The 1153433-nt window shown below is 45.7% G+C and overlaps 4 protein-coding genes and 1 long non-coding RNA gene across 10 annotated transcripts in view; 4 read left to right on the top strand and 1 right to left on the bottom strand.

Moving 5' to 3' along the window:
• The window catches only part of LOC115465202, an 11117-nt gene extending 8340 nt beyond the window's left edge, over nt 1-2777 (top strand). The window contains exons 2-3 of the long non-coding RNA XR_003941358.1: nt 2327-2330; nt 2766-2777. This is a non-coding gene — a long non-coding RNA (uncharacterized LOC115465202). The remainder of the gene's footprint in view (nt 1-2326; nt 2331-2765) is intronic.
• A 311812-nt stretch (nt 2778-314589) lies between these two features.
• Nucleotides 314590-351674, bottom strand: LOC115466724 (nuclear receptor subfamily 1 group D member 2-like). Of its 3 annotated transcripts, none has more exons than XM_030198175.1 (8): nt 351376-351674; nt 332594-332881; nt 332028-332116; nt 325895-326039; nt 318249-318748; nt 317031-317216; nt 315832-316039; nt 314590-315163 (listed from the first exon to the last, which is right to left on the bottom strand). In XM_030198175.1, exons 1-8 carry the CDS (start codon nt 351386-351388, stop codon nt 314967-314969), a joined length of 1626 nt encoding a protein of 541 aa, XP_030054035.1. In that variant the 5' UTR covers nt 351389-351674; the 3' UTR covers nt 314590-314966. The 3 variants fall into 3 exon arrangements, with proteins under 3 accessions (XP_030054035.1, XP_030054034.1, XP_030054036.1); XM_030198174.1 differs by lacking the exon at nt 351376-351674 and adding an exon at nt 336491-336587; XM_030198176.1 differs by lacking the exon at nt 332594-332881.
• A 92571-nt stretch (nt 351675-444245) lies between these two features.
• Nucleotides 444246-446526, top strand: MFSD5 (major facilitator superfamily domain containing 5). Of its 3 annotated transcripts, none has more exons than XM_030195453.1 (2): nt 444246-444437; nt 444670-446526. In XM_030195453.1, the coding sequence occupies exon 2, from the start codon at nt 444724-444726 to the stop codon at nt 446080-446082; it is 1359 nt and encodes a 452-aa protein (XP_030051313.1). In that variant the 5' UTR covers nt 444246-444437; nt 444670-444723; the 3' UTR covers nt 446083-446526. The 3 variants fall into 3 exon arrangements, with proteins under 3 accessions (XP_030051313.1, XP_030051312.1, XP_030051314.1); XM_030195452.1 differs by lacking the exon at nt 444246-444437 and adding an exon at nt 444446-444539; XM_030195454.1 differs by lacking the exon at nt 444246-444437 and adding an exon at nt 444468-444525.
• A 57452-nt stretch (nt 446527-503978) lies between these two features.
• On the top strand, nt 503979-1052913 carry ESPL1 (extra spindle pole bodies like 1, separase). Of its 2 annotated transcripts, none has more exons than XM_030198173.1 (31): nt 503979-504013; nt 506557-506651; nt 507595-508692; nt 514284-514388; nt 592987-593110; nt 593213-593349; nt 646503-646696; nt 647076-647318; nt 657988-658132; nt 662723-662876; nt 663272-663411; nt 686844-686978; nt 689247-689366; nt 699796-699967; nt 700201-700326; nt 701450-701606; nt 702548-702657; nt 744582-745726; nt 787913-788357; nt 792794-792946; nt 805285-805498; nt 829740-829918; nt 838024-838151; nt 838225-838347; nt 868273-868428; nt 887138-887308; nt 909686-909790; nt 955583-955698; nt 1033181-1033264; nt 1051603-1051767; nt 1052132-1052913. In XM_030198173.1, exons 2-31 carry the CDS (start codon nt 506571-506573, stop codon nt 1052331-1052333), a joined length of 6627 nt encoding a protein of 2208 aa, XP_030054033.1. In that variant the 5' UTR covers nt 503979-504013; nt 506557-506570; the 3' UTR covers nt 1052334-1052913. The 2 variants fall into 2 exon arrangements, with proteins under 2 accessions (XP_030054033.1, XP_030054032.1); XM_030198172.1 differs by lacking the exon at nt 503979-504013 and adding an exon at nt 504066-504135.
• A 70148-nt stretch (nt 1052914-1123061) lies between these two features.
• PFDN5 (prefoldin subunit 5) lies at nt 1123062-1142919 on the top strand. The gene is made up of 6 exons (XM_030198170.1): nt 1123062-1123174; nt 1125956-1126058; nt 1135478-1135509; nt 1137503-1137577; nt 1138946-1139051; nt 1142513-1142919. The coding sequence occupies exons 1-6, from the start codon at nt 1123103-1123105 to the stop codon at nt 1142581-1142583; spliced, it is 459 nt and encodes a 152-aa protein (XP_030054030.1). The 5' UTR covers nt 1123062-1123102; the 3' UTR covers nt 1142584-1142919.
• Nucleotides 1142920-1153433: the final 10514 nt, after the last annotated feature.

The following is a 1153433-nucleotide window of genomic DNA, read 5'->3' as shown; positions in this document are numbered from 1 at the left end:
CTTGAGTATGAACGATTGTATGAGGATGAGAGGAATGCGTATTTTTGGCAGAGTTTAAATTGAAGGAGCACTAAATAGACCAAGAAAATTTTGTTGCATGGATACAAGACAATGGACAGCGATACTGGACTGGATACAGAGTTGTATGCTAAATGTTTAGTTGGGAAGATGAATAAATTGAAGGAAGTAGTGGATATACAGTCTACCTATGGACAAGTGGATTTGTTAGATGATGTTGGGGTGTATTGAACAGAGTTTGTGCTCATGGGGGACAACGAGGTTGAAACAATAGTGCGTTCGGTAACACCTACACGCTCAATGCGAGATCCTTGTTCATCAGGAGTGTTGCTACTCTGTTGTGTGAGGTTACACTGTCAGTGTGATAGATAGTGAATGCCTCTCTGACTAGTGAAGTATTTCCACAGTTGTGTAAACAAGCAACTGTAAAGCAACTGTTGGAAGAATGTTAGTCTTGATCTTGTTGAGTTAGGTAATTACTGACCAATTTTTACAATTCCTTTTTTGGGGAACATTATTGAGAAGATGGCTTTGAAACAGCTTGATCAGTTTCTTGACAATATAGGAGGGTTGGATTTATTTCAGTTTGGGTTCAGATGTGCGCACAATGGTGCAACTTTGTTAATTTGAACAGTGGATTTAATTAAGAGAAGTACGGATGATAATACCTGCTTTTGTTTGGTATCATTGGATGTATCTGGTGCTTTCAACTCAGTAAATCTTAGTCTATTGTTGGCTAAATTGAAAGAATTGAGCATGGGAGGGCATGTGTTGAAGTGGTTTAATTCTTATTTGTTGGAGAGATCGATGGTTGTGCGGAGCAGTTTTTAAGTGTCTATCCCGGTTGAGGTTGATTGGGGTGTGACACAGGGGTCGGCATTATTGGCTTTGTTGTTTAATATTTATATGGCCCCGTTAGGTAAGATGTTTCAGTCATTAGGAGTTTTTTATCGATTTTACGCCGATGGTGTACAATTTTTCTTTCCAATAGTGTCATGGGGGGATGGGTTGGATTTCCAGTTGAGTGGTTATATGGCAGCAGTAAAGCAATGGATGGCTGCAAAGGGTCTTGTTTTGAATGTGTCTAAAACAGAATGTTATGCTGTGAGTCCTTGTGCCCAGCGAAGCACAGATGAGACAAGCTCGGACCTGAGCTCCACAGGGCGGCCGAACAATCCCGAGACTTCACCTGGAGCGACCCCTTCCTCCGGGGGTTGAGCCTCCAGGACCAGGAGCTGAAAGGATTTCCGAACACCAACTGGGAGTGGTCAGACGACAGGCAAGAGTCGAGGCAGGCAGCAAACAAAGAGGTGGTCCAGAGTCAGGCAATGGTCAAGGCAGGCAGCAAACAAAGAAGTGGTCAGGATTCAGGCAATGATCAAATCTGCAAAACAACAGGAAACACCATGAACTCCACCAAAGTAGAAGCCGAAGCAAACTGATGACAGTGTTCTATTCTTAAATAGGCCTCTCATCAGGAGATCCCTGCCACAGCTGACAGGCGAGGAACCTCATTGGGCACACCCATAGGAATAAGCCTCTCAAGATGGCTGCCCCTCAGGAACCGATGCAGATGCTGTTCTCAAGATGGCTGACCTTCAAGAACTGATATCGATGAGCCTCTCAAGATGGCCACCCCTCAGATGAACCTCTCAATATGGCCACCGCCATGAGCAGCAAGGTAGGAGTGTAACACAGAAGTGATGATTGTGGGAAGGGAAGAATCAGAAGAATGGCCAGAGAGAGTTTGCTTGGGAGATATATGTGTTCCTGTTAGGAGTGATATGAAATTGGGAGTAATTTTGGTACAATATAGCCTCAGATCAGTAAGGTAGTTCAATGGCTTCTAAGTATTTGCATGTGTTGAATAAACTGAAACTAATGATATCTCTGTATGATTTTAGAAGTGTGGTTCAAAGTATGATTTTGGCCTGCCTAGACTACTGCAATGCCCTATATCTTGCGATGTTGTTTTGAGTATCAGGGCTTGCAAGTAGTCCAGAATGCGGCCACTTGTGTAATAGTGGGTATGTCAAAATTTTCTCATGTAATACCAGTTTTCAAACAACTGCACTGATTACCCATTACACAAAGAATTTTGTTTAAGGTACTGATGATTGTACATTAGATTCTCTTCTCTGATGCTCCTTTTTATTTAAAGCAAGTTTTGAATGTTTACCATCCGAGATGGACGTTGAGGTTTGGGAATGCTATGTGGCTCTCCCTGGATGCAGTGGTGCAGATACTTTATGCTATTAGACCTTCAGCTTTTGTTGCGGCAGGAATTCCTTTATGAATTCCTGGCCAGTTTTGTCACTTTGTCAACATCTCAAAGTTCAAAAAACTTTTGAAGACACAGCTTCTTGTGAATGCATTCTTTTGATCAACTGTGGACTTGATCGTGATTTATTGCTGAGTAGCATATTGATATTGATAGCAGAGTTGTTTGTGTTGGATTTTGTTGTCTGTGTGTATGCTGTTTTTAAATTTGTTTTTTATTATGTATGTTTTATATGAAAAGCAACTAGGTTATAGGTGGTATATAAAAAATTTTTAGTTTAAATTTCTGATATGTACAAAATAAACATATTCAGAAATATGCAAAGGAAAAAGAACATACAATTACCATCAAGAAAAAGGAAACAATCTTGTATACAAGACCACATCATAATCAAAATGAAAAAAAAACCTAAAAAATAAATAAAACTCCCCCCTTCCCAACTGGATAGAGACACTTATTTATACAGTATATACATTTTAAAATAAATACAAGTTCAAATGATACACAAGTAGATGACATGCCACTAACATGCTTAACATCATAAAAGCCAACTTTTCCAAATGATTGGAAGAGCTAAACCCATCAAAAATACCCCTCCTTGGGATAACGTGAGATATAAATGTCACAGATAAATAAATAAATGACTTGACAAGGAAATTCTTCTATAAACTCAGACAGCTTAGGGGAATTCGCTCTTTCTTTGTCACTGAAACATTTAGAATTGTGGTTCAGTCAACACTTACATCACAGTTAGATTACTGTAATTCGCCGTATTCTGGCATTTCCACTAGGTTGCAGAACAGGCTTCACAGCAGTCAGGTTGATTCTTGGGAAAAGTAAATTTGATAGAGCTTCACCACTCTCACGTGGCTGCCAATTACAAAATGAGTGAAATTTAAATTTGCGTGCCTAGAATTTAAATTTTGACAAGGTGAGAATTCTGAGGGAGTGACACAATTACTTTGTATTCCCAAATACAGAAATAATACATGATTTTCACAAACTATGCAATTGAGTTTTCCATCTGTTAGAAATATTTGTTTCAAGTCTCTCCTAGAGGGTACATTCTCATACCAAGGATCCAAGATCTGGAATACTTTACCCAAAGAATTAAGGGGTCCTTTTACTAAGCTGCGTAAGGCTCTACGCGCATGCCTAACGTGCACCAAAATAGAGTTTCCGCCTGGCTACCGTGTGGCTCTTGCGGTAATTTCACTTTTGGCACTCAGCCGATATGCGCGGCTGAAAAATAATTTTTATTTTCAGATGCGTGTAGGTCATTACCGCCCGGTTATCATGTGAGACTTTACCGCTAGGTTAATGGCTGGCGGTAAGGTCACAGACCCAAAATGAACGCACAACAATTTTGATTTTGCTGCATGTCCATTTTCGGCAAAACTTTTAAAAAGGCCTTTTTTACAGGCACGCTGAAAAATGGATTGGCGCGCGCCCAAAACCTGCACCTACACTACTGCAAGCCATTTTTCAGAACACCTTAGTAAAAGGACCCCTAAGACAGATAACTTCTTTAATTAATTTTGGGAGAGCACTGAAAACCTATTTGTTTTCTGATTAACCTAATGATCTTACTATAAGTTGGACGTAAGTTTGATACTGTAGCTCCTTCTTTGTAGAAGTTTCTTCTATGTGATCTGCTTTGAATCCTTTCATGAGAATATGTGAAATAAAAGACATCAAATAGAATAGAATCAAATCTGCTCAATATGGGGTGGGGGGGGGGCCTCAAGCACCTACGGAGCTGGCACCTTTGTCTAACTCGTAAACCAGAATTTGGTAAACAATGGTCCATGGGCCAAAATCAGTCTCGGAGGTCATTTTTTTCTGGCCTATGTGACTATAGGAAACTTTTCATTACTGGAGTTATCTTTCCAGCCCACCAATGCCCTAACTCTATGGCAGTGCCAGTGACTGTGATCATCAAAGACTCAAAGTTGCACCAGTCTCAGAACATTATAGAAGGACTGTGAGCGAGTTTGAGCCATGGAGCCTAGTACGACAAGCCACACACACTCCACAAGATATCGTGAAAACAAATAATATTTTATTAAAGGTAACCGAGAAGGGCTCCTGTTTATTTCACAGGAGGGGAGAAAACAATATCCAAAGCTAATTCTATAAGCTCAACAGTATCTTTGGGTGGCTTACTCTTGCAGGGCCACAACACGTGAATGTCTTTTCCTTTTCCTTTCTTACTAGTCTCTGGCCTGGTCCCTGGATCCAGAGTTACCAGCACAGTTTCCAGCAGGCACACAAGGCTGGCCTGAAGCTGGCCAGGTCAAAACACAAACTCTTCAAGGTCCCACCTGAGCTTGGCCTACCTGAATGTAGTGGTTGCGGCTTCTTAGCTTTAGGGTGAAGGCATCTGTAGTGGTCGTCGCTGCTTTCCTCTGGGCTCCTTTAACCTAGCTCTGGCCTGGCATTTTATACTTCCTAGGTCATGCCCAGTGTTGCCAGGTGGAAAATTTTTTTCCCACCCAATCCAGCGTAAAAACAGCCCAAAACCCGCCCAAACTCAAACCCCGCCCCTGACACCCCCACCCCCGCGTCATCACCCCCGCCCCCGCCGTCATCAACCCCGCCCCCGCCGTCACCGGCCCCGCCTCCCCCGTCATCGGCCCCGCCTCCCACGTCATCGGCCCCGCCCAAAACGTCACTAACTCCGCCCAAAACGTCACTAACCCCGCCCCCCGCGGCCGAAAAAACCGCCCGAAAAACTGCGGAAAAGAAAAAAAAGAAGCCCAAAAAACCGCGACCCGCCGCAGGCAAAAATTTCCCGCGGCGGGTCACGGAAAACCGCCCAATTGGGCAGGAAAACCGCCCACCTGGCAACACTGGTCATGCCCTCCTGGCTCCACCCCTCCCGTGTAACTTCCCTCTTGGATGGGGCTAGGGGTTTTAAGGTGGCCCTGACACTGTGGATAAATGGCAGCATTCTATAGGCGCTCTCACAAGGACCTTAAATGATTATGTCGTTTGCGCTGCAGTGAGTTGCAGCTTTGATGGGTAGGATTGGAAAGCTTATTCAACCAGGGAGCTATGGGAGGGGTCATATTTATGTGTATTGTACACATTTTCATTGTTGTAGTTCCAGGCACCTTGAGACTCCCAATGCTGCTGTCTTGGGCCCAGCAGGTGCCCAGAAAAAAACATATTTAGAACCTAAATGAAGACCAGTCTTTGGCTAGGTTATGTATTTACTTTAATAATACTTGATAGACAGCCATTCCTGAAAAAAGATCATGGCAGTTTACAATTTAAAAATAGAAACACACCAAAATAGCCTAATTAAGTAGACAAACAAAAAAAAAAATTACCTAGGAAGGGGCTAAATCTAAAAAAAAAAAAAAAAAAAGAACCCTCTCTCCACTCCATACCCCACAATCCAAAAAATAACCCATCAGACTCCTGGCTCCAGAGATCTAGCTCAGCATGTGAACAAGGACAAGATTCACTCTGGTGAGGGAGTGGCATGCAAGTGCAGGAGAGGGTGCCTGAGTGCCTGGAGGCAAGTATAGGAGCACAGATCCAGCTGTGGGACAGTGCTACCTTGTGCCTCCCTAAACTGGTTGCTAGTGTTTCTTGAAAGGACTTAGGCCCTGATAATACACTAATTACACTGTTAGCAGGAGAATGTGCAATTCTAAAGAAGCCTTCAAGATCTCAGAGTATAAGACAAAGGTAGTAGGTGCAGGCTCTACATCTCTCAGACCCACTCTGTCCCTGAATAACCCTCTCCCCACCACTCCTCATCTTCCTAAGGTTATCTCAGAATTATGTGTTAATTCTCTGGAAGCAGAGTATTCACTGGAAGCGGAGTCTTCACTCTCCTTCCACCTGCAGAGCAGAGGCGTAGTCAGACCTCAAATTTTGGATGGGCCACTGGGCAAACTGGGTGGGCACATGTACTGTAGTCTCCACACACACCTCCCCTTGCCAAGTCAAAACATTATGGTACTTGTACTGGTGGGGATCCCCAAGACCCACTAGCTGCAGGGGTCCACCGGCAGCAAGAACAGCTGCCTCCATAGGCGTAGACTGGGGGGGGTGAGGGGGGGCAATGCCCCCCCAAACGACGAGGACGTGGACTGGCGCTAGAATGAAAAAAAACAAACAAACAAGCAGGCACGCGCTCCTCTCCGTCCGCTTCGCTGCTTCCCTGCCCTCTCTGTCTGCATCCCGCCCGAAAGGAAATGACATCAGAGGAAGGCGGGACGCAGACAGAGAGGGCAGGGAAGCAGCGAAGCGGACGGAGACGAGCGTGTCTATCTATCCCCTCTCTTCCTACCCTCCGGCGCAGGCAGCACCAATCTTCTCTAAGCCTTCTTGTTCCTGGCAGCGGTAGCGACGTACACGCTGCCTTCAGCTCTGCCCCGAAGCCTTCTCTTCAAGTTCCTGTTCCCGCATAGGTGGGAACAGGAACTTGAAGAGAAGGCTTCCGGGGCAGACCGAAGGCAGCGTGTATACGTCGCTACCGCTGCCAGGAGCACAGAAAGGTTGAAGAAGACTGCTGCCTGCACCGGAGGGAGGGAGGAAGAGAGGGGGTAAACGGAGTCACGATCCTGGACCTCGCGGGGGGGGGGGCAGCAGAGGGAAGATGAATGGGACTGGGAGGGTGGAGAGCAGAGGGAAGGAGTAAGAGATGGATGGGACTGGGAGGGTGGGAAGCAGAGTGAAGGAGCAGGAGATGGATGGGACTTGGAGGGTGGGAAGCAGAGGGAAGGAGCAAGAGATGGATGGGACTGGGAGGGGTGGGAAGCAGAGGGAAGGAGCAAGAGATGGATGGGACTGGGAGGGGTGGGTGGGGAGCAGAGGGAAGGACCAGGAATTGGATGGGACTGGGAGGGTGGGAAGCAGAGTGAAGGAGCAGGAGATGGATGGGACTGGGAGGGTGGGAAGCAGTGGGAAGGAGCAGGAGATGGATGGGACTGGGAGGGGTGGGAAGCAGAGGGAAGGAGCAAGAGATGGATGGGACTGGGAGGGGTGGGTGGGGAGCAGAGGGAAGGACCAGGAATTGGATTGGACTGGGAAAGGAGGTGAGCAGAGGGAAGGAGCAGGAGATGGATGGGACTGGGAGGGGTGGGTGGGGAGCAGAGGGAAGGAGCAGGAGATGGATGGGACTGGGAGCGGTGGGGAGCAGAGGGAAGGAACAGAAGATGGATGGGACTGCGAGGGGTGGGGAGCAGAGGGATGGACCAGGAGATGGATGGGATTTGGAGAGGTCAGGCACAGCAGAGGGAAGGAGCAAGAGATGGATGGGACGGAGGGATGGTGAGCAGAGGGAAGGAACAGAAGATGGATGGGACTGGGAGGGGTGGGGAGCAGAGGGAAGGAGCAAGAGATGGATGGGACTGGGAGGGGTGGGTGGGGAGCAGAGGGAAGGACCAGGAATTGGATTGGACTGGGAAAGGAGGTGAGCAGAGGGAAGGAGCAGGAGATGGATGGGACTGGGAGGGGTGGGGAGCAGCGGGAAGGAGCAAGAGATGGTTGGGACTGGGAGGGGTGGGGAGCAGAGGGAAGGAGCAAGAGATGGATGGGACTGCGAGGGGTGGGGAGCAGAGGGATGGACCAGGAGATGGATGGGATTGGGAGAGGTCAGGCACAGCAGAGGGAAGGAGCAGAAGATGGATGGGACGGAGGGATGGTGAGCAGAGGGAAGGAACAGAAGATGGATGGGACTGGGAGGGGTGGGGAGCAGAGGGAAGGAGCAAGAGATGGATGGGACTGGGAGGGTGGGGAGCAGAGGGAAGCCTACTGGAAAGAAGACACTGCATAAAACAGAAGACACTGGGATCAAAGCGAATAGAAAAACTACATGATCAGACAACAAAGGTAAATAAAAGTTTATTTTATTCATAATTTATTAATTGAAATGTGTCAGCTTTTTGAAATGTGCATCTGTGATATTTTGCCTGTAAATTTCATTTCCTTCCTCCATATTAGCATATTCATTTGCATATGTATATATGCAAATGATATGCTAATATGCTCCGCCCATTTTTTTTTTGCCCCCCCAAATGAAACAGTCAAACTACGCCTATGGCTGCCTCTCCTTCTTGCTCCAACTGGCAGCACTGTCCATAAGCTGCTGCTGCCCTGCCCTTGTGCATGTGTGAAAACTGAGTGTGTGCGCCAGGGAGAGGCAAGCATGACAGCAGCATGTAGACAGTGCTGTCAGCTGGAGCAAGTAGGAGCTGTTCTTGCCACCAGAGGACCCCTGCAGCTGGTAGGGCTTGGGGATCTCCACCAGCCAATAACAAGCGCACAAGAATTTGGATGGACCTGAGCCCAAAGTGGGTGAGTGTTTACCCGCTTGGAGGTGGAAAGATGATTCTAAGGGCTGTCTGTCCTATGGAGACACCTGATCCTATAGTGGTCAACCCTTTTAGTTTCCTGGTAACCGTTTTGCTTTAATGTGTCATAGGTCCCACTCTTTTTAACACCCTCCTATTGTATGTATATTTGGAAACTTTGTACCAGAAATATGATTCCTCAATTTCTCAAATTACCACTTGTTAAACTGCTGCTTGGGGATGCTGGTGCTAGAGTTCTGGGGTCTGGGATGTGCAAAGACAAAAGTCTTATTATTCATGCCCTTTTTCTAATTGAATTGTATTTCTCTCCCTTTCATTCATCTTTCTCAATATATACCGTATATATCTTTATATTCGTTGTAAACCACCTAGAGGGCTTACCAATAAGCGGTATATCAAATAAATATGAAACTTGATCTTTATGGTCATTTTTCTGTATTTTAATGTGTGTACTAACTTGGGGGCCCTTTTACTAGGCCACAGCAAAATCTGGGTTTAGCGCATCTAGGGCCTCTTTTACAAAGTGGCTGTAAGCTCAACGCGGTACTTCCCACCCCCCCCATGTGCCGTCATATTCAGCGCTAGAAAAATATATTTATTTTTGTAGCGCCAGTGTGTACCCCACACCTCAATGGGTGGCGGTAAGGGCTCCCCCTGAAATGGCTGCACGGCAAGTGCTTTACTTGCCACATGGCCATTTCCTGCAGAAAAAAAAGACCTACCCTTTTACCCGCTACTTTGGGGGTGTTCCAAGGGCAGTTGTAGCGCTATAGAAGTGATAAATAGTAGTAGTAGTAGTAGAGTCGGCACTTGACCGATTAAGTGTCGATATTTGGCACTTAACCAGCCAGGTTAACTGTATAACTAGGACCACATATAAGTCAGTCCTATCTTTATATGGTAACCCATAACCGGTTAAGTGCTAAATATCGCATCTAACTGGACATTCAGTGCTGGTCCCCGGACATGGCCCTGCATTGAATTTTCAGGTATAACACCAGTGGCGGTCAGCAAAAAGCTGATCACTATCAGCTGAATATCGGGCCCTTGATTTTTTTTTTTAATTTTTTTATTTATAACCATTAAAATTTTTACAAGCGATAAAACAACTTGCTGGAAATACAGAGAAAGTAATATGTAGGAATTATTTCAGTCAGGTAATTCTATTCTCTTCCTTAGACCACTAAATAAGGAGAGTGAAACAAGATAAGGAGATCAATTAAACAGTAAACAGAAAAAAAAAACCCCGTGGTATTTACCTGATTATCCCCAGATATTACTCATCTAATTCATTATTCCACATTGATCATCTGGTTGGCTTCTTCAAGGCCAATACGGTGTATAGTCAAATCATTTCATTGAAAAACATACTTATTGTCCAATATTAGTTAGAAATAATACATCTGATTACATTCTTTCTCTTTTAAAAACCGGAAGTTATTTAACAATACATATACTTAAGTCTCTAATTCAAATCCCACTGATTAAAGTAATCCCAGTTTTCACAGGCTTCACTCCTTTTAAAGTAATAATTTGATGAAATATTTCTGAGGAAACTTTAGGAGTCATACCCGAAACTCTGGGAAAACAATAATCTCTATATTAATCATCTATAATAATATTCACTTTATTATTCAAAATTTCTGGTCTATTATCATAACCACTTCTTGCTCATGTAGAATCATTTGTTATATCAATTTTTTACTCTCAAAGGGTTCAGTGAATTGTCCATGTAACTCTCTAATAAAATTACATCCGAAACAAAATTATTTACTGCCACCGTTAGGTCCCGAAGCGCCTTCCAGATGGTATTCAATGTAACCTCCATGGGAGCCAAAAACTCCAAGTTGATTTCTCATAGGTGTTTAGGAGTGGTTCCGCTGATTTGGGTTCTGCTGTAAACGTCCTCCGTTTCAGCATATACCTCTAACTCACTCCTCCACTCCTTTGGACATGGTGGTTGAATAATTCGGGAGCGATGGAGTTGTTTTTTCCAGGTCCAAGAGCGTCGACGCTCCTTCGCCAGCGCTAATCAAAGGACTCGCCAACCCTTTCATCTGTGGGCAGTTCGTCGTGCAGCGGTCCCACACTTGCTGCTCAGGGGATAAAACACTGGCCATCAGCGGCTGACCGCCGGTTGTCCCCTTCCTCTCAGTTAAGGTAACTGCAATTGCAGAGAGGAAATATACGTAAAGAAGACGAAACTTCAGAGGGCAGCTGGGCCATTGGGCATATGAACTTCAGGTCACCATCTTACCACTCTCCCAGTTTGGGACACTCTTTCTCTGGTTTCTCCTCAGAGGCCTGTCTGATATGGGTAACCCTTCAGCATAGCCCTCTAAGTCATTGAAACACACAAGCCCCTCCACCTCTACAAGGTGGTGTCCCTTCGGAGGGGTCGGGCCCTTGATTTTTAACTTCAACTTAGGTGGGGGCACCTAGTGTTCAAAATGTAGCTTTCTGGGGTGGCCTAAATGTAGGGCTGAACTTTGCATTTAGGATCCTGATTGAAAATGCCGCCCTTAGTTCATCAGAACAATGCAAAACTGTGTTGGAGTCAACTTCAGAAACAGAATTCAGAGGAAAGGATAGACAAAATGCACATGAGACAAGGAATCCAGAGTAAGGTAGCAGGACCACATAGCACACTGGAACAGAAACAAGAGGAGAGTAGAGGACATGCCTGGGACAAAAACTATGAGAGGAACAGGGATATTTTCATTTTTATTTATTTATTTTAAATACTTATAGCCCGCTTAAACCTAAGCGGCTATCAAAAAAACCCCATACATAATAATAATTAAAATCACAAACATACAAACAAGAAAATGCGTTGTTACCCCCATCAGATTTCTAAATTGTAATACAGTCATAGCTGCTACTACCTACCGACATCAAAGAGGGAGGAAGGCCTGGACAAAAAAAGTGGGTTTTCAATAACTTCCTAAATTGTCCTACATTAGCACAAAGGCATAAATGGCCAGGCAAGGCATTCCACGTTACTGGACTCGTAGTAGAAAGTGCTGCAGCCTTCGCCAAATCATAATGTATGGTCACTAACAAATCAACTGCGAATTTCTTAGGGGTACTGGGTATAAGAGAGGACAGGTAACACAGAAACCAGTGTATCTGTTGATTTGTAGTAGTAGTAGTAGTAGTAGTATCAAATACAGTAACTAAACAATGCCCAGGGTTATCAAACATAGTAAGAAAGGCCCTGTGCAGTTCACACAGGGACAGGTATAGTCTGTAAGCTAGTTTTAAACAGTATCCAGAGTATCCGTTGTGAGAGAGGGGCTTTGCAGGCATCAGAGTGGGAGAAGGGCTGACAGCTGCATCTGTATCTCTCTCCTCTGCACTAGGATCCTCTTGTAGACAGAACTATCTTTCAGAAACCTAGTTTGGAAAAGAGGAGATATTTCCTACTCTTAGAATAAAACAAAAAATCTAGGTGAAAACTGGTCTTCAAATCACTAGAGCACTCCTACTTAGAGCTAACTGGATTACAGCAAGTGCAGCCTTCCCAGCATCCTCAGCAGAGCTGTCAGGTCTCCCATAAAGAGCTCATTGCAGACTTCTTCATCCTCACAAATTCAATTTATTTCAGGCACATTTGAAGTCATTCAGAGGGTCCTTATCGCATTAGCCGGCCCTGGGAATGGCCAATAAAGGCACCAGGGCCCTGCAGGCAGTTTTCCCTTTGTCTCCTCGATTGAGATCTATGGAGCAATATCAGCCACAGCAGCGATAAACCACTTCCCAGCAGAGATATTACACAGGGAACAATTGTATTTACTTCCTGTATGTGACGAATTAGCGCATAAATCCTGCGTCGGATCGAAAAGGTGTCGCAATAACATCTCAAAACTATCTCCCTCTAATATTCTGGTGCCGAGACACACAAACACACACACACACACACACACACACATACAGCCCTGCCAATTTCAGTCCTGCCCTGATATTCCAGTCCTGAGACCCACAGAAATAGTTCTGTCAGTGTAGTACCTCAGTCCTGCCCTACAGCACCCTCTGCTATTCATTTATTGAGCCTCTACCTCCTACAGTCCTGCCAATACATTTCAGACCTGCCCTGCAGCATTTCCTGCTATTTCACTCCTCTGAAATACAGACTCAGTACAGCAATTTTACTCTTGGGCAGCTCTGCCAATACACCCCAGTCCTGTGCTGCAGCACCCCCTGCTGTTCTATTTCTAAGATCTGTTATTTTGTGTCCAATATCTAAGTAGTCAAAAATAAACATCTTAAAGTAATCTTGCCTTTGGTATTTGGCTTTGAACCCCACCCGTGACCCCTATTTATTTATTTTATTTATTTATTGCATTTGTATCCCACATTTTCCCACCTCTTTGCGGGCTCAGTGTGGCTTACAATAAGATATGAATAATGGAAATACATTGTTTTCTGACTCTGAATCTCAGGGGATATTTTCACTCTGCCATTATGATCTACTCATAGAACTTGTGACTGTCTCACTTCCTTCATATCTGGCTTTTCCCAGACATGGGATATGTGTAAAAAGGTCAAAATTAAATGTTGGAGGGTATATGGGATGATACATCAGAATATGTGAGGAGAGGGCCATGATTTTATTTCCTACAGGTTATGCAAGTGTTAACATGCTCTTCATGTGATGTCGTTTGTACTGGACGGAATAGGGAATTCCCAGAGTGTGGAAGCATAGAGAGTGCCAAATACATTAATCTACCGGGTGGGGCTAGGTACCCAAAGAAACTTGTTGGACAAAGTGATAGGTATCCAGCATAACTAGAGAAGGAGGTGGGAAAATGAAGTAGTAACCAAGATTGGGTGGCAGAGCCGGTGGTTGGGAGGCGGGGCTAGTGCTGGGCAGACTTCTACGGTCTGTGCCCTGAAAATGGCAGATACAAATCAAGGTTAGGTATAGACAAAAAGTAGCACATACAGTGGTGGAAATAAGTATTTGATCCCTTGCTGATTTTGTAAGTTTGCCCACTGACAAAGACATGAGCAGCCCATAATTGAAGGGTAGGTTATTAGTAACAGTGAGAGATAGCACATCACAAATTAAATCCGGAAAATCACATTGTGGAAAGTATATGAATTTATTTGCATTCTGCAGAGGGAAATAAGTATTTAATCCCTCTGGCAAACAAGACCTAATACTTGGTGGCAAAACCCTTGTTGGCAAGCACAGCGGTCAGACGTCTTCTGTAGTTGATGATGAGGTTTGCACACATGTCAGGAGGAATTTTGGTCCACTCCTCTTTGCAGATCATCTCTAAATCATTAAGAGTTCTGGGCTGTCGCTTGGCAACTCGCAGCTTCAGCTCCCTCCATAAGTTTTCAATGGGATTAAGGTCTGGTGACTGGCTAGGCCACTCCATGACCCTAATGTGCTTCTTCCTGAGCCACTCCTTTGTTGCCTTGGCTGTATGTTTTGGGTCATTGTCGTGCTGGAAGACCCAGCCACGACCCATTTTTAAGGCCCTGGCGGAGGGAAGGAGGTTGTCACTCAGAATTGTACGGTACATGGCCCCATCCATTCTCCCATTGATGCGGTGAAGTAGTCCTGTGCCCTTAGCAGAGAAACACCCCCAAAACATAACATTTCCACCTCCATGCTTGACAGTGGGGACGGTGTTCTTTGGGTCATAGGCAGCATTTCTCTTCCTCCAAACACGGCGAGTTGAGTTCATGCCAAAGAGCTCAATTTTTGTCTCATCTGACCACAGCACCTTCTCCCAATCACTCTCGGCATCATCCAGGTGTTCACTGGCAAACTTCAGACGGGCCGTCACATGTGCCTTCCGGAGCAGGGGGACCTTGCGGGCACTGCAGGATTGCAATCCGTTATGTCGTAATGTGTTACCAATGGTTTTCGTGGTGACAGTGGTCCCAGCTGCCTTGAGATCATTGACAAGTTCCCCCCTTGTAGTTGTAGGCTGATTTCTAACCTTCCTCATGATCAAGGATACCCCACGAGGTGAGATTTTGCGTGGAGCCCCAGATCTTTGTCGATTGACAGTCATTTTGTACTTCTTCCATTTTCTTACTATGGCACCAACAGTTGTCTCCTTCTCGCCCAGCGTCTTACTGATGGTTTTGTAGCCCATTCCAGCCTTGTGCAGGTGTATGATCTTGTCCCTGACATCCTTAGACAGCTCCTTGCTCTTGGCCATTTTGTAGAGGTTAGAGTCTGACTGATTCACTGAGTCTGTGGACAGGTGTCTTTCATACAGGTGACCATTGCCGACAGCTGTCTGTCATGCAGGTAACGAGTTGATTTGGAGCATCTACCTGGTCTGTAGGGGCCAGATCTCTTACTGGTTGGTGGGGGATCAAATACTTATTTCCCTCTGCAGAATGCAAATAAATTCATATACTTTCCACAATGTGATTTTCCGGATTTAATTTGTGATGTGCTATCTCTCACTGTTACCAATAACCTACCCTTCAATTATGGGCTGCTCATGTCTTTGTCAGTGGGCAAACTTACAAAATCAGCAAGGGATCAAATACTTATTTCCACCACTGTAAGAGTTTATCTTGTTGGGCAGACTGGATGGACCATGCAGGTCTTTTTCTACTGTTATCTACTATTACTATAAACTACTATAAATCACTTCTATAGCGCTACCAGTCGTACGCAGCGCTTTACAATTGAACATGAAGAAAGACAGTCTACTATGTTACCATGTTACTATTAGCAGTATCCATGGGACAGAAGGGGTGCACCAGCTGGGTAGCAATTTGAGCATGCCTCCCTTTCATGGTTATGCACGGGAGGGATGGACACTCGGTGCTCAGGCACAGGCTGAATGCTCTGCAATTGAAGCAGTGTACATTCAGGTACAGTAAGTATTTTTCTGTCCCTGGAGGGCTCACAATATAAGAGAACCAGGGCGGGAGAACTGGGTTTGATTCCCACTGCAGCTCCTTGTGATTTTGGGCAAGTCACTTAATCCTCCATTGCTCAGAGTACAAAAAAAAAAATTTAGAGTGTGAGCCCAGTAGGGACAGAGAAAGTACCTGCAATATAATAAATGTAAACTGCTTTGGTTGTACCATAGAGAAGCAATATATCAAATCCATGATCCTAAATCCATTGTACCTGAAGTAATGGAGGTTTAAGTAGCTTGCCCAAGATCACAAAGAGATGCAGTAGGATTTGAACCAGGCTCCCCTAGTTCTCAGCCCACTGCTACTCTTCCAGTGATGTGGAGGAAAGGAGGTTCTATAATTTCTCTCTGGACTGCAAGGAGATTCTTAAGCATCACGTCCTTCCCACCCATCAGTACACCTCTCTTCCTACAGATGCTATTACACAGAACTTGGAGATTCTGAATAAAGGCAATGTAAACCTCTCTCCTTGGAATTTCAGTTATTTCCTTTGGCCCAGCCTGTGAACTGTAGGCCTGCCTCTTTCCACCTCACCAGCTACCTGCAGACAACAACTGCCTTTTCCATGCTACTTACTATGTCAGTAGCATGGTGCTTGGTATTCTGCGCCTTCCATTCCTGTCCCCTGGCTTCATGGGCTGACTAGGATCATAAATAATGCAGGACCCTGGAGAAGGAGAAGTGAAGATGCCTTTTACAGTGACAACTAGTGGATGCTCAAAGTGCAGAGGCATTGCTAGGTACTTGGCTAGCTGAATTTTTATTTGAAGCCTTCTGGATTAGAGCAAGTGCAGCCTTCTCAACATCCTCAGCGGAACTGTCAGGTCTCCCATAAAGAGCTCATTGCAGACTTCTTCAGCCTCACAAATTCAATTTATTTCAGGCACATTCAAAGTCATTTGGAGGGTCCTTATCGCATTAGCCAGCCCTGGGAATGGCCTTATGGTTTCTTAGAAAAGAAACATATAGAATCTGGTATATGCTCAAACCTAGACTCCTGAAAAGCTGCAATGCAAGTATCTCACCGAATCCTAGAACCAGTCAATGGTGTCCTTGATAGATGGATATCTGAAAGAATTAAGATCACGAAAGATAATGAGAAAGATCCAAAATATCAAACTGAAACATGCTGCGTTAAGAGAGGAAGACCTTAAATTCATATGATCAAACGATAAACTGAAAAGTACAGCTGGAGCACAAAATCTGTAGAGATATGAATAAAACCAAACACAACGAGGTAGCACATCTCAGTCACTAGAAACTCTGTAAGCATTACAACATCAGTATACCGGGACAGCATTGGGATCATGGTCCTAAGAGAACTGTGGAAAACAAAGAGGTTATAATCTACTCCTACCCTAGCTAAGATAATATTCAAGCACTTTTCTGACCTCATGTGCAACTTTCTTTAAATTAGTCTCCTTATTTTCTAACTCCTTTTACTCTGCCTTATCTATCTATATGTTCATCTTTGTTTACACCCTATGCTGTCTATTAAAATATTTTATTGTCCCCTCCGAAGGGACACCACCTTGTAAGTGGTGGAGGGGCTTCCGTGTTTCAATGACTCAGAGGGCTATGCTGTAGGGTTACCCATATCAGACAGGCCTCTGAGGAGAAACCAGACAAAGAGTGTCCCAACCTGGAGGATCCAAGATGGCGTTGAGGGAGGACATACGCTAGTTGAGTTCCCGTTTTACACCAGAATGCCTGAAGAAGAGGGCGCGCTTCCCAGAGAATGGGGAAGAGAAAAGGCAAAGCCGTGGTGCTGTCCTCCACGAACACGGCTGAGGTTCCCACCACTTCTCAGTCTATTTTGGAGAGATTCGGGGTCATAACGTCGGGGATATCGGCTCTTGCTTCAGGGAACAGCAAGGCTTTATTGCCGAATCTCAGTGGAGGGAGTGACTTTGAGTCCCCCTGTTGGCATGACCCCTCCAAGACCCGGAAATAGTAATGCTTCGCTATGGAGGTCAATAATGGAAACGCCTGAAGTGGGTTAGGATTTTCACATGACCCGAGGAGATCCTGGCGCAGCATCGACTCGGATAATAAACCAACTGGGGGATTGGAGAGTGAGCTCTTCCCCCCGAAGATATCTGGAGCGGTTTCTGTGGAGAAATTGGACTTGGTGTAGCCAACAATGTCATAATGGACGTACTATAGGAACTGCAGCAGAATGTGAATAACTCTCTTCTTCAGATGTTTTAAATTTTTCACTATGTGAGTTAAAGAATTTATATTAATACTTATCTAACAAAGTGGAAGTCCAAGATATAAAAATAGAGACTTTGATTACTGAAATGGCTTCTCTATGAAAATCAGATAATTTGGTAATGAAGACTAGTTATCTTTCTTGTAAAAATTGGAATTTCTGGAGAACCAATTAAGGGAAAATAACTTGAGAATGATAAATTTACCTATAATATCCTATATATCAGCTACTGAATTCTTGAAGAAATAATTTCTCTGATACTTTGCTAATACCTTCTGATAGCCACCGTTTGGTGACTAAAATTATATTTCCTTTAAAATCTTCTTTATCAGAAAAAAAGAGATGTAAGTTTAACTGACATTTTGGAAAATTCAGAAGTTATAGATAGAGTTATATTATTAGTGACTTTCGTCTTTGATTTAGATAGGAACAATGTTTTGAAATTGTATTTCCAATACATGGTTGATAGTTTTTTGGGTTCAGAGATGCATATATTTCCTGACACTTCAAGGGAATCGCAGACTGGGAGGTGTGAAGTCTTGGCTTTTAAGCCAGGAATCATTGCCCTAGGTGGGACCTTCCTAGCACGATTCCCTTGTAAGTGTTCTATTTCCTTATTACTTATTTGTTTGAACCTAAGAAATTATAAGAGTTTGTGGAAACAGATGAAGAATCCTCTGCAACAACTTCCTTCAGTTACCACTGTACCGGCTGCAATAACCGATTAACCTTCCTCCCTCAGAAACTGTGAAGTGTAAGATTAACCATTTTGAGTTTTTCTTATTTTCTTTAAGATTGTTTTCCTGATCTTGGATCTTCCAATTGTGGACAATTATGTAAATATATATTGTTGAGAGAAAATGTTTTATTTATCTACTAGTAAATTCGGTATGAAAGGAAATGGGCGCTAGCAAGGTTTTCCTCCCCCCTCTCTCCCTCTGTCCCCCCCCCCCCAAGTCCCACGGCCCCCTTTCCTCCCCTCCGTTTTCCATGGCTTCCTCCCTCCGTCACTCTCCTTCACTCTGTTCTCCCTCCGAGTTGCAGGCCTCCCTCCCTCCCTCTGTCATTCTCCTTTGCTCTGTCTTCCCCCCGAGTGCCAGTCCCCCCCCCTTTAAAATCGCCAACCCCCTCTCCCCCTCTCTTACCGGGGTCCCGTCGGCAGCATTGAAGAGCGAACAGACTCAGCGAGTCTACTGCCTTTCCTTCTCTTCACTCTGAGCTCTGACTCTGGTCTCGCCCTCATTTCCTGTTTGCGCAAGGGCGGGACCAGAGTCAGAGCGAAGAGAAGGGAAAGCAGCATACTCGAAGGGATGTATGATGTCAGTGTTATCTACCGCACGTAGCAGACCACATCCGAGGGAGCCACGGTCCCAGGCAGCGTCAAAACATTGGAGGTGAGAATTATTATATAGGATACGTTCCATCTTTGCTTACACCCTAAGCTGTCCATTAAAATGTTTTATTGTGTATTGTGGTGGCACTGTAATGTAGTATACTATGCCATACTTTGTATTGTTGTTTTGAATATTTTTACTGCTGTAATTGTCTATTGCTTTTGCTTGACTTATTCTTGCTGTACACTGCCTTGAGTGAATTTCTTCAAAAAGGCGGTAAATAAATCCTAATAAATAGAGAAAATCCAAAACAGTTCCCCTGGGAACTGGGGAAGAGCATCAGTACAGTGAAAACACCACCAATTAAAGCTGAAAACAGAAACATTCTGGAGAAACTTGTATGAGGACCCTGCAGAGCACACCTGAAAAGCAGGATGGCTACCCTGCATATAGGAGAATTTAGAAAAGGCAAACATCAAAGTTATGGAATGATCTGACATAACAAAAAAAGAGCTGGAAAACAGGTTAAAAAGACCCCCAAACTGGAAGAGCTGTAGCCCTAATGTAGTCACTACTTTTTTGGCTCAATCACTCTACCAAGACCTGGCAGACTGAAAAATCAATTAGGCAGCCAAACTTAAAACCACAATGGTTAATAACAGGAAAATCAGTTTTTCTTCCAAAGGAGATCTAAGTCATGTTCCCAAAAATTTCAGACCTATAACTTGTCTACATTATAATCTATAAGCTGTTCACAGTGATGGGTGTCAGGATTGCTGGACATACTTAGATTAATATGAAACCAGCTTGACATACTTAGATTAATATTAAACCAGCTTCTGACTTCTGATAACTCCCCCCCCCCCCCCCAAGAATCATTGAGGATAGCAAATAGGACCAAATGTTGCCCAGCTGCCTGTCTCAATTAACATACCTTTTATCCTATCTGGGAGCAGGGCTTGAGAACAAAGGAAGCTAGACAGATAGGCTCCAGAACTAGGAACTTCAAAGGTACAACCTGTGAAAATGGTCACCTTCCTGACTTCAGGGAAGTAAACTGGAGTTTGGCTAGGAAGGAAGATATGTTTTTTGATCTCTTTCTGTTCTTGAGGTATAAAGCAGAAGCACACAGCTCTGCTCAGGTCACTTCTCTCTCTGTCTTTCTGCCTGCACACACCCATCTCCAGGCACCAGAGCCCCGGCTCTGGCCCCCCCTTTCTTCCCCAGCTCTACCCCAAAGTTTTCTCTCCCAGAGCACATGGCTGCTTTCTTAGGCACTTCTCTCTCTTTCTCTTCCTCTGCACCCCCCCCCCCATTCTTACCTTTCTCTCATTGATTCTCATCTAAACACACACACAGATACAACATTGTACTATTTCCCTGTACTAAGTGTTGTGAGCCTATATATGTACATACAATATACTTTCTATATATATCCAAACCCTTGTAGATTGTGTATTCTTTGGGAACCCACTGCCTCTGTGACCTGGACTCGGGACCATACCTAGACAACGATTGCTGACATATGGGGGCTCTGTCTCAGGTTTTGCAAGAGGATCTCCAGCTGGGTAAGAACATTTTTTTCCCTGCATGTTTTTCATATGTACTTCTAGGCGTGTTAGGGGGGACTGAAAATTGAATTAATTTAATACTGTGTTTGGGGCTCCTCAGAAAAGACTGATAGATCTTCCAACTTTGTATTGGAAGGGGTACCAAGTGGAACAGCCCCACATTTTTAAACACTACATATCTGTGGTAATCACTTAATTTTCTGTCACTTTAAACTATTTCTCTATATCCTGCCAGTCTCTGTCCTGGTGAAAGTCAGCTCAGCTTGAGAGGAACTGACAGTTTGCATATCTAACCTGCCTTGCATAATCTATATTCATTCTGAACTGTCTCTCCAGTCCCTCTTCTCTATAAAAGAGGGCATTTCCAACTCCAAGAGCCACACAGAGCTAGACTTTGATAGACTTATGCACGTGGCTTTAGGACCCCACTATTTTAAAGTAGGATCTCTCACCCACCCATACCAGTTGGTAAAAAAGGGTCTTGTGCAATTATTTTGCTGTACTCAAATGCAAGCATTTCGAACACTTGCACCCCTGCCCCATGACACACTAGAACAATTTGCGTACAGATTGTGGGTGCTGGAAGCAGCCTTTCGAGACCAGGAGGGTTGGCCCAAAACAGAAAATTATGGTCAGGAACAGCATAAAGCATTTTTATTGGAAATCCTATCCCCTGAGATTACTAAACATCTCTGATTGTTTGCTGAGGATCCCACAGAAACTCCTTTTACTACTACTACTACTATTAGTAATCACTTTTATAGCGCTACCAGTTGTACGCAGCGCTTTACAATTGAACATGAAGAAGAAAGACAGTCCCTGCTCAAAAGAGCTTACAATCTAAATCAGGACAAACAGACAGGACCAAAAAGGATAAGGGAAGGACAGACAGAAGGACACATAAAAATAAGATAAAAGTTACAAGTCAAGAGTCGAAAGCAGCATCAAACAGGTAGGCCTTTAGCCCAGATTTGAAGGCTGCGAGGGATGGAGCTAGACGTAATGGCTCAGGAAGCCTATTTCAGGCATAAGGTGCGGCGAGATAGAAGGAGCGGAGTCTGGAGTTAGCGATGGAGGAGAAGGGTGCAATTAGGAAAGATCTGCCCAGTGAACGGAGTTTTAGGGAAGAAGTGTAGGGAGAGATGAGGGTGGAGAGGTAGTGAGGGGCTGCAGAGTGAATGCACTTATAGGTCAACAAGAGGAGCTTGAATTGTATACGGAAATGGATAGGGAGGCAGTGAAGTGATTTCAGGAGAGGGGTGATATCGGCATAACGACTTTGGTGAAATATTAGTCGTGCGGCAGAGTTTTGAACAGAAACTCCTTTTGACACGTTAATGCTCAGGATTGGATCTGTGTGGAAAACTCAGCCATCCCAGGTAATTACTGTGTCAGAAGCGAAGAAATGGCAAGCAGAAGGGCCCTCCCACAGCAATAGGTCAGGAAATGCAGGACAGGCCCCCTGGAGAGGGCAGGGCAGAGGTAATTTTAGAAATTCCTCAGGCTACATCCTGTTTCATGAACTCAAAGCACAGAGAGATCAGTTAGCACAGCAGCAAATTAAGTGGGAGCAAGATAAATATACCATGCAGCTAGAATTAGACAGAATAAAAAATGAATTGATAGCTGCCCAGGATAATCAAGAAAAAAAGGATTAGGGATGTCCTGATCTCCTGTGTCCAAATATCAAACAATCCCAAGTTTTTTGTGCCCAGCCTGACTCCTTTCACTTACGCACTTACGCACCTCAGGAGAGGGGAAAGGAGACAGACTCTGACTATAAATTAAAGTTTGTGGCACCCTTGATATTGGACACTTGCAGCCGCCCCAATGTGAACAGCAGTATAGGGGGTCAGGATAAATTAGCGTTGATTGACATAGGGGCTGGAATCAGTTTTACAAGTAGGGTGTCTACTGCAGACCAGGAAAATGTGCAAACATATAAAATCCAAGGGGTCAATGACACAATTACCAACTGTGTAGCTATCCCAGTTAAATGGGGTATCCCAGTGCAGATGCAGAGGGAACATGATAATGAAATTTTGGAAACCAATGCCGCCACTATAGTAAGCACAGAAAAGGAGATAATTGGAATTGATGTCCTCAACCAGTTAAATTTGGTAGTGGATATGGCTAATCTTACATTGTGGCAATTCCCAAAAATGTCTACAATTTTGGTACATGAAGCAATTCCCATGCATTTGGCCACACAATGCACAAAAGCTGACCAACATCCTGGCCGCTGTCGTGGACAGGATGCTGGGCTCAATGGACCCTTGGTCTTTTCCCAGTGTGGCATTACTTATGTACTTATGTAGTATGATCTGAGTGTAATTCCCACAGAGGTTACAGACATCCCTGTCTGGGTTCAAGACAAACTAGAATGTGGCAGAATGTGCACAGAAATCCTGTTAGAAGGTGAGGATCCTCCGCCACAAAAGCAATATCCAGTACCTCATCAGGCAATAGAACCCATAGCTAAGATTATAAAGGTACTGGAAGAGAGGGGCATAATTAGACCGATCTCTTCTACATGCAACTCACCAGCATGGCCAATAGTTAAACCAGGAGGCTCCTTTAGACTGACCATAGATTTCCATACCCTAAATCAAGTATCAAAATCTGTGGTATCTGTAGTAGCCTCATACCCGGAAATGATCTCTAAATTAAATCCCAACTGTAAATTTTTTTCCGTCCTAGACATTTCAAATGGATTTTGGAGCCTGCCCCCGGCCCCGGAATGCCAGTACAAAACAGCATTTCAGTGGCTAAATAAACAGTACGCATGGACTGTGCTACCTCAGGGTTATAAGAATTCTACATCCATTTTCCACAAATACATGCAGGAAGCCCTAACTCAGGTGTCTTGCAGAGACAATATAATCCAATATGTTGATGACATTTTAATTCAAGCTGAAACTGAATCTGACCAATGGGCCCATGTTAGAGAGATTTAAAAAGCTCTTTTGGAAGCTGGACTTAAAGTAAATCCGGCCAAAGCTCAGCTGTGTAAACTACAGGCTTCCTTTCTAGGAGTCACTATTGGCCAGGAAGGTAAATCCATAGATTCTCAGAGAATAGCTCTCATACAAAAATTACCTCTTCCTACAGATCAGAAATCCCTCCAATCATTTCTAGGGCTTACAGGGTTCTGCCGTGCTTTTATGCACAACTATGCTGAAGTGGCTACTCCACTATACTCCCTGCTTAAACGTAAAGAATATGTTTGGGAGGCAGAGCACACAGAGGCAGTGACTAAACTCAAGCAGACTTTGACTTTGGCTCCTGTCCTTGCTCCCCCAGATCACAAGCAGAATTTTTTCCTATACCCAGTGGTTGGTGAGGGCAGTATAGGAGCTGCCCTAACACAGCGCTTAGGAGGGACAGACCGGCCAATTGTTTTCTTTTCCAGAGTTCTCACTTCTCCAGAACTTAAAATGGGAACCTGTGAAAAACATGTTCTGGCTGCATATGCTGCTATGCAAAAGTTTACGTACATCATTGCGGCTCAAACCACTTACATATGTAGCCACCACACACCCCTTAAATTCATTGTGGAGGGCAAGTTGGCTTGTAGTAGAATTAGGACGGAGAGAATAGTCCATTGGACCCTGATGTTCCAGGCACAGAATGTGAAGTTTGAATTATTAAAAGAGCCTAAAGTGCAGGTTGCAGGGATCTTACTGGAGGGACAACCTCATGACTGTCAGTCTTCACCCAGTACCCCCAATCATTTAATATTTAAAGAACTGATACTGGATAGAATATCCCCTTTTCTTCCTATAGTATATATTGATGGCAGTAGCCAATGTGAGGGAGGAAGGAGACTAGCAGGTTTTGCAATTGTACAACTGGGCCCAGATAACTAAGTAATTCTGCAGCGGCAGTACTCCTGTGGGTGAACTGGCTGCCTTTGTGGCCTGTTTGCAGCATTATCAAGACTCCCACCCTGAAATACAGATCACTGGTCTACAAAAAAAAAAACCCTTTTTTTCTGTAACAAGAACAAGACATACATTTTCTGGAAGATAATTCTTCCCTGAATCCAGATCTCATTTCAGAATTTCTGTATCAGCCTCAGTTTTTATGTGATAATGGTTTTTGTAAATGCTTGTGTCGGCCTATGTAGCTATTATATGTATCTGGCAAAATGACACGCTTCTGCTACAAGAGTTCCAAAAAAACTGTGTCAGTTCACAAAGAAATCAAAGATATAAGCGACATAAGAGTAAAAGACCAGTAAAAAATCATTACAAAAGACCATGTCACCTTCCTTGGAGAAATATTCAGAAAAAATAGCATGTCGGTCATGAAAAACACTCACTTTCGTATCGCAAGAAAGAAGATTCCATCCTTTTAATCTGAAACCTAAAAGCTCAGCCTGTTGCTTCGACAAATTTAAATCACGAACAAGATCGTTGAGATCCCCTTGTGTCAAAAAGTGGGGCACATTTGATTCACAGAGGTCCTGAAATGATGGGTCGGTATGCATATCCCCTTCTCTGTCTTCTGCATGTTCGTCACTGTATTCATCTTCACTCACTATCAAATTCTCAGGAGGCACTGGTACTGGCAATTCTTCACTGTGACATACAGGTCTTATAGCAGATGGTAAGTTAGGATATTGCACAGTTTTCCTTGTTTTCGAGGTGATTCCTGCTATTTTTGTCAGACAGAAATAACAGTCTGTTGTGTGATCCGTTGGTTCCCTCCAAATCATGGGAACAGCAAAGGGCATGCGACGTCTTCCTTTTAACCAGCCTGTCAGGAGTGTAACACACATCAAACAGCAAATGTGGGGAGCCCATTTGCGGTCCTGTTCACCAACCTTACACCCGAAATATAGTTCGTAGCACTTTTTTACAAGAGGATTAAGTTTTCGTTTTTTGCGATTTCAGAGTAAACTCTCCACAGATATAACAAAAAGAATTTGGGCTATTTGCACAGGTACGAGGCATTTCTTCTGAAATGACACAAAACACAAACCTTCACAGACGTAGAACAAGCAGTCACTTCCAACAGCAATTGTTGACTGAACTCTCAATGCTGAGATACAGGTGGCAACTGACGCAACAGAACGTGTTTGAACATGTTTGAGCATGACTCATGGGCAATGTTGCCAAACCTCCCTTATTTCCTGGTGGTGGCTTTCTAAACTAAGGGTTTTGTATTGTAATTCCTAGTATATTTCAATTGTTTTTCCAACAATTACAACTGCTGAATTAAATTAATCCACAGCAGCAGGGCCGCCGAGAAACTTGGCCGGGCCCGGGACAAGGCCGCCTTGCCCCCGCCTTGCCCCGCCACTGAGGTCGCCGCTCCCCTCCCCCCTCCGAGGTCGACGCTGCTGCTCCCCCGAGGGTGGGATACAGGGAGGGAAGGAGACCCGAAGGGAGGAGTTCCGCCTCACAGGGAGGTGAGAGGGAGAGTCGCACCGCGCGGTGATTTAAATACAGGGGGCCGGCCCGGTGGCAGACGGTCAGGGGGCGGGTGAGACTGGCACCGGGGCCCCCTTGAAGGCCCGGGCCTTGGGGATTTTGTCCCCTCGCCTCCCCCTATCGGCGGCCCTGCACACCAAAATGCAGCGTTTTCAAGGATTTTTATAAAAAGGGTAGCGTGTCACAAGAAAACTGAGCCCGATAGGCAAAAACTGATTTCATTTTCGAATTCAGCACCCATGACATAGCTAAGAACACCATTCACATTCTTTGTAACAAAAATGCCATTTACCAGTGTAATCTTACATTCAGATTACGTATTCAGAAGTGCCATTGCTGCCATGGTGGTTAAGCCACAACTTCTAAATCCACAGATGGGTCCATTGTAAAAAATTCAACACTATGGGCTATGGCACAAGAACTCAGTGAAAAATTTCAGAAAGTTAATTTAGTGAAGGTGAAAGCACACAGAAAGAAAGGCCCTTTAGTGAAAGGAAACACTTTAGCAGATTCACTAGCCAAGGAAGCATGTCATGTAGGCCTTATATGGCCCTGGTATGAGCAGGCCACACAGTCCACTGATTACGATAAAGTGGTACCACCAGATTATTTCAGTACACTGCAGGAAAATGACTCAGAGCTCTTCAATCTGAAGCAACTAGTGCAACACACCCCAGATAACAGTTACCAGCATACACCCTTTCTCACACTCACCATACAGAAAGACATGCTGTATGTGAAGAAGGAGGAAGGAATGGTTATAGCTATCCCCAGCGCTCAAGGTAAAGATTGGATGCATTGGGTTCATGGAGCAGGTCCCATGGGGCATCCTAAAACTGAAGAGATGTTGGCAACTCTGAATATGTTGGTCTGGTGGCCAGAAATGAAACATGATATACAGGATCATGTGGCCTCCTGTGTGATTTGTGCTTCATTTGGGAGACAACCTAAAAAGAAAAGGGGGCAGCTGATGAGAGCGCCACCATGGGGCCCATTTGAGAAACTACAGGTAGATCATGTGGACCCGCTCCCTTTAACAGCTAGGAAAAACAGATTTTTACTCACGGTAGTTGATTCCTTTTCCCACTGGGTACAAGCTTTTTCTGTATCAGATCAAACTGCCAGAACCACAGCTGAGGTCTTAACTATGCAATTTTTTACACGTTGGGGAATTCCTATTGAATCTGATAATGGTCCTGCTTTTGTTTCTCAGCTAGTCAAGGAATTGTTTGATTTTCTAGGCATAGAACAGCAATCGCACATTTCATACCATTCCCAAGCAGCGGGGCAGGTAGAACGTATGAATCAAACAATCAAATAAAATCACATCTCAGCCCTATGCTGAATCTGACAGGGAAAAACTGGGATCAGGCCCTCCCTTTGGTCCTTATGCGTATCAGAGCCAATGTCTGTAAGTCCACAGGTTTTGCCCCATAAGAAGCCTTAATGGGAAGGCCAATGCCTCGATGGGAAAACCTGCTACACCCTTTTCTCCCGGAGGATCAGACTGTAGTTCTTGCAAATGAGTGGATGAAATCCCTTTCAAGAACACCTAAAAGAAATCCAGACCTCTGTGCTGGCAAACACAGAAATGTCTAGGGATTATCTGCAGGAGATGCAGGCCAAAGATTCTGATTTACGACCACTCAAAGTGGGGAGTAAGGTCATGCTCCTAAACCCTAGACCAAACCTCCCCTTTGGCATAGCAAAGTGGGATGGACCATACTTGGTTACAGATACCTTAGGCCTGAGCCTATATCAGATCCTAAGGCCAGACAATCAGCTATGTTGAAACCATATGGATAATGAGTGGTTACCAGTTTCTGTTCTCAGATTCCACCTGAATACAGCACAGACGACTGATTCCGGAATACAGCACAGAAGGCTGCCCTCCGAACAAACAGATGTTTGAAGAGTGACAGAGAGAGTGTGTGTTTGACAGAGATACCTCCCCCCTCCCTCTGTGGTCTCAGGACCCCCTCCCCCTGTGGTCTCAGGACTCCCTGCCTCTCCCCCCCCCCCCCGCGTGGTTGGCAGCACCGTGTGAGTGTGTGTGTGTGTGTGTGTGTGTGAGAGAGAGAGAGTGTGTGATTGTCCTCTCTCCCCTGCCCCCCTCCAGCCACCCAGCTATTCCCCTGGCCCGCCCTCCAGCCACCCAGCGATTCTGCTCTCTCCCCTGCCCCCCTCCAGCCACCCAGCGATTCTCCTGTATCCCCTGCCCCCCCTCGAGCCATGCAATTCTCCTCTCTCCCCTGCCCCCTCCATCCTTTCAGCGATTCTGCTCTCTCCCCTGCCCCCCCTGCAGCCACCCAGCAAATCTGCTCTCTTCCCTGTCCTCCCTGCAGCCACCCAGTGATTCTGCTCTCTCCCCTGCCCCCCCCCCCCTGCAGCCACCCAGCGGTGTTCCTCATACCTTTGCCAAACTTTAAGCACCTCCAACATTCTGAAGCTGACTCCGTGGCTTCCTTGAAGGTTTCGTTGGTTCGTTACGGTGTTTTACCCACCCTCAACGTCATGATGTTTTGACACCGTTACGAACCCACGAACCATTGAGTGAAGCCACGGAGTCAGCTTCAGAACGTTGGAGGTGCCTTTTATTGTAGTAGAAGTTTATAAGTAAGTAGGTTAGTTATTATACTTTAAATCAGTGTGCTTCTAGTATGGCACATTTTCTGTTTAGTGTGGTATGTGTTCTCCTTTATCCAAGTCTCATTACAGGAACTATCGTCTGAATATGCACAATTGGTTGGGCCAATTCCACAGATGGGGTATATTGCTATCAAGAAATACCCCCATCATTCCCTGAAGGAAAAGACCTGGTTATCCTGAGTTTCTGTTCGGCGCAAGACAAACCAGTCTACTATTCCCTAAACATCACGCATGTGAAGTGGACTCCACCAATTTCCACTTCCCTAGAAAGAACACAAGAATTGATTGATTGGGTTTTTTTTAACAGTCCCATCATCTACTTTGGAGCCACTCTAGTCTGGCAGGTTAATTTGAGCTTTTTATACCGGGCATCCTAGTACCTGTAGGCCTTAACCTCCAAAATGCCTGCATCCCGTATGCACTGTCCATTCTCCAAGACAGGTAAGAGGTGGCATATTGGGTTATCCCCGCCCACTAGTGACTGCCCAACCTAAGGCATGAGGTTTGGACTCATAAGGCATAAGGGGTCTTAAACATCTCACTATTGTGGAGATATGAATAAGCAGGACAGGGGACCTGCTAGAACTAGCAGGAGCTATATAACTGGAGGTATGGGCAAAGGAACAGTTGTCACTACAGTGACAGACCAGGTATCCAGGTTTGCTTCCATCTTGCCTCCATGAAAAAAAAAAAAGAAAAAACCATAAAAAGTGGTGGAGATGTCAGGATTGCTGGACATACTTAGATTAATATGAAACCAGCTTCTGACTTCTGATAACTCCCTCCCTCAGGAATCATTGAGGATAGCAAATAGGACCAAATGTTGCCCAGCTGCCTGTCTCAATTAACATACCTTTTGTCCTATCTGGGAGCAGGACTTGAGAACAAAGGAAGCCAGACAGATAGGCTCCAGAACTAGGAACTTCAAAGGTACAACATGTGAAAATGGTCACCTTCCTGACTTTAGGGAAGTAAACTGGAGTTTGGCTAGGGAGGAAGATATGTTTTTTGATCTCTTTCTGTTCTTGAGGTAAAGGAGTGTGGTAGCCGTGTTAGTCCACTCTTAAGGTTATCAATAGAAATCAAACAAAATAAAACATGGAAAAGAAAATAAGATGATACCTTTTTTATTGGACATAACTTAATACATTTCTTGATTAGCTTTCGAAGGTTGCCCTTCTTCCTCAGATCGGAAATAAGCAAATGTGCTAGCTGACAGTGTATGTAAGTGAAAACATTCAAGCATTACTATGACAGTTTGACAGGGTGGGAGGATGGGGGTGGGTAGGAGGTATGCATGGGGACATCAAAGCATATCATTGATATTCTAACAGGATGGGTGTAGATAGGTGAGGGGAGGGGTGATCAACAGAGAATTACAGCTTTATGGTTTATAATGTTCTTGAGGTATAAAGCAGAAGCACACAGCTCTGCTCAGGTCACTTCTCTGTCTGTCTGTCTTTCTGGCTGCAAATACCCATCTCCAGGCACCAGAGCTCTGGCCCCCCCTTTCTTCCCCAGCTCTACCCCAAAGCTTTCTCTCCCAGAGAACATGGCTCTGCTTTCTTAGGCACTTCTCTATCTTTCTCTTCCTCTGCACCCCCCCCCCCCCCCCCATTCTTACCTTTCTCTCATTGATTCCCATCTAAACACAGATACAACATTGTACTATTTCCCTGCATTGTACTATTTCCCTGTACTAAATGTTGTGAGCCTATATATGTACATACAATATACTTTCTATATATATCCAAACCCATGTGGATTGTGTATTCTTTGGGAACCTACTGCCTCTGTGAACTGGACTCGGGACTATACCTAGACAACGATTGCTGACAATGTGTTCTAATAAAATATATCCTATCATATTGATTCTAATAAAGTCATTGGCAATAGAGCAGAAGGACAACAAGAGGGGAGAATATGGAACCTAAGACTAGTTAATACTAAATATATTCAAAAGATTAATTTGAACGCAGAAGATGGACAGTTTGTGATTCCTAACATCAAAATCCAGTGAGGAATATTTCAGGGAGACTTCCCTGTCACAACTCTTGTTGTATATGACACTTACTCCACTGAGTATTCTTATTAACTCCTTGGACTACAGATTTAGGGTTCCTTTTACAAAGTGGCACTACAGATTAGCATCACGCTGAATGCAAAGAACTCTATTAAATTCCCATGGGCTTCTTCACATTCAGCACATGCTTATTGGTAGCACTGCCTTGTAAAAAGAGCCCTTAGTTTTAATCCTAACAATGGTAACAACTCAGAAGTAGTGAACCAGTGGTTCCAACAAAGGATATTTATTAAAAGATACACTAAAAGAACAAAGACTCAACACAGTCTGCGTTTCAGCGCCAAAATATGCTTTCTTCAGGAGTCAAAACAATTTCAATGAATTTTATAAGTCCAAAAATAATGAGCACAATGTCCAGTAAACAAACAATACTGCATCAAAAAATACCAAAGTGAGGTGCAAGCAAAGCATAAACCAAGCCTCGCCTATGACAAAACAAACGTGTGTTCAGGGCCATGCCAACCCAGTAAGCGAGGTAAGCATGGCAGGGGGTGCCACCCTCTGGAGGGCACCGCCGCGCCATGCTTACCACCACCACTTACCTCAGCTCCCGGACCCCAACAGCAGACCTGGAGCCCGCCCACCCAACATCCCCTCACATATCCTCCCCGCAGTGGCGTAGCTAAAATGGATTTTTCAAAAAAAATGCAGGCAGGCACATTTTTTAAAAATTTGTGCTTTCTCCCCTCCCTTTCCTCCCACCCACCATTCCACAACACGCCTCCCGAGTCCCAGCCCCTTCCCAAGCCTACCACCAACCACGTTCTGTTCTCCCTCTCATCCTCCCACCCCCGGGCCCCGTCTGTCAAGATTTCTCTTACTTTGTTGCAGCAATAACAAGCTGATTTGAGCCCGCCCAACGTCGGATCCTTCCCTCTGCTTACGTCACTCACGAGTCCCACCCTCGCGCAAACAGGAAGTGTCTGAGCGAGAGGAGGACTCGGAGGAGCGAGACGCGGTAGAGCGAGGGAAGGATGTGGGCAGTGTGCTATCGTCGTTGCTAAGGTTTGACGGTCAGTGGAGGGAGGAGTGACAAAAGGGGCGCTGGACACAGGGGGAGAGAGAGGCGGGGGGAACAAAATGGCGCTGGACTTGGGGGAGAGAAAGAGGGGAAAACAAAGCATTGGAGGGAGAGAGGGGGGAAACAGCGGTGCTGGGGGGTTGGAGAGAGGGGAAACAGTGGTGCTGGACTGGGGGGGGCTATCTAGACTTAACCCACAACGATAGTAAATGCTATTGAAAACAATAGCAAAAAGATTATTAGAAATAAGGGACTGCCTATGTGTGGGTCCATCTGTAAGAAGTCTAAAGCTGTTCTAGTTGGATAGGCAGTGCCTTAACAGGTGGGCAATATATATATTTTTTATATTGGGCTTCTGGGTGGGGGTGGGTGATTGGGAAGGGAAGAGGAGATGTTAGACTATGGGGGATGGGGGAGGGAAGGGCAGGACTGTTCCCAGACTATGAGTAGGTAGGAGAGCTGATGCTGAGCTATGGGGGAAGGGAAGCACAGGACTGACGTTGAGCTACAAGGAAAGATGGGCAGGGCCGAGGTAAGCAACGCAGGGGAGCGCCCGACCTCTAGAGGGCGCCACTCACTTGCAAAATCTTTTACCTGAAATTGTGATTCTCCTCTCTCCCCTGCATCAGGAAGTGAAGGTAGCCCAGCAGTGCTGAGACAGACACGCTGCTCTGCTAAAGCTGCTTCAAAGAGTAGAACCAGCAGCTATTTATGGCTTTGGTGTGTGAACAACTTTCATTCAGGGTGAGCTGGAACAACATTCAAATTAAAGAGAACAGGTTTGGAGGCAGGTGTGCAAGTGAGACTGGGGAGAAATAAAAAATAAATAGTGTAATTGTTATCTGTAAGTGGTTCAAAGTTTTTGTTTTTTGAGCATGTACACTGAGAGGAGGGCATGACTGCAATGATGTGTACATAATTATCATATCTACAGCTAAAATCCATTTAATTGGCTGAGGTTCAAAGAGGAAGTTTAGCTGACGTATAGTGTAGAATAGCTGGTAAGTAAAAATCTGATTGCTTTTTTGTGTGTTTGTTTTTATATAAAACATTCTGCTTGGATAGGGAGAGTTTGTGATATTTGAAAATACATTTTGCTTTAATGAAATTGCTAAACTTTAGAGTCAGAGACTTATCAATGAGGGATACATACAGTGGAAAGGAAGCCCTGGAAACAGAGTTAAGAGGACAGATACCAGCAACAGAATCAGATACTGGGCCAGCATGATCAGAAAAAGAAAGTCACCAGCCAACAAAGGTAGAAAAAAATCGTTTTATTTTCATTTTAGTGTTTGGAATATGTCCACTTTGAGAATTTATATCTGCTATCTTATTTTGCAATGTATAGCAGTCTCCAAGAGACTGGGCTCCCAGTGAGCCAGGGAGGTCAGACTGTGTAAATGAGATGAAGAGACCCCCCCCCCCCCCCCCACTGTAACAAAGACAGGAACATGCATAATCAAAGCTTAGGTCTCTGCAGTTACAAGGGCTGGCCATTCCTAATTATGCTAATAGTTTTTAATAGGCTAAGTCCCACTGAAAAGCCTCTTTATAAAGGCAGTGCTTTCTCTGGAGAGCAGTGTTAAGAAACAGCAGGAATTGTGTTTATTTTTTTAAACTGCTTTCCTGTGTAAGCTAATTTACAGTTTTCTAGTATATGCTTGACATTGAAGGGTGTGGTAGACCCTTTTGTCAGGTCTGGCTGGGCCTGTAGTTTTCAGTCTAAAGGAAAGACAGGTAGCAATGGAGAAACATCTAATGAAGAAGCGAGACGGGGGGGGGGGGCATCAACTGATAGTCTGCAGGGGGGCACCAGAGACCCTTGGCATGGCCCTGAGGATGGGGAAAGGGGTTGCAAGGGCAGGGCTGATGTTGGGGTATGAAGGGTAGGGAAGGGCAGGGCTGCAGCGATGCCAAGCTATCCAGTTCCAGGCTGGAGATTTTGGGGCAATCCTGGTTTTGAACTTATATCCAAAACAGTGTGGGATCTGTAGTGCCCATTGAGTGCTTCGAGTCCCATAATGCAACAGCATAGAATGGCCAGAAATCCAGGACTGTTCCAAAATTTCTAGCCTGGAACTGGGTAACTGGAACTGTAAAGAGGCCCGGAGGGAGAGAAGAGAACGTGGCTGGGAATGGTAGGAGGAGAGAGAGAGGGAGAGCCAGAGAGAGATAGAGAGAGAAAGAGGGGACATGGAAAAGAGCAGGGGAGAGCCAGAAAGAGATGGGGAGAGAAAGAGGGGCCATGGAAAAGAACAGGGGAGAGCCAGGGACATAGAAAAGAGCAGGGGAGAGCCAGAAAGCGATGAGGAGAGAAAGAGGGGCCATGGAAAAGAACAGGGGAGAGCCAGGGATATGGAAAAGAGCAGGGGAGAGCTAGAGAGAGATGGTGAGAGAAAGAGGGGCCATGGAAAAGAACAGGGGAGAGCCAGGGACATGGAAAAGTGCAGGTGAGAGCCAGAGAGAAGATGCTGGATGGAAGGGAGTACAGAGAGAGAGAGAGAGAGAGAGAGAGAGAGAGATATGAGTGGAAAGATGGGGAGAGAAAGAGGGGACATGGGCAGGAGAGAGAGAGAAGCTGCTGGGGAGAAACTGGGGGAGACCCTAGCTGTCAGACTGAGAAATGCTGGATGAAAGGAGGGAGAAAGGAAAAATGCTGGAAGGAGGGGTCATAATGAGGGAAGACACTGGTAGGGTGGGAAAGAGGAAAGACACGAAGGATGGGGTGAGAGAGGACATGCTGAATGGAAAAGGATCGAGAAAGAGAACTGCCTAGAAGGAAGGGGAGATAGAGGGAGACAATGGTTGGAAGGAGAGGGAGACAATGGACGGAAGGATTGGGAGAGGGTAATGGGTGGAAGAATGGAGAGAGAAAGAGGGATGACACTAGATGGAAGGGTAGGAGAGAAAGAGGGAAGGTGCTGGACATGGGTGGATGGAGGGGAGGGCAGGTGGGAGAGGAGGGTTGCTGGACATGGATGGAGGAGAGGGAAGGGAAGACAGGAAGGAGATGCACATGGATGAAGGGGAGAAATTCTGGACATGGATGGAGGGGAAGGAAGACAGAGGAAGGCGATGCAGATGGATGGAGGGGAAGGGAGAGAGAAGAAATGATCGATATGGATGGAGGGGAAGGAAGAGAGAGGAAGGAGATGAAATGAGGGAAAAGGGAGAAAACCTGCACATGGATGGAGAAAATAGGCAGAAGCTGGATCCACTGGACAGTCAAGTCTGCAGAGGACCCAGCTTTTACTTACGGATGTAAGGCAAGAAAGGAGGAAAGTAAAGAAATAAATGGAAAGGAAGGCCTGGAAATGGAGTTAAGAGGACAGATAGCAGCAGAATCAGGTACTGGGCCAGCATGATCAGAAAAACAAAGTCACCAGACAACAAAGGTAGAAAAAAAATCATTTTATTTTCATTATAGTGTTTGGAATATGTCCACTTTGATAATCAGGTGCTCAACATTAAAAGTTTATATTTATTTACTTATTTATGGCATTTTATGCTAGACAGGGGTGGGGGGGGCACCAACTGATAGTCTGCAGGGGGCACCAGAGACCCTAGGCATGGCCCTGCGTGTGTTGCTTGCACCTTACTTTGGTGGGTTTTGATAATGCATTATTTGTTTACTGGACATTGTGATCAGCAATTTTGGACTCACAACATTCCTGATTCAGGCGTATTGTGGTGCTGAAACACAAACTGCATTGAGCCTTTGTCATTTTACTGTATGTTTTAATAAATATCCTTCCTTGGAACCAGGAGCGTATCTGAAATGCAGCGGTAGGGGGGGCCAGGGCTAGAGTGAGGGGGCACATTATAGCCCCCCCCCCGCCGCCACCGCCGCCACTGCCGCCACCATTGTTGTCATCCCTCCCGGCCACCACTGCCAGTGCCGACCCCCCCCGCCGCTGTCACCTACCTTTGCTGGTGGGGGTCCGCTTCCTCCTGCCGCTGCCTTTAAAAATATTCTTTCGGCTGGCGGGGGACCCCAACCCCCGCCAGCCGAGGTCTTTTAAAGTTATTTTTCGTCCTCTGGAGTCTGTGCTGTTCAAAGCTGCTCCTTTCGAAGTCCGACGTCACTCAGACTTCAAAAGGAGCAGCTTTGAACAGCACGGACTCCGGAGGACGAAAAATAACTTTAAAAGACCTCGGTTCGGCTGGCGGGGGTTGGGGTCCCCCGCCAGCCGAAGGAATATTTTTAAAGGCAGCTTTTCGCAACACTGAGTTGTTCCACAAACAGTGTGGTGCAGGGGCGTAGCCACGGGTGGGCCTGGATGGGCCTGGGCCCACCCACTTTGGGCTCAGGCCCGCCCAGCAACGGTGCACCTCAAGCCCAAACCGTGACTTTTCCCTTGCTGCTGCTCACCGTCACTTCCGCTTTCCCTCCTCCCAGCCACCCGCCGGCACACCGCAGGTTTTGTTCCCTCCCTGCTCCCTCCCGTCATCCACGTCGTCGGGCAGCTGTGTGTTAGCTGCTTCAGCAGAGCCGCGCGGCGCCAGGGCCTTCCACACGCACGCTGCTACAAAATATGCTTCTTCAGAGAGTTGAGTTCTGACGGGAGAATGTGAAGCCAGCCGGAAGGAAGGAGGCACGTAGCTCGACTCCGCTGCACTGCTGCAGAGTTGGTTCGCGGCGCCGCCCGATGGATGGAGGTGGAAGGGGAGTGAGGGGAAAGAAGGCCTACAGCGCGCTGGCGGGTCACGGGTGGCTGGGAGGTGGGAGAGAGCAAAAACTGCAGCAGTTGGCTGGAAGGGGTGAGAGGGGAAAATGTGCAGCATGTCAGTGGGTGGGAGGGGGGAGAGGGGAAAATGTGCAGCATGTCAGTGGGTGGGAGGAGGGAGGGAGAGAAATAAACCTACAGCATGCTGGCAGGTTTTCTTGAGGGATCAAGGAGAGAGGGAGAGACAGGAGCACTTGGGATGAGGGTAGGGAGTGAGACAGGGTAGTGCTAGATGGGGTGGAAGAATAATTGTTCGATATGGGGGGAGGGATGGAGAGATGCTGCAAGGGGAAAGAGAGGGAGAATTGTTGGATAGGGGTGGGATGGGATGGGATGAGGAGAGGGAGGGAAAGGCTGCATAGGAGTGGTAAAGGACCAGAGAGAAAAAAAAGTGTTGGACATGGAAGTGGAAGAAAAGGAGGGAGAGAAGAGAGGGGAAATGTTGAACATGGCATTGAGGTGAGGGGAAGGAAATATGGAGAGATGCTGCGTGGCGGGGGGGGGGGGGGGGGGGGTGAGATGTTAGACCAGGGGCTCAAGGCAGGGAGAGGGAGAAAAGTTGGACATGAAGGTGGAGGAGAGGAAAGGAGAGATGCACAACCAGGGGAGGGGAGAAAGAGGGAAGATGGATCCAGGGAGAGAAGATGGACAATGGATGGTAGGGAACAGAAAGGGCAAAATGCTGAACAATGGAGGAGGAGAGGGGAGAGAGATGGGACAGGAAGATGCTGGTGGTAAAAGGGATAGGGAGATATCAGGCTATGAGGGTGAGGATGGGAGAAAGAGGGAACAGATGCTGGGCTGGAAGGGTGGAGGGAGGGAGACACTGGGAATGGTGGAAAGCATGGGGGAGAGGCCCAGGGAGTGGAGATGGCAAGGAAATAAATGAGAGAACAGTGATTACAGAGGTAGAAATATGGTAATGGTGCGTAGATTGAAGATGGAAAGGAATGATAGGCTGGGAAGGAGAGAGATGGGGAATGGGAGAGCTAATGGGTGAAAGGAAATGGAAATGTGATAGATATCTGAAGGAAAAGATTTAGAAAGAGGATGAAATTTGAGTGTACAGAAGCAGAAAAGAAAGAAAGAAAGGAAAGATCAATATTTCAGAGGCAGGTGCAGTGAGGAAATGAAATGACAGGAGAAAAAAAGACAAATGGACAGCCGCTTGAAGAATTAGCAGAAGACAGACAGGAAAGCGGGAAAGAGAAATTGGAACCAACATGATGGAAAAATAAAATGTCCAGACAATAAAGGTAGAAAAATCACTTTATTTTGAATGTTTTAAATGGAATATGTTAGCTTTGGGAAATGTGCATAGTGGATGTCTTTTTATTGTAAGTAGAAAAGGAAATGCACTTTTGTTTTGTTTTTTTTTTCTCCAATGTTGCAGTGCATGCTGAGGTTCCCAGTTCACTTTTGTGTACATATTTTTATTTCTAATTTGTGATCCCTTGTTCTGTAATTTGTGAGGGTCTGTCAGTGTGACTGTAACGGCAGATGAAGAGATTGGAGAGGAGAGGGAATTGGGGAGGGGCTTCTTTATTTTCTGCCCTGGTCACCAGCATGGTTAACAGCAGCCATGACCCTTGCTGTAGCTAGTGGGGATCCCCAAGCCCTACCAGCTGGGGATCTCTTCAGAAGCTGGCCAGAGCTGCCTTCCACCGAGCTTGGCAGATGAGGGCAGCATCCTGGAGCCACTGACAGCTAAGCATGTATGGGGTGCTGGCATCAGTGACTCGAGGAATTGCTGCTGCCTGCTGGGCTTGGCGGACAGGAGTTCTGGCCATCTCTAGTGGAGGACCCCAGCTGACAGACATTGGGGATCCTCATCAGCTAAAGTATTTATATTTTGAGTTGGGGAAGTGCTGGGGGAGAGGGAGGAGAGAGAAAATTTTGTGCCCACCCACTTTGTGCTCAGGCCCACCCAAAATTGGTTGTCTGGCTACGCCACTGGTGTGGTGTTACCTCTGGGTTGTTGAATCCAAAGGAAAGAGACAGCAACCCTCTAGTCAAAAAGGCAAAATCAAAACACAGCCAAAAAGAAGGGGGCAGACCAGTGGTTCCAAGCAGGGGCGTATCTGCGTGGAAGGAGTCACAATCCAGCATAAATTACTAAGAAAAGATCAGCAAATAATATTACTAGAGATTAAAATCAATATTGAAAAGGGCATTAACATCATAGAATAAGATATAAGCCATTAATAATTTCGCAATTCCCATACTCTTGTAGAGCTTTAGATTTGTAGACTGGCCTTTAAAGACCTTAAAAACTGGATGTATGAATAAGAAAACTCTTCCATGCCCACAATGTCATTTTTAAGAATCAGTGTATGCTGAGATTGTATATTTCTCAAGCCAAAAGAGGAATGGGCCTCACAGAAACAGATTAAACATATGGAGGGCAATTCTACAACAGTGCACCTATATTTAAGTTCTTACAATTCATTCTAATTATAGGATAGAACTGAGAAATAAAAGTTACAATTTCAAAAATTCACAAGTACTTGAATATTCAGTCTCTTACCTAGTGCCCAACCTCCAATTACACCTCTTCCACATCTCAGTTTCCACTTTTTATCCCCTCCTTTTATTTTACTTATTTGGATTTAGTTCACATCTTTTTCAGTAGTAGTTCAAGGTAGAACTGAGGGAGCCTGAGTGCTGATTGGCTCTGTGTCGGTGGCTGACGTCGCGTCATGACATCAGACGCGCACATCCGACGCAGGGCCCAGGAGGTCTTTAGTTTTAAAGGGAACCGGCTCTATTAAGCGGGAGAGCCGGTTCTGAAGAAAAAAAATGGAGTGGGACCGGAGGAGTTTAGGGAGAGTGCTCCAGTGCACTCTCCCAACGTTTTTATTTTATTATTTAAGCGGTTCGCGGTGGGGTAAGTGCTGCACGCGCTGGATGAAAGAAGGGAGCGCGTGAGGAGAAGGTTCAACTAATGGCACGAGCCAGAGGCTGTCTCGTGGATGGAGCAGCTGGGAGGCTCGTGCTGAGAGTAAAAAGAAGGTTTTTCAAGCTCCAGGAATTAAAAAAAGGTACAAAATTTATGTTATTTGAACATGCTGTGTATAGTTATATGTGTAAAGTGAACACTGTGATTTTAAAATGTTCTGTTTATGTGTTAGGGGAGCGTGGAATGTGGAATATTAAGCTCGTGCTGGAAGCTCGAGCTAGTGAGGGGGTTCTAAGCTTGACGGTTGGGCAGTTGGGAGGTGAGTTGGACACTGTTCAGACGTGTATTAAAGGTCTGAGAACAGTGGTGGTTTGAAATCTGTGTTAAAACGGATTTTAAGTGTGTTAAGGATGAAAGTGTGTGTGGGAAATGTAATTTGTGTCTATTAATTGGTCTTAAAAGCCTTCCGCGTGTTGTGGCTTTGTTAGGAGAGAGTGTCAGCTGCTGATCAGCTGTGACTGAATTATCCTAAAAGCTTGATTAATTTAAAAAAAAACTGTAGAATTTATAAGCAAGGGGTTACCTGATTAATAGAAGGACACTTTATAGTAGTTTAAAAGAAACTGCTGGCCGTGGTGTTCTTCAGTGTTTAATATTTGATATAACAAGCAGGAACTCTGAGCTGGCTAGAAAGGAAACCTTGGAACCTTATTAATAATAGGGTTAATGTAAATAACCTACACAGGTTATTGTGAATTTAGTTCTCAGTGTAATTAGGAAACTGAGAGTTACACACATTTCTTTAAGTTTAATTGATAAAGAATTGGGAGGGTTTAGAATAGGGTTCAATAATTATATGTTTATTTTAAAGGGTAAGCTAGATAGGGAAGTGATTTAGACATTCTAAGAAGAGTTACATAATATTCTGTACTAGTTAGGGTTTAGGGTTTCTTTTATTGATTTTTAAAGATTAGGATAGTAGGTGCGGATTCCTGTTCCATCTGAGGTCAGCACACCTACTAGAAGATGGAGCCCCTGCACAGCGGCTGAAGGAAGAAGAGAGCGGCGTTGAAGTGCATCTATCGCTGCGGAGACACTGGGCCCCCACGCAAGAAAGGGAATTTTTGTCCGAAGGCAAAAAGACTGAGCTAAGTGGGTGTTCCAAATAAATAAATAAACAAAAATAACAATACCTACCTGAGATCCAGCGAGGAAGGGACGTCTGTAGCTCCACATACTGGAACCTGAAAAATAAAAATTGGGCACAAAGAATCAAATTCTTTGGAAAAGAAAAGCACTCTGTTTTATCTTTTTTTTTAATTTATTTATTTATTATTTTAGTGATAATACAAAGAATACATCTTTGAAAAGATACACCAGATATAAACACAAATACACTAAAGAATATAATATACATAGAAAACATCTCTACAATCTGGTTACAACAGTCCACCAAAAAGAGAAGGAGTGGGATTCAAGATTGATTAAACCAAAGGAAGTTTGGTGCTATTAACTTGCACTCTGTTTTATCTTAATAAGAAAGAGGTTTTATTACTAAGTTTTAAACCAAGAAAGTACGTATCTGATACTGGAGTAAAGTTTCTGTTGCAGGTGGGTTATCCGTCTAGTAAAAAGAAATCTGGAAAAAAAAAGAAACATGATTATTAAGTTTGTATCACATCGTAATGTTCTATAATTTAATATTCTATAACAGGATGTATGGGGTATGCATAGGGGTTTAATTGTAGGGATTGTTGATTGTCTTAAATAAAAATTTATGTATTAAATTTTTATTGAGTTTTTTTTGTATCCTTCCCTTTCTCCTGAGTCAGGCATTTATGGTACTCGGCCCTGACTGTTTAAGAAAAGAATTTTAGAAAGTTATTTAGATTTTGGGAGTTCACTCAGGAGAGGGGCGGGGTTACAAAATGGCGTCACGGACAGGATCCGACCTCACCTTGTTCATCATAATAGGGTGAATGCGGATCCCTTTTATATAATTTTGTGAAAATATCTGTTCTGGAAACCTTGTGGTGTATATTTACTTTTACTATTGTAAAGATAATTGTTCAGTTGGCATTAATACAGTTTGGAGCAGGGAATTGACCTTAAAAAGGGGAGGGGAGGTTTTGCTTTCTGATTGGTCCCCTCACATCAGGCAACAGTGGAAGATGGAGGAGTTGCAGAGGCAAATCACCGAGTTGAGGAATTCCATGGAAGGCTAGGGACAGAGTGGGCCAAGTCAGCAACCCACTACTGTAGTGATCCAAAAGGAGAAGAATATCCCTGACTTCTACGGGTTTCCTACCTGTCCCGGTGACGACAGTGGAGGAGTGGGTGGAGACGGCCAGGTCCGCCCTGAAGATTCTCCGTGTTCCTTTAGAAGATCAGTTAGAGATCCTGAAGGATCATATCAAGGGACAAGTGAAGGACAAGGTGAAGTATATGGCTCGGGAACGAGGATGCACAGTAGATGCAGTGTTCGAGTTACTGCTGCAAGTTTATGGGGACAAAGTCCCATTGGGGCTGAGGATAGGGGAATTTTACGAAAGGAGGCAACAGGACAGGGAGACCATCTGAGCTTTTGCATACCAGCTCCAGGAGAAGTTAGATGCCATTTGTGCACGAGATGTCACCCGAGTAGGGTGTCCATAAAGTGCCTTGAGGGAGCAATTTTTGCTAGGCCTGAGGGATGATACCCTGCGAAGGGAGATGACCAGACGCTGGGAGGAGAACCCTGAAATTAGATTCACAGACTTAATGCAGGCTGCCATCAGGTGGTCAGAAGAGGAGAGAATGCCGGAAATGGGATCTACAGGAGTGAGAATTTTACAGAGAGGACGTGGTGAAACACAGTCTACCCCATCAGAGACGGGGGTATTGGTTTCAGCACTGACGGAAATAACCAGATTATTGGGTCAGATGGGGAAGAAGCAAGATGAGCTACTGGAAAACCAACGAAAACAGACCCTAAACCGGTTGGAGGATGGGAGAAAAGAAAGTGCAGAGGCATACAGGAACACAAGACAGAGAGTCCCTGTGCGTAATGATAGAGGGCTGCTAATTTGTTATAGGTGCCAGGAACCGGGGCACATAGCCAGGTTCTGTCAAAGCAAGCGAAGGGTGACTTCAGGGGTATCACAAGCTAGAAGCATAGGGGAAGATGACCAGCCGTCTACGAGTGCAAGCGCTACCAATCTTAAGAGAAAAGGAAAGGCTCTGGTGAAATCTGCTACTCCAGAAGAAATACAGAAAATGGCTGTAAGAACACAGAACGCACAGGGGAACCCTGAATCACACTGGGAGAGTTTCAAGGAGAAAGCAATTGGGACCAGCCCAGTGGTGACAGTGTCTCTTGGAGGGATTGATACCCAATGCATAATAGATACGGGGTCAGATGTAACCACTATAGTGGCAAGTCACTTTTACAAATATTTTAATGATGCCAGCAAATTGCAAGATGCCAGCTGGGTGACTTTAACAGCAGCGAATGGTACTGACTTGCCGGTTTTGGGATGCATTGAAGCAGATGTAGAGTGTTTAGGTCAGAGAGTTCCATCCTGCTGCATCTTCATTGTGAGAGACAATTTAAAGGTTAACAAGTCAGAAGAGAATGGTATCCCTGGAATCTTGGGAATGAATGTGCTGCAGTCGCTGGAGGGGCTGTTCAAAGATTTGTCGCTGCTGTCTCCAGATTCGAAAAATGCTGGAGTTACACGGATCTGGCATGATATAATACAGAGAAGGAAGTTTGAAGAGCATGATCCAACAAAACGATTGGGTTTTATTAAGATGACGGGGAATCAAAAACATACCATACCACCATTATCTGAGAAGATCTTCAACGTTAAATGCCACAGTGTGAGAGGGATGTCCGCATGCACTATGATGGTGATGGCAACAGCTTCAGTAAACCTGCCGGGAAAGTTAATGGTAGCAAACACTCTTGTGAGACTGGAAAAAGGGAATATACCGGTGAGAATTCTGAATTTTGGGGACCAGGAGGTGTTATTGTCACCCAGGGTGCGAGTGGCAGAAGTTTTTAAGGCGGAGCCGGTAATAATGCCCTCAAATCTACATTTAGAAATTAAAGAGAAGAGATGTGAAGTAAGGAGAGTGTACACTGTAAGAGAGTTAACATCAGAATCAGTCTGGCCTGAACACCTGTCAAAAATTAAGGTAGACTGGAATTCATTGAGTGAAAAACAAATCGGTCAGTTGAAGCAATTGTTGTTGCAGTATCAAGATGTGTTCTCTTATAATGATCAGGATATTGGGTACTCTTCGGTCATCACCCACGAAGTTAAAACAGGTGATGCTCTGCCTATTAAACAACCCTATTGCAGAGTGTTCCCACATATTTTCGAAGAGTTCAAGAAACACGTCTATGAGCTTGTGAACCAGGGAATTTTAAAGAAGAGTAAAAGTCCTTGGGCTTCCCCAGCCGTGGTTCTGAGGAATAAAGATGGCTCACTGCGTTTCTGCTGTGACTATAGACGCTTGAACTCAGTGACAATAAAAGATGCTTACCCTCTTCCCCGAATCGATGAATCACTTGATGCTCTGGGTGGTGCTCGGTGGTTCTCATCCTTAGATTTAACCGCTGGATATTTCCAACTAGGAATGGCACCTCAAGACATGGAGAAAACCGCTGTGACCACTCCATTTGGTTTATTTGAGTGGGCACGTATGCCTTTTGGTCTCTGCAACGCGCCAGCCAGCTTCCAGAGATTAATGGAGTGCATGTTGGGAGAATACATCTTTAACCTCTTATTGTTATACTTGGACGACATATTGGTGTATGCTACAACTTTCGAGCAACATCTGGAAAGGCTAGGCCAAGTGTTCAATCGGTTGCAGGAATGTGAACTGAAATTAAAACCTTCCAAGTGTAAATTGCTCAGTTCTAAGGTGCGATTCCTGGGATATATTGTGTCTTCGGATGGTGTGTCAGCAGATCCTGACAAAACAAATGCTTTAAGAGTTTGGAAGACACCAACGAACGCCAAAGAGGTGCGAAGCTTTGTGGGTTTCGCAAATTTTTATAGACGTTTCATCCCAAATTTTGCTGCAATAGCGCTGCCTCTTCATAAATAAATGGGAAGACCTAAAAAGAACGTGAGGGAAGTTCCATTTAAGTGGACAGACGAGTGTCAAGGAGCGTTTGAAACGCTAAATCAAAATTAATGTCAGCTCCAATCTTAAGTTTTCCAAGGTTTGAGCTGCCTTTTATCTTAACCACAGATGCTAGCAACAAGGGTTTGGGAGCAATCTTGAGTCAGGTACAGGATGGTGAAGAGAAAATTATCGCGTATGCCAGCCGAGGTTTACGGCACGCAGAGAGAAATGACAATAGATATAGCGCTTTCAAATTAGAGCTGTCAGCTTTGAAATGGGCCGCCACGGAGAAGTTCCGCGAATATTTGTTATACAAGAAATTCATAGTGAGGACTGACCACAATCCCTTGAAGTATCTAGAGACAGCGAACATTCCGGCGACAGAGCAACGTTGGTTGGCGCAGCTGGCAGAATTAAACTTTGATGTAGTTTACAAAACAGGAAGGTTTAATCATGTGGCGGATGCACTGTCCCGTTTGTCTAATGAGGAGAGTGAAAGTGAAGAGAGTTTGGCTGAGGAAAAAGATTTCTTCACTTTATCCAGTGTAAAGTTACTTACCTGTCTGAGGCCTGGAGTGAGTAGACAAAAAGCAACTGTGAGAGTTCAGAATACGGATGAATATTTGAATGATACAGATGGAGAGGAAAGTGAAATAGCGCATTTGCAGCGGAGCGATCAAAATTTAAGACCAATTATGGTGGCGATGGAAACAACTGAGCCTGTGAATTGTGTAGAGTGGTCCGCGGAGGCAAAACACCTATGGAAGCAAAGACAAAGACTGATTCTTAAAAATGGGGTACTCTGTCAGGTTGCGGAAGACCCTAGAGACGGTAGTGAGATAATCCAGATGGTGGTACCCAATTCTAAAAAAATTGAAATTTTGGAGCTGTATCATGATAAAAGGGGTCACTTTGCGGCTGAAATCACCTGTAAACATTTAAGGAGGAAATACTTTTGGATACGTCTAGAGAACGATGTTAAGGACTGGCTCCTGAGATGCAAAAATTGTGTTTGGGCAAAAGAATCCGTACCCAGAGAGAGAGCACCAATGAAACCATTCACTGTCAGCAGGCCTCAAGAAGTAGTAGCACTAGATTACACAGTGCTAGAGAAAGATGCACGAGGGTACGAGAACGTGTTAGTAATTACGGACATGTTCACACGTTTTACCATTGCTGTGGTCACCAGAAATCAGACAGCTAAAACTACGGCAAAAGTGTTATTAGAAAAGTGGATGATGGTATATGGTTGTCCAGAGCGAATCCATTCAGACCAAGGGAAGACATTTGAGTCGGCCGTTGTCAAAGAACTTTGCCAGAGGTACCAAATTAAGAAATCAAGAACAACACCGTATCACCCGCAAGGAAACAGCCGATGTGAACGGTTCAATCGCACATTACATCATCTTTTGAGAACGCTGAATGAGGAAAAGAAAAGAAGATGGTCTGAGTTTCTTCCGGAAGTATGTCAAATTTACAATAGCACCATACATGGATCAACTGGATTCACTCCTGCCTATTTGTTTCTGGGACAGCAGACGTTGCTGCCCTATAAAGATTGAACATTAGAACATGAAAGGGATGTGCTGTCTACAGATGAGTGGCTCCGAGAACATGAGGGGAAATTACAAGTTGCTCGTGACCTGGCTAAAGAGTTTTCAGAGCAAAGCGGTTTGAAAGTAAAAAGAGCATACGATCAGCATGCCTGCGGACAGATACTGGAACCTGGTGCGTGGGTTCTAATCAGAAAGCAAAATTTCAGGGGACGCCATAAGCTACAAAATATTTGGGAGAAGGAACCATATAAAGTGGTGGAAAGATTGAGAGTGGGCAGTAACGTATATAGAGTTCAGACATGTTGTGGGAAGGAGAAGATATTACATAGAAATCAATTAAAACGAATTGATTGGGTTGTTGATGAAAGTATCCCTTGTTCAACTATTGATATGACAATGCCAGAGGATGTTGAATCCTTAGAGAGTGAACAATTGTCTAAGGAGCTGGATAAGACCAAGATGGAACAGCCTGAGACATCTTGGCTTATCATTACTAATCGGGCTCCTTATGAGTTGGAACAAAACAAAGTCTGTGATTCTGTTACCGGGGTGGAGCTGGGTAAACGAATATCTGAGAGAACCACAAAGGGAAAAGTTTCTAAATTCTTGCAAGAGCATTTTATCATGTAGTACAGTAGAGTTCAAATAACATAAAAGTTGGGTGTAAAAGGGGGAATGTTATGATACTAACTTAGGATGTTATGAAATAGGTAAATTAAAAAAAAATGTTTATTGCATACATTTTTTTTAACTGGGCTAGGGCGAATGTAACCCAGAGGGTTAAAGAATTTGTTTTTTTTACCTGGAGATGTTTTTGTGGGCTGTGTCTGCTTCAGCCACGGAAGTTGCGGCGTGATTTGGAGCCGTTTCTGTGTGCTGGAGCGGGGCGGGACAGCCGGTGATTCTCCGGATGCATCTGCAGCGCTGGTACCAGCCGTTCCGGCGCTGCAGAGATTGTAGCTGGGAAGAATACCAGCATCGCTGATTTTTGCATGTCGTTGGGATGGGCTGCAGCGCTGGGAGGCGCGGAAGAGACGCTAGGTGCCGTTTAGGGGCGAAGCGAAGGCGAAGAAAGGGAGGCCTGAGGGAGCCTGAGTGCTGATTGGCTCTGTGTCGGTGGCTGACGTCGCGTCATGACGTCAGACGCGCACATCCGACGCAGGACCCAGGAGGTCTTTAGTTTTAAAGGGAACCGGCTCTATTAAGCGGGAGAGCCAGTTCTGAAGAAAAAAAATGGAGCGGGACCGGAGGAGTTTAGGGAGAGTGCTCCGGTGCACTCTCCCAAAGTTTTTATTTTATTATTTAAGTGGTTCGCGGTGGGGTAAGTGCTGCATGCGCTGGATAAAAGAAGGGAGCGCGTGAGGAGAAGGTTCAACTAATGGCACGAGCCAGAGGCTGTCTCGTGGATGGAGCAGCTGGGAGGCTCGTGCTGGGAGTAAAAAGAAGGTTTTTCAAGCTCCAGGAATTAAAAAAAGGTACAAAATTTATGTTATTTGAACATGCTGTGTATAGTTATATGTGTAAAGTGAACACTGTGATTTTAAAATGTTCTGTTTATGTGTTAGGGGAGCGTGGAATGTTAAGCTCGTGCTGGAAGCTCGAGCTAGTGAGGGGGTTCTAAGCTTGACGGTTGGGCAGTTGGGAGGTGAGTTGGACACTGTTCAGACGTGTATTAAAGGTCTGAGAACAGTGGTGGTTTGAAATCTGTGTTAAAACGGATTTTAAGTGTGTTAAGGATGAAAGTGTGTGTGGGAAATGTAATTTGTGTCTATTAATTGGTCTTAAAAGCCTTCCGCGTGTTGTGGCTTTGTTAGGAGAGAGTGTCAGCTGCTGATCAGCTGTGACTGAATTATCCTAAAAGCTTGATTAATTAAAAAAAAACTGTAGAATTTATAAGCAAGGGGTTACCTGATTAATAGAAGGACACTTTATAGTAGTTTAAAAGAAACTGCTGGCCGTGGTGTTCTTCAGTGTTTAATATTTGATATAACAAGCAGGAACTCTGAGCTGGCTAGAAAGGAAACCTTGGAACCTTATTAATAATAGGGTTAATGTAAATAACCTACACAGGTTATTGTGAATTTAGTTCTCAGTGTATTTAGGAAACTGAGAGTTACACACATTTCTTTAAGTTTAATTGATAAAGATTTGGGAGGGTTTAGAATAGGGTTCAATAATTATATGTTTATTTTAAAGGGTAAGCTAGATAGGGAAGTGATTTAGACATTCTAAGAAGAGTTACATAATATTCTGTACTAGTTAGGGTTTAGGGTTTCTTTTATTGATGTTTAAAGATTAGGATAGTAGGTGCGGATTCCTGTTCCATCTGAGGTCAGCACATCTACTAGAAGATGGAGCCCCTGCACAGTGGCTGAAGGAAGACGAGAGCGGCGTTGAAGTGCATCTATCGCTGCGGAGACACTGGCCCCCACGCAAGAAAGGGAATTTTTGTCCGAAGGCAAAAAGACTGAGCTAAGTGGGTGTTCCAAATAAATAAATAAACAAAAATAACAATACCTACCAGAGATCCAGCGAGGAAGGGACGTCTGTAGCTCCGCATACTGGAACCTGAAAAATAAAAATTGGGCACAAAGAATCAAATTCTTTGGAAAAGAAAAGCACTCTGTTTTATCTTTTTTTTTAATTTATTTATTTATTATTTTAGTGATAATACAAAGAATACATCTTTGAAAAGATACACCAGATATAAACACAAATACACTAAAGAATATAATATACATAGAAAACATCTCTACAATCTGGTTACAACAGTCCACCAAAAAGAGAAGGAGTGGGATTCAAGATTGATTAAACCAAAGGAAGTTTGGTGCTAGTAACTTGCACTCTGTTTTATCTTAATAAGAAAGAGGTTTTATTACTAAGTTTTAAACCAAGAAAGTACGTATCTGATACTGGAGTAAAGTTTCTGTTGCAGGTGGGTTATCCGTCTAGTAAAAAGAAATCTGGAAAAAAAAAGAAACATGATTATTAAGTTTGTATCACATCGTAATGTTCTATAATTTAATATTCTATAACAGGATGTATGGGGTATGCATAGGGGTTTAATTGTAGGGATTGTTGATTGTCTTAAATAAAAATTTCTGTATTAAATTTTTATTGAGTTTTTTTTGTATCCTTCCCTTTCTCCTGAGTCAGGCATTTATGGTACTCGGCCCTGACTGTTTAAGAAAAGAATTTTAGAAAGTTATTTAGATGTTGGGAGTTCACTCAGGAGAGGGGCGGGGTTACATATATAACTATGTCATCTCTGATACTTTGTTCCATACTTTGTATTAACTCTGTGTTACTTTGTACCATACCTTGTAAGCCACACTGAACCTGCTATCGAGCGGGAAAGAGAGGGGTAGAAATGCTACAAATAAATAAATAAATAGGTCAGAGGTTCCCAAACGTTTTTGGTTCACAGCACCCATAGTGTCCAAACAGTTTTTTGTGGCAGCCCCCTCCCCCAGCCACATAAATCTCCACCCCCCACACATTCTACTGCCTCTCCCCCCCCCCCCCCCCCCACACACACATTTTTTCCACTGCTCACCTTCACCTGGAGCAGCCCTGGGAGCCTCCTCTGCCCCCCTGTGTCTCCATCTTCCCCTTTTCATGTCCCAGTGTTCCTCCCTACCCAGCATCTTTTCTTTGTCCTTGTCTTTCCCCATATTCAGCTTCTCCCTTCTTTTTTCCCTTCTTCCCGTACTATCCTACCCTGCCCATCCTACCCCACTTGAATGCCACGTCTCTTCCAGGCCTGCCTATCCCCTAAACAGTCTGACTTCTCTCCCCTTCAACCTTCTTCCCAGGAGCGTAGCTTTGGGTGGGCCTGGATGGGCCCAGGCCCACCCAGAGTAGACTCAGGCCCACCCACCCAGAAGCAGAGTCCGTGTCTACCCTCTCCCACCCCTGCCGCAGCCCGCAGAGCTTCATTTAATGCTGTTGGTGCTGCTGTTGCACCTCACAGTCTCCCACCCCCGCGGCGGCGCTTACACTTTGCTATGGCGCTGCCTGACAGCAAATCAACAGATGCGGCACCGACGGACATCCTGCTCCGGGGCCTTCTGCATCCCGCCTCTGTAAACAGGAAGTTACATCAGCGCGGCAGAGGGAAGGCCCCGGAGCAGGACGTCTGTTGGTGCTGCATCTGTAGAGTTGATGTCAGGCAGTGCTATAGCGAAGTGTAAGCGCCGCCGCGGGGGTGGGAGACTGTGAGGTGCAACAGCAGCGCGGACAGCATGATTAAACCTCACAGGGGTTTCCTCTCGCTTGCAAAACATGACAAAACCGGCAGTTGAATTTGAAAGAGTGACAAGAAATCCTCTCAACAAAACCTTCTATGCCACCCTGGACTCTAGCAGAAAAGTCTCATGTCGTGCCCGTGGCAAACGTGAGCGGCATACTCTCCGCATTGAATGGAATACCTAACTCAGCTCATCAGCATATGTTTTAGTACAACCTGTGGCTGTGTTTTCCACGGGACTTAACACCCCTGCACAACTCCTCTCTGCCTTGTCCAGAATATGTAATGTACGTTTAACCTATGGTAATCTACAGCTAAGCCAGGGGCGGACTGACCATTCAGACAACTGGGCAGTGATCGAGGGCCAAGAGACTCTAGGGGGCCCAGAGGCTCTGCCCGGATGACTTCGGGGGCAGGAAACATTCTCTGCAGTGCCCAGGTAAAATTATATATATTATAAAATGGTAGTGGGCTTCTGGGTGGGGGTGGGATCTGCAGTGCTCAGGCAAAAAAAAAAAAACCCTTTTGTTGGGCACCTGGGTGGGGATGGGGATTGTGAAGGGCAAGGCTGATGCCATGCTAAAAGGAGGGATGTGGGGGTTAGGATTGGGCAGAGCTGATCCCGGGCTAGAGGGAAGGATGTGGAGGTAAGGAAGGGCTGATGCCGGACTAGAGGGAGAGATGGAGAGTGGAGGGACGGGCAGGGCTGATGCTGGGCTAGAGGGAGGTTATTATTTAGTATTATCCCAAGAAATACTACTCATTCCTATATACATAGTGCCCACCCATATTAGCTCTGGGCCCACCCAAAATGTCAGGTCTGACTATGGCACTGCTTCCTCCTCCAATCAAGTCTCTTTTTCCCACTCCTAGTGAGCCCTGCATCTCTCCCTCTCGCCAACTCTCCTCCGTAGCCCCAGCCCCCTGTACCTCTCCAGCAGTGGCAATAATTAAGAAAGTTTTCCGTCAGCATCGGGAACTCTTCTCAGGCGCGTCCCTCCTCCGTGGATAACAGGAAGTTGCATCAAAGTAGGCAGGACGCGCCAGAGAAGAGGGCAGCTCCGACGTTGGTGGAAAACTGTCTCAACCGCTGCTACCAGAGAGGTACAGGGGCTTGGGGCTACAGAGAAGAGGCGGCAGACGGGAGGAGAGATGCAGAACTCATGGGGCACAGGGAAGGGAAGAGAAAAAGAGACATAATGAGGGAGCCACAGTGGTTCGAGTGGCGGTGGGAGTTCGGGATTTGCCTCGGTACCCCTGTGAGTTTGCTGCGGCACACCAGGACCCAAGATGTTTCAAACTTGGAAGCACAACATGAGCAGAGGGAAAAGGGAGGCAGTGGCCGTCAGCAGTGCGCATGTTCTGAGTCTTGGTGGCCTGCACTGTAAGCTCTGCTGGTACAGAAAGTCAGAGAATAGCCAGTGTGTAGCATTATTACTTCTGCCTCCAAGGCCCTATTAGAGCTCACTCAGGTTTAGACAGCAGCAGGCAGCAGACTTCAGGCACTGCTCAGGAGATTCTGGGCACCAGCCTAGGTACCCATTGCTATGGGAATATATGGCTGAAAAATACATTTTGTGCTCTCAGGGATATAAGAGATAGCAAAGAGTTTGTGTCTGATGTCTCCTTGGTAACAATCAGACAAGATGAGAAGGAAGTCCTGTGATGACTTCCTGATCAGAGCTGAATAGATAGGACTTAAGAAGGAGGTCCTACAAGATGACTTCCTGCCAAGAACCAGATGAGAAGCAGTAAGAAGAAAATCTAAGTATGATTCCCTGATGACAGCCATATAGAAAGCAATATAGGAGGCTCTGAAAGAGGAGAGTAAACAGAAGTTTAAACAAAACAAAACATCTGAGCATTGCCAGGGTAAATGTAGGCTTTCCTAGCTCCTACCCATCAACATGAGATTTAAAAAAGCAGCCTGTTACATTGAACAGGCAGTTTTATCATTCTTGTTTTGGCAATGGTCATGACATCATCCTGTCTCCAGTGGGGTCAGATGACAGGGCACTAACCTCCCTACACTGCACAGATTTTCAGTCTCAAACAAAACGAGACCAGCTCATAGCTCAGACCCTGCACTGGGATCTTAGCCAAAAGGAGGCCGAACAATAGGCTGGAAGTGGTTGGAGCTTGGTCAGCCAGAGTTAGGAAAGCAGCTCCGGAAGAGAAGGAACTTTAGGTGGCCTCAAGTCACTGGCAACACTGTACTTTACCCTTGGAGCTCTGCCACTGGCAATCATATCCTCGTTATGCTTTCCAACAGAGAGAAAGTTGGAAAGAATTTTATAAAAGGGATTAATGTGTCTGTGTATCATTACATTACATTATATTGCATTAAGAATTGAATGTACCATAGTTCGAGATGAGCAAAACAGTTTACAATTCAAATTAAAATAGAAAAAACAGAGAGAAATACACAGCTAGGGGTCATTTCAATAAAGGGCGCTAAAACGTAGAAGCCAAAACTTTGGGTGTTAGTATTCTACAACAGCACATTTGCGTCCCAAATCTGTTCCAGAATACTAGCGTAAGTCCACTGTAACATGCCAAACTTTAGGCATGACCACTTATGCCATGTCTATGGCTGGTATAAATGGTCAGGCCTAAATGTGTAAGTTGAATATATAAATGTGGATATTCTACAAAGCTCTTGCAAGGATAGTGGGAATGCCCATGGCCCATCCTCACCCCTTCCATGTGAACACCCCCTTTGCATTTATGTGTGAGAACACTTAGAGGTTAATTTTCAAAAGAGAAAAGCATCCAAAAAGTGGCATAAATCTGCATTTTGACATTTTTCTCAAAAAAATGACCAAATTGGTATTTTCAAATCCAATTTTTAAACGTTTTTCTATGAAGTCTGTCAGAAGTGCATTCAAATCACAAGGGGGCGTGTCAGGGGCATGTTAAGTGCAGGATCTGGGCGTTCCAAATACTTGGACGCTTTTCTGCCATAATGGAACAAAACAAAAACATCCAGGGCTAAAAGTTGGACGTTTTGATCTAGACATGTTTTATTAACAAACTAGTAAAAAAGCCCCGTTTCTGATGCAAATGAAACGGGGGCTAGCAAGGTTTTCTTCTGTGTGCATGTGTGCATGTGGGAGTGTGTGTGTCCCTGCCCTCTGCCCTCTCTCCCTTCCCCTCTCGGAGTCCAGTCCTTCAGTGTTAAGTTTCCTGCTGTGCTGTGCTTGTGTTACAGAGATAGTGAGGGCTTCTGCCCTCTCTCCCCTCCCCCCTCTGATATTCACTGAGTCCTTCACTGTTACAGAGAGAGCGATTTGATTTCGTGCTTTGCTGTGTTTTCCTTCACTGTTTGTGTTACAGAGAGAGCGAGGGCGGGGCAGACACTCATGGGGAAACTGGATATCTCTCCCCCTTCACACTTCCGGCTGGAGGCTTCATTTAGAACGTTAGTGGTGCCTTTTATATATAGAGATAAGCCACAAAAAAGTGCCCGAAATGTCCAGATGACCACTGCAGGAATAAAGGATTGGCACTCCCTTACTTCTTCAGTGGTCACTGACCCCCTCCCACCCCACAAAGAAGTAAATGAAACAGTATATACCAGCCTCTATGACAGCTTCAGATGTTATGGCCAGTCCTATTAGAGAAGTAAGAAGGGTCCTGGAGTCGCCTAGTGGTTGGTGCAGTGCACTGTAGAGAAGGTGAGTGATCCAGGCCCATAATCCACTCTAACTATTACACTTGTGGTGGAAAGTGTCAGCTCCTAAAACCTACTGTACCCACATATAGGTGACACCTGCAGCCAAAAGGGCTATTGTAGTGGTGTACAGATGGGTACAGTGGGTTTTTGGAGGGCTACCATACAATATAATGGGGTTATGATGTGATGTGTACCTGGGACCTTTTATGTGACGTCCACTGCAGTGCTCCCTAGGGAACCCCACTGCCTTGCTGGGATTCCTGTGTGGACAGCCTACTAGGAAAGCTGGCTACTTCTATGTCCCAATGGCTTGATTTTGGGTGTTTTTCACTTGGACTCTATTTTTTTTTTTTTTTAAATGGTCCAAAAAGATAGATGTACTAAGCACAAAAACATCTAGAAAATGGTCATTTTCAAAGAAAAAAGATAGACTTTTTCTGGTTTGAAAATGCTCATTTTCACTACTTGATTTTTGGATGTCATATCAAAAATGCCCCTCTTTAGCACTCAGTTATAGAAGAGAATCTCAGTGCACTTTCATGCCTACCTGCCATTCACTCCTGTTTTTGGCACGTAACTGCTGGTTTTGTGCCTAAAGTTAGGCACCTGACTTATGACACACTATATAAAATTACCCCACTAAGGGAAAATTCTCTAAAGATCACCAAATAATAGGAGCCAGAATGCTGCATTCTAAGTGCAAATTCTATATTGGCAATTATGCCCCTCCCTCATCCACACCCCCTTGCAGTTACACCTTATCCGGCTGATATTCAGTGCTATTTAACCAGCCAGTAACGGCTCCTGGCCAGTTAAATAGTGCTTAACCGGCTAACTGCAAATATTCAGTATAAGATAGCCGGTTATCTCTGCTGAATATTACCGCTTAGTGTCTAACCAGGTATATCATGTGATATAATTAGCTAGCCACAAATATTCAGCACTTCGCCGGCTAAGTTTGGCAGCCAACGCTGAATATTGACTTGGCCAGTTAAGTTTAAACCAGCCAGAAAACCCCATATATTCAATGCTGGTCACGGGAAATCGCCCAGCATTGAATATCTGGGCTCAGCACCGATCAAGGGATTTAGTCGACCAGCCTCCCGCGGGCTGAATATCAGCTAGCATAAAATTTGCACATGAAGGAGCTGATATTCAAGCCAATTTAAGTGGGAAGGAGAGTTTCCTGCCTCCTTAAATCCCGATATTCAGCGGCACTAAAATCGCCTCTGACCGCTTACAAAAAAGCGGGCAGGTCAGGGGTGTGTTGTGGAGGAGTCCGGTGCTATGCAGGGACCAGCAATATTCAGTGCCTGCACCCGCTCACTATGCAGCCTAGTTTAGGACAGCTCAAAAGCTATCCTACATTAGGCCACTAGCAGGCTTATTTTCGAAAGAGAAGTGCGCCCATCTTTCGACACAAATCGAAAGATGGGCATCCTTCTCACAGGGTCGCCCAAATCAGCATAATCAAAAGCCGATTTTGTGCGTCCTAAACTGCTTTCCATCGCGGAGACGACCAAAGTTCCCGGGGGCATGTCAGAAGCATAGCGAAGGTGGGACTGGGGCGTGCTTAACACATGGGCGCGTCCTCAGCCAATAATGTAAAAAAGAAGGGTGTCCCTGACGAACACTTGGGTGACTTTACTTGGTCCTTTTCTTTTTTACGACCAAGCCACAAAAATTTGCCCTAAATGACATCCGGAGGGAATTGGGGATGACTTCCCCTTACTCTCCCAGTAGTCACTAACCCCCTCCCACAAAAACAAAAAAAAATTAAATATTTTTTCCAGCCTCTATGCCAGCCTCAAATATCATACCCGGCTCCATCACAGCAGTATGCAGGTCCCTGGAGCAGTTTTAGTGGGTACTGCAGTGCAGGCAGGCGGACCCAGGCCCATCCCCCCCCCCCCCCCACCTGTTACACTTGTGATGGTAAATGTGAGCCCTCCAAAACCCAACACAAACCAACTGTACCCTCATCTAGGTGCCCCCCTTCACCCATAAGGGCTATGGTAGTGGTGTGCAGTTGTGGGGAGTGGGTTTTGGTTGACTCAGCACACAAGGTAAGGGAGCTATGCAACTGGGAGCTTTTTCTGAAGTCCACTGCAGTGCCCCCTAGGGTGCCCGGTTGGTGTACTGGCATGTGAGATGGACCAGTGCACTACAAATGCTGGCTCCTCCCATGACCAAATGGCTTGGATTTGGTCGTTTCTGAGATGGGCGTCCTCGGTTTCCATTATTGCCGAAAATCGGGGACGACCATCTCTAAGGACAACCATCTCTAAGGTCGACCTAAATGTTGAGATTTGGGCGTTCCCGACCATATTATCGAAACGAAAGATGGCCGCCCATCTTGCTTCGATAATATGGGTTTCCCCGCCCCTTCGCCGGGACGTCCTTAGAGATGGGCGCCCTTAGAGATGGTCATCCCCGTTCAATTATGCCCCTCTTTGTCTTTATGTTCTGAGCACATGTCCTTAAACCTTACAGTGCAGGAAAACTTGGGCGCCCCGTTCGATTATGCCCCTCTTAGCGTTGCATAACTTGAAGTTTCTTTTTTTAAACTGCAGGATCCCCCCCCCCAGCCCCCTCCTTCCTTCCTTCCTACCTGTCCTTCCCTCAGCCCACACCAAGGTAAGTCCCCTGCAACTTTGCTCCCCAACCCCAGTGCTGGTAGGTAAGTAGGGGGGGGGGGGGCCTACCGTACCTACCAGTGCTTGGGTAGGGAGTTAGAGGTTGGGGGGGGATGTTGCAGGGGGAAGGATTAAACAGTGCTGGCTGGGGGGGAGGGTGGGAAGGAAGGTGAAGGGGCTGGGCGAGGGATCCTGCAGTTTAAAAAAGAATCTTCAAGTTATATGGGTGCTGGCCTGATATTCAGCCGGGATTCGCATAAGTGTCTTATGCAGCCCCAACTGAATATCAGCCAGGCCTGCATAAGCTCAGTCAGCCTGCCCACCCACATTTAACCCCAAATATTCAGTGCTGGTGCTCTGACATGGCCCAGCACTGAATATTGAGGGCTAATTCAGCCGGTGGCGGTAAGCATTTAAAAAAACGCAGACTGCTGTTGACTGACTATTGGGGGTAAGGTTATAGAATACAAAGTACAATTTATTCATTAATTGGAATTTATTAACTGCCTTTATGAAGAGATTCACCCAAAGCGGTGCACAGCAGGTCCAGTTTAACATAAAACTTACAGTTTTGTTAACAGCATAACAATCATAAAATGACCAAATACGTGTATAAGTGCAGATTACCACCAATTAACACCAGTTATGATCAATAATGGGTTTTTAGTGCCAGTTAGCTGTTAATTTGACAGTTATGCACATAAATTGTAGGTATTCAACATAACTAGTGCACATAATTTTATGGGCAAAATGAGCAAAACGTAAAACTGTGTGCAAGATTATAGAATGAGGGGGTGGTCTTCCCACCTGTGCCACAACCAAAACAGAAATAATTCATCAAACTTGGAATGAAGAGAGAAAATGTGAATATCTTGGATGAGTCTGAAAACCAGAAACACTGGTTTAGTATTTTCAGAGAACCAAGCCTCCAAAAATATTCCATTGCTTTCTATGGGAAACTGTTTACAAAATGTTGGTCACTGCTCCATTCCAAAAGCCTCCCTTAACCTTTTCAGTAGATTAACACAGAGGAAAGCAGACAGAAAAATAACTGAATAAACTATTGATGGAAGGCACCAAAAAGTACTTTTAAAGACGCTTTCATTCACACTTCCAAAGTCACACACAGTTCATCCCCACACTGCCTGCATTGATCTATATACCCCCCCCCCCCCCCACCACCACACACACACAGGGTCACCCAAATATTCCTACATCTCCACACATGCCCACAAATATGCTGCCACACCCACCTCAAACAAACTCCCCATAAACCCCACTGCCCAATATGCATGACACACATATCCATATACACCTGTATCCATCTATCCCATACTACCTTCCACACACACTATTACGCATTTGCAACCCATACGTACCTTCCCAAATCTGAATGCCACACTCTCCAATCCCCCCACATACTTAGACTATTGCAACTTGCTTCTCACAGGTCTCCCTCTTAGCCATCTCTCTCCTCTTCAATCTGTTCAAAATTCTGCTGCATGACTAATATTCTGCCAGTGTCGTTATGCTCATATTAGCCCTCTCCTCAAGTCACTTCACTGGCTTCCAATCCATTCCCGCATACAGTTCAAACTCCTCTTATTGACTTATAAGTGCATTCACTCTGCAGCTCCTCAGTACCTCTCCACTCTCATCTCTCCCTACATTCCTCCTCGGGAACTCCGTTCACTGGGTAAATCTCTCTTATCTGCACCCTTCTCCTCCGTCGCTAACTCCAGACTCCGTTCCTTTTATCTTGCTGCACCATATGCCTGGTATAGACTTCCTGAGCCGGTACGTCAAGCTCCATCTCTGGCCGTCTTCAAATCTAAGCTAAAAGCCCACCTTTTTGATACTGCCTTTAACTCCTAACCCTTATTCACTTGTTCAGAACCCTTATTTTATCATCCTCACTTTAATGTTCCCTTATATCTTGTTTGCCTGTCTCTTCATGTTCCAAGTGTACAGCGCTGCGTATGTCTAGTAGCGCTATAGAAATGATAAGTAGAAGTAGTAGTAGTAGTACTTCTTTACCTGAAACCCTCCATACTTATCCCTATATCTATGCAGTCCTATAATCAGACATCCACACCCTTCCACACAAACCCACAACCACTGTTCCTTCTAAGCTGAGAGGGAGTCCGCCACCTACAGTCCTGCCAGTGGGGGGGGGGGGGGGGTGCTGTTTCACTATCATATTTCCAACAGTGAGGGACAGGCATGCTCTGCAGGACTCAAGGGAACCTGCATGTCCTTAGCAATTGAAAACACAATTTGAAGCATCACCCCCCAGTGATAGCAATGCAGTTGGAGGACTCCCACTCAGGTTAAAGGGAACAATGCTACAACCCCCACACTCATACAATGAGTTCACACAGTCTATCCATATTGCTCACAAACACCTACAACTCCATTTCTCCCTAACCTGTGTGCTAGAAATCAATATTTGCAAGAGATAAACTTTGTAGGAAACAAGTCCTGGGTAACCCTTGGGCTCCTTGGAATTTCAGGATATCCACAATGAATATGCATTGAAATAAATTTGCATACGCTGGGTCTCTCTCTCACGAGTGAATTCCTTTAAAAAGATGGTAAACCAGACGTCTCCAGTGGTACAGCTGTACTGTGAACCTTCATTCACAACCTCACTATAGTGCTTGCTATGCAAATGACTATTGTATGTAAGAGAAACAGCAACTGAGGTGGATGGGAGTTGCAGCTTATCTAGACACAACAAAAGAAACCACACAAAAAGAACAGAAAAAATGTGTATATTTTGGGGAACAGGTACAAAAAAAAAAGAAAAAAAAAGGAGAAACTCCAAACCTCACAGATGCGTGTAAAACCAACAGTCAAGAGTGAAGAAACAAAAAAGAGGAAACAAAAGCTAATCCAGATAATCAGGTCTTTATTGTTTCAAAAATAAGCGAAATGTCGAAAGGCTCCACACGACCATATTTTGGCAGATGTGCCTTCGTCAAGAACCTTATCTAACAAAAACATAAATTCATATATATTAATACTAGTAAAAAAAGCCCATTTCTCATTGAAATGAAACGGGCGCTAGCAAGGTAATCGCCTTCTGCCATTAATGTTTTTAAGGGAAGTTCCAGGGAGGGGGCCTGGAACTGGAAGGGAGGGAGGGAGAGACAACGACCCTGGAATTGGGAGGGAGGGGGGACACTGGAACTGGGAGGGAGGGGGAAGGATGACGATCCTGGAACTCAGAAGGAGGGAACTTCCGGTGGGTGAATATTATATGCAGCCTTCCCTTCCCTCCAAAGGCGAGGCACTGAGAGCGAGTGCAAGGCCTGTGGTTAGTCCCTTCTCCTTCTGATGTTGCGTTTCTTTCCCTGCCAGCTATAAAGAGTTCCCTTGAGGGAGGGCGATTACAAACCCTACGAACACTACACGGCTTCACTGCCACAGAGTCAGCTTCAGAACGTTGGAGGTGCGAATTATTATATTAGATACTGATCTATAAAATAGAGTACACCAATGAAATACAAAATGAAACTATGAATAAATAAATAACAAAACATAGATAAATATAACTACTAAAGATTCAAAATATATAAAACAACCAAAGCTTTACATATAAAAAATTACAATTAAAAATTAAGAACAGTGCGCAAGTATAAAATTGAGCAGATGGTGTAGATATAAAACAGCTAAACCTTGCCCTGCAAAACTAGACATACATACCTTGATCGCCACAGAAATAAAAGTGTAGAAATGAAGACTGGCACAGATATAGTACACATCTGAGAATAAAGAAAAATGATAAATTGGACCTGATGACATAGTAGATCAAATTACAATTGATTAATACCTCTTGTACAGCTCTCCATAAGGGAGCAGTTGGGGGGAAGAGGGGGTGGTGGTTGGGAGGCGAGGATAGGGGAGGGCAGACTTATACGGTCTGTACCAGAGCCGGTGATGGGAGGCGGGACTGGTGGTTGGGAGGCGGGAAATACTGCTGGGCAGACTTATATGGTCTGTGCCCTGAAAAGGACAGGTACAAATTCAAGGTAAGGTATACACTTATAGGTTTTTCATTGGGCAGACTGGATGGACCATGCAGGTCTTTTTCTGCCGTCATCTACTATGTTACTATGTTACTATCCTGCTTATAATCGAACGAGAAAAACGCCCAAGTTCCGACCTAAATCGGGAGATGGACGTTTATCTCACAAAAACGAATAACGCGGTATAATCGAAAGCCGACCTTGGACGATTTCAACTGCACTCCGTCGCGGATGCGGACAAAGTTGATGGGGGCGTGTCGAAGGCGTGGTGAAGGCGGAACTGGGGCGTGGTTATCGGGCGATCAGAGATGGGCGCCTTTCGCCGATAATGGAAAAAAAATAGCGAGAATTTAGGGCACTTTTCCTGGACCCTGTTTTTCCACGAATAAGGCCCCAAAAAGTGCCCTAAATGACCAGATGACCACTGGAGGGAATCGGGGATGACCTCCCCTGACTCCCCCAGTGGTCACAAACCCCCTCCCACCACAAAAAATGATGATTCACAACTTTTTATTTTCACCCTCAAATGTCATACCCACCTCCCTGGCAGCAGTATGCAGGTCACTGGAGCAGTTATTAGGGGGTGCAGTGGACTTCAGACAGGTGGACCCAGGCCCATCCCCCCCTACCTGTTACAATTGTGCTGCTTAATGCTTAGTCGTCCAACCCCCCCCCCAAACCCACTGTACCCACATGTAGGTGCCCCCCTTCACCCCTTAGGGCTATAGTAATGATGTAGACTTGTGGGCAGTGGGTTTTGAGGGGGATTTGGGGGGCTCAACACAAAAGGGAAGGGTGCTATGCACCTGGGAGCTCTTTTACCTTTTGTTCTGTTTTTGTAAAAGTGCCCCCTAGGGTGCCCGGTTGGTGTCCTGGCATGTTAGGGGGACCAGTGCACTACGACTCCTGGCCCCTCCCACGAACAAATGCCTTGGATTTATTCGCTTTTGAGCTGGGCGATTTCATTTTCCATTATCGCTGAAAAGCAAAAACGCCCAGCTCACAACTTGGCGAATAAAACATGGACGTCTATTTTTTTCGAAAATACAGTTCGGCCCGCCCCTTCACGGACCCGTTCTTGGAGATAAACGCCCATGGAGATAGACGTTTCCGTTCAATTATGCCCCTCCATGTAGACTACAATGACAGTAAAGAGTAACAGTACGTGAATGTTAAAAAAAAGGAGAACATCATGATGTGCAATCTTATAAATAAATGACAACTGTCAGAAAAAAAAGATATAGATAGACCAGGAACAAAAAATCTTAAATACAATTTACAAATGTATGTGAATGGTAGAAACTGCCACTGATAGTAACATAGTAAATAATGGCACATAAAGACCTGTACAATCCATCCAGTCTGCCCAACAAGATAAACTCATTTTACATGGTATGTGATACTTTATACCTGAGTTTGATTTGTCCTTGCCATTTTCAGGGCACAGACCATAGAAGTCTGCCTGGCACTGTTCTTGTACTAAGTTCTGAAGCTAACGTCGAAACCCCTTAAAATTTACACTCCAGCCCATCCATATCTATTCAGTCACGATCAGGGCATAGACCGTAGAAGTCTGCCCAGCACCGGTTTTGCTTCCCAATTACTGGCATCGCCACCTAATCTCCACTAAGATTCCATGGATCCATTCCTTCTAAACAGGATTCCGTTGTGTTTATCTCATGCATGTTTGAATTCCATTACCATTTTTATCTCCACCACCTCCCGTGAGGGCATTCCACATATCCACCACCCTCTCTGTGAAAAAATATTTCCTGACATTAGTCCTGAGTCTGCCCCCCTTCAACTTCAATTCATGTCCTCTAGTTCTACCACCTTCCCGTCTCCGAAAAAAGTTCGTTTGCAGATTAACACCTTTCAAATATTTGAACATCTGTATTATGTCACCCCTGTTTCTCCTTTCCTCCAAGGTATACATGTTCAGGTCAGCAAGTCTCTCTTCGTACGGTTTGCAATGCAAATCCCATACCATTTTTGTAGCTTTTCTTTGCACCATTTCCAGTCTTTTTACATCTTTAGCAAGATACGGCCTCCAAAACTGAACACAATACTCCAAGTGGGGCCTCACCAACGACTTGTAGAGGGGCATCAACACCTCCTTTCTTCTGCTGGTTATACCCCTCGCTATGCAGCCTAGCATCCTTCTGGCCACGACCGTCGCCATGTCCCATTGTTTCTTCACCTTTAGATCCTCAGACACCAACGCCCCAAGGTCTCTCTCCTGAGTCGGTATCCGGTATCTGTCTTATAACATGCACAAAAAGATAACATGCAAAAAAAGACACAAGATCTTTCAAAAAAGGTGGTAAAAATCAACAGAGTGATAATGAACCATACTAGTAATGGCAAAAAAAATTCTGGGACAATGCAGTCATAAGTTTACATGGAGGGGCATAATCGAACGCGAACGCCCATCTCCATGGGCGTTTATCTCCGAGGACGGGTCCGCAAAGGGGTGGGCCAGACCGTATTTTCGAAAAAGATGGGCATCCATCTTTTGTTTTGATAATACAGTTTGTGCCCGGCAAATGCATCACATTTGGGCGGATTTGAGCTGGACGGTATCGGTTTTCAGCGATAATGGAAACCGAAGGCGCCCAGCTCAAAAACGAACAAATCCAAGGCATTTGGTCGTGGGAGGGGCCAGGATTCATAGTGCACTGGTCCCCCTCACATGCCTGGACACCTACCGGGCACCCTAGGGGGCACTTGTAACAATTAAAAAAAAATTAAAATACTTCCCAAGTCCATAGTTCCCTTACCTTGGGTGCTGAGCCCCCCCAAATCCCCCCCAAAACCCACTGCCCACAACTCTACACCATTACCATAGCACTTATGGCTAAAGGGGGGCACCTAGATGTGGGTACAGTGGGTTTTGGGGGCGGTTTGGAGCGCTCCCATTTACCAGCACAAGTGTAACAGGTAGAGGGGGGTGGGCCTGGGTCCACCTGCCTGAAGTCCACTGCACCCACTAACAACTGCTCCAGGGACCTGCATACTGCTGTGATGGAGCTGGGTATGATATTTGAGGCTGGCATACAGGCTGGCAAAAAAAAGTTTTTAAAGTTCTTTTTTTTTTGGTGGGAGGGGGTTAGTGACCACTGGGGGAGTCAGGGGAGGTCATCCCCGATTCCCTCCGGTGGTCATCTGGGCAGTTGGGGCACTTTTTGGGAACTTGTTCATGAAAAAAAAGGGTCCAAAAAAAGTGACCCAAATTCTCGCTTCTGGTGCCCTTCTTTTTTCCATTATCGGCCGAGCGCGCCCATCTCTCCTCGGCCGATAAACACACCCCAGTCCCGCCTTCACCATGCCTCCGACACGCCCCCATCAGCTTTGTCCGTTCCCGCGACAGACTGCAGTTGAGGCGCCCAAAATCGGCTTTCAATTATACCGATTTGGGCGCCCATGAGAGAAAGGCGCCCATCTCCCGATTTGGGTCGAAATATGGGCGTCTTTCTCTTTTGAAAATAAGCCTGATGATGTCCCCCCTGTTTACTAAGGGCCACGTTTACAAACGCATGCTAGCGTTTTTAGCGTGCACTAAAAATTAGTGATCGTTAACCGTGTAGATGCTCATAATGTTCCTATGGGCATCTACATAGTTAGCATATGCTAATTTTTAACTCACGCTAAAAACACTAATGCGCCTTTATAAACAGGGCCCTAAGCAGCATGGCAATGCCAACACAACCCATTCAAAGTAAATGGGCTGTGTCAGCATTAGCACACAGCAGCCGCTAACGGAACTTAGTAATCAGGGGGGTATATTTACATAGTGAGAACAAGAGTGCTATAACACCACACTTTACAATTAATTGCAAAAAATGCAGCGACAAAGCAACATAAAACAATGAAACAAAATGAGTATAAAAATCGCTTATGCAAGTCAAACAAATATTATATGCAAATTTAAATAAGATCAGAACATAAGAACATAAGAGTAGCCATATTGGGTCAGACCAATGGCCCATCTAGTCCAGTTTCCTGTTTTCCAAACATGAGAACTGAAGTCAGAGAAACAGTCTTTGGCTTCTGGGGCTCCCAGGATCCATCAAAGAAGGGGACCTTCAGAAATGGTTAGAGCAATGGCTTCCAATTACATTGGAGCTGCAGGATGGGCTGACCAGGTTTCAGATAGAGAGAGCACACCGCGTGGGAAGGCGTTCGAAGGAGAACTCCCGCCCGAGGCTGGTCATCTTTCGCATGCTGAATTATGCGGACAAAGACAGTATCAAACAAAAATATTGGGTCACTCAACCGATCCATTATGAAAATTCAAAGCTCTTGCTATTCCAAGACTTCTTGGCAATGGTGGCAGCAAAGTAATGGCACCTTATTGCTTGGAACTTTATAAAAGAGGATTTAAGGTCTCCATGCAATATCCGGCAAAAGTGAGATTCCAACATCATGGCAAAACGGTATTTTTGGATGACTCAAAAGAGGCGTCCTTCATACAGAAGCTGCCTAGTGGGGCCCACAAGGAGTGATTGAAGGCCAGAATTGCTTCCCTGTACTCTAATATTAAGAACAGGAGATGATATTCCCAGCCACAGAGCCACATGAAAGCTGGGCCACACCATGACTGGTAACGGTAACAATGCTGGACTAAACCCTCATATATTAGCTGCTAAATTACACATTTGAGTGTTTTACACTTTTATTTCTGGAGATGATAGCAGCCAAGTGTACTGATTCACTTTTATGATAGGGGGTTGGACTTGTGTTCATTTAACCATTACGTCTCTATTCCGCTATGTGGCCTTTCATTTGACTTTACTTTGCCACTAAGGAATGGGGAATATTCACCATGTAGATTGCTTCTGTTCACAGATGGAGAGGAGTACATTTGATGTTTTAAATTATTTTCTTTCTGTACCCTTATGGTTTTTGAGGAGGGAGGAAAGCTCTCACATATTCATGATTCTTGGGAGAATGTTAATTAGCCAAGGACAGTGGGGAGGGGGGAGGGGAAAGGGCAAAGCTTCTGTGCTATTGGAATGAGGGGGGGGGGGGGAAGGGGATGGGAATTATAAACTGCGGATGAAACCAAAGTCCAGTGGTATGTATGGATTGTGTGGTTTGTATGGAGTGTATGGTTTGGTGGGGGTATGAGTGGATGTGTCACAGGGATTTTTCATCAGAGGTCTTTGAGGGGGAGGCAGCACTTGATACAGGGGACGTGCTGGTTACAGTTTTTCCTGGGGGAACCTAGCTGCGGAGCCTCTCTAGGAGTATTCATTTTCATACTCTACTGGTTTATTGCATCCTTACTCTGGTTAGGGGACCATGGTTAATCTTAGCAAAGTTACTTTGAATGTAGATGACTTTAACTTCCTGGTAAAAAGAACTAAAGTTCTAACTATGCTTCACAAAGTGGGGACAGACATAGCAATCTTGCAGGAAGCACATCTGACGGTTCAAGAGCATGGAAAATGATCCTGGAGAAGTGTATTACTAAGCCTTCAATGGCCGACAAAGGGGAATTTGCCATCCTGATCCATAAACAACTACCTTTTACAATCATAGTTTTTTTCCAACTCTTGTATCCCAGGTGGCCAATTACCCTGATTATCAATTGTTGAATGGAGGGGATTTTCATTACTGTGAACCCCTTGCTGGACTGCAAACCTCAGAAAGCAGGGTGTAGGGACCAGGTGTGAATTTCATCATGCAGCAGCTAGCCATGGTGGACATGTGGCGCACCTTTCATCCTGATGAAATTGACTTTTCTTACTACTCTCATGTGCACAATGTCTATGCCCGGCTGGACTATTTAGTATTTTCAGAAGGTATGCTCCCCCATGTTGAAAAAATGCATATAGATGTACCCACTGTGTCAGATCGTGCACCAGTGATTGCCGCATTAAATTTTATGAACAAAGATATGGTTTGGAAGCTCTCCCCATGTCTTTATCAGGATCCGGAGCTCCACACTTACCTTTGGAAACAATGGCAGGAGTATTAAAGTACTAACAGCCCAGATGACGCTTCCAAGGCTGTCTTAAGGGGTCACATCATGGCCTATCAAGCCCGCGTTAAGCGGCTTAGAGAAGGGAAACTGATTTCTCTTACCAGGGAGTTACACGAGCTTCAGTGAAACCATGTTGCCAAATTAGATCAGAATACTAAACAGCAGCTCTCAAGGGTTAGAAATAGACAGACCTTGTCCCAACGAGCTGAAAGACAATGATACTTTCAGAGATACAAGTTGTACAATTGGGGAGGGAAAACAGGTTAATTACTTGCTAATTCGGTGAGACCTTCCAGGAAAAAAACAGCTGATTACTAGCCTGAGGGATGACACAGGGGCTCGCCTGTTTGATATTGATAAATTTTACCAGCAATTTGTGAAGTTTTATGAGAAACTTTACAGTGAGGGCTGCTTTTTTCTCCAACCTGCAACTGCCCCAGTTTATTGCTGAACAAGTCTGTGACCTTAATCGCCAAATAGAGGCAATGGAACTTCAGTCTACCATTAAGTGTCTTACATTGACTAAGGCACTGGGTCCAGATGGCTTGGGCCTGGAATATTACAACATTTTGAGCGAGTTGGTAATTCCTTCACTGAGCTCCATGTGTAATGGACTTTTACAGCCTCATCATTTTCCTAGATCAAATCTTGCACACATGATCCTCCTTCTGAAACCAGGGAAGGATTTGGAACAACCAGGCTCTTACTGCCCTATATCGTTAATTAAGATGTCAAGATTTTGGCGGTGGTGCTTGTGGGTAGACTGAATAAATACCTCCCTCTAGTTATTCATGAAGACCAGGTGGGTTTTGTACCAGGGCGCTATGCATCTATGAACTTATGCAAAGTTATGATGGCCTTACATGACAATAAAGGAAAAAAGAACCGTCCTAGTTTAGATATTGAAAAGGCCTCTGAGAATGTTCTATGGCCTCATTTGTTCTGGGCATTGGACAGGTATGGCCTTAATAGGAACTTTGTACAGTAGGTACAGGCACTATACACTACACCTTAGACAAAATTGATAGTTAATGGAAAGTTAACCAAACCATTTCATTTACAGAGGGGAACAAGGCAGGGATATCTGCTCTCCCTGTTGATTTTCCTTCTAGCTCTAGAACCTCTAGCTGCCAGAATCAGGCAAGATTTAGATATACAGGGTCTAGATATAGGAGGTATGGAGACTTGTCTAAGTATGTTCACAGATGATATGCTCTTCTATGTGAATAGGGCTCCCGAGAATTTACCTAGATTATGCCATTACAGGTGGGGGGGGGGGGGGGGGGAGGAAGAGTGACATAAAAAGCTACTGATCACATCCATTACAGATAACATAGTAACATAGTCGATGACGGCAGAAAAAGACCTGCATGGTCCATCCAGTCTGCCCAACAAGATAAACTCATATGTGCTAGTTTTTTGTGTATACCTTACCTTGATTTGTACCTGTCTTTTTCAGGGCACAGACCGTATAAGTCCGCCCAGTACTATCCCCGCCTCCCAACCACCAGCCCCGCCTCCCACCACCGGCTCTGGCACAGACCGTATAAGTCTACTCATGAAGTATTTGAATATGTATCTACATCCCTCAGAGTTGGTAATGTATCAGCGAAATATAGTGGATGGAATAGCTAAAATTAAATCTTTATGTCAGAAATGGGAAGATCGTCTCTTCTCTCATGGGCAGGGTAGCATTGGTTAAAATGATAATGATCCCTAAACTACTATACCCATTACAAGTTCTACCTGTGTGGGTATGGCGTAAGGAGGAACTGGCCTTGACGACTTTCCACAAGTTTATTTGGTGGGGAAAAGCAGCTCAAACTGGATATTCTAAATTAATTTTAGATAAGGCATAGGGAGGTTTAAACTTCCAGATATTCAAATCTACAATGTGGCAGCATTGCTGAGATGGATTTATGAGATGGTCACAGGAGTCCAGAAGATTTTTTCCCCTAGAGCTGTTACAATCCTGGTATAGGGCCTATTCTCTGATAAATCTTTTATATGAAGACCCTCCTCCTGGGAGGGACTTTCAGGGGAGGACCACTTTCATGACACCTTTTCGGCAGGCTTGGAGGTGGTGAAGCAAGAGGTTACGAAGTACTCCGAGGGCATCCTGTTTTATTATTATTTGTTACATTTGTATCCCACATTTTCCCACCTTTTTCAGGCTCAATGTGGTTTACATATAACCGTTAACGGCGTTAGCTGATTACGGTCTGAACAAATACATGGTATGAATGAATACAAAGTGATATTGTAGTAGAATGAGGTTCATGTAAGGTAGTTACATGTATGGTAGGTGCAGTTGGGGGGAAGTTAGAGAGGGAAAGGGGGAAGAAGAGTCAGATAATGTCCGTTACGGTCTTTGGTTACATTGTGTCGCAAGTTACCAGGTATTTTTATGTTGGGTCGGTGGGGTGTGCTCTTCTGAACAGGACTGTCTTTAGTGCTTTCCGAAAATTTAGGTGGTCGAGCGTAGTTTTTACTGCTTTTGGCAATGAGTTCCATAGTTGTGCGCTTAGGTAGGAAAAGCTGGTTGCATCAGTGTATTTGTATTTGAGTCTTTTGCTGCTTGGGTAGTGGAGGTTTAAGTATGATCGTGCAGATTTTGTGGTGTTTCTGGTTGGCAGGTCGATGAGGTCTGTCATGTATCCCGGTGCCTCGCCGTAAATAATTTTATGAACAGTCGTGTAGATTTTGAAAGAGATACGTTCTTTGATTGGTAGCCAGTGCAATTTTTCTCTGAGTGGTTTGGCGCTGTCAAAACGTGTTTTTCCAAATATAAGCCTGGCTGCTGTGTTTTGGGAGGTCTGAAGTTTCTTTATGATTTGATCCTTGCATCCCGCATAGATTCCATTACAGTAATCTGCGTGGCTTAGTACCATGGACTGTACCAGGTTACACAATATTTCCCTCGGGAAGAATGATTTTATGCGTTTGAGTTTCCACATTAAGAAAAACATTTTCTTTATGGTGGATTTCGCTTGGGTTTCTAGTGATAGATTACGGTCGATTGTTACTCCGAGAATTTTCAGGCTGTCTGAGACAGGGAGGGTGTATCCTGGGGTGATTATGTTTGTGGGTATGTATGTATTGTATTGGGATGAGATGATGAGAGTGTGTTTTTTCTGTATTGAGTTTTAGTTGGAATGCATTTGCCCATCAGTTCATGATGTTTAAGCTTAGCTTGATTTCGTTGGTCATTTCCGCCAGATCATGTTTGTATGGGATGTATAATGTAACGTCATCAGCGTAGATAAATGGGTTGAGGCCTTGGGTGGATAGGGTCTTGGCTAGTGGAGTCATCATGAGGTTGAAAAGGATTGGTGATAGTGGTGATCCTTGCAGTACTCCGCAGCCTGGTTTCCACAGTGATGATATGTTTGTTTTTTATTTCACTTGATATGTTCTTGTGGTTAGAAAACCCTTAATCCAATTGAGAGTGTCACCACTGATTCCGAAGTAGTCTAGGAGTCTTAGCAATATGTTATGGTTAACCATGTCGAATGCACTTGACATGTCAAATTGGAGGAGTATACTCTTGCCTATTGCTATTTCTTGCTTGAATTTGGTTAGGAGAGTGAGTAGTACTGTTTCGGTGCTGTGTAGGGGTCGAAATCCTGATTGTGATTCATATAGTATAGTGAATTTGTTTATGTATTCATTGAGTTGTTTGGTCACTAGTCCTTCCATTAGTTTAACTACTAATGGGATAGATGCTACTGGGCGGTAGTTGGTACTGTATTTTTGTTGGTGTCTTTTGGTATTGGGGTGAGCAGGATGTTGCCTTTTTCTTGAGGGTAGATGCCTTGTTGAAGCATGAAGTTTAGGTAGGATGTGAGATCTTTTATGAAACGGTGGGGGGCAGATTGCATTAGGTAGCTGGGGCAAGTGTCCAGTTGACAATGGCTGTTTGAGTATTGTTTAATCGCCTGGGTGTGTCGGTGCTGAGTAGAGCAAACGTTGACCATATTCGGTCAGCAGGGTATTCACCAGGGGTTGGGTCTAGACCATTAATGAAGTTTTCTACGTCCATGTTGTTCTGAGGTAGGGTTTTGCGTAGGTTTACGATTTTTTTCATTGAAATATTTAGCAAGGTTGTCTGCAGATGGGATGTCAGTGTTCGTTATGGTGACCGGTGTTGTGTCTAGTAGTTTGTTCACGAGATGGTATAGTTTCTTCGTGTTTTTGTAGTCCGGCCCAATTTTAGTTTTGTAGTACAACCTTTTGGTCTGTCTTATTGCGTATTTGTATTTCCTTTGTAGTTGTTTCCATTCGTTGAGTGTGTGTTCGTCTTTTTTTTCCATGCGCGTTCTAGTTTCCTAGATTGTGTTTTTAATTTTTTCAGTTCTTCATTGAACCATGGTATCGAGTTGTGTCTACGTGAACTTCTTATTTGTAAGGGTGCTATTTCGTCTAGTATGTGTCTGCTTCTTTTGTCCCATTCTGAGAGGTAATATATGGATTCCGTTTGTGCTGTCCAATCGTTGTTGTATATCTGTTGCCAGAAAGTATCCGGGTCTATTTGGCCTCTCATGGTATAGGTTGTGTGTTGTCGTGTGTGAAGAGAACCTCTTTTTCGCCATTTTAGGGATAGGTTTAGTACAGACCATGGTGTTTCTGTCCATCTAGTTTGTGTTATGGTTAAGTTCTGATCAGTGGACAGTTTGTATGAGATGAGGTTGAGTGTGTGACCCTTCACGTGGGTTGTTTGCATGTGTGGCCATGTAAGGTCACATAGATGAAGAAAGTCCTTGCAATCTCGTGCGTTGGTAGAGTTAGGGTCTTCAAGGTGAAGGTTAATGTCTCCTAATACTAGTGTATTGGAGTTGGATACACATATGTTTGAAACAAAGTCCATGAAATCCGCCTGGCTTTTGTTCCAGTTACATGGTGGTCTGTAGAATAGGACGCAGTTTAGGTGGTCGAGCAGGGTTTTATGGTGGATTTTGATTGAGGCTATTTCGAGGTGGGTTGTTATAGATTCCGCAATGGTTTCAATTGTGAGGTGAGATCGGTATATGAGTGCTATTTCCTCCCCTCACCCTCCCCACTGACAGTTTGAACTTCGTGGGTGTGGCTTGGATCTCTTTCAGGGGGAGAAAACTAACAACTTATAGCAGCAGCTTCAGAGAGCATTTTCCATCTCACAGATAGGCTGCAGAGAATACCTTCTCCTGCTTTAGACTTAGCCTGGCCTCAGAATGACATCCTATAGTATATCTCCTATCAAACTGAGCTCTCTTTTTCATCAAGCACTGCCATTTCCTCCCCTCACCGTCCCCACTGACAGTTTGAACTTCGTGGGTGTGGCTTGGATCTCTTTCAGGGAGAGAAAACTAACAACTTATAGCAGCAGCTTCAGAGAGCATTTTCCATCTCACAGATAGGCTGCAGAGAATACCTTCTCCTGCTTTAGACTTAGCCTGGCCTCAGAATGACATCCTATAGTATATCTCCTATCAAACTGAGCTCTCTTTTTCATCAAGCACTGCCATTTCCTCCCCTCACCCTCCCCACTGACAGTTTGAACTTCGTGGGTGTGGCTTGGATCTCTTTCAGGGAGAGAAAACTAACAACTTATAGCAGCAGCTTCAGAGAGCATTTTCCATCTCACAGATAGGCTGCAGAGAATACCTTCTCCTGCTTTAGACTTAGCCTGGCCTCAGAATGACATCCTATAGTATATCTCCTATCAAACTGAGCTCTCTTTTTCATCAAGCACTGCCATTTCCTCCCCTCACCGTCCCCACTGACAGTTTGAACTTCGTGGGTGTGGCTTGGATCTCTTTCAGGGGGAGAAAACTAACAACTTATAGCAGCAGCTTCAGAGAGCATTTTCCATCTCACAGATAGGCTGCAGAGAATACCTTCTCCTGCTTTAGACTTAGCCTGGCCTCAGAATGACATCCTATAGTATATCTCCTATCAAACTGAGCTCTCTTTTTCATCAAGCACTGCCATTTCCTCCCCTCACCCTCCCCACTGACAGTTTGAACTTCGTGGGTGTGGCTTGGATCTCTTTCAGGGAGAGAAAACTAACAACTTATAGCAGCAGCTTCAGAGAGCATTTTCCATCTCACAGATAGGCTGCAGAGAATACCTTCTCCTGCTTTAGACTTAATCCTACCCACCCTACCCCTCTACCCACCCACCCCTAGAGTGACATGTCTTATATAACCTCCCTATCAACCCACTCATTACTTTACCTCACCCATTTCTATTCTTCTATCACCTTCTCCCACTACTCCAACCAGAGTTACACCTAATCACACTGACCACCCTTCAACATCTTCTGTCCTTCTGTGACTGTTCTCTTGTGCTTGACTGCTTAAATATTTTAAATTTAAATGCTTTACTTTTTGTCTATTAGATTGTAAGCTCTTTGAGCAGGGACTGTCTTTCTTTTGTGTTTGTACAGCGCTGCGTACACTTTGTAGCGCTCTAGAAATGTTAAATAGTAGTAGTAGTATTCAACGTTGGAGATTATTCTCCTGGACCCTCGTATTTATGTTTCAATCTTGTCCTCATTAAAAGTTGCAAGGCCTCTGTCGTGCGATGGTGACGTTGTGTCACAGGGGCGTGACTTAGCAGGATCTAGTGTTCTCGGGATAATTAAAGTTTAATTACAGAACGTGCGCTTCTTTGTTTTGATGGCTGGCGCCACTCACAGTATGCAGCGATCACCAGTCCCAACCCAGCTCTGAGGTTCTTTATTCTCCTCTTACCTGAAAAGTCTTGAAGGGGGTTTAATAGACTGGAGTGGAAGTGAACCTGTCTAGTCCGTTGTAAGCAAGGAAGCCATTTGGTTAATCTCTGTTTCCAGTGCCACGTGCAGCCGTCATTGGCGTTCACTCAAAGCACAGAAGTAAACCTGTGAGTTTCTAGATCTTGAAGGAGGTATAATAGATTGGAGTGGAAGTGAGCCTAACTAGTCTACTGTAAGCAGGAAGCTATTTGATTAGTCTCTGTTTCCACTGTCCCGTGCTGCCGTCATTGGCGTTCACTCAAAGCTCAGCAAGCAAACCTGTGAATTCTACTTTCACGTTGTCGTTCTTTGTTGCTTGTCCATCTGTAGCAAGTCTAGTACTGTTCTTGTTGGATAGGCATTATCTGGCATAAAATATGCGCGTGGTGTGGCTGATAGGCGCTCTGGCTGGGCGGGCGAGCTGGGGCTGAGGCGGAGGAGCAGACCGTCTCTGTCCCGGTTGCCGGCCGCCACTCGTGCCGTGGTTCTGGGTGGGCGGACGAGTCAGGAGGACAGGCCACCTCTGCTCCGTTGTCTCCCACCGCTCTAGGTCGTGGCTCTGGTGTATGGAGCGGTCAGGTCGGGAGGGCAGGCCGCCTTCACTCCGCTGCCTCCCACTGCTCGTCAGCTGCTCTCGTCTGCGTTTCGGAGGATGGAGCGGCTGATTCGGGAGGGCAGACTGCCTCTGCTCTTCTGCTACCCAGTGTCTGACAGCAACTTACCGCCGCGGTTCCGGTGTTTGGAGTAGGGGTGGGATGGTGGCCAAGGCAGGCACGGGGCAGGCCGTGGGCGCCGGCGCCGCACAACTCGGCTCTCTCGCTAGCACCCCGTAGGGAGAGGTTCGTTTACCTCTGCCCGCTTGTGGGGTGGTAGCATATCTCGTCTAAACAGCCGGCTTGAGCCCTCCGTGCTGTACCCACCGTGCACAGCCTCCACCCAGGCTAGGAGCTCAGTGAGGTCCATCTTGTTCTGTCGCCATCTTAGTTCATTATGCTGGTGGGAAACCCAAATTTCCTTCGGGGTGGGTGCCTCTAGTTTTAGGCTCTGGGAGGACCAGGGATGCTCCTCATTTTATCAGCTCCTGCAGGGAGGGGAGGAGAGTTTTCCTTCATTTGCCTTACTTCAGAAATGCTGGGATTTACCCTGAACCCATCAATGGGCTTTTTTCCAGGCTTGCCGTGGAGGAGTGGCCTAGTGGGTGGAGGAGTGGCCTAATGGTTAGGGTGGTGGACTTTGGTCCTGGGGAACTGAGGAACTGAGTTCGATTCCCACTTCAGGCACAGGCAGCTCCTTGTGACTCTGGGCAAGTCACTTAACCCTCCATTGCCCCATGTAAGCCGCATTGAGCCTGCCATGAGTGGGGAAGCGCAGGGTACAAATCTAACAAAAATAAAATAAAATAAAAATTATGAATCTTTATCCCATCAATATGGTAATGATTGGGCACCAACAAAACTGGATGTTCAATTCACCTCTATTGCCCCCCTCCCTCGCTCAATAGTTTATCAACTTAGACTAGGATGGTTCGGGATACTGCAGATAGACAGGGTATTTCTAACCTTTGTGAGCAGTGGCGGAAGGATGTGGAACACGTTTTTACAGATTCTATTTTACCTGTCTTATTTGTTTCTAACTTTTCCTTTCTGAAAATGGTGGAACTCCGAGAGACACAATTTAAAATATTGCAGAGGGCATGCATCACTAGAGCGCAGGGAAGTCGTTTGAAGCTGTGGGATGTTGATTATTGTGTTAAATTCAAGTCACAACCTGGCATCCTACTGCACCCCTTCCTGGAATGTCTAAAACTAATGGTGTTGAACTGAGGTCTTGTAATCTTCGGGGACCACCATTCAACAGGAGATGGATTGGGACTACAGTGTGTTGCTTTTGGGATACTATCAACCTTTGACGGATCAGGGCATCTCCCCTATTACTTGTAGATTTCTTTGCATTGCTCTGGCCCTACTGAAAAAGCTCATTTTACAGTTGTGGACCTCAGAAGACATCCCAACAGTTGAACTAAGGGACCAGAAAATGAAAGATTTGCCAGTTTTGAGATGAGGAGAAAGAAAAGCGTCTGATGCCTTAACAGCACATTTACTTGAATTTATGGTCTCAGTATGCTAATAAGATGCTTACACAATATGCAGGTCCCTAACTGCTGATATTTGTTGCTTATTCATGGTTTTTTACTTTGTGGCCATCCTTGTATAGGATGGGGGGGGGGGGTATTATTATTATTTATTTGGATTTTGCTCACACCTTTTTTCAGTAGTAGCTCAGGGTGAGTTACATTTAGGTACACTGGATATTTCTCTGTCCCAGGAGGGCTCACAATCTAAGTTTGTACCTGAGGCAATGGAGGGTTAAGTGATTTGCCCAAGATCACAAGGAGCAGCAGTGGGATTTGAACCGGCCACCTCTGGATTGTAAGACCAGTGCTCTAACCACTAGGCCACTCCTCTGAAAGAGGAGGGAGAGTGAGGAGAGTAAGAGATGTGTTTGGTTAGACATACAGATGTTAGATGTATGTGAAATCAGTGGCGTAGCTATGGGGGGCCATGGAGGACAGGTCCCCCCCCAAATTGGATCCAGGGCCCCTGGTTTGGCTGGCAGGGGTCCCCAACCCCGGCTACCTGAAGCCTTTCTCTAGCACTGTTCTCTGCACATTGCTTGCCCTGCTTCCCCTCACGTCGCGTGCATGCTTGGTTTTAGGAAACCTATGGAACTTTGTAAGTCTAAGTGCTTTGAAAATAAGCCCCTTGGCCACTCTCATCCAAACTAAAGGTATATCAGCTTATTTTTATGCTGACGACATCCTCTTACTTTACCCTGCAGACCCCTTTTCACCTCAACCAGACCCACTTCAGGACTGCTTAAATTGTGTAGCAGACTGGCTATTCAATCACAGATCAGTGTTAAATAAAGACAAAACTGTTGCATGTTGGATCACAGGCCACTTGTCTTCCCCAACTAACACTATTTCACTATTTTGGCAAGCCTGTAGTGCCAGTTGATTTGTTTAAATATCTTGGAATTATATGAGACTCTAGGTTATCTTTTGCTTCACAAGTTTCTCAGTTATATAAAGCTAGTTTTTTCATTTTCTGTCAATTGCATTCAATTAGACATCTTTTTGATAATAATACATTTCATGGCCTTATTCTTTCTCGCATCACCAAATTGGATTATTGTAATATTGTCTACGCTGGTCTTACACATTTCTTAATGAAAAAGTTGCAAACTGTACAAAATATAGCAGTTAAATTGTTAACTCATGTGAAGAAATCAGATCACGTTATTCCATTATTTAAAAATCATCATTGGCTGCCTGTTATGCAAAGAATTACTTATAAAATTGCATTTTTGACCTTCAAAGCATTTAAAATGGGTTGTCCAGATTGCTTAGCTGTCTTCACGATTCCCTATACTCTGACACGGGTTCTTTGATTAATCAATGACTACCGATTGCTCCTTCTGGGCTCAAAACAAGCTAGATTAGAATATGAGGTACTCAGCTTTTTATTTCTTGGCCCCTTAGTCATGGAATAATTTGCCCTTGACTCTCCGAGGTATTTAGTCATTGAAACATTTTAAAACTGCGCTAAAAACATGGCTTTCTGGCCAGGCTTTTGGCATTGATCAGTGATATGGGCAAAGGTTTTCCCCTCCATGTTGCAGCTTTCCCTGTAAAACTTCAGTTACTTAAGATTTTTTCTAACTGTATGTCTTCTGTCCAATCAGATATTGTAGTTCTTTTCTTAATTCAAGTTTTTAATATTGTACACAGCTCAGCTCTACTTGTTAGAATGGGCAGTACAGAAAGTTTAAATAAACCATAAACCATTAAGGATACTCTGAAAACTCAACCAATTCAGGCTCCCTCAAGGGCCAGAGTGCCCCAACTTTGCCCTGCTCCAAAATGTATCTATATACTCTATAGCAGAGTGCCAAACCAGAGTGATCAGCTGCCTCCAGATTCACTCAGCAGAGCTGATCCACTTTTCTTAGGAAATGCAAATCTGAGCTGCAAATCTTTGTATGTAGTGTCCAACTTGAAAACTTTGTTAATCCATCCCAGGATACTGGGGTTATTAAATAACAAAATCAGTGTTCCTCTGCATGAACACATCTCTAAAGAGACTCTCATGCTCATTGAAGGTCTACACCTGAAAATACACTTTGAGCAATCAGTACGCTTCCTTAGAAGGCCTCTGTTTGGCTCTATAGAAGTTGTGAGTGCAACTTCAGCAGCACTGATTATACCTAATCCTGAGAGAGAGGTGCAGCGTATTAATCTGAAGTTGAACGTGCTGCACCTTCTGCCTCACATCAAGCAGTAAGTCATTGGGGTGGACAAGAGTTTGGGAATGTTTTACTTGCTCCTTGGTGCCTGCCCTCATCCTGCAGGGGTCACTGGGGGCCTCCATCAGGCCATTTCAGGGGCCACTGCACCACAGCTGAAAGGACTGTCCCAAGCCGAAAACGCGCTCCATGCGACATGCCCCCTAAAGCTCCTATCCTGCTCCAATGTAGCGGCCAAGCAGGGAAGGCAAGGCAGTGGATAGGACACAATTTTGGAGCCCCCACCTCCCTTGGGCCTGTGTGGCTGCACTGCTTGCACATAGCTGGCTACGGTCCTGTAATCAGACTTTCCTTTCCACAGCCAGGAGTGCCAGTGCTGGCACAGAGCCCCCAGGCAAGGATAAGCAAAGCTACACTGTGAAAAGAGACTTCTGTTACAGGATTGAGCCTGGAGCTCCGGCGCCAACTTCTCCTTTAAAGCCCTCTTGTCTCTGCTCTGGCTCTGGTGGTAACATCAGATTGCTTCCCATTTCCTGCTAAGCACAGCACAGGGGAGGCCTCTACGCATGGGCTCTCTGCCCTTGCCTCACCCCCCCCCCCCCCCCCCCCCAAATCTCAGTTCTGAACATTTCCCAGCCCTCACTGTGGCACATCTGTAACTAGTTTCCCCAGAAAAAAAGACTCTTTATTGTGAAGTGCAGAGGACCTGGGCTGGCCTCTCTGCCCTCCTCCCCCTCCTCTCGTTCCTAACTCATTTCCTTTCTACACTTTCTCTCCCCTCTCCCATGTTCTCTTTCATGGTTTCCCTTTTTCAGATTTTAATTCAGGAAACTGTACATTTGTGGTAGGAACAAGACAAGTCTGATTATACTAAAGGAGGTTTCCTGTCTATGTGGGAGGGGGAAAGAAGAGCAAAATATACTAGTAACAATGAAACTAGATACAAAGCACCTCTCACTCTCACTTCTCACCGTCACCACCCTTCACTTTCTGCCCTTCCTTCTCTCCCTTTGCTCTTGTCTCACTTCTTCCCTCTGTATCCTTCTCTTTGTCCCTATTTCCTAACCTTCCTTCCCTTCCATTTGCCCTTTCTTGATATCCTCCCCCCCTTTCCCCTTTCCATAGCTGTCAGCTTATCCAGTAGGGACCTCTCAGGCTGGTGCTGGTTTTCAATTTATAAACTCCAGTACAGGGTGGTATTTGTAGTCACTGATTCTACCCACTGAAATCAGTACTGCAGGTCTCCTAATGCATCTGGACAGAGTAGTCAGAAATCAAGAATTGGGCTTAAATGCCCAGGTCTACATTACCATTTCATGTCAGAATTTGCTTAATATGAAATATGGTAGCCAAATGCTCTGGCACATAGTTTGCCCTATACATTTTTGGGGTTGATATTCCAAGCGATTTAAATCACCTGTCATACTAACACAGCAGATGATAGCAGATAAAGACCTGTACGGTCCATCCAGGCTGCCCAACAAGATAAACTCATAGCATAAGGTATGATGTGATACTATCAGAGCTGCAAAGTGACCCATTCCAGGGAGGGAGACTTTCTGGCCGGTCCTGGATGTCTGCAAACCTCATCCTGGTGCATTATGGGACCTACAGCACTGATTTCAATGGATAAAATTACACTGCTTTGGGATGTAAGTTTAAAATCAGGACTGGCCAGAAAGTCTCCCTTTTGGAATGGGTAACTTGGTAGATCTGTACTACATATATCCTTGCCATTTTCAGGGCACAGACTGTAGCAGGGCTGCTGAGGGGGGGGGGGGGGGCAAAATTCCCTGGGCCCGGGACTCCAAGGAGGGCCCGGCTCCGGGGTCTCTCGCTCTCTCCTGCTCCCAGGCCACAGTCCCCAGTCTCCACCTGCCTACCCTCAGCTCCTTTCTATCTGCCACCCAGTCCCCTTAATTTAGAAAAAATCTCGAAATCGGCAGCGCTGCGCCTTCTGTGTGAAAGCGGCAGATTGCCTCGGGTGGGCCTTCCCTCACTGTGTCCCGCCCTCGTGGAAATAGGAAGTTAAATCAGAGGAGGGTGAGACACAGTGAGGGAAGGCCCAACCGAAGCGATCTGCCGCTTTCACACAGAGGCACTGTGCTGCCGATTTCGTGATTTTTTTTTTTTTTTAAATGAAGGGGTAGAATGGCAGACAGAAGGGAGCTGAGGGAAGGTAGGTGGAGAGTGGGGACTGCGGCGCTGGTGGCCTGGGAGCAGGAGAGGGATTGGGGGGAGGGGAGGCAGGTGGGGGCAGGGTGGTGGCTGCGATCCTTGGGGGGTGGGGGCAGCCTTGGCCCGGGCCCAGCTGAGTCTCTCGGCAGACCTGGACTGTAGAAGTCTGCCCGGCCCTAGCCTTGTTCTCCAACTAGTGAAGCCATCATCAAAACCCCACTTCAGCCCATCCAAATCTGGCCAGCTACGATCAGGGCACAGACCGTAGAAGTCTGCCCAGCACTGGCTTTGCTTCTCAATTACTGGTGTTCTGGGCTAACTGGGTATATTCAGCAGCCCTTAACTGGATAATAATATGTCTAGTTAGCGCCTATGCTGAAACCAGCTATTTTGTGGGCGGTCTGGGGTGGAGTTGGTACTTATGCGGTTAACAGGGGTGTAGCCAGACCTTGAGGTGGGAGGGGGCCAGAACCCAAGGTAGAGGGAACATTTTGGTCACCGTCCTGTCGTCGCCCCCTCCGCTGCCACCCCCCTCCACTGCCCACTGCCGCTGCTGTACATCTTGGCTGGCAGGGGTCCCCGACCCCCGTCAGTTGAAGCACCACCACCACAAATACCTTGGCTTGCATGGGTCCCCAACCCCTGCCAGCTAAAGACTTCGTCCAGCACTGGTCTCCAGTGCCGCCGCATTGCCTGCCCTGCTTTCTCTTCTCATGTCCAGCATGCTCCTTTTTGCGAAACTGAGCATTCCCGACGTTTGGGGAAGAGAGAGCAGGGCAGGCAATTTGGTGGCACCACCGCAGACCAGTGCTGGACAAAGTCTTCAGCTGGCAGGGGTTGGGGACCCCCGCCAGCCAATCAGAGGCCCAGAGCAAATTTGGGGGAGCCCAGGCCCCCATCTAGCTACGCCACTGGCGGTTAAGTGCCGATATTCAGCACACAGATAGGGCTGCATAAATCATGGTTCCATCTTTATGCAGTTAAACACTGACTATTGTACCTAACCACATATGTGTCAGCTGGCCACATATGCCCAGATATTCAGTGCTGGTGCCTGGACATGACCTGGCATGGAATATCTGGGTGTAAAGCTGCTGCCGGCTGAATATCAACTCTTTTTTTTTCATATTTTGCACATCATGTTTTCAGACCTGAGGAAAGCCATGTCAGCTCCCAAAAGCTAGTTGAAATGTGTATTAAGTTAGTCCACTAAAAAAAAAAAGTATCATCTTAAATATTTTTGGTTCAACTTTTCTTCTCTGTTTTCCAGGCACACACACACACTGTTCTGAGCATAGGGGGACAGCCTAGAAGCAAGCATGTCCTCACCTCTCACCTTCCCTGGGCTGGGAGAGGCCTGCTGAGAGAGAAAGGGCCACCATAAACAGAGCAATCGCACATGCTGTGCTGTGGCGCCATGTTCGAGCCAGAGAACACACTGCTGAGGTCAGAGGGGAATAGGATGCACGTGCTGGTGCCAGGATCCACATAGGATCGCAGCAGGGTAAACACGCAGGAGCAGTGTTACTGGCTCAATCTATCCTCCTTTATCTGGAGCCATATGGTAAACCTATGCAGGGCAGGAGCAGTGCATAGTACCAGCCTCTGAATATGTGCAAATGTGCCAGCTCCTCAGTGCAGGGTAGTCATTCTGCCATTATGCGTAAGCGGTCATGACCTTTGGAGGGCAGTCACAGGGCATCATCTTTTGTAGGCCATGCTGCCACCATACACAATAAAATACCCAAGAGGAAACCATGTGCTCTAATTCCACACTGATAATCGCAGGCCCGTTCACCTCACAGCACACACACATCACTTCTTGTTCAGCCCGCCCCTCTTCATCTCTCAGTCAGAAAAAGGAACAAGCACTCCCTATCCCCACACAGTGATACACAACACAGAGCATAGAAATGATAAGTAGTAGTAGTAGCCCTCTCTCCCTCAGGAATCATACACAAGGTTGGCTTTTGGCAGTGCTTCCTACTGCCATATTGGGGGAATCTTGTTTTGATCTGTAGCTCAAGTCTTCTACTTCTGGATTGGTTGGGTCTAAGGGTGCTGGAAAAGGAGAACAAAGTGAGGCAGTCCTGGTTTTACTTCCATTGCTTTCAATGGGAGTAAAATTCAGACTGGCTCAATCTGCCCTCTTTTTTTTCTGGAGCTATATGGTAACCCTAAAGAAGAGGTTCTCACACACCTTGGATTTGGGGGGGGGGGGGGTCTGTGGCTGGATTTAGGGCCCAAACTTGCACTGTGCTGGCTTTAGGCTAATGGTGCCCTGTGTGAAACCTGAAACTGACACCCCCACTCCACTCATGGCAGCAGCTCCAGAACAGCACTCCCTCCCTTCATAGTAGCAGTAGCCCTTTCGCAGTATGCCCATCTCTCTATCTCCCTCAGCACCCCCTTTCTCACCCCATTCTGCTCAGTACCACCATCCTCCCACCTGTCTTTCTCCAGCCTTTGTCCAGTACCTCGCCTGTCCACAGTGCCCAGCTCACTCTTCTTCCTTGCTCCCCATTCCTAGCCTGCAGCATCTCGCTCTGCTTCTCCTCCCTGAACAGAAGCATGCTCCATTTCTTGACCTATTCACCCCAGACTGAAAGCTCACCTTTTTGAGGCTGCCTTTAACTCTTCACTCCTTATTCGCTTGTTCAGTGTTCATGTTGTTTTAATCAATCCCACAATAAATAACTCCCTAATCTCTTATGTGTCTTGTTCATCTGTCTTAAATAGATTGTAAGCTCTGTCGAGCAGAGACTGTCTCTTACATGTTTGTGTACAGTGCTGTGTATGTCTAGTAGCTCTATAGAAATGTTAAGTAGTTGCAGTAGTAACCCCAGATTGATACCAGTCCTTCTAGCTGGTCAGATGCTCAGCACATCTGTTGCATTTTGCACAGACAGTCCTGGTTTTTCAGAAGCAAAGTACTGCAATTCCCAGTGTGCTTTGTACCAGATGACCTCTCAAATCAGTGGGGCTCAATGATGCCCCAGAGGCTAGTGCACAGACAATTTGAGCAGGGTCTGTGACTAAAACACATCTAGTCTCCCAAAACCCTTTTCTCTCAATGCATACAATCTATCAATGGGTCCACTAATAGCAGGCTTAATTATTATTATTGCTTAATATTATATAGGCACAGAAAAGTTAATGTGAGAGACTGCTCTTAATTATAATAAAATTGCCACTTATTGACTCATCAAAAATGTACAAATATATATAAAAGAAGGGATAAGCATACAATGAGGAAAATAGTCTGCAAGAACAACACAGTTATAAAAGGTATCAAAAGGTTTCAATGGATTTCTAACCCTTGATCTCCTCAGAGCATTGTTTTCTCCAGCAGGCTGACACATCTCATGTCTCTCTGCAGACTGGACAGTTGTTAAACTCCTTACTCCTCTGTATTAAGCCTTATTCTTATTTTAAGGTGGGTGACAGTCTCTCTCCTCTTTTTCAATTCTTTGCAGTTATATTGCTGCTTTTGCGCATAGGATAAACCCTGTAATTCACTCCTCTCACTCTTTTTTGTAGGCAATAGCTTGTCTTTTCTCTCTCTCTCTCTCTCTCTCTCTCTCTCTCTCTCAAGGTTTCAAGTCCAGGGTTGTCAACTTTTATGACAGAGAAAATCCTGACACTTACTCTATTCCATGCCTCACCCATGCCCTTCACTTGTCCCACCTCCATGCTTTGTCCCAAGGCCTTTGCCACACCTTCTGTTGCACCCTTCCATTACCCTACTCCTCTACAACCAAATGTCCACACTAGGGTTGCCATCTCAGGAGAAAAAAAGGACAAGTGTACAATGCCGATCTTAGCAATTGTGGGGCCTTGTGCAAACCAGTTCAGTGGGGCCCCCTGTCCCGCCACCATAAGCCATGGACCACTAGATGACAGAGGAGTAAAAGGGGCGATTAGGGAAGACAAAGTCATAGCGGAGAGATTTATATTTATAAATGACCTTTGCTTTGCTTCGGTCTTCACTGAGGAAGATTTGGGTGGGATACTGGTGCCGGAAATGGTATTCGAAGCTGACGAGTTGGAGAAACTTAATGAATTCTCTGTAAACCTGGAAGATGTAATGGGGCAGTTCTACAAACTGAAGAGTAGCAAATCTCCTGGACCCGATGGTATTCATCCCAGAGTACTGATAGAACTGAAAAATGGGGGGGGGGGGATCACGTGATGCCTGCTGCCTGAGAGGACGCGAAGAAGAGTGGCTCCTCGGGAGACCTGCTAATTTCAGCTTTAAAAGCCAGATTTGCTGGATGAACCTGATTCCTGAGGGTGTCGGAAGCTTTCTTAAGGGGCAGAGACCAGAGTTGGACAAGGCACAGAGAGAGTCCCTGCGGTATGCCCACAAAATCCCACAGAGGAGCAAAGAACTCGAAGAACGCAGCCCCCAAAAAGATGGTCTGCAGCAAGCGCGGAACGAGAGTGAGCCGCAGGCAGGAGAATGGATCGGGGAAACCACGCGATCAGTGTCGTAGGCACTGGAAAACAGGCTTGGAAAGCTGCAAACAGCGGTTGATGAAATTAACGGCAAATTCAATGCACACGCCAGCCGCATAGCCGAAGTGGAGAAGAGGGTAGCGTCGGGAGAGGACGACGCAAGGCAAATGGCGGCCCAGATTTCAGCTCTCCAAAAAGAAACAGGAGATTTAAGGGACCACCTGGAGGAGCAAGAGAATCGTGCGAGGAGGAATAATTTGAGAGTTGTTGGTCTCCCCGAGGCGGTGCTGGAGAACAACTTATATAATTTTTTTGACTCTTGGTTACTCGACCAGCTGGGTATTGAAAATGGCAGGAACAAAATATGTTGTGACAGGGCACATCGAATTGGGGCACAAAGCGGAGTGCCAAGTCCAGAACGGTAATTGCCCACTTTACCAATTGGCAGGCAAAAGAGAAGATATTAAGGGCTTACCGCTCGAAGGCATCACTGAATTATGAGTGCCATCGACTGCTTATTTTCAATGACTATTCAGCGAGAGTGGCAATATTACGGAAAGCCATGGCGCCCACATGCACCGAGTTGCATAAAAAGGGAATTAAGTTTGCCCTTCTCTACCCAGCGAAGCTATGGGTGTGGTATGAAAATTGGGTGACATACATCAGCGAGCCGGGAGAGGCGAAGGCGATGATGGAGAAAATCAATGCAGCCGTTATCAGTGAGCCGAGGAAGAGCCCGTGATTAAAGCAAGACGTTTCAGAGGTGGAGGTCAGGAACTTTATTTGCAAGCAATAATAAGCGTGCATTAAGAGATCGGAACAACTTTGAGCTCAGACCAGCTGGACACGTTATTTGGTTGAACTGGGCTCCACTTGTCAGTTAGAGCATGTAGTAGGAGGGAGGCATAAGCAGTGGGGACAGAATGTTTGGAGTTTAAGTTGTTATTGTTGGTACTGAACCTTTATTATTGGGTTAAAATTTAAAGTTGAAGCGGGAGTGGGTTTTAGTTATGTAAATAACAGACATATCAGGTTCATTGTGTAAATCACTGATTCAATACCTTCAGTAAGCAGGTGGGTCCTGGGGGGGGGTATCTCTTTTCCTGCGGGTTTCGGGTAGGAGAAGGATGGGAGGCATAGTCAGGAAGGGGATGGGGGGGGGGAGAGGGAGGATGGAAGGGGTGGGAGAGGAGGATGAAAGTACAGCGAGGAGGGGTGTGTGGATGTGGATGGTGACTGATGGAGGGGGGAGGGGGAGGGAGGGATGAGGGAACTAGTGATGGGAGGGATAGGGAATATAGGCTGCATATGGAAGAGGGGTTTTTGGAACTAACGAAGGGGGGACAAGGCATGAAAGTAAGCATAACTGTGACAGTCTGTTTGCTAGCTGGAAAGAATGAAGACACTCGCTGGTTGGGCTGGGAGACCGGCGAGATGAGCAGCCTAGCTTCTTAGATCCCGCTCCCTGCAACAACAAAAAGCTATAATTAGCAGCCATTAGCCACGCTGATAGCTTCAACAGCGTTCCCCAGCTTAACTTACCGTGAACCAGCATGAGCAAAGCACCTTCGGCGCGGAACAAAGACTCGGAGAAGGCGGCGGGCAGCGGGATGAGTAAGACCGCAAAGTGCCATGAGGCAGCGGCGCGGGCCTCACCCTCTGACTCAGACTGTGCACTATCGCTGGTAGAATCACGGAGGCCACCCGCAAAAAAAGGCATCTCAAGTGAACTTCGCCAACTCCTATCCGGAATCCAGGACGATATCATAAAATCAAAGGAGGAGATACTGGGCCGGATGGAGGTGCTGAGCACTGACCTCCGGGAGCTGGGGGGCAGAGTAGTGGAATCTAAGTTGGAAGAGCACTCTGAATCCCTGCTCCAGCACGAGGCACAACTTCAAGCGCTGGAACAAAAAAACATGGACCTGACCCATAAGCTTGACGACCTCGAAAATAGGGGTCAGAGGAACAACTTTAGGTTTCGTGGAGTCCCTGAGGGCGGCGGGACCGAGGATGTCCCGCAAATAGTGCAAACTCTGTGTGCAACTCTGTTGGGGGCTGATGCGGAAGCGACGGTGATAGAGCTAGACAGAGCGCACAGAGCCCTTGGCCAGCGGCAGGAGAACAGAGTGCGAGACATAATCACCCGGTTTCACAAGTATGAAGTCAAGGAACAAATACTTAACCGTGCCAGGAAGAAGCAAGACCTGGAATATGGTGGGGGGGGGGGGGGGGCAAAATAACTGTGTATCCAGACATCTCGCAGTACACTTTGCAACAGAGACGCCTAATGAAACCAGCTTTGGACATCTTGACCAAGGAACGGATCTCATACAGATGGGGCTTCCCTTTTTCATTGAACTATGTGTTAAAGGGAGTCAAATACAGAGTCTATTCACTATCTGAAGCTTGGGCGTCCCTGCACGTGGCGGGTATGGTGAATTCGAGTACGCCCCCGGGTGCGTTGGCGCCCACCACAAAAGCAAAATTACAAGGATGGCAGCGGATCCCTAAAACAACTAAGCGGAGCAACCCGAAAAGAAGAGCTGCTGCAGAGGAGACTTGAAAATAGGAGAGGTAGACCAGATGGTATCCTCAATTCGGGGTCTCTCGCCTGTATGGCTGTTGGAGGGACGAAGGACAATTCTGTGGTAACTGTGTAGGGAATAGGGAGTTATAAATGTCTTGATATGTTTAAAGTTTACCTTGTTACCTCTTGCCCAAGGATTCCTATGAATATTATCAATTGGATGATAAAGGGGGAAAACGAGGATGGGAATGTTGAATACTGTGTTGCTATGTTGTAAGTGATAGGGGGGGTACTATAAGGGGATTGATGTAATGTAGTGGTATAGTGTGTGGATGGATGAACATGGTGTCACATCCGTCACTTCCTCCGGCTGCTCCTCTGCGGGAGGCGGGAGCCGGTGTCCATTGCGGCGAGGGCCGGCCTTCTTGAGGCCGCGGCGATGGCCGCCCAGTCCGGGGCCGAGGCTGTAGGCCGGTGATCGCGGCTTCCGGGGCCTCGATCGCCAGCTATGAGGTCCGTGCTTGCGCCAGCTGGGAGAATGGCGCCGAGACGCGATGGCCGGCGTCTCCTCCACTTTCGGGCACGGGAACCCGAAGCTCCGCCTCAGAGGAGATAGATTGGGAGGCCGATGCTGTAGTCCCGCCTGGGAGGTCGGACGGAACCAATCAGAAGGATTCCGTCAGTAACCGGGTTCCAATTGGCCGGCCATGTCGGCTGGGGCTGGGCGGTTGAATGCTGACAGTATTTAAGGAGCGGGCCTGAGACAGGACAGTGCTTCAGGTTCTGTTTCCCGAGGCCAGTCTCCGTGTGTTCCAGTTTTCAGTTTGTTTTCCTTGCTCTCCTGGTTTTGACCTTTGCATTGTTCCTGGACTACTCTGCTAGCCGCCTGCCTTGACCTATTGCCTGTTTCGACTATGCTGTGAGCTGCCTGCCCTGACCTGTTGCCTGTTTTGGACTCCTCTGTTTTCCACCTGCCCTCTTGGCTCCTGGTTCCAGTATTGGGTCAGTTCATCAACCCCGCGGTTCCGGAAGTCCCGTTGGCCGCCCGCAGCTGGGGGCTCAACCCTCGGTGAACGGTGGTCGCCGCGGGTGAAGACTTGGGGTTGCACGGCTATCCTTTGAGGTCCTTTGGGGCCTTGCGGGACCTAAGGGCTCACCTTCCTTTCAGACAAGACACATGGATAGGAGAAGAGGGATAAAGGAACTGATGGTAGTAAAGGGGGACCTGGGGGGGTTGCGGGGCTGGGTTGTCTGGGCAGAGCCGTAGCGAGGGGAGCACGGCACACCCTCCTCCCGCTGGAGTGCACCCCCCCCCCCCCCGGAGTGCATACCTGCGGCGAGGGATGGGCGGGAGGGCCGATCCGCCCCGACTGCACATTGCTGGGGTGTGTCGGCTCCGCGCTGGTTCACTGCTCTCTCTGTCCCGGAACAGGAAGTAACCTGTTCCGGGGCAGAGAGGGCAGTGCACCAGCGCGGAGCCGACACCCCCCAGCAGCGTGCACCTGGGGCGGACCGCCCCCCCCTTCCTACGCCACTGTGTCTGGGTTACAGTGGGTTACTTTCTCTTTTCCCACTTAGGGGGCTTGTGTCCTCTGGTTGATGTTAGTATTGGGTGGAAGGGGGGACAAGGGGGGAAGGGGGGCATTGGACTAGGGTAGGGTAGGAGGACCGGGACTGGCGCACTACTGGTATCGGGGGGGCAGAAGTACATGAAAGGGGTTGTCCTTCAATGCATGAAATATCTAGTATAATTTTCCAGAAATTAGTGCAGATTTAAAGATCATATCCTATAATGCAAAGGGGCTGAACATGCCTCAGAAAAGGCAGAAATTATTCAAGGAGTTACAGCAGTTAAAGCCACACATAATCATGTTGCAGGAGACACACCTTCGCCGGGGGCACGAAAGATTTCTCTCCCATCCAAATTATCCCAGGGCCTTTTTTGCCTCCTCTGCTGAAGGGTCCAAAAAGCGTGGAGTGGCGGTGTTGTTCCATAAGTCAGTAGCAGCCCAAACAGTGAAGATTAAGCGAGACCCGGGAGGGCGTTATTTGTTTCTGCATATAGTTATAGATCACGTGGACTTAACTTTGGCATCCATATACGCACCAAACGAACATCAGGGGGCCTTTTACACTAAGGTGAAGAATATCCTTGCAACCTTTACTCAGGGCTCTCTGATACTGGGGGGCGACTTCAATGAAGTCATGGATCCGGCGTTAGACAGGTCCGGGGTTACCCAGCCATTGGTAAATAAGGATTCACTGGCCCTGGGTTCCCTGGCCTATTCTTTGGGGACTCTGGATGTGTGGAGGCTGAGTCATGAGAGCGTGAGAGACTACACGTATTTCTCCCCTGTGCATGCTTCGTACTCATGTATCGATTACATCTTCCTTGATGTAGCGCTATCTGAGAGGGGCCCGAGAACAGGAATCGGTAGCATGACTATATCTGACCATGCCCCAGTCTGGGTTACTCTGCCATCTATCAGGGCGGAGGTCAAGGACATGAGATGGATGCTCAATACGAGCGTGTTACAGGAGGGTGAGGTAGTGGAGGGCTATAGGAGGGTCCTGAAAGAGTACTTGGAGTTTAATATGGAGTCGGGGCCACCCCTTAGCATAGTTTGGGACGCCATGAAGGCAGTGTCGAGAGGCTATTTTCTGCAAATAGCTAGTAAACGTGCGAGGGTCTGTAGGGCCCAGCTGGCACAATGCTTAGAAAGGATTCGGACCTTGGAGGTGCAACATAAGGTGGGAGGCTCTCCGGTAGTTTTGGAGGAGTTGCGAGGGCAGAGACTCCAGCTGGACTCTATTTATTCGGAACATTTAAGCCTGGTACAATCAAGAACCAAGGCCAGCTCCTACGAATTTACTAATAAGGCAGGCCGTCTACTGGCTATAAGGCTACGTAGGCAAAAAGTAGATCGAGCGGTAACTCATATTCGGGGTGGGAGGGGGGATATGTTGAATACATCAGAGGCAATACGGAGGTGCTTCTGTGAATTCTATCAGGAGTCATTTGCATGGGAGATTAATCCCCCTGCAGAATCCATTGTAGATTACTTACCTGAGAGTGACCTTGCTTCCTTGACAACTCAGCAGCAGGCAACTCTTGATGAACCGGTCACCCCAGTTGAGATACAAAAGGCTGTTCAGCATTTGCCATCCTGTAAGTCCCCAGGGTTGGATGGATTCCCCAATGAATTTTACAAGACATTTGCTCCTGAACTGGCCCCGCTTCTAGCTGACTTGTTCAACCAGAAAGGGGAATCCTTACTCACCTCCACGCTAGAAGCATGGATAGCGGTACTGCCCAAACCGGATAAAGATCATAAGGAATGTGGTTCCTATCACCCAATATCTGTCTTGAACGTCGATGTTAAAATACTAGCTAAAGTACTGGCTAACCAGTTGGCGCCTTTGCTCCCAGCAATTATCCATCTTGACCAGGTGGGCTTTGTTGCATATAGAAAAGCCATGGATAACACGAGGCGAGTTGTTGACTTAATGTACCTAGCTAAGAGAATGAGGAGGCCTTTGTGTCTCCTTAGTCTAGATGCATAAAAAGCCTTCGATAGGGTACACTGGCCATTTATGTACAAAGTGATGGAGGCCTTTGGGATAGGTCCACAGTTTCGTGGGTGGATCCAAGCCTTCTACAGCTTACCTAAGGCATGTATTAGAGTTAATGGGGGTAACTCTGAAATTATTACTCTACACAGAGGTACCAGACAAGGTTGCCCTCTGTCCCCATTACTGTTTGCTATGGTTATGGAACCTTTCGCATCCAGGGTGAGATCTAGTCCGGACATTTCTGGAATCACCATTGCAGGGAGAGAACATAAGCTGTCACTCTTTGCAGATGATGTGCTGCTGTTTGTCACCCGTCCCTTGACAACCTTTCCTGGTCTTTTGCGGGCTATTGAAGAGTACACGGTATTGTCGGAGTTTAAAGTGAACATGTCGAAATCTGAAGCCTTGAATGTGACCCTCCCTGAGGAGTTGGTGAAGTCACTAAAGTCTTCTTACGCCTTCCGGTGGGCTAATAAGGGCATTCGCTACTTGGGTGTGAACTTGACAGCTAAGCTCTCAGAGCTCTTCACAGCAAATTATAAGGGGCTAGCCAGAGTACTCACCGAAGACATGGATAGGTGGGGGGACCTTGAGCTCTCTTGGTTTGGCAGAATAACTGCAGTAAAGATTAATGTCTTGCGTCTTGCCGCGCTTGCTATACCTATTTCAGGCCCTCCCGATCAAGATGCCCCGTAAATTCCTTGCTGCATTACAAGATCGTTTTATGCGCTTTATCTGGGCGGGCAAGCGCCCGCAGTTAGCATGCTCTTTTCTGTACCAGGACAGAAGGAGGGGAGGGTTGGGGGTGCCCAATCTGGCTTGGTACTATAGAGCAGCGCAAGCGCGTGCGGCTGTGGAATGGTTTCAGGACTATCCTGACAGACAGGGGGTGCACTTGGAACAATACACCGTAGGAGTGAGACCTCTATGGGTGCTTATGTGGCTTCCGAGTTCGCTTAGGTCACTGGGGGTGGGACTATGTCCTTCCATATATGTTACCCTTTCCAACTGGGACAGTCTTTTTCCAAATCAACGATGTATGTTGTCTTGTCTGTCTCCCATAGCCTTTAATCCACTGTTCTACCTGGGTACGGAAAGGGGCACATTCACTAGATGGCATGGGGGATGTTTACGAATGTGGGGCCAACTGTTCGAGGGGGATTCCCTTTTGTCATACCCTGAGGCTTTGGGGAAATTCCCGATGGTGGGGACTGATGAATATGCTTATCTTCAATTGACCCATTTCCTCACGACACGGGCTGTCCGGGAGGAGGTGGCCAGGGAAAAATCAGCCCTTGAGGCAATCTGTGAGGGGCCAGCTGTGACAAGTGGGTTGATATCACGCCTTTACCATATTGTTAATATGCAAACTCCATGTTACACCCTTCACAGGAAGAGTTGGCAGAGGGAATTGGGCTTGGAGCTGGGGAAGGCGGAATGGGAGAGGATAGAGAGGGCTGCGGCGGGGGTGTCGTCTCAAGTACCTTTCAAGGAAAATGCAGTAAAGGTGCTGTTCCTGTGGTACCTGACGCCTGAGCGCCTTCAGCGCATTTGTCCCACGTTATCGGGGCTGTGCTGGAGGGGTTGCGGTGTTAAAGGCACAATGGGGCATGTATGGTGGGCATGTAAGAAAACTAGGGCTTTTTGGAAATCGATCCGCAGTAGATTACAGATGTGGTTGGAAGGCCCGATTCCATGGAACCCTATCTTTTTTCTATTCTCTGTGAAAGTTCTGGGCTTTTCTTCTAACCAGCAAACTCTGTTGTGACATGCTACATGTGCAGCCAGAATTGTAATAGCGGCCTGCTGGAAACAGCCATCAACTCCACCAGTAACTAGGTGGCTTCAAAAATTGAGGCATGTCTGTGAGATGGAAAGGTTATTAGCGGAGAGGCGCAATCAAATGAACAGGTGGCGCTCGATCTGGGAACCTTTTACCCTTCTTGGATAACTCAGATGAGGCCACAGGTCATAGTAGTGCCGGTCACGGTGGGGGAGGGGGGTTAGGGAGAGAGGGTATGGGTAGAGGGAGGGACGGGGGGGGGGGGGGGGGGGGGGAGGGATGTGGGGAACAATAAAAATTTTATAAAGATTGAAGTTTCGGAATGTTTGCTCTGAATAGTTAACAGGCATAACTGTGAATTAAGTTGTGTCGAATTGGACCGTAATGTGAGATTCACTGTGTTTTGTGTTTTTTTGCAAACTATAGTACCAGTGACTTGTGTTGTGCTAAATTGGACTGTAATGTGCAGTTCACTGTGTCTTATGTTTCCTGACAATTGTATTACCTGTCAATAAAGACTTCATGCAAATAAAAAAATAAAATTGCCCTTCAACACCCATAAAGTGGTTCAGGACAAGGAAGGTAGATATGTATTGGTCATGGGTGAATTATGGGGACAACATATGCTCCTGTGTAATGTATATGGACCTAATGTCTACTCTCCGAAATTTTTTTTAGAACTTATGGCCAAAGTGGTGTCCTTTCCTGATTGCAAAAATAGTGATGGGGGTGATTTTAACATTGTGGCTGACCCCTCAACTGACTGCAAGCCCCTGATGGCCAAGGGAGGGAATTAGGAGAACAGGGGGGTAAATTTTGTAGCCTCTCAACTGGGACTCATGGATATATGGAGGCTGTTACATCCGCACGATAGTGAGTCTATCTTTTACTCCCACCCTCTTCTAGGATAGATTACATGCTGGTTACCACCTCCTGGCTGACTAGACTTTCTAATGTGAACATAATTGACACTGTGCTGAGCGATCATTCAGCAGTCACCTTGAATATATCATTTGCTGTAGAACCAGGAGACCGGGTGTGGAGATTCTCGCCAACACTGTATAATAATAGAGAATTCCATGAGTTTTTGAGAAATAAGCGGCTTGAGTACCAAAGGCATAATCAGACGCCGGGAGTGGACATAGGTACGTACTGGGAGGCCTCGAAGGTAGTGATGAGAGGCTATATCACAGCATACACAGCAGGGCAGAGGAAGTAAAGGGAGGCAGATCTTTTACGATTTTCCAGAGAATACCACCAGTTGAGAAGAACACACATGAGTTCCATGACCAAAGTTTGTAAAGCCCAGATGATGCAGGTTAGGAAACAAATAGATGATATCTTGACCCAGAGGGTGGAGAGAGATATATACTTTCAGTGATTTAAACTGTTTAAATGGGGGAATAAAGTGGGGAAAATATTAGCTAATTTGGTTCGGCCGCCGCACAAAAGGCAAGTCATTACTAATATTAAGGACCAGGCGGGGAAGGTGTACACAGAGGAGGCCCACATAATGCAGCAATTTGTAAATTTTTACAGCTCTTTGTACAAGGCCAGGGAGTTTGATTCAGATACTTGCGCGAGGGTTTTTCAAACGATACAACTTCCAAAACCTACAGAGGATCAGTTACATACTTTGAATGCGTCTGGGTGATGGTCAGGCCCAAGGCACTGGATACACAACGCGTGAGGGTCGGTGCCTGAGACTGCCCGGTTGCACCGAGTGCACTTCTTGAAGCCGCTGGCGAGCCTCGATGTCATCAACGGAAAAATAGCGGCAGCGAAATCAAAATTCACAATGGTGCCAAAGGAAGGGCACAAAAAAGGGTGAAAACCCGTACGGGTGGCCAAAATGGCCGCACACGATGACGAAAGGAAACCTGAGGACAAACTAAAGAAACGAAGGGAAGAAAAAAACTATTTTTAAAAAAGAAAACTAAATAGCTGGTGCACGAGCACGACGGAGATGAAAAAAACGGCGAAAAGCCGACTAAAACCGAAGGCTCTTCTTTTCTGGGGCACAGAACCGCCGTAAACAGCCGCTCTTGACCGTGGAAAAAAGAAGAATGAAGCAGGACTCTCGCGTGACGGACGGAAAGATGGCCACGCACCCGCACGCTTGAAGGCTTTAGCAACCTTTGTTGCTAGGAAGATTTTCCGGACCTGGGGCTGCCGTGGACGTCACCCATATGTGAGAGCAAGCAGCCTGCTTGTCCTCGGAGAATGCGGAGTTCCAGGCAGGTATGGGATATTCGGTATTCACCAAGTGGAAACAGAATGGGTATAGGATCTTGGGCCATCTCTTAGTAGAAGGAAGGGATTCTATGGAATCCTTTGATCAAATAAAAGAAAGATGGGATGTTCCTAATAACAACTTATTGCAGTATATCCAGATGAGGCATTACTACTCCTCTCTGTGGTGGGTTTATGGGGATCAGTGGATGTGGGGCTGTTTAGATAAGATTCTGCTCCGGATACCATATAAAATAAACAGCCTTTCCACGTGGTATAAGATTCTACAAATGCACATGCCAGAGGGGGGCATGGAACGGCTGGTGGGTCAATAGAACAGAGAGCTGGGCACGAATTATACAACCCAACTGTTTAGTAAGTTCTTCTCCACAATATATGAAATGGTTAAGGCAGCGGATTTACAGGAAACACAATATAAGATACTACATCGAGCTTATATTACTAAGGCTAAAGGGGCAATTATGGGACTCTGGGGGGATGGACAGTGCGCTAGATATCAACAGGGAGGGGGAACATTTCTCCATTCCTTTCTGGAATGTCTGAGCCTCTCATTTTGGAACGAGGCCTTTTAATTAGTCAACCAGGTCACTCAAAAAAAAAAGATAGAGTGGGACTATGCAACTCTGTTCCTAGGGGATCAAACTCTCTTGATAGCCCAGGGATTAACGCAGTTATATAGGAGATTTATATATATTTCCCTACTGTTAGTCAAGAAAACTGTTTTGCAATTTTGGACCTCCTCTGAGAGCATACCGAGTGAAGCATGGAGGGTAAGGATGAGAGAGGTTGGCAAGCACGAGAGCTGGATCTATTCCAAGTCCTTGAAATTAGCAAATAAAAAAATACTCGAAAGTGTGGACAGACTGTTTACAGTGGCTAAGCTAAGGGAAGGAAGGGGGGCATGGGGACGGTTGGGCAGAAAGAAGAGGGGGGGAAGGGGTTTGTCTGTGCTATGGATGGTGTGAGATGGTATGGAGATGAAAGGGATGGGTGAGACGAATGGATGAGGGGGGAAAAAAAAGCCGATGCAAGGTGGGCTACACATATTGTGTTGTTGGACTCTATGGTTTAAATTCGATACTTTATTTCCAAATATTTTATTAATTTCCAAGAATAGAAATAACAGGAAAACAATGATGGAAAAACATAGGAAGCAATAAACACAACAGGTGGGAAAGGAAAAAGAGAAAGGAAAGAAGAGAAAAAAGGAAGGGAAAGCATCCAGGTGTTTAACAAATAAGTCCTCTGTACTGGTTTAAGGTGTGGCCTGAATAGTTTGGAGGTAGTTATCCAAAATAGACCAAATTTTTTTCTTAGATATTATCATCCGACTTTTCGCAGCCATGGCGAGCTCAAACTTCTGATGCTGCAGGACTGTATTCCACCAGAAATGAATATTCAGCAACTGTGCGTTTTTCCAGTTTTGCAAAATATGCCGTTGAGCAATAGTGAGGAGACTATCCAATAGTTTTGATTGCGGGGAGGTCAAATCAAAAGTTGCATGAACGGACTTAAAAATTACAATTGAATAAGTCAGGTCATCAGTTATGGGCAAGATTTTTTGTATAATATTCCAAACAGCCTTCCAGAATTGAAAGATTGGAGGACACTCATATAACATATGAGAGAAAGTGCCCACTTGCAGCGAACAGTGCTAACATTTGTCTGGTGTTCATATTGTATGCATTCTGACAGTGTTATTGGAATTGTGGACTGTGGCCACAGATTGTATTGGCGACAATAAAAATTAATTAAAAAAAAAAAGAACTGAAAAATGAGCTTGCGGAGCATTTGTTTTATCCTTAAAATTGAGTGTGGTACCGGAAGATTGGAAGGTGGCCAATGTAACGCCGATTTTTTAAAAACGTTCCAGAGGAGATCCAGGAAATTATAGACCGGTGAGTCTGACGTTGGTGCCGGGCAAAATGGTAGAGACTATTATCAAGAACAAAATTACAGAGCATATTCAAAAACACGGATTAATGAGACAAAGTCAACTTGGATTTAGTGAAGGGAAATCTTGCCTCACCAATCTACTACATTTCTTTGAAGGGGTGAACAAACATGTGGATAAAGGGGAGCCAGTTGATATTGTGTATCTGGATTTTCAGAAGGCGTTTGACAAAGTACCTCATGAAAGACTCCAGAGGAAATTGGAACTGGAGGCATGGGAAAGGAGGTAGTGTTCTATTGTGGAATAAAAACTGGTTAAAAGATAGAAACAGAGAGTAGGGTTAAATGGTCAGTATTCTCAATGGAGAAGGGTAGTTAGTGGGGTTCCCCAGGGGTCTGTGCTGGGACCGCTGCTTTTTAACATATTTATAAATGACCTAGAGATGGGAGTAAGTAACTAGTGAGGTAATTAAATTTGCTGATGACACAAAGTTATTCAAAGTAGTTAAATTGTGGGAGGATTGTGAAAAATTACAAGAGGACCTTACGAGACTGGGCATCTAAATGGCAGATGATGTTTAATGTGAGCAAGTGCAAAGTGATGCATGTGGGAAAGAGGAACCCGAATTATAGGTACGTCATGCAAGGTTCCACGTTAGGAGTCACAGACCAAGAAAGGGATCTAGGTGTCATCGTTGATGATACATTGAAACCTTCTGTTCAGTGTGCTGCTGCGGCTAAGAAAGCAAATAGAATGTTAGGTATTATTAGGAAAGGAATGGAAAACAAAAATGAGGATGTTATAATGTCTTTGTATCGCTCCATGGTGCGACCACACCTCGAATATTGTGTTCAATTCTGGTCACAACATCTCAAAAAAGATATAGTGGAATTAGAAAAGGTGCAGAGAAGGGCGACGAAAATGATAAAGGGGTTGGGACGACTTCCCTATGAGGAAAGGCTAAAGCGGCTAGGGCTCTTCAGTTTGGAGAAAAGGCGGCTGAGGGGAGATATGATAAGTCTATAAAATAATGAGTGGAGTTGAATGGGTAGATGTGAAGCGTCTGTTTAAGCTTTCCAAAAATACTAGGACTGGGAGGCATGCGATGAAGCTACAATGCAGTAAATTTAAAATGAATCGGAGAAAATGTTTCTTCACTCAATGTGTAAACTCTGGAATTCGTTGTCAGAGAATGTGGTAAAGGCGGCTAGCTTAGCGGAGTTTAAAAAAGGTTTGCACGGCTTCCTAAAAGTCCATAGACCATTATTAAATGGACTTGGGGAAAATCCACTATTTTCTTATCCACTGGGATAAGAAGTATAAAATGTTTTGTACTTTTTTGGGATCTTGCCAGGTATTTGTGACCTGGATTGGCCACTGTTGGAAACAGGATGCTGGGCTTGATGGACCTTTGGTCTTTTCCAGTATGGCAATATTTATATACTTAAAATGAGGTTTAGAACTTTCAGAAACCCCACCTCACCCCATACCTTGATGTGCATCCAAGTATGTTTCAGTAGAGAGCGGCAGAGATTTTCAGGTTTAGAGCTTTCAGAACCCCCACCTCATCCCATACCTTGATGTGCATCCAGTATGTTTCAGTAGAAAGCGGCAGAGATTTTCATATCCTGTCAGCTGCTGAGCCCAGAGCCTTCTTGCTGCTGCATCCCGCCCCTGTGGAAGCAGGAAATGACATCAAAAGGGATGCAGCAGCAAGGAGGCTCTGGATTCAGCAGCTGAAGGATATGAAAATCGCTGCCGCTGCCTGATACTCTCTACTGAAACATGGATGCACATTAAGGTATGGAGAGAGGTGTTCTGAGACAGGAGGACAGACATGCCAGAGATGCGGGGACCCTAGGAGCGCGTGGCCCTTTGTGACCGCCCCTGTCTAAGACCAGCCCAGCACGTGTATGTCCATTCTATTATTTCAGAAACCCTGTCTGATGTTATGACAAACACAAATTAAAGTTTTGATTTCACCTCAGTAAGGCCAACACACAGTCTGTCCACTGAAAATACCAATTACAAACTCATGCAAAAACATGGCAACGATTAAGGCAGACTGCCCTGGCCGGTGTTGGGGCCTTCAATCTGCACTCACAGAAGGCAAGACCCCGCAGAGGAAAAGTCCGCTGGCCAGAGCAGTTTACCTTAATCACTGCCAGCAATCAAGGAAAGTTTAGTCTGGACCAGGGGGGAGGGGCAGTGGGGGGGGGGGGGAAGGCAGAGAGAGTCATTGGATTTGGAAGTATGGAAGTGGGGATAGGGAAAATGATGCAAGAACAGCTTTTTCATGGCTGGTTTTAGGGGTCTGCCAGCAGCCAGCCCAGCCTTTAAAAAAACAGCCAGGCCTGCTCAAAACCAGCCAGTTGGCAACCCTACAACAGTCACTGTAGGAGAGGGAATCTGTAGCACACAAGAAAGAGCAAGAAACCAAAAAAATATAAGGAGCCACCAGACCCGACATGGTCCGTGGTCCTGCATCAGGGGTCTAAATATTAAAAACATAATATACATAAACTTGTGTGCACAAAATTCTAAATGAATAGTTAAAAACACAAAAGTACAAGTAAACTGATATAATAAAAAGGTATAAAAATTATAATATATGACATTTATTTACATAATAAATAATATATATGAGAATAAATAAAAGACAAACGTGAAAGAACAGCTAAGCATGAAGTTACATTTAGTGAACTAAAACAAATGGAATCTGTGTGTAATCTCATACCTTGCAATGGTCACAAAATCCAAAAGTCTCGAACAGTAAGTGGAGATTAGTAGTAGTAGTAGTAGATTGCCAAATCTGATGTTGAAAAAGGAAGAATACCAATTCTAATTGTAAAGGACAATTAAAATTGGGCTCCTTGTACTTTTTTAGTTTGTAACCCTACAACAGTCACCAGCTCCACTACTTTCCTGCATCCAACCCTTTCCCAGATAAGGACTGTAAACTTTCACTCTGTGGCAGATGATCAAAACTCCAGCACCATTCTGAATAGCGCCTTAAAAATAGCACCGGATCAGCGCAGAAGAACAACGCCCTAATGCTCAAAGCTGATGAGCTGTAAATATAGGCATGCTCATTGTTCTGTCCTCTGACAGTTTCGCACTAGTTTATAATGTGATCCTAAAATGTTTAATGCCTTTACTGTTATTCTAAGTTCTAAGGACTTTCACTGCTGCAGTTCCCACTGCAAAGATACGTGAGCAATGCATTGTGTGTAATGTAGTTCACAGGAAATGCAGCCACATTTGTCTGTCTGTATAAGAACTGTTACCACTGGTTGTGCGGCTGCCCAGACCTCCTCTCTATCTCCTTTGTCTACCTGCTATCATTTCCTGGTCATTCTTACTATCTCTGTCCTGAGAGGTCAGCCAGGTACGACCTTCCCCTCCAATCGAGGGCTGTCCTCTAGGACCACCCCTTGCTACCCGATGGCAGGCTCTGTCCCCATTGGTCTTTACCTGCTCCTCCCTGGGCTTATGTGAGCCTTCTTGACCTCCCCCTGTCCCTTTCGCCATGAGGCATTCTCCATCTTGCTTCAGGCAGCACTGCCCTGCTTCAAACTCCCTGGAACGAACTTGGTTTTTTACCTTGAAAATATCTCCTCCCTAATGAGTTATCGCACACTCCAGTCACCCAGCTTTGAGATACTTCTATCTGTTCAGCTATTTCTCACCGCTGCAATAAAGCTGCTTCTCTTCAGACTTCTACCTCCAACCACTGCTATAGCTCTCAGAATTACGGAGTCTCTGTGCCCTGGAGCAATACTTCTGAACATCTGACTGTCAGTAAATTATCTGTGATTTATTCAATAAAGAAACTTCAGAAAAATTAGAGACATCAGGTGTGTGCTGGTGTGCCAAGGTTATACTCCAAGATATCAAGACTTTACAGTAACAAGTCTTGAGAGTCTTGACACTCATAGCTTTGAGAATTACGGAGTTCGGTGGAAGGATTGTGCTTGGTGTATCCACAGAAGAATTCAGCAGTAAGTTCAGCTCCTGTGCGCATGCACATGGCAAAAGCCATACGTGAAGCACACATTGGCAACTGTTTTCTGCAGCCTAAATATAAGCGATTTTAATTTTTTTTTCTGGATGCTTACATTTAAATGCAAGTAACAGACACCAATGTGCGCTTTGTTTTTTTTAAAAGCATGGCTGCTTTAAATTTAGACACAGGACAAGAATGCCAATGTGTGACTCATGTTCGGGTCTGCTGTTTCTCAGTACCAGTGCTCAGGAGCTTGCATGGGCTTCCTTCTGCTTCCAAAAACAATGAAAACTGGTAGATTTTGTAGAAAAAAGCATGAGAGAAGCATGGGAAATCCTCTCTTCCAACACTCTAATGCCTGCTCCAAACTAACATTATTTTTTGCAGTGGTAAGGCACATTTGTTTCAGGCACTCTTTTGGGATTATTGGGGAGGAATACAAAATGACCTCATTTAAATGAGCTTTAAACATTTGCATGCTATCTGCGCTAAGGCCTGGTGCACTCATTGTTTTCTGCACTAGACCCCTCTGATCATTCTGTGCTGGTAAATGTGGGTGCTAGTATGGCGCTAACCCACATTTACCTTTGATCATCGGCACCTCTGTTACTCTCTCCTTCTGATGATCATATCCCCCTATTGATCTATACTTCCTCTTCTCACTGGCACACTGGGGCCTTTTACTAAGCCGTGTAGGCACCTACACGTGTCCAACGTGCATCAATTTTGAATTACCGCCCGGCTACCATGTAGCCCTTGCGGTAATTTCATTTTTGATGTGTGTCCGCTAAGCACTCCGAAAAATATTTTTATTTTCTGGCACGCGGGCGGTAATCTGCATTTTATGCACGTAGACCATTACCACCCGGTTACCACATGAGACCTTACCGCTAGGTCAAAATGGACGCACGGCAATTTTCATTTTGCTGCACGACCATTTTCGGCAAAAAAAGGCATTTTTTACAGTTACACTGAAAAATGATTCTGCGCGTGCCCAAAACAAGCGTCTACACTACCGCAGGCAATTTTTCAGCGTGCCTTTGCAAAAGGGTCCTTCTGTGCCTTAGGGGACAGCTATGGATCAGACTGGCAACCCCTGTGCTTTCTCTGTAGGCCCTAGAGCATGGAGCCAAGGCTCAGATGGGCACCGGGGCACAGTAACCCCCCTACTGTAGTTCTACATGCTTCTAGTTGAGGACCCTTCTGGGAGAGGAAGGCAAGACTCTTAAAAAAAAAAGATTTCAATTATGTAGGGCTACTTTCCTGGAATAGACACCCCCTGTTCAGATTTGATTTGCACCTTTCTGGAACATTTTTGGAAACACAGGCTGGGTTAGTGATTCAATGGCAAGTACTCTGTTTGGTTACACAAAGGTCCTGGGTTTGATTCCCAGATTATGAACAAGAGATCCAGCATTCAGATCCCCTGAGGGATGAGGGCGAGAGTCTTTGTCAGTGTGCACTAGTGATTCCTAGTGGCTAGGCTTCGGATCCCCCATCATTTGGGTTATGGAAAAAGCTGCAGTCTATAATCCTGGGCCTAGGATTCTTGCTGAGATAGGAGGAGGTATAAAAGAGGGCAGCTGTGATACTAAACAAAGGCTGATAGTGCCATAACTTAAAAGCAGTTTCAATTCAGCAGAAGAAAAATGCTAGGCCAAAAGGAAAAAAAATCCCTTATGGAAATAATCATAGCAGGGAAGCACCACATTCAAAAACAAAATACCAGCGCCAGCTCACCCCCACCCCCCTTCTCAGTCATTCTCCACCACATTTCTGGCTCTCTAGCAGCGGGCCTGACTCTAATTAGCTGAAAATTCCATCTCCAGTCCTATTTTTTTCCAATAGAAATGTAATGATTCCAGGACATCAGCCGGTGGCATACTCAGTGCAGTATGAACAGGAAATTATTCTGGCACACGGGTTATGTACAAGAAGCAGAGATGGACAAGGGCGCTAGGGTATCCTGCATATCCTCTCTCTTACCCTAACATGCTCCTCTGTCCTCTCTGACATTTCTCAGCTCCAAAGCAGCCAGTATACCACAAGGTATCAAGCTTCCCAGTTCCTGGCAGGATGCTCTCTTCTGCTCCATGCTCCAGAATAAGCATCTGTCTGCTGCCTGCACCAGTTCTGTGGTGGGACATTGTCCCCCTCATTCTATAATAGGGTGCCTAAAAGTTAGGCACCATTTGTGCACATATGTTAAAGAACACTAGCACATATGTGCATAAAATGTGCTCATACATATGGAAGTGCACAGCACTATGCTATATGTACACAACTGCCTTAACATATAAATGCAAGAATACTATAAGTTACGTGAGTGCCACACTGAGGCACAACCATATGTACCTGCCAGAGACCCGGCATAAGTGGGTGTGCCTAAATGCACATGTATTTCTGCTAATGGATGCTAGTACTCTGTAACATACTCCCCATGCCGCCCAAATAGAGATTCACAGTTATAGAATAGACCCCTATATGGGAGGGGAGGGGGTGTATGTGAGGGAAGCTGTATTTGCTTCCTGTGCTGTACCTGTTCTGCGCTGCAGCAGTGTGTATGTGTATATCACTGCTGCCTGAACTGTGCTTCTTCTGTGGTGGGACAGTATGTGTGTGTGTGTGTGTGTGTGTGTGTGTGTGTGTGTGTGTGTGTGTGTGTGTGTGTGTGTGTGTGTGTGTGTGTGTGTATGTATATGTGAGAGAGAGGGAAGTCGTACTGCTGCCTGTGCTGTACCTGTTCTGTGCTGCAGCAGTGCATGTTGTGTGTGTACCACTGCTGCCTAAACCAGGAGCGTATCTGCGTGGGGCCACAGGGGCCTGGGCCCCCGCAGATTTCGCCCTGGACCCCCCTACTGCCGCCGTGGGTACCTTTGCTGGCGGGGGACCCCAACCCCCACCAGCCAAGGTCCGCTTCCTCCTGCCGCTGCGAGGTTTTTTATGTTCATCGGGATTCGTCCTCCGTCACTCTGTGCTGCTGTTCAAAGAAGCTGCTAGCTGAATGCAGTTTCGGACTGAGTCTGACGTCGCTGCTGCACGTTGTACATGAGTCTGACGTCCTGCACATACAACGTGCAGCAGCGACGTCAGACTCAGTCCGAAACTGCATTCAGCTAGCAGCTTCTTTGAACAGTAGCACAGAGTGACGGAGGACGAATCCCGATGAAGAACTTAAAAAACCTCGCAGCGGCAGGAGGAAGCGGACCTCGGCTGGTGGGGGTTGGGGTCCCCCACCAGCAAAGGTACCCACGGCGGCAGGGGGGGGGGGGTCGGAAATGGCGACGGCGGCAGGGGGGGGTCGGAAATGGCGGCGGCGGCGGCGGGAGGGGCTATAATGTGCCCCCTCACTCTGGCTTCGGCCCCCGCTACCGCCGACTTTCAGATACGCCCCTGGCCTAAACTGTATTAGTTCTGTGGTAGAACAGTGTGTATGTGTGCGGGAAATTGTGCTGCCACCTGTGCTGTACCTGTTCTGTGCTGCAGCAGTGTATGTTTGGGGGGGGGGGGGGAGGAGCTTGCACTGCTGCTATCTGTGTAGTACTTTTTCTTTTGATAAGGAAGAGTTTACAATTCTTGTACTTTAAATCTTTTCACATTTTGCAAACATTAAAATTCCTAAGGAAAGAAACTGAGCAGAGTTCTGGGTGGCAAAACAATGCCATCAAAAGTTTCCACAGCAAGAATGGAATTGTATGGTTTTCAGAAATCAGTGAGATCAAAATTCAGTCTTGTGGTGAGAGTATACATTGAAAAGTCTGAGACAGTTTGAAACCATGTGTATATTCAGCTGTGCTACCCACTTAAGTAGTGCTGCTGAATATTCCTGTATCACTTGAAATAGTTGGATCTTTTAAGTTATACACTTAAGTTGAGGTTGTGCAGCATTTACACCTGTCTAGCGGCATTTACACTTGTAAATAACATACATGTGTAAATGTTGATTTTTTTTTAAAAAAGTGCTGACTGCTACTGGCTGAATATTGACCAGTTTCGATTTAGGTCATGTCTTTTTTCAGTTGTAGCTTAAGGTGAATCACATCAGGTGCAGTAGATATGTTCTTGTCCCAAGGGGGGGGGGGGGGGGTCCAATTTAAAATATAGTGGAATTAGAAAAGATACAGACAGAGAAGGGCAATGAAAATGATAAAAGGGATGGCACGACTTCCCTATGAGGAAAGGCTAAAGCAGCTAGGGCTCTTCAGCTTGGAGAAGAGATGGCTGAGGAGAGATAGAAAGAGGTCTATAAAATACTGAGTGGAGTGCAAAGGGTAGAAGTGAATTGCTAGGACTAGGGGGCATGCAATGAAGCCACTAAGTAGTACATTTAAAATAAACCGAAAAAAAAATTTCTTCACTCAACGTGTAATTAAACTCTGGAATTCGTTGCCAGAGAATGTGGTAAAAGCACTTTGCTTAGCAGGATTTAAAAAGGGGTTGGATAATTTCCTAAAAGAAAAGTCCATAAGCCATTATTAAGATGCTTATTTCTAGGATAAGCAACATAAAATCTGTTTTACTATTTTGGGATCTTGCCAGGTACTTGTTACCTGGATTGGCCACTGTTGGAAAACAGGATACTGGGCTTGATGGACCACCTTCTGTGTGTCCCAGACCCAGATACACAAAACTTAATGAGCCAGCAACATGCTTTTTATCAGGGCCGGTCTTAGCAATTGTGCAGACCAATTCAGTGGGGCCTTCCCCCCTCCCCCCTGCCATTCCACCCAGCCCCGTCCCCACCTAACCCGGCCTCTTGTTGACAAGATGTGTTTTAAATATTTTTTTTATTTCAAATAAAGACAAATCAAGCAAAACTTGTACAGAAAAACTAATTCAAATATGTAAAATGCTATCATAGGAAACCTTAGGGTTTAAAAAGCAAAACCATATGCATGCAAGGACTGGATAAATGAATTAAAACAAATCCCCTTAATATGTAATACTTGGAAGCAATAATGAAACAGTGATTGAATATTCATATAGCAAGCATCCTGAGCCAACAGATTTATTTTCCACTGAACATAATTAGCTTTGTATGAACTTGGCTGCTAATAGTGTGAACTGGACAATGTTGGCACATTTAGACAGACTCTGGACAGTTCTGCATGAAGGAAACCCTTCCCTCATTAATCAATACCTTCTCTGTGAAATAGTAATAATAATAAAAAAAAAAGGAAAGTGCATTTTTATAATATACCACTGCATTCCACAAAGCAAAATGAGCAAGTTCCCACATGCAATCTTATTTTCTTTTGATTGATGTAGGCACAGGAAGAAAAAAAGATATTAAATGCTCCCAGGTTTCAATCTAATTCATGTTTAATGTGGGATAAAATGCCATAAATAAGTACATAAATAGATAGAAACTGAACGTTGAGCACCTAATTCTCATGACATGATGTCTGTTTAGTGGCCCTTTACCAGGAGAAAAAAAAATCTCTGCACGAATATAATTGTACTAGGGTGTCCCTTTAACTAGCCCCTCGAAATGACAGATATGATAATTTTTTTTATGGTATCCTCCCCGTCCCTTTAACCAGCCCCTCCAAATGACACAGATCATTACTTTGATTTTTTTTTTTTACAGTATCCTCCCCTCCCCGTCCCTTTAACCAGCCCCTCCAAACAGATATTACCTTGATTTTTCTTTTTTTTACAGTATGCTCCCTTCTCCACCCACCTACCTATTCCAGACCTCCTCCCCACTCTCCAGAGCCACAGGGTGCTCTCCCAGCACTTACCTGAAGCCACCCTGGTGGTCTAGTGAAGTCTTCGGGGCAGGAAAGATCCATAGTCTTTCCTGCCCACTGCCGGCGCTGATCCCTATGTTGCCGCATCTTCTTTAAAATGGCTGCTGAGACTTCCACTGGCGGCCTTGCAAGACTTCAGTGGAAGTCTCACGATGCCGCTGCTGGAAGTCTTGGCAGCCATTTTCGAAACCAATTTTTAGACATTTTTCTATGAAGTCCATCAGAAGTGCATTCAAATCACAAGGAGGCGTGTCAGAGGTGTGTAAAGGGCAGGATCTGGGCGTTCTTAACATGTGAACATTTTTCTGCCACAATGGAACAAAACAAAAGGATCCAGGGTTACAAGTTGGCCATTTTGGTCTAGACCTGTTTTTATTAACAAATAAACCACAAAAAGTGCCCTAAATGACCAGATGACCACTGGAGGACATTAGGAATGACCTCCCCTTACTCTGCCAGTGATCACTGACCCCCCTCCCACCTCAAAAAACGTGATTAAAAACATTACTTGCCAGCCTGAGATGTTATACTCAGGCAGTGGCGTTCCTAGGGGGGCTGACACCTGGGATGGATCGTCGATGCGCCCCTCCCCCGGGTGCAGCGCCCCCCTAGATGCAGCGCAACCCCCCCCCCCCCCCCGGTGAAAGGACACCCCCACGCAAAAGAACCCCCCCCCCCGGGTGCACACTGCTGGGGGGGGGGGTTGCCACGCACACCTGTCCTTCGTTTGTTCCATGCTCCCTCTGCCCCGGAACAGGAAGTAACCTGTTCCAGGACAGAGGGAGCATGGAATGAATGAAGGACAGGCGCGCGCGGCACCCCCCACCCCAAGCGGCGTGCACCCGGGCTGGACTGCACCCACCGACCGCCCTAGGAATGCCACTGTACTCAGGTTCATTAGAGCAACATGCAGGTCTCTGAAGTAGTTTAGTGGCGAGTGCAGTGTACTGGAGACAGATGGACCCAGGCCCATACCTCCCCCTACCTGTTACACTTGTGGAGGAAATTGTGAGCCCTCCAAAACTCACCAGAAACCCACTGTACTCATATATAGGTGGCCCCTTCACCTGTAAGGGCTATGGTAGTGGTGTACTGTCAGGGGTAGTGGGTTTGGGGGGGGGGGGTTCAGCAGACAAGATAAGGGAGCAATGATGAGATGTGTACCTGGGAGCATTTATTTGAAATCTACTGTAGTGCCTCCTAGGGTGCCCGACTGCTCTGCTGGGATGTCTGTGTGGCCAGTCTACTAAGAAAGTGAAGATACTTACCTGTAGCAGGTATTCTCCGAGGACAGCAGGCTAATTGTTCTCACATGTGGGTTGACGTCCTTGTCGGCCCAGGAAACGGCAAATTTTTCCCAGCAAAAATAAAAAGTTTTGCCAGAGTCTTCTGGTGCGCAAATAGCATGCACCGTGCATGCGCGGATGACTTTCCGCCCGTCCCGTGAGCTTGCTTCTTCAGTTAAATCAGAAAGCATACAAACAAACTAACAACAACTCCAAAGGGGAGGTGGGTGGGTTTGTGAGAACAATCAGCCTGCTGTCCTCGGAGAATAACTGCTACAGGTAAGTATCTTCGCTTTCTCCGAGGACAAGCAGGCTGCTTATTCTCACATGTGAGGTATCTCTAGCATCCAGGCTCACTCAAAACAATGAACATTAGTCAATTGGGCCTCGCAACGGGAAGGACATAACATAGGTTGACCTGAAACTATATACAGCTAGCTGAGCGTGCAGCCTGGAACAGAATAAAATGGGTCTAGTGGGGTGGAGTTGGATTCTAAACCCCGAACAGATTCTGTAGCACTGACTGCCCAAACCGACTGTCATGTCAGGTATCTTGCTGAAGGCAATAGTGAGATGTGAAAGTGTGGACTGATGATCACGTTGCAGCCTTGCAAATCTCTTCAATGGAGGCTGACTTTAAGTGAGCCACTGATGCAGCCATGGCTCTAACATTGTGAGCCGTGACATGGCCCTCTAGAGTCAGACCAGCTTGGGCATAAGTGAAGGAAATGCAATCTGCTAGCCAATTGGAGATTGTGCATTTTCCGATGGCGAATCCCCTCCTGTTGGGATCAAAAGAAACAAACAACTGGGCGGGACTGTCTGAAGGGTTTCATCCGCTCCACGTAAAAGGCCTATGCTCTCTTGCAGTCCAAGGTATGTAAACTGCCTTTGCCAGGGCAGGTATGAGGACGGGAAAAGAATGTTGGCAAGACAATTGACTGATTGAGATGGAACTCCAACACCACCTTCGGCAGGAACTTAGGGTGCGTGCGGAGTACTACTCTGTTGTGATGAAACTTGCACTACTAAGGCCTGAAACTAACTGACCCTACGAGCTGAAGTAACAGCTATCAAGAAAATGACCTTCAGATGGCAAGAATTCAGTGGCTCAAAAGGAGCTTTCATCAGCTGAGTGAGGACGACGTTGAGATCCCATGACACTGGTGGAGGTTTGACAGGGGGCTTTGACAAAAGCAAATCTCTCATGAAGCGAACAACTAAAGGCTGTCCAGAGATAGGCTTACCCTCTACACGATGATGATAAGCACTAATTGCACTAAGATGAACCCTTACAGAGTTTTTCTTGAGACCAGACTCTGACAAGTGAAGAAGCTATTTAAGCAGGGTCTGTGTAGGACAAGAAAGAGGATCTAGGGCCTTGCTGTCACACCAGATGGCAAACTTCCTCCATTTAAAAGAGTAACACCTCTTCGTGGAATCTTTTCTGGAAGCAAGCAAGACTCGGAAGACACCCTCTGAAAGACCCAAGGAGGCTAATTCTAAGCTCTCAACATTCAGGCCGTGAGAGCCAGAGACTGCAGGTTGGGATGTAGAAGCGACCCTTCATTCTGGATGATGAGGGTTGGAAAACACTCCAATCTCCACGGTTCCTTGGAGGACAACTCCAGAAGAAGAGGGAACCAAATCTGACGCGGCCAGAAGGGAGCAACCAGAATCATGGTTCCGCAGTCTTGTTTCAGTTTCAGCAAAGTCTTCCCTACTAGAGGTATGGGAGGATACGCATACAGGAGGCCTGTTCCTCAATGAAGGAGAAAGGCATTTGACGCTAGTCTGTGGTGGGCCTGAAGCCTGGAATAGAACTGAGGGACCTTGTGATTGGATTGAGTGGCAAAAAGATCCACCGAGGGGGTGCCCCATGCTCGGAAGATCTTGCGGGCTACGCCCATGTTCAGCAACCACTCATGAGGTTGCATTATCCTGCTCAACCTGTCAGCCAGACTGTTGTTTACGCCTGCCAGATATGTGGCTTAGAGAAACATGCCATGACGGCGTGCCCCAAGGCATATCTGGACGGCTTCCTGACACAAAGGGCGAGATCCGGTGCCCCCCTGTCTGTTGGTGTAATACATGGCAACCTGATTGTCTGTCTGAATCAAAATGATTTGGTTGGACAGCCGATCTCTGAAAGCTTTTAGAGCGTTTCAGATTGCTCGTAATTCCGAAAGATTGATCTGAAGACCTTTTTCTTGAAAGGACCAAGCTCCTTGAGTGTGAAGTCCATCTACATGAGCTCCCCACCCCAGGAGGGATGCATCCGTCGTCAGCAATTTTTGTGGCTGAAGAATTTGGAATGGACGTCCCAAGGTCAAATTGGATCGAATCATCCACTACTGAAGGGAATTTCGAAAGTCGGCGAACAGTTGGATCACATCCTCTAGATCCCCCGCAGCTTGACACCACTGAGAAGCTAGGGCCCATTGAGCTGATCTCATGTGTAGACATGCCATGGGAGTCACATGTACTGTGGAGGCCATGTGCCCCAGAAGTCTCAACATCTGCCGAGCCGTGATCTGTTGAGACGCTCGAACTATGGACACCAGGAAGAGGAGATTGTCTGCCCTTGCCTCGGGAAGATAAGCTTGAGCTGTCTTTGTGTTCAACAGAGCTTCAATAAATTCCAACTTTTGAACTGGGGTGAGATGGGACTTGGAGTAATTGATCACGAACCCCAGTAGCTCTAGCACCTGAATAGTCAATCGCATGGACTGTAGAGCGCCTGCCTCCGAGGTGCTCTTCACCAGCCAATCGTCGAGATAAGGGTAGCGACACTGCGACTACCGCTAGGCATGGTTCCGCAGTCTTGTTTCAGTTTCAGCAAAGTCTTCCCTACTAGAGGTATGGGAGGATACGCATACAGGAGGCCTGTTCCTCAATGAAGGAGAAAGGCATTTGACGCTAGTCTGTCGTGGGCCTGCAGCCTGGAATAGAACTGAGGGACCTTGTGATTGGATTGAGTGGCAAAAAGATCCACCGAGGGGGTGCCCCATGCTCGGAAGATCTTGCGGGCTACGCCCATGTTCAGCAACCACTCATGAGGTTGCATTATCCTGCTCAACCTGTCAGCCAGACTGTTGTTTACGCCTGCCAGATATGTGGCTTAGAGAAACATGCCATGACGGCGTGCCCCAAGGCATATCTGGACGGCTTCCTGACACAAAGGGCGTACAACGTGCTGCGACGTCAGACTCCGAACTGGATTCAACGAATCAGCAGCGTTACTTACAGCATGGCCACGGAGGAGTCGGAGGAAGACGAAATATGAAGACTGCGGGTCGGACCTCGGCTGGCGGGGGTTGGGGCCCCCCGCCAGCAAAGGTAAGCAGCGGGGGAGGGTTGACGGTGGGGGGGGTGGAGAGAGGCGGCAGCAGCGGCGGCGGGAGGGGGGAGGGAGGCAAAAATGTGCCCCCTCTCTCTGGCTCTGGCCCCCCTACCGCTGGATTCCAGATACGTCCCTGCCTCTGGGCCCACCCAAAATGTCAGGTCTGGCTACGCCACTGTATTAGGAAGTGAGAAAGGTACAGGGATTCCTCCTGAAGGGATAACTGAATAATTGGAAAGTGGTTTGGAGTTCAAGTAGTTACCAATTGTCTGACTTTCTGAAGGATTTTATTGTTGATTGCCCATTTAAGGAGTTACAGTAAAAGTTGAGTTGCTTTTGAAATCATGTGAGTACTGTGTGGTTCTTGGAGGTGAGAGTGGGGATGCTTGCTCTCCAGACTGAACAAGGTAATACCATAGAAGAGGACAAAAGCTCCCAACACCTCAAATCTCTATTCTGGACCACTGACCCACTCCCTAGCTCCATAGCAGGTGAACTGGGACTATGAGTGTGGTTTGTGTGTGTCGTCCCCTGACACATCTGGTAGAATTGAGTTTGTGGTCCGGGTCAGACCTGAGTTGGTGGGCCGTGAGACCCGGGTTACATATATTTTGTTTCCTTGCATTGATATTAGGGAACTGGCCAGGGACTTTGCCAAATCCTGGTCCCCTTGCATAGATGGTGCTCTGGCTAGGGAGCTGAACAAAAGACAATGACCCTCCCCCTGGGCTGGATATTTATACTAGCTATGTTTTCCCTCCACTGGATGGATCCTCTTACCCTGTCAGGTAGGAAAAGACTGCCCTTATTCTGGAAGTTGCAAGGGACAGAGAGAAAGGTCAGAACTGTTTCTCTTTCCAGTAAAGTGCTGAAGGTTCTGGTATTGCTGCACAGGCAGAACCTTAGCTCTCTCTACCAGTGGCATAGCCAGGGGCTGGCCTGGGTGGAATAGCAGCACACTGCTGCAGTACCTGGCAGGGATCCAGAGCCCTGCCAGCTGAAGTTCTCCCCAAAGATGCCTAGACTCCTGTGCACAGCTTGGCAGATGGCACTGCAGCTGCTTCCTGACTGAGCCTCCGATGCAAGTACTCTGCATATGCTCAGTTTTTGCACATGCACAGAAACTAAGTATGCACAAGAGTGCTGGCATCAGCAGTTTAGAAAGCAGTCACAAACTACCGAGACGAGCACAGGAGTTTCTGGGTGCCATTGGGGAGATCTTCAGCTGTGGGGTTGCGGATCCTTGCCAGCACAAGTACTTGTAGTCTATTTTAACAGTTGAGTGGGGGGGCAGGGCAGGTGGAGAGGACAGTCAGTGTCCACCCATTTCCCCCTTAGGCACACCAAAAATTTGCTAACTACGCAGTGGCATTCCTAGGGCGGCTGACACCCGGGGCGGATCGGCAATGCACCCCCCTCCGGGTGCAGCGCCCCCCCAGCGAAACGATACCTTCTCTCCCCCCCCCCCCCCCGGCGAAACGACTCCTCCCCCCAGCGAAGCGACACCCCCCCCGGGTGCATTTTTACCTGCTGGGGGGGGGGGGGTGCCGCGCGCCTGTTGGTGTCGCTCGTTCCATGCTCCCTCTGCCCCGGAACAGGAAGTAACCTGTTTCGGGGCAGAAGGAGCACGGAACAAGCGGCACCGACAGGCGCGTGGCACCCCCCAGCGGCATGCACCCGGGGCAGACCGCACCCACCGCCCCCCCCCCCTAGGAACGCCACTGTGACTATGTTACTGATTTCTACATAAGAAAACTGGACATTGTGGTAAAGGAGAAAACACAAGAACAGCATTTACAGCGATTATTCTGTAAAGCGGGTGGAGAGGGAGAAGAGTCACAGACCAAGAGAATGTGGGAGAAGAATACAGAAGTAAAATTTTCAGGCTCTCTTCAATAGGTTGTCTATACAAGTAACAGCTTCTGAACTCTACAGGAAAGCTCTGTTTGGCATGATGCAAGTTCTCCAGCAAGTGTTAGCAGTAAACTTGAGTCTGAGATCATGCTCCACAGACCCTGGCTTATGAGAGGTTCATTCCTGTCATGGTATGCGCAAAACTAACCCATTTGGAGACATTGCCCCTGAGAGAAATTAATATCCAGTCTGGTGCTGCTGCATAAATACGTCCAATAAACTACATTCATTTTGTGTCTGGTTTCAGCTTTAGAGGCCCACTGAGGTGGGGGAGGCTTGGGAGGGACAGAAATATGGTGAGGAGGGGGAATAGCACCTTTTTTTCTCCCCCAAACTAGAAACCAATCTTTGTTCACTGTCAACCTTCTCTTTTCTGACATGGTTTATGTCATTTAAAAATATGTCTAGCAGCAATTTTTTTTTTTTTTTTTAGGGAGGAGGGGAAAGCAGTGGAGCTGGATCAGGACAAAGAGCCGCTTTGCTCTTTTCTGCCACTTGTGGACCTCTGAGAGTTGCTATGAGGACTGTGAGAAGGAAAGAAGAGGTATATGTTGGAGGAAGGAAGCACTGGGAAGGGGGAGGTTAAAGTATTAATGAATACCTGAAACTTCTTCCACAGTCCCAAGGTTAAAGTATTAATGAATACCTGAAACTTCTTCCACAGTCCCAGCACACCATCACCAGGGCAGACATGGAGTCAGAGAGAGGCCAGAGCTTGCAGACTGTATGACAGCCTCCACCTGCTGAGTTAGAGGTGTGATGGGGACTTTCCATTTCAATTACAAACTACTGGGAAAAGCTCTTAATTAATAGCTGGAATTATATGGTGTTTCCCTTCTCTCTCCTAACTTTTTGGTTTTGCCTTGTGCACTTGCTTTAATTTAGAGCTAGTGTTTTTTTTCTTCAGGTGGGGAATAATGTAAAAAAACTAGGCTGAGATAATATTTAACCACCTCTCTGACCTCATGTGCAACTTTCTTCAAATCAGTCACCTTACTTTCAAATTCTTCCTACTTTCATACTCATCTATATGTTACAACTTTGCCTTACCCTTCACTACCAATTATAATGTTCTATTGCGTATTGTGCTGTCATTGCAAGTAGTATACCACTGAATCTTTTTCCAGATGGTAAAAAAGGAGTTTGTCTCTCAGCTAGGTAAATAAGAATGTATCTCTTTATTTTTTTATTTTTTTATTTCTTTCTTTTTTCGCCAGACCTCAATGATGCCCAACGTGGCTTTTCCGCAAGGAATACATGCTCATTGTTTTTTCTCAAACATTCAGAGCGCCTTCGCTGCTATTTAGCTCGTCTATCACTAGTCCAGCTAATTTTTTCTTTTTTTCTATTTTCAATTGTTTCCCCTCCGATGTAAAAAAACTTATATCAAGAAAAATCGTCGGGTTAAAGTCTGAAATTCAATTATTCCCTTTGCTTTGAGACTAACACTCCTTTCTTATTTAAGTATTACTATCCAACTTCTTACTTATCTAATAGGATCTGCAGGTTTTACAATTCCACAAACTGTTTTATCCAACTTTACTTATCTTGTGCGGCTGGGCTTTTTTCGATATCGCCCTTCTATTCCGGTTCTCCGGTACGGACTTAGTGCTCACACTGCCATTGTCTTGTTCCTTCCATATGATTCCTATTGCTTCTGGGACATAACCTCGCTTCACTTCAATTGTTTCTCTGCAGAGTACAGTGTCAGATGTATTATTTGTCAAACGGTCTTTTTCAAGACCCTTTTTAGTCCTTCTCTGCAGATTTCTCATTTGTGATTTGAGACTTCTTGATTATATCAATTGATGATCTCATTTTACTATTGACATCAGTTACAAGACTCTGGCTGAAACACAACATTGTGTCGAGTTACTTTCAATGTTGAATTGTTTTATTATTTTTAGTTTGAAAATTATTAAACGCTGTTTATTTTAAACTTCATTTTGTTTCCAGTGGATTTTCCCAAGTCCATTTTAATAATGGCTTATGGACTTTTCTTTCAGGAAGCCATCCAAATCTTTTTTAAACCCCACTAAGCTAACTGCTTTTACCATTCTCTAGCAACGAATTCCAGAGTTTAATATCACGTTGAGTGATTTTCTCTGATTTGTTTTAAATTTACTATTTTGTAGCTTCATTGTGTGCCCCCTAGTCCTAGTATTTTTGGAAAGAGAAAACAAGTGATTCACATCTACCTGTTCCACTCCACTCAGTATTTTATATACCTCTATCATATTTTATTTTTGTTACATTTGTACCCCATGCTTTCCCACTCATGGCAGGCTCAATGCGGCTTACATATACAGGTACTTATTTGTACCTGGGGCAATGGAGGGTTAAGTGACTTGCCCAGAGTCACAAGGAGCTGCCTGTGCCTGAAGTGGGAATCAAACTCAGTTTCCCAGGACCAGAGTCCACCACCCTAACCACTAGGCCACTACTCCCCTCACCCATCTTTTCTCCAAGCTGAAGAGCCCAAGCCATTTCAGCCTTTCCTCATAAGAAAGTCGTCCCATCCTCTTTATCCCAGTAGCAAAGCCAGACCTCAATTTTTGGGTGTGCCTGGGGGTGGACTGGGTGGGCATGACCCACATATTTCCTCTCTGCCCATCCCCCTCCCGTAAAGATAAATACCTGGGCTGGTGGGGATCTCCGGGCCCTGCCAGCTGAAGAATCTTCTGGAGGCCCCCAAGGCTTGAGAAGTCTCATCCCTGCACCAGTCACCAGCGTGGCAGGAAGCAGCGTTCAGCAGCGTTGCCTGCGTGCCTGCCTTTTAAAATAATTTGTCTCCACAGGCTCCGCTGCATTTACTTCTTCACCCGTCGCAAAGCGCTGCTGTTTGCACAGGCAGCTCCGCTCCCCTTTGCCGCGTCCATCCGGCCCTCTCTGATCCACTACCTGTAGTGGATACGTAGGGCCAGATGGACGCGGCAAAGGGGAGCGGAGCTGCCTGTGCGAATGGCAGCGCTTTGCGACGGGCGAAGAAGTAAATGCAGCGGAGCCTGGGGAGATGAATTATTTTAAAAGGCAGGCAACGCTGCTGAACGCTGTTTCCCAGACCCGGCGGAGCAGTGGGAGAAAAGGCAGCGACAGCAGCAGGATGTTGGATGGGCGGGCCTGGAGGGAAAGTAGCTGGGCCTGGGCCCGTCCAGGCCCGCCCATGGTCTATACCCTGCTTTATCATTTTCATCACCCTTCTCTGTACCTTTTCTAATTCCACTATATCTTTTTTGAGATGTAGTGACCAGAATTGCACACAGTATTCAAGGTGTGGTCACACCATGGAGCAATACAAATGCATTATAACATCCTCATTTTTATTTTCCATTCCTTTTCTAATAATACCTAACATTATATGTGCTTTCTTTGCCCCTACAGCACACTGAGCAGAGGGTTTCAAAATATCAACGATGACTCCTAGATCCTTTTCCTGATTGGTGACTCATAACCTGGAACCCTGCATCACATAGCTAAAGTTCAGGTTCCTCTTTCCCATATGCATCACTTTGCATGTGCTCACATTAAATCATCTGCATTTAGATGCTCAGTCTCCCAGTCTCGTAAGGTCGTCTTGCAATTGTTCACAATTCTCTTGCGATTTAACAACTTTGAATAACTTTGTGTCACTGGCAAATTTAATTACCTCACTAGTTATTCCCATATCGAGATCATTTATAAATATGTTAAAAAGTAGCGGTCCCAACACAGACCCCTGCGGAACCCCACTATCTACTCTTCTCCATTGAGAATACTGACCATTTAACCCTACTCTCTGTTTTCTATCCTTTAACCAGTTTTTAATCCACAGTAGAACACTACCTTCTATCCCATGACTTTCCAATTTGCTCTGGAGGTACTGTGTCAATGCCTTTTGAAAATTCAGATACATAATATTGACCGGCTCACCTTTATTCACACGTTTGTTCACCCCTTCAGAAGAAATGTAGTAGATTGATGAGGCAAGATTTCCCTTCACTAAATCCATGTTGGCTTTGTCTCATTAAACCATGCTTTTGAATATGCTCTGTAATTTTGTTTTTTTATAATAGTCTCTACCATTTTGCCCGGCACCAACATCAGGCTCACCGCTCTATAATTTACCGGATCACCTCTGGAACCCTTTTTATGTGTAAATCATTTTTATTGGTTATTAAGTAACAATATAGAAATAGAGAATATTCAAAGTACACCTCCACACCACAAGATAACAAGGCACTACTATCAATCTTACCTCCCTTCCCCATCCTCCCGCCACCCTTCTACCCCCTATCCCATCCCTCTACTCCCCTCCTACCCCCCCCCCCCCCCATACACACAAAGTCTGTATAGATAAAACAAAGTTTTTGAACAGATCTCCAGATATGTCTATCACTAACTCTGCTGCCCACGCTCGCGCCTTTTTCTGGTAGTCTGTCTTCTGTAGAATCCAGCAAATATCTATGATGAAATCTTAAAGGGATGACACTAATGTATGTTACAATCCAATCTATTACTCAGGAACCTTCGTGCATTACCATAATATATTCTTCCTTACCATGTATACATGCACATGATAAATATCTATACCATGATCTGTTCCATGTATGTTATGTTCCATGCATGTTACCATGTATGTATGCACCTTAACGCAATACCATTTGTAATTCTGTTACCCGGAAATGGCAACCGACATTACGGCAAATGTAAGCCACATTGAGCCTGCAAATTGGTGGGAAAATGTGGGATACAAATGCTACAAATAAATAAATCCCAGCATAAGGGCTGTATTCAGTGTGTCCTGTACAGCTTCACAAAGATTGACCCACCCCAATGAGGAGGCATAATGCTGTACTTGTATATATGCAAAAAAGTCTGAAGATGGTAATGTAAATTCTCTCTGCAGGTCCAGAAAAGGCCTAAGCTTTCCCTCCTCGTTGATAAGTTGATACAAGTAGTTAATTACCAGTTTCCTCCAGCGAGTAAAAACCAGCGATGATGTACCAGCTGGGAAATCTGAGTTGTGGTAAAGTGACAGATAGGGGGTGGCCACTGCCGAGAAACCATGACTCCTGCACAGCCATCTCCAAGTCGCTCTGGCCGAGAGTAAAAGTGGGTTGCGCTGGAGCGTTGAATCTGATTTCCCTGTCATCGTGTGCATCAATCAGCTGATATGTGCTGTGGGAGAAAGTGAGGATTCTATGGACGTCGCTGAAAAACTCTGCATCCCTGTCAACCAATCCCGCATATGTCTCATGGAACAGGACACTGTTAAATATCTGATACTCAAAAGGCCCAGACCCCTGTGTGCTTTAGGTTTCTGCAAGATGCTTAAGGGAAGTCTGGGGCGCCTGCCCTTCCAAAAAAAACCCTTGGATCAATCTGTGCAGCACACGCTCCTCCCTCTGTCTCAAAAACAACGGCAACATCTGAAACAAATATAGCCACCGGGGGGGGGGGGGGGCATCATCATATTAAACAACGCAATGCGTCCCATGAAGGAAAGCGGGCAGGCGCTCCAGAGTTGTAGCATACGTTTAGTCTCAACCAACAAAGGGTATATATTTTTCTCATACATCAATGCCAAATCCACCGGGACAATAACTCCCAAGTATTTTAATTGTCCATTAGCCCACTATAAAGGAAACTGTCCCTGTCAGCTATGTTGTATGTGTAGTGTTAGAGGTAGTGCCAGCGATTTGGAGAGATTTAAATAAAAGCCTGAAAGCGCTCCATAACTGTTAATGGTGCGAAGGAGGCATTTTAGAGAGGGTTGTGATGTATCTAAGATTAGTACTCAGTCATCTGCGTATGCCAGCACTTTTATTAAGTGATCTCGGAGAAGCACACCCCGTATATCATCATTTGCCCGGATCCTGCACAACAAGGGCTCTAGGGACAGCAAAAACAGTAGCGGGGACAACGGGCACCCATCGGGTCCCACGTTCAATAGGAAATTCTGCTGTTCTGACCCCATTCACCAGCACAATGGCTTGCGGTGATGAGTATAAAGTCAAAATTGCCTGTAAAAACCAGCCTTGGAGCCCAATACATCGCAGGGTAGTAAACAAAAAAGGCCAAAGCACCCGGTCAAAAGCCCGCTCTGCATGGAGACCCTTCTGCAGAATCCTGAAGCACTGCCAAAATGAATTTGCGTATGTTCACTACCGACTGATGCCCCCAAACAAAACCCGCCTGATCTTCCATTATCAATTGTGGTAGCAGGAGTGCCAACCTATCTGCCAAAATACGGGACAATAATTTTATGTCCACATTTATCAAGGAGGACGACCAGGTGTAGCAGCCGCCACAGGTCTATCAGGCCCAATGCTTTACAAAAAGAATCTAATACTGAGGGACTGTACGGGTCCGGATCTGTCTATATCGGGATCAAATACCAAATTCATGTCTCCCGCCAGTACCACTGGTAAGGTTGCATGTTGCTGGCAGTGAGATAGTAAGCGGGAGTAAAAGCCTTTATCCCGTGTGGTCGGTGCATACACCGCCACCAGCAACACCTTTTTGCCTTGCAGGTTAAGCCTTATCTCCACATATCTGCCCTCCCCGTCCTTGAATAAAAGTTTGGATTGGCAGGCTAATGATTTATGAAGCAAAATTGCCATGCCTCCTCTGTGGCCCCGTCACCGGTGAGCAGAACACCTCCCCCACCACTGGCGCTTTAGCTTTTCATGTTCTTCTACAGAAAGCCTTGTCTCTTGGAGACAGGCTATGTCAGACCCGTGACGTTTCAGGGCCAATAGAATTTTAGTTCTTTTGACTGGAGAAGTTATCCCACACACATTCCATGAGACTACCTGCACTCTGTGTTTCAGGGGCTTAGCCAGGATCCCAGTGAATGTACAAAAGCAGCATCATACCCTCCACCATCCCCGGGGTGCCCAGCCTCCCCCCGGGGAAATTTTCTCCCACAGCACAGCACAGTCTCCTTTCCATTTGGAACAACACACATATACACAACAGAATTCCACAATGCATTACAGTAGACTTCTACCCCGTAATATTCCATCCCATGCCCAAATCCAAACTCCCCCATCTGCTGCCTCACCTCTCTACCTTGGACATCCCTCCCATATACCCCATTTCCAAATAAATCCATCCCATAACTACGATGGGTATCGGATGCTTGAGGCCCCTAGTCCCGCTGTGCAATAAGTGATCAATATGTAAACCCTGATTATGCAAAATGTACAGAAGAGACATTAACTTTACCGCCCTCTACCAGAAACAATCCAGAGATTTATGCAGAAGTGTTTCTTAAACTCCTTAACTGCCTGTAGTGTTTCCTCGCTGATTGTTATCAAGTCCCGAGACAAAATCACTCGCAGCTGATATGGTGTCAAAGGACTTCCAGTGGCCATCATGCTTATTTAAGCACTGCAGGGTAAAGCAGCATGACTTTGCATTGAGCTCTTGCAAACGATGGCAGAGTGGAGTAAACTGCTTTCTGCACTCTTGCAAAAACGCCGAGTAATCTGAAAGACTGCCCATCATATTGTATCTCGTCTCTCTTGAATCTATAACCACGCATGATTTCCACTTTATGGATATAGTTATGTACTTTCACTATCATCTTGTATGTGTCCCACGCGGAGAAGCCCCGCATGGTCCGACAACACAAATTCAAATGTTAACCAGCGTTCCAGCACAGATGAGAGAACATGATCACCCACCGATTCTGGCAAACCAATAATCCTCAGTTAGCCCATCGGGACCTGTTCTCCAGGTCGTCCACTTGGCCAACAGTGCGTCTATTGTGGTGGTCAATTGCTTTAAAGTCTGAGCAACTGGGGTAGCAGTGTCTTCTAAAACCGACACCTGCTGTTCAAGTTCGCCGGTTCCACTGCCAGCCTCAGCTAGAAGAGTCTCAAAGTTAGTTATTTGGGAGGATAACTAACTTTCCACCGCCGACGTTATCTGGGATAGTTGCTCCATTGTAAAAATCGACCCCCCTTGCAGCAGTCTTTTCTCGTTGCTTTCGTCGGCCGCCCAAGTTTCTCCTTCTCCCGTTGTTCCTCTGCCTGTCATCTTTCCAGATGGTGTCTCTAAAAATTTGTCCATTTAGCAGGCACTGTGAGGAGATCGATGAGAGATGTAGAAAGCGATGTTCTTGGGTTTTATTAGGTGAGGAATGAAGCCAGGGCCTCAGAGAGCATGAAACACATCTCACCCTCTCAACGCATCATGTGGTCTCCTGGAACCCTTTTTAAAAATCGGCGTTACGTTGGCCACCCTCCAATCTTCTGGTAACATGCTTGATTTTAAAGATTTATTTATTTATTGCATTGTATCCCACATTTCCCCACCTCTTTGCAGGCTCAATGTGGCTTACAATACATCATGTATAGTGGGAATATGCTAAAAAATAGACATTTAGTGTTACAGAAGGATATTGGGCAACATGATAATGATAAAACATAAAATAATATAACAATCAGATATTTGTAAGACAGTTTTAATATGTGTAGGAGTTGTGTATATTCACATTGGTTGGTCTTTGTGGTATGCCTTGTTAAAGAGATGGGTCTTCAGTAGTTTGCGGAAGTTCGTTAGTTCGTGGATCGCTTTTAAGTTGCGTGGCAGTGCGTTCCATAGCTGTGTGCTCAGGTAGTTAAAGTTTGGACACGTGCATTAGTTTGTATTTTAGACCTTTGCAGTTAGGGAAGTGTAGATCAAGGAATGTGCGGGATGATCTTCTGGCATTCCTGGGTAGTAAGTCTATCAGGTCTGACATGTAGGCTGGTGCATCTCCGTGAATGAGTTTGTGAACTAGGGAGCATATTTTGAACGTGATGCGTTCTTGAGTGGGAGCCAGTGTAGTTTTTCTCGTAGGGGCTTAGCACTTTCATATTTTGTTTGCCGAATATGAGTCTAGCTGCAGTATTCTGGGCTGACTGAAGTTTCTTGATTATTTGCTCTTTGCAGCCATGTAGAGTGCGTTGCAGTAATCTAGATGACTGAGCACCATTGTACCAGGCCACGGAAAACGTTTCTTGGGAAGAAAGGTCTTACTCTTTTTAATTTCCACAATGAGTGTGTTTTTTTGCGTGGCTCTTGAGTGTTAGGTGTCGATCATGGTAACTCCAAGATTTTAGGGTGTCCGAAATTGGAAGGTTCAGGTTTGGTGTATTAATGGCGGTGAATTTCTTGCTGTGCATCCATTTTGGGTCTGAGACCCTACCACCAGCCATTGACCTACCGGTAAAGTATTCAGGCAGTAATGACCTGCGCACTTCCATTACGCAGGCCAGGAAAACAAATTTCAGATGCGCGTAGCGGATGCATGTCAAAAATTGAAATGACCGCAAGGGCCACTCCAATTTGGGCTGGTAACTCCAATTTGGCACAGATTCGGCGTGTGTAGGCACCAACGTGGCTTAGTTAAAAGGGGCCCTAAGTTTTCTTTTATTCACTGTTCTTCTAATTTTATTATAGTCTCCTTTTTGAAAGTTAAATGCTAAAGTATTGGATTTCCTGTGTGTACTTACTCCAGAGCTTATATCAAATCTGATCATGTTATGATCATTGGGTATCAAGCGGCCCCAGCACCATTACCTCCTGCACCAGATCATTTGCTCCACTAAGGACCAGATCTAGAATTGTTCCTCCTCTTGTTGACAGTCCTGAACCAGCTGCTCTATAAAGCTGTATAATTTATTGTGACCTGCTTAGACTGTTTGGATAACACGGGATATAAATTTGATAAATAAATAAATCTTGTATATGTTATATTTCTATAAGGGATGCTGGTTTATGTCCCAAAGGAAGCATAATAACGGGTACAAAGTATGTAAATGATTCAAATCTTCAGAGCTAACCACATAAATCATTGGATTTAAAAATCTGGAGCTCTTGACTATGCAACTTGATTAAAGGCAGGCTGGGATGCCTTCTGGTGGCAAAACTAAACTTTAAATGGATAATATTAATATTCAGAGCTATTCAGTGTACTTTATCCATCTAAGTAGGAACATAATTAATTGCTCTAATTTAGGAGATTCTTTGACTACAGTTGGTGACCTGAGTGCACTTGCTTTACCAGTTCAACATATACAGACTTCACTCTTTCCTAATTTTTGACTGAGAAACTGACTGAAGTACCCTGACAATCCATGGGCTCTAATTGTAAATGTGGGTAAGGCTTTATGCCCCCAGATTCAGATTTCTAAGTAAACAGTCCTGTCCTGCATCAACATAAACCACATACACACACATACGGAACATTGGAAGTTCACTGACATTTTAAAATAAAGTCACATTATCCCATAACTTAAACTTTACAATTATAGTAGACCACAATTATAGTAGACTTGAGTCTGGTCAACATCTCAACATACATCACAGTATCCTGCAAAATTACCACAATGGCACATATCGTTCAACTTTGCTTTATAACAAATATAAATGACTTATTCCCCAGGAACTCAAAATACAAAAAAAGTTCTGATTTATGTAATCTCTGTAAACATATAAGCCCTCTCCTATCCCAAGCAGATTGTGAAGTACCTGTAATACAAAACCTACAAAAATCACTCAGGAGAGCTGATCTAGTTCACTATAACACCATTAGCTCACAGGAGTAACACATGTTACCTACAGCCGCTAGCGCAGCTTTGTAAACGCGGGGGGGGGGGGGGTTAATCCTAAATTTAAAATAAGTTATTTTCTACCTTTGTTGTTTGGTTTCTGCTTTCTTCTGTCTTTTCGTAACGTTTTCCAAAGATCTGCTGTCCATCTGTCATTTTCTTTACTCTCCTCCTGTCTTCCTTACCTTCTGCACTATATCCAGCTCCAACATTGATTTGCTCCTTTCAGCTTTCTTCCATTTCTTTCTGCTGTTCTGATTCTATTAATTTTTATTATTCAGTCTTCACTCTCCCTCTTTTTACTTTGTCCACCTACAGTTTTCCATCTTTTCTCTTCACCCCAACTCCCCATTCTCATTCCTCTTATTCCCCAGTTTTTCACTAACTCTTTCCTCTCCCCCCCCCCAGCTAGGCTCTCCTTACCTCCCACCCCCTGATATCCATGCTCTTTCTATCTCCCCGCCCCTACCATCTAGCATTTTCTCTCTCTCTACCCCTGCTATCCAGCATTGCCCATTTGTCTGCCATCCAGTATTGCCCATGCCTCTCCCGCCACACCAACATTACTGTTTTCTCTCTCTCCTTCCTATGCATGATTGCTCTCCTTTCTCTCTCCATCCCACCCAGCATTGCCTTTCTTTCTCTCTCCTACCATCACTTTTTCTCTTCCACCATCTAACATTGCTCCATCTCTCTCTCTCCCCCTTCTCTCTTATGCAATATGCACCTCTCCTCCCCCATCCAGCATTTCATTCTCTCTCCCATCCCTCATTCAGTATTCCCTCTGTCTCTTTCTCTTCCATCTCATCTCTTGCACCAGTCCATCTCTGTCTCTTTCTTTCTCTCACCCCAATCAAGTATTGCCCCTCTCTCGAGTCTCTCTCTCCAATCCTACCCTGTCCTTGTTGGGCAGACTGGATGGACCGTTCAGGTCTTAATCTGCCATCATTTACTATGCTACTATGTTCCCTCATTTATTTGCCTTTTACTTCTCTCACCCCTCTATCTCTCACCTACCCACCCACCACCATGCAGCATCTTTCCTTTCTCTTGGTGCCTCCTATATGCAGTAGGACCGCAGCTCTACATACTGCTACTTTCTCTGGCAGATCCACCCCCTTCAAATATTAACCTCCTTGGTCCCTTCTCTCTCTCAAAGGGGGTGGAGCTGCCAGAGGAAGTAGCACATGCAGAGCCATGGTTCCGCGTGTCTTTACTCTAGCTTTCCTGTCAGGAACTTTGAAAAGAAAGCAAAAGTTTCTGCAGAGCTCCTCCCAGCCCAGCTTCTCCACTTGATTTATGTGACCAGACCACCACCAGGGCTCAAGGCTCAGCAAGGGAGAGAGAGGGTTAAAGCCAGCACGAGTGAAAATACCAGCAGCCACCATTAGTGGGGGCATGCAAAGGCTTCTATTACATTAAAGCTGGGAGGCAACACATGAGTGGTCACATAGCAGAAGTAGCCTCATGGCTCCATTGCGTCGCAGTGCTTCTCAATATTTTAGAAAGCTAGAGCGTGCGTGGAACATTACTGCACCTCCTGTCTCTGAATGTGCACTGGGTGGGACGGTAACCACTGTCCAATGGAAGAGGCACCGAGAAAGGAAAGATGCTGCATGATGGAGGGTGGGCAGGAGAGAGGGAGTGAAGAAGCTTGTGGTTGTAGCCTCTTATACAATGTGCCTATGCAGCCTGGTATCTCTTTTCCTTCCCTACCCTGTGGTCCCGCATCTCTTCCCATCCCCTCTCTGCAATCCTCTGCCTTTTAGCAGCAACAACGTTGACGATCAAAGCGGCCTTCCCTCCAGCCAGCCCAGAAGGTTTTCCTCAGTGGAGCCCTGCCTGTCTAACGCCAGCTCTGGCAAGATGTATATTCCAAATTTGACATATTCTATTCACAAAACAGAAAATAAAATTATTTTTCTACCTTTTTTGTAGTATGGTCGTTTTATTTTTCAAATCATATTGATCCCAGTCTCTGGTTCTGCTTCCCACTGTCTTCTCTTAACTCATTCACCAGGGTCTTCTGTCCATTTGATATTTCTTCTCTCTCCATGTCCACCATCCATCTTCCATCTGTGTCCCTATATTTCCTTGTCCAGCATCTCCTGTATTCATATCCCCACATCCATCATCACCCCTCTGTGTCCCCATGCCACCCTGAACCCAGCATCTCCCTTCTGTTCCTATTTTCTTCCCATATCTAGTATCTCCTCCCTTTGTCCATATACCCCCCTAATGTCCAGGCATTGTCTCTCTTTTCCCATATTCTGCCCCCATTTCAGGTATTGTGGTATAGGGATGGCATATGGACACAGAGGGGCATCTCACCTTTTTGTCTCAGTCCCTATGTTCCCACCCAACCCTATAATCTCCCTTCTGTTTCTATATACCACCCTGTGTCCAGCGTCTCCCATCTCTCCCTCTCGTACACCAATGTGTCCCTCTCCTCTCAGACCCCAACCCATCCAGCATCTCTCCCTGTCTCTTCCCTCCTCTTTCCAGCATCTGGTTCTTTCCCTCACTGTGGGTTCAGCATCTGACCCCTTCTTCCTTCATCCCCTTAGACCAGCACCTCTCTCCCTTTCCTCCAGCCCCCCCTGCAGGTCCAGCACCTTTCTCCTTTCCCTCCAGCCCTCCTCTACAAGTCCAGTACATCTTTCCCTGCCTTCCAGTCCACCTATGCAGGTCCAGCATCTCTCTCCCTTCCCACCAGCCCCACTGAAGGTCTAGTGTATATATATATATATATATATATATATATATATTACATATATACATACTAAATTGATATATACTATACTATATTAATATATATACTATATATTGATACTTCTATACCGCCGTTAATGATGTCTTCAAAGCGGTTTACATTAAAGAGATGCCATAATTTGACATGAATAACATTTTATAGCGATAAAATAAAAAGAAAAAATTTTAGTACACAGTTAATTAAAATAGATGAAATTTTAAGGCCTGGCAAAATAAGCTGTAATTGGCGATAGTCTGTAGGGCAACTGGAATAGATTTCCAAACCTTAGGACCTGGAAGGAGAAAGAGTGTTCTCAGACTGGTTTTAGCTTCAGGTTCTTTATGATAGGTATATCTAAGGTTAAGTTTTTTGAGCTCCTCAATTGTCTTCTAATCCCTAAAGGCGGTAACAATTGCTCTATCATAATCGAATTCTGCCCATATACACTTTTATGAACTAAACATAAAATTTTAAATTTAATTCACACATCTGTTCTTAGCCAATGTGATTGCTTCAATAATGGGCTGGCTTCATTATATTTGCCCAAGCCATATATCATACGGGCAGCCATATTCTGCAAAAGTAAAAAATGACTCTGCTGCTGCTTGCTAATATTATTACACAATGAATTACAGTAGTCTAGTAAAGGAATTAAAATTGCCTGAGCAAGTGTTAACTAGAAGGGCTCAATGATGATCTTATAATTCATAATTTATGTAGGTGAAAGAAGAGAAGAACTTCCTTACCACCCAATTAACCTGAGATAGGTAAATTTGAATCTAGTGTTATACCGAGATCTCTAGAGCTTTAAGGAAATTCCTGAAGAAAAAGCAATATTTTCCGAGTTTACTTTCTGATGTTCACCAAACCATACTAGCTTGGTTTTTTGAGTGCTAATTTTTGAAAATTTGAAAGTGCCCACTCTTTAATCAGTGTTATACAGTGTTTTATCAGCAATAAAGCCTTGTCTAATACAAAGATGTCGTCAGCATAGGATAAGGAGAAAATGTCTAATGATTGCAAATATCCTCCCAAGTGGCTCATAAAGATATTGAAAGGAAGAACCCTGGGGAACCCTGCAGCTTGAACTCCAGCTAGTAGATGTTCTATTATTCTTCTTAACAGAATACTGTCTTGATTATAGAAATGAAGAAAACCAACACCCATCTCACTCAATCTAAAAAGTAATAGCTCATGATTTACGACATCAAAAGCTGCTGCTATTTATTTATGCATTCTTGTATCCCACTGTTATCCAAAAACAGGTTTTGGTTCAAAGTGGCTTACAATAAATATTCTGGTTGAGAGTTACAGTGATGGTGTATAGTTTACATTCTGATTGAAAATTACTCTGATGGTTTACCAAGTAGGAAGCAGAAAGGGCCTCGATAACTTGTTTAGTTAGTTGTACAATGTTTTGTATACGTAGGTTTTCAGTTCTTTTCTGAACTGAAGATAGTTGGATATGCTTCTTGTGATCTATGGTACCGATTTCCACCATTTGGAACCCAGGTAGCTAAATCCGGCCATGTATATATTTTATTTATTAGGATTTATTTACCACCTTTTTGAAGGAATTCACTCAAGGTGGTGTACAGTAAGAATAAATCAAACATAAGCAACGAGAGAAGGAAAAATTCTAGGCCTAGTCCTTAGTGGAGCGCATGATCTGGTGCGGGAGGTAATGGTGCTGGGGCCGCTTGATAACAGTGATCATAATATGATCGGATTTGATATTAGCTCTGAAGTAAGTATACATAGGAAATCAAATACGTTAGTGTTTAACTTTAAAAAAGGAGACTATGATAAAATGAGAAGAACGGTGAAAATAAAACTTAGAGGAGCGACTGCGAGGGCCAAAAATTTACATCAGGCGTGAATGCTGTTCAAAAACACCATCCTGGAAGCCCAGGCCAAATATAGTCCTCGTATTAAAAAAGGAGGACGGAAGACCAAACGACAGCCGGCATGGTTAAAAAGTGAGGTGAAGGAAGCTATTAGAGCTAAAAGAAAATCCTTCAGAAAATGGAAGTAGGAACCGACTGAAAATAATAAGAAACGGCATAAGGAATGTCAAGTCAAATGCAAAGCGCTGATAAGGAAGGCTAAGAGGGACTTCGAAAAAAAGACTGCGTTAAAGGCAAAAACACATAGTAAAAATCGGTTAGACTGCTAGATGACCGCGGATTAGAAGGGGCGATCAGGGAAGACAAAGCCGTAGCGGTGAGATTAAATGAATTTTTTGCTTCGGTCTTCTCCGAGGAAGATTTGGGAGTGATACCGGTGCCGGAAATGGTATTCAAAGCTGATGAGTCGGAGAAACTTAATGAATTCTCTGTAAACCTGGAGGATGTAATGGGGCAGTTCTACAAACTGAAGAGTAGCAAATCTCCTGGACCGGATGGTATTCAACCCAGAGTACTGATAGAACTGAAAAATGAGCTTGCGGAGCTATTGTTAGAAATATGTAATTTATCCTTAAAATCGAGTGTGGTACCGGAAGACTGGAGGGTGGCCAATGTAACGCCGATTTTTTAAAAGGTTCCAGAGGAGATCCGGGAAATTATAGACTGGTGAGTCTGACATCGGTGCCAGGCAAAATGGTCGAGACTATTATTAAGAACAAAATTACAGAGTATATTCAAAAGCATGGACTAATGAGACAAAGTCAACATGGATTTAGTGAAGGGAAATCTTGCCTCACCAATCTACTACATTTCTTTGAAGGGGTGAACAAACATGTGGATAAAGGGGAGCCGGCTGATATTGTGTACCTGGATTTTCAGAAGGCGTTTGACAAAGTATCTCATGAAAGACTCCAGAGGAAATTGGAGAGTCATGGGATAGGATGTAGTGTTCTATTGTGGATTAAAAACTGGTTAAAAGATAGAAAACAGAGAGTAGGGTTAAATGGTCAGTATTCTCAATGGAGAAGGGTAGTTAGTAGGGTTCCCCAGGGATCTGTGCTGGGACCGCTGCTTTTTAACATATTTATAAATTACCTAGATGGGAGTAACTAGTGAGGTAATTAAATTTGCTGATGACACAAAAAGTTATTCAAAGTGGTTAAATCGCGGGAGGATTCTGCAAAATTACAAGAGGACCTTACGAGACTGGGAGACTGGACGGCTAAATGGCAGATGACGTTTAATGTAAGCAAGTGCAAAGTGATGCATGTGGGAAAGAGGAAACCGAATTATAGCTACGTCATGCAAGGTTCCATGTTAGGAGTCACGGACCAAGAAAGGGATCTAGGTGTCGTCGTTGATGATACATTGAAACCTTCTGCTCAGTGTGCTGCAGCGGCTAAGAAAGCAAATGTTAGGTATTATTAGGAAAGAAATGGAAAACAAAAATGAGGATGTTATAATGCCTTTGTATCGCTCCATGGTGTGACCGCACCTCGAATATTGTGTTCAATTCTGGTCGCCATATCTCAAAAAAGATATAGTGGAATTAGAAAAGGTGCAGAGAAGGGCAACGAAAATGATAAAGGGGATGGGATAACTTCCCTATGAAGAAAGGCTAAAGTGGCTAGGGCTCTTCAGCTTGGAGAAAAGGCAGCTGAGGGGAGATATGATAGAGGTCTATAAAATAATGAGTGGTTTTGAACGGGTAGATGTGAAGCGTCTGTTCACGCTTTCCAAATATACTAGGACTAGGGGGCATGCGATGAAGCTACAATGTAGTAATTTAAAACAAATCGGAGAAACGTTTCTTCACTCAATGTGTAATTAAACTCTGGAATTCGTTGCCAGAGAATGTGGCAAAGGCGGTTAGCTTAGCGGAGTTTAAAAAAGGTTTGGACAGCTTCCTAAAGGAAAAGTCCATAGACCGTTATTAAATGGACGGGGAAAATCCACTATTTCTGGGATAAGCAGTATAAAATGTTTTGTACTTTTTTGGGATCTTGCCAGGTATTTGCGATCTGGATTGGCCACTGTTGGAAACAGGATGCTGGGCTCGATGGACCTTTGGTCTTTCCCAGTATGGCAGTACTTATGTAAGCAACAGATAACTACAGCAGTAAAAATATTCAAATAATACAAAGTATGGCATAGTATGTTACAGCAGCCCATCTTAATTTGTTTCCCCAAATCCCCTTCAATCCTAGTTATATCACTGCCCCTGCCATTACAACAAGAAAGAAAATTGAACCCACTGGATGAGCTCCGCCTTTTGTGATAATCTGTTTCTGTGCTAACATGACACGACTTGCCTGATGTTATTTATTTATTGGGATTTATTAACTGCCTTTCCGAAGAGATTCACCTAAGCTAAAGTTTAACATCAAACTTGCAATTTTGTTAACAGTATAAGCAGGGCTGGTCTTAGGCAGGGGCGACAGGGGTGGTTGCACAGGCCCCGCACTCCTAGGGGCCCCGCATCTCTGGCACATCTGTCCTCCTGTCTCGGAACACCTCCCCGCTCTGCACCCTAATGTGCATCCACACTTCAGTAGAGAACATCAAGCAGCGACCTCCACATCCCGCCAGCCTCTGAGCCCAGAACCTCCTCACTGCTGCATCCCGCCCACTTTTGATGTCTTGTCCTGCTTCTACAAGGGTGGGATGCAGCAGTAGCAAAGAGGCTCCAGACCCAGCAGCCGACAGGACACGAAAATCGCTGCTGCTGTCTGCCGCTCCCTACCGAAACATGGTGGATGCATATCATGGCACGGGGCAAGATTCCAAGAGTTCTAAACCTCCTTTTAAACTCTGATAAATTATGGGTTATGGTGGCGGGCGTGGGGGGGGATGCAGGTGGGGGGCGAGGGGCACCACTGAACTGGTCTGCACAGGGCACCGCAATTGCCAAGACCGGCCCTGAGCATAACAATAGTAAAAAATTGACCAAATATAACCAAAACTACAATAAGGGGCTCATTTTCAAAGCACTTAGAACAGAATTTTTCAGTATAGATTTGTAAGTTATGCTCGAGGCTAGTGCTAGGGTCTCTGGTGCCCCCCTGAAAGCTATTAGTTGGTGCCCCTCCCCCCAGTCCAGCATCTTCTTTCTTTTCTCCCTCCCCCCTTCTGCCACCCTGCCCCCCTTTTCAGCCCAGTGCCTTAAAAGATAAAGAACAAAAGTTGTTTTATTCTTTTTACTCAACAGCTTTTTAATTTATTTGAAAGCTTCCCATATGTAAATATAATTATCATGAAATAAAATTGAATATCACTAAGACTCCTTAAAACATTATTGTAGCTAGTGGAAACAGAACTAATAAAGGTTATATTTTGTGCTCATTTTTCTACACTGTTCTATACAATCGAGTAATACATGGCCAAATTTCAGTGAAGATATCTTGTTTACTGATGGGTTCATCTTAACTGTTGTCATAATCTGCCTTGGGAAGCCTGATGTTAAAAAGATTGAAAGTAAAATTAAACTCTCCTTTCATAGGGGTACATAGAATCACATCTTCACCTCATCTCTTTGGTACAAATAGATTATTCTGCTTTGAGCATGTTTCTGGGATAAGTGGTTTTCATAAGTCAAAATTATTTTTTTTGTTACATTTGTATCCTGTGCTTTCCCACTCATGGCAGGCTCAATGTGGCAATGGAGGATTAAGTGACTTGCCCAGAGTCACAAGGAGCTGCCTGTGCCTGAAGTGGGAATTGAACTCAGTTCCTCAGGACCAAAGTCCACCACCCTAACCACTAGGCCACTCCTCCATTCATGCAAAGCTCTCATTTGCTTAAACATAACTAAATGGGCTAAAAACCCCTAATGCAGTCTATTGGTTTATCTTATACTGTGCCAAAACCTGCGCCTCCACACCGCTGTAGTTGCCACTGTCGCTGCCATCTGCCTCCTACATACCACAAGCCCTACACCCACCAGTCCTACTTTGAAGGGCCTGCCTGCAGGGTCTGGCCTCTGCAGCTGCAGGGGCAGGAAAGAATCCCACTCTTTCCTGCCCGCTGCCGCTGCTCTGTCTCTGCTTTGCTCTTCTGTGCTGTGGGCGGCGCTGCCATGCTTAAAAAATGGCTGCTAAGACTTGCCTCGCAGCCATTTATAAAACACAGTGGCGCTGCCCGCAGCTCAGAAGAGCAAAGCAGAGACAGAATAGTGGCAGTGTAATGTAATAATATTCTCCACCAATTAAATATAATGTAAAAAGAAATAATAAGAATAATATTAAGATGGAAGAAAAGGGGAATGAACTAATATATTTGTTGAATTACATTAACCTGCACTGTAAGGTTAAAGGACATGTGCTCAGAACATAAAGACAAAGAAGGGCATAATCGAACGGGGATGACAATCTCTAAGGGCGCCCATCTCTAAGGACGTCCCGGCGAAAGGGCGGGGAAACCCGGATTATCAAAACAAGATGGGCGTCCATCTTTCATTTCGATAATACGGTCAGGGACGCCCAAATCTCAACATTTAGGTCGATCTTAGAGATGGTCGACCTAAATGTTGAGATGGTCGAACTTAGAGATGGTCGTCCCCGATTTTCGGCGATAATGGAAACTGAGGACGCCCATCTCAAAAACAACCAAATCCAAGCCATTTGGTCATGGGAGGAGCCAGCATTCATAGCGCACTGGTCCCCCTGGCATGCCAGGACACCAACTAGGCACCCTAGGAGGCACTGCAGTGGACTTCACAAATTGCTCCCAGGTGCATAGCTCCCTTACCTTGGGTGCTGAGCCCCTCAATCCCCCCCCCAAACCCACTCCCCACAATTGTACACCACTACCATAGCCCTAAGGGGTGAAGGGGGACACCTACATGTGGGTACAATGGGTTTTGGATGGGTTTTGAAGGGCTCACATTTACCACCACAAGTGTAACAGGTGGTGGGGATGGGCCTGGGTCCGCTTGCCTGAAGTGCATTGCACTGCACCCACTAATACTGTTCCAGGGACCTGCATACTGTTGTCATGGAGCTGGGTATGACATTTGAGGCTCGCATAGAGACTGACAAAAAAATTTTTAAAAAGTTTTTTTAGGGTGGAAGGGGATTGGTGACCACTGAGGGAGTAAGGGGAGGTCATCCTCATTTCCCTCTGGTGGTCATCTGGTCAGTTTGGGCACCTTTTGGGGGCTTGGTCGTGAAAAAAAAATGGACCAAGTAAAGTCGACCAAATGCTCGTCAGGGACACCCTTCTTTTTTCCATTATTGGCCGAGGACGCCCATCTCTTAAGCACGCCCCACTCCTGCCTTCACTACGCCTCCGACACGTCGCCATGAATTTTGGTCATCCCCACAACGGACTGCAGCTGAGGATGCCCAAAATTGGCTTTCGATTATGCCAATTTGGGTGACCCTGAGAGAAGGACACCCAATATATCGGAAGATGGGCGCCCTTCTCTTTCGAAAATGCCCCTGATAGTAACATAGTAAATGATGGCAGATAAAGACCTGAACGGTCCATCCAGTCTGCCCAACAAGTTAAACTCATTTTACATGGTATGTAATACTTTACATGTGTCACGGTCTCAGGCTCAAAACAAACAATCACGGATTCTGGAACAACGTCGTCGAGCGGCAGCAGGAGGCAACACCCCCAACCAGGACCGGACTAACAAGCAAGGATGGAGCTGGATTCTGGAACGGCCTTGGCTTGGCTGGAGGCAAGAACTTACTTGGCTTGGCAGGAACTGGATGCTGGAACGGACTTGGCTTGGCAGGCAGTGCTAGAACAGACAGGACTGGAGCTGAAGCTGTAGGCAGACAATGCTGGAACAGACAGGACTGGAGCTGAAGCTATAGGCAGATGATGTTGGTACAACAGGATTCAGGATACTCAAGCAAGATTCAGGATTTCTCAAACAAACAGGATTCTCACACAAGCTTGGCTAGAACAGGATTCAGGATTCTCACACAAGCTTGGCTGGAACAGGATTCAGGATTCTCAAACAAACAGGATTCAGGATTCTCACACACGCTTGGCTGGAACAGGATTCAGGATTCTCAAACTGGGCAGACACAAGCAGGGTCAGAACTAAAGCTGAAGGCTTGCAGGGCAGACACAAGCAGGATGGGAACTGAAGCTAAAGACAAACAGGACAGACACAAAGCTGACCCACACAGACAAACAACAGAAAGGCTGAAGCTGAAGGTAGAGGGGACTAGAACAAGCAAGGCAGACTAGGCAGGACACAAAACTGACCCACACAGACAAACAGAGAAGAACAGAAGCAGACGTGCACACAGGCACCCTAACAAAAAATCAAGACAGAAGTGCCCACATGCACACAGACTATGAACAAGGGAACAAGAAATCAAGACAGAAGTGCCCACGGGCACATAGACTAGAGCAAGGCAGAAGTGCTACATTGCACACGGACTAACCTGGAGACCTTTGGCATTGCACAGGCCATGAATGAAAGTCCACCACTTCCTTATAAACAGGACAGAGGCAGGAAATTCATTGAACACCAAAGTGAGGCTTGAAACATGCAGGAAGTGGAAACCCTACAGGACAGAGGCAGGAAACACACAGGAAAGAAACAACAATGCAGACAGAAGCCAGCTCAAAAGCTGAGCATCGGAAATAAGGTGAGTCAAAGAGGGGTCATGGCCACAGTCGTGAAAACATGTATATCCGAGTTTGATTTGTCCCTGCCTTTCTCAGGGCACAGACTGTAGAAGTCCACCCTGCACCGGTTTTATTCTCCAAATACTGGCGTTGCCACCCAATGTCCGCTAAGATTCCATAGATCCATTCCTTCTAAACAGGATTTCTTTGTGTTTATCCCATGCATGTTTGAATTCCATTACCGTTTTCATCTCCACCACCCCCCGCGGGAGGGCATTCCACGTATCCACCACCCTCTCCGTGAAAAAATACTTCCTGACATTAGTCCTGAATCTGCCCCCCTGCAACCTCAATTCATGTCCTCTAATTCTACCACCTTCCCGTCTCTGGAAAAGATTCGTATGCGGATTAATACCTTTCAAATGTTTGAACGTCTGTATCATGTCACCCCTGTCTCTCCTTTCCTTCAAGGTATACATGTTCAGGTTGGCAAGTCTCTCCTCGTTCGGTTTGCAACGCAAGTCCCATACCATTTTCGTCACTTTTCTTTGCACTGCTTCCAGTCTTTTTACATCTTTAGCCAGATACAGCCTCCAAAACTGAACACAATACTCCAAGTGGGGCCTCACCAATGACTTGTAGAGGGGCATCAACACCTCCTTTCTTCTGCTGGTTATACCCCTCTCTATGCAGCCTAGCATCCTTCTAGCCACGGCTGTCGCCTTGTCACATTGTTTCTTCAGCTTCGTATTCTCCGACACCAACACCCCAAGGTCTCTCTCCTGAGTCAAATTTGCTAATCTCTCCCCTCCTATTCAGTATCTCTCTTTTGGGTTTCTACACCACAAATGCATCACTCTGCACTTATTGGCATTACATTTTAACTTCCAGACCCTTGACCATTCTTCTAACGTTTGGAGATCCCTTCTCATCATTACTACTCCCTCCAGGGTATCCACTCTATTGGCTATCTTCGTGTCATCCGCAAAAAGGCAAGCGTTTCCTTCCAACCCGTCAGCAATATCTCTCACAAATATATTAAACAAAATGGGCCCCAACCACCGACCACTGATACCATGCTGCTCACCATCCTTTCCTCCGAGCAGATTCCATTTACCACCACCCTCTGCCACCTGTCGGTCAACCAGTTTTCTATCCAGTTCACCACTTTCAGTCCTAAGTTCAGCCCTTTCAGCTTATTCACAAGTCTTCTGTGGGGGACCGTATCAAAGGCTTTGCTGAAATCCAAGTAGACTACATCTAGCGCACGGCCTTCATCCATTTCTTTTGTCACCCAGTCAAAGAAGTCAATGAGATTTGTTTGGCAGGATTTTCCTTTGGTAAAGCCATGTTGCCTCGGGTCCTGTAACCCATTGGCTTCTAGAAAGTTAACTATCCTTTCTTTCAGCAGCGACTCCATTATTTTTCCTACCACCGACGTGAGACTTACCGGTCTGTAGTTTCCCACTTCTTCCCAGTCTCCACTTTTGTGAAGAGGGACCACATCCGCTCGTCTCCAATCTCGCGGAACCTCTCCCGTCTCTAAAAAATTAAAATATTTATTTACAATACAGGTAATGTAATAATGTTACAAGAGGCAGTTTTAGGAATCTTTACACAAGGGAAATGTGCTTCACAAGATTAGAAAGTCTGAATTATAAATTAGGCTGGATTAATGGTAACTCACTTTGATGGAGGCTGCTGGTTGGAGTGATGAAGGAGGTCCTTGCTGGAAAACAAGTCTTTTGTTGCAGAGTTGTTGCTGGAGCCTGGAGAGAGTCTTATCTTGGATGTGTGTGAAATCCACCAAGGTCCATGGAGGTGCAGATCAGGAACAGCACAGAGGCAAGAGACAGAGCTAAGTGCCAAGACAGCAAACTGAAAATGTTCCAGGCTTTTTAAAATTTCTTGTTGGACCATAGGCTGAAGTCAGGTGGGATGCACTTGATCCAATGAAAACTCAGAGATAGCTGAAAACTAGTTTCATCTAGTTTTGAGATGGAGCATGATAAGAGTGTCCTCCTCCAGCAATCCTCTCTTGCCACGACTAATTTTTGTTAAGCAGTGCCGGTATCGTCAACAAGAGCAGATGCTTCAGCCAGTTCCGGGGCTCTTCCTTCAGCCTGTCAGTGAGAGAACAAAGAACTGCTGCATTGGGGTGGGGGGGAGAAGAAAATGCCCAAGCTGAGCTGAGCCACAGGGAAGGAGGATGCCAGGAGAAAGCCCAGGCCCAAATATTGTGAGCTGGTTGTTAAAGTAACCACAGGGGGAAGCTCTAGAATACCACTGGTTCTAGCATCTCTCTCCAACATCCTCTACTGTAAAAAACCAAAACAAAGAATTCATTTAGGAGTTGATATACAGCCAGCAGTACTCAGGGTTTTGCCGACTGCCACCGGCATTGTGCTTAGAAATTCAATGTCGGGCTAAAGCACAGTTGGCTAAATGTGATGTTCAGCACTTAACCAACTATGGGGCACTGTACAAAGATAGGACTTGACATTTATGTGGTCCATTTATGCAGTGACCTTGGTCGGTTAAAACCTGAATATCGGCACTTAACTGGCCAAGTGTTGACTCTGCCCCGGAACACCCTCAGAATAAACATTTATGAGTTCAGTGCTAACCAGTTAAGTGCTGCTGAAAATGAAAGGTTAGCCCCAAACAAGTGATTTAACTGGCCAGGAGTCGTTTCTGGCCAGTTAAATCACTTGAATATTGACCCCTTAGGTCTTTTTTAGCTATGGCCTTTTCCTCTTTGTATGATATTTTTATTCCCAACTATATAATGCTTCAGCTGACAAGCTTGTGGGTTCTTTAAAAATTGCTATTTCTTCAATGCTGTTTTTCACTGGTTTCTTCTTTGTTATTTTCTGAAAGAAAAAAAAAAGAAAAGAAAATATATGTATTAGGTTTCAATTTACTGTTTTCAAGTTTACCTCTTTTATTGTATTTATGTTTACTCCTGGTTATTTTATTATTGTTATGCTGTTAACACAATTGTAAGTTTTATGTTAAACTATACCTACTATACACTGCCTTGGGTGAATCTCTTCATAAAGGCGGTTAATAAATACCAATAAAATAAATAAATATGTATGTCTCCAAAGTCGGGATTTAGATGTTGCCTGAAATTCAATAGAAAGATCTGGCTTTTTGACACTCACTCCAAGCGCCTCTTGGCTCCTGACCATGATGAAAAGGAGTGCAAACATTGTTCCTGAATATCACCATGAGCACAGAGAGATTGAATCATCTTCAGCAGCATTTTGAAGCTGAGGAAAAGCTGCTTCTTGGGAAACTGTATAAGAAGTACTCTTCTGTGGAGAAAACTCTTACCTCTGCAGATAACAGTTGAGAATCTTCCACAGAAAGGCCATCAGCTTCGTGACACAATGACCTGAAGAGTCCAGATGCCCAAGGGCACCACCAGAAAACAATCAAGTCAGACTCAGTATCGCCTGAGGGTTCCTGGATAACAGCGCAGCCACTGTTGGAGAACCTGCAAAAGTCTGAGGAGAAACTGCTTTTGTCAGCTCCAGCCAAAGAGCTGACGAAGCATATACATACCAGTACAGACACTGCTACTGCTAAGTGAAGAAACGTAGACTTGCTTTCTACACAGCACAGTGTTAGAATGTCATCTGTGGAGCCTCCTGCCACTATCTGACTTAACTTTTGCACAGTCCCTTGTGCTATAACCTACTCCTATGCCACTGTTGGTTACAGTGGGTGATAAGTCTTTATCCTCAACATTTCTGCAATTTTCAGAGAACTCCCATTCTTTTTTTCAGAAAATTGATGCTTATTTTGTAAAAGGTTATTTTAAAAACCTATCTCAAGTTCCTTCACCATCACAGTGTAAGGAAACAGCACTGAGAGACACTTGTCAAGATCTCACTGTCTTGCTTTTATCCACTTCAGACTCTGAACATGAGCCTGTGCATTTCGGTTCCTCCCTCAACTCAGGACTCACTCCCACGTCCCTTCAATATCCAACCACCCTTTCCAGACAGTAAGGAACAGGGTTCTACAAAAATTCCATCTGACCCTTCTCCTGAGGAATGAGACTCCATTTAAGGACACTTCATATCCAAAATTTGTCAGTAAGTTATCTAAAGACATTCCCCCCGATATTCAAAAGCATTTAACCGGCCAGGATTGGCACCTTGCAGGTTAAATGCCACATAACCGGCTATCTACAAATTTTCAGCAGGACATGGCCGGCTATGACCCTCTGAAAATTTGAAGTAAGCGGCTAGCAGCCAGCAGATAGCCAGTTACATCATGTGATATAACTGGCTATCCACTGATTTTCAGTGTGTTTGGTGACCATATTTGGCCATGTCAATATCTGACTATCAGCTTGGCCGGTTAAGTTTGAACCAGCCACAAATAAACCAGATATTCAATGCCAGTCACCAGAAACAGCCCAGCATTGAATATCTGGGCTCAGAGCTAACTCCCACAGTCTGAATATCAGGCCCTTTACTGTCTGCCACTGGCACTAAACCAAGATATTCAATGTCGGGTTGTATCTGGTGGATGGCATTGAATATCCAGGTTTATTTTGGCTGCTAAAAGTTAACTGGCTGTGCCGATATTCAGCGTTAACGAAGTTAACTTTTTAGTGGTCAATGATAAGCCTGCTATTTAAGCGGCCTCTTTTGAACACTCAATATAGCTTGTTAGGCACTGAGTATCCACGCCTAACTGGCTATGTTGTGCAATATAGCTGGTTAGTGACTAGCTGCTAATCAGAATATCCAGCAGGAGAGAACAGGTTCTCTCCTGCTGAATATCCTTAGTTAGGTGCCTAAACAGTACAGGAAAAAGAACCAAGATCTGACGCTTTTGCCTCATTCCATGTCAAGTGGTCTGGTGGTCCCTGTGCGACCATCATGGATTTCGATGAAATTTTCTGTGAACATTCATACATGTCCACAATGAACATTGGTAAAGTTTTACGTTCGCCGATGTAATACTTGCTGAGATATAGTAATCTGTTTGACCCCATACTGCACCCTTCTATGGTATGACTCCGAGATTTCGGCACTTTTGAGACACTGTATCTCCAGCAATATTTTGTTGAATCAAAACTTGGCCATCTTGTATAGGATTTTAGGCAGTTTAATGATAATGGGGAAGTGTCTGAGGGTACTCTCTGGGATGCTTTGAAGGTGGTGGTGAGGGGGGTTTTGATAAAATGGGGGGAGCCAGGAGAAAGCGGGAGAGGGGAAAGTGTGCCTTGGAATTGCGGAAGAGGTTGCGCCATCTGGAACAGCTGCATAAGAGGAATCCTGGGGCAGAGGTCTGGAAAGAATTAAGGGAGGTGAGGGGAGAATTGATGAAAATGCAGATGGAGGAGGTGGAATTTATGCGCTATAAATTAAAGCAGCAATTTTTTGAGTTTGCAAATAAATCTAGCAAAATGTTAGCCAGATATTTGAGGGCAAGGAAGGGGCGATATAATATCTAAAAGAATCAAGGGGGGGAGTTGTGGAGTAGTGGAGGAGTGGCCTAGTGGTTAGGGTGGTGGACTTTGGTCCTGAGGAACTGAGTTTAATTCCCACTTCAGGCACAGGCAGCTCCTTGTGACTCTGGGCAAGTCACTTAACCCTCCATTGCCCCAGGTACAAATAAGTACATGTATACAATATGTAAGCCACATTGAGCCTGCCATGAGTGGGAAAGCATGGGGTACAAATGTAAAAAAATATATATATATGTATGGAGATAGGGGAATGTTTTTTGAACTATTACAGAAAACTGTACAGAGTAGAAGGGGGGGGGGTAAGGGAGGAAGATTGGGCCCAATATCTGGACAGGATTTCCGTGCCGCAGTTAGATGAGGAGGAGAAGGCAAGAATTGGGGAGCCTATTCGATTGGGTGAGGTACAGGGTGTGATTAAGAGGTTGCCGAACGGGAAAGCTCCAGGACTAGACGGTTATATAGGTACATTTTACAAGTGTTATGTAGATGAAGTGAGTGACTTATTAGTGAGGGTGGGGAATGGAATTTTAGAGGGGGAGGGTTTCCCAGATCTATATCTGAGGCGGGGGTGATGGTTATCCCTAAGCCAGGGAAGGACCCAGGGAGTTGCAGATCGTATAGGCCCATTTCGTTATTGAATGTGGATGTGAAGATAGTGGCAATGGTGTTGGCTAATAGGCTGGCTAGAGTGTTGCCCAGGTTAGTGAATGAAGATCAGGCGGGATTTATTCCCAGAAGGCAGTTAGGGGATAATATTAGGCGCACGTTGAATTTGATATGGGAAGAACGGAGGGGGGGGTAGGGGGACGATTTTGTTGGCTATTGATGCGGAAAAGGCCTTTGATAGGGTTAGTTGGGGATTTTTGTGGGCATTCGGAACCTAACCTTTCAAACATATAGGTTGCCCCAATCTGTCTGACCTATCAGATTAACTGTACATTTGTCTATTAGATTGTAAGCTCTTCGAGCAGGGACTGTCCTTCCATGTTAAATTGTACAGCGCTGCGTAACCCTAGTAGCGCTTTATAAATGTTAAGTAGTAGTAGTATTGAAGCGGATGGGCTTGGGGGGCAATTTTTGTAAGTGGCTTCGAATAAATGGGGGTTATACAAATTTCTTCCCCATGGAGAGAGGGACCAGACAGGGATGCCCACTTTCTCCTCTTTTGTTTGTGATGTATATGGAGCCTTTGGCGGAAGTTATACGCCTGCATCCAAACTTGAGAGGAGTTAGGGTTGGGGGGAGAGAGCATAGAATAGCACTATTTGCTGATGATGTGTTGATGTATGTGGTTGATCCAGAACAAACGCTGCCCAAGATACTGGAGATATTAGACGAGTTTGAGGCCTGTGCGGAATTCAAGGTCAATATGGATAAAAGTGAGATATTGGATGTATAGTTACCCCCAGGGGAGGCAATTCGATTGAGTAGGAGGTTTCCCTTTAAGTGGGCCATAGGTAAATTCCGGTATTTGGGGATTCAGATTCCGGGTGATCTAGATAGGTGAGCTGTATTAATTATGGTAAGATAGTGGGTCAAATCAGATCTGAGTTGTGTAGTTGGAAGGGGTTGTGGTTGTCTTGGTGGGGGCTTATGGCAGTGATTAAGATGAATGTTTTGCCACAGTTGCTTTTTCTGTTCCAGGCTTTGCCGGTGGAACCTCCTCGAGGAACTATTAAGCAGATACAGGGATTACTAACACAGTTTATTTGGAATGGGAAGCACCCTCGATTAGGAAACCGGGTTCTGTGGGGAGCACCTGAGAGGGGAGGCAGGGCGGTCCCTAATATTAAATGGTATTATACGGCGCAAGTGTGGATGATTATGGATTGGGGGGGGCGGTTATGAAGCCTGGAAGTCAAGTGGAAAGGTCTTACAGCCCTTGTAGGGAGCTTAACTCTTACTTGTGGAGTACGGAAGGAGAGGGAGGGTTACCTCAAGGTTTGTGTAATCCATATGTGAAACATTTGATAGGAGTGTGGAGGGGAGGTTAGGAGGAGATGGGGTCAGGAGGGCAGGGTTTCCACCCTGGCACCCCTGCGGTGGGAACTGAAATTTGGGGCGGGCAGAGCGAATGCTAGATTTGGGCATTGGGAGAGGAAGGGGTTGATAAATTTTCATAATGTGCTGCAGGGTGGAACAGTGTTGAGTTTTGAGGCACTGTGCTCTAGATATGAATTGACAGAAGGTGATAGGTTTGCTTATGTTCAGGTTCAGCATTTTATGGGGACTATGGGATGGAAGGGGACAAATCCTCAAGCGAGGGAATGTCTAGAAAATTTGTGGATAATTTTGAGAAGGGTTCCCAGACCTATTTCTGTGCTTTATAGATTTTTCCAGGGCAGTGATCCTAGGCAGTTTGGGTTTCAACGAGCATGGGAAGTAGATTTGGGAAGTAAATTTACTGATCAGGAATGGGAAGCTATTTGCTGTGAAGAATATAAAGCATCAGTGTGTGTCCTGGTACAGGAGAATGCTTATAAAGTTAAGTACATAAGTACATAAGTAGTGCCATACTGGGAAAGACCAAAGGTCCATCTAGCCCAGCATCCTGTCACCGACAGTGGCCAATCCAGGTCAAGGGCACCTGGCACGCTCCCCAAACGTAAAAACATTCCAGACAAGTTATACCTAAAAATGAGGAATTTTTCCAGTCCATTTAATAGCGGTCTATGGACTTGTCCTTTAGGAATCTATCTAACCCCTTTTTAAACTCCGTCAAGCTAACCGCCCGTACCACGTTCTCCGGCAATGAATTCCAGAGTCTAATTACACGTTGGGTGAAGAAAAATTTTCTCCGATTCGTTTTAAATTTACCACACTGTAGCTTCAACTCATGCCCTCTAGTCCTAGTATTTTTGGATAGCGTGAACAGTCGCTTCACATCCACCCGATCCATTCCACTCATTATTTTATACACTTCTATCATATCTCCCCTCAGCCGTCTCTTCTCCAAGCTGAAAAGCCCTAGCCTTCTCAGCCTCTCTTCGTAGGAAAGTCGTCCCATCCCCACTATCATTTTCGTCGCCCTTCGCTGTACCTTTTCCAATTCTACTATATCTTTTTTGAGATACGGAGACCAGTACTGAACACAATACTCCAGGTGCGGTCGCACCATGGAGCGATACAACGGCATTATAACATCCGCACACCTGGACTCCATACCCTTCTTAATAACACCCAACATTCTATTCGCTTTCCTAGCCGCAGCAGCACACTGAGCAGAAGGTTTCAGCGTATCATCGACGATGACACCCAGATCCCTTTCTTGATCCGTAACTCCTAACGCGGAACCTTGCAAGACGTAGCTATAATTCGGGTTCCTCTTACCCACATGCATCACTTTGCACTTGTCAACATTGAACTTCATCTGCCACTTGCACGCCCATTCTCCCAGTCTCGCAAGGTCCTCCTGTAATCGTTCACATTCCTCCTGTGACTTGACGACCCTGGTCTCAATGGTATTATACACCTGATAGATTGCACAAAATGTACCCAGAATCATCTGATAGGTGTTGGAGGTGTGGGGTGCATACGGGATCCTTTTTTCACATCTGATGGACATGTACTAGGGTGGTGGATTTTTGGCAAGGGGTGGTGAAAGGGTTGGTTAAGTTGACAAGGGTTGGTGTGTGGGCCCCGGGAATGCCTTTTGGGCTTGTACAATGAGAGGGCATCTTGGGAAGTTAGTAAATGGCTTTGATGGGGTTTTGCGGCAGCCAAATGTCTTATAGCTTTAAGGTGGAAATCTCAGAGTCCTCCGACATTAGATGAGTGGAAGGATAAATTGGGACAATTAATACATATGGAATATCTGACAGCGTATAGAAGGGTGGGGTCTTCAAGATGTAGAGGGGGGTGGGATCATTTAAAGGCAGGGGGTAAAGAAATTATAGGAAACTATGCTTGGGGGCGAGGGGTGATTCGGGATGTTGGATGCTAAGGGACATGAATGTTAGAACTACAATGGAAGGGTTGATGGGGGGAGTTTTTTAGGCTATGTGGGGGTCTGTGTATATTGTTATTGTTAGTATTCTTGGGCTATGAGGGCTTGGAAGGACTCCGTTGTGGGCCGCTGATGACAACTTGTGTCAATGGGCTAATAGCTGTTTTGTTCCATAGCATAAATCTTTTTCAATAAAAATTTAAAGTTAAAAAAAATGCAGATGGGGAGGGAATCTAAGATGGCGGCCGTGTAGGAGGCATTGAAAGAAGCTCTGCTGATATCCGCTCTTGACTCCTGATTTTCTCTATAATTACTTATTCAACTATACCTAAACGGAGAGGAAAACTGCGAGTAGGGCCCGCTACTCCTCTTTTACCTCGAGCGGGAACAATAGATCGCTTTCTTTCGCCAGGTATGCAGACGGGACTGGGATCGCTGCCAGAGGGATTGGGGAGAGGTCTCCCGTTCCCCCAGCTTGACCAAGAGACATCGTTCAGTCCCGAGATGAGGCATCCCCCTCCTATGCCGGCTGTGGTGCTGAACTCAGCTCGGGGAACCCCAGAGGCACAGGACGCAACAGGGTTTCCTGGCACGGGCGCTGAGTCGATGCCTGAGACGCCGGCAAGCCCCGCTGTGGAAGCAGCAGGAGCGAGTCGTGGAGATGGCGTCCCTATGGAAGAACGAGGAGTAGTGGGAGGTCAATCGGACTTAACTTCAATTACTACCTTGGAACTTCCAAGTAAGTCTTTTTTGCCTGAAAAACCTCAACAAATTACGTTGGACAATATTTGGGAAGCACTTGTTGGTTTGGAAGTTTCATTTACACAAAAGTTTACTCAGTTTGATAAGAAATTCAGTTCTGATTCAAAAAAGATATCTGAAATGGATAAGAGATTGATATCTCTGGGCAAAGAAACGGAAGTAAACTCCTCTGCAATAAAAAATTCTCAACAAATTCAAGTTAATTTAATTAAAGAAAATCTGTATCTTCAAAACAGAATTGAAATATTAGAAAATTACCAACGTTCCAATGCCCTCAGATTGATAAACTTTCCTAAGCAGATTGCCATTTCACCATTGATAACCTTCAAACAATATTTAACTGAAGCTTTAAAGATTCCAGGAAAATCACATCCACCAATTTCAAAGATTTTCTATGTAGAACCATTTCGTAAGAAAGATTTATCACAAAGAGATGAAATGAATGTTCAAACTTTGGATTTGACTCAAATTATTGAAGGAGACAATGAGGGCCTGACAACTGCGACACTCAAAGTGATTTTCATACTTCAACCAGATAGAGACTGGATACTCAAACAATTTTTCTTGAACAAAAGACCAGATTTCCTAAATTGTAAAATTAGAATGTATCCCGACGTCTCAAGATCCACCCAAAAGAAAAGACAAGAATTCCTCAAACTGAGACCAAAGGTTTTGCAACTTGGGGCATTATTTTGGCTGAACTTCCCGTGCAAGTGTGTGATAAAATTGAATTCAATCAAATATGTATTTTTGGAGGTGAAACAACTGAATTCCTTTTTGGAAGCTAAGCTGAGAGACCCACAGTCTCCATTATTAGGGACTTTAACAACTTCAACCACATAAATAATATATATATTACCTGGCCTGCCTATACTAACTGCCAAGTTAAATTTGGAAGTTGATTTCTAAATTTGATTTATATGTTTTTCCTTGAAATTGTGATAACCCCCCCGATATTGTGGACTATAGACAAGTATTGATTTCCTATCCTATATTTTTGATATTTCTATCTCTTTTTCCTTTATTGATATTGTTATGAAAAAATTTGGAAACTAAATTATCTTTTACTGTATTTCAAGATGTAATGCTTGATATTTAATAAGAAAATTTATAAATAAAAAATTTTAAAAAAATGCAGATGAAAAAATATATATACCAAGTGATGTAACCTTTGGAACACGTCTACCATTTATAGTGTACTCCTGTGTCCATATTGTACATTCTATTATGCTGAGCATTTCTTGAAATTACACCCTGGTTTTTCAGTGCATTTCACAGTGGTTTCACTTTTCACCCTTGCGCTTGTATATTTTTCTTTTAGGGCTAGAATGCTTTAGATATTGTATCATGTCTTTCCATTAACAAGGGTTCTCAAGCACTACACTTTTTTGGCTATGGATGAGTCTCCTGTTTGGTGTGGTACTTCCAAGTTTCATCATTGTGGTGCTTTTTTTCAATCCTCAGTTGTACTCTTTAGAATTCCCATAGCACAACTATATATACACACGTGTATATGGGGGAGAGTATTTAATATTGATTTTTTAGGCTTATGTTACTCTGTGTCCTTTTTACAGACAGCATTACAACTGACCACCATAGATCACGTTTGTTTGTGACTTTTCAGACAGGTGTGTTAGCTGCCTTTTTGCCTGTTTTGCTTATTTGATCATTTTATTATTTTATGGGTTCCATTTCTACTTTTATTTACTTTATTTTATTTTTCTCCTGTTCTTTTAAATATTCATAGTTCAGGTACAATAAATGTATAAGCTCTTTTAATTATTCTCATTTATTGTTTATTTCTCCTGTGGAGTCTTGTAATTACTAATTTATTGTTCTATTTTTTAATATTTTGTACACTGTACATGTTTGTTGTTTTTTATTATATATTTTCATTGTTACTCTGTTTTTTTATTGTTTTTAGACCCCCGAGGCAGGCATTTTGCTGCAACATGGTGCCGTGTCGGGTCTCTTCAAGAATAACGTTTTTTCTTCTCATTTAGTCGTCCTTTTGTTATTCTTCTGGAAGAGCGTTGCTGGCTACACTACTCTTTTTCTCTGTGCTTCTGTACATAGTGTGTCACGGCCCTCCGCTTCGCTGGTATTACTCTACTACCATATGAATAACTCACAAAATCAAAAGAGCAAGAGGATATTGAAACACTGATACAGCAAACAGGGTATTAGGTTTCAAGGAATATTATAAAATCCTATCAACAATGTGTCATACTACTAAGAGTGTGCTGTGATGTCAGTTAAAAAACCTGTAACTGTCTACGTCTGGTGACACATGTCAAACCAATAAATTCTCACATAAAACCACATCTCAGGTAAACATTCAATACGTGTATCAAAAGTGAAAAAAATATAGCTTAAAAGTACTTAAGAGTGAACTAGCTGCTATTACAAAAATATACAATTGTCACCTTCTCCTCTCTCCCTCTCCCTCCTGTTGTTCCTCTTTCCCTCCTACGACCCTAATTACTGTATTTTGTATTATTGCTGCTTAGTAGACTATTGTACGCCACATTGAGCCTGCCCGTGGGTGGGAATAATGTGGGATTTAAATGCCATAAATAAATAAATAAAATAGAAAATAGCAGGCACACTTGTATCACAAATACCAAATAAAAAATGCTGGTCCATAGTGAGTATCAACAAGAAATCAAAAATGGAAATAAACAATCACCTTACTACAACAACTGCAAAATCAGTCTAACGGCGCTAAAGCAAACAACCAAAAATGCCATGCATGGTGCTGCCCAAATTTTAAGAAAATGATACAAATTCAAACAGAGTCAACTATATAATAGACTCAAATAACAAAAGCATTTGAAATAAATGGATGAACTGATAAGTACATAAGCATCGCCATGCTGGGACAGAACAAGGGTCCATCGAGCCCAGCACCCTGTCACCGACAGCGGCCAAAAGAACAAGCAATTTGTCCAGCCCATCCTAGAAATACTGCATTATTCCCTAGTCCATTCAATAACATTTTATGGCTTTTTCCTCCAGGAAGCCATCAAACCCTTTTTTGAAGTCCGCTATGTTAATCACCTTAACCACCTTTTCTTTTTTTTCTTTTTTTTTTTTTTTTCCAATATTTTATTGGCAATTTAGCAAATTACAATCATAACCAAATAACATCCAATATCAGTAACCAATTTTTGTTCATGGTCCCCCTCCCCCCCTCCCTTTCTCCGTCAGTGGTGTTGCTTCTGATTCTTGAGATTGTTCATATATTGACCAAATGTTCGTGAATACTTTCATAGTGCCTTTCCTCTTAGCAGTCAATTTCGACATCTGATACAGAAAGTCCACTCTGCGAGCTATCAGTTGTAGTGTTGGTGTTTCAGTTTGTTTCCAGGCTCGGGCTAAGGCTATCTTGGCCGCTACAAAGTACTGAGTAGCCAATCTATGTTGTCCACTGGGTATTGAGCTAGGCCGGAAATGGAGGAGGCAATGTTCTGCTTTCTTTGGGTATGGTTGAGGCAATACTGTATTTACCAACTTCACTACTGCCTCCCAAAACAATTCCACCTTCGGACATGTCCACCAAATATGGTAAAACGTGCCCTGAAGGCCACATCCCCGCCAACATTTTCCCGAGGTCCCCGGATATATCTTTTGCAATCTATCTGGGGTATAATACCACCAGTACAATAACTTATGGCCATTTTCATTGATAGATTGTGCTGGGGATGCCTTGAGCAGATATTTGTAATTGCTCATCCAAATTGTTCTAGGGTGTGTACATTGCAAAACGTTTTCCCATTTCTTATGATAAAAAATTTGAGGGTCTGTCCTGCCCAATAGTGCAAGATATATCCGGGAGATACTACCTCTGCCCCCTCCCTTACGCATTGCTAATTCAAGAGTTGTCTCTTCTAGATCTAATTCATCTTGTGCTCGTCTTTTAATAAAATTACGCAGACAACAGTAATAAACAAGATCTTTTTCCGATAGACCATACTCTTCTTGAAGTTCCTGGAAACTAATCATATTGCCCTCCGCCCATACCTGTCCCAGTGTGTATAAGCCTGCTTTTGCCCAGTTATCAAACACCTTTTCTGATCTCCCAAGTGGGAAACCCTCCGCCCATCGTATTGCTGTTTTTCGGTAATATTTCCTTTCCGGGAACATATGCTTTCTAATTTGTAACCACGTTTGGAGCGGGTGTTTTAGACTCATAGGTAATTCCTGCAATATAGATGTCAGATCTCTCCCTGATATCCACAATATGTCCTCTATCGTGTACCTACCTATCCATGCTCTCTCCCAATGCATCCATTTCTTTATTGTCCCTGGAGCCCAGTCAGCTAGTATTCTTAATTGTGCTGCTTGGTGATATAGATAAAAATTGGGTGTTCCCATACCACCTCGGTCTAGTGTTTGATACATCGTGGCTCTATTAACCCGTGGTGGCCTTTTCCTCCATATATATCGAAACATTTTCTTATTTAATTGCGTGAAGAAGGAGGCAGGTATCGGTATGGGCAGTGCCAGAAATAAGTATAATAATTTGGGGAGCAACATCATCTTGATAGCATGTATACGCCCTTTCCAAGATATATTGAGGCCCTCCCATCTATCTAATTCCTGAAAAAGTTCAGCTATCTTTACTGGAAAATTAGCCTGAAATAGATCTTCTATCTTGGGTGTGATCTGTATTCCTAAGTATTTAATGGATTTTTGCGCCCAGGCAAATGGAAATGCTTCTCGCAGAGCCGGTATCTCTTCATTCGGTACTGTTATGTTTAATAAGGTAGATTTAGTTAAATTGGGTTTAAATCCCGACACTGCTCCATAATATGACACGTGATCTATTGCTTTTTGTACTGATATTGCAGGCTGCGCAAGAGTGAGTAGTATATCATCTGCAAAAAGTAGAAGCTTTTGCTCTTTTCGCCCTCGTACTATGCCCTTTACTTCCTCATCATTTCTCAATATACAAGCGAGCGGCTCTACCGTTAAAGCAAACAGAAGCGGGGAGAGGGCACACCCCTGCCTAGTTCCCCGCCGAAGCGGGAAGGCCGCAGTATATGATCCATTAATTTTTAATATTGCTTTCGGGTCTTTATATAAAAGTTGCAGCCATGTTAGATACCGCCCCTTTAATCCCACCTGTCGAAGCACCGCAAAGAGGTATGCCCAATCAACACGATCGAACGCTTTTTCTGCGTCAATGGATAGTAATACTGCTGGTACTTTTTCATCTTGGGTGTATTGGATAGTATGGATGAGGCTTCGAATGTTGTCAAACGTTTGTCGCCCTATAATAAATCCCGCCTGATCTTCGTGAATCAAGTTTGGGAGCTGTTTCTGTAGCCTATGTGCTAATATTTTCGTAAAGAGTTTATAATCCACGTTGAGCAAGGATATCGGGCGGTAGGAGCTACATTGTTGGGGGTCTTTGCCTGGTTTTAAGAGCAGTGTTATTGCTGCTAGTCTCCATGTTTGTGGTATCTCTTGAACCTCTTCCAGCTCATTAAATACCCTCTCTAATATTGGGATCAGGTGTTTTGCAAATGTTTTATAAAATTTTATAGTATACCCATCTGGGCCTGGTGCTTTCCCATGTGCACTATCTTTAATTGCCCATTTAATTTCCTCCGATGTTATGGGGGCCGATAGTGTTTCGCTCTCCACTCCCTGTAATTGGGGAATACCACTCTCTTTCAAGTATCGTTCCACGATTGCTGGCTCCAATGTGGACTCTTTCTCATATAGTGAGGTATAGTATTCTAGAAAGGTTCTCTGTATTTGATCTAATTGTGTGATGTGTTCCCCGTTCGTATCTCGTATCCCCCCTATATGATTCCGCTGAACTTGTTTTTTAAGCTTATTGGCCAAAAGCCTACCCGCTTTCTCCCCAAACTCAAAATGTTCTTGCTGGGTCTGTTGTAGTTGCGCCGCTAGGCTTTCCATTTGGAGTTCGTTAAGTGCTAATCTCAACTGGTGTAACTTTTCTGCCTCATTAGTATCGTCTGGTTGTGCTTTGTGTTTCTGTTCTGCTTGCCTGAGTTCGTTCCTAACATTGTTTTCCTGGTCCATGCGAGTTTTCGATATATGGGCTCGTAGTGCTATTAGACGCCCTCTGATCACTGCCTTGAGACCTTCCCACAAGGTACTCACTCTGACCTCGCCTGTATCATTAAATTTAAGATATTCCATAATATATTGTTCTATCTCTAGTATATTTCTCTCATCATATAGTAAGGTATCGTCTAGTCGCCAATATCGTATGCCTACAAGGTGAGTTCCTAGGATAAGTGTCAGTATTACCGGGGCATGATCAGACCATGTGCGAGGTTCTATGCTAGCATCTTGTGTCTTTCTTGCTATATTTACATCTCCCAGCCAACCATCTATTCTAGAATATGTTTTATAGTTGGGGGAGTAATATGTGTAGTCCCTCTCATTACCATTTTTCTCTCACCAAATGTCTATCAGTCCCCACCGGGCCATTAACTGTTTCAATAATTTCCTATCTGTTTTGGCATACACTGCAGACCCTGTAGAGTTATCTATATGGGGGTGCATGGTGACATTGAAGTCTCCACCCACTAATAAGTGGCCCTGCTGGTGTTGCTTCAGAACCCCTTCTATCTGCTCCCAGAAAGGGCCCTGCCCCTGATTAGGGGCGTACACATTAAGTATAGTATACGTGGTATTATATACAGAAACCACCATCAATAGATATCTCCCTTCTTTATCACTTACAGTTTTCAAAATCTGCCATGGACGAGACGTTGCCAGCGCTATCAGAACCCCTCGCTTTTTAGGCATAGCAGCACAAGAGGAGAACTTAATAACAGAGTATCGTCCATGTTTCACCAGTTTCTCATGCACTTTTTTCAAGTGAGTTTCTTGCAAAAGGACTATATCAGCCAGCAAGCGTACCATATCTTTAAACATTAACTTTCGCTTTGTAGGTGAATTAAGCCCTCTTACATTTAAAGTAACAATTTTCAATTCTTTATCAACCATACATATAACAACTTTTAGTTATAAAATTACCACTGACTTCCCTTTCCCAATCCCCTACCTGCCTCCCCCCTCCCCTCCTCCCCAAAGCCCATGTATGACATATCCTTCCCCTTGGGTATGACATGCCTAGGAGGTAAGTGAGTTCGATCCCAAAACATTACCAGCCTGGTATTGCTGTGCATTGTTCAATCACACGCCATTATAGCCCTCTTCATTGATGTCTATTTTGACTCATTGTTAATTCCTCTATTTGTAATCCATCAGCGTTGGTTGGGCCCTGTTTGACCTGATTGCTGCCTTCTCAGCCTTCCTCGTCCTTGCGAGACACGCTGCCATCGCGCTTTAGCGCTATTCTGTGGGATAGCCTTTGGGCAGTTTGAGTGCGTAGGTTCCGCCATTGCTCCTTGGCCCAGATGTTCTTGGGCTTCCTCCAGCGATGTTATTCTGCACTGTTTACCCGCTTTATAAAATAGCAGGGCAAATGGATGTTGCCATTTGTATTTTATCCCTTCTGTTCGCAGTTGCGCTGTAAGTGGCTGTAGTTCTCGTCTGCGCTTGAGTGTAGTTGCCGAAATGTCTTGAAATATTTCCAGCGGATAGGTATTCCATGTGATCGGGCTATTTGCCCGTGCTTTATGCATAAGTTGATCTTTAACTTTATATTCAGCGAAGCAGGCAACTATGTCTTTAGGTACATTAGCCCGTTGTGGGCCTAGCGCCCGATGCGCCCTTTCAATTTTTATTTCCTCAGCGGTGACCACATGCTCCGATGTAGACAGGAGTTGGGCTGCTATGTCCTTTACAACTTGTTCGCAATCATTATGCTCTGGTAGTTCAGGGAGCCCTCGTATCCTAATATTGGACCTTCGGCTCCGATTTTCTAAATCTTCCACTTTATCTGTTAAAAAGCGTAAGTTCGTGCGCTGTTCCTGCACAGTGGTCTCGATGGTATTTAGGGAGTCTGCATGCTCTTCCAGGCCAATTTCTACTTCATTAACTCTGTTCCCTAATTCCGTAATTTCTCCTCGGAGTTCTGCTCCAAGCTGGGCAAAATCCTTGCGTATCTCTTTCATTTCCGTTTTAATATCTTGGAACCAGGTTTTAAGCTGCTCCCATTTATCGGGCAGCAATTCATTATCTCCATCGTCCCCGCTTTCTTGCTGAGGCGATGATGCTCGAGACCGCATGGCGCTTTCGTTAGCGTTTGTGCTCGCGGCCTGTGCTGTTTCTTTGGCCTCCCGCTGATGGTAAGCAAAAGCGGCTAAATCAGCTGGTTTAGTTTTAGTGTTCGACATCTTTGGTATCACTCGCCTTTCGCCGCTCTAATCCGCCTCCAGGGCTATTTCAAAATCGCTAAATATAGCGTTTTTCCAGGCTGGGTGTCGGGAGCTCCGCTATTAGACCTCCATAACGGAGCGTGACGTCACTTCCTCCCTTAACCACCTTTTCTGGCAGCGAATTCCAGAGTTTAACTACGCGTTGAGTGAAGAAACATTTCCTCTGATTCGTTTTAAACTTACCACACTGCAGCTTTATTGTATGCCCCCTTGTCCTAGTATTTTTGGAAAGCGTAAACAGACGCTCCACATCTACCCGTTCCATTCCACTCATTTAGACCTCAACATATCTCCCCCTCAGCCATCTTTTCTCCAAGCTGAAGAGCCCCAGCCTCTTCAGCCTATCCTGATAGGGAAGTCGTCCCATCCCCTGTATCATCTTTGTTGCCCTTCTCCGCACCTTTTCCAATTCCACTATATCTTTCTTGAGATGCGGCGACCAGAATTGAACACAATACTCGAGGTGCGGTCACACCATGGAGCGATACAACGGCAGAATAATATCCTTATTTTTGTTTTCAATCCCTTTCCTAATGATACCCAACATTCTATTTGCTTTCCTAGCTGCAGCAGCACATTGAGCAGAAGTTTTCAACGTATCATCAATGATGACACCTAGATCCCTTTCTCGGTACGTGACTCCCAATGCTGAACCTTGCATGACATAGTTATAGTTTGGGTTCCTCTTTCCCACATGCATCACTTTGCACTTGTTCACATTAAACGTCATCTGCCATTTAGACGCCCAGTCTCCCAGTCTCGTAAGGTCCTCTTGTAGTTTTTCACAATCTTTCAGCGATTTGACTACTTTGAATAACTTTGTGTCATTGGCAAATTTGATTACCTCACTAGTTACCCCCATCCCTAGGTCATTTATGAATATGTTAAAAAGCAGAGGTCCCAGCACAGATCCCTGAGGGACCCGCTAACTACCCTTCTCCACTGCGAATATTGACCTTTTAATCCTACTCTCTGTTTCCTATCTTTCAACCAGTTTTTAATCCACAGTAAGACACTACCTCCGATCCCATGTCCCTCTAATTTCCTCTGTTGTCTTTCATATTTATATTAAATTTATATTTATTGCACTTGTATCCCACATTTTCCCACCTTTTTGCGGGTTCAGTGTGGCTTACAATATGAGTTGAATGTTGGAAATACAATTTGTTACAGATAGTTATGGATTACATTGTGCAGAGTTATGCGAAACAATTGAGGTGTCGTTAAGGAATGTAATAATGGAACATAGACATTGCAACTTTGGAAGGAAACAATGGGAGCTTAGAGGGCGATAAAAAGGCATGAAGGTATCAAACGCCTTCTGAAAATCTAGACACACAATATCAATCGGCTTACCTTTGTCCACATGTTTGTTTACCCCTTCAAAAAAATGCAGCAGATTGGTGAGGCAAGACTTCCCTTCACTAAATGCATGTTGACTTTGTCCCATTAGTCCATGCTTTTGAATGTGCTCTGTAATTTTGTTCTTGATAATAGTCTCTACCATTTTGTCCGGCACCGACATCAGACTCACTGGTCTATAATTTCCCGGGTCTCCTCTGGAACCTTTTTAAAATATCGGCGTTACATTGGTCACCCTCCAATCTTCCGGTACCACGCTCAATTTTAAGGATAAATTACAAATCAATAACAGTAGCTCTGCCAGCTCATTTTTTAGTTCTATCAGTACCCTAGGGTGAATACCATCCGGTCCAGGAGATTTGCTACTCTTCAGTTTGCAGAACTGCACCATTACGTCTTCCATATTTACAGATATTTCAATAAGTTTTTTGTATTTTATATATGTTGTTATTCAGTTTTACAATTTATATATTTTTATCCTTTGGCATTCTTTTAGATAATTGATGGACTCCTGATGCAGACCTTTGGGCAGAAACACAATTCAATCATTGATGTTTAATAAAGGACCTTTTAAGCACACCTTTTCGTCCTTGGTCCCTTGCTATCTTCACTGTTTGGTTTCATTTGTACATGTGTAAATGCACCATCTTTGCAAACAGTGCTCACTCTTTGTGAAAAGTGCACACCTTCACAAACAAGGGCTTCTACCATTCCCATATCTGGACAACAGACTTCTAGTGGCTTATTCAGAATCATAGGCCTTGACTCTCTTGAGGAAAACAATTGTTCTTCTTCAGTCTTTGGGATTTCTCATGAACTTTCAGAAGTCCACCCTATATCCAACCAACATCATTTTTTTACAGGTGTGGTTTTCAACTGTATCCAATCCAAAGCCTTCTTCCCAAGGACACGATCCAGGCACTAATAGCCTCACTGATAGTGAGGTTGCAAAAGAGACCATAGTAGATCAGATGTCCTTAAATAAAAATCAGACAAAAGATTGCAAATTAATACTGTCAAGTACTAAGCATGATGTAAATAGGAACAACAAACATACTTTGAAATGTCTACATGCGAATGCCAGGAGCCTAAGAAATAAGATGGGAGAGTTAGAATATATTGCACTAAATGAAAAATTAGATATAATAGGCATCTCTGAGACCTGGTGGAGGGAGGATAACCAGTGGGACACTGTCATACCGGGGTACAAATTATATCGTAGTGCAGTGACGTAGCCAGACAGCCAATTTTGGGTGGGCCTGAGCACAAAGTGGGTGGGCACAAAATTTTCTCTCCCCCCCCTCCCAGCACTTCCCAATTCAAAATATAAATACTTTAGCAGATGAGGATCCCCAATCTCTGTCAGCTGAAGGCCTCCAGTAAAGATGGCCAGAACTCCTCTCCACCAAGCCCAGTAGGCAGCAGCAACTCCTCGAGCCACTGATGCCAGCACCCCCATACATGCTTAGTTGTCAGTGGCTCCAGGATGCTGCCCCCATCTTCCAAGCTCAGTAGAAGGCATCTCTGGCCAGCTTCAGAAGAGACCCCAGCTAGTAGGGCTTGGAAATCCCCACTAGCTACAGCAAGGGTCAGGGCTGCCGTTAGCCATGCTGGTGACCAGGGCAGAAAATAAAGCCCCTCCCCCAATTCCCTCTCCTCATCTGCCCTTAAAGTCACACTGACAGACCGTCACAAATTACAGAACAAGGGATCACAAATTAGAAATAAAAATATATAGACAAAATTGAACTGGGAACCTCAGCATGTACTGCAACACTGGAGAAAAAAAGAACTGAAACAAAACAAAAGCGCATTTCCTTTTCTACGTAACACAATAAAAAAACATCTGCTTTGCACATTTCCCAAAGTTAACATATTCCATTTAAAATATTCAAAGTAAAATGATTTTCCTACCTTTATTGTCTGGACATTTTATTTTTCAATCATGTTGGTTCCAATTTCTCTTTCACGCTTTCCTGTCTGTCTTCTGCTAATTCTTAAGCGGTTGTCCATTTGTCTTTTTTCTCCTGTCATTTCATTTCCTCACTACACCTACCTCTGAAATATTGATCCTTCCATTTTAGCTCTTTCCTTTCTTTTTTTTCTTTTCTGCCTCTGTACACTCAAATTTCATCCTCTTTCTAAATCTTTTCCTTCTTTTTACTTTTCAGATACCTATCACATTTCCATCTCCTTTCACCCACTAGCTCTCCCATTCCGCATCTCTCTCCTTTTCAGCCTTCCATTCCCTTCCATCTTCAATCTACATGCCATTACCATATTTCTACCCCCTGTGATCACTATTCTCTCATTTTTTCCTTGCCATCTCCACTCCCTGGGCCTTTCCCCCATGCTTCCCCCATTCCCAGTCCCTCCCTCCCTCCACCCTTCCAGCCCAGCATCTGTTCCCTCTTTCTACCCTGTAGCCTGATATTTCCCTATCCCTTTTACCTCCCATCACCAGCATCTTCCTGTCCCATCTCTCTCTCCCCTCCCCCATTGTCCAACATTTTCCCTTTCTCTTCCCTACCATCCACTGTCTATCTTCTCTCCCTGGATCCATCTTCCCTCTTTCTCCCCTCCCTGGATCCATCTTCCCTCTTTCTCCCCTCCCCCACTTGTGCATCTCTCCTTTCCTCTCCTCTTCTCCACTTTCATGTCCAACTTTTCTCCCTCTCCCTGCCTTGAGCCCCTAGTTTGACATCTCTCTCTACCCCCTCCCCCCCCACCTACCACCATCTCTCCATCCTTCCTTTCCCTCGCCTCAATGCCATGTTCAACATTTCCCTTCTCATCTCTCCCTTCCACTTCCATGTCCAACACGTTTTTTCTCTCATGCCCTTTCCCTCCCTCTCCCCATCCCACCCATATCCAACAATTCTCCCTCTCTGTCCCCTTGCAGCATCTCTCTGTCTCTCCCCCCACCTAGCTCTACCCTGTCTCACTCCCTCATCCCAACAGTGCTCCTGTCTCCCCCCCCCCAAACAAACCAACCACCCTCCAGCATGTGCTGCACGTTTTCCCTCCCTTTCCCCAGCCACCACTGGCACGCTGGCTGCAGGCCTTCTTTCCCCTCCCTCCCCCCCCCCTTCGGGCAGCGCAGTCTAACACTACAGCAAAGCTGCACCGGGTCCGTCCTTCCTACCGCTACGCTGCTGCCCTCCGGCTCCATCTTTGTCTGTTCTTCTGCTGCTTATCTGCAGCGGATCCGCGCGCTACCAGGCTGTCTGTATGCTGCCTGCGACTGCTTCCTCTACACTGGCCCCGCCCCTTAGGCGGGGCCAGCGTAGAGGAAGCAGTCGCAGGCAGCATACAGACAGCCTGGTAGCGCGCGGATCTGCTGCAGATAAGCAGCAGAAGAACAGACAAAGATGGAGCCGGAGGGCAGCAGCGTAGCGGTAGGAAGGACGGACCCAGTGCAGCTTTGCTGTAGTGTTACACACTGCGCTGCCCGAGGGGGGGGGGAGGGAGGTGGAGGAAAGAAGGCCTGCAGGGTGCCGGCAGCAGATGAATTATTTTGGCCGCGGCGTCTCTCTCTGCACCGTTGCAGGGTGGGCCCGAGCCCAAAGTGGGTGGGCCCAGGCCCACCCAGGCCCACCCGTGGCTACGCCCCTGTCGTAGTGATAGGGTGGATTGAATTGGTGGAGGGGTAGCATTGTATATTAACGAGAGCCTTGAATCAAATAGATTGAAAATTCTGCAGGAAACAAAACACTTCTTGGAATCACTGTGGATTGAAATTCCATGTGTAAAGGGGAAAAGGATAGTGATAGGAATGTACTACCGTCCGCCTGGCCAGGATGAACAGACGAATGCAGAAATGTTAAAGGAAATTAGGGGCACAAACAAACTGGGCAACACAATAATAATGGATGATTTCAATTACCACGATATTGACTGGGTAAATGTAACATTGGAGCATGCTAGGGAGGTAAAATTCCTTGATGAAATCAAGGACAGCTTTATGGAGCAGCTGATACAGGAGCCGACGAGAGAAGGAAAAATTCTAGACCTAGTCCTTAGTGGAGCACATGATCTGGTGCGGGAGGTAATGGTGCTGGGGCCGCTTGATAACAGTTATCATAATATGATTGGATTTGATATTAGCTTTGAAGTAAGCATACATAGGAAATCAAATACGTTGGCGTTTAACTTTAAAAAAGGAGACTACACAATTAGAGAAATTAGATAAAGACCTGATCGCGGATATTCAAAAGTTGGGAAAGAAGAGAGAGGTGCTGTTGCTGGGAGATTTCAATCTGCCGGATGTAGATTGGAAGGTTCCGTCTGCGAATTCGGAAAGAAGTAGAGAGTTCGTGGATGCTTTCCAAAGTGCTCTGCTCAGACAAATGATGACGGAACCCAAGAGGGAGGGAGCGATGCTGGCTCTGGTGCTCACAAATGGGGATAGTGTGTCAAATGTCCGAGTGGGTACATACCTGGGAAGCAGTGACCATCAAACGGTTTGGTTTGATATGACAGCTGAAGTGGAGGGCGGCCACTCTAAACTCAAAGTCCTGGATTTCAAGCGTGCTGACTTTAGTAAAATGAGGGAATACCTGAGGAAGGAGCTGATGGGCTGGGAGGACATACAAGAAGTGGAAGGACAGTGGTCCAGGCTGAAAGAAGTAATAAATAGGGCCACAGACCTTTATGTAAGGAGAGTAAATAAAAGCAAGAGAAAAAGGAAAACGGTATGGTTCTCCAAGCAAGTGGCTGAGAAAATAAAGGCTAAAAAATTGGCGTTCCTGAAATATAGAAAAACTCAAAAAGAGGAACACAGGGAGGAATACCGGATGAAACTGAAAGAAGCCAAGAGAGAGGTATGTCTGGCAAAAGCGCAAGCGGAAGAACAAATGGCTAGAAATGTAAGGAGGGGCGACAAAAATTTCTTCAGGTATATTAGTGAAAGGAGAATGACTAAAAAGGGAATTGTGAGACTAAAAGATACTGCGAACCGCTATGTAGATAGTGATGAAGAAAAAGCAAATTTGCTAAATAGATACTTTTGTTTTGTTTTCACTGAAGAAAATCCTGGAGAAGGACCACAAGGGTCTAGCAAAAGTACATTTGAGAATGGAGTGGATATAGCACCGTTCACGGAAGAGAGTGTGTATCAACAACTTGGAAAGCTAAAGGTGGACAAAGCCATCGGACCGGACGGGATCCACCCCAGAATATTGAGGGAGCTCAGAGAGGTTCTGGTGGGTCCTCTTAAAGATTTGTTTAATAAATCCTTGGAGACAGGAGAGGTTCCGAGGGATTGGAGAACGGCGGATGTGGTCCCTCTTCACAAAAGTGGCGATAGGGAAGAAGCTGGAAACTACAGGCCGGTAAGCCTCACCTCGGTTATTGGGAAAGTAATGGAAGCGATGCTGAAGGAAAGGATAGTGAATTTCCTGGAAACCAATAAGTTGCAAGATCCGAGACAACATGGTTTTACCAGAGGGAAATCGTGCCAAACGAATCTCATTGAATTCTTTGATTGGGTAACTGCAGAATTGAATCATCGACATGCTATAGACGTAATCTACTTAGATTTTAGCAAAGGTTTTGACACGGTTCCCCACAGGAGGCTCTTAAATAAACTTGATGGGCTGAAGATAGGTCCCGAAGTGGTGAACTGGATTAGGAACTGGTTGACGGACAGACGACAGAGGGTGGTGGTAAATGGAGTTCGCTCGGAGGAGGGAAAGGTGAGTAGTGGAGTGCCTCAGGGATCGGTGCTGGGGCCGATTCTGTTCAATATATTTGTGAGTGACATTGCCGAAGGGTTAGAAGGTAAAGTTTGCCTATTTGCGGATGATACTAAGATTTGTAACAGAGTGGACACCCGGGAGGGAGTGGAAAACATGAAAAAAGATCTGCGGAAGCTAGAAGAATGGTCTAAGGTTTGGCAATTAAAATTCAATGCGAAGAAATGCAAAGTGATGCACCTAGGGAGTAGAAACCCACGAGAGACGTATGTGTTAGGTGGTGAGAGTCTGATATGTACTGAGGGGGAGAGGGATCTTGGGGTGATAGTATCCGAGGATCTGAAGGCGACGAAACAGTGTGACAAAGGTGGTGGCCATAGCGAGAAGGTTGCTAGGCTGTATAGAGAGAGGTGTGATCAGCAGAAGAAAGGAAGTGTTGATGCCCCTGTACAAGTCGTTGGTGAGGCCCCAACTGGAGTATTGTGTTCAATTTTGGAGGCCGTACCTTGCTAAAGATGTAAAAAACATGGAAGCAGTGCAAAGAAAAGCTACGAGAATGGTATGAGATTTGCATTCCAAGACGTATGAGGAGAGACTTGCTGACCTGAACATGTATGCCGTGGAGGAAAGGAGGAACAGGGGTGATATGATACAGACGTTCACATTTTTGAAAGGTATTAATCCGCAAACAAATCTTTTCCGGAGATGGGAAGGTGGTAGAACGAGAGGACATGAAATGAGATTGAAGGGGGGCAGGCTCAAGAAAAATGTCAGGAAGTATTTTTTCACAGAGAGAGTGGTGGATGCTTGGAATGCCCTCCCATGGGAGGTGGTGGAGAAGAAAACAGTAACGGAATTCAAACATGCGTGGGATATACATAAAGGAATCCTGTGCAGAAGGAATGGATCCTCAGAAGCTTAGCCGAAATTGGGTGGTGGAGCCGGTGGGGGGAAGAGGGGTTGGTGGTGGGGAGGCGAAGATAGTGGTGGGCAGACTTATACGGTCTGTGCCAGATCCGATGGTGGAAGGTGGGACTGGTGGTTGGGAGGCGGGGAATAGTGCTGGGCAGACTTATACGGTCTGTGCCAGAGCCGGTGGTGGGAGGCGGGGCTGGTGGTTGGAAGGAGGGGATAGTGCTGGCCAGACTTATACGGTCTGTGCCCTGAAAAAGACAGGTACAAATCAAGGTTTATCTTGAGTTTATCTTGTTGGGCAGACTGGATGGACCGTGCGGGTCTTTTTCTGCCGTCATCTACTATGTTACTATGATAAGCAGTATAAAATGTTTTGTACTTTTTTGGGATCTTACCAGGTATTTGTGACCTGGATTGGAAACTGTTGGAAGCAGGGTGCTGGGCTTGATGGACCTTTGGTCTTTCCCAGTGTGGCAATACTTATGTACTTACTAGTAAAAAAGGCCCGTTTCTGACACATATGAAACGGGCGCTAGCAAGGTTTTCCTCGGAGTGTGTATGTTTTGGAGAGTGTATGTGAGAGTGAGTGTGTGTGAGAGAGAGAGAGAGAGAGTGAAAGTGCAAGTGTGTGTGTGTGAGAGAGAGAGTCTGGGTGTGAGTGTGTCTGTGAGAGAGTGTATGTGTGAGAATGAGAGTGTGTGCAAGTGCGTATGTGAGACACAGTGTGATTGAGAGTGTGTTAGATTTGACATACACTACACGTTACTATGAGCCAGAGGTAAGAGGAGTAGGATTGGAAGAAATGACCTTTAAAGCCAAGTTGGTAAACCAAAGGGAGTACCATTAAGATAAAATTAGTTAAGTTACCCAGCAAAACAGTTGAGTAAAGTTGATCCCTTTGTTAGGCTAGTGAGTGTTTTGTTTCAAGTGGACATATGAAAAGAAAGCAAGAAGCATTGACTATTTATTTACCTTGATGGATTTTGTTTGTGTATAGGGGCCAGTATTTCCATTTTCTTCTATTTATGGCTGCATATCTTTTCTAGGAGTTTGTTGTGTGCCGTCAACGCCTCCTCCGCGCGATGCACCCGCCGCCGCGCAATGCACCCCCCCTCCCGCCGCCATCCCACCCTACCACCTTGTAGTTTTGCTGGCGGGGGACCCAAATTCCCACCAGCAGAAGTCCTCTGTTGTGTGCTGTGCTGACTCCGATGTGCTCTTCAGTATTGCTAGCCTGTGCAGGGCGGGGTTCTGTGCGTCTGACGTCCTGCACATGCAGGATATCAGACGCACAGAAGCCCTGCCTGCAGAGGCTAGTAATGCTGAAGATCATGCCGGAGTCAGAAGACAGGACTTGTTCTTGCGGGGTTCGGGTTCCCCGGCGGCAAAGCTACGCGTCGGTGGGTGGGTAGGGGTAGGGGTGGGGGTTGCTTCATCTGCATTTTGTTGCGGGGCTTATTTTGTTTCCTGGATTTTCGTGGGTGGCTTGGTGGCGGGGCGGCACGGGGGTGGGTGTTGCACCTCCAGCATTTGGAAGCGGGGCTTCTTTTTTTTGTGGTTTTTCGTGGGTGGCTTTGGGGGGGGGGCAGCGCGGGTGGTGGGTGTTGGACATCCAGGGGGAGGAGTAGGGAAACACGCTCCACGTGTTTCCCTACTCCTCCCCCTGCTTGGTTTTGATTCGTTCGTTGACACCCTTAACGTTCTGTGGGCAAAGGTTCTGAACTCACAGCACAACGTTAAAGGGTTCGTTCGACATCATGACGTTTGACGCGAGGGCGGGGCACAGAGTCATAGTGGGATGGCTTCACCACCATGAACTTATGAACCCTTTATCGTTGTGCTGTGAGTTCAGAACCTTTGTCCTCAGAACGTTGAGGGTGCGTTTTATTATAGTAGATGTTCATGCCATACAGTCAGCACCCAGCCAGAGCACACTTACAGATGCAGGGGCACATGGCTGCAGCAGTTCATGTTGTCCCTTAAGATTTCAAAAATGCAGTGCCAACAGTGGAATCTGAAATTCCAAGGGATAGTGCTCCCTCCAATCTCTTTATTCAATATGTTACCCATCCTCTACTACTACTACTACTACTTAGCATTTCTATAGCGCTGCCAGGGTTACGCAGCGCTGTACAAGTTTAACATGGGGAAGGACAGTCCCTGCTCGAAAGAGCTTACAATCTAAAGGTTACAAACTATGTAGTCAGTGTAGGTATCATGACTGGGGAAGGTGGCATCCTCTCAGTTCTGCCTCATATTACAATGGTGGACTGACAAACCAATCTATCATTTGATTTTGCACCACTGCAGCATGTTAGTCCTGACAACTAATTTCTCAAACTGAGGTGGGGAGCTTATCTTGACATAAGTACATAAATAATGCCATACTGGGAAAAGACCAAGGGTCCATCGAGCCCAGCATCTTGTCCACGACAGCGGCCAATCCACCTGCAGGAAAAGTGATCAAGAAACAAGACAACAACATCAACCACTTAGAACTCATGGAAACCTTTTATGCCCTGTGAGTTTTTCATCACCACTTTCTATTCCTCTGTGCATTAACACCATTGACACACGCTATAAATTAGTAGGTTCCATTACATCGTTGTTCTTTACGCCAGAAAGAACAATGATGGATTTATAATTTGAATAATGTGGAACCAAATGGATTAAACAGTTGAGTGGAATGGAACACATATATTTAAACTGAATAATATGAGTTCCCTTTAAATGTAACATTGTTTGTGATTGGTTAGCATTCTAGATGGCGTTTGTTTGAAATACCATAGCCATCTTGGCTCATTTAACACTGAATGCCCCATGTCTTTGTAGGCTTCCTGACACAGCAAGACAGCGAAACAAGGCACCGTTGCTGAGGCTGAAAAAATTAAAAAGTAAAAAGTCCTTGCAATAAATTGGAACGTGGTCCTCACAATAATTGAGAAGGCAGTGTTGCCCTGCAAATAGCGAGTGCCCCTTGGGAGATACGGTCTTATCCGCAGTTGGGACAGTAAATTTGAAAGAGCTTTGGAGGGAGACGAAAAAAGCACCCAGGAAGTTAATAAGACTTCTTGTCTTATGAGGAATTTTCTTCCAGAGAACAGTTTGGTGGAAGCAACCAGGACAATTTTTTTTCAAGCTAAGCGGCCTCTTCTGTATTGCTTTATTGTATTTTTGCTACTGCTTGGACTGTTGTTTATATTAAATTTGTGTATAATATAAAAAGGAAGGGGTAGGTTTAATTTGGGAGTTGGGAAAATATACTTGGTTATTATTAAGGATTGAGGGTTTTTTTAAGAAACAGTCTTTTTACAGTCTTTTTCTCCCTAATAGGGAGGGTTTTTTTACGGTTTCTTTTTTTCCCTTTTAATATGGGAAACCAATGATGAGAATGGGTTTCCAGTTAAGATAGTGTGTTATGCAGATACTGCAGATGCTATCTGGAGCGTTGAGGTTCCATTTATTCAAAACTGTTTACTATATAATATTGAGTAGTTTTCCCAACACTATATTAGTTTCAGTGGGTTATCAGCAAATAACTGTTTGGTATTTAAAGAATTTGCTGCTGGGGGTCACGTGATGCCACGCTGAATAGCAGACGTGGACGAGGAGAGCTCCCGGGCCCCAAACGAAAGAACAGCTAACACCAGCTAAAAATTTAATACCGGTGGAATACAAATAGTGGAGGTGAAAGCGGAAGCACCGGAACACAGAAGGTGTAAGATTCGGATGTTAATGGCCTCAAAAGCGCTGCGAAAGCAGGGTGAGAAGCCGAAAGCGGCTGAAACCCACAAAATGGCAGCAGCTGAAGAAGTAGGTCTGAGCTCCATATGCTCTGCATGGGTGTCCGAAATCGTAACGGAAGTCACACAGGCCATAAATCAGTCCTTAGAGCAGAAATTCCAACGAATGGCGGACAAACTCAACAAGATGGATGGAAAAATAGAATCACTCACAGGCGAGTTTGCGGCGTCGTGTCAAAGAATATCGGATCTAGAGGACCGAATGGAACAAGCACAGACAGGCCAAGAAAAACTGCAATCGAGAGTTACCGCGCTGGAAATTAAATTGGACGACCTAGAAAACCGCTCTAGAAGGACCAATCTTCGTCTGGTGGGCTTGCCCAAAACCATCACGGATTTGGAACTGAGATCGTTCTTAGAAGAATGGCTCACTAGCACTCTAAAATTGCAATCAAAGGCAGGCCCACTTCAAATCGAGCAGGCGCACCGACTGGGGCCAAAAAGACAGGGAGACACGCTAAACCGAGGATTGTTATATTAAAGTTGTTGAACTATGTCCATAAACTGGAAATCCTCAGAGAAATTAGGGCGAAAGGCCCTTTAAAATATGACAATAAGTCGATATTATGTTTTCAGGATTTCTCGACAAGAGTTTCACAGCTGAGAAAAGCATACTCACCAATATGCTCCACACTGCATCAGCGCCACCTGCAATTTGCACTGCTATACCCGGCACGCCTGAAAGTTTTCTCAGATGGAAAAGCAACCTTCTTTGACACCCCTGAAGCAGCGCGTGCGTTTTTTGACATGCCAGATGCAGCTCAACGGGCGGCTGATGAATGAACTAAGGGATGAGGAATCCAGACGGCACGGAGGGGAGGTGCCGACCCGACAGGTTAATTAACGGGATTGTGTATGACTAAGAATGGATGTGACTTATAGATGCGGGTGCTGAAAAGCAGTGAGAATCAGCAAGAGGTTTCTAAAAACGGAGCTGCAAGGATTTGTGATCAGCAGCAACAGGACATGAAAGGAGGATCAAAAAGCTCGAGGAGACTGGAAATTCAGAGGAAGGTGGAAACGGAGGTGACAGCCTTGGGACTTGGGACTAAAGATTCAGATCTCCTCACGCTGAGATAAGTAAACAGATTTATAAACCTCTGCCATGGTATTATAAATTACGTCTCGCGACTACAAAGGTGACTTTATATGGCCACGGGAGGATGAATACGATGAATACAAGCATTAAAGATCCTTTATAAATTATAAGTGGGGTTTTTTCCCTTCTTTTTCTTCTCTCCTCTCTATCTTTTTTACATGTTATTCAAATGTAAAGCTGTTGGAAGAGATAGAATGTTGGAGTTAAGAAGGCGTTGGAGAAAGGGGAGGACACTGATACGGGCTGGGGGGATAATACGAAGTTCCAAGTTCAATGTTGTTGCAAGTTGCTAGATCGATTATGTTAAACGGACTTGTGAATAAGTATCACTGATCAAGGGAGATAGGCAGTAATCTATCGGTTTGAAATGCTGTGGGAGGGATATATATACCAACAGTAAAAAGCATGATTTCTGTACATCCTCTTGTTTTCCTCTGTAAGCTTTAAAAAATGTGATTTATTAAAGGGGACAGATATACAACCTGTATATAGAGGTTTGGCTGGAAATGACAATGAGGGGATTATAGATGGATAAACTATTCTGGAAGGAGGGAGGGAGCATCTCTTGAAGTGACCTAATAGGCTCCGCCTGACACAGATATGTTGTGGGCGGGAAAACCTCGGAGGAGGTTGTTTAGTAATGTAGGGGAATGTAGGGGGGGAATAACAATAGGACAGGAATGGGGGGCAGGAGGGGCAGGGTAAGGGGGAGGGAAGACCGGCTCTGTGGGACCAGGGGGGCGAGAAATATAGGAAGCTTCAAGGGAGGGAGGGAGAAATGACTAGTATGCTGGATCCTCCTAAATCTACGGGGAACGCGGAGAGTTAGAGGCTGGGCTGACTCTCCTTTTGATAGAAAGGATTGATTCCATGATTAAAGGGCCTTCAAAGGGAGAAGGATGAAACGCTGAAGTTTGTGTCATGGAATGTGGGAGGGATTACGTCTCCGATTAAGCGTCAAAAGTTTTACAACTTTTGAATAGACAGAAAGCAGATGTAGTATTCTTACAGGAGACCCACTTGTCCTCAATGGAACATGGTAAATTCAAAAAATGGTGGGTGGGTTCTCTGTTAGAAGCCTCAGCGCAAGATTGCAAAGCTGGGGTGATGATACTGTTCAAAAAAACGCTTGATGTTCAGACACAGGGTTGCTGGCGGGCCAAGGATGGTAGGTATGTGATTGCGAAAGTAAAGATCAATCAGCAAACATTTTTGCTGGTGAATATCTATGCCCCCAATGTTGCTAACCAAAAATTTTTTAGATCGCTGGTCCATACTATTGCCAAGCATGAGGGTGTTCCGATAATTATGGGCGGGGATATGAACACAGTACATGACCCTAGTTTGTACTCCTCAAGAGGTCAAAGGGTGGAAAGAGGGTCACCAAAGGAGGGGATTCCATTACTTTGTGCGGCCTTGGACCTGGTAGATGTGTGGAGACTGTTGAACCCAAGTGATAGAGACTATACGCACGTTTCTAGAGCCCACTCCTCGCAGTCTAGAATTGCTTACTGGCTTCTGTCTAGGAATATTTTTTCTAATGTCCAGGACGCGGGTATAGGTCCGTATGGGGTCTCGGATCATGCTTGGTGGACCATGAGGGGCCCTCCCGGGCAGAGTCAGCAGCACCAATGGCAATTTCCTTGTTATTTGATTCAGGATAATGAATTCCAGGAACATTTAACAAAACAGTGGCTAGATTATCAGACACAAAATGCCGCTCACCGAGAGGATCCGATATTATATTGGGAAACTGCTAAGGCGGTGTTACGGGGGGTTATACTGGCTTATACGAGCTATAAAAAGAAGATGCGGGATAAAGCTATTATTCATCTCAGTGATCAGGTGGGAGAGGCCCGGAGACAGTGGGCGTTTAGGCCTATGCCACAGAACAAGTCGAATCTTTTAGCCGTATAGGCTTCCCTTAATACTCTTCTCCACACTCGAGCAATTAAATCAATGCAATATTATAAATTCCAGTTATACCTCCATGGTAACAAACAAGGGGCTGGTACGGCAGAAAACCGGAAAACAGAAGATTTTACAAATTTTACGGCCAGGAGGAGGGTTCGCGAGAACAGATACAGAAATAGCTGCGACCTTTCAGCAATATTACCAAGAGCTCTATACCTGTCCGAGTGAAGATGAGTTGGAAAGCAGGGCTTATTTGGAAGGGAAAGACCTACCGACTTTGCGGGATTCGCAGTGGGCTAGACTAAACCAACAGATCACAGAAGATGAAGTACTGCTAGCGATACGGCAGGGAGCTTTATTTAAAGCTCCTGGCCCCGACGGCTTTCGATATGAATTTTACAAAGTTTTAAGCCATCAGATTGTAACACCCCGACACATCTGTTTAATAAGTTTATAGAGACTGGCGATTTGTCAGACTCTTTGAAGGAGGTCCGGATGGTGGTATTGCTGAAACCAGGCCGGGATCCCAAGCGAACATCCTCATATAGACCCATCTCGCTGCGCAACATGGAGGCCAAAATGTTTGCCAAGATTTTGACTAACAGACTTGCGGGGATACTGCCCTCATTGATAGAAGAGAGGTCAGGTTGGATTTGTGAGGGGAAGAACAATAGCAAAAAATATGAGGAAAATACTAGCCTCCATGGAATGGGTAGAAAGCCATGGGACACCTTCTCTGCTGATCAGTTTTGACGCGGAGAAGGCATTCGATAGAGCGCGATGGGACTTTTTATTTGCGACTCTAGAAGTATACGGCTTTGAGGGTAATTGGGTCCGGGCAGTACGAGCATGATACCAAACGCCAAGGGCAGCGATATGGGTCAATGGGATCATTTCAGAATCTATAGATATACAACGGGGGACCCGACAAGGATGCCCGCTATCACCACTACTGTTTGTCTTGAGTATAGACCCACTGATCAGAGAGATCGTGTCACACCCATAGATTGAAGGAGTAATAATGGGACGGCAGGAATTTAAAGTATCGACTTTTGCCGACGATTTGCTAGTACATTTGACTAATCCTAGAAAATCTCTGCCTGCACTGATGGAGAGCTTCGCTGAATTTGGAGATTTCTCCGGATTTAAGCTAAATTTAGATAAGTCTTTGGCCTTGCCAACAAGTAGTATGGTGAAGAGACAATGGGAGGGACCCTTTCCTTTGAAATGGGCCACACGTTATTTTAAATATTTGGGCATAAAACTCCTACATAAGTCTTTTCTCATACACGATTTGAACATCTTGCATTCAATGGAGCAGACAGATCAGTTATTATCGCATTGGTTAATGCTGCCTATTTCGGTTCATGGATGCCTCCAGTTATTCCACATGATCTTATTTCCTAAGTGGTTATATATGCTACAGGTCTTACCACTTAACCTTAGTAAAAGGAAATTGGTGCTTTGCACAAACTGGTATCTAAATTTTGTTGGCAGGGGAAGAAACCTAGAACATCCTTTAAACATTTGATCGGGTCATGGCGACAAGGGGACTTGGAATGCCGGACTTGCAAAGCTTCAACTGGGCAAGTTTGTTGCGTCACTTGGGGGACTGGGTGCTGGATAATCACTTGTATACACCTAGGATAATGGAACAGGCCACATATGGTAAATGGAATTTTTTTCACTTGGTCCAGTGTCCTACAGCCAGGCTTCCTGAGGAGATGTGCTCCAGCTTACTTTTGAAATCGATGAGGTTGACGTGGAAATATTGGTACCCCTGTTGGGCAGGAAGATACATCAATCCGATATGTTACCCTTGGTGGGCAATGCAGAGTTTACCCCGGGGAGCGACAATATTAGTTTCCGACGATGGGCATCTAAAGGAATTCAATATGTGCGTGATCTTTTAGATGAGGAAGGGTCAATAATGACATGGGAAGCGCTGGTATTATCTGGGAAGGTGGAAAAAAGTGATATATTGCTTATAGACAGATCCACCACTACGTTGGCGGCTTGGAACTGGTGGATGAGCGATTCCCCTTGAGGCAGAGACTAATAGGTTTTTTTGAACCTATTCACGATAGAGGAGTTTTCGGTATCCACTCTCAAAAAGGCGCTAGAGGCCATTCAGCGGCCACAAGAGAAGGGGGACCTGCAGCGAAAATGGAGTCAGGATTTGGGTATACCGGTCACAGCAATAGATGTGAGCCAGTTGGTGGAGAGGATCCCCTCAGGGTCGGTGAGTGCGGAACTTAGAGAATGCAATTTTCGTATGTTGCACCGAGCCTATCTCACTCAGGAACGTCTTTTAAAGCGGGAGGTATAGACTCGCCAATCTGCAAGAAATGTAAGACAGAAGTTAATTCCTTTATACACACGTTTTGGAAATGCGATCGGATTCAAGTCTTTTGGAAGGACATAGTTCTCTGTCTACATGGAAAGCCTGGGGGTTGGGCCAGTTAAGTTATCACCTAGAGGATGGTTGTTAGACCAGTATGAAGATTTTGGGGTGCATAATAAAATTATAACTGTTAGTTCGGAAGGCAGCGATGCTGGGCAAGAGAGTGATATTGGGGGTATGGATCAGTGATCAGGAACCTTCATATTGGCATTGGAGAAACAGGTTGCATAATCTGATGATGTTAGAATTACAATATGCCCGAGTGACATTCAAGCGGAAACAACAATTTCTGTCCGTTTGGAACAATTATATCCAATCCTTGTCCCACAGAGTCTGCAGCTTGGTATTTGGGGCTGGAGGAAACTTTGTTTTTACTTTGCATTGTCTTTGTTTTTTTATAGGCATACTCCAGCTGATATCACATTGTTGTTAATGGCTGAGTGTTTCTGTTTTTCTCCATGCTTGAACTGTTAATAAAGACTTCTTACAAATAAAAAAAAAAACCATTTACAGTGTACAGGATGATGGGGATAAGAAGTGGTGTGTGTGTGTGTCTGTTTATAATTTTCTTTTTTCTATAAACGTATTTCCTTAAGTGCCTATCTTTCTGTGAGGGAGAAGGTGAGGGGTGATAAGATGGAGGAATAATAGAGGGGAGGTAATGTGATGTGAATTGTGAGATGTTATTGAAGTCTTGTTTTTCTTTGTTCTTATTTATTGATATGTAATAGTTTGGGTCTTTGCTATAGCTACAGATGATACTGGATTAACTCTTTATCTGGAATATGTATCTTCTTTCTCACAAAAAGATCTGATTTATTAAAAAAAAAAAGAAGTGATATGTGCAGGACCTGATGAAACACAAGATGCAATCTTTCTCTAATGTCTGTTTTCATCACTTTGTTAGATGAAATGGAGGTATGGATAAATTCTTCTTTGCCCGTATGTGTATTAGATTATCAAGGGTACTTTTCTCCACTCACAATTGAGGCTGTCACTTGTTACATCAAGAGAGTATTTTACTGAAGTGTGGTACATAAGTATTGCCATACTGGGAAAGACCAAAGGTCCATCAAGTCCAGCATCCTGTTTCCAACAGTGGCTAATCCACATAGGCGGTCGATGGCCCAACTGTTTGGGGAGGCTAAGGGGGGTGGGGTTGGGGGTGGGGCCAGGGGTGGGGCTTGCATTCATAATTGTCTGACAATACACAGAAAAAAAAATAAGTAAAAATAAAATAATCACTCTGTACAAGTATTAACTCTCATATTATAAATCACTATATTATACACCCAATATTTTAAAAACACAAAACTTTATTTTGCAACCTTAATATAAAAATATCTTGTCATCCCACCCTTTGATACCAAACCCTGAAATGACCTGGAAAACAAATTGTTGTTGCCTTTTCCAAAATGCAATATTGTTAATGCAGAATAAATCTCTAATTGAAAAAGCTTAAGTGCTTAATTTGAGGGTTTGGTGCTTGTTAAAAACTTTTGCGGGCTGCCAAGATATTTTTCTTTGTTTTTGAAGTATTGGCTGTATGTACTACTACTACTTATCGTACGCAGCGCCAGTTCTGATTGCCGATCTTTTGGCCATACCTGGTTCCCAAAGACGCCCAGGGAGCAGGCCGTGGACACCTCGTGAGAGCCGAACCAGACCGAGGCGATCTGCGAGGGCATGCCTAGGATGAAGACCTGGGCCACCGAGCAGATCACCTGGCCCAGCACTGTCACCCCGAACAGGTCGGGCCGCACGCTGCCCGTCTTCACCCAGGCCCTCGTGCAGTTCAGGGCCGAGCCGGCCAGCGCGATCACCCGCAGCCCCCGCCGCTCCAGCAGCCAAGCCACGGGGAAGAGAGCTCATGGACATCCAGTCGATGGCCAGCGCGCTCGACCTGTAGAAGCGCATGAAGATGTTGCTGATGATCCCGTACTGAATCCACTGGAAATTGTTGCACAACGAGTAGCAACTGAAGAGCAGCAGCACAGCCCCGCGCCGGCGCCGCCTGTTCAAAAGTGCTGCGTTTGTGAGGGCAGCCAACGGAAGTTCACGATTGGGCTGGGGAGGCTTAGCCTCCCCAAGCCTCTTATATGGGGCGCCTATGCTAATCCAGGTCACAAATACCTGGCAAGATCCTGAAAATGTTCAATACATTTTATGCTGCTTATCGCAGAATAAGCAGTGGATTTTCCACATCAATTAATAATGATCTATGGACTTGTCCTTTAGGAAGCTGTCCAAACCTTTTTTAAACTCCGCTAAGCCTTCACCACTTTCTCCGGCAACAAATTCCAGAGCTTAATTATACGTTGGGTGAAGAAAAACTTTCTCCAATTTGTTTTAAATTTACTACACTGTAGTTTCATCGCATGCCCCCTAGTCCTAGTATTTTTGGAAAGCGTGAACAGACGCTTCACATCCACCTGTTCCACTCCACTCATTATTTTATATACCTCTATCATGTCTCCCCTCAGCCGTCTCTTCTCCAAGCTGAAAAGCCCTAGCCTCCTTAATCTTTCTTCATAGGGGAGTCGTCCCATCCTCGCTATCATTTTAGTCGCCCCTTCGCTGCACCTTTTCCAATTCTACTATATCTTTCTTGAGATGCGGCGACCAGAATTGAACACAATACTCAAGGTGCGGTCGCACCATGGAGCGATACAACGGCATTATAACATCCTCACACCTGTTTTCCATACCTTTCCTAATAATACCCAACATTCTATTCGCTTTCCTAGCCGCAGCAGCACACTGAGCAGTGTTCAGTGTATTATTGACGACGACACCCAGATCCCTTTCTTGGTCAGTAACTCCTAACGTGGAACCTTGCATGACGTAGCTATAATTCGGGTTCTTTTTCCCACCTTGCACTTGCTCACATTTCTAAGCGCTACTAGACGTACGCAGCACTGTACACTTGAACATGAAGAGACAGTCCCTGTTCGACAGAGCTTACAATCTAATTAGGACAGACAAACAGGGCAAACAAGAGATAAGGGAATATTAAAGTGAGGATGATAAAATACGGGTTCTGAACAAGTGAATAAGGGTTAGGAGTTAAAAGCAGCATCAAAAAGGTGGGTTTTTAGCCTAGATTTGAAGACAGCCAGAGATGGAGCTTGACGTACCGGCTCAGGAAGTCTATTCCAGGCATATGGTGCAGCAAGATAAAAGGAACGGAGTCTGGAGTTAGCAGTTGAGGAGAAGGGTGCAGATAAGAAAGATTTACCCAGTGAATGGAGTTCCCGTGGAGGAATATAGGGAGAGATGAGAGTGGAGAGGTACTGAGGAGCTGCAGAGTGAATGCACTTATAGGTCAATAAGAGGAGTTTGAACTGTATGCAGAAACGGATAGGAAGCCAGTGAAGTGACTTGAGGAGAGGGCTAATATGAGCATAACGACACTGGTGGAATATTAGTCGTGCAGCAGAATTTTGAACAGATTGAAGAGGAGAGAGATGGCTAAGAGGGAGACCTGTGAGAAGCAAGTTGCAATAGTCTAAGCAACAGGTGATAAGGGTGTGAATGAGGGTTCTGGTAGTGTGCTCAGAAAGGAAAGGGCGAATTTTGCTGATATTATAGAAATGAAATGACATGTTTTAGCAGTCTGCTGAATATGTGCAGAGGAGAGGGAGGAGTCAAAGATGACCCCAAGGTTACGAGCTGATGAGACAGGAAGGATGAGAGTGTTATCCACAGAAATAGAGAATGGGGGAGGAGGAGAGGTTGGTTTAGTAGGAAAGATGAGAAGTTCAGTCTTGGTCATGTTTAGTTTCAGATGGCGCTGAGACATCCAGGCAGCAATGTCAGACAGGCAGGCTGATACTTTGGCCTGGATTTCGGCTGAGATTTCTGGTGTGGAGAGGTAGATCTGGGAGTCATCAGCATAAAGATGATACTGAAAACCATGGGATGAGATCAGAGTACCAAGGGAAGAAGTATAGATGGAGAAAAGAAGAGGTCCCAGGACAGATCCCTGAGGTACAACCAACTGACAGTGGGATAGAAGTAGAGGAGGATCCACTAGAATATACACTAAAGGTACCCTGGGAGAGATAAGACGAAAACCAGGAAAGAACATAGCCCTGAAATCCAAGTGAGGACAGTGTATCAAGGAGTAGGCTGTGATCAACAGTGTCAAAAGCAGCAGATAGATCGAGAAGGATGAGGATAGAATAGAGACCTTTGGATCTGGCCAGGAACAGATCATTGGAGACTTTAGCAAGCTTTGTTTCAGTTGAATGAAGGGAGCGAAAGCCAGATTGAAGTGGATCAAGAATAGCTTGAGATGAAAGAAAGTCAAGGCAACGGCGGTGAACAGCACGGTTCAAGTATCTTGGATAGGAAAGGGAGGAGGACATGGGGTAATAGTTGGAAGGACAGGTAGGGTCCAATGAAGGTTTTTAAAGGAGTGGTGTGACTCAGTGGCATAGCTAGGGTAGTTGACACTGGGGCCGGTCATTTTTTAACACCACCCCCCTCCACAAATCCAGTACTAGGCATACCGAGAATACAAACACTCAGGACCTATAGAGCAATTCTACAATACCATAAGCAGTAATTTGTAACAAGTCACACAAGGAAAGGGAAAGCATCTTAAACACTACAGTGAGCACTAGAACATCAATTCACCTATTTTAAAACGAAAACAGACAGATTAGTACAGATCGTCGATCCTGTACAGTCAATGCCAACCGAAAGCCATGTCTTTTTCACAAACACAGATACACCCTAATCCACTATAGAATAAGTAATCATAAACTTTCTATTTAGACAAAAATTAAACTGAACCCCCAATGGCCAGACTCTGCATACAATTGCAACACCACAGAAACAGAAAAGTTCCCCTAGTACTGTGCAAAATATAAGACAGCAGATGTAAATTTGAAAAAACTAACAAATACCAACCACTTTACAATTAACAAATAGAATAAAAGAAATACAGAAAATAAAATAATACCACTTTTATTGGACTAATACATTTAGCTTCCAGAGGCCAAAATCTCCTTCCTCAGGTCAATACAGTATAGTGCTGTTAAAGTATCCTATCCTGACCTGAGTAAGGGGGTTTGTTCTCGGAAAGTTAAGTCAAAATGTATTAAAATTAGTCCAATAAAAGATTACCTTATTACATGTTCTATTATAAACATTTATTAACACAGCTACAATACTATATCCTAAAGCAAAAAAATAAAAATATATATTTTATTTACAGTTTGTTGTCACTGGTTTCTGCTTTCCTCATCTTCTTTTCACTGTCTTCCTTCTATCCAGCATCTGTCTTCGCTCTCTCTCTCTCTGCCATCAAGTGTCTGCCCTCTCTAATGTCCCTTCCATCCACTGTCTGCCCTCTCTCTCTGCCCCTTCCATCCACTATCTGCCCTCTCTCTTCCTTCCATCCACATCTGCCCTCTATCTCTGCCCCTTCCATCCACCATCTGCCCGAGTCTGTCATCTCTCTCTCCCCCCTTCCATCTACATCTGCCCTCTCTCTCCCTTCCATCCACATCTGCCCTCTATCTCTGCCCCTTCCATCCACCATCTGCCCTTTCTCTCTGCCCCTTCCATCCATCATCTGCCCTTTCTCTCTGCCCCTTCAATCCTCTGCCCTCCCTCTCCCATCCATCCAGGGTCTTCCCTCCCCTCTCCCATCCATCCAGGGTCTGCCCCCTCTCTCTCTGCCCCCTCTTTTCAGCCCCCAATTCCAGCCCCCTTATTCTACCTGTCCCTAGTTCCAGCCCCAGCACACAATCCTCACCTGCCCCCTTTTCAGCCCCACTATCCCACCAGTCACCAGCCCTTTTCTCCCATCAGACCCGAGCTTCAGCCCCCCAGCCACTTCTCCCTGTCCCCTTTTCCGCCCCTAGTTTCACCCCCAGCCCTTTGCTCTCACCAGTCCTGAGCTTCAGCCCCAGCCAGTTCTCCCTGTCCTCCTTTAAAGCCCCCAGTCCCCACAGTTTTCAGCCCTGCCCCTTTTCAGGCCCCCAGTTCCAGTATTAGGCAACTTATCCAACTACCCTCCTTTTCAGCCCCCAGTTCCAGCCCCCTTCATCTACCACATGCCTTGCATCCCCCCTTTTCAGCCCCCAGACTTATTCTCCCACCTGCCCCAGGCATGGACCCATTTTCCCTCCTGCCACCCTTGTCAGATCCCAGTTCCAGCTTCAGACCCTTCTCCCCTCTGAGCACCCCCACCCCTCCCCTCTGAGCTCCCCTTCTCCCCTCTGAGCCCCCTCTCCCATCTGAGCCCCCTCTGAGCACCCCCACCCCTCCCCAATCCCCTTCTCCCCTCTGAGCTCCCCTTCTCCCCCTCTGGCTCCCCCTCTCCCACCTATGCCCCCTCTGAGCACCCCCACCCCTCCCCAATCCCCTTCTCCCCTCTGAGCTCCCCTTCTCCCCTCTGGGCTCCCCCTCTCCCATCTGAGCCCCCTATGAGCACCCCCACCCTCCCCAATCCCCTTCTCCCCTCTGAGCTCCCCCTCTCCCATCTGAGCCCCCTCTGAGCACCCCCACCCCTCCCCAATCCCCTTCTCCCCTCTGAGCTCCCCCCTCTCCCATCTGAGCCCCCCCCCCGATCCGGTCCCGTCGTCTACCCTCCGTCAAAAGCTGACAGAGCCCTCTTCTCCTGCCACCATCCTGCCTGTTTAAAAAAAATGCATCTGGGACCGCAGGCAGCACTTCGCGTCTGCCCTGTGCATGCTGTAAAAGCTGAAAATCGCCTCGCTGGCGTCCTCGCTATGTCCCGCCCCTCTTCTGAGGTAACTTCCTATTTCCTCGAGGGCGGGACATAGCAAGGATGCCAGTGAGGTGATTTTCAGCTTTTACAGCATGCACAGGGCAGACGCGAAGCGCTGCCTGGGTCCCAGATGGATTTTTTTTTAAACAGGCAGGATGGTGGCAGGAGACTCGATGGACTAGCACCCCCCACCCGCTGACACCTGGGGTGGACTGCCCCCACTGCCCCACCCTTGCTACGCCACTGGTGTGACTCGGCATGTTTGAAGGCATCAGGAACAGTCGCAGTGGACAGTGAAACATTGAGGATATGACAGATAAAAGAGATGACAGTAGGAGAGATAGTGTTAAGTAGATGGGTGGGAATAGGATCAGAGGAACAGGTAGTTAGTTTTGAGGAGGAAAGAAGATATGTAGTTTCCTCTTCAGTGATTTCAGAAAAGGAAGAAAAGGACGGCAGGGGTTGGAGGGTTGAGAGAATGGACTAAGGGAAGGAGAGTGGAGGTGACCTGGTTGAGAATTCAAGTTTAATCTTGTGAACCTTATCATGAAAGAACTCAGCCAGAGTCTGGGGGGAAAGTGAAGGGGGGAGGGTTGGAGGTGGAGGCACTTTGAGGAGAGAGTTCAGTGTGGCAAAGAGAAGTCAAGGGTTTGAGCCAAGGAGAATTTGTCAACTGGATGTAATAGTCCTGTTTGGCAAGTAAAAGAGCAGACTGGAAGGAGGTCAGCAAGAATTAGAATGTATAAAGTCAGCATGGGCACAGGATTTCAGCCAAGGCGTTCAGCAGAGAGGGCACAGGAACATAGGTAGCGGATCTAGAGGTCAGCCAAGGCTGGGGTTTGGTACGTTTTACAGAACAGGAATGGAAGGAGCGAGAGTATCCAGAGTAGAGGAGAGAATAGTATTATAGGGAGAGACAGCCTCATTGACAGACTTGGATAACATAGTGGTAGAGAAGAGATTTTGAAACACTGGAAGACAAAGTAGAAGGGTCAATAGCCTGAAGATTCCTAAATGTATTGGTTAAGATTGGACGGGACTGGGGAGGAGGGTGATTAAGTGTGAAAGTTATCAGATGATGGTCAGAGAGGGGAAGAGCTGAGGCACAGAAACTGGAGAGTGAGTGTAACATGATGTCAGTTCAATTGTCAGAATTAAATATGCAGCAGAATTATTGAAATATGTAGAATTGTGCTGAATCAGGTACCAATATAAAAATACAGTTTTAAAGGACTGCAGCAGAGAAACTGGTCTGGCTTTATGGTCTGGCTTTCATCTCCCCCCCTTCCCCCCACCTAACAAAAGACTACTGATCAAAACCATTGTGGGTGTAAATATCAACACAGCAAAGGATCAAAGATGGATAGCAGAAAACCAGACCTAGGAGTTACTACAATAAACTATCTGCTAGGATGCTTTGTGATCAAAGAGGGATAGCAGAAAACCAGACCTAGGAGCTACTACAATAAACTCTCTGCTACGATGCTTGCAATAAACCAACAGGAAGCCATAAAACCTTTTGCCTGCTTACTGGCAACAGACAAAGGACCCAGCACACATGTGCAGAAGATAAGGACTTATCATGTTACAACTACACACCAACCAATGAAACCAGGACCATAATGCTTTGCCAATACCCAGAGTCCAGTACAAACCAGGAAGCAAATGATCCAGGGCATGCACTCATTTTTCCCTGCAGCTAAGAATATAAAAGGAAGAAGTGTTCCACACAACGCAGATCTTCTCTTCAACTGCGGACTCAGATCCATCTCCGCAGAAGCTGTGAGGATGTCCAGCCTCTGCTATACCTCTGCCACCTGGCTCATCACTCAGCTGAATAATAGAACTTTTCCAAAGACCTTTTTCTCTCTCAGCTGCCATAACATGGACTTGTAAGTAACTTATGATTTAAGTCTGTTGTGTTGTTTCCTAAGCACAATTTTTTCTGTTCTAAGATCCCTAATGGTAGCTCTTGCTTGTAGCATAACTAATTTTGTATTATAAATAAAACTTTTGAAGTTAAATGTATGGTTGTTTGTTATGTCCTGAGCACATGTGTTTTTAAAACTTGTTATGCAGATTAAAGCCTTAAAACTCAGTGCTGTACTTGGAGCAATTTTCCCCCTGTTCTTAACATCATATTAGAACTGTGACATTTTTGTAACATTTTAATGAATATTAAGAACTGCTCATAATATTTCATGTAACATGAGCAGTTTGAGAAGAGGATAAGATCAAGACAGTGGCCATTCTGGTGAATGGGGGCAGTGGAGCACAGTTGAAGATTGAAAGAGGATGTTAAGCAAGAAACTGCGAAGCATAAGAGTCAGAGGGATCATTAGCATGAATGTTAAAATCCCCAAGAATAAGCAAAGGAGATGAAGGTTCAAGAAAAGAAGGAAAGCCAAGCATCAAAGTCAGTGAGAAGGAAGAAATGGACTTATCAGGGGGTCGATAAATGACTGCTACTTGGAGAGGAAGAGGAGCAAATAGACAGATGGCGTGGACTTCAAAGGAAGAAAAATAGTGAGACTGAGATGGAAGAAGAGGTTGAAATCTACAAGAGGGTGAGAGTAGTAGCTCGACACCACTTCCGCGGCCAACTGGGCGAGGAGTATGGGAGAAAAGATAACCTCCATGGCATAGGGCCGCGACTGAAGCAGAGTCTTCAGGGTAAAGACAAGTTTCAGTTAGGGCAAGCAGATGGAGAGTACAAAAGATAAAGAGGTCATGGATGTAGGAAAGTTTGTTACAGACAGAGCGGGCATTCCACAGAGCGCAAGAGAAAGGCAGGGAAGGAGGGGAAGGAGAGGAACAGAAATTGGAGATATCACGGTGTGACCTGTACAAATAGAATGAGAGCTGATGTGGAGGACCAGGATTGGGATTAATGTCCCCAGTGGAGAGCAGGAGAAGGAGCAAGGGAGTACGGAGAAGACTAGGAGAGGTACGACAGCGATGAAGGCAAGATGCATTCAGATAGAAAGGAGATGGATGAATGGAAGGAAGGAAATGTTGAAGGTTGAGAGCTGAGAAAAAGGAAGAAGAAAAAGAGATGGTGAGATGATGAATACAGAGGGTGGACAATGGTGTTCCTGCAGTGTACAGTGGTTTAAGATGGAGAAACACAATTATTAAGGGACAGTACCAAGAAGAAAAAGTGTACTGGAGCCATAAGTAGGTAACTGGGAGAAAAATGAATGTAAAGAGAAATGCCCCAGCGAGCGGCACCTAGACGCGAGGCCCTGAGTGGATCGAGTGGACCTGGAGTCACCCCGGAGAAGGCTGTAAAGGATATGCAGATGAGCTGCAAGTCCTCCACAGCACCTGAAAGGCAGCCGGGTAGAGCTGGGCACCTCTCAGCTGAGGAAAGGGCTTACCAGGGGTTAGGCCGAAGCCAGCATTCCTCCCTCTGAGGGTCGCGTGATCCTAGCCAAAAAGCACCTTGGAAACCCTGGGCACTTGGAGTGAGGGCCCTGAGAAGATCAGTGTCCCCACCCTCCTTGATGTAATTTCCTGTTTCCATGATGGCAGGACACTGAGAGGGAAGGGAAGGCTGGAGGCGAGCCTGCTGCTTTCACTGCCACTGCCACAACTTGAGGTAAAATAAAAGTTTAAAACGCAGGGCAGCAGGAAGGAAGTTGCGCCAGACCCTGACCGGTGCTGTCGCCATGTAGGTCATGTGACCCAAACTGGGAAACCCGGACAAATAATGAAAAGTGGGAAACCCTGTCCAGATTCCCGATGGTGCCATCGAAAAGAGGACATGTCCGGGGGACCCGGCCATATGGTAACCCTAACCAAAGTGGCCTGAGGAGGTGTTAGACCTGGGACCTTCTTGGGAAACGGAAAAACACTGGTGACGAATGAATGGGGCATCTGAACACCTCTGCAGTCTGTGTTGAATTGCTTTCCAAATAGCACAAATTTTAACACACGACCACCAAATGTGGCTCATTGTACCAAGTTCCCCACAGCCCCCCCCCCCCCCCCGAAGGGGCCGGGTAAATTCGTCAAAGACGTGCAGGCGTTAGGTACCAACCAAACAAAACTTTTATAGCATTCTCTTTGAAAAAATACAATAGACACCTTCACCAGTGCCCTTTCCAATAACCCCCACTCATCGTCTCCCAGCTCGCGCTGCCAATTCCTTCTATGCAGGGGTGTATATTGGGAATTGTGAACCAGGTATTTATATAAGCAGGCAATCAAACCTCTCATGGTCTTGTAGTCCTCGCATAGGTCCTCCAGAAAAAGAATCTTCCTGTAAATTGCAGAGCAGATAAATGACAAGGAAAGGAAAGGGAAAATTAGGTTCTTAACATTGATAAATTCTTTCCTTTAGTCAAAGCAGATAATCCTTAACCGATGGGTTGTATGCGATCTACCAGCAGGTGGAGATAGAGACACACTGAAAGCACATGGTGTTCTAGGACGCCCACCCCCTCTGCCTTCAATATATGAAGTTCCAAGCAGAGTGAATAAAAAAGGCAATATAACTTAAACTTTCCCACAGAGAACAAACGCCCCAGAAACAGGGGCAATAACCAAACAAGGAGGGACGTTATCAATTCCCCGCAATAAAAACAGCATGTAGAAACTCTGATAGCTTGTCTTCAAGTACTCCTGATGAGGCATAATGTCTGTATGCAACATCTGTACAAAAACTAAAGTCAGTCAGGGAGGGATCATGGATTCATCTGCTGTGACTAAAGGAAAGAAAATATCAAGTTAAGAACCTAATTTTCCCCCCAAACTTACCCTCACAGAGCGCTGTCAGCGGGAACCTCCCGGAGGAGCAGGGCACCACTCTCACCTCAGGAGACGGAGTCAAATGAGCTGCGGTCAAGCTGCACTGAACCAGGAGCTCAGGAGAAAGCCTCTCTCTGTTTGTTTGTTTGTTTGTTTGTTTGTTTGTTTGTTTGGTTGGTTTTTTTTTTTACTGTGAGGAAAGTTAGAGGCAGGCAGCCACAGAGGAACTCCGGGAGGAGGGGGAATGGGGTAAGCCAGGGACAGAGAAAACAAGTATGCCTTTAAGGTAGACACCACTAGACACAACACCCCCTGCTCTACTGGCAAAGCACAGGAGCCACCCAGGCAGAAATCCAGGAGCTGAGAAGCGACATCCACACCTGCTGGGAGATAGAGTTATACTGAAGGCAGAGAGAGTTGGGCGTCCTAGAACACCATGTGCTTTCAGTGTTCTCTATCTCCACCTGCTGGTAGGCAGATACAACCCATCAGTTAATGGATTCATCTGCTGTTGATGACAAGGAAATGAGATATCTGGAGGTAAGCATATCTATCTTTAGACGCAAAAGGAAATTCCTCTGCTAAGGAGAGAAAAGTTACAATGGAGTCTTCATCAAAAAGTTGACCCAGGTCCTGAGGCCCTCAGAGTACCAGCGGGTGAAGACCCCTTGAGCATTGCCAAGGGAAAACAGAGGATTGAAGGCTATAGGCGAAAAATGTTACAGGATGCGATTCTGGTTGAGGAAGACACTGGCACAATAATAAAAGGTAGTGTAGATCGAGGGACACAACCCCACCCCAAGGTGTCTATGTTTGCTTGGGAGTCAAACAGAGCCTCCAATGGCCTTGAACCTAATGAAATTGTTCAAGTGCACCCAGAGTATGAGGATGTGCTTGATACCATTCAAAGCTGCTACCCTGGTAAATGTTTTTACAAAGTAACTGGTGAACAAAGAGTTCCTGAAATCTTTGTTATACTGAAAATTCACTTTCCACTGTTGGAAAAATAAACAGCCAATTAGGAGAGAGGTGAACAAAGTATTTATTTATTTAATTATTTATGTACTAGGATTTATTTACCACCTTTTTGAAGGAATTCACTCAAGGTGGTGTACAGCAAGAATAAATCAAACATAAGCAATAGACAATTACAGCAGTAAAATATTCAAACAACACTACAAAATATGGCACAGTATCTACATTACAATGAGGGGCATAATCGAACGGGGACAACCATCTCTAAGGGCACCCATCTCTAAGGACGTCCCGGCGAAGGGGCGGGGAAACCCGGATTATCGAAACAAGATGGGCGTCCATCTTTCGTTCGATAATACGGTTGGGGACGCCCAATTTCAACATTTAGGTCGACCTTAGAGATAGTCGACCTAAATGTTCAGATGGTTGACCTTAGAGATGGTCGTCCCCAGTTTTCTGCCATAATGAAAACCGAGGACGCCCGTCTCAAAAACAACCAAATCCAAGGCATTTGGTTGTGGGAGGAGCCAGGAATTCGTAGTGCAGTGGTCCCCCTGACATGCCAGGGACACCAACCAGGCACCCTAGGGGGCACTGCAGTGGACTTCACAAATTGCTCCCAGGTGCATAGCACCCTTACCTTTGGTGCTGAGCCCCCCAAACCCACTCCCCACAACTGTACACCACTACCATAGCCCTGAGTGAAGGGGGCACCTACATGTGGGTACAGTGGGTTTCGGGTGGGTTTTGGAGGGCTCACATTTACCACCACAAGTGTAACAGGTGGGGGATGGGCCTGGGTCCGCCTGGCTGAAGTACACTGCACCCACTAAAACTGCTCCAGGGACCTGCATACAGCTGTCATGGAGCCGGGTATGACATTTCAGGCTGGCATAGAGCCTAGCAAAAAAAAAATTTTTTAAGTTTTTTTTTTTAGGGTGGGAGGGGGTTGGTGACCACTGGGGGAGTAAGGGGTCATCCCGAATTCCCTCCGGTGGTCATCTGGTCAGTTTGGCACCTTTTCATGGCTTGGTCGCAAGAAAAAATGGACCAAGTCGGCCAAGTTCTCGTCAGGGACGCCCTTCTTATTTCCATTATCGGCCGAGGACGCCTATCTCCTTATCATGCCCCAGTCCCGCCTTCTCTACGGTGCTGACATCCCCCGTGAACTTTGGTCGTCCCCGTGATGGGAAGCAGTTGAGGACACCAAAAATCGGCTTTTGATTATGCGATTTGGGCGACCCTGAGAGAAGGACGCCCATCTCCCGATTTGTGTCCAGAAGATGGGCGTCCTTCTCTTTTGAAAATAAGCCTGAATGTCAACAAAATACACAATAAACATTTTAATAGACAGCATAATGTGGAAGCAAAGGTGGAACATATAGGGACCCTTTTACTAAACCGCGGTAGGCCTCTACGCACATGCAGCGCATGCCCAAACGAGACTACCACCAAGCCAGTGCACCCTCCTGGTGGTAATTTCAGATTGGCGTGCACACCATAATGCGTGGGCTGGAATTATTTATTTCCTCCTATGTGCACAATTTCCGCGGTAATCGCCACGGCGACGCCGACCGGTCAACACACGTGTAGCACGTGAGCCTTTACCACTAGATCCATGGGTGGCATTAAGGGCTCAGGCTGGTTTCAGGTGCACACTGGTTTCATTTTATTGTAGACCCTTTTCCTGTCCCCTTAAAAAAAAGCCCTTTTTTGTAGATGCGGTAAAAAGTGGCCCGGTGCATGCCGAATACACGCGCCTACACTACCACAGGCCACTTTTTTACCGCTGCTTAGTAAAAGGGCCCCTTAGATAGACCAAGATAGAGTAACAGGAGTACGAAAATAAGGGATTAATTTAAGAAAGTTGCAAATGAGGTCAGAAATTATGTGATAAGATATTGTAATAAGGAAAGATGAGGTACGATTAAATCTCTTTCAACACGTAGCCATAGAGGGATGTCATGATCTTTAAGAAGAAGTTAATAACCCATATATACCAAATTTAGCTAATGACGCAATGTGGTAGTTGTAAAATCTGGGAAACTACACCCCATTCATTCTAGAGGCTTCAGAATTTGCAAACAGATTCTTGGGGCTCTATTATTGTCATATAAATTTGGTTAATTTAAACTCAATGCTTTATCGAAATTACTGAACATTATCCAGGTAACATCATTAATATGTAGCTAATTTGAGGAAAAAAGCATTACCTTTATGGGCTTCCTCACCATGAAAGACATAGTGGAGACCATGTCTGAGTTGCATCCTTGGAAATTAAGGTTAGTGAATTTTAGGTGTGTTAAAGTTCAATGAGTTTACTTTTTGCAAAACAAAAGCAAAATTAACAAGACCAACAACAACCTCAAGGCAAGCTAGAGAGGTTGTTCCTGATCTATAGAATTACTAGGGCTCTGCACTCTCTAAAAGCTGCATAGCCATGTCTGCATATATTAGATTTCAGAAACGGAGATCTGTGGAGGGCATACTGAGAACCACAAAAGGCAAGATTAAGAATTTGTGATCCTGTTCACATTTGGAGGTAATCAAAAAGTTTATTCAAAAGATCAACACGGTTATTTTGGTAGAATTAATTCCGGGAGAGGCTGGGACTGCAGGAACTGAAGGCTGGTGTACATCCATCATTTGTTAGGAACTGGGCAACATTCTGGGGGAGGAGGAGCCTATTCTGAAAGGATGGGCTCCTCCTTAACCAGGGTGGGACCAGGCTGCTGGCATCAGCATTTAAAAGGAGATAAAGGCGCTTTTAACTAGAGACTGGGGGAAGGCCGACAGTCCGCTCAAAAGCGCATGATTTGGAATAAGGTATCTTTTAAAGATATCACCAAACAGGGAAGATAAGGTATCCCGATAGTGAGGTGCAAAAAAGACCATAGCAGATCAGGTGTCCTAAAAAAAAAAAATTCAGACAAAAGATTGGAAATTAATACTGTCAAGTACTGAGCATGATGTAAATAGAAACAACAAACATAGCTTGAAATGTGAATGCCAGAAGCCTAAGAATAAGATGGGAGAGTTAGAATATATTGCACTAAATGAAAAATTAAATATAATAGGCATCTCTGAGACTTGGTGGAAGGGAGGATAACTAGTGGGGCACTGTCATACCGGGGTACAAATTATATCGTAGTGATAGGGTGGATCGAATTAGTGGAGGGTAGCATTGTATGTTAAGGAAAGGCTTGAATCAAATACATAGAAAATTCTACAGGAAACAAACACATCTTGGAATCCCTGTAGATTGAAATTCCATGTATAAAAGGGGAAAAGGATAGTGATAGGACTGTACTACCGTCCACCTGGTCAGGATGAACAGACGGATATAGAAATGTTAAAGGAAATTAGGGAGGCTAACGAACTGGGCAACACGATAATAATGGATGATTTCAATTACCCCGACATTGACCGAGCATGCTAGGGAGGTAAAATTCCTTGATGAAATCAAGGATTGCTTTATAGAGCAGCTGGTACAGGAGACAAGAGAAGGAAAAATTGTAAACCTAGTCCTTAGTGGAGCGCATGATCTGGTGCGGGAGGCAATGGTGCTGGGGACACTTGATAATACTGATCATAATATGACATATATTAGCTTTGGAGTAAGTATAATCAGGGAATCCAATACGTTAGCATTTAACTTTAAAAAAGGAGACCTTGATAAAATGAGAACGGTGAAAAAAAAAACACTTAGAGGTGCGACTGCGAGGGTCAAAAATGTACATTAGGCATGGATGCCGTTCAAAGGTACCATCCTGGAAGCCCTGGCCAAATATATTCCGTGTATTAAAAAAGGATGGAGGAAGACCAAACGACAGCCGGCATGGTTAAAAAGTGAGATGAAGGAAGCTATTAGAGCTAAAAGAAAATCCTTCATAAAATGGAAGAAGGAACTGACTGAAAATAATAACAGCATAAGGAATGTCAAGTCAAATGCAAAGCGCTGATAAGGAAGGCAAAGAAGGACTTTGAAAAAAAGATTGCATTGGAGGCAAAAACACATAGTGAAATTTTTTTTAGGTATATTAAAAGCAAGAAGCCAGCAAAAGAATCAGTTAGACCGCTAGATGACTGAGGGGTAAAAGGGACGATCAGGGAAGACAAAGCCATAGCGGAGTGATTAAATGAATTCTTTGCTTCGGTCTTCACCAAGGAAGATTTGGGAGAGATACCAGTGCCAGAAATGGTATTCAAAGCTGATGAGTCGGAGAAACTGAATGAAATCTCTATAAATCTAGAGGATGTAATGGGGCAATTTGACAAATTGTAGAGTAGCAAATCTCCTGGACCAGATGGTATTCATCCCAGAGTATTGATAGAATTGAAAAATGAATTGGCGGAACTATTGTTAGTAAAAGTGCTTTTTTTTGTAGAAAAAAAGGTACTGGTACTCATTATGGGTGGGGTCACCACATATGGCTCCACCCCTATTATTGCCATACCCACACTAGCCACACCCTTTATACCAGCCATGGTGCATATAAACAGACATCATTGAAAATATATACTAGTATAGGAGAAAAAAATAACATGATTTTTTTTCATTATAAATAATTTCTGTAAGCTGTTACAGCTCCAGTATACCCAGTGCAAAATAAGACAGCAGATGTAAATTCTCAAATTGGACATATTCCAAACACTAAAATAAAATTATTTTTTCTACCTTTGTTGTCTGGTGACTTTGTTTTTCTATCCATATTGGTCCCAGTCTCTGATTCTGCTGCTCTCTATCTGTTCTCTTAACTCCATTTCCAGGGCTTCTTTTCCATTTATTTCTTTACTTTCCTCCTTTCTTCTTCATTTCTTGCCCTACATCCATAAGTAAAAGCTGGGTCCTCCTCCGTGGAATTGACTGGAAGAGGTATAACGTGGATCCAGCTTTTGCCTATTTTCTCCATCCATGTGCAGTTTTTCTCCTCTCTTTCCTTTCCCTCATCTCCATCCATGTGCATCTTCTTCGTTTTTTTTCCTCCCCTCCATCCATGTCCAGCACTTCTCCTCTCTCCTCCCCTCATCCAGTCCAGCATTTCTCCTCTCTCTTCCTTCCCCTGTATTCATATAAAGCAATAATTCTCTCTCCCCTCTCCTCCATCCAAGTCCAGCGTTTCTCCTCTCTCCCCGCCAACTCCTCCATCCATCCATATCCAGCAATTCTCCTCTATCTCCTGCTCTCCTCTCCATCCATTTCCAGCATTTCTCCTCTCTCCCCTGCCCTCCCCTCCCATCCATGTGCATCTCCTTCCTGTCTTCCCTCCCCTCCATCCATGTCCAGCATGTCTCTTCTCTCCCCTGCCCTCCCCTCCCATGTCCAGCGATTATCCCCTGTTCTCCCATGCCATCCATGTCCAGCGATTCTCCTCTCTCCCCTTCACGCCCCTCTCATCCATGTCCAATGATTCTCCTCTCTCCCCTGCCCTCCCTTTCCATCCATGTCCAGTGAATCTCTCTTCCCTGCCCTCCCCTCCCATCCATGTCCAGCATGTCTCCTCTCCCCTGCCCTCCCCTCTCATCCATATCCAGCGATTCTCCTCTGCCCCCCCGTCCTCCCCTGCCATCCATGTCCAGTGATTCTCCTCTGCCCCGTCCTCCCCTGCCATCCATGTCCAGTGATTCTCCTCTCCCCTGCCCTCCCCTCCCATCCATGTCCAGCAATTCTCCTCTCTCCCCTGCCCTCCCCTCCCATCCAGCAATTCTCTCTCCCCTGCCCTCCCCTCCATGTCCAGCATGTCTCCTCTCTCCCATGCCCTCCTCTCTCATCCATGTCCAGCGATTCTCCTCTGCCCCCTGTCCTCTCCTGCCATCCATATCCAGTGAATCTCTCTCCCCTGCCCTCTCCTTCCATCCATGTCCAGCGATTCTCCCCTCTTTCCTGCTCTCCCCGCCCATCCATGTCCAGCGATTTGTTCAAACCCCAGCCCCCCGCCCTCATAAGCACTGCCATGCTGGGAAAAGACCAAAGGTCCATCAAGCCCAGCACTCTGTCTCCAACAGCAGTCAATCCAGGCCCCAAGAACCTGGCAAAAAACCCAAAATTTAATAACTATCAATGGACTTTTCCTTCAGAAATCTGTGCAGACCCCCTTTAAACTCAGCAAGGCCAGCTGCCGTCACTACCTTCTCCGGCAATGAGTTCCAGAGTCTAACTACGCGCTGAGTAAAGAAAACCTTTCTCCGATTTGTTTTAAACCTACCACATTCTAATTTCATCTTGTGTCCCCTGGTTCTATTATTGTTAGAAAGCGTAAACAAACGCTTCACATCTGTCCGCTCTATCCCGCTCATTATTTTGAAAACCTCTATCATATCACCTCTCAGCCGCCTTCTCTCCAGGCTAAAGAGTCCTAGCCGTCTTAACCTCTCCTCATAGGGTAGTCGTCCCATCCCTTTTATCATTTTTGTCGCCCTTCTCTGCACCTTCTCCAATTCCTTTATATCTTTTTTGAGATGAGGCGACCAGAACTGAACACAATACTCCAGGTGCGGTCACACCATGGAGCGATATAACGGTATTATAACATCCTCATGCTTGGTTTCCATCCCTTTTCTAATAATACTCAACATTCTGTTCACCTTCTTAGCAGCCACAGCACATTGAGCTGAAGATTTCAACGTCTAATCCACGATGACTCCCAGATCCCTTTCTCGGTCCGTAACTCCTAAAGTGGAACCTTGCATAACATAGCTGTAATTCGGGTTCCTCCTTCCCACACGCATCACTTTGCACTTGTCAACGTTGAACTTCATCTGCCATTTGGACGCCCAATCCCCCAGTATCACGAGGTCTTCTTGTAATTTTTCACACTCCTCCCACGACGAGACGACCTGGATAATTTTGTGTCATCTGCGAATTTAATTACCTCACTAGTTACTCCCATCTCGAGGTCATTTATAAATATGTTAAAAAGCAGCGGACTCAGCACAGACCCCTGAGGGACCCCACTAACCACCCTTCTCCATCGAGAATAATGGCCATTTAACCCTACTCTCTGCTTCCTATCCTTTAACCAGCTCTTAATCCATAATAATACACTGCCTCCGATCCCATGACTCTCCAGTTTCCTTTGGAGTCTTTCATGCAGCACTTTGTCAAACGCCTTCTGAAAATCTAAATATACAATATCCACCGGCTCCCCTTTGTCCACATGTTTGTTCACCCCCTCGAAAAAATGCAGTACATTTGTGAGGCAAGACTTCCCTTCACTAAAACTGTGCTGACTTTGTCTCAGTAGCCCATGCTTTTGTATGTGCTCCGTAATTTTATTCTTAATAATAGACTCCACCATTTTTCCCGGCACCGATGTCAGACTCACCAGTCTATAATTTCCCGGATCGCCTCTGGAACCCTTTTTAAAAATCGGCGTTACATTGGCCACCCTCCAATCTTCCGGTACCACACCTGTTTTTAGGGATAAATTGCATATTACTAACAGTAGCTCCACAAGTTCATTTTTCAGCTCTATTAATACTCTGGGATGAATACCATCTGGTCCCAGTGATATACTACTTTTCAGTTTGCAGAACTGCCCCATTACATCCTCCAAGTTTACAGTGAAATCATTTAGTCTTTCTGACTCGTCCGCTTTAAATACATTTTCCGGCACCGGTATCCCTCCCAAATCCTTCTCGGTGAAGACCGAAGCAAAGAATTCATTCAATTTCTCCACTACGGCTTTGTATTCCCTGATTGCCCCTTTAACACCACAGTCATCCAGCGGCTCTACCAATTCTTTAGCCGGCTTCCTGCTTTTAATATACCTAAAAAAAAATTTGATATGTGTTTTTGCTTCTAACGCTAACTTTTTTTCAAAATCCTTCTTAGCCCTCTTAGTCCCCTTGTTGAGGTCCCTTAGAGAAACTTGGCGGTGGATGTGTAGGCGTCATCATTTCTCATCTCGTGTGTCTCCTTGGCTGTCTATTAGTGACAATCCAGCTTTTCCGCCAGGACAGGGAGGAAATATATTCAGCAAGTGGGCCACAGAGGGGATTGTGTATTTAGCTCATGTAGTGACGGAAGAGGGACAAATTCTCCCATATCCCGAACTCCAGTTAAGGTATAAGATCCCCATAGGAAACCAATTCGCCTACTACCAGTTGAGGCATTATGTGGCTTCTCTAGAGTGGACGGATTTAACAGAGGATGTGGTAGAGGTTCTGTCAGAAAATTTTACTCTGGGAGCGCAACTCTCGGTCCCATTGAGATTCCACCATCAGCAGCTTAAAGACACAACTGCAGAGGTGGATCTTAGACACCTGGCTCAGGAGTGGTCGAGGGATCTAGATTGTGTGCTTTCAGAGGAAGACTGTAGATCATATATGAAATCTTTATATACGCAGAGACTATCCATTCCACAGAGAGAGAGACTATACAGGTGGATCTTAAGAACACACATATCTCCACATCGAGCACATCGGGCGAGGTTTGCCACAGTGGGCCTGTCCAAAGTGTACTCATGAATCGGCTTCTCTGGGACATATCTTCTGGAGTTGCCCTTATGTGAAACGGTTCTGGATCAGGGTGGTGAAGGGGGTAGATAAATTATGGAACTGCACTATTGTTTGGGATCCTCTACTTTTATTTACTATCTTTAAATATACCATGGATCCACCGGAGGGATTCAAGGCATTTGTGAGGATGGGAGTGTATTTTGGAATAACTACTATTTTACAATTTTGGAGATCGAAAAAAGAACCCCCGTTGCAGGTCTGGCGATCACAATTAGTAAAACAAATGGGAATAGATAGATGTGGAGTGACTTTTATGGACAGTCCCCCAGGCCTGAAGTTCACAGCACAGTGGGAGGCCCTGTGGGTCACTCTTCCATCTAGAGGGAGAAGTCTCCTGTTGAATTTTTGAGCCTCATTGTTAATAAACTATTTACATTGTGGGTGGGGGAGAATGCTAGCAAATGGTGGCCTAGGGTAATTCTTCCTGAGAGGCGCATAGTCCAGGCCCCACTGTCATGTGTTTGCATGGTGGGATTGAGGGGTTCTCCTGAAGGACATCACTCATCCACAGGACTAACTATAGACACACAGGTCTTGTGTTACTATTCTAACATTTGTGGTAGATGGGTAGGGAGGAGGGACGGGAAGGGAAGGGGGGGAGGGGGGAACATTCAAAATTTATCCATGTTTTCGTTATAACTTATTGTTCAAGTGATGACATATTGTCGGATTATATGATGTGATCCATATCTATGTCATTTGTTGTTATCCTTCCAATAAAATAAATTTGAACATATCATTGGTTCCAAAAAGGAGAAAAAGAGAAAAAAGAATCATCCGCAAAAACTCGTACTTACACGAGAAAGTCGGATGATTTAAAAAACTCTTTTACTCCTAAAACCCAAAACAAGTGAGAGACACTGTTCAACAAACCGACTTTCACGAGATACCCCGATATATACATACACACACACAAGCCTAACAAAACCATCTAATATAAGCTACCCACAAATTTTCTATAGGTTAACATTATTTTTTTTTAAACTTTCTTTATTAATTTCACATTTCATCAAAGATAACACCCTTTGAAGGATACATCAATGTTTAAGTAACATCTTTAAAGGAAATTATGCTAAATTTCTAATTCCAAAATATAAACAAACATTGATTACAGCAGTCCACAAAATGAGGAGAATCCAATTTTCACCAAGGGAAGTTGATTAAGTGGAAATAATTAACCATTTAAGTTTAGAGCAGGTGGTATCATTTTACATTTGAACCGTAATTCCAATATTTATTTGGCCGGTGTTTTTTCCCCTTGCGCAACCAGAAATCTAGACAATTGTTCAGGTTCATAAAATATATATTTAGTATTCTTGAACATTATTAAACATTTGCATGGGAATCTCAACTGAAAAAATAGCTTCTATTTCCAAGGATTTTTGCCTCAGTTCCAGAAATTCTTTCTTCTTTGCTGAGTCCATTTTGAAATATCTGGGAAGATCAAAATCTTATCTCCCATAAACTGAGGTTGTAAGTTCTTGAAATATTGTCTCAGTAATGCTTCTTTGTCTTGTATAAAGACAAAGGAAATTATCAAAGTTGCACGAGTCTTGATTTCTTCTTGAGATCGTTCCAAGAATTCAGATATATCCAATGATTCAGGAGGTGCTTGTAACTGAGTAGAATCCAACTGAGAACTTTTCCCAGATTTAAGGTAATATAACTTCTGCAAAGGAGGAAGCGAATCATCTGGATACTTAAAAATCTCCTTCAAAAATTTATTGAACAGTTCTCTAGCAGTCATAAATTGTGTTTGAGGAAAATTTAACAAGCATAAGTTTAAGTTTCTTGAAGAATTTTCCAAGTTTTCAAGTTGCCTATGAATAATCATACGGTCTCCTGCTAATTGAGATTGCTGTTCTTGAATCTTCACTAGATCCGATTCGATTGCAATTTGTTTAACTGAAATCGCTTCAACTTTCACTTTAAGATCTTGTCTAGAATTATTTAAAGTCACAGTAATAAACAAAGTACAAACCTTGTGAAGGGCTTCTAACGCCGACCAAATAGATTCCAGGGATATTACCTGGGGCTTCACCAGGGGCTGGATCACATTAGCGCACAACGCGGCTTCCTCCCCAAGAATTACATTCTGGGTCACCCCCGTTGACGCCTCCTCTAACGCCGTCTCCGACGAAGCCTGGAGATCCCCCAACGAAAAAAGTTCTTTTGCCATCTTCTCAGGTGAGGTCTGCCGCCCCTTCGAGTTTTTATCTTCACTCGGTACTCTGGCCTCACTCGGTTGTGGCGGTGGGGGAGTTATTGGTCCGATAGGGCTGAGCGAAGTTTCGCTCTCCAAACCGGGGTTCTTCCCTGCCTCGGTTGCGGATATGCCCGACGGTGTTGATACCAAATAAGCGGAGATGGAAGTTTGCCCCCGAGAAGGGGCTTCCAGTCTGGGGAGGGGAGGTCCCTTCGACTTGCCCTTTCTCTTTGGCATGCTCGTTGAGTCCAGGAGAAGGTAAATAGGAAAATTTAAGCAGAGCGTTCCACTCCTGCTTCCTGCTCGGTCGCCATCTTGGATTCCCCCCACAGGTTAACATTATTATTCAGTTATTCAGTTACCGAACCTGTACATCCCTGTGTCATAGCCAGGAATACTTCGCATGCAGCATGAGTAGAGCCCGAGAATATCACTGTCCACCCTTGATTTATTGAAAAAGTTTCAGGATTTAACTAAATCAGCTATCCAACAGGAATTCCTAACTAAAAGAGAAAGTCAATTTTTGTGTCCAGCCCATCCAGTTATACCCATCCTTTATACAGTTCCTAAGATGCACAAAAGATTGAATGCTCCCCCCGGTAGACCAATAGTGTCCTCCAGAAATTCGTTACTTGAAAGAGCTTGCAAATTCACTGATTTTTTTTCTTCACCTTCTTGTTCAAGACATACCTGCATATATTAAAGATACTTCCCATTTTTTTACAGATCTTGGGTAGATTACACGTAAATGAAAACACTGTTAGTCACCCTTGATGTACATTCTCTATACACGTCTATCCCTCAGCTTTGGAAGCTGTTGAAAAAGCTTTAGAAATGCGATCCCGTCCTCATGTGGTCCCCACCAGTTTCTTAATAGAATTGGTTAAGATGGCACTATACAACAACCATTTTACCTTTGATGATGAACTTTATCTTCAGATCTCGGGAATTGCCATGGGGACGTCTTTTGCTCCCTCTGTTGCGAACATTTTTATGGGCCGGTTTGAGGATCAGTATGGAGTGGAGAAGTGGCCTAGTGGTTAGGGTGATGGACTTTCCTCCTTTCCTGAAGTTACTATTGAGGAAACTACACTTCTCCTTTCTTCCTCAAAATTTACCACCTGTTCCTCTGATCCCATTCCCACCCATCTTCTTAATGCCATCTCTCCTGCTCTTATTCCTTTTATCTGTCACATTCTCAACCTCTCACTTTCCACTGCGACTGTCCCTGCTGCCTTTAAACATGCTGTGGTCACACCTCTCCTTAAGAAGCCTTCACTCGACCCTACTTGTCCCTCTAATTACCGACCCATCTCCCTCCTTCCCTTTCTCTCCAAATTACTTGAGCGTGCTGTTCACCACCGCCTCCTTGATTTTTTTCTCCTCACATGCTATTCTTGACCCACTACAATCTGGTTTTCACCCTCTCCACTCAACCGAAACTGCGCTTACTAAAGTCTCCAATGACCTATTACTGGCTAAATCCAGAGGTCAATATTCCAACCTCATTCTTCTTGATCTTTCCGCTGCTTTTGACACTGTCGATCACAGAATACTTCTCGATACCCTGTCCTCACTTGGATTCCAGGGCTCTGTCCTTTCCTGGTTCTCTTCCTACCTCTCTCTCCGCACCTTTAGTCTTCACTCTGGTGGATCCTCTTCTACTTCTATCCCTCTGCCTGTTGGCGTACCTCAGGGTTCTGTTCTTGGTCCCCTCCTCTTTTCTATCTACACTTCTTCCCTTGGTTCATTAATCTCATCCCATGGCTTTTCCTACCATCTCTATGCTGATGACTCCCAAATCTATCTTTCTACCTCTGATATCTCACCTTGCATCCAAACCAAAGTTTCAGCGTGCTTTTCTGACATTGCTGAATGGTTGTCTCAATGCCACCTGAAATTAAATATGACTAAAACCGAGCTTCTTATTTCCCCCACTTCCCCACTACCCCGTTTTCTATTTCTGTTGATGGCTCTCTCATTCTCCCTGTCTCCTCAGCTCGAAACCTTGGGGTTATCTTTGACTCTTCTCTCTCCTTCTCTGCTCATATCCAGCAGATTGCCAAGACCTGTCGTTTCTTTCTTTACAACATCCATAAAATCCGCCCCTTTCTTTCTGAGCATTCTACCAAAACCCTCATCCACACCCTTGTCACCTCTCGTTTGGACTACTGCAATCTGCTTCTTGCTGGCCTCCCACTTACCAGCTTATTTTCGAAAGAGAAAAACGCCTATAGTGCAACCTAAATCGGAAGATAGACGTTTGTCTCGCAAAGGCGCCCAAATCGGTATAATCGAAAGCCGATTTTGGGCGTTTCCAACTGCACTCCGTCGCGGAAATGAATAAAGTTGACGGGGGCGTGTCGGAGGCGTGGTGGAGGCGGAACTGGGGCGTGGTTATCAGCCGAGGAGAGATGGGCGTCTTTAGCTGATAATCGAAAAAAAAAGGCATTTTTACCGCGATTTTGGGTCACTTTTTGTGGACCCTTTTTTTCATGAACAAGTCCCAAAAAAGTGCTCCAACTGCCCAGATGACCACTGGAGGGAATTGGGGATGACCTCCCCGGACTCCCCCAGTGGTCACTAACCCCCTCCCACCAAAAACCCCCACTTTAAAAACTTTTTTTCCAGCCTGTATGCCAGCCTCAAATGCCGTACCCACCTCCATGACAGCAGAATGTGTTCGATCCTCTCACAGCCTTTCCCTGGGTCAGATGTGGCTCTCGGGTGCAGTACAGGGTCACATCAGCATTGCATTGTGGTGGGTGTAGGGTATTGGGCTCTGTGATTTCATTAGCTTGTGTTACAGTCTCACGATGTTGGTAGTTGGTAGGCTCTTCTCCCATGGTGCTTTTCCCCCTGCCTACTGGGTCAGAGTGTGCCCTGTTGTGTTTCCTGTTGTAGTCCATTCAGTAGTGGCCATTTTTGTAAGCCAGTTTTAGTTCCCTTTCCTGTGTTAGCCACGTTAGACAACTTAGTTCTTCCCTTGAATGTGGCTGAAAGAGGGCATTGTACAGCATTCTGCCAGTTCTGACCTATTGCTCAGCTCAGTACCAGGGAGACTCGTTGCCAGTGGGGCACAACCTCTGATCTGCAGTTAACTGTGAGTAAACGCGGTTATTCCAATAAAGGACGTTTTCGAAGAGATTAGTCTTCAGGTGTTAACTGCTGTGCCAATGTTATACAGCAGCAACAAGTCCTAGAGGCCTGCGTGTATGCAGGTCCCTGGAGCACTTTTAGTGGGTACCGCAGTGCACTTCAGCCAAGTGGACCCAGGCCCATCCCCCCCCCCCACCTGTAACATTTGTGCTGGTAAATGGGAGGCCTCCAAAACCCACTGTACCCACATGTAGGTGCCCCCTTCACCCCTAAGAGCTATGGTAGTGTTGTACATTTGTGGGTAGTGGGTTTTGAGGGAGGGGGGTTGGGAGCTCAGCACCCGTGGTAAGGGAGCTATGCATGTGGGAGCTTTTTCTGAAGTCCACCGCACTGACCTAGGGTGCCCAGTTGGTGTCCTGGCATATCAGGGGGGCCAGTGTACTACCAATCCTGGCCCCTCCCATGACCAAATGGCTCGGATTAGGACGTTTTTGAGCTGGGCGTTCCATTATCGCTAAAAAAAAACAAACGCCCAGCTCAAAAACGTCCATTTTTTCAAAAATACGGTTCGGCCCGCCCCTTCACGGACCCGTTCTCGGAGATAAACGCCCATGGAGATAGGCGTTTCCATTCGATTATGCCCCTCCACGTCACCTCTCCCCTCTCCAGTCGGTTCAAAACTCTGCTGCCCATCTCGTCTTCCGCCAGGGTCGCTTTATTCATTCTACCCCTCTCCTCAAGTCGCTTCACTGGCTCCCTATCCATTTTCGCATCCTGTTCAAACTTCTTCTACTAACCTATAAATGTACTCACTCTGCTGCTCCCCAGTATCTCTCCACACTTGTCCTTCCCTACACCCCTTCCCATGTACTCTGTTCCCTGGATAAATCCTTCTTATCTGTTCCCTTCTCCGCTACTGCCAACTCCAGACTTCGCTCCTTCTGTCTTGCTGCGCCCTTTGCCTGGAATAGACTTCCTGAGCCCCTCCGTCTTGCCCCATCCTTGACCATCTTTAAATCTAGATTGAAAGCCCACCTCTTTAACATTGCTTTTGACTCGTAACCACTTGTATCCACTCGCCTCCACCTACCCTCCTCTCCTCTTTCCTCTACTCGTTAATTGATTTGTTTGCTTTATTTTTTGTCTACTAGATTTTAAGCTCTTTGAGCAGGGACTGTCTTTCTTCTATGTTTGTGCAGTGCTGCGTACACTTTGTAGCGCTATAGAAATGCTAAATAGTAGTAGTAGTTGGACTTTGGTCCTGGGGAACTAAGGAACTGAGTTCGATTCCCACTTCAGGCACAGGCAGCTCCTTGTGACTCTGGGCAAGTCACTTAACCCTCCATTGCCCCAGGTACAAATAAGTACCTGTATACAATGTGTAAGCCGCATTGAGCCTGCCATGAGTGGGAAAGCTCGGGTACAAATGTAACAAAAAAAAAAATATATATATACTTCTTTGGGGTTTTCCAAGGCTCTCTTTTGGGGTCGATATATTGATGATGTCTTTTTGCTTTGGCAAGGCAAGGAAGATTAACTTCTGGGATTTGTTCAATCTTTGAATAGGTGTCATGCCTCTATAAAGTTTGATGTAATTTCCATTCCATGCACATCAATTTTCTGGATGTATTGGTTAAGAAAGAATGTGGAACTTTAACAACGGATGTTTTTTGTTAAAACCATGGATAGAAACTCATTGCTGAGGTTTGATAGCATGCATCCTCACCATCTGAAGCGCAGTTTGCCTTTTTCCCAGTTCCTTTGGTATCGTAGGATCTGTGACACCTCGGACCAATATCAAGAATCAGCAACTAAACTAAAAAACAAATTTAAGGAAAGAGAATATCCAGATAAGCCCATTAAACAATCCGTATAAACGAGCCCTCCATAACTGTCAGAAGTTTCTATTACAACAGAATGACCACAAGAAAGTTGAGGGAGATTCCAAGGTAATCCCTTGTGTTTTAAAATATTCTAATTAATCACCACAGATTGCTGCCGTCTTAAGAAAACATTGGAACATCATGCTCATTCATCAAACTTTTCGTGATCATCACCTTATGTTGTCTTATGCTTGCAACCATAATTTACAAGATCAATTAAGCTATGCAGATGTATGGTCTTGTTTATCAGCATACAGAGGGACATCATCAGAAATGTGGTCATTGTTCTGTCTGCTCGATTACTGTGGAAGGATCCTCTTTCTTGTCTTCATTTGGTAGGAAATTCAGCCTGAGGTGCAACACCTCGTGTGAGTCTAAAAATGTGGTTTATATATTTTGTTGTCCCTGTGATCTACTGTATGTGGGACATACCACACGTCAATTCAGAACCAGAGTGATTGAACATGGCACTGTGTAACACAATTGAAATTGAAAGCTCCTATGACACGTCATTGTGTACGTCCAACATCATTTTGATCAACTACAATGTATGGTTATTGATCAGGTCAAATTGGGTAAGAGAGGGGGGATATTAAAAATATCTTGTGGCGTAAGGAACAGCATTGGATCTATTTGTTAAACACAGTAGAACCTAATGGTTTAAATAGAAGTATTGAATGGAATGCTTACTACTAAGTCTATGCTGGCCACTCCCTTATGTGGGCGTGGCTAGCTTTATGACTGGTGGGGTCAACTTCTTCAGTGATTGGGCAGTTGACAACGCCGATAACGCCGAAAAGTTTAAATATTGTGGCGTCTTTGAATCTCTCTGCGCCATCTTTTGAAGCCAGTACTTAGGACTAAAAAGTTTGTTGTTCTGAAGTTGTACCCTTCCTGAGACAGCCAGAAATTTGACGAAACAAGGCGCACTTGTTGAAGGGTGACATTTGGATCACTGGAACACCTTCTTCTTCTTCAAGCCGTGGACAGTGATATTCTCGGGCTCTACTCATGCTGCATGCGAAGTATTCCTGGCTATGACACAGGGATATACAGGTTCAGTAACTGAATAATAATGTTAACCTATAGAAAATTTGTGGGTAGCTTATATTAGATGGTTTTGTCCGGGGTTTGAGTTTGTTAGGCTTGTGTGTGTGTATGTTGGGGGGGACCCTGCTTATAGAATTGAAAGTGTATAGTATAGTTCAGGGTTTCCCGTGAAAGTCGGTTTGTTGTACGGTGTCTCTCACTTGTTTTAGGTTTTAGGAGTAAAAGAGTTTTTTAAATCATCCGATTTTCTCGTGTAAGTACAAGTTTTTGCGGATGATTCTTTTTTCTTTTTCTCCTTTTTGGAACCAATGATAATAAGTATTGCCATACTGGGAAAGACCAAAGGTCCATCGAGCTCAGCATCCTGTTTCCAACAGTGATTAATCCAGGTCACAAATACCTGGCAAGATCCCAAAAATGTACAAAACATTTTATACTGCTTATCCCAGAAATAATGGATTTTCCCCAGTCCATTTAATAACAGACTATGGACTTTTCCTTTTGGAAGCCGTCCAAACCTTTTTTAAACTCCACTAAGGTAACCGCCTTTACCACATTCTGTGGCAATGAATTCCAGAGTTTAATTACACGTTGAATGAAGAAAACTTTTCTCCGATTTGTTTTAAATTTACTACATTGTAGCTTCATCGCATGCCCCCTAGTCCTAGTATTTTTGGAAAGCGTGAACAAACACTTCACATCTACCCGTTCCACTCACTCCTAAATTTGATAGTGGTAAGTCTTCTACTGTTTGTATTTTCCCTATCTGGAGTTCTGAGGTTCCGGTTGTGTAAATTCTGATTACGGATTTCCTGATTGAAATCTTCCCAGTACAAGGGGGAGACACACACAAACTAATCTTTTCAAACTTCTTAGAGTATTTGGTTCATATCTAGTATGCAATTCATCTGAATCTAATGCTTCTGGCGTCTGCTTTCAGTGAAACTCTTCCCTGAGGAAGATTCAAAACTTGGCCATGTCGGTGGAGGTTCTCACTCTGTGGAGTACAGTTGCAAGTTAAGTGACATTTGTTAAATCTGCTGATGTCTTTGGACTGTTTTGAAAATTTTGATAAATTGAAAGATTTACAAATTTTTTAAAAATATGGATCGATGAAGATGTGCATAGTGTTGCTTTGAAGATTTTGGATTGCATTGTGTATGCTGTGAATTCTGATGATCCTCAAAAATTTATGAAAATGTATTTTGATATTTTGAGATATATCTGTAAGTCTGCCTGAATTATTGCTTACTCTGCTGGCATTTGAATTTTGAAATTATAGTTGCTTGGGAATTAGACTAGTGTTAAATATTTGTTGGGAAGGCTCCAGACGAAAGTTTCTATATAGGGCGCTAAGAGTACTTGTGTCTGAACAACCATACACAATAATGAAGGAGATAGGTACAGACTCAACTGGCATTTGATCTGACCACACATTAAATTTATAGAATAAAGAGGTGATGCCTCAAGAAGCCCCCGGCTAAATAACTAAAGAGCTCAAGGGGGCTGGGCTGCTTCATCATCGGCAAACACCCTTTAAAATATACAAATTACTTAGCTTTCATTCAATCTAAGCTCTTGAGACGCTGGGTACGACCATGACCAACGGTGGCCAACGTTTCGTCACCTGCCTCAGGGTCATATGGTCTGCGTCAATCTTAGCCTAGAGAATACTCAGCTCCTAGAGAATACTCAGCTCCAACAGAGCTGAGTATTCTCTAGGCTAAGATTGACGCAGACCATATGACCCTGAGGCAGGTGACGAAACGTTGGCCACCGTTGGTCATGGTCGTACCCAGCGTCTCAAGAGCTTAGATTGAATGAAAGCTAAGTAATTTGTATATTTTAAAAAATTCTAAAGTAAGGAAAAAGTAAGCAATAAGTAAAAAATGATTTGCAGAGGATCATTTAATTTTCCAGGGGTGTTTGCCAATGATGTGTATGGTTGTTCAGACAGAAGTACTAGAAGGAGATTGCCTTCATAATTTGTTTTAATCGCTATGAGTACTTGAACACGTCACTAAGTCTTGCTTTCTATTCTGCTCATTTTAAGAAAGTTTTACTAAATGTGCCCAATTCAGTCTTGGTCTTAATGAAATAAATACAATGAAATGATATTTGTTAAACTCAGCAGGGCACTCTAGCTGAAACTGCAGGAGCTGTGAACTCCCCTTGCTCCTGTACCATTTCCTACAGCACCTCCTCCTGGGACAGGCTGGAACTGCAGAAGTTATAAGCTCCCCCATAACTGTATTCCTATCCTGCAACTGTTATAAGGAGGATTATGGACGATCCCTCTTACATACAGTTCTCTTCAGCCTTATGGCTATTTCAGCATGCCCCATGTACAATACTTCCCCTTCTGTGGTACAAAATAGTTTCCATTGCTATTCCCAAGGTCTCTGGCTCTCTCAGTATTTCCTTGTAGTTTTCAGAGCCTGAGTGGCAGGGTGTGTAATCATGTTCACTTCCCTCATAGCCTATTTCATGTCTTTTTAATAAGTGCCATGTTGCCACAGTAACAGCATGCATTCTGGCTCAGTCGCTAATGATGATGTAATGAACAAGAAACAAGGCAGTTCCTGGACAGACCCAGCAAGCTTCCTCAGTACTAAGAAAAAAAATCCCCCAAATTAAAATCTGTTTTCCTACCCGAACCACATAACTCTAACCCTAGCTTGATGAAGATCTACAGAGCTGATTTCATAGAATCAGGGACTCCAAATAGAGCACTGCTTTGGAATATAACTTCAAAACCAGTGAATCTCCCTATCCCAGGAGTTTGACGTTTCCAAGTTTCAAGTTTTATTAATATTTGATATACCGTTCTTCAAGAGAACTGTCAGAGCAGTTAACAAAAATTCAATAGAAGAGCAGTAGAAAAGAACTACGGAATATTACAGGAAGGGGGGGGGGGGTGTAATCTAGTAGAGCTCATAGGATCCCCACCCTGGACCAGCTTCCAAATGGGCAGATGAAGGACTATTTTGCAGGAATAAACTGGGGATATAAAGGATAGGCCTATTATTAAAAGCTGGAATAAACTATCAGCACTCAAGAGCAGAAGTTTACAAGATATAAAATGATACATCAGTAGTTAACAAGGCAACTGTAGTACCCAAACTAGAGGGAACTGCAGGGGCAGGACATGCAAATTACTGACTTTTGCTGATAGGAGAAAATCAAATGTTACTATTATTTCTATATGTATATAATAATATCATTCAAAGCTGAAGAGTAAGAATATATATAATGGAATATGTATTGGAATGTATTGGAAGGGGGTGGCAGGAAAGTACTCACAGGAGAAGGCAGACTCTCTACCACAACTAGAAAGGGTAGGATTTTACTTCAGTACCTAGCTTCATAGTTAATTAGGGAACAAAAAGGAAAACAAATTAGGTAATTATGATATTAGACATTTTTGCTTCATTTTTGGCTTTTTAGTTGAGAAGGTTGGGGTTGTTCTAGGCTGAGTATACTAAACTGTGGGGCATTTGCTCTGTTAATTTAATTCACAAAGAGTGAAGGGCTACTGAGTCTTGAACCTAGTAGGGATGCAACCCATTGCAACTGAAACCCCTTCCAAGGAAGAAGGTATGAGGAATAGCTGACAGGCACCAAGAGAGGGGCTGAGGCAGAAGACTGAAGGCTCAGGAAGAGCTTACAGGGTCCTATAGCAGAGAGGCACCAGGAAAGGACAGCCCAAGGAGGAAGGGCTGAGAGGTAGAAGTCCCCCTGCAGTTCAAACAAAGTTTGCAGGGTAAGACTGAAGGTTCAGGCAGAACTTGCAGGGTCCTGTGGCTGAGAGGTGCCCTCTCCAGCCAGGAAGAACAGAGCAGTAACTGCTCTCAATGGGAGAGAGGTCTAGCAGCTGAGAGGCATCAAACCCAGGAGGGGAGAAGCTAGCCACAGAGCTACAGCTCTGGGACCAGACAGCAGAGACGGGCCAGACCAGACACCAGAGATCCTCCTGGGACTCCCAGCAGCCACTAGACCATTTGCATTTCTGCCTATGGGTAAGATTTGGGGTATAGAGGGAAGAAGAATGGGAAGGACAACTGGAAACGAGGTAGATATAAGGATTCCTTATCTAGTTGGTAATATTTTAATGGGGTTGATGTCTTAAATTATCTAAAATGGTTATCTGATGCTTTATAGGAATGTACTGTATAAGAGCTGCTTGCTGTTCTTTACGTGGTTATGCTTCAAGACATTAAGAACACTGTTGGTACTTGCCATAATCCTATAGTTCTATAAACTGAACAAACTTTAAATACTGTTAGTCAGTCTTGTTTACAGTCACACTTAGTTTTGGGGTTTTTTCCCCTGGGGGAAGGGAGAGAAATCCTACCTGCTAAAAGCCTTCCTCCTGTAGTAACACAAAGGTGGGGTGTAATTACTTCTACACTTCACAGGTAGAGATTCCAGGTGCCAAGCAGTTGGGGACCAATGGAGCCTTCCCTAGGTGGCTTCTGCCAGGTCAGCCCCAGAACCAGGGACTCCCACAGGGGAAGAGGGCCCTATACCAGCCCTGGCCAGGAATATCCATACTGGAACTGGACAAGTTGACAGGTATGCTTTTACAGACATGAACCCCCTTCCCTGCCACCCACTACACACACTCAGCTAGTGCACTGCAGTGATTTACTGCACCTCTGAAACTGTCAGTATTATCCTATATAATAATTCTCACCACCAACGTTCTAATGTGTCTGCCTGTGTCCGTGGCTCCTGCAGAGTTGCTGAGCTAGGCTCCGTAGCCAGGCTGACGTCACTCACAGCTGATTGCCAGGCAGGGGGAGGAGTAGGGAAACACGCGGAACAAGTGGCAGGGAGCGGCGCATCAAACAACGACCCTCCGCTCCCCCTGCCCCCCCTACAGCCACCCATGTCCTGCGACCCTCCGCTCCCCCTGCCCCCCCCTGCAGCCACTCATGTCCAGCGACCCTACTCTCCCCCTGCCCCCCCTCCAGCCACCCATGTCCAGCGACCCTACTCTCCCCCTGCCCCCCCCTCCAGCCACCCATGTCCAATGACCCTGCTCTCTCACCTGCCCCTCCTTCATCCACACAGGTTGTGTAACCAATTCTTCGGGGCAGGCAGGAAAGATCCCCGGTCCTGCTTGCCCGCTACTGGCGCTGGTGCTGACGCTCCCTTGCTGCTGGATCGCTGTTCAAAATGGCCGACGACACTTAAGGGCAGCCTCCAAGACTTCAGCATAAGTCTCGCGAGTCCGCCATTAGAAGTCTCTGCGGCCATTTTGAACAGCGATCTGGCAGCGGGGGAGCGTCAGCGCCAGCAGCGGCCAGGCAGGACCAAGGATCTTTCCTGCCTGCCCTGAAGAATTGGTTACACAACCTGGGTGGATGAAGGAGGGGCAGGTGAGAGAGCAGGGTCGTTGGACATGGGTGGCTGGAGGGGGGGCAAGGGGAGAGTAGGGTCGCTGCACATGGGTGGCTGCAGGGGGGGCAGGGGGAGAGGAGGGTCACAGGACATGGGTGGCTGGAGGGGGGACTAGGGGGAGAGGAGGGTTGCAGGACATGGGTGGCTGGAGGGGGGGCAGGGGAGAGGAGGGTCGTTGTTTGATGCGCCGCTCCCTGCCACTTGCTCCACGTGTTTCCCTACTCCTCTCGCTGCCTGGGAATCAGCTGTGACGTCAGCCTGGGTGGCTGGAGGGGGGGCAGGGGAGAGGAGGGTCGCTGGACATGGTTGGCTGGAGGGAGAGGGAGGAAGGGGGGGTCTTAAACCATAAAGGGAGGGGGGAGGGGCACACACTCACTCACTTACTGTCTCTCACATACACTCTCTCTGACACACTCTCTGTCTATCACACTCTCCATCTCTCACACACACTCTCAAACATACACTCCGAGGAAAACCTTGCTAGCACCCGTTTCATTTCTGACAGAAACGGGCCTTTGTTTACTAGTAATCCATAAAGTTAGTAAAAAAAATGTTTTTAAAAAAGCACCACAGCTCTTATCCTTGTTCAAAATGGGTTTTTAAAAATGTTTTAGTTCCTGTACATCCTGCCTTTCAGCATTTCAATGGTAGGTTTATTTTTAGGACAGTATGGCCTTTCTCAAACAAAAGAATATTTTTAAATCTCCAGAGGGTTGATTGGATGCAAGTTATTCCTCTGATGCAGAAAGTGCAAGGACTTCATGCTACATTTTAAGATTTATAATTCAGAAAAGACCATACTGAAGAGCAGGGGTGATTGCTGGCTCCAGGGCACAAAGAACAAGTGAGTCAGTTCTGGTTTTGTATCTGTCTGACCCCTATTTCAAAACCACAATGAAAATAATAGTTAAAATCAGGCCAAAAGTACATAAGCAAGACAGAACCTCAAGAGGTAAATGCCGCAAAATGTAATAGTGAAAAATGGGAGAAACCATCATGCATCACTTTATGCTGCTTACAGCCTGCTTTTTTTGGAGCCATATGTCAAGGAGGAGTGTTCAAATAATTATAGGTACTCCTTCAATGTGGAACCATATATGTGATAGTTATTAGTGCTTGTGAAAAAATTGTGAAGTATTGCATAGCAAGCATAATTTTTAGTGTCTTTATCAAACATATAAATGACAAGTGACTGACTCACCCACAAATGCGCAATAGAGACTTCCCTCTCTGTCCCGCCCTCGCGTCAAGACGTGACAACGTCAAAGGGCAGAACAGAGAGGGAAACGACACTGCCGCTTGGAGACGAAGGAACATCGCCGGCACACCAACCTCCACCCCGCCCCCCCCATCCCCAACGTCGCCGCTGCTCCCGCCCCCCTCCGTATCGGGCACCCTGCACTGACATGAGAGCGCCTCTCACCTCCGTGTGGAAGCGCTGCAGACAGCAGCAGAGCGATCTGCTGCTGCCTGCAGCGCTTTTACACAGAGGTGAGAAGCGCTCTTATGTCAGTGCAGGGGGCCCAGCACGGAGGGGGGAGGGAGCGGCGGCAAGGAGGGTAGATGGACATGGGGGGAGGGCAGGGAGGAGAGAGGAGGGTTGCTGGGCATGGGGAGAGAACAGGGCAGAGAGGAGGGTTGCTGGACATGGAGGGGGGGAGGCCAAGGGAAAGAGGAGGGTTGCTGGATATGGGGGGAGGGCAGGGGAGAGAGAATGGTTGGTGGATGGGGTGAGGCCAGGGGAGACAGGAGGGCTGCTGGACATGGATCGATGGAGGGGAGGGGAGGGCAGGGGAGAGAGGAGGGTTGGTGGACGGGGGAGGCCAAGGGAAAGAGGAGGGTTGCTGGATATGGGGGGAGCGCAGGGGAGAGAGGATGGTTGGTGGACGGGGGGGAGGCCAGGGGATACAAGAGGGCTGCTGGACATGTGGGAGAGGGCAGGGGAGAGAGGAGGTTTGCTGGACATGGATGGATGGAAGTGAGAATTATTACATTTTGCAAAACACAAATCTCGCCCGTTTTAATGGGCTTAACGGCTAGTTAGTCTATATATAAAGCATGGTTTGAAGCACAAAAGCTCCCAAATAGTTCCAACAACCGCTCTCAATGGTTATGCCTTGATGTTTAGCATTAACGAGCAGCCTAATGGCTGCTTCAGCAGCCTAAGAACCAGAGGAACTGGGTTCAATTCCCACTGCAGCTCCTTGTGATTCTGGGTAAGTCACTTAACATTGCTTCAGGCACAAAATAAGTACCTATGAATAATATGTAAACCACTCATAGAAAGGCAGTATATCAAATCCCATTTTATCTTTAAAAAAGCTGAATTTGTCTGTTGCTGCTGATAACTTGACAATCCCCAGAGCCCTACTCCACACTGAGTTTCATTTTCACTGCAATGGAGGATGAGGAAAAACTGTTACAGAATTACCAAATAAGAAGGCTTGTAGTTGTTTGAGAATCCAAACTTCTGACTTCATGTGCTTCTTAAACTTGCACCAAATGGATAAAATAAAATCTTAATATCCAAAAACTATTCAAACTTTCACTAACTCCTCTAAAAAATAAATGAAAGGCAGTGAGTGCAAAAAAAAACGGGTAAAACTCAACCACAGGTAAAATTTGTCAAAATCTATAAATGGGTACCTGAAAAATACATGGAATGATCCAGGCCTGTCACACAGTCAAGCCATTTCTGAGAACAAATGTGATTAATCTGTCCCATAGAATTCGGACTGCAGCACAGGAAAGTCTCTTGAACAAGGGTCTTTCTTTTGCACCTACTACATTTCATGATTTGTCTCAATGCCGTGTAGATATTGCAAGAATCATTAGGAACCTTTGAGTCAAATTGTATTTTTCAGATCCTTAACAGCAGTTGGCAGACATTTTCTTCATGGATCCTAAATCTCAGTAAATTCCACCATATGCTATGGACTCTCGCTTTGCTACTTTCCAGGCCCTGATGTTATGTGACCTGAGATGGTTGAAGAAGAGTTCAGACAAAAATATCATCATTATTTAACTTATCAAGAATGCTTATCTTTGATAGTTTTATCCAGAAATCCTATATAAGTTACACAGCCTGCCAACAAGAAGAGTTGGTCCATGGTACAGCAGGACCACACACCAAAGAGGCCCTGAGACAGTTCCAATCTGTCTTCTTTGAAGGCAGAAATAACGATATTGATACTGATTGCCTTACATCATGGTTTTTTAATAAACATAGGCCAGTTTTTTTAATACAGACCATCCAAAGATACCAGTTTTCTATTTAGTCCTCAAAGTACACAAAACCTTATCATCGCTGCTCAGCTGTCCAAAAATGCTTTTGTGCAGATCAGTGTTAAGATTTCTTTTCACAGTTTTGTTAATTTGTTCTTGAGACATACATATCTTTAGTGAAATCGTACCTCAAGGATACCACTCATTTTTGAGAGTTTTATCAACACTGATAGGTAGCATCTGACATGCTATTGCTCAGACTGGATTTAGAGGCATTATGTACCAATATACCCCAAAAAGTCAGCCTTGGATATCATCAAGCAGACACTGAATTATTCTGCATCCTCAATCAGTACCCATGGAGTTTCTTGTTGCATTGTCAGAATTGATGTTGACACCTAATTATTTTCTTTTTGAGGGCCACTTTTACGTGCAAATCCAGGTACAGCCATAGCATTCAGTGCAGCTAACCTATGTGCCTCAAATTATGAAGAAAGATTTCTACATCCTTTGGACTGGTTTCAGCATATTGCCATTTGAAAGCATTGATAACATTTTTTTGATTTGGAAATTATCTTTAGCTGATTTTAACCAGTTTCTTAGTTGGTTAAATAGTTTGGACTCTAATTTGAAGTTTTCAGCCTCTAGAATATCATTGCTTCAAAAAGGACTCTGTATTAAACACCACAATATACAGGAAGACAGAAGACTGCAAAGTAATTCTCAGCTTTAATAGTCACCATCCTAGATCTCTCTGGATGGCTTTACCTATTGTACAGTTTCATTTGTTTCACTAATTATGGGTTCAAATGATAGGCCTGACTAACCATTTGAAGGTTCTCCTCTAAAAAACAAAAGGCAGACATATTTAAAAAGGCTTTGTGCCCATTGTCAACTATTATTGAAAGATAAACCTCAGCAGAGCCTGGACTGTTTTGTGTGCACTTTAAGCTTTTCTACTTTAGGTCCTTTTGTGGCATGTCCTATAAACAAACTTAGGCTAAATGAGCACGTCAAGGATTAGGAATGGCGTGTTGGCAGCAACTTTGGTCTCTCATTGGTTGGATAGAAAAACATGGGTTAGTTGACTTTAAATGGCAAATTTTGGATAAAATTACAATAGGGTTGGAGGGTGGAAATATTAAAGTGCTGTTGAACTATAAAAAAAACAATGGTGGATATTTAAATTGGATACTGTTTTTCTAAAGAGTTTGAACCTTCAGTTTGATTGGGGTTCGTTGTTGTAAGTTGGTGATTGGTCAACTGTCTCAGCCGAGCCATTTAAATGAGGGCATTCTCACACCAGTGCCATTTTGAAAGATTGTATTGTCAAATGAACTGAGAAATATTATGGCCTGACGCTAGTACCTTTGTTATGCTAAATGCTGAATGTTACTTATATCATATTTTATGCATTTGAGTAAGAATGTGTGTTATATTCTACGACCGTCCATGATGCAGTTGCGGAATATGGCCCATGTCAGTCTGTCTGTTAATTTTAAGAATTGATTTGCAATTTGCTTCATCGCTGGCATGTAAGTGAGTCAGCAGGGGGCCCGATTGCATCGACAGTGCAGTTGTAGGTGCCGGAGAGCGGGGTCCAGTTTAGTGCAATGCAGGGAGCCTGTTTGACTGTTGATCCACACTTCCCAGGCGCCTATATGCCTTGATTCTTCACCAGCCTTTCCAACAGGCCACTGGCGTCTCCCGCGCTGTGGGTCCTCTTTTGGGTGTGCTCCGCCAGCGTCGATTTCTGCTCTGCTTTGCCTCCAGGCCGTGGTTGTCACTACGAGTCAAAACCTTCTTGGCTTTGCTGCTGGACTGGGGTGGTCGTCCCTGGCGATGTTGGCTGCTGGTCATCTATTCTGCGGCTGCTTTGTGCTTGAAGAGTGCTCACGTTGAAGGGGCCCTGTTTCCTCCTGGATCGCCAATTCCAGCCGTTGGCCACCGCCCGCATTCCTGTACTGTTCGCAGGATCTGTTTACCTGCCTTAATGTGTCTCAGCAAGTCAAGACCTGATTTTGGACTCCTTACTTTCTCTTCTTTTTGTTTTCTTTTCCTTGCCTACTTATTTGTTTAAATATTGCATTTATATTCCCTTCCCTTCTTCCTCCGTTCCCTCTACCCTCTCTACTGTCATTGTAATTGTTTCTTTAGTTCATTGTAAGCCGCTTAGAGGCTGCTTTATGTGGTAAAAAGCGGGGTATAAATGATCTAAATAAATAAACAAGAAAGAAAAGGTTTCTGAACAATATTGGGATTTCTTTGAGAACTATATACAAACACTGGCATGTGTTGACTGTCCATCCAATTTCTCAATCTAATCTATGTGTGGCTTTCACCAAGGTTCTTATCTACGTAATAAGTTGGTTCATTCCATATTCCCTTATATCGTTCCTGAGGCATCGATGAACAATCACCATCGAGCTTGTGGTCATTATATTATTTGTGCTGTAACACCTTAGCTGCCAGATTGTATTTACCGTGGACAGTCTCAAGAGTTGACACTATCAGATCATAAGTATGTTGCCCCCTTTATACATTGACATGTAAGAGCAGTAGACTGGCACTATAGAGAAATTTTGTCTAACCAGAGAACAGTCACACCGAAGAAACTGATTATGACTAGTCCAAAAATATCGGCACTTGTGCAAACATATTGTGTTTTGCTCAAATGAGCGGTCAATGTTTCCTTCATTTTGCCAAATTTATCCTCAAGATATCCAATCAGAGTTTTCTGACTCATAACCGAACTCACTGGCTGTAACCCAGTGACGAGCTTAACAAAAACTGGCTGCTCGACAATGCTGAATGTTTGTTTATGTTTATTTCCAATGCTTGATTTATCACCAAAATTGGACTAGCCAAAACTAGGTGATATACAATTAAACCCAAAATACATAAGAGTGAAAGGAACTCCATTTTCAGACAGAAATGCTTCACAAACATACCAGAAACAGAGTCAGGGAAAGAGAGGAAAAGGGTGCAGTCATTGCCACTCTCTCTTTTTTTCCACATTTTTATTATATATTGTAAAGACAGTTAAACAACGTTGAACAGTACAAAAGAAAAAGACACAATTGTAAATATACATATGGGTCATATAAACCAAATGTTATACCATCACTCTTTGGTACAAAACTACATTAAGAAACCTGACCCAGTCGAAAGGTGCTCAACTCCCTCCCTATAAACCCTCCCAACCTCCCCTATCATAAGTCCTTAAGGCCTTCAGTCCAACATAGCTTAAGATGAGTCCTAGTCTATGTGCGCTTCTCTCCTTGTGGAATACGGTTCCCAGATTGCATGACGTTCCGCAGCTTATTGCGCTGAATAGCCGTCAGCTTAGACATCTGGTAAACAAAGTCAAATTTAGACAACAAACACTTACGTGTGGTGTGAAGAGGAGGACGAGAGGGTGGATAAAATGGAGGTGGAAGAAGAAGTGAAGAGGGGCCAGAGGAAAGGGAGACAGAACAGAGCCTTGCCTTTGCTACTCCCGCAGAGGGAGAAAAGAAAAGGGTTTCTTCCCACTGAAAAATGGAGGCTGGAAAAGAACTACAATACCCATCAGCCCCGGAGAAAACCCTGGTATAGAAACTATCCTCCCCAGCAGCCTCCAAGGGAGAACCATGACAAGGCAAGGCAGGTGCCCCCTGGGGTTAATCAGGAGGAGGAGGAACAGCTGAGAAAAGGGTGGGACAAGGAACCCATGGAGTGGCAAGAGGCTGGAGAGAGAGAGAAGGAGGGGAGCCTGGAGGGAACCCATGGACATAGCAGAATGGGCTCAATCATTGGGGAAAAAGCTGAGGAAGCAGGTGACTTCTTGGTATGACAGCTGGACTGAAAGGGGGAAGAAAAGGGTCATGCGGGAGGATGGTCAGTGATAGTGAAAGTGTGGCCCAGAAAGGGTGGGACCCTTGTATCTCCCCACAGAGTTCAGGCTGTTTTTGAACTGTGTGCTGCTGAACTACTTAGAGTGAAAAGTGTGTTATTTTGGGAGGGATTATTGTTTTGCCTGTGTGCACTACTCAAAGAGAAAGGAAGATGTTTTTTTGAACTGTTTGCCACTGCACCTGGGGAAGACATGTAACAGTGGTTTTGTTTTTTGAGCTGTAGCCTGCGGACGCTCCCTCCAGGGGGGAGGGGGAAGCGCTAGGCTGTAGGACTGTTTAAGGGGAACGAACTGAGTTCTTGAAGCAGTGGGGTTTATGTTTCTTTTTACCCTGCTGTGCTGTTTCCAGTGAAGAGGAAAAACAGTGGGGGCTGTGTTTATGTTCCTGTTTTATTTTGAACTGCTGGATTGTGAGACCCAAGGAAATAAAAACTTGCTGGTTTTCTTTTGGAACTGTTGGTTACCCGAGTTGGACCCTGTGGATTACAGTGGGCTATGGGGCTGGGCATGAAGCTTGGCCCATAGCTAGAGTCTCAAAGGAAGAGACGGGATCCTGAGAACCCCTTGCGGAGGGACGGATCTTTCACAGTGGGTAATGTACTCTGCTTCCAAGCGGCAGCCAATGCTATCCTACCAGCAGTCAACAATTGAAAGGACAGTTTGCAGTATTTAGCAGGGACCCCTGGAGGTTTGAGGTGAAGCAAAGCAAAGCACAGCCCATATTAAGTGGGAGAGATATTCTCAAAATCTCAACTATTAAAGCAAATACTCAAGCCTTGACTTGTGGGTAAGACCACCAGATATGAATAAATGTCCCCCGCTCACCACACCCTCTCCAGCTAAGATCAGAGACAGTTGGGTAGATACGATGGACATGGTCTGGGGTAAGATACCACATATATAACATTTTGTATCCATTTTCCACCATGTTACTTGCAACTGAGACTCAAAGTAGCCTGGAAAATGTACACTCCCGATGGGTATAACTACTCCCTAAAATTTGTTCCCAAGACTAGATATATCGGAGTGGAGGTGCATCCTACTGAATCAGGGCCTTGTAGAAATGGGAAGTACAACCCCGACCACTGCCCCCATTCATAGCCTATTCCATCAGGGTCTCTGTTTTGAAGATCCACAAAAGCACGTCTCTGTATGAAAATAGAGACCTGTCTCATATGGAAATCATCTGCTTGAGTTAACCCATACTCCTCCCTCAGATCAGACATTGAAACCATGCTATCATCATCCATCAATTGACCCAACTGTGTCAACCCCTTGGCAGCCCATCCCCTAAACCTGGGGTCACTATGCCCTGGGAGGAACCCTGAAGCTAGTGCAATAGGGGTTGCTTGAAAATAAGCCCTTCCTGGGGAAAAAAATGCTGCCTAGTGCAAACTCAGGTGCGTAGAGTCAGAGCCATATATGGAGTAATCCCCTTTGTGACGGATCGAATGGCTGGGAGAGACAACCAGGGAATGTGAGAAAGAGGCGTATCAGATATAACGTGTTCCATATGAACCCAGGATTTGTGGGAGTCACAGCGCCATGCCACTAGTATACGTAATTGGGCTGCAAGATAGTATTGATTAAAGTTGATTAATGCAATACCCCACTGTTTCCTAACCAAAAACATTTGTTGAGTGACCAACTCTAGGGGGCTTACGCTTCCAAATATAATGAAAAACTCTGCGATTAGGAGTGCCATAAACAAATATAACAATTTAGGCAACATTATCATTTTGATAGCATGGACTCTACCTAGCCAAGAAATATTTAAATGAGCCCACTTATCTAGGTCAACAAATATCGCTTGCAACAAGGAGGGATAATTAGCCTCATAGAGGGATCATCGGGTGGCTGTAAGATGAATACCTAAGTACCTAAGGGACTTAGTGGCCCAGCGAAAGGAATAATGTTCTCTCACCCATGAGGCCTCCTTTGGAGTCAGTGATAAGTTAAAAATTTCAGATTTTGTTAAATTTATGTTTAAATCATTTTTATTGGAACTACAACCACAGTAATAACATCATCATCACATAGGTTTCTGTATGCATTACACAGCCTGTTGTATTACAGTCAATGTTTACATTGCATAAACAAGTATAGATACATATCCCATGTTTCTCCGAGGACAAGCAGGCTGCTTGTTCTCACTGATGGGGTGACGTCCACGGCAGCCCCTCCAATCGGAAACTTCACTAGCAAAGTCCTTTGCTAGCCCTCGCGCGCCCGCGCGCACCGCGCATGCGCGGCCGTCTTCCCGCCCGAAACCGGCTCGAGCCGGCCAGTCTTCTTTTGTCCGCACTCGGTACGGTCGTGTTTTCGCCGTGTCGAGCCCCGGAAAGTCGACCTCGCGCGTCCAATTTGTTTGAACGTGTTTTTTTCCTTCGGGAAAGCTTTGTCCTAGTCGGGAAGTGCTCCGGAAACCCCCCGCCGGGTTTCGTGTAAATCCTCCCCGTACTTCCAGCTTTTTTGCCCCGGTAAGTTTTCTTTCGTCGTCGGGGTAGGCCTCTTTTCGGCCTCGGTCGAGATTTTTTCTCCCTCTAAATTTGGTGCTTCAAATTTCGCCATTTCGGCTTTTGATTTCGCCGGCGTGATTTTTCCGCCCATGACATCGAAGCCTTCCAGCGGCTTCAAGAAGTGCACCCAGTGCGCCCGGGTTATCTCGCTCACTGATCGACACTCGTCGTGTCTTCAGTGTCTGGGGGCCGAGCACCGCCCTCAGAACTGCAGTCTGTGTTCCCTGCTTCAAAGGCGGACTCAGGTAGCGAGACTAGCCCAGTGGAACGTGTTGTTCTCGGGCTCTTCGTCGGCATCGGCACCGGGATCTTCGAGTGCATCGACGTCGTCAGCGTCCAGACCATCTTCCTCGGCCGCCCCTGCATCGAGTGCATCGAGGCATCGGGCCTCTGCATCGGCGCCGAGACATCGGATAGCTGCATCGACGTCGGTGGTACCAGGACCTCGTCTGCTGATGTCGTCGGACGGTGGTGCATCGGGTGGAGTGCAGGTGAGGGCTGTCCATTCCCCTGCTGGTGGCGGTGAGCCCTCGGGTGGGTCTCCGCCTACCCTGAGGGCTCCTGCGGTACAGCCCCCCCGAGATCGACCTTCTTCAGTCTCGGCCCCGAGGAAGCGACGGGTGGATTCGACGTCCTCCTCGTCGGTGCCGGGGAGCTCCGGTGACATGCTTCGGAAGAAATCGAAGAAGCATCGACACCGGTCTCCTCCCCGTGTCGGCACCGAGAGCTCTGGGTCGCCGAGGGATTCGGCACCCAGCAGGCATCGGCACCGAGAGGACCGCTCACCCTCTGTTCAGGAGGTGTCGATGCGCTCCGCTCTGGACAGCCCGGAACAGCCTCCACGCCCGGAACAGGTACTGACGTCGACGCCTGCATCGACCTCTCAGCCTTTCTCTGCAGCCGCTCTAAACGAGAGCCTCCGGGCCGTTCTCCCAGAGATTCTGGGAGAGCTGTTGCGCCCTACCCCTCCGGTACCGGCGGTGCTTGCGCCACCGGTACCGTCGAGCGTGGCGCCGGCTGGCCCATCGCCCAGGTTGAGGTCCCCGACGTCGGTACCGCGTGCGGTACCGACCGCGGCCACCTCCCAGGAAGGCTCCCCGACTACGTCGGCGGAGGGAGCTTCGCCGATGCGGGCGAGGGAGTCTACCTCTCGACGCCCCCATCGTGGACGGGGTTCCACGGAGTCGAGCAGGGCGAGGTTGCAGACACAGGTCCGTGAACTTGTGTCTGACACCGAGGGTGAGGCCTCGTGGGAGGAAGAGGAAGATCCCAGATATTTCTCTGACGAGGAGTCTGGGGGTCTTCCGTCTGATCCCACTCCCTCTCCTGAGAGACAGCTTTCTCCTCCCGAGAGTCTGTCTTTTGCCTCCTTTGTCCGGGAGATGTCTACGGCCATCCCCTTCCCGGTGGTTGTGGAGGACGAGCCCAGGGCTGAAATGTTTGAGCTCCTGGACTATCCTTCTCCACCTAAGGAAGCGTCCACTGTTCCCTTGCACCATGTCCTGAAGAAGACATTGCTTGCGAACTGGACCAAACCATTAACTAATCCCCACATTCCCAAGAAGATCGAGTCCCAGTACCGGATCCATGGGGACCCAGAGCTGATGCGCACTCAGTTGCCTCATGACTCTGGAGTTGTGGATTTGGCCCTAAAGAAGGCTAAGAGTTCTAGGGAACATGCTTCGGCGCCCCCGGGCAAGGACGCTAGAACCTTAGACTCCTTTGGGAGGAAGGCCTACCATTCCTCTATGCTCGTGTCCAAGATCCAGTCTTACCAGCTCTACACGAGCATACACATGCGGAATAATGTGCGGCAGTTGGCGGGCTTGGTTGATGCTCTTCCCCCTGAGCAAGCCAAGCCTTTTCAGGAGGTGGTCAGGCAGCTGAAGGCATGCAGAAAATTCCTGGCCAGAGGAGTTTATGACACTTTTGATGTTGCGTCCAGGGCCGCTGCTCAAGGTGTGGTGATGCGCAGGCTCTCATGGCTGCGTGCCGCCGACCTGGAGAATAGAATCCAGCAGCGGATTACGGACTTGCCTTGCCGTGCGGATAACATTTTTGGCGAAAAAGTCGAGCAGGTGGTAGAGTCTCTCCACCAGCGGGACACCGCATTCGACAAGTTCGCCCGCCGGCAGCCTTCAGCTTCTACCTCTACAGGTAGACGATTTTTCGGGGGAAGGAAGACTGTTCCCTATACTTCTGGCAAGCGTAGGTACAATCCTCCTTCCCGACAGCCTGCGGCCCAGGCTAAGCCCCAGCGCGCTCGCTCTCGTCAGCAGCGTGCGAATCAGCAAGGCCCCGCGGCTCCCCAGCAAAAGCAAGGGGCGAGCTTTTGACTGGCTCCAGCAGAGCATAGCCGACATCCAAGTGTCAGTGCCGGGCGACCTGCCTGTCGGAGGGAGGTTGAAAGCTTTTCACCAAAGGTGGCCTCTTATAACCTCCGATCAGTGGGTTCTCCAAATAGTCCGGCAAGGATACACCCTCAATTTGGCCTCTCAACCTCCAAATTGTCCACCGGGAGCTCAGTCCTACAGCTTCCAGCACAAGCAGGTACTTGCAGAGGAACTCTCCGCCCTTCTCAGCGCCAATGCGGTCGAGCCCGTGCCATCCGGGCAAGAAGGGCTGGGGTTCTATTCCAGGTACTTCCTTGTGGAAAAGAAAACAGGGGGGATGCGTCCCATCCTAGACCTAAGGGCCCTGAACAAATATCTCGTAAAAGAAAAGTTCAGGATGCTTTCCCTGGGCACCCTTCTCCCCATGATTCAGCAAAACGATTGGCTATGCTCTCTGGACTTGAAGGATGCCTACTCACACATCCCGATACTGCCAGCTCACAGACAGTATCTGCGATTTCAGCTGGGCGCACGCCACTTCCAGTACTGTGTGCTACCCTTTGGGCTCGCCTCTGCGCCCAGGGTGTTCACAAAGTGCCTAGCTGTGGTAGCAGCGGCGCTTCGCAGGCTGGGGGTGCACGTGTTCCCATATCTCGACGATTGGCTGGTGAAGAACACATCCGAGGCAGGAGCCCTGCAGTCCATGCAGATGACTATTCGCCTCCTGGAGCTACTGGGGTTTGTGATAAATTACCCAAAGTCCCATCTTCTCCCAGTGCAGAAACTCGAATTCATCGGAGCCCTGCTGGATTCTCGGACGGCTCGCGCCTATCTCCCAGAGGCGAGGGCCAACAACTTGTTGTCCCTCGTCTCGCGGGTGCGAGCGTCCCAGCAGATCACAGCTCGGCAGATGTTGAGATTGCTGGGCCACATGGCTTCCACAGTTCATGTGACTCCCATGGCCCGCCTTCACATGAGATCTGCTCAATGGACCCTAGCCTCCCAGTGGTATCAGGCCGCCGGGGGTCTAGAGGACGTGATCCACCTGTCCACGAGTTTTCTCGAATCCCTGTATTGGTGGACGATTTGCTCCAATTTGACTCTGGGACGTCCCTTCCAAATTCCTCAGCCTCAAAAAGTGCTGACCACGGATGCGTCTCTCCTGGGATGGGGAGCTCATGTCGATGGGCTTCACACCCAAGGAGGGTGGTCCCTCCAAGAAAGCGATCTACAGATCAATCTTCTGGAGTTGCGAGCGATCTGGAACGCTCTGAAGGCTTTCAGAGATCGGCTGTCCCACCAAATTATCCAAATTCAGACAGACAATCAGGTTGCCATGTACTATGTCAACAAGCAGGGGGGCACCGGATCTCGCCCCCTGTGTCAGGAAGCCGTCAGCATGTGGCTCTGGGCTCGCCGTCAAGGCATGGTGCTCCAAGCCACATATCTGGCAGGCGTAAACAACAGTCTGGCCGACAGGTTGAGCAGGATTATGCAACCTCACGAGTGGTCGCTCAATTCCCGTGTGGTGCGACAGATCTTCCGGGCGTGGGGCACCCCCCTGGTGGATCTCTTCGCATCTCAAGTGAACCACAAGGTCCCTCAGTTCTGTTCCAGGCTTCAGGCCCACGGCAGACTGGCGTCGGATGCCTTCCTCCTGGATTGGGGGGAAGGTCTGCTGTATGCTTATCCTCCCATTCCTCTGGTGGGGAAGACTTTGTTGAAACTCAAGCAAGACCGAGGCACCATGATTCTGATTGCTCCCTTTTGGCCGCGTCAGATCTGGTTCCCTCTTCTTCTGGAGTTATCCTCCGAAGAACCGTGGAGATTGGAGTGTTTTCCGACCCTCATCACGCAGGACGAAGGGGCTCTGCTGCATCCCAACCTCCAGTCCCTGGCTCTCACGGCCTGGATGTTGAGGGCGTAGACTTTGCCTCTTTGGGTCTGCCAGAGGGTGTCTCCCGCATCTTGCTTGCTTCCAGGAAAGACTCCACTAAGAGAAGTTACTTCTTTCATTGGAGGAGGTTTGCCGTCTGGTGTGACAGCAAGGCCCTAGATCCTCGCTCTTGTCCTACACAGACCCTGCTTGAATACCTTCTCCACTTGTCTGAGTCTGGTCTGAAGACCAACTCCGTAAGGGTTCACCTTAGTGCAATCAGTGCATACCATTACCAAGTGGAAGGTAAGCCGATCTCAGGACAGCCTTTAGTTGTTCGCTTCATGAGAGGTTTGCTTTTGTCAAAGCCCCCTGTCAAGCCTCCTACAGTGTCATGGGATCTCAATGTCGTTCTCACCCAGCTGATGAAACCTCCTTTCGAGCCACTGAATTCCTGCCATCCGAAGTACTTGACCTGGAAGGTCATTTTCTTGGTGGCAGTTACCTCGGCTCGTAGAGTCAGTGAGCTTCAGGCCCTGGTAGCCCAGGCCCCTTACACCAAATTTCATCACAACAGAGTAGTCCTCCGCACTCACCCTAAGTTTCTGCCAAAGGTTGTGTCGGAGTTCCATCTGAACCAGTCAATTGTCTTGCCAACATTCTTTCCCCGTCCTCATTCCTGCCCTGCTGAACGTCAGCTGCACACATTGGACTGCAAGAGAGCATTGGCCTTCTATCTGGAGCGGACACAGCCCCACAGACAGTCCGCCCAATTGTTTGTTTCTTTTGATCCCAACAAGAGGGGAGTGGCTGTAGGGAAACGCACCATATCCAATTGGCTAGCAGATTGCATTTCCTTCACTTACGCCCAGGCTGGGCTGGCTCTTGAGGGTCATGTCACGGCTCATAATGTTAGAGCCATGGCAGCGTCGGTAGCCCACTTGAAGTCAGCCACCATGGAGGAAATTTGCAAAGCTGCGACGTGGTCATCTGTCCACACATTCACATCTCATTACTGCCTGCAGCAGGATACCCGACGTGACAGTCGGTTCGGGCAGTCAGTTCTTCAGAACCTGTTTGGGCTTTAGGATCCAACTCCACCCCCCGAGGGCCCTGTTTGTTCTGTTCCAGGCTACACTCTCAGTTAGTTGGTAAATTTTTTAGGTCAATCTCAGTTATGTCCTCGCCGTTGCGAGGCCCAATTGACCAATGTTGTTGTTTTGAGTGAGCCTGGGGGCTAGGGATACCCCATCAGTGAGAACAAGCAGCCTGCTTGTCCTCGGAGAAAGCGAATGCTACATACCTGTAGAAGGTATTCTCCGAGGACAGCAGGCTGATTGTTCTCACAAACCCGCCCGCCTCCCCTTTGGAGTTGTGTCTTCCCTTGAAGTGTATTGTCTTGCTACATACTGGACTGGCCGGCTCGAGCCGGTTTCGGGCGGGAAGACGGCCGCGCATGCGCGGTGCGCGCGGGCGCGCGAGGGCTAGCAAAGGACTTTGCTAGTGAAGTTTCCGATTGGAGGGGCTGCCGTGGACGTCACCCCATCAGTGAGAACAATCAGCCTGCTGTCCTCGGAGAATACCTTCTACAGGTATGTAGCATTCGCTTTTTTGCTTTTTGCTATTTAACTCCCTTGCCCCACCCTCCCTCATCCCTCTTCCCCCCCAAGACAAGATATCCCTTAACCCCATGCTCATCCCTGTGTGTTCCTCACCCCCCTTCGACCTTCCCCCTCCCCCCTTCCTGTATGTATATCTTATACGTGAGCTCATCCATTCTCCTCCGGACCCCAGGGCAGCCCATTAAGCACTTGACTACGCCCCCGGGGCGATATCTTGTTTATGTATTTCCCCCAGACACTTAAGAACCGCATCCGTCACTTTGGTGTCAGACGTGCCCCCCTTGCTTCCCAAAGCATTAGTTAATGCAGTCTGTTCCTCCAATACCAATGAGAGGGAGGCACGTCCGCCACCCAGTGGTTGAAAATGCATTTTTCCCCACTATGCATGCTTTGCTCATAAACACCCGCTCCACTTGTTGTTAAATTTATTTTAAACCCAGAGACTCTGCCATAGGAGTCCAAGACCTCCATCACACCCGGAAGAGTGTTGGGGTTCGCAATGTGAGGAGCACATCAGCAGCAAAAATACCCTGAATATCAACCCTGTGTCTGACCACAGAAGCAAAAGGCTCCATAGCCGGGGCAAACAACAGGGGCAACAAAGTACAACCCTGACGAGTACCCCTGGCTAGTTTGAAACTGTCCCCATAGGCTCCATTTATTTGCAGACTAGATAAGGGCTTTGTATAGATAGTGTGAACCCAGGATAAATATCTCCCTGCAATGCCTATTCTAGCAAGGGTAAAGAGCAGAAAGGGCCAGGGCACCCGGTCAAATGCCTTTTCTGCATCTATGCCCAAGATCAGAGCCAGCCCTCCCTGCTCCTGTGCTGCCTGTATCACATGTAGTACCCTACAAATGTTATCAAATGTTTGATGCCCTACAATAAAGCCTGCTTGGTCATCTCAAATTAGTTGGAGCAGATAAACCTGTAGTCTGGTAGCTAATATTTTTGTAAATAGCTTATAATCAGTACCGAGCAAGGCAATAGGCCTATAAGTGCTTTGAAAATATGCCTCTATGTAATGTCATTTCTTAAACAAGGTATGGCATGATCCCGACACTTGGCATTGCATAAAAGCCATGCTGCTGTATTTTGAAGTGACTGTAGTTGTTTTACAGCTGACTGGGGAAGTCCTGATTAAGTTATGTTACAGTAATCCATGCGCGAAGTAATAAGTGCATGGTAAAGAGTGTGACGTGTTTCTGAGGTAAGAAAAGGTCTGACAGAGCTGATGCAACACCAGAAAGCAAAAACAAAAAGCAGAAAATACACCTTTTGAAAAAACAAACACAAAACAAATTACAAAAAAAGGGGGAGTGACCACTGAAGTTCCAACTCTGGGACATTTATTAACAAATCAAATCCTACGATAAATACCCTAAATATGACTCAACGCAGTCCTGTGTTTTGGTGCAGAAGGCGCCTGCTTCAGGAGTCTTATGGATGTATCAATATACCAATTTGTATAGGTATCAGGATACAGCAAAAAAAACAAAAAAAACCCCACACTATCAGCTGATAAAAAATATCAAGAACAGGAGACAACCAATATGACGAGAGTCAAGAGCGCAATCTGCTGAACGCAATTCACAATGGTGTTCAGCAGATCATGTCCATGACTCATCTTTGTCCCAACTCCAAGATATAATGAATGCCTTTAAGACAAGGGTCAAGTTTTTCAAATGTATTAGGAAATTGAAGATTATGGAATTTTTCTCAAAAAATACTATATTAGACTCATCTATAGGAGAGATAGTAAGTGGCTTCCACCTAGTAACACACATCATCTAATTCAGGCATTTGAAACTATAGTCTTAAATGATACAACAGAGCTTGAAAAACAAGATAAGAAAAGGATATTTTACGGCATGACTAGAGAAGAGAGTGATGATCAAAATATTATTATTAAACCAGCTGACAAAGGAGGTGTAGTTGTAGTCATGAACAGAGATTGCAGAGATAAATAGGCAATTGGAAGATAAAACATTTTACCAAGTGCTCAAAGAGGATCCTACAATGTTATTAAAAGAGGAAATTAAGGGGCCCTTTTACCAAGCTGCGGGAAAAAGGGCCCTGCGTTGGCGGTGAGGGCTGTTTTTCCCACACGCCAGGGCTCTTTTTACTGCAGTGGGTAAAAAAGCCCCCAGCACACATGGCCATGCAGTAAGTGAACTCTTTGCATGTCCATGCGAAGGGGAGCCCTTACCACCACCCACTGAGGTGGTGATAAGGGCTCCTGCGCTAACCCTGTGGTAACTGGGCAGCACATGACAATGCCCGATATGCCAGGTCAACGCCACGCAAGCCGTTTCCGGGGGTTTTCTTTTTCTCCTGGAAATGGCGTGCACTCGGGGTGAGAATACTGCCGGTGGCCACGTTGGGCCAACGGCAGTCCCGAAAAAGCGAGTGTTAAGTCTGAATTGGGCTTACCACCACTCTGTAAAAGGGCCCCTAAGTCTTTATTATTACTAGGTCAAGAAGCCCAGTATATTACCTACAAAGAAGCTGACTTTCTGATAGTGGAAGAACCTGTTCTTCCTACATTATATATTCTCCCTAAGACATACAAATCCCTGTCCTCCCCTCTAGGCATGCCAATAGAGTCTGCATGTGGTTCTCTTTTGGAACCTTTATCCATTTTCACAGATAAGTTTCTATGTCCTTTCACAAATAAAATTCCATCACATATTTGGGACTCAGCGGACATAATTAATATCCTGAATACTATGACATAGCGAAGATATGCTTTAACTACTGTAGATGCAGAAGGGAAAATTAGGTTCTTACCTTGGTAATTTTCTTTCCTTTAGTCATAGCAGATGAATCCATTATGAGTGGGTTGTGTCCATCAACCAGCAGGGGGAGATAGAGAGCACTGAAAAACCATAGTGCCTCATGGCCAGCTAGCGCCATTTGCCTCTTCAGTATTTGAAGCTTCCAAAGCAGTGTTACACCGCAAAGCATAATAACATGAACTTTCCTCACAGCAATGAATGCCCCAAAACTGGAGCTATAATTCAAAGGAGGGAATGAACTCATCCTCCTGGAGGGAATGAACTCATCCTCCTGTTAACTGAACAGAAATCCTGAAGACTGTTTTCCAACTTCTCCCAATGAGGGAACATATCTACAGGAAAAACTGAACATAAAAGTAACATAAATCACATAATGAACCACTGAGGGAGGGCTCATGGATTCATCTGCTATGACTAAAGGAAAGAAAATTACCAAGGTAAGAACCTAATTTTCCCTTCCTTGTCATCAAGCAGATGAATCCATTCCGAGTGGGATGTATCAAAGCAATCCCTAGATAGGGTGGGAACAAGCCACACCACGTGCCAGCACTTGTGCTCCAAAATGCGCGTCTCTCCTGGCAGCCACATCCAGCCTGTAATGTCGGGCAAACGAGAGCTTAGAAACCCAAGTAGCTGCATTACATATCTCTTGAAGAGAGAGTGCTCCAGTTTCAGCCCAAGAAGAGGAAATCGCTCTTGTGGAATGTGCCTTAAAGGCTTCAGGCGGAGGCCGGACAGATAGCAGATATGCTGAAAAGATAGCTTCTTTGAATCAACGGTCTATAGTGGCCTTAGACGCTGGAGACCCTCTGCGCGGACCTGACAAAAGAACAAAAATATGGTCAGAAGTCCTGAAGGCATTTGGCATGCGCAGATATTGCAACAAAGCCCTTCGCATAGTGGTGTGCTGGAGCCGGCTCGCACCAGCTTACAAGAGCCGGTTGTTAAATTTTGACAGATCTTGGAGCCGCTTGTTCTTCGGGGCGAGCTGGCTCCATTACATGAGGTAAGCATGGCAGGAGGGTGCCATCACAGGCCATGCTTACCTCCCCTCCTGCTCCCAAACATGTCCAGTGATTGTCCTTCGCCCCCACCCTCCCCTCCCGCTCCCATCCATCTTTTTCTATTACCTCCGTCGAAGCACTACGTTATTTAAAGCCCTGCTGCCCATCTCCAGCCTCCCCTGCTTGCTTCGTGATGAGTTTGTTCCCTCAGAGCCCGCCTTCTGACGTAATTTCCTTATTCCGCGAAGGCGGGCTCTGAGGGAACAAACTCATCACGAAGCAAACAGGGAAGGCTAGAGACGGGCAGCAGGGCTTTAAATAACGCGGTTCTTTGACGGAGGTAATAGAAAAAGATGGATGGGAGCGGGAGGGGAGGGTGGGGGCGAAGGACAATTGCTGGACATGGATGGGAGTGGGAGGGCAGGGGAGAGAGGAGAATTGCTGGGGATGGTGGACATGGATGGGAGCGGGAGGGCAGGGGAGAGAGGAGAATCGTTGGGATGGATGGAGCCGGGTTCAGGGGAGAGAAGAGAATTGCTGCTGGGTATGGATGGATGCAGGGGGGCAGGGGAAAGAAGAGAACTGCTGGGTATGGATGGATAGAGGGGGTAGGGGAGAGAAGAGAATTGCTGCTGGGTATGGATGGATAGAGGGGGCAGGGGAGAGAAGAGAATTGCTGGGTATGGATGGATAAAAGGGGTAGGGGAGAGAAGAGAATTGCTGCTGGGTATGGATGGATGGAGGGGGTCAGGGGAGAGAAGAGAATTGCTGGATATGGGTGGAGGATGGATGGAGGGCAGGAGAAATGCTGGACTTGGAGGGAAGAGAAAGGAAGGAGCTGAGATGAGGGAAAAGGAAGAGAGGACAAAAACTGCACATGGATGGAGAAAATAGGCAGAAGCTGGATCCACTGGACAGTCAAGTCTGCAGAGGACCAGAAATGAAGAAGAAAGGAGGCGGAAAGAAAAGAAATAAATGGAAAGGAAACCCTGGAAACGGAGCCAAGGGAACAGATAGAGAGCAGCAGAATCAGATACTGAGCCAGCATCATCAGAAAAACAGTAACCAGACAACAAAGGTAGAAAAAAATTATTTTATTTTCATTTTAATGTTTGGAATATGTCCACTTTGAGAATTTACATCTGCTATCATATTTTGCAATGTATAGCAACGTGTTTCTTTCTGTTTTTCTGGTATTGTGCTGCATGCAGAGTCTAACTTCTTAGGATTTCAGGTTAATTTTTGAAGAATTTGAATAGGAGCTATCTCTGTTCTGCATTTATGACTGCAAGGCTAAGTGTATTAATAGGGAGGGATCTGTTTGTTAGGTTCTGAGATTTTGGTAGCACATTTTTTCAGAGTTGGCAAGACTGTCTGTTCTCCTAATTCCTGGTCTGTGCACTAATTTGGTTTGTGTCATTTTGGGTATACTGCAGAGATTTTTTTTTTCCTGGTAAAGGGCTTCTAAAACAGACATCATGTTATGAGAATCAGGTTCTCAATGTTAAAAGTTTATATTTATTTACTTATTTATGGCATTTTATCCCGCATTAAACATGAATTAGATTGGAACCTGGGAGCATTAAAATTTTTTTTTCCTGGAGAGAGTAATTCATTGCCGCCGCCGCCGCCCCCCTCCCCAGACTCTCTCCCCAGCTATAGCCAGCTCTGCAATTTGGGGGGGGAGTGCAGAGTTGGGCGGGGGGGCGCAGAGTTGGACTAGGGAGAGAGCCTTTTGTTAAACATTTACCAGTACACCACTGCCTTCGCATATTCAGAAGGTGCAACTGCCCATAGGCTTCTGGAAACTCCTCTTTAGAAAAGGAGGGCAGGAAAATAGGCTGGTTTAGGTCAAACGCTGAAACCACCTTAGGCATGAAGGAAGGCACCGTACGTGCCATTACTCCAGACTCTGAGAATTGCAGAAATGGGTCTCGATAGGTCAGCGCCTGGAGCTCAGATACCCGTCTCGCCGATGTCACGGCCACCAAAAAGACCGTCTTTAAGGTCACATCCTTCTCCGAAGCTCGCCTAAGCGGCTCGAAGGGTGAACACTGAAGGGCCTTTAAAACTAACCCCAGGTTCCAGGCCGGACACAGGACCCGCAAGGGAGGACGGAGCCGAAGCACCCCTCTAAGAAACCATGTCACATCCGGGCAAGCAGCCAGAGAGAGGCCAGCGACCTTCCCTCGAAAACATGCTAAGGCTGCCACTTGAACACGCAGGGAATTATAGGCCAAGCCTTTTTGTAAACCATCCTGCAAAAAGTCAAGTATCGGCGAGACAGAAGCCCGCGTGGGTGTAATCGCTTTAGAAACACACCAAGCCTCAAATCGGCGCCAAATCCTGGCATAAGTCACGGAAGTGGAATGCTTGCGGGCCTGTAGGAGAGTGGAAATTACTTTACTGGAATATCCCTTGTCTCTCAATTGCACCCTCTCAAAAGCCATGCCGTAAGACCAAATTGGCAGGCGTCCTCCATGGTCACCGGGCCCTGTGACAACAGGTTTGGTACCAGAGGTAACGGCAGGGGATCCTCTACCAGCATCCACCAGAGGTCCGAATACCACGGCCTCCTGGGCCAATCCGGGGCAATGAGAACCACCTCTTCTTGGTGGAGCCGAATCCGCAGGAATACTCGCCCTATCAAGGGCCACGGAGGGAACACATACAGGAGGCCCTGAGGCCAGGGTTGAGCCAAGGCATCCAACCTTGCCGAGTGAGGATCTCTCCGTCTGCTGTAGAAGCACGGGACTTTGGCATTTGTGCTTGACGCCATAAGATCCATTACGGGCTTTCCCCATTTGGCACATATCTGCAGGAATACTTCGTCTGCAAGTTCCCACTCCGCTGGGTCGATCTGATTCCTGCTCAGATAATCGGCTTGCACGTTGCTCTGACCTGCAATATGAGCTGCTGACAGAAACTGCAGATGAAGCTCGGCCCAGTGGCAAATCTGCACGGCCTGCGAGGCTAGTGCTATGCACTGAGTGCCTCCTTGGCAATTTATGTAGGCCACTGCTGTCGTGTTGTCCGACAGAACTCTGACAGCCAATCCTTCCAGGGTCAATTGAAAGGCCAGAAGCGCCTGGAAAATCGCTTTCAACTCCAAGCGATTGATGGACCACTCTGACTCCTCGGGTGTCCAAAGACCCTGGGCATACCTTCCCCGGCAATGTGCACCCCAGCCCTTCAGGCTGGCAACTGTTACCACCAGGCAGCAATCGGGGAGCGCGAGCAGCATTCCACGCCACAGCATGCTGTCTGAGAGCCACCACTCCATACTGAGCCAGGCCGCAGGGAGCCCCGTGAGTCTGCATTGATAATCCTGAGATATTGGAGACCACCGTTGAAGCAGGGAACACTGCAGAGGTCTCAGGTGCGCTCTCGCCCAAGGCACCACTTCCAAAGTGGCCGTCATTGACCCCAACAGCTGGACTATGTCCCAAGCTCGCGGGCGAGGCATCCTCAGGAGCAGACGGACCTGGTTCTGAAGCTTGCACCGCCTTTGGTCGGGTAGGAAGACCATCCCTGAGGCTGTGTCGAACCGGACCCCCAAATATTCTAGAGATTGAGAGGGGGTCAGGTGACTTTTGGCTATATTGACGACCCAGCCCAGAGATTGAAGTACTGAGACCACTCTGGCTGTAATCTGATGACTCTCTTCTACAGAGTCTGCTCTGATGAGCCAGTTGTCTAGGTACGGGTGAACCCAGATACCCTCTCGCCTGAGAAAAGCAGCTACTACCACCATTACCTTCAAAAAGGTTCGGGGAGCTGTGGCGAGGCCAAAAGGCAAGGCCCGAAACTGGAAATGTTTTCCCATCACTGCAAAATGCAGAAACCTCTGGTGCAGGGGCCAAATTGATATGTGCAAGCAAGCTTCTTTCAGGTCCAGAGACGTGAGAAACTCTCCTGGCTGTACCGCCACTATGACGGAGCACAGGGTTTCCATGTGAAAATGCAGCACGTTCAGAGACTTGTTGACTTCTTTTAAGTCTAGGATAGGCTGAAAAGACCCTCCTTTTCACGGCACCACAAAGTAAATGGAGTAACGGCCAGAACCGCATTCGGCGGGAGGCACGGGGGAAACCACCCCTATATGAATCAAGCCTTGTAAGGTCTCCTCTACCGCCGCCCGTTTGGCGGCAGAACCGCATCGGGACTCCACAAACACGTCTCTTATCGGAGCATAGAATTCTATTCTGTAGCCTTCTCTGATCAGGTCCAAGACCCACTGATCGGAGGTAATCTTGGCCCACTCCTCGAGAAAAGAGGGAAAGTCGTCCTCCTATCACAGGAATTGAGGAGGGGGTCGGCGCACCATCATTGAGAGGGTCGCCCTTGAACTCCAGGTCTTGAGCCTGCTGCTGCGGAACATTTGTCCGAGCGAAAGGAGTTCCTCTGCTGAAAAAGGATACGCGAAGTGAACCCAGCAGAACGCCCCGGGCGGTACCTTCTAGCTTCACGGAAGCAAGGTCTGTAAGAGGAGGGAACCGCCTGACACTTGGAAAAAGGCCGCGGCCTATCCTCAGGTAAGCGCTGGGGTTTGGCATCCCCCAGGCCTTATACAATTTTCTCCAACTCCTCACCAAACAGGAGAAGGCCTTGAAAGGGCAACTTGACCAACCTTTGCTTAGAGGCCACGTCAGCTGCCCAATGCCGTAGTCACAGAAGACAGCGAGCTGCCACCGCTACAGCCATCTGTTTAGCCGAAGCTCTGACCAGATCATAAAGGGCGTCAGCCAAAATGACAAGGCCGACTCCATTCGTGGTGCCACCTCCGAAAGGGGCTCCGCTCCATCTCTGGGCTGTTCCACTGCCTGTTGTAACGAAGCGAGGCAGGCTCGGGCAGAGTAGCAGCTGCATGCAGACGCCCTTAAGGATAGGCCTGAAATTTCAAAGGACCATTTCATAGCTGCCTCCAGGTGACGTCCTGCATGTCCTTCAGGGCAACTCCTCTTTCCACTGGGAGGGTAGTTTTCTTTGTCACAGCCATGACCAGGGCATCCACTTTAGGCACAGCTAGGCGCACCAAATGCTCCTCACTTAGAAGGTATAATTGCCCCATAGCCCTGGCGACTTTCAAAGGCCCCTCGGGGTCAGCCCATTGAGCCGTGATAAGCTCTTGGATGGAGTCATGCAAAGGAAAGGCTCGAGCAGGCTTCTTAGTACTTGCCATCCTCGGGTTACCAGAGGAGGTCTCAGTACTCCCAGGATCTTCTATAGAGAGGACCTGCAAGGCATCAGTAATAAGCGCTGGCAGCTCATTGCGGTGGAAAATCCTCACCACGGAAGGATCATCTGGATCCGGTGGCAATCCTGCACCTTCTTCTGGCCCTCCAGACCACGAAGGCCTGCCAGACCCCTCAGAGTCCTCACATCCCGACCACGGGGGGGGGGAAGGGGGTGCGCCACTCTCTGAAGGGGAATTCACCCTTCTGCGCTTGTCTTGCGGCCATCTGTCAGGGGAAAACGCGCCTGACTGTAATCCAAGGCCAGACTCCACTGGAGGGGATACAGAAAGCAGGGCCGCAGGGGACCCCTGCGGAAGAGCTCTTTTTAACAGGTATGCATTATGCAGCAATAAAACAAATTCAGGGGAAAATGGCTCACCCTGGCCTCCCCGTTCCAGTCCGGGGGAAACAGCTCTTTTATCAGCCTCCACACGAGGCGCCCCTCCAGGCTCAAACCCCTCCGCCTCAGCGGGGGTCGCGCCATGCTGTTCCAAAATGGCACCCGCTGCTAGCTCCACAGAGCGGGAAGAAGCATCGCTCACCATGCTCGGGCCAGCTCTACCGTCTGAAAAGCACGCCTTACAGAGCCCCGCTGCAGATTTGCGCTTGCCACAAACGGAACAGTGCTTAACTTTCTCAGCAGCCATCGCCGAAAGTGGTGGAAATTCAAAATGGCGGATTCATGCCAAAATCGTCCCAAATGCGGGCCCTCCCCAGAGGAGCTACAAAATGCTCTTACCTCACCAGACCGAGTCTCTGAGCTCCGGTCACACTGCACAATCAGAAGAAAATCTCTTTTCTGGGATCGCAGCGCCAAAGAGCGACTCAACTTTTTTTTTTTTAACGCTGTGAGGAAAGTTTGAGGCGACAGCGAAAGAGGTAAATTTCCAACTCCGGAGGATCAGTAGTGTGGGAAAGGCAGGGAAAGGGCAAACCTATGTGCCTGCATCCACAGCGTGGGCAAAGATAGGGACAGGGCTAACCTATTTGCCTTTAAAGTGGGCACCATCAGCCACAACACCCCTGTTACAACTTGCAAAAGCACAGGAGCCACCCCAGGCAGATTTTCTGAAGGAGCTTGAACAAGCTGCAACCACCCTGCTGGGGAAATAGAGAATACTGAAGAGGCAGATAGAGCTAGCTGGCCATGAGGCACTATGGTTTTTCAGTGCTCTCTATCTCCCCCTGCTGGTTGATGGACACAACCCACTCGTAATGGATTCGTCTGCTTGATGACAAGGAAAGTCTTTACACCAATATACCTCAACAAGAAGCAATTGAAATAATTAGGAAGACCATTGCTAATAGAGATTTTCATCTTAGAGTTCCCACCGAATTTATTATTATTATTTGTTACATTTGTATCCAACATCCACAGAAGGTGATCTCTCCACAGGAGAAACGGAAAGTCAAATGTACAACAGTGGATCCACTGTTGTACATTTTACATTTGTATCCCACATTTTCCCACATATTTGCAGGCTCAATGTGGCCGTGACATCGGCGAGACGGGACAAATAGTGGTGCAGAGGAAAGAAGGATGGTACACTTGGAGACATAAGAAATGTCAGATGGGCAAGAGACCCTGTAAAGGCAGAATAAACAGAGAAAGACAGAAAAGAGACAGTGGGACCAAAGCAAATGAGAAAATACAGTAGAAAAGGGTATTTTATTTTGAATATAATTTTAGGAATATGACAGTATTTAAAAATGCACATCTCCCACGTCTTCAAATTAGCAACCCTGCAGGGGTCTGAGTGCATTTTCTTAAGTAATTTTGAATGTACTGCAGCACAGATTTTGATGGGTAGAATCAGGGACTGCAAATCCCACATGAATTTGGGATGTCAGTTCACACTAGGACTGGTTGAAAAATCTTCCTTCTGGAGCTCAATCACTTGGCAGCTCTATGCACAGCTATTTGATAGTGGGGACATAAAACGAAAGATCAGTGCCAAACAGATGTAGAGAAAGAAAGGAAGAAGACAAGAGGAAAGAGAAGAAATGGAAAGGCCAACCTGGAAAAGAATTTGTATGGCTGACTCGTGGAACATGGAAAAAAAGACTGGGACTAGCCAAACTCCCAGACAACAAAGGTAGAAGAAATGTATTTTTATTTATTACTTTGTAAGGACTGAGATGTACCTGCTTTGTACATTTTTTTCTATGTTTATTTTGCAAAGTACAGGAGAAAGTGCATTTCTGTTTCTTTTTTACCAGTATTGCACTGTTTATAGAGTCTGGCTTCCTTGGGCAGAGAGGAGGGGGGTCTCTATTTCAGTTTTTGGTTTTTTTTTTGTTTTTGTTGTTGTTGTTGCTCTCTATTCTGTATTAGATTGGTAGCATGAAATGTTGTCACAATTTGCTTGTGACCTGGGTTGGCCACTGTTGGAAACAGGATACTGGGCTAGATGGACCATTGGTCTGACCCAGTATGGCTACTCTTATATTATATAGATGAGGGTCTGTCCATGTTCTGCATGTGTGACTGAGGTGAAGGATTCTGCTAGCATGTAGAGTCTGTGTAACAGTGCAGCTTGTTCCAGTTTCCCTATAGTAGGTATATTGGTGCTCCAGAGCCCAGTGTAATATATTTAGCACTGTCTTCTGATAGGTGGTTTAGGGCTGTTATGGTGTGGTACGTTTTGTGTTCTAGGGTAGTTCTGGAGTACCCCCTTGCCAGTCAGGTTTTCAGGATATCCACAATAAATATGCATGAAATTGATTTGCATATACTACCTCCATTACATGCAAATCTTTTTCATGCAGATTCATTGTGGATAGCCTAAAAACCTGAATGGCAAGAGGGTACTCCAGGACCACCTAGCGAAACACTTCTCTTGGTTATGGTGTGGTAAGTTTTCAGTATAGGTTTTGGGTGTCTTTTTGCAGGGTTTTGTGTTATTTCACAAAGTGTCTAGCCCTATTTGAATGTAGGCTGTGGGGCAGGGGCCACCTTTGGTGGCCTTTGTCACCCAAAATAAAAATGCTCAAGACTAGTGCTCTTCACATCCTGTAGAGTCACCTCACAAACAAAAGCCCATTTGATTTTAAACAAGGTGTCTAGCAGTGGAAGGAATGTGTGTGCTATTCCTGAGGTGATGGTCACAATTTGAATATTTTTACTTTGTAGTTAAGAAGACAGGTTGCCTGCTCTGGCCAGTCCAGGGACCTCTTCTGTGTCCTGACTCCTGATGTAACTTACTGTTTCCTTGTAGGCAGGACACAACAGAGACAGCCAGTATTAATCAGTGCCTGCTACAGCCCCTGAGCAACAACACAGACACTGTTGTCTAGCTGATACCAACTGGTGCCTATTTTATAAAAGTCTGCTCCTCCTGAGATCAAAATCTGGCTACGCCTCTGATTCATCTGCTGTTGATGACAAGGAAGAGGAGGTTGGGAAACCAAGACTGGATCATAAGAATAGCCTTACTGAGTCAGAACAATGGTCCATCTAGCCCAGCATCCTGCTTCTAGCAGTGACCAGTCCAGGTCACAAGTACCTGGCAGAAACCCAACTAGTAGCAATATTCCATGCAACCAATCCAGTGGCTTCCCCCATGCCTATCTCAATAACAGCGACTATGGACTTGTCCTCCAGGAACTTGTCCAAACCTTTTTTTTAAACCTAGATATGCTGCCATTACCACATCTTCTGGCATCTTGTCTCATAACATTACACTGTCCTGTCACCTTAGTTTACAAAAGACAAACAATAATTCTAACTAGCTATGTTCCCAGGAGCTAGGGAGGACACTTGAATACTATAATTGTGTATTGGTTCTTCCTCAACAAAGGTCCAGCAGTTTTATGAGTGAAGAGTGCCCTCTAGTGTCACTTTGTGGTGACACACATGCATCAGAAAGGCTGGAAACAAGTCTGAAGAACCAATGGAAGAATTATGTTGTGCTCTGAATGGCAGTGCAGAGCTTGAATGGTCATAACAGCCTGGGGGAAACTGCATACATGATAGTCTGTGATGTCTATCCAGCAAACCAAGGTAAGAGTTATCCAAAGGTCTTTGAATATATGGCAGGGTGCTAACAATATTATCAGCAAGGGTTTAAAAATGGGGTTCCAGACAGGGCTGACTTTAGGGGCCATGGAGTACACAGGATGAAGAAGCTACAATGGAGCCCTGCCACAAACTGACAGGAACTTACAGTCCTGGGGGTGGGTCTACCTTATAGAACATCCAGGACAGAAGTATAGCGAGGTTATGATGTCCGGGGGAGCAGACCTTTGGTAAAACAGGCATCAGTGTGAAGCTGAATGGCTGATCTGCATAGGCGCCATTTTGTTCAAAATCTGTATGGGGGAGCTAATGCTCCCTTTGCAGCTCACCTAACTACATCTCCGACTTAGGAGGAAATTCTAAAATTGGGTGCCACGTGTTAGGTACTGCCATATTACAGGCCTAGTATAGGAAGCAATATAAAGTACCCTGACGGTACGCACTGAGCACCAGTTTCATAACAAGAGACGGGCGTAAACTCATATTTGTACATACAAAGTTAGGCTTGCTCACTTACACCAAGTCAATAACAGGTGTAATTGGGCATGCCTAACAAACATTAATGGGACACATGCCTATATCCCACCCATGCTAAGCCCCCTTGTATTCCCCCTCTCCCCCATGCTCTTACGTGCTACTTTATAGAATTGCCCTTCACGTTTTCTAGACCAATGGGATTCCCAAATCTAGTCCTAGTGGGCCACAAAGATATCAGGGTTTGAGCCTCCAACATGAATATTCATCACACGTTATTTGTATCTGATATTGGAAGGTCCACTTGAATTTATAGCCAGGCTCTGGGTGATCAGAATTCCATGTCTGGGAGAGAAGTTGAGCCACTTCCATGCAAGGTTTTACCCCGTTGCAGGGAGATGTAGTCCTGTTTTTCTTTGCAACATCAACAAGAAAGTTAGAACTACATTTCCTTGCATGGGATGGGGCAAAACCAGGACTCACTCAGCCTGTCCCTCTTTGCAAGGAGCTGTGATATCTCTTACTTTTAATACGTGAAATAGCCGTGAACCCTGCTATATCAGTGTTATTTAAGAAGAAAATGTATACATTGTATTGTGATATGGTTGAATTTGATCCCATTTAATGACATTCTTATTGTTTACGCTAAGATGTAGTCCTGTTTTTCTTAGGAAAATCAAAAAGAAGGATCCATGTGTAGACATAATGCTAAGTGCTGCTATATAACCATGAACCAGGGCTATCCTTGGAACGGTGGTAGTAAGGGCAATAATCTTGATGCCTGTGCTTTAAGGAGCCCCACACTGCTGTGATAGACCTGTCATTCCCTCCCCCCCCCTCAGCAATATAATTTCCTGTCAATGTGTATACATATCAGCATAGCAGGGCTCCATTGTGGCTTCTTCATCCTGGGCCTTCTCCAACCCTAAAATCAGCCCCAGAACCAATGTAAGGGATGAGCCAATGAGGCACTGGCTCAGGGCACCCAAGCTTAAGGGTACTGAAAGCCTGCCTCACCAGATTGCCCTTCTAGCAATGGGCGCTGTTCCTTTGTTCTCCTTCGTCCGCCTCGCCAGGATGAGCAGGTAGACGTAGAAATGATAAAAGAAATCAAAGACGCAAACAAAATGGGCAATGTGATAATAATGGGTGACTTCAATTATCCAAATATAGACTGGGTAAATGTAACATCGGGACACGCTAGAGAGGTACAATTCCTTGATGAAATCAAGGACAGCTTTATGGAGCAGCTGGTGCAGGAGAAGGAAAAATTCTAGACTTGGTCTTTAGTGGAGCGCATGATCTGGTGAGGAACATTATGGTATTGGGGCTGCTTGATAACAGTGATCATAATATGATCAGTTTTGATATCAACCTTGAAGTAACTATACACAGGAAGTCAAATATGTTAGCGTTTAACTTTAAAAAAGGAGGCTATGATAAAATTAGAAGAACGGTTAAAAAAAAAACTTAGGGGGGCATGAAATGAGATTGAAGGGGGGCAGGCTCAAGAAGAATGTCAGGAAGTATTTTTTCACGGAGAGGGTGGTGGATACTTGGAATGCCCTCCCGCGGGAGGTGGTGGAGATGAAAACGGTAACGGAATTCAAACATGCTTGGGATAAACATAAAGGAATCCTGTGCAGAAGGAAGGGATCCTCAGGAGCTTAGCCTAGAAAGGGTGGCAGAGCTGGTGGTTGGGAGGCGGGGCTAGTGCTGGGCAGAATTATACGGTCTGTGCCGGGGCTGGTGGTTGGGAGGCGGGACTAGTGCTTGGCAGACTTATACGGTCTGTGCCGGGGCTGGTGGTTGGGCGGTAGGGATAGTTCTGGGCAGACTTATACGGTCTGTGCCAGAGCCGGTGGTGGGAGGCAGGGATAGTGCTGGGCAGACTTATACGGTCTGTGCCAGAGCTGGTGGTGGGAGGCGGGACTGGTAGTTGGGAGGCGGGGATAGTGCTGGGCAGACTTATACCAGGGGCGTATCTGCGTGGGGCCACAGGGGCCTGGGCCCCCGCAGATTTCGCCCTGGCCCCCCTCCCCGCCGTCAACCCTCCCCCGCTGCTTACTTTTGCTGGCGCCGAGGTCCGACCCGCAATCTCCGTTTTTCGTCTTCCTCCGTGGCCATGCTTCCAGGAAGTAACGCTGCAGTGCTGATTCGTTGAATCCAGTTCGGCGTCTGACGTCAGACGTCAAACTGGGGTCAACGAATCAGCACTGCAGCGTTACTTCCTGGAAGCATGGCCACGGAGGAAGACGAAAAACGGAGACTGCGGGTCGGGACCTCGGCGCCAGCAAAAGTAAGCAGCGGGGGAGGGTTGACGGCGGGGAGGGGGTGGAGAGAGGCAGAGGCGGCGGCGGCGGCGGGGGGGGGGGGGAGGGAGGCAAAAATGTGCCCCCCCTCTCTGGCTCTGGCCCCCCCTACCGCCGGATTCCAGATACGCCCCTGACTTATACAGTCTGTGCTAGAGCTGGTGGTGGGAGGCGGGGTTGGTGGTTGGGAGGCGGGGATAGGGCTGGCCAGACTTATACGGTCTGTGCCCTGAAGAGGACAGTACAAATAAAAAAGTAGCACAAACGAATTTATCTTCTTGGGCAGACTGGATGGACCGTGCAGGTCTTTTTCTGCCGTCATCTACTATGTTTACTATGTTTTAACTGAGAGGGTAAAAACTGTACAACAGGCATGGACGCTGTTCAAAAATACCATGCTGGAGGCCCAGGCCAAACATATTCTCCAAATTAGAAAAGAAAGACAGAAGTCCAAAAGACAGCCGGCGTGGTTGAAAAGTGAGGTGAAGGAAGCTATTAGGGCTAAAAGAAACGCCTTCAGAAAATGGAAGAAGGAACCGTCTGAAAATAACAAGAAGCAGCATAAGGAGTGTCAAAGCAAATGCAAGGCGCAGATAAAGAAGGCCAAGAGGGATTACGAAAAAAAAAGATAGCATTAGAGGCAAAAAAAACATAGTAAAAATTTCTTTCGGTATATTAAAAGCAGTAAGCCAGCAAAAGAATCGATTGGGCCGCTGGATGACCAAGGGGTAAAAGGGGTGATCAAGGAAGACAAAGACGTAGTGGAGAGATTGAATGAATTCTTTGCTTCGGTCTTCACCGAGAAAGATTTGGGTTGGATACCGGTGTTGGAAATGGTATTTCAAGCAGACGAGTCGGAGAAACTTACTGACTTCACGGTAAACCTGGAGGACGTAATAGGCCAGTTCAGCAAACTGAAGAGTAGCAAATCTCCTGGACCGGATGGTATTCATCCTAGAGTACTGATAGAACTGAAAAATGAGCTTGCGGAGTTACTGTTAGTGATATGCAATTTATCCTTAAAATTAAGCGTGGTACTGGAAGATTGGAGGGTGGCCAATGTAACGCCGATTTTTAAAAAGGTTCCAGGGGAGATCTGGGAAATTATAGGCAGGTGAGTCTGACATCGGTGCCGGGGAAAATGGTAGAGGCTATTATTAAAAACAAAATTACAGAGCACTTCCAAGGACATGGATTACTGAGACCAAGTCAGCACAGCTTTAGTGTGGGGAAATCTTGCCTGAGCAATTTACTTCAATTCTTTGAAAGAGTAAACATGTGGACAAAGGGAAGCCGGTTGATATTGTGTATCTGGATTTTCAAAAGGCATTTGACAAGGTACCTCATTTAAGGCTACAGAGGAAATTGGAGGGTCATGGGATAGGAGGAAATGTCCTATTGTGGATTAAAAACTGGTTGAAGGATAGGAAACAGAGAGTGGGGTTAAATTGGCAGTATTCACAATGGAGATGGGTTGTTAGTGGGGTTCCTCAGGGGTCTGTGCTAGGACCGCTGCTTTTTAATATATTTATAAATGATTTAGAGATGGGAGTAACTAGCGAGGTAATTAAATTTGCTGATGACACAAAGTTATTCAAAGTCATTAATTTGCAAGAGGATTGCGAAAAATTACAGAAAGACCTTACGAGGCTGGGCGGCTAAATGGCAGATGACATTTAATGTGAGCAAGTGCAAGGTGATGCATGTGGGAAAAAAGAACCTGAATTATAGCTACGTCATGCAAGGTTCAACGTTAGGAGTTACGGACCAAGAAAGGGATCTGGGTGTCGTCGTTGATAATACACTGAAACCTTCTGTTTAGTGTGCTGCTGCGGCTAGGAAAGTGAGTAGAATGTTGGGTATTATTAGGAAAGGTATGGAAAACAGGTGTGAGGATTGTCAGGTTCTCAGGTTCAGAGCCCGCGGGGATGGGCTCTGGTGCAAACGTGAGCACTTGGGCTGCTGACGAGGAGTGGCAGCAGCAGGCAAAACCCACCAATCAACACTGGGCTAGCACACCGGCACAGGCAAGGACTGCAGGCACTGCCCAGCGAGCCAGAACACATGGACTGGAACCCCCTGGACTGGAGGACACCGGACTGGTCCGCACTGGACTGGAACACACTGGACCGGAACACACCGGACTGGAACACACTGGACCGGAGTACACCGGGCCGGTCCGCCCTGGACTGGAACAACTGGAACACACCGCACTGGAGCACACAGGACCGGAACACTCTGGATTGGAGTACACCGGACTGGTCCGCACAGCTTCACATACACTTAGCCACTGACCCCCCAGGAGTTGAGCTCCTGAGTTCGAGTGGCCAGCAGGACTTACCGGATACAGGATAACACAGGGACCAGGATACCAGAACAAGCTTGAAACAGGAGTGCTCCTAGGTACTGCACGAACATAAGTGCCCCTACGCACTAAACTAACAAAAGTGCTCCTAAGCACTAAACTAACAGAAGAGCTCCTAACAGTAAACCAACATAAGTGCTCCTAACAGAAACCAACAAAAGTGCTCCTAAGCACTGAACTAACAAAAGTGCTACTACAATAGTGAAATTAAATTCACTTTACTATTCCACCTCAATAAGAGATTTGGGTCCCCTTTGTTATGTAGCCCTGCTTCAGAAGGAGAACTATCAATCTACATACCATTTGATAAAGACACAACAAAAATCACCACCACAATAACATAAGAGGTGTACATACTAAAATCCTGGGCAGCCACATTCAAATTAAAACTAAACAAAGAGAAAAGACAATTCTTAATTTGTACATCCACCTACTGCAAGGACATTTTCCCAAACATCATTCTAGATGGGTTCAACCACCGATAGACAACCTGGAAATCCTAGGGATCATACTAGACCAAAACTTGTTCTTCGAGATAGACAACGAACGTTGCAACGAAAATGTTCCGCACAATGTGGAAACTAAGGCATATCAGAGGCTACTTCCCAAGAAACATCTTCAGCATGCTAGTACAAACACTGACCTTAGCACACCTAGACTACTGCAACAGAATCTATGCCGGATGCACAGACCATGTCTGAGAAAATTACAGATGGTGCAAAACACAGCCGCATGATTAATTCATAGAAAATCTTGTTACGAAATAGCTACCCCACTACTCAAAACCTTACACTGGCTCCCTATAAAGGCAAGAATAGCCTTTAAGCTCTGTACCTTAGCCTACAGAATCATATTTGGTCTTGCTCCTGGCTATATGGCAACCTACCACTATGCAACATCAACATAGAATTGAGAAACTATCTACACTTCACTTCCCGAACTGCAAGGGATTGAGATACTCTTCAGTATACTCATCATGTTTCACATACTTAAGCACAAAAAATTGGAACGGGCTCCCTAAAGCCTTAAGAAGTATGAGCAACTACTTGATCTTTCGCAAATATCTCAAAGCCTTTTTCTTCAAAAAGTTCTTCTACGAAGACCCAAAGGAAGATTAGGATTATTGAAATGCTTCAGAAAGTCTCCTTGTTAAACCTCTTTCCATCACTAATCAACAATAAATCCTTCTCAGCAGAGACAATCAACTAATCACCAACGGAAATACACCACCTTGTTGCAAAACTCACAGAATAAACTCAACCATTGTCCTCAAGACCACTCTAAGAACTCACTCAAACCCTTTATTCTTACAACAACTACTCTATCATACTCAAGAAAATAATCTATTATCATTGTAAGCCACATTGAAACAATATCTATTGGAAAATGTGGGATATAAATGCAGAAATAATAATAATAATATTCCAAAAGAAACTCTTTGGAACACTGTGCGGTCAGGTTGCCCATCGGGTTCTGGGTTGGTGCTGGGTTTCCCTTTCTATCACCACAAGCAGACCGTTTGAGCCTTTATTTGGATACAAAGTAGATTATATCATAAGATAAGCTTCTCATTTATAAATATGTAGTTTTGTGAAGTTTGGACTTTGAGTGGATCACATATGAAATATTCTTAGGCGTATTTTGTGTCAAGCGATACTACCTATTGTTGCCTGTCTGTTTATCCATCAATCTATAGGCATAAATTTATTTCCACATGAGCATGTATAGACAAATCTACACTAGGGTTATGGAGAAAAAGAGGCTGTCAAATGTAAACTGTGAGCTGTGACAGGTAGAGAGCCCCAGACCTGTCCAACAAAAAGACAGACTGTAAGATGTCAACGGGGTGACAGAGGATAACCGACTGCCTGCCAAAAAAAAAGACCGCAGGAGGGTAACCCAGAACCATTCGTCCTCTCTTCTGAACTCCATACCTGTAAATCACAGAAAAAAAATGTTCCCTAGGCCATTCTCTTTCTGTAAGTCTCTGCAGTTAAAAAAAACCAAAACAATCTGAAAGAAAACCCTACCAGGAAATCCCCTGCCATTCCCTGCTGCTCATAAAACATCAGTGCTGGCTGGAGATACCCCCTCCTTCCTTACTATCCAAAAAAAGGGAATTTCCTTTTTTATATTAGAGGAGTGTGGTAGCCGTGTTAGTCCACTCTTAAGGTTATCAATAGAAATCAAACAAAATAAAACATGGAAAAGAAAATAAGATGATACCTTTTTTATTGGACATAACTTAATACATTTCTTGATTAGCTTTCAAAGGTTGCCCTTCTTCCTTAGATTGGAAATAAGCAAATGTGCTAGCTGACAGTGTATATAAGTGAAAATGTATATATATATATATATCTATATATCTATATATATATATATATATATCTATATAAAACGCACCTCCAACATTCTAATGAAGCCTCACTTTCCCAACGTTCTAAAGTGAGGCGGCAGAGACCACTTTTTGAACATCAGTGTTTGCCCCGCCCACGCGCTGCTGATTGGCTGTGCCTCAGGTGATGCACACAAAGTACGGTTCCACCTCCCAAACACTCACATGGACTTAGAAACCACCAAGCCTTTGAATGGGACCGGTGCTGCAGAGGAGCAGGAGTGGGACAGTGAAGAAAATGCAGCGGCATTCAGGAAAAAAAAAACACACACGAGTCCCGCCCCTTCCTGAGGAGGGGGTAGCTACCAGCACAGGGACCAACCGCGAGGAAAGCGCGGACGAAGAACGCCACTAAACAACCACTACATCGCGGACCTTACTCTGCAAGCTGTTCATGCGGTGAGTCTCCAAGCCGGCGTTCAGTGCCTACAACAGACACTTCCAAACACATGCTCCCTCAGCCCCGCCCCCCCTACAGAACGCCACCCACATTCCACACTAAAACCAAACCAACCCCCCCCCCCAAAAAAAACACCCAAACGGAAACCTCCGGCGCCCAACCCCCCCTAAAAAAAACGGATCACAGCCCACCTGAGTGCCCAGCTGAAATCAGTGCCTACAAGGAGACCTCCAGACACATGCGCCCTCAGCCCCGTTCCCCCCCTACAGAACACCACCCACATTCCACACTCGAAAAAAACCCATATCTACTCCTACTGCCTGCCTGCAACGGATCCCTCTGGTTTCAACAAAAATACAAGTGCCTACAAATACCACATCAGAGTGCTCTGCAGAATTAAGATTACTGTATCACACTCACACGCAGAGAATCACCCCCTACCAGCCACAAAAAAAACCCACATCTAATATGGACAATCAGCATCACTCACTAACACACATACATACAACCAAACTGCCCACCACCCAAAATGCCACACACTGCCATGGACAGACAACATCTTGCTTTCACACTCATACACACACACTCCCTCCCCCAACCCCCTTAATACAAAAACTGAAACAGTAAAAACCTACATCTCTCTCTTACAAACACCCACAGACTCCCATAATCCCCCCCCAAAACACAAACACTCATACAGAACAACCCTACCCCACAAACACCCCCCTACAAACACCCCCCCCCCACACACACACAAAATGGCACACACACCCACAGACACCCACAACCCCCCTCAAAACCACAAACACTCATACAGAACAACGCTACCCTACCCCACAAACACCCCTCCCCCCCCAAAAAAAAATAGCATACACCCATAGACCCCCACAACCCCCCTCAAAACCACAAACACTCATACAGACTGTACAACTTAAAAAATAAACTCTTTTCCTTTTAAAAAAAAAATATATCCCTTAATATCAAACAGAAAAAGAAAACAAACAAAAAAAAAACCACATGCTAGCGCCCGTTTCATTTGTTTTGGAAACGGGCCTTTTTTACTAGTATATATATAAATGTATATATACCAATGTGGTATATATCATTCAGTGTAAAAAATGTAACGAAGGATGCTATATTGGAGAAACAGGCCAGATGCTTAAGACAAGATTCAATTTACATAGACATCACATGAACAATACAGCCAGTAGGGCCCCCACCCCGGTGGGACAGCACTTCACAGAACCAGGACACTGTACCAGTGATTTCACAGTGAGAATACTGAAAGGTAACTTTAAAACCATACAAGAACATAAGACCTTTGAAGTCAGAATGATTGAATATTTTAACACCCAACAGAAAGGACTTAACAAGGATCTGGGGTTCCTAGCCCATTATAAACCATAAAGCTGTATGTCTCTGTTGATCACCCCACCCCTCACCTATCCACACCCATCCTGTTAGAATATCAATGATATGCTTTGATGTCCCCATGCATACCTCCTACCCACCCCCATCCTCCCACCCTGTCATAGTAATGCTTGAATGTTTTCACTTATATACACTGTCAGCTAGCACATTTGCTTATTTCCGATCTGACGAAGAAGGGCAACCTTCGAAAGCTAATCAAAAATGTATTAAGTTATGTCCAATAAAAAAGGTATCATCTTATTTTCTTTTCCATGTTTTATTTTGTTTGATTTCTATTGATAACCTTTTTTATATTGCAAGGGGATATCCCCAGATGGCTAATGATCTCATGCTCTCCACAGGACCAGGCCAATGGCATCTGATGCTCTAGGTCAGGGGTTCTTAACCTTTTTTGCTTCCCACACCCCTTTAACTGATCAATGAAAGCCTCATATTCCCTTCTTAAACCACATGTCCACTAATGACTACTGACATCTACGTATGTCGCTGTTAGCCACTAAAAGTGCTAACTGCTAACATCACTAAAATTGCAGTAGGACAATTATACTACCAAAGAAGTCACACTTAAAGCTACAGTGCTACAGAAATTATACATAATATTGAATAAAATGACCATTTACAAATGATATGTACTAGGAAACATTTTGTTCATAAGCATTGCAACAATTATTCAGTCATTAGGTTACAGCCTTTGTCAAAAAGATATGATTGTGGAAGCCAAAGAAGTGTGCAAATGAAGTAAAAAAAAAAAAACCTTACAGAGGGGAGTGGCAAGATGGCATCTGGGAAGGAAGCACCACTAGTTGCTCCTCTCCCACCTTAATTTCATTTGTGTTTCTTTTGAACTTCCGATTAAACTAATGCCTAAACGAAGGGAAAACAGTGTGTTTACCCTGCAGCTCCTGTTCTTTCCTGGGACTTATGGACCAATTTGCGGTTCCAAGCATAGTACCGAGGCTGGCGGCTTCTCTGCGAGAAAGAGCAGCAGGAGGTGAACCCCCCCCCCCCCCCCCCCACTTGCTTGAAGCAGACATCTCTTTTTTTTAAATATATTTATTAAACCAAGGAGCAGTTAACAATAAATGCACAAAGGGTAGTCCCCCAATAAGGAACACACCTCGTACAAATCTCAGGCAAGAAAAGAAGCAAGAAAAAAAAAGAAACTAGCACAATTAACTAAGACATGACCAATATGTCCTTGGCCCATTTTTTTGAACATTAAAAGAATGAAAAATCCCCCCCCCTCTTCTTCCCCCCCCCCCCACCCCTACCCCTAAGCACATCCATAACCAAAGTTAATCATGCAATTCCTCTACCAGATGTTCCACAGGGTATAAAGATGTGTATCTGGCCCACAAATCAAGATAGCAACGGTGTCCTAGCAACATAGAAAATTTAAGAGATTTGTACTGTCACCCACTGCGCCATCTCATGCATAAAATTGTGCCAAGCAGCTGCGGAGGGGGGTGAGGGATTCACCCAAGACTGTAGAATACACTTTTTAGCAAGGAGAGTGACCAACAAAACAAATTTACACTGCACCTCTCCCAACCCCCAAGCTCTCAACGGAGCTCTACTCCCCATCAACACCACAGTATAAGACCAATCAAAAGAACAGTTGACAACAGATTCAACTACTCCCAGGATCTTAGACCAAAAAGTAGATAACGTGGGACACTCTGTGAAGGAGTGGAGAAAAGTACCAGGCCCTGCCCCACACTTCACGCATGCATCATCCTCTCACAAGCCCATGATCCTTCCTTTGTGCCTAGTGATGTGGACTCTATGTAAGATTTTATATTGGATATCTTGTAGAGCTGCATTAGGAGTTATTTTATACAAATCCGTACACACAGCTTCTAATTGAGGTTCTGACACTTCCTCCGCCAAATCCAAACTCCAATCCCCGGCTAGCTTTTTTTTTTTTTTTTTAAATGGGGCTTTCCTAGTATCCCTAATCACTTGATACCATTGGGAAAGTTTATTGGAAGTAGAAGGTAGATGTTAAAAAAAACCTGGTCAGCTTGGGAAAAGGTTACCTGCGCCTTCTGGCGCCTCTCGGTGACCAAGACATAGTCCCTGACTTGAAAGTAGGCAAAGAACTGAGAATTGGGGATAGTCCTGCACACCTAACCTGATCAAAAGAGGGAAAACAAGTACCCCCCAGACACCTTAAATGACCCAAAAATCTGCAACCCCCCACCACCCACCTCCTGAAAACTCCAGAATCTATACCTGCAGGGAAATCAGGATTACCCACCAACGTGAGGAAAGGCTCACTCCCAACTCCCCTCCACGGCCTCTCCACCATATCCAAGCCTTGCGCAACGTTCCCAAAAAATGTATTCCCCTCAGTCCACCCAAAGTCCGAGAGCTCCAAGACTAAAACCACAAATGGATCATAGGGCACACACCAACTGCTCCAAAAATCAACAGGAGCAAACAAAGTGGCCCCCGAGTAGATTTCATGCACCCACCAAAGCAGCACCGCCACATTGTAGGCCCGCAAGTCAGGCAACCCTTCGCGCTCTATCAAGCGTTAGCTTAAAAAATGAAATGCTAGGTCTCTTTGCATGCCATATGAAGGAGCTAACGATGCTGCGAAACAAGCAATCTTCTCGTTTATGCACCCAGAGTGGGAGCATCTGCAAGGAGTAAAGCAACTTTGGCAAAATGACCAGCGCAACTCAGCCCAAAAAATTCACCGGGAGGTCCCTCCACCCCGAACATAGCCCCTTTATTGCATCTAACTTGTCACTCACTTATACACCCACACTGGATTAGCACTGAGAAACACCACCAAATACTTTATACCCACATCTGCCCAAATCAGAGGGAAGTTCGGTAAAGAAGTACAACTACAAGGGTGCAACAGCGGCAATGCCTCCGATTTCCCAAAGTTTATACTAAGACCTGAAAGCGCCCCAAAATCTCGAATGATACTCATCACTTGTGGCAAGCTAGCTGAAGCACTGTCAAGCATCAAAACTATATCATCAGCAATCAAATTGATACGATACTCCCTCCCCCCTATGAAAATCCCCTTCAGAACAGGGTCCTGCCGAATCCTAGCAGTCAGGGGCTCCAAAGTGAGGGCAAACAATAGGGGAGATAGTGGGCACCCCTGCCTGGTTCCCCCTGCAGCGATACCGTCTCAGTAAGAGAGTCGCTAATAATGATCTGAGCTGTAGGGTTACTATACAGTGCTTGAATCCAATCTAAAAATGGGCCCCTAATGCCAAAGCGCCACAGCACCCAAAACAAATAGTCCCAAACCACTTTGTCAAAGGCTTTCTCTGCGTCCAGACTAGCCAAAATCGCCCCCCCCCCCCCCCTTACCACTCTCCTCCAGCAAAGCTCAACTGACTTTTAATATGTTAGCCGATGCGAATCTACCTGGGACGAGGCCTACCTGATCCAGGTGAACCAACTGAGGAAGAAACCTATTCAGCCTGGATGCCAAAACAGCTGCTAATATCTTGACATCTTGATTAAGCAACGAGATTGGTCGATAGGAGCCCACCAACTCCCCATCCTTCCCAGGCTTGGGAAGAACAGTGATAAAAACATGGTTTAAAGAGAAACCCATATCCTGCTGTTCTCTCAGTGCGTCGCACATTGCCACAAAGGAAGGGGTCAGCAGATCCCGCAAAATCTTGTAAAATTCAGTGCCCAGACCATCCGGCCCCGGTGCTTTGGCCAGCTCCAGCTGCCTAACAACTCTCTGCACTTCTGTCCCTGCAAAGGCGCATTTAGGGAAGCCAACTGATCCGGTGACAAGGATGGTAAGCTTATCTGAGCAAAGAACTTCTCGCACTCTGAAACAGAAAAGGACCCCTTACTATAAAGAGAGGAATAAAAACATACAAATTCGTGTTGAACAGCTTCCATATGAGTGTGGGCGACCCCAGATGTATCTCGGATTCTCCCAATGTAGCTCCTTGCCAACATCTGCCTCACCAAAGAAGCAAGCAACCTTCCTGTTTTATTACCCCACTGGTGCAAACAAAGTTTATATAGTTTAACACTATAGAGGGCCCGAGCATCTAGTATTGCCTGCATCTGTTTTTTTCACCGCAAAAAAGTCCTGCCGCTATTTTTCAGATGGGGACAGAACTAAAAGTTTTCTCGTGTCCCGTAATTGGGACGCCAACTCACGGAGCTTACACTTCCTACATTTACGCATAGAAGCAGCATAAGTGATAATCTTACCACGGAGCACTGCCTTGTCTGCCTCCCAGTATATTCGAGGCCCCACTGATTGAACATCATTCTCAGCCACAAAATTCATCCAGCACTGTCTCAAGTAAGCAGAAAAATCATGATCATGATATAGAGCAGAATTCATGCGCCATCGAATAGTGCCCACCCCTTCCCCCCACCGCAAATCAACCCATACTGGGGCATGGTCCGAAACATCAGGTATCCCCACCTCAGCCTGCTCCACGCCACGAACCACAGAGTGGGACAAAAGAATATAATCTAGGCACGCATGGACCTTGTGTGGATGTGAAAAAAAGGTATAATCGTGCTCATCCATATGGAGAAGACGCCATATATCTACCACTTCTAGCTCCTGGCTAAGAAAATTAACTCCCCGTTCCTCATGATCCCGGGTTGGTTTCTTGGGAGGGTTACAATCTACCAATGGATCACTCGTAATATTAAAATCTCCTCCCAAGATTAAGGGATAATCATCAAAAGTTGCTAAACGGGCTGCCAGAAGGGTAAAAAATCTATGAGAGTAAATATTTGTCACATAAATACTACAAATGGCTAATTTAACACCCTGCAAAAGACCTGCTACTATTACATAGCGGCCATCAGGGTCCTGATACAATTTATGCATGGTGAAAGCCAAGGTTTTCTTAAATAAAATGGCCACTCCCCTCTGCCTGCCATTATTTATTTAGTTATATTTGTACCCCGCGCTTTCCCACTCATGGCAGGCTCAATGCGGCTTACATATACAGGTACTTATTTATACCTGGGGCAATGGAGGGTTAAGTGACTTGCCCAGAGTCACAAGGAGCTGTGCCTGAAGTGGGAATTGAACTCAGTTTCTGAGTTCCACAGGACCAGAGTCCACCACCCTAACCACTAGGCCACTCCTCCACTCCACATAATACAAATCTCCCACCCAGTCTCTTTTGAATTTGAGGTGTTCAAGTTTCCCAAGATGCTGTTCGACTTATATGCTACAGTGAAGTTACTTCACCAGAGCAAACTTCGGCTTTACTAAATATTTCAGATTCTCTCTTCAGGAACCAGCTGAACATCAATACACAGGGACTCCTGAGGCAAGCCAGAGCGGCCGAAACACGATTCATGTCGAGTCCAGTCTTTATCAATAATCTCTTGCTGTGAACTTTTTTCGAGTCCAGTAGTAGTTTTATCGACATCATCCACCTTGTCACCTTCGCTGTGCCTTTCTCTTGGTTTTACCATTGCGGAGGTTTGTTTTCTTCAGTGATTGTTGATTTCTTGCAATAATGCCACATCAGTATGCTGCCTTTTGAGCATTTGTAAGATTTTAGTATGTTTTACAGGCAAATGGATACCATCTACATTTAATGATAGTACTTTGAGATCAGCCATGACCCTTGATCAATGAACGCAATACGATAAAATAATATGAAAGCAAGAACACTCCCAAGGGACCTCCCAGCCCGATCCCCCAGGTATACTCGATATCACTGAGATAGTGCGGAACCCTACCAGAGCCACATCTGAAGCAAAAGGGAAATGCACAAACACCCCATACCTGTAATGGAAGACAAACCTGGACAGAGCTACCCCTTCCTACTACCCCCCTCCCCCCCATACCCGAGCCCCCCACCCGTCCATTCCCCCACCCTACTGAACTAAGTTCCCCAACAAAACCACCAAAAAAACACACACAAATCCTACACAACTTCTCAACACACATCTCTCCTGCGTTCCACCACTAACTCTTCCTGCCCCCTCTCGCCACTACCCAACTATAATGAAAAAAAACGCAGATAAAGAAAAGAACAGAATAGAAAACAAATCCCATCCCCTGGCCTGATCCCCCACCCCAGACCGTCACAAGAGCAACATAATTATGAACACTTTCATGCTCTTCAACAAAGTTAAAAGATAACAGAAGCACTTCACAGACTGAAGTCCCAACGGAGCCAGAGGCCCTATGCGGGCAACTCCCAAGAACCTCACACCTGCAATGTGTATCCAGCTTGGTACATGGTAGCTTGTCCACAAATGCGTCCAGTTCTTTTGGATCAGTAAAATAGAGGGTCTTATTTCCATGCAGGTTACGCACTTTAGCAGGGTAGAGTAACACAAACCGCACCCCTTTATCGAAAAGCCTCTTACATTGCCGACCCATCTGTTTTCTTTGATCCAAAACGAGAGCAGAGTAATCCTGGAACAGCAAAAAGTTTATGGCTCTGAAATTCCACTGACTTCTTTCTTCTATACGCTTGGAGTACCCTGTCTTTCTCTGCATAATTGAGGATTCGAGCCAGCACAGGCCGTGGACGCTTCTCCCCCTCACGTATGACTCCCACTCTGTGCACCCTCTCTACACGCATCATGTTCTTGGGTAGTTGTAGCCCCAATTGGCCTGGCAGCCCCCTCTCCACAAAGTCCCAAAGCTCTTTATCTTTGACAGATTCAGGCAAACCAATAATCCTAAGATTGTTACGTCTGCTGCAGTTCTCCTGATTGTCCACCTGTTTTGCAAGCTGCTTGTAGTGCACCTCAAGCGCTGCTAACCTCGTGTCCGCTGCTTCAACTCTATCTTCCTGCCGCAAAATGCGATCTTCAGCCTGCTTCAGCCTCACGCCATATCCTTCCAATGCTTCTTTAATGTGATCCATAGAAGCCTGAAGCTTAGAGAGTTTTTCATCAAGCACCACAGTTATCTGCTATGTAATCTCCTTAATCACTTCAGCCGGAATAGTTACTAAGGGAGGGCTCAAACTTGCTGCTGCCATTTTAGATCTCTCACTCTTTGTGCTGTTCTTCCTGACCCGTGGGGGCTTCGAGGGCATGCCCACCGTCCAACCTCACCGCTGGCTCTTACAACTCCCTCAAACGGAGCACCAGGCCTTACGACAGCCAACTAATACAACGAGGAAGTTGTTCCAGGGAATGTAAGTGGAAAAAAAACAACAATTTTAAAGCAGCGGGAGCAGAGCAGGGTTTGGAGACATCTGTTCAGCGAGCCCGCATAACATGACCCCCCCGAAGCAGACATCTCATTCAGTCCTGAAGTGCAGAGTCCCCCAACAATGCCAGCAACCCTGCTCATGGATCTTCCCAGATCTGCATACACCAAAGAGGGTCTGCTAGTTCCGGCAGCAGGGGCAACCAGAGCAATCGACCGCTGAGATTGGCAGCACAAGAGGGTGCTAGTTGAGTTGCTGTTGGTGTTTCAAGTAACGGTGTGGAGGTGTTGGAGCGAGGCAACGAGTGTGTCTAGGATGGTTCTTTGGCTCAGCTGAGTAAGTCCCTGTTGCCAGCAAAGCCTGTGGTGATTACCTTGGAATAATTATGGGACGTCTTGGTGGGTTTGGAGGAATCTTTTTCCAAAAATAAATTTCAACCCTAGGGACTCAGATTCAATCTTTTCCTGGGAAAATTGCCGATATTGAATGTAAAGTACAAACTTTGGAATCATTTGAACTTTCATACAAGTCTGAGATTATGAAGCTTAAGGAAGGGCAGTCTGCCATTATTAAAGAAAATTTGATGTTACAAAGGACAGTTGAGAATTGAGAAAATCAACAGAGATTGAAAACTTTATGTTTTATTAACTTTTCTAAATTAAAAAGATATCTTGCTGAGATTTTGAAAATACCAGAGCAATCTGACCCCCCTGTTTGTAGAATATATTATTTGTTACCGCATGAAAAGAAGTCTTCTGAACAACCGATAGCGGAGGGGGTTGAGGTACCTGTTGATAATTTGAATTTAACTCAGATGATAGAAAATGATAAAGTGGGTAGGCAGACAGCCATGTTGATTGTGGATTTTGTTTTACAACCAGATCAGGATTGGATTTTGAGTCTTTTTTTTTTTCATCATCGACAAGAAACTTTCTTGAATCATAGGGTTAAAGTGTTTCCTGATATTTCTAAACAAACCCGAAGGAGGCACCAATCCTTTTTGAAATTGTGTCCATGTGTTTTGCAGCTAGGGGGTATATATTTGGCTTAATTTTTCTTGTAAATGTGTGGTAAAGCTACAGTCAGTAAAATATATTTTCTTTGAACCTTAACATTTAATGACATTCTTGGACTCTAAGGTAGTTTCTACTTCCCCTCCTCCTCCGCCTGTGTTAACAACATGTACTCCGTAAAGAATGTATATTCAGCTTGGTATTGACTTGCTTTCTTTTTCCTCTTTGGCTCTATTTCTTTGAATTGTGCCTTGTCTCTCCCTGCTTTGTGGAGTTGAGATAGGATTATCACTTTTTGATTGTATGATTTTGGTGTTAAATGTGGAGAGAATTATGATGTTTTCTTTTTGCGATGTAATACAGAACTCTCCTGTTTGTGATATTGCTTCTTTCTGATCACGAGCTTTCTTGAAAAATTGTTAAATTTCTTTAAAATTATTTTAGTTTTTTTTTAACAAAAACCTTACATTTCATCACCATTAGCATTGCTGCTGTTTACCCTTGACCAATGCTTGAAACTGTGGTCCAGTTTTCGACAGCCCAACACATTTAATCACATGCAATCAGTCTGTTGCTGTTCTGAGCAAATTCCTTTGAAAACTGTCTGAATAACTGCCTTCACTCTGTCTAGAAAGTTTCCATCTATTGCCTTAGATTTCTTTTTTTAATTTATGCAATAATGGTTACAAACATAGGGGTCCTTTTACTAAGCGACAGTAAAAGCACTAACATGTACTTACCATGTGGGAAAATGTACTACCACAGGGAACACTCAGGCGTCTCACGATAGTATCGGCATCTGTGGACGCTTCTCATACACTAAAAAATACTTTTATCTTTTAGCACTGGGAGTGTGTTTGGGTAGGCAGAGAGTAGGTGTACCCATCACTAATCAGCACAGCTACATTGCCACGTTCCTACCAATTAGCGCATGGTTAGCATGTGAGCCCTTCTGCCTACTAAATAGGTGTGAAATTAGCATGTGGCCATTAATTGAGGAAATGAAAAATCGGCCATGTTACAACTGTGCTAAAAGTGGCCTCAGCATGCAGGGAAACCCACACACTAGTCATAGCACAGACCACCTTTTAGCACATCTTAGTAAAAGGGCCCCATAATAATGAAGCATATACCGCTTGTCGTGAAACAGGAATAATTCAATAAAGTTCAAAGAACTAATAAACATGAAGAAAATGTAGAATGTAGCCCATAAATCCACCATAGTACAGGGTGGGGTCAACCACTTAAAGTATGTACAACAATCCAGGGAAAAAGAAAAGCAGCTTGAGTGCACACAATCCTCCACGCTGTTTATGTTTAGCCAAACTAAATTAATTTCATTGGGGCTAGGATCTAAGAAGGTCTAATATATCCTGCTCCAACTTTCTTATTAGCAGTTACAAAGGATAACAACTGAGTAGGGTGAAGAACACATTTGACCGAATTGTATTTAATTTTAATTATACATTCACAAGGATTTTTTTTTAAACGGCTCCTAAATGGAGTACCCCCCGTCTCAATAACAGAAATTCTCTTCTTCGTTTTTGGGTGTCCCTTATCAGGATATATTGTAATTTTACTATTCATAAACAGCACATCCCTATATTTAAAGAAAAGCCACAAGTCCAGGTCTCTCTTTTTAAAGCAAAAGTCCCTATCAATGTAGACAGTTCCTGTATAATTATAGTACAGCAAGAGGCCCTCACTGGATGCCCACCGGAAGGGTGGAAGGCCAGATTTTAGGACTCAGGCTGTAAAAATACCAGCTAGGTTTAAAAATCAATGACTGGCTGAGCAAGGACTTGCTTTTCCTGCAAGTTAATATGTGTTCTAGCTAAAGACCTATCCACTGGAATAGTGGTGGGCCAAGCTACATAGCTTTAAACAGCTGAAAAGCACTGAGTAGGCCTGATAACAAGATGATGGCCTTATAGCAGAGAGCCTGCAAGAGCAAGGACTGCTTGGTGAGTTCTAATGAAACCTGGTGCAACTTCCAAATTGAGTGTAACACACATGATGTAGAAATTAAAGACAGAAATGATAAGAAGTTTGGTTCATAACACGGAGTCTGTCTTTAATAAGTTGGCACCCAGATCACAAGATGTTATGAAATTGATATATCTATATTGAGATATCTTCATAAGAACAAAGTGTTTACGAAAAAGGAAATTACACAATAGCCATGTTTGGATGTTTGGATGTCCGTATCTAGGGAGATGTTGACAAAAAGGGAAATTGCACAATAGCTAGCAATAGCTAAAACGGAAAGATGGGCACCTGACCGGGTATGATTCAGAGAGATTGAGCAAGATTAGAAAAAAGTCCCTCTCAATAGACTTGTATGGGGACCAGATGGTATATAAGGACTGGTCACCCAAGCATATTTCGGAGGTTCTCCCCAGCGTATCTAGGACGCAGAGCTCCAGTCAGCTGAATCCAGAATTTGTCTGATGAATGTATCTGATTAAAGTCTGATTTGCAAATAAACTCTTCATTCCAAATGATGATTTGTGGGCTTCACTTAATGATGAAAGGCTGTAAGTATAAATGCTTTTGCTACATCAGGCTATCATTCGCTGCATTGTATAACCTGTAGTCTAAATCCAGTTTGTCATAAGGCTGGTATCTTTTCCTTAGACCTAACGTCTCCCTTAGAGGCAATAACTCCTTGATTACCCCAGTACTAGTGTTATTTAGAGATGGAGTCAGATTAAGGTCACTCTAGCCTTCTTGAGGGGGCTCGGGACCCCTAAATTCACAACATTGGTGACTCCCGTACGCTGCTCGGTATTCCCTGTTCCACCCTTTCCTGTCCTTCTCCTTCTTATTTATGGACGCAGTGGGGATATATTCTGTGCGTCCAAACCCTCGTTTTTGTCTTTCAATATTTAAAGATCAAGAATTTCCTCCCCGATGTCTCATGTCCCTTATTATAGCAGTCTGCTGTTCTCTCTCTAAGCTTTCACTCTTTCCTGTGGTTAAGCCACTTCCGTTATTCTTCCCTATTGCAGTCAGTGATAATATGTAAGCCTTGTGCTTTCTTTCCCCCTCTTAGTTGCGTCCAAGACTGCGCTTTATTTCTTCTCTCTGATTCCTATCTCCCCTTCTTGGCACTGCTATTTTCCCGGTCTCTTTCCCCTTGCTGACATGTTAATTCTCCCCGTAGTTGGTTTTTTCAAAAACACACTTATGTGAAATAATTTCTTCCCTTCCCTCTTCATTCTTGGTAGTCTGTCGCCACACCTTCCTGTGGGGTTTTTTTTTCCTTAAGCCGCAGCTTTTACATGGTCCCTGCCACCTCTGTCCCTTTTCAGCCGGTTGTTATTAACTTATGTTTTTGTTTTCCCTTTGAATGCAGCTGTCCCAGCGTGTCACTGATTTCTAGTGCTTTGGTACGGTATGGTCCACTGCTGGTGATGTTATATCTGTCTCTATTCTTATCTGTTACTTTTTATATCATGTTCTCCTAAGGTACCTTGGTGCCGGTCTTTCTTACCTCCTAAAACTTCCAAACCTTTTCGGGGATTGGTACGCTCAGAGTTCATCCACATGGCACCAGCAAGGTCTTAATGCGGGCTATACGCCTAACTTCTGGAGCATGTGTGGTCTTTCATAAATCATTGTCTTCTCTCACCCGTCACCAGGATTGTGGATACATGCACAATCAGGTAACAGAGTACTGTATCATTACTCTTATGTATGTCTACTAACGCTATTCTTCTGCCTTTATTTCACTGGACTGGCATATACCCTGGTGAAAAGTGCCCACTTGAGGGGTACTGGGAACTGGTATTCAGTCCGCTCCTTTTCTAACCCCTTCCTCTGGTACTATTCTGTTTTTCTGCTTTCTTCCTCTGTTCCCTTATCGCTTTCTCCGTCTGCGCTTGGCTGGCGCATTTGTTTTTCTGTTCCTGTCCTTTTGTGAGTCTGTCTAACGATTATTATGTGATAAGTGCCCTTATATCTTTTCTTTTATTCATCACCTATACCATGTCCCTTTCGAGCGCTTGGTGTGTGCAAGGGTACGAGTGGCATCTAGGTTCTAGGCTGGGAGACCACGCCTAGCAGATGCTGGCTGTTTTTTTCTCGTTTCGCCACGATTGTCATTAGCGGTCTCATGCTGGCTATTCTTAGCCTAACGCCTTGACATTTCGTGTCTTAAGTCTCCGTCCTCCCTTGAGCGAAGCTTCTCCTGTCTTTTTAGGCTATTCAGTGTATGTTGAAGTTGATCCCCGTTATGTTTCCCACCATCCCTACCTGTAGATCATGTGTTCTTACTTTTGTCTGAGCTCCTATTCACTGCAGTTCCCTGAAATCTTATATCTCTCCTTTAAAATCATTTTGGTTAAACTGACAGCCCACAGAGCCCCAACCTCCTTTCCTGCCTATACACTTCTGCTTCTAGATCTCGGATGGAGGGAGTGTCCCTTCCCTGCCCTCCAAGGGATCTGGGCTCATTTCCTCTGTGCTGTACTTAAACCTCCGAGAGGTACTTAACCTCTACCCTACATGCTCTCTGATTCTGTTTCTGGCCAATATTGATTTCTCCCCATCCCTGTTAGAAACTGTCCTGATGTGTCTTTGTGAAAGCTTTATAGTTTAAATCTTACAATTCTTAGCCAACTTTCTAGTTGCACGTTGCCATTTCCTGCTTCACATTTAAAACTGCGTAGTAAGTCTTGCTTCCTTATTCCTTCCTGTCATACAGCTTTATACTTGATAAACCACATTTATTTCTATGCCTGCCTGCTTTGGAAACCCCCCGTCTGAAACTTTCATGATATTATAACTCTCCACTTTTGAAGTCCCGGTCTGTATTCCGTCTCTGTTCCCCGTAGCCACTTTTAGCTGCATTTCCGGGTTTAAGTTTCGCTGTATAGACCCCGTCTCTGCCACTTTCGGCACCTTTCTGTCATACTCACTATATATGAAACTGTTATTACGCTCCAAGTCTTCTACCTTTGTATTTTGTCTTTGCTAAAAGTCCCAAAAGTCCTGCACTAATCCTGACAGTTGTCTGCCTTAAGCTCCCGTTGTTACTGCTTCTCTGAGTGAATTTGCCACTTTTTTTTCCTGTACCCCCTCTCTCCTGTCACAGCCTTGGCTGTAAGACTGTTAAATTTATCTCACTCCCACCTATACTTTCTCCGTGCAAAAGGTCTCTTGTCCTTTATACAGCATTCTCCTGTCCCCTGGCTCTGTGACTTGTTTTTCTAAGCTATCTGGACTTCAGAAGCATGCTCTTCTCCTTCATGTATTGTCAGTGCTTTATACTGTAACTTATGGCTGGCTGTCAAACTATACGGCCATCTTCCGGTCTGATTAATGCTTTTTCTTCTCCTTTTACAGTTGTAATTTTAAATTAGTACTTGACCTAGTAGCAGTTATCACACCCTTTTAATTTACAATTTGTTTTGGGACAATGTTATATTTTTAATTAATAATGCTTAAGATTTGTCATTTATTTTCCTTATTTATGTCTTGGATATGCTTTGGGCTCTCACTTTGGCGCACACCTCACGGCCCTCCTCTCTGATGCTCTACCGACTCTTGCACCTTTTTATTTTTTTCCCCTCCCTCCAAAAATTGTCCCTCTTTGCTGTTATTCTTGTATATTAAGTTTAAGGGGTAATTAATGGTATGTATCAAAAGTAGTAGCATTTATATGTATGACCCTCTATAGATTATTGTCATTATATTTAGAATTGATACTTTGCTATGTGATATTGGGAACTGTAATTGTGTGAGTCCGTTTTTAAATTTGGACACACATATGCAGCATTTGTTTTGCCTTGAAGGGGTAATGGAAGTGACGGTCCGCAATGTAGTTTCATGATAATATGACTTAGCCCTTATTAGTGAGGTATTTTTCGCTTCGGGACATAGTTTATGCCATTGTTTCTGCACGGCATGATTAATATGCACTTATTTCCTGTAGAACTGCTTGCCCGTAACTTTTCAGGATGCAAGTTAGACTTTAAACTACTGATTACCTCTGCGGTGAAAAGCTTGGGTTTTCATTTTTAGTTAAGATTGCAAGACTATGTTTGAGTTCTATACATTAATGGTGTGCGGCAATGTTTTCAGTTCAATCATATATTCAGTTTTCTGCAAGTTTAACCTTGTTTTATGGCACATTTTCTCAGCATGCATAATGATATTTCTATGTAATGGTACATATTTCTTTTAAATCACTTATCTTTTGATAATTCAGTTGCCGGTTCTCTAGCTTCTTTGTATGTGCCCTCTCCCACGAATAGCAGTGTTTTGAATGCTTTCGGTTTCATTTTTGCGGTGGCAGCGCTGGATTGTTGCTTGTCTAGAATGGCCTTTGTTTCTGCAGTGTAATATTGCAAGTTCCATAATAATGATTTACAGTCTGTTTGTCCAGGTTTTTTTTTTGTTCATTTATTTGATATTCCAATTTTGTTGTACAGCTTTTTCTTCCTCTGATATGGGGAACATACGAAGTCGTTTGTTTATTGGTTTGCTCTGCTTGTCCATCAAAATCATTTTTTCTTCCTCTCCAAGTCCCACCTACTCCCCTATTTTGCGTGTGTCACTCTTGTTTCAGACTTTAATGCATGTTTATGCAGTACAACAGTGTGAATGATTTTATTTTGTATTGTATTGTCCTGGTTTTGCGGGCTTCCTTACTGTCGGCTGTTTTATTTTAATGCTTTTGAGTTCCCTTCTTATGAATTTTTTTAATAGAAAATCTATTGTCTAGTGATTCTTTTATGGTACCCTCCCCCAAGAGCTTACATGTGTTCAGTGTTACAAATCTTTCTTTCAAATTTTTTTTTATTTATATCTATTTTATTTTTACCATCTTTGCAGTTTGTTTCAGGGACTCTTCCCTGGGATATGCTATATTATTATTTTATTTTTTATTTTTATTTTCTTATATACCAGTGTCACGCTATAACCATTGGGTTTGATATCGATGCCTGGGGTTTACACCCATTGGAGGTGATCCTTCAATGGATGACGGTATCTCAATTAGTAGGAGCAGACTTCCATTCCATTTTCGGAGTGGCCTGCGGATTCGGCATTATTGCCCACATATAAGTTACCTAGTACAGATGAGCGCGGGGGCAATAAAGAGACGTCTAACGCCTTTCGTTGTGATTGTGTACAGGTTGACTCGGGCGATTCTAAATTCTTACGTGTATTTTGGTTTGTTGAATTGAGTGGAATCTTCAGTTGAATTGAGCAGAATCTTCGTTCAAAATTTTTAGGTGTATATTAAAATATCCTATGGAGGTTAGTTGAATTGAGTGGAATCTTCATTTGAATAGAGCAGAATCTTCTTAACCAGCGAAAAACCATAGGGTATCTGTTCTCCGAGTTCAGGGAACTAGTTTCGCAGCTTCCTGGACCCTTTCAGGGGTAGTAGCCTCCCCTCTTTTGAGGGTTCTACCATTGGAGTGAATCATGGCCAATGGAGCTGAATCTTGGCGGCTAGTAGAGCAGAATCCTAGTTGTAGAAGCCTACCCTGGGGAAACAGTTTTCTTTATTTTAGAGTAGGATACATACGTAAGCTGACACTAGGTATTTATTCACTTATACACCCACTCTTTAGTTGCATTTCTGTTTGCAGTTTTTGTCTTGCTTTCTCCTAATGTCACTTGTGGTTAAAGCGTTGAGCTTTCCGCCAATTGGTAATTTTTATTTTGGGTCTCTATGTTGGAGTACATTAGCAGATGCGTGAGTATGATTGTGTTATGTCTCTGCATGTTCTACTATCAGGATAATCATTGCATGTTTTTGTAAACTGTTAGCACATTATCATTTCTAGGTCTCCCTGCAATCTGTGAAGCTGCCTTTTCAACCACTGACCTTGGACTGGTCAATATATATTATTATTAATCTAGTTCATTTTTTCTATAGCAAATTATAGGTCTGGAACTTATTTGTAGACCACTTGCTCACTAGGTCCCGTTATTATACATATTGGGTGATGTTGTTCACTACCCATTATATCATATCTTCCTTTCCGCACCCAACACCAGATACTGGTGATCTGACATCTATTCAGATCTCTGGTAAGGACTTTCCGTCCGAAACAAAACCTTTCTATTTTGCGGTTGATCTCCCTATGCCACCGAGAGTTCGGAAGGGCGTAGTGACCCCGCCAACTGTCCTCTTTCTCAATTGATTTTCCGCGCTGGAGATTACATTGCATGAATCGTGAGTATATTTTCATTTATTGTATGTGTTACTATTAAGCTTGCCGTTGTATACTTTCAGGGCATGTTGGATTAGCTCTAATTTAAATGTTTTATTTTACCAAATTTAGGATTAAGATTTTGTCCTCAATACGCAGGGACACCTCTGTATGTGGGACAATAACTTTGTATGTGTATGAGTGTGGTTTTCCTTTTCTATACTGTCTGTGTGCTATGACTTGTAATTGGCTACTGGAATATTTATTTTTATATTTTTTGTTTTAAAACCCTAAACAATTCCTTAACCGTGCACAATTCCAATGCTTGGTTTTGAACTACATTTAGAAATATCTTGCTTCCTCTTCTGAACTTTAAGTTTCCTACTTATCAGGGTTAGGTTACTGTTTTAATTTTATGTCTACATGTTCCTGTGTGTCCTGTGGTGAATAGCATAAATTAAACCAGCTAGTTATTAGGGAATCATTTTTTTTATTTTTAAATTAGTGCTTTAAGGTTACTCTGCGAGATTGCCTATCAACTGCAGTGGTAGTAAATCTCAAAGGAGTGTTTTTGTTTTTTTTCAGGATTGTATATTATCTCATTTAAGCAAAGTTTGTTTGATTTGTGACGAGATGTTAAATACCTGATTGTTTTTGACTTCTGGTAAATTGCTTTCACTAGAAATGCAAGCACCTTTTTAGTTTTAATTTTATAGGTGTGCGTCCGTGTATGTGTTCATTGAAAATTGCATAATTATTTCAGATATTTCCTATGAAAGGTTCTATATTATATGCCATCTAAAACACTGTTTATTTGTGACGTAGTTCACTTCCTGGCTCTCTATTGGGGATGTGTTCCGTAATAATGAAGTAACTGTTTTAATTTTCCCTTTCACGTCTTATCTACAACTTTCAAACTTCCTTCCCTGCTTCTTAAAGATTTATAGTTTTAAGATATATTATTGTATAGAGTTCCAGCATTTATGGTTCTCAAACCCCAAATGGCTCAGTTAAAATTCATTTCCGGATTCCATAATACTACAGTGCTTGCCTTATTATCTATGCAATAGGGTTTAGAGATTAACCCTTGCATAACATAGCTGACTGGTAAATCAGAACTAAAGACTTTCAGGTTGCTATTATTTTAAAGTTATGTTCAGATAAGACTAGCTACAATTGCCAACTTCCTTTTTATTGAGACCCGTACCTATGGAAGGCAGATACAGTAATAACCTTCTTTTTCTCCTTTTCCCCTCCTGAAGTATTAATTCTATGAAGACTAATTACACCAGCATGAAGTTTTAATATAAAAACTTCAACTTACAGTTTTTGTCTGATGTATAGTCCTATTTTCAGTCACCATAATGTCCAATGCTTGCAGTGAGCAGTAAACTCAAATTTGACACAGGAAACACCGTTATTTCGTGATTTCCTTAGGACCGAATAACAGAGATTAACCCTTGTAGTTCTTATTTTCTCTTAAGTTCATTTTTACAAAAGCTTTGGACTCAGTATATGATACAGGAATTCATTACGTGTTTCAGATTTTTAATAACTAGATGGGTTTTTCTGTGGTCCTGTGTTATCCTTGCTACTCTTTGTTTAGAATTCAATTTATAATGTAGGCCTACAAGCTGTTCCATTTATCATACTGGTCTATATGAACATATCATACTGGTCAATTTATGCATTTATTGCATTAATAAAAATTGTTATTATATCCTTGATTTTTGAATTCTACTAAAATGTTTTAAGAAATGCTCCTACTTGTCTCCTGCTTATAAATTGGCTCCTCCTCTGTATTTATAATATACTCTAAATTGTAAATTGATTCCTGGGAATATATAAGCTTGTTTTTAGCTATCCCTCTGAATGTGAATCTTGATATGCTGTCATGATTTAGGGCCCAAATTGTGAAAGCATAGAAAGGATCAGTTTCGAATTTAATATAATTTTCATTTTCCAAATTGGCTCTGAGCTATTACAGAGGACTATAGGTTGTTGTCCTTCTCATTTGGCCTATTTAAACCTTGTAAAGGTCACGTGAGGAGGCCTCATAGAAATATATAGTTTTTACATTTCTGATATTGGCTTTTCTCTATCTCTCAAAATATCATATTAAAAGCTGTATTTTCCTGGAGTAGACTCTGACCGCAGTGTTTCCTCAGACTCTGCTGACTTCCTGTGCCAGCAAAATCTAATCTACGGAGAAAAAAAAAAAAATTGTTTTCTACTTGTAACTTATGATTTTATATATTGAAACTATGCTCCACCTATTGGTGCCCCAAGGAACTAACAATGCATTCTTTGATTTTTTCTTTCTAATGGTCCTGTGCTGAGATTTGACCACTTGATATTACTTCTTATATTAGCTCTATTTATTAAGTCCTGTAGGTTGAGTGAAGACTGCTAATCCAATTCCTGACCTACCGCCTCTATTCCAGTTTGGTACTTCTGCTACAACTGACCTCTGACAAGAAAAAGAAGCGCTACCTTCTCCAATGAGAAATTTCTTTTGTCCAGATGATGTCATTAACTTAGACCTTCTTGGTTATGCTCTTAAATATTCTGCTGTATTAAATATTTTTACAGGCTCATCTTTTCCAGAACATACATGTCACTTTACGTATGAGCTCTCTGTTACAACAGACAGCGACCGTGATTCCAGAAGATACTTCCATCACCTGGACTAGTTATGAGTTTTAAATTCCTGCACATTAGACTTCTGCTCTGATTATGACTATTTCCTAAGCTACCCTTCTTTCTGAATCATCTAACTCGTAAGTCCTGCTGGCCTCCTGCAGCTGAGGGCTCAACCCTTGGTGAATGTTAGTCATCGCAGGTGAAGATTCCATACCTACTGGCCATAGATTGCAACGCATTATCCGTGCCTTTTGCCTATTTTTGTTCACCATATTTTTGACCCTCCATACATCAATAACTCGAACAATCAATTTTTATTGTTAGTTTATTTGTACTCTTTTCTTTTGTTCCATAAACTTTACCATTGTTATTTGATCATCTCTTCGTAATGATTACTAATCTGTCTTGCACATTATGCAAGCCAGAAGTGGGGATATATTATGCAAATCCCAATTCTTAGTATTAAGAGAGTTGAAGTTGAAGCTCTGACCCCTACCAATCAGGAGATATAATTTCATATATACTATTGCTATTTATGTAAATTGGCTTTTCATTATTGAACCCTTATGGTTTCGCTTTTGCTTTTGCACTTTATTAGCACTGTTTTCTCCATGTTTACATTGTCTTTCATGTCTCTTGACATCTATATATTATTTTTGCTTATTCAGTTCACGCTGATTATGCCCACCAAGATATAGCAATGTATCATTCAGGCATACAGTCATTTTGCTTATTCCTTTGCCAACCTCTGACTCTTGATGGACTAATTATGATTGTGCATGCCTAGAATAAAGACATGGAAAGATCCAAGTTTGTACACCACAAGTACGTCTTCAAGATCTATCCAGGCCCAAATGATGTTAGATCCCCCAAGGTTGTGGCAATAATCTTTACACCTTGCAAACTACTGGATCACAAGTTTTGGGTCCATGTGAAAGATATAAGTACATAAGTACATAAGTAGTGCCATACTGGGAAAGACCAAAGGTCCATCTAGCCCAGCATCCTGTCACCGACAGTGGCCAATCCAGGTCAAGGGCACCTGGCACGCTCCCCAAACGTAAAAACATTCCAGACAAGTTATACCTAAAAATGCGGAATTTTTCCAAGTCCATTTAATAGCGGGTTTACTCAGCCACAGAACCCGAGGTTACCAGCCTAACCATCTCAAGACCAGCCACTTCCTTCAGCAGGCCAGCCTGAAAACCCAGATCTCCGTCCAGATTCTTCAGCGCTTCCACCGCCTCAACCATGATCGATGAAAGAGAATTCAGAACTGATACTTCATTTGAGATTTACAGTTGCTGTTTATGGACATTATAGACTCATATTTTGTTTTATTTTCAGTTTAGTAGTAATCTTGTCTATATATTGAAAAGGTTTTATTTTTATTTTCCTATTATTTCCTTTATTGTTCTAATTGTTTTTCCAAGAGTTTCCCCGTTATTTCTGTTTATGTAATTTAAATTGAAGTTGATATTGCTCAAGATACAAGGGTAACATCAAACCCTAATACTGGCTATGATATCATAATGTAGGTGTAAACCCTGTTAGTATCAACCAGTTATGCAATTGTTTAACTTTGGTGTAGGCTTACTTAAGCTGCATGTCTTTCTGTAGGTTTGACTGAGCTCCAAGTGGGGTAGCGGATATATAAAATGCTTCCCATACTTCCAGGTCATTATGCATATGTCAAGATCCATGATCCATGCATGACCTTTGTAGACCATTTTTTTTTTTGCTGTATAAGGCAACCACATACTTGCTATCCACTTTTTAGTGCTCATGATTGGATTCTAATGATGAGTAATAGTAAGGATTCTGAATACCTACAACCTAAAACAGCCTGCAATCTGAGTACTAACCATATATTTGTTGAGCCACCATAACAATGTTTAATCAAAACCACTATTCCTTCCGAGGACCACTGAGATAGATACATTAGATTATCTCTCCATGCGCTATGCAACAGATATAATAGACGCCATAGAAAGACCTGAAAGTGTTTATTAGTATGATCCACCTGAAATTGCTAGTACCCGCATACCTATACTTCATGGGATTTTGTAGATGAACTCATGGATTTGTCCCATTCATAAAACCTCAAGAGAGATGACATCAGGATTAAGCCCAAGGGGTGGGGTAATATAAAGGGAATTCCATATGCCCAAAAATATAGCATCTAAGAATGAAGTTTCCTATCTTGCACCATACCTTCCAGCAATTTTTAAGACCAAAACTCCCCCTCTAGTTTGATAGCTTGCCACCTTCTGGAATGGATGATGACAAGCTTGACGAGCTTTGTGTCACCCCTCCTCAGAGGGGGTGACAAGTGGGGAATGTATAATTATAGTACAGCAAGAGGCCCTCACTGGATGCCCACCGGAAGGGTGGAAGGCCAGATTTTAGGACTCAGGCTGTAAAAATACCAGCTAGGTTTAAAAATCAATGACTGGCTGAGCAAGGACTTGCTTTTCCTGCAAGTTAATATGTGTTCTAGCTAAAGACCTATCCACTGGAATAGTGGTGGGCCAAGCTACATAGCTTTAAACAGCTGAAAAGCACTGAGTAGGCCTGATAACAAGATGATGGCCTTATAGCAGAGAGCCTGCAAGAGCAAGGACTGCTTGGTGAGTTCTAATGAAACCTGGTGCAACTTCCAAATTGAGTGTAACACACATGATGTAGAAATTAAAGACAGAAATGATAAGAAGTTTGGTTCATAACACGGAGTCTGTCTTTAATAAGTTGGCACCCAGATCACAAGATGTTATGAAATTGATATATCTATATTGAGATATCTTCATAAGAACAAAGTGTTTACGAAAAAGGAAATTACACAATAGCCATGTTTGGATGTTTGGATGTCCGTATCTAGGGAGATGTTGACAAAAAGGGAAATTGCACAATAGCTAGCAATAGCTAAAACGGAAAGATGGGCACCTGACCGGGTATGATTCAGAGAGATTGAGCAAGATTATAAAAAAGTCCCTCTCAATAGACTTGTATGGGGACCAGATGGTATATAAGGACTGGTCACCCAAGCATATTTCGGAGGTTCTCCCCAGCGTATCTAGGACGCAGAGCTCCAGTCAGCTGAATCCAGAATTTGTCTGATGAATGTATCTGATTAAAGTCTGATTTGCAAATAAACTCTTCATTCCAAATGATGATTTGTGGGCTTCACTTAATGATGAAAGGCTGTAAGTATAAATGCTTTTGCTACATCAGGCTATCATTCGCTGCATTGTATAACCTGTAGTCTAAATCCAGTTTGTCATAAGGCTGGTATCTTTTCCTTAGACCTAACGTCTCCCTTAGAGGCAATAACTCCTTGATTACCCCAGTACTAGTGTTATTTAGAGATGGAGTCAGATTAAGGTCACTCTAGCCTTCTTGGGGGGGCTCGGGACCCCTAAATTCACAACATTCCTTCAGATCTACATAAGTACATAAGTAATGCCATACTGGGAAAAGACCAAGGGTCCATCGAGCCCAGCATCCTGTCCACGACAGCGGCCAATCCAGGCCAAGGGCACCTGGCAAGCTTCCCAAACGTACAAACATTCTATACATGTTATTGTAACCCATAAGGGGTTAAAATAAACGTACCTGGGGCGATATCGGGGCCGTTGCGGGGGAAAGGAGTGCTGAGGGAGCGGCGATCAGCTGTGCAGCTGATCGGCGGTTTTGGTGGGCGGCGGCGTTTGGGTCATTTCCGGGTTCTGGGGTTGAGGCAGAAGCGGTGGCGGCGTTTGGAGCGGCGATTTCTGTTTTAGAGGCCTGGCGTCACTGGCGGTTTTCGGGCCCGGCAGGGAAGAAGAGGAAGGGAGAGTCTGAGCACTGATTGGGCCTGCGTCGGCGTATGACGTCGCGCAATGACGTCAGACGTACACAGCCGACGCAGGGCCCAGGAAATCATTAATTTTAAAGGGGAACCGGCTCTATTTAGCGGGAGAGCCGGTTCTGAAGATAAATAAAGCCGGGGGTGAGACCGGAGATGGTGGGGAGAGTGCTCCGGTGCACTCTCCCAATGTTTTAGTTTATTTATGTGGCGGTTTGCGATGGAGAGAGTGCGGCACGCGCTGGGGGAGCGTGTGGGAAGTAAGAACAGCTGATGACACGAGTCAGCTGTTGCCTCGAGAGTGGAGCGGCGAGAGGCTCGTGCACGGACGGAAAAGGGACGTTTTCAAGCTTCAGGGAAGAAAAAGGTACAAAATTTACATTGTTTGAACATACTGTTTATGTATACATGTTGTAAAAATGATTATTTTGATTTTAAAATGCTGTGTTTATGTACTGTGGGGTTTGGAATGCAGAGCTCGTGCTAGCAGCGTGAGCTAGGGTAAGGGTTCCAAGTTTGACGGTTTGTCAGTTGGGAGGTGAGTGCTGAGCAGGGCAGAGCTGTGTTTAATAGCTGTGCTCAGCTGAGGGGGAATTTTGTGTAAAAATAGAGTAAAAAGTATTTAAAAAGGGACCTGATGAGTGTGTTTTGAAAGGTGATCAGTAGGTAATTTAAATTGAAAGCCTGCCGCGTATTTAATGGCTTTAGTGAGGAATGAATGGCAGTAAACTGGTACTGGAAATAAAAGGATCTAATAAATCTTGATATCATATCCAAGTGTGTTATGGTAAAAAGGTCCTGCTCCTGTGATAGCTGTAAAACACTTTAGACTTTGAAACTTGGATGGTTTTGAAAAGAGCTGAAAAGTGAAAAGCTATCCTGAAAGATGAAATTCCTAAATGATTTTAAAGAAAAAAGGGGATTTCTGAAATTGAGAATTTTGCCAGTAATTCTTTAAAAGAAAAGAAAATATTATTTAGCACACTCTTTGAATTAATTAAACTCTGGGGAAGGAAAATAGAATAGGGATTATTAATTATAAGTTTTTTTTGGAAGCTAGATAGGAGGTGTGAGCAGTAGGCACCTGAAAATTGTGTGGCTTAGTTAGGTTTTAGGGTTATTGCTTTATTTATAGATTAGAGTAGTAGGTGTCTTCAGTTCCTGATTCCTGTACCCTGGCCAGGGTTCAACTCTGCAGCAAGCTTATGGTACCCAACGATTGACAGAAGAGAGAAGATACAAAGCCAGCTGAGGGGACGTAAATCAAAGTATCCTTTTGAACTTTAATAGAATAAAGAGAAAAATAGTATACTTACCTTGAAGTCTCCGGAGGAAAAACCAAAACCTGAAAAAGAAGAAAACAAATAAAGAATCAATTCTATATAAGGGACTCATATTAGTATATGATCATTTGCATGCATGTTTAACTTTTAGTTTAGGAAATTGAACTGATACTTATCTGATGTGCAGTCATTCTAAAGTTGAGCCTTATAGAGAATAAAGGAACCTATAGGAAATAAAGAAATGTAATGTTAAGGTTACTGAGGGGTGAAAGCTATGGTGTTCATTGAAGTTCTTATTAGAATAAAGTGAATTTTTATTAATCAATTGTGATTTATAAGTTTTTTTGTGCCCTTCTTCTGCTCTGGGTGAAACACTCGGCTCAGACTATAATTTATTTGAACCCAGGAGTGGGGGAGGGGTCACATTATTCCTGGAATTTTGGAGTTTTCCAAGTCCGTTTAGTAGCGGTTTATGGACTTGTCCTTTAGGAAACCGTCCAACCCCTTTTTAAACTCTGCTAAGCTAACCGCCTTCACCACTTTCTCCGGCAACGAATTCCAGAGTTTAATTACACGTTGGGTGAAGAAAAATTTTCTCCGATTTGTTTTAAATTTACTACACTGTAGTTTCATCGCATGCCCCCTAGTCCTAGTATTTTTGGAAAGCGTGAACAGACGCTTCACATCCACCTGTTCCACTCCACTCATTATTTTATATACCTCTATCATGTCTCCCCTTAGACGTCTCTTCTCCAAGCTGTATAGCCCTAGCCTCCTTAGTCTTTCTTCATAGGGAAGTCGTCCCATCCCCGCTATCATTTTAGTCGCCCTTCGCTGCACCTTTTCCAATTCTACTATATCTTGAGATGCGGCGACCAGAATTGAACACAATACTCAAGGTGCGGTCGCACCATGGAGCGATACAACAGCATTATAACATCCTCACACCTGTTTTCCATACCTTTCCTGATAATACCCAACATTCTATTCGCTTTCTTAGCCGCAGCAGCACACTGAGCAGAAGGTTTCAGTGTGTTATCGACGACGACACCCAGATCCCTTTCTTGGTCCGTAACTCCTAACGTGGAACCTTGCATGACGTAGCTATAATTCGGGTTCTTTTTTCCCACATGCATCACCTTGCACTTGCTCACATTAAACATCATCTGCCATTTAGCCGCCCAGTCTCCCAGTCTCGTAAGGTCCTCTTGTAATTTTTCACAATCCTGTCGCGATTTAACGACTTTGAATAACTTTGTGTCATCAGCAAATTTAATTACCTCGCTAGTTACTCCCATCTCTAAATCATTTATAAATATATTAAAAAGCAGCGGTCCTAGCACAGACCCCTGAGGAACCCCACTAACTACCCTTCTCCATTGTGAATACTGCCCATTTAACCCCACTCTCTGTTTCCTATCCTTCAACCAGTTTTTAATCCACAATAGGACATTTCCTCCTATCCCATGACCCTCCAATTTCCTCTGTAGCCTTTCATGAGGTACCTTGTCAAACGCCTTTTGAAAATCCAGATACACAATATCAACCGACTCCCCTTTGTCCACATGTTTGTTCACTCCTTCAAAGAATTGAAGTAAATTGGTCAGGCAAGATTTCCCCACACAAAAGCCATGCTGACTTGGTCTCAGTAATCCATGTCCTCGGATGTGCTCTGTAATTTTGTTTTTGATAATAGCCTCTACCATTTTCCCCGGCACCGACGTCAGACTCACCGGTCTATAATTTCCCGGATCTCCCCTGGAGCCTTTTTTAAAAATGGGCGTTACATTGGCCACCCTCCAATCTTCCGGTACCACGCTCGATTTTAAGGATAAGTTGCATATCACTAGCAGTAGCTCCGCAAGCTCGTTTTTCAGTTCTATCAGTACTCTAGGATGAATACCATCCGGTCCAGGAGATGTGCTACTCTTCAGTTTGTCGAACTGCCCCATTACGTCCTCCAGGTTTACCGTGAAGTCAGTAAGTTTCTCCGACTCGTCCGCTTGAAATACCATTTCCGACACCGGTATCCCACCCAAATCTTCCTCGGTGAAGACCGAAGCAAAGAATTCATTCAGTCTCTCCGCTACATCTTTGTCTTCCTTGATCGCCCCTTTTACCCCTCGGTCATCCAGCGGCCCAACCGATTCTTTTGCCGGCTTCCTGCTTTTAATATACCGAAAAAATTTTTTACTATGTTTTTTTGCCTCTAATGCTATCTTTTTTTCATACTCCCTCTTGGCCTTCTTAATCTGCGCCTTGCATTTGCTTTGACACTCCTTATGCTGTTTCTTGTTATTTTCAGACAGTTCCTTCTTCCATTTTCTGAAGGCGTTTCTTTTAGCCCTAATAGCTTCCTTCACCTCACTTTTCAACCAGGCCGGGTGTCTTTTGGACTTCCGTCTTTCTTTTCTAATTCGCGGAATATGTATGGCCTGGGCATCCAGGATGGTATTTTTGAACAGCGTCCACGCCTGTTGTACAGTTTTTACTCTCTCAGTTGCCCCCCTAAGTTTTTTTTTTACCGTTCTTCTCATTTTATCATAGTCTCCTTTTTTAAAGTTAAACGCTAACGTATTTGACTTTCTGTGTACAGTTACTTCAAGGTTGATGTCAAAACTGATCATATTATGGTCACTGTTATCAAGCGGCCCCAGTACCATAACGTCCCTCACCAGATCATGCGCTCCACTAAGGACCAAGTCTAGAATTTTTCCTTCTCTCGTCGGCTCCTGCACCAGTTGCTCCATAAAGCTGTCCTTGATTTCATCAAGGAATTGTATCTCTGTAGCGTGTCCCGATGTTACATTTACCCAGTCTATATTTAGATAATTGAAGTCACCCATTATTATCACATTGCCCATTTTGTTCGCGTCTCAGATTTCTTTTATCATTTCTGTGTCTACCTGCTCATCCTGGCGAGGTGGACGGTAGTACACTCCTATCACCATTTTTTTCCCTTTTATACATGGAATTTCAACCCACAGTGATTCAAAGGTGTGATTTGTGTCCTGCTGAATTTGTAATCTATCTGAGTCAAGGCTCTCTTTAATATACAATGCTACCCCTCCACCACTCCGGTATACCCTATCATTACGATATACTTTGTACCCCGGTATGACAGTGTCCCACTGGTTATCCTCCTTCCACCAGGTCTCAGTAATGCCTATTATATCCAATTTTTCATTTAGTGCAATATATTCCAACTCTCCCATCTTATTTCTTAGACTCCTAGCATTTGCATATAGACATTTCAGAGTATGTTTGTTGTTCTTATTTGCATGATGCTTAGTACCTGACACTATTGATTTGACATCTTTTGTCTGATCTTTAGTTGTATTTAAGGGCACCTGGCCTACCACGGTCTGTTGTGCAACCTCACTATCCAGAAACCCTATCTTCCCTGTTTGTGAGGTATCTTTGCAAGATACCTTTTCCCGAACCATGCGCTTTTGAGCAACTGTCGGCCTTCCCCCCATTTCTAGTTTAAAAGCTGCTCTATCTCCTTTTTAAATGCCGACGCCAGCAGCCTGGTCCCACCCTGGTTAAGGTGGAGCCTATCCTTTCGGAATAGGCTCCCCCTTCCCCAGAATGTTGCCCAGTTCCTAACAAATCTAAAACCCTCCTCCCTGCACCATCGTCTCATCCACGCATTGAGACTCTGGAGCTCTGCCTGTCTCTTGGGCCCTGCACGTGGAACAGGTAGCATTTCAGAAAATGCTACCCTAGAGGATCTGGATTTGAGCTTTTTACCTAAGAGCCTAAATTTGGCTTCCAGAACCTCTCTCCCACATTTTCCTATGTCATTGGTACCCACATGTACCAAGACAGCGGACTCCTCCCCAGCACTATCTATCCAATGTCTCAAGAATCTCTGATACATTTGATGCTACAGCTCCTTTTTCCTCTTGTAGGTCCTCAGCTCCTCTCTTTGTAAGTGCTGGCAAATAATATAATTGTACCTTTGGAGAAAGTGACTCTTTAGGCATTTTCAAAATGCCTAAAGAGTCACTTGTACAGTCAATGGACAGTGATCATCTAGCCATACAGCTGAAGTTACTTCCTGGGACATGACTGACCTGGCCCTTCCAAAGAAAGAAAATTCAAAAAGAGCATGTGTCCCTGCCTTTCATCCACTGTTATAATGCCTTTGTATCGCTCCATGGTCGACCGCACCTTGAGTATTGTGTTCAATTCTGGTCGCCGCATCTCAAAAAAGATATAGTGGAATTAGAAAACGTGCAGAGAAGGACGACGAAAATGATAAAGGGGGTGGGACGACTTCCCTATGAGGAAAGGCTAAAGCGGCTAGGGCTCTTCAGCTTGGAGAAAAGGCGGCTGAGGGGAGATATGATAGAGGTCTATAAAATAATGAGTGGAGTGGAACAGGTAGATGTGAAGCATCTGTTCACGCTTTCCAAAAATACTAGGACTAGGGGGCATGCGATGAAGCTACAATGTAGTAAATTTAAAATGAATCGGAGACAATTTTTCTTCACTCAACGTGTAATTAAACTCTGGAATTCGTTGCCAGAGAATGTGGTAAAGGCGGTTAGCTTAGCGGAGTTTTAAAAAGGTTTGGATGGCATCCTAAAGGAAAAATCCATAGACCGTTATTAAGTGGACTTGGGGAAAATCCACTATTTCTGGGATAAGCAGTATAAAATGTTTTGTACATTTTGGGGATCTTGCCGGGTATCTGTGACCTGGATTGGCCACTATTGGAAACAGGATGCTGGGTTCGATGGACCTTTGGTCTTTCCCAGTATGGCAATACTTATGTACTTATATGTACTTATACTGCACACTCAGCCCTCCCGCCTTAGTTTTATTTTTTCCACAGTTGTGACACACTTTCAGTCCCTTCAAAATTTAGAATTTTATTTTAATCTTAACTTTATTTTTATTATTTAACATAATAAAAAAATAAATAAATAATCTCAGTCAGCATCATTACATCACTGCAAGTGCTTCTAATGACATATATCTAACCTGCGACTATGAAGAGGTGTTATCACATTACTAATCTCTCTGCAGCTCAGCAGCCTGACATGGCGGCTGTTTTTCGGAATTGTTGCAATAACATCTGTACCTGCTCTCTCCCATGCTGTGCACTAGGAGATCATAATCAGATGGTCTGTGTTTGCTCTCTTCCATGCTGAGTGCTAGGATCCAGACAATTTGTGCACAAGGCAACACTGAGGCCACTGCTAAGAGGAGAATCAGACGGTCTGTGCCTGCTCTCTCACATACTGAGTGCTAGGAGATCAGGATCTAGACAATTTGTTCACAAGGCAACATCGATGCCATTACTAATGCCAACACAGATATACATCAATGGAGAGTTCTAGCCTAATGGCTAGAGCAGCTCTCTCTAAAAAGCTTGAGTCCTGCTATTGGCTCTTGACTCTGAGAATTACTCCAAGAACAAATTCTCAGTATATCTGAGAAGACTTCAGTACAGATGTTAAATTTTGAGTCCTGAGCACATTCAGTACCATCTCTCTACAACGCCAATACGTAAGACTCCACCTCAGATGTGCATAGATGTCAGGGGCCAGTCATCAGAGTCAACAAGGAAATGCCAATGCCCAAGCATGGTACTGAAGCCCACGATTCGAAGTCGACAGGGAGCTCTCAATGCTGAAGCCCAAGATTCCGACACTCAAGTTCAGGTAAATTTCCACCTTCATGCTGCAGCCTATGATGCTGAGACTCAAGCTCAGGCTTCAATTTACAGTGGCAATTAAAGTATGTTTTACCTCACTCTCCCATTCGGTACCATTGGGAGGTTCTAAATTGGCTTTTAATGAAGGTACCACTTTATTGAGGCATTACTGTCTTCATAGCTGCCAGCCCTGTGGGTGATTTAGTACACCCAGTATTGCGCAAATGCCCTTTGTCCAAAGTAGGGTGGTCTGTTATGGGTTAAGTACCCCCAATTCTTCTTCTAAAACATTGACAACACAAGTCTCCTTCTTTTTCCTTCTAAGCAGGATCCTTATTTCCTGCGACTTCCTTTGGAAAGTTTTTCCTATTTTATTTCTCTTTTGGTCTCTTAAGAGTATGACATTTGTTTGAGTGCTATTGTGACCCCTGAACATTTGACTTTACCGACGGATTTCCTTCCTATATCTCAGACTCCTTGATCCTTAGACTGTCACAGACCTCCCATAGTGGATTTCCCTACTTGAAAGGAACAAATGGAACATCAAGCAGTTCCCTTTTATTCTAACATTTTTACCATACAGGATCTGGTTGTTTATTTTATTTTATTTGTTACATTTGTTTCCCACATTTGCACCTATTTGCAGGCTCAATGTGGGTTACATAGTACTGTAGACGCGATCGCCAATACTGGTTTGAACAAATACAGAGTGAGGTAGTGATAGAGCAAAGGTCAATGTGTGATAGGCACATTGGGAATCGTAAGGAGGAAGAGTTAAATTATGTCCAGTTCTAGCTTTGGTTTCGTTATGCCGCTGGGTTAAGGCATCTAGGTTAGATCGCTAGGGTATGCCTTTTTTAACAAGTTAGTTTTTAGTAGTTTCCAGAAGTTTAGGTGGTCATATGTTGTTTTCAAGGCGTTTGGTAGTGCATTCCATAGTTATGTACTTATGTAGGAGAAGCTGGACGCATAGGTGGATTTGTATTTGAGTCCTTTGCAGCTTGAGTGATGGAGATTTAGGTATGTTCTTGTCGATCTAAGTGTGTTTCTGGTTGGTTTCCATTTCCTAAGCCTCTCAATCAAATATAAAGGATACTCAACCTGCAGTACTGAAGTATCTAAATCTTAATAGTTAATCTCTAGCACTGCCAACGGATGGTATACTATAAGATTTTTTAAAAATTCAACATGGTTAAAACCTGCCATAATTACTCTGACTAACTGTAGCCTAAAGGACAGGAGTGGCCTAGTGGCCTTGACATCAACAGGTGCCTGGTTCAAATCCCTCTGCTGCACCTTTTAATCTTGGCTGAGTCACTTACCCCTTCATTCCCTTAGGTACAAGTTTAGATTGTGAGCCTAACAGGTAAATACCCATAGTATCTCATCTTGAGCTACTCCTGAAAAAAAAGTGGCATTTGTCTGTTGGATATGGTATGGTATACATACAACATTCAAGTGCTATGGCTCCAGTGAAGAGATCAATGATAAGGATGCATAAATTGACTAAAGATGGTTCAGATTACTCACATAGAGGGGCATAATCGAACGGAAACGCCTATCTCCATGGGCGTTTATCTCCGAGAATGGGTCCGTGAAGGGGCGGGCCGAACCGTATTTTTGAAAAAATGGATGTTTTTGAGCTGGGCGTTTGTTTTTTTTAGCGATAATGGAAACTAAAAACGCCCAGTTCACAAACGTCCTAATCCGAGCCATTTGGTTGTGGGAGGGGCCAGGATTGGTAGTACACTGGCCCCCCTGATATGCCAGGACACCAACTGGGCACCCTAGGTCAGTGCGGTGGACTTCAGAAAAAGCTCCCACATGCATAGCTCCCTTACCACTGGTGCTGAGCTCCCAACCCCCTCCCCCAAAACCCACTACCCACAAATGTACAACACTACCATAGCTCTTAGGGGTGAAGGGGGCACCTACATGTGGGTACAGTGGGTTTTGGAGGCCTCTCATTTACCAGCACAAGTGTTACAGGTGGGGGGAGGGATGGGCCTGGGGCCACCTGGCTGAAGTGCACTGCGGTACCCATTAAAAGTGCTCCAGGGACCTGCATACATGAAGGCCTCTAGGACTGGTTGCTGCTATATAACATTGGCACCCCAGTTGACACCTGAAGACGAATCTCTCCAAAAACATCCTTTATTGGAATAACCGCCTTTACTCACAGTTTGCAGATCAGAGTTTGTGCCCCACTGGCACCGAGTCTCCCTGGTACTGAGATGAGCAGTAGGTCAGAGCTGGCAGAATGATGTACAATGCCCTCTTTCAGCCACATTCAAGGTAAGAACTAAGTTGTCTAACGTGGCTAACACAGGAAAGGGAACTAAAACTGGCTTACAAAAATGGCCACTACTGCATGGACTACAACAGGAAACACAACAGGGCACACTCTGACCCAGTAGGCAGGGGGAAAAGCACCCTGGGAGAAGAGCCTACCAACTACCAACATCGTGAGACTGTAACACAAGCTAATGAAATCACGGAGCCCAATACCCTACACCATAGGAGCCAACTTTTCAGAATTATTGGGGGTGCTAAGCCTAATGGAAGCAATCCTTCCCTGGACACATTCAAGCAATTTTCTCAGTATTGGGGGTGCTCAAGCACCCACAGCACCCACAGAGTCGGCTCCTATGCCCTACACCCACCACAATGCAATGCTGATGTGACCCTGTACTGCACCCGAGAGCCACATCTGACCTAGGGAAAGGCTGTGACAGGATCGAACATATTCTGCTGTCATGGAGATGGGTACGGCATTTGAGGCTGACATACAGGCTGGAAAAAAAGTTTGTAAAGTGGGGTTTTTTTGGTGGGAGGGGGTTAGTGACCACTGGGGGAGTCCGGGGAGGTCATCCCCGATTCCCTCCAGTGGTCATCTGGGCAGTTGAAGCACTTTTTTGGGACTTGTTCGTGAAAAAAAAGGGTCCAAAAAAAGTGACCCAAAATCATGGTAAAAACGCCTTTTTTTCCCGATTATCAGCTAAAGACACCCATCTCTCCTCAGCTGATAACCACGCCCCAGTTCCGCCTCCACCACGCCTCCAACACGCCCCCATCAACTTTATTTGTTTCCGCGATGGAGTGCAGTTGGAAACGCCCAAATCGGCTTTCAATTATACTGATTTGGGCGCCTCTGCGAGACAAATGTCTATCTCCCGATTTAGGTCGCACTATAGGCGTTTTTCTCTTTCGAAAATAAGCTGGATAATGAACTAAGATACACCCATTAAATCCAGTAGACGAGTAAACACATCGATTGAAGAATTACCAGAAGCATCTAAACCTTCTTCCTTTTGGTTGTTCAAACCATTTGATTAACTATTGTAGTATGGTTCGAGCAGTCTCTCTGGTGGTATTAATCAACCATCTTTCCTACCTTGAACCATTTGCACTGTATCCATCTACAACAGTTTGAAAACTGCTTTCTATAAGAGGGGATTTTTCTCTCCAGTTAAATCACAAATGCCATCAGTTTTTTTCATGATTTCTATAAAGATAAGTACATCTTATAGATATGCAAGTGTTAAAAACCATACCTTTCATATACGCTGATGACGTCACAATATATATCCCCTTTAAATCCAATCTATCTGAAATCCATGACAAAATCAATTCTGCCATTACCACTCTAACATCTTGGGCTAATGCTTTTAAAATGAAATTAAATAAAGAAAAAACGCAGTGCCTGGTTCTCTCCTCCCAATACTCCCCTTACCTCCTGACTACTCTCAACACCCATGATGTCAAACTCTCCATATCCGACAACTTAAAGATACTTGGAGTAACGATAGACAGCCATTTATCTTTTGATAACCACGACAAATTCACCACGAAGAAAATGTTTAATATGATGTGGTTATTGAAACAAGTAAAGCCGTACCTCCCATTCAACACTTTCCGGAACCTGATACAGTCCACTGTTATTACCCACACTGACTACTGCAACAGTGTGTTCTTAGGATGCAAAACCCAAATACTGAAGAGACTCCAAACTGCCCAAAACATGGCAGCCAGACTTGTTTTTGGCAAATCGAAATTCGAAAGTGCATCACCTCTTCGAGCGAAGCTCCACTGGCTCACCATCAAAGAAAGAATAAATTTCAAGATCAACACAATGACCCATACACGGAGAATCCCCCGGCTACATGAGTGATTTGATTGACCTCCCTTCCAGAAATAGATCTATTTCTTCACGAACTTATCTCAACCTACACCTTCCCAATTGTAGAGGAATTAAATACAAGACCTACTACGCATCCAGTTTCTCCTTTTTGGGCAGCCAGTTATGGAATGCTTTACCCAGACCAATCCGATTAATTAACGACTACTTGCCCTTTAGAAAAATGCTGAAAGCTCATCTCTTTAAGCAAACCTATCCTAATGTCCCAACATAATCTCACCAACCTCCACTCCCAATTCTGTTCTGATTTAGATAACAACTCCATCATTGGTTCTATTTACCTCTCCTCCCCCATTCCCCCTCTACTCATCCCATCCTTCTCTTCTCCATCTCCCCTTTTTATCCCTCCTTACCCCATTTCTCCCAAATTTATACTATCCTATCCGTCTACCTTCTCTTATTCTAAGCATACATTATCAAGATCAACTTATCATACACTGTCAAGCTCAACTTATAATGTTTTGAAATTTCTATTATATGACTTTGAGGCATATTTTCAAAGCACTTAGCCTCCCAAAGTTCCATAGAAACATATGGAACTTAGCCTCCCAAAGTGCTTTGAAAATAAGCCTGTTTGTATTTCAAATTACTATGTAAGCCGCATTGAGCCTGCATTGTGTGGGAAAACGCGGGGTAAATGAAGAAAACCGTCTCGTCGTTGGCCCTTCACTCACTGAGTCCCGCCCTTGAGGAAATAGGAAGTTATATCAGAGGGCGGGACTCAGTAGTGAAGGGCCAATGACGAGACAGTTTTCTTCATTTAAAGTCAGCAGCGCTGCAGATTGGAGGTGCCGGCCGGAGCTCAGCTGGTAGGCAGGTGGGGACTGTCGGGGGGAGTGAGAGGCGCTGCGCCGGGGAGGGAGGTTAGGGTCCACACCAGGGGGGGTGCCGATGCCAGGGGGGTGCCGTTCCACGCCGGGGGGGGGGTGCCGTGTTGCACAGCACCTAGGGGGTGCGCGCAGCGGCGATCCGCCCCGGGTGTCAGCCAAGCACGGAACGCCACTGGATAGTAGGTAAGCAAGATACATCAAAAACAAAGCAGTCTCAGTGATGTGCTGTTAATTACTCTGAACCCATGTATAAGTAATGTCTCAGCTACCTTTATCCAGACAGGAAATATTATACAGAATCAAAGCAGGAAGACCTAGAAAGTACTGCTTCTGGGGGTGCTTTCAATTCTTGTGTCCTTTCTAGAGAAGTGGAAATCGGTGGTGCCCACTGGAGTGATGTTTAATGAACAGCACACCAGCATTTTCTGTTCAGGTCTTTTCAATCAGGAAAAAGTGAGGGATTTCTCGATAGCGATATACCCCATCTGTGGAGTTGGCCCAACCAATTGTGCATATTCGGACAATGGTTCCTGTAATGAGACTTGGGTAAAGGAGAGCAGATACAAGACCAAAAGGAAACTATGACATAATAAAAGCTTAACTGGCTATTACCATGAAACAAATAAACTAATGCTCACTACTTATATAATACAACAGAATTAATATTCACTAATTAACATAACTATAAAACATATAAATAGGACACCAACTATACAGCAGGAATAAATAATATAGTTATCATTCCCCCAAATGACTGTTCTTCAGAAACCAGTCATCCATGCTGTATTCATATGGTTTCAATAAACCCATATTACCCATATGGTTTAAACTGAGTGATGTGTTTCCAATACTGCTGGTTATCGACATTAGGATTTGGTAGAGCCTAGGGCATCAGTAACTAAATACGATCCATCCCACTTTGCTGTTCCAAAGGTAACGTTTGGTCTGAGGTTCAGTTGCTGCCTGGATCCCACTGCAATCTGTACAGTGGACACTGCTGTGGAGTGTTGTCCGGGAGGCAGTATAATGACTGGAGTGATTTCTGATCTCTAGGAAGTGGTAGCTATGGTCCCCAGAGGTCAGAAATAGGCTTTTGCTTTCATCAGGTTCTAGGTTTCTTTCTTTGGTCCCAGGTCCATTTCTCAGGGGCAGTGGGTTTTGTAGCACAATAATACAACACACGGGTGTGGTTTGTCTATTGTAGTGACCTTCATGTTGTGCAATGCAATGGCTTCCAGGTAGCGATTTACAGAGTCTAAGATGACCAGGATATATTTGTTGCCTTAGGTGGTTCACTTCAGGAGTTCCACAAAGTCCATGGCTATTCTTTTAAATAGGGTTTTGACGATGGGCTTGGGCACGAGAGGGGCAGGTGAAACCCTCACAGGGCTGCTCAGTTGGAAGATGGGGCAGGACTGACAATATAGCTGGATTTGTTTATACAAGTCTGGCCAGCTCGAGTCTTCTCCTCCACCAAGTCACCCCCTAACAGGTGGCTACGGGCCTGTGATAGGGTTGAGGAACTAACAGTTGCGCCTTCTTCCCCTTCTAAGGATCCCTTGGCCACCCAGTATAACAAGTTTTTAACATAAAATATGGGAGAACTACTTTAGAGGGGTCCTGATTACTCACTGGTTTCCCATCTTAGTACCGCCCGTGTTCATGCCTCTCTGAGGGACTTATCTTCTAACTGAGCCCTCTTATAATTTCCCAGATTGTCCTTCCCACTCCATTCAGCCTTATTCTCTAACAGGCATTTTCGGACTTAGTCTGATTGTTAACTGAGACTACCTGGGTCCTGCTCTTAATATCTTCCTGATAAACTATTGACTCCTTTTTCTATTTCACCTCCTTTTTATTCTATCCTATTAACAAAAAAAAACTAACAAAAAAAACCCTGTCCTTTCACTTGCAGAGGGTCTGACCTGTAAAAGTTCCTCATCTTTCTTCATCCTATTGCCTATAACCTAAAATTGTTCTTGCACTGTGATTTTATACTTTTTTGCTGGTATTGTCTTAAAGGGCTTTTATTGTTTTGAACATCTGTGCTAGTGAGTTCATCTTTGTATGCTGGAATTGTCTTAAATGTGTTTTCATTGGAACTGTCTTTTAACCTGTGCCAAGTGTTTTAAACCTGTGACTTAATCCAAGCAATCTGGTGACTCTGGTGAATCTGGTTTCTGTTTTTACATAGTAACATAGTAGATGACGGCAGAAAAAGACCTGCACGGTCCATCCAGTCTGCCCAACAAGATAACTCATATGTGCCACATTTTGTGTATACCTTACCTTGATTTGTACCTGTCTTTTTCAGGGCACAGACCGTATAAGTCTGCCCAGCACTATCCCTGCCCCCCAACCACCAGCCCTGTCTCCCACCACCGGCTCTGGCACAAACCGTATAAGTCTGCCCAGCACTATCCCCGCCTCCCAACCACCAGTCCCGCCTCCCACCACCGGCTCTGGCACAGACCGTATAAGTCTGCCCAGCACTATCCCCGCCTCCCACTACCGGCTCTTGCCACCCAATCTCGGCTAATCTCCTGAGGATCCATTCCTTCTGAACAGGATTCCTTTATGTTTATCCCACGCATGTTTGAATTCCGTTACTGTTTTCATCTCCACCACCTCCTGCGGGAGGGCGTTCCAAGCATCCACTACTCTCTCTGTGAAAAAATACTTCCTGACATTTTTCTTGAGTCTGCCCCACTACAATCTCATTTCATGTCCTCTCGTTCTACCGCCTTCGCATCTGCGGAAAAGGTTCATTTGCGGATTAATACCTTTCAAATATTTGAACGTCTGTATCATATCACCCCTGTTTCTCCTTTCCTCCAGAGTATACATGTTCAGGTCAGCAAGTCTCTCCTCATACGTCTTGTAACACAAATCCCATACCATTCTCGTAGCTTTTCTTTGCACCGCTTCAATTCTTTTTACATCCTTAACAAGATACGGCCTCCAAAACTGAACACAATACTCCAGGTGGGGCCTCACCAATGACTTATACAGGGGCATCAACACCCCCTTTCTTCTGCTGATCACACCTCTCTCTATACAGCCTAACCACCTTCTAGCTATGGCCACTGCCTTGCCACACTGTTTCATCGCCTTCAAAACCTCAGATACTATCACTCCAAGATACCTCTCCCCGTCCGTACCTATCAGACTCTCCCCGCCTAACACATACGTCTCCCGTGGATTTCTATTCCCTAACTGCATCACTTTGCATTTCTTCGCATTGAATTTTAATTGCCAAACCTTAGACCATTCTTCTAGCTTCCTCAGATCCTTTTTCATGTTTTCCACTCCTTCCGGGGTGTCCACTCTGTTACAGATCTTAGTATCATCCGCAAATAGGCAAACTTTACCTTCTAACCCTTCGGCAATGTCACTCACATATATATTGAACAGAATCGGCCCCACCACTGATCCCTGAGGCACTCCACTACTCACCATTCCCTCCTCCGAGCGAATTCCATTCACCACCACCTTCTGGCATCTGTCCATCAACCAGTTCCTAATCCAGTTCACCACTTCGGGTCCTATCTTCAGCCCGTCCAGTTTATTTAAAAGCCTCCTGTGGGGAACCGTGTCAAAAGCTTTGCTGAAATCTAAGTAGATTACGTCTATAGCTCGTCCCTGATTCAATTCTCCTGTCACCCAATCAAAGAATTCAATGAGATTCATTTGGTACGATTTCCCTTTGGTAAAACCATGTTGTCTCGGATCTTGCAACTTATTGACTTCCAGGAAATTCACTATCCTTTCCTTCAGCATCGCTTCCATTACTTCTCCAATAACCGAAGTGAGGCTTACCGGCCTGTAGTTTCCAGCTTCTTCCCTATCACCACTTTTGTGAAGAGGGACCACATCCGCCGTTCCCCAATCCCTTGGAACCTCTCCCGTCTCCAAGGATTTATTAAACAAATCTTTAAGAGGACCCACCAGAACCTCTCTGAGCTCCCTCAATATCCTGGGGTGGATCCCGTCCGGTCCCATGGCTTTGTCCACCTTTAGCTTTTCAAGTTGTTTATACACACTCTCTTCCGTGAACAGTGCTCTATCCACTCCATTCTCATTTGTACTTTTTCCAGTCCATCGCGGTCCTGCTCCAGGATTTTCTTCTGTGAAAAAAGAACAAAAGTATCTATTTAGCAAATTTGCTTTTTCTTCATCACTATCTACATAGCGGTTCGCAGTATCTTTTAGTCTCACACCTTTTTAGTCATTCTCCTTTCACTAATATACCTGAAGAAATTTTTGTCACCCATCCTTACATTTCTAGCCTTTTGTTCTTCCGCTTGCGCTTTCGCCAGAGTATCTCTCTCTTGGCTTCTTTCAGTTTCATCCGGTATTCCTCCCTGTGTTCCTCTTCTTGAGTTTTTCTGTATTTCTGGAACGCCAACTCTTTAGCCTTTATTTTCTCAGCCACTTGCTTGGAGAATCATATTGGTTTCCTTTTTCTCTTGCTTTTATTTACTTTCCTTACATAAAGGTTTGTGGCCCTATTTATAGCTTCTTTCAGCCTGGACCACTGTCCTTCCACTTCTCATACTTCCTCCCAGCCCATCAGCTCCTTCCTCAGGTATTCCCTCATTTTACTAAAGTCAGCACGCTTGAAATCCAGGACTTTGAGTTTAGAGTGGCCGCCCTCCACTTCAGCTGTCATATCAAACCAAACCATTTGATGGTCACTGCTGCCCAGGTGGGCATCCACTCAGACATTTGACACGCTATCCCCATTTGTGAGCACCAGATCCAGTGTCGCTCCCTCCCTTGTGGGTTCTGTCACCATTTGTCTGAGCAAAACACTTTGGAAAGCATCCACGATCTCTCTACTTCTTTCTGATTCTGCCGATGGAACCTTCCAATCTATATCCGGCAGATTGAAATCTCCCAGCAACAGCACCTCTCTCTTCTTTCCTAACTTTTGAATATCCGCGATCAGATCCTTATCTAGTTCCTCCAGTTGTGTCGGGAGTCTGTAGATAACACCCACGTGGACAGAGGTTCTATCATCTCTTTTTAAGGTGATCCATATCGCTTCTTCTTTTCCCCAGGTCCCTGTCATTTCAGTCGCTGTGATATCATTTCTCACATACAGAGCTACTCCTCCACCTTTACAACCCTCTCTATCCTTTCTTAAAATTTAAAACCTGTGGAATGTGTTTGCTGTAAAACCTATCTCTAGAACTGTATTAAGCCACTTATCTACACAGCTGGTTGGGATAAGGGAAAGACAAGGTTACTAAATGCACCAGAAATGTCCAAAAGCACAGTTTTAGGGTAGGAATATCCAGGAATAAAGCCAGCACAAGTCTTATCTGAGTGAGTTTCCTTGAGGCAGGAGACAAGTAAAGACTTGAAACTGCCCAGCTCTCAACAGAAACTAGCCACTCCTAATAGTTTTAGATTGTCTGCAGAAAAGGTGGGATGGGGGAGGGGGAGAGTTCAGCACAATTTTAGTTCAGCACAATTCTCTCCTCAATCACTGGCCGATTACTTCCGCGATAAGGTGCAAAAGATCAACCTTGAGTTCACTACCAAACCATCTCCTCCTTTTCACCCTTCAACCCTCGACCACCAACCCAGGCCTCTTTCTCCTCCTTTACTGACATCACCGAGGAGGAAATCGCTCGCCTTCTTTCCTCCTCGAAAAGTACCACCTGTTCCTCTGATCCCATCCCCACCAACTTACTTAACACCATCTCTCATACTGTCACTCCCTCCATCTGTCATATCCTCAACCTCTCTCTCTCCACTGCAACTGTCCCTGACACCTTCAAGCACGCCGTAGTCACACCTCTCCTCAAAAAACCATCACTGGACCCTACCTGTCCCTCCAACTACCGCCCCATCTCCCTCCTACCCTTCCTCTCCAAAATACTTGAGCGTGCCGTTCACAGCCGCTGCCTTGATTTTCTCTCCTCTCATGCCATCCTTGATCCACTTCAATCCGGTTTTCGCCCTCTACACTCGACAAAAACAGCACTCTCTAAAGTCTGTAATGACCTGTTCCTTGCCAAATCCAGAGGCCACTACTCCATCCTCATCCTCCTCGATCTATCTACCGCTTTTGACACTGTCAATCATGATCTACTCCTTGCCACACTGTCCTCATTCGGGTTCCAGGGCTCTGTCCTCTCCTGGTTCTCCTCCTATCTCTCCCACCGCACCTTCAGAGTTCACTCTCATGGATCTTCCTCCACCCCCATCCCGCTATCTGTTGGTGTTCCCCAGGGATCTGTCCTTGGACCGCTTCTCAATCTACACCTCTTCCCTGGGCTCCCTCATCTCATCTCATGGCTTCCAGTATCATCTCTATGCGGATGACACCCAGCTGTATCTCTCCACACCAGACATCACCGCAGAGACCCAGGCAAAGGTATCGGCCTGCTTAACCGACATTGCTACATGGATGTCCAACCGCCACCTGAAACTGAACATGTCCAAGACTGAGCTCATCGTCTTTCCACCAAAACCCACTTCTCCTCTTCCTCCACTTTCTATCTCAGTTGATAACACCCTCATCCTCCCCGTCTCATCTGCCCGCAACCTCTGAGTAATCTTCGATTCCTCCCTCTCCTTCTCGGCACACATCCAGCAGATAGCCAAGACCTGTCGCTTCTTCAACATCAGCAAAATTTGCCCTTTCCTCTCTGAACACACCACCCGAACTCTCGTCCACGCTCTCATTACCTCTTGCCTTGACTACTGCAACTTACTCCTCACCGGACTCCCACTTAGCCATCTATCCCCCCTTCAATCTGTTCAGAACTCTGCTGCATGTCTTATATTCCGCCAGAACCGATATACTCATATCACCCCTCTTCTCAGGTCACTTCACTGGCTTCCAATCCGATACCGCATTCAGTTCAAGCTTCTCCTTCTTACCTACAAATGTACTCAATCTGCTGCCCCTCACTACCTCTCTACCCTCATCTCCCCTTATGTTCCCACCTGAAACCTCCGTTCACAGGACAAATCCCTCCTCTCAGTACCCTTCTCCACCACTGCCAACTCCAGGCTCCGCCCATTCTGCCTCGCCTCACCCTATGCCTGGAACAACCTTCCTGAGCCCTTACGTCAAGCCCCCTCCCTGCCCATCTTCAAGTCTCTGCTTAAAGCCCACCTCTTCAATGCTGCCTTCGGCATCTAACTCTTACCTTCAGGATATCCAGACTGCCCCAATTTGACTGCCCCTATCGAATTGACTACTCACTTGTCCTTTAGATTGTAAGCTCTTTGAGCAGGGCCTGTCCTTTTATGTTAAATTGTACAGCGCTGCGTAACCCTAGTAGCGCTTTAGAAATGTTAAGTAGTAGTAGTAGTAGTAAAAGAGAAAGAGTTCTAATTAGGGTTACCATTTTTTGTCCTCATAAAAAGAGGACACTTGCCCCGCCCCTTTCACGCCCCCTGCCCCGCCACTTTCACTTCCTTGCCCCGCCCCTGATGCATATTCCCCTCCCCCGGTCACCCCCTCCTCCCCACATCACCTTTCCTCCCCCCTGTCATCTCCACTCTCCCCCCCCCATCACCTCCCCTCCCCTTACTCTACTATCCCTGGTGGTCTAGAGGTACCTCTTTGGGGCAGGAAAGAGCCCCCTCTTTCCTGCCCGGAGTGCTGCAGCTGCCAGCTGCCCTGCATCCTGTGAGTCCAGCTTTTGCGTTTCAAAATGGCCACCGAGAGTTGAAGTCTCACGAGGCTGCTTCAGCTCTCGGTGGCCATTTTGAAACGCCAAGAGCCGGACTCACAGTATGCAGGGCAGCTAGCAGCAGCGCTCCGGGAGCAGCGCTATGTGGAGTGTGATGAAAGAGGGGGCTCTTTCCTGCCCCGAAGAGGTACCTCTAGACCACCAGGGATAGTAGAGTAGGGGAGTCCCGCCCCCGCCCCCGCCAGCCAGCCCGTTTGTCCATAAATCCGGACAAACGGGCAGGCTGGCCAAATCCGTCCGGACGCCCGGCCATGTCCTCAAAAGAGGACATGTCCGGGTAAATCCGGACGTATGGTAACCCTAGTTCTAATACTATCTGGCAGTTTTGAAATCTGAAATCTAGTTTTTAGATTTTCAGATATCAATAAACCAGTTTGAAAACAACAATCAGGTCACAACAGTCAGATCACAATATTTGCAGAGCAGTTTAAAACAGTTTTTTTTCCTTCTCTTTTTAGGAAAGATATAAGTACAATGACAAGGACAGACAACGATAGAAGGAAGAGATGTCCAAAAGCACAGTTTTAGGGTAGGAATATCCAGGAATAAAGCCAGCACAAGTCTTATCTGAGTGAGTTTCCTTGAGGCAGGAGACAAGTAAAGACTTGAAGCTGCCCAGCTCTCAACAGAAACTAGCCACTCCTAATCGTTTTAGATTGTCTTCAGAAAAGGTGGGATGGGGGAGGGAGAGAGTTCATCACAATTTTAGTAAAAGAAAGAGAGTTCTAATACTATCTGGCAGTTTTGAAATCTGAAATCTAGTTTTTAGATTTTCAGATATCAATAAACCAGTTTGAAAACAACAATCAGGTCACAACAGTCAGATCACAATATTTGCAGAGCAGTTTAAAACAGAATTGTGGTATGAATTTATACTGCCAGAGACTTAATTCAATCAATTTGGTTACATAGCATCTGGTTACTCATAGACTGGAGGAAGGGGAACTGTATACTGCTGTGTGGTTAAAAGACAAACACAGAACTTGGGTTTACCTCGAGAAGTGTCTGAGCTAAGTTGGGCATTTTCAGACTTGGTCTGATTGTTAACTGAGGCTACCTGGATCCTATTCCCATCCACCCACTGACCCCTAGGCGAACTCCCTTTATATAGGGCAATCAAGGGATGAGTATTTTCATTACACTTAATTGGTCAATTCTACTTCTTGTTATTCCCTATCATAGTTCACCTTTTCACACTTGTGAATCACATCAATATGACCTTCATTCAGTGCAATTCATGTTATGCTTTAATCCTAAGGCAAACTATCTGGAACCTTAGAGCTTGTCCTATCTGTCTCCAAATATCAGCTTTGAAAGATGAGATCAACAAACTGAAGAAGGAATTGGCTACAATTAAAGAAGCATCCAGGATTACTCATTTCCCAGCCAATTTACCACCACCACTGCCTCAGAGAATAAAACAACAGAGGAATAGATGGGTCACAGTAGGCTCTGATAGACTAAGATCTGTGACACAGAAACACTCACACTCCCAAGCTTTAGCCCTGTCAAATTCATTAGGATGCTGAAAGAAGACGTACTGTGGTGGAACCAGAGGCAATGAAAGTAGCACAACCCAAGAAACATCCCCTAAATAATGACAGATTGGTGAAAGGCAGAATATTCTTACTGATCGGAGACTCCATTATCAGAGGCATTAACTTAGGAACAAAGTTCAGGGGCTATAACCTAGTGAAATGTCTTCCAGGATCTTCAGATACAAGATATACAGACCAAATACTGAAAATGATCCAAGAAGAGAGTCAGGCTTCAAACACTGGTGTTGTAATTCACCTGGGGACAAATGACCTGGCCAACAATAGCAAGTTTACGGCACAGAGAGTGTTCCAGAAGCTTGGGGAGGGACTGAAAACTTTGATTTGGACTGTGGCTTTTTCTGAAGTAATTCCTACATGGGGGAAGGGAGAGGAAAGACTACGCAAAACAGTGGATTTCAATAAGTGGCTTGAGTCTTGGTGTAAAGAAGAAGGTTTTGGATACATAGGAACAGGCTGTACTGTAATGATGGGCTACATCTTTCAATGATGGGAAAAAGGATCTTTGGGGAGAAATTCAGACAGTATGTTTCTAGACACTTAAACTAGAGGGTGGGGGTGACAAAAGGAAACAAGGGATTTCAGAAAGTCACCCCCAGAATAAACATGATGGCAGAGGGAAAGGTCATGTAAATATAGAAAACCACCTAAACTCAAGAAGCACATGGAAAGCAATGAGCACAAATGCTTGTAATCTAAGTAAAAAGGTTCAAGACTTACAAGCCATGATGTTTGAAGAAAACTTGGATATTGTAGCTATTACAGAGATGTGGTTCAATGATTCCCATGAATGGGATGCGACCGTACCGGGCTATCTTTTTAGATGGATAGAGAGTGCCGAAGAGGTGGAGGAGTGGCGCTGTATGTGAGAGACAATATCAGAGCGGCTGAAATGCGGGGCACCTGGGGAAAGGAATAAGCTTTATGGATCATCCTGGAAAGAGAAGACAGAACCTGTATCCACACGGGAGTTATCTACAGACCTGCACAAACGGAGAAGTTAGACAAGGATCTGATTGAAGATATTCAAAAGATTGGTATGGAAAGGGGAGGTGCTACTGTTGGGAGATTTCAATTTGTCTGACGTGGACTGAAATGTCCCATCTGCAGAATCTGAAAGAAGTAGGGAGATTGTGGATGCCTGTCAAAGTGCTTTGCTCAGACAAATGGTGACGGAACCCACGAGGGAAGGGTCAATGCTGGATCTGGTGCTCACGAATGGAGGAAGTGTTTCCAATATCCGTGTGGGTGCCCACCTATGTAATAGTGATCATCACACCGTTTGGTTTGATATAAGGGCAAAGGCGGAGTGCGGACGCACAAAACTCAAAGTATTGGATTTCAGACATTGATTTTGATAAAATGGGGAATACCTGAAGAAGAAGCTGTTGGCGGGCGAAGGCATAGGAGATGTGGAAAAACAGTGGTCCAAGCTAAAGGCTGCTATAAATATGGCGATTGATCTTTATACGAGGAAAGTAAACAAAAACAAGAGATGCAGGAACCCTGTATGAATAGCTGAAAAAATAAAAGCAAAAAAGGCTTTGTTCAAGAAATACAAAAGAACGCAACGAGAGGATAACGGAAAATATTATCGAATTAAGCTCAAAGAAGCAAAAAGGGAAATATGGCTAGCGAAAGCGAGAGCGAAAGACAAAATGGCTAAAGATGTAAAGAGAGGTGACAACCTGTTTCAGATATATTGGAGGTAGAAGAAAAGATAGGAATGGAATTGCGAGACTAAAAAATAATGAGAATAGCCATTCTCATTATGTGGAGAGTGATGAAGATAAAGTGAACATGCTAAACAATTATTTCTCTTCGGTGTTCACAGAGGAAAATCCTGGAGAAGGACTGCGGTTGGCTGCCAAGGGAACATCTGGGAATGGAGTGAATACTGTGCCGTTTATGGAAGAAAGTTTTAAACAGCTTGAGAATCTGAAGGTGGACAAAGCTATGGGGCCAGATGGGATACATCCCAGGATTCTGACTGAGCTCAGAGAGGTCCTGGTGGGACCTCTTAAAGATTTATTTAATAGATCTTTAGAGATGGGAGCGGTTCCGCGAGATTGGAGACGAGCGGATGTGGTCCCTCTCCACAAAAGTGGAGACAGGGAAGAAGTGGGAAACTACAGACCGGTAAGTCTCAGCAGGGGCGTAGCTACGGGTGGGCCTGGGTGGGCCCAGGCCCACGCAATCACAGCTCAGGCCCACCCAGTTTCCCTTACTCCTCCAACCAATCAGTGCACAGCCTTTCAGTTCTGCCATGGCAGTGTATCCGACAGGAAAAAGAGCAGAATGCATGGGCATAGTTTGGGAGGCAATTGCCCCCCCCCCCTAAACGAACTGCAGCAGCATCCATCTTTCTCTTCTTCCAGCATCGCAGCGCCCCATATTGCTCCCCCCCCCCCCCGAGTCCCCCAATCCCTGAGCCGCCGGCAGCCTCAACGAGAAAGCAGTACACATGCTGCTTAGACCTGCCCCCAGAAGCTGCTTCAACTTCCTGTTCCCGCGTAGGAGGGAAACTGTAGGAGAGAGAAGGGCTTCCGGGGTAGGTCTAAAGCAGTGTGTGTACTGCTTTCTCACTGAAGCTGCTGGCGATTCGAGGGATTGGAAGACTGGGGGGGGGGGGGTGCGATACCGGGCGCCATGGGGCTAGAAGGAGAGAAAGAATTGGAAGACTCCAGTGCTGCGGTGGCGGTGGTGGCGGCGGCTGCGGGGGGGGGGGGGGTGCTGGAAGGAAAGCAAGAGAGAGACAGGGGCGAGACCGGCTGGCGAAGGGTAAAAAAAAAATGAGACCACCGGGGGTGGGAAGACAGTAAGAGAGAGAGATGGAGAAGGAGCACAAGATGGATAGGACTAGAGGGGGTGGGAGAGAGTAGGAACAGAAGATGGATGCAACTAGGGGTGTGGGAGAAGGGGAACAGAGAAGAAGATGAGTGGGACTTGGTGGGGGAGGGAGAGGGAGCAGAAGATGAATGGGACTAGGGGGTGTGGGGGAGAGAGAGGGAGCAGCAGATGGATGAGACTAGAGGGTGTGGGTGGAGGGAGGGAGAAGGAGCAGAAGATGGGTGTGACTAGGGGGTGTGGGGGGAAGGGGAACAGAGCAGAAGATGAGTGGGACTTGGTGATTGAATGAGAAAGGATGACGACAAGAGGAGAGACAAGAAATGGAAAAGCCAACCTGGAAAATAATTTAGAAGACTGACACATGGAAACCCAATCAGAAAAATAAAGTGCTCAGACAACAAAGGTAGAAAAGAAAAAATTATTTTTATTTAATATTTTTTAAAGATTGAGATGTGCCTGCTTTGTGAAATGTACCTTTTTAAAAATTTAAGAATTTTTTTTTTTTTAGTTTTGTATTTTGCAGAGTACAGGAGAAAAAAAATATGTATGTTTCTCTGTTACCCGTATTGCCCTGCTTGTAGAGACTGGCTTTCTTGGGTGGAGGAAAGGGGGGTCTCCATTTCAGTTTTTGTCTGAATGTTTTTTTTGTGAGTGTAATGTTGGTGGTGGGCTTCTGGGTGGGGATGGGCTCTTCACTGCCTAGGGGAAAAAAGGTATATTTAATCTTTTTTCCCTAGCCAGTGAAGAGCCCACCCCCACCCCAGTAACCCACCAATAATGCTGGGGTAGGCTCATTGCACAGGTTAAAAAAACAAACAAACCTTTTTTTTTTTATTTTATGTTGGTGGGTTTTGAGGTAGGGATGGTCTCTGCAGTGCCCAGGTTTAAAATTAAAAAAAACCCTTTATATTTAATGTAGGCAGGCTCCTGGATGGGGGTGATATTAAAAAACAACAATTTTTTTTATTTAATGCTGGTGTGCTTCAGGGTCGGGGGGGATGCCAGACTATGGGGGATGGGTAGGGGATAGGACAGGACTGACGCTAGACTATAGGGAGGGGTGGGGGTTAGGGTGAGGCTGATGCATAGCAATGGGATGGATGATGACGAAGGGAAGGGCTGATGCTGGGCTATGGGTGGGGGGGTAGGGTAGAGAAGAGAATGGCTGATGCAGGGCTACGGTGCTGGATGGAGGGGTAGAGAAGCAAAGTTTGAAGGATAATATTATTGCTGTAATTATACTGTAGCATCATGTCATGTGTGTTGAGATGTTTGCCGTTAGAGTAGACTTACGCCTGGTCAAGTTTAAGATGTGGGATAATGTAGCCATATTTAAAAATATTGGTTTTTCCATATGTTGATGCAGGGCAGATGTTGGGCATACTACTTATTAATCCATCATCAAGTGCATTCTAATGCATTATTTTGTAGCAAGGAACATTACTCATACCTATATACACAGTGCCCACCCATATTAGCTCTGGGCCTACCCTAAACGTTAGGTCTGGCTACGCCACTGGCTCATGTCGGTGATAGGAAAAATAATGGAGTCGCTGCTGAAAGAAAGGATAGTTAACTTTCTAGAAGCGAATGGGTTACAGGACCCGAGGCGACATGGCTTTACCAAAAAAAAATCCTGCAAAATGAATCTTAATGACTTCTTTGACTGTGTGACCAAAGAACTGGATGAAGGATGTGTGCTAGATGTAATCTACTTGAATTTCAGCAAAGCCTTTGTTATTGTCCCCCACAGAAGACTTTTGAATACGCTGAAAGGGTTGAACTTAGGACCGACAGTGGTGAACTGGATAGGAAACTGGTTGACCGACAGGTGGCAGAGAGTGATGGTAAATGGAATCCGCTCAGAGGAAAGGAAGGTGAGCAGTGAAGTTCCTCAGGGGTCGGTGCTGGGGCCTATTCTGTTTAATATATTTGTAGGAGATATTGCTGAAGGGTTGGAAGGAAAGTTTTGCCTTTTTGCAAATGACACGAAAATAGCGAATAGAGTGGATACCCTGGAGGGAGTAGAAACGATGAGAAAGGATCTCCAAACATTAGAAGAATGGTTGAGGGTCTGGCAGTTAAAATTAAATTGAATTCATTCAAATTACTCCAAAATACCATCCATATATAGATATCATTTATTAAACATCATGTGTCCATAAAATAACTTAAATACTTCGAAACTCACAGCCACTCGCCCGACATCATTCATACCTGATATACCCTCTATGTGAATATATATTGACACTACATTATTCTCAATCTAGACAAAAAGCAAACTGCCTGTTCTCGTATAGTCCATATTAGGAACAATTTGTCTCAAAACCTCATGAAGCAAGACTTCTTCACTAATGCTTCATATAGCAGTGCTGCTATTGTCCATAATCTAATATTCCAGCACTCATGAATATGTCAATCAAAAAACCTTTTCACAAATTGTGCGGGTCTGACTCCAAGTAGAAGGCTATCGAAGAGATGCATTCACAGTAGATCAGTTCAGCTGATTGTCTTTAATCCTTGTGGTCCTCAATGCGAGACCGCATTTCGTACTTCCTTCATCAGGAGGAACCGTATACCAAACTCTATCACACCATATACAACAATGAAAGCAAACATAGACACATTACATATTTATTACTTTATCCATAATCGATTGAACATTAATAAAAACATACATAGGCTGCTTACCATTGAGACTCAATTCCAAGCATGGGTTGCGGAGCGTCGCCCCTATGCGTTATAACTTGACCTATACAGCAGGGACTTTATATACCTTATAGGCTCCACCCACCAACCATGACATGCCTTACGTCACAGCCATTCAACCCGTTTGAGAAAGACCTCACTGAAATTACCAATCGGATACGTCAAGGCTTTAACACCATGCTAGACAGGGCCAACTCCTTCAGATTCAAACTCAATGCTGAGAAAATGCACTGCTTGATCCTCTCCTCTCCCTATAACAAACTCTGGCCCCCTACATTGATTACTCCTGAGCTTGTCCTGCCTATCTCCTTCTCCCTAAAAATCTTGGGAGATCTGCTTCACAGATCTTTGACATTAGAGCAGCATGTAAACTCTACAGTCAAGCAAATGTTCTATTCTCTCTGGAGGCTTAAGCGTATCAAGCCATACTTCCCTCGAGATGTATTCCGCAGTCTTGTCTAGTCCCTGGTGATTAGCCGTCTTGATTACTGCAATAGCATCTATGGGGGATGTACAAGTATGCTCCTAAAAAAATTGCAAACAGCTCAGAATACAGCAGCTCGACTTATCTTCGGTAAATCTAGATTTGACAGTTCGAGGTCGTTGCGCGAGCGGCTACATTGGCTTCCTGTGAAGGACCGCATCGCATTCAAAACCTGCGCATTGGTGCACAAAATCATCTATGGCGATGCCCCTTCCTATATGGACACTCTCATTAACCTACCGCCCAGGAATTCCCGAAGGTCGGCCCGCTCGTACCTCAACCTCCACTACCCTGCCCCTCATGGCCTCAAATATAAGACCGTCTATGGTTCCTCTTTTCCTTACCTCAGCACTCAATTGTGGAATGGGTTGCCTCAAGAGATTAAATTCACTTTCGATCACCCGATCTTCAAGAAGCGGCTCAAGACCTTCCTCTTTGGCAGTGCTTACGCTAAGAACCCTACAGGTGCCATACACTTTTAGGCCACGACTCCTTCCGTGCTGATTTATCACCTCCCCTCCCTTCCTCTTCCTCCTTCGTTGTTTTCTCTCTCTCCTGTGACCTTGTCTACTGTACTTTGTACTATTGTTTGTTTATTAATTGTTGTACACCAAATTGAGCCTGCCTATGGGTGGGAATACTGTGGGATATAAATGTCATAAATAAATAAATTGATAAATATACCGTTGTTCAATGTTAAATAACTGGGTACTGCTATCACCACCTCTGGTAGAACAATCTATCTGTACCAAAACAACACATTTTAAGTCATCAATATTATGTCCTCTACTCAGCCAATGACTGACTAATGGTGTTTCTTGTAGTTGCTAATGTGTTCTGCTAATCTACTTTTAAATTTTCTTTTAGTGTGTCCAATATAGTAAAGCAAACATGGACATATGATACAATATACCACTCTTTCGCTATTACACGTGGTATCAGTTTTTAAATAGAAAGGCCTTCCAGATCCGGGGATGGGCACCCATGTGGTATCCATAGAATGCTTGCAATAAACACATCTGCCACAAGGGGAATGACGGCCATCAAAACTATTTAAAGAAGTTCGCTTCAACAACACCCAAATTAGATTTGCGATGATATGCTATCTTGGGGCGCTCACTGAACACTGGATGTACAGATAACACGTGCCAATATTTATGTATCAATTGTCCAATTTGCGGAGCATGCTGGGAGAAGGGAAGCACACATGCTAAAGGTCTGACCATAGATGCCTGACTCGGAGAGAACAACCAGGGTCTATGCGCATAACACGCTCTTTTATAAGCTTTTTTAAGGATCCGCATAAGATATCCCCGCTGTCTGAATCTTTCCATCATATCAAGAGCCTGAATCTTAAAATTATGGAGAGATGTACATAACCTTCTCAGCCTCAAAAATTGCCCAACAGGAACACCCCGTCTTAATACTTTATGATGATAACTCGTATAATGTAACAGGGTGTTCCTGTTGGTAGGCTTCCGATAAATAGAAGAAGAAAAATCACCAGACTCTGTTCTGACGATCTTTATGTCCAGAAATTCAATTTCATGCTGTGCTATACGAGAAGTAAACTTGATATGTGGATCAACAGAGTTCAGGGTATCTATGAATTTACATAATTCACTTTCTGAACCCTGCCAAAACATTATAACATCATCTATATACCTCTTCCACAATACCACATTACTGTACTGGGAAAAGGTATATACATGATTCATTTCAAAAAGACTCATGTAAAGACAAGCTAATGAGGGTGCGACAGTCGCCCCCATTGCGACCCCCCGCTTCTGAACATAAAACTTTCCCAGTATGGCACTACTTATGTACTTATATACTTATGTACAAATAACCCATGTGAGCAATTGAAGGAGAACCGACCTTTTCGCTTTAGAAATATAAGTTTGATCCAAATAGTAACCAGCCACCTGAATGATTTTATCTTGGGGTAAATTAGTGTATAGAGCCACAACGTCTAGGCCCACCATAAAAAATTCTTCGCTATTACCACAATTTACACTAACACAATCTAACATTCCTATGATGAATCTCGAACATAGGATTCAGCCTGACTAACAAAGGGTCTAAGAACCTTATCCACCATTTTTTATTTTTGAAAGAGGCTCTAAAACTCGGTTCTTTTTTTCCATTGTTTGAAGGATGCTCTTTTGGCTCTAATAGCCTCTTTCACTTCACCTTTTAACCAGGCTGGCTGTCGTTTGCTCTACTTTCTACCTTTGTAAATACATGGAATACATCTGGTCTGGGCTTCCAAGATGGTATTTTTAAATAACGCCCATGCCTGATTTAAAGTCTTAACCTTTGCAGCCGATCCTTTTATCATCTTTTTATCCATTTTCCTCATTTTATCATAGCTGCCCTTTTGAAAATTAAATGCTGCTACAATAGATTTCCTTTGTGACTTCAGATATTAGCTCAAATTTGATCATGATCAATATTTCCCAGCGGACTCAACACCATTACCTCTTGTACTATGTCCTGCATTCCACTAAGAATTAGATCTAAAATAGTTCACCCGCTTGTCGGTTCCTGTATCAGTTGTTCCAAGAAGCAGTCATTTATTATTATTTTTTTTTATAAAGTATTTTTATTAAGTAAGAAAAATCTCAAATTACATACAAGAATTGCCAACTTTGTTCATTTGCTTCATATAACGTTACAGATTCTTGATTGCTGCTGAATGCTCAACTAACTGGATTATCTATTCTAGTACATTTTACCACTACCGCTGCCCCCCCTCCCTTCCCTCCCCCTCCTTGGCTAGGCTGACCTTCACTTATATATTGTTCATATGGCTGCCACATTTTCAAAAAGAAGTCCATTTTACCCCTTCTCAGTGCAGTTAGTTTTGACATCTGGTACAAGTATCCCACTTTGTGGAATACCATGCTCATGTCTGGCAGATTCGGCTGTTTCCAGGCTCTTGCTATTGCTATCTTTGCTGTCACCATATATTGTGTCACCAATTTATGATGAATCATTTTAATCCCTGTGGGAGGAAAATGCAGTAGGCAGTGCTCTATCTTACATGGATATACCCATTGCAGTACCGTATTGACCTGGGCCATCACTTCTTTCCAAAATGTCTGCACCTTAGGGCATTCCCAGAATATGTGTATGAATGTGCCCTTTGCCCCACAGTCCCTCCAACAGATATCAGAGACTCCCCCATAGATACGTTGCAATCTATCCGGTGTATAGTACCACCAATAGTATATCTTAAACCCATTCTCCCTCGTGGATTGCGCTAAAGATGGTTTAAATAGTAGTCTATAACATTTCTCCCAGTGTTGTTGTGTGTATGTTGATTGCAAAGTGTCCTCCCATCTGCTGGTATAGATTCTCTGTGGGTTCCCCCTCTGAATTAGGGCCTGGTAAATCCGTGTTACACTGCCTCTTCCCCCTCCTTTTCTTAATGCGCCTTCTAGCTTAGTTTCTTCTAGTTCAAGCTCCTCCCTAGCGCATGTCCGTATATAATGCCTGACGCTACAGTAAAAGACTTGATCTCTAGGGGGAAGCCCATATTCTTCCTGTAGCCTATCAAAGCTAACCATTTCTCCCTTCTCCCATAGTTGGCCCAGGGTATGTAACCCTGCCCTCGACCATTCCCAATATATTTTCTCCGTACCTCCCAGTTTAAACCCCGGCGCCTTTGATATAGATGTCTGGAGGTAATATTTTCTCTCTGGGAACCACTGTTTCCTGATTTGGTACCACGTGGTCAGTATATGTCTAATCCCCATTGGCAGTCTTCGTGTCACTTCCAATAGCTCTCTACCAGGAAGCCACAGTGTATCTCCTAATGCTTGTGTCCCCATCCACGCCCTCTCCCAATGTATCCATTTCTTGCTCGCATACGGGTTCCAATCCGCTAAAATCCTTAATTGTGCTGCCTTATAATATAGTAGAAAATTTGGGACTCCCATCCCCCCCCCGGCTATGCGGCTGGAACATGGTTGCCCTTCGCACCCTCGGGGGGCGTTTCCTCCAAATATATAGGAACAATTTACGGTGAAGTCGCTCAAAGAAACTACGTGGGATTGGGATGGGCAGTGCCATAAATAAATATAGCATTTTGGGGAGCAGCATCATTTTTATTGCTTGGATTCTTCCCATCCAAGAGACATTTAGTCCTTCCCATCTATCTAGCTCTGCTAGCAATTCCGTCACCTTCTTTGGGAAATTTGCCTGGTACAATTCTTCCAACCTCGGCGTCACCTGCACCCCTAAGTATCTAATGGATTTCGTTGCCCATACAAAAGGGAGGTCTGCCTTCATCCTAGCTGCTTCCTGTGGTGAGACCATTAGATTCAATATTTCAGATTTAGTAGTATTGATCTTAAAACCTGATAGTGTTCCAAAGTGCTCCATTACCTCTGTTACCCTCCTTATTGAGATTGCGGGTCTCGTCAGGGTGAGAAGCACATCATCAGCGAACAACATTAGTTTATGTTCTCTCAGCCCTTTCGTCACTCCCCGAATGTTGGAATCTCCCCTCACTGCACATGCCAAGGGCTCCATAAAAAGGGCAAACAGCAAAGGTGAGACCGCACATCCCTGTCTGGTTCCTCTATGTAGTTCTATAGGCTTAGTGTATGACCCATTAATTTTTAGTGTGGCTAATGGAGCTTGATAGAGTAGTCTAATCCATTTCAGGTAATTTCCCCCTATTCCCACCTCTCGCAATACTGCAAATAAGAAGTCCCATTCCACGCGATCAAACGCTTTCTCTGCGTCTACCGAGAGAAGTAGGGCCAGCTGCTCCTCCTCCCTCATCTGTTGAATTACATGGAACAAACATCTTATATTATCAAAGGCCTGTCGCCCTGCAATAAATCCCGTTTGATCGCTATGGATGAGCTTGGGCAACACTCTTTGCAGCCGTGTTGCTAATATTTTAGTGAATATTTTATAATCAACATTGAGTAGCGATATCGGCCTATAAGAGCCGCACTCCAGCGGATCTTTTGCAGGTTTCAAAATCAGGGTTATCGCTGCTAGTCTCCACAATTGTGGAAGTTTCTGCTCTTGCTCTAATGCTTTAAAAAATCTCCATAGTAGTGGTGCCAAGTATGCTCTATATTGCTTATAAAATCGAGCCGGGAACCCATCCGGGCCCGGCGCTTTTCCAAGGGGGAGTTCCTTAATAGCCCGCTCGACCTCCTCTAATGTGATAGGTTCTGATAGCATCTCCTGCTCTGGCTGTGTCAAGTGTGGCATATCTATTCCCTTGATATATTCCTCTATCTCAGACCCCGTGGCCTTCTGTTCTGAGTCATAGAGCTTGGAATAGTAATTATAGAATAGCTCCTGAATTTGTTCATTCTGACTAACATTTTGGCCTGCCTGGTTTTTGAGGCTTCCTATATAGGTGCGACTCCTCTGCTGCTTGAGTTTATTAGCTAAATGTCTACTCGCTTTATCTCCAAACTCGTAATGTTCTTGTTTCGTTTGCTCTAACTGACTTGCTATTTCAGCCAACTGTAAGTCGTTGAGTCTCAGGTTGCATCTATGAGAAGCAGTCATTTATTATGTCTAGGAATTTTACCTCCCCAGCCCTCCCCAATGTAACATTTATCCAGTCAATTTTGGGGTAATTAAAATCACCCATTATTATACTGTTGGCCAATTTGCCAACTCTCCTAATTTCTGTAAATGTTTCTTTCTCTGTCCTTTCTGCTCCTGGATGTCATGTCCCCTACCTCAACGCAAATGGCATACTCGGGCTGCACAGGGTCCCATTGACACGCACACTTGACTGGCACAGCCCTAAGCCATGTGTATGTAGTTCTTCTCTGGCTGCAGGCTCCTTGATTGCTTTGCTTCCATGCACCTGGCTCTGCTCTCTCTCTCTGCCTGGCTTCCAGGCTCCTTGATTGCTTTGCTTCCACCCACCTGGGTCTGCTCTTCCTCTGCCTGGCTTCCCTTGCTTCTCTCCTATTGGTCTTCTGGATCCTCCTTCCCCTGCTCTTGTCCTATGGCTGTGTCCCTTCTCCCAGCTGATGTCAGACGCCAGCATTTTATCAGCTGAGCTCTCCCTAGACTCCTTGCTTCGGCTTCTACTTTGGTAGATGTTACTTGCTCAGTATTTACATAAGTACATAAGTAATGCCACACTGGGAAAAGACCAAGGGTCCATCGAGCCCAGCATCCTGTCCACGACAGCGGCCAATCCAGGCCAAGGGCATCTGGTAAGCTTCCCAAACGTACAAACATTCTATACATGTTATTCCGGAATTGTAGATTTTTCCCAAGTCCATTTAGTAGCGGTTTATGGACTTGTCCTTTAGGAAACTGTCTAACCCCTTTTTAAACTCTGCCAAGCTAACCGCCTTCACCAAGTTCTCCGGCAACAAATTCCAGAGTTTAATTACGCATTGGGTGAAGAAACATTTTCTCCGATTTGTTTTAAATTTACTACACTGTAGTTTCATCGCATGTCCCCCTAGTCCTAGTATTTTTGGAAAGCGTGAACAGACGTTTCACATCCACCTGTTCCACTCCACTCATTATTTTATATACCTCTATCATGTCTCCCCTCAGCCGTCTCTTCTCCAAGCTGAAAAGCCCTAGCCTCCTTAGTCTTTCTTCATAGGGAAGTCGTCCCATCCCCGTTATCATTTTAGTCGCCCTTCGCTGCACCTTTTCCAATTCCAATATATCTTTCTTGAGATGCGGCGACCAGAATTGAACACAATACTCAAGGTGCGGTCACACCATGGAGCGATATAACGGCATTATAACATCCTCACAACTGTTTTCCATACCTTTCCTAATAATACCCAACATTCTATTCGCTTTCCGAGCCGCAGCAGCACACTGAGCAGAAGGTTTCAGTGTATTATCGACGACGACACCCAGATCCCTTTCTTGGTCCGTAACTCCTAACATGGAACCTTGCATGACGTAGCTATAATTTGGGTTCTTTTTTCCCACGTGCATCACCTTGCACTTGCTCACATTAAACGTTATCTACCATTTAGCCGTCCAGTCTCCCAGTCTCGTAAGGTCCTTCTATAATTTTTCACAATCCTGTCGCAAGTTAACGACTTTGAATAACTTTGTGTCATCAGCAAATTTAATTACCTCGCTAGTTACTCCCATCTCTAAATCATTTATAAATATATTAAAAAGCAGCGGTCCTAGCACAGACCCCTGAGGAACCCCACTAACTACCCTTCTCCATTGTGAATACTGCCCTTTTAACCCCACTCTCTGTTTCCTATCCTTCAACCAGTTTTTAATCCACAATAGGACTTTTCCTCCTATCCCATGACCCTCCAATTTCCTCTGTAGCTTTTCATGAGGTACCTTGTCAAATGCCTTTTGAAAATCCAGATACACAATATCAACCGGCTCCCCTTTGTCCACATGTTTGTTTACTCCTTCAAAGAATTGAAGTAAATTGGTCAGGCAAGATTTCCCCAAACAAAAGCCGTGCTGACTCGGTCTCAGTAATCCATGTCCTCGGATGTGCTCTGTAATTTTGTTTTTAATAATAGCCTCTACCATTTTCCCCGGCACCGACGTCAGACTCACCAGTCTATAATTTCCCGGATCTCCCCTGGAACCTTTTTTAAAAATGGGTGTTACATTGGCTAACCTCCAATCTTCTGGTACCACGCTCGATTTTAAGGATAAGTTGCATATCACTAGCAGTAGCTCCACAAGCTCATTTTTCAGTTCTATCAGTACTCTAGGATGAATACCATCTGGTCCAGGAGATTTTCTACTCTTCAATTTGCTGAACTGCCCCATTACGTCCTCCAGGTTTACCGTGAAGTCAGTAAGTTTCTCCGACTCGTCCGCTTGAAATATCATTTCCGACACCGGTATCCCACCCAAATCTGCCTCGGTGAAGACCGAAGCAAAGAATTCATCAATCTCTCCGCTACGTCTTTATCTTCCTTGATCACCCCTTTTACCCCTCGGTCATCCAGCGGCCCAACTGATTCTTTTGCCGGCTTCCTGCTTTTATGCCACGTCTGTGGCCGTGCCCCCTCTCAGACTCACCTTATTTCCTGTGGTCAGCTTCTGAGCTGGCTTCTGTCTGTTCTTTGTGAGTTAGTTCTGTCTCTGTGTGCTGGCTGCATTAGATTGTCTGTGTGCTGTCACCCATTCCAGATTTCAGCGCAGTCCAGTCCGGATCTTCCAGACTGCAGACCTGCTTGTTTTGTTTGAACCTGCACAGCACCCTTAGTTGCCTGGTGATTGTTACAGTGAGTTTCAGCTGCTGCTGGGCTTATTAGCCATTTTGAAACTTTTCTGCTTTGCCTTTGCATTGCTTCTAAGGCCCTAGTATGTTGGTGTTTTTACACTTCTGCCTGAGTTTTTTTTTGTTGTTACATTTGTACCCCGCGCTTTCCCACTCATGGCAGGCTCTATGCGGCGGGCAATGGAGGGTTAAGTGACTTGCCCAGAGTCACAAGGAGCTGCCTGTGCCGGGAATCGAACTCAGTTCCTCAGTTCCCCAGGACCAAAGTCCACCACCCTAACCACTAGGCCACTCCTTCTTTTGTTTCCTTGCTCTAGTTCTTGCCTGTAGTCTTGCTTGTTTACTGTATTCTTGTTTCCCAGTCTGGTGTCTTGTTTGTATGTCTTTGCCTAGTTCTGGGTTTATCTGTGTTTGTTCCCTGCTTTAGTGGCTGCCTGCAGCCTTCAGTTCAGTCTCCTGTCTAGCTGTGTTTGTTCCCTGTTTCAGTAGCTGCTCGCAGCTTTCAGTCCTGCCCTTTAGCTTTCCCTTCCTTGCCCTGCTGCCCCTGTTTGTTCCTTTCCCCTCTGACCCTCAGTCCTGGTTCAGCCTAGTGGGTATCCAGCCCTGCTTTGCCCAGTAAGTCCTGCCGGCCACCTGAAGCCAGGAGCTCAACTCTTGGTGAAAAGTGGCCAGGTGCAGGTGAAGTTTAAGGGTACCTGCTCTGCTTTAGTCCTGCTTGTTTGCCTCTGCTGCAACTCCAGTCTGGGGTCCAGTCCTGTTCTGCCTAGTCTCCGGTGTGGGGTGGTTTTGCTTGCCACTGCCGCTCCTCGGCAGTGGTCCAAAGGCTCACAAACCCAGTTTCCAGCTTTGAGAACGTGACATTTTAATATACCGAAAAAAAAATTTTACTATGCTTTTTTGCCTCTACCACTATCTATTTTTCATAATCCCTCTTTGCCTTCTTTATCTCCACCTTGCATTTGCTTTGACACTCCTTATGCTGCTTCTTGTTATTTTCAGACTGTTCCTTCTTCCATTTTCTGAAGGCATTTCTTTTAGCCCTAATAGCTTCCTTCACCTCACTTTTCAACCAGGCCGGCTGTCTTTTGGAGTTCCGTCTTTCTTTTCTAATTAGTGGAATATGTTTGGCCTGGGCCTCCAGGGTGGTATTTTTCAACAGCGTCCATGCCTGTTGTACGGTTTTTACCCTCTCAGTCCCCCTAAGTCTTTTTCCCACCGTTCTTCTCATTTTATCATAGTCTCCTTTTTTTAAGTTAAACGCTAATGTATTTGACTTCCTATGTATAGTTACTTCAAGGTTGATGTCAAAACTGATCATATTATGATCACTGTTATCAGTAGTAGCTCTAGGTGAGTTAATTCAGGTACTCTGGATATTTCTCTGTCCCAGGGGGGCTCACAATCTAGGTTTGTACCTGAGGCAATGGAGGGTTAAGTGACTTGCCCAAGATCACAAGGAGCGGTGCTTCTCCTCTACTTTGTTCTTCGTTGCTGACTTAGCCTGTACCTGGATTACTCTTGTATCTGCTGCCTGCCTCCTGACCGTGCCTGTACCTGGATTACTCTCTTGACCTGCTGCCTGCCTACTGACTCTGCCTGTACCTGGATCACTGTCTTGCCTGCTGCCTGTCTGGCCATCACGTTCATCACCCCGCTTCCTGCTCCATCTCGTAAGCCCTGAAGGCTGCCCGCACCTAGGGGCTCAACCTCTGGGGAACGGCGGTCAATGCAGGTGAAACCCGGGGTTGTCTGGCCGCCAAGCAGAACCTGGTCCGAGTACTGGGCTCGGCAGTGCTCTACTTGGTACAAGAACTCACAGGTCTGACAGTAAGCCGAAGCCATGAGTTCACCGGACAAACCCAACTTGGCGAATTTGGCCCAGGTTCTTCAGCAACAACAGGCCCAGCTGAATCGTCTGTCTGGAATCCTGCAGGACATTTGTTCCCAGTTGTCTACTCTTCAATCCCAATGGCAAGTTCCTGCTGCACCGTCCGGACCAGTTTTACCCACTCCTGGGTTAAGGCTCCCTGAGCCTCCCCGGTTTGAAGGTACCCCTTCTGCTTGTCAAGGGTTCCTCAACCAATGTCTTATGTTTTTTGAAATGCAACCCGGAGTCTTTTCCTCCGATAAACTCAAGATCACTTATATAGTCTCCCTGCTCTCTGGACCAGCACTGGCTTGGGCCTCTCCTCTCTGGGAGCATCGGGATCCTCTACTCACTGATCTTGGGGAATTTCTTCGCCACTTTAGGTTAGTTTTTGACGTGCCTGCACATCCCTCCTCGGCATTCAACAAGGCAATTGCTCTGTAGGGGCATATGCCGTACGCTTTTGAACCCTAGCCTCCGAGGTGAGATGGAACCAGGAGGCCCTCATGGCCATCTTCTGGCAGGAGTTAACGGGCCGAATCAAAGATGAGTTGGCAGCTCGGGAACCTCCAACCACATTGGATGCCCTGATTACTCTCTGCGTCCGTATCGACGTTCGGTTTCAAGACAGGACACAGGAACGTTCTGCTCAGTGTCAATCACAGAGACCATCTCCTCGGGTGTTGCGTCCTTCTTCTCCTAAAGGAGCTACTGGGAAAATCAACTCTGCCTTTATTGTTGGCAGGCTGGCCATTTCCTGAGATATTGCCCGAATAAAGTAGGAAATGCGTTGACCCAGGTCCTCTGAAGGGGGTGGGTGGCCCTGGGTTGATTCTCACCTCTTCCGGATAATCTTGTCTCCGTCCCTATTTTCCTGCACTGGAAGGAACTTTGTATTAGCACCATGGCTTTGATCGATTCAGGGGCCGGAGGGAATTTTATTGACGCCAGTCTCCAGTTTGGAACTCCCTCAATGGCCTGTAAACCTATGTTACAAGTGGCCTCCATTCAGGGACTGACTCTACTCCATTACCCATGTCACTCGGCCGTTGCAGATGCAATTAGGAATTTTACATAAGGAAGAGATTCAGCTTCTGGTTCTTCCCCGGGCCATCCATCCTGTTATTTTAGGCCTGCCTTGGTTATAACAACACACACCAAGTATCAACTGGACCACTAGTGATATCGACAGTTGGGATTCCCAATGTTTCCAATATCATCTTTAAGCTGATGACACCCAGCTTTATCTTTCCACACCAGACATCACTGCAGAAACCCAGGCCAAACTATCGGCCTGCTTATCCGACATTGCTGCCTGGATGTCCAACTGCCACTTGAAACTGAACATGGCCAAGACCGAGCTTATTGTCTTCCCTCCCAAACCCACTTCTCCTCTCCCTCCACTCTCTATCTCAGTTGATAACACCCTCATCGTCCCTGTCTCATCTGCCCGCAACCTCAGAGTCATGTTCGACTCCTCCCTCTCCTTCTCTGCGCATATCCAGCAGATAGCCAAGACCTGTTAGCAAAATTCGCACTTTCCTCTTGCCTTGACTACTGCAACCTACTCCTCACTGGCCTCCCACTTTGCCATCTATCCCCCCTTCAGTCCGTTCAGAACTCTGCTGCACGTCTTACCTTCCGCCAGGACCGATACACTCATATCACCCCTCTCCTCAAGTCACTTCACTGGCTTCTGATCAGGTACCGCATACAGTTCAAGCTTCTCCTATTAACCAACAAATGCACTCGATCTGCAGCCCCTCCTTACCTCTCTACCCTCATCTCCCCTTACGTTCCTACCCGTAACCTCCGCTCTCAAGACAAATCCCTCCTTTCAGTACTTTTCTCCACCACCGCCAACTCCGGGCTCCGCCCTTTCTGCCTCGCCTCACCCCGTGCCTAGAATCCCTGAGCCCTTACGCCAGGCCCCCTCCCTGCCCATCTTTAAAGCCTTGCTCAAAGCCCACCTCTTCAATGTCGCCTTCGGCACCTAACCACCATACCTCTTTTCAGGAAATCTGGACTGCCCCAACTTGACATTTCGCCCATTAGATTGTAAGCTCCTTTGAGCAGGGACTGTCCTTTTTTGTTAAACTGTACAGCGCTGCGTAACCCTAGTAGCACTCTAGAAATGTAAAGTAGTAGTAGTAGTAGTTTTGCTTCCTGTCTCACGCTGGTGGTTCCTCCTTCGAGGACTATTTCTGCCTCTCCCGGGGGCCTGATTTCCCACGATGCTTCCCTTCCTGTGGAATATTGAGATTTCCAAGATGTTTTCAATGCCCAGGAGGCTGATTCCCTTCCTCTGCATCGTCCTTTTGACTGCCCTATCGAATTACTTCCGGGCAAGACACCACCTTGGGGTCTGCTGTATACCCTCTCCAGGAAGGAATCTAAAGTCATGCGGGAATACATTCAAGAAAACCTCCAAAAGGGCTTCATCAGACCCTCCTCCTCTCCGGTGGGGGCAGGTTTCTTCTTTGTAACCAAGAAGGATGGCTCTCTGCGACCTTGTATAGACTACCGGGGTCTTAATGAAATAGCCATTAAGAACCGGTATCCGCTCCCTCTGATTCCAGAACTTTACGACTGTCTGCAGGGAGCATCTATCTTTACCAAGCTGGATCTCTGAGGCGCCTACAGTCTGGTCTGAATCCGACATGGGGACGAATGGAAGACTGCCTTTAATACCCATGAAGGACATTTCGAATATCTAGTCATGCCATTTGGCCTTTGTAATGCACCTGCGGTCTTTCAGGAATTCATTAACTTCATTTTTCAAGATCTCTTGTACTCCTCAGTCATAGTTTACCTGGATGATATTTTGTTTTTTTCTGCTTCAAGGCCACCCTCGTCATGTCCGCACCATTCTCCAATGCCTCCAGGACTACCGTCTCTTCGCCAAACTAGAGAAGTGTTCGTTTCATCAACGATCTATTCCATTCTTGGGATATATCGTCTCTTCAGCGGGGCTCCAAATGGACCCCACCAAACTCCGAGCCATCCGGGATTGGCCCATGCCCCAGGGTCTCCGGGCCTTGCAACGTTTTGGGGGGTTTGCTAACTACTACTGGCAGTTCATCCATCAATACTCTCTTCTCACTGCCCCTCTTACCGCACTGACCAGGAAGGGTGCTGATGTGAGGAACTGGACACCGGAGGCCCAGGAGGCTTTCGCCACCTTAAAGCAAGCCTTTCTCTCTGCTCCTGTGCTTCAAAGCCCAGATATTAAAAAAAACATTCATTTTAGAGGTGGATGGCAGGGGCCGTTCTGTCTCAAACCTCAGACTCTGGCAAGCATCATCCCTGTTTCTTTTTTTCCAAAAAAATTTCTCCGGCAGAGCATAACTACACCATTGGGGACCGGGAATTATTGGCCCTTAAATTGGCTCTCCAGGAATGGCGATATCTCCTGGAGGGGGCCTTGCACCCCATCACAGTAATCACCAACCACAAGAATCTCCTATACCTTCAGGATGCTAAGAGACTAAACCCGCGACAGGCACGCTGGTCTCTTTTCTTTGCCCATTTTAACTTCCGCCTGATATTTCGACCTGCTGGAAAGAATATTCAGGCTGATGCACTATCCAGGGCCTTCAACCCTCCCAAAGAACCCGAGGAATCCTACCCCAAGCTTAATCCTGCCTGTGTTGCCTCCACGACTGCAGTTTCTTCCGTCAGCATGAAGACCTCTGTTCCACCCCAGTCCAGGAAGAAGGTTCTCAAATGGGGACACTCCCCTACGTTTGCTGGTCACTCCAGATTCCGCAAAACTTTTCATTTAATCTCTCAGCACTATTGGTGGCCACGCATGGCTCAGGATGTCTTACATTTTGTTTCCACCTGTCCCATCAGTGCCCGAAACAAATCCTCTCCTGGCAAGCCGTGGGGATTCTTACAGCCACTGCCAGTTCCACAGCTCCCTTGGCAGGAAGTATCCATGGACTTTGTTACTAATTTACCACTGTCCTAAGGTCACACGGTCATTTGGGTAGTGGTGGATCGATTCTCCCGTATGGCCCATTTCATTCCCATGAAATTTCTCCCCTCGGCTGCTACTCTTGCCAAGAATTTCATCCAGCATATTTTTCATTTACATGGTGTACCTGTCCGGATCATAAGTGATCGGGCATCTCAATTCACTTCTAGGTTCTGGAGAGCACTGTGTTCTGCTTTTGGCATCACCACCCATTTTTCATCCGCATACCACCCACAGACCAATGGAATGGTGGAACGGGTCAATCAAACTCTCAAGACCTTCCTGCGAATGTATACTAATAACCGATGGGATGATTGGTCCACATTACTCCCCTGGGCTGAATTCGCCTATAACAACGGTCTTCACACTGCCTCTCATACGTCACCATTTTTTACAGTATACGGGCGCCACCCACGACTACCACTTCCGATCCCTCAAACCCAAGCTTCGCCTCAGCTCCAACAGACCATCACTGATATCCGGAACATTTGGAGCAGGGTCCAACAACATCTTCAGCGAGCCGCTGCTAGATACAAGCTTTTCGCACATCTAAAGAGGCAGTCTGCTCCGACCTTTCAACCTGGATAAATAGTTTGGCTTAGTACCAAATACTTAAGACTCCGATTACCCTCCTTCAAGTTTGCTCCCCAATACATTGGACCCTTTTCAGTACGATCTCGGGTGGGAGCCGTCACTTATCGTCTCCAGTTACCAGGTAATCTCAAGGTCCACAACGCTTTCCATGTGTCCCTGCTAAAGCCATTCTTGACCTCAAAATGGCACCCAGAGCCAAAGAAGATCATTGTTCCTAATTCCGAGCCGGATCCTGAATTCGAGGTAGATGAGGTTCTGGACTCCAAACGTCAAAGGGGATGGCTGTTCTATTTGCTATCCTGGAAGCACTTTGGTCCCGAGGATAATTCCTGAGAGCCCGCTGCCAACATCCATGCACCTGAATTGATCCTGGAGTTCCATACCTGCTACCCATCCAAACCCGGACCTAGGCAGAGGGGGGTCCTTAAGGAGGGGGTACTGTCATGTCCCCTACCTCAATGCAAGTGGTGTCCTCAGGCTGCACAGGGTCCCGTCAACATGCACACTTGACTGGCACAGCCCTGAGCCATGTGTATGTAGTTCTTCTCTGGCTGCAGGCTCCTTGATTGCTTTGCTTCCATGCACCTGGCTCTGCTCTCTCTCTGCCTGGCTTCCAGGCTCCTTGATTGCTTTGCTTCCAACCAGCTGGGTCTGCTCTTCCACTGCCTGGCTTCCCTTGCTTCTCTCCTATTGGTCTTCTGGTTCCTCCTACCCCTGCTCTTGTCCTATGGCTGTGCCCCTTCTCCCTGCTGATGTCAGACGCCAGCACTTTATCAGCTGAGCTCTCCCTAGACTCCTTGCTTCTGCTTCTACTTTGGTAGGTGTTACTTGCTCAGTAGTGTGCTTCTCATAAGTACATAAGTAATGCAACACTGGGAAAAGACCATAGGTCCATCAAGCCCAGCACTCCGTCTCCGACAGCGGCCAATCCAGGCCCCAAGAACCTGGCAAAATCCCAAAATTTAATAACGATCAATGGACTTTTCCTTCAGGAATCTGTCCAGACCCCCTTTAAACTCAGCAAGGCCAGCTGCCATCACTACCTTCTCCGGCAATGAGTTCCAGAGTCTAACCACGCGCTGAGTAAAGAAAAACTTTCTCCAATTTGTTTTAAACCTACCACATTCTAATTTCATCTTGTGTCCCCTAGTTCTATTATTGTTAGAAAGCGTAAACAAACACTTCACATCTGTCCGCTCTACCCCACTCAAAATTTTGTAGACCTCTATCATATCACCCCTCAGCCACCTTTTCTCCAAGCTAAAGAGTCCTAGCCTTCTTAACCTCTCCTCATAAGGTAGTCGTCCCATCCCTTTTATCATTTTCGTCGCCCTTCTCTGCACTTTCTCCAATTCCTTTATATCTTTTTTGAGATGAGGCGACCAGAACTGAACACAATACTCCAGGTGCGGTCGCACCATGGAGCGATATAACTGCATTATAACATCCTCATGCTTGTTTTCCATCCCTTTTCTAATAATATTCAACATTCTGTTCGCCTTCTTGGCCGCCGCAGCACATTGAGCGGAAGATTTCAACGTCCTATCCACGATGACTCCCAGATCCCTTTCTTGGTCCGTAACTCCTAACGCGGAACCTTGCATGACATAGCCGTAATTTGGGTTCCTCCTTCCCACGTACATCACTTTGCACTTGTCAACATTGAACTTCATCTGCCATTTGGACACCCAATCCCCCAATCTCACGAGGTCCTCTTGAAATCTTTCACACTCCTCCCGCAACGAGACGACCCTGGATAAATTTGTGTCATCTGCGAATTTAATTACCTCCCTAGTTACTCCTATCTCAAGGTCATTTATAAATATGTTAAAAAGCAGCGGTCCCAGCACAGACCCCTGAGGGACCCCACTAACTACCCTTCTCCATCGAGAATACTGACCATTCAACCCTACTCTCTGCTTCTTATCTTTTAACCAGCTCTTAATCCATAATAATACACTGCCTCCGATCCCATGACTCTCTTCTACTTTGTTCTTTGTTGCTGACTTAGCCTGTACCTGGATTACTCTTGTGTCTGCTGTCTGCCTCCTGACCTTGCCTGTACCTGGATTACTCTCTTGACCTGCTGCCTGCCTACTGACTCTGCCTGTACCTGGATCACTCTCTTGCCTGCTGCCTGTCTGGCTGTCACGTTCATCACCCCGCTTCCTGCTCCATCTCGCAAGCCGTGCAGGCCGCCCGCACCTAGGGTCTCAACCTCTAGGGAATGGCAGTCAGCGCAGGTGAAACCCGGGGTTGTCCAGCTGCCAAGCAGAACCTGGTACAAGTACCGGGCTCGGCAGCGCTCTACTTGTTACAAGAACTCACAGGTCTGACACTGGTGGACAGTAGTACAGCCCTAACAGTATACGCCTTCTCTTCTCATATGGAATTTCTATCCATAAGGATTCTATGCTGCTGTTTCATGTAGAATGTTTATGTTGACTCAGTGCCCTCTTTAACATATAGTGCAACATCCCCCCCTCCAATGTGATGCACTCTATTATTGCAGTATAATTTGTACCCTGTTAATGCAGTGTCCCATTGATTGTCCTCCTTCTACCAGGTCTCTGGGATGCTTATTACATCTACTTCATTTAGTGCTATATACTCTAACCTTCCCATCTTATTTTTTAGGCTTCTAGCATTTGTATAGAAACACTTCAAATTGTGTTTTTTCCCTGCATCTACAAGCTACTAAGAAGTTAACAGGGATAATTTGTATCTTTTACTCTGCTCTCCCCTTAAAAACTCCTGGCTTTTTTTCACCATTTTTGGAATCTTTCTATTGGGATTTCCTAAATGTCTTGTTTCAGTAGTATCCTTCAAGGATACTGCACGCTGAACCATGCGCTCCAGGGCGACTGTAGGCTTCCCCCTCCCCCCCCCCCCAATTTTACTTTAAAAGCTGCTCTATTTCCTTTTTAAATGTTACTACCAGCAGCCTGGTTCCATCTCAATGTTAAGGTGGAGTCCATCCTTTCGGAATAGGCTCCTCCTTTCACAGAATGTTGCTCAGTTCCTAACAAATCTAAATTCCTCATCCCTGCACCATCGTCTCAACCATGCATTACGTCTTCAGAGCACTGCCTGCCTCTTGGGTCCTGAATGCTACCCTAGAAGAGCTGGATTTCAGCTTTGTACCTAAGAGCCTAAATTTAGCTTCCAGAACCTCCCTCCCATAATTTCCTATGTCATTGGTACCCACATGTACCAAGACAGCTGGTTCCTCCCCAGCACTATCTAAAATCCTACCTAGGTGACGCGTGAGGTCCGCCACCTTTACACCAAGCAGGCATCTACTGGCCACCCAGCCATCTACATGCCTAATGATCGAATCAACAACTACACCAGCTCTCCTACCCCTTCCCTCCTGGGCAGAAGCTCCTGGAGACACTCCTCAGTGTGTGAGGATATTGCATCTCCTGGTGGGCAGGTCCTGGCTACAGGATTACTTCCTACTTCACCAGGGTGATGCTCTCCTTTTAGGAGACCTCCCTCTTACAAGGCAGCACAGGGGCTGCCAGACTGGAGGTGGGACTTCTCTAAAACGTCCCTTTAGTTCTCATGAATCTCTCTGTCTCCCTCAGCTCCTCTAAGTCTGCTACTCTATCCTCATGAGAACGGACTTGTTCTCTGATAGCTAGGAGCTCTTTGCATTGAGCACACACATATAACCTCTTGCCAACTACGAGATAATCATACATGTAACTCTCACTGCAAAAGACTGGATAGCACTCCTCTCACTGCTGGACAGTTGTCTGCATCTGTAGTGGAAGTGAATTTTAAAGATTGTTTTTCAACTCTGCCTTGACCGACAAGTGCACTCGGGGTCTGTATTTTTGAATAGAAGTAATTCTGTTTAAAAATGATTGTTTAACTTTGATTGTGTGAAAATAAGTTGGAATGTAGAAGATAAGACACTGCTCTAATTTGGTATATGAAGGGAGAGGTGGAGCCTGTTTCAAGTTCAGACTGGCCACCTGGACTGAGAAACATTGTGACCATATTCCCACAGTATGGCTTGTTTACCAAAACAGAGAAATTCTCAAGCATTCTGTAATTTGCCTTAGCTCTGAACATTAGTAAACCTAATAAAAAGGGGGACCTTTTACAGTGAAGCTGGAAGCTCATCTAAGGGTGGACGCACTGCATAGAACCAGGCTCCTGATCAAACTCCAGCTTCGCTGAAAAAGGGGCTACTCTCAGCTTAAAGGGGAGCAGAGGGGTGAGCAGAGGGGTGGGAATGGGAAAGTTCTTGTGTAGGTTTCTTTGTTAGATTGTCTTGAGGTAATTGTTGGCACACCAGGAATCAACTGAGGCCAGTTATTACTCACAGTCAGGTGTTAGAAGCGTTGCTTCTGGTTCTGAAACTCAACATCTCCGAGAGCTGTATCCGTGGTTAGGGTTCGATGCGGTTGGACTTCGGGTGTCCCGTTCGGGTTGGTGAGGTTCCGTAACTCTGTAGTTGTCTCTGTGTCTCTATGTCATTGACTTTGTGTCCGGAGACAGGAGTTGGAGTGGGAGGCCGCAATCCTAGGTTGATGGCTCCCGGAGTTAAGCTGCCGTGTTCCCTTTATTGTCACACTGCTGCCGCTGCTCTACTTGTAAAACCGCGTGATGCTGTCGGCCAGGCTCACGGCGGCTCCGACTGCCTTTCTCGGAACTCCCCTGTGTCTGCGTCTCACCTTCCTCTGTCCCATGAAGCGGCCAAGTTGGATCTGGCCCCTGGTTTTCACTGCCCTCCTGATTCGACAAAGGGACAGGGAGGCGACGGTGCTGGGTGCGTGGTCGGGGTTGCCCGTCCGTCCGGGCCGGGGTATGGAGTGTCTCAGATGCCTCTCGGTGCTCCGGGTGGGAGTTGTGGAGGGCTCGGACACCTCTCGTTGCGCCGTGTAGGAGTTATGGAGAGGCCCAAACGCCTCTTGTTGCGCCGAGCTGGAGGTAGGCTGGGCTCGCGATCCTCGTTTGGTCCCCCTTGAGGAGAGTTGCAGCCGCTCCTTCCTGCCTCGGGGGCCGTGATGGGCTCTCTTGCCGCCTCCGCTAGCTCCGATCGCCGCTACCGCTTTCCTCCCGGTTCTCCCCGCGACAAAGGGACAGGGAGGCGACGGTGCTGGGTGCGTGGTCGGGGTTGCACATCCGGCCAGGCCGGGGTATGGTTATCTTAGCTGGTTATGTGCTCAATATCAGCAATATTAACTAGTTAAGTGCTGACTCCACTGCCAGAACACCCACAGAATAGCTAGTTTTAGCTTGGGCACTAACCAGGCCTTTTCAGTGGCACCATCCACTCAAGGGCTGCTGAATATACTCACTTAGCCTTGGACAAGCGATTTAATCAGCCTTGAACCATTTAAATCACTTTGAATATTGACTCCTTAGTGTTTACATTATACAGTGTGACATGGCAGACAGGGAATCAGGCTCAAGTTATATCCCAGCTTTTCAGCAGAAACTAGTGCTACCCTACAGAACCTTTATTTAAAAAAAAAAAAAAAACAGCGGGGGCTCTGGAATGAGGTGTTACAGAATGAGGGTGAAATAGAGGATTCAGGAGTAATCTAAGGAAGTATTTCATTAGAACAAGAATGCAGGATGCATGGAATAACTTCCCAGTGGAGGTGATGGAAGGAGAGCGAGAGGGTGGCTGGGCAGATTGGACAGGTTGTGTATAGTCTTCATTGTTTCTGTAAGACAGTAGTAGCTGATCTCAAGGCTAATTTACTTCTATGCACTTAACTCAGCTATTAAAGCATAGACTGAAAGAACTTAGTAAACCTGTACAGATAATAATACTTATCTCCCTCTATGTACCCTAACTTCACTGTACCAAATACAAGGCCAGTCTGGTTAGAGCAGCAGGCTTAGAACCAGGAGGGCGGTGAACAAAAGCAGTGCTATGACGTTTGCAGGAAAGCATTGAGAGGCTGACATCTTATGCATTGTTCTGTTCTATCAAGGTGGTGCGGTGTCAGGGGTATCTAGCCCCTGACATAGCCCTTGCGTGGGTGAAACATGGCCAGTGTTGGGCTTGTTTGTGTTTTATTCCAGAATAAAAGTTTTTTTGAGTTCAGATGGCTGAGTCCAATCTGCTTTTGTTCACCACCATCTTGGAGGTTGCGGATCGCTTATCCTGTTGCTTTCTTGAGAACCAGGAGGGCCAGGTTTGAGCCTTGCTTAACCCTTCACTGCCTCAGATACAAACCCTCAGAGTACAGGAAAAATTTTTCTGTACCTGAATGTACCTCACCTTGTGCTTCTGAGAAAGGTGTGAGCCAAATCCAGTCCAGTGCCATATTTTTAAGACCGGCACAACAAATGCATGTCAGTTTGCATTCTACAATTTTGAAGCTGTAGTCCTTTGTACCAGGGGTTTAAAATTTCCAGGAACTCCAGGAAAAAAATATGTATTACATACATGGAAACAGATACACAAAGGGGTTAGGATTAGCATGTGCTTGAAACATGAGCAATAGCCAGGCTTGAAGGTTTGATTGGAGCTACTGCTCAAACATTTCAAATATGTGTTAATTCCAACTCATTTCTGTATCAATAACCACAGAAAGGAAAAATACATTTTCACAGAAACAATTGGTACAAAGGTGAAAAAACATGTATAAAGAATACTGCCAGTGCTGAACTTGAATGTGCTAAAGGCAAGAATCATTTTTGTTTCCACAGTTTCTTTCTGTATGTTTCTGCAATTTTTTTTCACCTTTCTAGAATTTTCAGGAAATTTATACCCTTGGGCAAGAGATGGACTGTTTGAAAATTATGTCAGCAAACGGACTCAGACGTTTCCTACACCTTTTGTGCCTGTAATATAATCCTGGCTCAATAATGTTCCTCCAGATATCTGCATCACACCGATCTTACTGGAGCCCCCATTCAAAAGAAGTGAGTAACCAATTACAGAGAAGGACACCACAAGACAATGAACTCCAAGAATGAGCAACACAATTTTATGTACAAATCTCTTAGGATTGATGATATCTATATACAGAATTAAGGTGGTTCACATGTAATGTACAGCATCTGTGTGTCCTTAAACAGGTATGTATACAGTTCCAAAGTTCTTGTGCCACCAAGGAGTGGCGACCCAACATGTCCCAAGTCCAGTGTGCACAACAGTCCAGCATCCTGTGATCCATGCAGCCATTATCTCTCCAATTTGCAACCCATCAAGTGAGATCTGCAATGTCTGAAGAAAAGGTTTCGCTAGGGTTCCCTGTTCAACTTGTCCCATCTGCTGCTTTTCCCTGAATTCTCTAGGAAGCTGGAGTGGGAAGTAAGAGCGCTCTCCAAAAGGAGCCCGTCTTAGGACTCAATACGGAAGGCCAGCAGTTTTTCTGAGTGCTGATTATTAAGGGTTCGCAGGTCAGGAAGCCGGAGTAATAGTTTGGGGAAAAGTGTTGAATCATCCGGGTGTTTTTGGGTTATCAGTGTCCTCAGTGCCCGGAGAAGTGTCTCCTGAAGGTGCTCCACCGCATCAACATCAGAGACCCCTGAACGATCTGTCCAGAAGAGAAAGAGAACGTGATTGCCATGAGGTGTAATTAAGCATACCAATATGAATTATAACAATGGATAAAGATCAAAGAATCAGATACTGTAATTTGAGCACCATTGTCAATCACCAATCAGCATGGCTTTTATTGATTTAAATAAGGCAATGGATGGAGAATATCTCTTGAAGATGTAAATACTTGACACTGATAGTAGAGACCAACATGATCCAGTACAGGGGTCCTTAACCAGTGGTGCCCACACCCAAAGGGTCTGACAGAGTGCAGATAAGTGTTTTGAAATCTGAGTAATTTATTGAAACTTTCTAAACGAAGTAAAGGCAATTATGAGGACAGTTATTGGTAGTATAATGGTGTATTACTATAATTTTAGCAACATGTAAGAAGTTAGCACTGTTAGCAAATGTAGCTGCCAGCAGTCACTAGTGGACAAGTGGTTTAGGAAAAGGTTTGAGGGTTTCGTTGTTCAGTTAAAGAGGTGCAGGAGCCAAAAACAGTTAAGAACCCCTGTTCTAGTACATTATTTTCAGATAATTCTTAACCGGACTATAAGAGGTATTGTAGCCTGGAAAGGGTCATTGGCGCCATTCCATGGGTACTTGTCTTTAGTCCTTGCAAACAGTATAACTAGAAATGACCTAGTTCAAAGGACTCACCTGCAGACACCAAGATAACTGCCATGAAAAGTGCCATCTCCTGGGGGTCCAGTTGCAGTGAACGCAGCTTCTCACTGAACTCCAACATGGCGTCCAGAAGGGTTCCCATGCCCAGGCCACGTAGGCTGCTCAATGGGTAGCAGCCACCGCCCAGGAAAGTCAGAGCCTTCTCTGGGTGAAAGAGCATAGAAAAGCGCACCATCAGGACCTGAACAGGGAGAGAGAAAGGACAGTCTGTATCAGAGAAATCCTTATCACCTGTTAGTTGAGATCAGGATGCTCCTCTCACAATCCTCCTCTTAACCAGATTCAGGGATTTAAGGGAGGGAGCCATTTTTTTTCACTAAGTGTTATCAGATAAACATAGGACGTTGGTTAAATACAAGGCTCCACCATCTGATGGAAACACACACACTTCTTCACAGGGTGACTGATTGTACACACATGCTTAGCAGCACAAATATGGTCACAGATAACACTTGCTCATCCATACATTCATGATTGCATACAGGTATGACTATAGCAGGGGTAGCTAGACTGTGGCACCTGAAAACGTTTACCTCTCTTGCCTCCAACTTCCACCCCGGTGACAAGGAAATACCTACTGTACCTGAATGTAACTCGCCTTGACCTACTACTGAAAAGGTGTGAACTAATTCCAAAATCCCTGGTCCTGGATCTGCCATGTGTCAGCAGCATAAGCCGCAAGGCTGCGCCTGCTTCCAGTACCTGGGCTGCAACAGGATGACAGGTATGCTTTGGTCTAGCCCGGGCATTTCTAGGATATGTCCACCAGTCTGTCTTTAAAAATCAGCCTTTACTCCCACACACAGCAGGAAGGAAAGTGAACATAACAGAGGGTCTGCTAAGAGATACCCCTTCCCCTCCCTGTGACCTAAGAAGACTGCGAGAGGCACAGGCTGGGAAAGGGTCAGGAATCCCTCACCTTGTACCCCCTCCCAGCTAGTCTGGCACTCAAACTTCAATAAGTACAGTAGATTTATATTTTTTTATCTCTTGCACAAAAATGTTGCTGACCCCTGGACTATAAATATGCTGTGGCTGCACAGACTTACATGCTTGCTTACGCATTTGTGACTGTGCACACATGCCCGCTCATGCACACAAATGCCCTATTGTCCATGCAGTCAAGCGCTTGCTACCATGCTGCTGTTTGTCGGCAGATTGTATATTCTGACCTGGAAAGTTCCTGCCTTGAGTAGCATGATCTGGTCCTGCTGACAGAGTGACTGGAAGCCTGGGATGTTCTTAGCAAACTCGACTACCTCCTTCACAGCTGGGGTGAAGCACTGGGAGAACTCATCCCACACTTGCTGGCTGCTCTTCCCGCTGCTGCAGTAAGGACTAAAGTTTAGTGGGCATGCCTGGCAAGAGAGAGGGAAAACCAAACATGGCTTTAATACATTGATCTGTCATGTTCTGACCTACAGCACCCTCTGTTGTTTCAGGACCAGAATTCACATCAAGCTCCATCATCTCTTTCCTGCCCCTGCTATCCCAGTCCTTAAACAAACACTCAAAATAAAATCCTGCCCAAGCACCTGTCCTCTGGAACCCGCTGTTATTCAAATGCTGAGGACTCTCCTGTAACCTCAGTCTCTCAATACACCTCAATCATGCCCTGTAGAACCCTCTGCTATCCAAGAGCCACATTCTCTTGAACAAACATCTATCTATCATTGATTGAGCAGAAGGCTAATCCTCCCAGTTAGCTCAGGGTACAGTTTCATATTTCCAGTGGGGATGAATGAATGATAGGTTGTTAAGACCCCACCCTCCACCCCTATGGCTTCTCCATTTCAGCCAGAGGGCCAAGAAGTGACCATCCTTAGGTTATGACAAATACATCACATCTGGTCTAAACCAGGGGCGTAGCCAGACATCCAACTTTGGGTGGGCCTGGACTCAAGATGGATGGCAGAAGAACCCCTCCCTGTCCCACAGGTGATTTGGTTTCTCTTTGTCTCACCTGCATGCCGTCTGCTGTTTACAAGGTCTGCAGGAAGGACAGTAATTGGGAGTTTTCAGCTGGTGGGGCTAGGGAATCAGAATAGGTGTGCTGCTACTGGGTGGGCCTGAGCCCAAAGTGGGTGGGCCTGGCCCACCCAGGCCCACCCTTGGCTACGCCACTGGTCTAAACCAGGCTACTAAGATCCCATCAACCTAAGAACAGCTTGGAATCAGTTTTCTAAGAATGACGACTTGTGACATAACATGCTAGGTAAAGAGTGCAGTGACCATTTAATGTTCTTTCACAGGTCATCTATGGCATAAGGAAAACATCTTCCAGCACCTCACCCCAATCTCCTTGCCAAAGTGGGGCCTAAATATACCAGCTACTTCCTCAATTGCACCCAGATCAATCTTTCCAGCTACAGACGTTCCCTGCTACTCACTATGCCTTTGCTGGTGGCTGATCTCCATGGACATGACCTCTGACCCACACTTTCAAAGTCTGGATAGTGACTGGCCTTCTGGACGTAGACTGCCTGCTGTGCCTGGTAGGTATCATTCCCAAATTTGCACTGGACATTGTCCATATTTCCTGGGTCTTCCTGGGGGTAGCTGTGGTCACATAAGTGCATGGTGGTCTGGTCATATTGGCTGTAGCTGTAGGCATTGTTCAGCTGTTGATCGGTGTAGCTGGGAGTGTAACTGTTGGCCAGGCAGTGCTGGGGTCTGTGCTTGCTCAAGTTATCCTGCCCGGTCACAAAAATTTTGTGATAGGCATGGGAGATGGCACTGATTGCCTCCTCCACCTGGGAATCTGGGCTGGGGGGCGTCTCAGGCCCCACATCAACGTCCATTGGGGCCTCATTCAGGCTGTGCATGTAGCTCTGCATTTCATCCATCAGCCTCTGCTTCTCACGTTTAGGGATGCGTCCAAAACGCACAGCTGAAAATAGGAAAAAGACAGTTCAACAATGAGCCAAGAGCAGTTACCTAGCTGCAATCCCACAGCATCACACAATACCATAATATAGAATAGTGTGACCAAAAATAAATAGCCGAGATTAACAAATCCACAAAGTGCAATACGTATAACAGAAAGCAATAATCTCATGGAGCCACACATCAGAAACATTCAATATGGAGTGACCTAAAAAGGTTGTGTTTGACCTAGGGACCCGGCCAACGTTGCTGTCCTGGCTGCTGCAGGAAGAAAATTTCTCTCTGTGAACCACCATGAGATCAGGTGGCTATAAATAAAATAAATAAATAAATAAATATGTTTATATGAAGAGGCTCCAGGACCTGGTGCATACCGTGGGCAACTGTATAATCGGGCGCTTCCAATTAGGAACCTGTAAAGCACACAGCAGAAGTTCATTCTATAAAAGTAGGCGCCTAATTTTCATTACAGGATACTAGTGTAACTACCTGATGACGTGCCTAACATTTAGGTGCTCACGCTTTTGCCAGTCACAGAACTGGTGTTAATTGCAAGCACTTAAGTGTGGCCAGGATGTGTGTAATTTACAGTATGTGTAAGTGGGAAATGCTCCTATGTCCCGCCCATGCTTCAGCCCTGTGTAAGCCCCCTTGCAAATATGTATTATGTAAGTTAAGATCCAACAGAAATCCACCTAGGTGCAGAACTCAAGATCCCATGGTGAGGAACAAAAGATAAGTGAAGTGGGAAAAGTACATCGTTGGTATATCAAACGAGGTAATAAAAGGACGTACTTTTCTTTTCAGCCAGCGACGCTATCACCAAGGTCTTTTTAAAGACCAATCTGTAGTGTCACAAGGTCAAAAGACAACACATTAAGGATTTTGCTCATTTGTTTATTCATAAGACTCCTGATGCAGGCCTCCTGGCCGAAACACAGGTCCTGTGTTGAGTCCTTGTTCAATAAATCTTCTTGAAGTACCCTTGTTTCTGGAATCCGTGGTCATTTTCCCACTTCACTGATCTTATGTAAGTTAAGCAAATAATTGAAGAATAGCACGTAGGCACTACACTAGCACATACACGCATACATAGTACTATTCGAAACACTTATGCGCAAGAATGGAGTGGGCTTCAACGGCAACTCCAGTAGCTGGAACATAAGGACAAATTTGGGTGGACTTGTACAGTCTATGTCCCAGAAATGACCAAGAAAGACCAGGATCAAGTATTTTATATGACATTCATTGTTGATTTAATCATGACTTGATAATGAGTGTGACTGTTCGGCAGACTGGATGGACCATTCAGATCATTATCTGCCATCATCTACTACGTTACTATGCTAATGTAAGTGCCTAGGTCAGAGATTTTCAACCTAGTCCTCAGGGCACACCCAGTGAGTTGGGGTATTCAGGATATCCCCATTGGCTGGGTGTGCTCTCAGGACTGGATTAAAAATCCCTGGCCTAGGTTACAGAATTGCCCTGTCAATGCACTATATAATCTTCTGAAATCTGTGAAAAAATATATGTATTTATATATCTCTAGCCAGTGGTCGGGTAGTGCCAGGAATGACCTATACTGCAACTATGCTGGTCTTCCTCTATTCTCCATTAAGTGCCTTCAACTGATTCAATCCACATCTGTTAAACTTATTCATCGTGCACACCGCTTTGATTATGTCACCCTCCTCCTTAAACTCGAACACTGGCTTCCTGTCTTAATTAGATCCGCTTTAAAATACTCATGCTTGTCTTTAATAATCAATCTTCCACAGCTCCAGTTTATCTATCCAAACTATTGGTTCCCTATTGCCCAGCTCAATGTCTTCACTCCTCATCTGATAATCGCCTCCATATCCCATTCCCTTTGGCTCTTCAACTCTTTCTTTCTTGAGTCACTGCTTTCAGTTATCTGGGTCCCTAAACTGTGGAATTCGTTGCCTTCTTCCCCGAGGACACCTTAAGCCCCTTCTGAAAACTCACAGCTGGAAGATGGCCACAAGGCTCCCCACCGAGGCCAGAAACTGTAGATCCTAAATCTAGTCATGATGTGTGCTGGGATGTGTGTATGTGCTGCCTCCACTAAACGGGTAAATCCCAGCATCACCCTGACTCTGCGTCTGAACCGCCCCCAGTCTCTGTTTGACAGAGCTTAAAATCCATTCAAGATAGACAAACAGGACAATAATGGATTAGGGAATCATCTGTCTCTTTGCAGATGATACCAAACTCTGCAACAGGGTGACCACACTGCAGGGTATGAATGACATGAGGAAGGATCTAGCAAAGCTGGAGGAATGGACCAATATTTGGCAACTAAGATTTAATCCCAAAAAATGCAAGGTCATGCATTTGGGTTGCAAGAATCTGAGGGAACGGTACAGTATAGGGGGTGAAGTGCTTCAGTGTATGAATGAAGAGCGGGACTTGGGGGTGATTGTGTCTGATGACCTTAAAGCTTCCAAACAGGTAGAAAAAGTGACAGTCAAAGCCAGAAGGATGCTTGGGTGCATAAAAAGAGGGATGACCAGCAGGAAAAAGGAGGTGATTGTGCCATTGTATAAGTCTCTGGTGAGGCCCCATTTAGAGTACTGTGTGCAGTTCTGGACACCGCACCTATGGAAAGATATAAACAGGATGGAGTTGGTCCAGAGGGCGGCTACAAAATTAGTAAGCGATCTTGAATACACAAAATATAGGGACAGGCTTATGAATCTCAACATGTATATGCTGGAAGAGAGGAGGGAGACAGCAGACATGATAAGAGACGTTTAAATATCTCAAGGGCATTTATGTACAGGAAGTGAGCCTTTTTCAACTGAAGGAGAGCTCTGGAACGAGGGGGCATAAGATGAAGTTAAGAGGGAATAGGCTTAGGAGTAATCTAAGAAAGTATTATTTCATGGAAAGGGTGGTGGAGGCATGGAATGGCCTCCCGGTGGAGGTTGTGGAGTCAAGGATTGTGTCAGAGTTTAAAAAGGCATGGGATAAGCACATGGGATGTGGAGGTTGTGGAGTCAAGGACTGTGTCAGAGTTTAAAAAGGCATGGGATAAGCACATGGGATCGCTTAGGAAAAGGAAGAGTTAGGGGTTACAGAAGATGGGCAGACTGGATGGGTCATATGGCCTTTATCTGCCATCATGTTTCTATGTTTCTATTTATTGTGGGAATGATTAAAACAAAGGGGTAAGTAGGAGGTTGAGTTACATGCAGCCTCAAAAGGTGGGCTTTTAGTCTGGATTTCAATAGGGCCAGAGACAGAACATGACATACTGACTCAGGAAATCTATTCCAGACATACGGTGCAGCAAGATAAAAGGAACGGAGTCAGGAGTTGGCAGTGGAGAAGGGTACAGATAAGAGTGATTTACCAGATGAACAGAGTTTCTGAGGAGGGATGAGAGGAGAAATACTGAGGAGCTGCAGAGTGAATGCACTTGTAAGTAAGAGGAGTTTGAACTGTATATGGAAATGGATAGGGAGCCAATGAAGTGACTTGAAGAGAGGGGTTATGTGAGTGTAGCACAGAATTTTGAACAGATTGAAGAGAAGAAAGATGGTTTAAGTGGGAGACCTGTAAGGAGCAAGTTGTAACAATCTAAGCAGGAGCTGATTAGAGTGAGGATAAGGGTTTTGGTAGTGTGCTCAGAAAAGAAAAGACAAATTTTGGTGAAGTTATTTCTCTAAGTGATAGAGAAAGAAATGACAGGTTTTAGCAGTCTGTTGCCTATGTTCAGAGAAAAAGAAAAAGAGAGAGAGAGAGAGAGAGAGAGAGAGAGAGAGGAGTCAAAAATAACCCCGAGGTTACAAGCTGAGAAGACAGGGACAATGAGAGTGTTAGCACCATGATTAATATTAGCCTTGCTCTTTTATTATGATTATATAAACGAGGTGGCTAGGATGGCTGTTTTGACAGTTGTTGTGGTTAGCAACTCAGAAAAACCCAAACCTAGTTACAAACCACAAAGCTGTATATGTCAGCGCCACAATGACCCAGAAACCTCCTTGTAATCACGGCAGAGAATGGAAGCAGCTCAGTAGCACTTCTCATCCCTCCACAGCGCTAGAGCATCAGAGGAGAATTTGAAATCTGGTGCGATGAGATAGCCTTACACCTCATTACCCCTCATCTGGCCCTGCCACAATGTCTGCATCCCTACCAGGCAGCCAGTTTTGTCCTAGCACAGGTGGATACATGACCAGTGCTTAGCTCCTGATTCTGTGCTGCAATTTGGTGACAGTTTCTAAATAGAAATAAACAAGTGCCCACATGGCATGGTTCCTCTTCCCTCCATTTGCAAATTCATACATGTCTTTGGAGAAACTGGGTGTAAAGACATAGGGTACAGTGTGTCTTGTTAGGGTAGCAGGGGCAGAGGAGCTCCTCTGTGAGTGGTTCTGTGTGTATATTTGTTTCTATTTTCAGTATGTGTGAGGGGGCCAGTGATACGGATGTTTGGAGTAGATGGATAGGTGTGAATAGATGAATAGTTGTGTATGTGGGGGGACAATGTCAGCAGATGAGTGTGTGGCTGTGTGTGTGTGTGTAGCAGATGGTGTGGGGGGGATTGGAGGACTGTGTGAGGAGGATGGTGTGTGGCTGTATGTCAGGATAGGGGTAGGGAAGTTTGGAGTGGGGAAGGTGTGCTGTGTGTGTGGCAGAGTGGTGTTTCGGGGGGGGGGGGGGGGGGGGGGGGGAGTTCTGTGTAGGTTGTGGCTCTGTGTGGGGGTGGGGAGTACAGGTGATTCACATGATTTTCTGGATTCCCTTAACACCAGCCCCCTCCCCCCGGCTTTGATCAACACAAGGAGAGTGGCTTTCGGTTGCATGGTGTCCCAAGCACTTCAAGTGACTAGTCAAAGCCAGGGTGACAGAGGAGCAGAATGTGGCCCAATGTGTACATGTTCTTCTACTCTTTTTGTACCAATCAGCACTGTGGCAGGAGAAGTCTTGAAGAATGTGCCATAGGAATGGTGGGTGGGCCATATGGACCTCAGAAAGGGGCAAGGCTATGGGGGTGTCCACAAGAGGGGTGTGTGTGTGTGCGCGTGTGCGGGTAGCAGCTATGGGTGTGTGTTTGCTGGGGGGTAAGGGGTTTTCATAAAGAGAGAACTAAGGATATGTGTGTAGGGAGCAGTGGAGAGAGAGCTACGGGAGAGTGTGTACTCGGGGGGCCAGTTTCAGAAAGAGAGGGTCCCAGCTAATTGAACGGGGGAGAGAGGAAAAGAAAGTTGGAGGATGAAGAAAGAAAGCTGGGAGGGGACAGAGAGAAAGAAAGGTGGAACTGTCCACCCTAGGGGGTGGGCAGAGAAAGCCAAGAATGTGTCCGGGGTGGGGGGAGGAGGAGGGTTCAAGTGAAGCTGGGTTAGGACATCCCTGGACCAGGGAGGAGAGGATGAAGCCTCAGCAAGGAGAAAGCTGAAGGTGTTAAACCTGAAATAGGAAAGGGCCAGGCCTTTATGATGGCGTTAATTCTACACAAAACTATTACAAATAAAGGATACAGAAAAGAATTATATTTTTTGTACAGAATTCCTCCAGGAGTAAAAGAGGGGAAAATACAAGCCAGTGGACAGAAAGCAGTGGTGTGGTTGCATCAGACTTCCACTAAGGCAGGAGAAACCTTTACTGCATAGCCACGATTATAGTCTTAACATCAATGAGTACAAGGTGGCCGGATGTTTCAAGAACAACTAGTTTTCGTAACTGTTTGGATTATCCTGATATTGGATTAGGTATGGTACTTGTAAGAATCAAATTGGAAGACAAGAAGGCCTGGAAGAGCCTCCCAGCTGAGGTGCAGGAAGCTGACACTGCCACAAAATTTAGACACATTTGAGAGAGAAAAAGAAAGCACTGGTAGCAACAGATCTGAGAGGTTCAGTACATGAGATAGAAGTAGGGTTGCTAGTGTGGGAATTTATACACTTACATATCTAAACTGGTATAGAACCAGACAGAAAGACAATTGGACAGTCTAGATAGAATAATATGTCATTATCTGCCATCATCTACTATGTTAATAAGTTAGCAAAACCAAGCCTAGCTCAGCCCAACCTCATGAGGTGTTGCAACCGATGATCTCATGTGGCACATTGATGGTTAGTGATCCCAGTACATACAAACATAAGCACCGCTATACTGGGAAAAGAGCAAGGGTCCATCAAGCCCAGCATCCTGTCTCCAACAGTGGCCAATCCAGGCTTCAAGAACCCGGCAACCCCCACCCCCCCCCCCCCCCAAAAAAAAAAAAAAAAATAATAATAATTTTTAATAATGTTCAATGGACTTTTCCCTCAGGAATCTGTCCAAACCCCCTTTAAACTCCGTAAGGCCAGCTGCTGTCACTACATTTTCCGACAACGAGTTCCAGAGTCCAATTACACACTGAGTAAAGAAAAACTTTCTCCTGTTTGTTTTAAATCTACCATATTCTAGCTTCATCTTGTGTCCCCTGGTTTTGTTGTTGTTTGAAAGTGTAAACAAACGCTTCACATCTGTCCGCTCTATTCTGCTCATTATCTTGTAGACTTCTATCATATCATCCCTCAGCCGCCTTTTCTCCAAGCTGAAGAGCCCTAACCTTCTCAGTCTTTTCTCATAAGGAAGTCGTTCCATCCCTCTTATCATTTTCGTCGCCCTTCTCTGCACCTTCTCCAATTCCTTTATATCTTTTTTGAGATGCGGCGACCAGAATTGGACACAATATTCGAGGTGCGGTCACACCATGGAGTGATACAACGGCATTATAACATCCTCGTGTTTGTTTTCTATCCCTTTCCTAATAATACCCAACATTCTGTGCGCTTTCCTAGCCGCCGCAGCACACTGAGCAGAAGTTTTTAACGTCTTATCCACGATGACTCCCAGATCCCTTTCTAGGTCTGTGACTCCTAATGCGGAACCTTGCATGACACAGCTGTAATTCGGGTTCCTCTTACCCACATGCATCACTTTGCACTTGTCAACATTGAACTTCATCTGCCACTTGGACGCCCAATCCCCCAGTCTCGCGAGGTCCTCCTGTAATCTTTCACACTCCTCCAGTGGTAATACGATGCCATTCTGGCACAGTACGTTAACAAAGACAGCCTAGAATTAGCCCTGTAAAGCTGCTGGTACCGGTGCAGTTGGTACTCACCATCTCTGGACATGCCAACGGACAGGCACTTCTTGAAGCGGCAGTGCTGGCATCGGTTCCGGTTCATCCGCATGATCAGGCAGTTCTCATTCTTCATGCACATCTTGTAGTGAATGTTCTGCTGAATGCTCCTTCGGAAAAAACCCTGCAGTGGCAGAACACAAGGGGCTCAGAATGTCAAACAATCACATAATCAGCCCATACTCTGAAAAACACTGGAAACTGGGTGGTGGACTGGAAGACTACAGTCAATGCCAAGTGACCCAGTTCCTGGAGAAAGATATTAGGCTTACCTGGCTATTTGACATCTAATCCTACATCTTAGAGCTGGCTGTACCACTAGGCAGACAAATGTGTCCACCTAGGTCAAAGATAGCAACAGGGAAGCCCTATAAAAGCCATTGCTACTTGTGAGCATGTCAGCACCTCTGCACGTGCATATAGTCTAGCAGGTCCTGCCCCATCCGACCACATGTAGGAAGGGTGGGATGCGGCAGGTGGTTAGCAGTAAGTGTGCTACGATGCTAAAAGGCCTGCTACTCACAGTAACTCTTAAAGGGCCTCTCTGTTTCTATCTTTTCCACTCCCACCACAAACTCTTATACTTTCTTTGAGATCCCATGGTGGTAGGGTAGCAAGGGGCAGCCACAACGGTGGCAGACGGAAGTTGGCGAGATATGCTGGAGATCTTGTGGAGGGGGAAGGGAAGGAAAGAGATGCTAGACACCCAGGGGAGGGAAAACCTGAGGAAGAGAGATGCTAGACACCTTGAGGGTGTGGAGGGAAGGAGAGAGTTGCTGGAGACTTGAGGAGGGCGTAGGGAAGAGGAGGTGCTAACTACAGGGAAAAGGGAATGGGACATGCTGGGGACTTGAGGGGGTAAAGAAAGGAATGTATTTTGTGTCTGGGGGCTGCTGGTTTAGGAGAGTTGTGAAATTGAGATCAGAGAGTTGCATGGGAATGGGGATAGCGGGAATCCCACAGGGATCCTGTGGGGGTGGACCAAGGTCCACGGGGATCCCGGGGGGATGGACCCGGGTCCTGCAGGGTTCCTACGGAACCATCGAACTGAGCTTTGCTTTCCCTTCCCGCACATACCTCAACTCACCCTGGTGGTCTAATGGCTTGCTTCAGGACAGGAAAGATCTCCACTTTTTCCTGCCTGCTGCCATTTTAAACAAGTGGCGGCAGTGATCAGGAAAAGCATGGGGATCTTTCCTACCCCGAAGCAAGCCACTAGACCACCAGGGTGATTTGAGGTATATATGGGGAGGACACCCAGGGCTTGAGGGGAGGTGGATGCAGTTGTGTGCATGGGTGGGAGAGAGGGGCTGTAAAAAGGGTGGGAGTGTAGGTGCAGGGCAGACGGTAAGGGGCAAGGAGGTTAGATTAAGAACAGGAGACAGTACAAGGCTATCTAGCCCAATGGGTTGAAGCCAGTAGGCGGAAATTGCTGCCACATTGTTTCACCCAAAACAATAGCAAACGTTATTGAAAACAATTGCAAAAGATTACTAGAAATAATGGACTGCCTATGCATGGTCCATCTGTAAAAAGTCTAAAGTTGTTCCAGTTGTATAGGCCGTGCCTTAAAAGGTCGAGGACAAAAGATTTTTTTTTTTTTTTACTTATTTGACAGCTTTTTAATTTATTTGAAAGCTTCCCATATGTAGATATAAATATCATGAAATAAAAACTGAATATCACTAAAACGGCTTAAAAAATTATTGTCGCTGGTAGAAACAGCATTAATAAAGTCTGTATTTTGTGCTCATTTTTCTACACTGTTCTATACAATACAGTGATACATAACAAAATTTCAGTAAGGATATCCTGTTTACTGATGGGTTTGTCTTAACTGTTGTTGTAATCTGCCTTGGGAAGCCTGGTGTTATAAAGATTGGAAATAAAATTTAAAACTTTCCTTTAATTGGGGCACATGGAATAACATCTTTATCTCATCTCTTTTGCACAAATGGATTATTCTGTTTTCAGCATGTTTCACGGACAAGTGGTTTTCATATGTCAAAATAATAAAAATAAATATTTCATGCAGATCTCTATCTTGGGGGGGGGAGCAAGATGACTGCGGTGTGTTGCAGTGCAGCAGGGGTGGATGGGCAAGAGGCTAGGATGGAGGAGATTACATGCAGCGGGGACAGACAGGGACGGCTCAGATTTCTGTCCCCGTGTAACATAGTAGATGAAGGCAGAGAAAGACCTGCACGGTCCATCCAGTCTGCCCAACAAGATAAACCCATATGTGCTACTTTCTGTGTATACCTAACCTTGATTTGTATCTGCCATTTTCAAGTCATAGACCGTAGAAGTCTGCCCAGCACTAGCCCCGCCTCCCACCACCGGCTCTGCCACCCAATCTCCGCTACGCTTCTGAGGATCCATTCCTTCTGAACAGAATTCCTTTATGTTTATCCCACACATTTTTGAATTCCGTTACCGTTTTCATCTCCACCACCTCCCGCGGGAGGGCATTCCAAGTATCCACCACTCTCTCTGTGAAAAAATACTTCCTGACATTTTTCTTGAGTCTGCCCCCCTTCAATCTCATTTCATGTCCTCTAGTTCTACTGCCTTCCCATCTACGGAAAAGGTTTGTTTGCGGATTAATACCTTTCAAATATTTGAACATCTGTATCATATCACCCCTGTTTCTCCTTTCCTCCAGGATATACATGTTCAGGTCAGCAAGTCTCTCCTCATACATCTTGTAACGCAAATTCCATACCATTCTTGTAGCTTTTCTTTGCACCGCTTCAATTCTTTTTACATCCTCAGCAAGATACGGCCTCCAAAACTGAACACAATACTCCAGGTGGGGCCTCACCAACGACTTATACAGGGGCATTAAAACCTCTTTTCTTCTGCTGGTCACACCTCTCTCTATACAGCCTAGCAACCTTCTAGCTACGGCCACCGCCTTGTCACACTGTTTCATTGCCTTCAGATCCTCAGATACTATCACCCCAAGATCCCTCTCCCCGTCCGTACATATCAGACTCTCACCGCCTAACACATACGTCTCTTGTGGATTTCTACTCCCTAAGTGATCACTTTGCATTTCTTCGCATTGAATTTTAATTGCCAAACCTTAGACTTTAATCAAGATCTATTTGCAAGTGGAGCAGGGCGTAGCCACGGGTGGGCCTGGAGGCCCACCCAGGAATGGTGCACTACGATGTCCCCAACCAATACTGCATCCCTAGCTGGCTCGCTCCCGCTCGGCGAGTCCTTCAATTCAGGTTTTTTTTTTTGTCCTTCTGCCGTGGTACTTCCAACTTAAGAGTTAGTGTGCGCTACCTGTCAGCGATTCACACACACAGGCCAGCTTCAGGGTTCGCTCTTCCGCATCCCGCCGACTCGATGCAACTTCCTGTTAGGGCAGGACGCTGACGCACGCGGCAGAGGGAACCCCGGAGCTGGGCCTGTGTTTGTGAATTGCTGCGCACGCCAGTACTAAGTTAGAAGCACCACAGCAGAAGCAGGGAGGAAAAAAACTGAAGTGCCGAACTCGCGGGACGAGGTTGGAGCACAGGGAAAGGAGCAACAGAAGCAGGGAGGAAAAAGACAGAGATGACCTTCCGGGCGGGGGGGGGGGGGGATCTGGAGGGAAGGGAGAGAAGTGCTGCCCTATGGGAGGGGCAGGCTGGGTGGCTGGCTGGGTCCTGGACATATTGGGGGGGGGGTGCTGTAGGGAGAGAGGGGCTGGAGCTGTGGGGGGAGGGACTGAAGGGAAGGGAGAGAAGTGCTGGACCCATGGGGGTAGGCTGGAGGGAAGGGAAAAAGATGTTGGACCCTTTGGGGGGCTGGGGGGAAGGGAGAGAGGTGTTGTACTCCTGGAAGGCGGCGGCTGACTGGTTGGAAGGAAGAGAGGTGCTGAACCTGGGGAAGGGGAGAGGGAGAAGGGAAGGGAAAGGAAAGAGGTACTGAAGCCAAGGGATGAAAGAACAGGGAGTCAAATACTAAACACACAGAACAAGTGAGAAAAGGAGGGAGGGCAGGCAAGCCAAATGCGGGCGGGCGGGCGGAAAGAGGGAGGGGAGAGAAGCTGGATGGGGAAAGATAGGGGCACAAAGATGGATGGTGAGCATGAAGAGAGAAGACATGTCAAATGGACAGAAGACCCTAGCGAGAGAGTTAAGAGAAGGCAGTGGGAAGCAGAAACCAGAGCCTGGGATGAACATTATTTGGAAAAAAAAATGACCAAACAACAAAAGGTAGAAAAAATAATTTTATTTTCTAGTTTGTGATTACGTCAGATTTGAAATGTACATCCTACCAGATGTGGTGTTAGATATGGCTGGGGCCCAGGGCAGAAATCTAGGAGGGACCCCAAAGCACATTATCAGGCTGCACCTTCTTCAAGTTCTGGCAGGCTTGGGGCTCTCTCTGGACAGGAGGCCAAGGGCTGTTGCCCTAGCTGAACTCCTCTAACACCATCCCTGGCATGTGTCATCTTTCTTTTTTGCACAGTATAGGAGGAAATGCATCTCTTTCTATTTCTCTGGTATTGTACTACATGAAAAGGCTGGCTTCTTGGGATTTCGGTTTAATTCATGTTTATATTTGTGGTCACCTATTCTGTATTTGGCATTTGTGTTCTGTGTGTGTGACCAAGGTATTCTTTTAGTATACATTTTCTATGTAGTATTCTGTAGTAATTTGGTTTGTTCCGTTTTCCTAATAGATGTATTGATATTTTAAGGCATCACTGTAATATTTAGGGCCCTAAAATATCATAGGTAGAATCCTTGTTTTGGGAGCTAGTGCTGGAATGATATATTTGATCTAGGTTCTGAGTAGCTTGAATTACTTTACACGTCTGTTATTGAGATTACACAAGAGACAAATATGTATTTGGTGAGTTTTATGGGGAAGTGTCCTAGCCCTGCTCTGCATCCACTGTTGGGGAAGGGCCAGGGGGTAGGGGGTTCTGTGGATGCAGAATATATTTGGCTTCAATACCATAGAAGACAGAGCTTCCCAAACTGTGGGTTGGGATACCAAATGGGGTCACAAAACCCACATTTGGGGTCACAACTTGAGTGGGCTCTCTATAGGTACATAATTGTTCTGCACCTCTAGGAGGGTCACATAATTTTATTTGGCCACTATTATGGGGTTGTGGCCACAAAAGAATTAACAAACCCTGATACAGGAGAAGCATATATGTGTTGGGGGACCATGGCTCAACGGGGACTGAAGAGTGCAGTCTTTTGGACTTCCCTCAAGCTTCAGTGTGGCCTGCACTGCTACCTTCATTGAAGTTATTGGGAGCGGAGTAGGGGTGGAGCATGGGGTGAGGCAGGGCACGGGTGCATCAGGTGGTAGGTTTTTCTCTTTCAGAAAGTTGGCAACCCTAGTGCCCACCCATCCAACCTGTTGGCCCACCCAAAACTTGCCTTCTGGCTACACCACTGAAGTGGAGGACAGGATTTTGGGGTTTTGAAACTGGACAGGATAAATAATGTTGGAGCTGCTGTACATAGTTTTTTTTTTTTTTTTTAAGTTTGTTGCACTTTTAATTTGTACTTATGGAAGGAGGGGGGTTGAGGTTTCTAATCACAATCACAAAACAAACCTTTTTTTAAAATAATCTGAGTTGAGAAAAGGGCTATTGTCCTTCTGTAGGAGCAGAGTGAAAGTTTAAGGGAGTCATTGCTCATACAGAGAACTAAATAATCCTTTTTATTTTGTCAAAACATACAGCTTACAGTACAGTAGTCAGATATTGTAGCATTTCAAACAAACACTGATATTTTTACCCTTTCCTCCCCCCCAACTGGAAGCTATATGCCAAAGAATCAGTGAAAAGCTAGATTACAGGCAGGGTGTTGTGAGTTGGGGCAAGGCAAGGGTGCAGCCGGTTGTTGGTTTGCCCAGGGCATCCAGTACCCTTGGGTAAGACCTGCCTCCTCCCTCTTCCCATTGCCTTCTGGTACTTGTGGTGCCAGATACAAATAAAAACTTTAGGGACTACAAATACCATACTGCAATGAGGCTGAAATTCAAAATCAAGACTACAAAAATCTCCTTCCAGGACCTGAGTCACTTGCAGCTCTGTAAATGGAGATTAAACCTCGTCCATACAAAAGGAGTACAGCTTCCTGCTTACCTTGCAGCCCTCGCAGGCATGGACACCATAATGGAAGCCAGATGCGATGTCTCCGCATACTTTGCACAGCAGCACCATGCCACCTGTTTCTGCAACAAAAGAGACCGGTGCCCTGTTAGCACAAATGGCCCTAGGATCTCACATCTATGGCCTCCTTACTAGCCCTGGTTTACCCCGTTTTTCCCCTTCTTCCTGGTCTTTACTACCCACCGGGGTCAAATTTTCAGGAGATCCTCTATGAAAATGCCTGACATGAATTTATGAGGTGTCTTTAGCCTATGCAATTGCATCTGATACTCATAAAAATTACGATGTAAATCTGAATGGCCATGGGGTCACTGGGGCAGAGATGGAAAGCGCAGACACAATATGAATAAATAAATATTGCTAAAGGTGCCATCTGATTTTATGTCGCCTAGGACAGCCAATTCTAAGCCACGATTTTTCCCTACTGTGTGCAAGTTCTGATTTCTTTAGGGGAAAAGCATCTAAACAGCACTGGCAAACAGAGCCCTCTGGTTGGGCAATAGTAATTTAAGGCATGCAGCAGAATGTCAGTCACTCACTTGTGAAGGTGCCCGTCACGCTGTTCTGCTTAGCTCCTGTCGACCTGCCCTGGGAATGGGGTGACTGTCCTTTGCTAGGGTACCTCACTGCTCTCTCAGGAAACTGGAAAGCGGCCTTGGGTGACACTGGGGAGTTGGCCCCCCGTGGGTTCAGCACTCTAAATTCGGTAGGTGCCATCTCCTCAGGTGAAGATGGGAGAGAAGGAGAAGGTGCCAGGTCTCCGCTGGAGGGACTATCTGGGGAGGGTGCAGAGGAAGCTGTGGAACCCACATAGAGGATCACACCACCTGCAAGAAGGACAAGCAGAGAGAACTATTCAGCTTCTCCTATCTGAGATGCTCCATAGTATTGTAACACAATGCTATAATCCACAGGGTTATAGTGTCCTCACCCCAGAGAACTGATAATTTAACTCTGAACATAAGGAGGTTAAGTGTTGCCCTACCCACTAGAATAAATGTGGGCTCTGAACCAGACAATGTGCTGAAAAGGCAGTAACCTTGCCCTGCAAACACAGTGTAGTACTTGTTATTCTTATGAGCATTAGTTTAATCCCTATCCAGATACATTCTCAGAAATGTTATCAGTCTCCAGAAACATGAGAATTGCCAGAACTTTTTCTAAGTGTTTCTGGGTCTCTCTGCTCTGGATCTGTTTTGACCTACTTCACACCTGTGATTTTGCTAATATCCATGTATATTCAGGATATCAACAATGAACATACATGAAATAAATTTGCATGCACTGACACCCAAATTTATCTCATGCGCATTCAGTCTCCTCTGCTTTAAGAAAATGCCACAGTTTCTGAGTGCCTTCTCAGTCCAGAAGCTGAACAAACATCTTATGTAGTGAAAGATGGTGGGGGTGATCTGACATTGATCAGCGGTATAATAAAGAAATACAGATAAATGGAAACAAAGAGAGGGAATGAACAGGAGCACAGGAGAGGGATAAAGAAACTGTAACATGGAGCAAGAGAAAGCAAGACAGGAGAGCAAGATGGAGATTGAGAATAAAATGTCGAGCACTGCAGGATGCTGACACATTGTGAGGCATATTTAGTATACCTGAAAGGGATGGAAACACCAAGAACAGCATGAAGTCAGGTGCATAACAGAGACACAGGGCATGACAAGCAAAGATGCCAAGTTACCCAGTTCCAGGCAGGCTGCAGATTTTGGAGACAGTCTTAGTTTTCAACTTACACCCCAAAGCAGCATGGGATTTGTATACTACCTGTTGAAATAAGTGCTGCAGCTCCCATAAAGCAGTGTTTCCCAAGTCCAGACCTGTCAGTCAGGTTTTCAGCATATCCACAATGAATATGCATGAACTTGATTTGCATAAACTGTCTCCATTATATATAAATCTCTTTCATACATATTCATTGTGGATATCCTAAAAACCTGACTGGCAATTGGTACTCCAGGACTAGACTTCGGAAACACTGCCATAAAGCACCATGGAAGGGGAGGTCAGAAATCCAGGACTGTCTCAAAATCTTTGGCCTGGAACTGGATAACTTGACATCTCTGAAGGGCTGTGCCTCAAAATGAGAGGAGAAGGGCAGGAGAACCTTTTTCCTGGCTTTAAAACAGCACTTCTCAATCTGTCCTGGGCACCCTACTGTCAGTCAGGCTTTCAGGATCTCCACAATGAATATAAATGAGATACCAATTTGCATGCAAATTTCTCATGCATATCCACATTCCACAACAGGTATCTGGTTCCCTGGGAAAGGTTTGTGAAGCTCTGACTTGAGTGCTCCTCAGACCAGCTGCAGAGACACCCACTGGCCAGTTCTGAAGCACGCTTCTTCCAGATCCCAGAGAGAACTCAAGGCTTGTCTCACTAAAGAAAGCAAGGCACAGAATCAAAACAATGGGAAAAGACCCTAAGCAGCTGCAGATGAAGGGTCATAATGCTAATGGTGCAGGATCCAGCAAAGTTGGAAGTCTAAAGGAGAATGTGGAAACTTGTGGGTCATCTCCTCCTCCAGCAAAGTACAGCATAAATGGAGAACAGGGAACTATGAGCAATCAATATTTCCACTTATTATTTATTCAAAGTGAATAAAATTTGAGTGCTAATAAAATAAAAAAGCCTGCCAGACACATGTGCACAAAGGTTCTGCGTTGAGGGCGGATTCACTGCATGCAGATCTGAAGAAAATGAAAGTGCCAGCACACACATCTGCGCATAAATATCAACCTCACAAAAACTTCTTGCACATAAAATTTTCAATAAGCTACTATGTGCAGATGTGTGCTAGTGCATAAGTATTGCCATACTGGCCAGACCGAAGGTCCATCAAGCCCAGCATCCTGTTTCCAACAGTGGCCAATCCAGGTCACGTACCTGGCAAGATCGCAAAAAAACTACAATACATTTTATGCTGCTTATTCTAGAAATAAGCAGTGGAAAGAGTAAACAATCAATTCACATCTATCCGTTCCACTTCACTCATTATTTTATAGACCTCTATCATATCTCCCCTCAGCTGTCTTTTCTCCAAGCTGAAGAGCCCTAGCCGCTTTAGCCTTTCCTCATAGGGAAATCGTCCCATCTCCTTTATCATTTTTTGTTGCCCTTCTCTGTACCTTTTTTTAATTCCACTATAGTTTTTTTAAGATACGGTGACCAAAATTGAACACAATATTTGAGATGCGGTTCCACCTTGGAGTGATACAAAGGCATTATAACGTCCTCATTTTTGTTTTCCATTCCTTTCCTAATAATACCTAACATTCTATTTGCTTTCTTAGCCGTCACTGCACACTGAGCAGAGGGTTTCAACGTATTATCAACAATGAAGCCTAAATCCCTTTCCTGGTCGGTGCCTCCTAATGTGGAACCTTGCATTATGTAGCTATAATTTGGGTTGCTCTTTCCCACCTTTTGGTTTCTGCGGACACATGCACAGTGAAGCTGTAATTACTTCCATTCTGTCTTCTCAAGTTGCAGAAAAAAAAAAACAACTAAATTCCCAAAACTGGGTTAACATCCTCTCAATTAAACTTGCTACGTTGCTCAGACCTGGCGGTGAACTCCTCATGTTGTGTGCACATTGGGGAGGAATACTGGCTTCGTTATCATGAATTTTAATATAGTGTGCCCTGAACCTCTTTCTGCATTCTGCACCCATATACCTCGCAGTAACCGTGCACTTCTGCTCTTGGTAGCTCTCAGCCCCTCAGAGCAGTAATAAAATGGGTTTTAGTAATCTATGTGGGGGTAGAGGAGGTGCCACTTCTTCAAGATGAGGAGTCAAAAATGCATTGAGGTGGGTGTTACACACACACATGACAAACAGGGTCCTAATACTTCCCTTGGCCTAAGCTGTCTCAAAACAGTGTACAGTTATCAGAATTCAGCACCCCCACCCCTGAACCTTCTTGTGCAAAGCTCTGATGTTTGTCTTTGCACTGGTATAAAAGCTTCATTTATGCTGCAGATGGGTTGGAAAAGGAGAGGAAAGAAGCTGCTTCCCACCTCTGCCACCCTGCTAATTAAGCTGAAAAGACCCTCTTCCCATCCTCAGTTAGCATAAACTTTGGCTCAAGGGAGAGAGAAACCCATTGATAACAGCTTAGGCAAAGGTGCCCTTCCCCCACACCTAGCAGCTCCAGCTCTAGAGCATCCATTGAGATGCCGAGTGTTAAAACGCCCTTCTTTCCAATCCTTCCTCCACTGCAACATATAAGTACAATTCCCTGATCCTCCTCCAGCCTTATCCTTTCATCAATCAGTAGCAGATGGCAAAGGCTGATACAAAAAAAAAAACACAACGGCATTATTGACACAGAACCGATGTCATTCCGTTACAGCACTGACCGATCCTCCATCCTCGCTGCACACACTTCTCTAAATCCATTCTGTTTTGGATTACCTACCAAGTACGGCTGCTGGCCAGGCATTGGCCTCAGTTGCCCTTCCATGTGGTCCCTTATCCTCTTCCACCTCCTGCTGCTGCATCTCCTTACAGCCGGAAGCAGACACTTTCTCTCTGTGCAAAGGTACAGACCGACCCCCCCCCCCTTTTTTCCACAATCCCCCTCTTTATTCTCTCCCTGAGACCCGGGAGGAGGCAGGAAACACCCACCTCCTTCCATGGAAGCTAACAAGCTCAAAGGCTCATCTCCAAAACGTCCATAGCTTCAAGCCATGGTGGAGAGACAGTTTGAATGGTTAGCAACTTGCTTACAGTAAAGGTAAGAGATTAACATTTAACTTTCAAGTCATGCAGATGAGTAATGAATGATAAGTGTTGGGCAAGAGGGCTCTTCAGAGTGGTTCAGGGACGGGGTTTCCAGTCCTAACCTATTCCAATGGGCAGATAATCTCTAAGGAATGGTGTAGACAGAAGAGTTGTGGGAGAAACTCACAGATCCTAAAATTCCAACCTCATCCAGAAGGAGGCACTGTAAGAACTACTAGTTTTAGGAGGTACTCAAGATGGTGCTGTATTCTGGCTTGGACACTGTAGGTTGAGCAGAGAGGTGCAGACTGCAAAATCTGACAATCCCCAGCAGCCCAAGCTTAAGTTTTCGGTTTCACTGGCAGTCTGTCAGCCTCTCTACAAAATATATTATTTGTGTCTTGAGTTATTTATTCAAGGACATTTATGCTGAAATTCTGATCATCCTAAAGCAGTGCTCACTAATCTTTCAACACCCATGATGACCCAATTCGTATGGCTGCTGAGGGTGTGTAACCCCCGGACAGGGGGTCAATGATGTTCTATAATACAGTTCTCCCTAGGTTGTGACCCCACCCCACCGTGAGTTTCGCAACCTCGTCTGGGATCGTAAGCTACAATTTGGAAAGCTCTGGCCTAGGAGGTTCGTAGAGTTTCTCAGCATTGTTTGCGGTACATGTTATGCTATCTCCTGTAATGATCGCAATGTATTTATAATTGAACTGCCCTTTCTGTTAATGCAGATGAAGAGGAGATAAATGTGCCCCCCCCCCCCCCAAAAAAAAAGGGATGAACAAGTGAATATTAGCCCACTACCAGCTAAACGCAGAAAACTGGAGCTGAAAAAAAGTCAAAAGAAACACCAACAAAATGAAACAGAATAGAATAAAAACATGTAGAACTGTGGTGAGTGCGTGCTTTTCTCTCCACACAATAAAGAAATTAAAGATCCGGAGTTGCTGCTGCCACAACACTAAAGCAGCAGGATTCAACCCTATTTGCGCCGCTTCAAAACTGTTTCTTTTTTTGTGAAACTACATGGACGCCTCTCCCCCTTTCCTTTCAGCGCAGATGGATCTATGCTCAGGAATGTCCCAGCTGCCAGAGCCGCGATCTCCGCCCCTCCCCTCCCGCCGCCACTCTTCTTCAATCAGGTCACACGGGCTCACGTGTCGTCTCTCGCCGCTCCGCCACCTGATCGGCTACTCACATGGCCGCCGCGGCCCAGATCCTGCAGGGAGGAGGAGGGAGCCGCAGGCGCATTCCAGCCGCTCGGCAAGGCGGAGCCCCGGCTTCCCACGGTCACACGTGTACCGTCCACATGCCCGATGAGCAGATGCCCTACACGAGCACAGCAGTAAAAGGTACACCTGAGAAAAGACAGCGCACAGGGGCCCGCGCGGTGATCTGATCGATGCTGGTCGGGTCACGCGGCTGCAAGCCCCATCGTGCGCCAGCTCCTGTTCTGCCGCTCCAACCCAGAGCAGGGAGCAGTCATCTACTTCCCTAGGCCGAAAATCCTTGTTAATATATGCTGCAATCCAGAAATGTGCCGCCGGGTCATCCACCCAAGAAGTGGCTGCATTTTTTTGTTTTATAGAGTGCTATACAGTTATTAAAGGGCATTTGGGTGTTTATTGAAAGGAAAGGTGTTTACCTTAAAATTGTTAACTGACAGTGACAACTAACACACCGAATCGTGCTTGGTTCTTGGAGCCCAGCTAGGAAGCCGAGTATGGATCGCAGCGGACTGCCGCACTTCTGCACAAAAAGAGCAACATTTAAGGGAAATGAGGTTAGGAGGGCAGGCAGCAGGGATTTACTCGTGCAGATTAATCTTTCTCCACGTCCCTCCATCAGTAGAGCAGAATGAGTTGTTTTTCTCTCTCGCTCTCTCGGAAAGTAGGTTAAACAGAAGAATAGCAAGGTGACTGTGTCACTCACTGACACAGACAATGGAGAAGCTTCTTTGGTGCAGCAAAGATTCATAAATTTGGAGACGACAACGAAGAAACCCAGTTTGGTGATCATGTAGCTTTTCCCCACGGCTTCTTTTTGGGGTTGCAGCAGCTGCTCTATGCAGGTTACCCCTCCCTCATGCATTTATTTAAGGTTTTCACAAGGCAAGAGTATTGCACTAGTTTTCAACCCAGTCCTCAGGAACCACCTGGCCAGTTGGATTTTTAGGATACCCACAATGGATGTGCATAAAAGATATTTGCATGCAGTGGAGGAGGTGCACACTAATAATATCTCATGCGTATTTGCTGTGGGTATCCTGAAAACCCAACTGGCCAGGTGGTCCCTGAGGACTGAGTTGAAATCCACTAGGCCACCCTTCAGCTTTCACCTACATGAATTAACTTTCAAGCACCCTAATCTTCCTCTGAAATTTTAATAATCGGACTCAATGGTTATGATCACTTCAACATTACCCCTCCGAGAATGATACAATTAAAGGCCTCAGAAAATTGGCCCCTCCCTGCTATTTTTTTTTAGTTCGTGTGACATCAGGACCTTTTGCTTTGCTTTGACTGCAGGTGATCTTTACCTCTTCCCCCCCCCCCCCCCCCCCCAGCTATGTGACTGCTTAAGCTGACCCTGGGCTACTCCATGCTGTTTTGAGCCAACTCATCCCATGCTCTGTTTCCATTTGTTTGCCAATTAGGGATCTTCTGTATTTGTCCCACACTTTTTGGGAGTGAAACTAACAGATAACAGAAGGAGAGAAGCAAGATCTGATAAGGCAGTGGCCTTCACTAATTTTTAAGTCAGGCCACTTTGGATCCAGTGAGTGAGCTGAAGGAGAGCCACCACTGTCTTCTCATGAGAGGTCACAACACAGCTGACCAGTGTGTCAATAACATCCACCCCACCAGCCTGCCTTCACACTCTTTATTGAGCATATCCTCAAGGAGGTGGGCATTTTCAAATGCATTCTCTTCACCTATTGAGAAATGCCTTGTTTTTCATGTGACTCTTCTCTCATCCACTTCCCTCTCTCTGTCATGAACTTGGTTAGAGAGACAGAGAGTAGCAGAAAAAAAAGCCAGAATGATATTGAGGGCCACCCCAGAGGTCTCTAAGGGCCGCCATTGCCCCCCACCCCCGGCCTTGCACTGTGTTCTTTTTTTTCAGTCTAACAGGCTTTGTTGTAGTATTGACTTCATCATGTTCTTGTATATTGAGTCCATATAGGCTGGGTCAATGACAGAGATGGCACAAATATCCCACCTGATGACTTAGCCCTTGTAGCTCTATGCATCATTGCTACCTACAAATCAGAAAAATATTAAAGGACTTGCAGGCCAATCTTTACTCCACATGACAAAGAATGGTCAACTACAGCAAAAGTGCACCCTCACATGGAGGCCTTGATTACTTTGCAGTCACTTCTGGCTTCCAGTGCTCATGTGCTGCTGTTTTGGGCATGGCAAGGCTTTACGTGCAAACTTTTATCGCGCAGGGAAATAGCTTTCTGACTCATTCTGAATAAGTGACAAAACTTATCCTTCCTCATTTCCTGCAGAGAAAGGCTCAAAAAGGCCTGGAAACAGACTAGGGGGCATGCAACTTTTTAAAACAAATTTACTGTGGAAATAAATAGAAAACAGCCTTTTTATAGATGAGCCTTGCTTTAAGAAATGCCCTGCTCTACACACATGCGTACCTATGTCCAAAAATCCCAAGGCTGGAACTAAACCAGTAACTGAGGAAAAACAAGTTCCCGTGACTACAAATATTCATTGCCTTGAAGTAATTCTTGATTCCACTTTGATTTTAGACAATCAGATTATAATAGTGATTAGGAAAACCCTAATACACCAGATTAAATCATTTTTATTGGAAAGTGACTTGCGCCAAGTGATACAGGCAGCAGTGACTACTCACTTGGATTACTGGAATCTGGCATACCTAGGTATTTGGAAAAAATTCAGTGCTAGGCTATAGTTGATCCAAAATACAGCCAAAGATAATAAGGAGCCCATTTAACAATTACGTAGAATGTAGGGATAGGAATTGAGATGTCCAGGTGTTCAATTCTGCCAACACAGAGTCTTCTCTAAAATACCTTCAGGAGTGCTGCACATGAAGCTGGACCAATCATTTTACAAAGATAAACACTGCAAAAATGAATGGCATGAAGGTGTCGGCATATGGAAGTGGTAGGTTTCATGTTTGTTTATATTTGACTAGCCGTTAAGCCTGTAAAAACGGGCGAGTATTGCAGCCCTCCTCTCTCCCCTGGCCTCACCCCGTCCACCGATCCTTCCCCCCATATCCAGCAACCCTCCTCTCTGCCCTGCTCTCACCCCATGTCCAGCAACCATGCCCTCCCCCCATGTCCAGATCGCTCTGCTGCTGCCTGCAACGCTTCCACACGGAGGTGAGAGGCGCTGTCAGGTCAGTGCAGGGGGCCCGATACTGAGGGGGGCGGGAGCGGCGGTGGGGATTGGGGGGGAGGGTGGAGGTTGGTTTGTGCGATGTTCGTTTCCAGGCGGCAGCGGCGGCGTCCGACTCCGTTTCCCTCTCTGTTCCACCCTCTGACATCATGACGTCTTGGACAGAGAGGGAAGTCTGTACTGCGCATTTGCAGGTGAGTTGGTCACTTGCCGTTTATATGTTTGATGCTCTAGAGAAGCTTTTCAGAGTGGTTCACATGTTCAATATTAAGTATTATAAGAAAGGAAATGAAGTTACACTGTTTGATAGGACAGAGAGGGGTTCAGACTCATAGGCTTAATCCAAAGATTCTAGCTCTGGGCCACCCACGACAGGCCACAATAGAATGGGTTTAATGATACTGACCATCTTAAGTAGCGGAGTGTGGTAGCCGTGTTAGTCCACTCTTAAGGTTATCAATAGAAATCAAACAAAATAAAACATGGAAAATAAAATAAGATGATACCTTTTTTACTGGACATAACTTAATACATTTCTTGATTAGCTTTCGAAGGTTGACGAAGAAGGGCAACCTTCGAAAGCTAATCAAGAAATATATTAAGTTATGTCCAATAAAAAAGGTATCATCTTATTTTCTTTTCCATGTTTTATTTTGTTTGATTTCTAATGATACTGACCAAAAGTGTCTTTGAATACAAAAGTCTTAGGCCTATCTTGAACATATAAATAGAGCTCTCAAGACATAAATGATGTAATGCATTCCAGAAGGAAGGCCTAATCAATCGCACTGAAGATTCTGGTTCTGACATAGTCAAAACAGACATGTCTGAAAAGGTGCCACGTCCACATGCAGCTGTCCCATTTTACAAACCTACACATGGAAGTGCCACCAATTACGACATAAGGCTCTAATTTTAACTTGGTTTCATTTCAGAGGTGGACATAAACTACTTGGGATTAAGGAGAATGACTCCCTTAATCACTTGTGTAAAACTGTGGCTGAAATTAAAAACCCATAGTGCCTTTAAATCCTGATGTGGCAGTTTTTCCCCATACACGTTTTTCCCTTTGTAAAATGGAGAATACACATGTAGATTTGAGTTCAGCCTAAGCCATGCTCTCGTTAAATCTCTACATGGGGTGGGTGGTGTAGAGGCTTCCTGAAATCAGTATTGTACACGTATGCAATGTACACATGTAAATGCCTTTAATTCTATGTGGATATGAGGCAAATTTTCAGAGCTGCCATGTTACCTAGTTCCAGGAGGGAGACTTTTTGGCTAGTCCTGATTTAAAACTTCTCACAGAAGTGTGGTATTTGTTGTCCTTGATTGTACCCATTGAAATCAGTGCTGCAGGTGCCATAAAGCATCAGAATGAAGTTGTCAGAGATCCAGGACTGGCCTGAAATGTCCCTCCCAGAACTGGGTAACTTGGAAGCTCTGAATTCTAGAGGTATGAGTGATCTTCGGATCCACCTCCTTGAGCTAGACTCTGCTTCCAAGAAACACCCTGCTAGAATCTGCTTCTATGTTCTTGTAAGTAATGTTCATAGAAAACTGAGATTTTGCAGTCTTGTGGTCTTTATCTGCTAGTGTCAACACTGGCACTACAGTAGGGAAATGTGCAACTTTATTAAGCAGATGTCTGCTTCTGTTAGGCAGTGCAGTCCAGAAGGACTGAAGATGAATATTCGCCCCCCAAGAATGACTATGAAGTTCACTTTATGCTGCCTGTTTTCTAGGTAGGTTGGTTTACCTAGGTCAGCAGTGCAACCCTATCACAACTAGTCATCAAGACTGCTTTCCTATGGTGTCAGGTTATATTTATTTGATAAACCGCTTAGGGAAAACCATAAAAGTGGAGTACAATTAATAATACAAAACCAAGACCATTGTCTGAAATGAACTCCAGCCATTAAAAAGAAAGAGTACTGCTGAGTTACCATGCCTCCAGGTCCCAGTATATAATTCCAGTCACACTGCCAAAGCTACAGTATACCAAAAAGGCACTCTTGAAAAAGATATACCTTTAATAATTTTTTAAAGGATATCAAGGAAGCTTCCATCCACAAAGAGACTGGCAACTGGTTCCAGAGCATAGGACCTACCACATTAAACACAAAGTTTTGCAATGAAACTAGAGAAACATGGCAAGGGGATGGCACCACCAGTTAGTACTGCTGAGCTGATCGAAGAGCCCGAGCGGGAATATAAGGTATCAAAACCCGCATCAAGAAAAGAGGAGAGCCAGTCTGAAGAATTTTATTTATCAGAACCAATATCTTAAAAGTTGTATACAGGACGCAACTGGTAGCCAGTGCTTGGCCTGCAAAAATGAGGTGACATGCACATATTTCCCTGCCCCGAACAACAGCTGTACAGCAGTATCTGGCCCTCTGAACAAGGAGTTACAATAGTCCAGATGGGTAAGAACAAGGGCATAATTCACAGTACCCCCCTGTCCGGTAGTCACTGAACTGAGTGGAGAGGCTACAGTAGCATCAGAGTCTTCTCTGCAACTAAGGCTTGAAACTGGATTAAATCACTTCTCAGTAAAATATAAGACTAACACCCTAAGTAGATCTTCAAAACATTACATTACAGTCAGTTTCACAGTAGATATTGCCTAAATAATGGAATGAATAAATAAATAACGTTTACTAGGGCAGGCCTGGCAGCTCAGTGACAGTGTTCAGCCTGTGTTTGCTTCTTGAATCAGGGCTCCGCAACTTGGCTACGGCCAGTCACTGCATAACAGCAACACCTACTGGTTAAGATTTAGAACCCAGGACTGCATGGCACCTGTCCAATAATTGTCACTGCAATGACTGGGCCAAAATTGAGAGTGGACATCAAAAAGGTAACTGAAGGCTCATGACTCTGGATCCCAGCTCTGGTTCTGACTGAGCTGTATGTCCAAAAGAGCTGGAGGAAAAGGCCAAACTTTAAACAAAGTCAAATACAGTTGCATATTTCAAGAGACATGGATCATCATTACAAATCTCAACTTGCACTTGAAGAGTCCAGGAGGGTTAAAATAAACTTACTATAAAGTATAGGCAGATATGTATGCTGGAGTTGAGAGAGGAAAATTTGATGTAAACTTCTGTTTATGTTTTTGATGAAACTAATGGTATTGGGGTTAAAAGTAAAGGGGAGGGGGGGATGGGTAAACATATGGAAGTCTTAGAGTTATGTGCTATGTTATGACAGAACTAAGGTTACATTTGATGGATTCTTTTGATACTCTTGTTATCAGATTGGAGGTGTCTGTGTACTGATCTGTGCAATGAAAACTGAATAAAAATTTTAAATTTAAAACGTGCTTGCTATTGTGGGCATCTGGGAATCTGCCCAGTTTAGCACTCACCTCATAAATTACACTGTCTGTTAGCAGAGGATAAAGCCATTAGTATGCCACCACTTAGCAGCAGCCAGCTGATCACTATTCCTGTCCCAGATGTTTACTAAAGCTAATAGCACAGCTTGGTCCCGCACCCACATTCTCCACCCCAGCATCCTCTGACTCACCACAGATCTTTCCTAAATTTAACGTGTTTGAAAAAGTGGTACACGTGCTGTCTCAAAGACAAACAGAATGAAGCAGGAGATGCCAGCATCACTGCCATACTGAGGGGATGAAACAGTCTTCCTCTACAATCAGCTTGCACAGTAACATGGACCACCTTGTGTTGTGCCTCATGGTGGTACAAGATAACTGGGTCACCAGTCTGCAAGGCAGAGAAGCCTCTTCCTCTGGTCTACTTTTTTGTTTTTAAGAAATCAAGTAGAAACCCACTTAAGAATGGGAAATTTGTAAGTGTTCCATGATGAAATAGAAGTGGGTGCTGATTATCTTTTGGATGCTGAGACAGACGGAGCTGAACAGATTCATTTTGAGATCCTTTTGCTCGGTTAGCATCTATAGAGGCTCATTTTCAAAGCAGCACATAGAGGGGCATAATCGAACAGAAACGCCTATCTCCATGGGCGTTTATCTCCGAGAACGGGTCCGTGAAGGGGCGGACCGAATCGTATTTTTGAAAAAACATGGACGTTTATCTTTTTTTGAGCTGGGCGTTTTTGTTTTTCAGCGATAATGGAAACCGAAAACGCCCAGCTCAAAAACGAATAACTCCAAGACATTTATTCGTGGGAGGGGCCAGGATTCGTACTGCACCGGTCCACCTCACATGCCAGGACACCAACCGGGCACAAAAAAAAAAAAAAAGGTAAAACAGCTCCCAGGTGCATAGCACCCTTCCCTTGGGTGTTGAGCCCCCCAAATCCCCCTCAAAACCCACTGCCCACAAGTCTACACCATTACTATAGCCCTAAGGGGTGAAGGGGGGCACCTACATGTGGGTACAGTGGGTTTGGGGGGCGGTTTGGAGGGCTCCCATTTACCAGCACAAGTGTAACAGGTGGGGGGGGGGGGATGAGCCTGGGTCCACCTGCCTGAAGTCCACTGCTCCAGTGACCTGCATACTGCTGCCAGGGAGGTGGGTATGACATTTGAGGGTGAAAATAAAAAGTTGTGAAACGGCATATTTTGTGGTGGGAGGGGGTTCGTGACCACTGGGGGAGTCAGGGGAGGTCATCCCCGATTCCCTCCAGTGGTCATCTGGTCATTTAGGGCACTTTTTGGGGCCTTATTCGTGGAAAAACAGGGTCCAGGAAAAGTGCCCTAAATTCTCGCTAAAAACGCATATTTTTTTTCCATTATCGGCGAAAGGTGCCCATCTCTGATCGGCAGATAACCACGCCCCAGTTCCGCCTTCACCACGCCTTCGACACGCCCCCATCAACGTTGTCCGCATCCGCGACGGAGTGCAGTTGAAAACGTCCAAATTCGGCTTTTGATTATACCGCTTTATTCGTTTTTGGGAGATAAACGTCTATCTCCCGATTTGGGTCACAATATAGGCGTTTTTCTCTTTCGATTATAAGCAGGATAGTCTTACAAAGTTGCATAGGAGTTTGCCAGTCTAAATGCTTTGGAAATATACCTCCATGTAACTTTGTAAATCTATGTGCTTTGAAAAGGAGCACCTTAGACTCCTAGAAAACTTTATTATAAATTCCCCCCAAAAGGAATCGAGCAAAGCTGGCTTCACATTACTGAACAACTTGGTCCAATAATGAACATGCCTTTATGCAAAGGTATTCAGACTTTTTAAATCCAACTCCATCTGTTAACATCCCATGAATAAAGCCAGCTACCAATATTGAGCAAACTCTTTGACTGTGTCCGAGGAGGGGTGAATTTCATTGGGTTTAATACCCCCAATCATTTTGAAAAGTTTTCTCCAATGATTCCATGTGAGGCAAAAAAGATGTCACCTCCCCAATCCATTGGAACAATCACCATGTTCCCCTCATGAGTGACAGGCATGAACCTCACTTCTAAACCTCAGTATGATGGAGATGATCTCTTTCTCTCAGACTCACTGTTATATTCGTCTTAACACTTGCCTTATCCAAAGAACAGCCTCCTTCTGGAAGTCATGATGCGTAACACACACATAATGTATCAAGGTGCACATGGAAATGCTTGTTAATCGGGCTGGTGGAACTCTAGCTCCCGTCCCAACTGTGGATTACAGGAATCTGAACTGAAGACCCTGAACAGGCATAAATATGTACCAGAAATAGAGTTGGAATGGCAAATATGACCACCATGTTTTGCCCAAATATGCCCTTAAGAATTAGGGCTGCCAGCTGCCTCCTTTTTTTTCTCTTTTTTTCCATGATACCCTTGCCATTGATGACTGGGTTCTAGTTTTACCCTACCACATGCTTGAACTTGTTCACAACCATTTCTTAGGAAATCAAAATTCTAAGTCAACACGTAGTGGGATAAAAACTATGACATGCAACTCTGGTTCTTCAGTCCAGGGTAGCAAGTAGGCCTGCTTTTCAGAATGTCTATGGTGAACAATCATCATATATATATGAAGCATCATACCCATCTGCAATCTACCCATCCTCAATTAATGCATCTTACTTGCTTCCCATGCAAACCACCTTCCCATACTATCTATCCTGATGTAGTGACAGGAAGTATAACAATCCTGCTGGAGTGGGTGGGGTCAAGGTAGTAGTACTACTACTACTTAGCATTTCTATAGCGCTGCCAGGGTTACGCAGCGCTGTACAAGTTTAACATGGGGAAGGACAGTCCCTACTCGAAAGAGCTTACAATCTAGTAGGTACCTCATCCATGGTTATAGCTAGGACCAATCTTTATGGTGAGGCCTCCAGTTCACTTCTCATTGCCCTGTGATGCTGCTGTTGACTGGGTGTACCTAATGCCAAACTTGGGTGGGGGGGAAGGAGAGGGGAACATAGCCCCACTCAGGCCCACCAATGGTCAGGGTAAAGGACACCCTAAGTGAACCTTCAGCCTAAAGCCCCCTTCCCCCCATGTTTGATAAACACAATAGTCATCATTCCAACACCATCCCTCCCACAACAATCCTATACAAATGTATAATTGGACATTATCCCCCCTCATTCTATATAGTGCTGCTGATGTTATGCACCAATTATTCACATAACTTCCACACTAAAATAGTGGTTAAGTGACGTACTTTCTTAAGCCTCCATTATCCCAACTGCAGAGGACTTAAATACAGGTCTATACACGCATCTAGCTTCTCATATATCTGCACACAACTATCGAATGAACTACCGATTGCCTTAAAAACAACACACGACTTGACAACCTTCCGAAATTTACTAAAGACTTGTTTGTTCAAAAAGGTGTACAAAAATGATCCCCCATAACGATCTGACTCCTAAATTACGCCAGATACAACTATTATGGAACTCTTCTAACTTGTTTATTTTAATCACATCCTCATCACTGTATATTATATCTTGTCCTGATATCATTATGTTATGTTTTCCCTATCATACACTCCTAATCCTACATGATATTCTTATGTATCTTTTCGTAACAATTCTGAAATTCTCATTCCGTTAATATGATTGCCATGATATTCTTATGCACCTTATCTGTATCTATATTCTGAAATTCTTATTCCATTAATATGAATGTTGTTGTAACACATTGTAAGCCACATTGAGCCTGCAAATAGGTGGGAAAATGTGGGATACAAATGCAGCAAATAAATAAACAGTGGGAAAATTGCAGTTGTGAATATAAGCGCTTTTCTATAAGTTTGTGCCTAAATGCTCTAGCATGTAATTGCAAGGGGGCGTGGACATGTCCAACAATCACACACTAACCTTTTAGAATACTGTTAGTTACATGCATAACTGCCAGCATTTAGGTGCAGGCATTTACACTATTTATTTATTTAGATTTTGCTCACACCTTTTTCAGTAGTAGCTCAAGGTGAGTTACATTCAGGTACACTGGATATTTCTCTGTCCCAGGAGGAGTCACAATCTAAGTTTGTACCTGAGGCAATGGAGGATTAAGTGACTTGCCCAAGATCACAAGGCACAGCAGTGGGATTTGAACTGGCCACCTCTGGATTGCAAGACCGGTGCTCTAACCACTAGGCCACTCCTCCACTCCCTACATTAGCCATTGACATGGCATAAGCAGTCAGGCCTAAAGTTAAGTGTGTAACTGCAGACTTTCGCTAGTATCCTATAACAACAATTACACGCATAATTGCCATAGAATTTGTGCTGAGTGCCCAAACTCTAGGTGCCTAACTGTAGGCGACCTTTGATTCTGGTGAACTGAGATTGATTCCCATTGTAGCTCCTTGTGATGCTGGGCAAGTCACTTAACCCTCCATTACCCCAGGTGCAAAATAAGTATTTGCATATAATATGTAAACCATTAACTATAGCCACAGAAAGGCAGTATATCAAGACCCATCCTCTTTTATATTACCTCCTATACTTTACCGCAGAAAACACATGTGCAACACAGCAAAGCCAAAGCTCGTAATGGACAGTATAACCTCTCCTCTCTGTGATCCCCATTGTGCCTGAACCTTAACATAGTAAACTTACCCCACCTCCCCATTCCCCCTCTCATCCCAACCTTCTCTTCTCCGTCTCTCCTTTACTATATCCCTCCTTGCCCTATTTCCCCCAACCTATATTATCCTATCCTGTTTACCCTCCCTTATCCTAATTATACATTATCAAACTTCAATTTTATCATGTTTCATTACAGTTTGAAATTTCTCTCCTTATAAGACTTTGTATTTCGAATTACTATGTAAGCCGCAATTACCTGCATTGTGTGGGAAAGCACGGGGTACAAATGTAATAAATAAATAAAGACCTGAACGATCCATCCAGTCTGCCCAACAAGACAACCCATTTTACATGGTATATGATACTTTATATGTATACCCAAGTTTGATTTGGCCCTGCCTTTCTCAGGGCAATGGTCGGGCGCAAGACACTGCAGACACCAAGAATGAGTGTCCTTCCCTGAGACTGTCCGATTGCACAAGATACAGTGCTTGACGCCACTGGGAATCTTTGTGAACATGAATGGAAGAACTTCACCGGCTAAATTAAATGACGTGATGGTGCCTGAAAAAGGGGCAAGACACGGCAAAAAGGAAAGGGAAAATCCTGGCCGAAGTCAAGGCCTAAAAGCGGCCTGATGACAAAAACAATAAAACTTAAAACTGAGCAAAACAACTCTAAGGAAAATAAGTTCTAAGAAGAGGAGCTCAATTATTAAGGTGAAAAAAATCATTTTGAAATATTGGCGCCTATGCTGCCTACTACCAGGAAGAGGCCTCTCAATTTGTTCAGCAGGGCTACCTGTGCAGACCTCTGAGGAAACAACAAATTGCGCACAAACACAACTGCCTAATAGATATAACAGGCTTGAAGCATGTTTTGATCACACTTTAAAAAGCAGACCCCACCCTCCCCCCCATTGGGGAGAGTGACCTCTAAGTAAGGTAACTGATGATGACTCAAGAGACTAAGTCAACCTGTGCCAGACAGTGTCAGGCAGTCCACGTTTCCCCTCCCCCCTCTCTTCCCGCCCGGCCGCACACAACAAGGCAGCGCCCCTGCTCCGCCCTCACGTGCAAGCGACATGCGGCACGCAGCAGATAGCACGTGACCCGCGCGGTTCCGGCAGGCGCACGTGCAGGCCTGGGGCAGAGGCGGTAAGATACGCGCGCCGCCGGCAAGTGGAACTACCGCAGAAAACGCGTGCGCGCGCTGAGGCAGAACCTGTCGGTGAACACCGTCACCATCCAACCCCCACCCCCCCGACAAATGTAATGAGGAGCTCGCGTGCTGGGAAGGAAGAGCTTGTCGCGTGTTACCGGACTGTCTGTGAGCTCTCTACGCTAGAAAGAGAAAGAAGTGCTGCCACGGCCACTGCATAAACATCAGGAATAGCTGTTGGCGCAGCGCGCATTTCCTTTTGGCGACAAAAATATGGTCCTCCTTTTCCCGCCGCCCAAAACAAATTACGATTCGGAGGTAGGATGGAACCAATGACAGGTGAAATGCAATCTTGCGCGAATGCCGCAGAGTCCTAAGGAAGACTGTCCCCCTCTGCAGCACCCCCCCCCCCCCACCTCCACAAGTGTAAAGAAACCGCATCAGTGTAGTCCCTGTCAAGAAGAACTTCTTAGATCGCCTTCTGAATCTATTCATTCGTATTCAATAAATAATACACATGCAAATAAAAACGACACCAACCAAATATCATGCCTGCACCAATAAATATCTGTGCAAATAAAAGGAGCACACACACAGTAAGTAGCCAGTCATGAAACACCCCGACAGAAGTGGGATCCAATATTTACTTCACAAAATTCATTAAAAAAAAAAAAAAAAACAGTCCTTTTAAGACTAAACAGCCCCATGACAACAGTGAAAATAGAAACTTTGCGCATAATTTTCCAAGAGTCTAGACAACAACCCTCTGAATTCAGCAAAGTACGTGTGGTTATGCACAGCCCAAATAAATTGCAGCATTAACGTGTTGTAAATAGTGGAGGTCACAGGAAAGTTGCGCCAGTCCTGGGGGGAATACTGACACTGAGCAAAGTACCTCTGCATCAAACTTCTATGAAAAGAATATCCTTTAATTTCTGCAAATGTGTCTTAAGGGTATTTTTTTTTAATTTTTTTTATATACAGTATCTCCATTACAGATATTGCATACATTATTTTAAAAAAAGACCCTGAAGTTTGATCTTACCTGAATTATCCATTTTTCTTCTGTTTATGTAGCTTTTCTGAGAGTAGTGTTCATAAATGTGCTACTCCAGCTTGAACCTGTCTATCTGTATAAAAGATGAAGTGCCTGCAGTCCGTTGCAGGGTTTTTGCACCAAAGTCCTTGTTTGCTGGTTTGTGTCTATCCTAATAGCTTCAGATTGCAGTAGACTGTGGACTGTGCTCTGTCATTGTCTCCATTTGTGACTGGCTGGATTCAGGGCAGCGGTGTATATATGTGGGTGAGGGTGCTTGATCATGCCCTTGCAGAGGTTTGTGTGCTGCCTCTTAGCCAGGAGGGAAATAAGAGGAGGTTCCTAATTTAGCAGTATATTTGGCATAGCCATGTATTAGTAGCTGGCTCATGTGGAGCCTGCATGTGATTGAATCAGAGGTATGCCCCACTGACACACATTTCAGACAACAGAGAGCTGTAGAGGGATGAGCTAAGCTTCCAGCAGCACATGTGCAGGGGGAGGGAACCATGGTGAGTAAATGTGCCCATTTATACAAGGCTGAGCTCATCTTGCAGTGACTCAGAGCTATCTGTCTGCATTGAAAGGGTCTTATCCCAGCCACAGGGAACTGCTGAATTTACAGTAAATCAGTGATAGTAACATAGTAGATAACGGCAGAAAAAGACCTGCACGGTCCACCCAGTCTGCCCAATAAGATAAACTCACGTGTGTCATTTTTTGTGTATACCTTACCTTGATTTGTACCTGTCTTTTTCAGGGCACAGACCGTATAAGTCTGCCCAGCACTATCCCCACCTCCCAACCACCCGCCCCGCCACCCACCACCGGCTCTGGCACAGACCGTATAAGTCTGCCCAGCACTATCCCCACCTCCCAACCACCAGCCCTGCCTCCCACCGCCGGCTAAGCTTCTGGGGATCCCTTCCTTCTGAGGAGGATTCCTTTATGTTTATCCCACGCATGTTTGAATTCTGTTACCGTTTTCCTCTCCACCACCTCCCGCGGGAGGGCATTCCAAGCATCCACCACTCTCTCCGTGAAAAAATACTTCCTGACATTTTTCTTGAGTCTGCCCCCCTTCAATCTCATTTCATATCCTCTCGTTCTACTGCCTCCCCCTCTCCGGAAAAGGTTCATTTGCAGATTAATACCTTTCAAATATTTGATAATCAACCCTTGCCATATATTGAGCCACTTTAGCAGCACAATGAGCCTTCAAGAACTAAAAATCGGGCAATCTCTTCTTAAATCTTAACACTTAAGTATATGCATTCCACCTGTAATTTTTTTTCTGAATCTTTGTAATAAGAGTCACACCTCAGTTGTCTTGTGTATAGCTGCCATAAAGATCACAGAAAAAATACCATTCATTTACTTTTGACCTTCAGAAAATACTGCTGTAAAGAGTGATATAGAGACTGACTGAAACTGCTTTTAAAAGTTTTGACCAAAAATCGAAACTGTTACTAAAACTGTCTAAAGACTTTTGGCTGAAACTTATTGCCTGGTTTTAGCCAAAACCGAAAACTAAAGATTGGTTGTGTGAATGTGAACCAATGAGGCCCATTGGGGATTGGTAGGGGTTGCAGTAATTAGCCCTCTGGTAAACCCACAGGAGATTATTTCCCTCCAGTCCTGGGAACAGCAAGTACAGGTCGACAACTGGGAGAGCCATTTTAACAAGAACTTCTCAACAAGTAAGTCTGACATGTAGGTCCCCAAGTCAAATCAGATGTAGTTAAATATCCTCTGATGGCCCGATGCACAAAGCTTACTGAGCTGTTAATGTTTGCTTTAGACTGCTTGTGGCCAGTCTAAAGCAAATGTTATTTAGCCAGTAATGCAAAAAGGGGCTTTCGTGGTTCTAACATGTGCCATTAGCAGCTACTAAAAACCCTGTGCAAATGCATTACAAGGAGCTCATTGGTATTAAAATGAGCATTCCCAATAATGCAGAGACAGTTCTGTGCACGGAGCACCTCTCTTTAGTGTGCAAAATTTTACTGGAGGTCTGCATCTGTCATTATGGGTAGCAGTCTGCTTGCACTGTATAGTAGTACAAGCAGACTGCCTTCCCATAAGGTAGGCGCTCAAGTGCATAGACCCCCCCAACCCCCCCCCCCCCCAGAACCTTTTGACATCCCTGGTGGTCCAGCGGACCGCCTCTTGACCCCCCCTTGCCTACCAATCCCCATTGCAAAGAGCCCCTAGTGATCAGTGGACCCAATCCCCCCCCCGTACTTCCTGACCCCCCCACCCCCTCCTGGCTCCTCCCTTTCTATGGTTCTTAGCCCCATCCAGTGCACCCCAGGATGGACCAGGCAGGGCTGGGCGCCGCCATTTTGTGCAGGGCAGGCCCAAGACAGGAGTGTGTGAGGTGTTGCTCCTGCCTTCCTGCCTCCATCTTTTTCCAGATACAGGGTTGGTCAGGAAGAGGGGAGGGGATCCCTAGACCACAAGGGCCATTGTTGCTTTTGGGGGGGCTCGGGTCACTAGACCACCAGGGCCACTTGCTTTGGGGGGACTGGGAGGAGGTCAGAGTTTGTGATTCTTGCTTGAGGGGTTGGGAGGGGGTGCAGAGGCTTGACAGGGAGGTTAGCATCCGCTGAGACCACAAGGGATTTTTTGCAGGGGGTCGGGAGGCACGGGGGTGCAGGAGAGGGGGTTGGTGGGGGGTGTCAGGGTCTGGTCGGGTCTGCATCAGAAGCTGTCAACTGTATTTGACAACTCGGAATCACAAACAGCGACCAATGTACAAAGGGGGATCCATGCAGCTCATTTGCATGCAATCCCCGTTGTGCATTGGTCTCTGTTTGCGAATTGCTAAATTTTACTACAGCAAAGCTGCACAGTACTGGGACTGTCTGTACCCTGTGACTGCTTCCTTCAGGCCTGCCCCACTTTCTCAGATATAATCTCTTTTGGAGGAGGTGGGGCCGGTGTGGAGGAAGCAGTCACAACATGCAGACAGTCCTAATCCCGTACAGCTTTGCTGTAGAATTAATGTCGCTGCCCGACAGAGATGTTAAGGGAGGGAACAAAACCTGTAGCATGCCGGCGGGTGGCTGGGGGGAGGGGGAGTTGCAGTACTAGTGATCAGCAGGCAGGGGGAAAAGTCATGGTTTGGGCTGGGGAAACGTGGAGGGGCATAATTGAAAGGGGCGGCCATGTTTTCCTGAGGACATCCTCGCAGGACATCCCGGCGAAGGGGTGGGCAAACCCGTATTATCGAAACAAGATGGGCGACCATCTTTCGTTTTGATAATACGGGGACGCCCAAATCTTGAAATTTAGGTTGTCCCTAGAGATAGTTGTCCTTAGACTTGGTCGTTTCTGATTTTCGGAGATAATGGAAACTAAGGACGCCCATCTCAGAAACGACCAAATGCAAGCCCTTTGGTTGTGGGAGGAGCCAGCATTCGTAGTGCACTGGTCCCCCTGACATGCCAGGACACCAACCGGGCACCCTAGGGGGCACTTTAGTGGACTTCAGAAAAAGCTCCCAGGTACATAGCTCCCTTACCTTGTGTGCTGAGCCCCCAACCCCCCCCCCCCCCATAACCCACTCCCCACAACTGTACACCACTACCATAGCCCTTATGGGTGAAGGAGGGCACCTAGATCTGGGTACAGTGGGTTTCTGGTGGGTTTTGAAGGGCTCACATTTACCACCACAAGTATAACAGGTGGGGAGGGGGTGGGCTTGGGTCTGCCTGCCTGAAGTGCACTGCACCCACTAAAACTGCTCCAGGGATCTGCATACTGCTGTCATGGAGCTGGGTATGATGTTTGAGACTGGTATAGAGGGTGGCAAAAAATATTAAAAAAAAAATTTTAAGGGTGGGAGGGGGTTAGTGACCACTGGGGGAATAAGGGGAGGTGATCCCCGATTCCCTCTGGTGGTTATCTGGTCAGTTCGGGCACCTTTTTGTGGCTTGGTTGTAAGAAAAAAAAGGACCAGGTAAAGTCGTCCAAGTGTTCATCAGGGACGCATTTTTTTTTCCATTATGGGTCGAGGACACCCATGTGTTAGGCACGCACAAGCCCCGCCTTTGCCACGCCTCCGACATGCCCCTGGGAACTTTGGTCTTCCCCGCGACAGAAAGCAGTTGGGGTCGCCCAAAATTGGCTTTCCATTATACCAATTTGGGCGACCTTGTGAGAAGGATGCCCATCTTGCAATTTGTGTCGAAAGATGGGCGTCCTTCTCTTTCAAAAATAAGCCTGATAGTCTCCCCAAGTCATTTACACTGGGCAGGTATGGGGCACACCACTGTTGGATGGGCGTGAGCCCAAAGTGGGTGGGTCCTGGCCTACCAGGGCTCACTCGTGGCTATACATTATGTCTCATGCATATCTTGAAAATCTGACTTGTTTTCAGCCTTTTTGCAGTTTGACACCTCTGCAAGGCTGACTCCTTGAAATTAATATGACAAAGCAGAAGCACACTATTCTACTACTTTTCCCTTTCTCTCTTCAAAGAAAAATTAAAATATACACCGTTTATTAATTCTACACCAAATGATAATAAAACAATTGTACATTGAAAATGACTCGACACAACGTTGTGTTTCGGCCAGATGGCCTACATCAGGAGTCTATAAACAAAAAACATAAATATAGTAAACATGAATATAATGTTCAAACCAAGAGGAACGTGTACCAAATGTAGAACATCAGAAAGGAAGTAATTATTCCCATGCTAATAAGAATAATAAATATATATAATACATATAATAGCCAATATCAGAAAACAAGCGGTTATAAAAGCATACCTTGAAAAAGACCGTTCTCTGAGTGATCCTTCTGCCACTGCGCGCTACACAAGCAAAAAAATTTTTTAAAACGTAATGGGCTACATAAAAGGCACTAAATAGATGGAAAATGCGCAAACCCAAACGGAAATGATGCCATGATGGACGTAAACGTGAAACAACTGACCTATGGACCAAATAACAAAAGAAAAAATGATAATGCGCTATATAAACATCTAATCTACGGATGAGAGTAATGTATCAAAACCGGATAAAATAAAAAATGATAAATATAAAGTGTGACTGGTGGACGTGAAATGGGCGGGGTTACACTATGGCGTGTCATAGGACAAAGACACAAGAACGTAAATGTGCCATTGCACGGACTATGCGATCCTGTATTTTAAAGAAAAAAATGATAAATGCAACAAAAAATAAAAATAAAACAATATAAACAATGGAATAAAAAGAGAAAATGAATCTAAAGTAAAATAACATGCAGTGGGGTGGACCTCCATACCGACATGCCCACAGAACAACAATACTAAAGTGGAATGCGCGAAGTAGGCGGGGCTCCGTTTTTAACGTCCCTCAATGAAAAAGACATATAACTTAATTGAAATATTGTGCTATTGAATACAAGAATGAGTTGGAAGTATAAAATGAAATCTGCTAAACTGCACAAGGGGGCACTGGATAAACAAAGAACCAAAACAAACAATAGAAATAAATAATGATAATTGTAAAAAAAAGTGAATGTAACCACTAATATGAAAAATATGTAAAAAAAAATATAAAGAAATATGTATGTATATACAAAATATACTCACATAAATGAAATTGTGATAATGAATTTGGAATAAGGACAAAAATTAAACACAAATAGGAAGAAGGTAAAATCTCTATATATAAAAGGCAACCCCAACGTTCTAATGAAGCCTCCAGCCGGAAGTTTGAGGCGGCTGAGATATCCGGTATGCCCATGAGTGTCTGCCCGCCCTCGCGTCACAATGTGATGACGTCCAGGGCGGAGCACTGACACTCGAGGGCCGAAATGGACAAGGCACTTGCAGCGCTGAAACACCCCAAGCCCGCCCGCACCGCAGCAAACCGACCACTGGCACTCTGAGGCACCCGAGCTCTCCCGCTGCCACTCACAAAGACCGCAAACCCCCAAGCCCGCCCGCACCACGACCACTGGCACTCTGAGGCACCCAAGCCTTCCTGCTGCCACTCACAAACACCGCAAAACCGCCCCAGCCAACAAAACGAAACCGCCGTGGGCCATAAGAACAGCTGATCGCTCAAACTTGCAGCGCGGAAAAATCCAAAGCCCGCACCAAAGCAAAGCGACCACTGGCACTCTGGGACACACGAGACGTCCCGCTGCCACTCACAAAAGCGAACCCGCCTGTAGCCAAGGAAACAGAAAACCCACTATCTTGCTGTGCACACAGGAGGAAAAAAAAAACAACAGGTAACAGGAAAGTCTTCCCCCTCACTCCTATGGACTGACCCTTCCCCCGCACAACCTCCAAGTTAAAAAAAAGCCCCACTTCCACTTTCTGACACACAGACACGAGCAGACAGAAACACATACAAGGGCAGCTACACTACCACTCAGACTTGCAAAAACCAAACCCACCCCCCACCCCGTCACTGTCACACACAGACACAATTTCTGTATAACAGAGACACACTCACACACCTGCACCCACCTCACCCCCACATCACCCACTTCCCCCCCTTTCCCCACCAACAAACAAACAAAAAAAAACAATCACACACACATTTATTGACATTAACACTTCCACATTCCCAGCCTGAACGATGGTGTGAGGGAGCCTGCCTGACCGTGGGAGTGGGAGGGAGGGAGGGAACCAACCTGTACAAGGGACGGAGGAAGGAAGGAAGGGGGCCCACGACCATGACAGGCGGAGGTAGGGGAGGCCACGACCCTGAAGCTGGGAGGGGGGAGCGGAGGAAAAACTGGAGGGGGATGGGAAAGGTGGAAGGAAGACAGGGGGGAGGGAGAAGGAGGCCGGGAGATGGAGGGGGGCCCCTGCCACACACACTCACTCTTTCTCACACACACACACTATCACACAGACAGTCACACACAAACACACTCGCACATTCACTCTGTCTCTCTCACACAGTCACTCTCACACACACTCTCTCAAACATACACACTCAGAGGCACACCTTGCTAGCGCCCGTTTCATTTCTGTCCGAAACGGGCCTTTTTTTTTACTAGTTGATAATAAAACCTACTGATCAAAAAAAATAAAAATAATATATAGAAAAATGACGGAAAACCATACTAATAAAAAATAAATAAATAAATATATATATATATATATATATATATATATATATATATATATATATATATATATCTACTATAATAAAATGCTCCCTCAACGTTCTGAGGACACTGGCGTCACTGAAGTCAGACTCCCAGAACGGTTCGTGGATTTATGGTGGTGAAGCCACCCCACTGACCCGTGCTCCGCCCTTGCATCAAACATCATGATGTCGAGGGCGGAAAAAATACACTAAACTAAAGAAAGGGATCGCGCGTGTTTCCCTACTCCTCCTCCTGCCTAGGAAACGCAGGCTACCAACCTCCCAACCCACCCGCCAAAAAAATCTGGAGGGAAACCACCTCCAAAGCTCCGGAGTCCAAATGACTCCGGAGGCCACCGTTCCACGTCCAACACCCCCCTTGCGTACGCCCCGCCCACAGAATGCTGGACCCACGCCCCCGCGCCGCCCCCCCCCCCCCCCCAAAGCTGAAGTTCAAAAGAAGCCCCGGCAACAAAATGCAGGACGTCCAACACCCCCCCTCCTTAACCACCCACCGTCGCGTTCCTTTGCCGGCGGGGGACCCAAAACCCCGCCAGCACAAGTCCTCCTGTCTGCTGACTACGGCGTGATCTTCGGCGTTGCTAGCCTGTGCAGCCAGGGCTTCTGTGCGTCTGACGTCCTGCACGTGCAGGACATCAGACGCACAGAGCCCCGCCCTGCACAGGCTACCAACGCCGAAGATCGCTGGAGTCAGAATCAGCAGACAACACAGGACTTCTGCTAGCGGCATTTTGGGTCCCCCGCCAGCAAAAGTACGCGACGGTGGGTGGATGGGATGGCGGCGGACGGGTGCATCGCGGTGGGTGGGATGGCGAGGCGTCCATGCGGGACGAAGAAGGAAAGCTGCTGGGGCTGTCTCGGGTGACTGATCTCAAATCTCAAACACGTTACAAGTAGACAACTGCACGTGAACGCGGTTTCTGGGAATCCCACAGCGATGGAAGTACCGTATGAGTGTATCAGTAACAACATACCTACCCAGGTTCTCTAACACGTCTCTTCAATAATTTATGCACAGCCAACTACACTTACTCTCTGCCCGACGAGCAAGGAGGTTTAGGTACACACACACATCCCCACACACCCCTCCAACACACACACTCTCTCTCACTCTCATCTGGCAGCGCTTCCTGAACCCCCCCCCCCCCCCCCACACACACACACACACACACTCTCTCTCTCTCTCTCATCTGCCAGCGCTTCCTGAAATCCCCATACACACACACACACACTCACTCACTCTCATCTGGCAGCACTTCCTGAACCCCCCCCCCCGTACACACAAACACACTCACTCTCTCTCATCTGGCAGCGCTTCCTGAAACCCCATACACACACACACACTCACTCTCTCATCTGGCAGCGCTTCCTGAACCCTCTGCCCTCCCCCCCACACACACACACTCACTCACTCTGTCATCTGGCATCGCTTCCTGAACCCCCCCCTACACACACACACTCACTCTCTCACTCGCATCTGGTAGCGCTTCCTGAAACCCCCACACCCCTCTTCTTCCAAGCTGAACCCCCCCCAACACATCCCCCCCCCCCCACACACACTCTCTCTCTCTCTCTCCCCCTCCTCCAGCACACCAAATGCTTGGGTGCAGTGCCGGGAATCTCAGACACCAGAGACGGGGGGGGGGCCTGACACCAGAGAGAGAGAGAGGAAGGGAGGTATCTCTGTTACACACACTCTCTCTGTCTCACATACAATGTCTTTCTGACTCTCACTCTCACACACTCTCTCTCACACTGTATCACATTCACTCTCTATGTGTCACACAGTCACACACACTCGCTTGGTCTCTTACACTCACTCTCACAGAGAATCTGTCTCACACACACTCTCACACTGTGTCTCACATACACACTTCCACACACTCTCATTCTCATATACACACTCTCTCACAGACACACTCACACCCAGACTCACTCTCTTTCTCTCTCACACACACACACTTTCACTCTCTCTCTCACACAGTCACTCTCACATACACTCTCCCAAACATACACACTCCGAGGAAAGCCTTGCTAGCGCCCGTTTCATTTCTGTCAGAAACGGGCCTTTTTTACTAGTATATATATAAATGAATAAATAAAGAACATTGAAAAAATGAATAAACGAATGGTGAAGAATGAAAAGAAATAAAAATTAAAAAAATGAAAAAGGATAGAAAATAAAACAAAAAAAAAAGGGGGTTGCATGAATACCAATTTTGAAAAAAAGGGGTGAAAAAATGAATGGAAATTACCCGGAGGAAAATAAAACAATGGAAACTTCAAAATGAAGCAGTAAATACTGTGTATGTACATATAATCGAACACATGTATATTAAAATATATTCAAAACACAATGCAAACAAAGATAATAAGAATGATATACATAAGAGTATTAAGATCATCCAAAGATATGCATAAAGCGTGATAAAATGTACAATATATTATGTGGAATATAAAAAAGAAAACAAGACCTCCACACATGTGTATACTATATGGCATGAAAAGTACATGATAAATTAGCATGAAAAACCAAATAAGAGAAGATCAAAATAAATAGAGTTTAAAATAACCCTGAAATTGATAATAAAAATATGTCTGCTGTATAGGTGTACATGAAAGTAACAAGACTGAAGATACTGTTACAACTATAGGAATGGGCGAAAGTCTATCTATCTCATTGTTTAGGCCATTGGGACTGAGGGTATTTAAGCCATAAATCAACCGTTGTTCTTCCTGCATTATGAGTCTGTCAATGTCGCCTCCTCTCCATTTTCTAGTAAATGTTCTGAATACAAAGTATTTGATATCTGCTGTAGTGTGGTTAGCTGCCTGCCAATGTTGAACCAAAGGTGCTGACTGAACATTCCTGGATATACAGCTTCTGTGTTCAATGATGCGTGTTTTGATGGATCTGATGGTTTTACCCACATATAACAAAGAACAAGGGCATTGAATGATGTAGATTACATGAGTAGTATTGCAGTTAGATGAATGCTTCAATGGGAAGATTTTGTTTGTAGTGGTCTCTATGCAGAGGTCACACACACTGCATCGTCTGCATCTCCTATTTCCTAAATGAAGACTGTCCAAGGGATCATTAATGTCTGACAGAGTAGAGGGGACTAAGAATTCCTTCAAATTTGTATTCCTTGAATATGCAATCACTAGTTCTTTCTTGCTGAAGCACTCAAGGCCCTCCAATATCTGCCAACATTTACGTATGGACTTGGCAATGTGCTTAGACAAAAATGAATATTTAAGTGTACACACAATGTCTGGGTTCTTCTTCTGCCGATTAGGTTGAAGGAGATCTTCGCGGTTCTGAGCTAGTGCTTTAGTGTAACCCGCTTCAATATGCTTTTGAGGATAGCCTCTAGCAGTGAACCTATTGCCCATGGATGCGGCTTGTGAATTGAACTCATCAAAGTCCATACAAATGCGCCGAAGTCGAAGAAATTGACATAGAGGGAGGTTGCTCTTCAATTTAGGGTTGTGATAGCTGGAGTAATGCAAAAAAGTGTTCCGATCGGTAGGCTTCTTGTAGATGGTTGTGTTGAACAAATAATAGTCCTTCTGAATAGTGAGATCCAAAAAATTGATCTGATGACTATTGTAATCAAATTTGAATTTAAGGTTAGGATCTTGAGCATTAATCCATTCAAAAAAAGAAAATAAGGTATGTTCGTCACCTTGCCACAAGATGAAGATGTCGTCTATATACCGACGATAGATCTTGATGTGTTGTTTGAATGGATGTGATGTCAAGTGTTGACCTTCAAAATCTCTGACATAAAGATTGGCTTTGTCAGGAGCCATGCTTGTGCCCATAGCCTTGCCCTTTACCTGCTGGTAAAAAGTTCCATCAAAACCATATGATTGGGAATGCGTCTATATGTCAATCTGCCTTGTAATGTTTTTTCAATAATTCTGAGAGTCTCCATCTGCGGAATATTAGTGTATAATGATTCTATATCCATGGTAACAAGTATGGTGTCTATAAGTGATCCCTCATATCCTTGTAGAATGTTGATCATATGAGTAGTATCCTGTATGAATGATGGGATTAATGGTACAAATGGTCTCAGAAAGAAATCAACAAATATTGATAAGGGTTCTAGAACAGAGCCATTACCTGAGATGATAGGTCTGCCTGGAGGGTTAATAAGTGATTTATGTATTTTCGGCAGAATGTAGATGGTTGGAATGGTAGGGTGTGTGACTTGTAAAAAATCCTTCTCTTTCTGTGTGATGAATCCCATTCTGGAGGCTATATCCACCAGTTCCTTGATATCCTTCTCTATATCTTCCGTAGGATCCTTATCTAGAGGTACATAGAACTCATGATCATCAAGTTGCCTCTTAATCTCATTGATGTAGTCAACCCTGTTCATGACCACAATTCCTCCACCCTTATCTGCAGGCTTAATGACAATATCATTGTTGTTAGCCAGATCTCTGATGACCTGACGCTCAGCTGTGCTGACATTATAGTGGCGTGGTCTTTTGTTCTTTTCAAATTTCTTAATGTCTCTCTCTACGCATGAATGGAATGCTGCTATCAGAGGATGTATCTGACCTGGAGGTATCCATGTTGATGGTTTCTTCACCACTGAAACCTCTTGATAAGGAGTTGTTGATTGAGAAAATGTATGTATAATTAGCAATTTACGCTGGAATTTAAAAAGATCAACGCGAGTATTGAATACATTGTAACCAGCAGTGGGGACAAATGACAGCCCCCTCTTTAATATACCTTCTTCAACCGATGTCAAACTGTGATTGGACAGATTGAAAATGGGGGTAGATTCTTCTAGTATCGGTTGTGGGATTGATTGTTGGAATGGTCTCTGTATTGGGAGCAATTGTTGGATTGATCTCTATATTGGAATCGTTGAGGTAAAAACGGCCTTCCTCTGCCTCTGCTTCTGCTTCTTCCTCTGCCCCTTTGGAATGATCTGTTGTAAGGTGGCCGTTGTGGTACATATTTGTTGTCCTTCTTCCAAAGTTTTTCTAAAAAAAGATCAGTCTGAGATGCTGATTCAAGTACTGGTCGTCGTGTTGGGGAGACTTCTCGTCTTTAATTCGCTACAACCCTCAGACGAGTCAGGTTTTAATCACTGTTTAGCGTTGATAAATGGCCAACCACATATTTACTTGTGGCACGTTGTCATCCTCATTTCAAATATTTCTCTTTTACTTTATTGAGGTTTGAATAAATGTGGGTCTATATGCATCATTGATTATGTTGTATTTTGGTTTTGTAGACCATTTTAAGATTCTGTCTGCAGATTTTTCATTGGACATATTTTTCTCGCACCCTCAGGTTAGTCTGTCATATTCATTATGACTCTTTATACTTTTATCTAGTTATGTTTTATTTTTTATTTTTTAAATTTTATTTTTTGGTTCCCCCCTTTTTCTTTTTCTTCCTTTTTCAGATTCTTTTATCATAATCATCAATTACCTCAGTAATCAGGTCAGTTCCTTTTACATTTCACTTACACCTATGAATGTACATGCAATCTGACATTTTTTGTATTTTATGTTTCTTGTTTTCTGATATTGGCTATTATATGTATTATATATATTTATTATTTTTATTCAAATTAGCATGGGAATAATTACTTCCTTTCTGATGTTCTACATTTGGTACATGTTCCTCTTGGTTTGAACATTATATTCATGTTTATTATATTTATGTTTTTTGTTTATAGACTCCTGATGTAGGCCATCTGGCTGAAACACAACGTTGTGTCAAGTCATTTTCAATGTACAATTGTTTTATTATCATTTGGTGTAAAATTAATAAACGGTGTATATTTTAATTTTTCTTTGGTTCCAGTCTTTGGGCTGCCTGGCTCACACTCCCACCTTTTTTATTTTAATTTGACGCCCCGTGGGATCTACTGAGGTCTCCACGTATGCCCTTTCTCTCTTCCACACATAAATTTATTTGGTTCTATAATTTACTGTAAAACCATTCTCAATTCCATTACCACAATTGGTGAGGACACCATTCTTGCCAGAGCTTTGCATGCTTTATGTTCTGATTGTACAAGCAAGCTTCTGAATTTTAGCCTACAATCAACTCATTAAAATATTTTGTATGGATAGTTCCAGGGGGTCAATAGTCAGTGTGGTTTAAGTGGGCAGGAGAGACTCCTGTTGCTTAAATCACGGTCAGCAGGCCAGCTGCGATATTCAGTGGCACTTAACCTAAGGTTACCATACATCTGGATTTCCCCGGACAGTCCTCCTTTTCAAGGGACTATTGGGGGTCTGGACGGTTTTTTCCAGCCTGCCTGTTTGGGGTTCTTTCCTTCTCTGAAGATGCCACTAGACCATCTGGGACTTTACAGTAGGTTCAGAGAAGATGGATGGGGTCTGTGTGTGGGTGGGTGGAGGGAGGGAGGGAGGGAGGGTGCTTTAAAAAATTTAGATTTTGCTCATACATTTTTCACTAGTAGCTCAAGGTGAGTTACATTCAGGTACACTGAGCATTTATTTATTTGTTACATTTGTATCCCACATTTTCCCACCCATTTGTAGGCTCAATGAGGTGGTTACGGATTCTGGAGTGAACAGATTCAGAGTGTAAATACAGTAAAATAGATCAGATGTGGACTGTCCCAAGCAGCATGTCAGGGGTAGGATCTTGCAGCGAGGGGTAATATATTATTCGTTTCCTATTTTCGGTCCTGTCTTTCATTTTTTGATGACTATCAGGCTTATTTTCGAAAGAGAAGGACGCCCATCTTTCGACACAAATCGGAAGATGGACGTCCTCACAGGGTTGCCCAAATCGGCATAATTGAAAGTCGATTTTGGGCGTCCCCAACTGCTTTCCATCGCAGGGATGACCAAAGTTCACGGGGGCGTGTCGGAGGCGAAGCGAAGGCGGACTTGGGCATGCCTAACACATGGGCATCCTCGACCCATAATGGGAAAAAAAAGGGCGTACCTGACGAGCACTTGGACGACTTTACCTGGTCCTTTTATTCTTACAACCAAGCCACAAAAGGTGCCCGAAATGACCAGATGGTCACCGGAGAGAATCGAGGATCACCTCCCCTTACTCCCCCAGTGGTCACTAACCCCCTCCCACCCTCCAAAAATTCTTTAAAATATTTTGTGCCAGCCTATATGCCAGCCTCAGATGTCATAATCAGGTCCATCACAGCAGTATGCAGGTCCCTGGAGCAGTTTTAGTGGGTGCAGTGCACTTCAGACAGGCAGACCCAGGCCCATCCCCCCCTACCTGTTACACTTGTGGTGGTAAATGTGAGCACTCCAAAACCCACCACAAACCCACTGTACCCACATCTAGGTGCCCCCCTTCACCCATAAGGGCTATGGTAGTGATGTACTGTGATGGGTAGTGGGTTTGGGGGGGCTCAGCACACAAGGTTAGGGAGCTATGTTCCTGGGAGCAATTTCTGAAGTCCACTGCGGTTCCCCCTAGGGTGCCCGGTTGGTGTACTGGCATGTCAGGGGGACCAGTGCACTACGAATGCTGGCTCCTCCCACGACCAAAGGGCTTGCATTTGGTCGTTTCTGAGATGGGCGTCCTTAGTTTCCATTATCGACGAAAATCAGAAACGACCAAGTCTAGGGACAACCATCTCTAAGGACGACCTAAATGTAAAGATTTGGGTGTCCCCGACCGTATTAGCGAAACGAAAGATGGACGCCCATCTTGTTTCGATAATATGGGTTTGCCCACCCCTCCAACGGGTCGTTTTGCGAGGATGTCCTCAGCAAAACCTGGGCGTCCCCTTCTATTATGACCCTCCATGTCTGTTCTGTGGGGTATGCCTTTCTGAATAGGTGTGTCTTTATGTTTTTTCTGAAGTTAAGGAGATTGTTTGTGGTTTTCAAGTCTATTGGTAGTGCGTTCCAGAGCTGTGTGCATATATAAGTGAAACTGGACGCGTATGTTGATTTATATTTCAGACTTTTGCATCTTGGAAAATGAAGGTTTAGGTATTGTTTATCTTTCTGCCCTCTCCCAGATATAAAGGTACTAGTTACCTGTAACCTGGAATGTCCACCACACCAGGGATTACGGTCCTAACGCCACCAGGTGAAGAGACAGAAAGACACAGAAGGCTATAGTAATATGCGAATAATCAGTAATTGTTTATTATACTTACCAATCAGGACTACAATTAGAATACGTAATATAATTAATTAATTAATTCTCATATGAGACAGCAACCGGGACACAAATGTGACCTCTGACATTAGCTCTCTGATTGGCTCTGTCCGTGAGTCTCCTTTTATACCCTTTTCTCCCATAGACTAGTATTGGAAGTACAAAGTCAGCATTTTCTAACATATTCCAGCATATTCTAGTAAATTCTATCTTACAGAAGCAAAGTTCTTCATAACATATTTGCTTATCATAAGTAAGGTCAGTAAGGTTATCCTACTTTGCAAAAACCATCTTCCCAGCAACCAAAGTTATGTCTTGTTCATTATCTGCTTTCATGGTCAGCAGCAAATTTCCCTTACATTACTTCATTCTCCTGCCACACATATCTCTGTTATGACTCCATATCTGCCTGTCTCTCCAACAAAAGGGCAAGCTGACATGAGATTCACATTTTTGTGTAATTCTTATTATTTAGTGACTCTTAACCTGGTCATAGCCTGTTCACAGAGGCCTAGCTTTGCTCATAATTCTCAGTTACTGTTGTAAAGTTATTTTATGGTTCATGACCTGCATGTCCCATATAAACAGTATGTCCTTGCTGATTCAGTCGTGTTTCTGGTAGGTAGATCGATTATGTAACCCGGAGCTAGGCTGTAAATTATTTTATGCACCATAGTACAAATCTTGAAGAATATGCGTTCTTTTATAGGTAGCCAGTGTAGTTTTTCGCAAAGGGGTCTTGTGCTTTCAAATTGTGTTTTATCATAGATGAGCCTGGCTGCCGTGTTCTGAGCAGTGTGGAGTTTTCTTAGTATTTGTTCTTTGCGTCCTGCATTTATTCTGTTGCAGTAATCGACGTGGGATAGTACCATTCTTTGAGTCGTGGTCCGAAATGTTTCCCTCAGGAAGAATTGTTTTATGTGTTTGAGTTTCCACATTGTGTGGAACATTTTCTTTGTCCCTGAAGGGCTCAATAATCTAATTTTGTACCTGAGTGACTTGCCCAAGATCACAAGAAGCAGCAGTGGGATTTGAACCAGCCACCTCTGGATATCAAGACTGGTACCCCTAAGCCTCCTCTCTCTGCTACAACATACACACTACAAAGATCAATTAAGATTTTTGGGGTCATGATGGAACAAATAAATTATTTGACAAAGAGTTGTGAAAATATATTAATCATAAACAGTTTCAACTTTACTAGTAGTTCAGTCTTTAATCTTGAGTAAAGTAGATTACTGCAATATAGTTTATTTGGGGGTGGGTAAGAATATTTTAAAAGAGTTGCAAACTATACAAAATACTGCCATTCGTTTGGTCTTCTCACTAAAAGTATCTTCACATATTACTCCGCTAGTAAAAAAAGGCCCGTTTCTGACAGAAGTGAAATGGGCACTAGCAAGGTGTTCCTCGCAGTTGCAGCTTGGCCTCCAGCCTTCCTCCCTGTCAAGTGAATTACAGGGCCCCCTCCCGGTTGTCGGAGTTACATTCTCCCCTGGTCTCAGAGTTGTTGCTGACCCTCCCTCATTCTCTGTTGTCTGAGTTGCAGGACGCCGTCTGTGTCCTCCAGGTTCCAGGCCCCCCTGCTTCCCTGTCCTCCGAGTTCAAGGGCCAGCCCCTGGTCATTGGCTGCCTCGCTGCCCTCCTTTACACGCGAGGGCAGAGCAATGGGAATAGTGTTAGAAGCCAAGCCATGCAGACATATAATGTTGGAGGTGGAAAATATTATATAGGATTGTTGAAAAGAGAAAGGGGACGACGAAATAGTAAAATGTTTAATAGAAATATAATGTTTGTTTACATTTGCAAGATTTCTTTAAAAACAATATTTTTTGTGAAAACTTTATTACAAAGAGGGAAAAGCTTTCCTTGTTCAGGACCATCTATGACTTTTACAATTGCATCAGAAGATGTTCGAACTCGTGAAAAAGCTACAGTGACAGATAGAGTGTGAGAGAGAGAAAGAGTGAGAAAGTGTATCTTTGAGTGTGAGTGTGTATGTGAGACAGTGTGTGTTTGTGAGACAGAGTGGCAGGGGCGTAGCTACGGGTGGGCCTGGGTGGGCCCAGGCCCACCCAATCTTGGCTCAGGCCCGCCCAAGCGACGACGACTGGAACGGCGACTTTTACCCGAAGTCGCAACGACGAACGGGCAGGCAGCGCTGCGGTAGTAAAAGCAACAAGGAGACTGGTTCGACTCTCCGTCCTTCACTTCCCTCCCTCTGCGTCCCGCCCGAAAGGAAATGACGTCAGAGGAAGGCGGGACGCAGAGGGAGGGAAGTGAAGGACGGAGAGTCGAACCAGTCTCCTTGCTGCTTTTACTACCGCAGCGCTGCCTGCCCGTTCGTCGCTGCGACTTCGGGAGTAGACTGGAACGGAAGTTGGCTTGCCTTGGAGATGCTGTGAAGGGGGAGGGGGGACACGCTGGATAGAAGGGGGAAGGGGATGGACAGAAACAGGATAGGCAGGGGAGAGAGGAGAATTGCTGGACAACAGGGATGGATGGAGGGAAAAGGGGAGAGGAAATTTGCTGGAGATGGATGGCTGGAGGAGAGGGCAGGGGAGAATGGAGAGTTGCTGGACATGGAGCGGAGGGCAGGGGAAAGAAGAAAATTGCTGGACATGAATGGATGGAGCGGAAAGGGGAGAGTGGAAATTTGCTGGAGATGCATGGCTGGAGGAGAGGGCAGGGAGAATGGAGAGTTGCTGGACATGGAGCGGAGGGCAGGGGAAAGAAGAAAATTGCTGGACATGAATGGATGGAGCGGAAAGGGGAGAGTGGAAATTTGCTGGCGATGGATGGCTGGAGGAGAGGGCAGGGGAGAATGGAGAGTTGCTGGACATGGAGCGGAGGGCAGGGGAAAGAAGAAAATTGCTGGACATGAATGGATGGAGCGGAAAGGGGAGAGAGAAAATTTGCTGGAGATGCATGGCTGGAGGAGAGGGCAGGGGAGAATGGAGAGTTGCTGGACATGGAGCAGAGGGCAGGGGAAAGAAGAAAATTGCTGGACATGAATGGATGGAGCGGAAAGGGGAGAGAGGAAATTTGCTGGAGATGGATGGCTGGAGGAGAGGGCAGGGGAGAATGGAGAGTTGCTGGACATGGAGCGGAGGGCAGGGGAAAGAAGTAAATTGCTGGACATGAATGGATGGAGCGGAAAGGGGAGAGTGGAAATTTGCTGGAGATGCATGGCTGGAGGAGAGGGCAGGGGAGAATGGAGAGTTGCTGGACATGGAGCGGAGGGCAGGGGAAAGAGGAAAATTGCTGGACATGAATGGATGGAGCGGAAAGGGGAGAGAGGAAATTTGCTGGAGATGGATGGCTGGAGGAGAGGGCAGGGGAGAATGGAGAGTTGCTGGACGAATGGATGGAGGGAGGGGAGAGAAGTCAGGAAGGAGGTGCACATGGATAGAGGGGATGGAAGAGAGGAGAAATGCTGGACATGGATGGAGTGGAGGGCAGGGAAGAGAGGAGAAATGTTGGACAAGGATGGAGGTAAGGAAAGACAAAGGAAGGAGATGCACATGGAAGGGAAGGGAGAGAGGAGAAATGCTGGACATGGATGGAGGGAAGGGAAGACAGTGGAAGTAGATGCACATGGATGGAGGGGAGTGAGGAGAAATGCTGGATATGGATGGAGGGAAAACTGCTGAGTTTAAGGGCTGGTTTGGAACACGTTGAGGGCAGATACTGAAACTCGAGGAAGGATAGGGACAGGGCTACAGATGGTAGACAGGACGCATAAGGACACAGGAGGATGGTGGACATGGTGAGTGAAAAAATATCAAATAGAAAGAAGACACTGCGTAAAACAGAAGACACTGGGACCAAAGCGAATAGATCAGACAACAAAGGTAGAAAAAAGTATTGTATTCAGAATTTATTAATTTGAATATGTCATCTTTTGGAAATGTGCATCTGTGATATTTTGCATGTAAGTTTAAATTTTTCTGGTATTGCTGCATGCTGAGCCTGACTTCTTGAGTTAACTTTCCAGTTCAGTATTTTGCCTTCATATTTTTTGATTTCTAGTTCCTTGTGTCATGTCTGTTGTGTCGTGTGTTTTTCAAGTGTGATCAAGGTGCAGTATTCTGCTAGCATGTAGTATTCGCAGCCCTTTTTGTTTTTCTTTTTTTCACGAGGTAGTGTATTGGTGTTTTAGAGCCTAGTGTAATTACAGTTCTGCCTTTTCAAGCATAAGGTTGTAGCTCATCCTGTCCTTGGAATTAGTGCTGTTATGGTTTTAAAGATATGAGTGTGTTTTTGCACAAGTTTGTGTATAGCATTTTGCAGTGGAGAGATTGTGGGATAATGTAATTATATTTAAAAATATCAATTTTTCCATTAAGTATGTATGTGGTTATACTGATGCCGGGCAGCTGTTGGGCAGACTACTTAGAAATCCATCATCAAGTGAATTCTTAGGCATTATTTTGTAGGATCCCAAGAGACACTACTCATACTTGTATAGACAGTGCGTGCCCACCCATATTAGCTCTGGGCCCACCCAAAATCTCAGGTCTGGCTACGCCACTGCAGAGTGGGTGTGTGAGAATTACACTGTGTGCAAATGTTTATGTGAGACAGAGAGATAGTGTGTTAGAGACAGATACAGTGTGTGTGAGAGAGACAGATAGAGAGAATGTGAGAGAGTGTGTGTGATACAGTATGTGCGAGTGTGTGAGACAGAGAGACTGAGTGTGTTACAGAGTGACTGTGTGAAAGATAGAGAGTGAATGTGAGAGAGTGTAAGAAAAGAAAGAGTGAGTGTGTGAGACGGAGACTGAATGTGTGAGAGACAGTGTGTGACAGTGATTGAAAGAGTGAGAGTGTGGGAGACAGAGAGAGAGTGTCTGAGAGTGTGTGAGAGACAGAGTGTGTGAGAGTGAGTGACATAAGTGTGTGTGTGTGAAAGACAGAGAAAGAGTGTGAGAGGCAGCAGGGCCCCCCTTCTGACCGAGGTGCAGGCACCCCTCCCTCCATGTCAGCCCTCCCCCCACCTCTCATCTCTGGACCCCATCCCCCCAAGATCTCGTGTCAGGACCCCCTCCCCCCTCTATGTGGTCTCTGGACTCCCTCCCCCCCCCTGTATCTGGTCTCAGGACCCCTTCCCCCCTCCCCTGTTGTCTGAGGACCCCCATCCGGTCTCTAGACCCCCCTCCCCCAGGTCTCTGGACCCCCTCCCCTTTGGTCTCAGGATACCCCCCTCCCCCCTGCTGTCTGTTCTCAGGACACCCCTCCTCTCTGTGGTTTCAGGACCCCCCCACCCCCCTCCTCTCTGGTCTCAGGACCTCCTCCTCTGTTGTCTCAGTACCCCCCTCCTTCCCCTCCCCTCTGATCTCAGGACCCCCCTCCTCTCTGGTCTCAGGACCCCCCTCCTCTGTGGTCTCTGAACCCCCCCTGTGCTCTCAGGACCCCTCCCCGTTCCTCTCTGGTGTCAGGATCCCCCCTCCTCTCAGGTTTCAGGACCCCTCCTCTCCTCCTCTCAGGTTTCAGGACCCCCCTCCCCCCCGGTCTCAGGACCCCCCCTCCTCTGGTCTCAGGACCCCCTCCCCCTCTGGTTTCAGGACCCCCCTCCTCTTAGGTCTCAGGACCCCTCCCCTCTGGTCTCAGGATCCCTCCTCCTCTCTGGTCTCAGGACCCCCCCTTCTGCTTTCTGGTCTCAGGACCCTCCTCCTCTCTAGTCTCAGAACCCCCCTCCCTAGTGTCAGAACCCCCCTCCTCTCTGCTCTCAGGACCCCCCGCTCCTCTCAGGTCTCAGGACCCCCCTCCTCTCAGGTTTCAGGACCCCCCTCCCCCCTCCTCTGGTCTCAGGACCCCCCCTTGCTCTCTAGTCTCAGGACCCCTCTCCCCCCTGCCCTCCGGTCTCTAGACCCCCCTCCTCTCTACTCAGAACCACCCTCCCCCCTCCTCTCAGAACCCCCCCTCTCTAGTCTCAGAACCCCTCCCCCTGCTCTCTGCTCTCAGGACCCCCCTCCTCTCAGGTTTCAGGACCCCCTCCTCTCGTTTCAGGACCCCCCTCACCTCTCGTTTCAGGACCCCCCTCCCCCCTCCTCTCTTGTTTCAGGACCCCCTCCTCTGTAGTCTCAGGACCCCCTCCCCTCCCTCCCTCTCTGTCTGTGGCCTCCAACTGCAAGCAGGACATGTGCTGCTGCCCCTCGCCTTCGTTAGTGCTGGCTGTTGTAAAAAACTTTCTACCTCCTGCAGCGCCGGCAAGAGTGAAGGGGAGCATGCACAGATGCCGCTTCACAGTGCCTTCACTTTCGCTTCTGTTTCTGCTCTTCCTCTGGTCCCGGCCTTCCGCAAACAGGAAATGAGGGCGGGACCAGAGGAACTGCTGAAACAGAAAGAAAGAAAAAGCAGTGAGAAGTGGCGTCCGTGCGTGCTGGACTTCAGCGTTGCCAGCAGAGCGCGGAGCAGGAGGTAAAACATTTTCATCAGAGGAGGGGGGGCATGGAACGGAAGAGGAGCGCGGAGCAGGAGGTAAAACGTTTTCATCGGAGGAGGGGGGCACGGAATGGAAGCGAGGGGGCGTGGTACTCGTACGGGAGTGGGGCTGCTGGACTGCAGTGGGCCCGGAACTCGGACGCGGAGCAGGAGGTAAAACGTTTTAATCGGAGGAGAGGGGGGGGTGTGGTACTCATACGGGAGTGGGGCCTTCGGACTGCAGTGGGCCCGGAACTTGGACGATGAAAGTGGAAGGAGGGAGGGAGGTTGGGGATCATGGAACTCGGGGTGGCGTTTGGTTTCTCACCTCTGGTGGCTGCTGCTGGATTCCCTTCCCTCTCACTTCCCATTGGTCCGCCCTGTGACGTCTTCCCCAGGGCGGACTAATAGGAACTCGGTTACGAACCCAGGCAGCCAGACGGAGGTGCAAATTATTATATAGGATTTTATATAATGGCTCATTGGCTCCTAGTTCAGGGCCGGATTACGTTTAAATTAGGTAGCTTGGTTTTCAAAATATTGTATGGAGCTATACTGGGTTATATGATGACATTAATATGCAGACTGGTATATGTGTCACAAACCTGGAGTGTTACGTGCAGAGCATGCGGCCACGTTCTCCGAGGACAAGCAGGCTGCTTGTTCTCACGATTGGGTCGACGTCTGCGGCGGTCCTGGAAACCGGCAAAATTTTGCAAGCAAAATAAAAATCTCTCTAGAATGCTCTGGCGTGCGGGCAGAGCGCACAACACATGCGTGAACGGCTTCCCGCCCGCAGCACGAGCGTGACATCGTCAGTTACTTTTTTTCCGCGACTGAGGTGACATGGAGTTTTCTCACCGAGTATAAGTTTTATTTGTTTTCGTTGCGGCCCTCTTTTAGGCTGCGCAGTTGGGTTTTCTTTTTCCCTTTTTTTTGTGTCTTTTTAATTGGCACAATCGCATCTTTTAATTTCACAGCCGCCGTTTTTCCGTCCATGTCATCGAAGACACCCAGCAGTTTCAAGCATTGTACTTGGTGCAACCGGACCATCTCGGGTACCGACCCCCACTCGTGGTGTCTCCAGTGCCTTGGGCCCGATCATCTTCCAGTTGCTTGTAAACTGTGTCCTTTAATGACAAAACAGACCCAAGTGTCTCGGGAGGCTCTACGGGAAAAACCTTTTGCTGATCAGTCCGGTCCTTCGACGTCGGCATCGGTACTGAGGTCGGCAGCATCGACGTCGAGGGCAGCATCCACTTTGAGAGCACAGGTAATGGCTGCCAAATGACATCGCACTGGGAGCAGCGAGGCATCGAGTGGGTCTCCACCTGTTACGAGACCTACTGCTATGCAGGTCCCCCGGGACTGACCTTCGTCGGACCCGGCCCCAAGGAGGCGTAAGGATTCCACGTCCTCCTGTTCGGTACCGAGGAGTCTTGATGATGGGCGTCGAGCAAAGGCTAAGAAGCACCGTCATCGTTCTCCTTCCATGCACGGTACCGAGAGCTCCGGGGAGCCGAGGGATTCAGCACCCGAGAAGTGTCGGCGCCGGGAGGACCGCTCACCATCTATACAGGAGGTGCCAATGCTTCGGTCATCTGGCAGCCTGGAACCGGCTCTCGAGCCCCCTCAGATTCTGCCACCAGCTCCTGCACCGGCCCCGCAGCCTTTTCCGATGGAGGCTCTCGACGAGCACATCAGGGCCCTTCTTCCAGAGCTTCTGGAAGGATTGCTGCGCCAGTCTACTTCGGTGTCACGGGTGCTTGCACCTTCTGCACCATCTGTTGAGGCAGCATCTGGTCCTTTGCCAGTGGTGAGGTCTCCGACCTCGGTGCCGCTTGCGGCATCGGAGTCGGCTGCCAAACGTGTCGACTCTCCGACGTCGGCGGAGGAAGCTTCGCCACAGTCCAGGCAGGGGTCGACTTCTTGACATCCCCCTCAAGGTCGTCATTCCTCGACGTCGAGACAGGCTCGGATTCGGGCTGCTCTTAGGGAGCTTTTGTCCGATACCGATCATGAGTGCTCGTGGGAGGAAGAGGAAGATCCCAGATACTTTTCTGAAGAAGAGACCTATGGGGTCCCCTCTGATCCTACTGCGCCCATTGAAAGAAGGATGTCTCCGCCTGAGAGTCTTTCTTTTTCCTCCTTTGTTTGGGAAATGTCTAAACATATTCCCTTCCCTATGGAGATTGTGGATGAGCCCAGGGCCGAGATGCTCGAGGTCTTGAATTATCCTTCTCCACCTACAGAGGCTGCAACGGCTCCCTTGCATAACACACTCAGGGAAGTTCTTATGCGAAACTGGTCGTTCCCACTCTCTAATCCATTGGTCCCCAAAAAAGCTGAGTCCCAGTATAGAGTCAACGGAGAGCCGGTGATGTTGAAGTCTCAGCTACCTAACGATTCTATGGTGGTGGATTCTGCTCTCAAGAGAGCCAAGAGTACTAGAGACTATGCCTCGGCACCCCCAGGCAGAGAGTCTAGGACCTTGGATTCTTTTGGGAGGAAGACATACCAGGCCGCTATGCTCGCAGCCAAGATACAGACATACCAGCTCTACACGAGCATCCACTTGCGGAACTTGGTGAGGCAACTGTCCAGTTTGGTCGAAGCACTTCCACTGGAGCTCGCAGAACCTTTTCGTCAGGTGGTCAGGCAGCACAAAGTGTGTTGGAAATTTCTGGCCAGGGGTACTTACGACACTTTTGATGTCCAGAATAGCTGCTCAAGGTATAGTGATGCACAGACTCTCATGGCTGTGTGTCTCTGACCTGGATCATAAGATCCAGCAGCGAATGACGGATGTTCCTTGCCGGGGGGGATAACCTTTATGGTGAAAAAGTAGAGAATGTGGTTGATCAGATCAACAAGCACTATGACGCTGTGGATTCTTTCTCCCGCCGAGCGTCTTTTGCTACCACCTCCTCATCTAGGAGGTTTTTTGGAGAGAGGAGGAGTGCTCCCTATTCCTACAATAGGTGTAGGTACACTCCTGCTTCTCGGCAGCCTACCCAGGCTCAGTCCCAGCATGCTCGTTCTTGTCAACAGCGTGCGCCTAAGGCCCATGTGGCTCCCCAGCAAAAGCAAGGGACAGGCTTTTGACTGGCTCCAGTGCAGCATAGCCACAGTGCAAGTGTCCGTTCCGGACGACTTACAGGTTGGAGGGAGGTTAATATTTTTTCCACCAAAGTGGCCTCTCATAACCTCTGACCATTGGGTTCTTCAAATAGTCCGGTTAGGATACAACCTCAATCTGGAATCCAAACCTCCAAATTGCCCACCAGGAGCTCATTCTTACACCTCCCAGCACAGGCAGGTACTTGCAGAGGAACTCTCCGCCCTTCTAAAGGCCAATGCGGACGAACCCGTTCCACCAGGGGAAGAAGGGCTGGGATTCTATTCCAGGTACTTCCTTGTACAAAAGAAAACAGGGGGGCCCTGAACAAATTCCTAGTCCGAGAAAAGTTCAGGATGGTTTCCCTGGGCACCCTTCTTCCCATGATTCAGGAAAATGATTGGCTATGCTCTCTGGACTTAAAGGATGCCTATACCCACATCTCGATACTCCCAGCTCACAGGAAGTATCTTCGATTTCGGTTGGGAAATCGGCATTTTCAGTACTGTGTGCTGCCCTTTGGCCTCGCATCTGCGCCCAGGGTTTTTACAAAGTGCCTGGCTGTTGTCACGCAGACTGGGAGTGCATTTGTTCCCTTATCTCGACGATTGGCTGGTGAAGAGCACCTCGGAGGCAGGTGCTCTACAGTCCATGCGGATGACTATTTGAGTGCTAGAGCTACTGGGGTTCATGATCAATTATCCCAAGTCCCATCTTGTTCCAGTTCAACAATTAGAGTTCATTGGAGCTCTGTTGGACACACGGACATCTCAAGCTCATCTTCCCCGGACAAGGGCAGACAATCTCCTGGCCCTCGTGTCCTTGGCTCGAGCGTCTCAACAAATTACAGCTCGGCAGATGTTGAGACTTTTAGGACACATGGCCTCCACAGTTCATGTTACTCCCATGGCACGTCTACATATGAGATCAGCTCAATGGATACCTTATGATGAAAAAAACAGTATGGACTGTTGATCCAAATCAAGTAATCTAATACTGCAAAGAACTGAAAAACAGCCAAACACAATCCAAATGGTTGTGTAGAATGAACGTGAAAAAAATGAAAAAAATGGGAAATACCCTCAGAAACCAAGGCTCCCGCCAAGGTCTGATCAACAGAACACTATTATCTATAAAAGATTTTGTGCCTGTGATCTAGTTTCTTTCATGGGGTAAACTTTCCCTCCTTTTTTCATTCAAAACTGCCCATATTGGAGCACAAATTTTAAGAATAACTGAGTAACAAAACTTTTCAAGCCAGTAAAGAAAAAGGGAGTTCAGGAGGGGGCCTGAGCCAAATTTTGGGAGCCAGTTAGTAGCCACGAGGGGCCTACTTTAATAACCGGCTCCCATAATTCCTAAACATTTATGTTTAAATCATATTTATTAAAGAAATCACCAAAGAACAATATTAACACAACCTTAAACATGTCAAACACAATATGCCAGCCAGTCTACATCAACCCTTCCAACTATCCTACCCCACTGTATAAAACAACCAAGAAATATTGAGGTCGGACTGGCAAGAGCCAACTACGTGCCATCAGGGAGAGTGTCTCCCAGAACCGCTCCCAAAGTCGTTGGAAAAGGACTCCAGGTGGGAAGGTTATGGACTGTATGGCAAGCTATTCTATTTGTAAAAGAACAATCATATGAGATCTCCACATTTGTCAAGTTGGTGCTTTGGTAGACATCCAGATATAAAGAATAGTCTTAGCTATCAACACTGCACATTTGAGAAAACCTTTCAGCCCCCTAGGTGCAGGTGCCGCTAGTATAAAATGATCAAACAATAATGATGGTGTCAGTTTGACTGCACAGCTCCAAACAACAGAGATCCATCCAAGCAGGTGATGCCAAAAAGAGGGTACCACCGGACAAAGCCAAAACATTTGACTAAGCGCGACCAGTTCAAATCCCACTTCTGTTCCTTGTGATCTTGGGCAAGTCACCTAACTCTCCATTGCCTCAGGTACAAAATTAGATTGTGAGCCCTCTAGGGATAGAGAAATACCCAGTGTACCTGAATGTAACTCACCTTGAGCTACTACTGAAATAGGTGTGAGCAAAATCCAAATAAATAAATAAAGGAGACCCACATTTTAGGCATTGTCCAGTTTCTGTAATATGAACTTTAAAACGCTCTCTGTGGGGACACATAGAGGTGCAAAACAAATTTATATTGTAATTCCCAATATTGCACATTCAGCATGAAAGCTTGCATCCCCAATACACAATCTTTGATATGATCACCAGATAAATGCAAAGTAGGCATTCCACTTTGAATCCGGGAAAGCATTGTCCAGTTCCGCAGTGGTATCTTCAAGATATTTTTAATGAAAAGTCAGGGACACCTTCAACTGAGAACCAATGGTGATTGGCGTCATGAGCATCTGTTGGACATCTTCACAAAGGTCTTCCCAAGGTAGGCTAGCGACATAGTGATGAAGTTGATAATAAGCAAACACATCTGTATCTGGCAAAGAAAATTTATGCTGCAAATCTGAGAAGGACTTGAGGTGGCTCTCCTCTGTCACCACATGAAACAAATAGCAAACCCTTTAGTCTCCCATTTTTGAAAGGTTGATTCTTAAAAATTTAACAAATGGCTCTCGCAAGACGGTGTGAGCCAGCTCCAGCACACCACTGGGTGAGAGAGATGCTGGGCATGGTGAAACTATGTGAGAGTGGCCAAGGTGGGGTGGCAAGGAGATGACTGAGAAGAGGATGGATGTAAAGCTGGGGAGTTGGTAAAATGGGATAATTAGAGACTGTGTGGAAATAGAAGAGAGGGACTGGAGAGAATGACTGATGGGAAGGTGTGAGGCTAGTATGAGGAAGGAAGGCAGAGAAAAGTAGATAAGGGCTGAAAAGGGAGTGATTACAGAGGATGGAAGTGAGAGAAGAAAAGGCAGTGGGTGAAACATAACAGAATAAGAGATTGGGGAAGGAGTAAGATGGCGAATGGGAGAGCTAATGAGAAGGTAAAAGTAGAAAAATGGACTGGGATAGAAATGAGAGAAGAAGATGGAAAGTTCAAAGGTGAAAGATAAAAGGAGGAAACTTGACTGAAAGGTGAGAAGGAGGATGCAACTAAGTTGATAAGCAGAAAAGAAAGAAATGGAGAAAAATATGAAAGGGAAAGATCAATGTTAGAGATATGTAAGGGAGGAATAAGAGAAGACAGGTGGCAAAAGCAGAAATGGTAAATGGACAGCAGACTCTAGAAAGAGAAAAAAACAGAAAGAGGAAAGCAGAAAAGAGAAACTGTGTCCATCACAATTGGAAAAATAAAATGTTCAAACAACAAATAGAAAAAGTATTTTATTTTGAATGTATTAATTAGAATATGCCAGCTTTGGGAAATGCGCATCTCCGGTGTGTTTGTATTTTTTGCTCAGTATAAGAGGAAATGCATTTAGGTTTCTTTTTCCTCAGTGTTGCACTGCATCCAGAATCTGGCTTTTTGGGGTTTTCAGTAAATCTGATTTCTAATTTACGGTCCCTTGTTCTGTATTTTGTGAGGTGCTGTCTATGTTTTGCATGTATGACAGGTATTCTGATAAAGTGTAATATCAGTGAAGAGATCTATAGCTGTTTTGTCTGTTTTCCCATTAATATGTATATTGTTGTTCTAGGGTATGGTATAATATTTGTATTGCTGCCTTTCCATAGGTAGGGTTGACATGTCAGTGTCCTGGCAGTGCTGTTATGGTGTGGCAGGTTTGCTAGAAGTCTGAGTGGTATTTTTATGGGGTTCTGTGTTATTTTATAATGTACCATGCAATTGACACTCAACAGATACCAATAATATTTATTTAAAGTGTAATATTTAAAAGTATAATGCCAAATTATGTGTTTTTACAGGATCATTATTGGCAGCGGTGCTGAGGTCATTATTATTGCTTTAGTAATCAAAATCTTGGGAGGGGACTCAAAGGGAGACTCATTCCTTTATGTGCTTATTAATACCTCTGTCCATTGCTTATAGGTATCATGCATTACCAGGGCACTAGGTATATCTAACAGCTGATCTGAGCTGTGAACCACATGAGCAGAAGAGGCATCAGTAGCAGGATGAGCAGATATAGAGAAACATTGGACCTGTTGCATCATCACCCTTGCTTTCCTACTGCCAGCTGACATTTGCCTCCAGCCACTGGAGATTCACAGTATCAGGGCCGACCTTAAGCAGGGGTGACAGGGGCAGCTACACTGGGCCCTTTGCTCCAAGGGACCCTGTGTACCACCACTCACCAGCAGAAGCAGACCTGCACCCATGACCTGGCAGTCAGCGACACCTTTCATGGGCTGCCACTGTACCTTGCTCTTCCTCTCCCCGTGCATGTTCTATTCCATAAAAACTGAGTATGAGTGTGTGTGTGGGGGGGAGTGGGGGGAGCACAGTGAGGCAGACTGTCAGTCCCAGGCACAGTGGAACCCCAGTAAATTGGTCTGCACAAGACCCTGCAACTACTAAGGCTAGCTGGCCCTGCACAGTATGTTACTGACTTTGCACATTCCATCTTTTCCTTGATCTTCAAAAGCCTTCCTGACCCTTTGCAGTTTCCACCACCATGCTCTACTGTACAGATGGTATTAGCAGGGTGATGTGCTTTATTTGTTTTATATAGGATTGGTTCTGTCATTAGGCAAAATGAGGCAGTTGTAGGTGGAAATTTGATCATTAGGCCTGTAGATAGCTGGGTGACTGGTGGATGTGAGGATTGCTTGGTCCCTTGCCTGCCTGGTGCGAAGGTGGACCTCACATGTACCTAGATAAGAATTTAGACAGTGCTGGGGAGCCTGCTGTCTTGGTACATATGGGTACCAATGACATAGGAGAACGTGGGAGGGAGGTTCTGGAAGCCAAATTTAGACTCTTAGCTAGAAAGCTGAAATCCAGACCCTCCAGGGTAGCATATTCAGAAGTGCTTCCTATGCCACGCACAGGACCCAAGAGACAGGCAGAGCTATAGAGTTTCAATGCGTGGATGAGGTGATGATGCAGGGAAGAGGGTTTTAGATTTGTTAGGAACTGGGCAACATTCTGGGGAAGGGGAAGCCTATTCCAGAAAGGTGGGCTCCATCTTAACCAGGGTGGATCCAGGCTGCTGGCATCAACATTTAAAAAGGAGATAAAGCAGCTTTTAAACTAGAAACTGGAAGAAGGCCAACAGTTGTTCAAAAGCGCATGGTTCGGAACAAGGTCTTTCAAAGATATCACCAAAACAGGGAAGATAGGGCATCTCGATAACAAGGTTACAATAGAGAACGTCAGGGCTGGCAGGGGGAGCAAAATTCCCCTGAGCCCGGCCTCCGGGGGACACAGCGCCGGGGTTTATCTCTGTCTCCTGCTCCTGACAGGACCCGGGAGATCGTGTCCCGACAGAAGCAGGAGAGAGAAAACTCTGGCACCAGGCCTCCCTTGGAAGCTGGGGAGGAGCTGACACAGGGCTTCGGGCTGGGGCTTCTGGTTTGGCTGGCAGGAGTCTCCAGGCCCTGCCAGCAGAAGAAGTCTTCCTCCAGCACTGTTCTTCACACTGCCGCATTGCCTGCCCTGCCCCTGCGGCTGCTTTTTCTCTCACATTGCGCATGCTCGATTTCAAAACAAAGCATGCTTGACCTGAGGGGAAAAGTAACTGCTTGGCAGGCAGACTTCTGCTGGCGGGCCTGGGGATCCTGCCAGCCAAACCAGAAGCCCCAGCCCGAAGCCCTGCCCTGGACCCAGCTCAGTCTCTCGGAGGCCCTGAAAACCATAGTAGATTAGGTGTCTTTAAATAAAGGGCAGACAGATTTTAAAGGTTGCGAATTATCACTGTTAACTGCTGAGCAAGTTGTAAATAGTAACAACAAACATTGTTTGAGATGTCTGTACGCCAAAGGCCAGAAGCCTAAGAAATAAGGTGGGGGAGTTAGAATATATTGCACAAAATGAAAAGATAGATATAATAGGCATCTCTGAGACCTGGTGGAAGGAAGATAACCAATGGTACAATGTCATTCCAGGGTACAAATTATATCGCAGTGATCGGGTGAATCAAATTGGTAGAGGGGCAGCTTTATACATTAAGGAGGGCCTTGAATCAAACAGACTAAAAATTCTGGAGGGTTCAAATGATGCCGTGCTAACGAGCGGGTGTGAGTGAGACAGGTTCCCGAGCCCCAGTGGCGTACCAAGGGCGGGGCGGTTCCGCTGGCGCCGCAGTCCCCACCTGCCTACCACCAGCTCCATCGACAGATGACCCTCTTCTCCTGCCACCCGGCCGGCAGCCAGCCTTTAAAAAAAATCTGTGAAGCGCCTTGAATCTGCTCTGCTGTAAATGAAGCAAATTGCCTCGTTGCGTCAGCCCTTCCCTCACTGTGTCCCGCCCTCTGATGTAACTTCCTATTTCTGCGAGGGCGGGACACAGTGAGGGAAGGGCCAACGCGATGAGGAGATTTGCTTCATTTACAGCAGAGCAGACGCAAGGCGCTTCACAGATTTTTTTTAAAGGCTGGGTGCCGGCCGGGTGGCAGGAGAAGAGGGTCGTCTGTCGATGGAGCTGGTAGGCAGGTGGGGACTGGGTCGGGGAGGGGGGAGGCTCAGATGGGAGAAGGGGACTGGGTCTGGGTGGAGGGCTCAGATAGGAAAAGGGGTCGGGGGGGCTCAGATGGGCGAAAGGGACTGGGTGGAGGGCTCAGATAGGAGAAGGGGTCTGGGGGGGCTCAGATGGGAGAAGGGGACTGGGTTGGGGGGCTCAGATGGGAGAAAGGGACTGGGACTAGGTGGGGGGCTCAGATGGGGTCTGGGGGGGCTTAGATGGAAGACTGGGACTGGGTGGAAGGCTCAGATGGGAGAACGGGACTTTGGGGGGGGCTCGGGAGAAGGAGACTGGGTCTGGGGGGGCTCAGATGAGAGAAAGGGACTGGGACTGGGTGGGGGGCTCAGATGGGAGAAGGGGACTGGGTGGGGAGGGGAGGGGCTCAGATGGGAGAAGGGGCCTGGAGCTGGAACTGGGGAGAAGGGGGCAGGAGGATGGGGCCATGCCTGGGGCAGGTGGGAGAATGGGTCTGGGGCTGAAAAGGGGGCCCTAATGCAAGGCATATGGATGAAGGGGACTGGAACTGGGGGCTGAAAAGGAGGGTAGGTGGGATAAGGGGGGTAATACTGGAACTGGGGGCTGAAAAGGGGCAGGGGCTGAAACTGTAGGGACTGCAGGCTGAAAAGAGGACAAGGAGAAGTGGCTGGGGCTGAAGCTCAGGACTGGTGGGAGAAAAGGGCTGGGGTTGGAACTGGGAGCTGAAAAGGGGACAGGGAGAAGTGGCTGGGGGCTGAAGCTCGGGACTGGTGGGAGAAAAGGGCTGGGGCTGAAACTGGGGACGTGGGATAGTGGGGCTGAAAAGGGGGGGGCAGGTGGGAGATGTGGGCTGGGGCTGGAACTGGGGGCCGAAAAGAGGGGGCAGAGAGAGAGAGGGGACAGATCCTGGATGGAAGGGGGAGCTAGAGGGAGGGCAGACCCTGGATGGAAGGGGGAGCGAGAGGGAGGGCAGACCATGGATGGATGGGAGAGGGAGGGCAAATGGTGGATTGAAGGAGCAGAGAGAAAGGGTAGATAGTGGATGGAAGGGATAGAAAGGGCAGACAGTGGATGGAAGGGGGAGAGAGGGCAGACAGTGGATGGAAGGGGCAGGGAGAGAGGTGACGGAAGAGAGGGCAAACACTGGATGGCAGACAGAGCGGACAGATGCTGGATGGAAGGAAGACAGTGAAAAGAAGATGAGGAAAGCAGAAACCTGAGACAGCAAACTGTAAATAAAATATATATTTTTATTTTTTTGCTTTAAGATAAAGTAGTATTGTAGATGTGTTAATAAATATTTATAAATAGAACATATAAATAAGGTAATCTTTTTATTGGACTAATTTTAGTACATTTTGACTAACTTTCGGAGAACAAAACCCCCTTCCTCAGGTCAGGATAGGATACTGTAACAGCACTATACTGTATTGACCTGAGGAAGGAGGGTTTGGCGTCTGAAAGCTAAATGTATTAGTCCTATTAAATGGTATTATTTTATTTTCTATATTTGTTTTATTTCTGTTTGTTAATTTGTAAAGTGGTGATTGGTATTTGTTAGTTTTTTCAAATTTACATCTGCTGTCTTTATATTTTACACAGTACTAGGGGACATTTTCTGTTTCTGTGGTGTTGCATTGTATGCAGAATCTGGCATCTTGGGGGTCAGTTTAATTTTTGTCTAAATAGAAAGTTTATGATTACTTATTCTATAGTGGATTAGGGTGTATCTGTGTTTGTGAAAAAGACATGGCTTTCAGTTGGCATTGACTTTGCAGGATCGGCGATCTATACTATTCTGTCTGGTTTTGTTTTAAAATAGGTGAATTGATGTTCTAGTGCTCACTGTAGTGTTTAAGATGCTTTCCTTTGCCTTGTGTGACTTGTAGAAATTACTGCTTATGGTATGCTAGAATTGCTCTATAGGTCCTGAATGTTTTGTATTCTCGGTATGCCTAGAACTGGATTTTGGGGGGGGGGGGTGTTAAAAAATTACCAGCCCCGGGTGTCAGCTACCCTAGGTACGCCACTGCCAGGCCCCAACTTCTGAATTCTCCCCTGATCTTGTTTCATCAGCACTAACACCTTACACATTCTGTAGTTGTTTTCACATGTTACACTCGGATGGTAGAAGAATTTATTTTCTACTGCGAATGGCTGCTAGATCCCAATGATGAGACAAAGATCCATCGCGCCAAAGTAATTCTAAGATGACAGACGAGGAGCGTGAGGGGCTTCCCGCAGTGAGTTCTGCTTGGGTGCAAGAAATTGTGACGGAGATCTGCAGGGCTATTGATGCTTCCCTAGATAAAAAGGCTAGAAGCTGTGACTGACAAATTGGATGTCATGAATGGTCACTTGGAGGCTCTTCAAGGGGACTTTACCTCCCAGCGTCAGCGTGTTTCTGACTTGGAGGATCGCCTGCAACAGCTGACTACTACTAATGCCAGTCTGTTCACTGTATTGCAGAAATTGAAAGATAAAGTTGATGATATTTCACTCCCATTGGAGTAATTTACGCCTGGTAGGGTTACCTGAAAAGATTACTAATGCGGCGCTTCACACCTTTTTGGAATTTTGGCTGGTTGATACACTATACCTTCAGTCAGTGGCGGGGTCTCTATACATTGAGCAGGCTTACTGTATAGGTGTTCGGCGATCGCTGGTTGATCGGCCTAGAGTGGTTATTTTTAAACTTCTCAATTATGGCACAAAGTGGATATTCTGAGAGCTATTCATTCCCGCAGCCCCTTGAAGTATGAGAATAAAACGATGCTATGCTTTCAGGATTTTTACACTCGTATTTCTAACCTTCTCAGGGCCTATGCAACAGTTTGTGCTGCTGTTCACAAACGCCATATCCAATTTGCATTACTCTACCCTGCCAGACTGAGGGTTTTTACTGAAGGCAGACCTTTGTTTTTTGATACCACGGATGCCACCAAGGCTTTTCTTCAGCAGCTCCTGGACCTGGAGAGTTCATCTGGATAGACTCTGTAGTGAGATTTTTCTGCTGTATACTTTCAGTTGTGGAGTGATCTATGCGTAACTGTTTGTCTCCTGATCGCTTCCTACTTATAATGTCCTGGATTTCTGGCCTGCGTCTGGTGTGGGCTGTTTGTTGGTGAAACAGTGTTACCCGACGAGTGGATTCTCAACCGGTTATTTTATTGACCTTTATTCATATCAGGACTAATTCTTTTTTTTTAATTAGGTTTAGTGAAAAGTATGGTGTATGAATGTGAGTGTGAGTGGACTTGGATGTTGGATTTTCGAGTACAGGGTTTTTGGGCCCTTTGGACACTGTCTCTGACTCTGCCTTTCATATCACTTGCCTGCTAAGCTGCTCCATAATGCTGTGGTGCTGATCCTCTGTGGAGTTTATCTTGGAGCATGCTTGATGACTCCAGCTTCTGACTACTTGCTGTGAAATTTCTTACTGGGTACCTGTTTGTCATCCTTGGCAGCGCTTGTACTACCGCTTGGATATTTACTCGCCTTCTGGAAGTGTCTTCAAAGCTTTGTTTATATTTGTTCTCTTCTTGTTCCCTTATTTTGCTGGAGCGCTTGGTACATAGATATACTTATAAACATGGAGATGACTCTTTCCTCTCTGTGTGGTGTATCCTGGTGTCTGGAGTTGCTGCACGGTTAGCTTGTTTTACATGATACAATTGATATGTGTGGGTGGTTTTTTTTTTAATTTTTTAGGTTTGTCGGAGCATGTGATGTATGAGTGCGAGTGTGAGTGGCCTTGGGTGTTGAATTTTTCAGTGTAGGGTTTTTGGGACATTTGGGCTCCCCTTCTGACTTTATATTCTATCTCACATGTCTGCTAAGCTGCTTCATAATGCTGTGCTATTGACCCTTTGTGGAGTTCCTCTTGGAATATGCTCAGTGACTCTGAGTGGGAAAGCGCGGGTACAAATGTAACTCTGGCTTCTGATTGCCTGCTGCGAAATTTCCTGCTGGGTACGTGCTGGTTATCCTTTGGCGGCAGCAATAGTACTACAGCTCAGATGTTTATTCGCCATCTGGACATTGTTTTCAGCAGTGCTTTTATTGAAATTAAAGAAGTATTTATTAAATAATGAGAAATGGGGGGGTCACGTGATGCCGCTGGGCTGAGGGGACGCTCAGCAACTCGGCTCCCTCTCACTTGGGACAATAAACCACGTAATATTCAACTGTTGGACCCCCCAGAGGCGAAAATGGGGCAGTAGGGCGTACGAACGCATTTGGAGAGTTATAGAGCTGGTGCGGGTGGAGTGCCGGCAAAAACCCCCAGGCCCAGTTAAAATCACGTGATAGAAGAGAGCCCCAAAATGGCGGCGAAACAGAGTAATACCTCAGTAATTACCTTACAGGATGAGACAATCCGAGAGCTTACAAAGCAGTTAACTGCTGTGTTGGATGACCGGCTCTCAAAGCTACAAGCATCCATGGATGACATCAAAGAGAACATCGAGAGGCAGGCATCGCGGCTTCAAGTAGCGGAGGAACGTCTCAGCAGACAGGAAGACTGGGCGGAAACAGTGGAGGTCGACTAACGGCAGTGGAGGCACAGGCTAAGCAGCTCCTACAAATTACAGACGATCTGGAGAATCGGAGTCGACGGAACAGCGTCCAGATAATTGGCCTGCCAGAGGATGTGCAGGACAAGGAGCTGCACGAGTTTATGGAGTCCTGACTTCCGTCCCAGCTGGATGTCGCCATGCCACACGGACCACTGCAGGTAGAGAGAATCCTCCGAGTGGGGACTATCCGAGCGGGAGAGAAGCGTCCCAGACCGGTGCTAGCATGAGTCTTGAACTATGCGGACAAGGAAAGGCTGATGCAGGCATTCAGAGCTAAAAGTCCTGTGGAATACAAAGGAGCCAGAGTCCTGCTGTTTCAGGATTATTCTGCCCTTGTGTCTGAGCAGAGGAGGCGGATGGGACAGCTCTGCAGGACATTGTTTGATAAAGGTATTCGTTTTGCCATGCTCTATCCGGCGAAGGTTAGAGTGACCTATAATAACACTACCGTTCACTTTTTGCAGCCAGCGGACCTCAAGGCGTTCATGGAGAAACATAGTAACATAGTAACATAGTAGATGACGGCAGAAAAAGACCTGCACGGTCCATCCAGTCTGCCCAACAAGATAACTCATATTTGCTGCTTTTTGTGTATACCCTACTTTGATTTGTACCTGTGCTCTTCAGGGCACAGACCGTATAAGTCTGCCCCGCACTATCCCCGCCTCCCAACCACCAGCCCCACCTCCCAACCACCGGCTCTGGCACAGGCACAGACCGTATAAGTCTGCCCAGCACTATCCCCGCCTCCCAACCACCAGTCCCGCTTCCCACCACCGGCTCTGGCACAGACCGTATAAGTCTGCCCAGCCCTATCCCCGCCTCCCAACCACCAGCCCCGCCTCCCGATCTTGACTAAGCTCCTGAGGATCCATTCCTTCGGCACAGGATTCCTTTATGCTTATCCCACGCATGTTTGAATTCCGTTACCGTTTTCATTTCCACCACCTCCCGCAGGAGGGCATTCCAAACATCCACTACTCTCTCCGTGAAAAAATACATCCTGACATTTTTCTTGAGTCTGCCCCCCTTCAATCTCATTTCATGTCCTCTCGTTCTACCACCTTCCCATCTCCGGAAAAGATTCGTTTGCGGATTAATACCTTTCAAATATTTGAACGTCTGTATCATATCACCCCTGTTTCTCCTTTCCTCCAGAGTATACATGTTTAGTTCAGCAAGTCTCTCCTCATACGTCTTGTAACGCAAATCCCATACCATTCTTGTAGCTTTTCTTTGCACCGCTTCAATTCTTTTTACATCCTTAACAAGATACGGCCTCCAAAACTGAACACAATACTCCAGGTGGGGCCTCACCAACGACTTATACATGGGCATCAACACCCCCTTTCTTCTGCTGGTCACACCTCTCTTTATACAGCCTAACAACCTTCTAGCTACTGCCACCGCCTTGTCACACTGTTTCGTCGCCTTCAAATCCTCAGATACTATCACCCCAAGATCCCTCTCTCTGCCCGTACCTATCAGACTCTCCCCGCCTAACACATACGTCTCCCGTGGATTTCTACTTCTTAAGTGCATCACTTTGCATTTCTTCGCATTGAATTTTAATTGCCAAACCTTAGACCATTCTTCTAGCTTCCGTATGTCCTTTTTCATGTTTTCCACTCCCTCCGGGGTGTCCACTCTGTTACAGATCTTAGTATCATCCGCAAATAGGCAAACTTTACCTTCTAACCCTTCGGCAATGTCACTCACAAATATATTGAACAGAATCGGCCCCAGCACCGATCCTTGAGGCACTCCACTACTTACCTTTCGCTCCTCCGAGCGAATTCCATTCACCACCACCCTCTGGCGTCTGTCCGTCAACCAGTTCCTAATCCAGTTCACCACTTCGGGTCCTATCTTCAGCCTATCCAGTTTATTTAAGAGCCTCCTGTGGGGAACCGTGTCAAAAGCTTTGTTGAAATCTAAGTAGATTACGTCCATAGCTCGTCCCCGATTCAATTCTCCTGTCACCCAATCAAAGAACTCAATGAGGTTCGTTTGACACGATTTCCCTTTGGTAAATCCATGTTGTCTCGGATCTTGCAACTTATTGGCTTCCAGGAAATTCACTATCCTTTCCTTCAGCATCGCTTCCATTACTTTTCCAATAACCGAAGTGAGGCTTACCGGCCTGTAGTTTCCAGCTTCTTCCCTATCACCACTTTTGTGAAGAGGGACCACATCCGCCGATCTCCAATCCCTCGGAACCTCTCCCGTCTCCAAGGATTTATTAAACAAATCTTTAAGAGGACCCGCCAGAACCTCTCTGAGCTCCCTCAATATCCTAGGGTGGATCCCATCCGGCCCCATGGCTTTGTCCACCTTTAGCTTTTCAAGTCGCGGCTGATATAACTGATGTTTGATGAAAGAGACAGGCTGTTAGCTGCACATCTAAGGTGAACTGGCTTGTATGGCTTGAGAGAGAATGGGGGTGCCAGACAGCTTTGGTAGCTCTTGGACTTGATGGGCAGAGGATATGGTCACAACGGCTACAGTTATGGTTGATACTCCTGTTAAATGTTATGCCTTTATATTATTGTTTATGGAAGGCTTTGAGATAAGTTGAAAAGTTCAGTTGTGTAGAAGGAGGGGGGGGTAGAGAGGATGTATACTATGCAAGTGGGAGGGAGGGAGGAAGGGTTGTCTGAATGTGGTGGTGGTGAAGTTGGGGAGTACATTTGTGGGGATGTGTGGTTTGGCTGTGGGACTGGTGGTTAGAAAGTCTCCAGCATGTGGGGGAAGGAAGGGGCAGGCGGGGGGATGGGGGGGAGGGACAGGCAGGGGAGGGGGGAGAGAGGAGGTTGCTCCTCGTATAGGTCTCTACTTTAAAATGGAATTGACAGGGGGGTGTCTGAAGACCCAGGGATGTCTGGGGGGAGACGGCTGGGACTCCTACCAGGGATCTTGTACTTTTAATGCTCTGGCTGCTAATTTAGACCACTATGCTTATGATAATGGGGAAAATAAGAATAGTCTCCTTGAATGTGGATGGGGTACACTCACCGATAAAGAGAACAAGAATTTTACAATATTTGAAAAGGAAGAAAGCGGATGTTGCCCTTCTGCAGGAAACACACCTCAGCAACATAGAGCATGCTAAACTGAGGAGAGACTGGGTGGGAGAAATTTACTATGCATCCTTTAATGGTCGCCAAAGGGGGGTGGCTGTGCTGATTAAAAAGTCATTAACATTTACATTGCATAGCCTATATCAGGATCCGGATGGCAGATATGTGGTGGTAGTAGGAGTGCTGCAGGGGTCCAGGGTGGCTTTCTATAGCATGTATGCACCCAATATTCTTCACCCAGGTCAGGGCGCGCTTGGCTGGGGTAGATGATTACCCACTCATTATAGGGGGAGACTTCAACATAACAAGTGACCCCTCTATAGATTGCAATCCACCTAGACAGCCGCTTGGGGATCACAATAATAAGGGGGTCAATTATATTATGAGCGAGTTGGCGGTAGTGGATGCTTGGTGGGTGTTACATGTAGAGGAGAGGGACTTCACATTTTTTTCACGTCCTCATGGAGTCCACGCCAGTTTGGATTATATTTTGATTTCTCAGGCCCTGATGCGAATAGTAGTGCAAGCTCATATCGAAGAAGCGGAGGTGTCGGACCATGGCCCAGTATGGATGGAAATTGCGTGGGGGGAGAGCTACCAGTCTCAGAGATGGAGAATGAATCCAGCTTTATACCAAAATGGGGCATTGAAGGAGTATTTAATGAAGGTGTGGTCGGAATACCTAGAGGAAAATAGAGTAGAGGATGTGGGACCCCGAGTGTACTGGGAAGCGGCAAAATTGTAGCCTTCACATCTGTGTTGCATAAAGAGCAGGAGAAAAAGATCATAGAGAAGGCTATTAAATTGAGGGAAGCATGTCTTCTTTTGCTATTGAAAAGTATGGAGCAGAATAGATTAGGGTACCTAGAATGTAAAAGGGGGTTGCAAAATGTGCTAGATGAAAGGGCATTATATAATGTACAGTTATATACTGTAAGTATAGATTACACAGATGGGGAAACAAAGCGGGTAAGCTTTTGGCTTCATTAGTGAAGACAAGGTCGACTAAAAGTTATATCACAAGGCTGAAGGACTCTGGGGGGGAGATACTGTGATACACAGTCTGATATCCAGAAGGAATTCTGCCGTTTTTATGAGTCCCTATATGATCAGGGTCAGTCGCTGGATCAGGTACGAGACACTTTCTTTCGTACATTACACTTACCTTGTCTTACGAATGAACAATCTGAGGCGCTCAGTGCACCATTAACAGGAGAGGAGGTCAGGGGGGCTATAAAGAGACTCAAGTTGGCAAAGGCACCCGGACTGGATGGGTTGGGCACGGAATTCTACAAAATATTGCAGGATCAGATTATTCTGCCCTTTATTGTTATGTGTGAAGAGATCAAAGAGTCCCAGGTGATGGGGCCGACCCTTAATCATGTGTATATTACTGTATTGCCCAAGCCAGGGAAGGACCCCGAGTCGGTGGGTTCATATCGCCCTATTTCTCTTATTAACCAAGACTTAAAGCTACTGGCTGGGATACTGGCAAAGAGATTGGGGGAATTTCTGCCGCAGCTTATACATCCGGATCAAGTGGGATTTGTGCCAGACCGGTATGCCTCAGCTAATATACTTAAAATCTGTAGAGCGCTGGGGGAAGGGGCAAGGAAAGTGGGGGATAAGAGCTTGGCCAGCCTGGACGCAGAGAAGACGTGTGATAAAATCTTATGGAGATACCTTTTTTGGATCCTAGAAAGGTTTGGAATATCGGGCGCTTTTCTAAAGTGGGTGCGGGTATTGTATAGTAACCCGACAGCTCAGCTGATTATCAATAGTGGCATAGACTCATTTGCGTTGGGCTGGGGCACCCGTGAGGAATGCCATCGCCATTGCTTTTTGTGCTTTCCCTGGAGCCATTAGCAGCTAAGATCCGGCAGGATGAAGGATTGGAGGGGGTGCAGGTGGGTGGATGCGAACACCGAAACACCGAGTGAACCTATTTGCAGACGATATGTTACTGCTCCTCAATAACGCCTCAGTAACATTGCCTCGGGTAATGGATATTATAAGGGAGTTTGGGGAATTTGCTGGGTTGCGTATTAATTTTGGAAGTCTGAGGCCCTGCCTATAAATAACCCCTGTAGTAGCACGGTCAGTGATAATTTTCCGTTATTATGGGCACAAACAGGAATTAAATATTTGGGAGTATACTTGGGTGCTGATTATGAATGGACCTATCAGAAGAATGTAATTGAGAAGATCGAGCAAGTTCGTCATATATTAGTAAAATGGAAAGATCTTCCCATGAACGTTTTGGGAAGGGTGGCATTGATAAAACTGGTAATTCTCCCGAAGTTGTTATATCCCCTGCAGATGGTACCGCTGTGGGTGAAACAAAGGGAGATTCAAGTGTATCGGAGTATTGTTAGTTCATTCATCTGGAGCTCAAAACGGCCACGTATTGCCTTTGCTAAATTGACTCAGGAGAGAACCAAGGGGGGAGTGCGGTTACCAGACCTTAGGAGCTATAATGTGACATCGCTGATGAGGTGGGTACATGAACTGCACACGATGGCGACTCGTTATGCACTTTCGGGATTTTGGCAAAGTTGGTGTGCTCCTTTTGACACATTTTATATTCTGCAAGGTAGCGGAAGGAGACAAGGAGCCAGGGTGGGGAGAAATAAATATGTTGTGGCATTAAGTAAAGCATGGAAATGGTGGAGGACCACGGTAGGGGGTGCTGGAACAAGTTATCCGTTCTTACCTTTGATAAACAACCCAGACTTCCTGGCTGGTATGGGTCAAAGTCATTTTCGCAGCTGGGTGAAGGGAGAATGCTGTTATCTTGGGCATATGACAGAGGTGGGGGAGGGGGTAAGTATGCCCTCTTTTGATCAAGCCAGGCGGGCGTGGAATCTTGTTAACTCGCAATTTTTTCAATTTTTGCAAATTCGAGACTACTATAACTCAGTGATGCGCTCGGTGGGAACCCAAGTGGCGTTTACGAAACTTGATTCCCTGTTTTTAAAGCTTCCTGCCTCAGCCAACAGCCTATCACAGTGGGGACGACTCATAGGGGATTTTAAGAAGGCGGATCACTTGGGGAGGTTGGTAGAATGCTGGAGCTAAGATATGGGTGAAGTTATATCTCCGGATGAGTTAAAACGGGCGTTTGAGTTGATATGCAGGGTTACAGTGAACACAGCACTCCAGACTATACAATACAAAATACTACACAGAGTATACATTACTCAACAGAGAGGGAAAGCGATAAGTTTATGGGACGATGAAATGTGCATTAAGTGTCATAAAGCGGTGGGAAGTGTTATTTATTCGTTCCTAGAGTGTCTGATGTTAACACAAATTTGGAGGGGGGCTTTGGTGGCCATTGAGAGCACACTGGGGCGGTCGTTTGAATGGTCATATAAAGTCATACTACTAGATGATGATAGGCAGCTGTAAGATGAGGGGCTTACAGAAATACAATACAAATTTATTTTCTCCGAGGACAAGCAGGCTGCTTGTTCTCACTGATGGGTGACGTCCACGGCAGCCCCTCCAATCGGAAACTTCACTAGCAAAGGCCTTTGCTAGTCCTCGCGCGCCCATGCGCACCGCGCATGCGCGGCCGTCTTCCCGCCTGAACCGGCTTGTGTTCGTCAGTCTTCTTTTGTCCGCGCTCGGTACGGTCGTGTTTGCGCCGTTCGCGCCCCTTAAGTTGACCCTCGCGCGTTTTTGACTTTTTCGCCTTTAAAAAAAAAAAAAAAAAGGGATTTCGGAGAAGGGCCTTTTGGTCTTTTTCCCTTCCCCGTATTTCTAGTTTTTGGCCCCGATAAGTTTTCTTTCATTTTCGGGGTAGGCCCCTTTGAGGCCTCGGGTCGAGTTTTTTTTTCTCCCCATCTTTTTGGTGCCTTACTGCAATTACGAGTTTTGATTTCGCCGGCGTGATTTTTCCGCCCATGTCATCGAAGTCTCCCAGCGGCTTCAAGAAGTGCACCCAGTGCGCCCGGGTAATCTCGCTCACTGATAGGCACGCGTCGTGTCTTCAGTGTCTGGGGGCTGGGCACCGCCCGCAGGCCTGTAGTCTTTGCGCCCTTTTACAGAAAAGGACTCAGGTAGCGAGATTGGCCCAGTGGAACGTTTTGTTCTCGGGCTCTTCGTCGGCATCGGCACCGGGAGTATTGAGTGCGTCAACGTCGACAGCGTCAAGACCTCCGCCCTCGGCCGCGACGGTATCGATTGCACAGCTGAAGGCGTGCAGAAAATTCATGGCCAGAGAGGTGTATGACACCTTTGATGTTGCGTCCAGGGCCGCTGCTCAAGGTGTGGTGATGCGCAGACTCTCATGGCTGCGTGCCTCCGACCTGGAGAATAGGATCCAGCAGCGGATTGCGGACTCGCCTTGCCGTGCGGATAATATTTTTGGAGAGAAGGTCGAACAGGTGGTAGAGCAGCTCCCCCAGCGGGATACCGCTTTCGACAAGTTCTCCCGCCGGCAGCCTTCAGCTTCTACCTCCACAGGTAGACGTTTTTATGGGGGAAGTTGAAACTCAAGCAAGATCGAGGCACCATGATTCTGATCGCTCCTTTTTGGCCGCGTCAGATCTGGTTCCCTCTTCTTCTGGAGTTATCCTCCGAAGAACCGTGGAGATTGGAGTGTTTGCCGACCCTCATCACACAGGACAAAGGGGCGCTTCTGCATCCCAACCTCCAGTCTCTGGCTCTCACGGCCTGGATGTTGAGAGCGTAGACTTTGCCTCTTTGGGTCCGTCAGAGGGTGTCTCCCGTATCTTGCTTGCTTCCAGGAAAGATTCCACTAAGAGGAGTTACTTCTTTCTATGGAGGAGGTTTGTCGTCTGGTGTGACAGCAAGGCCCTAGATCCTCGCTCTTGTCCTACACAGACCCTGCTTGAATACCTTCTGCTCTTGTCTGAGTCTGGTCTCAAGACCAACTCTGTAAGGGTTCACCTTAGTGCAATCAGTGCATACCATTACCGTGTGGAAGGTAAGCCGATCTCAGGACAGCCTTTAGTTGTTCGCTTCATGAGAGGTTTGCTTTTGTCAAAGCCCCCTGTCAAACCTCCTACAGTGTCATGGGATCTCAATGTCGTTCTCACCCAGCTGATGAAACCTCCTTTTGAGCCACTGAACTCCTGCCATCTGAAGTACTTGACCTGGAAGGTCATTTTCTTGGTGGCAGTTACTTCAGCTCGTAGAGTCAGTGAGCTTCAGGCCCTGGTAGCCCAGGCCCCTTACACCAAATTTCATCATAACAGAGTAGTCCTCCGCACTCACCCTAAGTTCTTGCCAAAGGTTGTGTCGGAGTTCCATCTGAACCAGTCAATTGTCTTGCCAACATTCTTTCCCCGTCCTATTTCCTGCCCTGCTGAACGTCAGCTGCACACATTGGACTGCAAAAGAGCATTGGCCTTCTATCTGGAGCGGACACAGCCCAACAGACAGTCCGCCCAATTGTTTGTTTCTTTTGATCCCAACAGGAGGGGAGTGGCTGTGGGGAAACGCACCATATCCAATTGGCTAGCAGATTGCATTTCCTTCACTTACGCCCAGGCTGGGCTGGCTCTTGAGGGTCACGTCATGGCTCATAATGTTAGAGCCATGGCAGCGTCAGTAGCCCACTTGAAATCAGCCACTATTGAAGAGATTTGCAAAGCTGCAACGTGGTCATCTGTCCACACATTCACATCTCATTACTGCCTGCAGCAGGATACCCGACACGACAGTCGGTTCGGGCAGTCAGTGCTTCAGAATCTGTTCGGGGTTTAGAATCCAACTCCACCCCCCTAGGCCCATGTTTATTCTGTTCCAGGCTACACTCTCAGTTAGTTGGATAATTGTTAGGTCAATCTCAGTTATGTCCTCGCCGTTGCGAGGCCCAATTGACCTTGTTTGTTGTTTTGAGTGAGCCTGGGGGCTAGGGATACCCCATCAGTGAGAACAAGCAGCCTGCTTGTCCTCGGAGAAAGCGAATGCTACATACCTGTAGAAGGTATTCTCCGAGGACAGCAGGCTGATTGTTCTCACAAACCCGCCCGCCTCCCCTTTGGAGTTGTGTCTTCCCTTGTGTTTGTCGTGCTACATATGGGACTGACGAACACGAGCCGGTTCGGGCGGGAAGACGGCCGCGCATGCGCGGTGCGCATGGGCGCGCGAGGACTAGCAAAGGCCTTTGCTAGTGAAGTTTCCGATTGGAGGGGCTGCCGTGGACGTCACCCATCAGTGAGAACAATCAGCCTGCTGTCCTCGGAGAATACCTTCTACAGGTATGTAGCATTCGCTTTAATAGCCACTTTGATAGTCAAAAAATGTATATTACAACAGTGGGCGGACCCCGCTCCTCCTTCCCTGAATAGTTGGCATGCTTTAATGAAAGAAATGGGGCAATGGATCATTTGGCAATATTCGCTTTCAACAAGTGACAAACATAAGAGGTATCGAGAGTTATGGAGAAGTTACATCAATTTGAGCATACAGGAGGATGATATAGAATAATTAGAGGGTGGAGACCTAGGGGAAGAGTAGGGGGAAGGGAGGGCAAGGGTAAGGGATGGAAGGAAGGGGGGAGGGAGGGAGGGGGCAATAAGATGAAAATTGTCATGAGTGGATGGAATATGGGCTATCTGTTTGGAGCTTTGATAAGGTTGTCTGATTAGTTTCTTTGTTTGGCTATATAAAAGAGCAAGGGATTGGGTGCATATCTGGGCTTACTGAACAATTTTGTGTTGTTATTGACTGCTCGACCGAGAAATGGCTCGGCTCTGTACTGACTTGTTACATTCATGACACAATAAAGATATTTCTAAAAACAAATGTAAATAAATAAATAATTTAAATAAATAAATAAATAATGAGAGCTAATACAACGAGTCAATTACAACAGCATATGCAAACAATAATAAACAGCAGAAAAGTATCATAAACCCCCATATAATATTAAATAGAACACAATATAACAACTTCTATATTTTATAGTAATTTTTGTAATATAACCCCCAAATGCAATTACAGTTAGAAGGAAGGTGTAAAAGAATAAAAAGGGGGGGGGGAAATAAAAACACCCCCACCTCCATAAAATACTGTGCTTAAAAGGAACAATGTGAAATAAAAGACTCCCAAATCACCTCCCATTTACATATAGTTTTACAACGAATAGCCCTCAATCTTTCCATTTCACAAATATACTACAACTTATTCCACCACTTAATCAAAGAAGGGACTTGTGGGGTCTTCCAATAGGTAGCTAGTGTTACTGTAGCTGCTGACATAGCATGGCAAACAAGCAGAGACTGAGATGTAGCTGGACCTAGAGGTTTACCCGGAAATAGAAAATATTCAGGTGACCACCATTGATAAAAATGGTAATTCTTCCGAAGTTGTTATATCCCCTGCAGATGGTACCGCTGTGGGTGAAACAAAGGGAGATTCAACAGGTCTGGAAAGCCAACACTAGAGTCTAGACTGAATCGCTTTCCAGAAAGCTCGTACCTTTACACAAGACCACCAGATATGCCCGATAGTACCCCTCTGACCACACCCCCTCCAACATAAAGGTGAGATCACAGGAAAGATATGATGCAAACGAGCAGGGGTCAAATACCACCTGTACATAACTTTTACAGCATTTTCTTGGAAACGAACAGAAACAGAAAGTTTAGGTAATGCTTTTTCTATAGTTGTCCAAACAGTATCACCCAATCTCAACCCCAGCTCCCGCTGCCAAAGCAAATGATGGTCAACAGGAGGCTGCTTCTTTCCACGCTGATAAGCATACAAACAAGAGATAAGACCCCGCATATCCCTTGCGTCTTCACACAAATCTACTAAAAAAGAAGCCCCCCTAGACACCCGGTCCTTAATAGCAGTGCTTTTTTTGTAGGAGAAAAGGTACTCATTATCACCACCTATGGCTCCACCCCTATGTTAGCCACACCCCTAAGGGGTTTATATGCACCATGGTTGGTATAATACCAACCATGGTGCATATAAACAGGCATCATTGAAAATATTGTACCAGTATAGGAGAAAAAAAACTTGGAATTTTTTCGTTATAAATAATTTCTGTAAGATGTTACAGCTCCAGTATACCAAGTGCAAAATAAGATAGCAGATGTAAATTCTCAAATTGGACATATTCCAAACACTAAAATGAAAATAAAATGATTTTTTTCTACCTTTATTGTCTGGTGACTTTGTTTTTCTGATCATGTCGGTCTCTATCTGTTCCCTTAACTCCATTTCCAGGGATTCCTTTCCATTTATTTCTTTACTTTCCTCCTTTCTTCTTCATTTCTTGCTCTACATCCATAGGTAAAAGCTGGATCCTCCGCAGACTTGACTGGAGGGGGTATATAGTGGATCCAGTTTTTGCCTATTTTCTCCATCCTGTGCAGTTTTTCTCCTCTTTTCCCTTTCCCTCATCTCCATCAGTATGCATCTCCTTCCTATTCTTCCCTCCCCTCCAGCCATATGCATCTCCTTCCTCTCTCTTCCCTCTCATCCATCCATGTCCAGCATTTCTCCTCTCTCCTTCCCTCCATCCATGTTCATCTTACTTCCTCTCTCTTCCCTCCCCTCCACCAATGTCCAGCATTTCAACACTCTCCCCTCCATCTGTGTCCAGAATTTCTCATCTCCCCTTAATCCATGTGCATCTCCTCCTCTATCTTCCCTCCCCTCCATCCATGTACAGCATTTCTTCTCTCCCCTCCCCTCCCCTCCATCCATGTTCATCCCACTTCCTCTCTCTTTCCTCCTCTCCATCCATGTCCAGCATTTCAACTCTCTCCGCTCCCCTCGATCCATGTGCATCTCCTTCCTCTCTGCCCTCTCCTCTATCCGTGTCCAGCATTTCTCTAATCCCTTCCTCTCCATCCGTGTACATCTCCTCCTCTGTCTTTCCTTCCCTGCAACATTTTTCTTCCCTGCCCTCCATCCATGTCCAGCATTTCTCCTCTCTCCCCTCCCTTCCATCTATGTGCATCTCCTTCCAGTCTTCCCTCTCCTCCATCCATGTCCAGCATTTCTCCTGCCCTCCCCTCCGTCCATCCATGTCCAGCAAATCTCCTCTCTCCCCTGCCCTCCCCTCCCATCCATGTCCAGCGATTCTGCTTTGCCCTTATCCTTCCCTCCCATCCATGTCTAGCGATTCTCCTCTCTCCCCTTCCCTCTCCTCCCATCCATGTCCAGCGATTCTCCTCTCTCTCCTTCCGTCCCCTCCCGTCCATGTCCAGTTAGTCTCCTCTGGCCTCCCCTCCCATCCATGTACAGCGATTCTCCTTTGCCCCTATCCTTCCCTCCCATCCATGTCCAGCGATTCTCCTCTGCCCTCTCCTCCCATCCATGTCCAGCGATTCTCCTTTGCCCCTATTCTTCCCTCCCATCCATGTCCAGCGATTCTCCTCTCTCCCCTGGCCTCCCCTCCACGTCCTGCGATTCTCCTTTGCCCCTATTCTTCCCTCCCATCCATGTTCACTGATTCTCCTCTGCCCTCCCCTCCATGTCCTGCAATTCTCCTTTGCCCCCTATCCTCCCCCTCCTTTCCATGTCCAGTGACTCACCCCAGCCTCCACCTGCCCCTGAGATCATTCCAACCCCAGCCCCACCTACCCGCCCTCAGCTCCCCGACTTTCCGTTCTGCCCCCTGCATTGAAATCTTCTATTTACCCAAAGTCGCAGCGGTGAACCGGCAGTGAAAGCAGCAAGCAGGCAGGCTGCCTTCTCGCCGCTTCCCTTCCCTCTCAGCATCCCGCCCTTGCGGAAAGGAAATTACACCAGAGGAAGGCGTTTGTTTGTTGCTCTGTTTGTTGTATTCCAAAGAGAGAATTAGTGGCTGGGACAATTCTTTCTTATCTTATTTAAACCTTGGACACATTCATTTCTTATTTTTCAGATTACCCTTGATGCCAGTTAAATTTATTTCTTGGAATGTTAATGGGGTTACTTCTGTTAAGAGACAAAACATTTTGCTAAACTTGAATCGTCATAAAGCAGATTTAGTATTTTTGCAGGAAATCCATTTGTCTACTGTGGAACATGAAATATTTAAACAGTGGTGGATGGGATCCCTGATGGAATCTCCGGCTGTCCACCGTAAGGCAGGAGTTTTAATTCTTTTTTTGTAAGACTTTAGATGTTGTGCTACATGGACGTTTTATAACTGCCCGGGTTACTTTGAACAAGCAACAGCTACTTCTTTGTAATGTTTATGCTCCTAATGTTTATGCCCATCATTTTTTGTTTCTTCACTGATTCATGCTTATATCCCGATTATCATGGGTAGTGATTTTAACTTGGTTCATGACCCCGTTTTGGATAGATCTCCGGGCTCGGCCTGGGACCGTGTGAATTCTTCTCGGGGTATTCCTTATTTTTGTTTCACATTAGAGCTTTTAGACGTCTGGCATATATTGCATTCTGGGGATAGGGATTATACCCATTTGATCTGATGCTCATGGTTCCCAGTCCAGGCTTGATTATTGGTTCTTATCCCAGATACTTTTTTCTCTGGTACATGATGCTGGAATAGGCCCTTACAGTGTATTCTGGGCAAGTCACTTAACCCTCCATTGCCCCAGGTACAAATAAGTACCTGTTTATAATATGTAAGCCGCATTGAACCTGCTATGAGTGGGAAAACGCGGGGTAGAAATGTAACAAATAAATAAAACATCCAGTCACACCTTGATTTGGTGTTCTGTGGAGCTTGGAATGACTGGGGACAAGCCCCATTGGTGGAGATTTTCTCTTCAATTATATTGGGACATGGAGTTTCAGAAATACCTTTTGTGTCAGTGGGTTGATTATCAACTTCATAACGCTATTCATCAAGATGACCCAGTGTTTTACTGGGAGGCAGCAAAAGGTACGCTATTATACTGTATATAGTTTTAAAAAGGACCATGATAAGGAGGTTATACGGTTGGAGCGTCAGGTCACTGCGGCACATATCCAATATGGTAATCAGCCGACCCCTCAACAGTGGAGTTCCTTGTTAGTGGCTCAGGCTGATCTTAATGAACTTCTTCATGCTTGCCTAGTAAAGAGGTGATCTGAGAGAGGCAAGAGGAGTGGCAGTTGCCAGATTTTCCTCTGCCAAAAAGTTGGCAACCCTATTGCTGACCTTTTATTTGTATTCATTTCAAGTGGGCTAACACAACACACTAGACATAAAGGGCTACATTCAGTAAATTGTGCAGAAAAAAATTATGCATTGAACGGTATTCTATAAAGGGCATCGCATAGCGCCTAATCTATGCCTAACTTAAGTCGCCTGCATTTATGTCAAATGCCGGCATCCAAATTAAGCACGGATCAGTCATATTCTATAAGAATGTATGTAATTAATAGGAACACCTCCTCCAAAATATGCATCCTAGTTTTTACACGCAGTTCATTATAGAATACAGTCTGCACATAAATCCCAATTAAGGCCAATTAGCACCAATAATTGGTTGTTAGCAGCCAATTACTGGCGCTGATTGGCTTATTAGTCAATTACCTTGCACACACAAATCAGCAATGCACGCTGATTTGCGTGTGCAACTTTAGTTGCAATATACAGAATCCAGGGGGAAAATGGGAGAAAACCTTTGGTACATAGATCTGGATGCAGTCTAAATAACAAACACAAATCCAGTGTAGGAAAACTCTTGCCTAGTGCTGCCATCTAGTGGCATTTTAGTACTCATACATGAGACAGTTCTTGTTATGTCCCTCACCTGGTGCCAGGTTAGCTTCAGGACGGAAGGAGGGTCTGTTTCTGTTTCCTATTTCTGGCAACCGTCATCTGGGTTGGATCAATGGCCGCAGCTATCTTGGATAGATCAGGTCCTGGGAAGCCATCTTGGAGTAACGAGGTCAGGAAGGAAGCCCATATTTGAACGTAGGCACCTCTGCTGATGGGGGCAGCCATCTTGAATCAGCTGCACATGCTTGAGCCTAATTCCTCCACTATTTAAGGCCCTGCCTTCAGTCCTTCGTTACTTCGGCCTCAATTGTCTCAGAGGTCCATGCCGGAGTTCTGTTCACCGGCTTTCCTCAGTTCCTGTATTCCTGTGTACCAGACCTCGGCTTGTTTTCCTGACCACGATTGTTTGCTGCCTTCCTAGACCTTGGACTGGTTTGACTATTCTTTGCCCTACGGATTACTTGGCTATTGGACTGTGTCTGCTTGCCCGTCAGCCTGGTCAACGGCTGTGCAACCCCGCCGGTTCCAGAAGTCCTTGTGGCCACCTGCAGCTGGGAGCTCAACTCTTGGTGAACGGTGGTCGCTTCCCAGGTGAAGCTAGGGGTTGTCTGGCTGCCTGACCGAATGCGGCGTCACTCCATCTCTGCCATGCTCAGTCGGGGCACAGGGGCTCACTTCTACCGGGTCATAAAAGTTCTTTAGCTTCAGAGCTTAAAGTCTATTCAAGACAAGCAGAACAAATAAAAGAATTAAGATTTAATTTATTATGGGAAATGGTAAAAAAAAAAAACACCGAGTATGAACATGAGAGTAGAGGGTTAAGATTTAAAAGCAGCTTCCAATAGCAGCTGAAAAATCATTCCCTGCACCTTTTCTGACTCCACATGCAATTTTTCCTTAAGTTAGTCACCTTATATTCTATCTATATTTTCTACTTCCACTTACACCCTGTGCTAGTAAGATGTTTTAATAAGTACTGCATTTTAACATTGTAAGTAGCATATTATGCAATGAGGCGTATTTTCAAAACACTTAGCCTTCCAAAGTTCCATAGGTTTGTATGGAACTTTGGAAGGCTAAGTGCTTTGAAAATATGCCTCAATGTGTATTGTTTGAATACGTTTACTACTGTGATTGTCTATTACCTATGTTTAGTTTATTCTTGCTGTACATTGCCTTGCATATTTATCATATATATTCTAAAAACCAAACCAGTCAAGTACATCTCAAGGACAGAGTCAAGAGCCACTCCTGTAAAACCCAATACAGACTCAACAGACGCAATCCAGAATGGTGCATCCTTGTGGAGAAAGACATAAGCAACTTTGAGGGCAATAATTAATGCGTAGGCCATGGAGTCACTTCATGTCCATTCAACCCATGAGACTGCAAATATATTTTCAAAGTGCAACGCCTCATGGACTATCCATTTGAAAAGGCAAGCTGGCAGGGAACAGGACCCTACCCTAACATCACTTTTCCCCACATGCATAAGTACCCAAATGGTGATCCGACCAGTGCAGGTACTTTAATCCATACTAAGTTCAAAATCTTCACTTCTGCAAATAAAATGCTTTTATATTCTTTTCAACCTAACATATGATGGGCAAAAAATTATACATAAGGGATCAGAAATGTCTGTAGGCAAAACAATTTTGAAAATTGAACATGGCATGGGGAAAAATCAGTGAAAAGACTTGTGTTCAAAAATGGTCTATATTGGACCAGGTTGTCATGAGAAATAAGCTCCCCAAATAGCCCAATACATTTCTATAGCAGAAGGAATTTTAGTTTCTGCAGCAAAGAAACTCTGATATGGTGAAACACAACAGTAGTGTAAATGCTCCTTTCAAACTACATCTCCCATCTTCTCTATTCTCCTGGTCATAAATAGAGCCAACACACACACAAATACTCTCATGGGGCTTGGGAAATAATTCCATAAGGATGCTCTGCATTCATTTCTCCATAAACACACCTCCTTAGTTCTGCCTACCCCCCCCCCCCCCCCCCACCTCAAAATCACTGATGGGCTATCATTAGCAATTCAGATGTGTATTTAATTTTTCTTTCCTGTAAATTCTGCTGTGAAACCAACTGACCAAACCCTACAGCTTTTTTTTTTAATGGTTGCTATGTGTACTGCTAACTAATACCTGTTGCTGTGGGCAGGACTGGAGGATTAAGCCACAGGCAAACTAGGCACATGCCTAGGATCCCAAATATTTAGGAGGGGCCTATCAGCTGTGCTCAGGACTTGGGAGCCTAGAATTGCCAACTCTCTGGCTTTTTTCAGAATTCTACTGATTTTATCATTCATGTCAATAAAGGAAAGCTGGTTGATATAGTGAATCTAGAGTTTCATAAAGCTTTTGACAAAGTTCCTCATGAGAGACTCCTGAGAAAATTGAAGAGTCATGGGATAGGAGACAATGTTCTGTTGTGGATTAGGAATTGGTTATTGGACAGAAAACAGAGGGTATGGTTAAATTGCCATTTTTCTCAATGGAGGAGGGTGAATAGTGGAGGGATCTGTACTGGGACCGGTGCTATTTAACATATTTATAAATGATCTGGAAATTGGAATGACAAGTGAGGTGATTAAATTTGCAGATGACGTAAAACTATTCAAGGTTGTTAAAATGCATGTGGACTGGAAGAGACAAAAAGAAACTTCCAAGAGATTGGAATACAATTTTAAACAAAAGAACGTGTATTTGACCCCCCCAAGGACAAAAAAATAAACTACATAAAGTTTCAGACATAGAGTGAAATCGCAACTTTCCAGGAAACAAAATAAAATTCTATACAACCTCTCTCCACCAGAAAGAGCGGCCATAAAAACCCTACAGAATAACCAAAACATTGTCATCAAACCTGCAAACAAAGAAGGCTCTGTAGTGATTATGAACACACAAAAATACATCGAACAAGTACATAGACAGCTCTCAGACAACACATACTATAGGAAACTGACTAAGGAACCATACAGGATTATGCAAAACAGTTGAAAAAGCTTATCAAAACATTTCCAAAACAAGTACAGCCATATCTTAAAAAAACCTCATACCAAACCATCCTTCTGTGGGCACATTCTTCACGCTACCCAAAATCCACAAACCTGGAAACCCTAGCAGACCAATCATATCTGGTACCGGCATACTTAGGGGGTCTTTTACTAAAGCTTAGCTAGAGTTATCTGCAGCAGGGCCCATAGGAATAAAATGGGCCCTGCTGCAGATAACTCAAGCTAAGCTTTAGTAAAAGACCCCCTTACAGAGGAAACATCTGGACTTATAGAGAGGATTCTTAAAACCTTCATGCACAAGACAAACAGCTTCACACAAGACACCACAGACTTTCTGAACAAATTCAAAAACATCAAGCAGTTACCATCGGGTGCTCTTCTGGTCAGTATGGATGTAGAATCACTATACAGCAACATTCCCCAAGCAGATGGCACAGCTGCATGTGATAAATTCCTAAAAATATCTACCCTGGATCAGCAATACTCATCGGAAACTATTACAAAATTAATCAAATTTATTCAAACATAACTATTTCCGCTTTAACCATGATATCTGTCTGTAAATCATGGGCACCGGGATGGCACCACAGTATGCTAAATTCTTCATGGCAGAACTGGAAGAGACATTTTTGAATACATATCGGACTAAACCCCTAAAATGCTACTGGTATATTGATGACATTTTATGATTTGGTCTGAGAGAGAAGAGACTCTCAAACAATTTCACAGTCTTTCACTACATACCATCCTACAATCAAATTCAAAATTGACTACTCCCCAGAAAAAGTCAATATTTTAGATATCACAGTTTCCATCAGTAATGTACAGGAAACCTGCAGACAGATGCAGTTACCTCCACAACTTCAGCTTCCACCCTTCACATCCAAAAAATCCATTATACACAACAAGATACCATCGTATCTGCTCTGACCCAAGAGACAGAGATAAACACCTCAAAATCCTGACTGAATCCTTCAAACGAAGGGAAATGGGACTTGATATACTGCCTTTCTGAGGTTTTTGCAACTACATTCAAAGTGGTTTACATATATTCATGTACTCATTTGTACAGCGCTGCGTAAGTCTAGTAGTGCTATAGAAATGTTTAATAGTAGTAGTACTTATTTTGTACCAGGGGCAATGGAGGGTTAAGTGACTTGCCCAGAGTCACAAGTTGCTGCAGTGGGAATTGAACTCAGTTCCCCAGGATCAAAGTCTACTGCACTAACCACTAGGCTACTGCTCCACTCCTCCACAAAAAGGCTACAACCCCCAAATACTACTACTAGTACTTAACATTTATAAAGCGCTACCAGGGTTACGCAGCACTGTACAATTTAACACAGAGGACAGTCCCTGCTTGAAGTAGCTTACAATCTAAAGGACAAAAAAGTGCAAGAATATTGCCTCTTCTCTCAAAATACCCAGGAAAAACCTATTGCAGTACAAGGAAAAGAAAGCGACAGAGAGAATCCCCCTTGTAGTGACATACAATCCAGAGCTAGAAAATTTTAGAATAACCATAAAAGATCTACAGCCACTATTTCAGGAGGATGAACTACTGAATGAGATATTCCCAGCCTCACCAACAGCCACCCAATTTAAAACACAAATTAGTAAAAAGAACTGGGAATTGTGCTAAGATTAGGTCAGGAAGATAGGGATACATAATTAATTCTTAATTTTTTGTTATAGATGTCCCTTCATGGTTAATAATGTCACAGGGAGGGAATGTGCTAATAAAAAGAATAGGAAGTTAAGGTTTTCCTTTATTGAGTTTGTAAAAGCATAAGTTAATAGCTACAGACCTGTGGTGAACAACACTGGACACTGGAGAAGGGCCCCACCATTCAAAAAAGACCAAAGTCTTTCAATACAGGTCAAAGCTAAGTGAAACCTCATCACATGAACACATTGGGCCTTAATTTTTATAGAATAAGTTTCCCTGAGGGGATGGCAGTATTGATTTGGGGACAGTAACAAAACTACACTTACCAGGAAAAGTGGGTCCTGGAATCCATAGTGGCTCTTGTACCTGTTAAAAGAAAAGTAAATACAAAATGATTTTCTTGGAAAAAAAGAGCCGTCTGAAAGAAGTAAGGGTTAAACAAGGAGTACTTACCTGATAGGTTCTTTTCCTGAAGATTCTGGTCCAAACTAAGCCGGAGCACCCCATTCTTAAACATAATAGCTTGGGAAATGTTAAGAAGCTGTACACTGAAAAAAAAAAAGACATGTAAAACCAGTTGGAAAATTGTTGGAAACATTATTCTATGTGAAAATCCTTGTTATCGGATTTTGAATTGAAAGTTTTGATTAAAATAATTCACACTTTGAAATTGAATTATTGTCTGACAGAACAAAACAAATCATGTAATCTTGTTTAATTTCCTGCACTCAATACAGATTGAGTGTACGAGGTTACTGAAACTGAATACGTCCCCAAGACTGTGGCAACCTCAAGGTAAAAGGACACAACTACAGCATCTGGTAATGTAGAGCTTGTCTACTGTAGGGTGGGGTATTACACTTCCTTTTGCCATTGGAGGGCAGTAAGCTTGTCATGTATTTCCTTCACCTGGGCTCTCCTATCTCACTTCCTCTTATTCCCCAGTCTCTCACTAACTCTATCCTCTTTCTTCTCCCACTGCCTATCTAGCATCTGCTCCGTCGTCCTAACATCTGTTCCCTCTCCAATTTAATATTTCTAACCCGCGATTAGCCCGCTTGGCAAGGGACTTGAATCCCTTCCCTCAGTGTTCCCACCGCAAGTACTTCATGAGGAGCTGGCATGCCACTGTTCATGTCAAGCAACGTTGATTCCATAGCTGGCACGAGCCCAACGCCAAAAGGTCTTGCTGTTGTGAAGAAGATGCCGGTTCTATGGGTCTCAGCAAAACCTTGTTTCCAAGGCCAGAAGTTTCCTTCACTGTGTAACCCTGAAGGGTTAAAAGATTGTTTACCTGTAGGCTGCTGGAGGGTGTTCCAGGGTTGAGCAGCGAGGTCCAGGCATGGGGGGGGGGGGGGGGGGAGGAGAGAGCGTTGGCAGCCTCGGAGGCTGTACCAGTGTTGGAAAGCTGTTGTATGGGAGGCGGGCCCAGAGTGATGCTGCGGGTCTGGTGATTTAGGGGCAGAGCAGTTTCTCGCTGCGTCGACGGGCTATGGGGAAGCCAGCAGTAGTGGGGAGTTGAGGGCGGCGGTCATGGCATCGATGCGCATCGGCACGATAGTGGCTATAACGAGGCCGCATTGAGCAGCTGAGAGGCGGCAGCAGTAGCATTGGGAAAGTCAGTGGAAGCCCTGTCCTGTGTGCGTGAGCGTCTGACATCAGGGACAGCCGCGCAGGAGTAGGGAATTCCGTGGTCTGGAGGAACCGGCTCATTTTAATAAGAGCCAGTTCTGAAGCAAGAGGAGACGGCGAAAAGTGTAAGGAAGAGAGGAGTAGTGCTCCGGTGCACTCTCATGCTGTTTTTTTGTTTTAATTAGTACTGGATGGGTTTATAAAATGTGGGTGCTGTGCACGCGCCCAAAGCAGGAGCGGCCAGTGGGGCACAACCTCTGATCTGCAGTTAACTGTAAGTAAGCGTGCTTATTCCAATAAAGGATGTTTTCGGAGAGATTAGTCTTGAGGTGTCAACTGGTGTGCCAATGTTGTATAGCAGGAACAAGTCCTAGAGGCCTGCGTGTATGCAGGTCCCTGGAGCACTTTTAGTGGGGACCGCAGTGCACTTCAGCCAGGTGGACCCAGGCCCATCCCCCCCTACCTGTAACACTTGTGCTGGTAAATGGGAGGTCTCCAAAACCCACTGTACCCACATGTAGGTGCCCCCTTCACCCCTAAGAGCTATGGTAGTGTACATTTGTGGGTAATGGGTTTTGGAGGAGGGGGTTGGTGCTCAGCACCCAGGGTAAGGGAGCTATGCATGTGGGAGCTGTTTCTGAAGTCCACCGCACTGACCTCTAGGGTGCCCAGTTGGTGTCCTGGCATATCAGGGGGGCCAGTGTACTACGAATCCTGGCCCCTCCCATGACCAAATGGCTCGGATTAGGACGTTTTTGAGCTGGGCGTTTTTAGTTTCCATTATCGCTAAAAAAAACAAACACCCAGCTCAAAAACGTCCATTTTTTCGATAATACGGTCTGTCCCGCCTCTTCACGTACCCGTTTTCGGACATAGACGCCCATGGAGATAGGCGTTCGCGTTCGATTATTTCCCTCTAAGTGTTCTAAACAGTTGGTTTTTGTCAGTTGGGTGGGTATTTAGCTACTGGAAGGACGTATGTGACAGTGTCCATCCAGAAAAGTTAAAAATTGTTTTAAAATTTCAGAAAAATGTTAATTTATGATATGTAATGGTGTCTGAATGAAAACTAGTGCTAGTTAATCTGAAAGAGCCCTGCAGTTAATTTTGGCTATAGGGTGAGTGAATGGGAGAGAGTGTCTGAGAAAGTTTACGGAGTTTAAGTATTTCTAAATTAGTAAAACTCAGTTACAAGAGACTCAGATATAAAAATATTAATTATTATTAAGGATTAATGAGATTATTAATCTCATAACAGCTTCTAAATACTATGTTTATTGAGAAGTTTTACTGTGACAGCTGACTGTTTAATATTGCTGAAGTCTGCTGATATTATCTGAAGAGAAATAAAAATTAAAAATGAATTGAAGATTAAATAAATAATAGCACGTCAAAGTAAGACTGCTATTAAAATTTCAGAGAGAATTTAAAAAGTCCTCTGAATTCTAAGAAAAGTTGGTATCAGGCATACAAATATTAAATAAATAAATAATTAAGCACCAGATTAAAAACTGGCTTAATATATTTATTTAAGGTGATGCGGTGCGAGTAGCAGCTGTGTCTAAGCGCTGCTCCGGGGTCCTTACTCCTAACTTCACTATATATCGGCATTCTACCCCTTCGCTAAGAAGAAAAACTTGCATCAACACCGAGTTCTAAAGTGTATGGATCAGTTCCTCCTGCCGATGCCTGCTGGAGTGACTCGCCGCAGAACAAAGGCAGAAAAAGAAAGGTCCCCACCATCGAAAATCAATACCAAGATGGCAGAGGTAAAAACTGATAGCGGCGAAGAGTTTAATGAAAAACAATTAGCGCAGATCACTGCAGCGGTGGGAGCGGCGATGACCCCCAGATTCGACCTGTCTGGTCAACTAGAAAAACTTGAAACCACGCTGGCTGACACGGTAAAAAGGACAGGCAAAGCTGAAAAGTGGATCTCCGAGCTGGAGGACACGTGGATAAAATATGACCCTGAGATCTCACATCTCAAAGAACTGGTAAAGATTCAACATAACAAACTTGAGGATATTGAAAACAGAGCGAGAAGATGCAATGTGCGCATTGTTGGACTACCAGAGGCACTAATGGAGAAAGCCCTTGGGCATATCTTGGAGCAATGGCTGAGTAAAGAATTTGCCTTATCGGACAGTCACAGTGCTCTGTGTATTGAACGTGCGCACAGAGTTGGGAAGCTGCAGCAAGACAAGCAGAGGCCTCGGGTGGTTGTTATCAAGGTGCATAATTATCTCCACAAGGACGAAATCCTGAGGGGATATAGAGTAAAACGCGAATCCCTAATGTATGACGGAGCCCAGATCAGGATTTTTCAAGACTATTCAGCGGAGGTCCAAGAAAAGTGACGCAGATTTCACCCTATTTGTTCTTCAATGGTGGAAAGGAAAATGCGTTTTATGCTTTTGTACCCGGCCATTCTAAAGATTCAACACGAAGGAAAGTGGCGCGCTTTCGACACGGTGACCGAGGCGCAGAATTTCCTGAATGTGGAAATAAAAAACAATGAGACCTGATGGAACAGAAACAAAGGTCCCTGTTGCTTAAAGAATCTAAGGCACGAGAGGTGAAAGGACCTATTATGTTGCCTTGCATCTTGGTGGGCACTGAGGAGAACAGAGCAAAGATTGAGAAAGAACTTGGTAACATCACTATCTGAGTAGACCTGCTGGAGGAGAGTGCAAGTTCGTGGACACTTGCCTGTTCGGCACTGACTTGACTGAGACGAAGTGGTTTGTGGGGTTTAATGTTGATGTTTAAGAGTAACTGATTGTAATGAATATGTGTGGAGTGAGGGCCTCAGCATTTTCGAGGTCTGTCTGATGAGAGAGTTCTCAGCAGATATTAATGGGGATTATGGAAGGGAGGGTAGGGGAGGTTTAAGGGGGGGATGCAGGATCGGAGAGGGCACAGGGAACAGGGTGGGGGGGGTAGCAAACGGGGGGGGGGGGGGGGGATGGGGGGGACCTGTTGCAAGTTTAAGAAAATATTTCTAACAAGGGAAGCGGATTACAAGAGAAGGATGCGCATAGGGGTATCATCGATATTAAAGGCACATCTGGTAGCGTTGAGCCTCTGGGGCAGGGCTGGGGTCCAGGGTTTAGGAAACTGGAGAAATTTCTTATTGTGAGAATGCATAGTCCCAACACACTGTAAAATAACTACCTGGAATGTGGGGGGGGGGGGGGATTTCCTTCCCGATTAAACGGAAAAAAATTATAGCACATTTAAAGCGTCTCAAGACAGACATAGCCTGTCTCCAAGAAACTAGGCTAACAGACTTGGAGCATGAGAAACTTATGCAAAGTTGGGTAGGCCAGATACTCTATGCCTCACCTGATAGTCGAAAGGGAGGAGTAGCCATCCTCCTACACAAGCAGTTGGTACATACCGCTGAGACAGTGTTACAGGACCCACAGGGAACATATATCTTGATTAAGTTATGGCTACAGGGTAGAGAACTATATTTACTTAATGTCTACGCTCCTACACGATTTGACTGCAAATTTTTCCCAGGGTTGTTGAGAAAGCTTCTCCCTTTTCAAGGAAAGCAGCTAGTAATTGTTGGAGATATGAACACATTAATGGATCCAAGAGAGGATTGTACAGGAGCCCGGACGGGAAGACTAACGGGTGGAAGGGGTAGAGGAATGTTGCAGGAGTTCACGGCCTCTCTTGCTGCGGTCGATGCGTGGAGACTCTTACACCCGGACACTAGGGATTTTTTACATAGATCCAGAGCGCACGGAACGTGGGCGAGGCTTGATTATATACTAGTGACCACGGGAATAGTGGAGATAGTGATTTCAGATCATGCCCCAGTGTGGTTAGAACTAGATACCCAAGGGAGATTCAGCACATCTAGAATCTGGAGATTTCCTAGCTACCTATCAAAAGTTCCTGATTTTAAAAAATTCTTAAACGGGAAATGGGAAGAATATATAGCACACAACAAAGAACATAAATCTAATCCTCAACTGTTTTGATGTGCGGCTAAGGCTGTCTTAAGGGGGGAATTGATCGCATATGTAGGAGCATGGCATAAGAAATTGGCAATAAATCTCATTCATTTAACCCAGCAATTATGGAGAGCCCGGCGTAGGTATATAGTCTCACCCACAGAAGCCAACAAAGACACCTATAAATTGACTCAGGCAACTATTAACTCGCTGTTGCAGGAGCAAATGCAGCGTAATCTGGTTTTTCACAAATATCGTCTGGCAAGGTTTGGTAATAGGGCCGGAGGTATGCTGGCAAGGCTGGTTAAGAAGCAGGGAGGGAATCGAACGATATCGGCATTGAAAGATAAAACAGGCAGGGCTGTGAACCAATTGGATGCGATACAAGAGCTGCTGGGTGATCACTTTAAGCAGCTATATGCACAACGGGCACCTGTGAGCTGCAAAAAGGTGAGAGACCTTTTGAATAAAGTGAAGATGCCACAACTAAGTGCAGAGGCGATAGCAAAAATAGGCTCCCCTATCCATCCTAAAGAGCTACAGAGTGCTATTAAAACATTGAAATCGTTCTCAGCGCCTGGGGTAGATGGGTTCTCAGGCGAATTCTATAAGTTGTTGCAGCACTCCCTATTAGGCCCGTTACTTAGTTATCTTCAGGCGGTCGTCCAAGGAGGGAACTTCCCCAGGTTTGAAAATACTGCGCGGATCTCCCTTTTGTTGAAACCAGGGAAGGCCCAGGATGACCCTGAATCATATCGCCCCATCTCATTAATTAATGTCGATATTAAATTGCTAGCAAAGATATTAGCTACAAGATTGATAGATCATTTGCCAGATTTAGTTGGCCCAGCTCAGGTAAGATTCATACCCAAACGTCACTCAGTTCTGCACATTTGTAAAACTTTATTATTAATGGCCCAATGTATCCATCAGAGGGATCCGATGATAGTGGTGAGCTTGGATGCAGCCAAAGCCTTTGACCAGGTGGAGTGGGGATTCTTGTTTCAGATTCTTGAGTGGGTGGGCCTTCCAGAGGGATTCCTGGAAGCAGTGAGCGCCTTATATGACGGGATGGAGGCACATGTAGCGGTTAATGGGGGGTTCTCACCGAACTTCCAGGTGCACAGAGGAACTAGGCAGGGATGCCCCCTCTCGCCGATGTTGTTTGACTTGATGTTAGAGCCATTGCTCAGGCTCTTAAATTGCAGTGTGAAAGTGAGGGGAGTTCACCTAAGGGACCAAGAGGTTAAAGCTCTCGCCTACGCAGATGATATTTTGCTAATTTTAACTGAGCCTCAGCCCTCTCTTGAGGCAGCCTTGGAGCTAATACAGGAGTTTGGGTCTTTGTCCGGATTTACTTTAAACCTCAATAAATCCTGTGCAATGGCATTAGATGGGAACACAGTAGGTTCATGGGTGGGAGAGTTTCCTTTACAGTGGGTGGAGGAGAAAATGAAATATTTAGGGGTATTCCTTACTAAAGATATGACCTCGCTGTACAAGGCTAATGTCCACTCCTTAATAGAAATGACCAGGAATAAATTGTCAATGTGGAGGGATCTTCCGTTATTGGTGTGGGGCGGGTAGCTCTTTTTAATATGATACTGGCCCCTAAATGGTTATATGTTTTTCAACAACTCCCTCTCTTTCTCAAACATCGAGAGGAAACTATCTTGCAGAGATTGATACAGGATTTTCTGTGGCAAGGGAAGCGGCCAAGATTGCCACTTGATAGAATTGCCACCCCAAGGGATGCGGGAGGAATGGGCCTCTTAAATATTAAAGCTTTAACAATTGTGTGTGCCATGCGTCATATCAATGACTGGTACCGGGGATCTTCTGATTTTTCTTTAACTCAGGTTGAGACGTCGGTGTTCCCAGAGATACACTTTAGCCACCTCCTGCACACCGGCGGGTGCCTGCCCACTCAGGCCTTTCAAAGACATCCCTTGTTGCAGTCGATGAGGGCGACATGGCGCTGGATGTGCAGGAGGCATAACCTTTTGGCATCCTGCTCCCCATGGCTTTCTATATGCAACAATACGGCTTTCCCTTCAGGACAGGGGAGCAGTATATTTAGCAGGTGGGGGAAAAAGGTATAGTATATTTAGCACAGGTAAGGAGGTCTGCACACTTACCTAGATTTGCAGACTCAGTATGGGATTCCCCCAGGACACACATTTGAATACTTCCAATTGAAACATTACATTGCCACTTTGAATTGGACTGACCTGACAGAGGATGTGGTGGAAGTCTTGTCAGAGGCTTTCTCACTGGGGGCTCAACTGTCTGTTCCACTGAAATTCCACCATCAGCAGCTGAAGGATACTACTGTGGAAGTGGATTATGTGCGTTTAACGCGGGTCTGGTCGGTCAATCTTGAGTGCGAGATATCGGCAGAGATATGCAAATCTTACCTAAAAGCTATATACACATGAAGGCAACGTTCTTAATTGGTTTAAAGGATTCCTAACCACACGCTCATATCAAGTGACATCAAATTCGATTACATCAACCACATGGACACCCGAATGTGGAGTTCCACAGGGATCTCCCCTCTCACCGACCATATTCAACCTAATGATGACACCCTTGGCCAAACTACTATCAAATCAAAACCTCAACCCATACATTTACGCTGATGATGTAACGATCTACATCCCATTCAAACAAGACCTAAGAGAAATTTCCAATGACATCAACCAAAGTCTACATATCATGCACTCGTGGGCAGATGCCTTTCAGTTAAAACTCAACGCAGAAAAAACCCAATGCCTAATACTCACCTCTCAACATAACACGAGCAAATTTACAATCATCAACACACCAAAACTAAATCTACCAATTTCGGAAACCCTGAAAATTCTTGGAGTTACCATTGATCGGCACCTAACACTTGAGAATCACGCGAAAAACACAACCAAAAAGATGTTCCACTCAATGTGGAAATTAAAAAGAGTAAGATCATTCTTCCCAAGGACCGTCTTCCGTAATCTGGAACAGACATTAGTGCTCAGTCATCTAGACTACTGCAACTCACTCTACGCTGGCTGCAAAGAGCAAATACTCAAAAAACTCCAAACAGCCCAGAACACGGCAGCCAGACTCATTCAGAAAATCAAAATATGAAAGTGCAACACCCCTACGAGAGAAGCTTCACTGGCTCCCACTCAACGCATCACGTTCAAAGTGTGTACCCTAGTACATCATCCATGGCGACGCCCCAGCCTACATGTCAGACCTGATAGACTTACCACCCAGGAATGCTAAAGAATCATCTCGCACATTCCTTAATCTTCATTTTCCCAACTGTAAAGGTCTAAAATACAAATTAATGCACGCATCAACCTTTTCCTATTTGAGCATGCAATGACCAACTTCCGTAAACTACTAAAGACCCATCTCTTCGACAAGATATACCACAAAGATCTAAACATGTGAATATCCCACATATATCCAGAAATGTTAATAATGCCTTCTGTTATATTACTATCATGTATTCCATTACCATGCAACCCAATATCCTTCTGTAACACCAATTGTCTATTCTCTTCTCTTTTCCATTATCCATGATGTACTGTAAGCCACATTGAGCCTGCAAAGAGGTAGGAAAATGTGGGATACAAATGCAATAAATAATAATAATAATATCAATATCGCAGAGAGAGAGGCTTTATAAATGGCTTTTGAGACTTTACATATCCCCACACAGGGCACATATAGCGAAATTTACAAATTATGGGAGTTGCCTAAGTGCGGGGGGCAGTTAGCCACATTGGGGCACATGTTTTGGCGATGCAGGTATGCAAAAAATTTCTGGAAAAATGTCCTTAAAAGTATGGAAAAAATGTGGGATTGTACTTTATTATATACCCCCTCTGATGTTGTTTAATACTTATAAATTTTCATCTGACCCCCCGGAGGGATTTCGGGATTTTATACAAATGGCCCTATTTTCTGGGATCACTTCTATCCTATTCTCATTGCGCTCTTCTGATGGGCCCTCAGTGCAGTCCTGGAGGTCACAGTTAATACAGCAGATGTGCTTAGACAGATGTGGAGTTAGAGACCTTGATAGCATGCCAGGCCTTAAATTTCGAGCGATGTGGGAGCCTCTATGGGTGACTCTTCCTCCTAATGGAAGAAGTCTATTGTTGAACTTCTAAGCAGGGTAATAAAGGCGACAGGTCAAGGGGGGGTTGGATAACATATAGCGTTGCTGTACTAGGGAACTTGTGAATGGGGGGACTGGGTTAAAAAAGTTTGATGATAATTTGTTTGGACGAATAATCTTCTGTTCTCTTATGTGTTACTAGGAGTATAGACTTTGTACCTTGACAAATGCAGAATTCCTGTTGTTTTGAATACATCAATAAAAATAATTTCACATATTTATTTAATTATTAAAGATACCAACTTTGAGTTTCTTTAAGAATTCATTTTGAAAAGATTAATTAAGGGTGGGTTAAGGCGTAGGGATCCTTAATTATCTATTTATTTTTCTGGGGTAGCTAGTAAAAGAATAAGTTTCATTTGTTCATAAATAGGGAATAGGTTCTCTCCATTTGAGTTATTTGAATTAGCGTAGTAGGTGTTTGGACCCGATCTACTATCAATGTTATCTGGATGATAAGGGATGGTATCCAACTAAAAGAAAGGCCAAGAAAGAAGATCTATACAAGAAAGCTAGAAGACCAGCTAAGTTGCCTTCATAATTTGAGAGTGGTGGAAGGATGGAGAAACCAAAGATTTTAAAACATTTTACAGAAGTAAAGGAAAAGTAAAGGAGAGGCAAATACAATAAAAGGTTTATATACTTACCTGCTTCAGCTGAAGTAACTGGACTGCCTATAAAAACAAAAATATATACACAAAGTATCATTCTTATGATTTAATTTTAATTCATACTACCTAAATTGAAAAAGTTTTATGTAGTACATATTCATACTTATCTGATAAAAGTTTTCTGTGTGGAAAATCCGTTATAATTATCTTGTTACGCTGCTACTTGAAATCTACAAAGAACAACAAATGTTAAATTTTACTGTATAACTCATTTTCATCTCTGAGTTTAAATTTTTTTAGAACATTTCCTATCCTATTTAATAGAAATAGAGGTACAGGGTTAGTTTAATACTTGTGTATCTTATTTCCCGTTTTAGTTTAAACTCATCTGAGGTAATCTTATTGGGTACAATAGGGTGAGTTTAAACTATTGAGAGTGAAGTCACAACTGTCAGCCAGCTGGAACGCCCCATGTTGAAGGCATCATGAAGCTGGCGATCGCCACTTGCTGAGACGAGGGAGGAGGGTCTTGCTGCGACCGGGCAGAAGTCACCTGCTTTCCTTTCCATTTTGGCATTAAACAATCAGAATCCCAGTAATAAGGTACAAAGAAACAGGTATAAAGCAAGAGTGAATCAAATCAGCGTGGCCATCTTGGATTCCCTCTTTATGTTCTTATGTAAAGCAAAAAAGGGGCATTTCCCCAGGAACTCACCATACAAAAAAAATTTTTGATTTTCGTGACATCTCAGTAAAAACATAAACTCTTTCCAGTTCCAATCTTATTGTGAAGAGGGAGAGAGAGAGAGAGAGAGATGCTGTATCTCTCCCCATCTTTCCTACCTCCAAGCACTACCCCATCTCCCATCTATTCTGGCCACCCAAACATATTCCTCACAACTACCCCCTTGTTCCATGGGTCCAATGTCTTTCCCCCTCTCTTCATCACCACCTCCCTCATTTGAACTCTCTCTTCCTTCTCCCTCCACCCAATGTGATCTGGCATCTCTCACCTGAACCCCTGCGCAATCTAGCATTTATTTTTCCCTCCTCTACCTCCCATAGCCTGGTTTCTCTTTCCCTTGCCTACAAGCGGTCCAGTGTCTCTTTCACTTTCCTCCCTGCCCCTCCACCGCCCCACCGGCACTGCCGCTGCTGTTCTCGACCTTCTGGCAGTGTCAGCTTTCAAGGTATCCCTGTCCCTTGCCAACCCTGGAATCTTTCTCTCTGCACAACTTCCTTTTCCTGCATAAGCCAGCAAGAGGTGAGGCTACCTTGAGAGCTGACGTTCCTGGAAAGTCAGAGAAGGAATAGTTACTTTATTTTTCTTTGTTACATTTGTATCCCACATTTTCCCACCTATTTGCAGGCTCAATGTGGCTTACATAGTACCGTAGAGGTGTTTGCCTTCTCCGGTAGAGAAACAAATACAAAGAGTTAATGTGGTCGAATAAGGTTCCTATGTTGTAGACACATGGGGGAATCGGATAGAGGAAGAGTTGTACAAGGTCTATTACAAGCTTTGGTTTTGTTGTGTTGCAGGGTTTAGGCACTTAAGTTGGGTCGATAGGGTATGCCTTTTTGAACAGGTTGGTTTTTAGTGATATCCAGAAGTTTAGGTGGTTGTACATTGTTTTCACGGCTTTTGGTAGTGCGTTCCACAGTTGTGTGCTTATGTAGGAGAAGCTGGATACGTAAGTTGATTTGTATTTGAGTCCTTTGCAACTTGGGAAGTGAAGATTTAGGTATGTTCAAGTTGATCTGATTGTGTTTCTTAATGGTAGGTCTATGAGATCTGTCATGTATCCCGGGGCTTCTCCATAGATAATTTTGTGGACCAGGGTGCAGATTTTGAAAGCTAAATGTTGGTAACCAGTGTAGTTTTTCCAGGAGGGGTTTGGCGCTTTCGAAACGTGTTTTTCCAAATATGAGCCTTGCTGCTGTGTTTTGAGTGGTCTGAAGTTTCTTTATGAGTTGTTCTTTGCATCCCACATAGATTTCATTGCAGTAGTCTATATGGCTTAGTACCATTGATTGTATCAGGTTGTGAAATGTTTTCCTCGGGAAGAATGGTTTCACACGTTTGAGTTTCCAGATTGAGTGGAACATTTTCTTCGTTGTAGAGTTAATTTGGCTCTCAAGTGTAAGGTTTCGGTCGATAATGACGCCGAGGATTTTCAGGCTGTCTGAGATGGGGAGGGTGTGGTCAGGGGTGTTTATATTTGTGGTTTTGTACATATTGTGTTGGGATGAGAGGATGAGACAGTGTGTTTTATCTGTATTGAGTTTTAATTGAAATGCGTTTGCCCATGAGTCCATGATGTTTAGGCTGAGTTTGATTTCGTTGGTGATTTCTGTCAGGTCTTGTTTGTAGGTATATATGTGACATCGCCTGCATAGATGAATGGGTTGAGGCCTTGGTTGCATAGTGATTTGGATAGTGGTGTGATCATTAGATTGAAGAGAATCGGTGATAGTGATGATCCTTGAGGTACTCCGCATTCGGCTTTCCATAGTGGTGATATTTTTGAATTTGATTTCACTTGGTATGTTCTAGTGGTTAGTGGTATGTTTCCGCTAATACTGAAGTAATCAAGGAGTCTTAGTAGTATGTCATGGTTTACCATGTCGAATGCACTTGACATGTCGAATTGAGGGAGAAGTATGCTTTTACCTATTGCTATTTCCTGCTTGAATTTGGCCAGGAGAGTGATGAGTACTGTTTCAGTGCTATGGAGGGTGTGAAATCCTGATTGTGCTTCATTTAAGATTGAGAATTTATTTATGTAATCACCGAGTTGTTTGGTTACCATGCTTTCCATCAGTTTGACTGCTAGTGGGATAGATGCTACTGGGCGGTAGTTGGTGAGTTCACTTAACTTTTTCTTGGTGTCTTTTGGAATTGGGGTGAGTAGGAATTTGCCATTTTCCTTTGGGAAGAGACCTTGCTGGAGCAGGTAGTTTAGGTGGGATGTGAGGTCTGCTATGAAGCAGACGGGGGCGGATTTTATTAGGTAGCTGGGGCACGTATCCAGTTTGCAGTGAGTATTGGATAACTTATAAATCGCATGGGTAACTGTTTCAGTGGTGAGGGGGGTGAAGTTTGACCAGGTTCGGTCCCCTGGGTATTCTTCAGGGGTTGGGTCCAGGCCACTGATGAAGTTTTCGATGTCATTATTGTAAAGAGGAAGTGTGTTGCATAGATTTACATTTTTTTCATTGAAATATTTGGCAAGTTTGTCTGCAGGTGCGTATTTGTATTTTCTTTGTATATCTTTCCAAGCGTTGAGCTTGGGTTCATCTTTTATTTTTTTCCATGCTCTTTCGAGTTTCCTGGATTGTGTTTTCAGTTTTTTCAGTTCGTCGTTGAACCATGGTATCGAGGTATGTCTTCGTGATGTTCTAGTTTGTAAGGGTGCTATTTCGTCTAGTATGTTTCTGCATCTTTTGTCCCAGTTGGAGAGGTAATGTATTGAGTCCATTTGTGTTGTCCATTCGTTATTGTATATTTGTTGCCAGAATGTTTTCGGGTCTATTAGGTCTCTTGTGCTATAGGTTGTGTGTTCTTGAATGTGGTGTGTGCCCTTCTTCCGCCAATTTAGGGATAGGTTTAGTTTGTAGTGATCAGACCATGGTGTTTCTGTCCATTTAGTATCAGTTATTATTAGGTTTTGGTCTACGGATAATTTATGTGAGATGAGGTTGAGTGTGTGCCCTTTGACGTGGGTTGCTTGCATGTGTGGCCATTTGAGATCCCATAAGTGGAGGAATTCCTTGCATTCTCATGCGTTGGCCGAGTTTGGGTCTTCAAAGTGAAAGTTGATGTCTCCTAATAGCAGTATGTTTGAGTTAGTTACACAGGTGTTTGAGATGAACTCCATGAAGTTTGACTGGCTTTCATTCCAATTACCTGGTGGTCTGTAAAACAAGATATAATTCAGATGATCAAGCAGGGATTTGTTATGGATTCTGATTGAGGCAATTTTGTGTTGGGGTGTTATTGACACGGCAGTGGTTTCGGTTGTGAAGTTAGATCGATATATTAGTGCTATGCCACCGCCTCTCTTTTCCTTTCTGGTCCAGTGGGTGATTTTGTATCCTGGAGGGCATAGGTCTTGGATTATGGAGTCCTTTTGATCATGGATCCAGGTTTCACTGATGAGGATTAGATCAAGGTTTTATGACGTGATCCAGTCTGTTACTGTTGTTGTTTTGTTTATGACGGATCTGGCGTTGATGTACCCCACTTGAATTTTTTGATATGGGGCTACTATGTTTGGTGTTGTGTGGCTCTTTGTTAGTTGTCGTTTCCTTGTTTGTGTGTGTTTAGTATGACCTCTCTTGCCGTTCTGTTGGTGTTGTCCGCATGTTGGTATTCTTCCTTTGTTATGGATGTTGTCAGTCTGTTGGGGTGTAGAGTATCTGGTCAGTCTTTGGTGATTATGTAGTATGGGTTTGATGTTATGTTCTGCGAGTGGGGTGGTTAGTGATAGTTGGATCAGTGATAAGGAGTAGATAGCTATGAGTATTTTGACGGTATTCATTTTTGAGTCGATTCAGTTTGACTGCTATTGGGCCTGTAACAGTGGTTCTCTGTGGACAGTAGATCATCTAGCTACACAGCTGAAGTGACGCCACAGTGATGTCACTGACACGACTTTTCTAAAACACAGAAAACTCAAACAGAGCTCTCTGCACATATCCTTGCCTTCCTGTCACTAATAGCCACTACATATACCATACGCTCAGTCATCCTGCCTCAATTAATGAAAAAGCTGGTGTCAACTCTGGGTGGGAGGGTGGGCCTGTGTGGTTAGATGATCTACTGTCCACGGAGAACCACTATTACAGGTAAGTAACTGTTCTTTCAACATGGACAGTGATCATCTAGCCACACAACTGAAGACACTAAAAGAGGAAACAGTCCATAGAAGAATACCAAACATATACAAATGTACTGATAGTAGAACTGTTTCCTTGAAGTGGAGGAGGTGATGAGTTCATGCCTCCAATTAATAAAAATAAACATTTGTTTCAGAGTCTGCTAAATAGGCATCCACAATAGAGCAGTGCTTTGTAAAATTAGCAAAAATTCCGAAATGTTTGCTTTACAATTATCTAGTGAAGCAGTGCTGTGGAAGAATTCTTGATCTCCATATGTCATGACATGCAGTGTTTGAATAGCGTGATAACAGCCACCGCAGTCCTAGCAGAAAAGATGCAAGGCTCAGTCTCCTGAGAGAAAGGACACTCTGTGAGACAGGGGGGGTCAAAGGATTTAGTACAAGCCAATTATAGGCCAAAAGAATAAGTATAAAGTGAGGTAGGAAACTGTCTGGTACCTGAACTAGTATGTGGTAAATGGACAGTGTACTAGTAATATACAATACTGGGTGAGATGGAATGATGCAACAGCTGGAGGTAGAAACTGCAGGTGCATGCGAAATAGTGTGGCTAGAAAAGGAAGAGGTGTCCCAAAAAACATTGAGTAAACTGTTGACAAATTATAGGAGTATCAGCCCTGGAAGTGTGGAATAGTGTAAACTGTAACTAAATATCCACTCAGAGAGGAAATAGAAAGCTACTATTGGAGAGACAAGTAAAGTACTCAATAGCTGAAAAAAAAATACATGTGGTCAGATTCAGGATGACATAGCACATACAAGAAAGAATCATTGGCATTTGAAGTAGGTATTCAAGCGGTAAAGTATTGATGTGCTACCAAAAGAGTAAGTTGATGCTGTGGAGAAAAAACAATATCAGTCAAGGTGAATGGGTGATGATCAGCTTTGCTAGGGTGAGGTTGGAAAAACCTGAGTAGAGAAGGATGTGTTGGATCTGTGATATGAAAGTCAGTACCATTGCAAAGAAAAGGGCTGATATTGAGCTATGAAAATCAATACCTGTTAACAGTCTGATGTCTAGATTTCCTTACATTTATTTATATAGTGAGAAGAAATTGTATGGTAGGTATAAAGTTCCGAATGTAGGTGATCAGAAATTCAACAGGGGTGTTTGTTTTTTAATTGAGCCTCTTTGAAATAAATCTGACATTGCACGTTAAGGAAAAAAATGATCTATGGAGGGTTAACTGTACTTTCTGAAAATGGGTAGAAGAATTAAATCAGAATGATTATTCATGAGACCTTGAGGGGCATAATCGAACGCGAATGCCCATGTCCATGGGTGTCTATCTCCGAGAACGGGTACGTGAAGGGGCGGGACAAACCGTATTTTCAAAAAAAAATGGGCGTCCATCTTTTTTCTGATAATACGGTTTGTGCCAGCCAAATGCATCAGATTTGTGCGGATTTGAGCTGAGCGGTATCGTTTTTCAGCGATAATGGAAACCAAAGGCTCCCAGCTCAAAAACGAACAAATCAAAGGCACTGGGTCGTGAAAGGGGCCAGGATTCGTAGTGCACTGGTTCCCCTCACATGCCAGGACACCAACTGGGCACCCTAGGCGGCACTTGTAACAATTTAAAAAAAGTTAACTACCTCTGAAGTCCATAGCTCCCTTCCCTTGCTGAGCCCCCCAAATCCCCCCCAAAACTCACTCCCCACAACTCTACACCATTACCATAGCACTTATGGCTGAAGGGGGGCACCTAGATGTGGGTACAGTGAGTTTTGGGGGCGGTTTGGAGGGCTCCCATTTACCACCACAAGTGTAACAGGTAGGGGGGGATGGGCCTGGGTCCACCTGACTGAAGTCCACTACACCCACTAACAACTGCTCCAGGGACATGCATACTGCTGTGATGGAGCTGGGTATGACATTTGAGGCTGGCATACAGGCTGGAAAAAAAAAGTTTTAAAAGTTATTTTTTTTTTTGTGGGAGGGGGTTAGTGACCACTGGGGGAGTCAGGGGTGGTCATCCCCGATTCCCTCCGGTGGTCATCTGGTCATTTAGGGCACTTTTTTGGAACTTGTTCGTGAAAAAAAAGGGTAAAAAAAAGTGACCCAAATTTGCGCTAAAAACGCCTTTCTTTTTTCGATTATTGGCTGAGGACACCCATCTCTCCTCAGCCTATAAACACGCCCCAGTACCACCTTCGCCACGCCTCCGACACGCCCCTGTCAACTTTGTCCGTTTCCGCAACATTGCAGTTGAAGACGCCCCAAATTGGCTTTCGATTAAACCGATTTGGGCGCCCACGGGAGAAAGACGCCCATCTCCCGATTTGGGTCGAAATATGGGCGTCTTTCTCTTTCGAAGATAAGGTGGCTTGAGTTTCTGCCCAAAGAATCTAGCAGAATGTTAAGTGTTGAGAAGTTGAATAGCTTGTTTTCAGAGTAAACAAGGGTGTGTGTCATCCTCATCTGATTGACATATACTTGGCAAGCAAGTTGTATAATGTGAAAATCACATAAAATAAAAAGCTCTCAGTTTCAAGAGACTGATGCTTTGCATGTACTTCATCTCGTGCAATTAACCTGGGTACATGTAATGTACAAAGTGGTCTCCAATCTTGTTTAGCGGTATCTGCCATTAGTAAGATGTAGAGATACAAAAGGTGAGAAATAAATAATTCTATCAAGAGATGCTGAAATGTGTCAATGATAAATGAGATGCTATTGTAACTGTGATTTGAAGCCACGCTAAGGGAGAACAAGAAGCAATGTGCCAAGTAGGCGAACCATGGCAGAAGGGCTGTGGTCTTCAGAACAGAAACGGTTTGAATATATATGCTATCAACATTAAAAATTGTACAAATGATGTTGTGGCTAGCAATACATATATGTTGATGTCAATGATTGGTGTTGCATCTCTGACTTAATAAAGATATTTTCAAAAAAAATTGTAATTGTACCTTAAGTAATATAGTGATGATACTTGTATACTGGCCATAAGTGGGATCTTTCTATGTTTACAAGAAAACATAGGGTGCAAGACAGGCACAATCATGTGGAAGGCATGTAAAGACATCCATCAAGGTTTGGTCTAAAATCCAGCCACAGTTGAAATCTGGATATACGAGTAGTCCACTCTGAAGAAGATGGTTCTCTGATGTCACTTCAGCCAGTGTGCACAATAATGGTTGTGCAATGTAAGTAGACTGAAGAACTCAATCACAATATTTGTGTGAAACTAGAAAAAAGTGATATTGTGTTCTACTATTTGATGTTCAAAATCTACACTGGAGTTGTGTAAACAGATAGGATTCTTGTAGTTTCCAGGTGGCAGTATTCATTGTTGTCTTAAATTTAAAGACATATTGAAAGGGAATGGGACTTGATATACCCTGTTTCTGCAACTACATTCAAAGTGGTTTATATATTATATACTTGGGGCAATGGAGGGTTAAGTGACTTGCTCAGCATCATAAGGAATCAAACTCAGGTCCCCAGGATCAAAGTCCACTGCACTAACCACTAGGCTACTCCTCAACTGGAAGGTATCCAAAGGACCAGCTCTCTAGTAAGCCATACAGTTCAAACTCCTCTTTTTGACCTATAAGTGCATTCACTCTTCAGCTCCTCAAAACCTCTCCACTCTCATCTCTCCCTACATTCCTCCCCGGGAACTCCGTTCACTGGGTAAATCTCTCTTATCTGCACCCTTCTCCTCCACTGCTAACTCCAGAATCTGTTCCTTTTATCTTGCTGCACCATATGCCTGGAATAAACTTCCTGAGCCGGTCCATCAAGCTCCATCTCTGGCCGTCTTCAAATCTAAGCTAAAAGCCCACCTTTTTGATGCTGCTTTTAACTCCTAACCCTTACTCACTTCTTCAGTACCCTTATTTTATCATCCCCACCATAGTAATTCCATTATCTCTTATTTATTTATTTATTTATTGCATTTGTATCCCACTTTTTCCCACCTATTTGTGGGCTCAGTGTGGCTTACAATACATTGTGAATGATGGAAATACAATGTGTTACAGTACGATTATGGGTTACATTGTGAGGAGTTATGGGAAGACAAAGTCAAGTCATAACATCGTTTAGGCGTAGAAGCAATGGAATGTTACAACGGGGAAAAGATAGGGCGATAGAACAATAGCAAGAGAGCATAGGGTATAAACATTTTATCTGTGGGTGGAGTTTTAAGTGTGAAAATACGGGGTAAGAGAATTCAGAAGAGAGTGTATTGATGCATTTTTATTAGTGTGTATGGACTTCATGTGTTTTGATCCTTGCAATACATTTTCTCAAAGAGATAAGTCTTCAATTGTTTACGGAAGTGGGTTAATTCGTAGATCATTTTCAGGTTGCGTGGTAGTGTATTCCAGAATTGCGTGCTCATATAGGAGAAGGTTGATGCATGCAGTACTTTGTATTTTATGCCTTTGCACTTAGGGAAGTGGAGATTGAGGAAAGTTCGGGATGATCTTTTTGTCCTGTTTGTCTGTCCTAATTAGATTGTAAGCTCTGTTGAGCATGGACTGTCTTTTTATATTCAAGTGTACAGCGCTGTGTACATCTAGTAGCGCTATAGAAATGATAAGTAGTAGTAGTAGTAGATGGGCGCCAGACTAGATTTTGGCTAATAACATCACTATAGGTCTTCAAATCATGCTGTAATGCTATCAGTAGCTCACTGAATTAGATGGTTAAGCAATCATGAAAGCCATCTAGAACCAACTCAAAGGAGGTGGGAACAGCTGAGGTAATTTTTTTTTATTTACGTTATACAGGTTATCAATAATGATAGAGGAATGATACTGAATCGCAACTGTGAAAACGTAATACAAGCAGTAAAATATGAAAAAGTGGTACATACACAGTTTTCGCCCTGTATTCTTCCTCAGTGCTGAATTCAGAACAGAGGAATATTTATTTTTGGTGCATTTTTACCCCACATTTTCCCACATGAGCAGGCACAATGTGGCTTACATAAATTCAAGAGGATACAATACAGAGAAGGCACAGATTCAGAGTGTGACAGGAGGGGAAGGAACACGGGATGGCACAGGTTAAGCACTGGATTAGCCAGTGGAATAAGCTTTGTCGAATAAGAATGTTTTTAAGGACTTCTTGAACAGTTGATGGTCGACTAGCTCTTTGAGCTGTTTTGGCAGGACATTCCAGGATTTTGGACTGATGTAGGGGAAGGACGAAGCATAAAGGGATATGGGAAGATTGTTGGTTAACATGGGAAAGATAGCTAGAACACCACATAAAGTAGTTATTTGTAGTATACCATCAGCTGGCAGTAACATTGAAGACTTATAGAAGTTGAGCATACTCTGTGATTGATCAAGAGGCTGTAGAAAGAAAATAGAGCCATAGCCAGATGTTGCCAGAAATCATAAGAGGAGAAACCCATTGATGTGCTGAATGCTTCTGTTAGTATGGAAAAACTACTAGAGAAGTTTTAATTGTAGCAAGAGAGAGCCTCAGACTGTGTAAAGAAAAAGAGGATGTGGTTGAAGGAGTGTTTTGAAACGGAAAACATGCCCATTTATGAGACTAGGAAGTTGGGAAATGATAGTAGGAACTAATCTGCCAATTTTCAGAGTGCTGTGGCTTTCATCGGGTATTGAAATACCAGGTTGTACAATTAGATTGCTACTGCTGCTGCTGCTGCTGTTGATGAATGAATTGACAAAGTAGCTGAAGTATAAATTCTTGACAGATGTCTTTCTAAAAATTAGATACAGGTACAGCAAAAAAAGAATGAAAGCTGCAAAGCAAACTTTTGGAACAGTATTAAAAGAAAACTGCTTTTAGCAATTAGGTATGAGCTATCTAGCCCATTATATGGGCTGAAGCCAGTAGGCGGATCTTTCCACCATTTTCGCTCACCCATAATAATTACAAACGCTATTGAAAACAATAGCAAAAGATTATTAGAAATAATGGACTGCCTATGTGTGGTCCATCTGTAAAAAGTCAAAAGCTGTTCTAGTTGCATAGGCAGTGCCTTAAAAGGTGGAGGACAAAAGATTTTTTTAAACTTATTTGACAGCTTTTTATTTATTTGAAAGCTTCCCATATGTAGATAAAAATATAATGAAATAAAAATTGAATCACTAAAACAGATAAAAAAATTATTGTAGCTGGAGAAACAGCAGTTATAAACTCTCTATTTTGTGCTCATTTTTCTACACTGTTCTATACAATACAGATGGCCAAATTTCAGTGAAGATAGCCTGTCTCCTGATGGGTTCATCTTAACTGTTGTTGTAATCTGCCTTGGGAAGCCTGGAGGCATATTTTCAAAGCACTTTGGGAGGCTAAGTTCCATAGGTTTCTATGGAACTTTGGGAGGCTAAGTGCTTTGAAAATGAGCCTCATAGTGTTATAAAGATGGAATATATTGAAATTAAATGGAAGTAAAATTAAATTCTCCTTTCATTGGGACACATGAAATCACATTGTCACTTTGGGCCCAGTTTACTAAGGTGCGCTAGTATCTTTAATGTGTGCTAACGCTACAGACACCTGCAGGAATTAACGTGTGCTAATTTTTAGCGTGTGCTAAAAATGCTAGCATGCTAACAGTGCAGCTTAGTAAACAGGGCCCTTCATCTGTTCTGTAGAAGTTTACACTTCAGATAAACAAATGGATTATTCTGTTTTGAGCATAAGACAAGTGGTTTTATAAGTCAAAATAAAAATAAATATTTTGCTTCAGGCAGATCTCTTTTGTTTAAGCATAACTAAATGGGCTATAAGCGCCTAATGCAGTCCATTGGTTTTCTTATATTTTGTTCTTGTGGTGACTTATACTGTGCTAAAACTGAAAACTATTATCTCTTCTATCTGGTGAAAGCTGCAAAATTCAAACCGCTGGCAAACCAGTCAACTAAGTTTCACCAGCATTGTTTCTTATAACCGATCGGATGCTGGTTTTTGTTCGGTGGGCACACCGGTAGTTCATAGCTCATGTTCTTATCAGCATTATTCTCGTGACACTATTACTATTTCTTTTTTTTTTTTTTTCTTTCTTTCTTCTTTTTATTGAAAGAGTTTTAATTATACAAATAGAATAAACAAATAAAAAGTAAAATGAATTAACAGTGGCTTCACTAGAAATATTGGTACATAAGATCATTACTCTTTAAACATTTTCAGAAAGCACTATGGATATACACATTTAGGTATTGCTTTAAGAATCTAGACAAAATTAATCTAAACAAGCCCATATTTTTAAAATTAACATTGAAATATTTATGGGCTAGGAGAGTTTCATATTTCCTTATTACACATATATAACTCCACCATTCATTGAAGCATAAATTTGAATTAGTTTTCCAATTAGTGACAATAAGTTGCAAATCAACAGCTATCAATATATTAAACAATTATGAGATGCTCATAAAATTACAATTTCATAAGAAATTGCTATATTCACAGGGAGATGAAAAACAAGACACAATCGAGACCAAATTAGATGCCAATATGCTCTAACATTTTTACATTAGAAAATCATATGAGATAAAGTACCATTGTTTTCATGGCAAGACCAACAGTTTGAAGTGACATTCTTAGTAATTTTTGCCAGGAGTAGGGGTCCAGTAGGCTCGATGTATTGTGAAGTAAGAAGATTGAGATATTGCTGCTGATTTTGTAGGACAAATGGATTTAGTCCAGAAAGTATACCAATCAAAGTCAGATGAGACAAAGCCAGATCTTGCTCCCACAACAATTTTATTGGAACTACAGTATCAATATACAATTCTTGAATCAAAAATTTCCAAGACCCATGGACACTATTACTATTTCAATTGAGCTGAACAAGGTTAGAAGACTCAGTAGTGTTCTCCTGATGAAGGCTTTTATGATAAAACACAGTCTGTGTTGAGGACATCTTGTTTTACCTTGGAAGAATAAACTGTTTTTGTTTTATCCATCCTGGTATTTAGTCTTCTTCCACTTTTACATTTTTCTGTTTGTTCCTAGTCATGCATCCAAAGGTTATATAATCCTTTCAAGAAAACCAGTTAATTGTTTAACTTATTAGTGCAACATAACTACAGAAGCATGGTATGGTCACTTTTTCAATATGGTAATACTAGAGCCCAGCTAAGGAACAGGTTATTTTGAGTTAGTCTTCATTGGACCACACTTGCTTTCCTTGTGCCATCACTATCCAGCTGGATAGGCAGTGTCTTAAAAGGAGGCGTATAAAGGATTTATTTTAATATCCTACATTATCCCAAGCAAACTCAGGTTCAATGTGGCAGATGTATAGATCAGTAGGACCCAAAGTAGTCCAAAACAAGTAAAGTCAGAAACAACACAGTTTATACCTAATTGTTCAACCACACTTAGGATTCACCTTTGAGTTTAAAAAGCAAAACCATGTGCATGTAAGGACAGGATAAATGAATTAAACAAAGTTTAAAGCAAACGTCCTTAACATGTAATACTTGGTAGCAATAATGAAACAGATGTGGAATATTCACATAGCAAGCAGTCTGAGCCAACAGATTTATTTTCCATTGAACAGAATTAACATTGTACAAACTTGGCAGCTAATAGTGCTTACCTGGGCAATGTTGATACATATAGACTGACTCTGGACTTCTGCATGAAGGTAGCTCTGCCCTCCTTATTCAATATGTTTTTTAAATAGTAGTAATAAAAATATCAAGTGCATTTTTATAATACACCACTGCAATCCACAAAACAAAAGAAGCAAGTTCCCATATGCCATCATTTTCTTTAGATTTACAGTGGTGGAAATAAGTATTTGATCCCTTGCTGATTTTGTAAGTTTGCCCACTGACAAAGACATGAGCAGCCCATAATTGAAGGGTAGGTTATTGGTAACAGTGAGAGATAGCACATCACAAATTAAATCCGGAAAATCACATTGTGGAAAGTATATGAATTTATTTGCATTCTGCAGAGGGAAATAAGTATTTGATCCCCCACCAACCAGTAAGAGATCTGGCCCCTACAGACCAGGTAGATGCTCCAAATCAACTCGTTACCTGCATGACAGACAGCTGTCAGCAATGGTCACCTGTATGAAAGACACCTGTCCACAGACTCAGTGAATCAGTCAGACTCTAACCTCTACAAAATGGCCAAGAGCAAGGAGCTGTCTAAGGATGTCAGGGACAAGATCATACACCTGCACAAGGCTGGAATGGGCTACAAAACCATCAGTAAGACGCTGGGCGAGAAGGAGACAACTGTTGGTGCCATAGTAAGAAAATGGAAGAAGTACAAAATGACTGTCAATCGACAAAGATCTGGGGCTCCACGCAAAATCTCACCTCGTGGGGTATCCTTGATCATGAGGAAGGTTAGAAATCAGCCTACAACTACAAGGGGGGAACTTGTCAATGATCTCAAGGCAGCTGGGACCACTGTCACCACGAAAACCATTGGTAACACATTACGACATAACGGATTGCAATCCTGCAGTGCCCGCAAGGTCCCCCTGCTCCGGAAGGCACATGTGACGGCCCGTCTGAAGTTTGCCAGTGAACACCTGGATGATGCCGAGAGTGATTGGGAGAAGGTGCTGTGGTCAGATGAGACAAAAATTGAGCTCTTTGGCATGAACTCAACTCGCCGTGTTTGGAGGAAGAGAAATGCTGCCTATGACCCAAAGAACACCGTCCCCACTGTCAAGCATGGAGGTGGAAATGTTATGTTTTGGGGGTGTTTCTCTGCTAAGGGCACAGGACTACTTCACCGCATCAATGGGAGAATGGATGGGGCCATGTACCGTACAATTCTGAGTGACAACCTCCTTCCCTCCGCCAGGGCCTTAAAAATGGGTCGTGGCTGGGTCTTCCAGCACGACAATGACCCAAAACATACAGCCAAGGCAACAAAGGAGTGGCTCAGGAAGAAGCACATTAGGGTCATGGAGTGGCCTAGCCAGTCACCAGACCTTAATCCCATTGAAAACTTATGGAGGGAGCTGAAGCTGCGAGTTGCCATGATCTGCAAAGAGGAGTGGACCAAAATTCCTCCTGACATGTGTGCAAACCTCATCATCAACTACAGAAGACGTCTGACCGCTGTGCTTGCCAACAAGGGTTTTGCCACCAAGTATTAGGTCTTGTTTGCCAGAGGGATTAAATACTTATTTCCCTCTGCAGAATGCAAATAAATTCATATACTTTCCACAATGTGATTTTCCGGATTTAATTTGTGATGTGCTATCTCTCACTGTTACTAATAACCTACCCTTCAATTATGGGCTGCTCATGTCTTTGTCAGTGGGCAAACTTACAAAATCAGCAAGGGATCAAATACTTATTTCCACCACTGTAGGCACAGGAAAAAAAAAGATTTTAAATGTTTCCAGGTTTCAACCTAATTCATGTTTGATGTGGAATATAAATGTCATAAATAAGTAAATAAATAGATATAAACTCTAATGTTGAGCACCTGATTCTCATAGCATGATGTCTGTTTTAGTGGCCCCTTACCAGTTGAGAAAAAAAATCTCTGTACGAATATAACACGTGCTAGGGTATCCCTTTAACCAGCCCCTACTACTACTACTATTTAATATTTCTATAGCGCTACAAGGCATATGCAGCACTGTACACCATACACAAAAAAGACAATTCCTGCTCAAAGAGCTTACAATCTAGATAAGACAGATACGAAACAGAACAATTAAGGGTAAGGGAATAAAGAGGTGAAGATAAAGGACAGGGCAAGTGATTAGAGGTTAGGAGTCAAAAGCAGTGGTAAAGAGGTGGGCTTTAAGTTTGGACTTGAAGAGGGCCAAAGACGGGGCTAGGCGCACAGGCTCTGGAAGTCTATTCCAGGCGTGAGGTGCAGCAAGACAAAAGGAACGGAGTCTAGAATTAGCAGTAGAGGAGAAGGGGACAGATAAGAGAGATTTATCTACAGAACGGAGTACCTGAGGGGGGCGTAGGGAGAGACGAGAGTCGAGAGGTACTGGGGAGCAGCAGAGTGAATACACTTATAAGTCAATAAGAGAAGCTTACACTGAATACGGAAATGGATAGGGAGCCATTGAAGTGACAAGGAGGGGACTAATGTGTGCATAGTGACTTTGGAGGAAAATGAGTCGCGCAGCGGAGTTTTGGACTGATTGAAGAGGAGAGAGATGGCTGAGAGGGAGGCCGGTGAGAAGCAGGTTACAATAATCAAGACGAGAGGTGATAAGAGTGTGGATAAGGGTTCTGGCAGAATGCTCAGATGAAGGGACGGATTTTGCTAATGTTATAGAGAAAGAAACGACAGGTTTTGGCAATCTGTTGAATATGAGCAGAGAAGGAGAGAGAGGAGTCAAAGATGACCCCAAGGTTTCGAGCTGATGAGACAGGGAGAATGAGAGTACCATCCACAGGAACAGAGAAAGGGGGGAGAGGAGAGGTAGATTTAGGGGGAAAGATGAGAAGCTCGGTTTTGGCCATGTTAAGTTTTAGATGACGTTGGGACATCCAGGCAGCGATATCAGATAGGCAGGCTGAGACCTTGGCCTGGATGCTGGTTGAAATTTCAGGGGTAGAGAGGTAAATTTGGGAGTCGTCAGCATAGAGATGGTATTGAAAGCCATGGGATGATATCAGAGAGCCAAGGGAAGAAGTGTAGATGGAGAACAGGAGAGGACCGAGAACAGAACCCTGCGGTACACCGATCGGTAGAGGGATAAAAGTAGAAGAGGATCCACCAGAGTGTACACTAAAGGTGCGAAGCGTGAGGTAGGAGGAGAACCAGGAAAGAACAGAGCCCTGGAATCCAAATGAAGACAGGGTATCAAGAAGTAGGCTGTGATCAACAGTGTCAAAAGCGGCGGATAGATCGAGAAGGATGAGGGTAGAATAGAGACCTTTGGATTTGGCCAGGAACAGGTCGTTGGAAACTTTAGCAAGTGCAGTTTCAGTTGAATGAAGAGGGCGAAAGCCAGACTGGAGTGGGTCAAGAACAGCATGAGACGAGAGAAAGTCAAGACAGCGGCGGTGAACAGCGCGTTCAAGTAACTTGGAGAGGAAGGGGAGGAGGGAGATGGGTCGATAGATGGAAGGACAGGTAGGGTCAAACGAAGGCTTCTTCAGGAGCGGTGTGACCACAGCATGTTTGAAGGCATCAGGAACGGTCGCAGTGGAAAGAGAGAGATTGAGGATATGACAGATAAAAGGGGTGAGAGTAGGAGAGATGGTGTTGAGAAGGTGGTTAGGAATGGGATCAGAGGAACAGGTAGTTCGTTTAGAGGAGGAGAGAAGATGTGATGTTTCTTCATCAGTGACCTCAGGAAAGGAGGAAAAGGACGGAGGGGTTGAAGAAATAGGGGAATGGACAAGGGGAGGGACAAGGAGAAGGAGAGGCGGGGGTGGTTTGGTAGAGAATTCAAGATTTATCTTCTGAACCTTGTCGTAGAAGAACTCAGCTAGGGTCTGGGGAGATAGTGAGGGGGAGTTGGAGGTGGAGGCACCTTGAGGAGAGAGTTTAGTGTGGCGAAGAGAAGTCAAGGGTTTGAGCCGAGAGAATTAATCAGATTGGAAGGAGGTCAGCATGAATTTGAAGTGTGAGAAGTCAGCAAGGGCACGAGATTTAAGCCAGAGGCGTTCGGCGGAACGGGTACAGGAACGTAGGTAGCGAATTTTAGGGGTTAGCCAGGGCTGGGGTTTGTTACATCTTATATATATATAAGTAATGCCACACTGGGAAAGGACCAAGGGTCCATCGAGCCCAGCATCCTATCCACGACAGCGGCCAATCCAGGCCAAGGGCACCTGGCAAGCTTCCCAAACGTACAAACATTCTCTACATGTTATTCCTGGAATTGTGGATTTTTCCCAAGTCCATTTAGTAGCAATTTATGGACTTGTCCTTTAGGAAACCGTCTAACCCCTTTTTAAACTCTGCCAAGCTAACTGCCTTCACCACGTTCTCTGGCAACGAATTCCAGAGTTTAATTAAGCGTTGGGTGAAGAAAACTTTTCTCCGATTTGTTTTAAATTTACTACACTATAGTTTCATCGCATGCCCCCTAGTCATAGTATTTTTGGAAAGCGTGAACAGACTCTTCACATCCACCTGTTCCACTCCACTCATTATTTTATATACCTCTATCATGTCTCCCCTCAGCCGTCTCTTCTCCAAGCTGAAAAGCCCTAGCCTCCTTAGTCTTTCTTCATAGGGAAGTCGTCCCATCCCCGCTATCATTTTAGTCGCTCTTCGCTGCACCTTTTCGAGTTCCACTATATCTTTCTTGAGATGCGGCAACCAGAATTGAACACAGTACTCAAGGTGCGGTCGCACCATGGAGCGATATAACGGCATTATAACATCCTCACACCTGTTTTCCATACCCTTCCTAATAATACTCAACATTCTATTCGCTTTCCTAGCCGCAGCAGCACACTGAGCAGAAGGTTTCAGAGTATTATCGACGACGACACCCAGATCCCTTTCTTGGTCCGTAACTCCTAACGTGGAACCTTGCATGACATAGCTATAATTCGGGTTCTTTTTTTCCACATGCATCACCTTGCACTTGCTCACATTAAACGTCATCTGCCATCTAGTCGCCCAGTCTCCTAGTCTCGTAAGGTCCTTCTGTAATTTTTCACAATCCTGTCGCGAGTTAACGACTTTGAATAACTTTGTGTCATCAGCAAATTTAATTACCTCGCTAGTTACTCCCATCTCTAAATCATTTATAAATATATTAAAAAGCAGCGGTCCTAGCACAGACCCCTGAGGAACCCCACTAACTACCCTTCTCCATTGTGAATACTGCCCATTTAACCCCACTCTCTGTTTCCTATCCTTCAACCAGTTTTTAATTCACAATAGGACTTTTCCTCCTATCCCATGACCCTCCAATTTCCTCTGTAGCCTTTCATAAGGTACCTTGTCAAACGCCTTTGAAAATCCAGATACACAATATCAACCGGCTCCCCTTTGTCCACATGTTTGTTTACTCCTTCAAAGAATTGAAGTAAATTGGTCAGGCAAGATTTCCCCACACAAAAGGCATGCTGACTCGGTTTCAGTAATTCATGTCCTTGGATGTGCTCTGTAATTTTGTTTTTAATAATAGCCTCTACCATTTTCCCCGGCACCGACATCAGACTCACCGGTCTATAATTTCCCGGATCTCCCCTGGAGCCTTTTTTAAAAATGGGTGTTACATTGGCCACCCTCCAATCTTCCGGTACCACGCTCGATTTTATGTTTAAGTCTGTTTATTGACGTATTATATTAAACATGTATACATAATGTTCAGAGAACAGCCTTTCAAATACAACTGATACCTATCAATCAATCCACATACGTCAAAACATTTTCTTCTTTTAGCCCCGAACAACCCCCCTCCCTCCCTCCACCCTCCCCTCCTTTAGGCAGATTTATTTACCTCTGTTTCTTAATTCTACCAAGTAAACTGTGAAGTGAACATGGAGATAGACATTTTACAGTACATAAAGAATCCGCGGCAAACTCTTCCATCTGAATTAAAGCAATACTGTATAACGGCAAAGGGCCTTGTCTCTGATGGCCCCGTGCCTACATCTCCACCTTCTGTGGACCTGCTATGAGCATTCCATGATATTGATCGCTAGTATTACACTCCAGTAACCAGGACAACAGCTGAGCACAAGTCTTTAAGACAAACCGTCATACAAGGTTAAATGCCCGGTCTCCGCCATAATGCCCCGGAGTATATTGTTAAGATTTACAACAGGTCAAGTTTACAGCACTTTCTCAAGACAATGAAATTATTATCTACCAACTACCATATGCCATGGTTCTGCGCTTCATAGGTTACAAATTTTGAACTTGGTGCTTCCCAATCTCCCTTCCCTCTCCCCCCCACCTCCCACCCTCTCCACCCATTCCCAGGCGGGCTTAACTGAAACGGGAGCGACCGCAGTATTTTAGACTCTATATATGCTAACTGGAATTAACGAGCAGACTTCTCCCATGTGGGCTCAACAATTGTAAATAAGGGGACCAAATTTGAAGAAAAAGTCGTCTACGTTTGACTGATGTTTTGGATTCTCGCGCTTCCCACGAGGCTAGGAGGTGGACCTGATTTCTCCAGTGCCAGTAGGCAGGTGCCTCCAGAGAAGTCCAATACTGCATAATACATTTGCGAGCCACCAAACACAGCTTCCTACCTAAAAGAGTCGCTGGCGCTCTATTGGGGGCGAAAGCTCTAGGTAGGTCTATCAAAAATTGCTTCTCTGTACCCTGGACTTTAACACCTAGTCTTATCAAAAATCCACGAACGCGGTGCCAAAATGTCCGTACCCTAGGGCATTGCCAAAGGGCATGATAAAACGTGCCTGGTCCCTCCATGCACTTAGAACAGGTGGGACTCATCGACCTCTGCATATGGGTTAACTGTACTTTAGTCATGTATCCCCGTAGTATAACTCTGTATCCACATTCTCTCAATCTTTCATCTGTAACTAACTGTTTAATCCCTTTCAGCGAGGCCACTACATCCCAGGACGCCAGTGAAGTCCCAAGGTCTTGCTCCCATTTAATTTTAATTTTGTCATATTGTTGCACCGACCGCTTCCGGGCCAGAGCCCCATATAAGTCAGATATTGCATGTCTTTCGGTCGCCAGATCCATAAAAAATTCCTGTATCTTATCCCCTAAGCGACCTCTTAATGCTTCCTGTGGCATTGTCTGCATATAGTGTCGGATTTGCATGTACGCAAAGTGGGTTCCCCAATCAGATCCTATCCTCTCTTTTAACATATCAAATGGCAAGAAGTCTCCTTTCTCCTGTAGGAGATGCTCTAGGATTTTGATGCCTCTCTGCTTCCAGCCCATAAATATCGAATTGCTCATTCCTACTGCAAATGCTGCATTCCCTACAATTGGAATCTGATCTGAGATGTTTGGATGTCCCCCTAATTGTCCTACCCACCACTGCCACGCTAGGCGAAGGGGTTGAAGCAACACACTTTTCCTGAGCTGCGGGGGTATTTTATTTCGGGGTAAGTGAAATAATGCAATCGTATCATGCGGTGCGAAACAAGCCTGTTCCAGCTCTGTAGGCGTGCAATAATGTGTTGAGTAAAGCCAGTCTCTCACATGTCGTAACAAACAGGCTTGATTATATAAGAACATGTCTGGAAATCCCATACCTCCCTGCTTCCAACCCCCCACCAGCAGTCCCTGTTGTAACTTTGCTTTCTTACCAGCCCAACAGAATTGGCTCCATAGGCGATTTATACATTTCAGATCCATTTTTGTTAGACGGATAGGCAGTGTTTGTAAGGTGTATAGCCAACGTGGGAAAATCACCATCTGAATCAAGTGGACCCGACCCAGTAGAGACAATGGCAAACCCCTCCAAGAATCCAGCTTTTTCCTAGTATAATCGAGAAGGGCCCGAATATTTAACCGATGTAATTCGGTTGTATGCATTGTAAGTCGGATCCCAAGATATTTAAAAAAGCGGTTAGCCCAGCGTAAAGGAAATTCATCGCCCCAATCTACCTTGCCCATTGCCGAGGATGCCAGCGCCTCAGACTTATCCAAGTTGATCCTAAAGCCCGAATAATCCCCGTATTCCTGAAATGTCTCCAAGAGCGTCTCTAATGACTCTTTTGGTGATGTCAAGTGAACCAGAAGGTCGTCCGCAAAGGCCGCAATTTTAAATGTCTGTGTGCCCATTCTCATTCCCTTTATCAAGGGGTTTTCCATAATGTCTCGAATGAGAGGGTCTAACACCAATACAAAAAGGAGGGGAGATAGGGGGCAACCCTGCCTGGTTCCTCTCTGAATGGGAAAGCTTGATGATGTTACCCCATTCACCCATATCACAGCACTTGGGTTGGCGTATAAGGTTTGAATTGCCTCTATAAATCTACCTGAAAAGCCATAACTTTCCAGAGTATCAAAGAGAAATGTCCAATGTACTTTGTCAAAGGCCTTTTCGGCATCAAAGCTAATCAGTAGAGACTCCAAGCTCTTGCGTTCCCCGTGTTCTAGCGATGCTAAGATTGCCCTCAGATTTTTACTCACGGCTCGACCTCCCACAAAGCCCACCTGACTCTCATGTATCAATCGGGGCAGTAGTCTGGCCAATCTATTTGCCAAAATCTTTGCCATCAACTTGGTGTCGTAGTTCAGCAAAGATATAGGGCGATATGCCGCCGGATCTAATAGATCTCTCCCTGGCTTAGGTAAGACTATTATCTGCGCCCTATTCAGATCAGGCGGCATTATTTTCAAGTCAACCATTTGGTTTAAAAAATTGGACAAATCTGAGACAATATCAGCTCCCATCATTTTATAAAATTCGGCCCTTAGGCCATCCGGCCCTGGGGCCTTTAACAAAGGGCTCTGAGCTATGACCATGGTCACCTCATCTACTGTAAATGGTTGATTAAGTTGTTCTCGCTCTCGTTGGGTAAGCCTAGGCAGATTGAGGTTATTTAAATACATCTGGTTTGCTAGGCCTCCCTCCTCCGGGGGGGCATAAAGATTTTTATAAAAGGTCTGAAAAATATTGCATATCTCCCGGTCTGTGGTTTTAAGATCTCCCCCCTTCTCTCTAAGGGCCAAAATGTGCTTAGATCCCCCTTTTTGTTTGAGGAGTTTGGCCAGCAATTTGCCTGCTTTATTCCCATGTTTGTGAAGCATGTACCGATAGTACATGTGCGATTTACGCGCCCGCCTATGTAATAGTTCATTCAGGGCTGATTGTAACTCCAGTACCTGTTGTTTGTCAGCAGCAACATGCGTTTCCCCAAACCGCATCCTCGCACGGCAAAGTTGCTTGCTTAACCGCAATATCTGTCTGTCTCTGGTGATCCTAACATAATGCACATGGCTAATGATTTCCCCCCGAAGCACGGCCTTAGCAGCTTCCCAGAACAAGACTGGGTCTTTCTGATGTTCCTGATTTTGAACCACGTAATCCGCCCAGCTAGCCTGTAAACGCCCCTTTAAGATGGGATCTGCATAAAACTCTAAGGGGAATTGCCACCTACTGTCTTTTCGGATCTGTCCTCGTGGTTTCCACTCCACATGAACCCACGCATGGTCAGATATCATGTAGGGCCCTATCTCTGCTTTTATAATTTCCCCAAACATCTGACTGGAAACAAGGACATAGTCAATACGAGATTGTGTCGAGTGAGCCCGTGACAAATGTGTGTAATCTCTCGTTCCCGGGTGTAACACCCTCCAGACATCCGTCAGGCCTAACAAGTGGCTTAACTTCAACAAACCTCTATTATTATAGTAGGCCATAGTGTTTCCTGGTATTGATTTATCTAGAGAGGGGTCCCAAACTGCGTTAAAATCTCCCCCTACTATGAGTTCTGCGTGTGGTTGCCGAAGGAGAAAGTTGATTATCGTTTGGAAGAATTTTTTGTCATAATTATTAGGAGCATAAATATTGCTAATAAGCACTCTTTGTTTACCTACCAAGGCCTCCAATATAACATATCTTCCCATGGTGTCTACTAAGAGTGGGCGTATCTCCGTAGCTACACCTTTACGGACCAGAATAGCCACTCCCCCTTTTTTCCCCTGTGCATGTGCCGCTACACACTTATCTACCCACCATGTGCTGAGTTTGGCATGTTCTATCTGGGATAAATGTGTCTCCTGTAGTAATGCAATATCTATATGTTGTCTATTTAGTTGTTGTAAAATCTTGGAACGCTTCATAGGTGAATTTATTCCACCTACATTCCAGGTTACAATGTTTACCATACCTCCACTATATATAAAATGCTATGTAGTACAAAAAACTGCGATAATTGTGAGAGGGGGCATCCCAGCCACTGTCCCCTCCCACTTCGGACTCTTCCAGCCACTAATTTTCTAACCCTCTGAGTCTGCATCCACAACCAATCTCCCATCATCCACAATTCCAGCCAGCATATCCGTCTCCCAGTCTGGCAGACATATAGTAAGACTTGTCTCTCCACGGCCGCTCCCCTTCTCCAAAGGCCAATTCCCAAATCTACTCCCCCCCTCCCCCTTCCGCCCAATCCCTTCCTCCCTATCCCAGAATCTCCTACCCCCCTTCCCCTGAAACCCTGGTATCCGGACCCACTAACTGGGACCATTACTTCCTACGTCCCTCCCTCTTCCCCCCAGAACCCCTTTACGTACTCCAACCTTTCCTTAAAATAGAACCCAAAGAAAAAACTTAAAGAACATCCCCTATGTATTACCACTTCTATTTAGCCTTTCTTTGTTAACCAAAGCCTTTAGATCTTTTAAATCCTGCTAATTTAACCTTTAAACATGGCCCGCAACCAGGCTCCCCATAGTTATATCATATAGTGCATCCTCTGTGACTCACTACGTGTGCCCCTGGGAGCACATATATATACCAACTCTCATTTTCAAAGTCCCTCCAGGATCCGGTCTGTCATCTTGACTGATACCACCGCTTCATTTTCAACGATCCTCAGGTGCATCCGCTTCCAGCTGTTTTAAGATTTCTTGGGCAGCAGTTACTGTTTCGTATGTCTTAGTGATTCCTTTATAGGTGACACGTAGTTTTGCTGGGTACTGCAGCGCAAACCGCACTTTCTTCTGAAACAGCTTTGAACAGATCTCCGAAAACTGGCGCCTTTTTGCTGCTACACCAGCGGAATAGTCCTGAAAGCACCTTATCGTCTCTCCTTCAAATACTAAAGAGCTCCCCGCTCTAAGCCGTTGCAAGATTTCTTGTTTTTGAGCATAGTCTAAAAATCTTAAAATGATTACACGTGGTCTACCAGTTCCTGTGCCTTTCGGTCCTAATCGATGGGCTCTCTCGATGCGGAGTGGCCCCAACGCTTCTGGGAGTTGTAGTTCTTTCTTTATCCAGTCAGCCAAAAAGGTCTCCAGGCCCCGTTCCGGGATATTCTCCGGGAGTCCCACCAGGCGAATATTGTTTCTTCTAGATCTGTTTTCCAGATCTTCTACTTTATACTCCAGTGCCCTCAGCTGGTCCCGCATCTGTTTTTGTGTTATTTCCACCTCCTCGACGCGATCCTCGACTTCAGAGACTCGCGTTTGAAATGCTGCACAGTCTTTCGACAGCTCTGCGAGCTGAGTCTGTACTCGTTCGAGCTTGGCATCTATCGGGGTGAGCCGGCGATCTAGAAGATCTTCCATCACTGTTCTCATTTCAGCCGTGATTTCGGCTATCCATGTCGATGTGCTCGACGGCCCAGGCGGACTTGCGGGCGGCGCCATTTTTTCTTCTCCCATCCTGCTGCGGAGTCTGTCTTTTGGGGCGGTTTTCGCTGCCATATCAATGTCCGTAACCGCAAAAAGTTATTGACCAGATCCTGGGTTTGTTAATTTGTGATCTTTAGCGAGCTGTAATCCACGTTGTATGCTTTTTTAAGGCTCTAGGGGGAAGACAGGAGCCGGAGAGATTTCTCCTTCAACCTCTCTCGGTCATGACGTCACCGGAAGTCCCCACCACGCTCGATTTTAAGGATAAATTGCATATCACTAGCAGTAGCTTCACAAGCTCATTTTTCAGTTCTATCAGTACTCTAGGATGAATACCATCCGGTCCCAGAGATTTGCTACTCTTCAGTTTGCTGAACTGCCCCATTACATCCTCCAGGTTTACCGTGAAGTCAGTAAGTTTCTCCGACTTGTCGGCTTGAAATATCTTTTCCAACACCGGTATCCCACCCAAATCTTCCTTGGTGAAGACCAAAGCAAAGAATTAATTCAATCTCTCCGCTACGTCTTTGTCTTCCTTGATCGCCCCTTTTACCCCTCGGTCATCCAGCGGCCCAACCGATTCTTTTGCCAGCTTCCTGCTTTTAATATACCGAAAAAGTTTTTACTATGTTTTTTTGCCTCTAATGCTATTTTTTTTTTTGTAATCCCTCTTGGCCTTCTTTATCTGCGCCTTGCATTTGCTTTGACACTTCTTATGCTGTTTCTTGTTATTTTCAGACGGTTCCTTCTTCCATTTTCTGAAGGCATTTCTTTTAGCCCTAATTGCTTCCTTCACCTCACTTTTCAACCAGGCTGGCTGTCTTTTGGAGTTCCGTCTTTCTTTTCTAATTAGTGGAATATGTTTGGCTTGGGCCTCCAGGATGATATTTTTGAACAGCGTCCATGCCTGTTGTACAGTTTTTACCTTCTCAGTTGTCCCCCTAAGTTTTTTTACACCATTCTTCTCATTTTATCATAGTCTCCTTTTTTAAAGTTAAACGCTAACATATTTGCCTTCCTGTGTATAGTTACTTCAAGGTCGATATTAAAACTGATCATATTATGATCACTGTTATCAAGTGGCCCCAGTACCATAACGTCCCTCATCAGATCATGTGCTCCACTAAGGACCAAGTCTAGAATTTTTCCTTCTCTCGTCGGCTCCTGCACCAGCTTCTCCATAAAGCTGTCCTTGATTTCATCAAGGAATTGTACCTCTCTAGCGTGTCCCGATGTTACATTACCCAGTCTATATTTGGATAATTGAAGTCACCCATTATTATCACATTGCCCATTTTGTTTGCGTCTCTGATTTCTTTTATTATTTCTGCGTCTACCTGCTCATCCTGGCGAGGCGGACGGTAGTACACTCCTATCACCGTCCTTTTCCCTTATAGGACGGGGCATGAGAGGTGCAAGAGTGTTTAAGGCAGAGGATAGAATAGAATTGTAGGAAGAGACGGCATCTTTGACAGATTTGGATGGTGTAGTGGTAGAGAAGAGGTTTGAGACATTGGAGGATAGGGTAGTAGGGTCATTGGCCTGGAGATTCCTAGATAGATTGGTTAAGATTGGACGCGATTGAGCGGGAGGAAGTTTAAGCGTGAAGGTTATTAGATGATGGTCAGAGAGGGGAAGATTTGATGTAAGGGAATTGGAGGGAGAGCAGTTATAGGAGAAGATAAGATCAAGACAGTGACCATTTTGGTGGGTAGTAGGGGAAGAGGAGCATAGTTTAAGATTGAAGGAGGATTGTTAAGCCCTTTCAAATGACACACTGAATACGAATTATAACAAATTACTGCTCTACTGCCTATGAAAAGTTATTCCGTTATTATACTTCCTCTGTGTACATCCGTATGCTGCACAAGCTGCTGGCATGTTTGAAAATATAAGTGAGATTAAATAAAAATGCTACCAACACTTTGAGTGTATGGGGATGACGGCTTCCCGGGGAAGGGGAAACTGAGACTTTGGCTTCAAAGTTGTGACGTCATCCCGTTTCTTCCGACCTCCAGTTGGCATGCATTGTTGTGTCAGTCCGGGACGGGTAGAGAGCAATTCCAGCTGTGCTGAATTGTTGACGTGAGAAGCAAGGAGGGTTGGGGAGGACTGAAGAGGAGACCAAGGGAGTTTACTAAGACCTCGTTGGAGGAGACGGTACCCTAACCACGTTAGTGAAGTGACGTCCTGTTCGCCTCTGGCGCAACTTCCTGTTTCCAGTAGTTGGGACACCTGAGAGAGAGGGAATGGTGGTGGTGTGTGATACTAGTTTACGGGGCATTGGAAAAAGAAGCTGCTGGTTTGTTGGTGGGCGACCTCAGGTATGAGTTTTTCCCGGAGGAGAGATCGGTCTCCGAATACATGTGACCTCTTGGTATTTTTGATGTTTCTTGTCCACATAGGTCCCGTCTTCAATTCAGATTTTCTCATATTCCCTATCTCTTATTTCAGTGTTCTTGAGGGATTCCGTTTATCTGGAACTACAGGATGCGGTTCTGAAGCAACATGATTGCAGCATACATCGCCTTCCTCATATTGCTGGCGCTGTGCTTGGGATTGGAGCTGTCCGCTTGCCGGTCCAAACTGAGTGGCAGTTCCTGCAGTAACCCAGCCTTCTTGAAGTTCCAACTGAACTACTATCAGGTCTACTTTCTGGCCTTGGCTGCAGACTGGCTACAGGGCCCTTACCTGTACAAACTCTACCTGCACTACCATTTCCTTGAGGGTCAAATTGCTATTATCTATGTGTGTGGATTTGCATCCAGCGTGCTTTTTGGTTTGGTTTCCACTTCCTTGGCTGACAGGCTCGGGCGCAAAAAGACGTGCATTCTATTTTCCCTGACTTACTCCGTCTGCTGCTTGACAAAACTGTCCCAGGACTATTTTGTGTTGATAGTTGGACGGATATTAGGTGGCCTGTCCACTGCTTTGCTCTTTTTTGCCTTTGAGGCCTGGTACATCCATGAACATGTGGAACGACATGATTTCCCCCCAGAATGGATTGGTGAAACCTTTTCGAGGGCAGCCTTCTGGAATGGTGCCATTGCCATTGGGGCTGGGGTTGTGGCTAACATTTTTGCTGAGTGGCTGATGTTAGGCCCAGTGGCTCCTTTCATGGTCTCCATCCCTTTTCTGGTGTTGACTGGTGTTTTCATCATGAAGAACTGGGATGAAAACTATGGCAAAAAAAGTAACTTTTCCAGAACTTGTGTAGAGGGCCTGAGGTGCCTGTTATCTGATCAGCGGGTCCTGCTCTTGGGAACCATCCAGGCTTTGTTTGAAAGTGTCATTTACATCTTTATTTTCCTGTGGACACCTGTCTTGGACCCTCACCACCCCCCATTAGGCATTGTCTTTTCCAGTTTCATGGCTGCCAGCATGGTGGGTTCTTCACTGTATCGCATTGCTACGTCTAAGAAGTACCATCTGCAGCCCATTCATATCCTCTCCCTCTCTGTCCTCATGCTTTTCTTCTCCCTCTTTATGCTCACTTTCTCCACTTATCCAAGTCAAGAGAACCCATCTGAGTCCTTCCTGGCTTTTCTGCTTATTGAGCTGGCTTGTGGACTCTACTTCCCAGCCATGGGCTTTTTGCGTCAGAAGGTGATTCCAGAGAAGGACCAAGTGGGTGTGTTAAACTGGTTCAGAGTGCCTCTGAACCTACTGGCTTGCTTGGGCATGCTTATTCTTCATGACAGTGACTACAGGACTGGTACCTGGCACATGTTTAGCATCTGTGCTGTGATGATGGTCATGGCACTGCTGGCTGTAGTTAGTCTCTTCTCTGTGGTCCGCAATGATGCGGAGCTGAAGATGCATCCTCCAGGACAATCTCAACAGTTGCCAAGTACTCCAGAGTTATAATTTGCTGTAGTGGTGAGGCACTGGATTTGTTTTAGGAATTCAGTGCATTTGTCATTAGGTGTTACAGTTGCAGGTTCCTCCTCAGGTTCTGATGTTGTGATACCTTTTGAGCATTTTGGTCCCTTGCTGAGAAAGATGCAGTTTGTAACAGGGAGCTTATTTACACTCTGAGACAATTCCTGTATCGGTTTGATTTAATTGTTTATAAATTGTTATTGAGCATGTAGCCAACCCAGGGCTTTGTTCATGTGGTATCTGAGGTTGTTTGGAGTTGAATGTTGCAAGTACAGTCATTGCTGATGCCAAAAAATATAGCTTTTTGGATAATTTACACAAGTTCCAGTATAGAAACAGCATTTTCTCTGCGTGCAGTGTTTTAAAAAGTTCACATGATCGTATCAATATTCATGCTTAAGCAATTAAAACATTGTTTTATTAAATTAAGACCTAATTGTCATTCCTGGAAATTCCATTGAATCCTTATTGGTAAGACTTGCATATTGACTCATATAAGTTGAATTGGTTCAAACTGGCTGTGATGTCACAAATTACCAAGAGCCTGATATAATCACACTTTTTTTTCACTTTGTTCCTTACCTTGATGTGTTCCCCTCTTCCCTTATCCTTCCAAGACCTCAGTCTACAGCCACTGCTGCCATTTTCTTCTGTTCTCTGTCACCCCTTTTGTCTCCCTGGGCCTCAGTTTGTCAGTGCTTGTATGCCTCATTTTCTCCTCCTTCCCTACTATACCCAATTTGCTTTGGCTGCCCCCCCCCACCCCAACCTCTGACCCTAATGTACTGATACACCATTTGCTCTTTACTCCTCAGTTACAGTCTTCAGTGGTAAACAGCAATTTCACATATGCTAGATTTATTGAAGTGCCTTACTATTGTTAGTGTGTAATTACTAAATAGGTCTAGTGTGTAATTACTAAATAGGTCTAATGTAACAGTAAATGATGACAGGGCAGATAAAGACCAAACCACAAGAAAATACTAAATCAGGATCAAACTGTATAACCAACACCAAACAATCTTGAAACTTATTAAAACTATTAAAGCCAAAGAGAATCTAAATGAATCATTAAAAATATTATGGGGTCCTTTTACAAAGGCGCGCTAGCATTTTTAGTGTGTGCTAAAAATAAGCACACGCTAAACATTAGAGATGCCCATATATTTCTATGGGTGTCCCTAGCGTTTAGCGCACACTAAAACTGCTAGCGTGTCTTAGTAAAAGGACCCCTATGTGAATAAAGGAGGGGCTCTCATGCCATGTGGCCCCCAAATTACCATCAGTAATTTGTGTTCTATCCACAAGTACATAAGCATTGCCATGCTGGGACAGACCAAGGGTCCATCAAGCCCAGCACCTTGTCACCGACAGCGGCCAAAAGAACAAGCAATTTGTCCCGCCCATCCCAGAGACAGTGGATTATTCCCACATCCATTCAATAACATTCTATAGCCTTTTCCTCCAGGAAGCCGTCCAACCCTTTTTTGAAGTCCACTAAGTTAACTGCCTTAACCACTTTTTCCGGCAACGAATTCCAGAGTCCAACTACGCGTTGAGTGAAGAAAAATTTCCTCCGATTCGTTTTAAATGTACTACACTGCATCTTCATCGCATGCCCCCTTGTCCTAGTATTTTTGGAAAGCGTAAACAGACGCTCCACATTGACCCGTTCCATTCCACTCATTATCTTATAGACCTCTATCATATCTTCCCTCATCCGCCTCTTCTCCAAGCTGAAGAGCCCCAGCCTCTTCAGCCTTTCCTCATAGGGAAGTCGTCCCATCCCCTGTATCATCTTTGTCGCCCTTCTCTGCACCTTTTCCAATTCCACTATATCTTTTTTGAGGTGCGGCGACCAGAATTGAACACAATTCTCGAGGTGCGGTCACATGATGGAGCGATACAGTGGCAGAATAATATCCTTAATTCCTTGTCATTAGCAGCAGATGAATCCATTACGAATGGGATGTGTCCACCTACAAGCAGGGGGAGATAGAGAACACTGAAAACCATAGTGCCTCTAGGACGGCTAGCTCCATCTGCCTCTCAGTATTTATCTATCTCCCAGCAGGGTTGGACGCAGCTTGTTCAGCTCCTTGTAGATTCTGCCTGGGGTGGCTCCTGTACTTTTGCCAGTTGTAGCAGGGGTGTTGTGGCTAAGTGGAGCCCACTTTAAAGGCACATAGGTTCGCCCTTTCCCTGCCTTTCCCATATCTGCCCTCATGAATCCACAGACAGACGAGTTTTCAGGATAATTCTCATATATATACATGACCTAAATTTACATATACAAGGTCTCCAATGTATGTAGTGTTACCTCATACATAGTCATTGTGGATATGTGAATATTTGATTAGTGTTTGCTTTAATTCTGTTTGTATATGAAGCAGGAAAATGTTCTCTGTTGTATATATGACTGATTTGAGTTTCTGAAATTTTAATGTACGTACTAATTGTATAAGTCTAGATATAGGCACATTTAAAAAAGTGTACTGAGCCAATGCTGAGGCTGTAGTGCTTTATGCTGAGGCCAAGGAGGTTTGGTATTGGATTCTGAATCTCTGAGGGCTATGCAAGCTTGGATATGTTGTAGTGATTGTGCATTGGGATCGGTGGAGAGTGAATAGCCAGCTGCTGCTTCTGTACAAACAGGGCAATAAAATTGCTGGAGGAACATTATATTAACATAAAGAGAAAAAAACACAGCAAACACACTTCAGTTTATATTTTATCACATATATTACATCATATATATAGCACTCCTTCAAGTTAGTGATTTGAGGAGTGCTTTTACTAAGCAGTGGTAAAAAGTGGCCTGCGGTAGTGTGTGTTTTTGGCATGCACACTGGATCATTTTTTTTCCTGCAGCTGGAGAAAAGGGCATTCTTCAATGGGCCGGGAAATGGGCATGCGCTAAAACGAAAAGTAGCGCACACCTATTTATGGCCTGAGCCCTTACTGCCACCCATTGACCTAGCAGTAAAGGCTCACATGCTACCCGCTTGGGGGGCAGACTCAAGGAAAATGGCAGGAAGTATTTTTTCACGGAGAGAGTAGTGGATGCTTGGAATGCCCTCCCGCGGGAGGTGGTGGAAACGGTAACGGAATTCAAACATGCGTGGGATAAACATAAAGGAATCCTGCTCAGAAGGAATGGATCCTAAAGAGCTTAGACAAGATTGGGTGGCACAGCCGGTGGCGGGAGACGGAGATGGTGCTGGGCAGACTTATTCGGTCTGTGCCAGAGCCGGTGGTGGGAGGCGGGACTGGTGGTTTGGAGGCGGGGATAGTGCTGGGCAGACTTATACGGTCTGTGCCAGAACCGGTGGTGGGAGGCGGGGCTGGTGGTTGGGAGGCGGGGATAGTGCTGGGCAGACTTATATGGTCTGTGCCCTGAAAAGGACAGGTACAAATCAAGGTAAGGTATACACAAAAAGTAGCACATGTGAGTTTATCTTGTTGGGCAGACTGGATGGACCGTGCAGGTCTTTTTCTACCGTCATCTACTATGTTACTATGTTAATGTGGCTGCACTGCTGATTACCGCCGGGAACGTCCCCCCACCCCGGGTTGAAAATAGAAAATTCCTTGTCATCAACAGCAAGATGAATCCATTAACTGATGGGTTGTATCTGCCTACCAGCAGGTGGAGATAGAGAACACTGAAAGCACACGGTGTTCCAGGACGCCCAACCCCCTCTGACTTCAGTGTAACTCTATCTCCCAGCAGGTGTGGACGTCGCTTCTCAGATCCTGGATTTCTGCCTGGGGTGGCTCCTGTGCTTTGCCAGTAGAGCAGGGGGTGTTGTGGCTGGTGGTGCCCACTTTAAAGGCATACTTGGTTTTCCCTGTTCCTGCCTTACCCCATTCCCCCTCCTCCCAGAGTTCCTCTGTGGCTGCCTGCCTCTCAGGGCCGTGCCGATGCGGTAAGCGAGGTAAGCGCCGCAGGTGGGCGCCCACCTCTGGAGGGCGCCGCCGCGGTGCTTACCCTCGCCCCGTGCCGCAAAGGCCTTTAAATCTTTTACCTGGGTCGCAGCAGCGTCAGTGAAAGCGCTGCCGACCAGCAAGGGCGGGGCGGTGGGGGCGGTCCGCCCCGAGTGTCATCAGAAAGGGGGGTGCCGCCGCTCCCGCTGCTCTTCTTCCTGGCAGCCCCTCCCCCGCACCAGCCCTTTAAAAATAAATTGCCGACGCGAATAGCGAGCGCAGCACCTCGTGTGCAAGTAAAAGAAGCGGATCCGATCATCTCATTGGGCCTTCCCTCACTGTCCCGCCCTCCTCTGACGCAACTTCCTATTTCCTCTAGGGCGGGACAGTGAAGGAAGGCCCAATGAGATGATCGGATCCGCTTCTTTTACTTGCACACGAGGTGCTGCGCTCCCTATCGCGTCGGCAATTTATTTTTAAAGACCGGGTGGCAGGGAGAAGACGAGGCAGGGTGAGGGTGGGGGACAGATGGGGTGAAGGTGGGGGGGACTCGGATAGCAGAAGGGACTGGGTGGGAGACAGATGGAGTGAGGGGGACTCGGATGGGCAGAAGGGACTGGGTGGGGGACAGATGGGGGTGAGGGTGGGGGGCACTTGGATAGCAGAAGGGACTGGGTGGGAGCCAGATGGGGTGAGGGGGACTCGGATGGGCAGAAGGGACTGGGTGGGAGCTAGATGGGGTGAGGGGGACTCGGATGGGCAGAAGGGACTGGGTGGGAGACAGATGGGGTGAGGGTGCGGGGCACTTGGATAGCAGAAGGGACTGGGTGGGAGACAGATGGGGTGAGGGTGGGGGGCACTTGGATAGCAGAAGGGACTGGGTGGGAGAAAGATGGGGTGAGGGGGACTCGGATGGGCAGAAGGTGTAATGGTATCAGTTTATTACTGAAATATGTAGCATGTTTGCTGGACTATATATACACTAATATATTTGTGTATCTTTTGAAGATATATGTTTGTGCAGCTTTTGGAGAATAGTTTCATTTCAAGCCTCTCTCTCTCCATTCCTTTTTCTGGGAGCTTCTGAGAGCAGGAATAAGTTAACTACAAACACTTAACAAACACAAAAGAGCTTCCTCTGCCCTCCCACCTAACAAAAGATGGACTAAGGTGGGCACCTGAATACTCAGGAGAAGCATAAACAGGACATTTGCTTGTCAAAGGTATACCTGCCCCTCCCATCAGCTTCCAGACATGTGCAGAAAGGAAGGACTTGTAATGTGTATCTGCCCCAGAGACTGAACAGGACATCAAAAGACATTTGCCAGCAAAGTCCAGACTGTAAGTCTCGTGATGTCATAAGACATGGGACCAACTCAGGGGTCGTGTGCAGACCAAGATACCACAATGCTTTGCAAGTGCTCAGGGGTCGTGTGGAAACCAGGAAATCAGGACAAAGATCCACATGGCATATGCTCCTGCAGATTGCAAGATATAAAAGGACAAGCTGTTTCCCAAGACTCAGATTCTCTTCAACTGCAAGCAAGATTCTCTTCACTGCAAACAACTCAGATTCTCATCAACTGCCAGCAAGTCAGATCCTCTTCATCCGCTGATGCCTTGCTCCTAAAACATGTGCTTACCTAATGCTGTTCATACTGTGTAACAAGGACTTGTAAGTAACATAACTTTTGATCTACCTGCTACTTTGTTCTATTTTATGCACAGATTACCTGTAAAAGATTCCCTCTTAATACCTACCTCTCGTGTGCAATTGTATATTAAATCAATCTTTTTGAAGCTAAAAATATGGTCTCTTTGTGTTCTGAATATATATATACTTAATATATTTAATTTATTGCAATTATCACCTTTGGTGATTGGTGGAGAAATTAATATCCTAAAACTTATAAATACAGCGCTTGCTCTTAAATTATAAACAGTAGCGAGTTGCTCTCGAGCTATTTTCCCCAAAATAAATCATTTCTTCCAACATATTAATTCGTGGAGAATGTAAGCAGCAAGTCTAACATATTAATTTGTGGAGAATGTGGGTAGAATTTCTTGTAACATATTAATTGGTGGAGAATTGCGCGCAGAAATATTGTGCCAAAATAGCAGTGTTCTTAAATTATATTTTTGTATTTTGCTGCTTTATAGAGAACTGAGTATCAGGTTTCATTAATTAAATTTCCGATTGATAAACTGATAAGGTTTTCAGGTATTCAGAATGCTGTGCTGGATGGATGTTGGGTCTTATTTAGGTACTTATGCACTCATGTACTTTATGTATTTTATAATCAAATCTCTAGGCATGCTCTGGCATAAAATAACCAGTTTTGCAGTTTCTTTTGAGGAGGACATAGATAACCACACTTTGCCTAAGCAATGTGTAGAATCCTCTGGCCCTAATCCTTGGACCCATAATGTAACTGATGATATTTCCACCCCCTCTGATATTGATTTATATTCAATTAAGGAAGGGAGCAAGAGAGTTTCTGCATGCACTTGGTTAATGTTGACCATGTGTGAGAAAGCCTTAAAAGAGCATGCAGAATTGAATGAGAAGTTACTAGCGAAAGAGAGAGAATGTATGCAGATAGAGAATGAAAAGGAGTTCTTAATCACAATGACTAGTTGCTTAAGTTATCAAGTAGATTCTCTTAAACAGCAAGTCCAACAGCAGGTAGTCCAAGAAAACCAGATGCAGACCCAAATTTCAACCTTAGAAATACAAGCCAGCCAGGTTCCTGGTTTGAAGCATTTAGTCAGAGAGTTATCACTGCAGACTCCCACTCTAGGTGAAGAGCATGCACATTGTCACAGGGAGATACAAACCTTAAAACAAAAGCTACAGGATCCTCGCTTGCAGGTATCAGCTATTACAGGTCTCCCATGTGCTCCTCCAGACCCAAATACAGCTACAGCCATGCCTGTTTCAGCTATGGTAACAGTATCACAGTCCACACTTGTAGCAGGATGTTCAACTAGAACCATTAGTTCTCAGACCCCCTCACAGCATCCAAAACCTCAGCACATATATGCACAACCTGTTCTGCAGTCTGATTTAAATGCTCATGATTCAGCTCCTCAGCACACAGATGCACCACCTGGGCTGCATTCTGATCTAAGCTCCCATAGAAGGGAACCTCTAATAAAGAAATCAGCTCCTCAGTATGTAGCTACTGAAAACCGCCAGCAAGCATGTGACATTTTAAACTCTCATGTAGCCTTGCAGATATTGCAGATAGCTAACAATAAAAAGAGAAATTTGCCGCCAGATAAACAGAAACGTATAACTGCAGGTCCTGCTGGACCAGAAACTGACATTCTGTCAGCTCTTCCTGCAATTTAATTCCTAATAAACATGAGGAGATGCATCCAGCCTGGACTGGACTTCTCCACAGCATGACCCACCCTGCAGATGGCAGTGGGATCCAGGTGGTTGATTTTTAAAATAGGTTGGACAGGAATATAGAAAACGTTTTTTGCAATGGCCCTTTGTAACACTGATAAGAATTTAAAATATAGCTTCTATTGTTCATTATTTAAAGATGTAGCTTCTGTTGTAATTTGTTTTTGATATAATATTGTTTAAGGATTTAGAAATGTCTTTTTTTCTGATGAGTGACTCCCACTGGAGTTGAAACTAAAATACTGGGTAAGAAGTTTTAAAAATGCCTCCTTATAATAGGTAACTCCCGCTGGAGCTGAAACTTAATATTGTGCTTTAATGTGAATTAACAAGATATGCTTATTTTTATAGAAAAGAAACTAAAGCTTAAGAAAGTAAAGCCTGTCTGCACTGCACGCTGCTCACATAAAATGGTCTAAGATTATGGGAAGGAACTGTGAACAAGAGAGGGAACCCCTACCAGAACTGGAGAGCCATGTGACCTGCTAAATTAATGTATAATGTGTTTTTCTGTCTTTTTCAGAGTTCGAGTTCTACGTACGAGATTAATATTTTTATGGTGCTAGTAATTAATATATATATGGCTATCTCAGATACCTGTTCTACATTTTAAAATAGATCTATGCCTCTTCTACATTTTTAAATGAATAGATCTATGCTGTTCTACTTATGAGATAGTAAATGAAACTGCTGTGGTAATCCAAGATGGATGCCACAGATGATGCTTTTGGTGCTTTAATAATTTTGCTAATTGTTGCTTAGTTCTAAATAAATGAAACTGCGGTGGTAATCCAAATGGATGCCGCAGGTGCTGCTTTTTGGTGCTTTATTAATTTTAAATAGATCTGATTCTGTTCTACTTACAAGATTAATATTTTTATGGTGCTAGGATATTTTAAAAATAAACAGATCTATGTTGTTCTACTTATGAGATAGTAAATGAAACTGCTGTGGTAATCCAAGATGGATGCCACAGATGATGCTTTGTGCTTTATTAATTTTGCTAATTGTTGCTTAGTTCTAAATGAATGAAAATGCTTTGGCAAATCCAAGATGGATGCCGCGTACGTTGCTTTTGTGTTCTTGTGCTTTATTTGCAGGTTAAGCTCAATCCTGGATCTGGAATGGACGATCGGAGACCTAAGGGCCTAATAGAGTTCTTTGTTTGTTTGTCATGTGGTCTCCATGTTTATATGTTTGTTTTATGTTATGGGGTAAACAGAGAACTATAAACAGACATTCATAGACCCTCCCTACTAACAGTCCCTCCATTAGTTCACATTGTCTAAGAAAGAAAAAAAAAAGAGACCATTTTCACTGGCAGGCGAGCTATAGGAAAGAAAACCATGTTTACTATTATTGAAGCTATGGCTACAGACATATATTAAGTTCTACCAATTGCTATCTAAGGTTATATATTCACATGTGTATATTTGAATTATGAGCAAAGGTTTCTCTTTACATGATCTATCAGGTACAATCAGTACAGGGAATGTTTCTAACCTTTTTAGTTTATTCTACATTACAGCCAGAACGCACACAATGTCTCTCCCTGGAATGAAATATTGGCTGTGTGCAAAGCAAAATTAACATATCTTTTCTAAATTCTTTACAACATTAAACACATGAGTATTGTCTATTAAAGTGCTACATTAAACACTGCTAAAGCAGATAAATATGGCAACCTTTTACCACACTCATTACCCATAAAAGGTTTCTCTCTGAAAAATAAAAAGTTTCTCTCTGAAAGGTAGTTCATGGCACTATACCATGACTCTGTTTTTTTTAATTTGGTCAATGATTAAGTAAATATTATTGCATAGGATTGATAGGAATAATTGTTTTGTGTGTAATAGTAGCCTAGGAAATTATTATAATTGCATACATATGTCTTTCTTGTTTCTAATGAAACAGTAGTATAATAGCTCCACATTTACACTCTTGCTTATCACTGCTGTGAATACCTCAGTTAGCCTCTGAAATAGAGAATATAGGGAAACATTCACAGTGTTAGGAAACATTCATAGAATATTTTTCCTTGGAATGTCAAACGCTGAAACTATGACTGAATAGATTGTTCCACCCCATTGCGGTGGTAAATTGGTCAATTGTGCACTCTCATGCTATTGATTTGGCTAGCATACTGGGTAAGATATCCTGTGGCATAAACTTGGGAGCAGCCTATGCCCCTGAGCAGGTGACACAAAAAAGAGGTGGTCTCTGGAAATAGAGCAAAATGACGCTTGTGTGGCTGAAGTCATATAAGGTGTACTTGCAATCCTATTTTAAACCAGAGCAAAGCCATACTCTGCCACCTGACTGAACGGAAGCCTAATGAAACTGACCACAGAAAACTTAACCCTAGCTACCTAAATGTAAGTCATGAGTAAACAAAAGTAATAATGATGAGTCTTTTGCTTATAACAGTCATATTCCAGCTAAGGACATATTCCAAGATTCATAGTGATGTGACATAGTAGATGACGGCAGGAAAATACCTGCACGGCCCAGTCTGTTCAATGTCCATTATTAAAAGATTCACCTCTTCCAGTACACATGCCCATGTAAACAGTTCAGTACCTTTGCTATTGTTCTTTTGAAATTATGCTACTGTACTAGATTAGAGTTGTTTTTTTTTAATTTTAGCTTTTATAGTTCATTTTATGGCTCCTCATTCCAATATATTAAAAATTTATTTTCACTCGGAGCCAAGAGAGGGAATGTAATGGTATCAGTTTATTACTGAAATATGTAGCATGTTTGCTGGACTATATATACACCAATATATTTGTGTATCTTTTGAAGATATACAGTGGGGGAAATAAGTATTTGATCCCTTGCTGATTTTGTAAGTTTGCCCACTGACAAAGACATGAGCAGCCCATAATTGAAGGGTAGGTTATTGGTAACAGTGAAAGATAGCACATCACAAATTAAATCCGGAAAATCACATTGTGGAAAGTATATGAATTTATTTGCATTCTGCAGAGGGAAATAAGTATTTGATCCCCCACCAACCAGTAAGAGATCTGGCCTCTACAGACCAGGTAGATGCTCCAAATCAACTCGTTACCTGCATGACAGACAGCTGTCGGCAATGGTCACCTGTATGAAAGACACCTGTCCACAGACTCAGTGAATCAGTCAGACTCTAACCTCTACAAAATGGCCAAGAGCAAGGAGCTGTCTAAGGATGTCAGGGACAAGATCATACACCTGCACAAGGCTGGAATGGGCTACAAAACCATCAGTAAGACGCTGGGCGAGAAGGAGACAACTGTTGGTGCCATAGTAAGAAAATGGAAGAAGTACAAAATGACTGTCAATCGACAAAGATCTGGGGCTCCACGCAAAATCTCACCTCGTGGGGTATCCTTGATCATGAGGAAGGTTAGAAATCAGCCTACAACTACAAGGGGGGAACTTGTCAATGATCTCAAGGCAGCTGGGACCACTGTCACCACGAAAACCATTGGTAACACGTTACGACATAACGGATTGCAATCCTGCAGTGCCCGCAAGGTCCCCCTGCTCCGGAAGGCACATGTGACGGCCCGTCTGAAGTTTGCCAGTGAACACCTGGATGATGCCGAGAGTGATTGGGAGAAGGTGCTGTGGTCAGATGAGACAAAAATTGAGCTCTTTGGCATGAACTCAACTCGCCGTGTTTGGAGGAAGAGAAATGCTGCCTATGACCCAAAGAACACCGTCCCCACTGTCAAGCATGGAGGTGGAAATGTTATGTTTTGGGGGTGTTTCTCTGCTAAGGGCACAGGACTACTTCACCGCATCAATGGGAGAATGGATGGGGCCATGTACCGTACAATTCTGAGTGACAACCTCCTTCCCCTCCGCCAGGGCCTTAAAAATGGGTCGTGGCTGGGTCTTCCAGCACGACAATGACCCAAAACATACAGCCAAGGCAACAAAGGAGTGGCTCAGGAAGAAGCACATTAGGGTCATGGAGTGGCCTAGCCAGTCACCAGACCTTAATCCCATTGAAAACTTATGGAGGGAGCTGAAGATGCGAGTTGCCAAGCGACAGCCCAGAACTCTTAATGATTTAGAGATGATCTGCAAAGAGGAGTGGACCAAAATTCCTCCTGACATGTGTGCAAACCTCATCATCAACTACAGAAGACGTCTGACCGCTGTGCTTGCCAACAAGGGTTTTGCCACCAAGTATTAGGTCTTGTTTGCCAGAGGGATTAAATACTTATTTCCCTCTGCAGAATGCAAATAAATTCATATACTTTCCACAATGTGATTTTCCGGATTTAATTTGTGATGTGCTATCTCTCACTGTTACCAATAACCTACCCTTCAATTATGGGCTGCTCATGTCTTTGTCAGTGGGCAAACTTACAAAATCAGCAAGGGATCAAATACTTATTTCCCCCACTGTATGTTTGTGCAGCTTTTGGAGAATAGTTTCATTTCAAGCCTCTCTCTCTCCATTCCTTTTTCTGGGAGCTTCTGAGAGCAGGAATAAGTTAACTACAAACACTTAACAAACACAAAAGAGCTTCCTCTGCCCTCCCACCTAACAAAAGATGGACTAAGGTGGGCACCTGAATACTCAGGAGAAGCATAAACAGGACATTTGCTTGTCAAAGGTATACCTGCCCCTCCCATCAGCTTCCAGACATGTGCAGAAAGGAAGGACTTGTAATGTGTATCTGCCCCAGAGACTGAACAGGACATCAAAAGACATTTGCCAGCAAAGTCCAGACTGTAAGTCTCGTGATGTCATAAGACATGGGACCAACTCAGGGGTCGTGTGCAGACCAAGATACCACAATGCTTTGCAAATGCTCAGGGGTCGTGTGGAAACCAGGAAATCAGGACAAAGATCCACATGGCATATGCTCCTGCAGATTGCAAGATATAAAAGGACAAGCTGTTTCCCAAGACTCAGATTCTCTTCAACTGCAAGCAAGATTCTCTTCACTGCAAACAACTCAGATTCTCATCAACTGCCAGCAAGTCAGATCCTCTTCATCCGCTGATGCCTTGCTCCTAAAACATGTGCTTACCTAATGCTGTTCATACTGTGTAACAAGGACTTGTAAGTAACATAACTTTTGATCTACCTGCTACTTTGTTCTATTTTATGCACAGATTACCTGTAAAAGATTCCCTCTTAATACCTACCTCTCGTGTGCAATTGTATATTAAATCAATCTTTTTGAAGCTAAAAATATGGTCTCTTTGTGTTCTGAATATATATATACTTAATATATTTAATTTATTGCAATTATCACCTTTGGTGATTGGTGGAGAAATTAATATCCTAAAACTTATAAATACAGCGCTTGCTCTTAAATTATAAACAGTAGCGAGTTGCTCTCGAGCTATTTTCCCCAAAATAAATCATTTCTTCCAACATATTAATTCGTGGAGAATGTAAGCAGCAAGTCTAACAAAGGGACTGGGTGGGAGCCAGATGGGGTGAGGGGGACTCGGATGGGCAGAAGGGACTGGGTGGGAGACAGATGGGGTGAGGGTGGGGGGCATTTGGATAGCAGAAGGGACTGGGTGGGAGACAGATGAGGTGAGGGGGACTCGGATGGGCAGAAGGGACTGGGTGGGAGACAGGGTGAGGGTGGGGGGCACTTGGATAGCAGAAGGGACTGGGTGGGAGCCAGATGGGGTGAGGGGGACTCGGATGGGCAGAAGGGACTGGGTGGGAGACAGATGGGGTGAGGGTGGGGGGCACTTGGATAGCAGAAGGGACTGGGTGGGAGACAGATGGGGTGAGGGTGGGGGGCACTTGGATAGCAGAAGGGACTGGGTGGGAGAAAGATGGGGTGAGGGGGACTCGGATGGGCAGAAGGGACTGGGTGGGAGCCAGATGGGGTGAGGGGGACTCGGATGGGCAGAAGGGACTGGGTGGGAGACAGGGTGGGGGGCACTTGGATAGCAGAAGGGACTGGGTGGGAGCCAGATGGGGTGAGGGGGACTCGGATGGGCAGAAGGGACTGGGTGGGAGACAGATGGGGTGAGGGTGGGGGTGAGGGTGGGGGGGCACATGGATAGCAGAAGGGACTGGGTGGGAGACAAATGGGGTGAGGGTGGGGGCACTTGGATAGCAGAAGGGACTGGGTGGGGGACAGATGGGGTGAGGGGGACTCAGATGGGCAGAAGGGACTGGGTGGGAGACAAATGGGAGAAGGGGCATGGATCTGGAACTGGGGTCTGAAAAGTGAGCAGGAGGGAGAATGGGGTCATGCCTGGGGCAGAGGTGGATGGGAGAATCAATGGATCTGGAACTAGGGGCAGCCGCAGGTGGGAACTGGGAGCCGAAAAGAGGGGGCATTGAGAGAGGGGGGATAGATCCTGGATGGAATGGGGAGTGAGAGGGAGGGCAGACCCTGAATGGATGGGAGGGGGAAAGAGAGAGGGCAAATGGTGAATCGAAGGAGCAGAGAGAAAGGGCAGACAGTGGATAGAAGGGAGTGAAAGAGCAGACAGTGGATGGAAGGGGCAGAGATAGAGGGCAAATGCTGGAGGGAAAGGAGAGAGAGAGGGCAGATGGTGGATGGAAGGGGGAGAGAGAGATGGCAGACTGGGGCAGATGGTGGATGGAAGGCACATTAGAGAGGGCAGACACTGGATGGCAGAGAGAGAGCGAAGACAGATGCTGGATGGAAGGAAGACGGTGAAAAGAAGATGAGGAAAGCAGAAACCAAAGACAACAAACTGTAAATATATATTTTTATTATTTTGCTTTAGGATATAGTATTTTAGCTGTGTTAATAAATGTTTATAAATAGAACATGTAAATAAGGTAATCTTTTTATTGGACTAATTTTAATACATTTTGACTTAACTTTCAGAGAACAAAACCCCCTTCCTCAGATCAGGATAGGATACTGTAACAGCACTATACTGTATTGACCTGAGGAAGGAGATTTTGGCCTCTGGAAGTTAAATGTATTAGTCCAATAAAATGGTATTATTTTATTTTCTGTATTTGTTTTATTTCTATTTGTTAATTTGTAAAGTGGTGATTGGTATTTGTTAGTTTTTTCAAATTTACATCTGCTGTCTTTATATTTTGCACAGTACTAGGAGACATTTTCTGTTTCTGTGGCGTTGCATTGTATGCAGAGTCTGGCATTGGGGGTTCAGTTTAATTTTTGTCTAAATAGAAAGTTTATGATTACTTATTCTATAGTGGATTAGGGTGTATCTGTTTGTGAAAAAGACATGGCTTTCAGTTGGCATTGACTGTGCAGGATCGACGATCTGTACTATTCTGTCTGGTTTCGTTTTACAATAGGTGAATTGATGTTCTAGTGCTCACTGTAGTGCTTAAGATGCTTTCCTTTTCCTTGTGTGACTCATAGAAACGACTGCTTATGGTATGGTAAAATTGCTCTATAGGTCGTGTTTTGTATTCTCGGTATGCCTAGTACTGGATTTGGGGGGGGGGGGGGGTGTTAAAAAAATGACCGGCCCCGGGTGTCAACTACCCTAGCTACGCCACTGCTGCCGACGTCTCCCTTCCCTTGCACTCGTTGGTTCCCTCAGTGTCCCGCCTTCTTCTGACGTCAGAAGAAGGCGGACACTGAGGGAACCAAGAGCGCAAAAGGAAGGGAGATGTCGGCAGCGCTCCGCTTTCACTGACGCTGCTGCGACCAGAAGTAAAAGATTTAAAGGCCCCAGGGCGCGGAGGGAAGGGCAGAGAGGCATGGATGGGAGGGCAGAGAGGCATGGATGGGAGGGCAGGGCCCAGGGAGAGGACAAATTGCTGGAAGGGGAGGGGAGAGAGGATTGCTGGCTATGGATGGAGGAGGGAAGGGCAGAGAGGGACAAGGATGGACATGGGGGCCCAGGGAGAGGACAAATTGCTGGAAATGGAGGGGAGGGGAGAGAGGAGGATTGCTGGCTATGGATGGAGGAGGGAAGGGCAGAGAGGGACAAGAATGGACATGGATGGGAGGGCAGGACCCAGGGAGAGAGGAGAAATTGCTGGAAATGGATATAGAGCAAGAAATGAAGAAGAAAGGAGAAAAGTAAAGAAATAAATGGAAAGGAAGCCCTGGAAATGGAGTTAAGAGGACAGATAGCAGCAGAATCAGATACTGGACCAGCATGATTGAAAAAGAAAGTCACCAGACAACAAAGGTAGAAAAAAAATCATTTTATTTTCATTTTAGCATTTGGAATATGTCCACTTTGAGAATTTACATCTGCTATCTTATTTTGCAATGTATACCAATTTGTTTCTAAGAATATTGCTGACAATTCCTTTCAGTGTGGCAAGTGGTGAGCGATCATTTTCATGGGGGGGGGGGGGGGGTGATCCTTTTCACGGGGGGGGGGGGGGGGGGGCGCCAATTGATAGTCTGCAGGGGGGCGCCAGAGACCCTAGGCACGGCCCTGCTGCCTCTAACTTTCCTCACAGTAAAAAAAAAAAAACAGAGAGAGGCTTTCTTCTGAGCTCCTGGTTCGATGCAGCTTGACCGTAGCTCTTTTGACTCGGTCTCCTGAGGTGAGAGTGGTGCCCAGCTCCTCCGGGGAGGTTCCCGCTGACAGCGCTCTGTGCGGGGTAAGTTTTGGCGCGAAGGTGCCATTTTGTTTTCTGTATTTGATGGCTGCTGAAGGGGTTAAGCGTTGCTCCCATTGTGGGAAACGCAGATCAGCAGCGGGGCTTTGCAGCATATGCTGCCTAGATGCTAATGCTGGCACGAGCATGGTGGGTGGTGATTCTTCCCGCCCGCCGGAGTTGGCAGTGGCCACTATCTTGGAGGCGCCATGTGACTCGACTCTCGCAGTTGTGGAGGGGTCTGAGTGCAGGGGGACGCCTCGTTTCGAGGTGTTTAGGGGAGCTTTTGCCTCCGCTTCCCCCAATGTGGGTGTGGATGTACAGGGTGAGTTTTTCTCCCCTGAATATGTGCTGCTGATGCATAAGGCTTTTATGTTAAAAAGAGCACTGCCTGAGGCTCCTGACAATTCCTGTCGGTCTGGGTTGCCTCCGGTTCTTTATAACCCAGCGTCTGCTGGAGACTTTATTTCTTCCCCGAGCTTTTGGCTGACGCTAAGCATAGACGAGTGAATACCCCATCTGAGGGGGGACTCTTCACTCTGTTCTCCCCCGTGGTCTAGTTTCGGGGAGTCTTGAGGGGTCTGGCAGGCCCTCACGGATTGATGATCCAGATGAGGGTGGCTGCTTGCCACAGGAGTTGGATGACCCTAAAGCGGTTCGGATTTTCCACCGTGATGAGTTGCCAGCTCTCATTTCTGATGCCTTACAGGCCCTTTGTATTGAAGATCCTGACGAGGGCGCTGCCTCTTCTATTAATCCTAGGATGGCTAGCACTAAGAAGCCTTCTCGGGCTTTTCCCATGCATGCTTCTATCCAAGAGCTTATTTCAGCTCAATGGTCTGACCCTGAGGGTCCCTTGAAGGTGGTCAGGGCTATGTGTCACCTTTATCCCCTGAGGGAAAGTTAGTTGACCTTCTTTGGGATGCCTAAAGTGGATGCTTTAGTCACGGCTGTGACTAAAAAGACTACTCTCCCGGTGGAGGGAGTGGTCACTTTGAAAGATATGCAGGACCGGCGGCTGGAATCCACGCTGAAGAGGTCCTTTGATATCTCGGGCCTTTCCTTACGGGCAGCTATTTGCAGTTCCTATGCAGCCTGGGCCTGCCTTTCCTGGTTGCAGCAGGCGGTTGAGCAGCCCACCGATGGAGCGGGTTCCCTCACCGAGGTCGGCCCGCATATGGACTCTGCCCTGTCTTTTTTGGCTGAAACCCTTTATGATCTGGTCAGAGCTTCGGCTAAGCAGATGACTCTGGCAGTTGCTGCCCGCCGCCTTCTTTGGCTCCGGCATTGGGCGGCTGACATGGCCTCTAAACAAAGGCTGGTGAGGTTACCCTTTCGGGGCTTTCTTTTATTTGGGGAGGATTTGGAGAAGATTGTTAAGGACCTAGGGGGCCAACAGTTGCCTGAGGATAGGCCGAGGCCTTCCAAAAGTCCTTCTTTTTCGTCCTCTTCCAGGCCACGTTTTCGCGAAGCTCGCAGTTATAGCCTGGGGCGCTCTGTGGGGTTTGGTCAACGTATCCATTTCCAGCAGAGGAACTCCTTTCGTTCAGACAAATATGCGGCGGCGTCCGGGCAACATCCAGGAGTTCGGGGGCGTCCTCCACAATGATGGGGCACCGGTCCACTTGTCGGTTCCCGCAGTAGGGGGTTGTCTCTCCCTCTTTTTTGAGGAATGGACCAAGATTACTTAGGATCAGTGGGTCCTAGACCTGATCAGAGAAAGTTACCAGCTAGAATTTACTTTCCCTGTAGGAGACGCGTTTTTTGGAGTCCCGATGCGGCACTGCCATCAAGCGGGCGGCAGTATACAAGACCTTGCAGGTGTTGCTGAAGCTCGGAGTGGTGGTTCTGGTTCCTCCCGCCGAACCCGGCTGCGGTTGCTACTCCATCTTTTTTGTGGTGCCTCGAAAAGGCAGGTCATTCAGATCTATTCTCGACTTACGCAGTCAACGAGGTCTTAGGAGTGCGACACTTCCGCATGGAAACCCTGCGCTCCATCATTGCGGTGGTACAGCCAGGAGAGTTTCTCACGTCTCTGGACCTCAAGGAAGTGTACTTGCATATTCCCATCTGGCCGCCGCATCGGCGGTTTCTCCGGTTTGCGGTATTGAGCCAACATTTCCAGTTTCGCGCCTTGCCTTTCGGCCTGGCAACTGCCCCTCAGACTTTTTCCAAGGTCATGGTGGTAGTGGCTGCCTGTCTCAGGTGAGAGGGTACCAGAGTTCACCCTTATCTCGACGACTGGCTCATCAGAGCGGATTTGGCAGACGAGAGTCGACTTGCCACAGCCAGTGTTGTTACAGTTCTTTAGACTCTGGGCTGGGTAGTCAATATGCCCAAAAGTCACCTGACCCCCTCTCAGTCTCTCGAGTATTTGGGGATCCAGTTTGACACGGCTTTGGGGTTCGTTTTTCTTCCCGAGAGCAGGCGGCTCAAGCTGTCCTCTTTGTGGGCTGAAATGGGTGTTTTTTTTTCTCTTCAGGAGAACTGTCGTGCGGCTACCTGGGCTTCTCAGCTCTCTTTCGTGCGGCATTACAGGCTGGATATGGCAGCGCGGCAGGATGCACATTTTGGAGCACAAGTGTTTGCTCGCGGAGTTGCCGGTTCCCACCCTACTTAGGGAGTGCTTTGGTACATCCCATCAGTTAATGGATTCATCTGCTGTTGATGACAAGGAAGGGAAAATTAGGTTCTTAACTTGATGATTTTCTTTCCTTTAGTCACAGGAGATGAATCCATGATCCCTCCCTGACTTTAGTTTTTGTACAGATGTTGCATACAGACATTGTGCCTCATCAGGAATACTTGAAGACAAGCTATCAGAGTTCCTACATGCTGTTTTTATTGCGGGAGGTTGATAACGCCCCTCCTTTGTTTGATTATTGCCCCGGTTCTGGGGCGTTTGTTCTCTGTGAGGAAAGTTTATGTTATATTGCCTTTTTTATTTACTCTGCTTTGGAAATTTCATATACTGAAGGTAGAGGGGGTTGGGCGTCCTGGAACACCATGTGCTTTCAGTGTTCTGTATCTCCACCTGCTGGTAGGCGGATTCCAACCCATCAGTTAATGGATTCATCTGCTGTGACTAAAGGAAAGAAAATGATCAAGGTAAGAACCTAATTTTCCCTTATTTTCTACCATGGGAATCAGCGTGCACCAACTTTGGAATTAAAACCGGGCTTCGCTACCCCGGCGGTAGTGCCGATTGGCTGCGCAGTACTTGTTTATTAACCCTACCACTGCTTAGTAAAAGGACAGTTAAGTGTGCTCAGACAACCAGGGAGACCAATATAGATCAAAAGATCCTAAATAAGCCTCAAAACTTACTAATCTTTGCACACAAGTGTCAGCAAAGTTTCATAAGCTGGCCTGAGTACATGACTGATTTTAAAGATACAAAATAGTCCTTTCACTAATAATTCATAAATATACCTTTTAGAAGGAATTCATAATGAATTTTGGCACTTACCTTCAAACTGAGTTCCAAGTCAACTTTGCTGATACTTGTGTACAATGACTGATAAGTTTTGAAGCTTATGTAGGGTCTTGTGATCCATATTGGTATCCCTAACTAATCACTAACTTGAAGGTGTGTGATATATACAATGTAATATATGTGATAAAATATGAACTGCTGCAGTTTTTTTTCTTTATTTTGCTTCTGCTTCTGTGGCAGCATGTGCCAGCTCCTGGGGAGACTGAGGGGGACACCTTGAAGACAGTGCCCCTCCAGTCTTTAGGCCAGTGTGGACAACTGGAGTGTGCTGTCTGTGAAGGGTGGAACAGCAGCTATTCCTAATGACAAAAGGATTTTTGTTAATTGTGTTTGGGAAGCAGTAACATAGTAGGTGGCAGCAGATAAAGACCTATACGGTCCATCTAGTCTGCCCAGCAAAATAAACTCATAGCATAAGGTATGATGTGATAATTCATATGTATACCTGATCTTGATTTGTCCATGCCAGTTTCAGGGCACAGACCTTAGTAGTTTGCCCGGCCCTGTCCTTGTTCTCCAACTTCTGAAGTTGTCATCGAAGCCCCACTCCATCCCATCTAAATCTGTCCAGCCATGATCAGGGCACAGACTGTAGAAGTCTGCCCAGAACTGGTTTTGCTTCCCAATTACTGGTGTTGCCATCTAATCACCACTAAGCTTCTTTGGATCCATTCCTTTTCAACAGGATTCCTTTGTGTTTATCCCACACATTTTTGAATTCCATTACCGCTTTCATTTTTCCACCTCCCGTGGGAGGGCATTCCAGGCATCTACCACCACCTCCATGAAAAAGTACTTACATTTATTCCTGAGTCGGCCCCCTTGCAGCCTGTTTTGGAAAATTCTGGCCTCTTCCTTTGGTTTTACATTTGGTTTACTTTTTCTGTGTTTCTGCTAGCCTCTACTATCAGTTACATGCAGGAATGTTTATCTAACCACACACTCTGATACCCCCATTGCTATTTATTTATTGCACTTGTATCCTACATTTTCCCACCTATTTGCAGGCTCAATGTGGCTTACAAAGACCTGTTATGGCATCGCCATAACAGGGAGAGAATACAATTGGTGTTACAAAGAAGTCAAGGAAAACAAGAGGATTTGATCAAACAGTTATAGAAAGATACATTCTGAATAAGGTGGATAGATGTGTTAAAGTTAATTATGGGTTTTCATGGTAGGCCCTGTTAAAGAGAGAGGTTTTCAGAGATTTGCGGAAGTTACTTAGTTCGTTGATCGTTCTCAAGTGAGTTGGAAGTGCATTCCATAGCTGCGTACTCATGTAAGAAAAGCTGGTCACATGTGTTAATTTGTATTTTAATCCTTTACAGCTGGGGAAGTGTAGGTTGAGAAAGGTGCGGGAAGATCTTTTAGCATTTTTGGGTGGTAGGTCCACGAGGTCTAGCATGTAGGTTGGGGCATCTCTGTAAATGATTTTGTGAACAATCGTGCATATCTTGAACATGATACGTTCTTTAAGAGGGAGCCAGTGTATTGGCAACCCAGTAACTTTTTTCAGTTAAGAGATGGCAAGGACCCTATTTGCAAGTCTCCAGAATACTGCAGGACCTATGATTGGTTCAGGGTAAGGGAGAGGTGATTGGGCACCATCATCATAGTACTATAAAAGTATGCTGTAGACAAAGAGCCCCTTGGAATGAGCATCTGGCATGAGAGGGTTTTTTTTTTTTGTCCTGACTCAGGGCGTTGTCCTTGCTTAGGGGCGAATTCTCCAGGAAATACACTTTTTCCTTATTTACTCTTGGTAATAACTATTTCTTGACAACAGACAACTATTCACCGTCTCTTTATATTTTATTTCCCGTGTTTGTCATCACTTAGAACCAGTGATATTTCCTGTCATTGGCCCCTTTCTCTCTTCCTCTTTTCAGCTGTTCTTTATATAATTAGCCTGACTTTTTATAATTACCAAAGCTACTTGGATTTTGTAAGTTTGCTATTATTTTCCACAACTTGCTCCTGATACCTGATCTGGTGAGTAATAAAAGACATTTTCTCTTTCTGATTCCTGTCTAATCTTCTTTTGTGGTCAGAGAATAGCATAGCCAAACAACAGCACAACAAGCCTCAATTAATGTCCTCTACTTCTTTTTTTTTTTACTTTAAATTTTTTATTGAGTGTTTTGAAATAATTTACAACACTTGAAACCTTTTAACAACATTCGACTAGACAGACCATTAATTAAACACCATTATATATTTCCATGTCTTTATATCTTCTCAATATATTGGCTGTCCCTCTATCTTTTATTATTAACATTAACACCTCTTACTATTTCCACTCCATTCTCCCAATGCATTTCCCACCATCCATGCTCCACTCTATATTAGTCCCAACTTTATTTTTCTCCTACCCTAACACAGGTGGTGGAAACAACTTTGCCCCCCCCCCCCCCCATCTGCACCCCTCCCCTCCCTCTCCCCTCCCTCTCCTTCAATCCGTGAACCCTAATTATTTCCTCCTCCCCCTTCCCTGGAATGCATCCTCATTCCCCTAAAGTCCCTCAATCATTTGTTGAAGTCTTGCCCATCCCCTTTTACGTCGAAGCTCACCCTCCCTTCTATATACTGTTAAATGTTCCATATGCCACAAAAGTCTCACCTTGACCTTCCAATCCTCTATTTTCGGGTGGGTCTACTGATTTCCAGCAGCGCACAAGGAGGCATTTAGCCGCTGCCAGTCCCCACCGCATCAGTTTACTTTCCTCCCACACTTCTCGCTCATTATACATTCCTAATAAACATTGTCCGGGCCAGCGCTCTCATCACTGCCTCCCAATATGTAACCACCCTCCCGCATGTCCACCACACATGAAGAAATGTGCCTTTCTGTTTTTGACATCTCCAACACTCATCTGTAGTTCCTGGATACATCTTTTTTAGCCTCTCTAGTGTATAGTACCATCTTGTAAGTACCTTGTAGGCATTTTCCTGGATTAACACGCATACCGAGGCTTTTTGTACTTCTCCACATATAGTTTCCCATTCCCTCTCTGTAAATTGGTATTTCAAGTCCCTTTCCCAAGCTTCCTGAAATAGGTATTTTTTATCCTCAGCCCCCTGAAGAAATCTATATATAACAGATATGGGTTTTGGGACTCTCCCCAATAATATCCACAGACTCTCTAGACTTCCCCCTTCCCTGGGATGTCCCCTCTTCCACCCCTCTTTATCCATAAAATGTTTTAATTGCATATACGCGAATCCCTCTCCCTCTGGGATCCCATATCTGGCACCCACCTCTTCAAAGCTCATTGTTGCACTCCCATGCAGCACATCCCTAAATTTCTCACCCCCTTCTGTTCCCATCGTGCAAAAGCGACATTTTCCTTGCCCGTAATGTCCTCTACTTCTACCACCTTCCCACCTCTGAAAAAGGTTTGTTTGTAGACATACATAAACATGCAAATGGAGGCCAGGAAAGTCCAACCTCAAACCACTTGTGGCAAGTCCAGAATATTGAGAAGCGATGGAAACAACTACTGGGGTCAATGTAATTAGCTGTGTGAGAAGGTGCCAAGATTTGGTAGATGGTTTCCTAATGTACACAGAAAAGTTGCATTCAATGCAGTCACCACATTGAATGCAAATAATTTGGGGGTAAAAAATTAGCATAAACATGGGAGAACATTCTGGCCACTATGGAAACATTTGCACATGGGGTGTGTTAACAGATTCAATATTTTGCGCACAATTGTTTCAGGTGCATGTGCATGCATTATTTGGATGTGTGTGTCTGGATTGTCATTCCATACATTGTAAGGAGGTTGGAGGGTCTAAGCAGGTCAGGAGGAGGTATGGGGCCAGACTACATTCCCCACAAGGCCCTGAGAGAAGGGATCGAGGGGGTAGGTCCCAAAACCCGGTAGGAACACCACGTGGAAGGGAGGGGGGAAAGGACTGGAAAGAGCAGCTGCTATGGCAGACGAGGGCCAGAAGGGGGAGCCGTGATGACAAAGCTCAATTCCCTTGGGTTAGAAATCAGTACAAGATTCCTTCCACCTGGGAGGGGGAGGAGGTCTCCAACCAACAGCCTAGCAGAGAAGCAGAGTTAATGGAGTGCTTGGAGGAAGGAGAGTCTGGAGGGCCCAGCACACCAGGTTTGGATGAACCAGTTGACATGGACTGTAATTGTACTTTTGGGCAGAGTTGCAGGGACTGAAGGCAGTGGGTGGTCACAGGAGTCAATTAGCTGTGTTGTGGGTGGTGTACTGCCATTCTGCAACCACCCAAGCGGAAAGACTTTTAAAACTGAAACCTAGGCTGTTGAACTGGGGAGAACTTGGATTTAAAGGGAGGTTTTTTTCTTGTTGCTTTGTTTTGAAACCGCATGGGACTTTAACCCCCTTGAACTGAGATTTGTGGAGGAGGGGAAATAAACTGCTTGGAACTAAAAGCTGTGTTGTCTGGAAGGATTTTGTTTGTGGACTGCTGAAGGGAGCCTACCACCCCCTGAAGGTTTGCTACCGGGATTACAGTTGTTACAACATAAATATTGGTATGGTATCTAAGGGTCTCATCAATCTGTGCTAGTAGCAGTAGTAATGCTGACAAAGCTCTGAATGGGCTCCGTTGGCACTGCCGCATAGGAACCGCTAGCGTGGCTTGATAAAAGAAGCCCTAAATTTCTGCAAACACTTTACCCATCATTTCACAGCTGTGGTACCTTCTCTTCAACACTGCATTTGGTAGTGCAATCACCTTTGCTCCTCATATCCCTGCTGCTGGGTTTTTTTTTTTTCCATTGACTCACCTAAAATTTGTAGGTACTTCCTGCTTGCACAAAAGAAAAGAAACAGACACAAAACTCTCACACTGGTTGCAGAAATCAGGCTACATTTTAACTTCTCCTCAGACCATGTGCTAAAGCCCAAGCAATAGAAAACTGCATGCTTGGCGCCTCAGCCGTCTTGTAGGCACTTGTTTGCATCAGGGCTTAATAGCTAATGCCTTATTACCACTGGATTTAAACAAGCAGTGTGCCAATGCTTACAAAAACCTTTGCTCAGTTGTCTTATGTGCTAAACTCCTTTCTGTATATTGCAGTCATAATTGTGCAGAAAATTGTGTGCAGAACCTTCACTAAACCTCCCATACTTTATTACAATGGCCCCACTGTATGTATATTTTTTTCTGGTGAGTGCAACGGGCACAGAGCTAATTCCAGACTATTTCTACTTGCAATTCACCTGTAGAAGCCAAAGCATGGACTACTTTATTTGCACCATAGCTGACCTTGATTGGTTAATGCCTTGGATTCCTCGAGCCTTTTGTCAGAGTCTTTTTCATCCTAGTTATAGTTTGTACATCAGATACATGCCTCCAAACCTGGCCTTATAACTAGGATATTTGTGACATGGACACAAATCGATAGGTTTCTTCAGAAAAGTATATGAGTTATCTCAGAAGCTGGCATGTTTCTGACAGTAGCTTTAGATGAAAACTGGATTCTTGGCAAGCTGTGATACCTTTAATTGGACCAACATAGGAATTATCCAGAATTGGTGACCTGCATAAACTTAAAACAATAAGTGTTTTTTTTTTTTAGATGTGACCCAGCTACAGTTTCACAACTGTTTTTTTTAAATTTGTATTTATTAGGATTTATTTACTGCTTTTTTGAAGGAATTAACTCAAGGCGGTGTACAGTAAGAATAGATCAAACATCAGCAGTAAAAATATTCGAACAACAATACAAAGTATGGCATGGTATACTGCTTGCAATGACAACACAATATGTACTAGAACATTATCATTGGTAGTGAGGGGTAAGGCAAAGTTGTAACATATAGATGAGTAAGAAAGTAGGAAGAATTAGAAAGTAAGGTGATTGATTTAAGTTGCACGTGAGGTCAGAGAGATGGTTAAATATTATCTCAGCTAGGGTAGGAGTGGATAGACATGTCCCGCTGTAGTATGTGCAGCCCGAGTCAATCCTTGTGTGTGTGTGAGTGAGACTAACAAGTTGGCTCTTCAACCAAGCCTTTAATGGAAGAAGCAACTAAGCTTTCACCTGCTTCCTGAAGTACAGGTAGTCTTGTGTTAAGCGGAGCCTTTCAGGCAATGCATTCTAGAGTGTGGGGGCTACACCAGAGAAGGCTCGCTTGCGGGTATCACATCGTGTAATGTCTTTAGGAGAGGGGGTGTAGTTAGTGAAAGTCCTGTTGCCTTCCTTTGATTTGTTTAAATAGACACATGTTCTTTTCTTCATCAGATGTTTTTTCTAGCATGGTTAAATGAATAGTGAAGATACATACCTGTAGCAGGTATTCTCTGAGGACAGTAGGCTGATTGTTCTCATGATTGGGTCGATGTCCGCAGCGGCCCAGGAAATCGGCAAAATTTTGCAAGCAAAATAAAAATCTTTAGAGAACGCTCCGGCGCGCGGGCAGAGTGCACCATGCATGCGCGAACGGCTTCCCACCCGCGGTACGAGCGTGTCGTCCCCAGTTTAATAAAAAGCAACTACAGAACTAGAACAACTCCAAAGGGGTGGTGGGTGGGTTTGTGAGAACAATCAGCCTGCTGTCCTCAGAGAATACCTGCTACAGGTATGTAGCTTCACTTTTCTCCGAGGACAAGCAGGCTGCTTGTCCTCACGATTAGGGTATCCCTAGCACCCATGCTCACTCAAAACAATGAACATTGGTCAATTGGGCCTCACAACAGCGAGGACATAACAGAGATTGACCTGAAAAGAAACAAAACTGAGAGTGCAGCCTAGAACAGAACAGAAATGGGCCTAGGAGGGTGGAGTTGGATTCTAAACCCCGAACAGATTCTGCAGCACAGACTGCCGACTGTCACATCGGGTATCCTGCTGATGGCAATAATGAGATGTGAATGTGTGGACTGATGACCATGTTGCAGCCTTGCAAATCTCTTCAATAGAAGCTGACTTCATGTGAGCCACTGACGCAGTCATGGCTCTGACATTATGAGCCGTGACATGGCCCTCTAGAGTCAGCTCAGCTTGGGCATAAGTAAAGGATATGCAATCCGCTAGCCAATTAGAGATTGTGCATTTTCCGATGGCGACTTCCCTCCTGTTGGGATAAAAAGAAACAAACAACTGGGCGGACTATCTGTAGGGCTTTGTCCGCTCCACGTAAAAGGCCAATGCTCTCTTACAGTTGCAACTTGTCTTCACCACGGCGAGTATGAGGACGGGGAAAGAACTGACTGGTTCAGATGGAACTCCAACACCACCTTCGGCAATAACTTACGGTGAGTGCGGAGGACTACTCTGTTATGATGATCTAAGGTGCATGTACTACCAGGGCTTTGGCGCTCACTGACTCTATGAGCTGAAGTAACAGCCACCAAGAAAATGACCTTCCAGGTCAAGTACTTCAGATGGCAGGAATTCAGTGGCTCAAAAGGAGCTTTCATCAGCTGGGTGAGAACGACATTGAGATCCCATGACACTGGTGGAGGTTTGACGGGGCTTTGACAAAAGCAAACCTCTCATGAAGCGAACTAAAGGCTGTCCAGAGATAGGCTTACCCTCTACACGTTGATGATAAGCACTAATTGCACTAAGGTGAACTCTTACGGAGTTGGTCTTGAGACCAGACTCTGATAAGCGTAGAAGGTATTCAAGCAGGGTTCGTGTAGGACAAGAAAAAGGATCTAGGGCCTTGCTGTCACACCAGACGGCAAACCTCCTCCATTTGAAAGAATAACATTTTTTCATGGAATCTTTCCTGGAAGCAAGCAAGACCCGGGAGACACCCTCTGAAAGACCCAAGGAGGCAACTTCTAAGCTCTCAACATCCAGGCCATGAGAGCCAGAGACTGGAGGTTGGGATGTAGATGCGACCCCTCATTCTGGGTGATGAGGGTCGAAAAACACTCCAATCTCCACGGTTCTTCAGAGGACAACTCCAGAAGAAGAGGAAACCAGATCCCAGATCTGACGAGGCCAGAAGGGAGCAACCAGGATCATTGTTCTGCGATCTTGCTTGCGTTTCAGCAAAGTCTTCCCTACTAGAGGTATGGGAGGATACGCATACAGAAGGCCTGTCACCCAATGCAGGAGAAAGGCATCTGACGCTAGTCTGTCGTGAGCCTGAAGTCTGGAACAGAATTGAGGGACTTTGTGATTGATCTGAGGGGCAAAAAGATCCACTGAGGGGTGCCCCATGTTCGGAAGATCTTATGGATAACATCCATGTTGAGCGACCACTCGTGAGGTTGCATGATTCTGCTCAACCTGTTTGCCAGACTGTTGTTTACGCCTGCCAGGTACGTGGCTTGGAGAAACATGCCGTGACGGCGCGCCCAAAGCCACATCCAGACGGCTTCCTGACACAGAGGGCGAGATCAGGTGCCCCCCTGTTTGTTGGTGTAATACATAGCAACCTGATTGTCTGTCTGAATCAGAATGATTTGGTTGGACAGCCGATCTCTGAAAGCCTTGAGCGTTCCAGATCGCTCATAATTGCAGGAGGTTGATCTGAAGACCCTTTTCCTGAACGGACCAAGCTCTTTGAGTGTGAAGTCCATCTACATGAGCTCCCCACCCCAGGAGGGATGCATCCGTCGTCAGCACTTTTTGTGGCTGAGGAATTTGGAATGGTCAAATTGGATTGAATGGTCCACCACTAAAGGGAACTGCAAAAGTCGGTGGAGAGATGGATCACATCCACTAGATCCCCTGTGGCCTGGCACCACTGGGAAGCTAGGGTCCATTGAGCTGATCTCATATGTAGGCGTGCCATGGGAGTGATGTGGAAGCCATGTGTCCTAAGTCTCTCAACATCTGCCGAGCTGTGATCTGTTGAGATGCTTGAGCCATGGACACTAGGGCCAGGAGATTGTCTGCCCTTGCCTGGGGAAGATAAGCTTGAGACGTGTGTGTGTCCAACAGAGCTCCAATGAACTCCAATTTTTGAACCGGAACAAGATGAGACTTGGGATAATTGATCACGAACCCCAGAAGCTCTAGCACTCAAATAGTCATCCGCATAGACTGTAGAGCGCTTGCCTCCGAGGTGCTCTTCACTAGCCAATTGTCAAGATAAGGGAACACATGCACTCCCAGTCTGCGTAGCGATGCTGCAACAACAGCCAGGCACTTTGTAAACACCCTGGGCGCAGACGCAAGGCCAAAGGGCAGTACACAGTACTTAAAGTGCCGAGTTCCCAACCAAAATTGAAGATACTTCCTGTGAGTTGGGAGTATCGGGATGTGGGTATAGGCATCCTTTAAGTCCAGAGAGCATAGCCAATTGTTTTCTTGAATCATGGGAAGAAGGGTGCCGAGGGAAACCATCCTGAACTTTTCTCGGACTAGGAATTTGTTCAGGGCCCTTAGGTCTAGGATGGGACGCATCCCCCCTGTTTTCTTTTGCACAAGGAAGTTCCTGGAATAGAATCCCAGCCCTTCTTCCCTTGGTGGAATGGGTTTGACTGCACTGACCTTTAGAAGGGTGGAGAGTTTGCAGAGGAACTGTGCTGGGAGCTAAAGGACTGAGCTCCCGGTGGACAATTTGGAGGCATGGATTCCAGATTGAGAGTGTATCCTAACCGGACTACTTGAAGAACCCATCGGTCGGAGGTTATATAAGAGGCCACCTTTGGTGAAAAAATATTAACCTCCCTCCAACCGGTAAGTCATCCGGAACGGACACTTGCACTGTGGCCATGCTGCACTGGAGCCAGTCAAAAGCCCATCCCTTGCTTTTGCTGGGGAGCCGCATGGGCCTTAGGTGCATGCTGTTGATGAGAACGAGCGCGCTGGGACTGAGCCTGGGTAGGCTGCTGAGAAGCAGGAGTGTACCTACGCCTATTATAGGAATAGGGAGCACTCCTCCTTCCTCCAAAAAACCTAGATGAGGAGGTGGTAGCAGAAGACGCCTGGCGGGAGAGAGAATCCATAGCATCATGGTGCTTTTTGATCTGATCGACCACATCCTCTACTTTTTCTCCACAAAGATTATCCCCCCGGCAAGGAACATCCACCATTCGCTGCTGGATCTTATGATCCAGGTCAGAGACATGTAGCCATAAGAGTCTGCACATCACTATACCTTGAGCAACTATTCTGGATGTCACATCAAAAGTGTCGAAGTCCACCTGGCCAGGAATTTTCGACACCCCTTCTGCTGCCTGACCACCTGGTGAAAAGGTTCGGCGAGCTCCGGAGGAAGCGCTTCGACCAAACTGGACAGTTGCCTCACCGAGTTCCGCAAGTGGATGCTCGTGTACAGCTGGTATGTCTGTATCTTGGCTGCGAGCATAGCGGCCTGATACGTCTTCCTCCCAAAAGAATCCAAGGTCTTAGACTCTCTGCCTGGGGGCGCCGAGGCATAGTCCCTAGTACTCTTGGCTCTCTTGAGAGCAGAATCCACCACCATAGAATCCTGAGGTAGCTGAGACTTCACCATCATCGGTTCTCCGTGGACTCTGTACTGGGACTCAGCTTTTTTGGGGACCACTGGGTTAGAGAGTGGGAATGACTAGTTTCGCATAAGAACTTCTCTGAGTATGTTATGCAAGGGAGCCGTTGCAACCTCTGTAGGTGGAGAAGGATAATCCAAAACCTCGAGCATCTCGGCCCTGGGCTCATCCACAACCTCCATAGGGAAGGGAATATCCTTAGACATTTCCTGAACAAAGGAGGAAAAAGAAAGACTCTCAGGCGGAGACATCCTTCTCTCAATGGGCAGAATACATAAGTAATGCCACACTGGGAAAAGACCAAGGGTCCATCGAGCCCAGCATCCTATCCATGACAGCGGCCAATCCAGGCCAAGGGCACCTGGCAAGCTTCCCAAACGTACAAACATTCTATACATATTATTCCTGGAATTGTGGATTTTTCCCAAGTCCATTTAGTAGCAGTTTATGGACTTGTCCTTTAGGAAATCTTTAGGATCAGAGGGGACCCCATAAGAATCTTCTTCAGAAAAGTATCTGGGATCTTCCTCTTCCTCCCACGAACGCTCATCCTTGGTATCAGACAAAAGCTCTCTAAGAGCAGCTTGAACCCGAGCCTGTCTCGACATCGAGGAACGATGACCTCGAGGGGAATGTCGAGAAGTCGACCCCTGCCTGGACTGCGGCGGAGCTTCCTCTGCCGACGTCGAAGGAGAGTTGACCCGGGTGGCAGCTGATGCCGCAAGTAGCACCAAGGTCGGGGACCTCACCACACGCGAAGGACTAGATGCCGCTTCAAGAGTCGGTGCAGAAGGCACAAGCACCCCTGGCACCAAAGTAGACTGGCGCAGCAATCCTTCCAGATGCTCTGGAAGAAGGGCCCTGATGTGCTCGTCGAGAGCCGCCATCGGAAAATGCTGCGGGGCCGGTGCAGGGGTCGGTGGCAGAATCTGTGGGGGCTCGAGAGCTGGTACCAGGTGACGCATCGGCACCTCCTGTATAGAGGGTGAGCGGTCCTCTCAGCGCTGACGCTTCTTGGGTGCAGAATCCCTTGGCTCCCCGGAGCTCTCGGTACCGTGCATGGAAGATCGATGACGGTGATTCTTATCCTTCGCTTGACCCCCGTCATCGAGACTCCTCGGTACCGAACAGAAGGACGTGGAATCCTCACGCCTCCTCGGGGTTAGGTCCGACGAAGGATGGTCCCAGGGGGCCTGCATAGTAGTAGGCCTCGAGACAGGTGGAGATCCACTCGATGTCTCTCTGCTTCCAGCACGAAGTGGTCATTCGGCAGCCATTACTTGTGCTCTCGAAGTCGATGCTTTCCTCGACGTCGATGCCGCCGACCTCGGTACCGATGCCGACGTCGAAGGACCGGACCGATCAGCAAAACGTTTTTCCCGTTGAGCCTCCCGAGACACTTGGGTTTGTTTTTTCATTAAAGGACACAGCTTACAAGCAGCTGGAAGATGATCGGGCCCAAGGCACTTGGAGACACCACGAGTGGGGATTGATACCCGAGATGGTCCGGTTGCACCGAGTACAAGTCTTGAAGCTGCTGGGTGTCCTCGATGGACGGAAAAACGGCGGCTGCGAAATTAAGACGTGATTGTGCCAATTAAAAAGGCACAAAAAAAGAGAAAAACAACTTTTTTTTTTTAATTTTGTGAAACTAAATAAATAAAAAAAGAAAGAAGATAAAGAAGCGGTAACGCTAAGGTCTCCTGGGCCTTGAAGGTAACACAGCGAAAAAACTCCGTGTTACCTCAGTCGCGGAAAAACAGAAACTGGGGATGACATGCTCATGCCGTGGGCGGGAAGCCATGTGCGGTGCACTCTGCCTGTGCGCAGGAGCGTTCTTTAAAGATTTTTATTTTGCTTGCAAAATTTTGCCAGTTTCCTGGGCCGCCGCGGACGTCGACCCTTCTGTTCATAGGCTAAAAGAAAATAAATATTCCCTCCTACCTTAACTTGGTCTTGGAAGTCTCCACAACACTAACTGAAAGAAATGCAAGCTTTTCAGTATATTTGCAGAAGCTTAGACTTATACAAACAGGAAGCTTGAGAACAATATGACAAAATGTGTTAGGATTTCACAGTTCACATTCCTTTCATTTGGCAAGCCGTTCTTGCTTCAAGCCATAGGCCAGCTTTTTATCAGATTCAGCTGTAACTGCAGTGACTTTTTCACCTTAAGGATTGGATGGATATTGTTTAACTTATGTTTTTCCTAGTATGTAGTGTTTTCTTTGTATTTGGTCAGTTTCCATAATATTTTTCTTTCTTAAAACTTTCCTCATGTTTTCAGATGGACTGATGGTGCTGATCATGGCACAGTGCTGTGAATTTGGATCCCCCAAAGTTGGTTTCCTCACTGCATGACCTTGAGCAAGCCATTTAACCTCCCTGCAATCAAATTTAGATTGTGTACATTTTTAAAAATGCTTTGTCCATTGGAAAAAACACAGCAAAGTCTCTGCCATTCATTATTGCTGTTTTACTGAGCACATGGTTCAATTCCATATTTTTTTCTCTTATTACTCTGTGCAAGCTAAACATACAATATACAGAATGTAAAGCACCTCTTCAGAAACTGGATTAGAATGGGATACAAAGTAAATAATATGATGTACAAAATATATCAAACCAAGACATAAAATTACAGATGTGGAGGTGTGTGCATATATTTAAAGTTTCTGCTGGGAACTTAATTTAATGACTCTGGATTGATCATCTCACAAGCAATTCCTTTCTAAAATAAGGATCTTTGTCTCATCATCAATTGAAATTTCTACTATATTGCCACCCTCAATTCCCCATGCACCTCCTGTTAGCTATCACCAGCAAATCCCCACTTCTCAGGAGCCCCCAGCCAACCAGCAGACTTGACATACTTCCCCTTCTCCTTGTTATCTGCTATTGATGCAGCCAAAGAAACAAGAGCTTTTACTTCAGAAGGTACAGTTGTCATCTTAAACAAGCAGCAGCGATGAGAGGATCAGCGGCAGCAGGCAGGACAGTGTAGGGTTACCATTTTTTGTCCTAAAAAAAAAAAAAGAGGACACTTACCCGCCCATGCCCCACCCACTTTCACGCCCTCACCCGCCCCTTTCATGCCTTCATCCCGTCCCTTGTCACACCTCGCCCCGCCCCCCCTGTCACATTTCCCCTCCCCCTGGTCACCCCCTCACCTCCCCTTACTATCTTCCTTTTTTTCACCTGTATGGTCCTTTTGTGAAAAGAATTAGCAAAACTGTGCTCCATTTGTGTTAATAGTGCTTGCAGTAAGGAGCTACTGGCACTTAAAAGCAAGCAATGCTGCTCATTAATGATTTTTTTTAAATGTACATAGACTTCAGTCCAATATTTGCAATCAAAAAACTAAAGCTCAAGAGGTACAGTTATTGCTAATTTTCACAATCTTTCTAAACAGTTCATTTGCATGCACAGAAAAACTGCACAGGCAATTAAGCCACAGGACATCCAGCCAGGATAGTTCATCAGGCTACTGGTAGTTTAAGAAAACTGTTTAACAAAACTATGATCCATTCATTCGTACTAATTGTCACCTTCTGATCACTCTCTAGCACATCAAACCCTCAATCCCCTTCAGAGTAGTAATGGAATACATTTTATGTGATTCAATTCTATTTCCTGGCAATTTTCTGCTTATTCCCCTCTGGCCTTTTGAATGGAAGGTTAGCTCCAGAAAAATTAAGCCACCAAAGACAGCGATTTATCTTTTTTTTTTTTTTTTTGCATCCATTTCCTTGCATGAACTGTTGTGAAACCCAAAGAAAACAATTATTGCCTAGGCTCGAGAACAGCTTAGAAAATGCGAGACTGAAGTCTCTCGCCAATTGAAACACGAGGCTGCTCTCTAGGTTGCTGAGACTCGTCTTGTTATTGGCTCACCGCATATAAGCGAAAGTTCTCTTGCCCACACGCTCGTCTTTAATTTGCGATTGGTGGCTACTCAACTCTTGCGCTGTGTTTGTTACAAGATCTTGAATCCTTCTATTGAAGATAAGACAGCTACGCAAGACCAACAGAATGCCCCTTTTCACTTACGTGGATCGACTCTCCCCCCCCCCCCCCTAAAACAAAACAACAACTCTATAACAGAACATCCAGCAGCACCATTTTTGAAATGTCCTTGACCCTCTAACTCCTCCTACTATCGCATCATTGGCTGGAGGGATTCACGCGCATAGAAATTGACGAGGAGGACAGATGATGACGTGGTGATGATCCCGTCCCGAGTCCCGACGAAACCCGGACAAATCAGGGAAATGCGGAAATCCGCCTGGACTCCCCAAGGCGCCCTCAAAAAGAGGACATGTCTGGGGAACTCCGGACGAATGGTAACCCTAGGAAAGTGTGGTAAAAGTTATGTCTTACCTGATAATTTTCTTTCCATTAGTCCCTCAGATCAATCCAGAGACTTGTGGGTTATGTCTCTCCACTAGCAGGTTAGATAGAGAGAACACCGAAGTTCGCCCACAAGAGGGCATGTGCAGCCAGCTTAACTTCAGTATATGATACCAAAGCAGTAATAAATCATTTGAACAATAGTTCACTCTCCTGCCTCTCGAAAAGAGCAAATAATCTGAAGGAAACCCCTCCAGCTGCTTCACAGTAACAACTGTTTTCCAATAACTTGTTTAATCCAAACTTCCAGACCAACAGAAGAACGCGAACCTAAACAACATTAACTATATCAAAACTCTGCCATATATACATCATACAGAATCAGCTAATGCGAACCCCAGGGAGGGCCTCTGGATTGATCTGAGGGACTAACGGAAAGAAAATTATCAGGTAAGGCATAATTGTACCTTCCACAGCATCCCCAGATCAATCCAGAGACTTGTGGGATGTACCAAAGCAGTCCTCAAGAAGGGTGGGACCGCATGCTCCCTGAAGACAGCACCGAAGCGCCGAAAAACGCATCCCGACGTGCCGCGACATCGTCGGTAATGTCTAGCAAAAGTGTGTACCGACACCCAAGTAGCCACTCTACAAATCTCATCCAACGGCACCAGCCGGTACCCCGCAACGGACGTGGCCTGAGCTCTAGTCGAATGCGTGCGAATCTGAAGAGGAATCGGTTTCCCCATGGAACGATACGCAGAGCCGATCGCTTCCCATAGCCATGGCGCGATCGTAGCCTTAGAAGCTATCTGTCCCTTTTTGTGTCCCGCAAACAGGACAAAGAGATGATCTGACTTCCGGAAGGAATTAGTAGCCTCTAAATATGCGAGAAGAGCCCTTTTGACATCCAAACAACGCAACTGACGAAAATCCTCCAAGTAATCTTCCCGCTTGAAGGTTGGTAAATGCACTTCCTGATTAAGGTGAAAACGCGAAATCACCTTCGGCAGAAACGATGGAACCGTACGGACTGAGACCCCAGCTTCCAAAAAACGCAGAAAGGGATCCCTGCACGACAGAGCCTGCAGCTCCGATACCCTTCTGGCCGAAGCCATGGCCACCAAAAACACTGTCTTCAACGTGAGATCCTTCAAAGACATCTTACTCAGAGGCTCAAATGGAGCACGCTGTAATGCCCTCAGTACTAGGTTCAAATTCCATTCCGGTACCACCGGCATCCAAGGGGGTCTAACATGACTAACGCCCTGGAGAAAACAAACTACATCTGGATGAGCGGCCAACGATCGACCACCTAATTGGCCTTGGAAACTGGCCAGTGCTGCCACCTGTACCTTAAGAGAGCTCAAAGAGAGGGCCTTCTCAAGCCCCTCTTGCAAGAAGGCTAAGATAGACACGAGAGGAGCTGACTCCGGCGAAATGCCTGAGGACGAGCACCAAGCAACAAAAGTTCGCCAGACTCTAGCATACGCCGAAGAAGTAGATCGCTTGCGCGCCTGAAGCATCGTCCCAATCGCTGACTCAGAAAACCCTCTGTGTCTGAGCTGCGACTGCTCAATAGCCAAGCCGTAAGACCAAACGGAATGGGATCCTGCATGATCACTGGCCCCTGAATCAGAAGATCGGGAGCGTCCGACAGCTGCAACGGTTCGTCTATCAACAGACGCAACAAATTCGCATACCAAGGATGCCTGGGCCAATCCGGAGTCACCAGAATGACCACTCCTGAATGCTGCGCGATCCTGCCGATCACCCGACCGACCATGGGCCATGGAGGAAAGACATACAGGAGATCCTGCGGCCACCTTTGCAACAGCGCGTCTCTTCCTTCGGACCCGAATTCCATGCTCCTGCTGAAAAAGCGAGGCACTTTGGCATTGGAAGAACGGGCCATTAGATCCACAACTGGCATCCCCCAACGAGACGTGGTCCGGTCGAACGCTACTGGAGAGAGCTCCCACCCCCGCATCCAACCGGTCCTGGCTGAGGAAATCTGCCTGCACATTCAGGACTCCCGCGATGTGAGCCGCTGACAAAAGAAAGAGACGCATTTCCGCCTAGCGGCAAAGGGCAAGCGCCTCAGTTGACAACTGAGCGCTCCGAGTGCCCCCTTGGCGATTGACATAAGCTACCGCTGTCGCATTGTCGCAAAGAACTCATACCGACTGGTTCAGCACCAAAGTCTCGAAGACTTGCAGCGCCAGCTGAATCGCCCGCAATTCCAGAAGACTGATTGACAACCGAGCCTCCAACGGACTCCACACCCCCTGCGTCAAATGACCCAGGCAATGAGCTCCCCAGCTGGACAGACTGGCATCTGTCGTGACCACCCGCCATTCCAGAGTGGCTAGGGGCATGCCGTGAAGCAAATTGACTGGCTGGAGCCACCAACGGATCGCAAACCGGGCCCGAGCCTCCCATGGGATCTGAACCACATAATCCTCCAATAATAGGGACCACCAACTGAGAAGGGACCACTGCAACCGACGCATATGACTCCTGGCCCAAGGGACTACGTCCAGTGTCGCTGCCATTGACCCTAGAACCTGAACATAGTCCTACGCCTTCGGAGCAGGTGCTTGAAGGAGTGAGGAAATCTGCTGCACAAGCTTCAACCGGTGCGGCTCCGGGAGAAACACTCTGCCCTGAGTGGTATCGAAGAGCACACCCAGATACTCCAAAGTCTGGGTCGGGACGAGATGACATTTCTGAATGTTGATCACCCAGCCCAGCAAACGCAGAAGATCCATGACCGACTGTGTAGCCCGGGCGTACTCCTCCCGAGACAGCGCACGAATGAGCCAGTCGTCGAGATACGGATGAACTTGCACCCCTTTTGCGCGCAAGAAGGCTGCCACTACCACCATTACCTTGGAGAAGGTACGAGGCGCCGTGGCCAGACCAAAAGGCATGGCTCGGAACTGAAAATGTTGACCCAGCACCGCAAAGCGTAGGAAACGCTGATGGGCCAAATGGGGATGTGCAAGTATGCCTCCTTTAGATCGAGAGCTGACAAAAATTCTCCCTGGTTGCACGGCCACCATGATGGATCGCAAAGTTTCCATCCTGAAATGCCTCACTTTGAGGGCTCTATTGACCACCTTGAGATCGAGAACTAGATGACACTTCCCTTCCTTCTTTGGCACGACAAAGTACCCTGGCCGATTTCGGCCGAAGGCACCGGAACAACTGCCCCTAAGCGCAGTAATTCTGCCAGTCTCCTGTACCGCTGCTCTCTTTAGCGGAGACTTGCAAGGAGACTCTAGGAAGCTGTCTGACAGTGGATGGGCAAACTCCAACTTGTAGCCGTCCCGAATGATGTCCAGCACCCATTCGTCCGCAGTTACCCCGGCCCACTCCTTCCTGAACTGAGACAGCCGTCCCCCTATTACCGGAAAGGAATGGACCAGGGCCCCATCATTGGGTTCCTCTGCTACCCTGTGGATTGCGAGGTGTTGAGATGGGCTGACGGCGGTCCGGCCGAAAGGGCTGCTGTCTCTGTTGAAACTGGGACTTGGAAACCCCCCCGGATTTGCCAGGCCTATAACGCTTGGCCTCCTTGAAGCGAGGTTTGAAGATCTTCGCCTGGGACTTACCTCTGTCCTCCGGCAAACGACCCTTGGTATCACCTAACTCCTTAACAATCTGAGCCAATTCCTCCCCAAAGAGGAGCTGCCCCTTAAAAGGCAACCGCGCCAAATGGGATTTAGAGGCCACATCTGCAGCCCAGTGCTTTAGCCAAATCCATCTACGGGCCAGCACCGCCAATGAAACTTCCTTAGCTGAAGCCCGGAGATGTCATAAAGGACATCTGCCAGGTATGCCAAACCCGACTCCAACGCCTGAAGGCATTCAATTAGATCCTCAGTCGACGATGCCTTCTGTACCCAGGAAAGACACGCTCTTGCCGCATAAGAACCGCAAATCGAGGCCTGTAATGACAAAGCCGCCACCTCGACGGACGCCTTTACCGAGGCCTCCAGTCTCCGGTCCTGCAGATCTCGGAGGGCGGTGCCGCTCTCCACCGGTAGAGTTGTCTTCTTTGTTACTGCAGTAATTAAAGAATCTACTGCCGGCAAGCGACTCTAAATCCTCCTGCCGTAAGGGACAGAGTTTGGCCATGGCCCGTGCCATCCTAAGGCTGGCCTCCGGCGAATCCCACTGGGCCTTAATGAGCACCTGCATGGCCTCATGAATATGAAAAGCTCTAGACGGAGCCCTAGTGCCCGACATGATAGAGGGCGCCCCCCCCCCCCTGACTGCGAAGGGGGTTCGGGAGCAGAGATGTTTAATATCTCCATAGCTTTAACAATAAACGATGGGAGTTCCTCCCTACGAAAAAGCCTTGCCACGGTAGGGTCATCACCTTCCCCCGCTGGCATCTCTCCGTTCTCCAGGGTCTCCTGAAGAGAATCCCCTGACAACTGAGCTTCATCAGAGTCCGAGTGAGCTGACCCCTCCGCTCCTGGGCTAAAGCCGTCAAAACGGGCCCATTTGGGAACTTCATGAGAGAACTCAGCCCCAGAGCCACGCTGGGTCTCCAAAATGGCAGCACAAATTCTGGAGAAAACGCTGTCGCATGCGGCGCTCCGGTAAGAGGATAGTCCGAGACTCCACGTTCCGGGGCCGCAACAGCTGAGAGCTGTAAACCCGCCGCCGCGTTCATCTGCGGCTGAGGAACAGATGGAGAAAAAATGGTGGCGGCCGAGCCATGCGCTGCCGCCAACAATGGCTTTCCCGCCAAGCGGGAATCGGCTGACTCCACCACCTCCCCCCCTGCAGAGAGGTCTGCCTGTTCTGTCCGGGGCTTGCCCAAGGCTCCGGTACAGCTCTCACATGCCCCAGACGCCGTCCTACGTGCCCTGCAGCGCGAACACCTTTTGACGGACTCTGACGCTGATATTGGCCCCAAGACCGGCTCCCAGCCTAGCGCTCACATACCTCTGAAGCCTGGAACTCTGAGGACTGAGAAAACACTGCTTAACCTGCAGGGATCTGCGTTTGTGTCTCTGTCAAAAAATCATTTTTTTTCAAGAGGCAGGAGAGAAACACCGACAGACCCTAAGCAGCAGTAGGCTGGTGGGGGGAGACGGGTAGGGACCTGCTACTACCAGGTGTACCCCCAACGTGCGCAAAGCACCTCAACCCCAAATTAAGCTCAACAACCCCCGAGGGAACGGGATAGGAGCCAAATCACTGCAGAGCTGCACAGCATGTCTCTTCACCTGCTAGATAGAATACTGAAGTTAAGCTGGCTGCACATGCCCTCTTGTGGGCGAACTTCGGTGTTCTCTATCTAACCTGCTAGTGGAGGGACATAACCTACAAGTCTGGATTGATCTGGGGACGCTATGGAAGGGGACCTTTCCTGCCCCAAAGCAAGCCACTAGACCACCAGGGTAATCTGAGGTATGTGAAGGGAAGACATCCAGGGCTGGAGGAGAGGTGGATGGATGGTGTTGTGTGGGAGGGAGGGAGGGAGTTGAAGCCAGTTAGGGTAGTCTCTGTTTCCCCTTCTTCATGCAGCTGTCATCGCCATACACTCAAAACAAAGCAAACAAACCTATGAGCTGCTGCACCCATGTTGTTCTTTATTGTTTGTAGCATTTTAATTTAATCTCACTTATATTTTCAAATATACTGACTTGTGCAGCATACAGATGTACACAGAGGAAGTATAATAACAGAATAACTTTTCATATGTAGAGTAGTAATTTGTTTATAAATTGTAATCAGTGTGTCATTTGGAGGAGCTGGTTAAAGGGACACCCTAGCACAGTTATATTCATGCAGAGATTTTTATTCTCCTGATAATGGGCCACTAAACAGACATCATGTTATGAGAATCAGGTGCTCAACATTCAGAGTTTCTATCTATTATTTATTACATTTATATCCCACATTAAACATGAATTAGGTTGAAACCTGGGAGGATTTAAAATTTTTTCCCCTGTGCCTATATATTAAAAGAAAAAGATAGCATGTGGGAATTTGCTCATTTTGTTTTGTGGATTGCAGTGGCATAAGAATGCACTTGCCTTTTTGTTATTACTACTATTTCACAGAGAGGTATTGAATAATGAGGGAAGGGTTTCCTTCATGGAGATGTTCTGTCCAGCGTCAGTTTAAATGTGCCAACATTGTCCAGTTCAGCACACAGCCACCAAGTTTATACAAAGTTAATTATGTTCAGTGGAAAATAAATCTGTTGGCTCAGGCTGTTTCCTATGTGAATGTTCTATCACTGTTTCATTATTGCTACCAAGTATTACATATTAAGGGCAGTTGCTTTAAACTTTGTTTTAATTCGTTTATCCAGTCCTTACATGCACATGGGTTTGATTTTTGAAACCAAAGGTGAATCCTAAGGGTAGTTGAACAATTAAGTATAAACTGTGTTGTTTCTGACTTGACTTGTTTTGGACTGCTTTGGATCCTGCTAATCTGTACATCTACTATCTTAGCAAAGTAGAGAAGAAAATAATTTCTGTTACTTTTACTAGAATTTTTACTGCTTGCAGAATCTGGCTTTCATGGGGGGGGGGGGGGGGGGGTGTCAAGGTGACTGCGGCACGGCAAGGGCTGGGCGGGAGCTGGGATGGGTTAGATTCCCCACAGAGACGGGTTAGATTTATGTCACCGTGCAACTCTCTACAGTGTACCTCGCAACAAAGCAAAGGACAGAATCCAACATACCCCCTTCCTTGCAGACATGCCTCTCATGCTTAAGCGTCGAATGGAACATAAAAGAAAAGAAGACACCCAACTCCCCTGAACCTTGCAGCAAAACTCTTTGCAGTAAAGAAACCTCCTACCATGTGACAGTGGAAGCAGAAAGATAAGAGCGGGACTCTGGATTCATCTGCTGCGACTAAAGGAAAGAAATGATCAGGTAAGACATCATTTTTTCACTCCATAGTGGTGTCAGCCATAGGAGGCAACTTTTCAAAATGAGTGGGGGTGCTGAATGAACGCAACCCAATATTCACCTGCCACCACCAAAAAAGAAATAGCCTTACACTATGTTCACCTTTCTTTTGCTTTGGTTTTTTAAAATATATTTAATTGCAACAGTCTGAAAAAGCAATAACAGAGCAATACCAAATCAAAAATGGTGTGCAAAATGAGTCTACTGTCTAAGTAGTTGCAGGGTACAAGTGTAAAAACTTGCACCACAGCATTTCTTAGCAGCAGCTGTGGGAGACAGCGGGACTGCTATGCTGATAGATCCTAAATTCAAAACAGGCCATTTCTCTCATATTGACAGACCATAGCTGCAGATAGTGGTGGTGAATCTTCTGCCACCCAATAGTCCAGAATCAAGTTTTGTTGATGAACAAAAGAGCCAAGATGCCCTGCTCCACCAAGTGTTCCTGAATACCCAAAAGTAAAGAGCCATAGTCCCACTCGGGGAAGCACTGGACAACTCATGCCAACACCGACAGTCTTGCCAAACCTGAAATAATATGTTATCAGAAACTCAGAACCCAACAAACAGATCCCTACTGAGACACTTGGCCTTGCAGTCACACATGCAGAACAGAGATAGCCCCTCTTCAAATTCTTCAAAAATTAACCTGACATCCTAAGAAGCTAGACTCTGCATGCAGCACAAGACCTATATGTCAGACCTTATAGACCTACCTACCAGGAACGCAAAAAGATCAGCACGCACATTCCTCAATCTCCACTACCCCAACTATAAAGGACTAAAATACAAGTCCACATACGCAACTAGTTTCTCCTACATCTGCACACAACTATGGAACGCACTACCGAAAGCCATAAAAACAACGCAAGACCTGTCTTCCGAAGGCTACTGAAAACTGACCTGTTCAAGAAGGCATACCATAAACAACCATCCAAATTTCTGACTGATCACGAACTAGACAGAACAAAACTCTTATCACTTGACTGACTAACCTCACTGCTATTAATGAACAAGCACTACCACTTTAATCCTAATGTCTAAAATGTTTTCTCTATAATTGATGACTCAACATATGTTACAATCCAATCTATTACTCAGGAACTTATATGCAATACCATAACGTATTCTACTTTACCATGTATGTATGCACCTTATGCAATACCACTTTAATCCTTATGTCGAAAACGATCTTGCTATAATTGATGACCTAACATATGTTACAATCCAATCTAACACTCAGGAACCTATATGCAATACCATAATGTATTATTCTTTACCATGTATGTACGCATCTTAATGCAATACCATTTGTAATTCTGTTAATCGGAAATGGCAATCGCCATCACGGCAAATGTAAGCCACATTGAGCCTGCAAATTGGTGGGAAAAGGTGGGATACAAATGCTATAAATAAATAAAAACAGATAGAAACACATTGCTGTACACTGCAAAATAAGATAGGTGTAAATTCTCAAATTGGACATATTCCAAATACAAAAATGAAAATAAAATGATTTTTTTCTACCTTTGTTGTCTGGTGCCTTTGTTTTTCTGATCATGTTGGTCCCAGTCTCTGATTCTCCTGCTGTCTATCTGTTCTGTTATCTCCATTTCCAGGGCTTCCTTTCCACTGATATCTTTACTTTCCTCCTTTCTTCTTCATTTCTTGCCCTACATCCATAGGTAAAAGCTGGGTCCTCCGCAGACTTGATTGGAGAAGGTATAGAGTGGATCCAGCTTTTGCCTATTTTCTCCATCTATGTGTAGTTTTTCTCCTCTTTTCCCTTTCCCTCATCCTCGTCAGTATGCATCTCCTTCCTCTTTCTTCCCTTCCTTCCATCCATCCATATCCCTCTCTCCATCCATGTCCAGCATTTCTCCTCTCTCTCCGCCTCTCCATCCATGTTCATCTCCTGTCTTCTCTCCCCTCCATCCATGTGCATATACTTCCTCTGTCTTTCCTCCACTCCATATCCAGCATTTCTCCTCTCTCCCCTCCATCCATGTGCATCTCCTTCCTCTGTCTTCCCTTCCCTCCAACCATGTCCAGAATTTATCCTCTCTCCCCTACATCCATGTGCATCTCCTTCCTCTGTCTTCCCTCCCCTCCATACATGTCCAGAATTTCTCCTCTCTCCTCCATCCATGTGCATCTCCTTCCTGTCTTCCCTCTCCTCCATCCCTGTCTAGTATTTCTCCTGCCCTCCCCTCCATCCATCCATTCATCCATGTCCAGCAACTCTCCTCTCTCCCCTGCCCTCTCCTCCATCCATCCATGTCCAGCAACTCTCCTCTCTCCCCTGCCCTCTCCTCCATCCAAATCCAGCAATTCTCCTCTCTCTCCTGCCCTCCCCTCCATATCCAGCAATTTCTCCACTCTCCCCTCCATCCATGTCCAGTGATTCTCCTCTGCCCTCCCCTCCATGTCCAGCAATTTCTCCTCTCTCCCCTGCCTTCCCCTCCCATCCATGTCCAGCGATGCTCCTCTGCCCTCCCATCCATGTCCAGCAATGCTCCTCTGCTCTCCCATCCATGTCCTGTGACTCGCCCCAAACCACACCTGCCCCCCCTTTTCAGCCCACGAGTTCCAGTTCCAACCCCAGACGGATCTGCCTGCCCTCCCATAACAGCCCTCCTTTCTTTCCTGCCACCCACCGTTTAAAATGTATTTTACCTCAAGTCGCGGCGGAAAGCAGCAGGCTCGCCTCCAGCCTTCCCTTCCCTCTCAGTGTCCTGGCCTCATGAGAGACACAGAGGGAAGAGAGACAAATCTGTCCTTGAAGCTTGAGTCATCTCTGCTGTGACACAAACACCTGGTTGTGTGTAATATCGAAGTGTACGCCTAAATATTTAAGCTTTTGAGAAGGAACCAGGTGACTAGTTGACTACATTGATGATCCAGCCCAAGGACTGCAGAAGGGCTACAACCCGAGCCGTGGCTCACAAACTTTCCTGGACCGAAGATGCCCGAATAAGCCAATCATCCAGATAAGGATGTAGATGTATCCCTTCCTGCCGCAACATAGCTGCCACCATCACCTTGGAAAAGGTGTGTGGAGCTGTGACAAAGCCAAAGGGGAGAGCATGAAACTGGAACTGCCGACCTAAGATGGCAAAGCGTAGAAACCTCTGATGAGGCCAGATGGGAATGTGCAAATAGGCCTCCTTGAGATCCAGAACCATCAGAAATTCCCCTGACTGAACCGCTGTGATGATTGAGTGCACAGTCTCCATGCAAAAGTGTTGCACCCAGGAGAGCCTGGTTCATCTGTCGGAGGTCCAGGTTAGGTCGAAATGATCTGCCCTTCATGGGAAACACAAAATAAATGGAGTATCACTCCTGACCGTGTTCCAGTGCAGGAATAGGAACCACCACCTCCAGGTGCTGAAGTTGCAATAGAATGGAACGAACCACATTCCTTTTTTTGAGGAGCGAGGAGCAGCACACAGGGACGCCAAGAAAAAATCTCTAAGGGGAGAGGAGAACTCTAGCTTGTAACAGTCATGAATAAGGTCTAGGACCCACTGATCCATGGTAAGCTTGGCTCATTCCTCATAATAGCGGGACAACTGCCCCTCCACCAAAGCCGAGATGTTCTCCAGCACCCCATCATTGTGATGAGCGGGATGCAGAAGCGGGTTTGCCAACACTTCCAGAAGAGCACTTATCCTGCTGAAAGGACTGCCTCTGTTGGAACTGAGACTTTGGCTGGAAAGGATGGCCTGGACAATACTGTTTACTATCACGAAAATGAGCCTGTTGCTGACTCGGTCTAGGGGTTGCATGAGGCGTGTCCTCCGGCAGACGCTGAGACTTCAAATCATCCAGACCTTTGACCAAATTCTCCAAGTCCTCCCTGAAGAGATGCTTACCCTTAAAGGGCAGCTTAACCAAAAACTGCTTGGAATCTGTGTCAGCAGCCCAGTGGCGCAACCACAACAACCTACGGCCTGGCACAGCCAAAGCCCTGACCAGATCATACAAGGCGTCTGCCAAATAGATTAATCCAGTCTCCACATCAGGAAACTCAGAAGATGGCTGAGCCCCTGAGTCCAATAAGGCATCAGCTGCCTGTTGCAACCAAGAAAGAGGGGCACAGGCAGCATAGGAACCGCAGATAGCTGCCTGCAAAGACAAAGCAGATACTTCAAAAGACACCTTCAGTGCGGATTCCAGTTTACGGTCCTGTATGTCCTTGAGGGCCACCTCCCTCAACCGGCAGTGCAGTCTTTTTTTTTGTGACTGCTGCCACTAAGGCATCCACCTTAGGTAAGCGTAAGCATTCCCAACTCCTCTTGAGGACAGGGTAAAGGCGAGCCATTGCCTTTGTCACCCATAGGCCTGCATCAGGCACAGACCACTGTGCAGAAATAAGTTCATGTATGGCCTCATGAACAGGAACTGCCTTAGGGGGTTCTTAGTGCTAGCTATCTTGGGATAAGCTGAAGCCACCATCTGCGCTTCAGGAGAAGAAATATTCAAAGCCTGCAAGGCCTTGGAAATAAAGGAGGGCAATTCTTTCCTATGAAACACCCGTACAGCCGTGAAGTCATCTGCCTCATGTTTGAACTCTGGGTCCTCCAGATCATCCAGGTAGGCTGCTGCAAGAGAAGCCGGAGCCCCTCTCAAGTCAGAAGGACCAGGAGAAACAACGATGAATAGATCCCCATCTGACTCCAACCTCCAACACCCCTACTTCAATGCAGGGGGCACAAACTCTGAAGGAGCAGGTCCTACAGGGCCCACCCATGCAGCACAGCTGTCAGCCCCATAAGCAGACTGCTTTAGAAAAAAAGCATGATAGAGAAGCAAAAGAAATTCTGGGGTGAAGGGCATCTCAATTCCAAAGCAAGGGAACTCCTTGGAGCCTCCTCACTACCTGCGCTAACCACGGTAGCGGGAACTGCATCTGACAAAAGGAAATGCGGGTTCATGGAAACCGCAGTAATCACTCCAGGCGCAGACAAAATGGACGCCACATCATCAGCAAGGGGGGGAAGAATGTGCCTGTTGTGCACAGGAAGTCCCAGTCTCCATGTTGCCATTGGAGCAATCCAGGGCTTCAGGTCCAGAACACCCTGCAGGGCAAAGACCCAACACTGCTTTCTGCTTCCCACAGAGACAGTAGCGCTTCACCAATTCTGCCACCATAGAAAACAAACGGCTGCCCTTTTTTTCCCCCTCCCAGAGAAATGCTGCAAGGGAAAGTAACTACTACTGCTACTTATCATTTCTATAGCGCTACTAGATGTATGCAGCGCTGTACACTTGAACATGAAGAGACAGCCCCTGCTCGACAGAGCTTACAATCTAATTAGGACAGACAAACAAGAGATAAGGGAATATTAAAGTGAGGATGATAAAATAAGGGTTCTCAACAAGTAAAAAGAAACTCACCCCAGCAGATAGAGAGGCAGGAGGAATCCTTCACCTGGGCAAGGAGGAAGGCTGGAGAAGACTCACTCTCCCCCAAAACTGGCCACAAGCACCAGAAATAGTGCAATAACACCAAGCAGGCGCCCCGTTTTTTTTTGTTTGTTTTTAAAGAGGCAAACTGTGAGGAAGGAGGGGCTGGCAGAAAAAAACTGGGTGAGGAAAACGGGGTGAGGGAGGGACCTGGGGTGACCAGAAGAACCCCCTAAAGCTGGTGCCGTTCAGCCAGAACACCCCCAGCTCTACTGAACCAGCAAAGCCGGGACAGGAGCTACCACAGAAGCCATGAGCCTGTGGAACACGTCCACCTGCCTGGTGGAGATAGAGAATACCGACTGGCCAGGCAGCATCACGTCCTAGTAGGCATAGTGCAATTCAGTGCTCTCATTCTCCACATGCTGGTAGTTGGACAAAACCCACAGGTCTCTGGATTCATCTGCTGCTGATGCTAAGGAAACTGATAGTATGGCATCCTATCCAAAATCTCCTTCCATTGGTTACATCTCTGAAAGTTAGTAAAAAAGTTTTTTAAATTATTCCAATAAAAAGGTATCACCTTATTTCCATTTTCTACTTATATTAACTTTTATCAACACAGCTACCACACTACTTTATCCTAAACCAAAAATAAAATTGGTCATTTACTTTTTTTCTAATTGTGTTGGTCCCAGACTGATTTCTGCTTCCATCATCTTAACTCTCTTGCCAGGAATTCTTGTCCATTTGTCATTTTTCTTCTTTTCCTTTAAAAACTTTCTTCAATTTATTGTTCTGCCTGTGACCTGATTAAATTTTTTCTTACTATCCAGTCTTCAATTTACCTCTTTTTATTGTGTCTAACTACACTATCTTCCAAAGGCAAAAGGAAGCAAGTGACATTTTTATTGAAATTGAGTTAATGGCATATCTGAGTTTGGGGAAGCAAGTGCTATACATGCGTGTAATCCTGCTTGAACTAAATGCTGTAGAGTCCTTTTTGTGAAAGTTTACCTGGCAGTATAAACTAATTAGTGTAGTTCAAAATATTTTCCCTGGTTTTCTCAAAATATGAGTTTTGCCACTTGCTTCCTTTTGCCATTGGAGGGCAGTATAGCTTGCCACATCTTTCCCTTGCCCTGGCTCTCCTATTTCACTTCCTCATATTCCCCAGTCTCTCACTAATTCTCTCCTCTTTCTTCCCCCACCCCCTATCCCGCGTCTGTCCCTTCCTTCTAACGCCTGTCTCCTCTTTCCTCCCCTTCCTTGAAGCATCTGAGCTCACCACTGCCATTGCTACTGTTCCAGAGCCAGTCACCGTGGAATTGCACTCTGCAGATTTGTGGCTACCGGCTCTGCCCCAGAAAGTGATGCTGAATGGGCAGAGAACTGCAGCTGTGGGTCTGCACAGTGTGGCCCTGCGTTGACTGTCCTTTGTTTTACCGCTGGCCTGTGGCAGCAGCAGCAGTGAGGGCGGCCGGGGGGGGGGGGGGGGGGGGCAGTTTCCGGTGCAACTGCTATGCAGCAGGCCAGGATTGGTAAGCAGCTTCTACAGAGAAGGTGTGTGGCCATGCAACTTAGAGAAAACATTGACGTGTACTTACACATGCATATGCATCTACATATTTCTCATAAAGGCGATTTCTACATGTAGAATATGACTAACACACAAAATGCTTTAAGAAATTACATTCAAAGTGGTTAAAAAGGAAAATCCTTTTCAAAATTGCAACAACAGTAAAATAAAGCTACAGGGCACAAAGGTCATGTATTTACATATTCCAAGGCAGTTAAGTGTGAGAAGGTAAAATTATGTATCATACCTGATAATTTTCTTTCCATTAATCATAGCTGATCAATCCATAGACTGGTGGGTTGTGTCCATCTACCAGCAGGTGGAGATAGAGAGCAAAGCTTTTGCCTCCCTATATGTGGTCATGTGCTGCCGGAAACTCCTCAGTATGTCGATATCAAAGCTCCATCCGCAGGACTCAGCACTTAGAGAATTACACCCACCAAGGGACACTCTGCCCAGCTCACCACCGCCGAAACGGGGGAGGGGAATTAACCCAGCTCATCCCCACACAAGTGGGGGAGGGGAATCCGTCCAGCTCATCCCCGCGGAGCGGGGGAGGGACACCACCCCGCCGATGCGGGGGGATCTGGCTTATCCTGCAACCGCGGGAGGAGCTGACTGACCCTAACACCGCCGAAGCGGGAGGGGTACAAAGCTGCCCTACAGCCGCACGAAGCGGGAGGGAGTGCCGGCAGAATTTATGTCTCAATCCAGCCCCGTAAAACGGAGGGGAGAGGAATGCAGCAGCTCACTGTAACACAAACTCGTCTCAACTCTTGAAGAATCCAATTGAAAAAAAAAAACTTGAACATGAAGTCCTCCTGAACAGGAACTGAAGACTAAACTTGAACCTGAAATGCAACCAGAATATAAACAGTACAGATATCTGGGAGGGGCTATGGATTGATCAGCTATGATTAATGGAAAGAAAATTATCAGGTATGATACATAATTTTACCTTCCATATCATCATGCTGATCAATCCATAGACTGGTGGGATGTACCGAAGCAGTACTCACCCAGGGCGGGACATAGAAATCCCTGACCGCAACACTGAAGCTCCAAACCGGGCCTCCGCCCGAGCAGCCACAGTCAAGCGGTAATGCCTGGAGAAGGTATGGGCCGATGCCCAAGTTGCCGCCTTGCAAATCTCTTCCAAGGAGACGGACCCGGCCTCTGCCATCGAGGCCGCCTGAGCTCTAGTGGAGTGAGCCTTCAGCTGGATAGGCGGCACCTTCCCGGCGGCCACATAAGCCGCTGCAATGGCTTCCTTGACCCATCTTGCCACTGTAGGCTTAGCAGCCTGCAGACCCTTACGAGGACCTGCAAACAGGACAAACAGATGATCCGATTTCCGGAAATCATTGGTCACTTCCAAGTATCTGATGATGACTCGTCTCACATCCAGATATTTGAGAGCAGAGTATTCCTCTGGGTAGTCCTCCCTACGAAAGGAAGGCACTGTGCGAATAGTCACTCCTGCCTCAGTGAACTGCAGAAAAGGCTCTCGACATGAGAGTGCCTGGAGCTCGGAAACTCTTCTGGCTGAAGTGATAGCCACCAAAAAGACTGCTTTCAATGTCAGGTCTTTCAGAGATGCCCTCGACACGGGTTCAAAAGGCGGCTTCTGCAAGGCTCTTAGCACCAGGTTGAGATTCCACGCAGGCACCACTGAGCGCAGAGGAGGGCGCAGGTGATTAACTCCCTTGAGAAAACGTACCACATCTGGCTGCGAAGCCAGGGAAGCACCCTTCAGGCGGCCCCTGAAGCAAGCCAGAGCCGCTACCTGGACTTTAAGGGAACTGAGCGACAGGCCTTTCTCCAGACCTTCTTGCAGGAACGCCAGCACTGAAGAAATTGTAGCAGTGAAGGGAGAAAGTGAGCCTGCTTCACACCACGCTGCAAAGGTACGCCAAACCCTGGCGTAAGCAGTAGAAGTAGAGCGCTTCCTCGCTCTCAGCATAGTGGCGATGACCTTGTCTGAGAAGCCCTTCTTCCTCAGACGCTGCCGCTCAATAGCCAGGCCGTAAGACCAAAGGGGGAGGGATCCTCCATCACCACGGGACCCTGATGCAACAGGCCCTGCTCCACTGGCAGCCGCAGAGGGTCGTCCACTGAGAGCCTGATCAAGTCCGCATACCAGGGACGTCTGGGCCAGTCCGGACCCACCAGGATTATCCGGCCCGGATGCTTTGCCACCCGGTCTAGTACCCTGCCCAACTTGGGCCAGGGCGGGAACACATAGAGAAGCTCTTGTGTCGGCCACTGTTGGAGAAGAGCATCTACTCCCAGAGATCGAGGGTCCCGTCCTCTGCTGAAAAAGCGCGGCACTTGGCAATTGGCCGATGACGCCATCAGATCTAGGCTCGGCTGGCCCCAGCGCTTCGTGATGTCCAAGAACGCCTGAGCCGATAACTGCCACTCTCCGGGATCCAAGGTATGGCGACTGAGAAAGTCCGCCTTGACATTCATGACTCCGGCAATGTGGGCCGCTGACAGCTGTTCCAGGTTCGCTTCCGCCCACTGGCATAGATTCATGGCTTCCTTGGCTAGAGGGGCGCTCTTGGTACCTCCCTGGCGGTTGACATAGGCCACAGCCGTGGCATTGTCTGACAGGACCCGTACTGGCTTCAACGCCAGTACCGGGAGGAACTCCAAAAGCGCCAACCGAATGGCTCTGAGTTCCAGGAGGTTGATAGACCACTTTGCCTCTGCAGGAGACCAGAGCCCCTGCGCTGTCCTTCCCATGCAGTGGGCTCCCCAGCCCGTCAAAGAGGCATCCATCGTGACGACAATCCACTCCGGGGTCACAAGAGGCATCCCTGCAGACAACTTGTCTGTCTTCAGCCACCAGCTCAGCGCCTTGCGCACTGCTGGGTCCAAGGGAAGGCGCACAGCATAATCCTCCGACACCGGAGTCCAGCGCTGCAGCAGAGAGTGTTGTAGTGGTCTCATATGAGCCCTGGCCCAGGGCACTACTTCCATCGTGGCCGTCATAGAGCCCAACAGCTGCACATAGTCCCAAGCCCGAAGCGGAGAGGCTACTAGGAACTGGTCCACCTGAGCCTGAAGTTTGACAATCCGATTGTCCAGCAGGAACACTCTGCCCACTTGGGTGTCGAATCGAACTCCCAGATACTCCAGGGACTGAGTTGGGTGCAGCTGGCTTTTCTCCCAGTTGATGATCCACCCCAGGGAGCTCAAAAGAGCAATCACCCAGTCCACAGCTTTGCCGCACTCTGCATAAGAGGGGGCTCGGATCAACCAGTCGTCCAGATAAGGATGGACTTGTACTCCTTCCTTTCGCAGGAAGGCCACGATGACCACCATTACTTTGGAGAAGGTCCGCGGAGCAGTAGCCAACCCGAACGGGAGGGCTCTGAACTGGAAGTGTCGGCCCAGGACTGCAAAACGCAGAAAGCGTTGATGAGGAGGCCAGATGGGAATATGCAAGTACGCTTCTTTGATGTCCAAGGATGCCATGAACTCCCCTGCCTTCACTGCCGCTATAACAGAGTGGAGAGTCTCCATGCGAAAGTGCCGAACTTTCAAGGCCCGATTGACCCCTTTGAGGTCGAGGATAGGCCGTACAGAACCTCCTTTCTTTGGTACCACAAAGTAAATGGAGTAACGTCCCTTGTCAAGCTGATTTTCTGGCACCGGAACGACCGCACCCAGGCGGATCAGATTGTCCAAGGTCTGCTGCACTGCCACAGCTTTGACCGGAGACTTGCAGGGAGAGAGTACAAACCCGTCTCTTAAGGGTCGGCAGAACTCTAGCTTGTAGCCGTCTCTGATGACTTCCAGCACCCAAGCGTCTGAAGTTACCCTGGTCCACTCGCCCAGAAACGAGGACAGGCGTCCTCCAATCTGCACTGGGCCATGGACCAGGACCCCGTCATTGGGTACGAGACCCTGGGGGAGGACCGGAGGGCGCACCTCCGGGACGGCGGTCTCTGCGAAAGGAATGCTGCTTGGGGGAGAAGTTCCTCTTGAAGGAAGAGGGGGCAGAGGAGCCCGACTTGCCCGGGCGGTACCGACGGGCTTCCTGAAACCGTCCTCTGGAGTTACCGGGGCGAGCACTGGCCCAAGCCCTGACCTCTGGTAACCTCTTGCCCTTAGATGTGCCGAGATCGGTCACAATTTTGTCCAGCTCGACCCCAAAGAGCAGCTTGCCTTTAAAAGGCAACTTAGCCAGGCGGGACTTAGAGGCGTGGTCAGCCGACCAATGTTTCAGCCAAAGCCAGCGCCGCGCAGAGATTGTCTGAGCCATACCTTTAGCCGAGGCTCTCAAGACATCATACAGTAAGTCTGCCAAATAAGCCAAGCCCGATTCGAGGGCCGGCCAATCAGCCCTCAAGGAAGGATCCGAGGGGGAAGCCTGCTGCACAATCGTCAGGCACGCCCTGGCCACATAGGATCCGCAAACTGAGGCCTGCAAACTTAAGGCAGCCGCCTCGAAGGACGACCTTAAGGCCGCCTCCAATCTTCTGTCTTGGGCGTCCTTTAGGGCCGTGCCACCTTCCACTGGCAACGCCGTTTTCTTAGTCACCGCAGTGATTAAAGAATCCATGGTAGGCCAAAGAAAGGCCTCACGTTCACTTTCAGGCAAAGGATAGAGGCGGGACATAGCCCTAGCCACTTTGAGGCTCGCTTCCGGGACATCCCATTGAGCCGAAATTAAGGTGTGCATGGCATCATGCACGTGGAAGGTTCTAGGCGGGCGCTTCGTCCCCAGCATAATGGCGGAGCCAACAGGGGCTGAGGGAGAGACGTCCTCTGGAGAGGAAATCTTCAAAATGCTCATGGCCTGCACTAACAGGTTGGGCAAATCCTCTGAGCGAAAGATCCGCGCTGCAGAGGGGTCATCCGCTCCATCCGAGCGGGAATCTGTCTCCTTCAAGGAATCCCCAAAGGACCGTTGGGAGAACTCAGATACGCTGTCCTCATCTACATCAGAGGAGACAGAGTCCTCTAAGCCCTGGGAATCCACCCGAGGGCGTTTACTTCCGGGGGCCTCAACCCCTTTGTCGGACAAGGGAGAAGGGGCAGCGTTTTGCATAAGGAAGGCCTGATGCAGCAGCAAAATAAACTCGGGGGAGAAACCCCCCAGACTGTGTATTTCAGCAGCCTGGGCCACAGCCCTAGACGCACCCTCAACCGGCGCTCGCAAGAGCGGGGGAGAAACATGCTGCACATCCAAGATGGCGTCCGGCGCGACACTCCGCGGAGCCGCGCGGGAAGAACGGCGCTTAACTTTAGCCGCTTTTTTGCCGTCGCCCAAATCAAGGGCGGCCATGGCATGAACGTCTCCCAGCTCAAGGGCGGCCTAAGAAGAAGCCGTCCGAGCAGAGTGGCCGGCCAAGATGGCGGAGGCGAACAGCGGGGGATGGGCGTTTATGGCGGGAAAAACCGCCGCACCGGAGGAAGACCCGGGACACTAACCGGCCTCCAAACTGACACCCAACAAGGGCGAATCAGACTTTAAAACCCCCGCATCCCCGCTAGAAGCGCACATGCGGTCTGGGGAGCGATTCTTCGCGCCCTCGCCCTCCGACGCCATAGGCCACGTGGAGATCGATCGGGGAACCCCCTGCCCGCTATAAAAAGGTAAAAATTACCTGCTTCTCGCTCCAAGCTGTAACGACCTGGTGTCCCAGTGAGTAGCTGCAATAAACGTTTAAATAAACGTCGAAATAAACGCCCTTAAGGACGTCCAAATTTTTTTTTTTTTTTTTTAACGGAGCCAGCGGGAGGGGGGAGAAAAGGAGGGACCTGGCACCACCAGGTTTGCACTTGCTCAAGAAGAGCCCTCAACCCCAGGTACTCAACAAAACCTAAAAATTAGGCTTGGAGACCTAGCCAGAGCTGCTGCTGTATGTGACCACCACCTGCTGAGATAGAGAACATACTGAGGAGTTTCCGGCAGCACATGACCACATATAGGGAGGCAAAAGCTTTGCTCTCTATCTCCACCTGCTGGTAGATGGACACAACCCACCAGTCTATGGATTGATCAGCATGATGATATGGAACGTAGAGTGTATGTGCAAGTCCATGCATGCGTACATACACAAGTGCAATAAAGGGGTCTAGGAGACACCTTTACTGGACACACACAAGGCCTGCAGCTTGGAAGGAGATGGGAGCTCTCTAGAAATTTTCAAGGACGGGTTCTGTGTCCTTCCTCCAGGCAGCTCCAGACATGCTCAACAAAGGGATTAAAGGAGGTTAAAGCCATTCTGTGGTATTGTTTCCTAGGGGCTGATACTCAAAACTAATGACAGTGTTAAAAAGCAGACAGTGCCTGATTTGCACGCACGTTATTGTGAGCACAATGCACAAAGGGCTTGAGTGTGGGTGTTAACATGCATGCTAAGCATTGCCACGAATGCATGTAAATGGATGCAAATGAGGTCAGTTAGTATTCCTTCCCAACGCACAGAAGGAAATAATGGCTAATAATGCAGAAAATTTACTGCCAGGTCAGGGGCAGCGTAGAAAGTTTTCAGGAGATTTATTGTCAAATTTTCATCTTCTTTTGCAAGCAGAATGAAGCCCATGCAAGTTAAGAGCACAACTCTGACCAAAACCCAAAGTGTAAGCACGTATTGGTGCCTGTTTTTCTGCACTTAAATATGAGCCTTTTAAAAATGTAAAGTGCAATTTTTGAAAGACCCAGCCAATGTGTGGCTGCACTTCCAGGTTTGTCTAGGCATGCGCACAAGAGCCATGCTTACTGCAAATGCTTTGTGTGCATGTGCCAGGCATGATTCTCCCCTTGCTTTTGGTTTGTTAGCACCAATTAACTGCACATATTATTTGCAAAAGGTTTCTCTTGAGCATCGCTATGCTATTTTTTTGCTCTGTTGCGCTATGGGCTTTTGCATTGCAGGCTTTAGTGCCCGGTATTGAGCATCAGCCTCAACCTCCTACAGAGATACCGAAGGTGGCCCCTCCCATGCTGGAAATTTATCACTGCAATGCTAGAGATTGAAGGCCAATGAGTGAGGATGTTCTCGTGGGTCCCAGTCATGTCCAAAAAACTGACATTCCAATCAATAAATAGAAAATAACATTCTTTTTTCTACCTTTGCCGTCTAGCCATTTTATTTTTCTTATTGTGTTGGTCCCAGTCTCTGTTTTCTGTTTTCTTCTTTTAACTATCTTGCCAGTCTCCTTATCCATTTGGCACTTCTTTTCTCTCCATGTCCACCAACCATCTTCTCTCTGCATCATCTATCTGACCCAGCATCACTCCTGTCTTCCTTCCATCTCTCGATCCCTATTCCCCCTTCCCCCCACGTGCTGGCATCTCTCTCTTCCTTTGGGCAGACTGGATGGGCCATTTGGCCTTTATCTGCTGTCATGTTTCTATGTTTCCCTCCAGTTTCTCTCTCCGGGACAGCTTCTCCCTTTCTCTTCCCTCCCTCTGCCCCCCCTCCCCCCCAATACAGGAGTTCAGCAAGTGTTCTTCTCTTCCCTTGCTCCTGTTCTGCCTACCTTTGCAGGACCAGCACCTTTCCTTTTTACGTCTTTCCCTACTGGTACTGGTACCTCTCTCTTTCCTTGTCCTTACCTCCCCCCAAAGTCCAGTACCTCTTTCCCTCTCAGCACCCTCTTTCTCACACCCCTCATTGGATCTCTCTTCTGTACCTGTCCAGCACATCTTTCCCTCCTTGCCCCCCACAATGCAGCACTTCTCATTCTTTGCTACCCCCCCTCCCACATTGCCCTGGTGCTCTAGGGTACTAGGTTGGGCAGCAGCGACCCCACTCACTGCTACCTGCACCAGCTCCAAGGCTTAAAATGATGGCTGCGACCTGACAGTTCGCGGCCACCATTTAGAACCGCAGAGCCAACATGGGAAGCAGCAACTGGGGGATCACTGCTGCCCGACCACACACCAAAGCCCCCTTTTCACAAACTGGGTAAAGCCCCGAGTCCCTGTACCTACCTGAACTGTTTGGATAGGTCTGGGGCCAGGGCCTCCTACAGAGCCAGGCCTGGGGCAGGGCTGCTGCAGCCCCTGCCTCTTACTTTCCTGCATCTGCTCATTCCTTGGTCTGTCACTCTCCTGCTTCCTGTGTGCTGGGACCTGGGTTATTGCGTAAATACAATCACCTGGGTCCTGACACACAGGAGGAGACAGACCCTGGCACCGGGGCCATCTTGGAGACTGGGCTTGGGGAAGCTTGCTTCCCCACTCGATGGCCCTGTCTGGGGCTTTCCCCAATGCGTGAGAGAAGGGGCTTTAGTGTGCGAGATGGAGAATGGGGCCAAATGCGTATGACTTGGTATGTCTGCTCCTAGTGCGGTGAACAGCAAACTGGAAAGGGAAATGGGACTTGATATACCGCCTTTCTGAGGTTTTTGCAACTACATTCAAAGTGGTTTACATATATTCAAGTACTTATTTTGTACCAGGGAAAAGCAGACACTCAACAACTCACACACATCCTCCTCCCCCCCTCCCAGCATCACCCCTGTCTTCCTGTCTCTCTGTCCCTATTCCCCCTTCCCCCCACGTGCCATCTCTCTCTCTCTTTTCCTTCCCTCCAGTTTCTCTCTCCTGGATAGCTTCTCTCCCTTTCTTTTCCCTCCCTCTGCCCCCCCCCCCCAGGGGTCCAGCAAGTGTTTCTCTCTCTTCCCTAGCTCCTGTTCTGTCTACCCTTTGCAGAACCAGCACCTTTCTCTCATTCTTGTTTCCCTGCTGGTCCTAGTACCTCTCTTTCCTTGTCCTTACCCCCCCCCCCATCCCAAAGTCCAGCACCTCATTCCCTCTCAGATCCCCATTTGGTATCTCTCCCTCTCTATATTTAAATGAAATCCACAGCCCCAATTCAGCCTCATTCTCAAACTCCTACACCCTTGCACCCCACCTTCCAACTAGAGAGCTGCACAGAAACTTCACCCATCCCCACAAGTAATCTCCATCCCCATCTGTATCCATAACCTTCAGATGTATTTATTTCATTTAGTCATGTTACTGAAATCCATTAGAGGCTCTGGTAGAGACCCATTTATGAAGTATGTATTATTTCCAATTAATATTTTCAAATAAGCAAAGGCCCCTTTATAAGATACTGTATTTCAATAAGTTATTTCTTTCTGTACCATTAGCGCTTATCTTTCTGCTCATATTCAGTGGTTCCATTCATTTAAATTGCTACACTCATTATACATGGAAAAATGGTGCGATTGCCATTTACTCTATATTAAAGCATAGAAAAATACGTTAAAAAATAAAAACAAAAATAATATAGTAATACTTTGAACTAACAATCCACATAAACAGTAACTTCTTCACCACTCATGCACACAAGGTAGACCTTTTATTTAGGTGGGTTTTACTTGTATTCAAAGCAGCTTAATTTCATGCTCTACCTACAACCTATGCTTTTCCCCAGTCTACCTTTAACTAAGCCTTTAAGTTTATGCATTATTTAACACCTTTTTGGTAACAACACACAGTATTGTAGAACAAGTCCTATGAATCCTCGCTTCAATAATTTAGCACAGACAGCAGCATTTGTTCTATGACTGGGCCGATGCTGCGAGGCTCACGCTGACACGTGCACGAGCAAACGATATCAGAAGTCGTCATCACCTGATCCTCCTACTGCTGCGTGGATGTGCTGACCTCTACCAAGGAGGTTTTTTTGTTTTTTTTTTGTCCAAGAAATAAGCCATTAAACCTCCTTCTCCTCCACGGCTGCGCTGAATAATTATTGAAGGAAAGAAACCTGGAGGACTGGAGGCGGTACCTACTTCCATCCTGTCATCCAACCGCCTGGCGGCACTCCCTCAAGGTTTGCTGGGAAAAGGAAGTTGCGTCAGAGGAGAGCGGGACATTTCAAAAGAGAGAGAAGTTATATCGTAGGGGACGGGTGTGAAGCAAAGCTGTGGTATTGTCGGTGGTGGGTGACCGCAGGTATGAGTTTGATGGGTTAGGGGGAGAGATTGCGGGTAAGGAGACAGAGGGGAGAGGTGGTCGGTCGCCGAATATGTGTGAGAAGGGGTTGCTTGGCGTCATGGCGTGTGAAGCAGCCGAATGCGCGTGGCTCGGTATCTTTGAGTACGTAGTCAGTGATTTTATTAATGTTGTGCTGTATCATGGAGCTGTGCAGTTGCTACAGTCTCTGGGACTAGCTGAGTGGCTTTGAAAAGCAGCTGTCTCTTCGGGGAGGGTCCTAGCTCGCAGAACACATCCACTTCTGAGCTTTCCTTAAAATAGTTTTGCTGAAGTGTTGTACGGTGCCTTCACTTAGCTATTTTATGCTTGAAGTCTTGTCCTCTTGGGTAGTGTGTGCATAATAAAAGAAAAGATTAGGCCAGAGCATCCCAAGCGGTGGTTCAGGACCCTAAATGGGGGTCACAAAACCCAAATTTTGGGGTCATGACCTGGGTGGATTCTCCGTAGGGTACATCGTTATTTTGCACCAATTTGCACAGCCACATAAAGATTGACAAGCATTGGATCAGATGCCATTTATTGAGAGAATGACTTAATTTGGGTTATGCTGACTGTATTTTTCAGTCCTTATTTTAAGCTTTCACATTTTATTGTTTTCCACAACCTTTATTTGGCTTACCTTTCCAAGTACCTGCTCAAATCTACAGTCTAGGTACTGTAAATAGATTGTAAAACTTTCAGTTGGTACCTACTACTACTTAAAATTTCTAGAGCGCTACTAGGGTTACGCAGCGCTGTACAGTTTAACAATTAAGGACAGTCCCTGCTCAAAGGAGCTTACAATCTAGAGGACAAAATGTCAAGTTAGGGCAGTCTAGATTTCTTGAATGGAGGTATGGTGGTTAGGTGTTGAAGGTGACATTGAAGAGATGGGCTTTGAGTAAGGATTTGAAGATGGGCAGGGAGGGGGCCTGGCGAATGGTCTCAGGGAGTTTATTCCAAGCATGGGGTGAGGCGAGGCAGAAAGGGCGGAGCCTGGAGTTGGCGGTGGTGGAGAAGGGTACTGAAAGGAGGGATTTGTCTTGAGAGCGGAGGTTACGGGTAGGGACGTAGGGGGAGATGAGGGTAAAGAGGTAGGGAGGGGCTGCAGATTGAGTGCATTTGTAGGTTAGTAGGAGAAGCTTGAACTGTATGCGGTACCTAATCAGAAGCCAGTGAAGTGACTTGAGGAGAGGGGTGATGTGAGTATATCGGTCCAGGCGGAAGATAAGACGTGCAGCAGAGTTCTGAACGGACTGAAGGGGGGATAGGTGGCTAAGTGGGAGGCTAGTGAGGAGTAGGTTGCAGTAGTCAAGGCGAGAGGTAATGAGAGAGTGGATGAGAGTTTGTGTGGTGTGCTCAGAGAGGAAAGGGCGAATTTTGCTGATGTTAAAGAGAAAGAAGCGACAGGTCCTGGCTAAATGCTGGATATGCGCAGAGAAGGAGAGGGAGGAGTCAAAGATGACTCTGAGGTTGCGGGCAGATGAGACAGGGAGGATGAGGGTGTTATCAACTGAGAGAGTGGAGGGAGAGGAGAAGTGGGTTTGGGTGGGAAGACGATAGGCTCGGTCTTGGCCATGTTCAGTTTCAGGTGGCGGTTGGACATCCAGGCTGCAATGTCGGATAAGCAGGCCGATGCCTGGGTCTCTGCAGTGATGTCTGGTGTGGAGAGATAAAGCTGGGTGTCGTCGGCATAGAGATGGTATTGGAAACCATGAGATGAGATTAGGGAGCCTAGGGAAGAGGTGTAAATTGAAAAAAGAAGGGGTCCAAGGACAGATCCCTGAGGAACTCCAACAGAGAACGGGATGGGGATAGCCATGAGAATGTACTCTGAAGGTGCGGTGGGAGAGATAAGAGGAGAACCAGGGGAGGACGGAGCCCTGGAACTCAAATGACGACAGTGTGGCAAGAAGTAAGTTGTGATTGACAGTGTCAAAAGCAGCGGATAGGTCAAGGAGGATGAGGATGGGGTAGTAGCCTTTGGATTTGGCAAGGAACAGGTCATTGCAGACTTTTGTGCCGTTTGTCGAGTGTAGGGGGCGAAAGCCGGATTGAAGCGGATAGAGGATGGCATGAGAGGAGAGAAAATCTAGGCAACGGCTAAGAACGGCGCGTTCAAGTATCTGTGTAGTGAAGGGAGAGAAAGTGGGGTTCCCAAGGTTATAAGCAGTGTTAACAATAAAAGTGGTATTTCAGTCTTGGCTTGCCTGCTATACTAAACTTGTTAGACCATGCCTGTATTCCAGAGTCAGAGGAAAAGGTGATGAGTTCATGAACCTATTTACTGTTTGGCTCCCTGACTTGCAAGTTGCACAGTGTTTAAGATGGAAGACCATGGTGCATCATGTATAAAACTATTGCTTCCATGCCAAGCTTAACATATTTCTTCTTGTTTAGAGTCTGAAAACAAAATGAAGATCCTTAAGGGAGCAGATTTTGTGAAACAAACAAGCACACAAGAAGCTGCAGAGAAGTTGCTGGCAAATGTAAAGGTATGAATAAATACTTTCATCTGGCTCATTGATTACTATAATGCAAAAAAAAAAAGTGCTTAAAAATGGAACCTGGCACGTTGGCATTTTTTTTTTGCCCAGTGTTTACTTTTATTTTTAACAATTTTTTCAGCTACATTGGTACCAGTGCTATGATTCTGGTGCCATGAGCCTTTGACAACTGGTTGGATTTTCTCTCTTATATTAACACATTATCCAGTGTCTACCTACTTATGTTCTCAGGAAGTGTTAGGTATTTCCATATTATATAATCTGGTAAATGGTATTTTAATACCACAGTGTAAAAACTAAACAGTTACAGAACCCTGTCTCATGGACACTAAATTCAGTCACCAGATATCATCCTCAATGAGAACATGACTTTCCCCTTCCCTTTAGGCAGGGTTATAGTCAGTTTTTGTAGTATCTTTTGCTGATCTATGTAGAAACTTTAACTTGGTGACTGAACAAGGGACCTTTACTGAGCCATTGGACATGATCAGCCCATATTTGAAGTAAGCTGCATTACTAAAGAAACCTTGGTGGTGGGATGTTTGAAACTTGGTTCTGAGTTAAGGGAAGAGTGCCCCATTCCCCGTGCCCCATATTAAAATTGGGTATACAGCAACCAAAAAAAAGACCAAAAAAACCCCAAACTGTTGTGATGGTGGTTTTGCTATTTGATTTTCTACTTTTCATACTAGATAGTGTAGGCAGTAATGAGGGTGCTGTCAAAAGAACTTTGAGCTATGTTTTTCATTTGGAAACCGAAGCAAAGTGGTAGTTTGTGATTGGCCTATGAAAAACTATGTATATAACTACTTTGGGTTTCTTATAATCAAATTGCTACAATTGTGTTGTATCAGGCACTGTTACTATTACACTATACTAATTATAAAGTTACATTTACAATGACACTAACTTAAAAAAAATTCCCTTTCAGGACCTTTTCATTGCCAGTAACCCAGAGATGTCATTGACCACAGACCAGATTACTGAGCATAGAGTGGTGTTTGATAAAATACTCCGTGCTTGCAACCAGCACGTTGGGGAAGGAAAACTGTATCCACAACATCTTGAAAGTCTGTTGCTTCTGGCAGAGTTGGCATGGCAGTGTTATATGGGAACTGGACCTCAGCGGACTCCATTTTATCTGGAGAAAATACTGTACCACTTCATAAGGAACCTCAGTGGTCAGGGATGGTACAATGCATGTGCAAAATTTGCCAATCACTTGTACAACTCCTTGGTGCAGTACAGCTCCTTGAGGATGGGTGAAGAGCTGTTGAAGGAGTTTGATATTATCACCAAAAGTGCTTTTAGCATCTTGTGGAAAGCAGCAGAAGGGGTCTCCAGGCCTGGGCAATTAACCAAAGCAGGGTGTCAGGAGGCACTCGGCATCAGATTGCAGGCTGTACGTTTTTTGATGCTCTTGGAGGGCATGAGTCCATCTTTGCTATCTGAGCAGTCCTGCTTTGTATCTCTCTCAGCTCGTCATGCATCTGCTGCCTTGGCATTGTTTGAAGCCCAAAACATCTCTGTGACACAAGAGGAGGCTCGCTTCCAGAGCGATCAAATTTTCTGCCTGTTAATTCATCCTTTTATGGAAAGGAAACTGCAAGCTGAGCCCCTGAGTCTAGGCCAGGCAATTTGTATTATTGAGCTTACCTTGGAAAGGTGTAAGCGCCTCTGTAGAAGCAGCTGTTTGAAAGAAGGAAAAAAAGCTGTTGAGCAAGGTGTCTATTATCTAAAATCAGATGAGCTGATTCCTAGCTCTGCTGCTGCCCTGGAACTCTGCCGTATTGGTGTAGAACTGCAGCAGGCAGCATTGAGAAGTCCTCTTCTATCCCAGGCTGCTGCTGCTTTGCATCCTTTCCTCATTGGAGGGGAGGAGCAGTACAGGTTGCTGAATGAGTGTTGCCAATTTGTGATCTCTTGCATGAAGAGGAATAATGGCAGGGCTTTCTCTCAGGAGGATCTTGGGAGCCTCTTGTCCTTCTGGGAGCTGTATGACCAGTTTATCAGCCAGCAGATTGCACAGGTGAGGGTTTAGCCTTATTACACACTCTTACCAACAGCCCTCAGGGCAATGATAGATTACTCTTATTATGCAATCATGTATAAATATTTATAAAACAAGCCTGACTTTCTTTAACCACATTTATAGTTGGTGTATCTTACTGTAACATGTAATAAAGGTTAGTGTTTTTTTTTTTATTTTTTTTTTTAATGCCAAAGAGATCTCTTTCCAGATCTAGATACAACTTGCTAAAACTGGAGAGGACTACAGACCTTAAGGGATGTAGAATGTATTTTGATTTTCAGAATGTACTTCAAGTAGTCAGTAAAGCTGGTCTTTTATTCTAGAGTTGCACAAGGTTATGTTAACAAGGGGATAGGGATTAGCACTGGAGCCACAGAAACGTCTCTGCCTTCCAAAGCTCTGAATATGGCAGTACAAATGCTTACATTTATAGCTCTCAAACCAGATGGAAGAATTTCCTTGGATAGAATTGATTTTAGTAGATGGCAAACTACAATAGTGGTGTTTGATAAATAACACATCTGTATTTTACATGTCAAGCTAAGGAAAAAGAGGAACATGGGTGGTACATAATTTCTCAAACCTAACAAATTGCCTATGTAAACTTAACTGTTTTCATAGCTGTGGTTTGGGAGCAGGAGATGACATGTTTGACAATTGCACTTCTTTAAAATAAGCATTTAGTAGTTGGACCCTCAGTTTTTCTGGGCTTTTGTCAGTATAAATTTAGAATCATTGCAGTTAGAAGAATTTTCACTATTTACGTATAGTCTAGTGCTGGCCTCTTACAATGTCATAAGTACATTAAGTATTGCCATATTGGGGAAAGACCAAAGGTGCATCAAGCCCAGCATCCTGTTTCCAACAGTGGCCAATCCAGGTCACAATATACCTGTCAAGATCCCAAAAAAATTCAAAACATTTTATACTGCTTATCACAGAAATAGTGGATTTTCCCCAAGTCCATTCAATAACGGTCTATGGACTTTTCCTTTAGGAAGCAGTCCAAACCTTTTTTAAACTCTGCTAAGCTAACCGCTTTTACCACATTCTCTGGCAACGAATTCCAGAGTTTAATTACACGTTGAGTGAAGAAACATTTTCTCCAATTCATTTTATATTTACTACATTGTAGCTTCATCACATGCCCCCTAGTCCTAGTATTTTGGGAAAGCGTAAACAGACGCTTCACATCTACCCGTTCACCGCCACTCATTATTTTATAGACCTCTATTATATCTGCCCTCAGCCGCTTTAGCCTTTCCTCCTAGGGAAGTCGTCCCATCCCCTTTATCAATTTCGTCCTCCTTCTCTGCACCTTTTCTAATTCTACTATATCTTTTTTGAGATGCGGCAACCAGAATTGAACACACTATTCCAGGTGCGGTCGCACCATGGAGCGAGGCATTGTAACAACCTCATTTTTGTTTTCCATTCCTTTCCTAATAATACCTAACATTCTATTTGTTTTCTTAGCTGCAGAAGGTTTCAACATATCAACGACGACACCTAACGTGGAACCTTGCATGACATAGCTATAATTCGGGTTCCTCTTTCCCACATGCATCACTTTCCACTTGCTCACATTAAACGTCATCTGCCGCCATTTAGACGCCCAGTCTCCCAGTCTCCTAAGGTCCTCATGTAATTTTTCACAATCCTCCCGCAATTTCATGACTTTGAATAACATTGTGTCATCAGCAAATTTAATTACATCACTAGTTTCTCCCATCTCTAGGTCATTTATAAATATGTTAAAAAGCAGTGGTCCCAGCACAGAGCCCTGGGGAACCCCACTAACTACCCTTCTCCATTGAGAATACTGACCATTTAACCCTACTCTGTTTTCTATCTTTTAACCAGTTTTTTAATCCATAATAGAACACTACCTCCTATCCCATAACTCTCCAATTTCCTCTGGAGTCTTTCATGAGATACTTTGTCAAACGCCTTCTGAAAATCCAGATACACAATACCAACCGGCTTCCCTTTATCCACATGTTGGTTCACCCCTTCAAAGAAATGTAGTAGATTGGTGAGGCAAGATTTCCCTTCACTAAATCCATGTTGACTTTCTCATTAATATGTTCTGTAATTTTGTTCTTAATAATAGTCTCTACCATTTTGCCCAGCACCGACATCAGACTTACTGGTCTATAATTTCCCGGATCTCCTCTGGAACCTTTTTTTAAAAATAGGCGTAACATTGGCCACCCTTCAATTTTCTGGTACCACGCTCGAATGTAAGGATAAATTACATATTTCTAACAATAGCTCCGCAAGCTCATTTTTCAGTTCTATCAGTACTCCTGGGATGAATACCATCCGGTCCAGGAGATTTGCTACTCTAAAGTTTGTAGAACTGCCCCATTACATCTTCCAAGTTTACAGAGAACTCATTAACTCGTCAGCTTTGAATGCCATTTCCGACACCGGTATCCCACCCAAATCTTCCTCAGTGAAGACTGAAGCAAAGAATTCATATAATATCTCCGCTATGGCTTTGTCTTCCCTGATCGCCCCTTTTACTCCTTGGTCATCTAGCGGTCCAACTGATTCTTTTGCCGGCTTCCTGCTTTTAATATACCTAGAAAATTTTTTACTATGTGTTTGCCTCCAATGCAATCTTTTTTTCGAAGTTCCTCTTAAGTACATAAGTAACGCCACACTGGGAAAAGACCAAGGGTCCATCGAGCCCAGCATCCTGTCCACGACAGTGGCCAATCCAGGCCAAGGGCACCTGGCCTTCCTTATCAGCGCTTTGCATTTGACATGACATTTTCTTTATGTCGTTTTTTAAATTATTTTTAGTCGGTTCCTTCTTCCATTTTCTGAAGGATTTTCTTTTAGCTCTAATAGCTTCCTTCACCTCACTTTTTAACCATGCCGGCTGTTGTTTGGTCTTCCGTCCTCCTCTTCTAATACGCGGAATATTTGGCCTGGGCTTCCAGGATGGTGCTTTTGAACAGCATCCACGCCTGATGTAAATTTTTGACCCTTGCAGTCGCTCCTCCTTTTTTTTTCCCCCCCCCCTCCCCGTTCTTTCATTTTATCATAGTCTCCTTTTTTTAAACGCTAACGTATTTGATTTCCTTACCTCCCGCACCAGATCTTGTGCTCCACTAAGGACTAGATCTAGAATTTTTCCTTCTCTGATCGGCTCCTGTACCAGCTGCTCCATAAAGCTGTCCTTGATTTCATCAAGGAATTTTACCTCCTTAGCGTGCCCTGATGGTACATTTACCTAGTCAATATCGGGGTTATTGAAATCACCCATTATTATTGTGTTGCCCAATTTGTTTGCATCCCTAATTTCCTTTACCATTTCTGCATCTGTCTGTTCATCCTGGCCAGGCGGACGGTAGTACACTCCTATCACTATTCTTTTCCTCTTTACACATGTAATTTCAATCCAGTGATTCCAAGAAGTATTTTGTTTCCTGCAGAATTTTCAGTCTATTTGATTCAAGGCTCTCATTAATATACAATGCTACCCCTCCACCAATTCGATCCACCCTATCACTATGATATAATTTGTACGCCAGTATGACAGTGTCCCACTGGTTATCCTCCTTCCACCAGGTCTCAGAGATGCCTATTATATTTAATTTTTCATTTAGTGCAATATATTCTAACTCTTCCATCTTATTTCTTAGGCTCCTGGCATTTGCATATAGACATTTCAAACTGTTTGTTCCTATTTACATCATGCTTAGTACTTGACAGTATTAATTTGCAATCTTTTGTATGATTTTTATTTAAGGACACCTGATCTAGTACGGTCTCTTTTGCAACCTCACTATCAGGGTACCCTATCTTCCCTGTTTTGGTGATACCTTTGGAAGATACCTTATCCCGAGCCATGCGCTTTTGAGCGACTGTCGCCGCCCCCTCCCCCCCCCCCCATTTCTAGTTAAAGCTACTTGCTTCTCTCTCTCCCCCCCTTAATACTAAACTAGATCCTTCTCTCTCTCCCCCCCCTTAATACTAAACTAGATCCTTCTCTCTCCCCCCCCTTAATACTAAACTAGATCCTTCTCTCTCCCCCCCTTAATACTAAACTAGATCCTTCTCTCTCTCCCCCCCTTAATACTAAACTAGATCCTTCTCTCTACCCCCTTAATACTAAACTAGATCCTTCTCTCTCTCTCTCTCCCCCCTCAATACTAAACTAGATCCTTCTCTCTCTCTCTCCATCCCCCCTCAATACTAAATTAGATCCTTCTCTCTCTCTCTCTATCCCCCCTCAATACTAAACTAGATCCTGCAGTGCCTGCTAGTCTATCTGTTTAATCCTGTGTTACAAAATTTCGAAAACTAAGTGGAAAAGGCTAAGGAGATTAGTTGATAAAATTTGCTTTTTATATTTTTATTTTGCCTAACACTAACCTACAATTCCTCCTTTAAACCCCAATCTTTAAGTTCCCAAAGCAAAATAGCGTTCACTTACCAGAGAAATGTTCTCTTCTCTCGGAACTTTTCAGAAAGTCCTGTGAAATTTGCTGGGTCTTGCGTTCTGTCAATAACTCACTCAAGACAATTGTAACATTTTTCAAACAAAATATTTAATGCTAACTTTTTTTTCCAGATCCATAGGGAGCTCAGAGCATAGACCACTACTGTTCACTCCTACCATTCAACCATATCTGTAGGGCAGGAGCCTCTAACCCAGTCCTCGAGGGCCAAAACTCAGCTTGGTTTTAAGGATTTCTGCAATGAATATATATGAGATTTGTTGCAAACCAATCTTGTATATATTCATTATGGAAATCCTGAAAACCTAGCTGGGTTGTGGCCTTCAGACTAGGTTTGTGGACCCCTTCTGTAGGGCATTCTGACTTAATTGAAAGGCAATGTGTAGTAACACCATTAATACAGAGAGCAGAATGTTGGAATGTGTGGAATGATGAAGCAATGGGTATAAGAGGGGTGTGGACTTCTCCAATTAGAATGCAGATCCTGACTTGGGAAGGTGAGACTCTTTTTAGAGGTATGTTTACTAAGGCGCGTTAGCGTTTTTAAAACACCAATACATTCCTGTAGGCACATTAGCATTTGACTCGTGTTCGCTTTCTGGGGTCACAACAGAATAGATGTAGAATTTTCTTTGTTCATGGGTGCTGCTGCAGTTAGAGCACTTATAAGCTAAGACCTCTAGCAAGTGCATTTAGGGTGTCTTAAATTCATAAATTCCTGTTATAGGGATACAATCAAAAGTTTTAATGTGAGAAAAGATCTCTACTATGTCAACATTGTCATGTCACGTCCTTTGGGAATACCAGAGAGGTACCAGCAATCTGGATTGCTCATGACCTATTCAGAACCACCAAATCTGGGGCTTAATACAAGGTATGACCTGGTGAAGGGCCTCGGCAAAGTCTGTGCCATGTAAAGTGACTGGAACATACTAGTTCCATGGTGATATTAGATAGCATTACAACTCATTCTGTAACAGTTAACCAAAGTAACTTCTGTTACAAGACCCTTCTATTTTTACTTAAAGCATGCATTAGATGCATCTCTTCAGATGAGCTTCAATATTTGTTGTTTAATCTGCCTTAACTCTGGGTTTGGTCTCTCCTTTACAGCTTTCTGCAGATAGCACAAAACAGCAGAGGAGTCTTAAGCAGCAACAATACAACAGTCTCCAGTTCTGTACCAATACTGTTTATAGCTTCCTTCAGGATTTTCAGGTATTTCACAGGAGAAGGGGAACAATGACTGAAGGCAATGGGCATGTTTTTACTAGTGCTATGTGTTCTTAACAGTCTTAAACCCTTAGCATTCTATGTATCATTACAGATGACTCCTCAGTTGCAGCAAAATGTTACCTAGTCTCCCAGCATTCTGTTTTGTCGTTCCTCCCCCCACCCCGCCACAGATGCCTAAAGTGTGGTAGATAGGATTGTGTTGACATCTTTCTAGTCTTGCTGATTTTAGATTCTGGAGGTCTGAACTAGTCAGCCCTTGGGATCCACCTTGAGGATCCACAAGCTCCTGCTGTGGAGTGCAGGGCAGCACTGGTGCCTGTTTTGTCCATTTGCAGACTTATTGGTGTGGGAATGCTGCTTTGATAGCATCAGCTTTCTGGCTCAGTGGTACTGCTGATCTGGTTTTAGCAGTGTTTTCCATTAAATTTACTCAGAGGTCAGACTAACCAGCTCATAGATCCCAACATCCTTATTTCTGCTTTGTAGAGGAATTGCATCCACCCTTACTCAATCCTCCAGGATCACTTTCAACTTTAAAGCATTGAAAAGCTCAGGCAGTAGAGTGCTGATAAGGAAGACAAAGAGAATTTGTAAAGAAGATTGAGTTGGAGGCATAGGGCTCCGTTTACCAAGCAGCGCTAGAGGCGCATTAGAATGCGCTAGAAGCACTAACTGTGTAGGCGCCCACAGTATTCCTATGGGCGCCTACACAGCTCGCACTAATTTTGTGCATGCACTAAAAATACTAGCACACCTTAGTAAACAGAGCCCATAGTAAAAACTTTTTTTTTAGGTAAAAGGATCAGTTGGATGACTGAGGGGTAAAGGAGGCACTCGGAAGAATAGACCATAGTGGAGAGATGAAATTAATTCTTTGCTTGGGTTTTCACTGAGGAAGATGTGGGAGAGATACCAATGCCAGAAATGGTATTCAATGCCTATGAGTTGGAGAAACAAACACATCTCTGTAAACCTGGAAGATGTAATGGGACAATTTGACAAAACTTGAAGAGTAGCAAATCATCTGGGCTGGATGGTATATGCATCCCAGAGTACAGAGTTCATTTTTTTCAATTATAGCAGAGCTATTAGTAATATGAAACTTCTTTAAAATCAAGCGTGGTACTGGAAGATTGGAGGGTGGGCAGTGTATGCCAGTTTTCAAAAAGGGTTCAAAAGGCGATTGGGAAATTATAGACCTGTGAGACTGATGCTGGTGCCTGGCGATATGGTAGAGACTACTATAATGAACAAAATTACAGAGCATATACATAAGCATATGAGGCAAAGCCAACATGGATGTAGTCAAAGGAAATCACTCACTAATCTACATTTCCTTGGAGGGGTGAACAAACGTGGATAAAGGTGAGGTAGTTGATAATTGTGTATCCAGATGGCTTTTCACAAAGTACCTCATGAAAGACTCCTGAGGGGTTAGAAGGTAATGTCCTATTATGGGTTAAGAACTGGTTAAAAGATATAAAAAAAAACACTGAGAGTAGGGTTAAATGGTCGTTATTTTCAATGGAGAAGGGTAGATAGTGGGGTTATGCAGGGGTCTGTGCTGGGACCACTGCTTTTTAACATTTATAAATGATTTAGAGATGAGTAACTAGTGAGGTAATTAAAGTGGCTGGTGACAGTTATTCAAAGTGATACTGATTAGATGTTGAGGGGAGGGTTTTTTTTTTTAGGCTGAAGAGTATGAATGCCCTTCTAGTAGGAAAATTGGGTACAGAAGTTGGTGCACCCCACCAGAGTCATCTAGGGGAAAAATGGTAACTTTTTTGTGATGTTTCTTTGCAGGAGATGTTGTATATTTTGCAAACAATGAAGCCAACTAAATCAGTTGTAGACTCTTGTTCATCAGGAATTGTTAAGCAAATGTCAGCTTTTGCTGCACCTTCCCTGGTGGCAATTGTTAATAAGTCATTTGATGAAGGAGTTTTTCCAAGTTTGTAAAAGTTCGCAATAGTGAATCTCTTATTGAAGAATTCTGGGTTAGATGTTTCAGTTGTCAGTAATTATTGACCAATGTCAGTTCTTCCTATGGTTGGTAAAATAATTGAGACAGTAGCTTTCAGACTGATTGTGTGGAGAAGGTGGGTGGGTTGAATTCTTGTCAACATGGTTTTTAGAAAAAAGAATCATAGTGTTGAAACTTTGCTGTTGTGAACTAGATGAATTAAGACGGGCACTGGATGGGTAAGTAGCTTATTGTCTTGTTTCCCTAGATGTTTCATCAGCTTTTGTTACAGAAATTGAAGAGTGTTGGCTTGGATGGGGTGGTTTATGAGTAGTGCTGTTCATATTTAAAGGGTAGAAATGTGCAAGTTAGGACAGCAAAAATCACTTTCTTAAAAGCTGTCTATGGGTATTCCGCAGGGATCATCTTTATCAGCCCTTTTTTTTTTTTTTTAAATATCTATATGGCATCGACAGGGGAAGTGTTTGAGCTTAAAGTGAGTTGCAAATTGTAATTTAAAAAAAAAAACTTCATTGATTTTAAAGCAACATATTTATAAAAACATATAACAGCATATAATATGGAACAATGAATTAAAAAAAAAAAAACCTATACAGATCAGTGAGCTGATAAAAATAAAACAGGACAGTATGCACAACATACTTTAGTAGAGAGCTAATTGTCTAGCAGCGACCATGCTCTATGGAAAGAGGAGATGCAACCAAATCTGATGTACAATTTTACAATGGGTGATGATGTCTCTGTAGAAGTCAATCGTATGAGGTGTGTTGATGAAAACTAATACTCTTGCTTAACTTGCTGAAAACAGAGGTGTTATTGATTTGGGATTCCTGTTAAAACTATGATGAGGAATTTCGGTATGTTTTTAGATTGTAATCTTTCCAGTCAGAATCAAGTGATGAGTCATTCAGATTTGTTTTTATTACTTGTGCTTGGTTGCAAAAGTTGAAACCAGTGCTTGCAGCATATGATTTTAGGATTCTTGAACAGAGTTTAGTGTTGCCTAGACTTGATTTTTGTAATAGTCTCTACTTACCCAGAATAAAATTTACAGAATAAAATTGATGCATTACAAATGATACAGAATGGGGCTTTGGGGAAGTTTGATCATGTCACCAATGTTGCAAATACTACATTGGTTGCCCGTAAGATATTGAGTATAATACAAAGGGCCCTGTTTACTAAGACACACTGTAGGTGCGCTTTTTAGCACGCGCTAATGCTAGTGTAAAGGGTTTTAAAAAATTGTTAGATGTGGTCCCTTCTGGGGCTTACCTGGGCTCCAGGGTGGTCCTGGTGGACATTCTGGGCCTGCTCAGGGGTCCATTGGATCTCTGGGGCTCTTCTTGCTCTGCCCTATCTTTTTTTTGGGACACCTTTCAAGTCCGATGGTCTTCGGGCAGTTTTTGGCCCATCCGGGAGCTTTTTCCATTGGTGGCCAGTGTTTCTAGCTGGCCCGGGCTTGTTCCGATGTTTTTTGGGACCGGAGCAAGCCCGGAGGTTGAAGAGGACTGCGGCAGGTGCGAGGTGGCGCGCCGCTGTGAAACTGGAGAAGGGCAGGAAGGAAAGCGGCCAGTTCTGGGCCTGGTCCATGCACGTGCTGGATCCAGGCCCAGGAGCTCCGGTAGGCCGCAAAGTGAAGCTGGGGCCTCGATTTTTGAGGTTCCCCGGCAGGCTTCCATGGCCTGCTGCAACGGAGGAGTTGGTGGTGCCGGGGGTCTACCGAAGAAGTTCATGGACCCCAGGGTGAACGTCCAGGGAGTAAAGTAAGAGGCCCTAGGGCCTTACCTTAATTTAATTTAGTTTAATTTTGGAGTTTTTTGTAACGTTATTTTTTGGGCCTTCCCTGAATATTTTAAAATTTAAATTTTTGGGGTCACATGTGACGTGATGCTGTGAGCAGCAGAGGACGTGCACGAAGTGTGCTGCTCTGGAAACTTCCTCCCTTCGCTAATTTCTTGTACTCTAAAAACGGAGGTTTAACAAAATATCGATTTATCTAGTGGACCAGAGTATATGGACAAATTTTTGACTAAGAGCAGCCAATGTCAACTAAACCGCTAAGAGGAGGTCCGGACCGTTTGTGCCCTGGCGACGACAAAATGGTGCCCTCCCTGCCTCCCTTGCATTCTACTTTGGATTTCATCCCCAAACTTACAGAAGCGGTGGTGAAGGCGCTAGACGCCAGATTCGTACAGCTTTCCGAGCAAATAGGGATGGTCCAGACTGTCGGAGTTGACCCGGAGTGCTGAGTGTCTGACGCGGAAGATACGTTGCAGGCCCATGCTGAAAGCATAGAACGCCTGGAGGCATTGACTCACAACAACTGAAGATCGAAGACTTGGAAAACAGGGCGAGGCAGGAGAACCTGCAGTTTGTGGGATTCCCGGAGACAATCAAGGAGTCGACATGTTGTTTATTACATTTGTATCCCGCGCTTCTCCAGGTTCAATGCGGCTTACATAGTAATAGGGAATACAGAATATTGTTGGAGAAAGTAAAAGTTAAATATACCAGAATAATAGAAGAGATGAATAGGTAGAGATAGGCAATGGAGAAGGGAGTAAGGTGGGAGATATATTCTAGGTCAATGTCGTTGTCACATGGATACGAGTTAGGTAAATGGGTTCATAAGATTAGTCTGGGTCATTAGGATAGGCTTGCTTGAATAAATGGGTCTTCAGTGCTTTCCGGAAGGGCAAATAGTCACAAATTGATCGGATAGGTCTGGGGAGGCATTCCAGAGTTGGCTGCCAAGGAAGGTGAAGTTGGATCCATAATAGGTTTTGTCCTTGAGCCCTTTGCAGTTGATGTAGTTTCGTGAAGATTCAGACATGTTTCTGGTTGGAAGGACAATCAGATTGAGCATATAGCCCGGAGATTCGCTGTGTAAAATCTTGTGGATTAATGTGTGGACCTTGAAGTAGATTCATTTTTTTGATAGGGAGCCAGTGAAGTTTTGCACGAAGAGGAGTTGCGCACTCAAAACATGATTTGCCGAAAGTGAATCTCACTGCTGTATTTTGGGCAGTCTGAAGTTTTTTAAGGATATGGGCCTTGCAGCCTGAGAACATACTATTACAGTAGTAGACATGGGTAAGTACCATGAATTGCACCAAATTCCGGAAAGTTTTCTGGGGGAGATAGGGTTTTACGCGTTTCACTATCCACATCATATTGAACACTTTCTTTGTAGTGGATTTAGCGTGATTTTCAAGCGAAAGGTGGTTGTCTCGTGTCACTCCAAGGATTTTCAGGTTGTCGGAAATGGGGATTGTGATGTCGAAGGTTTTAAGATTAGATGGGAGTGGCGTGGAGTGTTGAGATGAGAGGATTAGGCATTGTGTTTTTACTTTGTTCCATTTCATCATAAGGGCGTTGGCCCAAGAGGTTAAAATATTCATGCCTGTGGATATTTTGTTGGAGATTTCTGTTAGATTGGATTTGAAGGGAATGAATATGGTGACGTCGTCGGCATAAATGAAAGGGTTGAGACCATATCTGAATAGAGCTTTGGCTAGTGGGATCATCATAAGATTGAAGAGTATCGGCGGTAAAGGGGATCCCTTGAGGTACACCGCAGTTTGGTAATCTCTTGGGCCAATGCCGATGACACCCAGCTCTACCTCTCCACTCCCGACATCACAGTCAAAACCCAGGCCAAAGTTTCGGCCTGCCTCTCAGATATTGCCGCCTGGATGTCCAACCGGCATCTGAAACTGAACATGGCAAAGACTGAGCTCCTTGTCTTTCCACCCAAACCCTCCTCTCCTCTTCCCCCACTCTCCGTCTCTGTTGACAACGTCCTCATCCTCCCCGTCTCGTCAGCCCGCAATCTCTGAGTCATTTTCGACTTCTCCCTCTCCTTCTCTGCCCATATCCAGCAGACAGCTGTCGCTTCTTCCTCTATAATATTAGCAAAATCCGCCCATTCCTCTCTGTACAGACCACCCGAACCCTCGTCCACTCACTCGTTACCTCTCGTCTTGACTATTGCAACCTTCTCCTCTCTGGTCTCCCGCTTAGCCACCTATCCCCCCTTCAATCTGTCCAAAATTCCACCGCATGTCTTATCTACCGCGTGAACCGATACTCTCATATCACCCCTCTCCTCAAGTCGCTTCACTGGCTCCCGATCCACTACCGTATACAGTTCAAGCTTCTCCTAATGATCTTCAAATGCACTCAATCTGCAGCCCCCCATTACCTCTCTTCCCTCCTCTCCCCCTATGTCCCCACCCGTAACCTCCGCTCTCAGGACAAATCACTCCTATCTGTACCCTTCTCCACCACCGCTAACTCCAGACTCCGCCCCTTCTGCCTCGCATCACCTTATGCCTGGAACAGACTCCCCGAGCCCATACGCCATGCGCCCTCCCTGCCCATCTTAAAGTCCTTACTCAAAGCCCATCTCTTCTCACTTGCTTTTGGTGCCTAACCACCTTCCCCATTCATGATACCTACACTGACTACATAGCTTGTTACCTTTAGATTGTAAGCTGTCTTGAGCAGGGACTGTCCTTCCCCATGTTTTAACTTGTACAGCGCTGCGTAACCCTTGTAGCGCTATAGAAATGCTAAGTAGTAGTTTGGTAACCAGGGAGATGAGATAGTTGAGGTTGACTTAACTTGGTAGGATCTTGAGGTGATGAAGCCTTTTATCCAGTTAATGATATTTCCGCCAATTCCAAGTTTGTCCAGTAGTTTGGTTAAAATATTATGATTTACCATGTCAAATGCGCTGGATAAATCGAATTGTAGGAGGAGGATGTTGTTTCCAAATGAGATTTCTTGTTTGAATTTGGATATTAGAGTGAGTAGGACTGTTTCTGTACTGTGGGCTGGACGGAAACCTGATTGCGACTCATGTAGAATGGAGAATTTTTGTATATAATCGTTGATTTGAGAGGTCACCCTGTTTTCCATCAATTTAATTAGCAGAGGGATGGAGGCGACAGGGCGGTAGGGGTGACATCACTCGCTGGTTTCTTGGGGTTTTTAGGAATTGGTGTAAGTAGTATGTTGCCATGTTCAGTAGGGAATGAACCTTGCTGTAGCAGGAAATTTAGGTGGGAGGTGAGATCTATGATGATGCGTTCAGGAGCATATTTCATTAGGTAGTTGGGACATGGGTCAAGATGGCAGTGAGATTTGGAGAGTTTGGTGATCGTAAATAGAAACTTCTTTGGTGGTGAGGAGGGAGAAATTTGTCCAGTAACGGTCAGCTGGAATTTCGTCTTTGCAGGGGTCCAGTTTGTCAAGGAAGGAGTCGATATTTGCACAGTCCTGGGGAATCGTACTGCAGAGATTGGTAATTTTGTCACTGAAGTGTTTGGCCAGCTGGTTAGCAGATGGGCAGTTTGAGGATGATGTGACTGGGTTGGTGTTAAGATTTTTAAGGAATTGATAGTTTTTTTTATGTCTGTGCCAGTGGTTATAATTGTCTGTGTGTAGTAGGATCTTTTGGCTCTTTTTAATGGCATTTTTGTAGTTCCTATGTGACTGCTTCCGTTCATTGTAGGTGATGTCTTTTGATTTACTCCATTCTTTTTCTAGTTTCCTGGTTTGTGATTTTAGGGTTTTTAGTTCGTTAAACCATTGTGACGGGTTGCGTCTGCGTAGAGTTTTAGTACGTAATGGGGCTATTTCGTTGAGTATAATTTTGCATCTGTTGTCCCATTCAGTAAGGAAGTGATTTGAGTTAGGTTGTGTAGACCAGTTGTTGTACATTTGTTGCCAAAACCTTTCCTTGTCAATCCATTCTCTAGTGATGATTGTTACAGGGTCTTGCTTTTTAGGCTGGCCCTTTTTTTGCCAGTGTAGGGATAGTGTCGCTTTATGATGATCCGACCAGGGGGTGCAGACCAGTTGATATCAGAAATGTCGATGTTAAGGCTCGTAGAGAATTTGTAAGAGATGATGTCGAGCGAGTGACCTTTGTTGTGGGTGGGTTGTATAGGAGGGAGGTCAAGGTTACAAAGATGAAGGAAATCCTTGCGTTCGAGAGTATGGGTAGAGTTGGGATCCTTTAAATGTAGATTCAAGTTCCCAATTAGTAATACATTGGAATTATTGATGCAGGCATTTGATATAAAGTCCATGAAGGTGGATTGGTTATTGTTCCAATTAGAGGGAGGTCTGTAACATAGGACAGGTTAGGTGGTCACATAACACGGGACTTTGAAGTTTGACACAATTTCAAGTTGTGGCGTAATGGTTTCAGACATGGGTTCAGCGGAGAAGCTTGATTTGTAGATGAGCGTTATGCTTCCACCTCTCCTCTCCTTCCTGGTCCAATGTAAGATTTTATAGCCAGGGGGGCATATGATGGGATCTTTTGGGTCACAGATCCAGGTTTTTGTGATGAGTAAGAGGTCCAGATTGTCTGATTTAATCCAGTCTGTGAGAATTTCTGTTTTGTTAACTACTACTTAACATTTCTGCATAACTGCTGATCTTGCATTGATGTATCCTACATGGATGGTTAGGTATGGTTCATCAGCTGTGGTAGATGGGTGGATATTGATGAGTTGTCTTGTTGTAGATGTTTTGGGTTTAGGTGAGATTGTTTTTGTTTTAAGCGAAGTCTGTCTGCTTGGTGATTGGTTTGTTTGGTTGTTACGTGGGGATGAGGTTGGTTTGGTCTTTTGTGGTGGTGGAGAACTGGAATAACATTGAATTCCGAGGGGGTAGCGGTGAATGTTGCGTGGATGAACGTGAATGCGTGAATGAGGATGAGTATTTTTAGGAGGAACATATTGGTGAAATGTTATGATTGTTTGGGGGATGTGTGAGTTAGAAGAAAATAAGAGGGCAGTAGAGGCAATAGATTGAGTGATGGAACTATCAAGAATCACAAATGTATATATTCTGTATAATTGGGACATGGGACTAGAGACCGTGACAAGATATAGTACAATATATAGAATCAAATTATACACAATCGTCAAAGTTGAAAACCGTGTCAAGATATAAACATTCTTCAGCGGGTCGAGTGAGTCGACCTGCTGATCACAGCAAAATCGTGGGTCACCGCGAGGGCCGTGTTAGCGGCAGTGGAGACGGTGGGAGCAGGAGAGTGGGTAGGATCGGGCATGATCACGGGTCCCACATCATCAACAAACGAGTCGTCCCGCTGATTGCAGCAAATCGTGGGAACCAAGCCATTAGAGAGCAAGGTGACCGTGCACAATCGGATCTGCTTCCCCATAACAAGGTGAACCGCGGATAGCGACAGTCTGTGAAAACCAAGCCATCAGGGACTTAGGACCGTGGAACAGCTTATAGCAAATACCCAAACAATCTCAAAGACTGAGGTCTTTTAAATTTGATAGTTATCCCATTGCTTCAGGTCTCGCTGCCGAGGAGTTAATAGCCGGTGTTGAGGATTGTTGGGTTCTGGCGAGAAGGAAGCGGAGCGACGGATGAGATTGGAGCGGTCTCATGAACAGCTGATCTTCCCCTGAGTCCGCCTCGGACTTCACTGCCGAGTGAATCACAAAATCGATCTTCAGCTGATCTTCCCCCGAGTCTGCCTCGGACTTCACTGCCGAGTGAATCACAAAATCGATTTGTGAAAAGGTTGAACAGGGAAGTATTGTTCCTGATTAGCAGTTGTCGGATGGCTCATAATTGGATTTAAGGTTACACATCGCTGAATCCAGCTAACTATTTCAGTTGCATGGCAGTGCAGCCACGTGGAGATACGACCGTTGGAGCCATAGCTTGATCATAACAGGCCAGAATCATCCCTAACCCAGTTGATGGTCTCAGCTGAACAATCGATTTAACCTCGTGAAAACCTAATCTGCTGATACTGCGGATTGATCACAACACTCCAGAAGCACTAATTCAACTGATGTTTAAATGTTTAATTTTTATTAACAGTCTGACATCCACTACTGATCACAACTACACTGAAGGAATTTATTATAAAGACCAACAGAATTAATCCACTGACTTTTCATCAGTAATGATGACACTGACCTTCACTTGCCTTTATTAGATTGACTGCATTATCCTGAAACATTCTTGAGATGTTCCCTCATGGGGCTCCTGCCGTGATTCATCCTACTTTACATTCATCTATTGAGTTGTTGCACCCTCCTGCCTCCAAGTCCTGAGCTGTCTCCTCCAGAGTGCACGCTTCATCTGTACCTGCCTGCTCCAGCCTGCTCTACCTGCTCCAACTTGCATCATCTGCTCCAGCCTGCATCTGTTCTGCCTGTCTGCTCCAGCCCGCATCCCCTGTCCCAGCCCGCATCGTCTGTTCCTGCCTGCATCCTCTGCCCCAAACTGCAGCTTAACTGAGAGGGTTCGGATTTTAATGGATATACCTTCATAATTGCTCACAGCTAACGTTTCTGGACGGCTGCTGCCTTCTATCCATTATCTTCATCTCACTGTTCAAGATCGATCTGACTCTTTTGCTAGTTACTCTCTACTACTGCTTCTACTACTGCATTACCCTATTTTGTAATTCTTATATTTATCTTGTATTATTGAATTGTATTTATCTTATTGGCTACTACCTCTTAATGCCTATACTATCCCCCTCCTAGTTTGCTCTGAACCTACCTGAACCTCCACCCCCCCTTCAGCTTATTTTGAGCATTTCTGTACCAAAATCTGTTGTTGTTATGGCTCCAGTACACCTGCTCTTCTTGGCACTATCCCTTCCCAATCTGTTTCTCCTTACGAAACCACTTCCCACCGTTGGAGCACATTGTCTTCCCTCTGTATTCACCATCTCTTTTTTCCACCCCCTTTTTCACAGCTCTCAACCTTCAACACTTCCTTCCTTCCATTCACCCCTCGCCTTTTTACCTGAATATATCTCGCCTTCGTCGCTGTCGTCATACCACTCCTACTCCTTCTCCTGCTCTCCGCTGGTGACATTAATCCCAATCCTGGTCCCCCTCATCCTATTTGTGTAGGCCTTACCGTGATACCTCCAATCTTATTTCTATTCCTCTCCACCCCCCTTCTTCTTCTCCTCTTGTGATCTATGGAATGCCCACGCTGTCTGCAACAAACTCTCCCCCCGCTAAATCCCCCTCTTCCTTTCTCACTGACTTTGATGCCTGGCTCTCCTTCTTTCTTGAATCATCTCCTTCCCTCATTCTTGGGGATTTTAACTTTCATGCTAATGACCCCTCTGACTCTTATGCTTCTAAATTCCTTGCCTTAACTTCCTCCTTCAATCTTCAACTGTGCTCCACCACCCCTACTCACCAGAATGGCCACTGTCTTGATCTTGTACTCTTCTCCAACTGCTCACCCTCCAATTTCCTTGCCTCAACTCTCCCCCTATCTGACCATCATCTTATAACTTTCACAGTTCAACTCCCTCCCCCCCCCCCCCCAGTCCAGTCCTATTCTAACCAGCACATTTAGGAATCTACAGGCTATTAACCCTTCTACTGTCCTTCAGTATCTCAAATCTTTTCTCTACTGCTATGTCAACCAAGTCTGTCAATAAGGCTGTCTTTTACTATAATACTATTCTATCATATGCTCTGGACACTCCTCCTGTGTCTCGTCTCGTTAAACGTACCAAACCCCACCCTTGGCTGACCCCTATTATCCGCTACTATCTTGTGCCATTGCTGACTTTATTCACTTCAAATTCTTGCTGACCTCCTTCCAATCTGCTCTCCAACTTGCCAAACAGGACTATTACATCCAATTGACTAACTCTATTGGTTCAAATCCTAGACATCTCTTTGCCACGCTAAACTCTTTCCTCAAAGTGCCTTCTCCTCCTACTACCCCTTCACTTTCTCCCCAGACTCTGGCTGATTACTTTCATAATAAGATTCACAACCAGCTCTCCTCCACCCCTTCTTCCCTTAGTCCACTCTCTCAACCCTCTTACCCCTGCCTCCTTTTCTTCCTTTTCCAAAATCACTGAAGAAGAAACTTTACTTCTTCTGTCACATGCTCCACTGACCCTATTCCCACTCATCTACTCAACACTATCTTTCCTGCTGTCACCCCTTTCATCTGTCATATCCTCAATCTGTCACTTTCCACTGCGACTGTCCCTGATGCCTTCAAACATGCTGTAGTCACCCCACTCCTCAAAAAACCTTCTCTGGATTCTACCTCTCCTTCCAACTATCGCCCCATCTCCCTCCTCCCTTTCTTATCCAAGATACTAGAACGTGCTGTCCACCGTCGCTGCCTCGACTTTCTTCTCAACCTACTCTTGATCCACTCCAATCTGTTTCGTCCCCTTCATTCAACTGAAACAGTACTTGCTCCAATGATCTATTCTATCCTCCTCCTTCTCGATCTTTCTGCTGCTTTTGACACTTGATCACAGCCTACTCCTTGACACGCTGCCCTCACTTGGATTTCAGAATTCTGCTCTCATGGTTTTCTTCTTCTCTCACAGCCTTTTTTTAGTGTATACTCTGGTGGATCCTCCTCTTCCTCTATCCCGCTGTCAGTGGGTGTACCTCAAGGATCCGTCCTAGGACCTCTCCTTTTCTCCATCTATACTTCCTCCCTTGGTGCTCTGATCTCTTCCCACGGTTTTCAGTATCACCTTTATGCTGATGACTCCCAGATCTACCTCTCTACACCAGAAATCTCGGCAGAAATCCAGTCCAAGGTATCTGCCTGCCTCTCTGACATTGCTACCTGGATGTCTCACCGCCACCTGAAGCTCAGTATGTCCAAAACTGAGCTCCTTATCTTCCCACCTAAACCAAGACTTGATTGATCTGCCATCCAGAAATGCTTCCTTGACTGCTTGATCTTACCTCAACTTATGCTTTCCAAGCTATAAATCTGTTCGATATAAATTGCTCCTTTCCTCATCCTTCACCTATGTCAGTAAGTTTTGGAATAATCTACCAAAGTCCTTAAAGGAGATCTACAATCATCAAATTTTCAAAAATTCCTTAAAAACATTCTTGTTGGAGAAGGCATATTCCCACTATATCACTCAGCCCACACCTTCTTACTCTTGACTGAATCTGTTTATTTCCCTTCTTGATATGTAACTTTTGTAATTTTGTAAGCCGCATTGTGCCCGCTTTTGTGGGAAAATAAGGGGTCTAAATGTACTTAAATAAACCTCTCCCCTTCCCCCCACTCTCTCTTTCTGTCGACAACGCTCATTCTTCCTGTCTCATCTGCGCGTAACCTTGGGGTCATCTTCGACTCCTCCCTCTCCTTCTCTGCACACATTCAACAGATTGCTAAAACCTGTCGTTTCTTCCTTTTCTAATATTGCCAAAATTCGCCCTTCCCTTTCTGAACACGCTATCACAACACTCATCCGCACTCTCATCACCTCTCGCTTAGATTACTGCAACTTGCTTCTCACAGGTCTTCCACTCAGCCACCTCTCTCTTCTTCAATCTGTTCAAAATTCTGCTGCACGACTAATATTTCGCCAAAGTCGTTATGCCCATATCAGCCCTCTCCAGAAGTCACTTCACTGGCCTATCCGTTTCCATATAAAATTCAGTCTCCTCTTAGACTTATAAGTGCATTCACTCTTCAGCCCCTCACTACCTCTGCACCCTCATCTCTCCCTACACTCCTTCCCAGGAACTCCGTTCACTAGGCAAATCTCTCCTAATTGCACCCTTTTCCTCCATCGCTAACTCCAGACTCCGTTCCTTTTGTCTCACCACAACTTATGCCTGGAATGGGCTTCCTGAGCCGTTACGTCTAGCTCCATCTGTGGCTGCCTTCAAATCCGGGCTAAAGGCCTACCTGTTTGATGCTGCTTTTGACTCCTAACTTGTCACTTGCTCGTAACCTTTATCTTGTCTTCCTCTCTTCAATAGTCCCTTTCCCTATGTGTCCTTCTGTCTGTCCTACCCTTTTCCTTATTGGTCCTGTCTGTCCTGTTTTAGATTGTAAGCTCTTTTGAGCAGGGACTGTCTTTTCTTTCTTCATGTTCAATTGTGAAGCGCTGCATACAACTGGTAGTGCTATAGAAATGATTTATAGTAGTAATATATGGCAAATATGAGTGTTCAACAGTGCACTGTAGCAGCGGAGCATATACATTATAGCATATATAGTATCTAGAAACATTAGGCAATATAATAAAACATCAGAGTATACATATACAGGTATACTGCGAGATATTGTGAAATATACAATCAGGATATTTAGATTTGTCTTGAGAGAAACAAGGAAGAACAAAATGAACTAAACAGGAGCACAGGGAAGAACAGAGGAAAAAAAAAAGGGGCAGAGGCAGGATTGATCGCAACAATATCGAATAGCTCAGGAGAGAAAAACCTGTGTAGCTCTCCTTTCCCTCGTGCTCCTCTTCGACAGACCGTTAGTAGCAGGATGGTGGACGTATAATTAAACGATCAGGGTTCGGTCATATAGAGACGGCAATGCCGCCGTCTCTTTTTCCTTTCTGGTCCAGTTTTTAGGGTTTGGAGTTGGGGTAGGATGCAGCAGCCTCAGGATTTCTTTGCCTTGTCCCGGATCGCCGGCCGATGGTTCCTGGTATTAACTGCCATGTTCCTGCTGTTCCTTCTATCGCTGCCGCTGGTCCGCTCATCTGGCCACGTGGCGCCGTCGGCCAGGCTCATGGCGGCTGGCTGTCCTCCTCTGATCTCCTTTGTGTCTCCTGGCCTCCGCCTCCTGGAATGACCACACGGATCCGGTTCCCCAGTTTCTACTGCCCTCCCGGGTCGACGAGTGGGTCGAGAAACTGGTGGTGAAGTGGCAGTGCCAGGTGCGTGGTCGGGATAGTTTCAGTGCGATCCGGAGTCTGGAGAGGTTCAGTGCCTCTCGTGCACTGGGTGGGAGATAAGCGGGCAGGTTGAGACAGGCTGGGCATACGGACCTTGCTCAGTCCCCCTTGGGGAGAGGTGCAGTTGCCTCTCTCTGCTTCGGGGCTGCGGCAGGTATGCTTGTCGCCTTTGCTCAACTTTATCATCTGGCTTGCTCCGACCGCCGATTACCGCTGCCGCTTGCCTCCATTTGTCGCTCTTCTCCTGGTTCTGCTTCTTTTGGCGCGCTGAGCTTTCATGGTTAGAGGCCTGGTTGCTGGAGAAATTTCCATCCATGGGGGAACGAGGAGCAATTCCGCTGGACAGAGCGCCCCATGTGGGACCAGCTCATGCGACTGAAGACAGGCCAAGAGTAGTGATAGCAAAATTCCATCGTTATTCTCAGAGGGCCCAAATTTTGTGTCTATAAAAGCAAGTCAGAGGAGATACAATTTGAGGGCTCCCCGGTCCAAATATTTCAGGTTTACTCTACTAATCTTTCACTGAAAAGAAGAGCTTTTTCTACGGTTTGTTCACTACTGATTATGTAAGCATATGCGGTTCGCCCTGCAGTACCCAGCCACATTAAGGGGTCTGGCACAGCAATCGTTGGTATTACTTTAACAGTCCGGAAGAGGCCAGGTCTTGGGTGCAATCCCTGGATGGGCCAGTAGAGCCAACATGACCGTTATAGATCAGCGAAGTGCCTGGTAACACTGTTAGATCATCAGGAAGACAGCTAAGCATGTGTATCTGGTTATCATATGATAAGAGAGAAATGTTCTTTAAAATGAAGGGAGGGTTTTCCCCCTGTTAGATTGTGAATGACCTGTGATCCGTTCCCTGGTTGGGATTGCGACACTTTTTTTGATAATTGGGGTGGAATGGGGGGGGGGGGGGAGAGGGAGGGGTGGGTGTTGGGAAGATTTGGCTGGAATGGAGTGCAGGAGAGTATGTTTGTGCAAGTTTGTAGTAGTCTGGAGAGCATGGCTTGGTGGCTCCTCGCTTTGGCAGATATGGGCACAACTCTGGGGGAGGCTGGGCTTCCGGGGATTACTTTGAGAAGGTTGGGACAGTTTTGTAGTTTCTTTGCCCAGAGAGAGGATGGGTAAATCCATACTTTGTATAGTGTCTTGGAATGTATTGGGAATTACCTCTCCGGTAAAACGTTACAAGATATTATCGCAACACAAACATCACGGAGCCGCTATTGCCTGTTTGGAGGAGACTAAACTGTCAGATATTGAGCATGTGAAATTGCGCCAACGGTGGGTTGCAGAATGCTATTATTCTTCGGGAATCATCGGAGCGGAGTAGCTATCTTATTGAAGAAAGGCCTGCCATGTAAATCAAAGCTAGTGTATAAAGACTCAGAAGGACAGGTAGTGTTGATTCAACTTAATTATCAAGGGCAAACGTTTTATCTATGTGCGGTTTATGGCCCTAACACCTATTTCCCCAGGTTTTTTTCAGTGCTCGCAGCACTGAGATTTCAATATGCTGATGCACCTTGGGTGTGGGCGGGAGATTTCAACCAGGTGATAGACCCTACCTTGGATAGGTTGTCTCCCCGGGCTTTCCTGGCGGTGGGAGGGGGGAAGGGGCTCCCGACATTGTGTAAAACCCTGCAATTAGTAGATCCTTGGCGCCTGCTTCACCCGACCACGCGAGACTACACCCACCAATCAAAAGCCCATAAAGGGGTAACATCAAACCCTAATACTGGCTATGATATCATAATGTAGGTGTAAACCCTGTTGGTATCAACCAGTTATGCAATTGTTTAACTTTGGTGTAGGCTTACTTAAGCTTACTTAAGCTGCATGTCTTTCTGTAGGTTTGACTAAGCTCCAAGTGGGGTAACGGATATATGAAATGCTTCCCATACTTCCAGGTCATTATGCATATGTCAAAATCCATGCATGACCTTTGTTAAATATAAATTTTCCTAGGATTGACCCTTTTTGCTGTATAAGACAACCTCATACCTGTTTAAGGATTCTGAATACCTACAACCTAAACCAGTCTGCAATCTGAGTACTAACCATATATTTGTTGAGCCACCATAACAATGCTTATCAAAACCACTATTCCTTCCCAAGACCACTGAGATACATACATTAGATTATCTCCCCATGTACTATGCTACAGATATAATAGAAGCCATAGAAAGACCTGAAAGTGTTTATTAGTATGATCCACCTGAAATTGCTATTACCCGCATACCTATACTTCATGGGATTTTGTGGATGAACTCATGGATTTGTCCCATTCATAAAATCTCTCACTACAGGTTTGAGTAAGTCTCAAGAGAAATGACATCAGGATAAAGCCCAAGGGGTTGGGTAATATAAAGGGGATTCCATATGCCCAAATAATATGTCACCTGAGGATGAAGTTTCCTATCTTGCACCATACCTTCTAGCAATTTCTAAGACCAAAACTCGCCCTCTCGTTTGATAGCTTGCCACCTTCTGGAATGGATGATGACAAGTTTGACGAGCTTTGTGTCACCCCTCCTCAGAGGGGGTGACAAGTGGGGAATGTATAATTATAGTACAGCAAGAGGTCCTCACTGGATGCCCACCGGAAGGGTGGAAGGCCAGATTTTAGGACTCAGGCTGTAAAAATACCAGCTTGGTTTAAAAATCCATGACTGGCTGAGCAAGGACGTGCTTTTCCTGTAAAGTAATATGCGTCCCTGTTTGGGATCCATCCACTGGAATAGTGGTGGGTCAATTTACATACCTTAAACAGCTTAAACTACTAAAAGGCACTGACTAGGCCTCATTAGAATTTAGTGTGACATTCAAAAGCAGTGCAAAAGCCAAGATCAAGGAATTGATGGCTAAAATCCTAAGTCAGATCACAAGATGATATAAGACAGAGATGTCCATGTTTTGATGTTTGGATGTCCGTATCTAGGGAAATGTTGACAAAAAAGGAAGTTGCACAATAACTTAAAATAGCTAGAACAGGAAAGAAGATGGTACAGATGAACATCTGCCAGAAATGACTCATAGATTGGGCAATATTAAGAAAAAAAGGGTCTTGCTTAAGAAGCGAGCTAAAGATAAAACCATGTTAGCAAGATAGAAGCTACTCATTAGCATGAGCCAATCAGTAACAACCATGACATTAGCATAGATCCAATCAGGTATATCTACTGTCATATTACCCATATCCTAAGGGCACCTATAAAACTCAGGGTATTTCCTGGTTTAAGTTAGAGAGACAAGGGTTGCCACTCTCTCTCCAAGGGAAACCAATGTGTCCAGCAGAATTAACAAATTACCTAATTGCTTTCCATTGTAAAACCCCTAATTGGTAAAAGAAATTATAAAAGATTAGCAAATAATTAACACCTGTTTGCAGCTTATCATATTCCTATAATGAATTAATTGTACATGCCTGTTGTCAATTATTGATTTGACTTATACCTTGGCAAATAAACTCCTCATTCCAAATGATGATTTGTGGGCTTCACTTAATGATGAAAGGCTGTAAGTATAAATGCATTGTATAACTTGTAATCTAAATCTCCCTTAGAGGCAATAACTCCTTGATTACCCCAGTACTAGTGTTATTTAGAGATGGAGTCAGATTAAGGTCACTCTAGCCTTCTTGGGGGGGCTCGGGACCCCTAAATTCTCAACAATATTGACTATATTCTCTCACAGGTGTGGGGGTTTTTTTTAGAATTAGTAGAGCTTGCATAGGACCAATGGAGATTTCTGATCACTCCCTGATTTGGGTGGATTTGGAGCTGGACCCTGGGGGCCCAGCTTCTAGATTCTGGCGTCTTATCTAGAATTCTCTTGGATCATATCAGAGAACGGTGGAAATTTTATGAGGATACAAATGCGGAGTCTTGCGAGTCACCGATAATTTTTTGGGAAGCTTCTAAAGCAGTCCTACGGGGGGAAATAATAGCCTTTGTGTGCCCGGGCTAACGCTTGGCTGCGGGGGTACTACGATTGGAAGGGGTTTATAGAGCAGCCAACAAAGCATGCATAGCTAACCCTACACAGGACAATAGGGAGAAAATGACGTCAGCATTAGTGGCTTTAAATTCACTCCATACACGAGCAAACCAAGAAGAACTTGCTTGGCGGTTACATTTCCAGTGGTTTGGAAATAAATCTGGGAAGTTATTGACTCAGGTGGCTAGGGCGTGGACACCTCATCAATTGTTGCTTCTCTTAAAACATCTACTGGGGCGCATCTAACTAAATCAGATGAGATAGTAAAAGCTTTTCATAAGTATTTTATATTTCAACGTTTTTATTGATAAGTTAAATAGTACAAATCCACATTGACATCTGTGCAAATTCACAACCGTTAAGTAACCACAAGAAAAATACAACACTGCCAACAGTCATCAAACTTTTAACATTTTAACCCCCCCCCCCCCCACCCCCTTGTACCTATGCTTTTATCTAATCCATCCTTTAGGTACTAACAAAGCAAAGCACAAACCAACTACAGACCTCGTCCCCCTAATACCAAGAACAATACTAACTCCCCCAGCCATCCCCCTAACCTCCCAACAAGATAATCCTCCCCAACTCCCCTGTAACCTAACACTCAAGCCACATTCACCCCCACCCCCCCACCTACTTAACACTATCCAAGTCCAACCCCCGACTATAATCCATTAACCACCAAACTCCTCCCCTTGGGGGACAAAACCGACAGGCATGGGCCCCAGAGCTTCAGAAACCGCACCCTCCGTTTGGCTGACCCTCTAGCCTCCCAAGCCTCCCACACCATCAACTGATGTAACATGTTCCTGCAATGTGAATAGGCTGGGGGACAATCCGACACCCAGCATTGCAGGATACACTTTTTCGCAAGTAAAAACGCCTTACAAGCCAACATCCCAATCTGCATCTCTCTCCCCCCTCCTGGCACAGCACTATCTAACAGCAGCACCCGCAGATTAAAAGTTATTTGGCAATGCAGGATCTGCGACACATGCTGTACTACCTGCTCCTAAAATAATTGTACTTTGTCACAACTCCAAAATGCGTGATCGAATGTGTTGTTGAACAAATGACATTTAGAACAAATAGCAGACGTCGCACCTCCATCCCGGGCAAGCTGTACCTGAGAGAGAGAAGCTCTATGTAGAACTCTAAAATAGCATTCACGATAGCCCGCGTTACCCGTAATCCTCGGAATACTTTGGATGGAGGCCACCACATTCCAAGTACTAAGTGTCTGACCCATGTCCTGTTCCCAACGATCCCGAACTACTTCCAAATGCCTGACTTTAGCTAATTCCCACAACGCCTTTTGTAGCCCAGAAACAGACGTCTAATGCCGCGCAATATGATAAAAAAAACTCCCGAACTCTCAACCCCGTACGTTGACATAATGAGGCCAACCCGAGGGAACCCACATAATGCTTAAGTTGACAATATGCAAAAGTATCCCCCCATCTAACCCCCTCCTGACCCTTCAACTCTACCAGCAGCTTCAACTGCCCCTCCAGTACCAACACTTTATCCAAACCAGTAAGCCCCAATTTCTCCCAACCAACAAAAGTTTTTATTATCCAACCCAGGCAAAAAGGAGGGGTTCCCCTGCACGGATAAAAGTTCAGTGCAACCAGGATCACCTCCGTTGGATCACCTCTTCACCAAAAAACCCCAAGCTTCCCTCAGTGGTTTCAACAGCAATGACATGCGCATCCTGTCCGGTATCAGATTGTCGCACCTGCAACAAAGTGATCAGATTATACGGTGCAAGTAACTCCTGTTCCAACTTCAGGGGGGTAAATTTATTCTTGGAAAACATCCAATCCCAAAATGACGTAACAGGCCCAATTGTAAATCTTGAGGTCAGGTAAGCTCATACCCCCCTGTGCCCAAGAAGCCAGTAAAAATTGGTATCGCAACTTGGGTTTCTTTCTTGCCCAACAAAACTTACTAACTAATCGATTAAATCTGCTGAGCTCCTCAAGCATAATGGTAAAGTCTGCAGAAGATACAACCACCTCGGTAATATAACCATACGCACTAAACTAATGCGGCCTATAAGAGGGAGAGGGAAGGATTGCCACCACCCTTAACTGCGACTCCATATTCTGTAGCATCCTTTGCAAATTAAGAACATAAAAGTCTGAGGGCTGTGGCGTAAGCAAAACTCCCAGATATACAAATGACCCCTGCGCCCACATCAGAGGAAAGACACCATCCCAAAGCGTCTCTAGTTCACTAGTACTTGCTAAAGCCTCAGACTTCTCCAGATTTAATCTGTCCAGCAAATTCCCCGTATTCCTTCAAATTCTCCAAGAGGGCCTCCAACGAAGCACGAGGTTCTGCCAAAACCACTAGCAGATCGTCCGCAAATGCAGCCAACTTGAACCTTTCCGCACCTATCGAAACCCCCTGGATGTCCACATTGGCATAAACATCACGGATGAGCGGATCGAGATATAAAATAAATAAAAGCGGAGACAAGGGACATCCCTGACGAGTGCCCCTAGCAAAGACAAACGTCTTCAAAAACTGATCATTCACCATTACTCTCGTTCTTGGATTTGCATATAGGGTCTTAGTCGCCTCCAAGAACCATCCCCCCCATGCCATAAGCCTCCATTGTACTAAACAGGAAATCCCAAGCCACCCTATCAAATGCCTTCTTGGCATTGAAACTAATCAACAAGGCCTTCCTCTTATCCTCAGCCACCACCTCCAGCGCTGCTAAAAGTTTCCTGATGTTCTTCATCACCAAGCGCCCCTTCACGAAACTCGCTTGTGCCTCATGAATCACCGAGGGCAATACCCTACCCAAACGATTTGCCAAAATTTTTGCAAACATCTTTACCTCATGGTTAATGAGTTAGGTCGATAAGTTGCTGGCGATGTAGGATCCCAACCCGGTTTGGCCAGTACTATAATTTGGGCCAGATTTAAATACTCGGGTAACTTGCCATCCACCACCCACCTATTAAACAGAGCGGCCAGGGACGAGACTGTCTCCACCTAGGATCTTATAAAACTGTGCCCGAAGGCCATCTGGTCCCGGAGGTTTACCCAAAACACTCCCCTGAATCGCCCAATATACCTCAGGTATGTATAGGCGCGTTCAAACGCTCTCGCTTTTCTGTCAATATGCTAGGCAAGTCTCTCCTCTCTATGTAAAGGTGCCACGGCAGCCCCTCCCCCATTGAAGGTATATACAGGTCCCTATAAAAATCCCCAAACACCTTGCAAATATCCTTACCAGATGCCATCAGTCTACCCGCCTTATTCTTGATGTTGGTAATAGTTTTAGACGATTGTTTCCTAGCAATCAGCCTTGCTAACAGCTTTCCAGTCTTGTTACCAAATCTATGAAGCTGAAACTTGTAGTATGCCTGAGATTTCACCGTCCTCTCATGTAATGGTGTTTAATGCCACCTGCAAAGCAATCAACTCTTGCCGTCTGGCAGCAGTAGGCCTCCTACTATACTGGCGCCTCCCCTCCCGAATCTCTCGCTCCAGCCTCAAGATCTCCCTATCCTTTGACTTTTTAAGATAGCTCGTGAAGCTGATGATTTCCCCCCGCATGACCGCCTTTGCCGCTTCCCAATACAAAACCACATCTCCCGCGCTTTCCTGATTAAACTCTTTGTACCCCCTCCAACACTCCTGTAGTTTGTCCCTGAACCTGCTGTTGGTATACAAATGGGCCGGAAATCTCCAAGTTATTTCTCTCTGACCCACACCCTGAGGAGCCCAATTGACCCAGACAGCCGCATGATTGGATATGACACAAGGCCCTATCTGAGCATCCACCACTGAAGAAAACAAAGAATCAAGATTAACACATAATCAATTCTGGATTGGGTACCATGTGCCACAAGTGGGTATAATCCCTTTCCTGTGGGTGCAACACCTGCCACTTATCCAGGAGGTCTAACATGTCACAAAGCTTAGGCAGGCCGGCCCTTAGTAAACCAGTATCTCGGCGCCCCCACCGAAGTGGACCTATCAAGCTCAGGGTCCTATGCCGTGTTGAAGTTCCCCCCCCCCCCCCCCCCCCTCCAGGATCACTGGACATGGTGACACCCCCATAAGTTGATTCAGCAGCTTTTTGTAGAAAAGACTACTCCACTGATTGGGAGCATACATGCTGCCCACACACACTAGCTGCCCTGCCACCTGGGCATGGCAAAAAACATATTGCCCCCCCACCCTTTTTTCCCTCTGCCGGAGAGCCCACACAATCTGCCACCCACCACTTCGCCAACTTCTCATGTTCCCTTTCCGACAGATGGGTCTCTTGTAACAATGTTATGTCAGCTTTAATCCTCTGAAGGTATTGTAAAATTTTTGAACGTTTTACAGGAGAGGATATCCCCCCCACGTTCCATGTTACTATTTTTACCATGACATTGCAAAAATTGAGTTAACTGTACCATCTAATATGTATAGAGGAGTTGGCCCAGCCTCCGACCCCCCCCCTTCCCCCCACTGCCAAACTGCCATGCCAGTCCATCCGTCCTAGACATCTTCACCCCGAAGAAGCTACTACCCCCCCTTCCCCCATACACACTAATCCCCATGGATCGAGTCACTTCACAACGCCTCCCTCTACACTCACCCCTTTTACCAGAACGGTGCCAATCCCCCCCCCCCCCCCCACACCTCCAACCCCCACTCCCCACCTCCCTAACATACCATTCGCACCTAAGAAACAAGCCCAAGAAAAATATATAAAGCAACATCACCCCATCTTAATAAACTAACAAGCCCCTCCCAACCAGACCCCGAACATCCAGGGCTCCATAACAGTCCCCTCCGATATTAACTCTGCAAATGTCCAAGCACCACTTGGTGTCCCTTCACATGGGTCCAATGACTCACAAATCCTGGCAGATGCTTCCTTGCCAGCCCCAACTTTCTGTGGATGCCAGTCGCTCCCAGCCGGTAACATACAGAACAGAACGCATCAATAATTGTGAGTGTAATTGTAATCCACGTGGGTTTGCCGCCAAGCGTGCTAATTCCACAGTCCTGATCTTCACTCCCTTCACCGATTTTCTGAAAGTCCTGGACTTCATGATGACAAATGCACTCACTATCTCTGCTGACGACCAAGCTCAGTATATGCTCTCCCTCTGCATGTCAATGTTCCCATTCATGAGCTCTGTCCCTCCTGCTCCGAAGCTGACACTTGCTGCAAAAAATGTCTGAGTCTCTGCCACTGAAGCAAAAAAGGAAACCCGACCCTGATGTTGCACCTGCAACTTAGCCGGGTACAACAGGGCAAACTTGATCTTCAGGTTATATAGGTGAGAGCACACTGGGGAGAAAGCCCTCTGCTGAGCTGCCACAGCAGCTGGGTAATCTTGAAAACAAAGCACTTTTGTTCCCCTCATGTTGCAACACGCTCCCTCCTCTGATCGCTTGAAGGATAGTCATTTTATGCACGAAATTAAGAAGCTTGCAAATTACCAGTCTCGGTCTGCCGCTCTCTCTCTGCCTCTGACCCAACCTGTGTGCCCTCTCCACCATGAAAAGGCCCCACAACCTGGCGTGACAGCCAATTCTCCAGGAACTTTCTCAGGTCCTTATCATCCACTGATTTGGAGATCCCCACAAAGCGCAGATTATTTCTACGCGATCGGTTTTCTAAGTCCTCCAGCTTTTCCGCGTACTCTATTGATTTTTTGCAGTGAGGCCTGCAGCTCCTCCGTCTTGTTCATTCTATCCTCCAGATCGCTAGTGCGTCCCCATGTCTGTCCCAATCGGTCCAGATTGCCCTGCAGCTGCTCCAATTTTGAATCAATAGGGCTCAAACGGGTGTCCAGGATATGCTCCAAAGCTCCGATCATCTCCGTAGTAATTTCCGCAGCCCACGCAGAGCTAACAAGAACCCCTGGGGCTCGCCGGCGCCACCATTTTGTCCGTGACCGACTTTCTCTTTCTCTTTGCGGAGGTTTTTTGCTGCCATTCGGACACCGCTCCCACTCCAAAAAGGCCCACTGATGTCAGGTCACCTCCGGAATGCACTCGTTAGACCCAAATTCGAGCTGGGAATGCAAATTTGGCAGGGTTTAGTGTAGAGGTGGCAGGAGCAGAGAAACTTAGCTGCTGCTCCTGTGCATAGCATCACGTGACCTTCATAACTATTTTAAAGCAATGTACTCTACGCAGCAGGGAGAACAGGGATCTTTAATTTGGGATTACCTAGTAGATGCAGGAATGCCACGCTTAGAGCAAGTAGTCCAAAAGCAGTTGTCCTTACCCATACGAGTGCAAGAATTACAATGAGTAGTTAAATCTCTCCCTCTGAGGTCGGCTCCCGGCCCAGACGGATTCTCCAATGAGTACTATAAAATGCTGTCACACCAACTATGTGACCCCCTAATCGCGTATTATGACTCGGTGGTTGCAAGAGGGGTTTTTTTCCCCGAGTGAGAACATAGTATACATAGAGGCATATTTTCAAAGCACTTTGGGAGGCTAAGTTCCATAGGTTTCTATGGAACTTTGGGAGGCTAAGTGCTTTGAAAATGAGCTTGATAGTAACATAGTGTATATAGTAACATAGTAGATGACGGCAGAAAAAGACCTGCACGGTCCATCCAGTCTGCCCAACAAGACAAGCTCATATGTGCTACTTTTTGTGTATACCTTACCTTGATTTGTACCTGTCCTTTTCAGGGCACAGACTGTATAAGTCTGCCCAACACTATCTCCGCCTTCCGCCACCGGCTCTGCCACCCAATCTCGGCTAAGCTCCTTAGGATCCATTCCTTCTGAACAGGATTCCTTTATGTTCATCCCATGCATGTTTGAATTCAGTTACTGTTTTCGCTTCCACCACCTCCCGCGGGAGGGCATTCCAAGCATCCACTACTCTCTCCGTGAAAAAATACTTCCTGACATTTTTCTTGAGTCTGCCCCCCTTCAATCTCATTTCATGTCCTCTCGTTCTACCGCCTTCGCATCTCCGGAAAAGGTTCATTTGCAGATTAATACCTTTCAAATATTTGAACGTCTGTATCATATCACCCCTGTTTCTCCTTTCTTCCAGAGTATACATGTTCAGGTCCGCAAGTCTCTCCTTTATACATCTTGTAACGCAAATCCCATACCATTCTCGTAGCTTTTCTTTGCACTGCTTCAATTCTTTTTACATCCTTAACAAGATACAACCTCCAAAACTGAACACAATACTCCAGGTGGGGCCTCACCAATGACTTGTACAGGGGCATCAACACCCCCTTTCTTCTGCTGGTCACACCTCTCTATACAGCCTAACAACCTTCTAGCTATGGCCACCGCCTTGTCACACTGTTTCGTCGCCTTCAAATCCTCAGATACTATCACCCCAAGATCCCTCTCCCCGTCTGTACCTATCAGACTCTCCCCGCCTAACACATACGTCTCCCGTGGATTTCTACTCCCTAAGTGCATCACTTTGCATTTCTTTGCATTGAACGAGGCTCTAACTCTCATCCCTAATCTGGGCAAGCCGTGTGACCAGGTAGAATCTTACAGTACAATTTCATAAATGTTGGCATAAAAATTATAGCGGCGGTGTTGGCGGATAGATTGGCCCAGCATATCCCATCCCTGGTGGGAGAACATCAAGTGAGATTTGTCCGAGGCCGACATGCCACTCTAAACGTTCGGAAGGTTCTTCTTTCCATTGCCCTTAGTCAATCTTTTAAAGACCCGCTATTGTTAGTAAGCCTAGACGCAGAAAAAGCGTTTCATAAGGTTCAATGGGAATCTCTCTCTCTCTCTCTCGTTTCATTTGTGTCAGAAACAGGCCTTTTTTTTTACTAGTTTGTTTGGTAAACCCAGGTATTGTTGGGGTATCGTTACCAGCACAGCCGGTAAACGTTTTGGCGTTCGCTGATGTGCTCCTCACTCTCACCCAGCCGAAGGCATCTATCACTTAATTATTAGAGGTGCTAAATGAATTTGGTTTAATCACTGGATTCTCCTTGAATTTCAAAAATCGGTGCCTTTACCAATTCAACCTGAGATTGGAGAAGTATGGGAGGGCCCCTTTCCCTTTCAATGGGCGCAGGATGCAATTAAGTATCTGGGAGTCTATATTCCTGCAGACCTGTCTCGGCTTTACGCTGATAATATGGGGCCTTTTAAAGCGGCGGAAATCTTACAGGGGTGGCAAGCGTTGCCAATAACTTTGCAAGGAAGGATAGCGTTATATAATATGATTCTTTTTCCAAAATGGATCTATATATTTCAATTGCTCTCCTGCTTCGCTATAGGGATGAAAAGTGGCTTCGGAAGAAACTAAATTTTTTCCTATGGCAGGGAAAGCGGGCACGTATGATGTTACCCAGGGTGAAGCTCCCGCGTGCCAAGGGGGGATTGGGTCTTTTGGATCTTTGCTTGTTCTCAATAACCAGCTGCATGCGACACCTTTCTGATTGGTTTCGTTGTACCCAATTTTTTTCCTGTACACCTACAGAAACCTCTGTTAGGTCCCTTCAACTTTGCATATTGGCTACATTCTTCTGCAGACAAATTAACCCCGTTAGGACCCTATAATTTTATTTTCCGATCATTACGCTTGACGTGGCGGTGGTTATGTAAATTCTACAAATTGAACAGAGAGGTTTCCCCATTGCTTCCCATACAGGGCAATTTGGCATTCCCGGCAGGCAGTTCCTCCCTTTCTTTTCACAGGTTGGCCTCTTGTGGGATACGTTATTTATATCATGTGGTGACGGAGCGAGGAGCTATCAAGCCTTCTGTTGTGTGATGAATTTGGCTTGGATAATAGAGATGTATTTGGCTATCTTCAAATTCGTCACTATGTTAACTCTTTGCCCTCGGCTTCATTGACTGTAGAATTCTGGGAAAAAGCCTCAATGGTACCTCTAAGATATTTCCATAGATATTTATGAGACTCAGTTAACTCGTATGATTACTCTATTGTAACCCAAAGCTGGAATCAGGAATTGAAGATGAAGCTACAACCGTAGCAAGTGGAGGCTTGTCTAAAGTCCATATATGACATGACAGAGAATGCTGCCTGGTGGGAACTAAAATATAAATTTATATTTTGTCTACACATTTCCCCGCACAGAGCTTTTTGGGCCACACTGAGAGAAGCGGACAATTGTCCAAAGTGTATGGGCAGAGATGCGACTTTGGGTCATATGTACTGGAATTGCCCTTTGGTGCACCATTCTGGGTTGAGTTGAGTCATGTCTCATATATTTGGAACATTGCTTGGCAGCCATCTCCTGGACAGTTGTTTGACCATTTTAGGGTACAGGGAACAGTGCCCATGGGTTGTAAAGCCTTCTTAAAAAGAACAGTCTTGATGGCAAAGCGGGTGACTCTACAGCTATGGCTAACCCCAGAGCCTCCAAGTGTGTCTCAGTCGGCTATGAAAATGTTGCTCCTTCGAGAAAAGGGGAATAGTAGACTTAGCCTCCAAGAAAGGTGATATGTTTTGTAAGACATGGTATCCCTTCTGGGACTCTCTCACTCCAGTCACACAAAGTAGGATCTTGAATTGTTAAGGGATGGGAGGGGGGTGGGGAGGTTGTGGGGGCTGAGGGAGTAGGGATAATAGTATACTAAGTATGAAAATGTAGACACTTGAAAAATTTTCTATTGCATTTATGTATTGCGATTACAATTTGTAATGTTTTTATGGTGGGGGGGGGGGGGGTCCAGAGGGTCCCTTAAGGTGGGCTAGACTCTTAAAAAAATTTAATATGTATTATTAGTAGTTTCTTTGGGGAATTTTGGGTGCGGAATGCCTTGCACTGCTCTGGTTGCATATTTTTGAATTCCGTCGATGGTGTATGTGAGCACGTATTTTGTTTAACAGGTGTGGAAATTTTGGTTAGAGTTCGTTGAATTTTAATGGTGTTTTTGAGTCAAAATGGTGTCTTTACAGAGTTTTAAAAATTTAAAACATGGACTGGAATCTGTAAAATGTATCTGGACAATACTATATTTATTTTAATATTGTGTAATTTACACTGTTTGCTTTGAAATCCATTTTTCTCATTATGGGAAAGGTGGGTTTCAAAATGGAGCCTTGTCACCATGTTAAAAATCCATAGATATCCCAGTATGTTTGATACTGTTTTGTAAAACTGGATTCTTAAAACAAATTACTTTCTTATGCATTATTCTTTATGTATCCTATACTGTTTATTGTAAGCCACATTGAACTCAAACTTGTTTGGGATAATGTGGGATATAAATGTCACAAATAAATGTTCTTATCTGATAGTTTAGCAACATTCCGAGGGAAGCTGCCTGATTGGTGGTTGCAGGGCATTTGACAAGCCGGGACTTCGTTGCCCTGGTTAATGAGCTTTTTTCAGTAGGCAGAGGAGCCCAGGACAGTGCTGTGGTAGCTGTGATACTTGAGAGGGAGAGTGGCTAAGTTAATCTGAACTTTGGGTGAATAAGGACCAATAGTGAGTTGATAGTAAAAAGTAAAAACCTGTGACAGCATGTGTTTAATGTAGAATAAATTTGCTTTAATTGTCATGAAAGGATACTGAGTGGATTATGAGTGTGAAGACTGATGTGGGATTGTGAATAAAGGAAAAAAAATTAGTTCACTCCCAGCCTAGAGCGAGCCTGTACTGGCATGCTGGGGAAAGTTAAGCTAGTGAGCAAGAACTGAGTCCGGGTGTATGTGTAAAGACTGAGGCCTGGTTCCTTTAGAACAGGGATACAGTTAAAGAATAGAGGACTGCCAGGGAATAATTTTTTATTTGTCTATAGCTAATTGGCCACAGTGAAATCCCTGACCCATAGTAAGGAATATTTGGTAAAATAGTCAAAGGAGATAGGGTATTTTTCCTATTCATTTTTATTAAAGACAGGAAACAAGCCGGAAAGACACACTTTGAACCGAGTCCAGAATATAAACTTCGGGCCCCCACGCAAGCAAGCTTTGAAGAAATGGACGCAGATAAGTGACTATAACATCTGCACACCTAAAAAACAACAACAAAAAAACTATACCTATGATCAGAACTCTGACAGTATTGAAAGAATAAGTATGTACTTACCTGAACTGGTTAAAGATCTTGGAAGTTAATTACCTGAAAGATATAAGAGTAACTACAAAGAATCAATTCTTTTGAAAAAGGAGAAAAAGAATAATTAAACCTTTAACTTAAAAAAGGTTAAATGTTTAGAAAATAGACACTTATCTGATTTACATCTGTGTTTCTGAGTAAGTGGTGTTGAAGTCAGATGTCTTGAAGAGAGAATTGTTTGGTTCTGTTTTAAAAAAAAACTACTTATTAGAAAGCATTCTATTTCTAGTTCATGCACTTCAACTATAGCACTTTTCACTGCATTTTGTATAGTTATCAAATTGGTGCAATAAAGCTATTTACTGAAACTTTGTGCTTTGCATATTAATTGAAGCTGTAAAGGGTCCAGGGAAAATTATTCACCACATTAAACACACTTTTTTTTTTATCTGTGTCACTCCTCAGTGGTTGGAGTGGAGGAGTAGCCATAGTGGTTAGAGCCACCAGTCTTGACATCCAGATGTGACCAGTTAAAATCCCACTGCTACTCTTTGTGATCTTGGGCAAGTCACTTAACCCTCCATTGCCTCAGGTACAAAATTAGATTGTGAGCCCTCCAAGGGACAGAGAAATACCCCCAGTGTACCTGATTGTAACTCATCTTGAGCTATTACTGAAAAAGGTGTGAGCAAAAATCCAAAAAAACAAACAAAAAAAAAAAACAGGGAACCAACTGTGACTTGAAAAATCATTTTCATAGTAATTACGTCTTCTCCGAGGACAAGCAGGCTGTATTATACTCGCAACTGGGTCGTTGTCCGTGACGGCCCAGGAGACTGGAACTTTTAGAACAGATGAGAAGTCTCTAGAAAGACTTCCTGCCTGTGACGCGAGCATGCCCTCCTTCAGTTTCTTTGATCCGCGCTTCAGAGTGACAGGTTTTTTTCTTTGCTCGTTGATATGGCTCAGGAGACCCTTCGGTGTTTTTCGCCCCTCTTTCACTTTTTTTTTTTTTTTTTTTTTACTTTCGCTTTGTAGTTTTGTTAAAATAAAAAAACAAAAAAAAGTAGTAGTTCTTTTTTTTTTTTTTTTTTTTTTACCCCTTATTTTCTTAGTTTTTCTCAACTTGTTTGTTTCTTTTCCTTTTCGTTGCGGCAGTCATTAGGCTGCTTGGCCGGGTCCTTTTTTCCCCTTTTTTTGTGCCTTTTTCTTTGGCACCATCGAGCCTTTTAATTTCGCAGCCGCTGTTTTTCCGTCCATGTCATCGAGGACTTCCAGCGGCTTCAAGCGTTGTACTTGCTGCAACTGGACCATCTCAGGTACCGACCCCCACGTGTGGTGTCTTCAGTGCCTTGTGCCCGACTATCTGCCAGCTTGCCTGTAAGCTGTGTCTTTTGATGAAGAAACGGACCCAAGTGGCTCCAGAGGCTCAGCGTGAGAAACCTTTATCTGACCGGTCTGGTCCTTCGACGTCGGCACCGACGTCAAAGGAAGTAGCGACACAGAGAGCTCAGGTAATGGCTGCCGAAAGACCGCATTGTGCTGGGAGCAGCGAGGCATCGAGTGGGTCTCCACCTATCTCGAGGCCTCCTGCTATGCAGGCCCCAGCGGACCCGACCCCGAGGAGTGAGGATTCTGCTTCTTCCTCTTCGGTACCGAGGAGTCTCGATGACAGGCATTGAGCGAAGGCTAAGAAGCAGTCATCGATCTCCTACCATGCACGGTACCGAGAGCTCCGGGGAGCCGAGGGAGTGAACGACCGAGAAGCGTCTGCGCCGGGGACCGCATCAGGGCCCTTCTTCTGGAGCTTCTGGAAGGGTTGCTTTGCCAGTCTGCCTCAGCGTGGGGGGTGCTTGCGCCTTCTGTACCAACTACGGAGGCAGTATCTGGGCCATCGCCTGTAGTGAGGTTCCCGTCCTTGGTACCGCTTGTGGAACCGGTGTCGGATGATAGCCGGGTCGACTCCCCCCTCGACGTCGGTGGAGGAAGCTTCACCGGAGTCCAGGCAGGGGTCAACTTCTTCACACCCCCACGAGGTCGTCGATCCTCGACGTCGAGACAGGCTTGGGTTTGGGCTGCTCTTAGAGAGCTTTTGTCCAATACAGATGATCGTTCGTGGGAAGAGGAGGAAGACCCCAGATACTTTTCGGAGGAGGAGTCATGTAGGGTTCCCTCTGATGCTACTCCGCCAATTGAAAGGAGGATGTCTCCACCTTTTTCTCAGCTTTAGTACATAAGTAATGCCACACTGGGAAAAGACCAAGGGTCCATCGAGCCCAGCATCCTGTCCACGACAGCGGCCAATCCAGGCCAAGGGCACCTGGCAAGCTTCCCAAATGTACAAACATTCTATACATGTTTAGTAGTAGTAGTATACATGTTATTCCTGGAATTGTGGATTTTTCCCAAGTCCATTTAGAAGTGGTTTATGGACTTGGCCTTTAGGAAACCGTCTAACCCCTTTTTAAACTCTGCAAAGCTAACCACCTTCACCACGTTCTCCGGCAACGAATTCCAGAGTTCGTGTTGGGTGAAGAAAACATTTCTCTGATTTGTTTTAAATGTACTACACTGTAGTTTAATTGCATGCCCCCTAGTCCTAGTATTTTTGGAAAGTGTGAACAGACACTTCACATCCACCTGTTTCACTCCACTCATTTTATATACCTTTATCATGTCTCCCCTCAGCCGTCTCTTCTCCAAGCTGAAAAGCCCTAGCCTCCTTATTCTTTCTTCATAGGGAAGTCATCCCATCCCCGCTATCATTTTTAGTCGCCCTTCGCTGCACCTTTTCCAATTCTACTATATCTTTCTTGAGATGCGGCGACCAGAATTGAACACAATACTGAAGGTGCGGTCGCACCATGGAGCGATACAACGGCATTATAACATCCTCACACCTGTTTTATTTATTTATTTAATTGCTTTTGTATCCCACATTTTCCCACCTATTTGCGGGCTCAGTGTGGCTTACAATACATTGTAACAATGGAAGTACATACAATAAGTTATTACATGATTATGGTTACATTATGAGGAGTTGAGTTGAAACAATGTCCAGGTATCGATAAAGGGGAAAGAATAATAGTGAAGAGAGAGAGGCTTCCTAGCCGCAGCAGCACACTAAGCAGAAGGTTTGTGCATTATCGACGACACCCAGATTCCTTTCTTGATCTGTAACTCCTAACGTGGAACCTTGCATGACGTAGCTATAATTCGGGTTCTTTTTTCCCACATGCATCACCTTGCATTTGCTCACATTAAACGTCATCTGCCATTTAGCCGCCCAGTCTCCCAGTCTTGTAAGGTCCTTCTGTAATTTTTCACAATCCTGTTGCGAGTTAACGACTTTGAATAACTTTGTGTCATCAGCAAATTTAATTACCTCGCTAGTTACTCCCATCTCTAAATCATTTATAAATATATTAAAAAGCAGCGGTCCTAGCACAGACCCCTGAGGAACCCCACTAACTACCCTTCTCCATTGTGAATACTGCCCATTTAACCCCACTCTTTCCTATTCTTCAACCAGTTTTTAACCCACAATAGGACATTTCCTCCTATCCCATGACCCTCCAATTTCCTCTGTAGCCTTTCATGAGGTACCTGTCAAACGCCTTTTGAAAATCCAGATACACAATATCAACTGGCTCCCCTTTGTTCACATGTTTGTTTACTCCTTCAAAGAATTGAAGTAAATTGGTCAGGCAAGATTTCCCCACACAAAAGCCGTGCTGACTTGGTCTCAGTAATCCATGTCCTCGGATGTGCTCTGTAATTTTGTTTTTGATAATAGCCACTACCATTTTCTCCGGCACCGACGTCAGACTCCCCTGGAACCTTTTTTTAAAAATCGGCGTTACATTGGCCACCCTCCAATCTTCCGGTACCACGCTCTATTTTAAGGATAAATTGCATATCACTAACAGTAGCTCCGCAAGCTCATTTTTCAGTTCTATCAGTACTCTAGGATGAATACCATCCGGTCCAGGATATTTGCTACTCTTCAGTTTGCTGAACTGCCGCATTACGTCCTCCAGGTTTACAGTGAAGTCAGTAAGTTTCTCCGACTCGTCCGCTTGAAATACCATTTCTGACACTGTATGCCACCCAAATCTTCCTTGGTGAAGACCGAAGGAAAGAATTCATTCAATCTCTCCGCTATGTCTTTATCTTCCTTGATCGCCCCTTTTACTCCTCGGTCATCCAGCGGCCCAACCAATTCTTTTGCCGGCTTCCTGCTTTTAATATACCGGAAAAAAATTTTGCTATGTTTTTTTTGCCTCTATCTTTTTTTCGTAATCCCTCTTGGCCTTCTTTATCTGCGTCTTGCATTTGCTTTGACACTCCTTATGCTGCTTCTTGTTGTTTTCAGACTGTTCCTCCTTCCATTTTCTGAAGGCGTTTCTTTTAGTCATAGCTTCCTTCACCTCACTTTTCAACCATGCTGGCTGTCTTTTGGACTTCGTCTTTCTTTTCTAATTCGCGAAATATGTTTGGCCTGGGCCTCCAGGATGGTATTTTTGAACAGAGTCCATGACTGTTGTACAGTTTTTACCCTCTGTTGCCCCCCTAAGTTTTTTTTTTTTTTTTTTTAAACCGTTCTCATTTTATCATAGTCTCCTTTTTTAAAGTTAAACGCTAACGTATTTGACTTCCTGTGTATAGTTACTTCAAGGTTGATATCAAAACTGATCATATTATCATCACTGTTATCAAGCTGCCCCAGTACCATAACGTCTCTCACCAGATCATGCGATCCACTAAGGACCAAGTCTAGAATTTTTCCTTCTCTCGTCGGCTCCTGCACCAGCTACTCCATAAAGCTGTCTTTGATTTCATCAAGGAATTGTACCTCTCTAGCATGTCCCGATGTTATATTTACCCAGTCTATATTTGGATAATTGAAGTCACCCGTTATTATCACATTGCCCATTTTGTTTGCATCTCTGGTTTTTTTTTAATCATTTCTGCGTCTACCTGCTCATTCTGGTGAGGTGGACGGTAGTACACTCCTATCACCGTCCTTTTCCCTTTTATACATGGAATTTCAACCCACAATGATTCAAAGGTGTGATTTGTGTCCTGCTGAATTTGTAATCTGAGTCAAGGCTCTCGTTAATATACAATGCTACCCCTCCACCAGTCCGGTCCACCCTATCACTACGATGTACTTTGTACCCCAGTATGACAGTGTCCCACTGGTTATCCTCCTTCCACCAGGTCTCAGTAATGCCTATTATATCCAATTTTTCATTTAGTGCAATATATTCCAACTCTCCCATCTTATTTCTTAGACTCCTAGCATTCGCATATCGACATTACAGACTATGTTTGTTCCTATTTGCATGATGCTTAGTACTTGACACTATTGATTTGCCATCTTTTGTCTGATCTTTAGTTGTATTTAAGGGCACCTGGCCTACCACGGTCTGTTGTGCAACCTCACTATCCAGAAACCCTATCTTCCCTGTTTGTGAGGTATCCTTGCAAGATCTTATCCCCAACCATGCGCTTTTGAGCGACTGTCGTCCTTCCCCCCCCCCCATTTCTAGTTTAAAAGCTGCTCTATCTCCTTTTTAAATGCCGATGCCAGCAGCCTGGTCCCACCCTGGTTAAGGTGGAGCCCATCCTTTCAGAATAGGCTCCCCCTTCCCCAGAATGTTGCCCAGTTCCTAACAAATCTAAAACCCTCCTCCCTGCACCATCGTCTCATCCACGCATTGAGACTCCAGAGCTCTGCCTGTCTCTTTGGCCCTGCACGTGGAACAGGTAGCATTTCAGAAAATGCTACCCTAGAGGATCTGGATTTGAGCTTTCTATCTAAAAGCCTAAATTAGGCTTCCAGAACCTCTCTCTCACATTTTCCTATGTCATTGGTACCCACATGTACCAAGACAGCCGACTCCTCCCCAGCACTATCTAAAATTCTATCTATGTGATGCGTGAGGTCCACCACCTTTGCACCAGGCAGGCAAGTCACCAGGCGATCCTCACGTCCATCAGCCACCCAGCTATCTATATGCCTAATGATCAAACCAACTACAATGGCTGTCCTAACCTTTCCCTCCCGGGCAGCACTTGGAGACATATCCTCAGTGCGAGAGGATAGTACATCCCCTGGTGGGCAGGTCCTGGCAACAGGAGTACTTCCTACTTCACCAGGGTGATGCTCTCCTTCTAGGAGACCTCCCTCCTCCAAGGTAGCACAAGGGCTACCAGACTGGAGGTGGGACTTCTCTACAACATCCCTGTAGGTCTCCTCTATGTACCTCTCTGTCTCCCTCAGCTCCACCAAGTCTGCTACTCTAGCCTTAAGAGAACGGACACGTTCTCTAAGAGCTAGGAGCTCTTTGCATCGGGCACACACATATGACATCTCACCAACTGGGAGATAATCATACATGTGACACTCAATGCAAAAGACTGGATAGCACCCCTCTCGCTGCTGGACTGCTGACTCCATCTTAGTGTTTTTGAGTTTTTCAATAATTTAAAACTTGCTACAGTATTAAGAATATTAGCCTAATATAAAAGTGTCTTATTAGATTATATAGTATATTGTATGATTTATTTAGTTTTTCCTTCTTAGATGGTAATGCAATGTATTTAAAACTCTGTAAGAGCACTCCTTGCTTGTTACCCTAATCACAATAACTGACTATAATTGAAGAGTTGTCCTAGGGGTGGGTGGATGGGAAGACTAAACTAGATCCTGCAGTGCCTGCTATCTGTTAATACTGTGGTACAAAGCTTTTAAAACTAAGTGGAAAAGACTATGGAGATTAGTTGTTAAAATTTGCTTTTTATATTTTTATTTTGCCTAACACTAACCTACAATTCCTTCTTTAAACCCCAACCTTTAAGTTCCCAAAGCACAGTGCAAAGTAGCGTTCACTTACAAGAGAAATGTCCTCTTGTCTAAAGACATTCCTTTCCCTATGGAGGTTGTGGATGAGCCCAGGGCTGAGATGCTCGATGTCTTGGATTATCCTTCTCTGCCTGCTGAGGTTGCAACGGCCCCCTTGCATAATGCTCTCAGGGAAGTACTTATGCGAAATTGATCATGCCCTCTTTTTAACCCAGTGGTCCCCCAAAAATCCGAGTCCCAGTACAGAGTCCATGGAGAGCCTGTAATGGTGAAGGCCCAACTTCCTCATGATTCCATGGTGGTAGACTCTGCTCTCAAGAGAGCCAAGAGTACTAGGGACTATGCCTCAGCGCTCCCAGGCAGAGAGTCTAGGACCTTTGGATTCTTTTGGGAGGAGAACGTATCAGGCCGCTATGCTCACCGCCAATATCCAAACTTACCAGCTCTTCACGAGCATCCACTTGGCGGAACTCAGTGAGGCAACTGTCTAGTTTGATGGAAGCACTTCCTCTGGAGCTTGCCAAACTTTTCACCAGGTGGTCAGGCAGCAGAAGGCATGTCGCAAATTCCTGGGCAGGGGGACTTACGACACTTTTGATGTAGTATCCCGAGTAGTTGCTCAGGGTATAGTGATGTGCAGACTCTCATGGCTGCATGTGTCTGACCTGGATCGTAGGACCCAGCAGCGAATGGCAGATGTTCCTTGCTGGGGGGATAATCTTTTTGGAGAAAAGGTAGAGGACATGTTTCTCAGATCAAAAAGCATCCTGATGCTATGGATTCTGTCTCCCGCTGGGCGTCTTCTGCTACCACCGCCTCATCGAGGAGGTTTTTTTGGGGGAGGAGGAGTGCTCCCTATTCCTATAATAGGCGTAGGTACACTCCTGCTTCTCAGCATCCGGTTCAGGCTCAGTCCCAGCATGCGCGTTCCTGTCAACGCTCTGCACATAAGGCCCCTAGGGCTCCCCAGCAAAAGCAAGGGACGGGCTTTTGACTGGCTCCAGTGCAGCATAGCCTCAGAAAAGGTGTCCATGCCGGACGACTTGTCCGTTGGGGGGAGGTTGATATTTTTTCACCAAAGGTGGCCTCTTATAACCTCCGACAGGTGGGTTCTTCAAATAGTCCAGTTAGGATACACTCTCAATCTGGTATCCAAGCCTCCAAATTGCCCACTGGGAGCTCCGTCCTTGAGCTCCAGCACAAGCAGGTAATTGCAGAGGAACTCTCAGCCCTTCTGAAGGCCAATGCGGTTGAACCTGTTCCACCAGGGGAAGAAGGGTTGGGATTCTATTCCAGATAATTCCTGGTGCAAATGAAAACAAGGGGGATGCTGTCCCATCCTAGACCTAAGGGCTCTGAACAAATTCCTAGTCCGAGAAGAGTTCAGGATGGTTTTCCTGGGCACCCTTCTTCCCATGATTCAGGAAAACGATTGGCTATGCTCTCTGGACTTAAAGGATGCCTATATTCACATCTTGATACTACCAACTCACAGGAAGTATCTTCATTTTCGGTTGGGAACTCAGCACTTTCTGTACTGTATACTGCTCTTTGGCCTTGCATCTGTGCCCAGGGTCTTCACAAAGTGCTTGGCAGATGTTGCAGCATTGCTACACAGACTGGGAGTGCATGTGTTCCCTTACCTTGACGATTGGCTGGTGAAGAGCACCTCGGAGGCAGGGGCTCTACAGTCCATGCGGATGACTATTCGACTGCTGGAGCTACTGGGGTTTGTAATCAATTATCCCAAGTTCCACTTTGTCCCGGTACAGAAATTAGAGTTCATTGGAGCTCTGTTGGACACTCGGACATCTCAACCTTATCTTCCCCAGACAAGGGCAGACAATCTCCTGGCCCTAGTGTCCTTGGCTTGAGCATCTCAACAGATCACAGCTAAGCAGATGTTGAGACTTTTAGGGCACATGGCTGCCACAGTTCATGTGACTCCCATGGCACGCCTACATATGAGAGCGGCTCAATGGACCCTAGCTTCCCAGTGGTGCCAGGCCACAGGGGATCTAGAGGATGTAATTTATCTCTCCACCGAGTTTTGCAGATCCCTTCAGTGGTGGAGCATTCAATCCAATCTGACCTTGGGTCGTCCATTCCAAATTCCTCAGCCGCAGAAAGTGCTGACAGATGCATTCTTCTTAGGGTGGGGAGCTCATGTAGATGGACTTCACACTCAAGGAGCTTTCAGGGGAGATTTCTCAGTGGTACAGGTTTTTCCCCAGAAAGAGCTGCAGGAGCTAATGGCACAGGTCTCCTCTGCGCTTAGTTTGCTGAGGAGCAGGCAATCCTAGAACTGCGCAAGGTGGATCCTCTAGTCAAAGGTGTTCAGAAGGCCAGCTAGTCTTCCTTATGCATCAGGACCTTGGAGACATTGTTCACACCCAGTGGCACTCTCCTGATGCTTCCTTCAGGTTGGTATGCTACACGGTGTTTCTGTATCCCATTCCTGAGAAGGACAGGGGGTTCTTGTCCACATGTAATAGATATGATTGTTTCGGTGGTTACGAAGGATACAGGTCAGTGGACAGCAGAGCAGATTTGATGGATCCTCAGGACTGTAGGACTGAAGCTCTCCTCAAGCAGAGTTTTGATGTTTTGGCCTTTGCTGTACAGGCAGAAACTTGTGAGGGTTTGGTGGCTCATGCATGTTTTTGCTGGGCAAAAAAGGTGCTTGACAGCCCTTCGGACAATATGTTGCTTGTGCACCACGTGGTTGCCAAAATTGAAATGAGCGCCTCTTTTCTTGCTGATGCCTCGTATGATTTGCTTAGGAGCTCAGCAGATGGGAAGACATGATTGAAGTCTACAAAATCCTGAGTGGTGTAGAACGAGTAGAAGTAAATCCTTTTTTTAAATACTTGTTCCAATAGTACAAAGACAGGGGACACTCAAGGAAGTTACATGGAAATACTTTGAAAACAAATAGGAGGAACTATTACATAGTAATATAGTAGATGATGGCAGAAAAAGACCTGCACGGTCCATCCAGTCTGCCCAACAAGATAAACTCATATGTGCTACTTTTTGTGTATACCTTGATTTGTACCTGTCCTCTTCAGGGCACAGACCGTATAAGTCTGCCCAGCCTCACACCACCGGCTCAGTGAATAGGTATACTCTGGAACTCTTTGTCGGAGAATATAGTAACAGTGGTTAACCTATCTGGGCTGAAAAAAAGTTTGCACAAGTTCCTGGAGGAAAAGTCTATAGTCCGCTATTGTGACAGACGTGGAGAAGCTTCTGCTTGCCCTAGGATTGGTAGCATGGAATGTTGCCACTATTTGGGTTTCTGCCAGGTACTTATGACCTAGCTTGGCCACTGTTGGGACCAGAATACTGGGCTACATGGACCATTATTCTGACCCAGTATGCCTTAGGTCCTTATGGCTCTTGGTGTGGCTTTGCGGCTGGTCAGTGGATGCTGCCTCCAATTTGAAGCTCAGCAAGTTTCCGTTTGCTGGATAGCTTTTGTTTGGAGAAGAGTTGGTTAAGTTGGTAAGGGATCTTGGTGAATCCAAGGTTTCCTGCTTTCCTGAGGATCATCTGAAATCACTTGGTCGGATCTCCATGACCGGGGTCATTTTCAGGATGCCTGTCGTCTGTAGGCCAGGGAGGGTCAGTGTAGTCATTGCTTGCAGAGGTTGCAATCCTTTTGAAGTGGTCAGCACAGGGGCAGAGATTCCAGTCAGCAGCTTCTGGTCAAGGATGTGGTGCCCAATGAAAGTGTTGAGGCTCAATCTCTGGTGGCAGTCAGGGCTCATTTGTGAGGCTTCTACTGGAGGTGAGCTCAGATTAACTCTGATCATCCTTGATGGGTATGCCAAGGAGTTCAAGCATCCATTGCGGGATGCCTTTGGAGTCTCTCTGTCCTCGCTGGATGGCAGGGGTTGTTGAGAAGACCCTGCAGTCTTGGACCTCAGAGCTGTTTTTCTATTTCCTCTCAAGCAAGGAGCAAGAAGGTAGTCCATTTTTTTTGTTTTGTGGCTCCAAAGAGGCATTTTTCACCCTGTTTTAGGGTGTTCAAGTTTCTCAGTTTCTGGATGGAGACACAAATGTAGTACAGGCCAGAGTTTCTTACCTCCCTGGACCTGATAGAAGCTTATCTTCATATTCCCATCCAAGCAAGTCATCAGATTTCTTCACTTTGCAATTTTGAGTCAGCGATAGCAGTTCCATGTGCTCCCTCTTGGCTGGCAGCAGCACTTTCCAGGGTGGTGATGGTGGCTGCAGCAAACGTTTTCTTTAGGGAAGCCAATTTTTGTGGGGGTCCCCCCCCCCCCCCCCCCCCCAGAAGATGGTCCTCCAGCTGGTGCCGACCTTCCTTACCAAGGTGATGGTTTACATGTGAATCAGTTAGTGGTATTGTCTGTATTGGGAGATCCCAAGGGTTCAAATGAGCAGTGTATGTGGAAGAGGCTCAATGTCGGAAGGACTTAGTGGGCTTTTCTCAATCGCATGGAGGAGTTTTGCTGTTGGGACCACCTGTTCGTATTAGTGGGTTCAAGAAAAGGATTAGCGGCATCTAAGGCTACCTTAGGCCAATGGGTTAAGGATTCTATCACTTTGGCTTACCTTCCCGGTGGTAAGGTGATTCCAGAGACCCTTAAGGCACTCAGGACATTTGTATTCTGATCATTACATTCTTCTATCAGGCACTATCGCATGGATGTTTTTGCATACCAGGGTGCAGGGCCTGTGTGTCGATAGGTCTTTGGGGGGGGGGGGGGGGGGGGGGGGGGGGGAGTCTCACTCTGGATATCACTGCTTTGGTACATTTCCATCTTCCTGGGCTAGTCTAGAGGGATGCTGAGTAAGGAGAAATTAGTCTTAACCTGCTAATTTACTTTTCTGTAGCTCCTCCAGACTGGCCCAAAACCCACCCTGTGCTCAGATATAGGCAGGAGGTTGAATGATCTCTGGATTCTGTTTGTCTCTCTGCACAATTTATGGGATCACTGCAGCATTTTTATTGTCCTTTTTTTTTTTTTTTTTTATGGAAGGTTTTCCTCTATTTTTTCCCTCAACAATAGGGCCGATATTCAGACCGCGGGAGGCAGCCCGGCTAACTTCTGCAGTGAGACAGGATATTCAATGTCAGGCCATTTCCAGTGACCAGAATTGAATATTTTTGGCCAGTTTAAACTTACTGACAAGCAGATTATTCATCACTGGCTGGTTAAGTTTAAACTGGCCAAAGATAGGCTTGCTAGTATGGTGGCTCAGTTTGGCCGCCAAACTTAGCTGGTGATGCGCTGAATATTAGTGGATAGCCAGTTATCATACGATATAACATGTTAGCTGTTAAGCGCTGATCAGAAATATTCAGCAGGAGATTACTCCTATCTCCTGCTGAATATTCCTGGATAGATGATTAAGCGCTATTAATTGGCCAGGAGCCAATCCTGGCCTGTTCAATAGAGCTGAATATCGGGAGAGGGGAGATTGTCTATATGAGCAAGGAACCTGCAAGCTGAACTTGTTAGAGTAGGGCACATAAGTATGTAAGTATTGCCATACTGGGACAGACTGAAGATCCATCAAGCCCAGCATCCTGTTTCTAACAGTGGCCAATCCAGGTCATAAGTACCTGGAAAGATCTGAAAACAGTATAATACATTTTATGCTGCTTGTCCTAGAAATAAGCAGTGGGTTTTCCCAAGTCCATTTTAATAATGACTTATGGACTTTTCTTTTAGGATGTTATCCAAACCTTTTTTAAATCCTGCTAAGCTAACTGCTTTTACCACATTCTCTGGCAACGAATTCGAGTTTAATTACATGTTGAGTGAAGAAATATTTTCTCTGATTTAATTTCAAATTTACTACTTTGTAGCTTCATTGCATGTCCCAGAGTCCTAGTATTTTTGGAAAGAGTAAGCGATTCACATCTACCTGTTCCACTCCACTCATTTGTAGACCTCTATCATATCTCCCCTCAGCCGTCTTTTCTCCAGGCTGAAGAGCCCTAGCCTGCCCTCATAAGGAAGTCGTCCCATCCCCTTTATGATTTTTGTCACCCTTCTCTGTACCTTTTCTAATTCCACTATATCTTTTTTTTTTTTTTTGAGCTGCAGTGACCAGAATTGCATACAGTATTCAAGGTGCAGTTGCACCATGGAGCGATACAAAGTCGTTATAATGTTCATTCCTTTCCTAATAATACCTTGCATTCTATTTGCTTTCTTAGCCACCACTGCTCAGTGAGCAGAGGATTTCAACATATCAAGTAGAGGAGTGTGGTAGCCATGTTAGTCCACTCTTAAGGTTATCAATAGAAATCAAACAAAATAAAACATGGAAAAGAAAATAAGATACCTTTTTTATTGGACATAACTTAATACAGTTCTTGATTAGCTTTCGAAGGTTGCCCTTCTTCCTCAGATCGGAAATAAGCAAATGTGCTAGCTGACAGTGTATATAAGTGAAAACATTCAAGCATTACTATGACAGTCTGACAGGGTGGGAGGAGGGGGGTGGGTAGGAAGTATGCATGGGGACATCAAAGCATATCATTGATATTCTAACAGGGTGGGTGTGGATAGGTGAGGGGAGGGTGATCAACAGAGACATACAGCTTTATGGTTTATAATGGGCTAGGAACCCCAGATCCTTGTTAAGTCCTTTCTGTTGGGTGTTAAAATATTCAATCATTCTGATTTCAAAGGTCTTACGTTCTTGTATGGTTTTAAAGTTACCTTTGAGGATTCTCACTGAAATCACTGGTACAGTGTCCTGGTCCTGTAAAATATTGGTATTGGTTAAGTTGGACAGGACTGGGGAGGAGGGTGATTAAGTGTGAAAGTTATCAGATGATGGTCAGAGAGGGGAAGAGTTGAGGCACAGAAACTGGAGAGTGAGCAGTTTGAGGAGAGGATAAGATCAGGGCAGTGGAGCACAGTTGAAGGTTGAAAGAGGATGTTAAAGCAAGAAACTGCGAAGCATAAGAGTCAGAGGGATCATTAGCATTAATGTTAAAATCCCCAAGAATGAGGGAAGGAGAGGAAGGTTCAAGAAAGAAGGAAAGCCAAGCATCAAAGTCAGTGAGAAAGGAAGAAAGGGACTTATCAGGGGGTCGATAAATGACTGCTATTTGGAGAGGCAGAGGAGCAAATAGACTGATGGAGTGGACTTCGAATGAAGAAAAACAGTGAGACTGAGGTAGAAGAAGAGGTTGAAATTTACAAGAGGGTGAAAGTAGTAGCCCGACACCACCTCCGCGGCCAACTGGGTGAGGAGTATGGGAGAAAAGATAACCTCCATGGCATAGGACCACAACTGAAGCAGAGTCTTCAGGGTAAAGCCAAGTTTCATTTGGGGCAAGCAGATGGAGAGTACAAGAGATAAAGAGGTCATGGATGTAGGAAAGTTTGTTACAGACAGAGCGGGCATTCCACAGAGCGCAAGAGAAAGGCAAGGAAGGAGGGGGGAGGAGAGGAACAGAAATTAGATTGGAGATATCATGGTGTGACCTGCACAAATAGGATGAGAGCTGATGTGGAGGACCAGGATTGGGATTAATGTCCCCAGTGGAAAGAAGGAGTAAGAGAGTACGGAGAAGAGTAGGAGAGGTACGACGACAGTAACGAAGGCAATGAAGGCGAGATGTACTCATAAAGGAGATGGATGAATAGAAGGAAGGAAATGTTGAAGTTTGAGAGCTGAGAAAAAGGAAGTGGAAAAGAGATGGTGAGATGATGAATACAGATTGTGGACAATGTGTTCCTGCAGTGTACAGTGGTTTAAGATGGAGAAACAAATTAGGAAGGGACAGTGCCAAGAAGAAAAAGTGTACTGGAGCCATAAGTAGTGTTAAATTCCCTTCTATTTCTATATTGTGAATAATTATGTACAAGACTTCCAATAGTATAGTAACAATCTTTCTTTTATTCAACTGCCAATACCATGACAGAGCTATGTAATAACTTTACATAGGAAGCAAGTTATACAGAGATGAAGTTGCTTACTAACAATGTTTTCTATCTTCCTTATATACACAGCATGTCTCTAACTTAAGCTATTCATTCAACTATTTTCCCTTATCTTTCCCTTGCCCTTTGCTCTAACCACAAATCAGCAGACCCCAGACATTATCTGTTCTTAAGGCAAGGTTTGTTTTTCTCCTGTTTCTGCACTGCTCAGCCTTCCACTGATCATGTGCACATTCCTTTGTAAGGTCATTCTCTCAGCTTTTTACAAGCCTCCTGTAGTTTTCCATTCTTTTTCTATACAAACCTCCCTTGAACACTGTTTTACAGTGTTCACAACACTATAGTTCTATTAGCGTGTTTGAGCTAGGTTTAGATGTGGTATGTCTCTTCACTCTATTTCCCTAGGCCGTCATAGCTAAAGAACATTTTCTTTCAAGTGTTTTTATCCTTCCTTAGTTCTCCTTTTACTGCATTTGTGGTTAGAAGTTTTAAGCATATTACCTTTCCTTTCTATACTTCCCTTTGTTGTACTCTACTGTACATTACGTTTGTCATGTTGTGCACATTATTAATTTTTACTTCTTTCCTTTTCCATATTCTACAAGTTAGAAAACAATTCCATAATATACATGTAGTCCCATTATGACAGGTTTTATTGTCCAACTCCCCATCACTTCATTGGTTGTAACCCGTGTCAGAACCATAAAATGTACCACAACGATACTCCAGATGAGTGCCATTTCAATCATTCTGTACCAGTATCGTTGACACGTCTTATATCGGATAAATGCACCCAGGTAGTATGACCACTTAATCGTGCAGCAGTATGGGTGAGTTCTTTTATTTCAAATGGTCCGACATAGATTGGATCTTTCCAGTCTTGTGTGTGAAGTTTTTCCTTAAAACTTTCTGACCTACTGAAAAATGAGAACAAAATATCATGTTAGGTAATTTTTTTGACTCTCTAATTACTATATCCCTTGTCAATTTTATTATTGGATTGATTTGGTTCCAATACCGTGTCACACCTTCAGTTGATGGTTCTATATCTACTACAGGTATCCCTCTGGGATCTCGTCCTGTATGTAGCTGAAAAGGTGAAATTTGCAAACGAGAACTAGGATGGCTTCTTATTTGTAATACAGCCAGTGGTAACACATCCAACCACGTATAAGTTTTCTCATTTGCTTTATTCAGTGCTTTTAGTAGCACACGTAATTTAGTTTTGATGATGCCATTGTATCTTTCTACTAGTCCATTAGAGGTTGGCCTATAAACTGCTACTTGTCTGTGTAATATTCCACAGAGTCTTGTCATATCCTTTACTAAGGCATTCACAAAATGACTTCCATTATCTGTGACCAATTTCTTTGGGCATCCATGTGCTGGCAAAATATGGTGTAGAAACGTATCTATCACCACTTGTGCTGTTTCCTTTGTACAAGGAAATGCTTCTATCCATTTAGTGAAAGCATCCACCCAGACTAAAAGATACCTTTTACCGGTATTACCATATCTGTAAAATCCAGATGCCATTCTACACCTGGTCCTGAAGGAATTGGAATGGATCCGGAAGAAATCACTGGTCCTCGATGTACTATATTTTTAGAACAAACCATACAATTTAATACAATGCGTGTGGCATAAGCAAGTATTCTTGGATGCCAAAATATGGCCTCCATAGCCTTGCTCATGTCTGACGTGGATAAATGCAATGTAACATGCCAATTATAAAAGTTATTTATTAGCTCAGATGTAGTCATGCAAATTTTCCCATTTGGATGTACCCATTTTGTTTTTCCCGTATCCATTTTACATTCCAAATTTTCCCATTGTATTCTTTCTTGTTCTGTAGGTTTAACTCTTATCTGTCCTGGATCTGGAGGGTAGGGAGTATCGCACCTCGTATGCTCTCGTGAACGTGTTTGTATTAAGATTTTGTTTTGTAATACCTCTTTAGCTGCTTTATCTGCCAACTCATTACCTCTAGCTTCCATAGTATCCTGACCTGTATGTGCAGCCACCCACACTATTGCAGTCCTTGTACCATAACCCTCTCGTTCACTTAATATTTGTAAAACTTGTTGCCAAGTTTGACTATGTTGTAGGGGTTTTCCATTTGCCGTTAGAAATCCCCGTCTTTTCCATTTTAGTAAATGATATTGCAATGAGCTCACTACATATGCACTATCTGTATAAATAGTACAGGACCTTGTCTTTTCTGTTTCTTTTAGAGCCATACACACTCCCATCAGTTCTGCTTCTTGGGCAGAAGTACCTTCTGGTGCTTGGTATTGAACCTTTTTCTCAACTTTTATGTCTACCGCATATAAAATAGTTTTTAATGCTGCAAACGATGTTTTACTGCCTGTCTAAGCTGCATCGGTAAACCAATGATCTCCCTCTTCCTTGGGTAGTGGAGAAAATGTAAGTAACTGTAAAGAAGGTATATCAAGTAATTTTTCTATCTGTTTCTCTACTTCAGTTTCCATCTGGAAAACCAAATCCATTTGTTTGTTCTGTTCTTTAGTCATGGGTTTGGTATCTATATCCTGACCTATTAAAACTGCTTGATATTTCCCATATCGGGTACTAGTAAGAGCTGCTTGACTTTGTGACAACATATGGTGTATGGTATGATTAGTATGCAGGATAATGGGGCTGTATGGCATAACAGCTCTCCATTTTTTTATTGCAGCCACTAGTGCCACTAGTTGTCTTGGTATTTCGGGCAAACCTTTTTCTACAGCACTAAAGGTACCTGAAAGGAAGGAAACAGGTTTCACGAATTCCGGTTCTTGATTCACCATTGCTGCCCATGAAGTTCCCATATCTTTAACCCAAATGTGAACCTTCTTGTGTGGGTCTACTGTACTTAGAGGATTATACTGTGATAAGTGTTGTACTATTATTTTAATAATACTGATGTCAGATTCTGTCAATTGTATAGCAGCTTTTAAGGCAGTACCAGCCGGTACCCTTAAATGTCGATAAAGTGGTGTTACAATCTGTGAATAATTTGGAATCCATTGTCTACAGTAATTAAAAGATCCCAACAATCCCCTAAGCTGAGTTAAGGTTTGTGGTATTGGTGATTTCAAAATTTCCTGCAATACCTCCCTTGTTACTATTTTGGAGGTTCCTGACACTCTCTGTCCTAAAAATGTCACTTGTGTTCGTGCTATAACACATTTGTTCCTATTACATTTGTATCCTGCTTGAAGCAGTTGTTGAAACAATTTCTCAGTCCAGTGCAGACACTCCTCTTTAGTCGGTGCTGATAGTAAAATATCATCAACGTAGACAAACAAGGAAATATTATCAGGCAAATTCCGAAAATCAGTCAGATCTTTTAATATTTGTTTAAAAAAGACAGATGGACTTTCTGTATATCCTTGAGGCATCCGTGTCCACCTATATGGTCTATTCTCAACTATGAATGATGTTAAATCTCTTGACTCTTCAGCGAGGGGAATAGCGAAAAAAGCATTAGATCAATTACAGAATTAAAATTATGAATAGGCTGACTTTGAAGTAAGGTCAGTGGATTTGGACATATGGAATACTGGGCTTTAACTAATTCATTTAGTCCACGTAAATCATGGACTATTCTTACATCTCCGTTAGGCTTGGGCACAGGAAATAGTGGAGTATTATATGGAGAAACAGATGGCTCAATTATACCATATTGTAACAATTTATTAATGTGTTGCATTGTTTTTTCTAAAAGTGCTGGCCTAATTGGATATGGATCTAACTTTGGTCCTTCTTCCTCCTTCAATAATTTAATAACATGTGGAGTCATTTTTGCTTTTCCATAGGGATCAGCATCTGTACTCCATATTTCTTCTGGCAATTCTTTTAACATTTGTTCTTCATCATCTGTTTCCTCCTTACATACTATATCTTGTACCAGCGAAATCAACAAACTCTGTTTTTCAATTGGGAATTTGAGCGTGAGGCCTAATTGTGTAAGCAAATCCCTACCACATAAATTTACTGGGCAATTTTCAGATAGCACAAATTGAACTGTCGCTGAACGACTAACATTCCTACACTGGTCATTTTGAATATTCAATGTTACTTCTGTAGGCATTGTAACTTTTTTATCCTGTCTCTTTCCTTCAAATCCTATCAAAGTATTTACTTCTTTACTCATTATTATCCCTTTTACCTTTTTTAAAAGCACTGATTTAGTTGCCCCTGTATCAATTAAAAAGGATACTGGTATCTTTTCAGGACCTATATTCAGTATTAAAAAGGGTTCATCATTATTTAAAGAAAAAGAAAAATCGTCATTCCCCCCTGCAGTTAGTCAGTAACAATTATCTGTTTCATCTTGTTCATTGTCCCACACCGGGAATTGTTGTTGTTTTGTGGTTGTGCTGGTATTTGTACCTGTTGGTTCTGGGCTACTGGCACTGATGGGTTATTGTTACCCCCCACAGGTCCCACTACTTGTCCTATCGTCTGCATCTGAGGGACTAGCCCTTGATTTTGGGGTCCTGGATTATATGCAGGCATCATCTGCCCTACTCTCATAGGACACTCATTTGAATAATGTCCCATGTTTTGACAAGTCCAGCATTGTACATTTGCACGCCTATTTGGTGAGGGCTGACTTAAACCTCGTCCTCTTCCTCGTCCCCTATTCATTCCTCTGCCTCTAGGCATGTATCCCTGCTGATATTGTGATTGATATAGCTGATACGGCATCTGTTGCGGCATGTTGGGGTATTGAGGGGTCATATAATAAATTGCCTTTTGTGCTTTCGCAAATGCTTTTTCTTTTTTATCCTCAAGCTCCTTTATTTGCATTGTCATTAATTTTTCTGACAACTTATGATGATCTTTTACTGGAGTCTCGAGCATTTTCATATGAATATTACAAAAATGAATTAAAGTAGCTCGTATTTCTGGCCATGGTTTTGTAGCTAATGCTACTACATTGTCAAGGTTTTTTCTCATATTCATAGGTAAAGTAGCAAAAAACAAATGCAAAAATATAGCGGATGCCGGAGCCACGTCTGCATCTTCCCCTGTCTGTGCCTTATATATCTGCATACATTTGGTCAAATGTCCTGTGAAATCACTCTTACCATCCCATTTAGATGTTGTTATTGCGGAGAAATCTACTTCAGTTGGAAACATAACCTGTAATGCTGCACTTAATTCCCTACGTGCCTGCCCTGAAAACATAACCCCATCTTGCGTATGCATAAGTAATGCTGGATTTTGACTCTGTAGTGCCAATTGTGCCAGGCTTACTCCTGCTGCTGTACAGAATGCTTTAAAATCCCCCACAGCTAACTGAGTTCCTGCAGTTAAGGTATCCATTTGTTCCAGCCAAATTCGGGCACCCTTCTGTATATTCGGAAGTTTATTTGTCATAGTGCTAATATCTATAGGGTTATATGGTTTGTAAACCCGTGTAGCATTCCCTATTGCATCTGTTCGTGTAAATACAGTGGGGGAAATAAGTATTTGATCCCTTGCTGATTTTGTAAGTGTGCCCACTGACAAAGACATGAGCAGCCCATAATTGAAGGGTAGGTTATTGGTAACAGTGAGAGATAGCACATCACAAATTAAATCCGGAAAATCACATTGTGGAAAGTATATGAATTTATTTGCATTCTGCAGAGGGAAATAAGTATTTGATCCCTCTGGCAAACAAGACCTAATACTTGGTGGCAAAACCCTTGTTGGCAAGCACAGCGGTCAGACGTCTTCTGTAGTTGATGATGAGGTTTGCACACATGTCAGGAGGAATTTTGGTCCACTCCTCTTTGCAGATCATCTCTAAATCATTAAGAGTTCTGGGCTGTCGCTTGGCAACTCGCAGCTTCAGCTCCCTCCATAAGTTTTCAATGGGATTAAGGTCTGGTGACTGGCTAGGCCACTCCATGACCCTAATGTGCTTCTTCTTGAGCCACTCCTTTGTTGCCTTGGCTGTATGTTTTGGGTCATTGTCGTGCTGGAAGACCCAGCCACGACCCATTTTTAAGGCCCTGGCGGAGGGAAGGAGGTTGTCACTCAGAATTGTACGGTACATGGCCCCATCCATTCTCCCATTGATGCGGTGAAGTAGTCCTGTGCCCTTAGCAGAGAAACACCCCCAAAACATAACATTTCCACCTCCATGCTTGACAGTGGAGACGGTGTTCTTTGGGTCATAGGCAGCATTTCTCTTCCTCCAAACACGGCGAGTTGAGTTCATGCCAAAGAGCTCAATTTTTGTCTCATCTGACCACAGCACCTTCTCCCAATCACTCTCGGCATCATCCAGGTGTTCACTGGCAAACTTCAGACGGGCCGTCACATGTGCCTTCCGGAGCAGGGGGACCTTGCGGGCACTGCAGGATTGCAATCCGTTATGTCGTAATGTGTTACCAATGGTTTTCGTGGTGACAGTGGTCCCAGCTGCCTTGAGATCATTGACAAGTTCCCCCCTTGTAGTTGTAGGCTGATTTCTAACCTTCCTCATGATCAAGGATACCCCACGAGGTGAGATTTTGCGTGGAGCCCCAGATCTTTGTCGATTGACAGTCATTTTGTACTTCTTCCATTTTCTTACTATGGCACCAACAGTTGTCTCCTTCTCGCCCAGCGTCTTACTGATGGTTTTGTAGCCCATTCCAGCCTTGTGCAGGTGTATGATCTTGTCCCTGACATCCTTAGACAGCTCCTTGCTCTTGGCCATTTTGTAGAGGTTAGCGTCTGACTGATTCACTGAGTCTGTGGACAGGTGTCTTTCATACTGGTGACCATTGCCGACAGCTGTCTGTCATGCAGGTAACGAGTTGATTTGGAGCATCTACCTGGTCTGTAGGGGCCAGATCTCTTACTGGTTGGTGGGGGATCAAATACTTATTTCCCTCTGCAGAATGCAAATAAATTCATATACTTTCCACAATGTGATTTTCCGGATTTAATTTGTGATGTGCTATCTCTCACTGTTACCAATAACCTACCCTTCAATTATGGGCTGCTCATGTCTTTGTCAGTGGGCACACTTACAAAATCAGCAAGGGATCAAATACTTATTTCCCCCACTGTATAGGGCAAACAGTTTGTATATCTGTTTCTCCTTCCTCTTTTTCTTTCTCAAGGAATCTTTGTGCAATCTCTCGCCATATTTTTATTCCTCTTATTAGTCTTTCATGATTTTCCAAATCTTTTCCCTTTCTAACAATTGCATTCTCTAGTTTATTCAAATCTTGTAACTCAGCCGGGCCCTTAGTATGGGGTGGTAAGGGAACTTTGGCTGTCAGAAACGACCCTACCAATTCATTCCAAAAACCATAACCATATTCTGTCACACTTCCTGATGCCATAGATCCTAATATGGCTTCTATAAACATACTTTCATCCGAATTCCATTTCTCTACCTTTTCTCCACTAGGTACATCCCTCTGTTTTCCCGTTTTAACACCTCCACATGCTCCCTGTGAACTTCCATCATCACCGTCATCACCTGTCTCGTCTTTATACTTTTTTTCCATAACCTTTATGTTACCTTTCATAGTAAAGGAACCCTTAATTTGAATATCAGCCTCATCTCCTGGTAATGTGTCTATATCTTCTAATAAATTTTCGCCTGTCTCCTTAACGGGGGAACAGTCTATCGGCTTTTTAGGTCTTTCCTTATCTTTACTTGGTTTAGATTCTGACTTTTTTACTCCTGTCTTCCACCCCTTATATCCTACAGCTACTTCATCACCTTCCTCTTCTGCTGCTGCTTCTAATTCTTTTAATGATTGTAAGGGATATAATGAACTAACAACTTGGTTCTTTTTGTTACTATCTGAGTCATAAGGTGGCGGAGCTATTGGAGTTACCGGTTCCACCACCACTTGTGCCCTTTCCTGGTCTTGTTGTTGTTTTATAGCTTTTTTTGTACATTCTTTCTTATCATGGTGCCACATATCAGCTGTGACCGAAAACAGGTTCCAATAATGTAAATGTTTAACAAGCGATTTACCTTTCTTATGATCTCTAATATATTTTAGCAATTGGAACAAACATTCTCCGAGGACAAGCAGGCTGCTTGTTCTCACTGATGGGTGACGTCCACGGCAGCCCCTCCAATCGGAATCTTCACTAGCAAAGTCCTTTGCTAGCCCTCGCGCGCCTGTGCGCACCGCGCATGCGCGGCCGTCTTCCCGCCCGAAACCGGCTTGAGCCGGCCAGTCTTCTTTTGTCCGCACTCGGTACGGTCGTTTTTTCGCCGTGTCGAGCCCCGGAAAGTTGACCTCGCGCGTCCTTTTCTTCAACGTGTTTTTTCTTCGGAAAATCCTTAAACTGTTCGGGAAGTGCTCCGGAAGCCCCTTCGGGTTTCGTTTTGCCCCTTCCCGTATTTTCAGATTTTGCCCCAGTAAGTTTTCTTTCGTCGTCGGGGTAGGCCTCACTTAGGCCTCGGTCGAAATTTCTCTCTAACTTTTTCTGGTGCCACTTTCGTCATTTCGACTTTTGATTTCGCCGGCGTGATTTTTCCGCCCATGACATCGAAGCCTTCCAGCGGCTTCAAGAAGTGCACCCAGTGCGCCCGGGTAATCTCGCTCACTGACAGGCACGCGTCGTGTCTTCAGTGTCTGGGGGCCGAGCACCGCCCTCAGGCCTGTAGTCTGTGTTCCCTTTTGCAAAGGCGGACTCAGGTAGCGAGATTGGCCCAGTGGAACGTTTTGTTCTCGGGCTCTTCGTCGGCATCGGCACCGGGGGTATCGTGTGCATCGACGTCTTCAGCGTCCAGAGCTTCATCCTCGGCCGCCAGTGCATCGAGGCATCGGCCCTCTGCATCGGCGCCGAGACATCGGATAGCTGCATCGACGTCGGTGGTACCGGGACCTCGTCTGCTGATGTCGTCGGACGGTGGTGCATTGTCTGGAGTGCAGGTGAGGGCTGTCCATTCCCCTGCTGGTGGCGGTGAGCCTTCGGGTGGGTCTCCCCCTACCCTGAGGGCTCCTGCGGTACAGCCCCCCCGAGACCGACCTCCTTCGGCCTCGGCCCCGAGGAAGCGACGGCTGGATTCTACGTCCTCCTCGTCGGTACCGGGAAGCTCCGGTGACATGCTTCGTTCCAAAAAGTCGAAGAAGCATCGTCACCGGTCCCCTTCCCGTGTCGGTACCGAGAGCTCTGGGTCGCCGAGGGAGTCGGCACCCAGCAGGCATCGGCACCGAGAGGACCGCTCACCCTCTGTTCAGGAGGTGTCGATGCGCTCCACTCTGGACAGCCCGGAACAGCCTCCACGCCCGGAATAGGTTCTGACGTCGACGCCTGCATCGACTTCCATGCCTTTCTCTGCAGCCGCTCTGAACGAGAGCCTCCGGGCTGTTCTCCCGGAGATTCTGGGAGAGCTGTTGCGCCCTACCCCTCCGGTACCGGCGGTGCTTGCGCCACCGGTACCGTCGAGCGTGGCACCGGCTGGCCCATCGCCCGAGGTGATGTCTCCGGCGTCGGTGCCGCGTGCGGTGCCGGCTGCCGTCGCCTCCCAGGAAGGCTCCCCGACTACGTCGGCGGAGGGAGCTTCGCCGATGCGGGCGAGGGAGTCTACCTCTCGACGCCCCCATCGTGGACGTGGCTCCACGGAGTCGAGTCGGGCACGGTTGCAGACACAGGTCCGTGAACTTGTGTCTGACACCGAGGGTGAGGCCTCGTGGGAAGAGGAAGAAGACCCCAGATATTTCTCTGACGAGGAGTCTGAGGGTCTTCCTTCCGATCCCACTCCCTCTCCTGAAAGACAGCTTTCTCCTCCTGAGAGTCTGTCTTTCGCTTCCTTTGTCCGTGAGATGTCTACGGCCATCCCCTTCCCGGTGGTTGTGGAGGACGAGCCCAGGGCTGAAATGTTTGAGCTCCTGGACTATCCTTCTCCACCTAAGGAAGCGTCCACTGTTCCCTTGCACCATGTCCTAAAAAAGACATTGCTTGCGAACTGGACAAAACCTTTAACTAATCCCCACATCCCCAAGAAGATCGAGTCCCAGTACCGGATCCATGGGGACCCAGATCTGATGCGCACCCAGTTGCCTCATGATTCTGGAGTTGTGGATCTGGCCCTAAAGAAGGCTAAGAGTTCTAGGGAGCATGCTTCGGCGCCCCCGGGCAAGGACTCTAGAACCTTAGACTCCTTTGGGAGGAAGGCCTACCATTCTTCTATGCTCGTGGCCAAAATTCAGTCTTACCAGCTCTACACGAGCATACACATGCGGAACAATGTGCGGCAGTTGGCGGGCTTGGTTGATGCGCTCCCCCCTGAGCAAGCCAAGCCTTTTCAGGAGGTGGTCAGGCAGCTGAAGGCGTGCAGAAAATTCCTGGCCAGAGGGGTGTATGACACCTTTGATGTTGCGTCCAGGGCCGCTGCTCAAGGTGTGGTGATGCGCAGGCTCTCATGGCTGCGTGCCTCCGACCTGGAGAATAGAATCCAGCAGCGGATTGCGGACTCGCCTTGCCGTGCGGATAACATTTTTGGAGAGAAAGTCGAACAGGTGGTAGAGCAGCTCCACCAGCGGGACACCGCATTCGACAAGTTCTCCCGCCGGCAGCCTTCAGCCTCTACCTCTACAGGTAGAAGATTTTTTGGGGGAAGGAAGACTGTTCCCTACTCTTCTGGCAAGCGTAGGTACAATCCTCCTTCTCGACAGCCTGCGGCCCAGGCTAAGCCCCAGCGCGCTCGCTCTCGTCAGCAGCGTGCGACTCAGCAAGGCCCCTCGGCTCCCCAGCAAAAGCAAGGGGCGAGCTTTTGACTGGCTCCAGCAGAGCATAGCCGCCATCCAAGTGTCAGTGCCGGGCGACCTGCCAGTCGGAGGGAGGTTAAAAGCTTTTCACCAAAGGTGGCCTCTCATAACCTCCGATCAGTGGGTTCTCCAAATAGTCCGGCAAGGATACACCCTCAATTTGGCCTCAAAACCTCCAAATTGTCCACCGGGAGCTCAGTCTTACAGCTTCCAGCACAAGCGGGTACTTGCAGAGGAACTCTCCGCCCTTCTCAGCGCCAATGCGGTCGAGCCCGTGCCATCCGGGCAAGAAGGGCTGGGATTCTATTCCAGGTACTTCCTTGTGGAAAAGAAAACAGGGGGGATGCGTCCCATCCTAGACCTAAGGGCCCTGAACAAATATCTGGTCAAAGAAAAGTTCAGGATGCTTTCCCTGGGCACCCTTCTTCCCATGATTCAGGAAAACGATTGGCTATGCTCTCTGGACTTGAAGGATGCCTACACACACATCCCGATACTGCCAGCTCACAGACAGTATCTGCGATTTCAGCTGGGCACACGTCACTTCCAGTACTGTGTGCTACCCTTTGGGCTCGCCTCTGCGCCCAGGGTGTTCACAAAGTGCTTGGCTGTAGTCGCAGCAGCACTCCGCAGGCTGGGGGTACACGTGTTCCCATATCTCGACGATTGGCTGGTGAAGAACACGTCCGAGGCAGGAGCCCTGCAGTCCATGCAGATGACTATTCGCATCCTGGAGCTACTGGGGTTTGTGATAAATTACCCAAAGTCCCATCTTCTCCCGGCGCAGAGACTCGAATTCATAGGAGCTCTGCTGGATTCTCGGACGGCTCGCGCCTATCTCCCAGAGGCGAAAGCCAACAACTTGTTGTCCCTCGTCTCGCGGGTGCGAGCGTCCCAGCAGATCACAGCTTGGCAGATGTTGAGATTGCTGGGCCACATGGCCTCCACAGTTCATGTGACTCCCATGGCCCGCCTTCACATGAGATCTGCTCAATGGACCCTAGCTTCCCAGTGGTTTCAAGCTGCTGGGGATCTAGAAGACGTGATCCACCTGTCCACGAGTTTTCTCAAATCCCTGTATTGGTGGACGATTTGGTCCAATTTGACTCTGGGACGTCCTTTCCAAATTCCTCAGCCACAAAAAGTGCTGACCACGGATGCGTCTCTCCTGGGATGGGGAGCTCATGTCGATGGGCTTCACACCCAAGGAAGCTGGTCCCTCCAGGAACGCGATCTACAGATCAATCTTCTGGAGTTGCGAGCGATCTGGAACGCTCTGAAGGCTTTCAGAGATCGGCTGTCCCACCAAATTATCCAAATTCAGACAGACAACCAGGTTGCCATGTACTACGTCAACAAGCAGGGGGGCACCGGATCTTGCCCCCTGTGTCAGGAAGCCGTCAGCATGTGGCTCTGGTCTCGCCGTCACGGCATGGTGCTCCAAGCCACATATCTGGCAGGCGTAAACAGTCTGGCCGACAGATTGAGCAGGATTATGCAACCTCACGGGTGGTCGCTCAACTCCCGAGTGGTGCGCCAGATCTTCCAAGCGTGGGGCACCCCCTTGGTGGATCTCTTCGCATCTCGAGCCAACCACAAAGTCCCTCAGTTCTGTTCCAGGCTTCAGGCCCACGGCAGACTGGCATCGGATGCCTTCCTCCTGAATTGGGGGGAGGGTCTGCTGTATGCTTATCCTCCCATTCCTCTGGTGGGGAAGACTTTGTTGAAACTCAAGCAAGACCGAGGCACCATGATTCTGATTGCTCCTTTTTGGCCGCGTCAGATCTGGTTCCCTCTTCTTCTGGAGTTATCCTCCGAAGAACCGTGGAGATTGGAGTGTTTTCCGACCCTCATCACGCAGGACGAGGGGGCCCTTCTGCATCCCAGCCTCCGGTCCCTGGCTCTCACGGCCTGGATGTTGAGAGCGTAGACTTTGCCTCTTTGGGTCTGTCAGAGGGTGTCTCCCGCATCTTGCTTGCTTCCAGGAAAGATTCCACTAAGAGGAGTTACTTCTTTCTATGGAGGAGGTTTGCCGTCTGGTGTGACAGCAAGGCCCTAGATCCTCGCTCTTGTCCTACACAGACCCTGCTTGAATACCTTCTGCACTTGTCTGAGTCTGGTCTCAAGACCAACTCTGTAAGGGTTCACCTTAGTGCAATCAGTGCATACCATTACCATGTGGAAGGTAAGCCGATCTCGGGACAGCCTTTAGTTGTTCGCTTCATGAGAGGTTTGCTTTTGTCAAAGCCCCCTGTCAAGCCTCCTACAGTGTCATGGGATCTCAATGTCGTTCTCACCCAGCTGATGAAACCTCCTTTTGAGCCACTGAATTCCTGCCATCTGAAGTACTTGACCTGGAAGGTCATTTTCTTGGTGGCACTTACTTCAGGTAGAGTCAGTGAGCTTCAGGCCCTGGTAGCCCAGGCCCCTTACACCAAATTTCATCATAACAGAGTAGTCCTCCGCACTCACCCTAAGTTCTTGCCAAAGGTCGTGTCGGAGTTCCATCTGAACCAGTCAATTGTCTTGCCAACATTCTTTCCCCGTCCTCATTCCTGCCCTGCTGAACGTCAGCTGCACACATTGGGCTGCAAGAGAGCATTGGCCTTCTACCTGGAGCGGACACAGCCCAACAGACAGTCCGCCCAATTGTTTGTTTCTTTTGATCTCAACAGGAGGGGAGTGGCTGTGGGGAAACGCACCATATCCAATTGGCTAGCAGATTGCATTTCCTTCACTTACGCCCAGGCTGGGCTGGCTCTTGAGGGTCATGTCACGGCTCATAATGTTAGAGCCATGGCTGCGTCGGTAGCCCACTTGAAGTCAGCCTCTATTGAAGAAATTTGCAAAGCTGCGACGTGGTCATCTGTCCACACATTCACATCTCATTACTGCCTGCAGCAGGATACCCGACGCGACAGTCGGTTTGGGCAGTCAGTTCTTCAGAACCTGTTTGGGCTTTAGGATCCAACTCCACCCCCCGAGGGCCCTGTTTGTTCTGTTCCAGGCTGCACTCTCAGTTAGTTGGTAAATTTTTTAGGTCAATCTCAGTTACGTCCTCGCCGTTGCGAGGCCCAATTGACCATGGTTGTTGTTTTGAGTGAGCCTGGGGGCTAGGGATACCCCATCAGTGAGAACAAGCAGCCTGCTTGTCCTCGGAGAAAGCGAATGCTACATACCTGTAGAAGGTATTCTCCGAGGACAGCAGGCTGATTGTTCTCACAAACCCGCCCGCCTCCCCTTTGGAGTTGTGTCTTCCCTTGTCTTTGTCTTACTACATATGAGACTGGCCAGCTCAAGCCGGTTTCGGGCGGGAAGACGGCCGCGCATGCGCGCGAGGGCTAGCAAAGGACTTTGCTAGTGAAGATTCCGATTGGAGGGGCTGCCGTGGACGTCACCCATCAGTGAGAACAATCAGCCTGCTGTCCTCGGAGAATACCTTCTACAGGTATGTAGCATTCGCTATGCCTCTCGAAGGACCCATTCTGGGGCCAGCCCAGAAAAGAGTCCTGTGCATATTTAATCCATTTAGCATGTATCTGCAAAAGCTGCTTTTTATCAAACGGAAAAGCTTCATATACATGTTGCAAAGGTGTACACATTTGAGTGCTGTCTACATACGAGGTATATTGAACATCAGATATCTCTAAAGTATTAATATTTTCATTATCATCCGCCATTGTATTCTGATAATGATAGAAAAAACAGAAAGGAAGAAGAAAAAATAGAAAAAATATAAACAAGAAACAGAATAAATATAAAAAGAACAAATTAGAAAGCAGATTTTAAACAAAAGTAAAACTTACCAATCTCGCGTTTTCGTATATAGGACTGTCAGCCGTGGACTCTAAACGCTACTTCTGAGCTGGCCAGTATAAAAAGATCACATCCAGGTTGTTGTCCACTCCGCAGTCCTGCGGACCAGTAACTCTACTGTCCGTTCGGCTGTCCTGCCGCGCAGGTTGCCAATTGTTAAATTCCCTTCTATTTCTATATTGTGAATAATTATGTACAAGACTTCCAATAGTATAGTAACAATCTTTCTTTTATTCAACTGCCAATACCATGACAGAGCTATGTAATAACTTTACATAGGAAGCAAGTTATACAGAGATGAAGTTGCTTACTAACAATGTTTTCTATCTTCCTTATATACACAGCATGTCTCTAACTTAAGCTATTCATTCAACTATTTTCCCTTATCTTTCCCTTGCCCTTTGCTCTAACCACAAATCAGCAGACCCCAGACATTATCTGTTCTTAAGGCAAGGTTTGTTTTTCTCCTGTTTCTGCACTGCTCAGCCTTCCACTGATCATGTGCACATTCCTTTGTAAGGTCATTCTCTCAGCTTTTTACAAGCCTCCTGTAGTTTTCCATTCTTTTTCTATACAGTAGTGACTGGGAGAAAAATAGATGTGGAGAGAAAAATGCCGCGGCGCGTGGCACCTAGAGCATTCAATAATAACAATGTGATAAAATAACCGAAAGAAGAATAATTCAATGTTAACTAATTCTGATATAGTTCTGATGTCATTTTTTTTTTTTAAGAAGTATCCTTTTGATAAGTCTCTCTGGTAGTCTTTAATAGTTTACGAAAGGCTGCCAAATCTTGTGTTTTAATGGCATTCAGCAGTGCATTCCAAAGTTGCGTGCAGATGTAAGAGAAACTAGATGCATATATTGATTTAAGTTTAAGTCCTCTGCAATTAGGATAATGGAGGTTCAAGAAAGTACGTGACAAACTTATTGTATTCCTTGCTGGTAAATCAACGAGGTCAAACATATATATCAGGGCCTCACCATGAATAATTCTGTGGACCAGGGTACAAATTTTGAATGTAATTCAATCTTTTAAAGGTAGCCAATGTAGTTTTTCTCAGAGGGGTTTTGTTACTTTCATATTTCGCTTTTCCAAATATGAGTCTGGCTGCAGTGTTTTGGGCCGTCTGAAGTCTCTTAATGATTTGTGCTTTTTCATCCGGCATATATGGAATTGCAGTAGTCCAAATGGCTCAACATCATTGATTGCACCAGGTTGCAAAATACCTCTCTTGGGAAGAAAGGTTTAATTCTTTTGAGTTTCCACATAGCATGGAACATTTTCTTTTTTTTTTTTTTTTTTTTTTTTTTTTTGCATGGTTTTCTAGGGTCAGATTTCGATCAGTTGTGACTCCCAAGAGTTTCAAGGTATCCTAGACAGGAAGAACGTGTTTTGGAGTGTTAATATTAGCAAAATTGACCTTATTAAATTGTGATGATGATGCAGGAATTACCACTATTGTTAGCAGAATCTGTGGTACTTCAGGAGTGAAACACCACACACCAGAATAAGAGAGAAGTCTTCTTTATTTGCCAGCAAACAAAGTAGGACATCAGCGCTAGCTCTCTCCTTCTCTTCAGCTCTCTGTGTCTTGTGTCTCTGTGTATTTCTCTCTTTCTCGTCTCTGTGCCTTGGCTCTCCTGTCTCTAACGTAAGCTGCTTCTGTTCTCATTTATATAGGGTCCTAAACCCCTCTAGCCCCCCTTTCTCACCAGATGGTAAGGAATAGATTGATTACCCTGTCTTGAACTAATTATCTCTACACATTTACTCAAAATATCAGTTACATAGGTTTCAGATATTTCCTAAACTGACCTATGACCTGGGGCCTCTCAAACTAGACAATGTGGCACCTATCTCCTGCATTTTATTATTATTAAATTCTCAGATTCCCAGTTAACTTCTTAACTTAAAATGCTAAACTGGACTCTGGCATTCATTAAGGGGCCAGTCCTACACTTAGCTATAATCCATCAAGAAAGAGAGTTGACTTTTCCTGACCTCTTTCACCTTTTACTTCATACACAGAACTAGCTAGGACTGTAGATAATTGAAACCAGATGACCTCTTAAACTGCAGACAAATCTCACTTGAAAAGTCAAACAATGTAAACACTGAATTGAAAAGATATTCTACATAGAGAAATAGAACTTATTAAGTAAACAGAATAAAACATATTTTAAAATAAGCAGAAATCAGAATTCCTTATAAGACAAAATCTAAATTATCAAGAATCTCTAAACAGCATTTAGCCTAATCTTTTAAAACTGCCTGCTTGCTGATCCCCTCGAGACTGTCCAGTATGCCTTGCTTAAAATGGCATCCAGATGTGGTTTATTATTATGAACAATCTATCACTCAAAAAGGGAAAAAGAAAGTTTTATTTCTCACTGACCTTTCTAACCTCTAGTCTAGCAAAAGCTAGACATTTGAGTAATTAAACCCAGATGGCATTCTACCACTTTCAGGACTGAACCAAACTTAAACAGAATTAGCAAATTCTCTGTAACCTTGGAGGATGTAATGGGTCAGTTCAGCAAGCTGAAGAGTAGTAAATCACCGGGACCTGATGGTATTCATCCCAGAGTATTAATAGAACTAAAAAATGAACTTGCGGAGCTACTGTTAGAAATATGCAATCTGTCCCTAAAATCGAGTGTAGTACCGGAAGACTGGAGGGTAGCCAATGTTACTCCGATTTTTAAGAAGGGTTCCAGAGGAGATCCGGGAAATTATAGACCGGTGAGTCTGACGTCGGTGCCGGGCAAGATGGTGGAGGCTATTATTAAGAATAAAATTGCAGAGCATATACAAAAACATGGACTGATGAGACAAAGTCAGCACGGATTTAGTGAAGGGAAGTCTTGCCTCACCAATCTAATGCATTTTTTTGAGGGGGTAAGCAAACATGTGGACAATGGGGAGCCGGTTGATATTGTATATCTGGATTTTCAGAAGGCGTTTGACAAAGTGCCACACGAAAGACTCCTGAAGAAATTGCAGAGTCATGGAATCGGAGGTAGGGTACTATTATGGATTAAGAACTGGTTGAAAGATAGGAAGCAGAGAGTAGGATTGCGTGGCCAGTATTCTCAGTGGAGGAGGGTAGTTAGTGGGGTCCCGCAGGGGTCTGTGCTGGGTCCGTTGCTTTTTAATGTATTTATAAATGACCTAGAGATGGGAATAACTAGTGAGGTAATTAAATTCGCCGATGACACAAAATTATTCAGGGTCGTCAAGTCGCAGGAGGAATGTGAACGATTACAGGAGGACCTTGCGAGACTGGGAGAATGGGCGTGCAAGTGGCAGATGAAGTTCAATGTTGACAAGTGCAAAGTGATGCATGTGGGTAAGAGGAACCCGAATTATAGCTACGTCTTGCAAGGTTCCGCGTTAGGAGTTACGGATCAAGAAAGGGATCTGGGTGTCGTCGTTGATGATACGCTGAAACCTTCTGCTCAGTGTGCTGCTGCGGCTAGGAAAGCGAATAGAATGTTGGGTGTTATTAGGAAGGGTATGGAGTCCAGGTGTGCGGATGTTATAATGCCGTTGTATCGCTCCATGGTGCGACCGCACCTGGAGTATTGTGTCCAGTACTGGTCTCCGTATCTCAAAAAAGATATAGTAGAATTGGAAAAGGTACAGCGAAGGGCGACGAAAATGATAGTGGGGATGGGACGACTTTCCTATGAAGAGAGGCTGAGAAGGCTAGGGCTTTTCAGCTTGGAGAAGAGACGGCTGAGGGGAGATATGATAGAAGTGTATAAAATAATGAGTGGAATGGATCGGGTGGTTGTGAAGCGACTGTTCACGCTATCCAAAAATACTAGGACTAGAGGGCATGAGTTGAAGCTACCGTGTGGTAAATTTAAAACGAATCGGAGAAAATTTTTCTTCACCCAACGTGTAATTAGACTCTGGAATTTGTTGCCGGAGAACGTGGTACGGGCGGTTAGCTTGACGGAGTTTAAAAAGGGGTTAGATAGATTCCTAAAGGACAAGTCCATAGACCGCTATTAAATGGACTTGGAAAAATTCCGCATTTTTAGGTATAACTTGTCTGGAATGTTTTTACGTTTGGGGAGCGTGCCAGGTGCCCTTGACCTGGATTGGCCACTGTCGGTGACAGGATGCTGGGCTAGATGGACCTTTGGTCTTTCCCAGTATGGCACTACTTATAATATGATTTCTCTGTCCAGGCTGCCTCATTCCCCCCTTTGAGACTAAAATCAGCTTATGCAGAGATAAGTCTCACAACTCAAACTCTGGGGACTATACACAGTTCCTGGACAGAGTATAGCCAAAGGTTGGAGCGAGTTAGGGTATTAGGAAAAAGGAGGCAAGGAGTAGAAAACAACAAAAGTGCCCAAACTACTAACATTTTCTTTCTACCTAACCTAAAACAAATACAGCAAACTAATCAAGCAATAATATTCCAACAGTCTGTGCTAGTCACAGATTACTCTAATATAATGTTCTCAGTCTTTGAGTTCTTCTACCAGTTGGGATAGAACCTCAACTGACAAGGATCAAGCTCTCGAATTCCAGGAAAGCCAGAATCAGGGCAAGAAAGAGTCTCAGTATGAAGCCGAATTCCAGCAGCTCCTGCGGTATGCAGTTGACCCTTCTCCTCAGCTAGTAGATTCTCTGGTTCGGGTCAAGCGCAACTTCAATGGCTCCGCTGGATCACTTTTTGCTCTCCACTGTTTAGGCTCCGTCTGATCCGTGCTGGGCTCAGTCTGGTCAGGAGACTTGATTCGAGACCAATGGACCCATGGAGTTATCCCTGCGACCTTCATAGCTGTAGGGGTAGAAAGCAAAACAGTAAAAGGTCCTTTCCACCGGGGCCCCAAGGGCTGGAGCCTCCAGTCTTTCACCCAAACTCTATCCCCTGGCAGGAAGGAATGTACCTGAGCCTGGAAGGGGACAGGGTTTATTTCTCTCACATAAGACTGAAGCTCAGAAATTATCCGGGCCAAGAGGGCTACCTGCTCCTGCACCTGGGCAGACCCTAAAGTTCCTATGTCTCCCTTAATTCCCTGCAAAATGGCTGGGGGCTTCCCATACACAATTTCAAAGGGAGAGAGGGCCGTTCCTTTAGTTGGGGTGCATCGGAGGCGGAAGAGGGCTAGTGGCAGTGCCTGTGGCCATTTCAGTTGGGTTTCCTGACAAATCTTTGCTAGGCTATTTTTCAAGGTTCTGTTTGCCCGCTCAACCTGCCCTGAACTCTGGGGACGGTAGGCACAATGCAATTTCCAGGTAATGCGCAATGCGCGGGACAGAGCCTGAACTGTGGCTTCAACAAAAGCGGGACCATTATCTGAGCCTATGGCAAGGGGCAGTCCATACCTGGGGATGACATCCCTAAGGAGGGCTCGAACTACTTCTGTGGCTTTCTCAGTGACTGTAGGGTATGCTTCCACCCACCCAGAGAAAGTACAGACCATGACCAAGAGTTATCGGAGCCTACCGCTCCTGGGCATTTCTGTGAAGTCTGACTAGGGACTCAAAGAGTGTTAGTCCTCTGGACTGAACTCCTGGTGGAATACGGGGTCCCTGACGAGCATTATTCTGGGCACAGAGAGTACATCGGGCAGAGGCAGTGGCAACCAGACTATCCAATCCTTCCAGGACCACTACTCGTCTGAGTAGGCGGGCTAGTGCTGTTTTCCCTAAGTGTGACAGGTCATGAGCTTGAGACACTACAGGCCAAGCTAGGTGGTGTGGCACCAGAACTCTGGTATCAGGGAGATGTAACCAACCATCAGGTCTTCTTACTGCCCCTTCTTCTTGAGCCCATTTCTCTTCCGTTTGGGTGTACATAGGCGTCCATTCTTGCAGTCGAATTTGGAACAGGGGGGTCACAGTACCTGCTGGGGGTCCTCGAGCAGCTTCCTTGGCCACCCGATCAGCATGGCGATTCCCTCGGGCCACTGGAGTATCTGTCCTTTGGTGTCCCCGGCAGTGAATGACAGCTACCTTTTTAGGGGCCCAAACGGCCTCTAGCAACTGAAGTATTTCGGGTCCATACTTAACAGGTTGGCCTGCGGCATTTATGAGTCCCTTTTCCTTATACAAAGCTCCATGAGCGTGTAGAGTTGTGAAGGCATACTTGGAATCAGTATAAATGTTGGTCACCAGTCCTGCTGCTAGCTCCAGAGCTCGTATGAGGGCCACAAGTTCTGCTTTCTGGGCTGAAATTCCTTGGGGCAGGGCCCTTGCTTCTATCACCTTATCCTCTGTCACCACAGCATAGCCAGCCAATCGCTTGGAGTTCTCCACGTAACTGCTTCCATCTGTGAAATAAATTACATCTGGGTCCCTTCACGGAACATCTTTAAGATCTGGTCGACTGGAGTACACTTCATCCATAGTTTGGATACAGTCATGATCCGGTGGTCCCTCAGATGCTGGCAAAAGAGTGGCAGGATTAAATGTAGCCACTGTTTCCAGGTGTATCCGTGGATTCTCACACAAGCTAGCTTGGTACTTAACCATGCGGTTATTTGTAAACCAGTGGTTGCCCTTGTACTCCATGAGGGTGAGAACTGCGTGGGGGACTTTGACAACCAGTTCTTGCCCCAAGGTCAACTTGTCAGCTTCCTGGACCAGTAAGGCTGTTGCTGCAATGGCCCTCAGGCAGGCTGGCCATCCTTTAGCCACTCCATCCAGCTGTTTAGACAGGTATGCAACAGGCCTCTGCCAGGATCCCTTCATCTGGGTCAGCACACCCAGAGCAACCCCCTGTCGCTCGTGGACATACAGTGAGAAAGGTTTCTCCACATCAGGAAGGCCTAACGCAGGGGCTTGGAGTAGGGCTTTCTTTATGGCGATGAAGGATTGTTGAGCAATAGGTCCTCATTCAAATGGTTCCTTTTCACCCCCCTTTGTGGCCTGGTAAAGGGGTTTCGCCATCAGTGTAAAATTTGGAATCCAAATTCTGCAGAATCCGGCTGCTCCCAGAAATTCCCTAACTTCCCTTCTGGACTTGGGTTGGGGAATTGCAGCAACCGCTTGCTTCCTACTGACATCCAATCTCCGACTTCCCTGGGAAATGCAGAAGCCCAAATACTTCACTTCTGACTGACAGAGTTTGGGCCTTCGAGCGTGAGACCTTATAGCCCGCATCCAAGAGTAACTCCAGCAATTCTCTGGTAGCCTCGAAACACTCTTCCTGGGTCACTGCTGCAATCAGGAGGTCATCTACATACTGGAGTAAAACTCGCCTGGAAGGCTCAGATTTAAAAGTCTTAAGGTCTTGTCCTCGGGCAGTCCCAAAAATGGTGGGGGAGTTCTTGAACCCCTGTGTTAGGCGGGTCCATGTATACTGAAGCTTCCGTCCTGTTACTGGGTTTTCCCATTGAAAGGCGAAAAGCAGTTGACTGGCGGGGGCCACCCGAATACAAAAGAAGGCATCTTTTAGGTCCAGTGTCGTGAAATGGGTAGCTCCAGAAGGTATCAATCCAAGCAGGACATATGGATTAGGCACTACAGGGTGTAATGAAATAGTGGATCTGTTGACCACTTGTAGGTCTTGGACTGGCCGGTAGTCCTCAGTCCCTGGCTTCTGGACTGGCAACAGTGGCGTATTCTATGGAGACTGGCAAGGTCGAATAATTCCATGGGATAACAGACGATTCAGATGTGCTTGAATCCCTTCCAAAGCCTTTCGGGGAATTGGGTATTGACGAAGACGGATTGGCTGGGCACTTGGAAGTAAATCTACATGGACAGGAGGAATATTTCGGGCCAACCCTGGGGGATTATCTTCTGCCCATACCCCATTGACCTGGAAGCTGTCAGCCAGGTGTAGGTCAACTTGATTATGCGACTGATGCAGCCGCCATTCTTCTTCAAGGGGGCAGCAGAAACTCAATATGCCCTTAGGGCTGGATGTCGGGGGCCGAAAGGAGACTGAAGTCTGGCCATCAGAGTCAAAGGAAATTTGGGCCCTAAGCTTGGACAGCAGGTCCTGGCCTAACAAAGGGATTGGACAGTCTGGCATATACAGGAATTCATGAGTGACTGTGTGTGAGCCTAATTGGCATCTACGGGTCGTCAGGAAGGGCCTCCGATCCTGCACCCCCGTGGCTCCCACCACTCGGACAGTTTTTCCAGACACAGGCGCTAATCGCTCCGTCACAACAGAGTGTTCAGCTCCTGTATCAATCATGAATGGAATTGAGCGGCTCCCTATGGTTAGCTTGACCATGGGTTCCTGGGAGCCCAGTTTGTAGGAACCCGGTCTATCCTATTCATCCCATTCTGCCATCTCGGCTATCCCAATGATGTCAGATTCAGAAGGCTCATACCTTCCCTCTCGAACTCGGCCTCGGCTTCCTCGATCTCCTGGTCCCCTTCTCAGTCCCTGGCGCTTCTGGGGGCATTCATCTTTCCAGTGCCCTCTTTCCTTGCAGTAGGCGCACTGATCCCTCTCCAATCGTGGTCTGGGATTCTCCCCTCGTGGCCGGGATTGATTGAAGGAATCTCGAGGCCGGGCTGGCGGTCCGGGGTCCCACTTCGGCTTCCCATTGGCTAGAGGTCGACCTTGGTTAAGGGTGGAATTAGTAATGGCTGCCGCCAAGAGGTCGGCCTTCTTCTGCATCTTCCGGTCAGCCTCTCGGCGCATCTCCTGATCCCTATTAACGAAAACCTTTGTTGCAATCTCAATTAGCTGGGTGGTATTCATCCCAGCGAATCCCTCCTGACGCTGCAGCTTCTTCCGGATATCTGGCATACTCTGGGCCACCAATGCACTATTCACCATTCTCTGGTTTTCTAGTGCCTCAGGGTCGAATGGGGTGTATGTTCTGTAGGCTTCAATTAGTCGCTCTAAAAAGGCCCCAGGGGATTCAGTTGCCCCTTGGAGAATTTCAGAGACCTTTGCCAGATTAATGGGCCTCTTTATGCCTTTCTTCATACCTTCCAGCAAGTCCCGGCAATAGCCAGACAACAGTTCATAGTGCTGCCCGTTATTTGAATCCCAAGCTGGAGCTGCGCGAGGGAACCGAGCTCTAACCCATTCCTCTGGGTCCTGTGTCCCCTCGGGGGCACGCGCTCGCGTGATGGCCTCAGCATTTTGTAAAATCTTCCGCCTCTCCTCAGTTGTGAAGAGGGTCAGGAGGAGCTGTTGACAATCAGTCCAAGTTGGGTTATGGGTGGCCATAATACTAGCCACTAGGTCCACCACTGCCTGAGGCTTTTCAGTATAAGAGGGGTAATGCGTCTTCCAATTCAGGAGATCGGTGGTTGTGAAGGGTACATACTGGTAGGCCTGTGCCTGTATAACCTGATCCTGATTATTAGGATCCGGTCGAGTGGTGGTTACCTGACGGAGGGGCAGAGCTCTCGAGGAGGTGGGAATGGAACCTGAGGTAGAGCGAGGAGCTAACCCCTTATCATGCTCAAAGGTAATTGCAGCGGGTTCTCCACTCCCATAGATGGCCACTCAACTTCACACAAAGTTCTTAGAGTACTTAAGCTTAAAGTCTGTCCATAATCATTAACTAAAAATCCTTTCTTAAAATTCTTAAGCATACAATCTGGTAAGGGGTCCACACGTCCCGAGACACAAGGTAGACAAACAATCGCTTCCTTCCGTAGCTGGCCAGTTGAACTCGCGTTAACTGGAACCGCAGCTATAAGAAGTCCACACTCAATTAACATTCATACATCACACACACTGTACAAAAAATCCCACCCAACAATTTCAGATTGTTCAGATACAGATAAGCTCTGACGGTTTCCCTGCTAGTCCCCACTAGACTAGAAGGTACTAAGGCCTTCGCTGAGAGTTGATCAGACTCCCCTTCCCTCAACTTTTGAGGGGCTGATTACAGTTTCCTAGGATTACAATACAGAATACAAAATACATACCCGGCCAGTGTTCCTCAGTCAGTTCTTCTGGAGCCCCACGTTGGGCATCAGAAATTGATGCAGGATTCGTATCCCACTTCTGACACCAGGAATTGATGCAGGAATTACCACTATTGTTAGCAGAATCTGTGGTACTTCAGGAGTGAAACACCACACACCAGAATAAGAGAGAAGTCTTCTTTATTTGCCAGCAAACAAAGTAGGACATCAGCGCTAGCTCTCTCCTTCTCTTCAGCTCTGTGTCTTGTGTCTCTGTGTCTGTCTCTCTCTCTCTCGTTTCTCTGTGTCTTGGCTCTCCTGTCTCTAACGTAAGCTGCTTCTGTTCTCATTTATATAGGGTCCTAAACCCCTCTAGCCCCCCTTTCTCACCAGATGGTAAGGAATAGATTGATTACCCTGTCTTGAACTAATTATCTCTAAAAAATTTACTCAAAATATCAGTTACATAGGTTTCAGATATTTCCTAAACTGACCTATGACCTGGGGCCTCTCAAACTAGACAATGTGGCACCTATCTCCTGCATTTTATTATTATTAAATTCTCAGATTCCCAGTTAACTTCTTAACTTAAAATGCTAAACTGGACTCTGGCATTCATTAAGGGGCCAGTCCTACACTTAGCTATAATCCATCAAGGAAGAGAGTTGACTTTTCCTGACCTCTTTCACCTTTTACTTCATACACAGAACTAGCTAGGACTGTGGATAATTGAAACCAGATGACCTCTTAAACTGCAGACAAATCTCACTTGAAAAGTCAAACAATGTAAACACTGAATTGAAAAGATATTCTACATAGAGAAATAGAACTTATTAAGTAAACAGAATAAAACATATTTTAAAATAAGCAGAAATCAGAATTCCTTATAAGACAAAATCTAAATTATCAAGCATCTCTAAACAGCATTTAGCCTAATCTTTTAAAACTGCCTGCTTGCTGATCCCCTCGAGACTGTCCAGTATGCCTTGCTTAAAATGGCATCCAGATGTGGTTTATTATTATGAACAATCCATCACTCAAAAGGGACAAAGAAAGTTTTATTTCTCACTGACCTTTCTAACCTCTAGTCTAGCAAAAGCTAGACATTTGAGTAATTAAACCCAGATGGCATTCTACCACTTTCAGGACTGAACCAAACTTAAACAGAATTAGCAAATTAATATGATTTCTCTGTCCAGGCTGCCTCAATGAAAGGATAAGACGAGTCTTTTCAGCGTTTAGCTTCAGTTGGTATGCATCAGCCCATGAATTCATTATTTGGAAGCTGAGATTGATTTCCTTTGTGATTTCTGTTACATCTTTTCTGAACGGGATATTTATCGTGACATCAGCATAGATGTAGGGATTAAGACCTTGACTGGATAATGATTTTACCAGGGTGTCATCAAGTTGAAGAGAGTCGGTGAAAGGGGCAATCCCTAAGGCACTCCACATTCGGGTTTCCATGGAGCAGATATAATAGAATTTGATACCCAATTTCAAAACTGCCAGATAGTATTAAAACTCTCTTTCCTTGACTATAATTGTACTGAACTGTCTCCCATCCCCCATCCTCATCCCACCTGGCTTTCTGCAGACAATCTAAAACGATTAGGAGGGGCTAGTTTCTGTTCAGAGCTGGGCAGCTTCAAGGGCCTCACTTGTCTCCTGCCTCAAGGAAACTCACTCAGATAAGACTTTTTTGTGCTGGCTTTCTTCCTGGAATTTCCTACTCTAAAACTGTGCTTTTGAACATTTCTGGTGCATTTTGTAACTTTGTCTTCCCCTTATCCTAACCAGCTGTGTAAATAAGTGGCTTAATACAGTTCTAGAGAGAGGTTTTACAACAAACACATTCCACACGTTTTAAATTTTAACCCCCCCACCTTGCCCCTCATCCCACCCACCCCAAGACTTCCACTTCCTAAATAGCTTTCCTAAATACACCTTGTAGCGCTATAGAAATGCTAAATAGTAGTAGTAGTAGTAGTAGTTATCACAAATTAACTCCACCCAAATACAAATCTCTCTGCCTGTGTGGCTTAAGAGTAAAGTAAATCTTGCATACTCTTAACCCCATCATAGCATACCTATTCATACCAAATAAATCAGCATGACTCTTATTCTCTGTAATAATTGTGGTGCTTTAATTTCAAGGCCAATCATCTGGACACTAAAAGCATGTCCTATATGTCATCAGCTCGCTAGTTTAAAACAGGAGCTTAGTAAACTAAAGGAGGAATTGGATGCACTTAAAGCAGCTTCAAAGACTCCACAAAATCATACTGCTCAGAATCAAACCGTATTCACACCACTGCCTCAAAGGATAAAACCACCTAAAAATAGATGGTTCACAGTAGGCTCAGGCAGAGTTCGTTATGTGACACACAAGCATCCGCCCTCACAAGTGTTGCCCCTACAGAATTCTTTTGCACCATTACAGCACTGTGATATTCCTGAAAATAGAATGGATGCAGAAGAAAAAGGAATGAAGGTGGAACAAAAAGATAGGAAGGTGCCCAAAGGGTTAAGACACCCCCAAATCACTAATGTTAAAACACATACCAGGAAATGTAGATGGAATGCAATGACCATAAATGCTCGCAGTCTAAGCAATAAAGATCATGACCTTCAAGCCCTGATGGTGGAGGCAGACTTAGACATTGTTGCAATCACAGAGACGTGGCTAAATGGTTCCCATGAATGGGATGCAAACATACCAGGCTATAATCTATTTAGGAAGGATAGAGAGGGTCGTAAAGGTGGAGGAGTAGCTCTGTATGTGAGAAATGATATCACGGCGACTGAAATGACAGGGACCTGGGGAAAAGAAGCGATATGGATCACCTTAAAAAGAGATGATAGAACCTCAGTCCATGTAGGTGTTGTCTACGGACCCCCGACACATCTGGAGGAACTAGATAGGGATCTGATAGCAGATATTCAAAAGTTAGGAAAGAAGAGGGAGGTGCTGTTGCTGGGAGATTTAAATCTGCCGGATGTAGATTGGAAGGTTCCATCGGCGGAATCGGAGAGAAGTAGACAGATCGTGGATGCTTTCCAAAGTGTGTTGCTCAGCAAATGGTGACGGAACCCACAAGGGAGGGAGCGACGCTGGATCTGGTGCTCACAAATGGGGATAACGTGTCAAATGTCCGAGTGGGTGACCATCAAACGGTTTGGTTTGATATGACTGCTGTAGTGGAGGACAGCCACTCAAAACTCAGTCCTGGATTTCAAGCGTGCTGACTTTACTAAAATGGGGGAATACCAGAGGAAGGAGCTGATGGGCTGGGAGGAAGTACAAGAAGTGGAAGGACAGTGGTCCAGGCTGAAAGAAGCTATAAATAGGGCCACGAACCTTTATGTAAGGAAAGTAAATATAAGCAAGAGAAAAAGGAAACCGATATGGTTCTCCAAACAAGTGGCTGAGAAAATAAAGGCTAAAGAGTTGGCGTTCCAGAAAAACACAAAAACTCAAGAACAGGAACACGGGAAGGAATACTGGAGGAAACTGAAAGAAGCCAAGAGAGAGAGACGTCTGGCGAAAGCGCAAGCGGAAGAACAAATGGCTAGAAATGTAAGGAGGGGTGACAAAAATTTCTTCAGGTATATTAGTGAAAGGAGAATGACTAAAAAGGTGTGAGACTAAAAGATACTGCGAACCGCTATGTAGATAGTGATGAAGAAAAAGCAAATTTGCTAAATAGATACTTTTGTTCTTTTTTCACAGAAGAAAATCCTGGAGCAGGACCGCGATGGACTGGAAAAAGTACAAATGAAAATGGAGTGGATACAGCATCATTTACAGAAGAGAGTGTGTATCAACAACTTGTAAAGCTAAAGGTGGACAAAGCCATGGGACCGGACGGGATCCACCCCAGGATATTAAGGGAGCTCAGAGAGATTCTGGCGGGTCCTCTTAAAGATTTGTTTAAAAAATCCTTGGAGACGGGAGATGTTCCGAGGGATTGGAGAATGGCGGAGGTGGTCCCTCTTCACAAAAGTGGTGATAGGGAAGTAGCTGGAAACTACAGGCCGGTAAGCTTCACTTCGGTTATTAGAAAAGTAATGGAAGCGATGCTGAAGGAAAGGATAGTGAATTTCCTGGAAGCCAATAAGTTGCAAGATCCGAGACAACATGGTTTTACCAAAGGGAAATCGTGCCAAACGAATCTCATTGAGTTTTTTGATTGGGTGACAGGAGAATTGAATCAGGGACGAGCTATGGACGTAATCTACTTAGATTTCAGCAAAGCTTTTGACACGGTTCCACACAGGAGGCTTTTAAATAAACTGGATGGGCTGAAGATAGGACCTAAAGTGGTGAACTGGATTAGGAACTGGTTGATGGACAGACGCCAGAGGGTGGTGGTGAATGGAGTTAGCTCGGAGGAGGGAAAGGTGAGTAGTGGAGTGCCTCAGGGATCGGTGCTGGGGCCGATTCTGTTCAATATATTTGTGAGTGACCTTGCCGAAGGGTTAGAAGGTAAAGTTTGCCTATTTGCGGATGATACTAAGATCTGTAACAGAGTGGACACCCCGGAGGGAGTGGAAAACATGAAAAAGGATCTGAAGAAGCTAGAACAATGGTCTAAGGTCTGGCAATTAAAATTCAATGCGAAGAAATGCAAAGTGATGCACTTAGGGACTAATCCACGGGAGACGTATGTGTTAGGTGGCGAGAGTCTGATAGGTACGGACGGGGAGAGGGACCTTGGGGTGATAGTATCTGAGGATTTGAAGGCGACGAAACAGTGTGACAAGGCGGTGGCTGTATCTAGAAGGTTGTTGGGCTATATAGAGAGAGGTGTGACCAGCAGAAGAAAGGGAGTGTTGATGCCCCTGTATAAGTCGTTGGTGAGGCCCCATCTAGAGTATTGTGTTCAGTTTTGGAGGCCGTATCTTGCTAAGGATGTAAAAAGAATCGAAGCGGTGCAAAGAAAAGATACGAGAATGGTATGGGATTTGCGTAACAAGACGTATGAGGAGAGACTTGCTGACCTGAACATGTATACCCTGGAGGAAAGGAGAAACAGGGGTGATATGATACAGACGTTCAAATATTTGAAAGGTATTAATCCGCAAACGAACCTTTTCCGGAGATACGAAGGCAGTAGAACGAGAGGACATGAAATGAGATTGAAGGGGGGCAGACTCAAGAAAAATGTCAGGAAGTATTTCTTCACAGAGAAAGTGGTGGATGCTTGGAATGCCCTCCCGCGGGAGGTGGTGGAGAGGAAAACAGTAACTGAATTCAAACATGCGTGGGATAAACATAAAGGAATCCTGTTCAGAAGGAAAGGATCCTCAGGAGCTTAACCGAGATTGGATAGCAGAGCCGGTAGTGGGAGGCGGGGATAGTGCTGGGCAGACTTATACAGTCTGTGCCAGAGCCAGTGGTGGGAGGCGGGACTGGAGGTTGGGAGGCAGGGATAGCGCTGGGCAGAATTATACGGTCTGTGCCAGAGCTGGTGGTGGGAGGCGGGGATAGTGCTAGGCAGACTTATACGGTGTGTGCCAGAGCCGGTCATTGGGAGGCGGGGCTGGTGGTTGAGAGGCGGGGCTAGTGCTGGGCAGACTTATACGGTCTGTGCCCTGAAGAGCACAGGTACAAATCAAAGTAGGGTATACACAAAAGTAGCACACATGAGTTGTCTTGTTGGGCAGACTGGATGGACCGTGCAGGTTTTTTTCTGCCGTCATCTACTATGTTACTATGTAATTTCTAGCGGTTAGGAAGCCTTTAAACCAGTTCAATCCATTTCCTCCAATTCCAAAATATTCTAGGATGTTCAAAAGAATATTATGGGTAACCATATCGAATGTGCTAGACATATCAAATTGTAAGAGGAGAACATTATTGCCAGCTGCAATAATTTGTTTAAATTTAGTTCAGTATTCACAAAGAAAATCCCCCTTATGCCTTTGGGAGCATAGAGGTTAACCAGTGTGAACTGTCACTGGTCGATTTCAGTCTGTCAGCCAAACTAGTCTTCCTTGATCATTTTCCCACCTCCCCCCCTTTATCTAGTAGCACATAAGGGAGGTGTTTCTGAAGCATAACCTGTATGCTTGGAACCCCCTGAAGACAAGTGTACAAACCCCCAATTCCCTCTCTGCAATTTCCTCATTTTTATAGGTGTCAAGTTCTTGGAACAAAGCAATATCCATCTTTATTGTCCTTTTAGATGTGTTAATACTCTTTTCCTTTTTAATAGGATGGTTTATACCCTCAATATTCCAAGCAGCAATATTATACTGGCCAACAGTCATTACACCAAGTACACAGTATTTTCTTGGCATACTCTGCCTTTTGTATCCACTTCTTTAATCTCCCTCCCCCTCTCACTGCAATCACTTATAAGATGTGTTGGTGTATGTAGACTTTACATTATTAAGACATCTTCTTTTCCCTCATTCACACCAAAGCGCACACTCGTATGTAATCATATAAACAGCTATTCCAGAGTGCTACTATACAATAGTCTCCTGTTGCTCATGTAGTCGAAACTGATGGAGAAGTCAGTTAACCCTGTTAAGATGAAACTTCCTCTAAGCAGTCCTCCAGATCCTCATCTGATGACCCCACTTTCTGCTGTTCTCCCTCGTCCAGCTGTACTGTCATCATTAGATATTTTGTTGATGCCACTCTTATAGGAGACTCCTCCATAGATCTTTTTCCATTGGGACTCTCGCAGAGATTGGGGAATATGCATATTAAGAAACTTAGTCTTAAGTAGATGCTCCACCGAACTCTTTCCCATAACCATGGACTTAAGTGGAGAAGCCACTCTTTTAACAATGTCTCTTTCCCACACTGGTTGGCCATTCTGTTGGCATGTATAGTCCAGAGATGTAATAAAAGATTTGATTTCTACCACTGATTGGAAAAAGCAGCATTTGCCATCTGTTGTGACTGCCAACTGCTGAATGCTATAGAAACATGATGACAGATAAAGGCCGACTGGCCCATCCGATCTGCCCATTCTCTGTAACCCTTAACTCTTCCTTTTCCTAAGCGATCCCACATGCTTATCCCATGCCTTTTTAAATTCTGACATAGTCCTTCACTCCACAACCTCCACCGGGTGGCCATTGCACGCCTCCACCACCCTTTCTGTGAAATAATACTTTCTTAGATTACTCCTAAGTCTATTCCCTCTTAACTTCATCGTATGCCCCCTTGTTCCAGAGCTTTCCTTCAGTTGAAGAAGGCTCACTTCCTGTATATTAATGCCCTTGAGATATTTAAACATCTATCATTTATTTATTTAGATTTTGCTCACACCTTTTTCAGTAGTAGCTCAAGGTGAGTTCTATTCAGGTACACTTGATATTTCTCTGTCCCAGGAGGGCTCACAATCTAAGTGTGTACCTGAGACAATGGAGGGTTAAGTGACTTGCCCAAGATCACAAGGAACAGCAGTGGGATTTGAACCGGCCACCTCTGGATTGCAAGACCAGTGCTCTAACCACTAGGCCACTCCTCCACTCTTTTCTCCCTCTCTTCTAGCGTATACATGTTGAAGTTCATAAACCTGTCCCTATATTTTTTTTGTGTTCAAGACCGCTTACTAATTTTGTAGCCGTTCTCTGGACCGACTCCAGAACTGCACACACTACTCTAAATGGGGCCTCACCAGAGACTTATACAATGGCACTATCACCTCAATTTTCCTGCTGGTTATCCCTCTTTTTATGCACCCAAGCATCCTGGCTTTGGCTGTCACTTTTTGTACCTGTTTGGATCAGCCACAATCGCTCCCAAGTCCTACTCTTTCTTCGTACACTGAAGCACTTCACCCCCTAGACTGTACCGTTCCCTCAGGTTCTTCCGACCCAGGTGCATGACCCTGCATTTTTTTAGCACTAAATTTTAGTTGCCAAATATTGGTCCATTCTTCCAGCTTTGCTAGGTCCTTCCTCATATTCACACCCTCCAGGTTGTCCACCCTGTTGCAGAGTTTAGCATCATCTGCAAAGAGACAAATCTTACCAGACAGCCCTTCTGCAATATTGCTCACAAAGATGTTAAAAAGAGCTGGCTCAAGGACCGATCCCTGCGGTACTCCACTGACAACATCCCTTTCTTCAGAGCAAGCTCCATTTACCATTACCCTCTGTCTCCTTCCATTCAACCAATTTTTAACCCAATCTAGGTCCCATATCGAGGGCACTCTATCAGTTTCCTGTGTGGAACCGTGCCAAAGGCTTTGCTGAAATTCAAGTATACCACATCTAGCGCCCCTCCCACGTCCAACTGTTAGATCAGTCATAGTCATCTGGCATGACCTGCCACTAGTGAAGCCATGCTGCTATATTCCTGCTTGCAGACCTCTAGCCACTAACAACTGTTTATATTGTCAAAGTTTCTTAGTGTCATGGCTTCTGTACTCAAATCAGGAGAAACTTGGATGTCCTAGTTCTCAAATTTTAGATTTCTGCTGCCTTGACAACTGGAGAACACGATCAAACTCTGGAACCCACAACAGTTTAACAATAAAAGCTCTCGGGGGCATATTTAAGTCTGACTTTAAGCGTAACTCCCAATGAGCCTGCTCACTCATATGCTGGCTGTACTGGAGAACTCGGGAAGCAATGTTCCAGAACCTTTCTCAGAAACTGAGAAGCATTATTTTCCTCCACTCCTTTGAGGAGGCTGAAAATTCTTAAATTGATCCTCCTACTCCAGTTCTTTAAATCCTCCAAATTCTCCAGCAGTTTCTGTTATATTGCTCCTCAAGCCTCTTTTTGCCCTACTTCCACCTCATGGAGCCTGCCCTCCAAGGTGTCCAACCTCTCATTGATTGCAGCAAATCTTTCCTCCAAGCGAAGTATCGCACACCTCTGTAATACACACTCTCTCTGCAATTTTCCACTTTAGCAGAACTCAACTCTCCTAACACCACATCAAGTTGCAGATCCTCAGGCACCTCCAACTTTCTTTCTCTGGTGAGGGAGCTGCTGAAGCTTCACTTCGGTAGGCTTTAATTCTGGGCCTTTATTAGCATGCATCTTCTTTATTGTTGGAGTTGCTTTAGATTTGAGCAATTGTGGCATCAAGGGGTTTAATTCTTAAGAGCTGCCATACTCCAAGATGTATCGATTATCTTTTTTGGGGTGGGGAGAAGCACAGAGTGTGACAATTGCATCCTCTCAGCATAGCTGCCAAATGGAAGTCTTGCATGACAGTTTGACAGATTTGTTGCAGTACATGTCTGTTGTTGGATATTGCCATATTTATTGGATTTTAAGTATTATTGACCTTTTGCTTCTAGTGCCTCTTCTCCTTTGGTTGGAAGTCTGTGCTGTAACACCATCTTTGTAACTTGTGTAAGCAGTACCTGTATGAGCTTTAAGTGCTAACCAAGTCATAATATCAAGTAACATACTATGGAGATGCCATCCTACTGCTGAGGGGAAGCTGATACTGGTAAAGTGGAGGGGAGAGGTTGTCTCTGTTGCACCCTTACTCAGCAAATGAGTTTGGTCTGATCAGAAGTCACTTAAATGCTGTGGAACTGAATCTTAAACGTGCAGCATTCTAATCTTATTGTAGGGATAGTTTTGCTGTGATAAAGATTCTTATCCAAACTTACATTTTTCTCCTTTAGAATGAAAGGGCACTGCCTGACCTGAAACAGCTGCTAAAGACATGCACAGATATAGTAGCCAGGATGCTGGATGCTCTTGAGGACCTTTTAGAGCAAGATCTTGCAGAGTACCTCTCTGTTGCAGGTTAGCAATCCAGATGCTCTTAATTTTCTGTACAGATGGGAAACAGTGGGGAGGAGGTGTATTCTTTCTAAGCTGTATTTAACTTTATTTTCCCTTTGGCAGCCTCCTCTGTGTATAACCTGGGCTACGGACTTTTCCATCTAAAGCTGTATTCGGAGGCATATGACATAAATATTCATCTCTGCAGGTGGTTAAGCAAGGCTGGGGCCAGTGAGGCTCCTCAACTATCTGTTGACAAGGTAGGTGAACAGGACTGTCGAAGCTGGTCTCCTTCCAGGGTTGCTTATATCTAAGGTTTTAAGCTAGATCTATATAGCTTCAGATTTTCCAGTGCACCCAATATATTGTGGTAATGCTTTTTAAAGAGTTTAAGTGCTGAATATTTGCTACAAAAGAAAACTGTTAGCTGCATACCAATAAAGTTGCCAAAGTTAAAACCTTTATGGGCTTAGGTAGAGCATGGCCTGTTAGGCTCCATCAGGTGGCAATATTACCTACGTGGCTGTCTTAATCCACCTTATCCACTAGGTATAGTTTTTGTGGTTATGAGGGAGAAACTATCATGCTGACCAGTAGGGGTCAGCATAGGACAAAGATGTGTAAATGGGTCTACAGAAATAAAACAGACCCAGAGTTTATAATCCTCTCTTATTTACTGACTAGTAAAAAAGGCCCGTTTCTGTTTTAAAGGAAATGGGTGCTAGCAAGGTTTTCCTGGGAGTGTGTATGTTTGAGTGAGTGAAAGTGAATGTACAAGTGTGACAGAGAGAGAGTGAGACTGGGTGCGAGTGTGTGTGTAAGAATGAGAGTATGTGCCAGGGTCGTCATCCCCCCCCCCCCCCCGGTCTGTCTCCCAGTTGCAGGGTCCCCTCCCTGCCTCCCAGTTGCAGGGGGGGGGGGTCCCCCTTCCCCCTCCCTCCCAGTTGCAGGGTCTGTCTGTCTCCCCCCCCCCCCTCCTTTTGTCATTGACGTTTTAAGGCACTGTCTATCAACAATTTTAAAACAACAATGTGCAGCAGCAGCTCCTAGGTTTGCTTGTTTGAGTGTATGCCAATGAGGGCTGTGTAGGGGAGTGGAAACAGAGATTAACCAATGGGCTTCCTTGCTTACCATAGACTTGCTGTGCTCTCTTCCACTCCTGTCTATTAAACGTCCTGCAGCATCTCATAGGTTTGCTTGCTTTGTTGTGAGTGAACGGGGATGACGGATGCACTGTAGTCGGACCCGCTGGTCTTTCCCTCCCCCTCTTGCGAGTGGACCCCGACCCCCGCTCTGATCCCTCACCCGCCTCCTCCACATTGGACAGTCGGCGCAGCCTCTCGCTTGCCGTCTCGCCGCCCTCCCTCTTCATCCTGACAGTTCGAATCTGGACTTGGAGAGGGAGGGTGGCGGCGTTTTTTTGAGGGCGGTTAGTGTGAGCATATGGTTCAGGAGGTTGGCAGCCAGTCTGGTGCGATTCCTAGGCAGGGGGAGGAATAGGGAAACACGCTCTGCGTGTTTCCCTATTCCTCCCCCTGCCTGGGTCGCTGTTTGCTGCTGCCTACTCCTCCCCCTGGCTGTTACTCCTCCCCCTGCCTGGGTCGCTGTTTGCTGCTGACGTCACTTTGATCTACTCCATGAAGCAGACCACCTCCAATGGAAGCCACGGTCCCAGGCAGCCTCAGGTGAGAATTATTATATAGGATAAGCTATAAGGACCATATGTAACTAGTAGAATATGGTTTATTTACAAAGATTAAAATAAATAAAAATGTGAAGAGGTAAAATTAGAATTTAAGTTCCTAACATAAATAGAATGATAAATTAAAACAGATGACAGAAGAAATAACGTACATGCCCTACTGCAAAGTTGCTTAAAGTCCAGAGTGATTGCAGACTTTAGGACAAAGGTATACAATCTGTCGGTATCTGGTGGTCTCTTCACACAGGCAGGTGGCAGGGATCTTCTGTTGATCTTGGTTCTTGTGATGTAGATGTGATCTTGAGTGCTGCCCTGTGCCTTTTGCAGGTGCATCTTTTATGCATAATTTTATCAGCAGTGTCCTTCAAATTGTGATAGTATCATAAGTAGTCCATGCCTGATTGACTTTTTTTGTTTTATAAATGGCAGGCAAACCACAAGTATATTTCTATTTTGGACATTCCCTTATACCAGAGGCTCCACACTGTCTGGGGCTGAATAAGCAAAATGTCCTTTCCCAAGGTTACAGTATGCCTCAAAATAGGGCCAGGTGTGTCTCTGGGTTAACAGTGCCAGGGTCACAGCTCAAGAGTTTTTTGTCCTGACATGCCTGCCTTACATCTAGTCTTTCAGACACAGTATTTGTAGCAGTTTGATGTCACAAAGCCAGCATTACAAAATGAAATAAACTTAAAGTGATACACTGAATATATTAGGGCAGGACGTCACTATCCTGGTGTGCATTCTCTGGGGTCACATTTCTTGCCTGGTGGCAAGATTTAACATTTTGTTGCTATAACTGCTGTTTTATCTCCTCCTTTTTTTTCTTTTTCTGCTCATTCTTTGGTGGGAAGTATTGTTTTGGAAAATGTGCATTTCTGTTTGTCTCCAGAATTGCATTACATGCAGAGTGTGGCAGCTTGGGATCTCCAGTTCATTTTTTTTCTGCTGCTTTCTATTTCTAGTCTGTAGTCATTTTAAGAGGATCTCCGTTTTATTATTATTATTTTTTTTTATTTATTTATTTATTTTAAACATTTGGTTTACAAAGACAAATATCTTTGAGGAAATATTACAGAGCACATGATACACTTTCATTCAATAAATCATATTTCAAACATAAAAATAACTCATAGCTCTAATTAGTCCATATTTAAGATCCAAGATGTCCTATATTAACCAAGAGGAGTTGGTAACATAAAAAATAGTAAGCAAGAATTTAGCTTCTCTTATATCTTGAAGCCTTTGTCTATGAGGATTGTCCAGATTGCCTCCTGGCCTTTATAAATTCAGAAAGTTGATCAACCTCATAGAAAATATATTTCTTGTCCCTATATATTACAACACATCTACACGGAAAACGCAGTTGAAATTTTGCCTGCAATAGTGTCACATCTTGTCTTAATTCAAGAAACTTTTTTTATCCGCGTTTGTGTCCACTTAGATACATCAGAAAAGATGAGAATTCTCCCTCCTAGAAAATCTATTTTAGTTCTCTGAAAATAACGTTTCAATATGGCTTCCTTATCTTGAAGGAAGACAAACTTCACAATTAATGTAGATCTTTTTCTCCTCTTCAATGGATTGTTCTAGAAAGGTAGTTAAGTCCAAAGTCTGTACTTGATCTTTAGATCATATTTTTCTTGTTTAACTGGCAAGTAGTAAATTTTATGGACAGGAGAATACATTTGTTCAGAGTACTTAAACTCCTCTTTCAAAAATTTGAAAAACATCTTTTGGTGATATTAAATCATTCAAAGGACAATTCAAAATTCTTAAATTTTGAGTCCGCAAAGAATTTTCTAAATTTTCAATTTTTCTCAGTCATTAATTTTTCACCTACTACCTGAATTTGGACTTCGCTTAGTTTTATCAACTCTCCATCCATTTTCAATTGTTTAGTAGAGAGAGTTTCTAATTCACTTTTCATAGTTTTAACTTGTGTTGCATTATTTAGGGACACAGAGATAAAAGATAAACAGACCTTATGGAGGCTTTCCAGCGCAGTCCAAATAGTTTCCGACGATATTTCGGCCGGTCTTATCAGGAGCTGTGTCCCTGCCAAAAGTAGAGTTGTTTCAGCTTGTAGCGCAGTAATATCTTGCGTCGGGACCGCCACTGCTGCCTGAGAACGCTGGATTTCCTCCATTTCCCCCTGCGCCTCTTCCGGGGTCTGCCTCTCCTTCGGAGCCAAAGGTTTCCCCTGCTCTGGCACTAATACTCCAGTCAGCTGCGGGAACGGAGGAGTCAAAGGATCAGCCGGGCTGAGTGAAAAATCACTCTCCAAGCCGGTGCTCTCCCCAGCACCGGCAGCGGAAGCGCCCGTCGGAGTGGAAGCCAGGAATGTCAAGAGAGATGTTTGGCGAAGAGAGGGGGTTTCTATCTTGGGAGGAAGAGGTCCCCTCGATTTCCCCTTTCTCTTTGGCATTCCACGAACAGAAAAAGATAAATTCAGCGGTTAGTTTATATAGGAAAAACAATCTCTGTTTGAGGAGCTGTGCTCTCGGCGTCCTATCTGTTGGCCATCTTGGATCTCTGGAGACATCGGATCTCCGTTTTATATGTGCGGGGTCAGGTATTTTGCTGGTGTATAGTTCTGTGCAATCCGGCTTGTTTAGTTTTTGGATCTGTGCCTCCCAGTAGGTACTGTATTGGAGTTCTAGGGCAATGGTTCTCAAACCTGTGTGGGGGGACCACTAGCCAGTTGGGTTTTCAGGCTATTGAATATGCATGAGATTTGGATGCCTGCTACCCCCCATTATAGGCAAATCTCCTATCATGCATAATCATTAGATATGCTGAAAACCCAAATGGCTGGTGGTCTCCCTGGATAGATTTTGAGAACCATTGCTCTAGGGTACGTTGCGGTGTTAAGTGTGTACATGCCTATACAAAACAGGCAGTTCAATGGATGGTAGATACCTCTCTTGGCGTTCTTGTATATCATAACACTGACTGAATCCCATACTACTACTACTACTTATCATTTCTATAGCGCTACCGGACGTACGCAGCGCTTCACACTTGAACATGGAGAGACTGTCCCTGCTCAATAGAGCTTACAATCTAATTATGACAGACAGGACAAGTAAGGGATAAGGGTTAGGACAGACTGGACATATCAGGGATAGGGGACAGTTGAAGGTTTAGGAGTTAAAAGCAACATCGAAGAGGTGGGTTTTTAGCCTAGATTTGAAGATGGCCAGAGATGAGGCTTGGCGTACCGGCTCAGGAAGTTTATTCCAGGCATACGGTGCAGCAAGATAGAAGGAACGGAGTCTGGAGTTAGCGGTGGAGAAGAAGGGTGCAGATAAGAGAGATTTGCCCAGTGAGCGGAGTTCCCAGGGAGGAGTGTAGGGAGAGATAAGAGTGGAGAGGTATTGAGGAGCTGCAGAGTGAATGCATTTGTAAGTCAGTAAGAGGAGTATGAACTGAATGCGGAAATGGATAGGGAGCCAATGAAGTGACTTGAGGAGAGGGCTAATATGAGCATAACGACACTGGCGGAATATTAGTCGTGCAGCAGAATTTTGAACAGATTGAAGAGGAGAGAGATGGCTTAATGGGAGACCTGTGAGAAGCAAGTTGCAGTAGTCTAAGCGGGAGGTGATAAGAGTGTGGATGAGGGTTCTGGTTGCATACTCAGAAAGGAAAGGGCAAATTTTGGTGGTGTTATAGAGGAAGAAACGACAGGTTTTAATAGTTTGTTGAATATGTGAAGCGAAGGAGAGGGAGGAGTCGCAGATGACCCCAAGGTTACGTGCTGATGAGACGGGAAGGATGAGTGTATTATCCACAGAAATAGAGAAAGGAGGGAGAGGAGAGGTCGGTTTAGGTGGAAAGATAAGAAGCTCAGTCTTGGTCATGTTTAGCTTCAGATGGCGGTGAAACATCCAGGCAGCAATGTCAGGCATGCTGAAACTTTGGCCTGGATTCCTGCTGAGATTTCTGGTGTAGAGAGGTAGATCTGGGAGTCATCGGCGTAAAGATGATACTGAAAACCATGGGATGAGATCAGAGTACCAAGCGAAGAAGTATAGATGGAGAAGAGTAGAGGTCCCAGGACAGATCCCTGAGGTACACCAACTGACAGCGGGAAAGAAGAGGAGGAGGAGGATCCACCAGAGTATACGCTAAAAGTACGTTTGGAGAGAGAAGAAGAAAACCAAGAAAGAACAGAGCCTTGAAAACCAAGCGAGGATAGCATATCAAGGAGTAAGCTGTGATCGACTGTGTCAAAAGCAGCAGATAGATCAAGAAGGATGAGGATAGAATAAAGGCCTTTGGACCTGGCCTGGAGCAGGTCGTTGGAGATTTCTTCACTGATGAAAGAGAACAATTGGTTCCAATAAGTTTGCTCTTGTGGTTTCTTACTACTACTTTTGATTTGGACTCTCTCTTCCTCAAGATCTCTACCCTTGGCATCAATGGCACTGTATTGATGGTTTTCTTTTCTATCCATTTACTCATTCCAGGTTAACTCATTGTCTGTCTCTCTACTTATGTCCTTGCAGTTGGGGTCCCTATTTTGGTTTCATGTGCTATCAACCTAGTCCTTAGTCACCTGGCCACACTTATTTAGTCTCTAGCTCTTAGCCCTTTTCTTTTTGATATGCATATACATCCTTGGGACCTTGTACTGCTAAATAACTGTCTATCAAATGTAGCTGCCTGGCATACTGCTCATCAGATAGTTCTTCGTCTCTAAAGGTGTCATACTATATGGGTAACAGGGACCTCAGCCACACCTAACCCTTTTCTCATCATTACTAGGATAACAGGTTATGTTGATTCCTCCAATAAAAATCCTTGGTTAGTATTGATACTGAACCTTCTTCAAACAGCCATTTTTAAGGTCTGCTTTTTCACACTGTCAGATTCAATGTAATTGGGCTTTCTTGACTGAGGATGCTGTTCAAATGTCATACTTTTTATTAGTGGATTAGATTTAGTGCAATTCTCTCTTTAATCGTATCTGACTACCTGTGCTTATAAGGCTTCAGTTGGTCCAAAATAGTTATCCATCTTCTTTGAGGCACAGGATATATGGACCATGCTACCCTCTTTATGGAATTGCTGGTTATATAGACCAAGCTCATAGCTATAAGGGTCATTAAGATTCTTATAATAGCCTTTAAAGCCATGTGGTTAGGTCTCTCTGTGCCTCTTGGATGTACTTATCTCCCATGTCTAACATGAATTCTGTATTTATGTAAGACATTGCTTGTGATTCCCCCTCCTTGTGCCCACTTGGCTTATACTGCAATTTAACCTTCGCCAGTACTAGGGCCAGAAGGATCAACTTCCCGCTGGTGCTCTGATAACCCTAGACATAAAATCTATTGAGCCTCAAAAGAAGAATCTTACAGGACCACTCATACGATGCTCTCAGAACCTTCTCCAAACTAGTAACCACATCTGGTCGTTGTACTCTTTGAGAGAGAGAAAAATCGATTCACTTCTTCCCATTCTGGGTTTTATAGACCTCAATCATATCTCCTATGTCATCTCTTTTCCAAGCTGAAGAGCCTTTCCTCATATGGGAGGAGTCCCATCTCCTTTATCACTTTGGTTGCTCTTATTTGAACCTTTCCTAATTCTACTATATCTTTTTTGAGATACAGCAACCAGAATTGAACACAATACTGAGGTGAGGTCTCGCCATGGAGAGATAAAGAGGCATTATAATAATCTATCTTATTTTCCATCCCTTTTCTAATAATTCCTATCATCCTGTTTGTTTTTTTTCTCCGAGGACAAGCAGGCTGCTTGTTCTCACTAATGGGTCGACGTCCACGGTGGCCCCCACCTTTGGAATTTTCCAGAGGAAAAACAGCAAACTAGAATCCTCCAGAATGCGGGATGCACGGCCATCTTCCCGCCAGCCGCATGAGAGTCCCGCTTCAGTTTCTTCTTTTCCGCGGTTGGAGAGTGGCTGCTTGCGGTATCTCTCCGTTCGGCCCCTGAGGAAACCTTCGCATTTTGAGCTTTGCTCGTTCTTTTTCTTTTTTCCTATCCTGTTTCCTTTTAAAAAAACAAAAAGTCCCTTACTTTTTAATTTTGCCCTTTCTAAGTTTTAGTTCGCTTTCGTCGTGGCTCTCTTAGGCCATGTGTATGCGTTCTTCCTTTTGTGCCATTTTTCTTGGCACAATCGAGAATTTTGATTTCGCGGCTGCTATTTTTCCGTCCATGTCATCGAGGACTCCCAGCGGCTTCAAGAAGTGTTCTCGGTGCAGCCGGGCGATCTCAGGTACCGATCCCCACGCGTGGTGTCTTCAGTGCCTTGGGCCTGACCATCGCCCAGACGCATGTAAGTTGTCTTAGCCTTAAAAAGCGGACATAGGCATCGAGACAAGCTCAGCGGGACCGTCTATTTGGAGCTTCGCCTGGTTCTTCGACATCGGTACCGAGGTCGTCGTCGTCGATATCTGCACCGGAGATGGCATCGACATTGGGAGCGCAGGTAATGGCTTTCTGGAGACCACCACACACTGGGAGCAGTGAACCATCGAGTGGGTCTCCACCTGCCTCAACAACTCCTGCTATGCAGGCCCACCGGGGCCGACCACTTTCGGACCAGACCCCAAGGAGGCGTGTGGATTCCACTTCCTCCTCGTCGGTACCAAGGAGTGCCGATGATGTGCATCGAGCGAAGGCTAAGAAGCACCGTCATCGCTCTTCTTATACACACGGTACCGGGAGCTCCGGGGCGTTGAAGGATTTGGCACCCATGAAGCGTCGACGCCGGGAGGACCGCTCACCCTCCATTCAAGAGGTGTTGGTCATCGGACAGCCCAGTACCGCCTCCTCACTCTTCGAAGGTTGTGCCTCCAACTCCTCCACCGGACCCACAGCCTTTCCCGGCAGAGACTCTGGACGAGCACATCCGAGCCATTCTCCCAGATCTTCTGGAAGGGCTGCTGCGTAAGTCTGTTCCGGTACCGGGGGTGCTTGCGCCCTCGGTATCGTTGATGGAAGTGGCAGCTGGCTCTCCGCCTGTGGTGAGGTCTTCGAAGCGGCTTCGGCTGCCACCCAGGTCGACTCCCCGTCGACATCGTTGGATGGAGCTTCATCATCGCTGGCACGGGAGTCGACCTTTCAACGTCGTCATCGAGGACGTCTTTCGGAGTCGAGACGGGCCCGGTTTCGGACTGCAGTCAGGGAACTCTTGTCCGATACCGAGGAGGATGCCTCATGGGATGAAGAGGAGGATCCCAGATATTTCTCGTCTTGTGGTCTTGCCTCTGTTCCTACTCCTTAACCAAAAAGGCTCTCCGGGGGAGAAAGCTTTCTTTATTTCTGCGGGAAATGTCTGTGGCTATTCCCTTCCCTGTGGTATCTGAGGATGAACCCAGGACTGAGATGCTCGAGGTCCTTGACTATCCTTCGCCACCTAAGGAGTCATCCACTGTCCCTTTGCATAATGTCCTTAAGGAGACATTGCTTAGGAACTGGGTGAAACCACTAACTAATCCCACCATTCTCAAAAAAGCTGAGTCCCAATATCAGATTCACGGAGAACCCGAGTTGATGAAGTTGCAGTTACTTCATGACTCTATGGTTGTGGATTCCGCTCTCAAGAGAGCCAGGAGTTCTAGAGATTTTGCCTCGGCACCCCCGGGACGAGAATCTAGAACCATGGACTCTTTTGGGAGGAAGGCCTATCAGTCCTCTATGCTCGTGTCCAAGATTCAATCATACTAGCTGTACACGAGCATCCACATGCGGAATAATGTGAAGCAACTGGTGGACTTCCTCGGGAGTACACCAGGCCTTTTCAGGAGGTGGTCAGGCAGCTGAAGGCGTGTTGTAAATTCCTGTCCAGGGGTGCTTACGACTCTTTTAATGTTGCATCCAGATCCGCTGCTCAAGGTATAGTGATGCGCAGACTCTCATGGCTGCGTACCTCTAACCTGGACAATCGAGTCCAGCAGCGGCTTGCAGATGTTCCTTGCCGGGGGGATAATATTTTTGGCGAGAAAGTCGAGCAGGTGGTCGAACAGCTGCACCAGCGGGAAAACGCCCTCCACAAACTCTCCCACCAGGCACCTTCAGCATCTACCTCATCAGGTAGACGTTTTTTCAGGGGAAGGAGGAATGCTCCCTATGCTTACAATAAGCGTAGGTACAATCCACCTTCTCGACAGCCTTCTCAAGCTCAGCCCCAGCGCGCTCGTTCTCGTCAACGGCGTGTGCCTCGACAGGCCCTTGCAGCTCCCCAGCAAAAGCAAGGGACGGGCTTTTGACTGGCTCCAGTTTATTTATTTATATTTATTTATTTTGGTGCATTTCTACCCCACGTTTTCCCACAAGTGCAGGCGCAATGTGGCTTACATGATTTCAAGAGGAAACAATACAATGCAAACATGACACAGTTACAGATGGTGACTGGCAGGGAATGGAACAGGAGACAACACGGGGGGAAAGTTAGGGGCAAAGCAACCGGCAGATAACCATGCACAGTCAGCAAGGGAGGGAGGTTAAACATAGGAGATATCATTAGAATAAGCTTTGGCGAATAAGAATGTTTTTAAAGACTTTTTGAACAGCTGGTGGTCGACTAGTTCTTTTAGTTGTCTCGGCAGAACATTCCAGCATTTTGGACTGATGTAGAGGAAGGACAAAGCTTAATCAGGACAAAACGCAATGTCTAATCCTTTTGACCCAACACAATAAGGTAGTTCAGATCTCACTCAACATTAAGGGCTGCAAGTTTTCATATCAAACAGCCTGAGAATCCTGGGAGTAGAATTGGATAGCCACTTACACCTAGACAATATATAATTTTCTGGGTTATTTCCAGTCCTCGGGACACCCCAGACCAACTGGAGGTATCCCGAACACAGGAAATTCCCAAGGCTGCTCCTAATATATTCACCTCGTTTATCTGAACTCCTTAATTACCAGAGCCATGCACTAGCTCTGAAGTAACTAAGAACACAGACCAAATATAATTAGAAGTATAAGAAGGTATCTTTTATTTCTTAGGCATCAACTATGATTACAATTAGTCATTGCTCTGTAGGTACAATTTACAGAACACCATTTGTCATGAGAAGTACCATTCAAGTGGTTATAGGAATATTGTAGTCCCAGCTGCACATAGGTGCTTTCTGGGTCTTAGTCTTGTGTGATATATTTTACCACTCAAAGGTATTCATGAGAAAGCAATTGGGTAATTTGCCAATTCTGATGTGCTACATTGGTTTCCCATGGAGAGAGAGAGCAGTGGCCGCCCCTCTCTGGCTTGAAGTAGGAAGTACACTAATTTTTATAGGTCCATTCAGGATACAGGTAATATGACAGTAAGCACACCTGATTGGATCTATGTTAATGTCATGGTTAACACTGATTTGCTAAGGTAATGGACAGAGTAGAAGGGTTAATAGCTTGAAGATTCCTAAATGTATTGGTTAAGATTGGACGGGACTGGGGAGGAGGGTGTTTAAGTGTGAAAGTTATCAGATGATGGTCAGAGAGGGGAAGAGTTGAGGCACAGAAAGTGGAGAGTGAGCAGTTTGAGGAGAGGATAAGATCAAGACAGTGGCCGTTCTGGTGAGTGGGGGCAGTGGAGCACAGTTGAAGATTGAAAGAGGATGTTAAAGCAAGGAACTGCGAAGCATAAGAGAGGGATTATTAGCATGAATGTTAAAATCCCCAAGAATGAGGGAAGGAGATGAAGGTTCAAGAAAGAAGGAAAGCCAAGCATCAAAGTCAGTGAGAAAGGAAGAAAGGGACTTATCCAGGGGGTCGATAAATGACTGCTACTCGGAGAGGCAGAGGAGCAAATAGACGGATGGAGTGGACTTCTAAAGGAAGAAAAACAATGAGACTGAGGTAGAAGAAGAGGTTGAAATCTACAAGAGGGAGAAAGTAGTAGCCCGACACCACCTCCGCGGCCAACCGGGTGAGGAGTATGGGAGAAAAGATAACCTCCATGGCATAGGACCACAACTGAAGCAGAGTCTTCAGGGTAAAGCCAAGTTTCAGTTGGGGCAAGCAGATGGAGAGTACGAGAGAGAAAGAGGTCATGGATATAGGAAAGTTTGTTACAGACAGAGCGGGCATTCCACAGAGCACAAGAGAAAGGCAGGGGAGGAGAGGAACAGAAATTAGATTGGAGATATCACGGTGTGACCTGCACAAATAGGATGAGAGCTGATGTGGAGGACCAGGATTGGGATTAATGTCCCCAGCGGAGGGCAGGAGAAGGAGCAGGAGAGTACGGAGAAGAGTAGGAGAGGTACGACGAAGGCGAGATGTACTCAGATAGAAAGGAGATGGATGAGTAGAAGGAAGGAAATGTTGAAGTTTGAGAGCTGAGAAAGGAAGAGGAAAAGAGATGGTGAGATGATGAATACAGAGGGTGGACAATGTGTTCCTGCAATGTACAGTGGTTTAAGATGGAGAAACAAATTAGGAAGGGGACAGTACCAAGAAGAAAGTGTACTGGAGGAGCCATAAGCAGTAATTGGGAGAAAATAAATGTAAAGACAAAAATGCGCGTGGCACCTAGAGCGGAGTGCCCTGAGTGGATTGGAGTGGACCTGGGAGTCACTCCGGAGAAGGCAGGATATACAGATGAGCTGCAAGTCCTCCACAGCACCTGAAAGGCAGCCGGTGGTAGAGCGTGACACCTCTCAGCTGAGGAAAGGCTTACCTGGGGTTAGGCTGAAGCCAGCATTCCTCCCCCTGAGGGTCACCTGATCGTAGCCAAAAAGCACCTCGAATCCCTGGCACTTGGAGTGAGGGCCCTGGGAAGATCGGGGTGGACCTGGGAGTCACCCCGGATACAGCTGTGAGGAAATGCAGAAGGGCTGCAAGTCCTCCACAGCACCTGGTGGGAGCGCTGGGCACCTAGAGCGGAGGCCCTGAGTGGATCGGAGTGGACCTGGGAGTCACCCCGGAGAAGGCAGAAGAGCTGCAAGTCCTCCACAGCACCTGAAAGGCAGCCGGTGGTAGAGCTGGGCACCTCTCAGCTGAGGAAAGGCTTACCAGGGGTTAGGCCGAAGCCAGCATTTCTCCCCCTGAGCGTCGCGGATAAAAGTTCGCCGCCGACACAGAGTTCACAATGGGCTGCAGATATAATATCAGAAGTAAAGAGCGGCTGTTGAGCCAAACCATGGACTCTAAACTTTAGAAGATTCTTGACAAGCTAGATGGTATGGAGGAACGCTATGTGGCAACAGCCGCTGAGGTACAAGAAATGCAGCAGCAAATCGGGCGGGTGGAGGAGGAGGTGAGCCAGATATCGGAAGAGCAACCAAAGCTTTCAAAACGTGTTTTGGAATTAGAAGAGAAAATTGACGAGTTGGAAAATCACTCTCGAAGGAATAATCTAAGGCTAGTAGGCTTACCAGAGTCCCTACTGGAGAAAATCTTGCAAAAATTTTTGGAGGACTAGATTCCGGAGGCTGCAGCCTTACCAGAAATAGCAGGAGACTTTAAAGTGGAGCGGGCTCATTGCCTAGGTCAGCGCCCGGTGGGTGGAGATCACCCTAGAGTTGTAATACTGAGTGTTTGATTATGCCCACAAAATGCAGGTTTTACAGGCTCTGCGAGGGGGGAAACAACTAAAATATCAAAATCAACGAGTGCTTTGTTTCCAAGACTATTCGTCAAAAGTGTCAGCAGCCCGCAGAGCCTTTGTACCAGTGTGCTCCAAACTCTTTGAGAAGAAACACCGTTTTAGTCTTTTGTACCCAGCGAGGCTGCGGGTACTAGACAAGGGACAGACGCGCTACTTTGATCGAGTGGAGGAGGCAAGGAGCTTTGTGGATAACCTGGAAGAGCAGAGTATGGATCACGCTTGAGAGGTGAAGAGGCAGATGAGTAAGAGTGGAGAAAGTGATAACAATTAGACTGCAGGCAAAGTTGGTCATTAGTAAGAACGTGAACCTGAAAAACGTGGCACGTTTTACAGTTGCCAGAGTTAAGATGGCAGTAAGGAACTTGGGGTTATAGTATGCCAGACTCCGGGGCTCTGAATGGGGTAAATGATATCCCAATATGACGTGGCGAGTAGAGAATGACTCACAAAGCGAACGCGCTGGAGTGCGCTGTTAGAGGTGAAATGGCGAAGATCTCTTGAAGGGCCACGTGATGTTCCTCTCAGGCGCAGCGGATTTAAGTGGATGTTGGTAATGTTCAACAAGACCGCATAAACTTTGGAGTGTTTCTTTGCCGGGGGAATGGATATACACAGTGCTTGACTGAATGAAGTTCATTGGGGGATCCCCCCGGCTTCCCTTAATTTCTACCCTTTTTTTTTTCTCTTTCTTTTCTCTTTCTCTTATATAGTATTGTGATGTAAAGCCTTGCGGGGGAAATGAGTAAGGGTATATTTGATGGAGCAAGTTTATGGGAGTTAATGTTATGAAGTTATGCATTTGGCGGTGTGGGGGTGCTCACGGGTAGAGGGGGGGGGATGTTCTAATCTTTGGAGGGGTAGCTTTAAGCCCAGGAAAGGAAGGGTCCGGGAGAGACCGGAGTAGTTGGGGATATGGAAGTGGGGAGAAGGGTGGGGGGTAATGGGAGGGGAGGAGATCGGGTGGGTGTAGTGCTCTGCAAAGTTGATAGGTCACATTCAGTTAGTAGCTTATTTGATGAGCTACATTTAGGGCCGGGGGAGTGGAGGCTGGGACACTTTTGGTTTCATATTGGAAAGGAAATCCTTATATGGTTGTATGGCTCTAGGGGAGCGCATGGGAATTGGACAGATGTCGGGGATCAAGCCTTTCTCCAGGAGACACATTTACCAACTGGAGAACATCTAAAATTGAAAAAGTGGTGGGTTGGAAATATTTTTGAGGCTCCGGCAGCTGGAAGGAGAGGGGGGGTGTGGTGATCCTGGTCAGGAAGGGACTGCATTTGGAGACTAAGAAGATCATAGTGGACCCAGGAGGTAGATTTGTGCTGGCCTCGGTGGTATTGGAATGCCAGCCTCTCCTGTTGTGTAATATTTACGCGCCAAATGTGTTTGAGAGAACATCTTTCAGGAGGTTTGCACGTCTGATATTAAGTTTGGGGGATTCTCCGATAGTTCTGGTTGGAGACGTGAATGATGTGGCAGATCCATCTTTAGATAGGTCGCGGCCTACAGAGAGGGAACAGGCAAGAATGGAGAGTGGGGTGAATCTGCAGAACTCAACATTGTGTTTAGTAGATGTATGGAGGACTCTTAACCCTTTGGAAAGGGACTATACATGTCTCCAGAGTACACTCCACAATGTCTAGGATAGATTACCTGTTGGTCTCTAGGGAGCTCTTGACCCAGGTGGAAGAGGTTAGAATAGGCCCAATAATGATTTCGGATCATGCGTGGGTAGAATTAGGTTTGTAGGGGAAAATCTCTTCAGCTGAAGAGGAAAACGGGAGGTTCCCAACACTTCTCTACAAGGATAGTCAGTCCCCCCTATTCTTGGCCTCTAAATGGCAGCAATATAAGGAATATAACGCAGGCCATAGATCAAATTCGACATTGTTCTGGGAGACAGCTAAAGCAGTTCTTAGGGGAGAGATTATCTCCTATGTTAGTTTTCAGAGGAAAGTGAGGCGTAGGGAGATGCTTCGCTTGGAAAAACGAGTGACCTCACTTCGGAGACAGTATGGGATAGATCATTCTTTCAGAGTTAAAGCGCTATTGTTGGAAGCTCAGCAAGCTCTTAATGAGCTGCTACATAGGCAAAGAAGTCTTGGGAATATTATAAATATCAACTGTATAGATTTGCTAACAAAGGGAGCAGGTTGTTGGCACGATTTGCCCGTGGTAGTACGGGATGCCACAAAATATCCACGCTGGTAGATTCGAATGGGGTGAGGAAACATGAGGATAGTGCTATCAACAAGATCCTTATGGATCTACCTAAGGTAACGGATGCAGAGTTAGCATTGCTGAATGGCCCTATCACTGTAGAGGAGGTGGAATGGGTAATTAAGCAAAGGCCCCAGGGCCTGATGGGTTCAGAAACGAATTCTATAAGTTGCTGCAAGACGAGGTGGGCCCATGTTAACAGACGTTTTCAGTATTCTTATTCAAGTAGGGCAATTGCTGCAACATCTTAATAGGGCCCAAATAGTAGTACTTCAGAAGCCGGGAAAACCAGCAGATCGGCCAGAATCATATAGGCCAATATCGCTACTGAACACAGAGGTAAAATTCCTGGCAAAAATTTTGGCAAACCATTTAACAAGAATCCTTCCCTCAGTGGTGGCGGAACCACAAGTAGGATTCATAAGGGGGAGAGTAATTGTGAAAAATATGAGAAGAATATTAACAGCTTTGGAGACAATTGGGGAGGAGAAGGAACAGGCGTTGTTAATCAGTTTCGACACAGAAAAAGCCTTTGACAGGGTGGATTGGGGTTTCTTGTTTGGAGTGTTGGAGGCATATGGAATACAGGGCTGGTTTGTCCAAGCCATGCAGGCGGGCTAGGGTGTACGCAAATGGAATTTTGTCCGATAGGTTCCCAATACGGAGAGGGACTAGACGAGGGGGCCCTTTGTTGCCTTTGCTTTTCGTTTTAACATTAGATCCACTACTGCGGGAAATTCAACTTAACTCAGATATTAAGGGAGTACAGATAGGGATCTTACTTTTAAGACTGCAGCGTTTGCAGACGATTTACTGCTGTTAATTAAGGAGCCTAGATCATCTTCATTACCGAATCTCATGGAAAGCCTAACAGAATATGGAGATTTCTCAGGGTTTCAGTTGATTCTTACTAAGTCTGAAGCCTTAGCGAGCTCACATTCGCTGCGGCAGTCTTGGGGGGGACGGGTTCCCACTGAAATGGGCGCAGGATTCGCTTAAGTAGTTGGAAATACAGCTTTCCATGGATACCTCACTTCTATATAAAAATAACATTGCGAAACTGCTTAGAGAGACAAAGGAACAACTGACACGTTGGTCTGCAATGCCAGTGTCTTTTTTTTTTTTGTTTTTTTTTGGGCAGGCTACATTTCTTCAGAATGATTCTCTTCCCAAGGTGGCTGTATGTATTGCAGATACTGCCTATCTGGTTAACATGCAAAGATTTGGCATTACTTCAAAGGATGGTGGCCCGATTTCTGTTGGGGCAGTCGGAAAGCAAAAATGAGGTGGCAATATGTGATGGGAGCTCAAAAATTGGGAGGGTTGGGATACCCGGACCTTCGGAAATACAACCAAGCTTGTTTACTTCGGCATTTAAAGGACTGGTTATTGGGCTCCACTATGTATACAGATGGGGGGCTGGAACAGGCTTATTTTATTCCCTGGACTGCAAACTCGCTGCTTCATACTCCCAAGGGGCATATACTGGAGAGGCTGTGGGGGAGTGTTCTCTTTCGTCCTCTTTGATTTCTTTCGAGATAGATACTACCACTTTGGGGCCAGTGCCCTACTAGTAGTGGGTGGCTACCCTTACAAGGGAATATAGATTTTTCGCCCGGAAATGAGAATAGTCTTTCAGGCGCTAAGGGGAAAAGGGGTGACTACCCTGGCAAGTGTAATTACAGAGGATGGGACTTTAATATCATTACAGGATTTTTTGGCTCGGTGTGCGCAAGGGCCAGCCACTGTTTTTGCTTATCAACTTCTTCATTATGTACACTCATTGCCAAGGGGTAGCTTACATCCACGGTTTGAACGGCATCTGCGGGAACCCCTGGAAGGGGATGCAGAGGGCCAAGTGTCAATTTTGTGGTTCCATGGTGAATTGTGCAAGAGAGCTCAACAGAGGGATCTACAGATGGTGGCAGATAGGTGGAGCAGAGAGGTGGGAAGGGTGATTTCACCGAAATTGATAGTCGTCTCTTAAGAGTGGTGTGCTCTTGGTTCAGAGTGCGGAGTTACAAGAGTGTCATTTTAGGACCATACACAGGGCATATTTTTCCCAAAGACAGGCTTTTCACGCAGGAATATTGGAAATGCCTTGCTGCAACAAGTGTAGGAGGGGAGGATACATCGTTTTTTTCATGGTATGTGGTAGTGTAGACCAATGTCTGTGTATTGGTCGGCAATTGCTTGCTTTCTTCAGAGTGGTGGGGAGAACATTTAAGCTTTCGTTTGAGAAGGCGATCTTCAGTGAGCCCCGTTTATGGCAAGAAGGGACAAGAGGAGAGAAGTTGTTTTTAGGAAAAGCTTGTATTTTGGGTCGAAAATGCATCCTTATCAATTGGACTCGGGATTGCCTGCCCTCCTTCTGGCATTGGAGAAATAAATTGCATGAGTTAATGACTTGGGAGGCGAGGGGAGCAAGATTGTCGCCGGGGAGGCAGCAGAGGTTCCTAGCTATCTGGGGAGCTTATTTGAATGTATTATTGCCTTGGGCACGTAGCTGGGTTTTTAATGGGCTCCCGTGGAGCAGGTGAGGAGATAGGCTTGAGTTAGAGCGGGGCATTACACCCAAGTGGAGGGGGGGGGGGGGTAGGTAGGTTTGAAGGGTCTGGTGGGGGGAGCCTAAGAGTTCAGGTTCTCCACGCATTAATGGATCTTTAGAGTAGACTAGAGGGGGGAAGGGGGAGCTCATAATATGTCAAGGGGGGGAAGTAAAATTTGAGAATTTGTATTCAGCAATGATTGGTTTATACTGGTTGTCTATTTTGTGATAAATGAGACTGTATATTCTGTGGAGTTCTCAATAAAAATGTTTGAAATTAAACTACATTGGCTCCCTGTTAAAGATCGTATTACATTTAAAATTTGCTCTCTAACGCACAAAATAATTTATGTAGAGGCCCCTGACTATATGCTCAATCTCATCGATCTACCTTCAAGAAATGCGCTAATAACTGCAAGGACCTACCTCAATCTACATTATCCCAACTGTAGGAATGTAAAATACAAGACCCTTTTTGCTTCGTCCTTCCTCTACATCAGTCCAAAATGCTGGAATGTTCTGCCGAGACAACTAAAAGAACTAGTCGACCACCAGCTGTTCAGTAGCATCAGTTGAGCATAGCCACTATAAAAGTATCTGTGCCAGACAATCTGCCAGTTGGAGGCAGGCTAAAATTTTTTCACCAAAGGTGGCCTCTCATAACCTCCGATCGGTGGGTTCTTCAAATAGTTCGTCTAGGATACTCCCTCAATTTGATTTCCACACCTCCAAATTGCCCACCGGGAGCTCAGTCCTTCAGCTTCCAGCACAGGCAGGTACTTGCAGAGAAACTCAGTGCGGTCAAGCCCGTTCCACCAGGGCAAGAAGGGCTGGGATTCTATTCCAAGTACTTCCTTGTGCAAAAGAAGACAGGGGGGATGCGTTCCATCCTAGACCTAAGGGGCCTGAACAAATATCTGGTCCGAGAAAAGTTCAGGATGGTTTCCCTGGGCACCCTTCTTCCCATGATTCAGAAAAACGATTGGCTATGCTCTCTGGACTTAAAGGATGCTTGTACACACATCCCGATATTTCCAGCTCACAGGAGGTATCTTCGATTCCATCTGGGAACACAGCACTTCCAGTATTGTGTGCTACCCTTTGGTCTCGTGTCTGCGCCCAGGGTCTTTACAAAATGCCTAGCAGTAGTTGCAGCGTCACTACGCAGACTGGGAGTGCATGTGTTCCCTTATCTCGATGATTGGCTGGTGAAGAACACCTCGGAGGCAGGAACTCTCCAGTCCATGCAGATGACTATTCAACTGCTACAGCTACTAGGGTTTGTTATAAATTACCCGAAGTCCCATCTTTTCCCTGTTCAAATACTGGAATTTATTGTGGCTCTGCTGGATTCATGACGGCTTGCACCTATCTTTCCGAGGCGAGGGCAGACAATCTTCTGTCCCTAGTTTCCTTGGCCAGAGCGTCTCGGCAGATGTTGAGACTTCTGGGCCACATGGCCTCCACAGTCATGTGACACCCGCCCTCACATGAGATCTGCTCAATGGACCCTAGCTTCCCAGTGGTATCAAGCTGCAGGGAATCTAGAGGATGCGATCCAGCTGTCCACCAAATTTCACAATTCCCTTCAGTGGTGGACAATTCGATCCAATTAGACCTTGGGACATCCCTTCCAAATTCCTCGGCCTCTAAATGTGCTGACAACGGATGCATCTCTCCTGGGGTGGGGAGCGCATGTAGATGGGCTCCACACTCAAGGTGCTTGGTCCCTCCAGGAATCAGGTCTTCAGATCAGTCTCTTGAAGTTGCGAGCGGTCTGGAACGCTCTAAAGGCTTTCAGAGATCGGCTGTCCAATCAAATTATTCAAATTCAGACAGACAAACGGGTTGCCATGAACTACATCAACAAGCAGGAGGGCACTGGATCTTGCCCCCTGTGTCGGGAAGCCGTCCAGATGTGGTTTTGGGCTCGCCGTTTCAGAATGCATCTCCAAGCCATGTATCTGGCAGGCGTAAACAACAGTCTGGCTGACAGATTGAGCAGGATCATGCAACCTCACGAGTGGCTGCTCAAGTCGTGCATAGTGCGCAAGATCTTCCAAGAGTGGAGCACCCCCTTGGTGGATCTTTTCGTCACTCAGATCAATCACAAGGTCCCTCAGTTCTGTTCCAGACTTCAGGCCCATGACAGACTAGCATCAGATGCTTTTCTCCTTCATTGGGGGAATAGCCTTCTGTATACATATCCTCCCATACCTCTGGTGGGGAAGACTTTGCTGAAACTCAAGCAAGATCGTGGAACCATGATTCTGATTGCTTCCTTTTGGCCGCGTCAGATTTGGTTCCCTCTTCTTCTGGAGTTGTCTTCTGAAGAACCGTGGAGATTGGAATGTTTTCCAACCCTCATCACTGAGAACGAGGGGGCTTCTGCATCCCAGCCTCCAGTCTCTGGCTTTCACGGCCTGGATGTTGAGGGCGTAGTCTTCGCCTCCTTGGGTCTTTCTGAGGGTGTCTCCCGAGTTTTGCTTGCTTCCAGGAAAGATTCCACGAAGAGGTGTTACTCTTTCAAATGAAGGAGGTTTGCCGTCTGGTGTGACAGCAAGGCCCTAGATCCTCGCTCTTGTCCTACACAGACCCTGCTTGAATACCTTCTATACTTGTCAGAGTCTGGTCTCAAGACCAACTCTGTAAGAGTTCATTTTAGTGCAATTAGTGCTTTTCATTATTGTGTAGAAGGTAAGCCTTATCTCTGGACAGCCTTTAGTTGTTCGCTTCATGAGAGGTTTGCTTTTGTCAAAGCCCCTTGTCAGACCTCCACCAGTGTCATAGGATCTGAATGTCGTTCTCACCCAGCTGATGGAAGCCTCTTTTTGAGCCACTGAATTTCTGCCATCTGAAGTATTTGACCTGGAAGGTCATTTTCTTGGTGGCTGTTACTTCAGCTCGTAGAGTCAGTGAGCTTCAAGCCTTGGTAGTGCATTATCCTTACCTCAAGTTTCATCACAACAGAGTAGTCCTCTGCACTCATCGTAAGTTCTTGCCGAAGGTGGTGTTGGAGTTCCATCTGAACCAGTCAGTTGTCTTGCCAACATTCTTTCCCCATCCTCATACCCGCCCTGCTGAACGTCGGTTGCATACATTGGACTGCAAGAGAGCATTGGCCTTCTATGTGGAGCGGACAAGCCCCTTCAGTCAGTCCGCCCAAATGTTTTTCTTTTGATCCCAACAGAAGGGGAGTGGCTGTTGGGAAATGCACCATTTCCAGTTGGCTAGCAGATTGCATTTCCTTCACTTATGCCCAAGCTGGGCTGACTCTTGAGGGTCATGTCACGGCTCATAGTGTTACTCATGGCAGCGTCGGTGACTCACTTGAAGTCAGCCACTATAGAAGAGATTTGCAAGGCTGCAACATAGTCGTCAGTCCACACATTCACATCTCATTACTGCCTTCAGGAGGATAGCCGACACGACAGTCGGTTTGGGCAGTCAGTGCTGCAGAATCTGTTCGGGGTTTAGTGGAGGAGTGGCCTAGTGGTTAGGGTGGTGGACTTTGGTCCTGGGGAACTGAGGAACTGAGTTCATTTCCCACTTCAGGCACAGGCAGCTCCTTGTGACTCTGGGCAAGTCACTTAACCCTCCATTGCCCCATGTAAGCTGCATTGAGCCTGCCATGAGTGGAAAAGTGCGTGGTACAAATGTAACAAAAAAAAAAAAATCCAACTCCACCCCTCTAGGCCCATTTTTGTTCTGTTCCAGGCTGCACTCTGTTAGCTGTTTTCTTCTTAGGTCAATCTTTTGAGTCCCAATTGACCTTCTTTGTTGTTTTGAGTGAGCCTGCGGTGCTAGGGATACCCCATTAGTGAGAACAAGCAGCCTGCTTGTCCTCTGAGAAAGCGAAGATACTTACATGTAGCAGGTATTCTCCGCGGGACTCTTGCGCAGCGGGCGTGAAGATGGCCGTGCATGCGCGATCCGCGTATCCCGCGTTCTGGAGGATTCTAAAGTTTGATGTTTTTCCTTTGGAAAATTCTGAAGGTGGGGGCCGCTGTGGACGTTGACCCATTAAAACAATCAGCCTGCTGTCCTCGGAGAATACCTGCTAGAGGTAAGTATCTTCGCTTTTTTGTCTGCCATCACACACTGCGCAGAAGATTTCAGCATATTGTCTATAAGGACACTAGATCTTTCTTGAGTGCTGTCGCCTAAGGTGGACTATAGCATCAGATAACTGATTCGGGATATTCTTCCCAATGTGCATCACTTTACATTTGTCCACATTAAATTTCGTGTGCCATTTGGATACCCAGTCTTCCAATTTCGTAAGTTCTTCCTGCAATTTTTCACAATTTGTATGTGTTTTGACAACTTTGAATAGTTTTGTGTCGTCTGCAAATTTAACCTACCTCACTTGTTCTGTTTTCGAGATCATTTTATAAATGTTATAACACCGGTCCCAGTACAGATCCCTGTGGCACTCCACTATTCACCCTCCTCCATTGAGAATAATGGTCATTTAACCCTACCCTCTGTATTCTGCCAATAACCAATTCATAATCCACAGAAGGACATTTTCTCAGGAGCCTTTCATGAAGAACTTTGTCAAAAGCTTTCTGATAATCCAGAGACACCATATCAACTGACTCACCTTTTATCCACACGTTAGTTTACACCTTCAAAGAAATGAAACAAATTGAGGCAAGACTTCTTGGCTGATCCCATGTTTGTGTTCCATAATTTTATTTTTTATATTAGTTTCTACTATTTTCCCCAGCACTGAAGTCAGGCTTACTGGTTTGTAATTTCCTGGATCTCCCCTAGAACCCTTAAAAAAAAAAAAAAAAATTTGGCATTAACATCAGCCACCCTCCAATCTTCAGGTACTATGGACGATTTTAATGACAGGTTACAGATGCAATTTCGTGTTCAAGTTCTTTCGGTACCCTGGGTTGTACGCCAGGTGATTTATCACTCTTTAACTTGTCAATTTGGCTCAGTAAATCTTTCAGATTCACCGAGATTTTTCAGTTCCTCTGCATCGTCACCCTTTAAAATCATTTCTTGTACAGGTAGATCTCCATTTACATCTTCTTCCATAAAGACCGAAGCAAAGAATTAATTCAGTCTCTCTGCTATGGCCTTGTCCTTCTTGAGTGCCCCTTTTGCTCCTTTATGATCTAACACCACAGATTCCCTCACAGGCTTTCTGCTTCTGATATACCTGAAAAATTTGCTCCCAGTGAGTCCAACACTTTACCACTCGTACCAAGTCTTGCATTCCACTATTGACTAGATCTAAAATAGCTCCTCTTGTTGGTTTTTAGACCAGTTGCTCCAAGAAGCAGTCATTCTTGCATAAGAATTTTACCTCCGTAGCGCTCCCTAATGTAGCTTTTATCCAGTCATTATAGGGGTAATTGAAATCACTCATTATTATAATGTTGCCCAATTTGCCAGCTTTCCTAATTTCTTTAAGGTTATCAATAGAAATCAAACAAAATAAAACATGGAAAAGAAAATAAGATACCTTTTTTATTGGACATAACTTAATACATTTCTTGATTAGCTTTTGAAGGTTGCCCTTCTTTGTCAGATCGGAAATAAGCAAATGTGGTAGCAGATAGTATATATAAGAGAAACATCAAAGCATTACTTTGACAGTCTGACAGAGTGGGAGGGTGGGGGTATGCACGGGGACATCAAAGCATTTCATTGATATTCTAACAGGATGGGCGTTGGTAGGTGAGAGGAGGGTGATAAACAGAGAAATACAACGTTATGGTTTATAATGGGCTAGAAAACCCAGATCCTTAAGTCCTGTCTGTTGGGTGTCAAAATAGTCAAACATTCTTACTTCAAAGGTCTTACGTTCCTGTATTGTTTTAAAATTACCTTTCAGTATTCTTACTGTGAAATCACTGGTGCAGTGTTCTGGTCTTGTAAAGTGTTGGCCACAGGGGTGGGGGCTTGACTGGCACCGGCTATTTTCATGTGATGTCTGTGCAGATTGAATCTTGTCTTAAGCATCTGGCCTGTTTCTCCAATATAGCATCCTTCGTTACATTTTTTACACTGAATGATATATACCACATTGGAAGATGAGCATGTAAAAGATTCCTTTATGTTGAATATTTTTTCCCTTGTGAATGACTGTGGGGTCCTGTGAAATGTTTTGGCATAGCTTGCAGCTGGATATGTTACAGGGAAACGTGCCCTTTTCTTTTTCAGTCTGTGTTGGGAGTTTACTTCTGATCAGCTTGTGTTTTAAGTTTGGTGGCTGTTGGAAGGCCAGCACTGGTGGAGATGGGAATATCTCTTTCAGTAATTCATCTTCCTGGAGTAGGGGCTGTAGGTCTCTTATGATTTTCCTCAGTTTCTCCAGCTCTGGATTGTATGTCACTAGAAGGGGAATTCTGTCTGTGGCTTTTTTTTTCTTTGTACTGTATCAGATTTTCCCTGGGTGTTTTGAGGGAGGAGGCAATATTCTTGGAGATTATTTTGGGGTTGTAGCCTTTCTGTTTGAAGGATGCAGTCAGGGTTTCAAGGTGTCTGTCTCTGTCCTCTGGGTCCAAGCAGATAAGGTGATATCTTGTGGCTTGGCTGTAAATAATGGATCTTTTTGTATGTGAAGGGTGGAAGCTGGAGTTGTGGAGGTAGCTGCATCTGTCTGTGGGTTTCTTGTATATAGATGTTTGTATATAGCCATCACTGATTGAGACTGTGGTGTCAAAAAAATTGACTTTTTCTGGGCAGTAGTCAATTTTGAATCTGATTGTAGGATGGTACGTATTGAAGGAATAGTAAAATTGTTTCAGAGTTTCTTCACCCTCCGTCCAAATCATAAAAATGTCATCGATGTACCGGTAGTATTTTAGAGGTTTGGTCTGGTGTGTATTCAGAAATGTCTCTTCCAGTTCAGCCATAAAAAGGTTGGCATATTGGGGTGCTGTCCTGGTGCCCATCGCAGTGCCCATTATTTGCAGATAGATATCATTGTTAAAGTGGAAGTAGTTGTGAGTTAAAATGAATTTGATTAATTTTGTAACAGTTTCTGGTGAGTATTGATGGTCCAGTGTGGATCGTTTTAGGAGTCTCCCACATGCAGCTATGCCATCCGCATGTGGAATGTTGCTGTATAGTGATTCTACATCCATCGTGACCAGAAGGGTGTTTGGTGGTAATTGCTTGATATTTTTCAATTTATTCAGAAAGTCTGTGGTGTCTTGTATGAAGCTGTTAGTTTTGTGTACGAGAGGTTTCAGAATTCCCTCTATGAATCTAGATATTTCCTCCGTGAGTGTGCCAATACCTGATATGATTGGTCTGCCAGGGTTTCCAGGTTTATGGATTTTGGGTAGCATGTAGAATGTGCCCACAGGAGGATGGTTTGGTATGAGTTTCTTCAGATGAGACTGCGTTTGTGTAGGGAATGTTTTGATAAGGTCTTCTAGCTGTTTTGTATAATCCTGTGTGGGGTCTTCACTTAGTTTCCTGTAGTATTTATTGTCTGAGAGCTGTCTGTGCCCCTCTACAATGTATTTTTGTGTGTCCATAATTACTACTGCGCCTCCTTTGTCTGCAGGTTTGATGATAATGCGTTCGTTAGTTTGTAGAGTTCTTATGGCAGCTCTTTCTGGTGGGGTAAGATTGTACAGAATTCTCTTTTCTGGTGGGGTAAGATTGTACAGAATTCTCTGTTGGAAAGTTGTGATTTAACCCTATGTCTGAAACTTTCTATGTAATTATCCAGCTTGTAGTTTTTGTCCCTCCTGTGGGGTGAAATAAGTGTTCTTTTGTTTGACTGTATTCCGGTCTGGTGTCCCTCTATTGTGGAAATGTGCTTTTAAGTCGTATTTTTCTAAAGAATTCTTCTAGGTCTGAATATAGTTGGATTTCGTCCAGTTTGCCGGATGGGCAAAAAGAAAGTCCTTTGGATAGTACAGAGACTTCATGCTGTGATAATTGAAGGTTCGAGAGGTTTATTATCCCCATCTGATCTGCATCTGTAAAGGTGTGATCAGTATTCCCAGGTTTGTTTGTGCTCTGATTTTCACATGCTTCAGATGTATATCCAAGTGTCTCCAAGGTGTCTGGGGATGTTGGTTCTGCAGAGCTGTAGTTATTCAAGGATAAGCTGTTTTTCTCTTTGTGATTCTGCAGGAGAGAAGACAGCTTTATTTCTTGTTTGCGGATAGCAATGTGTTGTTTTTTTTCTTTGGATGTTATGCAGGTCTTCTTTAAGTTGGTTCATAAGGTGTGGATGTAGTTCCTCCATGTTCCTCATGATTTCATCCCTTTGGGTTTGTATTATTCTCTTTTTCTTGTAGAGTTGATGTATACGTTCATTTCTTAGTTTCTGACTAGTGCATTTGAGTAGTTTCTCTGCATAGTCAGAATTGTAAGCAGAAGCCAAAGGATTTTTGATCCTCAGTCCTTTGGAAGTAGTTATTGTTCCAAGGATGCATATAACAAATTCGGAAACTGATGGAGTAGCACTCAAGACACACAATTTAATTTAGGCGTAATGACCATCTTTAGTTTTAAACATTTTTATTGAGAATTCACAATAATTACATACTCATTTAACTCAATAAAAACATCCAGAATACAACCATCATTGTCTAACTCAATAAAAACATCCAGAATACAACCATCATTGTCAAGTACAATTGTACAACCATTCTCAACTTTTATTGTACTTATCCTTTACCTATCAATGAGCCTGACCCCCTTCCACCCCCTCTTCCTATGCTCCCTTGTCCTATTACTACCCCCTACCCACTCCCCCCTCAGCAATCCCCCCTCCCCAAGGGTAACTCCTATCTCTCCAGTGGATGCTTGAACAACTCACTCCACCATGTTCTTCACAGTACATTAAGTACCAGGCTCTTGCCTCTGGCAGATAGAGTATTTATATAGACCCCCCACACCTTCAAGAAAATTGTTTTGCGTTTTTGGGAGCTCTTAGACTCTCTCGCCTCCCACATCATCAACTGGTGCACCAAATTACGTCCATGCCAGAATTCCGGAGCAGCGTCCGATGTCCAGTAATACAGTATACATATCCGTGCTAACAAGCATAGTTTGCGAAATAGCAAGGTGTCCTCCACTGAATTCCCCCTAAAGGAGCCAGGCATGCCCAATAACAGTTGAACTGGGGTTCCCACTACCTCCCGTGCTAACAAGGACAAATAATTTGCAACTGTACTCCAGAAGCCCTGCACCACCTCACAACTCCAGAACGCGTGATAAAATGCATTCTCTGGTCGCATTGGCACAGAGGCATACGTATCCCTCCAACCTTCGCCAATTGTACTTGAGTAAAATAAGCTCTATGAATTACTCGGAGCCCACATTCCCGATATTGAGCACCACTAACCAGTCTCGACATTCCTTGCAATTGTCGAAGAACATCCCACGAGGACAGATCTACACCCAGGTCACTCTCCCAACGAGTCTTAAGTTGCCTAAAATCCTTTGTTAGCCCATAACGCCGTATACATGCTGGAGACTGATGGGCCAGTGTCTGACATTTCCTCAAAAAAAATTTTTTGACTTGGCACCTGGCTTCTGACACAATCGCTCTGCATCTAATGAGTTAATAAAATGTTTTAATTGACAATGAGCAAATGTCTCCCCACTGGGTATTCCCCTCACCTAGCAACTGGTCCATTGGTCATATCCTTCCGTCCCTCCCTATTACATCATCCAAACAAACTAAACTGCAAGAGGTGGGAAATGTGGGATACAAATGCAACAAATAAATAAAGATTGGATTTTCCATACCAACCTGAAACATTGGGTTCCCCCGTATGGTTAATAGTTCCATTACATTCAACTCTACCTTCAGACATTTCCCCAGGAACTTCCAAACCTCCCTCAAAGGCCCCAACAACAAACTACGTCGGAAGCATCCAGGAAGCAGAGCTCTATCTACTTGCAACAAGGAGAGCATTTGATAGGGAGCAAAAAACGCCTCCTCCATCTCTAAAGGAGTGTAGCAGGTAGAGTCAACCAATCTCTAATGTGTCTTAGTATAAAGGACACATTATATGGCTTCACCTTAGGTAACCCCAGGCCCCCTTGTGGCCAGCCACCCCATAATAGCTGATATTTCATTTTTGCCTTCCTTTTGGCCAACAAAACCGCATCACCAGCTGATAAAAACTTCTCAGATCCCTATTCAACAAGTACAACGGGAGCATTTGCATAACATAAAGCCATTGGGGAAGGATCACCATGCGAACAAGACCTAAGCGCCCTGTCAAGGATAGCTGCAGTGTACTCCACTTCTCTAATTGGTCCTTAGTCTGTGCAAACAATCGATTTGTGTTGAGAATGTAAAGGTCAGTCACCTTTGGCGTTAGCAAAATTCCAAAGTACTGAAAGGCACCGTTCGCCCAACGTAACGGGAATGTTCCCGGCCAATTCAAGCAAGCATCTGGGTCAATAGCCAACGCCTCCGACTTCTCCAAGTTTAAACGAAAGCCAGAGTAGTCTCCAAAATCCTTAAATACCTCCAGCAAGGCTAACGGGGAATCTACCGGTTTCGTAAGCAAAACGAAAAGGTCGTCAGCGAACGCTGCTAATTTAAAGTTGACCTTGCCCAGAAGCACCCCATGAATAGCTGGATTAGAGTAAATGTCTCAAATCAGTGGGTCCAGGTATAAGGCAAAAAGTAACGGAGACAGAGGACATCCTTAGCGGGTGCCCCTCCCGATAGTAAAATTGTCCGAACAATCATTCACCAGGATTCTCGCCCTTGGTGAGGTGTAGAGCACCTTGATCGCCTCCAAAAATCAACCATCAAATCCATAAGCCGCCAGAACCGTAAACAAGAAATCCCAACTTACACAGTCAAAAGCCTTCTCCGCATCAAAGCTTACCATCAGAGACGGCTCGACCTCCATCCCAATCTTCTCCAATGATATCAATATCTTTCTAAGGTTCTTCGATACAGAACGACCCCTAACAAAACCTACTTGTGCCTCATGAACAGACCCCTAACAAAACCTACTTGTGCCTCATGAACAGTCTTCGGCAGTAGCCGACTCATTCTATTGGCCAAGATCTTTGCATAGAGCTTCACCTCACAGTTCAATAACAAGATTGGACGATATGCCGTTGGTAAGGTAATGTCTCGCTTTGCTTTGGGAATCAATATAATCTGAGCCAAATTCAACTGATTATGGAGGAGTCCTTTTGCAGCCCAGTCATTAAACGCATCAGCCAACGGCGGAACTAGAGCCCATCCTGTCCAGGTGCCTTCCCCGACTGACTGCTGCCAATTGCCCACTGAACTTCATCAGAACTTATAGGGGCATTTAACATGTCTCTCTTTCTCAGTCAGTTTGGGTGTTCCAGTCCATCTAAATAAAGAGCACCTGGGAGTCCTGAACGGTCTTCCCTATCATATTAAGTGCTGGTAAAATTCTTTAAAGATGTCTCGAATTTCAGAGTCAGAATGACATAATTTACCAGTACAGTCTCAGAGACACCACAACCTGAGAGGCCTGCTTCCGAGTCATCAAACGAGCTAGCATCTTCCCTCCCTTGTCCCCATATTTGTATAGTTGAAATTTATATTAGGACTGCGACTTCACCTCTCGTTCATGAATTAGCGAGTTAAGGGCCACCAGGGCTGACAAAAGCTCCTTTCTCAAGCGAACACTCGGCATCTCCTCAAAACTCTTACGCAGAGCACTCACCCGAGTCTCCATTCTCAGAATTTCATTGTCTCTTTCCCTTTTAAAGTGGCTCACATAACTGATCATTTCTCCCCTCAGTACCGCCTTAGCAGCCTCCCAGAATAAAGTAGCACTTGAGGCCGAGTGCTCATTGAAGAATCTATACTCATTCCAAGTGGCCATCAAGTGCTCCCGAAATCCCACGTCTCTAATCAAGTAACTTGGAAAGGACCATGATCTTACTCTCGCTTCCAAACCAACCGGGTGCCAAGTTACCCAAACCTCTGCGTGGTCGGAAATTGCATAAGGTCCTATCCGAGCTTACCCTATACCCCCCGAAAAGTGATCTCGACATCAACAAGTAATCTATTCTTGACTGAGTGTTGTGAGCTCTGGACAAATGCATATAGTCTCTGTCTTGAGGGTGCAAGACCCTCCACACATCCAGAAGATCCAATATTGAACAAAAATTTGGCAGGCCTCTTGGTGACCAGTTACCTGCTGTAGGAGAGATGTGAGATCTTTCAAGGTGTGGGTCCCATGTCATATTAAAATCCCTCCCAAAATCAGTGGAGTTGAGTTGTCTTTTGAAATGTGACCTAATAGTTTCTTATAAAATTTGGCTTCAAAATGATTAGGGGCATAGATACTGCCTAACTACCTTTTGCTTAGCAATCATCGCCTGACAGAAAATATAATGGCCTTCTTGATCTTTAATTACATTACCTATCTGTGTCGCCAGGCCTTTTCTAATTAGGATGGCCACTCCCCCTTTTTTCCCCCTAGCGGGTACAGCTGTGCACTCCCCCACCCACCATTTTGCCAGTTTATCATGTTCCGTGTCCGACAGATGGGTCTCTTGTAGAAGAGCCACATCCGCACGGATCTGCTGCAGATATCTCAGTATTTTAGATCGCTTTATAGGCGAGTTAATGCCCCCAACGTTCCATGTGACTATTTTAACCATTTCAAGATATATGATGGCATCCTATCTGCCACAAAAAACGGTTATCCACCGGGAGAGGCCACCCCAGCCTATGACCTCCCCCACCCCTTCCCTTGTGATATATTTGTATATCATCCAGCCTGTTACACATGAAGAGTTCCCCTATCCCCCACCTTCCCCCCCCGATCCCCTTCCTCTCTGTTCCTAAGGAACAAGCCATGTTTAACGCCCCTCCTCACAAATCCCCACAAGAATGCCCATTAATCCATTACTGCCCCCCTATGTAAAATAAACCTATCTCCCCCTCCCCTCGTATACATCCTACTTATGCGTATAGCTTCGGCCAGCTCCCCGACACATTATGTACCAAACAGAGCAGATGCAAATGTCCCAACATAACATTTGAGCAGAGTTACAACTGGGAACGTATCTCCCAACTGCTACAAAGAGGCAACAAGCACTCAACCTGTTAATTTTAAATTCTTTTACATCAAAATCACCCACTAGACCCATACACCATTCAATCCAACAGATGCCGTTTACATTTATTTAGAGACGGACTATTCCTTTTCCCCATTTTAATGTTACGTCCCACTCTACATACTCTGCCCTGTACCCGTACATTTATCCTGTCACACTGCTCACTCGCTCACCTTTCCCATTCTTATGCGCTCTCAATATGTATTAGTACAAATCAGGTTGTCTTTCAGCAGGGTTGTAGCAGGACTGTACCCGGTACCCACACAGCTCCAACTACCTGTAAAACATTATCATCAGCTGGGCACCAGGCTTCTTATGTAAAACTTCATTGTCCAGTGCTGCATAACAAAAAATCTCACTAGCTGATCAACCGTGAACAACTTCACCCCCTCAGTGTCCTTGTCTCAGCAACCAAGGGGGCACTGCTCGTCCCTCCAGCAGATTGTGTCTCTTGAATGCGAGTTTTTGTTGCAAAGGACCCCCATAATTCCACATCCCGGTCACCTGTTTACCACTCGAGTCATTCAAATTCCTCTGATTCGCAGATCAGCACAAGCCTTCCCGGGACGGCTAAATCAAATGATGCACTTGCATCATCACATTGGTCCTTTGTAGCCTTATCAGTATGATCCACAACAAAGGCTTTTAATTCGCCCCCCATACAGTTTGGCATAGTTCTCGTGCCTATAACTTGTGATCTCTTATTTGATTAAATATCAACTGACGATTGTAATCCACAAACTGAGGTTCCAGCTATTATCACATGAGCCGACCACCGCAAATCACTCGTTCCTGCTCCTTAAGATTTGCTTCACAAAGTCCTGTGCTTCTTGGATGGTGTTATAGGTTTTGGTAGTTGCCTGGTAGGTGATCCTCAATTTCGCCAGGTATAGTAAAGCGAACTTAATCTTCCGCAGCACCAACTGCGAACAAATCGGCGAAAAGCTCCGTCTCTGCGTTGCAACTGCCGTCGAGTAATCCTGGAAGCAAAGTATTTTATGGTTATTATAGATCAGCCCCTTTCCTCTTCTCAGGGCTTTCATGATTTTAACTTTCTGGGCAAAATTTAGCATCCGACAGATCACCACCCTTGGTCTTGTAGAGTCGGGTCTCATTGGGTCTATTGTGATAGTCACCTCCAGGATAGTTGGGGTAAGGCAGCTTCAGTCTGAACTAGTCCCAGAAGGCATTGCAGGCAAGGAGCCAGGGGGTGAGATGTAAAACCCGGACTGGACTCCTAGCTGCAAGAAGGGAGGACATGGGTGTAAGCTAATAGGAGGTGTAGATTGGCTGCCACTAGGGGGAAAGAGAGAGAGGAAACCCTGTGTGCAGGAGCTCCTCATTAGGCTCATGCTCAACTCAACTGGTATGGGTGTGTAGAGAAGCTAATGAGTGGAGAATGATAGGTTGTGAAGGCAGAAGCCAGGGATTAATTAGGCAGGTGGGAAGGAGTCTCAGCAGTTCAGTTCAGGGAGAGCAGCAAGGAAGGGGAGAAGCAGTGGCAGGCTGAAAACCCTTGGGCAGGGAGGTCCCTAAAGTACTGAAGTCTGAGAGGCAGTTGCAGGCTGGAAACCCTTGGGCAGGGAGGTCCCTAAAGTACTGAAGTCTTGGAAGTATTTGCAGGCTGAAAATCCTTGGGGTAAGAAGAAGTCCCTAAAGTAGTGACCTTACTAGTGAAGCTGATGCAGGGGAAAACCCTTGGGTAGAAGGAGTCCCTAAAATATTGAACTCTCCTGAAGGTAAAGAGGATATAAGAAACTGCTGCTGGGTGACTGAACTGTGATGATGACCTGAAAGAACTGTTTGTCTTGGGCATTGAATTACTGTTTGTTGTGCATTGGATAAAGAGCCCAGACGGGAGCCTGTAAGCCTGTATTGAATCCTGGTATGTGCTATGCTGCTGTTGGAAGTGTGTACTAGAAACCTGCATGGAATAAAAAGTCCTTAAGATTGAAGTTACTGGTGGACATCTAGTTCTTCATTGTGCCGGGAGCCTGTGGCTGGAGGAGATTGTTCTATCCTTGGCTGCACCTAGGGGCACCTGGTTACACTATGCGGTGTGCCTGCTCGATGGTCAGGGGCCCCATTTCCGGTGGCAGATTAAGTTCCTTAGCCAGCCATGATTCTAAGAATGGGCCAAGCTCTCTATCTTCCAGATCCTCCGGGAGGCCGACGAACCGCAGATTGTTGCGTTGAGACCTATTTTCAAGGTCTTCTATTTTTTCCACTTGTGCCTCCACAAGCTTTTGCAGCTTGGAATAGTTTTTCTCAACTGCCACCACCTGGTCCTCCAGAGCCCCAGTATGTTGCTGAAAATCCATAAGATCTTGGCTCAACTGCACCATATTACTTTGCAGTCCCTCCAACTTAGTGTCCAAACCTTGCAGTTTCCTATTCAGGATCGTCTCTATTGTAGCTGTTATCTCACCCACGATCTCCGCTGCCCACGCTGACCCGACCACAGAGCTCGATGGGCTTGCTGGCGCCGCCATTTTCTCTTCCAGAGCCTTGCTTTTCTCTTTGTCCTTTCGCACTGTCCTAGCTGCCATTTCTGCTCCCCAGCTCAATTTCTATCACAGCTAGAGTGGGGGGAGATGTCACGATCCGGTCCAATCCAAAACCACTTGATTCGGGGCTTAAAAAGAATGGAATTTGCAGGAGGTACACGGAGCAGAGCTATCAGCGACTGCTCCCATACATAGCGTCACGTGACTCCTCTCATGACCATCTTTATGGTCTGCAAGCTAACCCACCAAGAAATAAGCGGGGACCTTTTTGAAGTATATTCTACATCAATTCTAACCAACTCTTGTTCATTTTATTTTCATTGTTTCATCCATTGTGGAATAAAACTGGTAACCCAAATAAGGTATTTCTGAAGGAGATCAGTGAAAAGGATATTCATTGATCAAACCCCTTAATGCAAAATGGTTTAATGGTAGAACCTGTGTTTTATCCCGATTAATATGATAACCTGGTACTGCTGAAAACTCTTAAATAAAAGGAAGTAAAGGTGAAAGAGGAGCATGTATAAAAAGTAAAATCTGCATATACAGAAAGCTTACTGTGAACCTGAGAGAATCTATAATATCCAGTTCCTATCTAATGGCTCCAAAGCAACATTAAACAAAGGTGTAACGACATCCTTGCCTGTTCCCCCTTCTTAGCAAAATGCCATCTGACAGACAGTTGGCCCACACTTAGAATTTTTTTTTATTTGTTGTTATATGCCTCCCTTGCTATTCTCTGGAAGACTGCATTTAAATTTGTTGCCTGAGGGAGGAGTCAAGATGGCATCGTTTTAGGACATAGGTGTGTATTTGCTTTGTCTTTTTGTTATTGACTTCTCATTATGGTTCCCATTTGAGATGGGTAAGTGGAATATTGGAAGAGTTTCTGTTAAACTGGTGCTTAAGGGACCTATGGATTCCTATGTGATCCCCACATCAGCAGTGGATGCATTTGGAAGTAGGGAAGCTACTCTTCCAGAAGAGCCACATATTTCATGTTGGTTAGGTGATTTGTCCCCATTGCTACAAGTTGTTGCTGGTAGCTGTAGTTGATGTGAGTCAACAAGGCAAGGTTCAGACAGGGTAGTAGGAAGTAGTCCTGTGCTTGAACAGTGTGCCATTCCTGAGAAACGTCAGCAACATAGGAACTGTGGCAAAGGTTGGACCTTTTTACTTTATCCTCGGTTTCTGTTTCCAATGCTTTACCTCAGTTCAGGAACTGGGACTAGGGTCCAAGAGGAGGATGAAAGTCTCCCTTGAAGATGTTTGTGTCTCTTAGAGTAGAATTGAGATGTTTCTTCAAAATCATTGCACCAATTTCTGAATTTTCAAAATAAACCATGCTGAAGTTGCTAGGTCAGTGTAAGAAAATGGAAGTTTTGGAACATCATCTGCATATATTGGAGAAGCAGATAGCATCTGCAGAATTCTAGTGTGCCTTTTTTAAATGTCATTCTCTTAATTTTGAAGTTGAAGGCAGTTGAACATGACTGGCTTAATTTTCCTAAGTATCCACTTTATCCCTCTATCTGGGTTTAATACAACTAATATCCTGATGTAATCAATTAATACCTCTTCTCCCCCCCCCCCCCCCCCCCCCCCCGGACATCAGGTATTTTTTTCTTTATACCAAATCTTAGTACATATATTTTTTTGGTTTTATTAAAATATTTTTAATTTTATAGTGTATAGTGCTTGGTGTTGAACAAGTGTGGGTCACTTGAGATTCTAACACCTCTTATCTCACTTATACATCATTGCACCACCTCCTACCTCCTTAAACTTTTACTGATCTCAATAATTGCTTTTGTGCATTAGAACATTTATCTCTCAACAGCTTTATATTTACTGAACGTGTCCTTTTAATTAATAGCTCATATCTGGATTACTTAGCTTTGCCATTCATATAAGGTGGGACTCTACTTGTTCCTCCAGTGATTATCGCTCAAGTGTTATAGTGATTTAAAAAATTTCACATGCTGATTATCCCTCTACTCCATTCTCTAAGTGTTCTGGAACACGGCAAAATAATCACTGGAGGAACAAGTACAGAATCCCACCTTATACGAACGGCAAAGCAAACCCATTCAAAAGGACACACGCTTGACCTCCTCTCCCTAAAATCAACCGCTAACCTCACTTTTCATATAAATTCTGCTACATGGTCAGCAATCCCTTGGTTGGATCACTTCAAGCTGATCTGCTCCATTTCATGGCATGTGAAAGGCCCACTGTACTCATGACATCAAACGACTTATTACACTAGAGGTTATATTGACCCCAAGGTATTTTGGCAGTTAATCTGAGACAGATTGGCCTGAGCTGGTGGACTCTGTTAACTTCTTGGCAAATTGGGACACACGATGTAGAAGAATTTTGGACACCATTGCTCCTCTCAGAGCAAGGTCCACAAAGAGGACTGCTGCTGCACCATGGTTTAATGATGACCTTAGACAACTTAAAACCACTTGCAGACTACTCGAAAGGGCCTGGAGAAAGCACCAGGACGTTCAGCATCTAAATGCATGGAAGGCCTCTCAGAGAAAGTATAATTATGCTATCAGACAATCCAAGAAACTCTATTATAAATCTAAAATAGGCCCTGAGTACAAAGATTTGAAAACTCTACTCTTTAGTTAACAAACTCACAGATACTACAATGCTCATATCTGTCAGTAAAAGTATTCCACCGGCTGCAACTTTGGCCAAGTTTTTCAAAGAAACACTCATAAACTTAAAGAATTCCCTTCCGCAGAGCAGTTTGTGTGTAAGTGATTTTCTTAGTGCCCTTGATCCGAGTTCATGCGAGCACCCAGCTGATCGATCATTCTCACTCTTCGCAACTCTTACTGTGGATTCTGTCCTACAGAAGATTCGCCCACTTTCCAGTAAATTTTGCAAATTAGATGCTTGCCCTAATTATTTACTCAAATGTGCTCCTCGTTGCTTTATAGCTGATTTGACGCAGCATTTCAACTTCATGCTTGATATTGGCATGTTCCCTGAAACTTTTTGAAACATTTTACTTACCCCGATTCCCAAAGATGTCAAGAAAAACAGCCAAGCTCTTGCCAACTATCGGCCGATTGCATCTATTCCGCTTTTCGTGAAATTGATGGAGAGCATGGTATACAAACAGCTTAAGGAGTACTTGGACAAGTTTAATATATTGCATGAGTCGCAGTCAGGATTCCGTCCACTCCATAGTACCGAAACCGTGCTTGTCACCCTCCTGACCAACTTTTAAAAAGGAAATAGTTGTTGGAAAGAGAATTCTGCTCTTACAATTTGACATGTCTAGTGCTTTTGACATGGTGAGCCATGACATCTTGCTTCAGCTCCTTGACTACTTTGGTGCAAGTGGAAATGTGCTAGCATGGCTGAAAGGTTTTTTAACCACAAGATCATACCAAGTTAGCTCTAACTCAAGCTTGTCGCCTAACTGGAATGCAGACTGTGGTGTGCCTCAGGGCTCACCACTTTCCCCAATGCTCTTCAACATAATGTTGGTTCCTCTGGCCACAGCCCTTTCCAAATTAGGTCTCAACCCATTTATTTATGCAGATGACATCACTATTTCTATTTCTTTTAAAGCGGACTTGGGTGAGATAGCCAATGAAATACAGCTTGGGTTACGAACGATGCTAGATTGGGCCAACACTTTTAAATTCAAATTTAATGCTGAGAAAACACACTGCCTTGTCCTCTCTACTCCCTATAACAAGTTCACAACCTCCACGTTAATCACACCTGAGCTTGTTTTACTGATATCTGAGTCTCTAAAAATATTAGGTGTACTTGTTGACAGACACTTAACTCTGGAGCAGCAAATGAACTCTACCACCAGGCAAATGTTCTTTTCTCTTTGGAAGCTAAAATGCATAAAACCTTATTTCCCTAGGGAAGTATTTCGAGGTTTAATTCAGTGTTTCGTACTTAGCTGCCTAGATTACTGTAATGGGATATATGCAGGGTGCAAAGACATGCTCCTGAAAAAATTACAAACTGCCCAGAACACAGCTGCTAGGCTCATTTATAGTAAATTGAGGGTTGAAAGCTCAAGGCCACTGTGTGAGAAACTGCACTGGCTCCCTGTTAAGGACCAAATAACATTTAAAATTTGCGCTTTGGTGCATAAAATTCTCTATGGTGAAGCCCCTGCGTATATGGACGCTCTCATCAGCTTGCCACCTCAAAACTCTCACACACAAGCTCGTTTGTACCTAAATCTGCATTACCCAATCTACAGTGGCCTCAAGTATAAAACCACTTACGCCACCACCTTCTCCTATATTTGTTTTTGTTACATTTGTACCCTGCGCTTTCCCACTCATGGCAGGCTCAATGCGGCTTAAATGGGGCAATGGAGGGTTAAGTGACTTGCCCAGAGTCACAAGGCCTGTGTCTGAAGTAGGAATCAAACTCAGTTCCCCAGGACCAAAGTCCACCACCCTAACCACTAGGCCACTCCTCCACTCCTATTATCACACAACTGTGGCATGGTCTACCTAGATTCGTGAAAGTTATCCCTGATCATCCGACCTTCAAAGGATACCTTAAGACCTACTTATCTGGAAAGGCTTATGCTCTTGCCCCGCACAGCTACCCATTGAATTCTATTTTCTATCCCTATTCTCCCACCTCTGCTATTACTCACTTGTTCCTTTCCCTACAATGCCGTTGACTATTTGTTTGAAGATTTCATGTATGCTTTGTAAATTACTGTAAGCCACATTGGGCCTACCCGTGGGTGGGAAAATGTGGGATATAAATGCTGTAAATAAATTTTTTCTTCAAGCTTAAACTCCTTAATGATGTCTTTTTCCCACCCATACCCCCCCCCCCATATAGAATCTATCCTTTAGGATAAAATAATTGGGGGGGGGGTTAAATTGTAAAGGAGTTTCTTTCCATTTGTGTTCCCTTGGTTGGTTACAAAATCTCATTTTTCCTGTACATACAGGTCTCCTATTAGAGTGACCTTTCCTTTTGTTTGGAAGATGTTTCAGATTGATTGTAAAATATTCAGAATCAAAGGAGGGGAAGTTCTGAAGGTAGTATAGGGGGCCCAGTGACCCAGTTGCCAACTAGTAAATTTTAGCCCAGAGTCCAGTATTTCTTTTCTTGGTTCTCTTCCCCCCCCCCCCCCCCCCAACCCCAGTCCCTCTGCTGCATCCCACCTACTCAGATTGCAACTTCCTGGTTTTGTATAGGTGGGATGCAGCATAGGAAGACCTGATACTGGCAGCCTGTCTTTATTGCTGCTGGTGATAGTAAAGTACAGAGGATCATGGGGAGGGGGAGATGCAAGGGGGTGGAGGAAGGAAAGAGGGGAAGAGACACCAGAATGTGTGTAGAGGTGGGGGATGCAGGGGAGAGATGCTGTCCCCAGCATGTAGGAAGAAGAAAAAAAGCTGAACATGGGGATAAATGGGAACATAGAGAAGAGATGCTGGGAAGATGGGGAACATAAGGACAGGGATGGAGTGGAGGAGTAGCCTAATGGTTAGTACAATGAGCTGAGAACCTGAGGAACTGTGTTCAATTTCCACTACAGTTCCCTGTGACCCTGGGTAAGTCACTTAAAGGGGCATTTTCGAAAGGGACGTCCAAGTTGCGATTTGGACGTCCTTGCAAAATGGCAAAATTCAGGGGTGGCCCGTATTTTCGAAACAAGATGGACGTCCATCTTTTGTTTCAAAAATACCATCAGGGACATCCAAATCCTTAGATTTGGACGTCCCTAGAAATGGACGTTTCTGACTTTTTGCGATTTTCGAAACCAAAGACGTCCATGTCAAAAACATCCAAATGCAAGCCATTTGGTCATGGGAGGAGCCAGCATTTGTAGTGCACTGGTCCCCCTGACGTGCCAGGACACCAACTGGGCACCCTAGGGGGGAACTGCAGTGGACTTCATAAATTGCTCCCGGGAACATAGCTCCCTTACCTTGTGTGCAGAGCCCCCCAAAACCCACTGTACACCACTACCATAGCCCTTACTGGTGCATGGGGGCACCTATATATGGGTACAGTGGGTTTGTGGTAGGTTTTGGAGAGCTCGCTGTTCCCTCCACAAATGTAACAGGTAGGGGGGGGGTATGGACCTGGGTCCGCCTGTCTGAAGTGCACTGCAGTACCCACTAAAACTGCTCCAGGGACCTGCATGCGCTGTCATGGACCTGAGTATGACATCTGAGGCTGGCACAACATATTTTGAAAGATGTTTTTTGAGGGTGGGAGGGGGTTAGTGACCACTGGGGGAGTAACGGGTGGTCATCTGGTCATTTCGGGCACCTTTTTGTGCCTTAGTCATAATAAAAACAGGTCCGGGTGAAAATGTCCAAGTGTTCGTCAGGGACGTCCTTGTTTTTTTTCGATTATGGGTCAAGGATGTCCAAGTGTTAGGCACGCCCAAGTCCCGCCTTCGCTACGCCTCCGACATGCCCCCTTGAACTTTGGCTGTCCTTGTGATGGAGTGCAGTTGCAGATGTCATAAATTGGGTTTCGATTATGCCGATTTGGATGTCCCTGGGAGAAGGACGTCCATCTTCCGATTTATGTCGAAAGATGGACGTCCTTCTCTTTCAAAAATGAGCCCCTTAACCCTTCATTGCCCCAGGTACAAGAACTTGAGTCCACAAAGGACCAGAAAATGTACCTGCATAGCTTTGGTTGTACAACAAAGGCAGTATATCAAATCATGATCCTTTTATAGGGAAGTTGAGGGGCAATGCTGGAAAAGGGGGATGGGGACAGACACAGAAGGGAGTTGCTGGACAGGACAAATATGGATACAGAGAGAAGATGGATGGTGGACAAGGGGAGAGAAGAAATGCCAAATAGATGGGGGGAAAAACACAGAACAGCAGAAAGACACTGTGACCAAAGCAAATTGAAAAAAAAAATTCTCATATAACAAAGGTAGAAAATATTTTATTTTATTTATTTATTACATTTGTACCCCGCGCTTTCCCGCTCATCACAGGCTCAATGCGGCTTACATAGTAACAAGAGAATACAATCTGTAGTATCAGAATCAACAAAGGAGGTTTATGATGGGATAAATGAACAAGGAGTAAATGGGATAGAAGAGGTGTGAGTGAAAGGATAGGTAAGGAGGTGGGGCGATAAAGGAGAAGTTGAGACGAGCATGGAGGGTAAGAAGGTTTGTAGGAGATGTTTTCTGAGTCATTGTTATTAATGATTAGTTGAACCGGTAAATAGATGTAGGGGTTAGACGGTTTCCTAAAGGACAAGTCCATAAACCGCTACTAAATGGACTTGGGAAAAATCCACAATTCCAGGAATAACATGTATAGAATGTTTGTAAGTTTGGGAAGCTTGCCAGGTGCCCTTGGCCTGGATTGGCCGCTGTCGTGGACAGGATGCTGGGCTCGATGGACCCTTGGTCTTTTCCTAGTGTGGCGTTACTTATGTACTTAACCTGCACCTTCCCAACTGCGAAGAACTAAAGTATGATCGTGAAGATGTTGACATGCTTCTGGTCGGAAGGTTTAATAGATTGACCATGTAACTTGGTGATACTCCATGGATGATCTTGTGGATTAGTGTGATGGCCTTAAAGGTACTCTTTCTCTAATAGGGAGCCAATGGAGTTTCATATGGAGGGGTGTTGCACTTTCGAATCTAGGTTTCCCATAAATAAGTCTAGCTGCCGTGTTCTTGGCAGTCTGAAGTTTTTCATGATTTGGGCTTTACAGCCAACGAAGATACTATTACAGTAATCAGCATGGGTGAGTACCGTGGATTGTACCAAGCTATGGAAGGTATTCAATGGGAGATAAGGTTTCACACGTTTCAACATCCACATCATGTTGAACATTTTCTTCGTGATGGATATTACGTGGCCTTCAAGGGATAAGTATGTATCTAATGTAACTCCAAGGACTTTCAAATTGGTGGATATAGGAATTGTAACATCAGGAGTGGTGAGAGTAGTTGGATGGAATGTGGAATATTGGGAAGAGAGGATTAGGCATTGAGTTTCGTCTTTGTTTAGTTTCATTTTGAAAGCGTTGGCCCAAGAAGTTAAGATATTCCTACCATTAGTTATTTTGTTGGAAATTTATTAATTGGAATACATCAGCTGTTGGAAATGCACATCTCTAATATCTTGTATTTCAGCTTCTATTTGTTGTATCTGTGGAATCGGACTTCTTGAGGTTCCAGTTCAGCCTTTTGCCCTCAACTGTATTACTGATTTGTGGTCCCTTGTTTCATATTTGTTTAGGGTTTCTTTTGTGCATGTGAGCAAGGTACGTTATTCTGTACAGAAACTACATGCTAGCACATATGTAGCAGTTCTGTCTTCTGTTTTGTTTACAGTGCTGCTTTTTCACAGATATGGTTGTTTCTCTGTGAGCTATTGCTGTTGTGCAAAAACACTCGAAACCTTACCATACTTTGTACATAGTGTTTTGCAGTGGAAGGATTGTGTTGGCTTTAGTGAGATTACATCAAAACATTAATATAATTTATCAGATGGTGTGTTAGAACATTTTGCAGGATCTGATGTGTGTTGTGTTGGTCTTTCTAGCAGACTTAGTCTGATTAGGTTTAAGCTGAGTCAGTGCCTCTTGAGGGGTCTTAAAATACAGTTGCATACTTTTTTGAGAGATCCAAAATGGCACATGCAGATTAGGATGCTGTACAAAGCTCCCGCTTTGCTACTTTTCTACAGTTACATTACCTCCTTGGCTGTTGCAGTGGTCAAGCAGAAAGGGGAAATATGGGTTATTAAAGACCCTCTTCAGTGGTCCAGACCACTATTCCACAATTGGTAGCAGCTTGGAAGCCACATATCAGGACCTAGGATTGCTGTCTGGACTGGTGAGGGAGTGCTGCCCAGAACTGATGAGGTGTATTTGAGCCCCAATTACCAAGAGCCCCCCTCCTCCTCTCAGTAAACAGCTTTGTGTAGGCTGATCTTGGCAGGAGCGGCAGCAAGTGAGGGACCATGGGGCCAGTGGTTCAGGATCCTGCAGTGATGACCCCAGCAGTGGAATGTCCTAATCCTAGAAATGAAGAGGAAGGTGTGAGTGAAGCAGCAGTTGGGGTAGAAGTGGGCATGATTTCACTGTAGCCTGAAGCACCCTGTGGAATGCCAGAACTTTAGATCTGGCTAGATCTGCCGTGATTTGGGTACTATCTGGATAGTTACTGCATAAAAAAAAAAGTCTAAAGTCTGTGCTTGAGGGAGGCTTTTACTCAGATTGATAGAATGTACTCAACTGAAGGGAAAGTTATCTGAACAGCAAGAGAAACGGAATGATTTGACCACGCAGGTAACTTCTATTGAAATTAAAAATAAGATATATAAGTTAAAGCTAAGATATTCACGCATCGCATTAGAGATATTTTCTATAAAACTAGGATTAGTTAACAGTGTGGAATTAAATCTCCATCGAGGATTATATATTGATGTTTGGGTTATGTTGAGCTGTAGTGTAATATGTGCGTGATCAGATAATAAAATATTACCAATATCAGTTTTAAGGACGTCAGGAATCAAAGATGTCGATATTAAAAAGTAATCTATCCTGGAGTATGAATTATGGGGATTTGAATAAAAGGTATAATCCTGTTCTGTCATGTGTGTTGCTCTCCATATATCACAAAGTTTAAATTGTGTTATTAAATCAAGAAGATTTTGTGTTGCTTTGGGTGTTTTATAATTATATTTTAAGGCGTTTATCAGAGGGAAAATAATAACATTTACAGTCTCTAAAAATAAAGAATTAAACAAAGAAATATTGGAATTAGAAAATACAATAAAATCTTTAGAACTAGCACATATAAGTGATACTAGCAATTTATTTACACTAGAAAAACTTAAAGCATCCAAACTCAAATATAATACTCTATTAGGAACTAAAGCTAGCAAGGATATTTTCAAAAACAATGCATTATATTACTATGAAGGCAATAAAGCTGGACATCTTCTAGCCAATTATTTGAAAGCCCGTAAAGAGAAAAACACCATCTCTTTAATCAAAGATGAGAACAATGTCCCCTTAACAAATAATATAAACATAGCAAATAGATTCCAATCTTTCTACAAAGATTTATATACCTCAGACATTGATGCTGAGTCATTAAATTACGATTTCTTAGAAAAATTAGATCATCCCACTGTTTCAGAAGAAGATAATGAGATGTTCTCAAAAAAGATCACAGTTAATGAGATTAATCTTGCTATTCAAAGCATGGCGATAAAAAAGGCACCTGGACCAGACGGATTACCGATTCAATTTTATGCAGCGTTCAAATCCATATTATCCCCAATTTTATGTGATTATTTCAACTACATGATAGAAACTGGTAACATCAAGGGCTCTTTCACTGAAGCCAATATTATAGTATTACTGAAACCTAAAGTTTAGTGCAAAATTATAGGCCATTATCTTTAATAAACTTAGATGCCAAAACATTTGCCAAAATTCTTGCAGAGAGAATACAACATTTTTTACCCAAACTCATTCATCCAGATCAAACTGGTTTTATGAATGGGGGATCCTCTTCCGATAACACAAGAATTTTCTCTAATATATTAATACATGGTCAAGAAACCTCAGATCCTTTGGTTGCAATAGGACTTGATGCTGAAAAAGCTTTTGATCGTGTAGAATGGCCATATCTGTTCAAAGTACTGAAATGGTATGGTTTATCTGATGAATCAATTAATATAATAAAGGTCTTGTATACTTCCCCAACTACATATATTCAAATAAATGATGTAATCTCTAAACCTTTCACTCCAACAAGAGGCACTAGACAGGGTTGCCCATTGTCACCATTATTATTTAATTTAGCTCTAGAACCATTACTAACAACTATTCATCAACATCCCCTTATACACGGTGCTAAAATTGGTCAACAAAATATTAAATTAGCAGCATACGCGGATGATGTTCTATTATTCACTTCTCTTTCCTCAATACCTCACATCCTGTGTTTAATCTCTAAATTTGTTGAAATATCTGGTTATTAATTAAATACCACAAAAACTGAACTTCTGCCTATAAACTGTGTACATTTGAAACATGTTATTAAACAATATAATTTTCAATGGAATGAAAATCAAATTAAGTACCTGGGAGTTCTTTTCGGCCCCACTATTGAAGATACTATTAAATATAATTCTGATAATATAATTAAAATCACTGAAACATGAACTCAAAAGTGGTCCCCTTTAAGGCTCAACTGGTGGGGTAGACTAGAAACTATAAAGATGATGATAGTGCCAAACATTAATTACATTCTTAGTATGCTCCCTGTATTACTGAATCCTTCAACATATAAGAACATTGAAGCTAAACTAATTCAATTTTTATGGAGTAATAAAACACCTAGAATTTCTGTTAAAAAAATTGAAAGCTTGCTCACTAAAAGGTGGTGTCAATTTCCCTAGTTTCTATGAATACCACATATCCTTTTTATTAAAACAAAACTCAGCTTATATGTATGATAAGGAACAACACATCACTTCACCATGGTTCCATCTTGAACTACTAAAGCAACCAGATACACCAACACATTTCTTTCCTTGGTCTCAACAGACTAAAATCTCTTCCAATGTTTTGTTTAAAACTCTTAAAACAGTTTTCAAAGAACTTGATTCAGTTCTTACACACCCCTTAACACATACCATATACATCCCAATTTGGAATAATCCAGAGTTCAAAATTAACAACTCTTGTATTAATTGGACTGCTTGGAAAAGAGCTGGCATTTGGTCCCTTAATGATGTCATAAAAGATAACTTTTGGCTTCCATTTTCCCAATTATGTATAAAATTTGGCCTCACAAATTCTCAACACTATAAATGGATCCAACTCAAACATTGTGTAACTAATACATTAGATATAAGTAAATTAACTACTGAGTTCCTCACTTGCTGGAAACTCTGCAAATCATTTGTCTTCCAAAAAAGTTGCATCTACATGATACAAAATACTTCAATTAGCTAAATTCAGCTCACCAACTAGTACCATGCAATCATGGGAACATGATCTAAACACCCAACTAAATGAAAAAGAATGGGAAAAATTCTTGTTCAAAACTACTCATACCACCAAATCAGCGTCCATTTCACAATCCATGTTCTACCTAGCACACAGGGACCTATGGACTCCAGCTAAACTCGCCAAAATGAATACGACAAAAAACAAAAATAATATGAATAAATGTTGGACATGTGAAAAGGATGTTGGAAATCTCAAACATATTTATTCTTGTTCATTTGTTCAAGATTATTGGAACTCTGTATGGAACACAATATCATCTACCTTGAATATTCAAAATGTTTTAACATATAACATAGTCATATTTGGATCCCTAATGATACAATCACCACTAGACAAATATCAAGCACAATTATTAGACATAATGCTACATCAAGCCTTAAGAACCCTTTTCTTTTGTTGGAAAGACCTTACCAAAGTAACGTATTTAACTTGGTGGAATTCTGTGTGTATATTAGCTAAATATGAATATGCTGCGGCTGAAAAACATAACTCACTTGTTAAATACAATAAAATATCGACTTCTTTACTAGAACAACTACATAATAACCTCTCTTAGAGTTGAATTTATGTATGATCATGACTTGTTATAGCAATAATTCTTGTATAATCTTAGTCTGAACATGTATGCTGATGCTTTGTTATTGTTAATCTGTTATACTGGTTATTTACTTTTATTTTAGCCATTTGTGATTGACTACAAAACACAATAAAAATATTGGAACAAAAAAATAAGATATATAAAGACTCATCTCTTCACTACAAGCTTGAAGTGTTGGAAAATAGAATGAGATTCTTAAATTTTAAGATTTTTTTTTTTTTTCCTTTTTCCTGAATCTTCCTCTTTTTCCTCGGGACTTATTTAAGAGATTCTTAAAGGAATTTCAGAGATCCTGATGAAGCAATTCCACCTTTCCAGAAAGCTTCGTCTTCCCTATCAGAGGAGACGGAAACTAGAGACCAAGGGATGGATAAGTTTGGCACTGAATGGTACTCTATGATGGGCATTCTGGATTGGCACCCTTTCTAGAATAGCATGTAATGCTGGGATCTGTGCCCTGCTTTAGGTTAGAGGATTTACAACAACTGAAACCTGGTGTAAATTTTGGTGTATAAGTTGGGCACGGATCCCCAGTATTCGGTAATACTGCACACATTTTTAGTGAACACCCCTGACCTGCCCATGCCCCCTTCTGAGTTGTGCGCTATCAGATTTGCGTGTGGATCTTTATAGAATAGAGCTTAGCAAGATGCCCATGTAAATGCAAATTGCCAATTAACACCAACTGACAGCACCCAATTAGTGATAGTTGGCTTGTCAGACAATTTAGTTGCATGCATATCTCAGCATAGCATGCAGTTTTGCATGTGGAATTTACACCTCTTTTATCGAGTTTGGCCATAAATGGGGATTTGTGTGTTGACACCAGATAGTCTGAACTTCACATTTTTCTTGAAGATATTCAGGAGTGAACGACATTTAGTAATGTTTTGTTTTTGAGTCTGTTACCTCTTGACAAAATGTTGCTCTTTTAGGCCATGTTTGGATCTTTTCAGATATTTGCAAGCAAACACAAGATAAGCATTTCTCTAACTGAAGCAAGAAAGTAACCTCTAGAAGGAATCTTATTTCTCTGTTTTCCTGTTCAATGTGAAACAGCCACAGAAGGTGATCTCTCCACAGGAGAAATGAAGAACACCAGGTACCTGGTGTTCTTGTTCAATGTATAATATTAGAAGCTCATTTATGTTTCCTGGGATTGAAACAACTAAGGTCACTTATAGATTGTAAGCAAAATGTTACTGCACACCCTTCTGGATCTGAGTTGATCAATACCTTGAAGTCTTGGTTCAAGTTTAGTGATCTGCCTAATGCAGTGGCGTAGCCAGACCTAACATTTTGGGTGGGCCCAGAGCTAATATGGGTGGGCACTATGTATATGGGTGTGAGTAGTGTTTCTTGGGACACTCCTAAATAATGCCTTAGAGTGCATTTGATGACAGATTTTTAATAAACAGTCTGCCCAGCAGTTGTCCTGCATCAACATAAACCACATACATACTTAGAACCTATGTTGCAAACCTTAAAACCACCAGTTCTGAACACACAAATACCAATAACAGCACCTTTAAAAAGGCAGCAGTGAATATACACAACAGCAATGTGTTCCATTGGAACAAAACAGACAAATTAGACTGATACAGATCCCATGCAAACCATATGCAAGCAGAATCTCTCACCTGGGTCACATGCAGAACACAGATTAACCCTCATCAATTGAGAATAGAGGACCAACATTTTGAAATTGGCTCAGTATCAGCCTTGCCCTTCCCTACCCCCATCCCTCTCTGTAGTCTGGCATCAGCCCTGCCCTTCCCTACCCCCATCCATCCCTGTAGCCATCTATCCTCCCACCCCACCCTGATGCACACCAGCATTAAATATAAAACCCACCAACATTTATATTTAATGTTGATGGGCTTCTCGGTAGGGGGTGGTCTCTGCAGTGCTCAAGTTTTTAAAACAGTTTATATATGAACATTTTTTTAACGTCCTTGGCACTACAGAGCCCACCCCCACCCAGAAACCCACCAACATTAAACACACAACATTTTTGTTTAAACCTGGTATTACACAAATTAAAACATTTTTGTTACCTGGTCTTGAGCTTCCTATAGAGATCTATTGCCCCCCCCCCCCCCCCCCCCCCCAATGAGGTCCTAATGAGTGTGCACGTGGGATTCCAGGTTCTAGGAGTTCACTGCTCAGTCACTCTGTCTGCCTGGGGGGGGGGGGGGGGAGGAACCCGTGCCGTGGAAGATCAGTGTACATGGGCCTCAGGGGGTACATCCGGTTAGTGCATGGGGCAGGGTGGCAGGGGGCAGGTGTGTGTACAGGCTGTGGAGAGCAGGGGCAGGCTCTGTGTGCCTGAGCTGCAGGGAGCACACTTTATGTGAGAGTGGGACAGGCTAGAGGTATCAGCCTGCAGGAGCAGCCTTGATGACAGCAGATTACAGCCGCATACCAGAACAGGTCTCTTCCCAACCCCCCCCCCCCCCCCCCACCCCCGCCGCCTGACTCCTGATTCCTGATTCCCCAAGCATAGCAGCAAGAATGTTAAAAAAGCAGGCAGGAACGCTTCTGTTTGCTCCCTGGTGCTTGCAAATGACCTGCTGTGCAGCCAGGAGAAGAAAAAAAAAAAGGCAGAGCCAAATACTGCAGGGGAAGAAGCACCCGCTTACCTGAATATTAAAAGGAGAGAAAAGCTCTGAAGGAGACTTGCCAGTGCAAGGAGCTCAGCAGGATTTAGAGAGAAAAAAATCACCCTGGCCTGAGAGAAAGCAAATAATGAGCCTGAAGATAAACTCAGCAGGGAGACAGGAGAATGTTAGGCTGATTCAATCGCAGCAGGCTGTCAGGACAGCCATTGGAGACAGGAGGGAAACTCGGGCCGTTTTTTTGCCTTGGTGCCGATTGACTGACTCAGGGAGAGCCGGGAGGCGGAGCCCGATGGAATAATAAGAGCCGGACGAGGAAACAGAGTGAGCTGCTGACGCCTAAAAAGACAGGCACCGATTGGCGGGTCAGAGAGACTGGGTGGGCCTGTGCTGAGATTGGGTGGGCCTGGGCCCACCCATAGCTATGCCCCTGGCTAATGTAACTAATCACTGATAATGTTTTATTTGCTCCCCCACTTTTTTTTCTGGGATCTGTGTTCTAATTTGTTAACTAGATACTCTTTACCTTTAAATTACTTTTTGGCCATTATCTGTATAATGACTGACTGAAATAACCAAAGAAATAAATGACAGCCTGAACATCATGAACTCCTGGGCAAACTCATTCCAACTGAAACTAAACACTGAAAAAACACACTGTCTTATCCTCTATTCTCAACATAATAACGTCAAACCCACAACCTTAAACACTCCAGGACACACACTACCTACAGCCTAAAAATACTCGGAGTAACTATCGACTGCAACCTCACTCTCGAGAGCCAAGTAAAAATGGTAATACAGAAAATGTTCTACTCAATGTGGAAACTCAGATGAATAAAACCTTTCTTCCCGAGGGACACCTTTCGGAAACTAGTACAATCAATGGTCCTAAGCCATGCAGACTACTGCAACGGAATATATGCGGGATGCAAAGAACTCACCAAAAAACTCACCAAAAAACTCCAAACCACCCAAAACACAGCAGCCAGACTGATAAATGGTAAAACATGATTTCGACAGCACTAAATCCCTTCGAGAAAAGCTGCACTGGCTCCCAATCAAAGAATGGATCATCTTCAAAATCTGCACCTTAGTCCACAAAATCCCACATAGTCCCAGGATACATGACAAACCTCAATGATCTACCAACTAGAAACAGACTCGGATCAGCACGATCATACCTAAACCTACATTACCCAAACTGTAAAGGGCTAAAATACAAAACTCACACATCCAACTTCTCCTACATAAGCGCACAACTATGGAATGGACTTCCGTATGCAGTGAAAACAATACATGACCACCGAAACTTCAGGAAATCATTGAAAACCCACCTCTTCAAAAAAAGCTTATCCCACTGATCCAACATAAATCCCCACACCCAGCAACACAAGATAATCTACGATCGTACTGGACAATGTATTATCCTCAACCCCATGACGCCTGAAACACTTCTACCTTTGACTATAGCACAGCCTTGTATTTGTTATCAACCGTAATGGCAATTGCCACTACGATAACTTTGTAAGCCACATTGAGCTTGCAAATAGGTGGGAAAATGTGGGGTATAAATGTAACAGTCCCTTCACTTCCATGCCAAATTTGTAACCTAATTGCACCACAAGAAAAACCTCACACGTTGACCCTCACTCATTCTCGGATGAGCCACCCTTTGCATCTCTGTACTGTGGACCAGTATCTTCTTCATTCCCCGCCCCTACCAGAGGAGCCCTCAGTGGCATGGGCTAGGTAATGGCTCCACATATTTATGCTGTTGTCTTTTCCTCCTGCCCCTTTTCCATCTGGAAGTAGCTTGGTTGTCAGGGGCTAAGGAAGCTGTTATGATTGGGGTCTGAACCCCTCTCAAACTTACCTCTTTCCTGGGGGTCAGCTTCTTAGCTGGCTTCTGTTTCTTTTCTCTGTCCTTTCTGAGCTGGCTCTGTCTCTCTGTGCTGGCAGCTTCCAGCAGCATGGCTCTAATTGTTTCACTATACTGCACCTGTATGGGTAGTCTGAGTTGCTCTAACTCTCTTTGGGTGTACTGGCTTCAAGTGTTTCACGGTGTTGCATTGGTGTGGGTTGGGCCTCTATGGTTTTCAGTGTGCTCTCTGGGTCAGTGTGCTGTTGCCTGGGTCTAGGGAGTGTGACATCATCTGGGAGGGCCTTGATAAGGAAGTGGGTTCTTTCCTTCAGGGCCTTCGCAACGTTTGCTTCTGGCTACTTGCTTTAGGTCCAGGTTAGTTTAGTGCAGTGTGCACTTGTGACTTGTGTGTTTGTCTTCCCTGTTTTTCCCTTTTGTTACGGTGTGTAGCACTGCTGTTAGTGCAGTGCTGGAGTTTGGTGCTGGGAGCTCCCTTGTGAGTAAGTGTTTAGGAAGCACCTTTTGTTGTTGGGGTATTTGGCTTTCCTGCTTGTTTCCTTGTGCTTGCCCCGCTTTTCCTCATGACCTGTGGTTAGCTGCTGTAGCTGGGTGCTTTGGAAGCACCAGGGTGAGATGAGAACCCATGTTTAGCTGCTGCAGCTTGGTGCTTAGGAAGTACCAGTGTTAAGGTCTGGCATTTGTCTTCCCTTCCTTTTCCCTTGTGGTTTTCCTGCACTTCTGTTAGTGTAGGGCGTAGGGGCACCCCTGTTAGTTTCTGTTGGGAACACTGCTGTTAGTGGAGGGCTTAGGAGCTTTTCTGTTGGTGCTGGGCTTAGGAACACTTTTGGTCACTTTAGGAGTTAGGTGTACTTCAGTTACAGCTTGTTTCAGTCCTGGTCCCTGTGTCGTCCAGTAAGTCCTGCCGGCTACTCGAACCCATGAGCTCAACTCTTGGGGGGCTTAGTAGCTAAGTGCAGGTGAAGCTGTGTGGACCAGTCCAGTGTGCTCCAGTCCCGTGTTCCAGTCCTGTGTCCTCCAGTCCGGGGGACCAGTCCAGTGTGCTCCAGCCCAGTGTGTTCCGGTCCGGTGTGTGCTCCAGTCCAGTGTGTTCCGGTCCGGTGTGTGCTCCAGTCGGGTGTGCTCCAGTCCAGTGTGTCCGGTCCGGTGTGTGTTCCAGTCCGGGGGATTGCAGTCCAGTGTTCCAGTCCTGTGTTCCCCAGTCCGGGGGGATTCCAGTCCATGTGTTCCGGTTTGCTGGGCAGTGCCTGCAGTCCCTGCCGGTGTGCTTACCCAGTGTTGGTTGGTGGGTTTTGCCTGCTGCTGTCGCTCCTCGTCAGCAGCCCAAGGGCTCACGTTTGCTCCAGAGCCCAGCCCCGCGGGCTCTGAACCTGAGAACCTGACAGAAGCTGTGTTGCTGGACTGGGAGGGAGGAGGGACATGCATAAAAGTTTGCCTGCACCACATTGAGCCTGCAAAGAGGTGGGAAAATGTGGGATACAAATGCAAAAAAATAAATAAGTGGTTATGTTTCAACAATTTTATTGATGATTCAACAACAAAGGAAGCATCCAACAAGCTCAGTATACAGTGAGTTGCAAACAGTAAACAAAACAATCTGAGCAAAAGCAAGCATTAACCACATCATCAAACTTTTTATGACTTTCTCACCACCCTACCCAAACCCATTCCTCCCCCGGTTAAACTTTCAATAAATCATATGTGTCGGCATTTGAATCGCATGCTACCAGTTCCAGACATGAAAAGTTTAATAATGAACATGCAAATTAAACCTTAACCATAAGGGCCAACATTAATAAAAGGAGACTCTATACCACATCTAATGCTCACCTCTCACCCACTTCTCAACCTACCCAAAAGATTAGACCAATAGTATACAAGACCACAAACCTCTTGTGAGAGCCTATTTGGGGGGGGGGGGGGGAACTTACCCTATAAGTAGTTAAAATAGTCCTGACTCTATAGAATCTATTTTAACCCACAAGTATAACCAGGGGAACTAGGTTAGAGGCGGCTCCTTGTGACTCTGGGCAAGTCACTTAACCCTCGAATGCCCTGTATATAATTGCAGAAAGGCAATATATCAAATCCCATCTCTTTTTAGTAGGTGTATTAAATTCCAACTCCTCTGTGCCAGATTAGGCATCCTTTTTTTCCTTTATGGCAGGAATTAGTAATTTGAAGCCTGTGAAACACTTTCAGTCTTTGCTAATCCAGGTTTCCTATAATATGACCATGTCATGGTTTATCACCCTTTCGATGAAATCTGGGTCAAACCCTGGGTGTTCAGCTACTAATAGGTTTCATTTGATAGATTCAAATATTACAATGTAGTGTTATAGTTACAGAGTAAAATATTTCTACAGACAGGCTTAACCATACGCATCTCATTCACAAAGCAGTGATATTGACAAAATGCATAGATGTTTAGAAATTTGTTGCATACTATTTAAAGTAGCATCTTATTCTGTATCACGCAGGATGTTGATCTCTTAGCCGATTGAATGCTAATGAACACAGTTCAGGCTGATAGTTAATGTGAGACTTAGGAAGCAGCACTGGAGTTGATCATTTGGTTTCTCTAATGAGTTGTGTGTATTCTTCTCTTGCCCTCCTTGCAGTTGCACAAGTGTTTTCGCCTGCAGGTAGAGTGCTGTAAGAAAGCGTGTCAGTTTGATCGTGGCTGCAAGATGATTGTCCTCTGGCTAGTTGCTCTACGCAATAAAGTCACACAGCAGATGGCAGAGCCTATTTCCCTCTGGGTCCGCATGAAAATGGAGGGGGTGAAGAATGGCATTGAAGATCTACGCCTTAAGTAAGGCTTATGTGGTTGGTAGAAGGAGGGGATATTCAGGGTATTTTTATTCCTTCAATTTTGCTAAGCCACATGAATGTATAGAAAAATGGTTATAGCTTAAATGATCTGTAGCTCCCATGCCCTTGCAGTGCTCTGTTCTACACTTGTGCAGTGGTATGAATTCTATCCAGTGCACTGTCAATAGGTTTGCTCCATGTTTAAGTATCTGAACTCGCTGGTTCAGAACACCTTCCTCATTTCCTAAGACTAAGCACCAGACAAGTTGTTAGTACCTAGCCATGGTCTATGGTAGTTGAAGAATGCCACTTCAGGCACCTTTTCCACTGGCATGAGAGCTTTTTGTGTCTGATTGTAAGCCTGCTGTGTTTTGATACAGGACTGTAAGGGACATCCTGAATGGGTACAGTTTGAAACAAGAGTCCCTGATTCAGCTTCTCTCCGAGGAGCTGAGAGCATACAAGGCCTTGCACACTGACACTGGGCAGGAGCGCTACAACACAATCTGTGACCTACTGGACATATGCTCAGAGGAGAGTGGACTGCCGCATGATCGGGCAGTATACCTGCTGGAGTTGGCACAGGTCCTGTGCTACCATGACTATACGGAGAGCACAGACTGGTACGTAAGCAACACAAAGAAATGTGGTTTTCTGGACCAACAAGCTAGCCACACAACTGCTAGGGAACTCTACTGTGGTGTTTTATTGTAAAAATATTTTTTGAAAGGCTTATGTTAATTGGAGGAGAGTTACTGAATATTCCCTTTAGCAATTAAGTATTTGAATTTGGGCACAAAGTAATATGGAATGGGGATGTTGGATTCTGTTAGCAGTTTAAATATGCCTCTCATTCTATACCTCGAAGTATGAAGGGGACTCTAAACACCTTGGCTTGAGGGGCCAAAATCAGCTGAAGTTAATATGTAGCTGTTAAGCCCTTTGGGAAAGATACAAGCCTTGTGATCATATCTTTTCTACACTGCTGAAGTAAAAATGATTCTATACCATCCCACAGATCAATCCAGAGACTTGTACCAGCAGGTGGAGATAGAGAGAGCACCAGAGCTCTGCCATATAGGGCCATATAGGACCCTGTGTAGCAGCCTCACTTTCAGTATTCTCTATCTAGCAGGTGGGTGGACATGTCCTGTGTAGCTCTGCCATATAGGACCCTGTGTAGCAGTCTCACTTTCAGTATTCTCTCTAGCAGGTACACGGATATGTTCTGTACAGCTCTCTATTGGTGCTGGCTCCTGGCCTAGTTAGGTGCAGTTTGAGTGTAGGTGTTTGAGAGGACCTGTGTGGGCTTTGAGGTACACCTGGTGGCGCCAGGTCCTTCATCACCCCCACCCCCTCGTCTCCCTTTTTGCTGTGCTGCCTTGTCTGTGAAAGTTAGAAATATCCTGCCTCTTGAAAAGGAAAAAGTCTTCAGAGGGTGATGTAAAATTGAAGGAGCCAGCAGTGTCCATTGAGGGTGGAGACACAATTCCTAAGCAGCTGTTTTTTTTTCTGCTCTGCCTCTACTAGCATAACTGAGTACAACCTTACTTGTGTGATGACTTCCCTGCCAATACTCCTGGTGTGGGGGTTGGCGAGCAGTGTTGGGAGTTTGTGATGTTTGTTGCGTTTCACTGCACAGCTCTCCAAATAGTTTTGATGCCATCACGCCTGAGCACGTCATTTTGGTGGACTTTGTGGGAATTGCAGCATTGTCCGGCTTGGAGTCCACCATCTTTGAGGAGTCTACTTGTGCTGCTTGGCTGGAGCCGTTGGTAGTTTTGCTGCAAGAAGTGGTTTCTCCTGCAGGGGCTGTGATTAAGGGCAGCACTGAATTGGAAGATTTGGAGGTGGATTCACTTGCTATTCCATTTTTTTCCATGGTTCCTAAAAAGGGAGGCTCCTCTCATCCTGTTCTCGACCTCAAGCATATAAACAAGGCGCTGCGAGGCATTCACATGGAGACCTTGAGGCCCGTCATAGCATATGTTCAGCCCAGAGAGTTCTTTTTTTTTTTTTTTTTTTATTTTATTTTTATGAATATTTACAATAATTCAAGAAAAACTCTTGATTTGAAAAGTTGGTGTTGGCAATACAATTTCCAAATAGACAATTATTCAAACAATATATATTTCCATATCATCATGCTGATCAATCCATAGACTGGTGGGTTGTGTCCATCTACCAGCAGGTGGAGATAGAGAGCAATCCTTTTGCCTCCCTATATGTGGTCATGTGCTGCCGGAAACTCCCCAGTATGTTCTCTATCTCAGCAGGTGGTGGTCACACACAGCAGCAGCTCTGGCTAGGTCTCCAAGCCTAATTTTTAGGTTTTGTTGAGTACCTGGGGTTGAGGGCTCTTCTTGAGCAAGTGCAAACCTGGTGGTGCCAGGTCCCTCCTTTTCTCCCCCCTCCCGCTGGCTTTGTTTAAAAAAAAAAAAAAATTTGTGGACGTCTTTAAGGGCGTTTATTTCAATGTTTATTTCAATGTTTATTGCAGCTGCTCACTGGGACACCAGTTCGTTACAGCTCGGAGCGAGAAGCAGGTAATTTTACCTTTTTATAGCGGACAGGGGGTTCCCCGTTCGGTCTCCACGTGGCTTATGGCGTCGGAGGGCGAGGGCGCGAGGATTCGCTCCCCGGACCGCGTGGGTGCGTCTAGCGGGGATGCGGGGATTTCAAAACCTGAATCGCCTTTGTTAAGCATCAGTTTGGAGGCCGGTCAGTGTCCCGGTTCTTCATCCGGTGCGGCGGTTTTTCCCGCCATAAGCGCCCATCCCCCGCTGCTCGCCCACTCCATGTTGGCCGGCCACTCTGCTCGGACGGCTTCTTCTTGGACCGCCCTCGAGCTGGGAGACGTTAATACTATGGTCGCCCTTGATTCGGGCGATGGTAAGAAAGCGGCCAAAGTTAAGCGCCGTTCTTCCCGCACGGCTCCTCGGAGTTTCGCGCCGGATGCCATTTTGGATGCGCAGCACGTTTCTCCCCCGCTCCTGCGAGCGCCGGTTGAGGGTGCGGCTAGGGCCGTGGCCCAAGCTGCAGAAGTGCACTGTCTGGGGGGATTCTCCCCTGAGTTCATTTTGCTGCTGCATCAGGCTTTTCTTATGCAAAACGCTGCCCCTGCCCCCCGTCTGATAAAGGGGTTGAGGCCTCCGGAAGCAAACGCCCTCGGGTGGATTTCCAGGCCCTAGAGGACTCTGTCTCCTCTGATGTAGATGAGGGCAGCGTATCTGAGTTCTCCCAACGGTCCTTTGGGGATTCCTTGGAGGAGACGGATTCCCGCTCGGATGGAGCGGATGACCCCTCTGCAGCGCGGATCTTTCGCTCAGAGGATTTGCCCAACCTGTTAGTGCAGGCCATGAGCATTTTGAAGATTTCCTCTCCGGAGGACGTCTCTCCCTCAGCCTCTGTTGGCTCCGCCATTATGCTGGGGACGAAGCGCCCGTCTAGAACCTTCCACGTGCATGAGGCCATGCGCACCTTGATTTCGGCTCAATGGGATGTCCCAGAAGCGAGCCTCAAAGTGGCTAGGGCTATGTCCCGCCTCTGTCCTCTGCCTGAAGGTGAATGGGAGGCCTTTCTTTGGCCTACCGTGGATTCTTTAATCACTGCGGTGACTAAGAAAACGGCATTGCCGGTGGAAGGTGGCACGGCCCTAAAGGACGCCCAAGACAGAAGATTGGAGGCGGCCTTAAGGTCGTCCTTGAAGGCGGCTGCTTTAAGTTTGCAGGCCTCAGTTTGCGGCTCCTATGTGTCCAGGGCGTGCCTGACAATTGTGCAGCGGGCTTCCCCCTCGGATCCTTCCTTGAGGGCTGATTGGCCGGCCCTGGAATCGGGCTTGGCTTATTTGGCAGATTTGCTGTATGATGTCTTGAGAGCCTTGGCTAAAGGTATGGCTCAGACAGTCTCTGCGCGGCGGTGGCTTTGGCTGAAGCATTGGTCTGCGGACCACGCCTCTAAGTCTCGCCTGGCTAAGTTGCCTTTTAAAGGCAAGCTGCTTTTTGGGGCCGAGCTGGACAAAATTGTGACCGATCTCGGCACGTCAAAGGGTAAGAGGTTACCAGAGGTCAGGGCTCGGGCCAGTGCTCGCCCCGGTAACTCCAAAGGACGGTTTCAGGAAGCCCGTCGGTATCGCCCGGGCAAGTCGGGCTCCTCTGCCCCCTCTTCCTTCAAGAGGAACTTCTCCCCCAAGCAGCATTCCTTTCGCAGAGACCGCCGTCCCGGAGGTGCTTCCTCCGGTCCTCCCCCAGGGTCTCGTACCCAATGACGGGGCCCTGATCCATGGCCCAGTGCAGATTGGAGGACGCCTGTCCTCGTTTCTGGGCGAGTGGACCAGGGTAACTTCAGACGCTTGGGTGCTGGAAGTCATCAGAGATGGCTACAAGATAGAGTTCTGCCAACCCTTAAGAGACGGGTTTGTACACTCTCCCTGCAAGTCTCCGGTCAAAGCTGTGGCAGTGCAGCAGACTTTGGACAATCTGATCCGCCTGGGTGCGGTCGTTCCGGTACCAGAAGATCAGCTTGGCAAGGGACGTTACTCCATTTACTTTGTGGTACCAAAGAAAGGAGGTTCTGTACGGCCTATCCTCGACCTCAAAGGGGTCAATCGGGCCTTGAAAGTTCGGCACTTCCGAATGGAGACTCTCCGTTCTGTTATAGCGGCAGTGAAGGCAGGGGAGTTCCTGGCATCCTTGGACATCAAGGAAGCTTACCTGCATATTCCCATCTGGCCTCCTCATCAACGCTTTCTGCGTTTTGCAGTCCTGGGCCGACACTTCCAGTTCAGAGCCCTCCCGTTCGGGTTGGCTACTGCTCCGCGGACCTTCTCCAAAGTAATGGTGGGGTGGTGTCCCTCCCCCGCTCCGCAGGGATGAGCTGGACGGATTCCCCTCCCCCACTTGTGTGGGGATGAGCTGGGTTAATTCCCCTCCCCCGTTTCGGCGGTGGTGAGCTGGGCAGAGTGTCCCTTTGTGGGTGTAATTCTCTAAGTGCTGAGTCCTGCGGATGGAGCTTTGATATCGACATACTGAGGAGTTTCCGGCAGCACATGACCACATATAGGGAGGCAAAAGGATTGCTTTCTATCTCCACCTGCTGGTAGATGGACACAACCCACCAGTCTATGGATTGATCAGCTATGATTAATGGAAAGAAAATTATCAGGTATGATACATAATTTTACCTTCATAAAGAGTTCATCCTTATGGCGGAAATATTGTCTCAAAATACAGTCACGATCCGGTTCCAATATAAAAGTCAGAATCAAAGTTGCTAGTGTAAGATCCTTATCATCCTCTTGAATTATTTGTGTGAGATTCAATATATCAAATAAGGGTTCTGCTCCTTGCTCAACTTGATTAATATTTTCAGTTTTAGCCTTTTTTAAATGGTGGAAGATAGTATATCTTGGAAATTGGCAGATAAGCCTGTTCAGGAATCTTCAATATTTCAGACAGATATTTCTTAAAAGTTATTAAAAGAGCAACCAATATAATTTTTGGAAAATTAATCACCCTTAAAATTTTGGCCTTTAATTGATTCTCTAGATTGTCAACTTTACAGTGTAACAAAGCATTTTCCTTAGTCAAATTAAGTTGTATCTGTTGAAGAGATTTAATGTTATCACTATTCATTTCTGTTTTCTCAATTTTAATTGTTCTTGCTTCCAAGATAGAAAATTTTTCCATTGGCAATTTTGAAGCTTGAGTCACCAGCAACAATTTCTGTGAGAGAGGTTTCGAAACTCATAAGAGCTTTCCATATAGAGTCTAAGTTAATAGTGAGTGGTTTTATAGACAGAAAAGACTTACAAATTAAAGTAACTTCAGCTAAGTTTTCCCCTGATGGTTGCTTCACCTCTACTAGTCCAGAGTCCACCAAAACACTGGCCTTCTCTGATATCCTTTCTCCAATGACAACATCCAGCGGATCCACGCTGCGAGCCGACCCTGCTGGAGGGAACACCTTTATCAGCAATACAAGGGTCCTCCCGCCCCTGCTGCAGCTCCACCGCCGGCATCATCGGAGGGCTCTGCTCGTTGGGGCTAAATGAGATCTCAACCTCAGGCAGAGGGAACGGGACACTGCCCACTGCTCCCCCTCGACAGCGAGGAACTCAGCCCCGCAGAACTTCCAGGCACTGCAAAGCGGTCCCGATGGTCTCACAGATGTTTGTTTATTGCATTTGTATCCCACATTTTCCCACCTCTTTGCAGGCTCAATGTGGCTTACAATATATCATGAGTGGTGGAAATATATTAGAAAATAGACATTTAGTGTTGCAGAAGGATCTTGGGTAACATAAGTACATAAGTAATGCCATACTGGGAAAAGACCCAGGGTCCATCGAGCCCAGCATCTTGTCCACGACAGCGGCCAATCCAGGCCAAGGGCACCTGACAAGCTTCCCAAATGTACAAACATTCTATACATGTTATTCCTGGGATTTTGATAATGAAAAAGATAATGAAAAAGAAAAACATGATAGTAGTATAACAAGTAGATACTATAAGACAATTCTGAATATATGTGGAGGAGTTGTGTATATTCACATTGGATTATCTTTGTGGTATGCCTTGTTTAAAGAGAGAGGTCTTCAGTAGTTTGCGGAAGTTCGTTAGTTCGTAGATCTTTTTAGGTTGCGCGGTAGTGTATTCCATAACTGCACTCAAGTAGGTAAAGTTTGACGCATGTATTAATTTCTATTTTAGACCTTTGCAGTTAGGGAAGTGTAGATCTAGGAATGTGCGGGATGATCTTTTGGCATTCCTGTTGCGGGGCCAACACGCTGTTTTCCCCTCCGCTTCGGCATAGAGTCAGGTAAAGAATTTCAATAGTAGAGGAAGTTGAGTGGTGAGCCGCCTTGTAGCGTTCTCTTCGAGATGTCATCTTGTTCCTTCCCCAGAGAGTTCTTAAAGTCCCTAGATCTCAGAGGTGTACTTGCATATTCCAATTTGGCCACCTCATCAGTGTTACCTTAGCTTCACAGTGCTGGGAAAATACTATCGGTTATGAGCCATGCTGTTTGGTCTTGAAATGGTGCCACGGACCTTCTCCAAGGTTATGGTGGAGGTCATAGCCTTTCTGTGAAAAGATGTCATCCAGATTCATCCCTACGTGGATGACTGGCTGATTCAGGCATCCTCTTGGCAGGGGAGTGTGCAGGCCACAGACAGTGGTCAGTCTCCATTCTCTGCGTTGGGTAGTCAATCTAGTCAAAAGCTAATTCCCTCCCAAACCTTGGAGTACATAAGTAATGCCACACTGGGAAAGACCAAGGGTCCATCGAGCCCAGCATCCTGTCCACGACAGCGGCCAATCCAGGCCAAGGGCACCTGGCAAGCTTCCCAAACGTACAAACATTCTATATATGTTATTCCTGGAACTGTGGATTTTTCCCAAGTCCGTTTAGTAGTGGTTTATGGACTTGTCCTTTAGGAAACCATCTAACCCCTTTTTAAACTCCGCCTTCACCACGTTCTCCGGCAACGAATTCCAGAGTTTAATTATGCATTGGGTGAAGAAACATTTTCTCCGATTTTGTTTTAAATTTACTACACTGTAGTTTCATCGCATGCCCCCTAGTCCTAGTATTTATGGAAAGCGTGTACAGGTCTTCACATCCACCTGTACTCATTATTTTATGTACCTCTATCATGTCTCCCCTCAGCCGTCTCTTCAAGCTGAAAAGCCCTAGCCTCCTTAGTCTTTCTTCATAGGGAAGTTGTCCCATCCCCTCTATCATTTTAGTCGCCCTTCGCTGCACCTTTTCCAATTCTACTATATCTTTCTTGAGATGCGGCGACCAGAATTGAACACAATACTCAAGGTGTGGTCGCACCATGGAGCGATACAACAGCATTATAACATCCTCACATCTCAGTATATCTCAGGGTTATATTTGACACTCAGATGGGGATCTGGAGGAGTTCATCAGCAAAAGCTATGCTCCCAAGCTTTCTAGCCTTCAACTCCTGGCTCCTAGGGCATTGTACTACATGCAGGTGTTGGGCACCATGGTGTCCATCTTGGATGTACTACTTTGGGTTCTGTTTCACATGAGACCCCCAGTTGTCACTGCTAAGCCATTGGTCACCACTGGTCGACTACCATCTTTGCCTCCCGTGGATGGCACAGGCCAAGTTCATTGTGCGTTGGTGGAGGTGCTCGTCCCTAGCAGTGCCGGACTGAGTGAGGACAAACACCAACATCTTGGGTGGGGAGCCTATGTGGGCAGAACAGCACAAGTCCTCTGGTCACATGCGGAAGCAGCATAGCCTATCAACCACTTGGATTTACATGTGGTGCGTTAGTCCTTGTTGGCCTTTCTGGAGCTGTTGAGGGGGCAAAGCTGATTGAGTTATCTCAGATGATGCAGCAGAATAGTGACATACTTCTACAGATGGGGGAATGAAAATTGCTCCTCTGGCTAGGGAGTCGGCTCTTCTCTGCCAGTAGTTGGAGACTCGCTTGACATGACTCTCAGCTGCACACATCGTGGATGACCTGAATGTTCAAGCAGATTTCCTTAGTCACAACCTTTTGGGTCTGGGAGAGTGGGAGTTCTCCTAGGAAGCCTTTGATCTAATAATGGGCCAGTGGGGGGGGGGGGGGGGGGGGGGGAGGGGTGCCAGAGAATGGCGACAGAGGACAATGCCAAAGTACCCCAATTCTTCAGTAGAAGGAAGAACCTCACTGCGAAGGCCCTAGATGTTCTCATACAGCCTTGGCCAACCAATGTGCTGCTTTATGCCTTTCCACCGAGGCCGATGATTAGAAGGCTATTAAAGTTCATTTCACATCATCCAGGGCCCATGATTCTTGTGGCACTGAGTTGATACCCAGTTATGGTATGCAGACTTGATCAGGCTTTGTCTGGCAGGCTGCAGGGGGCTTCTGTCACAAGGCCCAGTGTTCATAGAGTATCCTTCTCCCTTTGGTCTTATGCCCTGGCTCTAGAGAGGTTGAAATTATGGAAAAAAGGCTACCAGATGCAGTAAATTATTTTGCTTCAGGCGAGGACATCCTTGGAGGCTTATGCATGGGTTTGGAGGACCTTTGAGTCCTGATGTTCACCCAGGGCTGTGGTGCAATCAACAACCTCCTTGGCTCACATTATCTTTCTTGTAGGGCAGCCTGGAGAAGGGCTTGGCATTTAGCTCCTTAAAGGTCCAGTGGAAGCAGTGACATGTTTTTGCGGTCAGATACACAAGACCTTCCTGGCGGCACATCTGGATGTGGTGCATTTTCTGCAGTGTGTTAAATCATTTGCATTCACTCAGGAGACCAGTTTTTGCCTGGAATAGCACCTTTAATTTAGTCCTGAGGGCCTTTCAGAGGGTGCTGTTTGAGCTGTTGGATAAACTTTCCCTGATGGATCTGATGTTGAAGACCAGGTTTTTCTGGTGACCATGGCTTCATCTAAAAGGGTGTCAATTTCAGGCACTGTCATGTTGACTCACTTCTGTATTTTACTGAGGTACGGGTCACAATCAGGACGGTTCCATCCTTTCTTACGAAGGCGATTACGGGGTTCCATTTGAACCAGCCGATATCTCTCTCCTCTTTCTGTAGAGAGGATTACCTAGAGGACTTTTGTGCTTTTCACTGTCTGGAGGTTTGTTGGATTCTTGTCCACTATTTGGAAGTGACTGAGATCTGTCTGATTTGTTTGCTAGCCGCAAGAAGGGTGACCTGGTGTCTAAGGCTATTATAGCAATGTGGCTTAAGGAAGCCATCTCTTTTGTTTACATCTTGGTGAGGAGGTTTCCACCTCAACAGCTAAAGGCTCACTCTACTAGGGTGCAAGCTACATCCTTTGCAGAAGTGCAGGCTATATCTGTTGATGAAATCTGTAGGTCTGTTACATGGTCTTCAGTTCACATCTTTGCTAGACTCTATCGGTTAGCTGTTTTGGCCCAGAGGTAGGAAGCCTTTGCGGCTTCAGTTCTGGCAGCAGGGATTGCCAGGTCTCGCTGTACTTGAGAACTACTTTGTTGCATCCCGTAAGTGTCTGGATTGATCTGTGGGATGCTTTGGAAAGAAATGTTCTTACCTGGTAATTATTTCCATTAGTCCCAACAGATCAATGCAGAGGCCTACCTTCATCTCTGTGATCTTTATCACCTGTTTGTCTGCATAGGTCTCCAGGTGTGGAATGTTTGCAGAAGCAGTTCACAAAGAAACCTTTTTTTTTAATAAATAAAATTTCAAGGAAACTGGGTATATTCACAACCTGAACTCAGCTGCTGAGGAAGCATGTCACATGTGCCAACAGGTCAGACTGTTCGACTTCAGTGTTTGTTTGAGAGTTCGACCAATTCACGTTGATTATGGAGATGCCAATGAGGAGGCAGGAGATTTCTCAGTCTTTTCTTATTTCTCTTCATTGCTTTATCGACAACACTGAAAGTGAGGCTGTTGCACAGGGTCCTATATGGCAAAGCTCTTGTTTCTCTGTCTCCACCTGCTGGTAGACGGGCATAACCCTCAAGTCTCTGTGTTGATCTGTTGAGACTAATGGAAAGAAAATTACTAGAGAAAAATGAGGAATAGAGGATAAAAAGCAGGACAGTTTCTGTAATGCCTCCCCATTTAGTGGAACAGATTACCTAAGGACATCCATTTGGAACTGGAGCTTAAAAAAAATAAAAGCTAATTATAAAATCTGGCTGTTTCTGGCAGATTGATGGGGAAGATAGTCGCATTTGACAAAGGAATTTCTGAAATTCATCGGAGGCCTATGATTTTATGTAATGGATTTAATTTTCCACACCATTGTAAACCAGTTTCAGTATTGGCAATATAAAGAAATGCAAGGAAATATGCCATCTTGGAGTAGAGGCTGACCAAGTTATGGTTTTGGTGGGATGGAGACAAATAGTGAGACTCTTGGATGAGGAAGAAATTTATTCAAAGACCTGACGTGATTGTGTTTTGATAGAATGCCTGTGTCAGGGGTCTAAAACATGCAAAGATAAAACCAAAGTCTAAGCATAAGACTGAAATGAGAGAGCACAATGCCATCATATTCAGATTGTACAGGAATAATACATATGTCTCCTTCATCCCACCTGTGACCCTCTGTACTTGTTATGGTAGGTTTGTGTTGCTGTTTCTTTTCTTTGTCCATCATGAATCATATGTACACTACAAACTACTTTTGATATTAGATTGGTAGTGAGCTGTAGATGAAAGGGTTTGTAATCCTTTACCAATTCCCTAAGCTTTTCAGTCTCCTATCAGTGTTTCATATGTAAGTATCTTCTCTGATGGCTGGTTCTTTATGTGCAGCTCAGCCCTGGACTCTGTGCAAGAGGCACTGCGCCTTCTGGATACAATTCCAGTGTGTCCTGGGAATGCAGATCAGTTGATGGATGATAAAGCGCAAGCGTTGCTGTGGTTCCACATCTGCACCATAGAGTCTAAGATGCAGGAGGTAGGTCTGTTAGTTGCACAACAGAATAGGCAGGTGTGAATCTGAAACCTGGCTCTAATATATTCAGAATTAGACTCAGCTGGGAGTAGGACAATGCTTGTATGTTCCATACTTGGGGTATTCTGTTTATGTGAACTGAAGAAACAGTAAAAATGAAGTCTTTATGCACAAGAAGAGCAGTTCAACCTTCCAAAGCTCCAGTTTAGTACGTTGTGTGCACCGTACTCACATCAATTTTGTGGTAGGACAGGGATCCTTAAATCCAATCCTTTAGGGCCACAACCCAGCCTGATTTTTCAGGATTTCCACAATGAATACTTCCATTGCGTGCAGATAGATCTTGTATATATTCATTGTGAAAATCCTTAAAACCAGGCTGGGTTGTGGCCTTTGAAGGACCCCTGTGCTGGGGGTTGCATTGATCCCTTAACAGCTGCTGGCATCCTTCAGACAAGGTTATGCTAAGGCAATTTTACTTATTCGTTTTAAACAGAAGAACACAGTCTTCTCAAATTCAAAAACGCACAAAGAACTCAACAAAGATGACTCAAGGATAAAGTCTTGAGACGGTGTAGAAAAAGTCCAAATTTATTATGTAGCTCAATAGACACAATGAGTCCAAATCAATTGTGCAACTCACACTCAACATGGCTGTGTTTTGGCCAAGCGGCCTACCTCAGGAGTCTTTATGGTCTAAATTAAAATACATTTAAAAAGCATATTTGAGTCCCAATCCTTGCTGGTGCGACATATGTCTGCTGCCCGTGTGACATTAGCAGCGCACTTGAAGCAACCTATTTCCCCTATTATTAAATGGCTAAACAAACTCTGGTATATCTGTGAGATGGAAAGACTTTGAGCAATTAAATGTCATACTCTTGCTAAATGGGAGGCTATTTGGAACCCCTTTCTGAAGCACTGTACCTATTGAGCAGGTTTGCGGTGGACCCTGTGTAGTAGTAGTAGTAGTAAGTGGGTTGGGGGGGGGGGGGGTCCGGAGTTAATTGAGACATAAGGTGTTGGTGATGGAGGGAGGGGTTAGGGGAGATAGGTGTTAAAAAAAAAAAAAAAAAAAAAAAAAAACCTCTTTAAAATACTTTGAAGTTGCATTTATCTTTCTGTATATCAAGAAACATTATTGCTTTACACTGTTGGGGTATTGTAATGCTGGATATTTTGGCATTGGTGGCCAGCAATTTTATTGTGTACATGTTGTCCTGGTTTGCTATACTCTGATGTTTTCCTTGACAAATGTTTAATAAAGACTTCATACAAATTAAAAAAAAAAACCAAACATATTTATGCATATACAATCAAATAAAACTTAATTATCAAAACAACCAAATGTAGAAACATTAAAAAAGTACAATTTAAGATCTAAAAATATATAAATGGAATAAAAAATGTAATAGAGAAATAAAAAAATATTAAAATAAAAATATTTTGCAGGAACAAAAAATGACATATAATGTTCAAAAACTAGACATCGTGTATATGAATTGATAAATTCTTACATTTATCCTATTTCATTAACATAAATAGGTAAACATGTAAAAAAAAACATCTATATAAAAACATAATTAAGATAATAGTGTGTCTAATGGATGTTGAGAGTATATTAGCACCACCACTAATTAAGGACCAGTCATCTGAAATAGGATAAATGTCTGGTTTTGGAACATGCCATTTTTTTTGTTCCTGCACAATATTTTTATTTTAATATTTTCTTATTTCTCTATTACATTTTTTATTCAGTTTATATATTTTTAGATCTTAAGATGTACTTTTTTTCTAATGTCTGTACATTTATTTGGTTGTGTTGATGATTTTTATTTGCTTGTATATGCATAAATATGCTTTTTTTAACGTATTTACATAAGTAATGCCACACTGGGAAAAGACCAAGGGTCCATCAAGCCCAGCATCCTGTCCACGACAGCGGCCATTCCAGGCCAAGGGCACCTGGCAAGCTTCCCAAACGTACAAACATTCTATACATGTTATTCCTAGAATTGTGGATTTTTCCCCAAGTCCATTTAGTAGCGGTTTATGGACTTGTCCTTTAGGAAACCATCTAACCCCTTTTTAAACTCTGCCAAGTTAACCGCCTTCACCACGTTCTCCAACAACGAATTCCAGAGTTTAATTACGCATTGGGTGAAGAAAAAGTTTCTCCGATTTGTTTTAAATTTACTACACTGTAGTTTCATCGCAGGCCCCCTAGTCCTAGTATTTTTGGAAAGTGTGAACAGACGCTTCACATCCACTTGTTCCATTCCACTCATTATTTTATATACCTCTATCATGTCTCACCTCAGCCGTCTCTTCTCCAAGCTGAAAAGCCCTAGCCTCCTTAATTTTTCTTCATATGGAAGTCGTCCCGTCCCCGCTATCATTTTTAGTCGCCCTTCGCTGCATCTTTTCCAATTCTACTATATCTTTCTTGAGATGCGGCGACCAGATTTGAACACGATACTCAAGGTGCGGTCGCACCATGGAGCGATATAACGACATAACATCCTCACACCTGTTTTCCATACCTTTCCTAATAATACCCAACATTCTATTCACTTTCCGAGCCGCAGCAGCACACTGAGCAGATGGTTTCAGTGTATTATCAACGACGACACCCAGATCCCTTTCTTGGTCCGTACTCCTAACGTGGAACGTTGCATTACGTAGCTATAATTCGGGTTCTTTTTTTCCCCATATGCATCACCTTGCACTTGCTCACATTAAAGGTCATCTGCCATCTAGCCGCCCGGTCTTGTGAGGTCCTTCTGTAATTTTTCACAATCCTGTCGCGAGTTAACGACTTTGAATAACTTTGTGTCATCAGCAAATTTAATTACCTCGCTAGTTACTCCCATCTCTAAATCATTTATAAATATATTAAAAAGCATTGGTCCTAGCACAGACCCCTGAGGAACCCCACTAACTACCCTTCTCCATTGTGAATACTGCCCATTTAACGCCACTCTGTTTCCTATCCTTCAACCAGTTTTTAATTCACAATAGGACATTTCCTCCTATCCCATGACCCTCCAATTTCCTCTGTAGCCTTTCATGAGGTACCTTGTCAAACGCCTTTTGAATATCCAGATACACAATATCAACCGGCTCCCCTTCACACCATGTGGAGGGGCATAATCGAACAGGGCTGGCCATCTATATGGCCGGCCCTGTAAAGCGGCGCCCCGACCTTATTATCAAAACAAGATAGCCGGCTATCTTTCGTTTCAATAATACGGTTGGAGCCGGCCAAATCTCAACATTTGGGCCGGCTTTAGAGATGGCTGGCATTGGTTTTCAGTGATAATGGAAACTAATGGCGGCCATCTGAAACCCGACCAAATCCAAAGCATTTGGTCGTGGGAGGAGCCAGCATTTGTAGTGCACTGGTCCCCCAGGACACCAACCGGGCACCCTAGGGGGCACTGCAGTGGACTTCAAAAATTGCTCCCAGGTGTGTACCTCTCTTACCTTGTGTGCTGAGCCCCCCAAATCCCCCCCAAAACCCACTACCCACAACTGTACAACCATAGCCCTTAAAGGGTGAAGGGGGGCACCTACATGTGGGTACAGTGGGGTTTGGAGGGCTCACATTTACCACCACAAGTGTAACAGGTAGGGGGGGGGGAATGGGCCTGGGTCCACCTGCCTGAAGTGCACTGCACCCACTAAAAGCTGCTCCAGGGACCTGCATATTGCTGTCATGGAGCTGGGTATGACATTTGAGGCTGGCATAGAGGCTGGCAAATTGATTTTAAATTTTTTTTTTTTTTGTGGGGGTGGGAGGGGGTTGGTGACCACTGGGGGGAGTAAGGGGAGGTGATCTCCAATTCCCTCTGGTGGTCATCTGCTCAGTTGGGGCACTTTTTTGAGGCTTGGTCTTAAAAATGGACCAAGTGAAGCCGGCGAAGTGCTTGTCGAAGCCGGCCTTCTTAACCATGCCCCCGTCCCGCCTTCCATACCCTGCCGAAACGCCCCCTTGAAGTTTGGCCGGCCCTGCGACGGAAAGCAGTTGAAGCCGGCGAAAATCGGCTTTCGATTATACCGATTTCACCGGCTTCAGGAGATGGCCGGCCGTCTCCCGATTTGTGTCGGAAGATGGCCACCCGGTCTCCTTCGAAAATAAGCAGGAAAAACTCCTGTGGCAGGCCGATTGGTCGAAACATGGCTGTGTCGAGTCTCTAAGTTGCACAATTGATTTGGACTCGTGTCTATTGAGCTACATATTAAATTGGACTTTTGCTACATCTTCTCAAGACTTTATCCTTGAGTCATCTTCGCAGTTTTCTTTGTGAGTTTTACTTATTCTACAGTTTTGCTTTGTGCGCCCATTATGCTATCCTACAGTATCTGGTTCAAGAAAACTCACTGTAGTCTGTCATTAAGAGATCACTTAAATAGCCCCAGGCCAACACTAAACCAAAAGCAAGAAAGGGGAACATTTTATGATGCTTATTGACTGATTTGTGTTAAATGGATTCAGTGACCTTGCTTGTGTGCAGTCTTGCATCAGCTGTTTACTGTTGTGTTTATAGACTACATATATATATTCTGCTTAATGGTGTTCTCCCATTGCAGAGCATAGAGCAGGAGGAACGAGCCAGGAGCACAGGCATTCAAATGCAAAAAACCTTGGAAGATTTTGAGCCCAATGACTTAAACTATGAAGACAAACTCCAGGATGACAATTTTGTGCATCATGGGATTGCTTTCAACCTGGTTGCAGAGTCTGGTGAGAGAGGCACTTAACATGAATTCAGTCTGGCCACTTTTGACAGCTTTCTATAAGTTATAGTAAACTGGTTCCCTCTCTATAAATCTAAGTAGTGCCAGTAGTTAGAATGATTTGTTTTACCTGATAAGGCTGCTTCTGAATCTTCCATGATTCTGTTGGCTTTTTGTATGACACTGGTAACTGCGGAAGTAGAGCTTGCTCTGGAATATTGAGGCAGTACATGCTTTTGGGTGATTTAGTTCCCTTTTAGAAGGTTTATGGCCTGTAAAATATCCTACTTACTAGGAAACACAGCAGTCCATGCTTGAGGAGTTTCTTTAGCCTTGCAGTGATAGATTAGCACATGTTTGATAGATTAGTGTAACCAGGTATATCTGGCTTGCAAATTTCAGGTCAGACAAAGTGCTTGGATGATGCCTTTGCTCTTTGGAAGAAACTTCTGAATCAAGAATCTGTACCTGCAGTACGGAGCACAGAGCAGACAGTGGCTTCCCTGCACATTCTGGCATCCATTTACACGCTGCTGGGAAAGGTACAGCTCAAGTATATGTTTCTCTTCCCTCTGTTAAGCCCTGATTTGAAAAATGGGAAATATTTAAATATCCCTTTTGATAGGGTAGATTTGAAATGTTTCTTGAAATGTTTTTTTTTTTAAATTAGTTCCAGGTCTCCTGGAACCAGATGTGTTCACGATGAGTCCGGCCCAGTGGGCAAGGGGTTGTGGTGCCATGAACCAACTCTCCTTTCCTCTTCACCGCCCACCCCCTCCATAAACCAATTCTGATTCCTGTGCTGCTGTCAAATTCTATATCCCTATAGCTACTAAGTAGTATTTTTAAAACAAATTGGAGAATTTCACTCAATGTGAAATTTGTTGCCAGAGAATTTGGTGAAAGCAGTTTGCTTAGCAGGACTTAAAGGTTTGGACAAGTTCCTAAAAAAAAAAAAACCCAAAAACTCTTTACTGGTGGAGGTTGTAAGAGCAGTTAGCGTATCTGGGTTTAAAAAAAGGGTTGGACAGGAAGAAGTGACGTCACGGGGCTGAATGGACGCCTGAGAGTTTAGCTCCTGCACTACCCTGCTTTTAATTGCTTCATCCACCGACATCTACTTCCTTATCTGTCTCTCTTTACCTGGGAAGGTTCGTGGTGAGTTCTTGGTAGCCATGAGTAAGCTTTCTTCGTCGTAGCATAAGGAGGGTGAGCGCCATTTGGTGAGACTGGCTTAAGAGCCTATCGCACTATGCATCTCCTGCTCCTGGTCGCTCGTCGGAGTCTGATTCAGCCTCCTCCCACGCGGCCCTGCGTCATTCTCTCCCCAAGGAAGGCTTCTCGAAGGAATTAGCCAAATGCGTCGAGGAGATCCGTGCAGATATTAAGGCTTCTAAGGTCAAAATCTTGGATCAAATGGACGCTATCAGTCTGGATTTGCGTGAGCTTGGGGGCAGGGTGGAGGTTTTGGAGGAGCGGGCTGATGAGCAGGCTGAGCGAGCGGCAGTTGTGGACTCTCGATTTTCTCAGTTGTTGGAGCAAACTGAGGAGCTTCATTACAAAGTTGATGATCTTGAGAATCGGGGACGCAGGCACAATCTCCGTTTCTGTGGGGTGCTGGAGAATGGTAACATGGAGGATGTTCCCGCCATAGTGTGTTTACTGTGTGTAAAAATCATGGGCGATACTCTGGATTCAGGTGCAGTGGAAATAGACTGGGCGCATAGAGCCTTGGGGAAGACACTGGCTAATAGACCCAGGGACATTATAGCAAGATTTTCTTCATTTGCTTTTAAGGAGAGCATGTTGGTGTGTGCTCGTCAACTATAATCCGTGGATTATAATGAAGCTAAAGTGTCAGTCTATCAGGACCTTTCCTTGTTCATGTTAGCTCAGAGACGTGCTATGAAGCCAGTGTTGGAGATCTTAATCAAAGAGAAGATTGCATAAAGATGGGATTTTCCTTTTGCTCTATGTTTTACGATCAAGGGAAAGCAGAACAGGCTTCGCAGCGTTCCGGAGGCTTGGAAGATTCTTCATGAGGCTGGCCTGACTTCACCTGCTGTCCCGCCGTCTAATCTGGCTCCCTTGACGAGGGACAAGTTACAAAAGTGGAAGAGAGTTGCTCAGAAGGCTAAGAAACAATTGGCCCAGACTTGACTCTTCTTAGACTCCGATCGTTACTGTTTTGCTTGCGAGCTTATTGCGAGCTCTTTGATGACTGCTTGTTATATTGCCTTGGGATAATTGTGTAGTTGTGCATGGAGAATATGCTAACTGCGGTGAATAAGTGGTGTATGGATGTATTTCTACCAGGTGATAAAGGCTTGGGTGGGGTGCGAATGTGGGGTGTGTTTGTGAAGTTAGGGGGTCCATTTGGTCCGGTAGTTACTTTCTCCTGATTTTCCATTCAGTGCTGTGAGGTGCTGTCTGGTGTGTGTGTGAGTGGGGGGGGGGGGGGGGGGGGATGCTGGGTGAGGATTGGGGTAGCAAGGGGGTTGAGGGGGAGTTTTCAAGGGATTATGTGAGGGGGATGTCTTTAAATTTGCTTTAGCCGAGGGGTTCCTATGTACACTTTGCACAGCTGCCTATCATGTGTCTGAGTGGATGTATTTCTATCAGGTGATAAAGGCTTGAGTGGGGTGTGAAGTTAGGGGGTCCATTTGGTGCGTGGATGTATTTCTACCAGGTGATAAAGGCTTGGGTGGGGTGCGAGTGTGTGTGTGTGGGGGGGTGAAGTTAAGGGGTCCATTTGGTCCAGTAGTTACTTTCTCCTGATTTTCTATTCAGTGCTGTGAGGTGCTGTCTGGTGTGAGTGGGGGGGGGGGGGGGGGGGTTGTGACTGGGGGGATGCTGGGCAGGGATTGGGGTAGCAAGGGGGTTGGGGGGGAGTTTTCAAGGGATTATGTGAGGAGGATGTCTTTAAATTTGCTTTAGTCTTGAGGGGTTCCTATGTACACTTTGCACAGCTGCCTGTCATGTGTCTGATAGGAGTAAGGATTAAAAATTTTTGACTTATAACGTGAAAGGCCTGAACTCTCCTCAAAAGTGCCAAAAATTATTTAAGGAATTGTTGCACTTTAAACCACATGTGGTGTTTCTTCAGGAAACTCATTTGAGAAGGGACCAAGAAAATTTTTTTATGTCATCTTCAATATCCATCTGTTTTCTGCGCCTAGGCAATTTATGGTTCTAAGAAGCGGGGGGGGGAGGGGGGGGTAGCAATTTTGCTCCACGCCTCCTTGCAGACACAGGCAGTTAAAATTCAGTGTGTTAAAAAAAGGGCGGTTCTTGCTTTTGAGTTTCAGGATAGATGACTTGGCCTTTACTTTAGCCTCATTATACGCTCCCAATGAAGCCCAAGGGGGGGTTTTGAATAAGCTGATAGGATGCTTCACATCTTGTCCCAGTGGTAAATTGATAGTGGGGGGGGGGGGATTTCAATGCCACACTGCACCCTGCGTTGGACAGATCGGGCCCACCTTCCGGTCCAGATGTTCAAGTTTCCCAAGCTTTAAATAGGTTTGTTCGTGATCTTGGCATCTGATGTTTGGCATGTATCTCATCCGGGGGTTTGTGATTATTCGTTTTATCCGCACTCTTATGATACTTATTCTCGCATTGATTACCTTTTCGTTGATATCTCTGACGCATGCTGGATGAACTTCAGATATTGGAACTTTTACTTTATTGGACCATGCTCCTGTTTGGGTCCGGCTTCCCCCTCTACGTGAGGAGGATAAGGAGAGGAGGTGGACATTGAATACTATCTTGCTAAAAGTGGATGAGATTTTGGCCGGTGGTAGAAAACTCTTGCAGGAGTATCTTGAACTTAACTTAAACTCTGAACCATCTATGGGTGGTGTTTGGGATGCACTTAAGGCTGTCTCTAGAGGTTTCTTTCTCCAAAAAGCTAGTTTCCGTGCCAGGCAGCAAAGGGCTGAGGTAGCTAAGTGCCTATCTCAGTTGACCCACTTGTCTGAAAGTCACAAATCTTCTCATTTGGTTGCTACCCTGCGGGAAATTCAAGCACTTCATTTGAAATTAGACCAGATATATTCTGATCAGTTACAATTCTTTTATGCTCAACAGCAAAACACTCTCAATATGTGTATAGTAATAAACCAAGTAGGGCCTTGGTGGTTAAGTTGCGTCAACATCGGGTAGACCGCACTATTCTTAAGGTGGGGGATGGTAATGGAAAGTTTGTGACATCATTATTATTATTATTTGTAACATTTGTATCCCACATTTTCCCACATATCTGCAGGCTCAATCATCCTTGCAGGTCCTTCAAAAATTTCAGTCATTTTATCAAACTCTTTACACATCTGACACCTCTACTACGCCTGAAGCGATTAATAATTTTCTATTGACATGTTCTTTCCCTACACTTAGTCGAGCAAAAGGATGCTCTAGATGGTCCGGTTTCAGTTGATGAGGTCTCTAAGGTTATTAAAGCACTTCCAATTGGAAAATCACCTGGTCTGGATGGGCTGCCCAATGACTTTTATAAAACATTTTGGGGTGAATTGACACCTATATTGACAGAGCTTCTTAATGAGATTTTAGCTGGAGATGAGTTCCCCCCTCTATGATGGAAGCCTGGGTCACGGTTATTCCAAAACCTAGTAAGGATAAGACTGATTGTGCTTCTTATTGTCCCATTTCAATATTGAACTCTGATGTTAAAATTTTGGCGAAGGTTTTGGCTAATCGCCTTGCTAAAGTGCTGCCTGACTTAATCCATCCGGATCAGACGGGCTTTATTCGTCATCAGGCCATGGACAATGTCCGTCGCATGATAAACTTGATTCACGTATCTAAGAAGTGTGATCTTTCAGTTTGTTTACTGGGGTTGGATGCCGAAAAGGCTTTTGACAGTCCATTGGCCTTTCATGCTTCGTGTTGGAACGCTTTGGATTTGGTCCGGGTTTTTGTAGATGGATTCAGGCTCTTTATACTTCTCGGGCTTGTGTCCGTATTAATGGTGGTAACTCTCCAATGTTTCCTTTGTTTCGGGACAGTAGGCAGGGATGTCCCCTATCGCCGCTGTTGTTCACGTTGATTATGGAACTGCTCGCAATGTCTTACGTTCTGACCCTAACATTTCTGGAATCCTTGTTGGGAATAGGAAATACAAATTGGCTATGTTTGCTGCTGATCTTCTTTCACTGATGAAACACTTGATTTCTTTACCTAATCTTATGAGGCGTTTGACTGCTTATTCCTCTGTGCCAGGTTTTAAATTAAATGTGAATAAATCGGAGGCCTTAGCGATCGGGATCTCTCGTCCGGTTCTGGAGTCCATTCAGCACTCTTTTTCTTTTAAATAGGTATCTGGGGGTATAACTTAACTTGGGGGTTACTCTTACCCCTACTCTTTCAGATTTGTTTGCTACTAACTACCCTCCTCTTTTGAAGGCTCTTTATAAGGATCTAGAGAGGTGGGATGTCTCTGATTTGGTTGGGTAGGATTGCTACGTTAAAGATGAATATACTACCTCATTTGATGTGTCTTTTCCAAGTCCTTCCTAGAGTTTCTAGGGGCTTTTTAGTGAGTTTGCAGGACAAACTGGTTCATTTTGTCTGGTCTAACAAGTGCTCTAGACTGTCCAGGGCGTTACTTTATCGAGACCGGAGGAAAGGTGGTCTAGGGGTTCCTAACATTCTTTGGTATTATAAAGCAGCTCAAGCTCGAGTGGCCTTTGAGTGGTTTCAGGATAATCCAGAGAAGTTATGGGTTGAGGTGGGTTCTTGTCCTCTTTGCTCATTGATTTGGCTTCCACGCAAATATAGGATTTTAATCAAGGACTTGTGCTCAATTTTTTTCAAAATTTTTTTACTGGAATGGGTTATTTACTATGCCCGACTTAATCCTTTCCAAATTGTCTCCAATAGCTAACAACCCACTTTTTCCTCCTGGCCTCTCTCCTGGGCCGTTTTCTAGATGGGTATCTCTGGGCTTGGTGACCTTGGGGTCAACTGTTTGATGAGGATCACCTGATTCCTTTTGATTCGTTGAACGAACAATATCCCATTCCACCCAAAGAGTTGTATGCTTATTCTTAGCTGAGACACTTTCTTTCCTCTAAGGAGATCAAGGCTAAAATATTGCGAGAGGACTCCTCCTTAGAGGATCTTTGTGAAGACTCTAAAATTACTAGGGGTCTTATCACTTGCTTGTATTTCTATTAGTGTAGGAAAATTTGTCCCAGTTTTGCCCATAGGAAACGCTGGCATTGGGAATTAGGGGTGACTATTGAGGATGCTGATTGGTCCTTTCTGGACGAAGGTGTCTATTATCGGTTCCCTTTCAGGAGAATGTAGTTAAAGTACTCTACAGGTGGTACTTGACTCCTGTATGTCTGCATCACATGTTTCCAAGTGCATCACCACTGTGCTGATGTGGATGTGGTCAGAGAGGTACAATGGGCCATATTTGGTGGTCTTGCCTTAGTGTGGGCCTACTGGAAAGCTATTCAACATAGATTACAAAACTGGTTTCTTAGGCCAATTATAAATGGTCTCCTGAATACTTCTATTTGCAAAACAAAACCCCAGGTCTTATTAAATCTCAGGTGTTGTTGACAAGGCAAGCTATGTCTGCGGCGAGTTGTGTTAGCTGCACATTGGAAATCTCCAGCTGTCCCTCCTTTGGTGAGATGGTTAGAGAAATTATGGTTCATTTGTGAAATGGAGAGAATCCAGGCTGTGCGTTGTCGTACTGTGGCAAAGTGGGAGGCAATATGGGAGCCCTTCCTGAAACATTGCTCTTAAGCTGGGGGTGGGAGGAGGGAGGGGAATTGATATGGGTTGGGGTAGGGGTTGGTTTTGGTGGGAGGGTTAGCTGTGGTCATGGGGGTGAGGGTATTTCACCAAAAAAATTCAAAAATTTGAGATTATAGTTTGTATCCATAGCTGCATTGAGAATATTTTTGTAAATCCTTATAGTGAGGCAGAGTATATGCTCTAGGGTACACTGGTTGGGTGTATTTTGATTGGCATTTTTATTATTATTATTATTATTATTTATTGCATTTACTCCTATGTTTTACCTGCTGTTGTGTTGTCTTTTCAATGCTCAATAAAGACTTCAAAAAAATTAAAAAAAAAAAAAAAGAGGTTTGGACAAATTCCTGGAGGAAAAGTCCGTAGTCCTTCTATTGAAATAGACATGGTGGAAGCCACTGCTTGCCCTGGGTTTGGTAGCATGGAATGTTGCTGCCATTTGGGTTTCTGTCAGGAATTGGCCACTGCTGGATGCAGGATACCGTGCTGGATGGACCATTGGTCTGACCCAATATGGCTATTATGTTCTTATGAGGATGACAGGCCTTATATATTCTCACATACCCTACCACCTAACCTTGGAGTTTTTCCTCCTCCTTTTTTTTTTTTTTTCTCTTATTTCTTTTGTGCTCTAGTATTGTACTGATGGCCCCGTGCTCTCACTGCGGGCATGAAGGCACTGGAGTGTGAGTTGTGCTCTACCACACATGTGAAGTCATCCGCCTCACGTTTGAACTCTGGGTCCTCCAGATCATCCAGGTAGGCTGCTGCAAGAGAAGCCGGAGCCCCTCAAGTCAGAAGGACCAGGAGAAACAACGATGAATAGATCCCTATCTGAGTCCAACCTCCAACACCCCTACTTCAATGCAGGGGTCACAAACTCCGAAGGAGCAGGTCCTACAGGGCCCACCCATGCAGCACAGCTGTCAGCCCCATAAGCAGCCTGCTTTAGAAAAAAAGCATGATGGAGAAGCAAAAGAAACTCTGGGGTGAAGGGCATCTCAATTCCAAAGCAAGGGAACTCCTTGGAGCCTCCTCACTACCTGCGCTAACCACGGTAGCGGGAACTGCATCTGACAAAGGGAAATGCGGGTTCATGGAAACCGCAGTAATCACTCCAGGCACAGACAAAATGGACGCCACATCATCAGCAAGGGGGAAAGAATGTGCCTGTTGTGCACAAGAAGTCCCAGTCTCTATGTTGCCACTGGAGCAATCCAGGGCTTCAGGTCCTGAACACCCTGCAGGGCAAAGACCCAACACTGCTTTCTGCTTCCCACAGAGAGAGTAGCGCTTCACCAATTCTGCCGCCATAGAAAACAAACAGCTGCCCTTTTTTTCCCCCTCCCAGAGAAATGCTGCAAGGGAAAGTAACTACTACTTATCATTTCTATAGCGCTACTAGAAGTACGCAGCGCTGTACACTTGAACATGAAGAGACAGTCCCTGCTCGACAGAGCTTACAATCTAATTAGGACGGACAAACAAGAGATAAGGGAATATTAAAGTGAGGATGATAAAATAAGGGTTCTCAACAAGTAGGATGTAATGGGGCAGTTCTACAAACTGAAGAGTAGCAAATCTCCTGGACAGGATGGTATTCATCCCAGAGTACTGATAGAACTGAAAAATGAGCTTGAAGTGTGGCTAATGTAACGCTGATTTTTAAAAAAGGTTCCAGAGGAGATCCGGGAAATTATAGACTGGTGAGTCTGACGTCTGTGCCAGGCAAAATGGTAGACTATTATTAAGAACAAAATTATAGAGCATATTCAAAAGCATGGATTAATGAGACAAAGTCAACATGGATTTAGTGAAGGGAAATCTTGCCTCACCAATCTACTACATTTCTTTGAAGGGGTGAACAAACATGTGGATAAAGGTGAGCCAGTTGATATTGTGTATCTTGATTTTCTCCGAGTACAAGCAGGCTGCTTGTTCTCACGACTGGGTTGACGTCCACGGCAGCCCCCACCAACTGGAACAAAACTTTGTGGGCGGTCCCGCACGCAGGGCACGCCCACCGCGCATGCGCGTCCGTCTTCCCGCCCGTGCGCGACTGTTCCCGCTCAGTTTTTTTTCGATTCTGCGCTGGAGAGAGACGTGTTATTGTATCTCTCTCTGTCAGCCCCAGAAACCAGTTTTTCTCTTTTCGTATGCATTCGCGCTTCTTTCTTTTCTTCTGTTAAAAAAAAAAAAAAAAAAAAAAAAGTTTGTCCCCTCGTCGTCTTTAGCCGCGGGGGCGCCTCGTTGCGGCCTTGTGGCCGCGCGGTCGTTTTCTTTTTTTCGGGTGTGCTTTTCACCGCCACCATCGTCGACTTTGACTTCGCCGACGCGATTTTTCCGTCGATGTCTTCGAAGGTCCCGAGCGGATTCAAGAAGTGTGGTTGGTGCGGCCGGCAGATCTCGCAAACCGATACTCAGGCTTGGTGCCTCCAGTGCCTTAGGCCGCAGCATAATACCAAGACGTGCACCTTGTGTCTCGGCTTGCGGAAGCGGACACAGGTGGCGAGGCAAGTTCTTCGGGACCGTCTTTTTGGAACTTGCGCCGGCCTGTCGACTGCCGGATCTTTGGTACCGATGTCGACGAAATCGGCACTGACCCCAGGAGTACAGGTACCGTTGGCCCGCCGGCCTGACGGCGGGGGTGAGCGGCCGCGCGGGCAATCGGCCCCGGCCACTCCCTCTACCCAGGGCCATCGGGACCGAACCCTGTCAGACCCAATCCCTCGAGGCCGGGGGGGTTCTACCTCCTTTTCATCTCTGCCGCCAAGCGCCGATGATGGGCACCGAAAGAAAACTAAAAAGCACAGTCATCGGTCGCCCACGGCGCACGGGACTACCAGCTCCGGCGCCTCCAGAGATGATTCGACGCCGAGGAAGCGGCAGTGCCGAGAGGAGAGTTCCCCCTCGGTTGAAGAGGTGTTGCTGCGTCAGTCCATGGATGCTTCGGTACCGTCTCCTGGACCCGAGCAGCTTCCGGCACCGACACCCACAACGGCCCCCCTGCCTTTCCCGACAGCGGGCCTTGAGTGCCTCCGAGACATCCTTCCAGGGATTCTGGAAGGGTTGATGTGCCAGGCTTTGCCGGCACTTGGGGTGCTTGCGCCCTCGGCGCCGTTGATGGAGGGGCCGGTGTGCTCTAGCCCGATGCCGAGGCCTCAGACACCGACGCCGCTTGCGGCACCGGTGTCGACCGCCACACAGGTGGAATCCCCGTCGATGGAGGGAGCTTCATCCCCGCCGGCGCAGGAGTCCACCGCTCGATGCCATCATCGAGGACATGGTTCCTCGCAGTCGAGATGGGCCCGGTTCAGGTCTGAGCTGCAAGAGCTCATGTCCAACACCGAGGAAGAGGCCTCGTGGGGGAGGAGGAGGACCCCAGATATTTCTCCTCAGAGGAGTCTGAGGGCCTTCCCTCCGACCCCACTCCTTCACCGGAGAGGAAGCTCTCGCCCCCTGAGAGCCTCTCCTTTGCCTCCTTCGTCAGGGACATGTCTATTTGCATTCCCTTCTCCGTGGTCTCTGTGGATGAGCCGAGGGCTGAGATGCTCGAGGTCCTCGACTATCCATCACCACCTAGAGATTCTTCCACAGTGCCGTTGCACAATGTCCTCAAAGAGACACTGCTTTGGAACTGGCTGAAGCCCTTATCTAACCCCACCATCCCCAAGAAAGCGGAGTCCCAATACAGGATCCTCTCTGACCCAGAGTTGATGCGGCCCCAATTGCCTCATGACTCGGCAGTCATAGACTCTGCTCTCAAGAGGGCACGGAGTTCGAGGGATACCGCCTTGGCGCCCCCGGGGCGGGAGTCTCACACTCTGGACTCATAAGTACATAAGTACATAAGTAGTGCCATACTGGGAAAGACCAAGGGTCCATCTAGCCCAGCATCCTGTCACCGACAGTGGCCAATCCAGGTCAAGGGCACCTGGCACGCTCCCTAAACGTAAAAACATTCCAGACAAGTTATACCTAAAAATGCGGAATTTTTCTAAGTCCATTTAATAGCGGTCTATGGACTTGTCCTTTAGGAATCTATCTAACCCCTTTTTAAACTCCGTCAAGCTAACCGCCCGTACCACGTTCTCCGGCAACGAATTCCAGAGTCTAATTACACGTTGGGTGAAGAAAAATTTTCTCCGATTCGTTTTAAATTTACCACACTGTAGCTTCAACTCATGCCCTCTAGTCCTAGTATTTTTGGATAGCGTGAACAGTCGCTTCACATCCACCCGATCCATTCCACTCATTATTTTATACACTTCTATCATATCTCCCCTCAGCCGTCTCTTCTCCAAGCTGAAAAGCCCTAGCCTTCTCAGCCTCTCTTCATAGGAAAGTCGTCCCATCCCCACTATCATTTTCGTCGCCCTTCGCTGTACCTTTTCCAATTCTACTATATCTTTTTTGAGATACGGAGACCAGTATTGAACACAATACTCCAGGTGCGGTCGCACCATGGAGCGATACAACGGCATTATAACATCCGCACACCTGGACTCCATACCCTTCCTAATAACACCCAACATTCTATTCGCTTTCCTAGCCGCAGCAGCACACTGAGCAGAAGGTTTCAGCGTATCATCGACGACGACACCCAGATCCCTTTCTTGATCCGTAACTCCTAACGTGGAACCTTGCAAGACGTAGCTATAATTCGGGTTCCTCTTACCCACATGCATCACTTTGCACTTGTCAACATTGAACTTCATCTGCCACTTGCACGCCCATTCTCCCAGTCTCGCAAGGTCCTCCTGTAATCGTTCACATTCCTCCTGCGACTTGACGACCCTGAATAATTTTGTGTCATCGGCGAATTTAATTACCTCACTAGTTATTCCCATCTCTAGGTCATTTATAAATACATTAAAAAGCAACGGACCCAGCACAGACCCCTGCGGGACCCCACTAACTACCCTCCTCCACTGAGAATACTGGCCACGCAATCCTACTCTCTGCTTCCTATCTTTCAACCAGTTCTTAATCCATAATAGTACCCTACCTCCGATTCCATGACTCTGCAATTTCTTCAGGAGTCTTTCGTGCGGCACTTTGTCAAACGCCTTCTGAAAATCCAGATATACAATATCAACCGGCTCCCCATTGTCCACATGTTTGCTTACCCCCTCAAAAAAATGCATTAGATTGGTGAGGCAAGACTTCCCTTCACTAAATCCGTGCTGACTTTGTCTCATCAGTCCATGTTTTTGTATATGCTCTGCAATTTTATTCTTAATAATAGCCTCCACCATCTTGCCCGGCACCGACGTCAGACTCACCGGTCTATAATTTCCCGGATCTCCTCTGGAACCCTTCTTAAAAATCGGAGTAACATTGGCTACCCTCCAGTCTTCCGGTATTACACTCGATTTTAGGGACAGATTGCATATTTCTAACAGTAGCTCCGCAAGTTCATTTTTTAGTTCTATTAATACTCTGGGATGAATACCATCAGGTCCCGGTGATTTACTACTCTTCAGCTTGCTGAACTGACCCATTACATCCTCCAAGGTTACAGAGAATTTGTTTAGTTTCTCTGACTCCCCCGCTTCAAATATTCTTTCCGGCACCGGTGTCCCCCCCAAATCCTCCTCGGTGAAGACCGAAGCAAAGAATTCATTTAATTTCTCCGCTACGGCTTTGTCCTCCTTGATCGCCCCTTTAACACCATTTTCGTCCAGCGGCCCAACCGACTCTTTGGCCGGTTTCCTGCTTTTAATGTATCTAAAAAAATTTTTACTATGTATTTTTGCTTCCAACGCTAATTTCTTCTCAAAGTCCTTTTTTGCCCTCCTTATCTCTGCTTTGCATTTGGCTTGGCATTCCTTATGATCTATCCTGTTACTTTCAGTTGGTTCTCTTCTCCACTTTCTGAAGGATTGTTTTTTGGCTCTAATGATTTCCTTTATCTTACTGTTTAGCCACGCCGGCTGACGTTTAGTCTTTTTTCCCTTTTTTCTAATACGTGGAATATATTTGTCCTGAACCTCCAGGATGGTGTTTTTAAACAGCATCCACGCCTGATGCAAGTTTTTTACTCTGCGAGCTGCTCCTTTCAGTCTTTTTTTCACCATTTTTCTCATTTTGTCGTAATCACCTTTTCTATAGTTAAAGGCTAGCGTACTTGATTCCTAGTTTCACTTCCTTCAATGCCAATATCAAAACCGATCATATTATGATCACTGTTATCAAGCGGCCCTCGTATCGTTACCCCCTGCACTAGATCATGAGCACCACTAAGGACTAAGTCTAGTATTTTTCCTTCTCTTGTCGGCTCCTGAACTAGCTGTTCCATGAAGCTGTCCTTGATTTCATCAAGAAATCTTATGTCCCTTGCGTGTACAGATGTTACATTAACCCAGTCTATATGCGGGTAATTGAAATCCCCCATTATTATTGTGTTGCCCAGTTTGTTTGCGTCCCTGATTTCCTTTAACATTTCCGCATCCGTCTGTTCGTCCTGGCCAGGCGGACGGTAGTACACTCCTATCACTATCCTTTTCCCCTTTGCACATGGAATTTCAATCCACAGTGATTCCAAGGAGTGTTTTGTTTCCTGCAGAATTTTCAATCTATTTGATTCAAGGCTCTCGTTAATATACAATGCTACCCCTCCACCAATCCGATTCACCCTATCACTACGATATAATTTGTACCCCGGTATGACAGTGTCCCACTGGTTATCCTCCTTCCACCAGGTCTCAGAGATGCCTATTATATCTAATTTTTCATTTAGTGCAATATATTCTAACTCCCCCATCTTATTTCTTAGGCTCCTGGCATTCGCGTATAGACATTTCAAGCTATGTTTGTTGTTCCTAAGTACATCATGCTTAGTACTTGACAGTATTAATTGGCAATCTTTTGTCTGATTTTTATTGTTATTTAAAGATACCCGATCTACTACAATCTCTTTTGCAACCTCACTATCAGGATACTCTATCTTCCCTGTTATGGTGATATCTTTGAAAGATACCTTATCCCGAACCATGCTCTTTTGAGCGACTGTCGGCCTTCCCCCCATTTCTAGTTTAAAAGCTGCTCTATCTCCTTCTTAAATGCCGATGCCAGCAGCCTGGTCCCACTCTGGTTAAGATGGAGCCCATCCTTTCGGAATAGGCTCCCCCTTCCCCAGAATGTTGCCCAGTTCCTAACAAATCTAAAGCCCTCCTCCCTGCACCATCGTCTCATCCACGCATTGAGACTCTGGAGCTCTGCCTGTCTCTTGGGCCCTGCGCGTGGCACAGGTAGCATTTCAGAAAATGCTACCCTGGAGGATCTGGATTTCAGCTTTCTACCTAAGAGCCTAAATTTTGCTTCCAGAACCTCTCTCCCACATTTTCCTATGTCATTAGTACCCACATGTACCAAGACAGCCGTCTCCTCCCCAGCACTATCTAAAATCCTATCTAGGTGACGCGTGAGGTCCGCCACCTTCGCACCAGGCAGGCAAGTCACCAGGCGATCCTCACGTCCACCAGCCACCCAGCTGGTTGGGAGGAAGGCCTACCAATCTTCCATGCTCGTGTCCCGCATCCAGTCATACCAGCTCTACACGAGCATTCACATGCGGAACAATGTGAAGCAACTGGCGGACCTGGTTGACAAGCTCCCTCCGGAGCAGTCCAGGCCCTTTCAGGAGGTGGTCAGGCAGCTGAAGGCGTGCAGAAAGTTCCTGTCTAGGGGTATCTATGACACCTGTGATGTGGCATCTCGAGCTGCGGCCCAAGGTATAGTGATGCGCAGACTCTCCTGGCTGCGTGCCTCTGACCTGGACAACCGCACCCAGCAACGACTGGCGGATGTCCCTTGCCGGGGGGATAACATCTTTGGCGAGAAGGTCGAGCAGTTGGTGGACCAACTACACCAGCGGGAAACCGCTCTCGACAAGCTCTCCCACCGGGCACCTTCAGCATCCACCTCAGCAGGTGGACGTTTTTCCCGGGCCAGGCAGGCTGCGCCCTACGCCTACAACAAGCGTAGGTACACCCAGCTGGCCCAAAGGCCTCCTCAGGCACAGGGACAGTCCCAGCGTGCTCGTTCCTGTCAACAGCGTGCGCCTAAGCAGCCCCCTGCGCCTCCACAGCAAAAGCCGGGGGCGGGCTTTTGACTGGATCCATGGGAACATAGCCGCCATCAAAGTGTCTGTACCGGACGACCTGCCAGTCGGGGGGAGGTTGAAAGTTTTTCACCAAAGGTGGCCTCTGATAACCTCCGACCAGTGGGTTCTCCAAATAGTGCGGTGCGGATACACCCTGAATTTGGCCTCCACTCCACCAAATTGCCCACCGGGAGCCCAATCCTTCAGCTCCCATCACAGGCAGGTACTTGCAGAGGAACTCTCCGCCCTTCTCAGCGCCAATGCGGTCGAGCCCGTGCCACCCGGGCAGGAAGGGCAGGGATTCTATTCCAGGTACTTCCTTGTGGAAAAGAAAACAGGGGGGATGCGCCCCATCCTAGACCTGAGAGGCCTGAACAAATACCTGGTCAAAGAGAAGTTCAGGATGCTTTCCTTGGGCACCCTTCTACCAATGGTTCAGAAAGACGATTGGCTATGTTCCCTGGATTTAAAGGACGCTTACACTCACTTCCCGATACTGCCAGCTCACAGACAGTATCTCCGATTTCGTCTGGGGACACGGCACTTTCAGTATTGTGTGCTGCCCTTTGGGCTCTCCTCTGCACCACGGGTATTCACGAAGCGTCTCGTGGTGGTTGCGGCGTATCTACGCAAGCTGTGTTCCCGTATCTCGACGATTGGCTGGTCAAGAGCACCTCAGAGGCAGGAGCTCATCGGTCCATGCAGTGCACTATTCACCTTCTGGAGCTGCTGGGGTTTGTGATAAATTACCCGAAGTCCCATCTTCAGCCAGTCCAATCTCTGGAATTCATAGGAGCGCTGCTGAATTCTCAGACCGCTCAGGCCTTCCTTCCCGAAGCAAGGGCGCAGAACCTTCTATCCCTTGCCTCTCAGACCAGAGCGTCTCAGCAGGTCACAGCTCGGCAGATGTTGAGACTCCTGGGTCATATGGCCTCCACGGTTCATATGACTCCCATGGTTCGCCTTCACATGAGACCTGCTCAATGGACCCTAGCTTCCCAGTGGTGTCAAGCTACCGGGAATCTAGAGGATGTCATCCGTCTGCCCATCAGTTGCCGCAATTCGCTGCACTGGTGGACCATTCGGACCAATTTGACCCTGGGACGTCCATTCCAAATTCCGCAGCCCACGAAAGTGCTGACGGATGCATCTCGCCTGGGGTGGGGAGCTCATGTCGATGGACTCCACACCCAGGAACAAGATCTTCAGCTGGAGCTCCGAGCAGTCTAGAACGCACTGAAGGCCTTCAGAGATCGGCTGTCCTACCAAATCATCCAAATTCGGACAGACAATCAGGTTGCAATGTATTACATCAACAAGCAGGGGGCACCGGATCTCGCCCCCTGTGTCAGGAAGCCGTTGGGCTTGCTAGTTCGGCATGCTTCTCCAAGCCACATACCTGGCAGGCGTAAACAGTCTGGCCGACAGACTGAGCAGAGTCATGCAACCGTACGAGTGGTCGCTCCATTCCAGAGTGGTACGCATGATCTTCCGAGAGTGGGGCACTCCCTCGGTGGACCTTTTCGCCTCTCAGACCAACCACAAGCTGCCTCTGTTCTGTTCCAGACTACAGGCACACGGCAGACTAGCGTCGGATGCCTTTCTCCTCCATTGGGGGACCAGCCTCCTGTATGCTTATCCTCCCATACCTTTGGTGGGGAAGACCTTACTAAAGCTCAAGCAAGACCGCAGCACCATGATTCTGATAGCGCCTTTTTGGCCCCGTCAGATCTGGTTCCCTCTTCTTGTAGAGTTGTCCTCCGAAGAACCGTGGAGATTGGAGTGTTCCAACTCTCATTTCGCAGAACGACGGAGCGCTTCTGCACCCCAACCTTCAGTCTCTGGCTCTCACGGCCTGGATGTTGAGGGCGTAGACTTCGCTTCGTTGGGTGTTTCTGAGGGTGTCTCCTGCATCTTGCTTGCCTCTAGAAAGGATTCCACTAAAAAGTTACTTTTTTAAGTGGAGGAGGTTTGCCGTTTGGTGTGAGAGCAAAGCCCTAGAACCTCGCTCTTGTCCTGCACACACAACCTGCTTGAATACCTTCTGCACTTATCAGAGTCTGGCCTCAAGACCAACTCAGTAAGGAATCACCTTAGTGCGATTAGTGCTTACCATTATCGTGTAGAGGGTAAAGCCATCTCTGGAGAGCCTTTAGTCGTTCGATTCATGAGAGGCTTGCTTTTGTCAAGGCCCCCAGTCAAGCCTCCTGCAGTGTCATGGGATCTCAACGTCGTCCTCACCCAGCTGATGAAACCTCCTTTTGAGCCACTGAATTCCTGCCATCTGAAGTACTTGACCTGGAAGGTCATATAACTCCAGACTCCGCCCCTTCTGCCTCGCGTCACCTTATGCCTGGAACAGACTTTCCGAGCCCATACGCCATGCGCCCTCCCTGCCCATTTTTCCTTACTCAAAGCCCATCTGTTCTCCCTTGCTTTTGGCGCCTAACCACCTTCCCCATTCATGATACCTACACTGACTACATAGTTTGTTACCTTTAGATTGTAAGCTCTCTTGAGCAGGGACTGTCCTTCCCCATGTTTAAACTTGTACTGCGCTGCGTAACCCTGGCAGCGCTATAGAAATGCTAAGTTGTAGTAGTAGTTGGTGGCAGTTACTTCAGCTCGTAGAGTCAGTGAGCTGCAAGCCCTGGTAGCTCATGCTCCTTATACAAAATTTCATCATAACAGGGTAGTACTCCGCACTCACCCTAAGTTCCTGCCAAAGGTGGTGTCGGAGTTCCATCTTAACCAGTCAATTGTCTTGCCAACATTCTTTCCCAGACCACATACCCGCCCTGCTGAACGTCAGTTGCACACTTTGGACTGCAAGCGAGCGTTGGCCTTCTATCTGGAGCGGACACAGCCCCACAGACAGTCCGCCCAATTGTTTATTTCTTTCGACCCCAATAGGAAAGGGGTCGCTGTCGGGAAACGCACCATCTCCAATTGGCTAGCAGATTGCATTTCCTTCACTTACGCCCAGGCTGGGCTGGCTCTCAAGGGTCATGTCACGGCTCATAGTGTTAGAGCCATGGCAGCGTCAGTGGCCCACTTGAAGTCAGCCACTATTGAAGAGATTTGCAAGGCTGCGACGTGGTCATCTGTCCACACATTCACATGACATTACTGCCTTCAGCAGGATACCCGACACGACAGTCGGTTCGGGCAGTCGGTGCTGCAGAATCTGTTTGGGGGTTGAATCCAACTCCACCCTCCAGGACCCGATTTTGTTCTGTTCAGGCTGCACTCTCAGTTAGTTGTTCTTCGTAGGTCAATTTCTGTTATGCCCTCGCCGTTGCGAGGTTAAATTGACCTGGGTTCTTGTTTTGAGTGAGCCTGAGAGCTAGGGATACCCCAGTCGTGAGAACAAGCAGCCTGCTTGTCCTCGGAGAAAGCGAATGATGCATACCTGTAGCAGGTGTTCTCCGAGGACAGCAGGCTGATTGTTCTCACCTACCCTCCCTCCTCCCCTTTGGAGTTGCGTTTTTACTCATTCCTTTGCTTGTCATTCAACTGAGTGGGAACGGTCGCGCACGGGCTGGAAGACAGCCGCGCATGCGCGGTGGGCGTGCCCTGCGTGCGGGACCGCTTGCGAAGTTTTGTTCCGGTTGGTGGGGGCTGCCGTGGACGTCAACCCAGTCGTGAGAACAATCAGCCTGCTGTCCTCGGAGAACACCTGCTACAGGTATGTATCATTCGCTTTTCAGAAGGTGTTTGACAAAGTACCTCACGAAAGAGGAAATTGGAGAGCCATGGGATAGAAGGTAGTGTTCTATTGTGGATTAAAAACTGGTTAAAAGATAGAAAACAGAGAGTAGGGTTAAATGGTCGGTATTCTCAATGGAGAAGGGTGGTTATTGGGGTTCCCCAGGGGTCTGTGCTGGGATCGCTGCTTTTTAACATATTTATAAATGACGTAGAGATGGGAGTAACTAGTGAGGTAATTAAATTTGCTGATGACATAAAGTTATTCAAAGTCGTTAAATCGGGGGAGGATTGTGAAAAATTACAAGCGGACCTTACAAGACTGGGAGACTGGGCGTCTAAATGGCAGATGATGTTTAATGTGAGCAAGTGCAAAGTGATGCATGTGGAAAAGAGGAACCCGAATTATAGCTACGTCATGCAAGGTTCCACGTTAGGAGTCACGGACCAAGAAAGGGATCTAGGTGTCGTTGATGATACATTGAAACCTTCTGCTCAGTGTGCTGCTGCGGCTAAGAAAGCAAATAGAATGTTAGGTATTATTAGGAAAGGAATGGAAAACAAAAATGAGGATGTTATAACGCCTTTGTATCGCTCCATGGTGCGACCGCACCTCGAATATTTTGTTCAATTCTGGTCACCGTATCTCAAAAAAGACAGAGTGGAATTAGAAAAGGTGCAGAGAAGGGTAATGAAAATGATAAAGGGGATGGGATGACTTCAGTATTAGGAAAGGCTAAAGCAGCTTGGGGCTCTTCAGCTTGGAGAAAAGGCGCCTGAGGGGGGAGATGATAGAGGTCTATAAAATGAGTGGATTTGAACAGGTAGATGTGAAGCGTCTGTTTACGCTTTCCAAAGACACTTGGACTAGGGGGCATGCGATGAAGCTACAATGTAGTAAATTTAAAACGAATCGGAGAAAATCTTTCTTCACTCAATGTGTAATTAAGCTCTGGAATTCGTTGCCAGAGAATGTGGTAAAGGTGGTTAGCTTAGCGGAGTTTGAAAAAGGTTTGGACTGCTTCCTAAAGGAAAAGTCCATAGACTGTTATTGAATGGTGTCTTGTCCACAATGTTGGTGAGCCCTTAGGTCCCACAAGGCCCCGAGGGGCCTCAGAGGACAGCCGTGCAACCCCAAATCTTCACCCGCGGCGACCGCCGTTCACCAGGGGTTGAGCCCCCAGCTGCAGGCGGCCAACGGGACTGCTGGAACCGCGGGGTTGACGGACTGACCTGACTGGAGTCGGGAGACGTGGGCAACTAACAAGCAGTAGTCAGGGTCAAGCAAGTCTCTGGGCAGGCGGCTCTCAAAGCAGTAGTCAAGTTCAAGCAAGTCTCTGGGCAGGCGGCTATTAAAGCAGTAGTCAAGTTCAAGCAAGTCTCTGGGCAGGCGGCTATCAAAGCAGTAGTCAGGTTCAAGCAAGTCTCTGGGCAGGCGGCTATCAAAGCAGTAGTCAGGTTCAAGCAAGTCTTTGGGCAGGCGGCTATCAAATCAGTAGATAGGTTCAAGCAAGTCTTTGGGCAGGCGGCTATCAAAGCAGTAGTCAGGTTCAAGCAAGTCTCTGGGCAGAATACCAGGAAGTAACAAACACGGGAACACGGAGCAGGGCTTCGGGAACAGAACCTGAAGCAATGTGTCAGCTTAGTTTCCATCTTTAAATATCGTGCCATATTAACTGCCCTGCCCTCGTAGGAGTAGCCCACCAATCCGGCCCTGGGTATCGGCAGAGCCCCTCGGATTGGCTCTGCCCGATCTCCCATGCGGAACCATCAGCTTGGCCTTCCAATCTGGCGCGTTGGAGGCGGAGCTCCAGGGTCCCCGGCTCTGGAAGGAGAAAGACGCCGACCCACGCGCACGAGCGTCGCCATCTTGGGCGGCGCGAACTTCGCCTCCACACCCGGCGACAGAGAGACCAGTGGCCGCAGTCGCCGGCCGCCGGACTCGGCCAGACCCGCCATCACCGCGGCGGAGCCTGCCCCCACGCCGGGGCCTATGGGCCGCTACCCTGCGCCGCGGAGGACGCTGGCTCCCGCCCCCCGCGGCGGGAGAGCAGGTAGGGGTGCGGGACGCGACAAATGGACTTGGGGAAAATCCACTATTTCTGGGATAAGCAGTATAAAATGTTTTGTACTTTTATGTGATCTTACCAGGTATATTGTGACCTGGATTGGCCACTGTTGGAAACAGGATGCTGGGCTCGATGGACCTTTGGTCTTTCCCAGTATGGCAATACTTTATGTACTTATATAGCATTGGACCATGCGTTGGTCTGGCCTGAAGTGAGGAGAAGGTCTCAATGTCAGGCATTCATAAAGCTCTTACTAAACTGGATTTGGGTGAGATCAGGCAAAGATGGGAGGGGGATCTAAGTCAAGATTTGTCACACTGGGAGATTCTAGCTAATGTAAAAGGTTTTAAAGTTACCTTTGAGGATTCTCACTGTGAAGTCACTGGTACAGTGATGCTATATTGGAGAAACAGGCCAGATGCTTAAGACAAGATTCAGTTTACATACAGTGGTGGAAATAAGTATTTGATCCCTTGCTGATTTTGTAAGTTTGCCCACTGACAAAGACATGAGCAGCCCATAATTGAAGGGTAGGTTATTGGTAACAGTGAGAGATAGCACATCACAAATTAAATCCGGAAAATCACATTGTGGAAAGTATATGAATTTATTTGCATTCTGCAGAGGGAAATAAGTATTTAATCCCTCTGGCAAACAAGACCTAATACTTGGTGGCAAAACCCTTGTTGGCAAGCACAGCGGTCAGACGTCTTCTGTAGTTGATGATGAGGTTTGCACACATGTCAGGAGGAATTTTGGTCCACTCCTCTTTGCAGATCATCTCTAAATCATTAAGAGTTCTGGGCTGTCGCTTGGCAACTCGCAGCTTCAGCTCCCTCCATAAGTTTTCAATGGGATTAAGGTCTGGTGACTGGCTAGGCCACTCCATGACCCTAATGTGCTTCTTCCTGAGCCACTCCTTTGTTGCCTTGGCTGTATGTTTTGGGTCATTGTCGTGCTGGAAGACCCAGCCACGACCCATTTTTAAGGCCCTGGCGGAGGGAAGGAGGTTGTCACTCAGAATTGTACGGTACATGGCCCCATCCATTCTCCCATTGATGCGGTGAAGTAGTCCTGTGCCCTTAGCAGAGAAACACCCCTAAAACATAACATTTCCACCTCCATGCTTGACAGTGGGGACGGTGTTCTTTGGGTCATAGGCAGCATTTCTCTTCCTCCAAACACGGCGAGTTGAGTTCATGCCAAAGAGCTCAATTTTTGTCTCATCTGACCACAGCACCTTCTCCCAATCACTCTCGGCATCATCCAGGTGTTCACTGGCAAACTTCAGACGGGCCGTCACATGTGCCTTCCGGAGCAGGGGGACCTTGCGGGCACTGCAGGATTGCAATCCGTTATGTCGTAATGTGTTACCAATGGTTTTCGTGGTGACAGTGGTCCCAGCTGCCTTGAGATCATTGACAAGTTCCCCCCTTGTAGTTGTAGGCTGATTTCTAACCTTCCTCATGATCAAGGATACCCCACGAGGTGAGATTTTGCGTGGAGCCCCAGATCTTTGTCGATTGACAGTCATTTTGTACTTCTTCCATTTTCTTACTATGGCACCAACAGTTGTCTCCTTCTCGCCCAGCGTCTTACTGATGGTTTTGTAGCCCATTCCAGCCTTGTGCAGGTGTATGATCTTGTCCCTGACATCCTTAGACAGCTCCTTGCTCTTGGCCATTTTGTAGAGGTTAGAGTCTGACTGATTCACTGAGTCTGTGGACAGGTGTCTTTCATACAGGTGACCATTGCCGACAGCTGTCTGTCATGCAGGTAACGAGTTGATTTGGAGCATCTACCTGGTCTGTAGGGGCCAGATCTCTTACTGGTTGGTGGGGGATCAAATACTTATTTCCCTCTGCAGAATGCAAATAAATTCATATACTTTCCACAATGTGATTTTCCGGATTTAATTTGTGATGTGCTATCTCTCACTGTTACCAATAACCTACCCTTCAATTATGGGCTGCTCATGTCTTTGTCAGTGGGCAAACTTACAAAATCAGCAAGGGATCAAATACTTATTTCCACCACTGTAGACATCACATGAACAATGCTGGTGCCAGTAGGGCTCCCACACCTGTTGGTCAACATTTTACAGGACCAGGACACTGTACCAGTGACTTCACAGTGAGAATCCTCAAAGGTAACTTTAAAACCATACAAGAACGTAAGACCTTTGAAGTCAGAATGATTGAATATTTTAACACGCAACAGAAAGGACTTAACAAGGATCTGGGGTTCCTAGCCCATTATAAACCATAAAGCTGTATGTCTCTGTTGATCACCCCACCCCTCACCTATCCACATCCATCTTGTTAGAATATCAATGATATGTTTTGATGTCCCCATGCACACCTCCTACCCACCCCCATCCTCCCACCCTGTCAGACTGTCATAGTAATGCTTGAATGTTTTCACTTATATACACTGTCAGCTAGTACATTTGCTTATTTCCGATCTGACGAAGAAGGGCAACCTTCGAAAGCTAATCAAGAAATGTATTAAGTTATGTCCAGTAAAAAAGGTATCTTATTTTCTTTTCCATGTTTTATTTTGTTTGATTTCTATTGATAACCTGATTTGACAGGTAAAATCCTACTATTTTCCTGGTTAATCTTCTGCTAGACAAACCAGACACCAATAGAGGGGATACCTTTATTCGTAAACTTCTAGCCTGCAAATGTATTTTACAATCCTGGATGGGTTGCTGATCCCCCACCTTATTAGAAGTGAAGAAAACAGGTTCATCAGTTACTTGGGGAGTCCTGGGAAACACATAGTTCTTTTAAACGTAAATACTTTCTGAGGATTTAGGACAGTTCAGCATATGACACCACAGGGTAGATGTCTTCTCTTAAACTCATTAACAACACACAGTCATAGGGGTTTCTTTCTTTCTCTCTCGCTCTCTCTCTTTCTCTCAAATCGATGGTAGCCATAAGAAACCAGTCTGTGGTGATTTTGCTGTTTGGGATTGAGAGGGGCAGGGGGGGGTTAATGGAAAAGTAAGACACATTTGGCTTGTAATTGCTTATAAACTGGGTGGACTTAGTCCCTCCTTTTCAATGATTTTTTTTTTTTTTTTTTTTTGCTCTTTTGTAATATTGGTCTGTATTGTATTCCTGTTTGCTGATTCTCGCCAATAACATTTGTTTAAAAGTAAAATACAAAACCATCTATCAATTTGGTGGACAGACTTGATGCATTCTGAACACCTAGAAAAACTATTCTAATTAAAGGAACTGATTTGTTTCCCATCTTCCTTCCTTTGCACCCCCCCCCCCTCCTGCAGCCGTTGCAGTCTATAAAGATATACCTCCTGCTTAGAAGACTGATGGAGGCTCTCAAAGATGGCCTGGGTTTGGTGAATGTTCTGTGTCAACTCACAAAGCTTCTGTTCCAGTTGGAATGCCCTACATATGCTCAGGTAAATACTGCAGCCTTCCCTGTAAAAATATGAAGTGTGGGGGTGGGAAGGAGATTTCCAGTTTATAGCCTTGATTTGGATTTTTATATAGGAATTTGTGTGAAGGATGGAAATGGCTTTTTAGGTGTTTTGCAAACAGGGCTGGTGCAAGGGTAATAGATGCCCTAGGCAAACCCAACTACTCCTTCCCTTCCCCCAGATTAATCAAGGTAAATGGGCTATTTTGCAGGTTAAAAATTCAAATATTTTGACTTTCTGTGGCTGTCCAGGTCTGTTCACTTTGACTGAATCCTGCCTAATGGTTGGGCCAGCCTTGTTTGGAAAAAGCAGTAGGGTATCCATTTGGTCTGTTTATATGCATTGGAGCTCTGCATATTCATGACACATGTATCTGAAGCAACCACACCTCAGAGAAGGAGCTGGGATGTCTGAAGAAGGCTGAGCTTGCTGGTGGGGTTACTAATGTAATATATGGTAACATATATTAAATGTTTTTTCCTGGGGCTCTGGAGGGGGGGGGGGCTGTTCCAGGGTTTTGGTGGATGCTGCTGGCTGGAAAAGGTTTAAAGTTAGTTTGGAAATTATTAATGGAGTTAGGTGAAGTGTGAGATGTTTCTTGTGGTTTTATTTTAAAAGAATTAAACCATGATTAGGTGGGGCTTGTACTTTAAAATGTTCCTTACTGTTTTGGGTACAAGTCAGGTTAAAATTAACTTTGAAATTCTCTGTGTAGTAAGTTTTGCATTTACTTCTATGGGGGAGGGAGATTCCAAGCAGATAAGAAAAAAAAACCCAGTCTTTAGCTGACAAGCTGATTGGTTGAGGGAGAAAGACATCACCTAAATAAATTCAATTACAGCTAAGTGACATTGCCAAGGGTGTTGAAAGAAATATATTATTTTTTCACAACATCTTAAGGGAAAACTAAGGAACAGAACAACATCAAATATAAAAAAAATCCATGTTTTCCTGACTTGCCTAAGTGTTCTGGGTTCAAGTGAGATCCTTGCACAAACATCCATAATACCCATAAAGACTAAAATTCTGACATCAATAGCAAGGAAAGAATATTAAAACAACTATCTGATTTTGATATAAAGACAGTTTAAATATTTATCTGAAAAGGTTCTTTTCTGCCTTTTTAGGTGATTTTGTTGAAAGAAACAGAAAAAGTAAAGGGTATAAATGTAGTTCTACGTTTGAATGTTGAATATGTTATTGCAGTTCTATTAAGCCACACACTAATTGTGAATTTGAGTTTATTTGAATGAAAATTTGTTTGCATTTGTATTCAATAAAGAAAAACATAATTTGCAAATCTGAAGGTGAGGTTCTTCCAGTTCAGGAACAAATCCTAAATTTAGCTTCTTTTCCTCCTTTATTCTTTGAGAGTAAAGGACGAGGTTAGTTTATTTGTTCCACTCCCTCGGCTGTGAGTGTGTGTTCCCTGGATATTCGCCACGACTACAACAATCCGGTATCTGGGAGCACATCACTACAGTCCAGCCGAGAGGGGTGGTAACACTAATCTCTGACAGTAGAAAGAAATGACCTGTGTGGAGATGGCCACTTGCCCAGAAATTCTTTCTCTAATACTCTCTCCATAATCCTTGTTTGGTGAGAAGTGACATTCCTCTCTTCTGTTCAGGTTCTACCTTACCACTGTTGCTTGTTTTTTTTTTTTTTTTTGTGAGAAGTAACATGAATTTTTTAATTTATGGTAAGAATGATTTTCCAAGTCAGCTGACTATTTTAAATCCTCGACACATTATGGGAAGGAGGCTGATTTTGGGGGTGGGATCATGGGAAGAGGTGGCTGCCTGAGGGTTTTAAGGTCAGGCCCAGGATAAAATCCCTCCCCCTCCAACACAGGCAGACCCTTTCAGATGTATATTGTTCTAAGCATGGGACAGAAACTGAAGAGAATTTCTGGGCCACTTAGTCTCCATACAGGTCATTCTTTCTACTGTACCAGTCTGCCAGTAGAAAGGGAGGATGCTACTTTGTAACTCAGTGGTTCCCAAACCTGGTCCTAGAGGCATCCCAGCCAGTCAGGTTTTCAGGATATCTACAATGAATATTCATGGGAGATTTGCATGCAGTGGAGGCAGTGCATGCAAATTTCTCTCATGAATATTCATTGTGGATATCCTAGAAAACCTGACTGGCTGGGGTGCCTCTAGGACCAGGTCTGGGAACCACTGCTCTAAGTTGTTTCACTTTGGATCAGGCATGCAAGAAAAATGTGACACTTTGTTTTCTCCACAGGTGTACTTGGAGGAAGCAATGTCCTGCATGCAGCACACACATTGTGACACTGATGCCCATTTGTTGATGAAAGTGACTTGTAATGTCCTGAGCATACAGCTGTGCCATGCCAACCAGAAGGTACTCTACCCAAAGAAAGGGAGCAGTGGGGTAGAGCTGGGGTGTGGTCATATATGATCCTGTTATCTCTGAGAATATCTGGGCCCTTTATATTTTCTTTTGGTGGCTGCAGAAGGGGTTTTCTGCAGTAGCAAATAGTATGTGTTCAAGAGTAGGGCCATCTATAGTATTGTTTAATATGATACTCTAGTCAGATGAACAAAGGAGAGAAATTACCAGTCATTGGTACTGTGCAGTTGTGTGGCATGGACCCATAGAAAACATGTCCCCTAAAAGGAGGGAAAATGCTGCTTATCCCTCTGGATAATCATAGTAACATTGTAAATGACTGCAGATAAAGGTCTCCTTCCTTAGCAGTCCTCTTGAGTGATCCAGACTCTTGAGTTTACCCACTCCCACCAGCAGATGGAGATTGAAAACTACTAGCTTTAGAATGAACTTTTCCATATCATGCTGATCAATCCATAGACTGGTGGGTTGTGTCCATCTACCAGCAGGTGGAGATAGAGAGCAATCCTTTTGCCTCCCTATATGTGGTCATGTGCTGCCGGAAACTCCCCAGTATGTTCTCTATCTTAGCAGGTGGTGGTCACACACAGCAGCAGCTCTGGCTAGGTCTCCAAGCCTAATTTTTAGGTTTTGTTGAGTACCTGGGGTTGAGGGATCTTCTTGAGCAAGTGCAAACCTGGTGGTGCCAGGTCCCTCCTTTTCTCCCCCCCCCCTCCCGCTGGCTCCGTTAAAAAAAAAAAAAAAAAAATTTTGGACATCTTTAAGGGCGTTTATTTCAAAGTTTATTGCAGCTGCTCACTGGGACACCAGTTCGTTACAGCTCGGAGCGAGAAGCAGGTAATTTTACCTTTTTATAGCGGGCAGGGGGTTCCCCGTTCGGTCTCCACGTGGCTTATGGCGTCGGAGGGCGAGGGCGCGAGGATTCGCTCCCGGACCGCGTGGGTGCGTCTAGCGGGGATGCGGGGGATTTAAAAACCTGAATCGCCTTTTGTTAAGCATCAGTTTGGAGGCCGGTCAGTTTCCTGGTTCTTCCTCCGGTGCGGCGGTTTTTCCCGCCATAAGCGCCCATCCCCCGCTGCTCGCCCACTCCATGTTGGCCGGCCACTCTGCTCGGACGGCTTCTTCTTGGACCGCCCTCGAGCTGGGAGACGTTAATACTATGGTCGCCCTTGATTCGGGCTACGGTAAGAAAGCGGCAAAAGTTAAGCGCCGTTCTTCCCGCGCGGCTCCTCGGAGTTTCACACCGGACGCCATTTTGGATGCGCAGCACGTTTCTCCCCCGCTCTTGCGAGCGCCGGTTGAGGGTGCGGCTAGGGCCGTGGCCCAAGCTGCAGAAGTGCACTGTCCGGGGGGATTCTCCCCTGAGTTCATTTTGCTGCTGCATCAGGCTTTTCTTATGCAAAACGCTGCCCCCCTGTCTAATAAAGGGGTTGAGGCTTCCGGAAGCAAACGCCCTTGGGTGGATTTCCAGGCCCTAGAGGACTCTGTCTCCTCTGATGTAGATGAGGGCAGCGTATCTGAGTTCTCCCAACAGTCCTTTGGGGATTCCTTGGAGGAGACTGATTCCCGCTCGGATGGAGCGGATGACCCCTCTGCAGCGCGGATCTTTCGCTCAGAGGATTTGCCCAACCTGTTAGTGCAGGCCATGAGCATTTTGAAGATTTCCTCTCCAGAGGACGTCTCTCCCTCAGCCTCTGTTGGCTCCGCCATTATGCTGGGGACGAAGCACCCGCCTAGAACCTTCCACGTGCATGAGGCCATGCGCACCTTGATTTCGGCTCAATGGGATGTCCCAGAAGCGAGCCTCAAAGTGGCTAGGGCTATGTCCCGCCTCTATCCTCTGCCTGAAGGTGAACGGGAGGCCTTTCTTTGGCCTACCGTGGATTTTTTAATCACTGCGGTGACTAAGAAAACGGCGTTGCCGGTGGAAGGTGGCATGGCCCTAAAGGACGCCCATGACAGAAGATTGGAGGCGGCCTTAAGGTCGTCCTTCAAGGCGGCTGCTTTAAGTTTGCAGGCCTCAGTTTGCGGCTCCTATGTGGCCAGGGCGTGCCTGACGATTGTGCAGCGGGCTTCCCCCTTGGATCCTTCCTTGAGGGCTGATTGGCCGGCCCTGGAATCGGGCTTGGCTTATTTGGCAGACTTGCTGTATGATGTCTTGAGAGCCTCAGCTTAAGGTATGGCTCAGACAGTCTCTGCGCGGCGGTGGCTTTGGCTGAAGCATTGGTCTGCGGACCACGCCTCTAAGTCTCGCCTGGCTAAGTTGCCTTTTAAAGGCAAGCTGCTTTTTGGGGTCGAGCTGGACAAAATTGTGACCGATCTCGGCACGTCTTAAGGGCAAGAGGTTACCAGAGGTCAGGGCTCGGGCCAGTGCTCGCCCCGGTAACTCCAAAGGACGGTTTCAGGAAGCCCGTCGGTATCGCCCGGGCAAGTCGGGCTCCTCTGCCCCCTCTTCCTTCAAGAGGAACTTCTCCCCCAAGCAGCATTCCTTTCGCAGAGACCGCCGTCCCGGAGGTGCTTCCTCCGGTCCTCCCCCAGGGTCTCGTACCCAATGACGGGGCCCTGGTCCATGGCCCAGTGCAGATTGGAAGACACCTGTCCTCGTTTCTGGGCGAGTGGACCAGGGTAACTTCAGACGCTTGGGTGCTGGAAGTCATCAGAGACGACTACAAGCTAGAGTTCTGCCAACCCTTAAGAGACGGGTTTGTACACTCTCCCTGCAAGTCTCCGGTCAAAGCTGTGGCAGTGCAGCAGACTTTGGACAATCTGATCCGTCTAGGTGCGGTCGTTCCGGTGCCAGAAGATCAGCTTGGCAAGGGACGTTACTCCATTTACTTTGTGGTACCAAAGAAAGGAGGTTCTGTACGGCCTATCCTCGACCTCAAAGGGGTCAATCGGCCTTGAAAGTAGCGGCAGTGAAAGCAGGGGAGTTCCTGGCATCCTTGGACATCAAGGAAGCTTACCTGCCTATTCCCATCTGGCCTCCTCATCAACGCTTTCTGCGTTTTGCAGTCCTGGGCCGACACTTCCAGTTCAGAGCCCTCCCGTTCGGGTTGGCTACTGCTCCGCGGACCTTCTCCAAAGTAATGGTGGTCATCGTGGCCTTCCTACGAAAGGAAGGAGTGCAAGTCCATCCTTATCTGGACGACTGGTTGATCTGAGCCCCCTCTTATGCAGAGTGCGGCAGACCTGTAGACCGGGTGATTGCTCTTCTGAGCTCCCTGGGGTGGATCATCAACTGGGAGAAAAGCCAGCTGCGCCCGACTCAGTCCCTGGAATATCTGGGAGTTCGTTTTGACACCCAAGTGGGCAGAGTGTTCCTGCCGGACAATCGAATTGTCAAGCTTCAGGCTCAGGTGGACCAGTTCCTAGTAGCCTCTCCTCTTCGGGCTTGGGACTATGTGCAGCTGTTGGGCTCTATGATGGCCATGATGGAAGTAGTGCCCTGGGCCAGGGCTCATATGAGACCACTACAACTCTCTCTGCTGCAGCGCTGGACTCCAGTGTCGGAGGATTACGCTGTGCGCTTTCCCTTGGACCTAGCGGTGCGCAAGGCGCTGAGCTGGTGGCTGAGGACAGACAAGTTGTCCGCAGGGATGCCTCTTTTGACCCCGGAGTGGGTTGTCGTCACGACGGATGCCTCTTTGACGGGCTGGGGAGCCCATTGCTTGGGAAGGACAGCGCAGGGGCTCTGGTCTCCTGCAGAGGCAAAGTGGTCTATCAACCTCCTGGAACTCAGAGCCATTCGGTTGGCGCTTTTGGAGTTTCTCCCGGTACTGGCGTTGAAGCCAGTACGGGTCCTGTCGGACAATGCCACGGCTGTGGTCTATGTCAATCGCCAGGGAGGTACCAAGAACGCCCCTCTAGGCAAGGAGGCCATGAATCTATGCCAGTGGGCGGAAGCGAACCTGGAACAGCTGTCGGCGGCCCACATTGCTGGAGTCATGAATGTCAAGGCGGACTTTCTCAGTCGCCATACCTTGGATCCCGGAGAGTGGCAGCTATCAGCTCAGGCGTTCTTGGACATCACGAAGCGCTGGGGCCAGCCGAGCCTAGATCTGATGGCGTCATCGGCCAATTGCCAAGTGCCGCGCTTTTTCAGCAGAGGACGGGACCCTCGATCTCTGGGAGTAGATGCTCTTCTCCAACAGTGACCGACATAGGAGCTTCTCTATCTGTTCCCGCCCTGGCCCATGTTGGGCAGGGTGTTAGACTGGGTGGCAAAGCATCCGGGCCGGGTAATCCTGGTGGGTCCGGACTGGCCCAGACGTCCCTGGTATGCGGACTTGATCAGGCTCTCAGTGGACGGACCTCTGCGACTGCCAGCGGAGCAGGGCCTGTTGCATCAGGGTCCTGTGGTGATGGAGGATCCCTCCCCCTTTGGTCTTACGGCCTGGCTATTGAGCGGCAGCGTCTGAGGAAGAAAGGCTTCTCAGACAAGGTCATCGCCACTATGCTGAGAGCGAGGAAGCGCTCTACTTCTACTGCTTACACCAGGGTTTGGCGTACCTTTGCATCGTGGTGTGAGGCAGGCTCACTTTCTCCCTTCACTGCTCCAATTTCTTCAGAAGGTCTGGAGAAAGGCCTGTCGCTCAGTTCCCTTAAAGTCTAGGTAGCGGCTCTGGCTTGCTTCAGGGCCCGCCTGAAGGGTGCTTCCCTGGCTTCCGCAGCCAGATGTGGTGCGCTTTCTCAAGGGAGTTAATCACCTGCGCCCTCCTCTGCACTCAGTGGTACCTGCGTGGAATCTCAATCTAGTGCTAAGAGCCTTGCAGAAGCCGCCTTTTGAACCCTTGTCGAGGGCATCTCTGAAAGACCTGACGTTGAAAGCAGTCTTTTTGGTGGCTATCACTTCAGCCAGAAGAGTTTCCAAGCTCCAGGCACTATCATGTCGAGAGCCCTTTCTGCAGTTCACTGAGGCAGGAGTGTCTATTCGCACAGTGCCTTCCTTCCTGCCCAAGATTGTTTCTCGCTTCCATGTGAATCAGCAGCTCTGTCTCCCATCCTTTCGTAGGGAGGACTACCCAGAGGAGTACTCTGCTCTCAAATATCTAGATGTGAGACGAGTCATCATCAGATACTTGGAAGTGACCAATGATTTCCGGATCATCTGTTTGTCCTGTTTGCATGTCCTCGTAAGGGTCTGCAGGCTGTTAAGCCTACAGTGGCAAGATAGGTCAAGGAAGCCATTGCAGCGGCTTATGTGGCCGCGGGGAAGGTGCCGCCTATCCGGCTGAAGGCTCACTCCACTAGAGCTCAGGTGGTCTCGATGGCGGAGGCTGGGTCCGTCTCCTTGGAAGAGATTTGCAAGGCGGCAACTTGGGCATCGGCTCATACCTTCTCCAGGCATTACCTGGAGGCAGACTGTGGCTGCTCGGGCGGAGGCCCGGTTTGGAGCTTCAGTGTTGCGGTCAGGGATTTCTATGTCCTGCCCTGGGTGAGTACTGCTTCGGTACATCCCACCAGTCTATGGATTGATCAGCATGATGATATGGAAGGTAAAATTATGTATCATACCTGATAATTTTCTTTCCATTAATCATAGCTGATCAATCCATAGCCCCTCCAAGATATCTGTACTGTTTATATTCTGGTTGCATTTCAGGTTCAAGTTTAGTCTTCAGTTCCTGTTCAGGAGGACTTCGTGTTCAAGTTTTTTTCAATTGGATTCTTCAAGAGTTGAGACGATTTTGTGTTACAGTGAGCTGCTGCATTCGTCTCCCCTCCGTTTTACGGGGCTGGATTGAGACCTAAATTCTGCCGGCGCTCCCTCCCGCTCAGGGCCGGTCTTAGCAAGTGCGGGGCCCTATGCAGACCAATTTGATGGGGCCCCACCCTAGCCCTGCCCCCACCTAACTCCACCCCCACCCTAGCTCCAGGGCCGGCTACCCCTCCCTCTGAGTTCCCGGGCTGCTCCCTCTGAGCTCCAAGGCCCCCAGCTCCAGGGCGTCCCCCCCTAGGGCTCCCAGCTCCAAGGCCCCCCTCCCTCCCGGTCATTTTTTAACACCCCCTCCAAAATCCAGTACTAGGTATGCCGAGAATACAAAACACTCTAGGACCTATAGAGCAATTCTACCATACCATAAGCAGTCATTTCTACGAATCACACAAAGAAAAGGAAAACATCTTAAAACACTACAGTGAGCACTAGAACATCAATTCACCTATTGTAAAATGAAACCTGACAGAATAGTACAGATCGTCGATCCTGCACAGTCAGTGCCAACTGAAAGCCATGTCTTTTTCACAAACACAGATACACCCTAATCCACTATAGAATAAGTAGTAATATTTAAACTTTCTATTTAGACAAAAATTAAACTGAACCCCCAAGATGCTAGACTCTGCATACAATTCAACACCACAGAAACAGAAAATGACCCCTAGTACTGTGCAAAATATAAAGACAGCAGATGTAAATTTGAAAAAACTAACAAATACCAATCACCACTTTACAAATTAACAAATAGAAATAAAACACAGAAAATAAAATACCATTTTATTGGACTAATACATTTAGCTTCCAGAGGCCAAAATCTCCTTCCTCAGGTCAATACAGTATAGTGCTGTTACAGTATCCTATCCTGATCTGAGGAAGGGGGTTTTCTTCTCTGAAAGTTAAGTCGAAATGTATTAAAATTAATCCAATAAAAAGATTACCTTATTTACATGTTCTATTTATAAACATTTATTAACACAGCTACAATACTATATCCTAAAGCAAAAAAATAAAAATATATATTTTATTTACAGTTTGTCGTCTCTGGTTTCTGCTTTCCTCATCTTCTTTTCACTGTCTTCCTTCCATCCAGCATCTGTCATCCAGTGTCTGCCCTCTCTGCTGTCCCCTCCATCCAATGTCTGCCCCTCTCCGCCCCTTTTTCAGTCCCCAGTTCCAGACCCACTATCCCACCAGTCCACCATTTCAGCCCCAGCCCTTTTCTCCCACCAGCCCCGAGCTTCAGCCCCCCAGCCACTTCTCCCTATCCCGTTTTCAGCCTCCAGTCCCAGTACTAGCCCTCTTATCCCACCTACCCTCCTTTTCAGCCCCCAGTTCCAGCCCCCTTCATCCACATGCCTTGTATTAGGGCCCCCTTTTCAGAACCATTCTCCCACCTGACCCACGCATGCCCCATTTTCCCACCAGCCCCAGGCATGGCCCCCATTTTCCCATATGGCCACTTCTCAGACCCCAGTGCCTGCCCCCTTCTCCCATCCGAGAAGCCCCTCCCCAGTCCCCTTCTCCCATCCAAGAACCCCAGTCCCCTCCCCACCCGTCCCCTTTAAGCATCCAATAACCCCCTCCCCACCCCCTTCTCCCATCCGTGAACCCACTCCCCACCTCGGTCCCCTTCTCCCATCCAGGAACCCCAGTCCCCTCCCCACCCGTCCCCATCTCACATCCGAGAACTCCCTCCTCAGTCCCCTTCTCCCATCCAAGAACCCCAGTCCCCTCCTCACCCGTCCCCTTTCACCATCCAAGAACCCCCTCCCCACCCCCTTCTCCCATCCATGAACCCCCTCCCCACCTCGGTCCCCTTCTCCCATCCAAGAACCCCAGTCCCCTCCCCACCCGTCCCCTTTAACCATCCAAGAACCCCCTCCCCACCCCCTTCTCCCATCCGTGAAACTCCTCCCCATCTCAGCTTTAGAAATGTTTAGTAGTCTCCTTCCCATTTGAGTCCCCCCCCCCCCCCCCAACCTACCTACTAGCTTTGTTCTCCGGTCCCCACCACCCTCACTGGCTTTAAAAAAAGAATTTGGAAGCGCCAGAGGAACAGGCAGCACCTCGTGTCTGCCCTCCCTGCTACTAAAAATGTCTTCGACGTCGTCATTGGGCCTTCTCACATTGAGTCCCGCCCACCCTCGCGGTAATTGGAAGTTAGCTCAGAGAAGGGCGGGACTCAATGTGAGAAGGCCCAATGACTACGTCGAAGACATTTTTAGTAGCAGGGAGGGCAGACACGAGGCGCTGCCTGTCCCTCTGGCGCTTCCACAGTCTTTTTTTTTAAGATAGGACAGGGTGGGAGCAGCGGGTGCAGGGCACCCCCCACCCGCTGACAGCCGGGGCAGACCGCCCCCACCACTCCGCCGTGGCGCGCCACCCGAGGGAGGGAGGACTGGAACTCGGGCGGTCGGGGCGGGGCAACCTTAGGCGCGGGGCCCTATGCAGCCGCCTCGGTCGCCTCGCCTTAAGACCGGCCCTGCTCCCGCTTTGTGCGGCTGTAGGGCAGCTTTGTACCCCTCCCGCTTCGGCGGTGTTAGGGTCAGTCAGCTCCTCCCGCGGTTGCAGGATAAGCCAGATCCCCCCCGCATCGGCGGGGTGGTGTCCCTCCCCCACTCCGCGGGGATGAGCTGGACGGATTCCCCTCCCCCACTTGTGTGGGGATGAGCTGGGTTAATTCCCCTCCCCCGTTTTGGCGGTGGTGAGCTGGGCAGAGTGTCCCTTTGGGGGTGTAATTCTCTAAGTGCTGAGTCCTGCGGATGGAGCTTTGATATCGACATACTGAGGAGTTTCCGGCAGCACATGACCACATATAGGGAGGCAAAAGGATTGCTCTCTATCTCCACCTGCTGGTAGATGGACACAACCCACCAGTCTATGGATTGATCAGCTATGATTAATGGAAAGAAAATTATCAGGTATGATACATAATTTTACCTTCTTCAGGGATGCCCTTAACTCGCAAATTACACCGCCGCGAGCGGTTTTCCAAGTCCTCCAGACGCTGCTCCATGAGGTTTCGCTCTTGCTGTTCTTTATTAACACTCTTCCTCAAAGTCTGCAGCTCTCCCGCCATCATTTCAATCCGCTCCTCCGTCTCTACTATTTGGCCGCTCATATCCTTCACTTCTTCACGGAGCTCCTTTACTGCAGCTTGGATGCTTTTCCTGGTATTAATCATCTCTGTTTTAAGTTCTTTAAACCATCGTATAATTTTGCTCCGCTCGACTTCCATCTCACCGGCGACTTGCTCCTCATTATCATTATCGGACTCCATATCGTCCGGCGCCATTGTTGCTCCACGCGGGGGAAGTGGTGTTTTCGCCTTACTCGCTACCCTCAGCGATTCCTCTGCATATTTGAATTTCGCCAATTTCTTTTTGGCCGCCATTTATTCTAGCTGCCTTCTTCTTTTGCGGGGAATCCCTCTCGCTTTATCGGGGTTTATCTCGCTTTTTTTTTATCTTTAACCCGCGGAGCTCTGCAATCAGGCTACTGACTACATTGGTGACGTCACTTCCTCCTCCATCTTGGTAATTTTTACCGAATTGGAAATAGCCAGTGGTTCATTCCGGACACTTTTGTGCATCGGCCCCTTAGTCTGAAAGAGGTAAATTCCTCTTGAGCTGAAAGGAGCAGAACTACAAAACTGTTCTCATTTAGTACAGTCTGGGGTAGTATTAAGCCTCCTAGCTTTTGGCGTGTTTAACCACAACTTTTTCTAATTCTGTTAGTCATGTTTCTGTGTGATCTTAGTTAGGCAGTAATAGCTCCAGATGTACATAAATACAGCACAAAAAAAGTCACAATTAAATAATCAGTTGCAAGTCAGTAAATATGTAATTGGGTCAGTTTAGTTCCAAAAAGACTTGGCATTAAACAGTGTTGTAGTGAAGCTCTGATATTAAGCTGATTGGGTTAGGGAACAGTCCTCCCAGGCAGGGGTGCATGCAGTTGCATTGGGCTCAAAGATGTCATGATTTTATGATAACTTAGTAGCTACTTGTGACCAGGAGGCTGAACAAAAGTGGTCATTGCCCTTCTGTCTTTAAAAAACAACTGATAGAAGTTAACATTCTAAAGGGTCAAAAATGTCTGGGGGCAAAATAACTCCAAAAACTTTAATAGAATAGGATGAATTTTGTCATGAGGGGTGGGGGAGGAGAGCCCAAAAAACCCCCATGTTTTAAAATGAGACATATCAGACTTCGGGGTTCTAGAGACTCAAAGCAATTCCAACATCTGCAGCACAGAAACATAGTGTAACATAATAGGGAATTCTTTATTTTATTTAGATAAACTTGATATGCCACCTTAAACTAACGGGTAGACCTAAGTGGTGTACAATAAAAACAGTAATTAGGAAAGAAGAAAAGAACTACAATACTTTAATAGGAAAGTATCCACATTCATTCACAAAGTTAGAGTATAGCAATAGGAAGGTTTGAGGGGAGGGATGGGAGAAAGGTACAAGAACTTCAATATAGGGTAGAGGGGACAGGGACTAGCATAGAAAAGGAAGGGAGAACTGTCAGTTGCCTTGCCTTTGTTCTGTATTTCCTCCACCCTCTGCAACTACCCACCAAAACATAGACGCCAACAGAGATTGGAAAGAATTTCATGAGCTATGCTGTTCATGCTTTCCCCACTTGTGGTTTAAGATGGATATTCTTTCCTTTTTTGTTCCTCTTCCTGTAGGTGGAGGAAGGTGTGGCTCTGCTGTTGGAGACACTCAAGACCCCTGCCTTACAGAAGTCCTCCAAGGCTTGGTACCTGCTTAGAGTCCAGCTGCTGCAGCTACTAGCAGCTTACCTTGACCTGTCATCTTCCAACCTTTCTTCAGAGCTCCGGAAGCAGATTGTAGCCCAAGGTGAAGGGGGAGCAGGGGGCGAGAATAGGGATTCTATACATATACATATTTCAAAATATTTTGGACATAAGGGAATGTGAAATTCTACTAAACAGGAAATCCTCTGTTTCAAACCTACTACACAATGAAGCTGAACATTTAATGTTCTGGGAATTGACACATTCGGTTTCTGTGGTTGAAATGGGCAGGCTGTCTGATTTCTTAAAATATACTCTTATGCTTTCTCACTTCAGGATGGAAGACACCAGAAACTGCCCTGACTGATGCCCATAAACTTTTGCGCAGCATCATTCTCCTGTTGGGCAACAACATCCTGTCACTGACAAAAGGTGCTGCAGATACAAAATTTGTGGATTATGGTAAGCTGGAGACTTGCATGCTAAAGGATTCCATAGTTCAGTATGTGAAGTACACCATACTGGCCCTCAAAAGTGGTCAGTAAATTTTTGTGTTTACACTAGCTCAAGACAGACGATCAGTACAGAGGCCCTTTGAATTTACCAAACTTTGTAGAGAGGTGTGGTAGCCATGTTAGTCCACTTTTAAAGGTAATCAATAGAAATAAAACAAAATAAAACATGGAAAAGAAAATAAGATACCTTTTTTTTATTGGACATAATACATTTCTTGATTAGCTTTCGAAGGTTGCCCTTCTTTGTCAGATTGGAAGTAAGCAAGTGTTGGTAGATGACAGTATATATAAGTGAAACTTCAAAGCATTTCAGTGACAGTCTGAATGCTTTAATGTCCAATAAAAAAAGGTATCTTATTTTCTTTTCCATGTTTTATTTTGTTTTATTTCTATTGATTACCAAACTTTGTAGAATGAGGCATACTATATTTATCCCTCGACTCGGAGCTTGTAAGAAATACATTTAGGCATGCCTGCTGCTGCATTATGGGATATGAATTTTTGTTGAGCAACTCCTGCCCATTGCTCCCTCATGGAGACAAATATGGCACCCTAGAACATACCACTGACCAAGAAGTTTGGTGGGGGGAGAGGGAGAAAGCTTCACATTATCCTCAAATTACTTTAACAACCTAATGAAATACTAAAAATATAACACAAAATACTCCAAAACTTTGCACTGTTCATTAGTATGTAGGAGTTATAGGCCTCTTGCTAGAGGCTGGAAATTCTGCAGTGTTCGTATTCCCTGGGGAAAGGGTTTTATCCATCATATAGCTTTTAATGCCTAGTAGCCAGATTCTGTGCATGTGTTCACGGTATGTGTTCACGGTATGTGTCGCAACTGAGAAAGGTATAATAGAGGAATGAACTGAACATCCCTTACGAAATCCTATAAAATATTTTGAAAGTAGCTAGCTTATACAAATTCTCTGAACTGCAGTACTGTGTAACAGATGAGCCTATAGGTATGCTCACATTCCCCTAAAGATCTAAGCAGCTTGCATTTCCTGCTTTGCATACATAAGACTTCTTTGCACATGAGTCTTAACTGTATCTCTTCCTTGTAGGTGAGAATCTGCTCCAGAAGTGGCAGGTGTTGGCAGAGCTGCTGAGTTGTTCAAAGGGGCTTGTCTCGTTCCTCAGCAGGGCAGGCAGTGTGTCAGAAGCCAAAGCCCTCTGTCTGGAGGCTCTCAAGCTCTCCATTAAGTTGCAAACTATCCGGCAGTAAGTGACTTGCCTAAAGTGAAGGACTAGGATTCACTGACAGTTCATGTATTAAGGATTTTACTGGGAAGCTAGGTGGTGTGTTGACTGGTAAGGCAGCTTTTACTGATTTTAGTCAATTTGTTTCCACCTTTGCAAAGGGATTGTTATGCAAGGTCTCTTTACACTTTCCTGGAAAGTGTCTGCTTTGAGCTAGTTTGCAATAGTGCATAGTTGAATCCCCTTTGCAGAATCCAATAATGTTTTTTTGAGTCCTGGGGTTCAGTAGGAGAGAGGCAAAAGGACCGTATGCATCAAACTGGTTTAGTAATATTTTATTTTCTGCATGTGTACCCCACATTTCCAACCCGGTGGTAAGTTCAGTGTGGCTTACAGATATTCAAGTTTCAAGTTGTTTGAGATGGACACAAGCCTGGTTCATTCAGTGATCATGTGATGCAGTGTAATGGCCGAGATCTCCTTGGTTATGTGGTTTTGTTGGAAAGGAATTTCCTAAATAGGTGGGATTGGAGATTTGTTTTCAGAATTTGAGATAGTTGTTAATGGTTTTTAATTCTTTCAGTAGAGAGTTCCAAGTTTTAGTGCAGATGCATGTGAAACTGGTTGTAAGTGAAGTGTAGATTTATATCTTAGACTTTGACATTTGGGAAATCTGGTCCTGGAGGCACCCCAGCCAGTTAGGTTTTCAGGATAACAACAAAGAATATTCATGAGAGAGATTTACATGCACTGCCTTCACTGCATGCAAATCTCTGTCATGAAAACCTGATTGGCTAAGGTGCCTCCAGGACTGGGTTTTGGAACCACTGGATTAAATGGTTTCTTTCTGACTATTGGAAAGATGGAGAATAGTATGTATGCAGCTGTCAGAATGGAGAAGCGATAATAAAAGTGTACCACCACTTAAAATCTTTGTATTTAAACCATTTTAATATTTGCAGATGTGCTGAATTCTTGATCTTGAAGGCTGAGCTGGAGTTCAAGCGTGCAGAATTGGAACTGTGTGATCTGGACCTGCAGCAGGTGATGTTCCTACTGGAGTCCAGCACAGGTGAGCAGCTGTTTTGTGATCATTCTCCTTATTTGCAATGTGAACCTAGTGACGAGAAAAATTACACCTGTCATTTCTAGCGATTTACCCTTATTCATGTCAATTCTTCTCTAATACTGCAAGATGTACAAAAGTGCTGTTGAGCTTTGCTTACCTTGAAGCCACCTGGAAAGTATTAGGAGATGATCTAACTTTGTTTTGTTCATCCTGGCCAGACCAATCCAGGTGCACAGATGTCTACCTACCGGCAGCTGAAGGCAGAGAACAAATGATAATCAATTAAAAGAAAGCAGTTAAAATTTTTCACCTAGGGGGACAACTTTTACAATTTCAATTGTAACCAACTTGTGTTGCAAAATACAGGTAAATAAAAAGGCAGGTGTAAAAAAAAATGAACGATCACTGAAAGTTATATAAGTAGCAATTCAGAAAGTGACTACGTTAATACATAGTTTATAAACAAACCCTTTAACTTTAAACCTACACAGAAAGGTTTAAGAGAAACAAAATGTCCATCAAAAGAGCGGACTCTGCCTATTTTTAAATCAATTGCTCATTCATATATGTAGGCTAGTCAAAAGAATGATACAGCAATGTGGCAGTTAGAAGGAACCACCTCTTATTTGTAAATCAACTACTAAGCCAAAGCTATTTGTAACAGACATGGCTCACAGAGGCAATAAAAGTGTATACGTTAGTAAAATAATAGAGAAATACCATCAAAAGGATGTTTATATAATTTAATTGCTTGCAACTTTCAGAACAGAATCGAAATCTATATGGAAACAGAAGCAATAGGATAACTTGGGTAAAAAAAACCAAACACTATATATAGTGTCCACCGTGGACGCAGACCCACGTGTGAGAAGAAGCAGCCTGCTTGTCCTAGGAGAAAATAACATTTTGTTTATATATATATATATATATATATATATATATTTCTCCGAGGACAAGCAGGCTGGACATCACGCATGGGTCGTCGTCCGCGACGGCCCAGGAGCTCCAGAATTTAAAGAAAAAACTTTAAAAGCTTCTAGAAGCAGTGCGACGGGCGCGGGGACAATGCACCGCGCATGCGCGTGTCACTTCCCGGCCGTGACGCCCGCGTGCTTCCCTCAGTTTCTTTTTCTCCGCTTAGCGAAGAGGGGTTGTTTTTTCTGCCGCTCCTCGCGTTTTGTGGCCCAGGAGACGTTTTTTCGTCACGTTTACGCGCTCCAAGTATTGTGTCTCTGCTACCTTTATTGTTTTAAAACAAAATTTAAAAAAAAAAAAAAATCCTTATTTTTCGTAGCTTTTTCACGTTTTTCTAAGTTTCCTTTCTCCTCCGGTCGCGGCCGCCTTTAGGCTGCCCGGTCGCGTGTTTTTTTTCCTGTTTTGTGCCTTTTCGTTGGCACCATCGAGTCGTTTGATTTTTTGACCGCTATTTTTCCTCCCATGTCATCGAGGACTCCCAGCGGCTTCAAACACTGTTCCCGCTGCAACCGGACCATCTCGTCGACCGATCCTCACGCTTGGTGTCTCCAGTGCCTCGGGCCCGACCATTTGCCAGCTTCGTGTAAGCTTTGCAAATTAATGAAAAAAATGACCCAGGTGGCTCGAGGCTCAGCGCGAGAAGCTTTTTTCAGATCGGTCCAGTCCTTCGACGTCGGCATAGACATCGGTACCGAGGTCGACGGCATCGGCGTCGAGGGAAGCAGCATCGAGAGTCCAGGGTAATGGCTGCCGAGAGACCTGTTTACAACTGGGAGCAGCGAGGCATCGAGTGGGTCTCCACCCGTCTCGAGGCCTACTGCTATGCAGGCCCCCCCCGGGACCGCCCTGAGTCGGACCCGGCCCAGAGGAGGTGTGAGGATTCCACGTCCTCCTCATCGGTACCAAGGAGTGTCGATATCGGGCGAAGGCTAAGAAGCATCGCCATCGATCTCCTTCCCGTCATGGTACCGAGAGCTCCGGGGAGCCGAGGGAGTCGGCACCCGAGAAGCATCGGCGCCGGGAGGATCGTTCACCCTTCATTCAGGAGGTGCCAACGCGTCGGTCGTCAGGCAGCCAGGTACCAGCTCTTGAACCTCATCTGATTCTGGCACCGACTCCTGTAACGTTCCCACAGCTTTTTCCGATGGCAGTCCTCGATGAGTGTCTCCGGGCCATGCTTCCAGGTCTTCTGGAAGGGATGATGCGTCCTTCTGCCTCGGTACCGCAGGTGCTTGCGCCTACGGTACCTACTGCTGAGACGGGGTCTGGCCCATCTCCTGCGCGGAGGTCCCAGGCCTCGGTACCGCTTGCGGTGCCTGAGCCGGCTGCCACCCGGGTGGACTCTCCCTCGACGTCGGTGGAGGAAGCTTCGCCGGAGTCTAGGCCAAGGTCCACTTCTCGACGTTCTTCACGAGGGCATCGATCCTCGAGGTCGAGGCAGGCTCGGGTTCGGGCTGCTCTTCGAGAGCTCTTGTCCGACACTGAACAGGAACACTCGTGGAGAGAAGAGGAAGACCCCAGATATTTTTCAGAGGAAGATTCTCAGGGGCTTCCTTCTGATCCCACTCCACCTATTGAGGTTAGACAGTCTCCACCTGAGTGTCTCTCCTTCTCATCTTTTGTGTGGGAAATGTGTAGGGACATTCCTTTTCCCATGGAGGCTGTGGATGAGTCCAGGGCTGAGATGTTCGAGGTCCTGGATTATCCTTTTCCGCCAAAAGAGGTTGCAACGGCCCCCTTGCCCAATACACTCCGGGAAGTGATGTTGCGGAATTGGTCTTGCCCTCTATCTAACTCAGTGGGCAACAAGAAGTCCGAGTCCCAGTACAGAGTCCACGGTGAGCCTGTGATGGTGAAGGCCCAACTTCCTCACGATTCCATGGTGGTGGACTCTGCTCTCAGAAGATCCAAGAGTACTAGGGACTATGCTTCAGCGCCCCCGGGCAGAGAGTCTGGGACCTTGGATTCTTTTGGGAGGCGTACGTATCAGGCCGGAATGCTCGTGGCCAAAATTCAAACATACCAGCTGTACACCAGCATCGACTTACGGAACTCGATAAAGCAACTGTCCAGTTTGGTTGAAGCTCTTCCTCCTGAGCTTGCCGAGCCTTTTCACCAGGTGGTCAGGCAGCAGAAGGGGTGACGCAAATTCCTGGCAAGGGAGCTTTTGATTCTTTTGATGCTGCATCCAGGGCGGCTGCTCAATGTATCATGATGCGCAGACTCTCCTGGCTGTGTGTCTCGGACCTGGATCAGAAGACCCAGCACCGTATGGCGGATGTTCCTTGCCAGGAGGACAATCTTTTTGGAGAGAAGGTTGAGGATATGGTTGATTCCCTCAAGAGGCACCATGATGCTATGGACTCTCTCGCCCGCCGGACGCCTTCTGCTACTACCTTCTCTTCTAGGAGGTTTTTTGGAGGGAGGAGGAGTGCTCCCTATTCCTCTAATAGGCGTAGGTACACTCCTGCTTCCCGACAGCCTGTTCAGGCTCGCCCCCAGCAAGCTCACTCTCGTCAGCAGCGTGCACCTCAGACCCCTCCGGCTCCGCAGCAAAAGCAGGGGACGGGCTTTTGACTGGCTCCAGAGCAGCATAGCCGATATCAAAGTGTCTGTACCGGATGATCTTCCTGTAGGAGGGAGGCTTATATTTTTTCACCAAAGGTGGCCTCTGATAACCTCCGACAGGTGGGTTCTCCAAGTAGTCCAGTCCTGATACGCTCTCAATCTGGAATCAATACCTCTAAATTGGCCACCGGTGGCTCAATCCTTTAGTTCCCAGCACAGGCAGGTACTTGCAGAGGAACTCTCTGCCCTTCTCAGCGCCAATGCGGTCAAGCCCGTTCCACCAGGGCAGGAAGGGCATGGATTCTATTCCAGGTACTAGTTCAAAAGAAAATAGGGGGGATGCGTCCCATCCTAGACCTCAGAGGCCTGAACAAATTCCTGGCTCGAGAAAAGTTCAGGATGCTTTCTCTGGGCACCCTCCTTCCCATGATTCAGGAAAATGATTGGCTATGCTCTCTGGACTTAAAGGATGCCTATACTCACATCTCGGTGCTTCCAAGTCACAGGCAGTACCTCCGATTTCGCCTGGGAACTCAGCATTTTCAGTACTGTGTACTGCCCTTTGGTCTCGCATCCGCGCCCAGAGTATTTACAAAGTGCTTGGTAGTTATCGCAGCATCGCTACGCAGACTGGGAGTGCATGTGTTCCCTTATCTTGACGATTGACTGGTGAAGAACACCTTGGAGGCAGGGGCTCTACAATCCATGCGGATCACTATTCAACTGCTCGAACTTCTGGGGTTTATAATCAGTTATTCCAAGTCCCATCTGGTCCCCGTACAGAAATTGGAGTTCATAGGAGCTCTGTTGAACACACAGACGTCTTGGGCCTATCTACCCCAGGCAAGGGCAGACAACCTTCTGACCCTAGTGTCTTTGGCTCGAGCGTCTCAACAGATCACAGCTCGGCAGATGTTGAGACAACTGGGCCATATGGCCTCCACAGTTCATGTGACTCCCATGGGATGTCCATACATGAGATCTGCTCAGTGGACTCTAGCTTCCCAGTGGTATCAAGCCACGGGGGATCTAGAGGATGTCATTCATCTCTCCACCAACTTCTGCAATTCCCTGCACTGGTGGACCATTCGCTCCAATCTGGTCTTGGGACGCCCATTCCAAATCCCTCAGCCCCAAAAAGTGCTGACGACGGATGCATCCCTTCTGGGGTGGGGAGCTCATGTTGATGGGCTCCACACTGAAGGAGTTTAGTCCTTCCAGGAAACACATCTTCAGATCAATCTCTTGGAATTACGGGCGATCTGGAATGCACTGAAGACTTTCAGAGATCGGCTGTCCAATCAAATTATCTTAATTCAGACAGACAATCAGGTTGCCAAGTATTAACACGAACAAGCAGGGGGGCACCGGATCTCGCCCTCTATGTCAGGAGGCCATCAAGATGTGGCTTTGGGCACGCCAACATGGAATGCTTCTCCAGGCTACATATCTGGCAGGCGTAAACAGTCTGGCCGACAGGTTGAGCAGGATAATGCAACCTCACGAGTGGTCTTTGAACATGGACGTTGTCCGCAAGATCTTCCGAGCGTGGGGCACCCCCTCGCAGGATCTTTTTGCCACTCAATACAATCGCAAAGTTCCTCAATTCTGTTCCAGACTTCAGGCCCATGGCAGGCTAGCGTCAGATGCCTTTCTCCTTCATTGGGGGACGAGTCTCCTGTATGCATATCCTCCCATTCTCCGAGGACAAGCAGGCTGCTTGTTCTCACGACTGGGTGACGTCCGCGGCAGCCCCCACCAACCGGAAGAAGCTTCGCGGGGCGGTCCGCACGCAGGGCACGCCCACCGTGCATGCGCGGCCGTCTTCCCGCCCGTGCGCGACCGTTCCCGCCAGTCTTTTCTTTTCCGCGCCTGAGGAGAGTCGTGCCGTCGCCGCTCTCCTTTTCGCAGCCCCGGAAAGACCGTCGCGTTAACGCGATTTTTGTTAAATTTTGTTTATTCTGTTGCCGCGTGCTCCAGTTTTCTTTTCTTTAAAAAAAAAAAAGAGCACGCGCTCCCTTTTCCCTCGTTTCTAGCGAGGGCGTCGCGTTGCGGCCTTGTGGCCGCGCGATCGATTTTCTTTTCGAGGTGTGATTTCCGCCACCATCGACGACTTTAACTTCGCCGACGCGATTTTTCCGTCGATGTCCTCGAAGGTCCCGAGTGGATTTAAGAAGTGTGGTCGGTGCGGCCGGCCGATCTCGCAGACCGACACCCACGCTTGGTGCCTCCAGTGCCTCGGGCCGGAGCACAATATCGTGTTCTCTGTGTCTCGGTCTCCGGAAACGGACTCAGGTTGCGAGGCAAGTTCTGCGGGACCGTCTTTTTGGAACTTGCGCCGGCCCCTCGACTTCGACGGCATCGGTATCGACGCCCGGTCCTTCGGTACCGGTATCGATGCCCGACAAATCGGCACTGATGGCATCGACCCCAGGAGAACAGGTCCCGTCGGCCCGCCGGTCCTCCGGTGAGGGTAGAGGTGAGAGACCGCGTGGGCAGTCGGCCCCGGTCACCCCTTCAGCCCGTGGCCCTCGGGACCGAACCCTGTCTGACCCGGTGCCTCGGGACCGAGGGGGATCGACCTCCTCCTCCTCCATACCACCCGGCACCGGTGACGGGCACCGTAAGAAAGCAAAGAAGCACCGTCACCGGTCGCCCTCGACGCATCCGGCTCTCGGTACCGGAGAGGAGTCGACGCCAAAGCGTCCGCGTCGGGAGGAGAGGTCCCCCTCGGTAGTGGAGGTATCGACGCGTCAGGGTCCCAGCACTTCGGTGCCGTCTCCTGGACCCGAGCAGCTTCCGGCACCGACGCCTCTACCGGCCCCCACGTCTCTCCCGACAGCGGGCCTGGACGAGTGCCTCCGAGCCATCCTTCCGGGGATCCTGGAAGGGCTGATGCGCCAGGCTGTGCCGGCGCCGGGGGTGCTTGCGCTCTCGGCGCCGATGACTGTGGCGCCGGCGAGCTCTAGCCCGGTGCCGAGGCCGTCGACGACGCCGCCGCTTGCGGCGCCGGTCTCGACCGCCACGCAGGTGGAGTCCACGTCGATGGAGGGAGCTTCGTCCCCGCCGACGTGGGAGTCCACCGCTCGACGACACCGAGGCCTTGGTGCCTTGACGTCGAGCCGGGCCCGGTTCAGGACTCAGCTACATGAGCTCATGTCCGATACCGAGGAAGAGGCCTCGTGGGGGGAAGAGGAGGACCCCAGATATTTCTCCTCAGAGGAGTCTGCGGGTCTTCCCTCGGACTCCACGCCGTCACCAGAGAGAAAGCTCTCGCCCCCTGAGAGCCTCTCATTTGCCTCCTTTGTAAGGGACATGTCGATTTGCATTCCCTTCCCCATGGTCTCTGTGGACGAGCCGAGGGCTGAGATGCTCGAGGTCCTCGACTATCCATCACCACCTAGAGAGTCCTCCACGGTGCCGCTGCACAATGTCCTCAAAGAGACACTGCTTCGGAACTGGATGAGACCATTATCTAATCCCACCATTCCCAAGAAAGCAGAGTCCCAGTACAGAATTCACTCGGACCCAGAGTTAATGCGGCCCCAATTGCCCCATGACTCGGCGGTCGTGGATTCTGCTCTCAGGGCACGGAGTTCGAGGGATACCGCCTCGGCGCCCCCGGGGCGGGAGTCTCGCACTCTGCTCGTTTGGGAGGAAGGCCTACCAATCCTCCATGCTCGTGACCCGCATCCAGTCGTACCAGCTCTATACGAGCATCCACATGCGGAACAATGTGAAGCAACTGGCGGACCTGGTCGATAAGCTCCCGCCGGAGCAGTCCAGGCCTTATCAGGAGGTGGTCAGGCAGCTGAAGGCGTGTAGAAAGTTCCTGTCCAGGGGTATCTGACACCTGTGACGTGGCATCTCGTGCTGCGGCCCAAGGCATAGTGATGCGCAGGCTCTCATGGCTGCGTGCCTCTGACCTGGACAACCGCACCCAGCAGAGACTGGCCGACGTCCCTTGCCGGGGGGATAACATTTTTGGTGAGAAGGTCGAGCAGCTGGTGGACCAACTGCATCAGCGGGAAACCGCCCTCGACAAGCTCTCCCACCGGGCGCCTTCAGCATCCACCTCAGCAGGTGGACGTTTTTCCCGGGCCCGGCAGGCTGCACCCTATTCTTTTGCAAAGCGTAGGTTCACCCAGCCGGCCCGAAGGCCTCGTCAGGCACAGGGACAGCCCCAGCGCGCTCGTTCTTGTCAACAGCGTGCGCCTAAGCAGCTCCCTGCGCCTCCACAGCAAAAGCCGGGGACGGGCTTTTGACTGGATCCACGGGAACATAGTCGCCCTCAAAGTGTCCGTACCGGATGATCTGCCGGTCGGAGGGAGGTTAAAATTTTTTCACCAAAGGTGGCCTCTCATAACCTCCGATCAGTGGGTTCTCCAAATAGTGCGGTGCGGATACGCCCTGAATTTGGTCTCCCTGCCACCAAATTGTCCTCCGGGAGCTCAATCCTTCAGCTCCCATCACAAGCAGGTACTTGCAGAGGAACTCTCTGCCCTTCTCAGCGCCAGTGCGGTCGAGCCCGTACCACCCGGGCAGGAAGGGCAGGGATTCTATTCCAGGTACTTCCTTGTGGAAAAGAAAACAGGGGGGATGCGTCCCATCCTAGACCTGAGAGGCCTGAACAAATTCCTGGTCAAAGAAAAGTTCAAGATGCTTTCCTTGGGCACCCTTCTGCCAATGATTCAGAAAAACGATTGGCTATGTTCCCTGGATTTAAAGGACGCATACACTCACATCCCGATACTGCCAGCTCACAGACAGTATCTCAGATTCCGCCTGGGTGCACGGCACTTTCAGTATTGTGTGCTGCCCTTTGGTCTCGCCTCTGCCCCACGAGTGTTCACAAAGTGCCTCGTGGTGGTAGCGGCCTACCTACGCAAGCTGGGAGTGCACGTGTTCCCATATCTCGACGATTGGCTGGTCAAGAGCACCTCGGAGGCAGGAGCCTTCCGGTCTATGCAGTGCACTATTCAACTTCTGGAGCTGCTGGGGTTTGTGATAAATTACCCAAAGTCCCATCTCCAGCCATCTCAGTCTCTGGAATTCATAGGAGATCTGCTGAATACCCAGACGGCTCAGGCCTTCCTTCCCGAGGCGAGGGCCAACAACCTCCTGGCCCTGGCTTCGAAGACCAGAGCGTCTCAGCAGGTCACAGCTCGGCAGATGTTGAGACTTCTGGGTCATATGGCCTCCACAGTTCATGTGACTCCCATGGCTCGTCTTCACATGGGATCTGCTCAATGGACCCTAGCTTCCCAGTGGGTTCAAGCCACCGGGAATCTAGAAGATGTCATCCGCCTCTCCCCCAGTTACAGCACTTCACTGCTCTGGTGGACCATTCGGACCAATTTGACCCTGGGACGTCCATTCCAAATTCCACAGCCCACGAAAGTGCTGACGACGGATGCATCTCGCCTGGGGTGGGGAGCTCATGTCGATGGGCTTCACACCCAGGGTCTGTGGTCCCTCCAGGAAAAGGATCTGCAGATCAACCTCCTGGAGCTCCGAGCGATCTGGAACGCACTGAAGGCTTTCAGGGATCGGCTGTCCTGCCAAATTATCCAAATTCGGACAGACAATCAGGTTGCAATGTATTACACCAACAAGCAGGGGGGCACCGGATCTCGCCCCTTGTGTCAGGAAGCCGTGGGCATGTGGCGTTGGGCTTGCCAGTGCGGCATGCTCCTCCAAGCCACATACCTGGCAGGTGTAAACAACAGTCTGGCCGACAGACTGAGCAGAGTCATGCAACCGCACGAGTGGTCGCTCCATTCCAGAGTGGTACGCAAGATCTTCCGAGAGTGGGGCACCCCCTCGGTGGACCTTTTCGCCTCTCAGACCAACCACAAGCTGCCTCTGTTCTGTTCCAGACTACAGGCACACGGCAGACTGGCGTCGGATGCCTTTCTCCTCCATTGGGGGACCGGCCTCCTGTATGCGTATCCTCCCATACCTTTGGTGGGGAAGACCTTACTGAAGCTCAAGCAAGACCACGGCACCATGATCCTGATAGCGCCCTTTTGGCCCCGTCAGATCTGGTTCCCTCTTCTTCTGGAGTTGTCCTCAGAAGAACCGTGGAGATTGGAGTGTTTTCCGACTCTCATCTCGCAGAACGGCGGAGCGTTGCTGCACCCCAACCTTCAGTCCCTGGCTCTCACGGCCTGGATGTTGAGGGCGTAGACTTCGCTGCGTTGGGTCTGTCTGAGGGTGTCTCCCGTGTCTTGCTTGCCTCTAGGAAGGATTCCACTAAAAAGAGTTACTTTTTCAAGTGGAGGAGGTTTGTCGTGTGGTGTGAGAGCAAGGCCCTAGAACCTCGTTCTTGCCCTGCACAGAACCTGCTTGAATACCTTCTGCACTTATCAGAGTCTGGCCTCAAGACCAACTCCGTAAGGAATCACCTTAGTGCGATTAGTGCTTACCATTATCGTGTGGAAGGTAAAGCCATCTCTGGAGAGCCTTTGGTCGTTCGATTCATGAGAGGCTTGCTGCTGTCAAAGCCCCCTATCAAGCCTCCCACAGTGTCATGGGATCTCAACGTCGTCCTCACCCAGCTGATGAAACCTCCTTTTGAGCCACTGAATACCTGCCATCTGAAGTACTTGACCTGGAAGGTCATTTTCTTGGTGGCAGTTACTTCAGCTCGTAGGGTCAGTGAGCTTCAAGCCCTGGTAGCTCATGCTCCATATACCAAATTTCATCACAACAGAGTAGTGCTCCGCACCCACCCAAAGTTCCTGCCGAAGGTGGTGTTGGAGTTCCATCTTAACCAGTCAATTGTCTTGCCAACATTCTTCCCCAGGCCGCATACCCGCCCTGCTGAACGTCAGTTGCACACATTGGACTACAAGAGAGCATTGGCCTTCTACTTGGAGCAGACACAGCCCCACAGACAGTCCGCCCAGTTGTTTATTTCTTTTGACCCTAACAGGCTAGGGGTCGCTGTCGGGAAACGCACCATATCCAATTGGCTAGCAGATTGCATTTCCTTCACTTATGCCCAGGCTGGGCTGGCTCTTGAGGGTCATGTCACGGCTCATAGTGTCAGAGCCATGGCAGCGTCGGTGGCCCACTTGAAGTCAGCCACTATTGAAGAGATCTGCAAGGCTGCGACGTGGTCATCTGTCCACACATTCACATCACATTACTGCCTCCAGCAGGATACCCGACGCGACAGTCGGTTCGGGCAGTCGGTGCTGCAGAATCTGTTTGGGGTGTAAATCCAACTCCACCCTCCAGGACCCGAATTTATTCTGGTCAGGCTGCACTCTCAGTTAGTTCTTCGTAGGTCAATTTTCTGTTGTACCCTCGCCGTTGCGAGGTTCAATTGACCTGGGTTCTTGTTTTGAGTGAGCCTGAGAGCTAGGGATACCCCAGTCGTGAGAACAAGCAAGCCTGCTTGTCCTCGGAGAAAGTGAATGATACATACCTGTAGCAGGTGTTCTCCGAGGACAGCAGGCTGATTGTTCTCACCTACCCTCCCTCCTCCCCTTTGGAGTTGCGTTTTCATGTTGTTTCTTGCTTGTCATTCAACTGGCGGGAACGGTCGCGCACGGGCGGGAAGACGGCCGCGCATGCGCGGTGGGCGTGCCCTGCGTGCGGACCGCCCCGCGAAGCTTCTTCCGGTTGGTGGGGGCTGCCGCAGACGTCACCCAGTCGTGAGAACAATCAGCCTGCTGTCCTCGGAGAACACCTGCTACAGGTATGTATCATTCACTTTCCTTTAGTGGGGAAAACTGCTGAAACTCAGGCAAGACCGCGGAGCCATGATTCTGATAGCACCTTTCTGGCCTCGTCAGATTTGGTTCCCTCTTCTTCTGGACTTGTCCTCCGAAGAACCGTGGAGATTGGAGCGTTTTCCAACCTTCATCACTCAGAACCAGGGGTCGCTTCTACATCCCAACCTCCAGTCTCTGGCTCTCACGGCCTGGATGTTGAGAGCTTAGAAGTTGCTTCTTTAGGCCTCTCAGAGGGTGTCTCCCGAGTCTTTCTTGCTTCCAGGAAAGATTCCACGAAAAGGAGTTATGGTTTTAAATGGAGGAGGTTTGCCGTCTGGTGTGACAGCAAGTCCCTAGACCCTTTCTCTTGTCCTACACGGACCCTGCTTGAGTACCTTCTACACTTATTGGAGTCTGGTCTTAAGATTAACTCAGTAAGAGTTCACCTTAGTGCAATCAGTGCTTATCATCACCGTGTAGAAGGTCAGCCTATCTCTGGACAGTCTTTAGTTGTTCGTTTTATGAGAGGTTTGCTTTTCTCAAAGCCCCCTGACAAACCTCCACCAGTGTTATGGGATCTCAATGTCGTTCTCACCCAGCTGATGAAACCTCCTTTTGAGCCACTGAATTCCTGCAATCTGAAGTACTTGACCTGGAAGGTCATTTTCTTGGTGGCTATTACTTCAGCTCATAGAGTCAGTGAGCTCCAAACCCTGGTAGTTCATGCTCCCTACATTAAATTTCATCATAACAGGGTAGTCCTCCGCACTCATCCAAAGTTTCTGCCGAAGGTGGTGTCGGAGTTCCATCTGAACCAGTCAATTGTCTTGCCAACATTTTTTCCCCGTCTTCATACCCGCCCTGTTGAACGTCAGTTGCATACATTGGACTGCAAGAGAGCATTGGCCTTCTATGTGGAGCGGAGAAGCCCCTTCAGACAGTCCGCCCAAATGTTTGTTTCTTTTGATCCCAACAGGAAGGGAATCACTGTCGGGAAACGCACCATTTCAAATTGGCTAGCAGATTGCATTTCCTTCACTTACACCCAAGCTGGGCTGACTCTTGAGGGTCATGTCACGGCTCATAGTGTTAGAGCCATGGCAGCGTCAGTGGCTCACTTGAAGTCAGCCACTATTGAAGAGATTTGCAAGGCTGCGACGTGGTCATCTGTTCCCACATTCACATCTCATTACTGCCTTCAGCAGGACTCCCGACGCGACAGTTAGTTGGGGCAGTCGGTGTTGCTGAATCTCTTTGGGGTCTAGAATCCAACTCCACCTACCTAGGCCCATTTTTGTTCTGTTCCAGGCTGCACTCTCAGCTGTTTCTTCGTAGGTCAATCTCTGTTTTGTCCTCGCTGTTGCGAGGCTCAATTGGCCTTTCTTTGTTGTTTTGAGTGAGCCTGGGGGCTAGGGATACCCCACATGTGAGAACAAGCAGCCTGCTTGTCCTCGGAGAAAGCGAAGTAACTTACCTGTAACAGGTATTCGCCGAGGACAGCAGGCTGATTGTTCTCAGCAACCCGCCTACCTCCCCTTTGGAGTTTTTATTCTTTATTTGCTTTTCATATAACTGAGGTGGGAACGGACGGGCAGGAAGATGGCCACGCATGTGCAGTGTGTCTGTCCCGCGCTTTGCTGGCTGTCTCAAAGCTCTTCAGATTTTACTAGAGAAAATCTCCATTCCTGGGGCCGCCGTGGACGCCGACCCACGTGAGAACAATCAGCCTGCTGTCATCGGAGAACACTTGCTACAGGTAAGTAACTTCGCTTTTCTGCAACACAAATATATGATACAAACTAGAGTGAAATACACCTGTGAAGGTGAAAAGTGAGTGGTGTCCACCAATATTACCACTCCATATTAAAAATAATGATCTGATTCAGCAAGCAAACATGAAATTGGTCGTAGAAAGCATTAGCATGGGAGGAAGTGACGTCACGGGGGTGAATGGCTGCCTAAGCTTTTAGCTCCTGCACTTCCCTACCTCATCGCTACACCATCTGTGGCCTTCACCGCCAATTTTTGCAAACAAGACATCGGGAAACGTTCAGTGTCTTTTGCTGGACAGAATGAGTAAGTCATCTTCCTCGCGGGGGGGGGGGGGGGGGGGGAAGAGCGCACATCGACGAGAGAGAGCGGAGTCCTTCATGCCAAATCTCTCCCGCTATGTCTGACTCAGACTCGGCTGCATCCCACGTGGCTCCGCATCGCTCTGCTTCAAAGAAAAGCATGCCGGCTGATGTGGCTCGGTGTTTGGAGGTGATACGTGAAGAAATAAAGGAGTCTCATGTGGAAATACTTGAACATGTGGACGCAATCAGCTTAGATCTCCGAGAGCTCGGAGGTCGGGTGGAAACCCTGGAAGAGCGGGTTGACGAGCAAATGGAGCAGTACAATGTGGTGGGCTCGCGAATTTCTCAGCTGCAGGTCCAATCGGAGGAACTTCAGTACAAAATTGATGATCTTGAGAACAGGGGATAGAGGCATAACTTGCAGTTTTGCGGGGTCCCTAAAAATGAAAGTAGAGGAGTCCTGATCACATTTACACTTAATCACCCTCCCCCTCAGTCCCGCCCAACACTAACCACTACCTCCAGGAACCTCCAGGCTGTTGACCCCCCCACCTTATCCGCTACTATCTCTGATCTCCTCCCGTCTATCACGTCCTCCTGAGTCTGTTGACAAGGCTGTTTCCAGTTACAATGCCACTCTCTCCTCCGCCCTAGACACCCTTGCACCATCTGTTTCCCGTCCCACAAGACGCACTAATCCCCAGCCCTGGCTTAACCCTTGCACCCGTTACCTTTGCTCCTGCTCCCGATCGGCTGAACGCCTATGGAGGAAATCTCACACCCATACTGACTTCATTCACTACAAATTCATGCTATCCTCCTTCCAGTCCTCCCTATTCCTCGCCAAACAGGACTACTACACTCATTTGACTAATTCCCTCAGATCTAACCCTCGTCGTCTCTTCGCCACCCTCAACTCCCTCCTCAAAGTGCCCTCCGCTCCCCCCCCCCCCCCCTCACTCTCTCCTCAATCACTAGCGGATTACTTCCGCGACAAGGTCCAGAAGATCAACCTCGAATTCACCACTAAACCTTCTCCTCCTCTCCATCCTATCACCCACTCCCTCAACCAATCAACCCAGGCCTCCTTCTCCTCTTTTCCTGATATCACCGAAGAGGAAACCGCCCATCTTCTCTCCTCCTCGAAATGCACCACCTGTTCCTCAGACACCATTCCCACCAACTTACTTATCACCATCTCTCCTACTATCACCCCCCCCCCCCCATCTGTCATATCCTCAACCTCTCTCTCTCCACTGCTACTGTCCCTGACACCTTCAAGCATGCTGTAGTCACACCTCTCCTCAAAAAACCATCACTTGACCCTACCTGTCCCTCCAACTACCACCCCATTTCCCTCCTACCCTTCCTCTCCAAAATAATTGAACGCCCTGTTCACAGCCGTTGCACTGATTTTCTCGCCTCTCATACCATCCTCGATCCGCTTCAATCTGGCTTTCGCCCACTTCACTCGACAGAAACGGCACTATCCAAAGTCTGTAATGACCTGTTCCTCGCCAAATCCAAAGGTCATTACTCCATCCTCATTCTCCTTGACCTATCCGCCGCTTTTGACACTGTCAATCACAACTTACTTCTTGACACACTGTCCTCTTTTGGATTCCAGGGCTCTGTCCTGGTTCTCCTCCTATCTCTCCCATCGTACCTTCAGAGTACATTCTCATGGTTCTTCCTCCACCCCTATACCGCTCTCTTTCGGAGTCCCTCAGGGTTCTGTCCTTGGACCCCTTCTTTTCTCTATCTACACCTCTTCCCTGGGCTCCCTGATCTCGTCTCATGGCTTCCAGTATCATCTTTATGCTGACTACACCCAGCTTTATCTCTCCACACCTGACATCACTGCGGAAACCCAGGCCAAAGTATCGGCCTGCTTATCTGACATTGCTGCCTGGATGTCCAACCGCCACCTGAAACTGAACATGGCCAAGACCGAACTTCTTGTCTTCCCACCCAAACCCACTTCTCCTCTACCTCCACTCTCTATTTCGGTTAATAACACCCTCATCGTCCCCGTCTCATCTGCCCGCAACCTCTGTGTCATCTTCGACTCCTCCCTCTCCTTCTCGGCGCATATCCAGCAGATAGCCAAGACCTGTCGCTTCTTCCTCTACAACATTAGCAAAATCCGCCCTTTCCTCTCTGAGCACACCACCCGTACTCTCATCCACTCTCTCGTTACCTCTCGCATTGACTACTGCAACCTACTCCTCACTGGTCTCCCACTTAGCCACCTATCCCCCCTTCAGTCCGTTCAGAACTCTGCTGCACGTCTTATATTCCGCCAGAACCGATACACTCATATCACCCCTCTCCTCAAGTCACTTCATTGGCTTCCGATCAGGTACCGCATTCAATTCAAGCTTCTGCTACTAACCTACAAATGTACTCGATCTGCAGCCCATCCCTACCTCTCAACCCTCATCTCCCCTTCCGTTCCTACCCGTAACCTCCGCTCTCAAGACAAATCCCTCCTTTCAGTACCCTTCTCCACCACTGCCAACTCCAGGCTCCGCCCTTTCTGCCTCACCTCACCCCACGCGTGGAACAAACTCCCCGAGCCCATACGCCAGGCCCCCTCCCTGCCCATCTTCAAATCTCTGCTTAAAGCCCACCTCTTCAATGTCGCTTTCGGCAACTAACCTCTACACCCAGGAAAGCTAGACTGCCCCAACTTGACATTTCATTCTTTAGATTGTAAGCTCCTTTGAGCAGGGACCGTCCTTCTTGGTTTATTTTGTACAGCGCTGCGTAACCCTAGTAGCGCTCTAGAAATGTTTAGTAGGAGTGGCCTAGTGGTTAGGGTGGTGGACTTTGGTCCTGGGGAACTGAGGAACTGAGTTTGATTCCCCGCACAGGCAGCTCCTTGTGACTCTGGGCAAGTCACTTAACCCTCCATTGCCCGCCACATAGAGCCTGCCATGAGTGGGAAAGCGTGGGGTACAAATGTAACAAAAAAAAAAAAATGGTGACATGGAAGATGTTCCGGTACTGGTGCAGAACCTTTGTGCAAAGGTACTAGGTGAAACCTGGGATCCTGCTGCAGCGGCGATTGATAAAGCACATAGAGTGCTGGGGAAAAGAGTGGATAATAAACCCAGGGACATTCTTGTTCGTTTTTCCTCCTATGCGTTTAAGGAAATGTTGTGGCAGAAGGCACGTCAGCTCCCCGCCTTGGAATACATTGAAGCAAGGGTCTGCAGAGGCATGGAAGCACCTACATGAGACTGGATTGACCACGCAGGAGAGACTGCCTACAGGGATGGCTTCTGAGACGAAGGCACGGCTGCAGAAGTGGAAGAGTTCCACAGAAATTGAAGGCGGAGAGAGCTCAGACCTGACTGTAAATTGAGGACACTGGTGTTAATTCAAAATGATTTATTCCATGGTGTGTAGTGCTGGCTTGTAGGATGATTGGTGGGAGACTGTGAGGAGATTAAAGTTTTAGTGGGGTGTTTTGGCTGGGGGTGGTGTATTACATTAGCTTTGACTTTAAGGGGTAGAGTGTGTGTGATAGGTGTGGGGGAGGGGCTGGGAGGTGTTTGCTCTGTGGGTTGCTTTCCTTTGAATTCCCACTCAATGCTGGAGGGTGTTGATTGGTGGGTAGCTGGAGAGGGGGGGGGGGGGGGTTGGAACGCCGAGGAGTTGAGTTTGAAGAGGGTGGGGGGGGGGGGTTGTGGGAGGTGCCTGTGGGTTGTATGTGCCTTTCATCACAGATGGGGTTTGAACAGAGAACATTTTGATGGCAGACTTTAAGGTTTTCACTTATAATGTAAAGGGACTAAATTCTCCATATAAAAGGCATGCAGTAATGCGTGAGTTGTGTCGGATGCATCTGCACGTGGGGTTTTTTTTTGCAGGAAACTCATTTTTTAAAGAAGCACGAGGGGCTGCTATCTTCTCGGCAGTACCTGACAGTGTATTACGCTTCAGATGTAAAAGGAGCTAAGAAAAGAGGAGTGGCTATTATGTTTCACAAGGATGTCCAGGTGCAGCTCGTGCATTCGAAGAGAGATGCGGAGGGTCGCTATCTCTTTTTGCATGTTATGTTGGAGCAGGAGGAGTACACTTTGGTTAGTATTTAAGCCCCAAATGAATGGCAAGAGTGGTTTTTTTTTATGCGCCTCCAAAGGGAGTTGCAAACCTTTGCTCGAGGAAAAGTGCTGGTGGCAGGAGACTTTAATGCTACTATGCAGCCTGGGCTTGATAGATCTGCTCCGACTGACTATAAAATCTCTCAGGCATTGAAAAATTTTGTGAATGCGGTGGGTCTTCATGATGTGTGGAGATTGGGTCATCCTAGGGGTCAGGATTATACCTTTTATTCCCATGTGCATCTCTCTTATTCCAGAATAGATTGTTTTTCTTGACAAAACCTTATCAGAGGGGGGGGGGGGGGGGGGGTGACTCTTAGGTCATATCACTATTTCAGACCATGCTCCGGCTTGGGCTATTATTCCCTCTCTGAGGGAGGAAGTGCGAGACCGAAGATGGATACTCAACAACTGTCTGTTACAGGATCCTGATATTGTTGCTAATTTTCTTCCTGTCCTAAAAGAGTATAAGTGTGCTAGTCAGATGGCCAGGATTCCTAGAGTCCGTTTGGCCCAATGCATGGAACGCTTGGGTGCTTTGGAAGACAAGTACAGGGCCACTGGCGCAGTGTCTGACTTTCGAATCTTCAGGCGGTGAGATTGGAATTGGCTGCACTGCATGATGAGAGTTTGCAATTTGTGAATGCACAGTTAAAACAGGTTCATTACGGAGGGTCACGTGATGCCTGCTTCCTAGGAAGACGCAGACCTGTGCAGCTCCCCCTGATACCAGCCGAAATCTGCTGATATATCAAAGATCCCGAAGTCCCTGAAGTCGGAAAAGCAGTGCGGGGGCAAGAAGATCACCACCGGCCACTGCGGGGCTGAATTCGGGAAGGCGGAACGTCTGAGTTATGCCCACAAGGGTGCAACGAAAATCTAAAACACCGCGAACCCAGGCCCTGAACAAAATGGCGGCACTACAGCGAGATCAAAATCCAGACCCGAGCGTGCCTCCGAGTCCGACGCTCATGCAGATGACGGAGTGGGTCCAGGAAATTACCCGTTCGGTATCGGCAGCATTAGCTGATCGTTTGAACAAATTACAATCAGCTGTAGAGAAAATACATGAGAAGTTTGATGCGCACTCCCACCGGCTGCAAGAGATGGAACAGCGGATCTCGACGGGCGAAGAGGAGGCGAGGGCCACGGCTACTTTGGTCGCCGCATTGCAGAAGGAGACGGGAGAACTGTGAGAGAGAATTGAAGATCAAGAAAACAGGAACCGCAGGAATAATCTGTGGGTGATCGGGCGGCCGGAGACGGTGGCAGGTAATGAACTGTACCGGCTCTTTGACTCCTGGCTACCCCACGCGCTGGGCCTGGAAGAACCCCAGAGTACCTTTTGCTGTGATAGAGCCCATTGGGTGGGAGCAAAGGGAGATGTCAATGCCAAGCCACGTACAGCTGTAGCCCATTATACTAACTGGCTCTCCAAGGAAAACCTGATGAAAGCATTCCGGGCGCATGGGAGTGTGGACTATGAAAATCACCGCATACATTTGTTCAATAACTGTTCCACTCAGATTGCAGCACAGAGGAGGGCAATGGCCCCCACATGCTCCGAGCTCCATAAGAAGGGAGTGGGCTTTGCGCTCCTGTATCCCGCGAAACTGCGAATATGGCATGGAGGGAAGACACTTCTCATGCAGGAGGCCGGGGAGGCCCAAGCGTTTCTGCGCACGTTAAATGCCAACGCGCAAGAGGGCTGAATCAGCTGGAACTGCGGGAGCTGGAAAGCAATCTGTTTGCAGTGGCGGTATACTGGTGATGCCTTTGCAGCTTTATAGTACAAGGAGATTTCTGTCTTAGTTAATGGCGAGCCTGCTGCCTCTGAGGCTTGGACTGGGAACATTGCTAAGAGTCTAATGGGGGAGAGGGAAGCGGGAGTTGAATTGGTTGTTATCTAGTTGAGAAGGTTCTTTAATGCTTTCAGTGCTTTTGGGACTTGGGCCAGTTACCATTAAGTGGAAGGGAAGGGATCCGAGCACTTAGGGTTAAATGGGCTGGGAAGGGGGGAGGGGCTAAGGGTGGTTTCGGGAAGGTGAAGAATGTGGAAAGTGAGGGGATTAGAGAGGGGAGGGGGAAGGGAGGAGAGATGATAGTGGGGGGACAGGGGAGGGAGAATGAGGGGGGAGGGAAGGGAAGGGGGATGTGTGTGTATGTGATTGGTGTATGGAAGCGAGTGTGAAGGGGGTGGGGGGGAGTAAAAGGAACACGAAAACGAATTGAAACCCAGGTGGGGATTCAGAGGGGAGGAGGAAAGAGAGGAATGCGGAATAGATCTGGAAGGCCTTTGGAGGGGCAGCAAGAGGGATTTTGCTGGTCCAGCTGGGAGACCAGCGAACGTGATGCTGGCAGAGCCATAATGAGCACTCTCATCTGTGGTGGTGATGGCTAATTTAAAAGTAGTTACTCTTAATGTTGATGGACTTCACTCCCCGGTTAAGAGAACTAAAGTGCTCTCCTGGTTGAAAAAAGAGAAGGCTGATATAGCTTTTATTCAGGGGAGACACTTAACCGCGATAGAACACCAAAACCTTAGGAGGGATTGGGTGGGAGAGGTAGAATATGCTTCTTATAACTCTAGGCAAAGGGGGGTGGCTATTTTAATCCATAAGCAACTGCCTTTTACCATGCATAAGGTGATCTCGGATACGGAAGGAAGATATGCACTCGCACTGGGAGACCTTTGGGGCCAGAGTATTCTATTGTGTAACGTTTATGGACCCAACGTTTACTCCCACAAATTTTTTTCAGAATTAGTTGCTAAAGTAGTACCATTCCTGGACTGTCACATAGTGATGGGGGGAGATTTTAACTGTATAGCCGACCAGACGGTGGATTGTAAACCAAGGAAGTTAAGGGGAGTAGGGGGGTTAATTTCCTACTATCCCAGCTAGGGCTGGTGGATATCTGGAGGCTTCTGCACCCACATGACCCGCTTGATAACAGTGATCATAATATGATCGGTTTTGATATTGGCATTGAAGGAAGTGAAACTAGGAAATCAAGTACGCTAGCGTTTAACTATAGAAAAGGTGATTACGACAAAATGAGAAAAATGGTGAAAAAAAGACTGAAAGGAGCAGCTCGCAGAGTAAAAAACTTGCATCAGGCGTGGATGCTGTTTAAAAACACCATCCTGGAGGTTCAGGACAAATATATTCCACGTATTAGAAAAAAGGGAAAAAAGACTAAACGTCAGCCGGCGTGGCTAAACAGTAAGATAAAGGAAATCATTAGAGCCAAAAAACAATCCTTCAGAAAGTGGAGAAGAGAACCAACTGAAAGTAACAGGATAGATCATAAGGAATGCCAAGCCAAATGCAAAGCGGAGATAAGGAGGGCAAAAAAGGACTTTGAGAAGAAATTAGCGTTGGAAGCAAAAATACATAGTAAAAATTTTTTTAGATACATTAAAAGCAGGAAACCGGCCAAAGAGTCGGTTGGGCCGCTGGACGAAAATGGTGTTAAAGGGGCGATCAAGGAGGACAAAGCCGTAGCGGAGAAATTAAATGAATTCTTTGCTTCGGTCTTCACCGAGGAGGATTTGGGGGGGACACCGGTGCCGGAAAGAATATTTGAAGCGGGGGAGTCGGAGAAACTAAACAAATTCTCTGTAACCTTGGAGGATGTAATGGGTCAGTTCAGCAAGCTGAAGAGTAGTAAATCACCGGGACCTGATGGTATTCATCCCAGAGTATTAATAGAACTAAAAAATGAACTTGCGGAGCTACTGTTAGAAATATGCAATCTGTCCCTAAAATCGAGTGTAGTACCGGAAGACTGGAGGGTAGCCAATGTTACTCCGATTTTTAAGAAGGGTTCCAGAGGAGATCCGGGAAATTATAGACCGGTGAGTCTGACGTCGGTGCCGGGCAAGATGGTGGAGGCTATTATTAAGAATAAAATTGCAGAGCATATACAAAACATGGACTGATGAGACAAAGTCAGCACGGATTTAGTGAAGGGAAGTCTTGCCTCACCAATCTAATGCATTTTTTTGAGGGGGTAAACAAACATGTGGACAATGGGGAGCCGGTTGATATTGTATATCTGGATTTTCAGAAGGCGTTTGACAAAGTGCCGCACGAAAGACTCCTGAAGAAATTGCAGAGTCATGGAATCGGAGGTAGGGTATTATTATGGATTAAGAACTGGTTGAAAGATAGGAAGCAGAGAGTAGGATTGCGTGGCCAGTATTCTCAGTGGAGGAGGGTAGTTAGTGGGGTTCCGCAGGGGTCTGTGCTGGGTCCGTTGCTTTTTAATGTATTTATAAATGACCTAGAGATGGGAATAACTAGTGAGGTAATTAAATTCGCCGATGACACAAAATTATTCAGGGTCGTCAAGTCGCAGGAGGAATGTGAACGATTACAGGAGGACCTTGCGAGACTGGGAGAATGGGCGTGCAAGTGGCAGATGAAGTTCAATGTTGACAAGTGCAAAGTGATGCATGTGGGTAAGAGGAACCCGAATTATAGCTACGTCTTGCAAGGTTCCACGTTAGGAGTTATGGATCAAGAAAGGGATCTGGGTGTCGTCGTCGATGATACGCTGAAACCTTCTGCTCAGTGTGCTGCTGCAGCTAGGAAAGCGAATAGAATGTTGGGTGTTATTAGGAAGGGTATGGAGTCCAGGTGTGCGGATGTTATAATGCCGTTGTATCGCTCCATGGTGCGACCGCACCTGGAGTATTGTGTTCAGTACTGGTCTCCGTATCTCAAAAAAGATATAGTAGAATTGGAAAAGGTACAGCGAAGGGCGACGAAAATGATAGTGGGGATGGGACGACTTTCCTATGAAGAGAGGCTGAGAAGGCTAGGGCTTTTCAGCTTGGAGAAGTGACGGCTGAGGGGAGATATGATAGAAGTGTATAAAATAATGAGTGGAATGGATCGGGTGGATGTGAAGCGACTGTTCACGCTATCCAAAAATACTAGGACTAGAGGGCATGAGTTGAAGCTACAGTGTGGTAAATTTAAAACGAATCGGAGAAAATTTTTCTTCACCCAACGTGTAATTAGACTCTGGAATTCGTTGCCGGAGAACGTGGTACGGGCGGTTAGCTTGACGGAGTTTAAAAAGGGGTTAGATAGATTCCTAAAGGACAAGTCCATAGACCGCTATTAAATGGACTTGGAAAAATTCCGCATTTTTAGGTATAACTTGTCTGGAATGTTTTTACGTTTGGGGAGCGTGCCAGGTGCCCTTGACCTGGATTGGCCACTGTCGGTGACAGGATGCTGGGCTAGATGGACCTTTGGTCTTTCCCAGTATGGCACTACTTATGTACTTATGTAAGTCACCTTTTACTCTCACCCACACAACACCTATTCTCGGATTGACTATCTGCTCACTGCACCATCCCTGCTTTCTAGGTCCTCTCATGTTCACATAGTGGACTGCACCCTTAGCGATCACTCAGCTGTAACCATGACGGTATCTTTTGCAAGAGGCCAGGGAGAGTGAGTGTGGAAATTTTATCCCCTTCTGTATCATGACAAAGAGTTCCGGGAATATTTACGGAACAAGTGGATAGATTATCAAGCACATAATCACACAGTGGATGTAGATGCGGGTACGTACTGGGAGGCATCGAAGGCAGTGATGAGAGGTCACATAATAGCTTACATAGCGGGGGTAAAAGGAGAGAGAGGCAGACCTGTTGAGACTGTCTAATGAGTACCATACTTTGAGGCGAACACATCTGAGTACTATGACAAAGCCGGACTGTGCACGCATATTAGAGGTCAGACACCAGATAGATGAAATCTTGAATCAGAGAGCGCAGCGGGATATATACTTTCAACGATTTAGATTATTTAAGTGGGGAAATAAAGCTGGGAAATTACTGGCAGCATATTGGTTAGGCCATATCGTAAGCGGCAACTTATTACCACTATCAGGGATACGGCAGGTAGGGAATGCACCACAGAAAAAAACATCACACAGCAATTTGTTAATTTTTATAGTTCCTTATACGGGGCAAGAGAGTTTGATCACGAAGCATATGAAGTCTTTTTTCAAGATGTTCACCTTCCTACCCTGACATCTGACCAGTTATGTACTCTCAACAGTCCTATAGTGGAGCAGGAGATTAAACAAGCCGCCAAATCTCTAAAGCTGACTAAGGCGCCAGGACCAGATGGTTACGGCCCGGAGTACTATAAAATTTTGGTAGACCTGGTGGCGGCCCCCTTGGGAGATTGGTTCAATGGGATGGGGAACAATGGGTTAACTATACAGAACAATAATGCCCATATAATATTAATACCAAAGCCCGGTAAAGACTCAACCCAGGTGGGTTCTTACCGTCCCATCTCCATTATGACAGCTCTTTTAGCCATACAGGAATGTAAGGGTAAAGGGGGGCTGGAAGTCATCGCGGGTCTTGATATAGAGAAAGCGTTTGACAGCATTTCGTGGCAATATCTGTTTTGGACCCTGAATCGCTATGGCGTAACAGGGACCTACATATCTTGGATTAAAACGCTTTATACTCTCCCAGTGGCCAGACTGCTAATTAACGGTAAACTCACAGAGAGCTTTCCCTTACAAAGGGGAACCCTTCAGGGATGCCCCTTGTCACCGCTCCTTTTTTTTTACTAGCCATAGAACCGTTAGCTATAAAAATTAGGGGACATAGGGCTATAAGGGGGATAAGGGTGGGTAAACAGGACTTTAGGGTAAATCTGTTTGCAGATGATATCCTAGTATACCTGGCCAATGGGCCTAGAGACCTCCCCCTGGTGTTAGAAACAGTAGGGGATTTTGGGGAATTATCGGGTCTGCGGGTCAACTGTTTAAAATCAGAAGTACTTCCATTGTCGGGATGTTCTGTGGACCCAGGCCTGTCGGGGATGCCAATACCGTTTGCCCGAGGAGCCATGAGATACTTGGGAATTTTTCTTAGTGTTAATGCCTTGATATTCTACAAGAAAAATGTAGCTGATATACTGGACAACATCAGAAAGCTATGTGATAGTTGGAAACACTTGCCGCTCTCCCTGATGGGCAGAATAGCCTTAGTTAAAATGGTCTTATTGCCAAAAATCCTATACTCACTACAAGCACCCCCATTATGGTTGTTGAGGAGGGACGAGCGTCTATATCGGTCTATCATACGCTCCTTTATCTGGCAGGGGAGGGGAGCAAGGATCGGACATCAAGAGCTCTCTTTGAGTAGGGCCATGGGAGGTCTGGCATTGCCTGAATTACGTTTGTACAATGTGGCTGCACTTATGCGACTTATTTTTGAGGGACTGACGGGTAACTACCGGTTTTTGCCGGGCGGAGGATTGGAGGACTGGAGTGCCCCGTGGTCTTTCACAAATTTACTGCACATGATACTGCAGGAAGATTGACCTTTCTGCAGCCTTTACGCAGGGCATGGGCTTGGTGGAGAGGGCAACAAAATAGAGCGTCGGAGGCTTCCCCTTTCTTAGGTATGGTGGGCAATGCAGACTTCCCGGCAGGTCTGGAATATTCTATCTTTGATAAATGGAGAGAGAAGGGATGTGTGATGTTGGTCCACCTCATGGAGCAGGGACAGGAGCACCTAGACTCTTTTGACCAGCTGAAGGAGAGGTGGGATATCCCCAACAATTATTTATTACAATACCTACAAGTACGGCATTATTACTCTTCTTTGCAACAGGCATACGGGGACAAATGGCTGTGGGGACCTATGGACAAGATTTTACTGCGTACACCGTACAAGGTGAACAGCCTATCTACATGGTATAAAATCCTGCAAATGCATAGACCCCTGGGGGGGATGGAAAGACTAATGGATCAGTGGAACAGAGAGTTGAATAAGAATTATACTATTAAAGAGTTTAATAAGCTCTTTTCTAATATATATGACATGGTTAATGTAGCGGATCTCCAAGAAACCCAATACAAAATATTGCATAGAGCATACATTACAAAGGCCAAGGGGGCAGCTATAGGACTTTGGGGAGAGGGACATTGCACCAAATGCCAGAAAGGGTGGGGGACTTTTATTCACTCCTTTTTGGAGTGTCCTACCCTTTCCCTGTGGAACCGAGCATTTCAGATGATTACCGAAGTCACAAATAGGCAAATAGAGTGGGACTACGCCACCTTACTGTTGGGAGACCAAGATCTTTTGATTGCCCAAGGACTTACTAAGCCGTACAGAAGATTCATATACACTTCTCTTTTACTGATTAAAAAGACCATCTTACAATATTGGATCCAATCGGAGAGCCCTCCGGTAGAAGTGTGGTATAATAAAATGAGAATGGTTGGTGAGAATGAGTGCCGAATTTATTCTGATTCCGCAAAACTTGCTACCAGACAATATCATACTTTGTGGACAGCCTGCTTAAAGTGTTACCTTTACAGGGTACTGAGGAAGGGGGAGGAGGGTAAGTGGGGTGTGCATGGGATGTGGCAGGTGAGTTACGGAGTGGGTTAGAGTGGTGAGTATGACGTATGAGTTTGAAGGGGGGGAATAAAATGGAAAATGCAGTATGCAGTGTAAGCCATGTTGGAGATTTATGGTTAGATACTTTTGAAAGCTAACATTTCTTTGTGATGTTGTATAACTACAATTGGAAGTTGTGGAATTTGTATAAACACTGTTGCACTGTGTTCATTTAAAAAAAAAAAAAAACAGGGTCATTACGAGTGTACTAATAAGCCTAGGCAGTTGTTGGCTATAAAATTAAAATACTAGTAATAAGCTAAAAAAAAATGCTTAACTATCGCAGTCTTATTCAAATGCGATATCAAGAAAATAAACTGCACTTTTTCTCTTATTTAAAGTGGAGAAAGCAACCTCAGTAATCAAAGCATGGCAACAGTACAATACTTATATTCAGTGCCAGCATTAACTTGATTCCGTTCTTATCATTGGTCTGAAAACTCCACTTGCGTGCAGGTAAAGGCTCTAAATGGGAGTTATATGTATCCCATTGAGGTAATCTTTGGCAACTGCTTGATTAATAATGTTACTTAGCTTTAACCAGTTTCACTATTGCGATTAGCTTCCTCAGGGGGCCCTCTTTACAAAAGTGGTGATAGGGAAGAAGCTGGAAACTACAGGCCGGTAAGCCTCACTTCGGTTATTGGAAAAGTAATGGAAGCGATGCTGAAGGAAAGGATAGTGAATTTCCTGGAAGCCAATAAATTGCAAGATCTGAGACAACATGGTTTTACCAAAGGGAAATCGTGCCAAACAAATCTCATTGAATTCTTTGATTGGGTGACAGGAGAATTGAATCAGGGATGAGCTATGGACGTAATCTACTTAGATTTCAGCAAAGCTTTTGACACGGTTCCCCACAGGAGGCTCTTAAATAAACTGGATGGGCTGAAGATAGGACCCGAAGTAGTGAACTGGGTTAGGAACTGGTTGACGGACAGACGCCAGAGGGTGGTAGTGAATGGAATTCGCTCGGAGGAGGGAAAAGTGAGTAGTGGAGTGCCTCAGGGATCGGTGCTGGGGCCGATTCTGTTCAATATATTTGTGAGTGACATTGCTGAAGGGTTAGAAGGTAAAGTTTGTCTATTTGCGGATGATACTAAGATCTGTAACAGAGTGGACACCCCGGAGGGAGTGGAAAACATGAAAAAGGACCTACGGAAGCTAGAAGAATGGTCTAAGGTTTGGCAATTAAAATTCAATGCGAAGAAATGCAAAGTGATGCACTTAGGGAGTAGAAATCCACGGGAGACATATGTGTTAGGCGGGGAGAGTCTGATAGGTACGGACGGGGAGAGGGATCTTGGGGTGATAGTATTTGAGGATTTGAAGGCGACGGAACAGTGTGACAAGGCGGTGGCCGTAGCCAGAAGGTTGTTAGGCTGTATAGAGAGGGGTGTGACCAGCAGAAGAAAGGGGGTGTTGATGCCCCTGTATAAGTCGCTGGTGAGGCCCCACCTGGAGTATTGTGTTCAGTTTTGGAGGCCGTATCTTGTTAAGGATGGAAAAAGAATTGAAGCGGTGCAAAGAAAAGCTACGAGAATGGTATGGGATTTGCGTTACAAGACGTATGAGGAGAGACTTGCGGACCTGAACATGTATACTCTGGAGGAAAGGAGAAACAGGGGTGATATGATACAGACGTTCAAATATTTGAAAGGTATTAATCTGCAAACGAACCTTTTCCGGAGATGCGAAGGCAGTAGAACGAGAGGACATGAAATGAGATTGAAGGGGGGCAGACTCAAGAAAAATGTCAGGAAGTATTTTTTCATGGAGAGAGTAGTGGATGCTTGGAATGCCCTCCCGCGGGAGGTGGTGGAAACGAAAACCGTAACGGAATTCAAACGTGTGGGATAAACATAAAGGAATCCTGTTCAGAAGGAATGGATCCTAAGGAGCTTAGCCGAGATTGGGTGGCAGAGCCGGTGGTGGGAGGCGGGGATGGTGCTGGGCAGACTTATATGGTCTGTGCCAGAACCGGTGGTGGGAGGCAGGGCTGGTGGTTGGGAGGCGGGGATAGTGCTGGGCAGACTTATACGGTCTGTGCCCGGAAAAGGACAGGTACAAATCAAGGTAAGGTATACACAAAAAGTAGCACATGTGAGTTTATCATGTTGGGCAGACTGGATGGACCGTGCAGGTCTTTTTCTGCCGTCATCTACTATGTTACTATGTTAAGTAACTATCAGCAAGTCACACTGCCTTAAGCGTTGACGTCCATGGCTTTCAAGATACTGGAAATGAGGTGAACGTAAGTGGAGTTTTCAGACCAATGATAAGAACGGAATCAAGTTAATGCTGGCATTGAATATAAGTATTGTACTGTTGCCATGCTTTGATTACTGAGGTTGCTTTTCTCCACTTTAAATAAGAGAAAAAGTGCAGTTTATTTTCTTGATATCGCATTTGAATAAGACTGCGATAGTTAAGCATTTTTTCAGCTTATTACTAGTATTTTACCTATTAAATTGCTGAAAATTGGATCTAGTACTTTTTGGGCTATAAAATTAAGACAGCTGAGAGCAGCTAGGCATATTTTGAGAGTGCGGAATGAAAGGGGAACTATGTTACACACTTCAGCTCAGATTCGGGAGCGTTTTGCCCAATTTTATGATCCTTTGTATAGGGAGGATGCTGCTGTACAGACTGGGGAAATTGACAATTACTTGGCGGACCGAGGTTTGGCCGTTCTATCGGAGGTGCAGAAGAGAGAATTAGAAGCTTCGGTGACAGTGGATGAGGTGACCCAGGTTATTAAAGCATTGCCGACGGGGAAGGTGCCGGGATTGGACGGATTTACGAATGAGTTTTTAAAGACCTTTGTGGGGGGGAGTTGGGCGCCCTATCTGATGTTGGTTATTAACTCTGTGAGGGACGGGGTGCCCTTTCCTAGGTCCATGATGGAGGCATGGGTTGGTCATACCAAAACTGAATAAGGATAAAACCGAGTGTGCATCATATCGCCCTATTTCTATACTTAATACCGATGTCAAAATCTTGGCTAAGGTGCTTGCGAATAGGTTGGGCAATGTGCTTCCCCATTTAGTCCATCCGGATCAGGTTGGTTTCGTAGCAAAGCGGCAGGCAATGGATAATGTGTGTAGAACTTTGGATTTACTCCATGCAGCTCAGTCGAAGACCTGGCCAGTGGTATTATTGGGATTGGACGCTGAAAAGGCCTTTGACCGGGTCCATTGGGGGTATTTGGATAAGGTTTTACATCGAGTTGGGGATAGGTCCGTTGTATAGGTCTTGGATTCAAGCGTTATATTCTTCGCCGCAGGCTTGTGTGAGAGTAAACGGGGGTAACTCGGGGGTGTTTTTGTTGGGTCGTGGCACCAGACAGGGGTGTCCATTGTCTCCTCTACTATTTGCTCTGGCGATGGAGCCTTTAGCGGCGGCTATTCGAGAAAACGTAGACATTACCGGAGTAAGAGTGGGAGCACAGGAATATAAAATTGTATTATTTGCAGCAGATGATCTCCTGTCCTTAACAAAACCGTTGGTTTCTCTTTCTAATCTGATGAAGGAGATAGAAGCGTATTCACGGGTATCTGGATATAAGTTAAATGCTAGTAAATCTACTGGGTTGGCCGTAGGGGTACCCCCTGGGCTGCTGGAGACATTGAAGATGTCTTTTGCCTTTAAATGGTCGGTTCGTGATATACAGTATTTAGGGGTTCAGATTCCTGGGAACTTGTCAGAGTTGTTTGCTGTCAATTATCTGGCTCTTCAGAAGGTGGTGCAAAAAGATTTAGATAGATGGCTGACTGGGTTTGTCCTAGTTTGGGCGGATTGTTGCAATTAAAATGAATATCTTACCCCGATTATTGTATCTATTCCAGGTACTTCCTTTGCGTTTGTCCAGGTCATTTTTGTCAAGTTTACAAGATAGTTTGATTCGTTTTATTTGGAATTAGAAGAATCCGAGGTTGCCGCGAGGCTTTTTATACAAGAGTAGGCAGGCTGGGGGTATGGGGGTACCCAATCTGTTCTGGTACTATTGTGCTGCACAGTCTCAATTGGCTGTTGAGTGGTTTAGAAGGGAAGATCATAAATTGTGGGTTCACATTGAACAATCTTTGGTGGGTTCTCACCGGTTGGGGCATTTAATGTGGATTTCGGGTAAGCATAGAGGACAGGTTGACAGATTCCCACCCACAGTACAGGCTACTTTTTATTATTGGGATGCTATGTTTCCGGAGTGCCCAACCCCCAGTGTCTGGATTGGCGCCGATAGTGGATAACCCTTTGTTTGGGCCAGGGGTGGGGATTGCTATGTTACGTCGCTGGGCGGCTTCTGTAGTGGATATGTGGGGGCAACTGCATGTGGGAGAGGATCTAGTCTCTTTTGAGATATTAGTGGAGGACTATGGGCTTCGATCTAGTGACAGTTATACTTATTTACAGTTGAAACACTTCTTACAGGGGCCAGCTTACGCAGGGTGTCTGAAGTGAGAGGCACATCCTTTGGAGGCGGTGTGTATGGATTCTCGGAGTACACGAGGGATGATTACTTTTTTGTATGCATATCTGGTGACCCATCTTAAGCCTTCCCACTTACATCGCAGGAAATGGGAGCAAGAATTGAATTTTACTTTATCAGAGTCGGCTTGGTTGAAATTAGAGAAGGGGATTTTGAGGTCCTCACGGGCGGTGGCTATGAAGGAAAATGCCGTTAAAGTTTTTTTTATCGGTGGTACCTTACCCCGGTATGGTTGCATCATGTTTGTTAAGGCGTTGGAGGGTTGCTGGAGTTACTGTGGGGGACTGGGGACCATGGGACATATATGGTGGTCTTGTCCAAAAGCAAAGGCTTATTGGAAAGTGGTGCAATCTCGTCTTCAGGTATGGGTAGGCAGGTCTATACAGTGGCATCCTTTGGTCTTTCTACTTGGGCAAAGGCCAGAGGGCCTCACATTACATCAGTGGTTCTTGGTGAGGGGTGTCTTACATGCGGCCCAAATAAATTTGCCAAAGAATTGGAAATCTCCACTGGTTCTCTCCTTTGTAGGCTGGATTACTAAGGTGCACTATATATGTGAGATGGAGAGATTGACGGCAGTGAAAAGGAAAACCTTGCCTCAATGGGTACCCTTTTTGAATGTGTGTTCTCGATAAAAGTTGGCTGGTTCTGATGAAAGGTGGAGTGGATGGGAGGGTATTGGGGGGTGGGAGGGTGGGGGATTCTTTGGGGGCTTTGGGGGATGTGGGTAGTTCGGGTAAGGGGAATATAACAATAATAAAACTAAAAATCTTGAAGTATTATCTGTATTGGTCATAGCATTGATATTTCCTTGTGCTTTTATCAGCTATGTACTCTGTGTTAAGCACAACTGTTACATTTTGTAATGGGCTGAGTTGAGTATGTTTCTTTTTGTCTTAATGCGCAATAAAGACTTCTATAAATTTAAAAAAAAAGAAAGCATTAGCGTGTTTGTGCACTAATAATGAAGTGAAAAAAGATTAAATAAGTCAAAACTTGGCATAATCAGTACTAGAGAATGACACGGGGTGTCCCCGCCCTGTCCTTGCAAACTCTGTCCCTATCTACAGAAGCCTCGCTATTTAACCACACTTAAGTTTTACCTTTGGGTTTAAAAAGGAAAATCATGTGCATGTAAGGACTGCATACACGAATTAAAACAAATGCCCTTGAAATGTATTAATACTGGACTGGTCTGGCAAGCAATGATGAAACAGTGATGGAATATTCATTCACATAACAAGCAATAATGAGTACTAATTTTTCTAATCATTCTACAACTCTAAGCAGATTTAATTCTTTTCTCACTATACAAATCAGGGAACCACAGAAAAACTGAAATAGAGATCTCCCTCAAGAAAGCCAGGTAAACACTGGTAAAAGAGAAACAGAAATGTATTTTCTCCTGCACTCTGCAAAATACAAAAATAGGAAAGAACGTACATTTCACAAAGGCACATCTCAGTCCTTACAAAGTGTTAAAAATATTTCTTTTCTACCTTTGTTGTCCGAGCACTTTATTTTTCTTATTGGGATGGTCCCAGTCTCTTTTCCACTTTCCACATGTCCATCTTCTCTAAGTTCTTTTCCATGTTGGCGATTCTGTTTCTTCTCTGTCCTCATGGCTTTGTCCTTTCCTTCTCTTCATCTGTCTGGCAGTGACCTTTCATTTCATGCCCCCCACTTTATTTGTGTTTTCCCCCCTTTCTCTCACCTTAGTCTCTGTTTCACTTCTCATCTACCTACTAGCTTTTACCATTGCTCTCTGTCTCTTACTTAATATCCAGTCTCCTAAACCCCTATCTTTTTTCACCCACTTCCTTAGCCCTCATTCCCATCCTATTAGCCCTCATCTACCCGCCACTGGATCTCATCACCCTATCAGTCCCCAGCTCCATCCGTTTCTCTTTCATTCCCTTTCTTCCAAGGCCCTATACCCCATGCCCTTCCTTCCTCTTCCCCCCTCTTCCCCCTTGCAAGGTTGTCACTCTCCCTCTCTCCTTCCCTCTCTCTAAGGTCCGGTGTCACTTTCCCTCCCTCTCCCCCTCCACAAAGTTTGGTGTTGCCTTCAGTCCCTCCCAAGTTCGGTGTCACTCTCCAAATCTTCCTGCCTCCCCCCCCCCCCCCCCCCGCAAGCTCTGGTATCACTCCTGCACCTCTCCACTGTGCTGCCGCTGCAGCCTTTCCATCTTCCGGACTGCCAGCAGCGTTACCAATGTAAGCACGCTGCCTTCATGCACCGGGAAGCCTTCTCTCTGCAGTGAGCGGAAACAGAAAGTCGCAATAGAGAGAAGGCTTCTGGGCAGCGCAAAGGCAGCGTGCTTACATTGCTAACGATGCCGGCAGCCCGGAAGATGGTAAGGCTGCAGTGAGAGCACAGCGGAGAGGTGCAGGAGTGACACCAGAGCTTGCAGAGGGGGAGGGAGAGTGCAATACAGGACCAGACGGCGGAGGGTTGGGGGTTGGGCAGGGAGAGCAAGCGAACGACACCGGACTCGGAAGGAAGGGAGGGAGGACGAGAAAAAGGTAGGTGTCTGTTGTAGCCGTTCACTATGGTTGCCTGTGTAACATGATTCCAGGCTTCTTTCTGCATATGTAGGGAATCCAACAGTGATAGATTACTAGCCAGTTCAACAGCACGTTTATCCTTGCCAGTCTGGTCATACATAACACTCATCAGATGATGTAGCACAAGAGCCCAATAATTTTGTTTGAAATTGGCTATTAAGCTACTTTGAGTCTGCACAATGTGGGAAAAAGTGGGGTATAAATGTGCTAAATAAATTATGCCCTGATCCAGAGGTTGGATCAGAAAAGGTAGTGTTTGGTGGCAGGAAGACCACCTTGACGTTAGACAGTCTGACATCATCCCTGTGTGCAGCACAGTTATCACAAAGCAGCAAAATCTGACGCTTTTGTGCCCGCATTCTAGTGTAACTTCTTTAGCCACTGCTTCCAAATTTCCCCAGTCATCCATGAATTTGCATTAGCCTCGTATGACACAGGAAGTCGCTTAACTTTCTTGAAGCAACGGGGCTGTTTGCTCTTTCCAATGAGGGGTTCCAACTTCTCACTCCCATCCATATTGCAGCAAAGGAGGATTGTCAGTCGGTCCTTTGATGTTTTACCTCCAGTAGTTTCGGCATGTTTGAATGCAAGTGTTCCATCAGGAATCACTCGCCAGTAGAGACCATTTTCGTCAGCATTGAAAATGTCACAAGGTGCAAACTCGTTCAAGATGGTAGGAAGAACTGAAACAACCCAATTTTCAGCACCAAAGTCATTAGTGTCTTGTTTCTCACCGTGCTGTTTCTTGAATTTTATGCTGTTCCTTTCCTTCCATCTTTCCAACCATCCAACAGTGGCTTTGAATTCAGTCAGTCCAAGACTTTCTGCTACCTGGTTAGCTTTCTCCATAAGCAGTGGACCACTGACAGGAAACTGCTCCTGACTCGAGAAAACCACCGAAGATGAGCATCTTCTACCTCCTTAGCTTTTCCCGCCCGTTTCCGTTGTGGATTTGTATTGTTTTGCCAGTCTTCCAGAAGCTGGTATTTTCTGCTTCAAGACACGTTTATCATTTATTATTTACTATACAGTTACTTATTGCTAGCAAAACAGAACGGTTTACATAAAAGAAAAAAATTTAAAACATATAAAAACACTCAATAACATTTAGGAAATCCAATAATTGATAGGAAAGCACAGCAAATCAAACATACAATAATTAGTAACAAACTAATAATCCTGAATAACCACATGCTTAACGTATCATAATTCAAGCTATAAGACTGACATCTCTTTCCTAATTTTTTTTTCCTTTATTCTGCATTGTCATTAAATGTATTTTGAAAATGGTATGTTTTTAGGGCTTTTTGGAAACAAATGTATGTATCTTCAAGTCTTAGTAGTTTTGGAAGACTATTCCAAAGTGAAGGCGATTAAATAAAAGAAAGCTGACTTTCGTGTGGATTCCCATCTAGCCCTTGTTAATGGAGGAATAACTAATCTGTTATCTGTTAATGATCTAAGGGTACGTATCGGTGCGTATGGTATAGTAAGATTAGCCAAATATAATGAAGTTAGTAAATGTAGCGCTTTATATGTCAAGATATAAATCTTATATTTTATTCTGGCTTCAATTGGAAGCCAGTGAAGCTGGTATAAGAGTGGTGTAATTCTATCATATTTCGATGCGTGACAAATTACACGTGCTGGAGTGTTTTGTATCAATTGTAACCATCTTATATTTGTCTTTATGATGCCTGCATAAATAACATTGCAGTAATCTAAATGAGAAATAATATGCGCATATGTTAGCGTATGTAGAGAATCTTTATCCAATGAATTTATTTCTCCGAGGACAAGCAGGCTGCTTGTTCTCACTGATGGGTGATGTCCACGGCAGCCCCAGCATTGGAAAATCTTCCTAGCAACAGAAGTTTGCTAGCTCTCGCGAGATCCGCATGCATCGCGCATGCTCGCCGTCTTCCTGCCCGCTTCTAGCGTACTCTTCAGCCTGTCTTTTTCCGCAGTCAGAATGGACGTGTATCGTTTCTTCTCGGCCCCAGAGAGGCCCCCGTCGCGTTCTTCGCAGCGGTTTTTCGTGCCTTTCGGCTAGTTTCTTCCTCTTGTGTGTTACAAAAAAAAAAAAGTGTTTTGTTTCCTTTAGTTTGTCAAAGTTTTTCTAGTAAGTTTCTTTTCCGAGCGCGGCCTGTTTCACCGCCCGTCCGTGTCTTCTCCCTTTTTTTTGGTGCCCCTTTTTCGGCATCATCGCATTTGACTTCGCCGGCGCGATTTTTCCGCCCATGTCCTCGAAGCCTGCCAGCGACTTCAAGAAGTGCATGCGGTGCAGCCGGATGATCTCGCTCACTGATAGGCATGTGTCGTGTCTTTATTTTATTTATTGCATTTGTATCCTATTTGCAGGCTCAAAGTGGCTTACAATATTTCATGGTTAGTGGAAATGAGAAAAGAATATACATTTGGTGTTACAGAAGGATTTTGGGTTGTATGGTGTAGAAATACATGATAATAAAGCAGAAGGCATTATTAGACATTTCTGGATATATGTGGGGAATTTCACATGTCTCGGTGCTGGTCATCGTCCGAATGCCTGGACTTTGTGCCTCCAGTTAAAGAAGAGGACCCAGGCGGCGAGATTGGCTCATCCTGTTCGGAGCCTCGTCCGGTCTTTCGACGTCACCGGAGCCAGCGGTACCGAGGTCATCGCCGGTATTGATGTCGGCATCGGAGGGAGCATCGACGTCCGGAGTGCAGGTGATGGCTGTCCAGAGGTCCCATGCTGGTAGAAGTGAGCCATCAAGTGGGTCTCCACCTGCCTCGAGGGCTCCTGCGGTGCAGGACCCCCGGGACTGACCACCTTCGGACCCTGCCCCGAGGAGACGTTTGGATTCCACGTCTTCCTCGTTGGTACAGGGAGGTTCCGATGCCATGCTTCACATGAAAGCGAAGAAGCACCGTCATCGGTCGTCTTCCCGTCATGGTACCGAGAGCTCCGGGACACCGAAGGATTCGGTACCCGTGAAGCGTTGACGCAGGGAGGACCGCTCTCCCTCCATACAAGAGGTATCGATGCACTCTGCTCTGGACAGCCCGGTACCGCCTCCGCACCCCAGACATTTCTCAGCTCGTCGCCGGTACCAGACCCCCTGCCTTGTTCGACAGCCACTCTGGACAAGCGCCTCAGAGCCATACTTCCAGAGATTCTGGAAGGGCTGCTGTGACCTTCTGCTCCGGGCCGTGAATCTAAGACTCTAGACTCTTTTTTTGTCAGGAAGGCCTACCATTCTGCTATGCTCGTGTCCAAGATCCGATCATACCAGCTCTACACGAGCATCCACATGCGGAACAATGTGAGGCAACTGGCGGACTTGGTCGATAAGCTCCCGGCGGAGCAGGCCAAGCCTTTTCAGGAGGTGGTCAGGCAGCTGAAGGCGTGTAGGAAATTCCAGTCCAGGGGTGTCTACGATACTTTTGATGTAGCGTCCAGGGCCGCTGCTCAAGGTATAGTGATGCGCAGACTCTCATGGCTGCGTGCCTCTGACCTGGAGAATAGTCCAGCAGCGGATTGTGGATGTTCCTTGCCGGGGGGGATAATTATTTTTGCTGAGCGCGTCGAACAGGTGGTAGAACAGCTCCACCAGCGGGACACCGCATTCGACAAGCTCTCCCACCAGACGCCTTCAGCATCTACCTCTTCTGGTAGACGTTTTTATGGGGGAAGGAGGAATGCTCCTTACGCTTATGGTAAGTGTAGGTACAATCCACCTTCCCGCCAGTCTGCTCAGGCTAAACCCCAGCGTGCTCGTTCTCGTCAATAGCGTGCAGCTCCCCAGCAAAAGCAAGGGACGGGCTTTTGACTGGCTCCAGGCGAGCATAGCCGAGATAAAGGTGTCTGTGCCGGATGATCTGCCGGTCAGAGGGAGGTTAAAGTTTTTTCACCAAAGGTGGCCTCTTATAATCTCCGTCTGGGGGGTTCTCCAAATAGTCCAGCTCGGATACGCCCTCAATTGGATCTCAACACCTCCAAATTGTCCTCCGGGAGCTCAGTCTTTCAGCTTCCAGCACAAGCAGGTACTTGCAGAGGAACTCTCCGCCCTTCTCAGTGCCAATGCGGTCGAGCCCGTGCCACCGGGGCAGGAAGGGCTGGGATTCTATTCCAGGTACTTTCTTGTGGAAAAGAAAACAGGGGGGATGCATCCCATCCTAGACCTAAGGGCCCTGAACAAGTATCTGGTCCGAGAAAAGTTCAGGATGCTTTCCCTGGGCACCCTCCTTCCCATGATTCAGAAAAATGATTGGCTATGCTCTCTGGACTTAAAGGATGCTTATACTCACATCCCGATACTGCCAGCTCACAGACAGTATCTTCGAATCCGTCTGGGAACACGGCATTTTCAGTACTGTGTGCTACCCTTTGGTCTCGCCTCTGCACCCAGGGTGTTCACAAAATGCCTGGCTGTAGTGGCGGTGTCTCTACGCAGACTAGGAGTGCATGTGTTCCCTTATCTCGACGATTGTCTAGTAAAGAACACCTCGGAGGCAGGAGCTCTACAGTCCATGCAGGTGACTATTCAACTCCTGGAGCTACTGGGGTTTGTGATAAATTATCCAAAGTCCCACCTTCTTCCAGTTCAAAGACTAGAATTCATAGGAGCTCTGCTGGACTCCCAGACGACTCATGCCTACCTCCCCGAGGCCAGGACAGACAATCTTTTGTCCCTGGTCTCCTGGGTACGAGCGTCTCAGCGGATCACATCTCAGCAGATGTTGAGATTGCTCGGCCACATGGCCTCCACAGTCCACATGACTCCCATGGCCCATCTTCACATGAGATCTGCTCAATGGACTCTAGCTTCCCAGTGGTATCAAGCTGCGGGGGAACTAGAAGACGTGATCCAGCTGTCCACAGTTTTTTTCAGATCCCTATATTGGTGGACGATTCGCTCCCATTTGGCCTTGGGATGTCCCTTTCAAATTCCTTAGCCGCAAAAAGTGCTGACTACGGATGCGTCCTTCCTGGGGTGGGGAGCTCATGTCGATGGGCTTCACACCCAGGGATGTTGATCCCTCCAGGAGACAGGTTTTTAGATTAACCTCCTGGAGTTACGAGCAGTCTGGAACGCACTAAAGGCTTTCAGAGATCGGCTATCCAACCAAATTATCCGAATTCAGACACAATCAGGTTGCCATGTATTACATCAACAAGCAGGGGGGCACCGGATCTCGCCCCCTGTGTCAGGCAGCCGTCGGGATGTGGCTTTCGGCTCGCCGTCATGGCATGTTTCTCCAAGCCACGTACCTGGCAGGCGTAAACAATCTGGCCGACAGGTTGAGCAGGATAATGTAACCTCACGAGTGGTCTCTCAACTCGAGAGTAGTTTGCAAGATCTTTCAAGCGTGGGGCACCCCCTTGATAGATCTTTTTGCCACTCAGATCAACCACAAGGTCCCCTCAGTTCTGTTCCAGACTTCAGGCCCATGGCAGACTAGCGTCGGATGCCTTTTTTCTACATTGGGGGAAGGGCCTCCTGTATGCGTATCCTCCCATACCCTTGGTAGGGAAGACTTTGCTGAAACTCAAGCAGGACCGTGGAACCATGATTCTGATCGCTCCATTCTGGCCGCGACAGATCTGGTTCCCTCCTCTTCTGGAGATGTCCTCCGAAGAACTGTGCAGATTGGAGTGTTTTCCAACCCTCATCACTCACAACGAGGAGGCGCTTCTGCATCCCAATCTCCAGCCTCTGGCTCTCACGGCCTGGATGTTGAGAGCGTAGACTTTGCCTCCTTAGGTCTTTCTGAAGGTGTCTCCCGAGTCTTGCTTCCAGGAAAGATTACACGAAGAGATGTTATGCTTTCAAGTGGAAGAGGTTTGCCATCTGGTGTCAGCCGGGCCCTAGATCCTCTTTCTTGTCCTACACAGACCCTGCTTGAATACCTTCTGCACTTGTCTGAGGCTGGTCTTAAGACCAACTCTGTAAGAGTTCATCTTAGCGCAATTAGTGCTTTTCATTATCATGTTGAGGGTAAGCCTATCTCTGGACAGCCTTTAGTTGTTCGCTTCATGAGATGTTTGATTTTGTCAAAGCCCCCTATCAAACCTCGTACAGTGTCATGTGATCTCAATGTCGTTCTCACCCATCTGATGAAACCTCCTTTTGAGCCACTGAATTCTTGCCATCTGAAGTACTTGACCTGGAAGGTCCTTTTCTTGGTGGCAGTCAACTTCAGCTCGTAGAGTCAGTGAGCTTCAAGCCTTGGTAGCTCATGCTCCTTATACCAAATTTCATCATAACAGAGTAGTCCTCCGCACTCACCCTAAGTTCTTGCCAAAGGTGGTGGAGTTCCATCTGAACCAGTCAATTGTCTTGCCAACATTCTTTCCCCGGCCTCATATCCGCCCTGCTAAACGTCAGCTGCACACATTGGACTTCAAGCGAGCATTGGCCTATCTGGAGCGGACAAGCCCACACAGACAGTCCGCCCAATCGTTTGTTTCTTTTGACTCCAATAGAAGGGGAGTGGCTGTCGGGAAACGCACCATCTCAAATTGGCTAGCAGATTGCATTTCCTTCACTTATGCCCAAGCTGGGCTGACTCTTGAGGGCCATGTTACGGTTCATAGTGTTAGAGCCATGGCAGCGTCAGTGGCCCACTTGAAGTCAGCCACTATTGAAGAGATTTGCAAGGCTGCGACGTGGTCATCAGTCCACACATTTCATTACTGCCTCCAGCAGGATACCCGACGCGACAGTTGGTTGGGGCAGTCGGTGTTGCAGAATCTGTTTGGGGTTTAGAATCCAACTCCACCCCCCTAGGCCCATTTTTATTCTGTTCCAGGCTGCACTCTCAGTTAGTTGGATAAGTTTTAAGTCAGTCTCAGTTATGTCCTCGCCGTTGCGAGGCCCAATTTACCAATGTTGTTTTGAGTGAGCCTGGGGGCTAGGGATACCCCACATGTGAGAACAAGCAGCCTGCTTGTCCTCGGAGAAAGCGAGGTTACTAACCTGTAGCAAGTATTCTCCGAGGACAGCAGGCTGATTGTTCTCACAATCCCGCCCTCCTCCCCTTTGGAGTTGTGTCTTCCCTTGTCTTTGCTTTATACTGGACTGAGGAGCATGCTAGAAGCGGGCGGGAAGACAGCGCACATGCGGATCTCGTGAGAGCTAGCAAACTTCTGTTGCTAGGAAGATTTTCCGATCCTTGGGCTGCTGTGGACATCACCCATCAGTGAGAACAATCAGCCTGCTGTCCTCGGAGAATACCTGCCACAGGTTAGTAACCTCGCTTGAACGTAAATGATAGAAAGATTTTTTTATTACATCTGTTCAAAATGTATGGCAGAATCAAGAATAACACCTAAATACATAAATGATGGTACCATAGGTAATTGTTTGCCAAATAGAGTAGGTATTAATGTTGGTACTGGTCCACAACCTGTTATCCATGATATTGTTTTATCTGGATTTAACACCAACTGCTGTTTTTGACTGGGATTGACACCGTATTCTTTAGCAATAGATGCTTGACTTTCTTTGTTTTCTAATTTTTAAGAACTTCTATTTGTTCAGCCAGTGTTAGTCTTACATTTCCGCCGCTGCTGCGATGACGACAACCCTGGTGCATGCTTCAACAGTATTCTTTCCCCTTACCTGCCTGGGGCAGTTAAAGAGGTGGTAAATTTGAAATCTCGGTTGTCAAGCGCCAATTGGCTTCCATATTCCATGCAGAGTCTTTCCTGAACAGGAGCGGTCTTGAACCATGCATATAAGCGAATCTTGCACTTATCAGTGGTGCGCTAAAATGAAGTTTGTCCCCATAGAAATTGATGGTGCCTAAAACGGGACTGAAGTACGGCATGCAGTTAAACAGAGCATGCTCTTATCCGTCGTGCACTTAAATGGAGTGCACTGTATATCTAACTGATTTTGATTTGTCTTTGCCATTTTCAGGGCATAGACTGTAGAAGTCTGCCCGCCACTGCCTTTATTCTAAAACTTCTGAAGCTGAATCTGTCTAGTCACAATCAGGACACAGACAGAAGAAGTCTGCCCAGTACTGGCTTTGCTTACCAATTACATGTGTTGCCACCTAATCTCCACTAAGCTTCTTTGGATCCATTCTTTCTGAACAGGTTTCCTTTGTGTGTATTCCATGCATTTTTGAATTTTGTTGTTGTTTTTATCTCCACCTCATGCGGGAGGGCATTCCAGGTATCTACCACCCTCTTTGAAAAAATACTTCGACTTCATTTCTGAGTCGGCCCCCCTTCATGTTTCTGTACTTGCTTCCATAGTACTAGGGCTTGCAGATCTAGAAGATCTATTTAATATTTTCAGCAGTTATAAGCTTGCTCCCGGAGGGAAGGAGGGCTGGGTATGTGGCTGATTTTTATTGTTCATGGAGAGCACTTGTTATAGGCAAATGACCTTTTTTGGCTCTTTATTTCCCTTTCCCCAGAATCTGATTGGATATCTTTTCATTGTATATCCCAGTGTCCTGCACTGGCAAGGAAAGCAGTATGAGCTGTTCAAAACGACTTAAATGTCAATGAAATTATTGTATATCCCCTGGATTGTCCCATTCCTCAGTGACTGCAATCCTCACTATCCTGAATTTGCCTTTCCTACACATCAACATAATAGTGCTGTTAAGTTTAGTTTTGGTAGCTTAACATGCTGTAACTTACAATGTATTGTTAAAATTGCATTTCTTCTAAAATAATAGCCTCTTTTACAAATCCACGCTACCAATTTCTTGGTGCCTCAAATGAGAGGAAGCCCATTCAATTCCTATCGGCTCCCTCTCATTTGCCGTGTGAAAATCGCTAGTGTGGCTTTGTAAAAGAAGCCCAGTATTCCTTGGTTTATGTTGAAGCTGCTTAGGGTGAAAAAACATTGTCAACACAAACCTACTGTCCTGTTCACATGGCATTGAGTAAATTTTTTTATGTCCTTGGTGTATCTGCTTTAGACTGACTCTAGCATTCTTTTGTCTTAGATTTCAGCATGAAGGAACGCCTGAAAGGAGAAGTGAAGATTACACTCAGGAAAGGGAAATCTGTTGGGAAGAAGGTGAAAGATGGTGCTGTCTCCACAGAAGAACATATATTCTTAAAGGGGCCAGAACTCACATTTGTTGATACAGTCAGTATAGAAAAGGATCTGACTGCCTCTCCAGTCCTGAAGTCAAAACAGAGGAATCGCCCGTGTTTCTTGTCCCACCATCCTTTGTGTCCCTGTTCCCTCTGTTCAGATATTGTACTCTCTATGCTCTGTACTCGTTGGATGGTGGCATTTGCAGAGGTTCAGGTGGCATCTGGGAGCCAGGAGGAGGGTTTTAATCTCCTCCAATCTGCATTGGAACGTTGCACTGCCTTCACAGCTCACTTCTCCAGTGTTCTTCAGGACTGTTGCTCACAAGGACACAAAGATGGCAGCAACAAAGCCTGGATCCAGAAGCTTTGCACTGTGGGTCTTGTGGATGAGCTCATTGCTCAGTTGTATGTTGCACTTTCCTCTTTGAGCTTGCATGTCCTTATTGAGAAGAGAATGGATTATAGCCAAGCTGGCTTGAACTTCATTGAATCTAAGGCAATCTGTGGGTACAGGTTGGAGTACAGAAAGGCTAGCCTGCTGTTATCTAAAGCCATGGCTTTGATGTATAACTTGGCTTCTAAACATGGGGGTTGCATGGTGGACCTCTTCTCACAGGCCTGGTCATGGAATCCACTGTCCTCATCTAGCGTTGCTGCAACCACAAGGGTGAAGAATGTGAAAACCTTGGAAAAGCAGACTAAGAAGGCTGAGACCAAAAAGGGAAAAAATGCTACGCTCAGCTCAAAAAGCAGATCGGTCTCTTTCCAGAAAAAAACTTCACAAATGAAGCTCCGACCGCCAAGCTTTGGAGATGTATTTTCCATGGATGACTCTGAAACGGAGATCCCACCCATTGTGATCAAAGCTGTGCAAACACCAGTTCCTGCTACCCCAGTCCAAGATGGCCGTACCATTACTGGTTCAGTACTGGTAGGACCAAAACCCAAGGCATCTATCATGGTTTTCAATGAACCATCCCCTCCAAATATGAAGCAAGAGCTACCCAAGGTCCTCAGGACAACCAGGAGGGTCAAATCCCGGCTAAAGGTAAATTTGAGTTTTAGTTGATGAAAATATTTTCATTTCATGGATGCTTTGGTCTTATGTTGGGCCCTTTGAAAAATACTGTGCTCCAAAGACTTACACTGAGTGGAGGTTGAAAATTAAAAACCCTGCATCCTTTTTTAGGAGCCAAGGCGCTTTTTTTTTTTTCACTTTAAAATATTTTTATTTTTGCATTACTCCATAACAAGAGCACATCTCGCTCACATTTGCCAATGCGGGGGCTAATAAGTACTTAACTACTACACTATTACATCAAAAACCAGCTCATTACTGAACCCAATACAACAAATAACAAAATCATCCCAAAATCACCAACCACTGCCCAACTAAACCTTATATTCCGAAAATACATCATCCCCCTCCCCCTCACTCTAACCATCACCAGCCCCACCTCAGCTTGAGAACACCCCATGGTTCTTTGGGGCACTCTCTCTCCCCTTCCCTCCCTACTCCCCTCCCCCCCTAACCCTCCCCCCTCCTATAAAATTCCATTAACCTAAATACTTGTCAATCGCTGTTGTAGGCGAGCCCATCTTCCCTTATGTCGCCATGTCCCCTCCCTGCGGTAAGCCGTTAATCTCTCCATTTGTATTAACTGACCCAATTTATACTTCCAGTCACTCAATGTCGGGGGATCTACCCTCTTCCAATACTGTGCTATAAGGCACTTGGCTACTGCCAGCCCCCGCATCCATCTCCGCTCTTCCCAAGAGTCCCTCTCATTGTGTAAGCCCAAAAGACACACCAAAGGGCTGCACACCAAGGATGATCCAATTAGCTTTACTAATGCTTTCATAACTAATGCTTGCCAAAAAGGTACCACCCCGGGGCACGTCCACCATATATGCATAAAGGAACCCCTCTGTTAACCACACCTCCAACACAGATCCGATGCACCAGGGTACATCCTCTTCAATCTCTCCAATGTGCAATACCAACGGTACAAAACTTTGTATGCATTTTCCTGCACCAAAACACACACCGAAGCTTTCTGAACCTCCCCACAAATAACTTCCCACTCCTAATCAGAAAAGCGATAATTTAAATCCTCCTCCCAAGCCCCCTGAAAACCAAATGGCCTAGGGTCATGTCCCCTCAAAAATTTATATATCACTGATATTGGTCTTGGAACCTTCTTTAACAAAAGCCACAGATTTTCCAAACTCTCCCTCTCCTGTGGATTCCCCCCTCTCCAACCCAATGTCCCCATAAAATGTTGAATCTGTATATAGGGGAAATAGTCTCTCCCTGATAAACTATATGTGGAACACAACGTTTCAAAACTTTTCATCCTCCCCCCCTGCAGTACCACCTGGAAATTTACAATGCCCGCTTGCTCCCACCACACAAAACTAGCATTTTCTCTCTCTTCCCCAAATCTTGGCTCCCATCTCAAGGGCGCCAGTGTCGACACCCCGTCAGACTGCCCCCATTTCCTCCTCACTCCTCCCCACACTTCCATCAGATGCTTCACAAATGGGTTCTGTATCCCTGCCAAAATCACTCCCACTCCTTCAGTAGTCCATAAATAAGAGCTCATCAGCCTGTGCGGACTATATGATTGCTCCAACTGACTAGCAGGCTTAGTTATCCCCCTCTCCCAGTCCATAATCATCCTCAATTGAGCAGCAATATAATGCCATTCAATATTGGGTACTGCTCTGCCCCCTCTCTCAGGGGCACCCCATAGCACCCGTCTAGCCAACCGAGGATGCCTACCCCCCCCCCCCCCCCCCCCCCCCCATATAAACTGTCATCAGACCCTGCAATTGCACAGATTGATAGCTTAATCGCCACGTTGCAGGATCTGGCAGCCATCATTGTTTTAAAGCATCAGCTCCAGAGGATAGCAAACTACTTTTGGCTGACTAATTAATATTAAGATCACTGCAATCAAAATAAATAACAGAGTAGGAAGGCATCTTTAACCGTGTAGATCCTGTCATAAATTCAAAGTAAGCTATGCTGCCATGTTTACAAATTATCATGTTATTTTAATCTTGCGAGTGTAGCCAGTATAATGGTGTTTAAGTGGCTTCACCCTCTCAAGCAACAGGGCTGGAAAATTAGAGAGAACTTTGTAGATCCTCCACATTGTAAAGTGTGTATTTTTGTTATCACTGCCAAGGACAATTAAGCAATGAGTCATCTTTGTAGTTACCTGTCAGCTTGCTAACAAAAGCCATGAAATTAGCATTAACAAGGACTCTAAACAGCCTACTGTTCAATTAATTACAAGACAACCTCAGTCGGGACCCATTTAGCATGCAGTTGCAGTTCTATTTCCTTACACAATTGAACAAAGCGGAGAGTGAAACGCTATCCCATAAGCCTGTACTCACACTATTATTGTGATCTATTAAATTAGTCACAGTATAGATCAATTACTGCCACAATAATTGTAATGCATCAGAAAAATGGTAGCTAAACAGTAAAATGCTGACAGCATTATAGCGCGGGAAAAAATAACTGCCAATCAGCTGATTCATATGCACAGCCCTGTTGTAGGAAAACAATACAGCAAAGCAATATTTTATAGTATTGCATTATTTCGATTTTACCAAAATAGAGATTAATAAAAGAAAACAAATTGTGTATTCATTATGATCCTTAGCACATATTAATAGCCGAATCGCCACGATGCAGGATCTGGCAGCCATCATTGTTTTAAAGCAACAGCTCGAGAGGATAGTAAGCTACCTTTTGGCTGACTATTAGAGAAATGTATATTACCATCAGAAAGAGAGAGTATGTAAACTTGACTCCAAATTTAGGGAAACCATGTGAACACATTAACAAGAACTCAGTTTATCAGCACAGTTTAGTTAAGTAAGAAAGGAGAAAATAACTCCATTCAATTGAAGGCTGAAACAATCGACAGCTTTAATTTACAACTTTTCAGGATGCATCTATTTTGCTTGGAGATATTTCTTCCAGGAAATTAGCTAGATCTTCAGCCTCTGTAAAGTCCTTAGTTTTATTATTTATCGTAACTCTTAGTCGTGCTGGGTAGAAGATTCCAAATCTGGCATTCAGCTCCTTAAGCTTAGGTCGGAAAGCCAGCAGAGATTTCCTTTTTTTGATGGTGTTTTTGCTGAGATCCGGTAAGAAAAGTATAGTCGATCCTTCATATTTAATTGGAGCTTTAATTTTTGCTTGTTGCATTATTTCAAATACTTGATTATATCTGAGGACTTTGAGCACAATTTGCCTCGGATATCTGTCATTTGAACTCCGGTAGGTAGGCACTCTGTGTGCTCTTTCAATTTCAAAGTCTTTATTGAATTTTAGATTTAGTATTTCAGGAATGAATTTTTCCAGAAAAGAAATCATATTAGCTCCTTCAATTGTTTCAGGCAGTCCAAGTACGCTTATATTGTTGCGTCTCGCTCGGTTATTACCATCTTCCAGCTCTCTCTCCAGTACAGTGATTTTCTTGCATTGACGCTGAAGCAACTTGATGTTCTCTTCAGAAGCCTTAGCTTTATTTTCAAGTATTTCTACTCTGTTGTTAAATCTTAATAAATCCAATTTCATGGAGGAAACATCTTCTTTGATTTCTGTGATATATCCTTTAGTTTCACACATGAGTTCTTTGAGACATCTGATTTCTTCTAGTATGGCTGCTGCATTTTCATCAGCATTAATAGAAGTTCTTTTGTGGAGATGCAGGTTCAGTTCTATTCCGTTTACCTGCTTTATTTGAAGCCATCTTAATAATCTCACCTTCAGTGATGATTTTTATTAAACAGAAAAGTTCTCCTTCCTTTATTTTCAATTTATTTTCTTAAGTTATCTTGACTTAGGTGGGAGCTCAGCTAACACACGTCCTGCTCACATGGTGCTCAACAGCGCCTCTTACTTGTTTTAATTCTGCCCATACCTGCTGTGTAGGTTTCCTTTTATGCCTCTGCTCTAATTGCAATAACCTCTTTTATAAGGCCAATGACATCTGGCCTTTTTCCCTTTTCTTACGTGCCCCCCATATAATCAAAACACCCCTCACCACTACCTTCAGCGCATCCCATAACACCCCATTCTTTACTTCCCCATTATCATTAAAACTTCGGAATTCCCGGATAGTACGCTGAATATCTTCCCGCACTTTCTCATCCCCAAGCAATGATTCATTAAGTCTCCAGACTCCTTGTCCCCTACTTTGACCCAACCCATGTAATTTAATCCACACTGGCGCATGATCAGATACACAAATGGTCTCTATCTCAGCAGCCCCCACCATTTGCCATCCATTGTGATGCACCCATAACCCAACTATCCAGGAGTACGTCTCAGCTGCATGTGAGTAAAAGGTGTAATCACACTGTACCCCATGCATCAACCTCCAACAATCCACCACTTCCAACCCCTTCAAAAATTGTACCAATGCCTTCCTCCCAGGACCACCCTGCTGCCCTCCTCCTGTCGAATGGTCTAACCTTACATCCGTGACATTATTAAAATCCCCTCCTACCACAACTTGACCTAGTGGTTAGAGTGGTGGACTTTGGTCCTGGGGAACTGGGTTCGATTCCCACTGCAGGCACAGGCAGCTCCTTGTGACTCTGGGCAAGTCACTTAACCCTCCATTGCCCCAGGTACAAATAAGTACCTGTATATAATATGTAAGCCGCATTGAACCTGCTATGAGTGAGCGCGGGGTACAAATGTAAGAAAAATAAAAATAAGTAATGCCATACTGGGAAAAGACCAAAGGTCCATCGAGCCCAGCATCCTGTCCCCAACAGCGGCCAATCCAGGTCAAGGGCACCAGGCAAGCTACCCAAACGTACAAACATTTTATACATGTTATTCCCAAAATTGTGGATTTTTCCCAAGTCCATTTAGTAGCGGTCTATGGACTTGTCCTTTAGGAAACCGTCCAACCCCTTTTTAAACTCTGCCAAGCCAACCGCCTTCACTAGGTTCTCCGGCAATGAATTCCAGAGTTTAATTATGCGTTGGGTGAAGAAAAATTTTCTCCTATTTGTTTTAAATTTACTACACTGTAGTTTCATTGCATGCCCCCTAGTCCTAGTATTTTTGGAAAGCGTGAACAGACACTTTACATACACCTGTTCACTCATTATTGTATATACCTCTATCATGTCTCCCCTCAGCTGTCTCTTCTCTAAGCTGAAAAGCCCTAACTTCCTTAGTCTTTCTTCATAGGGAAGTCGTCCCATCCCTGCTATCATTTTAGTTGCCCTTCGCTGCACCTTTTCCAGTTCTACTATATCTTTCTTGAGATGTGGCGACCAGAATTGAACACACTACTCAAGGTGCGGTTGCACCATGGAGCGATACAATGGCATTATAACATCCTCACACCTGTTCTCCATACCTTTCCTAATTATACCCAACATTCTATTTGCTTTCCTAGCCACAGCAGCACACTGAGCAGAAGGTTTCAGTGTATTATCAACGACGACACCCAGATCCCTTTCTTGGTCCGTAGCTCCTAACGTGGAACCTTGCATGACATAGCTATAATTCGGGTTCTTTTTTCCCACAAACATCACCTTGCACTTGTTCACATTAAAAGGTCATCTGCCATTTAGCCGCCCAGTCTCCCAGTCTCGTAAGGTCCTTCTGTAATTTTTCACAATCCTGTCGCGAGTTAATGACTTTGAATAACTTTGTGTCATCAGCAAATTTAATTACCTCGCTAGTTACTCCCATCTCTAAATCATTTATAAATATATTAAAAAGTAGCGGTCCTAGCACTGACCCCTGAGGAACCCCCACTAACTACCCTTCTCCATTGTGAATACTGCCCATTTAACCCCACTCTCTGTTTCCTATCCTTCAATCAGGTTTTAATCCACAATAGGACATTTCCTCCTTTCCCATGACCCTCCAATTTTCTCTGTAGCCTTTCATGAGGTACCTTATCAAACGCCTTTTGAAAATCCAGATACACAATATCAACCAGCTCCCTTTTGTCCACATGTTTGTTTACTCCTTCAAAGAATTGAAGTAAATTGGTCAGGCAAGATTTCCCCACACTAAAACCGTGCTGACTTGGTCTCAGTAATCCATGTCCTTGGATGTGCTCTGTAATTTTGTTTTTAATAGCCTCTACCATTTTCCCCGGCACCGACGTCAGACTCACCGGTCTATAATTTCCCAGATCTCCCCTGGAACCTTTTTTAAAAATCGGCGTTACATTGGCCACCCTCCAATCTTCCGGTACCACCCTCAATTTTAGCTTTTGAAAAAATTCCCACTGTTTCACATTCGGAGCATAAATGTTAATCAATGTCAACTCCTTCCCCTGTAGCCACCCTCTAAGATCCACACATCATCCACTAGTATCTCGAAACACCTCTTTAGTCACCAATCCACAAGTTTGTCTGATCAAGATAGCCACTCCCTCCATCTTTTTTGATCCTGTTCCCTGATGTGCCACCACTTCCTGAAAAGGCTTAAGACTCAACAAGTGAATATTCCTTGGCCTTAAATGTGTTCCTTGCAAAAACATTACATCCCACTTCAGCCTCCCCAACTCCTTAAATACTTTACTGCGTTTTCCCTGACTATTTAACCCATTCACATTCCAGGTGCCCACCAGCAACGTTATCACCTTTCGCCCCAATCCCGCACTCTTCTCATTCTTACCCCAACCCCTCCCCTACCCTCCCCTTCCCTGCAACTGATCTATCAGAAAATCAGCCATCACACTAGGAATCCACTCACTCTCCCTTTAACCTTTCCAACGTTAATCCGCATCACTCCCATCAGCTTACTTACACCTGCATTTCTTACATTCAAACATCCCACACTCCGCCCCCCAACTCTCCCACTGATTCAAGCAATTCACTAGTCCACTGTCATCCTTCAGGAAGCTTGCTTGTCGGAAGTCTTCCCTCTATTCACCATTTTCTGCTATCCCAAATCCATTCTGGGCTCTCCGGCGTTCTCCTGCATCTCCATCTGAACTGGTACATCCCTGCACCCCAAAGAGCGCAAAGCTGAACATGCCTCATCCTGAGTCTGGGTTTTACGCGATTTGCCGTCCACTGTTAGCCATATCCCGAATGGAAAGAGCCACTTATACTTAATCCCTTTTGATCTCATAAATTTAGTGGCTTCTCAGAAGGAGCGACGCTTTTGCAATATAGACCAGGCCAAATCCTGAAATACTTCAATTTTACTATTTTTCCAAAGAATCTCCTTTTGCTGCCTAGCTTTAGCCAAAATTCTCTCCTTCAAGGGGAAATCTGCTAAACACACCACAGTGTCTCTTGGACGAGATTCCCGCTGGGGCCAGCCACTCTGTGTGCTCTCTAGATACGAAAGTCCGGTAATTGACTTCCATCTTCAGATTTCAAAATGAACCCGCACAATTCTTGAATCAGTGCTGCACAATTGCCGACCCTATCCAACTCAGGGACTCCCTTAAATCGCAGGTTATTAAGGCGTGACCTATTTTCCAAGTCCTCCACCTGCTCCCTGAGTTGCTGCAATTCCCTTGTCTCCATATTTACGACTTAATGCAGTTCCCCCAAGTCTTGTTGTAATTTTCCATCCCTTCCTCCATCTCACCAACACGCGTTCCCAAATCACGAATGTCAGCTCTAATTTCTCTGAGGGCATTTTGTATATCCAGCTGAACCCCTGCCAAATCAGCCTTCTTGAAACCAAGTTACCATCTCCCTTTTCACAACATCACCAGGCTCAGGGCTCTCCTCAGCATGCTCCTCTCCGGCCGATGCTGGACTTGCCGCCATCTTTGCTTTGCTCCTCTCTGTCCCCTTTGATGCCACCGGAGTTTTTTTTCCTTGCTCTGTTGTAAAACGGAAACGCTCCAATCCCTTCTTTGGTGGCATTCCTAAGGGACCTTTCCCCTCAATGCACAGTTCAGGATGCCACTTGCTTCTATAGAATTTACTCACTCCACTCAATGCCACTACTAAGCTCTGCAACAGGCAATGTTATTTTCAATGCTGACCTTTAAAGAGCAACTCACTGCCCTCAGCACTCCACAACTCTTCTCTCAGCAGTGTCTTGGCCTCTCACTCCTTTCAAACAGCGATTCTACTCCTCTCACTGCTCTGCAGTCCAGACTGGGCCTTCACCTCCTCCCCTTGAGGAAACAACACCGCCTGGCCCCAGACCGCTGCCTACACCGGCTACTGCCCTCCGATATCACCGCCCATTACTTCTCTCAATCTCCGCTGTGGCTGTCTTCCCCCTCACTGGCTCTCCGTTTCTCCACTGTTGAGTCTCGGAGTTCGCCGCACCCGCTCATCTGTACCTGCCGCTCCACACTCCCGTTTGCACTTGTCTGCCGCACGCGCCACGTGCAGGCTTGGTTCCTCTCTCCCGATTCTCGCCGCTCACTGCTGCCCGCCGCCGCGAAACACCTCCTGGCCCCTCATCGCTGCATCCACCGTTGCCCAGCTCTCATTAGATAAGTGCGGTCACAGCCGTTGCCTTGATTTTCTCTCCTCTCATGCCATCCTTGATCTGCTTCAATCCGGCTTTCGCCCCTACACGCAACAGAAACGGCACTATCTAAAGTCTGCAATGACCTGTTCCTTGCCAAATCCAAAGGTCACTATTCCATCCTCATCCTCCTCAACCTATCTGCCGCTTTTGACACTGTCAATCACAATTTACTTCTTGCCACACTGTCCTCATATGGTTTCCAGGGCTCTGTCCTCTCCTGGTTCTCCTCCTATCTTTCCCACCGCACCTTCAGAGTACATTCTCATGGCTCTTCCTCCACCCCCATCCCGCTCTCTGTTGGAGTTCCTCAAGGATCGGTCCTTGGACCCCTTCTGTTTTCAATCTACACCTCTTCCCTGGGCTCCTTGATCTCATCTCATGGTTTCCAGTATCATCTTTTTGCTGACGACACCCAGCTTTATTTCTCCACACCAGACATCACTGCGGAAACCCAGGCCAAAGTATCGGCCTGCTTGTCCGACATTGCTGCCTGGATGTCCAACCACCACCTGAAGCTGAACATGGCCAAGACCGAGCTTATTGTCTTCCCACCCAAACCCACTTCTCCTCTCCCTCCACTCTCTATCTCAGTTGCCAACACCCTCATCGTCCCCGTCTCATCTGCCCTCAACCTCGGAGTCATCTTCGACTCCTCCCTTTCCTTCTCTGCGCATATCCAGCAGATAGCCAGGACCTGTCGCTTCTTCCTCTACAACATTAGCAAAATTCGCCCTTTCATCTCTGAGCACACCACCCGAACTCTCATCCACTCACTCATTACCTCTCGCCTTGACTACTGCAACCTACTCCTCACTGGCCTCCCACTTTGCCACCTATCCCCCCTTCAGTCCATTCAGAACTCTGCTGCACGTCTTATCTTCCGCCTGGACCGATATACTCACATCACCCCTCTCAAATCACTTCACTGGCTTCCGATCAGGTACCGCATACAGTTCAAGCTTCTCTTACTAACCTACAAATGCACTCAATCTGCAGCCCCTACTTACCTCTCTAGCCTCATCTCCCCTTACGTTCCTACCCGTAACCTCCACTCTCAAGACAAATCCCTCCTTTCAGTACCCTTCTCCACCACTGCCAACTCCAGGCTCCGCCCTTTCTGCCTCGCCTCACCCCATGCTTGGAATAAACTCCCTGAGCCCATACGCCAGGCCCCCTCCCTGCCCATCTTCAAATCCTTGCTCAAAGCCCACCTCTTCAATGTCGCCTTTGGCACCTAACCACTCTACCTCTATTCAAGAAATCTAGACTGCACTAACTTGTCATTTCTTCCTTTAGATTGTAAGCTCCTTTGAGCAGGGACTGTCCTTTTTGTTAAACTGTACAGCGCTGCGTAACCCTAGTAGCGCTTTAGAAATGTCAAGTAGTAGTAGTAGTCGGTCAGACCACGCTATTAGTTTGAATGCGCAAAGCCGGAGGGACTAAAGACCCGTCCTCCTATTCCGGCGCCATCTTGGATTCCCCGAGCCAAGGCTTTTTTTTTATAGAATTTGGTTCTTCTCCATCCAGCTTGTTCGTGTGGACTGGGAGTGACTAGGCACAGGTCTGCAGCTGCTCTAAGGTGTTGACTATTCTCCGAGGACAAGCAGGCTGCTTGTTCTCACGACCGGGTTGACGTCCGCGGCAGCCCCCACCAACCGGAAGAAGCTTCGCGGGACGGTCGGCACGCAGGCCACGCCCACCGCGCATGCGCGGCCGCCTTCCCGCCCGTGCGCGACCGCTCCGCCAGTTACTTTTTTTCCGCGACTGAGAGAGTGGTGCGTTTGCCTCTCTCTGTTCAGCCGCCGGATTTTCGACCGCGTTTACGCGGATCTTCGCTTGGACCGTTCGGTTTCCTCTGTTTTTGTTTGCATTGTTTTAAAGAAAAAAAAAAAAAAAAAAAGAAATTTTTTGCGCGTGTGGAGCACGCGCTCCCCTTTTTCCCTCGCTTTCTAGCGGGGACGCCACGTTGCGGCCTAGTGGCCCCTCGGTCGGTTGATTTTTTCGTGGTGTGATTTTAGCCACCATTGCCGACTTTGACTTCGCCGACGCGATTTTTCCGTCGATGTCCTCGAAGGTCCCGAGTGGATTTAAAAAGTGTGGTCGCTGCGGCCGGCCGATCTCGCAGACCGACACCCACGCTTGGTGCCTCCAGTGCCTCGGGCCGGAGCACAATTTCAAGTCGTGCGCTTTGTGTCTCGGTCTCCGGAAACGGACTCAGGTTGCGAGGCAAGTTCTGCGGGACCGTCTTTTTGGAACTTGCGCCGGCCCCTCGACGTCGACCTCGACGGCATCGGTATCGAAGGCCGGTTCTTCGGTACCGGTATCGATGCCCGAGACATCGGCACCGATGGCAGCGACCCCAGGAGAACAGGTCCCGTCGGTCCGCCGGTCCGCCGGTGAGAGTGGGGTTGAGAGGCCGCGTGGGCAGTCGGCCCCGGTCACTCCCTCAACTCGTGAGCCACGGGACCGAACCCTGTCGGACCCGGTACCTCGAGACCGAGGGGGATCGACCTCCTCCTCCTCCATGCCCTCCGGCGCCGGTGACGTGCACCGGAAAAAAGATAAGAAGCGCCGTCACCGGGAGCCCTCGGTGCACCCTGAAGAGGAGTCGACGCCGAAGCGTCATCGCAGAGAGGAGAGATCTCCGTCGGTGGTGGAGGTACCGACGCGTCGGGGTTCCGGCACCTCGGTGCCGTCTCCTGGCCCCCAGCAGCTTCTGGCACCGACACCCTTACCGGCCCCACCGCCTTTCCCGGCAGCGGGCCTGGACGAGTGCCTCAGAGCCATCCTTCCGGGGATCCTGGAAGGGCTGATGCGCCAGGCTGTGCCGGCGTCGGGGGTGCTTGCGCCCCCGGCGCCGATGACTGTGGCGCCGGCGAGCTCTAGCCCGGCGCCGGGGCTGTCGACACCGCCGCCGCTTGCGGTGCCGGTCTCGACCGCCACGCAGGTGGAGTCCCCGTCGACGTCGATGGAGGGAGCTCCGTCCCCGCCGGCGCGGGAGTCCACCGCTCGACGACACCGAGACCTTGGTGCCTCGACGTCGAGCCGGGCCCGGTACCGGACTCAGCTACATGAGCTAATGTCCGATACCGAGGATGAGGACTCGTGGGGGGAAGAGGAGGACCCGAGATATTTCTCCTCAGAGGAGTCTACGGGCCTTCCCTCGGACCCCACGCCGTCACCGGAGAGGAAGCTCTCACCTCCTGAGAGTCTCTCCTTTGCCTCCTTTGTGCGGGATATGTCTATAAGCATTCCCTTTCCCGTGGTCTCTGTGGAAGAGCCGAGGGCCGAGATGCTCGAGGTCCTCGACTATCCATCACCACCTAGAGAGTCCTCCACGGTACCGCTGCACAATGTCCTGAAGGAGACGCTGCTTCGGAACTGGGTGCGACCACTAACTAACCCCACCATTCCCAAGAAAGCAGAGTCCCAGTACAGGATCCACTCTGACCCAGAGCTCATGCGGCCCCAGTTGCCCCATGACTCAGCGGTCGTGGATTCTGCTCTCAAGAGGGCACGGAGTTCGAGGGATACCGCCTCGGCGCCCCCGGGGCGGGAGTCTCGCACTCTGGACTCATTTGGGAGGAAGGCCTACCAATCCTCCATGCTCGTGACCCGCATCCAATCTTACCTGCTCTATATGAGCATCCACATGCGGACCAATGTGCAACAGCTGGCGGACCTGGTCGATAAGCTCCCGCCGGAGCAGTCCAGGCCTTATCAGGAGGTGGTCAGGCAGCTGAAGGCGTGCAGAAAGTTCCTGTCCAGGGGGATTTTTGACACCTGTGACGTGGCATCTCGTGCTGCGGCCCAAGGTATAGTGATGCGCAGGCTCTCATGGCTGCGTGCCTCTGACCTGGACAACCGCACCCAGCAGAGACTGGCTGACGTCCCTTGCCGGGGGGATAATATTTTTGGCGAGAAGGTCGAGCAGATGGTGGACCAACTGCATCAGCGGGAAACCGCTCTCGACAAGCTCTCCCACCGGGCGCCTTCAGCACCCGCCCCCGCGGGCGGGCGTTTTTCCCGGGCTCGGCAGGCTGCACCCTATTCTTTTGCGAAGCGTAGGTACAACCAGCCGGCCCGAAGGCCTCGTCAGGCACAGGGACAGCCCCAGCGCGCTCGTTCCCGTCAACAGCGTGCGCCTAAGCAGCCCCCTGCGCCTCCACAGCAAAAGCCGGGGACGGGCTTTTGACTGGATCCATGGGAACATAGCCGCCCTACAAGTGTCCGTACCGGACGACCTGCCGGTCGGAGGGAGGTTAAAATTCTTTCACCAAAGGTGGCCTCTCATAACCTCCGACCAGTGGGTTCTCCAAATAGTGCGGTACGGATACGCCCTGAATTTGGCCTCCCTGCCTACAAATTGTCCTCCGGGAGCTCAGTCTTTCAGCTCCCATCACAAGCAGGTACTTGCAGAGGAACTCTCCGCCCTTCTCAGCGCCAATGCGGTCGAGCCCGTACCACCCGGGCAGGAAGGGCAGGGATTCTATTCCAGGTACTTCCTTGTGGAAAAGAAAACAGGGGGGATGCGTCCCATCCTAGACCTGAGAGGCCTGAACAAATTCCTGGTCAAAGAAAAGTTCAGGATGCTTTCCTTGGGCACCCTTCTGCCAATGATTCAGAAAAACGATTGGCTATGTTCCCTGGATTTAAAGGACGCATACACTCACATCCCGATACTGCCAGCTCACAGGCAGTATCTCAGATTCCGCCTGGGCGCACGGCACTTTCAGTTTTGTGTGCTGCCCTTTGGGCTCGCCTCTGCCCCACGAGTGTTTACAAAGTGCCTCGTGGTGGTAGCGGCCTACCTACGCAAGCTGGGAGTGCACGTGTTCCCATATCTCGACGATTGGCTGGTCAAGAACACCTCGGAGGCCGGAGCCCTCCGGTCCATGCAGTGCACTATTCAACTTCTGGAGCTGCTGGGGTTTGTGATAAATTACCCAAAGTCCCATCTCCAGCCAACTCAGTCTCTGGAATTCATAGGAGCGCTGCTGAATTCCCAGACGGCTCAGGCCTACCTTCCCGAAGCGAGGGCCACCAATCTCTTGGCCCTGGCTTCGCAGACCAGAGCGTCTCAGCAGATCACAGCTCGGCAGATGTTGAGACTTCTGGGTCATATGGCCTCCACAGTTCATGTGACTCCCATGGCTCGTCTTCACATGAGATCTGCTCAATGGACCCTAGCTTCCCAGTGGTTCCAAGCCACCGGGAATCTAGAGGATGTCATCCGCCTCTCCACCAGTTGCCGCACTTCACTGCTCTGGTGGACCATACGGACCAATTTGACCCTGGGACGTCCATTCCAAATTCCGCAGCCCACGAAAGTGCTGACGACGGATGCATCTCGCCTGGGGTGGGGAGCCCATGTCGATGGGCTTCACACCCAGGGTCTGTGGTCCCTCCAGGAAAAAGATCTGCAGATCAACCTCCTGGAGCTCCGAGCGATCTGGAACGCACTGAAGGCTTTCAGAGATCGGCTGTCCTGCCAAATTATCCAAATTCGGACAGACAATCAGGTTGCAATGTATTACGTCAACAAGCAGGGGGGCACCGGATCTCGCCCCCTGTGTCAGGAAGCCGTCGGTATGTGGCGTTGGGCGTGTCGGTTCGGCATGCTTCTCCAAGCCACGTACCTGGCAGGCGTAAACAACAGTCTGGCCGACAGACTGAGCAGAGTCATGCAACCGCACGAGTGGTCGCTCCATTCCAGAGTGGTACGCAAGATCTTCCGAGAGTGGGGCACCCCCTCGGTGGATCTTTTCGCCTCTCAGACCAACCACAAGCTGCCTCTGTTCTGTTCCAGACTTCAGACACACGGCAGGCTAGCGTCAGATGCCTTTCTCCTTCATTGGGGGACCGGCCTCCTGTATGCTTATCCTCCCATACCTTTGGTGGGGAAGACCTTACTGAAGCTCAAGCAAGACCGCGGCACCATGATTCTGATAGCGCCCTTTTGGCCCCGTCAGATCTGGTTCCCTCTTCTTCTGGAGTTGTCCTCCGAAGAACCGTGGAGATTGGAGTGTTTTCCGACTCTCATTTCGCAGAACGACGGAGCGTTGCTGCACCCCAACCTTCAATCCCTGGCTCTCACGGCCTGGATGTTGAGGGCGTAGACTTCGCTGCGTTGGGTCTGTCTGAGGGTGTCTCCCGGGTCTTGCTTGCCTCTAGGAAGGATTCCACTAAAAAGAGTTACTTTTTCAAGTGGAGGAGGTTTGTCGTTTGGTGTGAGAGCAAGGCCCTAGAACCTCGTTCTTGCCCTGCACAGAACCTGCTTGAATACCTTCTGCACTTATCAGAGTCTGGCCTCAAGACCAACTCAGTAAGGAATCACCTTAGTGCGATTAGTGCTTACCATTATCGTGTGGAAGGTAAAGCCATCTCTGGAGAGCCTTTAGTCGTTCGATTCATGAGAGGCTTGCTTTTGTCAAAGCCCCCTATCAAGCCTCCTACTGTGTCATGGGATCTCAACGTCGTCCTCACCCAGCTGATGAAACCTCCTTTTGAGCCACTGAATACCTGCCATCTGAAGTACTTGACCTGGAAGGTCATTTTCTTGGTGGCAGTTACTTCAGCTCGTAGGGTCAGTGAGCTTCAAGCCCTAGTAGCTCATGCTCCATATACTAAATTTTATCACAACAGAGTAGTGCTCCGCACTCACCCAAAGTTCCTGCCGAAGGTGGTGTCGGAGTTCCATCTTAACCAGTCAATTGTCTTGCCAACATTCTTCCCCAGGCCGCATACCCGCCCTGCTGAACGTCAGTTGCACACATTGGACTGCAAGAGAGCATTGGCCTTCTACTTGGAGCGGACGCAGCCCAACAGACAGTCCGCCCAATTGTTTATTTCTTTCGACCCTAACAGGCTAGGGGTCGCTGTCGGGAAACGCACCATCTCCAATTGGCTAGCAGATTGCATTTCCTTCACTTACGCCCAGGCTGGGCTGGCTCTTGAGGGTCATGTCACGGCTCATAGTGTCAGAGCCATGGCAGCGTCGGTGGCCCACTTGAAGTCAGCCACTATTGAAGAGATCTGCAAGGCTGCGACGTGGTCATCTGTCCACACATTCACATCTCATTACTGCCTCCAGCAGGATACCCGACGCGACAGTCGGTTCGGGCAGTCGGTGTTGCAGAATCTGTTTGGGGTGTAAATCCAACTCCACCCTCCAGGACCCGAATTTATTCTGGTCAGGCTGCACTCTCAGTTAGTTGTTCTTCGTAGGTCAATTTCTGTTGTACCCTCGCCGTTGCGAGGTTCAATTGACCTGGGTTATTGTTTTGAGTGAGCCTGAGAGCTAGGGATACCCCAGTCGTGAGAACAAGCAGCCTGCTTGTCCTCGGAGAAAGGGTATGATACATACCTGTAGCAGTTGTTCTCCGAGGACAGCAGGCTGATTGTTCTCACCTACCCTCCCTCCTCCCCTTTGGAGTTGTGTGTTTCATATTTTATTGCTTGTCATTCAACTGGCGGGAGCGGTCGCGCACGGGCGGGAAGGCGGCCGCGCATGCGCGGTGGGCGTGGCCTGCGTGCCGACCGTCCCGCGAAGCTTCTTCCGGTTGGTGGGGGCTGCCGCGGACGTCAACCCGGTCGTGAGAACAATCAGCCTGCTGTCCTCGGAGAACAACTGCTACAGGTATGTATCATACCCTTTTTGGCTTGCCAGTTTCCTGCTGACAACTTCCTAAAAATCTAAAATTTTTACTCTACTCCGACTAAGAGTGTAGGTAAAACCTGTTCAAGGCAGTTTAATACTAAAATAAGCCACAACAGGTAATTACAAAAAGCAATACAATAACAGGTTAATTCTAAATTTACAAAGAGGAGTGTGGTAGCCGTGTTAGTCCACTCTTAAGGTTATCAATAGAAATCAAACAAAATAAAACATGGAAAAAAAAATAAGATACCTTTTTTATTGGACATAACTTAATACATTTCTTGATTAGCTTTCGAAGGTTGCCCTTCTTCCTCAGATCAGAAATAAGCAAATGTGCTAGCTGACAGTGTATATAAGTGAAAACATTCAAGCATTACTATGACAGTCTGACAGGGTGGGAGGAGGGGGGTGGGTAGGAAGTATGCATGGGGACATCAAAGCATATCATTGATATTCTAACAGGGTGGGTGTGGATAGGTGAGGGGAGGGTGATCAACAGAGACATACAGCTTTATGGTTTATAATGGGCTAGGAACCCCAGATCCTTGTTAAGTCCTTTCTGTTGGGTGTTAAAATATTCAATCATTCTGACTTCAAAGGTCTTACGTTCTTGTATGGTTTTAAAGTTACCTTTGAGGATTCTCACTGTGAAGTCACTGGTACAGTGTCCTGGTCCTGTAAAATGTTGACCAACAGGCGTGGGAACCCTGCTGGCACCAGTATTGTTCATATGATGTCTATGTAAATTGAATCTTGTCTTAAGCATCTGGCCTGTTTCTCCAATATAGCATCCTTCGTTACATTTTTTACACTGAATGATATATACCACATTGGAAGATGAGCAAGTGAAAGATCCCTTTATGTTGAATATCTTTCCTTTGTGGATGACTTTGGGGTCCTGTGAAATATTTTGGCATAGTTTGCAACCGGATAAATTACAGGGAAGTGTGCCCTTCTGTTCCTTTTCAGTCTGTGAAGGAAGTTTACTTCTGATTAGCTTGTGTTTTAAATTGGGTGGCTGTCGGAAGGCCAGTACTGGTGGGGATGGGAATATCTCTTTCAGTAATTCATCCTCCTGGAGTATAGGTTGTAGATCTCTTATGATTTTCCTCAGTTTTTCCAGCTCTGGATTGTATGTCACTACAAGCGGGATTCTGTCTGTGGATTTTTTTCTTTTTGTACTGTAGCAGATTCTCCCTGGGTGTTTTGAGGGAGGAGGCAATATTCTTGGAGATTATTTTGGGGTTGTAGCCCTTCTGTTTGAAGGATTCAGTCAGGCTTTTAAGGTGTCTGTCTCTGTCCCCTGGGTCAGAGCAGATACGGTGGTATCTTGTGGCTTGGCTGTAAATGATGGATCTTTTTGTATGTGAAGGATGGAAGCTGGAGTTGTGGAGGTAGCTACATCTGTCTGTGGGTTTCTTGTATATAGATGTTTGTATACAGCCATCACTGATTGAGACCGTGGTGTCCAAAAAATTGACTTTTTCTGGGGAGTAGTCAATTTTGAATCTGATTGTAGGATGGTATGTATTGAATGCAGAATAAAATTGTTTCAGAGTTTCTTCACCCTCCGTCCAAATCATAAAAATGTCATCGATGTACCGGTAGTATTTTAGAGGTTTGGTCTGGTGTGTATTCAGACTAACACGGCTACCACACTCCTCTACTTAAGATGGAAGATACCGCATACAGCCGCATGAAAAAGCAAATGAACAAACTTTTGGAAAAAGAAACAAAAGTGAACAGTCATCTTTATTTTCTGACAATCTGCAAGAAGAATGACATCATTCCCAAAGGACTGAGGATCAAAAATCCTTTGGCTACTACTTACAATTCTGACTATGCAGAGAAACTCTGCAAACGCACTAGTCAGAAACTGAGAAATGAACTTATACATCAACTCTACAAGAAAAAAAAGAATAATACAAACCCAAAGGGATGTAACCATGAGGAACATGGAGGAATTACATCCACACCTTGTGAACCAACTTAAAGAGGACCTACATAACATCCAAGGAGAAAAACAATACATTGCTATCCGCAAAAAGGAAATAAAGCTATATTCTCTTCTTCAAAATCAAAGAGAGAGAAACTGCTTATCCTTGAATAGCTATAACTCTGCAGAACCAACATCCCCAGACACCTTGGAGACACTTGGATACACAGCTGAGGCATGTGAAAATCAGAGCCCAAACAAACCAGGGAATACTGATCACACCTTTACAGATGCAAACCAAATGGGGATAATAAACCTCTCGAACCATCAATTATCACAGCATGAGGTCTCAGTGCTATCCAAAGGGCTCGCATTCTGCCCGTCCAGGGAACTAGATGTAATCCAACTATACTCAGACCTAGAGGAATTCTTTAGAAAAATGCGCCTTAAAACACATTTCTATAATAAAAGGACACCAAACAGACCGGAATACAGTCTTAAACAAAAGAACACTTATTTCACCCCACAGGAGGGACAAAACTACAAGCTGGATAATTACATAGAAAGTTTCAGACATAGGGTGAAATCCCAACTTTCCAACAAACATAAGAGAATCCTGTACAATCTTACCCCACCAGAAAGAGCGGCCATAAGAACCCTACAAACTAACGAACGCATTATTATCAAACCCGCAGACAAAGGAGGCGCAGTGGTTAATTATGGACATACAAAAATACATTGAAGAGGGGCACAGACAGCTCTCAGACAATAAATACTACAGGAAACTAACTGAGGACCCCACACAGGATTACACAAAACAGCTGAAAGACCTTATCAAAACATTTCCTACACAAGCGTAATCTCACCTGAAGAAACTCATACCAAATCAACCTTCCGTGGGCACATTTTACATGCTACTCAAGATCCACAAACCGGGAAACCCTGGCAGACCAATCATATCAGGTATTGGCACACTCACGGAAGAAATATCTGGATTCATAGAGGGAATTCTGAAACCTCTCATACACAAAACTAACAGCTTCATACAAGACACCACAGACTTTCTGAATAAATTGAAAAATATCAAGCAACTACCACCTAACACCCTTCTGGTCACGATGGATGTAGAATCACTATACAGCAACATTCCTCATGCGGATGGCATAGCTGCATGTGGAAGACTCCTAAAAAAAATCCACACTGGACCATCAATACTCACCAGAAACTATTACAAAATTAATCAAATTCATTTTAACTCACAACTACTTCCACTTTAACAATGATATCTATCTGCAAATAATGGGCACTGCGATGGGCACCAGGACAGCACCCCAATATGCCAACCTTTTTATGGCTGAACTGGAAGAGACATTTCTGAATACACACCAGACCAAACCTCTAAAATACTACCGGTACATCGATGACATTTTTATGATTTGGACGGAGGGTGAAGAAACTCTGAAACAATTTTATTCTGCATTCAATACATACCATCCTACAATCAGATTCAAAATTGACTACTCCCCAGAAAAAGTCAATTTTTTGGACACCACGGTCTCAATCAGTGATGGCTGTATACAAACATCTATACAAGAAACCCACAGACAGATGTAGCTACCTCCACAACTCCAGCTTCCATCCTTCACATACAAAAAGATCCATCATTTACAGCCAAGCCACAAGATACCACCGTATCTGCTCTGACTCAGGGGACAGAGACAGACACCTTAAAAGCCTGACTGAATCCTTCAAACAGAAGGGCTACAACCCCAAAATAATCTCCAAGAATATTGCCTCCTCCCTCAAAACACCCAGGGAGAATCTGCTACAGTACAAAAAGAAAAAATCCACAGACAGAATCCCGCTTGTAGTGACATACAATCCAGAGCTGGAAAAACTGAGGAAAATCATAAGAGATCTACAACCTATACTCCAGGAGGATGAATTACTGAAAGAGATATTCCCATCCCCACCAGTACTGGCCTTCCGACAGCCACCCAATTTAAAACACAAGCTAATCAGAAGTAAACTTCCTTCACAGACTGAAAAGGAACAGAAGGGCACACTTCCCTGTAATTTATCCGGTTGCAAACTATGCCAAAATATTTCACAGGACCCCAAAGTCATCCACAAAGGAAAGATATTCAACATAAAGGGATCTTTCACTTGCTCATCTTCCAATGTGGTATATATCATTCAGTGTAAAAAATGTAACGAAGGATGCTATATTGGAGAAACAGGCCAGATGCTTAAGACAAGATTCAATTTACATAGACATCATATGAACAATACTGGTGCCAGCAGGGTTCCCACGCCTGTTGGTCAACATTTTACAGGACCAGGACACTGTACCAGTGACTTCACAGTGAGAATCCTCAAAGGTAACTTTAAAACCATACAAGAACGTAAGACCTTTGAAGTCAGAATGATTGAATATTTTAACACCCAACAGAAGGACTTAACAAGGATCTGGGGTTCCTAGCCCATTATAAACCATAAAGCTGTATGTCTCTGTTGATCACCCTCCCCTCACCTATCCACACCCACCCTGTTAGAATATCAATGATATGCTTTGATGTCCCCATGCATACTTCCTACCCACCCCCCTCCTCCCACCCTGTCAGACTGTCATAGTAATGCTTGAATGTTTTCACTTATATACACTGTCAGCTAGCACATTTGCTTATTTCTGATCTGAGGAAGAAGGGCAACCTTCGAAAGCTAATCAAGAAATGTATTATGTCCAATAAAAAAGGTATCATCTTATTTTCTTTTCCATGTTTTATTTTGTTTGATTTCTATTGATAAATTTACAAAGCAATCTAGAAACATCTGATAATTCTGGCATGAGACTACATTGCTAATTGCACCAGATTTCATAATATGGCACCCGTCTGTGACAGTATAGTTTAGTGTTTCAGTTGTGTGTGAATTATAGTCCAGGGCTGCAAGTTAATTGTGTTTAACTCTGATTAATGCATTAGTTATTAATCACAATGTTAAAAAAAGAAACCACATGGCAGTGTTTCCTGTCTCCTCCAAATATCTCTTCTGCTCTCTTCCACTACCAACCCCTGTCCTCAGTGTGATTCGGCATCTTCCCCTTCAACCTGCTGGTCTACCTTGAAGATGATCTCCTTGAAGTTGGTCTCCAGCAGCAAGGACAATCGGAGTTGCTGCAAGGTGCTTTAGGTTTTCATCCTGCTGCCCCTTTGGCTCCTAAGAAATCTCGTTTAGACCTCTAGGAGTGGGCAGATGAGGCTCATCTCCGCTTCTCCCTCCTTATCTGATGTGGCCTCAGTCTATTCGGAGGAGCCATTGGAGAAGGGAGAACTCCCACCTGAGGAGGGGGATGATCTGAAAGTATGTTACACCAGTTCTTGTATTCCGCCTACGCAGTTCAAGCACGGATTCCATAAAAACAAGAACTAGACCAGTATTTCCAGGAGCTGCAAAAAGAATTATAGCAATCAACAGATCCAGTTAATTAAACAGCTAGCAATCCAGCTTTACAAAACAAAAAAGCTTTTAAGTTCTTTATAAACTTAAGGTAATGAGAGCATGACCTTAAACTGAAAGGGAGTTGATTCCACAAGTTGGCTAGTTGATATTGAACAAAGGAAGAAAGGTGTCTAGCTGCTTAAGACCCCTAAACATTGGGTATCTAAGATGAAAGAGACTTGAGTTCTGCATCTTGTAGTAGAACCTTGTAATAAGATCATTATATCTAACATATAAGCAGCCATGCCCCCTGTCAAAATTTTGAACGTAATGACACCCAGTCTCGTAGCAATATGTAGCCAGTAAAGTTTAGAATTTTGGACTGGTTGTAACGATGGATTAATGATGTAGAGCGGAATATCTAAAGTATGGTTACAGTGGTGTGGAAGAATTAATGATTGCACTAGAATCCTAAAAATCTCAGAATTCAATATTTTCTGAGTTTTCTCAGAATAAGACTATTTAATAGTTGATTGTATATGATCATGCATAGATAATTGTCAACTTGTAACCCCCCAAATTTTGGAATGAAGGTCTAAAGAATAAGTATTACCATCAATGGATATAATTTCAGTATAATGTGGATCTGTTTTGGGACCAAGCCATAAAAACTTGGTTTTATTCTTAAGTCTGTGAGCTGAAATCCAGTTATCTATTGTGTTACACTATATTCTATCAGAGTTTGTTTTATCAGACCACAATTGGGAAACAGGTGGTATTATGGTGGTAATCTGCATACATGAAGTGTTTCCCAATTTGGGTTAGAGCTACTCCTAAAGAATGTAAAAGTAAGTTAAAAAGATTCAAAAGAAAGTGGGGAAGCCCTGCGGCACACCACTTAAAGGACACCAACTTTCTGAAAAGATCTCATCCCTTTAAACTGTGTAATGGCGACCAGACAAACTTCTAAACCAAGACAAAACTTGATGAATCCCAAAGTGGCTAAGAATTTCTGTCAATAGATTGAAATCTATTAGATCAAATGCACTATAAGGTTGAATTGAATGATAATAGCACATTGACCTTTACTGAGGTTGTTTTGAGGAGCTCGGTACTCTTATTTCTGAGGCAGTGGTGGTGCGTTCCATGAATATCAATGGTTCTATTAAACCGCTAATTTTCCTATAAAGGGTTCAATGCGGTGTACAATAATAATTACAAAATAACCTTTCAGTACATAACATTGATATGAGATCATGTAACCTATGCTTGAGTCATATTTACATCTTAGTCGGTCAGTTTTTGTTTTTTTTAAATCATTAATTTTTTATTGAAGATGTGAAAAAAACAGTAAAACACACCACACCAAAGTATACACAATACTTACAGTGGGGGAAATAAGTATTTGATCCCTTGCTGATTTTGTAAGTTTGCCCACTGACAAAGACATGAGCAGCCCATAATTGAAGGGTAGGTTATTGGTAACAGTGAGAGATAGCACATCACAAATTAAATCCGGAAAATCACATTGTGGAAAGTATATGAATTTATTTGCATTCTGCAGAGGGAAATAAGTATTTGATCCCCCACCAACCAGTAAGAGATCTGGCCCCTACAGACCAGGTAGATGCTCCAAATCAACTCGTTACCTGCATGACAGACAGCTGTCGGCAATGGTCACCTGTATGAAAGACACCTGTCCACAGACTCAGTGAATCAGTCAGACTCTAACCTCTACAAAATGGCCAAGAGCAAGGAGCTGTCTAAGGATGTCAGGGACAAGATCATACACCTGCACAAGGCTGGAATGGGCTACAAAACCATCAGTAAGACGCTGGGCGAGAAGGAGACAACTGTTGGTGCCATAGTAAGAAAATGGAAGAAGTACAAAATGACTGTCAATCGACAAAGATCTGGGGCTCCACGCAAAATCTCACCTCGTGGGGTATCCTTGATCATGAGGAAGGTTAGAAATCAGCCTACAACTACAAGGGGGGAACTTGTCAATGATCTCAAGGCAGCTGGGACCACTGTCACCACGCAAACCATTGGTAACACATTACGACATAACGGATTGCAATCCTGCAGTGCCCGCAAGGTCCCCCTGCTCCGGAAGGCACATGTGACGGCCTGTCTGAAGTTTGCCAGTGAACACCTGGATGATGCCGAGAGTGATTGGGAGAAGGTGCTGTGGTCAGATGAGACAAAAATTGAGCTCTTTGGCATGAACTCAACTCGCCGTGTTTGGAGGAAGAGAAATGCTGCCTATGACCCAAAGAACACCGTCCCCACTGTCAAGCATGGAGGTGGAAATGTTATGTTTTGGGGGTGTTTCTCTGCTAAGGGCACAGGACTACTTCACCGCATCAATGGGAGAATGGATGGGGCCATGTACCGTACAATTCTGAGTGACAACCTCCTTCCCTCCGCCAGGGCCTTAAAAATGGGTCGTGGCTGGGTCTTCCAGCACGACAATGACCCAAAACATACAGCCAAGGCAACAAAGGAGTGGCTCAGGAAGAAGCACATTAGGGTCATGGAGTGGCCTAGCCAGTCACCAGACCTTAATCCCATTGAAAACTTATGGAGGGAGCTGAAGATGCGAGTTGCCAAGCGACAGCCCAGAACTCTTAATGATTTAGAGATGATCTGCAAAGAGGAGTGGACCAAAATTCCTCCTGACATGTGTGCAAACCTCATCATCAACTACAGAAGACGTCTGACCGCTGTGCTTGCCAACAAGGGTTTTGCCACCAAGTATTAGGTCTTGTTTGCCAGAGGGATTAAATACTTATTTCCCTCTGCAGAATGCAAATAAATTCATATACTTTCCACAATGTGATTTTCCGGATTTAATTTGTGATGTGCTATCTCTCACTGTTACCAATAACCTACCCTTCAATTATGGGCTGCTCATGTCTTTGTCAGTGGGCAAACTTACAAAATCAGCAAGGGATCAAATACTTATTTCCCCCACTGTAATATCACATCAACATTTAACATTGTAACCCCCATAACAGTACCACCCCCTCCCCCCACCCTTGGCAATCAGTTCTTCCATGAGACCAACTGAATTATACTCCCATAATAACCAAATGGAAGCTTTTGATTCTTCCCTCCCACACTCTCTTTATTGCTTAATTATCCTGTATTTGTTCCAGGTGCACCCATTTTTCCGCAGTGGCATCAAACCGTCCTTGCCTGCGGTCGGTTAATTTCTCCAGATCTCCCACCAATTTTATTCTCAACAGCCAGTTGTCAATCATAGGACCATTATTCCATTTCCAGTAGGCCACTATAACAAGTTTTGCAGCAGCAAGGCTAATCCTCTTAGTCCGACGTTGCCATTTCTTCCCTCTGTGATTTCCCCAGCCGAGAAGACACCACTTTGGATCGCAAGGGAACTGAGAGTCTATTGCAGTGGATAAACGGCTAGCCACACCTTTCCAGAAGTTCTGTAGAAGATCACATGTCCAAGAAAGCACAAAGGCAGACGGTCTGCAAACTCCAAGATGGAAAACAAAAAGAGCAGATCGTGTGAAAGGAAAAATATAATTTATTTCAAACGATATAACAATTTATGTAAATATATATTTACATAAATTGTTATATCGTTTGAAATAAATTATATTTTTCCTTTCACACGATCTGCTCTTTTTGAAGATCACATGTCCACCATATATGAAAAAAATGTCCCCGTGTCCTTCTGACATCTCCCACATGAGTCTATAGAACCAGGATACATAATTTTTAACCTGTCTGGTGTGTAATACCATCTATTTAACACTTTATAAGCATTTGCTTTGATCAAAACACAGATGCTTTTTTCCACCTCTAAACACATAGCCATCCATTCATTCACTCACATCCCAAGTCCCTTCCCAAGCACACATGTATGGCAGCTTAACAAAATCAAATTCCACATCCCCCAAAATGGATTCATTCAAACTCCAAAAAGTATGGCGCTCCTCCCCGCCTAAGCCCAGCAAATGAACCCACACCGGGACATGGTCAGAAGCATGAATACTCTCAATATCAGTGTTTTGTACCTGGCCCCACAAAGAGCGACTGCACCAGTGTGTGTCAATTCGTGTATAAACCTTTTGAGCATGTGAATAGAAAGAATAGGTACGTTGACCCAGATGTTTCAATCTCCACACATCAAGCAGATCTAGATCTTTAATTAAATGTGTAAGCTTCTCTCTATGTGCCATACCACTGCCCCCTACCCCTCCCCCCCCCCCCCCCCGAGTGATCCAAAGGTGATAGGGTAGAGTTGAAATCGCCTCCCAGTATCACTCTCCCTGCAGCAAATTGAGAAAGGGGTACCCACATTGACTCAAAAAATTCACTCTGTTTCACATTAGGAGCATAAAGATTAATAAAAGTGACATTTTGATTATATAGAGAACCCTTCACTGCAGGTTGGAGGAGTGGCCTAGTGGTTAGGGTGGTGGACTTTGGTCCTGGGGAACTGAGGAACTGAGTTCGATTCCCACTTCAGGCACAGGCAGCTCCTTGTGACTCTGGGCAAGTCACTTAACCCTCCATTGCCCCATTTAAGCCGCATTGAGCCTGCCATGAGTGGGAAAGCGCGGGGTACAAATGTAACAAAAAAAAAACCAAAAAAAAAAAATACATCTACCCAAGTCATCACAAAATACTTTCTCTTTGGCAAAGGGAATCCCAGCCCGAATATAAATCATTAAACCTCCTGTATCCTCCCCCCCCCCCCCCCCCCCCATCAGGATCTGCAAGTGTATAACACCCACTATACTCTCTGCAATGAAGCAGTAGGACATCCTTCTTAATATGAGGCTCTTGTAGCAATACCTCGTCCCATATGAGACGCTTCAACTCACAGAAGATAATACTCCTCTTACCTGGATCATTCAACCCATTAACATTCCAAGAACCCACCCTTCCCAAAACCCCCTGCAATCGACTAGGTCTACACCCAACCAGCTGAATCCCTGAGGAAGTGTGCCATCGCTGGCAGTACGCCCCACCATCCCAAACACACTAACTATACCAGCCCCAAACTTTGCATTCCTCACTCTCTCATCTTACACACACCATTCCATTATTATGACCCTCCCTGGACAAACCCATAGCAATACACACCACATAATCTTCTGTGAAATATTGCAGTGAATATAATTTTGTGATATGACAGACTCGGAATCAGTCAAGTATTGGCTTCTTGCCCAGACTGAGTATCTGGGGCTGGACGCCTCCTACCTCCTCGAACCTTCTGCCACTTAGCAGAAGGTGGGCCGCTGACTCTACTGCAGGAAGGTCTGTACATCACAGCTCCAAAAGGGCCTTCCATGCCCCTGCAACAGTTTGTACTTTCCATGATTGTGCACCAACAGAAATTTGCACTCCAAAGGGGTATAACCAGCGATATCTTAGACCCGCCTTTTGCAGGTAGGCGGTCACTTCACGGAAGCCCTTTCTTCGTTGAAGTGTCGCCTTGGCCAAATCTTGAAATATCTTAACTTTACAATTATTCCAGATTATATCACCCAAAGAACGGGCCTTTTTCCATACTGTATCTTTCACTGCGTAGTCATGAAAACACGCGATGATGTCTCGCGGCATAGAATTTCTCCGAGGACAAGCAGGCTGCTTGTTCTCACGACTGGGTGACATCCACGGCAGCCCCTGAAGAACGGAATTCTTCCTAGCAACAAAAGTTTGCTAGAGCCTTCGAGCGCGCGCAGCCATCTTATTGCCTGTCGCGTGAGAGTCCCGCTTAGTCTTTTTCTTTCCGCTGTAAGGGAGCGGCTGTTTTTGTCTCTCTATGCCCCTGTGAAAAGAGCCTTCATTTCGTGGGTTTTCCGCCTTTTTTTTTTTCATTCTTTTCTTTTTTTGCTCTTTCAGCTGTTTCTAAAAAAAAAACTAGTATCCTATATATTAGATTCGTTTCCCTTAAGTTTCTTTTCATTGCCGTCGCGGCCCTCTTCTCATTTTTGTGCCCTTCTGTTTTGGCACCATCGAGAAATGACTTCGCCGCCGCTGTTTTTACGTCTATGACATCGAGGATTCCCAGCGGCTTCAAGAAGTGCAGCCGGGCAATCTCAGGTACCGATCCCCAAGCGTGGTGTATCTAGTGCCTTGGGCCCGACCATCGCCCAGACGCATGTAAGTTGTGTCTCAGCCTTAAAAAGCGGGCACAAGCATCGAGACAAGCTCAGCGGGACTGTCTGTTTGGAGCTTTGCCCGGCACTTCGGCGTCGATGTCGGCACCGGAGATGGCATCGATATTGGGAGCGCGCAGGTAATGGCTGTCCGGAGACCACCACACACTGGGAGCAGTGAGCCATCGAGTGGGTCTCCACCTGTCTCGATGGCTCCTGCTGTGCAGGCCCATCGGGACCGACCTCTTTCGGACCCGACCCCGAGGAGGCTTGTGGATTCCACGTCCTTGTCGGTACCGATGCCGTTCCTTGAGCGAAGGCTAAGAAGCATCGCCATTGGTCTCCTTCTAGACACGGTAGTGGGAGCTCCAGGGCTTCGAAGGATTCGCCACCCGAGAAGCGTCTACGCCAGGAGGACCGCTCGCCCTCCATTCAAGAGGTGTCAGTCATCGGACAGCCTGGTACCGCCTCCTTGCCCTCTGCAGATTCTGCCTCCGACTCCTGCACCGGTCCCACAGCCTTTCTTGGCAGACACTCTGGACGAGCGCATCCGAGCCATCCTTCCAGGCCTTCTGGAAGGGCCGCTGTGTCAGTCTGTGCCGGTACCGGGGGTGCTTGCGCCCTCGGTACCGTTGATGGAAGCGCCGGCTGGCTCTCCGCCCATGGTGAGGTCTCAAACGCCGGTGCCGCTTGCGGCATTGGCTGCCACCCAGGTCAACTCCCCGTCGACATCATTGGAGGAGTTTCATCGCCGCCAGCACGGGAGTCGACCTCTCAACGTCGTCATCGAGGACGTGGTTCCTTGGCATAGAGACGGGCCCGGTTTCGGACTGCAGTTCGAGAACTTTTGTCCGACACCGAGGAGGATGCCTCTTGGGGGGGGGGGGGGGGGGGGGGAAAGGAGGATCCCAGATATTACTCGTCTGAGGAGTCGTGTGATCTTCCCTCTGATCCCACTCCTTCACCAGAAAGAAAGCTTTCTCCCTTGGAGAGTCTTTCTTTCTCTTCATTTGTCCGGGTGATGTCTGTGGCTGTTCCCTTCCCTGTGGTGACTGAGATGCTCGAGGTCTTTGACTATCCTTTTGCCACCTAAGGAGTTGTCCACTGCTCCTTTGCATAATGTCCTTAAGGAGACATTACTTAGGAACTGGATGAAACCATTAACTAATCTCACCATCCCAAAAGAGCTGAGTCCCAGTATCGGATTCACGGAGAACCTGAGTTGATGAGGACGCAGTTACCTCACGACTCTATGGTTGTGGATTCCGCTCTCAAGAGAGCCAGGAGTTTTAGGGATTTTGCCTCGGCGCCCCCAGGACAATAATCTAGAACCCCAGACTCTTTTGGGAGGAAGGCCTACCAGTCCTCTATGCTCGTGTCCAAAATTCAGTCTTACCAGCTCTACACGAGCATTCATATGCAGAACAATGTGAAGCAACTGGCAGACTTGGTGGACAAGCTTCCTGTGGAGCACGCGCCAGGCCTTTTCAGGAGGTGGTCAGGCAGCTGAAGGCGTGTCGTAAATTCATGTCCAGGGATGCTTATGACACTTTTGATGTTGCATCCATGTCCACTGCTCAAGGTATAGTGATGTGCAGACTCTCATGGCTGCGTGCCTCTGACCTGGACAATCGGACCCAGCAGCGGCTTGCGGATGTCCCTTGCCGGGGGGATAATATTTTTGGCGAGAAGGTCGAGCAGGTGATAGAACAGCTCCACCAGCGGGAAACCGCCCTCGACAAGCTCTCCCACTGGGCGCCTTCAGCATTTACCTCAACAGGTAGACGTTTTTTTCCGGGGAAGGAGGAATGTTCCCTATACTTACAATAAGCGTAGGTACACTCCACTCCACCTTCCCGACAGCCTTCTCAGGCTCAGCCCCAGCGCGCTCGTTCGCATCAACAGTGTGCGCCCAGGTCGGTCCCTGCAGCTCCCTAGCAAAAGCAGGGGACGGGCTTTTGACTGGCTTCGAATGAGCATAGCTGCCATACCTATGCCGGATGATCTACCGGTCAGGGGGAGGTTAAAATTTTTTCACCAAAGGTGGCCTCTCATAACCTCCGATCGGTGGGTTCTTCAAATAGTCTGGTTAGGGTACTCCCTCAATTTGATCTCCAGACCTCCAAATTGCCCACCAGGAGCTCAGTCTTTCAGCTTCCAGCACAGGCAGGTACTTGCAGAGGAACTCTCCGCCCTTCTCAGCGCCAATGCGGTCGAGCCCGTTCCACCAGGGCAAGAAGGGCTGGGATTCTATTCCAGGTACTTTCTTGTGCAAAAGAAAACAGGGGGGATGCGTCCCATCCTAGACCTAAGGGCCCTGAACAAATTTCTGTTCCGAGAAAAGTTCAGGATGGTTTCTCTGGGCACCCTTCTTCCCATGATTCAGGAAAACGATTGGCTATGCTCTCTGGACTTAAAGGATGCTTATACACACATCCCGATACTTCCAGCTCACATGAAGTATCTGCGATTCCATCTGGGAACACAGCACTTTCAGTATTGTGTGCTGCCCTTTGGTCTCGCTTCTGTGCCCAGGTGTTTACAAAATGCCTAGTGGTAGTTTCAGCGTCGCTAGGCAGACTGGGGGTGCATGTGTTCCCTTACCTCGATGATTGGCTGGTAAAGAACACATCCGAGACAGGAGCTCTACAGTCCATGCAGATGACTATTCAATTCCTGGAGCTATTAGGGTTTGTTCTAAATTATCCAAAGTCCCATCTTCTTCCAGTTCAAAAACTAGAATTCATAGGAGCTCTGCTGGACTCACAGGCGGCTCATGCCTATCTCCCCGAGGCGAGGGCAAACAACAGTGCAGTGTGGTGCAGGTGTGCATTCCGGATAACGCAAGTGCCCAGCTCATCAGGAGCGGTCCGGGTTCACCACTGGAAGGCGGACTGGGCATCATAATATTGGTAACAGTAGCCAGATTAAAAAAAAAAAAAAAAACACTGAGAATATCCTTGCAGCAGTAGCAGTCACAGGCAGTTTTTTCTGCCTGGTATGGATTATACTTGTTGGATGTATATTTTTTCTCATAACTTACTTTCTATGGGTACATGTTTAATTTGTTCAATTCTCACCTCTCTGGTTTCAGGGGAGGAAGTAAGATGTGGATGACACTATTTATGCATGTCGCTATCTGCTCCTATGTGGCCAATAGTCTAGCACCTACCTGTATCAGGTGAGGCTTGGTAGTTCAGGACCCTTGTTTTTTCACTTTCTACAGCTCAGAAGGGCCTGTATTTTCTCTGTTCAGTGGGGAGGCTATTCCTTACTCTTGGTTCTGTTTCGTTTCCGCGTATGTTTACAGGCTACCTGTCACTATCACGGTACTGCAAGCTCTGTAAGAGACAAGTAGGAGTTTGTAGTTCAGGATTCGTGTTTCTACTTTCTACAGTTGAGGCGGAATCATTGCAGATTTTTCAAGACTGTTATGTCTCTAGCTTTGTCAACTTTCTTTCAGCCGTCTTTCTAGAGTCTTCCTGTCCTTGCTGCACTGCTAGTGCGGTAGGGGGCAATCTACAGCGGCTCTTGGACCCTCAGGATTTTTGATTTGTAATCCTCCTATTTTGTTTGTTTGCGGTTCTTGGATCTTCAAGCTTTTGACTTTGCAAGCAGCCTATTGTGTTTGTTTTCAAGGTACCGCGTTCTCCATGTCACATGTTTTTTCTATGGAGTCATTTGAATATGGCATACTGTTTTTAATATCCTTGGATCTGATGGCAACTTACCTACATATTCCTTTCAGGACCGCTTGCCAAACGTTTTATGCGGTTTGAGATTCTGGGACACCATTATTTTCGCTGCCGTTGTATCTCGCAGCAGTGACTCCCACTGTTACCAAGCTTTTGGTAGTGGTGGCAGTAGTTCTTATGGAAGAGAGAATTCTACTTTCCAGTATCTACATGTCCGGCTCATCAGGAAAACGTTTTACCAAGCAAGTTGACCAGTCTTAGACTGAACGGCTGGCTACTAAGGTGGTGCAGATTCAAATATAGCTCCTAGGTTGCGTTCTTTGTTTGACATTTTATTCAGGTTACTGTCCATGACAGCGATTTGTTGGAGTTCTTTCCTAGGCTATATTTTTCTTGACATTTTTCTGCTATTCTCTCATATCCGGATCACCTGAGGTGGTCTCGCTCTTCTCAATAGTGCAGCACTCTGTTCTGGTGTTTCAACCATAACGACCGCTACCACCACAGTACTAAGGTTACCACACCTAGTTGTAATGCTGGCTCATTCTTTGTAAAAGAACACGCTAAAGCATCCTTACTGCACGTATGTCTCTCTAATATGCACAGTGGACATGTTTTATCGTTCCTTGGCAGTTTCCGTGGCTGGGGTGCCTGTTGCTTAGGCAGGCTACCCCATTTTCAGTGGGCAACTTGTCACTTCTTCAATTTCTTCAAAATTTAAATAATTTCTTTACTTCTAGAGGAGTTTCTTTCTCTGTGAGAGTCTGTTGGACAATTCCTTGACAGCCTATGTCTTTTCTCAAAGATCAATGTAGAGGCTATGCTTCATATGGCAGAAGGCGACTTTATTAGCATGGGTAGTTTTTTGCCTTACTGTCGCTCTGTTTTTCATGTGGTTGGAGTAAAAAAAAAAAAAAAAAACGAGATTTAAGTGCATTTTTCTCTTTTGTTTCTCCCTAGTTTCAGAGGAATGGACTCTCACCTTATGAGCGTGGTCAGCTGATAGTTCTTTAGTGGGACGCTTCAGTTCTGCAACCTTTTGCTTTCGCTTTGTCCTCACAGGCTCCTCGGCAGCGGCAGGGGTAGGTGTCCTATTGCAGCGGTAGTCTTCTCTATCTCTTTCCTCCGTTTTTTCTCTGGGGTCGTCTTTTACAAGAGAGAGAGACACACGGGGGCCCAGTAGATCTGGCAGCTCCATATTGGTCCTGAGATCCGGGATATGCGGATCTTTAGCGTCTTTCTTGGTGTCTATTCTACATCTTCCTGTTAGCAAGGCCCTGCTGTTCCAAAGTCCCATCTTTCATTCAGATCAGGTTTGTTTTGGTCGTCTTCTTTGGTTTTTTTCTACGGCCTTGTTGAGCTAAGACAGGATTTGCTGCGTCAGTAATTGTAACTAGGCTGCAGTTGCATCATCGGACCGCGTCTCTCTCTCTCTTTTCTTTACCTGCAGGTTGCAGCTGTTTTTTCTTCTGGTTCCTTCTTTTCTGTCTCCCGGAAGGTCATGTTTTCATCTTTCTCAATCAGTTTTTTCTTGCTGTTATGGGGTCTTCTTCGTGATCTTAAGATAACAGATTCAATGATTTCGACATTAACGGGGATCTTGCCAATTAAGGGAGCTGTTACATGGTATTTCACAACTATTTCCCATTTTTCGGCGTTGGGATTGTCCTGTCCTTCTGTTACATGGTGTTTCACCACTATTGAACATTTTCGGCGCTGGGATAGTCCTTCTAGCCGATCGGCGTAACGTATTGGTCGTTTCTGCTTCACTATATTTTGCTGCATTAGGAAATTCAGACCTAACTGTCTTCTCTCCGGGGGTACAGTTACAGTAATGAAATTCATTTCACAACTAGATAATCGGTTGTCCCTTTGCAGAGGGATTTCTTTTGGGGGCCCTCAAAGTCCTTTGTATATTGAATGGTCCCTGTCGCCAGTAGGCGGTCTTGGCAACTCCAGTATTCCCTCAGGGTTTTCATAGGGTCCGTCCCGTAACATTACTGCTTTGGTACTTCCCATCAGTCCAATCCTGATCCGGTCCGGAGGGACGCTAAGGAAGGAGAAATTAGATCTTACCTGCTAATTTGCTTTCCTTTAGTCCCTCCGGACCAGGCCCCTCCCAGGTTTCGTCTTTTGTTTTCAACAGAATAAAAAAAAAACCAGTTGCTACTATATATAGTGACCTTTAAGTGGGCCATGCCATGTCTCTGGTCGGAGTTTGCTGGTAGGCTCAGTTGCTGGAATTTATATGTAGCTATAGGTATGTATGGGTTTATATCAGTTGCTGGAATTTATATGTAGCTATAGGTATGTATGGGTTTATATATAGAGAGAGAACTTTAAATAGGGTCTTACCTTTTCTCTGCTGTGAGTTGCTGGTGAGTTATAATTCGTCAGCCATCTGGTGGGAGTTGCTAGTAAGCTTTACTGCGAGAGGGACATACCTTTTCTCTAGTGAGAGTTGCTAGGGTGCTCAGTTGGTGGTATGTATATGTAAAACTTTAAGTGGTCTATACCACTGCTCTGGTGGGAGTTCATAGTGAGCTATAATACAACTGAGACATACCTCTTCTCTAGTGAGAGTTGCTGGTATGCTATAATACAAGTGAGCCATACCACTTCTCTGGTGAGAGTCGCTGGTGAGCTCTAATAAAAAAGGGGCCATACCACTTCTCTGGTGAGAGTCGCTGGTGAGCTCTAATAAAAAAGGGGCCATACCACTTCTCTGGTGAGAGTCGCTGGTGAGCTCTAATAAAAAAGGGGCCATACCACTTCTCTGGTGAGAGTCGCTGGTGAGCTCTAATAAAAAAGGGGCCATACCACTTCTCTGGTGAGAGTCGCTGGTGAGCTCTAATAAAAAAGGGGCCATACCACTTCTCTGGTGAGAGTTGCTGGTGAGCTCGAATACAAAAGGGGCCATACCACTTCTCTGGTTAGAGTTGCTGGTGAGCTCTAATACTTGGCATTGCCAAGTGCTTTGTGGCTGCTAGGATTCCATACGGCACAGAAGGTCTTTCTTTCCTGCTTTGTTAGTCAAATACTGAGGCTAAGGTCACATGACCAGGGCTCTTATTGACTCTCTAGAGTCAGTTTTTTTTCTCAGTCTCCACCTGCTGGAAGGTGAACACAACCCATCAGTCCAATCCTGGTCCGGTCCGGAGGCACTAAAGGAAAGCAAATTAGCAGGTAAGATCTAATTTCTCCTTTGCTCTAGACTTTTCAGAAGGGATGTGAGGAGGACTTGCTGTGACCTGCCCTTTGAAGACATGGCAACCCCTGCTTGTAGCACATGGCACCTTGTGTCCTTTGCTAGAGGCCTTTGCTGCATGAGCGCATAGTTGAGTCTGGCTAGCAGTAATGCAATGGTAGGGCGTTCAGTTTCTGATGCACAGCAGGCTTTCAGCTGACATCCCTCTGAGGGAGCAGTTGAAGGCGACGAAACAGTGTGACAAGGCGGTGGCCGTAGCGAGAAGGTTGCTAGGCTGTATATAGAGAGAGGTGTGATCAGCAGAAGAAAGGAAGTGTTGATGCCCCTGTACAAGTTGTTGGTGAGGCCCCACCTAGAGTATTGTGTTCAGTTTTGGAGGCCTTACCTTGCGAAGGATGTTAAAAAAAATGGAAGCGGGGCAAAGAAAAGCTACGAGAATGGGATGGGATTTGCGTTCCAAGACGTATGACCAAAGACTTGCTGACCTGAACATGTATACCCTGGAGGAAAGGAGGAACAGGGGTGATTTGATACAGACGTTCAAATACTTGAAAGGTATTAATCCGCAAAAATATCTTTTCCGGAGATGGGAAGGCGGTAGAACGAGAGGACATGAAATGAGATTGAAGGGGGGCAGACTCAAAAAAGATGTCAGGAAGTATTTTTTCACGGAGAGGGTGGTGGATGCTTGGAATGCCCTCCCGCGGGAGGTGGTGGAGATGAAAACGGTAACGGAATTCAAACGTGTGGGATATACATAAAGGAATCCTGTGCAGCAGGAATGGATCCTCAGAAGCTTAGCTGAAATTGGGTGGCGGAGCAGGTGGGGGGAAGAAGGGTTGGTGGTTGGGAGGCTAGGATAGGGGAGGGCAGACTTATATGGTCTGTACCAGAGCCGGTGATGGGAGACGGGACTGGTGGTTGGGAGGCGGGAAATACTGCTGGGCAGACTTATACGGTCTGTGCCCTGAAAAAGACAGGTACAAATTCAGACAAAAGATTGCCAATTAATACTGTCAAGTACTAAGCATGATGTACTTAGGAACAACAAACATAGTTTGAAATGTCTATATGCGAATGCCAGGAGCCTAAGAAATAAGATGGGGGAGTTAGAATATATTGCACTAAATGAAAAATTAGATATAATAGGCATCTCTGAGACCTGGTGGAAGGAGGATAACCAGTGGGACACTGTCATACCGGGGTACAAATTATATCGTAGTGATAGGGTGAATCGGATTGGTGGAGGGGTAGCATTGTATATTAACGAGAGCCTTGAATCAAATAGATTGAAAATTCTGCAGGAAGCAAAACACTCCTTGGAATCACTGTGGATTGAAATTCCATGTGCAAAGGGGAAAAGGATAGTGATAGGAGTGTACTACCGTCCGCCTGGCCAGGACGAACAGACGGATGCGGAAATGTTAAAGGAAATCAGGGACGCAAACAAACTGGGCAACACAATAATAATGGGGGATTTCAATTACCCGCATATAGACTGGGTTAATGTAACATCTGTACACGCAAGGGACATAAGATTTCTTGATGAAATCAAAGACAGCTTCATGGAACAGCTAGTTCAGGAGCCGACAAGAGAAGGAAAAATACTAGACTTAGTCCTTAGTGGTGCTCATGATCTAGTGCAGGGGGTAACGATACGAGGGCCGCTTGATAACAGTGATCATAATATGATCGGTTTTGATATTGGCATTGAAGGAAGTGAAACTAGGAAATCAAGTACGCTAGCGTTTAACTATAGAAAAGGTGATTACGACAAAATGAGAAAAATGGTGAAAAAAAGACTGAAAGGAGCAGCTCGCAGAGTAAAAAAACTTGCATCAGGCGTGGATGCTGTTTAAAAACACCATCCTGGAGGTTCAGGACAAATATATTCCACGTATTAGAAAAAAGGGAAAAAAGACTAAACGTCAGCAGGCGTGGCTAAACAGTAAGATAAAGGAAATCATTAGAGCCAAAAAACAATCCTTCAGAAAGTGGAGAAGAGAACCAACTGAAAGTAACAGGATAGATCATAAGGAATGCCAAGCCAAATGCAAAGCGGAGATAAGGAGGGCAAAAAAGGACTTTGAGAAGAAATTAGCGTTGGAAGCAAAAATACATAGTAAAAACTTTTTTAGATACATTAAAAGCAGGAAACCGGCCAAAGAGTCGGTTGGGCCGCTGGACGAAAATGGTGTTAAAGGGGCGATCAAGGAGGACAAAGCCGTAGCGGAGAAATTAAATGAATTCTTTGCTTCGGTCTTCACCGAGGAGGATTTGGGGGGGACACCGGTGCCGGAAAGAATATTTGAAGCGGGGGAGTCGGAGAAACTAAACAAATTCTCTGTAACCTTGGAGGATGTAATGGGTCAGTTCAGCAAGCTGAAGAGTAGTAAATCACCGGGACCTGATGGTATTCATCCCAGAGTATTAATAGAACTAAAAATGAACTTGCGGAGCTACTGTTAGAAATATGCAATCTGTCCCTAAAATCGAGTGTAATACCGGAAGACTGGAGGGTAGCCAATGTTACTCCGATTTTTAAGAAAGGTTCCAGAGGAGATCCGGGAAATTATAGACCGGTGAGTCTGACGTCGGTGCCGGGCAAGATGGTGGAGGCTATTATTAAGAATAAAATTGCAGAGCATATACAAAAACATGGACTGATGAGACAAAGTCAGCACGGATTTAGTGAAGGGAAGTCTTGCCTCACCAATCTAATGCATTTTTTGAGGGGGTAAGCAAACATGTGGACAATGGGGAGCCGGTTGATATTGTATATCTGGATTTTCAGAAGGCGTTTGACAAAGTGCCGCACGAAAGACTCCTGAAGAAATTGCAGAGTCATGGAATCGGAGGTAGGGTATTATTATGGATTAAGAACTGGTTGAAAGATAGGAAGCAGAGAGTAGGATTGCGTGGCCAGTATTCTCAGTGGAGGAGGGTAGTTAGTGGGGTCCCGCAGGGGTCTGTGCTGGGTCCGTTGCTTTTTAATGTATTTATAAATGACCTAGAGATGGGAATAACTAGTGAGGTAATTAAATTCGCCGATGACACAAAATTATTCAGGGTCGTCAAGTCGCAGGAGGAATGTGAACGATTACAGGAGGACCTTGCGAGACTGGGAGAATGGGCGTGCAAGTGGCAGATGAAGTTCAATGTTGACAAGTGCAAAGTGATGCATGTGGGTAAGAGGAACCCGAATTATAGCTACGTCTTGCAAGGTTCCGCGTTAGGAGTTACGGATCAAGAAAGGGATCTGGGTGTCGTCGTCGATGATACGCTGAAACCTTCTGCTCAGTGTGCTGCTGCGGCTAGGAAAGCGAATAGAATGTTGGGTGTTATTAGGAAGGGTATGGAGTCCAGGTGTGCGGATGTTATAATGCCGTTGTATCGCTCCATGGTGCGACCGCACCTGGAGTATTGTGTTCAGTACTGGTCTCCGTATCTCAAAAAAGATATAGTAGAATTGGAAAAGGTACAGCGAAGGGCGACGAAAATGATAGTGGGGATGGGACGACTTTCCTATGAAGAGAGGCTGAGAAGGCTAGGGCTTTTCAGCTTGGAGAAGAGACGGCTGAGGGGAGATATGATAGAAGTGTATAAAATAATGAGTGGAATGGATCGGGTGGATGTGAAGCGACTGTTCACGCTATCCAAAAATACTAGGACTAGAGGGCATGAGTTGAAGCTACAGTGTGGTAAATTTAAAACGAATCGGAGAAAATTTTTCTTCACCCAACGTGTAATTAGACTCTGGAATTCATTGCCGGAGAACGTGGTACGGGCGGTTAGCTTGACGGAGTTTAAAAAGGGGTTAGATAGATTCCTAAAGGACAAGTCCATAGACCGCTATTAAATGGACTGGAAAAATTCCTCATTTTTAGGTATAACTTGTCTGGAATGTTTTTACGTTTGGGGAGCGTGCCAGGTGCCCTTGACCTGGATTGGCCACTGTCGGTGACAGGATGCTGGGCTGGATGGACCTTTGGTCTTTCCCAGTATGGCACTACTTATGTACTTATGAGTTTATCTTGGGCAGACTAGATGGACCATGCAGGTCTTTTTCTGCCGTCATCTACTATGTTACTATATTTTGGGCACGCTTTCCTCTGTGCAGAGTAAGCTGTATCCTGTATTATCTTGCAAGATGCGGGAGCAGGTGAGTCTGTCCTCCCCAGAGTTTTTGCTGCCTTTAAAGCCTTTGCCTCCCATTTCTAACAGAGGCTCCTTGACAGGCTCTGCAAAATTTCCTGGTGCCTCGAGCTTGCTTATTGGCTAACGGGAACCTTTTCTTTTTGTCTGGAGTGCTCTCGGAGTTACATTCTCCAGCTGCTTCAGTTTGTTGCAGTTTTTTTTTTTTTGTTCTTTTGTTTTGTTTTGTTTTTATGGGCTACTTTTCACCTGGAGTGCAATAGCTGCCTAATGTTTGGAACCAGGGGACCCTGGTTCAACTCCTTCAGATTAGCAGTGGAGGAATAGCCTAATGTAAGTCTGCCAACTGGATCCAGATTCTCAGGACAGGGTTGATCCAGTCCTGGGTTTACCCCATTCCATTCATAGACTTGTATTACATTTGTTAAGAAAAGTAAGACTACAAGTCCCTATATGCAATGGGATAAACCTAGGACTGGATCAGCCCTGTCCTGTGGATCTGGATCCAGTTGGCAGCCTTAGCTTAATGGTTAATTGCAGTGGTCTGAGAATCTGGGTAACCAAATTTGATTCTCACCCTGAGCAAGTTGCTTAACCCTCCATTGCCCTTGATATAAAACTTAGATTATGACCAAGTAGGGACATAGAAAGTTCCTTCATATTATGTATGTAAACTACCGGTTAGGATTACCATATGGCTCCAGAAAAAGGAGGACAGATTGAGCCAGTCTGGGTTTTACTTCCATTGGTTTCAATGGAAGTAAAACCCGGACTGGATCAATGTGTCCTCCTTTTTCTGGAGCCATATGGTAACTCTACCTTGGTTGTACCACAGAAAAGCAGTATATCAAATCCACAAAATAATCTCGCAAATTTCTCAACCTGCACTTCCCCAGCTGCAAAGGACTAAAATACAAGCTGATGCATGCTACCACCTTCTCTTACATGAGCACGAAGTTATGGAATGCATTACCTTAGAGACCTGAAAACAATCAACGAAACTTTCTTTTGCAAATCCCTCAAGACATATTTCTTCAAAAAAGCCTAAAATGAAAACCCAGAACCTCACTAATCCACTTCTGAAAACCCACCTTCTACTATACCTAATAAATTCCTTCCTTCCTTCTCTCTACTTTCTTCCCTTAATTAATCTCTGCACAATAATAACTGTACCTGACATCCAGGATTAACTGTGTTAACAAAACTATGTAAGCCACATTGAGCCTGCAAATAGGTGGGAAAATGTGGGATACAAATGCAATAAATAAATAAATGACCATTAAAAGGAAGGAAAATATGGTCTTACAGGCTTTTCCTGTCTCTCATTGTATTCCCTGTCTGGGTCGGTCTCCTTTTTGGGGTCAGCCCAATGGTGAGAGCAGCTGGCTAGATACAAGCAGCAAACACCTGCTGCTTTCTTTTATTGCTACAAAAAATATATATTGCAAAGAAAATATACAAAAAGGCTATATTGCCCCATCAAAAAACAGAACAATACAAGAAAATCCGAAAATGAGGACAAACATCCTGACAAGATAGAGTAAACCCTGAGAAGAAGGGGACTCATCTCCCCACAAAACAACTTGTAAAACTAAAGCCATCCAATCCGCCTTGCCCCCTGCTAATCCTTTAATAGCCCACTGTATCTCTCTAGGTGAGAAGGGCTGCTCAAGAAGAGCTTGATCGCTAGAAAGACCCACTAATGTCACCTGAAAGCACTTTTTCCTAGGGCTCAGGCTTTGGGTAGACTGTTGCCTGATTCCTGCTTGGGTTATTTGAAGGGCAGTCAACCCTTCATTCCTTTGAAGTTTTTCTGGCTGGTTATATGGTTGAGGTAGGAGGCAGCCTTTGTGCTGGAGAGTTGGCTCGGGGATTGTCAGTGTCATGCCCTCTGTGAGTTCTGCTTTTGTACTTCCCACTTGTTGGGAATAGTCTGGGGATATAAGGAAGGAGAAATTAGATCTGCTAATTTTCTTTCCTCAAGACTCTCCAGGCCTTCCTGAACCCTCCCAGATGTTATCAGTGGGATTCTTAGGCCTTTTTGTTCCGAAGGTCTGGAGGTGATGATGGTCCCTGATATTAAAAAAAAAAAAAAAATTCCAGGCTGCTGAAGGTTCCAAGTTAAAAAAAAAAAAAAAAAAAAAAAAAAAAAGGGGGGGGGGGGGGGGTTCTGGTTAATTCCTTCCTCCACTGGGTTGTTGGATTTGCTCTTTATACCATCTTGCTTGGTCAGTAGAAATACTGGCTGGCTCAGAGTTGACCAGGACCTTATAGGGTGATGTCACTTAGTAGTTCAGTCTCCCCATGTGCTGGTAGAAGGTCATATACCTACTTGTCAGGAATGGTCTGGAGAGACTTGAAAGGAAATTAGCAGGTTAGATATAATTTTTCCTTTTATCATTTTATACTTTTTTATTCAGGTTCTTTGTTCAGACTTCAGATACATTTTGTGATCTTAGGATATTTCTTTATGTAGGTTTCTGTAATTAAATTTCTTAGATTTACTATGCATAGTTAAAGGCGGACTCTGACAGTAGGAAAATAGGTTAGACTCAAAGGTTTGGCATACACTCCATAGCCTTGGTCTCTATCCCTAATACTGTTGCTGCTAAAAAGGAGGGATGATATGAAATAGAATTTCAGCCTTGCTATAATTGACAGACAACCCACATTTCCCCAACAAATGTATAGCTACTTGAAAACTCACTGATAACTGCACACCTTGGATAGAAAAGGGGTACATAAAACAGCTTGTCTGCATACAAACAATAGTGCGTACTATAAGTGAAGTGTATCACATACCAGCTTTGGATAGATGTTAAATAGCAGCATGGAGGGTGGTGAACCTGTGTCTCCCTCCTGGTCTCCTAAATAAGACTAGAACCACTGCAAGACTACAGAACCAATCCAAATGTCTGTGTCCATTGTACTAATATAATTGATGATGTACCAAATCAGTCAGCTGATATTGTAAGCCATACTGAACCCGCAAATAGGTGGGAAAATGTGGGATACAAATGCAACAAATAAATCTAGAAATATTACAAAGCCAGTGTCCTCTTAATAGCTTATCGAACACACACACCATAAGGATCTTTACACTACTATTTGCAAAAACTGTTGCTGATCAAGGGGAAAATACAGGCCAATATAGTTTCAGCAGCTGTAACAAAATCTGCTCCATCTATTTCACTAAAAAGGGTAAACTGAAAACTAGGATAACGGTAAATGTCCTGCCCTTTTGTCTCATTGGACATACAGAGCAGCTTACAAAAATTGAAATACAATTGTATCTTGCAATTTTGTATTATAAAACATATAATTCATACTACATATACACATATATAGTATTAAAATTTCAGAAAAGCATATAGAATTCAATTTTCAAAAATGTTTAAAATAGTACAATAATATCTAATTGACTAATCTTTAGTTTTACCCTTGTTCTGCTGCATCTAATGCTGTCTTTATCCTTTTAGGTCATGTTCAGTGATGATGATCTAGAGGTTCCAGGTGCAGAAGAAAATGACATGCTGGGAAAAGGCCCTACTGCAGGGGGAGATGCACCCTTCTCCAGCAGGAATCGTGAAGATCAGGCTGCCAACACTCGATCAAGCCTGAGAAAAGCTCGGAAACCTGAGAACGGTGCTACAGCAAACAAGGTGAAGACTGCAGAGAACATCCACAACAGCAGTGCATCTGATGACAGTTTAACTGTCCCTAGGAGGCGCCAGAAGAGCACCAAAAAAGCATCTGGTGTTGGTATTCTAAAAGAAAAAGCAGAGAAGACATCAAAGTGGACTTGTGGGAAGGCAAATCTGCTAAATGAAGAAGTAGAGCTTCCAAGAACCATTGAGGAGGAGACAGAAGATGCAGAGATGAGTTTTGAAGTCTTGCGGGGATCAGATGACGAAACAGTGACAGGTAAGTTGAGTCTCTTTAAAGAAAAGGTAGCTTGTGGATCTCTGGTAATTAAACCTTTATAAAGCAACACAAATGCAGGGTTATGTATCTGGGCTACAAAAACCTGAGTGGTACAGTATAGAGGTGAAGTACTTAGTGCATGAAAAAGGAGCAGGACTTGGGGGGTGATTTGTATCTAATCTTATTTATTTTAAAACTTATAACCTGCTCAATCCACAATGTTCTAGGCAGTTTACAATTAAACATTCACAATATTAACAAAAAAAAAATCAAAACTAAATACAAACAGACCAAACGGGCAGCAAGGTGGCAGCAAAAGCCAGGATGTTTGGGTACACAAGGAGAAGAATGACTAGCAGTAAAAAGGAGGTAATGATGCATCTGTATAAGTCTGAGACTTCATTTAGAGTACTGTGTACAATTCTGGAGACTACATCTTCAAAAGATATAAATAGGATAGAGTTCCAGAGGGTGGCCACTAAAATGGTCAGTTGTTATAAAGATCTCAATATGTATGTATGAAAGAGGTAAGAGAGGGGAGATATGATAGAAACATTAAATATCTCTGTGGCATAAATGCACAGGAAGCTCTGGAATGAGGGGGCATAAGATGAAACTGAAAGAGGACAAACTCTGGAGTAACCTAAGAAGATACGTCTACATGGAAAGGGTGGTTAATTTGTGTAACAGCCTCCCAGTGGAGAAGATTAAGACTGACTTTGAATTCAAGAAAGAGATCATATACTTAGTTGAGAGAGGAAGGGATAGCAGATGGTATGAAAGGTCACACTGGACAGGATGTATGGTCTTTATATGCCTTCATTTTCTGTTTTTAGGTTTCTACCTGTTGTGGAAATATTAAATTCCTCTCATAGTAGTAAAAACCACCAGCACTTCCCCCAAAGAAATCATTTGCTAGGAAAAAGTTTAAATTGAGAAAGTGAGTCCTGCAGATGGTCAGAGAAACCCTGGATGCCAATACACCACTCACATACACTAAAACTTGGTAATGCAAGGAAGATAAGGGCTGAGACTGTCACCCTTGACAGACTGGGATTTGATACCAATTACAGGGCTCCTGAAGCCAAATCCGCTTTGTGACAAGAAAAAAAATGGAAACTAACAATTTTAGTACTTGAAGTAGATAGCATGTAAATTATCCAGTTAAAGTATAAGAAATTGCTTCACTTGGGCTTAGCCTGAGGATATTTTTTAGCTAGGTTTGAAGAAGCCTTCATTTGGGCCCCGGACCCTCAACCTTCACTGTAGAACTAGAGTGCATTGTTGCCCAACTTGAGGGGAATACTGACTACAGGTACACACAGGTCTTGAGGAACCCTGCTGTTCCACAATGTAGTGGGTAGAAGGGTCTCGGGGGGGAAAATGCAAGGAAAATGCATGAGGACAGCTTGCAAGAACATAACATAAGCATCACCATACTGGGACAGACCGAAGGTCAATCAAGCCCAGTATCCTCAAGCAACAGTGGCAAATCCAGGTCACAAGTACCTGACAAGACCCCAAAAGACAAATTGTATGCTGCTTGTTCCTGCGATAAGCAATGAATTTTCCCAAGTTGTCTTAGTAATACCTTATGGACTTTCCTTGTAGGAATTTATCCAAACCTTTTTTTAAACCCTGAGAAGCTAACTGCTTTTACCACATCTGACAAATTCCAGAGTTTAATTACACGTTGATCGAAGAAATATTTTGTCTGTTTTAAATTTACTACTTACATGCACAGGTGAATCTCTGGGTGCAAAATGGAAGCACTTGCCATAACAGCTCAGTCTTCAGACACTCATGATGGTGATGGGCCACTCTGTTAATCTTGAGGATGCAACCCTGTTTGTGACTGCTGCAGTCTGTGCCTCTATGTGACTTCAGAGGATACAAAAAGGGCCCCAAACAGACCATACATCTGGGTTTTTGTTTTTTTTGGAGTCACTTGGCATAATTCTCTTCTGAAATGTGCTCTGCCTCCCACCAGTGTTAACGCTTATTCAGATCTGGAAGAAAAATAATGTGGGCATAATACAGAGGATTGTTTCCCATGGGTGCAGGGTGATACTCCAGAAAACTCTGCTAGCATGTCCTTCTCCAACCTTGAAGACTGGCTGCTGAATCATCCAGAGGGAAGTAGACTCCTTAATTCAAGAAGGCAGTGAGAACTGATACCTTGGGAAGAAACCTGGGCTTCTACTTCTGAATTTGTTTCCAAGAAAATTAGGCTTGGATCTCAGATTTGGAACAAATCCTCTGAAATAGCATCAAAGATGAATTTGATACAAATCATCCTCTTCCTGATAGACAACAAGACTTGAAAGAACATGCAATGCAATACAATGGGCTTTTATAGCCCACACTTTCCTAGTAAGAGTTCTGTGCAGTTAACAGGTAAAGAAGCTAGGCATACCTAGGAATTTACAGAGTATCACAAATAACATTTCTAAATCATGTATTCACAAATTTTCCTGAAGAGAGGTTTTTAACGATCTGAACTGCAATATTTTTCTAAGATTGGTTGTTAAAGAATAAGCAGACGAGGTGAACCCACCACCTATCATGCTTCTAATTTTTTTTCTCAAGACTAAATAGCCAAAAGGGAGAGCAAGCATGGCATATATGGAACTGAAATTTAAATTTAAGGCATTTGATGTTTTGTCACTTTGATTTAGGCAAAGTGATTCACAAGTATCACTTTGTCTAAATCAGTGACAATACATCAAATATATGATCCCTGACATTGGACCATCACCACAATGACCAAGCCTCCCAAGTTGCGGTTTTCAGAGTTATCCTAAAATGTGCCCCCCCACCCCCAAGTAATCAACTACAGGTGGAAACTGATGAAAAACTACAGCTTTGTGCCTGATTCAGAATGTCAGCCCAGGGGCTTCACAGACTACAGAAAAAGCCAACTTGAACAAGTTGCGTGTTAAACTGGATTTAAAATGAAGCCTAGAGGCCTCTTTAAGGTATGAGATAAGGCATTCCAAAAGGGAGTGGTGACCACCAAAGGCTGAGCTTCATATAGTATCTAAACATGCAGTTCATTCATGTACTGTGAATGCAACATAAAGAGCTTGGATTTATTTTTCTTCAAAGGATATAGTTGTGTTGCCAATCCTGTTATGTCTCAACTCAAACGCTTGGAGAGAGTGTACTTGCAAATCATTGTTTATTTGTTGCATTTGTATCCCACGTTTTCTCAACTGTTTGGCTGGCAGACTGGAATATGTTGCTTCTACTGCCTGATGGATCCCGTTTAAGGACTTGATGAAAGGATGTTGACTGACAACTAGTATCTTCATCACTAATTGCTAAGCAGCAACCTGATCAGCAGCAACCTGATCATCAGTCCACACCTTTACAATCTGAAGGTTCCTTTGAAGTGCTGCAACACTTCATTTACCTTAGAAAACCTGTAGGCTAGTCATAGAAGGGGCAGCTATCATTTGAGTACCCACTACTTTGGCTAATTGTCAGCAGAGAAGGCTGAATTGCTTACCGCTAGAGAGGGCTCTCTGTAGACACTTGCTGGGGAGCTAATGTTGGATTTCTGCCATTGCCTGAGGGGACTATAGAACAGCTGTTGTGTGGGAACTCTATGCTTAGCAATTCTATCAATGCAAATGAATGTCAGTAACATGTTAAGAAAATATGAAAGTGTTGATAGACACACAAGTTTCCTTTGTATCCCTGCACATAGAAAATGTATAAGAGATGCAGGGAGGATTTTAGTCAGACAACCTTCTGACTTCAGTTAGATCTGTCTCCTTGCAAGTAAATAAAGCCTGACTTGGTTTAATGATATTCGTGAGTATGTTAATTAAGATTCTTTTATCACATACATAGCGTCCTATTGATGTAAACCCAGTAAACAGGTAAGCAACTCCTTTTTCACTCTCACGCTGTAGACTTGAAGGGCACATAATCATACCGTCTAGGGTTGGGTGCACTATATTTTGAGTCTGCATTCCTCAACCACAAAAACAGGAAATCATACTGGAATCTCCAGTTAAGCCTACTGGTTGGTAGGCTTTGCTCTGTTTGGTTATAGGTGTGTGAATGGTTGCTGGATTGCATCTTTTCCACAAGAGCTCTTCTGGTAATCTGTTACCCTGTTGTAGTACTGAGTGATTCAGTGGTTAGAATACAACTATGGCCTTGGGTCCACTCTGCTGTCTTCCCCTCACTTTGCATCCTGGAGCAAGTCACTTGACCTCCCCATGAACAAATTAGGATTAGATATTTGGTGCAGAACTGTAGAACTATTTTATGTAGCACCACCATACAGTGCTGTATAACTCTGGAACAGTACCTGGCATATCCCTGTTGGATATTGTTTCTATGATTCACAAGATCTTGGTATGTGAATATTCTGCTGAAATTCTGTTGCTGCATAACTAGATATGCTGCTTTTTTATTTGCAGGTAGCAAGACGAGGAAAAGAGTGGATGGTGAATGTGAGGTTCTGAGACGAGACTCAGGCTTAGAACTACACTTGACCCTGGGACCAGTGAAGAAAAGGAATGGCACAAATGCTCTCAACATGCAACCTCCCTCATCTGCCCTGGAGTCTGTTAGTAAGTGACCTTTAGAATTGCTGGATATTTACTTCTCCCTGTTGGCTTCAGTTCAGTCCTAAGGTAGGTTAGTTTTTAAAAGTTCCCTTAGCAAAATGTGTGTGTAATTTAGTGATCGCTCTATTCCTGAGCATAGAAGGGTCATATAGATTAATGCCGTATGTTACATAATATAAAACAAGGGAGGAAATTGTGTGGATCTGCTAGTACTTTGGAACTTTGACCTTTGTGGGATCAGCCATTTTCAATAGGGTAGATGCAAGGATAATACTTTTGCTTTTCCTTTAATAGCTTTCCCACACACATCCCAAAGTTTGGACTTGATGGTAAACTTTTGCAAACACTAGCATACCCCTAGAAAGACTGACTGAATCACTTCTGTGCTTTTAGCTGTGGGTTGAAGAGCACTAATGCATGGGGAAGGGGGGTGCCACATTCTAGGATAATTGTGGAAGATAATTCTGAAAACAGCAACTTGGTAAGCTTGGTCATTGTGGTGATGGTCCAATGTCAGGGATCATATATTGGCTTTCTTTAGTGTTCTAATGGTAATATAACAGCTCTGTCTGGCACTCAGTGGACAATTGTTGCATGTCAGACCAGCTGATCTATGTGATGGATCACAGACTCAAGCACACCTTTTTCACACTCCAGTTCCAGCACTGAGGACCTGGGTGGAGGGATTGTATATCAGTAGCAGTACTACTGGTTCTCTTTGTACTTAGGCCAGGGCTGAACCAGGTTGGACAAGGAGGGTGGGCAGTACTGTAACATTCTACTTCCTTTTTGCCTTCCTTATGCTACTTATATGTCCAGTTTATGCTCTTCTGCCATCAAATGAAGATGGAACTGATTTTGTCACCCAATGTAAGGTCATGTGCAACCCTTAAGCATAAGTATCTGACTCCAGCAGATGGAGGACCTATGCAGTCTGGGAGCATTAGAGCAGGCTGGTCAGCTTAGGGGTCTCAGTCCCTTGGAAAGGTGGACCAAATGGGCTTGGGCCCAGTTAACACTGTTCCTCCCTCTTCCATTGTATTACCTGCTTTGGGTGGTTGGTGCAGGCAACTGACCTTTTCTACTATTGAAGAGAGTCCAGAGTGCCTTGGAAGTCAGAAGGCAGTTAATAAAGTTGAGGAAGATAGAGCAGAAGGAGCAGCCAGCCTATTGAGACTCTGCCTGTGGCAGGGAAGCTTGCAAAGCCTATGGAGACTGGAAGGTGAGAGCGCCATGGAATTGAGTTCCAACTTGGAGATAGGAATGCTGGGCATGGATTAGGCCAAGCACAAAGCCAAACAAGTACAGATGCCATACATTTTAGCTATTCTTGTGAGGAGGAAGGACTGTCTCTTTGTGTCATGTGTTAAGCGCTGCATGCGTCTGGTAGCGCTATACAAATGCTAATAATAATAATAGAGAGCCTGGGTATGCCCTGGGTGATCAGAATAACCTTGAAGAATGGTTCAGGTGGCAGTTCTTCATTGGTAGTGACGGGCTCAGTTTGGGAAATGTGGTGTTTTGAGAAATGCCATCATTGTAAAACATATTGATACTGTTGCAGGCTTCCTCCTGTTCTGCATATGAACTCAGTAGGGAGGGTTTTTCTCAGCTGTCACGCTGTGTTGACTTCTCTGAGTTTCTTGCTAATGCACCAGTAGAGCAGTAGGGTAGATCTCCGAGCCATGAAGCCCCTCTACATTGTCCTAGAAGCTAAATGGGACCTGTGCGCTTAAAATCCCATTGGGACCCAGAAGCAGGTCTGGAGAAGGTATTCCATGGCCTCAGCAGATTCCATGGAGTTGCTTAAGAAGGGCCTCTGAGGAGACTGAAGGCTTAGAGCAAAGGCAACTCCTTCCACAGAAAGATGAGTGGTGCACATCTTTAAGAGGGATGAGTTACCTTCCCTGTTCGCTCAGATCCTCATGATACTGATGATCTGAGGACATTTAATTGACCCAGAGTTTTTCCAGACTTTCTTTCATAAGGAATCTAGAATCCCACTAAGGCCTTCCCAGTTTAGTGATCAGATACGATTGTGATAGAGAAGGAAATGTTGGATGGAGGCTTGAAGGTAGTGAGATGTACGGCTAGTTGCACAATGTGGATGCCCTGGTGTTGGCAATTTCTTGGAAAACTGTCCCAGTAGAAGGACAGTTCAGCCCTCAAGGACCTACTGGACAAGGAGACTGGAGGCCCTCCTTGAAACAGCAGACTTTTTGGAAAGAGTAAACAAACGATTCATGTCTACCCATTCCACTCCACTCATTATTTTATAGACCTCTATCATATCTCCCCTCAGCTATCTTTTCTCCAAGCTCAAGAGCCCTAGATGCTTCAGTCTTTCCTCATGGGGAAGTCGTCCCATCCCCTTTATCATTTTCATCGACCTTCTCTGTACCTTTTCTAATCCCATTATATCTTTTTTGAGATGTGGTGACCAGAATTGAACACACTATTTGAGGTGCGGTCGCACCGTGGACCAATACAAACGCATTATAACGTCCTCACTTTTGTTTTCCATTCCTTTCTTAATACCTAACATTCTATTTGCTTTCTTAGCACACTGAGCACAGGGTTTCAACGTATCATTGACGACTCTGAGATCCCTTTCTTGGTCGGTGACTTCTAACATGGAACCTTGCATTATGTAGCTATAGTTCGGGTTCCTCTTTCCCACATGCATCACTTTGCATTTTCTCACATTAAACGTCATCTGCCATTTAGATGCCCAGTCTCCCAGTCTTGTAAGGTCCTCTTGCGATTTAACAACTTTGAATACTTTGTGTCGTCAGCAAATTTAATTACCTCGCTAGTTACTCCCATCTCTAGATCATTTATAAATATGTTAAAAGTCCCAGCACAGACCCCACTATCGACCCTTCTCCATTGAGAATGCTGACCATTTAACCCTACTCTCTGTTCTGTCCTTTAACCAGTTTTTAATCCACAATAGGACACTAACTACCTCCTATCCCATGACTCTCCAATTTCTTCTGGAGTCTTTCATGAGGTACTTGTAATGCTATGGATTTACAGCCTGTCTCACTAACACAGACTGCTCAATAATTACCGTGGATTATTTTGGATTCGTAATAAGTAAATGAAACCTTTATTAGGGAAGCTAAATTGTACAGTGGTCAATATATATGTATGTATATTATTGCTTCCTTTCCTGGTCTAAAGAACTCTTTGCATTGCTTAGATGTAGAGACCAGTGATGTAATAATTGTTTATACAGCTAATCATTGTATATGTGCTAACCATTAGGTGTGTGTGTGTGTATGCACACACATAATGGTTAGCACATATACAATGATTAGCTGTATAAACAATTATCACATCTCTGGTCTCTACATCTAAGCAATGCAAAGAGTTCTTTAGACCAGGAAAGGAAGCAATAATATACATACATACATACAGTCATCACTGGTCTCCATCATCCAGGCTCTTATCAGCTGGGGGGGCCCGGTTCACGCAGCGAGAGCTAGGAGGTTTGGACCAGAAACAAGCCTTCTGCGCAGTCCGTATGTTACTCACAGATGAACCCCCCCCCCCCCCCCCCCCCCTTACTGTGACAGGCCCTCCCTTTTTATTAAGATCTGAGCCCATGTCCAGAGCTAAGGAAAGTTACAGAAAGCTTCTATGGAAAATCATAGAATGCTTACCGTGGTCACATGCTTTCCCAAGTCCAGGTGGCCAAGCTGGGCCTGGGGAACAAGTGCCATCCTCCCCTTTGCATACCAAATTAGTTAGAGCTATGTCTTATCTTCTGCATTCCAACTTGTTTTTGTATTTACAAGGAAAGTTACTTTCGGTCAAAGACAGAAGATTTCAGCGCTGCTTATGTCTAGTAGAGCTTTAGAAATAAGTAGTAGTAGTATTATCGGACAAAAGCAGGGTTGAAAAGTAATCCTTTAAGGTAACAGAATTACTTTTAATCAACAATACAGACCCCGAGTGCACTGGTCGTTCAAGACAGGGTTGAAAAATAATCTTTAAAACTCACTTCCATTACAGTACTTTGTCAAATGCCTTTTGAAAATCTAGATAAATGTCAACCGGTTCACCTTTATCCACATGTTTGTTCACCCTTTCAAAGAAATGTAATTGGTGAGGCAAGATTTCCCTTCACTAAATCTATGTTGGCTTTTTCTCATTAATCCATGCTGTTGAATATGCTCTGTAATTTTGTTCTTTATAATACTCTACCATTTTGCCCGGCACCGACGTCAGGCTCAAAGGTCTATAATTTCCAGGATCTCCTCTGCAACCTTTTTAAAAAATTGGCGTTACATTGGCCAATCTTTCAGTACCACACTCGATTTTAAGGATAAATTACATATTACTAACAATAGTTTTGCCAGTTCATTTTTCAATTGTATCAGTACTTGGGGATGAATACCATCTGGTCCAGGAGATTTGCTACTCTTCAATTTGTCAAATTGCCCCATTACATCCTCTAGATGTATAGAGATTTCATTCAGTTTCTCTGGCTCGTCAGCTTTGAATACCATTTTTGGTACCGGTATCTCTCCCAAATCTTTTTCGGTGAAGACCGAAGCAAAGAATTCATTTAATCTCTCCGCTATGGCTTTGTCTTCCCTGATAGCCCCTTGCAGGAACCTACTGCACAATATAGAACAGTGGTAGTCTATTCACTAAGGAATTCATTGAAACATACAATTTGACCATGATTAGCCAAACATTTGCACCTCAACTGGGCAGATAAGACAATTCACCCTATTTAAATGCCTTTTCTGATATCTAATGGTAATATCGAGGGCCAGTTCCAAAGACCCAATATGTCACACTTAAATCTTTCAAGCCAAACACAATTTATAAATGGGGGGGGGGGACCTCCATGCTAACCATAGAATATAACTGCCCAACACTCACAATTAATATAAATATATGAACAGCTTATTCCTCATCAACCCTCCAAACCGGTCAAGACGCTTGGGTTATGCTCGCCTACCAACAGAGGGAGACTGAGAACACAAAACTTGAAACTATGTACTTATAACCTGTGCCTCGCCATCTATAGCCAGTATTTTCTCAGTCTCAGCAGAGGGTAGACAGGCAGCCTGTGCAGCTTGCCCGATCTGGATAGGTTTTTGAGTTAATTTTCAGAGTTTTCCTTTGTTTCTGTGCTGGTTCTGGTGGATCCATGTGCCTGGAAGACTTTGGTGTGCTAGGGGTTGCGGGTCCGCTGGGGCCCATCATTGTCCCTTTTGGGGTGTCACACCCGGGTGGCCGGGTCCCTCCCCCTGACTGGCTCTCCGTTTGGGCAGCTTTGTGCCTCGGCTGCAGTTTGTATACTGCAGCCTTGAGTGCCGGATGGTGTTAGCAGCAGCAAGGCTCAAATTAAAGGCTGCAGTAAAGTTTTATTGGAAAAAAAAAGAAAGACAGGCCCAAACGCTGGGGAGAGCTATTGGAGCTGCACTCCGGAGAGACGGAGCTGTTCAGCTGTGGTCAAGGCGCTGAGTTTTCCTGCTCGGGTGAGTTTTTCTTTGTTCTTACAATTGGGGCACTTGTTTTGGCGGTCAGCTGGGCTTCGCGAAGATGTGAGGGAGACCGCTTCGGTGTAGGTCGTGTGCGCGTCGGGGCGTTGACGCGGTGGGCAGCACTTGTCGTTTTTGCGGGGAACCAAAGCCTCAATCCTCCGTACCGCTGGTGTTAGCGGCGGAGGTTCCCGCGACTAGCGTCCCGGAGGTTGCGGCGTGTATAAATAGCGGCCCTGCGGCGGTTCCGTTTTTGGCGGGAACCGCCGCCATTTTGGATTCGGCGCTGCACGGGCCCGAGGGAGTCGGGGGACTGCAGGGCAGTCAATTTCCAGCGCCTTCGGGGGGCGATGCCTTGGGTAGGATCGGTTTTCCCCCGGATTTCATTTGGAATTTATTTCAGGCTTGGCAGACGGGGCCGACTCGAGCGGAGCCCCTTAGTCTTGGGACGGGGGGGGGGGGGGGCTAGCGCGAAGAGATCACGTGTAGAGTGGTCTGAGGAGTTAGAAGGTTTTTCTCCTCCGGAGTCGGAGGGTGACTTTAGCCTTCTAGAAGAGCAGGAGGAGTCGCTGGCTGGCTATGATAAGGAGCTTGCGCTGCCTGGGGAGGAGCCCTCTGTGGTTCGCATTTTTCAACGAGATGAATTATCAGAGCTGATTGATCAGGTGGCTGCGACCCTCAAATTTGATCCGGCGGCAGCTCCGTTAGAGGCCGGGAAGCAGGATCCGTTGGTTAAGGGGATCAGACGGGTGTCTTGTACTTTCCCTATGAATGCGGATCTGAGAGAAATGATTACTCAGGAGTGGCAGGCGCCAGAGGCGCCATGTAAGGTGGCTCGGGCCATGGCTAAGCTTGATCCCCTGCCGCAGGAAGATAGAGATTCTTTCAAGCCTCCGACCGTGGATGCCGTGGTTACGGCAGTGACTAAGGCTACGGCGATTCCGGTGGATGGAGGGGCTGCGTTGTGAGACCCTCAGGACAGAAAATTGGAGACTTTCCTAAAGCGCAGTTTTGATTTGTCTGCTCTGGCGTTGCAGGCGTCGGTCTGTGGAGGTCTGGTGGCGCGGGCTTGTTTCCGCTGGGCGGAGCGGCTCTTAGATAGTCCGCCAGGGGACAGAGCCTCTTTGACTCAAGATCTGGCAAAGTTGGAGTTGGGGGTCCTCCTTTTTGGCGGATGCGCTGTATGATTTGTTGCGGACCTCGGCAAAGAACATGTCTCTAGCGGTGGCAGCTCGTCGGGCCCTGTGGTTACGAGGCTGGATGGCGGATGCTGCTGTTTGCTCTTTGCTGTTTGGTGAAGAGTTGGATAAATTGGTGAGAGGTCTTAGTGACGCTAAGGTTCCTCGGCTTCCGGAGCTTCGCCCTAAGGCTTCTAGGGGATCCGCGGGTCGCGGACGGTTTCAGGAAGCTAAGCAGTATCGGCCTGGTAGATATTCTGGTGGGACTAGGGGTCGTTTCTTTTAGAGAACCCATTCCTTTCGCGGTGGCCGTCGTGGAGGGCGAGGTTTCTCTTCGGGAGCGTCCGGTGCGTCCCGTCCTTCTCAATGATGGTTTGGGGGCCCAGCCTCTGGTTTCGTGGGGGCTCGCTTACGCTTGTTTTACAAGAGGTGGGTCCAGATCACGTCAGACCAGTGGGTGCTGCAAATAGTCCGAGATGGGTACGCGCTAGAGTTCGACGGACCTCTGTCCGACTTCTTCCTCGTGTCTCCCTGTCATTCTCGGCGCAAGGCGAGAGCGGTCCGAGATACTCTGTCGCGCCTGTTAGATTTAGGAGCTGTAGTACCTGTTCCTCCAGCAGAGAGAGGAAAGGGATGTTATTCCATATACTTCGTGGTTCCCAAAAAAGAGGACGCTTTTCGTCCCATTTTGGATCTCAAGAAGGTCAATGCAGCCCTAAAGGTTCCTTCCTTTCGGATGGAAACGTTACGCTCCGTCATTGTAGCGGTTCAGGAAGGGGAATTTCTGACTTCTCTAGATCTGACAGAAGCGTACTTGCACATCCCCATCCTGGAGGCGCATCAGCGTTTTCTTCGCTTTGTGGTGCTAGGGAGACATTTTCAGTTTTGCGCGCTTCCCTTCGGTCTGGCCACTGCTCCGCAAACCTTCTCCAAGGTGATGGTCGTGGTGGCAGCAGCTCTGCGGTTGCAGGGCATTTTGGTGCACCCGTACCTAGACGACTGGTTGATTCGGGCCAAATCAAGGTCGGAGAGCAAGGAGGTCACCGGTCGGGTGGTGTCCTTTTTGCAATCTCTGGGCTGGGTTGTCAATCTGGCCAAGAGTCACCTAGTGCCGTCGCAGTCTCTCGAGTATCTGGGAGTCCGTTTCGACACGAAGAGAGGCCGGGTGTTCTTGACTTCCTCTCGCATGTCCAAGCTGCAGGCTCAGATCCGTCATTTCTGAGCCCAGAGGGCACCGTCGGCGCGGGAGTACCTTCAGGTGTTGGGTCTGATGGCCACATCAATAGAGGTAGTTCCCTGGGCCAGGGCGCATATGAGGCAGCTGCAGGGTGCGTTGTTGTCTCGTTGGTCCCCTCAGTTGCAGGATCTGGAGGAGAGTCTCTCTCTGTCGGTGGTTCGTCGCAGTCTCAGCTGGTGGCTCCATTCTCCGAACCTAGCGAAGGGCATGCCATTGGCCACTCCACATTGGGTGGTGATGACCACGGATGCGAGTTTGATGGGCTGGGGGGCGCATTGTCTGGGACAGGTGGCCCAGGGACTTTGGACAGTGGAGGAGGCGTGTTGGTCCATCAATCGTCTGGAGACGCGTGCAATTCGGTTGGCTCTTCGGTCCTTTCAGAGTCTGGTAGACGGCAAGGCAGTCAGGGTGCTTTCCGACAATGCCACAGCCGTGGCGTATGTGAATCGACAGGGAGGAACGAAGAGTCCCGGTTTAGCGGTAGAGGCAGCAGAGTTGCTGGTGTGGGCAGAAGCACATCTGCAGAGTCTCTCGGCGGGGTACGTGGCAGGGGTGGACAACGTGAGCGCGGATTATCTGAGCAGGCACATGTTGGATCCCGGAGAGTGGGCTCTCCATCCCTCCGTGTTCGAGTGGATAGTGTTACAGTGGGGTCGACCGGTGTTGGATCTAATGGCGTCGTCCGCCAATGCACAAGACTCTCGGTTCTTCAGTCGTCGAAGAGATTCTCGGGCCGAGGGCATCGACGCGCTGGTCCTTCCGTGGCCGACTCAGCAGTTGCTCTACGTGTTCCCGCCGTGGCCGCTGGTGGGCCGCGTGGTTCAGCGGATCGGTCGTCACTCGGGATTAGTAGTTCTGATAGCGCCCAATTGGCCCTGGCGTCCGTGGTACGGAGATCTGATGTGGTTGCTGGTGCAGGATCCGATTCCCCTGGGGCCTCGGGTGAGATTGGTTCAGGGGCCGATCGAGATGGCCGACCCCTCTCCATTCTTGCTTACGGCTTGGCTCTTGAAAGGCACCATTTAAGACGCAAAGGTTTCTCGGCCTGGGTGATTGATACGATGTTGCGGTCTCATAAGAGATCTACTTCCTTGGCATATGTGCGGGTGTGGCACATTTTCGAGAATTGGTGTCAGGAGCGGGGCTATGCCCCGTTGCGCGTTTCGGCAGTGGAAGTGTTGGATTTTCTTCAGGATGGTTTGGATAGGGGGCTTTCGCTCTGCTCTCTGAAGGTTCAGGTGTCAGCCTTGTCTTGTTTTAGAGGTAAGGTTCGGGGAGTATCCTTGGCGGCTTCTCCGGACGTGGGGCGGTTTTTGAAGGCAGTGAAGTTGCTTCGGCCGCCTCGCCGCCCGATGGTTCCGTCTTGGGATTTAAATTTGGTCTTGGAGGCTCTGGTGGGGCCTCTGTTTGAACCCTTGCCTTCCATTACGTGTAAGGACCTTACTTTGAAGACAGTCTTTTTGGTGGCTATTTCTTCGGCGCGTAGGATTTCGGAGCTTCAGGCTTTATCTTGCAGAGAGCCTTTCCTGTCCTTTGCCAAAGAGAAAGTGACTTTACGCACGGTTCCTTCCTTTGTTCCTAAGGTGGTGTCTTCTTTTCATGTCAATCAGGTGATTTCGTTGCCAGTGTTGGGTGATCGTGCCGGGGATCCCTTGCAGCGTCGTTTGGCTAAGTTGGATGTGCGACGCGTCTTGCGGTCATATTTGAGCAGAACCCAAGATTTTCGATCTTCGGACAGGTTGTTTGTTTTGTTTGGAGGTCCCAAGAAAGGTGAAGCTGCCTCCAAGGCTACTCTGCCTAGATGGTTGAAGGAGACTATTGCTTCGGCTTATTTGTTGAAGCGTCGGGCAGTGCCCTCTTTACTTAAGGCACATTCTACTCGGGGAGTAGCCGCTTCTTGGGCGGAAACTAGTTTTATTCCGCCGCAGGATATTTGTAGGGCAGCGGTATGGTCCTCCATCCATTCCTTTGTGAAGCATTACAGACTTTTGATGTTCAGGCGAAAGAAGATGCCCGGTTTGGAGCCGGCTGTGTTGTCTTCTGCTTTTCGAGGGTCCTGCCCTTAGTTGGGATACTGCTTTGGTACGTCCCAAGCGTCTTGACCGGTCTGGAGGGTTGATGAGGAAGGTGAAATTAGGCCTTACCTGCTAATTTTCTTTCCTCTAGACCCTCCAGACCGGTCAAGAGCCCGCCCGTTCTTTTCTCAGAAGTATTCCTCAGCCGTGTCTATGCATAGCAGTATTTTGAGCCGTGTCTATGAATAGCAGTATTTTGAGCCGTGTTCTGCTAGGACTATTCCTTTAAGGTTTTGTGTGGTCAGAGAGAATTCTTTGACTCTAAGACATTACAGAGCGGGACGCTGTGACGTCTCGTCTGTTTTCAGCACACTGTTGGTACTTGTCCTTTGGTTTTCCAGGTACAGGGGTTTCTAGTTTGAGTTGTTTTTATTTTCTGCTTTGCTAAGTGTATAGATGGCGAGGCACAGGTTATAAGTACATAGTTTCAAGTTTTGTGTTCTCAGTCTCCCTCTGCTGGTAGGCGAGCATAACCAAAGCGTCTTGACCGGTCTGGAGGGTCTAGAGGAAAGAAAATTAGCAGGTAAGGCCTAATTTCACCTTAATGAGCTCAGCAGTGACTTGTTTCACAGGGGCACCTGAAGACCTGTGATTCACCTGCCTCCTTGTCGGTCCAAAATTATTTTAGGTATATATGCTTTTTTTTGCTTATTTTACTCATTTTTAAATATTTTAATGTTCATTTTTGTATTTTATATCAATTAAGTTTAGCTTTGGGCTTCATTATCTTATAAAGGAAGATCTTGGAAGCGCATTTGTTGATGGCATTGAGACGTTCGAGGACTTTACCCTGCAGCTGCACATGATGAAACATGGCCCATGTTGGCAGCGGTTATTTTTATAAGAAGTTTAGCTTTTGGCTTAATTGATATACAAAAATGAACACAATTATAAAAAAGGAGTAACATAAGCAGAATGATTTTGGACCTGTGAGGAGGCAGGTGAGTCACGGGTCTTCAGGCAACTGAGGTCCTTCATGAGCTGTTGGCTGTTCATATATTTACACTTAACAAATCTGGCATCTGAACCTCAAATTAGGTGATTCTGGTGGATTAAACCAGAAAGCCTTTAATTTTTGAAAGAATACTGGCCATTGAGGTGTATTAATGAAAGCTGCTAAGGATGCTTAAAACTTTAATCATAATACAAGACTTATGCCTGGAACAGACTTCCCGAGCCCATACGCCATGCGCCCTCCCTGCCTATTTTCAAGTCCTTACTCAAAGCCCATCTCTTTTCCCTTGCTTTTGGTGCCTAACCACCTTCCCCATTCATGATACCTACACTGACTACATAGTTTGTAACCTTTAGATTGTAAGCTCTCTTGAGCAGGGACTGTCCTTCCCCATGTTTAAACTTGTACAGCGCTGCGTAACCCTGGCAGCGCTATAGAAAGGCGTAGTAGTAGTAGTAGACTGAGATTGGTAGGTTTTCCACAAGTTTGAGTAGCAATGAAAATAACTTATTGGTGATATAAAACATATGTAGATGATTTTGATGGTATACTCAATGTTCACTTAACTACAGACCAATACAGAAGTATTTTAAGCTTGTCATTATGCAAAAATTGTCAACATCAAAAAAGAAAGTCACCAGCTGTAAGGGAAATGGGACTTGATATACCGCCTTTCTGAGGTTTTTGCAACTACATTCAAAGCGGTTTACATATATTCAGGTACTTATTTTGTACCAGGGCAATGGAGGGTTAAGTGATTTGCCTAGAGTCACAAGGAGCTGCAGTGGGAATTGAACTCAGTTCCCCAGGATCAAAGTCCATTTCACTAAGCACTAGGCTACTCCTCCACTGAGGGAAAGGAGGTGGATCTTTAAATACTACCTTTCTGTGGTTACAATCAAATTGGTTTACATATTATATACAGGTACTTATTTTGTACCTGGGGCTGTGGAAGGTTAAGTGACTTATTCAGAGTCACAAGGAGCTGCAGTGTGAGTTGAACCCAGTTCACCAGGAACAAAGCCTTCTGCACTAACCACTAGGCTACTCCTAGAGCCACTCAGAACAAAATTAGTTTCCCCAATCTGGTAAAGCAACCTACCAAGCCTATATTGATCATGTATATTTGAAATGACAGAAGAAACTGTAGAAAAAATTCTTATCTTTAGATAGAAAGAAATGGGGTACAATTAAAGCTAGTCTTCTAGGGGAAAGGGTGCCGACAAAGCTCTGATCCAGGGACTTAGTCTTAATATGTGCTGATCACTGTTGGATTCATAATTGGCTATAGACGTGGGTTACCACATAACTGTTAAGCAATTAGAAGTTGGACATAATGAACAATTGGCCATCTTCCAACCTTAACCAAATGTTTCTCCACTGTTTCTTCAGGTGTTTCCCACTTGGACTCTATCTACAATCACCTACAAGAAGCATTTGTTTGTATCAGACACTACCCTCCAAGCACCATCTATGTCCAGCTGTGCAAGCTCATGGCACTCTGTACTGGTAGCCGTGATCCGTATATCACTGGTTTCCTGGTTTCAGAGTCCCTGTCTGTCGCTGTTCGTCACCAGATGATCAACAATATGAACAGGAAACTTCGGTGAGAGCTTGAGTCCAGCCATTTTAAACAGGTCTTGGACTGCTACAGCATTATTTCAGAGCCAGAGCAATGCAGAGTGAAGCTTTGTTCTGAGGGAATTTGTGTGTGTGTGTGTGTGGGGGGGGGGGGGGGGGGGATAGCACTTAGGCTAGGAAACTGCTGCTTGTTCAGCAGTGGAGCCTCCGTCTAGGAGCCAGGAGCTGTAGAATGTCCAAGAGCCTTAGTGGAAAGAAAAACTGTCGCACTAAACAATAACTTAAAAAAAATCCCTGATACAGAGGTTAGTAACCCAGTTTTCTTCCAAGATGTCTATATCAGTTGCCCTTCTGTGGGAGCTGATAGAAGCCACCTAAAAGTTCAGAGTGTTCAAATGCCTAGCATGTAAGTGGTGGTGAGTTTGAGAGGTGAGATTAAGGGAAGCATGTCGGTCACGCGTTAACTACTACTACTACTATTTAGCATTTATATAGCGCTACAAAGCATACGCAGCGCTGCACAAACATAGAAGAAAGACAGTCCCTGCTCAAAGAGCTTACAATCTAATAGACAATAATAATAAAGCAAGCAAATCAATTAATGTGTAGAGGAAAGAGGAGAGGAGGGTAGGTAGAAGCGAGAGGTATAAGTGGTTACAAGTCAAAAGCAATGTTGAAGAGGTGGGCTTTCAATCTGGATTTAAAGATGGTCAAGGATGGGGCAAGACGTAGGGGCTCAGGAAGTTTATTCCAGGCATAGGGTGCAGCGAGACAGAAGGAGCGAAGTCTGGAGTTGGCAGTAGTGGAGAAGGGAACAGATAAGGATTTTTATCCATGGATCGGAGCGCCCGGGAAGGGGAGTAGGGAAGGACGAGTGTGGAGAGATACTGGGGAGCAGCAAAGTGAATACATTTATAGGTTAATAGAGAGTCACGTGACGCTATGCAGAGGAGCAGACGCTAACTGCTTCGCTCCTGCTCCCTCATAGCCGAATCAGCATAGAATATCCCGAAAAAGTGACTGCAGTTACCCAGAAAATCGGCGAACCACCACAGGAGGTAAAGCCCCAACTTTAAACACCATACTTCTCCGCGATGGCGGCTAAAAATCTGCACAAAGAAAGAGAAAAGCAGATTGGCGGACGACAAGATGGCGGCCCCGGCGAGCCCAGCGGCCTCTCAGGTAGGATCCGCATGGGCCGCCAAGATCATAGAAGAGGTTACCACTGCCATGGAAACAATTTTGGAGAAAAAGTTGGGCTCATTAACAGCAAAGCTGGAAGCTCTCAATAATAATGTCACACAGATTGGAGAAGATATGGCAACTTTTCAGCGCCGGACTGGCGAACTGGAAGACCGCATGGAGAAAGTTGAGGAGGCTCAAACGAAATTACAAAAACTGGTGGACTCTTACGCTGATAAAATCGAGGATCTGGAGAACAGATCCAGAAGAAATAACTTAAGGCTGGTAGGCATACCAGAAAACCAAGGAGACCATGATTTGAAAAGATACCTGGAGGCGTGGCTGAACAAGGAGCTGGAGCTGCCGACGGAGCTGGGCCCCTTGAGAATCGAACGGGCCCATCGGTTGGGCATAAAGCAGGCGAATTCAACAAGGCCCAGAGTGGTCATCTGCAAAATCCTCAATTTCGCGCATAAAACAGCGATATTACAGGCTCTGCGCTCTGGGAAAGAGCTAATTTGTGGAACTCAAAAAATCCTATGTTTCCAAGATTATTCGGCGGGGGTGTCGGCGCAAATGAAATTATTTTCGCTGATTTGTGCTGTTGGTGAAAAGAAAAATTAAGTTTGCACTGATGTACCCGGCAAAATTGCGGATCACTTATCAATCATCAACGAACACCTACTCATCCGTTGAAGACGCGCAGCAGTTTGTGCGGAAGTTGGATTCTAATCGCTGAGTTACTGATTTGAAGCAGTAATAAGGAAACACAAGCTACCTGATATATGCGATAAGAGCGAGGAAGAAGGTTTGATTTTCCATATATTTTCTTTTTTTTTTTTTTTGTGAATTTGAACTGCGGAGACTTACAACCAGAAGGCATAAAGAAGTATGGTTGAAATTTAGAGCCACAGCAAAAACTTGTTGACATGGGGGGACTGGTGATAAGAAGAATTATTCCTCTCCTTATATAGACTATATATATGATTGAAAGAATTCATGTTTGATTGATATGGTTACTATTATTTGTTATTTTAAATGGGGGTTCAGTGGAAAAAGAGAAGTTGAATGTTAAGGTGGAAGGGAATTGGAGAAATGGAAGGGGGAAGGGTTAAATAACTAAGATATCATAAGGGATATTAATAAAACTTTTAAAACATTTATGTTAATAGGCCTGATTTGAGATTGAGGGGGCGGCGTTTAAAGTGACTTGATCCTAGGGAGGGATCTTAGGGGTAAGAAGGGGTTCGGGAAGATGGTATTGGGTGGGCTAGAGGGGAAAGGGATAGGGAAGGGAGGGTCTCAGGGAGGGGAAGTAAGTGGATGGGCATTAACATTAAGGATGAGGGCTCAATTACTTTGGATAATTACTCAATATGATGTGTGGGCTTGGAAGAGAACTACTGGATTACACAAGGGGGGTCAGAGGCTGGGCTGGCTCCTCTCAGACAATAAGGTAACTATCTGGTGGACAATATACACTAAATGCAAGGAAAAATGACTAAGATAATCACATGGAATGTGGGGGGTATTCACTCCCCCATAAAAAGATCAAAAATACTGCATTACTTACAACGAATCAGAGCTGATATAGTATTTTTACAAGAAACACATTTGTCAGAGAGTGAACATGCCAAATTGGCGAAATGGTGGGTAGGGAAGTGCATATCTTCGGCGGCAGTGGGACGTAGAGGAGAAGTGGCAATTCTCATCCGAAAGGGGGTGGCAGTGCAACTCACGAACATCATAAAAGACCCAGAAGGTCGTTTTAATTTCTGTAAGGCGGTAATAGCCAGACAGCCGGTGAACCTAGGAAGTATATATGCCCCTAATCAACTTGACCCCAAATTTTATAAGAAACTAATATCAATACTAACCCAGGTAGACCCTATCCCATTGGTGCTAGGGGGTGATTTTAACATGACTTGGGATATGCAGTTGGATAGGTCTAATCCTGTGCAGGGCCGAGGGACACAAACATCGAGGGGCTTGCCAGACCTCTGTTCTATACTTAACCTTATAGACATTTGGCGAGTACTACACCCTTTAGAAAAGGAATACACTCATCAGTCCAGGGCTCATGGTACTCATTCCAGGATCGATTATCTGTTAATCTCGAGAGAGCTCTTTTCAGAAGTAGGAGAAGCTGAAATTGGCCCCTGTATAATCTCAGACCATGCGACGGTCTGGATGACCTGGAACTTGGGGAGTCAGGAGGGGGTGCAAAAAAACTGGTCTTTCCCTAGCTACCTATATAATGTTGGGAAATTCAAGGAGTTCTTAGTGAGTAAGTAGGGAGAATATTCTCACACTTCAACGAAGGGGCAAAAGATAATTCAGTACTATTTTGGGAAGCTGGGAAAGCAGTACTGCGAGGAGACATTATAAGTTATGTAAGTCATCATAAGAGAGCCAGGGATAGAGAAATCTTACGCTTGGAGAAAAAACTACTGAGCTTACGAAAACAATTTGGGAAAAAGCCAACCCCCAAAATTAGACAAGATATTATAACAGTCCAGACAACTCTGAACGCCTTACTCCAACTTTATAAGCAAGGAAACAAAGGTGGTAAGGTGCTGGCAAGGCTAATAGCGTCTAAACGTTCTTCCAGACACATTTTAACTATTAGGAATGAGGGGGGGAAACTACTCCACACAGATAAAGAGATAAGAGACGTTTTTCAAATTTTTTTTCAATCACTGTATGACTCGGGGGAAGAGAGAGGTCTAAGCGAAGAGCTTTACCTGGACAATGTCTCAACCCCTAAAATTCAATCGACAGAGCGAAAAATTCTGAACGCTCCTATAAGTTGTGATGAAGTGAGTTGGGCAATAGGGTGTAGTAAATTGGGTAAATCTCCGGGCCCAGACGGGTTTAAAGCAGAATTTTACAAACTGCTGGGAGACTCGATAGTACCGTCTTTAACTCACGCATTTAATGCCTGGGTAGACCAAGATCATTTGCCGGGACATCTTAACTTGGCCCAGATAATAGTTTTGCCTAAACCTAAAAGGGATCACACCTTAGTAACTTCGTATAGACCTATTTCACTTCTCAACCAAGAAGTAAAATTATTTGCTAAGATATTGGCGAATAGGCTACGACGTGTCCTCCCATGCATTATTCATGAAGCTCAAGTGGGGTTCGTTCAGGGAAGATCAGTGGCACGAAATCTTAGGTGTATTCTAGCATCCCTGGAACGCCTGGAGGCTGGGGGTGAATCATCTATTATGATTAGCTTCGATGCCGAAAAGGCATTCGATCGGGTGGAGTGGCCTTTTCTGTTCCCTATCTTGGACAAATATGGGATCCAAGGATGGTTTGTGAGGGCGATAGCGGCATTGTACGAATCACCAAAGGCTAAGATGTGGGTGAATGGAATGTATTCTGAAGAATTTGAAATTAAGAGAGGGACTCGGCAGGGATGTCCGCTGTCGCCCATACTCTTCGCATTATATATGGACCCATTAATCCGAGATATAAATCAATATTCCACAATTAGGGGGGTGCGGCTTGGAGAACAGGAATTTAAGGTTGCGGCTTTCGCTGATGACTTGTTGGTATTGTTAACAAACCCACATGAGTCATTAGGTGATCTTTTGGAAGTTTTTTCAGAATTTGGGGCATACTCTGGGTTCAAATTGAACTACGACAAGTCGGAAGCGATGGCCATAACAGCAGATACTCGTAGAACATGGAGGGGACAATTCCCACTGAAATGGGTGGAGGTTTCATTCCGCTATCTGGGCATTTATTTAACACCAAGGACAAAGGTGCTTTATAGAACAAATGTGCAGTGGCTGTTAGACAAAACAAAACAACAATTGGAAGCCTGGAAAGGACTGACATTGTCATTATCAGGGCGCATATGTCTAATTCGCATGGTAATTCTCCCCAGGTGGTTATATGTAATGCAAACTCTGCCTTTGCAGTTATTACAGAAAGATATAAGGATGTTCTACCGTATAGTGATGAAGTTCTGTTGGGCATATAAGAAGGCAAAGGTTCGGATGTCATTATTACTGGGGGGGTGGAATCAGGGAGGATTGGGCTTGTCCAACATTAAATATTATAACATTGCATGCAATTTGAGACATGTGCGTGATTGGATCTATACCTCGGACTACCACACACCTCTGGAAATAGAAAAAGAGCTGTTTAAACCATATCAGCTGGTGTCATTACTGCAGGGGGATAACAAGTCTTTGCCTCAGTTGATGAGAAAATCAGTATTGCTGAGCCCTGTACGGGAAGCGTGGAGATTCCTGGGTAAACAATTGGGAGGTGACCCGAGGGTATCAGAACTACTAACGATAAGGGGGAACCCAATGTTCAGACCTGGACAAGAGAATTCGGTATTCAGGCGGTGGGAGGCTCAGGGTTTCCATAACTTGGGAGCAGTGGTAGATCAGACAGGGGTGCCTAGAGCTCTGGACAATTTGATTCCACGGGAATCAATTCGCTGGGGTGACAATTTTGCCTACTGTCAGCTGAAGCACTGTGTTCACTCTCTTGACAAAGAAGCACTTAAGATTAAATTGGGAGAGAAAATGCAGAATTTATTAACGGAAATTTCAGAGGAGGCGCCAGCCATATCCAAGCTACAGAAGAAAATCTGGACTTTGGCACCTGGGAAGGAGCTGACCCAGCTTCGGAGAAGATGGGAGTTAGATGTGGGATGTGATCTTGCTTTCTGGGATATTGCAGCTCATCTTAAGGGCATTCCCCAATTAATTAGCGGGGCAGGATACCGAGAATGTGCTTATAGAATTGTTCACAGAGCCTATTTTTCACAAGTCCAGCTATTTCGGGCAGGGGGGAATTGAAACACCTACCTGCCCAAAGTGTAAAGCTGCTGATAATTCTCTATACCATGGGCTCTGGGAATGTCCGGTTATAAGATGTTTTTGGAGGAGGGTGGCAGCTTTCCTCTCCCTTTTGACGTCAAGCCATGTTCAGGGGACATCTATTCAAGTGGTGCTTGATTGCCCGGGTTCCTTTAGGAGACTCAGAGCAGGAGAGGTGCTGTTGTGCCGTAAGCTATGTTTGATTGCAAGAAAATGTATAATGCAACAGTGGACTTCATCGGACGCACCAGAATTCTGGCACTGGCGTAACCAAATATATCAAGTACTTACATGGGAAGCACAAGAGGTTAGAGGCTCATTTAAACGTAGAATCTGATTTTTGAAGCTCTGGAATCCTTATTTAGCCAAGTTATCACATCAGGGGAGAAGCCTAATCCTTAACAAACTATGAATATAGGGGGTAAATGTTTTGATGTTTATGTAGATAATATATATGAGGTATAAGTGAGGGTGAGGGGAGGGGGGATATAGAGAAAGTTAAGAAGGCTAAAATATGAGAATGGATCTGGACATTGAGTTGTTGTATAATTTGAAGATATGACAGTATATACTTGCTGAAGATTGTAATTCTGAGAATTTTTGATCTCAATACAAAAAGTTGAAACATATAGGTTAATAGAAGAAGTTTAAACAGGATGCGAAAGCAGATAGGGAGCCAGTGAAGCGACCTGAGGAGAGGGGTAGTATGAGTAAAGCGACCCTGGCGGAAGATGAGACGGGCAGCAGAGTTTTGAACCGACTGGAGAGGGGAGAGGTGACTAAGTGGGATGCCAGCAAAAAGCAGATTGCAGTAGTCTAAACGAGAGGTGACAAGGGTGTGGATGAGGGTTCTGGTAGAGTGTTCAGAAAGAAAGGGCGGATTTTATGGATGTTGTAAAGAAAGAAATGACAGGTCTTGGCGATCTGCTGGATATGAGTAGAGAAGGAGAGAGAGGAGTCAAAGATGACCCCAAGGTTACGAGCTGAAGAGACAGGGAGAATAAGAGAGCCATCAACAGAAATAGAAAACGAGGGAAGCAGGGAGGTGGGTTTGGGGGGGAAAATGAGAAGCTTGGTTTTAGTCATGTTTAATTTCAGGTGGCGTTGAGACAGCAATGTCAGACAAGCACGCTAAGACTTTGGTTTGGATACAAGGTGAGATATCAGGGGTAGATAGGTAGATTTGGGAGTCATCAGCATAGAGATGGTAGAAAAAGCCATGGAATGAGATTAATGAACCGAGGGAAGAAGTGTAGATAGAAAAGAGGAGGGGACCAAGAACAGAACCCTGCGGTACACATTTATAAATCAAATAGAACATTCTTTTTTGTCCCAACAGATCAGTCCAGACTCTCATGGGTTATGTCTGTCAACGAGTAGATGGAGACAGAGCAAGAAAGTAGTTCTTTATCTGACCCTTAAGGGTATTGTGCATCTGTAGCACCTCAGTATTCATCTCCAACAGATGATGACAGTATATTGTGATGCTCCTTAGATTTCAGCTCCTAAACTGGTTTATTCTAGTTTAGTCTTGCTAGAAATTGTAATAGTTGAAGAGGATTATCTGAGGTCAGCCAGAGAAACACTTGGTGATGCCAAGTCCCTTTCCTCTACCTTCCCCTGCCTCAGAAGGGTCTTTTGGATTTGAGGAATCTCATTTCAGCTATTGAGCCTTTTTCCTGGTTCATGCTTCCAGCTAGAAAACCAGTTGAGTGTGGGGAGTTGTGCTGATAATTCAGGGCAACACTCCCTTCCTCCCTCCCCCACCTGCTGCTGGCCGAGCTTTACTTCAGAACAGCAAATATAACTCATTTCTTTCTTAGTGTGCTTTGGCTGGTTGTTTGCCTATTGGAGAGTGATTCAAATGTGTATTTGTTTCTTTTGTTGAGTTTGGAGTTTTTGCACTGCGTTGTTCCTCATGCTGTTTTCTCACAGCATAGTTCATAAGCTGACTTCGGGACTATATGTTTCTCTTCCCACCAGAAATCTGCATTCGGCCCACAGTGTTAGACCGAATGCAGATTTCTGGTGGAAAGAGAATGCTCCTCTCTAAGCTACGCTGTGCTGGCGGAATTAACCGAAGCCTAGTGGCAGCTCCTTTGTTGCCTCTCAACAGAGTTCTTAGCAGAGTCTCTTCCATCTAAACTTTGTTTAGTCAGCTTAAGATTATAGCCTCAGCGGGCTCAGGTTTCTGAACAGCACTGAATTTGGTGCTATTAATTAAGCATTCCATAGTGTCCCCCTCCAGACCGGCACAGATGGAAGGATTATACACGCCCACCATTGGATGGAGACTAACACTAGGTTGTGATGCCTATGAGATACCTATGCTAGTCCCCTTAGGCTCAGCCTGTTCTCAGTCTCCAGCAGATGAATGTTGAGGCCTTAGCAAGCTACTCTCCCTGTGAGTCCCGTAGGTCTTCCCTTTGTGCTAAGGCCTTAGCAAGATGCTCTCCCTGCGGGTCCCGTAGGGTCTTCCCTCATTTCCTTTCAGGGTTCTCTTTAAAAAAAAAAAAAAAGAGTTCCGTCTCTGCCATGTTTTTGCCTGTTGGATTGGGGCTGAGGCTCCAGGGGTCTCAAGCGCCACACAGCTTACCCATTTGGGGTGTCACTGTTCTGCCTCAGCTGGCCTTCACTGTCTCCTCCTCAGTCTGTTGATGCATTGGTTCATGCGACCAGAGCTGACATTGATGTTTATTGGCATATCACGGTCTTTTTCAAGACCCCTACTTAAGGTTTTTTTTGCTATAAGATACCTGAATTGGAGAGATTCCATCAACAGACTCCTAAGGCAGGCCATAGGCCGAAATACGGTGCCCTTCCAAGTCTTTTTATCAATAAAATTTCTCAAAAGTATTCAGGCTGTCCAACTCACCTCTAGAGTGCACGGTCATTTTCCCACCTTTTCTACTGTTGCATCTTGTGGGATCTCAGAGTTCTCCACTTCGATGGATTTCTACTGGATCTTCTGTCTCCTGGCAGATAGGCAGCCTTAAGTACCTGCTGGAGGAAATTTGATTACCAACACAAAAAAAGAACATTGGAAGGCAAAGGGAAGAAGTGTCCTAAAACAGCTTCAAATACAGCAGCTAGTTTTGTCTTCAAGGTATCGCATTTTGATAGAGCCAGTCCATTATTATGCAAGCTGTACTGGCTGCTCATTAAAGCCTGGATTATTTTTAAATTATGTTCTTTTGTATTTCAAATATTATATGGCATGACACGATTACATGCAGCTTTTTACTATTCCCCTACGCAGTATAACCTCTGGTTCTAGGGACTACCTTGGATTTCATCTTACAGATTTCAAGAGAGAGCACTATAAGTTCACTCTGCACACTTTAGATACCAAGGTTCTAAGTGATGGAACTGGCTTCCAATGGCAATCAAGAGTGAGCCTGATTACTTGTTATTTCACAAAAGACTGGAAACTTTCCTCTTTGAGAAGTTTCTGCCCATTGATGTAGTGTGTTTAGATTGTAACTGGCCATCAGTGGTTTATTATTTAGTTCTTATTTAACATAGCATTGCTATACTGGAACAGCCCAAAGGTCCATCAAGCCAGATTTTATTCTGCTTATCCTAGAATATACAGTGGATTTTCCCATCTTAATAGCTTATGGACTTTTAATTAATCAAAACTTTTTTAAACTCTGCTAAGCTAGCTGCTTTTACCACAGTTTCCGACAATGAATTCCTAATGAGACTGGGAGACTGGATATCCAAATGGCAGATGAATTTTAATGTGAGCAAGTGCAAAGTGATGCATGTGGGAAAGAGGAGCCCAAACCATAGTTATATGATGCAAGGTTCCACATTAGGAGTCATCGCCCAGGAAAAGGATATAGGTGTTATTGTTATGTTGAAATCCTATGCTCAATATGCAGCTGCAGCTAAGAAAGCAAATAGAATGTTAGGAATTGTTAGGAAAGGAATGGAAAACTGAGAATGTTAAAATGCTTTTGTGTCACTCCATGGTGTGACTGCACCTCGAATACTGTGTGCAGTTCTGATCACTGCATCTCAAAAAAATATTCATCTGCCATTTGAATATCCAGTCTTCCAGTCTCATTAGGTCTTCTTGCAATTTTTCAAAATCCACTTGCAATTTAACAACTTATTTGTGCTACTCTGTTCTTACTTGATATTTTGTTTATGGTATTGCAAACCTTTCCTGTTTTATTTATTGTAAACCACATTGAACTTTAGTATGTTCGGGATAATGTGGGGTATATATAAAATAAATGATGAGCTCTGAAAAGCTCAGGCAGTGTAAATTTTGCAATTCCCATGTAGGTCCAGAAATGTCCCAGGCAACTGCCCTTGGGGGGGGGGGGGGGGTCTAGGGCCAAGACTTCTTGGGGAGACAGGAGGCTCGGATTCCTCTCGTGGCTGCTCTGTATTCGGCAGGAACAGCTGCTGTCAGTGTCTGCTCCAAATCAAACGCCTTGATTAGAGCCAGCACTCTTCTCATCGGGAGCCAGATTTGCAGCAGGGCATTCTCGAGGTTAATTTTCTTTCTTTGATTTTTATCTTGGCTGTGTGCAAGGCCTTTTGTCTCTGGCTACAAAGCATTAGGCAGCTCAGGACCAGGGAGTCACTCATAGCGGCTCCCCTATTCCTCTCCCCCTTCTAAGAGACAATGCCCTGGGCTGGGAGAAGGGTTTCTTTGAGCTGGTTCCCATCTATAAGAAGGACTGGAAATGGCATGAGGACACCTTGGGGCTGGAACAGGCAGCAGGAGTAGAAGACTGGATGGAGGAGTTGCCTCTAGAGGAGGATTTTTTGATATGGATTTTTCATCATGAGAAACTGCAAGAACTTATTTTCCAGGTCTCAGCTGTGCCAAAATTTTGAGAGGACCACAGGGAGGTATTGCATACAGTGGATCCCTTGTTGAAAAGAAGGCATCCAGATTATTTCCTGTGCACCAGGACATACAGGTTGTCATCCAGACAGTGTAATTCTCCAGACACGCCATTTAAGGTGACCCAGTCTATGATGCATCTGTATCTTATTCCTGAGCAAGATAGGGCCTCCAGTGATCATCGCTATAGTCTCAGCAATGACTAAAAAGGATGCAGTCCCAGTAGATGGTGGCAAGTGCTGAAAGACCCTCAGGACCATCAGATGGAGGCCCTTCTGTAACAGAGCTTTGTTGCGGCCTTGGCAGTACAAGTGGCCATCTGGGGGGGGGGGGGGGAACGTGATGTCCAGGGCATGTGTTCGCTAGGCTGAGAAAGTCCTAGATCAGGAATTGGCTACAATTGAGAAGAGCTCCTTTTTTTTTTTTTTTTTTTTAAACCTGACGCTCTGTATGATCGTCTCTGTACTTTGGCTGTGTCCATGGTTCTGTATAATGGCAAGGCGGTCCTTGTGGCTTAGAGGCTGGATGGAGGATGTGGCCTCCCTTAGTAAATTTTCCTTCTGGGGTCTCATTTTGTGAGGAATTGGACAAGCTGGTAAGGAGTCTAGGGGAGCTCCAAGGTAGGTATAGTCCGGGCAGGCCAAATGGGCCTCAGCTTAGTCTGTTTTTACAAAGGTCCTAATCCTTTTCTGGTAACGGGCAGGGGGGAAGTCAAGACTCCAGTCTCACTTCTCCTCTTTGCAGTACCCAATGAAGATGTTAGGGTCCAATACCAGTAGGAGCAAAGTTTGCAGAGTTTTATTGGAGGTGGACCCAGATTATGTTGGACCACTGATTGCTCAGTTGTTTGTCACAGCTTGGCTCTGGAGTTTGCCCAGCCCCCTCATTTGTCTTTATGGAGTCTCCCTGTGAGCCTGTTAAAAGGGAAGGGCTGTCAGGGACACTTTTACAAAGATTGATCGATTTTTGAGGGCTCTGATTCCGGTGCCAAGCAACAAATTGGGCACTGGACATTACTCTTATTTTGTAGTTTCAAAGAAGGAGGGTCCTTCTGGCCAAACTTAGGGTTTGAAGGGGGTAAATCAAACCCTCCAGGTGCCCTCTTTTCACATGGAAATTTGATGGTCATTGTGGCGGTGAGGTCTGGGGAGTTTCTCACTTCTCTAGATTGACAGACGTGTCTCCACATTCCTCTCAACAGTCACCAGAGGTACCCTTCACTTCGTAGTTTTGGGGCGGCATTATCAGTTTTGTGTTCTCTTTTTGGTTTGGTAATGGCTCCTTGTACCTATTCCAAAGTTATGATGGCTGTGGTAGTGGTGACCCTTCGGAGGGAGGTTTTTTTTGGTCCACCCTTATCTGGATATCTGGTTAATTCAAGGAAAGTCCTTTCAGGAGAGCTGTACAGCCTTAATTACGTAAGCTGTGGTGCTTAATTGTGTTGTAACTTGAGATGGACTCTTATTAGCTGCTCCTTGGTTCATCTGGCAGCAAAGTGGTCAATTATCTCTTGCTCCTCTTTACAAAAAAATAAATAAAACATTAAGGCATGGAAGCAATTCAGCTTTTATTGAAGTAAGGTGTTTGTGTCTGGCACTTGACCTGAGGCTCTCGTGTGTAGGTTCCAATTACTCTGCCTGTACTGTAGGAATTGAGCTTGTCGGCCTAATTGCCCTGCTCCAAAAATAATTTTGTTTTTTTTAGGATCTCATTTTTTTGCTTCCAGCTATGTTCCAAGGTTCTGGTGCTTAATTCTTATGCACAGATGCATCAGGGTCTCGTGTCATAGTAATAGTATGGGATTTCCAGCTCTATATCTAGAATGCTACTATTGCCTGTATTAGGCAGCTGCATCATCGTGTGATGTATTACAATAGTGCTACATGCCTGTATAGCAAAGTTGATACAGCAGCCGGCTGTGTACATCTGCTGCATTGCCATTCTCCTGTCCGACATTTGCATGGGCACTACTCTGTACTTTTTGCCTGCAGCAGGATTTACCACCTTGTCATTGCTGCAGCGATAGCACCAGCCACCTCTGCACTTGTTTAGAACTACTGGCTGTGCCTGGAACAGATAACTTCTGATAGCAGGTTCTAATTTCATGGCAGTGTTTTCAGCTACCTCAGTCAATTCTATGGTAGCAACCTGGACCATAGTACATGTTTGTAGTAGTCATCTGGCTCAAATGTGCCATCCTTCTCAATGGCATCCCTAGTTAGCAGCTGCCTACCTGGGTGATACTGCCACACTGGCTTCTAGTATTCTACAGTCCAGCACTCACAGGTATACCATACCAACTGTTTTCTGCAGTTATTCTGATTAACTCATCTCAGTCTTACTCTCTATGGATCTCAGGGTCTTACTCCATGTTAACCTTAGGACCTTGCATGTTGGTGACATGGTCCCACTCCATGCTGTGTTCCTGCTAAATATGGTAGACAAGCCTACTATTTAGAGCAACCTGCTGAGATCCATAACGGTGATTTAGATGTTGTCAGTTCTAATCCCACTGTAGTTGTGCTCATTCTCGATGCTCTGCTCTCATACTCGTTCTTCATGAGGTCTCATGCTCAACCCTCTGCCAAGCTCTGGCTCGCTTTCTACCCAGCTCAGAGTTGTACTCGCACTTGGTCTCATGAGTACACTATTGACTATGCTCTTAATTCTAAACTCTTCTGAGCTCATTGCAAACTCTAATGGTCTCTAATTTGCAGTTTAGTTTTGGCTCATATTTCCAGCAGCTAATAGAACTCTCTCTCCTAAGCCCTGTTATCTCATGCTTAACTCAGTATGTCATATACACTGGGTCTCAAAATATGCTGGGCTTATGTTTCTGACTCTCATGAGCCAATGTGGTCTAGCCTTGCAGAGCTCGGAGATCTGTTTTTTCTGGCTTGCACTGTCTGTCTCTCTCCTGAACTTGGTGTTTCCATTTTTCCATGGGTTCATATTTTCTGATCCTTTTGACCTTATGGGATTATGCTTGGCTGGTATCTCTTAAGGGTCATGGATTTGATATGCTGACTTTCTGTGGTACAGCCAAAGCAGTTTACATATCATGGTATCTTGTTACTGTTTGGCATTCAGTCAGGTACTTGTGTCCTGGATTCACTGCTCATTGGAACAGAATTCTGGGCTAACTCAGTATGTCTTACGGTTTTTAATCAAGTGCATGGCTCAGATTCTTAGCTAAGCTATGGCAGACATCTCTTGCTCAGATGTTAATTCCTTGATCTTGAATGAATTGATTTAGTTCCTTCAGCCAGGTCTCTTGTGCCAGCCTCTATTCAAGCTTCCATGGCTTCTTTTAGATATAGTCACTCATTGACTATATCTGTTCTTTGTTGCAGTCCTGTTTACAATATTCCTCAAGTATCATGAAAGATCAGGAACAATAATAAAGCCAGAACCGAACATCACAAGGGAAACAGGAGCAAAACCCGGGTGGTGACCCGGATTGCTAACAGGGGCAAAAGTCCTAGGCTGGAAGCCCAGCGGGTAGGGTGATCTTGTCGAGCTCATGGCCTTTGCATTCTGTCAGGTTTTCAAGGCAGAAACTAGGTTTGTGAGCCCTTGGGCCACTGCCGTGGGGCAGCAGTAGCAGGCAAAACCACACCACACTAGAGACAAGGCAGAACTCTGACAGAAACAGCTAGACTTCACCTACGCTTGACCGCGCTTCCCCAGGAGTTTGAGCCCCTGGGTGCAGGCGGCCGGTAGGACTTACAGGGCAGGCACTGGATACCAACTAGGCTGAACAGGGACTGAGGGTCAGAGGAGAAAGGAATATACATGGGCAGCAAGGTAGGAAACTGGGCTAGGACTCACAGACAATACTACACAAAGCAGGAAATGGACAAGCTAAAGGACAGGAATTGAAAGCTGCCACGCAGCCACTGAAACAGGGTACAAATACTGACAGACAAGACAGGACTGAAAGCTGCAGAGCAGCCACTAAAACAGGATACCAATACAGACAAGAGACAGGACTGAAAGCTGCAGAGCAGCCACTAAGCACAGACACACAGAAACTAGACAAGGAATACAGACCATAAATAAGACTAGGGAAGTAAGCAAATAAACCTAAGCTAAACTACACACAGATAGCTAGAAACAGACAAGGAACTAAACAAGAAACCAGACTAGGCAGAAGTGCAACAAAGCACCCACAAACCAGGGACCTTAGACGATGCAAAGGCAAACTCAGAAGGTTCCAGGTGGTAATAAACCCATCAGCCGCTGAAACTCACTGCAGGAATCATGAGGCAGGTACGGGTGAGGCTAACTGCCAAACTTCAAACCAAGTCTGGAGGGCTGGAATATCTGGACCGGACCAGAAAGAAAGTCTGGAAAGTCTATGGCAGCCACCGGTTCTGGCCACCAGAGGGCAAGAGGAACACAAACCAAGACACAGGCAGAAAGCAAAATGAAGCGCAGAGAGGCTTAACACACACAGGTGCAGTATAGTGGAGTAATCCGAGCCATGCTGGAAGCAGCCAGCACACAGAGACACAACTAACTCAGGAAGAACAGACAGAAGTCAGCTCAGAAGCTGACCGCCGGAAATAAGGTGAGTCTGAGAGGGTTCACGACCACAATCGTGACAGTACCTCCCCCTCAAGGCTCCCGTGTCCCCACGGGAGCTTTCAGGTTTCCATGGGTAACAATGGTGAAACCTACGGAGGAGCTTCAAAACAGGACCCATGGTTAGCTGGACTGGAACTTGGACTGGCACCCACATCTGGGCCGGACCTGGAACTCAGCTTGGACTCAGCATCTTGGCTGGAGTTGGAACTCAGCTTGGACTCAGCATCTTGGCTGGAGTTGGAACTCGGCTTGGACTCAGCATCTTGGCTGGAGTTGGAACTCAGCTTAGACTCAGCATCTTGACTGAAACTGGAACTCAGAGTAGACTCGGCATCTAGGCTGGGACTGCAACTCGATCCGGACTCATCATCTTGGTTGGAGCTGGACCTCGGCTTGGACTCAGCAGCTTGGCTGGAGCTGGACCTCGGCTTGGACTCAGCAGCTTGGCTGGAGCTGGACCTCAGCTTGGACTCAGCAGCTCGGCTGGAACTGGAACCCGGTCTGGACTCAGCAGCTTGGCTGGAGCTGGAACTCGGCTTGGACTCGGCAGGTTGGCTAGATCTGAAACTCGGAGTAGCCTCAGCATCTTGGCTGAAACTGGAACTCGGAGTAGACTCAGCGTCTAGGCTGGGACTGCAACTCGATCCGGACTCAGCGTCTAGGCTGGGACTGCAACTCGATCCGGACTCAGCGTCTAGGCTGGGACTGCAACTCGATCTGGACTCAGCATCTAGGCTGGGACTGCAACTCGATCCGGACTCAGCAGCTTGGCTGGAGCTGGACCTCGGCTTGGACTCAGCAGCTTGGCTGGAGCTGGAACTCGGACTCAGCAGCAATTCGACTGACAGCGTCCCTCAGGATGGACTGCTGGTAAGCCTGGACCTCGGGATTTGTAAGACGCTTTCTTTCAACGGCAGCTTCCCGAGTATGCCACAAGGCTGGGTCGGAGATAAGTAGGCGGCAGTATTCCCAGAGCGGGGTCCTAGGATCAATGGCAGAAACTGGGTTTACAATGAGCCCAAGCTGCCGGACACGCTTCCTTTCCGCTTAAGCTTCAGGCCACTTCTTCAAGATTGGATCAGACAAAAGTTTTCTACGATATTCAAGTGTCATGAAAAGATCAGGAACAATAATAAAGCCAGAACCGAACTTCACAAGGGAAACAGGAGCAAAACCTGGGTGGTGACCCGGATTGCCAACAGAGGCAAACATCCTAGGCTGGAAGCCCAGCAGGTAGGGTGATCTTGCCGAGCTCATGGCCTTTGCATTCTGTCAGGTTTTCAAGGCAGAAACTAGGTTTGTGAGCCCTTGGGAAACTGGGCTAGGACTCAGACAATACTACACAAAGCAGGAAATGGACAAGCTAAAGGACAGGAACTGAAAGCTGCAGAGCAGCCACTAAAACAGAGTACAAATACTGACAGACAAGAGACAGGACTGAAAGCTGCAGAGCAGCCACTAAGCGAGAGACACAGACACACAGAAACTACACAAGGAATACAGACCAGAAACAAGACTAGGGAAGTAAGCAAATAAACCTAAGCTAAACTACACACAGATAGCTAGAAACAGACAAGGAACTAAACAAGAAACCAGAGTAGGCAGAAGTGCAACAAAGCACCAACAAACCAGGGACCTTTAGACGATGCAAAGGTGTTAGCGCCTTTCGTGCTGCGCCCCAGAGCCGTTACCCAGCCAGCACTACTCACGCAAAACAATCCTCTCAACTGGTGTCTTAGAAACTGACAGCTGATTAAGCCTGCTTAAGACAATAACAAAGAAAAGAGAGCCAAGGGTTAACACATGTTTATTCTTTATCCAGAAATAGGACAAAAAATAAGAAATAGAATAGATACATACCAGAATAGAAAGAAGAGCATATTACAGAAATTGAAATACAAGAAAAATGGGAACAGGACATTCTTTCAGACTCCCTGGCTTGGGAGCCAAAAGAGATGTACACTACCCATCTTTCCTGCCTTACAAAAAGGTTTAAATAGGGTTTTCTTTCCTTGCAGTACAGAGAGCAAGAGAGAGAGGAGGGACTCCTTAATTAGCATCTTACAGTCAGTCAGGATTTCCTTTGTTTAACAAAGAAATACATAGCATTTCCTTTGAAGAAACATTTGGTCTGTTGTCCAAATGTTTTGGATCATTATATGTCTTCTATTCATCTTTACAGCTTTTCTCACACAAGAATATATTTCTCAGAACCTTTGATCTTTTATCTTAGTATTTCTACTACTACTACTTAACATTTCTAAAGCGCTACTAGGGTTATGCAGCGCTGTACAATTTAACATGGAAGGACAGTCCCTGCTCAAGGAGCTTACAATCTAAAAGACAGGTGTACAATCTAAAGACAAGTGTACAATCTAAAAGACAAGTGTAGTGTCAATCTGATAGGGCATACTATATTTCTCGAAAGGTTAGGTACCGAAAGCAGCATTGAAGAGGTGAGTTTTAAGCAGAGATTTGAAGATGGGTAGGGAGGGGGCTTGGCGTAGGGGTTGAGGAAGATTGTTCCAGGCATAGGGTGAGGCAAGGCAGAATGAGCGGAGCCTGGAGTTGGCAGTGGTGGAGAAGGGTACTGAAAGGAGGGATTTGTCCTGAGAGCGGAGGTTACGGGCGGGAACATAGGGGGAGATGAGGGTAGAGAGGTAGTGAGGAGCCGCAGACCGGGTGCATTTGTAGGTAAGGAGGAGAAGCTTGATTTGTATGCGTATCTGATTGGAAGCCAGTGAAGTGACTTGAGGAGAGGGGTGATACGAGTATATCGGTTCTGGCGGAATATAAGACGTGCGGCAGCATTCTGAATGGATTGAAGGGGGGATAGATGGCTAAGTGGGAGGCCGGTGAGGAGTAAGTTGCAGTAGTCCAGGTGAGAGGTAATGAGCGTGGACGAGAGTTTGTGTGGTGTGCTCCGAGAGGAAGGGGCGAATTTTGCTGATGTTGAAGAGGAAGAAGCGATAGGTCTTGGCAGTCTGTTGGATATGCGCAGAGAAGGAGAGGGAGGAGTTGAAGATGACTCCGAGGTTGCGGGCAGATGGGGAGGATGAGGGTGTTATCAACTGAGATAGAGAATGGAGGAAGAGGAGAAGTGGGTTTAGGTGGAAAGACGAGGAGCTCGGTTTTGGACATGTTCAGCTTCAGGTGGCGGTTGGACATCCAGGCAGCAATGTCGGATAAGCAGGCCAATACCTTGGCCTGGGTCTCCGCGGTGATGTCTGGTGTGGAGAGATATAGCTGGGTGTCATCTGCATAAAGATGATACTGAAATCCATGAGATGAGATCAGTGAGCCTAGGGAAGAGGTGTAGATTGAGAAGAGAAGGGGTCCAAGGACAGATCCTTGGGGAAATCCAACAGATAGTGGGATGGGAGTGGAGGAAGATCCATGAGTGTGTACCCTGAAGGTGCGGTGGGAGAGATAAGAGGAGAACCAGGAGAGGACAGAGCCTTGGAACCCAAAAGAGGACAGTGTGGCAAGAAGTAAATCATGATTGACAGTGACAAACGCAGCGGATAGATCGCGGAAGATGAGGATGGAATAGTGGCCTCTGGATTTGGCGAGGAGCAGGTCGTTGCAGACTTTAAAGAGTGCTGTTTCTGTCGAGTGTAGAGGGCGAAAACATGATTGAAGTGGATCGAGGATGGCATGAGAGGAGAGAAAATCAAGGCAGCGACTGTGAACGGCGCCCTCAAGTATTTTGGAGAGGAAGGGTAGGAGAGAGATGGGGCGGTAGTTGGAGGGGCAGGTAGGGGCAAGTGATGGTTTTTTTTAGGAGAGGTGTGACTACGGCGTGCTTGAAGGTGTCAGGGACAGTTGCAGTGGAGAGAGAAAGGTTAAGGATGCGACAGATGGAGGGGGTGACAGTATGGGAGATGGTGTTAAGTAGGTTGGTGGGGATGGGATCGGAGGAACAGGTGGTGCATTTCGAGGAGGAAAGAAGGCGGGAGGTTTCGTCCTCGGTGATCTCAGGAAAGGAGGAGAAAGAGGCCTTGGTTGGTTGTTGGATGGGGCTACAGGCTGAAGAGGAGGTGGTGGCTTGGTAGGGCAAGGAGACATCTCCTATATCCTTGTTCTAAAAGTGGAGTTAAACTGTTTCCTTTCAGATGTGATATATTTCTCACCTGATAGCCCAGCCTCTGTGTTTTGGAAAACATGTCAGAACATAGTTTCTCTTGTTTTTCAAGGAAATGCATAATAAAGAAAGCTACAAAAGGGCTCCAGTTGCCTAGCCCCAGTAGTCTGCTTCTCAGAGAAGTTCAAGTGCCTCTCCTTTGTGAGATACAGTATTGATCTTTTGTTTTAGACAGAAAGATGTCTTCTGCAAGTGTTATGTCCTCTTATAGTTACAACAAAAAGAGTAATTGTTTCCTGGATTGAAGTAGCCTTACTTCAAAGGTCATGGGAAAGAATTCTGTCTCCTGAGCTCCCTGAGGCCTGACCATATTCAATGGGAGAGATCGTGGGCAATCAGGTTCAATTACCTGACTTGGCAAGAGGAGGGGTAGAGAGTAATTGCTATTCCAGCAAGCTTTTCCCATGATTAGAAGGAGAGAAATCTCCATTTCTCTCTGTCCAAAAATATGAGGAATTAATTCTGTATATTAAATAACTCAGAAGGTTCCAGGTGGTAATAAAACCCATCAGCCGCTGAAACTCAGCTACAGGAATCATGAGGCAGCTAAGGGTGAGGCTAGCTGCCAAACTTCAAACCAAGTCTGGAGGGCTGGAATATCTGGACTGGACCAGAAAGAAAGTCTGGAAAGTCTGACAGCCACCGGTTCTGGCCACTAGAGGGCAAGAGGAGCACAAACCAAGACACAGGCAGAAAGCATACTGAAGCACAGAGAGGCTTAACACACACAGGCGCAGTATAGTGGAGTAATCCGAGCCATGCTGGAAGCAGCCAGCACACAAAGACACAACTAACTCAGGAAGAACAGACAGAAGTCAGCTCAGAAGCTGACCGCCGGAAATAAGGTGAGTCTGAGAGGGTTCACGACCACAATCATGACAACAGTACAATACATTTTATGCTGCTTATAGGAGAAATACTGTCAAATAAAGTGGCTGATCTCTACTTATACTACTAACGATATCAAATTGATTAGAAGTTGAGCTTTTATTTAGAGTAATACCCGCTACTATAGTCCGTGATCAAATAGCCACTGCTAATGGAGGAGGAGCCTCATAAACTTACACAGCTGATTTCACTTCACCGTGCGGTGAGTCTTAGCTTTCGTGTATATTTATAATCATCGACTCGCCTTCCTCCTCCCTGCTATTTGGTGACTCTTATTATGATCACTCTCTGGAGCGGTCTTAACAACATTAATGACTGCGACAGATGCCTGTTTCGCAAGAACGCTTTGTCAAAGGGAGGTCATAGCACTGGACCTGCAATAATACAATTCATGGGAGACTATGTACAATTTAATACCATACTGATAACGCTTACTATCACCATACACTGTAAACTGTCTATCAGATAGTGACACCGCACACGGTGCTGAACTAATGGTGCTCCTAGATTTTGAGCTAAAATCCTTGTCCGATGCTCAGTCATCTTAGCGTGTAGTGACCTGGTCGATTTACCAATGTATACCTTGTCAAAGTAAATTGTATTTTAGAATGACAACGGTTAAGCCAAGTGTGGCAGGACAGCAGTTCACCTGAACTGCCCAACCACAATAGGAACACATCGTCAATGTAGCGACGCCAGGCAATGATTTTAGAGAAGAGTGGGCTTTGGTGTAACCAACGTTCCTCGAATGCCATCATGAACACATTGGCTAGAGTGGGGGCAAATGTTGCTCCCATGGCAACCCCCGATTTTTGTAAAAGTAATTTCTTCTTGAAAATGAAAAAATTGTTGCACAACGCTAATCTGGTTAGCTTTAGGATGAATTGAGATGGTACTTCATGTGGTCTTGGACGATTTTCCAACACATCCGCAATCTCTTCGAGTAATTCTTCCTGGGGTATCACGGTATGCAATGATTTTATGTCCAACGTGGCCATGATCACTTGGGTGTCTACCAATTGGATGTTCTGTAAAAACACAAGAAAATGAGTAGTATCTTTGATGTATGACTGGCTCCTCGTCACACCCTCATGCAAAAATGAGTCCACGTACACAGAAAGTGGTTCTAACAAAAAACCTCTTGATGACATGATTGGTCTTCCCGGGGGGTTCTGTGGATCCTTATGTACTTTCGGTAGCACATACAGTACTGGTATTGTCGGTGTTTTATTTTTCAAGTACTGAAATTCTCTGATAATCAAGAACCCTTCATCTAAACCTGTCTGTGTAACCTCTGGTGATTTTCTGCAGATCTCGTGTTGGGTCGGCCAGCAATTCCTGATATGCTGAGATGTCTGTTAATTGAGAGTTCACTTCACTTTCATAGCTGTCCCTATCCATGACAATTGTGGCCCCACCATTGTCTGCTTTTTTGATTACTATGTCCCCATTGTTCTTCAAAGACCATAGTGACTGTTGTTTGGCTTTACTTAGATTATCTCTAAATCCCCGATATTCTTCATGATAAAATTTGTGCACATCACAAAGAACTAATTGTTTGACTACTTGGATTACCGGGTCTAGAGGAATTGGAGGGATCCACTGCGACTTGCTGCGTACTCTAGACCGGGACTCGGGAATGTCCTGCCCCTTGAAGTAAATTCTCAATTGCATAGCATAGTTCTTCTGAACTGGTAGTAGCGATCATTTAGCAAGCTCAGCTGTTTCCGGTGAGCCACATGGGTGCTTAGAGGAGTTAGTAGGCAGCGCCATCTTTTTGAACCAGCTGTTTCCGGTTTGTTTCAAGTTAAAATGGGGCTACCGCCATATTGAATTTCAAACAGATGGCAGGTAGCACAAGTGAGGAGTAAAAGGTAAGCCTTGAGCTACATTATTATAGAGTATGCGTTATCAGTATGGCTTGTACATAGTCTCACATGAATTGTATTATTGCAGGTCCGGTGCTATGACCTCCCCTTGACAAAGCGTTCTTGCAAAACAGGCACCTGTCGCAGCCATTAATGTTAAGACCGCTCCAGAGAGTGATCATAATAAGAGTCAACAAATAGCAGGGAGGAGGAAGGCGAGTCGATGATTATAAATATGCACGAAAGCTAAGACTCACTGCACGGTGAAGTGAAATCAGCTGTGTAAGTTGATGAGGCTCCTCCTCCATTAGCAGTGGCTATTTCATCACGGACTATAGTAGCGGGTATTGCTCTAAATAGAAGCTCTACTGCTAATCAATTTGATATTCTAGAAATACGCAGTGGGTTTTCCCCAAGTTCATTTTAATAATGGTCTATGGACTTTCTTTAGGAAGTCATCCAAACTTTTTTAAAACCCCGCTAAGCTAACTGCTTTTACTACATTCTCTGGCAACAAACTCTAGTGTTTAATTACACGTTGAGTGAAGAAATACTTTCTCAGATTTGTTTTTAAATGTACTACTTTGTAGCTTCATTGCATGCCCCCTAGTCCTAGTATTTTTGGAGAGAGTAAACAAGCGATTCACACCTACTCTACTCATTTTATAGACCTCTATCATATCTCTCCTCGACTGTCTTTTCTCCAAGCTGAAGAGCCCTAGCTGCTTTAGCCTTTACTTACGGGGAAGTCGTCCCATCTTCTTTATCATTTTTGTCGGCCTTCTCTTTACCTTCTCCAATTCCACTATATCTTTTTTGAGATGCAGTGACCAGAATTGAACACAATATTTGAGGTATGGTCGCACCATGGAGCAAAAGGCATTATATTGTCCTCATTTTTGTTTTCCATTCCTTTCCTAATATACCCAACATTCTATTTACTTTCTTAGCTGCTGCCACATACTGAGCAGAGTGTTTCTACGTATCATCAACGATAATGCCTAGATCCCTTTCCTGGTCGTTGACTCCTAATGTGGAACCTTGTATTACATAACTATAATTCAGCTTCCTCTTTCCCACGTGCATTACTTTGCACTTGCTCATGTTAAACGTTATCTGCCATTTAGATGCTAAGTCTCGTAAGGTCCTCTTGTAATTCTTCACAATCCTCTTGTGATTTAATGACTTTGAATAACATCAGCAAATTTAATTACCTCACTAGTTACTCCCTTCTCTAGATTATTTATTAATATGTTAAAAAGCAGCAATCCCAGCACTGACCCCTGGTGACCCTACTGTCTTTTCTATCTTTTAACCAGTTTTTAATCCACAATAGGACACTACCTCCTATCCAATGACTTTCTGATTTCTTCTGGAGTCTTTCATGAGGTATTTTGTCAAACACCTTTTGAAAATCCAGATACACAATATCGAGTGGCTAACCTTTATCCAACATCTGTCTAAAAGACATAGTACCCCATGCAGATCAGTGAGACAGCCTGCTTGACACCAGGTGGCTTATTAGCAGGAATATGCTAGATATTTGAAGGTGGTGCTTCTTTTCCTTAGAAATACCCAGGTAATAGTTCGCAGTGGTCTTGTAGATTTTTCCCTTCAGGAGTAGCAAAATATAGTATGAGCCTTCCTGCCCAGTTAAGGGTTAATATCCTCACTATAAGATAAAATTAAGCAGTGGGCATAAATAAGCTAATAAAAGCATAACTTAAATGAGGTTGTAGGGGGGTGCTCCTTCCAAGCTGCTTTGGTGTGCTTACCAAATGGCAAATTCCAAAGCATAGATTCTGGCAGGTGCATTTTGGGCTGAGCATTCAAGATTATGCAGAAGGACTAGCATGTACCCTATGCTGTTTTTGTTTTAGAAAATTGAAGAAGGGGAGTATAAACAGTGCTGCTGAACAACTAAAAGAGTTAGTTTTGGAAGAAGGTATTGGAGGCATGAAGGAACAACACTTATCACAGCTAGAAGACATCTTCCAGTTCAACGCGTCGGGACAGGATATTTCTTGCTTCAGAGAGCAGCTGCAACAAATCCCTGGGGGTAAGATTTCCTCTCCCTCTTTCAACATCTCATGTCCACTTTCTGAATGTTTTTTAAATATGCTATTGGTTTGAACTTAATCTTTCAAATCCAACACTCAATGCACTGCAAATGTCAGCACCTGGAGCTACTTGTGAAGGTGGTTGGTGCAAATGTCAGTATTTCCATAGGCTTTAGGATGCCTGATCAGTTGTCATAATACTACTACTAAACTATGGCGTGACTTTATTTATTTTTTTAACCTAGTCATTTGTAGATGGTTACATTTCTATCCTCTGGCCTTCATAGCTTTCTATTTTTGATTATTTCTGACAATAGTTTTGGTACTTCTATAGTAAGGCTGTGTTAGGTTCTCAGGTTCAAAACACACAGGCACAGACTTTGGAGTAATCAGAGCCCTTGGGCTGCTGACGAAGAGAGACAGCAGCAGGCAAAACCCACCAACCAACACTGGGCTAGAACGCACCAGACTGGACCTAGGCTTCACCTACACTTAGCTGCCGTTCCCCGGGGGTTGAGCCCCGGGTGCAGGCAGCCGACAGGGCTTGGAGGAAAACTGGTACTGGAACACCAGGAATCAGGATTCAGAAGTGCCCACAGGCACCTAGACAAAAGCAGGGCAGACAGGGTTCAGAAGTGCCCACAGGCACCTAGACAAAAGCAAGGCAGACGGGGGTTCAGGGTACTCAGACAGGAGGGAAAGGAAGCCAAAAGCAGACAGGATTCAGAAGTGCCACCAGGCACCCAGACAAGAGCAAGGCAGAAGTGCTAACTGCACCAGGAATACAGGGTTCTCAGACAGGAGGGAAAAGGAGCCAACAGGACTGGAATCAGGATAGGATTCAAGGCAAGCAAGACAAGGCAGAAGTGCTAACAGCACCAAACACTAACCTGGACCTTTAGCGTTTGCAAAGGCCCTGAATGGAAGAACACTACTTCCTTATCAAGGGCCTGACTGATGATGTCACAGCTACAGGACTCAGGTAGAAAGCATACTGAAGCACAGAGAGGCTCAACACACAGTTGCAGTATAGAGGAGTAATTAGAGCCACGCTGGAAGCAGCCAGCACACAGAGGCAGAGCTAACTCGGGCAACACACACAGGTGCAGTATAGTGAAGCAATTAGAACCATGCTGGGAGCAGCCAGCATACAGAGACAGAGCTAACTCAGGAAGGACAGAAGCCAGCTCAGAAGCTGACCACCAGAAATAAGGTAAGTTTGAGAGGGGTCACGACCACAATCGTAACAGGCTGAATGTTATAAAGATGAAACTTTTAGCATCTGCTTGAGGAATGGGACCTTCGTAAGGTCTACTGTTCAACCTTGTCATCTCCATGAATTTTAAAGGTGTCGTAATTATTAGATACTGACTTTTTAACTGGTTTTATCTTAGCAGACTACCACAATACTTGACTTTATGTAGGTTTCAACTACAGCCATATACTTCAGAAATAAGTGAAATTAATTTAATTTTATTACAAGTGGTGACTTCTATCCCAGAAACCTTGTTTCCTTATCCTGCTAGATGTCCAAATATTTTGTTTGGAAACACTTATATACTGCTACTTCTGATTAAAATAATTTTAAGCAGTTTATATGCATCCATATTATAGCCATAAGACTAACATACATAAAATGGCGCAATAAAATCACAGTCTGTGCTAAAAGCTTACAAACAAGAATCAGTAATAGGAAAGAAAAGCTTCAGGAAAATGTGTTGAAGTTATTGAATGCTCAATTTTTTTATCTACTTGCACCCTGACTTCCACGGTAAACTATTCCATAATTAAGGAGGTGCAGCTGAAAAGTCACGTGGGTTCTGATCAGGTTGGCCAGTGTCAAAGATGGAATCTATAACATGGGCTGTGCTGGAACATAAATCCTAAGCTGGCACATACCAATGAAGTACATTTTTCAGGTATCCTGGAACTTCCACACTATCCCACATAAGTCTGAAAAACAACCAACAGATTTTAAATTGTACTCTTTGCTGAACCAGTGAAGTACCATCAGAGGGCCAACAAACAGGCCATTGCAATCTGAACCACCTGTAATGATTGTAGATAAGTTGAGGGTAAACCTAAATAAAAAAAATACCATTTCAGTAGTCTAGCCCACTTAAAATCCTTACTTGCCGAATAGCATGAAAATCCACTGACATGTCAACCTTGCCTCATGAAGCACAACGTAATGCATGTCATGCCACATTCCCTTATCTGCATTTTTATCAACCATCACTTCTAAACTGTTCACAGCTGGCGCTGTTTAATTGTGTTTTCCACAGTGAATTTGAAAATCACATTCAGGTTGGAAGAAGGTGTTCTTAACACACAGTTTTAATTAACCAGTTTCCACCATCCAATTGCTTATCACAGTCAATGAGTCTATATTGACTGCAGACTCAACTTCTGGATGTCATAAGCATAGATATAAACAATGTGACTTTAAGAGGTCTTTAAAAAGCATTATGAACAAAGCTAACCCCTGTGATGCACCATGTTCTAGAAATCTCAGGAAGATTCTAAACCAGCATTCACTTGAAATTTCCTGTTGCATGAAAGAATGAAATCACAGTAGAACTGGTCTTATAAATCTATCCCACACAGATGAGAGCATCCAATCATTGATAGTGTCAAGTGCAGTTGTTTTAATAACATATCACCAGAATTTCATCAGAAACGCAGCTTAAAATTTTAGGAGTGATCCTATTTAATTCTCACATTTGAACCACAGATGCAAGCACTTGCAGTAAAAGTATTTAAACTTTTATGGAAACTTAGATGGATCAGGCCATATTTTGATCTTGATATATTTTGGCTTATTGTACAAACACTTATATTAGCTCATTTTGACTATTGTAATATATATATATGTGGAATGTTGAATCAATTAGGCAAAAGCTTTAGACTGTATAGAATACAGCTGTGCTTTTGATTTATAGGGTATTAACATTAAGCGTATACAAACAATGAAAAAAAGTTTTAAAATTCCATATAAGTAGAAATTAGACAAATGTTAAAGGTAAAGAATTCCAGATATTAATTGAACCATAACCAAAAGACTTTCCATGGACCTTCACACCCTTCGTTGATGGAAAAAGTTGAAAGATAAAAGAAAATCCCTCGGATGCATCATTGAAGTTTTAAAAACCAAACAAAACTTAAATAAAATACAGGCCTCAACGGGGAAACCAATGAAGACTCAAAAAGGGGTGACATTTTTTATTCTTCAAAGTCATGCTCCAGGTTAAGTTTGATCTTGTTATACTGTCATCCCAGGAACTACAATATCAAGTCTAGACATTACTTAGGGGGTCTTTTACTAAGCCGTGGTAGAAATCAGCTGGCGGTAAATGGCAACATGCCCATTATATTCTTATGGGCGTCTCGGCATTTACTGCCAGCTGATTTCTTTCACGAGCTAAAAACACTACCACATCTTAGTAAAAGACCCCCCTTAGTTAATTATCCAACTGTTAAAAACAACCCCCCCCCCCTGATATTCAGCCTGCGGTGGTCAGCGCTTTTTTAAATGCTGATCATCGTGAGCAAACCTATCTCCCAATATTCAGTGCTGAGCCATGTCTGTGCTCTGGCACAGAATATCGAGGCACTTGTAAGCAGGCCTGGCTGATATCTGGCCAATTGGCCCGCTTAACATTTTCTTTACTGAAGCCCCCGAGCCTCTGGAAGACTCCCCCGCCCCCCTTGCGTAGCGTAGTGTAGTACCGCGAGCTGCAGCAAAAGGTCACGCCAGCCATTTTAGACCGGCACCACAAGGGGCAGGAGCAAGAGGGCTGCACTTCTGCCCCCAATGACCCCGCTGGACCACCAGGGTTACAGGTAGGCGTGGAGGGAGGAGGGTCTGCCTGCACGGCTGGGGATCTTGATATGGGCTAGGATGGGGAGGGAAAAAGGCGGCATTGGCGGGGGGCTTGAGGGGGCTCAGGGGCTCGAGTAAAGAAAAAAATATAAATAAAATTTTTAAAAAAGTTATGTGGTTGCTGGCACTCACATAGCTAAGCAGCCTTATTTAGGACAGCTTTTGAGCTGTCCTAAATGAAGCTGCTTAGCTATGCGGGTACTGACACTGAATACTGCCGGTATCCGCATACCCTGGGGCTCCTCCCCAGTGCCACCCCCCTGACCTGACCACTTTTTTGTTTGGGCGTTCTCAGGGGATATTCACTGGCACTGTTCGGGTTAAGTGCTGTTGAATATCCTTGGTTAGGTGGCGGGAAGCTATTTAAGGTGGCAGGACAGGTTCCTGCCCATTTAAGTTGCTTTGAATATCAGTCTCCTAGTATATGTCTACTTCCCAATTATCAATATGTCAGAGGATACCTGATCTCTGTATTATTCCATCAACTTCACCACCCTCTCAGCAAGAACAGAGAAGAAATGATTCCCCCCCCCCCCCCCCCAAACACACACACACACACACACACACACACACACACTTTGAAATTCAAAATATTTCCAACCTTATCCCATTGAACTTCAAAACAAACCCAGTATCAAAAGACCAAAACTGTAGTAAATAGAATCAGCTGTAATGATCACATCTACAGGTCAGCAGATGGAGACAGAGAACATAGTAACATAGTAAATGACGGCAGATAAAGACCTGTACAGTCCAACCAGTCTGCCCAACAAGATAAATTCATTTACATGGTATGTGCTACTTTAAATATATACCAGAGTTTGGTTTGTCCCTGCCTTTCTCAGGGCACAGACCATAAAAGTCTGCCCAGCACTGTTCCTGTACTAAAAGTTCTGCAGCTTACGTCAAAGCCCCTTAAAAATTTACACTCCAGCCCATCCATATCTATTCAGCCACGATCAGGGCGTAGACCATAGAAGTCTGCCTAGCATTGGTTTTACTCTCCAATTACCGGCGGCGTCACTCAATCTCTGCTAAGATTCCGTAGATCCATTCCTTCTAAACAGGATTCCTTTGTGTTTATCCCACGCATGTTTGAATTCCATTACCGTTTTCATCTCCACCTCCTGCGGGAGGGCATTCCACGTATCTACCACCCTTTCCGTGAAAAAATACTTTCTGACATTACACCTGAGTCTGTCCCCCTTCAACCTCAATTCATGTCCTCTAGTTCTACTACCTTCCCGTCTCTGGAAAAGGTTCGTTTGCGGATTAATAACTTTCAAATATTTGAACGTCTGTATCATGTCACCCCTGGTTCTCCTTTCCTCCAATGTATACATGTTCAGGTCGGCAAGTCTCTCCTCATATGGTTTGCAACGCAAATCCCAAACCATTTTTGTAGCTTTTCTTTGCACCGCTTCCAGTCTTTTTACATCTTTAGCAAGATACAGCCTCCAAAACTGAACACAATACTCCAAGTGGGGCTCACCAACGACTTGTAGAGGAGCATCAACACCTCCTTTCTTCCTTTGGTTATACTCCTCTCTATGCAGCCTAGCATCCCTTCTAGCCACAGTCGTCGCCTTGTCACATTGTTCAACTTCAGATCCTCGGACACCAACACCCGACGGTCTTTCTCCTGAGTCGAGCTAACTAAACTAGCCCCTCCTATTCGGTATCTCTCTCAAATGCATCACTCTGCACTTCTTGGCATTAAATTTTTACTGCAAGACCCTCGACCATTTTTCTATCTTTTGGAGATCCTTTCTCATCGTTTCTACTCCCTCCAGGGTATCCACTCTATAGGCTATCTTTGTGTCATCCGCAACAAGGCAAACCTTTCCTTCCAGCCCTTCAGCAATATCTCTCACAAATATATTTATTTATTGCATTTGTATCCCACATTATCCCACCTCTTTGCAGGCTCAGAATAGGCCCCAGCACAGAGCCCTGAGGAACTCTACTGCTCACCTTCCTTTCCTCTGAGCGGATTCCATTTAGAACCACCCTCTGCCACCTGTTGGTCAACCAGTTTCTTATCCAGTTCACCACTTTTGGTACTTACTAAGTTCAGCCCTTTCAGCTTACTCATGAGTCTTCTGTGGGGGACCGTATCAAAGGCTTTGCTGAAATCCAAGTAGATTACATCTAGCGCACGTCCTTCATCCAGTTCTTTGGTCACCCAGTTAAAGAAGTAAATCAGATTCGTTTGACAGGATTTTCCTTTGGTAAAGCCAGGTTGCCTCGGGTCATGTAACCCATTGGCTTCTAGAAAGTTTACTATCCTTCCTTTCAGCAGTGACTCCATTATTTTTCCTACCACTGACGTGAGACTTACTGGTTTGTAGTTTCCCACGTCTTCCCTGTCTCCACTTATGTGAAAAGGGACCACATCCACTCGTCTCCAATCTTGTGGAACCTCTCCCGTCTCTAAAGATCTATTAAATAAATCTTTGATGTCCCGCCAGGACCTCCCTGAGCTCCCTCAGTATCCTGGGATGTATCCCATCCGGCCCCATAGCTTTGTCCACTTTCAGATTCTCCAGTTGTTTATAAACTTCCGTAAATTGCGCAGTATCCACTCCATTCACAGATATTCTCTCGGCAGCCAACCATGGTCCTTCTCCAGGATTTTCCTTTGTGATTACTGAAGAGAAGTAATTGTTTAAAACGTTTGCTTTATTCTCCTCACTCTCCACATAACCATTCTCATTATTGTTCAGTCTCGCAATTCCATTCGTATAAGTACATAAGTATTGCCATACTGGGGAAGACCAAAGGTCCATCAAGCCCAGCATCCTGTTTCCAACAGTGGCCAATCCAGGTCACAAATACCTGGCAAGATCCCAAAAAAGTACTAAACATTTTATACTGCTTCTCCCAGAAATAGTGGATTTTCCCCAAGTCCATTTAATGGTCTATGGACTTTTCCTTTAGGAAGCCATCCAAACCTTTTTAAAACTCCGCTAAGCTAACCGCCTTTACACATTCTCTGGCAATGAATTCCAGAGTTTAATTACATGTTGAGTGAAGAAACATTTTCTCCGATTCTATCGTTCTCCTTTTTCCTTTATCTGAAAAAGGTCTTGTTATCTCTCTTTACATCTTTAGCCATTTTTTCTTCCATTTGCGCTTTTGCCAGCCGTATTTCCCTCTTTGCTTCTTTCAGTTTAATCCGATAATCTTTTCCGTGGTTCTTTTGTATTTCTTGAACAAACCCTCCTTTGCTCTTATTTTTTCAGCTACTTATTTGGAGAACAATATAGGCTTCCTGTTTCTCTTGGCTTTGTTTACTTTCCTCGCGTAATGATCAGTTGCCATATTTTTAGCAGCCTTTAGCTTTGACCACTGATTTTCCACTTCTCCTGCGCCTTCCCACGCCAACAGCTCCTCCTTCAGGTATTTCCCCATTTTATCAAAATCAGTACATCTGAAATCCAGTACTTTTAGTTTTGGGCGTTCTCACTCCACCTTTGCCCTTATATCAAACCGTATGGTGTGATGATCACTATTAGATGGGCACCCACCCAGATATTGGACACACTTCCTCCATTCGTGAGCACTGGATCCAGCATTGACCCTCCCCTCGTGGGTTCCGTCACCATTTGTCTGAGCAAGGCACTTTAGCAGGCATCAAAAATCTCCCTACTTCTTTCAGATTCCGCAGACGGGACGTTCCAATCCACATCAGAAAAGTTGAAATCTTCCAACAGTAGCACCTTCCCTTTCATACCAATCTTTTGAATATCTTCTCTGTGCTGGAGGTCTGTAGATAACCCCCGTGTGGATACAGGTTCCGTCTTCTCATTCCAGGTCGATCCATAAAGCTTCTTCCTCTCCCCAGGTCCCCCGCATTTCAGCCGCTCTGATATTGTGTCTCATGGAGTGCTGCAGACAAGGCACTTGCCGGTGTTCTGCCTTCAACAAAATGGTTCACATGCTGGGTTGGTGCAGTAGGGACACTTCTAGGATGGTGCTGGCACCGATGACTGACCGGTGGCACAGCAGTGCTCCCAATTTATTTGAGCCATGATACAGGAAGTAGCTTATGTGTTTCCTTAAACTTTGTACATTTATATCTTTATCTTTAAGAATGAAACAAAATTTGAATACTTTAAAAGGGGGAAAGGAACTGTAATTCTGACAGTTAAGTTATAGTACTCTTCACGTCACTCTTAACCGTTTCGGATCCTTTTGTTTTTTCGCTTCCTCTTACAGATGTTGTTGTGTGCATACTGACCCTGGTAGACCCACTACCAGATGCTGTTGGTGACACCTTGCTCCTCACCAGGCTGGAACAAGCCTGCAACCCTGTCTCCATACGCATTCCTACTACCGAGACAAAAGTGAGTAAAAAGCTACCAAAACTGGTTCATGGCTGTTTCATTGGAGGTTCTCACTTTCTTTCCCCTGTTTCAGTTGTCCCTAAGCTCAGCCCTTCATGAATTTGATGTCATACAGAAGGAACAGAGAGAAACGAGTAACCTTACAGACAGGAAAGAGTGGTGGGAAGGACGAACAGACCTGGACAGGAGAGTGAAGGTGAGATGGCTTGTGTTGCGAATTCTAGTTTTTTCCATTGGAGGCGTGTGTGTGTGTGGGGGGGGGGGGGGGGTTAGGAACAGGGGCTCGCAAAATTTTCCAGATTGAATTTCTAAGTGTATATTCATCTAAGTAAGTTCCACAATATTAAGCTTACAGAAAATTCTGAATCTGTTTTTAGCCCTTAATTGTATGACGGTCTTCAAGTCATGCATAACCTTCCATTTCATCAGCAGATGAATTCATAAATTGTGGATTGTCAGTATAATAGCAGGTAGAGAGAGAGGGCAATAAACCGAACTCTGCCATATAGGATGGTCAGCAGAAAAGCTATTCAGTATTCCTCTCTCCAACAGGTGGTGGACGCTGTCCAAGCAGTTCCTGGTCTGTTTAACTCCTGTTCTGGGTTGCCTGGTTCAGTTGAGTTTGGAGGTGTTTAGGCTTTTGGAAGTGCCTATATTGGGGTGCACCTGGTGATGCCAGATCCCTTTCTCCCACCCTTCCTCCCCCCCCCCCCCCAAAAAAAAAAAAAAATAAAACCTCCTTTCTCCTTCCCCATAAAATTAAAAGAAAAAAAAAAGCAAGAAGGGAGAGAATCTTATACCTCTGCAGCTTCTAGCTGCTTAAGGGGGGAGAGTTTGTCATTCTCAGAGCCTGGCACCAGGTCTGCCCCCCCCCCCCCAAAAAAAAAAAAAAAAAAAAAAAAAAAAAAATTTTAAACCTCCTTTCTCCTTCCCCATAAAAATAAAAGAAATCAAGAAGACAGAGACTCTTGTGCCTCAAAGACTTCGTTCTAACTGCTTAAGGTGGGAAGTTTGTCATTCTTAGAGCCTGATGGAAGACTATCTGACAAACAGCCTACAGTTTTTCATAGCAGTATTCTTACAACTTTAAATTTAGCTGTTGGGTGCCTGCTCAGCTATGACTTTACTTTCGTTTCTATAGCAGCAGAAACTGTGAAGTGCTGCTCCTGCTATCCTGTATGGAGTTCAGCTTTGAAACTTTCTTCAGACTGTTTCCTGGCACAGGGGCTCCTTGGATTTAATGGTACCACAGTCAGAGTCCCCTGTGGAGGATGGCGCTTCTATTTCTTCTCAAGATACAAGTAGCTGCTTCTCACACTGTATGTGCTTTTTTCACTAATCTCAGCTCCCTGCTCCTTAGTAGGTAATCCCAGCTTCAAATGCTTCCTTTAATTCTGCAGTTGAAGCTCAGCTGCCTTTTTCGCCCAAATTTGCGGTGTTACTTCACCAGGCTTATTTACTCAAACAAGACCACCTGTTGAGGAACCCTCTGTCTGTCTCTCAACCTTTATCTGACATGGCCGCTAAAAGGAATATTGGATACTCTGCCTGAAGTAGACTCTGAATAGAAGTCTGAATAGAAGTGACTGAAAAATCCCCCTCAATCTGTTGCACCTGAGATGCTGGAAGAAGGGGGATTTCCTGGGAATGAAGCTGATATGGGGCTTTCAGGATGTTCCATAAGGAGGAGTACCAACATTTATCAATTACTACTACTTAACATTTCTAAAGCGCTACTAGGGTTAAGCAGCGCTGTACAGTTTAACGAAGAAGGACAGTCCCTGCTCAAAGGAGCTTACAATCTAAAGGACAACATGTGCAGTCAGCTTACAATCTAATGGACAACATGTGCAGACAGTCAAATTGGGGCAGTCTAGATTTCCTGGATAGAGGTGAAATGGTTAGGTGCCGAAAGTGACATTGAAGAGATGGGCTTTGAGCAAGGATTTAAAGATGAGCAGGGAGGGGGCTTGGAGTATGGGCTCAGGAAGTTTGTTCCAAGCATAGGGAGAGGCAAGGCAGAAAGGGCGGAGCCTGGAGTTGGCGATGGTGGAGAAAGGAACAGAGAGGAGGGATTTGTCCTGTGAGCGGAGGTTTCGGGTAGGAGCATACGGGGAGATAAGGGTAGAGAGGTAGTGAGGGGCTGCAGATTGAGTGCATTTGTAGGTTAGTAGGAGAAGCTTGAACTGTATGCAGTACCTGATCGGAAGCCAGTGAAGTGACTTGAGGAGAGGGGTGATGTGAGCATATCGGTCTAGGCGGAAGATAAGACGTGCAGCAGAGTTTTGAATGGATTAAAGGGTGGGATAGATGGCTAAGTGGGAGGCCAGTGAGGAGTAGGTTGCAATAGTCAAGGCGAGAGGTAATGAGAGACTGGACAAGAGTTTGGGTGGTGTGCTCAGAGACGTAAGGGCGAATTTTGCTTATGTTATAGAGAAAGAAGCGACAGGTCCTGGCTATCTGCTGGATTTGCGCGGAGAAGGAGAGGGAGGAGTCGAAGATGACTCCGAGGTTGCGGGCAGATGAGACGGGGAGGATGAGGGTATCATCAACTGAGATAGAGAGTGGAGGAAGAGGAGAGGTGGGTTTGGGTGGAAAGACAATAAACTCTGTCTTGGACACGTTCAGTTTCAGATGGCGGTTGGACATCCAGGCAGCAATGTCTGATAAGCAGGCCGATATTTTGGCCTAGGTTTCCGCAGTGATGTCTGGTGTGGAGAGATAAAGCTGGGTGTCGTCGGCATAGAGATGATATTGGAAACCATGAGATGAAATCAGCGAGCCCAGGGAAGAGGTGTAGATTGAAAAAAGAAGGGGTCCAAGGACAGATCCCTGAGGGAACTCCAACAGAGAGCGGGATGGGGGTGGAGGAAGATCCATGAGAGTGTACTCTGAAGGTACGGTGGGAGAGAGAGTAGAGAACCAGGAGAGGACAGAGCCCTGGAACCCAAATGAAGACAGTGTGGCAAGAAGTAAATTATGATTGACAGTGTCAAAAGCAGCGGATAGGTCGAGGAGGATGGAGTAGTGACCTTTGGATTTGGCAAGGAATAGGTCATTACAGACTTTAGTGAGTGTCGTTTGTCGAGTGTAGAGGGTGAAAACCAGATTGAAGCGGATCGAGGATGGCATGAGAGGAGAGAAAATCAAGGCAGCGGCTATGAACGGCGCGTTCAAGTATCTTGGAGAGGAAGGGTAGGAGGAAGATGGGGCGATAGTTGGAGGGACAGGTAGGGTCAAGTGATGGTTTTTTGACGTGTGGTATGACTACAGCATGCTTGAAGGTGTCAGGGACGGTTGCGGTGGAGAGAGAGAGGTTGAGGATATGGCAGATGAAGGGGGTGACGGTAGGAGAAATTGTGTTAAGTAAGTTGGTGGGGATGGGGTCCGAGGAACATGTGGTGCATTTCGAGGAGGAAAGAAGGTGGGCGGTTTCCTCTTCGGTGATATTAGGAAAAGAGGAGAAGGAGGCCTGGGTTGGTTGGTTGAGGGAATGGGTTAAAGGAGGAGGTGGATTGGTAGTAAATTTGAGTTTGATCTTCTGTACCTTATCGCGGAAGTAATCAGCCAGTGATTGAGGAGAGAGTGAGGGGGGGTGGGAGCGGAGGGCACTTTAAGGAGGGAGTTAAGGGTGGCGAAGAGACGACGAGGGTTGGAGCTGAGGAAATTGGTTAGTTGGGTGTAATAGTCCTGTTTGGCAAGGAATAGGGAGGAGTGGAAGGAGGATAGCATGAATTTGTAATGAATGAAGTCTGAATGGGTGCGAGATTTCCTCCAGAAGCGTTCAGCAGATCGGGCACAGGAGCGAAGGTATTGGATGCAGGGGGTTAGCCAGGGCTGGGGATTAGTTCGCCTTGTGGGACAGGAGATGGATGGTGCAAGGATATCCAGAGCAGATGAGAGAGTGGCATTGTAAGCGGAGACAGCTTATCGACAGACTCGGAGGACATAATGGAGGGGAGGCAATTAGAGATACTAGAAGATAAGGTGGGAGGGTCAACGGCCTGGAGATTCCTGAAAGTAGTGGCTAGTGTAGGGCGGGACTGAGGGGGAGGGTGATGAAGTGTGATGGTGATCAGGTGATTATCTGAGGGAGGAAGATCTGAGGCGCAGAAATTGGAGAGTGAGCAGGTAGAGGAGAGGATGAGGTCAAGACAATGGCCAGTTCGGTGAGTGGGGGTGGTGGAGCTCAACTGGAGGTTGAAGGAGGATGTCAGAGTGAGGAACTGAGAAGCGTAAGCCCTTGAGGTACCGAATATTTGTTCTTCGGCTTCTGATCTCCTGTATCTGCTAACCTGATGATGGTAAGCACAAAATAGCCCAATTCCTTGTCAGCCTTTCAGACCGTTCCAGATGCTGACGTTTAGGATATGCTTACCCAGTGCTTTTTTTGTGCCGGTACACAACGGTACGGCGTACCGGCACCTTTTTCTCCTCCTCCCCTCCCCTCCTTTCCCCTCCCATTATTTCCAGCGATTCTCCGCCTCTCTCCTGCCCTCCCATCGACGTGCAGCGATTTTTCCGTCCCTCCCCTGCCCTCACCTCTCCCATATCCAGCGATTCTTCGTCCCCCAGCGTCCTCCTTTACTGCCTGCCAGCCAGCCAGCGTCGGAGTCAGAAGCGAACGGTGCAGGCAGCGATTGGCTGGCAGCATCGTAGCTTCCCTCTGCAAGTCCCGCCTATGCGTAAACAGGAAGTTGTAGGCGGGACTTGCAGAGGGAAGCTACGATGCTGCCAGCCAATCGATGCCTGCACCATTCACTTCTGCATCCGACGCTGGCTGGCAGGCAGTGAAGGAGGACGCTGGGGGACGAAGAATCGCTGGATATGGGAGAGGTGAGGGCAGGGGAGGGACGGAAAAATCGCACGTCGATGGGAGGGCAGGGGAGAGGCAGAGAATCGCTGGAAATAATGGGAGGGAAGGGCAGGGGAGAGAGAATTGCTGGACATGGGATGGGAGGGAAGGGCAAGGGAGAGAGAATTGCTGGACATGGGAGGGAAGGGATGGCAGGGGAGAGAGAATTGCTGGACATGGGATGGGAGGGAAGGGCAGGGGAGAGAGAATTGATGGGATGGGAGGGAAGGGCAAGAGAGAGAATTGCTGGACATGGGATGGGAGAGAAGGGCAGGGGAGAGAGAATTGCTGGACATGGGAAGGGCAGGGGAGAGAGAATTGCTGGACATGGGATGGGAGGGAAGGGCAAGGGAGAGAGAATTGCTGGACATGGGGGGGGAGGGCAGGGAAGAGAGAATTGCTGGACATGGGAGGGAAGGGCAAGGGAGAGAATTGCTGGGGATGGGAGGGAATGGCAGGGGAGAGAGAATTGCTGGACATGGGATGGGAGGGCAGGGAAGAGAGAATTGCTGGACATGGAGGGGAGAGAGGAGAATCGCTGGATGGGGAGGGGAGGACAGGGAAGAAAGAATTGCTGGACATGGAGGGGAGAGAGGAGAATTGCTGGACATGGGAGGGAAGGGCAGGGGAGAGAATTGCTGGACATGGGAGGGAAGGGCAGGGGAGAGAGAATTGATGGGATGGGAGGGAATGGCAAGAGAGAGAGAATTGCTGGACATGGGAAGGGCAGGGGAGAGAGAATTGCTGGACATGGGATGGGAGGGAAGGGCAAGGGAGAGAATTGCTGGACATGGGGGGGAAGGGCATGGGAGAGAGAATTGCTGGACATGGGAAGGGCAGGGAAGAGAGAATTGCTGGACATGGGAGGGAAGGGCAAGGGAGAGAGAATTGCTGGACATGGGATGGGAGGGAAGGGCAGGGGAGAGAGAATTGCTGGACATGGAGGGGAGAGAGGAGTATCGCTGGATGGGGAGGGGAGGACAGGGAAGAGAGAATCGCTGGACAGGGAGGGGAGGACAGGGAAGAGAGAATTGCTGGACATGGATGGATGGAGGAGTTGGCTAGGAGAGAGGAGAAATGCTGACTTGGATGGAGGAGAGGGGAGAGAGAATTATTGCTTTATATGGATACAGAGGAGGCAAGAGAGTTGAGAAATGCTGGACATGGATAGAGGGAAGGAGAGAGGAGAAGTGCTGGACATGAATGGAGGGGAGGAAAGAAAAAAGAAGATGCACATGGATGGAGATGAGGGAAAGTGTAGAGGAGAAAAACTGCACATGGATGGAGAAAATAGGCAAAAGCTGGATCCATGTTATACCTCCTCCAGTCAATTCCATGGAGGAGGACCCAGCTTTTACTTATGGATGCAGGGCAACAAAAGAAGAAGAAAGGAAGAAAGTAAAGAAATAAATGGAAAGGAAGCCCTGGAAATGGAGTTAAGAGAACAGATAGCAGCAGAATCAGAGACTGGGACCAATATGGATAGAAAAACAAAGTCACCAGACAACAAAGGTAGAAAAAATCATTTTATTTTCATTTTAGTGTTTGGAATTTGTCTTATTTTGCACTGGGTATACTGGAGCTGTAACAGCTTACAGAAATTATTTATAATGAAAAGAAATCACATTATTTTTTCTCCTTTACTAGTTTAATATTTTCAATGATGTCTGTTTATATGCGCCATGGCTGGTATAAGGGGTGTGACTATTGTGGGTGTGGCTATAATAGGGGCGGTGCCATGTGTGGTGACCCCGCCCACAATGAGTACCGGCACCTTTTTTTCTACAAAAAAAGCACTGTGCTTACCTACCAGCAGATGGAGACTGAACACTTAACTCTGAGAATTGCTTAAGAGCACTCTGCAACCTCTACCCAGCCAGCATGTTTTCAGTCTCTAGCAGATAGTGAATGAGCAGTCTGTGCTGCTCTGGTATGCCTGAAGGGAGAGGTATGCACTTAGGTCCAAGTTGGATGGTCTGTTTAGGCTGAGTGGTTACTTCCCTAATTCTTAATTTTAAAAAAATGATTCTAGTCTGTTTTCTGCCTCATTGCCTGTACCTATTTTGGGGTTGTTGGCCTGCTGGGGCTACTGCTATCCCCTGGTCGGATCCCTCTCTCTGTGTCCCCATTTGCCTCGGCCCCAGCACTTGCTGGGTACCTTGAGCTCTATTTCCGCAGTTAGCAGCAGCTGTTAACAAAAAAAAAAAGTTGAGTCAATATCTGACCTTTGGGTCTGAATGCTGTGCTAGTCTAGCAGTGAAGTGATCCTCTGTTCCCTCCTTCAGATCAGGGCAAACAGTTCCAGCAGTGCTGCGGGGACCCCATAGGAAGTCAAAGCAGCCACATCATGAGCCCGCAACAGCTTCACCGGTGCCAGATTTGTGGGCACCAAGGTCTGGAGACTCAGGCGCAAGATGCACATCATCGCTGGTATCTGTGCCAGAGGACACTTCAAGGACTCTTCCAATGATGATCTTTCCCCACTGGACATGAAAGAGAAAGAGGGTGTAGCAGCAGGTTTTGGGTTTTTTTTTTTTGTTTTTTTGGCGGTAGCTGTTACCATTGCCAGGCCTTCCCACATCTCAACAGCCATCCCATCTGAGTCCTGAAAATCCCACATGGTGGACAGACTGCGAGGGAGAGCACAGGGTTTCCCATTGAGTTTGGATGCTTTATCAGGCTTTTGAGGTCAGAGGGTCCCACTGAGTCTGCCTTGCCTGCACATTCTGCCCCAGAGCCTGCAAAATGGCCCACAGTTGACTGGGAAGAGAATTTTGAAGGTTTGACATTGATTGTCTATGGAGGAATTTAGTGACGGGGAGGAGGTCCTGCTTGGTCCAAAGTTGGGGGTGAGGCACATATCCCAAAGGGAGGAGCTGTTGGAACTGATTTCATATGTCACCTAATTTTGAAGGAGTAGAAGTCTATCTATGGAAGGTGGATCCCTTGGTGACGGGGATTATGAAACCACCCATGACTCCTTGAGATGTTACATGTGGAATGGGATTCTCCAAACACACTGTATAAGGTTGCCTGTGCAATGTCTAGGCGTTATCCTATTCCTTCTGCAGATAGGGACATCCTTAAACCTCCAACAGTAGATGCTTCAGTGATGGCAGTCACCAAGAAACCCACTATTCCAGTAGATGATGCCACAGCCCTTATGGAACCCCAGAATGGTAGGATGGAGACTTGTGAACTGGAGTTTTGACCTATCAGCAGTGGTGCTCTGCAGGCGGCCATGTGTGGGAGCCTAGTGGCGAGGGCATTTTTCCAATGGTTAGAGAAGGTCTTGGTTGATCCTAATGTGGACTGTCGTTTGGATCAGGAGGTGGCAAAGTTAGAGATGGGTTCTTTTTTGTCCAGTGCTCTTTATGATTTACTCAAACCTTCAGTGAAGAACATAGCCCTGGTGGTCTCAGCTCGAAGGGCTCTTTGGTTTCAAGGTTGGGTGTTGGATGCAGCCTCTAAGGCTAAGAACTCTGTTCCTTACCTTTTCATGACTGCATTCTTTTTTTGAAAATTGCTGGATATGTTGGTGACAGGATTAGGTGAAGCTAAGGTTCCCCAACTGCTGAAAGATATAGGCCCAGAGGGCTAGGTCATGATTCTGTAGTTCAGGAAAAGCTTTGGGATGCTAGGTGCTATTGTCCAGACAGGGTCAGTGCAGACGTTTCTTTCAGAGAATCTAGTCCTTTCAAGGTGGACACCGTGAGGGCCGAGATTCTGGTTCCATTGATTCAGCCAGTCCCGTACATCCCAATGAAGGTGTTGAAGGTCTTCTATTATAGGTGGGTCTAGATTATATAATGACAGGTGAGTGCTCGGGTGTCCATTACGGCTGTGCCCTAGATTTTGAGCATCTTCTGCCTGATCTGGTTTTAAAATCCCCTGTGTCAGTCCTGGTGGAAGATCAGACACCTTACAAAGACTCCTGCTTCTGTGCATAGTAGTTTTGGTGCCTCCCCAGGACTGCAGAGCCAACTCTTGTTCCATCTATTTTGTGGTGCCCATGGAGAATTCCTTTTGTTCTGTTCTGGACATAAAGAAGGTAAAAACACAGAAGGAGAAAATCATCCACGAATGGAACAAACCACAGATGAAACAAAAATGGAGTCAGCAAACAAAAATGGGAGCCAGGTGTTTCTTTGTTGCCAGCATCAAGTGTGTACCCGACACAGCTTTTTTTCAGCATATCCCTGCGTTGGGGGTCAAAACAGAATCTTATTGTCAAATTCCAATAAAATCATTGAACCTATGACAAGGCATTCTGTTCTACCAGCAGATTAAACGTCTTCACTTATTAGTAATTATCTTGAATTCACTCTTCTTAGGAGATTAATAAGAATCCAGAACCAGCAATTGATAGAATCTTTTTGTCGAATTCCAATAAAATCAGTTTTGACCCCTGCACAGGTATGCTTGTGCTGAAACACCGCTGTGTCAGGTACACACTTGATGTTGGCAATAAAGAATCATCTGGTTACCATTTTTGTTTGCTGGCTCCACTTTTTGTTTCATAAAGAAGGTAAACCATCTTAAAGGTTCCTCGTTTCCGAATGGAGAAGCACTGGGTGGTTACAGTTCAGCCTGGAGAGGATCTCATGAAGACATACCTGTATATTCCTATCCTTGGGTTGCACCAGTGCTTCCTATGTTTTGCTGTTTCCCTTCAGTCTAGCCACAGCTCCTTGGACCTTCTCCGAGATGGTGGTGGTGGTGAATGGGGTGCTGCGGAAGGGAATATATTCTGCTCCATCCTTACCTCGATAATTGGTTGATTTGTTCCAAGTCATTTCAGGAAAGTGAAAAGGCCACCACCCAAGTGGTGCAGTTGGAGCATCTAGGTTGGGTAGTCAACCTGGCCAAGTTACCTTATGCCAACCCAGTGCCTGGAGTACTTGAGAGTCCTGTTTGACACTCGGAGGGGAAAAGTATATCTTCCCCAGATAAAGATCAACCAGCTGAAGGAGCAAATATGAAATCTTCTATCCTGCAGAGCTCCACAGGCCCAAGATTATCTTCAGGTTCTGGACTTGATGGCAGCATCACTGGAGGTGGTGCAGTGGGCTAGGGCTCATATCAGGAGGTGCTGTTGTCCCGCTAAATGCATGAGCTTCAGGATCTTAAGGAGCATTGGCCCTTGCGAGGGAAGGCGAGGTGCGGTCTCGGTGGTGGCTAAATTCCAACAACTCAACAGGGAGCGAGTCTGGAAGTCCCAGATTGGACAGTGGTCATCATGGATGCCAGTCTTTTAGGCTGGGAGCGCATTGTCTTGATCAAGTGGCACAGGATTGTTGGTCAGTGAAGGCACAATGGTCCATCAACAGTTGGAGACCCAGGCAATTCATCTAGCCCTGCAGTCCTAGGGGCTCCTGGAGGGGCAGGTCCAGTGAGTTGTCGCCAACGATGCCACGGAAGTGGCATATGTGAACCGTCGGGGGGGCAGGGCACCAAGAGTGCTCTGGTGGCATAGGAGGCCTCAAAATTGTTGGCCTGGGCAGAGAGTTCTGCTGGACCTCTCGGTGGCTCACATAGTAGTCAGCAGGCAGATTTATTGAGCAGGCACACTTTGGACCTCACTGAATGGAGTCTGGGTCAGGAGGCTTTCAACAGCATACATAGTTTGTGCTTGGGGATGTCCTGTGATGGACTTGATGGTGAAGGCAGCCAATTTCATGGCGGACTGATTTTTCAGTCGCAAAGGGAGTCATGGGTAGAAGGCATTGATGCGTTGCTTCTTCCATGGCCTCTTCAGGGTCGCCTATATGTTTACTCCTTGGCCGCAGATAGTATGGGTCATTCAGTGCATAGAGAAGCATCCCAGTCCAGTGATTTTGATGGTGCCGTATTGGCCTTGTTGTCTGTGGTACAGAGATTTGGTGCACCTGATGCAGGGATGTCCTCTTCCTCTCATGGGCATGTTCAGAGGCTGCTGGTTCTTAATTCTCGCTTATGGCTTGGCTCTTGAGAGGGCGTGGTTGCAGAAGAGATCACTGTTTGGGAGTGATTCCTACAATGCTAAAGTCCTGTAGGAGATTTATATCTGTAGCATATGTGAATGTGTGTGGTTCTCTCTGCATTCCTTTATGGTGCATTAATATGTTGATGTGCAGGCAAGACAGGCTGTGGCCTTTGGTGTAGGGGTATTTGTTGTCTGGCATCTTCAGGTCCCGCCCATGGTTCTCTTCTCTTTACTGCTTTGGTACGTCCCAAGCATCAGTGTCTGAACCAGTCTGGAGTGCTTAAAGGAAAGAAAATTAGCAGGTAAGATCTCCTTTTCTCCTTTCTCATCAGCCCTCCACATTCATCCAGAACCCACCCATGGTAAGTGTTGCAGATGTGGCGATCCAGAATTGGGATCTGGAGGGCTTGGATAATACAGCTATGTACTTGAACCTAGTTCCATTCGGATTTTCTTTTTAGTTGTTGGTGGCTGTGGTTCAAGAAAATGTCAACATACGGAAATTGGTCACGAAGCTGGTTTCCGTTAGGCTCAACTGTAGCACATGATCAGTGTGCAACTTCAATATGTTAGAACAGCCCTGGGTGCCCTTGTCTTTTCATCTGCATATTCATCTGCTTTGTTAGAGAAATATTGACTAGGTAGAGGTTGCACAGTGCTGATGTAGTTTTCGAAACGTTTAGTCTCCATCGGCTTGTAGGCAAGCATAACCCAAGCATCAGTGTCTGGACCGGTCTGAAGGACCTAAAGTAGCATTTCCCAAGTCGGTCCTGGAGTAACCCCTTGCCAGTCAGGTTTTAAAGATATCCACAATGAATATGCATGAAATATTTGCATATAATAGAGGCAATGTATTCAAATTGATTTTGTGCAGTTTTACATGAATAGTTTTAGAAGATATGTTTACTTGTTGAATGGGCTTTACTGTCAATTATGATGTTCTTTTCTGTTTTTAAATGTATTGTAAACCACTCTGATTTTATGTTAGAAGGGTGGTATATCAAGTCTTTTAAACTATTATTGTGGGTATCCTGAAAACCTGACTGGCAAGGGGTTACTCCAGGACCGACTTAGAAAACACTGGCCTAAAGGAAAGAAAATTAACAGGTAAGACTTAATTTCTCCTTCCTTCCCTGTTCATGAATCTATGCAGGAATTTACAGCAGAATGGTCCAATCCATGCCTGATTCTAGTCTCGGGGTGTCTAGGGCCATGCCTCACTTTTATCCAATTGCTCCGGAGGAGCTGGAAAAAGTTTCAGCTCTCAATGGTGGACGCCTTAGTTTTTGCAGTCACCAAAAAGATCTCTTCCTTTAGAGGATATTCAGGATAGGAAGTTGGAGTCATCGCTGAAGCTCTCCTTTTGAACTCGCAGCCTTATCCCTTCAAGCCACTTTGTGTAGTTCTTACGCAGCTAGAACAGTGGTTCTCAACCAGTGTGTCATCAAAAATTTGAGACAAGCTCATGTTTTCCTTAACAACCGTGGACAGCTGCAGACTGAGGAAACTGGATAGCCGGGGAATCAGATACCTGAAATCCATATATCACTTTCTGCTTCCTCACAACTTCCTAATAATCACTGCAGCTGCCACCCCCAGCTAAAAATATTTCATGTTTGCTGTTTACCCCTATCCCCCACTCTCAGCAGTTAACTACCACTGCGTCTTGTATCTACCTACAGTGGTCACAGCCACCAGCCTGGACTAGAAATGCATTATGAAGTCTCCCTGTGGAAGCAATCACCACTGTCTGGCTGAGTAATGTGGGCTCTTGCATCCTCTTCTGTGTCAATGATCACTGCCACTTCTGATTGCAGAGGAGATAACCTGAGGAAATACCCTTATTCTTTCTCTTTCTGCCAACTCTTACTAGGTGAAGAGGATGTTTTTTAAAGCAGTACTGTGGAGGAGGGCTGTTAAAGTGGCATTTTAAGTGGCACAGAGTATTTGAGACAGTTTATTTAAAAAAAAAAAAAAAAAAAAGATAAATTTTGTTAACACTTTGATTTTTTTTACAACAATCTTAAGTAGAGGAGTGTGGTAGCCGTGTTAGTCCACTCTTAAGGTTATCAATAGAAATCAAACAAAATAAAACATGGAAAAGAAAATAAGATGATACCTTTTTTATTGGACATAACTTAATACATTTCTTGATTAGCTTTCGAAGGTTGCCCTTCTTCGTCAGATCGGAAATAAGCAAATGTGCTAGCTGACAGTGTATATAAGTGAAAGCATTCAAGCATTACTATGACAGTCTGACAGGTTGGGAGGATGGGGGTGGGTCGGAGGTATGCATGGGGACATCAAAGCATATCATTGATATTCTAACAGGATGGGTGTGGATAATTGAGGGGTGGGGTGATCAACAGAGAAATACAGCTTTATGGTTTATAATGGGCTAGGAACCCCAGATCCTTGTTAAGTCCTTTCTGTTGGGTGTTAAAATATTCAATCATTCTGACTTCAAAGGTCTTACGTTCTTGTATGGTTTTAAAGTTACCTTTCAGGATTCTCACTGTGAAGTCACTGGTACAGTGTCCTGGTCCTGTAAAATGTTGACCAACAGGCGTGGGAACCCTACTGGCACCAGTATTGTTCATGTGATGTCTATGTAAATTGAATCTTGTCTTAAGTAAGCAAGTCCTATTATACATCTTACTGTGGGCTTTTGCCAAGCAAATGGATTTGGTAGTTACAGCCAGAAGGCTTTTGTGGCTTTGTCATTTGACTGCAGATGTCACTTCTAAACAGCATCTTACCAAACTCTCTTTTAGAGGGCAGCTGCTTTTTCGAGAGGACTTGGAAAGGTTGGTCGAAGATTTAGATGACTCACTCAGCACTTGCCAGAGGAGAAGTCTAAATCAGCTTACAAACCCAGACAACTGCACTCTTATCTTAAGGATGTGAAGCATTATGGACCAGGCCGCCTGCCTTTCAGAGATCCAGATACCAACAGAAGTTCTTTCGTTCTGACAAGAACTCAGCCCAGTCATCTAGGTCAGCTCTGACCTCTTGCTCATCTCAATGATGGAATGCAGGTCCACTCTTCTTTCTTTAGAGGGCATCTTTCCAACTTTTTGGAAGCATGGATCAAAATTAGCTCATATCAGTGAGTTCTAGAACTTATCAGAGAAGGCTACAAACTAGAATACTTTTATCTAATTGTAGATTTCTTTTGTCTTTGAATCCCCTTGCAAGACATTGCACAAAAGGGATGTGGTTCTATCCACCTTACAGTCCTTGACAAACTTAGGAGCGGTAATTACAGTCCCTTCCCTTGAACAATCAAATGCATGTCAACAGAGATCTTTAGGTCAAACATTTCTGCATGGAAAACTTGCTCTCTGTCATAGTGGCAGTGAAGCCAGAGGAATTTCTCACCACCTTTGATCCTAAAGGAGGCATATTTTTACATCCTTATATGTCCACTTCAACGCTGCTTATTCTTTGCTGTAATGGGCCATCCCTATAAATTCATGATGATGCTATTTGAACTTTCCACAGCCCCCCCACCCCCGAAACATTTTCTAACATTATGGTGGTAGTAACAGTCTTCTTCATTGAGAAATAATCAATTCATCCTTATATGGATGATTGGTTGATCAGAGCCGCCGCCTCCTTACAGGAGAGTGCTCAAGTCATGTGCAGGTAACTTCCCTCCCCCAGCCCTTGGGGTGGATCATAGACTTTCAACAAGTCACCTAGTTCCATGCCAGTCCCTATAATACTTAGGCAAGGCTAAGGTTCCCTGACTGCTGGAAGATAGGCCCAGAGGGCTAGGTCATGGTTCTGTGGTTCAGGGAAGTATGTGGGAGTTAGTTTCAACACTCAGCAAGGAAAAATGTTCCTTTCAGATTCCAGGAGAGAGAGAGAGAAAGAGACTCCAGTCTACTACAGATACTGAAACAGAGAACCTGCAATTATGTTCAGGTGTTAGGTTCTATGATTGCCACCGTGGATCTGGTTTTGAGGGTGAGAGCTCGCATGCAACCCCTTCAGCAGTCCCTGTTATCCCGATGGTCTCTGGTATCTCAGGATTACAATCTTTGGCGCCTTTGGATGACTCGGGCGAAACTCATCATTTCTTAGTGGATCCAGGACAGCAATCTGTGGCAAGAGAGCTCTTTGGCTACTCCTTCTTGGATAGCAGTCACTCTGGATGCCAGGTTGCACAGGTGGGGAGCTTAATATCTTACCACAATGCTAAGGCTCTCTGGTCCAAGAGGGAGGCTGTGGCTTATTAATCGACTGGAGCTCAGGGTGGTATGTCTAGCCCTCATAGCCCATGTCATCCCTCAAGGGGCATCTGATCAGAATTCTATCAGACAGTATGACAGTGTATCTTACAAGGCAAGGAGGCACTCACAGTGCCCAGCTGGCAATGGAGGCTCACTTGTTTCAGTGGGTGGAAAGACACATTCCAGAGTGGAGGAGTAGCCTAGTGGTTAGTGCAGCACCCTGTGAACTTGGAGAATTAGGTTCGTTTCCCACTGCAGCTCCTTGTGACTCTGGGCAAGTCACTTAACCTTCTATTGACCCAGGTACAAAATAAGTGCCTGTATATTTATTTATTGCATTTTTATCCCACATTTTCTCGCCTAGTGGCAGGTCCAATGTGGCTTACATACAACAAGGCATACATTTAGAGTTTCAGTTTGATTGAAGAGTAACTATTACAGTGGGATCACTTAGTACAAGCAAACAGATATGGCCTGGACTATATTTATGATTAGTACGGTAGTAATGGGTGGTGTATGCTAAGGGTTAGGTTGGCGTTGTTTTGTCATTGTCTGAAGATATATGAGGGTGTCGCAGTGGGTTTGAGATTAGGTAGAAGCAGCAGGGAAGAACTTCTTGAAAAGATGTTTTTATTTTTTTCCGGAAGTTTAGGTGGTAGTTCTTGAGTTTCAGGTCTTTTGGTAGAGAGTTCCAGAGTTGGATGCCTATAAACGAGAAGCTGGAGGCGTATGACGTTTTGTATTTCAGTCCCTTACAACTGGATAGTGGTGTGTTAAATATGATCTTGTTGTTTCCATCAAGTTTCTTATTGGTAGATCAATTAGGTCGGTCATGTATTCTGGTGCTAGTCCGTAGATAATTCTGTGTATAATTGAACATACCTTGATGGTTATAAACGCATTAATTGGTAGCCAGTGTAGGGATTGTAACATAGTAAATGATGGCAGATAAAGACTAGCATCGTTCATTCAGTCTGCTCAGAAAGATGGCCAGGGTTGTACCTGCTGCTCCACGTAGGTTACCCCTCCCCAGACACTTTTCTTTTCTCATTTTTATGAGTCATTTATGGCGTAGTTAGGGCATTAACATTTTAACTTTGTTAATAATTTTAAGTGCATTAATCACATTCCCCCTCCCCTTCACTACCCTCTGAACTTACCTGTACAGACAGCAGTGCTAAAGCACACGCTACTTCTCTCTAGCCAAAGTCCTCCCTCTTGACCGTCCTGCTGTCTCTGACAAAATCCACTACTCATCTTTCTTTCTTTATTCTGGGTGAATTTACAACTACCCTCTGTCAACCAGGTTTTGATCCAGTTAACCACTTTGGGTCCCATCCTCAAGCTGCTCCATTTATTCGTGAGCACTTGCCTTTACTGTACCTGAATTCAAGCAAGCTCAGGACAAGTACAAAAGGATCTCTTAAGGGAGAAGAAGGGATAGTAGATGTCATGGATGGACAGACTGGACAGGCCACATGGTCATTACCTGCTTTCATATTTCTCTTGTTTGTTTCAAATTATTGGAGTTGCTGTCGAAGCCCACCCTGATCCGTCTTGTGAACTTCAGGACATAGATCACAGAAGTCTGGTTGGCATAGACCTTACTTCTGAAGTTGCTGTCACTCCTGTCCATCATAACACGTCAGCCATGAGGTCATTTTTTAAATTTTGATTTCAACTTTTCTGTTTAGGGATACTCTATGGTTAAATCCGCCCATTTTTTGAATTCTGTCATTGTTTGTCTCCACCACCCTCTCTGTGAAGAAGTATTTCCAAATGTTACTCCTAAATCCATGTTCTCTAGTTTTACCGCTTCCCCATCTCTGGCAAGGATGCGGGTATTCATGTTTGTGCTCCTCCTGGCCTTACATAAAGATCAGAAGGCCCTTCTTATAGCCCCTTTCAATTTAGCCCACTGATTTTCTGCTTCCCTTATTTCTTCCCACTTCGCCAGCAATTCTTTCAGGTACTTCCCCATTTTACTTAACTCCTCATGGTTGGAATTCAGAAAATTCAGAACTTTAAAGTTTGAAGTGAGTGGGCTCCACCTTAGCTTTTTTATCAAACCACATGTAACAATGACTGCTGCCCAGGTTGGCACCCACACAGCCAGACACACTTTCTCCATTCATTAGTACTAAGTCTAGCATTGATCCATCATCATCTGTCTGAACAAAGCCCCTTGTAAGATATCCACTATCTTTCTATTTCTTTCCAGATTTGCAGATGGGATATTCCAATCCACACAAAGGACTTGACTTAAATTAAGATCCTTCTGCGCCTCCCTGATCCGACCTTATGACAGAACCTGAAATACGCTTTCTCTTTTACCCCTTTTTGATTTCATCCCTCTTCCAGCCATAATTATACATTCTTCCTTAATTACAACACACTATCCCAATTTACACCGACTTCCCACTCCCTTCCTTTACCACCTTCCTCCCTTACCCATCTTACTTACCCACCTTTTATTGTCCACCTCTTTATATACTATATTCAGCGGTTTATGCATTTTGTGTTATCTTGGTAAACCTGTTATATTTGTAAGCCACATTGAACCTGCTATTAAGTGGGAAAGCCCGGGGTATAAATGTTACAATACAATACATCCAGTAGATTGACGTCACCCTGTATCATCACCTCTTCTTTTATTCCCACCTTTGCAATATCACTAATCAGATCTATGTCCAGTTCTTTCCATGAGTCAGATCTGCAGACTACACTAGTGTAACATAGTAGATAATGGCAGAAAAAGACCTGTACGGTCCATCCAGTCTGGCAAACAAGATAAACTCAAAGCATAAGGTATGATGTGATACTACATAATGTGGATGAATGTGCCATCTCCTCTTTCTAGCCCAATCCAAAGGACTTGTTCTTTTCCCTATATTCCCTACGTTTCAGATGTTTTAATGTTTTTGACAAGAAGAGCTACTCCTCCCCCCTTTTTGCCACCCCTATCCCTCTTGATTATAGCCTGGTACGTTGCCACCCCTATCTATTCGATTATAGCTGGGTATGATGATATCCTATTCACAAGACTCATTGAACTACCTCCTGATTATAGCCTGGTAAGTTGCCACCCCTATCTATTCGATTATAGCTGGGTATGATGATATCCTATTCACAAGACTCATTGAACTATATCTCCTTAACAGCCACAATGCCCAAGTCAGTTTCCAGTATTAGGGCTTCCAGATCAGGAAATTTATTACCAAGACTGAGCATTTGTGCACAGTGCCATTCATGCATTTATCTAAGGACTAGAGAATGACATGGGGACAAAAATTGTCCCCGTCCTGTCTCCGTGGGTTCTGTTTCCATCCCCACCCCATCCCTGCAGGTTCTGTCTTTCACAGTCCTTCCTGCAATAGATGTCGTCTTCTTAGAAGATGTGCTGGAAGCAGAATGTACAGGATCCCCCTTGCAAATTTTGCTAGTTGTGGCCAGCATGTTTGCTTGCTTTTCCAAAAAATCAAAATACTGTTGTCTGCATCACTCAAACATAAATAACAGTCCAGTTCATTAACAGGCTTCAAAGTAGAAAATGACACGTTTGGGATCTGTCCCCGCCCCTTCTCCCCGAGGAGAGGAACTGACGTGATCGTATCCACAGAAAGGCAGTATATCGTCCCATCCCTTTCCATTTCCATTGCTATCGGCAGCACACCTTGCAAAAACCTTGAATGTCCAGGTGGTCTTTCTAAGCCGAAATCCCCTTGATCCGGGGGAGTGGGAGCTCTCCAAAGAAGCCTTTATCTTAATCACAAAGAAATGGAGAACTCCAGTCTTGGATCTCATGGCCTGCAGACACAATGTAAAAGTTGAGCGCTTCTTTAGCCTGAGCCTTGCTTCAGGCCTGACCACAAAGCGAGCTCCTTTGTGTTCCAACTTTGGCCGATGATCAGCAGGGTACTTCACAGGATTCAGCTTCATCTGGAAAGGGTGGACCTTGTGGCACCAGATTGCCTTTGAAGACCTTGGTATGCAGATCTGATGTGTATGCTTGTAGATATACCCCCTTTTGCCTGCCTGTACTTCAGGGGGTGCTCTTCCATGGTCCAATCTAGATGAAGGTTACATCCCTCTTTGGTCTTACAGCTTGGCTCTTGAGCAGTTGAAGTTGAGGAAGAAGGGATACTTGGAAGAGGTAATAACCACCTTGCTACAGGCTAGAAGACACTCTACCTCTGTGGCATATGCCATAATTTGGAGACTTTTTGAGGCTTGGTGCTCAGAAAGGGCAATATCTCCCTTTCATTCTTCATTGCTTTACATTTTGGGTTTTTTCAAAAGGGTTTCAAGTCTTGCTGATAACACCCTGTGGATACAGGTTCCTGCACTCGCTTGTTTTCAGGAGCATATTCTTCATTCTTTGCTTATGGTACATCCAGATATCATTTAATCCTTAAAAGTCATCCTCTACCTCAAGCCTCCTTTCCAGTCACCCTGTCCGGAATGGGATCTCAGCTTGGTTCTTAGAGTGCTACAGAAAGCTCCTTTTGAGCCCTAGCGGAAAACTATTCTGAAAAGACATCACCCTAAAATCTGTTTTTGGTAGCCATCTCATTGGCAAGAAGGATTTTGGAATTGCAAGCTCTATTATGTAGAGAGATTTTCTTTCTTTACTTGAAAGCCTTCCTTTCTTCCTAAGGTTGTTTCCTCCTTGAACCAACCATTATTTCTGCCATCCTTTCTTAAGGAAGACTAAGAAAGAAATGATTCCGAGAGGAAGTGACGTCAGCGCTAGAAGATGGACGCCTGAGTGCAAAGCTCTGTTGGAGCAGTGAATAAAAAGTGCATTTAACTAGTCCCTAGAGCCTAAACCCACCTGATTTTCGCCAAATTAGTGGGCTTTTGGGCAATGTCAGCACGACGGCGTTTGGAGAAATATAAGTATACAACGACCGCAGGTAAACAGGTGGTTGGACCAGTTCGGGCATCAGCGAAGTCCCACGTCAAAATGGGGGAGGCAGATTCGGGTTCGGAGATGGACAATCCTACAGAATTAATAGAAAATGAAGGGGAACTCACCAAGCAAGATGTAAGGCATTGAATGCTGAGATGACTGAGGTGAGGAAAACTATACAGATGGCGATGGCCGAAATTCGGAAAGAGGTCAGTGAGATAGGGAACCGCGTGGGACAGCCCGAGGACAAATTGGAAAATTTAGAGGGAGAGAGAGAGACTCTCACTGCAGAGGTTAATCATGAACGGAAGGAGTATGAAATGTTACAGGAATCGCTGGAAGATTTGGAAAATCGCACTAGATGTTTCAATTTACGCTTCAAAGGAGTCCCAGAGATAGACAAAAATAAAAGCTGTGAGCAAGTTATTAAAGAGATTTGTACTAAACTACTGGGCTCTGAGGACTGTGAGCAAGGAGAAACTTTCGCCACCACTATCAAGCTTGATCGAGCCCACAGAAGTTTTGGGCCAGGAAGGGGCTCACTTCCAAGGGACATTGTGGTCTGCTTTCATGATTATAATACCAAAGAACAGATCTGGAAGAAAGCAAGATCCATGGGTGAAATACCGTGAGAAAATTAGAAAATCTCGGTTTTTCAGGATTTGGCGAAGGTGACCCTCCAGAAGCGGAGGGATTTTCGGGACTTTACCAAATACCTACAGAATTGCGGCCACCGTTACCACTGGCTATACCCATTTGGGCTGTTCACAATAGCGTGCCAGTCTTGGAGGGTCCGCACGCTGACCGAGGCGTGAAAAGTATTACGAGAGCTTTGGTGCAATGATCTACCACCAGCGGTGGCGGACACTGCTCAATCTTCTCCACCTCCACGGAAGAGCAAGCAAGCATGGCAGATGAAATGTTCTGGTCGGGGTACCGTGAAAAGCTTTGGAACTCCTGGAGGAGAGGAACTGACTTGAGATCTTTGGACTGTTGCTCTGGCTAATACTATAACAGCGTACAGAGAGGGAAGTTTCTCTATTTTCTCTTACATATGACTTCTTACTGTTGTATGAATGGATATATATGAATGGATGGTTTCGATTGAGGTATTTGGGTGGGTGAGGGGAAAGGAAAGAAAAGGAAGAGGGAGGGAGGAGATAGTATGGGGGGGACTAGTGGATTCTGGAAGCAGGGTCTGCTCTGGTACTGAGGCACTTCCTCAGGGAGAAGTCTGGTCACGAGAGTGGCTGATCAGTCATTCAAGGAGGGGGTTTATGGGGGGGCGGGGGAAATAAGGGGCGGGCAGAAAAAAATTAGGGTAGGAACATGGAATGTATTTGGGTTGAATTCACCAGGCAAACAAAGTTTGGCTCACAGGGAGTTAAAACGTCTTCAGTGGGATGTCATTCTGCTCCAAGAGACCCATATACGAAGATAAGAAACACGGATGCTCAATCATAAGGCATACAGTGACTATGTTGTCCATTCGGACACACGGGGGGGGGGGGGGGGGGGGGGAGAAAGGTTGGAGGGTTGGTAATATATATTCGCAAGGGGGTTCCCTTTGTCAAAGAGGCAGTATTCAGGGATGACCAGTGGTGGTGTTTGGCAATAAGAGGTCTACTTTTTGCTCAAGAAGTTACAATTATAAATTTGTATGCACCATTAGGACAAGGGGATTTTTTTTTTTTTGGGGGGGGGGGGGGAATAACTGAAGATCTGCTACAATTTCGGAGAGGAATGGTGATCCTTGGAGGGGACTTTAATTTGGCCCTTACAAACTTGGATCATTCTAAAGGTACTTGTGGCCTGAATATCTTAAAATGTAAGCAGTTGAAGTCTCTGATTTCAAGTTTAGACCTAATAGATGTTTGGCGTTTGCAACATCCTGGCCAAAGATCCTACTTAATCTATTCCTATTCTCAATCCACTTATACCAGAATAGATATGATATGGTGTAGTCATCATGGTAGAGACCATCACGGTTTATTGGGAGGCCTGGAGGATGAGAGATGCCAGCTATTCTGGAGGTTGAATGAGGGCCTTCTGGGGGATAAGAATGTATGTAGAGCTTTGAGATATTCGCGATTACTTGACAATAAATAAGTACATAAGTATTGCAATACTGGGAAAGACCAAAGGTCCATCAAGCCCAGCATCCTGTTTCCAACAGTGGCCAATCCAGATCACAAATACTTGACAAGATCCCAAAAAAGTGCAAATCATTTTATACTGCTTATCCCAGAAATAGTGGATTTCCCCAAGTCCATTTAATAATGGTCTATGGACTTTTCCTTTAGGAAGCCGTCCAAACCTTTCTTTAAACTCCGCTAAGCTAACCGCTTTTACCACATTCTCTGGCAACGAATTCCAGAGTTTAATTACACGTTGAGTGAAGAAAAATTTTCTCCTATTCATTTAAAATTTACTACATTGTAGCTTCATCGCATGCCCCCTAGTCCTAGTATTTTTGGAAAACGTGAACAGATGCTTCACATCTACCCGTTCAACTCCACTCATTATTTTATAGACCTCTATCATATCTCCCCTCAGCCGCCTTTTCTCCAAGCTGAAGAGCCCTAGCCGCTTTAGCCTTTCCTCATAGGGAAGTTGTCCCATCCCCTTTATCATTTTCGTCGCCCTTCTCTGCACCTTTTCTAATTCCACTATATCTTTTTTGAGATACGACGACCAGAATTGAACACAGTATTTGAGGTGCGGTCGAACCATGGAGCGATACAAGGGCATCATAACATCCTCATTTTTGTTTTCCTTTCCTAATAAAGTTCCTGAAGTTATGTTATGGGATGCCCTAAAGCTGGTGCTACGGGGTCATTTAATTAAATGGGGGGGGCAAGGAAAAAAGGGAAAGGAAGAGGAAAGAATTAAACCTCAGAGCACAGCTGGTACACTTGGAATGTCTCCACCAGGAAAGGGGAGCAGATGAGGTGTTAGCAAGATTGAGAAATTGTCACCAGGAACTTCACAAACTCCAGGTTGACAAAGTGGATTATCTGAGGAAATTAACCCAACAAAAATTCCTTGAATTTGGTAATAAATCAGGAAGGATGCTTGCCAATCTCCTCCGAAAACGCCAGCAGCTAAACACGATTACTAAAGGGACAGGGGGATGTTTTGTATTATCAGGACAAGGATATTCGTACACAGTTCAACCAATTCTATCAATCGTTGTATAGTGCAGGGGAGTGAGTTGATAATACTCTGATTCATGAATACCTCCAGGGGCTTTATTTGCCTACATTGACTAGTGAGGAGAGTGCACAGTTAGAGGCACCTTTTCACTTAGAAGAGATCCTCCAAGCCATCAAGGGTCTTAAGGGTGGAAAGGCTCAGGCTTGGACGGTTTTTCAGCAAAATTCTATAAAATATTTGTGGGGGAAATAGGTCCTCTGTTACAACGGGTTGGTAATGCTTGCTTTGATGGGCAACAACTCCCACGGAGCATGCATGAAGCGGGAATATCGGTGCTTCTGAAACCAGGGTGGCTCCTACCGCCCAATTTCTTTGTTGAATTTAGATATAAAAATTTTGTCCAAAATCATGGCGGATAGGTTGGGGCGCTTGGTCCCATGTTTAATACATACAGATCAATCGGGATTTGTGGTAGGTAGGCAAGTAGCAGACGATATTAGACATACCTTGCACATTACGTGAGAGGCCAAGAGGGTTGGGACACCGGTGGCTTTTTTTGAGTGCAGATGCCGAGAAGGCTTTTGATATGGTTGAATGGCCATATCTATGGCAAGTATTACAATATATAGTAACATATAGTAGATGACGGCAGAAAAAGACCTGCACGGTCCATCCAGTCTGCCCAACAAGATAAACTCATATGTGCTACTTTTTGTGTATACCTTACCTTGATTTGTATCTTTCATTTTCAGGGCACAGACCGTATAGGTCTGGCCAGCACTATCCCTGCCTCCCAACCAGTGTCTCTGGCACAGACCGTATAAGTCTGCCCAGCACTATCCCCGCCTCCCACCACCGGCTCTGCCACCCAATCTCGGCTAAATAGCATTCGCCAAGTAGGCCAACCCTATATATGTATATATATATATATGGGGATAGGTCAGGGATTTTTGGGATGGTTAGATCATTTATATCAAGACCCGGTGGCGAGACTTAAGATCAATGGAGGTTATTCCTCTCCTATTACAATAGGGAGGGGTACTCGGCAGGGGTGCCCATTGTCGCACTTGCTTTTTGCCCTCTACATTGAGCCGCTAGCTCAAAGGGTAAGGTTGCTGGAGGATATTAAGGGAGTTCAGATTGGTCAGAGTGAGCACAAACTGACTCTTTTTGCAGATGATATTGTATTTTATATGAGATCGCCAGGTCTCACTTTGCCCGTATTAATGCGAGAACTGAACAACTTTAGTAGATTATATCTGGGTTCAAGATGAATTATGATAAATCCCAGTTTATGGGACTGTCGGACATGCAAGGGGAGCTGGATATAGGGGCCCGAGAGTTCCCCTTCCAGCTTTCTTGAGAGCATTTTAGGTACCTCGGGATCCATCTTACCCGTGAAATCTCCCAGCTATATAATCTCAACTATGTTCCCCTGTTCAAGCAGTTGTGTAAAGATCTGGCGGACTGGCATGGTAGATGGTTGTCATGGTGGGGCCGAACTGCAGCAGTAGGAATGAATATTTTACCAAGATGATTATTCCTGTTTCGAACTCTACCAGTTTCAATTCCCAAGTCTGAGCTAGAGCGCCTACAGCGTGACATATCGAGGCTTATATGGGGGAGGGGAAAAAAAACGAGACTACATTGAACAGTGATGTGGAGCTCGGTGGAATTGGGGGGGGGGGGGTCAGGGGGTTCCTAACTTGCTTTGGTACTATTGGGTGGCCCAATTGAAGCTGATCTTGGCGTGGAGCTGCGCACGGTGGTGGCAAACCTGGATCAGGAATACATAGAGGACTATGATCTGGGGGCGGTTTTGTGGGCCTCCTTATCCTCCAGAGCCTATGGTCAGCTCTCAAATAACCCGTTTGCGCGGCATCTTCTGGGATTGTGGTGCTCTCTTCGCAACAGATTTGGGAGGGTGAGAGAATCTTCCTCATATGCACGTTAACTCTGACCCTAGTTTCACAGTAGGTTTTGGACATCCTGTATTTAAAAGATGGGCCCTCCAGGGTCTCATCTGCTTTCGGGACTTCTTAGATGTAGGTGAATTAAGATCCTTTGAAGAATTACAAAGGAAGTATGCTATTCCTGAATCTGAGATCTTCTTTTACTTACAGGTTAAGCACTGTATGTTCCAGAGAGGATGGCTGAGAGAGGACCTAGATGATTATGAACACTTTGAAAATATTTGTGCCTCTATGGGGAAAATAAAGGGTACAATCTCTATTCTGTACAAATTTATTAGGGGGGCTAAATTTCAGAAATTTACATATATGAAACAATGGGAACAAGATCTTGAGGTGGAAAGCTATATGTAGAAAAGTTAAAAAGGCCTCATTATGTGTACTTGTGAAGGGAAACACATGGTACTACACCCCTGTATGAATACAAGCAATGTTCCCTACATCCTCCAATGTTTGTTGGCGTTGTGGCATGGAAAGGGGAACTTTTCTACACATATGGTGGTCTTGTGACCGGAGTCGGGCCTTTTGGGAGATAGTTATTGCCAGGATCGCTACACACATAGGCAAAGCTTTCTCTTGTGATCCAAAGTGGTGTTTATTAGGTTTGGGTAACAGAAGGGACCTGAAGTGGCAGAGACACCTTAAAAGAATGTGTCTGGCTGCAGCCAAAATGGTCATTGCTAACCATTGGAAATGGTCTGAGGGTCTGACTGAACTTGAGTGGATATTGAAACTTTCCCTGATCAGAGAGTTGAAAAGACTTACAGATACAAGATTGGGACTCTATGATCCGACTTCTGACCTGTGGACACATTTTGCAGCTCTAATTCAAAATTCCTAAGAGGGAAACTAAAAGGGGGTGGGGGGGGGGGAGGGCAGGAGATACTTGTTGAATAAGATGTGGGTGAATACTTTTGGCTATATTACCAAAAATTTGTTTGATTCAACAAGTTTAGTTGTATTGAGCATAAAGTGTTTGTATAACTTTCATATATTCAATAAAATTTAAATTTAATGTTAAAAAAAAAAAAAAACAAGAAATTGATTCCTTTTGTTTCCTGGGTGTCCAAGTTCTCATACAGGATATTCAAGTTTCCAAAGAGTTTTGTAGGCCAACCATCTTTTTGTCTTACTTGCAGGACCTAATAAGGGTGCTTTAGCTTCTAAGGCTACTATTGTTATTGGGCTTAAGGAAGCTATTTCTTATGTTCTTACGAGTAAGCAGCCTCTGGTATCCCGAAAGCATATTCCACAGAGCTCTATATATCTTGGGTGGAGCTGCATGCATTTTCCCTAGAATAGATCTGCAGATCAGCCACTTGGTCATCTTTACATTTTTGAAGCATTATTGCCTAGATCTCTGTCAAATCAGATTCTTTGCCGCCACTGCAGTTTCCACCTTTATTTATTTGCTGCATTAGTATCACACATTTTCCCACCTATTTGCAGGCTCAGTGTGGCTTACATTATGCCGCAATGGTGATCACCATTAATGGAGTAATAATACCGATAGGTACTACAATGACAATAAATGAAAATATCACAAAAATTAGATGCAAAAATTAAGTAACGAATGAATAGGAGGGATAGAATGAATAATTCGTAACGGGTGCATAAGAATGGAACAAGATAAAACATTCAATAACAATGATGTGAAATAAAGTAACCAGATTGATGAAAACATTTTGATTGTTCTAATGCATTTTAGATATCAAGTATTTTGTGAAGGATTTTTGTTATAAGTATCTTTGAATAGATTTGTCTTTTCTGGAAGGTTAACAGGTCGTGTGTTCTCTTTATGGTATTCGGTAGTGCGTTCCACAATTGCATGCAGATGTAAGAAAAGCTGGATGCATATATCGATTTGTACTTAAGTCCTCTGCAGTTGGGATAATGGAGGTTTAAGAAAGTTCATGATGAGCTTTTTGTATTTCTTGCTGGAAGGTCTAGGAGGTCAGACATATATGACGGGACATCTCCATGTAAGATTTTATGAGCCAGAGTGCAGATCTGGAATACAATGCGTTCTTTTAGTGGAAGCCAGTGTAATCTTTCTCTGAGGGGGTTGGGCACTTTCATATTTTGCTTTTCCGAATATGAGTCTAGCAGCAGTGTTTTGGGCTGTCTAGAGTAAATGATTTGTGCTTTGCAACCAGCATAGATGGAATTATAATAGTCTAGATGACTTAGTACTAATGATTGCACCAAATTGCAGAAAACCTCTCTTGGAAAAAAAGGCTTTACTCTTTTAAGTTTCCACATTGCATGGAACATCTTCTTTGTTACATTATTCACATGGTTGTCTAGAGTGAGATTTCTGTCTATAGTGACTCCCAAGAGTTTCAATGTGTCCGTAACTGGAAGGGTATGGTTTGGTGTTTTTATGTTGGTATAATTTAGTTTTATTATACTGCGATGAGAGGATAAGGCATTGAGGTTTTCCTGCATTAAGTTTCAGTTGGAATGCATCTGCCCATGAGTTCATTATTTGGAAGCTGTTGTAGATTTTATCTAGTATTTCTGATAGGTCATTTTTGAACGGAATATAAATCATGACATCATCAGCATAGATATATGGGTTTAGGGATTGGTTGGCTAGTGACTTGGCTAATGGTAACATCATTAAGTTAAAAAGAATCGGTGAAAACGGCGATCTCTGAGGCACTCCACATTCGGGTTTCCATGGTGAAGATATAATCGACTTTGATACTACTTGGTATGTTTGTGTTGTTAGGAAGCTTCAAAACCAATTCAATACATTTCCTCCGATGCCGAAATATTCTAGAACTAGTAAGAAAGGCCTGTTTCTGTTTTAAAGGAAAATGGGCGCTAGCAAGGTTTTCCTCAGAGTGTGTATGTTTGAGAGTGTGTGTGTGACGGAGAGAGAGTGAGACTGGGTGCGAGTGTGTGTGAGAATGAGTATGTGCCAGGGTCCCCCCTCCCTCCCAGTTCCAGGGTCGTGGTCCCCCCTCCCTCTCCTCCCTCCCTCCCAGTTGCAGGGGGTCCCCCCTCCCTTCCAGTTACAGGGGGTTCCCCCCTACCTCCCTTCTTTCCTTCCTTCCTCCCTCCCTTTTTCCCAGTTGCAGGGTCCCCCCTCCCTCCCAGTTTCTATCCAGTTGAAACAGCTTTAGACTTGTTTCAGATGGAACAACAATTTAAAAACGACAATGTGAAGCAGCAGCTCCTAGATGTGCTTGTTTTTGAGTGTATACAAATGACGGCTGCATAGGGGAGTGGAAACAGAGATTAACCAATGGGCTTCCTTGCTTACCGTAGAGTTGCTTTGCTCACTTCCATTCCTGTCTATGAAACGTCCTGCAGCATCTCATAGGTGTACTTGCTTTGTTTTATTTAACGGGGATGACGGCTGCGCTGGATATTCGGACCCGCTGCTCTTTCCCTCCCCCCTCTTCCCAGTCACCAGTGGACCCCCGCCCTGAGCCTTCAGCCGCCTCCTCCACATTGGACACTCGCCGCCCTCCCTCTTCGTCCTCTCCGACAGTCCCAATCCGGACTTGGAGAGGGAGGGCGGCGGCGTTTTTTTGAGGCCAGTTAGTGTTTGTGGGTAGTTCGGGAGGTTGGCAGCCAGTGTCGAGTGATTCCTAGGCACGGGGCGGAGGAGTAGGGAAACATGCTCCGCTTGTTTCCCTACTCCTCCCCCTGCCTGAGTTGCTGCTGGCTGGGTCGCGGTTGGCGTCGGGCTGGTGACGTAGGCAGGGGGAGGAGTAGGGAACACACTCCGCGTGTTTCCCTACTCCCCCCCCCCCCACCTGGGTTGCTGTTGGCTGGGTCGCGGTTGGTTGCTGTGCGTGGGACTGGTGACGTCAGTTTTATCTACTCCATGAAGCAGACCACCTCCGAGGAAGCCACAGTTCCAGGCAGCCTCAGAACGTTGGAGGTGAGAATTATTATATAGGATGTTCAGTAGAATATCATGGTTCACCATGTCAAACACGCTAGACATATCGAATTGTAAAAGGAGGACATTGTTGCCAGCTGCTATTAATTGTTTGAATTTAGTTAGGAGTGTTAACTACTGTTTCGGTGCTATGATTGACACGGAATCCAGATTGGGATGCATGTAGAACTGAAAATGTGTTAAAATAGTCGGTGAGTTGTTTAGTAACTAAGCTTTCCATTATCTTGGTTATGAGTGGTATAGATGCGACTGGACAGTAATTAGTTATGTCATTTAATTTTTTTTTTTTTTTTTTGGATCTTTGGGAATTGGTGTGAGTAGTATATTACTTAAGGACTCCTTTTGTTACAACCTACAATTTATGGACTCATCTGTTGTTGATGAAATGGAAAGTGGTTATGTCTTACCTGATGATTCAACAGATGAGTCCAGAAATCCTGCCCTATCTGAGTGTTTGCTTCAGGTTCTTATTTATTGGGAGTCTTCATGTTTATTGTAAGGAAATAAGTCTGCTGTTGTGATTTATCCTGCTATTTTTGCTTTTCGAAGAATACTGAATGACTTCTTGCTGACTGTCCTAAATGGCAGAGTTCAGTTTATTGCTCTCTATCTCGACCTGCTGGTAGACAAACATAACCCACAATTTCTGGACTCATCTGTTGTGATAACTTGGGTCCCCCCCCCCCCCTTTAATCCAGGTAAGACATAACTTTTTCCTTTTGGGTTCTCATTCTGAGAATTAGGGTGGGGAAGAAAGTTTAGATCTTAAGAGTGTGGCTTCTTTCAAGTGTATCTGCACAGTTCTGTGTGTATGTAATATCACTAAATAAATGAGTGAGATTCTGCAGAGTGAAGGGACAGGATGTTATGATTATCAACATCTGTGGGCTTCATCCCTGTTTATTTGTTGCCTTTGTATCCCACATTTTCCCACCTACTTGCAGACTCAACGTGGTTTACATTATGCCGTAATGGCAATCACCATTTCCGGAATTGAGAAATACAAAGTGGTATTGCAGTAAAATTCATAAAGATAGGGTAAAGTGTAAAGTGAGTTAGACAGTCAAATATAGAAAGTTCATTTATGTTCATTTATGTTTATGTAGCTCCTGATAGAGTCCCTGGAAGAGCACATTCTTGGATGCTGGAAAGGGATCCTGCTACCATCCAGTCAAGATCCTAGTGTGGCAGTGGAAGCCTGCAATCTAAAGAAGCAATTGGAAGAATGTGGTTGGAAATATTGTGACCAAGCATTGCTGAAGGTAAAACTTAACTATCTCAGACTATATTGGTGTGGGCTCTGCATATTTCAAGTTTACTCCTGTCTGGCAGCCCCTGTACTTAGAGCAGAAGGCACATCTGGCAAGAGAGTATTAGCTTGGTGTGGCAGGAGGTGATCCTTAGACCTGGCCTAGCAACTGCTAGACATTTCCAGGGACATGTTTCTGGGAGGGAAGAGTTAGGACAGCCATTGATTTGATTAGGCAGGTAGATAGCTGGGTGGTTGAGTAAGGATATTTGGTAATTTGGCAACCTGCAGCAAAGATGGTGGATTTCGTCATCTCTGTAGGAATCTAAGCAGTGCTGGGGAAGAGCCGGGAACCCTACTGTATACTTTTTTTGATATTTTTCAAGTTTGCAGACAGTATATAAGAAATTAAAAATATAAAAGCAATTACCCACAACTAGAAACCTGCACAGGAACGGGGTTTGCGGTGATTCCGTGGGGACGGAAGCAGTTCTGCTGCACCACCAGCCTCTCACTTACAGAGTACTAGTTCTTTGAGTGCTGTCTCCACCTCCTCCTTGCTTTAACAGCACAGATGCGGAAAGTCTCCATTAAGGAGGTGAGAGAGACAAAAATGGTGACAGAATTCAAAAAGGCATGGGATGAACACAGAGGATCTCTAATTCAAAAATGAAAGTTATAAAAAAAAACTAAACTTAAATGGCTGCTTGTGTGTGGATGTCGAGTGACGCTTAGATGGCCACTCAGGCTGTGATGAACTAGGGCCGATACCAGGCAGATTTGTATGGTCTTTGTCTCATATATGGCAATCTGGTTTACTAACTTATCTCCTAATCTACTATCTACTAATAACTACACATTGTAAGCCACATTGAGCCTGCAAAGAGGTGGGAAAATGTGGGATACAAATGCAATAAATAAAGAATAAATAAAATGGGCTGGAAAGCAACTTTTAATGGCTGGAACATGAGGACAGTGCTGGACAGACTTTATGATCTGTGTCCTGCAAATGAGAAGACAGGCTAGAGTGGGCTTCGACGGCAACTCCAGCAGTTGGAATATAAGGATAGGGCTGGGTGGACTTCTATGGTCTATGTCCCAGAAAAACAAAACAGACCATAATCAAGTACATATCATGTTTATTGTTTGTTTAATCATGAATTGATGAGTGTGACAACTGGGCAGACTGGATGGACCGTTCAGGTCTTTATCTGCCGTCACTATGTTACTATTAATTCTCTGCTCCTGGGCTGATGCGCAGACCTCAGTCCTGACACAGGCACGAGCATCAGATGTCTCCTGACCTTCTGGCATGTACATGTGTCAACCTCTTGGCACACAGTGCCAGTGAATCAGAGACAAGTCTTATATGTGCGCACCGGATTGTTCCAAGTTCCAACTTCCGTTCCTTCCTTGCCTGCAGTGCTGCAGCTTGAACCCAAAGAGAGATTGAGAGCCGACTGGAATTTTTTTTATATACCATTAAATTCTTGTGGGACTGAGTTGGGGACAGGTTAAATTGTTGTGGGGATGGGTTAAATTCTTGCAGGGGATGGGTAAGATTCCAGCGGGGACAAGTAAGATTTCTGTCCCTGTGCAACTCCCTACCCACAACATGAGAAGGCGCAGGAGGGATGTTCATTATCTGCTTTTTTTAAGCTAGATATTAGGGGAAATTGGTCGCTTAGGAAAATGTGGTTTGGAGTAAGCAATATTGAAAAGATACTGGCAAAGCACTGAAATTAGAATATCCTGAGAGATTGTAATAAAGACTGAAGCAGCCCAGATGCATTGAAATAGGCAGGTTTTGAATACAAATTCTACAAGCAAATGCCAGAAGTTTAAAAAAAAAATAAAGTTTGGAGTTAGTCTATGGCAGTAAATTAATATGTAGATATAGCAGGCATATCAGACACAAAAAGGAGGATAACCAATGGACATGCCAGGGTACAAATTATTTAAAAAAAATGATAGTATGAATCAATGAAGGGTGGCATAGCATTATAAACAAAGTTTTTTTTGTAGGAAACAAAATGCAATGTGTCACTTCTATGGATAGAAATTTCATGTGTAATAGGGAAGAGCATAGTGATGTGTGTACTACCTTCTGGACAGGATGAAGATGGTGAAATTAGGAAAACCAATATTTTTGTATTAGGTTTGTTATCCTTGCTTTTGAGTCAGTATCTCATTGGGACATGCTGGGATGGTAGTTTCTAGGTTCATATATGGCTGCTTTTTGGAGCAGTTGGTGCCACAGAGGGTATCTACTTTATATCTTGCCCTTATTGGAGCACAGTAACTGGTTCAGGGGGTAATGGTGGGGGCTACTTGTTACTTTTGGTCTTAATATAATCAAATTCCTCATCACTGGAAGGAGGCCACTAAAAAGTACTTTTATTTATTTTTTTTTTTAAAGAAAGATTGGTAAAATACGGAAACTTGAAACTTGTGATTTGCTAGGATCAGAAATTTGCATGAGCTTTGCAAAATATTTTGGAAATCACTTATAAGTCTAATGAAAACTGCAAGAATAATTTAATGGTAAGGTGTGATGCAGTTAAAGCCAAAAGGACATGTTTCCAAAAATGGAAGACAGACCATAGTCAGGAAAATAGGTAAGAGCATAAACACAAGCAAGTAAGATGTAAAATAGTAGTAAAGCAGGCCAAAAAAATTTGACAAACTTGCTAGAGCAGGGGTTCTCAGGTTTTCATAATATCCACAACAAATATGCATGAGATAATTTTGTATGCAATGGAGGCAGTGAATGCAAACTTATCTAATGCATATTCATTGTGGATATCATGAAAACCGGATTGGCCTAGTGTGTCCCGAGGACTGCGTTGAGAACCCTTGCCATAGAGAGACAAACTGAAGCCAAAAGCCTGAAAGGGAGTCAGTTGAACCAGTAGACTAGACTATGGTGTTAAGACCAAGTTTCTCAGTTTATCCTTAATATACTGCCTTTCTGTGATTTTTTTTTTTTTTTTTTTTTTGCAACTACATTCAAAGCAATCTGCATAGTATATACAGGTACTTGTACCTGGGGTAATGGAGGTTTAAGTGACTTGCCCAGAGTCACAAGGAGCTGCAGTGGGAATTGAACCCAGTTCCCCAGGATCAAAGTCCGCTGCACTAACCACTAGGCGGCTACTCCACATGGGTTGCACCCCTCAGCCAGCAGATTGAGACACTTAGATCTGGGAGGCCAGCCCTAGAAGAGGCACCATGCACCCACTTTATTTTACATAGTTATTCCACTTTAATTTCAAAGTGGATTACAATAAAAACATATATAAAATCAGCCAGCAAAACAATCATCATAACACACATATACAACATACCTCAAATGCAACTAAAAAGTTAGCAATTGCAATGATTTCTTCAACCCGAATATGCTTCCACAAATGAGTTTTCAGATTTTTCTTAAACTGAGCAGCAGTAGAACAAAGCCTAAGAGAGCCAGGCAGCTTATTCCACAATGATGGTTCATCTAGTGAAAACGTGTATGAGCACAATGAGCCATATAATGGAAGTCTGAAGGAGATGGTATCAGTAACTTTCACCAATTCAGATTGCAAGCCTCTACACGACTTATAGGTTTGTAGAATTTTACATATATAAACCGATAGTTCTCCATAAATCCTTTAGTGGACCAATAGCATTATTTTATATTGTATTCTATAAAAAATAGGCAACCAATGTAATGCCTTAATACAGGAGTCAAATGCATTGACGTTTGGCATACCAACAAGTGGTCTTGCCTCAGCATTTTGAATAACTTGCAACACCTGGAGATAGGAGGAAAGCGGACCCAAGTACAGAGAGTTGTTTTAATCCAGCTGTGCTTCAGATGCTTTGAACTATTCAAAAATCAGAAGCAGAAAGCATTATCTTTAATTTACTCAAAAGTTTCAGCTGCTAAAATGAAGAAACAACTTGCTGTACCTGTGCCTGCATTGTCAGACAAACATCCAAAATAACACCTAAACTCCTAACTTGCCTAGTAAGTTAGCAGGACAACAGATGGAACGGTATCATTAGACAATGCCCTCTGAGCAATGCCCTATTAACGTAACTTCAGTCTTCATAAGATTCAATGTCCACTTATTCTTTGCCATCCATACATTAACCTCATCCAAGCATGCAGTCAATCTGCTATTCAATCCTTAATATTTTGATCCAATGGAAAATAAATTGGTCATCTACATAAATTCTATGATACATCCAGTTTCCAAAACACCTCACCCGATGATATTTAATACAGATTAAACAATGCAGGTAATGCAGATTCTTGCAGAACACCTCTACTAACTGAATACACTTTTGAAGCCATCCCTTTTATATAAACTTGCAAACTCCGCCCCTTCAAATAGGAAGTAAACCATGCCAATACTTGTCCTCTAAATTCTATCCCATTCAACTTTCCCAATTGTACATCAGTATGAAGCAAAGACTGAAGCCACATCTAATGTGACAAATCTTATACTATGAAACTTCCTGAAACCCTATTGGAACTTAGCCAATAAATTTGTGACCTCCGCATGTTCCTGAAATTGGCATAATATACTTACTGCCTTCTCAATCACCTTTGCTAAGGATGGCAACATCAAAATTGGGTGATGGCTACTAGACAAAGAAACATCTTGTGCACCTTGCTTTAACAATGGTTTCACAGTAGATTGTTCAGAAACATCTGAAAGCTTCTCCTCTTGAAGTGATTTACTATAACACAAACCAAAGTCCCCACAAATTCAGTTAAAGAACAAATTGCAGCAGCAGATCAGAGGTCAGGAATCCTTAGTAGGTTGTCTTTAACTCAATCACCCAACTCTGACAGCACACTAAATTCCTGCCATATAACCTGCCCTTCCTCTTCTCCAAAAATATCAACTGGAGGTATCTGTTCTACTGCCATCTCATTATTATATATCCTCTCCATCAACCAGTCCCCATATTCTTTTGCTCCAGGACCAATATAGCTGTTTTAATTATCATGTCCATGTACTATTGACAGTATGAAAGCTCCTTAGGCCTGTTCACTGCCACCTTGATTCTTTCCTGAAAATGTCTCTGTTTCACACACCAACTTATATTCCAATAGTTTCAACATATAAGATTCATGATCAACATTAGCAGACTTATGCCAAGCTCTTTCTGCATGTCTTAATTCTGTCCTCAAAGTCTGTATTGGAACAGTTCTCCAAGTTCGTTAATAATTAGCTCACTGGTTTTTTAGGCACAATCTCATCTAATGAGTTTTAACAAAACATTATAAGACTCTTAACTCTGTCAATGAACTACAATCTAATAGTGCAAGCAGCCTTTCCCAAGCAACTTTCTAATCCATCCAACCTGTGACACTAATGGAGAATATAATAAATTTTTAAACAAAAAATCTGTCATATACTAAATCTAACACATGACCAGCCTTATGAGTAGCAATGTTTATCACCTGTTTAAAAGAACATGCTAACAAAGCATCTAAAAAGTCCACTAACCAAATTAAGAGTGATCAAATGACAAATTGAAATCACCTAAAATACATTCATGAGTAAAATCAATTGGCCATTAACACTCCAGGTGGACAATACACTAAGCAAAGCATAAGCTCACGACATGAAGGAACCAAGTTCTGCAAAATCTATGAGCAAAGTACTTAAATTCAAACTGCATCTATTAAAAATAAAATAACCAGACTCCCTCCCTTTGAATACATTCTACATGTCCAGTCCCAACAATCCAGTGGGCAGCATTTGTTTAACACTCACTAAATCTGATTTAAGCAGCTATGATTCAGTAGCATAACCTATCATATTTTTCTAAATTGAAGAATATCGGAAATCAACCCTTAATTTTAACAAGCATTAATGAGTCCCTCTTTGTCTTCCTGCCTTCACTCATTCCTCTGAACATACTTATGTTCTTCAATGCCGTTGTAACACCTGAAAATAAGCACCTACAACCTGCCTTAGACACTAATCTCCGATATCTCGCATCCCATACTAACTTGATTAGCATTCATTCTACACTCTAACTCAAACATTTATATACTTCAAAACTCCAGCAAGCCCCCAAATTCTGCCTTAAGGAGCTTCTTAGTCAAGCTCCTTTGGCGTGACAGCACACACATCCTCCAGCATGAGCTCCACAGCAATATGCTTATCCTTATGATTTCGCAAGGGGTGGAGCTAGCTGATGTCCCGGCGGGGTTGCAAGATGTTTTCAGGAGGACCAACAAATTGAATAGCCACTCAGTCACAAAGCCAGTTGGAAACAGGCAGGTTCACATTTAGGCAAGTTCTCAGGAAGGTACAAGTTAAGTTCTCTAGCGTGAGTCCTTCAGCAATATGCATCTCGCCCTTATAATGTCGCTGAAAGGCGCAGAGCTAGCCGATGTCCTGGTGAGGTTCCAAGATGTTTTCAGGAGGGCCTTGCTTTTTGGTATTTTTGTAAAGGAAATGTTGAAAAGATCCCCTTCCTAAAGGATGGGAGCCAGAGTCATTTACCACAAGGAAACACACTCCCATACCCTTCCATACCATGAAATGAAGTTAAAACTGCAACCAGAACAAAAAGATCTTCCAGAGTGGAAATGTAGACTGGTCTGATTGCACTGGAAAGAAAATTGGCATATAAGACATTTTCCCTTTTTCATCTACCAAACCAGTCAAGAATACATGAGATGTAACATCCCACCTGTCTTAAGGAGTGCTCTGAAGAAACACCATGGCACCGAAGGAAGCATTGTCTATGGCATGAACATTCAGCCTATAGTGCTTGGTGAAAAAATGCAATACCACCTGAGCTGTGGCGCTACAGATATCCACCAGGGGAAACTATTTGAAATTCTACTCAGGACACCACTGCATTCTTGGTAAAATGCTCCTGAAGGGTGTGATAAGTCTACATTTGGGTGAGACCCTAAGGAAGACCCCTATGGGCTCCTTTGATAAGACACTAATGCCACCACCTGAAACTTTTGGGGGAAGCTAAGGCCAAGTCCTTTTTCAGATAATCCTTCAGGAGCAACATTCAGGCAATAGCCTGAAATAGAGAAAACCCACACTTTGCACGCTAAAACGGAAATTCTTCTTTAGCATGTACTAAGGAGATAAGCTACTTCAGCTTTGAGAGTTGTCTACATAATCTGTCCACATAATCTCCGTCCAGATGATACACACTGTTGGTGCCATATATTAAATAAAACTAAACTTGAACCTTTGTCTTGGGCATTCCCCTTTAAGAGCCTAGTTGTAAGATGCAAGTGAGACTGATCATTTGTCATTGGACTCTGCACAAGAAGGCTCTTCTGCAGAAGTTTCAATCTCTCCCCCTCTTAGAGGCAAATAGGTCTGCATACCATAGTCATCTGGGGCAATCTGGTACTGCGAGAACCACTAAGCTGGGATGAAATGCCAATCTCTGCAAAACTCAGCCCAGGAGGGGCTGTGGATGAAACGCATACAAGATCTAACTGAGGCCAGTCCCTGCAGCCTTGCAGCTCTGTATTTCTTCTAAAGACTAAAACAGTATAATCTTGGTATTCTGTCTCATTACTATAAATTCATCAGAGTGCCCCCCCCCCCCCCCCCCACTGTTTTTGGAATAGAGCAGAAGTTTCCTTTAACTCAACATTCCCCTGGTTTCAAGGAGTACCTACTCAAGAATCTCAGCCCAGTGCAGCAACAGGGAGGCCTCCCTGGCTATCACAGCACTCCTTGTTCCACACTGCCCATTGATACACCACTGCTGTGGCAATGTCTGAAAAAATATCCTGATTGCCTTGTTATGAACCAAAGGCTGAATTCAAGCAGTTGATTGATCAGGATACTTTAGTTACTGACAGTACCCTTGCACCATTTGGTCCCAACAGTGAGCTCCTCTAACCAATTAGACTGTCAGCACTAATCAGCCAGGGGCTTCCAACTGTATGCTCTTCAAATGATTCTGAGTGTATGGAAGCCACACCAAGTCTGAAATGGTAATGAAGTCCACGGTAGGCATGTCTTGTAACAGACACTGTTGACCAATGTCTGAGAAGTGATGACTTTAGAGGTCTTATGAGCCCAAGCCCATGGTAATAAATTGTCACACCATAGACCCTAGAACCTGCATGTAGTCCTAGGCATATGGTACACCCTTAATTTCAAGAGCTCAAATTTGAGCCTGAAACTTTGCCATCCTCTGAGCAGGAAATGTTTTCATTTCTGAATGTCGAAACGTGCCCCAGTGTATTGTGTACACTTGGCTCCCAATATGCTCTTCTCAAAATTGTTCCAACCTAGGGATTGCAACATCTGGATCACCCAAGCTGTCACTTGCAGCTGTCCATTTGGTTTTGCTGTTATGAACTAACCATCCAATAGAGCTGGACTGGAATTTCTTCTCTGTGTAGAGCTGCAGCCACTACCACTTTAACCATGAAGGTCTTGGGAGCAAGGTTAGCCAAAAGGGGGAAGCGTTTGGAACTGTTAGTGGTGGCCCAGAATGACTAACCTTAAACATCTGTTGTGGTTCCCAAGTTGGAATATGCAGGTATGCCTTGATATGTGAACAACTCTTTGGAGTACTGCTGAAGTCACTGACCGCAGCTTCTCCTTCTGGATGTTGGAACTCAGAGGGCTTGATTTCTGTTCCTGCAAATCCAGGATGGGCCAAAATGAACCTTCTTTTTCCAGAAAACAAAGATGAATAACAACCCGCTTCCCGTTCCTCCTTGGATTCGGGAGCTAGTGCTCCTAAACGTATACACTACCACCCTTTTTAGCTGGTATGTAACAGGGAGAAACTACTACTATTTACTACTATTTAGCATTTCTATAGCGTTACAAAGCGTACGCAGCGCTGCACAAACATAGAAGAAAGACAGTCCCTGCTCAAAGAGCTTACATTCTAGTAGACAAAAAATAAAGCAAACAAATCAATTAATGTGTAGAGGAAAGAGGAGAGGAGGGTAGGTGGAGGCGAGTGGATACAAGTGGTTACGAGTCAAAAGCAATGTTAAAGAGGTGGGCTTTCAATCTAGATTTAAAGATGGTCAAGGATGGGGCAAGACATAGGGGCTCAGGAAGTCTATTCCAGGCATAGGGCGCAGCAAGACAGAAGGAGCGAAGTCTGGAGTTGGCAGTAGCGGAGAAGGGAACAGATAAGGATTTATCCTGGGAACGGAGTGCACGGGAAGGGGTGTAGGGAAGGACTAGTGTGGAGACATACTGGGGAGCAGCAGAGAGGTTAGTAGAAGAAGTTTGAACAGGATGCGAAAACAGATAGGGAGCCAGTGAAGCGACTTGAGGAGAGGGGTAGTATGAGTAAAGCGAACCTGGCGGAAGACGAGACGGGCAGCAGAGTTTTGAACTGACTAGAGAGGGAAGAGGTGACTAAGTGGGAGGCCAGCAAGAAGCAGATTGCAGTAGTCCAAACGAGAGATGACAAGGGTGTGGATGAGGGTTTTGGTAGAGTGCTCAGAAAGAAAGGGGCGGATTTTACGGATGTTGTAAAGAAAGAAACGACAGGTCTTGGCGATCTGCTGGATATGAGCAGAGAAGGAGAGAAGAGTCAAAGATAACCCCAAGGTTTCGAGCTGAGGAGACAGGGAGAATGAGAGAGCCATCAACAGAAATAGAAAACGGGGGGAGTGGGGAGGTGGGTTTGGGGGGGGGGGCTAAATAAGAAGCTTGGTTTTGGTCATATTTAATTTCAGGTGGCGTTGAGACATCCAGACAGCAATGCGACTCAAGATCTTCCTTTTTGGCAGAGCATACGTTGTGAGCCTGTCTGGCACCGCATCCTTTTGATCCACGACTTTCTCAGTAATAAATCATCACCCCTCCTCTCTCCCTTTCCCTCCTCAGTTATTTCTCTTTCCCTCTTGCGACCTTGTGTACTGTATCTTGTACTATTTGTTTAATAACTATTGTATGCCACATTGAGCCTGCCCATGGGCGGGAATATTGTGGGATATAAATGCCATAAATAAATAAATGTCAGACAAGCACGCTGAAACTTTGGTTTAGATGCAAGGTGAGATATCAGGGGTAGAAAGGTAGATTTGGGAGTCGTCAGCATAGAGATGGTAGGAAAAGCCATGGGATGAGATTAATGAACCAAGGGAAGAAGTGTAGATAGAAAAAAGGAGGAGACCAAGAACAGAACCCTGAGGTATGCCGACAGGCAGAGGGATAGAAGTAGAAGAGGATCCACCAGAGTGAACACTAAAGGTGCGGAGGGAGAGGTAGGAAGAGAACCAGGAAAGGACAGAGCCCTGGAATCCAAGTGAGGACAGGGTATCGAGAAGTATGCTGTGATCGACAGTGTCAAAAGCAGTGGAAAGATCAAGAAGAATGAGGATGGAATATTGACCTCTGGATTTAGCCAGTAATAGGTCATTGGAGACTTTAGTAAGTGCAGAAACTATATATATATTATATAGATTCCCACTGCAGCTCCTTGTAACTCTGGGCAAGTCGCTTAATCCTCCATTGCCCCAGGTACAACATATGTACCTGTATATAATACTAGTAAAAAAAGGCCTGTTTCTCAAAGAAATGAAACGGGCGCTAGCAAGGATTTCCTCGGAGTGTGTATGTTTGAGAGAGAGAGTGTGTGTGTGTGACAGAGAGAGAGAGTGAGACTGGGTGCGAGTGTGTCTGTGAGAGAGAGTGTGTGTGTGTGAGATTAAAAGTTTGTTCCATTGTCCCTCTGCGTTCCAGGGTCATCCCCTCCCTCTGCGTTCCAGGGTCATCCCCTCCCTCTTAGGGTCGGGTCGTCTTCCCTTCCTCCCTCTGAGTTCCAGGGTCGGGTCTTCGTTCCCCCCTTCCTTCCCTCCCTCCCTCTGAGTTCCAGGGTTGGGTTGTCGTCCCCCCCTTCCCTCTGAGTTCCAGGGTCGGGTCGTCGTCCCCTTCCCTCCCTCTGAGTTCCAGGGTCATCATCCCCCTCCCTCCGATTTTTAAGTCATCTTCACTTACCAAGTCAGTGTTACGGCGGCGGCCAGCAGCAGTAAAACACGTGCAGGCTCGGCCCTTCTCTCTCTCTCTCTCTCTCTCTCTCTCTCTCTCTCTCTCTCTCTCTCTCTCTCTCTCTCTCTCTCTCTCTCAACTGTAGTCTCGCCCTTGTGGAAACAGGAAATGAGGGCGGGACCACAGCTGAGAGAGAGAGAAGGGCCTAGCCTGCACACGTTTTACCGCTGCTGCCGAACGCCGTAACCGTGACTTGGTAAGTGAAAATGACTTTTAAAAATTGGAGGGAGGGGGCCTGGAACTGGGAGGAAGGGAGGGATGACGACACCCTCATGCGTGTGATGTGCCCTTCCCTCTCACTATTCCGCCCTCAACGTCACAGTCCTGCTCACATTCCACTGAATCTGAACGAAAAATGGCTCTCAGCACCAAGAAGCAAATTTAAGGTAGCCATCTGAAAAGCCTGAAGACCCAAACTTGCAATCTTGAAGGTCTTTCAATGTCATACTGCCTTCCACAGGAAATAATTGGCTTGGTTACTACTATCACCAAAGCGTCTACTTTAGGAGCTACATTCTTTTTTTTTTTTTTCTCCCCTCCAAAACCAAGAGGCCCATCTGATTCTGACCAAGGCTTCTGGAGCATACTACTAAATCAAGATGCATGGAGAAGGCTTTGGGTGGACCTATGAATAATCTCCAAGGATGGGATCTCCGGACACTCCCACCTGTGCTTGGCACTCAAAATACTCAAGGCCTCTATTCCTTGTGATATAGCCAAAAGATCTTCAGACCCACTATAGGTCGTCAACTTTATAAGGGAAACTCACCTTCCATAGCGTCCCCAGATCAATCCAGAGACTTGTGGATTATGCCCCTTCTCTAGCAGGTTGGATAGAGAGAACTCAGAAGTTTGCCTCAAGAGGGCATGTGCAGCCATACTAACTTCAGTATTCTCTCTATCTAGCAGGTAGAAGGGAGTATAACAGTGCAGCTCTGAGACTGAGGCTCCTATCCCATTCTCTCGGGTGTGTTGAGCTTTTGCTGGGGTTGAGGTGCTGGAGCACATTGTGGGTTACACCTGGTGGTGCCAGGTCCCTACCCTTCTCCCCCTGTCAGCCTGAATAATTTCGTAAGAGGAATTTGGCTGTATTGGTCTCCTGCCTCTTTAAAAAAAAAAAAAAAAAAGCTCCATAAAGCCAGACGGAACGAGCCTGCAGTTCAGCCTTAAATTTGCTTCTTGGTGCTGAGAGCCATTTTTCATTCAGATTCAGTGGAATGTGAGCAAGACTGTGACTTTTGGGTAAGGCTTTTGGGCCATGTCTGTTCCGTCGGAATCTGTTAAGCGCTGCTCGCGCTGCGGAAGTCAGCGTCGGGGGCCTGCGAAGCCTGTTCCTTGGGGATGGTAAAATCCGGTTCAGAGCAGGGGGGCCGCGTTTTAGGCACCGAAGCGCTGGAGAGGAGCGATTCGGGCTTGGCGGGAAAATGTAGGTCTGGGCGGCGCGTGGCTCCACCAGTGCCATTTTCTCTCTGGAGCCGCGTGGACAGGAAAGCGCGGCAGCGGGATCAGTTGGGGGCGCGTCAGAGGGGAAACGGCGCGGTTTTGCTCCCGGAGTCGGCAGTGTTGGGGGGGGGGGGCTTTTCCCCAGAATTTGTGCTTCTTATGCACAAGGCGTTTTTGATGCGTTCTGAAGGTGAGCGTCAAGCGGCAGCCGTTTTGGGGGGTCCTGGGGCTTTGTGTTCAGACTGGAGTCAGAGGCCAGCTAAAAGGACCCGTATGGACTTGAAGATTCCCACGGGTGACGATTCGGATCACTCTGAGTCAGATGGTGATCCAGGATCAGGGAATTCATTCCCAGAGGCCCTGGAAGATGGGGAGCTGCCCGTGGGGGAAGGGGATGACCCCACTGCAGCGAGGCTCTTTAGGAAGGAAGAACTGCCTGCTTTTATTGTGCAGGCATTGCAAGTATTGAGTTTATCTGCTCCGGAGCTTTCGATTCCGCCCGCGGTCAGCGATAATGTCGGGCACTAGGGCTCCGTCAAGATCCTTTTATGTTCATGAGGCGATGCAGGTGCTCAATCGGGCGCAATGGGACACACTCCAGAGGCCAGTCTTCGGGTAGCCCGGGCTATGGCTATGCTTTGTCCGTTGAGGCAGGAGGATTTGGAAACCTTGCGCTTGCCAGTGGTAGATTCTTTGATTTCAGCCGTGGCTAAGAGGACCGCTTTACCCGTTGAGGGAGGCGCGGCGCTCAGGGATCCGCAGGAGAAGAAGCTGGAGGCGTCGGTCAAGGCTTCATTTGAAGTAACTGCCTTGACTTTGCAGGCCTCGGTCTGCGGTTCGTATGCGGCGAGAGCGTGCTTTTCTTGGGTACAGAAGGCGTCCTACCCAGATGACCTGATAGAAGTCCTTCCACTCCTGGAGTCGGGGTTGGCTTATTTGGCGGATCTCTTGTATGATATTCTTTGGGCCTCCGCTAAGGGAGTTTCTTTGGCGGTTTCGGCTCGGCGCTGGATCTGGTTAAAGCATTGGGCCGCTGATCTGCCGTCTAAGTCTAGGTTGGCCCGGTTGCCTTTTAAGGGGAAGCTTCTGTTTGGTCAGGAGCTAGCTCAGATTGTTAAGGATCTTGGTGATTCCAAAGGTCGGTTGCCGGAAGATAGACGAGGTCGTTTCGTCCGCGCTTTAGAGAGGCAAAACGGTATACACCCGGAAGAGTCGGGGGCTTTCAGAAGTCCCAGTTTGCTCAAAACCAACAGCAGCCCTTTCGTCAGGAGCACAGAGTCCCGCCTGCGGCTTCCCGAATCAGCCAGGAGGCAAGGGTGCACAATGATGGGGCCCTGGTCCAGTCCTTCCCGCCGATAGGGTGATGGCTGTCCCAGTTCGGAGAGGAATGGGCCAGGATGACTACAGATGAATGGGTGCTGGATGTTATATGAAATGGCTACAAACTAGAATTTGATCGCCCTTTAGGGGACAGTTTTCTCGAGTCTCCGTGCAAGTCTGAGATAAAGAGCGCAGCGGTGTGGGCAACCTTGGCAGAGTTGCTTCGTCTGGAGGCGGTGGTGCCGGCGGACGAAGTCGGTCACGGTCGCTACTCTATTTACTTTGTGGTGCAAAAGAAAGGAGGGGCCTTTCGTCCTTTATTAGATCTAAAGGTGGTCAACAGGACCCTTGCGGTACGCCACTTTCGGATGGAAACTCTTTGATCAGTGCTGGCAGCGGTACAGCCAGGAGAATTCTTGGTGGCTCTCAATCTAAAGGAAGCCTATTTGCACATTCCCATCTGGCCTCCTCACCAAAGATTTCTCCGTTTTGCGGTGTTGGGACAGCACTTCCAGTTCAGGGCCATGCCCTTTGGTCTGGCCACAGCGCCATGCACGTTCTCCAAGGTCATGGTGGTAGTGGCGGCCTCTCTGCGGGCCAGAGGAATGCAAGTTCACCCTTATCTAGACAATTGGTTGATTCGCTCTCCGTCTCACGCAGAATGTGTACGGGCAACCCAGGCGATGATGGACCTCCTTCAGTCTCTTGGTTGGGTGATAAATGTGCAAAAGAGTCATATTGTTCCAACTCAAACTCTGGAGTACCTGGGAGTGCATCTGGATACCCATCAAGTCAGAGTGTTTCTTCCGGAACAGCGACGGGCGAAACTGATGGAGCAAGTTTCTTCAATCCTACAGACGCCAGCTCCGAAGGCCTGGGACTATGTTCAGGTGCTGGGGTCAATGGCAGCGACGCTCAAAGTCGTACCATGGGCCCGGAGTCACATGCAGCCTTTGCAGTGGCATCTACAAAGCCGCTGGTCTCCACTGTCCGGGGATTATGCAATCCGAATTCCCTGGACTCCCCGAGCGCGGTTTGCTCTCCATTGGTGGCTCAAGTCAGAGAATTTGCTTCGAGGCATGTCTCTGGCTGCGCCGGAGTGGCGTGTAGTGACAGATGCCAGCCTGTCGGGTTTGGGGGCTCACTGTCTCCGGCACTCAGCTCAGGGGAGTTGGACGATGGCGGAGTCAAGGTTGCAGATCAATCTTCTGGAACTTCGGGCAATCCGGTTGGTCTTCTGGCCTTCAAGAACTTGCTGAGGGACCGGTCGGTCCGAGTGCTCTGTGACAACGCGACGGCGGTGGCGTATGTCAATCGGCAGGGGGGAACCCGAAGTGCTCCGCTGGCGAACAAGGCTTCTCTGCTGTGTCTTTGGGCGGAGAAGCATCACGTGTTGTCAGCCGCTCATATAGCGGGGATTCTGAATGTGCAGGCCGATTTTCTCAGTCGGAATCGCTTGGATGCTGGGGAGTGGGAACTCTCTCCCTTAACTGTACACCGCCTTGAGTGAATTCCTTCAAAAAGGCAGTAAATAAATCAACAGGTAAAAGTAAATTTCACCTTTTCATCCAGCTAGGACAGTTCACACCAGTGTACTAAAGCTCATGCAGCCAGATAAGAGGAAGATTCTGCTTTCTGCACCATCACTTTTTCTCCCATAAATCAAATTTGTAGCCATTCACAAGAGTGTAGCAAGACCCAAGTTGCTGTCTGGCAAATGTCTTCTGGAGAGACTGCCCAAACCTCTACCTAGCAGCCAGCCTGGGCCCTAGTAGAGTGGGCTTGCAGACCTTCTGGGACTACCTTATTCACCAGAATCTAAGCAGCATCAATGACTGACTGCCATGATCCACCAAGAAACAGAGGCCTTAAACACTGCCTTTTTGCACAGAACATGAAGAAAATAAACATGCTCCAACCTCTAAACTCATTAGAAACTGTCAGATACTTCAACAGCACCCTGCATACATTCCATTTTTGGAGGGAATGATCCTCTCCCAGCGTAGAATCCTGAGAATACCACCTGATTCAAATGAGACCACATTTGGAAGTAAGGAACCATATGCAAGGAGACTGCTTCATTCAAGAAGGACAAACAAGGATCCCAACAAAAAGGGCCTGCAGCTCCGAGGTCCTTCGGGCCAAGCAAATGGATACTAGAAAGGCTGTCTTAAGCAAAATATCTTTTGGAGAGACTCAGGTGATGTCCCACAGTGGCAAAACCAGAGGAGGCTAAAAAGGAGCATACCATGGAAACAGGCAAGGCCTGCCACTTGAACACAGTTCAGGACCAAACCTTGATTGAAGCCATCCTTCAAGAATGAGAGTATGATATCCACTGTCCAGGGTGGAAAAAAAACCTCTTATGACACCATGCCTCCAAAAGTCCTCAGACCCTCTTGTATGCCAAAAGTTTGAGAATCTCCAGGCCCGCATTAGGGTTTCTACTACTCTCACTGGATAACCCTTTCACTTTCAAGTGCCACCTCTTAAGAACCAGGCTGTAAGCCAAAAGCGATCTGGATTTTCCATGATGATCAGGCTTTGACAGAGGAGTTCATGGCCTCTTGTGAGGAGAGGAGGCTCCACCATCAGCTTTGGCTAATCCAGAGCCACTAATATGACCAGATCAGGATGCAGCACAATTTCTTGTGCAAGACTTTGCCCACCAACTCAGGCTGCACGTTGGCCAGTCTTGCATCAAAGCATCAACCCCGCCTGAGCCCATTGCTACATGACAACTGAAGAATTGTTGACACTTTGTATTAACCAGGGATGCCATCAGATCGAACTCTGAAGACCCCCAACAATCTGTGATCAGCCTGAAAGCTGCTTCACTCAGGGTCCACTTATCCAGATAGGACTGAGAATCTGCTGCCAGAATCTGAATGTTATCCACCCCTGTAATGTACATGGCAGATGACTCCTCCAAATGTCCTCTGCTCAACTCCAGAGCCACTGAATCAATAGAACTACTGCTTCATTCCTGGTGCTGCCCTGCTTGTTGACATAGGGCACCATCATCACATTGTCTGAGAAGTCCCAGCTGCCTTTCTGTGAAAAGTGAGAGAGCCTGCAGAGCCAAGCAAATCTCCATGGTTTCAAGGCCGTTGATGGACCAGGAGGCCCTGGAGCATGTGGGACTGATAAAGGGCTTCCCAGCCCTTAAGTTTCACCTTGGTAATGACCACAGTCTAGTCTGGAATCATTTGGGGGGGGGGGGCACAGATAGATGGGCTGAAGATGGTGGTCACACCATTTGAGGTCCCTCCTGAGGAAGACTAAGAGGAGGTTAGCATTGAAGTCCTGGGACTGGGAACACCATCTGGACAGAAGCTCTCCGAGTGGTGCATGTGAGCTCGTGTACATAGAACCACCTCTAGAGTGACTGCCATTCTTCCTAGAAGCTGAAGGTAGTTCCATGCCCTGGGCAACGCTAGGGCACAAAAGGCGCTGATCTTGGAGCTTGCTCAGTGACTCTCCAGAATCATACACCCACGTAGTCCAACTCCTCTATCGGCTTGTTATGGCTCTTCATGTATTTGACAACCCAGTCAAATCTCTGTAACTGCTTTGACCCAGGCCATAGCCACCTGAGCTGGCCAAATCAACTAGTCATCCAGGTAAGGGTGCTCTTGCACTCACGCTGTCTCCTTAAGGAGATAAGTGGACACCTTTTGAGGACCAAGATGAGCTGAAATGACACCCCTCCCCCCTTTTTCTGGAGTATCACAAAATAAAGTAGTGGCCCAGGCCCTGCTATACTGGTGGAACCTCCCCCATAGCATCAAGCTGGATCAGACAAGCCAAGGTGGCCTGCATCACTTACCTTTTGGGAGGGGGAACTGTAGGGAAAACTTGGGGAGAACTCGGAAATTGGGGAGGCAAACTTCAAGGCATAAGCTTCATGAGCCACCTGGAACAATAAGCTGAGATTACCACCTACTTACCCTGAGGTAAGGGCAGCCTCCTGAAACAATAAGCTGAGATTACCACCTACTTACCCTGATGTGAGAGGGATTCCCTGGCCTTCATTGGGTCTATTTTTTTTTTCCTGGACTGCAGAGGAGGAATTAAAGGGCTGTTCTTTGTGACCCGTAGGATCAGGGAAGTTGTCTTGAAGCAGTATTGGCTCCAATCTCATGGCTTTACCAACACCCATGGTGTCTTTGAGTGCCCAAAACTTATCTTCAGGTCATTTACCAACTTTTTTATAGATCCTCACCAAACAGCAGATGACTCCTAAAGGTTAGCCTACTGAGAAATAGTGTGTCTTTTTTAAATCATGTGTAGGATGGAACAATTAAATAGGTGATGGTGGTTTGACCTTGTGGACATAAACAAGAGGGCTTAGTCTGCTGGTTGCAGTTGCTGAGGAAGGTAATAAAAGTAGCCAGGTACCCTGAAAATTATTTATCACTGTAAATGAACTGTAAGAAAGATCTTCCACTTGAGATCTTCCAAGTCTTTGTGACCTGGTTTGCTCACTGTAACAAGATGCTGGGCTTGACGGACCTTGTTCTGATTAAGCATGGTTTATGTATCCTAGATGAGTTAGAATGGTCAGGTTAAGAGTACAAAAGTGCCAGTAGCTCCTTCTTTTCGCTTATTTTGAGCTGCTTAACTGGTTTATGTTCTTCATGCTGGGTAGGCTTATAAAGGGTAGCATTTCCTCTAGTTGTGTTTCCCAACCCTGTCCTCAAGATATGCATAACTTAACTGAAGCCACCTCTTATATGCAAATGTGCATTCACTGCAAATCTTACAGACTGACTGGTCCTGGGGACCAGGTTAAGAACTGCCACGCTAGCCCAGAGATGGTTGTTATCCTGTTGCTGCTGTTTTTTTGCCATTGGAAAGGGACTTTGCTGTTAAACCTGTTAGGTTTTGCTTTTAAGATGAATTTAGTAACTTGAAGTTTGCTTTTCTCTCACTCAGGTGATTCTTAATGGATCTCATCAGCTCACTCCCCAGCATGTGAGGTCTATAGCCCATGGACTCTGCCCAACACAACCTGATCAGGCTCAGGTCTTGCTGCAGGCTGCTGTGGACAAACTGAGACCTCTCACTGTGCAGTCCAGTGGGCATCTAGTATTGATGCTAGATAAGGTGAGAATGCAGGCAGTGGGTATTGGAAGAAGGAGCACACTGCACTTAAGAGTTTGGTTCCTTAATCCCTAGCATTGTATAATCAGACATACACTTCCTTGTAGGAACTTTCTAAAAGTGCTTCTATTATATGCAAGCAGCAGTCAATATGTGGTACAATTCCCTTCTTATAATTAAAAGGATCTAATAATAACCCACACAACCTTTCACCTCAACACTCATACATATAGATGTCAGATCAATGTCTCTGGCTTCCACTTTAAGCACAGATTGATTTACCATGTTTCCTCATTGATCATTCCTCATTTTCATTTTTTCCACAGTATTTGTTAAACTGTTAATGAATGTGTATGGCCCACACCAAAATATACAAAGCTTGTTTTCTATGTAACTGTGAAAACTTGACCAATTTCAATAAAATTTGGGAGATCATGAATAAATTTGCAATACACCTAAACTGACACCAGCCACCTTACCTAAACACTTCACTACCTGGTTCTTCAACTGTCATGATGTTTGTTTTATTCAGTGCAAACTGATCGAGCCCTGCTGCTTCATGACTGACGGTCTGTTGAGCCTGTTTCTTGCAATTTATTCAAAACACATTCTGTGCTTACCCCCTTTCCAGTTGTTTTCTGGAAGCTTTTGCACCAGTCTCAAAACCATAACTTGTCTCCAGATACAAATTTTTAATAAGGATCAGATCTGATTGAAAACCATGGTAATTTTGTTTAAAGCAAAATGTGTGTGTATTATGATGATGATGATCACTAGGTGGTGGCGACATTGTTTAGGTGAGATGGCTGGCATGAATGTACACCAATAGCAAAAATATTCAGGATGATATATGCCAAATTGTATTGAAATTGGTCATTATGCAGAACACAAGCTTTGTATAGTTAGTTTTGAAACTGTGTGTATTTTGAGATGGTTTTGGTGTGGACCTGTCCTACCTTCGTGTATGTTTGCAGGAGAGCCATTTATATTAGTTTTAAGGAATTATCTGTCAATAGGTTTCAACATAGAGGAACAGTAATAGCCATAAAAGCTTTTGCACATTAGTGACATAATCAAAAAAGAATGTAAAAGAGTAATTCTTCCTTTTCCTTATTTGATATTCATTAATACTCTCTCCACCTTCATCCACTAATCATACGTATTTATGTGCATATTAAGAGTTGGCAGGGCTGGCGTAACACACTGATGAAGCACGACAGGGAGGTACTGTTTGGCAGCACCAAATTTTTCCATGAGCGTAGCTCCCACTTGCACCAGTCCTGTCTGCACATGTGGCTCAGCTTTAGCCTTAAACTGCAGTGTAGTCTTCAGTGTCATGAGACTTGTGCTGGACTTCCTGCATCACATGGCAGTGGAGGTAGGGTGGTAGTGGCTTTTGCAGTCTCTGCCCGATTTAGTATGCAGGTGAGGAAGGGAAGGACAGGAGAGTGCCAGAAACCCTAGCTCGATCCATGAGAGCTGCTGACCAAGGTAATTACGGTAAACTACTTTGATTATGGTTCCAATACACGAGGTGTACCCTTTTTCATAAAGACCTTAAGTTGCAAGTGTAGAGGGTGAAGAGAGACCCTACCGGGAGGTATTTGTTTGCACATGTACTTCTGAAGGAAGTGGAACTGACTTCAGGACAAGCAGACTTCCTTAACTTGGTTAAAATTCAACTGGGTTGTTAATGGACTCTTGATCTGTTCTGGTGACTTCAATACCTGTCTTAACCCTGCACTGGACTCTTCGAGCAATCACTGTGATTGAGATAGGGCCTCCAGTATTTCTTTGAGTCTTTGTGCAGGACTTGGGAATATATATTTGGAGGGAGGAGATGGTACACAAAAGATTGTATTTCTCCTCTCCGCACACTCTCAATATTCCCATATAGATCAGATTTTTCTGCATTCTCCTTTAATCAAGTTGAGACCTCAATATCTCACACTCTGGCTATGTGCCCTGTTGGGTAGAATTGCTGGCTCTTAGAAATGAACCTTTAGAGCGCATCTGGACTCTCAACACAACCTTACTTAAGGCTGAGAATATCTTGTGGGAATATAGAGAATTTTTGGAAGATTTGGATCACAACTTAGGCCCAGATGTACTAAACCTTAACGAACCTTTAACGAAGAAATTTTCAACCGTAGCATGCATTAAAGGCCATTTTCCAACGACGATAGAAGCTAACGAAAACGGAATGCAAACGAGTAACTACCATCGAAATGTGGACAATTCGGGATGCACTAACCATACCGACGATTGCACCGAATCATTTACCGTGATAAATTTAACATGAGGTCAGAGCTGTCGTTAAGGCCTGAGCTGTATCTCCCTGCTTCCCCCTGTAGCATAAAAATCCAAGCTGGCATGTTTAAAAACAAAAGTGAAATAACACAAACACGTGGCTCCCCGCTTCCCTCTGCATAAAATAGAAAATGAAAACAAAATCAAAAAAGGATCGGGAGGGGGCAAAGGCGCTCGTCGGGAGTATCCTGTATGGACGGCCTTGCCCCCCCCCCCCCCCCCAAGGTCCCCGCTGCTCCCCGCTTCCCCCTGCATTAAAAAATCAAGATTTTAGCAGCCCCGACCCCCCTCCCTTCCTTTCTCTCTACTTTCTCCCACAGCTCCGCCTCCTGCCATCTTCCGCCCCCGTGCCCCGCCTCCCTGATGCCGCCGCCGCTCCCACCCCCCCTCCGCCTTACTGGGCCCGCGCAGCGCCTCTCACCTCTGTGTGAAGGCACTGCACAGGCAAGAAGAACATCTGATCGCCGCGAGTCTTCAGGACGTCTCTCCTTCTTCCCTGAGCTGGGCCCGCCCCCGTCTGACGTAAGTAACTATCTTGTCTTGTCAGGAGGGGCAGCAACCATTTCTTTTGGTGATTGCTGCTGAAAAGCTTTTGACAGGGTCCACTGGAAATTTTTAGATCAGATATTGCTTATCAGAACTGTACTCTAACCCAAGAGCATGTGTCCAAATAAACGGAGGTAGTTACAACATGTTCCCTTATCCAGGTGAATGAGACAGGGCTGCCTATTGTCCCCATTGCTATTTGCATTGGTGATGGAACTTCTTGTGGTTTCCATTGGCTATAGATTCCATTGGCTCTAATCCAAATATTAGGGTAGTTATGGTGGGCAATGCAGAATACAAAATTAGTCTCTTCGCTGATGTCTTGCTGTCATGCACTGCCCCAATTATTGCATTACCTAATCTGTTAGTAGACTTAAAGGCTTATTCCCACGTCTCTGGGTTTAAGGTTAATATAAGCAAGACTGAGGCTCAGTCTTAATATAGAACCTTCTACAATACATACACAGGTTGCTGTCCTCTTTCCCTTTTCAATGGGTTAATAGGGAATTGAAATACCCTGGTTGCAGTTGGATTTCTCACAACTATATGTTGCAAATTATTCTAAACTTTTTTTTCCCGCTGTTCAGGCTGACTTGAAACGGTGGAAGGCTCAATCACTTACTTGGTTTGATACAGTTTCAATGATCAAAATGAATGTCTTGTCTAGACTTCTTTACCTATTCCTAGTCCTGCCAGTATGGATACTGTGGCAGGTTATATCATCCCACCCAAGCTAGTCTGTTGAAATGTATTTGGTATGGCAGAAAGCCTAGGTTATTTAGGGTAGCTCTATTTAGGGACTCCAAAATTGGGGGATTCCTGAATTATGGAATTACTATTGAGCTGCACAAGCCAGATCAGCCATTGAATGGTTTGAAAACCACAGTTATAATTATGGGTGCATATAGAGGAGACTTGGGTAGGTCAGGTTCCTCTGAGTTTTTGATTTGGCTCCCTCTGAGGCACCGGATCTTACCAGGAGGGAGGATTTTGACTATTTTACACACTTTTCACATTTGGGATACTATGGGGCTCATTTTCAAAGCACTTAGCCTCCCAAAGTTCCATAGAAACCTATGGAACTTAGCCTCCCAAAGTGCTTTGAAAATATGCCTCTATGAGTCCTATAAGGGATTTCCAATTCTCACACTATACACCCATTTATTATTATCTGGGATGGTTCCTTCAGTTTACAGGACCTGGAGGCAAAATGGGTCAGTTACGTGGGGGTCAGTTATATAATGAGAACAAGCTGATTATAGTCATTTGGAAGAGATTGAAAAGTAATCTCCCAACACACCAGTATGAATAGTTGCAGCTGACCCTAGGTGACAGGACCATATACCTGTTTAGAAGATGAGGACTTTTGATTTACCAAACCCTTGGTGGGTACACTTTATTGGAACCTTATAGATCTTAGGGTACCTGATTTTAACCACAGGCAAAATTGGGAGTAAGAGCTAGGGATAACCTTATCTGCAGAGTGGGATTCTATGGAACAATCCTTGGCAAAAATAGTGATTACTTCTAATGTTAAAATAATGTTAAGCTTCTTTCTCCGAGGACAAGCAGGCTGCTTGTTCTCACTGATGGGTGACGTCCACGGCACCCCCTCCAATCGGAATCTTCACTAGCAAAGACGTTTGCTAGCCCTCGCGCGCCGATGCGCACCGCGCATGCGCGGTCGTCTTCCCGCCCAAACCGGCTCGTGTTCGTCAGGCTTCTTTTGTCCGCGCTCGGGACAGTCGTGTTTTGCCGCTGTTTCGTGCACCTTAGAGGACCCTCGCGCGTCTTTCGTGTTTTTCAAAAAAAAAACAAAAAAGAGAACCTTTTTCCCGTATTTCTAGCTTTTTCCCAGCGTAAGTTTTCTTTCGCTTTCGGGAGCGGCCTTGTTGGCCGCCCGCACGGGTTTTTTGCCCCTTTTGCTCGGTGCCTCTTGTCGTCATCGCGAATTTTGATTTCGCCGGCGCGATTTTTCCGCCCATGACATCGAAACCTTCCAGCGGCTTCAAGAAGTGCACCCAGTGCGCCCGGGTAATCTCACTCACTGATAGGCACGCCTCGTGTCTTCAGTGTCTGGGGGCTGGGCACCGCCCGCAGACCTGTAGTCTTTGTGCTCTTTTACAAAAGAGGACTCGGGTAGCGAGATTAGCCCAGTGGAACGTTCTGTTCTCCGGCGCTTTGACAGCATCGGCATCTAGAGATTCGTCGGGTGCATCGACGTCGGCAGCACCGAAGTCTTCGGAGATCACATCGACATCGACTGCATCGAGGCGTCGTCCTCCTGCATCGTCGGTACCGAGGCTTCAGAAGAGTGCGTCGGTGGTACCGGGACCCCCTCTGGTGCTGATGTCGTCGGACGGTGGTGCTTCGTCTGGAGTGCAGGTGAGGGCTGTCCATTCCCCTGCTGGTGGCGGTGAGCCTTCGGGTAGGTCTCCTCCTGCCCTGAGGGCTCCTGCGGTACAGCCCCCATGGGATCGACCATCTTCGGCCCCGAGGAAGCGACGTTTGGATTCAACGTCCTCCTCATCGGTACCGGGGAGCTCCGGTGACATGCTTCGCTCGAAGAAGTCGAAGAAGCATCGTCACCGGTCACCTTCCCGACTTGGTACTGGGAGCTCTGGGTCGCCGAGGGAGTCGGCACACAGCAGGCATCGGCACCGGGAGGACCACTCACCCTCCATTCAGGAGGTGTCGGTGTGCTCTACCTCGGACAGCCCGGTACCGCTTCCATGCCCGGAACAGATTCTGACCTCGACGCCTGCACTGGCTTCTCAGTCTTTCTCCACAGCCGCTCTGCACGAGAGTCTCCGGGCCATTCTTCCTGGCATTCTGGAAGACCTGTTGCGCCCTTCTCCGGTACCGGGGGTGCTTGCGCCTCCAGTGCTGTCGAGTGAGGCGACAGCTGGCCCTTTGCCCTGGGTGAGGTCCCCGGTACCGGTGCTGCTTGCGGTACCGGTTTCGGCTGCCTCCCAGGTGGACTCCCCGACGACGTCGGGGGAGGGAGCTTCGCCGCTGCCGGCCAGGGAGTCCAGCTCTCGACGCTCCCACCGTGGCCGTGGTTCCACGGAGTCGAGACGGACACGGCTTCAGACACAGGTCCGTGAACTTGTCTGATACCGATGATGAGGCCTCGTGGGAGGCAGAGGAGGACATCAGATATTTCTCTGACGAGGAGTCTGATGGACTTCCTTCTGACCCCACTCCCTCCCCTGAAAGACAGCTTTCTCCTCCCGAGAGTCTGTCTTTCTCGGCCTTTGTCCGGGAGATGTCTACGGCCATCCCCTTCCCAGTGGTTGTGGAGGATGAGCCAAGGGCTGAACTGTTTGAGCTCTTGGACTATCCTTCTCCACCTAAGGAAGCGTCCACAGTACCCATGCATCATGTCCTGAAACAGACATTGCTGGCGAACTGGACCAAGCCACTGACTAATCCCCACATTCCCAAAAAGATAGAATCCCAATATCGGATCCATGGGGACCCAGAGCTGATGCGCACTCAGTTGCCTCACGACTCTGGTGTGGTGGATCTGGCCCTGAAGAAGGCTAAGAGTTCTAGGGAGCATGCTTCGGCGCCCCCGTGCAAAGACCCCAGAACCTTAGACTCCTTTGGGAGGAAGCCCTACCATTCTTCCATGCTCGTGGCCAAGATTCAATCTTACCAGCTCTACACGAGCATCCATATGCGGAACAATGTGCGTAAGCTGGCGGACTTGGTGGACCAGCTCCCTTCTGAGCAAGCCAAGCCGTTTCAGGAGGTGGTCAGGCAGCTGAAGGCATGTAGAAAATTCCTGGCCAGCCTTCCCACGTCTTTTTGGCATTGTAAGGTAAGCGAGTACAGCAACTAGTCGCAAATGCGTCTTACCTTTGGGTTTTGATTGAGGTATCAAGGATACTCATGCTCTCCTTATTTAGCAAATTGGTCCCTGGTGTTAGTACCACAGGGCTGCCACTAGGGGTCAACAATCGCTGTTTGTAAGAGTTCTGATGGAGTAGCAGGATCCAGGGATTGATTCTGCCTCCTACTAGCTTTCAGGGAATCTGTAGAGCTACCAGATCTTCTCTTTTTTGAGGGAAGGATCCATTGGATTTTGTTGGATTGTGCTGTGGTGATGTTATTTGTTATTAACATGGACCTACTGTAGCTCCAGATTTTAGGATATTCCCAGTGAATATTCATTAGATAAAGTGCATATGCTGAATTTCAAATGCATGTGGAGTTATCTAATTAGGAATGAATTCTGCTGCACGACTAATATTCCACCAGTGTCGTTATGCTCATATTAGCCCTCTCCTCAAGTCACTTCACTGGCTTCCTATCCGTTTGCGCATACAGTTCAAACTCCTCTTATTGACCTATAAGTGCATTCACTCTGCAGCTCCTCAGTACCTCTCCACGCTCATCTCTCCCTACATTCCTCCCCGGGAACTCCGTTCACTGGTTAAATTTCTCTTATCTGCACTCTTCTCCTCCACCGCTAACTCCAGCCTCCTTTCCTTTATCTTGCTGCACCATATGCCTGGAATAGACTTCCTGAGCCGGTACGTCAGGCTCCATCTCTGGCCGTCTTCAAATCTAGGCTAAAAGCCCACCTTTTTGATGCTGCTTTTAACTCCTAACCCTTACTTTAATATTCTCTTATCTCTTGTTTGTCCTGTTTGTCTGTCCTAATTAGATTGTAAGCTCTGTCGAGCAGGGACTGTCTCTTCATGTTCAAGTGTACAGTGCTGCGTACGTCTAGTAGCGCTATAGAAATGATAACTAGTAGTAGTAGTAGTAGTAGGGGTATTTGATACCTTTGTTGCATCCAGGGCCGCTGCTCAAGGTGTGGTGATGCGCAGACTCTCATGGCTGCCTGCCTCCGACCTGGAAAATAGGATCCAGCAGCGGATTGCGGACTCCCCTTGCCGTGCGGATAACATTTTTGGGGAAAACGTCGAACAGGTGGTAGAGCAGCTCCACCAGCGGGATAACGCTTTCGACAAATTCTCCCGCCGGCAGCCTTCAGCATCTACCTCATCAGGTAGACGTTTTTATGGGGGAAGGAGGACTGTTCCCTACTCTTCTGGTAAGCGTAGGTACAATCCTCCCTCTCGACAGCCTGCGGCCCAGGCTAAGCCCCAGCTCGCGCGCTCTCGTCAGCAGCGTGCGCCTCAGCAAGGCCCCTCAGCTCCCCAGCAAAAGCAGGGGGCGAGCTTTTGACTGGCTCCAGCAGAGCATAGCTGAGAACAAAGTGTCCGTGCCGGACGATCTACCGGTCGGGCGGAGGTTGAAAGTTTTTCGCCGAAGGTGGCCTCTTATAACCTCCGACCAGTGGGTTCTCCAAATAGTCCGGCAAGGATACGCCCTCAATTTGGCCTCCATGCCTCCAAATTGCCCACCGGGACCTCAGTCTTTCAGCTTCCAGCACAAGCAGGTACTTGCAGAGGAACTCTCCGCCCTTCTCAGCGCCAATGCGGTCGAGCCCGTGCCATCTGGGCAAGAAGGGCTGGGATTCTATTCCAGGTACTTCCTTGTGGAAAAGAAAACGGGGGGGATGCGTCCCATCCTAGACCTAAGGGCCCTGAACAAATATCTGGTCAAGGAAAAGTTCAGGATGCTTTCCCTGGGCACCCTTCTTCCCATGATTCAGGAAAAAGATTGGCTATGCTCTCTGGACTTAAAGGATGCTTACATGCATATCCCGATAGTGCCAGCTCACAGACAGTATCTCCGATTCCGTCTGGGAACGCGTCACTTCCAGTACTGTGTGCTACCCTTTGGGCTCGCCTCCGCACCCAGGGTGTTCACAAAGTGTCTGGCTGTGGTAGCAGCAGCGCTCCGCAGGCTTGGGGTGCACGTGTTCCCTTATCTCGACGATTGGCTGGTGAAGAACACATCCAAGGCAGGAGCTCTACAGTCCATGCAGATGACTATTCGACTCCTGGAGCTACTGGGGTTTGTGATAAATTATCCAAAGTCCCATCTTCTCCCAGTACAGAGACTCGAATTCATAAGGGCTCTGCTGGATTCTCGGACGGCTCGTGCCTACCTCCCGGAGAAAAGGGCCAACAATCTGTTGTCCCTCGTCTCCCTGGTGCGAGCGTCCCGGCAGATGTTGAGATTGCTCGGCCACATGGCCTCCAGAGTTCATGTGACTCCCATGGCTCATCTTCGCATGCGATCTGCTCAATGGACCCTAGCTGGTTTCAGGCTGCTGGGGATCTAGAGGACGTGATCCACCTGTCCACGAGTTTTCTCGAATCCCTGTACTGGTGGACGATTTGGTCCAATTTGACTCTAGGACGCCCTTTCCAAATTCCTCAGCCGCAAAAAGTGCTGACTACAGATGCGTCTCTCCTGGGGTGGGGAGCTCATGTCGATGGGCTTCACACCCAGGGAAGCTGGTCCCTCCAGGAACCAGGTCTACAGATCAATCTCCTGGAGCTACGAGCAGTCTGGAACGCTCTGAAGGCTTTCAGAGATCGGCTGTCCCACCAAATTATCCAAATTCAGACAGACAACCAGGTTGCCATGTATTACATCAACAAGCAGGGGGGCACCGGATCTTGCCCCCTGTGTCAGGAGACCGTCAGCATGTGGCTGTGTGCTCACCGTTATGGCATGTTTCTCCAAGCCACATATCTGGCAGGCGTAAACAACAGTCTGGCCGACAGGTTGAGCAAGATTATGCAACCTCACGAGTGGTCGCTCAACTCCAGAGTAGTGCGCCGGATCTTCCAAGTGTGGGGCACCCCCTTGGTAGATCTCGAGCCAACCATAAGGTCCCTCAGTTCTGTTCCAGACTTCAGGCCCACGGCCGACTGGCATCGGATGCCTTCCTCCTGGATTCGGGGGAAGGCCTGCTGTATGCTTAACCTCCCATACCTCTGGTGGGGAAGACTTTGTTGAAACTCAAGCAAGACCGAGGCACCATGATTCTGATTGCTCCTTTTTGGCCGCGTCAGATCTGGTTCCCTCTTCTTCTGGAGTTGTCCTCCGAAGAACCGTGGAGATTGGAGTGTTTTCCGACCCTCATCACCCAGAACGAAGGGGCACTTCTGCATCCCAACCTCCAGTCTCTGGCTCTCACGGCCTGGATGTTGAGAGCGTAGACTTTGCCTCTTTGGGTCTGTCGGAGGGTGTCTCCCGTGTCTTGCTTGCTTCCAGGAAAGATTCCACTAAGAGGAGTTACTTCTTTTTATGGAGGAGGTTTGCCGTCTGGTGTGACAGCAAGGCCTTAGATCCTCGCTCCTGTCCTACACAGACCCTGCTTGAATACCTTCTGCACTTGTCTGAGTCTGGTCTCAAAACCAACTCTGTAAAGGTTCACCTTAGCGCAATCAGTGCATACCATTACCGTGTGGAAGGTAAGCCGATCTCAGGACAGCCTTTAGTGGTTTGCTTCATGAGAGGTTTGCTTTTGTCAAAGCCCCCCGTCAAACCTCCTACAGTGTCATGGGATCTCAATGTCGTTCTCACCTAGCTGATGAAACCTCCTTTTGAGCCACTGAATTCCTGCCATCTGAAGTACTTGACCTGGAAGGTCATTTTCTTGGTGGCAGTAACTTCAGCTCGTAGAGTCAGTGAGCTTCAAGCCCTAGTAGCTCATGCTCCTTATACCAAATTTCATCATAATAGAGTAGTCCTCCGCACTCACCCTAAGTTCTTGCCAAAGGTGGTGTTGGAGTTCCATCTGATCCAGTCAATTGTCTTGCCAACATTCTTTCCCCGTCCTCATTCCTGCCCTGCTGAACGTCAGCTGCACACATTGGACTGCAAAAGAGCATTGGCCTTCTATCTGGAGCGGACACAGCCCAACAGACAGTCCGCCCAAATGTTTGTTTCTTTTGATCCCAACAGGAGGGGAGTGGCTGTGGGGAAACGCACCATATCCAATTGGCTAGCAGATTGCATTTCCTTCACTTACGCCCAGGCTGGGCTGGCTCTTGAGGGTCATGTCACGGCTCACAATGTTAGAGCCATGGCAGCGTCAGTGGCCCACTTGAAGTCAGCCACTATTGAAGAGATCTGCAAAGCTGCGACGTGGTCATCTGTCCACACATTCACATCTCATTACTGCCTGCAGCAGGATACCCGACGCGACAGTCGGTTTGGGCAGTCGGTGCTTCAGAATCTGTTTGGGGTTTGAATCCAACTCCACCCCCCTAGGCCCACTTTTTATTCTGTTCCAGGCTACACTCTCAGTTAGTTGAATAAGATGTTAGGTCAATCTCAGTTATATCCTCGCCATTGCGAGGCCCAATTGACCATGTTTGTTGTTTTGAGTGAGCCTGGGGGCTAGGGATACCCCATCAGTGAGAACAAGCAGCCTGCTTGTCCTCGGAGAAAGCGAATGCTACATACCTGTAGAAGGTATTCTCCGAGGACAGCAGGCTGGTTGTTCTCACAAACCCGCCCGCCTCCCCTTTGGAGTTGTGTCTTCCCTTGTCTTTGTCTTGCTACATACGGGACTGACGAGCCGGTTCGGGCGGGAAGATGACCGCGCATGCGCGGTGCGCGAGGACTAGCAAACGTCTTTGCTAGTGAAGATTCCGATTGGAGGGGTTGCCGTGGACGTCACCCATCAGTGAGAACAATTAGCCTGCTGTCCTCAGAGAATACCTTCTACAGGTATGTAGCATTCACTTTACTGTTGGTGTTTAACTCCATCTGTCAGTGGTATATTCATGTGTCTACCTTGCACTTGAGAAATTGTGGATCCAGAAACACTATGGGATATATCTGGTGGCCCTGCCTGAAAGCAATAGCTTTTCGGAAAAGTATCTGATTTCAGATTCTGTGGATTATGGGACTCCAAATACTTTGGGATCCTGGTATCTTCCTTTTAAATAGGGAAATACCTGGACTTCGCAAACATCATACTTATTTGGTTCGTTATCTGTTGCATGCTGCTAAACTTTGGCATCAGCATGGAAGTACCCAGGTGTTCCTGCATTGCTAAAATGGAGAATAAGATTACATTCCGTGTATAAAATGGAAAAACGTATGCCATCAGGCTAACACTTTAGCTGTTTGGCAGAAGATCTGGGGTTCTGTTGAAAATCTGAGCTGTGGGTGAATGAGATAGCACTGCTCTTTTAGTAGTAAATGATTGTCAGTTTCTTTGTGTTCCCCCTTCTCTCCCCTCCTCCTCCCCCCTTTTTCTTTTTTGATATCCCCCCCCCCCTTTTTTTTTTAAAGGGCAAAGGGGGGAAGGAAAAAGAATATCCTTAAAATGAAGTTAGAAACATAGAAGTATTTTCTCAGGTTACTTCTGAGTCTATCTCCTTTTACCTTCATCGTATGCCTTCTCGTTCCAGCGCTTCCTTTCAATTGAGAGACTCGCCTCATGTGCATTTATGCCACATAAGTAATTAAATGTCTCTATCATATCTCCCCTCTCCAGTCTTTCTTCCAAAGTATACATATTGAGATCTTAGTCTGTCCCCATACGCTTTACGACAAAGACCAGTGACCCTCTGAACTGACTCCAGCCTGATTATATCTTTTAGAAGGTGCAGTCTCCAGAATTGTACGCACTGTATTCTAACTCACCAGAGTCTTATACAGGGGCCTCATCATCTTTCTTTCCTACTGGCCATTCCTTGTAGCCTTCACTGTTGTCTTTTCTACCTGTTCCCCCCCCCCCCCCCCCCCCCCCCCCCCCCCCCCCCCCACCTCCAGGGAATGAGGGGCATAGGAAGAAGGTGAAAGGGGATAGACTCAGAAATAAACCTGAAGAAATACTACTTCACGGAAAGGGTGGTGAATTCGTAGAACTGCCTCCCAGTGGAAGTGGTGGAGACGAAAACAGTATCTGAATTCAAGAGAGCTGGGATAAGTACATAGGAGATCTGTAAGGGAGTGTGATAGGGAGAACAGATGGCATGGATGAGCAGACTGGATAGGCCATATGGTAGATTTCTGCCTACATTTTTCTATGTTTTCTTCTTCTTTTTTTTTTTTTTAATCATTTATTTATAATTTTACTAGGGTCACTTGCAAACAGTAATACAGAGATGATTGCACATTAATACAATATAAGAAGAAAACAATCCCAACTAGATATATGGATTATATGCAATCTTTCTTAGACCACAAAGTGAAGAAAAATAGGGAGAGTGAAATAAGACAAGGAGATCAATTAAACAGTAAACAGATTATCCCCAGATATTACTCATCTAATACATTATTCCACATTGATTATCTGGTTGGCTTCCTCAAGACCAAATACGGCGTATAGTCAATTCATTTCATTGAGAACATACTTATTGTCCAGGTTTTAGTTAGAAATAATACATCTGATTACATTCTCTCTCTTTTAAAAACCAATAGAAATCAAACAAAATAAAACATGGAAAAGAAAATAAGATACCTTTTTTATTGGACATAACTTAATACATTTCTTGATTAGCTTTCGAAGGTTGCCCTTCTTCGTCAGATCGGAAATAAGCAAATGTGCTAGCTGACAGTGTATATAAGTGAAAACATTCAAGCATTACTATGACAGTCTGACAGGGTGGGAGGATGGGGGTGGGTTGGAGGTATGCATGGGGACATCAAAGCATATCATTGATATTCTAACAGGATGGGTTGGAGGTATGCATGGGGACATCAAAGCATATCATTGATATTCTAACAGGATGGGTGTGGATAGGTGAGGGGTGGGGTGATCAACAGAGACATACAGCTTTATGGTTTATAATGCGCTAGGAACCCCAGATCCTTGTTAAGTCCTTTCTGTTGGGTGTTAAAATACTCAATCATTCTGACTTCAAAGGTCTTATGTTCTTGTATGGTTTTAAAGTTACCTTTCAGTATTCTTACTGTGAAATCACTGGTACAGTGTCCTGGTTCTGTGAAGTGCTGTCCCACCGGGGTGGGGGCCCTACTGGCTGTATTGTTCATGTGATGTCTATGTAAATTGAATCTTGTCTTAAGCATCTGGCCTGTTTCTCCAATATAGCATCCTTCGTTACATTTTTTACACTGAATGATATATACCACATTGGAAGATGAGCAAGTGAAAGATCCCTTTATGTTGAATATCTTTCCTTTGTGGATACATATACTCAAGTCTCTAATTCAAATCCCACTGATTAAAGCAATCTCAGTTTTCACAGGCTTCAATCCTTTTGAAGTAATAATTAAGGAAATATTTCTGAGGAAAACTTTAGGAGTCATACCTGGAACTCTGGGAAAAACAATAATCTCGACATTAATCATCCACAAAAACATCCACCTTATTCAAAGTTTCTGATCCATTATCATTTTCAAGATCATAACCACTTCTTGCTTGTACAGAACTTCATCTGTCATATCAATTTTTTCACTCTCAGGGTTCAGTCAAATTGTCCATGCAACTCTCCAAAATGATCATATCTGAAACAATTATTTACTACCGCCGTTAGGTCCCGAAACGCCTTCCAGATGATATTCAATGTTACCTCCATGGAAGCCAAAAACTCCAAGATGATTTCTCTTGAGGTTTTTAGGAGTGGTTCCACCGGTTCGAGTTCTGCTGTAAACGTCCTCCGTTTACAGCATATGCCTCTAACTCACTCCTCTACTCCTTTGGACATGGTGGTTGAATAATTCGGGAGCGATGGAGTTGTTTTTCCAGGTCCAAGAGCGTCGACACTCCTTCGCCGGCGCTAATCAAAGGACTCGCCAACCCTTTCATCTGTGGGCAGTTCGATGCGCAGTGGTCCCGCACTTGCTGCTCAGGGGACAAAACGCTGGCCATCAGCGGCTGACCACCGGTTCCCTTCCTCTCAGTTAAGGAAAATGCAACTGCAGGGAGGAAATTTACATAAAGACAGAACCTCAGAGGGCAACTGGGCCGTTGGGCATACGAACTCCAGGTCACCATCTCACCACTCTCCCTGTTTGGGACACTTTGTCTGGTTTCTCCTCAGAGGCCTGTCTGATATGGGTAGCCCTTCAGCATAGCCATCTGAGTCATTGAAACACGGAAGCCCCTCCACCCATTTCTCTATGTTTTCAATGTGGCAAACATAACTAGGTTTCTGGTAAAGCAGCAACCAAGAAGTGTGCACAAAACTAAATCTTTAAGAATGAGATCACTATAAACCTCAAAGTGGGTAAGAATTATTCAATGATACAAAATGTAAGTGAGCCAATAAAATCCATTAACTGCTTTAACCAGTGGTTCCCAAACCCTAGTCCTGGAGACACCACAGTCACTCAGGTTTTCAGGATATCTACAATGAATATTCATGAGAGAGATTTGCATGCAGTGAAGGGTGTGCATACAAATCTGTCCAATGAATATTCATTGTAGGTATCTTGAATACCTGATCGGCTCTTACTAAACAGGGTCATTCTTTGAAGTATGGGAGCCATTTAGGGAATGGATGAAAGCAGGATCACATGAGTAGACCTGGTGATGAGTGGGGGATAGGGATAAGATTGTTCACAGAGGACAAGCAGGCTGCTTGTTCTCACTGATGGGTGACGTCCACGGCAGCCCCTCCAATCGGAACACTTTCCTAGCGAAGGCCTTTGCTAGTCCTCGCGCGCCTATGCGCACCGCGCATGTGCGGCAGTCTTCCCGCCCGAACCGGCTCGTGTTCGTCAGTCTTCTTTTGTCCGCGTTCGGTACGGTCGTGTTACGCCGTTCGCGCCCCTTAAGTTGACTTCGCGCGTCTTTTTTGGACTTTCGCTAGTAAAAAAAAAAAAAAAAAAAGGGAAAAAGGATTTCAGAAGAAGGCCTTTTCGGTCTTTTTCCCCTTCCTGTATTTCCAGTTTTTGCCCCGTTAAGTTTCTTTTCGTCTTCGGGGTAGGCCCTTTTGAGGCCTCGGGTCGAATTTTTTTCTCCCCCTCTTTTTGGTGCCTTATCTCAATTACGAGTTGCGATTTCGCTGGCGTGATTTTTCCGCCCATGTCATCGAAGTCTCCCAGCGGCTTCAAGAAGTGCACCCAGTGCGCCCGGGTAATCTCGCTCACTGACAGGCACGCGTCATGTCTTCAGTGTCTGGGGGCTGGGCACCGCCCGCAGGCCTGCAGTCTTTGCGCCCTTTTACAAAAAAGGACTCAGGTAGCGAGATTGGCCCAGTGGAACGTTTTGTTCTCGGGCTCTTCGTCGGCATCGGCACCGGGAGTATCGAGTACGTCGACAGCGTCAAGACCTCCGTCCTCGGCCGCGAGTGCATCGAGGCATCGACCCTCTGCATCGGGGCCGAGACATTGGAAGGCTGCGTCGGTGGTACCGGGACCTCCACTTCTGCTAATGTCGTCGGACGGTGATACTTCGACTGGAGTGCAGGTGAGGGCTGTCCATTCCCCTGCTGGTGGCGGTGAGCCTTCGGGTGGGTCTCCCCCTACCCTGAGGGCTCCTGCGGTACAGCCCCCCCCCCCCCCCCCCCCCCCCCCACCGAGACCGACCTTCTTCGGCCTCGGCCCTGAGGAAGCGACGGCTGGATTCTACGTCCTCGTCGGTACCGGGAAGCTCCGGTGACATGCTTCGTTTGAAAAAGTCAAAGAAGCATCGACACCGGTCTCCTTCCCGTATCGGTACCGAGAGCTCTGGGTCGCCGAGGGAGTCGGCACCCAGTAGGCATCGGCACCGAGAGGACCGCTCACCCTCTGTTCAGGAGGTGTCGATGCGCTCCACTTTGGACAGCCCGGAACAGCCTCCACACCCGGAACAGACTCTGACATCGACACCTGCATCGGCTTCCATGTCTTTCTCCACAGCCGCTCTGCACGAGAGTCTCCGGGCCGTTCTCCCAGAGATCCTGGGAGAGCTGTTGCGCCCTTCCCCTCCGGTACCGGGGGTGCTTGCGCCACCGGTACTGTCGAGTGAGGCGCCGGCTGGCCCTTTGCCCGGGGTGAGGTCTCCGACATCGATGCCGCTTGCAGTACCGACTGCGGTCGCCTCCCAGGAAGGCTCCCCGATGACGTCGGCGAAGGGAGCTTCGCGGGCGAGGGAGTCTACCTCTCGACGCCCACACCGTGGACGTGGTTCCACGGAGTCGAGCCGGGCACGGCTTCAGACACAGGTTTGTGAACTTGTGTCTGATACCGATGGTGAGGCCTCATGGGAGGAGGAGGAGGACATCGGATATTTCTCTGACGAGGAGTCTGATGGCCTTCCTTCGGATCCCACTCCCTCCCCTGAAAGGCAGCTTTCTCCTCCCGAGAGTCTGTCTTTTGCGGCCTTTGTCCGGGAGATGTCTACGGCCATCCCCTTCCCGGTGGTTGTGGAGGACGAGCCCAGGGCTGAAATGTTTGAGCTCCTGGACTATCCTTCTCCACCTAAGGAAGCGTCCACAGTACCCATGCATCATGTCCTAAAAAAGACATTGCTGGCGAACTGGACCAAGCCATTAAGTAATCCCCACATTCCCAAGAAGATCGAGTCCCAGTACCGGATCCATGGGGACCCAGAACTGATGCGCACTCAGTTGCCTCACAACTCTGGAGTTGTGGATTTGGCCCTAAAGAAGGCTAAGAGTTCTAGGGAGCATGCTTCGGCGCCCCCGGGCAAGGACTTTAGAACCTTAGACTCCTTTGGGAGGAAGGCCTACCATTCTTCTATGCTCGTGGCCAAAATCCAGACTTACCAGCTCTACACGAGCATACACATGCGGAACAATGTGCGGCAGTTGGCGGGTTTGGTGGACAAGCTCCCTCCTGAGCAAGCCAAGCCATTTCAGGAGGTGGTCAGGCAGCTGAAGGCGTGCAGAAAATTCCTGGCCAGAGGGGTGTATGACACCTTTGATGTTGCGTCCAGGGCCGCTGCTCAAGGTGTGGTGATGCGCAGACTCTCATGGCTGCCTGCCTCCGACCTGGAGAATAAGATCCAGCAGCGGATTGCGGACTCTCCTTGCCGTGCGGATAATATTTTTGGAGAGAAAGTCGAACAGGTGGTAGAGCAGCTCCACCAGCGGGATACCGCTTTCGACAAGTTCTCCCGCCGGCAGCCTTCAGCTTCTACCTCCACAGGTAGACGTTTTTATGGGGGAAGGAAGACTGTTCCTTACTCTTCTGGTAAGCGTAGGTACAATCCTCCTTCTCGACAGCCTGCGGCCCAGGCTAAGCCCCAGCGCGCTCGCTCTCGTCAGCAGCGTGCGCCTCAGCAAGGCCCCTCGGCTCCCCAGCAAAAGCAAGGGATGAGCTTTTGACTGGCTCCAGCAGAGCATAGCCGACATCCAAGTGTCAGTGCCGGGCGACCTACCGGTCGGAGGGAGGTTGAAAGTTTTTCACCAAAGGTGGCCTCTCATAACCTCCGATCAGTGGGTTCTCCAAATAGTCCGGCAAGGATACACCCTCAATTTGGCTTCAAAACCTCCAAATTGTCCACCGGGAGCTCAATCTTACAGCTTCCAACACAAGCAGGTACTTGCAGAGGAACTCTCCGCCCTTCTCAGCGCCAATGCGGTCGAGCCCGTGCCATCCGGGCAGGAAGGGCTGGGATTCTATTCCAGGTACTTCCTTGAGGAAAATAAAACAGGGGGGATGCGCCCCATCCTAGACCTAAGGGCCCTGAACAAATATCTGGTCAAAGAAAAGTTCAGGATGCTTTCCCTGGGCACCCTTCTCCCCATGATTCAGGAAAACGATTGGCTATGCTCTCTGGACTTGAAGGACGCCTACACACACATCCCGATACTGCCAGCTCACAGACAGTATCTGCGATTTCAGCTGGGCACACGTCACTTCCAGTACTGTGTGCTACCCTTTGGGCTCGCCTCTGCGCCCAGAGTGTTCACAAAGTGCTTAGCTGTAGTAGCGGCGGCACTTCGCAGGCTGGGGGTACACGTGTTCCCATATCTCGACGATTGGCTGGTGAAGAACACATCCGAGGCAGGAGCTCTACAGTCCATGCAGATGACTATTCGCCTCCTGGAGCTACTGGGGTTTGTGATAAATTATCCAAAGTCCCATCTTCTCCCAGTGCAGAAACTCAAATTCATAGGAGCCCTGCTGGATTCTCGGACGGCTCGTGCCTATCTCCCAGAGGCGAGAGCCAACAACTTGTTGTCCCTCGTCTCGCGGGTGCGAGCGTCCCAGCAGATCACAGCTCGGCAGATGTTGAGATTGCTGGGCCACATGGCCTCCACAGTTCATGTGACTCCCATGGCCCGCCTTCACATGAGATCTTCTCAATGGACCCTAGCTTCCCAGTGGTTTCAGGCTGCTGGGGATCTAGAAGACGTGATCCACCTGTCCACGAGTTTTCTCAAATCCCTGTATTGGTGGACGATTTGGTCCAATTTGACTCTGGGACGTCCTTTCCAAATTCCTCAGGCACAAAAAGTGCTTACTACGGATGCGTCTCTCCTGGGGTGGGGAGCTCATGTCGATGGGCTTCACACCCAGGGAAGCTGGTCCCTCCAGGAACGCGATCTGCAGATCAATCTCCTGGAGTTACGAGCGGTCTGGAACGCTCTGAAGGCTTTCAGAGATCGGCTGTCCCACCAAATTATCCAAATTCAGACAGACAAACAGGTTGCCATGTATTACATCAACAAGCAGGGGGGCACCGGATCTCGCCCCCTGTGTCAGGAAGCCGTCAGCATGTGGCTCTGGGCTCGCCGTCACGGCTTGGTGCTCCAAGCCACATATCTGGCAGGCGTAAACAACAGTCTGGCCGACAGGCTGAGCAGGATTATGCAACCTCACGAGTGGTCGCTCAATTCCCGTGTAGTGCGACAGATCTTCCAGGTGTGGGGCACCCCCTTGGTAGATCTCTTCGCATCTCGAGCCAACCACAAAGTCCCTCAGTTCTGTTCCAGGCTTCAGGCCCACGGCAGACTGGCATCGGATGCCTTCCTCCTGGACTGGGGGGGAGTGTCTGCTGTATGCTTATCCTCCCATACCTCTGGTGGGGAAGACTTTGTTGAAACTCAAGCAAGACCGAGGCACCATGATTCTGATTGCTCCTTTTTGGCCGCGTCAGATCTGGTTCCCTCTTCTTCTGGAGTTATCCTCCGAAGAACCGTGGAGATTGGAGTGTTTTCCGACCCTCATCACACAGGACGAAGGGGCGCTTCTGCATCCCAACCTCCGGTCTCTGGCTCTCACGGCCTGGATGTTGAGAGCGTAGACTTTGCCTCTTTGGGTCTGTCAGAGGGTGTCTCCCGCATCTTGCTTGCTTCCAGGAAAGATTCCACTAAGAGGAGTTACTTCTATCTATGGAGGAGGTTTGCCATCTGGTGTGACAGCAAGGCCCTAGATCCTCGCTCTTGTCCTACACAGACCCTGCATGAATACCTTCTGCACTTGTCTGAGTCTGGTCTCAAGACCAACTCTGTAAGGGTTCACCTTAGTGCAATCAGTGCATACCATTACCGTGTGGAAGGTAAGCCGATCTCAGGACAGCCTTTAGTGGTTTGCTTCATGAGAGGTTTGCTTTTGTCAAAGCCCCCCGTCAAACCTCCTACAGTGTCATGGGATCTCAATGTCGTTCTCACCCAGCTGATGAAACCTCCTTTTGAGCCACTGGACTCCTGCCATCTGAAGTACTTGACCTGGAAGGTCATTTTCTTGGTGGCAGTTACTTCAGCTCGTAGAGTCAGTGAGCTTCAGGCCCTGGTAGCCCAGGCCCCTTACACCAAATTTCATCATAACAGAGTAGTCCTCCGCACTCACCCTAAGTTCTTGCCAAAGGTTGTGTCGGAGTTCCATCTGAACCAGTCAATTGTCTTGCCAACATTCTTTCCCCGTCCTCATTCCTGCCCTGCTGAACGTCAGCTGCACACATTGGACTGCAAGAGAGCATTGGCCTTCTACCTGGAGCGGACACAGCCCAACAGACAGTCCGCCCAATTGTTTGTTTCTTTTGATCCCAACAGGAGGGGAGTGGCTGTGGGGAAACGCACCATATCCAATTGGCTAGCAGATTGCATTTCCTTCACTTACGCCCAGGCTGGGCTGGCTCTTGAGGGTCATGTCACGGCTCATAATGTTAGAGCCATGGCAGCGTCAGTAGCCCACTTGAAGTCAGCCACTATTGAAGAGATTTGCAAAGCTGCGACGTGGTCATCTGTCCACACATTCACATCTCATTACTGCCTGCAGGAGGATACCCGACACAACAGTCGGTTCGGGCAGTCAGTGCTTCAGAATCTGTTCGGGGTTTAGAATCCAACTCCACCCCCCTAGGCCCATGTTTATTCTGTTCCAGGCTGCACTCTGTTAGTTGGATAAATTGTTAGGTCAATCTCAGTTATGTCCTCGCCGTTGCGAGGCCCAATTGATCATGGTTGTTGTTTTGAGTGAGCCTGGGGGCTAGGGATACCCCATCAATGAGAACAAGCAGTCTGCTTGTCCTCGGAGAAAGCGAATGCTACATACCTGTAGAAGGTATTCTCCGAGGACAGCAGGCTCATTGTTCTCACAAACCCGCCCGCCTCCCCTTTGGAGTTGTGTCTTCCCTTGCCTTTGTTTTGCTACATATGGGACTGACGAACACGAGCCGGTTCGGGCGGGAAGACGGCCGCGCATGCGCAGTGCGCATAGGCGCGCGAGGACTAGCAAAGGCCTTTGCTAGGAAAGTGTTCCGATTGGAGGGGCTGCCTTGGACGTCACCCATCAGTGAGAACAATCAGCCTGCTGTCCTCGGAGAATACCTTCTACAGGTATGTAGCATTCGCTCTCCTCAATGGAGGGGGCATTTAAATAAGTTGTAAATTCTGAGCAGTATATCACTGGAGGTTGTAACTCTGTATTTTGGTAAATATTTGGTCATTTTAATTTTTTTTTAAATGGTCACTAATTTGCATTGGACTTTGGCAAAAATTGACACTGTATCCCTGTGTGTGTCCTCTGGAGCAATCCGTTCTGGGAGATGAGGGGCTCTATACTTCATATATCCACCACATTAATTACAACTATTGTGTGTGGCACATGTTTCAAGTTCTGCATAAACTAGGAATAGGGCCAGTTATGTGAAGCTAGAAAGGAGTGATAGGGCATCTTTATAAGTTTTGCAGTAAACAGTTTACAATGTACAGAGATGTTAAACATGACAACACATTGAAAGATTCATAAGAAAACCAAAATCACTTCCTTCACCCAAATAGCATCTTGGCAAAAATCAAACACAAGAGGAGCAGTCTGTTCACTGAAAAAACACACTTATACAGATGAATGTAACCAAACAGTGTAATAAGAGCCTCTTTCTACATGTAACAGGTTTACAGACAAAAAAACATACTTATAAAGTTACCTTATGCTCTTGGAAACCAATAAAGGGCACTCTTTCTGATCATTGGTTTGTATCGGACTAATATTTTTAGTCATGCGATACTTGTTTGATTTGTTGTATTTAATGCAGTGGTTCCCAAAGCTGGTCCTGCAGGTGCCCCAGCTAGTTGGGTACAATTCTGAGTAAACTAGGGATAGGGCCAGTTATGCGAATCTAGAAAGGAGTGATAAGGCATTTTAAAGTTTTGCTGTAAACAAAAAGCAGTAAACAGTTCACAATGCACAGAGATGTTAAACATGGCAACACATTGAAAGATTCATATCAAAAATATAATTTTATTTTTGTGTTTTCTATTCTTTACACAGCACCTCCAGAAGCTGCCGTGGGAGAACATGCCCTGTCTGATCTCCAGGCCTGTGACAAGGATGCTGTGTCTGCCATTCCTGCTAAGCTCTGTGCTTGTGAGAAAGGTAAGAGAAAGGAAGCTTCCCTCTCTACCTGTAAAGGTCTTTCTTTTTAAACTTTTGCCCATCTCGTCTGTAGAGGTGTTTCTTTTTAAACTTTTGCATCAGAAGCTTTTTGAGCTATTTCTAAATCCCATTTCAGTTTTATTTCTAAGTAGCATTTCTATGGTATTGAATAAAATGAGATGTTAGAACACAATGAGCTACAAGCAACAACTAGGGGAAAAAAGTGGAATGCCAAGAAAAAAACCTCAAATTTATGCCTCAACCTCTTTAGTCTCTCCTTGTATGAAAGAAGTTCATCCCATTTATCATTTTGGTCTCTTTGAACCTTTTCTAATTCCACTATATCTTTGAGATACGGTGACCAGAATTGAACATAATACTCAAGGTGAGGTCGCACAATGGAGTGATACAGAGGCGTTATAGTATTCTTGGTTTTATTTACTATCCCTTTCCTAGTAATTCGTAGCATCCTGTTTGCTTTTTTTGGCTGCCGCCACACACTGGGCAGAAGATTCAGCGTATTGTCTACAATGGCACCTAGATCTTTTTCTTGGATGCTGACTCCCAAGGTGAACCCTAGCATCAGGTATGATTTGGATTATTTTTCCCAATGTGTATCACTGCATTTGTCCACATCAAATTTCATCCGCCATTTGGATGCCCAGTCTTCCAATTTCCTAAGGTCTTCCAGCAGGTTTTCACACTCGGCATGTGTTTTAACAGCTTTGAATAATTTTGTCATTTGCAAATTTAATCACCTTATTTGCATTCTGATTTCTGGATATTTTAATTATTTTTTTTTTAACTTTAATTTTTTCTTGCAAATTTTAAAGCACAAATGAGGAACATACAGTAACCATACCCACAACTCAAAACATGTGTACATGGTGGACCCGTGAAACAAACCTGATCTCACTACAAAGGGATCATCTCTGCTACTAACATATGTGCAAGGGAGAAAGTTTGTTCTCTGCACAGTTCATCATTTTGATACTGTTACACTTTTGACCCCTAACTCAGGCATTGTGCATTGAAACATGGCCTGTGTCGGGCCATTTTATGGAAGATTGATGTTCAAACCATACAATTAAAGGAACTGTGTCCCTTTTTTGAAGGCTCTTGGTGCTTTTTTTTGCTATTTGGACTGTCTTCATCAGCACGTAACATCCTGCCATAGTTGTGTGTATGTGTCCCCATTCCCCCTCAGTTCCTTGGTAATCTTATCATACTTCCTCATTTCCCAGATTGCCTGTTGCCATGTATTCCAAATGGGGCCAGCCCCCTCTCTCCAAGACCTGGCAATTGTCATCTTAGCAGCCATACAGGTGTGCAATACTAAATGTTGCTTTGCCGCCCGAAGGCCAGGGCACTCCAATACCCAAAAGGCAAGCCAGTCTGTCATTAGCCCATTTCTTCCCTGTTCATCTCTGGACATTAGTCCAAACTACCTGCCAACATTTTTGTATCACTGGACACTCCCACCAAAGATGTTCAGAGATCCCTGTAAACCCACAATGCCTTCAACACAGACTGGAAGCATTTGTACCCGCCTTCTCACTCTGAATCTGGGTCCAGTATGCCCTGTGCAAGATCTGGAATTGAAGTTGGTTGTATTGGGTAATACGAGTACATTTCTTGGCAAGATTTAGGCTCTCTCCCAATCTTCAGTACCTAACAGTGTACCCAACCAGTTCTCCCACTTCTTCTCCGCCCCCTTACGTCGTATCAGTAGCAACTGTGTCAACTCATAATGATGAGAGAGAAGTTTGACACGAGAACTTGCTTTAAACAGTACCACTTCTACCTTTGTCGACTCCCAATGTAAATTTACTTTGGTATTAGAACCAGTGCATGTTTTCTAGCAAAAAAGGTGCCGGTACTCAAATGCTAGGCCACCCTTCAAGGGTGGGGTGATCACTGAGGGATCCACCCCACAATAGCCAGGCCCCCTGCGACCAGTCACAGAACCTATGACAAGGCAGAATTGGTGTGTAGAGCCTGAGCTCTTTCATTAAAACTTGGGGTCCTTGGGTCAATTTTAGCAGACAATGGAAAAGGTGCCGGTACTCAGTACCCCCAAGTACGTACCCCCCCCCCCCCCCCCCAAAAAAAAAACCCCTGATTAGAACCCAGCAAAAAATCCCTTCCCTGAAAGTACTGGTAGAATGGAATTTTCCTACCTATAATGTCCTGCAATTGCCCCTGTACTACTAACGAGCTCTGAGCATATATAGATCCCTACACTAGAAGAACCCTGCCTCATCTAATTGAGATTTCAATGCAGCAAAGTAACCTGAAGACCAAGGTTGATAATCCTTTAGGAGACTTAGCAGAAAAGTGATCCCCTCCACTTTACTTTGCGCATCCCCACCCACACATCTGAGAGGGGTAAGAAATACATGCGAGTGTGCCAACGAGTTTTCTGTCCCGCCCCTCTGCAACTATTCCCCCAGCTCACATAGAAAATAAGAATATAGGTGGGACTTCTCCAAAGGGACTCATCGTACTACTGAATCTTCAATATAATGCCTCCCTAAGAACCTTCAGCACAACTACCTGATGATGATATTTCAGGGTCGGTACCCCCACTCCACCTTCCTCTTTGGGAAGCTGCAGAGTCCTCCATACCACTCTGGGCCTTGCAAACCCACATATAAACTTTCTCCACATCCTAACTCATAGTTTGAAATGCTTACTAGGAGTGGCAATAGATAATGGCGCAAATAGGAAAAGAAATTTAGGTAAGATCATCATGCGGAATGCAGCAACCTTTCCCCACCAGGATAGCCACAGCAATTTCCAAGTATGTAAATCTTGCACCTGCTTCGTGAGTCTTTCATAGTTAAGGTGGAAAAGGTCAGCAGTGCAATTAGAAATGATAATGTCCAAATTTCCATACTCTATAAGCCACATTGAGCCTACAAAAAGGTGGGAAAATGTAGGGTACAAATACAATAAATAAAATAAATACCTAAAACCCCGACTCGCCACTTGGGAAGGTTGAAAAATCTGAAGGAACTACATTAAATCATGTTTTCTCAATATTCATTTTAAACCCTGACACCTCTCCAAATCGGGACAATTCTATCAGTAATTGTGGCAAGCATTGCTGGGGATGCACCATAAAAGTTAAGGTGTCATCTGCATACAACAGTATTTTATGGAGATGTCCTCGAACTACGATGGGAGCAATAGTAGATTGCTGCCTAATGCGTGCCGCAAAGGGTTCTATGGCTAAGGCAAACTAACGGGGACATCAGGCACCCCTTTTGGGTACCTCTTACCGGCAGAAATTCTTCCTACTGAATCCCATTGACCAGGATAGCACTTCTAGGCGCCGCATACAAGGACCAGATCCCAAGTCCCATATGTCCCCACCTCCCCAGCCCCATCTAGTCCATCACTGCAAACAAATATTCCCACTCTATTGAACACATTCTCCGTGTTGATAGCCACACACATTGCTCTTTCTTTCCTGCATTTGATAGTATCAATGAGATTAATGGCATGTCTCGCATTGTCTCCTAGTTGATGACCCTGTACAATGCCCATCATCTGATCTTGGTGGATCAGCTTAGCGAGAATATGATCCAACCTATTTGCTAAAATGTTTGCAAAGATTTTCATATCAATTCAGTAGAGCAATAGGGTAATAACTAGCACATTTCAAGGGGTTTTTACCTGGTTTGGGTAATACTACCACATTGGCTTTATATGGGGACTGGGCCAAGATGGAGCCCTCCACCTTCCCGAATAATTAAGCTAAAACTGGAGAAATATTAGGATTAAGAATCTTATAACATTCAGAAGGGAAACATCCTTCCCCAGCTATTTACCCTTTAGATCTAAGATTGCTTTGCTGACTTCTGCAGCTGTGATGGCTGAGTTTGAGGGAAACTGCAATCTGCTCTATTCGTGGCAGATTTAGCCCCTTCAGGTATTGAGTAATGTCATCTCCAGAGTATTTAAGTTCCGAGGAGTACATCATCTTGTAAAAGCTTAAGTTCTTGAGTTATATCTGCGTGCAAGACTTTGGCCTCCCCGGACTCTGCAAGAATTTGTCACCCAGCACTCACTGCCGTTTTTTGAGCTACCACGCCAGCAATTTACGTATTCTGTTCTCCCTCTCTTGTTTTCTTCATTGCATACTCAATTTGTCCGGTATCCAATTCAGCCAATTGGGCTTTTAAAGCAATGGCGAGGGGTATTTTTCTTGTTGCTTATGAGTAAGTGCCAAGTGTTTCACTGCTTTGTCTTCTGTGCCTGTGAACCCTCTTTGCTCTGGCAGCCTCTTGAATCAAAATGCCCCTCATATAGGCTTTACCTGCGTCCCATAGCTTCCCCATGTTAACCTTCCCATTATCATTCAAGGTCAAATACGCCTCCCTTTTCTGCCTAAGCAAGAGTTGTGTTTTGTGCTTGGCCAAGAGGCTCTCATTAGCCCTCCACTGGCTCCCTCTGGGGGGTTCTTCGGCAAAAACCACTCTGCTCGTGACTGGGGCATGATCAGAAATATTAATAGGGTGTGTGTAGTAAGGTTCCTTCATCTACCAACCAGGGTCCCATCCACCCACCAATAATCAAGTCTAGAGTATATGTGTCTCCCTGAATAACAAGTAAATTCTCATTCAAGTAGATTATACACACTCCATACATCAAGGCGTTATGCCCCAAAGTTCTCTTTAGCACTCCACTATCCCTGATTTCCTCTCTACTGCATTTGTGTCCTGTCCAGCTTCCCCACAACTGTATTCATATCCCCTCCTATAATCAGCGACTCTACTTTGAAGCCAGAGCTGGTTAATAAGGGAAGTGAAGAACGAGCCTTTAAGGCCTATCAGGGCATGGACATTTACCAAAGTAAATGTCCACGGATTTATCCTCCCTGATAGCCAAATATACCTCCCCTAGGCATCCCCCCTGAAGCATATTCAAATAAAATTTAGTCCATTGCCCGCCCGCCCTCCCCCCACCCCCTTAAGTTTCAACATTTACGATTCTAGTTTCAATTTATGCAACAAATCAATGTCCACTTGAAGGTCCCGCAAATGCTTCAAAATTCATTTACACTTAGGTGATTTACTCCCCACTCATACAGATTCCAAGTAGCAAATTTAAGCCCTCCCCTGGACATCATTAAATTTTTCCCACCCCTTTGGAAACCTTATCCCCATTCCACAATTGTACAGAACTATTACCACCTTGTTGCCCTCCCCGATCCCTCCCACATTCTCTTCCCACCCAGAAAAACCAAGTCCTTCTCCTCATAATATGTCTCTTCCCTGCCCTCCCACATCCCCCCACCCCCATCCTTGCATGCAAACAAAAGAATCCCAAAAGTCGGCACCACTGCAGCAAATAACCGCTATCTAGAATAATTGAACTGTTGCAACCGTCTTAAGGCACCCCCCATAAGGGCCCACACATAGAGAGACAACTCATACATCTGGTCCTTGCATGACATAATTCTCTCCTGTGTCCACTCCTTCCACTGGGCCCCTTTCAGTAGGAGTTGTACTGCCTGACTGCAGGTCCAACCCTGTCATGGCTTCACCACTCTACGTATCATCTGAGTCTTCCGATAACATGTCGACCACAAGGCTGGATGCTGAGGCCTTGCAAGTCTTTTTGCTAGAGCCATAAATCTGGCCTTTTGCAGTAGTTGAGAAAACTTCATTTTAAATTTGGGAGAGAATTTAACCCCCTTCCCTCTGTTGCGAGGGGTATGTGCAGCTCCCACATGCTTAACTTTTGACTTAGCCCAGATCAGGTCTCCATTTTGCTCTTTTTCACATAATACAAAGATTTGATGAAACTGTCAGTGTCTTTAGGGGAATCGAAAAAAAATCACTTTTTCCCATCTTGAAAGATAACCAGCTTGGGTGCCAGATACCTGCCTGAAGTCCTCTAGCAATTAACACCTGTTTATAATTCCAAAATTCCTTCCTCTTGCAAATCATTTCTGCACTCAAATCAGGGAAAATTGTGGGGTCCAGTTCTCGTACACACAAGATTTCTGGTGCCTGGCCTACCTCAAAATGAACTCCACTTCTAGATATGTGAGAAGTTTAATTATGAATGCCCTGGATGGTTAGAATTGGCTGGGGATGGAGCTCCCGGTGGGTGCACTCCAATTCGAATGCCAATTGAGCAGGGGATTCAGGAAAGCAAGCAAGCAATATTTTTTTTTAATAAAGGTTGTTTACTCTATCTCTCTATTCCTTCTGGGATCATACATGCATAGGTTAGACCTGTGCTGTCTATATTCTACAGGTCCTCCACATTTTTGTGCTTTGTGGCTGATGCCATGAGGTCTGCTTCCTTTTCCTGCGCCACTTCAACATCGTGAATGCGCTCCTCAATCTTGTCCACATTTTCAGTAAGCTCTGCTGTTCGGGCCTCCTTTAGTTTAGCCATCACCATTTCTGCAATTTCCAGTTTGGCCACCCCCAGCTCATGGAAGACTGAGTGCGTCGTCGGAGCTACAGACAGAGAGGGCTGCAAGATCAAAAGACTCTCCCCCTGGGACTCCCAGTCAGGATCACAGTACTACCATTCTCTGAGGACAATCAGGCTGCTTGTTTTCACACATGGGTCGAGGTCTGCGTCAGCCCGGGATCCGGCATTTTGCAAGCAAAATATTTAAAAATCTTGCCAGAGTCTTCTGTTGCACGTGCAGCGCGCATGTGCGGTTCGGTTTCCCACCCATCGCGTGAGCGTTCCCTGCTCAGTTATTTTTTTTCCGCGGTGAGGTGCGGTCGAGTTTTTTTTCCTCGCTCCTCACAGGCCTGTGAAAGAGTTTTCTGCGTTTTTGTGGCTTTTGCCCTTTTTTCTATCTTTTGTTAGACATTTACAGTTTTTTTTTAAAAAAAACTTCCCATGGTTTTCTTAATTTTTTTTTTTTTTTTTGCCCTTTTAAAGTTTCTTTTCTTTTTCGACACAGCCGGCTTGTTCCCTTCTTTTCGTGCCCTTTTTTTCTTTTAACAGGCACGATCACGTCTTTTGATTTTGCCAAAGCCGTTTTTTCTTCCATGTCATCGAAGACACCCAGCAGCTTCAAACGTTGTACTTGGTGCAACTGGACCATCTCGGGTACCGATACCCACGCTTGGTGTATCCAGTGCCTTGGGCCCGACCATAGCCCAGCCGCTTGTAGTCTGTGTCTTTGCATGAAGAAACGGACCCAAGCGTCTCGAAAGGCCCAACAAGAGAAGCTTTTTGGGGCTCGGTCCGGTCCTTCAACATCAACAGCGGTACCGAGGTCATCGACATCGAGGGACGCATCGACGTCGGAAGCAATGGCTGTGGAACGACCAACTCGTGCTGGGAGCAGTGAGGCATTGAGTGGGTCTCCACATGTCTCGACGCCTCCTGTTATGCAGGCGCCCCGGGACCGACTTTCGTCAGACCCGGCTCCAAGAAGACATGAGAATTCCATGTCTTCCTCATTGGTACCGAGGAGTCTCGATGATGGGCGTCGAGCGAAGGCGAAGGAGCACCGTCATCATTCTCCTTCGACATACGGTGCCGGGAGCTCCGGGGCATCAAGAGATTCGGCACCCGAGAAGCGCTGGTGCCGAGAGGATCGCTCTCCCTCTATTCAGGAGGTGCCGATGCGTCGGTCTAGCAGCCCGGTACCTGTTCCCGAGCCTCGACAGATTCTGCCACCAGCTCCTGTACTGACCCCGCAGCCTTGTCCAACGGCAGCTCTTGACGAGCGCATCAGGGCCCTGCTTCCAGAGCTTCTGGAAGGGTTCTGCGCCAGTCTGCTTCGGTGTCGGGGGTGCTTGCGCCTTCCGTACCGTCTGCTGCAGCGGTATCTGGTCATTCGCCTGTGGTGAGGTCCCTGGCATCGGTGTCTACTGCCACCCGGGTCGAATCCCCTTCAATGTCTGTGGAGGAAGCTTCACCGGAGTCCAGATGGGTGTCGACTTCTCAACACCGCCGTCAAGGATGTCGTTCCTCGGCGTCGAGGCAGGCTCAGTTTCGGACTGCTCTGAAAGAGGTCTTGTCCGATACTGAAGATGAGCGTTCGTGGGAGGAAGAGGAGGATCCCAGGTACTTTTCATCTGATGAGTCCTGTGGGATTCCTTCTCAACCTTCCCCTCCACCAGAAAGGAGACTGTGTCCACCGGAGTCTATCCTTTATCTCCTTTGTCAGGGAAATGGCTGCAACCATTCCCTTCCCTGTGGAGGTTGAGGATGAGCCCAGGGCTGAGATGCTCGAGGTCCTGGATTATCTTTCTCCACCTAGAGAGGCTGCAACGGCTCCTTTGCATAATGTACTGAAGGAAGTCCTTATGCAAAACTGGTTGTTCCCTCTGTCTCCGTGATCCCGAAGAGAACTGAATCCCAATATCGGATCCACGGTGAGCCTGGATTAATGAAGTCTCAGCTACCTCACAATTCCACAGTGGTGGACTCCACTGTCAAAAGAGCCAAGAGTACTAGGGACTATGCCTTGGCGCCCCCAGGCAGAGAATCTAGAACCTTGGACTCTTTTGGGAGAAAGGCATATCAGGCCGCTATGCTCGCTGCCAAAATCCAGACATACCAGCTGTTCATGAGCATTGACTTGCGGAACTCGGTGAGGCAACTGCTAGCTTGGTTGATCCACTCCCTCCAGAGCAGGCCGAGCCTTTTCGCCAGGTGGTCAGGCAGCAGAAGGTGTGTTGCAAATTCCTGGCCAGGGGTACGTTCGACACTTTTGATGTAGCATCCAGAATCACTGCCCAAGTTATAGTGATGCGCAGACTCTTATGGCTGCGTGTCTCTGACCTTGATCATTCAGTCCAGCAGCGGATGTTCCTTGCCGGGGGGGGGGGGGGGGGGGGGGGGGGGGGTAACCTTTTTGGTGAGAAAGTAAAGGATCTGGTTGACCAGCTCAAGAAGCACAATGATGCTATGGATTCTCTCTCCCGCCAGGCGTCTTCTGCTACTACCTCCTCATCTAGGTTTTTTGGAGGGAAGAGGAGTGCTCCCTATTCCTATGCTAGGCGTAGGTACACTCCTGCTTCTTGGCAGCCTGTCCAGGGTTAATTCCAGCGTGCTCGTTCTCGTCAACAGCGTGCGCCTAAGGCCACTGCGGCTCCCCAGCAAAAGCAAGGGGCGGGCTTTTGACTCTCCAGTTCAGCATAGCCTCAGTCAAAGTGTCCGTGCCGGACGACTTTCCAGTTGGGGGGAGGTTGATATTTTTTCACCAAAGGTGGCCTCTTATAACCTCCGACCGGTGGGTTCTTCAAATAAGTCCGATCAGGATACACCCTCAATCTGGAATCCAGACCTCCAAATTGTCCACCGGGAGCTCATTCTTAAGTTCCCAGCACAAGCAGGTACTTGCAGAGGAACTCTCCGCCCTTCTGAAGGCCCAAGCGGTCGAACCCGTTCCACCAGAGGAGGAAGGGCTGGGATTCTATTCCAGGTACTTCCTTGTGCAAAAGAAAACAGGGGGGATGCGTCCCACCCTAGACCTAAGAGCCCTGAACAAATTTCTTGTCCGACAAAAGTTGAGGATGGTTTCCCTAGGCACCCTTCTTCCCATGATTCAGAAAACGATTGGCTATGCACACAGGAAGTATCTTTGATTTCGGACTTTCAGTACTGTGTACTGCCTTTTGGCCTGGCATCTGTGCCCAGAGTGTTTACCAAATGCCTAGCTGTAGTCGCAGCGTCGCTACGCAGACTGGGAGTACATGTGTTTCCTTACCTCGACGATTGGCTGGTGAAGAGCACCTCAAAGGAGGGTGCTCTGGAATCCAGGCGATTGACTATTCAGGTGCTAGAGCTTCTAGGGTTCATCATAAATTATTCCAAGTCCCATCTCACCCCGGTCCAGACTTTGGAATTCATTGGAGCCCTGTTGAACACTAAGACAACTCGAGCTTATCTTCCCGAGATAAGGGCGGACAATCTTGTCCCTGGTGTCCATGGTTTGAGCGTCTCACCAGGTCATTGCTCGGCAGATGTTGAGACTTCTGGGGCACATGGCACGTCTACATATGAGATGAGCTCAATGGACCCTAGCTTCACAGTGGTTTCAAGCTGCGGGGGATCTAGAGGATGTCATCCAACTGTCCATCGGTTTTCGGAATTCTCTCCACTGGTGGACCATTCGATCCAATTTGACCATGGGACAACCATTCCATCTTCCTCAGCCACGAAAAAAGTGCTGACAACGGATGCATCTCTCCTGGAGTGAGGAGCTCATATAGATGGGCTCCACTCTCAGGGAGCCTGATACTTTCAGGAAAAAGGTCTACAGATAAACCTGCTGGAACTGAGCGCGATCTGGAATGCTCTAAAGGCTTTCAGAGATCGGCTGTCCAACCAAGTAATCTTAATTCAGACAGACAATCAGGTTGCCATGTACTACACCAACAAGCAGGGGTGCACCGGATCTCGCCCTCTGTGTCAGGAAGCCGTCCAGATGTGGCTTTGGGCACGCCGTCGCAGCATGTTTCTCCAAGCCACTTATCTGGCAGGCGTAAACAACAGTCTGGCCGACAGGCTGAGCAGGATTATGCAACCTCATGAGTGGTTACTGGACATGAGTGTAGTCTGCAAGGTCTTCCGAGCGTGGGGCACCCCCTTGGTGGATCTTTTTGCCACTCAGATCAATCACAAGGTCCCTCAGATCTGTTCCAGGCTTCAAGCCCATGACAGACTAGCGTCAGATGCCTTTCTCCTACATTGGGGGACAGGCCTTCTGTATGCCTATCCTCCCATACCTCTAGTAGGGAAGACTTTGCTGAAACTCAAGCAAGACGGCGGAACCATGATCCATGGAGACTGGAGTGTTTTCCAACACTCAGAACGAGGGGTCACTTCTACATCCCAACCTCCAGTCTCTGGCTCTCATGGCCTGGATGTTGAGAGCTTAGAATTTGCCTCCTTGGGCCTTTCAGAGGATGTCTCCCAAGTCTTGCTTCCAGGAAAGATTCCACGAACAGCTGTTACTCTTTCAAATGGAGGAGGTTTGCCATCTGGTGTGACAGCAAGGCCCTAGATCCTCTTTCTTGTCCTACACGGACCCTGCTTTAATACCTTCTACACTTATCAGAGTCTGGTGTCAAGACCAACTCTGTAAGATTTCACCTTAGTGCTGCTTATCGCCGTGTTGAGGGTAAACCTATCTCTGGACAGCCTTTAGTTCGCTTCATGAGAGGTTTGCTTTTGTCAAAGCCCCCGGTCAAACCTCCACCAGTGTCATGGGATCTCATTGTCGTTCTCACCCAGCTGATGAAAGCTCCTTTTCAGCCACTGAATTCCTGCCATCTGAAGTACTTGACCTGGAAGGCTGTTTTCTTGGTGGCTGTTACTTCAGCTCGTAGAGTCAGTGAGCTTCAGGCCTTGGTAGTGCATGCACCTTATATCAAGTTCCATCACAACAGAGTAGTCCTCCGCATGCACGCTAAGTTTTTATTTATTTGTTGCGTTTGTATCCCACATTTTCCCACCTTTTTGCAGGCTCAATGTGGCTTACATTATGCCATAATGGCGATCGCCATTTCTGGAATGAGAAATACAAAGTGGTATTGCATTAAAGTTCATAAATGATAGAGTAAATTAGATAATCAGTTCATTTCCGGCTTGAGAAATAAGGTGGTAGTGCGTTAGCGTGGGCAGACTAGATGGACCGTGCAGGTCTTTTTCTGCCGTCATCTACTATGTTACTATGTTACTATGTATTAGTGACAGAGTGACTGAAACAGTCAAGTATAGAGAGTTCGGTTTTGTCTGGTTCTGGTAGAGTTTCGTTGTCTGGTATATAGGATGGATCATTGTGGTATGTCTTTTTGAACAGGTTGGTCTTTAGTAATTTTCGGAAGGTTGTTAGGTCGTGCACTGTTTTTATGACATTTGGTAGTGCATTCCAAAGTTCCTGCCAAAGATGATGTCGGAGTTCCAGCTGAACCAACATTCTTTCCCCTGTCCTCATACCCGCCCTGACGAAAGCAGTTTGCACACCTTGGACTGCAAGAGAACATTGGCCTTTTACGTGGCGCGGACAAAGCCCTTTAGACAGTCTGTCCACTTTTGTTTCTTTTGATCCAAACAGGAGGGGAGTCGCCATCAGAAAACACACAATCTCCAATTGGCTAGCAGATTTCATTTCCTTCACTTACGCCCAAGCTGGGCTGACTCTGGAGGGCCATGTCACGGCTCATAATGTTAGAGCCATGGCTGCGTCAGTGGCTCACTTGAGGTCAGCCTCCATTGAAGAGATTTGCAATGCTGCATTGTGGTCATCAGTCAACACATTCACATCTCACTACTGCCTCCAGTGGGATACCCGACGCGACAGTCGGTTTGGGCAGTCGGTGCTGCAGAATCTGTTCGGGGTTTAGAATCCAACTCCACCCTCCTAGGCCCATTTTTGTTCTGTTCCAGTCTGCACTCTGTTAGTTGATTTTGGTTTCAGGTCAATCTATGTTATGTCCTCGCCATTGCGAGGCCCAGTTGACCAATGTTCATTGTTTTGAGTGAGCCTGGTTGCTAGGGATACCCCACGTGTGAGAACAAGCAGCCTGCTTGTCCTCGGAGAAAGCGAAGATACATACCTGTAGCAGGTATTCTCTGAGGACAAGCAGGCTGATTGTTCTCACAAACCCACCCCTCCCCTTTGTTCATTATTTGCTTTTTGATTAAACTGAGCATGAAAACCGATCCATGCGTGTGCGCTGCACGCGCGACAGTCGACTCTGGCAAGATTTTTTAAATATTTTGCTTGCAAAATGCCGGTTTCTGGGCCGATGCAGACGTTGATCCATGTGTGAGAACAATCAGCCTGCTGTCCTCAAAGAATATCTGTTACAGGTATGTATCTTCGCTGCCCCCGGCTTGGAGTCCTTTTGTGAATACATCTCTTTGATAGTCTGGCTGCTTTTTCCTTTTAGTACCTGAAGTATAATATAGTCGTCCTCTTGTGCTGTATTCCTAATCAGCTGACTTGTGCTGAAACTCCACGCTGCAGCAGCGCAAACTTGAGGATCGGAGCAAGGGAACACGGAGCACCATTACATGTGTCCATTCAGCGTGGCGGCTCCACCAGAAGACTCATAAATGTTAAATAGCACCAGTCCCAATATAGATCCCTATGGCACTCCAGTATTCAGCTTCATCCATTGAGAAAAATGACCATTTATCCCTTCCCTGTGTTTTCTGTCCAATAACCAATTCCTATTCCATAACAGAAAATTTGCCTCCTATCCCATGGCTTTTTAATTTTCTCAGGAGTCTCTCATGAGGAACTTTGTCAAAAGCTTTGTGAAAATCTAGATACACTACATCAACCGTTACCAGCCAGGAATAGTAGCAGCTCATCTTGTACCTATATGAATCTTCACTATCCTAAATGCATTGGCCTTAAATATAAGACAACCTACGTGTCCAATTTCACCTATTTAAGTACGAAACTGGAATGCATTACCAAAAGCAGTGAAAAGGATACATGATCATCTACAATTCAGGTGAACTTTGAAGACCTATCTGTTTTGTAAGGCCTACCCTGCTGTTTCTGACTAGCAGCCTCAACACTGCACTGATTTAAAAGACAATGTTATTTCTTATATCTTTGCCATTTATTGTTCCCTTTTACCCCTACCTTCCCTTACCCTGATTCTATTTGTATTTTTTTAACATCGACCGTATTGGAGCTCCCAAATACGGTGACTTGTAAGCCACATTGAGCCTGCTAATGTGTGGGGAAAATGGGGGATACAAATGCTACAAATAAATCAACTTGCCTTTATTGATATGTTTCACGCCTTCAAATAAATTAAGCAAATCTGTGTGGCAAGATTTCCCTTGGCTGAATCCATGCTGATTCTGTCCCATTAAACAGAGTAACACCTTTGCTACATCAACTGCATTGGCTTCCAGTTGAAGCAAGAGTTAAGTTTAAAGCCTTAGTCTTGACCCATAAGGCCTTTTATACACTAAATCCTGACTATCTGTCAAATCTAACTATTCCTTACACTGCCACACGAACCCTTAGATCCCTGACAGATAACAGGTTAGTGATTCCTCCTCTTGCTAGGGCTAGATGGGAATCTACACGGAATTCGGCTTTTTTCTATCTGTCTCCCTCTCTTTGGAATGGCCTTCCAAAAGAGATCAGACTTGAGAAATCTTACTTTCATTTTCGGAAACTTTTGAAAACCTTCTACTTTATCGAGTATGTAGATCAGAATTTAGAATAATGGAAGAAAGGTTATAAATGGGCATCTGTAATATATACTAAGTCAAAACTGTATTATCTGTCTGTGTAGATTATATTATGTATTTAATTTTGTATCTGCAGTGTTCTCCTGTGTATTAATCATGAGTTATATTGTTTTCATCTTATGTAGCTAGTTTGTTGGGTTTGCTGTGCTTTCCTGTAATGATTGGAGTTCTAATGTTTGTCCAATTTGTACTTATTGTACTGCTTTTTTTTCTTTTTATAAATTGTAAACCGTTCTGTCTTGCAGTAGCAATAAGATACGGTATATAAATTGATGTAAATAAATAAATAAAATAAATAAATTTGTTTGTGTTCCATAATTTTATTCTTTATAATTTCCACTATTTTGCCTGGCATTTAAGTCAGGTTTACTGGATCATCTCTGGAACTGTGCCATATTGTCCTTATTACATCTGTTGCCACACTACTCAGTTATGCTTATATGCTACCCTCCTGACAATTTCATCCTCTGCACCTCTCCCCTAATTGTCTCCCAAAACAGTCCACGCACCAACACTTTTAATTTAACCTTATCTTTGCATGTAGGCATACTCTGTTGTAGTAAACCATCATGAACTGATACTGCTGCATAACCATTTCCAAATGAATGGTGGTGGTTCATAATTCTATCCTGATCTGAAACTCTGCCCCCTCCTCCTCCAGCAGCCTACCTCATTCCTCCTCCCATCCCCCTCTACTGCTAATCCTACCTTTCCCCTGCTTACCCCCAAATCCTATGGAACCCTCCCTTTTTATACCTAGTGAATTGAATTGGAGCACTGCTTTTTCCAACTGTTCTGTGGCCTTGACAGGCAATACCACAGCTGAAGATTGGCAGCTATATGGTGAAACAAAACACAAACAGCAGTACCCCTTTTAAGCCAAATCCCTAAGAACAGAGCTGACCCCCACAAACTGGGCAAACATCTAGATTCCCGTGGCCACGCTCCATTATTTCTAGGCTTCCAAAACCCTACTACCCTCTTCAGTTTAGTAGCCGATCCCAAATCCAAACCATACTATCTTCATCAATCCCCATAACCTAACCCTCTTCGTTAATACTCGGTGCTGGTTCTCTCTGTAGGGGAACCTACTGGACCACCTGCAAAGTAAACGCAACATCCTTGTGTAAAAAAATCAGCAACTGAGCTCCCCCTCCCGAAATATCATACTTGCTTCTTTGCAGCATCTGTAACACCACCCATGTCCTCTCTTCAGCCCAAATAAACCACCTTTATACCTTCTGCTTACCAAGTTGGCGGCCTTCGCTGACAACTTGTTAGTGTTTTTTTTTTTCAGCCTTGTTCTTCCCTCCCTGCTTCACTGGAAAGCTACGGAGATTTTTCAGGGTTTAGGTTTAATCTGGCCAAATCAGAGACTTTCCTTAGCGTCCCTCCGGACCGGACCAGGATTGGACTCTTGGGTTGTGCTCGCCTACCAGCAGGTGGAGACTGAGAAAAACTTGTGACTCTGGAGAGCCAATAAGAGCCCTGGTCATGTGACCCTAGCCTCAGTATTTTCTCAGTCTCCCAGCAGGTAGGAAGCGAGCGAGCCCATTAGTCTCTCTCTTTCTCTTTTAGAGGTTAATAATAAGAACAACAATGCTACCTTTTCTTCTGTGCCTAGGAATTTTCTGTTAGACGCTGGTCAGGTAGGGATTTCTTTTCCTTTTTCTTTTACAGCCTCTGAGGGTGTTAAACTCGGGGTGCCCCCGGGTCCCTCCCCCCTTCCTCCCCATCTAATATAATAAAACGCACCCTCAACGTTCTGAAGCCACGTTCTGTGAAGCCGGAAGCTTGAAGCCGGAAGTCTGAAGCCTGAAGCCTGAAGCCTTGAAGCCGTGAAGCCATCTGACGTCACTCCCAGGCTGAGGCTGAAGGGTTCGGGGATTCGTAGTGTGAAGCCTTCAAGCCAGCCAGCCGTCTCTGCCCCGCCCTCGCGACAAAACAAACAAATCCGGAAGCGAAACGTCAGGGAAGGAGGCGGCGCTCCCGACGTCTAGCCTTCCCTTCGCTGTGTTCCGCCTTCAAAACAAGGCGGAACACAGCGAAGGGAAAGCTAGACGTCGGGAGCGCCGCCTCCTTCCCTGACGCTTCGCTGCACGAACCGCCACGGAGGTAAAGTTAAAAAGAATTTAAAAAAAAAAAAAAAGGGATGCATGGATGCGAGGCATGGATGCGAAGGGGGGGGGGAGAAGAGGGCGGGCCAGGCTGGGACATGGGAGAGAGCGTAGCATGGATGCGAGGGGGGGGGGGTCATGGAAGGGCGAGAGGGGACTTGCTGGAAAAGGATGAATGGAGGCGGCAGGGGACAGAGGAGCATGGATGGGTATGGATTAGGAGGGCAGGGCACAGGGAGAGAGGGGAATTACTGGAAATGGATGAATGGAGGGGGCAGGGGACAGAGGAGCATGGATTACAGAGCAGGCCTCAGGCAGAGAGGGGAAATGCTGGATAGGGAAAAATGGAGGGGCCAGGTGACAGATGAGCATGGATGGGCATGGATTGGAAGGGCAGGACTCAGGGAGAGGGGAATTGCTGGATAGGGATGAATGGAGGGGACAAATGGGCATGGATGGATATGGATTACAGAGCAGGCCTCAGGCAGAGAGGGGAAATGCTGGATAGGGAAAAATGGAGGGGCCAGGTGACAGAGGAGCATGGATGGGCATGGATTGGAAGGGCAGGACTCAGGGAGAGGGGAATTGCTGCATAGGGATTAATGGAGGGGACAGATGGGCATGGATGGATATGGATTGCAGGGCAGGCCTCAAGCAGAGAGGGGAAATGCTGGATAGGGATGAATGGAGGGGGCAGGTGACAGACAAACATGGATGGCCATGGATTGGGAGGGCAGGGCTCAGGGACAGAGGGGAATTGCTGGAAAAGGATGAATGGAGGGGGCAGGGGACAGATGGCCATGGATTGGAAGGGCACGGCTCACACTCTCTCTCTCATATACAATGTCTTTCTCACTCTCACACACTCTGTCTCACACTGTATCACATTCACTCTCTATGTGCCACACAGTCACTCACACACTCGCTTGGTCTCATACACTCACTCAAACAGAGAATCTGTGTCTCACACACACTCTCTCTCTCGCCCACACACACACACTCTCACTCACACTGTGTCTCACATACACACTTGCACACACTCTCATTCTCACACACACACTCTCTCACAAACACACTCACACCCAGACTCACGCTCTCTCTCACACAATCACACTTTCACTCCGACTCTCAAACAGTCACTCTCACATACACTCTCCCAAACATACACACTCCGAGGAAAACCTTGCTAGCGCCCGTTTCATTTGTGTCAGAAACGGGCCTTTTTTACTAGTCTCCCATAAGTAGCTGGGAAGGGCTACCCTTTGTTTAGCAAGGTGTAGGCCTCTGGGAGAGGCAGCCACTCTGGAAAGTCCCACATTTTTAACCAGCAAGCTCAGTTTAAAAAAAAAAAAAAAACCAGACTGCTATTTTATTTCTCTTCAGCACTGTTCTTTTCTAGCTCGGCTGTATTGTTTGGCCATTTTTAATAGGCAGCCATTTGTTACTGTAAAAGAATTAAAAGAAAACGAAATTAAGACAAGAAGCTTTTCCTTCTCAGACTTTGCTGGCAGTCAGCTCTTTCTTAGCTCAGCTTTTAAAATATATATGTATATATATATATATATATATATATAGATATATGGATATATATGGATATATAGATATATTTATATATTAATACTAGCGAATTATTCAGCGTCTGTGTCTTTAAAGGGGTGATTTTTTTCTTCACAATTATTTTCCTCCGTTTTCTTACGTATTAAAAAAAAAGGCGCGAATCGCTTAGGTGCGGGCACGCTCTCCTCCGATCTGTCGACAAAGCTCATGTTGAGATGTGCTGTTTATCAGCGTCGGAGGAGAGGCTAAAGTTTTTGCTAGGTAACGGGGGGTACCTGTTCCTCTTCCTCTACCAGCGTCACCGATTTCCTGCTTCGTCGCCGTCGTCTCTGCCTTAGTGTCCTCCATGTTTTTCTTCTTCGATCCTCATTCTTTTTTACTTTTGGCGCGATAGGACGCCCTTTTTGAATGCAGCGTCAGTTTCATTTCCGCAGAAGCGTTGTTTTTATTATGCTTTAGTTTCGAGACTATAGAAGAATGGAGATATTGTTTCTGGGATAGTCTGGAGATTTGCAGCAGAGAGGTGTTTCCCTCGGGGTCTTTTTCTTCTAAAGACTTTCAGCTTCAGTTCCTATTGTTCTCTCTATGCAAGGTATTCGGTGCTGCGTGTGTCTGGTTCCGCTATTCATATGTTAAAAATAATATTTTGATTGTCCCTTATGCTTTTATTCTTAGGTGGCCCCTATAGGGGATGACTGTATGTTTTGGTTTACTACTGCTTACACAGCGCTGTACAAATGAACATGAAGAGACAGTCCCTGCTCGACAGAGTTTGCAATCTAAATTGGACAGACGAAACTGACTGCATTTGGACAGTCTGTTTGCCTTTTGGCGGTGCGCAGCTAGTGCAAGGGGAGGATTTCCTTCTTAGTATGTTTGCTTTTTCTCATCTCAGGTATCCTAAATTTTTCCTTAGGCATGGTGACAGGCATTCATTTAGCTGCACTTTCTATTAAAAAAAAAAAAAAAAAGCTGCAGTGTGGTGCAATTGTTTTTTCAGAGCTATTTCGGTAAGATGTGTTTGTGTGTGTATATATATATGTGTATATATATATAATGTATAGTAGTACTGCCACACTGGAAAAGGGTCTAGAGTCCATTGAGTCCAGCTTCCTAGCTACGAAAGCGGTCAATCCAGGCCAAGGGTGTCTGGTAAGCTTCCTAAACGTTCAAACATTCTATAGAAAACAAATCATTTATATATTTTGTTCAATTCAGTTTCCTGCGAATTGGCGTCAAGCGCTCTGGGATATTTATTTATTTATTTGTTGCAGTTGTATCCCATGTTCCATTACATCGTGCATGATGAAAATATATAGGAGATTATACATTTAGTATTGCATAAGTGAAACAGGTGGGAAATCAGGAGACGAAAGGCAAACTTTGGTTCCAAACAAGGCAACTTTATTGCTAGCAAGTGAACAGCACCGAGTAGTCTCGGGACACTGTGTGTCATAAATCATCTGACACTTACATTTATACTTCCCTACTGGGCCTGCGCATTTGGCCCCTTACACATCACAACTGGCATGCGCAGTAAACTTTTGTAGTTCTTACAGTACAAAATTGTAGTCCCAGTACATACTCACGTCATAACACTGAAATGATACTGGCAAGAAAAACGAAACTTAGCAGCTTATTCTTCACACACACACAATGCTCCTTTCTAGCACAGGAGATAAGGTTCGGCTCAGGAATGCAGGGGGTGTCAGCACCCTCCAAGGTCGCGTTGCTACATGCAAGCTGGTCTTGTATAGGCCTTGCAAACTACTGTTACAAGCTATATGTCTAATAGTCCTGCATTCTGTCCTTACATTAGTAAACAACAACCTTCTTGGTTAGTAAACAGTAAAACTGGATAAGGCACAAATGTCCAAGGCACAAAGGTCCAGTGCAGTAATAAGGTGTGGCTAAACAGCCAAAAGCAGAGGTAGAGTGCATAAGTATACGTCCATCAGTAGGCACAAAACATGAGGTTGTCCTGTTGTTCAGCAGTATTCGGGTAGTGTTCGGCGTTCCACTCCTTCATTCCCCCCTTTTGATACTTGAACATCCATCTAGGTGGAGAGTATCACCTCCATGAACCGCACCTCCATGAATCCTGAAAAGGAAAGAGAGGACAAGGATAGTCAGCGAGGGATGGCAACAAGCGAGCCCTAAGCCCTTGCGCAGCCGTTGGTTGCTTCGCCGGGTTGAGACGGAGGGTCCCTAGAGGAGTCCCCCCCCCCTTTGTAGCCGGTCTTTTGCTGGCACAAGGGTAATGGCCCATGAAGTGACTCAGGGGGTTCAAAGTGCACATCAGCCACAAGGTGCTTCATCGTCAGCTTCATCAGACTGGGGAATGGGAGAGTACATCTGGAGAGCCATAAGTTGGGCAGCAGCACGGCGGTCAGCGATGCTTTCCATGGTGGAGCGGAGACACCTGAAAACTAAGGGAAGAGATAAAGGAATTAGTAAACAGGACAATAGAAACAGGCCACCCATGACAAGGAGGCCTTGCAGGCTCCCGGAGGTTGGCAACCAGCTAGTTAGGGAGGAGGTCCAGTCCCACGCGCTGTTCCAGGTCTGGACTGGGACGTGGGCTAATTTGACCATCCGGTCAGTTATCTCCTTGATGACATGGCTCTGGTCATCAATCTGTAAGCAGCAATTACTGAGGTTAAACTTGCCACACACCCCGCCCTCCTGGGCTAGGAGGTAGTCAAGAGCCAAGCGATTTTGGTAAACTGCGGTAATGAGCTTAGTGTTTTGTCGGGCTAGGATATTGAGGGCAAAGGCCGAATCGTTAGTAAGGATTTCGAGCACGGCCTGTAGGCGAATAATGCGATTCAGCATATAGATAGGGGTGCGGTACCCGTATGTACCATCTTCAGCCCATGTGGCCGGTCCATAGTAATGAATGATGCGTTCTGGCGGCCACTCGTTGTCTTTCCAGTCTCCAATTTGAACTTTGGGCTTGGTGTTTAGAAAGGACCGTTTACGTCTGGCAGGGTTATCTGGTCCTTTTTCCACGTATAGGGGGATACCCAAAGTTTCGCCAGTTCGCAGGGGCAGAAGGAAAAAGCTAGGTCGAACAGTGCCCAAGAGACAGGTACCGTACCAGCGGGCCGGGAGTTGTTCGTAGGCCCTGCGCCCGCAGATATAGTAGTAGCCCCCCGGGGCTACCCACTTGAGGGAGGCGTTTCCTCCGTATGTCCATGTTGTGTTCAAGGTGGGTTCTGTCCAGATAGGTTCCGGGGCGGGCAGGTTATCCGTTTGCCACCAGGTCGTCCGGCTTCCATTATACTGAAGAACCCCCGTGCAAGCAGAATCTCCCACTGGTACAGAGTACCGCTTCGATGGCGCTCGACTAGCGCAGAGGGTACCTATGATATTTGTTCTCAAGGCCCATTCGTACGGCTTCGGTCGCTGGGGAAAGGTAATGTTAGTGGTGTTAAGTGCATCCCATGTTTGCTGTCGGATCTCTCTCGCTTCCCAGGGCCATTGTTCATCCATGTCGGTGCCTCCACAGACGAAACAGTTGGCAATTCCCAGGGAGAGGGCAATGTTCTCTGCCAAGTTAAGGAACATATTCCGGGCTTCTGGGGAGATGGGGAACTTAGTCTCGGTCTGTTCAGCACGAGCAATTTCATCGAATACTTCTTGGTAGCCGACGACAGTAGTCTGGTAGTGCGTAGGAGGCTTTGTTTCGAGGCTCTGATATATGGTAATATATGTCAAGGGATCCATTCCTCCACCGTCAATGCCAAGGCCCCACGTCCCTCTCCAAGGCATGTCGTGTCCTCGAATGGGCCAGTCTAGGGACACATAGTTACCAGAACCTCGACGAAACTCGCCCAGGCCGGTGCATCCGGCATATCCTCCTCCCGTATAAGCACATACTCGGTCCCAGCCCGAGGCTCGAGTGTCGCCGGCGCATGGGAGCCAAACCCACGGGGAGCAGCATCTCATGTCTGGACTGAAAGGGCAGACATACTTGTGGTCGTTCACATATGCCTGACGCCAACTCTGGCTACCACATTTGCGAGACCAAGGGTGTTTGTCCATGGCGGCACAGACGTCGAAGGTTAGGGTTGCTATAGTTTGGATGCCACCAACGAGGATGCGAGTGGAATTTACGTAATATAGAATGCCATCGCCCTCGACTCCCGGGGGCCCGGCCACATACGCAGGGAGTCCTACGCTGAGGGTGACATTGTAGTATCTTGGCTTGGTAGGGCTATGGCAGATAGTGAGATTGCCTTGGAGGCATCTGTGGAACTGTTGGAGGCCATTCGGGGTAATGAGGGCACAAGTCGGGAGAAGCTGGCAACCGCCTTCTGGGGGCTGCGTCTGGTGGATGAGGGTGGTAACCAGGTGATACCCTCCCTCTATACGATGGCGCACCAGGCGCAAACATTCGGTGCAATTCTTGCTCAGGGTGGTAGGATAGCTCGGGACTGCACACAGGAGAAGGAAGATGTTCAGCATTATAGATTTGGTGGGAGGTATCCGAGCTTTTGCAGCAAGAAGATAATGAGGCCCACGATGAAGGCTGCGATAAACAGGGAGCCAAAAACGCAGTGGGTCCAGAAGCTGAGTTCCTGTTGCTGGGCAGGCATGAATCTGGTGGTTCACGTCTTTCTTAAGGTCAGCCGTAATGGAGCGTCTGGATGGTGATGAGCAGTCCAACGCTTCGGGGTGCTGTTAGTGGGAGCGGCAGGTTTCAGTCGGGTCCAATGTATCCACACCGAGCTTCCTGCAATTTTAACAGCGGTTGGGGTCGTTAGGAGAACAAGGGAGGGCCCCTTCCATTGGGCTTTAGACAGTCAGATTCATCCCACTCTTTTACCCAGACCTCATCTCCTACCCTGAACCGATGTGTGGGATTGGTGAGAACCAAGGGAGCTACTCTTTCAGTGTATTGCTGGATGTCTTGCACTACCTCGTGTAATGCTTTCATCTGTCTCACTAAGGAACTCTCGCCCTGTATCTGCAAGGAGTCGGGAAAAGAGGGTAGTGGTGGTGGCCTAGCATACATCATCTCGTAAGGAGTAAGGCCGGTAGCCTTGGGGGTACACCTAAGATGTAGCAAGGCCAGTGGGAGCAGATCGGGCCATTTGGCTTTGGCTTCTTGGCATAGCTTGGCTAGCTGGTTCTTCAGGGAACGGTTAGCTCTCTCCACTATTCCACTGCTTTGGGGTCTCCAGGCACAATGTAACTTCCAATCGAGGCCTAGTCTCGTACTGAGCTGTTGAGTTACTTCACTGGCAAAGGCAGGACCGTTGTCGGAGTTTATCTGCTTGGGGAGACCGTATCTGGGTAAGATTTGATGAAGCAGTAGGGAGGTTACTTCTTTAGCCATTTCCGTTCTAGTGGGCTGGGCTTCAATCCATCCGGTGTAGGTACACACGGCGACAAGGATAGCTTTGTAGCCCCGGGCCGGGGGCATGTGTGTAAAGTCAATCTGGCAGACTTGGAAGGGGCTAGTGCCCCGGAGAACATGTCCTGGCATAGGACCGGGCCCCGTTCGAGGGTTGTTCCGGGCACAAGTGGCACATCGGCTGGAAGCATTTTTGGTCCACAGGGACAGTTTGTTGATGTAGTAAGTTTTCTCGAGTAGGCGCCCCAGAGCGTCCCTGCCCAGGTGGGTGCGGTCGTGAGCCTCCTTGGCTACCGTCCAGGCCAGGGCTTCGGGTATCCATATGCGCCCATCCTGTAGTACCCACCAGCCATTGCGTGACTCCAGGCCCTCTTGCCGGGCCCACTCAGCCTCTTGTGGGGCATAGATAGGGGTCTCTGTGGGGAGGTGAACGACGAGTACAGGGTCAGAAGAGTGAGCAGAGCAAGGGAGCAGACTTGCCCTTTTTGCGGCATCATCCGCTCGTTGGTTACCGCGGGCAATAGGGTCCGTCCGGCCGGTGTGGGCCCTGCAATGCATTACTGCTACTTTCTTAGGCTTCCACACCGACTCGAGCAGTTGGCAAATCTCAGTGGCATTCGCGAGTCCTTTTCCTTCAGCTGTCAGAAATCCCCTCTCCTTGTACAAGGCTCCATGCACCTGGAGGGTGAGGAAGGCGTATTTGGAGTCAGTGTAAATGTTAACAACTTTTCCTTCAGCCCACAGGAGGGCTTTGGTGAGGGCGATCAGCTCCGCTTTCTGGGCTGACGTTCCGGGCGGCAGGGCCATAGCCTCGATCACGTGGTCCTCAGATACAACAGCATAGCCAGCTCTTCGACTTCCCTCTATTACTTGGCTACTTCCATCGGTGAACAGGGTGATGCCCCCTTGCCAGGGTTGGTCCTTGAGGTCAGGTCTGCTAGAATGCACTGTGGCCATTACCTCCTCACAGTCGTGTAATGGCGGTTCAGGGGCCGGGAGGAGGGTGGCAGGATTGAGGTTGGTCGTGTCCAGGATCCGCACCTCCGGATTTTCGCACAGGAGGGCTTGGTATTTAACCAATCGGGAGTTGGTCATCCATCTAGGTCCGTGGCTCTCGAGTAGGCCGCGGATGGTGTGGGGTGTGGTCACAAAAAGTGTTTGGCCAAACGTGAGTTTGTTGGCCTCATGTATCAGCAGACAGGCCGCTGCAATGCTTCGGAGACAGCCCGGCCATCCTCGTGCCACGTTGTCCATTCCCTTGGAGAGATATGCTACAGGGCGTTGCCAGGTGCCGACCAGTTGGGTGAGGACTCCAAGTGCCAGTCCCTTCTTTTCGTCGACGAACAAGTGGAACGGCTTAGTCACATCTGGCAGTCCGAGCGCTGGTGGGGCCACAAGGGCCTCCTTGAGGTCCTGAAGGGCTTTCAGTTCGTTTTTCTCCCACTGGAGGTTTTGGCCCTCGAGTTCAGGTCCTTTTAGCTTGGCGTACAGATCATGGGTCAGAACAGCGAAGTTGATGATCCATATCCGGCAGTATCCAGCGGCTCCGAGGAGTGCTCGCAATTCCTTCTTATTCACAGGGGTGGGTTGGTTGCGGATAGCTTGGGTTCGGGGGGTACCGAGCCTTCGGGTTCCTTCTCGGAGGCGAAACCCCAGATACTCGACTTCGATCTCGCATATCTGGGCCTTTTTGCGACTGGCCCGGTACCCCTGGGCTTCCAGGGTTTTCAAGAGGTAAAAAGTAGCTTCTGCACAGTCCGTGTACGTTTCCCGGGCCACCAACAAGTCATCCACGTATTGGACGACCGGCCCGTACTCATCTTGGTACATTTTCAGGTCCTGGGCAAGCTGGTCACCAAAGAGGGTGGGAGAGTTCTTGAACCCCTGAGGAAGCCGGGTCCATGTATATTGCTGCTTGGTTCCCGTCTGTAAGTCTTCCCACGTGAAGGCAAACAACTTCTGGCTGTCGGCAGCAAGGGGGATGGAGAAGAAGGCGTCCTTCAGATCAATGACACTATACCACTTGGTCTGGGATGGCACTTGGGCTAAGATGGAGTAGGGGTTTGGTACGAGAGCAACTATGTCGGCCACCTGGTTGTTGACTTTCCTCAAGTCCTGGACGGGTCTGTATTCGGATGTTCCTGGCTTCTTAACGGGCAACAATGGGGTATTCCACGCGGATCTGATCGGTTTAAGGACCCCCTTGTTGGAGGAGTTTCTGTAGATGAGTTTGCATACTATGCCGGGCTGCATAGGGATGTGGTATTGTCCTTGGTTGACAACTTGAGCATTTGGTTTGAGTTCAATCCAGATGGGGATAGCGTTAACGGCCAGTCCTCCGGGGTTCACTTCTGCCCATACACCAAGCACTTCATCCATTATGGCTCGCCTCTGCTGGGCAAAAGGGGTATTCTGGTCGTAACGGCAGCTGCCAGGCCCTACGGTTGGGGGGGCGTGTAGTCTCCATTCTTCCCTTACCGGGCAGATAAGTGTCACTGGCCGATCTTCAAAGCGAGCTTCCACTTCACCCGTGGTCTTGAACTTCAAGGTGGCCTGGAGCTTACAGAGTAGGTCTCGACCAATCAAGGGGACTGGACATCCAGGGATGTGTATGAACTGATGAGACACCATTGTCCCTCCGATCTGGACTTGGCGTTCCTTGAGGAGGGGGCTGCAAGGGATTTCCCGGAGGCTCCACAATTGGTATAGTTTCTTTCGTGGCTGGGGCTATGGCGGTGGTGATAACAGATCGTTGGGCCCCCGTGTCTAGTAAGGCCTTCATAGACTCTGTCCCCACCCGAATTTCCACCAGAGGGTCAGTGGGGACTCTGCCCTCCCGGTCTCTTCATGCGGTACTGTCTCGGGTAGCCTCCATAGCCATCTGCCATTCCCTCCGGTCATCCCGTCCTCTATCTCTTCGGCCCCTTCCCCGGCCTCGTCTGGGGGCCCCTGCGCGGTCGCCCGTCTCCTCCTCTCTCTGTCGGTCCCATGGTTCATCTTCTCTCGGGCTGTCCCGTATCTCCTCTGGACAATCAGCCCACCAGTGTCCTTCTTGTCGACAATTTGCACACTGGTTACGTCCTATGGGGGACCGCGTTCCTCTTGTCCTTCTGCCCCTCCCCTTTGGTCTAGACCTCATCCGTTCTTCCAGCACCGTGGCCAACACATCTGCCTTCTCCCGCATCCGCCTGGTCGATTCCTTTCGGGCCTCCGTCTTCTCTTCCTGGTCGCGATATCCGAATACGCGATCCGCTATAGCTTTCAGTTGGCTGAGGCTCATCCCTTCGAACCCCTCCGTTCTCTGTAGCTTACTTCGTATATCCGGTGCCGACTGGCTAACAAAACTCATAACTACGGTTGGGAGGTTCCTGGGGTCTTCGGGGTTTATCGGGCTGTGCCTCCTAAATGCCTCCATAAGCCGTTCCAGAAAATCCCCCGGACTCTCATCCTTCTGTTGGACTACACTGTGAATTTTCCCCATATTGGTAACCTTCTGTTTCCCCTTCTTTAAGGCGGCCAGGTACGCCTGCTGGTATCGGCGGATAAGGGTTTGGCCTTCAGCGGTTCGGTAGTCCCACGCAGGAGCAGCGAGGGGCGCCTCCGTCTCTATTAGATTCTGTAAGTTGGCATGGGTGGGGTTCGCATCCCGGACAGCTTGCTCCATATTTTGTTGTAAAAGGCGGCGTTCTTCAGTAGTCAGGATGTGGGCGCTCAACTGCCTAAGGTCCCCCCAAGTCGGATTATAACTGTATATAATGCCTTCCACCAGCTCCACCAACTGCTCGGGTTTCTGGTCGTAGGACGGCCCATGCAATTTCCAGTTATACAGGTCGGCACTTGAGAAGGGAACGTGGCTATAAACTGTTGATTCAATGGGCTGGCCCCCCCCTTCCGCCGGGTTAGGGGTATAGGTGGTGGATTGTCGAACTGGGAATAGGTTAGTGGCTCCCTCTTTCCTGCTCGAAGGGAGGGCGTTGCGCGGACTCGATTGGGGGAACCGAGTAATGTTCTTCACAACCCGTTTACTCTTCCGTATGGTTGCGGGGCCCGGTGACTCAGGTGAGTCTGGACGGGACGTCTCTCCAGCCTCCGACTCTGACCCGGAAGCCTCAGCGTTATCCGGGCCCTCCTCCAGGCTCGCGATGTCGGGGTATATCGGGGCATACGGCGGTGGCGCGATGTCGTCTTCGTATGCTTCCGCCGTAGCAAGAATCGGGGCCTTCGGAGGCTTCTTTTTGGGCAAACCCTGAACTTTCCCTAGGGTTTCCTTTGGGGGTTTCATTCTAGAAAGTGTGTTGGTCGTACTGGGCGTAGCTCCTACCTTACCAATGGTAGCAGGGGGCGTGGTCTCAGTGCTTCAGCGCTAGGGGCGGTAGGCCGTATGGGGGCGGGCCCTGCGGCCTTCTGAACGGCAGCGGTTGCCGAGCTTTGGAGGGCGAAGGCATGGGTCGGCAGGGCCTTAAGTTTAGTTTTCCGGCCCTTTCTCTGCTTTACCACCATGAGGGCGGCCTTTTCTACCTTCCGTTGGGCCCAAGCCGGCGGGTCCCGGACTACATCCAACCACGCTTCTATGTATGGGATGTCCTCGGACAGCCTGGGTTTCCCTCAACTATAACAATATTCATGACCGCCGCCACTTTTTCATACTCGAATGACCCTCCCGGGGGCCATCCGGCAATTCCTAGCCCTGGCCACATAAATTGACATCTCTGTATCATCCCGGCCCTGCTACATTTATCTTGGTCGAACACTTCGCTAAAGTGTTCCGTCATTAAGTCTAACGGTGAAGACCCACCCCCGCCCATCCTAACCTGAGTGCCAAAGGACAGGTGACGGACAAAGGGGGAAGGGGCGGTGGAGGAGTAAGGGGTCTCGTTCCACCAGACACAAAAGGGTCAACACTCGGCCTGACCAGGACGCGGTCGCCCGGCCTGGAACTGCAAGCCCATTCACACACTTTCATACGCCACAAGAAACCCTCCCGTTCGCCGCTCGGTTTCGTCGCCGGAGCCTAGTGAGTTTCGGGACCTAGTCGGATACCAATAGTCCGTATTAGTCACTGGCTAAAAGAGGGTGATCACGCCTCTTCTTCGGTCCTTACTGGGCCGGTCACTACGTAGAGTATACTCGCCTGTCTGCCGGGGTCGCAGGCTGCGCCGTCGTACGCTTCTTTCTGAAATAGAAAAGGTGCCTTGCCGGAACCACACAGCCCCTCTACAGTCAGGCGGAGTTGATCGACCCTCCTCCGGGAGATGGACGCTGAAATCAGCGGTGGCCACTCACCAGCTTCTCGGGTGGGGATCGATAACCTGACCCGACCACAGTGGGGGAGGGGAAGAATATAATCCGATTCCCCTTTCTACTTCTGTCCCATCTGGGTCGCCAATGAAACAGGTGGGAAATCAGGAGACGAAAGGCAAACTTTGGTTCCAAACAAGGCAACTTTATTGCTAGCAAGTGAACAGCACCGAGTAGTCTCGGGACACTGTGTGTCATAAATCATCTGACACTTACATTTATACTTCCCTACTGGGCCTGCGCATTTGGCCCCTTACACATCACAACTGGCATGCGCAGTAAACTTTTGTAGTTCTTACAGTACAAAATTGTAGTCCCAGTACATACGCACGTCATAACACTGAAATGATACTGGCAAAAAAACGAAACTTAGCAGCTTATTCTTCACACACACACAATGCTCCTTTCTAGCACAGGAGATAAGGTTCGGCTCAGGAATGCAGGGGGTGTCAGCACCCTCCAAGGTCGCGTTGCTACATGCAAGCTGGTCTTGTATAGGCCTTGCAAACTACTGTTACAAGCTATATGTCTAATAGTCCTGCATTCTGTCCTTACATTAGTAACAACAACCTTCTTGGTTAGTAAACAGTAAAACTGGATAAGGCACAAATGTCCAAGGCACAAAGGTCCAGTGCAGTAATAAGGTGTGGCTAAACAGCCAAAAGCAGAGGTAGAGTGCATAAGTATACGTCCATCAGTAGGCACAAAACATGAGGTTGTCCTGTTGTTCAGCAGTATTCGGGTAGTGTTCGGCGTTCCACTCCTTCATAAGGATCTTGGGAGTCATTAAGTGGCAAAGAAAATATACTTTTAGTGTGGCATAGGATCTGGGATGTTTCTTCTGATATATGAGTTTCAAGGGTATATTGTGTAACTGCAGCGGCTGGCAGTTTATCTGGACCTTCAGTCAAGTCTGCAATAAATATAGCATTGACAGATTGTACACATTCTGGTTTTTTGTCCAGTATGCCCTTTCATAGCATCTACTATTTTTTTTTCTCTTGCTTATAGACCTTATGTTCTTCTCTCAAGCTTTCTTGGAGTCAGATACAGTCTCATACTTTCTTACAGTCAGATACAGTCTTGTATTCTCCGCCTTCACCAGAAAGGCTATGGCACAAATTCACCACCTTTTTCCTTTCTTTTTTTTTTTTCGTGCTCTGCTCTCTCACTCCAGAGCTTCTTTCCATTTGGAAGGGGATTTTGTTTTCACTTCCTGGGCATTTTTGCCATCACTACGTTGGGCCCAATACAGGTTGTAATTACCACATTCATCTCTATTGGGTGTGGGTCCGTATATCTCACTATGGCAGGAGAAAAGACCATGATACGAGGTTGATGACAAGGTCCACATTACCAGTTTTTTTGCCCTGCTCTTTCGCAGCGGCGCTCATGAAACAAGGGCTTCTCGTTTCATCCTTTCCTGGACGACCGGTTCATGACAGAACGTCTTATTGGCAGAGTTGTCATGTCACGCACAGGGGGGTGCATTTTTCTGCTGGGTGGTGAATGTTGCCAGGTTTATCATTTCTTCTCTCCTTTGATTTCTCATGTGATCTCATTAGATTTCATTACATATCTCTACTTTTCTCTCTTTGTTTAGTCAAGCTGGAGCAGAGTATTCTGTCTTCTCTACATGCATCCCACTTTCTGTTTCTAGCGCCCAAGAAGGAATTTTTTCTTCATTATATTTCGAGTCTCAGTAGTCTCCTTTGGCAACTTTTCACTTCTTCAATGTCATGGACATGGGAATATTTGTCTAACTCTGGGAGAGTGTTTTTTCTTTCCCTACTGGATAGCGAGGAGGTGAGAGTCTGACGGACAATGCCTTAAAAGTAGCTTAGGACATTTGTCAAAGTACAATGATGAATCTACTCTTCACATGGCATGTGGTTGGATTTAAAAAAAAAACGCATTGTGTGTATTTTTTCTCTTGGATTTCACTCTACTTTCAGGGGAAGAGACTCGCATCTTCTGGCCTTTGTCAGCGGATAGTACCTTAATGGGATGTCCCTCTTCTACAACTTTTTGTTTTCGCTTTGACCTCACGTATGCTTCGCTTAGTCTCTTGCTGCAAAGACAACGGCAGGAGTACATGTCCTCTGGCAGCAGGGATCTTACGGTCTTCTTCTCTATCTTTTTCCTCGATATTTTCTCTTGGGTTATGACTTTCTTTACATCTCTCTGATATTCTCTCACCTCTCATATATTTTCTCCTATCTGGTTATTTTTCTCGGATGGAATCCCTCAGTTGCCTATGTAGTCTTTAGAGTGCAGCACTCGGTCTGCTGGTTGAGATTGAGCATCCTCTCTGTAGGTATGTCTCGAGAATATAGACAGTGGACAATTTTTCTACATAGGTACATGTGTATTACCACACTCGGAAAAGGTCAAATGTCCCATCGAGCCCAAAGGGCACCTGCCTAGATTCCTAAACGGACAATCTTTCTATACATGTTATTCCTAGAGCTGTGTAGTGGTTTATGGAATTCAATATGATAAGAGGTATTAATGAGGGTATTAACAAGTGTCTACATTTCATTTCATTTATTCACGTTTCCTTTAATTGGTATTTGCGGCAAGAATTTCAGGTGATCTGCTTGCAGAGGCAGCAGCTACAGATGATTGTTCTATCTCATTTCAATTGCGCTTTGAGATATGTTTTCTCCTATCTGAAACTGCAGCTGCTGGCACTTTATTTGCACCTTTAGTCAGCTTGGCGGCATGGATTTAGATGCTTTCTTCTGCATAGCATTTTCGGCTATAATAATTTATTTAATTGTACTCTTGTTTTCACCTTTTTAGTTTCAGGTGATCAGGTACTTTCTCTTTGTCAGTTTTTTCTTTCTTCCAATCTGCTGTTAGGTCGGCTAGGATATCTGTAGGAGTGGTAGTTCAGTATTCCTGTTGCCATTTTTCTCAGCTGAGGTGGATTCTTGACAGATTTTTTGTTTCGAGGCGGCTCTGCCTTTAGCTTTGCAATCTTTCTTTCAGCAGTTTTTCTCTTTCTAGAGTCTCCCTGTCCTTTGAGCTGCACAGCTAGTGCGGTAGGTAGGGGACAATAGTCATCGTCACTTGGACTTGTAGGGTTTTTTTGTTTTGTAGTCATCCTATTTGGTTTGGTGGCAGCTCTTGGATCTTCAAGCTTTTGGCTTTGTATTCATTCTAGTCTGTTTTCAGGTACTCTTCCGCGTTCTCAATGTCAGTCCCTCCCATAAGATTACTGCTTTGGTACTTCCCAAGAGTCCAATCCTGGTCCGGTCCGGAGGGACGCTAAGGAAGGAGAAATTAGACCTTACCTGCTAATTTGCTTTCCTTTAGTCCCTCCGGACCGGACCAGGCCCCTCCCATGTTTTGTCATTTTTTCAGCGGAATAGTAAAATAAATAGATAATAAAAAAAAAAACAATAACAAGCTTGTATATTTAGCATTTTCAGTGACCCATGCCACATCTCTAGTTGGAGTTGCGGGTGGGTTCCGTTGCTGCTATATATGTGTACGTACAGTGGTGGAAATAAGTATTTGATCCCTTGCTGATTTTGTAAGTTTGCCCACTGACAAAGACATGAGCAGCCCATAATTGAAGGGTAGGTTATTGGTAACAGTGAGAGATAGCACATCACAAATTAAATCCGGAAAATCACATTGTGGAAAGTATATGAATTTATTTGCATTCTGCAGAGGGAAATAAGTATTTGATCCCTCTGGCAAACAAGACCTAATACTTGGTGGCAAAACCCTTGTTGGCAAGCACAGCGGTCAGACGTCTTCTGTAGTTGATGATGAGGTTTGCACACATGTCAGGAGGAATTTTGGTCCACTCCTCTTTGCAGATCATCTCTAAATCATTAAGAGTTCTGGGCTGTCGCTTGGCAACTCGCAGCTTCAGCTCCCTCCATAAGTTTTCAATGGGATTAAGGTCTGGTGACTGGCTAGGCCACTCCATGACCCTAATGTGCTTCTTCCTGAGCCACTCCTTTGTTGCCTTGGCTGTATGTTTTGGGTCATTGTCGTGCTGGAAGACCCAGCCACGACCCATTTTTAAGGCCCTGGCGGAGGGAAGGAGGTTGTCACTCAGAATTGTACGGTACATGGCCCCATCCATTCTCCCATTGATGCGGTGAAGTAGTCCTGTGCCCTTAGCAGAGAAACACCCCCAAAACATAACATTTCCACCTCCATGCTTGACAGTGGGGACGGTGTTCTTTGGGTCATAGGCAGCATTCTCTTCCTCCAAACACGGCGAGTTGAGTTCATGCCAAAGAGCTCAATTTTTGTCTCATCTGACCACAGCACCTTCTCCCAATCACTCTCGGCATCATCCAGGTGTTCACTGGCAAACTTCAGACGGGCCGTCACATGTGCCTTCCGGAGCAGGGGGACCTTGCGGGCACTGCAGGATTGCAATCCGTTATGTCGTAATGTGTTACCAATGGTTTTCGTGGTGACAGTGGTCCCAGCTGCCTTGAGATCATTGACAAGTTCCCCCTTGTAGTTGTAGGCTGATTTCTAACCTTCCTCATGATCAAGGATACCCCACGAGGTGAGATTTTGCGTGGAGCCCCAGATCTTTGTCGATTGACAGTCATTTTGTACTTCTTCCATTTTCTTACTATGGCACCAACTGTTGTCTCCTTCTCGCCCAGCGTCTTACTGATGGTTTTGTAGCCCATTCCAGCCTTGTGCAGGTGTATGATCTTGTCCCTGACATCCTTAGACAGCTCCTTGCTCTTGGCCATTTTGTAGAGGTTAGAGTCTGACTGATTCACTGAGTCTGTGGACAGGTGTCTTTCATACAGGTGACCATTGCCGACAGCTGTCTGTCATGCAGGTAACGAGTTGATTTGGAGCATCTACCTGGTCTGTAGGGGCCAGATCTCTTACTGGTTGGTGGGGGATCAAATACTTATTTCCCTCTGCAGAATGCAAATAAATTCATATACTTTCCACAATGTGATTTTCCGGATTTAATTTGTGATGTGCTATCTCTCACTGTTACCAATAACCTACCCTTCAATTATGGGCTGCTCATGTCTTTGTCAGTGGGCAAACTTACAAAATCAGCAAGGGATCAAATACTTATTTCCACCACTGTATGTATGTATGTATCTATACAACTTTAAGGGGACCTTACCACTTCTCTGGTGGGAGTTGCTGGTGACCTATACTTCAAGTGAGCCTTACCATTTCTCTGGTGAGAGTTGCTGTGACCTATACTTCAAGTGAGCCATACCTCTTCTCTGTTGGGAGCTGTGGGTGAAGTATGATACAAGTGGCCCATACCACTTCTCTGGTGAGAGTTGCTGGTGAGCTATAATACAAGTGAGCCATACCACTTCTCTGGTGAGAGTTGCTGGTGAGCTATAATACAAGTGAGCCATACCACTTCTCTGGTGAGAGTTGCTGGTGAGCTATATTACAAGTGAGCCATACCACTTCTCTGGTGAGAGTTGTTGGTGAGCTCTAATACAAAAGGGGCCATACCGCTTCTCTGGTGAGAGTTGCTGGTGAGCTCTGGTACTCGGCTTTGTCGAGGAATTTGTGGCTGCTAGGATTCCATACGGCACAGAAGGTTTCTCTCTTTCTTTTCTGCTTGGTTAGTCAAATACTGAGGCTAGGGTCACATGACCAGGGCTCTTATTGGCTCTCCAGAGTCACAAGTTTTTCTCAGTCTCCACCTGCTAGTAGGAGAGCACAACCCAAGAGTCCAATCTTGGTCCGGTCCGGAGGGACTAAAGGAAAGCAAATTAGCAGGTAAGGTCTAATTTCTCCTTAGCAAGCTCGGAGGCTTATCGAAGAGGATGGGGACCTTTTCCATTGCATTGGGCAGAGGACTCCTTCCGTTATTTGTGAGTGCACCTGTCCATGTATCCTGGCCTGCTGTATCATTTGAATGTGGATAAACTAATTCGACATACACAAGAACAGTTGGATCATTGGAGAATGTTGCCTTGGTCCTTGTTAGGTTGCATTGATCGGTACTATGTGGTGCTTTCCCGTGCTGGCTATATGTGTTAGTCCTTTCCCCTCCGCTTGTTGCGCAAAGATCTCAAGGCCTTGCAAAGATATTTTGTAAGGTTTTGTTGGGGAGGGGAAAGAAACCCAAAATGGGGTGGCATAATATGATTGGCCTTGGAAACAAGCAGGATTGGGTATCCATGATTTGAAGAGTTATAATCAAGCATGTCTTTCGCATCATTTAAGGGATTGGCTCCTGAATTCAGACACCTTCATGGATGTCATTCAAGTGTGCCTATTTTGATCCATTGCATATCAATTATCTCCTTCATGCAGAGTTGGGTCGCTTTGCTTACCATCTTGGATCCGTCAGAGCCTGCTTTTCAAACACTTGTGGGCTTTATGGAGGGAACTGCTACTAGCCTAGTGGTTAGTGCAGTGGACTTTGATCCTGGAGAATTGAGTTTGATTCCCACTGCAGCTCCGTGTGACTCTGGGCAAGTCGCTTAACCCTCCATTGCCCCTGGTACAAAATAAGTACCTGAATATATGTAAACCGCTTTGAATGTAGTTGCAAAAACCTCACAAAGGCGGTATATCAAGTCCCATTTCCCCTTTCCCCTTTGTGGAATCAGGTAATTAGTAGTAGCGTTCTGCTTCCCATAGTGGTTAACCCGGAGTTTCTCCCAGGGATGGAGGGTGGCTTATTCAAAAGATGGAAGACTCAGAATATTTTTCTTTGTGAACATCTAATAAAAGAGGATGGGACATTCCTTCCATTATCTGCAACAATGTTGAGCTAGTTTGGCAGACCGGTTCACTTATATACAGATATCCCACTATATCTCTTCTCTACCTAGACTCAGTTTGTCCTTTGGATTTGGGATTTAACTGTGACGTCTCTTGGAAGGTGATGCCTTAGGTCATTTTAGTTTCCTGGTTCTATGAGGAATTATCCAAGGGCGAGCCTTTGAAGGATTTTTGGCAGGTGGTAGAGCTGTGGGAAAGGGACTCTACATAGTAACATAGTAGATGATGGCAGTAAAAGACCTGCACGGTCCATCCAGTCTGCCCAGCAAGATAAACTCATATGTGCTACTTTTTGTGTATACCCTACTTTGATTTGTACCTGTCCTCTTCAGGGCACAGACCGTATAAGTCTGCCCAGCACTATCCCCGCCTCCCACCACCGGCTCTGGCACAGACCGTATCAGTCTGCTCAGCACTATCACCGCCTCCCACCACCGGCTCTGCCACCCAATCTCGGCTGAGCTCCTGATGATTCCACGCATGTTTGAATTCCGTTACCGTTTTCATTTCCACCACCTCCCGTGGGAGGGCATTCCAAGCATCCACTACTCTCTCCATGAAAAAATACTTCCTGACATTTTTCTTGAGTCTGCCCCCCTTCAATCTCATTTCATGTCCTCTCGTTCTACCGCCTTCACATCTCCGGAAAAGGTTCGTTTGCGGATTAATACCTTTCAAATATTTGAACGTCTGTATCATATCACCCCTGTTTCTCCTTTCCTCCAGAGTATACGTGTTTAGGTCCGCAAGTCTCTCCTCATACGTCTTGTAATGCAAATCCCATACCATTCTCGTAGCTTTTCTTTGCACCGCTTCAATTTTTTTACATCCTTAGCAAGATACGGCCTCCAAAACTGAACACAATACTCCAGTTGGGGCCTCACCAACGACTTACACAGGGGCATCAACACCCCCTTTCTTCTGCTGTCACACCTCTCTCTATACAGCCTAACAATCTAGCTATGGCCACCGCCTTGTCACACTGTTTCGTCGCCTTCAAATCCTCAGATACTATCACCCCAAGATCCCTCTCCCCGTCTGTACCTATCAGATTCTCCCCGCCTAACACATACGTCTCCCGAGAATTTCTATTCCCTAAGTGCATCACTTTGCATTTCTTCACATTGAATTTTAATTGCCAAACCTTAGACCATTCTTCTAGCTTCCTCAGATCCTTTTTCATGTTTTCCACTCCCTCCCGGGTGTCCACTCTGTTACAGATTTTTGTATCATCCGCAAATAGGCAAACCCTTCGGCAATGTCACTCACAAATATATTGAACAGAATCGGCCCCAGCACCGATCCCTGAGGCACTCCACTACTCACCTTTCCCTCCTCCGTGCGAACTCCATTCACCACCACCCTCTGGCGTCTGTCTGTCAACCAGTTCCTAATCCAGTTCACCACTTCGGGTCCTATCTTCAGCCCGTTCAGTTTATTTAAGAGCCTCCTGTGGGGAACCGTGTCAAAAGCTTTGCTGAAATCTAAGTAGATTACGTCTATAGCTCGTCCCTGATTCAATTCTCCTGTCACCCAATCAAAGAATTCAATGAGATTCGTTTGGCACGATTTCCCTTTGGTAAAACCATGTTGTCTTGGATCTTGCAACTTATTGGCTTCCAGGAAATTCACTATCCTTTCCTTCAGCATCGCTTCCATTACTTTTCCAATAACCGAAATGAGGCTTACCGACCTGTAGTTTCCAGCTTCTTCCCTATCACCACTTTTGTGAAGAGGGACCACATCCGCCGTTCTCCAATCCCTCAGAACCTCTCCTATCTGCAAGGATATATTAAACAAATCTTGACAAGGACCCGCCAGAACCTCCCTGAGCTCCCTCAATATCCTGGGGTGGATCCCGTCCAGTCCCATGGCTTTGTCCACCTTTTAGCTTTTCAAGTTGTTCATACACACTCTCTTCCATGAATGGTGCTCTATCCACTTCATTCTCATTTGTACTTTTTCCAGTCCATCGCGGTCCTTCTCCAGGATTTTCTTCTGTGAAAACAGAACAAAAGTATCTATTTAGCAAATTTGCTTTTTCTTCATCATTATTCACATAGCGGTTTGCAGTATCTAACAATTCCTTTTTTAGTCATTCTCTTATCACTAATATACCTGAAGAAATTTTTGTCACCCCTCCTTACATTTCTAGCCATTTGTTCTTGCGCTTTCGCCAGACGTATCTCTCTCTTGGCTTCTTTCATTTTCATCCGGTATTCCTCCCTGTGTTCCTTTTCTTGAGTTTTTGTGTATTTCTGGAACGCCAACTCTTTAGCCTTTATTTTCTCAGTCACTTGGAGAACCATATCGGTTTCCTTTTTCTCTTGCTTTTATTTACTTTCCTTACATAAAGGTTTGTGGCCCTATTTATAGCTTCTTTCAGCCTGGACCACTGTCCTTCCACCTCTTGTACTTCCTCCCAGCCCATCATCTCCTTCCTCAGGTATTCCCCCATTTTACTAAAGTCAGCACGCTTGAAATCCAGGACTTTGAGTTTTGAGTGGCCTCTCTCCACTTTAGCTGTTATATCAAACCAAACCGTTTGATGGTCACTGCTGCCCAGGTGGGCACCCACTCGGATATTTGACATGCTATCTCCATTTGTGAGCACCAGATCCAGCGTCGCTCCCTCCCTCGTGGGTTCCGTCACCATTTGTCTGAGCAAAACACTTTGGAAAGCATCCACGATCTCTCTACTTCTTTCCGATTCCGCAGACGGAACCTTCCAATCTACATCCGGCAGATTGAAATCTCCCAGCAACAGCACCTCTCTTGTTTCCCAACTTTTGAATATCTGCAATCAGGTCTTTATCTAATTCCTCCAATTGTGTCGGAGGTCTGTAGACAACACCCACGTGGACAGAGGTTCTATCATCTCTTTTTAAGGTGATCCATATCGCTTCTTCCTTTCCCCAGGTCCCTGTCATTTCGGTCACTATGATATCACTTCTCACATATAGAGCTACTTCTTTACCTTTACGACCATCTCTATCCTTCCTAAATAGATTATAGCCTGGTATGTTTGCAACCTTTAAGCCACATCTCTGTGATTGCAACAACGTCTAAGTCTGCCTCCAACATCAGGGCTTGAAGGTCATGAACTTTATTTTCAGGATCATCACCATGCTGTAATGGAGCAGAAGAATTCTGTAGGGGCAACACTTGTGAGGGAGGATGCTTTTGCGTCACATAGCGAAGTCTGTCTGAGCCTATCGTGAACCATCTATTCTTAGGTAGTTTTATTCTTTGAGGCAGTGGTGAAAAGATGGTATGATTCTGTGCAGTCTTAGAAGTTGCTTTAAGTGCATTCAATTCCTGCTTTGCTTTACTGAGCTCCTGTTTTAAACTAGATAGCTGAAGACAGGACAAGACTTAAGTCTCCAGATGACTGGCCTTGAAACTAAAGCACCACAATTATTACAGAGAATAAAAGTCATCCTGATTGGTTGAAATGGGTAAGAATAGGTGTACTATGTTGGGGTCAACAGTCTGTAAGATTGCCTGTGTATGACTGATGAGTAAAGTTAATGAGTTTTGGGGATGTGGGTAGGGTGGGTGGGACTATAAGTCCCAGTGAGTCAGCTAAGTGTTGTAACAATGAAAGTTATCTAGTATGACCAGAATGGTAAAGTCTGGTCAAGGAATTTTCTGTTCAAGATTAAACTTTCAAATTCCCCTGGAACATAACTTTCCTTTTTTAAATAAATCTAAATATTCCCAATAAATTATAGCAGTTTCATCAATGTAAAAAGTAACTATATAACCACAATACAGTTTGAAAAGCCTCTCCTCTATCAGAGTTAGGCAGGAAAGGAAAGAGGGTTCACAAAACAAATTAATTAAGCAATAAATTAAATAAGCATTAAATTAAAGAAAATATCAGGTGTCTAAACCTCTAGCCAAAAAGTTGAGAAATTGGAATAAAATAATCAGAATTTACTTAGCAGTAATTTAGTTCAGGTCCAGCACATGCAATGCAAGCAAACAACGAGTTCTTTGTGTGTCTTACATTGCGGATGCTATTCAGGTGATCCCTCGCCTGGTTCATGGTGCTGACTTACAGGAATGTAATTTTTTGTATTATTCATAGGGCCTATTTTTCGCAACATCTTGCTTTTCTAGTGGATTGCGCAGAGATCCTACGCTGTCAGCAGTGTTGGGTGGGGCACAATTCCTTTTTTACACGTTAGGTGGCATTGCAGCACTATTCGGGCATTTTGGGACAATATGATCCAATTCTTGCATTTAGTCTTGTGTTATCACCCCCGAGTCTCAATTGAAGGGGTACTTTTGAGATCTATAGGTGCTATGGGTTTGAAGAGCAGTGGGGATAAATTGTACGTAAATCTTGCATTTTGGCGAAGAAATGTATTTTAAATCATTGGTTGTCAGATTGCCCACCATCTATCTGGTACTGGCAAAATTAATTTCACTCTTTAATGTTATGGCAGTCATTTGGGTCACACTTGTCTCCTCAATGCCAGAAACTATTTTTATCTGTCTGGGAAGCATACTTAACAGAGGATAGATACATCAGCGCAAAGCCAGGTTCTTAATAGATTCTCTGATGCCCTTCCAAATCACACTAAAGAGTCTTGATCTCTGGGGGGAGAGGAGGGTGGTTGGGAAGCTGTAGGGTGGGGTATGTTGTAGCCAGATGTTTCCATTTGGAGGCCTAAGAGTCAAGGCTCTTGAACTGTACTGTGTATTTCCTTTCTGTAGAGTGTTGTATATGCCAGTTGTAGGATACTCATGGGTGGGAGGGGAGGGGTTTTTTTTTCTTCTGTATGTACCCATGATTTGTGTATCTGCTTTATATTGATCAAATGAGTTTATGATTCTAATAACGGTAGTAGGGGATCTGTTTGTGTTCAATGTTGAATACTTTATTTGTATGTCATTTCCCTAAACTTACAATTTTCACTTACGTTAGCGCCATGCCCCCTGCCCAAATGCAAAATATAAATACCTATCTGTGGGGATTCCCAAGCCCCACACACAGAAAAACAAAGTGGGGTCCACACTCTCCACAGCAATCGAACACAACAGAAGAAAAAGGGGTGGAGAGGGCCCAATGTCAAGAGATCAGTCACCACACTCAAGCCCCACCAGCTGAAACCCTCTCCTCCAGCCTGGTGGCCAGAATTCTGCAACATCTGCATTTTGTGACAGCTCTGCTGCTACTATCTGAAGAGCTTGGAGATTCTGGCTACTGACCAGAGGAAGTGGTCTTCAGCTGACATAGCTTTGGGATCTCCATCCAGCAAGGGAGGCAGCTAATTTGGTGGGGGGCTGGTACCAGGACCTCAGTATTTTCAGTACAAAATGAAGTGCATGACTGTTTTTATTTCACCAGTGTTGTAGTACTTGCTGAGTTTAATTTCTTGAGGTTTCCAGATCAGTTTCCATTTGTGATCCCTTGTTCTGTATTTGGTGAAGGACTGTCTGTGTTTTGTGTGTGAAGAAGTCATTTATAGTTTTATATGGGGAGATTGGGCAGGGAGGAGAGAGGGGATCAGGGCCCCCCTCAATTTCTGCCCTGGTCCCCAACATGTCTAAAACCGGCCCTGCACAGTCTCTCTCCTCCTCTCTGTCCTTCCTATTGTTTTTTCCACCTCTTTTCCTATTGTTTTTTTTCCTCCTCTCACCCCATTATCCAGCATCTATTCCTCCCTCCTGCCTGCCCCCAGGTCCAACACTTCTCCTTCTCTCCCTCCCTCTCATCCTCTGGTCCGACATCTTTTTTTTTTTTTCTCCTGTCTGCCCTTACATCCAGCATTTCCCCTCCTCTGACTCTGCTTCTTCTAGGTCCAACATATGTCTCTCTCTTTTTTTTTTTTTTAAGTTCCCTTCCCCTCACCTACCCCTGTGCTTCAGGAGGCTCCGCAGTACAGGTAGCTCTTCCCATCATGGTACATCTCCCTCCACTCCCAGTCTTTAAAAATCATTTTCTCAGGGGAGCCCCGGCATAGCAGCCATTCTCACAAGCTGCCTGCAGATGCTGCAAACATTTCCTTCTGCCACGATCTGCCCAATTACATAAGTAATGCCACACTGGGAAAAGACCAAGGGTCCATCGAGCCCAGCATCCTGTCCCCGACAGCGGTCAATCCAGGCCAAGGGCACCTGGCAAGCTTCCCAAACGTACAAACATTCTATACATGTTATTCCTGGAATTGTGGATTTTTCCCAAGTCCATTTAGTAGTGGTTTATGGACTTGTCCTTTAGGAAACCGTCTAACCCCTTTTTAAACTCTGCCAAGCTAACCGCCTTCACCACGATCTCCGGCAACGAATTCCAGAGTTTAATTATGCATTGGGTGAAGAAAATTTTCTCCTATTTGTTTTAAATTTGCTACACTGTAGTTTCATCGCATGCCCCCTAGTCCTAGTATTTTTGGAAAGCGTGAACAGACGCTTCACATGCACCTGTTCCACTCCACTCATTATTTTATATACCTCTATCGTCTCCCCACAGTCGTCTCTTTTCCAAGCTGAAAAGCCCTAGCCTCTTTAGTCTTTCTTCATAGGGAAGTCGTCCCATCCCCGCTATCATTTTAGTTGCCCTTCGCTGCACCTTTTCCAATTCTACTATATCTTTCTTGAGATGCGGCGACCAGAATTGAACACAATACTCAAGGTGCGGTCGCACCATGGAGCGATACAACAGCATTATAACATCCTCACACCTGTTTTCCATACCTTTCCTAATAATACCCAACATTCTATTCGCTTTCCTAGCCGCAGCAGCACACTGAGTGGAAGGTTTCAGTGTATTATCGACGACGACACCCAGATCCCTTTCTTGGTCCATAACTCCTAACGTGGAACCTTGCATGATGTAGCTATAATTCGGGTTCTTTTTCCCCACATGCATCACCTTGCACTTGCTCACATTAAACGTCATCTGCCATTTGGCCGCCCAGTCTCGTAAGGTCCTTCTGTAATTTTTCACAATCCTCTTGCGAATTAACAACTTTGAATAACTTTGTGTCATCAGCAAATTTAATTACCTCGCTAGTTACTCCCACCTCTAAATCATTTATAAATATATTAAAAAGCAGCGGTCCTAGCACAGACCCCTGAGGAACCCCACTAACTACCCTTCTCCATTGTGAATATTGCCCATTTAACCCCACTCTGTTTCCTATCCTTCAACCAGTTTTTAATCCACAATAGGACATTTCCTCCTATCCCATGACCCTCCAATTTCCTCTGTAGCCTTTCATGAGGTACCTTGTCAAATGCCTTTTGAAAATCCAGATACACAATATCAACCGGCTCCCCTTTGTCCACATGTTTGTTTGCTCCTTCAAAGAATTGAAGTAAATTGGTCAGGCAAGATTTCCCCAAACTAAATCTGTGCTGACTTGGTCTCAGTAATCCATGTCCTTGGATGTGCTCTGTAATTTTGTTTTTAATAATAGCCTCTACCATTTTCCCCGGCACCGATGTCAGACTCACCGGTCTATAATTTCCCAGATCTTCCCTGGAACCTTTTTTAAAAATCAGTGTTACATTGGCCACCCTCCAATCTTCCGGTACCAAGCTTGATTTTTAGGATAAATTGCATATCACTAATAGTAACTCCGCAAGCTCATTTTTCAGTTCTATCAGTACTCTAGGATGAGTAGGAAGTTATGTCAGAGGGGAGCGGATTGCGGCAGAGGGAAAGGTTTGTGGCAGCCACAGGCAGTTTGTGTGAATAGCTGCCATGTCGGGGGCCCCCCTGAGAAGAGAAAATGTTTCTTTAAAGAAGACCAGGGAGGGAAATGGACCGTGGTGAGGAAAAGATACCCGGATTGTGGTGCCCCATGGAGCTATGGGTGGCCCAGGGCAGCTGCCCTGTTCTCTCTCTCTCTCCCCCCCCATCCCCTCCCAAACGCCATCCATGATTGGGGCAGATTGCTAACCTGGAAAACATCCTGGCAGAGACAACTTAGATGTGTTGAGTTAGACTTATTTTTATAACGAATAGCTGCAGTGGGAATTGAACCCACTTCCCCAGGATCAAAGTGTGCTGCACAAACCACTAGGCAGAGACAACTGGTGATTTGGAGAACCTAGTTTCAATTAGTCTGCTTTCTGAGAACTGTGTGCTCTGGTCAATTTTCACTTTTCCCTAATCTCCAGTACATACTGCACCTTACCACCGTCAGGTCTCATTTCCCTTTGCAAAGTGGCTAAAACACAAGCAGTCAGAAGAATCCAGGAAGAGCTTGTCAGTCTGGGAATCTGTGCAGCTAAAAGGCAGGTTAAAAAAAAAAAAAAAGGTTTTAAATGACCAACTGCAAAGTGATGCACATGGGTTGGGGTGGGGGGAATAATTCCCATATGTGTACATAATGCTAGCTTTGACATTAGGACTCAATTCTTTAAGATGCTTTGCTTTTTTTTTTGTTGACTACTGCTATACTGAAGTAGTCCTCAATAAAACATTCATAATGATTTAATCAGGCATAGAGAACAGAACTGGGAATATTATTTTATTTAATTTGGGCATTTATAATCCGCTTACCCATCAATTTCAAAGTGAGGAACAATCACACATTATATACATGGCACACACGGGGGGGGGGGGGGGGGGGGAGGGGAGTTGGGGATAGGGAAGCGAAGACGAGGGGGGAGAAATGGAGTAAGAGTGTGGGGGGGGGGAGACTAGAGGGAGGGGATAATAAAAATGTGGAGCATTTCACGATTTATGAATATGTGGAAGGTAATTGGTATTCATATTGTTACTTTGCAGTGTTATTTGTATGTTACCTTTTCTGCTAATAAAACAGAATTAAATATACATGGCACACACAATCTAAAGTTTTGTACCTTTGACGCAGGATGCCAGGATCAAAGTCCGGTATACTAACCACTAGGCCACTCCTTCACTCCAGTATTCTAGATGTCTACCTTGATTACCATTGATAATCAACTCCCAAGTTTCTAATCTAGTAAATTGCTTGTATGTTTTTAAGGATGATCTGTTCAAACTTTTGTGTGTTGACTGTGATGGTTTATTATGTACCTGTTTTCTCTAATTGGCACACTAGATCGTGGCAACATATTATTATAAGGCTGCAATTTGTCAACCATTAATTGCGTCTGATTCAAAACACATTTTTAAAATTGCTCTATAATGCATAAAGGACAGATCTTATGACTTTTACTTACAATGCAATAGAGTCAATGTTCTTTAAATTACACAACATTGATAATTGACTCATCAGATATACTGTGGGATTCCAGCACTTCTCACATGTTAGTACTTGATCAGCCAACAGACACTTAAGATCTCAGGAGAAGCTGCCTGCTGTCCCTTATAAGCACATTAGACTGGAATCAACCTGCAGTACTGCATTTCATGTTGCTGCACCTAGGTTGAGATTGATCTTGTAGCTTCAAGTCTCATAAGACTTGAAACCACAAGATCAACCAATAATTCTGGCACTGTGGCTCAAACTTGTAGAGAGCCAAATTATGGGGAAGCAGGCATCCCACTGTTTTCATCTGCATCTGAAGCCAGGTGAAGGCTGGGGGGGGGGAGTTACATGAGTGAGTGAAGGCTAGTCTGGTTGCATGAGCAAGAGTGAGACTGGGTGAAGATTGGTTGGCAGGTGTGGGGGGTTACATGAGTGAGAGTGAGACTGAGTGAAGGCTGAAGAGTGGACGGCACACTGTCATATTTTGCCACTATTTGATGAAACATGCTGCAAAATACGACGGTGTGTTTTGGCCCTCTGTTACAAAATATAAAATGTGGCCCCTATCCTCCATTGCCCCATGTAAGCCGCATTTAGCCTGCCATGAGTGGGAAAGCGCGGGGTACAAATGTAACAAAAAAAAAAAAGGTTGGACAAACCTGCCATAGAAATTACTGGCAGTATATCAAGTACAATAAGGGGCTCGTTTTCAAAGCACTTAGACTTGCAAAGTTCCATAGAAGCTTTGAAAATACACCTGAAATCCACTTTATCATTGTTTACCTTAGTTGATCTATGTCTGTAGTAGTATTAAATTTGTTTTAATTTAACACCAAGCTATAAAATTGTAACTGAAGAATATGATGGATAGTAGTATATTAGGCTTTATAGGTTTGAAGAAGCTTCTCCTAGATAAATTTAACTGCTATAAGCCAAAGAGGCTTTTGGAAATAGCCTCTTAATGCTGGGAGCAAACAGTGAACAATCTCCCCATTAGGATCGGATTACTTCCCAGATTGGCCAATGTGGCAGGATGCTGGGTTTGATGGTCCATTGTTCTGATTCAGTACAACATTTTCTCGTATGGAGGCAAAAAGAATAGGCAAGGTGGGCATACAGTGCTGCACCCCTCAGTCAGAACCTGGTTTATTGCTACTTTGAAATTCAGGGGATGAGGCTTTACTGTTGCCCTTGATTTCCAAATGCACAAAATGGGGCAGACTGTGGTTTGAAGTTTCATGCTGACCAGTGTTTGTTTTCTTTATAGTATCAGCCGCAGTCCATCCTCACACGGGGAGTGAATGCTAGCAACACCTTCTACGTCTTGAATCCTCATGCTAATCTCCCTGGGACAGAGGAACGCCTTCGTGACTGGTTCCAGAGGTTTGTATATGACGCCATCTTTTTTTTCTTTTTCTGTGGAAAGAAGGCCCCTGCAGTAGCAGCGTGGGCAGTTTTTCCCCCACATGCCAAGGCCCTTTTTACAGCAGGGGGTAAAATGACCCGACCCCCCCCCCCCCCCCCCAAAAAAAAAAAAAAATATGACCATGCGGCAGGGAGCACTTACCGCCATCGATTGAGGTGGTGGTAAGGGCTCCTGTGGTAACTGGGCAGTGCGCGGTGATGCCCAATTACTGCCAGGTTAGCACCACACTATTAAAAAAAAAAATATTATGGCGCGCCGGAAATGACGCACCCTGGAGCTAGAACTACCGCTGGCGGCTGCATTGAGCCAGCGGTAGTTCCGGGATAGCATGCAGTAAGCCCGCATTGGACTTCCCCTTTATAAAAGGGCTCCTTAGACTCTTCAGCAGAAAGCTGAAATCCAGATCCTCCAGGTTAGCATTTTCAGACATGCTCCCCCCCTGTTCCATGTGCAGGACCCAAGAGGCAGGCAGAACTCCGCAGTCTCAATGTGTGGTCGAGGCAATAGTGCAAGAATGAAGGATTTAGATTTGTTAGCAACTAGAGAACATTCTGGGGAGGGGGAGCCTGTTACGAAAGGATTAGCTCCACCTTAACCAGGATGGAACCAGGCTGCTGGCGCTAACATTTAAAAAGGAGATAGAGCAGCTTAAACTAAAATGGGAGGAAAAGCTGACAGTCGCCCAGGAGTGTATGGTTTCGTGTGGAGTATCCTCAAAGGATACTATTGAAACAGGACATTTAGGGAATCCCAATAGGTTTCAATAATGGTGAAAGAAAGCCAGGAGTGTTTAATGGGAGAACAGAGTAAAATGTGCAAATTATCTCTGTCAACTTCAAAGCAGCTTAAAGATGCTAGAAAAAAACACAGTTTGAAGTACCTGTATACAAATGCTAGAAGCCTAAAAAATAAAATGCGAGAGTTGGAGTATATAGCACTGAATGAAGAGAGAGGCATCTCAGAGATCTGGTGGAAGGAGGACAATCAATGGGACACTATTATCAGGATACAGATTATATCACAATGACAGAGGGGATCAAATTGGAGTGGGGGTTGTGCTGTATGTTAGAGGAAATTGTCAACCAGAATAAATATTCTACATGAAACAGCAGCGTGGAATCCTTGTGGATAGAAATTCCATGTGTGAATGGAAAGAGTATACTGGTAGGGCTGTACTACTATCCACCGGCACAGAATGAACAGACAGATGAACAAATGTTTAAAGAAATCAGGAAAGCTGGCAAATAGATGATTTCAATTATCCCAATATTGACTGGATAAATGCTACATCAGGGAACGATAGAGAGGTAAAATACTGAGATGTAATAAATGAATGCTTCTTGGAGCAACTAGTCCAAGAACCGAGAAGGGAGCTATTTTAGAGCTAGTGCTTGGTGAAATGCAGAGCATAGTATGAGAGGTAACTGTGGATCCACAGGGAAACAGTGATTGTAACATGATCAAACTTGAGCCGATATCTGGAACCAAGTCTCTAAAGAAATCCACTATGACAAAATGAGGAAAATGGTTAAAAAGAAGCTGAAAGGGTCAGCTGCTAAGGTTAGAACTTTAAATCAGGGAGACACACTTGCGTCATGGGCGGGAACCTTCTCGCGCATGCGCGGTGCATCTTCACCCGCGTGACGTCGCATTCTCGAAAGTTCTAAGTTTTCTAAAAGTTCCGGGCTCCTGGGCCGCCATGGACAACGACGACCCATCAGTGATACTATTCAGCCTGCTGTCCTCGGAGAATACCTGCTACAGGTATGTATTTTCATTGTCTTGCAGTTGGTGTGCCACTACTGCCTCCATGATTTTGGTGATAGTGGGAATGTTAGCACCAGTCAATAGTTGTTTGAGGTGTTTCTATGCAGAGTGTCTCCTTTGAGTAGAGGAATTGGGATGATTCTGCCTAGTTCTTGTGGGAAGGTGCCGCTTCTTAGAATGGTCTGTATCGTGACGTGATGATGTAGGCTGTGACCTTTGGGGTTACTGTTGAGGAAGGCTGCTCTACAAGGGCCTAGTGCACAGTTTTCTTTTGCGAATCTAGTGTGAGTTGCACAGTAGTGGGTTCTATGAAGGTGGACCAGAAGCGATCTGCCAAGATGTCATCGGTTGGTTTGGTAGTATTGTATTTATTTTGGATTGAAAGAAGTTGGATAGATCCTCAGCAGTTAAGTTTCTTTCTATGTGTGATTACGTTGGTTTTGTGGTATATTTGACTAGGTTAACTAGGGTGCGGGAGGTGGTGTTGCTTTCAGCGATCTTATGTGTGTAATATTTAAAAGTTGTAGTATTTCTTGGTTGTACCAACGGTTGATAGCTGATCTTGGAGCTTTTCACAGCTTCAGTTATGCTATATCATCTAGAGTGTGTGTTAGTGTTTGTATTCCACGTATTAACAAAGGTGGAAAGAAAAGCAAAGGACAGCCAGTGTGGATAAAAGGTGAAGTGAAATAGCCTATTAGAGCCAAAAGAGCATCTTTCAAAGAATGGAAAAAAGATATGAATGAAGAAAAGACACAACATAAGCAGTGTTATGGTAGATGCAAAGCACTGATAAAGAAGGCTAAAAGAGAATGTGAAGAAAAACTTGCCATGGAGACAAAAACTCATAGTAACACCTTTTCCAGGTAGATCAGAAGCAGAAAGTATGTAAGGGAATCTGTGGGATCATTAGATCGTGAAGGAGCAAAAGAGGCACTCAGGGAGTACAAGGCCATAGTGGAGAGATTGAATGAATGAATTCTTTGCTTTTGTCTTTACAGAAGAAGATATAAGAGGTCTACCTGTACTGAAAATTATTTTCAAGGGTGACAATGTGGAAGAACTGAAACCTCTGTGAACCTGGAAGACATATTATTATTATTTATTATTTATTGCATTTGTATCCCAACTTTTCCCACCTATTTGCAGGCTCAAAGTGGCTTACAGAGTGTGGTTATGACATAATCATAATATCAAGCCCAATTGACAAATCACCTGGACCAGATGGAATACACCCCAGGGTACTGAAAGAACTCAAACGTGAAATTGCTGATCTGTTGTTAGTGATCTATAACCTGTTAAAATCGTCCATGGTACCTGAAGATTGGAGGGTGGCCATTGTAAAGCTGACTTTTAAAAAGGGTTCCAGAGGGGGTCACGTGACGCTATGCACGGAAGCTGCCGCTAGTCGTTTCGCTCCTGCCAACTTCTAGATAACCCTGCTTAAAAACTCATGAAAATCACGTGAACTCCCATCTAAGGTTCAGGATAAGCAGAGCAGAGAGATTGGCGACTACCCTGAAGCTGAAAGCAGAGAGACTGGCGGCCAAATCGCTGAGAAAAGACAGAGAAAAGCTGGCCGGCAGAGGACAAGATGGCGGCTCTGGCTAGCTCGGCTACCTCGCTGATCGGCTCTGCATGGGCAGCGGAAATAGTTTGCTGTTACCAGCGCGCTTCAAACTATATTAGAAAAGAAGCTGGGATCGCTGGAAGCTAAGTTGGAATCGCTGCATAACATCTATATATATAAAACTCACCCTCAACGTTCTATTTGCTCTGACGTCACTGAAGCCAGTTCGTATGTTCGAAGCTCTGAAGCCACAGAAAATCAGTCTCTGGGCCCCGCCCTCGTGTCAAATGTTATGACGTTGAGGGCGGAGCACATTCAAGGAGCCAACTGCAAATCCCTAGCCGGAAGCAACCTGCACGTCCCTCCCGGCCGGGTGGCGCGCGGAGTAGTGCGGCGGTTGCGCGCGTGCACGGGGAGCATGCGCAGTGGCTGGGGGCTGTAGCGGTAGGTACTGTAGCGCAGGAGAGAGGGCGGGAGGAGGAGGCGGCCCGGCGGTGCTTCGGCCTGTGCGGCCGGGATGGGGAGGAGGAGGATGGGAGAACTAAGCCGTCGTCGTCCTGGAGGTGAAGAGCAGCGCACTGGCCGGTAAGGGTTGTGGTGCTGGGAGGGAGCGGTCCGGAGGCGCTGGAACAGGAGGTGGGGTACCGGGTACCGTCTGCACTTCAGGGGCGGCTGAGGGGACGGGATCAGGGGGGCTATTGGGTAGAAGAGAATGAGCTGCAGCGCATGTTGTGTCCAGTGAGTCCCGTTCCCCCCCCCCCCCCCCCCGGGGGGATGTTATCCTGCGCTGGTCCTGCCCCCCCTCCAGGCACCGAGCGATTCCCTGGGTGGATGGAAGGGGAGCAGGGGACAGAGGAGACTCGCTGGGTGACAGGAGGGGGGCAGGGGAGAGAACAGCATCGCTGGAGTGGATACAAGGAGGGGGAACCCTGGCACATACTCTCATTCTCACACACGCTCGCACCCACTCTTTCTCTGTCACACACACACACTCGCACAGACACTCTGGCACATACTCTTATTCTCACACACGCTCGCACCCACTCTTTCTCTGTCACACACACACACTCGCACAGACACTCTGGCACATACTGTCTGGCACATACTCTCATTCTCACGCACACTCGCACCCACTCTTTCTCTGTCACACACACACACTCGCACATTCGCTCTCTCACAAACACTCTGGCACATACTCTCATTCTCACACACACACTCGCACCCACTCTCTCTCTGTCACACACACACACGCTCTCTCAAACATACACACTCCGAGGAAAACCTTGCTAGCGCCCGTTTCCTTTAAAACAGAAACGGGCCTTTTTTACTAGTAAGTACATAAGTATTGCCATACTGGGAAAGACCAAAGGTCCATCGAGCCCAGCATCCTGTTTCCAACAGTGGCCATCCAGGTAACAGATACCCGGCAAGATCCCAAAAATGTACAAAACATTTTATACTGCTTATCCCAGAAATAGTGGATTTTCCCAAGTCCATTTAATAAGTCTATGGACTTTTCCTTTAGGAAGCCATCCAAACCTTTTTTAAACTCTGCTAAGCTAACCACCTTTACCACATTCACTGGCAAGGAATTCCAGAGTTTAATTACACGTTGAGTGAAGAAACATTTTCTCCGATTCATTTTAAATTTACTACATTGTAGCTTCATCGCATGCCCCCTAGTCCTAGTATTTTTGGAAAGCGCGAACAGATGCTTCACATCTACCCGTTCAACTCCACTTATTTTATAGACCTCTATCATATCTCCCCCTCAGCCGCCTTTTCTCCAAGCTGAAGAGCCCTAGCCGCTTTAGCCTTTCCTCATAGGGAAGTTGTCCCATCCCCTTTATCATTTTCGTCACCCTTCTCTGCACCTTTTCTAATTCCACTATATCTTTTTTGAGATACGGCGACCAGAATGGAACACAATATTTGAGGTGCGGTCGCACCATGGGGCGATACAAAGCCATTATAACATCCTCATTTTTGTTTTCCATTCCTTTCCTACTAATACTTAACATTCTATTTGCTTTCTTAGCCGCAGCAGCACACTAAGCAAACGGTTTCAACATATCATCAACATCTCAAAAAAGATATAGTAGAATTGGAAAAGGTACAGCGAAGGGCGACGAAAATGATAGTGGGGATGGGACGACTTTCCTATGAAGAGAGGCTGAGAAGGCTAGGGCTTTTCAGCTTGGAGAAGAGACGGCTGAGGGGAGATATGATAGAAGTGTATAAAATAATGAGTGGAATGGATCGGGTGGATGTGAAGCGACTGTTCACGCTATCCAAAAATACTAGGACTAGAGGGCATGAGTTGAAGCTACAGTGTGGTAAATTTAAAACGAATCGGAGAAAATTTTTCTTCACCCAACGTGTAATTAGACTCTGGAATTCATTGCCGGAGAACGTGGTACGGGCGGTTAGCTTGACGGAGTTTAAAAAGGGGTTAGATAGATTCCTAAAGGACAAGTCCATAGACCGCTATTAAATGGACTGGAAAAATTCCTCATTTTTAGGTATAACTTGTCTGGAATGTTTTTACGTTTGGGGAGCGTGCCAGGTGCCCTTGACCTGGATTGGCCACTGTCGGTGACAGGATGCTGGGCTAGATGGACCTTTGGTCTTTCCCAGTATGGCACTACTTATGTACTTATGTACTTAACATCTAGATCCCTTTCTTGGTCCGTGACTCCTAACGTGGAACCTTGCATTACATAGCTATAATTCGGGTTCCTCTTTCCCACATGCATCACTTTGCACTTGCTCACATTAAACGCCATCTGCCATTTAGACTCCGTCTCATAAGGTCCTCTTGTAATTTTTCACAATCCTCCCGCGATTTAACGACTTTGAATAACTTTGTGTCAGAAACAAATTTAATTACCTCACTACTTACTCCCATTTCTAGGTCATTTATAAATACGTTAAAAAGCAGCGGTCCCAACACAGAGGCCTGGGGAACCCCACTAACTACCCTTCTCCATTGAGAATACTGACCATTTAACCCTTCTCTGTTTTCTATCTTTTAACCAGTTTTTAATTCACAATAGAACACTACCTCCTATCCCATGACTCTCCAATTTCCTCTGGAGTCTTTCATGAGGTACTTTGTCAAACGCCTTCTGAAAATCCAGATACACAATATCAACCAGCTCCCCTTTATCCACATGTTTGTTCACCCCTTCAAAGAAATGTAGCAGATTGGTGAGGCAAGATTTCCCTTCACTAAATCCATGTTGACTTTGTCTCATTAATCCATGCTTTTGAATATGCTCTGTAATTTTAAGTCAAGTCTCTACGATTTTGCCCAGCACCGACGTCAGACTCACCGGTCTATAATTTCCCGGATCTCCTCTGGAACCTTTTTTAAAAATCTGCGTTACATTGGCCACCCTCCAATCTTCCGGTACCACGCTCGATTTTAAGGATAAATTACATATTTCTAACAATAGCTGCACAAGCTCATTTTTCAGTTATATCAGTACTCTGGGATGAATACCATCCAGTCCAGGAGATTTGCTACTCTTCAGTTTGTATAACTGCCCCATTACATCCTCCAGGTTTACAGAGAATTCATTAAGTTTCTCCGACTCGTCAGCTTCGATTACCAATTCTGGCACCGGTATCCCACCCAAATCTTCCTCGGTGAAGACCGAAGGAAAGAATTCATTTAATCTCTCTGCTACGGCTTTGTCTTCCCTGATCGCCCCTTTTACTCCTCGGTCATCTAGTGGTCCAACTGATTCTTTTGCCGGATTCCTGCTTTTAATATACCTAAAAAAAATGTTACTATGTATTTTTGCTTCCATCGCAGTCTTTTTTTTCGAAGTCTCTCTTAGCTTTCCTTATCAACGCTTTGCATTTGACTTGACATTCCTTATGCCGTTTCTTATTATTTTCAGTCGGTTCCTTCTTCTGTTTTCTGACGGATTTTCTTTTAGATCTAATAGCTTCCTTCACCTATTTAACCACGCCGGCTGTCGTTTGTTCTTAACATAGTAACATGGTAGATGACAGCAGAAAAAGACCTGCACGGTCCATCCAGTCTGCCCAACAAGATAAACTCATATGTGCTACTTTTTGTGTATATCTGACCTTGATTTTTATCTGCCATTTTCAGGGCACAGACCATAGAAGTCTGCCCAGCACTGGCCCCGCCTCCCCCCCATCAGCTCTGCCACCCAATCTCGGCTAAGCTTCTGAGGATCCATTCCTTCTGAACAGGATTCCTTTATGTTTATCCCATGCATACCTTTTTCATCTCCACCATCTCCCGCGGGAGGGCATTCCAAGTATCCACCACTCTCTCTGTGAAAAAATACTTCCCGACACTTTTCTTGAGTCTTCCCCCCTTCAACCTCATTTCATGTCCTCTAGTTCTACCACCTTCCCATCTCCGGAAAAGGTTCATTTCTTTCAAATATTTGAACGTCTGTATCATATTTGAATATGGTAGAGTCCCAGGAAGTAGCTAGATTCCACGTTACCAACCCCCAGGGATAAGTCCTCCTTTTTTTTTAATACGTGGATTATATTTGGCCTGGGCTTCCAGGATGGTGTTTTTGAACAGCATCCACGCCTGATGTAAATTTTTGACCCTCGCAGTCACTCCTCTAAGTTTTCTTTTTACCGTTCTTCTCATTTTATCATAGTCTCCTTTTTTTAAAGTTAAACGCTAACATATTTGATTTCCTATGTATACTTACTTCAAAGCTAATATCAAATCCAATCATAATATGATCACTGTTATCAAGCGGCCTGTCAGGCTTCTCCCGGAGACACTGGGTTGTGAGCTCTTGGACCCCTGCCATGGAGCGGCAGTGGCAGGCAAAATCACCTCCAAACCAGAGACAAGGCAAAACAGGACTGGAACCCACTGGACTGGAACCCACCGGACCGGAACACACTGGACAGGACCTAGGCTTCACCTACACTTAGCCGCCGTTCCCCAGGGGTTGAGCCCCCGGGTGCAGGCAGCTGGCAGGGCTTGGAGGAAAACTGGTACTGGAACTAGCAGGCAGGAACACCAGGAATCAGGATTCAGAAGTGCCGACAGGCACCTAGACAAAAGCAAGGCAGACAGGGGTGCAGGGCTATGGCTGGAGCTCCAGTAGCTGAGAAATACAGGCAGAGAACAGGACTAGGGCTAAAGCTCCAATAGCTAGAAATACCGGCAGGGAGCAGGGCTATGGCTGGAGCTCCAGTAGCTGAGAAATACAGGCAGAGAACAGGACTAGGGCTGAAGCTCCAGTAGCTAGAAATATAGGTAGGAAGCAGGGCTACGGCTGGAGCTCCAGTAGCTGAGAAATACAGGCAGAGAACAGGACTGTGGCTGAAGCTCCAGTAGCTAGAAATACAGGCAGGGAGCAGAGCAGTACTGAAAGCTGCCAAGCTGCCACTAAAAAAGAAACCCAAGCCAGAAATACAGACCAGAGGCAAGACTAGGAAATAAGCAAAAGAACCAAAACTAGCTACACACAAGCTAACTAGAATTAAGCTACACACAAGCTAACTAGAATCAAGCAAGAAACTCAGACTAGAACTGGACTAGGCAGAAGGGCACAGCGCACCCCAACATACCATGGACCTTAGACGATGCTAAGGCAAACACAGAAGTTTCTAGGTGATTAATAAAGCCCATCAGCACCTGAGGCTCAGCTACAGCAATCTCAAGGCAACTACGAGTGCTGTTCAGGCACAAATAAGAAAGACAAGTCTGGCAGCCTGGAAGATCCGGACCGGACTGGGCTGAAGCCTGGGACAGGTAGGGACAGCAAGACAGTCTATGGCAGCCACCGGTTCTGGTCACCAGAGGGCGAGGGGGAGCACAAACCAAGAAGCAGGCAGAAAGCATACAGAAGCATAGAGAGGCTCAACACACAGGTGCAGTATAGTATAGTGGAGTAATTAGAGCCATGCTGGAAGCAGCCAGCACACAGAGGCAGAGCTAACTCAGGCAACACACACAGCTCCAGTATAGTGGAGTAATTAGAGCCATGCTGGAAGCAGCCAGCACACAGAGACAGAACTAACTCAGAAAGGACAGACGGAAGCCAGCTCAGAAGCTGACCCCCAAAAATAAGGTAAGTCTGAGAGGGGTCACGACCACAGACGTGATAGTACCTCCCCCTCAAGGCTCCTGTGTCTCCACAGGAGCTCCAGGTCTCCAAAGGAAATTCAGGTCTCCATGGATAACAATGGTGAAATCTACAGAGGAGCTCCGACACATGACCATGGTCAACTGGGCAGGAACAGGAATCAGGACTGGGACTCGGACTAACATCAGGACTAGAACTCGGACTGGGACCCGGAGTGGATTCAGCATCTCGGCTGGAACTGGAACTCAGAGTAGACTCAGCATCATCTAGGCTGGAACTCAAACTCGGAGTGGACTCAGCATCATCTTGGCTGGAACTCAAACTCGGACCGGACTCAGTATCTTTGCTGGAGCTGGAACTCGGACCGGACTCAGCATCTTGGCTGTAGCTGGAACTCGGCTGGGACTCCGAGGCTTGGCTAGAAGCGGAACTCTGAACCGGAGCTGGACCAGGACCCGGGAGACTCCACCACACCTGCATTCGAGCCCTGAACTCGGGGCTTCCACAACGCCTTCTTTCAGCGTCTGCTTCAGGAGTATCCCGAAGGGTTGGATCCAAGGAAAGTTTGCAGCGATACTCGAAGAGTGTGATAGAAGGATCAAGAGCAGAAACTGGGTTTCTCAAAAATCCAAGCCACCAAACCCGCCTTCTTTCAGCAACAGCTTCAGGGGAATTCTTCAAGGCTTGATCAGAACAAAGTCTATCCCGGTACTCTTGGAGCGTCATCCAACAGTCGAGAGCAGTATCTGAAGAAAAAGTCCTGGGCTGGAAGCCCAGCCCGGTCTCAGGAACTGAACCGAGGCAGGAACCCGGACAGGACTCAAAGGTCGACCCAGGACTGGCATCAGGAGCTGAACCTGGACTAGGACCCGGACTGGACTCCGAAGCTTGGCTGGGAGCGCCCCTCGGACTGGACTCAGAAGCTTGGCTGGGAGCGCTGAGCTTGGGAGTTCCACACCGCCGCCTTTCAGCATCGGCTTCAGGAGTATCCTGCAGGGTTGGATCAAAGGAAAGTCAGGCAGTAATCGTAGAGCTTGGTAGAAGGATCAATAGCAGAAACTGGGTTATTAATGAACCCAAGACCTGAGAGACACATTCTCTCGGCTGCAGCTTCTGGGGTATTCTTCGGGGCTTGATCAGACAAAAGTTTAACACGGTAATCATGGAGCGTCCTAAAACAACTAAGAGCAGTCACTGTGGTGGGACTGGAATTCGAACTGAAACTAGGAGTTAACCCCGGGCGGCAATCTGTATTGCCAGCCGGAGAAAAGATCATAGGCTGGAAACCCAGCTGGTAAGATGTTCTTGCCGAGCTCATGGCCTTTGCATTCTGTCAGGCTTCTCCCGGAGACACTGGGTTGTGAGCCCTTGGACCCCTGTCGTGGAGCGGCAGTGGCAGGCAAAATCACCTCCAAACCAGAGACAAGGCAAAACAGGACTGGAACCCACCGGACTGGAACCCAATGGACTGGACCTAGGCTTCACCTACACTTAGCCGCCGTTCCCTGGGGATTGAGCCCCCGGGTGCAGGTAGCCGGCAGGGCTTGGAGGGAAACTGATACTGGAACTAGCAGGCAGGAACACCAGGAATCAGGATTCAGAAGTGCCCACAGGCACCTAGACAAAAGCAAGGCAGACAGGGGTGCAGGACTATGGCTGAAGCTCCAGTAACTAGAAATACAGGCAGGGAGCAGGACTAGGGCTGGAGCTCTAGTAGCTAGAAATACAGGCAGGGAGCAGGGCTACGGCTGGAGCTCCAGTAGCTGAGAAATACAGGCAGAGAACAGGACTAGGGCTGAAACTCCAGTAGCTAGAAATACCGGCAGGGAGCAGAGCAATGCTGCCAGGCTGCCACTAAAAAAGAAACCCAAGCCAGGAATACAGACCAGAGGCAAGACTGGGAAATAAGCAAAAGAACCAAAACTAGCTACACACAGACTAACTAGAATTAAGCTAAACACAAGCTAACCAGAATTAAGCTACACACAAGTTAACTAGAATCAAGCAAAGAACTCAGACTAGAACTGGACTAGGCAGAAGGGCACAGCACACCCCAACATACCAGGGACCTTAGACGATGCAAAGGCAAACACAGAAGTTTCTAGGTGATTAATAAAGCCCATCAGCACCTGAGGCTCAGCTGCAGCAATCTCAAGGCAACTATGGGTGCTGTTCAGGCACAAACAAGAAAGACAAGTCTGGCAGCCTGGAAGATCCGGACCAGACTGGGCTGAAGCCTGGAACAGGTAGGGACAGCAAGACAGTCTATGGCAGCCACCGGTTCTGGTCACCAGAGGGCAAGGGAAGCACAAACCAAGAAGGAGGCAGAAAGCATACTGAAGCATAGAGAGGCTCAACACACACAGGTGCAGTATAGTGGAGTAATTAGAGCCATGCTGGAAGCAGCCAGCACACAGAGACAGAACTAACTCAGAAAGGACAGATGGAAGCCAGCTCAGAAGCTGACCCCCAGAAATAAGGTAAGTCTGAGAGGGGTCACGACCACAGACGTGACACGGCCCCAGCACCATTACCTCCCGCACCAGATGATGCGCTCCACTAAGGACTAGGTCTAGAATTTTTCCTTCTCGGTTCCTGTACCAGCTGCTCCATAAAGTTATCCTTGATTTCATCGAGGAATTTTACCTCCCTAGCGTGTCCCGATGTTTGATTTACCCAGTCAATATCAGGGTAATTGAAACCACCCATTATTATTGTGTTGCCCAGTTTGTTTGTGTCCCTAATTTCTTTTAACATTTCTGCATCCGTCTGTTCATCCTGGCCAGGCAGACGGTAGTACACTCCTATCATTATCCTTTTCCCCTTTACACATGGAATTTCAATCCACAGTGATTCCAAGAAGTGTTTTGTTTCCTGTAGAATTTTCAGTCTATTTGATTCTAGGCTCTCGTTAATATACATTCTACCCCTCCACCAATTCGATCCACCCTATCACTATGATATAATTTGTACCCCAGTATGACAGTGTTGCCCAAATTAAAGAGGACATGACCTACCAACAGCGGGCTAATGACTTTGATCTGCCTCCAGTTTCACCATGCGATCTTCTGAGTGCGATCGAGAAACGGCTAACTTCATACGCGGATAAAATTGAAGACCTAGAAAATAGGTCGAGACGCAATAACTTGCGCCTCATGGGATTAGCTGAAGACCGTGGTGATCAGGACCTGAAGAATTTTCTGGAAGTCTGGATCACTAAAGAACTTGAGTTGCCGTCAGCTTTGGGCCCGTTAAGAATTGAGAAGTCGCATCGCTTTGGCCCTAAACAAGCGAATGCTGTTCGGCCAAGAGTGGTCATCTGTCGGGTTCTCAATTTTGCACACAAGGTTGCCATTATGCAAGCACTGAGAGGTGGACAGGAGCTGCGCAGCAGCAATCAGAAAGTACTTTGCTTTCAGGATTACTCGGCTGGAGTAGCTGCTCAGAGAAGGCAATTTTCGCCTGTTTGCTCAGAAATGGCACAACGCAAAATCACATTTGCTTTATTATACCCCGCGAAGTTAAGAATTGTGCATCAATCGGATTCTAAGATCTACACTACTGTGGAAGAAGCACGAGCCTTTTTACAGCAATTGGAGCCTAGGAATTCAAGCTGAAGGAATCGGATTGGAATTGGATGGAATGGTTAACAAGTGATTCAGCGTAAGAAACCTCATAGAGCGGCAGCAGAGAGAGGGGCGATATTGAACTAACATTGACGCTTGAATTAACAAATCAAGGACACTTGGAGAAGATCAATGGAACTTGAATAATGAGACCATGGAGGTCTGGTGATCACTTAAAGCCCTCTAGCAGCGGTGAATGGGGATAAAACCTTACTGTTTAGTGCTGCATAAAGATGTGGGGGGGGGGGGGGGGGGGTTAGTCATAACGGGAAGGATAATTGTAACTGAAGAATGGTGTAACATTAAGGTTCAGTTTATGGCACCTATATTTAGGCTTGAAGGGAGAATTTGGATGATATAGGGCCAAAGAAATGGAAAAATGCTGGGGAGGCGAGTGGTTTATCAAGGGTTTAGAGGAGGGGCGTTAGAAGTGACCTGGATCCTTCAGGGACCACTAGGGGAATAGGGGAAGAGTTTCAGAGGATAAGGAGGGGGGAGAGAAGGGAATAGAGGGTTGGAGTGGGGGATCTGTTCAGGGGGAGGTGTGGTTGAATGCTGTGGATGATTGGGATCTAGGTCATAACACTGAGAGTATGCAAGGGGATACAATCGGACACGTGGGGGGGAGGGGTCAGAGGCTGGGCTGGCTCCTTTCAGTAGATGACGTTATTCACAGGCTGATACTCTGTTGCAACAACTTGGGGAATGATTAAGATCATCACTTGGAATGTAGGGGGCATTCATTCTCCTATAAAGATGTTGAAAATAGTACATTACCTGCAACGCATTAGGGCAGACATTGTGCTCCTACAAGAAACGCACTTGTCAGACTTTGAACATGCAAAATTGATGGTGGGTGGGGGATTATGTAGCTTCATCAGCGGTAGGATGCAAGGGGGGAGTGGCTATTTCAGAAGGGTGTGGCATCACAGATTCGCAATGTGGTGAACGACCTTGATGGTCGATACATTTTTTGTAACGCCACAGTTTCCAGACTACAGGTTAATTTGGTAGTATATATGCTCCGAATGTTTTGGATCTTAAATTTTATAAGAGATTACTTTTGACGTTTACTAAAATGGAGTCATTCCCAATGATGCTGGAGGGAGACTTAATATGGCATGGGATCCGCAGTTGGATAGATCACACCCTCCCATGGTATCAGGACAGAGGGGCACTAGAGGCCTACCTGATTTTTGTGCAGTACTGGATCTTGTAGATGTCTGGCGTACGCTGCATGGACGTCGGCGCTTGGGAGTGCTGCTGGCCATCTCCTTGATTGCAGCACTGTTCCTTCTGGCGTGGGGAGCCAGGAGACCTGGGGCAGCTGATCCCTAGGCCCTCATGTTGATCCTCTCCCTCAGGCCCATCTCTCATGTCCTTGTGATCCCTGCTGGCTCTGGTCCTTGCCTCTGCCCTGCTGCCCTGTCCATTTGCCACCGGTCCTTTTGTTCCAGCTTGCTCCTGTCCTTCGGCTCCAGCCTGTTCCAGTCCGTCTGTCCCAGCTTGTTCCAGTCCGCTACTCTGCTCTCTTCTGCTCCTGCTTCTCCCAGTCTGCCTGTTCCAGCTTGTTCTGGTCCTGCTGCTCCGCTGTCTTCTGCTCCAGCTCGTCCCAGCCCATCTGTTCCAGCTTGTTCATGACTGTCTGTTCCAGCTTGTTCCGGTCCTGCTGCTCCGCTGTCTTCTGCTCCAGCTTGTCCCAGTCCATCTGTCCCAGCTTGTTCCAGTCCGTCCGTTTCAGCGTGTTCCAGTCCGTCTGTTGTTCCAGCGTGTCCCAGTCCTGCCTCAACCTGCCTGCCCCTTGCCCATCAACCTACCTGCCCCTGCCCTTCTGTTCCAAGTTATTGCCTGCTGTTCCAGTTTTAAGCCTCCAGTCCGGCTTTCCTGCTCTGTTGCCTAACACCTCAGTCACTATATATGCACCTGTAAACACCTCAGTCACTTCTCATGGCCCCTATACACATTCTCTTCATCGCCCTGTCCCTTCCTAATCTTTTCCCCCTCCCCCTACCACTGTCTACCGTAGGAACTCATTGCCCATCCATGTCCTGTCCCGTCCTGCTCACTACTGCATTACCCTACCCACCCCCGTCCCTCCCCACCTCACAATCTCTCCTATCCCCCCTCCCTCCTAGCTCTCAACCTTCAACACTTCCTGCCATTAGCCCATCCCCATTCCTCCTAAGCTTATCTCGCCTTCGTCGCCCTACCTCCCCCACCCTCCTCCGCACCATCTTGCTCCTTCTCCTGCTATCCGCCGGAGACATCAATCCAAATCCAGGCCCCCCACACCTGTCCTCGTCTCATCCATGCAAACGATTCTGGGATGTCTCCAATCTCATCTCTATTCCCCTCTTCCCTCCCCTTCTCGTGTGCCCTGTGGAATGCCCGCTCTGTGTGCAACAAACTTCCCTTCACCCATGATCTCTTCATCTCCCGTTCCCTTCAACTGCTCGCCTTAACTGAAACCTAGCTCACCCCCGACGACTCTGCCTCAGTCGCTGCCCTATGCCATGGAGGTTATCTTTACTCCCACACTCCCCGCTCAGTCGGCCGCGGAGGAGGTGTTGGGTTACTACTTTCGCCCGCCTGTAGTTTTCAACCCCTCCTCCTACCGCAGTCTCACTGCTTCTCATCCTTTGAAGTTCACTCCATCCGTCTATTCTACCCGCTGCCACTCAGAGTTGCAGTCATTTACCGCCCCCCCTGATAAGTCCCTCCCCTCCTTCCTTACCGACTTCGATGCATGGCTCTCCATTTTTCTTGAACTCTCATCTCCGCCCCTCATTCTTGGAGACTTTAACATACACGCTGATGACCTATCCGACTCTTAAGCTTCTCAGTTCCTCACTCTGACATCCTCCTTCAACCTCCAGCTGAGTTCCACCACCCCTACTCACCAAACTGGCCATTGTCTTGACCTCGTCCTCTCCTCTACCTGCTCACCCTCCAACTTCTGCGCCTCAGCTCTTCTTCTCTCAGATCATCTTCACACTTCATCACCCTCCCCATCAGTCCCGCCCTACACTAACCACTACTTTCAGGAATCTCCAGGGCATCGACACTCCCATCTTACCCTCTATTATTTCTTATCTCCTCCCCTCCATCATGTCCTCCGAGTCTGTCGACAAGGCTGTCTCCGCTTACAATGCCACTCTCTCATCTGCTCTGGACACCCTTGCACCATCCATCTCCCGTCCCACAAGGCCTACTAATCCCCAGCCCTGGCTGACCCCTTGCATCTGATACCTTCGCTCCTGCGCCCGATCTGCTGAACACCTCTGGAGGAAATCTCGCACCCATTCAGACTTCATTCATTACAAATTCATGCTATCCTCCTTCCAGTCCTCCCTATTCCTTGCCAAACAGGACTATTACACCCAACTAACTAATTTCCTCAGCTCCAACCCTCGTCGTCTCTTCGCCACCCTTAACTCCCTCCTTAAAGTGCCCTCCGCTCCCACCCCCCTCACTCTCTCCTCAGTCACTGGCTGATTACTTCCGCGATAAGGTACAGAAGATCAACCTCGAATTTACTACCAAACCACCTGGCTAACCCCCTGCATCCAATACCTTCACTCCTGTGCCCGATCTGCTGAACGCCTCTGGAGGAAATCTCGCACCCATACTGACTTCATTCATTACAAATTCGTGCTATTCTCCTTCCAGTCCTCCCTATTCCTTGCCAAACAGGACTATTACACCCAATTAACTAATTCCCTCAGCTGCAACCCTCGTCGTCTCTTTGCCACCCATAACTCCCTCCTCAAAGTGCCCTCCGCTCCCACCCACCCCCTCACTTTCTCCTCAATCACTGGCTGACTACTTCCGAGATAAGGTACAGAAGATCAACCTCGAATTCACTACCAAGCCACCTACTACTACTACTTAACATTTCTAGAGCGCTACTAGGGTTACGCAGCGCTGTACAATTTAACAAAGAAGGACGGTCCCTGCACCTCCTCCTCCTCACCCTTTAACCCACTCCCTCAACCAACCAACCCAAGCCGCCGGCTCCTCTTTTCCTAATATCACCGAAGAGGAAACCGGCCACCTTCTTTCCTCCTCAAAATGCACCACCTGTTCCTCTGACCCCATCCCCACCAACTTAACACCATCTCTCCTACTGTCACCCCCTCCATTTGTCATATCCTCAACCTCTCTCTCTCCAATGCAACTGTCCCTGACACCTTCAAGCATGCTGTAGTCACACCACTCCTCAAAAAACCATCACTAGACCCTACCTGTCCCTCCAGCTACCGCCCCATCTCCCTCCTACCCTTCCTTTCCAAGATACTTGAACGCGCCGTTCACAGCCGCTGCCTTGATTTTCTCTCCTCTCATGCCATTCTCGATCCACTTCAATCCGGTTTTCGCCCTCTACACTCGACAGAAACGGCACTCACTAAAGTCTGTAATGACCTGTTCCTTGCCAAAACCAAAGGTCACTACTCCATCCTCATCCTCCTTGACCTATCCGCCGCTTTTGACACTGTCAATCATAATTTACTTCTTGCCGCACTGTCCTCATTTGGGTTCCAGGGCTCTGTCCTCTCCTGGTTCTCCTCATATTTCTCCCACCGTACCTTCAGAGTACATTCTCATGGATCTTCCTCCACCCCCATCCCGCTCTCTGTTGGAGTTCCTCAGGGATCTGTCCTTGGACTCCTTCTTTTTTCAATCTACACCTCTTCCCTGGGCTCGCTGATCTCTCATGGTTTCCAATATTATCTCTATGCTGACGACACCCAGCTTTATCTCTCCACACCAGACATCACTGCAGAAACCCAGGCCAAAGTATCAGCCTGCTTATCCGACATTGCTGCCTGGATGTCCAACCGCCACCTGAAACTGAACATGGCCAAGACAGAGCTTATTGTCTTTCCACCCAAACCCACTTCTCCTCTCCCTCCACTCTCTATCTCAGTCGATGGCACCCTCATCCTCCCCGTCTCATCTGCCCGCAACCTTGGAGTCATCTTCGACTCCTCCCTCTCCTTCTCTGCGCATATCCAGCAGATAGTCTCCCACTTAGCCATCTATCCCCCCTTCAATCCGTTTAGAACTCTGCTGCACGTCTTACCTTACGCCTGGACCAATATGCTCATATCACCCCTCTCCTCAAGTCACTTCACTGGCTTCCGATCAGGTACCGCATACAGTTCAAGCTTCTCCTGCTAACCTACAAATGCACTCAATCTGCAGCCCCTAATTACCTCTCTACCCTTATCTCCCCTTACGCTCCTACCCAAAACCTCCGCTCACAGGACAAATCCCTCCTCTCCGTACCCTTCTCCACCACCGCCAATTCCAGGCTCCGCCCTTTCTGCCTCACCTCTCCCTATGCTTGGAATAAACTTCCTGAGCCCATACACCAAGCCCCCTCCCTGCCCATCTTCAAATCCTTGCTCAAAGCCCACCTCTTCAATGTCGCCTTCGGCACATAACCATTATACCTCTATTCAGGAAATCTAGACTGCCCCAATTTTTGACTGCACATTTTGTCCTTTAGATTGTAAGCTCCTTTGAGCAGGGACTGTCCTTCTTTGTTAAACTGTACAGTGCTGCGTAACCCTTGTAGCGCTTTAGAAGTGTTAAGTAGTCTAGATCAAGCGACCCTCAGGGGGAGGAATGCTGGCTTCGGCCTAACCCCTGGTAAGCCTTTCCTCAGCTGAGAGGTGCCCAGCTCTACCACCGGCTGCCTTTCAGGTGCTGTGGAGGACTTGCAGCTCATCTGCATATCCTTACAGCCTTCTCCGGGATGACACCCAGGTCCACTCTGATCCACTCAGGGCCTCCACTGTAGGTGCCGCGCGCCGAGGCATTTTTTTTTTTTTGTTACATTTGTACCCCGCGCTTTCCCACTCATGGCAGGCTCAATGCGGCTTACATGGGGCAAAGGAGGGTTAAGTGACTTGCCCAGAGTCACAAGGAGCTGCCTGTGCCGGGAATCGAACTCAGTTCCTCAGTTCCCCAGGACCAAAGTCCACCACCCTAACCACTTGGCCACTCCTCCGCCCTCTTTACATCTAATCTTCTTCCCAGTTGCTAAAGTACCTCAGTCGTTTATGGCCCCTATTCACATTCTCTTCCTAGCCCTGTCCCTTTCTAATCTTTTCCCTCACCCCCTACCTCTCTCCGCTACAGGAACTCACTGCCCATCCATCGACTTCATCACCTCACCTTCTCTCCTACCCTCTTCCTCCCTCTTGGCTTTTAATCTCCATCTCTTTCTTCTCTCCATTTTGCCTTCCCCATTCCACCTAAATACCTCTCGCCTTCGTGGCCACACCCCTCCTACTCTCCTCCGCTCTCTTTTACTCCTTCTCTTACTCTCAGCCGGTGACATCAATCCCAATCCTGGCCCTCCTCACCAACTATTATCCCAACTCTACAGATCTCACCGCGACCTCTCTAGCCTCATCTCTATTCCTCTACTCCCCTCCTCTTCTCTGCCCTTCTCTTGCGCCCTATGGAATGCCCGCTCTATCTGTAACAAACTCACCTATATCCATGACCTCTTTATCTCGCGTCACCTCCATCTGCTCGCCATAACAGAAACCTGGCTCTGCCCTGATGACTCTGCTTCAGTCGTAGCCCTCTGCCATGGCGGTTATCTTTTTTCACATACTCCTCGCCCTGCTGGTCGCGGGGGCATTGCTGTACTACTTCTCTCTCCCTCCTCCAGATTTCAACCCCTTCTTCCACCTCAATCTCACTGTTTTTCCTCCTTTGAAGTCCACTCTATCCGCCTTTTCTCTCCTCTGCCTCTTCGAATAGCGGTCATTTATTGTCCCCCTGATAAGTTCCTTTCATCCTTTCTCAGTGACTTTGATGCCTGGCTTGCCTTTTTCCATGATCTTTCCTCCCCCTCTCTCATCCTTGGTGACTTTAATATTCCTGCTAATGATCCTTCCAACTCTTATATTTCCAAGTTACTCGCTTTAACATCCTCCTTTAATCTCCAACTATGCTCCACCTCCCCCACTCATCAAAATGGTCACTGTCTTGATCTCATCTTCTCCTCCAACCGTTCACCCTCTAGTTTCCTTGCCTCTGATCTTCCCCTCTCTGATCACCATCTTATAACTTTCACACTTAAATCTCCTCCCTCCCAGTCCCGTCCTATCTTATCTAATTTATCTAGGAATTTTCACGATATTGACCCTTCATCTCTGTCCTCCCATGTTTCAAACCTCCTCTCTACTGTGGCACCACCCACGTCTGTCAACGAGGCTGTTTCTTCTTACAACAATACTCTATCCTCTGCCTTAGACACTCTTGCACCTTTGATGACCCGCTCTATAAGGCGTACAAAACCCCAACCTTGGCTGACTTCTAATATCCGCTACCTACGTTCCTGTACCTGCTCCGCCGAATGCCTCTGGCGGAAATCTAGGGCCCTTGCTGATTTCTTACACTTTAAGTTCATGCTGACCTCCTTCCAATCTGCTCTTTTACGCGCTAAACAGGATTATTATATCCAACTGACCAACTCTCTTGGCTCGAACCCTCGACTTCTCTTCACCACATTGAACTCTCTCCTCAAGGTGACCCCTCCCCCAACTCCCTCTTCATTATCTCCTCAGACCCTTGCTGAATTCCTTCACGACAAGGTTCAAAAGATAAACCTTGAATTCTCTACCTCACCACCTCTCTCTCTCCACTAAGTTCGTTCCCCTCTCTCTCCTTTCCTTCATTCCTTTTCCTCCTTTCCTGAAGTTACTATAGAGGAAACTACACTTCTCCTTTCTTCCTCAAAATGTACCACCTGTTCCTCTGATCCCATTCCCACCCACCTTCTTAATGCCATCTCACCTGCTCTTATTCCTTTTATCTGTCACATTCTCAAACTCTCACTTTCCACTGCAACTGTCCCTACTGCCTTTAAACATGCTGTGGTCACACCTCTCCTTAAGAAGCCTTCACTCGACCTTACTTGTCCCTCTAATTACCGACCCATCTCCCTCCTCCCTTTTCTCTCCAAATTATTTGAGCGTGCTGTTCACCATCGCTGCCTTGATTTTCTCTCCTCACATGCTATTCTTGACCCACTACAATCTGGTTTTCGCCCTCTCCACTCAACCGAAACTGCGCTTACTAAAGTCTCCAATGACCTATTACTGGCTAAATCCAGAGGTCAATATTCCATCCTCATTCTTGATCTTTCCGCTGCTTTTGACACTGTCGATCACAGCATACTCCTTGATACCCCGTCCTCACTTGGATTCCAGGGCTCTGTCCTTTCCTGGTTCTCTTCCTACCTCTCCCTCCGCACCTTTAGTGTTCACTCTGGTGGATCCTCTTCTACTTCTATCCCTCTGCCTGTCGGCGTACCTCAGGGTTCTGTTCTTGGTCCCCTCCTCTTTTCTATCTACACTTCTTCACTTGGTTCATTAATCTCATCCCATGGCTTTTTCTACCATCTCTATGCTGATGACTCCCAAATCTACCTTTCTACCCCTGATAATCTCACCTTGCATCCAAACCAAAGTTTCAGCGTGCTTGTCTGACATTGCTGTCTGGATGTCTCAACGCCACCTGAAATTAAACATGACCAAAACCGAGCTTCTCATTTTTACCCCCAAACCCACCTCCCCACTCCCCCCATTTTCTATTTCTGTTGATAGCTCTCTCATTCTCCCTGTCTCCTCAGCTCGAAACCTTGGGGTCATATTTGACTCTTCTCTCTCCTTCTCTGCTCATATCCAGCAGATCGCCAAGACCTGTCGTTTCTTTCTTTACAACATCCGTAAAATCTGCTCCTTTCTTTCCGAGAACTCTACAAAACCCTCATCCACACCCTTGTCACCTCTCGTTTAGACTACTGCAATCCGCTTCTTGCTGGCCTCCCACTTAGTCACCTCTCCCCTCTCCAATCGGTTCAAAATTCTGCTGCCCGTCTTGTCTTCCGCCAGGGTCGCTTTACTCATACTACCCCTTTCCTCAAGTCGCTTCACTGGCTCCCTATCCGTTTTCGCATCCTGTTCAAACTTCTTCTAACCTATAAATGTACTCACTCTGCTGCTCCCCAGTATCTCTCCACACTCGTCCTTCCCTACACCTCTTCCCGAGCACTCCGCTCCATGGATAAATCCTTCTTATCTGTTCCCTTCTCCACTACTGCCAACTCCAGACTTCACGCCTTCTGTCTCGCTGCACCCTACGCCTGGAATAAACTTCCTGAGCCCTTACGTCTTGCCCCATCCTTGGCCACCTTTAAATCTAGACTGAAAGCCCACCTCTTTAACATTGCTTTTGACTCGTAACCACTTGTAACCACTCGCCTCCACCTACCCTCCTCTCCTCCTTCCTGTACACATTAATTGATTTGATTTGCTTACTTTTTTTTGTCTATTAGATTGTAAGCTCTTTGAGCAGGGACTGTCTTTCTTTTATGTTTGTGCAGCGCTGCGTACGCCTTGTAGCGCTATAGAAATGCTAAATAGTAGTAGTAGTACACCCTTTGGATAGGGAATATACACATCAGTCAAGGGCCCATAATACATACTCAAGGATTGATTATTTGTTGACACCGCGCACGTCTTTTACAGATATTAGGGAAGCTGTTATTGGACCGTGTGTTATCTCGGACCACGCAGTGGTTTGGATGACTTGGCAAGTGGGAGATGCAGAGCGTAAGACTCAGAGCTGGACCTTCCCTAGTTATCTTTATAAGAACGAAAAATTCAGGGATTTTTTGTTAGCTAAGTGGACAGACTATAGACATTTTAATGAGGGCTCGGTGGAAGGTACTCCTATCTACTGGGAAGCAGCGAAAGCTGTGTTGCAAGGAGAAATAATTAATGTCACCCAATATAAGAGGACTAGAAACAGTGAAATCATACGATTGGAAAAACAACTGGCAGGGCTGAGGAAAAAGTTTGGTATGACTCCGAGCTCTCGAGTAAGGCAGGATCTGATAGCAGTACAGACGGCCCTAAATTCCTTGCTGCATTGTAGAGAGATTAAATCTCAGACCTATTATCGATTTGAACTGTGTAAACATGGGAATAAGGGAGGGAAACTACTAGCTGGGTTGATTGCACCAAAGTATACCTTTAGAAGCATAGTGTCTATTAAAGATGGCAGGGGGAAAATAATCCATACAGATCAGGGAATACGGAAGGCATTCCAGGCTTTCTACCAAAAACTGCATAGTGCAGATGAGAAAGGGGGGCTTCAAGGATACCTTTATTTGGAAAATATAGTGACCCCTACTTTGAGACAAACAGACCGGGAACGTTTGAATACCCCCATCAATGTTGGGCAGACTTATACGGTCTGTGCCAGAGCCGGTGGTTGGGAGGAGGGGCTCGTGGTTGGGAGGCGGGGATAGTGCTGGGCAGACTTATACGGTCTGTGCCCTGAAGAGCACAGGTACAAATCAAAGTAGGGTATACACAAAAAGCAGCAAATATGAGTTATCTTGTTGGGCAGACTGGATGGACCGTGCAAGTCTTTTTCTGCCGTCATCTACTATGTTACTATGAGGTTACATGGGCCATTGGTCGGAGCAAGTTGGGTAAGGCTCCAGGCCCAGACGGGTTTAAAGCTGAGTTCTATAAATTGATGGGGGAGTCAGTAGCCCCCACGCTAACTGAAGTGTTTAATGCATGGGTGGAATTAGGTCGGCTGCCAGAACATCTTAATTTGGCTTGGATCATAGTGTTCTCTAAACCAAAGCGAGATGGAATGCTGATAACCTCATATAGACTTATCTCCCTTTTGAATCAGGAAGTAAAACTATTTGCAAAAATACTGGCTAATAGAATGTGAAGGGTGTTGCCCCCATGTTATCCATGAGGCGCAGGTGGGGTTTGTTCAGGGTAGATCTGTTACTAAAAATCTTCGGAGCATCTGGTTTCACTAGAAAGATTGGGTTTAACCAGGGAAAAGGCCATAGTAAACAGCTTTGATGCAGAAAAAGCATTTGATCGTGTAGAATGGCCTTTTATGTTTTCGGTAATGGATGCATATGGATTTCGGAGCTGGTTTGTACAGGTGATTCGGGCTTTATATTGCTCCCCATGCGCTCAAGTAATGGTCAATGGAAATAGCTCGGGGGATTTTGAGATAGGGCGGGGGACCAGACAGGGGTTTCCCTTGTTACCATTGTTATTTGCGCTGTACTTGGACCCATTGATTTGAGATACTAGTTCATGTTTAGCTGTACATGGGGTGTCGATAAGGAGGTTAGAGTTTAAAGTTGCTGCATTTGCCGATGACCTGCTAGTGATATTAACGAAACCCCGGATTTCTTTGGAGGCTCTCCTAGAGATCTTTAGCGAATTTGGAGACTATTCGGGATTTAAACTAAATCTTGAGAAATCAGAGGTGCTGGTGGTGAATCCGGGTACCCAAACTCTCTGGTCAGGGGATTTTCCGTTGAGATGGGCAGATAAATCTTTTAGATATCTAGGAATCTTACTAGCGGAGAAAACTGAAGTGTTGTATAAATTAAACGTAAACTGGCTGTTAGAACAAACTGCCCGACAACTGGACTCCTGGAGTGCGCTGACTCTGCCTTTAATAGGTCGGATCTGTCTTATTAGAATGGTGATATTGCCCAGGTGGTTATATGTATTGCAGACATTGCCGATAAGGCTGTTACAAAAAGACATAAAACACTTTTATCATCTAGTGATATTTAGCTGGGCGAAAAAAAAAAAAGCTAAGGTCCAACAAAAGTATTTGCAGGGAGGGTGGCGGCAGGGAGGACTGGGCTTCCCTAATCTTAAGTATTATAATATAGCATGTCTCCTGCAACAAGTGAGGGACTGGGTTTTCTCAACAAGTGAAAATACCCCCCTTAGATTTGAAGAAGCCTTTTTTAGTCCATACAAACTTATAACACTGCTCCACACACATGGAGATCTGCTGCCACACCCACTTAGGAATAGCATACTTCTATTGCCACTAAGAGATTCTTGGCAGCTATTAGGGACGTGGTTAGGGGGGAACCCGAGAATAACAGAATTATTACCTATTAAAGGCAATCTGATGTTCTTGCCAGGGCTAGAGAATCCAGCCTTTACTTGGGGCAGACGGGTCTTAGGTGTCTAGAAGCTGTCTTGGGTACGGATGGGACAATTAAATCACTGTCTCAACTGATACCACCCGGGGTGGGTAGATGGGGGGACATGTTTGCTTATTGTCAGATAAAACATTACGTGCAGTCATTAGATATAGAGGCATTAAAATATAGGCTAGGGGAGAAGATTAAGTTGTTCTTTGAAGAATTATCTGAGGATTCCCCTTCTATTTCATGCATCCAGAGGAGGATTTGGGGCCTGACGTCTGAGAAGGAGCTAGCCCAGCTTCAACAGAGAAGGGAAAAGGATATAGGAATAGACTTGATGTCCTGGGACATTGTAGCGCACTTAAAGGGTATCCCTCGATTAATTAGTGAAGCGGGACTTAGGGAATGTGCCTTCAAGATAATAGCACCACGGGCCTTTAAAAATGGAACACAGTTCTTTAATGAATATATTATTCCTTACCCCACGTCTCATATAGTAAAAGCTACAAAGCACCAAGGCACTTTCACTTTCTGTATCCATTTGGGGTGGGGGGGTGCGATCAGTAACTTGTTTGAAATGTAGTGAGGCAGATAATACCTTTTACCGTGCGTTTTGGGAATGTAAAATTGTACAGAGCTACTGGAAGCAAGTAACATCTTTTTTGTCTACATTGATGTCCTGTAGGATTGAGGGAAATTCGCTCCAGTTAATATCGGACTATCCAGGAGCCTTTTGGGGTCTCAGTGTGGATGGTGCATGCATTACTGTGTCACAAACTGTCTACTGGCTAGAAAATGCGTATTGCAGTATTGGACCTTGGCGGATTCCCCATAATTTTGGCACTGGCATAACCAAGTACATCAGCTATTGTCATGGGAGGCAAGAGAGGCAAGGGGCTCATGTAGACGCAAAGCACGCTTCCTTCGGTTTTGGGGACGTCTATTGGATACTTTAACCCAGAGAGGAAGAAGCCTTATTCTTAATACGTTGTGAATGCAATAGTGTAGGGTTTGGATACCGCTTAAAACATAATCATCCTGAGCAGAGGACGGGGAGGGTAGGCAAGGGAGGGGTTAATGTGGGGGGGAGATAGGAGGGGGCAAAGTGATATAAGCTGGATAGAGGAGGGTTGAAAATGTTGCTAAACATATTATTGGTAGCCATGTGTTATTAGATAATATAACGGGGGGGTGGAAATAAGGTTGTTACTGTTTTGATTTCGAATATGTGGATGGGTGTGACACCCCTCAATGGAAAACAGCTGAAATACAATAGGGGAGGGGGATAATAATGATAAAAAGTGATGACTGATGCTATTGATATATATTTTCTTTTTCTCCTTTTTCTTTTTTTTTTTTTTTTGTTCTTTGATATAAGTACGTACATAAGTAATGCCACGCTGGGAAAAGACCAAGGGTCCATCGAGCCCAGCATCCTGTCCACGACAGCGGCCAATCCAGGCCAAGGGCACCTGGCAAGCTTCCCAAACGTACAAACATTCTATACATGTTCCTGGAATTGTGGCTTTTTCCCAAGTCCATTTAGTAGTGGTTTATGTACTTGTCCTTTAGGAAACCGTCTAACCCCTTTTTAAACTCTGCCAAGCTAATCGCCTTCACCACGTTCTCCGGCAACGAATTCCAGAGTTTAATTATGCGTTGGGTGAAGAAACATTTTCTCCAATTTTGTTGTAAATTTACTACGCTGTAGTTTCATCGCATGCCCCCCTAGTCCTAGTATTTTTGGAAAGCGTGAACAGACGCTTCACATTCACCTGTTCCACTCCACTCATTTTTATAGTATTTTTGGAAAGCATGAACAGACGCTTCACATCCACCTGTTCCACTCCACTCATTATTTTATATACCTCTATCATGTCTCCCCTCAGCTGTCTCTTCTCCAAGCTGAAAAGCCCTAGCCTCCTTAGTCTTTCTTCATAGGGAAGTCGTCCCATCCTCGCTATCATTTTAGTTGCCCTTCGGTGCACCTTTTCCAATTCTACTATATTTTTCTTGAGATGCGGCGACCTGAATTGAACACACTACTCAAGGTGCGGTCGCACCATGGAGCAATATAACGGCATTATAACATCCTCACACCTGTTTTCCATACCTTTCCTAATAATACCCAACATTTTATTTGCTTTCCTTGCCGCAGCAGCACACTGAGCAGAAGGTTTCAGTGTATTATCAACAACGACACCCAGATCCCTGGTCCATAACTCCTAACGTGGAACCTTGCATGACATAGCTATATTTCGGGTTCTTATTTCCCACGTGCATCACTTTGCACTTGCTCACATTAAACATCTGCCATTTAGCCTCCCAATCTCGTAAGATCCTTCTGTAATTTTTCACAATCCTGTCGCGAGTTAACAACTTTGAATAACTTTGTGTCATCAGCAAATTTAATTACTTCGCTAGTTACTCCCATCTCTAAATCATTTATAAATATATTAAAAAGCAGCGGTCCTAGCACAGACCCCTGAGGAACCCCACTAACTACCCTTCTCCATTGTGAATACTGCCCTTTTAACCCCACTCTCTGTTTCCTATCCTTCAACCAGTTTTTAATCCACAATAGGACATTTCCTCCTATCCCATGTCCCTCCAATTTCCTCTGTAGCCTTTCATGAGGTACCTTGTCAAACGCCTTTTGAAAAGGCTCCCCTTTGTCCACATGTTTTTTTTACTCCTTCAAAGAATTGAAGTAAATTGGTCAGGCAAGATTTCCCCACTCAAAAGCCGTGCTGACTTGGTCTCAGTAATCCATGTCCTTGGATGTGCTCTGTAATTTTGTTTTTGATAATAGCCTCTACCATTTTCCCCGGCACCGACGTCAGACTCACAGGTCTATAATCTCCCGGATCTCCCCTGGAACCTTTTTTAAAAATCGGCTTTACATTGGCCACCCTCCAATCTTCCTTTACCATGCTCAATTTTAACGATAAATTGCATATCCCTAACAGTAGCTCCGCAAGCTCATTTTTCAGTTCTATCAGTACTCTAGGATGAATACCATCTGGTCCAGGAGATTTGCTACTCTTCAGTTTGCTGAACTACCCCATTACGTCCTCCAGGTTTACTGTGAAGTCAGTAAGTTTCTCCGACTCGTCCGCTTGAAATACCATTTCCGACATCGGTATCCCACCCAAATCTTCCTCAGTAAAGACCGAAGCAAAGAATTAATTCAATCTCTCCGCTACGTCTTTATCTTCCTTGATCGCCCCCTCCCTCGGTCTTCCAGCGGCCCAACCGATTCTTTTGCCGGCTTCCTGCTTTTAATATACCGAAAAAAAATTTTGCTATGTTTTTTTGCCTCTAATGCTTCTTTTTTTTTCATAATTCCTCTTGACCTTATCTGCGCCTTGCATTTGCTTTGACACTCCTTATGCTGCTTCTTGTTATTTTCAGACGGTTCCTTCTTCCATTTTCTGAAGGTGTTTCTTTTAGCCCTTCCTTCACCTCACTTTTCAACCATGCCGGCTGTCATTTGGACTTCCAATTTTCTTTTCTAATTTATGGAATATGTTTGGCCTAGGCCTCCAGGATGGTATTTTTGAACAGCGTCCATGTCTGTTGTAGAGTTTTTACCCTCTCAGTTGACCCCCTAAATTTTTTTTTTTGTTTGTTTTTGTTTTTTTACCGGTCTTCTCATTTTATCATAGTCTCCTTTTTTATCATAGTCTCCTTTTTTAAAGCTAAACGGTAACGTATTTGACTTCCTGTGTATAGTTACTTCAAGGTTGATATCAAAACTGATCATATTATGATCACTGTTATCAAGCGGCCCCAGTACCATAACGTCCCTCACCAGATCATGCGCTCCAATAAGGACCAAGTCTAGAATTTTTCCTTCTCTTGTCGGCTCCTGCACCAGCTGCTCCATAAAGCTGTCCTTGATTTCATCAAAGAATTGTACCTCTCTAGCATGTCCCGATGTTACATTTACCCAGTCTATATTTGGATAATTGAAGTCACCCTCTAATTCGTTGGGTTGGTCATGAGCCCTTGAGCCCTGGCCGAGGCCTGTAGATCGCCGACCCAGGCCAAGGGGAGACCGACCCACCACTGCACGCCCCAGCTACCCAATACCCCTAACCTACCTTCCCCCGCAGCACCTCAGGAAGAAAAGGAAATAGGCATACAGGTGGGCCTCGCGGCCGAACTGGAACCCAGACACTCAGAGCCGCTCGTGTGGGCCTCACGGCCGAACTGGAACCCAGACACACCCAGAGAGGGGAGAAAGAACCCAGGAGTCCCCCTGGGACCCCAAGGTGCCAGCCACGCGCTGAACACCAGCCACAGGGCAAAGGAAATTAACGAAGGAACTAGAGCGGGCCACACCCTCCCATGGGACCAACGCAGGACAGGGGAACTAATACAGGAAGGCGGATGTGGAGACAACAGCCCCAAAGGACCCCCCCTCCCCCAGGGTTGAGGGGAGAATGGACACCCCACCTCCACAAGCCAAAGACAGGAGCAGTAAACAAAAAGGGTAACCTAGGCCCCAGCCCAATGCCAGAGAAAAGACACAACAGAAGAGAGAGGAAACCTCTGACAGAACACCCAGAAGATAGAGGCAGAGCCACAGTACAAAAGGGGTTAAACTTGAACACAAGGGAGAGAGATCTTTAAGTAAATAAACACTCAGAGAGAAAGCTCTCCGACCAGCAGCCTGCTGAGTCGGCAGCCGAACGGGAGCACAGCCCCCACTGAATAAACTCACAGCTGGCTTCCTACTGAGAACTGCAAACAGCGAGGGAGAGCCCAGCTGGAGGCAAGTAACTGATTACCCACACACACACGCTGTAACCAGCTAACACAAACAAAGGGAAGAAATACGTTCTGACAGAGAACTGCACGGCTTTCTAGTCACAAAGAAATGTAACGCCAAAACAGGGGAGACAGCAACAAACAGGCTTAAGTACTATCCACTGACATCAGTACAAACTCTGGCAGCCAATCAGGAATAAAGTCCACCCCCTTCCCCTGCCAAACCGGCAGAATCATAGCACACCCATTATTATCACAGTGCCCATTTTGTTTGCGTCTCTGATTTCTTTTATCATTTCTGCGTCTACCTGCTCAACCTGGCAAGGCGGATGGTAGTACACTCTTATCACCATCCTTTTCCCATGGAATTTCAACCCACAATGATTCAAAGGTGTGATTTGTGTCCTGCTGAATTTGTAATCTATCTGAGTCAAGGCTCTCGTTAATATACAATGCTACCCCTCCACCAGTCCGGTCCACCCTATCACTACGATGTACTTTGTACCCCAGTATGACAGTGTCCCACTGGTTATCCTCCTTCCACCAGGTCTCAGTAATGCCTATTATATCCAATTTTTCATTTAGTGCAATATATTCCAACTCTCCCATCTTATTTCTTAGATTCCTAGCATTTGCATATAGACATTTCAGAGTATGTTTGTTGTTCCTATTTGCATGATGCTTAGTACTTGACACTATTGATTTGCCATCTTTTGTCTGATCTTTAGTTGTATTTAAGGGCACCTGGCCTACCACAGTCTGTTGTGCAACCTCACTATCCAGGAACCCTATATTCCTTGCAAGATACCTTAACCCGAACCATGCGCTTTTGAGCGACTGTCAGCCTTCCCCCCATTTCTAGTTTAAAAGCTGCTCTATCTCCTTTTTAAATGCCGATGCCAGCAGCCTGGTCCCACCCTGGTTAAGATGGAGCCCATCCTTTCGGAATAGGCTCCCCCTTCTCCAGAATGTTGCCCAGTTCCTAACAAATCTAAAACCCTCCTCCCTGCACTATTGTCTCATCCACGCATTGAGACTCCGGAGCTCTGCTTGTCTCTTTGGCCCTGCACGTGGAACAGGTAGCATTTCAGAAAATGCTACCCTAGAAAATCTGGATTTGAGCTTTCTACCTAAGAGCCTAAATTTGGCTTCCAGAACCTCTCTCCCACATTTTCCTGTCATTGGTACCCACATGTACCAAGACAGCTGACTCCTCCCCAGCACTATCTAAAATCCTATCTAGGTGACGCATGAGGTCCACCACCTTCGCACCAGACAGGCAAGTCACCAGGCGATCCTCACGTCCACCAGCCACCCAGCTATCTATATGCCTAATGATTGAATCACCAACTACAACGGCTGTCCTAACCTTTCCTTCCCGGGCAGCATTAATGTAATTTTGGAAAGTTGAATTTGTACTTTTGACATGTCATCAGTAAAAACCATTGAACCATAAAAAGGGTTCCAGAGGTGATCCAGGAAATTACAGACCGGTAAGCCTTACTTCAATGCTGGAAAAAATAGTGAAAGCTATTGAAAAGAATAAAATTACAGAACACGTAGACAAACATGGTTTAATGGGACAGAGTCAACATGGGTTCAGCCAAGGAAAATCTTGCCTCATCAATTTGCTTCATTTCTTTGAAGGTGTAAATAAACATGTGGATAAAGGTAAGCCAGTTGATGTAGCGTATCTAGATTTTCAGAAAGCTTTTGACAAATTTCCTCTTGAGAAACTCCTGAGAAAATTAAAAAGTCATGGGATAGGAGGCAATGTCCTTCTGTGGATTAGGACTTGGTTACTGGAAAGAAAACAGAGGGTAGGGTTAAATGGCCATTTTTCTCAATGGAGGTGGGTGAATAGTGGAATGATGCAGAGATCTATACTTGGACTGATTCTATTTAAAATATTTATAAATGAGCTGGAAAACAGCACGACAAGTGAAGTGATTAAATTTGCAGATGAGACAAAACTATTCAAAGTTGTCAAAATGCATGCGAATTGTGAAAAATTGCAGGAAGACCTTCAACTGGAAGACTGGGCATCCAAATGGCAGATGACATTTAACGAGGACAAATGCAAAGTGATGCACATTGGGAAGAATAATCTGAATTATAGTTACCTGATTCTAGGGTTCACCTTAGGAGTCAGCATTGAAGAAAAAGATCTAGGTGTCATTGTAAATAATATGCTGAAATGTTCTGCCCAGTGTGCGGTGGTGGCCAAAAAAGCAAACAGGATGCTAGGAAATATTGGGAAAGGGATGCAAAGTAAGAACAAAAATATTATAATGCTTCTGTATCACTCTATGGTATGACCTCACCTTGAGTACTGCATTCGGTTCTGGTCACTGTATTTCAAAGATATAGCGAAATTAGAAAAAGTTCAAAGAGCAGAGACCAAAATAATAACGGAGATGGAACTCTTCCCGTTTGAGGAGAGGCTAAAGAGGTTAGGGCTGTTCAGCTTGGAAAAGAGACGGATTGGGGGGGGATATGATTGAGGTCTATAACATTCTGAGTGGTGTAGAATGTGTAGAAGTGATTCGAGTTTTCACTCTTTCAAAAAGTACAAAGACCAGGGGACATATTGAAATTAAATGGAAATACTTTTAAAACAAATTGGAGGAAATTTCACTAAAACAGTTAACTCTGGAACTTGCTGCAGGAGGATGTGGTAACAGTGGTTCCATATCATCAAGCTGATCAATCCATAGACTGGTGGGTTGTGTCCATCTACCAGCAGGTGGAGATAGAGAGCAAACTTTTGCCTCCCTATATGTGGTCATGTGCTGCCGGAAACTCCTCAGTATGTTCTCTATCTCAGCAGGTGGTGGTCACACACAGCAGCAGCTCTGGCTAGGCCTCCAAGCCTAATCCTTAGGTTTTGTTGAGGCCTGGGGTTGAGGGCTCTTTTGAGCAAGTGCAAACCTGGTGGTGCCAGGTCCCTCCTTTTCTCCCCCCTCCCGCTGGCTCCGTTTAAAAAAAAAAAAAATTTTTAAACGTCTTTAAAGGCGTTTAATTCGACGTTTCTTTAAACGTTCATTGCAGCTACTCACTGGGACACCAGTTCGTTACAGCTCGGAGCGGCAAGCAGGTAATTTTACCTTTTTATAGCGGGCAGGGGGTTCCCCGATTCTTCCCCTCGTGGCAATGGCGTCGGAGGGCGAGGGCGCAAAGGGTCGCTCCCCGGATCGCTGGAGCGCTTCTAGAGGGGATGCGGGGGTTTTACAACCTGATTCGCCCTTGATGGGTGATAGTTTAGTGACCGATGAATGTCCCGGTCGTTCCTCCGGCGTGGCAGTTTTTTCCCGCCATAACCGCCCATCCCCCGCTCCTCGCCTCCGCCATCTTGGCCGGCCACGTGGCTCGGACGGCTTCTTCGTGGGCCGCCCTTGAGGTTGGAGACATTAATGCCATGAACGCCCTTAATTTGGGCGACGGCACAAAGCGGCTAAAGTTAAGCACCGTTCTTCCCGCGCGGCTCCTTCACGGAGTTTCGCGCCGGACGCCATTTTGGATGCGCAGCATGTCTCTCCCCCGCTAGTGCCAGCGCCGGTTGAGAGTGCGTCTAGGGCTGTTGCCCAGGCTGCGGAAGTGCACAATCTGGGGGGTTTTTCCCCCGAGTTTGTTTTGCTGCTGCATCAGGCTTTCCTCATGCAAAACGCTGCCCCTGCTCCCTCTTCTGATAAAGAGGTTGAGGTTCCCAGAGGTAAACGCCCTCGGGTTGATTTCCAGGCCTTGGAGGACTTTTGTCTCCTCCGATGTAGATGAGGGTAGCGTGTCTGAGGTCTCCCAACGATCCTTTGCGGATTCCTTGGAGGAGATAGATCCCCGCTCGGATGGAGCGGATGACCCCTCTGCAGCGCGGCTTTTTAGCCCAGAGGATTTGTCCAACCTGTTGTTACAGGCCATGGACACTTTGAAGATTTCCTCTCCGGAGGACGTCTCTCCCTCAGCCCCTGTTGGCTCTGCCATTATGCTGGGGACGAAGCGCCCGCCTAGAACCTTCCACGTGCATGATGCCATGCACACCTTAATTTCGGCTCAATGGGATGTCCCAGAAGCGGGCCTTAAAGTGGCTAGGGCTATGTCCCGCCTCTATCCTTTGGCTGTGAGTGAATGTGAGGCCTATCTGTGGCCTACCGTGGATTCTTTAATCACTGCGGTGACTAAGAAAACGGCTTTGCCGGTGGAAGGTGGCACGGCCCTGAAGGACGCCCAAGACAGAAGATTGGAGGCGGCCTTAAGGTCGTCCTTTGAGGCAGCTGCTTTAAGTTTGCAGGCCTCAGTTTGCGGCTCCTATGTGGCCAGGGCGTGCCGGACTATGGTGCAGCGGGCTTCCCCCTCGGATCATTCCTTGAGGGCTGATTGGCCGGCCCTGGAATCGGGCTTAGCCTATTTGGCAGACTTGCTGTATGATGTCTGGAGAGCCTCAGCTAAAGGCATGGCTCAGACAGTCTCTGCGCGGCGGTGGCTTTGGCGGAAACATTGGTCTGCTGACCACGCCTCTAAATCCCGCCTGGCTAGATTGCCTTTTAAAGGCAAGCTGCTCTTTGGGGTCGAGCTGGACAAAATCGTGACCGATCTCGGCACGTCTAGGGGCAAGAAATTACCAGAGGTCAGGGCTCGGGTTAGTACTCGTCCCGGTACCTCCAGAGGACGGTTGCAGGAAGCCCGTCGGTACCGCCCGGGCAAGTCGGGTTCCTCTGCCCCCTCTTCCTTCAAGAGGAATTTCTCCCCCAAGCAGCATTCCTTTCGCAGAGACCGCCGTCCCGGAGGTGCTCCCTCCGGTCCTCCCCCAGGGTCTCGTACCCAATGACGGGGCCTTGGTCCACGCCCCAGTGCAGATTGGAGGACGGCTGTCCTCGTTTCTGGGCGAGTGGACCACTATAACTTCAGACGCGTGGGTGCTGGAAGTCATCAGAGACGGCTACAAGCTAGAGTTCTGCCAACCCTTAAGAGACGGGTTTGTACTCTCTCCCTGCAAGTCTCCGGTCAAGCTGTGGTAGTGCAGCAGACCTTGGACAACCTGATCCGCCTGGGTGCGGTCGTTCCGGTGCCAAAAAATCAGATTGGCAAGGGACGTTACTCCATTTACTTTGTGGTTCCAAAGAAAGGAGGTTCTGTCCGGCCTATCCTCGACCTCAAAGGGGTCATTCGGGCCTGGAAAGTGAGGCACTTTCGCATGGAGACTCTCCGCTCTGTTATAGCGGCAGTGAAGGCAGGAGAGTTCTTGGCTTCCTTGGACATCAAGGAAGCGTACCTGCATATTCCCATCTGGCCTCCTCTCCAACGCTTTCTGCGTTTTACAGTCCTGAGACGACACTTCCAGTTCAGAGCCCTCCCTTTCGGGTTGGCTACTGCTCCGCGGACCTTTTCCAAAGTAATGGGGGTCATAGCGGCCTTCCTGCTGAAGGAAGGAGTACAAGTCCATCCTTATCTGGACGACTGGTTGATCCGAGCCCCCTCTTATGCAGAGTGCGGCAAAGCTATGGACCGGGTAGTTGCTCTTTTGAGCTCCCTGGGATGGATCATCAACTGGAAGAAGAGCCAGCTGCGCCCGACTCAGTCCCTGGAGTATCTGGGAGTTCGATTCGACACCCAAGTGGGCAGAGTGTTCCTGCCAGACAATCGGATTGTCAAGCTTCAGGCTCAGGTGGACTAGTTTCTAGTAGCCTCTCCTATTCGGGCTTGGGACTACGTGCAGCTGTTGGGCTCTATGACGGCCACGATGGAAGTAGTGCCCTGGGCCAGGGCTCATATGAGACCACTACAGCTATCTCTGCTGCTGCGCTGGACTCCGATGTCGGAGGATTATGCTGTGCGCCTTCCCGTGGACCCAGCAGTGCGCAAGGCGCTGAGCTGATGGACGCAGACAGACAAGTTGTCTGCTGGATTGCCTCTGGTGACCCCGGAGTGGATTGTCGTCACGACAGACGCCTCTTTGATGGGCTGGGGAGCCCACTGCTTGGGAAGGACAGCGCAGGGGCTCTAGTCTCCTGCAGAGGCAAGTGGTCTATCAACCTCCTGGAACTCAGAGCCATTCGGTTGGTGTTATTGGAGTTCATCCCGGTACTGGTGTTGAAGCCTGTACGGGTCCGGTCGGACAATGCCACGGCTGTGGCCTATATCAACCGCCAGGGAGGTACCAGGAGCGCCCCTCTAGCCAAGGAGGCTATGAGTCTTTGCCAGTGGGCGGAAGCGAACCTGGAGCAGCTTTCAGCGGCCCACATTGCCGGAGTCATGAATGTCAAGGCGGTCTTTCTCAGTCGCCATACCTTGGAGCCCGGAGACTGGCAACTATCTGCTCAGGCGTTCTTGGACATCACGAAGCGCTGGGGCCAGCCGAGCCTAGTTCTGATGGCGTCATCGGCCAATTGCCAAGTGCCGCGCTTTTTCAGCAGAGGACGGGACCCTCGATCCCTGGGAGTAGATGCTCTTCTCCAACAGTGGCCGACACAAGAGCTTCTCTATGTGTTCCCGCCCTGGCCCATGTTGGGCAGGGTGCTAGACCGGGTGGCAAAGCATCCCGGCAGGGTAATCCTGGTGGGTCCGGATTGGCCCAGACGTCCCTGGTATGCGGACTTGATCAGGCTCTCAGTCGACGATCCTCTGCGGCTGCCAGTGGAGCAGGGCCTGTTACATCAGGGTCCCGTGGTGATGGAGGATCCCTCCCCCTTTGGTCTTACGGCCTGGCTATTGAGCGGCAGCGTCTGAGAAAGAAGGGCTTCTCAGACAAGGTCATTGCCACTATGCTAAGAGCGAGGAAGCGCTCTACTTCTACTGCTTACGCCAGGGTTTGGCGTATCTTTGCAGCGTGGTGTGAAGCAGGCTCTCTTTCTCCCTTCACTGCTCCAATTTCTTCAGTGTTGGTGTTCCTGCAAGAAGGCCTGGAGAAAGGCCTGTCGCTCAGTTCCCTTAAAGTCCAGGTAGCGGCTCTGGCTTGCTTCAGGGGTCGCCTGAAGGGTGTTTCCCTGGCTTCGCAGCCAGATGTGGTGCGTTTTCTCAGGGGAGTTAATCAACTGCGCCCTCCTCTGCACTCAGTGGTGCCTGCGTGGAATCTCAACCTGGTGCTAAGAGCATTGCAGAAACCGCCTTTTGAACCCTTGTCGAGGGCATCTCTGAAAGACCTGACGTTGAAAGCAGTCTTTTTGGTGGCTATCACTTCAGCCAGAAGAGTGTCCGAGCTCCAGGCGCTCTCATGTCGAGAGCCTTTTCTGCAGTTCACTGAGGCAGGAGTGACTATTCGCACAGTGCCTTCCTTTCTGCCCAAGATTGTTTCTCGCTTCCATGTGAATCAGCAGCTCTGTCTCCCTTCCTTTCGTAGGGAGGACTACCCAGAGGAGTACTCTGCTCTTAAATATCTGGACGTGAGACGAGTCATCATCAGATACTTGGAAGTGACCAATGATTTCCGGAAGTCGGATCATCTGTTTGTCCTGTTTGCAGGTCCTCGTAAGGGTCTGCAGGCTGCTAAGCCTACAGTGGCAAGATGGGTCAAGGAAGCCCATTGCGGCGGCTTATGTGGCCGCGGGGAAGGTGCCGCCTATCCAGCTGAAGGCTCACTCCACGAGAGCTCAGGCGGCCTCGATGGCAGAGGCCGGATCCGTCTCCTTGGAAGAGATATGCAAGGCGGCAACTTGGGCTTCGGCTCATACATTCTCCAAGCATTACCGTTTGGCTGTGGCTGCACAGGCGGAGGCCCGGTTTGGAGCTTCAGTGTTGAGGTCAGGGATTTCAATGTCCCGCCCTGGGTGAGTACTGCTTCGGTACATCCCACCAGTCTATGGATTGATCAGCTTGATGATATGGAAGGTAAAATTATGTATAATCATACCTGATAATTTTCTTTCCATTAATCATAGCTGATCAATCCATAGCCCCTCCCAGATATCTGTACTGTTTTTATTCTGGTTGCATTTCAGGTTCAAGTTTAGTCTTCAGTTACTTCAGAAAGACTTCGTGTTCAAGTTTTTTCACTTGGATTCTTCAAGAGTTGACGAGTTTGTGTTACAGTGAGCTGCTGCATTCCTCTCCCCCCCGTTTTACGGGGCTGGATTGAGACATAAATTCTGCCGGCACTCCCTCCCGCTTCGTGCGGCTGTAGGGCAGCTTTGTACCCTTCCCGCTTCGGCGGTGTTAGGGTCAGTCAGCTCCTCCCGCGGTTGCGGTTGCAGGATAAGCCAGATCCCCCCGCATCGGCGGGTGTGGTGTCCCTCCCCCGCTCCGCGGGGATGAGCTGGACGGATTCCCCTCCCCCACTTGTGTGGGGATGAGCTGGGTTAATTCCCCTCCCCCGTTTCGGCGGTGGTGAGCTGGGCAGAGTGTCCCTTCGTGGGTGTAATTCTCTAAGTGCTGAGTCCTGCGGATGGAGCTTTGATATCGACATACTGAGGAGTTTCCGGCAGCACATGACCACATATAGGGAGGCAAAAGTTTGCTCTCTATCTCCACCTGCTGGTAGATGGACACAACCCACCAGTCTATGGATTGATCAGCTATGATTAATGGAAAGAAAATTATCAGGTATGATTATACATAATTTTACCTTAGCGTATCTGGGTTTAAAGAAAGGTTTGGACAAGTTTCTGGAGGAAAAGTCCATAGCCTGTTATTGAGATGGACATGGGGGAAGTCACTGTTGGAAACAGGATACTGGGCCAGATGGATCATTGGTCTGACCCAGTATGGCTATTATGCTCTTATCCTTGCTAGATAAGGAATCAGTCCCATTGCCTTTTTTAAATTTCATCACTGTTTTTGTCCCTACCACCTCCACCAGAGGGCATTCCATGCATCCACCACCCTTTCTTTGGGAAAATAATTTCCTAATGCTTTTACTGTAAAATATTTGTATTAATTTTTATCCACAAACTTAATAGCAAATAAAATACAGTTCATTTGTATACAGTATATCACCTCCTCCCTTCTCCCGCCTCCTAATCCAAACCACCCCTAACCATTCCAAAAGAATCGCTATACATGAGCTATCACCTTCAGACTGGTTTATTATGGCCTCCGTTCATTATAATAAGCCAAAGGAAGAGAGAAAGGTAAGAATTTATTAACTAGAGAACAGATTGCTACCGGACCCTTATCAGATTGTAAGGAAAGCCATGAGCCAACCAAACAAGGTGCTGATGTACTTGATTCCTTCATTTCCAGTAGGTGGGAGGCTCAGTGGCCGTCCACAACTGTGAAATACATTTCCTGGCTATCAAACACATTTTACGAATTAGAATTGTATCTCACTTAGACTTTCCTTTCCAACCCCCTGTTCTATCTAGTAATAATTATTCTAGTGAATTTGAAATATTACACCCAAAAATATTAGACATGTAGTGAACTAGTGAGTTCCAAAAGCGTCTAAACTTGGAATATGCCCAAAATGAATAATACAGGGTATTTTGGGAGCCCAAGCATTTACCACATATAGGGGATTGAATCCCTACCCAACTTACACACAAAAAAGGACACACACTAAACATCATTACACACACATTTCACCCAGACTCAAATATCCTACTTACTGACACAAGATGGACACCTACACTATGGTCAGACCACCATAAAGCATATGTCTCCCTCAACTGGCGAAAAACACACACAAACGCAATCAACAAACATGAACGAACAACATACACCACAAGAGGAAAAATAGACCCCACAACATTCTGGCAACAGATTTACCAGAACGAATGGTCAACAAATGCTGGCACCATCAAATTCCTCCAAGAATGGGACGATATATGCACAACAGCATTAGACAGAATAGCCCCAATGCAAACCAGAACATCACATAGGAAAAAATCGAATCCATGGTTCACCGAAGAGCTGAAAAAACTTAACACAAGTCAGGAAATTAGAACGCGCATGGAACAAAAAGAAAGATGAACAAACACTAAATGCCTGGAAACTACTTCGGAGGAAATACAAATATACCATAAGACTAAAAGACTACATTACAAAACAATGATAGGACCCAACTACAAAGACACACACAAACTCTTCTACCTTGTGAATAAACTGCTAGACACCTCACCAGTCACAAATAACAGCAAAGACATACCAGATGTCGACAACCTTGAGAAATACTTTAAAGAGAAAATTATACAACTACGACTTAAAATACCCGCCAGCACTATTGAATACGCCTCACTTCTAGACTGTCTAGACCCAGAAGACGGAATATACCCAGCAGACAGAACCTGGACCGAATTCGAATTACTATCAGAAGACCTCATCTCTGAAACACTTAAAAGATTTGCTAAATCCTACTGTAAACTAGACATACAGTGGGGGAAATAAGTATTTGATCCCTTGCTGATTTTGTAAGTTTGCCCACTGACAAAGACATGAGCAGCCCATAATTGAAGGGTAGGTTATTGGTAACAGTGAGAGATAGCACATCACAAATTAAATCCGGAAAATCACATTGTGGAAAGTATATGAATTTATTTGCATTCTGCAGAGGGAAATAAGTATTTGATCCCCCACCAACCAGTAAGAGATCTGGCCCCTACAGACCAGGTAGATGCTCCAAATCAACTCGTTACCTGCATGACAGACAGCTGTCGGCAATGGTCACCTGTATGAAAGACACCTGTCCACAGACTCAGTGAATCAGTCAGACTCTAACCTCTACAAAATGGCCAAGAGCAAGGAGCTGTCTAAGGATGTCAGGGACAAGATCATACACCTGCACAAGGCTGGAATGGGCTACAAAACCATCAGTAAGACGCTGGGCGAGAAGGAGACAACTGTTGGTGCCATAGTAAGAAAATGGAAGAAGTACAAAATGACTGTCAATCGACAAAGATCTGGGGCTCCACGCAAAATCTCACCTCGTGGGGTATCCTTGATCATGAGGAAGGTTAGAAATCAGCCTACAACTACAAGGGGGGAACTTGTCAATGATCTCAAGGCAGCTGGGACCACTGTCACCACGAAAACCATTGGTAACACATTACGACATAACGGATTGCAATCCTGCAGTGCCCGCAAGGTCCCCCTGCTCCGGAAGGCACATGTGACGGCCCGTCTGAAGTTTGACAGTGAACACCTGGATGATGCCGAGAGTGATTGGGAGAAGGTGCTGTGGTCAGATGAGACAAAAATTGAGCTCTTTGGCATGAACTCAACTCGCCGTGTTTGGAGGAAGAGAAATGCTGCCTATGACCCAAAGAACACCGTCCCCACTGTCAAGCATGGAGGTGGAAATGTTATGTTTTGGGGGTGTTTCTCTGCTAAGGGCACAGGACTACTTCACCGCATCAATGGGAGAATGGATGGGGCCATGTACCGTACAATTCTGAGTGACAACCTCCTTCCCTCCGCCAGGGCCTTAAAAATGGGTCGTGGCTGGGTCTTCCAGCACGACAATGACCCAAAACATACAGCCAAGGCAACAAAGGAGTGGCTCAGGAAGAAGCACATTAGGGTCATGGAGTGGCCTAGCCAGTCACCAGACCTTAATCCCATTGAAAACTTATGGAGGGAGCTGAAGATGCGAGTTGCCAAGCGACAGCCCAGAACTCTTAATGATTTAGAGATGATCTGCAAAGAGGAGTGGACCAAAATTCCTCCTGACATGTGTGCAAACCTCATCATCAACTACAGAAGACGTCTGACCGCTGTGCTTGCCAACAAGGGTTTTGCCACCAAGTATTAGGTCTTGTTTGCCAGAGGGATTAAATACTTATTTCCCTCTGCAGAATGCAAATAAATTCATATACTTTCCACAATGTGATTTTCCGGATTTAATTTGTGATGTGCTATCTCTCACTGTTACCAATAACCTACCCTTCAATTATGGGCTGCTCATGTCTTTGTCAGTGGGCAAACTTACAAAATCAGCAAGGGATCAAATACTTATTTCCCCCACTGTATGCCCAAACAACCTCATGAAATCAGCTCCTCAACAATTTATAATAGACCTAATGAACCACGTAAACTTCATGCTACAAAATGGACTCTTCCCAAAGGAAAAAGGAAAAATCTTACTCACCCCAATACCCAAAGATACAAAGAAAAGCGCAAGCGAAATAACCAATACAGACCAGTAGCATCCATACCACTAATAACCAAAATAACCGAAGGGATGGTAACCAAACAACTTACAAACTATTTAAACAAGTTCTCAATACTGCATGATGCCCAATCAGGATTCCGATCGAATCACAGCACAGAAACAGTATTAGTTACCCTAATGACTAAATTCAAACAAATGATCGCAACCGGCAACAATATACTCCTCCTACAATTTGACATGACAAGTGCCTTTGATATGGTTGACCACGGAATTCTATTGCACATACTTGAATATTTCGGCATTGGAGGAAATGTCCTAAACTGATTCAAGGGGTTCCTAACCCTGCACTCATATCAAGTCACATCAAATTCAACTACGTCCGCTTCATGGACACCTGAATGTGGAGTACCGCAAGGATCACCCCTCTCACCAACCATTTTCAACATAATGATGATCCCATTGGCAAAACTTCTATCAAATCATAACCTTAACCCATATATATACGCTGACGATGTAACAATATACATCCCTTTCAAACAAGACATCAAAGAAATATCCAAAGAAATTAACCAAAGTCTACACATTATGAACACCTGGGCAGATGCATTTCGATTGAAACTAAACGCAGAAAAAACTCAATGCCTAATACTCATCTCCCAATACAACACGAATGAATTTACTGCCTTAAACACACCAAAACTAAACCTTCCAATCTCAGAAACTTTAAAAATCCTTGGAGTCACTATTGATCGCCATCTAACACTCGAAACCCATGCAAACAACACAACCAAAAAGATGTTCTACTGCATGTGGAAACTGAAAAGAATAAGACCATTCTTGCCAAGATCCGTCTTTCGCAACCTAGTGCAATCCCTCGTACTCAGCCACCTGGATTACTGCAATTCACTATACGCAGGTTGTAAAGAGCAAATACTGAGGAAACTTCAAACAGCCCAGAACACAGCAGCCAGACTCATCTTCGGAAAACCAAAATACGAAAGTGCAAAACCCTTACGAGAGAAGCTACACTGGCTCCCACTTAAGGAACGCATCACTTTTAAAGTATGCACACTAGTCCACAAAATTATTCACGGTGAAGCCCCAGCCTACATGTCTGACTTAATAGACCTACCACCCAGAAACGCTAAAAGATCATCTCGAACTTTCCTCAACCTCCACTTCCCTAACTGCAAAGGCATAAAGTACAAGGCGCTGCATGCATCAACCTTTTCCTACATGAGCACGGAATTCTGGAATATACTACCACGCAACTTGAAAACGATCCACGAACTAACCAACTTCCGCAAACTATTGAAGACCCATCTCTTTGACAAAATGTATTGTAAGGATTAAAACACATGAAGTCCACACTCACTGTTTCAGAAATACACCAATACATTCTCTTCTGAATTCTCATTCCCCATAATTTTATCACATTTATACCGTTACTCACAGAAAATGTTATACCAAATGTTCTTTTGCTAATGTTCTATTACCCTATCAGTTTCCCGCTGTCTCTTTCCACTGTTCCATTGTTCTTTTCCTCGGTCCTATTCCCTTAATGATACTTTGACTTTGTCTCCGCATAACTTCTCATAATGTAATCCATAACTGAGTTGTAACAAATCGTATTTCCATCATTTACAATGTATTGTAAGCCACACTGAGCCCGCAAATAGGTGGGAAAATGTGGGATACAAATGCAACAAAATAAATATATAATTGTGATAGGGAATGTTTTATGTACGCTGCATAGAGCATATTTACTGAAAGATCAGCATGGTGAGTAAGCCCATGTATGCTCTTTATATTGTATATCACCCAATCCCCTAGTCCTTTTTCCTGTTCCCATCATTTTTTAACATCCTCCATATCTGACATCTTGTAATTTATAAAGCACTTTGTATAGTCACATAAGTACATAAGCACCGCCATGCTGGGAAAAGACCCAAGGTCCATCAAGCCCAGCATTCTATCTCCGACAGCGGCCAATCCAGGCCCCAAGAACCTGGCAAAAACCCCAAATTTAATAACGATCAATGGACTTTTCCTTCAGGAATCTATCCAGACCCCCTTTAAACTCAGCAAGGCCAGCTGCCGTCACTACCTTCTCCGGCAATGAGTTCCAGAGTCTAACTACGCGCTGAGTAAAAAAAACTTTCTCCGATTCGTTTTAAACCTACCACATTCTAATTTCATCTTGTGTCCCCTGGTTCTATTATTGTTAGAAAGTGTAAACAAACGCTTCACATCTGTCCGCTCTACCCCACTCATCTTGTAAACCTCTATCATATCACCCCTCAGCCGCCTTTTCTACAGGCTAAAGAGTCCTAGCCGTCTTAACCTCGCCTCATAGGGTAGTCATCCCATCCCTTTTTATCATTTTTTTTTTTTTTATTTGTAAAATTTTATTGAAAACCAATATCACAACTGTGTTATAACAAATCTTAACATTACATTTCTCCCAATATTATGACATTACTCATCCAGATTTTTTACAATTTTCCCCCCATCCCTCCTCCCCCCCCTTCCCCTCCCTTCCCACTCCCCCCTCCCTACTGTTTATCTTTAGGATATCCTACCCACGTCCTCCTTCCCCGTATCATTCAAAAGTTCCTGCAATCGTGTCCATTCTGTTGCTTCCAGGTTATATCTCCCTCTTCTTTTATCTGTTAATTTGTCCAGTTCTGTGAGCTCCTTCAGCTTAACCATCCAGTCAGTCTTTGTGGGTCCCGATTTGCTTTTCCAATGACGTGCTATACCCGTTTTCGCTGCTGCCAGCCCTATCCGTTTGACTTTGTTGCCATTTTTGCCCTCTATGATTTCCCCATCCAAGTAAGCACCATTTGGATTCATATGGGAAGGGGATCTCTAATACAATAGATAGTTCATTTACAATCTCTTTCCAATATTCTTGTATCTGAGTACATTCCCACCATATATGATAAAATGTACCTTTCCCTTTCCCGCAGCGCCAGCATTCCGCCGAGGCCCCCGGGTACATCCTATTAATTTTGTCTGGTGTATAGTACCACCTACTCAGTATCTTGTATGCATTTTCTTTGATCAACACACAAATTGATGTTTTCTTAACTTTTAAACACACCCTCCTCCATTCAGCCTCACTTAATGACTGTCCCATGTCTTTTTCCCATGCTTCCATAAAAGCATGTTTTCTAAAAACTTGGCCTCGGATGTGTCCATATATCTTGGATATTCCCCTTCCTAACACATCTATTTCACCCCATAGATTTTCAAATTTCTCATACTCTGCTGGTGGGTGTTTTGTCCATTTTTCTGATATAATAAAGTGTTTGACTTGCAAATATGCAAATTTATCTGTCTCCTGCAAGTCATATTTCTCTTGGAGCTCTTCAAATGTCCTTATGCGGCCTCCATCCAAAAAGTCAAGGAATCTGATCAGACCGTTCTGAAACCATGTGTGGAAAACCTTCGCTTCTTTCCCTGCCGGGAATCCCTCCTCTTGTGTGATCCATGCATACGAGGATCTCTGTTGCCTCCCCTGTAATTTATTTTTTAGGGATCCCCAGAGATTCAATAAATGTGTTATAAACGGATTTAATGTCATTCTTCTGTAACTTTGTTCTGGGATGGAGGCCCACAGAAGACCCTCCAGGTATCCCTCTTGGACAAACACTTGCTCTAATGTGGTTATGTGTGACAGATCTACTTTGCACCATTCTGCTATTTGTGTGATTTGTCCTGCCCAGTAGTACCATTGCATGTTTGGCATTTCTCTCCCTCCTTCCTGTACTCTTCCCCACATTATCCTCTTTGATATCCTAGCCGGTTTCCGACCCCAAGCAAATTTCCCTAGTTCTGATTGCAATCTTGTCAACTCCCTATTTGGGACTCGGATGGGTAGTGTTTGAAACAGAAACAAAAGTCTCGGCAAAATATTCATTTTTATCACTGCTATTCGTCCCCACCACGACAACCACCCTGAACCCCATCTATTCAGGTCCCTCCTCACAGATCTAAGCAGGGGTTCATAGTTCCACTCATATAATTTCTTTAAATCTTTGGGAATTTTTATTCCTAGGTATCGGAAACCTTGTTCCGCTATTTTAAAATTACACCGTTCCTTCAAATAGGCGGATTCTGCCTCGGTTATTGTAATGCCCATTATTTCTGATTTGTCGTAATTTACTTTAAATCCTGCTTGTCCCCCATATATTTCCAATTCTTTAATTATGATAGGTAATGTATGTATCGGATGCCCTACATAGAATAGAATGTCATCTGCGAATAGTGCAATTTTATGTTCTCTTCCCCCTAGTCTTATTCCCCTCACCTCATTCATGGTTCGGATTCTCTGTGCTAGGGGTTCGATGGATAACGCAAACAATAGGGGTGATAGCGGGCATCCCTGGCGTGTCCCCCTTTGAATATGGAAACTTTCGGAATATCCCTCATTTATCTTTAATCTCGCTATCGGTGTCGAATATAACCCTTTTACCCATTCTATAAATGGTATTCCCATACCCATTGCCCTCATTACCTCCCATAAGTATTCCCACTCCACTCTATCGAATGCTTTCTCGGCGTCTATTGCCAATAGTGTCAACGAGTCCCCTCTTCTTTCCGCCCCCCATATAATATTCAATGTACGTCTAATATTATCAGCTACTTTTCTATTTAGTATGAATCCTGATTGGTCTGGGTGTATAAGCTGTGGCATTATATGGGCTAGGCGATCAGCCATAACCTTTGCAAGAATTTTAACATCTATATTTAATAGTGATATGGGTCTATACGACCCACAGCATGTTGGGTCCCTTCCTGGTTTTGGAAGCACAGTAATTCCCACTATTTTCATACTATTAGGGAGTCCATTTCCTCCAAAATTCGCATTTCCCACTCTCACCAATAATGGAGCTAAGTCTCTCCCAAATACTTTATAAAATTTCCCGGTGTAACCATCCAAGCCTGGTGCTTTCCCTCCTTTCAACCCTTTAATCACCCCTAATACTTCTTCCGTCGTTATGACCTTCTCAAGTTCCAATTTCTGGGCCTCCATTACTTTGTGTAGTCCTAGATCTCTTAATTGTCTTTGTATGTCTTCTATGCACTTCTTTCCCCCTGACTCATATAATTTAGAATAGTATTGCACAAAAGCTTTCCTAATATCCTTATATTGATATACCAGTCTGTCTCCTTGTGTTTTTAGTTTGGTTATTAAACTTCTTGTCTGTTTTTGTCTTAAACTACGTGCCAGCATAGTCCCTGCTTTGTTGCTAAATTCGAAAAATTTTTGTTGCAGCAAGGTCCTGTGAAATTCCATCTTATTCATCTGAATTTTCCGGAGTTCCCCTCTGCATTGTATTAACTCTCTAAGGGTCTTTGCATCCCCCTTTGCTTGGTGTTGCGTTTCTAATTGTGTTAAGTTTATCCTAATTGACAATTCTGTTTCTTCTCTTTTTTTTTTTTATATGTGCCTTTTGCTATCAGGTGTCCTCTAAGCACTGCCTTCAATGCATCCCATAAAATGCCCTCTGACACGTCTCCCTTATCATTATTTTGAATGTAGTCCATTATTATTGTACGTATATCTTTACAATCTTTTTCATCTGCTGTCAGAGATTCGTTTAGTCTCCATACCGTTTCCCTTCTTTCTATCTCTATCTTTCCTGCCAAAACCCATACTGGTGCATGATCTGATGCCTGTATATTTTCTATGCATGAGTCTTCTATGTCTCCCCATATTGATCTACTCCCCCATATCGCATCTATCCGTGAGTATGATTTTTGGGCATGGGAGTAAAAAGAAAATGTTTTTTGACCCGGGTGTTGTACCCTCCAAATATCTACCAGATCTAAGTCTTTCATTAGTTTGAGGAATTTCCCCCTATGTGATCGTGTTCCCCTTTCTTTCCCCTGTGAGTGATCTAATCTAGAGGCTGTCATGTTGTAGTCTCCCCCCATAATTATCTGTCCCCTTACAAATTTACTTAGGTCTAAGCCTAGTTTCGTGAAGAATGCTCCCTGCCCCTCATTCGGTGCATATACATTGATGAAGGTAATCAAGTGTTTTCCTATCTTCCCTTTAATTGCTAAGCTTCTCCCATCCTCTCCTTTATAGATATCTTCTTGTACAAATCTTAAATGTTCATTAATATATATTGCCAACCCACCCGTCTTCCCTCCCTTGGGATTTGCCAGCTTGGTTCCCTCCCCCAGTGTCTTATAGCTGATCAGGTGTTCATCTCGTCTTTGAATATGCGTTTCCTGAAGCATTATCACATCCCACTTCAATCTTTTTAGTTCTTTAAGAACTATACTTCTTTTCCCGGGGTTATTCAGACCATTGACATTCCAGGATCCTACCTTTATCCCCCTCCCTCCCCCCTTTCCCCCCCTCCCCCTCTTTTCCCCTCCCCCCCAGTGGGCTCTTGGTTGTGGCCCTGGACTCTTCCAGCCAGTGCTACCCTGGAGGTAGTGCATCTGCGCCAGAAACCTGCCCTCATACATTTACAACATCCTAGCCTTCCCCCTCCCCCTTTAGTATTTCCATTTTACCCCTCACCATGCATCTTATATCATTTAACCAACCATATGACTCTTATACATCATTTTACCACAGATTCATTTAGTAGTCCTCTGGATATTTTCTCAGTCTTTTCCTCTCCGTTCCCCCTCAAAGCTGGTTTTTTCCAGGAATCTGTTTTTCTTCTCTCTTCCAATTTTCTTCCATCTTTGGTTTTCCGGGGTTTGTTGTCTTTGTTGGTGTCTGTGTTCTTCTTCCTTGTCTTGTGGAATGTCCGTGCATCCCATGTCTCTCAAGCTTTTCCAGGCTCCTTCCACCATCTGAATTCGTCTCGACTTGGCGCCCACCGTTACCAGGATTCCTCTTGGGTACAGCCATCTGTATCTCAATCCCGCTTTTTGCAAATACCCTGTAATGTCTTTAAATTCTCTCCGTGCCTGCAGGGTTTTTTTTGCCAGATCTTGGAATATTTGTATTTTATTGTTTTCCCATGTGATCTCTCCCATGGCTCGAGCTTTGCGCCACACAGCTTCCTTGGTGCTATAATCGTGGAAGCAAGCTATTATGTCTCTTGGCCCTTCCGCTCTTTGTGGTCCTAAGGTTCGGTGGGCTCTATCGATTCTGTGTTTGTCTGGATTGGGTGGGTCTTCACTTTCGCTATCCCAGTCTAGAATGAATGCACATATTGCTCTTATTACTTTTGATGCATCTTTGTATGCCTCCTCTTCTGGAACACCTTTAAATCGCAGATTACAGCGTCTAGACCTGTTTTCTAGGTCTTCTAATTGCATTTCCAGAGCCTCTCTGCTTTGGTTCTCTTTTTGTATAGCTTGCTGCATTTCTTTTACCTCCTCCTCCATACCATCCATTCTCTCCTCCGTTTCTGCGACTCGTTTCCCTATGTCTCTCGGTTCTTCTCGCAGCTCTCCTATTGCCGCCTGTATTCCCTTCCTGGTGTTCACCATTTCTGCTTTCAGTTCCTGAAACCATCGGGGAACCTCCTGTTTATCTGTCTCTGAAGTCTCTTCCACCATTTCCTCGTGCTCCGGGTCTGAGTCAAAGACTCCGTCCGCCATTTTGGAACTTCGCGACGCTACCTTCGCGCCTGCACTTCTCCCCGTTCCAGGGTTTTCTGTGGTGTACTTGAATTTCGCCAGTTTCTTTCGAGCTGCCATTCCTTCCAATGCTTAGATCCCTGCTTGGTGAGGATTTTCGCCGCTTTTTCGGGGCAGTGGGGGCTGCTTTGTATTCTGGCTCCTCAGAGCTCTTTTTTTAGGCAGCCATTCGGTAGCGCTGACGTCACTTCCTCCCCCTTTTTATCATTTTTGTCGCCCTTCTCTGCACCTTCTCCAATTCATTTATACCTTTTTTGAGATGAGGCGACCAGAACTAAACACAATACTCCAGGTGCGGTCGCACCATGGAGCGATATAACGGCATTATAACATCCTCATGTTTGTTTATCCATCCCTTTTCTAATAATACTCAACATTCTGTTTGCCTTCTTAGCCACCGCAGCACATTGAGCTGAAGATTTCAACATCCTATCCACGATGACTCCCAGATCCCTTTCTTGGTCCGTAACTCCTAAAGCAGAACCTTGCATAACATAGCTGTAATTCGGGTTCCTCCTTCCCACATGCATCACTTTGCACTTGTCAATGTTGAACTTCATCTGCCATTTGGACGCCCAATCCCCCAGTCTCATGAGGTCTTCTTGTAATCTTTCACACTCCTCCTGCGACGAGACGACCCTGGATAACTTTGTGTCATCTGCGAATTTAATTACCTCACTAGTTACTCCCATCTCAAGGTCATTTATAAATAAGTTAAAAAGCAGCTTTCCCAGCACAGACCCCTGAGGGACCCCACTAACTACCCTTCTCCATCGAGAATAATGACCATTCAACCCTACTCTCTGCTTCCTATCTTTTAACCAAGCTCTTAATCCATAATAATACACTGCCTCCGATCCCATGACTCTCCAGTTTCCTTTGGAGTCTTTCATGAGGCACTTTGTCAAACGCCTTCTGAAAATCTAGATACACAACATCCACCGGCTCCCCTTTGTCCACATGTTTGTTCACCCCCTCGAAAAAATGCAGTACATTTGTGAGGCAAGACTTCCCTTCTCTAAATCTGTGCTGACTTTGTCTCAGTAGCCCGTGCTTTTGTATGTGCTCTGTAATTTTATTCTTAATAGCCTCCACCATTTTTCCCGGCACCGACGGGCACTCACTGGTCTATAATTTCCCGGATCGCCTCTGGAACCATTTAAAAAAATCGGCGTTACATTGGCCACCCTCCAATCTTCCGGTACCACACCTGTTTGTAGGGATAAATTGCATATCACTACCAGTAGCTCCACAAGTTCATTTTTCAGCTCTATTAATACTCTGGGATGAATATCATCCGGTCCCAGTAATTTACTACTTTTCAGTTTGCAGAACTGCCCCATTACATCCTCCAAGTTTACAGAGAAATCATTTAGTCTTTCTGACTCGTCTGCTTCAAATACCTTTTCCAGCACCAGTATCCCTCCCTCATTCAATTTCTCCGCTACGGCTTTGTCTTCCCTAATCGCCCCTTTAACACCACAGTCATCCAGCGGCCCTACTGATTCTTTAGCCGGCGTCCTGCTTTTAATATATCAAAAAAAACTTTTGCTATGTGTGTTTGCTTCTAATGCTAACTTTTTTTCAAAGTCCTTCTTAGCCCTCCTTATCTCATTTTGCATTTGGCTTGACATTCCTTATGTTTTATCTTATTGTCTTCAGTCGGTTCCCTTCTCCATTTTCTGAAGGATTGGTTTTTTTTTGGCTCTAATAGCTTCCTTTACCTTACCGTTTAGCCACGCCGGCTGACGTTTGGTCTTTTTTTCCTCTTTTTCTAATACGCGGAATATATTTGTCCTGTACTTCTAGGATGGTGTTTTTGAACAGCATCCACGCCTGATTCAAGTTTTTTTACCCTTTCAGCTGCTCCCTTCAGTCTTTTTTTCACCGTTCTTCTCATTTTATTGTAATCTCCTTTTCTAAAGTTAAACACTAGTGTATTTGATTTCCTGAGTTCACTTACTTCGTAGCCAATATCAAAACTGATCATATTATGATCACTGTTATGAAGTGGCCCTCGCACCGTTACCCCCTGCACCAGATCATGAGCTCCACTAATGATTAAGTCTAGTATTTTTCCTTCTGTTGTCAGCTCCTGAACCAGCTATTCCATGAAGCCGTCCTTGATTTCATCAAGAAATTTCACCTCCCTTGCGTGTACCAATGTTTCATTCACCCAGTCTATATCCGGATAATTGAAGTCACCCATTAATATTTCATTGCCCTTTTTATTCGCTTCCCTAATTTCACTTGTCATTGTTGCGTCCGTCTGCTCATCTTGGCCAGGCGGACGGTAGTACACTCCTATCACCATCCTTTTCCCCTTTTCACGTGGAATTTCAATCCACAAGGATTCCAATAGGGGTTTTGTCTCCTGCAATATTTGCTGCCTATCCGAGTCTAGGTTCTCATTTACATACAGTGTTACCCCTCCTCCAATCCTATCCACCCTATCACTATGATATAATTTGTAACCCTGTATGACTGTGTCCCATTGGTTATCTTCCTTCCACCAGATGCCTATAATGTCCAGTTTTTCATTGTGTGCAATGTACTGCAGCTCTCCCATCTTATGCCTCAGGCTCCTGGCATTTGTTTGCTTATAGACATTTCAATGTATGCTGCTTGATCTGGTTTTTTTTTTATTACGTTTAATACATGGCATTATTAATATGTTGTCTTCTGTCTGGTCATTATTAATTTTATTTAAGGCTATCTGATCCTCTATGATTTCTTTGTCATCCTTAACTCACAAGTAACTCGTTTTTCCCTATCTGGTTGATATCCTCAGAAGATACCTTCTCCCGAACCATTCGCTTTTGAGCGACTGTCGGCCTTCCCCCCCCCCCCCCCCCCCCCCCCATTTCTAGTTTAAAAGCTGCTCTATTTCCTTTTTAAAAGTTGACGCCAGCAGCCTGGTCCCACCCTGGTTAAGGTGAAGCCCACCAGATCAGAATAGGCTCTCCCTTCCCCAGAATGCTGACCAGTTCCTGACAAATCCAAAACCCTCCTCCCCACACCACTGTCTCAACCACGCGTTGAGACTCCGGATCTCTACCTGTCGCTTGGGCTCTGTGCGTGGAACAGGTGGCATTTCAAAAAAATACTACCCTAGAGGATCTGGATTTGAGCTTCCTTCCTAAAAGCCTAAATTTAGCTTCCAGAACCTCTCTCCCACATTTTCCTACGTCGTTGGTACCCATGTACGCCAAGAAGGCTGGCTCGTCCCCAGCACTATCTAAAATCTTGTCTAGGTGCCGTGTAAGGTCCGCCACCAGGCGATCCTCACGTCCACCAGCCACCCAGCTATCTACATGCCTAATGATTGAGTCGCCAACTACAACAGCGGTCCTATCTTTCCCCTGTGGGTTGTAATCGGAGACATATCCTCGGTGCGAGAGGATAATACATCCTCTGGTGGGCAGGTCCTAGGTACAGTACTACCTTCTGGTGGTGGGACCTCTCTACCATATCCCTGTAGATCACATCTATGTACAGTTCTATCTCCCTCATCTCTACCAAGTCTTGAACTCTAGCCTCGAGAGAACGGACCTTCTCTCTGAGAGCTAGGAGTTCTTTGCACTGGGCACACACATATGACTTCACACCAACCGGGAGATAATCATACATGTGACAGTGCAAAAGATTGGGTAGCACCCCTCTTGCTGCTGAACTACTGACTCCATCTCATTAATATATGAATATCTAAATATATTAAAACAAGCTACAAAATTAAGGATATTGAATAGACAAGTGTTTATAGGATCTAAATATGATGTATTTTGTTTTGTGATTACTGTTTGGATATACTCAATGTATTGAGATTAAGTCTAAGTGGTAACAGTACTTGCATATTACCCTAAGTAGAACCCTGACTATAAATGAAGAGCTTCCCCAGGGGTGGGTGGGCAGAGCAAACCAGACCCCTGCTGTTATGGTATGTTTCTCAGCACCCTCTCAGGAACTAAACCCAGCCCCAGAGAACTCCTTCCAGGCAGCCCAACCCTCCCAAACACAGGAATCACTCCAGCAGAAGGAAAAGGCAAATTGCCAGCACAGAAATTGAACACCGTTTTAACAGAAATTACTAGCCCAAAAATTTATACTTGCAAGTATAGAATAGGTAAAGAGGCTTTAAGGAGACTCAGAGAGGACAGACCCAAAAGTGAAAGAACAGCTTTTTTTTGTTGTTGCTTTTTCTCTTTGTACTAGATTTAGTTAAGATATAGTCAGATAGTTTTAAGAGAAACGTTTTTTTGTTTTCTATGCTTCAACAATTTTTATTGATGACTTGTAGAACATACAATGTGCTGCCATTTACACTTCTTACAAAACAGTTCATTTATAACCTTGGCAAACCAAATAACCACATTTAAGAGTCAAAGTCATCAGTGTTTTGTTCAACTGCCCTCCTACTTCCCTGCCCCCCTCCCACCTTGCCCCTTTTCACCCTGAAAGAAACAAAAAAAAAAAGGAGGGGAGGGGATCCCCTCTGGCCAGCATTTCCACTGTTACAATTCATTACCTGATTCTGTCCTCTGTCTGCAATGGAGCATCCCAACCCAAACATTCCATATCTTGAAGAGAACGTTTTTTTGTTTTTGTTTTTTAAACCACAAACAGCTTTAGCCTGGTCAGTCAAACCAGCTCAGAAGATCCCCCAGCAGCACAGCCCACAACTCCAAAGTAAGTGAAGTTCTCCGAGGACAAGCAGGCTGCTTGTTCTCACGACTGGGTTGACGTCCACGGCAGCCCCCACCAACCGGAACAAAACTTTGCGGGCGGTCCCGCACACAGGGCACGGCCACCGCGCATGCGCGACCGTTCCTGCTCAGTCTTTTCTTTTCCGCGCTGGAGAGAACCGCGTTCGTCTCTCTCTCTGTCAGCCCCGGAAACCAGATTGCGCTTTCGCCGCGAGATTTCTTCGTTGTGTTTTTTTCTTCGTTTCTTTGTTTTATTTTGATAAAAAAAAAACAAAAAGTACTTGTTTTCCCTCGCCTTTTAGCGGGGGCGTCTCGTTGCGGCCTTGTGGCCGCGCGGTCGATTTTATTTTTCGAGGTGTGAAATTTACCGCCACCATCAACGACTTTGACTTCGCCGACGCTATTTTTCCGTCGATGTCCTCGAAGGTCCCGAGTGGATTTAAGAAGTGTGGTCGGTGCGGCCGGCATATCTTGCAGACCGACACTCACGCTTAGTGCCTCGGGCCGGAGCACGATACCAAGACGTGCACCTTGTGTCTCGGTTTACGGAAACGGACACAGGTGGCGAGGCAAGTTCTACGGGACTGTCTTTTTGGAACTTGCGCCGGCCCCTCGACGTCGACTTCGACGGCATCGGTATCGACAGCCGGATCTTCGGTACCGGTACCGATGTCCACGAAATCGGCACCGACCCCAGGAGTACAGGTCCCGTCGGCCCGCCGGTCTTCCGGAGATGGCAGGGGTGAGCAGCCACGTGGGCAATCGGCCCCGGTCACTCCCTCTACCCAGGGCCCTCGGGACCGAACCCTGTCGGACTCGAGGCCGAGGGGGATCTACCTCCTCCTCTTCGGTACCACTGAGCGCCGATGACGGGCACCGGAAAAAGACAAAAAAGCACCGTCATTGGTCGCCCACGGCGCATATGGCTCCCGGCTCCAGAGACGATTCGACGCTGAGGAAGCGGCAGCGCCGAGAGGAGCGGTCCCCCTCTGTAGTAGAGGTATCGTCACGTCAGGGTGCCAGCACTTCGGTGCCATCTCCTGAACCCGAACAGCTTCCGGCACCGACACCTCTACCGGCCCCCTCGCCTTTCCCGACAGCGGGCCTGGACGAGTGCCTCCGAGCCATCCTTCCGGGGATCCTGGAAGGGCTGATGCGCCAGACTGTGCCGGCGCCGGGGGTGCTTGCGCCCTCGGCGCCGTTGATGGAGACGCAGGCGTGCTCTAGCCCGGTGCCGAGGCCTTCGACGCCGCTTGCGGTGCCGGTCTCGACCGCCACGCAGGTGGAGTCGACGTCGATGGAGGGAGCTTCATCCCCGCCGGCGCGGGAGTCCATCACTCGACGCCACCACCGAGGACTCGAAGTCGAGCCGGGCCCAGTTGAGGTCTGAGCTACAGGAGCTCATGTCCGACACTGAGGAAGAGGCCTCGTGGGGGGAGGAGGAGGACCCCAGATATTTCTCCTCAGAGGAGTCTGTGGGCCTTCCTTCCGACCCCACTCCTTCATCAGAGAGGAAGCTCTCGCCACCTGAGAGCCTCTCCTTTGCCTCCTTTGTCAGGGATATGTCGATCTGCATTCCCTTCCCCGTGGTCTCTGTGGATGAGCCGAGGGCTGAGATGCTCGAGGTCCTCGACTATCCATCACCACCTAGAGAGTCCTCCACGGTACTGTTGCACAATGTCCTCAAAGAGGCACTGCTTCGGAACTGGTTGAGACCGTTATCTAATCCCACCATCCCCAAGAAAGCGGAGTCCCAATACAGGATCCACTCTGACCCAGAGTTAATGCGGCCTCAATTGCCTCATGACTCGGCGGTCGTGGACTCTGCTGTCAAGAGGGCACGGAGTTCGAGGGATACTGCCTCGGCGCCCCCGGGGCGGGAGTCTCGCACTCTGGACTCGTTTGGGAGGAAGGCCTACCAATCTTCAATGCTCGTGACCCGCATCCAGTTCTACCAGCTCTACATGAGCATACACATGCGGAATAATGTGAAGCAACTGGCGGACCTGGTTGACAAGCTCCCCCCGGAGCAGTCCAGACCTTTTCAGGAGGTGGTCAGGCAGCTGAAGGCGTGCAGAAAGTTCCTGTCCAGGGGTATATATGACACCTGTGATGTGGCATCTCGTGCTGCGGCCCAAGGTATAGTGATGCGCAGGCTCTCATGGCTGCGTGCCTCTGACCTGGACAACCGCACACAGCAGCGGCTGGCTGATGTCCCTTGCCGGGGGGATAATATTTTTGGTGAGAAGGTCGAGCAGTTGGTGGACCAACTACATCAGCGGGAAACCGCCCTCGACAAACTCTCCCACCGGGCGCCTTCAGCATCCACCTCAGCAGGTGGACGTTTTTCTTGGGCCAGGCAGGCTGCACCCTACGCCTACAACAAGCGTAGGTACACCCAGCCGGCCCGAAGGCCTCCTCAGGCACAGGGACAGTCCCAGCGCGCTCGTTCCTGTCAACAGCGTGCGCCTAAGCAGCCCCCGGCGCCTCCACAGCAAAAACCGGGGACGGGTTTTTGACTGGATCCATGGGAACATAGCCGCCATCAAAGTGTCCGTACCGGACGATCTGCCAGTCGGGGGGAGGTTAAAACTTTTTCACCAAAGGTGGCCTCTAATAACCTCCGACCAGTGGGTTCTCCAAATAGTGCGATGCGGATACGCCCTGAATTTGGCCTCCCCTCCACCAAATTGTCCTCCGGGAGCCCAATCCTTCAGCTCCCAGCACAAGCAGGTACTTGCAGAGGAACTCTCTCCGCCCTTCTCAGCGCCAATGCGGTCGAGCCCGTGCCACCCGGGCAGGAAGGGCAGGGATTCTATTCCAGGTACTTCCTTGTGGAAAAGAAAACAGGGGGGATGCGCCCCATCCTAGACCTGAGAGGCCTGAACAAATACCTGGTCAAAGAGAAGTTCAGGATGCTTTCCTTGGGCACCCTTCTACCAATGATTCAGAAAAACGATTGGCTATGTTCCCTGGATTTAAAGGACGCATACACTCACATCCCGATACTGCCAGCTCACAGACAGTATCTCAGATTCCGCCTGGGCACACGGCACTTTCAGTATCGTGTGCTGCCCTTTGGGCTCGCCTCTGCCCCACGGGTGTTCACGAAGTGCCTCGTGGTGGTCGCGGCGTATCTACGCAAGCTGGGAGTGCACGTGTTCCCATATCTCGACGATTGGCTGGTCAAGAACACCTCGGAGGCAGGAGCTCTCCGGTCCATGCAGTGCACTATTCACCTCCTGGAGCTGCTGGGGTTTGTGATAAGTTACCCAAAGTCCCATCTCCAGCCAGTCCAATCTCTGGAATTCATAGGAGCTCTGCTGAATTCTCAGACGGCTCAGGCCTTTCTTCCCGAATCGAGGGCCCACAACCTCCTGTCCCTCGCATCCCAGACCAGAGCGTCTCAGCAGGTCACAGCTCGGCAGATGTTGAGACTCTTAGGTCATATGGCCTCCACAGTTCATGTGACTCCCATGGCTTGTCTTCACATGAGATCTGCTCAATGGACCCTAGCTTCCCAGTGGTACCAGGCCACCGGGAATCTAGAAGATGTCATCCGCCTCTCCATCAGTTGCCACACTTCACTGCACTGGTGGACCATTCGGACCAATTTGACCCTGGGACGCCCATTCCAAATTCCACAGCCCACGAAAGTGCTCACGACGGATGCATCTCGCCTGGGGTGGGGAGCTCATGTCGATGGGCTTCACACCCAGGGACTGTAGTCCCTTCAGGAAAAAGATATTCAGATCAACCTCCTGGAGCTCCGAGCGGTCTGGAACGCACTGAAGGCTTTCAGAGATCGGCTGTCCTGTCAAATTATCCAAATTCGGACAGACAATCAGGTTGCAATGTATTACATCAACAAGCAGGGGGGCACCGGAACTCGCCCCCTGTGTCAGGAAGCCGTCGGGATGTGGCGTTGGGCTTGCCAGTTCGGCATGCTTCTCCAAGCCACATACCTGGCAGGTGTAAACAACAGTCTGGCCGACAGACTGAGCAGAGTCATGCAACCGCACGAGTGGTCGCTCCATTCCAGAGTGGTACGCAAGATCTTCCGAGAGTGGGGCACTCCCTCGGTGGACCTTTTCACCTCTCAGACCAACCACAAGCTGCCTCTGTTCTGTTCCAGACTCCAGGCACACGGCAGACTAGCGTCGGATGCCTTTCTCCTCCAGTGGGGGACCGGCCTCCTGTATGCTTATCCTCCCATACCTTTGGTGGGGAAGACCTTGCTGAAGCTCAAGCAAGACCGCGGCACCATGATTCTGATAGCGCCCTTTTGGCCCCGTCAGATCTGGTTCCCTCTACTTCTGGAGTTGTCCTCCGAAGAACCGTGGAGATTGGAGTGTTTTCCGACCCTCATTTCGCAGAACGACGGAGCGCTTCTGCATCCCAACCTTCAGTGTCTGGCTCTCACGGCCTGGATGTTGAGGGCGTAGACTTCGCTTCGTAGGGTCTGTCTGAGGGTGTCTCCCGTGTCTTGCTTGCCTCTAGGAAGGATTCCACTAAAAAGAGTTACTTTTTCAAGTGGAGGAGGTTTGTCGTTTGGTGTGAGAGCAAGGCCCTAGAACCTCGTTCTTGTCCACAGAACCTGCTTGAATACCTTCTGCACTTATCAGAGTCTGGCCTCAAGACCAACTCAGTAAGGAATCACCTTAGTGCGATTAGTGCTTACCATCTTCGTGTAGAGGGTAAAGCCATCTCTGGAGAGCCTTTAGTCGTTCGATTCATGAGAGGCTTGCTTTTGTCAAAGCCCCCTGTCAAGCCTCCTGCAGTGTCATGGGATCTCAACGTCGTCCTCACCCAGCTGATGAAACCTCCTTTTGAGCCACTGAATTCATGCCATCTGAAGTACTTGACCTGGAAGGTCATTTTCTTGGTGGCAGTTACTTCAGCTCGTAGGGTCAGTGAGCTTCAAGCCCTGGTAGCTCATGCTCCGTATACTAAATTTCATCATAACAGAGTAGTGCTCCGCACTCACCCTAAGTTCCTGCCAAAGGTGGTGTCGGAGTTCCATCTTAACCAGTCAATTGTCTTGCCAACATTCTTTCCCAGACCGCATACCCGCCCTGCTGAACGTCAGTTGCACACATTGGACTGCAAGCGAGCGTTGGCCTTCTATTTGGAGCGGACACAGCCCCATAGACAGTCCGCCCAAATGTTTGTTTCTTTCGACCCCAATAGGAAAGGGGTCGCTGTCTGGAAACGCACCATCTCCAATTGGCTAGCAGATTGCATTTCCTTCACTTACGCCCAGGCTGGGCTGACTCTTGAGGGTCATGTCACGGCTCATAGTGTCAGAGCCATGGCAGCGTCGGTGGCTCACTTGAAGTCAGCCACTATTGAAGAGATTTGCAAGGCTGCGACGTGGTCATCTGTCCACACATTCACATCACATTACTGCCTCCAGCAGGATACCCGACGCGACAGTCGGTTCGGGCAGTCGGTGCTGCAGAATCTGTTTGGGATTTAAATCCAACTCCACTCTCCAGGACCCGAATTTATTCTGGTCAGGCTGCACTCTGTTAGTTGTTCTTCGTAGGTCAATTTCTGTTATGCCCTCGCCATTGCGAGGTTCAATTGACCTGGGTTCTTGTTTTGAGTGAGCCTGAGAGCTAGGGATACCCCAGTCGTGAGAACAAGCAGCCTGCTTGTCCTCGGAGAAAGCGAATGATACATACCTGTAGCAGGTGTTCTCCGAGGACAGCAGGCTGATTGTTCTCACCTACCCTCCCTCCTCCCCTTTGGAGTTGCGTTCTTGATCATTTTTGCTTGTCATTCAACTGAGCGGGAACGGTCGCGCACGGGCGGGAAGACAGCCGCGCATGCGCGGTGGGCATGCCCTGCGTGCGGGACCGCCCGCAAAGTTTTGTTCCGGTTGGTGGGGGCTGCCGTGGACGTCAACCCAGTCGTGAGAACAATCAGCCTGCTGTCCTCGGAGAACACCTGCTACAGGTATGTATCACTCGCTTTCTGTTTTCCCCGCCCCTTTTCTTAACACACTACCTAGCTGTTCCCACAATCGCCCCCCCCCCCCCTCCCCTTTGCCTGACAGACTATTATTGCAAGCTAGATTACTTCACTGGTTAGAAAAACTCAGCACCTTCAATATAACTCCAGCAGAAGGAAAAGGCAAATTGCCAGCACAGAAATCGAACACAGTTTTAACAGAAATTACTAGCCCAAAAATTTATATTAGCAAGTATAAAATAGGTAAAGAGGCTTTCAGGAGACTCAGAGAGAACAGACCCAAAAGTGAAAGAACAGCGTTTTTTTTGTTGTTGCTTTTTCTTTTTATGCTAGATTTAGTTACGATAGATTCTCCGAGGACAAGCAGGCTGCTTGTTCTCACTGATGGGTGACGTCCACGGCAGCCCCCTCCAATCGGAAACTTCACTAGCTAGTCTTCGCGCGCCGATGTTCGTCAGTCTTCTTTTGTCTGCGCTCGGGACAGTCGTGTTTTGCCGCCGTTTTGTGCCTCTCAAGTTGACCTCGCGCGTCTTCGCGATTTTTGCTTAAAAAAAACAAGAGACCGATCCGGTCTTTACCCTTTTCCCGTGTTTCCAGCTTTTTCCCCGCGTAAGTTTCCTTTCATTTTCGGGACCGGCCTTTTTGGCCTCAGTACAGGTTTTCTCTCCCTTCTTTTTGGTGCCTTTCGTCATCATCACAAATTTTGATTTCGCCGGCGTGACTTTTCCGCCCATGTCATCGAAGTCTTCCAGCGGCTTCAAGAAGTGCACCCAGTGCGCCCGGGTAATCTCGCTCACTGATAGGCACGCTTCGTGTCTTCAGTGTCTGGGGGCTGGGCACCGCCTGCAGGCCTGCAGTCTTTGTGCTCTTTTGAAAAAGAGGACTCAGGTAGCGAGATTGGCCCAGTGGAGCGTGTTGTTCTCGGGCTCTTCGAAGACAACAGCACGGGCATCGAGTGCATCGATGTCAACAGCATCGGCGTCTTCGGCATCGGCATTGGCATCGACTGCATCGAGGCCTCTACCTCCTGCATCGTCGGTACCGAGGTATCGAAAGGCTGCGTCGACGTCGGTGGTACCGGGACCTCCGCTATTGCTGATGTCGTCGGACGGTGGTGCTTCGTCTGGAGTGCAGGTGAGGGCTGTCCATTCCCCTGCTGGTGGCGGTGAGCCTTCGGGTGGGTCTCCCCCTGCCCTGAGGGCTCCTGCGGTACAGCCCCCCCCCCCCCCCCCCCCCCCCGAGATCGACCTTCTTCGGCCTCGACCCCGAGGAAGCGACGGTTGGATTCTACGTCCTCCTCGTCGGTACCGGGAAGCTCCGGTGACATGCTTCGCTTGAAGAAGTCAAAGAAGCATCGTCACCGGTCTCCTTCCCGTCTCGGTACCGAGAGCTCTGGGTCGCCGAGGCAGTCGGCACCCAGTAAGCATCAGCACCAGGAGAACCGCTCACCCTCTGTTCAGGAGGTGTCGATGCGCTCCCCCTTGGACAGCCCGGAACCGCCTCCATGCTCGGAACAGACTCTGTCATCGACGCCTGCATCAGCTTCTCAGTCTTTCTCCACAGCCGCTCTGCACGAGAGTCTCCAGGCTGTTCTTACAGAGATTCTGGGAGAGCTGTTGCGCCCTTCCCCTCCGGTACCGGGGGTGCTTGCGCCACCGGTACCGTCGAGTGAGGCGCCGGCTGGCCCCATGCCCGAGGTGAGGTCTCCGGTATCGGTACCGCTTGCGGTACCGGCTACAGCCACCTCCCAAGCAGACTCCCCGTCGGCGGAGGGAGCTTCGCCGATGCTGGCGAGGGAGTCCACCTCTCGACGCTCCTACCGTGGCCGTGTTTCCACGGAGTCGAGTCGGGCACGGCTTCAGATGCAGGTTCGTGAACTTGTGTCTGATACCGATGGTGAGGCCTCGTGGGAGGAGGAGGAGGACATCAGATATTTCTCTGGCGAGGAGTCTGATGGCCTTCCTTCTGATCCCACTCCCTCCCCTGAAAGGCAGCTTTCTCCTCCCGAGAGTCTGTCTTTCGCGGCCTTTGTCCGGGAGATGTCTACGGCCATCCCCTTCCCGGTGGTTGTGGAGGATGAGCCCAGGGCTGAAATGTTTGAGCTCTTGGACTATCCTTCTCCACCTTAACCAGTCAATTGTCTTGCCAACATTCTTTCCCAGACCGCATACCCGCCCTGCTGAACGTCAGCTGCACACATTGGACTGCAAAAGAGCATTGGCCTTCTATCTGGAGCGGACACAGCCCAACAGACAGTCCGCCCAAATGTTTGTTTCTTTTAATCTGAACAGGAGGGGAGTGGCTGTGGGGAAACGCACCATATCCAATTGGCTAGCAGATTGCATTTCCTTCACTTACGCCCAGGCTGGGCTGGCTCTTGAGGGTCATGTCACGGCTCACAATGTTAGAGCCATGGCAGCGTCAGTGGCCCATTTGAAGTCAGCCACTATTGAAGAGATTTGCAAAGCTGCGACGTGGTCATCTGTCCACACATTCACATCTCATTACTGCCTGCAGCAGGATACCCGACGCGACAGTTGGTTCGGGCAGTCAGTGCTTCAGAATCTGTTTGGGGTTTAGAATCCAATTCCACCCCCCTAGGCCCATGTTTATTCTGTTCCAGGCTACATTCTCAGTTAGTTGGATAAGTTGTTAGGTCAATCTCAGTTATGTCCTCGCCGTTGCGAGGTCCAATTGACCATGTTTTTGTTTTCAGTGAGCCTGGGGGCTAGGGATACCCCATCAGTGAGAACAAGCAGCTTGCTTGTCCTCGGAGAAAGCGAATGCTACATACCTGTAGAAGGTATTCTCCGAGGACAGCAGGCTGATTGTTCTCACAAACCCGCCCGCCTCCCCTTTGGAGTTGTCTTCTCTTGTCTTTGTCTTGCTACATACGGGACTGACGAACACAAGCCAGTTTGGGCGGGAAGACGGGCGCGCATGCGCGGCGCACGAGGACTAGCAAAGGCCTTTGCTAGTGAAGTTTCCGATTGGAGGGGGCTGCCGTGGACGTCGCCCATCAGTGAGAACAATCAGCCTGCTGTCCTCGGAGAATACCTTCTACAGGTATGTAGCATTCGCTGTCAGACAGTTTTAAGAGAGAAATGTGTTGTTTTTTTTAAACACAAATAGCTTTAGCCCCGTCAGTCAAACCAGCTCCCAAAATAGAAACATCCCTGTCCAAAATTTCATTAAAGAAGGTCCTCAAGGGAGGAAGTGACGTCACCGTCCGACATGGCTGCCTAGCTCTGTTGCTCCATCTCCCTACACTTGTTAGTAGCGAACAAAAGCGATCCTAAGCAGAGTTGAAGAGGGAAAACGCAACGTTAATATCCCTACCAACAAATCTCGCCACGAGTAAAGTGGCTTCTGCCCATAAAAAGGATCCGGAGAAGCGGGGGGAAGGGCGGGGCACCGCCACGAGTCCTCTGAGCGGGCCTCGCAATCAGACTCAGACTCTGCTCTATCCTTGACGGAGACTCGCCCCCCGCCCCCGAAAAAAGGAATTTCTGGAGAGTTCCGACAGTTCCTCTCTAACATTCAAGACGAGATAAAACAATCTAAAGAAGAAATCCTGGAGCGGATGGATACGCTGAGCACTGAACTGTGGGAGCTGGGGGGCAGGGTGGAGGAGGCCGAGCTCAAGCTTGACGAACATGCAGACAGTCTGAGCAAACATGCGGACTTGCTTCAAGGGCTGTGAAACACAATGCTGAGTTAGAGTATAAGCTCGATGACTTGGAAAATAGGGGCCGGAGGAATAATATCCGGTTCCGTGGAGTCCCGGAAGGGGGTGAGACGGAGGATGTGCCCCGGATTGTGCAGACCCTGTGCGCTTCACTGATGGGCCCAGAGGCGGGTGAGGCGCTGGAAGAACTGGATAGAGCGCATCGCGCGCTGGGAGCGCGGAAAGATCAGCAGGCAAGGGACATAATAGTCCGTTTTCATAAGTATGAAGCCAAAGAACGGATTTTGGAGCTGGCCCGGAAAAAGCAAGACCTGGAGTTTGGTGGGGCCAAGGTTTCGGTATACCAGGACCTTTCTCAGTATACCCTTCAAGAGCGACGCCAGATGCGACCAGCTGTGGACATCCTGGTTAAGAGCCAAGTGCAATATAGATGGGGATTCCCATTTTCTTTGAATTTTGCGCTACAGGGCATTAAATACAGAGTGCAAGCGCTAACGGATGCCTGGGACGCGTTGTTCAAGGGGGGCCTAGTGACAACCCAGGCTCCGCCTGGGGCGGTGGCCCCTGCAACAACAGCCAAACTACAAAAATGGAAGCGAGTACCAGAATCCACCAGGCGCCACACATCGAAGCGTTGAAAAAGACCTGAAAGAGAAGGTTTGGATGCAGAAAGTTTGCGTTAAGTATAGAACTGTGTAGGGGTGGGACTTTTGCTAACCCTGGCAACACAGGAAAGAATCTGGACTGTTGAAGTTTGGTTCCAGTGTTACTGTTATGTTGATTAGAAGGGAAAGTACAATGTGCATGGGGGTTGTGGGGGGATTGAAGCAACTCTGTGTATAATACCTGGGATGTATGGGGTAATTGAAGATGTGTATGAGGGGGAGTGAGTTGGAATGTATTGTAGGTTGATGGAAGGATATGCTGCTTAGGATAATAAGGGGGGGGAGTGGGGGTTGGGGTGTCATTGAGGGGGTGTGTCATTTCCTTGATTCCCATCTGGAGGACTTAGACCTTTGGATGGCGTTAAAGTTGGGGATGGGGGGGTGGGTTTAAGGAGGGAGGGGGGAGTTGGGGGGGGACGAGGGTCAAGGGGATATGGTATGGCTCACGGGTGTTGGGGGCTTTATAGAAGAGGCAAATGGAGGTGCTCCCACTCTAGGACTTAAAGATATTGTCTTATAATATAAAAGGCCTGAATATGCACAGAAAAGACAGAAATTGTTTAAGGAATTGCAGCTGCATAATCCCCATATTGTCCTTGTGCAAGAAACATATTTGCGGCGTAAACATGAGACTTCTTTCCCACCCTAGTTACCCAGTGGCCTACTTCGCTTCCCCTGAGGGCTCGAGGGCTTGTGGAGTTGCGATACTGGTGCATTTTTCATTGGCTGTGCAAGTCATAAAGGTAAAAAGGGACTCAGGGGGGCGTTTCCTCTTTATACACCTCAAACTAGATCAGGTGGAGTTCACCATAGCATCTATTTATGCCCCAAATGTTGCCCAGGTGGACTTTTTTGTCAAGGTCAAGAATGCCTTGTTAGCATTCGCGCATGGGGATCCTGGTGGTGGTGGGGGATTTCAACGCAGTGATGGACCCGCGTCTTGATCGATCGGGGGCTCATAGTTCACAGGGCAATAAAGAGTCTCGGGCGTTGGAGTCCCTCGCCTACTCGCTAGGTGCCTTGGACCTGTGGAGATTAACACACACGAGGGATAGGTACATTCTACTTGTCAGTACATGACTCCTACTCACACATTGATTACATTTTCTTAGACACTGCATTGGTGGAGAGGGGCTAGAGGCTGAAATTGGTAGCGTGACGACATCTGATCATGCCCCTGTCTGGGTGGTGTTACCTAAAATACAGACAGAGTACAAGGATAAAAGATGGATGCTTAATACTAGTGTACTGCTGGATGTGGAGGTAACAGAGGGATACAGGCAAGCATTAAGGGAATATCTGGAGTTTAACTTAGACTCTGGACCCGATCTTCACTTGGTCTGGGATGCCATGAAAGTGGTAACTCGGGGCTATTTCCTGAAAGTGGCTAGCACTCGCTCCCGACTACGTAAGGCACAGATTAAGGGGTGTATGGACCGCATACAAAGGCTGGAGGCTCAACATAAGATTAGTAGGGCCCCGCAGCTCTTACAGGAGCTGAGAGGGCAGAGATTGTTATTAGATTCTATCTATTCCGAGCAACTTAGTCATCTGTCTAATCAGCAACGGGTGGGCTCGTATGAATTCACAAATAAGGCGGGTCGTCTTTTGGCCATAAGACTGCGAAGGCAGAAAGTGGACCGTACTATTACACAGGTGCGGGGCGGTAAGGGGGGCCTGGAGCGTAGTTCGGAGCAAATACAGAGGCGTTTCCAGGATTTTTATGGGGCTTTATATGATCAGGAGATAAATCCGACTGCTGAGTCTATTGCAGAGTACCTGGCCGATAGTGATCTGTCCCCCTTGACTCTTCAGCAACAGGCTTAGTTAAATACACCTGTTACTCCGTTGGAAATACAGGAGGCTATTAGCAGTCTGCCGTCATGTAAGTCCCCAGGGTTGGATGGGCTCCCTAATGAATTTTACAAGAAATTCGCCTCCGACCTTGCACCACTTCTTGCGGATCTCTTTAATAAGATGGGGAGGGGAGAGATGTTATCTTCTTCCATGAGGGAGGCTTGGATAGCAAACCGGATAAAGATCATATGGCATGTGGCTCGTATAGGCCCATTTCAGTCCTGAACGCTGATGTCAAAATATTGGCTAAGGTGCTCGCGCGTAGGCTGGCTCCGATACTCCCGGTGTTAATACATCCTGATCAAGTGGGCTTCGTGGCCTATCGTAAAGCTATGGATAATATACGGAGGGTAATTGATTTGATGTACTTAGTTAACAGAGGTCAAAAACCACTATGTCTCCTAAGCTTGGATGCAGAGAAAGCCTTTGACCGGGTCCACTGGCCATTTATGTATAAGACTTTGGAAGTGTTAGGGTTTGGGACCCGGTTCTGAGGATGGATACAGGCATTCTATGATTCACCTAGGGCGTGCGTGAGAGTCAATGGGGTAACTCGGAGTTATTTACGCTGCATAGGGGCACTAGGCAAGGCTGTCCCTTGTCGCTTCTGATTGCTATAGTAATGGAACCTCTTGCCTCTAGGATACGGGCAAATCCGGGTATTCTAGGTCTTACTATAGCGGGTAGGGCACACAGAATGGCCCTCTTTGCGGATGATGTACTGTTGTTTGTTACACAACCCCAGGTTTCGTTCCCTCACCTGATGAGCACTATTGCGGAATACTCGGCAGTGTCTGGGTTCAAAATAAATATGACCAAGTCAGAGGCCCTGAACGTTACCTATGAAGGTTTGGGACGGGCCATTGCAGCGGATTTGGATAGATGGGGGGGATATGGTGTTTTCATGGTTTGGACGAATAGCCATAGTCAAAATGAACGTTCTTCCCCGGTTGCTCTACCTCTTTCAAGTGCTGCCTGTGATGATGCCCAAGCGATTCTTGGCAGCGTTACAAGATAAAATCATGCGCTTCGTCTGGGACAGGCAAGCGACCACGCCTTGCGCGTGCCTTCTTATACCAGGATAGAAGGAAGGGGGGGTTAGGAGTTCCGAACCTCATGTGGTATTATAGAGCGGCCCAGGGGAAGGTGGCGGTAGAATGGTATCAAGATTACCCAGATAGGCAATGGGTGGCTTTGGAGCAACATTCATTCGGTCAAACTCCCCTGGGAGCGCGTATGTGGATTCCAAAGCCCTTTCGGAAACTAGGGGTGGGAGAATGTCCGACTATTAGCCTGACTCTCCACTATTGGGATAGCCTTTTTCCACAGAGGAAATGTACACTTTCTCAGTTGTCGCCCATAGCCTATAACCCGCTCTTTTTACCGGGACTTGAGACAAGGGCATTTACACGATGGTATGATAAAGGCCTGCGACACTGGAGCCAAATGTTTGAGGAAGGGCAGTTGTTGTCCCTCCAGACTTTGCAGGCTCAACACCCTGAGGTGAAGGGGGATGCCTTTGCGTACCTTCAACTGGCCCACTTCCTTCAAACAGAGGCAGTGAGAGTCAGGGCCGCCGGGGGCCGGGCCCGGGACAAGACCGCCCCCGGGCCCCCCCCCCCCCACCCGAGATCGCGTTGCGCCCCTCCCCACCCGAAGTTGCCGGGCCCCCCCTCCACCCGCTGCCGGGCCCTCCGAACTAACCTGAAGCGCCTTCACGTTCGCATAGCAGCAAGCAGCATCAGCAGGGCAGACCTTCCTTCCGTGCCCCACCCTCGCAGACGTTACATCAGGCGAGGGCGGGACACGGAAGGAAGGAGTGGCCTGCCCTGCTGCTGCTGCTTGCTGCGATGCGAACGTGAAGGCGCTTCAGGTTAGTTCCGGGAGCTACGGAGGGTGGGCCGAACTGCAGCGGCGCTGCCCCCCCCCCCCCCCCCCTCCGGAGGCCCGGGCCCGGGGACTTTTGTCCCCCCTGTCCCCCCCTCTCGGCGGCCCTGGTGAGAGTGGTCATAAAACGGGGAAAACATAGCTTGGCGAACATCTGTGAAATGACGACCTCCACTAGTGGATTAATTAGTAGGCTATATAAATGCATCGGCGAACAACTCCCAAGTTATTGTCTTCACAGGAAGAGCTGGAGTAGAGAGCTTGGAGTGACCTTGGGGGAGGCGGAGTGGGAAAGAATCGAAAAGAGGGTGGAGGGGAATGTCTATTCATGTACCCTTAAAAGAAAATGCTGTTAAAGTTCTATTTCGCTGGTATCTCACCCTGGATCGATTACAAAGAATATACCCATCTACCCAGAGCTTCTGTTGGAGAGGTTGTGGTCACAATGGGACATATATGGTGGACATGTGGTAAAGTCAAAGCGTTTTGGAAAACTGTCCACAGTAGGTTGCAATACTGGGTGGGTAGTACTTTTAGGTGGAATCCAGAAACTTTTCTGTTCTCTGTAAAGGCAGCTGGGTTAAAGCCCCAACAGCAGACTCTGGTGAGATTAGCGGTTGGAGTGGCCAGAGTGACTGTAGCGTCCTCTTGGAAACAGAAGGGGGTGCCCTCAGTTAAGGGATGGCTTTCCAAAATGAAATATGTCTATGAAATGGAAAGGCTACTAGCAGAACGCAAGCAGCAATTGAGCAGTTGGCAGTCAGTAGTAGTAGCATTTAGGGCACCTTTTTATGACTGTTATTGAAACAAGTCCAGACCAAAACATCCAACCTTTAGCCCTGAATGTTTTTGATTCGTTCCATTATGGCAGAAAAACGCCTCAAGTTGTGGGAACGCCCAAATGCAGCCCCCAGTATGCCCCCTTGTCATATGGATGAACTGCACAGAAAAGTCTTTAAAATGTGTTTAGAAAATAGCAATTTGGATGTTTTTGCAAGAAAAACGTCCATCTGCCACTTTGTGCCCTTTTTTGGATGGTGTTTTGAAAATGAGCCGCTATAATGTTGCAACTGACAAAAAGCAAATCTGTTTGCCCAATTCTCTCCTATCCAAAATTGGAATTCCTCAAAGGTTAGTAGTAACCTTTCTCCAGTAGTAATGTGTTATAACAAATATTACTCCAGCCTATTACCAGATTCAAATGTTATGTTTCTCTGAATGAAAGTAAGTCATTAACAAAAGGGTTCCCCCCCAATTGCTGTATAAGTAGTTTCCATGCCTCTCTCAAAGGATGCAAAATAATACTATGGCCTAGTTGATAGAGGAGTCTCCTAATTAGAACTTGTAACAGTGAGAACAAATTATAAGGGCATAATGTGCCGTTTCCAAATCCAATGGGGTATATCTCTTGAACTATGAAAGAGCCAATCCCTAATATGTCTCAACAAACGAGCATTGTTATATCAACATTAGGGTGACCCATCCCACCCTGCTTCCAGTTGCCTAAAAGATGAACGGTACGTTAATGCATCTCAAGTCTTTTTGCAGCACACTTAGCAGCAACATTTGCAGCATATGAAGCCACTTGGGAAAGATGGGTGGATACCAATGACATAGGAAAACGTGGGAGAGAGATTCTGGAAGCCAAATTTAGTCTCTTAAGTAGAATGCTCAAATCCAGATCCACACGCAGGGCCCAAGAGACAGGCAGAGCTCTGGAGTCTCAATGCGTGGATCAGACGATGGTGCAGGGAGGAGGGTTTTAGATTTGTTAGGAACTGAGCAATATTCTGGGGAAGGGGGAGTCTATTCTGAAAGGATGGGCTCCACCTTAACCAGGGTGGGACCAGGCTGCTGGCATCGGTATTTAAAAAGGAGATAGAGCAGCTTTTAAACTAGAAACGGGGGGGAAGGCCGACAGTCACTCAAAAGAGCATGGTTCAGGATAAGGTATTTTTCAAAGATATCACCAAAACAGGGAAGATAGGGTAGCCTGATAGTGAGGTTGCAAAAGAAGACCATAGTAGATCAGATATCCTTAAAAAATAAATAAAAATCAAACAAAAGATTGCAAATTAATACTGTCAAGTCCTAAACCTGATGTAAATAGGAACAACAAACATAGTTTGTATGCGAATGTGAGGAGCCTAAGAAATAAGATGGGAGTGTTAGAATATATTGCACTAAATGAAAAATTAGATATAATAGGCATCTCTGAGACCTGGTGGAAGGAGGATAACCAGTGGGACACTGTCATACCGGGGTACAAATTATATCGTAGTGATAGGGTGGATCGAATTGGTGGAGCGGGGGGGTAGCATTGTATATTAACGAGAGCCTTGAATCAAATAGATTGAAAATTCTGCAGGAAACAACACTTCTTGGAATCACTGTGGATTGAAATTCTTCTGTAAAGGGGAAAAGGTTAGTGATAGGAGTGTACTACTATCCGCCTGACCAGGATGAACAGACGGATGCAGAAATGGTAAAGGAAATTAGGGACGCAAACAAACTGGGCAACACAATAATAATGGGTGATTTCAATTACCCCGATATTGACTGGGTAAATGTAACAGGGCATGCTAGGGAGGTAAAATCCTTTGATGAAATCAAGGACAGATTTATGGAGCAGCTGGTACAGGAGCCGACGAGAGAAGGAAAAATTCTAGACCTAGTCCTTAGTGGAGCGCATGATCTGGTGTGGGAGGCAATGGTGCTGGGGCCGCTTGATAAGTGATCATAATATGATCGGATTTGATATTAGCTTTGAAGTAAGTATACATAGGAAATCAAATATGTTAGCGTTTAACTTTAAAAAAGGAGACTATGATAAAATGAGAAGAACGGTGAAAAATAAGCTTAGAGGAGCGACTGCAAGGGTCAAAAATGTAAACACTATCCTGGAAGCCCAGGCCAAATATATTCCGCGTATTAAAAAAGGAGGACGGAAGACCAAACGACAGCCAGCATGGTTAAAAAGTGAGGTGAAGGAAGCTATTAGAGCTAAAAGAAAATCCTTCAGAAAATGGAAGAAGGAACCGACTGAAAATAATAAGAAACAGCATAAGGAATGTCAAGTCAAATGCAAAGCACTGATAAGGAAGGCTAAGAGAGACTTCGAGAAAAAAAATTGCATTGGAGGCAAAAACACATAGTAAAAATTTGTTTTAGGTATATTAAAAGCAGGAAGCTGGCAAAAGAATCGGTTGGATCGCTAGATGACCAAGGAGTAAAAGGGGCGATCGGGGAAGACAAAGCCGTAGCGGAGAGATTAAATTCTTTGCTTCGGTCTTCACCAAGGAAGATTTGGGTGGGATACCGGTGCCAGAAATGGTATTCGAAGCTGACGAATTCTCTGTAAACCTGGAGGATGTAATGGGGCAGCTCTACAAATGGAAGAGTAGCAAATCTCCTGGACCGGATGGTATTCATCCCAGAGTACTGATAGAACTGGAAAATGAGCTTGTGGAGCTATTGTTAGTAATATGTAATTTATCTTTAAAATCAAGCCTGGTACCAGAAGATTGGAGGGTGGCCGATGTAATGCCAATTTTTTTAAAGGTTCCAGAGGAGATCCGGGAAATTATAGACCGGTGAGTCTGATGTCAGTACCGGGCAAAATGGTAGAGACTATTATTAAGAACAAAATTACAGAGCATATTCAAAAGCATGGAGTAATGAGACAAAGTCAACATGGATTTAGTGAATGGAAATCTTGCCTCACCAGTCTACTACATTTCTTTGAAGGGGTGAACAAACATGTGGATAAAGTTTAGCCGGTTGATATCGTGTATCTGGATTTTCAGAAGGCGTTTGACAAAGTACTTCATGAAAGACTCCAGAGTAAATTGGAGAGTCATGGGATAGGAGGTAGTATACTATTGTGAATTAAAAACTGGTTAAAAGATAGAAAACAGAGAGTAAAGTTAAATGGTCAGTATTCTCAATGGAGAAGGGTAGTTAGTGGGGTTCCCCAGGGGTCTGTGCTGGGACCGCTGCTTTTTAACATATTTATAAATGACCTAGAGATGGGAGTAAGTAATTAAATTTGCTGATGACACAAAGATATTCAAAGTTGTTAAATCGCAGGAGGATTGTGAAAAATTACAAGAGGACCTTAGGAGACTGGGCGTCTAAATGGCAGATGACGTTTAATGTGAGCAAGTGCAAAGTGATGCAGGTGGGAAAGAGGATCCCGAATTATAGCTATGTCATGCAAGGTTCCACGTTAGGAGTCACAGACCAAGAAAGGGATCTAGGTGTCGTCATTGATGATACGTTGAAACCTTCTGCTCGGTGTGCTGCTGCGGCTAAGAAAGCAAATAGAATGTTAGGTATTATTAGGAAAGGAATGGAAAACAAAAATGAGGATGTTATAATGGCTTTGTATCGCTCCATGGTGCGACCGCACCTCGAATATTGTGTTCAATTCTGGTCGCCACATCTCAAAAAAGATATAGTGGAATTAGAAAAGGTACAGAGAAGGGCAACGAAAATGATAAAGGGGATGGGGCGACTTCCCTGTGAGTAAAGGCTAAAGCGGCTAGGGCTCTTCAGCTTGGAGAAAAGGCGACTGAGGGGGAGATATGATAGATGTCTATAAAATAATGAGTGGAGTTGAACGGGTAGATGTGAAGCATCTGTTTATGCTTTCCAAAATACTAGGACTAGGGGGCATGCGATGAAGCTACAATGTAGTCAATTTAAAACGAATCGGAAAAAATGTTTCTTCACTCAACGTGTAATTAAACTCTGGAATTCGTTGCCAGAGAATGTGGTAAAGGCGGTTAGCTAGTGGAGTTTTTAAAAAGTTTGGACGGCTTCCTAAAGGAAAAGTCCATAGACCGTTATTAAATGGACTTGAGGAAAATCCACTATTTCTGAGATAAGCCGTATAAAATGTTTTGTACTTTTTTGGGATCTTGCCAAGTATTTGTGACCTGGATTGGCCACTGTTGGAAACAGGATGCTGGGCTTGATGGACCTTTGGCTAAGTATAGCAATACTTATGTACTTATGACCATATGAATAAGACTTATTCTGCCTGCCTTTTAAATTTTCCTCCTTTCAGCTTTTTCTTGTCATCTGGAAAAGTTTGTTTAATCCCTTTCAAGTATTTAAACATAGGAAAACTATAGAACTGAACATCTTGTATCTCTCCTTTCCTCCTGTCCTCTAGGGCAGGGGTTCTCAACTCAGTCCTTGGGACACACTTAGCCTGTCAGATTTTCAGAATATATGCAACGAATAAGCATGAGCTAGATTTGCTTACAATGGAGGTACTGCATGCAAATTTATCTCATGCATATTAATTTTAGATATCCTGAAAACCTGCTGGCTAGGTGTGTTTCGAGGTCCTCGGGACACACCTAGCCAGCAGGTTTTCAGGATACCTACAATGACAATATATATTGTCTTCTGGCACACACACCCCTACTGTTCTAATCACTTTTCTCTGAGCCATGTCGTCTCTTTTTTTTTTTTTTTTTTTTTAAGTATCCTTAGTGTGAGATACAGCCTCCAAAAACTGCACCCTGTTGCATAGCTTCTTAGGATTTCTGTAACCCAATCTTGAGCCATTCTATTTTGGTAGGTTAATGTTCAGCAATCACTGCACATGCCCCCCTCTCTCTGGGGAGTACTCTCTATTGAAGAACTTTGCCATTTCCAACAAGGCAAATTTTTACTTCCATTCTTCAGCAATGTCAGTCATGAAAATATTGAACAATCTGCAGCAGGACTGATCCTTGAGGCACTCCACTACTCACCTTTTTTCCAAGTGAATTCAATTTATCACAACCCTCTGCCAGTCAACCATTTTCTAATCCAACTCACCATCTTGAGATGCATCCTCAGGATTTTGTTTATTTATGAGTCTACTTTGAGAAACTTTCAAAGGCTTTGCTGAAATCAAGTACATTATAACCATTGCATGTTCTCAGTTTAGTTCTCTGGTGACCCAGTCAAAGAAATAAGATTTGTTTTGAACAATTTTTTGGTAAAACCGTATTGTCTCAGGGAAAAGGGATTTTGCACTTACAGTGAAAGCAGTGAGCACCTATCTGGTCAATGGAATCACTTTATCCATTTGAGTACTAATCCATCTTTGCTGTTTCCCTCATAGGCCCATCACCATTTCTCTGAGCAAAGCATCTTGAAAAGCATTCATGATCTCTGTTTCTTGATTCTGCAGATCTGAGACATTTCACTCCATATGTGACAGGTTGAGATCTCACCTTTCATTCCTAACTTTTGGTTTATTCATAACCAGATCTTTATCCAGCTTCTCGATTAGAAGATGGAACTTTACAGACATCCAGCTCACTTTCTAAGATAATTCCTATTGTGTCCTCCTTTCTCTAAGCTCCCTGCATTGCAGCCACTCTTTTTCACATACCTGGCTGCACCTTTACCTTGCTAGTCGTATCTATCCATATTTTACAAAGAGAGAGTCTGATATATGGCTGTGGCCCATTCATGGAACTAATTGAACAAAGTGTCTAAATGCAACAGTATCTATCTGCTTTTAACATTAGGGCTTGCACATCTAGCACATTGCTGCTTATTGCTTTCCATTTGTATTCTAGATTGTATTTAAATTTTATGGCATAAGGCATTCCTGATCCCCTGGCTTTTTGCAGTCTTAATAGCTAGTGTGGCCTAGTCCATGCTGGGACATGGGAGAGATGCGTGACTAGATTTCTTTCCATCCCAGGAATGGAAACAATCGTCCATTAGCAAAGAGATTCAGATTGTTGAAATGATCTAAACCTGTCCCAAGGACATATGAAAGAAATATCCACTTTTTACTGCTACATTAAAATCTGCTATGAACAAGGGTCATCCACCAAAATTCTAATAATGTTGGTCTGCATCCCAAATGGAATTGTAGGCAAGCACCTGAGCAATGTAGATTTTTTCCATATGTGCAAATTCAAAAATCAGTGACCCAGTCTGTGAGATCCTTTCCTCATCACATAGTCATCTTAGAATGAGTTCCTTTTAGGGATTCATCATTTTATAGTAAACTAGTAAAAGAGATCCATTTCCAACAGAAATGAAACGGGCGCTAGCAAGGTTCCTGGGCCCCCTCTCTCCTCATAGTTCCAGCACCCCTCCCTGTCCTCCGTTCCATGACCCCCCTCCCCTTCGAGTTACAGGCCCGGCCCTCCCCTTCCAGGCCCCTCCCAGTCGAGTTCCAGGACCCCCTCCCTCCCGGTCGAGTTACAGGTCCCTCCCCTCTCGTCCCCTGCCCTTCAAATTCCATGCACCCACTGTCGTCCAAGTTCTACAACCCCGCGCCTCCCTCCCTCTCTGTCTGTGGCCTCCCAGACGTGTGCGGCTGCCCCTCCCATTCGTAAGTGCCGGCTGTTCTGTAAAACATTTTACCTCATGGCCTGCCGGCAACAGTGAAGTCGAGCAGGGACGGCACAGCGCTTAAGACTGCCTTCACTTTCGTCTTCTGTTTCAGCTCTGCCTCTGGTCCCGCCCTCATTTCCTATTTGTGGAAGGGCGGGACCAGAGGCACAGGTGAAACAGAAGTGAAAGCGAAGGCAGTCTGAAGCGCCGTGCCATGCCTGCTCTACTTCACTGTTGCCGGCAGACCAGGAGGTAAAACGTTTTAAAGAACAGCCGGCACTTAGCACTTACGAAGGGGGAGGGGCTGCCGCAGACGTCCTGCTTGCACTCGGAGACCACAGAGAGAGGGAGGGAGGAGCAGGGCGGTGGAACTCGGAGGAGAGGGGGGGCGTGGAACTCGGACAGCAGTTGAGGGAGGTAGGGGGGCATGGAACTTGGGGCGGTGGAACTCGCAGGAGAGGGGGGCCATGGAACTCGGACGGGAGTGGAAGGAGGGGAGGTAGGGGGTCATGGAACTCGGGGGCCTGATTCTGTACTCGCCTCCAGTGGCTGGTGCTGGCTTCCCTCCCCTCTCACTTCCCATTGGTCCACCCTGTGATGTCATCCCCAGGCGGACCAATGGGAACGGTGTTACGACCCCAGACATCCAGATGGAGGTGCAAATTATTATATAGGATATTTAAAGAAAGAAAGGTAAGAGTTGTAAGCCTTTTTTTCTTTTGCTCTGTGTAGACCAGTGGTTCTTAACTCAATCCTGGGGACATAGCCAGCCAGTCAGGTTTTCAGGATGCCACAATGAATACAGCCTCCATTGTATCAAATCTTTCATGCATATTCACTATGGAGATCCTGGAAGCCTGATTGGCTGGTGTCTCACCAGGACTGGGTCAAAAAGCCCTGGTATAAACCAATGAACAAAATTTCTGCTATGTTGTATTCATTAGTGTGACTTGGTTAGGAACATTTGTACTGGCCTCATCTTCAAAGGACACTCATCTCATACCAGCAAATTCTTGCTCCTCCGTTCTGTTAGCCCTCAAATATTGCAGAATGTAGCAATTTTCCTCTTATATGACAGTTCTGTAGCACTTTTAGACAAATTCTGTATTGAAAAGCACCTGGTCAAGAACTTTGATACCAGTCCTTATATAAAGCGCTCTGCTCTGAAAACCATGCAGTTAATACGGAAGACTGGCAGCATGTGACGGTTCTGCTTTTCTGTGTATAACATGGAAATGTAATCTTGGTTTAAAATTGTTGGAGTTACATAAGAACATAATAAGCATTGCCATACTGGGACAGACCAAAGGTCCATTAAGCCTAGTATCCTGTTTCCAGCAGTGGCTAACCCAGGTTACAAGACTCTGGCAAGATCCCAAAAGATTAAAACAGATTTTATGCTGTTTATCCTAGAAATAAGCAGTTGATGTCTGGTTACCTAATGAACATGGAGAAAAACTTTTCTATTCAATTGAATTCCTTTTATCTATAGTCTGAATGTGTTTGGCAGGTTTGAACTAACAAGTTTTCATTCTGAGTCGCAGATTTTGGGAGCTGACAAGCAGAAGGCGCTCTGCACTTCTCAGAATGCTATGCTGTCCCCCTCCCTCCTCCTCCCCCCCCCCCCCCCCCAAAAAAAAGCACGCACTTCTCCTTGATTCATGAAGTCTGACTAGGTGTGCATGAACCACAAGGTATATAGCCTGATGCTGAGATTGCTTTGTATTATCCCATTAAGCCAGGGGTGTGGCACATCTGAATTTTTTCTGCTAAATTTTGCAGTGAGCCTGGATGGAAGGGTGTTATTGGAAAAGCTCCAGCACCACAGCAGGTCCAGTCTGCACTCTCACAGCATGACCTGTACATGTAAGTATTGCCTGATTTCCTAATAACGATAAGTAAAATCTTGTCACAGCTTAACACAGACTTGGGGAGAATTCTTAATTAGGTCTGTTTTTGTTTCACCATTTGCAGCAAGGCTACACCATACATGTTATGCTGAATTGACCAAAGTGGCTCCTCTTTCTTAGGATTTGAGTTCTCTTAGTATTGGGGTAGTTGCATGATCTAAAGCTGAGGAGAGCTTCCTGCATGAATCTGCTTTTGGTCTCTAGTCACTTGTATGCCTTGCTCCTTGCAATTCTACCAGGAAAAGCTCTCCTTCCTTATTGTCTGTCAGATCAGTCCAAATGAGTGGGTTATGTCCCCCTGCCAGCCGATGGAAATGGAGTGAAATTGAATCACAACGTTTCTCCTCTTATAAGAGGCGGATGCTGCCTGCCACTTTTCAGCATTTCTCTGTCTCCAGCAGATGATACAAAACATGTGGTCTGGTGAAGTAGAATTGCCAGGCCCAAGGGCAGTAGTCTTTGGACCATCCTTCCTGGTGGAACAGGATCCTAATAGAGTTCCCAGGGCAGCAGTCTGAGACTGATTCCCCCAGTTTATCAAGTTCCCAGGGTGGCAGTCTGAGGAATGATTCCCCTGTTCAAGCAGGATTCCTGGCTTTTGGGCAACTGTCTGTAGGCTGATTCTTCTGCCTGAGTATGCTTACAGGACTGTAGAGAAAAGCTCTCCTCTTTATGTTTCAACAATTTTATTGATGGCAATTCAGAATAAGCACATCCAACAATGTGGGTATACAGCAATTCAAATATCAAAGCATATATAATCAAGACAGAATGATAAAAGTAGTCCTCAAGCTTTTAACAGTTTTATCCCCTTACCCCTACCCTCTCTATAGTTACAGGAATTTTTATTGACAACAGCACCCTTATCACCGGTGTGGAATTACCAATCTAACATACTTGCAAGAACCACATATTCCAAAACATTCCAATAGAGCATCATCAGTTGTCCTATTAATATCTTCCCACCCTCCCCATCCATTAACCACCAACTAACTAATAACAAAACTGGTGTCCTTATTTCTAATTAAGAAGTACCCAGCAACAAATCATAACAACTGAATCAATCCACCACCTCCCCAAATCCCCCAAAGCTGTCCTCTTTAAAATCAAAACTTTTTGAAGTGAGAAAAATCTTCCAGAATTTTATGTATTTATTTAATGGAATTTATTGATTGCCTTTATGAAGAGTTTCACCCAAGGTGTGGTGTACAGAAGGTACAGTTTAACATAAAACTTACAATTTTGTTAACAGCATAGTGATATTAAAATGACCAAATATAATCATAAATACAATAAATGAGGTAAACTTGAAAACAGCAAATTGAACCCTAATAGGACTACCATGAAACAGGATCAAAAATATACACATTTAACAGCACTGAAATTCAAATAACAGATTATGATGTCAGCATAATACTAATGAAACATCTAATAAGCATGCATTAGAAGATTCAAATAACTTTGCTACAATGCTAATGCTTTTCTACAATACAGCTTACCATATAGTCGAGAGGCAAGTGCAGATATATAGATGGGGACAAGATGCATGGTACATAGTGTAAACGGGCCCGCTGTTCCAGTAGGTGGGGGGAAGGAAGTCTCCTCCCCACGAATAGCCAGATCTCCACAAATTGCCACCAGTGGATACTTTCAAATATTCTTTTATTTGTTTTCCAAGTTAATGACAAACACTTCAGTCCAGAGCCCTGGGTTAGGGCTTTCCTGGCAGGGCTGTTCTGCCTCTCTTAGTGTACAAGCCAGCCAACCCAAAGTCTCTGCCCCTTTCTTGAAGGGCTGCAATAGTCCTTTGAAAATCCCTCCTTTTCAAAAGTCAGTAGCAAAATCAGTACTTGCCTCCAAGCACATAGTCCTTCCAAAATAATCAAGGTGCAGTTTGGGGGGAACCAGGCTTGTAACTCTTCCAGCAACCTCCTCCAACAGTCAGGGTTTCCCCACAGCAAACAGGTCTAACCCAAAAGAAAACAGGCTTCTCTCTTTAAGCAGGTTTCAATCAAACCAACTTTCAAAATGTTAATATGTGGCCTGGCTTCAGACTTACCACTGGAATAGTGGTGGGCTAAGCTATACAGGCAAAAGCAACTGAAAAGTACTGACTAGGCCAAATAACAAGCTAATGATATCATATTTGAGAATCTGCAAAAAGCAGGGTTGAACAATGGGTCTTAACACAACCAGGTACAACTTTCTAATTGAATATAGCACCTATAATGAAATAAAAATGGGCAAAAGGAATAAAATGAGGTTTTTTAAAATGGGACTTATTTTCCATCAGATGGCACTGAGATCATAAGATGTTATGAAAGGTATTACTAAAGAAAGATGTGAAACTGGTATCTTAACAGAAAGATATTTTGGTAAACGACAAAAACTAAATGTTCCAAAAACATGTTGACTTTAACGGATATGGGGCAATCTCTTGAAATAGCTAGAACGGAAAGACAGATGGTACAGATGCGCATGTGGCCGGATACGAAAGTATGATCTCAGAAATTGAGAAATATTAGGAAAAAAAAGGTACCTCACAATAGACTTCTATTGGGATCTGTGGGTATAAAAGGGATAAGATTTTGAGAGAAAGTTGGAGTTCTCCCCAACGCTTGCTCAGACGGCAAGGCCCTGTGCGACTGAAACCAGAGTCTGTCTGATGTCTGTACTTAATTGAACAACTTGGTAAGATTAAAGTCTTCTTTCTGAAATTTATCTCTGTCTTTATTTCCAATAATTCTTTACCTGTCATTCTAACTTAAAACTAAGCCACATACAACTCACACACACTCTTTACACTAAGTGTCATAGATTTCTAATACTATATATATATGGGAACTTAAATGGACAAAGATCTACTTAGATCCTGATAGATAGAAAACTATGGTCATGGACAGTATCCTAGACTTATGCCTTCTAATATCTACACGAGAGACATATCACTGGGATGGAATATCAAAAGGATTTAGGCAGGCGGCCCAACACATAGTGGAAGCGCAGACCCGTTGGCCCTACAGAAGGGTATTCCTAGGCCACAAAGAGGGCCCTTAGAATTTACAAAAACAATAGGGATTTTCAAACCTTCAGGTGCTGCTCTCCCTAGGCTCTCAAGCTCCCATTCCATTCTGGTTTCTTCTCCCTGCTCAGCCTGATTAACCCCCTCTTCCATCCAATTCCTCCAATCCTCCTCCTCCTTTTCACCCCACCCCTCCCTATTACAGGTGGGCAGCATGATATACTGATTGCTGGTCCAGGGGAACTGGGCTCCTTCATTCTCCCTCCCTCTTGTGGTCAGAGGCGGTATATGGCCAGCTTGCCTATCCCCTGGGCTCTCACTGCTGGGACTGGAAATGCATTCTGGGAGATGTAGTTTAGGGTTTTGCTGCTTCATTCTATACATCTGGGATGTAGCCTTGTCACAATAGTCAGTTGTAATAAATAGATGCGTGTCTATACTAAAGGCAAGTTCTTCGTACAGTTAAACATAAGGAACTGATCTAAGTTAGTGTATGTAGCAAGCTAGTCCTGGTGCAGAGTGAGTGTATAGTTATACAGTGAACACTATACAGAGATCAATTGTCTTGTAATAAGCCCATCCAGTCTGCCCAGTTGAGAATGTTCCTGTTAAAATTGAAGTGCCAGATTTAAACTAGTACTGTATTTATAACCAAGCTAGATATGTGTACTTCTAAAGTATTTTTTTCATAATACTTCCATTAGGTATAACAACCTCAGGAGAACTGCAGTAGCACTTAGCAGCTAGTATTTGGAGGAGAGGAATCTGCATTTCAGCCCAGAAGGAATATACAAACTAGCAAAATCCACATTGCTAGTTATTGTATGTAAAGGTCGTCGGCAGGGGCGTAGCCACGGGTGGGCCTGGACGGGCCCAGGCCCACCCACTTGCCCTCCAGGCCCACCCATCCAAATCCTTCATCGCTGTCACTGCCTTTTCTCCCGCGGCTTCCGGGAGGCAGCGATCAGCGTTACCTGTCAGTGCCTGCCCTGAACTTATGCTTCTCGTCTCCCCAGGCTTCGTTTCTTCGCTCGTCGGCAGCGCTGCTATTCAAACAGGCAGCTCCGCTCCTCTCTGCCGCGTCCATCCGGCCCTCTGATGCACTTCCTGTTTAGTAGGGCCGGATGGACGCGGCAGAGAGGAGCGGAGCTGCCTGTTTGAATAGCAGCGCTGCCGACGAGCGAAGAAACGAAGCCTGGGGAGACGAGAAGCATAAGTTCAGGGCAGGCACTGACAGGTAACGCTGATCGCTGCCTCCCGGAAGCCGCGGGAGAAAAGGCAGCGACAGCGATGAAGGATTTGGATGGGTGAGCCTGGAGGGCAAGTGCTGGATTTGTGGTTTGTTGGTTGGGGGGGAAGGGATACTTTTGCCAGAGACAGACTTGTAGAAGGAAGGGGATTAGAGGGAACTGGGAAGGAAGAGAGCTGCTGGAGGTGGGAGGAAGGGGCTGGAGAGCTTCTGGAAGAGGGAGGGAAGGGAGAGAGCTGCTAGACATGGGAGGGAGAGGAGGAAGGGGTTGGAGAGCTGCTGGACAAGGGAGGAAGAGGAGGAAGGGACTGGAGGGAAGGGAGAGAGCTGCTGGACATGGGAGGAAGAGAAGGAGGGGGCGATGGAAGGGAGAGAGCTGCTGAAGGAAGGGGAGGAGGGGACTGAATGGAAGGGAGAGAGCTGCTGGACATGGGAGGAGAACTGGAGGGAAGGGAGAGAACTGCTGGTACAGCACAAGGAGGGAGGGAAGGGAAACAGAGATACTAGACCAAGGAGATGAAGGAAAAGGGAATATTAAACCTACAGCTTGAGGGAGGGAGGCAGGAAATCAAGCAACCAAACCAGATGCTGGAAAGAGGAGGGAGTGAGAAGGAGAGAAGCTGGATGGGGTAGGGTCAGAGAGAGTAGAAATATATTGGCACTGGGGACAAAGAGAGGGGAGAAGATGGACAGAGTAATATAGGGACACAGAGAAAAGGAGATACTAAACATGGAGGTAGATAGAGGTACAGAGATGGAAGAAGATGGAAGGATGGCAGAGAAAGAGGGAAAATGGATGGGTGGGGAGAGAGACACTGGATGGAAGGATGCAGAGAGAAAGGGGAGAGACTGGAAGGATGTGGAGAGAGAAGGGACACTGAACAGAAAAGGGTAGAGAGATAGACACTGGTTAGAAGGAGGGAGAGAGACATTAGATGGAAGGATCAGGAGAGAGGGTAGATGGGTAGAAGGATGGGGAGAGAAAGAGGGAAGACGCTGGATGGAAGGGTAGGGAGAAAGAGGTGACACTGGATGGAAGGATGCAGAAAGAAAGAGGGGAGACTATTGGAGGATGGGGAGAGAGAGGGGAGACACTGGAAGGATGGGGAGAGAAAGAGGAGAGCTGCTGCATGGAAAGGGTGCGTAGTGAAAGATTGGAGAATAAGAGGAAGGGGCATGGGGAGAACAAGGGTGAGAAAAAGATGAAAAGCCATAAGTAGATGAAGGAAATTAAAGAATGGATAGTAAGAATGAATTAAATCTAGACACAGAGAGAGGCAGAAAAATATTGAAGAAAGCAAAGAAAAAGGAGAGAAAAATGACAAATGGCCAGGAAACCCTGGCAGAAGAGTTAAACGAAAGAAAGCAGAATCTAGAGACACAATGAGACAAAGTAAATGGCCATACAACAAAGGTAAAGAAAATAATTTTATTTTTAATTTAGGATAAAGTAATATGGTGTTAATAAAGTTTCAGAGACCAATACTTCCTTCCTTAGGTCAGGAGAGGATACCGTAACAGCATTATACTGACCTGAGGCAGGAGGTTTTGGCCTCTGAAAGCTCACTGAAAAGGATTAGTAAATTGTCTGAAATCAGATGCACTGAAAAGCAGCACTTTACCCTGTGTGACAAATGCATCTGAGTGTGACTAAATTTTGCTGGGGGGGGGGGGGGGGTACAGAGAAAATTTTGTGCCCACCCACTTTGGGTTCAGGCCCACCCAAAATTGGCAGTCTGGCTATGCCACTGGTCATCAGTAGTTGGAACAGAGGTGGAGAAAATCCTCTTGAAGCTTTTGCTGTCCACAAGTGTCTTTCTTTTTGTATGACAGCCTTTTACAGGAGTTTTCCTGTTGCCATTTTGTTCAGTCTGAGCCCATGACATTGGAGAGAGACCCCATTGCACATGTTTCTGAGATGAAATTGTCATGGTCTGTAAATTATCATGATAGCTGGGGTGAGGTGCCACTTCACAAAGATTCACAAGGATGTAGCTCGGACCAGGAAAAACTCCCTCATCTTTAATATTTTAAAAATAAGAGTTACGTATTACTTCAGAGCTTATGCCACATGTTTGAATACAGTAAACATGATGGGTTGTTCTGTAAATAAGAAGGCATAGATAGAATTTGTCATGTAGTTTTCTTTAATAGGAGAACATTTAACTATTTGAGCAATTCTCATAAGGGAAAACAGAACATTTCAAGTGTACTTCTACATCTAGGTCATGGGTTCTCAACCCAGTCCTCGGGACACACCTAGCCAGTCAGATTTTTAGGATACCCATAATAAATATGCATGAGAGAGATTTGTATACCTTACCTCCTTGGTATGCAAATTTATCTCATGCAGTGTGGGTATCCTAAAAACCTGACTGGCTACTACTACTACTTATCATTTTTAAAGCGTTACTAGATGTATGCAGCGCTGTACACTTGAACATGAAGAGACAGTCCCTGCTCGACAGAGCTTACAATCTAATTAGGACAAACAGGACAAGCGAGAGATAAGGGAATATTAAAGTGAGGATGATAAAATAAGGGTTCTGAACAAGTGAATAAGGGTTAGGAGTTAAAAGCTGCATCAAAAAGGTGGGCTTTTAGCTTAGATTTGAAGACTGCCAGAGATGGAGCTTGACGTACCAGCTCAGGAAGTCTATTCCAGGCATATGGTGCAACAAGATAAAAGGAACGGAGGCTGTAGTTAGCAGTGGAGGAGAAGGGTGCAGATACTGGGGGTCACAATTGACCGAAATCTCACACACGAAGACCATGCGAAAAATACAGCAAAGACAATGTTCCACTCAATGTGGAAACTTATAAGGATCAAACCTTTCTTCCCAAAGGAAATATTCCGCAGCCTGGTACAATCAATGATGCTAAGCCATCTAGACTACTGTAATGCCATTTATGCCGGATGCAAAGAACAAATCATTAAGAAGCTCCAAACCGCTCAAAACACAGCAGCCAGACTCATATTTGGGAAAGCGAAATACGAAAGCGCCAGACCCCTAAGAGAAAAACTACACTGGCTCCGATTAAAAGAATGAATTGCGTTCAAAGTTTGCACCCTGGTCCACAAAATTATACAAGGGGAAGCCCCGACCTATATGTCAGACCTTATAGACCTACCTAACAGGAACATAAAAAGATCAGCACACACATTCCTCAATCTCCACTACCCCAGCTGTAAAGGACTAAAATATAAATCTACATACGCAACCAGCTTCTCCTATATTTGCATGCAACTATGGAACGCACTACCGAAGGCCATAAAAACAACGCAAGACCTAACTATCTTCCGAAGACTACTGAAAACTGACCTGTTCAAGAAGGCATACCACAAACAACCATCCTAATTACTAAATAATAAAACTGATCATGAACTAGACAAAACCGAACTTTTATCACTTGACTGACCTACCTCACTGATATTAACGAACAAGCACTACCACTCTAATCCTATGACGAAAATGATTTCTCTATAATTGATGACGTAACATATGATACAATCCAATCTATTACTCAGAAACCTACAGACAATAACATAACGTATTCTTCTTTACCATGTTTGTATGCACCTTAATGCAATACCACTTTCATCCTTATGTCGAAAAAGATTTCTCTATAATTGATGTAATCTTCTTTACCATGTATGTATGCACCTAAATGCAATACCATTGTAACTCTGCTAACCGGTAATGGCAATCGCCATTACGGCAAATGTAAGCCACATTGAGCCTGCAAATTGGTGGGAAAATAAATAAATAGAGAGATTTACCCAGTGAACGGAGTCCCTGGGGAGGAATGTAGGGAGAGATACTGAGGAGCTGCAGAGTGAATGCACTTATAGGTCAATAAGAGGAGTTTGTATGTGGAAACGGATAGGAAGCCAGTGAAGTGACTTGAGGGAGAGGGCTAATATGAGCGTAACGACACTGACGTTAAAGATTGAAGAGGAGAGAGATGGCTAAGTGGGAGACCTGTGAGAAGCAAGTTGCAATAGTCTAAGCGAGAGATGATGAGAGTGTGGATGAGGGTTCTGGTAGTGTGCTCAGAAAGGAAAGGGCGAATTTTGCTGATATTATAGAGAAAAAAACGGCAGGTTTTAGCAGTCTGCTGAATATGTGTAGAGAAGGAGAAGGAGTCGTCAAAGATGACCCCAAGGTTACGAGCTGATGAGACAGGAAGGATGAGATTGTTATCCACAGAAATAGAGAATGGGGAGGAGGAGAGGTTGGTTTAGGGGGAAAGATGAGAAGCTCAGTCTTGGTCATGTTTAGTTTCAGATGGCGCTGAGACATCCAGGCAGCAATGTCAGACAGGCAGGCTGATACTTTGGCCTGGATTTCGGCTGAGATTTCTGGTGTGGAGAGGTAGATCTGGGAGTCATCAGCGTAAAGATGATACTGAAAACCATGGGATGAGATCAGAGTACCAAGGGAGGAAGTATAGATGGAGAAAAGAAGATGTCCCAGGACGGATCCCTGAGGTACACCAACTGACAGTGGGATAGAGGTAGAGGAGGATCCACTAGAGTATACAATAAATGTACGCTGGGAAAGATAAGAAGAAAACCAGGAAAGAACAGAGCCCTGAAATCCAAGTGAGGACAGCATATCAAGGAGCAGGCTGTGATCAACAGTGTCAAAAGCAGCAGATCGAGAAGGATGAGGATAGAATAGAGACCTTTGGATCTGGCCAGGAACAGATCATTGGAGACTTCAGCAAGCGCTGTTTCAGTTGAATGAAGGGGGCGAAAGCCAGATTGAAGTGGATCAAGAATAGCTTGAGATGAAAGAGGAGGAGTGGCGTAGTGGTTAGGGTGGTGGACTTTGGTCCTGAGGAACTGAGTTCGATTCCCGGCACAGGCAGCTCCTTGTGACTTTGGGCAAGTCACTTAACCCTCCAACCGGTGTTGCCTGCCGCATTGAGCCTGCCATGAGTGGGAAAGCGCGGGGTACAAATGTAACAAAAAAATAAGGCAACACCGGTGAACAAGCACGTTCAAGTATCTTGGATAGGAAAGGGAGGAGGGAGATGGGGCTAAAGTTGGAAGGACAGGTAGGGTCCAATGAAGGTTTTTTAAGGAGTGGTGTGACTACGGCATGTTTGAAGGCATCAGGAACAGTCACAGTTGACAGTGAAAGATTGAGGCTATAATAGATAAAAGGGATGACAGTAGGAGAGAGAGTGTTAAGTAGATGGGTGGGAATAGGATCAGAGGAACAGGTAGTTAGTTTTGAGGAGGAAATAAGATATGTAGTTTCCTCTTCAGTGATTTCAGAAAAGGAAGAAAAAGAGGCAGGGGTTGGAGGGTTGAGAGAATGGACTAAGGGAAGGAGAGGTGGAGGTGACCTGGTTGAGAATTCAAGTTTAATCTTGTGAACCTTATCATGAAAGAACTCAGCCAGAGTCTGGGGGGAAAGTGAAGGGGGGGAGGGTTGGAGGTGAAGGCACTTTGAGGAGAGAGTTCAGTGTGGCAAAGAGACATCGAGAGTTTGAGTCAAGAGAATTTGTCAACTGGATGTAATAGTCCTGTTTGGCAAGTAAAAGAGCAGACTGGAAGGAGGGCAGCAAGAATTTGAAATGTGTGAAGTCATTATGGGCACGGGATTTCAGCCAAAGGCGTTCTGCAGAGCAGACACAGGAACGTAGGTAGCGGATTCTAGAGGTCAGCCAAGGCTGGGGTTTGGTACGTTTTACAGAATGGGGAATGGGAGGAGTGAGAGTATCCAGAGCAGAGGACAGAATAGTATTATAGGAAGAGACAGCCTGATTGACAGACTTGGATAACATAGTGGTAGAGAGGAGATTTGAAACATTGGAGGACAGAGTAGAAGGGTCAATAGCCTGAAGATTCCTAAATGTATTGGTTAAGATTGGACGGGACTGGGGAGGAGGGTGTTTAAGTGTGAAAGTTATCAAATGATGGTTAGAGAGGGGAAGAGTTGAGGCACAGAAACTGGAGAGTGAGCAGTTTGAGGAGAGGATAAGATCAAGACAGTGGCCGTTCTGGTGAGTGGGGGCAGTGGAGCACAGTCGAAGATTGAAAGAGGATGTTAAAGCAAGGAACTGCAAAGCATAAGAGTCAGAGGGATCATTAGCATGAATGTTAAAATCCCCAAGAATGAGGGAAGGAGATGAAGGTTCAAGAAAGAAGGAAAGCCAAGCATCAAAGTCAGTGAGAAAGGAAGAAAGGGACTTATCAGAGGGTGAAAATGACTGCTACTCGGAGAGGCAGAGGAGCAAATAGACGGATGGAGTGGACTTCGAAGGAAGAAAAACATTGAGACTGAGGTAGAAGAAGAGGTTGAAATCTACAAGAGGGAGAAAGTAGTAGCCCGACACCACCTCCACGGCCAACTGGGCGAGGAGTATGGGAGAAAAGATAACCTCCATGGCATAGGGCCACGACTGAAGCAGAGTCTTCAGGGTAAAGCCAAGTTTCAGTTAGGGCAAGTAGATAGTACGAGAGAGAAAGAGGTCATGGATGTAGGAAAGTTTGTTACAGACAGAGCGGGCATTCCACAGAGTGCAAGAGAAAGGCAGGGAAGGAGGGGGGAGGAGAGGAACAGAAATTAGATTGGAGATATCATGGTGCGACCTGCACAAATAGGATGAGAGCTGATGTGGAGGACCAGGATTGGGATTAATGTCCCCAGCGGAGAGCAGGAGAAGGAGCAAGAGAGTACAGAGAAGAGTAGGAGAGATACGACAACAGCGACGAAGGCAAAATGTACTCAGATAGAAAAGAGATGGATGAATGGAAGGAAGAAAATGTTGAAGGTTGAGAGCTGAGAAAAAGGAAGAGGAAAAAAAGAGATGGTGAGATGATGAATACAGAGGGTGGATAATGTGTTCCTGCAGTGTACAGTGGTTTCAGATGGAGAAACAGATTAGGAAGGGATAGTACCAAGAAGAAAAAGTGTACTGGAGCCATAAATAGTAACTGGGAGGAAAATAAATGTAAAGAGAAAAATGACAACGCGCGGCACCTAGAACGGAGGCCCTGAGTGGAGCAGAGTGGACCTGGGAGTCACCCCGGAGAAGGCTGTAAAGGATATGCAGACGAGCTGCAAGTCCTCCACAGCACTTGAAAGGCAGCTGGTGGTAGAGGTGGGCACCTCTCAGCTGAGGAAAGGCTTACCAGGGGTTAGGCTGAAGACAGCATTCCTCTCCTTGAGAGTCACCTGATCCTAGCCAAAAAGCACCTGGAAACCCTTGGCACTTGGAGCGAGGACCCTGAGAGGTGCCCATCTCTACCATCAGCTGCCTTTCAGGTGCTGTGGAGGACTTGCAGCTCATCTGCATATTCTTTATAGCCTTCTCCGGGGTGACTGCCAGGTCCACTCCGCTCCACTCAGGGCCTCCGTTCTAGGTGTCCAGCACTCCCACCAGATGCTGTGTAGGACTTGCATCCCTTCTGCATTTCCTCACAGCTGTAGCCACGGTGACTGGCTAGGTGTGTCCCAAGGAATGGGTTGAGTACCCCTGATCTAGGTGAATGTATTTTCAGTGTCTGTAATTAGGTTATCAGCAAATACTTAGGGCCAACAACTACTACTACTACTACTTAACATTTCTAGAGCACTACTAGGGTTACGCAGCATTGTACAGTTTAACAAAGAAGGACAGTCCCTGCTCATAGGAGCTTACAATCTAAAGGACGAAATGTCAAGTTGGGGCAGTCTAGATTTCCTGAAGAGAGGTATAGTGGTTAGGTGCCGAAGGCGACATTGAAGAGGTGGGCTTTGAGTAAGGATTTGAAGATGGGCAAGGAGGGGGCCTGGCATATGGGCTCAGGGAGTTTATTCCAAGCATGGGGTGAGGCGAGGCAGAACACTGATGTGCTACAGTAGGCACATCGAAATAGCAGCAGCATCTGTTGCTCCAGCTAAGACTAGAGTGGATTTAAGGCATAGGCAAACTAGGCATGTGCCTTGGGACCAAAGTTTAGGGGGGGGGGGGGAGAGGGACTGTTTGTCAGATGTGCTGAGAATTCAGGAGGCTACTATTGCAACTAGTGAGTGTTCTTGGAGAGGGAGGAAGAGATTGTTGTGAAGGAGTAGGATTAACAAATGGGGGGGAAATGTGAAACGTTTGCTGTCAGCTTAGGAAAAGGACTGGCAGCAAATGCCAGAATGTTACATGATGGTGTGCTGACCTTGGGGGAGGGCACTTCTGAATGAGCAGCAGGACAGCACTAGAAAAGAGCTAGAAAGTGCATGTACTTGTGTATTTCTCCAAGATAAGCAGGCTTAATCTCACGTGACTGACATCCACGGAGCCCGGTGCGAACACTACCAATTGCACTGTCACTAAATCTTTGAGGCAGTGCCCCCACTGCATATGCGTGGGTTCCTTCCTACATAAGTACATAAGTAGTGCCATACTGGGAAAGACCAAAGGTCCATCTAGCACAGCATCCTGTCACCGACAGTGGCCAATCCAGGTCAAGGGCACCTGGCACGCTCCCCAAACGTAAAAACATTCCAGACAAGTTATACCTAAAAATGCGGAATTTTTCCAAGTCCATTTAATAGCGGTCTATGGACTTGTCCTTTAGGAATCTATCTAACCCCTTTTTAAACTCCGTCAAGCTAACCGCCCGTACCACGTTCTCCGGCAACGAATTCCAGAGTCTAATTACACGTTGGGTGAAGAAAAATTTTCTCCGATTCGTTTTAAATTTACCACACTGTAGCTTCAACTCATGCCCTCTAGTCCTAGTATTTTTGGATAGCGTGAACAGTCGCTTCACATCCACCCGATCCATTCCACTCATTATTTTATACACTTCTATCATATCTCCCCTCAGCCGTCTCTTCTCCAAGCTGAAAAGCCCTAGCCTTCTCAGCCTCTCTTCATAGGAAAGTCGTCCCATCCCCACTATCATTTTCGTCGCCCTTCGCTGTACCTTTTCCAATTCTACTATATCTTTTTTGAGATACGGAGACCAGTACTGAACACAATACTCCAGGTGCGGTCGCACCATGGAGCGATACAACGGCATTATAACATCCGCACACCTGGACTCCATACCCTTCCTAATAACACCCAACATTCTATTCGCTTTCCTAGCCGCAGCAGCATACTGAGCAGAAGGTTTCAGCGTATCATCGACGACGACACCCAGATCCCTTTCTTGATCCGTAACTCCTAACGCGGAACCTTGCAAGACGTAGCTATAATTCGGGTTCCTCTTACCCACATGCATCACTTTGCACTTGTCAACATTGAACTTCATCTGCCACTTGCACGCCCATTCTCCCAGTCTCGCAAGGTCCTCCTGTAATCGTTCACATTCCTCCTGCGACTTGACGACCCTGAATAATTTTGTGTCATCGGCGAATTTAATTACCTCACTAGTTATTCCCATCTCTAAGTCATTTATAAATACATTAAAAAGCAACGGACCCAGCACAGACCCCTGCGGGACCCCACTAACTACCCTCCACTGAGAATACTGGCCACGCAATCCTACTCTCTGCTTCCTATCTTTCAACCAGTTCTTAATCCATAATACCCTACCTCCGATTCCATGACTCTGCAATTTCTTCAGGAGTCTTTCGTGCGGCACTTTGTCAAACGCCTTCTGAAAATCCAGATATACAATATCAACCGGCTCCCCATTGTCCACATGTTTGCTTACCCCCTCAAAAAAATGCATTAGATTGGTGAGGCAAGACTTCCCTTCACTAAATCCGTGCTGACTTTGTCTCATCAGTCCATGTTTTTGTATATGCTCTGCAATTTTATTCTTAATAATAGCCTCCACCATCTTGCCCGGCACCGACGTCAGACTCACCGGTCTATAATTTCCCGGATCTCCTCTGGAACCCTTCTTAAAAATCGGAGTAACATTGGCTACCCTCCAGTCTTCCGGTACTACACTCGATTTTAGGGACAGATTGCATATTTCTAACAGTAGCTCCGCAAGTTCATTTTTTAGTTCTATTAATACTCTGGGATGAATACCATCAGGTCCCGGTGATTTACTACTCTTCAGCTTGCTGAACTGACCCATTACATCCTCCAAGGTTACAGAGAATTTGTTTAGTTTCTCCGACTCCCCCGCTTCAAATATTCTTTCCGGCACCGGTGTCCCCCCCAAATCCTCCTCGGTGAGCGCAGGGCAAGCAGTCTATTGTTTTCCGCGGAGCAGAAGTTGTTTTTTAATCTTTTCAAAGCGCATCAAACTTTTTTTTTTTGTTCCTTCCCTTTTTTGGGATATATATATACATATATTTTTCTTTGTATTTTTCTCTTTTCAGCCTTTGGTGCCTCTGCACCCCTCTCTTTTACCCAGGAAACATTGACCAATTTCAGGTACGTGTCTACATGAGCTCCCCAGGCCATAGAGCCTTTTGACCTTTCATCAGCAGTTTTACCCTCCATGTCAGTGATGGTGCCAAGTGGTTTTAAGAAGTGTACTTATTGCAATAGGACTATTTCAGGCACAGACCCCCATAATTGGTGTGTTCAGTGCTTGGGTCCAAAGCACTGGGACATACAGTGTAGCCTCTGCCTGTACTTGCAAGGACCCTTAAGAGTCCAGCGTGAAAAACGTTTTGATTCTCTGTCTATATCGGCATCCACATTGAGTATGGCAGGGGGATTCAGCACTAGACTAGAACCTGCATTGGTATCAACATCAGATGCACTGACGCAGCATCAATATGTTCTGACATCGGACCTGGTACCACGTACGGACTCTGCATCCTTGTCGTCGGTACTGCATGCATCAAAGGACATGCAGCATTTTTTTTTTTAAACCCTAAGAATTGCCATAGTTCTCCAGCTAGGCAATCTATCCACACCTCCCCTGTATCAATGTCCTTGATGCACAGGAAGCATCCATGCCGCAGTGACTGCTCTTCTTCTCTCCAGCATAATTTGCATTGAGAGTCTTTGAGATCTCCTGCACAGGCTATACTGCAGGCTGCATCCACACAGCTTTCTGAGCCAGTACCGACACCTACTCTGCCGGAGGAAATCCAGGCTATGCTCAAGGAAGAGCTTTCAGGGCTACAGCATTCGCAGTCAATACAGGCTTATAGGGTGCTTGCACGAGCCTCAGACCAGCTCATTGGTACATCGGAGAGAGAGTCACAGAAGAGTTCCCACACACCAGCTCAACACCAATTGTCGGGTGCAGCACAACCTGACTGACGCATGAGTCAACATCATAAATACATGTAAGTAAAGTGTTGCCATAATGGGACAAACCAGAGATCATCAATCCCAGTATCCTGTTTCCAATAGTAGCCAATCCAGGTCACAAGTACCTGGCAAGATCGCAAAACAGTACAATACATTTTATGTTGCTTATCCTACAAATAAGCAGTGGATTTTCCCATCCATTTTAATAATGGCTTATGGACTTTTCTTTTAGGAAGCTATCCAAACCTTTTTTTAAACCCCACTAAGCCAACTGCTTTTACCATATTCTCTGGCAACGAATTCCAGAGTTTAATATCACATTGAGTGAAGAAATATTTTCTCCAATTAGTTTTCAGTTTACTACTTTGTAGCTTCATTGTGTGCCCCCTAGTCCTAATATTTTTGAAAAGAGTAAACAAGCTATTCATGTCTACCCATTCCACTACACTCATTATTTTATATCTCCATCGTGTCTCCCTTCAGCCGTCTTTTCTCCAAGCTGAAAAGCCCTAGCTGTTTCAGCCTTTCCTCATAGGGAAGTCGGCCCATCCCCTTTATCATTTTCGTTGCCCTTCTCTGTACCTTTTCTAATTCCACTATATCTTTTTTGATATGTGATGACCAGAATTGCACACAGTATTTGAGGTGCGGTGCGGTTGCACCATGGAGCGTTACAAAGGCATTATAACATCCTCATTTTTATTTTCCATTCCTTTCCTAATAATACCTAATATTAATAAGGGTTGATGACACATCAATATCATATATAAACTCGAAACAAAGAATTTTTTTAAAAAGCGGGAAAACTATAAATGAACACAGTGACATGGTTAACACATTTGTAAAAAAGGAAGCGAGAAAATAGTACAATACATGCTGGTAAATGGGAGGCCTCCAAAACCCACTGTACCCACATGTAGGTGCCCCCTTCACCCCTAAGAGCTATGGTAGTGTTGTACATTTGTGGGGAGGGGGGTTGGGGGCTCAGCACCCATGGTAAGGGAGCTATGCATGTGGGAGCGTTGTCTGAAGTCCACCGCACTGACCTCTAGGGTGCCCAGTTGGTGTCCTGGCATGTCATGGGGGCGAGTGTACTACGAATCATGGCCCCTCCCACAACCAAATGGCTCAGATTAGGACGTTTTTGAGATGGGCGTTTTTAGTTTCCATTATCGCTAAAAAAAAACAAACGCCCAGCTCAAAAATGTCCATTTTTTTTGAAAATACGGTTTGGCCCGCCCCTTCACGGACCCGTTCTCGGAGATAAAGCCCATGGAGATGGGCGTTTCCGTTCGATTATGCCCCTCCACGTGCACTCTCTGGACAAGATAGCACTTCAATTTTGTTTGGGTGAGAAAATTCGGACTATGTTTGCGGGGATATCAGTGGAGGCACCTTCCGTTTCTAATTTACAGAAGCAATTATGGGATTTGGTACCTGGGAAGGAGCTGGGCCAGCTCAAGAAAAGATGGGAATTGGATGTGGGAAGGGACCTTGCATCTTGGGATGTTATAACCCACCTTAAGAACATTCCCTATTTAATTAGTGGGGCTGGATATCGAGAATGTGCATTTAGAGTCGTTCATAAAGCATATTTCTCACAAGTTCAGTTATTCCGGGTGGGGGGAATTGGAACACCCACCTGTTTGAAATGTACTATGGATGAACTCTCTATATCATGGGTTATGGGGATGTCCCGTCATAAGAGGTTTTTGGAGGCGAGTGGTGGCCTTTCTCACCCTTATGATGCCGAGTCGTATACAGGGAACACCTACCCAGTTGGTGCTTGATTGTCCGGGATCATTTAAGGGGCTTAATGCGGGAGAAGTGTTGTGCCGCAAGCTATGCTTGATAGCTAGGAAATGTATTTTGCAAAAGTGGGCTTCACAAGATAAGCCTGAGTTCTGGCATTGGAGAAATCAAATACATCAAATAATAACATGGGAAGCGCAGGAAGCCAGAGGCTCTTATAAACGTAAGATCTGGTTTCTTAGTATCTGGAATCCTTATTTGGCTATGTTAACACAGCAAGGTAGAAGTTTAATCCTTAACACATTATGAAGGTGGCTGGTGCTACATTTTGGTACTTGTCTTAAAAAAAAAAAATTCATAATAAATAATAAGGGGGACAGGGTGGGTAAGAGAGGGGAGGGTAAGGGAGGGGATGGGGAGCTCAAAGGATTCAAAATACTAAAATGTTCCTGGTTAATAAGGTGATATACATGGTTGAAATATTATAAGCATGTTCTTTTGATGATTGGAATCTGGTACATGTGATCTTAATAATGTATACAAAGGGGGGGAGGGAGGATTGGGGGGAAAGGTAGGGGGGGAGAAAATGACAAAAATAAGTTGATGACGGAATTATGCTGTGATTGTTGGCATTTTGTTCATGCCAGAGGTTGTCCAATTTTAGATGCCTTGTCATCAATAAAAAATGTTGAAATAAAAAAATATATATATTTGGCAAAAAACTACACAATAGTTATCTGCTGCCAAGTTTGGAAGAAAGCTTTTTCGCACCTAAGTAGTGCTTTTGTAAGTCTTGTGGTGCAGATTAACTGAAACAGAACAGGAATTTTGTCTGACCATGTTACCATTTTAATAAACGTTGTACCATCTTCCACATAGCACACGTTTTGTCAGCTGATAACATTGTGTTTAATTGTACACATTAATGTTCATATTCAGAATAAAATTTGTTCATAACTGGCATTTGTGATGACCTTGCCCAGCTGAGCTCAAGAAGACTCAACTGGAGAAGCATTAGGTCTCAGATTGACCTACACAATACCCTTGATACAGACCGAGGTGATAGGAAAGTTCTTTCAATTACTAGGTTTTGTCTTGTCTACAGATATGCAGGGCATGGGGCAGGTGTCCAGTTTCTGGATGGACAGTCTCTCATGAGACTTGATGGGAATGCGGTGTCCTTGCTATTTGGATGTAGTACAGCTGCCCTGGTTGTTCGTGGAAATCTAGAAGGAGTGGGTATCATCCTCAAGTACATCATGGCTGGCTGGTGAGTTAAAGACCTTCAGTCCCTCTAAAGGCAACTTCTTGCTTTAGAAGCAACTATTGTCATTAGATCAACAATGGGACAGACCTATAACCCCCCCCCCCCCCCCCAAATACCCTCCAGGCATAGAGTTTTTGAATATAGAACTCTTGTTTGTGTGGTTGCTGTATTGGTTCTAGAGACAACTAATTCTGTAAAACTTGTTTTTATTTGGGTTTTGTTTTGTTTTTTAGTATTTTTATAAACCACCCTGACCCGTTTGTTCAGAAAGGGAGTTATAGCAAATTTTAATAAACATAAATGCACTCTTGTATATCTTTGCAGTGTTCTGACTTAATACCTTTTTGGTTTTTGCTTTTTCCTTTAGTCCTCTGGTGCTGGGAAATCTCTGGGATGTGACTGATCGAGATATCGACCGGTACACAGTAGCATTGCTTCAGAGTTGGATAAAGGCTGGATCAGGAGCCCCAATCCTCAGATATGTTGCTCAGTCCCGCCAGGCTACTAAACTCAAACACCTAATTGGTGCTGCTCCAGTTGTCTATGGATTACCAGTCTCACTGTGCTAAACCTGTGTAAAACTGCAGGCTAGCTGGACCATCCAAGGAGGAGATATTTAATGCAGGCTATCCTATTACAATGGTTTGGAAATACTTTTTTTGTGGCTTAGTCCACCACATACTCCTACTGTTTGTTTTTATATTCCTGCTCTTGATTGACTTGCCAGCATGCCTCCAGATACTGGTGAATGGAACCACTGCTTCCTCCCAGTTTGTGGTGGGCTCAGAATACTGTGTTGTACTTAATATTCATATTGCAGACTTTATATGATGAGTGTTGGTCTTATATGGGGAACATGACCCCACAGGCATTATTTATTAAATGTATTTGGGGAGGACCTCTGAATCTACCCCACCTAAGGTAATTTCGTCTTTTGTAACTTGTCTTAGTAAAATGTCTGACTTCAGCCCAGCATTAGCTAGGATAATTGTTCTTAAAAGGTTTGATTATATAATATTAAGTTAAATGTTTCTTTCCAATTTTATTCATGGATAGTACCATAAATGAGCATTTTATAATTTGACTTGTGTAATAAAACGAAGAATATTAGTGTGTTGTATAATTATTTCATTTGGGGGACAATGGATAAGTGAACAGAACCTACTCAGTTTTTCTGTTAAGGAACATAAATTTCTGAGGTTAAAAGAAAAGGTGTGGACAAAATATAGTGTGTGTGGAAATGGTCACTTCATAGGCAACTGAATAATGCATTAAGGCAGTTTGAAAAAAAGCAGGATCAATTTTAAATACTGAAATTGCTGTGACATGCATAATTTGTTTTAATATTAAAATTTTATAAGAATTTCAAACAAATCAAGTAATACTTGTACAGAAAATTTCTTAAATTCTTAAGATAAATCAGGAAATCAAACTATGCATAAACTTCTAAAACTCCAATATCAATTATAGTCCACTATAAGGAGAAAAAAAAAGTAGGAAAATACAAAATAACAGGAAAAAAGTGGCAAACACAGATATAGAAGGAGTAGTTAAATCCTTTCTTGAGTAACCCTCAGTCCACTTCTGAGAAGCTATTGGCAATTTTTTTAGCAGTTGTGAAGGTCATCAGGTGTGTCAGATCAAGACTGATACATAATACATGTACAGAGGAATTTTAAGCAAAACAAAGCATCTAAGGCCAGATCAAAAGCAAAGCGGACGCTAGAGGCCATTGACACCAGACTAGCACCCATGTTTGCCTGTACCCCAGGATCACATCCAGCGAGTACATGCAATATGCTCGCCAGCTCTGATTGCTAATAACATGCAAATGCATGCTAACAGGGACATTTGTAGTCCTCCCCAATGCTCAGTGGACAGCATGCCAAACAAGGGTGCTGCTACTGCTGTAAACCCTACGCCAGCTCGGAGCTAGCATTGGGGTTTACAAACCATTGGGGAGGAATGGGGAGTCCTGTCCAGCATGCATCTGCATGCTATCAGAGCCCCCCCCCCCATCTTCCCCCCTGAATATGAGACCCCAGCCCCCACTTGGTGGTCTAGTGACCCTGAACCCCATTGTACCTTTTAGATGAGAGGAGAGAGTAGCATTCCCTCCTCCTTCCTGTGCCACCTCCAAAATGGCTTTTACTGTGCTCCAGCGATGTCCAAAAGTGACACAATCCTTGCATCATAAAGGTCTTTTTAAAGGCCACACTCTTCAAGAATCCACACACTGAGGATACACACCCTCATCCATAGGCTACGAGACTCCTGAGGAAGGCCATGGTACCCTGTTAAGTCATCCTCCAATAAAGCTTTTGATTCACATCCTACGTCTTCGGTCTTTTTTGAGAAGTCTGACTCTGTTCCCACTCCCTGCCTTTTCCTGTGATTCTTAGTGGGACGTCCGTGTTCTTTCCACTTTCTGTGATTTTGTTTTGGCATCTTGCCCTGCCCAGTGCAAACTGGGATGTACTGGGCAGGCCTCTACCAGATAATCTACCAGATTCTCCCTTATATGGTACGGATGCCCTGCTCAGCCAATCACTATTTTGGAGGTGGCGCTGGAAGGAGGAAGGGGTGCTACTCCCTCATCCATCATCTAAAGAGACCAGGGGAGGAGAGGTTCAGGGCTGCTAGACCACCAGGTTGGGGCTGGAGATCCGGTGACCTCAAGCCCTCTCTTCTGTTGGGGAAGTTAGGGGGTGGGAGGTCCACTTGATCTCCACCCCCCCCCCCCTTTTGTCTATGTCCAGGGGGTGTGGGGACTTGGGAGAGCACTAGGCCCACCAAGACCTTGCCTTTGGGGGGGAGGGGGGTCCAAACGTTTGAGAGGTCTGGGCTTTTATTTTTTTTTTCTTGGGACAGCCCGGACCTGTCAAACATCCAAGTTTTAAATTTCCTTTATTGTCTGCAACTTTAGGCAGTGTTTAGGCCTTGACTTTGGCTGGGTTTTCCCCCTTGTTTTTCTGGTGCCTTGTCCCTTTTTTCAGGCACCATTGCTTCATTTGATTTGGCTACAGAGGGTTTTCGTCCATATCCACTCAAGTTCCCAATGGCTTCAAGTGCTGTACCTGGTGCAATCGGACGATCTCTGGCAAGGACACCCATTCTTAGTCTGCAGTGTTTAGGGCCCTGCTAACTGTGTCCTCCATCTGCAGATGAAGAAGCGGACCAGGGTTGCCAAAGAGGTTCAATGCGAAAGGATTTTTGGAGCCATGTCTGATGCATCAGGAGCATAGGTCCACATGGCTGCTACTGGGCCTCTTGACACTGAGAGCAGTAGTTCATCGAGTGGATCTCTACCTGTCTCGATGCTATCCACTCCAGTGGCTTCAAGTGCTGTACCCGGTGCAATTGGATTATCTCTGGCAAGGGCACCCATTCTTAGAGTCTTTGGTGTTTAGGGCCCTGCTAACTGTGTTCTCTGTCTTTGTATGAAGAAGTGGACCCAGATTGCCAAAGAGGCTCAACGTGAGAGCATTTTTGGAGCCAGGTTGATGCATAGGGAGCATAGGTCCATATGGCTGCTACTGGGCCTCTTGACACTGGGAGCAGTAGTGCAACAAGTGGGTCTCCACCTGTCTCGATGCCGATTGCTGTGCAGGGCCGTCCACCATTGGACCCGACCCCGAGGCAACATCAGGATTCGACATTGTCCTCGGTACCAAGCTTCAGGCGAAGGCACGAGCAGGTACTTGCAAAGGAACTCTCAGCCCTTCTGAAGGCCCATGCAGTTGAGCCCATTCCACCTGGAGAGGAACGGCAGGATACTTGTGCAAAAGGAGATTGGGGGAGGGGGGATTTGTCCCATTCTAGACCTAAGGTTCCTGAACAAATTCCTGGTGAAATAAAACTTCAGGATGTTTTCCATGTGCACCCTTCTACCCATGATTCAGGAAAATGATTGGCTACGCTCTCTGGACTTAAAGGATGCACATACACACATCCTGATACTTCCATCCCACTGAAAGTATCTACACTTTCACCTGGAAACACATCACTATCAGTAACGTGTGTTGCCTTTTGGCCTCATGTCAGGTCCCAGAGTTTTTACCAAATGTCTAGTGGTAGTGGCAGCGTCGCTACACAGACTGGGAATCCATGTGTTCTCTTATCTTGACGACTGAGGACAGTGCTTAGAAGTTCATGCAGAGCACTACTTGGGTGTTGGAGCTACTAGGGTTAACTACCCCAAGTCCCATCTTTTCCCTACTCAGCAACTGGAATTCATTGTAGCCCTGCTTGATACACAGAAAGTTCGAGCCTTTCTCCCGGAGCCAAGAGCAGACACTCTAGTCGCACTGGCTTCTCAGGTTCAAGCCTCGCATCAGGTCACAGCTCAGCAGATGTTAAGGTTGTTGGGCCACATGGTGTCCACTGTATACGTAACACCCATGACATGCCTTCACATTAGGTCAGCCCAATGGACCCTGGCTTCTCAGTGGTGTAAAGCCACAGGATGTCTGGAAGATATCATTTGAGTGTCCCCATAGCTTATTTGCTTTCTTTTGTGGAGGACCATTCTAACCAATTTGACCCTGGGACTTCCATTCCAAATTCCTCAGCCTCAACAGGTGCTGATGGATGCCTCTCTTCTGGATTGAGGAGCTCATGTGGCTATGTTTCACACTCAAGGAGCTTGGTGCACCCAGACAACAGATCTTCAGATCAATCTCTTGGAGCTCTGGGCGAGCTGGAATGCTCTAAAGGCTTTGAGATAGACTGTCGCACCAAATTTTGCACATCCAAACAGACAATTAGATTGCAATTTATTACACCAGCAAGCAGAGGGGCACTGGATCACGTCCTCTGTGTTAGGAGGCCATCTAGCTGTGGTGCTGGGCTTGCTGGCATGGCATGTTCCTTTGACAGTAAAACAAAGTAGAGGAGACAACAAGAGTAATAGTCTCGGGCATATATGTGAAAAAAAATCCTACTCGGGTAACTGTCCAGGGAAAACCTTTATTGCACCAGTATGGACCCAACACAGGACCATGTTTCAGCGGGGCAAACACACTTGCCTCAGGGGTTGTAGGGACACTGATGAATGTCTGGAAATCAGCATAGTCAAATAACCTGGAGTGAGTGCAATATATAAATGTAGACAGAAGCTGCTGTCGGGGAATGGTAAGACAAATGGTGCTGAAAAAAAAACAAAACAGTGTGTCATGGAGGTCTCAACAGGATGCCATGTCTGGCCGACAGGCTAAGCAACATTATGCAACCGCATGAGTGGTCTCAAAATGGGCATTGCCTGTGAGATCTTTGAGAGTGGGGCACCCCCTCAGTGGATCTCTCAAATTAATCAAAGTTCCTCAGTTCTGTTCCGGGCTTCAGGCTAGCATTGGATGCCTTCCTCCTTCATCAGGGTACAGGTCTTCTGTATGCATATCCTCCCATTACTCTTGTGCTGAAACTAAAGCAAGACCACAGGACCATGATCTTGATTACCTTACTGGCCTTGGCAGATCTGGTTCCCTCTTTTGGAGTTATGCTCCAAAAAAACATGTAGATTGGAGTGTTTTTCGACTGTCATTATGCAGAACGAGGGAACTCTTCTGCATCCCAACCCTTCAGTCTCTGGTCCTCACAGCCTGGATCTTGAGAGCCTAGAATTTGCTTCCTTGGGTCTATCGGAGGGTCTCTCCCAGATCTTGCTAGCTTCAGGAAAGATTCCACCAAGAGGTGTTACTCTTTCAAATGGAGGAGGTTTGCCATCTGATGTGAGGGCAAGGCCCTAGATCCCCTTTCTTGCCCTACACAGACCCTGCTTGAATACCTTCTATATATTTCCAGGTCTGATCTTAAGACCAACTCTGAAAGGCTTCAACTCAGTGCAATTAGTGCTTATCAACATGTAGAGGGTGAACCCATCTCTGGACAGCCTCCAGTTGTTCGCTTCATGCAAGGTTTGCTTTTGTCAAAGTCCCCTGTCAAACCTTTGCCTATGTCCTAGAACCTCAACGTCATTCTCACCCAGCTGATGAAAGCTCCTTTTCAAGCCATTGAATTCCTGCCATATGAAGTACTTGACCTGGAAGGTCATTTTCTTGGTGGCTGTTACTTCAGCTCGTAGTGAGCTTCAGGCCCTAGTAGTGGATGCACCTTATACTAAGTTCCATCACAACAGAATAGTCCTCCGCACGCACCCTAAGTTCCTGCCGAAGGTTGTGTTGGAGTTCCATCTGAATCAGTCGATTGTCTTGCCAATATTCTTTCCCCGACCTCATGCTCATCCTGGCGATTGTGAAAATTTGCCAAATAAGCAATCTAACAATGTATGTCTTATATAGTGAAAGAGAAGACAAGGTAAACAGCTTAGGGCTAACTAGGCAGTTGCCTAGAAAGGTTTTGGATCAGCAAAAAAAACATTCATTCAAAGGACATAAAAAACTAAACTTCTTAAATCTAATCAGTGATCTAGATTCTAAACACATTAACCAGCTTATTGTCGAAGGAGAAGGGCAGCCATCTTCCGACACAAATTGGGAGATGGCCAGCCTTCTCCTAAGGCCGGCCAAATCGGTATAAATGAAAGCTGATTTTGGCCGGCTTCAACTGCTTTCCGTCACGGCCAAAATTCAAGGGGGCGTGTCGGCAGTGTACCGAAGGCAGGACAGGGTGCGGTTAACAGATGGCCAGCCTCGGCTGATAATGGAAAAAAAAGAAGGGTGGCCCTGACAATCATTTGGCCGACTTTACTTGGTCCCTTTTTGTTCATGACCAAGCCTTGAAAAGGTGCCCAAACTGACCAGATGACCACCGGAGGTAATCGGGGATCACCTCCCCTTACTCCCCCAGTGGTCACCAACCCCTTCCCACCCAAAAAATAAAAAACATTTTTTTACCAGCCTCTATGCCAGCCTCAAATGTCATACCCAGCTCCATCATAGCACTATGCAGGTCCCTGGAGCAGTTTTTAGTGGGTACTGCAGTGCACTTCAGGCAGATGGACCCATGCCCATCTCCCCCTACCTGTTACACTTGTGGTGGTAAATGGGAGCCCTCCAAAACCCACCTGAAACCCACTGTACCCACATCTAGGTGCCCCCCATTACCCTTTAAGGGCTATGATAGTGGTGTACAGTAGTGGGTTTTTGGGAGGGGGCTCAGCACCCAAGGTAAGGGAGCTATGCACCTGGGAGCAATTTGTGAAGTCCACTGCAGTGCCCCCTAGGATGCCCGGTTGGTGTCCTGGCATGTAAGGGGGACCAGTGCACTACAAATCCTGGCTCCTGCCATGACGAAATGGCTTGGATTTGACCGGTTTTGAGATGGCTGCCATTAGTTTCCATTATCGGTGAAAACCAATTTTAGCCATCTCTAAGGATGGCACAAATGTTGAAATTTGGCCGTCCCCGACCCTATTATCGAAACGAAAGATGGCCACCCATCTTGTTTCGATAATACGGTTGGGTACGCCGCTTTACGGGGCCGTCATTAGGTGCCCTCATTCGACTATGCCCCTCCAAGTACTTCAGTAGACAGACATTTCCTTGCATAAATCAGAATTAACAAAACAAAGGTCTCTAATGACTAACTTTCAAATAAGAATCCATTCCCCTTCAGTGCTGCTATGGTACAAATTCATCAGCGCTTCAGGAAATCCCCTAGGTGGAAACAGCACTGTCAGGTTACAGCTATTATAAAAGTTAAAATCCTATTAGAAATACAAGAATGTAAAATGCGGAACCTGTATGCATAACAAGAAATACAGGCAAAATCCTGTTAGTAAAGCTCATCATGAATGTTAAAGGTATCCTTCTATAAAACTTGCTACATAGAATCACAAAAGTCTATGACAAGTTTCAAACCCAAACCAATAAAGTGGAGCTGTAAAAACATGGTGGTCAAAGAAGCCTGAAAACAGTACGTCGGATCGAAATTGAAAGCAAAAAGCAGCTAATGGATCTCTACATAGCAAAGGAAGGCAGTGTTTGCCAGAAAAAGGAAGTTGATAAAGCAGACCCGTGTACAAAAAAAAAAAAAAGGAACTGTTTCTTTTTTCTGAAATTTTCACTTCTTCTCAGTTTGAGAATCTGTAACAATCTGTAAAATCTATCCCTACTTATACTACAAAATGAATCCTCAAACAACAGACACAGAACCTATGGGTAGCTTGGAAATTTCCCTTGTCTGGCCAGGACAAGAAAGCATCCTTCACAGCCCATGTAACCAGTGGCGTACCGGGGGGGGGGGGGGGGGGGGGGGGGGCGGTCCGCCCCAGGTGCACGCCGCTGGGGGGTGCCGCGGCGCACGCCTGCTCCTCCGCATTTGCTAAACTTCGTTCGCTGCAGCTCCCTCTGCCCTGGAACAGGTTCCTGTTCCGGGTCAGAGGGAGCTGCAGCGAACGAACGAAGTTTAGTGAACACGGAGGAGCAGGCGCGCACCGCGCACCTGGGGGGGTGTCATTTCGCCGGAGGGGGGGGACGGTGTCATCTAGCGGGGGGGCGCATCGGCGCTCTGCCCTGGGTGCCATCCAGACCAGGAACGCCACTGCATGTAACTCATTTCCTTTTACATAGTAACATAGTAGGTGACGGCAGAAAAAGACCTGTACGGTCCATCCAGTCTGCCCAACAAGATAAACTCATATGTGCTACTTTATATGTATACCTGGCCTTGATTTGTATCTACCATTTTTAGGGCACAGACCGTAGAAGTCTGCCCAGCACTAGCCTCGCCCCGCCTCCCAACCACCGGTGCTGCCACCCAATCTCTGCTAAGCTTCTGAGGATCCATTTAGCAGAGATTGGGTGGCATTTATTATTATTAGAATTAATTTACCACCTTTTTGAAGGAATTCACTCAAGGCGGTGTACAGCAAGAATAAGTCAAACAGTAATACAAAGTATGGCATAGAATGCTATATTACAATGTCAAAACAATACGTAATAAAACATTTTCATAGACAGCGTAGGGTATAAGCAAAGATGGAACTTACAGATAGATAAGACACAACAGGAGTAAGAAAAAAAGGGAACTAATTTAAAGAAAGTAGCACATAAAGTCAGAAAGGTGCTTGAAGGAAAAATTAATTCTTACCTGATAATTTTATTTCCATTAGTCCCAACAGATCAATACAGAGACTTGTGGGTTGTGTCCCTCTACCAGCAGGTGGAGATAGAGAGAACCTCCGAGGTTTGCTATATGTGGACCTGTGCAGCCAGCTGAACCTCAATATGAACGATACCAAAGCAGTGGAATGGAAACAATAGAAAACTCTCCTGACATTGTTAGACCAATTGCCCAACATACTTCCACCACTTCTATATTTATTTATTTTATTTTTTAATCAAACGAAGGAACATCCAGAACAATGGAACCCGAAAAAAAAAAAACTAACCAACCGCAACAAAACCGCAGACAGTAAACCCAGGGGGGCCTCTGGATTGATCTGTTGGGACTAATGGAAAGAAAATTATCAGGTAAGAATTAATTTTTCCTTCCATGGCATCCCACAGATCAATCCAGAGACTTGTGGGATGTACCCAAGCAGTCCTCAAGTAGGGAAGGACACCCCCAAACCGGCAGAAATCACCGACGAGCCAAACACCGCATCTTGACGAGCTGACACAACCACTCGATAATGGCGAATGAATGTATGGACCGAAGCCCACGTAGCTGCCCTGCAGATATCTTCCAGAGAAACCAAACGGGACTCTGCATAGGAGGAAGCTTGAGCTAACATAGAATGAGCACGAACTTGCAAAGGGGCTTGCTTGCCCAATGCCACGTATGCCGAAGAGAAGGCCTCCCGCAACCAACAGGCTATGGTATCCTTGGACAACCTGAGGCATATTTTCAAAGCACTTTGGGAGGCTAAGTTCCATAGGTTTCTATGGAACTTTGGGAGGCTAAGTGCTTTGAAAATATGCCTGAGGCATATTTTCAAAGCACTTTGGGAGGCTAAGTTCCATAGGTTTCTATGGAACTTTGGGAGGCTAAGTGCTTTGAAAATATGCCTCCATATGACCTTCTTACTGCCTCCAAAAAGGACAAAGAGATGGTCAGAATGACGAAATTCATTCGGCACCTCCAAATACCTGAGAACAGCCCATCTCAAGTTGAGGCAGCGAAGAGCCCAGAATTGCTCAGGGTAATCTTCCTGGCGGAAGGCCGGCAAATGCAGGGACTGCCCCAAGTAGAAACAAGAAACCACCTTGGGCAAAAACAAAGGAACTGTCCTAATCAATACCCCCACCTCCGTAAAACGCAGGAAGGGGTCTATGCAATAAAGGGCCTGCAACTCTGAAATTGTCCGAGCGGAAGTAATGGCTACTAGGAAAATCGCCTTCAAGGTGAGATCCTTAATCGTAATCCCAGATAAGGGTTCGAAAGGAGGATGCTGAAGCGCTTTGAGAACTAGATTAAGGTTCTAGGATGGCAGAACTGGCACGTGAGGAGGGCGCAAATGATTTACGCCCCTCAAGAAACGAACCACGTCAGGGTGGGAGGTGTTGGACACCCACTGAAGCCTGCCTCAAACATGCCAGAGCTGCCACCTGCACCTTAAGAGAACTCAACGAGAGTGATTTTTGTACAGCCTCCTGAAGAAACGCAAGGATAACTGATACTGAAGCCAAAGCCGCTGACAATCCCAAACTCGCACACCACGAATCGAAGGTACGCCACACCCTAGCATAAACTATCGAGGTGGATCTTTTCTGAGCCTACAGCATCGTAGCGATAGCCGCATCCGGATACCCTTTTCTTCTTGTTTAAATGGCCCTTCCTCTGTACCTTCGGTCACCCCATTTCCATGGGGATGTAGAGTAGATCTCTGAGGGACGCACTCTGACACGGAGGCAGATGGAAGGGGTCAGAAGGCTCATCTTAAATTTAAGACCCAGGACCTCGGCTATCTGAGTTCTAGTATCTATGTGTATCTTTGGCCACATATTGTCAAACATAATATGTTTGAGAACAGGTGTTAGTTTCTATTGTGAGTGTGTAGGTGCATTGAGGGAAATAGATGTAAGATGCAAAGAATTGAGTCAAAGACTGAAATAGATAAAGATAGAATAAGTCTTTATTCTTACCGAATGAAACTCCAATCTGTTACAGACATCAGTCAAATTCTCAGTTCAACCGACCATAGCTTTGCTGACGGTGACAGGCGTTGGGGAATAACTCCGACTTCTACCCAGATTTGCAACCCTTATATAGCAAATCTCCCCAATACAACTCTATGGAGAGATACTTTTTTTTTTCTATTTCTGATTCATGCTCAACCGCAGGTCAGGTGCCCACCTCTCCTTTCCGTTTAGTTATTGCAAATTATTGTGTAATTTCCTTTTTTGTCAACAACTCCTTATATGAAGATATCCTAATATGGACAAATCAGTTTTATATCGTCTTGTGATCTGGGTGCCATCTTATAAGGACAGACTCCATCTTATGAACCAAACTTTTTACCATTTCTGCCATTAATTCCTTCATCTTAGCTCTTACACTAAATTTGAAAATTGTACTAGGTTTCAATAAGACTGACTAAGCAGTCCTGCTCTTGCAGGTTCTCAGCTATAAGGCCATCATCTGATTTTCAGGCCTAGTCAGTGCTTTTCAGCAGTTTAGGCTATAGATTTCGGTCCACCACTATTCCAGTAGGTGGGTCTCACATTGGGACACATATTAACATTCTCAACCTCGCTGTTTCAAGGGACAGGCTGTAAGACCAAAGGGGGAGGGATCCTCCATCGTGACTGGCCCCTGCAGCAGGAGACCATACTGCGCCGGTAGCAGAAAAGGACGATCAAACAGAAGCCTGATCACATCTGCGTACCAGGGTCATCTGGGCCAATCTGGGGCCACTAGGATCACTCGACTGGGATGACTGGCAATGCGAGTCAGTAACCTGCCCACCATTGGCCACGGGGGAAAGGCATAGAGCAGGCCCCTGTGCCAAGGTTGAAGAAGGGCATCGATGCCTTCTGAGCCCAGCTCTCGTCCCCTGCTGAAGAAACGGGGAACCTTTGCATTGAATGCGGTGGCCATTAAGTCCATCTCTGGCATCCCCCAACGGGCAGTTATTTAATCGAAGGCCAGAGGGGAGAGCGTCCACTCCCCCGGCTCCAACTGGTGGCGACTGAGAGTCCGCTTGCACATTCTGTGACCTTGCTATATGAGCTGCTGTCAAGAAAGAGAGATGAGTCTCTGCCCAACAGCAGATCAGAGCCGCCTCGCGCGCTAGGGGTGCACTCCTGGTGCCCCTCTGATGGTTTACGTAGGCGACCGCCGTCGCATTGTCCGAAAGAACTCGAACTGGGCAACCGCAAAGAAGAGACAGAAACTCCTGAAGGGCCAGATGAATCAACCGGAACTCCAAGCGGTTGATGGACCATGATGCCTCCGTCGAAGTCCAAATGCCCTGGGCCATCTGTTGCAGGCAATGAGCCCCCCAGGCAGACAGTGACACATCCGTGGTCACTATCTTCCAGTCCAGGGTTGCCAGAGGAATTTCTGACACCAGATTCTTTTGAATGAACCACCAGTGCATGATTGTGTGAAGACGGGCCGAACATGGCACCCGAACCTCGTAATTCCTCCGAGAGCGGAGACCAGTGGCTCAGAAGGTGCCACTGGAGGGGGCGCATGTGAGCTCTGGCCCACTTTACCATGTCCAAGGTGGAGGCCATGGAACCTAGAACTTGTACATAGTTCCAAGCTCGCGGGTTCAGAGTTTGAAACAGCACTCGTAACTGAGCCTGTAACCACTGTGCTCGAGCTGAAGGAAGAGAAACTATCCCTGTTCGGGTATCAAAGCACACCCCCAAGTATTCCAGCGTTTGGGAAGGCATTAGGCTGCACTTTGGGAAGCTGATCACCCAACCAAGCGACTGAAGCAACCCGACCACTTTGTCGGTTGCCCACCAACTCTCCTCGAAAGAAGACACCCACACAAGCCAGTCGTCTAGATAGGGATGGACCTGAACCCCTTCCTGCCTGAGATAGGTGGCCACTACTACCAGGACCTTGGAAAAGGTCCGAGGCGCTGTGGCTAGGCCGAACAGCATCGCTTTGAATTGAAAATGACGACTGAGCACCGCAAAGCAAAGAAAGCGCCTGTGTAAATAGGCCTCTTTGAGATCAAGAGAGGTCAAAATCTCCCCTGGCTGTACCGCTGCGATCACCGATTGGAGGGTTTCCATGCGGAAAAGCCGAACCTGTAAGGACCTGTTGATGCACTTGAGATTTAAGACGGGTCGCCAAGAACTGCCTTTTTTGGCACCACAAAATAAATGGAGTATCGACTGCACCCTCTTTCTGCTGGGGGTACAGACTGGATGGCACCCAGTCGTTGTAAGTTGAGGAGGGTGTGTCGAATGGCCCGTACCTTGGCGGGACATTTGCAAGGAGATTCCAGAAAAGAGTCTACTATCAGACGAGCCAATTCTAACTTGTAGCCATCTCTGATAACCTCCATTCGTCGGATGTTACCTTGGTCCACTCCACCAGGAATAGGGACAGTCTGCCCCCAATAACTGGCTGGATATGGACCAGGGCCCCATCATTGGGCGGAGCTGGCTGTGGGCTGGTTTCTGTTACCGGAAAGGAAAGCCCACCTGTTACCTCAAAAGGGCTGAGGCCTCTGAGAAGACCTCGCTCTCTGAAAAGAGGCCCCGCGACCTGGACAGTAACGCTGTGTATCCCTAAACTAGGTCTAGGTCCCACCAGTTGTACAAACTTGGACCTGTCCTAAAATCTCCGTTACTTAAGAGAAAAAGTTTTCAAACTTCCTGAATGGGTCTAGCAACACCTCTTCGTGAAAAACTCCATTGGCTCCCTGTCAACGAAGGAATAAACTTCAAAGTCCAATCACCGATTCACAAGATTATCTACGGAAAATCTCCAAGCTACATAACCAACCTAATTGACTTACCAGCTAGAAACGGATCAAAATCCTCTCAAACATATTTCAATCTACACCTTCCCAACTGCAAAGGTCTCAAGTACAAAACGTACTACGCATCCAACTTCTCCGTTATAGGCAGCCAACTCTGGAATACCTTACCAAGACCCATTCGAACAGTTAGCAACCATCTACCCTTCCAGAAGTTGCTAAAAACTTACCTCCTCAAACAAGCCTACCCAAATGACCAGACTTAACCTATGAACCCACTCTACACCACTCCTACCCCTACAACCCCTGCCCATTTCACCTATCTCAACCTATTTCCAAACAACCACATCATACCTCTATTATTGCTATAGCTGTGTTCTTTCTGTGATACTATGTAATTCCATACTATGTAAGCCGCACTGAGCCTGCTATCGTGCGGGAAAGAGCAGGGTATAAATGCAACAAATAAATAAACTGTGCTCATTACATCTGTTTCCTGTTACTAAAGAAACAGGATGTGAGCATGGAAACAAGCAGACTCAACTAAACTTTTAAAGCTTATCAACACCCAGGAAACTTCACTTATTATCAAAGATAAGTAAACGTAAACAATAGACATTAATTCTATAAATTTTAATTACAGTAACAATTTACCGTAACTCAAAAGTGTTTATGTATTTTATGCTGCGACATAGATTAAATACTTCCTCAAATGCAATCTAAGCAGGATGCAAACATAGCAGATAAACATTTCAGTACTTTGCAATGCATTATTTTATGTAGTAGTACTTCATATGGAATGAAATGACATAGCTAATCCAGAAGTAAGGAATAAAAAATATATGCTCCTTGGAGATCCTTTATCTCTGCAGCTGATAAGAAATCTCGTGGAGTTCAATGAACTAATTTAAAAATAAAGAAATGATTTCCTAATATTCAACTGGCGTAGATATGTCATTTCTGTAGGACACACATATACAAGGTTAGGCAATAGAATCTTAGAGATTTCATCCTTATCAATAGTGCATGTAAATGAAGACAAAGCTATTTACAGACACATAGCAAGAATTCCCTCTAGCAGAAAAAGGAAGCATTTTGAGGAACAAAAAATTTCAAATAATAAGTTTTCAAACCAGACAATTAAGAACTCCTACACTGGGTAGCAAAATGTCCAAAGTTCTTACATCGAAAGCACTGAATATTATGGTGAGGACCAGAGCTTCCCTGTCGCCCTTGAGAATTCCCTCTACTCTTTCTCCTACCTATGGAATTCATATAAAAACTGTGGGATGTCCAGATCATGGGGTTTATTAATGTGTAGGGCATGTCTATCCTGGCTTGAAAAGTCAGAACATAATTGATAATAGGCTACAGATGTACCATAGCTTACAGTTATACCACAAGGTAATACTTTAGTAGTTTCAGGACCAATTTTATCATGAAATGGTGGAGAGGGAGGCACCAGTGGAGCAGGAGCTGCCGGTGGTGGAGATTCTTTAATTCCAGTTAAAAGCCATTTATTAAGAATTTGCAAATGTTTAATGCGTGTGGTACTCTTTGTGTTAGTCTCAACATATTTAAGTAATCTGCATAGAATGTTCGGATTAAAGGATCCATGTGGGGGTCAAGAAAGAGCAGGCTGTTTTTTATTCCACTGATACCATATATTACAAAACTTGATTAGATATATTTGGTCACCTGGAAAGTGTGAAGAGGCGCGGCCATGATATATGTACAGTCAATTTTATTAATAAACCTAGTTTCTTTAAAACACCTAGTCTATAGGACCAACTACAAATCTTAATACAGCTAGTCTTTTTAAACACTAGTCAATCAACTTAGACTCAGGACCAACTAGTACTTCCAATATTCCCAGTCTTTTGAAACACCTATTCTAACAAAGGAGACTTAGGACCAACCAGAATTAAATCTATACCTGGATCTTTTAAAATACCCACGGCTGAGCAAACCGTAGGACCAATCCTGGGTAATTGCTCTTTTAAAACACCTATGCTAAAAAACTAGACATAGGACCAAGCATATATAATGTTACTTACCAATTTTGTAACATAATTCCCATAGAGTATTAGAACCTGTCCCAGCATCCCGGAGGCTAACAGCTCTTTTACTTATCTTCTTCTGTTTATATACTTCCATTACAGGAAAACATTGTAATGGTGGGAGATATGAACACCCTCATGGATCCAGGGGAGGACTGTACGGGGGCAAGAAGCAGCGGGTCCATGGGTGGGTATGAAAAAGGGGGTTTGGAGGCAATGGCAGCTACCATGGGCCTGGTTGATGTGTGGAGATTATTGCACATGGGAGAAAGAGACTATACCCATAGATCAAGAGCACATGAGTCCTGGGCACGTCTGGACTATATATTGATTTCAGCTTCTTTGTTCCCATCGGTGACAGAGGCGCAGATAGAGCAAGCGGTGGTGTCAGTTCATACTCCGGTATGGGTGAGGCTGGAGGCGGCAAGTGGTGGTCTTGTGGGGGGAAATCATCTCATACGTGGCCGCAAGGCAGAAGAAGGGAGCTGCTAGTATTCTGAATCTGCAGCATAGCCTCAGTAGGGCACGACAGAGGTATTTGCAATTCCCCTCTAAGATCAATAGGGAGCTATATTCATCTCTGCAGATAACAGTAAACACTTTGTTGCAAGAGCAGACCCAACGATGGATGGTATTCCAGAAATACCGGCTGAATCATTTCGGCAATCGTACAGGGGGTATGCTGACGAGGCTTGGTGTCAAGGGAGGGCCCCCGAGCAATTACAGTGTTGCGGGATAAGCAGGAGGTTAACTAATAAACCAGAGGAAGTAAAACAAATTTTATATGATCATTTCCAAAGGTTATATAGCGCTAGGGGAGCCCCACATGAGATAGACATTGGGAATTTTTTGGCAAGAGCAGGGATGCCCAAGTTGGCAGAGCCGGCCATAGAGGCGCTTGGGCTACCCCTACAAATTAAAGAACAACAGCAGGTCATTAAAGGATTGAAAACTAACTCGGCACCGGGTGCTGACGGGTATTCGGGTGAATTTTACAAGCTTATGCATCCCATATTGGTAGGGGATTTATTTAAATATTATAGTTCGGTTATCCAAGAGGGTAGACTACCAACATATGAAAATACTGCACTGATATCGCTATTGCCTAAACCTGGAAAGCCGGTGGACGACCCAGAATCCTACAGGCCTATCTCCCTCATAAATGTAGACATTAAGATCCTGGCAAAAATGCTAGCCAATAGATTTTCACCATATATGGCAGAATTGATTAGCACATCGCAGGTGGGATTCATCCCTAAGCGTCACTCTGTGTGGCATGTTCAGGGGATCCTACTTGCGATGGCGCATAGTAATTTACAGGGGGGGAAGGCAATGTTGGTGAGCCTGGATGCTGCCAAAGCTTTCGACCAGGTGATTTGGAGTTATCTTTTTAGGGTCTTAGAATGGGTGGGCCTGCCAAAATGGGTGCTGGCGGCAATACAAACGTTATACTCGTGCATGTTAGCCCAGCTGCTGGTTAATGGGGGATGGTCAGATAATCTGATAATTCAGAGAGGAACCCGGCAGGGGTGTCCTCTATCTCCATTTCTCTTTGATCTTTCATTGGAACCATTGATCCAGTTGCTGAACAATACCCCAGAAGTAACAGGCATCACAGTGGGGAGGGAGACAAAGGTGGTGCTGGCTTATGCGGACGATATCATGCTTTTGTTAGCTGACCCACAGAATTCCCTGGAGAGGGCCTTAGAAATAATAGCAGAGTATGGGAAAATATCTGGGTTTTCTTTAAACCTACAGAAATCATGTACGTTAGCCTTGGGTGATGAGTTAGCACAGCAGTGGAAAGGGCAATTTCCTCTCAGATGGGCCGAAGGGGCCCTGAAGTACCTAGGGGTGCAGATCACTAGAGATATAACATCGCTGTATATGGCCAATGTGGGACTCCTGATAGAGATGACCAAAAGGAAGCTCAAGATGTGTCAAGATCTGCCCCTCTCATTGTGGGGACGGATCGCGCTGATCAATATGATCTTAGTCCCAAAGTGGCTATATGTTTTTCAACAACTACCGCTGTACCTATTAAGGAAAGATGAGAGGACAGTGGATAGGATGATACAGACATTTCTATGGAAAGGGGAAAGACCTAGACTTACCATGGAAACCCTGATAACCCCGAGAGAAAGTGGGGGAATGGGACTCTTGAGCATAAGAAATCTCACGATTGCATGCTCCATGCAACATATTAACGACTGGTATAGGGGAACCTCAGAATTCTCATTAACAAAGATAGAGACATCCTTATTTGAAGGAGTCCATTTTAGTCAGTTGTTACACTCCGGAGGACAACTACCGGAGGGAGCCTTCCAGCGTCACCCATTGTTGAAATCACTGAGAGCAACTTGGAGGTGGATATGCAAGAGGCATAATTTCTCGGCCAGGATCACACCACTGCTTTCTCTCTGTCAGAATCCAGCCTTCCCACCGGGGTGGGGGAGTAGTGTCTTTGGGCTATGGGCAAAAAAGGGTATAGTATACATTGCTCAGATTGTTAATGAAGAAGGCCATATTAAATCATTTAGTGACTTACAAAGGCAATATGGGATCTCCTCTGGGCAATATTTTGCCTATTTTCAATTACAGCACTACGTTTCCTCATTAGTGTGGACAGATTTAACAGAGGATGTAATTGACATCCTCACAGAAAGTTATACATCAGTCCCACTGAGATTCCATCATCAACAATTGAAGGATACAATGCCTGAAATAGATTACGAGCGTATGGCCAAGAGTTGGAAGACTGATTTAGGCTGTGAAATTACAACTGATCTATGCCGCTCGTATATTAAGAGTATATACTCGCTGAGGCTTTCTGTGTATCGAGAAAAGCTGTACCGATTTATAATGAGATTATATATATCACCCAAACGGGCAATGTTGGCACAAATTGGCGGGACAGGGGCATGCTTAAAATGCGGCGCTGGTATGGCCTCCTTGGGACACATGTTTTGGTCCTGTCCCTTGGTAGGTAAATTCTGGCAGAACTTATTAAAGAGGGTGCAGAACATGTGGGACTGTTCATTGGTGTGGGACCCGCTGCTTCTTTTTCACAGCTTTAAATACACCTTGGATCCTCCTGCGGGTCTAAGAGGATTTTTGGGAATGGCCATATTCTCTGGTATTAATACCATTCTAAGGGCCTGGCTCTCTCCGTTGGGCCCCTCTATGCAAATGTGGAGAACCCAAATGATACAACAAATGAGGGTGGATAGATGTGGAGTGAAAAAATGGGTTAGCGTCCCTGGTGCTCAATTCAAGGCCAGATGGGAACCACTCTGGCTTACTCTACCACATGAGGGAAGAAGTTACATATTCAATTACTGATCCATAATTCAAAGCGGGAGGGGGGGGTAAGGGGCAGAAGGGGGGTTGGGTATTTGGTAGGGGTGATGACATCATTTGATTATTAACACAGTTCTGTGTTTTGTTTCATCTGGACAAGATGTTTATGAGTTCGATAGTATAGTATAGTCGTTAATCAAAAAGTCATGATGTTAGATATCTGGAACTGTAATGTAAAAGGAACAGCCTCAGGATTTTGATTAAGTCTAAAGAAGATGAGTAAGGGGGGGGGGATAAATAACTAAAGCCGGATGGCTGGTTGTCATAAGTACTGAGGCCTGAAAATGACTTGTGAAATAAGTTTGTATTGCCATTTTCATTGGTTGGAAGTGTGAATTTTGATATGTCATCAATAAAAATCATTGAACAATATATTTCCATTACTTATCTTCTTTGTATCATATATCTCTTAATGGCTAGTCTTTTTACGACCACTCCAAAGTACTAGGGACCCTCTTACCACCAAAGTACTTGTACAAGATTTCCACTACTTACAAAATGGGATGGCAAAGGATTCCCCATAATTTAGAGTGATAAAAGCCTATTATTATTGCTGTATTGGTACTTGTAGGATGTTGCATAATCCCCTGCGTTAGAGGTCTGGTTCAACACATAGGTGTTCTCTGGGTTTCAGTCTCTAATGTTTTATTTAGGGTCTTTTTCGCCCTCACCCCAAATTACCAGCTAAAGCCAATTTGCAGATATAAAAGACTCAAGACAACTTATGAGAAAGCAATAGGATTTATAGTAGAATTGGAAAAGGTGCAGCGAAGGGCGACTAAAATGATAGCGAGGAAGGGACGACTTCCCTATGAAGAAAGACTAAGGAGGCTAGGGCTTTTCAGCTTGGAGAAGAGACAGCTGAGGGGAGACATGATAGAGGTATATACAATAATGAGTGGAGTGAAACAGGTGGATGTAAAGCGTCTGTTCACGCTTTCCAAAAATACTAGGACTAGTGGGCATGCGATTAAACTACAGTGTAATAAATTTAAAACAAATCGCAGAAACTTTTTCTTCACCCAACGCATAAACTCTGGTATTCGTTACCGGAGAACGTGGTGAAGGCGGTTAGCTTGGCAGAGTTTTAAAAGGGGTTATACGGTTTCCTAAAGGACAAGTCCGTAAGCCACTACTAAATGGACTTGGGGAAAAATCCACAATTCCAGGAATAACATCTATATAGAATGTTTGTACGTTTGGGAAGCTTGCCAGGTGCCCTTGGCCTGGATTGACCGCTGTCGTGGACAGGATGCTGGGCTCGATGGACCCTTGGTCTTTTCCCAGTGTGGCATTACTTATGTACTTATGTTTTCACATGGACTTGTGTTTTTTTTAAGGTTGTAGACGGCTATTATACATGCAGCTTATCTGCGTGTATGAAGCCGTCTTTGGCATGCACAGAGCTGCCATGCATAAAGCTTGGCTGCTCTGCACTGGCTTCCCCTCCTTAGGAAGGAAATTGTGTGCAAATTAGCTAACAGCGAGCAACTCATTTCCATGCGATTTCCTTCATGCATGCCCATTCCTTTTCGAATCGCTAAGGGATCTGTAAGGGAAGGGCTTTTTCCGTTCAGTTAGTGCATCAGTTAGTCCACTGCAGTGCCCTCTAGGGTGCCCGGTTGGTGTCCTGGCATGTAAGGGGGACCAGTGCACTACGAATGCTGGCTCCTCCCACGACCAAATGAGTTGGATTTGGTCATTTTTGAGATGGGCGTCCTCGGTTTCCATTATCGCCGAAAACCGGGGATGACCATCTCTAAGGTCGACCATCTCAACATTTATGTCAACCATCTCTAAGGTCGACCTAAATGTTGAGATTTGGGAGTCCCCGACCGTATTATCAAAACGAAAGATGACCGTCCATCTTGTTTCAATAATACGGGTTTCCCCGCCCCTTCACAGGGACGTCCTGCAAGGATGCCCTCAGGAAAACTTGGGTGCCCCGTTCGATTATGCCCCTCCACATCATATATATCCTCAAATTTCACAAATATCAAAAGTCAACCAATTGCTTAAACTTCTTAAATGAAAGTCGAGCTCAACATATGCATCAAATACCTTAGTGAAGCCTAAATATTGCAAGTATTTCATCATTGTTCAGCAAGGTGTGAATCCAGTGCTTTTGACTATGGTTGAAACTAAGTTGTTTTAGTGGAACTATTACTTTAGATGACTATGAAATAATTGGGTTTACCTTTTTGAGTTTTGTGCCCTATTCAGTGGGTTGTTGCTGCTATTTACATTACAGAAGTCCTTTTTTTGGTTTTTTAATGTTTTGGATTGACATCTAGTTGAGCAATGATTAAATACTTGCATTGTCTTATATGTAGTGGTTTCATTTAAGGAATTTAAGCAATTGGTCAACTTTGATTTTTATATTTGTGAAATTTTTTTCACACCATGTAAATAGGTGTCTAGAATATCCCTGGAAAAGTCAAATGCAAATATCTAATTTTGTGAAGATTTCTTTTGGGCCTGCTGTTATCAGTGCAAACTTATCCACAGAACAGGTTCCTGAGAGAACAGATCATGTATTCACTCAGTTACGAATAAACATAGCTGGGATCCAGCTCATCTAATTACTGACCAATGTCAAATCTTCCATTTCTAAGAAAATTACCTTTTTGCTAAATGGAACTTTATAGAGAAGTCCAACGTCTTACATTCAAGATAATCAGGCTTTTAACCTTGCTCTAGTACAGAATTGGTGCTGAGAGTGTTACTGAATGATGGCCACAGTTCTACTGACAAGGGGAAAGCAGTCATTATACCTTCTCTGGATTTGTTTTCTGCCATTTGATCTCGTTGATCACTTTTGATGATATGACTTGAAAGGATAGGAATGGCAGTCTCTACATGTGTTGACTTCATTTCAGTTCAACCTCTTTGTGTATTTCTGGCTCTTCTTTTCTCATCTTATTCACTGAGCTGTGATGTTCTCCAGGGTTCTGTAGAACTGGTTAACATAGGATTAATAGTAGAAAATGCTGTCAGGTTATATGAGACTAATTTATTTCCTCAGCTTCTTTCTCTGACCTCAGGAAAGATTAGGGTTACCATATTTGCCATGAGAAAAAAGAGGACACAAAATATCACCCCACCCAGCCCCTGTCAACCCTAACACACCCTCCTGTCACAACCCACCCCTCCCTCTGTCACCTTGACCCCCCCGCCCCCCCCCCCCCCCCCAAGGAAGCTAGATTCCCTCTCTCTTTCCCCCATGTAAATCCCCTCCGGCCTCCCCAATCTTTTTTCCAGCCTCCCTCCACCCATCTGACTCCATACACATCCCCTCCTGTACCCTATGGTAGTGCCCTGGTGGCCTAATGGCCACTTGAACTCTCGGCAGCAATTCTGAAGCGGTGTTGGGAGCAAGACAGGTCTGCAGCCATTCTGGGCAGGAAAGAGGGGGTTCTTTCCTGCTCCAAAAAGGCCACTAGATCACCGGGTCATGATAATGAGGGGAAGGGAGGATAGGACATCCTGAGGCCTGTCCGCCCGCAAACCCGGACAAATGAGCAGGCAGGCAAAACCCGCCCGGATGCCACGCAGTGTTCTAAAAAAGAGGATATGTCCGGGTAAAACCGGACATATGGTAACCCTAGGAAGGACCCAATCATTATTGATCGATTAGAGATTTGAGAGGCACCAGACACATTCTTTAAGAGCATGACCATTGAGAGGTATTTTCTCTTCTCGGTTCCTATGTTCCAAGATAACAGGATTGTGTTATTTAATGAGATTTAGAGTTAATCTATATATGAGAAAGCTGCTTAATTTCACTTAGCTGCTTATGTGTAGTTAAGGGGCCCTTTGAAGAAAGGTACATTTCTCCTTGATAAGTTTCAGTGCCAATTGTTTTTTTTCCAGTCTATATGTTTCTGAAAGAATGATTTAGATAGACAAGAATATATGAGTAATTATTCTTGTTCTCTTATCCAGTTGAGAAAAAATTATCTAAGACATTATCTGTACTGAATCTCATCTATTTTGGCTAATGGTCAGTCTCTTTTCTTATTTTTTAGATTTACTGAATTGAACTTTAGCTGACCTTAAATGTCCATATAAACTGTTCTCTCTCTGTGCCTGGCAAGAAGCGCTTGAGAGAAACCCTGACTTCTAATTGTCAATGTTTGGTTCATGTATCTTCTTCTGCCACAGCAAACATCCCTTCTGAATAAAGGAAACTAACTGACCAACTTGATTGATAGTGTTACTTAAGCAGCCGGAATCTACAGTTCTGCTTTCATACGATGCCTTTTCCCCTTTGTTAGGTTAGTTCAGAGTCATGGGCTCAATGGATTTATTATGCTGATATTCAGCTGGTGGTTTACTCAGATCTTACTTCTCTTAACATCTCTCTAGAAGCAGTAGCTCAGTGATTCGGTGATAAAAAAGCTGAAGCTGAAGCTCTTAAAGTCCCAAAGGATTGTGGATCACCAGCAAGTCTTCCAAACAGGCATGCTACTGGTTCTCTTGAATCATCCAATCTGACACCATTTTGGGCAGCCATTTCAACCCTGCTCTTGTAACTGTTACATATGTGACTCTTGTCACACACATATATATATATATATATATATATATATAACTCCAAAATAGTACTATGGTCACCTTCCCTGTTTTCAGCAATGTGAATATTACTGCAGCTACCTATCCCTTTATTAGTTTGTCTCCTTAAGGTCATGCATTAGGGGATTTTTGGGTTTAGCCCATGTGTTTTCTTTCCTCTACTTTCAGTTGTAGCTCAAGATAAGATATTCAGATACTGCAGCTATTTTTCCTGTCCCCAGGGGGATAATGATGTAAGCTTGTACCTGAGGCAATGACTTGCCCAAGATCACAAGGAGCTGCAATAGGATTTGAACCAGGCTTTTCTGGTTCTCAGCCTGCTCTTGTAACTGTTAGGTCAATGCTTCTCCAGTCAGTCCTCACGTTTTCAGGATATCACAATGAATATGCATGAGATTTGCATAACAAGGAGGCAGTGCATGCAAATTTCTCATGCACATTTATTGTGGATATGCTGAAAACCTGACTTGGTTGAGGACAACTGTCCTAGAGCAGAAGTTCCCAATCCTGTCTGTGAGACACAAGCCAGCCAGATTTTCTGGATACCCACAATTAATATGCTAAGGATAAAATTATATGCACTGCTTCCCTTGTATACATATACCCACAATTAATATGTGTGAGATACATCTGGAAAATTAGACAGGCTTTACTAAGGACTAGGTTGAGAACCCCTCTCCTAGAGGAAGGCTGCTACTACTATCATCTTCATTAAGGTTCTGAGGGATGACTGAATAGCAAGACCTGAAATTAGAAACAGATCCAAGGTAGAAGACCTGATAAACTTTGATAATTTTATCTGATGGAGAACTTAGGGTATGCCTGTGAAAGACCTAGGGATATCGAGAACTCAGATATCTATCCACAACGATGTACAGAATCAGGAGCAGGCATTGACCTGAATGAGGTACAGAATGGGCTAGAAGGTGCCTTCTTGGGAACTACAACAGGAGTATCCATTCTCATCTGCAGCAACCTCTCAAGTGCCTTTATCGCTATTCTGTGGGATAGAGATGGCAAGTTCTGTGTGTATAGGGGATATGGAGGTATGAGTCTGATTTGGAGCCTTTGCTCACCATTGTCTAACAAGGAAATTGAGCTCCCTCAAGAACAAATAGGCAAAATTTTATGTTGTACTATGCTGTATCAGCTAGGATCCATGGAGTTGTACAATGGCAGTAGTATAACTTACATACCATTTGTTAAAGCTAATTTACATAATTTTTGACAGGTGGTCATGCAAACTTCTGGTTGCATCAGCCAGTTAATCAAGGATCTGCCCAAGCTATGTCCTCTCCCCACCTGCCCCTCTTGATGATACCACTGGATTTTGACACCATAACCCTGCCCCTTTTGTTGATGTCACAAAAGTGATGTAATAACTCTGACCAGGATGGTGGCAAGTAGTGGATGCCAAGGAGGTTTGATAACAACAGACGGCATGAGCTTATCTGGCTCACTTTGTGGCCTAAAGCCAATAGGTGGAGTTTGCCACCATATTGAGGGATGCAAAGTATTTGCAGATGCTATTGAAAACAATAGCAAACTTGTGTGGTTTCTATTGTTTTATTAAACCTCTTTGGTTTTTCATTCTTTCTGTTAGGAGAGGATGGATTGGGGAGGATGTAAGGGGAGTTGGGGGGGTTGAGTTTTCAAGGGTCCTGTAAAGGGGGGGGGGGGGGGTAGGGTTATATTCAAAATGTTGTCGGTGCTCCAGAGCTTGCTTTGTTATTTACAATGTTATATTGTGGTTTTCAGTGCTGCGCTATAAGCCTTTATGCTTAAGATGACAATTTTGTAAGCCACATTGAGCCTGCAAATAGGTGGGAAAATATGGGATTAAAACAGTGCTTTTTTTGTGCGGCACCTTTTTTGTAGATCCCCTCCCCGACCCAGTCCCCACCTGCCCACCAGCTCCGTGCCAACGACCCTCTTCTCCTGCCACCCGGCACCGTGATGACCCAGCCTTTAAAAAAATCAACAAAGCGGCGGAGCGGTGCCTCGCATCTGGCTGTAAAAGAAGAAAGATCGCCTAGTCGGCCGGCCTTCCTTCACTGTGTTCCACCCTCTGACGTAACTTCCTATTTCCACAAGGGTGGAACACAGTGAGGGAAGGCAGCGCTGCGTACGCCTTGTAGCGCTATAGAAATGCTAAATAGTAGTAGTAGTAGTAAGGCCGGCTGACGAGGCGATTTTTCTTCTTTTACAGGCAGACACGAGGCACCGCTCTGCCGCTTCATTGATTTTTTTAAAGGCTGGGTCATCACGGTGCCGGGTGGCAGGAGAAGAGGGTCGTCAGCACGGAGCTGGTAGGCAGGTGGGGACTGAGTCGGGGAGGGGGGCTCAGATGGGTATGGGTGGCTGGAGGGAGAGGGAGCAGGGAAACGAGGATAGTCGCTGGATATGGGTGGAGGGCATGGGGGACAGGGGGGGTTGCTGGACATGGGTGGATGGCAGGGGGGATGGGGGTTGCTGAACATGGGTGGATGGCAGGGGAGGGCAGGGGGACAGGAGGGTCGCTGGACATGGGTGGATGGCAGGGGGGACAGGGGGGTTACTGGACATGGGTGGATGGCAGGGGGGGACAGGAGGGTCGCTGGACATGGGTGGATGGCAGGGGGGGTCGCTGGACATGGGTGGATGGTGGGGGGACGGGGGGTTGCTGGACATGGATGGATGGCAGGAGGGACAGGAGGGTCGCTAGACATGGGTGGATGGCAGGGGGACGTGGGGTCATTGGACATGTGTGGATGGTGGGGGACGGGGGGGTCACTGGACATGGGTGGATGGCAGGGGGGACAGGAGGGTTGCTGGCTGGACATGGGTGGATGGCAGGGGGACAGGGGGGTTGCTGGACATGGGTGGATGGCAGGGGGGACAGGAGGGTCACTGGACATGGGTGGATGGCAGAGGGATGGGGGGTCACTGGACATGGGTGGATAGAGGGCAGGGGAGAGGAGGGCTGCTACACATGGGTGGATGGAGGAGAGGGAAGGGAGAGAGAAGAAATGCTGGACATGGATGGAGGCGAGGAAAGAGTGAGGAAGGAGATGAGATGAGGGAAAAGGAAGAGAGGAGAAAACTGCACATGGATGTAGAAAATAGACAGAAGCTGGATCCACTGGACAGTCAAGTCTGCGGAGGACCCAGCTTTTACTTATGGATGTAGGGCAAGAAATGAAGAAGAAAGGAGGAAAGTAAAGAAATAAATAGAAAGGAAGCCCTGGAAACTGAGTTAAGAGGACAGATAGCAACAGAATCAGATACTGAGCCAGCATGATCAGAAAAACAAAGTCACCAGACAACAAAGGTAGGAAAAATCATTTTATTTTAATTTTAGTGTCTGGAATATGTCCAATTTGAGAATTTACATCTGCTATCTTATTTTGCATTGGATATACTGGAGCTGTAACAGCTTACAGAAATGATTTATAATGAAAAAAAATCACGTTATTTTTTTCTCCTATACTAGTATAATATTTTCAATGATGTCTGTTTATATGTGCTATGGCTGGTATAAGGGGTGTGGCAAATGTGGGTGTGGTTATAATAGTGGAGGAGTGGCCTAGTGGTTAGAGTGGTAGACTTTGGTCCTGGGGAACTGGGTTCAATTCCCACTGCAGGCACAGGCAGCTCCTTGTGACTCTGGGCAAGTCACTTAACCCTCCATTGCCCCAGGTACAAATAAGTACCTGTATATAATATGTAAGCTGCATTGAACCTGCTATGAGTGGGAAAGCGCGGGGTACAAATGTAACAAAAAAACAATATATATGTGGTGACTCCGCCCACAATGAGTACCGGCACCTTTTTTTCTACAAAAAAAGCACTGGATACAAGTGCAGCAAATAAATAAATAAATAAATAAATATATTTCTACATAAAAACAATAGCAAATGCTTATGACTGCCTATGTGTGGAATTTTTTTAAATTTGAAAGCTTTCTTGTTTATTTCAACACTTCCCATATGTGTATATATCGTGAAATAAAATTAAAAATCATTAAAATAGCATAAGGAATTATTGTAGCTGGTAGAAACAGCAGTAATAAACTCTTTGTATTTTATGCTCATTTTTCTACACTGTTTTATACATTACAGTAACAGATGGCCAAATCTGAGTAAGGATATCCTGTTTCCCGATGGGTTAATTGTTGTAATCTGCCTTTGGGAAGCCTGATTTTATAAAGATGGAATATATTGAAATTAAATAGAAGTAAAATTTAACTCTCCTTTCACTGGGGCAGATGGAATCACATCTTCACTTCATCTCATTTGTAGAAGTTTAGATTTTAGATACACAAATGGTTTAAGCATATTTCAGAGACAAGTGGTTTTCTAACTCAAAATAATAAAAATAAATATTTTGTTTCACGCAGATCTCTCATCCCACATTGAGCCTGCAAATTGGTGGGAAAATGTGGGATACAAATGCTTCAAATAATAATAATGTGTTTAAACCTAACTAAATGGGCTATAAGCCCCTAATGCAGTCCATTGGTTTTCCTACATTTTTTTTCTGATGATGACCTTTTCTGTGCCAAAACTGAAAACTCTTATGAAGAGTTTGTAGGTACTAATATACAAGATGGCAGATGATGAAGATTATAAGGAGGTGGTGGAAGTAAGCTGCTTCTGCTCAATAGCATGTAATTCTACCTAGACCAAGTATTTTTGAGGCCTATACATTAATCCTCAGCATCTCCCATAGTTTGTGGCCTCATTTGCATGAAAGTTTGCTATTTATGCAAATAAGTTACATAGCAAAATTTCACATGAAATTTTGCTAGTTAGATTGGTCGAAAAATATAGCTTCTGCCTTGCAAAACCCAGTGTGTGAATACGCTGGTTTTTGGGTAGTTCAAAACTGAATAAGTGGCTTTGCATACTATTTTATTGTTCATTAAGTTTGAATTTAAATACAGGTGTGTGTGTGTAGCAGGTTACTTTTGAAAGTTCACTATTGTGAAGGGGAAAAGGGTCTTCACATGCAAAATGCCCAGAATGTCATTCCATTTTGAACTTTTTTCCTGCTTATTCAATTGCTACCATTTAATTTCAACCAGAGTATGCACAAAAAGGAATGAGCAGATGGAAATCCCATCCAGTTGCTGATGCTCATGCAGAAACCTAAATGCTACTGAAAGGTTGAGCACTGTACTGGGGTATTCATGAAGTCAGCACATGAAAGATGACAGTCATATTCACCCTGCACTCATCTCTATATGGGCCCACATTCATTTCATTGATCTGAAGATTTTATTTTATCTGCTGTGGTTTTAATCTTTCCACATTGCTTTTCACTAAAACTAAGGTATTTTATTGGTTTAATGATTAAAAAAAAAAAAAGTGAAACATCACTCCACAAGTTAAGGAAAAGATGGTACAATAGCTCAGTTTATGTTAAACTTAAGATGGTGATAATGACATGGGGACAAAGTTTGTCACCATCCCTGCTCCACCCTGTCCCCGCTCCATCCCCATGGGCTCTGTCCTCATCTGCAGAAGCCTCAAATAATTATGATTTTAATTTAAATCCTTTTATTAAAATATAAAAAGGAACAATATGCTACATAACATAGTAACATAGTAGATGACGGCAGAAAAAGACCTGCACGGTCCATCCAGTCAGCCCAATAAGATAAACTCATATGTGTATACCTTACCTTGATTTGTACCTGCCTTATTCAGGGCACAGACCGTACAAGTCTGCCCAGCAGTACTTCCCGCCTCCCAACCACCAGTCCCGCCTCCCATCACCGGCTCTCGTCAGACCGTATAAGTCTGCCCTCCGCTATCCTCGCCTCCCAACCACCAACCCCTCTTTCACCCACCTGCTCCGCCACCCAATTTTGGCTAAGCTTCTGAGGATCCATTCCTTCTGCACAGGATTCCTTTATGCATATCCCACGCATGTTTGAATTCCATTACCGTTTTCATCTCCACCACCTCCCGCGGGAGGGCATTCCAAGCATCCACCACCCTCTCTGTGAAAAAATACTTCCTGACATCTTTCCTGAGTCTGCCCCCCTTCAACCTCATTTCAAGTCCTCTCATTCTACCGCCTTCCCATCTCCGGAAAAGATTTGTTTGCGGATTAATACCTTTCAAATATTTGAACGTCTGTATCATATCACCCCTGTTCCTCCTTTCCTCCAGGGTATACATGTTCAGGTCAGCAAGTCTCTCTTCATACGTCTTGGAACGCAAATCCCGTACCATTCTCGTAGCTTTTCTTTGCACCACTTCCATTTTTTTAACATCCTTCGCAAGATACAGCCTCCAAAACTGACCACAATACTCCAAGTGGGGCCTCACCAATGACTTATACAGGGGCATCAACACTTCCTTTCTTCTGCTGGTCACACCTCTCTCTATACAGCCTAGCAACCTTCTCGCTATGGCCACCGCCTTGTCACACTGTTTCGTCGCCTTCAGATCCTCAGATACTATCACCCCAAGATCCCTCTCCCCCTCAGTACCTATCAGACTCTCCCCGCCTAACACATAAGTCTCTCTTGGGTTTCTACTCCCTAAGTGCATCACTTTGCATTTCTTCGCATTGAATTTTAATTGCCAAACCTTAGACCATTCTTCTAGCTTCCTCAGATCCTTTTTCATGCTTTCCACTCCTTCCCGGGTGTCCACTCTGTTGCAAATCTTAGTATCATCCGCAAATAGGCAAACTTTACCTTCTAACCCTTCGGCAATGTCACTCACAAATATATTGAACAGAATCGGCCCCAGCACCGATCCCTGAGGCACTCCACTACTCACCTTTCCCTCCTCCGAGTGAACTCCATTTACCACCACCCTCTGTCGTCTGTCCGTCAACCAGTTCCTAATCCAGTTCACCACTTCGGGACCTATCTTCAGCCCATCGAGTTTATTTAAGAGCCTCCTGTGGGGAACCGTGTCAAAAGCCTTGCTGAAATCTAAGTAGATTACGTCTATAGCACGTCCACGGTTCAATTCTCTGGTCACCCAATCAAAGAATTCAATGAGATTCGTTTGGCACGATTTCCCTTTGGTAAAACCATGTTGTCTCAGATCTTGGAACTCATTTTCTTCCAGGAAATTCACTATCCTTTCCTTCAGCATCGCTTCCATTACTTTTCCAATAATCGAAGTGAGGCTTACTGGCCTGTAGTTTCCAGCTTCTTCCCTATCACCACTTTTGTGAAGAGGGACCACCTCCGCCGTTCTCCAATCCCTCGGAACCTCTCCCATTTCTAAGGATTTATTAAACAAATCTTTAAGAGGATCCGCCAGAACCTCCCTGAGCTCCCTCAATATCCTGGGGTGGATCCCATCCGGTCCCATGGCTTTGTCCACCTTTAGTTTTTCTAGTTGTTGATACACACTCTCTTCCGTGAATGGTGCTATATCCACTCCATTCTCAAATGAACTTTTGCCAGTCCATCATGGTCCTTCTCCCGGATTTTCTTCAGTAAAAACAGAACAAAAGTATCTATTTAGCAAATTTGCCTTTTCTTCATCATTATCTACATAGCAGTTTGCAGTATCTTTTAGTCTCACAATTCCCTTTTTAGTCATTCTCCTTTCACTAATATACCTGAAGAAATTTTTGTCACCCCTCCTCACCTTTCTAGCCATTTGTTCTTCCGCTTGCGCTTTTGCCAGACGTACCTCTCTCTTGGCTTCTTTCAGTTTCCTCCGGTATTCCTTTACACACCTTTGAGACCTCTAATATCCTCTCAAGGAGCATCACTATCTGTCCCCTCATCAAAAGAAATTGTACAATGTGATACCCACCAGCGAGCCTTCTCGGAAGTAGCCCCCATGCTCTGAAATGTACTCCCAGAGGGGCTACATATAACTTGAGACTGCCTCTACTTCAGGAAGCAGATTAAAAGTCTGGCTCTTCTCCCAAGCCTTTATTACATAGGGTGACTGATGATCAGCGTGTTTTTTCTAGCAAAAAAGGTACTCAAATGCTAGGCCACCCTTCAAGAGTGGGGTGATCACTGAGGGACCCACCCCATAATAGCCAGGCCCCCTGCAACCAGTCACAGAATCTATGATGAGACAGAATTGGTGTCTGGACCCTGAGGTCTATCATTAAAATTTGGGTTCCATGGGTCAATTTTAGCAGACGATGGAAAAGATGCCAGTACTCAGTACCCTCAAGTACCCCCTCAAAAAAAGACCTGCTGATGATACACCCATTCTGCACCTGGACTAGCTTGCTACACACACTGTAACTTAAATTAGTTCCTTATGCCATGATTTACTGCACAAAAAAATTGCCTTTAGTTTAGCCACCCAGTTATTTACCCCAACTATCTCGCCCCCATCTATCTCGCCCCCATCTTTATATCTGCATTTGGCTGCTCAGCTATATGGTAAGCTGTATTGTAAAAAAGCATTAGTATCATAGCAATGTTATTTGAATGTTCTAATTGTGTGCTTATTAGATATTTAATTGATATTATGCTTATATCATATTATATCTCTGTTATTTGAATTTCAGTGCTTTTAAATGTGTATATTTTTGATCCTGTTTCATGGTAGTCCTATTAATAGGTTTCAGTTTGCTGTTTTCCTCTTTCATTGTATTTATGTTTATACTTGTTCATTTTAATATTGTTATATTATTAACAAAATTGTAAGCTTGATGGTAAGCTGTACCTACCTTGGGTGAATCTCTTCATAAAGGCAATTATTAAATCCCAATAAATAAATAAGATATGTGTGGGCCGGTTAGTAGGCAGGCAGCAGCGTTCTGCACCAGCTGCATTTCTCAAGTTGTAATACTGTAGATTGTCCATTCACTTTGAAGGGCTTTGCATTAGGGGAAAATATTTTATTACTTTCTTGTAAATATATATGTGATCTGCTGAGTGAAAAGGTACCAAAAGTGGTGGTACAAATAACAGAGATAAAGGCTATAAAGGTTTGGAAGGGTAAATTTGTGCAACTTTAATTTTTGAAAATTTTGTGTACTATAGGGTCAGTAGAAAGGGACTATGCATTTTTTTTTTTTCACTTTGTTTTTCTTGCACTACACTCTAAAAACTGCAAGTATCTAAAGTGGATATGTGCTTCTGGGGCTATTCATTTTTGTTTATAAATGTTTCTAATTTTTTTAAAGATGTAAGATATAATTAGTCCATACCTGAGGCTGAAATTTTGCAGGCTTATGCAATTGATATCCCTCTATCTTGTATTATAAACTCACTTTTGGTACTTGTTCACTCAGTGGGTCACAGTTGTTGCTAGATGTCAGTAAAGATGTGCTCCTTCTAGATCACAATGGTTACAAAAGGTTTGGGAAGTAGTCACTATGGACCCCCCTCCCATCTTTAACCCCTATTGGATCCCTTATTTGGATATCATTAAATAATTTTGTAGTTCATTCTTATCTCAGATATAGCAAATTGTACTAGGCTTGATTTGCTCTTTCAATATTTAATTTAGAGATGTACATATCAACATGGGCTATAGGTAAGATGTTATTTTACCAGTACCTTGTACTATTTTAGCACAGGTCCCATTTTATGCAATAAGACCTGGGGGTTAACAGGAAACTAACAGGTTTTAATGGTAGTGTAAATAATTGTCACAAATTAAATGCAGTGAAAAACAGGTTCAGGCTTTTAAGCAAACTAGGCCTGTAAAATCATAGGATCTCCAAGAAAGCACGAGGGCAGACGGTCTGCAAACTCCAAGATGGAAAACAAAAAGAGCAGATCGTGTGGAAATGAAATGCAATTTATTTAAACAATACAACAGTATTTATATGGGTACAAACAGCCCGACACAGGCCGTGTTTCGCCCAACTGGGCTGCTTCAGGGGCTATAAAAGACATTTAAAAAAATATATAATTAAAATTGGTGAGTAATCTGCTATAATATTACATATCCAGGTAACATATATATAAAATGTATAAAAACTATACATACATGTATATGCACATACGACAAATATATCATGTATATACATACATAAATTTAAAATCATATGTATCTCATAAAGCATGCACTATATATAACACTTATCGCTTGGACAATACATATATAGAGAACATCATTTCAAATTATATCAAATATTGATAAAACAGAACTCAAAAGAAATCAAAAGAAAAGGAACAGCTATGTCTATGTATACATAAGAAAAAATGGATTGACATAAACTAAGACACCCACCTATACAGAAAATCCTTTGTTGCCAAATCTGGGGCAAACTGTAGAGATCCTGTTAATTTAAAAAAAGTTTTGTATGAGTAAGTATCACTGTTATGTATTGAAATAAAAAACAGACTTGTTATAAAAAATATATATTGGGGGGGTCACGTGATGCTTTAGGGCAAGGCAGACGTGGTTTCCGCGATCTCCCGGGCCCCGACTCGATCTTCTATAAATAAATCCTGCAAACTTCAGGTAAACACTGCCACAACTGTGGAATCGCGAGGGGAGATTGTATGGAAAAATTTTTGAACTCCCCGAACCAACCAATGGCGCCCAAAAGCTCCAAGAAAGAAAAAGAGAAGCCGAAACCGGCGGGCGGCTCGGAGGCGAGTCCGAGCACGCCGCCAAAAGACTCCACGGCTTTTTCGGCGGAGCAGCTGCGGCAACTGGCGGAGGTAGTTGGAGCGGTGGTCGAACCTAAATGGGACAAAATATTAGAGCACCTCGCGACGATGGAGGCGCTAATTACGGATACAACAAGGAGGACGGGCGAGCTCGAGCAGCGGGTATCAGCAGTGGAGGAGTCTCTAATCCCCAACGCGCAACAGCTTAAAGAGATCGGGAAAAAAATGGAGTCTGTAACTGAAAAATTGGATGAATTAGAGAACAGGTCTCGTCGAGCCAATTTAAGAATTGTGGGCCTGCCAGAATCGGTGGGTGCGTCGGTGCTATCTTCAGTGCTGGAAAAATGGCTGGCTAAAGAATTTGCTTTATCAGACCACGCGGGGCCCCTATGTTTGGAGAGGGCCCACCGCGTGGGTAGACAGCAAGATGGACGACGCAACCCAAGGACAGTAATCCTGAAAGTACACAATTATGTACATAAAGAGGAAATTCTAAGGGGATTTCGGATGAAACGGAATGAAACTAAATTTGATGGCAACCAAATACTTATTTTCCAAGACTACTGTGCAGCTTTGCAGGAGAAGAGGAAGCTGTTTACACCATACTGCAAAAAGCTGCATGAAATGAATACCCAGTTTATGTTGGCTTACCCTGCAGTGCTAAAAGTCAAGGACAATGGTCAGTGGAGAACCCTTGGAACCCCGGAGGAGGCACAGAAGTATGTGCAACAACAGGAGCTGAAGGACCGGGACGCTGCAGGCAGTGGCTGAACTACATATAGTCCAATGTACTGGGCTACTCTGACAAGGACTAGAACACTAAGTTGCAGGGTTGGTATATTGTTTAAACTGCATTAGGAGTCGGGTGCAGGGAGACAAGGAAAACCCCTGGGACCCATTTCAATGGGCAACACATGTGTGGGTTCAAAGGGAAGGGAGGAAGGGGTGGAGGGGAGGGGGTTGGAGAGGGATGGAAGGGATAAGGGTGGGGGGGAGGGGGGGAGGAGAGTGGGAAGGGGACTAGGTTAGTGGGGAGGGAGGGGAGGGAGGGGGAGAGGGTTTCATGGATGTGCACAAGTGATGTGGGAGTGAGTAAAGGTGAGTAGGGGGATATTAGTAGTGAATCATATGGTTGTACTGAAAACCCCTGCTCTGTATGGAAGTTGGATCCCTTGGGGGGAGGGGCTGGCCCCCGGGGATGTTGAGAATAGTAAATCTGTCATCCTAACTATTGAAATTTTGGCAACTGGCTGATTGTTCTCAGGTAAAAATAATCTCCTGGAATGTCTCTGGAATTACATCCCCGGTGAAACGGTACAAAATATTAACACAGTTGAGGCGCAGGGGTGCCACCATCGCCTGTCTCCAAGAGACTAAGCTCACGGACATGGAACATAAAAAACTAAAACAGCAGTGGGTAGGGGAGTGTTTTTATTCCTCTTCAGGGGGTAAGAAAAGTGGGGTGGCAATTCTAATTAAAAAGGGTCTCCCATGCCAGTTTAAATTAATTCACAAGGACGCTGAGGGCCGTATAGTGTTAGTGCAGATGAACTACCAGGGCCAACAGTATTATCTGTGCACAATTTACGGCCCCAATGAATATAGTCCAAGTTTCTTTCAAACGCTTACTGCCCTGGGCCTTCAATATGCGGACGCTCCATGGATCTGGGCGGGAGATTTTAACCAAGTACTGAACCCTGCCCTGGATAGATCTTCCCCTAGGGCTTTCCGGGGACCGGGGGGAGGGAAAGACATGGGAACGCTTTGCCATCAACTTCATTTGGTGGACCCTTGGCGGGTGCATAACCCCACCACTAGAGATTATATACACCAATCTAAAGTCCACCAAACCTGGTCGAGAATCGATTACATACTGATCTCCCAGTCTTGGTTCTTTAGGGTTCGGAGGGCTGAGATAGGCCCATTAGCTGTCTCTGACCACGCAATGATCTGGCTGGTTTTAGATCTGGCTGTGGGTGTAACAGGGGCGCGGCCATGGAGATTTCCGTCCTTTTTACATCAAGACAAACAGTTCATTGAACACTTGCAGACAAAATGGCAATTTTATGTTGACACTAACGCTGACTCATGCGATTCTTCAATTACTTTTTGGGAGGCCTCCAAAGCTGTAATAAGAGGAGAGGTGATTGCTTTTCAAAGCGCTAGGGCTAAGAGAATGGCGGCAGGGGTGTTGCGCCTAGAAGGGGAGTACAAATTAGCAAAAAAAAAATTCATTGCTGATCCTTCTAGGATTCATAAAGACAGGATGGATGCCTCCCTGGTGGCGCTTAATTCACTTCTCCACGAACAAGCGCAGAGACACCTATTGGCGGGTCGCCTTAGGTTTCAATGCTTTGGAAACAAACCGGGTAGACTTTTGGCGAGGGTGGCACGGTCGAACATTCCACGCCAGTTTATCCCCAAGATTACCAACCAGCGGGGGTCGCGGGTTTCCACGCCACAAGCTATTTTGGATGGGTTCCGAGATTTTTTTTTTTGAGGATATGTATGCTACAGGGAACTGTGAACGTGGGCCTTTGTTGAGGGATTATCTAGACGATGCAGGGATGCCCAAGTTGAGAGTAGAGGCCCAACAGGCTCTGTCTAAACCACTCCAGGGGATAGAAGTGCAAAAAGTCATCAAGAAATTAAAGCTGGGGTCTGCCCCAGGGGTAGATGGTTTCTCAAATGAATACTATAAAATCATGGCACCCCAAATATATGGTCCTCTAATAGATTATTATGATGAAGTGATAGACCGGGGCTCATTTTCTAAGGGAGTAAATGAAGCACTTATTACCCTGATTCCTAAGCCTGGCAAACCACTGGACCAGATGGAGTCCTATAGACCTATATCCCTCCTCAATGTGGATATAAAAATTTTGGCTAGGATACTGGCCGATAGGTTGGCTGCCCATATTCCATCTCTGGTAGGGGAACACCAAGTGGGCTTTGTACGTGGCCGTCACGCAGTTACCCATGTGCGGAAAGTATTGTTGGCAACGGCCTATGGGCAGGCTACAGGGGACCCACTACTATTAGTGAGCCTTGATGCAGCCAAGGCCTTCGATAAAGTCAACTGGGACTATTTGTTCCAAACCCTTGAATATATTGGGGTGGGAGGGAGGCTTTTGGCTGCAATAAATACGCTCTATCGGGACACCACGGCACGGGTTCTGGTTAATGGACTTTGTTCGGACGCTTTTAAAGTGGAAAGGGGTACCAGACAGGGGTGCCCCCTGTCCCCATTATTGTTCTTATTGTACTTAGAACCCCTCCTGCGTACCATACTAAAAGATCCTAATATAAAAGGAGTAACATGTCGTGGGAAAGAAACAAGGGTACTTGCATTCGCGGATGATCTTTTTTTGACCCTCACTCAGCCTACCATCTCGGTCCCTCACCTGATAGAGGTCATAGAGGAGTTTGGTTTTTTTTCTGGTCTTACTCTAAATTTACATAAGTCAGTAGCTCTCCCAGTTCAATCTGTGGTGAGGGAGGAGTGGGTGGGAGACTTCCCGTTCCAATGGGCGGAGGGGGTGGTCAGATACTTAGGTGTGCTAATCCCATCTGATCTTTCCCGGTTAGCTGAGATAAACCTTGGTTCACTAAAAGATAAGCTAGTAACAACACTGCGGGGGTGGAGGGGGTTACCCCTATCACTACAAGGACGAATAGCTCTATACAACATGATCCTGTTCCCTAAGTGGACATATATCTTACAAATGCTTCCGCTCATTCTGAGTTGTAAAGAGGACACATGGCTTCAGAGACAGCTTAATGGGTTCCTATGGCAAGGAAAGAGAGCACGTATTGGGATCAAGACATTGATGCGGCCGAAAGGGAAAGGGGGACTAGGACTTTTGGACCTGAAATTATTTTCGATAGCCAGTTGTTTACGCCACCTGTCGGACTGGTTCCGATCCACTGAACACTTTTCATGTACTGGGATTGAGACTGCTCTGACAGAACCACTACACTTTGCATATTGGTTACAGGCGCCAACAAACCAGTTACCCCCTCTGGGTCCTTACAAATACATTTTGAATCCTTTAAGGAAAACATGGCACTGGATAAGCAAAACCTATAAATGGGACAGATCGGTGTCGCCCCTGTTGCCAATCCGGGGTAACCTGGCATTCCCAGAGGGGGGGTCCTCGATCCTATTTAAAAAAATGGTCAGCGCGAGGGATCCGGTTTCTATTTCAGGTAGTAACAGAGCAGGGGTTAATGAAACCGTTTCAGACCTTATGTGAGGAGTTTGGTCTGGAAGGGGGCGATACATTTGCATACCTACAGCTAAGTCATTATGTCCGTTCGTTGCCGGACGGCTCCCTGGCCGGGGGTGTGTGGGAATTGCAGGACGCTTTGTTGGGGCTGGAGGCGCAGCAGAGAACTCCACTGAAATACTACCATAGCTGCTTGCGAGACTCTCTAACACCATTGGACACTACTCTCATATGCGATAGATGGTCCAAAGAGCTTCGTTGGTGTTTGACATCACAACAGCTGGAGATTTGTTTGAAATCGTCCCAGGGAGTGACTGAGAATGCAGCATGGACAGAGATGAACTACAAATTCTTGCTGCGCCTCCATATTTCACCCCACAGAGCTTTCAGAGCAACTTTGCGAGAGTCAGATGATTGCCCTAAATGTGGGGGTCCGGGAGCATCCCTGGGACACATGTTTTGGTCATGTCCATTGGTGCGCTCATTTTGGCTGGCAATGGGCGGACAGGTGTCGGGCATGTGGAAGGTACGGTGGAGGCCTACTCCAGGCCAACTATTTGATACCTTTCTGGTGCAAGGGCCGCCACCAGAGGGCCTGAGGGCTTTTTTAAGGAGAGCTGTGTTGATGGGGAAAAGAACAATCTTACAGCAATGGATAACACGAGAAGCCCCCTGCACATCACACTGGCGTAGCGCCATGATGCAGTGCTGTTCAGTGGAGAAACAGAGGATCCGGGACCTGGCCTCTGTAAGGGGAGACCGTTTTTGTAAGGTTTGGTCACCGTTCTGGGACTCACTTACTCCCACAGCAAAAAGCAGGATTTTGAATTGTTAGGGGAGGGAGGGGGAAGGGGAATCAGTTGGAGAGTTTGTTTGGAAGCAAAAGGAAGAGGGAGGGGAGGGGGGGAGAAAAATGAAAATCATAGGTTCTGCGTATGTTTGAGCAGATTTGATATTTTCTTCTTTGTTAGATAACAGTTTCTCTGTGAAAAGGCTTTTGTTTCTCAATGTTGTGGTTACAATATCTTGCATTGTATGAAGTTGTGCTAATAAACAATATTTAAAAAATAAAAAATATATATTAAACTCACATGTATCAAGGTTTGGTTTGGAAAAAAACAGCTGAGTCAGAGATTTTGAAACATGGTCCACTGATCTAAAAAAAGTAGAGACAGTAATGTGTTTGTCTCTATGTATAATCGATAACGTAATTCTGTGCATGGTTTATAAAAAGATCAATAGTGTTAGCTTATTTGTTTAACTCAATTTCAAATTCGCCGTTGAAAGAGCATTAAAACAAAGATCCTACTTACATAAAGCCAGCGCTTCGGTCGCGTATCTCTGAGTTTGCTGAAAAAAGCTCACAGTAAACAGAGGAAGCTTAAAACAGGAAATGGAGGGTCATAGGTCAACCTCAAGAACGCGATGGTCCCGTAATATTCTGTATATGGGATCAATAATGTATAATGACAATCAAGGGAAGAGTGAATCATGTAAAGTGGAGTATATTCAACAACGGAGTATATTAAAACATGTAGATGTGAGAGTATCGTTAGTAGCTGATGACGTCACAATGTTCGTTACTCTAGCTTACTTGAAAAGAATTTAGATGGCTAAGGGGTAGTGTAACATATTATTCTTTTAATGGATTAATCTTTCCTGTATTTGTATTTTTAATATATAAAAAGGGGAGGTTAAATAGCCGGCGAAACGAAACTAAAAAGGTCAAAGGTCAAAAAAACGTCACTGATTCAAACGGAGCAAAAAATAATTAAATAAATAGCGTCGTGCCATCTTTATTGGAGGAACAACAAATGTCAGCGGCGTGCTATTAATATACTTATCCTTTTTATTTAAAAAGTGAAAAATATTCGTGGTTTTTTATATATAAAAAGAAGGAAGGTAAAATAGACGGCGAAGCGACACTAAAAGGGTCACTGATTCAAACGGAACAAAAAAATAATTAAATAAATAGTGACGTGCCAATTGTCAGCGGCGTGCTATTAATGTACTTTTCCTTTAAAAAAAATGAAAATTGTCCATATAAATATAAAATGAATGAATTTTAAATAAAGGGTCTGAATGACACAGCGAATACACTAAGTAACAAAGATAGATGTATGGTGGATGTCTTAGATGCCTATCTTACATATAATATGATATTAATTCTTAAAAAGGCAGCTATCATAAGAGGTTATAAAAAGACAGACAAATCAGTATCAGCATTTAAGCCATGTGGATGAAGGGTATTTAGATTATAGATAAATTCTTGCTCTTTACGTAACAAAAATGTATCTGCTGAACCACCTCTCCACTTGTTCTTATATACATAAATGGCACAAAATTTATATTCTTCAAATTTATGGTCAAAAGCCAGTGAATGTGCTACTAGTGGTTTTTCTAATGATTTATTCTTTAGAGCGCTCTTATGTTCTATAATTCTAGTGTTAAGTTTTCTTTTGGTTTTGCCTATATAGGCTAGTCCACAGGGACATATAGCAATGTATATCACTTTGCTTGTTTGGCAATTTGAAAAATGGTGTAGATTGATTTCTTTATTAGCCGATTGTATGTACAGATTTTTAGTTTTAATATTTACCTTACATACAGAGCATTTACCACATCGAAAATGTCCTTTAGGAAGATTACTTAATGATGCATTGGTACCTGGTAGTGTAGATGGAACGAGAAGATCTCTCAGATTTTTCTCTCATTTATAAGCAACAATGAGTTTTTTTTGGTCAAATGTTTCTAAACTTTCCAATAAATGCCAGTGCTTTTTAATTATATTGACAATAGAATAGGACATGTTGGTAAAGGGTAATGTGCATACAATCTTATCTTTGTTTCCTTTAGGACTTGGTCTAAGTAGTGCTTCTCTTGTGAATTTCGAGGCTTTCTGAAAACCTTCTCTAATGCACTTCTGTGGATAACCCTTTTCTATGAACCGTTTGGACAGATCTTCTCGTTCCATCTACACTACCAGGTACCAATGCATCATTAAGTAATCTTCCTAAAGGACATTTTCGATGTAGTAAATGCTCTGTATGTAAGGTAAATATTAAAACTAAAAATCTGTACATACAATCGGCTAATAAAGAAATCAATCTACACCATTTTTCAAATTGCCAAACAAGCAAAGTGATATACATTGCTATATGTCCCTGTGGACTAGCCTATATAGGCAAAACCAAAAGAAAACTTAACACTAGAATTATAGAACATAAGAGCGCTCTAAAGAATAAATCATTAGAAAAACCACTAGTAGCACATTCACTGGCTTTTGACCATAAATTTGAAGAATATAAATTTTGTGCCATTTATGTATATAAGAACAAGTGGAGAGGTGGTTCAGCAGATACATTTTTGTTACGTAAAGAGCAAGAATTTATCTATAATCTAAATACCCTTCATCCACATGGCTTAAATGCTGATACTGATTTGTCTGTCTTTTTATAACCTCTTATGATAGCTGCCTTTTTAAGAATTAATATCATATTATATGTAAGATAGGCATCTAAGACATCCACCATACATCTATCTTTGTTACTTAGAGGCATATTTTCAAAGCACTTTGGGAGGCTAAGTTCCATAGGTTTCTATGGAACTTTGGGAGGCTAAGTGCTTTGAAAATGAGCCTCTTAGTGTATTCGCTGTGTCATTCAGACCCTTTATTTAAAATTCATTCATTTTATATTTATATGGACAATTTTCATTTTTTTAAAAGGAAAAGTACATTAATAGCACGCCGCTGACAATTGGCACGTCACTATTTATTTAATTATTTTTTTGTTCCGTTTGAATCAGTGACCCTTTTAGTGTCGCTTCGCCGTCTATTTTACCTTCCTTCTTTTTATATATAAAAAACCACGAATATTTTTCACTTTTTAAATAAAAAGGATAAGTATATTAATAGCACGCCGCTGACATTTGTTGTTCCTCCAATAAAGATGGCACGACGCTATTTATTTAATTATTTTTTGCTCCGTTTGAATCAGTGACGTTTTTTTGACCTTTGACCTTTTTAGTTTCGTTTCGCCGGCTATTTAACCTCCCCTTTTTATATATTAAAAATACAAATACAGGAAAGATTAATCCATTAAAAGGATAATATGTTACACTACCCCTTAGCCATCTAAATTCTTTTCAAGTAAGCTAGAGTAACGAACATTGTGACGTCATCAGCTACTAACGATACTCTCACATCTACATGTTTTAATATACTCCGTTGTCGAATATACTCCACTTTACATGATTCACTCTTCCCTTGATTGTCATTATACATTATTGATCCCATATACAGAATATTACGGGACCATCGCTTTCTTGAGGTTGACATATGACCCCCCATTTCCTGTTTTAAGCTTCCTCTGTTTACTGTGAGCTTTTTTCAGCAAACTCAGAGATACGCGACCGAAGCGCTGGCTTTATGTAAGTAGGATCTTTGTTTTAATGCTCTTTCAACGGCGAATTTGAAATTGAGTTAAACAAATAAGCTAACACTATTGATCTTTTTATAAACCATGCACAGAATTACGTTATCGATTATACATAGAGACAAACACATTACTGTCTCTACTTTTTTTAGATCAGTGGACCATGTTTCAAAATCTCTGACTCAGCTGTTTTTTTCCAAACCAAACCTTGATACATGTGAGTTTAATATATATTTTTTATAACAAGTCTGTTTTTTTATTTCAATACATAACAGTGATACTTACTCATACAAAACTTTTTTTAAATTAACAGGATCTCTACAGTTTGCCCCAGATTTGGCAACAAAGGATTTTCTGTATAGGTGGGTGTCTTAGTTTATGTCAATCCATTTTTTCTTATATATACATAGACATAGCTGTTCCTTTTCTTTTGATTTCTTTTGAGTTCTGTTTTATCAATATTTGATATAATTTGAAATGATGTTCTCTATATATGTATTGTCCAAGCGATAAGTGTTATATATAGTGCATGCTTTATGAGATACATATGATTTTAAATTTATGTATAGTATATACATGATATATTTGTCGTATGTGCATATACATGTATGTATACTTTTTATACATTTTATATATATGATACCTGGATATGTAATATTATAGCAGATTACTCACCAATTTTAATTATATATTTTTTAAATGTCTTTTATAGCCCCTGAAGCAGCCCAGTTGGGCGAAACACGGCCTGTGTCGGGCTGTTTGTACCCATATAAATACTGTTGTATTGTTTAAATAAATTGCATTTCATTTCCACACGATCTGCTCTTTTTGTTTTCCAAATCATAGGATCTCTCAGTCCTGATACTTCACTGAAGAAATGTGATAGCCTGATTAAGCTAACGAAGTTTGGCAGAGTTACAAAGTTGCCAAGGATTGTGTACAGCTGGACATAGGCATGCTGAGAAACTTCATAAGAAATAGTTGGGCAAAGATAAGGCCAGGTGCAGAAAAGTTACATTTAAGGATGAGCGAAGCTTGGAGACAAGAAAACTTACTATGGTTGAAACTTGGTCATAATTGGATGAGAGATAAGAAAGTTGAAACTTGGTCATAATTGGATGTATGTGCCAATGATGATGAAATTGCAGGTGGTCAAATGCATAGGCTAATAGAAAATAGTGGTAGAAGAAAAGTATAAATACTGGCAAACTTGTTAAGCCAGTCAGAGAAGGCAGAAGAGAGATGACTGACTGCACTTGCTATGTGTCGCGAACCACTGTTCCACCATGTTCCAGATATGAATGCCATTACCTGTATTGCCTTTGGTAAGATGTAAAATAAATTATGTTCTCCTATTAACTGAATTTCAATGTCATTCTAATTATGGAGCTTGTTAATTCTAGGGCTGGGTAGAACTGTCTGGGAAGATACGGGGTAGAAACCCTATCGTCGCCCTCACCCGTCCAAACTATTAAGGCTTTATAGCCTTCCAATAGACTCTATAATTAACATTATGGTAGCAGAGGATGGTTATTAAAGGGTTAATTCCGTAGAGTCTATTGTGCTTTGCCTGTTCCTCTGGGATTAAATGGGTAAATGTGCCACCATTAAATATATTTTCCTTTCCTTCCCTAATTTAATTAAAAATGAGCTCTGTTCACTGTGGATGAAAAGACCTTGCACAGTGAGCAGCCCAGAAACTCCTTATTTGCTTTGCCTTTTGAAAAACATTTGCTTTTCGTTTTGACTGTTTCAGTTACATGAACAGCAGGCAATCTAACTTCAAATAAATCTAAAAATGCTGGGACTTCTCTTGTTTCTTTTAAACTCTACTATTCAGTAGCTTTCTCTAACTTTTTCTGCTACTGACACAGCAGTAAATCTCCTTTCCAATACTCCCTTACACTTTCACAGTACATTTTAAAATGAACATTTATGTTCAAGGTCTTTTTCTTCCGGGACAGCTGCCAAAGCCCCTCATGTTCTGTAAACATAGATAACATGAGCAGTTTCAGCATATAGTGGATTTTTGATGCGGGGAATGTTATTTTTTCTTCCTGTGGAATTTTAGCTCTTTACTGAGAGCTAGGGCTTTCCCATCCCGTCCAGTATCAGGACGTTGGACAACTCCCTTCGTGTTCCACATTCTACCTCACACTAGAAATTCTGCTCAACTTTAGATTTTGTTATTTTTTCAAATGCTAGCACTGCCTTCTCTCTGTATTAAAATTGTTTTTATTAGACAGTGTCCCATTAGCATAGGAGCCAACTTTTCAAAATTATTGTGGGTGCTAAGCCCAATGAAAATAATCCCTTCTTGGACACATACAAGGAATTTTCTCAATATTGGGGGTGCTCAAGCACCCACAACACTCACAGAGTCGGCTCCAATGGCCCATTAGTGGAAACTGACTGCCACCCTTTGTAGAGGTTTGCTTAGGACTTGTGCCCGCCACAAGAGTCAGAGTCCTTTTGGACTTACCTGTTGCCGGTGGAGAGTCAACAACATCCTTTGTGGGTCCCCCCTGAAAGAAGGACCTACCTAGCCTCGCCCAAGGAGTGTTGTTTTTTTTTAGGATTATATACTTTGTATAGGAGTGTCAAAGACTGATTGCCCACCATACCCCAGGTGGAGAGTCACAGTCTGGAGTAAGTCCTGGTACTATTTGCATTGGAGTGCCAAGGAGGTTGTACCTCTTCACTGAGTGTTACAACCTACCTCCCATTGCGTACCGGTATCAGGATCCTGCTTTCCCTATACAAAGCAGTGGTTTTCCAGGTCTGGGTTTTCCCTCCGCAGAGAGGAGTATCATAACCCTCCTTACCCTTTGTGAACAAAGGAGAGACAGAGGAGTGGTCTTTTTAGGGTCCGCTTTTTCCCTCTGGTGGATAGAGGGGTGCCACGGCCCTACTTACCTTTTGTGTATAAATGTGTGATTTTTGGGGTGCCCCAGTAAAAGATCCAAATTGTCCCCTAGATTATCTAAAAAAAATTCTAAATTGATTATATACTTTTTTAATTAAGATTTCTAGTTCAAGTGTGTTTGGCAAGGGTGTTATAATGCTGCCCTGTATTAAGTTTCTTGTAATGGCTCCTGGTGTTATGATTGGGGTCAGAACCCCTCTCAAACTTACCTCTTTCCTGGGGATCAGCTTCTTAGCTGGCTTCTGTTTCTTTTGTCTGTCCTTTCTGAGCTGGCTCTGTCTCTCTGTGCTGGCAGCTTCCAGCAGCATGGGGTTAATTGTTTTACTTTACTACAGCTGTGTGGGTGGACTGAGTTAGCTCTACCTCTCTTTGGGTGTACTGGCTTCAAGTGCTTCACGGTGTTGCATTGGTGTGGGTTGGGCCTCTCTGGGTCAGTATGCTTTTGCCTAGGTCTAGGGAGTATGACATCATCAGGGAGGGCCTTGATAAGGAAGTGGTGTTGTTTCCTTCAGAGCCTTTGCAACGTTTGTGTTTGCTTTAGGTAGGGTGGTGCAGTGTGCACTTCTGACTTTGTGTCTAGTTTCCCTGCTTGATTTTGCTAAGGTCCAGGTTAGTGTTAGTGCAGTGTGCACTGGTGTTTGTGTGTTTAGCTTTCCTTCTTTTCCCTTATGGTTCCCCTGCTTTTCCCTCTTGGTTTTGGAAGCATTGCTGTGTGTAGGGCTTTGGAAGCTCTGTTACTGTTAGAAGTACTTCAGGGTTTGGTGTTGTTAGGAACACTACAGGAGAAGCAGCAGTGGCCGGACAGCGTTAGTATTGGCGGCTGCGGGTGACAAGGGAGTTGATGTGCCCGAGAGGGGGGGGGGGGGGGTAGGGGCTTTGGTGATGCGCCGGGCGGAGGGTCTTGGGTGATGCGTCGAGGGGGTACTCCTCCCCCTGCCTGGCTCACGGTTTTGCAGGGCAGGGGCTTGGGTGTTGCGCCGAGGGGGGGTCACTGACAGCTGTTTCCCAGGCAGGGGGAGGAGTAGGGAAAATACTCCTCCCCTTGCCTTGGAATGAGCTGTCAGTGAGATCACTGACGTCAGTGCATTCTAAACTGCCTAGCAGACCACCTCCGAGGGAGCCACGGTACCAGGCACATTAGAATGTTGGAGGTGAGAATTATTATATAGGATAGAATTAGCCCTGCATGTTCCATACAGTCTAAAAGTAATTTTTGTGTGCTTTCTGCTCCGTCCTAACAGACCTGGAAGTGTTCGCCTTACTTTCCTGTTAGTTTTCTGCTCTCTACTGACAGCGGAAGCGCTTTCCCATAGACCGGCTCTGTACTGAGAGCTCGGCATTTTTCATCATCCAGCCTTACCCTATTAATACTTATGAAAGCGTCAGGGAAACCCCATGTTTCCAACTTCAACCTAACATTCACTTTTTAAAATTACAAGCACTACCTTTTTCTGCATTAAAATTTTATTTTTTTTTTATTACTTTTTTTGGGGGGTCCTGAAGTTGACCAAATTATTGTTTTGCGATCCTGAGGTTGACCAAATTATTGTTTTGCGGTCCTGAGGTTGACTAAATTGTGTGTTTTTTGTGGTCCTGAGGTTGACCAAACTATGTGTGGTAAGGGCTTTTTTGAGCGGCCATGTCTTAAGTTTCTTGTAATGGGTCCTGATAAAAAAAGGATTTAATTAGTGGACGCACTAGTCTCAGGTTTAGAACGCGGGGTTCGTTCAGTCCCTTGACTACTAATTATAGATATTACGATATTACTGTGTCTGGTCCCGGTGAGCTGAAGTTGAACGAAGTTGAAGTCTTAAGTACTGGCTCTGCGAATTACTGGCGACAACCCACTCTTCTTACTCAGACGCATTCGCAGGTCGCCTGGGTAAATATGGGGTATTTCATTAGCTCTGTTTGTGAGCCCTCCCTCAATTGCAGTGTGTGACTTGAAGTTTAAGTTGGGGTGTGACACAAGCCTTGGAGGAGTACCCCTGAAGAGTGGAGAGTTCTGAAGAGAGGTAAGTATATAATTCACTTTATTTTTTTGATTAATTTTTATTGCAGATTTAGGTACAGTGCCAGCCTTGTTGTATTTTAATTTAGTACTACTTAGTTTGTTAAACTCCTTTCACACTCTAATACAGTTAAGCACATAATTACATAACACCATTTGTGCCACTCTTTGTGCCATACACTTTTCTGACCATGGCCAGGCCCCTAGAGACTGTACTAGAGTTTTTCCCTTTTGATAACCACCTCAATGTGATAGATGAATTTTTCCTTATTAAGGAGCAGGAAGATAATCCGAAATCTCTGCTCACTTCCCAAAATCAGGCGCATCCAACTTTGAACGTGGCTGCACCTATAGCTCCACCTCCATGTGAGGGGGCTCCGCCTCCATATGAGTCAGGGTTCTCCAACAAGTTTCTAACCCAGCCCTCTAAACCAGTGAACTCCCAGTTATTCCCCATCCCTTCGGCCAATGCTTTTCTGGGTCAGTCACGCTATAACTACACTTGACAAAATAGACCAGGTTCTCAGTGCTTTGTGGCAACCAGAAGTTGCTAGCCCAAATCAGCGCGCATATATTGTGTGCTGGCGCTGCCGTCGCCTAGGTAATTTTGCTGCCGAATGCCACCAAAATCCACAGTCCTTTCATAGGCATGCCCGGTGTAATAATCCCCCTGTCCAGCAATCGTTCCTTTCGTGGAACCCTGACCAACGCCGTTCTCAGTGACTAGGCGTGGTCCATACCCAACCAGATTATAAGGACCCTAAATTCTAAATTGTATGTAACCCCAGCCAGAGTTCTCCTACTCATACCAAAAGCTCTTATTAACATAATCTTAAATTCCTGGAAACACTCGTTACAGCAAGGTAATTTTATTACCTTTAGCTCCTTTGTTGAAACAGACTTAGAAGGCAACTCGGAAATGTGTAAATTAACAGATACTTTCTGTCAGCTGTCAGCTTTACTGTTCTAAGATGTGCAGATGAGATTCCCATTAAAATAGCTTACTGCACTTCTTAATTCCACCTCAAAATGCAGAGCTAGATATGTTTTGCAACTTACAGCCTTGAAACAAAATTTGCTATGCCTATTTTTAGTTTGAAGCTATTAGATTGGAGATTGGGAACTGTCCCATATATACAAAACATTTTTTGTCCTATATATACAGGAACTGAGTCTGTGTGTGCTCAAAACTTTTGTAAAAGTTACTATGTTTGTCTGTATCTATGTACAGCCAGTGGATAAAGCCTGATCACCTTTACCCACTATGTCTTATTTCACAAACATTGCATTTATGTCTGTCTTTGTCTGTTATGCTTCCTTGCTGGAGAAAATTTTGCTAGCATAGGTCTAAATATTCAGGAGAAAAACAATGCATTGTAAATCAGTTTTTTATCGGAATACTGGAGGATTCCCTTTTGCTGAATATTTAGCAGAATTTGAGTACTCAACTTTTTTTTTTTTTTTTTTTTTACAAAGCTGCTCAAAGCCTACCCGGGCTTGTGGTAGGTTAAATATATTATTCAATTTTTTTTTAATCTACATACAGTCTGTATTATTTGCTCACCAAGAACTCTTTGTGTACTAGTCACTTTGCCTTAAGATAACTGTATTTTCCTTTCCTAGTGTAATAGCAGTTTGCTTTTTATTTTGTCGGTTTATCTCTTGTTTCACAGGACAAATATGGTAAATTCTGTTTGCATCTTTCTTTTTGTCTGGCTGTTTACAGTGCTTCCTTTTTTTCTGCTTTTTGAATCATTAACAAGGAGCCTTCTCTATCAATTATGAAAAATAATGTATGTTTCATGGTTAAGAAATTGATGTGCATTCTTTGAGATATGCTAGGGTAAATAATAATCTTTAGTCATGATCTTTTGCTAATTGACATAGCTATACCAGTGGAATATATTTACTTCCTTGGAAGAAAAAAAAAGAGTTATTTCAATGAACTCCATCGGAGTTTCAGCTGCAGTTTAATTCCGAAGGAGACTTTAAATGTTTTTTTATTGCCCCTGGAATAGCTATGCACACAAGAAGTATTTCTGGTTCTAAGAAACCATTTTGGTAATTCATCATATATACTTGTATATCACACCATGCCTATTTTAGAAAAATATGCCTAGTATTGCATACTGTTCACCCCACCCCCTACACCGCCTCCTACCCCACCCCTCAACACACCTCCTCCACCCCCCATCCCACTCTCCTCCTACCCTCCCTTTTTTTCTCTCCCCCCTCTAACCCTCTAACTTTACCAGTAAAAAGAATAGAATCTTTTGGAAAAGTCCATAATGTGTATTTTAAAATGTAAGCAGCTAGAAATCAGGTACTTCAAAGTCACTTAAAATTTAATTGATCTGATAAGTATAAAATCCTCTGATGCCAAAATTGTCTAAGTCAGTGTAGGTGGTTCTGGTATTGTGAAACAGCAGCCTGTATACTGTTGAAAGATTCACTCAGGCAGGCAAGGGTTCACATGGAAGACATTATTTTGCATCTAGGAGACTTCTACTGAAAGCTTCTCATTGTTTCCAGCCAGTTAAACAGTCCATATAACAGTTGTCCACTTCATTAGGAACATGTCATCAACTTAAGGGAGTTCTTCAGATTTCATTCTTTGCACAGTTCAAGGTATATGTAAAAAAAATCTGATTATGTAAGCAGAAGCATTATCAAACATGAAACAATATCCTTCTATGACAATGCAAATGTAGGGGTCACTTGTTCGGCAACTATGCAATCCTTATACAATTCTGTTAAAAAACGTTCACGTCTCTTATTCCTTCTAGCTAACTTGCAATATCTTTTCTATACATGCTATTCTACTAACCTATACTCCTTCCATGTGACCATTCACAGTATGTGTTAAACAGTTCACATAACAGCTCATTACAAGCAGACCTTCTCAAAAGGAAAATAGTTTAACAGGACAGCTGTACGTTCTTCTTCGCTTAAATCTGGAATACATCCTTCTGACATAGGTATCAGGTCAGGAAGTGGTGGCTGAGGGTTTAGGAGGAGTGGCAATCGTTGGACTGGTGGGGGATGGCTGGTGTAGTACTTCCGGTGCACCAAGTCTCCAACTTTGAGAGCTTTTGGATAACCGGAGGCAGAGGCAAGGCTATCATTACCCTCCCCTCTTGATGATTGAGAAATCATCACCAGTAGAGAACAGTCCACTTAGTTACCACTCGAGGTCCATTGATGAAAGGTACAACAGTTTGAAAATGAACAAAAAAAACCTCAATCTAAACCTATCTATTCAATTCAGCAGAATATAAGAAAAAAGCTGAAAAAATGTATAATATTTCAATTAAAAACAGCATAAGCAGAATAAATATCTTCCTTAATGAAAGAGGTGTACTTGCGTTACAGGCAATAAAAGTAAAATAAAAAAATCAACAGCAGTAGGCCTACACAAAATTTATGGTGGAAGTGTAGTTTGTCTTGTATCGAGAGTAGTAACAAGAAGGCTGAAGACAAACCTCCAAACATAGGGAATAATGCACCAGACAACAGTATCAACACTACTACTACTACTACTACTTAACATTTCTAGAGCGCTACTAGGGTTACGCAGCGCTGTACAATTTAACAAAACACCTGAATTAGTAGCTAATTCACTGGCCAATGCTACTACTACTACTTAACAATTTAACATGGAAGGACAGTCCCTGCTCAAGGAGCTTACAATCTAAAGACAAGTGTACAATCTAAAAGACAGGTGTACAATGCTGAAAGGCCCTGTAAGGCTTTCATTACAGAACCATCAGGGCTAGTATTATTGGGAATATAAGTACAACAATGATTTCTGGCTTTAAATTGATCAAGTACCCCTCTGGACACCCCTATAGCATCTATAGTGACAGTAGAGGTACGGCACCTGTCAATCCGTATATGAAAAAAGTTTATAAATGTCAATATATCTATTTCTAATTTTCCAGATGAAAAACCAGGGATGCCACCTTAAGCAAGAAAGAACCTACAGGCCACTATGTCCTGTATGAACGCCTTATGGCTGATACCGAGCTTATTGCTGGAACAAAGGAAGAAGAAGATTATGTTCCTATGTATTTTCCAAAAACGCTATAACTCAACAGTGCCTTCATATACGATCTAGATCTATTACACTCAGAGTTTTGCCATTATCTTGCTCATAATTATAAGACTGCTGTTTAACCTGCAGAAGTTATTCATTACATTTACTCTAGTAAGTTTGTATTTGGCCAATATTAACCCTTTTTAAATGCTACAATGAAATATTTCTTCCCTAATACTACTAGTTTTTAGCAATATTTACACAATCAAAATTATACTAATGATTGGCTTTGTAATAATGATATATTAGTAGATTGCAATCATATGTACTCAACTTTGTTGATTCTATTGTATGACAAATAAGACTTAATTGAATCCTCGTGTTGCCAAGTTTCACTCTGCCCCAGAGGGGTAATTGTAGGATAGTTAGGCCCTTTGGGTTGGTTATGATAAAAGTGGAATCCCAACGCTGCATTTCATGTAGCATATAAGTAGAGGAGTGTGGTAGCCGTGTTAGTCCACTCTTAAGGTTATCAATAGAAATCAAACAAAATAAAACATGGAAAAGAAAATAAGATGATACCTTTTTTATTGGACATAACTTAATACATTTCTTGATGTAGCATATAATAATGTATCCACATGCTGACTCTTGTTATTGCCTTGTTTCTCACCATGCCAGACCGCCCATGTCACCTCAGGTATATACATCTCCTCACTGGACTCTAAGAGCCCTCTGGAAAGGATGGCCACATACTAGAGGTCACATGTGCCGGCCCCACTAATGGGCCCGGCAAGAGGGGAAATGTAAATAATTGTCACAAATTAAATGCAGTGAAAAACAGGGTCAGGCTTTTAAGCAAACTAGGCCTGTAAAATCATAGGATCTCTCAGTCCTGATACTTCACTGAAGAAATGTGACAGCTTGATTAAGCTAACGAAGCTTGGCAGAGTTACAAAGTTGCCAAGGATTGTGTACAGCTGGACATTGGCACGCTGAGAAACTTCATACGAAATAATTGGGCAAAGATAAGGCCAGGTGCAGAAAAGTTAAATTTAAGGATGAGCGAAGCTTGGAGATAAGAAAACTTACTATGGTTGAAACTTGGTCATAATTGGATGAGAGATAAGAAAGTTGAAACTTGGTCATAATTGGATGTATGTGCCAATGATGATGAAATTGCAGGTGGTCAAATGCATAGGCTAATAGAAAATAATGGTAGAAGAAAAGTATAAATACTGGCAAACTTGTTAAGCCAGTCAGAGAAGGCAGAAGAGAGATGACTGACTGCACTTGTTGTGTGTCGTGAACCGCTGTTCCACCATGTTCCAGATATGAATGCCATTACCTGTATTGAAAAATAAAATTATGTTCTCCTATTAACTGAATTTCAATGTCATTCTAATTATGGAGCTTGTTAATTCTAGGGCTGGGTAGAACTGTCTGGAAAGATCAGTGGCGTACCAAGGGGGGGGCGGTGGGGGTGGTCCGCCCCGGGTGTCGGCGGGTGGGGGGGTGCTCCGTCGTCTCCTGCTACCATCCTGCGTTTTTTTTTAATCCATGCAGCGACGCAGGCAGCGCCTCGTGTCTGCCCTGCAGTGTGCTGTCAAAAAAGAAAATCGCTTTGCCGGCGTCGGGCCTTCTCTCGCTATGTCCCGCCCTCGAGGAAATAGGAAGTTACCTCAAAAGTGGGCGGGACATAGCGAGAGAAGGCCCGACGCTGGCAAAGCGATTTTCTTTTTTGACAGCACACTGCAGGGCAGACACGAGGCGCTGCCTGCGTAGCTGCATGGATTAAAAAAAACAATGCAGGATGGTGGCAGAAGAGGGCTCTGTCGCTCTCCACGGAGGGGGGGGGCTCAGATGGGAGAAGGGAATTGGGGAGGGGTGAGGGGAACTCAGAGGGGTCCGCAGAAGGGAGAAGGGAACTGGGGAGGGGTGGGGGAGCTCAGAGGGGTTCACAGAGGGTTGAAGGGAACTGGGGAGGGGTGGGGGAGCTCAGGGGTTCGCAGAAGGGATAAGGGAATTGGGGAGGGGTGGGGGGGACTCAGAGGGGTTCGCAGAAGGGAGAAGGGAATTGGGGAGGGGTGGGGGAGCTCAGAGGGGTCCGCAGAAGGGAAAAGGGAACTGGGGAGGGGTGGGGGAGCTCAGAGGGGTTCGCAGAGGGGAGAAGGGAACTGGGGAGGGGTGGGGGAGCTCAGAGGGGTCCGCAGAAGGGAGAAGGGAACTGGGGAGGGGTGGGGGAGCTCAGAGGGGTTCACAGAGGGTTGAAGGGAACTGGGGAGGGGTGGGGGAGCTCAGGGGTTCGCAGAAGGGAGAAGGGAACTGGGGAGGGGTGGGGGAGCTCAGAGGGGTTCGCAGAGGGGACAAGGGAGCTCAGAGGGGTTCTCAGAGGGGAGAAGGGAACTGGGGAGAAGGGAACTGGGGAGGGGTGGGGGAGCTCAGAGGGGTTCACAGAGGGTTGAAGGGAACTGGGGAGGGGTGGGGGAGCTCAGGGGTTCGCAGAAGGGATAAGGGAATTGGGGAGGGGTGGGGGGAACTCAGAGGGGTTCGCAGAAGGGAGAAGGGAATTGGGGAGGGGTGGGGGAGCTCAGAGGGGTCCGCAGAAGGGAAAAGGGAACTGGGGAGGGGTGGGGGAGCTCAGAGGGGTTCGCAGAGGGGAGAAGGGAACGGGGGAGGGGTGGGGGAGCTCAGAGGGGTCCGCAGAAGGGAGAAGGGAACTGGGGAGGGGTGGGGGAGCTCAGAGGGGTTCACAGAGGGTTGAAGGGAACTGGGGAGGGGTGGGGGAGCTCAGGGGTTCGCAGAAGGGAGAAGGGAACTGGGGAGGGGTGGGGGAGCTCAGAGGGGTTCGCAGAGGGGACAAGGGAGCTCAGAGGGGTTCTCAGAGGGGAGAAGGGAACTGGGGAGAAGGGAACTGGGGAGGGGTGGGGGAGCTCAGAAGGGTGCTCAGAGGGGAGAAGGGGATTGGGGAGGGGTGGGGGTGCTCAGAGGGGAGAAGGGGTCTGAAGCTGGAACTGGGGTCCGACAAGGGGGTAGGAGGGAGAATGGGTCCATGCCTTGGGCAAGTGGGAGAATGGGTCTGGGGCTGAAAAGGGGGGTTGCAAAGCATGTGGTGGATGAAGGGGGCTGGAACTGGGGGCTGAAAAGGAGGGTATTTGGGATAAGGGAGCTAGTGTTAGAACTGTGGGCTGAAACGGGGCAGGGGCTGAAACTGTGGGCTTTAAAGGGGACAGGGAGAACTGGCTGGGGCTGAAGCTCAGGACTGGTGAGAGAAAAGGGCTGGGATTGAAACTAGGGGCTGAAAAGGGAACAGGGAGAAGTGGCTGGGGGCTGAAGCTCAGGACTGATGGGAGAAAAGGGCTGGGGACTGGTGGGATAGTGGGGCTGAAAAGGGGGGCCAGTGGGAGATGTGGGCTGGGGCTGGAACTAGGGGCAGGTGGAACTGGGGGCTGAAAAAGGGGGGCAAAGAGAGAGGGGACAACAGACCCTGGAAGGAAGTGGGGAGCATGAGGGAGGGCAGACCCTAGATGGATGGGAGAGGGAGGGCAGACGGATTGAAGGGGCAGAGAGAAAGGTCAGATGGTGGGTGGAAGGGGGAGAGAGAAAGAAGGCAGACTGGGGCAAATGGTAGATGGAAGGGAGAGAGAGGGCAGACAGTGGATGGAAGGGGCAGAGAGAGAGAGAGAGGGCAGACAGTGGATGGAAGGGACATTAGAGAGGGCAGACACTGGATGGCAGAGAGAGAGCAAAGACAGATCCTGGATGGAAGGAAGACAGTGAAAAGAAGATGAAAGCAGAAACCAGAGACAACAAACTGTAAATATATATTTTTATTATTTTGCTTTAGGATATAGTATTGTAGCTGTGTTGTTTATAAATAGAACATGTAAATAAGGTAATCTTTTTATTGGACTAATTTTAATACATTTTGACTTAACTTTCAGAGAACAAAACCCCCTTCCTCAGGTCAGGATAAGATACTGTAACAGCACTATACTGTACTGACCTGAGGAAGGAGATTTTGGCCTCTGGAAGCTAAGGTAAAATTATGTATCATGCCTGATAATTTTCTTTCCATTAATCATAGCTGATCAATCCATAGACTGGTGGGTTGTGTCCATCTACCAGCAGGTGGAGATAGAGAGCAATCCTTTTGCCTCCCTATATGTGGTCATGTGCTGCCGGAAACTCCTCAGTATGTCGATATCCAAGCTCCATCCGCAGGACTCAGCACTTAGAGAATTACACCCACAAAGGGACACTCTGCCCAGCTCACCACCGCCGAAACGGGGGAGGGGAATTAACCCAGCTCATCCCCACACAAGTGGGGGAGGGGAATCCGTCCAGCTCATCCTCGCGGAGCGGGGGAGGGACACCACACCCGCCGATGCGGGGGGATCTGGCTTATCTTGCAACCGCAACCGCGGGAGGAGCGGACTGACCCTAACACCGCCGAAGCGGGAGGGGTACAAAGCTGCCCTACAGCCGCACGAAGCGGGAGGGAGCGCCGGCAGAATTTATGTCTCAATCCAGCCCCGTAAAACGGAGGGGAGAGGAATGCAGCAGCTCACTGTAACACAAACTCGTCTCAACTCTTGAAGAATCCAATTGAAAAAACTTGAACACGAAGTCCTCCTGAACAGGAACTGAAGACTAAACTTGAACCTGAAATGCAACCAGAATATAAACAGTACAGATATCTGGGAGGGGCTATGGATTGATCAGCTATGATTAATGGAAAGAAAATTATCAGGTATGATACATAATTTTACCTTCCATATCATCATGCTGATCAATCCATAGACTGGTGGGATATACCGAAGCAGTACTCACCCAGGGCGGGACATTGAAATCCCTAACCGCAACACTGAAGCTCCAAACCGGGCCTCCGCCCGAGCAGCCACAGTCAAGCGGTAATGCCTGGAGAAGGTATGGGCCGATGCCCAAGTTGCCGCCTTGCATATCTCTTCCAAGGAGACGGACCCGGCCTCTGCCATCGAGGCCGCCTGAGCTCTAGTAGAGTGAGCCTTCAGCTGGATAGGCGGCACCTTCCCCGCGGCCACATAAGCCGCTGCAATGGCTTCCTTGACCCATCTTGCACTGTAGGCTTAGCAGCCTGCAGACCCTTACAAGTACCTGCAAACAGGACAAACAGATGATCCGACTTCCGGAAATCATTGGTCACTTCCAAGTATCTGATGATGACTCGTCTCACATCCAGATATTTGAGAGCAGAGTATTCCTCTGGGTAGTCCTCCCTACGAAAGGAAGGGAGACAGAGCTGCTGATTCACATGGAAGCGAGAAACAATCTTGGGCAGGAAGGAAGGCACTGTGCGAATAGTCACTCCTGCCTCAGTGAACTGCAGAAAAGGCTCTCGACATGAGAGTGCCTGGAGCTCGGAAACTCTTCTGGCTGAAGTGATAGCCACCAAAAAGACTGCTTTCAATGTCAGGTCTTTCAGAGATGCCCTCGACACGGGTTCAAAAGGCGGCTTCTGCAAGGCTCTTAGCACCAGGTTGAGATTCCACGCAGGCACCACTGAGTGCAGAGGAGGGCGCAGGTGATTAACTCCCTTGAGAAAGCGCACCACATCTGGCTGCGAAGCCAGGGAAGCACCCTTCAGGCAGCCCCTGAAGCAAGCCAGAGCCGCCACCTGGACTTTAAGGGAACTGAGCGACAGGCCTTCCTCCAGACCTTCTTGCAGGAACGCCAACACTGAAGAAATTGGAGCAGTGAAGGGAGAAAGTGAGCCTGCTTCACACCACGCTGCAAAGGTACGCCAAACCCTGGCGTAAGCAGTAGAAGTAGAGCGCTTCCTCGCTCTCAGCATAGTGGCGATGACCTTGTCTGAGAAGCCCTTCTTCCTCAGACGCTGCCGCTCAATAGCCAGGCCGTAAGACCAAAGGGGGAGGGATCCTCCATCACCACGGGACCCTGATGCAACAGGCCCTGCTCCACTGGCAGCCGCAGAGGGTCGTCCACTGAGAGCCTGATCAAGTCCGCATACCAGGGACGTCTGGGCCAGTCCGGACCCACCAGGATTATCCGGCCCGGATGCTTTGCCACCCGGTCTAGTACCCTGCCCAACATGGGCCAGGGCGGGAACACATAGAGAAGCTCTTGTGTCGGCCACTGTTGGAGAAGAGCATCTACTCCCAGAGATCGAGGGTCCCGTCCTCTGCTGAAAAAGCGTGGCACTTGGCAATTGGCCGATGACGCCATCAGATCTAGGCTCGGCTGGCCCCAGCGCTTCGTGATGTCCAAGAACGCCTGAGCCGATAACTGCCATTCTCCGGGATCCAAGGTATGGCGACTGAGAAAGTCCGCCTTGACATTCATGACTCCGGCAATGTGGGCCACTGACAGCTGTTCCAGGTTCGCTTCCGCCCACTGGCATAGATTCATGGCTTCCTTGGCTAGAGGGGCGCTCTTGGTACCTCCCTGGCGGTTGACATAGGCCACAGCCGTGGCATTGTCCGACAGGACCCGTACTGGCTTCAACGCCAGTACCGGGAGGAACTCCAAAAGCGCCAACCGAATGGCTCTGAGTTCCAGGAGGTTGATAGACCGCTTTGCCTCTGCAGGAGACCAGAGCCCCTGCGCTGTCCTTCCCAAGCAGTGGGCTCCCCAGCCCGTCAAAGAGGCGTCCGTCGTGACGACAATCCACTCCGGGGTCACAAGAGGCATCCCTGCAGACAACTTGTTTGCCTTCAGCCACCAGCTCAGCGCCTTGCGCACTGCTGGGTCCAAGGGAAGGCGCACAGCATAATCCTCCGACACCGGAGTCCAGCGCTGCAGCAGAGAGTGTTGTAGTGGTCTCATATGAGCCCTGGCCCAGGGCACTACTTCCATCGTGGCCGTCATAGAGCCCAACAGCTGCACATAGTCCCAAGCCCGAAGCGGAGAGGCTACTAGGAACTGGTCCACCTGAGCCTGAAGCTTGACAATCCGATTGTCCGGCAGGAACACTCTGCCCACTTGGGTGTCGAATCGAACTCCCAGATACTCCAGGGACTGAGTCGGGCGCAGCTGGCTTTTCTCCCAGTTGATGATCCACCCCAGGGAGCTCAAAAGAGCAATCACCCGGTCCACAGCTTTGCCGCACTCTGCATAAGAGGGGGCTCGGATCAACCAGTCGTCAGATAAGGATGGACTTGTACTCCTTCCTTTCTCAGGAAGGCCGCGATGACCACCATTACTTTGGAGAAGGTCCGCGGAGCATGTAGATTTACACCCTATATGTGTGTAAATAAAGAAACTGACACCTGTTATAAAAAGAATAATAAAAAAGTTTTATTTTTGTCGACTGCCCCCCGTTGGGCAGAAGCATCCGAGGAACACTCAGATGGGAGCGAAAGTTATTTTTATCAAGAATACAAAAAGATATATATGTGCTTAGCAGGAATACAGAGATATATTTGCTCAGCTTAGATATTGCTTTTGCTCAAATCACATATATGCTACTCTGTTTATATTCACTTTCTTTCACACTGAACCCAATGTGTACGTCATCCCTTTCTCTTTGAAGCTCGTTCTCACATTACATTTCTTATCTTCAAAGGGGTGCAATCAACATTCTTTCTGTTCCCAGCACAAACTTTCTCTCCTCCCCCTTAGACTGTCTCTGCTTCACACCAAGCTGCATCTCAGCTCAAGGTTAATTCTATAACTCCCTCTTCATTCTATGACTTCATTATTGTTTTCACAAGCCTGTGGACTCATATCTCTTTTGCCTTTAATGCCTGCATTCCATTGACCATAGAAACTTCATACAATTCAACAGTTTTTCATTATATTTCTGTTCATTATTATTAACATATCCTCCCTTGAACCTTGAAAAAAACAAGGTTCACCAAAAATTTCATGGTTATAGTTTTCATCACTGTTAGACTGGGCATCATCCTATAAATAGGTAACACCTCAGGCCGTCCTGGCAATGACAAACATTTTCTATCAAACCACAGAATTTCCGGGAGTCATCAGTAACCCAGGACAGTTTGGTTCATAGTCACTGGTGTCAGGTATTATATTCTGTATCTGAGTTACCATGGTCATTTTCAATGAATCTTGGCATGTTCGTCTCCAGCAACTAAGTAAGCAAGGCAGACAACATAATAAGAGTCCTGCAACACATATGAAAACAATACATCCAGTCACAATCCCTTTTAACCATGGGCCTAATCCTCCAAACCAATTTTTTATGGTATCCCACCATGACGTGTCCAATATCCCTTCATAATCACTTACTTGAATTCTTGCTAGAGAAATAATGCGCTGCATTGCATTTTTTCATGTGTTACAACATGTAATAGTGATTGTAAGCGTCTGATTGACATACCCATTTCAGCTGCAATGGCAGATCCTGCAAATGGAAGCCATCCAGTGGCTGACAAGGCATCTAGACGTTTCTTGGTCATAGGATATGTACTGTTAATATAATCTAATGCTAATTGTAAAGCTTGATCATCTCCTGTTAAAGCACTAAAGGAGGTACTGGAAACATCTCTTTTACTTCGTTTCTGACTATTAGAACCATGTGATGTGGCATTTAATGGAATGATCAAATCAAATAAATTCAGTTGAACAAGAGTGCAGAACTTATAACATGATGGAAGATAAGTGTACAGGATATTATCACATAACAAATAATCCCCTAACCGTAAAGACTGTAGAGAAGTAAGGTTATGATATAAAGCATAAGTTTGAGAAAAAGGAAAAATAGGATTATTTAGTGCCTTAAGTGAAGAACACGCAGTAGGCATAGCAGTAATGGCTTGTATAGAAGAGGCATTAAATTGACATAATGAAAAGAAGAAAGTCAAATTTGTAAGAGTAAGGTTAGTAGAGGTCACATAAGAGGTTGTCAGCGTCCGGTTACAGAACATTTTGTTAGCACAAGCTATAGATGTTGCAGTCTGATTTATAACATAGGATCCCTGTAACACAGTCCAATTTCGGGATTGTATGTCATAAGTATAATTACATAAAACATTAGGCATCTTACCCTGAAGTGAACTAGAGTTTATCAGACACCAATAGTTTAGTGCAGGAATAGTATGAGCAAACAAAGAAGGCAGGCGTTGAGCAGTAACATTGGTCCAATATTGCCTGTGCTCATGACCCAGACCCAAATAGCAGGTACCATTACTGAAACAGTTATGAATACCTTGCAACTTAATCATAGAATAAGGGTGAACATGTGCTGGAATGGTAGTTACAGAAGTGACAAGTGGAGTGCAAACGATACAGTTAGTCAGATTAAGAGTCTTTAAGGCATGTTGAATTCTCTCAACATATGTATTGAGTTCATAAGTAAGTCCTACCAGCAGACAGATTACAAAAACCTTCATAATTCCTTTGCACTGATGATGTTGTTAATCAATGCCTTCTGGGGATACAATGGTGGTTTCTATTTGCTCAGGTGGTCCTGGATCAGGAGCCTTGCGTAAATCAGATAGATGTATCCAGGTGGTATGGTCTGACAATTTTGCTGCTGTGCGAGTTAAATCAGTGATAGTAAATGGTCCCACATAAACTGGATCCTTCCAGGTTTTGTGAGTGAAGTTTTTTCTTAAGACCTGCTGTCCTATGGAAAAGGAAAGAGAGAGATCATCACCTCTGTCCCTACGAGACTGTTTCTGAGTTGGATTAGCTAAAGACTGAACCAGTTCCATAACAGGTTGCAATTGCTGCCAGTAGACTTGCGGCGTATGCAATGGAGTAACAACAGGCGTTCTCATATGTCTGCCTGTTTGTAATTGAAAAGGTGAAATTTTTAATTTACTCAGTGGCGAGCTACGTATAGACATGAGAGCCACTGGAAGTAGATCATACCAATTGTACTTATTATGTGGAGCCACAGACTCCAAATCATGCAACAATGTTCTCAATTTAGTTTTCAGTATACCATTGTATCGTTCCACCAGACCATTAGAGGTCGGGCTATATACTGACACCTTGCGGTGAGTAATATTCAAGATAGTCTGCAATTCCTGCATAAGTACATTGTTAAAATGTGAACCATTATCTGAAACAATTTTATGTGGACAACCATGTGCTGGCATGATATGTCGAATTAAAGACTGTACAACTACATGAGCTGTTTCCTTAGTACAGGGAAATGCTTCCACCCATCTTGAGAAAGCATCGACCCATAAAAGGATATAGCGTTTACCTTGGATGGGGTGAATCATATCAGTAAAGTCAATATGCCATTCAATACCTGGTCCTGTTGGAGTAGGCAAACATCCTGTGGGTATGGCTGGACCTCTACGGGGAATGGTCACAGCACAAGAAAGCCATGTTTTAACAATAGATTCAGCCAATTCTCTAAGATTGGGGTTCCAATACAGTAAAGATAAAGAATCTACCAAAGCTGAAATAGAATCATGGTGCTCACTATGTATTGCAGTAAGTTTAGTAATGGCTTCAGCTGTGGACAAACAAGTTTTTCCAGAAGGATGTATCCAGCCAGTAGAAGTAGAGATACACCCTGTATTTTTCCAGATTGCTTGCTCCAATGGTGTGGGGGGTAAAATAGTCTGAGCAGTACTTTTACCAGTGCGTGTAACAACCATGCATAAGGGAATAGCCTGAGAACTAACAACTTCCGTAGCCGCTGTATCAGCAAGCTGATTACCACGGGCTTCAAAACTGTTAGCTCCTGTATGTGCAGGGACCCAAATAAACGCTGTCTTAACCCCTACAGCCTCACGAGCCTGAAGTAAATCAAAAAGCAATTCCCAATAACGGAGGTGCTGTAAAGTTTTACCATTAGATGTAATAAAACCTCTACGTTGCCATTTCAGGAGATGGTACTGCAATGAGCTAATAACATAAGAACTGTCAGAATATATTGTAGCTGACGTTTGTCGCGGCGTATGTTGTATGGCGGTTATGACTGCTAGTAATTCTGCATGCTGTGCTGTGTGCTGAGGTGGACACAGTAGTTGGTGTTTCTGTACTATTTTTAAATCAGTGTTAACTTGTAATGCTGCAAGTGCAGAAATACCTTCATGGCTGGCACCATCAGTGAACCATATACATCCTCCCTCTGCCGGGGCAAACTGTAAAGTTAGCCACGGTGGCTTAGATTCGGGATGAGTTAACAGTACTGAGGGGGGAAACAACAATGCTAATTGTTTTGACTGTTGCTCTGTAATTGGTTTTGTAGTAATATCTTGACCTAATAAAATAGCCTGATATTTTCCATACCGGGTACTAGTGAGTGCGGCCTGACTAGCAGACATCATATGATGAACTGAATGTTGGGTGTGAAGAATGATAGATGAATGTGACATAATAGATCTCCATTTGGAAATTGCAGCACAAACCGCAACTAGATGTTTGGAAAAGGGAGGAAAACCCCTTTCAACTGCTGAGAAAGTCCCTGACAAAAAGCAGACTGGGAAAGTCAGATCATTTTCTTGATTGATAAAAGCAGCCCAAGTATTTGTATGGTCAGTAACCCAGACATGCACGGGCTGAGATGGATCAACAGTGGATAAGGGATCACAAGCAGAAATGGTTGCAATGATGGAGGATAACAGAGATTGGTGTTCAGGGGTAAGAACAATTGGGGTATGTGAGCAGGAACCGGCAGGTACTTGGAGATAAGAATAAAGAGGCATAATTTGTGCTGAATAATTTGGTATCCAATGTCTGCAATAGTTTAGTAAACCAAGAATGGATCTTAGGGATTTGAGACAAGTGGGCATTGTGACAGCCTGTACATTAGTTAACAATTCTTTGTCTAACATGTGTCTGTCTTTACCAATTTGTTGACCGAGGAAAGTAACTACTGGAGAAGCTAGCTGACATTTAGATCTGTTGCACTTATACCCGAGAGAATACAGTAAAAGAAAAAGATCAAGTGTATATTTGATACACAATTCTCGAGTTGGCGCAGATAATAAAATGTCATCAACATAGACAAACAGGGAAACATTTGAAGGTAAAAGTGAAATGAAGTCAGTGAGATCAGACATAAGCTGTTTTGAAAAGACAGTAGGGCTATCAGTAAAACCTTGAGGCATACGCGTCCAGCGGTATGCTTGGTTTTGAAAAACAAAGGAGGTAAGATCACGAGAATCCTCATGTAAAGGGATAGAAAAGAATGCATTAGATAAATCTATGACAGAATTAAAAGCATGTATAGGCTGACTTTGTAAAAGAGTGGCAGGGTTTGCACAAACCGGAAAAGAAGGTTTAATCAAATCGTTAAGTGCTCGTAAGTCATGTCAGGTTGGGAAAAGTTAATTGTGTAGTCAGCGAAGTGTGATAAGGTGGGGGCAGCTTATGGCTGTCCTCGTTTGCCTGCATGCGTGCGGTTTCACGTGCTTGTGTATCTATTTTCATTTTATCAGAGTGAAACAAATCTGCTGTTACCATAAAGAGATTAAGGACATGCAGATGTTTCTGAAGGGATTTACCCTTTTTGTGCTGTTGAATGTACTTTTGAACTGACAGTATTTGGGGACGAGCAAAAGATCCCGTACCTGGCCATGCCAGGAATGGGTCTTTAGTTGCATATCCTGCCCATTTCTCACAAACCTTTTGAATAACGGAAGCTTCAAAGGGAAAAATATCTTTAACATGCACAAGAGGTGAACAATGCTTTCGGCTATCTACATACAAAACATATGGAGTGATAGATGTTTCTTCCTGACCCTGACCCTCTGCAGCGGGTTTAAGGGAAAGGTCGTTCTTAGACTGAAAAGGTCTCATGATATAATAACAAACAATGCCTAAGCTAGCAAAATACACAGCAAACAATAATATAAATAATGAAAGATACAAGAATAAAAATAAAGAAGCAATTTTTCAAAAGACTTTGCTCCAAGATATACTCACGGTTCAGCTGACTGACAGTCTATAACCTACTCAATCCAGGCTGGCCATTTCTGGAGATCATAGGAAAGAAAGTCACACGAAAAAAATCCAAAAACTTAATCCAAACAACGGCAACCGTGTCCTGCCGCAGGTCGCCAATTTGTAGATTTACACCCTATATGTGTGTAAATAAAGAAACTGACACCTGTTATAAAAAGAATAATAAAAAAGTTTTATTTTTGTCGACTGCCCCCCGTTGGGCAGAAGCATCCGAGGAACACTCAGATGGGAGCGAAAGTTATTTTTATCAAGAATACAAAAAGATATATATGTGCTTAGCAGGAATACAGAGATATATTTGCTCAGCTTAGATATTGCTTTTGCTCAAATCACATACAGTGGGGGAAATAAGTATTTGATCCCTTGCTGATTTTGTAAGTTTGCCCACTGACAAAGACATGAGCAGCCCATAATTGAAGGGTAGGTTATTGGTAACAGTGAGAGATAGCACATCACAAATTAAATCCGGAAAATCACATTGTGGAAAGTATATGAATTTATTTGCATTCTGCAGAGGGAAATAAGTATTTGATCCCCCACCAACCAGTAAGAGATCTGGCCCCTACAGACCAGATAGATGCTCCAAATCAACTCGTTACCTGCATGACAGACAGCTGTCGGCAATGGTCACCTGTATGAAAGACACCTGTCCACAGACTCAGTGAATCAGTCAGACTCTAACCTCTACAAAATGGCCAAGAGCAAGGAGCTGTCTAAGGATGTCAGGGACAAGATCATACACCTGCACAAGGCTGGAATGGGCTACAAAACCATCAGTAAGACGCTGGGCGAGAAGGAGACAACTGTTGGTGCCATAGTAAGAAAATGGAAGAAGTACAAAATGACTGTCAATCGACAAAGATCTGGGGCTCCACGCAAAATCTCACCTCGTGGGGTATCCTTGATCATGAGGAAGGTTAGAAATCAGCCTACAAGTACAAGGGGGGAACTTGTCAATGATCTCAAGGCAGCTGGGACCACTGTCACCACGAAAACCATTGGTAACACATTACGACATAACGGATTGCAATCCTGCAGTGCCCGCAAGGTCCCCCTGCTCCGGAAGGCACATGTGACGGCCCGTCTGAAGTTTGCCAGTGAACACCTGGATGATGCCGAGAGTGATTGGGAGAAGGTGCTGTGGTCAGATGAGACAAAATTGAGCTCTTTGGCATGAACTCAACTCGCCGTGTTTGGAGGAAGAGAAATGCTGCCTATGACCCAAAGAACACCGTCCCCACTGTCAAGCATGGAGGTGGAAATGTTATGTTTTGGGGGTGTTTCTCTGCTAAGGGCACAGGACTACTTCACCGCATCAATGGGAGAATGGATGGGGCCATGTACCGTACAATTCTGAGTGACAACCTCCTTCCCTCCGCCAGGGCCTTAAAAATGGGTCGTGGCTGGGTCTTCCAGCACGACAATGACCCAAAACATACAGCCAAGGCAACAAAGGAGTGGCTCAGGAAGAAGCACATTAGGGTCATGGAGTGGCCTAGCCAGTCACCAGACCTTAATCCCATTGAAAACTTATGGAGGGAGCTGAAGCTGCGAGTTGCCAAGCGACAGCCCAGAACTCTTAATGATTTAGAGATGATCTGCAAAGAGGAGTGGACCAAAATTCCTCCTGACATGTGTGCAAACCTCATCATCAACTACAGAAGACGTCTGACTGCTGTGCTTGCCAACAAGGGTTTTGCCACCAAGTATTAGGTCTTGTTTGCCAGAGGGATTAAATACTTATTTCCCTCTGCAGAATGCAAATAAATTCATATACTTTCCACAATGTGATTTTCCGGATTTAATTTGTGATGTGCTATCTCTCACTGTTACCAATAACCTACCCTTCAATTATGGGCTGCTCATGTCTTTGTCAGTGGGCAAACTTACAAAATCAGCAAGGGATCAAATACTTATTTCCCCCACTGTATATGCTACTCTGTTTATATTCACTTTCTTTCACACTGAACCCAATGTGTACGTCATCCCTTTCTCTTTGAAGCTGGTTCTCACATTACATTTCTTATCTTCAAAGGGGTGCAATCAACTTTCTTTCTGTTCCCAGCACAAACTTTCTCTCCTCCCCCTTAGACTGTCTCTGCTTCACACCAAGCTGTATCTCAGCTCAAGGTTAATTCTATAACTCCCTCTTCGTTCTATGACTTCATTATTGTTTTCACAAGCCTGTGGACTCATATCTCTTTTGCCTTTAATGCCTGCATTCCACTGACCATAGAAACTTCATACAATTCAACAGTTTTTCATTATATTTCTGTTCATTATTATTAACAAGCAGTAGCCAACCCGAATGGGAGGGCTCTGAACTGGAAGTGTCGGCCCAGGACTGCAAAACGCAGAAAGCGTTGATGAGGAGGCCAGATGGGAATATGCAAGTACGCTTCCTTGATGTCCAAGGATGCCAGGAACTCCCCTGCCTTCACTGCCGCTATAACAGAGCAGAGAGTCTCCATGCGAAAGTGCCGAACTTTCAAGGCCCGATTGACCCCTTTGAGGTCGAGGATAGGCCGTACAGAACCTCCTTTCTTTGATACCACAAAGTAAATGGAGTAACGTCCCTTGCCAAGCTGATTTTCTGGCACCGGAACGACCGCACCCAGGCGGATCAGATTGTCCAAGGTCTGCTGCACTGCCACAGCTTTGACCGGAGACTTGCAGGGAGAGAGTACAAACCCGTCTCTTAAGGGTCAGCAGAACTCTAGCTTGTAGCCGTCTCTGATGACTTCCAGCACCCAAGCGTCCGAAGTTACCCTGGTCCACTCGCCCAGAAACGAGGACAGGCATCCTCCAATCTGCACTGGGCCATGGACCAGGACCCCGTCATTGGGCACGAGACCCTGGGGGAGGACCGGAGGGCGCACCTCCGGGACAGCGGTCTCTGCGAAAGGAATGCTGCTTGGGGGAGAAGTTCCTCTTGAAGGAAGAGGGGGCAGAGGAGCCCGACTTGCCCGGGCGGTACCGACGGGCTTCCTGAAACCGTCCTCTGGAGATACCGGGGCAAGCACTGGCCCGAGCCCTGACCTCTGGTAACCTCTTGCCCTTAGACGTGCCGAGATCGGTCACAATTTTGTCCAGCTCGACCCCAAAGAGCAGCTTGCCTTTAAAAGGCAACTTAGCCAGGCGGGACTCAGAGGCGTGGTCAGCAGACCAATGTTTCAGCCAAAGCCACCGCCGCGCAGAGACTGTCTGAGCCATACCTTTAGCCGAGGCTCTCAAGACATCATACAGTAAGTCTGCCAAATAAGCCAAGCCCGATTCCAGGGCCGGCCAATCAGCCCTCAAGGAAGGATCCGAGGGGGAAGACCGCTGCACAATCGTCAGGCACGCCCTGGCCACATAGGAGCCTCAAACTGAGGCCTGCAAACTTAAGGCAGCCGCCTCGAAGGACGACCTTAAGGCCGCCTCCAATCTTCTGTCTTGGGCGTCCTTTAGGGCCGTGCCACCTTCCACCGGCAACGCCGTTTTCTTAGTCACCGCAGTGATTAAAGAATCCACGGTAGGCCAAAGAAAGGCCTCCCGTTCACTTTCAGGCAAAGGATAGAGGCGGGACATAGCCCTGGCCACTTTGAGGCTCGCTTCCGGGACATCCCATTGAGCCGAAATTAAGGTGTGCATGGCATCATGCACGTGGAAGGTTCTAGGCGGGCGCTTCGTCCCCAGCATAATGGCGAAGCCAACAGGGGCTGAGGGAGAGACGTCCTCTGGAGAGGAAATCTTCTAAATGCTCATGGCCTGCGCTAACAGGTTGGGCAAATCCTCTGAGCGAAAGATCCGCGCTGCAGAGGGGTCATCCGCTCCATCCGAGCGGGAATCCGAGCGTATCCGTTGGGAGAACTCAGATACGCTGCCCTCATCTACATCAGAGGAAACAGAGTCCTCTAAGGCCTGGGAATCCACCCGAGGGCGTTTACTTCCGGGGGCCTCAACCCCTTTATCGGATAAGGGAGAAGGGGCAGCGTTTTGCATAAGGAAGGCCTGATGCAGCAGCAAAATAAACTTGGGGGAGAAACCCCCCAGACTGTGCACTTCAGCAGCCTGGGCCACAGCCCTAGACGCACCCTCAACCGGCGCTCGCAAGAGCGGGGGAGAAACATGCTGCGCATCCAAGATGGCGTCCGGCGCGACACTCTGCGAAGGAGCCGCGCGGGAAGAACGGCGTTTAACTTTAACCGCTTTTTTGCCGTCGCCCAAATCAAGGGCGGCCATGGCATTAACGTCTCCCAGCTCAAGGGCGGCCCAAGAAGAAGCCGTCCGAGTAGCATGGCCGGCCAAGATGGCGGAGGCGAGCAGCGGGGGATGGGCGTTTATGGCGGGAAAAACCTCCGCACCGAAGGAAGACCCGGGACACTGACCGGCCTCCGAACTGACACCCAACAAGGGCGAGTCAGACTTTAAGACCCCCGCATCCCCGCTAGAAGCGCACACGCGGTCCGGGGAGCAATTCTTCGCGCCCTCGCCCTCCGACGCCATAGGCCACGTGGAGATCGATCGGGGAACCCCCTGCCCGCTATAAAAAGGTAAAAATTACCTGCTTCTCGCTCCGAGCTGTAACGACCTGGTGTCCCAGTGAGTAGCTGCAATAAATGTTTAAATAAATGTCGAAATAAACGCCCTTAAGGACGTTCAAAAATTTTTTATTTTTTTTTTAAACGGAGCCAGCGGGAGGGGGGAGAAAAGGAGGGACCTGGCACCACCAGGTTTGCACTTGCTCAAGAAGAGCCCTCAACCCCAGGTACTCAACAAAACCTAAAAATTAGGCTTGGAGACCTAGCCAGAGCTGCTGCTGTGTGTGACCACCACCTGCTGAGATAGAGAACATACTGGGGAGTTTCCAGCAGCACATGACCACATATAGGGAGGCAAAAGGATTGCTCTCTATCTCCACCTGCTGGTAGATGGACACAACCCACCAGTCTATGGATTGATCAGTATGATGATATGGAAATGTATTAGTCCAGTAAAATGGTATTATTTTATTTTCTGTATTTGTTTTATTTCTATTTGTTAATTTGTAAAGTGGTGATTGGTATTTGTTAGTTTTTTCAAATTTACATCTGCTGTCTTTATATTTTGCACAGTACTAGGGGACAGTTTCTGTGGTGTTGCATTGTATGCAGAGTCTGGCATTGGGGGTTCAGTTTAATTTTTGTCTAAATAGAAAGTTTATGATTACTTATTCTATAGTGGATTAGGGTGTATCTGTGTTTGTGAAAAAGACATGGCTTTCAGTTGGCATTGACTGTGCAGGATCTACGATCTGTACTATTCTGTCTGGTTTCATTTTACAATAGGTGAATTGATGTTGTAGTGCTCACTGTAGTGTTTAAGATGCTTTCCTTTTCCTTGTGTGACTCGTAGAAATGACTGCTTATGGTATGGTAGAATTGCTCTATAGGTCCTGAGTGTTTTGTATTCTCGGTATGCCTAGTACTGGATTTTGGGGGGGGGGGGGGGGGGTGTTAAAAAATGACCGGCCCCGGGTGTCAACTACCCTAGGTAAGCCACTGGGAAAGATACAGGGTCAGAGTAATTAATCATTTAGTGGAAACATACAATAATTTACATTTTAGTAGAAACCCTATCGCCTCACCCGTCCAAACTATTAATATTAAGGCTTTATAGCCTTCCAATAGACTCTATAATTACAGTAGTCCACAATTAGTCTTTAGTTTAGACTCTACTTATTTAAAAAAGGTGGATGTGAAAGGGAGAGGGAGATTGGGTAGGGTTAAAGTTTAAACAGTTGAAACACTGTGGTGGGGGAGCGGTTATAAAGTTTAACATTAGTATTATAGCTAGTTGTTTTTTCTTTATCTGCAAGATTATGTTAATTTTCAATTAAATAAAAAGTACTGAGATTTTAAAAAATGTGAGCTAAAAACCAAATAAACCCCCCCCCCCCAAACAATTGGTTCTCAACCTTTAAGTATGAAAGGGATGCTTCCGTTTGTTTAGTAAAACATTTCATAAATGCAACAAATTACCTTGCATTAATTATTAACATACTTCTTTATATTTACCCCAACTCGACCCCTTCCCCTTTTCCAGGAAACTATATACCAAACAAAAACTGTGAATGTTGAAGAGAAGACCTAATAAGAAAATTGCAAAGATCGGAAGTACAATTTCAAGGGACCGAGATGTCTGGCCCTTCGGAATTCGGGAGGAGAAGCCGTCTAACCTTAAATCCATTCCTAATAGAACCTTGTAAAGCTGAGTACAATCATCGAGCGTGGAGAAGCAGGCTAGAGTGCCCTCCCACTTTTGGTCTGCTGCTATAATATCCAGTGCCTGTGCATGATGGATTTTTTACTTCCACAGCCACAGAGTGTATGGCTAGAGCGGCACCACCTTTGCGTTTATGCCTCTTCCGGGTACGGCCTCCAGGAATGGCGCAGGCGGTGAATATCTCGGAGCTCTCTCTGCAGCAACTCGAGATATTGAAGAACCAGTTGGACCAGGTGAGGGATGAACGCACTGAAACCCCAGTGAGAAGGGTGTTTGGGGACCGGGCGAGGGAAGATCGCAGTCTCCTGTTCGTCTCGGGACGTAACGAGGGGGAGGCGAATATGATTTGTGCCGTTATTTGTGGTGCTAGTGCTGCTGATGAAGAAAACGTAACTGGTATAGGCAGACCTTCAGATCAGAATCATTTTTTTCCCATGCTACTGTTTTATATAGCATTTGTCTCTAACCCTAATGACTATATTGTTTTGGGTTTTTTTTTTTTTTAAACCGGACTCTCCGTATTCTTTCTCGCCTTTTTGGCCCAACGTGAGAGTTATCTACAGGGGATGCGGTACCTGAACTTTTAAGAATTTTTGCATACAACGGGATGATATTAATACGTGCTGTAAATAACTTTGACATCATAATTTGTACTTTGGTCGTTAAAAGGTGTTGCAACCTACAGAGAATCCAGTTTTCTTGTAAGATGCCGTATATATTTACTACTACTATTACTACTTATTATTTCTATATTTCCAAACTGCCCATCTAGCCCACCAGCTGTCCAAAACTTTTGTCATGTTATTGAATCACAAGGCAAACTTACTAAACAAATGCTAGAAACATAGGTTGCTATGATAAAAAAAAAAAGAGTGGAGCTTCTAGTTTTATTGACAACTTCACACCAAAAGGGCAATTCTATAACTGGGTATGTACCGGTATGCAACCTTTTCCATGCATAAGTGCAGAGAAAATTAGCACTTGCACGGCTAAATGCCCTAAACTAGTGGTTCATAAACCTAATCCTGGAGGCACTCCAGCCAGTCAGGTTTTTGGGATATCCACAATGGATATTCATGAGAGAGTTGCATGCATTGAAGGCAGTGCATGCAAATCTGTCTCATGAATATTCATTGTGGATATCCAAAAAACCTGATGGCTGGGGTGCCTCCTGGACCAGATTTGGGAATCACTATTCTGTAAAAGTGCTATAGTGCATAGTTGCAAAGGGGAGGGGGATGTATACATTTATTTATTTTTATTTGCTACATTTGTACCCCACATTTTCCCACCTATTTGCAGGCTCAATGGGCAGAGTGCCTAGTTAATGCATGTAACTGTAAGTTACATGTGCCCTTGGCACATTTAGGTACCTGCAGTTATGCTGAGTATATGGCTGGTGTAACTGTGGGCACCTAAATATTAAACACAATGTCAGATTATGGTAGTATTCTCTAAAGGAATCTGGGCACGTGGATACCTTTACAGAATTGGCTCTCACTAAAAAGGGAGGCATCTATTTGTATAATTGCCAACCAAATGGAGAACATAGAGGTTAAGGAGGGTGTTTTGTTCACCCATGTAAGATTGTATTGTTTGCTTTCTGTCTTTATATGTTGTGTTAATTTGAATAGTTGAATGAATTGTGCTTTGATATTGTATTTGTTGATATATTGTTTAATATAGGAATATTCTGACTGGTATTCCAAGCAATTAAAGCAGGCAGGAGAAGCTTCTTCCTGCCTAAATCACCTGGAGCCTCACAATGTCTGATATTAAGCTGCACTTAACTGGGCATTGCTGCTGAGTATTGGCTCTGATTGGCCCCCAAAAAAGTGGGGCGGTACGGGAGGAGCCAGCAGTTATACAGGTGCCGTATCTGCATAGCTAAACTAAAAAACTAATTTTGTCTGCTGAATATTGGCCAGGACCCAAATAACTATTGAAAAGGTGCCTTGAACCCTGGGAGCCCCCTGTGCTGCTCTTCCTACTATCCCTAGCCCCCAACTGTCTCTGGTCTTGGATAGGGTGCCCCCTCCCTCCCAAAGGCCTAGCTTAGCTCTCTGGTGACCTATTGGGGGGCAGGAGCAAAGCTCACTCTCTCCTGCTCTTTGTGGCTGCCGGTAGTACCATGAGTGGTAGCCATTTTGTTTTTCAATAAAATTTTTAGTGAAGGCTTATAAAGCAATACAAACATCAGGTGCAATTTGCAGTCAGTAAAATAATGAACTGTCAGGTATTCCCCCAACTAAAGATCCATCCCCCCACTCTATATTACTCCACCATATTCTGAGCACTCTGTGGTCTCATCAGAGCACTTGGCCTTTCCCTATGTAATCCTCCCAACTCACCCCCTTCCCCAGTACCCACCCATCCCCTGTGAGTGGCAGCCATTTTATACAGATAGCTGCAAGGGGCAGGAGTGAGTGGGCTTACCTCCTGCCCCTGTTGCCCCCACTGGACCACCAGGGTGCTAAAATAGGCCTGGAGGGGGAATCTGACTGTCGGCAACTGAGGGGGAGAAGGAAGCAGGGGGACTCAAGGCATCTTTTTTGATAGTTACACAGATCCTGTCTGAATATTGACCGGGACCTGCGCCACTTATATTAGCCCCAGATAAAAAGATCCAGTACCTGTACATGGCCTAACACTAAACACCGCAGCTGTTGGTGTGTGTGTGTAAAAAAAAAAAAAGAAAAACAAAAGCTGATCACCATGGGCTGAATAATAACCCCATTGTGTTTTGTGAATTACTTTGACTTAGTCTGTTGACTAGAACTACTTACATGTAGTGCCATGTTGGTGTGTTTTATCATATTTTAATGCTGTGGTACGTAGTTACTACTAATGCACACTAGTTCAGTATTACATGCTAGTAACTGTAGCTGTGTTTTTAAAAAGGTGGTACACAACAAAGCACAACACATAGCATTAATGGGTATTCTGTTGATGTGGCTTTTACACTTCTCAGAGAATCTCTCAAAGTTTCTAACCCTTGCTTCTTCCATCCCCAGGAAGTGGAGTTTCTCTCCTCATCAGTTGCTCAGCTGAAGTTGGTCCAGACTAAATATGTAGAGGCCAAAGATTGTCTTAATGTGCTAAACACAGCCAATGAAGGCAAGTAATGATTCCAGTCTTAAAACATTATTGAGATATCCTTTTATCTGTTACATTGTAAGAGATACTTGTGTTTGGGTTACAGAGCAAAGGGAACTATTGAGCTAATTAAGTGGCGGTCAGTGTATTCCACAGACTGCAGTACAGGTGATGGGGTTTGTCGTTCCTTTCGCTTCTAAATTAAAATATATTACTGGATAATGCAAAACCTGTGTTGCTTGATTATAAAACTAGGGATGCAAAAATGTCAGCAAGCATGGGTGCCAGCCAAATGGTTTAGGAACGAGGTTAAAAAACCAACTTGTTTCCTTGTTGTTCTTTTTCTTCTTTCAGGTTGGGGGAGTGTTTTTCCTATTTTTTTTTTTTTTTTAAATAGTCTTAATTTTTTACACTTTCAACACTGTGTATTTGTTTTTGTTTAAAATTTGTTGCCAATACAGCTAATAACCAATCTAAGCATAAGAAATTAGAATTTTTTTTTCTCTGCTCTGCGCTCCTTGCTTTGTAGCTTCTCTTCTGGGGGAAGGGTATGGTTCCACACAGTAGTAGTGGCTCATCCTGCCAGACTTAGCTCATTGAAAGACAATGACCAGACAGATGCCAGTTACATCTAGGTTATCTACTGCCCCAAAATTTTGAGCACAGGACTGAGTGATGTAACATGCCAGTGCAATAAAATATATCTTAGCTAAAACAATTTAAAAGAAAATAATGCTTTGTTTTTGTGGGGGTTTTTTTTTGTTACATTTGTACCCCATGCTTTCCCACTCATAGCAGGTTCAATGCGGCTTACATATTATATACAGATACTTATTTGTACCTGGGGCAATGGAGGGTTAAGTGACTTGCCCAGAGTCACAAGGAGCTGCCTGTGCTTGCAGTGGGAATCGAGCCCAGTTCCCCAGGACCAAGTCCACCACACTAACCACTAGGCCACTCCTCCACTTTACATGATTCAAAGATAACTGAATATATCCATCCAGTAGCAACTAAGACTGTTTTGAAATCTTGACATTCCTTGTCATCAGCAGCAGATGAATCCATTACGAATGGGTTGTGTCCACCTACCAGCAGGGGGAGATAGAGAACACTGAAAACCATAGTGCCTCTAGGACGGCTAGCTCCATCTGCCTCTCAGTATTTCTCTATCTCCCAGCAGGGTTGGACGCAGCTTGTTCAGCTCCTTGAAGCAAGGCCGTGCCAACACGGTAAGCCGAGGTCGGCGTTGACATCAACTGGAGCAGAGGTAATGGTTGCTGAGAGACTACTCACGCTGGGAGCAGTGAGGGGTCGAGTGGGTCTCCACCTGTCTCGTGACCTCATGTTATTCAGGCCCCCCGGGACCGACCGTTGAACCCGGCCCTGAGGAGACGTCGAGCGAAGGCGAAGAAGCACAGTCATTGTTCCCCTTTGCACGGTACCAAGAGCTCCGGGGTATCGAGAGTCTGCACCCGAGAAGCGTCGGCGCAGAGGGGATTGCTCTCCCGCGATGCAGGAGGTGCCGATGCGTCGGTCTCCTAGCAGCCTGATGCCTGCTCCCGAGCCTCCACAGATTCTGACACCCTGTTCCACCGAACCCACAGCCTTTTCTGATGGTGGCTCTCGACGGGCGCATCCGGGCCCTGCTTCCAGAGCTTCTGGAGGGATTGCTGCGCCAGTCTGCTTCGATGTTGGGGATGCTTGCACTTTCAGTGCTACCGGCTGCAGCGGCGTCTGGCCCTTCTCCTGCGGAGAGCTCCCCAGCCACAGTGCCGCCTGCGGCATTGTCGGCTGCCACCTGGGTTGGCTCCCCTTCGATGTCAGTGGAGGAAGCTTCACCGCAGTCTAGGTGGGCGTCGACTTCTCAACATTGCCATCGAGGACATCGTTCCTCGGTGTCGAGGCAGGCTCAGTCTCGGAGTGCCTTGAGGGCGGTCTAATCCGATACTGAAGAGGAGCGTTTGTGGGAGTCAGAGGGAGACCCCAGGTACTTTTCTTCTGACGAGTCCTTTGGGATTCCCTCTGATCTTTCCCCTCCACTGGAGACTATCTCCACTGGAGAGTCTGTCCTTTATAAATCTTTTGTCCGGGAAATGGCTACGGCTATTCCTTTCCCTATGGAGGTTGAGGATGAGCCCATGGCTGAGATGCTCGAGGTCCTGGATTATCCTTCTCCACCTAGAGAGGCTGCAATGGCTCCTCTACATAAGGTACTGAAAGAAGTCCTTATGCGGAACTGGTCCTTCCCTCTGTCTGGCCCCGTGATCCCAAAGAAAACTGAATCCCAGTATCGGATCCACGGTGAACCTGGATTGATGAGATCTCAGCCCACAATTCTATGGTGGTGGACTCCACCCTCAAGAGAGCCAAGAGTACTAGGGACTATGCCTCTGCCCCAGGCAGAGAAGCTAGGACTCTTGATTCTTTCGGGAGGAAAACGAAAACGTGTTATCAGGCCGCTATGCTAGCAGCCAGAATTCAATCTTAGCAAGTCTTCACGAGCATCCACTTGCGGAACTAGGTGAGGCAACTGTCTAGCTTGGTGGTTACACTCCCTCCGGAGCAGGCCGAGCCTTTTCACCAGGTGGTCAGGCAGCAGAAGGCATGACAGATTCCTGGCCAGGGGTATGTTCGACACTTTTGATGTACCATCCAGGATTGCTGCCCAAGGTATAGTGATGCGCAGACTCTCATGGCTGCATATCTCTGACCTGGATCATTCGGTCCAGCAGTGGATGGCAGATGTTCCTTGCCGGGGGGATAACCTTTTTGGTGAGAAAGTAGAGGATGTAGTTGACCAGATCAAGAAGCACAATGATGCTGTGGATTCTCTCTCCCGCCGGCGTCGTCTACTACTACCTCCTCATCTAGGAGGTTTTTTGGAGGGAAGAGGAGTGCTCCCTATTTCTATGCTAGGCGTAGGTACACTCCTGCTTTTCTGCTTCTCGGCAGCCTGCCCAGGCTCAGTCCCAGCACTCTCGTTCTCGTCAACAGCGTGCGCCTAAGGCCACTGTGGCTCCCCAGCAAAAGCAAGAGACGGGCTTTTGACTGGCTCCAGTTCAGTATAGCCTCAGTAAACGTGTCCGTACCGGACGACTTGCCGGTTGGGGGGAGGTTGTTTTTTTTCACAAAAGGTGGCCTCTTATAACCTCTGACCAGTGGGTTCTTCAAATTGTCCGGTTAGGATACACCCTCAATCTGGAATCCAAGCCTCCAAATTGTCCACCGGGAGCTCAGTCCTACAGCTCCCAGCACAAGCAGGTACTTGTAGAGGAACTCTCCGCCCTTCTACAGGCCCAAGCCGGTCAAACCCTTTCCACCAGGGGAAGAAGGGCTGGGATTCAATCTAGGTACTTCCTTGTGCAAAAGAAAACAGGGGCGATGCGTCCCATCCTAGACCTAAGGGCCCTGAACAAATTTCTTATCCGAGAAAAGTTCAGGATGGTTTCTCTAGGCACCCTTCTTCCCATGATTCTGGAAAATGATTGGCTATGCTCTCTGGACTTAAAGGATGCTTACACACATCTCAATACTTCCAGCTCCCAGGAAGTATCTTCCATTTCGTCTGGGAACTCAGCACTTTCAGTTCCGTGTACTGCCTTTTGGCCTGGCGTCTGCGCCCAGAGTGTTTACAAAATGCCTAGCTGTAGTCGCAGCGTCGCTACGCAGCCTGGGAGTGCATGTGTTTCCTTATCTCGACGATTGGCTGGTGAAGAGCACCTCGAAGGAGGGTGCTCTGGAGTCCATGCGAATGACTATTCAGGTGCTAGAGCTACTGGGGTTTGTCATAAATTATCCCAAGTCCCATCTCACCCCAATCCAAAAATTGGAATTAATTGGAACTCTGCTGAACACTCAGATAGCTCGAGCTTATCTTCCCGAGGCAAGGGCGGACAACCTTCTGTCCCTGGTGTCCATGGTTCGAGCGTCTCAGCAGGTCACGACTCGGCAGATGTTGAGACTTCTGAGGCACATGGCCTCCACAGTGCATGTAACGCCCATGGCACGTCTACATATGAGATCAGCTCAATGGACCCAGTGGTTTCAAGCTGCGGGGCATCTAGAGGATGTAATCCAACTGTCCACTGGCTTTCGGAATTCTCTTCAGTGGTAGACGATTCGATTCAATTTGACCTTGGGGCGACCATTCCAAGTTCCTCAGCCACGAAAAGTGCTGACGGATGCATCTCTCCTGGGATGGGGGGCTCATGTAGATGGGCTCCACACTCAGGGAGCCTGGTCCTTTCAGGAAAAAGGTCTGCAGATCAACCTCCTGGAATTAAGAGCAATCTGGAATGCTCTAAAGGCTTTCAGAGATCGGCTGTCCAACCGAGTAATCTTAATTCAGACAGACAATCAGGTTGCCATGTTTTACACCAACAAGCAGGGGGGCACCGGATCCCGCCGTCTGTGTCAGGAAGCCGTCCAGATGTGGCTTTGGGCTCGCCTTCACGGCATGTTTCTCCAAGCCACTTATCTGGCTGACAGGTTGAGCAGGATTATGCAACCTCACGAGTGGTCACTGAACATGGGCATAGTCCGCAAGATCTTCCTCGTGTGGGGCACCACCTCGGTGGATCTTTTTGCCACTCAATCCAATCACAAGGTCCCTCAGTTCTGTTCCAGGTTCAGGCCCATGATAGACTAGCGTCAGATGCTTTTTTCCTATATTGGACAGGCTTCTGTATGCATATCCTCCCATACCTCTAGTAGCTCTAGTAGGGAAGGCTTTGCTGAAACTCGAGCAAGACTGCGGAACAATGATCCTGATTGCACCCTTCTGGCCGCGTAAGATTTGGTTCCCTCTTCTTCTGGAGTTGTCCTCCGAAGAACCTTGGAGATTTTTTTTATTATTATTACATTTGTACCCCGCGCTTTCCCACATAATGCAGGCTCAATGCGGCTTACATAGTAATTTGAAATACAACGTTAATAGAATTTTAATAAAACAGTAGAAAACAATGTAAAGTTGGGCTTAGTAGTGTATGATAAGTTGAGCTAGATAATATATGACTAGGATAAAAGAGGGTAGATAGGATAGTGTAATTTGGGAGAAAGGGTAAGGAGGGATAAAGGAGGGATAAAATTAAGGAGAGATGGAAAGAGAAGGATGGGAGGTTGGTATTTAAGTCAGAACAGAACAGCCCTCATCACTCAGAACGAGGGGTCACTTCTACATCCCAACCTCTGGGCTCAGGCCCTCACGGCCTGGATATTGAGAGCTTAGAATTTGCCTCCTTGGGTCTTTCAGAGGGTGTCTCCCGAATCTTGCTTGCTTCCAGAAGAGATTCTACGAGGAGGTGTTACTCTTTCAAATGGAGGAGGTTTGCCATCTGGTGTGACAGCAAGGCCCTAGATCCTCTTTCTTGTCCTACACAGATCCTGCTTGAATACTTCTACACTTGTTTGAGTCTGGTCTCAAGACCAACTCCGTAAGAGTTCACCTTAGTGCGATTAGTGCTTTTCATCACCGTGTAGAGGTTAAGCCTATCTCTGTACTGCCTATAGTTGTTCGCTTCATGAGAGTTTTGCTTTTGTCAAAGCCCCCTGTCAAACCTCCACCAGTGTCATGGGATCTCAACGTAGTTCTCACTCAGCTGATGGAAGCTCCTTTTGAGCCACTGAATTCCTGCCATCTGAAGTACTTGACCTGGAAGGTCATTTTCTTGGTGGCAGTTACTTCAGCTCGTAGAGTCAGTGAGCTTCAGGCCTTGGTAGTACATGCACCTTATATCAAGTTTCATCACAACAGAGTAGTCCTCTGCACACACCCTAAGTTCCTGCCAAAGGTGGTGAGTTCCATCTGAACCAGTCAATTGTCTTGCCAACATTTTTTCCCCGTCCACACACCTGCCCTGAGGAGGACAAGTTGCACACATTGGACTGTAAGAGAGCATTGGCCTTCTACATGGAGCGGACAAAGCCCTTTAGACAGTCCGCCCAGTTGTTGGTTTCTTTCGACCCCCAACAGGAGGGGAGTTGCTATCGGAAAAAGCACAATCTCCAATTGCCTAACAGATTTCGTTTCCTTCACATGCCCAAGCTGGGCTGACTCTGGAGGATCGAGTCACGACTCATGATGTTAGAGCCATGGCTGCGTCAGTGGCTCACTTAAAGTCAGCCTCCATTGAAGAGATTTGCAAGGCAGCAACGTGGACATCAGTCCACACATTCACATCTCATTACTGCCTTCAGCAGGATACCCAACGTGACAAGTCTGTTTGGGCACAGTGGCTTAGAACCCAACTCCCCCCCCCCCCCCCCCCCCCCCCCCAGACCCAGTTTTATTCTGTTCCAGGCTGCACTCTTAGTTTATGGTTTCAGGTCTGTTATGTGCTCGCCGTTGTGAGGCCCAATTGACCCTTGTTCATTGTTTTGGGTGAGCCTGGTTGCTAGGGATACCCACATGTGAGAACAAGCAGCCTGCTTGTCCTCGGAGAAAGCAAAGATACTTACCTGTAGCAGGTATTCTCTGAGGGCAGCAGGCTGATTGTTCTCACAAACCCGCCCACCTCCCCTTTGGAGTTATTACTTTGTTCTATGCTTTTTGATTAAAGGGGCACGGGCGGGAAGTCCGCGCACGTGCGGTTCGTGCGCCAGAAGACTGGCAAAACTTTTATATATTTTTTGCTTGAAAAAAATTGCCGTTTCTTGGGCCGATGCGGACGTCGACCCACGTGTGAGAACGATCAGCCTGTTGTCCTCTGAGAATACTTGCTTACAGGTAAGTATTTTCGCTGTATATATAATGTGTAGTGCAATCTGCTTAAGTGCAAGGGTCTGGGACCAAAGAAATGCATGCAGTTAACCAGAGCGTACACTTAACCGTTGTGACCCAAAGAAGCTTGACATCTGATAAACATATGTACAGTACTGTTTATTATACGTACAGTATACAGTCTCCGTTTACTTCAAGCCAGCCTAATGTCAGTTATCAGTTATAGTCCTCTGTACACTCTTGGGTCTGTGAGTTCCATAGACTACGTCTGCCAGATGGTAAAAACTGTCATAGCACTGACATCCAGTGGCCTCCAGATAGGCCCGCACAGTGTTGACTCTCCCATGCTCTTGCAAAAGTGACAGGAGGAGGTTGTGGAAATTCATCAGCATGTGCCTTGCTGCTCATTTCTTCATCTGTTCCATCATCAGCCGTTGTTGCCTGCATGTAGGAGCATATCTCAACATCAGTGCCGTCGTCAGCTGTTTGTAGATCGTAATCAACAGCTACATAGGGATGGAACTCCTCTTCAGTAAAACCAGCTGGGATGTAATAACCTCTTCATCTGACGCGTTTGCAACAGCTGCATCTGTTTCGTCCCTCTCCACATCCTTAACAAAGCTTGCCTGCTTGTAGCAGTTCACAATGGTTGCCTGTGTAACATGATTCCAGGCTTCTTTCTGCATTTGTAGGGAATCCAAAAGTGATAGATTACAAGCCAGTTCAACAGCACGTTTCTCCTTGCCAGTCTGGTCATCCATAACGCTCATCAGATGACGTAGCAGAAGAGCCCGATAATGTTGTTTGAAATTGGCTATTATGCCCTGATCCATAGGTTGGATCAGAGAGGTAGTGTTTGGTGCCAGGAAGACCACCTTGACGTTAGACAGCCTGACATCATCCCTGTGTGCAGCACAGTTATCACAAAGTAGCAAAATCTGCCGCTTTTGTGCCCGCATTCTAGTGTCTAACTTCTTTAGCCACTGCTTCCAAATTTCCCCAGTCAACCACAAATTTGCGTTAGCCTCGTATGACACAGGAAGTCGCTTAACTTTCTTGAAGCAACGGGGCTGTTTGTTCTTTCCAATGACGAGGGGTTCCAACTTCTCACTCCCATCTATATTGCAGCAAAGGAGGATTGTCAGTCGGTCCTTCGATGTTTTACCTCCAGTAGTTTCGGCATGTTTGAATGCAAGTGTTCCATCAGGAATTGCTCGCCAGTACAGACCATTTTCTTCAGCATTGAAAATGTCACGAGGTGCAAACTCGTTCAAGATGGTAGGAAGAACTGAAACAACCCAATTTTCAGCATCCAAGTCATCAGCGTCTTGTTTCTCACCATGCTGTTCCTTTCCTTCCATCTTTTCAGCCATCCAACAGAGGGCTTTGAATTCAGTCAGTCCAAGACTTTCTGCTACCAGGAAACTGTCTGCTCCCGACTCGAAAACCACCAAAGAGCATCTTCTACCTCTTCAGCTTTTCCCGCCCGTTTTTGTTTCCGTTGTGGATTTGTATTGTTTTGCCAGTCTTCCAGAAGCTGGTCTTTCTGCTTCAAGACACGTGAAATTTGACTGGGATTGACACCATATTGTTTAGCAATAGATGCTTGACTTTCTTTGTTTTCTAATTTTTTTTTAAGAACTTCTATTCGTACAGTTCCGCCACAACGACGACGACGACCCTGGTGCATGCTCCATCAACATTCTTTCCCCTAATCTGCTTGGGGCAGTTAAAGAGGCGGTAAATTTGAAATCTCGGTTGTCACGTGCCAATCGGCTTCCATATTCCATGCGTGCGCTTATGCGGAGTGTTTCCTGCAGAGGAGCGATCTTGAACCATGCATATAAGTGAATCTTGCACTTATCAGTGGTGCGTTAAAACAAAGTTTGGCCCCATAGAAATTGATGGTGCCAAAAACGGGACCAAAGTACAGCATGCAGTTAAACAGAGCATGCTCTTATCCGACGTGCACTTAAATGGAGTGCACTGTATATATATGTGTGTGTCCCTTATTTTGCCCTGTTCATAATTTGGACATTTCAGTTTGTAAAGTGGATGTTTATGCTGGATGCCACCCTCACAAGAACGACCGTCTCATGTATTTAAAATATGCTGTATGTGGGCAGATCCTGTTCTGAAATAGACATCTAATATCTGATATGCTGCCTTTACAACATCCTTTCTAAAATGTCACTGAAAAACTATTAAGCAGCAGTTGAAAAATATTCAGGAAACTTGGACGACAGGTATGCTTTTTATGAGCTAGAGCAAAATTACTTTTCCTTGTGAGTTTTTTATTTTTAATTTTTTATTTTTTAGATAACCTTACATAATTTTTTTTTCTCCTCCCAATTCCTCTTGTAGTTTCTCTTTCTCCCTCTCCTCTTCTGGCTTGCAGCAGCAATAGTGGTTCTACCAAGGCTGCTGGTAAGCACCAGCTGTCCTGCAGCTGGGAATTTTTTACCCCTACTAATAAGTGAATTGTCCCTCAGTAATGTCATTTTATCACAAGATCTTCAGGGGGAAGGGTTATTTATACAGATTATACATAAAGTGAAAAATGGCTGATGCCCTTGTTACAAATTAATTTTTTTTATAAAAATGTTTGTTAATGTGGACTGTTTGAATGTCTTTTCCACTGACTGAATTAACGCGTTTTGTGTTTTCCTTTCTCCCCCCCCCCCCAAAACAAAACAAAAAATGATCTGGTTTGCTTTGTCAGGAAAAGAATTGCTTGTCCCGTTGACCAGTTCTGTATCCTTTCCAGCAAAATAAAAGAGAGCTTTATGGGCTATTAAGAAACTTTAAAGTTGACCAGATGAGGGTCTGGAAACATTAGGTGACCTGTCATTTAAGCCAGAAGAAAATTAGGAGGATGAGGAAACTCGCCTGTAGTACTAATTTTGAATGTAATACACTTAGAGGCTCAATTTCAAAACACCTAGACTTACAAAGCTACATGTGTTACTATAGGGCTCATTTTCTAAGCACTTAAATTACACAGTAACCTATGGAACTTTGTAAGTCTAAGTGTAAGTGCTTTGAAATTGCACCTCCTATGTAACTTTGTAAGTCTGTGCATTGAAAGTTAGCACCTTGATATTCTTAAGAGATGGGATTCTGGCATGTGGCAGAGGAGGGGGGCAAGAGTAGCAGTTTGAAGCTCTACATGAGATGCGGGTACACTGGAATAGGTAGTTCCAGTGGTGTGCTGGTAAATTTTTAACAGGCTCTACTACTACTACTATTTAGCATTTCTATAGCGCTACAAGGCTTACGCAGCGCTGCACAAACAGAAGAAAGACAGTCCCTGCTCAAAGAGCTCTCCCCGGTCCACCTCTGCGCCCCCCCCAAAATTGCAGAGCTGGCTATAGCCGGGGTGGGGGGCAATGCATTACTCTCTCCAGGAAAAAAAAATTAAATGATCCCAGGTTCCAATCTAATTCATGTTTAATATGGGATAAAATGCAGTAGATAAGTAAATAAATAAATATAAACTTTTAACGTTCAGCACCTGATTCTCAAAGTGGACATATTCCAAACACTATAATGAAAATAAAATTATTTTTTTCTACCTTTGGTGACTTTGTTTCTCTGATCATGCTGGCTCAGTATCTGATTCTGCTGCTCTCTATCTGTTCCCTTGACTCCGTTTCCAGGGCTTCCTTTCCATTTATTTCTTTTCTTTCCTCCTTTCTTCTTCATTTCTGGTCCTCCACAGACTTGACTGTAGAGTGGATCCAGCTTCTGCCTATTTTCTCCATCCATGTGCAGTTTCTCTCCTCACTTCCTTTTCCCTCATCTAATCTCCTTCCTCTATCTTCCCTCCATGTCCAGCATTTCTTCTCTCTCCCTTGTCCCTTCCCTGCCCTCCATCCATGTCCAAATTTCTCTTGTCCTTCCCTCCATCCATGTCCTGAAACTCTCCTCTCTCCTCTGCCCCATCTATCCATCCATGCCCAGCAATTGGCTTCTCTCCCCTGCCACCGTCCCCTCCTGCTCCCATCCATCTTGTTTATTACCTCTCCGTTGAAGCGCCACGTTATTTAAGCCCTGCTGCCCGTCTCCAGCCTTCCCTGCTTGCTTCGATGAGTTCGTTCGTGCCCTTAGTCTCGCCTTCTGACATCAGAAAGCGGGACTAAGGGCACAAACAAACTCATCGAAGCAAGCAGGGAAGGCTGGAGACGGGCAGCAGGGCTTAAATAACGCGGCGCTTCAACTGAGAGGTAATAAGATGGGTGGGGGCGAAGGACAATCGCTGGACATGTTTGGGAGGGGAGGTAAGCATGGCGCCATGCTTACCTCTGTAATGGAGCCGCAAACAACAACCGGCTCGCAAGAGCTGTCAAAATTTAACAAGCGGCTCTCGTGAGCCGGAGCAAGCCGGCTCCAGCACACCACTGGGTAGTTCCACTGAGAAATCTTCCCTGCAGACAGGCAATAGCTGTTTCTTTTAAGCTTGAAGCTTGGTCACAGTGGAAGGTCTTTCTAAGAATATCAGTTATTCCTTTTAGGGTTTGGATTTAGAGGTATTGGTCATGGCATTCCTGCTGTGATGTCATGAGACACAGGTGGATAAGCTGGGGAAACCCTTTGCCTGGAAGTGTCAAAACCTTACTGAAAATGTTATTGATACACATTTGAAGCAGATAGCAGAGATGTTGAGTTTCATGGAATATGATAGGGAGCATAACATGCCAAGTTGTTCCTTTTTATCGGTTTCATCCTTCCTTAACCACTTTTCTAGATGTATGTACCTGGCAAACTTAATGATGTAGAACATGTGCTGATAGATGTGGGAACTGGGTACTATGTTGAAAAGGTGAATACATTCTTTAATTGTATAAGTTTTTAGATACTAATTTGCTGGTCAAAAATATATTCAAAATACTACACATCCAACAGAAAGTCACTGATCTGACTTTCACAATACCGCTCTTCCTTTTTTTTTTTGTTGGGGGGGGGGGGGGTGGATAAGTAAGAAATGCTTGTTTAGATTTGGCATAATAGCCTTTCCAACAAGTGCCCAAGGTGGGATATGTCATAAAACATAGAATGCATAATTTCTTTAATAAAATATATAACCCAAGTTTCATAAATTACTTTGGTAAACAGCATAGTAATTTAATAGACTCTATGAAATCTCAAATTATGAAATCTCAAATTGTCAGCAACAAACTGTAGATATTGTATGTTGAAGGGGAAAATACATGTACAGACTGTTCAGTTCTGTACATTTTTCCCTTAAACATGCATATCTACAGTTTCTTCCTGACAATTTCTCAGATTTCATGAGTCTATTAACTTAAGTTGTTAATCTCTCTTCTACATGCCTCTGTACATCAAACAGTTGGACTTAATCAGACGAGCAGATCTCAAGAGAGCATTTGCCTTCAATCTGACAGAATATCATTCAGTAAAGAGAGAAGGTGCTTCAGGAGTTGGTGCTGCTTGTATAAAGCATATAATTAACATGTAAGTTAGTAGACAAGGGAGAAATTCATCAAGGTGCAATAAGTTTGCTGCCTACCACACCTTGATGCCCTGCAGAAACCACTTTGTTTTTTTTGTCCAAGTATTTTATTTATAAAAAAGATACATAACACTGAAACAATGAAAAGGGGCATAGCATGTGAAGATACTACATCATGCAGGTAGTATACAGACATAACCACTTAAACAGTGTTACTTTTAAAACTTTTGTTAAGAATAATAGGTGAGAAATAAAAATATACAGTATGAAGTGTGCCTTTTCATTTTTCTGTGGTTTTAATTTTTGTGTACTGCTTTGATTGGTTGTGAAAGGTGATATATCAAGTCTCCAATAAACATTAGGGCAGATAAAACTGGGTGACTCCCTGAAGGTGCAGAATAATGATGTACCTATGGAGATGTCACCTATGTCTTGACCCCAGAGGCAGGTTTTGTGACCCTGTTTGGTGTTTCGACCCCCAGTTTGGGAAGCTCTGCCATAGGTGCATCTTTAAAAGTGAAGGGAGGGGAGCCATCTCTAGTGAATCAAATTCATGGGAAGATGGGGAGTTGCAGCTTCAGCTATTGGGTGGTACAGGGAAGTTTTACTGGGACATGCTGCATATCATGTATGAGTACTTTTTTAACATAACCTTTTTCTCTCTTTTATCCCCCCCCCCCCCCCCCCCCCGGTTCTAATTCTATATATACTGTATAGACTGCAAGCGATGCTAGAGATTTCTTCAAGAGAAAAATTGACTTCTTAACAAAGCAGATAGAAAAGATCCAGCCAGCACTACAGGAGAAACATGCCATGAAACAAGGTGAGGTGCTCTCTCAGATGTCTGTTATGGATGTGAAAGTCTGGAGCTGGAGCAAAGCTCTTAGTTTTATTTGTTTAAACCTCTCCTCAACCTGCTTTTTCATTTGTTTGCTACTTGGCTGTCTACAGAAGTACAGAAAAATATCAGCATTAATCAAGGACAAGCAATATCCTATATAATAATTCTCACCTCCAACATTCTATGCATCTGCCTGCCTATGTCCGTAACTTTCTTCACAGATGGGCTCCGAAGCCCCGAGGGTTGGTGGTGGGAAGGGGGGCTCGAGAGGGTCTCGGCAGGGGGGGTCCAGGTGTCAGGAACTCCAAGGGGGGGAGGTCGGGAAATTGGAGGAAGGGGGGTCTGCAAATCGGAGGGAGGGAGGTGAGAAGGTGGGGTCTGGAACTGGGGGGGAGGGAGGGGGTTCTGGAACTTGGAGGAGGGGGGGAATGCACCACCTGTACAAAAACTTAAAAAAAAAAAAACGGGGGGACGACCCTGGAACACGGAGGAAGGGAGGGGGCACTGGAACTGGGTGGGAGGGAGAGGCCCAAGGCACACACACTCTCTCACAGACACATTTGCACCCAGTCTCACTCTCTCTGTCACACACACACACTCGCAGATTCTGTCTCTTTCTCACACACAGTCACTCATACACACTCCGAGGAAAACCTTGCTGTCACCCGTTTCAATTGTCTAAAACGGGCCTTTTTTTTACTAGTAACTCATAAAACCCAACAGTAAAATTGCATATCCACCGAATGCTCACAAAATAAGTTTAATCTATTCTCATCTAGGGTTCTTATAGGGGCTGATGCAGAAAGCCTTGCAGTAGAGCCAGCTCAGCATGCAGCTCTACCATAAAACTACTGCTCCAAAAACAACGTGGCATGCTCTAAGCAATAATTTGCAGCTTATGAAATATCACCCTTTCTGTCAGTGCCTCATTCAAAAAATAAATTTTCCGGAAGTCTGCATATCCTTCTTCCCTGCCCCCCCTCCCCCCAAAAAGGACCAACTCCCCTGACTTAAAAATACTAAGCCCGGGTGTCTAGTAGCTCCACTCCCTCCTGGCCCCCAGCAATACAATCCCTGGTGTCCAGTGGCCATCCTCCTGATTCATCCCCTTGTCTCCTATTTAAAGAAAAATAGTTCCTGTTGTCTAGCAGAACCTCAACCGCCTCCCCGAGCCTCCTCTACCCCCAAGATCCCTGTACATCTAAAGAGGTAGGAGCGAGGTCCACTCTTTCCTGCCTCTGGCACCGCCCTCTTCAAAAGAGCGGTGTCCCTGTCCCACGCAGTGCATCCTGCGTTGCACTGGGCAGGCCATCCTACCTTATAAGGGAATTTCTCAAGATGCACCGTGCAGAGCATTGCCATTTTGAAGAGGCAGGAACAAGTAGGCCTGGCTCTTTCCTCTTTTGAGGTACAGGGGTCTGGGGGGGGACAAGGGGGAGCCTTGTAGAGGAGGTTAAGGTGCCAGTAGACACCAGGGATTATTTTTCTTTAGGGGACAGAGGGGTTGAGTTGGGAAGAGGGAGGGGGGCCATTAGACTACAGAGGACTTTTTGATTGTTTGGGTGGGGGTGGGATGGGCTCGGATTGGTTCGGCACTTGAGGGAGGGGCACTAATCAACTAGGGAACAACATAGAAAGCTATCGGGGCAGGGGTTCTGAGTTGAGGACTGGCGGTAAATTTCTCGCGCTGCAGTGTACAGGCTGTTTAGCTTTTTTGCATTGCTGCGGGTTAGCTAATATGCTCTGCGCTGATGTCTACCTCGTGAGTTAATTTTGTTGCTAAAGCCCTTTCTACATCGTGTGGCCCCATAATGAGCTCATAGACTGGTCAACCACATGCTGCAGCCAGCAGTAGCTTTCTGCATCGGCCCCATAGTCTGCTTAATCCTAAGAGGTTCTGAGTGGTTTACAAATTAGAAGCCAGTACATTGAATTGGGAATTACAAATTAAAAGGTAACATCATAGGAGCATTCAGTGGTCTTCACTCCTTTTTGGAAAATGTATGTTTTTGAAATAACGCATAGGAAGATAATGATTTAATATACAAAGGTAGAGCGTTCCAAAATAGAGGTCTCCTGAAAGGAAAAAACTTACAAACTTTACACACCTCAACTGACAATGTATTCCATGCCTGTACTTTTTACTGCTCCTGGAAAAAAAACCCCAAGTGCCCAAGAACTTCCGCACTGATTTCCAAATACACAAATATTGTATTGTGGATAGTGCTCAAGCAGGCTGATATTTCTGCAATTCCAAGAACTCTAATGGGACAATACTCTTAACATTCTTAAATCTGAGCACCAGAATATTAAACTGAAGCCAGTATGAAAGAGAGCCAGTAACATAGTACAGATGAATGATGACAGATACTGACTAGCATGGCCAACCCAATAAGGTTGTTAAGAGTTGTAACTGCCACTCTTTTGTTCAGGGTTGTAAATACTGTTCCATGCAGGTTACCTCCTTCTATATGGTTTTTGAGAGTGTGAAATTCACTTATCTTTTGCTGTAATAATGTAGTTATTGACGGTAGAGTAACATGCTCTATTCTCCTTCACCCTGTTAGTGATCTTATTGCTGAATCATGTTCCAGTGGCAATGACTCTAATAAATACCCTGGCAACCCTAAATACACAGTTAAAAATAATAAATCTTTGCTCAAGCCCACCTCTTCAATGTCGCCTTCGGCACCTAACCCTTATGCCTCTATTCAGGAAATCTAGACTGCCCTATTTGACTGTACATTTGTCCTTTTAGATTGTAAGCTCCTTGAGCAGGGACTGTCCTTCTCTGTTAAACTGTACAGCACTGTGTAACCCTAGTAACGCTTTAGAAATGTTAAGTAGTAGTAGTAAAGTATCACCTTTTGTGGAACTTTTAATTCTGGCCCAAGAATATTGGAGGTGGCTAAGGATCTTATTGGGATTTAATATTCACCCAAAATGGTGTAACATAAAACGTACAGTTTATTTGGGCCACACTTATCCTCTTTGGAAAAGAAGAGTAGAGACACTGAAAGCATTTCAGGAAGTTGGTTCTGATTAGAAGAGCTCCTGATGTAATCAAGATCTTACTGTAGACATAGGAAATGCTTGCAGTGATCAAGTAGGATATTTGACGATTTAGTTTAATTTGTGCATTGTGTAGAATGCTTTGTTCATCCTTGATTTAGTAATTTTGTAAATCCATACAGAGGGAAGGACTTAACAATGTGTTTGGAGCTTAAAGATCTGCAGTTTTAAATTGACACATTGCAAGTAAGCTCCAGGTCTGTTTGGCTGACGGTCCTTTTTCACTTTTATTATATCCCTTATTCTTTATTTTTATTTTTTTCTTATAGGAGTAGTTTTTATTTTTTATACATCCTTGATTATTAACAGCCTCATAACATGTGAATTTATGGGTTTTTTTTTTTTGTTTGTTTTTCTCTTATTTCCTTCAGCTGTAATGGAGACGATGAGCTTGAAAATTCAACAGCTTACGGCCTCCCAGGCTGGGGCAGCCAAGGCCTAGTCTCAGTTTACCGGATTCCATCAGTTTGCCTTCCTCAGCCAACATCCTACATCAAGACACTCTTCCAGTCCCCCTAATGCTAGCACAGAGTTATTGAAAGAAACCCAATTGGTTTACAGTCTTAATGAAGCAGTTGGGTGGGATTCTTCTACCTGGGTGCTTATTTTTACTTTTAATCGTTGGGAGGAAGGAAGCTGCCAGTCTCCAGACCTGTATTTATACTATGTTTGCTGAGCAATATCTTAAATTAAAATGGGGTGAGGATTTTTTTTTGTAACTTCTCATGCAAAAAAATTAAATAAAATGCAGAAATTAAAAATGTGGCAATGTTAAAAGCAGTTTTTTGAGGAGGAGCTTAGTGATGTTCCCATCTCTGCTGGCGCTTGCAGTCAGGAATACCATAGTACCTAAAATGTCTTTGTTGGAGTAGGAACCCATGAAATCAATTTAATTTTCATATGTCATCTTGGGGTAGCAATCTAAAATATTCATCTTAACGTCCACTGTGGTTTAGAAGATGAAGCATTGCTGTATTTAGTCAGATCATAGTTCATGAAGCCCAGTATTCTCTTTCCAACACAAGTAGGATCCCAAAAAGAAGCTAGTCAATGCTACTTACTCCCAGTGATAAGTGCATTTCCCCAAAACTCCCTTGTCAATAAGTTTATGGACTTTTCCTTCAGGAGCTTGGCAAAGCTTGTTTTAAAACCCAGCTATGCTAACTGCTTTTACCATGTCTTTTGGCAGCAACTTCTGAAGCTTGCTTGTGCATTGACTGAAAAAATATGTGGGCTAATTTTCAAAAGGAATAATGTTTACTGGTGGGCAGTAAATATAGAACCCTCAACCTGCCAATTATTTAAATGCACTATATGGATAAAGCGGTTTACTTTAGGCCTGCTGAGGGAGTCTGAAAAGCAGGCCTAAAGTAAACTGCCTAGGCCAGTGATGGCAAACCTTTCAGAGACAGAGTGCCCAAACAGCAACCCAAAATCTAATTATTTATCGCAAAGTGCCAACAGGGCAATTTAACCTGAATAACAGAACTTTAAAAGCATTTGGCATGCTTTTGAATAATTAATGTGATTTTTGCTGTTGCATGCATGCTGATAACTCCCTTCCCCTCCATCCATGTGCATCTCCTTCCTGTCTTCTCTTCCCTCCCCTCCATCCATCCACCGATTGCCCTCCCCTCCATCCACCCATGTCCAGCAACTCTCCTCTCCCCTGCCCTCCATCCATCCATCTATACCCAGCAATTCTCTTCTCGCCCCTGCCCTCCCGCTCCCATCCATGCCCTGCATGTAAATCTTTTTTTTATTATCTCTATCGAAGCAGCCGTGTCTTTGAAAGCCCTGCCCATCTCTAGCCTTCACTTTGTGAGTTTGTCGAGTCAGTCCCGCCCTCGCGGAAATGATGTCAGAAGGCGGGACTGACTCTGAGGGAACAAATTCACGAAGGGAAGGCTAGAGATGGGCAGGGTTTTCAAAGACGCGGTCGCTTCAACGGAGGTAATCAGCATGGCAGGGAGGACATGCGAGGGGATGTTGGGTGGGCGGGCCTGGAGGGAAAGTGGCTGGGCCTGGGCCCGCCCAGGCCCGCCCTGGGGACAGCGCGATTGCCAACAGAGAGGGCTCTGCGTGCCCTCTCTGGCACGCTTGCCATAGGTTCGCCATCACTGGCCTAGGCTATTGGTATAGCAGTGGCTGAACATTGCTGCTCTATGGATAGCAGCCAGGAGTCAGCATATTACAGGCATATGCATTGCTCCTGACTGTATATGTAGCAGCACTAATGTATGTATGTTTTTTAAAATTTTGATAACCATATCTGGTGATTATACAAATATGCTGATGACCTCAGTTAATTGCTGACTTTATTTTTCTGCAGTTTGTTTTAAATTTGCTACTTAACTTGGTGTGCCCTAGTCTTTGTACTTTTTTTTTTTTTTTTTTTTAAAGAGTAACTCGATTTCTATTTCCCTCCTGAATTTATAGACCTCAATCATATTACCGCTCCCAACTGTCTCTTTCTCAGCTGCTGCTGCACACTGAGCACAGAATTTCAATGTGACTAGGCATGCGACTCAACCAGACCAAGAAGGAAGGGGTATCAGAAGAGAGTGGCAAATGAAACAGTATAGAAAATCAGATCAAAGAGTGATCAGACCATGGAATATTTTGAGTAAAAGAGAATGAAACCGGTTGGAAAGATGCATCAGTAGGGGAAATGACTAGATCAAGGGTGTGCCCACCCTGACAGGTCAGAGAGGATACCCACTGTACGAGACTCAGGTCAGAAAGAAAGGAAAGAAAATGTCTGACACAGAAAGACTGAGGACTATGAAAAGTGTATGTTGAAATCACCCAAAAACACAATATTTGGGAAATGGATAATAGCATTGGTAACAGCATGGAGACAGGAATCCCAGTTAGTCTGGGGTACAGAAGGAGGATAGTAAAAAAGATAAATCACAGGTGAGGACAAGGATGTCATACAGACTACTAGCACTTCAGAGTAGGTTGACAAAGTTGGAAGCTCAACTACCTGAAGCCTGGAGGCACAGAAGACAGTAGGACCACCTCAAGAAGTAGAATGTCTAGGCAGACATAAAACATCATAACCCTCTGGTAATGAATCATAGCAATAATGCTGTTCACCTTTTTTAATCCAAGTTTCAGCGGGACAAAGAACATCTAAATTAGCGGCTACAATGTAATCGCAGACTAGTGTAGACCACAATAACCTAGAGTGCAACAAACCAATATGGATGCCCAGCATAGAATGAGGAATGTTGGTAGACAGCAGCATAGGGGAAAAGAACAAACCTGAGGGAATGTCCAGGAGCATAAGATTACTGGAATGAGGTACTCCTGAAACGAAATAGAGGAACAGCATAGCCCAGCCAAGAGACTCCACGAGACCCACAGTAGCAACAACAACAACAAAAAAAAAACACAGAAAAAGTTGCTTGGGTACATACCGGAAAAGTAAGAAGCTCCATTATCCCTAAAAATGCATTCGCAATGCAAATATATCGGCGCACGCCGTCCCCAGAGAAAGCACTACAAAAGCCAGGAGTAATGTACACTTATACGCATATTCCTTGATTCAATAAAGGTCTGCAAAAGTTGCTAGCGCAAATTTAGGCGTGTCCCCAATTTGCATGAGCAATTTAATAGAATGAGTCAGTAACTGACTTTTTAACAAGCAATTATCAGCACTAATTAGATTTAATTGGGACTTGCCTGTGTAAAATTAGGTGAGGGATCTGCGGCTAAAATTTACACACCATCCAAAAAAAGAAGTATGGCATTTCGCAGGCGTGGTTTACAGTTACATGCGTAATTGTATAACAGTACTTGTGTGTAAATTTATATGCGGGAATTTGCACCACATTTTTGTAGGTTCAAATGGCCATGCCTAAATTTGCATGTGACCTCTCCACTTAAGCGTTAATTCTATAAACCATACCAAATTTTAGGCACGGCTTATAGAATACTGCTTAGGTGGGGTTTTTCCAGCACTGATTTTTTTAGGTGCCATATATAGAACCTAGGGTATAACAAAAGAGAGGGAACAAAGTACAAACTAAAGTCCAAACAAAAAAACAGCACCACGGGCCTTTAAAATGGAACAAAGTTCTTTAATGAATGAGCCTTGACCCGACACGGGCCGTGTTTCGGTGACTAGCACCTGCGTCAGGGGTCACAGTGATGACGTGGAAAACTTGGGGAATAACTCTAATATTTTCATCTACAATATTCCTTACACAGTGATGACGTGGAAAACTTGGGGAATAACTCGAATATTTTCATCTACAATATTCCTTACCCCACGTCTCATGTAGTAAAAGCTACAAAGCACCAAGGCACTTTCACTTTCTGTATCAAAATGGATGATACAGAAAGTGAAAGTGCCTTGGTGCTTTGTAGCTTTTACTACATGAGACGTGGGGTAAGGAATATTGTAGATGAAAATATTCGAGTTATTCCCCAAGTTTTCCACGTCATCACTGTGTAAGGAATATTGTAGATGAAAATATTCGAGTTATTCCCCAAGTTTTCCACGTCATCACTGTGACCCCTGGCGCAGGTGCTAGTCACCGAAACACGGCCCGTGTCGGGTCAAGGCTCATTCATTAAAGAACTTTGTTCCATTTTAAAGGCCCGTGGTGCTGTTTTTTTGTTTATATATAGAACCTAGCCCATAATGCACGCTTATGCATGAAACATTCCATAAATATTTTGCGCATGCCACTTACCCCCAAATTCTATAAAGTGTTCAAAATTACTTATGCAAATTTTGGTGTGTGCAATTTAAATGAATGAGCCAATTAGCACTAATAATTATTGGCACTAATGGGCAACAACTTGATTTTATGCACATATCTTGCTAGGTGCTATTCTATAAAGATTAATGTGCACATTGTTTTTAGTGCACAACTGGAAATGGGGCATGGCCAGGTCAGGGGTGTTCACTAGAGATGTGCGCAGTATTGTAGAATCCAAAGGATCTGCGCCTAATTTAGGCACGAGGATTTACACCAACTAAGCACTATAGCAGAAATGGCGCCAACTCGGAGCGCTGTTTATAGAATAGTGATCAGTACTCATTTTTTTTCTGCACCCAAATTTGGGTGCCATTTATAGAATCTGGCCCTTAGCGTGTTAATTTGAAGGGTGTACATGTGGGCAGAGTAGGGACCGGCATCCCACTTAGGCATGTAACTTACAGAATACTGTAAGTTAAACACAAAAATGCAACATTTAGGCACCAACAGTTACACCAGCCACAGGCGTGGCGTAACTATTTGAGGCCTATATTTAGGCGCACCAATGCAGACTTATGCTAGTATTCCAGAATGGAATCGGAGTGCATAATTAGCAGTCAGCATATGGTATTGGCACACCCAAATTGTGCTGTCAGTTATAGAATTGCCTCCTTAGGCTTTTAGCTAGTTTCCAAATACACAGGCATTGCCTCCTATCACATGAATTTTAAAATTTCTTTGAGTCACAAGGGTTTTTGTCAAACTGGATTCTGATATCCAAATACACTATATCAACTGGATCACCTTTATCCATATCTTTGTTTATAGCTTTGAAAGAATATAATAAATTGGTAAACCCAAACTGACTCATTCCCATTAAAAATAGTGTTACATTGGACATCCTCTCATCAGGTACTGTGGCTGTTGAACAAAAGGTTACAGATTACTAGTAACAGGTAGCAACATCATGTTTGAGCTCTTTCAGAACTCTAGGGTAAATACCAACCAGTCCTTTGTTACTCTTTAGTTTATGAATTTGCTCTACTGCATCTTCTAGATTTAAAGTGATTTGCTTTATTTAATCCAAATCATCATGATGGTTTTTGGAATGAGCATGACTGCAACATTCACCTCTGTAAAGACTTGGGCAAAGAATTTTTTTTCTCTGCTAAGACTTTGTCCTTTTTTTTGCACTCCTTTCCCTCTCTTTGGTTGGCTAGCGATTCAGATAATGCATAGGCTTTTTGGTTTTGCTTCTGTGGCAAGCTTCGACCTGCCTTATTACTATTTTAACTTCCAACAATTTTTATTGATGACTGTTTGTATACAATACAGCGTTTGGAAACCACATGTAAAATATAACAGGTCTCAATGAATACCATAAGAACATGACACATACAGTAATCATCATTGTGTTTTCTTAAAGTCCCCCCCCCTTCTTCCCCTTTACCTCCCCCTTACTTTTTTATATCCAAATCCCTACCTCCCATCCCAAAGCCATCCTATACTCTTCCCTATCCCTCTAAGAACTCCCCTCGTCCAGGCAGTAACACATCTCTTCATCTAAGGGAATGACCAACTCATTAACCCAGTCCTTTAGCCATGTGTGCTGGGTCCAAGCGCAATCGATTAAGTATAGAACTTTGAGCCCTAGGGGCTAGGGTATCAATATACTTTTCCCAAATTAAGTAGAATTTACGTTGTGTTTTGGGTTTGTAATATGAGTCTCTCAGCTGTAGTAGGAGCAGGGCATGCCATCTATTGCGCCATTGCCAAAACGACGGAGCTTCTGAGTGTATCCAATTGACCAAAATGCATTTTTCCCCACTATGCACGCTTTATAAATAAGCAGGTTATGGCAGACATTGCCTTTCCCCTTCAATAAGTCGACTCCCAAAAGGGCCGTCTCCGGTGTCAATGTCACCCTTCTTCCCAGGAGTTCTCCTAAAAATTTCGCTATGTGCTCCCAGTAAGCGGAGATCGCTGCGCAAGCCCACATAGCATGATAATAATTATAATTAGGGTCACCACACCTCCCATAGGTTGCTGTTTCCGCCCTACCCATATGATATAGTCGGGCTAATGAGGTGTATGCCCTATAAATACTACGGCCTTGGCACTCTCTCAGTTCTGCACTAGCAATCTGTCCCTGGATTTGCCTCAAGCTGCTCCATATCAATTCTATACTAATTTGTTTCTGTAAATCTGCTGTCCAAGTCCTAGCTAACTTGTCAAGGTTTTTAAGTGCTCTACTCTTCAGCAGCCTTTTGTGCAAAATTGATATAGTAGCTGGGTCTGTTGTTGGCATATCATAAAGATCATCAAATTTGGAGGTCACATCAACTGCCAAAAGATGTCTCGGCAGCGTAAGAATGTAGTGAGAGACCTGTTTAAAGGCATATCTATCTGCCCATGTATTAGAATCCAGATTTAAAGAATCCATAGATTTAAGATGCCCATCCTTATCTATAAAGTCATCTACTAGGGACAGTCCTTTATCTCCCCAGCTTCAGATTTGTTTACTCTCTAATCCTGGCCTAAAATCCCTATTCCCTCTGATGGGTAGGAGTCTATTAATCCATGCATCAAAAGACCAGAACTTTGCTAGCTCCCCCCATATCATTCGCAGCGGTTTCACCAGAATGCTTCTATGAATATAAGTGGGCAATTTAGAAGTCGCGGCCTGCAGTACATAATTAATATGTCATGGTCGCAGCCATTCCAATTCCATCTGCAGTGGGGTATAACGCGATTCTCCTTTCAACCAGTCTCCTAAGTGTTGGGCCATACACGCTGTTATACCACCATAAATTCAATATGCCAAAACCTCCTCTCTTCCACCTATCCATCATGTTTTTCATACTAATCTGTGACCGTTTCCTATGCCAGAAAAACTTTGAGAGTATGCCAAGCAGTTTATTCCAATCTCTTTTGGTAAGACACAAGGGCAGGGTTTGAAAGTAATAAAGCCACTTGGGAAAAATGATCATATTGAACAAAGATATTCATCCCATTAATGACACTGGCAACTCACCCCATCGTTCCAACAGTAGTTTGGTATCTGAGAACAGCTTGGTGATATTTAATTTATACAGTCTCCCTGGCTCCCCCGGCAACTGAATACCTAAATATTTAAAGACTCCCACTGTACTTTTTAAAGGGCAATTGAGCTGACTCCACTCTGCATCAGACAAATATAAAGTCTGAGCCTCGGATTTATCTAGATTAAGACGAAAACCTGAGTAATCGCCATATTCTGCGAATATCTCCAGAAGTGCTGCTAGGGAAGTCTGAGGGGCCTGCAATATCACCAACAGGTCATCTGCGAAAGCTGCCAATTTAAATTGTTCCTGACCCACCTGTATCCCCTTCACCTCTGGCATCTGCATTACATCTCTAATCAATGAGTCCATGACCAGTACGAATAAAAGAGGCGAGAGTGGGCAGCCCTGTCGTGTACCCCTCTCTATCGGAAAGACATCTGAGACTATTCCGTTAACTAAAACTTCCGCCTCCGGGGCCCTATATAAAGCTTTGATGGCTTCAACAAAATAACCGTTAATCCCATAGGCATCTAACGTCGCATACAGAAAAGACCAGTTAACTGGGTCAAACGCTTTTTCAGCGTCAAAGCTCACTAACAGCGATGGTACTGAATCTCTATGGATTGTCTCTAATGCTAATAAAATTTTTCGCAGATTGTATGCTATTGACCTCTCATGGACAAAACCCACTACTTGTTCAGCGATCAATGATGGCAAAACTCTTGCCAACTGATTTGCCATGATTTTAGCAATTAGCTTGGCTTCAAATGGTAGCAAAGAAATAGGTCGGTAAGAGCCCGCTCTATCTGGGTCTCGCCCTGGTTTACGCAACACAATAATCTGAGCTTTCCGTAACATATCCGGCAGTTGCCTTCTCTGAACTATAACATTAAATACAGTCGTCAAGCAGGATACTATATCATTTACCATTAATTTATAAAATTCAGACGTATAGCCATCAACTCCAGGTGACTTGCATAGAGGGCTAGTTTTAATACACCATCTCACCTCTTCCTCATTAATCTCCTCATTTAACATTTCTTTCTGTGCTTCTTGTAATTGAGGGAACTCCCGTCCCACTAGGTAAGAATCTGCCTCTAACCCTGTGTCAGCTGGCGATGAGTATAAATCAGCATAGAAATTTTTAAATACCGTATTTCTACATTTGTATGGCAATAAGTACCCTGCTCGTCCATAATTCGATTCACCCATCTACGCCCTCCCACTTGGTTAATCATCCGCGCCAGCATTTTGCCTTGTATATTAGCGTGCTTATAAAGCTGAAAGCGATAATACGTTAATGACTTTTGCGTTTTTGCCTGGATCAATTGATTGATTTCCACTTGCAAGGCCAGCAATTTGGTTCTATTCTCTGTCGTCGGCCTATACCCATACTGTTGTCTATCATTCCTCACCTGACGTTCCAGGCGCACCAACTCTGCATCTTTCGCTTTCTTTTGATACACCGAGTATGAAATATGTCCCCGTAGGACCGCCTTTGTCGCTTCCCAGAAAAGAATCAGATCCCTAATGAAGCTTTCTTGGTTGCATTCTACATATTCTTCCCATTTCTCCTTCATAAACAAAGGGAATTTAGGATCCTGATATAAAGCTTTAGGGAATCTCCATTGGAATCTTATCTTCTCCGCTGTGCGCCAGTCTAACGATACCCAGATCATTGCATGATCTGATACTGCAGTGGCCCCAATTTCTGCCTGTTGTAACTTAGGCGAAATCGTCCCTGAGATTAAAAGATAATCTATACGGGACTGCGTCCCATGTGCTCTGGATAGATGAGTAAAGTCCCTTGTACTCGGGTGGAGCAAGCGCCAGGAATCCACTAGGTCCAGTTCAGAGCAGACCCAGGGGACTCCTCTAGAGAGTCCATCAAGGGGTCTGATACCAAATTAAAATCCCCTCCGACAATGATTGGGATCTGCTCAAAAGCGTGCATATGCTGTATAATTTTCTGAAATTTTTTTTAATCGTATTGGTTAGGCGCATACAGATTGACCAATAAGAGTGGTTTATTTTGTATAGTAATATGTTGTATTATATACCTTCCTTTAGGATCTACTACTCTATCATGTAAAACATATTGCATCCCTTTTCGGAACAAGATAGCCACTCCTGCTTTTTCTGTGCAGGACTATCCACCAACTCTTGCACCCACCATTTACATAATTTCTTATGTTCTGATTCTGTTAAATGGGTTTCTTGTAACATAACAATATTGGCTTTTTGTCTGTTTAATGCCTGTAACAGCTTGGCCCGTTTAATTGGCGATGATATGCCACCTACATTCCAAGATATTATTTTAATCATTTCATCTGGCCTCTACTGGTCTGTCACAGTGCAGATGTATTTGAGCTTTGGGAGAGGTGTCCCAGCTCACCTCTCCTCTTACACTCAGCCCAAACGGCGTATGGGTGTCGCCAATTCCCTTTTGTCTGAGTAAACAACTGCCTGGAAAAGTACCCTGCCCCCTAACCAATCCTCCCTCCCATAACCCCCCCCCCCCCCCCCATTTATCCCCTCCCATACCCTCTCCCAACCTTCCTCTAGAACTCCTATGTGAGTTCGTCACGTGTTGGCGCCACATTTCCTCCCTCCCTAGGTTGTGAGGATCACCCCAACCTGACAGCATATTCTTAGGCATAAACCCCATATCAGCGCGCATCAACTCTTTGTTCTCACTTCGTAACAATGACATTCCTGCTGATCATGGGATTTCTCTGAGTAAGAAGTGCTCCCTCACTACACTCAGGAGTAACCACTTCCAATACCCTACAATCAAGTAAATGATCCTTCCCTGTCAGCTGTAGAAAATTATGGGATTTTGAAAAACGATCATTCTATGTTATGATATATATTTTGCTTTAACAATGTAAACGGCAAACATGGGAACCCAAGCAGTGCAAGTACCCTTCCAAACCCACAAAACCTAATTTTTGAATCCCTCCCAATCATAAACATAGCAAACTTATCAAGTATGAAAACAAACTTCAAAGATTCCCTCTGTGTCCACAAAATGGCAGGTTAATTCAAGAGAAATGTTGACTCCTGTGCTGCAAGTGAAAATTAAACACTGCTTCCATAGTAAAACCTTATTGCAATGTTGGTTATAGTCATTATGAGTAAATTTTTTACCCAGGCATTACCTATTAGAAACCCAATCATAAAAAACATAAAGTCCAATAATGTAGTGCATTTCGACCATCCAGGAACTATATGCCAACAGCACGTTCTGGTACAGCAGTCCTTCCAAGTCGCGAGTCTAAAACTCTAACCAGCTGGTAACTTGCGTCTATGGAATCTCCTGCCAGGATATCTGGAGCATGGCAAATTGTAAAATCACTGTCAAAATAGTGCTCCTGCACCATGTCAGTTATCAGAATATGCTAGTTCAAAACGATGTATCAAGGAGCACTATGAAAGTATATAGGCCCGGCTCGAGCTGGAGACTCCACGGTTAGCATGAGCTGAAACTCTGCTGTTCAACCTTATTTTGCTTTTCCATATGCCGCACACTA

Source organism: Microcaecilia unicolor, chromosome 3, assembly GCF_901765095.1.
Source record: "Microcaecilia unicolor chromosome 3, aMicUni1.1, whole genome shotgun sequence".
NCBI lineage: Eukaryota > Metazoa > Chordata > Amphibia > Gymnophiona > Siphonopidae > Microcaecilia > Microcaecilia unicolor.
Note: the sequence above shows the minus strand (reverse complement) of the source record. Positions and strands in the feature narration are given on the sequence as shown.

Bases quoted from the DNA above. Each gene is read 5' to 3' on its own strand.
- LOC115466724 (XM_030198174.1), bottom strand. From the start codon at position 336,572: ATGCAGCAGCAGGAGGTGGAAGAGGATAAGGGACCACATGGAAGGGCA. The intron at 318,749-325,894 runs GTGAGTACCAAC...TCCTATTTTCAG, and splicing joins CGTTGGCATGTCCAGAGATG to CTGTGCGTTTTGGACGCATC. The intron at 316,040-317,030 runs GTCAGAATATAC...CTCCCTGTTCAG, and splicing joins TCAAGGCAGGAACTTTCCAG to GTCCTGATGGTGCGCTTTTC.
- MFSD5 (XM_030195453.1), top strand. From the start codon at position 444,724: ATGATTGCAGCATACATCGCCTTCCTCATATTGCTGGCGCTGTGCTTG.
- ESPL1 (XM_030198173.1), top strand. From the start codon at position 506,571: ATGAAGATCCTTAAGGGAGCAGATTTTGTGAAACAAACAAGCACACAA. The intron at 788,358-792,793 runs GTAAGTTGAGTC...TTTTATTTGCAG, and splicing joins AGATGACGAAACAGTGACAG to GTAGCAAGACGAGGAAAAGA. The intron at 829,919-838,023 runs GTAAGATTTCCT...TTCCTCTTACAG, and splicing joins GCTGCAACAAATCCCTGGGG to ATGTTGTTGTGTGCATACTG.
- PFDN5 (XM_030198170.1), top strand. From the start codon at position 1,123,103: ATGGCGCAGGCGGTGAATATCTCGGAGCTCTCTCTGCAGCAACTCGAG. The intron at 1,123,175-1,125,955 runs GTGAGGGATGAA...TTCCATCCCCAG, and splicing joins TGAAGAACCAGTTGGACCAG to GAAGTGGAGTTTCTCTCCTC. The intron at 1,126,059-1,135,477 runs GCAAGTAATGAT...TTGCTTTGTCAG, and splicing joins GCTAAACACAGCCAATGAAG to GAAAAGAATTGCTTGTCCCG.